This window comes from Globicephala melas, chromosome 1 (genome assembly GCF_963455315.2).
Source record: "Globicephala melas chromosome 1, mGloMel1.2, whole genome shotgun sequence".
In the NCBI taxonomy this organism is placed as follows: Eukaryota; Metazoa; Chordata; class Mammalia; order Artiodactyla; family Delphinidae; genus Globicephala; species Globicephala melas.
This window is the reverse complement of record NC_083314.1, coordinates 145,438,518-146,591,950: the sequence shown is the minus strand read 5'-3', so window position 1 is coordinate 146,591,950 and position 1,153,433 is coordinate 145,438,518. Positions and strand designations below refer to the sequence as shown.

The 1,153,433-nt window shown below is 39.1% G+C and overlaps 6 protein-coding genes, 1 long non-coding RNA gene and 3 pseudogenes across 13 annotated transcripts in view; 7 read left to right on the top strand and 3 right to left on the bottom strand.

The window, feature by feature from the left end:
- Nucleotides 1-55,879, top strand: part of ELAVL4 (ELAV like RNA binding protein 4) — an 85,896-nt gene extending 30,017 nt beyond the window's left edge. For 3 of the 4 annotated variants that reach the window (XM_030870409.2, XM_030870407.2, XM_060305742.1), the window contains exons 2-7: nucleotides 4,551-4,791; nucleotides 29,139-29,242; nucleotides 45,703-45,856; nucleotides 47,788-48,013; nucleotides 49,888-49,926; nucleotides 52,909-55,879. In XM_030870409.2, the coding sequence (XP_030726269.1) occupies nucleotides 4,551-4,791; nucleotides 29,139-29,242; nucleotides 45,703-45,856; nucleotides 47,788-48,013; nucleotides 49,888-49,926; nucleotides 52,909-53,278 (1,134 nt within the window). In that variant the 3' untranslated portion in view covers nucleotides 53,279-55,879. The remainder of the gene's footprint in view (nucleotides 1-4,550; nucleotides 4,792-29,138; nucleotides 29,243-45,702; nucleotides 45,857-47,787; nucleotides 48,014-49,887; nucleotides 49,927-52,908) is intronic. The other variant, XM_030870410.2, reaches the window with a different exon arrangement.
- Nucleotides 55,880-250,150: 194,271 nt separating this feature from the next.
- Nucleotides 250,151-253,298, bottom strand: DMRTA2 (DMRT like family A2). Its single transcript, XM_030870082.2, has 2 exons — nucleotides 252,683-253,298; nucleotides 250,151-251,202 (listed from the first exon to the last, which is right to left on the bottom strand). The coding sequence occupies exons 1-2, from the start codon at nucleotides 253,296-253,298 to the stop codon at nucleotides 250,151-250,153; spliced, it is 1,668 nt and encodes a 555-aa protein (XP_030725942.1).
- An 18,569-nt stretch (nucleotides 253,299-271,867) lies between these two features.
- FAF1 (Fas associated factor 1) lies at nucleotides 271,868-771,165 on the bottom strand. 4 transcript variants are annotated; one of them, XM_060305721.2, is made up of 21 exons: nucleotides 770,670-771,165; nucleotides 770,124-770,303; nucleotides 769,236-769,388; nucleotides 663,856-663,924; nucleotides 590,612-590,658; nucleotides 578,547-578,758; nucleotides 542,838-542,929; nucleotides 529,304-529,395; nucleotides 505,104-505,218; nucleotides 457,755-457,841; nucleotides 409,707-409,802; nucleotides 399,412-399,538; nucleotides 398,406-398,544; nucleotides 397,382-397,463; nucleotides 383,632-383,786; nucleotides 363,253-363,389; nucleotides 358,545-358,633; nucleotides 318,261-318,341; nucleotides 317,116-317,193; nucleotides 313,159-313,374; nucleotides 271,868-272,127 (listed from the first exon to the last, which is right to left on the bottom strand). In XM_060305721.2, the coding sequence occupies exons 6-21, from the start codon at nucleotides 578,650-578,652 to the stop codon at nucleotides 272,044-272,046; spliced, it is 1,776 nt and encodes a 591-aa protein (XP_060161704.1). In that variant the 5' UTR covers nucleotides 578,653-578,758; nucleotides 590,612-590,658; nucleotides 663,856-663,924; nucleotides 769,236-769,388; nucleotides 770,124-770,303; nucleotides 770,670-771,165; the 3' UTR covers nucleotides 271,868-272,043. The 4 variants fall into 4 exon arrangements, with proteins under 4 accessions (XP_060161704.1, XP_060161688.1, XP_060161696.1 ...); XM_060305705.2 differs by lacking the exons at nucleotides 769,236-769,388; nucleotides 770,124-770,303; nucleotides 770,670-771,165 and adding an exon at nucleotides 764,353-764,846; XM_060305713.2 differs by lacking the exons at nucleotides 769,236-769,388; nucleotides 770,124-770,303; nucleotides 770,670-771,165 and adding an exon at nucleotides 764,353-764,843 and having other exon boundaries at nucleotides 398,406-398,469.
- On the top strand, nucleotides 664,003-665,067 carry LOC132594048 (proline-rich protein 3 pseudogene; annotated as a pseudogene).
- LOC138842627 (uncharacterized) lies at nucleotides 727,308-736,351 on the bottom strand. Its single transcript, XR_011377339.1, has 3 exons — nucleotides 736,245-736,351; nucleotides 728,796-728,856; nucleotides 727,308-727,513 (listed from the first exon to the last, which is right to left on the bottom strand). It is a non-coding gene; the product is annotated as an uncharacterized lncRNA (long non-coding RNA).
- Nucleotides 771,166-771,386: 221 nt separating the features above from the next.
- CDKN2C (cyclin dependent kinase inhibitor 2C) lies at nucleotides 771,387-777,387 on the top strand. The gene is made up of 3 exons (XM_030870086.3): nucleotides 771,387-772,598; nucleotides 773,055-773,194; nucleotides 776,627-777,387. Exons 2-3 carry the CDS (start codon nucleotides 773,066-773,068, stop codon nucleotides 777,002-777,004), a joined length of 507 nt encoding a protein of 168 aa, XP_030725946.1. The 5' UTR covers nucleotides 771,387-772,598; nucleotides 773,055-773,065; the 3' UTR covers nucleotides 777,005-777,387.
- A 213,695-nt stretch (nucleotides 777,388-991,082) lies between these two features.
- On the top strand, nucleotides 991,083-1,023,228 carry C1H1orf185 (chromosome 1 C1orf185 homolog). The gene is made up of 5 exons (XM_030870411.2): nucleotides 991,083-991,098; nucleotides 999,986-1,000,091; nucleotides 1,010,996-1,011,125; nucleotides 1,021,591-1,021,627; nucleotides 1,022,834-1,023,228. Exons 1-5 carry the CDS (start codon nucleotides 991,083-991,085, stop codon nucleotides 1,023,226-1,023,228), a joined length of 684 nt encoding a protein of 227 aa, XP_030726271.2.
- Nucleotides 1,023,229-1,039,171: 15,943 nt separating this feature from the next.
- On the top strand, nucleotides 1,039,172-1,039,845 carry LOC115860495 (ras-related protein R-Ras2 pseudogene; annotated as a pseudogene).
- A 52,340-nt stretch (nucleotides 1,039,846-1,092,185) lies between these two features.
- LOC115860496 (serine/threonine-protein phosphatase 1 regulatory subunit 10 pseudogene) lies at nucleotides 1,092,186-1,094,811 on the top strand (annotated as a pseudogene).
- An 11,328-nt stretch (nucleotides 1,094,812-1,106,139) lies between these two features.
- RNF11 (ring finger protein 11) lies at nucleotides 1,106,140-1,145,374 on the top strand. Its single transcript, XM_030870099.2, has 3 exons — nucleotides 1,106,140-1,106,761; nucleotides 1,141,817-1,141,986; nucleotides 1,143,297-1,145,374. Exons 1-3 carry the CDS (start codon nucleotides 1,106,639-1,106,641, stop codon nucleotides 1,143,466-1,143,468), a joined length of 465 nt encoding a protein of 154 aa, XP_030725959.1. The 5' UTR covers nucleotides 1,106,140-1,106,638; the 3' UTR covers nucleotides 1,143,469-1,145,374.
- The last annotated feature ends 8,059 nt before the right edge of the window (nucleotides 1,145,375-1,153,433 follow it).

Here is a 1,153,433-nt window from a genome sequence, read left to right as displayed (position 1 = left end):
TGATTTTGCCGAGCCGGCCTCTGAATTTATTGAAGGATATGCTTCCCACTAATAGACACGTTTACCTCTGGTCTGTTTCCCAAGTAGAGATTATAAGTGTCCTCTCTTTAAGATCTATCATGTAACCTTCAAGTGCCACAGTTTCATATTCTTGCATTCAATATATTTACATCTTGGCAACTTTCTTATTTTCCAAGTAATGTTTTAAAATGCTCTTGGTTCACTTGTGTATCAGATTTGATTCTGACATTTTACATTTCTGATTCTTTTTTTAAGCCTGTCTTGCATCCTGGGATGCGTCATTAAGACCAGCAAGGGGTCTTATTACATGATGTATATTAACACATTTGCAAATGTTTCTCAGCTTTGAAGCTGTACGTTTTTATTGAGAAAACTCTGTGTGTGTGCATATGTGTATTTTCCTCAGTTCCTTCTGAGTCCACAAAAGGATAACTGTGTAGTATGTGTGCAGAGCAAAGAGAGCTCCATCTCCACGAGACGAGAAATGACCTAATTTATAGGTTTGTTTGGTTAAGGTACCTCAGTACCGAACATTGTATCTCATGATTCCTTGTCAGAGGTTTGGGCCCAGTTCGGGTTGTCGGATGTCCAGATGGGGCTCAGCTCCAGGAGTCAACATAAATTAGGAAATCCACATAGGATGTAAGGAGATCCAGAAAGCTGATTGGGGAACTGAAATTTCTTTGCTGCAGACTTGATACTTCTTAGGCCTTTCTGGAGCAGGGAGACCCATGAGATGTTCACAGAGACAAGTGCTGGCTTTCGCCACATGTGTCTGTGAGTCAAGCATCCAGTGAACAAACACCGAACACGGCTGTCAGGTAACAGCCTGCTTAGGTATGACTTATATTATTCTTACGCCATCATTAACACCCACAAAGCTGCCTCGCTGCAGAATATTTTCTAGGTGTTTGTGCAAGAGCCAAGCCGTGAGAAGGGTAACCTAGGAAAGTGGAGCAGCGAAGGTGTTATGTAGATTGTGGGACTGGCTTTTTTGCCACTAAATCAAAATGTAGTAGTTGGGCAGCTCTGTGGTTCTGCCACCCGAGCCTCCTGAATTGGATAAATCCTGTTTTGGTTTTTTTTTTGCGGTACGCGGGGCTCTCACTGTTGGGGCCCCTCCCGTTGCGGAGCACAGGCTCCGGACGTGCAGGCTTAGCGGCCATGGCTCACGGACCCAGCCACTCCGCGGCATGTGGGATCCTCCCGGACCGGGGCACGAACCCGTGTCCCCTGCATCGGCAGGCGGACTCAACCACTGCGCCACCAGGGAAGCCCATAAATTCTGTTTTTTAAGTTCCTTATTGAGTTGGCAGTGCTTCTTGTGTTTGTTGCCTGGACACCTGACTCAGTGAAGCAGTGAGACGACACAGCAAACGGAGGCGCTGCACAGGCCCAGGAGGCCGACGGCTTGGCAGAGCAGAAACCTGCCTCACAGCCAGCAGTTTCAGTGATGCTCCGTAACAGCATCTCCATTAGCGTGACCCCTCCCCTGGGCACGTCGCCCTCAGTCTTTCCTGGGCCCTTGCCTCAAGGGCAGAGCAGCTGAATAGGATTTACTGGGTGCATTTTCTGTCAGTGCTGAGGAGAGCTTGATTTACGATTCCTCTCAGGAACCCTTTGCTTTCTCCTTGCGGTTTGGACCAGCCTAACGCAATCCCATAGTTGACCTGAAGCCAAGAAAGTTGTGATGATTTAAGTGGAGCCACTTAAGTTATCTACATGATGGCAAAGAATCTTAGAAGCTTCCCACCTTCCTCAATCTGCCTTATTTCCACGACTGCTCTTGAGACTTCTTTTTTTTTTCTTTTGGTTTCATATCCCATTTGTGATTATCAGAAGAAGAAATGACTACAGCAAGGCTCACCTATGTAGGGCATGATGAGGAATAATACTTATGATGCTTCTAGCCACTTTATGTTCTAGGCAACTTATACATATAAATAACCTTGCACAGTAGGCTTTATTCCAGTTTACAGAGGAAACTGAGGCTTAAGAGTATTGAAATAACCTGCCTGAGATCACAGAGCTAATAAGTAATAGAACTAGAATTTTAAGTCAGCTCTTCCCTTGGCTAAAAACTCATTCCCTTTTTACTACCACTATGTTTCAGATGAGTAAATAAGCAAAAAACAGAACAAAACAAAAGCAAAAAACAGTCTCTGAAGGTTGGTGAGGACGAACAGCAACTAGAACTTTCATACACTGCTGGTGGGAGTGTCAACTGGTACATCTACTTAGGAAAACTATTGACAGTATGTACGAAAGCAGAATATACCCTATGACCCAAAAAATAGACTTCCAGGAATATTCCCAACAGAAATGTGTGTGTGTGTGTGTGTGTGTGTGTGTGTACACCAAAAGACATGTATATAATGCCCATAGCAGCATTATCTACAATAGTTAAAACCTAGAAACAACCCAAATGTTCATCAAAGTAGCAGAGATAAATAAAACGTAATATTTTCATACAATGGAATTCTCTACAGCAAGTGGAGAAGAACAGCCTACCACTACACCTCACAACATGGATGACACCCAGACATAATGTGTGAAAAGACATAAAAGAGTATGTATTGTGTGATTCCATGTATGTAAAATTCAAAAACAGATAAAACAAATCTATGGATTAGAAGTCAAGAGTAGTGGTTACCTTTGGGGGTGGTATGAATAATAGGGGTGAGGACACAAGAAAGGCTTCTGGAATGCTGGTCATGTTCTGTATTGTGATCTGAAAGGTGGTTACTTAGGTGTGAGTGGTGTTTACTTTGTAAACATTTTTTGAGTTGTACCCTTAAGATTTGTACATTTTGCTACATGTATATTAGATAAACATGCTTATCTCCCCAAAATTCTCTGAGCAGCCAAATGGTAGTAATGGAAGCTACTTGTAATCAGGTATCTGCTAAGCTTTGGTTTCCTTGTCTATAAAATGTAGAGGATATTAGAATATGGCTCACTGCTTTCTTGTGGGGAGTCAGTGAGAGAAGTCACATCAGGTGATTGGCAGAATGACTTCAATAAATATCAATGATTGTGGTTATGTTCCCACAACTATTCAGGCACTTTACATACATCCTGTCACCAGATCCTTCTTACCACCTTGCAAGGCAGGTGGCGTTGTTCTCCTCTTTCAAATGAGGAAAACTAAGTCTCCCAGAATTTAAATCCCTTACCCAAGGTCACACAACTAGGGAATGGCAGAGCATGATTCCATTTCCAAGGAGGTGATGGTCAATTTCATGTAAGACAGAAACCACACCATGAAGGATGAATAAGGGATGGTGCTAGGATAGAATGGAAAAGTGGGGCTGATGAGCTGCATTTGGGGCCAGGAAAACTGGGTGCAGGCCCAGACTCTGCCCCACTTTCCTGTGATGACAGAGAAGTCGCTGGATGTCTCTGGAATTCATCTCAAACATGAGAGTTTTGAACTGAATTTTATTCCCTGAAGTGCCTTCTGGCTCTGTAGTTTTGTGATTCTCCATGTTTGTCATTCTCTGTACAAGGCATCTTTAGGACCTGGCTCCATGAGCTTAAACCCATTTTTCATGTGAAACCTTATTCTATCAGTATCTTCTTGGGACTTTCCTGAATGCCCCTATCCTTTAAGCAGGTTTAATTGCTCCTCTGTTACAGGCCCATTGTCCTACTGTAGCCATTTGCCTTCTGTGTCCTCTGTGGACTAGAAGCCCCTTGTGGGTAGAGACTTATCTCTTTTATTTCCATGCCTGCTGCCTCAAACAGTTCACACATTCGTGGAAATATTTGTTTTATTAACTGTTTAGATACTGTGAAAGTCCTTTTTAAGTAATGTGTGAGAGTACAGCCTGGGGCTGTGCTAGACTTAAAGTGGAGACCTAGAGAGAACTTTTCCTTCATGTTTTTAATTTTAGTTGAGGTCCAGGAGAAATAGTAACAGAGGCACTGGGGAGAAGAATTATTAGATAACTTTGTAGCTCCCCAGCATGCCTTTATGAAATCTGAAGTTTGATCAGTATTAAGTATCAGTGAAAATCTAAACCCTTCCCATATGGAACAACCCCACTTAATTTAATGTCATTTTACTTTATGAGACAGTTAATAAACAGGTACTGTATTTAAACTTGTGAGCATAGCCCTCTATATTTAGCTTTTTCAGCTTTAATGGAACTATAATTTTAATCATGATTATTACTTTACATTTTAATTATAATTCGGTGTGGCTTAAGTATACATTTCTGAGAGTGATTGTGTAATGAAAACAGGAATTAGCTTTTCATTAACAAAATAATGGGAGAGTTCCCACTGCATTCTAGTCTGTGCTCAAAATCTACGGGGGGCGGGAGGGGCTGGCCTAAAAATAGCAAGGGGAGTTTAACATTTTGGTTAAAAACATGTTTCTAAATTGGCTGTGTTCACAACCCCATCTCTTTTGCTCCATCCTGCTTTACCTTGTTCTCTTTCTTTACAAAAAATAAAATAAAATCTTGAAAGAGACTCTGTGTCTTTGAGATATCAAAAGGTTTACTATTTTTATTTTTATTTAGATAATTAGCACCATGGAGCCTCAGGTGTCAAATGGCCCGACATCCAATACAAGCAATGGACCCTCCAGCAACAATAGAAACTGTCCTTCTCCCATGCAGACAGGGGCAGCCACAGATGACAGCAAAACCAACCTCATAGTCAACTATTTACCCCAGAATATGACCCAAGAGGAATTCAGGAGTCTCTTTGGGAGCATTGGTGAAATAGAATCCTGCAAACTCGTGAGAGACAAAATTACAGGTATGCTCTTCTTCGATATTCTAGGCTTGGGATTCACAGCTGCGTTGTTCCATTAGATGTGCAGATCTTAGCAGAAATGCATATGTGTGGTGATGCCTTTTGAGTGTCTGCAGCGTGTATCCTGCAGTCAAGGTCAGCGTGGGTACACAGTCATAAACTCATGCGTATGTATACTACATGAAACCGTATTGCAAACTGGTAGGACTGGGAAGCAGATAAAGATTTTGCAGCCTCCTCAGCTTTAGTTTATGTGAAATGATCCTTTGGCTGTGTCCTCTTTTATTCTTAATCAGCCACCCCTACCCTTTGTTCTTTAGTTCACAGTTCTGCCCTCTGCCCTCCCTATACTAGTTTTTATCTATTTATCCCTTTCCTCTCAAACATTTGGTTTGCGTGTGTCCAATGTATTTCCATGTATCTGAAACTGTCTTTTAAAGGGGGTCATTGTGGTCACAACTGCCCATTGTCCCTGGGAGAAATAGGCCCCAAGGATAGCAGATGATTCTGGAATAAAACTACCCTGTAGTAGGAAGGAGATGCTTGATGAAGGTATTTTATCTTATTTATTTGTTTGTTGTGAAGATACTCTCTGAGAAGTCAGAGACTTTTTACTTGAAATTGAAACAATACCCTATACTTCAATACTTGAAAGTTTTAGGTTCTGATTTTTTTCTAACTGACAGCCATTTATTGAGGACTTAATGTTTGCCAGATACTGATGCTATTATCCTTTGGGGCTGGGATGAGGGTAGTTTCCTTGTAATCCTTCTGGAAGTGGGAATGTTTTCTTAGAAAAATACTGGACTACATAGTGAAGGCAGTGAAGCTACTGCTCTCTGATGCTCCCGTCCTAAAATCATTCACACTCAGCTTTGAGTATTTGTCATTTTGGGGTGTTGACTTTTGTTTCCCTCTCTCTGGACAGTTTAATTGAAGAGCAGCTGGCCTATATAAGAAAAAGGAAACTCTAAAATACAGAGATACATTATCTTGATTTTTAAATCAGAGAATCCAGTGTATTTATGTGCATGTAGCTATATATATTCTCCATTTCTTCTAATTCACTTGTTAATTTGTCCATTTATATTAAGTATTTTGCAAAATCATAAAACTAAAATAACTGTCGAAAATATAAGTCACGTAACCCTCTAATTTCCTCTTCTGTAAAATTGGAAAAGAATACTTATCTCAAAGGGCTTATTGTGAGGATTAAATGAGAGACTGGATATATACTGCCTAGCACAATACCTATTGCATAGCAGTCTCTCAGTAATGGGGGAGCGTGTTATTATTATAGGTACAGTTAGTATGTTTCAAGGAGAATAGCTAGAACAGAGAAATTTTATCAAGGTCTCCACATGGGCCAGGGCTTTGGTGTTCTTATCCCAGAGCCCTGGATCATCTATCCTTTGACAGAACTGCCTATGCTCTCAGAAATCCAATGTTTAGATTCCTGAAGAATCTTTATATAATAGGATGATAATTCAAACCAAATTAAAACCAGTTAACCATATGATTCTTCCTCCCACTCCTGTATAGAAAATGTATTTTTGGTGTAGCCTTACCTTCTAAATAGGGACTCTGCCAGCTATATTAGTGAATATTATTAATTACCTTTTCAAAAGAGTTCCTTTAGAACTATAGTAAGATTTTTGAGAAGTACTGATTCGTGGTGTTGTTCCTTGTTTTCTAAAGACACATGTTTAAACAAGCAGATTCCTTTACTGAAAGAATGCTAATTTGGTAGTTCACTGAGTGTATTTGAATAAGAGTGACAGCTTCGAAGACAGCCTTTAATTTGGTATACAAAACCAAAATTGTCAACTTTGGTTTGTTTAGCACCCTCTCCAGCACAAGCAGAGACATACAGTAGCATCTGAGCTTAAAGAAGAAGCTTAACGGGTTGAAAGCAGAAATACAATGCAGGCATAAATTTATAATTATGCTTTTTTTTTTAATTCAGGGGGGAAAAGAATTTTATTTGCAGAGAACTTATGGGAATGAGGCAGGGAAATATAGAGAGACCAGAGATATTTGCCCTCATTTGGCAGCAGTGTTTAATAAAAGTAGAACTTGTGGTTGTAAAGAGTGCTTATTAAATTCTTCATTTACACTACCTAATTAATTCTAGCATTTTAAATTAACAGTGAAACTGGTCCCTGCTGTACCATTCCATAGATGCAGCATATTTCCTCTATCCACCCGTTGTTCAGGTTTAATTGACTACGCTAAAAGTCAGAGAAGGAGGGAGAGATAGGGCTGTAGGGAGGTGGGGAAGGAGTGGGGATCGCTCTGATGGAAAGCGCTCTGAGGCCTACATTTGGGGTTAAGTGATAACGCAGGCTGGGAGAGGTGAGGTTTCACACCAGCCAAGTTAAAAGGCTGCTGCTAGTGGTTCAGAAGTCAGGGTAAATGACATCATAGGTATTTTTGTTGCCCTGATTTTTAACATCCCCAGTCCCCCTTTTCCTCCAACACCTCCTACAGATCTCAATGCATCTTGATCCTGTGAAGTTTACAAGGAGTTCTAAATATCCAGTGGGAGGATTTGGGGGGTGGGAAGTGGCAAAGAGATAAGAATTCAAGATTAAGATTTTCCAGCCTAAACCACTCCCTAAGAGAATGTAATAGATTCCCTTAGAAGGTTCTGGCTTCTAAAATTGAGAGAGAGAGTAAGAGAGGGGGCGAGGTGGGGGGAGATAGAGAAAGAAGGAAGGAAAGAAAGAAGGAAGGGAGGGAGGGAGGGAGGGAGGGTGGGAGGGAGGGAGGAAGGAAGGAAGGAAGGAAGGAAGGAAGGAAGGAAGGAAGGAAGGGAGGAAGGGAGGGAGGGAAAGAGAAACTGTTAATGGTGTTGCCAGTAAGCTGGCTTCGCTCCTGGCTATAGGTTGTCAACGAATTCTCCGTCTGAATTTGGGCATGGACTTAAGTGTTGTGGTACTGAGGACATACTTGTTATTATTTATCAAGTACTTACTCTATGCCAGGTACTTGCTAGGCACTGAACATACCTTATTTCACTTAACATTAAAAACAGCCTCCATTTTCTTAGATGAAAACACGGAAGCTTAGTGAGGTTAAGTAACGTCCCCAGACAGCACAGCTATTAGCAGGTGGTAGAACCGGGATTCACCCCCAATTTCCAAAAGCGTGATCTTATGTGGAAGCACGTGCAGGGTGCCCCTGCCTGTGGTACCTGAAGATCCCTGCTAACCCTCAGCCCATAACCCAATGAAACACTGGGTTCCTCTGAGCAGCAGTTGCTGGCCGCACTCTGCATCTAATGTGCCATGGCTTAAAACAATACTCCTGGGCTTCCCTGGTGGCGCAGTGGTTGAGAGTCCGCCTGCCGATGCAGGGGACACAGGTTCGTGCCCCAATCCGGGAAGATCCCACATACCGCGGAGCGGCTGGGCCCGTGAGCCATGGCTGCTGAGCCTGCTGAGCCTGCGCGTCCATAGCCTGTGCTCCGCAACAGGAGAGGCCACAACAGTGAGAGGCCAGCACACCGCAAAAACAAACAAACAAACAAACAGTACTCCTGTGTATACCGGGAGGCAAAGATAACAATATTTATCATCCTCTGGGGATATAACTCCGTCTTCAGTGGAGACCCAAATTTATGGAAAGTGCCAGGTTTAAGGTTCCCTCACAGCGCTTTTGGACATCTCTGTTAATATCTTCTCAGAGATACTAGATTTTCTTTTTCCAATTGGGAAAGGCTGCTTATCAGGATAATCTAGGTACCAGGGAGAGAAGACGTGTGTCCCAAGTCGCTTTAGTGTGCAGCTGTGAACACAAGGAGGCTCTGGAAGCTATGTCCTTTATTTTTCTCCTCCATCCACCTGCAGCCTCTGCTGCTAGAGAGGAAGGAAAGCGGCATGTGGCCCACAAGGATTTATGCAACTGAGGAACTCAGGCAAAGAACACCAAACCCCTGGTAAAAATTCTATTATTCCCGTGGACTGCAGATAATTGAATTCGTTTCTTATTTTTTTTTTTTATTTTGTTGCCTTTTTGATTTTCAAGCTTTGAGATTGCATTTCCAAATCCAGGTTCCTAGATGATCGGTATTTGAGAGGAGGAAACATATGGCTGAACCAGGATAGAGTTAGATGGCTCAGGGTATGTCTTAAAGCCAGAACAGCTGGAATGCTAAACTGCATTTTTATAATTGTCCCTCTTGTTATCACTTCTCTCCAAAAGGAATAGAGAAAGCATGGGGGAAACTAACAGAGAAAAATCGCCAGAAATCAATCCGTGTACAACAACAAATAGTTTTGATCTGCCGGTCTAGATTGTGTGATTATTTGCATCATAGAGATAAAAAAAAAGAATTATACTTTTACTTCATATCACTCTCCATGTGCCCATACAATGCAGTTTTTAAGAGGAGTTTTCTATCCATTTCAGGCAAGTGAGAGCTCTGAAGCAGGGGTTTTGAGGACAGCGTGGTCCAAACTGAACACTATCGATTATAAAACTGAATCTATGGAGTGACCACTATATGGAATAGATTATGTGGGCTATGGATGTCTGAGAAAGGGTGAAGTCTGTATTAGTTGGAGCTATTGGCCGGAGTGGGGCGGCGGTGGTTGAAAGATGGGGTTAGGATTTAGGTAGAGGGAAGAAAAGCAAAGGAATGGAGCTAAAATTCCAGTCTAAGAACAAAAGACTTTTTTATTCCTCTGTGCTTTGGACAAAGGAAGCAGAGCTGGGGCGTGCCTCTTTGGAAGCAGTAGTCTTATATTGAAGCAGCATTGCCAAGTGAAGCTAAGCACACAAAAACATCAAGACAGTTAGAGTTGCACCCCAACGGACAAAGACAACACTTCCTGAACCCCACCTCTAATCCATCTCTTCATTTCTTCCTTTATAACACATCTTTGGCTTAATTAATATTATCATTTAGTGGAAAGAGCAGAATAAGGCAAAAAAATGCCTCGCTACTGGAGACATCAGGGTGAATTCTTTGCCACAGGCTTTGTATGTAGAATCACACCTCTAATTAAAGGAACCATCTCAGTTTTGATTCAGTGACATTGGGTAACTTCTCTTCTTTCTCGGATTTGTGAAAGTGCTAATATTCCTGTATGTCCCTCTCAGGAGGTAAGATGTGGAGTGTGGACTACAGCAGTGGGGGGTTGGGCAGAGGGCTGTGTCTGTTAGAGCATCAAGGCCAAGAGGCATTACATGGGATACAGTCTCTTGGGTTAAAGAGGGAGAGGAGAGTGAGGGTTGTGGGTTACCTCATGTTACCTCATATACAGGGAACGACTAATAGGGACACTTTGAGAACTTAATTGTTTTGCTTCTAAGATAACTTTATAAACAATAAAAGGCGCTGAAAAAAATCCTAAAATATGAAAGTGCTTTGAATTCACTCCTGAAATGTGAATTCAGCCCTAGGGTAAGTTTTATTAGTATAATTTCTGACAGCACCCAGCAAAGATGAATAAAAATAATAGCAGCAGCTTTTGTATGTTTTTGTGTGCCTTCTGTGTGTTCTGGGCACTATATTAAAAGCTTTAAATATAGTTGCTCATTTAAATAGTAAATTGGGACTTCTTGGAGATTCATAATCATAGCCAATGTTTATTGAGTACTTACTATGTGCTAAGCATTGTGCTGAGATCAATAAATGGAGTTTCACATAATCCACAAGACAGTCATTTTACAGTCAAAGAAACTTGGACTTAGGAGCAATTGAGTCATTTGCCCAAGGTGACTTAGCTCCCAAGTAGGGGAGCTGGGACTTGAACTCTTGGCTGTCTGACTAATTGTGGGTTGTCCCATTATAGTTTATCTCTGGCAGTTTCCCTGAAGATACTAAACTGACATCTCCCCTATACAAACCAATTCAGCTTATATTGCCTAGGGAATGAAAACTTTTAGTACAGGGAAAATATAATTAGAATTCAAAATCTTTTGTTTTGGAAAATAGCATGCTATGCATTGAATTAAATAAATGCCAGTGTTTTTCCCCTTTTTTCCTTTTTTTTTAACATCTTTATTGGAGTATAATTGGTTTATAATGGTGTGTTAGTTTCTGCTGTATAACAAAGTGAATCAGCAATACGTATATATATCTCCCCATATCCCCTCCCTCTTGAGCCTCCCTCCCACCCTCCCTAGCCCACCCCTCTAGGTGATCACAAAGCACGGAGCTGATCTCCCTGTGCTATGCAGCTGCTTCCCACTAGCTATCTATTTTACATTTGGGAGTGTATATATGTCCATGCCACTCTCTCACTAATGCCGATGTTTTTAAATTAAGCAGGTTGCTGCTTACCTGAACAAGGAAGCATAGACTTGGAGTGGTTTTTACCTTCAGATTCTCTCTTCACAAAATACCCCTCACTGTGTTCTCCTTTTCTTTATCTTGCAAGCACCGTATTGAAATGGATCCTGCCTTAAGTTTAAGTATACTTAAAACCCGGCCCAATTATGCATACCCAAGAAAATCCCAAGATTTTGATTAGCTAAATGAACTTTTCTACATGCATATCAGAGGGATATTCGTTAACGATGGGAAGAGTAGAGGAAATAGTAGCATTTATCAGCATATTTTGCTGCTGATTTTGAAAATGTACTTGGTACAGTACAATGTGCCTCTTGAATTCAGAGGAAAATCAGGCAGATTCGCATCTGTTATTTTATTTATCACCTCCCTGCAGTCATTTTATACGTATTACACAAAGACGAATAAAAGAATTTTGAATTGTTGACTTGGGGAGGGGGTTGATTATTATTGGAGGTGAATGGAAAATTTTTAGGTATGGAGAAGATTTGGGAAACTAATGCAGTTACAGAACAGGAGAATAGGGGTCTGCTTTATTAAGGGGAACTTAGAGAACGTCAGAACGTTAAGTGCAGACAGTAAGCCATATAATCATCGTGCCTCTTACATACCCATCAAGGGCAATCAGAGACCTCGCATCCTTTCTAATTAGGACAGGTTGGCAATTGAGTGAAGCTGTGAGGTTTAGAGTTTGTGCAGGCACAATCTTTTTCTTTTGACACATTTCTTTCCCCAGGAGGGCAATAGGCAGGATTAGAGACCAGGTATGGTTTCCTTTTGCCCCCTGGCTATCTTTCCTTTCATCTTCCTTTCCAAATCAGAGGGTTCTGCCCTGCTTCTGAACTCAGATAACCCGTAGGAAAATATTCTCACATCCCAAGAGAGATGTCTCAGAGGATTTTTACCTAGGATGTGAATCAGGACTGGGTATTTTAAGGATTTTCTATTTCTGTACTTTAGCTGACTGTTTGGTTCATAAGACCAATTCCTTGTTCACTAACCACCCCTCCTTCCCCCAACACATAAACACACCCGCCACACACACACTCACTCACTTCCCCCTTCTCTGTAAAATGACCTGGTTGATTGAGACTAGGAACTAAGCAGGAAGGTAATGTCAAACTGAAATTTCCACACATTATCTAAAAATGTAATTCGTCAGCTTCAGGGTAGGAAGAAAGTGCTTTCTGAAATGTGTTAATGGGAAATTCATTTTTTTCTTGTCTTCTGTGAGCTGTGGTAGTGGTGATTTCTTTTTTCACTCTGCCTCCACCCTGCCCCCATTCCACATTTCCCTTACTGCTCTTAATTGATGAACTCTGTTATCTGTCTTTTATTCCTTGTTAGAACTAAAGATCTTTTTAAGTTGCCTTTTTGTTTTTTCTACGGCCCCAAATTGAACTTTGATGGGAGAAGATATTTCTAGTTTGGAAAGAAGATAAAATTCAGATGGAGGCCATATATCTGTATAAGGCTTTTACATTTGTAAAACATTTTCAATCGGCCAATTATATTTATTTAGTGTCTGCTCCCTCAGGCCAAATAAATGTTATTTACTTTCCTTCTCTTCTCTTAAATTCTGTATCAGGTTCTGTGAGGAAGCTAAAAAGGGTAAGACATAGTTTGTGCCCACATGTTGCTGCTAGCAGGGCCAATGAGCGGGGGAGGCCAGGACAAATCACAGGACCCTACAGAAGCCTGCAGGTCTGGGAGGGGCTGGGAGCCTGCTTATGATGCATAAAAATGGTGCCACCTTGCTGCTTTGTGTGGGGGTGGGGGGGCGGGGGGGGGTTGTTTTGTTTTTCACTAAAACCCAAACTCACCTTTCCTGACCCTAGCTGTTAATTTCACTGGAAAGATAGCACAAAAGGATTCATAACAGAACAATGAAGTTGGAGGTTTGCCTACTGTGTGTCAGCTACAGTGCTAGGCACGCTGTATATGTTATCTCATTGAAGCTTTGTACCAGTTATGCACGGACAATGGTATTGTCCCCATTTTACAGATAAGAAAGCCAAGGCTTAGAGTCAGTTAGCTGGAGAGTGCAAAACCTATGGTCTTTTCTATTCCCTTACCTGCCTCTGCTGAATGAAGAAGAAGAAAACATCAGCTATGGGTGTTCAAAGGATAAAAAGATCACTGTGGGCTGGGGTTCTCAGAGCAGGTGTCAAATAGGAGCAAGCCTTGAACTTGGTAGAGAGTACATTGTAGTCTGTGTACACAGACCAGTACACAGCTGAGCCAAGTTTCAGAGATATCGTCAAGGGATAATGAATAGAATAGTCAGGACTACTCTGTGGGGTAAAGTCAGTACCCCCTTTGTGTTTATGAAATAAGTTCAGAGAGTTTAAGTAATTTATCCAAGGCCATAGCTAATAAGTTCTGGAGCTATGATTTGAACCCAAGTCTGTCAGACTCCAAAGTGTGTTCCTTCTACTTCGCTAATAAATAACCTGACCTAACACAGGAGGTGGACAACTTTCAGACTTCCCATGGTGTCTGTGATTTGAGAATCATTGTTTTTCTTGCTGAGGTCAGGGCCATGTTCTCTGAGTGACTCTCTTTCCACCTACTTCAATTTCTTGCTGATTTATAAGTTTGGTTTTCTGCTTGGCCCTTGTTTTGTAGTTGGATGTCTGGTGAAACAAGGCACCATTTACACTAAGTGGATGCAGCTAATTAGGGTAATTACCCTAACTCCTATGGCTGCTAATAGAATTTCTCATCACAAACGTCTTAAATCAGATTAAATAGTTTTATTGGTAGTATGAGCATAAAATATATACTTAATAATCCCTGATATTTGCCTTTCATGTTTATTTTCAAAGATTTTTATATTCAGTACCTCCTCTGACCCTATTAAAGTAGCCAATATAGGCAATGTCTATACTTACTTTACAGATAAGGCCAGTGCACCCCAAAGAAGAAACATTTGGCTTCTTATTTTCCTTTCTTTTTCTTCCTCTCTTTTTTATTTTCTTGGCTTGTTTCCTGTCCTGCCTCCTTATTTATTTATATGCCATTTGATCCAAAAAGGATTTGAATTGGCTTATGAGATGGAAAAGAGCTAAAATTAAAATAGCCATAGATTTTTTAAAAAAAACAAGGTAGAAGGGAAATGGGTGTAGAATGGTAAAAGGAGACCAGAGAGAAAATTTGTAAATTATATGTCACTAGGTGACTTGTCTGAGAAGTAACAGACCACCTGGCCCCCTAGTCTGTGTTTTCTTTATGTCAAGGAAATATGGATGGTGACAACCTTGATCCCCTTCTCAAATGGTAACCAGGATCTCAGCCCTTCTCCCCTTCCCACCACACTCACTAGAGCCTCTGATCATGGAGCCCACTGCCAGCTCTACTACAGGATAGGATATGAAGCCTGAAATCACATACATAGAGTTTTCCTTTTTTCAAATTAAATCCATGTTGGATTGATCGACTTGTTTTTTATGGCCAGAGCAAGCAGCCACACAGAGAAGCTGCCTGAGTGGAGTCCCTGTTTTCATTAACATAGGGTGTAGACAGTGTGCCAAAGGAGGCGTCCTGAAGTGAGATTCTTTGCCTGCTGCCCTGGACTGAGGTATTGGTGGCTTCTGAGTCTCTGCAGTCTTCCCCCTTCCCCTCACTCCCAAGGTTGGGCACACAGGAACGTCAGTCCTCTGCTTCCATCTCCCTGGTGAGGGTTCCTACACTGAATCCTGGCAGGTTCCCCATTGTCCGGGACCCTGAGCTGGACAAGAAAGAGGAAAATATGAATGTCACTCTCACTTCCTGGCCCTGACCCTGGAAACTGCAACTAGTTCTCAGCTGCCTTTTCTCTTCCCAGTGCCCCTCACCAGTCAGTGGAGGCTTCCCAATGAGACAGGCCACCCTTTAAGTACAAAAGAAATGAGCACTTACCCAAGAGCTCTACACTCCCCAACACACACAAACATACATACACACACCAACTTCCTGGTCAGAAATACCAGATGCAGTGCATTGGACTAACCAGAAGTGAGACAGATGTCAGTCAAAGTCCTACACCACAACCCCCTTCCTCCACACACACACACTTAATAGATGCAGGCATGACCTTGCATAAGTCACTGCATTCCCCTGGACCTCCATTTTCTCAATATTACAGTAAAAAGATAAATCCTTACCCTACCTTCTTTGGATAGTACTTGTGAGTTCAAACCAGGTGACAGATAAAGACACTTGTAAACTAAAACAACCTGTAAATGTGAGGGACCCCTTCTATCCCATAACTCCTTCCCTCTTCTCTCTAAGTGTTCTACCACTGGGCCAACAAACAGACAAAAGGAGAGGAGTGGGAAAGTGGATTTCTGTCCTGGTTCAGTTCTCAGTATGTAATTCCAAGGACCAAGTAGGAGAAGGCAGGAGGATGGAATGGGAACTCAGATTTATTAAGTACTAGAAACCAGTCACTTTATGTGTGTTATCTCATTTAATCCTGACCTTGCCCCCAAGAGGTAATGGTGACCCCATTCTTCAGATGAGGAAACCAAGGCTCATGGAGTTTAAAATGACTGACCTGAAGTCACACAGTTGGCAGGTGGCTGAGCTGTCTGCGTACCTGTGTCTCTCTGACCACATGCTGCTGCCAGTTGGGATAGGAGTCCTTCACAGAGAGGGTTCCCTGCATTCTGCTGTTTCATCCTGAGTTGTGAACGTGGCTGTGTAGGCTGTATCCCCGTAAGCCTCAGAAATAGCCACAGTAATAATGCACTTTACTAATGCAGTGTTAGTGGTTCTGGAAGATTATAAATTAAAGCCTTTAGTTCAATATTTGAAAATGTCAGGATGGTTTCTGAGACTGTTTTAAAAATCAGGCCACCTTTATGAGTGGCAACATGAAGAAATGGACAGATCCACCAAGTTCTCGTTCTAGCGCTAGCTCTGGGGTTTGCAGTGGATCAAGCCATTGGGTGCCTCAGGTTGTTGTGCATAAGATGGGGATAACACTGGCTCTTTCCACCTTACCTGTGTTGTGACATCAGATGAGCTGCTAATGTGTCATTAAGTCGTTAAAGTGCTATACCAATTCAGGATATTACTGTGGTCACCTGGAAGATAGGATATTGTAAGCAGGGGATTTCTGAGGGTAAAGTAAATACTAAAACTCCTGTGATAAGCTAGCTTTGCTTTCTAGTCTGCCTTCCAAATGTTTTGTTCAGTTATCTACGTACATCTCAACAAAAGCTGATTACCTCTCTCAGACATCAGTGTGTAACTGTTATTAATGCTCAAGCTGATCAAATTACAATGCCACAGATCCTACTTGCACTTTGATATTAGATTTTGGATTCCGGTCTATAATGAATGATTTTTCTCCATGCATTGGAAAAATTGGTTAGCAGAGTTCATAAGAAAGTTTAATTAGCAGGTTGTTTGTGAAAATAGCGGCTGTGAGTCATCGTTCAGAATGAACTAACATTTCTCAGGGTTGAATTTGTTCTTCTGTTCCTTGGGCAGCCACACAGGATCCTTGTGTTTGGGAAGCTGGTGTCTGCATGCTGCCCACTTGAACTGCATCGTGTAATAAACTAATGACAAAACCAGCAGATTTGAAAAGCCGGAGAGGAAGAGGAGGTGTAGGGTGTTTATATATTTGTGTATGTGTGTCTGTGTCTTCCAGGGGAATATCGTGGACCTACTATAATCCAGGATTGTGTGAGGCAGGAGGGCCTAGTGAGTAAGAGCTAGCTGCTCTGTATGCATCCCAGCCTCACCACTTACTAGCTGTATAGCAGGAAAATGTTTACTCTCTTTGTGCCTCGGTTTTCTCATTTGTAAGATAGGGATATTGATAGGATTATTGTGAGCATCCGTATATGTAAAACACTCAGAACAGCACCTGACATATATAATTCTCACAGCCGTTCTGCAAGGTGTAGGTATTATTTGCTCTATTTAACAGGTGAGGAAACAGAACTCAGAAAGGTTAAGTACCTTGTCCCAGGTCACACAGCTTCTAAGTGGCAGGGAAAAGTTGAACCCATGTTTGTTTGACTTCAAAATCTCTATTTTTACCTACAGTACCGTACTGCCTCCCAGGGTTGTATGCCTAGTTAGTTAAATATAGATAGTGTTCATGTGTATGCCTGTATGTACGTACCTATAAGTGTGTGTTCCTGCTTGGGGTCCACATAGCCACACACAATTTTGTTTTGTTTTTCCTCTGGATCTTTGGTTCTCCTAGTGAAACACCTTGAGCTCGTCGCATGCTGACTACTGATACGTAGTGAGCTAGAACCAGACTTGTACAATGTGTACTAACATGTGAATATATACACAGATGTCTGACCCCCTCCCCACTGTGCATTTCTGTCCTGTGTCTAGATTATCCCAGAAGCAAGTCTGTGTGATGTCTTCTGAGAAACAGAATCATGGACTATCACAGTGAAAAGAGACCTTAGAGGTATTCTCTGGCTTGGTCTCCTTGTTTTCTGCTGGTGCCTCTGGTATCTTAGGAACTATAGCTCAGAATCGGGGTCCACACCCACCCACCTTAGGGTAATTATATCTTGAGACAGTATTCAGTCCTGTTTGAAAGAGTAATGTTCATTTGGAAATCCCATCTAAAAGTCTTTCCCAAGGGTATTTAATAGGTAATATGTTTTTTAAAATAGGTTATGTGACTGCATGAGTTTGGGAAACTGAAGTAAACCAAGTTATAAAGGAGTTTCTTTTTATCACTACTTCTCTGAGTCTGTGCTAATGTGTGTTATAAATCTTAAAAAGAACGGTATATAATATGTAACATTACCCAAAGAAGCTTTTCTTCTCCAGCAGTTTGTGGGCTGTACATTCTTAGCCAGGAGGGAGAAATGGAGCTCCATTAGGGATAAGTTTTCCGGGTAGAAGGAAAGCAGACAGTTTGAGCCAGTTACTACCTGATGACCTCATTTCTTTTGTTAAGAAAGAGGTGGGGTCATCTACTGCATGTGGATGGGCAAGTGGAGGCCTTGGTGTCCCAGGAAAGTGTTACCGACTCCCAAAAGGGACACAAGATGATGCCATATGGGTCCATCTCTCTAGCACCAGCAAAGTCCCATCACATACTAGGCATTTTTGTTGAAAATTATTGAGTACTGGGTATGTTCTGGGAATTATTTAATTTATGGGTTCGTTTGGTCTCCTGACTGTCAGGGTGACGTTTCATTTTCCATCACCTGAAAGAGCTGAGCCATTAGAAGGTGTTTACATTTGGTGATTCTCGCACGGATCTCAGGCACTCCTTCATTTTCACCTCTCCCAGGTATTTGACTCAGTGTGATGAAGCTGGTCACACCTGCTTGGTGCAGCCATTACCCCAGAAGCCTTTAGCTTTTAAAAAAAATAACAAAAGAATATGGCTTCCCTCCTCCATTCTTACTCCACAGACCCATTTCTGTGTGAGTTATTTTGTTCTTGGGTTTTGATTTCTTTATTTTGTCTTATTTCTTAACTGTAAGCTGAATGGTGAAGAAAAGGGAAAATATACTTTTGCTTCTTATTTCTTTTCTTTTTTTCATGCATCTGGGGAATTTCTTTCTTTTTCAACATTTGTTGGAGCCAAACTGAGCTTTCAGACCACAGTCATGAGCTTCCTGATGGTACTTCACTATCATTGAACTCCTTGATGGTAGGGACGGGAAGTTCCACACAGCCGTTAGCGGTTAAGTCCCAAGGCCAGAGAACCCCATGCCCTTAGTTCAGAGAAGACACTGGCAAAGGTTTTCAGACAAAATTCTTCTGCAACTCATATTTGACATCCTGACTTAGCTTTGCACAGACCAGTTATTTATCTCACCTCCTTCGCTGAGAGCCATGAATTTTCTTTTACTTCGAATAAAGGCAATTTTAATAGATTTATATTCAGTTAGTACTTATGAAACATCTCCCTTGTGCCAAGCCCTCTCACATAACTTACCTTAATTAATTTAAATCCCAATATGATATCAGGAGCCTCCACCTGCCCTTTATAAGAATAGTGTCTGATGGGAGTTTTAGAAGTAATTTTCTTTGTGCCTAAATACAGCAATTCCTTTCACCCACAGACATTTCACCCATAGACAATCTCATTTTGCCCAAAGGCTGATTACAGTGTATATAATTAGTATTAACCTGATAACTTTTTCTGCCTCTTCTTCCTTTGTTGCTAAACCCTTCTCTGACATCAGCTGCAGTTCTGGAATCACCTGTTGGTTCACATCCATTCTAGGGGGAAGGTCTTGTCTGTCTGACATCGAGAACTCTGTTTCACGTGAGAGTAAGCCAACCGAGAGTTAAGAATTCTAGTTCATTTCTTTGGCTAGCTGGGAGTTTGCCAAATTCCTCCTCTTTTTGTTTTGACCCTTGTTAAAAATATTTAAATATGTGACTATTCTTTCCTGTCTGTAAGAGTATTCTGAACATAATTTAATTTAATGTTGCTTCTATTAAGAATCTCTTACTGCCCCAGGGTCATCAGTCTGAACATTTCTTTTTGTGTGATAAATGCTGAAGGTAAGCTAGTTGTCACTGAGGCTTCTATTTTCCCTGGTACTTTACCTAGAATACATTTTCCTTTTGGTTTTTTTTTAACTAAGTCTAAGTACTTGATACTAGCTTTTTATCCTATGAATCGCCTTTCTTTCCTGAATGGGCAGAAGAAAAATAAGGTTCAGATTAGTTCAGTTTTTTCATTTATTGAGGCTTATTATTGAAGTGTATGTTTGAATATCTGTCATTTGGAGCAACTTACTTTATAGAACAAACCAAAAGAGTAAGTTTTTTAAAAAACACTCCTTTGAGAACTGGTTGGTTGGCTTTCTTTATGAAATAGTGTAGCTTTGTAACTGGTCCTTCCTGCTTTCGGGACTCCTGGAAATCATCATATATACTCTGAATTTCCATGTACCTCACCCCAGTAACAGAGGTATTGTTTTACATCTACTTGAACAGTTTGGTTGATATTGTCTCTGAAATCAAGAAACTCTGTTGAAAGCCTGTATGAGCTTTAGAGTCAGAGGGACTTGTGTCTTGGGATCTGAGGCCTCTGGACATGTCTTCTCAATGGTAAATGGCAGTGACCATACCTAACTTGTAAGATTGTTTTAGGGAGCAGATGAGATGATACAAATTAAGCAGTCAGGTAGAATTTAAATGTTCTCACTGCAAAAAAAAAAAGATAAATATGTGTTAATTAACTAGATGGGAGGAATCGTTTCACAAGGTGTTTATATATATATATATATATATATGTAAATCATCATGCTGTACACTTTATTTTATTTTTTTAATTTTTATTTTATATTGGAGTATAGTTGATTCACAGTTACGAGTGTACAGCAACGTGATTCAGTTATTCCCATACAAGTATCCATTCTTTTTCAAATTCTTTTCCCATTTAGGTTATTAGAGAATACTGAGCTGAGTTCCCTGTGCTATACACAGGGTGCTTGCTGGTTATCTGTTTTAAATATGGTAGTGTGTATGATCTTACAAGCTTATTTGTCAATTATACCTCAGTAAAGCTGGAAAAAAAGAAATAAAGCACTCAGTATACATAGTAAGCACTCAAAAAATGATAACTATATTTTTACTATTAATTTGATTATTGAATTCATACATTCATTCATTCAACATAGATTTACTGAAAGCCAGACATTCGTTGTACCAAGATTAATAAGACCCATGTCCCTGCCCTAAGGAACTTAGGGTTCACTGAGAAATACATTTAGATCGACAAGTTTATATTGAATGCCCACTGTGGACCAAGTGCTTTGCTTGTTATCATCTTGATGCCGCATGATGAGCTCTCAACTGGGAAGTTTCATCTGCTTAGGAAGCCAGAATGTAGCCTCTGGAAATAACCAAGTACTGATTCAATGTAATTTTAAATACTTTGGGAATTCAGAATAAGAAGGCTGGGTCCTGTTTTTTTTAATAGTGTTTGTTGTTGGCAGAGAGCAGAGGCACTCAAAATTTCAGATGTCTAAATGATTCCTAAATCAGTGCCAGAGGTATGGGGAGATCTCATGTATACATCTGAGCACTCAACTTAGAATCGATATTGACAGTTCAGGTTGACATCAGCTGCACTGGCCTCCTGGAAGTACTAGCTATAAACTGAATAGCAGTCTTCTCTCCTCAAGGGATAGATGCTTAAGCTGTCCCCTCCTCCTGGAACGCCCTTCTCTGTCTATGGCCTGGCTATCTCCTATCAATCTTTTCAAATTAGTCTCAACTCAGTTATATCCTCCAGAAAGCCCTCTCTCCTTCTCACTGTCACAACACTTAGCCACACTCTACTATAGCTGTTGATTCACAGTTCTGATTTTCTTACTAGACCATGAACTGCTTGCTTCTTCCTTGGTCCTCAGTTGCCAAATCTGTAGAAGAGACTCAAAGATGATTGATAGTTAAGTCCTTTCCAAGACTGTCATTCTATGACCTACCAGATCCAGTTTGACAGACACAACCAATGTGGAAGATGGGAAGGGGATACTTTGGGGTATATATTGAAATTAAATGGAAAGAATGAAGACTTGGAGATAGTACTAGAAAACCCAGGCTCTCTCAAAGTCTCAGGCACACTGTGCTGTGTCAGGGCAGGTGTTTAACACACAAATCAGCACATATTCAAGAAACCAGGGCACAGCAGAAAGTGCACAGGCTCTGAAGTCAGATGGGTCTGGCTACTATTCTCTAGCCAAATAACCCTGGGTGTGTTATTCCTCCTTTTGAAGCCTCAGTTTCCCCTTCTGTAAAACAGGGATGGAAATGCCTGCTTCAGAGGTTGTAAAGATTTAAATAATAATATATGTAAAGTGCTTAGCCCACAGTAGGTGCTTAATAAATATTCTCTATTATTTTTATTTTCTCAGTTAGAAATCAGGATAAACTGTGAGCATGGGGTCTCAAATAAATATAATTTAGAACCTTTGTATCTTAGCATTAGAAGGTATCTTATGAATTGATCTTGTTAACTGCTGCAACATCTCCTGATAAAATGTAGATCTGTTTGCATAGTTCTAGTCAGGGGGCCCTTACCACCTCACAAGGCAGCCTGTATCCTTATAAAATCATTAGTAGGAAGTTCTTCCTCTTATCAAGGCAAAAATCTACTCCCTCACTTTCTTCTATTGCCTGATTCTCATTCTCTCCCTTGGGACACCACATAGCAAGCCTACCCCTGACTTCCCATGCAGCCTTTCAAGTGTTGAGCACCCCTAGAATCTTCTCTCCTTCAAGGTTAAAGCCCACAGGTCTTTCAGATGTGTCTCATGGGATCTGGTTCCATACCTCTTACCACCATCCTCTGGGAACATAGCAGAGAACAAAAAATACTTGGTTTCCGCCATCAGTGAATTGATATTCTGATTGGGGGGTTAGGGAGTGAGACAAGTCACCTGAAGGCAGGAACAATTTCCTGGTTATTGGAGGCACACTCATAGTATCTAGCATGTAGTAGGTGTCAGTTATTTGTGGAATTAGTATGCCTATTGCATGCTATGTACTCCAATGTGAAAGAAAAGCATCAGAAACATTCTCTACCTTTGAGGAGGTTGGGCCTCATTCAGAAGATAGCATCCTCAGACGCAACAGTGTAGGGCAGTATCTACTGGGGCATGGGAGACGAAAGAAAAGAAACCAGCATCTATTGAGCCTCTGTTATATACCAGGCACTTTACAAGCATTATCACTTTCAGTACTCCTAATAACACCATGAAAAAAGTAATATTAAGTCCATTTTGCAGATGAGATTACTCTAGCAAAAAGAGGCAAAGTAAGAATGCAAAATCTGCGGATGAAAAGAAATAGCATATATTAAGAAATCCTTTCCTGTCAGAGCTTCCCTTCCCTGTGACTCTGAGTTAGATGTGTAGTTTTCTCAGAAATCAGGGTGTGGAGAGGTTCATTCAACTTAGCCTCGGTCACAGAGCAATAAGCTGAAGCTGCATTTCTTACAAGTCCCCAGTGATGCTGGTACAGGGATCACACTTAGAGTAGCAAGACTTTAAACCATACTTAATTTGAGGGAATTGTGTGAACTACCAAAAGAAAATAAATCCTCTGATTAGTTGGCTCTACTAACACTTGAGTTTGCAGGAGAAAATCCAAGACTCAGACTGTCCAGCAAGTGTAAACACCCACAGAGGTGGGCTGGGAAGGAACAGAGCCATGGATGCTCTAGCATCTCAAAGCATCCCAGTCACTGTGAAGAAGGGGAAGAGTTCCCAACACAAGGGGTGTGCATCCCCTTGAGTTCTTGCCTGATGCCAGACCCTGCTGTGCCTTTGCAGAGAGACCAAACCCTGTGGGGAAAAGGCATGAGCTGGGAAGTCCCACAGACCTGAGTTCATTCAAATCCTAGCCTGGAGGCCTACTTCCTGGTTGACTTGGGGCAGGTTATTTAACATTTCTTAGCCTCACTTTCCTTATCTTTACAATGGGCCTAATGGTACCCATTTCCACAGGATTAAATTAGGTAATTTTAGTAAGCCACTTAGCAGAGTGCCTGGCACAAAGTAGGCACTGAATAAATTGTAGCTTCTGTTCATCCTCATGTTAATATAGTTAATCCTCACGGTGATCCTTTGATTGTGAAGATAAGGGATTATCCCTGTTTTTCCAGATAAGGGAACAGGCTGGTGAAGCTTAAATGAATTAACCAAGGATATACAGCAAGTACAGTTTTGGGCCACACATACATGAGTACATGCAGTAACAGCCTCAGAACTCTCTGACCCTCTTTAGGGTGTGTTGAAGTAGATTTCAAGGCAGTGGACAACAGGGAATGTCATCTCAGGACTGGCAGGGAGGGAGTCCTAGGATTTGAAGTTGGCTGAGTTTAACCCAGCATGTGGATTACTGCCCTGCAGGTGATCTTGAGGTGACTGGGGATTTTATCATGTGCTTTGAGAACAGAATTTCAGCCTGAGCTAAGGGTTCCAACATCCACAAAAATTCCTTACTCAACGCAGAAGGTTTCATCAACAGCAGGTACCCATCTGGCTGCCCCCTTGGGGGCTTTGCAGATGAGGGGAGTAGCTGTTCGGTTTCTGGAGAATGATGGTTTTTGAAGAAAGAAAGAGCGATGTGTGCAGGTTGGCAGTGCAGAAATGCTGAGGCTCCTCCCTGTCAGCCCTGTGAGGGGACAGCTTCTCTGCTGCTGCCATCAGCCATAAGGATGTCGTATTTAGGGTCCTGCTGTCATAACCCACAGGACCCCAAAGGCAAGGGAAAACAACTTCTCTCCAGAATGACTGGGAAATGAGGGGTTATAATCAGCTATGATGGTGACATTTCCTAGCATTTGAATACAATAAAAGTGCTTAACACAAACTATTGAAGGTAATTTACTTTTTCTCAGGCGGTTCAAAACAACTTCAGAGATATTTCAGGGCCTCAGTATAGTTGTCAACAACACTAGTTCCAGCGCAGTAACTGTGGATATAGCAAAGGGGACTAGATTTGGAGTCAAAAGATCTATACCAAGGGGTGAGCAAACTATGGCCCAAAGGCCAAATTGAGCCCATTGCCTCTTTTTTTCTAAATAAAGTTTTATTGGCACTCAGCCATGCTCATTAGTTTACATATTGTACATGGCTGCCTTCACGCTACAATGGCAGTGTCATCATGACAGACTGGAGGACCCACCAATCCTAAACTATTTACTGTCTCACCCTAAACATAAAACAGTTTGCCAACCCCTGATCTAGACTCAGTTTCAGCTATTCAGGGATAGTAGAGCAAATCGCTCTTCTCTCAGAACTTCAGTTTCCACATCTATAAATGATGACTCTCTCTCCCACGGGGTTGTCGGGAGACTCAAATGTGACATAATGGGTGGAAAGGCACTTTGGAAACTCAGGATTTCTTTGGAAACGTGAGCCAGGATGGTTTTTATTTTTCACCTGATCTGTGCTGGAGGGGAACCCACCAGGACATTTTTTGTTTGTGTTTTCCAGTCCCTGATGTCAGCTTGTTGTCCTGTTCTCCCTTTTTCACAAATACGAAATGAATTCCCCAGGTGCCCGTCTCATCCTCTTCTCCCTCCAAACATAAACACATCCTGGTCATGTGCTTCCAGCAATGGAGAAATAGTACAAGTGTATGTATCCATCTGTTCCCTTATCAAATATTTGTTGAGTACCTACCATGTTCAAGTACGCAGTCTTTATAAACTAGTTCTTGTAGGGAGAAGTGTTTGCTTTCTAAGGGGAGAAGTTAGGTATAGAAATTATTATAACAGAAGAGAAATATTGCCACATTGTAGTAAGAGGACACGTCGTGTCTTTGTGTGTATATATGCATATGTGCGCAGTTTAAAAAATAGAAATATTCAGGTGCAGATTTAAGAAAAGCTTGTTAAAAACAAGAATCTGTTTAATCCAAAATACACTGAAGCGCCTTAAAAATGTAGCCATTGTGTATAACAGTTTTCCCTTGGAAACTACATTCTAATTTTAAGTTTCTATCCCAAACTGCCAAGGATGCCTTTCTTGCCCATTCATGGCCACTGGGCCTCTTACCCAAGCCTGCTGGTCAGGACTGCTGAGGACTGGTCACAAGGAAGGGTTGTAGGTCTTGGGCATCAGGGAGCAGGCACTCACTATAGTTTCTGAATATTGGAGGTAGTCTTCATTTTATAATATTGTATCTTGTCTTTAATGATTTTGTTTTTTCTTTATTGGTGATTCAGTAAACATAACTTCAATGATTTCATTTGTATGCTTGGCTTGCTATCAAAATAAGCTCATACACTGGGAGCAAAATAAAGTTTGTTTTAATTTTCTGTTCTGAAATTACTGTTGCCATACCTGTGTGGTCACATCTTGCTGCTGCTGATAAAGGGAGAGAATGAAGCTATTTGAGAAGAAGAAAGAAAAAAACAAAAACCTTATCTATTTCTGGGATGCATATAGACACACTTAGTTCTAGGCTCCAGACTGGGTCCCCTGGGCCTTCCCAGCATGGTGACTCTCTTGGTCCTCGTAGAAATAGTGTTGGTATTCTTTGTGAATATGTTTCATTTGTATTTTTCTATGTTCTGTGTACAATTTAAATACAGAAATGCAAATCCAAAACCCATCACCAAAATTAAAACATAAAATTCTTCCTCATTTTACTCTCCCTCACTACTAAAACAGTTTCTGAAAGAAATGAGGCTTGGGTTTTTATATTTTCTACCTAGGGATCTAATCCTCTCAAGAGTTTTTTAAAAGAATATGCTTAGCTCCACTGAGTATTTTTTATGAGACTTAGCTGTATTCCTTCCATGATGGCAAAGAAGCACGTAAAGAAGGCTGTTCATGAACCAGGCTAAGCACAGGTAGTTTTATTGTGCTGCCAGTTTATCTCATATCTTTCAATTCACAGGCAAGCCTTTCCACCTCTCTCCTCCTCCTGTTCAGTGCAGTGTCCTGTTTTAGAGTTTGCAGTTCATTATTTCATATCAAGGAAAACCTCTGATCTTTTATCCCTTTCCTTTCTGAAACGGTGTTCATCTAGGTTTTAGTTTTCCCCAAAGCACCCTCATTCTTGACATTAAATGCAGTCTCTCTCTAAACCTAGAGCAGGTGAGCATAACACGGTTGTGCTAATTGCAGTCAGGTACTAAGGTGATGGTGGGTTTGGGACTACACAGGCGTGTGGGTAGATGTGGCGTATCTTGCTGGGCAGGAGTCTTTCCTTCACTTGACCTTCAGAACCTTCCTAGAATCTGAGTGTGTTTTCCTTCCTCCTGAAGCAATGTTCTAAAATAAAGATAAAATATAGAATATAAAAATCATAGCCACTATATATATTTAAGATTTCCGTAAATATATGAATAACTGGAAAGAAAGGTAGTATATCAGGGAACATGCACCACTGGTAGGCATGATAAATTCTTCCACATATATTCCATCAGTACAATGAGTCATTGTTAAGTGGTTAAGTGCAGTTAAGTGGTGAGTGTTTTGTCTATATTTTTCGTATTTAATTTTTTTTAAAATTTATTTATTTATTTTCATTTTAATTTTATACAAATCAAATTTAGTTGGATAGATTGACTCTGACCTGTTTCCTAGAACTCATACATAAGGTTTGTCACTGAGATTATTACTTTAAAAGTGCCCTCCAAAGCCCCTCAGTTGGGTGCATGACTGTTTAAAAGAAATAACTGTAAGGCTTTTACAGCAATTTTTAAGGCTTCTCTTATATACAAGGTAAATAAGGACTGATAAATTTGCATGATGAAAATAGACTTAATTAGGTGAATTTAGCTGGGCTTGATGAGGTGAAGCTGAATTTAGGATGAATGATATTTTTAAACCAATGAATTAGTCTCATGTATTTTTGGATTTGCAAAAAATTTTCTGAGAACATGTAGCAGGGTCTTGTGTTCACACGCATCTTTTTCTCTAACTGTTACTCTCCTGTGTGTGTGTGCCTGCGTGTGTGTGCACATGTGCACTCGCCACTCATACACACATACCTCTCACACACCACACATAACCCAGTGAAATAGAAAGAGGAGGGCCCTGGTAGCTACAGCGTGCTCAACATTTTCTCCCCCTTCTTCAGTTACTAATTCTGGCTGGTGAAGGGCATATCTGGCGAAGTTTGCGCCTGTCTTTCCTGTTCTAACCCTGTTATTCCAAAACAGAAGGAATATCCTAATGTATTGTCATTTGGGGTTTTCCATTTTGGGGACAAAAACGCAACTGAGTTTCTTCATGATTCTCTTTACTTCCACCCTATAAAGGATAATAAAGTCATCCATTTTCTGATCCGGAACCCAACTTGTTTTCCCAGGTTCCCTCCTACGACCAACACAAACACAGACATTTACCAGCAAAACAGAAGCTGTTGGAAAGATTTTTTGGCTGCTGAAGTGGGCTCCTGTCACCAGGACATGGCAGACTTTTTGCTGTATTGTCTCCCAGCCCTGGTCTGAGTGTACTCCAAAGAGAGCTTTATGTAATCAGTCTTTCCTGACATGTGATGTCCTGTCATTTTCCTCCCCTTCGGCTCTGCTGCCGCCCACAAATCAATAACATTGCCTGGGAAGTTCAAGCTGGCTTTGCAGCCACCCCAAGCTCTGTATTTCTTAAAGAGTATGTCAGAAAATGTAAAGTTTCCTAATGATATTTTTGGCTGATGACACATGGCAGAGCTGATGGACTATTTATAATCAGTGGCACGATCGCAAGCACATTATTTTTATTTCACTTAGTGGGGGAGCCCTGTCACTTGCTACCTCTCTTTTCAGACAAGTTGATGCCATCTTCACCTAAAGTAGCTAAATCCTCTTTGCAGAGTGTATTTGCACTCTGCAAAGTGTTAGGAGCTCCCCAGTTCTTTCCATTTTTTATTGTTCTTAGGCTGGGGGAATGATGAGGGCAATGAATGATTTGTTGCAATTGCTTTAAATTCTGGCCGTGCCTTCACTATAAATGTCTCCAGTCTTTGCTGCTCAGATCTTGCTACAGTCCTCTGAGTGTAGGCATGGATAGCATGACTGAGGCAGCAGACACAGCTACTGCATCCAGCACTTGTCCCAATTTTACAGGACTGAGCATAGCAGAGCTGTCTTTTGTTGAGCAGCTACTATGTTCTAGGTAGGCATTGCATGCTCAATATCTCGTTAACCCTCTCAAACCTGTCTGTGGCAAGTGCTGGTATCTGCAGAGAAGAAATGTCTGGGGAAAACAGGAGATTAAGTGAATTCTCTTCAGAGTCACACAGCTGATAGGAAAAGCCCCAGGACTCTAGTTCAGAACTCTTCTAACAAACCACACCTGCTCTTTTCCACTACCCTGCCCTGCCTCTTCCCAATTAAGTGGACACTTGTGTGTATATGGTGTGGACGTGCACGGGCACTTACCTATTCCCAGCTGGGGCAGCTCCTGTGAGTTTAAAGCCTGACCAGAGTGAGAGATGGAAGAACTAGAAACTTCTCAACCTGGGAGTAAACCCTGATATAAAAGGAACCATGTACTAGAGGGTTTTGACGCACTGCGATGGGAAGTGTTACCTCTATAAAGATAATGAGCTCTCTCTCTCTCTTTTTTAAAAAATGTTTCCACAGGACAGAGTTTAGGGTATGGATTCGTTAACTATATTGATCCAAAGGATGCAGAGAAAGCCATCAACACTTTAAATGGACTCAGACTCCAGACCAAAACCATAAAGGTAAGAGGTTACATGTTAGCTCCTTATTTGGGAGGCACTGGTTAAATTTCATTCCTTTGATCTAATAAATTCAGGCTATGAGGGAGCTGGCAGTGGCGTTCTTTATTTATTATTCAAAGGACACTTACCATCCACTGTACTAAGTGAGGGACACAGATCATTACAGAAGAAAGAGGTGAGGGTTGAGTAGAGGGAGGGGACCACAAGCTGTGGGAGCTCCATTCCAGAGAGCAGGTAAGATGCCAGGGATGACTAACCCCATCAAGAATGCCTGTGTGGGCTTCCCTGGTGGCGCAGTGGTTGAGAGTCCGCCTGCCAATGCAGGGGACACGGGTTCGTGCCCCAGTCCGGGAAGACCCCACATGCCGCAGAGCGGCTGGGCCCGTGAGCCGTGGCCGCTGAGCCTGCGCGTCCGGAGCCTGTGCTCCGCAACGGGAGAGGCCACAACAGCGAGAGGCCCGCGTACCGCAAAAAAAAAAAAAAAAAAAAAAAAAAAAAAGAATGCCTGTGAGCTCAAGCCTGCAAAGATGGTCAGAGCAGAGCCAAGGGAAGAAGCTGTTCCAGGGGCAGAGGGAACAACACATGCAAAGCTGTGAAAATGTATATAAACATTGTGAGTGGGGAACAACATATAGAACACACTATGGCCTAAGATTGAGCAGGGAGATGATGAAAAGATGAGGATAGGAGGTAGGCAGGGGGCTCACATGTGAGGCCAAGCATCTTGGTTTTACCTAAAGGTGAAGAGGACCCTCCTAAACAAGACTTGAAAAGGAAAAATCAGTTTAAAAGAAATGCACTGGTTGTAATAGGGTCAGGTACTATAACATCTGGGGAGGAATGAAAAAGTAAACATTCTAGCAATCCAAAAATAATCAGACTGGTAGATAATATCTCAGGAGGGGTTGTTTCAAGTCAGAAAAGAAAAACAGTCCCCCAGAGCCTGCTCCTCCAAATGGACATTTCTGTGGCTGGATAGTCACTCTCTCTGTTCAGACTTCACCTTGTGAGGATCCTTGAGGAGGTGGTGCTGTTTGCTTTCGGCCCCTGGCCCCTGACAGCCAGTGGTGGTCTCCTGGATGGAGCCTGCCTCTTCCTCAGCCTCCCTCTCCCTTCTTCCCCTACCTCCAGGCAGCATCCTGTTTGGGGGCAGCTGCCAGCCGATTAATGAGTCCCATCCTTCATAGCCTATGAAACCATGGGGAGGTGTGTCCTGGGCGCTCTTATCCTCACGACAGCAGGTCTGATGCAAAGTAGGACAAAAGAGAAACCTCTCCCAGAACGGAAATCTACAGATGGCACCAGCTCTCAGCATTTGAAAACACAAAACCAGAACTTTATGGTTCAACAGAGCTACTTTTCCAACATCCAGACTGACAGGAGGCTACTGGTGTAAGAAAATCTTAGCTGGGAGGTAATCAAAACAAAACCAAAACAAAACAGAAACCTTCTCTTTTTGGAATATATTATGTGGTTATCTTTCTTTCTCTTTCTCTCTCTTTTCTTTTATATCTTTCTTTCTTCTTTCTTCCTTCCTTCCTTTCTTTCTTTCTCTTTCTTTCTTTCTCTCTCTCTCTCTCTTTCTTTCTTTCTTCCTCCACTCCCTCCCTCCTCCTTTCTTTCCTTCCTTCCTTCCTTGCTTCCTTCTTTCCTTTCTTTTAAGCCACTCTACTTTTGCAATTTAGTTTAGCTTATTTTCTAAAGATGATCGCTTTCCTGATCTCATGCAATCTGGGCTTCACAAAGACCCCAAAATGGGCTTGACACAGGTTGCCTCAGTCTCAGCTTAGAATCAGTCCCTGTGAGTTCTCTAAAGGAGAAATAATCGAGAGTTGTTTAATTATGGGGTAGTCCTCTGAGAGACAGGAGCATTAATTTCTTTCAAAGGAAAAACATACCTATTTTCAATGCTTTGAGATGGGATGCTCTTGTCACCTGATTCTTGATGAGGCCACACCAGATTGAGAGGTGTATTTGTGGGTTTGATTGATTTTTTTGTGTTATCCAGTTCAGCATTAGAATGTCAGACATTTGCTCTTCCCTTGATGCTCTTCCCTAATCTTAAACTGAGAAAGATGCTTTTCTTTCCTCTACAGTTTTCTTAAAACCCAAACCTCCCCAAGAGCTTAGGGTCAAATTCTTAGCCATCCATTCTGCTTTTTTAAAATAAAGTATTCCATGAAGCCATTGAAGATTCCCAAAAGGCTGAGTGGATCCGGCTTTTCTGATCTCAGAATGCAACCACCCTGGCCCATGATGCCATCAGAAGAAGTGCTTTGTCTCAGTGGATCTTAGAAACAAGGAACATTGATTATTTTCTTTCTGTGAAGAACCAGTCAGCCTCCTTCCCATCTCTATATCCCTTTCCCCACTCCCTCACCCACCCTGTGCTCACCCTGCATCAAAATGCTGCCAGCACATTTGCACCCAGCAGCAACGTGGGCTTCCGAGGCACTGTAGGATTCAAAATGCATGATGCCACGGCTGAATCAATAATTTCCATTCTCTACGATGAATGAAAATTTAATGTGCAAACCTGGGGATTTCAGCCCTTTCATTAAAGCGTTTATTTGCCATACTAAAAATTAAGTTTGAGTGATAGGTTCCTTTATTAACTTTTCTTCCCTTTCCTAAAGGGACACAGTGTTTCAGGTAAAAATCATATTAAAGGAAAGAAAAAAGCAAACCCTTTTTGTGTACTGTTAATAGTCTCATCATTTATTAATTTTTTTTAAATTACTTTTCTGCCTTTCAGGCCACTATTTACTTCTTCTGCTTCAGTTTGCTTTGATAAGTGACATGAGATTTATCTCTTTGCTCTTATTCCCATGAAGGAATAAGATAACTTGCCTATCTGGAAAAAACAAGTATCTTCTTTGGAAGCATGCATCATAGAAATCTCCTCAGAATCATGTAGTACATGTTTGCAAACTTCGGTCAAGTCTGTCCCTCCTTTTGCTTCCTGCAAAACACACGACTTCAAACGTAATGTACAACATAGATGCAGGCAAACCAAGAGTTAATTCCTAAGCTTTGAAGGTTAATGATGAACAGCTAGATTCAGGGATAGTTCTAGAAAGCCCTGAGGGAGTAGTGGAGACTATAGTGAGCTGGAGAGCACTAAAAGGGGCAGCTGTTCTTCCGCTACTACTGATTATTTAAACCCAGATCATTGTCAGATCTTCCACTTATTCAATAGAAACCAAAAGCTAGATATTTTATGCCAAATCTCCCAATTTTTAAAGGTTAAAAACCAACTCAAAAAATTTTAGAGCATTATGTAGGCAAGCCAAACAAAACTTTTTTTTTTTTAACATCTTTATTGGAGTATAATTGCTTTACAATGGTGTGTTAGTTTCTGCTTTATAACAAAGTGAATCAGTTATACATATACATATGTTCCCATATCTCTTCCCTCTTGCGTCTCCCTCCCTCCCACCCTCCCTATCCCACCCCTCTAGGTGGTCACAAAGCACGGAGCTGATCTCCCTGTGCTATGCAGCTGCTTCCCACTAGCTATCTATTTTACATTTGGTAGTGTATATATGTCCATGCCACTCTCTCACTTTGTCACAGCTTACCCTTCCCCTTCCCCATATCCTCAAGTCCGTTCTCCAGTAGGTCTGCATCTTTATTCCTGTCTTACCCCTAGGTTCTTCATGACATTTTTTTTTCTTAAATTCCATATATATGTGTTAGCATGCGGTATTTGTTTTTCTCTTTCTGACTTACTTCACGCTGTGTGACAGACTCTAGGTCCATCCACCTCACTACAAATAGCTCAATTTCATTTCTTTTTATGGCTGAGTAATATTCCATTGTATATATGTGCCACATCTTCTTTATCCATTCATCTGTTGATGGACACTTAGGTTGCTCCCATGTCCTGGCTATTGTAAATAGAGCTGCAATGAACATTTTGGTACATGACTCTTTTTGAATTATGCTGTTCTCAGGGTATATGCCCAGTAGTGGGATTGCTGGGACAAACAAAACTTAAGAGATGACTTACGGAGAAGCAGTTTGCAGCCTCTGAACTCAAATTTAAATACACACACACTATTTTGCATTTTGAAAGTGAATGATTCATTACTAGGCTGCTAGTAGAAGGTGCCCACAAATGATGGCTCCCTGTTAACAAATGTTCGTTTCCCCTTTATTAAGGGGGATGTAATGTGATTGTGTGTGAATACTGAGGGCACGTGGAGGGAAGACCAGGCCCCTGTCCTCAAGGAGAATACAATCTTAGCATAGATACAGCATCAAAGCAGAGAAAGAGAATGCTTCTTTAAATAAGCCCCTCTAAGTAGTGTGGATGACTGCAGATAACTTGCCTATCTGGGGAAAAAAACCAAGTATCTTCATTGGAAGCATGCATTACAGAGATCTCCTTGGAACCATCTAGTACATGTTTGCAAACACATGACTGCAGAGGAATTATTCTTTGGATTATAACTTCTTTAGTGGGAGAAAGTGGCCAGGTTCCCACGCCTCTTGGAGATTAGGCTCAGAGATGAATTGACTTGTCCGAAGGCACACAAGTGGCCAGCAGTTGAGTTGAGTTAGCATCCAAAGGTGCCGTGAAAGATTCTTCCAGAAGAGGAGCTACTTAATATGTGAGCATGAGCTAGAAAGGAAATAATAATAATAATGATAGTAATGATACCTTATATTGAGCATTTACTCTGTGTCCAACAGTATTCTAACCGCTACGCATGTTTAATAACATTTAACCCTTGAAGCTTCCCTAGGGCTAGATGCTTTACACACATCAGCTCTGATTCTTAAAATAGTGATTCTTTCCTTTATACAATTGAGGAAACTGAGGCCCAAAGAGGTTAAGAGACTTATCCAGGATCACACAGTTAGTAAGTGAGATTTGGAATGAGAAAAAAATGTTTTAAAAATAACTCTGGCAATAGGTCGTCAGTGTGGGAATGTCTCACTGCCTGCTTGCTCAGCGGCACATGCATTCTGTGAGTGTGTGGGTGTGTATTTGGTTCTGTGCACACATGGGTTATACTCCCTGGTGAGGGAAGATATATAAAAAGCAAACAGATGAATTGCATGGCTCCTCTGGGTTCTTCAGTAAACAGACTTGTGGTTCGGGACTTCTGCCATCAATCAGGAGACAGACCTGACTTCAGATCGTATCTAATGAGACCCCTGCTTTCCAGGCCCTGAGCTAGGTCCTAGGACTTTGGTGACCTAGGGATGGCAGTGCCCTGGAGATTCTTCCACCCATGTGAGTCAGAGAGGCATGGGGGGCGCTTCCCTGGTGGCGTAGTGGTTGAGAGCCCGCCTGCCGATGCAGGGGACATGGGTTCGTGCCCCGGTCTGGGAAGATCCCACATGCCGTGGAGCGGCTGGGCCCGTGAGCCATGGCCGCTGAGCTTGCGCGTCCGGAGCCTGTGCTCCACAACAGGAGAGGCCACAGCAGTGAGAGGCCTGCATACCGCAAAAAAAAAAAAAAGAGAGAGAGGCATGGGGTATGGACCATGGGCTTACACTGACTAGGCTGCCAAAGACCCAAAATTGGGTCTTTTCTCAGCATTTCAACCATAAACCCAGTGGAGATTATTTGCCCTGTTTAGGGCCTTGGAAGTGCTGTTTAGCTTCCAACCCCCCGTTTGTCTCCAACAGAGATCACTTTAGATGCTGAGAAGCACTGAGCAAAATGGCTGTGGGTTCTGGAAGATGATCCCCAGTACTCCTGGACCCCGCAGTGGATGCCTGTCGCAGTCCTGAACCTCTGCAGGGCATCTACAAGAGCAGCTTCTGAATTCCAGCCTCTTTCTAAGAAGCACTCTGTTGAATGCAGTTGCAGTAGTCCAGCTCTGTGTTGCATTAATTAGGAACAAAGAAAAGTAGATGGTTCTGTAGTAGCTTCAAAAGAGGGATATGTTTACCGGAAGTTTGGATTGATATACAAGTTACACTGAGAGCCTTCAGTAAAAAGTGATCCAGAATGGGATTTGAGGATGTAGGATCCTAACCCTTTCCGTGCAGTGGGACACCTGTTTGGGTTTTAACCTGAGTTTGAGGACCAGGATTAGAGAAGTGTTCACTGCTCTGCCTCTGGAAACTCATCTCTCATGGGAGCCACAAACATGCGAAGGAGCGCCTCTAATGTGGTGAGATGGGGACTGCCACAGGGCTGCAGGGGTTCCCACTTGATTGGGGTAGAGGAGCCGGAGTAGGGAGCTGTGCACAGTTTGAGCAGGAGAGGGATCTGATCAAAGTAAAGCTCCAAGTAGGTTCATCTGGCACTGGTGCATCACTTAGGTTGTTTGACGAACGAAACCAGAGGCTTGCAGGCTGCTGTGCTAGGTTTTTGTCAGCCTTAGACTTTGGTTTTCCTCAGCTCTATTAGGAGCTTTTTTGACTCATTTTAAAAGCAAAACAGGCTTATTTATAAATAATTCAGAAAATTCATTATCATGTAATGAAGGCAATGTCAGACATTCCCATCTCCATGCTATTAACGTTTTTATATTTTTCCTTCCTTTTCTCATTGCATTACATTTACAAATGATGTTGTGGCTTTTCTTTTCCTAATCATTGCATTAAACTATTACTCAAATTATAAAAATATGAATTTAAAGAAAGCATTCCCAGAGCACGGCTCTTGTGCAAACTGGAGGTGTGAGTGATTTCAGGATTAGGTCGGGAGGAGGGGACAAAAAAGCTGTTCCTGCCACTGTGGCCGAACCCAGGAGGGTTGGCGTTCAGTCAGGAGAGGAGGTGAGAGAGTAAAAGAGAAGCTTTATCGCGAGGCAACAGCCCGGTTCCGGAGGGAGCAGAGCTAGAGGAGGGGAAGGTGCGTGAGTGAAGGCTTTTCGGAAGGGGAAAAAACCCTCGCTTCTCCGGAAAGGAGAGCAGCTCCTTTATTTCAGCCTCTTGCTCTGATGTTGCTTAGCCATTTCTCCATTTTCGCGTTATTCTTCTAATAGCACTAACGGTGCCTCCGGGGGATCTTTCCACACTTGAGTTTTGCAGTTTCCAGTTTGCCCCTCCTGCTTCTTTCTCTTGCCAGGGGTCATCAAGGAGCCTTACCTCCCTCCCTCCGCGCGCCCGCAATCCACCTGCCTTGCTAAAGGCCTCCATTCCGCTGAGGCATCTTTTCTTTGCTCTTGGCATAAGCAATTATTTCTCCTATCACTGCTCTTAATGCTTCCCGGAGAGTTAGCAGATCATTTTCTGCTGGCAGATATCACCCCACCCAGAAATGATAGACTACCTCCCTCCGTCTCGTTAATAATAAAAAGGCATTTTCTCTCCTCCCCCATTATGGCTGTAGTCAGAGCCGGTGTGGGAATGCAGGTTACAAGGACACTTCAGTTTTCAGAAGTGTGTGGAATGAGGCTTGGGGGCTTTAGCTGTCTACAAGTGTAAAAGATCCCACAGTGTGATGTGAGCTGCTTAAAAAAACATTCAGCACACCCCAGGTGTCCTAGGAGAGCTGTGGACTCCAGATCCCAGGAAACAGTGGTCCTTTCTTGTCCACTCTGGTCAACCCATCCCTGGTATCTTGTCTCCATTTCTCAGCTCCACGTTTTGAAGAGACCAGATGCTGTAAGGGTTGTCCAGAGGCAAATGAGGAAGATGGCCAAACAGTGCTGCACTCACATATTCACTCCACAATGGTTGCTTTTCCATTCTCTAGAGAAAAAAAAAGTGACTCTGAAGCTCAATCCTATATGTCAAGAATCTGGAAAGAGAATCTATGTGTCTATCATTTGCCTTGGGTGGTAGTGAGTCCCTGATTGTCAGACACATGCAAATGGAGTCATTAGGGGTGACTTAGAGGGATTCCTATACCAGACTGGAGTCTGACTAAATGATCTAAAGTTTCCTTCTAGCTCTGAGATGCTATAACTTTGTGCTGTTCCTGGGCCTCGAGCTGTTCTGTCTAGTAGCCACTAGCCATATATGGCTCCTTACATCTGAGTTTAAAATAATTAAAATTAAATGAAAAGTTCAGTTCCTCAGTCACACTAGGCATGTTTGAAGTACTCAGTAGCCACCTATAGCTGGTGGCTACCACGTTGGACAGCACAGATCTAGAATGTTTTCTCGATCCCAGAAAGTTCTGTTGGACAATGCTGGCCTAGAACATCAGCGGCCCTGGGGAATAAAGGATCACTTCTCCATGGTTACCATGAAGCCCCAGAGCAGATCAGCTGGTCTGTCAAAGGTCAGAGAGCCACATCCCTCTCCCCTTTCCCCTTGCTGTCCATTCAAAAGAGCTCTGAGTTCAGATGGAGAGTCCGGTCCAGCTCCGTTAGAAACTACTAGGATGACCTTGGACAACTTAGTTGATTTCTCTGGACTTACTTCCTCATCTACAGAATGGTTCCTTCCAACTTTAAGTCTAACTAATAAAATATTATAGCGCGATCTCTCCAGCTTGGTAACTTTCCAGGGAAAGTAGCAGTTTGTGCCAAGTACACGGCTTCTATTTCACTGTCCACGATAGCCTGGCATAGCAGAAAGATCCCAGAACTTAGTCATATCCAGCTTTGTCTTAGTTCAGCTGTGTGACCTTGGACAAGTACTTGAGCTCACTGAGCCAGAGTTTGTCGTCTGGAAAATGGAACTAAAAATATCTCACTTATAGGTAGTCCTGGCTTATAGTGGATTGCTTGAGTAAGGCTCCCCAGCATGAAGATGATAGTGAATAGGGTTACCCCTAAGATAAAAATTACATGGGGAGAAGGGAAGACTTTTTCCATCTGCATGTTTCAGAGATACATAAAGAACGAATCTAAGTCTTACTTTGTGTAGTGGAAAGTGTCATGGAGCTTCCAAGTGGCCACAGCAGTCTTACCAGTATAGCAAGATTCAGGAGTTGAAGTTTAGTGAAGAGACTCGGTATCTTACACCCTGAGTCTGAGACCAGCTCTTCCGCTAACCAGGCCATAAAACCTTTAGCACATCTCTCCCTTCTGGGGGTCACTAGACAGACAGCAAGGTCCTGATACCAATAATCCCCCTTCATAATTAGATGGACTTTTTAAAAGAAGTTTTAAGGCACACGAATTCTATCACCACACCGTTTTTTTAAAGAATTATTTATCCAGCCTACTCTGTGCCAGAAGTACTCTCATGATATTCTTGGATTCGCTTCAGATCTGTGGTTCCCTCTAGCTCCTTCTCCACGTCAGAGTCAGTGCCTGGGAAAGGAGCTCAAATGCATTACATACAGTATATTACACATTTTGTTTCAATTCAGAGAATGTTATTGCGCTCCTGCCCTATGTAAGGCTTTGAGCCTAGATGCCACAGGGGGTCTGCAGAGACCGCTAGAATGCTCAGACTATTTGGGCAGATGAGGTGTTAGCCCAGATGGCTGTGATGGGAGGCAGGGTGTGATAGCTGCTGCCACTGAAATGTGTATCATCTGTAGAGTCCAAGGAGAGAGCAGTCATTTGTGCCTGGGTTTCATGGAGGAGGTGGCACTCAGGCTGGGCCTGGAAGGATGGGCAGGAGTTCATTTTGCCACGAGGATGAGCAGATAGTAAGAACCAGAGACATTTTGTTTGAATTGAGGCAGAGGGTGCTTAGAGGGGTTAGCAGGAGATGAGAGGCTGGGCCAGATCCCAGAGGGCCTTGGATGCTCAGGTAAGGGATTTGAGCTTCTATCGCAAGGTGCTGGAGGAACACTGAAGGTTTTGAGCAGCAACAAGTAGCACAATCAGAGCTCATTAGAAACATTACCATCAGGTTGCCCATGATAAAAGAATATCATATCAATCATAGATCAGGTGGTGGGTGGGGGAAGTACGAGGAGTGGGGCCACGTAAGCAGACACCTGTCCTGCCTGTGGGCAGGGCTGCAGCCACGGGCACAGGGGTGAGCTGATCCTCACAATGAACACTCTCGTTTCTAGAAGCCAGCTGGCTTCTTTCTTCTTTCCCAGCTCCTGGTGGTGGGATCAGAAGTCCCAGGGAGGGTGTGCTCCTAGAAGGCCCTGGAAGCACCAGAGTCTGTTCTCTGCTGCCATCCTCCTGGTCTCTCTGGAATGTCTGTCCCCAGGGATCTGTTTGCTCTAGGGAGTTTCTGCTCACTCAGAGAGTACGGTGTTACAGCAGACAGGGGAAAATCTGCAGCCTGATCTTCTGAAAGGAGTGTGTCTCCTCTGCTAGACTAATAGTCCTATGTGTCAGGGACTGTTGTATTCATCTTTGTACCCCCAGTGTCTGACATAAGGCCTAAGTACACAACAATTGTATCCAAGCCACTATTTATTGAGCACTTACTGCGTGCCGGGCATAGTGCCTAAGAATCGTATACGCATTAGCTTGTTTAACGCTCTAATAGCTCTATTAGAAAGCTTCTCAACTAGGTTATTCAAGTGATACAGCTCAGAAAGTGTAAGTGACTTACCTCAAGGCTTACCATTTATAGCTAGTAAGTGATTAGGATTTAAATCTACATCTCTTTAACCCCAAAACTCTTGCTCTTAACCCCTGTCTCCATTCCAGAATAGATGCTCCATTTCAGTTAAAGTAACATAAATGAGAAACTCCTTGGAGTGACCTGTCTCAAAATATAGTTGACTGATGCTCTGTCACCTATCAGTGAGACCCACAAGATAAGGGGGTAGAGGACAGGAAGGATGCTCCTAGTGTGTGGAGCCAGAATAGAAATAGGAGAAGGTTGGAAGCTACAGGGGAGACAGGTCTGAACTCAGCAGAAGGAAGAACTTTCCAATAATCAGTGGTGGCCAGTGATGGTGTAGGATGCCTTGTAAGGTACTGAGCTTCCTGTCTTTGGAAATGTGTAAGGTGGTTGGCCAGCTGTCTTACATCCTGACCTGAACTTTTTTTTTTTTTTTTTTTTTTTTTTGCGGTACGCGGGCCTCTCACTGTTGTGGCCTCTCCCGTTGCGGAGCACAGGCTCCAGATGCACAGGCTCAATGGCCATGGCTCACGGGCCCAGCCGCTCTGCAGCATGTGGGATCTTCCCGGACCGGGGCACGAACCCGTGTCCCCTGCATCGGCAGGCGGACTCTCAACCACTGCGCCACCAGGGAAGCCCTGCCCTGAACTTTTGAGGTCACTTCCAACATCAAGTTTCTGTGAAACAGATTTCAAGGATAATGCTTTCTGCTGAGTTCACCAGCGTCACCTGTCACCCTTATTTCCACTTACCATGAATTATGGTTGTGGAGATTAGCAGTTTTGTGAATAGAATGCCTAGCTCGTGAACACATCCAGTTAATGGTAGACATCCTTGTAATTCAAAAGGGCCCAACAAATGACACCCCTGTTTTGTACATTCAAGTTTTAAACCAATTGAAAGATAAGACAAAAAGAGAAAAACTTATGGAATCCTAAATTCTTTATTAATGATTAAGGCCCAGATGGATTCCGTGGACGCAATGGGCTTCCTAACATGGAACCCCACACTTTGACAGATTGACATACTGTGTCACAGGTGCTCTGGACCCCATAGGCCTCCCCACAGGAGAGCATAGGCAGCTCCCATAGCACTTAGAGCCTGGAGTAGAAAGTGGGCTTCCGGCTGGCATCTGGCTCCCAGAAGGGAGAAAGCAGGCAGAGTCTGAGGCACACCTTCTCGTTTCCCTTGTTGAAGCCTATTCAGAGCCACTGCTCCACTTCCCCAGAGAAGAGGGGCTGCAGGGGTACAAAGAGGCCTGGAATGTTACTCCAGGGGGCATATCCTCCGCATGGGAGGAAACGCCGGGCGTGGGAAACGAGTCTCCCCCTGTCAGGAGCAGCCCTCTGTATTACACTCTCCACTTGTTTGATTACTTCCCTCACCAGACTGTGGAACCCTTAAAGCAAAAACGCTCCCAGCACAGGGCCTGGCACACAGTAAGTGTTCAAGAAGGGGAGGAATGAATGAACTCTCATCTTCTAATACCAGTGTTTTCTTAAAGAAGCCCCTTTCCTCTCATCTTACCCTCCTCATAGCACCCAAGATCACGTCTTTATCATGCTTTCCAACTGCTCTCTTTTTCTGTACCATGGCGGGACAGACAAGGACCAAGGTGTTGCCCGATGACTCAGGAAAGCTTTTCCCCAGGCCGTGCTGTTCCTCCCACCTTGCCAAGCCCTGGCTGTGAGCAGGTGAAGGAACCTGTGAGTGCTGTGTCACAAGGGGCAGCCCCAGCCCTGGTCCTGCTGCCCCATCAGTGATGAATGACAGTGCCTGCCTTACCGCAGAGAACAGCCTTGTAAAGTCATTTTGGAAAGTGGAAAGTACTTTGTGGATGTGGGGCAGTGGAATCTGTAGGAATGTGCTAAAGGAAATTCATGGCTGTGAAGTGATAAAGGATGATCCAGACCCCGACCAGTCTGATGGAGGAGGACGGTGCTTTACAGGTGCTTACTGATAGTGTTCCAGATGTTTGCTTGTGTGGTAAAATTGGAAGGTGTGTCCCAATGGGGGCTAGTCCCAGACTGACCCACAAAAGCCTATCTGAGTCATCACAGAATAATATTTACCAAGTTGATACTAAATTCTAGGTATGTGCTAGACACATTAAGTGTGTCGTCTTAATTCTTTACAATAACCCATCAAAGGAGAATTGTTCCCCTTTTTACCAGTAAAGAAACAAACTTATCGAGATCAAATTACTTGCCCAAGGTCACAAAGCTAGTGAGTACTGGAGCCAGCCCATGTCTCATAAGCTCCGTGCTGTACTGTCAGCCTTGCAGACAGTAGAGGTTACTGTGAGCCTGCAGGGATGGGGAGGGATAAGGAGTTTGGAGTGACTGCAAATCTTCCATCAAGATCATTTGTACAGTCACCTGCCTTTGGGCCACCCTTACCCAAAGAGAGAGGGGTCATCTCCCCACTCCAGCTCCTGAGCTCCAGAGCAAGATTGGTGCGGGCGTAGAAATACCAGTCTTGTTTTCAGAGGTGCTGGATGAAAGAAGTGAGCAGGATCCTGATGGTCTGAGGCACAGGGTTCTTTAGGGCACTTCTAACAGCATTGGAAGCCTCGGGCTCTAGTGGGGTTAATAAGCCAGCAATGGCGGACTCTCTGGAGGGGCTAAGAGTCAGCGATGTTTTTAGAAATGTTTCAGCCTAACAAAGGGCGTGACACCTGTAGTCAGTCAGTTAGGGTTTAATAAATGTATGAAGAAACTTGAAAAGTTTCGACACTGGGGCAAGCATTTGCATGTTGAATGTGGGAAGATCCTTTTCCTGTTGTTTTTCGCCCACTCCCACTTCTGCAGGTTTCCTAGACAGGGAACGAAGAGAACAATAGACCTAAGTTTCCAAATAGAGGAGAAAAACTAAGCGGGATTTAGGCTTGGTGAATGGTTGAGGTACTGTTCACCCTAGGGATGTGTCACTGCTCAGTGGCTGGGGTCTGTCACAGTAATTCTCCCTCTCTGAGATTCTGCCTCTGTCAGAATCCTCTTTTGGGGAAATGGTTTTGACTTTCCAGTTCCAGCTCCTTTTCCCTAGCAGATCTGTCCCAGGCCTGCTCTCGCCTGTACCCCAGCTCTAGCTGCACAAAAATAAGGGGATCAAGGTCATTACTATGCATTGTGCATTTATTGGGTGCCAGGCAGGCACTGCGCTAAGCCCTTGACCTTCATCATCTCTTTTGTCCTCACAACAGAGGAGGGCTATCATCAGGCCATGGCTCCCTGACCCCACCACACACTGTGATACGACCTGCCTCACCACCAGTCTCACCTCAGCTCTGTCTCCTTCCTGGCCCTTTTAACCCTTAATTAAAAGGGAGACTAGCCTCCCCTTCTCTATGTTCCAGCCCCAAATATACAGCCCTGGAATGGCACACATCTTGTGGCATTATGATAACTGGTCCATATATGCACCATTCTTCCATTCAACTTATTTATTGAGTACCTGCTGTGTGTTGTCTGTTGCCGCTGTTGGACTTGGAAGTCCTTTAGTGCAAGAGACCATGCCTGTTCTTGCTTGTTGTGTATCCCCAGCATACAGCGCTATGCCTGGCTCATGGTAGATCCTCAGGAAATGCTTGCTAAGAGAGGCCTCTAAGTCTAGTTCTTGAACAAGATTTAGTCCTTCCAACCCCAGATACTGGAGAATGGGAAACATGTCTCTTAGCTCTTAGCTTCGTAGGAAAACACAGCTATGACTTAGTAGGAAAACAGAATGCTTAACTCGCAGCGATCCCCTTAAGTGGAGGAATCCAAGCTGCAATTAACCCAAAGAGCCATTAATGCCCAAGTCATTCATTATGATCCATGGGTGTTCATTCACTCTTTCAGTGGGTGTTAAGCACCCTGCGAGTATCGGGCTCTGTGTTGGGAGCGAGAACCACAGAGATGAATAAGACACACATACACAAGCCATGACCTCAAGGAAATCAGCAGACTAGATACATGGAAAATCAAGGTCAGATGGCTTAAGTGCCATGGGTGCGGTTCATCGAGAGCACTGCGAGGGGGATTTTTAGCAGGAGGTAAGATTAGGAAAAGCTGTCTAGAGAAGGTAGCATTTGATCTGGGCCTTAGAAAGAGTAGGATTAGGACCTGAGGAAGTAGGTGGAAAAATGTTCCCTGTGAACAAAAGCATAGAGGTGGGAAGGTTTGTTTTGGAAGAGCATGAAGATCATTCAGACAATTAATTTGTCAGTAATTGGCAGGGGTGAGACAAGGGTGACCCTCATTACCATAGACATGTCGCTGTGATGTTTTTATTTCCCTCTTCCTACCGTTCCCTCCTCATGCCTAAAAAATAGTTCTGCTAAGTTATAACCTGAAAGGACAGGGGGAGGAGAACCTTGTGTAGAGTGATGCCCTGTGCTGGCAGTCACATGGGATTCTTGGTCCTTCAGTCCCCACCCCCAGATACACACACAGGGACCCTCCATGAAATGGCCTCTGTGCGTGTCATCCGTGTGCTGGGAAAGAGCCTACAGAGGCCACCCATGAGTTTCTAGAAGAGGTAAATGCTCAGACTGGCTGCCTTGCTCCATTGGCAGGAGGAGGCCAGCAAGGCAGATTAGTCACTCACATCATTTTATCTGTTGAGTCAACATCTATTTTTAGGTGTGGAACCCAGAAAGGGACCTGGCATCTCTGCATGGAAAGGGAGAGAGTGCCATGGGTGAGGGGGTCTGCTCATCCTTCACGCCTCTGCGTGATCCGCTGCTAGACCCATTCTCAGATGCAAGGTCTCCTTCCCTGCTGGAGGTTTAGTTCCTAATGCCAAAAGTCCAGTTTAACATGTATAATTCCTTTTGCAAACATGCTTTTGTGTATGCAGAGCACACACACACACCTACTCACTCACTCACCCCTATAGTCTTAGCAGGTCCTGTGAATTGGTTATACAAATTAAATAAAACTAAAAAATGCTAATAAGGCATATAGGTCCCTCCCTGTCCAACATTGTCAGATGTGCTCTGAAATGACTGTTTTCATCATCTATTCTGAGCCATAACCGCCCCAGAAATAGCTTTAGCAGGAAAGTGCTTTTGTTAGACTAGCTGTAAATTATATTTCAAATGTCTGATGTTGTTTTCTTAAAAAATAAATAAATAAGTAAATGAAAGTCTAAAATTAATGACTGCTGGGGTTTGCTTTGCTTATGTGTACTGCTACAGATTTGGCTTCTTGCAGATGGAATTTCAGATCTGTTTACACTTCTGTGTTAGCTTTTTGGGGAAAAAAAAAAAGCAGTTGAGAGATCCGGGAGGACAGATTTACAAAGTCGAACTTATTATAACCATCGGTGAGGCTCACTTCTCTCTCCACTGCCCTCTCCCTCCCTCCTTTCCATCGTGCCCTCATTTTTTTTTATTGTGGTTTCATCTGCTCCGCCTCAAAGTTAGAAGGCAACTGGTTCTTGCAGATGTTATGACAAGGTCATATATCCAGTTTCGCAAGCAGATGTTCATTCAGCCCCATTTCACCAGCACTTTGTCATTCAGCGAGAGCAGACCTTGTGGGAACAGATTGGATCAACGCAAAGGATGGGACATAAAAAAATCTTGCAGAGAACCTGATCGCTTTTATGTGTTCAAGAAGGGGATGGGGGTGGGGTGGGGTTGGCAAGGAAAGAAATCTGCAGAGCAGAATTTCATGGGTTTTTTTTTGTTTTGTTTTTTCAAAGATTATTATGTGTTGGATACAGTAAATCATCTATACACCCACATCCAGGAGGTTCATCTTCAGAACTCCATGCGTGGGTAGTTCTGCATTTAACAGCTGCCATACAGTAGCTATTTCGTTCTGCCCTTAGAGACCCTTATCTGTGCATTTGTTTTAAGTTATCACCAGCTCTCCTCTTGTTCCTCTATTGCTGTTCTCCTGGTTCTCATTACTATTACAAAAGTAGCTAAACATCTGAACTACAGAGTTATTTGAACTGACGCTGTGAGTTAGAATGATAGACGCGGGGCTGTCATCTCAGTTGTCGACTCAGTCTCTACTCAGAGGGTGTTGCCTGTAATGGATTTAGCGCCTCTTGCCTTTTCCTAGGTCTCATATGCCCGTCCAAGCTCTGCCTCAATCAGGGATGCTAACCTCTACGTTAGCGGCCTTCCCAAAACCATGACCCAGAAGGAACTGGAGCAGCTCTTCTCACAATATGGCCGTATCATCACCTCACGAATCCTGGTGGATCAAGTCACAGGTTAAGTATTTTTTTGCCGTTATTTTGTGTCTCAGTGTCACCAGCCAGTGCCTTGTGACCCATAAGAGCAGAGAGGTAGTGGTTACTTGGGGAAAAGGATGTGGGTCATGAGTAAACAGATTTTGACCTAAGAGAAAGACTTTTTGTCAATCAACTGCCGAAATTTAAAATGGGCCATCTTGGGAAGTAGGAGATCTCCATCGTGGGAATTGTTCCAGCAGCAGCTAAACTACTTGGCAGAGCTGTAAAGAGGATTCAGCCATCAAGCTGGGAGTGGGGTTGAATGACCTTCAAAGTCTCTTTCAACCCTCAACCAAATAACATTACTTTTGTATGTGAAAAGAGCCTATATGTATAGCTCTGTCTCCAATGATAGCATTGTAAAGTTAGGGGCAACCTCACACTGCCTCATTTCACACATGAGAAAACAGAGGTCCAAAGTGGGGCATGTGACTTCTGTCCAGTTAGTTAGCAGCAGTGCAGGGATAACCCAGGATCTGGTGCTGTGATACTTTGGCCATCATAAAGAAAAGCAACCGCGGCCACCACCTGTCAGTAAGAGAGGCACCCAGGTTGCATTTTTTTTTTAAATTGGAGTATAATTGATTTACAATGTTGTGTTAGTTTCAGGTGTACAGCAAAGTGAATCTGTTATACAAATACATATATCCACCCTTTTTTAGATTCTCTTCCCACATAGGCCATTACAGAGTATTGAGTAGAGTTCCCTGTGCTATACAGTAGGTCCTTATTAGTTATCTGTATAACATATAGTAGTGTGTATGTGTCAATCCCAATCTTCCAATTTATCCCTCCCCCCACTTACCCCCAGGCTGCATTGTTGATGACAGAAGGTTTTCACCTACTCTAATTTAAAACACCCCCTGGGAGCCATTTAGCATGTGTTTATCATTTGACTATGCAACAAACCCTCACTGAAGGCAGCTCTGCCCCAGACGCTGCGCAGAGGGACACCAGCGACCAGGGATGACGGTGGCACAGTCCTGCCCGTACAAGACTCCAGTGTGATGAGTACCTGCTAGGGCTGTCCGTTGCCCAACGAGAGCTCAGGAGAAGGCATGCTGTGCCTGGTGGGCACTGTTGGGAAGGAAGTTTCCATCAAGGAGGTGATGTTTGAACAGAGTTTTGGAGGATGACTTGCAGTTATCTGGCAAGAAGGAGGGACAGAGCATGCTAGGTGGATAGGATGTATCCTGTAGAATAGGTGGATAGGACATACCCTAAGGCGTGGAGTTGAGGCAGAACATAACCTGTTCAAGGAGTATCTGGCAGTTCAGCATGGCTGACATGAGGTTCAACAGGGGGTTGGGGCCAGATCATCAGGGACATTAAATGCCTCGCCAAGCAGTCTGGAATTCATCCGTATGCAGCATGGAGCTATGGAAGGGATTTTTGTGGGGTTTTTTTTCATTTGTTTTTCTGTGTTTGGAATAGGGAGCAATGAGGAATGGGTACTATGCACAAGGTAAAAAATTGAAAAGGTACAGAAAAAGTATAAAAGATGTTTTTAACTGGTATAATATGGTCAGAGTTTGCTTTTCAAATAGATTATTTAGTTGCCAGGTGTGGTGGACACATTGGAGGACTAGAAACTGGACAGTGGGTGATCAGTTACAGCAACTAAAGGGAGACCTGAGGATTGAGCAGGGTGGTGGGGGGGAGCTGGAAGGGACAGATGAGAAAGATGCCTGTGTTCTGTGGGTAGGAGTCACAGTCCAGGGCCATGATGGCAGAAATGCAGGCAGGTGCATTTTGATGGGTGAAAAAGATTCAGGAAGGCAGGCTCAGCCCTGGCCCCACAGGTGGGCTGACTCCCCAAGGGAATCCATGGGACCCAGCGCATCTCTTCCTGGAGATGTTTACCAGTTTGGTTTGTTCACTCTTTATCAAGGCTCTTTCTCTTTCCCCAGGAGTGTCCAGAGGGGTGGGATTTATCCGGTTTGATAAGAGGATTGAGGCAGAAGAAGCAATCAAAGGGCTGAATGGCCAGAAGCCCAGTGGTGCTACGGAACCAATTACTGTGAAGTTTGCCAACAACCCCAGCCAGAAGTCCAGCCAGGCCCTGCTCTCCCAGCTCTACCAGTCCCCCAACCGGCGCTACCCTGGCCCACTTCACCACCAGGCTCAGAGGTTCAGGTAGGCGTGCCCACAGGGGAAAGAGCCCTGCTACACGAGTGCTGGACAAGAGCCAGGGAAGCCCATGGCCCTGAAGCATGGGGCGGGGTGAGAACCTCTGCCTCTAGGAATCACTGTGGGAAATTGCCCCCAAATCTCAGTTTCCACCGCTGTAAAATGTGATGATTGGACTTTTCTAAGCTTTTCTAAGCCCCCTTTCAAACTACCGCTGTGACCGTGATTAATCTTCAGATTCTTTGATTGAAACAAAATTTCTTCATTTAACCAAATAAGGAGGTTCAGTTTCAACGAGAGTTAATCACAGATAAGTGACCACATTCAGCAGTTTAGACTTAAAGCTAAGGCAGTGGCTTTTAATAAAGTCAAAGAAAAGAGTAGCCCAGAAGGCACATCCTTGCCAAAGGGAATGGTTTGGTCTCTGCCCTCCTCCTTCTTATGCCGGTAACTCTGTTGGGTTGGTGGGGGTAGAGGGGATCCTCTCTTCTGTGTTACCTTTACTCTGACATTGTCAGCAGACTCCGGAAAGACAAGGAGGAAGACTTTGTCCAAGCCTTACTAGTGTTTCCTCTGGGTACCCAACCTCCAGGAAGCTCCAGGTGCAACGGGGCATTCCCCTTCTCCTGGGACATTTCTGAAAGGCAGATTTCTCTCCATGTAGGCAGTCCAACCTTGACCATGTAGGTAGTCCGACCTCTGTTATGCAAGAGATAAGAATATTCTTGGGCTTCCCTGGCGGTGCAGTGGTTGAGAGTCCACCTGCCGATGCAGGGGACACGGGTTCGTGCCCCGGTCCGGGAAGATCCCACATGCCGCGGAGCGGCTGGGCCCGTGAGCCATGGCAGCTGAACCTGCACGTCCGGAGCCTGTGCTCCGTGACAGGAGAGGCCACAACAGTGAGAGGCCCGTGTACCAAAAAAAAAAAGAATATTCTTGACCTACCCATAATAATTCTAAATAGTTATTTTATTCCACCCAGGTCCCAACTTCCCTTTAACGAAAGGGTCTTTCTCTTTTTCGAACATCACATGGGAAGATAGTAGGCCCTTCCATCTAGCCACAAGGAGGAGAAAAATCAGCCTCTGGAGTGTACTTCCACATGCCCCCTGAACATGAAAGGGTTAATGATTTCACGAAGAGTCCAAGTCACCTAATTTTTATTTTGTGTGAGAGTACATGCAGTATTTGTGTAAAAAACCTTTCCAGCAGGCTTCTAATGGTGGAAACTATGGTTACTACTGCCCCATGACGTGAATAGCTTATCCCCAAGGAAGATACTGAAGGTGAAGGAGATTATAACAAAATGGCAGTTTGCTGGGAGGTGCTTTCAGGTTGTAAAGAGTAAGCTAATTTTTTAAAAATCTGAACCCTCAAACCTCCCCCCCCATCAAAAAAAAATGGGTGTGGTAAGAAGATTTAGTGAAAGTAGCCAGGCTAAGAGAAGAGATCCATTCCGATATGCAGGACGTGTGTGCTTATATTGTTAATCTGGAGCAGAGACCTTTATTCATAAATTTCATTACAGTAAAAGGTGAACAACTTAAGATGCCACCCCTCTTTGAAAATTTTCACAGCACAACGTAAAATAAAATCCTCACAAATGTTCTGAGAGGTGGGGGGGGGGGTGGGATTAATTGAGACCTTGAAAGAAAGGAAGGTTCATTAGACACTTGCTTTAAACTCCGGCGTTGACCTGAACATGAATTACTTTAGTTGGAGGCAGGAAAAGGGGGAACTACCAGTGGATAGACTCCTAAGCACTGGGGAAAGTTTTTGAGCTTTTCTTCTTTGAAAATGGAGCATTCTTATTAATAGTTCCATTGAGCGATCTTGCCATCTGTGAGGCATTAACCCAGAGACCCTCCTTCTCTTTGCAGGCTGGACAATTTGCTTAATATGGCCTATGGCGTAAAGAGGTAATTAAAACTCCACAGATTGCCAGATGTCCGTGTTGGCACAGACTGGGGCTAGAATTTTTTTTTTAATTCACTAACTTTACTTTTTTTTTTAATTCTTCCTTTTTCTTCCACCAGCATGTCAAATTCTCTTTTACTTTCAGACCTCAGTTGGTTTTGTTTCTTTTAGGGCACACAAAGTGTGTTTGTGTGTTTCACTTTTTCTTTTATTTGCAGGTGGGCTTCTCCTATGGTTCAGGTGCCACAGCTACCAAGCCTTTAATAATCTGGTCCTCTGAGCGGCTCCCCTAAGAGGGAAGGCTGTGACTCTTTGCCAGATGATTTTGCAAACTTGCAAAGCAACTGTTTTACATTAGCAATGCCAAGATTCAGTTAAGAGGGCAGATTCCAGCAAATGAAAATTAGAACATTTTGCTAATCATCTTATGATTGTCAGTGGAAAAATTAGATTTCGGACTACCAGCCCTGGCCAAAACATGAATGAGTGCATGGATGACCTTATGACTCCCGCCCCCAGCTCAAAGTGCATTTCAGGGCCCAGCCTGAGAATGAAGTGTATCTGTGTGCACCTCAACCAGGGGTTTCTTTCGTTACAGGTTTTAGCAGTTATTAGCAATCCTCCCTTGGTTATATATGTATGTATGTTTTAAATTTGCTGTTTCTTTTATTTAAAACCTTTTTGTGGTGTTAAGGTTTGGGGGACTTTCTGAATGTAGTCACAAGGGTGTTCCAGACCTAGTCTGAAAACTGAATCTCGGGAGGTTGGGTGCTTTATGTCACTGTGTCCATGAGATTCCCACGTGTACTTTTGATAAGCCCCACTGAGCTGCTAGGGAGATAGCATCTTCATCATCCTGCTCTGTAGAGCCGCACACTTTAATTCCCCTTCCTGCGGTCAAGGGAAAGAGATGTGGTCTTGAATAGTCCAAGTCACACTCCCTGTATGAGGCAGGCCTTTCACCACTTGCGGTGCATGGTAGGTACCCTGCTCTGGAAACTGGCATGCAGTGGAGAAAGTAACTCGACTGCAGACTTCACTGTCAGGGTGCCAGCCTCTTGAATCTCAATCCCAGCCCCCATGAGGGTAACTGTGAATTATCTCCACATGTCTAGCATACTGCTTGCCTGTTCCCATGCATTTTACACTTTTCCCCAGCTCTGTCCCATACCTTTGCTCCTCTTGAACTTTTGTGAAGTTGCACCAAATATTGTGAAGAGAGTGATGCTTATACATAGGTGAGGTCAGGGAAGACACTGCAAGGCAGCGTGCACACTGCCATCTCCTCCAGTTCCCCACCCACAGCAAACTTCACAAGTTGATAAGAGCATTCTCTTTCCCTGTTAAACCCAGATTTGGATCCAGAGTCCTTCCTACCGAAGTGCTCCAGGTAACATTACCATCTAGAGTTGAGGGTCTCCTTGAAACCTCTTTGCTGGCCCTGACTTTGGCCTTACCATATTTAGCCGTTCTCCACCTATAAACCGAAAGAGGTCAGTTGACTCAGTTGGAGGAGAGAAGGTTGAGAAGACAATGTTCAGAAATAATGCAAATAACGATTAGACATGGGTTTGCCCTTCTAAGAATCTGTACCATGATGTTTTTGGTTTTGTCCTGTTATTTGTTTTTAAGTAAGAGGGAAGACTGACGTAGTGAACAATACCAAAAATAATATCTGTTGAGTCGTTATGTTTAGCATATCTTCAGCGGCCATTGGATTATCTAAATTTTAGTTAGATACACAACTATTCTTTCATAGGACTTTTGAATCTCTAATAATATATGCATATTTTTAAAACATTCCTAAATGACACTTTATCCATTCACTTCCCCAGTTTTTGCTTCCTCTCCTCCTATCCCCAACTTCAAAAAAAAAAAAAAAAAACACTAACCAAATGAAAAGCAAGATACTAGTCAGTGTATAGAGTCAAAATACCTGTATGAGTTTGGTATAAAGTAAACTGTTAATAAATATTTCTTCTGCTGTAGGCACTGGTAACCTAATTGTTTCATCTGATGCATCCATCATGAATCACATACATATTTTATCAGACGTGAATAGAATCTAAAGGATTGTTTTTCTTTTCAAGATTACGTGAAAACTAAGAAGATTTTGAAGCCTAATACAAAAGTAGTTGTAATAGGACAAAAAACAGTTTTTTGCCTTTCTGATGTACAGTGATTCAAGATATATAAGTGCACACACCACTTGAAATCTCACTCCTGTGACGCTTAGAAATGAATTCCAGATAATATAGCATCAAAGAGTGATACATCTTTATTATTATTGCTCAGGGTTGTTTTTGGAACTCTTTTGAATAAATGCTAAATGAAACATAAGCCACCCATTGGATTAATAACAATGGGTGTATCTCCGTGCCCCATAATATCTAGAGATCTCATGTCTCTCCATGCCTGATAATACTGAGAGATCTTTGACAACCGTTAAGTCAAGGGACTGCAAAGATGGTAGACTTGAGCACTTCTGGGCCATCTCCTAAACTGCCTTAAAAAATAAATGAAATGTCCCGAGCATCGACATCCACCAGTGTTATTCACCTGTTCAATCAATAAGCAGTTATTAAGTGTTTTCTACGTGTCATGTCTGTGAGATTCCCACATGGGCTCCACTGAATAAATAAGTAGAGCAAAAGGATGAATGAAGTGGGGCCCCTTCTCTGAAGAGCTCACGCTCTATTGTGGGGAGGGAGGGTGAGGGGCAGAGTGGGATACCCTATGAACATATACTTGATAGTGTGACAGAGACTTGCTCTGGGAGTTCTTCGTGGTTCTTAGTGGTTGACCTAGGCCTTTCTCTTGGCATATACGTGCCTTAGCCAGTCTAACTGTTCCCATTAGAAGAAATGCCACAGACATTAGTCTTTGTATTTTGGTTTTCAAACCCTGAAGACTCTCCTGCAAACACTCACTCAGGCCTCTGCCCCGTGTCTGTGTCTGTGCATCTGTGTGTTATCCACGGTCAGACTGATGTCTGGACCAGTCCCCCCTTCTGCTTGTCCCCCCAGGTTCTCCCCAATCACCATTGACGGGATGACAAGCCTTGTGGGAATGAACATCCCTGGTCACACAGGAACAGGCTGGTGCATCTTTGTCTACAATCTGTCCCCTGATTCCGACGAGAGTGTCCTCTGGCAGCTCTTCGGCCCCTTTGGTGCGGTGAACAACGTCAAAGTCATCCGTGACTTCAACACCAACAAGTGCAAGGGATTCGGCTTTGTCACCATGACCAACTATGATGAGGCAGCCATGGCCATTGCCAGCCTCAACGGGTACCGCCTGGGAGACCGAGTGTTGCAAGTTTCCTTTAAAACCAACAAAGCCCACAAGTCCTGAATTTCCCATCCTTACTTATTAAAATATATATATAAATATATACGAACAAAACACACGCGCGCACACACACATACACACGCACACACACAAAAGAGAGAGAAACAAACTTTTCAAGGCTTATATTCAACCATGGACTTTATAAGCCAGTGTTGCCTAAGTATTAAAACATTGGATTATCCTGAGGTGTACCAGGAAAGGATTTTATAATGCTTAGAAAAAAAGAAAAAAACACAAAAAAATACCTTTGATGCATTGAATGTTCTTTCATAGCTGTCGTTGTTGACTATAATATACATAGATAGCGACGTGCAGGGATTTTTACCCAGCCAGCTAATTTTACTACCTTCCTTGAAGGTGGGTCTTTTTAAGATGACCATTCGCTCATTTGAAGAAGAAAAACAAAAAACAAAAAAAAATAATAAAAATAAAACAATTTTTACAAAGTAATGGGATTCAAAGAAAGAAAATAAAGATTTTTCTTTTTTGTCAAAATGTTGATCCAATCAGATTGGTTAAAAAAAAAAAACCCACACAAATTAAAGAGGAATAATAAAAATTGCAAAAATTAAAGAAACTTTTGCAAATTTTTTTATTTTTCCTTTTTTCTTTTATATCATGTGAACTAAAACAGTCTTCTGTTAGGGGATGGGGGCGAGGGGGATACCTGATGACATTAACAATTTAATAACATTAACGTTGCCAAAGAGGTGGTCTCTTTGCTGAAAATGGGTTTCAAGAAAAATCTATTTTTATAAAATATAAAGAATTTTTACAAGAGAATCTGGATTTGAGAAAAAAATATTTTGACTGGCTAATTTAGGGGAAATTGACAACTTTGTCGCGTTCATACTGCACTGGTAACTTTTTAGAGATCAAGATGTGTGTTTTAAACTGGATTCGTAGACTGTTTTTTGAAGGATGGGCTATAAACAGATGATCTTCATATCTTTTCATAGCATGTAATAATAATAAAAAAATTATTAATTACTAGGGGAAAGGAGTGTTCATTCTACCCAGGGTACCACAGTTCCCCACAGTCAAAACCCAAAAGCAAGGAGATGAGTTGAAAGACAGTTTTTCTTTAAGTCATCAGTATGGGATGTCAGCAGAACAAAAATTAAAAAGATTAATTTTTCCTTTTGATCTAAAACTTCCTTAGTTTGAGCAGTAGGTGCTACGAAATTATTTACATATCTTAGTATCATAGTTAAATGTAATGTGTTTAGGAGAGGAAAACAAAAACTACATTTGCTTTAAATTCATTAAGGAATTTTCAAATTCACTTTGTAGCCCATGCTGATAGAATTGGGCTGTGTTGGTACATTTGAAACACTGTTTATGTTGCTTGAAACACTTATTTATTTAATCGCAGATGTGATGATGCCTATGGCCGAGATCAAATATAGCTAGATTGGCTAGACTACTTATTTGTTTACTTAAACTATGGGAAGAAGCATATTATTGTGTCATTCTGTTGTGTGTGTATGTGTATATACAATATAAATATATATATATAAAGTTATTTTTTCTTTGGGTTAATTTATTATAAGTTGTAACACTTGGCTAGTTTTGTTTGTATATGTCTTAAAATGTTTTCTTATGATATTTAAGTGACAGTTAAAGAGGTATCAAGGTAACTTGTGTAGAACTATTGTTTGATATATTGTCATGTTTGTTGTGAATATTTTTTCTTACTGCACAGTAGAAAAATAAAAACAACTGGGTCTTTATTTTAACGTAATTCAGATTGGGGAAAACAAAACAGAGCTAAGGGAACAAAATGACTGAGGGAGCATTCTCCCACGTCCAGTGCACTGATCATTTTAGTATATTTGTGCTTTGTACGGTTATATATTTAAAACAAAAACAAAACAAAAAAATACAAGGGTTCATGCTCTTCCCTGGGTAATAGAAACAGTTACTCGCTATGCATAATCTAGTTGATAGTTAAATTTGCTATTGCTTTTCTTGTCTTGTTATATACAATCTTTTCAATACCAGTTTAGTCTTAATGGTAATAAAACGTTATGGTTATTTATAACTTGTGCTTATTTTGTGCGTTTTTTCTCATGCTGAACCCACTAAGTGCATGTAGACAGAACTGTTGTTTTCACACTGAAGAGGCAAACTTTGTAGTAGTAGCCGTAGTGGTAGAGAGGTAACGAAAACCACGGCTGCATCATAGACTCCTCCTTTAAATTTTTTTTCTGTTTTTTTTCCTCTTTTCGGTTTTGAGAAAAAAACACCAGATTTCAGTTCAGAGAACACTCATTCAACATTCAGGGAAACCTTTTAACATCACCTGCTATGAATGAACTCAGTTTGCTGGCAAAGTTTGATGCATTTGCTAAGCATTAGTGGGAAAGGCATGCCAAAATCTCTTCTCTATAAAGTGTTCACTCTTGGGGGGGAAAAAAAAGGAAAAAAAATCTTAGGACCAGGCAGTTGTATACTTTAGTTATAATGAATGACTTCATGTTAATCTTGCTAGTTTAGATGATTTCTGAGGGAAAGTATTGTAAATGTTTTTTTTTCATAATCTTGTTGTGTTTGAATTATTTGTACTTTGTCCAGACAATAAATGAAAGTGTGTAGAATGGATTCAAGCTTCCCAGATTTTTAAATGTGTTCACTCACACTTTTTTTTCTGTAGCATCTTCCGATTTCCCCAATATTTTTACCATTAAACAAACAAACAAAAAAAGTAGAGTAAATTTCTGTTTTGCAACTTAGCCCAGTCTCTCAAAGTCAACTCAGTATTCAAAAGTCATTGCCCTAGTTCCACACTACTAAAGGTATGGTCTCCAGCCAGCAGTTTAAGTGTCATCTGGGAGCTTGTTAAAATGCAGAATCTCTGGCTGAATGCAAAGCTATATTTAACCAGCTCCCCAGGTGAATCACTGGTACTTTAAAGTGTGAGGAGCACTGTCCTGGTTGATAATGAGCCGACACATTTGGCATTGTGTTTGGCATTATGATCCACTAGTGTCTGTTATTCATTTATAAGCATACTTGTGACTTGTGCAGAAGAAAGGGAGTCACTATTTGCAGAGCTTCTATTATGCGTCAGACAGGCTGCGTGGTGCCCTCTACGTTCTCTCTCTTGGTCCTGCAGCCATCTGGAAGAAGGAGATAGCACGATCCTCATTTCACAGATGACAAGACTGAGGCTCAGTGCGATTAACTTGAAACAGCTAGCAAATTTCCAGCTGGGATTTGAATCCAAGTCTGATACAACTGCACAGCACCTCAGCATTGAGGTGGCAAAGCTTGCGCAACAGTAAGGAAACAGACCATTTTGTACTGGAAGTGAAAAGAAAGGTCACCTCTTTATTTAAACTCATTTTTGCTTAGAAGTGTCAAGTATCTGACTTTCTTACCTTTGAACAGAAACCTTAAACAAGGACTTTTTCATACTGCGTAGAAGAACGTGATTCAAGCTCAGCCTAGGGGGAAAAGACTGCCTAAGGTATCATGAAGTCATATTAAAATATGCCCTGAACTTTACAGATGAGCTTTTCAGTGATTTCCTGATATGATCATTCATTGATGATCTACTGTCTGTCTTTTTCATCTTCTCACTAATTGAAAATTCATAATACCCCATAAAACATCACATCACCATCCACAAACTGACACTTGAAGAAGAAATGCCCCCACTGATCCAGATGAAGGAATAGTCAGAGTCTCTTCCATTTCTCATTAGCTCCTTTTTTATTATTATATTAAATTACCTCAATGGTTGGGATAATTAAATTCAGGGCAAAGAATAGGATTTAATTAACCAAGCTAAATATTAACACTCTAAGTCAGCCTGAACTTCACATACTTAAAGATTCTCCTTTTAGTTTTGTCTTAAAGACAAGCTGCTATGTTCCTTTTCTGAAGAGAAATGGGCATTCAAACGAATTACTACCCCCAGGAATAACAGAGCTTCGCAAATGTGTACATAGGGTCTAAAAATGTTGCTGCCAAACCTATGATAGTTATTACCAATCATCACCACCCCTGCTCGTTAAAGGGTCATTTTAGTGCACTTTAAACAAATGGATACTTATTTGGGAATATTGGAAGTTGATGGAATCTCACCAGTTCATGTAGTTCATTCCCCAGCCTCCAACAGATCGGTCCTGAAAGTTTCACAATTAGCTGTAGGTGTTTCAATAGATCTTTAAAACATCCAACGCAGGACATTCTACATACACTCTCTTGGCAACACTTCCCATCATCAGCACAACTTGTCTGCCTAACATCTAATAAAAAATCCGTCTTGCTGCAAGTGTAAGCCTGTTACCTCAAATCTCCAGGCAAACATTGTATAGTTTCTGTAGGTGTTTGTAGGAAAGGTCTAACAAATCGCAAGAATGCAGAGATTATTAAATTTCAGGTCCTAGGTACGTTATGTTTTGCTTGGATGAAGAATTGGCATGCCAGAGAAGGCTGAAGGCATTTACTTAGTGTTATTTCTGTCAAAGTGATAGGAACAGAAGAGGGCCAAAAACACGTGCTAGTATCTATAACCACCCCACATCATCACCACCAGCATCAAAACTACTTACATCCACTACCGAAGATCAAGCACTGGCCAAATGATGGTTGCAGCCAGCAGTTTTTATCAACTTGAGTCCTGTTTAAATTTCCTTCATCAAAATTAATCATTATTTATTGAATAAAACATTTAAACCCCAAAGAATAACATTTAAGAGTACATTTGACACTCACAAAGTCTCTTGGGGCCCCTACTCAGTCAGTATTTGGGTTTGGCTACTTTATCCTTGTCAAAATTTGGCATTTAATTGCCTTTTACCATAGATGATTCAGGAAACTCCCAGTTCCTGAAATTGTTTTGTCCTGACTTTCCGTAGGCACTATGCATTTGTTCCCTAACAGACATACACATGCAAACACACAGAGGCAAACATTTGTACAGTTGGATAGGAAATGGGGTTTTCTACTTTCACCTGCAAAGTCAAAAATCAGATCTAACAAGACAGCATTAAAAGCAAGAGTGTGATTTCTAAATGGAAGAGCCATTAAAATCTTAATTTGAGGCCATCCTTCCTGGATCCATTCCACAGCCTTAACAGGAGTTCACAGAACACAGCTGTATAATATCCTTACACCCTTCACTGCCTTTGTTCTACCTGAAAAAGAGAACGATAAAAGGAAATTACATTTTATTTCCATGAGCTAAAATCAAGTTTTAACATTGTCCAAAAATGGCTCGTACTGTTCCTTTATCTTATTAACTTTTTGGCATATTAGGTAATAAGATAATTTCTCATGGTACAGTATTTATGTTAGAATCATATTTCTCTCTGTGCAGATCACTTACAGAAGTGTCTGTTAACAGGAGAGAATGATGCATAATCGGCACTTAAGATTAAAATAGACCTGAGAACATAAAAGTGTTCCTTCAATTAAAGGAATAGCATTTCTCCAGTCTCATCTTTTTTTGTTTCTGCAGCAGGATGAAAACTGGCTTAAAATCACCCAACCCCGGGTTAATTACCAAAAAGCTTCCCTATGCAAGTCCAGCTTGATCTACTAGTAGTTCAAATACAAAGTGGACTCACATGCCACTCCAAGATGCCATGTAATTATTTTAAAGAGTTTCCAGCAAAGTCCTCGAGGTTTAAGAAATGTTTTCTAGAAAGAGCACTAGCATTTATTATCTTTCCAATATGCCAGACACTATACATTTAGCATTCTGTCCTTCTGCCAACCCAGTGAAGGGTAACATCACCCGTTAACATTGAACACAAAGAGATTCAGAGAGATTTGATATCTTTTGCAAGTGAGTAGGTGGTGAAGACAGAATTCAAACCCAGGCCTATCTGGCCCCAAAGCCCCCGGTTATACCACCCTGGCTATGATCCAATTCTGTCACAATTAGAGCTTCATTTCAATTAAAGGTGGAGATGAGTCCTGTTATGTAACGAACAAGGGAAATAACATTAATGCCCTGTGCCTGGGGCTAACCTTCTCCCCAAATCTTTAATGGAAAAACAGATCCAATAATATTGGTTTATAAGCAAATTGACAAGGAAAAACTAAAAGTAATGGTTTTTAAACACAGTTTGCTCAGCAGTGCCAAAAAACAAGATTATTTGTTGATAGATCTATTTAAACCACCAAAAGTCATTGAGGTAGAAAAGAGTCAAGGATAGGATCAGAAGGTAAGAGTGTTTACAAGCCACCTTAGCTGCCCTTGGAGCTGGCCCTATGAGTCTCCCTACAAACTAAAGCATTGTGTGAACCAGTATTACTGCGGTGGGAGCTCCTTCATTACCTGTGTTGCCCCCAAATCCTCAAAACAATCCTGGGAGGCACATAACATAATCCCCACTTTACATCTGACAAAATAGACTCAGAGACGTTAAGTATCTTGCCCAAGGTTGTGCGGAACTGGAATTTACACCCATGCCATCTGGCTCCAATCCAGTGTCTTTCCACTAAAGCACACTGACGGCCTTTTAATGTGACCACCACCATCAGTTGAACACCCACCTACCTGTGAGATACTGCAGGGTGGTGGGGGGCAGGGAGAAACCCACCTAAGCCTTGTCTACATTAGAATCCTTACCCTGAACATCTGCCACATGCCAGGCACTGAGCTAGGGGCACACGATGAGTAAACATATGCAGCCTTTTTTTTTTCTTCCACCTATTTCGTGCATGACACTGTGCAGTAGGCTATGACAGAAGACAAACAAGAAACAGGAATGGAAGTTTGGGATTCTGTTACAAAGACAAGACATATGAAACAATTATTTAGCCATGCCAGATAGTTTCTGTGCTGAAAGGAGAATTACAGGAAATTTTATAAAATCTGTGGGGAGTGAAAGGAGTATTCCGGGGCCCAGAAAGGGAAGAGAATATGGCCTGGAGGTAAGAGGAGAGTTCTGGTGAAAGAAAGTTCTGGGTTTGAATTCCCTGGCAAATTGTTTAATGTCTCCGAGATTCCTCATCAGAGAAGGAAGAATTAGAGATAAAATACATCAAGTCTCTAGCACTCAGTGAAGAATAGTAGGAATTAAACTATAGCCAGAAAGATTCCCAGAGGAAAAGACCACCTTGGACAGGGCCGACTGGCCAGGTTGGTGGATGCCCCTGGATGTAAAGAACAGAGAAACCCTGAAGTAAAGGAGGGACAAAATAGTAGGGATGCGTGTGGGAATAAGCTCTTGGAACTCTCACTTGGTCTCATTGCACTTCAGCTGCTTTCGAAATACAGTAACTCCAGCCGCACACCAGCAGAGGCTCTGATTGTTCCTCAGCCAACAGAGAACAAATTGGTCCGTCCTCTGGAGCCCGGCCACTACAGTGACTCAGCCATTTCACTTCCATACTCACTGTGGCTTTTCAATGGTTTCTCTTTACCAGAGGTCCACTTCTCCCTGAATAAACAGTTCAAATTCCAGAGAGTGGGACCGGATTGGCCCTGGTTGGTTGGTGTTTACAAGTTGCTGGTACCATTAATTCGCCTTCTCACAGCCCAACCTGTTCCAAATAGCTGAAGCCAGGGCTGGGGTCATGTGCTAGACAACATGGCCAGCTGGTAAAGAATGGCTTGGGCAGGGCAGGCAGCTTGAGCAGCCTGTGCAGTACAGTGGGGAGTGGTTGGGCAAGGTGGAGCTAAGACAGGCCTTCCTGGGGATGGTGAAGGGATGACGGCAGGTACTGAGGAGCTTAGGTAGGCAGTGGTGGGTGGATGGCAGCAGAATAACAGAAAAAGAGTTGAATGCTCAGGCTGAGGCAGGGGACTTCTTTAGAAAAGCAGGATGCCAGAAGGCTTTGGAGCAGAGAATGAGGCTCTTCCATTCACAAGCTAATACCTGGGAAAAGACTGTTATCCCCAAGCCCTACTCCTCTTGGCTGTAGGCACAAGAGTCATAAGTTCTGTCTCACCCAAGATGATCCAATCAGACTATCTGTAAAGGGAAGCCCTCCCCAACTTGTCACACAATTGGTCTTGGCCTTGCCTGCTTTGTTAGCTATGGAAAGTCCTTGGAAGTCAGTTCAACCTCCTTATTTGAATCCTTCGGAGAAAAGGGGCTTTGGGTTGCCCCCCAACCCACCCACCATGTGAATATCTCATTATCCCAACTCACAAATATTAAGATTCCCCTCCTTAGAATGCCCTGCCCTCCACCACCAGGCCCCATTTCACTCAAAGCACACACATACACACATGTACCACCCACATGGCTAATCCAGCTTGTTCAGCTCATGATTCACTGCCTCCAGAGAACCTTCCCTGACCCTCAGGCTGGGTTAGGGATTCCTGGACAATCCCACCTCTCTCTGCTTTCCTGTATCACAGCACACTTCACACATCACATCTGTACAGAGGAATCAGACACAGTGCTTGCCTTGGAAGAGCTCAAATGTAAGCTGAGGGCTTCCCTGGTGGTGCAGTGGTTAAGAATCCACCTGCCAATGCAGGGGACACAGGTTCGAGCCCTGGTCCGGGAGGATCCCACATGCCACAGAGCAACTAAGCCCATGAACCACAACTACTGAGCCTGTGCTCCAGAGCCTGCGAGACACAACTCCTGAAGCCAGGGCGCCCGGAGCCCATGCTCTGCAACAAGAGGGGCCACCTCAATGAGAAGCCTGCACACGGCAATGAAGAGTGGCCCCTGCTCACCACAGCTGGAGAGAGCCTGCGCGCAGCAACAAAGACCCAATGCAGCCCACAAAAAAAAAAAAAAAAAAAAATGTAAGCTGAGCATCGCAGGGTGAGATCAAAGCCAGAGGGTGTTTGGGGAGCACAGAGAAAAGAGCAGTCAATTCTAACTTTGGCAGGGTGGGATGAAATTGAGGTGTAAAAAGAAAGGCATCCTAGAGATGTTTAGGAATCAGCTATATCTTGAAGGATGAATCATACTTGGACAGGCAGACATTGGGGCAAGGTCAGGTGCATCACACTGGGAACCATGGAAGTAACCCAGAACCAGGGGTCAGAATCTTCAGCTCTTCCTCTGACTTACTGTGTGATATTGGGCAAGTCACTGCACCTCTTTGGGCCTCAATTTCCCAAAGATTTAAAGAAAGTGTTGGACTAGGTGCTGTCTGACAGTCTTGCTCCTGTTTTTACTCCTAGACTCATCTTCCCCTATATTTTTTATTGATTCAGCAAATATTCATTGACCCCCTACTATATAGCACTGAGAATACAATGAGGGGACAAAAGAGATGTTTGAATACAGTAGGGGGTAAGTGCTGTTAAGGTTAAGTGCAGGCTACTCTGACAGTGAGTAACAAGGACACCTGCCCCGCTGAGGACAGGAATGCCCTGATACTGTGGCATTTCAGCTGAGATCTGAAGGATAAGGTGAGTATGTCCCATCCTAGGCAGAGGGTAATAGCCTGGGCAAAGGCCCAGAGGTGGAGAGGAACGAGGCTCTGCTGAAAGGAGCCCCCAGTGACTCAGCATTGGAGGTGGGGATGGGTCTGGGATGGGAGTGGTAGAAGGGACCTGATCACCAAGGACCTCATGAGTCGTGGAAAGACATTGATATTTACCTGAAGAGTAGTGGGAAGGGGGACTTCCCTGGTGGTCCAGTGGGTAAGACTCCGTGTTCCCAATGGAGGGGGCCCAGGTTCGATCCCTGGTCACAGAACTAGATCCCGCTTGCATGCCACAACTAAGAGTTCGCATACCTCAGCAAAGATCCCACATGACACAACTAAGACCCGGCACGGCCAAAATTAAAAAATAAATAAACAAATATTTTTTTTAAAAAAAGAGTAGTGGGAAGGACCTAAATTCCAGCTGATGGATCATCTTCTCAAAGCCTCAGTTTACTCATCTATAAAACAGCGATGATAAAGTACCCACCTTACATGGTATAGAGAGGATCAAATGCATTAACATGTGTTAAGTGCTTAAAACACAACCCGGCAGATAGCAGTAACTAATAAATGTTTGCTTTTATTATTATTATTATCATTATTATTCATTTGGTTAATTCTTACACATTCCTCAAAATTCAGCATGGATACTGTCTCTTCTGGAGCTCCCTCCCCCCATCGACCACCCACACCAGGTTATGTACTAGTCCTCTGGTTTCCCAAAGTCCCTGTTCTTCCCTCTCTCACACTGCACGGTAATTTGCTATTGACTTCTCTGCCTTTGCCCCTAAACCGTGAGTTCATCAAGGGCAAGGATTGTGCTCTATTTGTCAGGCACAAGGCTGAGCACAAAAAGAATGAAGGTGCTCAGCTGTGGTAGGCTGAATAACGGCCCCTCCAAAGATGTTCACATCCCAATCCCTGGACCTCAAGGGTATGTTACCTTACATGGTCAAAAGTACTTGGCAAATGTGATTCTGTTGAGATGGAGAGATTATTCTGGATTATTATATCTGGATTATCTAGATGAGCTTAATGTGATCACAGAGTCCTTATAAAAGGGAGGCAGGAGGATCAGTCAGTAGTATAGGAGATGTGATGATGGAAGCAAAATGTGCTGGTGATGTGAAGAAGGGCCCACAAGCCAAGGAGCACAGGTGGCCTCCAAAAGCTGAAAAAGGTAAGGAAATGGATTCTCCCATAAAGACTCCATAAAGAACACAGCCCTGTCCTCACCATGATCTTTTTTTTTTAATATTTATTTATTTATTTATTTATTTATTTATTTATTTCTGGCTGCGTCGGGTCTTAGTTGCCGCATGCGGGATCTTTCGTTGAGGCATGCAGGCTCTTTGTTGCAGCGCATGGGCTTCTCTGGTTGTTGCTCGGGCTCCAGAGCGCGTGGGCTCAGTAGTTGCAGTACGGGCTTAGTTGTCCCATGGCACATGGGATCTTAGTTCCCCGACCTGGGATCGAACCCACGTCCCCTGTGTTGGAAGGTGGATTCTTAACCACTGGACCACCAGGGAAGTCCCTCACCTTGATCTTAGACTTCAGACCTCTAGAACTATAAGAGAATAAATTTGTGTTGTTTTAAGCCACAAAGTTTGTGGTAATTTGCTATAGCAGCAATGGGAAATTAACATACAAGCCAACCATGAAGCAGGGATTAGAGAAAGAATAGTTGTGGGGAGAAGCTAATGCTCAGTTCAGGCCCTCCCTGATCCCCAGCATCAGTGAGAGCAGGGCTGGGGTTTATGGTGGCCCCATCTGCCCACCCCCTTAGCACATCCTCGTCAAACCGGGCCCTCCAGGAGCAAGGTGCTACCATCATATTAACTTCATCTCTGGACTCTCATGACTTGGTGAGTAGAGAAGGGGGAGAAGAATCAGTGTATCCAATGACATCAGTGGACTGTTTTTCCTGGCTCCAGAGGATAGAGGTTGGAGAATAGAGAAATGGAAAGAGCACTGGCCCAGGAGAGCAGGACTCAGTTCCTAGCTCTGCCACCAACGTCCTGTGAGATTTTGAACAAATTATACAGTTGACCCTTGAACAACTCGGGGATTAGGGGCACCAACTCTCCTGGCAGTTGAAAATCTGAATATAACTTATAGTCAGCCCTCTGCATCCCGGATTCAACCAACCATGGATTGTATAGTACTGTGGTATTTACTATTGAAAAGAATTCGTGTATAAGTGGACTCATGCAGTTCAAACCCATGTTGTTCAAGTGTCACCTATATATTCCAGACCTACTTTTTCTCTTGTATTCCTTATCCCAATAAATGAGGGAAATCCAGGGGTATTTCTAAACTCCAACCCCCTTCCCCTAACTATACAATCATTTACCAAACCCTGTCATTTTTACCCCTGAAAATTTCTCAGATTCTTCCCCTCCTCCCCCTCCTCATGGCTGATATCCTAGTTTAAGTCTTATCATCTCATTCAGAGATTAACTGGAGACCTTCTATGTATGTACATGGATTATGGTACTAACCTCATAGGAGACCTCTCCTGCTCAACATCTGCACTCCTTTCATCCCCTTAGCCAGAATGATCTGCCAAAAACACTAATCTGACCAAATCACTTCCCTGCCTACATCCCATTAGTGGAGTCCCATCACCAAGGTGTTATGGTCCAGAAGCCTGAGAATGACTTCCAAGGCCCTGCATCACCTAGGCTCTGATGGCTCAACTAGCCACATCCTTCTCCTCTTCCTGCCTCACAGTTTGGGGTCCAACTAAGCAAAACTATGTACTGTTCCCTGAATACATGCAGCATTTGTCACAGGCCTACCCACATTTCTTCTCCCTTTCTAACAGAACTCTGATTTTATTGGGGCAACAAAATGCTTAGCTACATTCAGTTTTCCTTACAGTTAGAGGTGGCCACATCACACAGCTCTGGCCAATGAGATGTAACAAGTCCTTGGTGAGGCTTTCAGGAAAGCTCTTTAAAAGATGACACAGGGCTTCCCTCATGGTGCAATGGCTGAGAGTCTGCCTGCCGATGCAGGGGACATGGATTCGTGTCCCGGTCCAGGAAGATCCCACATGCCATGGAGCGGCTAGATCCGTGAGCAATGGCCGCTGAGCCTGCGCGTCCAGAGCCTCTGCTCTGCAACAGGAGAGGTCACAGCAGTGAGAGGCCCGCGTACCGCAAAAAAAAAAAAAGATGACACAATGTTTTCCCTTTGCCATTGCCCTCCTTCCCCTCTTCCTTCCTCCCACTTGGAATGCTCATGTGATGTCTGGAGCTGCAAGTGTCTTGTTGCAACCATGAAGGCAATAGTCGAAAACTATGAACAACAGATTAGAAGCACGTGAGGTGCCTAGGTCCTCAGTGGTATCTCTAAGCTGTTACAGCAACCCTGGATTATCTCCCCAAGACCTCTTCTTACTTGAGAAAAATACATTCCTTACTGCAGAGCTTCCCAACCAGTGAACACATTCTTATTGATGTGTTCAGTTTATTTCCTCAACCCTCTGAGCAGCCAGGGGGTTGGGCTTTTACAACCCAAGCCCTGGGCTCTTACAACCCCCAATCCATTCATCTCTGGCCCCAAACAGTCTGTCCCTCTACGCTACTGGGACAAATAAATATTTTTGTACATACACCACTATGTGACAAAGATTAGAAAACTTTGTCTCAGTGGTTTAAGTTTGCTTATTACTCTGTCCCACTTGGCCGTTGCCTGCGTCTCTCAGTTTGACCACTTTGATGAAGCCTATATGGGACTTCAGGTTCACCCCAGATGTCCACTGCCCCTACTGTCTCCACTGCTATGAGTTCCATCCCAACTCACCTCCAGATTGTCATTGCTGCTTTGCTGCCTGCCTCAGTCTGCCGTGCAGCCAGGGCTCCTCTTGGGCTACCCATTCAGGGGCACTGACCTACCTTTGACCTCTCATGCTCCGTGTGAGCTCAATCCCTGCCACCCCACTAACTCAGCATCTTCGCTCACCTCCAGATCCCTCTCTTTCTCACCTGCTCTCTCACTCTTGCTTATCATTAGGGGTGCACCCTTTATTTCTCTTATCCCACTTTGCTGGACCCCGAGTGTCTTACTGAAATAGTTTTTTGGCCAGACCAAAGTGGGCTAAGAAGAGCTTTACACTATGCCCACAACTAGTGCTTCTTATCTTCAAGCCACTTGACTAACCTGGTCCTCTGTGCCAGCCTCCCTCCACACTTACAGCGATGTTTTCTCTCGGGACCCCCTTGTCTCCATTGTGATCTGGCTTCCAATGCCTCCTTTCCCCACAACCTCAATATCCATCAGATATGCTTATATACATCTGAACCTCAGATATGAACAGTCCAAGTTCTTACTTGTGGAGCCTGTGCTACCCTGGGGAGGCAGCTAGACACCGAAAGGGCCTAGAATATGTGCAGAGTCCTGAGCCTCCTGTGACAGAATGAATATTTAAATTCTCTAGGCCTCAGTTTCCCCATTGGTAGATGCAGGAGCAGGACTATCTGATCTTAGCTTCATCAGTCTGATAGCAGGAAGAACCCCGGGGGCAGGCTTGAGGCCCCAGAATACATTAGAACAAGCCTAGGAGCTGGGGGAGGGGGAAAATGAGGGGGAGAGGAAGTTTTCAATCAGGTGCTGGGCTTTCACTGCCAAAAAATTTCCCACAAACAAACCCACCCCAGCAAAGGAAGCTACTGTCGGCTGGCACGCTGCAGAAAAGAAGGCGGGCACGAGGCCTCATTAATCCAGCGACTGTGGGATCAGCTGCAGATACCCCCAGCCCACCCACTTCTCACCATCTGCTGCTGCCGCCGCGGAGCTGAAGGCGTGCGGTTCTGGTGGGAGTCCAGCCTGAAGCCCGCAGAAAGGCCTGCACCCTAGACTACGGGGCAGCCTCGCAGCAGGGACCCATACATTCCCTTGAGGGCAGGATCGTACCCCAACCGTGTGTCCCAACCCCCACCCCAACCTGAAATGCAGTGTCACGACCCTCCACGGGGCCCTCCCTTGGAAGCACCTGAGGGAGAAGCCCCAGCGCCCTGAATAAATATTAAGCAAATAAGTGATCAAATTGCATTGATTGAGAACCCACTGTGTGCCAGGCATACAACTTATCTCCCATAAATATTCCCCAAAACCACACTAAGACTCTCCAAAACTAATCTGTCATAATTCTTGATGATTTCAATATGCACATAGATGATCCTTTCAATATCCTAGCTTCTGAATTCCTCAACCTCTGCTTCTCCTTCCCCTTCGTTACTCCCTTCCTGCTCATACCTTAGGCCTTAAGACCTGAATTTCAATTTCAAGCATCCTCTTGTCAATGCCTACTTCCTATCCCACTCCCTTTAGTACCCTGACTCAAAATAACCCTTCAGCCCACTGGGACCTTCAACTCACTTTTTACTGTCTGTCCCCCTCCCACCCGCCATGTCCCCAATTCCCTTCCTATTCAGTTTAAGTCCACGATCAAACATATAATCCCATCCTTGCAAACATTCTTTTTCTTGGCCCTCCCTCATTTCACTGTACTCTAGTTCATTCGTACTCTCTCGCTCCTAGAGGATGTCTTCCTGCTTTCTCCTCTTTCCTTCAAACCTCCAATACCTCCTCCCTCATCTTCATTCTCAAGTGAAGACTCTGCTTCCTATTCCTACCTTTCTGGACATCAATCAATTTCTTCCTCATCTCTTTGAACTCTAAATATTGGAGGCTCTTGGACCTTTTCTCTAACTACGTTCACTTCTCAGAATCACTCATCCAGGATCATGGCTTTTAATATAATTAATGTTCAGAAGATTCCCCAATATATTTCCAGCCCATATCTCTCCCCTTGACTCTGGAGATATATATACTATTGCCAAGCTGACATCTCCACCTTACTGTCTAAAGGGCATCTTAAAATTAACATAGCCAAAAAGCAATTCCTTTTTACCTTCTCATCCACTCGACCTACTCTTGTCCCCATTTTAGCAAATGGCAGCACCATCCTTCTAGTCTTTCAAGCCAAAACCCTTGGAGTGACCCTTAACTCCATTTGTTTTTCTTCTCTTCCCTAGACATTTTCCCCATCGTGCAGAGACTTGTATCTTTGTTCACTATTGTAACCTCAGCTCCTGAAAGAGTGGCCCTTAGTAGGTGCTCAATAAATGTTTGCCTAATAAGTGAATAATAAAATTAATTGAATTGAATGACTTGGGTACCAAGTCATTAATCCATCTGTTCATTCAATAATTAAAATAATTACAGATTGTGATAAGTAAGGGCTGGGAAGGAAAATACTATGGAATAAATAGCAGAGGGGCTCTACCTAGGCAGGGTAAAAGTCTTTTCCCTGAGAAAAGGATTTCGAAATAAGACCTGAAGGATGAGAAGGAGTCACTGTGAAAGATACAGGCAAAGAACATCAGTGCGAAGTCCTGGAGGTAGTGAGAGCCGAATAGGTTCTAGGAAATAACAGATGGCCAGAGGGGCAGAAGAGCAGAGAGGGAAGCGACAAAGATGCCCGAAGACATTGGAGAGCTGGCCAGATCATGCAGGCTTTTGCAGACCTGAGTAAGGACTGTGGATTTTACTCTAAGGTCACTGACTTCATATGTCTTGTCAACTTTCTAAATTAAGAGTATGGAGTAATATTAAGACCTGAGGATTTGGATCCCTGTTCTGCCAGGATTACACTATACGACCTCTACCAAGTACCTCTCCCTCAGGATAACCATTTCTGACCTGCTTACTTTGTAGCATTGTTTTCAGGTTCAAGTGAGATTAGCCAGGGATCTTCAGCGTTGTCATTGCCAGAGCTTGTAGGACATTTTAACCAGATTGTTAAAGACACAGACCAAGCAAAACAGAAAGCTAGAAATGGATTGCATTTAAAGAGGTTAAATATAGTTTAAATGAGCAAGGACTGTTCTGCTATGGTACAAGTTAAAAGGCATTATCTAGCAATGCCTGGGGATTTCCAGCCAAGATTCCAGCTATGTTCCTGGCATTTGAGAAGGCAGGTTGAGAAGTGACCGACTGACAGGAAATGACCTGGAGCCTGGAGTTCTGTCCTGTTAAGGCCACAAAGTTGGGGCTTGCTTTGCCTACCCCCAGCTCTGGCTTGGCCATAAACCCTCACCCCACAACCTTCTCCCTCTGCAAAGACTTGTTGGGCCCCATCTCTGTGTTCAGGGAGAGTTAAATATAAACCTAATTAAACTGCCTTGAAGTCAGGACAGCCCCAAGAAGAATTATAAAAGGATTAGGACATCTGAATCAGGCTGGCCAGACCTATGTGCACTGGCGACCTAAGAGAGCCAGGCTGGAGTTCTAGCTCAACACCGGTTGGACAGGGTGGTGGCTAAAGGTAGCTACAGCTCCTCCCCTCTGCCTTCATACAGTTGCCCACAGGTGTCCAAAGGAAACTGAAGCAGTTCAGGGAAAAGGAATAGACTTGCATACACTAACATGCCAGGCCAAGCCCAGGCATGGGGTCTGGGAGCTCGAGCAGACTTAATAACAATGATGCCTTTTCCTGAGTACAAACCAGGAGACAGGAGCTTTAATACATTCTCTGTCATCTTCTTACAACCCTTTCAAGTACATAGTATTTTTCCCACTTTACAGGTGAGGAATCTGAAATGCAGAGGAGTCATGTGACTCTCCCAGGATCTACAGGCTATCCATGGAGAAGTTGGGATTCTAGCCCAGTCTGACTCCAAATTTTATGTACTCTTTCTGCTAAATCTCATTACCTCTCCCAGGATATTTGCTTCCTCCTCCTCTTACAGAGCCTGAGGGAGGGGACAGCTAAGGCACTTTTGCAACAGAAGCCTTTGCCCCTCAACGGTGGAAATTTAAGAATACTTACTTTATCATATTGTCGGGAGGATTTAATGACTTCGAACACAGGCGAGCACACAGTGAGTGCCTAATGAATGTTGACCCTAGTCATCATCGTCATTGTTTTCATTATCATCATCATCTAACCAAGATCCCTTCCTATGCAGCTGTGCCTTTACTCTCAGGAGACCTCAGGTTATTCCTCTCTCATTGGGGTGAAATCCTTGAACCTGGTATAAGAGTTAAGGCAGTGATTCTTTTTTTTTTTTTAACATCTTTATTGGGGTATGATTGCTTTACAATGGTGTGTTAGTTTCTGCTTTATAACAAAGTGAATCAGTTATACATATACATATGTTCCCATATCTCTTCCCTCTTGTGTCTCCCTCCCTCCCACCTTCCCTATCCCACCCCTCTAGGTGGTCACAAAGCACTGAGCTGATCTCCCTGTGCTATGCGGCTGCTTCCCACTAGCTATCTACCTTACTACGTTTGTTAGTGTGTATATTTCCATGACTCTCTCTTGCCCTGTCACAGCTCACCCTTCCCCCTCCCCATATCCTCAAGTCCGTTCTCCAGTAGGTCTGCGTCTTTATTCCTGTCTTACCCCTAGGTTCTTCATGACATTTTTTTTTCTTAAATTCCATATATATGTGTTAGCATACGGTATTTGTCTTTCTCTTTCTGACTTACTTCACTCTGTATGACAGACTCTAGGTCTATCCACCTCATTACAAATAGCTCAATTTCGTTTCTTTTTATGGCTGAGTAATATTCCATTGTATATATGTGCCACATCTTCTTTATCCATTCATCCGATGATGGGCACTTAGGTTGTTTCCATCTCTGGGCTATTGTAAATAGAGCTGCAATGAACATTTTGGTACATGACTCTTTTTGAATTTTGGTTTTCTCAGGGTATAGGCCCAGTAGAGGGATTGCTGGGTCATATGGTAGTTCTATTTGTAGTTTTTTAAGGAACATCCATACTGTTCTCCATAGTGGCTGAACCAATTCACATTCCCACCAGCAGTGCAAGAGTGTTCCCTTTTCTCCACACCTTCTCCAGCATTTATTGTTTCTAGATTTTTTGATGATGGCCATTCTGACTGGTGTGAGATGATATCTCATTGTAGTTTTGATTTGCATTTCTCTAATTATTAATGATGTTGAGCATTCTTTCATGTGTTTGTTGGCAGTCTGTATATCTTCTTTGGAGAAATGTCTATTTAGGTCTTCTGCCCATTTTTGGATTGGGTTGTTTGTTTTATTGACACTGAGCTGCATGAGCTGCTTGTAAATTTTGGAGATTAATCCTTTGTCAGTTGCTTCATTTGCAAATATTTTCTCCCATTCTGAGGGTTGTCTTTTGGTCTTGTTTATGGTTTCCTTTGTTGTGCAAAAGCTTTGAAGTTTCATTAGGTCCCATTTGTTTATTTTTGTTTTTATTTCCATTACTCTAGGAGGTGGGTCAGAAAGGATCTTGCTGTGATTTATGTCATAGAGTGTTCTGCCTATATTTTCCTCTAAGAGTTTCATAGTTTCTGGCCTTACATTTAGGTCTTAAATCCATTTTGTGCTTATTTTTGTGTATGGTGTTAGGGAGTGATCTAATATCATACTTTTACATGTACCTGTCCAGTTTTCCCAGCACCACTTATTGAAGAGGCTGTCCTTTCTCCACTGTACATTCCTGCCACCTTTATCAAAGATAAGGTGTCCATATGTGTGTGGGTTTATCTCCGGGCTTTCTATCCTGTTCCATTGATCTATCTTTCTGTTTTTGTGCCAGTACCATACTGTCTTGATTACTGTAGCTTTGTAGTACAGTCTGAAGTCAGGGAGCCTGATTCCTCCAGCTCCTTTTTTCGTTCTCAAGATTGCTTTGGCTATTTGGGGTCTTTTGTGTTTCCATACAAATTGCGAAATTTTTTGTTCTAGTTCTGTGAAAAATAAGGCAGTGATTCTTAAAGTGTGGTCTCCATACAAGCAACGTCAGCATCACCTGATAAATTGTATAAAAAATACAAGTTTTCAGGCCCCATCTCAGGATCTATTCGATTGGAAATTTGGGGTGGGGCCCATTAATCTGTGTTTGACAAGCTCTGGAGTGATTTGGGTGTATGCTGAAGTTTGAGGATCACTGAGTAAAGGTATCTGCTAGCTACTGTAACAGATAACCTCACCCACCCAGTAGCCTAACACAGGGAAGTTTATTTCTCATTCACATAAAGTCCTAATGGGTGTTCCCGGTGGGTAGGAAGCTTTCCTTTAAGTGGAAATATGTAGACCCAAGCTCCTTCCGTCTTGTGGCCCTGGACTCCTCTGCATCTAGTCAGCCAACAGGGGAAGAGAGAGAGGATCACAAGTTGCAGGTTTCTGTGGAGCCACTCTAACTGCAGGAGAGGCTGGGAGTGCAGTCAAGCTCTGCTCTCTGGAAGAAGAGGAATCACGTAGAGATTTTGGTGACCCCAGCAATGACCGCACTTGGTATTTGAGGCCCTCCGTGACCTCACGCCTGGTTATCTCTCCAGATTCATCTCCTGTCTTGGCCCCTTTCACTCTGGAACCCCAAAGTCCTCAAAGTGTTATGATACCCCAGGAATTCTATGCCTTTGTACATACGGTTTCCCTGCCTGGGATGCTCCTTCCTCACTGGCCCTCTCCACCCACATTCCCACTCGCATCAGCAGTGAACCTGCTCAGGGTCTGGTCCTCCCTCACTCTAGGCCCTGGAAGAGGCCTCCACACCACCCACCACGTATGCCTTAGAGTCATTCTGTCTCCTCACTGCAATGTTAACTCCCGGAGGGAGCAACAAAGTCTAACACACTTGTGTGTCCACAGAGCCCAGCAAAGGCCTGTCATGGAACTGGCCTCAGTAAATGCTTGCTGAATGAATGGAGGAGGGAGGGAGTGCCTAAGAAGAAACTCTGGGCCAACAATGGCCAGGCAATTTCAACAGCAGAATTACACCTGCAAACACTGGGTAAGAAAAGCATTTCCATTTGCAAGTGCCACTTTCTCTCCTGTCACTGGAAGGAACAGCTGAAACCTGCAGCTAAACTTGCCCACTATGAGGTATGTGGGAGATATGTGCTGGAGTGGCACTGGTGACAGAAGCAGAACTGTCACTGGAGCCTCTCCCAGGGATCAAAGGGAATGGAAGTGGTAGATCAGAAGCAGAGAATCAGAAATGTGAGGTGTAACTAGCGAGAGGGGTCAGGAAGTTTGCCATGGTAGAACTTGACCATATGGAAGGACCCCTGGAACTTGGTAATTTGCCCACCTCCATAGCAGACCAACACTTCTATCCCTTTCAATTTCCCATTCCCTGTACTAGCCAGTTTCCATCTCTTCCTTCATCTTTTCTAAGAACCCCTGACATGCTGCATAGCTGCCCTTCTCCCAGCTCCATCCCACATACATAAACCAACGCTCCTCTAAGGTAAGACACAGGCACTGTGGAAAGAGCATGGGTTTGGGATCAGACCTAAGTTCAAATCCTGACTGGGTCACTTACTGACTTTGCAATGGTTGGTTTCCTTGTCTAATAAAATAGAGATAAAAGTATTAACTTTAATGAGTTGCTGTGAGAGTTAAATGAGAAAATGTATGTCAATCACACATAGTAGATAAGAAAGCTATTTTTGTTATGTTGATCTTATGACCATGTGTTAAATCTTCCCTACTAGACTAAAAGATCCTCGATAGCAAGGACATGGCTTCTTGTGAACACTGAATCCCTGGCGCCAGCATCTAGGGCAGTGTCTGGAACCTAGGAGATGGTTAAGAAATACTTGTCAATATAAACTGTTTTGTTAATATAAAAAAAATATGCTGATACATGACAAGTAGCACAGATACACAAATCCAAAGCTTGACCCATCCTCTGAAACTGGCATCCAGCTGTCATCATTCTTATACACAGCAAGAATTGGACTCATTATTAAAATCTCTCAAAGTAACTTCCCTACCAGCTGTCCTTCAGGCTGCAATAAGATGACAAAGATCTGACATCTTCATCACACAATTACTAAAACATCCTTCCTGAGTTGCCATTTTAAAATGTTTGCCTAATTTAGCTGGAGTTTGGGTTTAACTACAGGAAGAATGTGGGCTTGAATTTGGGAAAGGGAGGAACAGATAACTAGGTCCCTTTCACTCGCTGAAAGACTTTTGTTAGAGAACTCCCAAGTAAGACTCACCTAGTCAACTAAAACAAGCAACACAAAAAAAAAGGAACTTGGAAAGAAAGAGGTCTTGGAACAGGAGTCTGAGAAGACCTCACTCCAGCAAAAAATCCTTCAGTGTCTCTCTAGAGCCTCAGAACACAGGTCAAGATGCTTGGTCTGGCATTCAAGTCTTCCAGGATCTGGCTACACCTCCAATCTCTGCAACCTTGTCCCATCCTCCCAACTGTCACCCCCATCACTACGCACCCAATTGCTTATGTGGATCTTAGGGCTCTTCCAGCTTCTCTCCTGACCAGGGGCCAGTTTTATTTCTTCTGTGCAGTGGGGCTGGTCTAGTCCATCAGCCAACAAATATTTATTGGAGATTTGCTATGCACTCAACATGATTCTAGATGCTGGGGATAAAGCAGTTAACAAAACAGATAAAATTCTCTGGCCTCAAGAAGGAAACAGATGATTAAAATGACCACATAAATAAACAATACAGTCATTTAAATGGTGATAATTGCTTATGATATTAGTTCCTTTTTCCTGTTTGCTGGCACTGGTGAGTGAAAGTGGCAAAACAAAACTTGTGCTTGATTCAATGTATAGTTGGTTTGGGTTTTTTTTTTATGGCCACACCACACAGCTTGTGGGATCCTAGTTCCCCAACCAGGGATGGAAACTGGGCGCACAGCAGTGAAAGCAACAAGTCTTAACCACTGGACTGCCAGGGAATTCCCTCAATGTATAGTGTTAAACATCTTTCTTTGATGTTCTAAAGACTAAAGGAAATGCTCTGTACCTTCTCCTAGCACTGCATTGAGGCCCATTAACTGATATTTACAGCACATTATCTTGTCCTTCTGACTAGATCGGTAGCTGCTTGAGGGCAGGGACAGAGTTTGATTTCCATGAAGGCACCAGAGACTACCTGCTGAATGAATGAGAGAAGGATTGCGACAACCCTGAGCTGTCTTTCCACTGACCCCCTAGTCGTAAACTCTTCTCAATACTTTTCAATCCTTTAATTCTTTTCTGCCCTACAAAGTTTCTGCTATTTTTGCAGTGGGCCTGTCCTTGTTTCTAAAGGGGTCTACTGGGGATAAAATCCCTTGGAGCTGAGACCCCTGCAGACATTAAATAGCATCGTGAAAATAAGCATGGCTATTTTCTAACCCAACTCAATGAAAATAATGATTGCAAAAGTCATCACCTAGTGAGCATCTTCTATTGCCAGGCACCATGCTAGGCCCTCGACATAGAACGTCTTTCTAATAAGTAAAAAATTCTCCCTGGTAATCCTCACAGCGCCAATAACCGTGAGAAATACATGGAAATTACTAGCTGCTAGCAATATTACTGTGTCTAAAACTACCGTTTTCCCCTGCATTAGAACAATCTGAACATTGTTAGGCAAAGACATCTAAGCAATTTTAAAATTATTTGAGTCATGACAGAGAGACTCACAACTGAAATATTTACCTTTCAATTTCAGGTGAGGATGTTCCCAGAGATGGAAGATGTGACAAGTTCTCGCATCGTGTGAGCATCGGAGAAAAGTTCCCCTGACAAGTCACGTGCAGAGATGGGAACTGCTGATTAAGGAGAGGATTAATTTTATCTTCCAAGTATTTCTGCCAGGGAAATACTCTTAGATTTGTAGAATGGTGAGGCTGGAAGGGTCTCTTGAGGTCTCCTGCTCAGCCCCTTTGCCTTATGGAGGGGGGAACAAAGGCCCAGCAATCAGAAGGGCATCCTAATTGTTCAGACTGCCTCTTTACATGCCCCACTCCAACCCGTATCCCACACGTATCCTAGAGTTCACTGCAGGAACAAATGGATAAAAATAAAGGGGGAGTTTGGACCTTGAGTTATCCATTAGTTTACTTAACAAATATTTATTGCGTATTTTCCAGGCATTTTTCTGTTCTGGGCACTGGAAATATAGCAGTAAACAAAGCAGACAAAAATCTCTGCCCTCATGGACCTTACATTCTAGAAAGAGGAGGACACTAAAAATATATACATACAAACGTAAATTGCAAAGACTGTTAAATGGTCATAAAAACTAGAGAGAAGAATAAAGCAGGAAGGAGATAGGAGGGCCAGTGGGGAGGGGGGCAGAAACTTAAGTAGAATAGTCAGAAAAACCCTCACTTAGAAAGTGATAGAAAAAGGAAGGGAGCCATGTGGATATCTAGTGGACAAAATACAGACAGAAGGAACAGCAAATGTAAAGGTCCGGTGTGTCCAAAGAACACTGAGGAGGCCCATGTGGCTAGAGCACAGGGAGTGAATTGTAAGATTTTGGACATGAGTTCAAAGAGATGATAGGGGGCTGGAGAGGGATGTACCATATCCTGAGCGTGTGTGCCATCACTGGCTGGTTTCCTCTCATATTCATCCTTCTCTGTACTTCTCCCTTGCTCTCTGGCTTCTGGCTAGGTTTGGCCAGTGGGAGGCACTGGCAGGAGGTTAGAGAGAGAGGGAAGAAAAGCCAAGTGTATCTCCCACTCTTCTCTGTTTCAAGTGGTATATCTAGTAGGGGCCACAGCTTCCCATGGCTCCAGCTCCCACCAGACAGACCCACCTTGGTTCTGGCTCCAGTGGGGCAGCTCTAGCCCTTGGGTTCCCTTTATTCCTGCATCCCTAGGGGAAGTTGCATTCCCCTGCAATTGCAAATCTCAGGGTTGCCTCACCTTCCCTTTGTTGCCCTTTTAGCTCTTCTAATGCCCTTGTAACTAACTCCCTATATTAAACAATCTCTACTAAATTACCTGGTGTGGGTTGTTTTCCCAGCTGGACCCTGACTGATGTAGGCTTCATAGGCCCCTGTAAGACTTGAGCTTTTACTCTAAGTGAAATGGGCAGCCATTGGAGGGTTCAAGCAGAGGTTCATGAAGGGCCTGCAAAGCCCAGATGAAGCATTTGTGCTTCCATCAGTATTTCTTGTTGAAGGCACCTGCCCAAAGTCACACAAAATTTGTGATTGAACAGGCCCCTGGTGTCTGCTTCTCTGCTCTCCACTCAGTGTTCAACAAGTGGCATTGAGGAGCCAGAGATTTCAAAGACAAGGAAATGTATTTGCATATTTTTAAGCAGTTTTGCCCAAGACTCCAAGTCTTTGAAGTCCTTTGGAGGTCAGGAGGGGAGACGACACTGTGCAGAGGAAGGCTTTTCTCTATTTGATTTCCCAGGAATGCCAGCAGAGATGAAGAAAAGCTAACCCTTATAGGGAGTCTCTGCAATATCCTAGGCACCCTGCCATGCAATTTCACATCCAATGGCTCATTTAATCCTACAAGGACACTACTCAGTAGGTGTTATTATCTGTATTTTGCAAACACAGCTTTTGAGTATCAGAGAGTTTAGGTAACTAGTCTAAGATCACACAGCCTCCTATTCCATTGACAAGTAGATGAAGGATTAATTCAAACCTTCAATGTGGCCATCAGAGCAGTGGAGTAGGGAAGTCTTTAGGGAAAGTCATTGGACAAGAGGCCAGATCTTTGGACTAAAAGTCATTTTGCCTCCCTGAGTCTCAATTTTCTCATCTATAAAGTAGGAATAATATCAGTGATACCCATTTTAAAGGATAGTTTTGAAGGTTAAGATAGGCTACAGCATGATAAAGACTTTGTACATTTTAAAGCTCTATACCAGGGACTTCCCTGGTGGTGCAGTGTTTAAGAATCTGCCTGCCAATGCAGGGGACACACGTTCGATCCTTGGTCTGGGAAGATCCCACATGCCATGGAGCAACTAAGCCCATGGGCCACAACTACTGAGCCTGTGCTCTAGAGCCCACAAGGCACAACTACTGAGCCCACATGCCACAACTATTGAAGCCCATGTGCCTAGAGCCTGTGTTCCACAACAAGAGAAGCCACTGCAATGAGAAGCCCACGCACCACAATGAAGAGCAGCCCCTGCTCGCTACAGCTACAGAAAGCCCACGCGTAGCAACAAAGACCCAATGCAACGAAAAATAAATTTAAAAAATAAATGAATAAAAAATAAAGCTCTATACCAAAAGCTCTGAACTTGAGGTCCATGCCTGAGCTTTGAAATCCATGAACCCCTTGAAGTTGAGGCCAAAATTTGTAAGTACAGGCAGAGATCTGCTGATCCTGCAAAAAAAATCTGACTTTCTTCATACCTCTTCTACAGATAAGCATCTTGTTATATGGGTGGTGATTCTGTTATTTAAAGAAAGGCTTTGAGCTCCCTCTGCCTTCCCCAAATGATCATACAAGAAGTTGGAAGTTGAGGATTGGTTCAAGATGGCAGAGTAGAAGGACGTGCGCTCACTCCCTCTTACAAGAGCACCAGCATCACAACTAACTTCTGAGCAGGAAGCGACAGGAAGACACTGGAACTCACCAAAAAAGATACCCCACATCCAAAGACAAAGGAGAAGCCACAATGAGACAATAGGAGGGGTGCAATCACAATAAAATCAAATCCCATAACTGCTGGGTGGGTGACTCACAAACTGGAAAACAATTATACCACAGAAGTCCACCCACTGGCATGAAGGTTCTGAGCCCCATGTCAGGCTTCCCAACCTGAGGGTCCAGCAACAGGAGGAGGAATTCCCAGAGAATCACACTTTGAAGGCTAGAGGGATTTGATTGCAGGACTTCGACAGGACTGAGGGAAACAGAGACTCCACTCTTGGAGGGCACACACAAAGTAGTGTGCACATCGGGACACGGGAAGGAGCAGTGACCCCACAGGAGACTGAATCAGACCTTTCTGCTAGTGTTGGAGGGTCTCCTGCAGAGGCAGAGGGTGGCTGTAGCTCACCGTGTGGACAAGGACACTGGCAGCAGAAGTTCTGGGAAGTACTCCTTGGTGCGAGCCCTCCCAGAGTCTGCCATTAGTCCCACCAAAGAGCCGGGTAGGCTCCAGTGCTGGGTCACCTCAGGGCAAACAACCAACAGGGAGAGAACACAGTCCCACCCATCAGCAGACAAGCAAATTAAAGTTTCACTGAGCTCTGCCCACCAGAGTAACACCCAGCTCAACCCACTACCAGTCCCTCCCATCAGAAAGCTTGCACAAGAGGGCAGACAGCAGAAGCAAGAAGAACTACAATCCTGCAGCCTGTGGGGAAAAAACACATTCACAGAAAGATAGATAAGATGAAAAGGCAGAGGGCTATGTACCAGATAAAGGAACAAGATAAAACCCAAGAAAAACAACTGCATGAAATGGAGATAGGCAAACTTCCAGAAAAAGAATTCAGAATAACGATAGTGAACATGATCCAGGACCTCAGTAAAAGAATGGAGGCAAAGATCGAAAAGATGCAAGAAATGTTTAACAAAGATCTAGAAGAATTAAAGAACAAAAAAATAGAGATGAACAATACAATAACTGAAATGAAAAATACACTAGAAGGAATCAATAGTAGAATAACTGAGGCAGAAGAACAGATAAGTGATCTGGAAGACAGAATGGTGGAATTCACTGCTGCAGAACAGAATAAAGAAAAAAGAATGAAAAGAAATGAAGACAGACTAAGAGACATCTAGGACAACATTAAATGCAACAACTTCACATTATAGGGGTCCCAGAAGGAGAAGAGAAAGAGAAAGGACCCGAGAAAATATTTGAAGAGATTATAGTCAAAAACTTCCCTAACATGGGAAAGAAAATAGCCACCCAAGTCCAGGAAGAGCAGAGAATCCCATACAGGATCAACCCAAGGAGAAACATATTGAGACACATAGTAATCAAACTGGCAAAAATTAAAGACAGAGAAAAATTACTGAAACCAGCAAGGGAAAAATGACAAATAACATACAAGGGAACTCCCATAAGGTTAACAGCTGATTTCTAAGCAGAAATTCTACAAGCCAGAAGGGAGTGGGATGATATACATAAAGCGATGAAAGGGAAGAACCTACAACCAAGATTACTCTACCCAGCAAGGATCTCATTCAGATTCAATGGAGAAATCAAAAGCTTTATAGACAGGCAAAAGCTTTACAGACAAGCAAAAGCTAACAGAATACAGCACCACCAAACCAGATGCTAAAGGAACTTCTCTAAGTGGGAAAAACAAGAGAAGAAAAGGACCTACATGAACAAACCCAAAACAATTAAGAAAATGGTAATAGGAACATACATATTGATAATTACCTTAAAAGTGAATGGATTAAATGCTCCAACCAAAAGACACAAGCTTGCTGAATGCATACAAAAACAAGACCCATATATATGCTGTCTACAAGAGACCCACTTCAGACCTAGGGACACACACAGACTGAGAGTGAGGGGATGGAAAAAGATATTCCATGCAAATGGAAATCAAAAGAGATCTGGAGTAGCAATATTCATATCAGATAAAATAGACTTTAAAATAAAGAATGTTACAAGAGACAAGGAAGGACACTACATAATGATCAAGTGATCAATCCAAGAAGATATAACAATTATAAATATATATGCACCCAACATAGGAGCACCTCAATACATAAGGCAACTGCTAACAGCTATAAAAGAGGAAATCGACAGTAACACAATAATAATCGGGGACTTTAACACCTCACTTACACCAATGGACACATCATCCAAATAGAAAATTAATAAGGAAACACAAGCTTAAATGACACAATAGACCAGATAGATTTAATTGATATTTATAGGACATTCCATACAAAAAAAGCAGATTACACTTTCTTCTCAAGTGCGCATGGAACATTCTCCAGGATAGATCACATCTTGGGTCACAAATCAAGCCTCAGTAAATTTAAGAAAATTGAAATCATATCAGGCATCTTTTCTGACCACAATGCTATGAGATTAGAAATGAATTACAGGGGGAAAAAACGTAAAAAACAAAAACACATGGAGGCTAAACAATACGTTATTAAATAACCAAGAGATCACTGAAGAAATCAAAGGGGAAATCAAAAAATACCTAGAGACAAATGACAATGAAAGCACAATGATCCAAAACCTATGGGATGCAGCAAAAGCAGTTCTAAGAGGGAAGTTTACAGCAATACAAGCCTACCTCAAGAAACAAGAAAAATCTCAAATAAACAATCTAACGTTACACCTAAAGGAACTAGAGAAAGAAGAACAAACAAAACACAAAGTTACCAGAAGGAAAGAAATCATCAAGATCAGAGCAGAAATAAATGAAATAGAAACAAAGAAAACAATAGCAACGATCAATAAAACTAAAAGTTGGTTCTTTGAGAAGATAAACAAAATTGATAAACCATTATCCAGATTCATCAAGAAAAAGAGGGAGAGGACTCAAATCAATAAGATTAAAAATGAAAAAGGAGAAGTTACAACACATACTGCAGAAATACAAAGCATCCTAAGAGACTACTACAAGGAACTCTATGCCAATTAAATGGACAACCTGGAAGAATGGACAAATTCTTAGAAAGGTATAACCCTCCAAGACTGAACCAGGAAGAAATAAAAAATATGAACAGACCAAACACAAGTAATGAAATTGAAACTGTGATTTAAAATCTTCCAACAAACAAAAGTCCAGGACCAGAGGGCTTCACAGGTGAATTCTATCAAACATTTAGAGAAGAGCTAACACCCATCCTTCTCAAACTCTTCCAAAAAATTGCAGAGGAAGGAAAACTCCCAAACTCATTCTATGTGGCCACCATCACCCTGATACCAAAACCAGACAAAGATACTACAAAAGAAGAAAATTACAGAACAATATCACTGATGAATATAGATGCAAAAATCCTCAACAAAATACTAGCAAACAGAATCCAACAACACATTAAAAGGATCATACACCGTAATCAAGTGGGATTTATCCCAGGGATGCAAGGATTCTTCAACATACGCAAATCAATCAATGTGATACATCATATTAAAAAATTGAAGAATAAAGACCATATGATCATCTCAATAGATGCAGAAAAAGCTTTTGACAAAATTCAACACCCATTTATGATAAAAGCTCTCCAGAAAGGGGGCATAGAGGGAAACTACCTCAACATAATAAAGGCCATATATGACAAACCCACAGCAAACATCATTCTCAATGGTGAAAAACTGAAAGCATTCTGTCTAAGATCAGCAACAAGACAAGGATGCCCACTCTCACCACTATTATTCAACATAGTTTTGGAAGTCCTAGCCACGGCAACTAGAGAAGAAAAAGAAATAAAAGGAATCCAAACTGGAAAAGAAGAAGTAAAACTGTCACTGCTTGCAGATGACATGATACTATACATAGATAATCCTAAAGATGCCACCAGAAAACTACTAGAGCTAATCAATGAATTTGGTAAAGTTGCAGGATACAAAATTAATGCACAGAAATCTCTTGCATTCCTATACACTAATGATGAAAAATCTGAAAGAGAAATTAAGGAAACACTCCCATTTACCATTGCAAAATAAGAATAAAATACCTAGGAATAAACCTACCTAGGGAGACAAAAGACCTGTATGCAGAAAACTATAAGACACTGATGAAAGAAATTAAAGATGATACCAACAGATGGAGAGATATACCATGTTCTTGGATTGGAAGAAACGACATTGTGAAAATGACTATACTACCCAAAGCAATCTACAGATTCAATGCAATCCCTATCAAACTACCAATGGCATTTTTCACAGAACTAGAGCAAAAAATTTCACAGTTTTTATGGAAACACAAAAGACCCCAACTAGCCAAAGCAGTCTTGAGGGAAAAAAATGGAGCTGGAGGAATCAGACTCCCTGACTCAGGCTATACTACAAAGCTACAGTAATGAAGACAATATGGTACTGGCACAAAAACAGACATATAGATCAATGGAACAGGATAGAAAGTCCAGAGATAAACCCACACACCTATGGTCAACTAATCTATGACAAAGGAGGCAAGGATATACAATGGAGAAAAGACAGTCTCTTCAATAAGTGGTGCTGGGAAAACTGGACAGCTACATGTAAAAGAATGAAATTAGAACACTTCCTAACACAATACACAAAAATAAACTCAAAATGGATTAGAGATCTAAATGTAACACTGGGCACTATAAAACTCTTAGAGGAAAACATAGGAAGAACACTCTTTGACATAAATCACAGCAAGGTATTTTTTGATCCACCTCCTAGAGTAATGGAAATAAAAATAAACAAATGGGACCTAATGAAACTTAAAAGCTCTTGTACAGCAAAGGAAACCATAAACAAGATGAAAAGACAGCCCTCAGAATGGGAGAAAATATTTGCAAACAAATCAACGGACAAAGGATTAATCTCCAAAATATATAAACAGCTCATGCAGCTCAATATTAAAAAAACAAAGAACCCAGTCCAAAAATGGGCAGAAGACCTAAATAGACATTTCTCCAAAGAAGACATACAGATGGTCAAGAAGCACATGAAAAGCTGCTCAACATCACTAATTATTAGAGAAATGCAAATCAAAACTACAGTGAGGTATCATCTCACCCCAGTTAGAATGGGCATCATCAGAAAATCTAAAAACAACAAATGCTGGAGAGGGTGTGTAGAAAAGGGAACTCTCTTGCACTGTTGGTGGGAATGTAAATTGTTACAGCCACTATGGAGAACAGTATGGAGGTTCCTTAAAAAACTAAAAATAGAATTACCATATGACCCAGCAATCCCATTACTGGGCATATACCCGAGAAAACCATAATTCAAAAAGACACATGCACCCCAACGTTCATTGCAGCAGTATTTACAATAGCCAGGTCATGGAAGCAACCTAAATGCCCATCGACAGACAAATGGATAAAGAAGATGTGGCACATATGTACAATGGAATATTACTCAGCCATAAAAAGGAACGAAATTGGGTCATTTGTAGAGACGTGGATGGATCTAGAGACTGTCATACAGAGTGAAGTAAGTCAGAAAGAGAAAAACAAATATCGTATATTAACACATATATGTGGAACCTAAAAAATGGTACACATGAACTGGTTTGCAGAGCTGAAATTGAGACACAGAAGTAGAGAAAAAATGTATGGACACCAAGGGGGGAAAGCAGTGGGGGTGGGGGTGGGGGGGTGATGAATTGGGAGATTGGGATTGACATGTAAACACTGATGTGTATAAAATGGATGACTAATGAGAAAAAAATTTTTTTAAAGAAAAAGAAAGGCTTTTTCATACAACATGGTTCCCAAATGTAAACTGACTTTCTGCTGTATAGACTATGTACTCTGGACTTTAGAGGAAATTGAAAGGATTTGCAAGGGTAATTTCGATTACATATGATTTTTGCCTCACAGACTGTCTTTAGAATCCAACTCGTGCATAAGATGTGACTTCTCTGTGTGTTTGTGGCAGGAGGGTCTGTGACTCCCAGTAGCAGATTCTCAAGGGAGAAAGTGACCCTAAGTTGGCTGGGAAGCACCATTCTAGACAAATCTTACAAGTATTACAATGTTAAAAATGATGAACATGCTGCGGTGATTGTCACTACGTATACGTTTACTGAGCACCTACTGTGTGTGTGTCAGCCATAATTCAAGAATGAATTAGAGAGATCCATGACCCCACGTGGCTCATAGTGCTGTGGGGATAGCGAACCAAGTGTAGCTGGCTGGTTTCTTGGAGGAGGTAGAATATGAGCTGGATCCTAAAGGATGCTAGGGATATTAACAGGTGAAGATGGTAGAAGGGCTTGCCAGGCAGGAGGCAAAGACATAGAGTAAAGAAGGTGGCAGGGCTTGCTTAGAGAATGCTTAGGTGTGACTGGAGTACAGGCTGATTTGTGGGATGAGCAGACGTAGATCCTGGCTATGGATACCTTCCGTGTCAGCCGGGATACAAACTCTCCTCTCTGTCCCTATTTCCCCAACTCATTCAGCCCTTTCTCTCTGCCAGCACCCATTCCAGGGCTGAATACCTATGGATGCTTGGAAGAGGGAGACCCTTAACCTAGATAAAAGCAAGACAGACTTGGATTCCTGTCCTAGTTCATCTACTATCCATATATGTGACCTTGGGCAAGACCCTTCCTCTCTCTGAACCTCAGTCTCTTCATCTCTAAAATGGGAATAGTGATACTTCTCCTGCCAATAGTACCCGGTAGGGTGTTTGGCACTTAGTGGGAGCTCATTGCATGTTAGTTGAACTGGGCTTTTGGAGGGCATCAAATGAGGTGGTAGATGGTTGCGTGATGAGGAAGAAAGACCAAAGATGGCCTCAAAGCCCTGTGTTATTGCCATGGTCACTGACCTTGAGCTGCTCTCACTCCAACCAGAGGCAGCAAACTCTCAGCCCTCTCTCTTCGTGCCAAGCTCCCACTGCTGCAGAGGAGACAGGAGGGAGATTCATCAATTGCCTGGACTGATGCCAGACTTTGGAAGTCTCCCAGTGCATGCTAATGCTATCGACCTCACTAGCATGTGCTGGGTTTTCAAACAAGTTTATTTGACTCTGATTCACCTCTGAAGAAAAGAAAGGTTACATTATTGCTATGAAGAAATACCAAGAACAAAGTCATCCAAACAACAACAATTCTTCCCAGGCTTCAACTTTCCCAACTTCTGTTTACGTTTAGGTGACGTGCCCTTCTTAGAGAGGCCACCATCCACTTACTTGATTAACAAATGCTCACTTTGAGCAGACCCTGAGCCAGGCCCTGAGAGCACCAAGAGAACACAGAGCAGACCCTGTGCTAAAGAAGCTCCTGGTCTAGGGGCAGGAAAAGGGCAGAGCTATGGACACAGACAACTGGGTGTGATGGGCCGTAGGATGGGGTAGCCCAGAGTGCTGTGAGAGCCAGAGAATGGAACGCTCACTAGCCTGAGGTGGGCAAGGCCAAAGAGGTTTTAAATGTACCAGACCAACCTAAGTGTCCATCATCGGATGAATGGATAAAGAAGATGTGGCACATATATACAATGGAATATTACTCAGCCATAAAAAGAAACGAAATTGAGTTATTTGTAGTGAGGTAGATGGACCTAGAGCCTGTCATACAGAGAGAAGTAAGTCAGAAAGAGAAAGACAAATACCGTATGCTAACACATATATATGGAATCTAAGGGGAAAAAAATGTCATGGAGAACCTAGGGGTAAGACAGGAATAAAGACACAGACCTACTAGAGAATGAACTTGAGGATATGGGGAGGGGAAGGGTAAGCTGTGACGAAGCGAGAGAGAGGCACGGACATATATACACTACCAAACGTAAGGTAGATAGCTGGTGGGAAGCAGCCACATAGCACGGGGAGATCAGCTCGGTGCTTTGTGACCGCCTGGGGGGGTGGGATAGGGAGGGTGGGAGGGAGGGAGACGCAAGAGGGAGGAGATATGGGAACAAATGTATATGTATAACTGATTCACTTTGTTATAAAGCAAAAACTAACACACCATTGTAAAGCAATTATACTCCAATAAAGATGTTAAAAAAAAAAAAAAAGTACCAGACCCTCTACAGGCTGGGCCCGACTGCGGCCACAGTGCTTCTTTCTCTGCACCTGCCCGCATCCTCTGCATCACCACGCCAATGACCTGCAGCCTTTCATCTGCTCCAGGCCATTTCATGCAATCACACCCATGATAAAGTATGTAAAATGAGGCTTGGGAACCGATGAGTGAAGCCTCTTCCTGAAGAGGATTCAGACAAGGTCTCATAGGGAGATGCTTGAGTTGGCTCTTGGAATGAGTAGGAGTTCACCCAAGGAGTCGTCCAGGGGTTCCTCGTGGCATGTGGGTAGGAAAGAAAGCATGTACAGGGGATGGTACAGAGTTCATTGTAACTGGAGCACAAGAGGAGCGTGGGGGAATGTGGGAGTTGAGGCTGGGGGCAGGGAAAAGGTAGCCGAGGGCCTTGGTCGCCAAGCTAAAGAGTTAGGACTTTATCCTGTAGGTGATAGGAGCCCTTTGTGGATTGTAAGCAGGGTAGTGACTTGATCAACCCTCAAAATGACCCCAGGGTCCTTGAAGTAGGTCCAGAAGAGGCCAGATTTCTACAAACTGAAGGAGAAAATGCTGAAATCGGACTAAAATGCAGAAAGTGCATTTCAGGTCCCAACAGATGCTCAGCCAGTGCGTAATAGCTCCTCCTGCTATAGCCTGTGGGGGGCCAGGACCTCCCAAGGTCACCTTTCCTGACGGCCTTCGATGTCTCCAGCATTTCTCCCCCACTCTTCTAAACCATCGCCTTTCATCAGGTTCTGTGCCAAGGACAGATTTGATGGCGAGCAAATGGCCCGCTGGAGAAATGAAATGCTTGTGTTTCTTCAGCAGGGAAAGCTGTTGGGGTTTTTTATTATCATTATTACTATTTTTCTCTGAGCCACACAAGTGGCAGAACATAATAATATCATTTATTCTAACTCACTCTTGCAAATCAGAACTTTTTAATATTTTCCTTTCAAATGAAAATGCCATTTATCATTATCAAATGAAGTGCTAATGAAAACAACATGTGTAAGAAACACATTCACACAGCAGAGCGTGATGGAGCACCTTGTCAGCAGTCCATAGTCTCGCCGTTAATTTGATTTCTGCCAAAAATCACTTAAGTGAGACTTGGAGATTTTTTTCTTAATGCTCCAGGCCCTTCTACCGAGGCCTGCTTATTCCCCTCTCCTGAGAAGGCTCTGAAATCCCGAGCCTGTTTTAATCTGACTTTTAATGGAACTCCTATTGATTGCATGAGGGACGTGTACATGTTGGGGAGATGGGGTTACACGCGCCTGTCTGTGTGTTATTGCTCATTTATTTCACCCAACATGTATTTGGCTGGTGGACTTTGGCTGCGTCCTTGTTTAGGTACGTGTGTGTTTGTGTACTTCAATCTGGGTGTGCCTCTGCAGGTGAGGCCTACAGAGGTGTGTCTGTGTCCTTAAATCACGTGGATAGTAATTATGTCTATTCATTCCCCATTCAGGCCCAGCATCCCGCCTATTGCCTGACACATGGTAGGCACTCAATAAATATTTGTTAAATGAACGTTAAGTGGATGTGCCCACATGTCTTCACGAGGCCTGTGTTTTTGTCTGTATGGGCTCATATCCGTGTGACTTACTTGTGTGGGACCTTCGGGGTAGGAGCTATCCCTAATCTATGGTGCTTCATACAGTGCCTGGCACACAGAAGGCACTCAGTAATTATTTGTTGAGTGAATATGTCTGTGGGTTTCCACATATGTTTTTTTTAATCAAGGTAAAATTTGCATAATATAAAATTCATCAATTTCAGTCGCACTTCGTACACATTCACAATGTTGTACAATCATCGCCTCCATTCTAGTTCCAGAACATTTTCGTCATCCCGAAAAGAAACCTTGTACTCATTGAGCAGTCACTCCGCATTCCCCTCCCCCGAGCCCCGGGCAAACACTAGTCTGCTTTCTGTCTCTACGGATTTACCTATTCTTGATATTTCCTATAAATACAATCACATAACTTTTTGTGCCTGGCTCCTTTCACTTAGCATAATATTTTCGAGGTTGTCCATGTATGTTTTTACATCTGTGTGTATTTAAGTCATAGATGTGTGTTTACGTGTGGGATATTTGGCACCACTGCTGTGTCCCTTGCATAGGGCGTGACAATGAACAGCTGGGCAATGAGGAAGACTTCGTTTGCCATTCCTCCATCCCCTTTCCTGCCTGGTACCACCAAGCCTTTGCGTAGTCGGTTCCTCAGCCCAGATCACCTTTCCTCACTCCCACCTCTGCTATTGCCAGGCTACTCTGAATGATTCCTTGGTGATCTGTCCAAGTGTTATCTACTCCAGGCAGCCTTTCCTGACCCCAGGCTGGCTTGCAAGATCCTCCTCTGGTCTCCCACTGCCCCTGTGCTTTCTTTGGTCACTACCCTGCCCCACTGTGCAGTCACTGTCAGTCTACTTGTCTCTCTCCCTCTACTGGATCATGGCCTCCTAAAGGACAGGGGCTGTATCTTCTTCACCTTTGCAGTGCCAGTGCTTAGCATGTCTAGCTTAGAGTGAGTAGCCCATAAGTGTCGGTTAAAAGAATGAATGGCTTTTTAGTAAAAGACATTCCACGTAGAGAGAACAGCCTGTACGAAAGCCCTGAGGCATGAGAGGATGCGTTCATTTTCAAAAACTGCAGCAGTTCGGTATGACTTGAACCCTGGTGTGTGTGAATGAGGAGGAAAGTGAGAATTTTTATAAGAAGCAAGAAGTGGGAATGGGTCTATTATGAACCACTCTGAAGACAGTGGGAAGTCCCAGGAAGGTTTAAGCAAGGGCATGACATGGTCAGATTTATGCACTAGAATAATCCATCTAGTTATTAGGGGGAGGACGGCTTGGAGAGGACCAGAATGCATGAGGGTGGACCATTTAGGAGACTGTTGCAGAAATAGGCAAGTAACAGTACTCACTTAGTCCAGAGTGGTGGTAGTGGAACTGGAAACAGGGACTTGAGCAGTGCTCAGCAAAGTGTGGTCTGTGAACTGGGGCTGGTCCGTGAGCTAAAACCAGACCATAATGACAGAAGTACAAAAAGGGAAAGGTGAGAGTAGGGACTTAGAAACCTTTATAGCAATTTGATATTGCTGAGACGTTTTTATTATATTTTACAAGAGTGTTGGTCCAAAACATAGCAGAAATGGAAAAACAAAAGGTCCTTCACCACAGATAGTTTAGAGGACATGCTAATGAGTGGGGCATGTTAGGGAGTGGCAGAGAGGAAGCAGGGATGTCCCCTGAAAGACTCTCAATGACACAGGCCGTGTCTGAAGCACCTCTGTGTGCTCAAGACCCCTTGGGGAGGAAAGGAAGTCCCAGGGTTCATCGGGAATTGATGCTCCTGAACAATGCCAAGGCTCCCACAGAATGCCAGGAAAGGTATCCTAGTCTGTTTGTGCTGCTATAACAAAATACCAGACTGGGCAGCTTAAACAACAGCAACAAAAATTATTTCTCACACTTCTGGAGGCTGACAAGTCTGAGATCAAGGCATTGGCAGATTTGGTGTCTGGTGAGAGCCTGTTTCCTGGTTCCTAGAGAGTCATCTTCTTGCTGTGTCCTCACATGGAGGAAGGGGCAAGGGAGCCCTCTGGGGTCTCTTTTATAAGATCACTAAGCTCATTCATGAGGGCTCTTCCCAAAGGCCCCACCTCCAAATATCATCACATTGGGGGTTAGTTTTCAAAGTATGAATCTTGGGGTGACACAAATATTCAATCTATATAAAAAGGGAGGACAAAAAAGCTGGGCCCAGAAAGAAAATGGGATCTGAGTCTAGGTGGTCAGGAGCCACAGAGGAGTCCAGCCGTGTTTCCTTCTCCATTTTCCCCCAGCTTTGGCCTTGCTCTGCTTAAAGGCACAGGACTGTATGAGCTTCTATAGAAACGGAGAGGCATGATGGACTCTCCCTTGTCCCACACTTAATCAGCCACCAAGCACTGCGATCTCAAGAGGCAGTAGAGTGTGAGGTTGAGAGCATGAACTCTGGAGCCAGACTGCCTGACTTTGAATCCTGTCTCCACCACTTACTAGGCATATAACCTGGAATATGACATATACCCCTCTGGGCCTGTTTCTTTGGGTTATTGTGAGAACTAAATGAGTCATATGTCAAGTGCTTAGAACGGTGCTTGGCATATGGTGAGAATTCTGTGTGTTTGCTGTTATGGTTAATGTTATTATATTGGTTGCTTCTACTTCCTCAGTGTCACCCAGGCAAACCTGCCCCTCTTTCCATGCCTTGTTCTACTGCCCCAATCCAGGACACCACGATTTCTCCCCAGACACAGCAGCCTCCTCCTCCGTGGCCTCCATGTCTTCCACAGGATAGTCATTTTCTCCACTCTGGCCCCAAAATGCTATTTCTGAACCGTGAATCTGGCCAGGTCACTTCCCTGCTTAAAACCCATCAGTGGTGCTCCACCGTCCCCAGGAAGAAATCTAAGCTTGCAGACATAACTCACAAAGCCCTTCATGAGTCAGCTCTTTCCATCCTCTCACAGCCTCAGCATTTGCCTCAATTGCCTCTGCTCTCTATGCATCAGCCACCTGAGCTCTTCTCAGCTCCCCAAATGGCTTTTGCATATTCTGATCTCTGTGCCTGGACACCATCCCCAACTCCTTTATCAAACCAGATGCTCTGTCTCCTTCAAGCCGCAGCTTCTGAGATGCTGTGCCTGACCCCCCAGGCAGCATTAGGAGCCCATGTTCTGTGTTCCCACAAGCCCTGTGCCTCCTTGACATAGAGCTGACCACACAGTGTTTTCCTCCTGTTTCATATCTGCCTCCCCAGACTTTGAGCTCCTCCAGGGTAGACTCTGGGCCTGACCCGTCTGTGTAGATGCTCGACAAACCCACATAAAACGGGATTGAATTGGAACCAGCCCAGTATTGCATTTGAAGAGCCAGAAAGCAGAATAAAGTGGCTGGATCCAACTTCTCCAGGAGACGCTCGTGCGTGGGCAAGGGGAGCATGAGATGTTCTTTTCTCACGCCGTCCTCTTCCTGCTGCCAACCCCCCCCCCAGCCGCGTGAGTCTCGTGAGTTGACTCCAGATGGGATGGGCTTGGCAGCGGCTGCCTGGCTGTGTGCCCTCCAGCCGTGGGCGCCCAGGAAACACTTGCTGAAAGGAGCTGAGCACCACCCAAGCAATCCAGCCCTCCAACTCCTACCATAGGTCATTGGAGGCAGGAGTAGGTGGCAAGCAGAAGGTAGGTCACCTGAATCTACAATGTCTCTAGGAAATGGAGTCAATAATCCCTACTGTAATGGCCGTCAGGGGCAGTCAAGGATGTCACAGATGTGGACACATAATGGGCACTTTCTACTCTTGCTAAACCCCTGTTAACTTTCTTGGTATCACAGAGGGAAACTGAGGTGAAGAGAGTGAGGAAAAGCACAACTTTGGGTAGGATCCCACTTCATTGCAGCATAGACAGGAAGGTTCTCTGCAATGTACAATATCTTCCAAGGACCTGGCCTGTTTTTAAAAACCCCCGTGGGTGGTAAACTTGGGCACTGATTCGTAATGTTTAGGAAGCAGAGATAAGCAGTTCAGGAAACATAGGGTTGTATGTATATGGAAGGGAAGTGAACTGAAACACTCTTGCCTACAAGAGCTAACATTTATAGAGAGTACTTACTACGGACAGGGACTGTGTTAAGTGCTTTATGTGTATAATCTTATTTAAACCTCACACTAGCCCTAAAAGGATGGTATTATTATTATTATTATTCCCTTTTTTACAGATGAGAAAACTAACTTAGAGGGAGTTAAGTAAGTTGCCCAAGGACCCATTAATGCAGAGCCAGGATCTGAACCCAAAGCTATCTGATTCCCAAGCCCTTGCTCTTTCCATCCTGCGTTGGATGTTGTCATTGGTCTTCAGCCCTACACCTGCTGTTCTATACTCTTCTGTGCACCATTAGGGCTGGAAACCTGAGAACTACATTTTTCAAGGCTCCATGCCAGCTGGGTTCCAGTCTGGTTCTGCAGTTGGAAGGCACACATGAGCCATAAGAAGACAGGAAGAAAATTGAAGCCATTTTCAGCTTCCATCACTGCGAGAGTATGAACTCTTGGACTCCAGGAGCTGTACTGACATCGGTTCCATGAGTGTCCGCAGGGGTGCAGCCTCTACTCTCCCCCTTTTACTTCTCCAGACTGAGGAGCAGTAATGGCTTCCTTTCAGTAACTGATTTCTGGGGAGCAACCCCTTTAATCCCCTTTTACTCTCCAGCCCATCCAATAGTTTTGTAACAAAGTCTCTCTGCTTAAAATATCTAGAGGGGTTTGCCTCTCGACTAGACACCTGCTGACACGGTATTGCTCTTAGTACTCCTTTAATCAGAATGAATAACCAGTTAGATATAGAATCAAGGTATCAGCCGAGCAGGCTGATGGCTAAGCTGAGGGCTCTGGCAGACAATGGAGGTCCATCAGGGAAACTGAGGCAAGCATCCACTGGGCCAACACCAAGAAAGGAGGTTGCAGGTCAGGGGGCTCCCAGCAGGTATCCAGCATGCTAGGCTCAGGCTGCGAGCCTAATTCCAGAACCCACCCACTACTGAGGCTGAGCCCCAAAGCATCCCACCAGAATCAGGATGGTTCAGGGCCTGAGTGCCTTGGGGCTGGCAGCTGAGCAGGGTAGGAGATGAAAAGCCAACAGAGTATCTTCTCCCAGCCTCCACTACCCCTAGACACTCACATAGTCTGGGTTGACTGTTCTCTTCCTTTGGGAAGTTGACTGAGAACAAGCTTTGGAAATTTTACAAACCTGAGTCCACATTCCTGACCAGCTAGTGCTGTTAATCACTTACTTATAGCCCCTACACCACCCTAGCCAAGAACTTCTTGTTTATAAAATGGGGGCTGTCATGCCCACTGCACAAATGTGAGGATTAAGGGAGATAACGTATGTGAAGTACGTAGCTCAGCCCCTGGCCAGTTGCGGATGCTACTGTGCATTCCCACTCCTTCTTACACTTCCTAATAAGCTCCCTTATTTCCTTATTTAACATACCCTGTATGTGTGTCTCTCAAGCTCCATTATAAGGTCTGAGAAAGTAAAGACCGAGTTGTATGTAGCCTTCCTTGCCTTACTCAGAGCACCTAGTTCATTTTAAAATAATCATATGTCTTTAATAATAAATAAACCTTCACATTCATAAAAAATAAAATGAAGACGGGGAAAGAGAAATGAGGTTCCTCCATTCAGCCTGAATATGGTACACTGAGAAAGACTGCAACTCTAGAATCTGCTCAGTTTATTTTAATACAACTATTGCTCTTTCCCCACCTTTCTCTTTCCTTCCCTCTCTTCCTTTCTCCCACAAATACTTATTTTCCAAGCTTGGAAACACAAAGATAAATAAGATATAGTCCTTACTCAGAGGGGTCCAGTTTCTAATGGGGGAGACATAGTGTAGACAGATGTCCACAACACATGGGTGTATATATGGGCATTGAGATACATGCCCACAGCAGAGACCAGCGCCATGACAGAGGGAAGCACAGTAGTGTGGAGGCCACAGAGGACACCTGAGCAGCCAGAGGAGGTTCTCTGGAAACTTACTCATGGGCTGGATCTTAACAGAAAAGTGGAAGAGAGCCACTTGCCAGCGGAGGAGTGAGAATATACAGTAAAAGGAGTACAGCCACCAGAGTCAAGCAGACTGCGGTTCAGAGTCTTCTCAGCTGTGTGGCCCAGGGTGACTCATGTACCCTCTATGGAACTCAGTTTCCTCTTCTGTAAAGTGGGGTAATAATAGCTGCAGAAAACTTTATCATGGGTTTAATGGCAATACAGAAAGGACCTGGCATAAAGTAGGTGTCAGTGGATATTAGGTCCATCCCACCAAACACCACTGGGACAATGGCCTTTCCTAAAAGAGATGGGAGCTCAAAGCTAGAAGTGTGTGTAGCCAAGACACCTCTTGAATAAGCTTTGCTGTAGTTCTACACATGCAGAACCACTCCACACCTTCCCCAGTGGATCTCCTTCTGAACAGAGCTTATTGCTAATTATAAAACAAAAAACAGTAGATAATGAAGAATACAATCACTGCCCCCGACTCCAACACACACAGCCCTGAGGTTAGAACCACTCAGAACACAGTCAGGCCAAGAGACTCCCCAGATTTCGGTGAGCCACTCTCAGCTCACACCTCCTCTGCTTTTTTAGATTTGGGACACACAGCTCAAGCAAAAAACATTCCTGACTTTTTTCCTCCCTTTTCAAACTGAACAAGTTCCTGAACTTGTCAAACATAAATGCAAAATTATGAAAAAACAATCATAAGTGAAAACTCCGGTTATTAAAATGTATGGAGACTAATTATTGATCTGATGATATGCTGAATAAAAAGAAAGCAACACGCTTGGATAAAGAGGAATCTTTTAAAGTCATAAATATGTATGTGTTTATTTTCCTCATCTACACTGGAAGCTGCGGTAGGGCTGTATAGCCTAACAGATTAGAGGGGGTGACAAGGCCATGTTAAGCCTGACGTGTGGTGTCTCTCTGCTCAGACTTATTAATTTCTGCCATATTAAAACAAGGGCACCCCCACCACCATGGTACACAGGGATGTGTAGTGCAAATATGGAATGCCATCAGGAAGACTTTGCTGGGGGAGCCTGCACACTGGCCTCAAGTGGTTTCAAAGGAGACTGCTGGCATTCCCCACAGAAGGTGCTGCCAGGAGGGGTAGCACCTTGGTTCTATTCCTGGAAGGGTGGCCCTCTGCACCAGCCCTGGCTTTCCCCCACAGACAGTCCTTGAACCTACCCACCCACCCCCATGTCACACCACTGCCCTGCGACTCCCTTCCAAAAGGATTGCCACCTCTCTGAACCTTGGTTTTCCCATCTGCAAACTGGGTCTTCCGGTACCAGGAGACTTAGTATAATGGTGAGGGGCTGAGACTCCATCCAGAGTCAGGAAGACCCCACATTCTAACTGCGTGATCCTGAGCTGTCTAACCTCTCTGAGTCTCTGTTTCATCAGTTAAATGGGGAAACGACAGTCATGTTAACCCTATGGGATTGTCTGAGAATCAAAAAATACAATACACGAAAAGCACTTAGTCGGAGCTAGGCTACATAGTAGATCCTCAATAATTTGTCAGCTATTGTTGTTATTATTGCCTTCCTCACAGTTAAATTAAATCACGTAAAATATGTGAAAGCAATAAACATGATGCCTCTTCAAAATATCTTCTCAAATTTAAAAGAATGGCTCTACCGTCACTCCCTCAAAAAGACCTCACAGCTCACAGATATATTGGCCAGGCTGGCTGACCTCTGATTGTCAGGTCTGGGTCCCAGGACTTAGCATAAGGCCCAGCCCAGGAAAATGAGCAGAATAGCTGAAATTTACCAGACATTTGCTCTCCGGAAGGCTCTGGGCTAACCAATTCACAAACACAATCTCACTGAATCTAATAGTACTTCATAAGGTAAGAAGAAGCACCACATGGTTTTATGTGGGTTCAGAGAAGTCAAGTCCCTTACCAGAATTCACACAGCTGGTGAGCAGTGGATCCTGATCAGACCCTGTGTCTTTCTTCCCCAGAGCTTTAATCACTTCAGCGCCTAACCTTAACCACGACTTCTTAGAGGGGAGGGAGGGAGGAAGGAGGAGAAACTGCTTCACTCACCCCTCTCAGCTTTGACTAGGGCAGGGACACTTGTAGGGAAGCTGTTTCCAGCGTCCAAATGAAACGTGACCACAGCCTCAGCAGTTGCGGGTGAGGGGAGAGCAGGTAGTGGAATGGAGAGATTTTTCAGAAGGGGCAACTTCAGGATTTGTTCACTTGCTAAGTAAGGGAGTGCTGAGGGAGAGGGATGGAGGGATGAGTAGATAGTAGTGCTGCTGTCAGAAACGTGGACTGTGAGTCATCACCTTCATCACTGCTATCATCACTGTCATCATCATTGATAGAAGTAATTTAATGCCAGGCACCGTACTAAGTGCTGTACATACATGATCTCATTCGGGTCTCACAGCGAGCAGCTCTATAAGAAGGTATTATTATGCCCATTTTATAGATGAGAATATGAAGGCTTCCAAGCAATAGCTTATTTGGGACACTTTACATTGAAAATGACTCGAACTTTATAAAATAAATATTTTACCAGCCCCTTTTAACCATGAAATATATTCCCTGGCTACTCAGGCCCTCCCCCTGACATAAAGAGGTTGGGATGTCCTATGCCCCTACTTTTGCCCCACAGTCACAATCCCCCAGCATCCTGGGACCTGACTGTCCCTCCTAAAGTGTTCCTCAGGCATCTCTCCCAGCAAGTTTAGCAAGCCCACCTACAAACAGCTTGAAGGCATCCAGGAGTTCTCAAAGGCGACAGGCAGTCAGCGTCTCCCCACTGATGTACCCAAATTTCTGATGTCCACCCAATGTCTACATTCCACTGTTCCTGAATCCCCAAATTTCCCACCCCACTGGATCAGGGACTCACTCTGCAGCCTGGGCGTCAGGCTCACAGCTACTTGGAGCCCTGGTCCCTGGAGAGCTATCACAATTGGGTAAATGCAGCAGTTCTTTTGAAGGAGTAAGTTGAGGGCACTTAGCAAATCAACTTCCTAATGAATCTTTTCAGGTCTGGATGGAAGCTGTTCCGTTACTATGGAACTTGGCTTGATTTGGAAATTAATGTGGTAATTTACAGCCACTCTGCCAGGCAAGAAGATTAAAGAAGAGGGAGAGAGAGAATGAGGGGAGAGAGATGTGCAGTGGCAGAGCCTCAAGAGACACCAGCCTGGGGCATGTCTGGAGAGCTGGGCCACACACACTGGTACACTAGGGTGGCTTCTGCCAGGCTGGGCCCACGTGGGTCACAGGCAGAGAAAGACACTCCTCAAAGCATATCCGAAGATTGATGTCCTAACTCCTCTTTAGGGATGTGAGAGAGAGAGAGACAGAAAGAGAGAGAGAGAGAGAGAGAGAGAGAGAGAGAGGAGGGATGGGGATGGGGGAGGAAGGAAGATAGAGATAGATGATAGATAGAGAGATAGACAGATTTTTTTCATTGCTGTGTTTCTCTAACTTCCAGGATTTACTTCCCAGTATCGTTATTTTTGTCATGTCCATAAGTCACTAATACCATTATTTAATTTATATTTTTCTTTAAATTTATTTGCTTTTTATCTCAAATAAATTTTATATCATGTCATAAATGGAAAATCAATCCTGATATTACATACCAGGAAGAGAAAAGTAAATGTAAAATTAATTACATTGAAAACAAAATTATTACATTTTAGACAGGCCCTTGCCTGCTAGAGGTTCTGAGTCTGAAGCCTGCCTTCTATTTGGGAAAAGCAAGTCTTAGACGCTCAAGACATATTAGTGTGAAACCAAGGTGTATGTACCTCTTGATGTAATCAGACAGATTGGAAGAGAAGTTAAATGGAATCCACTTTCTCAACGTATGAGTTCAGTGCTGTTTAATGCAATGACCTTTGCAGTTTACTTATTTAACAAATAAACAACAAATGTTATTTATAATATATATGTTATAACATATATTTGTTATAACAAATAACAAATTTAACAAATAGCAAATGTTTACATAGCACATACTATGTGTCAGAGGCTGTTCTAAAAGATTTAATTGACTTATTTAATCCATTTAATTCATCTAATAGTCCTATGTGGTTTAGCATTCTTCCCATTTTAGAGAGAAAAAATTGAGGCACACAGAGGTTCAGTAACTTGCAAAAGGTCACCTCAAACCATCTTACATATCACCTAAAATCAAGCATGCTTTTGTGAGTTAGAGTGGCCCAGGCCACTGTCCAGGCCTGAGCTGCTGGCACGTGCGTGGCAAGAGATACTGCTCTGGCTCAGAGTTCTGAATAGCCACCGGCTGATTCCTGCAGGCGGCATCTGTGGGCCGCCCCCATCAGGCGGCTCCTCCAGGGCCCTCTGGGGCTCTCCTTCTGACCGTGAGTCTGAGTTCTATGGCCGGTGAGGGAGAGAGAGTTGGATGCTGATCCAGAGAAGAGTTTCCAGAAGGAGAGAAGGGAGTGGATTTTGGGGTGTTTGGTTTTTTTTTAAATAAAGAAATATAACATAAGTCTAAGAGCTGCTGCTTTTCTCTGTTAGCTGTTGGATGTCTCTGAACAGTGCTCTGAGGACCAGACCAGGGCTGCAGCTGGAGATCAGGTGGCTGGATCTGTGTTCCCTGCAGGAGTGGCAGCAGGGGTGCAGATGGGGCCTGTGGAGAGACGAGGGGCCGTCTGCTGAGGGCTTCTGTGACCAGCTGCCTCTGCAAGTGCAGGCAGGTGCCCTCAAGGGGCCCCACTCCAGCAGTCCTGCCCAGGTTAGCCTGTGCCTGGTTCTGGCCTCGAGGTATAAGATGTGCTGCAACCTTAGCCACAGCCTAGAGTGGATGGTGTGAGCCCTGCATCTTTAATACAATAATAAAAGGGTAGCAGAGGCAACACTTTGGAATTTATTAATACATTATTTTCTTTTGCTTCTCCAAGTACATGAGCCTTGCCCAGTCTAATGTAAAGTTGAGAATCTTCCAGAAAGAATTCCAAGAGAAAGTTGAAGTAATATGTAGCCTCTGACATTAACAAAATAGCCAGAATTTTATCTTGGCTGGAACTAAAAGCTATATCTTCCCCACAACTAGCAAGGGGAGAGAAGGGAGTCTCAGAAGGAAGGCCAGATCATCAATAGAAAAAATAATGCAATCTTTCTGCAGAGTTGGGCTGGAGTGTGAGTTAAATTTGAAACCTACTGTAATAGTGAACATTGGCTGAGCATTTCCTTTGCATCAGATCATTCATTTGCCAAGTGTTTTGCCTACACAGTCTCATTTAATCTTCTGAATAATTCTGAGACTGGTGCTACTATTATCCTCATTTTATGGCTAAGGAAAGGGAGGAAGGTTAAGTACTTTGGCCAAGGTCAGACATCCAGGAGGAGGTAGAGCAGAGATTTGAACCCTTGGTGCATTTCTCTAGACAGCAATTGTTCCCAAGAAGCTACCAGTCCCGTTGGCCACCATGACTCAATTCGCAGGAGCAACCAGAATACATCTTAGGAGAGAGGCTATCTCCAAGACCAACATTCTTAGGCTCACGTCAGTCAAGGGTTCACGTCGTGTCAGTCTTGGCTCAGGTCAGTCAAGGACTCACCCAGGGAACCTCCAGGTGAGAATCTCCATCCAGCCCCTCACAGGTGCTAGAGCCCATAGAGGTTACAAAGGCAACCGGAGATGCACAGACCCTGCACAGGGCGATGTGGACTGTAGGGGCATCTGCCTCCTCTGGGCACCTCCTGGGACCTTAAACAGACCAGCACCTGCTCCCACATTCAGGTTCCAGATCTACAAATAACACCAGGGCTTGACCCGTTTGCTTGGCAGCCCAGTGAGCCCCTCAGCTGCCAGAGGCTCCAAGCATCAGCGCCCCCAGCCCACATGAGTTACCGCTCCCTTCTTCCCAGGGGGCAGCTCAAAAGTCAAGCAGGATCTGGCTTTCCCTCTGACTCGTTGGACATTGAAGAAGGCCCATCTCGCCTCTCCACAATTGCCCTGCCCTCTGCCCTCCAGACACAGTCCAGCAGAGAGGGCTAAGGCTGGGTTTATCTGCAGGCTCTGACCCTGGGGTACCCAGAGCTCTTCTCTCCCCTCAGGCCTTGGGCCTGGAGGTCAGCCTGGCTCTGCTACCACCTACCGCATGACCTTCAACAGGGAAGTTAGCCTCTCTGCACCTCGGTGTCCTCATCCACTAAATAAAAGGTTGGAGCGCTGATGTTTAGTACCTCCTGTTCCCCTGTCTGGCAAATCCTCCCTCCACTTCTCGACTGGCTAACTCCTATATCTTCCCAGACTCAACCCATGTTATTAGATCCCTTCGGAGGTCTTTCCCCAACTTTCATCTTCTAACTCCTATCCCAAGTTGGATTGCATCCCTCCATGATAATAATAATCTTATTAAGCACTTACCACATGCCAAGCACTGCTCTAAACACACATATATTGATCTATTTAGTTCTTGCAACACTACCACAAGGTGGGTACTACTAGTGTCCTTATTTTACAGAGAAGGACACTGAGAAATAGAGGCAAAAAGAATGACTCAAGTTCACTTAGCAAGTAAGTGGTAGAGCTGGAATTTGAACTCCTGCATGGTTCCCTTGAGTGATGAAAAACTCTGAGGAGGTAAAAGGAAGCCACCTTGCCTGGTCAGAGTCTCCGTTTTGATAGATGAGCCCATACAGGGAGACCCAAACAAAGTTTTTAGCCAAATTACATCTTTTTTCTGGGCACTTTTATTCCTCAGGGATAGCCTCAAATCCAACTTTCTGGCCAAACTCCCAACATCATAATCCTATCTGTCACCAGTGTCAAGCTGACCCTTGGTTCACTCAGAACAGAAGTCCTAGGTGTGTAGGCACAAGGGCACAGCAGAGCTGCCAGAAAACTTGGGGTCAGCATCTGACACTGTGTGATTTTAGACAAGGTCCTGCTCCTCTCTGAGCTGGTTTCTCATCTGAAGAATGGGCATACAATACCTACCTTAAAGATTGTGAAAGGATAAAAAGCTCGTTGAAGCCCTGGGCAAAAGAGAAATGATTCATTCCACAATTAGCCAGCACCTACCTGTGCCTGTTGATGTTAGGACAGACACACAAAAAAAGACCTGCTCTCTCAGAGTTTACACTGAAGGTGACATTTGCAATGGAGTTATTTCCCAGACCAGCTCTTCCTGAAGGAGCCAGTCTCTATGAAACCACCACATTCCCTGACACGTCAGAACCTCAGGATCCTCACTGATAGGGACCCACCACCCCACTGACTGCTGTCCCCTCTTCTCCCTCCCCTGCCCCCACCAGGTTCAGGAGTGGCCTCTGCCCATCCCTCCCCTACTCTGGGCCTGCTTCCTTCTCTCGAAAATAAGGAGCTGGGGTCAGATGGATTTCCAGGAACTTCTAAGTGGCCGTCAGTGATTGTGTGGTTTGTTACTCTTTCCTAGAGGGGATCTCTCCCTTGCATGAGGTGGGAGTGGGCAGGAAGATGAGCCCACACATCCAGGAGGACCTTTAGAGATTACCAGACGCGACCTCATTGACACTGAAGCACTAAGTTTTACTCCCAGGCCACATCAAACATCTTCAGGTTCCCTTCACCTCCTGCTGAGATCACATGCTGCTTCCTTTGCCTAGGAGCTCCCCTCCGGTCCTTGCCTTCCTGGCCAGGCCCTATATTACCTTTAAAACTCAGAGCAGAAATCACCTCCTCCCTAGTTCGTCTATTTTTGCACTCATTGCACTGGAGTATAATTTATTGATTTCAACATCTGTTCTCCCACCACACTGAGAGCTACTCAAGGGCAGGGACAGTATTTTATAATGTTGTGTCCCCAGGTCCTAGGTCAGCGTGCAGCTCATAGCGGGTGCTCAATTGGTATTGAATGGATTAAACTGAATGTAATTTAAAGTCACCTGCTGAAGTTCTTAGTTTCAGGAAAAGGCAAGACTGGGACTAGAATGCAGACCTGGAGATGCCATGTCCAGCACAAGTCATCTCCCTGCAGCTGTCAAGAGCAGCACAGAGGAGACCCACCCGGAGAGGAGGGGTATCCAGACCGGCCACTCTCACTATTCTTCCACCAGGGCAGGGATGGTCTCCAGGATCCAAGCTGCCAGAGACCGTCCTCAGGATGCCCTGAGGCCCTCTGTCCATGCCGGCATTGCCGCCCATCCTGTTTCCTTCCCTGTTCCACTCTCAGCCCCCACCAACTCAGCCCCTGGCCCTCTGCGGGCTGGAGCCAAACCGCCCTTTCCCCTTTCTGCTCCCTCTCCCTGAACCTCTATAAATATGGTGGGAACCGGGCTTTCTGAATGAGGTGGGAGGAGACAGAGAGAGTCACCCACCCCCATGCCGCATGTGGAGAGCCCAGTTCATATTCCTGCTGCGACTGTATCTAAATTTTCAAATCGTCACCCCATGCCCCACCATCATGTGTCATCTTTTATGCATGGCCACCTCTGCCTTGCTGCTCGGTCAGTTGCTACGCAACCGACGACAGCGCCGCAGGGGCCTGACATTAGTGAAAGCAAATTGACCAGAGGAGACCTCATCCCGCATGCAAAGCAGTCGAGGCCTCCCTGAGCCACGCTTTTTCTCTCCACGGCCAGACCCTTGGACCACAGCCTCCTCAGCCTAAGCTGTGGACCCAGGAAAACCCCCGCACTCCTAGTCCTCCAGAAAAAGCTGAAATCCGGCCAGGGACAAGAGCTACCTCCAAAGGGAAAGGTGGAGCCAATGTAGCTTCAGGCTCTAAAATTCTGACCCTCCAGTGGGATGCACATTGGCTCCTGCAGGAAGGGAAAGAGCTACTATTTGCTGAGCGTGTACTATGTGCTAGGCATGGTGAGAACTGTGCAATGCAAAAAGCTCTAACTTCCTGGATTCCAGCCCAGCTCCACCATTTCTCAGCTGTGTGTTGTGCATGCAAATCATTTATCAGGACTGAGACCCAGCCACAGAAATAGGCTGTCCCCAGACATCTCGGAGTGTGATAAAAGGCTGGTTAACAGGCTGGAGGGGAAGGGAGGCCAGTAGAACAGCAGGGGTGAGAAGATGAGAGAAAGGAAGGAGGGGAGAATACTGCCTTGCCCACTTGGTATTGCAGGCCTCTGAGCCTCCTGTTGGGAGGAACAGAGGAAATCAGGAGTTGGCAGTTCTGGTCTCTCCTTCTGCTCAATCCCTCATGGTCCCCACCCGCAGGAACTTGACCTCACCAATTTCCCACTTGAGTATATACCGTTTTGCACTGGGAGGCAGCGAGCTGTGCTAGAAAGAGCAAGCGTTTTGGAAATGATTAGAACTAGTCTCAAATCTTCAAATCCTGTCTCTCACCCTTCCAAACTGTGTGACTGTAGCTAGTTACTTCTGCCTTTTGAATTTCAGTTTCTCAGTCTGTAAAATGGGCATGATGATACCTACCTCACAGGGTTAAATGGCTGACATATGCAAAGTGCCTATTGGGAAATCAGCAAATGCTACTCTTCTCCCCCAAACTTTAATGGCTCCCAATTGTCAGAAGAACAAGTCTGCTTCCTTAGCCCCACCTGGTCCCCACCCACTGCCCAGCCTCTCCCTCCCCTGCTCCCTGAACCTCTGCACATTTGCTCAGGCTGCTGCGTCTCCCTGGTAAACCCTTCCTCCAGCTGTTTGCTTTTTGAAATCTGGTCTACCTCTCAGGACCCAGAAAAAATAAAATAAAATTCAGCTCCAACAGGCAAGCCTGCCCCCCAACCCCAAGGCCATACCCAAATCTACTGAAATTTCCCAGCAAAAGAAGGAGGAGGGAACCAAGAAGCAACCTTCCCCTCTTCAGGAGTGAGTTTGAGAAGCTTTCCCAAACTTTATGATGAGATCTCTCAAAGCTCAATCATTTATTGAGGAATGCCATTTCTGTGACTCCTGGAACCGAGGGGCTACATCGCACCTCAAGGACAGGCATGCCCTGAGGATGGGCACAGGGGCAACCCCAGAAGGCGTGGCTCACAACTTGCTCGGCACCAAGCATCGCTCTAAGCACTATAGCATCTTGGACTTGACCAGTGTCTAACACTTCACAACCGCCAATTAACTAATTCACAACTATTTGTTAGCATATTAACAATGTCTTTAATTTTCATACAAATCGGTGAAGTAGATATTACCCCCATTTGCTGAGGAGGAAACTGAGGCTCAGAGAGGAAAAGTGACATGCACAGGGTCACACAGTGGCTTGATAATGATAAAACTGGGGCAGGAACACAGTTCTATGTGAAAATAGACTATGAGGCTGTAACATATGGACTCTGTCTGTATCACCATTCACAATTAACACTTTGGATTAATTTACCCATTTTCAAAACCCACAAGTTACCAGGGAAAGCCAGTTACCTATTTCTTGTTGGGGCAAAGCCTTTACCAAACCCAGAAAGGGACAGCATGGAGGGTGCTGAGAGCACCATCTCAGCTCTGTGCCCCTGGGCAGATGACCCCATCCTCTCAGTCTGAGTTTCCTTTCTCTGAAATGGAAGGTAAGGAGGCCTACCCACTTCTGTGTCTATTCTAAAGGGCAAAAATGATACAGACACCAAGAACTAAACTATGAAGACTTGTTAGGTGTTAGTATCCCCTTAGAAGAGGCATCCACCCAAACCAGAAGTGTACCTGTTTCTGACATATGCATTTCTTTAATTATTCAATGTTGTGAACTGTATTGTCATTGTTGTTTAAAGGAAACATGCCAATTGTATTGCCTTCGTGTTGTATTGAAAAGCATTTCTTCATTATTTGGACTAATTTCCAAACAAATTAAAACTGTCGTAGCAGTCAAGCTCTGACTGCTCCATCTATTAGATTCAGAAGGTGGCAAATTCCTTAAACACAGATATAAACAATTCTGGTAACACAATCTGATTTTATAATCAGATTTTAATTTTCTGCCTGGGAGGGCGAAAGTTCTCCTTCCCACTTGCTTTGCCCTCAAGTTACTGACAGTTCCCACAGTTCTGGCAGACCTTTGGTTAAGGAAAAGCAGATTCTGTTACATGGGATTCTGTAGCATGTAAAAAGATAAATCTTCTCAAATGTCCTTTGATCCCAGAGATGGCCAGGGTAAAGGAAATCAGGAAGTTCCTTTATGATCTGACCTTATTGGTTCCTGTTTCTTGCCCAGTGCAGCCACAGTAAACACACCTTCTCAGCAGCCTGCAGAGGCTCCACCCTGAGCTAGCCTGTGGGGCAGACATGCCCTGGGGGTGCTCAAAGGCTAATAGAGATGTGAGGCTGAAACAGGTGAAATAAGGGGAAAGCATATGCAAGGAAGCGTTTAAATAGCAAGAGAGTTGGCTGGACTGAGCCCCTTGTGAAATAATGGGCGTATTAGATGGATCCAGGGTCTAGTCTATGACCAAGATCAGGACTCAGTCTGGGGCCAGGTTTATGGCTCAACGTATGGCCAGGATCAGACTCAGGCTAGGACCAAAGTCAGGGCTCCGGTTGCGACCAAGATCAAGACTCAGGCTATGAACAGGACTCCGTCTCTGGCCAAGATTTGAGACCTGGGGCCCAGAATCAGTCTCTGGCCAGAGCCAGGTTAAATTGTGATCAGGATCATGGCTCAATTTGTGACATGACACTAGGATTCATAAATGACTTTTTTTTTTTTGGCCGCACTACTCAGCAAGTGGGATCTTAGTTCCTCGACCAGGGATCAAACGCTCGCCTTTGGCAGCAAAAGCGCAGAGTCCTAACCACTGGACCACCAGGGAAGTCCCCATAAATGATTGAGACCTAGTCCCTGCTCATGGATTTCATAGTCTAGTCAGGGAGACAGTAAACTGAAATTACCAGCTATTAAGAGTTTTGAAAGAGGGTAACAGGAAACAATAAGAACACAAGAGAGGGCCAGATTGTCCAGTCTTGGAGGCCAGGCAATACCTTCCCGAGAAGGTGATGCTAGAACTGTGAGTCCATAAGAACCTGAGCAGATTCATTTCAATGTCCTTTATTATATCATTGTTTTGAGCATGTGGCCTCACTCACGTAGTATGTTCTTCAATTGCCCCCAGTACACTGTGAATGCAGGATTAGTTTTAAGGGATACTTGTGCTCTTCCTCTAGCCAACGAGGTCCTGAAGAACACACAGTTTTCTTCAACCTCGGTACTTCCCAGTATTTTCTGTCCACCATTCAGGTGCTCTGTTTAACTCTGACACTAACTCCCAGACACCTTTGTGTCTTTGGTTTGGTTGGATGCACTGGATTTCTATGCAGGAATCCATTTACTCCCTTGTACTACTCATCATCATCTTGTAGCCCAAAGGTATAAACCTTTTCCCTAAGTTTAGACAGTGTCCCTCAGAGGAACAGAATGGTAAAGAAAATCAGACAGTGAAATCAAGGAAACCAGGTGAGTTCTGTGGCCTCCGGTAAGTCACCCAATCACTCTGAGCTTCAGTTTCCTCACCTGTTAAGAGGAGCTGAAGCAATCCTTGCCCATATTGCAGGACGTTTTGGATGCCCTGTGAAAGAACTGATGTAAGAAGGCAGAAGTTCATTTCAGCTTTATGGGATTGGTCAATTCTCACTGGGGTCCTAGGAGGTAGGATCCATGGTCCCCTGTATCTATTCACAGACCTGGTGTGGGGGGAGGGGGAGTGTGTGCTTCTGAGCCACTGCTTTGGGGCATGAGCACAGTTTGTATGCCCAATTGTATATCAATGTGTACACCCATGTATGTGTCTTACATTGGCTTCTTCAGAGCAGACTCTGAGATGGGGATTCATGTGCAAGTGACTTATTAGGGAAATGCTCCCAGGAGAAACTATAAGGAAGTAGGAAAAGCAAGACAGGAAGGGAAAGGAGCCAAATAAAGGTGTGATCTCAGGTAAAAGTCCTACAGAGAGTATATTTTAGCCTGATCCTGCAGGAGAACTCCAGAGTGTAAGTTGTCCCAACTCAAGAGTAGAGCTGGACTTTCACACTCTCCCTTCCAACAACCCAACAATCATCGGTCAACTCCCAGATACTTTTGGCTGTATGTGATAGTGGGCTAGTGCTAGCATCCAGTAGCCTGAGAGCCGTGCCCTTAAGAAAAGTCACAGGTGCAACTGAAGCACGTGAAGTGAGGGGTGGGTATATAAGGAGACCTGTGTAGAGGTTTTCATTTGTGTTGGTTTCCCCCGGCCTGTGTATTGGTTTCCCAGTCTCTCCATCTAACCCTTCTCATTTTCCTATAAGAACTCCACTTTCTCTATCACTTAAATGTTGGTATTTCAGCTGCTTAAAACCTTTCCCTGGCTCCTGACTGCCTACAGGATAAAGTCCAAGTCCCTTCACAGGATTAAGAAGCCCCTTCGTGATCTGTCCTCTGCTGAACACCCCAAGCCTCATCATTCACGTGGCCCCCTCACTCTAACCCAACAAAGAGCTTGCTGGTATGGAGATCATATGGGGTTCTGGGGAGCCCTCAGACTCCTCATAGCCCAGTAGGGAAGACAGGGGTATGACAGGAAAATCTAAGATTTTCTAATCTTAGATCTAATCTTTGGGAATAGAGATAAGGTACATGACCCAACCTGGGTTCAATGAAGACTTCCCAGGGAGACTAATGTGAAGGATATAGAGGAAATATGGCAGAAAAGAGTTATCTTGGTAGTATTTGCAGCATAGGGGAAAGGCGGGAAGAGGTATAGGAGCAGACCTGGCAGAGAGTGGCCACAAATTAAATATTAGTGGAATAAATAAATGAATGAATGACTATGAATTACACAGCCTGGGCTCTGGAATTCAAAGGCCTTGATTCCCAACTCTTCTGCTTACTCACTGAGAAACCTCCAACAAGTCATTTAATTGCTCTGAGCCTCAGTTTCCTCATTTGGAAAATGGGGTTAATGAGAATATCTGAGACAATGGATAAAAATGCTTTGTATGCTGCAAAACCCTGCTCAAAGGTTAGTTTTCATTGATTCATTCATTCAAAGAATATTTTTGAGTTCCTACACTATGCCAAGCCATGTGCTGGAAATCCACCTGCAAACAGGAATTAGATGGGGACTCTACTTGTAGATGGAGGGGAGACAAGTTTAGGAGAGGAGACGAGGAGAGGAGAAAAGTTTAGCTCCTAATGAGACAAGATGCTGTAATCAAGATCTGGGAGCTCAGAGACAGTTTGACTTACGTCGTCTAATGACGAAGTTTCCCAAAGACGGTAACATTGTATAATTGTGCCCTGAAGCATGAGTGGGGACTTGCCAGATGAAGACTAGGTCTGGGTAGAAGGAACGTATGTAGAGACACAGAGGCATGAAAGAGAGGTGTGTTTAGATCATCAAGACTGGTCTGGATGGCAATTGTGTATATGGGATGGTGTTGAGACCTGAGAGGGAATGGGTAAGTCTCTTGAGGTCAAATAAGGTAGAGGAATTGTGAACACTTTTCTACAGGTAATGGGGACTTTCTCTGGCATGAGAGTTGCAGTGGCGTTGAAATAAGAGGAATAGGTGGACAAAGTCTGTTTGGGGCTGAGGAAGAAGAGTTGTGCCAACTTGTACTTTAAAAACTGGAGAAACGTCTGGACCTTCATAACCATTACCACCAACACACAACCACAACACCACCACCACCACGCTTCAGCGCTCTCTCCCTTAGACAGCTATCCATTGTGGAAATACCTGCTCAATCTGGTTTTTCTTGAAAATTTTGCTCCCACACTAGGTAGTCATTACACACTCTCTCCCAATGAGCTTTGTTTGTGATTCTGTTGGCAGGGTATAAGCTGAAACGCTTTCTAATTAGTCCTGAATGTCCCCCTGAAGAGGTCTTAACCAGTTATCGATTGCTGTGTAATAAACCATCCAGAACGTACTGGCTTAGCACAGCCCTGGCTCAGGACTCCATAGGCTGGCAATTCGGGCTCTCCTCAAGTGGGTTCTCCTGTTGGTCTGGGCTGGACTTATCCATCTGTCAGTGTATAGCTGTGGGTCAGCTAGGAAGCTTTGTTTCCGGGGGGTTCGCTGGCTATCAACTGAGGGTAAGGAGGTCAACAGAGCCACATATTGTTCATCAGCTAGCAGGCTAGCCTGGGCTCGGTCACATGGTGGTAGTCTCAGTGTTCCAAGAACACCAAGAGAAGAAGCTGTGAGGCCTCTTGAAGCCTAGACTTAAAACTCTCCCAATGCCATTTATTCTATTGGCCAAAGCAAGACATAAAACCAGCCTGAAATGCACTACACCTCTTGATGGAAGAATTTGAAAGCATTGTGGCCATTTTTGCAATCCACCCTAAGGTTTATGAACTTTTTTCTTAATCCTGGCATATGCAAGGAAAAAAGAACGGAGAACATTCCAAAGAAAGTTTTTATTATTTTTGTTAATTAAATTATTCCCTATAACCATAACATATACTAAGAGCATGGTGAAATCCCTGTGTTTTAGTTATTATTATATGTTATTATTATTTACTGAGCACCTCCTATGTGTCAGAGCCCAGTCAAATAACAATGGAAAAAGCATACACAATACTTTTTCCCATGGAATTTACAGTGTAATATAGAAAACATCTTAAACAAGTCTCTATAATAATTTGATAAGTATTATGTCTTTATGGCTTTACTAATCTTTTCCTTTCTGATTTCTGTCTTTAGAGTCTTGACTTTTAAAGCCTTCCATAACCCCAAGATTAAATAAACATTTACTTGTCCAGATGGGTTTGTGAAAGAAAGAAGGTAGATCCCCGGCTGGAGGCCCTCTTAACTTGGGTCCCCAGTGAACAAACCCAGGCCCAGCCAGAAGGCCAAGACCAAAGGAGGGGAAACCCTAGTTCAGCACCAGACCCGGGTCTTGGCCCCTCCCGAAAAGACTGATGCTGTATTCCTTTCACATTCCGTGGCCTTCCCAGGTGTACACTATTAGAGAGAGGTTAGAGACCCTACTTATATCAGCCCAGACTTGATATCGACCCAACTCTAGGCTGTTTTCTGTTACCAGATCGCCTGTTGGGCCCTTCTCACAGATGTTTTAATGCACAACCTGATGGATAATTGGACCTCTCAGTAGCATCTGACTGGATTTCATTCAAATGTATACGTTCCTATATACCTACATAGCTGTACATGATAGATAGGCAGATAGATAGATGACAGATAGATAGATAGATAGATAGATGACAGATAGATGATAGATAGACATGATAGATAGATATAGATAAACAATAGATAGTTAAATAGATAGTTTTGTATTTTTCTTTTTTCCATTTAACAATGTATTAGGAAAATTGCCACATACTGTTAAATAAATCTACCCTGAAGGATATAGAACAAATAAATGAATATTAAAGAACCATAAAAGAGAAGTTGTTTGGGGACTTCCCTGGCAGTCCAGTGGTTAAGACTTCGCCTTCCAATGCAGAGGGTTCGGGTTTGATCCCTGGTTGGGGAGCTAAGATCCTACATGTCCTGGGGCCAAAAAACCAAAGCATAAAACAGAAACAATACTGTAACAAATTCAATAAAAAGAATTTAAAAATGTTCCACATTAAAAAAAAAAAGTCTTAAAACAAAAAGAGAAGTTGTTTATCCAAGCACCTCTGCTTGGAGGGTCTCTCCATCCCCAACCTCCCACTGCAACCAAGCATAGGGACAAGCACCCACCGTCACTCCCTCCCTCCACTTTTCTGGGCATTGGATTAGTATTTCCTTGAATCATAGTGATAAGATATGAGAGCTGGATTTTAGCATCAGCGGCCTGCTGCAGTCTGGGGAAATACAGCCCTGATGAGCTTAGGGAAAGAAATTTACCCTGTGGCCCAGCTCAGCTCCCTGGAGCTTGGAGTAAAAACCTTAGTTAACAGTAAAGCATGTCTGGGCCTTCCGGTGCAACCTTGGGAGAGTTCTGAACCCCATTAACAAAACGGAGTTAGGAACAGTACATACTTTGTAGGATTGTTGTGAGGACTAAGGCAATCAACACAAAGAAAGACTTTAACAGGTCCCGACACGCTAAGAGCTCACTCAGTGTTGACTCTACCCACCACTATTAACATTAATTTGTTTTATTGTTATTACTAAGTGGCCTTGAGTGAGTCACTGAGCCCCTTTGGGCCTGGGTTTCATGTTTCACCCTGACACACTTCACGACTTCATGATGCTTTTGCACAGACTTCTTCCTCGGCTAGAATGCCCTTTGTCTGTGCCTACTGGGCACACTCCTACTTGTCCCCAAAGTACTCACTCAGTCGTCACGTCCCTGGGAAACCTTCCTTGACCTCCTCGGACAGGCTTAAGTGTTCTCTTCAGGGCTGCTGCATAACCTACCACCCTTGCCATGGACTGCTTCCTTCCTCATTTCCACTGTTTATTTCCGTGTTGCCCCACACTCTCCCCTCCTTCACCTCCTCCAAGTCTTTGCTCAAATATCACTTTCTTCAGGAGACCATCTTTCACCACCCCATTGAAAACTACTTTGCACAAGATATTCCTCATACCCTCCTCAGCTTTACTTGTCTTCTTACATATTTCCTTTATTGTCTACCCCTCACCAGGATGTACATTCCCTGAGGGCATGGATTCAGGTCTGTTTGGGTCACTGCTGCAACCTCAGCATCTAGAAGAGGGCCTGGCACATAGGAGACAATATTTAATGAACAAATAAATGAGTGAAGTGGGCCTCCTTCTTACAGCATTTCATGCTGGGTGTTGGCAATATTGGTGAGACCAGCCCTCTAGTAGATGGTGCTGTGATCAAGGGACTCAGGACGAGCTGTACCCCACCATGCTGAAGTCTCCCTTCCCCCTTCCTCCCTCAGTATTTCCAGGGAAATACTTGCATAGGATGGGGATCAGCAAATCACAGTTTTAAGTGGTAGAGTTGAGCTTTGATGCCAGTGGTCTGGTTCCAGAAGCCACACCCTCTGCATTTGCAGCCTAGTGTGGACTCAGAACTGCATCTTTCTACTTCACCAGCTGCTTCCCTGGCATCTAAAGGCCCAAAGTTCATTTGGTCCAGCCCTCTGCCTTTGGACTGGTAAGATATGAATGTTCTCATTTGAAAGACGAGGCCCGTGAGGTCCAGGGGAGATAAGAGCTCAGCCAGATTCACATGGGTAATAACAGAGACCATTTCTGTATCCAGGGCATGTGGCCATCAGGCCACCTCACAGTGGGCTTTCTTTTCTTTACAGATGAAGATCCTAGGGTTCATCCAGTCCACTATTTCTCAATCTTTTTTCCATTGTTTACTACCTAAGAAGTGTTTTTAAACAGTTTTTTCTCTTAATCCCTTCTGCCCCATGAAATTTTAATACTACAGATGCACTGTGTATCTGTGTACTCTGTGTATCTGTGTTTTATACATTTTTGAAAGAGTAAGCTTTTTTCAACCCCCAAGAACCACTTTTCACCCTCTTGGGGTGAAATATCACCACTTTCTTGGGGGCAATATTGCCCCCTTTGAGAATGCAGGATCTAATCTAAACTTCTCATTTTACAGTTGAGGAAACTGATACCACAGAGTGCAAGGCAGTGCCTCAAGGTCACTTAGCTCAGACCTATGGAGTCAAGAGCAGATCCAGGATTCCTGACTCTTCCACTCCACACTGCCTCAAATATAGCTGTGGAGGCCTTTATACCTCCTGTCTCACTGTCACCCCTGCCTTTCCTTCCCCATCTTGGGGCTCTATCTGAATTCAGGCCCCCAACTTTCTAAGAGCAAGATTATCTGCAACCTAGGATCCAGGTACCTTCTGGACTCAGTCATGGACCAGCCCATCAGGAGACCCAAAGGGTCATCTGGGGCTTCCTTCACAGAGGGCTGGCATGAAGGGACAAGAACTGCTCAGCTCAGGTCTTCACCATGGGGCCGACAGATCACATTACCGCTTCCTTGGAGGTTCAGCCCCATCACCTTTTCCAAATGCAAGACAAGCATAAAACTATTGCAGCAACGAAAAAAAAAAAAAAACTTGGAAATAATTAAACAGCAAGGCAGCCACCCATAATGATATTCTGCAGCACACTTTGGGGACAGTTTGCTGCAAAAGCGCCCGAGCACTCCGGTTGTTTAATTAACACTGAAACAGCAGTTCCACAAGAACTAAAAACCCTGTTAATTTATGTGTCTCTTAATGATGCTCATTTAAATACTGTCAACTTTCCATCGGTTTAATATTCATGATTTTGAATCATTAAAACACCCTGATGGGGGAGGTGGTTGTTGGGGGGGGCGGGAGACGTGACTTTCTTATACACCCCAAAACACAAACTGTCTGAAGACAACAATTTCCAAATTCCTACCTTTCCATCCCTCCCTCCGAAAGCTTAGCTCATTAAAGAAGCTGTAAAGCAGCTTGGGTGATTTGGGGGCTGCCGACAAGGCAGGGCCCTGAGCGCAGTTTCACCATTTACTGCCCACTCCCCTGCAGAACCAAGCCGGTCCGCTCTCACTGCCGGTAGTCACAGAGCTGGGGAGCTCAGCCGGCAAACGCACGCTCTTGATAAAGCACCAAGAGGCCAGACTTCAAACCCCATGGTGTTCAGAACTATCTCAATCATGGCTAGGAGACAAAAGTTACCTTGAAATGTATTTCTGAAAAAGAGGGACATTTAGGATTGGTCAGGATATGATGCCAATGAGGTGAAGAGGCACAGGGTTCAGAAGGGGCTGTGGGTGCCCTTACAGGAAACATACAGATGCAAGACCCCTCACAGGAGCTATACGCCGCAATGCAAACTATGAATGAGCCCACACAAAACCCACAGACTCAACACACACAAATGCTCACAGAGACACATGCAAACTCTGTAAGAGCATGTGAAAATCAATAAGGAGAATTCAAATCAATCCAGTTCAAGATTAGCACATTCTGACAGCAGCCCGCACACTATGCTGGGCTCTGAAGATTCCAAACTGATCAAGGAAGGAAGACAGACAAATGAATGGGCAAGGACCAAGAGTTGTTCACCATGAGATAAGAACCATGGAGATGAAGGTGGGAGCGTGTTAGAAGCACAGAGGAAGGGGCACATGAGGGGTAAGTGGGACGGGCATCAGAACCCCAGGCTGTCAGTGGGCACTTCCTAAGTGCTAGCCCACATCCCCTCCTCAAGATCTCTCTCTGCAGGAGCATTCTACAACACTGGATCCTGCTTCCAATGAGTTAAAAACCAAGTACAGGGGTAAGTCAAGTCTATCAGCATCTCTATTTATACATCCTTCCCTCAAGGCAGACAGACCATGATTAAGTGTCTTAGGAGCAGGGAGCAGAGGGCTGGCTTCAACACCACCTAGACCTGGGTTCCACTTACTGTCCTTATGAACCTGGACAAAGTCAGTTAATAAATAAATATGAGTCTGAGTTCCTCATCTGCAAAAAATGAGATAATAGCACCAATATTATATTATTATCATTGAGGTATTTTTGATGTATAATATCATATAAGTGTCAGGTATACCACACAGTGACTCAATTTTTAAAGGTTATATTCCATTTATAGTTATAAAATATTGCCTATATTCCGTGTTGTATAATATATCCTTGTAGCTTATCTATTTTATACATAGTAGTCTGTACCTCTTAATCCCCTACACCTATCTTGCCCCTCCCCACTTCCCTCTCCCCACTAGTAACCACTGGTTTGTTCTGCATATCTGTGAGTCTATTTCTTTCATGTTATATTCACCAGTTTGTTTTATGTTTTAGATTCCACATATAGGTGATATCATACAATATTTGTCTTTCTCTGTCTGACTTATTTCACTCAGTAATACCCGTCAAGTCCATCCACGTTGTTGCAAATGGCAAAATTTCATTCCTTTTTATGGCTGAGTAGTATTCTATTGTTTGTGTGTGTGTGTGTGTGTGTGTGTGTGTGTGGTGTGTATCGCATCTTCTTTATTCATTCACCTGTTGATGGACACTTTGGTTGTTTCCATATCTTGACTTGTAAATAATGCTACTATGAACATTGGATCACCAATATGATTTTTATTGAAAATAATGATAGGTGTATCTTTCCATTAGAATGTGAGCTACCTGGGGGCAAGAACAATGTATGATTTATCTCTATATTTTCAGAGCATGGCACATAGTGGGGACTAGATAGATGTTGAACTGAACTTCCCAGTTCACCTCAGAGGGATGCCATAATGAATAAATGAAATGAAATATGTAAAGAGCACTTAGTAGGTCCTCAAAATAAATTACTTGTGACCAGGGAAGGGGTCAAGGAAGGCTTCAAGAGAGAGTTTGAATCTAAAGTGGACCTTGAAGGCGGTGTGAGGTGGGCCAAAGAGAAAAACATCTCACGCTGAAAGAGCAGAGTGCACAAAGAACCAGGCCAGGAAAGCCCAGCCCCTCCTGTCCCTTACTCCAGCCTGGTTCCCCCCATAGACTCCCTGAACATACCATGTTCTCTCACAGCACCCTTTCTGTCCTCAGGATTGCCTGTTATTCCTCAATCACCCAGTTAACTCCTACCCAGGTTTCAAGAACTGGTTCTGGAGTCATCTCTTCCAGGAAGCCTCTCTTTATTCCCAACCTCCCTCTGGTGCCCTCTCTGGGCTCTTGCAAGTCCTCTGTCCCAGCCTTATCACACCATATTGTCATCACTATTTATATGTCTATTTTCTCACTTGGAGGTCAAGGCTCACTTCTGAATCACCACTGCGTGCCCAGTGCCTAGCACAGAGCCTGGCACAGAAAAGTTTTTGCCTAATAGATGGAAAGCAGTCTGAGTAAGAATGGTGATTAGAGAATGCAGCCCTCAAATCCGCTGTACACAGACAAGTGTCAGAAGTGGACACCTGGGCCAAGTTGCCAAGGCCTGGGCCAAACTAGCTTCTTCCTCTCCCTCCCCCACCCACTACCCCATCATACTCTGTGCTGGGAGTATCCTCTTCTCCCAGATAAAATCTCTTCACATTTCAATCTCAGTTTCAATGTCACACCCTCCAGGAAGCCTTTCCTGATGCCCCTCAGGCTGGGCCAGGCCCCCTCCTGTCTTCCCTGGGTCCCTCTCCTTGGACATTGGGCATTTGTCAGATGAGAAGGTGCTCAGTTAGTCAGTGGTAACATTATGGGACAGGAGGGAGTCCTCTGTGGGGCCTGTTCTCTCCTGGCTTATTTCACTCTAAGGAGTAGCTCTCCGTAGACCCCCAAGCATGTCTGTGTGGGCTTTGGCAGGGGAGGGGAGCTGCCAGAGCAACAGCGCCTTCCTCCTGACCTTCTGCCTCTGCACTTTCCCGTGACTCACTGATGGAAAACATCCACCGCTTCTGGGCCTCTTCCTTATTTCATCACTTTAATAAATTAAGAACAGATTGAAAAGCAGGAAACATTGTCTCCTGGGCCCCAGCACCCACATTCCAACTCAATTACAGGATTTGTTTTTCAGGTCTGGCCAGAGGCAGTGGGCTGTGGCAGAAAGTGCAAGAGAAAGAGTTTAAACCAAGAGGCCAGAGAAAGCAATTCAGATCTCAGCTCAGTCGCTGACCAGGAGCCTCAGGGAAACTCATTCACCTCTCTGAGACCCTTCATCCACACCTAGAAAATGTGTGCTAACAATGACACGCCCTTCATAGGGTGGCGGGAGCATGTCAAATGAGCTACTAGAGAGTGTAAAAATGCTTTGTAAACTGTCGAGTTCTAGGCCACGTGAGAAATAGCACTACCAATTCTCTTGATTAAAGTTAACATGGCATCAGGCCCGCTTTCCCTTCTAATAACTTAGCTCTGGGATTTTGAACCAAGACTCCTGAATTCCTTGAGGTAGTCTTCTTTCTCCCACTCCTTGCTGCAACTAACACCAGGAAGAGGGACTCTATGAATCTTTAGTCATATATTCAATTGTTGCTCTTGTTGTTTTCAGTTGATAGCCAGAGTGCTGTATTGGAAAAAAGCTTAGGTCTGGGTGGGAGATGGGAGACAGAGCCTTGTTCCTGACTGTGCTACTTGTTTTCTTGCCAATTGTATCACTTCTGTGGCTTACAGTCTTAGTTTCTCTGTGTATAAAGTGAGGGCAGAGAGGGAATGAGTTAATAATCCTTGTCTTGATAATCTCAGAGGGTGGCGATTAAGATCAAATTAAACCTTTTACAAGCTGTAGAGCTGTATACAAATATACACTGCTGTTAAAAGGATATTAATAATTTAATTACTCAATAGCAACTAAGTAGTGATGAAGAAGAAGAATATTCCAGCTAGATGATAATGTCTCCTCTCCTTCAGGGAAGAGAACTGCATGGCTTCCTTTAATCACCCCTTCTGAGTTCTTTACAATCTATGATACTGGAAGTTCTCCCTTCTCTAACCCAATTATCCCATGCTTTAGGTTAGACCATTCTCATTTTCTGCTCTCACTTGGAAAGAAGAATAAGGTCACCATATCCTCTACGAAACTTTCATCCAATTTATGACCATTCGTAAGACACACTTCTTCCTTCTAACATGCCATCTGAGGAGAGCACATTGGAGGAAAGTGATAAATTCTGTTTTGGAAAGGTAGGTCAGAGGTACACATAGATCTTTCAACTGAGATGCACAATAGGCTAGCTGGAAATAAAGTCTGGAGGTTCAACAGAATGCTCTGTGCTGAAAATAGCGGTTCGGGAGGCCTCAGAATAAAAGTGGCAGCTGAATAGCTTCAATCTTATTAAACGATTCTCCATTTCCTGGCCAAGTCATCCACTCTCATGCCTCCCTGCCTTTGGTCCTGCTGTTTTCTTTGCCTAGAATGTCTCCTCCCTCTTATCCACCCATGAGATCCTATGTATCACCTCCAGAGAGGCCTTAACATTACCAGAGGTTTCATTCACCTTTCAACAAAGTGTTGCAAGCTAGCTGTCCATTCCAGGCACTGCACAAGGTGCTTTGCTAGATCTATCTTACTCAGTCATTACAACACCACTGTAAGCATCATAATCCTCAATTTCCAGATGAGAAACTAACTGACCTGTCCAAAGCCGTGCAGACAGTTTGTGGTAGAACTAGGATTCAAACCTTGGTCTTCAGATGGTAATTCCAGAGATTTTATTACTACAAGATTCTGCCAACCACTCTGACAGCAAGAGATGGAAGGCAGAGGTGGACTAGCTTCCAATTCTCAGACTCAGACTCAGAATCTCAGATAGCAGCCCGACCTGAATTTAGAACAGAGTTACTCAAGCTTAGGTTTGAGTTGGCCGGGCAAATCAGCTGGTGGGGAACCAGGGCACTCCTTTGCTTCAGGCGCTCTCTTCAGAGGTTGGCCTCCCTGGGAGCTCTCCGTGGTACTGACAAGACTTCCATTTGCCTGTCCTAAAAGCCTCACACATTCTCTCCATAGGCATTAAGTAGGTTTGTTAGGAATGGCACTTCAGCCATTTCCCACTTATGATCTCTTCTCCACCACTAGAATATAAGGCACAGAAGGGCAAGGATTACTGTCTATCCACTATTTTATTCCCAGCAACTAGAAAGGTGTCTAGCACATAGTAGTTGGTCAATAAATAATTGTTGAATGATTAAATGAGTTATCGAGTTATAGACAAACAGCATTATAACATAAAGAGAGCATTAGGATTTCATTTTATATATAAGAGCTTGGGCAAAATGACTTCTCACGGATGTTTCTTTTCCTTTCTAGATCCAAATTCACAGTGGACTCTGAGAGAACTGAAATATCAGAGTCAGCCTGAAGAAAACAAGCAAGGTAGACCCTGCAATTGCCCCAATTTACTGCCTTGAGAGAGTTTCTAGGCCTCAGAACAAAGAGGGAGTACCCAAGGAGAACATGGTAGACTCCCTGAGTTAAGAAGTCAGAGCTGACAGTCCAGAGAGAGCAAGGCAATGAGAGTTCACAAGACAGAATACTGGGGAGGGGAAGTACCACATGGAAATCCAGAGATCTATGGAGGTTTCTCCTTGAGAATTGACTGCATGTGTGTGAGAAAATTACACAAGGCCCAGGAAAGACCCATCAGTGCCCAGCACTCACACAGGGTCAGAAATAGTGTCTGTTTCCACCAGTCAATTTGAAAAATAACAACACATAATTCACAGGGCATTGAGTAGTGCATTCAGAAGGGTCTGACGTTAATAATGGGAAATAGTTAGCTCTAGACTAGAAGCTGCTCTGGTCCTGACTTAAAAAAAATCTTAAAATCAAGACCCAACAGGATCAAACTGTTGCCAAGTAACTTAACCATATTCCAGAACAAATCTCAAGAATATTTAAAGAAAGGCAAAAAATATCCAGCCCCCAACAAGGTGAAATTCACAGTGTCTGGAATCCAAGTAGAGATTACCAGGGATGCAGAGTGGCAGGAAAATATGAGCCATACTGAGGAGAAGCATAAATCAGTCAGAACTGACACAGATGTTAGTATTAGGAGACAAGGACATTAAATAGGTATCACGATTAAATTTCGTCTGTTCAAAAAGTTAAAGAGAGTCATGAAAGACATGAACAAGAGACCCAAATTAAACTTCTGGAGGTGAAAACTACAGGGTCTAGGATGAAAAATCCATTGGATTGGATTAAAGGCAGACTAGACCTTCCCCCCTACAAAAAAAAAAAAAATCAGTGACCTTGAAGAAATAGAAACTATTTAAAAGGAAACACAGACAGAAAAAGAACTTTAAAATGAGAAGATCATCAGTGACCTGTGGGACAACTTCAAGCAGCCTAATATATGTATAATTAGAGTCTGTGAAGGTGGGGGAAGAAAAATTATCTGAAGAAATAATGGCTAAAACATTTTCCAAATTTGATAAAAACCATAAACTCATAGATCTAAGAAACTCAGTGAACCCCAAACACACACCAAAAAATGAAGAAGACTACATGAAGACACATGATAACGAGATTTCTCGAAACTAGTAATAAAAGAAAATCTTAAAAGCAACCATAGAAAAAAGAAACATTAAGTACAGAGGAAGAAAAATAAAGTGAAAACAGATTTTAAATTAGAAACAATGTAAGACAAAGACAGTGGAGCAGCATCTTTAAAGTATAGAAAGAAAGCTGTCAGCCTAGAATTCTATACCTAGTGGAAATATCTTGCAAAGGGAAAAGCTAAATAAATCTTTTTCAGACATACAAAAGCTGAAATAATTCATCACTAACAGAGCAGTACTACAAGAAATGTTAAAGTCCTTCAGTCAGAAGGAAAATGAAACCAGATGGAAAAATGGTTCCTCACATGGAGTGAAAAATACCAGAAATGGCAACTACTTAAATGTATAAGATTTTTTTAATTGTTTAAATCTCTTTAAAAGATAATTGACTTCAATAGGTATAGAATTTCAGTCTTGCAAGATGAAAAAGTGCTATGGAGATGGGTGGTAGTGATGGTTGCACAGTATTATGAATGTATTTAATAACACTGAATTGTACTCTTAAAAATGGTTAGATAGCTAATTTTATGTGTATTTTACCACAATAAAAAAAATTTAAGATAACTGTTTAAACAAAAATAATAGCAATGTATTGTGGAATTTACAGGCACAATGCATGACAAAGTTAGCATAAATATCAGAGGGGGAGAAATGGAAGTACACTATTGGAAGTGTCTTATACTCTATGTGAAGGGTTCCAATGTCACTTGAAGGTACACTGTGACGGTAAAGATGTTTACTATAAACCATAAAGCAACCACTAAAACAGCACACCAAAGAGTTAATAAGCCAATAAAAGAGGTAAAATGGAGTCATTAAAAAATACTGTCCATCCAAAAGATGACAGATATAAATCTACCGTACTCTACATCAGTAATTACATGAAATATAAATGGCTCCTTTCCTCCCCAGGCCTGTGGAAATGACCATGTGACGAGCACTCATCTCTCCTATCTGGATTCAATCCTCAAAGCCATTTCTGAGGTAGATGGATCATGGTTATTGTCTCCTACCGCAGATTAGGAAACCGAGACCTCCTGTGAGAAGATAACTTGCTCAGATCAACGGCAAGTTAGCAAATGAATCCCTGACCTCCTTCCTCCCGATTTGAAGCTGCTTTGACCAAGCCCAAAACAGACTCCTCCCTTCAAAAACTCATTTATTCCCACCTACCGCCACTCTTCTCTCTCTCTCTCTCTCTCTCTCAAAAAAAAAAAAAAGAAATACAATTTTCCATGAATTAGTGATGAGCCTGCCTGGCCAATTACCAGGGCTAAGTGCTCTCCCGCTGGGAGCACCCACAGAAAGCACTAAATGATGTGGGTCTAGCCAAGGGGGCCCCGCCCAGCCAGGCTAGTGCCCTCCTGGGTCCAAGCTTAGAGGAAGCAGCTTTCCAATTAGCTCTTGCCAGACAGACTGGCTTCTCCGCACAGCAAATTGGGTTACAGAGCTCTCCTCCAGTTGGCCTCTTTGTCTGGTCTACCCACCCCAGCAAAGAGGGAGCTAATCAACTGTGAGGCCAAGCCTGCAGGCTTCAGGCCTCCATGGAGGGAGGTGGCACAGATCTCAGCCCTCTTCCACTAAGGTGGCACTCCAGAAGCTGGGAAATATGCCCTACACCAGGCAGACAATGGCCTCAGAGCCCTGGGGTCCAGGCTCCTGAGCTAATCAGAGAAAACAGTGCTCAAAGCAAAGAACCCAAGGTCTTACACTTTCACCCTGCCCATCGCCACCCCTGTTAATAAAGCAGAGAGTTAGGGCTGCCCCCTGTGCCTTCAGCCTGGGCTTCTCTATTTCTTTCTCTTCTAGCACTTCAGAGATAGCCCAGACGTCGTCTGAATTGGAGAGAAAGGTGAGCAGAGGGGAGACTGGGAACTCATGATGATATGTCTTGGACCCTGCATCCCCTCTTTCTGGGCCAGCCCAGGTTCTCAGCGCTGGCACCTCCTGCCCACAGGGCTCTAACGTGGAGGGCCTGGCCTGCTCTGCCACCCCCTCTAGTGGGCACTGCCGCATTCTCGAGCTGAGCTTCCCCTCAAAGAGAGGGAAAGTACGGGCACACCACTTCACAGTTTACTGCAATTTCAGGGACACTGTTGCACCTGATCCTCACAAGAACTCTGTGAGGCAGGCTGAGCAGGACTTGTGGTTCCACTTTTAGAGCTCAGGAAACAAGTTTGGACAGGTGAGGAGATTGCTCAGAGCCAGCGCGAAGCAGGGGTGGTACTGAAGCCCAGGTCTCTCTCCAATCTGCAGCTGCGCCTTCTCAGCTCCCCTAATGACAGTGTGTTTGATTTGCCCTGCGAGCCTGAGGGTTGGGTGTATCTTCTCACATGCTGTAACCCTCGGCCTCGTACCTCCTGCGCACTAAGGTTTGACTCGGAGCAACAGAGAAGGTCCTAGCACAATGTTCCCACACAGCCAGACGGCCAGCACGGACCTGGGTGCCTGTCACGAACCAGGAACTCGGACTCCAAAGTGAATTAGACCAAGTCCCTGCCCTCAGGGAGCCCACAGGCTTTTTGAGAAAATGGACAGACACTGACACCTGTGAACAGCACCATGATGGAGGTGCCACAGCAGTCAGGAGACACGGAGGGCAGGCCTCTGGCTCCGAGGAAAGGTGACACCTGAACCAAGCAGAAGAGCCAGTAGGAATTCACTGGGCAAAGATGGGGGGATGGGCAGGTGGAGACAATTCCAGGCGGAAGGAACCATAAAGAAAAGAGAAATCACAAGGTGTCTTCAGGAAACATTTCAGTCTGGCAGTAGCCTGGAGCGTGAGGGTGCCAAGAGGCAGGGCATGGGGCTGAGATGTGGCAGGGCCACACCAGGAGACTCCCTGTATCCCCGGCTGTCCAGGTAAGGCTTTCTCAGGGTGAGCTTCCCGTGAGGTGGTGGCTGTAATCCCACAGTAGGTAGGTTTATGGCCAAATGTTCTTGTACCCATCGGGGAGCTCAGCAGACCCAGGACTTCCGGGGAGTGAGCTGGTGACGCTGAAGAGTGTCTGCCAGGAGGATTCAGCTGTGAACATTTCCCATCCCCAAGAGGTCAAGGGGGCCTTTTGTTCCTCCCTGGTGAGGCCCTGAGATCACCCTGTCATCCATAATTCACTCAGCAAACACTCACTGTGCTTCGTGCCTGTGCCAAATTCTGAGCCAAGCTCCAGGGACATCGATATAGAAAGACGCAGTCCCTGCTTTTGAGGATGCACGATCCTTGGGGCTGGGGGGAGCCATAGGGAACAGACTGGGACGTTATTGCCGTGCAACGGGAGGTGGGCACAGAAGGGGAACAGCAAACCTTGTATGGGAGCCAAAGAGGAGTGGGAGGTTGAGCTATGTGCTAGAGGATGGGTAAGAATTTGCCATCTAGGAAGCAGGAAGAGTCTGTAAACCATGAAGACAGAAAGGGGCATGGAGAGGCAGGGAGAAGCAGGAAGCAGCTGTGTGTCAAGGTGCATGGTGGGGGATCAGGCCACAGGAAACCAGTTGTGCCAGGTTGGAGATCTGGGGCGCTCTCCTCAGTTGGGTTTTGGTTTTTAAAGATATCTCCAGCAGGGCTTCCCTGGTGGCGCAGTGGTTGAGAGTCCGCCTGCCGATGCAGGGGACATAGGTTCATGCCCCGGTCCGGGAAGATCCCACATGCTGCGGAGCGGCTGGGCCGGTGAGCCATGGCCGCTGAGCCTGCGCGTCCGGAGGCTGTGCTCCACAACGGAGAGGCCACAGCAGTGAGAGGCCCGCGTACCGCAAAAAAAAAAAAAAAAAAAAAAGATATCTCCAGCAGAGAGAGAGTGGCTGAAGCGGAGGCCTGGAGCAGGAGGCTTAGATCTGGAAGGCACAAAGGAGGCAGAATAGGCAGGGCCAGGGACTGACTGACAAACCAAGGGAGGAGACTTTCATTTATATCTTGCTTTTTTTTTTTCTTTTTATAAATTTATTTATTTATTTATTTATGGCTGTGTTGGGCCTTCGTTTCTGTGCGAGGGCTTTCTCTAGGTGCGGCGAGCGGGGGTCACTCTTCATCGCGGTGCGCGGGCCTCTCACCGTCGCAGCCTCTCTTGTTGCGGAGCACAGGCTCCAGACACGCAGGCTTAATAGTTGTGGCTCAGGGGCCCAGTTGCTCCGTGGCATGTGGGATCCTCCCAGACCAGGGCTCAAACCCGTGTCCCCTGCACTGGCAGGCAGACCCTCAACCACTGCACCACCAGGGAAGCCCTATATCTTGCTTTTTAAAATTGCCAAGTTCTGCTAAGCAAACCTCTTCTGCAAGGCAGATATGAGGATTCAATGAGCTAAGGTAAGTGAAAACCCCAGATACAGACATCCTCACTCCCATGCCCAGTAAACATAAAGTCAACACTCAATAAAGATCTACTGTAGCTGACTCTGGACCTGACTCAGTGAGTGAATAATGAATGAACAAGTGGCTGAGGGAATTGATGACCTGTGGGCCCCTAGCAGGTAGCATCAGAACTACACAAGTCTCTTTGCCCTGCCAGAAGTTCTGGAGAGATGCTACCTAGAAGCCTCGCCTAGAGGTTTGTGTTGCTGAGAGGCCCTGGGTGAGAGTAAATGTCAGGGGCTGTCCTGGAGCTCGGGGTCCAGCTGACCCTCCTTGGAGTGTCTAGCCTTCATTCTTTTGGCTGGTGTCAGGCAATGGAGGTGTGACATATCTACACCTGACTCTGAGGGGCCCCCTCTATAGAATTCAGGTTTGGGCCCTGCCGTCCCATCTTCACTGTGCAAACCTCAGTAAGTCAGAAGACAACATGTGAGAAATGGAAGAAACCTCAGGGGAGTCACTGACATCACTTAGTCCTACAATGCACAGGTACGGTGCTAGGTATATTATACATATTATCTAATTAAATACAGCAATCCTGAAAAGAAAGGGATTTTATCCACATTTTGTCGATTAGGAAACTGAAGCATAGAAAGATGTAACCTTTCCAAGGTCATCCAATGACATCCTGGACTAAGTCCACCAATTTATTTATACTTAAGCAACTTATATAAAGTTGGAAAAGGAGACGAAAAGGGCTTGCAATTGCATCATCCTAACATAGCAGCTATTATTTTGTATAGCTCGTGTATGCTTGGTATATACTTGGGATTTTATTATTCATAAAATTTTATCTTACTTTTTTCTTTTTTTAACATTTTATCATAAGCATTTTTCCAGATAACTGTGTTGCCTTCAAAAATCATTATTTTTCATGGCTGCAGACTGTCAAATCAGGTGTAAATGCCAGACTTAACTATTTCCCATGGTTGGTTACTTAAGTTGCTTCCAATGATTTGATATTATAAATAATCACTCTTCTTTCTTTTATTTAGAATGGTCTTCTTTCAGCAGGATTATTTCCTTATGGCAGACTCCCAGAAACAGAAATAAGAGGTCAGAGGGTATGAATATTTTAAGGCTTTTGATACCTGCTGCAAATGCCTTTTTCACGGGGCCTTTGTACTTCGCTCCCCATGTCTGGATGCCTTCTTTACCTCTCCCTCTCTCTCTAGTCCCCTCTGCCCAGGCACAATACTTCCTTGACCCTCGGTCTCCTCATCTGTGGGATGGAACTAATGACCCTCCTCTGCCAACCTCGGGGGGCTGGAGATAAAAGTGATTCAGAGACCCTAGTAGGGAATAGAATGCTATACTCTGCCAGATAGTAGCTATACAGCATGGCCTTTGGCACCAGACTACATAGATTTGAAGCCCAGATCTGTCGCTCAGAGCTGTGTGACTTTGGGCAAGTTCCTAACCTCTCCATACCTCAGTTTCCTCATCTGCAAAGCAAGAGTGAAGAAAGTAATGGCAACCCCTTAGGGTTGTAGAGGAGGCTCTAAGGACTTATTTTACGCAGAAAGCATGAAGCAGGAGCTGTGGCTGTTATGAAAGCGATGTCTGATGTGGGAGGCAGCTCTAGCAGAAAGAGCTTCAGCACCCCGCATGCAGGGGCTGCCCCCACGGGAGGGGGCACCTGCCCCGTGCCCAGCAGACAGGCTTTTTGTGGAAACAGCTGACCTAGCTCTAGCGGCAGTGACCGTTACACTTTCCCCACTGCCTGCCCAGCACGGGGTCTGCATCTCTCTGCACCCCCCACCCCCCGCCCCACCGCTCCACGCTGGCCTCTGGCTGCTGTGGCCTGATCTTAGCTCTCTTTCAACAGGCTACCTAACTGACCAGAAGATGCAAACGCATCTCTAAACGCTTGCAACCTGCACTCCCATCCCCCAACCCTCTCCCCCCTTCCGGGAAGGCGGGCCGCAGCGCCAGCCTGACGAGCAGCACTTAATTCTTTATTGAAAACCATTAACTACAGTTCAGTTCTCTGAGCCCCAGTTTCAAATTACCCACAGGAAACGCCAGACTGAGAGAGCGGCTTTCAAGGGCAGAGCCATCTCCTCTAAGAGACTGGTTCCGGGACCCCGGCTGTGGGGACTTTTTAATTTTGAGAGGCAATAACGACAATGACAACAGCAACAGCAGCACTCGTTTCAACTTCTGGATGCCTAAGAGCCGACAGAGCACTCTCCTCCTCCTGCTCTTCTTCTCTCTTTAACAATAACCCGAAGCAGTAGGTCTGGCAGGAAGTATTATCACCCATGATGGATGAGAAACTGACGGCCTTGGGGGTCACACAGGCAGGCAGGGGTTGAACTGGGCTCCAGATCTCCCTGCCAGTGAGCCCCATGACCCTCCTGTCAGAGCACTTCATGGACCACCCACAGTGGGGCCTGACCTGTGACAAGCACTGCAAGGGAGAAGGGTGAGGGAGATGGGACCCTGGCCCTTGACCAGCGACCAGTACTGATTGGGAGCAGAGACAATGCAAATGACTAGGGTCTAAGAGATTCTGGTTCTATCCTGGGCCTGCCACTAACTTCCTGGCACATTGTGGTGTTAATTATTATTCATGGGACAGGCAAGGAGAAGTAAGGTGAGGGGAATATGGACAGGATTGAGGGAACTGAAAAAAAAGTGTCCTCAGCCCTCTCTATCAAGATTTCTAGCCAAATGGAAAGTAACTTCATTCATTCATTCATTCATTTTGAATTGCTTAAGGCCACGTGTGTTCCAGGCACTGAGCAAAGTACTTGACAAATAGTTCTCACTGACTCCTTCAAACAGCATTTTGAGGTGGTACTATTACTCTCCCCACTGACCAATGAGGAAAGTGAGGCTCAGGGAGTTTTGGTAACTTGCTCATGACTACACATCAGTGGCAGAATTGAACCCAGGTCACCCTGACTTCATGATTCCCATGGCTTTTTTGTCACCGTCACAGTTACGATTATACAAACACCTGCATTGACACCCAACAAGGGCACAAAGAGAACAAAGTCCTCTGTGGGTCTCCAGGAACTTTTCCCAGAGTTGAAAGATGGGACAGACTTGGCCAAATGAAAAAGGCAGGGGAGAAAATTCCATGAAGGGGCAATAGCACAGGCTAGGGTTGGGGAGTATCAAAGCATGTGGCATGTTAAGGCAAGTCAGGAATTGCTGAACCGTCTGAATTAAGCAGAGGGTACAGAGGAACCCCGCCCTCTGAGAGTATGCAGCCCAGGAAAGAGATGGAAACATGTCCAATGACAGTATTTGAGGCAAAAATTGGGTACGAATTTTTATCTAAGAACAAAGAGCTTTCTGCTTGTATATCTTTCCTTCTCCTCCAAGGAGCCTGAGAAGCAGCTGAACAAGGAGGCCTCCAGTTGGGGAAGGGAAAGAGTTTTGGCCTCAGAGACCAGTGGCCTGCTTCCAGGAGGTTGTGTGACTTACCGCCTCTCTGAATCTGGATTTCCTCTTCTCTACAAAGCAGCCACTAATGCCCCCTTCCCAGCACTGCATGTTACTATACCTGACAGTAGTTTGAAAAGAATGAAGAGATTGGGTTTTATTCTAATTTACTTCGTTATACAAATGTGAATGCTGAGGCTGAGAGACATTAATAACTTGCCTATAGGCATACTCAGAAAATGCTTGATCTGGAATTTGATCTCAGATGTAATGGATTCCTCTGCCTCTTTGTCACCTCCACCCACAGATCCTAGTTTAGCCCTCTGGAGCCCAATGCAGTAAGCCTGCTCCTCTGTCCACAATGCCCCTTTGGGTGGATGAAGACAACAGCTGTGTCCCCAAATCTCCTCTTTCCAGCTAAACACTCCCAGGTTTATCACCCTATATGATTTCCCAATTCTCTACAGGATTTAGCTGCCCTTGAGGAAGAAACAAGAAAGAACAAACAATAGAAGTAGCTCCCTAGTGCCCTGACCAGATGTGAAGCATCTCTGGCCTCAGGACCAGCAGCTAGAACCGCAGGAAAGTTCCTGCAGAAAACAACAGTCGCAGCCTGTTTGCCTTCCCCAGTCCATCAACTGCCATGGCCAAGCTGGACACCAGCTTTGAAACTCAAGGGATCTGTCTCCACCTAAACCTTGTCTCTTCCCTACCCCAGATGGCCCTTATTTGAGCTGGATCCATTTTCTTGGCCACATTGCTGAATGCGGTGCACACTCATTCCAGAAAATGCCGACCTCTGCTCCAAGCCGCCTTGTCGGCAGCTTCCCAGACATAGCTGGACTGTTTATTTATTTTTGTGTTAGCAAAGAGGAGAAAATCACATCGGCCTAAAATGAATACTAATGAAATGGCTTCGTTAACTTCCTTTGTGATCAGAATGAAAAATCGGATTTCCGCAGAATTGCAAGCCATATATTTCTTTCCCCCAACGTTTTTTCTTTCTTTTTTTGCCCTTTCCTCTGATAGGAAGATTAGGGACAACCAAGAAGGAGAGTAAAGTCATTTCATAAAAAATATCTGCATTTTTAAGTGTGTCTTTGTTGCAGAGGGATGTGGAGATGCAATTTCTCCAAACCCACTTTTCTCAGCCTGTAAAGCAAATGTACCTATTTGTCCTCTGCTGCAACAATGCCAGCTGCATTCAATCAACTGAGAAGCTGCAAGCCATAAACCTTCTTCCCCAGCTAGGGGGGTGGGGATGGGGGGAGGGAGCAAGCAAGAGAGGAGGCAGGCCATAAAAATTCATCAGAATAATGTAGGGATGAGACGTGCTCAGATCGCCAGCAAGCAGTCAACCAATCAGTCATCCTGTGGCATTTACAGCACGTCTCATTCCCCTGTTCCTTAAGGACAATTGATTTTTCCTGATTCCATTAGCATAACGGCGTGGAAAATGTCTGCAGTGCAATATTTCTGGAAAGTTCCAACAAGTAGGCTGGGCACTGGAGTGTGACCATCTCCATAAAGCTTCCTCCGGCTCTGCGGCAGACGCCGCCACAGCTGCTGCAAAAGGCCCAGAGAGAATGGCGTAGCCTCTAAAACTTTGGAGCCAAGGGCACCTCAGGGGTGTCAAACCAGGTAATTGGCATCACTATAAAACCCCTCATCTTCTCATCCCTGAACACAGAAGCATCTTTTCCTGCAAAACACGGTACTATGGAGTGATAAGGGGCATGCAAAACCCACCCAGGCCAGGAAGAACGATGTATGTCTCCCATCCTGGGTCCATTTGTGGCCTTCCGAAGCTCCTGGATTTGGGAGCTGAGGAAAGAATGCTTAATGTGATTATTCCTTCATGTGTGAACAGGAGGCTGCAGGAGTGGGTGCCCAGGAGTCATTATTCTGCTCCTCTGTTAGCTGGATCTCCACTGTGTTCTCCACTGAAACAGCATCTACATGAGGAGGGAATGTGTGGAGTTGGGGCCATGAAGACCTAAGTTCAAATTCTGCTTTTTATTTTGTGTGTGGCCATGGGCTACAGTTAATCTCTCTGATCCTCAGTTTCTCTGTGAAAATTAGGGGCCTCATTAATTCACAGGTCATTGGGAGAATTAAACGAGAATGTGATAAACACCTAGCATGGTGCGGATGCATAGTGACTATTTCAACAGTCAAATTCTTGTCCCTTCCCCTTTCTCCAGACTTCAATTCCCTCCTCTCTGTCAGCAACTCAATTCTCTCACTGTGTCAGTTTCAGCTGGTCAAGGTGAATCTTGACAGTGCCAAAAAGAAACATACAAAACCTAGAATGTTTCCATCTACTCTTACAAGCAAGATGAAAACCTGGCTATGCCTTTTAGAATGTGCTTGAGGAAACTCTACTCTTATTCAGTCTCCTGAGTCAGCCCCTCTCTTCTCTCACCCCCTTCTTTATTCTCACATGGCACCAGGGGGAATCTTTCTAAAACACACGTGTGACCTGGTCATGCCCCTTCTTAAAACCCCTCCATGGTTCCTCACTGCCATTTGCTCTCGTCAAGATTCATCTCAGGGGCTTCCCTGGTGGTGCAGTGATTGGGAGTCCGCCTGCCGATGCAGGGGACACGGGTTCGTGCCCCAGTCCGGGAGGATCCCAGATGCCGCGGAGCGGCTGGGCCCGTGAGCCATGGCTGCTGAGCCTGTGCATCCGGAGCCTGTGCTCCGCAACAGGAGAGGCCACGGCAGAGGCCCGCATACCGCAAAAAAAAAAAAAAAAAAAAGATTCATCTCAGGCTGGGCCTCCTCCAGGAAGCCTTCTTTAATCCCACGACCTCTGTGCACACCTCACACTTTGTTATGGTTATCTGTGTCTATGTCTTCTCCATCCTAGATGGTGGGCTCTGTCTAGGGCAGTTTTCCATCCGTATCTCTGGCACCTCTCACAGCACCTGATAATCAGTAGATATTCACTCCATGTTTGTTGAGAAAACCAACTTACAAAAGCAGTGCTGATCTCATTGGCTAAGGCTCTACACTTTGATTTCAGGGTTTGTAGAGGCTGTTTGGGTGCTGGCCATGGTCCTGAATCTTTAAGCTCTGAGGAGAGGAAAAGGAAGTAATAAAGAAACCTTGAGTGTGGTGAAAACAATCCACATTCAGATAACCTCTACCAGCCAGCCTTTGGAGAGCAGAAGGAGGGCAGGGATTCTGGGCACTTCCAGTCCTGGATCTGCTGTGAATACTCTGCTCAAGACACAAAACCTTTCTGGATCTCAATTTTTCTCATCTGTCAAACGGAAACAAAACTTGACCTACCCATATCACAAGATTGTTCTAAGGGTTACAAAGATGATGTCTGTGGATACCTTAGTAATCTTTTTCGAAATTGCCCGCCATGACAGTCCTCTAAGTTTCCTTTCAGCCCTTTGAGAGCTCACTGCTCAAGAATTATCTACAACTGACCACCTCCACTTCCTTACCTCCAACTTGCTCCTCAGCCCACTCCTGTGTGGCTTCTGGATCAACTCTGACAAAACAGCTCTTGAGAATGACTTCATGCTGCTAAACTCATTGGCATTTTTCAGTCCTTATTATACTTGCTCTCCTAGGACCATGTTTCTTGCTCTCAAGCACTTACCCCAGGATATAATTATGCATTCATTTGTGTGACTGTTATATTAATACTTGCTCCCCAACTAGACTGTGAACTCCATGAGATTAGGAATTACATCTGCTTTTGCTCACCATTGCACTCCCAGGTCCTGGCACAATGTTCACAGGGAGAAGCCTCCGCCATGACTTAGCAGGAAGGTAGGCAATGTGCCCAAAGCAGGCCTGGCCATATCCGGCACTGACTGAGACACCAACAGGCTTGAAACCTCTCTGGAAGTCCCAGAGTCAACTTCCCAATGCCAGCACTTCCGCCTAATGGGACTTGGAGCTCGGAGGAGGTCCACACCCTCCTGAGGAACATGGATGGTAAGATGAAGATTGGCATGGTGCCTATCAGCAGGAGTGCAGTAAGTATCAAGAGGTAAGTATTGTGGGATAAGATCTGGGGAAACTACTGAGCCCAGATGCTTTGTTGTGTGAAAAATGAAAACATGGCCAGAGAGTAAATGTGATCTGTCTAAGATCTCATAGCGAGTTAATGTCCTCCATAGTACAGAGAGAGAAAGAGGCAGGAAGTGTATCTCTCATATCCCTTGGGTTCCCTTCTCTGGGCCACCATGACCTCTGGGCTGCCCTCTTTTATAATCTATGTCTCCTTGGGTGTTCATTTTCTGTTCACATGTCTGCCTCCCCCTGGAGGGCAAAGATAGTATCTGATTGATAGTATTGTATTTCCTGGGCCTAGCTCAATGTGTGATACATAGAAGGGGTCAACCAATGTTTCTTGAATAGACATTGGATGGTGAAGAGGTTGGAGGAGTGGGTGTTGAAGTATAAGGCTGACTGTGAACCAGCTTCAGAACCCCACCCAGCTCTAGAGCCCAATAATGAGAGATGGTCAGTCTCAATCCTGGATATGCCCAAGATTCAGCCTTGGGCTCCATGGTGAAGCCCCATAGATAAGCTATTACATTCCTGCTGAATTTTCAGCCTTTTCATCCAAGAAAGCCCTAGCCATTTCACAACCTTCTGAGAATGACTTCAGAAGTTCTGAGAACTTCAGAGTTTATGATTCATCTTTACAAGTAACACAAAGCAGAGAATATTATATCTGTCTGCATTTGAAAGCCAGGGAAACAGGTTCTTTCATCCATGCCATGGGGAGGCAAAAGCAGGGATTTTGCAGTCAGAACCCCCAACCGTGAATTCCAGCTTCTTCACTTACAGCTGTACAACCCAAGTCCCCAATGTGGATTTATGAGGATATAGAAGATATTAGCTTTGCCTTCAAGGAGCTTGCACTCTATTAATAGGAAAAAAGGCATGTCTACAAGAACTCTATTGTCAGGTAGAATGTGATTAAAAGCACCCAAACAGGATGGTAGGGGAGGCTCATAGCCAACTGGGAAGAAATCTTTATGGAGAAAACAGCCTCTCATCTGAGTCTTGAAAGATGCATGGGGTTTTAATGGCATAGAAAGGAAGAGCATCCTGGTGAAGGAGGAAGCAGGAGAGCATGGGACATGTTCCTGGAATAAGAAGTAAGTTTGTTTGACTGGAGGGCTTAGGGGATACATGGAATATAAGTGGGAGCTGAGACTATAAAAGTAAGTTGGGCCAAAGTAAAGAGAGACTTGAATGCCACTTAAATACTCAGAGAGGTTAAATAACTTATCCAAGAGCACACAGAGCTAGTGGAGGATCTAGGACTGGACTCCTGAACGCTTCCCCTTTGCCTCTTTTCCCTCATCTTCAATATGAGTAATGGCACAACAATTGGCAGAGTCAGGGTCTGTCCTGTTTATAAAAACACTTGAAAAAGAAATAATCAGAATTAGTGTGGCTGATTGTGGGGGAGATGTTTAGAGACTCTAACAAAGAAAAGTGTGAATTACAGTATGAAAGCAAGGAAATATGTTTTGCCCTGCATTTCTCCAAGTGGCGTATTCTACTGCCCGTCAAACTCATGCTTAGAATAACTCACTTCTAAGAACGGATATGAATCTTTGCCATGGGCACATCATGTTAATACATTTAGTATCAATTAAACATCGCCATTGCAATTTTTTCCTCAGAGATATTTACTTTTGCTAAGACTTTTCATGGAAAACGCAAAGGTAAATTTCAGGCCAGCTCACAAATTCTGAATTATCAGAAAATGTGAATTTGTTAGTGGAGAGAAGCTGAGATTGGAACCAGGTTGGTTGATTGAAATATTCAGTAGTTTGGGAATGCTCTATCAGAATGTTCTAGCATCCCCCAGGCTCTAACCAACTGACTTAGCAGAGTGGTAGCATGGGCTCAGCCAGAGCCATGTCCCAGGATCCACTCAGACACTGCCTGGCTATGTGACCAAGCACTCCACCTTCACTCCACCCCCCTGGGCCCATCTCATATTGTGAGGACAAAATAAATCAGGTAATGGATTTGGAGTCTGTCACCGATCTCACAGTCTGGAGGGGAAAGACAGCAAAGAAACAAAACAGGTGAAATGGGATGCCCCATCTCTGTAGAAAGGGTTCCAGGCCAGAGCAAGAGAGCTATTTGTGTGTTGACAGCAGGCATGAAGTCACCTTTTCCTCCTGCCTCTCTGAGAGGCACTAAGCTTACCCTTTTATATGTCATTTATTATTGTTGTGAGGTAGGTTATTAAGTCTCCATTTCACACAAGAGGAGACTGAAGCTCAGAGATATTAATATCTTGCTTAAGGTCATATGGCAAAGAAACGGCAGGCTTAGATTCTAACCAACACCTCTCTAAGGGTAAAGCCTGCATGTGCCGTCTCTAAGTTATGCCACCTTCCACGTGAAGCCTGGTGGGTATCACCATGGAGACCTACTCTGCATATCCACCTTGGAATCCTGGGATAGTAGAAATCTTTCTACAGTGGGGCTCCAAGAACCTTGGAAGAAATGGTAAAGGGACGTTTGGAACTGATGCTCATGTAAGAGTTACAAACTAGAAGAGGAAATAAAGGCTGTCTAAACTCAGGATGGAGGACTAGGGTGGAGGCTCCTTTTGAAGTAAGAGACAGTTGAAATATGAGTGTCTCAACAGGGAAACTAAAGGAGCCCCAGGGTTCCCAAGGTTTGGAGGGGAGCTTCCAGCTCAGGGATTCAATAGCAAAGTGGGGGTGGGGAGCAGTACTGGTCCCAGGTCCAGGCTCTCAGCTGCTTCCTGCTCCCCACCAGGAAGAAGTAAGACTCCTGGTGTGGCTGAGGATAGAGGTAGAACCTGAGTGTGTCTTGCTGTGGAGGGGTGTGAGCTAGGGGAAGAAGCTAAAAGTTTGGGAGAGACAGATGCTCATCCTCATAGGAAGGCACACACCTAATCAAGAAAGTGCAGCACCCAACTCTTCAGCATCCTTAAAACCCTGCTTGAACTTCATTGGCTCTGAGAGGCTTTCCATGACCTATTCCCTAGATGTTATCAATCTCTCCCTCTGACTTTCTGTTGTGACATTTTCCTCACCATATAAGCCACTGTCAGTTTACATGTCCATCGCCTTGTCCAAAGTGAGAGATTCCCTGGGGCAAAGACTTACATCTGAGGCATCACTGGGTCCCCAGGGCCTGGAATAGAGTCCTGCTCAAGTGCAAGCTCAGGGACTGTTTGATGAACTGAATAACAAAAAGAGTGCTCACCCAGAAATAACTGCATAAGCATGAGAAGATCAGTAGTGTGTGTGTGTGTGTGTGTGTGTGTGTGTGTGTGTGTGTGTGGAAGGAGAGCTTCTTGGAGGAGAGACATGAGGAAAGGAAAGCTTTGTTCAGGGAAGGGAAGAGGTTAGACCCTGCCCCTGCCTTTTGAGGGGAGCAGAGGTCATTTCTAGGACTGCAATGACCTTCCTGCCCACACCAGTTCCAGACAACTTTCAGCTGCCTTCACAGCTTCTAGGTTGAACCTTTTGCAGTGGGGTTCATCAGCAATTTCTGGTGTTTTCTAATGAACTGCAACTACTTAAAACCAACCTCAAGCTGATGAACACCTTTGGAGACTTCCAGAAGAAATGCAGATAGATACCCCACCCTTTGCAGAGAGGTCCTCAAATACTAAATTGAGACTATTGTCTGGACAGAGTTTTCTGCATGGCCATCTGAGGGATCTTTCCTAAGCCTGTCCCCATCATGGCCGAACTGAAAGTCAAATTGTAAGGTTTGATAAGCCCTCTGCCCCAGCCATACTGCTCTCCTGGCCATTCACCAAGCACAGATTGTTCACATGTCTGTGCCTTTGCAGATACTGTTCCCTCTGTCAGAAATTCACTTCCCATCTCCCAAACCTCACTTCATCTACCCCAATCCCAAGCAAAACATCTGATACACATTAGGAACTGTCTTAGTCTGGGTTTCCCCAGAAGCAGATTCTAAAACAAGGATTCAAGTAGAGGTCGGGTATTTGGCAAAGGGTCCTAGGAAACGCTAGAAGGAACCTTGGGAAGTGAGACAGGCACCAAAAAAATGGTATATGTTTAAGCAAGCCACCCCATGAGTAAGTAGAACCTAACTGTGGTATCCAGTGTAGAACTCTTGTCTCAGAGTTCTCCCACCTGGGGGTGAGGGAGCTGGAATATTTATCCAGCAGTTCCCATCCTGAGAGCTGCTCTGGGGGAGGTGGGATGTTAACACCCCTGGTACTTCTGACCCGCCCCTTGTCCTCAAAAATGGTAAATGCTGGGGGCATGTGGGTGGGCACTGACAGCATCTGCTTCAGATACTTAGAAATTTTGCTGAATGAATGCTTGACACACAAACAACTCAATAATGATGATAATAATTACTATAATAATTAGTAATAGTTTGCTATGTGTCAGGTGCAGTCTAAGTACTTAATACTTTTCTAACCCTCCTAACAACCTTACAAGTTATTACTATGTCTGTTTTACAGATAAGGAAACAGAAGCACAAAGAGCCAGGTAACTTGCTCAAGGTCGTACAGCTAACAATTGACAGCACCAGGATTGAACCATGGCGGTCTGGCAGGTAGGTGCCCCACTAACGCTACCTGTACAATCTGGAGATGCTCCACTTTGGAACCCTGGGGCTGCCATTTCATGGCCATGTAGTCTTGGACAAGTCACCAGTCTTCCAAGCCTTAGTTTCCTGATTTGTAAAATAGAGGGGCCACATCACTTGATTCCTGTACACACAGCAGAAGCTAATGTATTAGGACTGGGACAGAACTTGGTCTCCATCTGTACAAGGAACTGTAAAGCCTCTCCCATCTCTGACACTCTGCAGTCTTATAACTCAACTTCCTCCATCCTCCTGTAACCCCCTCACTCAGATGCACAGTCCCTCATGAGCCTCATTTGTCCCTTCCGTGAAGGAAAAGTGACCCCAGCATCATCAGGGGAGAGGAGCTTGTCTTCCTGCCACCCACTCCTCCCACCGAGCTAAGAATCCTGACATACTGGCTACAGGAAACTCCAACCCAAATCCTGGGCTAGGGGTCAGGTTCAAATGCCAACTCAACCACCACCAGCTGTGTGGCCTTCGGCAAGTCGTTCATGCAAGTCTCAGTTTCTCCATCTGAAACATGGAGATCACGGTCCCTACCCCCAAAGAATTGTGGTGAGCTTGACGGAAGCCCCAGCACATAGTAGGTGCTCAACACAGGCAGTTTCACATTCTTTTTTTTTTTTTTTTTTGCGGTACGCAGGCCTCTCACTGTTGTGGCCTCTCCCGTTGCGGAGCACAGGCTCCGGACGTGCAGGCTCAGCAGCCATGGCTCACGGACCCAGCCGCTCCGCGGCACGTGGGATCTTCCCGGACCGGGACACGAACCCGTGTCCCCAGCATCGGCAGGCGGACTCTCAACCACTGCGCCACCAGGGAAGCCCAGTTTCACATTCTTCGTTATGAAGAAGTACGCTGATATATTTCCAATAGGGAGAAAAAACTCTCAACGTTCACTTTAATTCTAAGCCCCCGGAGGCCTTTAGCAGGGCTGACAACTTCGTCTGGAGGATGGTAAATATTTGTCTATTTCAGAGGCAGCATTTATCTTCTAAGGCGCTCGTGCCAGTCCCCGTGCTGACAAGCAACTTGTTTATTTATTACCCTAATAGCAAATAGATTGTCAGGCCCGGAGGCTCTGCATGCGCCATTGTTGAGTTTGGACCTGCTTCAAGCCCCAGCCGCCCAGGCTCTGGCCAGCTTTATGGGACCTGGGGATCTGGGGGGTGGCGGCCAGCAGGGACCTAGCTTCCTCCATGTCCTGCCATTTATATTTTTATTTGTTCTATCCAAAAACTCCCCTTATAGAGCCCATATCATGCGCCTTGCCCTGAGCTGACCCTGGACTGTGAGGAAGAACCACACACAGCCATTGTCCTTAAAGGGCTTGCAGTCTTGACAGGGGGAGATGGTGAGGATGAAAATAATAATAATGCTACTAATAGAGTAGCAGCAAACAGTCTGCGCCAGGTCCGGAGCAAGGTACTTTGTATACACTAACTCATTTGATCCAACCAACAAGTAGATACTGTTATTATCCCCGTTTTACTGATGAGGAAACTGAGGCATGGAGAGGTTAAAGAACTCGCCCAAGATCACTTCTATAAAAATCATGGCAATAGAGAGCAGGGGTAGATACTAGAAACTATATAATAATTATATAATCGTAATACTTATACACTTTTTGGTGACAGTCCCATGTCTTTCTAGCTATCCCTTCCACGTGCCAGGCACACTCCTCCCTAAGAGCCTTTGCATTTGCTGTTTCCTCTCCTAAAACGGTCTTCCTCCAGACATCCACCTCACTGACCTCCTTCAAATATTCATTCAAATGCTTCCTTTTCAGTGAGACCTCCTCCATCTGCAGTTGCAGCCCCACCGGACCCTCCCTAACGCTTACTGAGCCTCCAGAGCACTTACCATCATCCGTCATATTTTACTTCGTGTGTGTCCACCTCTCCACACTAGAAGGCACCTCCACTGGGCAGGTTTTTCTCCTGTCTTATTTTCTGCTGCATTCACAGCATAAAAGGCAGAGCCTGGCACACAGACAGGGCTCAGTTTGATGAATGAATGAATTACACCTGAAGAGAGCATCTCTGCAGCCCACCCCTGTACTGCTGGTCTCCCTTCAGGTCCAGTCTTTCATCACCCTTCCTGGTGTCACCAACATTCTCCCTGAGGAATTTCACCCCCTCCCATGCCTTCAGGTTCTTGCCTTCTCTGAGGACCCTTGGATCTTTATTTCTAGACCAGAGCCCACTCCTGAGCTCACCTGTATAGGCAACAACCCAAGGGACATCTTCACCCGGGTCCCCCCTGAGTCAGAGACCAAAACAGATCTCACTATCATCCACCCAAATGCACCCCCTCCTCCTGGAAACCCACCCCCCAGTCACCTAAGTCAGGAAGCTGAGGATCAGCCTCAACTCACCCCCTCCTTAACCCCACCGTCAACAGTTCTAAGTCCTCAAAAGCATTTACTGGCTGCCCCCTTCTCTGTCACCATCTTAGTTCAGACAATTATTGTAGGCGGACTATGCCTACAGCTTCCCTCCTGGCTGCCCCACCAAAGGCCCCTCCCTCTGACCATGCTCCGCGGTCATTCTAAAATACTAATATGTCATGCAGCTCTACTGCTCCATATTCTTCCATGACTCCCCTTTGCCCACTGACTGAAGGCCAAGGTCATAGGCTCTTACCTTCCCAGCCTTATCACTGACCTTAGCCTTCCCCATTCACCAGACACATGGTGCTGTTCCACACACTCACACCTGTGCCTGGGCAGTTGCATCGACCTGAAATGTCTGCGCTCCTCTCCTCTGCGTGAAAACTCCTCCTCAGTCTTCACGATCCAGCTTAGACGTCACCTCCCCTTTACAGCCTTCTCTGAGAGGAGGAGACACTGTGAGGACGTGGGTATGAGGAAGAACGAGGCCAGGCTTTTGCAGCTTCAGGGACCCTCTGTCAGGGCTGGGCTCCTGTAGGTAGTGAGCTTACTCTTGTTTTGAGGGGATGGTGTGTGACTGACCACGGCTGGGGCCCTCAGAGTGACACATCCCTCCCTCTGCCACAGATACACAATGCCCCTGGGCTCTCAGGAGCTTGTGTCAGAAGGTGGCTGATGCCTGAGACTGTGGGACTACTAACCACATGAAACATTCCAGAGGAAAAGCCCTTCCAGACGCTTGAGGCATCTCTTCCTGCCGCTGATCGCAGAGATGAGGCCCCAACAGTGAAACTGGAGCTGTGTGGCATGCTGGTTAAGCCCACAGAGACCCTAGAACTAGGCTACCTGGCTGCTCTGCCACATACTACCTCTGAGACCTTGGACAAGTTTCAAAAATATTCTTTGCCTCAGTTTCCCCATCAATAAAATAGGCAGAGTGGGCTTCCCTGGTGGCACAGTGGTTGAGAGTCTGCCTGCCGATGCAGGGGACACGGGTTCATGCCCCGGTCTGGGAAGATCCCACATGCCGCGGAGCGGCTGGGCCGGGCCCATGAGCCATGGCCACTGAGCCTGCGCGTCGGGAGCCTGTGCTCCGCCAACGGGAGAGGCCACAACAGTGAGAGGCCTGCGTACCGCAAAAAAAAAAAAAAAAAAAAAAATAGGCAGAGTGATTGCAACTACCTCAGAGGTAGTAGAGGGTAGAGGGTCATTGTGAGGATTTAATGGGTCATTATATACAAAGCACTTAAAGCATGATAAGCACTATCTAAGTTTTGGTTATTGTTGTTATTATTCACACCTCTGGTTTAGCAGAAGACCAGCAACAAGACAGAGCAATGACTGGGCATTGCTCCTCCAGAAGGGTAGTGGCCTGTGGGCATGACCTTGGGGACAGGGCAGGGCTCCTCTGTGTCATCCAGGACTCAGCTCCGGCCTACATTCCACATTCTCCAGGAGCTCTCCTGACTCTAGGCCTCTGGAGGTCCCACCACAACCCTCACCTCTATTATGACCCTGTACTGTTCTTGTCTGTTTCCACGCCTGTCTCCCCATCCAGGCTGTGCACTCTAAGTGGCAGGGTCCATCCTGATGCTGCTCTGGAGCCCAGGTGCATCACTTGGTGCCAGGTGTGCAGTATGGGTTCCATAACTGAGTGGAGCCACCAAGGCTAGAGCCTAGAGCCTAGATCCTGTGGCCTGAAACCTAAAGCTTTTAGTCCCTGCCTCCAAGCTAGGCCCCCAGAGAAGTACCACACTTTCCTGTGTTCTCAGACTTGGGCATCTTGAAGGGAGGGCTTTTGCTACTTTCCAGAGAGCAGGGCCTCCAAAGCCACTGAGACTGTTCATGAGTTTATAAGTCAATACCTGGGAAGACTAGAGGTGTTTGTCTGGTAGAGAAGGACAGAACCCATTCCCTGTGAAAGACTGAAATGTCACACCAGCTTGACCAATCAGGAACTGCCTGCCATTCCCAGTATCAACTCTTTATGTGCTGGACTGTAGGAAGGCTACGGGTCCTAGGTGAAAGGCCAGAACAGCTGCTGCCAACTGGTGTAAAAATATTTCAACATTTTGGCAGTCAGCAAGGCTCTGTTGGTATAGCCCAGCCATTAGCCCTGGCCACACCAATGAAGGGGACCTAACGCTTTGTCCTGAAGGAGTTTACTCCCCAGTGGGGAACTAAGGGGCCAAGCAGAGAGGTGAACACCAGTTACCACCCAGTGAAACAAGTGCTATAAAAGGACCACATGCAAAGCGTGATGGGAGTCCAGTGAAGGAGAACCTGGGCCGTTGTGGTGGAGGGGCGGTGTGGTTGTTTTAGGTAGGCTTTGGAGCTCTGGCTGGGCAGATGAGGGGGAACCGGCACCACAGGCAGTGTGAGCAGCAAGGGCAGAGGCCTGGAATTGGGAATGTACGGGGCATGTGGAGGGAACGGGGCCAGCAGGGAATGTGGGAGATGATACTGGAGGGCAGGCAGGGCTCAGACTGAGAAGGATGAGACACTTATGCCCAGCCAACAAGTTTGGAGTTTTGTTCGGTTGGCAGAGAAAAACTAAAAGTGTTTTTTAGACAGGTGAGTGACGTGGCAAGAAAACCGATCTGGCTTCAGTGTGGACATTGAGTTGGAGGGGGCCAGATAAGAGGTAGGGAGGCCAAGCCGGGCCCTGGTCAGGGCAGATGAGGTTGAGAGCAGGGGGTGACCAGTGAGACAGAGAGAAGGGAAGCTGGGCAGGGTGAGTGGGCAGCACCATCTCAGAAGAACTTCATCCACGTTAGGCCAGACTCGGACAGCAGGGATTGTTCAGTTTCTGGACTGAGAGAACCTGGAAGGCATCTGAGAGCCAAGGGGAACTTGACAGGTGAGGATTTTAATCCTCATGCGTTTAGCCAACAAAGAGGGGAAGATTATTGGTGGTGCCCACAGTACAGCTCCTAGGCATGGCTATCTATCTGAACGACTGTTGTAACCTCCAGGCCTTGAAAAGGAAAGGGAGAAGTAGCTCCAACTCATTGCAGAAGATTAATCGCCATTTATCTTTCACTAAGGGACTCTGTGGGTCAGAGCAGTTCTAGAAGGCTCCTGGACTATCATGCAACCCATCAAAAAAGTGCTGCAAAGCATGGAATCAAAAGGCTGTTGTGGGCTTCCCTGATGGCGCAGTGGTTGAGAGTCCGCCTGCCGATGCCGGGGACGTGGGTTCGTGTCCCGGTTCGGGAAGATCCCACATGCCATGGAGCAGCTGGGCCCGTGAGCCATGGCCGCTGGGCCTGTGCGTCCAGCGCCTGTGCTCCGCGACGGGAGAGGCCACAGCAGTGAGAGGCCCACGTACCGCAAAAAAAAAAAAAAAGAAAGAAATAAGAAAATAAGACTCAGTGAGGTTCAGTCTTGTTCAAGATCAAGGGCAAATCTGGGATTTAAACATAGTTATGTTGGATGCTAACATGCACAAGTTTTCTGCTAGCAATGCAGGCTCCTGGATACAAGAATGTAAATGGGACTCAGAAGAACTCAAGATTCCTTGTCACAGTCAGCAAACTGGAGGACACTTCCACTCCCTCACTGCTTGCTCTCCTCTCTGAAATATACACAAACCACCTGAAATGACACACTTAACCACCTGCCCTCTCATCCTTTAAAATAAGTCCTTCAACTTCCCAGTGGAACATGAAAATACGATTATGATCCCCATCTCCTTAGTATTCTTAGAGTCCAGCAGTTAAGAGTTTAGGCATTGGTCTCATTCAGACCTGTCACTTACTACATGTGTGACCTTGGGCAGGTCAATTAACCCCTAGGAGCCTGGAGCTCCTCATATGTAAAATGACGAACGTGACAATTATCTCCTCATAGGCTTGTAGTTAATCCATGTGGAGTATTTAACTTTGAGCCTCACCCACAATAATGCTCAACAATAATACTGTCCACAGCGCAGATTCTGCAGCCAGACTGGCTGGATTCCAATTCTGCCTCCACCACTGGGTGACCTCAGAGAAGTTATTTAATCTCTCTGAGTTTCAGTTTTCTCATTTATAAGATGGGATTCTTATAGAACTTATCTTGTAAATGGTTGTGAAGATTAAATGAGTTAATATATGTAAAATGCTTGGAAATTTTCAGGCACATTATCAGCACTCGACAAGTGCTGTCTACTAGTACAGAATAACCTTCACCATCTACTATAAGATATATTACAAAAAACTCTTTACAGATGCAGCGAGTCTTATACAAATATCTGGTACCCTATCAGAAATAATGAGAACAAAGGAACTTAGAAGGGGGGAAGAAGGAAGAAAAGGGGGATCAGTTGAGATCATCAGGGTTAAAGGGACAGGTAGATATTGGAAGGTTGAAAAAGAATTCATAACAAGATGCTGGCTAAGACAGAAAGAGCAGCCTCTCTCTCTCTCTCGATTATTGTAAAAATAAAATAGAATGATGTGTAATAGAGACTGGCTAGCTCTTTACCAACCCCACATCCTCTTCTTCTGGGCACATGGCTACACCACACTTTCTAGTCTCCTGTCACTGGGAGAAGCCATATGACTCAATCCTGGCCAATGGAATGTGAGCAGAAGTGATGAGTGCCACTTCTTGACCTGGCACACAGAAACCCTCCATGCTCTTTTCCCTTCTGCTACTGGGTGTAGACAAGAGAGTGCTTCCACAGCCACATGTTGAACTTGACAGACCCACAATGTGTAAGGAGACTGGGTCTTTGACTCACCACTTGGAGGAGAGCTTCCTCTCAATCAGGAACACCCATACTGTGGGTAAAGAAGATATGGTATATATACACAGTGGAATACTACTCAGCCATAAAAAAGGAACAAAAATAATACCATTTGCAGAAACATGGATGGACCTACAGATTATCATACCAGGAGAAGTAAGTTAGAAAGAGAAAGACAAATGCCATATGACATCACTTATATGTGGAATCTAAAATATGACACAAATCAATGTATTTACCATAAAATAGAAACAGACTCACAGACATAGAAAACAAACTTATGATTACCAAAGGGTAAAGGGGGTGGGGGAGGAATAAATTAGGAGTTTGGGATTAGCAGGTACAAACTACTATATATAAAGTAGATAAACAACAAGGTCCTACTGTATAGCACAGGGAACTATATTCAGTAACCATAATGGAAAAGAGAGAAAGGAACACCATTCTGGACTTTACCAGAGAATAAAATAACCTTCTATAATATTTGAACCATTATGCTTTCATGGGTTTGCTTGTTACAGCAGCTATTGCTAGACACTAGCACTAACACTAGCTGAAGCTATTCCATACACTAACTAACTATTTGCAAAGAGTTTAGTGTAGTACCTGGAACGTGGTGATCACTCAGTTTATGGTAGCCAAGAATTCAGGAGTCCAGAAAGCCCAACAACATTCCCAGGAGACCATAATAGATCAAAGCTTACCATGGTTCCAGGAAACAAGACTTTTGTTCTCTGTCTTTTCTAAACCCACAAAAGAACAGAGGGGTACATCTCTGGCTCTCTGTAAAATAGAATAAGTAATCCCTATCTGATAGGGCAGCCCTGAGGAATCAAGGGAATAATTATAATGACTGCCATTTTGTCAAGATACTTACTGTGCATCAGGCATTTAACTAATGGTTTTACCTACATTATCCTATTTCTTTCTCCTAAGTACACTAAGAATCCCCATTTTACAGATGAAGGAACTGAGGCTAGGAGGTTATGTAACTTGCTCAAGTCACACAGATAGTAAGTAGGCAATGAAGCCAGGACTTGAACTCAGGTCTGATTGACTACAGAGCCAGAATCTTTAACCACTGGCCTTCCCTGGGTGAGGGGATGCCTTCCAGGGCCCATCCCAGGCTGATTGGCTCCACAGCAGGACCCTCAGCTAACAAGGAAGGACAGTTAGGTCTGGGGTCACAAGGCCTGATAAGTTGAATCTCAGTGTAAGATTTGGGAGTCTACTGGCTCAATCCATCTCTCCAGGCTCAGCCCCATCCATATCTCCTGGGACCCAGCCCGCTACTGCCCGACCAGCATTGGCAAAGCATGTAAAACACTGAAAAGAAAATGGAGAAAAACAGCTCCACAGTAGGGAGCAGGGAACTTGTCACCCACCTCCCTTCCACCCCATTCCCAGACTCCCAGGAGGCAGCTGGAAGTTGGACCCTGGCTTTCTCCCAAGGTCACCTTCATGACAGTTCCACCAGGGCTCCGGCTGGCAGCACCTGCCAACGCCAGGCCATGATGGATTACTGCTCCTCTGACTACTGTTCACTGCACAATCCAATCTAGGAGACACACATATTTCTCAATTCAGGGATTTCTTTTATTTTATGAAAAATCAGCCAGCCGCTCAGGCATGAGCGGTTAGGCTTGGCAAGCACTTGGATTTTGTGAGCCTCCTCCAGCCTTGTTGCCTTCCCAAATTCCCTTCCCTCTGCCCTACTCTACCCATTACCCACTCTTGGCCCTGTAGAGTATAGAAGAAAGAGCACAGTCCGGGGAGTCAGATAGCCCTGGGTTTAAGAAGCCCACCAACTTCTGCCACTTATTGTCTGAGAAATTTTGCATGCGTCTCTTGCCCTTCCTGATCATGATGACATTACCACACTTGAGAGTTGGTTGGTTTGTTTGTTTTTTGCGGTACGCGGCCCTCTCATTGTTGTGGCCTCTCCCGTTGCGGAGCAAAGGCTCTGGACGCGCAGGCTCAGCGGCCATGGCTCACCGGCCCAGCCGCTCCGCAGCATGTGGGATCTTCCTGGACCGGGGCACGAACCCGTGTCCCCTGCATCGGCAGGCGGACTCTCAACCACTGCGCCACCAGGGAAGCCTTTTTACAAGGCATAAATGCGTTGTGAGTGTGGAGTTCCTGGCACAGTAAATAGCTCACCTGTACCTACTGTGTGCAGGAACTTAGTGTCCTCTTCTCCATCTCTATTCTTAACCACTTGGTCTTCATTCTCTCTGTCCTCTGCTCTCCCTCCTTGTCCCTTCTCTCTTCTCTGCTTCACTGTACTTCATGTCAATCCAGAGGATGTCCCAGACTGCTCTGTTCCAAAAGTCAGACAATTACTACCCCAAGCCTCTCTGAACTAAGTTTGTTCTTTATTTTCTATTTTTATCTGTTTGTGTTGTCATTAGGACATAATCCTTATGACTCAGACAGTAGTGATTCTGAGACTGCGTCACTAACTTCCAAAAAGGCAATTCCAATGCCCTTGAAGATCTCTTGTCATTATCCTTTCAAATTCTGGTGAATCATTGTTCCCAGCTCTTCACCTGCTCTTTATACTTAACACCTCAGATTTGAATGGGATACCCCTACCAGCTCAAAGAGGGAGGAAATTATTCTCTTGTGGGAAATGACCAGGAGATGATCTTTATGGAGGTGGGTGAAAGCAAAAGAGCAGCTTGATCTGGACTATGAGCCCAAGTTCCCCCACACTTCAGGGATCATCTGAGTCATCTTAATGACGAACTTTCAAATGGGCAAAACATCAAAAAGATAGGTTATATACAAAATCAAAGCTGAATTAGTGCTATAAGAGAAGATAAAAATTGAGCACAGTCTTATAAGACATCCCTGGGTCTCCTTCTGCTGATGCCAGCTTAAGGGTTAGAAGAGGTTGGTCCTTCAACTCAAGAGAAACCAGAGACCCTAAGTCCGGCGCAGCCACGTCCTGAGCACTTGGCAACAGCAGTCAGCACAGAGTCAGAGGCGCTGAGTTGCCTGACTCATCTGTCACACATGTCGACACCAGAACACAGCATCTCCCCAAACATCCTTGACTTCTCAAGTGGACCTTCCCCACTCAGACACCCAGCCATTCTTCAAGCATCACCAGTTCTACCCTCCTCTCTCCCTTCATAGTGCTTCTGCCCCATTCCAGGCCCCATCGTTTCTCACCTGGGTCACCGCACCAGCCTCCTTCCTGGTCTTTCAGCCACCCGCACCCCCATCCTCTCTGCAGAGCATCTTTCCAAACTGCAAATCTGATCAAGGCCCTCTACTCCTTGGAACTCTTCCATGCTTTCCACTACTCTCAGGTTGATCTGACTGGTTAGAACAGCAAACATTCTCTGTAAAGGGCCAGGTAGTAAATATTTTAGGCTTTGTGCACTATATGTACTCTGTTGTAACTGCTCAACTGTGACATTGCAGCAAAAGTAGCCATTGACAATAATCTAACAAATGGGTGTGGCATGTTTCAATAACATTCTCTTTATAAAAACAGGCAAGGAGCCAGATTTGGCCAGAGACCCATAGTTTTCCAACCACTGTGATGTAAACCAACCTCCATGCCCTGAGTGACTTGGCCACTACCTCACAGAGGTTAGCCTTGTCACTCACCACACAATGAGGTTTACTGGCCGGCCGTACAATATGACTCAGTTCCTCCGCACAGGCTCTGTTTTATCAAGTGCCCCATGCCTCTGCTCATGCTGCTTCTTATATGCCCATGACTTTACCTCACTAGGTCCTACTCATCTTAAAAGACTCAGCTCAGTCTTTGAAGAGAAATTTGGTATCAGCCAAGTTTGGTATCATCCAACACACATTTCTCTTTGACTCAACAATTCAACTTCCAGGAATCTGTCCCTCAGACAAGCTCATCTACAAATGTTCAAAGGCATACCTATGAGGATGTCTGTTGCATTATTGTTGCACTATTGTTTAGCGTGTGAAAATATTAAATGTTCATCAATGGGGATGATTCAATTATGGTATACACATATAATGAATAGTATGCTGGTATTAAAAATAATGGAGCATGGGTCTTCCCTGGTGGCGTAGTGGTTGAGAATCTGCCTGCCAATGCAGGGGACACGGGTTATAGCCCTGGTCTGGGAAGATCCCACATGCCGCGGAACAACTAGGCCCTTGAGCCACAACTACTGAGCCTGCGCGTCTGGAGCCTGTGCTCCGCAACAAGAGAAGCCACAACAGTGAGAGGCCCGCGCACCACGATGATGAGTGGCCCCCGCTTGCCACAACTAGAGAAAGCCCTCGCACAGAAACAAAGACCCAACACAGCCATAAATAAATAGTAATAATAATAATGGAGCAGATCCAGATGTTCTGACAGGAAATTAATTTCAAGATGTATTAAGAAGGCAAGATGCGGGCTTCCCTGGTGGCGCAGTGGTTGAGAGTCCACCTGCCGATGCAGGGGACACGGGTTTGTGCCCCGGTCTGGGAAGATCTCACATGCCACGGAGCGGCTGGGCCCATGAGCCATGGCCGCTGAGCCTGCGCGTCTGGAGCCTGTGCAACAGGAGAGACCACAACAGTGAGAAGCCCACATACCGCAAAAAAAAAAAAAAAAAGATACACACACACACACACGCATGTACACACAAATGCTTGATATGTATAGAGCATCTGAAAGGATACATAAGAAATGTAACAGTGGTTACCTCTGGGGAATGGAACTGTAGTTGAAGGATTGGAGCAGGGCTATCAGGTATGATTGTAAAGCCTGTGCACTGTGCAAGCCCAGGTGGAGCCACACATCGAGACCACGATAACAATGGTGTCCCCTGCAATTGTGTAATACAGCAGAAGCCCTGATTCTGGAGAAAATAAATATTTTATTACCTACACTTTTATACCATTTGAATTTTTACAACATCAAATCCTAGACCCTGAGAGTGGGCCCTGGATTTGAAGACTGCACTGTAGCTGTTTGCCGGTTTGCCAGGCTGTACGTCTTTTGAGGAGAAAAAGCCTGCCTTATTCACAGCACAGTGTGAATCACACCATCGAAGACGAGTAAAAGATACAGAGACCAAAGATTTACCTGACTTGGAGCTGAATCTTGCCAGAGAAAAAGTTCCGCACTCAGTAGGTGTTCAGAGTAATATAGAGAAATAGATTGTATGTGTGCAGATGGGTATTGGACTTAACAAACAGTTTCTCAGATCTACCATGGGCCAGAAAGCATGCTGGCCAAGTCATGGTCTTCTGAAAAAGCCACGTACAGTCAAGGCCAGCCATCCAGAGCTGGACACGTGATGGCCTTCTGTGCAGGAAACAAAGACGAGAACAAGCTCAGATCCCCTTAATATAAGGTAAAATGTTGCTGGCATCCCGGAGGTCAGAGGCAAGAGACAACTTCTGATAAGGGCTATCGAAGAAGGCTTCATGAAGAAGCCGGCATAGGTTGTGATGCGTGGAGGATGAGGAGGGTTTTGCCAGGCAGAGACTGAACAAAGTGGGACAGAAGGGAGAGACATTTTAAGCAAAGGAAGGGAAATAAATAAGAGAGCCCAGGACATGTTCAGGTCGCTGGAGCAGAGAGCTGCATGAGAGGAAGGCTGTAGATGAAGCAAGTGAGGTTGGTTGGCTAGATGAGGAGGGCTTTGAACATGAGCCCAAGGATACTGGCCTGTTTCCACACCATTGGTAGAGTCTGGGTTTCCAGCTGACATTCTCGGAAGCCGAGGGTCATTATCCAGGACATTAAGCGGCTAATGGGCCCATCCCAGTGCCCTGTGCAGCCTGGAGCACGAATGTTTTCCAAATGCTGTTTTTATCTCTTGGCAACGGTGAGGCCAAGCCCTCTGAGCTAAAAGTCATGCACTTGCTGTGGTTCACTCTCGTCTCCACCGCCCAGGGCCTAAAGCCGTGAGAACTGTCTCCTCATCATTGCCATCCCACCCCACCCCAGCCCCAGCCCAGCCTAGCCCTTCCCTGGAAACAAAGCCAAGCCCACACCTGCTCTCTCTGACCTCATTTCTTCCTCACTAATTGATCAGAGCACAATAACAGCAGGCAGCAGGAGGGCTAGTCCCTGGTGGATGCAGGGCGCAGGAGAGAACCTCAATTATTAATCCTGCACCAGCTGCTGGAGCCAACAGGCCACCTGGGTGCCCAGAAGAGTGGCCTGGTCCCAGGTGGGTGTGGGATCAGGGCTGGGGGTAAATGAGTAATACCCAGCAGCTCCTAGGCACATCTGGAGTAACTGTGGCAGCATGATCTGGTGCCCAGCCTGACTGAGTGGGGAGACATGCTGGCTATCTTGGCGTTGCTGAGAGGCAGGCCATTTGAAAGGCACTGAGGACACCTTCCCACTTCCTTTCCACCCATCTGTAGCTGATGCCTTTCTTGCTGCTTCCCCTTCCCACAAAGGCCCTCTGGACAGAACCAGAGGAAAAAGAACAGCAGAGGGCTTTTCCAGTCATCTTGGCCAGGTCCAGGCCTAGTGCCTCCCAAGTTTTCTCTCCATGGTTCAGGTCTTCTCCCCATGGTTCAGATCAAGGTCTTCCTTGGGAGCTGGGGTAGGGACACAAATATTACTCCAACGCTTCTGCCTGCCCTAGCTGTACTCAACCTCCATGGCCAACCTACCCAGGCCTCACCTCCACCAGGAAGTCTTCCCTGACTGCTTCTGCCTTCCCTGGCTCTGTTCACCCCTGAATTCCTTTTACTCTCTGGCACTCCATGGAGTCCACAGGATTATAGCCTGTTTTTCTCTTATGGCTCTGAGTTAGCCATGGTACCCCTATAAATTTTCAAGTGCAAAGCTCCTCTGCCTTCTTCTTGCTTGTGGGAAAAAGGGAAGGGCACAGAACTGGGAGCTACAAGAACAGAGTTCAAGCCTGGCCTCTGCCACTAATAAGCTGCATGACCTCAGAGAAGTTGCTCAGCCCCTGTTAGCCTCAAGGTGTCAGTCTGTAAATGAAGAAGACAGTAATCCTAGCCTCCCAGGTGAACAGTGACAGGCCAGTGGGGCTGTCCTTTCCATGTATCCTAATCAGAAACTCCACCTACACCACCTTCTCCACTGGGCCCACTCCCCCAAATACTGTGTGCTCCCAAAAGAACCTTTTTTCTACTCAAAAATCATATAAAGCAATACATGTATTAATGATTTACTGCACCCTCCAGGCTGCCAATGTCACTTTAGGGGCATGTTCTAACCAAGGTGGGTTTTGTGCTCAAGAAAGGGATGGATAATTATAATACTTCTTAAAATTAAAGTCCCTGGTAGAGAGGCCAGGAACCAGGCATGACCCTGTGATACCTTTTAGAACTCATTAGGCTGCAAGAAAGGACTGAGGGATATGGGACTCAAGACAGCCATCCAGAAGTATCCCAGGTCCTAGAGTCATCAGACCTGAGTTCAAATCCTACCTCTTCTTTGTCAGTTCCCATCTGAGCTTTGGTTTCCTCATCTAGAGGATAATCCCACCGTGAAGTGGTATTAAAAAGAAGGGAAACAAATTCTGTAAAATGCCTGGCACGTAGTGGATACTCAATAAACAGTAGCTAGGGGTGTTTGATTTTGTGAGGGGGAGTCATCAGCTTTCTTGAGGTATACCGACATACATACCATAAAATGCACCAATTTTAAGTGTATAATTCAATGAGTTTGGACAAATATATCCAGTCATGTAATCACCACCACAGTCATGACATAGAACATTTCCATCACCCTTTCATCACACTTTGCCCCTTCTCCCTTTCAGTCAATACCATCCCCCTACTCATGGCCCCTAGAAACCACTGATCTGATGTCTGTCCTTATAGTTTTCCTTTTCTAGAATTTCATATAAATGGAATAACACGTTATGCCATCTTTCGTGTCTTCCTTTTTTCATTTAGCATAATACTTTTGAGATTCATTGACGTTGTTGAATGTATCAATAGTTCATTCCTTTTTATTGATGAGTAGTTTTCCATTGTATGGGTATACCACAATTTGCTTATTCTTTCCCCAGTTTGATGAACATTTGAGTTGTTTCTATATTTTGGCTCTTATTAATAACTGCTATAAACATTGTCTACAAAAGCCATGGTTATTATTTATTACGGAATCGCAGAAAATCAGAGCTGGACACGTCCTCAGAGATCACCAAGTCTAGTGCCTCAAAGATAAAGAAAATGAGGTTCAAAGGGGAAAGCTCATGCTTTAGCTCCTTACTACTCAAAGTGTGGTCCATGAATCAGAAGCATCAGTGTCACCTTAGAGCTCATTAGAAATGCAGAATCCCAGCCTCCATCCCAGACTTTCTGAATCAGAATCTGGATGTTAGCCAGATCTCCAGGTGCCTCCTAGGCACATTCAAGTTTGAGAGGTATGGACCGGCAAGCGATCCATACAAGACTAGTACTAAGTCATCTGACCCCCAGGCCAGAGCTGTTTTCCCCAAGTTACAATGATTGGCAGTGGAGTTAGTGGGTCATGAGGGTCCAAGGCTTCAGGATCTGGAAACCCCTTTGAATCTGGGTCTGGCTGGTCTAGCTAAGGGCAGAACTGCAGCTGCCTCTGTAGCCTCATGGGGCCACAGGGCCTCTCGGTGTCTGGGCCAGCTTGGCTCCCAGAGGTCCTGGGCTCCTTAATTGAAAATCGTAATTATTTATTTAGGTAACACTGCTGTTAGCATGTAGAATTAATGACAGACATGTGGCCTATGTTGAGGGAGGCAGAAGGCAAGGGCAAAGGAGTCCTGGGTGGGGCTTTCAGAGCCCAGAAGTGTTCAGTAAACTCATCTCCCACAGACACCCCTTAACTGTGTTGTGTCTATTAAACAGATACACGTGAACATAAGCACACTTTCCCCAAACAGCTAAGGAAAATAATAATATTCATTATTATTATTAAATTATATAATAACATTTTATTTATTTATTTTTTTCGGTACGCAGGCCTCTCACTGTTGTGGCCTCTTCCATTGCGGAGCACAGGCTCTGGACGCGCAGGCTCAGCGGCCATGGCTCACGGGCCCAGCCGCTCCATGGCATGTGGGATCTTCCCGGACCGGGGCACGAACCCGTGTCCCCTGCATCGGCAGGCAGACTCTCAACCACTGTGCCACCAGGGAAGCCCCATTTTATAGTATTTTTAAATAATAACTATGAACTGTTTCCAGTTTTAACAAATTATAAAAGCTCGTTCTCATTAATGGGTGATAATTTCAGGATGGTAAGTTTAGAAGTGAAAATAATATTGCTAATCATGAAATTTTCTTTTATGCTGTGATTGGCTATTACAGTATGTTTCCCAGCTAAGAAACAAGGAACAACCTGGTTCACCCCAAGATGGACAATCAGCTAGTAAACTCAGAGGCTTAGGGCCTCTCTAAGAGAGAGGGTACCACTGATCTTCAGACAACTGCTGAATGTCCATGATGTTCTGCTAACTGAAAGCAGCGGGTAGAGAGACGTGAAAGAATCCTTGCTCTTCAGGAGCTCACGGTCTAATGGGGGAGAGGGGAGGATAAATGTAAGACACAAGTAAATAACTATACAAGGCATTCTGCCCATGACCAGTGAGTAGTACAAAATGTCAGTGCCTCTGTGGCTCAGACGAAAACAAAATCTCTGTGGTTGGAGCAGTTATACAATACTTCCAGGAAGAACTAAGACTGAGCAAGGTCTCAAAAGGAAAAAAAGGAGGGAACGCACCAGAAAGGGAGAACAGCTTGAGCAGAGGGGTGGAGGTGGGAAACACACATGTTGCAGTCTTTGCATGGCTAGCATATGGCGTGGTCGAGGACACGATGTGAGATGGTCTCATGGTGTGAGGTGAGTCCAGACACGGAATTGGGGGCCAGCACCCAGCCAGGCTAAGAAAGTACATCTTTATCCCCAAAACAATAGGAGTCACTGAAGAGTTTCACACAGGGGCCAATATGGTCAGATTTGTAACTTAATCTTAAGAAAATTATAGACCCACAATATATTAAATCTAGGAAGAACCAATTTGTTCACATGGAGTGTAGTCCATATGTCACAGTCACCTGGTTTCTTATTAGCAGTGCAGAATCCTGGGCCCCATTGCATGGCCAATTAATTAAAGTCTCTCGGGTGAGGCCTGAGAATCTGCTTGAGTTTAAGAATGCTCACTTTGTTTGAGAATATTGATTTTTAAGTCCCTCATTTTCCAGAAGAGGAAACTGAGGTTTAAATGGCAGATTAATTTTCTAAAGGTCATACAACAAGTAAGTGGCAGGGGCCAAGACTCCAGACTCCAAAGTCCTGGAATGGCCTGCCTCACCAAATTGATTTAGGTTTTATTTTATTTTATTTTAGTTTTATTTTATTCTATTCTATTCTAGTTTAGTTTACAAACACTATACAGTACCGGACACTGTGTTCTGTAGACATATCTGGTAGCACTATCCTATCCATAACCTCCCCAAGAGGAAGCATTCTGGTACTGTCTGCTCATCCTTCTCCACTGGCTGCCCTCCAACCTCTCCTCCCACCCAGGCCACTCAACACAGACCAGCCAAGGCCGGTTTGGATCAGCCTTCAGAAGGCCTTCCTATTGCTGTATAGAACGTTAGTGCCTCTCAGCATCCTCTGGACGCAGGTGATGGGTGTCACAGGATCAGATTAAGGGTAGAGAATGGAGTCAATCTAATTGCATTTCATGTCACATAACACAGAGACTTCATTAAGGGTCAAATTTTGCAAAACCAGTTATAAATTCTCCTATGCAATCTTCCTTGCCTGCTCTGCCCTCCAGCCCCAGACACTTGGAAGTCATTCTCACAGCTAAACCTGGGGGAAGGGAGAAATAGAATCATAGTTTCTAATGTAGGTAGACATGTTTTACATAATGCAAAGGCCCAAAGTACCCAAAATAATAACATCCAACCTTTATACAGCACTTACTCCGTGCTAGGCATTGTTTGAAATGCTTTACATTTTTAACCCTTGTAACAACTTATGAGATAATTACCATTATTACTCCCACTTTACAGATGAGGAAATGAAGACCCAGAGACATTAAGTGACTGGCCCTGGGTCTTCAGGCTAGTGAGTGGTCAAGCTGGGAATCAAACACCAGGCAGGCTGGCTCCAGAGCCCACACTCCTGATCACAATGCCAAACCCACCATGTTCCAAGCCCTGTGCTGGGAGATGAATACAAAGATGAACCAGCACCAGCAGCAGAGGAGCTCACAGTCTCGTGGAAGGAGAGAGTCACTAACTGTATAACCACACAGTGTGATAAGGGCTGGGACAGAGAGAAGCCCAGGGATCTGGGAGCCTGGAGAAGAACTGCCCCGATGCAGCCTGGAGGTCAGAGATGAATCCTGAAAGAAGGGGTGCCTGGGTTGTCCTTGAAAAATAATCATCTGTCAATAATTGTTCCCCAGGAGGCAGGCATTAGTGTTTCCTGTGCCTGGACCAGCTCTGGTCCTGATAATCCCTTCCCCTCCTAATTGGATCTGTATGCTTCACACCCAGATCCTGCCCTTGATGAGAGAAGACTCAGTAAAGCCCTACTTCCTGGATTCTCAATACTCAGGCCTCATAGAAGGCTCCAGCTTAAGTCTCCCAAAGTTCCATGGCCACAGTGTGAAAGAGATTTTTTGCAGTAAACCTTCTACCAAAACATAATTCAATTATGTCCCCAAAATCCCACAATAGAATAATTCTCCTCTTCTCCCTTCTTTAGGGTCTTTATGGAGAAAGGAACACACATGGGGCCTGGCTTAATCCAGCCACTAGAAGGTTTCAGCAAAGGAGGAGCATGAACAGAGATGTAGACAATAACCCTTAGGTTCCTGCCTACATAATGGAGAGGACAGTCCTCAACTGAGATCAGGGACAAAGGAGAGCATGTCTTGGCTAAAACAGCCCAAGAAACTGAAAGCATACTAAGGAGTGTGCCAGCTGTGTCATTCTCCCATCTGGAATCTTTGAACAAAGAAAAAGGTACAGGTGACTTCATTTATTAGTTTGCAAGGGCACCCCATGCAGGTGAGACCTCTAACCAATTTCTGGGAAAGAGATTTTATCAAGCACCCCTAGGGCTAAAAGCTGGATGGGGGCAAAGACCAGTATTGCTCCCCAAGGCAAGGGAGAAGTCCAAAAAGACAAGACTTTGGCCTGTCTTACAAACTGACTTGCATGAAAGCAGAGTTCTGGGCACTAGGAAACTGGGGGTGGGCTGGAAAGGCAGGAGGGGAGGTGATGCTGAGGCTATACTGAGATTCAGCCTCCGGGCTCATTTCTTCTGCTGAGTCTCAGTTTTCTCATCTGTGAGATGAGGCTAATAATCTGTGATAGGCTCATCCCTATAGGCTCATCTCACAGAGCTCTTAAGGGAATTGGATGGGATAATGTCTGTGAATGTTCTTTGAAAATGGATTCAAGGTACAAATGTAAGTTTACAGTAGCAATGCCCAGTTTGCTTTCTATTCAGTCACTGATCCCCATCCAGGAATATGGTCATACTTTTTGTTTGTTTACACCTATCATTTTATCATAGGTATTTTTCACTTTATACCATTTCTTTAAGGTAGTTGGGACAGGTATCATCTCATTCCATAGACAAGAAAGCAGGAGACCAGAGAGGTGACTCAACTATGAATTAGAAGAATTTTTTCTTCTGCATCAAGCTCTATACAGGAGGAATAATAACAATTAACATATATGTTACTTTATCATATATCAAATGATATCAAATATTATATATTTATAATTAACTAAGCACTTACACTTAGGTATTTTCTACGATCATCCCACGATCTTGAAAGGCACAAAGTAGTCCCTCCCTCGATTTTATATTGAAACAACTCACGGTTCTAGAAGTGGAAGTAGCAAGTTCAACGCCACACAGCCAGAAAGAAACAGAACCAAAACTGGAACTCAGCCCTTCAGATTCCAGATTCAGTGTCTGCTTCTCTCCACTGTTCCAGCTTAAGCTACTCCTGGGAAGAAATTCCTTCTAGTCAGTGGTTGCAGAAGTTGGGAGATGGATTTTGGCATTTGCTACCTAACCTTGATTGACCTTGACTAGTTCATGTGAATTCCTTTGAACTTTGAGTGTGCTACTCTATGAGCGTGCTACTCTATGAGTACCCCTTCTTTGCAACTGCACAGGCCCCACATAAACTCTATCCTTACCTCAGTGACACCTGAATGTGCCGACTTGTTTCCATGTCCCTCCTTCTATTAGCCTGGGAACCTTCTGAGAGCATGGACTCTGTCTTACCTTCCCCATGACCCCAGTGTCTACACATAAAAAGCCTGCCTTAAATGACTTCATAATACTGAACAACTCCCTCAACTCTCTCGATTTCAGTTTCCCTGTCTATAAATGAGGGAGCAGGAAATGATCACCTCTAAGTTTCTTCCAGCATTAAAATTGCCTGATTTCACGTGAATGATGTTCTCTCTACCTATCACAATCACATTCATCCTCCAGTGCCAGTTTGGCTCCCACCCACTCTCTGAGGACTTCTCCAATCTCCCACAGGACTTTGGAGACACTTCCTCTCCTGAAATCCTGGAGCAGTCATTCTCTACACTACTCACCAGCCCTTGGCTGTACTGCCTCATCCATTACCTGTTTCTTGAGTACCTGTACCTTGTTTCCACACATCAGATGGTGTAGATTATCTCCACGATTGGATTGTTTAATAGTTTTCAAGGAGCATCCATGTACCACCCTTCAGTTTTTGTTCCCCGATGTGCTAAGTGCAGCCCTGGGCTCATGACTAGGAGTCAGGAGAGTTGGATCCAACTCCCAGCTTCTTCACTGACTCTCTGTGTGACCTTGAATAAGCCACTAGACCTATGAGCCTCAGTTTCCTTAGTTATAAAATAGAACTAATATTATTGCCTCCAGAATTATTGTGATAATCAAAGTAGATAACAGATAAAAAAGCACTTTGTTAGCCATAATAACCTTACAAATATAAAGAATTATGTTAGTGTAATTGGTATTATGGTATGGTTGCTATTGAATGTATTTGACTAGGGAGGAATAGAAATAACATGCATGTATTCATTTGTTCAAAAAGTTTTCCAGACACTAAGATCAGTGAATAAGACATGGCCCCTGCCCTCAAAGGCCTCTCTGACTACAGGAATATCGTAGAATTTAGTGTCAGAGACTTGGGCTTGAATCTCAGTTCTGTCACTTAGAAGTTGTGTAACCTTGGGTCAAGTCATTTTAACTCTTTGAAGACCAATTTCCTTTATTTATAATGAGGAATTTGGGCCAGTCCATGCCTCCCAGATTTGAGAGTCTAAGATTCCATAAACATAAGAAAATTCACAACATCTTTTCAAACTCTGGAGGATCTGTGGGAGTGGGAAGAACACTGAGTGGCTGCTGTCAAGCATAAGAATAGGAAAATGCACCATGCCTAGAGTGGAAGATGCTGTCCTCAAAAAGTGCATCTCCTAAGCACTACTGGGCCCTGGCCTGCCTATGCTCTTTATCGAGGCCGTGAGGCAGCGGCTGTTTCAGCACCGTGGATAGCTCCATGGCTCTGCCCTCATGGCCTGGAGCCTAAACAGGCCTTTCCACCAACAACCAGATGTTCCTGCTTTCTCAGCCAGCTTAAGGCTAAAACAAACCTTTTCAACCAGGGTTTATCAGAGTTTCTAAATTACATACTGGGAAGAAATTTAATTGCTTTAATTAAGAAAGTTTATTTCATGGTAATTCAGTTTTGTTATGCTGCAAGACTTAATGTGTCCTCTGGTGGGAGAGTCTATTATAAATATTCATTGCCTCACTCAGATACCCTCTTCTGGCCCTAATCGCCCTCCCTTACCCCACAGAGTTTGAAAATGTGTCTGAAGAATATTGAGAAAAGTGAGGCCTTCCTGAGCAAGGACACCAGGCCAGGACAAGGTCAACTGAATTCAGTCAGGAAGACATAGAAGGTAAGACTTTTAGAATTTTTTTTTTTTTTTTTTTTTTTTGCGGTACATGGGCCTCTCACTGTTGTGGCCTCTCCCGTTGCGGAGCACAGGCTCCGGACGCGCAGGTTCAGCGGCCATGGCTCACGGGCCCAGCCGCTCCACAACATGTGGGATCTTCCCGGACCGGGGCACGAACCCATGTCCCCTGCATCGGCAGGCAGATTCTCAACCACTGCACCACCAGGGAAGCCCAGGTAAGACTTTTATAGTGTGTTACTCCTGCATTTTACAAATAAGGAAACTGAGGCCTGGAGGGGGAAGGGCAGGTCATATACTTAGCGAATGGAAGAGCTGAAACTATGGACAAAGTCTCCTGATTTCCAATCCATGGCTCTCATCTCCCAATTTCTAAATTCAGGCTATTTTCATACTAACTCTAGAGATCGTCTGGTCAACTTTCTTACATACGAAGGGGGAATCCAAGTCCTAGACAGGGCTGACTTGCCCTAAGCCACAAATAGACCCATCTACCTCCCTCCCACTGCAGGATTCCATAAGTCCTGAGAATCATGCAACTTCTGCTGGATTACCTCCAGTGAAAAACAGCTCAGTGTTACATTTGCACACCTATGCTATTTGTAGTAAGGAGATAAAATTGAGATTTGACATTGCCTTTCCTTGAAGGAGCTGACAGTCCAGTTGGGCAAAGGAAACAAAAAGAAAATAAGAAGCAAAATGGTAATAATGAACATTTGTTATGCATTGCAACACACTCCTCACAGTTCCCCCTAATGTGCCCCATTATTTCATGCTTTCGTGCCTTTGTCCACAGAGATCCTTCCCCAATGCAGCTGCCTAGTCAACTCCCGTACATTCTTAAAGATACCAGAAAATCTTCCCAACCCCTCCCCTCCCCTCTCTCCTCCATGCCCCACTGCACTCTACCATCCTATCTCATAGCATTTATCACACTGAACAGTTCCTTTTTTACTTGTCTGTCTCCTCACCTTGGAATCACAGTGCCAAGAGCACTGTCTGGCAAAGACTAGAAGCTCAGCAAATCGTAGCTAAATGGATGAGTATGAAACAGATTTACTGTGGAGTTTCAGTTCATTGGGGTATAAACCTGGAATAGTTTTATTTTTTCCAATAACTGCTACCAACTGTGCTTGGATGAACCCTCCTTTTTCCCGCTGGGTAGCAGGCCGCCTAAACAAGCTCTCAATCTGAGGCCACAACTTTTCAGTCACTTTCGGTTATGAGAACAGTCTCATCTGGGTTCTTTAGCACTCAATCCTATTTATTTATTTATTTTTATTCTTATGTTGGGTTCAAATCCCTTCCTACCCAACCCCTGTCGTTCCCCGCCTGCCGCACCTACCATCCCTAACCCAGATCAAGCATCTGACTCTAACTGGGGGTGGGAGGGGCAGGGTGTGCTCTCACTCACCTCCTCCTCCCTCTTCTACTGCTCTGATATTGGGGTGCAAGGAGGGCAGGAAGAGGTAGTGGACTCCTAGTGTGACAGCTCACAGTGAGGGAGTGCTCTCCTAACTATGCCTTAGCCACTGACCTGGTATGTTGCCTCTGGGATCCCTGTGGGTGGTGGGGAGGCTCTCATACACTCAGTGGTGCGGGTCCTCCCTGAGCAGCTTCCTTATGCACTGGTGATCCCCACTGAGATTTGCCTCATCACTGGTTAACACCCTCACATCCTGTCCCACAACTCAGTTCCCTGATACCCCTCACTGTATGAGACCCTTAATCTCATCTAGTCTATGTGGCTCCCACTCAGAGGCCTGTGAGCATCTTTGAGAACTGAATGGGGCAGGGGGGCTGTCCTTGCCCCTTTTGTTAGACCAAACCACCACCTGTCTCTCCTTTGCTCTTCCACTGCTGTACCAGAGCCAGGCCAGCTAGTTACATGGAGAAGCAAAAAGTCAGTCTACCCTTTCCTTAGGGCCGTGTCTCAGGGAGGGAAAATCCTTTGTCTCCTCCGGGGCATCGGGATGGGAAAGTAACAGCTTTTCTCCCTCTCAATCCTCCCCTTCTAGAGAGAAGAGGTCAGAGTAGGACTGATTTTCTAAACCAGGAGACTCTCAGCCAGCAGTGGTCATCCTGACTCCTGGTCAGTCTCTTTAAAATGTAGAGACTTGGTGTCTTTTTTCTAAGCTGTAAACACTAGTTGTCAATTCCTGAGGAAGAAAGGATCCACTTTGCACCTCACTCTCTCCTGCACACTATTGCTGGAATTGAGGCTAGCACAAGAGAGGTTCAGAAAAGAGCGATTCCTGGGGGTAATCTGGGGAAACTTCCTGAAGGGAACAGTCTGAAGCTGAACCTTGAAAACTAGACAGCATTAGAATTTCTGGAGAAATAGTAGTCTAGCCATGTGGAAGAGGAAAAAGTGATTATGACATTTTACAGGAGATAGCACAGAGCTCAGCACGGTGTGGGCACTCAATAAATAACACAATTAAACTGATCCACCTGCAGCTGGAAGTTCTCTCTAGAAAAAAGTAAAATTGCAGGGACTGTGCAGCCAGATAGACTGAATTCAGATCACCACCCTCCCATTACTCTGGCATCTTCAATAAGTCATTTGACTTCTCTGAGTCTCTATTTCCTCCTCTGGAAAAAAAAAAGGAGAATAAAACCATTTAGAGGATTGTTATAAGCATTAATAAGGTACATGGCCCACTGTTGCTAAGAAAGTGCCATGGGTCCACCAAACAGGTTTATTTTCTTCTTGGACACACAGCTTCATTTCATTTCCCAGTTCCCACAAGGAACCATGGGACTGAATTCTGGCCAATGGAATGTGGACAAAAGTGAGGTGTACCACCTCTAGGCTTGGCCCCAAATCCACCATGCACCTTCCGTGCTTCTCTCACCCTTGTCAGTGAGGCTAAAAGGGAAAGACTCCAGGAAAATAAAGTTAGAAAAGAGCTGCTCCCAAGAGCCATCTGGCCAACCTCTGACTCTGAAGGGCAAGAAATAAACCTTTATTGTTTAGTCCACTGAGATTTGAAGGTTGTACGTTCCAGCAGCAAGAGTTAATACCTCAACTAACACACACATAGAAAGTGCTTGGTAAATGTTGGCCATTGTTATTAATAATATTTTTATATCACTCTTTAGTTTATAAGTAGCTGATCCTCACAGCACCCTTGTGAATGGGGTATGGAGAAAGATTACTGCTCAATTTTATAAATGAGGAATCTGAGATCAAAGCGTGCTGGTGAATGGAGGTACCCACTAACCACACACAAGCAAGGAAGTCACACAACCAAGACCAGAAGCATTATATGTGACTCAAGCCCCTCTTACCCTGCATGTGCCTGAATGCTTGTTCTGCTAGGCCACATAAAGCACTAGCCCCCCCTAGTATCCATCCAGGCCAGAGGGAGAGAGTAATCTTTGGGTCAGTGGCAGGACACAAAGGGTTAGTAATTCCTGAGAAGCCTCGTACAAGGGCAGGTAGACAGATACTAGAGCCAGGTGAGTTGACATCATCATTGGTTCAGAAGCCCACATGCCACCACAGAAGGAACAAGGAGATGCGGATTCTAGTTCTGGCTCTGCCACCATCTTTCTGAGTGACTCTGGGCAAGTCACTGTGATCTCAGGACCACAGTTCTGAGTCAAAGTGTATAGGGTAACATCAGGACAGAGGGTGTAGCCTTCCCCCAGAAGTCTGGGGCCCCCATGGTTATAGGGTGGGCGGAGAGTTCCCCACCTCCAGGAGAGCTTGAGAATCCCCTTAGAGGCCCTCTGAGAGTGGGCCAGCTCCAGGCCCACCCCTACCCCGCACAGCTTCTCACGCTCCAAAACCCCAGTCAAAAGGCGTCTGTCACCAAAACAAGTGGCCCACCATTCCAGCAAGCAGCAAGAGCTGGAAACAAATGGTGTTTTGTCTAAATAATTGTTTCTAACAGCAATTCCCTTTCCAGGATGACTTTTATTATTTATTATTATTATCATTATCATTATTATTATTATTATGCTTGTTCACTAAGTGGGTTGAGACACATAAATATTTCCAATGTACAGATAACAAATGCCTCCATCTGAGGGAATCAGCTGCCCTCAGACTGCCAACACTGGTGAATTACCACCTGCCAGGGGAGGGACCTGAGAACCAGAGACTGCAACGTGAGATCCCAAGAGGGGAGGGCCTTGCAAAAGGTCACACATAGATCAGAGGCAGGGCCAAGATGAGAATGTAGGTTACCTTGACCCTGACAGCAGTGTCTAGCTGGTAACTGTTACTAATATTGATATTATCATATTGTCATTACCACTGTTATTATTTTAGAACAGATAGACCTAGGTTTAAATCCTGACTCTCCACTCACTAGCCACATGCCCCTCTTTAAGTCTTAGTTTTCTCATCTGCAAAACGGGTAAGTAATTTCCATCATCTCAGGAAGATCAAATAAAAAAAAATACTTAAAGTCCCTAGCCTGATCATTCTTAACTAACATTTAAGCATAAGTGGGAAAGGTCCCAGAAGAAAAAAATAGCATTGTGGTTAAGAGCACAGATGGAGAGCTGGATTGCCAGGGTTTGAGCCTAGCTCTACCATTTATTAGTGGTGTGCCCTTAGGCAAGCTACTTAACTCCTGGAGCCTTGGTTTCCTTCATCTTCCAAATGGGGAAGATGATGGTGGTAGTGGTAGTATATACAGTATAGAGTTACAGCTGCACACAGTAAGTACTATAAAAGTGCTACCAATCGCTATTTCCAATTTACCTCACTCCTGTTCAACTTTTAAAGAATTTTCACATTAACCTCTCTTTGTGGCCTGGAAGGTGGGAGGGCAAAAATTATTTTACCCATTTCACAGAAGAGACAAGGAGACTCAGAGAAGCCTAGAGACTTGCCCAGGTCACACAGGAGGTGGCAGAGCTAGGACTTGAATTCAGTGCTCCAGCTATGAGTCCTGAGATCGTCCTGGCCTCTGACAACAGCTGGCCTAGGCCATAGGGCAGAGCGAGGAGAGAGAGGCTCCTGCCCCTTTCTACCAACTCCAGCCCAGTTCTGTGCCAGGCACCCAGTGGTTGAAAGTGGACCTAGGGGACACATGAAGTGAGGAGATGAGTGAGAACAGATAATGCTGCATGGCTAACTCCTAAAGTGGGCAGGGGGAAGGAGAAGGCAATAATTCTAACTGGATTGATTTCACCTGTAGAGCCATGAACTTAATGCTTCCCACTTGGTTAGGAGCAAAGCCAAGTGCAGCTTCAGGTCCTTGCAGCCTGCTGCCTCTGCCCAGGTTAGATAGAAGAAAGGGGTCGCCACCAAGGAGGAGGCCAGACTGGGCTAGAACAAGGGTGAGACAAGAAAAGAGGCGCTCACCCTCAGGATTTTTCAAGTGCCTTCCTAAATTTGGCACCCTAAGCACCTCACTTACCTTACCCCACTCCTGACCCTGAGCAGAGAAAAGGCCCCACCCAGACTGGGGATGGGGACCCCTGATTCCAAGTCCTGACTCTGCTGCTCGCCAGACTATTAAACTAGGCAAATGGTTTTACCACTTCCCAGAAATGGGGGTGTGCATCCCTATAATGAAGGACTGAAGAGCAGCATTGAAGCCTAGACGGGAGAGTTCAGCTCTCACAGCGGATGGCAGCCTTTAGTTACTACCTGCTCTACAAACAAAGAGTCCTGCTCTTTGCTCCCTCCCAAGGTCAAGGCAGGTTGAGGTCACCATCCCCCTCCTTACCCACTCCCCTCCATTGCCCAGCCTGCATATTCACACTTAGTCCAGCCCCCACAACCTTGCCCAGGTTGCTCTCCCTCCTTGCCTTCACTCTAGGCCACTAAAACCCTACTCTTCTGGTCCCTGACCATCCCGGTCTTCTGTCTCTCCTCTAAACACCCCATCTTGCACCCTTTGGCTCCACAGGACACACAGGAGTGAGCATGCGTAGAGAGAAGGCCATGTGAGGGCACAGCAAGAACGTGGCCACCTACAAGCCAGGAAAAGAGGCCTCATCAGAAACCAACCTTGCCAGCACATTGACCTTGGACTTGCAGCCTCCAGAACTGTGCGAAAATAAATATCTGTTGTTTAAGCCACCCAGTCTGTGTGTTCTGTGACAGCCCTAGCAGACTGATATAGAGGGCCTGTGTCACAGTTCATTTGTGACCTTTGACGATCACTTCCCTTCTCCAGTGCTATCTCTACAGCTGATAAGAGAAGAAAGCTCTGCTGAGGGAAACTCAGGAATGTCTTCACAGAGAAGATGATAGTCAAAATGGAGTATGTACTGGCAGGAAGGGTGAAAGCCAGCAGAGGGAGGGTGCCCAGCAAAGCCATGGAGTCTTGAAACAGCCCATCCTGAACCACCAGGTGAGGTTTGGTCTGAAAGCCTCATGCTCAATGAAGCTGGAGCAGGCAGGGCCAGGCATGGGGAGCCCTGCTGAGCCATTACAAAGGGCCATGTTCTTTCTGCAGAGGGCAAAAGAAACCCATTGAATCTTGAGCAGGGCAGTGGCATGGTTTATGTTTTATTTTATTTTTTTTGTTTGTCTGTTTGTTTGTTTTGCGATACGCGGGCCTCTCACTGCTGTGGCCTCTCCCGTTGCGGAGCACAGGCTCCGGACGCGCAGGCTCAGCAGCCATGGCTCATGGGCCCAGCCGCTCCGCGGCATGTGGGATCCTCCCGGACCGGGGCACGAACCCGTGTCCCCTGCATTGGCAGGCGGACTCTCAACCACTGCGCCACCAGGGAAGCCCTGGTTTATGTTTTTTTATATATATATATATATATAACATCTTTATTGGGGTATAATTGCTTTACAATGGTGTGTTAGTTTCTGCTTTATAACAAAGTGAATCATTATACATATACATATGTTCCCATATCTCTTCCCTCTTGTGTCTCCCTCCCTCCCACCCTCCCTATCCCACCCCTCCAGGTGGTCACAAAGTACCGAGCCGATATCCCTGTGCCATGCGGCTGCTTCTCACTAGCTATCTACCTTACATTTGTTAGTGTATATATGTCCATGCCTCTCTCTTGCCCTGTAACAGCTCACCCTTCCCCCTCCCCATATCCTCAAGTCCGTTCTCCAGTAGGTCTGTGTCTTTATTCCTGTCTTACCCCTAGGTTCTTCATGACAATTTTTTTCTTAAATTCCATATATATGTGTTAGCATACGGTATTTGTCTTTCTCTTTCTGACTTACTTCACTCTGTATGACAGACTCTAGGTCTATCCACCTCATTACAAATAGCTCAATTTCGTTTCTTTTTATGGCTGAGTAATATTCCATTGTATATATGTGCCACATCTTCTTTATCCATTCATCCAATGATGGGCACTTAGGCTGTTTCCATCTCCGGGCTATTGTAAATAGAGCTGCAATGAACATTTTGGTACATGACTCTTTTTGAATTTTGGTTTTCTCAGGGTATATGCCCAGTAGTGGGATTGCTGGGTCATATGGTAGTTCTATTTGTAGTTTTTTAAGGAACATCCATACTGTTCTCCATAGTGGCTGAACCAATTCACATTCCCACCAGCAGTGCAAGAGGTTTCCCTTTTCTCCACACCCTCTCCAGCATTTATTGTTTCTAGATTTTTTGATGATGGCCATTCTGACTGGTGTGAGATGATATCTCATTGTAGTTTTGATTTGCATTTCTCTAATGATTAATGATGTTGAGCATTCTTTCATGTGTTTGTTGGCAGTCTGTATATCTTCTTTGGAGAAATGTCTATTTAGGTCTTCTGCCCATTTTTGGATTGGGTTGTTTGTTTTTTTGTTATTGAGCTGCATGAGCTGCTTGTAAATTTTGGAGATTAATCCTTTGTCAGTTGCTTCATTTGCAAATATTTTCTCCCATTCTGAGGGTTGTCTTTTGGTCTTGTTTATGGTTTCCTTTGCTGTGCAAAAGCTTTGAAGTTTCATTAGGTCCCATTTGTTTATTTTTGTTTTTATTTCCATTTCTCTAGAAGGTGGGTCAAAAAGGATCTTGCTGTGATTTATGTCATAGAGTGTTCTGCCTATGTTTTCCTCTAAGAGTTTGATAGTTTCTGGCCTTACATTTAGGTCTTTAATCCATTTTGAGCTTATTTTTGTGTATGGTGTTAGGGAGTGATCTAATCTCATACTTTTACATGTACCTGTCCAGTTTTCCCAGCACCACTTATTGAAGAGGCTGTCCTTTCTCCACTGTACATTCCTGCCTCCTTTAGCAAAGATAAGGTGACCATACGTGAGTGGGTTTATCTCTGGGTTTTCTATCCTGTTCCATTGATCTATCTTTCTGTTTTTGTGCCAGTACCATACTGTCTTGATTACTGTAGCTTTGTAGTATAGTCTGAAGTCAGGGAGCCTGATTCCTCCAGCTCCATTTTTCGTTCTCAAGATTGCTTTGGCTATTCAGGGTCTTTTGTGTTTCCATACAAATTGTGAAATTTTTTGTTCTAGTTCTGTGAAAAATGCCAGTGGTAGTTTGATAGGGATTGCATTGAATCTATAGATTGCTTTGGGTAGTAGAGTCATTTTCACAATGTTGATTCTTCCAATCCAAGAACATGGTATATCTCTCCATCTATTTGTATCATCTTTAATTTCTTTCATCAGTGTCTTATAATTTTCTGCATACAGGTCTTTTGTCTCCTTAGGTAGATTTATTCCTAGATATTTTATTCTTTTTGTTGCAATGGTAAATGGGAGTGTTTTCTTGATTTCACTTTCATATTTTTCATCATTAGTGTATAGGAATGCCAGAGATTTCTGTGCATTAATTTTGTATCCTGCTACTTTACCAAATTCTGGTTTATGTTTTAAAAGTGTTGCTCTGGCTGATATGTGGAACCTGGATTGCATCTGCAGGTAGGAGGCTAATATGGGCTCCCTGACATGGGGTGGTGGTCTGGACTAGTGCAGCAGGAGGAGGAACAGGGTGAACGACAGCAGGAGAATGCCTGGACCACATATGGTGTTTATCTGGATGCAGAGGGATGCACTTCTCCACTTGGGCAGCTGCTGCATGGGACTGGCACAGGGTGGAGGGGAGCCTGTGGATGTGGAGGTGCTTTTACACATTGAGGGTGGGGCTGTTGTCCACCCCAGCACCAGCAAAAATAGGTACATGATGTGTGTTCAATAAATACTGGCTCAGGGCTTCCCTGGTGGTGCAGTGGTTGAGAGTCCGCCTGCCAATGCAGGGGACACGGGTTCGTGTCCCAGTCCGGGACTTATTTGCACTTCTCATTAATAATATTCATTCATTCATGGGGGAGAGGCCACAATGGTGAGAGGCCCGCGTACCGCAAACAAAAATAAATAAAATAATAATATTCATTCATCATATCACATCCAGGGCCCACTTATCCTCCCCGAAACGTATAATTAGAATAAAATTGGAATTTCAGAGTATCAGAACTTCCTCTGGCCTGACCCTTATGGTCCGATGGGGAAACTGAGGGGAAGGGACTGGCCCAGAGTCACACAGCCACTCAGAGGCAGAGCTGGGATTTGAACCCCAGTCTTCTGGCTCCACATTCAGTTTTCTTCCCACAGCCCTTGCATACTCTCAGTGAAGCCAGAAACCAGCAGGTCACTCTCGTGGGTCAGCTCACTGCCTCCTTTGAAACAGATTTTCTGTGGCTTGATTCCTGAGGTTCTGAGCTGCCCACTGAACTCTCCCCTTACTCGCTTCTGAAAAGAAGAACTATGCAGCAGAGCCACATGCTGACACCATGGTATGAAGAGCCCAAGGAACAAGAAAAGGTGAGTGGAAAGGGAGTTGGGGCAGCTGGAAAAAAAGGCAAGACCCAAAGATCAAAGAAACAAATGAACCCACATTTTTGAACATCTGCTCTTGCCAGGCACTGTGCTAGACAAGGTGCATTCATTTCCTCATTTAATCCTCATGTCAACCCTATGGGGTGAAGATTATTAATATCCCCATCTTAAAAATGAGGCACAGAGAGATTAAAGTAACTTGTCCAAGGTCACTGTGCTGCCAGTGGTGGAAAGGATCCCAACCTGTCTGACCCCAAGCCCAGTGCTCAGTCTACATACCTGGCTCTCCCGCAGGCACAGGATGAGTGGGTCCTCACCCTCTGTGGGCCTCGTGGCCCCATATGAAAATGAGACAGGTGTAGCGAGAGATCTAAGGGGAACAGAACAACAAGAGGAACAACCGCAAGGAAGCAAGGGAGCGCTGAGCCCCTCTGCCCACTGCTGCCATCAACAGAAAACTCTGCTACTCAGAGCAGAGCAGGATTTTGCACATTTCCACCTCCACCCCCTCCCCAACCTCCACTTGAACCTGTCTCAAGCCCTCCCAGATTGCTCTTTGGCTCTTTGGAATGTCCCTCCAAGAATGGGACCTCTGATGGGCTTCCCCTCCCCTGAACTTGGCCCCCAGAATTTTTAGGCCCTTGCTGCCAGGCCAGCAACAGACTCACAGCCTCTCTTCCTGCCAGGGAGGCCAGGAAAGGGAAGGAAAGGGGCTGGGAAGCCTGGGCCTCTCCCACACACCCTGTGAGCAGGGCCAAGTCACCACTATTCCAAGTACTACAATTTCACAGTCATTCACGTGTCTGTCCTGTGTGAGGCCCTGTGTAGGGACAGAAATGCACAAAGCTGCAAACAAAGAAAGTTAATCTAGTTGAGCCTGTTTCCTCAACTGTATAAAATGGGGACAAACCTCCTCATTTAATCTACACACAACCCCATGAAGTAAATATAATTGTTTACCCCATGGAAATTCTGCCCAGTTCATAGGAAATGCTCAGTAGACTAGAACTATTATAGTAAACAAAAGCACAGTCCCTGCCCTCAAAGAGCTCCCAGCTTAGTGAGAGAGGCCCATATACCCAAGCAATAATATTTGCTACCATTCACTGAGCAACTTCTCTTTTCCAGGCACCATGTCTACAGTATCTCTAACTTTCACAGAATCCTACACGACAAGCCCTGGCATCCCCCCATTTGACACCCAAGGAAACTAAGCACCCCCAAAAAGAGAGACAACTTGCTAGGAATTTGACCCCAAGATTCCAAGTGTCTCCTCTCAGCTCACTCTGTTACAAAGCAGGCTTCAAGATGCTCTGGAGTTGAGATCCAAGCCAGAGGCTATGTCATCCATCACTAGCCCTTTTGGAGGACTGAGATTAAAGACAGGAAGAATCCAAGAGGAAACCCCAACTAGCCCCACTGAGGACTGACGCAGAACTCCTGAGCAATAGAGGCCCAGATGCAAGTGGTTGGCCCAAACAGAGTGTCTGGGAAATCACGTGGAGTTTTTAGAAGGAGCCATTGAGAAGAACCAGGCTTCCTCCCTGCATGAGCTCTGGGAAGGACAGGCAAGACCCAGAAGGAGGCTGGGCCACAGCCCAGGGGGCAGAGAATGAGGCCCCACCTGATGGCTGTGGAGATGGAGAGGAGGGGAGGGCCTGTCAGCAAGCATCCACAGGACACCATTTGCATCTTCATCCTTTGGGGGAACAAGGGAAATGTTTGAAGCCCTGCCCTCCTAGAGGCTTCACTCTCCTATGTGGGCAGAGGCCTAAACACTGGAGAAGGGAATAAATTCTTCATAACAACCCTGTAGGCCGAAGTTATCATCAGTCCTGATTGACAGATGAGGAAACAAAGCTCAAAGAGAGGAAGCAATTTGCCCCCAAGTCAATTTACCCCCAAGCTGAGCCCTTCTATTGCCCCTGTGAGTCTTATGCCTTGGTCCCTCATCCAGTTTCTCTTGTCTTTAGAATAGGAGAGGAAGGAACACATGGGTCTCCACCACAGAGGCCTAGGGATTGACTGCATGAGATACACTTCTGAAGTTCTTGAAAATACTGATCCCCAGGTCCTGCCCCTAAAGATTCTGATTTGAATGGTTTGAGCAGGGACCCAGGACTCTATTTTTAAATAAATGCTGAAACTGATTCCAATTTGCAGTGGTGGCTAAAAGCGAGAGGACCCCTTTGAAATATCCATTGACTCCCACCTCCATCCCAAATCCCAGTGAGGAGTGTGGAAGTGTCACCCCCATGGTATGAGTTGGGAGGGCTTTAGGGAAAACAAGTGTTTTCCCTAAAGTCTGTGAGAATTCAGGTTTAATTATTCTTTAGCTCTAAGAGACTAAGATTCTATGATTCTGTGATTTTGCCCAGAGGTCTGGCTAAGCAGGGGATGGAGGTGGACTCTGCAGTTTCCTGCTAAGGAGTAAAGAGAAGGCAGGCAGAATGGGCTTGGGGGTAGTGAAACAGCCTTACCAATCTTTTATACCATTTGACTAGCAACTAGCTCAGTGGCTAACATAGCATAGGTGTTTAATAAATACTTGTTCAGTGAATAAAATATTTGTCAGGGTTACAAGTGTTGGAAACCCAGTTGAAATTTGCCAAGATAAAAAAGGGAAGGATACAGGGTATCCCTTATGACTGAGGTGTAGTTGGGCCTCAGGAACCACAGGAGTCAGGGCCTCAAATGCTGCCAGGTCTCTCTGTCACCCATCTCATCCTCTCTCTGCATATCAGCTTCATTCCATCCAAGAAAGGCATGCTTTCCCCCATCTGGCATGAAATGTGACAACCTACACCTCCCAAGCCTCACATCCAACAACTCCCACTCTCACAAAGAACCTAAGATTCCCCTCCTTTCATTCCAGTTTGAAAAATCCCAGAGAAGCCCTCCAACTGGCCCAGCTGAGTTAGGGATGCATCTCTGACAAGGTGGGTGGGATTACATAGTACAGACACTATTCCTAGAAAAAGGAATTGCTATGAATCAGGCAGTTACTCCTACTGGTGACTATTACCAAAAAAAAAAAAAAAAAAATTATATGAGTGCTTTCCATTGTATAGCACAGTATAGTCAATTTTCCATTTTCACATTATCCTATTTGGTCTTCAAAACAGCCATGGGGACTTCCCTGGTGGAGCAGTGGTTAGGAATCTGCCTGCCAATGCAGGGGACACAGGTTCACACGCTGTGGAGCAACTAAGCATGTGCACCACAACTACTAAGCCTGCACTCTAGAGCCTACATGCCACAACTACTGAGCCTGCGTGCTGCAACTACTGAGCCTACTGAAGCCCGTGTGCCTAGAGCCCATGCTCTGCAAGAAGAGAAGCCACTGCAATGAGAAGCCCGCGCACCGTAACGAAGAGTAGCCCCCGCTCACCGCAACTAGAGAAAGCCCGCATGCAGCAACGAAGACCCAACACAGCCATAAATAAATAAATAAATTTATTCAAAAAAAACAACCATGATTGGATGATTGGGAGTGGTAAGAGGAAGCATCCTTTACTGTTTGACAGATAAAAACCCTGAGGCTCAAAGAGGTTAAGTGGGGCCCAAGGTCACACAGGTAGGTTCCAGGGCTGGGACTAGACATCATGTCTTCTGACTCCTAGTCACATATTGGATGAGCAAATGGATAAATAACAAACAACAGTAATAGCTGTCATGTACTAAGTGCCAGGCCCTTTACATAAACTATTACATTTAACTCCAACTACCCTATAGGTATTATTTTCACTCCCATTTTATAGATGAGAAATTTGAAACTCAGAGTGATTATGTGACATGCTAAAAATTAGCTCAGAAAGGACAGAGCCAGGATTGGATCCATGCTGTCTCCAATGTGAAAACCTGAGCTCTTTCTCCTGCCACATGCTGCTAAAAGGTCATAATATCAGAACCATGTAATTTTGGAAATGCCAGAAATTTCCTCCTCTCCAACCCCTCTCCCCCATTTGCTAATTACAAATGTTCAGCGTTCCTACTACTGTAGAGCACAGGGAACTATATTCAGTAGCCTATGATAAACCATAATGGAAAAGAATATTTTAAATAGAATGTATAAAAAATAAATAAATAAATAAAAATTGCCCTATTAAAAAAAAAGAATGTATATACATGTATAACTGAAGCACTTTGTTGTATAGCAGAAATTAACACAACATTGTAAATCAACTATGCTTCAATAAAATAAAATAATAAATTCAAATTGAAGGAAAAAAAAAATGTTCAGCATTCCTTCCAATTAATATTATAATCCTTTGAGCCCAAGTCTGCTCCTGTTCAGGTGCATATATACCAGAAAGAGGGGTAACCACTCCAAGCCAGTGGTTCTCCAAGTATGGTCCCCGGACTGACATCACCTGGGAACTTGTTAGAAATGCACATTCTAGGGCCTCACCCCAGGCCTACTGTTATGGGTTGAATTGTGTCCCCCTCAATTTCACATGTTGAAGTCCTAACTCTTCAGTATCTAGAAAGTGATTATATTTGGAGATAGGTCTTTAAAGAGGTAATTGACGTTAAGTGAAGTCATTAGAGTGGACCCAGATCTGACATGCCTGGTGTCCTTAGAAGAGGAAATTAGGACACAGACACACACAAGGGGAGGACCACGTGAGGACACCAGAAGAAGATGGCCATCTATGAACAAAGGAGATAGGCTTTCAGAAGAAACCAACCCTGTCAACACCTTGATCTCACACTTCTAGCCTCCAGAAGTGTTAAATTTCTGTTGTTTAAGCTACCCCAGTCTGTGGTACTTTCTTATCTCAGCCCTAGCTAACTAATACACCTACTAAATCAGAAATTCTGGGACCTAGCAGTTTGTGTTTTAACAAGCCTTCTAGGTGATTCTGATGCACAGTAAGTGTGAGAGCCACTGCTCTAAGTCGTAATCAGACATGTACCTCATTGTTGCTAGGATGTGTGAATATAAGCCTGCACCTGGCTTCAGCTGTGGTTCTAGCCTGGTGGGGGCAACCTGTTTGAGAGAATGAAGTCAGAAGCAGAGGGAAGCAAAGATGAAAGATGGAAAGGGAGAGAGAGAGAGCAACAGTGAGCAGAGAAGGAAGAAGCAGATGACTGTTCAAGTCCATAGGAGGCCACTCTGGGATAAGTCTGGCCTGCTTACACCAAAGTTTTGACACTTAAAAGACATCTTTGTCAATTTTGTGTCTGTAAATAGAGTATAGGTTCCCAACAGATAAGGCCTGGTTCATTTCCCTTATATTCTCCATAGCTCTGAGCACTAGGATCATAGAATAACAGGTGTCTTCTAAGTAACAATTGCCTGGTGAACTCTTGCAGAGCCACCCCTCCTTCCCATCCCCTTGGCCATGGCTGAGTGCTGGCCTCATCGACTCCTGCCTAGATCCCTGCAACAGCCCCTAACTGGTCTTCTACGTTGAACCTGTCCTCCTCAGCCTCCCACATCCTTCCACGTTGCAGTGGAGTGAGCCAAGTAATCCTCTGGCACTTTCTGACCACATTGCTGCCCTGATGACCTCCCTCCAATGGCTCCCCACTGTCTTCAACTCAAGCTCCATCTCACTGGCTCCTCACCTAAGTCCTCACCATTGACCCCTGCTCATCTGGGTGGGGTCACCTCTTAACACCCAGAACCTGGAGCAGAGACCAGATAGCAAGTCACCAAATCCATTTTGCCTTCCTTCTGGGAACACATCTAGACTATATTACCCAAACTCCCTTGCAGCTAGATGTGTCCGTGTGTTAAGTTCTAGCCAATGAAATGTAAGAGGAAGTGATGTGTGCCACTTCCAAGCTTGGCCCATAAAAACTTCCTGTATGATCCTCTACACACTTTTCCCCCACCTGCCAGCTGCGGGTAAATGCCCAGGGTGACCTTGGAAGCCACAGGGAAGATTGTAGAGCCTCAGGGAAAGTTGTTAGCCTGGATTAATAATGGTGAGGCTCAGAGTACCCTTACTCCCCCACTGTCACTGACTGAACTTTATGTGAGAAAGAAATTAATACCTATTATGTTAAGCCATTTACTTTTTTTTAACATCTTTATTGGAGTATAATTGCTTTACAATGGTGTGTTAGTTTCTGCTGCATAACAAAGTGAATCAGCTATACACATACATACATCCCCATATCTCCTCCCTCTTGCCATTGACTTTTTAGAGTTTTGTCTGTTACCGCAGCTGGTGTTAGGCAGAAACCATGGCCTCGATCATTCCAGACTTGTTTGGGGGCCTCAGAAGAGCCTTGCTGTGTCTTTCTGTTCCCTCCGCCTTATCCTCCTGTCCAATCCCATTCACCCTTCAAGTCTAGCTCCAGTCTCCCCTCCTTCACAGCGACTTCCCTCACCCCCGATGCCCACACCCGGGTTCAGTGGACCCCCCACTCTCTGCACTATGAACTAGCTAACATTTATTGAGCACTCACTATGTGCGAGGCTCTGTGCTAAGGCTTCACAATCATTATCTCTTTGAATCCTCGTGACCACATGAAGTAGAAGCAACGATTCTCCCCATTTCAGAGATGAAGCACAGAGAACTAAGTGACTTGCCCAAGGTCACACAGCTCATAAGTGGCAAAGTTAGGATTTCAACTCACAAAGAATGGCTCCAGAGGCCCTACTCTTAATGGTGACATGACACTGCCTCTACATAGCCCCATCACTATTCTTACACAGGGTAAGAATGTCTCCTATGGTGAGATTTTTAAAATGCAAATTAAATATAATGTGATCCTTTAATTAGAGAGCACAATTTACACTGAGCAGATCACGGTTGGTTATAACACAGTGGAGAGGAAGAATCTGCTACAGGGGAAATAGTGGAGGAGGCGGGTGGGGGGATGGCAGTGCCCTGATGTCTCTAGGATGCTTCCTTAGAGGGGCTTGGCCCTTTGTTGCTCCAGCAGTGGATGGTCAAGGTAAAGGAAAGAGAGAGATATTTGCCCTAGGACAGTGCTGGGGTGTCAGAAAAAGAAAGGCTGTTCCTCTTAAGCAAAAGCATGGGGAATTTCTAAGGCTGGATTTGCTTGGTGATGTTCAGGTTTAACAGCCATACACTTATAGCTGTAAAAGCACCTTTATTATTGACATTTCTGAAGGAAAAATAACTTTGTTATGGCGAGTCTGAAACTACCTAGGCCTTAACCTCTTTCTCCCCATTGAAGCAATTGTCTCTGTAATTCCATTTTTTATAACACAAGATTCCTTTGGAATGCAACCTCTGCATCCTGATAGAACACAGCACACTACTGGTGTCTGTTGGGATGTATGTCCCCCTAGTTGAGTGCCCTGAGGGTGAGACCAAGTCAGCTCCATTGTTGGGACCTCAAAGGTTGTCCCAGAGCCTGGAATGGAGCAAGTGCCCAATGGCTATTGGCTGTGCATTGCCTCTGCCACCACCCAACATCCCTCTTGAGAACCCACTCTTCTTTACTCTTCTCTGTCATATCTTTTGGCAAATGAAACATCACCAGCTGGTCTGACCCACCCTGGTCTGTCTCCTGTACACAGCCTGGCTCATTGCAAACCAGTATTGCCCAGAGCCCATATTCATGTGAAATCACACCCCACGTTATCACACGCTGCACCATTACTATTACGAAACTCACAGCAGCCCAAACAGACCTGGGTTCAAACCCCAGCTCCACTACTTCCTAGATCAAAGATTCTGGGCAAGTCATGCAGACTCTCTAAGCCTCCGTTTCTTCATCTGTAAAATGGAGATAATAAAATACCTAGTGCTCAGGGTTGCTGTGAAGATTAAATGAGATAATGTATAGAGCCTGGCATAACACTTGACATATAGGCATCAAATGAATTGTTGTTTAGCACTGTTTCTTCCTCACAAAAGTCCTGAGAAAGCAGCAGAGTTGGTCCTGGTATTAGTTTTGGAAGAGGAAACTGAGGCACAGGTGCCTAGGTGCTGAGCCCTGGATCACACAGGTCCTGCAGACTCTACTGCCTCCCTTCCTGCTTCAGTATCCAGTGGGCCCCAGAAGCCCACTCAAGGAAGCAGACAGGGGAGGGCAAGTAGTTTTGTGGTGGCTGAGGGTCTGGATGAGCCAGCTAAACCTATAAACTTTGGCCCTGTGAGCTGGACCTGCCCTTTGTCTCAATATCTCTCAAAAAGCCCAGGACCACGGGCTTCCCTGGTGGCGCAGTGGTTGAGAGTCCACCTGCCGATGCTGGGGACACGGGTTCGTGCCCCGGTCCAGGAAGATCCCACATGCCGCAGAGCGGCTGGGCCCATGAGCCATGGCCGCTGAGCCTGCGCGTCCGGAGCCTATGCTCCGCAACGGGAGAGGCCACAGCAGTGAGAGGCCCGCGCACTGCAAAAAAAAAAAAAAAGCCCAGGACCACATGAGCCATGGGATAGTGACCCCCTGCTCTGGCCACTAGCAGGCCTGCACCAAGAGGAGGGAGCACTAGCTTCTACCTTCTACCCCACAAGGCAGCAGGTGTGTGACTTTAGGAAAGTCACTTCCCCACTCTAAGCCTCCATTTCCTGACCTATCTCTCTCCAGGAGTAATAATATCTGCTCTGTAAAGTTATACAAAAATCCAGTAAACTATGGCACATAAGGTACCTAACAGGACACAAAGCCTGGTCCACACAGGTGTGCTCTGTAAGCAGAAGCTGTTTGACGATGATGGTGGTGGTAATGGTGGCGTTGATGATGATGATACAAAATCTCTTCTCAGCAGAGTGGGACCAAGGCCTCAGAGAGATTTGGGGACCCCTGGATAAGCACCTAACATGTTTATCCTGCTGGGTCAGGGGACACTATTAGAAACCAGGGTGAATCCAAGTGCCACTGGCTATTACTGTGCCCAAACCCTGCCCTGCCTCCACCCATCTCCTACAAGTCCCTGAATGAAGAAAGAACCCAGACAACAACTAGAAAAGGAATGGCTTTGTTACACTGATTTTTAAATGCAGACTTGGCCCCAAACCCAGTGCTGAGAACGGGTCTGGGCTATGGGAAGTCTCCTTCATGTGACTGAGCTGGAACAGGACCTAGGCAGGCCCCTGACTAGTTATTCCAGCCCATGACCAAACCCAAGTCCCAGCAAACAGCCCCTCTGTACCTGGGTAAACATGGGAGGAGACCAAGGGCGGAGGAGAGAGGCTGCCTGATACCCCGAGCAGTGTGGATGCCCTGGGGGAGAAAGCGAGCTGCCAAGGAACCAGGGAGCGAAGGAACTCCAAGATCAAGAGATGGAGGAGGACTGCAGCAGGGAAGAAAGTGCAGCTACACCCATGGGTTGACCTCGATCACCTCTGAAAACTCCAAAACTCTCCAGACCCAGAAAGGACCCCGCAGATCAGCTATCCTCTAAAGGCCGAGTTACCCCCATACTCCACCAGAGCCTCTGGGGATCCAGTCCTTTGCAGCTGGTGTGAGAGCTGCAATGCACCCCAGATGTTGAGCCCACATTTCATCTCCTGCTGTCCCCAGGTCTCTGCTCCATCCAGGCCATCCCCTTGCCGGACAGACAGCAGTGAGAACTGGTTCCAAGATGCACAGCTTCTGTGCATTGGAATCTGTCCCAAATCCTTTAGCCTTGTGCTCTAGGCCCACATCTCTCCTCCCCCCGGCCCCAGGCCCAGTGTGTCTCCACTTCACTCATCCACAGCCCCATCTTCCCAAGCCCACTCCAAGCCCTGCTGGCTCCAGGAAGCCCTCCCCGTCCACCCTAGGCCCCTCCCTCTTCTGAGCTCCCACAGCCCTTTCTCTCTGCTTCCTCATTTAATAGATTGGCCATAAAAAAAAAAACAAAAACAAAAAAAACCACCTTAACAGAAAGCACCTTGTATTGTCAGCAAACAGACTTTTAGCACCTATTTTATGTTAGAGGTGCGGGGAATACAAAGACAAAAGTCCATGGTCTCTGACTTCAAGTCAGAGTGTGGGCAGCAAACACATTCACTCCTAACTAGAATCCGTGATGGCATGGTAAAAGGGTAAGAGACAGACAAGCCTGTGTGGCAGGGGTTCAGAAGAGAGAAGGATGTGGGCAGGCTTCTTGGGAGAAGCAGCATTTCAGCTATGTCATCAGAGATGATTGGATTCCAGCAGGCAGATGGAATAGAGAGAACATTCGAGGCAGAAGGATATTGTGGGCAAAAACTTGGAGGGGGAAATTTCCTATTTGAGAACAGCAAGTATTTCCATTTGCCTGGAATGTATGGTACTAGTAACGATGTAGAAGATTCAGCTGATTGAGTCAGCCTTTGGTGAAAGAGCCTTGAATAGAGGAATGATACACTTGTTCCTAGTTCTTCTGAGGAAAAAAACAAGAAAGAGAAGGAAAAGCCTTTGAAACATTTTGAGGAGGAACAAACATGACATGATCAAAATATCATCACAGAAATATTAATCCAGCAGTGTGAGGAGGATGGATTAAAATGAGAAGAAACCGGGCACAGATAAACCACAATGAAATACCATTTCACATTCATTAGATGGGTAAAAATAGAATGCCTGATAACATCAAGTGTTGGGGAAAATATGAATCTATGCAAATTCTCAGATGCTAGTGGTGGAAGTGTTCATGGTCACAACCATTTTGGAAAACAATCTGGCATTAATTTATACAGCTGAACATTTGCATACGTTCATATGCAACCCTATGACTCAGCAATTTCACTCTTAGACCAATATTCCCTAGAGCAGCAATTCTCAAAGTGTAGTCCAGGGACCCTGAGACTTTTTCAGGGGAATCCATGAGGTCAAAACCATTTTCATAATATATTTGAAAGACATTATTTGACTTTTTCTCTATTGTCTCACAAATATACAGAGGAGTTTTTGAGAGGCTGCATGATGTATGATACCACAACAGACAGGACACGGAAGACCCCACACATGATGTATGATATCACAACAGACTGAACACGGAGAATTCAGCTGTCTTCTATTAAGCCAGACACTAAAGAGATTGGCAAAAATTTAAACAATGCTACTCCTCTTACTTAATTTGTCTTAGAAAATGTAGTGATTTTTCATTTAAAATATATGACCGGGCTTCCCTGGTGGTGCAGTGGTTGAGAGTCTGCCTGCCGATGCAGGGGACACGGGTTCGTGCCCCGGTCCGGGAAGATCCCACATGCCGCAGAGCGGCTGGGCCCGTGAGCCATGGCCACTGAGCCTGTGCGTCCGGAGCCTGTGCTCCGCAACGGGAGAGGCCACAACAGTGAGAGGCCCATGTACCGCAAAAAAAAATAAAATAAAATAAATAAAATAAAATAAAATATATGACCTATGCTAACATGTAATGAGTTTGTTATTGCCATTTTTAAATGAATTAATAAATAATACAGTTATATTTTTCTGTTTTAATTTCTAATATAGTAAAATCTATAGCTATAACTCACATAAACAAAAGTTCTTTGGGATACTGAAACTAAAATGTTTGATAACCACTGCCTTAGGCAAACTCTTGCCCACGTGTACCAGAGACATGAACAAGAATACCTGTAACAGCATTATCTTCACAAAATATTTGTAGTAGCAAAAACTGGAGACAACTGAAATGTCCACAAACAGGAGAATTGATAAAATTATTATGGTATAGTCACACAGTGGAATATTATACAACAATGAAAATAAATGAACTACAGCTAAAAAACCAACAGGATATTTCTCAGATTTATTCTGATTTACATTGAGTAAAATCAAAGCAGATCACAGAAGAACATACTTTGCAATATCATTCTTATAAAGTTCAAAAAATATCTATAAAATAAACATGCATATTTAAGGACACATACATATGTGATAAAACTTTTTTTAAGCAAGAGAATGACAAATACACAATCCACCCTCTTAGAGGGAAACTGAAGTCTAAGATAAAGGAGGGGGACCTACACAACGGACTGTTGTTGATAAGGTTCCATTTCCTAAAATGGGCAGTAGCTGATGAGTAGCCATTTTATTATGATGCTTCATAATTTTATATATGGTATATATCCTTTCTGTAGGTATCAAATATAATATTAAAAAATAATGTAACCCCTAGTACCCAGACTCTGGTCTCTAAATACCATTTCCCACAATAGGGAGACAATAGATAAGTAGCATTTTAAACTAGGAGCCTACTGAAGCCCCTTTTCACCCCAAGCCCTTGGAGAAATGGCTGATTGCAGGTGTGAGGCAGGAAATGCACAAAATGGAACATCTTGTCATTCTAGAAAGCAGGGAAGCTAGCAGAGACTACTGAGGTCAAAATCAAAAGGACCTGGGAGCCCAATTGAAGAGGTTCCCATTAACCAAAGATGGGACCGTTTGAGCATCAATAAAGATAAAAACTGAAATGGATTGAAACACATCACATTTATTTAAATCCATGAGTTCATAATGATACAATATCATCTCATTAGTCACCTTTGGATAATGCTAGGGAACTAACTCATTATTTTTAAAATTGAAAATAAATGGAAAGAATCAAGCACTTATCCTGCCTTTCCTATACGAACTGTACCTCAGGGTATCCAAATAGTTTGAGAGGATGTTACTCTTTAAACGAGTCCAGCTAAAGAGCAAAGGAAAAAACTGGCACTGTGGTGGTTATCATTCCCCTTGAGCCTATAAATACCTAGATGTCTAACATATCACTTGGCAATGCCTCTTAGGTTATCCACCTGTGCCCCCAAACTGCCCATAACCAAACTGAAACACCTCGTCGGTCAACTCCCCTGAATTTATATCATCGCGTTAGAAGGGTCCTACCAGAAGGCATTCATGATTCAGGATTCGCTTCCTTGGGCAGGTCCCTACTTCCCCGCTTAGGAGAGAGTGGGAATGAGGCTATAATCAGGAAACTCTCCTCAACTCGTGAAGATATTGCAAAATCCACTGCTAAAGCGATAGCTGCCAAACAAAAATCCTAAGCCTCTTTGGCCGCAGTTGTTCTTGATAATAGGCTAGTCCTTGATTACCTTTCAGCTGAGCGGGGAGGCTAATATTTCTGGGGAAGATGAAGGCTAATATTTCTGGGGAAGATGAAGCCCAGCTACTTAAGATTACTGACCAAGTCACTTGGCTTAAGAAAGCGATTCCTTCAACGGGGTCTCTCTTTGACTTATTTGATGTTGACTGGTTTGGTTCTTGGGGACTGTGGCTCTGAAGTGCACTCCAGATATTAGGAATTATCCTGTTTATAACAATCATAACAGTCTCCCTGGAGCACTATATTCTCTCAAGACCTTTAAACGCATGTTTGCAGCCACTAGCCACCAAGCAAATGATTTTCCTAAGACTGGAACATCAGAAAAAGAATGAAGAAAATGACCAAAAATATGAACTATGAATACCACAGAGATTCTGCAAAAAGACCTCATGACCTGTGAACCCCACACAAGATTAGCAAAAACAGCAAGAACTTCAGAGCAGTAGCAGGGAGTGGTGCTGAGGCCCTAAATTTTGATCAGATCTCTGTCAGGCTCTCTCAGTTAAGACAACCTCCCAAAATGGAGTCACTTACACTAAGCCCCACGTCACCAAACTAAGACTTAATTACAGTTTCAGCCTCTCCCAAGAATGGAATCTTCAACCAGTCAGTCAGGAACTACCTGGTCAGAACTAGTGAGGCAATCTGCCTGATAGACCCCTGCCATCCCCTAAAGGAAGGTGACCTTGCCAGAGCCAGTTCACTCCCTTCTGCCTGTAAATGCTTTCTGTTCTGTTCAGCTCTGCAGAGCTCCTTTCTATCTGCTAGATAAGATCCTGCCCAATTCATGAATTGTTGAATAATGCCAATAAGGTCCTCAAAAAACTATTTTATGATAGAATATCATTATTGTGCAAACGCTGACGAAATAATGGATCAATGGCAGCAAATAACAAAAAGAAACATGACAATTAGACAATTCTGTGCCTCATGATAAAAGTTCACCCCACCTCCTCTAAAGTATTCTTAAAATACTCAAAAATCAAATCTGATGAAGCCTCTAGATTGAACTAATAATATACAGGAAGCACAGGGGACAAATAAACATATCAAATGATACCATGGGATGCAATCAGCAAAGTCCAGATGTGGGAAACAGGATGAACAACCCAGTTTCTTCAACAAATATAGACCTGGGGATAAATAAGAGGGGGGTGTAACCTACAGATTAAAAAAGACTTAAAAGACACTATAACCCAATTGTAACATATAGAACTTATTTGGACTCTGAATCAAATAAAATTTAAAAGAAATAAAATTATGAATTAACTCAGGAAATTTGAACACTAACTGCATATTTGATGATATTAAGGATTTTTTTATTTTTAGGTATGGTAATGACTTCATATATTTTTTCCAATTTTTTATTGCAGTAAAATATACAAAATATAAAATTCACCATCTTAACTATTTTTAAAGTTCAGTGGTATTAAATATATTCATAACGTTGTGCTACCATCACCACCATCCATCTCCGTAACTCTCTTCATCTTGTAAAACTGAAACTCTGTACCCCCTAAACACTAACTCCCCATTCTCCCCTCCTGCCAGCCCCTGGCAACCACCATTCTACTTTCTGTCTCTATGATTCTGAGTACTCTAAGTACCTCCTATAAGTGGAATCATACAGTGTTTGTCTCTTTGTGACGGGTTAATGTCTACAGTTATGTATTTTAATGCATCCTTATATTTATAGGCATGATGATATGCTATCTAGTCTAGACTTTGCTTTAAAATAATCTGGGCGCATGGTAGGGTGGGGAGAGTGGGCAGGAGTAGATGAAACAAGGCAGGCCATGGATTGATAATTGTGAAGTTGGGTGACAGGGGTTCATTATTCTCTCTACTTTTGTATGAGTTTGGATTTTCCATAATAAATCTTTTTGTAAAGAGCAAAGGCAAAATAAAGATATTTCCAAGTGACAGCTGCAACAGAAGAAAGAATACGGAAGCAGGAGGGGATTACAATCATGCAGATGTAAGACAGTGAAGCCATCGAGAGAGGGAGAGAGAGAGAGAGAGGGAGAGGTTTGGGAGGAGCAGTGACTAGTTGGGTTTTGCACATGTTGACTCTTGCATTTAAGCATCCGAGCAGAAATCAATGCATCTTGGAAAGATCGTTTCCAGGTCATTTAAGGAAAATTTCAAAGCCATACAAGTTCCAACACCACCATGGAAGAAAGCTCAATCCTCTATGCTTCCTATCTGGGAAAGCAGTTGTTTATTTCTGCCCTGTGTTTCCTATCCATAAGCCAGTTCCGTATCCGTGACAAACAACTTCCGCAGTCCCATGGTGACTCAGATGTGATGCAGTAACGTTCGGTACCTTGTAAACCATGAAAGAAGGGAGGAAACATTGACAGGGGTCCAGGAGCGCTTCTCAGAGAAAAGACTTCACCTCACCTGACAGGGAAACTGAGGCTCAGAGAGCTGAAGTAGCCCACCAAGCACAGAGCTCATCCCTGGCAGAGCCACCAGCAGAGCTCAGGGCTCAGGGTTCTCAGCTGAGAGGGACTGGGACAAGGAGGCAAAAGAAAAGTGGCGGGCTTCCCTGGTGGCACAGTGATTGAGAGACCGCCTGCCGATGCAGGAGACACGGGTTCGTGCCCCGGTCCGGGAAGATCCCACATGCCGCAGAGCGGCTGGGCCCGTGAGCCATGGCCGCTGAGCCTGCACCTCCGGAGCCTGTGCTCCGCAACGGGAGAGGCCACAACAGTGAGAGGCCCCCGTACCACAAAAAAAAAAAAGAAGAAGAAGAAAAGTGGCATTTTAAACTACAAATGGAGGACCCTTTTCATGCCAAGCCCTCTGGTCACCCTACAGACAACCCAGCACTCCCAGCAACACTGAAAAATTCAAGTTTACAGGGACTGAGACCCGCTGGACATCAGCAGTGGGGACTCTCCCCACCTCCCACGCCCTGCCCCTCAGCTCCTGCAAAATGGAGCCCCTCCTCCCAACGTCGTATCAGGGAGGCCCCACCATCCACCCAGGCACCCAGGCAGAAGCCAAAGGACCAAGCCTTATGTCATGTCCCAGTCCCTCACACCTCACAAGGATCCATCCATCCATCCTCCATCCATTATTATTTTCTGAGCACCTGCCATGTGCCAGATACGCTTTTATGGTTGACAATGTGTCAATGAACAAAACAGAGAAAAATCCCTGCCTCTGTGGAACTTACACTGCAGTGGAGGGAGACAGACAATAACCATAACAAGGAAGTTAATTACGCAGCACGTTTAAAAGTACGGAAAAGGAGCAGGGTAGTAGAGATTGGGGTTCGGGTGGACAGCGGTCAGTTACTGAGGACCCCCTCTGCACCCTCACTGCCCTGAACCAGGCCTCATCCTATCCATCTTGCAGTCAAGTTCATCTTGTTCAATCTCAGATCGGATCATGTCACTCCTTATGTGAAACCCTCTTATGACTCCCCACTGACTGTAAATCCCTCCAGGACCTCCCCGCGTAGCACCTGCCTGCTCAGCTCATCGCCCACCACACACTCCACACACAGCCCTGCCCTCCAACCACACCAAGGAATGTGGCATCCCTGCCCCTCCTGTATGGACGTCAGCCCCTGCTGGATCCTGAGTTCTGCAACAACCACCCTCAGCCCAGCTTTCCTCACCCTGCTGATGAATCCTGCCCCAGTATAGCCTGGGAGCTCAGGATCTCCACTACCTGACAAGGCAGCAAAAAATCAAGGACCATGGCTTCTGCCTTACCTTGGGCTTCCTAGAAACAGACTCTCAAGTGAGGAGTCGTGTACAGAAAGGAGTCCTCTCTGGAGTCACACCTGTAACCGCGCAGAGGGACAGCTGACCCACAATGAATTGCAACTGATATCTCAGCAGATCCCACAACAAGCCCTGGAGCTGCAATGGCCCCTCAGAATTATCCCAAATGAGGGAAGAGGGCTGGGCTCTTATACCCCAACATGGGCCAGTTCCTGGCCACGGTGATCCCCTGAGGTGAGGCGCATGCAAGGGTGAGGCAGTTCCTACAGCCAAGGGCAATTTCCAGCAAGCCACCAGCAACCAATATCCCCAGCAGCTGGAGGATGGTGTGCTGACCCTGGAGAGGGTATCTGGCCAAAGCACCACAGTATCCACTACCGCCTCTGACAGATCTGAGTTTGAAACTTGCTTCTGTCACTTACAGCTAGCTGTGTGACGTTTTGTGGAGGTAATAATAGTCTCTGCCGCTCACTGGATGTTGGGAGTCTTAAATAAGAGAGAATTGTCTGGATAAAAATGGCAGCTTGAACTTCAATGCTTACCTTTTTTCCCTCTCTACACCCCCTCCCTTAAAATGACAATAAGGAAAAGAGAAGATATAAAACCAGAGGACAGGAAGAAAAGAAGAGGAGTCATAATGGTTGAGAAAGTTCAACAAATTTCTATAAGATTGAAAGCGGCTGAAGGAGTGAGTGGTACTTATTTTGCAGAGTGATGGAACCTAAGCTCTCACGCTCCACCACCGCTGAATGAGTGCTCTCAGAATAGCCACACTTGCCTTCTCTCTACAAACTCTAGGGGCTGAAAACCCCTGTCTGGTAGGATGTTCCTTAGAGCGCCTATATATATCTCTTCCAGTTAACTCATCTGCTTTCCCAGAAACAATTGCTTATTCCCAAACCTGTTTATGCCAGTTATACTTGCTTTTGTAATTATGTGATTCAATTTAATATTAATAAACCAATATGATTGTGAAAGGGAGTTGTTTTATGAAACTAAGTTGAATGCCTTGAAAAACTCAGTGAAGACAGATTGCTATTAAAAAAAAATGTTCAGATGAGTTACAGACAAGCCATTGTAACAGATTGGGAGGAAATTATATAAATCTAGAAGGAATCTGCGTTCAGATTGTTCCTTAAGTTCCTTTATGTTTAGCTGCACTATAAAGAAACAGACCAGGATCTGGTAGACAATGCTTTTAGCTCTGGAGTTTGTTCAAGAAAGACCTTACAGAGTTCCTGCGAACAGACCCATACTCAAATAAAAGGGAATAGGCATTTATATGTTTCAGGTTAAAATAAAATGTTTACAATGTGTGTTTCATTTTTTAATGATTTCTTGCTTGGAACAATTTTTTGATGAACTAAACGTGCACTAGTTTCTACTGAGTCAGATAAGACCTGCAGAAGGTATACCACTGAGAAGAAAGAAAGCCAACAGCTTTGCTGAGCCGGGAAGGGGGCAGGGAGTAGGAGATACGATTTTGAGACCAGAAAGGTCAGAAAACAGGAGGATTAACTGAGGATCTGCCCAGGGGAACAGTCAGACGCCAGAGCACTCTCCCCTACTCTGTAGAGAATGAGGCTGAGTGCAGTGACCCCAAAGACCCATCACTATGTACCAGGCTAATAGCTTTATGAACCCAACAAGCCATGGGGTAATATTCTTATTAGGTCTAATTTACAAATAGGAAACTGAGGCACAGGGAGATTAAGTGACGTGTCCGAAGTCACACAGCTAGTAAGTGGCAGAGCTGGGACTCAAACCCAGGTATTCTGGCTCCAGAATCCATACTTTTAACCACATCCATCCTGCCTTACAGAGCTGTCCCAGAGAAAAGAACTCCCCTTGTTGATATTTATCTCTCTCCTAACCAAAAGGCCAGGCCCTGCCTCGTCCACCTAAAGGGAAAGTGGTACAACTGCCTTCACAGGACATCCAATGCCAGTCAACTTCTTGGACCCTCATCCCAACTATGTACAAAAACCTAGGACCACTAAACATCTGAGCAATCTCCAACATGAGGAGGGACATGGAGCCAGAGAGAGACCACAATAAACCAAACAAACAAAACAGGTAAACTAGAGGCAGAGAAAAGTCAGAGAATAGGAGGGGGAAATCGTCAAGTAATACCCTCAGAGAGATAAAGAGGTTATATCTATTGTTTTATTTGGGGGGGGGCTCATGGCAGGGGGAGAACAGGGAACAAATAAGAACTCTTGGAAATTAAAAATATAATAGCTGAAATTTAAAATTCAATAGAAGGATTAGGACAAAAATTTAAGGAAATAATCTAGAGAGTAGAGCAGAAAGACAAGGACAAGGGAAATAGGAGAAAAGAGACCTAGAAGATCAGGTCCAGGATCCAACTCATAGGAGTTCCAGAGAGGAAACAGGGAGAAGAAAATTATTAAAGAAAAAAATGTTTTAATTCCATGGAACTGAAGGACATGAGTCTCTAGATTGAAAAGGGCCACCCAAGGACCAGCACAATGAATGACAAAGTCACCAACATGTCACATGCATTGTGAAATTCCAGAATTCCAAGGATAAAGAGAAAAATCCTGAAAAAACAGAGAGAGGAAGGAAGAGAGAAAGAGAAAAGTTACACATAAAAAGGAATTGGAAAGCATGAAGCTTCTGAACAGTAATGCTAGGTGCAGAAGACAATGGAGCAGAGTGTGGAAATTCTGAAGGAGAATAATTTCCAACCCAGAGTTCTATGTTTAGCTAAATTATCGATCAAGTACAAGGGTAGAATATAGATTAAGACCACATATATGAAAATTTCCCACCCCTACCCAATTTCTTAGGAAGCAAATGGAGTTTCCAAAAGAAGGCAGTAAACCAACACAGACAGAGGACCAAGAAACAGGGACATGGGGAGAAAGCCTTGGGGAAGACAGCCCCTGCAGATGGCTGGACAGCGCAGTCTGGGAGGGAACATCCCTGGGAAAAGGAAGCCCAAGTCCGAATATGGAACGTGACAGAGCTTTTGTGACGGAAGATATGCGTTGATAGGTGGAAGGAAGTTCTGATAGAGCTTTTGGGGAAATGAAAAGCCACATTTTCTTAACAGGAATGTTGATCACCTAGTTACCTGAAAACAGTGTTCCAGATATACTGGGTAGATAGATGGGGTTGGAACACAGCTAATTCCTTATTTAGTCCAACAGGAAGACAATAGATAATGTCTGAAGTTGGTAAATGGAGAAACAGCAGTATAAGCATATTACTTCAAAATATATAGGTAAACAGTAGAAAACACAAGTTAAAAGGCCTCAAACAGCTGCTACCCCGGTGCGGAACTGGGTGAGCAGGGTATAGCTATTTTTCAATAAAAGCATCTGGCCCGGCCCTCAGATTTCCTAAAGCACTTTCACATGCAATATCTCATCGGCTTCTTAGAAACTCCCTGGCAGAGACAGGAAACCCAGGCTCAGACAGGGGCGGTGACCTCTCAAGGTCAAAGAGCGAGTGAAACCTGACCTCCCAGAGCTGGTTCGTTGCCCCCTGCCCCCACCCACACACCGAGCTCCAGAAACCGGCGGAGGGCCAGGGGGTGCGCCGGGTGGCTCGCCCCCAATCCCGACGCCCCGGACGGTGTCTCGGAACTACCGCAGCAGCAGCGTGGGCGCGGCAGGATTCAGCAAGCCACTGCCCCTGCGCCGCCCGCCGCGTCCACACTGTCCTTGGGAAGACGCACGGGGAGCCGCGCACAGTGCGGCAGCGACCCCTACCGGACGCCGGGCGCTCCGCTCCCAACCAGTCCCGCGCTGTACTCCGGGAAAAGGGATGGGACCCCTACTCGCGTGGCACTCACGGGTAGGCTCAGGCCCCGGCTGGGCCGAGTCTGGACCGTCCATGGCCGAGGGATGCGGTAATGACAGAGGGACCCTCGCTAGAATTAGAGGACCCCTTCCTTGGACGGACACTGGACTGGAGAGGGTGACGACCTGCCCAAGGTCACACAGCATGCCCATGGTACAACTGGGACTAGGACCAAGACCTCCGGTGGAACCTTCCAGGGACCCAAACCTCCTGGTTTCCAGAGCCCCCTCGAACTGGCCTCTTGGGCTTTGGGGAAGAGCCAGGGATGAAGGGAGTTGAGGTCCCGCCCTCTTAGCACGGACTCCTGGGTGACCTTGGGCGGGACCTCCCCGCACCCGGGGGCCTCGGTGGGCGCATGACCTCTAAGGGTCTTTCCCGCGCCGAGCCGGGCTGTGTTCCGCGCTTGGCAGCCGCTCACCGCTCACCAGAGACGCCAACAGCGGCCGGGGCTGACCCCTGCTGGCTGAGGGAAGAGTCGCTGCACCGGGGACTGGCGGCGAGGCGACCCCCCCACTGACCGCGCCCGCTCAGAGTGGGTGGGACCCCTCCCGCCCAGCGTGAGCATCCGCAGGCAGGAGTACATCGGGCTGCGCTCACGGCGAGCAAACAGGCTCAGACACGGGCCTGGGCTGGCATAAGACGCCTTAACACCCTTCCCAACTGCACGTTTTAGATGAGGAGAGACCTCCACAGTGTTCCCACGAGGGAGCCAGGTCTTCAAATTCGTCTTCAGTAAGAGCAACACAATAAGGTGGTTAAGAGCCTTGACTCTAGAGCCCAAACAACTGGGTTTGAGTCATACCTTTTTCCCTTCTCAGCTGTGTGACCTTGGGCAAGTTACCAAAACTCCGTGTCTCAATTTTTGCCACCACAAAGTGAGGATAATATCTAATATGTAACACTTTACGTATGTGAACTCATTTAACCACATCGCAACCCTGTTGTGAGGTAGGTACAGTTATGATCCCCATTTAACAGTGAGGCACAGGAAGGTTAAGCAACTTAACTAAGGTCACACAGGAAATAAGTGGTAGAGTTAGAACAGAAACCCAGGTAATCCAGCTCCAGGATCACTGCTGGCAATCGTCACACGGGGATGGTAACAGTACCCGCATTATAGGATTGTTGTGAAGATTTTATGAACTGATAATATGTAAAGTGCTCAAAACAGTACGTGGCAGTAAGCATTGGGTCAGTGTTACTATGATTGTTCACTGAGCACCTACTGTGTGCCAGAAACTGTACTAAACCTCGGAGTCACTGCCCTTGTGAAGCTGACAGCCTAGAGAACAGACATCGAACAGGCCTGAGAAACATACAGGGTCCTCTGAGAGTCTGGATCCCAGACCAGAGAGAGGGTGGCCCAGACCCATACATGGCCAATGATCCAAGGGTGACTGAGAAAAGTGTAAAACAGATGCAGGAATCCAGGACAGAGAGGTCCCAGAGTAGGAAACAAATACAAGCTAGGGCCGAGGAAGGCACTCAAACAGGGTAGCTTCTGGGCTGAGCCAGGGAGGTGAGGTATTTGCCAGGCAGAGGTGAGACCAGGTAAGGGAGCCCTGTGGCAGCCGTCCTCTCCATCCCCACCTGGAAGTGCTCAAGTCCCCCATCTAAAGCTGGGAATCACCTGCAGGTTGGCGTGGATGCACAAGTTATCTTGGTTTAAAAAACCACCCCCATAACCCAGAGGAAATACCGGGCTGGCCAAAAAGTTCGTTTTGGGTTTTTCCGTAAGCTGTTATGGGAAAATCACAACGAACATTTTGGCCAACTCGATATTTGTTGTGTGAGAGCTGGGGGCCCAGCTTGAGGCCTGAGGGAGGGAAGCTCTAAACGCCTCCCTTTGGAAGCAAACAACTCAACCCCATCAGAGGTGAGCAAGAGGCTGGAAAGCCACCAGCGGGAGCTTGTGTGTGGAGAGGGTGATGGGACAGTCTGACTTTCCTGGTTCCTTCCACTGATAAAAAGGTTGCTCTTTTAAAATGTCCCTGTTGATGCCTCTCAAAGGGCTAAAGGGACACCCATCCCTCTCCCCTAGTGCCAACCAGTTTAATCAGATTGCTTTCCTAGTGGCTCCTGATCGCAGCCAGAGCTTGTAGGAGGAGAGGCATGTTAACCAGGTAAGAAGTGGTTTTAGGACTTCAGGGCCCTCTTAGGGAGAACAGACAGGAGAACTTTCAGAGGGAAGGAAAAGGAGCAAACATTTGTTGAGCCCTCTTTTGTGCCAGCCCCTTAGTAGTTGCTTTACCTCTATGGTTGTTTTATTTTTAATCCTCATAGCAGTCATATGGAGGTTAGAGGTAGCATTTGTTATTCCCCATTTTATATGTAGTGGAACCAAGACTCCATTAGTGGCTTAACTTTCCCAAGGTCACAGAGCTGGAAAGCTGGTGGGGAAAGATTTGAACCCAAATCCAGGTGACATTGGAATGGGAACCTTTCCCACCACATTCCATTGCTTTCTTAGAGAAGCCCAGTGGCAGGTAGGGACGATGGGGGACAGGAAGGAAGAAAGGATAGAAGAGGGGTTTTTGCCAGGTCAGCAAAGGCAGAGAAAGGCAGGTTAGAAGGATTCAACATCTTCACCAAGGTCTTCATTTCCTTGCCGGGCCACATGAAATCAGCAAGGCTGGGGCCTCCTGCCTCTGCATGGTATTTTTTAAACGATCCACCTCTAAAACTCCTCTGTTCCCATGCTTTAAAGTTCCTCTGAAAAGTTGGAATAAATTTGCCTGTCTTTTCTCCCAAACAAATGCAGAGGAGGAAAACAAAAAGAGCACATATTTTATGATGGCAAATTTGGGACAGTGACACCTCCAATCATCATTTTACGGCACAATGATATACAGTAATTAGGTGTCAGGAGTAATCTATGGCCGTAAGAAGAGAGTCATCTCTGTGAGAGAAAAACCTTTTTTCTTCCCAGAAGGAAATCTGAGCATCAGGGAGAGGGAGAGGGTGGGAACCACAGCCTGCAGAAGGCACGGCACAGCTGTCCATGGGGCACAGGGTAGCTCGGGTGGCGCCCATGAAGTAGAGAGGAGAGGGGTCGCAAGGAAGACTGGATTTGAGTCCGGCCTCCTGGCTGCGATCTTTTGCAGGTGGTGATCCTGGGCAAAACTGTTTCCCTCTCTGGAAGGCGTTTCCTGGGTATGCCGGGGCCCGGAGCCCTCCTGGAGGGTTTCCTGAGGGGTGAAGGAGTGGAGCTAGAGACTGGCCCTGAGAGATGGGAGAATATGATTGTCCCAGTGAAGCAGGAAAGACTTCCAGACTGAGAAGCTGGCCCAGGCAAAGATGTGGAAGGGGGAAATCTGCCTTGGGGACCCTCTTAAGGGGAGAATTGTTTTTAAGGCTGCATCGTTCACAAGCATTGCCAGTGTAATCCTTCATGAGATAAAATTCTGGGCTTTTGCCTTTATTTTCTTCACAAAAACACCCCCCAAGGGCATTTTGTCCCTGATAACTTGGGCTCAATTTGTCTCTACCACTTCCTCAAGTAAGTCGCCACTCAGCCTCAGTTTTCTGATCTATAACAGAGGGATATTGAATCTGAGGCTATTGTGAGGATTACATGAGATAATATAAACCCACGCATATAGTCATAATTTTCGAGAAAGGAGCTAAGAATAAACAATGGGCAAAGGACAGGCTCTTTAATAAAGGTGTTGGGAAAACTGGACAGCCACGTACAAAAGAATGAAACCAGACCACTATCTTATACCATACACAAAATCAACTCAAAATGGATTAAAAACTTGAATGTAAGACCTGAAGCCATAAAATTCCTAGAAGGAAACAGGGGGAAAGCTCCTTGACATTGGCAATGAGTTTTTGGATTTGACACCAAAAGCAAAGGTAACAAAAGCAAAAATAAACAAGTGGGACTACATCAAACTAAAAAGCTTATGCAGAGCAAAGGAAATGACCAACAAAATGAAAAGGAAACCTATAGAATAGGAGAAAATATCTGTAAACCACATATCTGATAAGGGGTTAATATCCAAAATATACAAGGAACTCATACAACTCAGTAGCAAAAAAAAAAAACAAACAAAAAAAACCCAAATAACCAATTTTAAAATGGGCAAAGGATCTGAATAGACATTTTTCCAAAGAAGACATACAGATGGCCAACAGGTACATGAAAAAGTGCTCAACATCACCAATCATCAGGGAAATGCAAGTCAAAACCACAATGAGATATCACCTCACAACTATTAGAAAGACTATTATCAAAAAAGATAAGAAATAACAAGTGTTGGCAAGGATGTGGAGAAAAGGAAACCCTTGTGCATTGTTGGTAGGAATGTAAATTGGTACAGCCACTATGGAAAACAACCAAGATTCCTCAAGAAATTAATAACAGAACTACCATATGATCCAGCAATCCCATTTCTCAGTATATATCCAAAGGATACAAATTATTATCTCAAAGAGATATCTGCACTCCCATGTTCACTGTAGCTTGGGCCTGTTATATATGATCTTTATTATGTTGAGGCCATTCCATCTATACCTAATTTGTTGATAGTTTTTATGAGATGATCATATGATTTTTGTTAATATGGTATATGACATTTATTGATTTGAGTATGTTGAACCATCCTTGCATTCCTGAAATAAATCCCATTTGATCATGGTGTATGATCCTTTTGATGTATTAATGAATTCAATCTGGCAATATTTTGTTGAGAATTTTTGCATCTATGCTCGTTAAGGATATTGGCCTGTAATTGTCTTCTTGTCTGGTTTTGGTATCAGGGTAATGCTAGCCTTGTAAAATGAGTTTGGAAGTGTTCCCTCCTGTTCTATCTTCTGGAAGATTTTGAGAAGAATTGATACTAATTCTTCTTTAAATGTTTAGTAGTGAAGCTATCTAGTCCTAGCCCTTTCTTTGTTGGGAAATATTTGATTATTGATTTAACCTCCTTACTGGTAATCTGTTGAGATTTTGTTTCTTCATGATTCAGTCATGAGAGGTTGTACAATTCTAGGAATTTATCCACTTCTCCTAGATGATCTAATTTGTTGACATGTAGTTGTTCATAGGAGTTTCTTAAAATCCTTAGTATTTCTGTGTTATCAGTTCTGATGTATCCTATTTCATTTCTGATTTTATTTATTTGACTCTTCTCTCCTTTTTTCTTAGTCTAGCTAAAGGTTTGCCAATTTTGTTTTTCTTTTTAAAAAACCAGTGTTGGTTTCATTGATCTTTTCTGTTATCTTTCTAGTCTCTATTTATTTCAACTCTAATCTTTGTTATTTCCTTCCTTCTATTAACTCTGGGCTTAATTTGTTCTTTTTCTAGTCCCTTGAGGTGTAAAGTTAAGTTGTTCATTTGAGATTTTCATTTTTATAATATAGGAATTTGCTGCTATAAACGTCACTGTCAGAACTGCCTTTGCTGCATTCCAAAAGTTTTGGCATGTTGTGTTTCCATTTTCATTTGTCTTAAGATAATTCTTATTTCCCTTCTGATTTCTGCTTTGACTCATTGGTTCAGAAGCATGTTGTTTAATCTACAAATATTTGTGAATTCTCCACTTTTTCTCTTGTAATTGATTTTTACTTTTATACTAATATGGTTGGAAAAGATGCTTAATATGATTTCAATCTTTTTAAATTTATTAAGACTCATTTTTGTGGCCTAACATATGGTCTATCTTGGAGAATGTTCCATGTGCACTTGAGAAGAATGTGTATTCTGTTGCTTTTGGATGGAATGTTCTATATATGTTTGTAGGTCCATCTGGTCTAATATGTAGCTTAAATCCAATGTAACCTTATTGATTTTCTGTCTAGATGATCTATCCAATGTTGAAAGTGGGGCATATATGTATTGTTCCTTTTAGTGATCACAACAATTCGAAGAAGTAGGCATTATCTTCTTTTTTACAGTTGGGGGAAACTGAGGCTACAAGTCAGTAGAAAAACCTACACACAGAGCCTCACTTACTATCAGCATCCTGAGCCAGAGTGGTACATTTGTTACAATCAATGAACTTACATTGACACATCATTATTGTTCAAAGTCCATAGTTTACATTAGGGTTCACTCTTGGCGTTGTACTTTCTATGGATTTTGCTACTAATCCCTAGCAATCACTGACCCTTTTACTCTCTATATATTTTTGCCTTTTCCAGAATGTCATATATTGAAATTATGTGGTATGTAGCCTTTTCAGATAGGTTTCTTTCACTAGCAATATGCACTTAAGGTTTCTCCCTGTCTTTTTATGGCTTGATAGCTCATCTCATTTTCTTTTTAGTGCAGAGTAATACTCCATTGTCTGAATGTCCCACAGTTTATTTATCCATTCACCTACTGAAGGATATCTTGGTTGCTTCCAGGTTTTGACAATTGTGAATAAAGCTCCTACAAACATCCATGTACAGGTTTTGTGTGGATATAACTTTTCAGCTCATTTGGGTAAATAGCAAAGAGTGAAATTGCTGGATCATATGGTGAGAGTATGGTTAGTTTATTAAGAAACTGCCAAACTGTCTTCCACAGTGACTGTATCATTCTGCATTCCCACCAGCAATGAATGAGAGTTCCTGTTTATCCAAATCCTCGCCAGCATTTGATGTTGTCAGTGTTCTGGATTTAGGCCATTCTAATAGGTGTGCAGTGGTATCTAACCGTTGTTTTAATTTTCAATTCCCTAATAACAATATGATGTTTATTATCTTTGCAGGATATTTGTATATCTTCTTTGATGTGGTGTCTGTTTAGGCCTTTTGCCCATTTTCGATTAGGTTGTTTGTTCATTTTCTTATTTTTGAGTTTAAAGAATTATTTGTATATTTTGGATAACGGTCCTTTGTCAGATGTGAATTCTGCAAATATTTTCTCCCAGACTTGTCTTCTCATTCTCTTCACAGCATTTTTCGCTGGCAGAAATTTTTAATTTTAATAAAGTCCAGCTTATCAATTATTTCTTTTGTGGATCGTGCCTTTGATGTTGTATCTAAAAAATCATCACCAAACCCAAGGTCATCTAGATTTTCTCCTTTGTTTCCTTCTAGGAGTTTTATAGTTTTGCACTTTGCATTTAGGTGTATTAGCCATTTTGAGTTAATTTTTGTGAGGGGTATAAAGTCTGCATCTAGATTCTTTTTTTTTTTTTTTTGGTATGTGGAAGTCCAGTTGTTCCAGCACCATTTGTTGAAGAGACTATCTTTTCTCCATTGTAATGCCTTGGCTCCTTTGTCAAAGATCAATTGACTATATTTAAGTGAGTCTATTTTTGGACTCTCTATTCTATTTCATTTATCTATTTGTCTATTCTTTTGCCAATGCCATACTATTTGGATACTGTAACTTTATAATAAGTCATGAATTTGGGTAGTGTCAGTCCTCCAACTTTGTTCTTCTCCTTCAATATTTTGTTGGCTATTCAGGTTCTTTTTGCCTTTCCATATAAACTTTAGAATCAGTTTATTGGTATCTATAAAATAAATTGGCATATTCATTGAGATTGAATTGAATCTATAGATCAAGTTAGGAAGAACTGACAATATTGAGTCTTCCTATTCATGACTATGGAATATCTCTCCATTTATTAGTTTCCTCTTTGATTTCTTTTCAGAGGTTTATAGTTTTTCTCACATAGATCTTGTACATATTTTGTTATATTTATATCTGAGTATTTCATTTTGGGGATTGCTAATGTAAATGATAATGTGTTTTTAATTTCAAATTCCACTTGTTAATTACTGGTATATAGGAAAGTGATTGACTTTTGTATACTAACCTTGTATCCTGCAACCTTGCTAAAACTGCTTAGTTCCAAAAGCTTTTTTGTAGATTCTTTCAGATTTTCTACATAGATGATCATGTCATCTGTGAACAAAGACAGTTTTGTGTCTTCCTTCGAAAAATATGTAACTTTTATTTCCTTTATTGTCTTATTGAATTAGTTAGGACTTCCACTGTGATGTTGAAGAGGAGTGGTGAGAGGGACATCGTTGCCTTGTTCCTGATCTTAGCATGAAACCTAATAGTTTCTAACCATTATGTATGTTAGCTGTAGGTTTCTTGTAGATGTTCTTTATTGAGTTGAGGAAGTTCCCTCTATTCCTAGTTTGCTGAGATTTTTAAAAAATTTTTTTGAAGTACAGTTGATTTACAATATATTAGTTTCAGGTGTACAACATAGTGATTCAATATTTTTATAGATTATATGCTTAGAGTTTTTATCATGAATGGGTTTTGGATTTTGTCAAATGATCTTTCTTTCTTTCTTTCTTCTTTCTTTCTTTCTTTCTTTCTTTCTTTCTTTCTTTCTTTCTTTCTTTCTTTCTTTCTTTCTTCCTTCCTTCCTTCCTCCCTCCCTCCCTCCCTCCCTCCCTCCCTCTCTCTCTCTCTCTTTCTTTCTTTCTTTCTTTCTTTCTTTCTTTCTTTCTTTATTTTGGCCACACCAGGTATTAGTTGTGGCACCAGGATCTTTGTTGCAGCATGCAGATTCCTTAGTTGCTGCATGCGGACCTCTCAGCCGTGGCATGTGGACTCTTAGCTGCAGACTCCTAGTTTTGGCATGCATGCAGGATCTAGTTCCCCGACCAGGGATCGAACCCGGGCCCCTTGCATTGGGAGCGTGGAGTCCCACCCACTGGACCACCAGGGAAGTCCCTGTCAAATGTTTTTTCTTCATCTGTTGATATGATCATGTGATTTTTCTTCTTTGGTCTGTTGATGTGATGGATTACATTAATTAATTTTCAAGTGTTGAATCAGCCTTGCATGCCTGGGACAAATACCACTTGGTCACAGCGTATACAAACCTCTCAATATTATAAAAACATTTTTACTGTGGACATTTTTTTACATATACAGAAGTAGGGAGTATAGTAAACCTGCATGAACCCATGTCCCAGCTTCATCAGCTGTCAACCCCTGGCCTGTCTTGATTCATCTACATTTCTACCCACTCCCCCTCCCCACCAGCCCCTGGTTGTTGGTTTTTTTTTTAAATCAAATTCCATTCACTTCATCCCTAAACATTTCAACAGGTACCTAAAAAAATAAGAATTCTTTCTGTTTTAAAAAAATACCCTTAGCCTACCTTAAAATTTTAACAATTATTAGTATCATTAAAAATGCAATCAGCACACACAAATATTTTTAAGTAAACTGTTTTGTTGATGTATAAAATAGATACAGAAAGTGCACTAATCATAAGTACGCAGCTTGATGAATTTTCACAAAGCCCACTGCCTGTCTAACTAGCTCTCAGATCAAAATACAGAGCATGACAACACCCCAGAAGCCTCCCTTGCCACAGAGTAATTCCACTGTTCTTTAAACCCTAAGGTTTTCAGGGACACAGTCAAGCAAGAGTAGGCCCAGCCCTATGGCTCTACGACCCCAGCACTGAGAACAACGATTTCAGATAGAAGCAACACAACCAATATCTCAATTACTTCTCCTATCAGTCAGCTCTTTGCAGTTTTTAAAGATAGATTTTTTTTTTTATTTATTTTTTTTGTGTGTGGTACGCGGGCCTCTCACTGTTGTGGCCTCTCCCGTTGCGGAGCACAGGCTCCGGACGTGCAGGCTCAGCGGCCATGGTTCACGGGCCTAGCAGCTCCGCGGCATGTGGTATCCTCCCGGACCGGGGCACGAACCCGTGTCCCCTGCATCGGCAGGCGGACTCTCAACCACTGCACCACCAGGGAAGCCCAAACATAGATTTTTAAGTACTCCTTACGTCATTTCATCCTTGCACTGACCTAGTGAGGAAGGCACAAGAGGTTGTCCATTATTTCTCCCATTTTATCAAGAAATTGAGATTTGGAGAAGTGGCATGATATGCCCAGAGTCACACAAGTAGAGAGAAAGGAAGGAACTCATATGTGCCAGGTTATTTGTATAATTTATGTCATGTAAACCTCACAACAGCCCTAAAGGAAGCTGGGGTCCAGAGAGGTTTGGAATCTTGCCCAGGCCACACAGGTGGTAAGTGGTAGAAGCTGGGATTTGAATACAGGTTTACTAGAGTCTAAAACCCAGCGTCACCCACCCCACCCCCAGGGCCATCCCTCCTCTGGATTCTGAGACTGAGCCTCACCCACAGTTGCTGACCACCACCCCAGCCCCTTCCAGTGAATGCATCCATTCTGTTCACTTCAACACAGTCACTGAGCAGCTACAACTCTGCTCAGACCCACACATGTTGCCTCCTTGTGTCCAACACCAGGCCTTTCCCGGGGCACTGAGATTCGTGGACGCAAAGGACAATTCCCACCTTCTGAACCCCAGAGGCAGGCAGAAAGGCAGGGAGAAGAGGATCCCCAGAGCACCACCCATCTTACACCCTCCCTCAGCCCCTTCCTGCCTCCTCCCCTGCCCTTCCCGCCCCTTCCCTCCTCTTTCCCTTCTCCCTCCCCCCATTCCCCCTCCCCCCTTCCCTCCTCTTTCCCTTCTCCCTCCCCCCATTCCCCCCTCCCCTGCCCCTCCCACCCCTTCCCTCCTCTTTCCCTTCTCCCTCCCCCCATTCCCCCTCCCCCCTTCCCTCCTCTTTCCCTTCTCCCTCCCCCCATTCCCCCCTCCCCTGCCCCTCCCGCCCCTTCCCTCCTCTTTCCCTTCTCCCCCCCACCATTCCCTCCTCCCTTCCTGCTCAGTTCTCTCCTCTTGGGCTCCCCCACCTATTTCTTTCCCCTCCCTCCCCCTCCATTCCACAGCCACCACCCCCATCCACCACCACCCCTCCTGACAAACTTCCTGACCCCCAGTGCCTTCAACAAGCAAGGGGAAATGTTTTCATTTAGAGCTGAGCCTGAGAAGGGAAAGAGGAAGGAGGAGGGGAATTAAAGCGGCTCTTGCACCTGGGTTGGTGCTGCCTCACGGAGCAGTGCCAGCAGGAGGCCACTCCGGACACTGCAATTCCCTCGGTTTCTCATCACCATCGACCTGTGACCAGCCCTTCTCAAAACCCAAGGGGGAAAGAAGGAAGAAAACCAGGTGTGGGAGTAGGTCTGTGGCATGTGAGTAATATCACTTAATTTTAGCCACCTCTAATTTTCCATCTTGTCATCACATGCGATTTCTTCTTCCGTCCCCATTCCCAGCTGAACAATGACTTCCAAATTAGTGGCTCATTCTGGCCTTATCATAGAACAAATCTGTGGGCCGACTCCAAATAAGGCAGTGCACTGAAATGAAGGATGGGGAGAGAGGGGCGCTTATCACCCATGGCTACCTGACCTTCAGTAAGTTATTTAGCCCCCGTGGCCATCAATTTCCTCATCTCTAAAGTGGGGATAGATAGCAGCTACCTCATAAACTTGATGGAGATTAAAGGAGTTAATATGTGTAAAGTACCTCCACTGCCAGGGACATACTCAGTGCTCAAATGCTAACAAATATCATGATGAGTCGCATCCCAAGCTGCAGCTCTGTGGGGGAACTCTGTCCACCTCTGAAGCACCGGCCGCCCCTGGGGGGTGCAGAGCTGCTATCTCAACACTCCTAGGTTCCACTTAGGTAAGGACTGCAGCTCACCTTTCATGCCTCTGGGTTTTTCATGTGCTCTTTGCCTGGGCAATCTTTACCTCTTTCTCTTTTTTATTTTTATTTTTTTACATCTTTATTGGAGTATAATTGCTTTACATTTTGTGTTAGTTGATGCTGCATAACAAAGTGAATCAGCTACACGTATACATATATCCCCATATCCCCTCCCTCTTATGTCTCCCTCCCACCCTCCCTATCCCACCCTTCTAGGTGGTCACAAAGCACTGAGCTGATCTCCCTGTGCTATGCAGCTGCTTCCCACTAGCTATCTATTGGACATTTGGTAGTGTATAAATGTCAATGCCACTCTCTCACTTCGTCTCAGCTTACCCTTCCACCTCCCTGTGTCCTCAAGTCCATTCTCTACGTCTATGTCTTTATTCTTCTCCTGCCCCTAGGTTCTTCAGAACCTTTTTTATTTTTTTAAGATTCCATATATATGTGTTAGCATAAGATATCTGTTTTTCTCTTTCTGACTTACTTCACTCTGTATGACAGACTCTAGGTCCATCCACCTCACTACAAATAACTCAATTTCATTTCTTTTTATAGCTAATATTCCACTCTATGTATGTGCCACATCTTCTTTGTTCATTCATCTGTCGATGGACACTTTGGTTGCTTCCATGTCCTGGCTATTGTAAATAGTGCTGCAATGAACATTGTGGTACATGACTCTTTTTGAATTATGGTTTTCTCAGTAGTGGGATTGCTGGGTCATATGGTAATTCTATTTTTAGTTTTTTAAGAAACCTCCATACTGTTCTCCATAGTGGCTGTATCAATTTACATTCCCACCAACAGTACAAGAGGGTTCCCTTTTCTCCACACCCTCTCCAGCATTCACTGCTTGCAGGTTTTTTGATGATGGCCATTCTGACCAGTGTGAGGTGATACCTCCTTGTAGTTTTGACTTGCATTTCTCTAACGATTAGTGATGTTGAGCATGCTTTCATGTGTCTGTTGGCAATCTGCACATCCTCTTTGGAGAGATGTTTATTTAGGTCTTCTGCCCATTTTTGGATTGGGTTGTGTGTTTTTTTTGATATTGAGCTGCATGAGCTGCTTGTATATTTTGGAGACTAATCCTTTGTCAGTTGCTTCATTTGCAAATATTTTCTCCCATTCTGAGGGTTGTCTTTTCATCTTATGGTTTCCTTTGCTGTGCAAAAGCTTTTAAGTTTCATTAGGTCCCATTTTTGTTTTTATTTCCATTTCTCTAGGAGGTGGGTCAAAAAGGATCTTGCTGTGATCTATGTCATAGAGTGTTCTGCCTATGTTTTCCTCTAAGAGTTTTATAGTGTCTGGCCTTACATTTAGGTCTTTAATCCATTTTGAGTTTATTTTTGTATACGGTGTTAGGGAGTGCTCTAGTTTCATTCTTTTACATGTAGCGGTCCAGTTTTCCCAGCACCACTTATTGAAGAGGCTGTCTTTTCTCCATTGTATATTCTTGCCTCCTTTATCAAAGATAAGGTGACCATATGTGTGTGGGCTTATCTCTGGGCTTTCTATCCTGTTCCATTGAGCTATATTTCTGTTTTTGTGCCAGTACCATACTGTCTTGATTACTGTAGCTTTGTAATATAGTCTGAAGTCAGGGAGCCTGATTCCTCCGTTTTTCTTTCTCAAGATTGCTTTGGCTATTCGGGGTCTTCTGTGTTTCCATACAAATTGTGAAATTTTTTGTTCTAGTTCTGTGAAAAATGCCATTGGTAGTTTGATAGGGATTGTATTGAATATGTAGATTGCTTTGGGTAGTTTAGTCATTTTCACAATGTTGATTCTTCCAATCCAAGAACACGGTATGTCTCTCCATCTGTTTGTATCATATTTAATTTCTTTCATCAGTGTCTTATAGTTTTCTGCATACTACCTCTTTCTCTTTTTGGAGAACTCCTGTGCATCTTCAAGACCCAGCTCATGTCACTTCCTCTATGAAGCCTTCCTGACTCCCCAGACCATTAGTGCCTCTCTGCTCAGTGTATCCCTGACATGCTGTGCAGAACCTCAGTTAAGGAAACTAAAGACCAATCCAAGTCCAAAGTGTTTTATAATAGTATCTGCTTGGCCTCTTCCAGGGCCTTGCGGTCAATACGTGTTTCCTGTGTGATATGACGTCCTGGAGGATGGGGCCTTGACTGTCAACATTCCATCCCAGATAGTTACTGAGGACCCGCTGTGAGCCAAGGACCACAGACTGAGTCTTTTAAGTTTTAATCTACAGCTGAGGAATTACTTATGACAAGAAATAATCTGTACCACAACATCCCAAACTTCGAAAATGTAAGATGTTTGGTAGAAAACAGGAGTCACAATATCTTCACCCCCAGCGTCTTTGTTCTGCTTAGCTCAGCTTCTATGTCAGTAGTACACAGAGAGAGAAAGAAAATAGAGAAATACAGCAAACCCAAACTAGAGCAAACCCAGCTGTCACCGGAGGGAATGGAAACCAGCACTGTCACACATCCATTGGTTGCTGGGACTTTACATTCCTTATTTCATGTCATCCCTGTAAGGTAGGAACTATTATCTACTCCCTGATAAGAAAACTGAAGCTCAGAGGGGTGAAGTGACTTTCCCAGCCTCACGGGCAAAAGTGGCAGATCTGAGACCGCAGCCCAGTGTGTCTCAGGGGAAAACATGATTGGGGCCATCCCATAATCTCCCCTCCCTGGGTTGACTTGCCTTCCCCCTGACTTCCTTCCCTGTTCTCAGGACACATCCCTCTTCTGAGGTTATTTATGAGCTCCCCATTAATCAGAGATCGATTTCCACATATCTTTTGACTTTGCAGCAACTACAAGGGAAACAAACAAACAAACCGGGCCTTCCATATACTCAAAGCTCTGTGTCACTTAGGGCACCTCTCACACACAGGTGATCGAGCGAATTGCCAGACATACTAGTCAGGGATTCGGTGAGATTCCGGAGAGGACTTCTGTGAACAGGAGAATTAAGTGTCTGCTGCGCATCACAGCAGCTGTGACTGGGCGCTGCCATAAGGTTAACAACATCTAATGGAAGATAGATACTACATTTCATCCCTATAAAACTCAGGTTAAAAAGGTGACATAAATATTTTAGCCTTTTATCTCTGGCTCAACCATTAGAGAATCACCACCTCTTTCAGCCTCTTTCCATTTTTTGAAATTATATCTAAACTGAAAAACTTCTCTCAAATCTCTAAGGCCTTCCCCTGTGTTCTAAAAATAACAGCTTGTAAAGTCCACCTCCGCCCAGCTCGCCGTCTGTCCCCTGCCACCCATCTGAAATGGGGAAGCTTTTATGCAGCTGCAAAGATGTTTGCTGTTTAGAAGGCAACTCAAGTAGAATCCATTAGTATCTAAACATCTTTCAGTTGGAAGCCTTCTGCTCCAAGGGACAGCGAAATTGCCCAGGGACTGCAGAGCTGCACGATGACAGAGCCTGCCTTTTTATTTCATTATTTACACAGGACAAATGCTCAGTGTACGTGGCCCTTGCAAACAAGCGCTAATCTGTAGGGAGCAGACATCACATGTAATGCTGCTGACTTCTCGGCCATGCCAGCTGGAGGGGAAGGCCATCCTGGGGACAGGGAATGATGAGTCCAGGAGGCCTCAGCCTCCGTCTGTTGGTCCCTGGGGAGGCTCATGATTTCTGTTTGGTGGCATCCAGAGCTTACCAGCTGCCTGTACCAGCACTGCCATCTGGGAGTTCTCCACCCCTGCATCTGCTGCCCTCCTCCATGTAGGCCCTGCACCAAACCGAGGGAAAGACCTGGAGACTGCTGTTCCAACCCCAGCTCTGCCAGTTAATGGCTGTGTGACTTCAGGGAGGTAACTTACCCTCTCTGAACTTCAGCTTCTTTAGGTATAAACTGTCTGGGCCCAGTTTATAAAACCAGATTGCCCCAGTTCTCATTTCTGGATTTCCACTAAGCACCCTTGCCATTCCCTTTAGGAACCCAGGACTAGTGTTTGCTGGACAGCTGGCTTGGAAGCCACTTCAGGGTCCCTGCTCAGAAATGCTTCCCTCCACTGAAGAAAGACGGCTGACTGAGCCCAGCTGCTGCCTCTCCTGGACACCCTTCCCAGAGTCCCCTTTTCTTTGACTCAAGTCCTTAATATTAGTGTCTGCTAAAGTTTTCATTCCTGGTCTTTTTCCCAGAAAGTTAGTGCATCTCCACGAAGACTGGAATCCTAGCGAGCCACCCTGATACCAACACCAACACCCAACCCAAGAGCCACAGCTGATAGAATGGGATGCTCACTGAGATCAGGCCCAGGTCCGAGCATGTTATGTGTAGCATCTCACTAATCCTTAGTGTGCCCCTTTTACAGATGAGGCAACTGAGGCATAGAGGAAGGAGTGGCTAACTCTGGAGGAATGAAGGAAGGCATGCTGGAGGAGGTGGCTTGGGAGTTCTAGTTGCCAGATAGAGAAGAAAAGGAGGGTCTTCCATGTAGAAAAGACAGGGTTCCACTTGCCCCTCTCCCCTGACCTCCACTACCTTTGTAGCCTAGTGGTGAAGTTCATAGAGTTATTTTTAAAGTTCGGATCCCAGGGTGTGAGCCACACCCTGGCAGAAGCAAAGGTTCTTATCCACGTGCCCATTTACTTGTCCAGCTAGTGCAAGCTGAAAACACAATCTCTCCCAGAGCAGTTGAAGCATAAATTACAAAAAGTTTCCTTCCACAAGGAACAGACTGTATTCCTCATTCTGTTGAAGTGATTTCTGCCCTCTCCTGAGGGCTGCCCCGGGTCCTCAGGCCCCAGTTCCAGCTGAGCTGGAGGCGACTTTATCCAAGAGGAAGAGGCAGCCTGTTCCACCTGGCAGGCACACTCAGAGTAGAGGGGGAGGGTCGTGCAGGTGCAGGCAACAGGGGAGATATAGAGGAGCACACAGGCAGGCACCCCACTCCCCGCCAACCCCCCCGCCAAGGGAAAGAGCTGGGCCCAGCTCATTCCAACAGAGAAAGAGAAGTGGGGAGAGGCCTGGGCCCACCCTCAGGATGGGGTCCTCAGCCCCACAGTCAGAGCAGTGACAACATCAACTCCAGCCAAGGTTTTCCTATTTGTTACAGGGTTTGAAAAGGCAGGGACTCAGCCACAGAGGTGTGACCATAGCAGACAGTCTTAAGCCCCTCCTGCCAAAAGCTGAGTTTGGGGCTCAGGATGGGGAGGGCCTGGACCTGCATGTTGGGGGCATCATGAGCCAGCTGCAGGGCTGTTGAAGGTGATGAGAGAGAAATGCCGAAGGTGGGAGATCATAGGGAAAGGATGGGAAGGAGGCTCTATCAGGAAAGTTTCCCATCTGCCTTCTCATCTGCCCCAAATTACCAGCTGCCAAGTTAGATAAATCCTGAAATATCAGTGGCTTAACACAATAAAAGTTCAGTTCCTACTCACGTTCCTGGCTGGACAACCTTCCACATGCTCATCTAGGGACCTAGGCTCCTTCTATATTGTTGCTCTGCCCACTGATAGGTCCTTGGTATGCTCTCCATTCAGTCAAGAGATGGAAAAAAGCAAGGGCATGCAGGAGTCATGGGAGGTTCCTGGGGCAGGCCTGGCAGTGGCCACATCACTTCCACGCTCCTTCCTTGGCCAGAACGCAGCCCATGGTCACACCTAACTATGAGGGAGGCTGGAGAAACAGTCTGTGTGCTCAGGAGGAGAGGGAAACAGGTTTGGTGAACAACAAGCCAGTGTTTGTCACTTCAGATCACCTCTCAGCACTTTAGAATCACAGAACCTTAGAATCATAAACCCATAGAATGTTAGGGCCATGAATTTAGAGAATCTTAAAAATATGAAATCCTAGAACTTCCAAGTCCCTTAATCAAAGAATTTTGAAATAATAAAATCCTGAACTCTGAAGAGTTGGTTATAGATACATCCACCTCCTCCATCAGATTATAAGTTATGTGAGGGATGGGGTGTATCTCCCACAAGGGCATATCTCCTCAGCAGCCACCACACTAATCACACAATAGGAAAGCTCATAGAGGCGGCAGGAAGGGACACAGTGCCTCCTATGTGCCTGGCACTATTCTAAGCACTTTGAATGTTTAAATTCATTTACTTCTCACAACAACCCGGGGGGGTGGGGGGCTTATTATTACCCCAATTAACAGATGAGAAAACTGAGGCAGAGAGGTTAAGGAATTACCCTGGAGTCAGACAGCTAGTAAGCATTCAATAAATATTATTGATGTGTAAATGTTGAACTAATACGAATGGCTATCCAAATGTGGAACGTTTTCCTTTCACTTTATCTCTCTATTGTAAAGGAGAAAGACAGTGACTTGTCAGGGAATAATTGAAATATAAAAGAGGCCCACCGATGGAGAACAGCTCATGTCGTTTGCTCCCCAAACTTCTGAAATGAATTCCCCATCACAATGGGAAAACTGGCTGGGCCTCATTAACTTCTGGGAGGGGGTTTGAAGCGGGAGCTATGGAAGGGCTTATCCACCCGCTTCCTGAGGTTCCATCTAATTAACAATAAACCAGACGCCAACGCAATCCACTTCTACATCTGTAACACGCTGACAGTCTAAAAATGCCAGCCTCCTCCTTGTGTGTCAGCTAAATGTCACTGGCGACATTTGATGCAATTCAGAGATGAAAGTAAATCCAATATTATCGCTGACTAAATAACCACAGGCCCAGTCGGGGGCCCCAGGCCCCAGAGCAGGAGGCAGTGCAGCAGGAACGAGGGGGAGATAGCTCCTTCCGAGATGAGCCAGCCCCCAGTTGGCCACCCGCAGGAAACTCCAACTTGCTGGCCCACTCTGCTTAGGAAGACCAGGACTTCAAACACCCAGAGCCACCTGGTTAGCCACAGGAGGTTGTTTCCCCTCTCCCAGCCTTAGTTTCTTCACCTGTTAAGGGAGCAGAGCAAAACACTGCCTCTAGGGAAGGGTTGACGCAGCTCTGCTGTTCAGCAATTCATTCAGTCAACCCCTGCTTACTATGTGACAGGCACTGGTCTAGATGCTGGGGACGCAGCAATCTTTTCATCAGTCATCCTCTCCGCCAGACTGTAAGCATCATGAAGGTAAGCACCAGCTCTCTCTTGCTCACCTTTGTAGCCCAGCCCCAGCCCACGTAGGTGCTCAGTAAATGTGTGTGGAATGAATGCATGAATAAATGAATGAATGCGTCTACTTGTTTCTCCACCCACTCGCCTGGGAGCTTCTTGGGAGGCTGTGTAGTCCTCAAGGGCAGGCATTAAGTTATCACTTGTCTCCTCATGCCCAGTTCCCAGCAGAGCGATGACCACCTTGATGCAAATTCCCAGTTCCCCCCACATGGGCCCCTTCTCGGTGGCATCCAGCATCAAAAGTTAACATCACCAATGATGGACATCGAGTGCCTCCTGATGTTACCCTGAGAAGGACACAACATCACATATGCAGTGTTCCAGCCACAGGGGTAGTACCTGAATCTAATCACAAGGAAACATCAGACAAACACAAAAGGAGAAACATTCCGTTGAAAAAGGAGCAGGGAGAGGGCAGACTGGATCTTCAAAAATGTCATTGTCATAAAACACAAAGAAGTGCTGAGGAACTGTTCCAAGTTATAGAAGACTAAAGAGATATGACAACTAAGCACAATGTGTGACCATAGACTACAGGGGGAAAGTGCTATAAGGCAGCAGTCTCCAATCTTTTGGGCCCCAGGGACCAATTTCGTGGAAGACAATTTTTCCATGGAGGGGAGTCGGGGGTCGGGGAATGGTTTGGGGATGATTCAAGCTCATTATTTTTTTTTTATTTTTTTTTTTTTGCGGTACGCGGACCTCTCACTGTTGTGGCCTCTCCCGCTGCGGAGCACAGGCTCCGGACGTGCAGGCTCAGCGTCCATGGCTCACGGGCCCAGCCGTTCCGCGGCATGTGGGATCCTCCCAGGCCGGAGCACGAACCCGTGTCCCCTGCATCGGCAGGTGGACCCTCAACCACCGTGCCACCAGGGAAGCCCAAGCGCATTACATTTATCGTGCACTTTATTTCTATTATTATTACATTGTAATATATAATGAAATAATTATACAGCTCACCATAATGCAGACAGGAGGTGGAGCTCAGGTGGTAATACGAGCAATGGGAAGCGGCAGTAAATACAGATGAAGCTTTGCTGGCTTGCCTGCCACTCAATTCCTGTTGTACGGCCCATTCCTAACAGGCCACGGACCAGTACTAGTCCGCGGCCCGGGGGTTGGGGACCCCTGCTATCAGGGACATTACAGGGTCAATTGACAAAATTGGAATACAGTCAGAATTGATGAAAGCATTAATATTAGTTTCTTTGCTGCCATAACAAATTATCACAAATTTAGTGGCTTAAAACAACACAAATTTATTTAGGACATGGACATCTTTGGGGGCCATTATTCTGCCAACTCAGTCAATAATTGATAAAAGGATGACATTGATGATAAATTTACTGAAGTTGATAACTTTTTATCAGTTATGTTTATGTAATAAGATATCCTTCTCCTTCAAAAATATACACTAAAATATTTAGAGGCAAAGGATCACGATGTATGCTACTGTCAAATGGTTCAGGAACAATAAATAACATACAGAGAGACAGGGGGAATAGGAAATGATAAAGCCAATGTGACAATTTACAACAGGTGATTCAAGATGAAAAGGATATGGTATTCTTTTGACTATATTGAAACTCTTCTGTAAATTTGAAATAATTTCCAGATTAAGTGTGTGTGCATGTGTGTGTGTGTGTGTGTATGTACTGGATTCTCAATGTGAGATCTCCAAAGAGCTGAGATAAGAGGTTTCCTGGGTCTTAGTTCCGTCTCACCAAGTAGATGGAGAACTCCTCCGGGGCTCCTCATTGTAGAGAGAAGAAAATCCTGTGTCCTCAACATGACATTCAGGCTCATTCCCTGACAATCACATCTTCCATCTCCCACCTATTCCTTTATCCACGCCCAATTACTCATCATCCCTCAAAACTGCATCATAATAATTTCTCCCTTTATTAAGAAACTAGTATGCACTTCGTCCAACCCCATGTCATTTCGTTTAATCCTCAAACAGCCCTTCAAGTTAGGTACCAGTATTTTTCTCTTACAGATGGCAAATCAAAGGCTCAGAGAGTCTAAGTAAGTTGTTTCAGGTCATATAGCTAGAGCCAGAGTTGAAATCATGTCTATCTGATTCTAAAGCCAGGCTCTTTCCCACATACTGCACTGTCCCACCCTTCAAGTACTGATTCAATAAACATTTCCTAAGCACCCACTCAGTGCTGGGCTCTGTGACAGGCACTGGGAGTACAGATGCAATCCACTCCACCCCCAACCTCCAGGAACGTATGATTTAACCAGGCAGACGGGGCCAGGGCTGAGACTGGGGTTAGGTAGGGTCAGGATCAGTCAGGTTTCCAGAGTTTGGCTCCCTGACCCTAGGAGCAGAGCCTCAGCCAGAAGGCTGTGCCTGGAACCGTGGTAGTCGTGCAAGTAGAGGGGGAATCCTTCTGCTCACCCTCAGGTCCCATGGTCAAGCCTGGCAGCAGGCTTCAGCCACTGGTCCCTGGGCGAAGGTTTTACTGACATTTTCCTTTTTAGCCAAGTCTCTGCTGCCCTCTAGTGGGAAATGTGGAGATGACAGGAGGAGAGGCTTCACCCGGAAGACAGGGAAAATCCACAATAACTGGGCCTCTGCTCAGCCTGGGGTCTGCTAGGTGGTTCCCAGGCTTGTAAATGGAGAGGCCTGGGGTTGAGACTCCAGTCGTGCAGGGGTCAGTCTGCTGCACCAGCAGAAATGCTCAACTTTTCTCAGGTCATATGTCAAGCCCCAAAATTAACCCCAGATGGAGCCCTGCAATAGACTGGGCCACGATGAAGGTCACAGCCTAAGCCTGGCCTTATCCACAGACTGAGTTCTGACCTTAATTAGAGACTACAGCCACCCTCGGAGCCCACCAGACCCTGGCCTCCTCCCCAGTTGTTAAATACAGACATTATTAAAAACTAACTTCTACATATTTACAATTAAATAAGCTGTATAGAAAAACAAAGGTGATACATATTCAAAATGTATTACAGCTGAATTATTTTATTATATTTTACTCTCCTCCATGCTCTTGAGGATATTTAAATCTACTGTCTCTGTATGGCCCAAATACTGCAAAATGGTGAGCTGCCATGCTTCTCTCCCCATCTCTGTCTCCAGGGACATCACACTGGTAGCTTGAAATCACCATGATGAGAGTATTTACACCACAGAAATCAGTAAACACTACAAAGTCAGGCTTGAGTTATTGTTTTGTTGATTGTCTAGACCAAACCACAGCCAACATGCTATTTTTGTATGGTGACCTGAGAATGATTTTCACATGTTTAAAAATGCTAAAAGAACCATATCAAAAGGAGACTATGCAACAGAGACCATAGGAGGTTCACAAAGCCCTAAAATATTTACTCTCGGGCCCTTTACAGAAAGAATTTGCTGACCTCTGGTCCAGACGAAGAAAGTGATGGAGAAAATGCTAATACTGTGGATTATTCACGTGTTGGGTCTATAGCTGTTACATCGTAAATCACACAAAATACTGAAGCAATATTTTTCCAGCATTTGAAAGCTATTATCTAATGCAGAAAAAAAAAGTCATTCACATCTTTCACAAACAGGTGAAATTCCAAAATGTATAGTACTGAAGCCAAAAGAGGTTTAAATTTAATGACTACAATTTGTATGAGGTTTAGGAAATGATTTCACAGCACATATATCTGATTTAATGACAATAAATTTATATGGAAAAAGAGCAGATTGGAATGCAACTCTGTCAAATTATGGTTGAATCACAACCATCAATTAGCTACAGGTGAAAGAATTGGGCAAAAATCAGTGAAAGTATTCTGTAAGAATCAGTCAGCTAGATAGAATTTACAACAAAGAATATTGTCTATTTTATTATTGTAAATTTTGTGTTACTCATATCAGTAAAATTTATAATAAACTTATGGATGCATACACATGCCCACATTTTTGGAGAGCTGGCTGTTAAAAAAACTTTTCAGCACACCCCTACCCAACAACTCTCAAATACTGTACCTGAAAACTGCAGTTCTACCCCTCATTTGGTAAAAGACCAGGTTTGCCCATGTCTACCAACACACTGCCTCTCTTACCATGGACCTCAACACCATTTTCTCTCTTCTCTTTTTCTAGAACTCCTACCTTTCAGAATTTGGACCTCTGTTTTATTTTTGCTCATATATTTTCCATCTCTGTCTTTTTGCTTCCATTTTTGGATATCTCCTCATCTTTATCTCATAGCCCCTCAATTGAGGTTTTCACTTATGCTTTCAAATACTTAACATCCAATAGTTGTTTCTCCACTAATCACTCTTTTTATAGCATCCTGTTTTTCTTTACTGGATGCAATGGCTTCTCTTGATTCCTTGAAAATATTCATGATAGTGTGTTGAATATTTTTTAAGTGTTTATCTCCCTACATAACCTCTGTTTCTGCCAAGTAGCTTTTATCTGTTTGTGTTTGATTGATTGATTTTGTCTTGTCTCTATCTTTTCTACTAGACACTTTCCTTGGCTCTCTGGCAGTCCTTTGTTGTCTTCATCTGAAACATTACTAAAAGAATGAAGTCTCCTTGAAGAAACGTCTGATTCCTGAACTAGGGGAGAGAAAGTAGTAGATGAGGCCAGAATATGTTTGTGACAGATGTGCTCAAAGAATGACATCATGATGACATAAGAACCAGCTTGAAGGAGCTCTCACAGGATAAATCTGGAATAGAGTAGATATAGATGTAGACTGATAGACATCTCAATAGTAACAGACTATATAACTCATTGACTGAAATGAAATCCATGAGTCCACACTGATATAACTTTATAAATAAATATACGGGAAGAAGAGGAAGCTCTTCCTCATCCTAGAAAACCAACTAATAAATGTAAAAGGAATGGTGAAATTAGCAAATTATCACCAGATAACATCTGATAACAAGTGATTCAAACAAGAATCAGTGATGCTGAAACTAGTGAGTGATCAATACTTATTAATTATAAAGGGAAAAACAATAACAACACTGGAGAAATCTGACATACACCTCCTTAAACAGGTGATTGAAGTTAACATCACTGACAGTGGGATAAAGAGATGCCATGTGCCTCCTGAATGATATAACGAGAACACATTTCCGTGATGTTCATGCCAGCAGTGCATAAATCAGGAGGAAACAGCAGAGAAATCCAATCTGAGGGACATTCTGATAAATACCTGTCCTGAACTCTTGAAAAAAATGTCAGTGTCATGAAGGCAAAGAAATACTGAGGAACTGCTTCAGATGAAAAGACACTAAAGAGGCATGATAACTAAATGCAGCACACGATCTGGAATTTTCTGGTCTGAAGGATATTATTGGCACACTTGGTGAAATCTGAATAAGGTCTGTAGATAAGATGATAGTCCTGAATCAATGTTATTACCAATGGTAAAAAGAACAAAAGAACGTCCTTGATTTTGAGAAACACTCACTGAATTATTCAGGGATAAAGGGATAATGTTCAGTAAAAAAATAATAATAATAGTACATATTAGGGGAATTTGGTGAAGCGTAGACAGGAATTCTTGCGATTTTTCTCTGCCTGAAATTAGGCAGAAGAAAAAGAAACAGTTAAAAGAAAAAATTAAAAAGCTGACTGGGAATTGTGTGCACATCCGTGGGGCTTGCTGACAGTGGGCAGCCCTGGGGTGGAGGCCATGGGCTGCCCCTCTTCCTGGGATCAGATTCCAATCTCCTGTATCTATCAAGTTGTCTGCCTGGCTGCCAGGTGCCAGGAGCTGAGGCGAGCAGAGAAAGGGGTGTTATCGTGGGGACTCAACATTCAGCATGTAAACATTCACTGAATCTCCTGTTTTCCCACCTTCAAGTCTCCCCTCTCCCCAGGTCGGAAACCCTCTGTTTTACCTTTTCTAAAGAATAAACCTCTCATTTTCTGCCCACTTGGGGAGGGGCGTCATCTGGCCCCGGAGGAATGAATCAGGGAGGCTAACTGCTCTTTGTTTTCAGCCCACCTACTTCTAGAAGTGCCTGAGCCTTGGGAGGGTTCCCAGTGTAAATCCAGTTGCTTGTATAGACCCACTAGGGTGTAAGATGCAGCCTTCTGAAGTCTTGGGACTCAAGCGTGCTCTCTCTGCTCCCAGCTTGCAAAATGCTGCTGCTGGCATCCCCTCTCCTGTTCTCTCTGTCCTTGTGGCTTTAAATATATTAATCAAATCTCCTTGCTGTCATTTCAGTGGAGTTTCAGGAAAGTGCTTAGGTTTCCAACCTGTCATCTTTAGTTAGCAGCCCTTTGCTGGGTTTTCTAATGTTTCTGCGACGACCACACATTGCTCGTGCAATTTTAAAATATATTTAAGCACTTGAGTTAAATGTTGTGAAACCATATAAAACAATTTAAGAAGAGGGTGTTCATCAGGTTTCCGACGGGAGAATACCTCAGCTTTGTGAAGGGTCTGGTTAGTGTAAGAAAAGTATTTATTTCGAGATGCCAGCGCTCTGAGTCCGTGCGCTGTCGCTCATTGGCCCTGTGCCACGAAGGCGAATAAATTCCTCTGCGTATGCACGGTGACCACTGTGACCTTCAGTTACGTCAGCAGCATTTAAAAGGGAGACCACTGGGTGTGGCGGGGAGAGCGGTCCTTGGGCGGAATGAGGCTAGCGAAAGACCAGCATAGTTCCTGAGTTCAAATTTCACCGAATTCTAGAGGCGGCAGCACGCTCGCGCACCCAGGCCGAAGCCTTCCTTCAGGCTGAAGCTCAGGAAGGAGCCGGGCAGCGACCACAGCTGCTCCGGGTGGGGGGAATGGGAGAGACGGGGTTCACACAGAACCGAGGTTCGAGCCCGGCCTCTGGCCCCCGACCCTAGACGAGATCACATAGTTCCGCGGGTGAGCCAAGTCCAAGGCTGGGTTCCAAACCCACTCGCTCGTCCGAAGCGGGCAGACGGCGAGCTTCCAGCGCGGTTCCACATCTGGCTCCACCAGCGCTCGCCCCCAACTGCGTCCTCCGGAGCGCAGCGCCCTAGACGGGTGGGGTCCGCGAGGAGCGACATTTCCACCTTGGGCCACAAGAGGGCAGCAGAGGACCGGCGGAGAAAACTGAGAGGTTCTTGGGGATGGGGGTGGGAGAGGGTAGGAGACTGAGAAAGAAAAGACCTAGAGAGAGTTAGAAAATACACCAAAAAAAAAAAAAAAAAGAATGAAAGTGAAGGCAGTAAAATGAAAGGAGGGGTGAATGAAAGGACAGACACTCAGTGAGGGCAAGCCTGGAAGCCCCAGGGGCATAGGGGGACCAAGCACTACTAAAGGTAACAGTGATCCCTCGAGGTGCTGTTGGTGCATGTTATTGAGTATTGTGAACCCATTTCATAGACGAAGAAACAGGAAGAGAGAGGACGTGGTCAGCTGTAAAGACACGGAATTGGCACTAGATCGTTTACTGGCTAGGTTATTTAACTTCTCTGCCTCGCTTTCCTTACCTACCTCACAGAGTTGTTATGAGGATTAAATGAAGTAACATACGTAAAGTGCGAGACTAGCCCTCAGTACATAGTAAGCACTCCATAAACACCAACTATTATTACTGTGGTTTTGTACGTTGTGCCAACAGGTTAGAACAGTAACTTATCCATTTAAAAACTTAATTATCTTTTTTTTTACTTTAAGTTTTTTCTGTGAAATAATTTTACGGACGTCTTCCTCTTCCCTTACCCCTTCTAACACTTACACATATCACAGAATCAACCAGACTGTTTGCCTACTCTGAAATCTGAATCCTAATTAGTGATAAAAATGTTAACATTGTTGGCACATCACATCTTAAAAGTATTTGTATTATTTTGTAACTTAATTTCTAAATATACCACATGAATTTATAATTTAATGTCTTAATTGTAATGCTCGAATAAAAAAACTAGAATGGTTCCTTTGAAAACTAAAAGTAGAACTACCATATGACCCAGCAATCCCACTACTGGGCACATACCGAGAAAACCATAATTCAAAGAGTCATGTACCACAATGTTCATTGCAGCTCTATTTACAATAGCCAGGACATGGAAGCAACCTAAGTGTCCATCAACAGATGAATGGATAAAGAAGATGTGGCACATGTATACAATGGAATATTACTCAGCCATAAAAAGAAACGAAATTGAGCTATTTGTAGTGAGGTGGATGGACCTAGAGTCTGTAATACAGAGTGAAGTAAGTCAGAAAGAGAAAAACAAATACCATATGCTAACACATATATATGGAATCTAAGGGGGAAAAAATGGTTCTGAAGAACCTAGGGGCAGGACAGACCTACTAGAGAATGGACTTGAGGATATGGGGAGGGGGAAGGGTAAGCTGGGACGAAGTGAGAGAGTGGCATGGACATATATACACTACCAAATGTAAAATAGATAGCTAGTGGGAAGCAGCCACACAACACAGGGAGATTAGCTCGGTGCTATGTGACCACCTAGAGGGGTGGGATAGGGAGGGTGGGAGGGAGACGCAAGAGGGAGGAAATATGGGGATATATGTATAGCTGATTCACTTTGTTATAAAGCAGAAACTAACACACCATTGTAAAGCAATTATACTCCAATAAAGGTGTTAAAAAAAAAACTAGGATGAATTATAACATGAAGGGATTTTCATCTTAGTGTTTTTGCTGTATGAAAGATAATTTTTATATCACATTTTGGGAGTAATAACAGCTTTTTTGCACTATGTAAATACTAGTGGAGATTCTTCTGTAACTACCAAAACGATTATTGAAAAATAATCATCTCAAAACATGGAGCGGGGGCCTTGGTTTCCAGGTTTGCGTGGTGCTGCTGAAAATATTCCTTCCATCCTATAGATGGGGAAACTGAGGCTCAGAGGAATTCAGTGACTTTAGCATATGGATCTAGAGCCAGGACTTAAAATGAGGTCCTTTGACCTTTTCTTCCACAGCTGGCTGACTCAGCAGGGGACAGGAAGTGCCTGCTCAGCCCAAGTGGCTGAAATTTGGTTCCACCGTCTTGCTGAGCACAGCCTGACGCCAGGCCCCAGCTGGGGTTCCGCGGCGGCCAGCACGGTATTTTACTCTCAAGAGGCTTGCTGACAGGCTTGAAAGGACAGCGCTGGACAGCGGTGGGAAGTCTTTTGGACGTGCTCACCATCCCCGTCGGGGGCGAACGTCTGGACAGTGAACACACCGAACGGGTAGCATGGGAGGGGCACACGCTGGAGCAGAAGGAGGGCTGCACCTGGTCTCCAAAAGCTGGGCCCCGGGTGCAGCTGGGCGCCCGGGCTCAGGTACTTAAATTCCCTCCCCCGCCCTGCCCTCTTCATCTGCAACATGGGGTAACGATGATCTTTCTTCCTCCACAGGGCAGGCAGGAGGGTGGAATGAGGTAAGGTGACAAATGCAAAGGGCCAACCTGGTGCACAGGATGCTCCAAGCAAGGAGTTCCATGATTATTCCTAAAAGAGGACTTGTAAACTCTCACAGGATTATTTCAAAGAGGAAAACAAATGAAGATGTTCCAGTGCCTCAGACACAGCAGATGCTCAGAGGAGTCTTCAGCTGCACCTGCCGCCATGCCTTGGAGCGCTGGAGACCCCCAGGGGGATGCACGCCTCCACACAGGTCAGTCTTTTCAGCCGACAGCTGTAACTTATGGACAGAGCCCCTGGCACCCCCCAACCAGGCACTTCAAGAAGAATGTGTGCACGGAACAGTGAGGCCTTTGTAAGAGAGTGAGCTTTGGGGCTCCCTCAAGGAGGCCCTGGTCAGCCCCTGCTGTGCCCACTGGTGGTAAATGGTGCTCTCTCCTTGTGCACCACCCTCACCCCCCAGCCCTCACTCTCAGCAGGTGACCCCAGACCCTGCCTCACAGTCAGCTGTGGCCCCAAACAGATGACCCCTCCCCAGCTCTCCCCTTCACCGGTTGTCAGCTTCCTCTGCCATCCTTGCCCCTGTCCTCCTGTCCCTCTGAAAATCAGGATCCTTCCTCCTGCCCAAAGCCACCCCGAAACCCCTGCACCCCTTCCAACAGCTCCTCCTTCTCTGGACACCTCCTCACCTGCATTTAAACCTGCCCCCCAACACCAGCAGGTGGCCCTCCCACACTCGTTGCTTCCTCTGCTGCAGCCCACATGTGCCTCTTTCCGCCCCCCCAGCTTCCATCCCCAGTCCACTCAACAAGAGTCCTTGTACCCTCCTGTCTCTGACCCTCTCTGAAAAGCTTTGTCAGTTTTTCAAACAAGCAAATGAAAGAAAACCTTCTTTCTATTTGCTAAAGCACCCCCTTGGCAGCCTGTGGCAGTGTTGACCTCCCTCCTTCAAGAAGGTCCCATGCCCCCTTGATGTGGTCACTCCAGGTTTCCCTCCTACCTCTCTGGCTACAGTCCTTCCCTGCTGACAATTCCCAAAATCTCTTTCTCCAGCCCAGACACCTCTCCTAAGCATGGACCCACATGCCCAGATGCCCCATCCGTCTCCACTTGCATGTCCCACAGAAACCTCCAACTCAAGAGGTTAAAACCTGAGCTGACTTCCACTCAAACTGCTTGTCCTCCCCACCTTGGACACTGCCGTCTCCACACCCTCTGTCAACCAAGCCCAAAACCTCAGCCTAACCCAGCACTTCCTTCTTTCACCCACCAGCAACCAATTCACCTTTGCCTCCTCAGTCAAGCGGGACACATTCCTCCAACCCACCGCCCCTGGGAAGCCTTCCCTGCTGCCCCAGGCACCACCAGCAGCTCCTCCTTAGCTCCCCTGCCCTCTGTCACAGCAGGTCCCAAAGCCAAGGGTGGTAAACTGGCAACTCAGGGACCAGCCTCCAGAGGTGTTTTACCCCCTACCATGGGGGCAGCACAAAGCATTTAAAAATGAGTCACTGCCAACTGTATTAGTGTCCTAGGGCTGCCATAACAGAGTACTGCAGACTGGTTGGTTTGAAACAATAGCCCGGAGGTGGAAGCAACCTAAGTGCCCATCATCAGATGAATGGATAGAGAAGATGTGGCACATACATACAATGGAATATTACTCAGCCATAAAAAAGGAATGAAATTGAGTTGTTTGTAGTGAGGTGGGTGGACCTAGAGTCTGTCCTACAGAGTGAAGTAAGTCAGAAAGAGAAAGACAAATACCGTATGCTAACACAGATATATGGAATTTAAGAAAAAAAATGTCATGAAGGACCTAGGGGTAAGACAGGAATAAAGACACAGACCTACTAGAGGATGGACTTGAGGATATGGGGAGGGGGAAGGGTAAACTGTGACAAAGTGAGAGGGTGGCATGGACATATATACACTCCCAAATGTAAAACAGATAGCTAATGGGAAGCAGCCACATAGCACAGGGAGATCAGCTCGGTGGTTTGTGACCACCTAGAGGGGTGGGATAGGGAGGGTGGGAGGGAGGCTCAAGAGGGAGGGGATATGGGGATATATGTATACATATAGCTGATTCACTTTGTTATAAAGCAGAAACTAACACACCATTGTAAAGCAATTATACTCCAGTAAAACTGTTAAAAAAAAAAAAAAGACAGAAATTTATTCTCTCGCAGTTCTGGAGGCTAAAAGTTCAAAATCAAGGTGTCAGTAGGGCCTTCCCCTCCCCCAACCCCTGCCTAAGGCTCTAGGGAAGAATCCTCGCTGAATTCTTCTAGCTTCTGGTGGATGCAGCAATCCTTGGCACTCCCTGGCTTGAGGCAGCACAAGTCCAATCTCTGCCTCTGTCTTCACATGGCCATCTTCCCTCTGCATATCTAAGTCCCTGTTTTCTCTTCATATAAGGACACAGTCATTGGATTAGGGTCCACTCTAAACCATAGGACGCCATCTTACATCTGCAAAGACGCTATTTCCAAATAAGATCACGTTGCGAGGTTCCAGATGAACTTGAATCTGGGGGGTGGGGGTGGTGAGGACACTATTCAATCCAGTACATTTAAAATCAGGAGATTATACATAAATATCGAGATTACCACTTTTCTTTAAAAAACAAGAATCTGACCCCACATCATCTTGCAACCCAGACTCCCACGTGGTGACGAGTGGCTGGAGCAGAAAAGCCTTCTCATTCCCACTTATACTGGGCACACACTGTCCACCCATCACAGTCCCTGCCCCAAGGGGTCTAACAACTCTGACAGCAGCCCAGGATCAAAGACAGCCTCCACCCACATGCATCCTCCTTAAAACTAGCAGTGACTTTCTGTCAGAGTAAGAGGGACTGGCAAAGCAGAGGGTAGGCAACTTTTAAGAGGCAACTGCTCTCCACCCAAGCGTTTCTCTCTTTTACATCACCTATCTGGTCCTTGGAATTTTCACCTGGAGGCTGGCCGTACAGTGACGACATGTGCATGTGACTGCCACTGGCTGGATGTACAGTGATGACATGTATATGTGACTGTCACTGGCTGGATGTAGCAGTCACTCTCCACTCTCCACCCACAGCCCTTGTCCTTACCACTCCACAGCCAGCATCTGCACTGCTTTCCCTAAGGGCCTCCTCTGGCTACCAGAGCCCGTTTTCCCCACCCTCGTGACCGCCCTCAACCGCTGACTGTCAGAGTCCCTGTATAAACAGCCCAGCTCCCTCACCCTCAGCATGAGAGCTCTAAGGCATGTGTTCTGCACAGGAGTTCCCAGGGTTTCCCAGCGCGATGAACCTCCAGCTGCTCACTGTGGGGACGTGAGCTTCAATGACACAGCCTCAGGTGGCTCTCTGCCTGCCTGCCTCAGTTCCTCTCTGTCCTGGGAAAGTGCTTTCTGGGATCACCTCTCAGATAACCTATTTGCACAAGAGCCATTTTCTCAGGGTCAGCTGCCAGAGGACCCCAGATTTGAGGACAGAGACGTGGTATGTCTGCCTTGTTCATTTCCACAGCACACAGCACGTGAATGGGCACATCATGAAGAACGCTTATTAGTCATTCATTTATTCAGCTGTGTGTGTCGAGCTCCGCCATCTCCTCTTGGGCCAGGCCTGGCTTAGGTGCTGGGAGACAGTGATGAGAAGTCTACTATGTTTCCTGCCCTCCAGGAGCTTCCAATCCAGGCAAGAGAGCAGAGATGGCTGCCTCCCTAGAGGCCTACAGCTTGGCCTTGGAAAAACTTAGGAATGTGAAAAAGTAGGGAAACAGCGCAAGCTAGCAGAGTGAGAACTAAAATAAATGGGCTAATCCTTCATTCACCTGGCAAATATCCACTGAGTGTTCCTTCAGCTCTCCTGGCAGGGGCACAAACACGTAAACAGGCAAACAGAACACCAAGGGGGCAGTGGTCTGATAGAGAGCCCAGAGACTGTGGCAGCACCAAGGAGGGGCTAACTCGGCCTGGCAGGGCAGGAGGACTCCCTGGAGGAGGTGTCACCTAAGCTGAGTCTTGAAGGACAGGAAGGCATTTGTAAGATAGTGAAAGGAAAAAGCTTTTTAGACAAAGAAATCTGCACAGAGAAAAGTAGGAAGGTATGAAGATGGGTCTGTTTAGGGAACTGCAAGTGGCTTGGTATGGCTGAGACAAAGGAGAGGGCTCAGAGTGAGGAAGAGCAGGCAGGGACAGCATTATGAAGGGTGTCTCTGTGCCAGTCAGAGGTATTCAAACCTCTTTGGGACTCAGTTTTCTCCTCAGTGGAATGAACATGATGAGGCTCTTATAAAGATAAAACGTACTAATGCAAGAGCAGACCTTTATACAACACCTGGCATTTCACTGGTCCTCAGGGAACTGCAGCTACTCCATCCTGAGAACCACAGGAAGTCATTGTAGGATTTGAAACAGCACAATGGCATGGTCAGCTTGGAGCCTTCGGACACACCACGGAGGAGGTTGTGGGATCAGAAAGGATATGTGGGTTGCCTGGAGCCCCACCCTACCCTGCGGAGTGCCAACAGCTTATGTCTCTGCCTGAGAACTTTCTCTAGTAGTGGAGTCTTCTCAGTCACATGCAGGGCCAGCCAGAAATGCTGAGGAGTTAATACCCCAGAAACAACCTAACCCAAGAAGAGCCTAGAGTTTGGTGGGTAAGACCTCCCACCTCCTAGCCCTTAGAGGGTCCCCAGTTGTACTGAGCTGCAGGTGATGTCAGAGGCAACCCACTCATTAGCATAAATTTTATTAGCTTTTCTCCATTTCCTACCTCATTTTTATACTCCCTCACTGTGCCTCCTAGAATCACCTTCCAAATAAACTACTCACACCCAAATTCTTGCCTCAAGATATACTTTCTGGGAAACCCAAACTGAGTAGCTGGTAACAGAAATGACCCTAGAAAGTAGATGTTAGGAGGAGATTCCAGAATTATATCACTAAACAGTAAGATGGCAAAAAGAATCCCATTTCTAGTGGGAAGTGGGATGATTTTGCAGCATTACAATTCATGGCTCTCACCTGCGATGGACTGGGCAGATATGTAAGTGGAAAGGGAATCAAAGGCTATGTAAAGCCCTAGCACTTGAAAGGTATGGAGGTAGTGACAGCTACAAGGATCATGGAGCTGGTTAGCTTTTGTTATCTGCCTCAGAAGCCTTGAAGACAGAGAATCTGACTGGCTCAGTAAACTCCACCAGCAACTCAGGGCGCACTGTGAAAACCAGAAGGTCTCCATGGCACAATTTAAAGAGACATTTATCCTTTCCAGCTGGAGGACAGACTGTGCTAAAAATCAGCCCAAGACTTTATTGTAAGCATGGCCGCGTTACCAAAGAGACTGAATCCACAGCCCCAGGAAGTCCTGGGCTAAAGTTAGGGTCCACGGGGCAGAAGATACCCTGAGACTTGGGATCCAGTTTAAGAACTTCAGACCTCCACATTCTCCTGAACCCTGTATGTTGGCAAAAATGCCTCCCTTCTTCCCCTCACAGAGAAGAGAAGCCTCCCATTGCCAAGAGACCATGCAAAGTCCTCACCTAAGACAAATGCCTCCCAAGACAATGATTCTCCTCCTGCCTCCCCCCGCCCCCCACCCCCGCCAACTCCACCCCACTGCCCATAACATGTAGACCAAAAACTATGGTCTGATCTCAGCATGACTTGACGGAGCAGTACCGGCCTTTATATGGAAGATAACAGATTCTTGGGGCTTCCCTGGTGGTGCAGTGGTTGAGAATCTGCCTGCCAATGCAGGGGACACGGGTTCGAGCCCTGGTCTGGGAAGATCCCACATGCCACCGAGCAACTGGGCCCGTGAGCCACAACTACTGAGCCTGCGCATCTGGAGCCTGTGCTCCGCAACAAGAGAGGCCGCGACAGTGAGAGGCCCGCATACCGTGATGAAGAGTGGCCCCCCCTCGCCGCAACTAGAGAAAGCCCTCGCACAGAAACGAAGACCCAACACAGCCAAATTAATTAATTAATTTTAAAAAAAGATAACAGATTCTTCACCATCAGAGCTACAGGAACTAACTAATAAATAGTTCCAGGAGGAACTGGAAGATTATACATGAGGGTGTTCGACCGTGGTGGAAGAAAACTATAAGGGTAGACAGGAGATAGTTTATTGAAGCGGGTGCTCCTGTCACTCAGGACTTCTCAGCCTGACAAGGATGTTCAAAGTCAACCTTAACACGTTGCTAGGATGGTTCCTTGAAACTTGGAGATGACAATGGCCTACAGTAAATGAGGTGGAAATACCATAGCTGCCTCGGCAGAGTATTGTGGAAGAGGTCAGAGGCTCAGAGCAGTGGGCATGCTAGAATGGATTTATGATGTAAGACCAGACAGCCACCAACTGACTAAGTTCTGTAGGAGGGCTAGAAGACACTCACTTTACTAAGTGGATGTGTGGAATAACAAGGGAGGTTCTAGAAGAAACTCAGTGGTGGCTTCCTCTGTAAGCCAAGTCGATGGTAAAGAGAGAGCTATGGGACTGGGCTACCTAGTGGCGGTAGGAATATAGAAATCTGAACTCTCAGAGGCCAGGTGGTAGCACTTAAAACATCAGAGGCAAGGTGGGTGTTATGGGCAACAAAACTGGAATGGTAACCAGAGACTCTGACGCATAAGTATGTGCGATGATGGCTAACAGACCAGTGTTTCCAGAGATGAAATAGATAGGCAGCCTTCTAGAGTGTAGACTTATAAACCAAAAAGTACCAAAGCATGGAAGCAGGAGACTGATAATCAGTTGCCACGGGGGAAAATGACGGTCCCTTGCCCAGTTTCTGGACTTGAGCCAGTTCTCAGATCCAGAGTCCATTAATTGAAGGAGAGGCCAGGTCCCCTTGAGGAAGGAGCTGGCAGTGTCATAGCAAATATATATAATACATATTACCCCCCTTTCCCCCAAAAGCCCTATAACCAGTTATAAGACTAATTCCATACTGGAGAAAGGGAAACACCCAAGTCCCTTGAGAGCTATTGAATAAAGTGCCTGAACTGGCACTCCTACCAAGAAACCCAATATGCCATCATGGCTCCCTTGCTGGACCGGGATTGTATGAAGGCCAGATGACACAGGGAGTCCTGGTCCAAGTCCATCTTACAGTAATATCACCCTGTGAGAAAAGGTCAAGTGAGAACCCCTGAAACTGTCCCCTGCCCTGCCCAAGAGAAGGAATCAGAAGCAGTGCTACATTGTGGATAGAACGGCAGGAATTAGTTCTACCCTCAGTGATTTAAAGGATGCAGGGGTGATGATTTTTACCGTAACCCTCTCTAATTCACCATTATATCCCCTGCAAAAAACAGATCATGGTGAACAACAGTGGACTACCAGAAACTTAACCAACCGCAGCCATTGTGCCAGATGTGGTATCTCTGCTAGAATCAATCAGCACTTGGTACGGATCTACTGATTCACAAATGTATTCTTTGTAATCCCCGTCAAAAAGGAAGATCAGCAGTTCACAGTTCTCATTTCACCTTCACCCAGGATGAGCAGCAGTACACACTGACCTTCTTGCCCCAGGGCAACGATAATCCTCCTTTCTGTCTCAGTATAAGTCAAAGGAACATGGATCATCCTGACATTGCCACAGAATATCATCGTAGTGATCCACCGAGCTGATGATATCCTGTTAATCAGGTCTCATGAGCAGAAGTACTCTTGGAAAGAAACTTGTGTGCCAGAGAGCAGATTCACCCTACGTAGATTAAGGGGCCTGCCACATTAACAACACGTTAGTAGTCTAATGGCATAGGGCATCGGAGGACATCCCACCACCCCGAAGTAAAGGTTGTTATTGCACTTTAATCTCCTACAACTAAGAGTCACAGCCCTTAGCAGTCCAGCCTACACTTAGGCATACTGCTCTAATCCATTTTCTGGGTGACTTAAAAGGTTACCTACTTTGAGAGCTCTCTACAGCTGGTTCAGGTTGCTGTGAAGCTGCCCCGACCCTGGGCTCTATGACCCAGTAGACCCAGTGATGTTAGAGGTGCCCATGGTAGACAAAAAACCATGCGGAATCTCTGACTAGCCTCAAAATAAGGGTTTCAGTGTAGGCTTCTGGGATTCTGGAAGAATGGTATTCATATTTCTACAGCAGAGAAGTCTTCACTCTTCAAAGACAAGTTCCTGGCATGTTACTGGACCTTAGGATATAAACCAAGCACCTGACCTAGAATACCAGATGACTATGAAATCAGAGATGCTTATCAAGAGATAGGTATTATCAGATACACCAGCAATTCTATGATATAATTTAAAGGGTACGCTTGGTACCAGGCTTGAGAAGGTGCAAATAGGACCCAAATTCCATGTCTCCTACCTCTATTGCATTGAGGCCTCTCCATCAGCTTGACCTACGGCTTCAGAGGAGGTTTGCAACAAGCAGCTGATGGGAAGGAGAAAAACCCAGGCCTGGTTCATGGATGGGTAGACTCAATGTATTTGTGCAAGCTGAAAATGGGCTTTTTACACCACAGACCATTCAGGGGTGGCTCCAAGAGAAAGGGGGGAACAGAGTGGAGAATATGCGTATTTTCAAATTGTGAATTTATACTAATATTACTAATTCAAGTTAACATTATAGGAGGTTTACTTAACTCCTTTGATTTCTTAATACTAACTGTATGGACTCATAATTTACATGCAAGAAATTTCACTTGTTTTAGGTATACAACTGTGTAACATCCAACACCCTAAAATATTCCCTCGTGCTCCTCTGCAACTGGTCCCACCTCTTGACCCTTAACCTCTGGCAACTACTGATCTGCTTTCTGTCACTTTAGTTTTGCCTTTTGTAGAATTTTATGTAAACGGTATATGATATATAGTCTTTTTTGTTTGACCTCTTAGCATAATGTTTTCGAGATTCATCCATACTTTTGTGTATATTAATATTACATTCACTTTTACTGCTGAATTAGTAAGGATATACCACAATTTGTTTATCCACTCACCAGTTGATAGACATTTGGATTGTTTTCAGTTTGGGGCTATTATGAATAAAGTGGCTATAAACATTCCAGTACAAGTCTCAATGCAGACACGTTTTTATTTCTCTTGAATAAATACTTAAGGGTAGGATTTGGGGGAAATATGATAAGTGTGTGTTTATTAAACACTGCCAAACTGTTTTTCAAAGTAGTTTAGCTATTTTATATTCCCACCAGCAATGTATGAAAGTTTTGATTGTTCCACAAACCTGTCAATGCTTGATATTATCACTTTTTCACCTGAGTCATTCTAGTGGTTGGATAGTGGCATCTCATTATAGTTCTCATTTGCATTTCCCTGGTGATAGTGATATTGAGCATCTCTGCATGTAGAGATTCTCTGATTGTATCATTTTTTATTGCACTGATAATCTTGGTTGCTAACAGCTATTTGTCTGCATTGATGGAATCGTTTCTATCTTTTCCATTGCTCTCAGTGCTGGCTGTAAAATACAATAATTCATGGGAAGCAGAAAAGTGGGAAAGTGAGGGTTTTGGAGTTTGGCAGCCAAGTGGACCCTGAACCATCATTTTCAGGCTGAGTGATCTTGGGCAAGTCCATTAAACTCCCTGAGCTCCAGTTTTTTATTTTCAAAATGGGGATTGTCATCATCAACAACCAGTAATTATTATTATTAGCTACCATTTATCAGCACTTTCTATGTGCCAGAGTGTATTATTTATATACTAAGTATGTGTGCTTATATTATATAAAGTGCTTACAACAGTGCCTAGAACATAGGAAGCTCTACATTAGCATTATATATATATATATATATATATATATATATATTTTTTTTTTTTTTTTTTTTTTTTTTTTTTTTTGCTGTACGCGGGCCTCTCACTGCTGTGGCCTCTCCCGTTGCGGAGCACAGGCTCTGGACGCGCAGGCCCAGCGGCCATGGCTCACGGGCCCAGCCGTTCCGCGGCATGTGGGATCTTCCCGGACCGGGGCACGAACCTGCGTCCCCTGCATTGGCAGGTGGACTCTCAACCACTGTGCCACCAGGGAAGCCCCAGTATTATATTTTTTTAATTTATTTTTATTGCAGTAAAATATGCATAAATGTTACCATTTTAACTATTCTTTTCTTTTTATAAATTTATTTATTTATTTATTGTCTGCGTTGGGTCTTCGTTGCTGCACATGGGCTTTTTCTACTTGCGGTGAGCAGGGGCTACTCTTCGTGGCTGTTACTCTTCGTGGCAGTGCACGGGCTTCTCATTGCAGTGGCTTCTCTTGTTGCGGAGCACGGGCTCTAGGTGTGCAGGTTTCAGTAGTTGTGGTTCGTGGGCTCAGCAGTTGTGGCGGCTCAGCAGTTGTGGCTCATGGGCTCTAGAGCACAGGCTCAGTAGCTGTGGCACACGGGCTTAGTTGTTCCGCGGCATGTGGGATCCTCCCAGACCAGGGCTCAAACCCGTGTCCCCTGCATTGGCAGGCAGACTCTTAACCACTGCGCCACCAGGGAAGCCCCATTTTAAGTATTCTTAAGTGTACAACTCACTCACTCAGTGGCATTAATTACATTCGCATTGCAAACATCCCCATCATCCATCTCCAGGACTTTTTCATCATCCCAAACTGAAATTCTGTACCCATTAAACACTAACTCCCCATTCTCTCTTCCCCTCAGCCCCTGGTAACAACAGTTCTACTTTCTTTTGGTTGTTGTTGTTGTTATTTATTTATTTGGCTGCGTCAGGCCTTAGTTGCAGCACACAGGATCTTCGTTGAGGCACGTGGGATCTTTCGTTGCAGCACGCGGGCTTCTCTCTAGTTGTGGTGTGCAGGTTTTCTCTCTCTAGTTGTGGCCCGCGGGCTCCAGGGCGTTTGGGCTCTGTAGCTTGCAGCACGCAGGCTCTCTCGTTTAGGCACATGGGCTCAGTAGTTGTGGCCTGCAGGCTTAGTTGCCCCACGGCATGTGGGATCTTAGTTCCCCGACAGGGATCGAACCCACGTCCCCTGCGTTGGAAGCCAGATTCTTTACCACTGGACCACCAGGGAAGTCCCTGTTCTACTTTCTGTTTCTATAAATTTGGCTATTCTAGGTACTTTATATCAGTGGAATCATACAATATTCGTCCTTTCAGGACTGGCTTACTTCACTAAGTACAGTGTCTTCAGGCTTCATCCATGTTGTAGCATGTATCAGAATTTCATTCTTAAGTCTGCTTCCCTTATTTTCTGTCTGGTTTTTCCATCCATTATTGAAAGGGAGATACTGTAGTCTCCAACTATTATTGTAGAACTGTTTCTCCCTTTGATTCTGTCCATTTTTCCTTCAGACATTTTGAGGATCTGTTATTAGGTGCATAAACTTATTATTATTATTATGTCCTCACAGCAAATTCTGAGGTAAGACCACCATCATCCCCATTTTGCAGATGAGGTAAAGAAGGCTTACAGAATTTATCTTGGCTGAGGTCAACATATATCATAATGATCCTCTTTAAAAATGCATTTATCACCATTGGAGATAGCTCTTATACCCACTCCTAATTCTGAATTTTGGCAATTAATGGGAAAATATAAATCATGGAGCCTGCCTTTTCGACTCAAACTGCCTGTCAAATTGCATGTAACCAACTATCTTGGCTAATGAGGAAAGGTCTTTCCTTACAAAATAATTTCAACTAGAAAATATTGATAGAATGATGGAATTAGAAAAACACTTTTTTGCAAGCCCTCATGGAATAATGTTCTAGGTAATGATGATCAATGGATGCAAAACACATTCGATCAAAGTTTGGTGGATGAATTCATTTCCTATTGCTACTGTAACTACACATTTAGTGGCTTAAAGCAACATAAATTTATTATTTTACAGTTCTGGAGGTCAGGAGTCTGAAATGAGCCTCAATGGGCTAAAAATCAGGATGTTGTGAGGGCTGTGTTCCTTAGGAGGCCCTAGGAGAGAATCTGATTCCTGGCCTATCCTAGGTTCTAGAGGCCGCCTGCATTCCTTGCCTAGCTGCCTCCTTCTCCTTCTTCAAAGCCATCAGTGTAGCATCTTCAAATCTCTTTCTGACTTTGACCCCTCCCCCCATGCCTCTCTCTTTAAAGGACCCTCGTGCTTACACTGGGCTCACCTGGATAATCTAAAATAATCTCTTTATCTTAACATCAGTTGATTATCATCCTTAATTCCACCTGCAATCTTTATTCTCTCTTTCTAGGTAACATAACATATTCACAAATTCTGGAGATTAGGACACGGACTTCTTTGGGGGAAAGGTGATATTTTGCTTATCACAATAACGAACTAGAGGCTTGTAAGGTATCAGATTATCCATTTACAGATTACTAAGAGGTTATAAAGGGGGAAAATGCACCTTATCAATCAAGGAGTCAGACTGTCCCCAACTAAACCCACTGATCAATTTTAGCAACACTATTGGTGTGACAACAGATGGATGAAGTATGCATTCTGATGTTGTGTAGTATGAAATAAAAAGTGTGACCTATGAAATACTCTTAACAAGGATGTTTTACCTGACTTTAGATGACCTTTTATAACTAACTTCCAGTTTACCAGAAATACAGGGGGTGAAGAAAAGAATTAAATGACACCATGAAGAAACAGGAAAATTGCCTCAGTTTCTTTAGTAAATCACTGACATTAAAAAAGAAAAAGCCCAATGACTGTTCTAGATTAAATAGTAATGGTTCCCCCAGAAGAAGACTCTAATATACGGCTTTGAGTGTATTTGGGAGGTACTAGAATACCAGTAGGGAAGCAAGGAAGAGATGCAGGGAAGGAAAGGTGCTAATGCAGGGTTTACTGTTAAGCCAGCTACAACAGTGGGCAGCTGGATCTCAATCTCATGAGGAAACTCTTGGAAATGGCACAAAACATAAGACTCAGAATTACCCCCACCCAAAAAGCAAGGGAGCTGGAACAGTTATATACCAACTGGCAAAAATCATTTGTAGAGGACTGATCCCTGGGAGTGTTAATTCCTTGGCATGTGGCAAGCAGGTAAAGCAATCCTGTACAGTGGTATACCTAATATATTTGATACTTGCAATGCGTCATGTTTAACCCCTTTCACTATATGAAAAAATTATTTTCAATAATTAGTATGAAATAAAATGAAAAATAATCAGATAGAAAAGAAATATAGTGAAAAGTTTCTTTTGTTGAACTTTGTATGTATAATCATGCCATTAAAATTTAAAATAATAAAAAATAAAACAAGTATTATAATACCAAAAAGTAAAAAGGAAAGATAAATGATTTCTAAATACATCAATGTGGTTTTTAAAAAAGGGGGGAAACATACCCCCTATTCATCTATTGCAATAATGAATAATAACAATAAAATTTATTTTCAAGCTTTAACTTTTACAAATTTGCAAGTGACTTCATCAAAATTATATTCTTCACGTATGCATGTTAAATAGACAGTATAACCTATCAATCTGTCTTTACTCCTTTCTATCAGTTTCAATTTTGAAAAATCTCTTTTACATGAAGCAACCCATAAATACTTTGATGGAGATTCTTAAAAACCCATTTCACAACAAATTCCAGAAATCATAACGCTGCATATTACTTTGTTTTTGGAGGATGCATGCTAGTGGATTTCAGTTTGTCTCCAGAGTCCAAAATTTCCACTAGAGTATCTTCACCATTCTACTATGCCTGGTAAAAATCTCCATTTTTATTCGGCAAAATAAGATGAAATGGCTGAATGATAGCATATATTGACATTATTTGAGTCATTGCTTTAGAATGAGTGTCCAGTTCTTGGTAGAAATGATCAGAGTATTGAAACATTGCCTTTTTACTTCTTCTGGCACATTTTGTCATTTCTCCTGGAATTCTTCTTCAAAATTTGATTCTTTTTTTCCTTGTAAATGTTCATTCCTTTCATTTTCTGTTATATAGCCAATGACCTTCTCTACGATTTTTATGTGCCAATCTTCAAGCATGAATTTTACTATACATTGTTCAAGGTTGATTCTGGCCCTCTGCAAACATTTGTGTCTTACTAACGTCATCTAAAATTTCACACCAAATAATAAAATATAATTCAGAAAACAAATCACGTGGGGCAAAGGATAAAGTATGAGTTGATCCCCTTATGTCTATGCTTTCTTTTAGATTGCACAGTATTTCAAAAGCTAACATTAACTTTCAAACTTTGTTCTTATTGTGCACACAGTTTCATTTGCCTGGGATAGTCATTTCACTAATATACCTACATCCAGCAGCATTTTTAGTAGACAAGGTGATATTGAAAAGAAAGGATAATTTTTTCCCAAAGTTTAAAAAGAATCACACATTATAAAGGACTTCCAAAAGTGTGAACTCCATAAAAGTTTGGAGAATATTGTAAAAGGCACAAATAAGGATTTGGAATTAATATCTTTGATTTTTACCTGAACTACAGCATGCTTACCAAACCAAAATATTGCACCTCAAATTTCACTTTGTTTTTCTGTTTTAAATTTCAAACACAAACAAAAATCTCCAAGAGGTCACATACAGTGACAAAATTAACTCAAGTTCTCATTCTTCATCTTTACACTCACTATGCTATTATCACTTATTTCAAATCTGCTGTTTAAACACAGGAATATGTAGTTCCACAGAGGTTGGAATAATGGCATCCTAAGAAAGCTCCAATGATTCCAAACCTTTACTAACTTATTTTTTAAACAAATGCAAGTAGCTGAGTCTGCATATGTTGGGGGCCGACTGTATACCTTGGATTGTCCTGAATTAACTTCCATGCGCTTGTTAAGGTATAAGTAATTAAAAGGTGATCATTTGGCTCTGGTTCCAGTTAAGATGGAGTAAGCACATTCCACCCTATCTCTGCCATTGTATGCAACCAAAAAATCCCAGAAAGAACACATGGAACAGTTATCTGAGGACTCTGAAAAGTAAAGAATAGCAAGAGGGCTGAGGAAGGAAACCAGAACTTGAAGAACCACTAATCCAGTGGTGAGTCTTCTTGTTTTACTCCTCTAGTATCTCCCAGCCTGGACTCAAAGCTTGCCTGAAACCCAGAACTAATATCATATTTAAGGGTGAAAGACTAAACCTTTCCCCCCTAAGATTAAGACATGGCAAGGATCTCTACTCTCATAACTCCCAATCAGCATTGTAGTGGAAGTAAAACTATCCCTACTTAAAGATGACATGATTATTTATGTAGAAAATCCCAAGGAATATACAAAAAAAAGCTCCTATAACTAGTAAGTGAATTTAGAAAAGTTACAAGATACAATGTCTGCTTATAAATATCAAATGTTATATCTATATAATAGTACTGAACAATTGGAAACCAAATGTTTAAAAGAGCACTTTCAGTGGTTCCCCCCAAAATGAAATAGTTAGGTATAAATCTAACACAAGAAGTTCAGAATCTGCGTGCTGAAAACTATGAAATGCTGATGAAAGAAATGAAAGAAGATCTACATGGAAGGAGAGCCATATCATGTTCATGGGTTGGAATACGCAATATAGTTAAAATTCAGTTCTTCCTTGAAACTGAAATTGAGCTATACATTCAACACAATTCTAATCAAAATCCCAGCAGGAATTTTTGCAGATACAGACAAACATATTTTAAAGTTTATAAGGAGAGCTAAAAGGAACTAGAATAATCAAAGCAAATTTGGAAAAAAAAGAATAAAGTTGGAGGATTCGTGGCACCCAATTTTTTTTTTAACATCTTTATTGGGGTATAATTGCTTTACAATGGTGTGTTAGTTTCTGCTTTATAACAAAGTGAATCAGTTATACATATACATATGTTCCCATATCTCTTTCCTCTTGGTCTCCCTCCCTCCCACCCTCCCTATCCCACCCCTCCAGGCTGTCACAAAGCACCAAGCCAATATCCCTGTGCCATGCGGCTGCTTCCAACTAGCTATCTACCTTACTACGTTTGTTAGTGTGTATATGCCCATGACTCTCTCTCGCCCTGTCACAGCTCACCCTTCCCCCTCTGCATAACCTCAAGTCCATTCTCTAGGAGGTCTGCGTCTTTATTCCTGCCTTACCCCTAGGTTCTTCATGACTTACCCCTAGGTTCTTCATGAGTGGCACCCAATTTTAATATTTACTATAAAGCTACAGTGATGAAGACAGTGTGGTATTAACAAAGGGATAGATACATAAATCAGTGGAACAAAATAGAATCCAGAAATAGATGCACACAGACATGGCCAATTATTCCTTCAACACAGGTGCAAAGACTATTCGATAGACAAAGGATAGTCTTTTTAACAAATAATGTTAGAACATTTGGTCATTCTTTTGGTATGCAAAAGAATGAATTTCAACCTAACCTTCATGCCTTATACAAAAATTAACTCAAAATGGAGCATAGGTCAAAACGTAAAATGTAAAGCTATTAAAATATTAAAAGACAGGAGAAAATCTTTATGACTCTGAGTTAAGCAAAGAGTTTGTAGATATGATATTAAAAACATAATTTTTTAAAATTGATAAATTGAACTTAATGAAAATTTAAAACTTTTGCTCTATGGAGGGTATTGTTAAGAGAGTGAGAAGATAAGCTATAGACTGAAAGAAAATGTTTGCAAATTACATATCCAACAAAGGACTTGTATCCAGAATATATAAAAACAAATGCTCAATATTCAATAATAAAAAGAATAAACCAAACCCAAGGAAAATAGATGAAGGAAATAATAAAGATTAGAGTGGAAATTAATGAAATAGAGCATAGAAAAACAATATGCAAAATAAAAAAATAAGGTTTTTTTCTTTAAAGATTAACAGAATTGACAAGTCTTTAGCTAGACTGACCAGGAAAAAAGACTAAAGACTGAGGAAAAAAGACTCAAATTACTAAAATCAGAAATGAAAGAGGGTAATGCCACTACTGGTCTTACAGAAAATTTTTTAAAGGATTATAAGGGAATATTGTAAAAACTATGTACCAACAAATTAGATAACTTCAATGAAATGGACAAATTCCTAGAATGATGTAAACTACTGAAATTGACACAAGAAGTATCAGAAAATTTGAACAGATTTTGAATAGATCAATTACAAGTTAAGAGATCAAATTAGTAATCAAAAAACTGCCCACAAAGAAAAATCCAGGCCCATATTGTTTCACTAGTGAATTCTACCAAACATTTAAGGAAGAATAAATACCAGTTCTTCACAAACTCTTCCCAAAAATAGAAGAGGTGATAATATTTTCCAACTTATTCTAAGAAACTGGTATTACCTTGATACGAAAATCAGACAAAGGCATCACAAGAAAACTACAAACCAATATTCCTTATGAATAGAGATGCAAAATTTCTCAACAAAATGGACTAAATCCATCAACATACAAAAAGTATTATACACCATGACCAAGTGGGATTTACCCCAGGAATATAAGGTTGGTTTAAAATCCAAAAATTGAGTAATATAATACATCATATCAACAGAATAAATGATAAAACCATATGATTATCTCGATGCATAAAAAGCATTTGACAAAATTCACACCCCTTCATGATAAAAACACCCAACAAACTAAGAATAGAAGGGAACTTTCTCAACCTAATTAAGGCATCTACAAAAAATGCACAGCTAACATCATACCTAATGGTGAAAGACAGAATGATGCCACCCTAAGATCAGGAACAAAATAAGGATGTCCAGTCTTGTGGCTCTAACCAACATTTTATTGGAGATTCTAACCAGGGAAATTAGGCAACAAAGTGAAATGAAAGGCATCTAGATTAGAAATGAAGAAGTAAAACTAATATCTCTGTTTACAGATGATATAACCTTGTATAAAATACCCTAAGGAACCAACTACTAAAAACTATTAGAACTAATAAATGAGTCAACAAGGGTGCAGGTTAATATACAAAAATCGTATTTCTATACACTTGTAATGAACAATCCAAAAATAAAATTAAGACAGCAATTCTGGGACTTCCCTGGTGGCGCAGTGGTTAAGAATCCGCCTGCCAGTGCAGGGGACATGGGTTTAAGCTCTGGTCTGGGAAGATTCCACATGCCGCGGAGCAACTAAGCCCGTGCTCCACGACTACTGAGCCTGTGCTCTAGAGCCTGCGAGCCACAACTACTGAGCCCACGTGCCACAACTACTGAAGCCCGCATGCCTAGAGCCCGTGCTCCACAACAAGAGAAGCCACTGAAATGAGAAGCCAGTGCACCACAACGAAGAGTAGCCCCCACTCAATGCAACTAGAGAAAGCCCGTGCATAGCAACGAAGACCCAATGCAGCCAAAAAATAAATAAATAAATAAATAAAAACAAACCAAAAAAAAACTTAAAAAAAAAAAAGACAGCAATTCCATTTACAATAACATCAAAAAGAATAAAATACTTAGGAATACATTTAACAAAATAAGTACAAACTTATTCCTTAGAAACTACAAAACATTGTTGCAAGAAATTTTAAAAGACCCAAATAAACAGGACATCCCATGTTCATCAATCAGAAGACTTAATATTTTTATGATGGGAATGCTCAAATTAATCTACAGATTCAATACAATCCACATCAATTTTCTGACTTCTTTGTAGAAATTGACAAGTTAATCCTAAAATTTATATGGAAATTCAAGGGACACAAAATAGCCAAAACAATCTAGAAAAAGACAAACAAAACTGAAGGACTCACACTTTGCCATTTCAAAACTTAGTACGAAACTACAGTAATCAAGACAGTGTCGTACTGGCATAAAGATAGACATATATCAACAGAATAGAACTGAGAGTCCAAAGTAAGTCCTCACATTTCTGGTTAACTGAGTTTTGACAAGGGTGCCAAGATAATTCAATGGGGGAAAGAACAGTCTTTTCAACAAATGGTTCTGGGACAGTTAGATATCCAAATGCAAAAGAAAGAATTAGGACCATTACCTCACACATATACAAAAATTAACTCAAAATGGATCAAAGACTCAATTTAAGACTTAAAACTATAAAACTTTATTTTGAAGAAAATAGAGGTGTAAATCTTCGTGATCTTAGTTTAGGCACTATTTCTTAAATATAAAACCCAAAACACAAGCAACAAGGAAAAAACAAATGTATTGTTCCTTATCAAAATTTAAAACTTGTGCTGCAAAAGATGCCACCAAGAGTGGTTAAGAATCCGCCTGCCAATGCAGGGGACACGGGTTCGAGCCCTGGTCCGGGAAGATCCCACATGCCACAGAGCAACTAAGCCCGTGCGCCACAACTACTGAGCTTGTGCTCTAGAGCCCGCGAGCGACAACTACTGAGCCTGTGTGCTGCAACTACTGAAGCCGTGAGCCTAGAGTCCGTGCTCCACAACAAGAGAAGCCACCTCAATGAGAAGCCCGCGCACTGCAATGAAGAGTAGCCCCAGCTCGCCGCAACCAGAGAAAGCCTGCGCACAGCAACGAAGACCAAGTGCAGCCAAAAATTAATTAATTAATTAAATTTTTTTTAATTTTTAAAAATTAAGAAAAAAAAGACACCACCAAGAAAGTGAAAAGATAACCCTAGAATGGGAGAAAATACTTGTAAATCATCCAGCTGATAAGGGGCTCTATCTGGGATATATAAAGAATTTTTACAACTCGGACAAATAATCGAATTTTAAAATGGGCAAAGGACTCAGCTTTGAGCAGGCTCTGGCCTCTGGGCCCCGCAGAGGGGAAGGGCTGGCCGATACATACCCAGGCTCTGAGGGCCCTGCAGAGCCGGTGCCCAGGCAGGGTGAGCTCTGGAGGAGAAGGCTTCCACAGTCCGCAACAGTCTCCGCATGGTGCCCCATCCGGTGCCAAACACCTGCCACCCACAGCGAGATGTCCCAGCCGCTTGAAAGTCCAGAAGGGGTCGGGCTCTGGGGCCCTGCCCTTTGCCCTCGGGCCTGGTTTCTTCACAGGTTGGGCTTGCGTGCGCCCCCTACCCCACCCTACCCCCCACCCCGCCCGCCCTTTCTCTGTGTACAATGGACATGTCACAAACGCCAGCCTGAGCTGTCCAGCGTCCAGTGTGTGCTAGACCTCGAGAGGAGTTAGAAGCTAGGGAGAAGCTCTCCCAGTTTCACACTCTATTCTGGGATTGCTTGACGCACAACCGGTTCTACACGGGCAATTTACTTTGTAAATTACGTACCTGGCTCCGCCGCTGCCGGCCCCGCCATGGGGCCCCGGTGGGCTGTCACCCGCTGGTTTTTCCCTCCCAGGAGGCTGCCACATCTGACCGGAACCACCCTGCTGCTCCAGCGCCTGCCTTCTGCCCTGGTCGCAGGCTGTCCCACCGGGATCGAGTGCCTTTATCGCCTGGCTTTTACATCGCGCCAAAAACGCAATATCCCATCCAGCAGGCCAGGTACTCCCGGCTGGGGCTGCTTCCCTTGGTGAGCTGGAGGGACGCGCCAAAGAAGCCCGTGCTGTCTGCTCGTAATTCCATGATGTTCGGCCACTCGAGAACCATCAATATTCCTCCACCGGGGCGCAAATTTACCCTCCTGCGTTCACCACCTGAGCAGGTAGTCAAGGTTAGGAAGCCGGTACATCCAGTCACCTCCCACTTCCTTGCCCAAAGGAGAGTGAGGTGAAGGTCCAAGAAGAGCCCTGAAGAGGCATAGCAAAGAAGGAGGATCACACAGAGACGGAAGGAAGGAGAGGACGATCAGAAGAGGGGCCACCATAGCAATGGGGATATACCATTGACATCTAGGCCCCAGGAGACCAGTGGAGTCCTCACTTCCCTCAAGTGCAATCCTGAGCCTCTGGACCTCCTTCCTGAGCACCCAGAAGACAGCTTGAGTGAGAACGCCCAGATATCTCCAGTGAGCTCCTCCTCAGAAAGCCATGTCATCCGCTCAGATGGAGATGCTGGAGATGTCCTGCCTCCTTGGAAGCCTGAATCCCATGCCATGGTGTTCTCTGCCCCAGCTGCACGCTGCTCCCTGCTGCTGGAGAGGCCAAGTGCTGGATGAAGACCACCAGCCCAGCTCATCAGCTCACTGATGTCTGGGAAGGAGTTGCAGCGTGAAAAATGTTCAGACATCCCACCAAGAAGCTCCCCTTCCCTGGTATCTACCAGCAGTAGGCCCTGCAAGCGGAAGATTCCCCTGCCGCTTTTTCTGCCGTGGTCTGGGCTGAGGTCGCCCCGGCCACTGACATGGCATTGAGGTGATTTGCCCCTCCTCCTAAGCTTCCGTGCTTAGCTCTTGCCGAAAACCCAGGCACCTTGGAGAAGAACACTGAGCGTCAGTGGAACAAGATTCTGAATAATATAAGGAAGGTCAAGGAAGACTGCAGTGCCCCTCAGCCTGCCCCTTCTCTCTCCCTACCTGCCTCACAGACTGCAGACTCCCTGCCCCTGACCACTCACCCCTTGGAGGTCCCTGCTACTACCACTGACTTGGCCGACCTATATTCCGGGTCCCCCAACCTGTCTTTCCCTCCACCTTCCCCAATACCTAATATTGATCAGGAAACAAGATACACAGTTGCTAAGTCCCCTCCTCTTGCTATTGCTGCTGACTCTCTTCCTCCTTCAGCTTCCAATCCCATTTTGGGAATTCCACTTAAGAAGAATGAAGGCCCTTTTCATTCAGTCACGGCCACAAAACCTCTTATTTCTGACCTCCCCACACCTCCTAGCATCCCAGCTTTCTCCTTCCAGCCACCATCCCATGAAAAGGAACCCCCAACACCCATTTGTGTAGATTCTACTCCTCCTTTATACTTACCTACCCCTCTTACAGTCCCTACCATCAATCCCCCTATTTTAACTGGGCAGCCCATGACTCTATGGCAATCCCTTCCACTAGCATGGTCATGGTATCTGGAAGTTTGACCTTCCAGCCTACTGTAGATACCGATGTCACTGACATGGACACTACTGCCCCTTCCCAAGCTGTCATTATTAGGTCTCCCCCAGGTTTCAGGATGGAGCAGAGGCCCCCTGCAGGGGTACCAGTGTCCATCACACGACCTGTGCCGATGGTCCCCTGCGCCACCCCAATTTTTAACCATCCCTTTGGCCCCAAAACCAACCCTCAGCCCATATTTGGGACCTCTGATGGGCAGCAGAGGCCTCTCTCCCTGGTGCTCCTGTTTTCCCCAGCCCCCCATTAATGGCTTCGGCCGTCATCGCTGCTTCAGTAGGCAGCACCTCTGACACCAAAGCTATGGACACCATACCTCCTTCTTAGGCTGTCATTCTCCAGTCTGCCCCTGTCTCCAGGTAGGACCACTACCCATTTCACACGGCTGTTCCTATTTCTGGGAACACACCATCCAGTGGTAGCAATGCCTCAGCTCATGCCTCAACTCATTTACCTGCAACATCGGCCAACAGATAGACCAACACTTCAAGCTTCTCTTGGACCCAGGTCTCCTGTCTCAGGCTACATTTGGGGCTAACGATGGGCAGAGGCCTAATGATTATTTTCTATTGGGAAACCCAGCAGCCTCAGCACAAGATAAAGTCCTAGTTGCTCCTGCAGCCCAGCCACCGCGAGTCAGCATCATGCAGTCAGCTTTGCCAGCTCCCCTATTTGCCACCACCAGCAACACGCAGCCGGCCTTTGGCGACAACCCAGGCATTCTCCCCAGGACTGTGTCCATTGCTACTGGCTTTGGAGTTGCCACCAGGATGCCCAGTACTGGGGACAGTAGCTGGCTGTTTGCCGATACCACACCGGGCCCACTGTTCATGGGACCTGCAGCCCCTATGGCTGGTGGGAGCCTTGGAGTCGGTGTGTCAGCCTCAGGCCTCGCTCATTCAGAGGCATCCAGACCACTTAACTTTGGGGCAGGACTAAGTGGGGCACCCAGCACCGCTTCTGTTCCTACTTTGGGCCAGACAACCTGCCATCTACCTGACCACAGCAAGGCTGCTGCAGTAGGAGGGTCAGGCACCATCCCAGCATTTGGGAACATACCTGATTCCACCTAAATCCAAATACCTGGGGCCTACCTAGGCTGAATACAGGTGGTACGGTGATGGCAGGGGAAAACACCATCCCCACGCTTGGAGGCCACTTTCATTCACTGCACACAGGGCCCATCTGGATGTAAAAAATCTATGTTTAAAAGTTCCATCACCAAGGAGACGAAATCTGTGTCAAGGGACGTGTCAGTTTCCACCTTCCATCAGAGCTCACCCCATCTGCTGGAGTCGCAAGCGTGGGTGCCACCCGTGGGTTTCAGCACACTTCTAGTTCTACCTCATTTCCAAACACAAGGGGCCCACCTGCTCACAATCCAGGTGGTGGTCGTCTAGGAGGGAACAACATCATTCCCATGATTGGAGGACCTGGTATTCCCACTTACAACTGGGACCCACCTGGCCAATACACAGGTGGTGCGGATGGAGGGAACAGCATCTCACGGGTGCTGGGAGGCCCTGTGTATTAACTGCCATCAGACTTGGAGCCCATCTGTGCAGAGAACGGGGGGGGCCATGGGGGACAGCACCACACCTGCTGTGACTGCATTCATACAAAGCACCTGGGTCCCCCCCGCCCAAAACCCAGGTGGCACCGTGGGGGACAGCCTGTGCTATGGATGTGCCTGTGCTCATAGGAGTCTGGCAGCCTCATAACCTGCCCAGGGCTTCACAGGAGCCATCAGCCAATACCTTTCTTCTGTGAAGAAACTCAACAAATGAAGAGCAGATCTTATTCTGCAAACTGTGTGTAACCATGAATGGACTTTGCCTCACTGGAAAGCGGTTCAGCCCCTTTAAGTGAAACTTAACCTCCTCTCTTCCTACAGCAAGCCGGAGGACCACACCTCAGGGGTGTGCAAGTGTGTGTGTGTGTGTGTGTGTGGTGTGTGTGTGTGGGTGTGTGTGTGTGTGTGTGTGTGTGTATGTGGTGTGTGTGTGTGTGTGGTGTGTGTGTGTGTGTGGTGTGTGCACGCGCGTGTGTGTGTATGTGTGTGTGTGTGTGTTGGAGGGTGTGGAGCATATGAGCCCACTTCAGAACTACACCAGACTTGAGAAGTTCCAGTTAGGAGAATGGAAGAGAGCTGCCTGTATCATCCACTGTGCCATCCCTGGCTTCACTGTTAACTTGGCCGACCAAAGCTCCCGGCCAGTTTTCCCTAGACTTGGAACTGGCAGGATGCCCACTGCTGTTTTCAGATGCTTTCTCTCCCCCTATGCATTTGCCTCAATGGGTCCTTCTCTTTCCCAGCTTTATGTACATATATATATATATAACCTTGTTCATATTAAAATAAATAAATTAATTTAAAAAAAAATAAAATTGGCAAAGGACTTGAAAAAACATATCTACAAAGGTGATATACAAATGGCCAAAATGCACATGAAAAGATGCTCAGTATCATTAGTCATCAGTGATATGAAAAACCACAATGTCATACCACTTTCACACACACTAGGATGGCTAGAATAAAAAAGACAGATAATAACAAGTATTGTCAAGGATGCGGAGAAACTGGAACCCTACTGCACTGCTGGTAGGACTGTAAAATGGTGCAGTTGCTGTGGAAAACATTTTGGCAGCTCCTTAAATGGTTAAATATAGGGTTATGATCCAGCAATGCCACTCCTAGGTATATAACCAAGAGAAATCAAAATGTATGTGCACAGAAAACCTTGTACACAAAATGTTCATAGCAGCATTATTCATAATAGCCACAAACTGGAAGCAACTCAAATGTCCATCAACAGATAAGTGGATAAACAAAATGTGGTATATCCATTTTACGGAATATTATTCAGCAATAAAAAGGAATGAAGTACTTATCCATGCTACAATGGATGGACCTCAAAAGCATTATGCTAACTGAAAGAAGCCAGACACAAAAGACTACATGTTTTATGAGTCCATTTACGTGAATTTTCCAGAACAGACAAATTGATAGACCGAAAGTAAATTAGTGGCTAGGTAGAGTTGGAGAGTCTGGGGCCAATGAGTAGTAACTGCTAATGGGCACAGAATTTCTTTTGGGGTGATGAAGATATTCTAAAATTGATTATGGTGATGGTTTCACAACTATGGGAATATATTAGAAACCACTGAATTGTACACTTTAAAAAGTGAATTGTACGGTATATGTATAATTTCTCAAAAAAGCTGTTATTTAAAAATATTCAAGTGTAAGACAACAAACAATTTAACTTTTTAAAAATTGGGCAAAATAGTTGAACAGACAATTCAGCAAAGAAGATATATGATAAAAAATAAATACATGAAAAGGTGCTTAAGGTCACTAGTCATTAAGGAAATGCAAATCAAAACCACCATAAGATACCACTGCACTACTATCAGAATGGCTTTAAAAAAATGCGCCAGACAAACCAGGAGTGATGAAGCAGCAACTCTCATATGTTGCTGGTGGGAATGAAAAATGGTATAACCCCTCTGGAAATATAAAGTTAAACATACACTTAACCATATGAACTGGCAATCATACTCCCAAGTATTTACCCTGGAAAAATGAAAACTTGTGATCACACAAAAGCCTGTTCATGGTTTATAGCAGTTTCATTCATCTATTCACAGTCACCCAAAATGAAAACAATCTAAATGTCTTTCAACAGTGAATGGATTAGCAAACTGTGGTATAGCCATACAATTGAATACTATGCAGCAAAAAAGAGGAATGAACTATTGACACATGCAACAACTTGGTTGAATCTTAAAGGCGTTATTCTGAGTGAAAGAAGCCAATCTCAAGAGGCCACATGCTATATGATTCTATCTATATAACATTCTGGAAAAGAAAGAACTGTAAAGACAGAGAACAGATCAGTGGTTGCCAAGGGTTAGAGGTTGGGGAGAAGGTTTGATTATAAAGGAGCAGCAGGGGGAAGTTTTCTGGGGTGATGGAGTTGCTCTGAATTCTGATTTTGATGGTGGTTACGCACATCTATTTGTGTGTTCCAACATTTAGAAATGTACTACGAAACAAATATTTAAAAAATAAATAAAATTTTTAAAATTATAAATCAAAATTTAAAATATATGAATATATTTTACATATGTGTGTATCTATCTGTATACACACACAGTCACTGCAGGGACTGTTTAGAACTTTGACCACCAACAATTTTTTGGAGGTGAGTAATATTTTCTTTCTGAAATTTTTCAGAATTGCTGGGCTATGGTGATAATTTAAAGAGCTGACCAACTTGTAGTCAGTTTTATTATTGTTTTAAATTCTCTGCAAGGGACTTCCCTGGTGGCTCAGTGGATAAGACTCTGCGTTCCCAATGCAGGGGGCCTGGGTTCGATCCCTGGTCAGGCAACTAGATCCCACACGCATGCCGCAACTAAGAGTTCAGATGCCACAACTAGGGAGCCCACGTGCTGCAACTAAGGAGCCAGCGAGCCGCAATTAAGAAGCCCGCCTGCCGCAATTAAGACCCAGTGGAACCAAATAAATAAATATTTTTAAAAAAATTCTCTACGAAAAATGCACCCTCTAATTGTCTACTCTGGGGAGCTGGCTCCCACTACCCCAACTCTGGTGTGCCACCTGCTTCTGTGGTTCTGAACTAAAAGACCTTAGACATAGAGAAACTGTTTCTGGAAGCTGGAAATCAGTGAACTAAAAGGTCCAAGGGTATGAGTGGGACTCTGACAGCATCTGCTATAGCTGACCAAATCCTGGTTCGAACAATAAATCGATAAGTTATATATTATATGTATGTATGTATGTATAAAGAAACAAATAAGTCCATCCTCAGTGAGGGCAATTGGGTAAATCTTAACATGTATTGAGTATTAGATAATATAAAGGAATTATTTTTCCTATTTACAGTGTATTAATGATACTGTGGTTCTGTAAGAAAATGTCTCATGTTTTAGAAATGCATACTGAAGCATTTCACAGTGGAATTTCAATGTTGATAATTTATTTTTAAATACTTCAAAGAAAAATTTAGGCCAAACAAATATGGCAAATATTAGTAATTGTTAAGGTTATGTGATGAATATGTAAAGGTTTATCATACTCTTCTCTCCACTTTCTTATATGCTTGAAATCGTTCATAATAAAAGGTTTTCAAAATTTTAAAAATGCATTAGAAAATGCCAGAAATTTTGAGTCTCTTAGTGCCTGAGCCAATGAAACCTCATTCCAATAAGACCCCACAGTCCTATCATGATACATCCGAGATGAATTTGAATCAGAGAAAGTTTGGAGTATTTCACTGTCCCTTGAAAAAGAAAATGGAAAAGCATGTAGCATGTTTTATAAAGCTTCCACCCTAAAATGCTAAAACAAAGACTAGTAGGGCTAAAATGGGCAAACATTCAGCTGTCCTGAAAGCTTGGTTTTCCAGAGGCCCTATATCTTGCAGAAGCCTTGGTAACTGAGGACTAGCTTCTGGGAGGATATCAATTACCTCTTTTTAAGTCGGTGTGACTTGGGTGTCAGTCACTTGCAAATAGAAGAGTCTTGTTACATTCCTTGACCTATAAGGCTAGGTCATAAAGGGCCATGTAGCTTTCAGTTTGTTCACTGAATATCTGCCCCTGGAACCCTGACATGTAAGAGATCAGATACCCCGAGGCTACCATGATGAGGGGCTACATGTAGGTGCTCCAATCAATGGTCCAGCTGAGCCCAGCCTTCCTGCCATCTATACAAACGCACCAGACATGTGACTGAAGCTGTTACCCTCCAGACTAACACATCCACCAGCTGAATACCACCCAGAGATCTCCATCAGCACTATATGGAACAGAAGAATGATCCAGCCATGCCCTGTCCAAATTCCTGACCCATGAAATTATGAGATTAAAAAAATGGTTATTGTGTTAAGTCACTAAATTTGGGGCCATTTGCTATGCAGCAACAGTTAACAGAAACAGGAAGCCAGAAGGTGTGACCTATGCTGTGTAGTGGCAGATGCAGTTTTTAATGGAGCCTGAAACTTTTAAGAAAAAGAAGCCACTTGACCATGTGCACAAAATGAAAAGAACCTGTACAGGTGGGGAGTCCTGAAGTTTAAGTTTTAAGTTACATTGGTGTCACAATAGATACATGACTGATTGCCCAGTGTCCTGCCCCAGGACAATGACCTTTAAAGGGTGCAAAGTTTTAGGAGAATGATTTTAATAGGCATGAACAAAAATGATGAGAGGCAGAACTCCAATATCTGGGGTCTCAACACCCTTCCCTGGCCCATGGTCTCCACCAAGAGAGTCCTGTGTCCTATGGGGGGGAAGGGATGGGGCTGACCCATTTCATCCTCCCAAGGCCCTGCTGCCACCCACATGTTGACTCTTTCTACCATTTGGTGTCCATTCCTAGAGGCCCTATGAGCCCTTCTAAGTCTGTATTTTCTTTTCTTCTCTTTTTAAAAATATTTATTTATTTATTTGCCTGCGCCAGGTCTTAGTTGTGGCATGCGGGATCTAGTTCCCAGACTAGGGATCAAATCCAGGCCCCCTGCACTGAGAGCGCAGAGTCTTAACCACTGGGCCATGAGGGAAGTCCCCAACGTCTGTATTTCGAATATTGAGAATTCTTTCCTCACCCTCCAATCTTGCCTCTGTTCCAGGAGCACACGACTCTGAGTGTCGCCCTCAATGAGACATCCAGCCCAGACACCTGAAAATCAGCCATGAGTCCTCCCCCCAGCTTACTCCCCATATTGGATCAACGGTGGAGAGTCTGGCTCCCAGCAGTTCTTGAAGTCAACCTCTTCTCTCCCTGTCCCTACGCCCACTGGTCATTTTTTTGGTGCTGCCATCTCTCACGGCTCCCCCTCGGAGGGGTTCGGCCTTCCTCCTAACAATCTATCCAATCCAAATGCAAATCTCACCAGGCACTGCTATCAATGGCTCCCAGTACCCACACTCTGAAAGCCTTATTCTGGAGTTCAACAATCTCCATGATCTGACCTCTAACCTCTAACATCACAGCCTGCCCCCACATCCTCCCTCTCCACCTGCTCCTTTAGAGGGACCCCTCACTCCCTCACCCATTTCCTGCCATGAATTGCAATGCTGCCCCTCATCAAGCCCCTCGGAACCCAGCTACAGCCTCACCCCTTCTCAGAAGCATTTCCAGAACCCACACTCTCCAATGTGATGACCTTTCTCTATGGCCCCTTGCTCTGGGCAGGATGCCTCCCATAACTTGTGACACTTCAGAGGATTTATAAGCTGAACTTGCTCCGAGCTGTTCACTCCTCTGTGAAATGGGACAATATCCACACCAAAGAATCTGAGAATTATAATAATGGAAGCCTAGTGAGTAGGCACTGAGCTAAGAGCTCTTTGCACAATACCTCATTTAATCCTCACGACACTCAAAGTGGCATACACTACTATTAGCCGTATTTAACTGAGAAGGGAACTAAGGTGAAGCACCTTGCCTAACTTGCCTTTCCCTGGCAGACCTCCCTGACCTCCCTGGCAGACCTCCTTGGCCCTGATCAGTGCATCCTCCTTGCCTGTTTAGTTGCCTCCCCCCTCAACTCCCAACACATAGTTTTAATTGGGCAGGGGTGGCACCTGTCTTGTACTGGGTCTGGCATTCAGTAAGTACTTAGCAAATATTTGCTGACTTGAGTAATCTGTGAATGAATAAACCTAGCCAGCGACAGAGCCTGGATCCCAGCTCTTGCCTCTTTCTCACCCACTGAGCAGGATCCTGTGCAGGGAATGTGCTTAGTACAGGACCTGGCACACAGTAGGCACACAGTGCTGCTGTTGGAGGAGGAGGAAGAGGAGAAGATAATTTTAAAAGGACTACTATCTCGATTGAGTGTGTCTCCCCCAAGGCACAGGACTGGGTTGGCTCCAGCCGGCTTAGGGAGAGTTTGGAAATAAACACAGACAGTAGAGATCAGGAAGGGAACTCCTGTCCCATCTTCCCCTCCCAGGAGAAAAGAGGTGATGCTCCACCTTCGTCCCTTCCATCAGGGGTGAGGGCAACGCCCCAAGCAAGAACCCCAAGCTCCTGCCCAATACGGATCCCAGGGGAGCTCAGGCCCCAGCCCCCTCCCGCCCACTACGGAAGCTCCCTGAACCAAAGGTGCCTACTCTTCCGCCCCTGCCACTCCCACCGCTGCAACCTAGCAACCCGGCTGGAGCGTCCTGGGCTCTGATTCTCGCTCCTCAGAGCCTGGATGTGCGACCCTGGGCCGGTCACTGTCAACCTCTGAGCCTTAGTCTTCCTGGCTGCTCCGTGGGCAACGGAGTCCGGGGCCCCGAGGGTGCAGGACTTTGCCAGGCGCCAAGGCTGTGGCTGACCATCCTGGGTTTCTATCGTCGGGCCAGGGAGGGGAGGAACCTTGGAACCCCACTACTCCACCCCGTCTAACTTCCACCGCTGGAGAACCATTCTGAGTTCTACGGAAGACGACGCTTGAAGCCCAAAGCTGAGGCCGCGGCCTCTCTGGGCGCTAGGAGCAAGCCGCCTCTCCTCTCTGGGCCGCACGTGTACACAGGAGGTGGGTTACGGCAGAGGCCCCGCCGTCGGCCAGCCGAGACCGCTTCACGAGAGGAGAGGGAGGAACAAGCCCACTGGGAGAATGGAAAGGAAAAGAGATTCAGGGTCCCCGGATGATTGGACAAGTCCCTGAACCACTCTGGACCTCAGTTTCCTCCTCTGTAAAATGGAGACGATAATAAACAACTCACTGGATTTCCCCGGGTTTGCCGTGAGGATAAACTAAAATAATGACCTTGAAAGCTATTAAGCTCCAGGTGTTCTGGAGAGTGGGTAACGCGGGCCCACAGGCCGCCTCTCTCCGTCTGGCTTGAGCACCAGCAGGAACCGAGAACTTCAGATGACCCAATATAGATCCCTCCTGAAACCAAGAGACCAAGACAGATCTTAAGCTCACCTAGAGCGGGGAAGAGGGCTGATCCCGAGGAGGGGGCAGCTGGAGCGCGGGTTGAGAGAGGATGCGAGGCCTCTGAAAACCTGGAGTGGGAGGAGGGAAAACCTGGAGTGGGAGGCTTGAGAGCGCGCAGCCTTGAAGCGCAAGAAAGTTCACACTTCTAGCAGCTCCCGCGCACTTTCTTCCGCCTTCCTCTCTACTTCCTAGGTAACTCTTCCCTCTTTTCTTTCTCGTCTCTCTCTTCGTTCCTCCCTATCTTCATTGCCTGTCTCGCCCCATCTCTCTGCTCTCGCCCCTTCTCCCCCCACTTCCAGCTCCTCATCACCCTCGCACTTTATAACCAAACAGCCAAACCCCTTTCCAATTAAAGTGGAATTAGGCAACTCAATCAAATTAGTTCCCTATTAAAGCCCTTCTTTATTAAACCGTTTTCTTGTCCCTGCTATTAAGTTTCACCGCCTGGCGGAACTCGAGCCGGCCCCAGAAGTTTACCTTGGGAAGTCGCCGGCCCAGCCTAGGGGAGGGGACACCCTGTTTCTCGGAGAGGGGGGAGTCACCCAGCCAGAAGCGGGAGGGACTTGGGAGGCCGGAGGCGGGTGTCGGCCCCGGAGCCGCCAATTTCTTCAGCTCCGCTTAAGGAGGGAAGGTCAAAAAGGGGCGCGGAGTGAGGTCGGGCTGGAAGGCGCGTCCTCACCGCCGCTCTCAGATTACACTGTCTAGGGCGAAGGCAGCGCCCCACCACCCCAAAAATAACTCCCAGGCCGCTGGCCTCTGTGAGAGAGCGGTCTTAGCCTTCCCTCCCCAGCCGCCGTCTCGGCTGCCGTTCCTTCCAAACCTGAAGAGGGAGGCGCGCGGCGGGCGCCCAAATCTGCGCCCCGGCGAGAACGGGAACCCGGCCGGCGGCCTCGCAGGACTCCGGGAACCGAGAGCACTGGCAAGGCGACCCCTCCGCAACCCGCGCGCCCGAGCGGGGAGTGGGAGGGACACCAGGTTCCACAAGCACGGCGGACGCTGCTCCTCCCGGAGTGCTGAGCGCGCGCCTCTCCCAGGCGCTGCAGGAAGTTTCCTCGCCCCGCACCCCCGAGGGTCGTAAGCACCCTCCGGACCTCGGGCAAGCTTCTCCCTGATACCGCGGCTCCGGCGAGGAATTAAGATTATCAACCCGGCCGCCCGAGAAGCGGGACGGGATTCGTTGCTGTTTTCTTAGAAAATAACATTTATTTCTAGCTCATGTCTAGGCAAAGGAAAGCACAAAGTGAGCCATTCTCTGCAGCCAGCGTTTCCCGCTGCCGGCCCTTCGGCCGAGGTGCCTGGCGAGTCCCGCGAGGCGGGGATGGGCCCTCCGGCGGGCGGTTCCGGCTCAGTCACGGGTCACTCTGTTCCTGCTTCAGTGCGCACCTAGACCGCTCCTTAGGGAGAGACAGGCCGCAGGCAAGAGGGGCGGGTGGGCAGGATTCATCTCGAGTTTACAATATATTTAATCTATAAACCTGATAAGTACAATGCACGCATAGTCTAATTTTTTTCCGTTTTGTCCTTTTTTGCTTGTTTTTGAATATTTTTCACGTTAATACCGAGGTCACCTACAGATTAATAACTTAGAATTCCATTTTATAACATTATACACTGGCTTGTATATATATGTATAGTTTATATATAGATTTATACATATATAAAAACTCACACTGCACCAAGGAAACCCATGCTTATCGGCATAAGCAACAAAGAGAGCGACAAATACCGCGAGGAAAGTGCACCTTAGAACTTGTTTCCTTTTTTTCTTTTTTTACAATTTGATATCGATATATATGTGTGTCCCAAAGACTCGACTCAGTGCCAAGAGATTTATACATCCTAAATTTATATTTGTTAGAGCGAATATTAAAATTTTTTTAAGGGAGGGGGAGACACAGAAGACAGACTCTCGGACTATCCTGCCAACCATTTGGGAGCGCGGGCAGGTGTGACGAGCATAGCGACAGGAGAGGCAGGAGCTTGCGCAGCGGCTGCAGCCTCTGAATTCTCAAGAATTCCCGGCCTTCTGAAGGGATGGGGAGCCTTGATAGGGTCGCGGGACGAGGATGGGGGTCTCACATCCCCTCCGAGAACATCTGAAGCTGCTCCTCTTTGCTCAGCTCTCCCCACCCACCGTCCAAAACAAAACTGAAAACCACCTTGGAGCGAGAGGATCCCAGCCGGGGCGCAGAGAGCGCACCAGGCAAAGACGGGCCGGCAGCCCGCGGGGCAAGCCTGGGGTCCCTGTTTGGGGGCCGGCCGACTGCCGGGCCGCTCGCCCTACTGCTTCTCAGGGGCGCCATTGACCATGGGCCCGTACAGGCCGCCGCCGTAGGTCGGCTCCTTGTGCACAGCAGCGGCGGCGGCCGAGCGGTCGCGCATGAGATCACTGAAGGCGTAGTCCATGGGCGGGCGGAAGCCGAGTGTGGGCACCAGGCCGGCGGTGGAGTAGGGAGCCATGAAGGCCAGGCCGCGACTGTGCGCCGCCGCCGCCGAGTAGGCCAGGCGCAGGGGGCTGAGGCCGAGCGGCGCGCCCAGCGGGTAGGCGCCCGCGTCGGCACCGAAGTGACTGGCGTTGGGCTGCAGTGGCGAGAAGGCCGAGCGGCTGCTCAGCGAGCCCAGCGCCCCGGGCGCCATGGCGCCGGCCAGCAAAGGTCTGTGGTGCGGAGGTGCGGCTGGGCCCGCCTGCAGCGGCGCGGGCAGCCCCGGCCCCCCAGCGGCCGCGGCGTCGACGCGGCCAGGCCACGCGTCATCCGCTGCTACTACTGCCCCCACCGCGGCCTTATCGGGGGGCACGGCGGGGCCGAGGCCGGCCGCCAGGCCCCCGCGGTGGTGGTTCAGCACCTGCTCGATAGCCTGCACCACGTCGCCGCCGCAGCCCTGCAACACTAGCTCCAGGACACCCCGCCGGTGGCCCGGGAAGACGCGCGTCAAGATGTCTAGCGGCGTCCGCTGTCGTGGACCCGGGCCCCCGCCCAGCCCGGGCGCGGGAGCGGCCTCTGCCTCTTCTTTGTCGACCTCGGAACCGGATTCTGAACCCAGAGGGCTGGTGGATCCCGGGCTGTCCTCCTCGCCGCCGCCTCCGGGGCCAGCGCTGCCTGGGCAGCTGCCACCTGCCTCTTTGGAGGCCCGGGCCAGGGGCGACCCAGAAAAGGACTCGCCGTCGCCGTTCTCCGAGCCCGAGCCTGCTCGCACCTCTGGGGACGATGTCCCGGGACCAGAGTCCGCGCCGTCGGGTGATAAGGGCTTTCCCGGCGGCGGCTGCGGGCTGCCTGCGCGGCCTGCCTGAAGCAGCGTCTTGGGGAATACGTCAAACTTCTGTAACTTGGCCTCTAGGAGGGGAGAAAGGGGTATGTAAAGGAGCGGTTAGCAGGGAAGTGACCGCACCCCACAGCACCAGAGCCCTTTGGAGTCCAGCTTCCTTTCCCTCTGAGCCTCACAACCCTCATTCACTGGCTCCAAAACCCTTCTTTCTTTTTCTTCCAGCATGCCTTCCCCTCTGAGCCCCTACAGCCTGGCTCTTTCTCGGCTCCCAGAGCGCATTCTCTTTCTGTACCCAGAACCCCAACCACCTGTGCCCTGTAAACTCAGTGTCCAGTGACCCTCTTCCTACATCTGTGCCCAGTACCTTCACCCTTCCTAGTCTTGGCCTGCTCTGGAGAAGTGGCCTGACCCAGAGGTCAAACAGGAGCCAACACAACTTGCACCTGCACCGCACACTGTATAGAAGACCTCACTCCACCCCTGTGATTCCAAGAGCCAACCCAGCCCTGGGTGCTCTGTGGCCCTGGGCAGCACAGCCTGGAGGGGAATGCACCTTGGGCATTTACAAGATCCCAAGCCTCTCTACAGGCAAAAGTAGAGCCTCTATTTCTAATCCATCCTTTCCAAAATTAAGACCTAAGTGGGACTTCCCTGGCGGTCCAGTGGTTAAGACTTGATCCCTGGTTGGGAGCTAAGATCCCACGTGCCTCCCGCCAAAAAACCAAAACATAAAACAGAAGCAATATTGTAACAAATTCAATAAAAAGACTTTAAAAGTGGTCCACATCAAAAAAAATCTTAAAAAATAATTAAGCCCTAAGAAGTTCTTCCCTCCCAAGCTGGAAGCCTAATTCCGCACCCCCTCCCCCAAAAGCCTAGGGAGTCTCGAAGAAGAGAGTGCGGCCAGAGCAGAACAGGGAGTGCACTGGGAAGAGGAAAGGGGATTGAAAGAAGGGAGAGAGCGCGTACTCTGAGAAAAGGGAGACGAGCAGGGAAGGAAGCTAGAAAGAAGGAGCAGGGCGGTTGACCAGGGAACATTAGGAACGGGAGAAAAGGAATCCTGCGGGGGAGGGGGGGAGTGGGGTTGGGAAGGAATTCGGCGTCCTCAGTACCTAGAGAAAGCGAAGCGGGGCGGAGGAGGGGACTTGGAGAGGGTTGGATTGCTGAAGAGAGTTGGGAAGGAGCGGAGGGATCTGCGGCGTGTGGAGAAGCGCAGAACGAAAGAAAAGATAAGACGCGTGGGTTCTCGCGCTGGGGAGAAGACCCAGCGAAGTGAGCAAGAAAGCTGAGACATGGCTGCCTTTGGGTAGAGGCAATAAGATTAAAGCGTTTACATTTGGGCCTGCGGTGAGAGAAAGGAATAAAGTGCAAATGCTTCAGAAAGGGGAGAAAGGAAAGTTTGTGTGTTTATGCCTCAAATCAGGGGCTTGGTGCGCGGGCACCTCCACCAGGTGGGGCGTTTGGAGAACGGGATTCTACTCTTTCAGTACCGAGACAAGTCCCTGGGCTGCGCGCCCCTGAACCCCGTCCCTGCTCCCCTCTCCTCACCTGAGCTCCCCGCGCCCGCGGCGCCGCCTCCGGTGCCCGCGGGCGCTCCCGCTCCCGGCCCGCCGCCGTCGGCGGCGCACACAGAGCCGAAGACCTCGTAGGCGGGTCGCGGCGGGATGATGCCGTTGGCGGCGGCCAGCGCCAGGCCCTCGGCAGTGCCGTAGAGGAGCTGTAACTCGCGCGCCTCGTTCTCTTCCTGCGCCTGTTGCCTGCGCAGCGCCACCTGCGCCGCCATGACGCGCTGGCGCTCGGCGATGAGCGTGCACTTGGCGCACAGGCAGTCCTTCCAGCGGCAGTAGCGCTTGTGGCCCTTGAGCGCAGACACCACGCCGTGGTTGCGGCAGCGCGCGCACTTGGGGGTCCGCGGGTACTTCTCCGCAGCCCGCAACAACAGCGGCGGCGCTCGTAGCAAGCCGCCCGCCACGCTCACAGGTAGCGAAGCGGCCGCTGCCGCCGCCGCTGCCACCGACGCCACCGAAGCCACGGGCGGGCCCGTCGCTGTCGCAGCCGCCGTCGGCGCGCCGGGTACGCTGGGCAACTCGGAGCGCAGCTCCATGGCAGGACCTGGCGTGGAACACCGTGGGAAGAGGGGAGAAACTTGCGGTGAGGAGCGCATGGTGCGCTAAGCTAAAGCGCACCCTGGAGGAATCCAGGTTTAGAGAGGGGCATTTCGGCAGCGGGAGGTTTAGCTAGCAGTTACGGAATCGCTGGGAGGAGGTACCTTTGGAGTCCACTTGTAAATGCCCAACTCCCCGACCCCACTCCCACCAGAGTTCTTATAACTGATTTATGCACTGGGTGTAAGATTTCATCTGAATCAGTGGTTCCACTGGAAAAAATTAAAAGACATATAAAGTTTGAAAGTCATTGGTTCAGATGAATGTAACAAGGGTTTGAAAAAAAAAAGATCCCCCAAAGTTTAGCAGAACTGAGGTTAGACAGGCAGAGAGAAATGTTTGTTTGGTGGGACTCGAATTAGAAAATTTTGACCCAACAGTTAGACTGATGCCAAGAGCAAAACAGGAAAACCCGAGGCGAAACGTTCAGTTTTATAGAAGGGTGAAGAGGAGGATAATATCAAGGCATAGAGTTCAGCTGGTTGGGCTGGAAGATTTTTTTCTGGTGGGAGCAGGAGAGTTGGAGAGAAAACTCAGGGACGAAAAAAAAAAGCTCTAGGAAGTGGAGTGAAGGCTAGGAAACAACTCAGGGGCAAAGTTAGGCCCAGGGGCCCAGGGGCCCAGGGACCCGTGGAAATGTGGGGGTCCAAGTTCCAAGGGGCGGGCCTCCAGGGGGGAAGAGAAAATGGTGTGGAGCTGAGTTCAGGAGGCCTGGGGAGGTGGATTACAGAGGAAATGCAGTGGAGGGATCTTTCTTTCGATAGGCAAACCCAGCCCGAGGATTAGCTTGAGGGGCGAGGAAAACAGCGAGAAACAGGTAATATGGGGGTCTGGGACCCAGGGTCCACGCGGGAGAGAGGGGTGTGCGTGAAAAAAAAACCCTCAGGCATAGGCTGGGCTTGGAGATGGAGTAAACCTGTGGCACAGTTTTTAGCCTTGTAGTCTGGAGTAGTCGGGGAGGAAAAAGTATCTTGCAAAAGTTAAGCATTGCAGGAGGGAGAGCCTTTTAGCTGACCAACTCACCCGGCCTTCCCCTCCCCTCCCGGTTTAGGGATCCAGTCGTCAGACACGCCCTCTCCATTCTGGGGCACCGCGGGACCCCGCTCGGGAGCAGATTCCCAAATTCTGGTCTCGGAGTTGGGTTCCTGGGATTTGAATGGCCCAGCAGGCACCACCGAGGCGTGGGAGTCGCCTCTGGAACTGGGTCTGAGAGAACGCAGGAGTCCCCCCTGTGCCGTGGCCTCAGGAGGCCCAAGCGGGCCCAACTCTAAGCTTCCGCCGCGGCCTCCTCTGGGTCCCCGGTTCCACTCCTGAGCCCGAATCCTGGTGTCTCCGCCCAAGAATTCTGGACCCCGTCCCTTTGCGCACTGCCTTCTTCCCTCAGGCCCCTCGAGCCGCGCAGTCCCTGAGGCCAGAGTGGCCCGGGCTTCATCAACAGGGGCGGAAGGCCGGGACGCCTCCCCTGCCCTCCCTGCGGCCCTCAACTACCTGCCTTAGGCTCGGGGATCCTCCTCCGCGGGCGCTGCACGCGCCTCCCAGCTCCGCTCGCGACGCTGGCGCTCTCAGCCTCTTCCCCTTGCCCCCGGCCCCTTATCTGACCACGTCACCCTCCTTCAGTCACCATGTCCGAACTTCCGGACCCCCTCAGAACGCTGCGCAGTCCAACCCTTCCGTCGGAAATCGGAGCCGGGCAACCGTTTAGGGATCGACTGGCTGGAACCCACGACCCGGCCCTTTCCGCGCCGCGTCCCCTCGCGGAGCGCGCCGGACGCTGCACACAGTCTGGCCCCAGCTGCCCGGCGCTGCCAGACTCTCAATGAGCAGCTTCCCCGCTCTATTGTTGCTCCTTAGGGCTCCATTAGACAGAATTGGCCAACAATGTGGCGCCTGCCATTGGCCAGGGAGGCAGACGGCGCTCTGATTGGCCGGGCCCGCGCCCGGGGAGCCCCGCACTCTACAGTGTCCGAAAGATTCGAAACTGCAAAAGCTTGTCTGAGGGCCTCGGGGAGGGGAGGGGGCGCTCCAGGGAAGGAGTGGAAAAAAAAGTGGGCAAGGAAGAGCGTTGAAAATACCGTGACAAGTAGTTTCCGTGTGCTCGAGAGCGTGTGAATTGCGCCTAATTACCGTGTCGGGTGCGCCTCTACGTAGACGTGTGTAACCCCTCGGTTTCTGGGGCGCGGGCTCCGCTGCGCCGCTCTCACTGGCCGGGGGCGCTTGGCAAGGCCGACCTCCCCAAGTAGCCCTGGCGGCCCAGGGCGGGATGGGGGCAGGTGACAATTCAATTACCGCGGTCGGGGTGGGGGTGGAATGGGAGCGCGGGGGTGGAGAAGGGAGGGTGTTCATGGCATAAATGCCAGGAAGAGTTTTCCTCCCTCCATCCGGCTCTGTTTCGGCATGCTCCCAAGTCCAACGCGTTTGGGGTGGTGGAGGCTTTTTTTTTTTTTTTCCGCCCCTGCCGCCTTTAAAAGGCAGATCCTTTATTTTAAAAGTCCTGGTACGATAGGCATCACGGAGGGTAAGTGTGGCTTGAGGATTTTCGTTTTTAAGGAGCCGGGATAGGAGAAATGAGATAGCGCTTCCTGTCGGCGCCCGCCGGGGCAGTGCGCTCTGCGCCTTTCCTTTCCCAGCCCCTCTAACCCCGTCCTTCTGCCCATTTTTCTCTTTCCTTTCCTCACTTCTGCAGCATCTAGATATCTTTTCCGTGGTGGTGGGATTCTTTTCGTCGTTGTTTTAAGTTAACAGTTTGATTTTCTTTTTTAAACGAAAGTAAAAAGTGGCTTCTCTCTGTCTCCCCATATCCTCTTGGACGCAGGACGCACATCAGTCTGCCTGTTCTTCCGGTCCAGAGACAAGGTCGCCGCGGGCCCCAGTGAGTAGTTTTAACTTTCGCCTTACCCTCCCGTCCTGACGTCACGGCTCTGAGGAACAGCTCGGTGCGCAGAGGAGGTAACAGTTTCGGATTTTGTTTCCCTCTTGAACGGCAACATCTGGAATTAATGCCGCGGTCCTCGGGCGGGATCGCCTCGGGTTTCCCTCGCTGTGATTCTCTTTCCCTTTACTTTCTGTCTTTTCCTCGTTCTAATGTTCTCTCACTCATTTTTCTTTTCTACTTTTCTCTCTCTCCTTCAGAGTAAAGAAAATTCGTTTAATTTATGAGAAAAAATGAGTTTTCCAGTCGTTCTCCCTCCACTCCCGACCAAGGGTTGCCGCGTTGCCCTTTCGAACTTCCAGGGCCCCCAGGCTCTGGCCCGCGCTAGGCGGGGCTCGGACGTACTGGGCGTGCAGACTCGGCCGGGGGCCTCGGAACGCAGAACCTTCCACTTGGCAGGTCTACAGCTGCCAGCCCGAACGCCTCTGACGCCGGGGGCTGGGGATTGGGGTAGGAAGGCGAGACGAGCGAGGCCCCACCGCCCAGCGCGGGACCTCGCGCAGGTTCCTCGGCGAAGCCAAACCGAGGACCGGGGCGGGGGAGGGGGTGGTGCGCGCAACAGCCAGGCAGATTTGGACAGATTGCTTCCAGAAAGTTGACCAGGGCCGCGCGCAGCGTGCTCAGACCTTGACAGTCTGCGATAAGGCTAGAAACCCGGCTGTTCGCTCCTAGCAAATTCCACTCGCTGGAGCCTGAGAATGTGTTTGGGAAGGAGAAAGGGGTCAGCTCCCGCTGGGTCCCCCGCATGGACAGATGGTAAGGGAGTGAGTCTGGGATAAAAATCCTTTAGGAGCGAAGGACCCAGACCCCACCGTCCAACATCTTGAGGTTATGAGGTCAAGGAAATCTATGCGTCAGCTGCACCCTGGCAGGGCGGTGGGTGGAGGAGAGACGACAGAATCCGGCGCCTCCTCCCAGAGCTACCTTGGATAAAGTTTTCGAGACCTTATTTTAAACCCCAAACGAAATGAACAATAGAAATCTGCCTAGCTTCCGGGGAGGCGTTGGCCCAAACACCCCTCTTCGCACTTGAGGCCAGGCCACTGTGAGATTCCCCCAGTCCGGTCCCAGTGATCCTGCGGCAGCCAAGGGTTAAGCCACAGGATTTGGGATCCCCGCGTTTTCCCGCTGGCGTAGAAGGAATCTTATTTTCTTAAGTTGGGGAGAGGACACATTCTGGAACCCAGCCCAACCAGAGGGAACCTGCCCACCCCTAGAGCAGTCACCTCTCTCCTCGGGTTCACCGCCCAACAGGTCCGGGACCCACAGTCTTTCTTTTGATATCCCCGAGGTTCTGATGTCCCCCCTGCTCATGGGAGTGAATGTGTCATGGAAGGAGTCAGAGTAACCGTCCTTGGTCGAAGTCACTGCACTCACACCTCCATAAGCCACTCTGAGCTAGTCCTGATTTGGCCTGTGCTCTCAGAGGGGAGCAGACCAGAACGGGGTGGCTGGACAGAGCTGCCAGCGGTGGGGAGAGCATGCCCAGACTGAGGCATTGGGGGCTATGCCCCTGACGCACACGAGAGTGTGGCTTCACAGCTGGACACACAGTCTGCACGTGTGACCTCATTCTGCACAAGCCTTGGACACACCTCGTACCTGCACGGAGTGTCTGCGCAGAGGGTGCATGCATCTCTGACGCTGCTCTCCCACCTGAGAGGATCCCTTCGGAAAGTTTGATGGACTTCACAGCACTCTCATAAGCATGTCCTCATTCTGAGACATTCACTCGGTGAGTGACCTCTCATCCAGGTGTTCACAGATTCCCATCTCGGTGGCTGAACACCAGACCCGAGCATATGCTCGTGCACTTGCGCCATCGCTCGTCCATGGACCTAACCCTACCCGAGGGCCTTGCGGGCAGCTGGACCCTGAGCAGAGAAAGCCAGACCTCCGGGACAAATGAAGTGGCTGAGGGCAGAAAGCCCATCTTCACACAGTCACACACATACACACGCACTCATGCACGTCCTCCTGGCTCAAACTCATTTGCTTACGCCTCTGCCATGCCAGGGTGTGAGGGCCCCGGGGGAGCACTTTGAGCAACGAAAATCCACCTCCTTCATGTCTGAGACTGGTCCCCAACTCTCGTCCCTGCCCAGGCAGTGGTGGGGTACAAAGGGATAGCCCTGGTGGAGACCCAGGGTGAGGCCGGGGCTGGGGACTGAGGGTGTGGAGGGGGCTGGAGGCGCGGCGCAGTGGCGTAGAGTAGGAGCAGGGCCGGGGGCGCTGGTGGGGAACCCGGGTGGCATTGACTTTTGCGCTGTTTGCCCGCGGCCTCGGAGCAAGCAGACGCCATCTGTTTGCCGGCTGCGGCGCGTCGCGTTTAATTACCCTCCCGGCAGCCTAATAGAGATGATATTAAACTAAATCTTTCTGACATTAAAAGTAATTATCCTCAAACCAGTGGCTCCAGGACGGAATTGCCCCTCCCATCCCTACCCCTCCCCTGGCCGCCCCAGATTCCGTTAGTTTGGCTGAAACTCCTTACCCGGAGGGGGCGTGGAGAAAAGAGGGAAGGTGCCTTTGGGAGAAGGATTCTACGCGGGCCGCCCCAAGCACGCTGTTTCCTGCACAACCACGGACGCTCTTGTGCATACGACACGCGCGTAGATACTCACACACCTGTACACGCATAGACACACAACGACAACATTTTCCTCCGGATCAACTCCCGAGCCACGTTAAGACTGTCAGCCGCGTGCACCCCCAGATGGACAGTGAGAAGCGAAGCCTGGCTTGCAGTGCAGGTCCCCAGCCCGCTAAAACGGCTTTTGTGTGGTCAAGGCCACAGATCCGGCCTAGGCCAGGACCAAGGACCCAGGTACAACTCTGCAGCCAGAAAGACCCTCTGCCATCCTGGCGCTTGACTTCTCAGGCGCTCTTCCTGGGAGGGACCCTGCGCCTCGCCCTTCCTTCACGGTGTCTTAAGAAGTCACACCAAGCTCTGTCTCTGAGAGGCAATTCCAGTTACGCCACTTGACAGGTGAGAAAACAGACTCAGAGAAGTGAGGCGACTTGACCCACATCTTACAACTAGTACAGGACAGAGCAGAATTCGAACCCAGGCGTACCAGGGGACGCCCCTACCCAAGGCCCAAGTTCTGCCAGGGTCTAGGCGAGGGCTCGGGCTGGATGCGGGGGACGGACGTCTGGCCTGAGGCCCCTCTCGGAACACTTACCTCGCGCCCGCAGGACCAGCCCCTTCCCGCCTCCCCAGGGAAGGAGTGGGCCGGGGCCCTAGCTGAGGGCGGGGGAGCCAGGGCATCCATGCGGGGAGCGCGGCCGGAGCCCCAACGCAGAGCCACAGCAGCAGCCCTCCTTTGGATCCAGCCCCGGTGTCTGCAGGTCACGCGCAGGGGAGGCGGCCGCCCAGTGTCGCCAGGCTTCCTGTCTCCACATCCTTCTCGTTGAGCGCATCTGAGCCTGGGACAAACGCGCAGAGTGGTGTTCATTGCTCAACTACTTGCTTCTAGTTTTGAGCGCCTACTGTGTACCACTACTCTGCTAAACGCTTGGTGTGTGCTGTCTTGCTTGGTAGGCAGTCCTTGGGGGAGGTGTGACTTTGCGCGTTTCAGGGTTGAGTCGGCGAGGTTCCAAGGTTCAGCGAGGCAACGTAACTTGCCGGGGTTGCAGTGCTGCTGAGCGTAGAGGAAGAGAGGCACCCAGATCCGACTCCCACTCTCAGGCATTTTTCTTCTCACCTTTAGTTCTGGGCAGGTAGGAGCAGGCCTGGGGGCTTTCAGCCGATTCGATTCCATTCAACTTGCTGATTATTCATGAAAACGTGAATACTGGTCATTCATTCATTCATTTCACTAATATTGAGCACCTAGTATGTGCCTGGCCCTGAGGACTGGAGATAAATCAATCGTGATGGGCCCTTAAAGAGCTCTTGTTGGCCAGTTGTGGACACAGTCATCTGTCAATGACCTCACAGTGAGAAAAGGGCTGCGGTGGGAGTGGGCAAAGAAGGGTCAAGGGACGCTTCTGAAGAAAGGGACCCCTGATGCAAGACGTCAGGTTTCCCAAATGGAAACATTATTATTGCCTGTTCTGATAAGTAAAACATTATAAAACATTTTACACATTTCAGCAAAGAATATCTGGAATATATATATTTCTGTGTGCCTACATTTACAAAAATATACTTTTTGTTACTTGCCTTGCTTTTTAATTTACAAATATAAGCATTTTTTCTTATCAGTCAATATATCTGCATAATCTTTTAAAAGAATTGCTATGAACTGTAGGTTCATTGTATAAATGTACCCTAATTTATTTAGCCAATTCCCTATTAATAGGTATTTAAGTTTGTTTCCAACATTTGCTGTACTGAAAAAATGCTACAATGAACATCCCTTGTGAACTTGCCTAATTATTTTCTTAGGATAAATTCCTAGAAATAAGATTGATGGTCAGAGGGTCAGAGGCTTTTTTTTTTTTTTTTTTAAGGTTTTGAAAGCTACCTGTCAGCCCTCAGGAAAAGTTGTATCAATGAACACACTCAACAGTAGTGCATCTGCTGATCTTTTTAATCTTTGCCAGTTCAAGCAGGAAAAATGTATCATATTGTCACTGTAATTTTCATTTCCTTAGTGATTCCTTAGTGATTCCTTAGTTTTTCCTATATGTGTTGGTCACTCATGTTTTTAAAAAATCTATGTATATCTTTGCTTATTTTTCTAACGTATAGTTTCTCTTTTTCTTAATTTGTAATAGCTGTTTATATAGTAAAGGCAGCAGTATCCTCTTATCTGGACATATGCTGCATTTCTCCATTTTTGTTTTTGTTGATCCTGTTTTGTTATACCAAAATTAAATTTTTTCATGTAGTCAAATCTGTCATTTTTTCTTTATAGAATCTATTTACAGGTCATACTTAACAAGGGTTTTTCAAATCCAACTTTCTAAAAGCATTCTTATATTTTATATTAGACCTTTTAAAATTATTTACATTTATATCTTTATTTCAAATTAATTTTGGTGGAAGATGTGAAGTAAGTTTGTGATTTAATTCCGCCCCCCCCCCAGCAATGATTTGCCAGTTATTACAGCACTACTTAATAACCCACTCTGTCCCCACTGACCAGATACCTACCTACACTGCATTCTCAGGTGAAATTAGGTCCTCTCAGTGCTTTCTCATTTAGGGAGCTATTTCCTTTTGCACTAGTATCACTCTTTTAATTATTGTAGTTCTGTAATACTTGGAAGGGCAAGTCACCTCCTGATTCCTGATTCTTTTTTTATTTTTTTCTCCAAAATTCTCATGGCTGTTTTGGAAAAACAGTCTTCTGAATAAATATTTTAGAATTTTTAAGTCTAGTTCGAGAAAGAAAGTGAAGTTTAAAAAGCCCTTTGGAAAGTTGGTTTAACTGCCTTTAGAAATTAATTTGAGGGAGATTATACATCTTCACAATGTGGTATTTTTCCATCTAGGACCCAGAATGACTTTCACTTATTCACAACTTTTATATCTCTTTGTAAATTTTGTCGTTTTGTTCCTATAGCATCTGTTCCTTAAGCATTCCTTGGCATTTTATGTGGCGATTGTGAATGGAATCTTTTCACTCATTACAAAGTCTGTCTAACTGGTTATGACAGCAGAAGAAAGTTATGGATTACAGTATACTTATCTTGAAACCGGCCTTTCTGACCCCTCCCCCTTTTAAATTAGTTCTCACAGTTTCCTGGAGCTGAGTTTGGAAGGACCTGGAATTGACCAGGCCGAGGAAGGGAGGGAGAGAGAGGCAATTCTGCCCAGACAAAACGGTGCAAAGGCCCAAGTGATTTGCAGGTCCTCCTGGGACTTTGGGGACGGTGTGTACACGCAGGGTGGTCTTCTTTGGACCTTCCTTCTCCTGGCCTCCATCTCCCAAGAGGGCCTTTGGAAACAACGATTCCGGGAATTAGCCCTGGGTCCGACCCGCCAACCAGACTCCCCGCCATCTGACTCGCGACTCGGGAGCCACCGCTGCTGTGACTCGCTCTGGGCTTGCCTCCCGGCCACACTGGAATCAGACTGCCTGGAGGATGGCAGCGGCCAGGCTACCGCATTTGGGGGGAAGAAAATGCGAAGAGGAAGGGCATTAGGGCTCGGCTCTCGGGCCGAATCAGCCGGGTTTGAGTCCTGACCCCGCTTCAGAAGTGGAGGGACCATCTGTCAGCAGCCTGTAATCCCCAGGTCACTGACCAAAATGAAGACATGAGAGAGGGGTGTGGCTTGGAGGGAGAGACCTAATCCATCCTCGCTGGCAGCCCCAGACTCCCCCCGCCCCCCGGGCCTATCTCCCTCAGATAAAAGAGCTCTCCTACTCTGACTTCCACCACCACTGCCCCACCTCCTATTCCCTCCACCCCTTCTTTTGCCCTGGGACTGCCCAGTCTTCTTCCATACTGTGTATGGTGGGTGAGTTCCAAGCTGCATGACTGGCTCAGGACCGGATACTGGTTGGCCTGGAGACCAACATGTTCACTCTCTTCCCTGGCCAGAGCAGTGGCAGGGTTGGGGTCGGGAAGCTGGCTCACAAGTAGACCCTTTTGCCCCAGTGGGTGGTTCAGACTCCAGGCTTGGGGTGGCAACGATGTACAGACGCCCCCTCCAGGTTCCCAGGCCCAGGCCAGTCAGTTACCTGGGAAACTCCTACTGGCTCTTTAGCACGCAGCCCCTTGGATGCCCCTGTACTTGTCAGAGGTACCGTCCGCACAGGCTGACCCTGCAAGCTCTCCGAGTGCCTCTGCATTGCCCCCTCTCTCAAGCCACGCAGCCACCCATCTCCAATTCATACTGGAGGAAACTGAGAGAGGAAGTCACTTTCCCAGGGTCACACAGCTGGGGCGGGGGCAAGGACGAGAACTGTTCTTTGCATCTACAGAAGAGACTGGTTGGAGACTTGGAGGTGGAGTTGAGGCCACTTCCTTCACCCCCATTTCTCTGAACTGATCCCCTGGAGATGGGTAGAGGAGGGGTGGAGGAAGGTGTCTGGAGCCTCTTTTCTTGGGGGTTTCTTCACTCCCTTCTGTGCACCTAGAACCCCCCTTCGCCCCTCAGGAATGACCACACTGTGCCCTCACTGCCGGGCAAGAGTCTGGCACCACCCTTCATGCATCCCCAGTACCTCTGGTCACAGGGCCTGGCTGAGCAGGGCTGCCAGTGTGGGAGCAGACCTGGGCTGGAGTCCTGCATTTGTCACATTTCCTCCTACCTAAGATGGGAGTAAAAACAATGCTTTCATGGGATCATTGTGAGGCTTCAGTAACACAACTGATGTAAAGTCCTCAGTGTCTGACACGTAGCAAACACTCAGGTATATTGGGTATTATTATTTGTTAGCAGTTGTTGGATGAATGATTTCCTCTCTTTGCCTGCATTGAGGAAAACCGTTCCTTTCTCAGTACCTTTTTGCCTCCATTAGAAGGAAGACTGGGGTGCTGGGAGCTGGTGACAGGAAGTGCCTCTGCACTTGAACCATAATCTGAAAACTCCCTCCAGAATCAGAATTCTGATGGATTTGCATGGCTCAGAGATCCTCTGGCGGGCCCGGGGTATCTCCCTCCCTCCCCACTTCACTGAGCACCTTCTCCAGGGGCTCCATTAACCAGAACATGTTTGTCACAAAGCACAAAGTGGTACTGTGTCGGTAAGAAAGGAGCAGCCCAGCCCAGGGCCCACCCCCAGCCTCCGGAAGCATCCCCCACCCATCTCTTCTCTTCCACTATTTGAAGCACACCCTGGCAACTGCTGGTTCTTTGTGGGGCTCCCCAAAGGCAGGGGCTGGGCTCTGTGCCCCCGTGGCACAGTACCACTTTTATTCCAGAGAACCTGTTCTTCTCTCTGTGTTCATGAGCTCCCATAGCATATAAAAAACTTGTAAAATGCACCCCTTTTTTATATGAAGAAACTGAGGCATGTAGGTAACAGCTGTGCAAGCCAGCTCCCCACTGATGCTTGGTGTAGTTGAAGGCATGCCAGAAGGGAGGCCTTGGCCAAGTCACTTCGCTGCTCTGGTCCTCCATTTCTTCATCTGTAGAATGAGAAAAGGTAGACCTGCTGGACTTGGAAATGCTCTGAAATGAGAAAAGGACTATGCAGACCCAGCTAGGAAGAAGAAGACGGTTCCCATGTGGGATGCTCCATCCAGCTGAGGCCCTGGCATCCACCTCTGGAAATAGAGCAAAGTTCCTGGCCTCCACACCTGGTTTCCCTTGCATGTGCTTCCACCCAACTCCCAAAACACAGAAAAATTTCAGTAAGATTCTCTTTGTTGCCAACTCCTCAGGAAAGTCCTATGCAAATGTTACCAGTGTGTGCTCAAGTAAGGCAATAACATTTCCAGGGGCCCGGAGACCCGAGCACAGAGGGGCAGGCTCCAGTCTGATCTTGTAGGCTGCTTACCTTCTCTAACTCTGGGATCTGACTGTTGGGCTTGGGTGGCCCCATTCATTACAGAGCGGACTCTGGCCAGAGCTCCTAGATGGGCTTCACACCTCCGCAGAAGCCCTCTGACTGCCTGGACTAGGGGTCTCCTCTGGTTTCCCACAGCTCCTGGAACTCCTCTAGCATTGACCACACTGCCTTGAAGTTGGTGGTCCCATCCCAGCCTGGGAGTTCTGGGCCAAGGGTAGAGGCTGAGAATCAATTTTTAATGAAAAGCCTAAATGATGAATGGATGGATGAGTCAAAACTGACCCAATCTCCATACGGAAAAGGGAACTTAAAAGTACTTAAATTAAATGCTGGTCTGATGAAAATGCATGGTGGGAAAAAACATTTACCTTGGAGTTAGACAGGGTTATGTTATATAGTAGCTATGAGATTTGGGGCGAGTGATTTAACCTCTCTAAGGCTCAGTTTATTAATGTAAGAGACAGGGATCGTATGTTCCACCTCAGAGGGCAGTTCTGTAGTTCATTCACTCGTATAACATTTACTGTCTGTGCCCTGTGCCAGGCCCAGTGGGGACAGACCTGTCATGGTCTCCAGGGGAGACTTCTGTGCATATAATCACAGTAATGTCATAAGTGTGCTACTAGGGGTAAACACGGGGATTAGAAGGGGCCCTAACTTGTCTTGGGGATTCCATGAGGCTTCCTGGAGGAGAAGTAGTGGAGTGGAGTGATAACTGCCTGAGTTCTGGAGCCAAACTGCCTGTGTTGAATCTGACTTCTTGGTTTACTAGCTGTATGACCTTGGGCAAATTACCTACCTAATCTTTTGTGCCTCAGTTTGCTCACCAATAAAGCGGGGAGAGTAATAGTTCCTACTTCATGGGATTGTTGTGAGGAATAAATGAGTTCCGTAGACATGATATAAATGTTCACTCCCGTACCAACAGCCATTTATCAAGCACCTACACAGTGCCAGGCCCATGCTGAGGGATAAAACAACAAATCAGGCTGACATGGACTCTACCCTCATGGAGTTTATACTTTAGGTAAAATCTGAATTGAGTATCAAAGTACAAATTGCCTCTTATCTAAGGAAAGTTTGGAAGAGCAGAGAGCAGAGGAAGGAACTCAGAGGCTGCTGACATTTCACAGGCAAGCAGAACAGGAAAACTACAGAGGGGACAGAGGGGGAACTTTCAGAAAGGTGGGAGGAAAACTAGAGAAGTGTGGCATCCTGGAAGGCAGAGGGGAGTGTGTGGGAATGTTTATTATACTCTATCATCTGTGGGCTAGAAGTTACAGCTCCTGAAGCAGCTCAGGGAGGGAGCCTCACTGATGAGGGGAGACAGAGCCGGCATGAGGCTTGGGCTCAGACCCAGACTGGAAGGTCAGCTTCTCTCCCTACCACTGCATGTCTCTGGGACGGTGACATAATTGCTCGGAGCCTCAGTTTTGCTAACTGTAAAATGAGGACATTAACAGTAGTGACCTCACAGTGATTCTGAGGCAGCTGTGGGAGGACAGGGCATAAACCCCCAGCACAGTGCAGGGCTTACCTGGGTGCTCAACACCAATTCCCTTACTCTTTGTCTCTCCTCACCAGCTCCAGCTCCAAGCAATTAACCGCTTCAGTAACTACTGGGTGCACGACTGCTACGTGCCAGGCCCTGGGCTGGCTAGGGGAATAAACAGACGACTACGACCTGGCTCTGCCCTCACAATGTTCCCGGATAAGCCGGATGTTAGAGATGGAAGTGACCACCTTATTGGTACATGACCATCATTGTTTCTTTGTTTGAATTCAGTTAATAAGCACAAATTTACTCTGTGCTTACTATGTACTAGTCATTTCACTAGGCCTTAAGGATATGAAGTGACTCAGACTCTTTGGGGAGCTCACAGCCTGGGGGTCGGGGAGGGAGGACATGAGAGCTGAGAGTTATAGATCAGAGCGATCCAGTGCTTCAAGAAAGTCAATACAGGGCTGAAGACTCACAGCACAGGCACCTAACCTGGAGAGTGTGCAGCGGGTGTGTCAATGGTCGGGGAAGGAAGTGAAGGAGGAAGTGAAGTCTGAACTGAAAGTGAAGGCTGGATGGATGGTGGTAGGAGTCTAATGGTGATGGAAGAGCACTAAGGGCAGAGGGAATAACGTGCAAGGACAGAGGTGATAGAAAGCTGATGCCTTCAGGAAACTGTAAGGTAGTTCAGTATGTGTGTTGAGGGCATGGCTGGAAATACAGATGGGGAGGGAGGTAGGGAACAGATGACAGGAGTTTTAAATCCAAGCTGAGTTTGGATTTTATTTGGAGGGCAATGGGAAGCCTTTGCGGGGATCGAAGCAGGGGTGTAGCATGGTGAGGCAGCTGTTTTAGAAAGCTGTTTCTGACAGCTAAGTGGAGAATGGTCTAGAAGAGAAGGGACTGGAGAAAGGGAGATCAATTAGGATGTGGTTTTATAACCCAGGTGAGAAATGATAAAGGTCTGGAGGGAAGAAATGTCAGTGGGACAAAGGATGAAGGAGTAGGGAGTGGGGTTTGGAGATGTCAGAGGCAGAAGCTATGGGAACCTTCTTAAATCACTGCATGTACTTAAAAATAAAAGGCATTTCTTAAATTCTGGCTCTTGACACACTGGGGAATGAGTCATTTTTGGAAAGCTGAGTTTTCTATAAAACTGACTTTTTATCCCTTTTAGCATCCTCCAACATTTAAAAGATGTTGTTATTGTAATTACTATTTGAAATGCCTTAGTTATGTCATAATTTCCTTGAAGGTAGCACTGCATCGTCATAAACACAGCAGGAGCTTTGGAGTCAAAGGTCTGGGTCCCAGACTCTGCTCTGCTCGTTGCTAGCTGTGAACTTGGGCAAGTCACTTCACCTCTTTGGGCCTGTTGCCTCTTCAAAATGGGGTCAAGATCACCCACCCAGCAGGCTGTTGCGGGGTTACAGGAGGTAACATATGTAATGCCCCGAGCACGGTACAGGGCTTATCCAGAGTGCTCAGTAAGTTAGTCTTCCGCCCCCTTCCTCCTTCCCATGATGCCCCGGGATGATCCTTATGGACACCAGTAATGCAGTGACACTTTGTGCAGGGCTCTTTGACCTTCCCTGAAGGGCCCTAGAGCAGTGCTCCTGGACTTCTTGTAACTGCTTTTCATGTTTTCTGTGTCCTCCCCCATAAACTTCCACTTCTCACTGCTGTCATCACCCATTCTCTTTTCCTTTTGTAATCCCATGAGTTTGCAGACCAGATAGTAGTTGTTCTAACTGCTTTACATGTTAGCTAACAGTTAAGTGTTAATTCATGGAATCTCTACAACTTTATCAACCAGGTACTGTTATTATCCATTTTATAGCTAAAAAGCTGAGGCGCAGGAAGGTGAGGTGACTTCCCAAGGGCACACGAGTAAGTGGTGGGGTGGCTTGAACCCTGGCAATAAGGCCCCAGAGGCTATTCTCTTAACCACACGTTATGTCACCTCTCAAAACCGAGAACCACAACTAATAGACAGTGTGCAAGCTAAGAGTTAATGGACTGAAGACTGGAGAGCAAGTCTCTTTTTTGGTGTTTCCTTTCAGAGCACACTTTCAAAATGCAAGAGCTATATGGCCAGTTGGGCTTGTTAAGGGTTATCTTCCAAAGCAGATTATGTGAGACAAGGGAGGAGCACTAAATGTAGAGAGAGGTTCAAGGCAAGAAAGCCTAGTTGTTGCATCTCACCCTCTTTGTGGCTTTCAGATAAAAAAAAAAAATGGCTTGATGAGAAGAAGAATGGACAAATTCAACTTCCCAAATGGTCTGATGTTGTTTGCATAATGTAAGTGGTGGCTGTTAAGTTTTGGCGGGTCAATTGAACCCACTGAGAATCTGAGAAATACAGACTCCCCTCCTAGAAAAGTACACATCTAACTTTTTGTATACAATTGTAGGGGATTCTAAGATCCATTCTTGGACATGAAACTTAGAGGTTCTTTATAGTTGTGGCCCTGAAAGTCAGAGCCTGGGGCTTGAGTTCTGATTCTTCTACTGACATTGTGTGACTTCAGGCAAGTACCTACCCTCTGAGCCTCATGTACAAATATGGAATGATCATGCCTGCCCTGCTTCTCTCACTGCAGTGGACTGTGATGTGGGTGTGGAAGGTGTGGTAAACTGCAAAGTGCTGTGTAAATGTTATCAGGGCACTGAGGTTCAGAGAAGTTACTCACCTTAACGTCACACAGCTATTAAGTGGCAGAACCAAGTTTCAAACTGAAAGACACTGAGGTCTCTGGAGTGTGTGTGTGTGTGTGTGTGTGTGTAGATCTGCCTCCAAGAATTTTAAAAAGGATCAAATGGGCTAAGCATGTGGAAGGGTCACTTGGACTATAAAGTGCAGTGCCCATGTGAGTTACTCCTGGACTGAATTCAGGATTCCATGTTCCATCTGCCTGTGGGATCCAGGACTGGTTGGATGAGGGGCTGAGAGGAATGATGGAAGTGTGCCAATCAGAGATGCTTGCTTATGACAATTAAGACCCCTTCTCACAACCAAATGAACAACTTTCATGCTTTTGGGGAAATCTGCCAGAGCTTTGCAACCTCTTTAAAACCCATGTCATTGACCAGCACACTCAACTCAGCATGTCTACTTTGGGAGTAGCAATTTTAATGCAACCACAAACTTATTTTATGTTTTTAATGCCACCAATAAAATCCATAAAAGCCTGATTCCTATTCTCCTACACTGAAAAGGAAAGATTCCATAAAAGAACTCAGACTTCATTCAGATGCTTGCAATTCAAAGACGAACACCTGTATGTCCCATAAAACTAGTGGTGCCAGAGCACGACAACATAGCAGACCAGAAAACTCCTCCAAACGGCACCTTCTGAGAGGCAGTGGGAAATTGGCAATACTTCCTCAAACCTTCAAACTGATGCTCCAAACATACAAGTGATAATCCAAGAAACACAGAGGAGTGAACTGGAATGGGGCAGGGATGACAGCAGCCCTGGAACTTCATTCCAGACAGCTGGGCATAAGAACACAGAGCACACATTCTGATTGACACATTTCTGTGTCTGGAGGCTGGGATATAAAGCCCAAGGAAGTGTAAGGGTAGGAGGAAGAATTACAAAGGACTTTGCTATTTTTGTGGTGATAGAAAGGCACTTAATGCTTTTCTTGGATCCTAACTGTATATAAGTCATTTTAATGTTGTATTTGTAAGAAAGGGCATAAAATTGCTCTGGCCTTCTGTTCTGGAGCTCAGTAGAACAGAATGGTATGAGTGAACAGTGATAATTAGCTGAGGCCTTTCCTAGCAAAGGGGCCCATAGGATAGGATTTCATGGGACTGAGAAAGAACCTTCCAAGGCAGGGTTGAAAAAGGGTGTGTAAACTTCATGCACATTCAAGTAGCGTTTAATAACTTTTATGAAATTGGTTTCAGAGTAAAGTCTGTATTATTGGAATGCAGAAGCGAAGATGATGGGGGAAACAATATGATGACGTCAAACCCAAATTAGATGGAACAGGTTAAACATGAAAGTGAATTCAGAGTCGTGTCTCTCCAATCCCCACCCACACATTGCTGCTGTTCCTGAGTATGGCCTGAGTTCGGGGTTGTGGCTTCTCTACGGCAGCTACAGAACACGGTCTCCCTGGAAAAAGAAAAGCTGGTGCCCTAGTGTATCCGTAGCATTGGAAATGACTGTCTCGTGGGGCCATTAGTTTAGGAAGGTGGGAGTGGAGCTGGACTGGAAGTGCTCAGGTTGAACTCCCCCACTTTGGGTCTCTTTTCCTTTCAGCCTCCCTGGAGAGACCCCTGGGGCCAGAGAAGGTCTGCACCCAGGCAAATGTAGCACTAGTCGGTTAGAAACACATTCTTTGAAGAGAGTGTTCAGGGGAGGTCCCTGGTTGTAGTGTCAGAGAAAAGACACAAGGTGGAATTTTCCTGGCCAATGCCTACTTCTGGGCAGATGGAAAATGACCAGGCATATCTCAGGCCATGGTTAGAGTCTTCTGAGAACCCCTTGGCTTGGGCCAGGGGGAAAAAGCCCAGCACTCAGACTCTTTTGGACAAGTACAAAATGTTAAATCAGGATCCCAAACCCTAGGATAGAGACCACAGGGGACACAAAAACAGATACGGAGAAACATTTCAAGACTGAAAAGAACTCATTGGCGGTGAAGGTATAAACAGTGCTTCCATGAACTAAACTCTGAAGCCCAAATCCATAGATTAACAAGAATCCACATTTACTAAATCATCCCAAATTATTATATGCAAGTTCAGGCAACACGTGTCTTCTGAGATAAGCCCCTAAGTTTGCTCTCTTAAATATATGAAGTCAGAATTTTCAGCCATAGAATGAGAGCCCTTTCATTTGAGATGGGAGTCTACCATCTAATACTGAAACATTACAAGGATGAAATAGTGGAACCAGTTCCTTATGACAGCTGGGCTGAGTCCATGGGGTGGCTGATCAGATTTTGGTGACAGTCAAGGTGCTTAAAGCACCCAGTGACAAGGTCCAAATGCGTGATGGGAGCAGAAAGCAGGAGAGAGCTGTGTTCAGTGTACACTGATGGACGAGCAACCTGGGAGCTGGTATCCATGAGGTTCTAACTGCCCAAATGCAAACCTAACAGCAGCTTTCTGCAGCTGGGCCAGATACTGAAGTCCTGGTACTGGTCCTCTTCACACTATCTCAACATTCACATTGCAAGCTTAAATAGTTTCTTACACTGTAATGGAACAGCATATACCTCCTGGATGGAACCTGGGGACCCAAGGCAGGAGCAGTAAATGAATATCTTGCATACATGTCAAATGCAGTCCTCAAACACAACCTTACGTCTTAGTAAAGAAGTCAGGAAGTATCAACAAAAATGATATCTTTTTTTCCTACAACAATGTTTAATCTCCATGCCAAGAAGTCCCATTTGACCTTTTCCTCCTGCCTCTTAAAATTAGGTGACAAAGTAGAAATTCAGTCATGAAAAGAAAAAGGCAGAGGTGTAGGAGCCCTGGCTCAATGAGACACATCAAATACAGAGCAGCTTGGTGTCACAGGTCAGACAGAACTGTCCCAGACACTGTGGGGAAGATGGGCACTGGAGAGGTAAAAATCCTACTTCATGATCACTCACACTTCAGCAGCGCATTAGTCACTGAACGAGGGCGAGGTGAAGGGGGTAAGAGAGGCAGAGCTATAGTTCTCTACAATGAGGGTTGGGAACATATACTCGTGGATGGGAAATGTTAAGTAGCTATGTTTATTATTACTTTTTTCCAGCAATCTTGCAAGAGGCAGAAGTGTGACACTGAATTGAGTGAGACGAGCGTGTAGGTGGCTTGGCGAGGTGCCCTTCTCCTGATGCAGGCCTCTGGCTTGTCAAGGAACGGCTGGTTCCACTGCTGGGCCATGTTTACTCTTTTGCTTCAAGGAAAAGGGTTTCTTGAGGGAACAACTTTACCTCCAATAATGATTTATTTGGGTCCAGCTGGGTTACCTAAAAAAGAAAGAAAACACATACTCAAAAAGACTGGTAGAAGCACTATTTTCTCTCGTGGCATTCAGATCTTATCCTGCACATTGATTTTGAGCCTACTTTGCACAGGCACGAGCATTTTCACATCTCTTATCTCATTTGATCCTCAAAATAACCTGTGAGGTAGGTGTTGTTACTCCCAGTTTTTTAGAAAAATCTTAATTTATATCTTTTTACTGTTTTTTAATAAGCTTTTAAAATTTTTATTTATTTATTTATTTATGGCCGCGTTGGGTCTTCGTTGCTGCACGCCGGCTTTCTCTAGTTGTGGCGAGTGGGGGCTACTCTTTGTTGTGGGGCGCGGGCTTCTCATTGTGGTGGCTTCTCTTGTTGTGGAGCACGGGCTCTAGGTGTGCGGGCTTCAGTAGTGTGGCACCCGGGCTCAGTAGTTGTGGCTCACAGGCTCTAGAGCGCAGGCTCAGTAGTTGTGGTACACAGGCTTAGTTGCTCCGCGGCATGTGGGGTCTTCCCAGACCAGGGCTCGAACCCGTGTCCCTTGCATTGGCAGGCGGATTCTTAACCACTGCGCCACCAAGTCCTGTTACTCTCATTTTATAACCGAGGAAACCAGGGCTCAGAGAGGTCAAGTCTCATAGTTTAGTGGAAGAACTAGCATTTGACCTCAGGGCAGGTGGAGGCCCACTGCTTCCTGTACAGCTCAGCTTGGCCAGCAGAACAGGAGGGTCTTAGGAAAGGGTACTGGTTACCAAACAACTCACTGGCATTGCTGGGGACCCGTGTTTGGTTAACTCCTGACAGCGGGGAGGGCCTTTTCTGCTTGGTGGGAAAGAGCTAAGCTTTGGGGGCTGATCTTCCACTAAACATACCTGTAGTAAACTAGAGAGTGCCCATCCCGCCGTGCCCAAAGATGAGTATCTCCCCTGCTGAGGAGAGGCTCCCTAGGGAGGCATATCACAGTCTCCTTGTTGATGGTGGTGAAGATATTTAGTTCCAAAAAATGAGTCAAGTTCATAATATGACTTTATATTTTAGAAATAGAAAAATGATTATTTTATAATATGAACTATAGAGAGAATAAAGCTAGACAAAATCTTCTTGGCTCATTTGGGATATGTTAATCATATAGGAACCCTACATTAGGTTTATGGCCTCCTAGGTCAGGGGCAAGGATGTGATGTGGAGGTTTTCTAAATCTGAGAGTGAGAGAAAAAAACCCAAAAATTTCCTAAAGGGAACACAAATTTTAAAAAGCTGAGAAATACTAGGACAACGGGCTTTGGAACCAGAAAGATTCTGGTTTAAATCACAGCTGTGTTGGCTATTAGCTTTGTGGCTTTGGAGTTGGTATCAACCTTGTAGGACTGATGTGAGGATTAAGTGAGAAAAAATAAATAATTAGCACAGGGTCTGGCACAGAGTAGGTGTTCAATGAGGGCGCCCGTGTATGTGAGCAACTGTAAGGATGGACAACAGACACACAGATAAATGGACAGCTCCAAGTGTGCATGATGGGAGGCCAGGCAGTCTGCTCTGTCAGACATGTACAGGAGCTCAGGGCCCCTGGGCAGAGACTATAGCACCTGAGATGGACAATCTTGTCCTCTGCTCAACTCAAGCCACACCTAATGAGATGGCTCCACTGTCTTCTCCAGGCGGATGGGGAGGGGATGCCCTAGGGGCCTGAGTGTCACAGGCAGGCTGGCGAGCTGAAGGAGGAACACTATCTTTGACTGTATCCAGATGGAAACCTGGTATGCCCAGGAGGGTCATTAAGGAGATACATCTGCCTCCAGAAACCTCTGTGCTTATAAGGAACCCATAGCAAGGCTGCTCTCCTGGTATCTCTTGGGCTCTGGGCAGATGGGCAGGCAAGGTGGTGGGGAGGGCCTAGCCTGCTGTCTGTTTTCCAATGCACCCGGGGGCAAGCTGTTGGCAAATGTTTACCCACTTCCCCAATTAACATACAACACTCTGCTGGCTTCTGTCAACAAACAGAGCTACGCTGCCTCTGCTTCTGACTCATTGGCATTTTCTGCCCAGCTGCTTCTGCTATTGTTCTTAATTAACATGCCAGAGCTCTTCCGGCATCTTCTACTTTGTTATTTGTGGTTCGTAAATATGATGTTTGCTGGGAGAAACCAAAATCATACTGCCAGAGCTGTGCATACTGGCAAAAAGATATGATAGGAAGCAAAAGATGTTGGCAGGTTGGAGCCTTGTTGCCATGTTGTCAATATGCAAGGTTAGATGTTCAGAAAACACATCCAGTTTTCACTGTGTCTGAGAAAAGTTAAGTGATTTTCCCCAGTCACTTTAAGTGGGAGAGCTGGGACTTGAGAAGGAGAAAACTAGAATTTCTTGGACACCTATTACATGCCAGGTACTTTAAATATGTTATTTCATTTAATCCCTAAGCAACCATGCAACGTTGACAAAATTGAGGCTCAGCATGGTTGCCACTTGTTTAAGGCCACATAGTTAGTGAGGGTCTGTCTATACGGTATAATACTGATAGTAAAAAAGAGTGAAGCAACTAAGATTTAAACTCTAGCTCTGTTACTTACTACCTATATGACCTTGATGAGGTAATACAACCTGAGAGCCTCAGTTTTCCCACCTGTAAGATGGGAATAATCAGTTTCTCTTTTATAGGTTCTGCTAGTTAAATGGAATAATGTTGATGAAGGCTCTGGTACAGAGACTGAACCAGTAAGTGCTCAGCTGGTAGCAGCCATTACTGGCTGGAGTGTTGCCTTGGGCAGGGCCCTAGTCTGTCTAACTTCAGCTGGAGCTCTTTCCTTCCCCAAAGTCTCCGGGAGCCCAGGCCTGCACTAGGCTGTCTCTCCTATTTCCATCTTGCTGCTTAGCAGAAGGGCTCCCTTTTCCCCAATAGGGTAATGTCTCAGTATCTGGAGACCCCCTTCTATAGCTTCAGTGGGGCTGTGCCATCAATGGGCTGCTTCACATTAAAGATGGCTTTGTTGGGGCTGCTCCCTCTGGTGCCTCGTATCACAAGCAATTTTTTTCTTTGAAGGTCATTTCAGACAGAAATTTAAAGTGAACAAGGACAATTTTTGTTTCCATTCTCATCTGCCTGGAGTGAACAGAGAGACTGTAGGGAACCTAGGGAGATGCAGGACACTATATTGTGAGTGGCCATATTGTGAAACGATCCTGCAGTGTTCTGGGCCCCATTCAGGAAGGATGGGGAGTGTGCCAGGAGGGACCTCCTGTTAGGAGGTTAAAAACATGGTTAAAAACCATGTTTTCTAAGACACATCTGAAAAATGGGATATGTCTTCCTGAGAGAGGACACTGCTGCTATAGGGGCAGGGAGAGGGCTGTGTCAGTCCTCTTTGAATGTTTGAAGGGCTGGCAAGTAGGACAGGTAGGCCGAGTCCTGCAGTCCTCTACCTACTGCAGTTCCAGTGGGTAGAGCTGAGACTGGTGAGGTAAAATTGTAGGGGAGCAGAACTCAGCTGGTCAGAAAAAACGTTTTCACAAAGCAGCAGCTGCTGGTGTGGCTACTACTTCTCTTTCTTTTACCTTTCTTCCTTCCCCTCCTGTCTTGTATTTTCTTTTTGTTCTTCTTCGTCATCATCATCATGGTAGCAACCATCAATTACAGTTGACCCATGAACAACCTGGGGGTTAGGGGCACCACCCCTCCAAGCAATTGAAAATCACATATAACTTATAGTCAGCCCTCCATATATGCAGTTCCTCCAAATTGGTGGTTCCTCTGTACGTGGGGTTCCACATCCAAGATTCAACCAACTACGAATGGTGTAGTACTGTAGTATTTATTACTGAAAAAAATCCACATGTAAGCGGACCTGCATAGTTCAAATCCATGTTGTTCAAGGGCCAGTTGTATTTAGTGCCTCCGTGTAGCTGGAACCATGCTAAGTACTTTATATAAAATACCTTAACTAGTCCTCAAAACAGCCGAACGAAGTATGTATTATTGCCATTTTAAAGCTGAAGATACCATGGGTTATCTTGCTCAAGGTTGCAGATAGAATAAGGTTTAAAACTCAAGTCCATCTGACTCCAAAGCTCATGATAACCAGAATGCTTCTGGCCTACATGTTGACAGGCTACCTTGGGCAAATAAAGGGGTAGGGAGGGGAGAGGTGAGGGCACTCTCTGCTGTCCTTAGAAGCATTCAAATAGGGGCTTTATTTGTGGAAGATCATGATGATAAAGCTAACATTTATTGAGAATTTAATTTGTACCAGGCATATTCCAAGCACTTAACATTTATAAAAGAATTTAATTTTCATAATAATCCTCTGATGTAGGTATAATTATTATTCCCATTTTATAGATGAGGAAACTGAACCACGGAACAAATTAAAAACTTGCTCAAGGTCTCAAAGTTGTTAAGTGTAGAGCCAGAATGTGAATCATAGCAATCTAGCTTTGGAATCCATGTTTAACTACTGGACTATTTTGCCAGAGGTGCTGCTAAGAGTAGAGTCCACACAGAGAAAGACGTTGGATGAGATGACCCTGAGGCTGTTTTCTAAGCAAGCTTCTGCGACATAAGATCTTCACTTTAAGAATGGCAAAAGGTCAAGGGTCAAGGAAAAAATCCTGAAATGTTTATAAAATACGAATACAGAAACGCAATCTGAGCTTATGTTCTGCCATTTACTTGGGATTTTACTGAATTATTGACTTTCTAAATCAACAGAGAAACCCACCCTTTGGGACTCCCTGGTGGGGAGGAGGGGCATTCTCAGATAAGAGGTATGGCCTAACTTTGTCTATGTTAGAAAAGGAAAGTCAACCTTCTTGACATTTTATTCGTTATATGATACTTAGGAAACCTAAGTATTTTAGTAAATTGGCTTTGTGAAACTTGTCTGTGTTAACAAAAACGGGACATGTTCTTTGCCAAAGAGAGTTGTTCTTTTCTAGGTCCCTTTTCTCAGCAGTTCGAACTTTTCATGTACATCGTACTTCTATTATTTCCCTGGGCTTCAGTTTTGTTTTTTTCCCTGAAAAAGTATAACATTGCTGCTGAGAAAAATGTAAAAATGTTAATCAATGTGACAGATTCTCATTCTTAGGCCACTCACTCTGAGTGAGTCCCAGAATGTTAGGGTGGGAAAGCTCCTTGAATCCCATATAGTCCAACCCCTTCATTTCACAAGTGGGCAACCTGAGGCTCAGAGAGGTCAAGTGACTTGGCCCTGATCACACAGTTGATAAGTTCAGTATTCTACCCGTTTCTGACTTCTGTTTTGGGGTTCCTTCTAGTCACACTATTCTGCTTCTCACTTAAAAAAAAATACCTGAGCATAAATATAACACTACTACTAGGCTGGGAGCTACTTGAGGGCAGGAGCTGAGTAATACTAAAAATAACAGTAGCAGCAATATATGAATAGTACTTTACAGTTCATATTTACACAAACATTAAATCAAAATCTTGTAGGGTCGGTATTATTATCAATCCTTTTTATTTTATTTAATTTTGCTAAGGTAAGCTTTTATTTTGAAATTGAATAAAGGAAAGTCTAGATCTAATATTTTCACATTTAGAAAAAATGCTAGGTTCAACAATTGATTTTGGAATTGAACATCTGCATGCAAAAAAATGAATCTAGATGCGCAGACCTTACAGCCTTCACAAAAATTAACTCGAAATGGATTGTAGACTTAAATGTAAAACACAAATCTATAAAATTCCTAGAAGATAACACAGGAGAAAATATAGATGACCTTGGGTAAGGTGATGGCTTTTTGGATACAACACCAAAGGCACAATTCATGAAAGAAATAATTGATAAGCTAAACTTCATTAAAATTAAAAACTTTGCCAAAGAAACTGTCAGGAGAATGAGAAGACAAGACACAGACCGGGGGAAAATATTTGCAAAAGACACACCTGATAAAGAGCTATTATCCAAAATATACAAAGGGACTTCCCTGGTGGCTCAGTGGTTAAGAATTCACCTGCCAATGCAGGAGACACGGGTTTGATCCCTGGTCTGGGAAGATCCCACATGCTGAGGAGCAACTAAGCCCGTGCGACACAACTACTGAGCCTGCGCTTTAGAGCCCGTGAGCCACAGCTACTGAGCCTATGCTCTAGAGCCCGTGAGCCACAACTACTGAAGCCCTTGTGCCACAACTACTGAAGCCTGCATACCTAGAGCCCATGCTCCGCAACAAGAGAAGCTACCAGAATGAGAAGCCTGCGCACCGCAATGAAGAGTAGCCCCTGCTCGCCACAACTGGAGAAAGCCTGCACGCAGCAACGAAGACCCAACACACCCAAAAATAAATAAATAAATAAATATTGAAAAAAGGGAAAAAAAATATATATACACAAAGAACTCTAAAACTCAACAATAAGAAAATGAACAACCCAATTAAAAAATGGGCTGAAGACCTTAAAGACACCTCATTAAAGAGGATCTACAGATGGCAAATGAACATATGAAAAGATGCTCCTCCATATCATATGCCATCAGGGAAATGCAAATTGAAACAACAATGAGATACCACCACACACCTATCAGAATGGCCAAAATCCAGAACACTGACAACACCAAATGCTGACACTCATATATTGCTAGTGGGAATGCAAAATGGCATAGCCACTTTGGAAGACACTTTGGTGGTTTCTTACCAAATTAACCATAATTTTACTACATAATTTGGTAATCGCACTCCTTGGTATTCACCCAAAGAAGCTGAAAATCTAAGGTCCACAACAAAACCTGCACACAGATGTTTAATAAGCACCTTTATTCACAACTGCCAAAACTTGGAAGCGACCAAGATGTCCTGCAGTAAGTGAATGGATAAGTAAACTGGAACATCCAGACAATGAAATATTATTCAGTGCTAACAAGCTTTCAAAGTACTCTCACATATATTATCTAAACCTTAGAGCTATCCTAAGAGATTGGACTAATTGATCCTCATTTCTGCAGATGAGAACACCAAAACTCAAATAGGGACATTAATCACACGTGGTCATACAGCTAGAAATTGGTGGAGCTCAGGTCTCCTCACTCAAATCCTGAGCTCCTTCTACTCTATGAGGCAGCACAAAGCCTGCATATGTAAATTCCCGTATTATAGTAAAGCTGAATATATCTGCCCTTGGTTTTGTTCAAAATTAGCATTTACTTTAAACTTGGGAGAACAACTAATCTTTTTGGTAAGCTATGAGTAACATATTTTGTTATAAAACATGCATATTAAATATTACAAGTTTAAAAAATAATTGTTAATGTCATCATTACCAAAAAAGTTACCATTTGTTTGGAATTTTATAAGTGCCAGGAACTATACTAGTTGTTCTATATATTACCTAATTAAATGGTCACAAGAATCCTATGAGATAAGTACTCCTATTATTCTCTCTTTTTTTTTTTTTTTTGGCGGTACGCGGGCCTCTTAGTGCTGTGGCCTCTCCCGTTGCGGAGCACAGGCTCCGGACGCGCAGGCTCAGCGGCCATGGCTCACGGGTCCAGCCGCTCCGCGGCATGTGGGATCTTCCCAGACCGGGGCACGAACCCGTGTCCCCTGCATCGGCAGGTGGACTCTCAACCACTGCGCCACCAGGGAAGCCCCTATTCTCATTTTATAGATGAATTTTCTGAGGTCAAAAATGGTTAAGGGACTTGCCCGAGTAGGTAGGTAGGAAAGATAATTCTGGAATTTGCACCCAGGTTTGTAGCGTTTAGCCTGTATCTGATGCACTGCCCTTCACTGCCTCTTAACCTCTGATCCTACTTCTAAACGGGGGACAGTTAATGTGACTAAAAGGCTTTCCCTTGGCCATAAAGAAAGCAGGCATTCTGTGGCTGTCCTGGCTCATGTCCCTGTTGTGGCACAGGATTTGCTGTTCCCCACAGGAACATAGGCTAATTTTCGTTACTGTCAACTTGGTTCTAATAGCTAATTGTCCATTTTCTTTAAACACCTTTTGATGAGCTGGGAATCCTTAAAGAGGGCAGTTACACCCACAAAGTATCAGAGGGAGAACTTAAGAGCCAACCTGCTGGTCGTGTGCTGATCAGGGTGTGAAAAGGCTATGGTAACTGTAAAGTCTTTTGCGAACATAAGGGATTGATCATCATCATTATCCACAACACCAGTTGTAGCTCCTACCAACTTCTCCTCTACATTTGCTTCAGGTGTAATGCAACCCCAAAAAGAACTTCCAATCTGGAAGGGTCCCATTATGGGACTACACTCTGGCTTATTTACATCCCAGCTTCTGGTGCAGTTTCTGGACCAATCTGCCTCATTGGATCACAGACAAGCAGTGGCACTGGGGTGAGGGTTTCCAGGAAACAGTGTCACATGCTATTCTTTCCATTATTAAAGTGTGGTAGAACAGCTAGGGTGCTAGAAAGTGAGGTTGGGTGGGTCTTCTGTGGCTGCAAAGCACAGGATGCCTCTACGACATTTTCTTTCCTTGACTTTTTAATTTTTTTTAATTTTAAAATTGAGTTTATTAATTTAATTAATTTATTTATTGACTGTGTTTGGTCTTCATTGCTGCACATAGGCTCTCTCTAGTTCTGGCGAGCGGGGGCTACTCTTCTTTGTGGTGCGCGGGGTGCTTCTCATGGAGGTGGCTTCTTGTTGCGGAGCTCAGGCTCTAGGTGTGCGGGCTTCAGTAGTTGTGGCTCGCAGGCTCAGTAGCTGTGGTGCATGGGCTTAGTTGCTCTGCAGCATGTGGGATCTTCCCGGACCAGGGATCGAACCCATGTCCCCTGCATTGGCAGGAGGATTCTTAACCACTGCGCCACCAGGAAAATCCCTTTCCTTGACTTTTTTAGTTGGGAAGAAGGGAGAATGAAAGAAAAGTTAAAGGAAGAACAAAGGGAGAGAAAACTAAGGCGTAGGCTGCCCTATCTGTTCTTTGTTTTATCATATTATAATAATGATAACAACAGTTAACATTTACTGGGGGGACTTCCTTGGTGGTCCAGTGGTAAAGAATCCGCCTTCCAATGCAGGGAATGTGGGTTTGATCCCTGGTCAGGGAAGTACGATCCCACACGTCGCGGGGCAACTAAGCCCGTGCGCCACAACTACTGAGCTCGCATGCCTCAATGAAGATCCCGTGTGCCGCAACTAAGACCCTATGCAGCCAAAAAAGTAAAGAAAAAAAAATTGTTACTTTAAAAAAGAACAAACCGACTTCCCTGGTGGTGCAGTGCTTAAGAATCTGCCTGCCAATGCAGGGGACACGGGTTCAAGCCCTGGTCCGGGAAGATCCCACATGCCACGGAGCAACTAAGCCTGTGTGCCAAAACTACTGAGCCTGTGCTCTAGAGCCCGTGAGCCACAACTACTGAGCCCACACACCACAACTACTGAAGTGCGCATACCTAGAGCCTGTGCTCCACAACAAGAGAAGCCACAGCAATGAGAAGCCTGAGCACCACAAAGAAGAGTAGCCCCCGCTCCCACAACTAGAGAAAGACTGCACGCAGCAACAAAGACCCAACAGAGCCAAAAATAAATAATTTTTTTTAAAAAACCAAAACATTTATTAGGAGCTTACTAGGTGCTAACTGTTCCAAGTATTTTATAAGTACTACACAACCCTATGAGGGAGGTACTATTACCTCCACTTTAAAAATGAGGAATAGAAGCTCAGAGAGATTATATAACCTGCCTAAGATTGCACAGGCAGGAAGTGACAGAGCAAGGATTTAAAACTAGGTCTGGCTCCAAAGTCTGTTTTCTTAACCACCACACTAGATACTTTTAGTACTGTAGTCATACACTAGACTATTTATTCTAAGTCTCTTGCTTGGAAAGACTATCCCTTCATGTAACTGAAGCATATACCTCCCCACAACAAAGTATATTACTACCTCAGGCATTTGGGGAAATTTCACTCATCTAGCTCTTCAATTATCACAGACCTAGTGATTGTTAGAGCTAGAGGGGTCTTTAGAGGTCATCTCTGTAACAGATGGGGAAAGAAAAGCCCAGTGAGTGGAAAGAACTTACCCAATGTTTCTCAGCACTCATGGCAGATCTGGGACCAAATCTGGAGTCTTCATTCCCAGCCTGTGCCTTTAGATGGGCTGTTAAATGAGGATACCAATTCTAAAGTGTTGCTAATGTCACAATGGCCTCAAACTTGGCACATTGTCAGGGAGATCCTAGGCACCAAACAAAAAATGTGACGCTTTCCTTGCACTGGTATCCCTGATGGTGGTTTTGGTCACTATACGAGTTTTTTTTTAAAGTGAAAGCAGGTTTATTGAGAGAGACACATATTCCAACGGTAGAATACAGTCCATCTCATAAGGCGAGAGCAGCCTGGTCACTATACTATTAAACTATGTTAGTGGGGAAGGCCCAGAGGGAACAGAGGGACTTCTACCAAGAAGGGTAGGGTCGGGCGGAAAGCCTCTTTAGTCTAGAAACACAAGAAGATCGAAGTCCTGTCCCTCTTGGGCTCTGGAAGACACAATTTCAAGTAACTAAGAGGAAGTCCTGCTTTGCAGAGTGGTTTGCAAGCTCACTGTTTCTGAAAGCTTAATAAACAGGGTATAGGCAAATCATGAGTGAGGATTCTGGAGTGTGGCAACAGAAATCTAGTGCAGATCAGCCCTAGTGGTGTGCCACTTACAGGTGTACCACGATACTGGTCTCATCCCTCAAAGCAGCCAGAATCCTCAGGGCTGAGCTGCCTCTGACCCTGAGCAACCTGGTATGATTACTCCAATGACGCACACAAACATTTTCAGTGTGTGTGATGATCTGACACAGGCTGGGAAGCAATGATCGAGGGGACATGCCTCACTTTCAGAGGCTGGTATCATGGAAGGTAGCTGGGCTCTTGTATAAAAGGCTCTGAGGACACCTCTGTTAAAAGATTGGTCCACAACACTAACCATTGTGTTTGGAACAGGACACTAAGAGACAAATGAAAGGAGAGAAACCTGTTAACCGGTCAGCTTAGAACTGCTACTTCAGCTTAAAAAGCCTCTGAGAAACCCTGATTATTGTTTGCCCCAGATCACCAGTAGACATGGATTAAATGCTAATTAGGGAGGCAGTAAGAAAAAGTTCTGGTGGATTTTGAATCTTGGCTCTGCATGAATACTCCTGAGCAAGTGATTCACCCTCCAGAAGACCCAAATTTCTCATCTGTAATGACAACATCATTCAACACCCAATAAGCTCTAACATCATTTCTCTCTGGGTCTCTCCTGCTACTCGAGAGAGAGTTGAACAAAGTATCTCAGCCTGCCTCTCTCCTACTTAAAACTCTGACATGATTCCTTACTACAACGGGATAATTCCTTTTTGCTTTGACCTCATTTCCCCCAATTTGTAAATGGGTGGTGTTTCTGGCTAGGCTCATAACACATCTGTAGTGGAAGACATGGCCAGAAAGACAGTTTGGAGAGAGGTTGTGAAGGGCTAAAATGCCTTATTATGTTTAGTTTAAACTTCTGGAAACAACCTTTCTCCCTGGCTTCAGAGAGATCTGGAATGGCATACTAGATGTACTCTTCAGGCAGAGTAGCTGGGGAGAAAGTAAGCATTTTGAATGCATTTTAATACTCAAGCAGGGCCATGTGAGCTGGTGCGTGCGTAACTCTGAACGTAAACACCGCTCAAGAGCTGGAGCTTTGAACAGGAGTTAAAAGAGCTGAGTCCCTAACGACATACAAAAGACTTGCTGGTGTGATTTATTCTGATGTATTTACTTATCCAATTACCAAAACAGCAGGAGATCATTAAATTTTCTAGTTACCAGATGCAGCACGTTCAATATCTTAAATGTTACCAAGGCTCTCTCTGAGCTATTTTGATATTACATTTCACCCACCCAAAGCTTATGAAACTGGAAGGCAGGAATCATGAACAGAGCAGGTGTTTTCTTTGAAGGTTGGTCCAGTGGACGTCTGTACTATGACAAACTTATACCAGCTCCCAAACTCGTGGATTTAAGGAAAAGTACCGTGATAAGAAACAAAAATATTTAGGAGAGAAGATGTTAAGAAAGTGGTACTTGAGGGTGGCTGGAGATATGCATTTTACCTGGCCAGAAATTTCTTCATGCTTGTTTCCTATCAGTTCAGTCCTGATGTCCACAGAAGGTCAAGCCTCAGAGTAGAGGAGGAGAGAAGGGAATAAGCACCCTCTGAGCGACCACACATCTGGCTCCTAACCCTAGCATACTATTTCTGACCAACTGTGTGATCATGAAAAAGTCACCTTTCCTCCTCTGAATTTCCTTGTCTGTTAAACAAGGATGTTGACATCTGATGCACCACCTTATTGGCCTGCAATGAGCATCATCACAGCCTGTCATCATGCAAACATCTCCTGGATAAGACTGAATAGCTTAAAGGCAGGACTGTTTCCTGTATCCCCAACATCCAGCAAAGAATCCGGTGCATTATATGCTCTCATAAGTGCTTGTTGAAAAAATGATCAAACCAGAGAATGTACATCATGGAACATCAAAAAACACAGAGCAAGCCTTTATTAACATTTTAGGAGTAAGTCACAAAATAGACATTTATTCTATTTTCTTTTGAAAAAAAAATCAAATAAGTAAAATCTGGGCCTAAACTTGAAAGGGTGGTGGTGGCTTGGCCCCAACATTCTTTACTATTGTGATCTCTAAATACTATCCCCTCAAAGACCTTATGCTCCAGTTGACCAGAGCAGTTTGCTATTCCCCATTTATGTCTTGTGCTTCTCTTCTCTGAACCTTTGCTTATGTTGTTTCCACCACTGGACTGTCCTTTCTGCCCAGTTCTACCTGTTGAAAACTTACACATCCTTCAAAGCTCAGCTCAACTGCTACTTCTCCCGTCAAACCAGGCCTAAGTGACAGAGCATCTTCTCTGATTCACTGGGCCATGGCTCCTGTGACAAAGGGGCCATACATGTTCACTGTGGTCTCTCCATCATATTCCTATTCCACTGCCCTGCATGTGGCCAATTCATATTTGCTTAACTAATACCTTTGCTTCCCCTTATGCTTCTCAGACAAGGTGGCTTAAAGGTCTGCTGGCAGACTCAAGGTCAGTGTTTAAACTGGAAAACAGGCACAGGCAATGCCAACTTTGTCCTTTGTTAAAATAATACTCCTATACTTTGACCAGGCAAGGCAACCCATTTCTGGGGACCTACCCCAAAGGATCAGCTACAGTCTCATACTGAGTTATCTGTCTGTTCTGTCTCTCATGTTATTTTGCAATTGTCTGAGTCTGTCTCTCCAGTTACACTGAATTCCGAGGGCATAAATGAGGTCTTATTGGCTATCTATCCCCAGGGCCTACTATACTGCTGGAAACAGTATGAATTCAACAAATGTTTGCTGAAAGACTGACCTACTGAATGACTGAGTGGAGGCTCCCCACTCCTCCCTAAAGCCTCCACCAACCCAAAGTCAAAAGAAGCCATATCCCCAGACCTCTTCCCGTAGCCTCACTCCTATGGCAGGCAGAGCCTGCCAGTGATACCATCAACACGTCACCCAGGCAAGTCTTCTAGCTCTGGACTCTCTCTGGCCCTTACCTCGGTCAGCCCTGCTGCACAGACATAGGGACTGAAAATAAGTTTGCATCAGTTGCCCTTTCAGAAGGGACAGATTTTTCCCTGTCTATTTAAACTGCTGTCGGAACTGGATAATTAGAAGGGTTTAAAAAATCTTTAATACTCTAAACAGAGAAAACTGGTTCTGAATTATTAAGCAACATTTTCAATGCATTTGAATAACCTTAAGTGACTTAACTGCCACCTGATCCTAAGCTCTGGCTCAGATAAATAAATGTGAAATATTATCAAAGCCCCAGCTTATAGGAGCTGCCAGCTACAGTAAATAAAAGCTTAAGTCCCCATAAACTGCCTGGGACAGAGACATTCTCATATAAAAGGAGTGAGAGAAGATGATCTTAAATAAAGCCAGTAGGACGGGGAAGCCAATGGTTTTGTTTTAGTTTTCAGAAGAGAGCTGTCAATGGAGCAGGTATTATCTATATCCAGGTCATTTAATTATAGAATCACATAGTATCAGAGCTGACAGAAGATTAAGAAAGCACTTATCTTAATCTCTTCATATTTCAGATGAGGAAAACAGGACCCAGAGAAGTATGTACCTTCCTTGAGATCACACAACAAATGGCTGGAAGAGTAAAAATTCTGTCCTAGGCTGCCTGGCTCCCAGCTTAGTCCCCTCTCCACTACATTCTTCTGAGAATGTCCTGCTGGCGATGTCAAAATAAGAGGCTGACAACTGGCTGTTAAGAAACACCTGAAATATCTTTTTCCATCCCCTCACTTTCAACCTATGTGCGTCCTTTGTCCTAAAGTGGGTCTCTTGTAGGCAGCATATTGTAGGCTCTTGTTGGAGGTTCCTTAAAAAGCTAAAAATAAGGTTACCATATGACCCAGCAATCCCACTCCTGAGCATATATCTGGAAAAGACAAAAACTCTAATTCGAAAAGATACATGCACCCCAATGTTCATATAGCAGCACTATTTACAATAGCAAGACATGGAAGCAACTTAAGTGTCCACTGACAGATGAATGGATAAAGAAGCTGTGGTATACATATACAACAGACTATTACTCAGCCATAAAAAAGAATGAAATATTGCCATTTGCAGCAACACAGATGGACCTAGAGATTATCACACTAGGTGAAGTAAGATAGAGAGACAGTCACATATCATATGATATCACTTATTTGTGGAATCTAAAAAAATGATACAAATGAACTTATTTACAAAACAGAAATAGACTCACAGATGTAGAAAACAATCTTATTGTTACCAAAGGGGAAAGGGGGGCAGGAAGGATAAATCAGGAGTTTGGGACTAACAGATATACACTACTATATATAAAGTAGATAAACAAGAAGGACCTACTGTATAGCACAGGGAATTACATTCAATATCTTGTAATAATCTATAGTGGAAAAGAATCTGAAAAAGAATATATATACATATAGATATATGGTTGCCTTCCTCAACAATCAGGATACCATAAATTATATATGAGTTTCTGTCTGGTGAGATGAGAAATACAAAAACAGTAGATGCACGAATGGGTAGGAATATTTTATTTCTTCTCATTTATTTACTAGACAAATATTTCCTGAGTGTTTACTACAATGTCAGAAACTGTGCTGGGCACTGGGATATAATAGTGAACATGTCACTATCTCTGCCCTCAAGGAGTGTAGAGTCTAGAGCAGGACGCACAAGAAATTGGCCCACTGCAATTTAGAACAGTAAAGGGCTACAATATGGAAGAGGACAGCAGGGGAGCACAAGGAAGGTAAACACCTAACTTGCCCTAGTGTGTCAGTCAACTACATATTGCTCTTTCCTCCTTGTCTCATTCTAATATGCACAGCTGTTTCCTACAATCTAATTAACCATTTTACTGACATACTTTCATATACAATAAACCAGTATTAGTCGCTTAGTTATGTGCCAGGCACTGTACTAGGGAACATTCAGATGAATTAGACATAATCCCAAATAACTTCAGACTTCATGTGTACAATTCTTTTTTTTGTTTAAAAAATGTATATCTTACCCTCATTCTGTGACTATGTAAACTTGGGTCAACCATTTCTGCTTTTGGTGTCTTTGCTTTTTCTATGCCTTGATCAAGTTACTTTCTTTCTCTGCATCTTGGTTTTCTCATCTATAAAATAAGGGTCTTTTCTAGTTCTCACAGTCTAAAATGCGTGCATGGGGAAGGCCTGTTCACGCAAGGCTGTTTTAACCAGAGGACAGAAAGTGAAGTAAGTTTGGAAATATCAAAAGAATCTTCAGGTTTGGGATTCAGCCAAAGACACTAAACCTGAGTCCTTGAGGTCCTGGTTCTGGGTGAAGAGCAGGGTGTGGTCTGGGTGAAGTAGGCAGGGGCTGGAGCTGGAACTGGCATTGCAGTGAGGCCCGGGGGATCTGGCATCATGATGCACATGCTACTGCACTGGAACTCCAGCACTGGCTTTGAAAATTACAAGGAGTGTCTAGAAAACGTTAATCTGTGCATATACACATTTGCAGTTGTTTGTATTTAGAATGGGGTTATTATACAGACTTTAAGCGAGCAACACGTGTCTGCAGAAGCACCTGGAATACTGAGCACAGAACTAATGATTTTTTATTTATGGCCAGATGGAGCCAGATTGGATTGTATGTAGAGCCTTAAAAAGTTTATTTGATTTCGGATAGAGCAATTTCAAATGATACAGTGCTTTATAAGCCCCTTATAAAATTAAATTCTGGGGCAAAGTAAATGACTTTGGAAGGTTTAAATACATCAACATACCTATACACAATCCTAATAGTCACTCCATTTTATTTTCAGCATGGTGTAGGGAAAGAACCTGGGTTTTAGGAATCAAATACTGGTATTGATATTTGTTGTGCAACCTTGAAAATTTAAGCTCTCTAAGTTTCTGTGTCCTCATCTGTAAAATGGGGGTGATATCCATCTTTCAGAAAACTAATATACTTGATTGTGCATATAATAGGCATAAAATAAATGGCTTTAGTCATTGTTATAACCCCCCACTGTTCCAAGTACTTTGTAAATGAGTTAAAAAGGGGCAAAGGTAGATTTTATTAAGGCTCTGAATTCCACTCAGCTTCCATGAAATGCCTGCAATCACCTCAAACATATTTTAAAAACTCCTTTGTGTATTCCTTTGATCTGGTCAGGGGCATACAATGATGAGTTTTCTTATATAATATCACTGGTTCTCTCAATACCTTTGTGGGTTAGCAAGATCCTTTCCTCTCCTTACCATCAACTTCATCACGACGGCTTAGATATACCGAGCTTTTACTGTATACTAGTGCTTTACAAGTATCACTTCATTTTTACAGCAGCCCTGTGAAGTAGGTACTATCATTATCCTTTTCTTATAGATGAGGAAATTGAGCTACATAGAGGCTAAGTAATTTGCCCAAGATTAAAAAGCTAGGAAATGCAGAGTTGAGATTCAGCCTGGGACTCCACAACTCTGTCTTTTAACTACTGCCCTGTACTGTCTCTCTGTCCCTCATCTCCTTCAAATCTACTCCAGTTACTTCCAGGGGCCTTTTTTTTTGGTATTAAACTAGTCTCACAGTTTAAATCTCTTTATACTCTTTAGAAAGCACCACCTAGACTTTCTCCTGGCACCTCAGACTTAAGAAATCCAAAAATGAACCTGCGTCTTCATCTGTCTTCTTTGATTTCTGCACATGGTAACTAGCATGTTCCTAGTAATTCAGGCTGGGAACCTCTAAGCACCTTTGAAAACTCCTTCTTCCTACCCTACCCAGCACCCTGACATAGCCAGACAATCACCAGATCTCACTGATTCTTTCTTCTGCATGATTCTGTGCCTCCTCTTCATTCCCAATGCTGTCATCTCAGTTCTGACTCCCATAAGCCTGTTGTCTTGTCTACTTCAAGTCCTATCTGGTTTCCCTTTCCCAGGCTCTCACTACTCTAATCCTTTCTCATAAAAATAATCAACAGGTTTGAGAAAAAAACAGAAACGTGGCATCAAAAGACCTAGCTGGAGCTATTGCTCTGCAACTTATTAGCTACCCAATTTGTTAGACATTTGACAGCTCTAAGTCTAAATTCCTCATCTGTAATACAAGGCTCAACATCTACTTTAACTTAACTAGTTCAAATTTCCACTAGAATTGGTTTCATGAGGGCAAAAACTTTGTTTAGCCTATTCACTACTGTATCCCCAATGTCTTATGCATAAGTGGTACTCAAATATTTGTTGGATTAATGCAAAGAAAACTCTCCAGTACTTTTCATCTCCAATCTCATTTTCCTCCATGCCCAACTTCATATCCTAAATTCAGTCATAGCAAACTGTGTGCAATCCCCAGTCAGTGGCCCCTACGCATAGTGCTGAAGTGCTACCTAGTGTTCCTAAGTGTAAGAAGGCTGTGATGTGCCTTATGGAGACTGTGTGTGTGTTAGATAAGCTTCATTTAGGCATGAGTTGTAGTACTGTTGGCCATGAGTTCAATATTAATTAATCAACATTATATATTAAATAAAGCATCTTTAAATAGAAACACACATAAAATAAGGTTATGCATTGATTGATGAAAATGGAGGCTCATAGTAATTTAACGCTATGTTTCCCCTGAGGCAATGATTGAGTATTTACTAATTTAGTGTTTGTGACACTTTATACAACATAACTGCAGCAAATCACAAAAACTGACTGTAACACTCAGTTCTAAAACCAATAGCTCCCACAGCCTTCAGAATAAAATTATAATTTCTTAGCTTCAGGTACATTGCCCACTACAATCTGCACCCCTGACACAGACCTTTTTGTTCAGCCAAATCTGTGTATGCTTCATGTCGTGCCTTGTTTGGTGATATGTGCCACTTGCCTGCTAGGGTGATCTCCTGCCTTATTTCCCCTACCAGACTTGGCCTTGTAGACCAAGGCCATGTTATAATTATCATCACATCCTCCACAGTGTGTGCCATCCACCCATCCTCCATCCACCCACAATTCAGGGAACCCCTACTCTGTGACAGGCCTGTGTGCTCCCTGTGTCAGAAACAGGGGGTGCAAAGGCAAATAAGACAGTATAGCTACTGCCCTAACTGAGTTTACAAAGAGCAAGTCCTAGAGGACCCTGACATAAATGAAGTAAGTCTCCATGAGGAAATAAGCCTGTCTTTGACCCTAGGAAAAATATCATAAACTAATTCAGGAATGTTTCCAACTATGAAAGAAATCTGCTGTCTTGGTAAAACAGAATGCAGATATTAAACTCTGGATATTTCTTCCTGAACACCCCCTCAACCTTTTGTTATTGGGCATGTAAGGCAGACTGATATCCTTCCTGCAAAAGCTGGTAGTTTCCAAACAGTTAACAGTGGATAAAGATTCCTTGTCTTCTTGAAACCAAAACACAAGAGAAAAAATAAGGATAGGAAAGATGGAGTGGGAGTGAAGAGAGAAATAATCACCATTACCATCATACCAATTACCATTATTAGATTCTTACTCTGTGTTAAATGCTATATATATTAAACATTTTACATTTATTCTTTCAGTTAATGCTCACAACAACCCTTTAAAGTAGATACTGTTAACTCTCATTTTACCAAGAGATTAAGTATTCACTCTAAGATCACTCAGTGAAAAGTTGATCTAGAATTCGAGGCCAGGTCCATTTGACTCCAGGCCCATGTATACTCTTGTTGCAGGCTACAATGCCTTTGAAATGTGATTGAAAAGAAGAGGTACTGTTAAATAAATCATTCTTACAGTGTTGATTTATATTTGCTTATAAGACAAGCAAGGAAAAATAAATACCAACAACTCCCCCTTTATTTTAAGTAGCCAGTTTGGATAAAGTATTATATCTCTGTGGTGAGGGAAAGTAGCTGCAGCTTCAAGAACAACTGCAGGAGCCCTGAGCAGACCACTACAGATTTGGGGGCAAGTTTACATTGAATATGTTGGTACCCTAGAAAGTAGGAGATGGCTGTCTCCAGGGACTGAGTTTCCCTTGGGTCCTCTTGAAAGTTTCCTTTGAAAATACAGGATTAACTGATGCCTGTTAGTATTCTGAAGCTACTTTTACCCTTCACTACAGTACTAAGTTCCGCTACAAGTGAAGATGAGAGGCAAAGTCAAATGCTTAGAAGCGTCCCAGTTTACAGAGTTCCACCTCCATATCCAGTAGTAAACCCCAGAAGTGAATCTGAGATGTGACTATCTTAAAAAATAAAACTATATGTGCATAGAAGAGGCCTGATGACTATTCTTTTGAAAGGCTTGCTTACAAGGTTGGCATCTGGGAACTTGGTTTTCAGGAGGATTCACACTATTCTGATAATAGTGGTTCACTGTGCCTAAACTGCTTGTGCAAACAACATAGTTTATGCTGAACACCTGCTTTTTTTTCTGGGACTCTGAGATTTTGGTATATACCAGGCAGAGGGTACCTACATGATCAGCCCCCAGTGAAACCCCTGGGCACTGAAGTCCCTAATAAGCTTCCTTGCTTGGCAATATTTCACATGTTGTCTCAAATCATTGCTGGGGAATTAAGTTCATCCTGTGTAATTCCACTGGGAGAGGACCCTTCGAAGCTTTGCCTGGTTTCTCCTAGACAACCCATGTGCCTTTTCTCTTTGCTGATTTTGCTTTGTATCCTTTTGCTGTAATAAATCACAGCTGTGAGTATGACTACATGCTGAGTTTTGCTATGGAATCATGGAACTCTGGAGTGGTCTTGGGACCCCTGCCCAACAGATGGTGTCAGAAGTGGGATTCAAAAGCCTAACCCGGCTCATCAAAATATGGTGGAAGCACTGTTTTTTTGGGGAAAAAAAGGATGAAGAAGCAGGGAATGATGAACCTTTGGTGCCTGGGTGGATATAGAGTCATCTGTCCACGGTATGAAACAGCAGCTTAGCTGATGGTCTGTTTTAAGAGGTAAAATTTACCTCACAGAATTTTAAAATGACAGATCCAATTCCAGGAGAGTTGGTTTATTGGCTCCCCTGACTGCTTTTTGGCTGTACTGGCTAACGTGAGGGGAAAAAGGTACAGCCTTGTAATGCCTTTGGTTTTTGTTCTCTTTTCCAGGTGGCAAGAGATTGGATGGGTCAAAAATGTTAAAAGTTTGTACTGTTCTCTCCTTTAAGTGGGAGGGAAAAAAAAAGTTAAATCAGTTCCCTGGACTGAAGCACAATTTTAGATAAACCAGCGGGAAAATTAAGGGAGAAAAATACTTCAGCCATTTCTTCAGTTGGCTGTTGTTACCCTTGCTGCAGCAGCCTAGTATGGCTCCGTTCCTGACTTCCCTTGCATTCCAGGAGGGATCTTCCCCCAGCAACTTTAATATCATCCTTCTAAATGCTAAATTTACTGCTGGAGGGTTAAGTAAATTTGCAATGAGGAAAAAAAGCGGGGATTAAAAAAATAATTGTTTTGTGGCTACTACATTTGGGTATATGGTAAAAATTGATATAAAACATTATACAGTACTAATTAATTTCATAAATGCTAAAGGAATCATCTCAATCAGGGAAAGCTGCAAAGAAAAAGTGTTAGTAGAACATGATTGCCTTGCTTTTTGCTGCTGGTGAATGGGTTAGAATTTAAACTCTTTGAATAACAGAACAAGTCTCCAGAACTAATGATTTTTGCTTATTGGAAGCTCTGGAAAAAGGGAGACAACACAGACAAGAGAGGCAATCTCCAGATAGAGATACATGTAGGGAGTTTTAAAAAGCAGTTTTTAGTTTGATAATGGTACTTATAAAATCAGATGTCTGATCTTTAGAGGCTAATGATCTTCCAGCATACTGTGCATATTTTTGAGTAGGTAAATTTGGACAAGACCAAAAGGGCTTAGGAAAGCCTGCTTGTCACTTGAACTTGTAACACAGCTGTCTGTCCCTATAGCATCTTGGCTTTGCTGCTGCTGAAGAAAAGTTGTTGACTTCTACTGGAATCCTAACTCCACAAATGCTAACTGTCCAGACCTGACTCTAAACTAAAACCTGATATTGACTGCTGTGAGTGGCTTCAGCATCAGAATGTACTGTGCTGAACTGCAAGCAAGCATAGGCTCAACGAACAAGACTTTGATGCTGGGACCACTGTAGATTTAGGATGCCTCTGGGTGGGGCCTGAAATTGTGAACACATCATGGATGTTGTCTGTATCTTCTGGGTCACATACAAATGCCAACAGGAAAGAGCTTGTTTTTTGATGGGACCATCTAAAATCAAGCTGCTGGGCTTCCCTGTTGGGGCAGTGGTTAAGAATCTGCCTGCTGGGGCTTCCCTGGTGGTGCAGTGGTTGAGAGTCCACCTGCTGATGCAGAGAACATGGGTTCGTGCCCTGGTCTGGGAGGATCCCACATGCCGTGGAGCGGCTGGGCCCATGAGCCATGGCCGCTGAGCCTGCGCGTCCGGAGCCTGTGCTTCGCAACGAGAGAGGCCACAATAGTGAGAGGCCCGCGTACCGCAAAAAAAAAAAAAAAAAAAGCATCTGCCTGCCAATGCAAGGGACATGGGTTCAAGCCCTGGTCCAGGAAGATCCCACTTGCCGTGGAGCAACAAAGCCCGTGAGCCACAACTACTGAGCCTGAGCTCTAGAGCCCGCAAGCCACAACTACTGAGCCCCTGTGCCACAACTACTGAAGTCTGCGCGCCTAGAGCCCATGCTCCGCAACGAATGAGACAATGAGAAGCCCGCGCACCGCAACGAAGAGTAGCCCCCGCTTGCCGCAACTAGAGAAAGCCCCCGCACAGCAACGAAGACCCAACACAGCCAAAAATAAAGAAATTTATTTTAAAAAATAAATAAATAAAATCAAGATGCTGACGGGTTTATATTTGATGCAGAGACTGAATGCATTCCTGCAAGTTGGGGGAGAGCATATCACAAGGAGTGTGACCTCCTTGCCCACTCTTGACAGAACGGACTTTCAACTTCCTTTGGGAGATGTCTCACTGCTCATGACTTGTGTTCAACTTCCCAGAATAGTTGCAGTTTCCAACAGTGGACTAATAAATAGCTTGACTCTACTCCTTTCACCTTTCTCTGGGAGCACACACCTTAGAAAGACAGTCTGATTATTAAATGCAACTGTTCTCAAAAAGAGATTGATCTTTTCTAGGCTGCTCACTGGATAAATGAACAGGACAAAAAGGATGGGAGGTTATATAAAGTTGTTTTGAAAATTTTTCATAATTAAGGATTTTGTACTAACCAATTCCTAAACATGATGTGCCTTTCTGGTTAAGCCGTATAAAAATGATTTTCTATAAAACTCTTTGGCCCTGTTGCATATACAGTCCTTCCTGAGGAAAGGTCTGGATGAAAGTAGGGGATAATCATAAAAAAAAAAAAAGGTAAAATTATGACTGCGGAGACACAACGATTTTGTAAAGAAGAAAAAACAAAACAAATCAAAACCCTGGCCCCTGGCGGGGGAGCGGGGGTGCAAGGGAGGAAGAAAGTGTTAAAATCTTTGCTATTCCAAACTGTTCCTGGAAACGTTCCCCTCTTCCTGAAGGAAAACTCCCCATGCTGCCTTTCCAAGCTGCTGCAAGTGCTTTGAATTCAAACTGACTGCTGAGTCTACAATCACACATGACAGTGGTGACTATGAGACAGCAGGAGGTGGCCTCAGCTCCTTAACTTCCAAACAGAACACCTCCAGATGCCGTCTATATTCATGAGGTGAGTGAACTGGTGTCACGGATAAGCAAAACTGAGACTGCCTTAGGCAGTCCCTCTGAAACCAAGGGCTGAACTAAATTGCTGACTGAGAACCCAATGGTGGGAGGTATCACAGTGGCCCTGACTAATGTATGTCCTGCTTGGGGTGCTCTAACACTTGTAAACTTTGTTTCCAGGGGTACCACGAATGCCCTCTGTGATTGTACTTCTGGTGTGTACCCTGATATCATGACACTGCCTCAGTATTGGAAGACGTTCAGGTCAGCTTCATCTTGGCTAGAATTGTGCTGTACCTGAACCGATGCCTTGGGCAAGGTGAGAAAAAGGGTTAATACAGAAACTCAAAGAGGAAGCCATCTGGCTTTCTAAGACAGACTTTAATGGTTAATGGAATTTGTTTTAACTGGCTGAGTCCAGGATCCCTAAAAAGCATAAATAACTGAGATCAATACTATAGGTTTTTCTCACTCTGTGTGTAGCTTCCTACTGATCATAATTTTTCTGTAAAGATGCCTCGGTCAAGAGCAAAAGGCATGATGTCTGCAGAAAAGAGTTAACATATAGCAGGCCTGACTGCTATTCTTTGAAAGGCTTGCTTACAAGGTCAGCCTTTGGCTGGTGTCTGGGAACTTGGCTTTTAGGAGGCTTCCCACTATTCTCAGAACCGGTAAGAGTAGCTCACTAACCTTAAATCGTTTGTGCAAACAATATAGTTATGCTGAACACCTGCTTTCCTTCTCGGATTCTGGAATTTGGTATGTACCAGGCAGAGGGTACTTATATAATCAGCCCCCAACTAAGCCCCTGGGCATTAAGTCCCTAAAAAGCTTCCTTGCTTGACAACATTTCGCATGTGTTGTCCCAAACCACTGCTGGGGGAATTAAGCTCATCCTGTGTGACTCCACTAGGAGAGGACCCTTGGAAGCTTTGCCTGGTTTTCCCTAGACTTGGCCCCGTGTGCCTTTTCTCTTTGCTGATTTTGCTTTGTATTCTTTTGCTGTAATAAATCACAGCTGTAAATATGACTGCTCAGTCCTGTGAGTCCTCCTAGAATATCACGGAACCTGGAGGTGGGTCTTGGGGACCCCCCAACACATTATATGAAAAAGTAACCCGTTTAGGATAAACAGCATAGGCTCTGGAGGTTTAAATCACAATTATGTCAGTTACTATGTACGTGACCCTGGAAATGGTACTTAATGTCTCTTAGCCTCAGTTATCTTATTTATAAAATGGGGCTACTATCTATGCTTTAGGGTTTGTATAAAGATTGAGAGAATACTTTCTAAAGCGTCTGGCACAGAGTGGCACATTAATAATTATTATTATCCTTGTCTGACTAAAAGCTGGAAAAGGCTGTGAGAAGCAAAGAGATCACCAAATCAGGCATAAAAATTTCAAAGAAAACTTTCACATCAGCAATCCACTCACTTTTGGAAGGCTTAGACCCAACTCGTCTTGAAACTAAGCAAAAAATTGTACCAACATATTTTACTGAAAACCTCTTTGGTGTTTAGTCACATTTCCATCCAATCCCAACTAAGAGGATTCTGCTTTTATGGAAACAGTGATGTGGAAGGAGGAGGAGAGAATATACTTCCTCACAGGAAAGTCTGACTGAAAGTGAGATGGTGTGGTTTCATCCTACACACAGTGCCCTGCCCAGGGGCATGAGCATGGTGAGCTGTGTTATTCCTTCCCAGCACAAGGTCTACATGTCTTAAAGCCTCACATATCCTGGGTACCTACTACATGTCATATCCTCACTCTCAAATCACCTCACTTAATTCTTACAACCACCCCATATGTGGCTATTATTATCTGCCTTTTTACAGGTGAACCATTTTATAGAGATTATGTGACACATCCAAGGTCCACCTGATAACTCGTTCTTTATACTATAGCATCATGCTCTCTCCCCGATCGTGACTGCCAATGCTCAGAACACATTTTTCCTGCACTAAAGGAACTACAATAAATAGTGGACTTTCTTCCAAGGAAGGGTGTTTTATAATCCAAGTGACAAAGAACAGGTCACCTCACATTAAGAATGAGGAATGTGTCTAAAAACTTATTTTTTAAAGGCAAGAGACAGGTCAAAAGCAGTGACTTCCTGGAGATGGATCAAAGAAACTCAGCATTACCAAATCAAATGGCATGGCCCTCTGCCATTTACCAAGTGTTTTCATTATCACTTTTGATCTTATCATCACAATGTATCTGTGAGGATGCTTGATATTATCCTCACTTGAAAGATGAAGTAACTGAAATATAGAAAATAGAAATCATTTACTCAGTGTAACTCAGAAAGTGAACAGAAGTGCCAGCATTAGAATGAAGAGTCGTCTGACTCCAAGTATAGGGAGGGCAGGAAAAGCTATGGAACCATTTATCACAATACTTAGTCCAGGCGTTAGAGTTTACATACAACCATCTCTCTAATCTTCCCCTGCTTGGCTGCATTTTTGTCAGTCTTATTTTTTTTTTTTTTTTTTTTTTTTTTTTGCGGTACGCGGGCCTCTCACTGCTGTGGCTTCTCCCGTTGCGGAGCACAGGCTCCGGACGCACAGGCCCAGCCGCTCCGCGGCACGTGGGATCCTCCCGGAGCGGGGCACGAACCCGCGTCCCCTGCACCAGCAGGCAGACTCTCAACCACTGCGCCACCAGGGAAGCCCTTGTCAGTCTTATTTTAAGTACTGCAACATCCCCCGACTATTCTGGCTTCAGTCTTTTTCCATGTCAATTCATCTTTCCAAACTACCAGTGAGATAGAACAGAAAAAGAATCAGCACCTTCATATTTAATTTCCAGCTCTGCTACTTCCTGGCTAGGTGACCTTGCTCAAAACCCTTAGAGTTTCACTTTCTGTATCTGTAAAATGGAGATAATATTTGCTTGGTATAATAGATTCTTGACCTGGGTTTTAAATCTGTTTTTTTGTGCCTTTAATTTTTTCAATTATGGAGTAAGGATAATACCAATCTCATAGGATTGTTGTAAGGATTCAATTAAATGATACCTGTCTAGTGCATAGCATAGCTGCCCAACACACAGTGGGAACTCACACAGTGGTAGGCAGCATTATTATTACTTCACAGGTTGTCTGCTTCATTCATTCATTCAACAGATATTTACTGATCATCGGTTAAGTTCCAGGTACAGTTCTAGGTGCCAGCTATATAGCAGTGAATAAGTAAAGTTCTCACCTTCAAAAAGCTTTTATTCTAGTAGGGTGTAGATAATAAACAAATATCTATTATTCCCTATGTCAGATGGTGATCAGTTCAGCATAGGGATTGCCAGTCTGGCAGGGTAGGGAAGGTGGCAACAGAGAAGAGGGAAGGAGGACTGCTTTTTTATATAGGTTGGTCAGAAAAGGCCTCAGTGGAAAGGCAATATTTGAGCAGAGCCCTAAAGGAAGTAAGGGCATGAGCAATATGGATATCTAGAGGAAGACAGTACAAGTACAAGGAGCCAAAGTGGGAAAACGTTTCATGGTTTTTAATAAACAACAAGGATGCCAGGGTGACTGAAAAAGATTGAGCGGGGTCAGAGAAATGCCAGGGAGTCACATCAGGGAGGGTCTTTCAAAAACTCAGAACTAGGTGGGGAGCCATGACAGGGTTTTGAGAATAGAAATGACACGATCTGCTTTATATTAAAAAACCACAAAACTATTTTTTTTGTTTTTTTGTTTTTTTAGAAAAAAAGACTGAAAGGGGGAGGGTACGCAGGTGGAGGGAGGACACCATTACAATAATCTAGACAAGAAACCATAGTGGCTTGGACTAGGGTTTAGTTGTGCAGGCAGTGAGAAGTAGATTCTGGATATACATTTTGAAGGTAAAACCAACAGAATTTGCTTATGAGTTGGATAGAAAAAGAGAGAAAGAGGAGTCAAGGATAAATCAAAGGTTTCTGGCCTGAACAAGAATGAAGCTGTCATTTAATGAGGTGAGGATGACTACAAGAGGAGCAGATTTGGAGAAGGGTAGAAATCAGGAGTTCAGTTTTGACTATGTTTAACTTGAGATGCCAATCAGACGTAAAATGGAGATGTTGAGTAGGCAGTTGTATGTATAAATGTCTGGAGTTCAGGAGAAAGCTTGGGCTGGAGATATACACTTCAGAGCTGCAACTGTATATATGGTAATTGAAGCCACAAGATGAATGAGATCCCCTAGATATTAAGGGTAGAAAGAGATCAGAGAATTAACATTTACTGAGCACCTACTATGTGCCAGGCAATGTGAATTTGTACATTATGGAGTAGTGTAGGGCTAACTGTTCTTATGTTGAAGATAACCATGATGACCATGTCATTCCCTTCCTCAACAAACTACATGGAATAAAGCCAAGCTCCCTTTCCTGATATTCTAGGTTTTATACAATCCCCATTCAGCCTTTTCTCAGAACTTTATGATACAAACTCCATATTTCAATCAATCTGGTCTATGCTCCATTGTCTAGCCATGCCTTGAACTTTCCAACATTAGATTCTTTCTTTAAGCTGGCCCAAGGGCTGGAGAATGTTCTCCCCTATCAGCCCACCAGAAATCCTATCATCTCAAAATTTTGTTCATCTGCTACCTCCTTTACAAAGCTTTTCTTGGTCACACAGGCCAGCTCTGACTTCTTCTGCCCTTTTGGTCTGACTATTCTTAGGACCCACTGCGTGAACTGCACTATGAGGATTATTTATATGAGAGGCCAGAGCATTCTCAAAGGAAGGACTGTGCCTCATTCCTTAGTACTTAGCACAGTGCCTGGATAAACAGAGTATGAAATACAACTTTACCTACATCTGGCTGTGACTTAGGAATAAAAATTACAAGGACAATATAAAGAAATCAGAGATAATGCAATCTTTCCAAATGTATAGAACTGAGCTTCATTTACACATTTAAAGTATTTTTCTAGATGATAAACTACCTCACTAATTTATTCCTTACCTGGCTCAGGAGCATAATGGCATAGGGATTAAGAGCACAGACTCCAGAATCACACACACACAGGTTTGTATCTGGTTCTGATATATACTATGACATTGGGCAAGTTTTGTGCCTGAGTTTCCCCCTCTCAGTGCATACAGTATGAATACTGACCTTTAGAATAGTTTTTAGGATTAAATGAGATAATGCATACAGGACATAGTAAGCCCTCAATAAATACTATTAAAAATTTCTTTTATCCTGCACACTTGGCTATTGGAGAATCATCATGATCATCTTTACTTTTCATATTTGGACAGTATCTCACAGTTTACAAAGCACTCATATACACTGCCTTATTTGAGCCATGCTATGGTCCTGGGAGAAGCAGAATTTATTGCTTCTGTTTTATAGAAAAGAAAACTGGGATACAGAGAGAGGGTGTACCTTGTTGAAGGTTGCACAGCTAATAATCATGTGATTCTCAGTCCAAAGTTCCTTCCTCTATACCATTGTTTTCTCTCTATTCCCCTCTCCTCAATCACTCCAACGATAAAGTAGAGGCCCCCCAAAGCTATGAATTTTCAGATTGATTCTGCATGTAAGGCATTACTAAGGCACAGGATGCTTCATCTCATTATTTAAAAAAATTGAAACTTACAATTTAGAAAATAATAGATTTCTTAAAAAAAATGAATAACCTGAAGAAATATAAACCACCCTTGCTAGAAACAATATTTTTCCCTTTAATTAGACTGCGGTTATGCCAGATTAGAGTTTCATGTATAGACTTATTTAAGAAGCAGCTATATTACTCTTTTAAATCCCTTGCTATTTCGTTTCTTTTGTAAATATTATGTAAACAGTTTACCAAATGACTTCAACCTATAAACTCAAGCGTCCCGTGGTCAAAATACTCCAGGACCATTTTTCCTTACAAAGTTGCTTTTGGAAATAAAGCAATTGAGAAGCCTGGGCTGCAGTCCTGAGTGGTCATTAACTGAATGTGCAGCTCTCAAGCGAGTCGTTTCACCTCAGGCCTGCATATCTGTTGAATGGCACAGACTACCACCTATCTTGCTACTTCCCAAAGCTGGTAAGAAGAGGAGTGCGATAACTGTGAATGTATCTGCATCTTAGTAAGATCTCCTGGTTTCTTTCAGTCAAGAAGTTTATTGTGGCTAAATGGTGGGATGCATGTGGTAGAAAAGTAATGGAGGAAGTGAGAAGAACTGAGGGGTTGGGGAGGGGGGGAGGAGATGGTATGAGATTATGAAGGCTTTTGTATGCTTTGGAAGCAGTTTACAGTTTTTTCCTGTAGGGCATTAGAACCACTAGAGGCTTTTAAGCAGTAGAGAGATGAGATATCACCAAACGTATGTTTCAGAAAAATAACTTGAGAGACAGTAGGAAGGATTGATAGGAGGTGGGGTAGGCAAGATTGGAATCAGCGAGATGAATTAGGATGCTGCAAGGTTTAATCTGGGCCATGAAGATTTGGGCAGTGGTGTGGGGGCAAGGAAAAGAAAAAAACAGATTTGAGAGAAGTTTAGAGTTAGAATTAATATTGTGACCAACTAGATACTAATTGCATTCCATCCCACAATCATAGTTCTTATTCTCTGAATCTCGATTATTTAGGGATACTGGAAAATCTCAGATAATTAGATATGGTGATATACAATATCTGTGGGGAATGGAACAAGCTCAGCAGCAGTAACTTTAACATGTATTTCATTGATTACATGCTTCATCTTGCTTTATCTTGAAATCAAAGCTCTTAAGGTATAGGTAGTTCAATGGCATTAAAGTTTTTCCTTCTTGTTCTTCTTCTTTTTTTTTTTTTTAAATCAAACTCAGTCTAACATAAATTGGAAATCAGTTCCACTGCAATATTAGAGACATTAACATATGAAAGTCACTGAAGTACCGAATATTTTAAAATATTGGTGCTTGGAGCTGCAATTTATTGCATTTACTAGGTGGTCTCTAATGTTGATTTTTTAAGTTCTATTGTTCTTTGGCTCTAATTTTAAGGTGAAACTCTATAATCTATTAACAGAGTTTTAAAAGGAGCCAATGATCTTAAACAGTAATGGCCATGAGAAAACTTGGGTTTTAGGGTCAGCTCTGCTATTGTAATTGACCATGTGACTTAAGGAAAGTGTATAATTTTACCATGCTTTGATTCTACCATCTGTAAAGTGACAGTTGGCTTTGATATCTCTGAGATTCTTTTCAAACATGAGATATTATGATTCCAAAGATACATTCTTTTGTCTGGTTTAGAGCATTTGGATATTTTAAATGGAAATATCCATCATTGCTCTAGTGGAAGAATTCACTGCTATCATGCTTTCTTTAGCTGTAAGCCTTTCCCACCTCTTCTGCCTCTCTCCACTTAGGACAATTATAGCAGATACTGTTTATTACATGGCAGGGACATAGTAGTTTACATTCACTTATTTAACTTTTATCACAACTCTCTGAGCTAGATATTATTCTCTTTTAAAGGTGAAGAACTAAAAGTTCAGCAGGGCCAAGTAAGTTGCCCAATGTCATAAAACAAGTATGTGATGAGGTGAGATTCAGATACAGGTCTAAGTACCACTGAAACTTTTACTTTTAACAAAGCTATTCTGTTTCCATTCACCCAACAGCGCTCTGTGAAAGGCTCAGGTCAAATTCATTTCCTTTATAATGTCTTATCACTGCAGGCTGAAATTACCTATCCTTCCAACTGTCGGTATGATATGTAATGCAATTTGCTTTACATGTGTGTTTTTACTAGAATGTGAACCCTTCAAGGCCAGTAACAATTCTTTTTATTTCTATATCATCAGTGTCTGGTATGGAGGTGGGCCATGTGGTTGCTCAGCAAATGTTTTATTCTATGAAAGAATGAATACCAGCATGACATGCAGATTAACCTATTTCTAATTCCTTATGGTGGCAAATAGGATATCCTTGTATTATCAATGAAGTCAAATGTCTTCCAGCAGTAGCTTCTGGAAACAGACTGTAAGTGTGACAAGGGTAATAACTATGTCATTGTTTTTCAACACTGCGTTCCCAGTGCTGAGCATAGTGCTTAGCTTGGTGCTTAGTGTAGCAAAAGTGGATGGGTGACTGAGGAAGGAATCTGTGTACCCTAACTTTGTAAGGCTTTTCTCCCAGTTCTTTCAAAGAAACATTTACTGAAGGTGTACTTTGTAAAAATTCCTGCTAGGAGTTTGTTTATACTCACTCTCCTGTTCCTCTTTGTTCTAGAATATAAAATTTCTGATAATGTATTTCTGCATGCATGTTTGCCTCTTTTGGGGGTTCACAGCTATAGATCTGGAGGAAGAGATGTTCTTGGGGCAAGAATGGGGGCTGTGTGATTATGTAAGTGACAAGGCACACAGGCCACCAGTCCTGAAGCTCACTGCCATCACCATCCATGTTTCCCAGTAGGCTGCACTCCTTTGATAAATAGAAAGACCTCATGTTCCAGTTGCAGGTGGAGCTTCTCTGAATGAGGTAGATATGAGTACAGAAAAGAAGGAAAAGAGAGGAGGCAGGAAGGAGAAGAGTTGTGGGATTAAAAAAACAAAGAAAAAAAAGGAGGGAAGAGTGGAAAGAAGGGGGAGAGGGTTAAAAGGGTGAAATAGAATTGGAAAGAAGATGGAGCGGTGGGAAAGCAAGGAGGAAAGAAAAGGGACGAGGAAGGCTGGGAGATATTGACAACTTCACACTGAGTGGTGCCAGACAGTTGCAGGTCTAGAGGGAAATTTGGGGCTGGAGGGGCCCCTTACTCTGACTCCAAGAAAGGGTAAATAGTAGGGTGGGGGGGTCAGCTTTTAGACTCAATTACCTCACTGCCAGGGCAATGCCGGAGTAAGGCAAATGGGCCAATGATGTTCACATGGCTCTAACATACCCACCAGGTAGGGCTTAATGACGGTAGCTCTGAAATGAATATTACTTCCCCTCTTAGTAACTGTTATTAGCAAAATGGAAAACAACATAACAAAACTAACAAATACCACAGTGCTCTCAGTATCTTGATAATCAGCTTCTCCCAGGAAGGCCTGTGTCTGCTGCTATTTTGGTTGTCCCACAGCGCTCAGTTCAGTGGTATACCCAGCAGACATTTAGTAAATAGTTGGACAGTTGGGAAATCTTAACATGAAGTACTGTTTTGATTTGGGGGTGGGGACACAGAAGAATGTTTAACAGGTCCTTTGGTGAGAAGCTAGTCTCTGCTTTGTGGAAAAAAGGCTAAAGACAGTAAGACTCCTAGAGCTAAGTCTTATGTTATTTGTTATTAAAAAGGCAAGGTCTTAAGATGTGCTTTTTAACAGTCTTTAGTTTGGCTGTAATTTAAGATGACTTTTACAAATTAGATCCTAATCCCTGCAGACACAGATGGCTGTCACAGAATAGCCTTGCAAAAACACTAGTCATTAGACTTGGAAGAGCATTCAGAGAAGGATGAAGGGCCATTAACTCTCATCCCACCCCTAGGTCTAGGAGGTCTAATGAGTCCTGGGTGGGCTCTCTGGGTTTAGGCCTGGGTCTGGAATCTGGGTGGGCCTAGGGCACTGGTTCTCATTTGGAACAGCCTCTCTAGTTCACTCTGGAATCAGGGATTTAGGATCAGACCTGAGGTCATTAACACTTGACAACAGTAACTTGAATACTTATGTGTGAGGCACCATGATGGGAACTTCAGGGGAGATAGACATGAACATGATATGGACAGTCTCTGTAAATGATTACAGAAAAATAGGGCAAGTCCTATAAGAGAGGAATGTATAAACTGCAATGGGTACATAGGTGAGGAGCTTGGGAGATGGGGAGGGCTTCCCAAAGGAGATGACATTTGACTGGGCATTAAAAGACAAGCTCAGGAGATTGGTTCAAGATGGTGGTGTAGAAGGACATGCACTCACTCCTTCTTGCGAGAGCAGCGGAATCACAACTAACTGCTGAACAATCATCAACAGGAAGACCCTGGAACTCACCAAAAAAGATACCCCACATCCAAAGACAAAGGAGAAGCCGCAGTGAGATGGTAGGAGGGATGCAATCACAATAAAATCAAATCCCATAACCGCTGTGTGTCTGACTCACAAACTGGAGAACAATTATACCACAGAAGTCCACCCACTGGTGTGAAGGTTCTGAGCCCCACGTCAGGCTTCCCAACCTGGGGGTCTGGCAACGGCAGGAGGAATTCCCAGAGAATCAGACTTTGAAGGCTAGCGGGATTTGATTGCAGAACTTTGACAGGACTGGGGGAAACAGAGACTCCACTCTTGGAGGGCACACACAAAGTAGTGTGCACATCAGGACCCAGAGGAAGGAGTAGTGACCCCACAGGAGACTGAACCAGACCTACCTGTTAGTGTTGGAGGGTCTCCTGTAGAGGTGGGGGTTGGCTGTGGTTCACCGCGGGGACAAGGACACTGGCAGCAGAAGTTCTGGGAAGTACTCCTTGGCGTGAGCCCTCCTAGAGTCCGCCATTAGCCCCACCAAAGAGCTGGTAGGCTCCAGTGTTGGGTCGCCTCAGGCCAAACAACCAACAGGGAGGGAACTCAGCCCCACCCATCAGCAGACAAGTGGATTAAAGTTTTACTGAGCTCTGCCCAACAGAGCACCACCCAACTCTACCCACCACCAGTCGCTCCCATCAGGAAGTTTGCACAAGCCTCTTAGATCGCCTCATCCACCAGAGGGCAGACAGCAGAAGCAAGAAGAACTACAATCCTCCAGCTTGTGGAATGAAAACCAAATTCACAGAAAGACAGACAAAATGAAAAGGCAGAGGACTATGTACCAAATGAAGAAACAAGACAAAACCCGAGAAAAACAACTAAATGAAGTGGAGATAGGCAACCTTCCAGAAAAAGAATTCAGAATAATGATATTGAGGATGAACCAGGACCTCAGAAAAAGAATGGAGCAAAGATCGAGAAGATGCAAGAAATGGGTAACAAAGACCTAGAAGAATTAAAGAAAAAACACCTAGAAGAATTAAAGAACAAACAAACAGAGATGAACATTACAATAACTGAAATGAAAATGACACTAGAAGGAATCAATGGCAGAATAACTGAGGCAGAAGAATGGATAAGTGACCTGGAAGACAGAATGGCAGAATTCACTGCTGTGGAACAGAATAAGAAAAAAGAATGAAAAGAAATGAAGACAGCCTACGAGACTTCTGGGACAACATTAAACACATCAACATTCACATTATAGGGGTCCCAGAAGGAGAAGAGAGAGAGAAAGGACCTGAGAAAATATGTGAAGAGATTATAGTCGAAAAGTTCCCTAACATGGTAAAGGAAATAGCCACCCAAGACCAGGAAGCACAGAGAGTGCCAGGCAGGATAAACTCAAGGAGAAACATGCTGAGACACATAGTAATCAAACAGACAAAAATTAAAGACGAAGAAAAATTATTAAAAGCAACAAGGGAAAAATGACAAATAACATACAAGGGAACTCCCATAAGGTTAACAGCTGATTTCTCAGCAGAAACTCTACAAGCCAGAAGGGAGAGGCATGATATATTTAAAGTGATGAAGGGGAAGAAACTACAACCAAGATTACTCTACCTGGCAAGGATCTCATTCAGATTCGATGGAGAAATCAAAAACTTTACAGACAAGCAAAAGCTAAGAGAATTCAGCACCAACAAACCAGCTCTACAACAAATGCTAAAGGAAATTCTCTAAGTGGGAAGCACAAGAGAAGAAAACGACCTACAAAAACAAACCCAAAACAATTAAGAAAATGGTAATAGGAACATACATATCTATAATTACCTTAAATGTGAATGGATTAAATGCTCCAACCAAAAGACACAGGCTCGCTGAATGGATACAAAAACAAGACCCATATATATGCTGTCTACAAGAGACCCACTTCAGACCTAGGGGTACATACAGACTGAAAGTGAGGGGATGGAAAAAGATATTCCATGTAAATGGAAATCAAAAGAAAGGTGGAGTAGCAGTACTCATATCAGATAAAATAGACTTTAAAATAAAGACTGTTACAAGAGACAAGGAAGGACACTACATAATGATCAAGGGATCAATCCAAGAAGAAGATAAAACAGTTATAAATATATATGCACCCAACACAGAAGCACCTCAAACATAAGGCAAATGCTAATGGCTCTAAAAGAGGAAATTGACAGTAACACAACAATAGTTGGGGACTTAAACACCTCATTTACACCAATGGATAGATCATCCAGGCAGAAAATTGACAAGGAAACACAAGCTTTAAATGACACAACAGACCAGATAGATTTAATTGATATTTATAGGACATTCCATCTGAAAACAGCATATTACACTTTCTTCTCAAGTGCACACGGAACATTCTCCAGGATAGATCACATCTTGGGTCTAAAATCAAGCCTTGGTAAATTTAAGAAAATTGAAGTCATATCAAGCATCTTTTTCGACCACAACACTATGAGATTAGAAATAAATTACAAGGAAAAAAATGTAAAAAACACAAACACATGGAGGCTAAACATAACATTACTAAATAACCAAGAGATTACTGAAGAAATCAAACAGGAAATCAAAAAATAACTAGAGACAAATCACAATGAAAACACGACGATCCAAAACAAAACCTATGGGATGCAGCAAAAGCAGTTTTAAGAGGGAAGTTTATAAAGATACAATCCTACCTCAGGAAAAAAGAAAAACCTCAAATAAACAATTTAACCTTACACCTAAAGGAACTAGAGAAAGAAGAACAAACAAAACCCAAAGTTGGTAGAAGGAAAGAAATCATAAAGATCAGAGAAGAAATAAATGAAATAGAAACAAAGAAAACAATAGCAAAGATCAATCACCTAAAAGCTGGTTCCTTGAGAAGATAAACAAAACTGAAAAACCTTTAGCCAGACTCATCAGGAAAAAGAGGGAGAGGACTCAAATCAATAAAATTAGAAATGAAAAAGAAGAAGTTACAACGGACACCACAGAAATACAAAGCATCATAAGAGACTACTACAAGCAACTCTATGCCAATAAAATGGACAACCTGGAAGAAATGGACAAATTCTTAGAGAGGTATAACCTTCCAAGACTGAACCAGGAAGAAACAGAACATGTAAACTGACCAATCACAAGTAATGAAATTGAAACTGTGATTAAAAATCTTCCCACAAACAAAAGTCCAGGACCAGATGGCTTCACAGGTGAATTCTATCAAACATTCAGAGAAGAGCTAACACCCATCCTTCTCAAACTCTTCCAAAAAAATTGCAGAGGAAGGAACACTCCCAAAGTCATTCTATGAGGCCACTATCACCCTGATACCAAAACCAGACAAAGATACTACAAAAAAAAGAAAATTACAGGCCAATATCACTCATGAATATAGATGCAAAAATCCTCAACAAAATACTAGCAACCAGAATCCAACAACACATTAAAGGACCATACACCATGATCAAGTGGGATTCATCCCAGGGATGCAAGGATTCTTTAATATATGCAAATCAATCAATGTGATACACCATATTAACAAACTGAAGAATAAAAACCATATGGTCATCTGAATAGATGCATAAAAAGCTTCTGACAGAATTCAAAACTATTTATGATAAAAACTCTACAGAAAGTGGACACAGAAGGAACCTACCTCAACATAATAAAGGCCATATACAACAAACCCACAGTAAACATCATTCTCAATGGTGAAAAACTGAAAGCATTTCCTCGAAGATCAGGAGCAAGGCAAGGATGTCCACTCTTGCCAGTATTATTCAACATAGTCTTGGAAGTCCTAGCCACAGCAATCAGAAGAAAAATAAATAAAAGGAATACAAATTGGAAAAGAAGAAGTAAAACTGTTTGCAGATGACATGATACTATACATAGATAATCCTAAAGATGCCACCAGAAGACTACTAGAGCTAATCAATAAATTTGGTAAAGTTGCATGATACAAAATTAATGCACAGAAATCTCTTGCATTCCTATACACTAACAATGAAAAATCAGAAAGAGAAATTAAGGAAACACTCCCATTTACCACTGCAACAAAAAAGAATTAAATACCTAGGAATAAACCTATGTAAGGAGGTAAAAGAACTCTACTCAGAAAAGTATAAGACACTGATGAAAGAAATCAAAGATGACACAGACGGATGGAGAGATATACCATGTTCTTGGATTGGAAGAGTCAATACTATGAAAATGACTATACTACCCAAAGCAATCTACAGATTCAGTGCAATCCGTATCAAATTACCAATGGTATTTTTTACAGAAATGATTTTTTATGAACCAAAAAATCTTAAAATTTGTATGGAGACACAAAAGACCCTGAATAGCTGAAGCAAACTTGAGGGAAAACAACGGAGCTGGAGAAATCAGACTCCCTGACTTCAGACTGTATTACAAAGCTACAGTCATCAAGACAATATGGTACTGGCACAAAAACAGAAATATAGATCAATGGAACAGGATAGAAAGACCAGAGATAAACCCACGCACCTATGGTCAACTAATCTCTGACAAAGGAGGCAAGGATATACAATGGAGAAAAGACAGTCTCTTCAATAAGTAGTGCTGGGAAAACTGGACAGCTACATGTAAAGGAACGAAATTAGAACACTCCCTAACACCATACCCAAAAATAAACTAAAAGTGGATTAAAGACCTAAATGTAAGACTGGACACTATAGAACTCTAAGAGGGGGGCTTCCCTGGTGGCACAGTGGTTAAGAATCCACCCGCCAGTGCAGGAGTCATGGGTCGAGCCCTGATATGGGAAGATCCCACATGCCGTGGAGCAACTAAGCCTGTGCGCCACAACTACTGAAGCCCGCGTGCCTAGAGCCAGTGCTCCCAACAAGAGAAGCCACCACAATGAGAAGCCTGCACACCACAACGAAGAGTAGCCCCTGCTCACTGCAACCAGAGAAAAGTCCGTGGGCAGCAATGAAGACCCAATGCAGCCAAAATAAAATAAGTTAAAAAAACAAAACAAAACAAAACTCTTAGAGGAAAACGTAAGAACTCTTTGACATAATTCACAGCAAGATAATTTTTGACCCACCTCTTAGAGTAATGAAAATAAAAACAAAAATAAACAAATGGGACCTAGTGAAACTTAAAAGCTTCTGCACAGTAAAGAAAACCATAAACAAGATGAAAAGACAAGCCTCAGAATGGGCAAAAATATGTGCAAATGAAGCAATTGACAAGGGATTAATCTCCAAAATATACAAACAGCTCATGAAGCTCAATATCAAAAAAACGAACAGCAGAATTAAATAAATGGGCAGAAGACCTAAATAGACATTTCTCCAAAGAAGACATACAGATGGCCAAGAGGCACATGAAAAGATGCTCAACATCACTAATTATTAGAGAAATGCAGATCAAAACTACAATGAAGTATCACCTCACACTGGTCAGAATGGCCATCATCAAAAAATCTACAAACAATAAATGCTGGAGAGGGTGGGGAGAAAGGGAACCCTCTCGCACTGTTGGTGGGGATGTAAATTGATACAGCCCTTATGGAGAACAGTATGGAGGGTTCTTAAAAAACTAAAAATAGAACTACAATATGACCCAGCAATCCCACTACTGGGCATATACCCTGAGAAAACCATAATTCAAAAAGACACATGCACCTCAATGTTCACTGCAGCACTGTTTACAATAGCCAGGACATGGAATCAACCTAAGTGTCCACTGACAGAGGAATGGATAAAGAAGATGTGGCACATATATACAATGGAATATTACTCAGCCATAAAAAGGAATGAAATTGAGTTATTTGTAGTGAGGTGGATGGATCTAGAGTCTGTCATACAGAGTGAAGTAAGTCAGAAAGAGAAAAACAAGTATCGTATATTAACGCATGTATGTGGAATCTAGACAAACGATATCGATGAACCTATTTGCACAGCAGGAATAAAGACAAAGACGTAGGGAGTGGATGTGTGGACACAGGGCGGGTGGGGGGGATGAACTGGGAGATTGGAATTGACATATGTGCACTGCCCTGTGTAAAACAGGTAGCTAGTGGGAACCTGCTATACAACACAGGGAGCCTGCTCGGTGCTCTGTGGTGACCTAGATGGATGGGTTGGGGATGGGGGTGGGAGGGAGGGGATATGTGTACACATGTAGCCGATTCACTTCATTGTACAACAGAAACTAACAGAACATTGTAAAGCAACTATATACCAACCCCCCCCCCCAAAAAAAATGTATCTTAGAGATAAGCTAGTCTAAGCCCCTTTTCATATAAAGTAGGAACATATAAAGTAGGAACTCCAGGAGTGACTCCTTCTCCCTATTTATCCATTACTATAAAAAAAGTGATAATTCAGTAGTGCTTCGTTATCTCCAAAAATAGAAAAATCACTACCTCACAACACAAAATATTCTTTTCTTAGAAAGTGGCTTTCTTACATTGGGCCAAATTTGCCTCCCAATAACTTTCAACTTATTGGTCCCACTTTATCATTGAAGCTGCACAAAATCAGATCCCTCTTTTTCACTGCAGGCTTTCAAGTAGCTGAAGACAAAAATCACATCTCCCATGGCCGTGCCTTCTCTAGAGGAAAATATTTCCCCAAATGATATGATTTCCACTTCCCTTCCCTTCCTTCCAGCCCTGTTCTAGATAAGCTCCTGTTGCTTTTTTTTTTTTTTGGCCATGCCATGCGGCATGTGGGATCTTAGTTCCCCGGCCAGGGATCGACCCTGTGCATCCTGAACTGGGAGCGTAGAGTCTTAACCACTGGATTGCCAGGGAACTCCCAATCTCCTGTTTCTTCAGGCGACAGCACCGAGTTTCAGCATGGAGTCTAAGGACTACTCAGGGGTCGTTTATCTTTGTAAACAGTTGACTACGACTTGTTATTCTCTTGTTGGGATTATACCTCTAAAAATGCAGCTGGCTTTTTGTTGGGAGTCACAACAGATTATTAATGTATATTCAGCTTAATTCAACCACAATAACCTCTACTAAAGCAGGATTCTTTCATCCCAAACTTGAGTAATTGGTTTTCTAAGCCTATGCAGGCATCTCTTTCTATGTCTATATATTTCTGTAAAATTTTTCTAGGTTCATTTTTGCCTATTATTTCACTATTTTAAGGCTTTCTTGAATCTTATTTTTCATAATCCATAAACCTGATAACGTCTTCATTTAAGTTGCCAATAAGTGTGATGAGTAATAAAGAATTAAATATAGAGCCTCTTGTTTCCCTCCAGGGAGAGGGCAGTCTCTTAGTCAACAGTTTCTGGACACATCCATTTAATCAGCAATGAATCTACCTGTCGATTTACATCTCTCTATTTTTCCCCAGAATACTATGAGAGACTATCAAAAGCCTTGCTGAAATACAGATACACAGTGAATATCGTTCACCCTCCCTGACTTCCCAGGCTAGTAAGAACTGTCAAATCACAAAATACTCTTGGTTTAACATGACTTGTTCACGAACCTATAATCATTGACCCTGATCTGACTGTTAAGCTGTTAAGCACATAATTCTCAGATCTACCCTAAGGTATACAGAGATGAAATCTTGGGAAAGCCTGTATGAGTGCTGGAATAGGGGAAACAACTAGGAAGGAAGACCTAGTACCTAATTTCTTACCTAGGCTACTAGGCACATGTCTGCTGGCCTGGGAAACCATACCTTCTCCAAAGGCTGAGGAGAGAAAGGTGTGCAGAACAAAGAAGGACTCCTGAGTGTGTGGTCTTGCGGTAAGTTGTGCCATGGCACTTTTCTTGGACTACTTTGTCCAGCCCTAATGATGGGCTATCTCCCATCTGGACACACTTCCCGAGATAGGCATGGGAACTTACATCTCTCCTAGGAAAGGTACTCAGTAACTTGAATTCATCCCATGGAAATCCTTTGGAAGCTACAAAATCAAAGACGATCTGGAGCTTATTGCTGGCCAGGAAACGCCGCTCGAGGAACTCGCCACTGGGTGTCCGGATCCGCAGTTTGCTCACAGGCTCAGCATTTTCTTCCTTTGGCTCTGGAGGCAGGGCCTGCTCTAAGGAGAGTCTGATGGCCTAAAGAGGGCAAAAATCAGGTGTTAAACTGTTGATGGATGGAATTGTGGGGGGTGGGGGAGGGAGAGATGAGAAAAAACCTGCTGCTTCCTAGAAACTCATCAAAAGCTATTGCCCATTTATTAACGAAGCCTAATGCTTGGACAACAGAATTATGTGTTTTTCATTTTCTTAATATTAGCCCAATAAGCAATTAATTAAAATAAATCCCACCTTGATGACACATTAAATTGATAGGTAACTACACAGAGAAGAAAGGTAATTTATTTTTTACTGAAGGGCTCAGGTATTTGTGATTCCTTTCTAGGGCATGAATTAAGGCTATTAGAAGCATTTGCAAAAGACGCGTGTGCACGCGAACACACACACACACAGATGGGGGTGGAGAAAGAGAGAGGGAGAGAGAGTGGGAGAGAGAGCGCGAGTGCACAAAAGAGAGAGAGAACATACATTTCCCAAGTAGAAATGACTGAAGATTTTGTAGAATTCTGGATAATATACTAACGACAAAATGGAGGAAAGACTCTGTTTGGGTTGATGAAAATGTTTGGAAATAATGGTCGTGGTTGCAAGACTGTGAATGTAATTCATGCCACTTAACTGTACTTAAGAAGGGTTAAAAAGGCAAATTTTTGTTATATATATTTTGCTACAATAAAAAAATGGAATGGAAAGAAATTAAAATATCAGGCTTATTGGGGGCAGGAGACTATGGTCCTAGTTCCAGCTTTGCCACTAAACTGCTGTGAGATTTGGCCAAGTCCACATTTCTGGACCTAGATGTGGCACAGACTCAAACAGGTGGGGTAAACTGTTGGGAGATCTCATGGCTAGAGTTGGGCTCTAGTTCTCAATCTAGCATTACGTTGTTTCACATTCAAGATATTCCAGTGGAAGGAGTTTAAAGATCTCTGATGTCCCTGCCTGTGGCAGAAATTCACTAAAACCTTTTTGTTCCTAGAACTGTGGCAGGTTCCTTAGACATGTAAGCCTGGTATTAGCATGTGCAGCTTCACAGTTATATTGTGTTCCTGGTTACTTTCACATTTCCATGTTCCCAATTTTCATCAATAGGGAAAACAAAAATTTCCCCCAATTAACATGAGTGAGAGAAATTGGGATACATGTTCTCTAAAATCTCAACACAATTTTCAAAGTTGGTGTCACTCCCTTTGGAGAAAAAACAACAACAAAAACCCTATTAAACAACTCTCAGGTAAAAGGGGAAATATAATGAAAACTACAGAGTATCTAGAAAACAATTGTTGAAATTTCATATTCATATTGGAATCTCTGGGATTCATTTAAAGCAGTGCTCAGAGGAAGTTCATAGCCTTAAAATTCTTATATCATTCAAAAGGAAAATAAAAATAAGTTAACTGGGTCTTCCCTGGTGGCGCAGTGGTTAAGAATCCACCTGCCAATGCAGGGGACACGGGTTTGAGCCCTGGTCCGGGAAGATCCCCCATGCTGCGGAGCAACTAAGCCCCTGCGCCACAACTAGTGAGCCTGCGCTTTAAAGCCCGAGCCACAACTACTGAAGCCCGTGCACCTAGAGCTTGTGCTCCACAACAAGAGAAGCCACAGCAATGAGAAGCCTGCGCACTGCAATGAAGAGTAGCCCCTGCCTGCTGCAACTAGAGAAAGCCCGTGCACAGCAACGAAGACCAAACACAGCCAAAAATAAATAAATAAAAATAATTAAAAAAAAAAAAGAGAAATCTCTTCCCTTGTAGCTTGTTTTAATGGTCAATGAGTAAGCATAGGTAAAGCAGGTAGCAGAGTAGTTGATACACAGAAGACGTTCAACAAAATATTTTCTACCTTCCATTACTGAGAGTCCTCAGCATGGACAGATACTAGAGTTTGTCAGGCATAGTATTTCGTACTTGTGTGATAGGCACTTGATAAGTGTTTGAACATGAATAAACTCTGATTTCCAAACAGTGAAATCTTACACATCTCTCAAGACCTGGCTCAAATATCAGTTCTTCTGTAGTGTTGACTGAATTCCAAAAGCTGTGAAAGATTTTTACTTTGCCCCTGAACTCTAAGTATTTTGCTTTTATTTCTGTTATGTTATTTAGCACGTTTTTCCTTGATTTGCTGTTACTTGTAGACATGTTGTATCTTCCCTACAAGATGTAATCTCTCTTTGCAGGCAGAAAATGTCTTACTATCCTTTGTTTCTCTTTCAGTGCCTAGCATAGTTCTTGCTCAAAAATCATTTACTGATATTGGAGAGGGTGTAGAGAAAAGGGAACTCTCCTACACTGGGAGAGTGGGAATGTAAATTGGTGCAGCCATCATGGAGAACAGTATGGAGGTTTCTTAAAAAACTAAAACTAGAACTACCATATGATCTAGCAATCCTACTCCTGGGTATATATCTGGAAAAGACGAAAACTCTAATTTGAAAAGATACATGCACCCCAATGCTCATAGCAGCACTATTTACAACAGCCAAGTCATGGAAGCAACTTAAGTGTCCATCAACAGATGAATGGATAAAAAATATGTGCTACATATATACAATGGAATATTACTCAGCCATGAAAAAGAATGAAATATTGCCATTTGCAGCAACATGGATAGACCTAAAGATGATCATATTAAGTGAAGTAAGTCAGACCAAGAAAGACAAATATTATGGTTACCATAGGGGGTTAGAGGTGGGGAGGGATAAATTAGGAGTATGGGATTAACAGACATACCCTACTATGTATAAAATAAACAACAAGGATTTACTGTATAGCATATATATATATATTTAATATATATATAATATATATAAAATATATATATATATCTGAATAACTTTGCTGTACACCTGAAACTAGCACAACATTGTAAACCAACTATACTTTAATTAAAAAAATTTGTTGAATAAGTTACGAGGTGGCATCCTCTGACCAGGAGTGATGACTAATGGAGTTTTCATCAGCCCAAGTTAGGGCCCTCCAGGTCTTTCTATCACTTGTTAGATGGCTTCCTCTATTTATAAGTGAATTTTGCCATTAATCCTATATCTAGAAAAAAGTTCTAAAAGCCATTTTTTGTGAGTCATCCTAGGAAGTCATTTGACACCCTTTCTCTTTTTTCCCATTGCACTTTAGGTAAATCTCTATAATGACTTTTATATATAGTATGTAATTCTATTTTTACAAGACTATGAACTCCTGGAGCAGAGGGCCCACATCTGTATCCCTACTTCCTAACAGATTTTGGACACACACTAAGTAGTCAAAAAAATATTTGCCAAATGAGTGAATGAAAAAATTCTCTATATTGTCACAGACATGACCTGAACTCAGGGTGGAAAAAAATCAGCCAAGCTACATGGATTTTTCACATATAGGGGCCCAGTGAAAGATGCTGCAGAAGTAACTCCCAGTGTCTTTTGGTGGGTAAAGTAAAGCCTGAGAAAAGGGGAGAAAACACAGTCTTTGTGTTTTTTGGGTGAGACAATATTTAGGAAGGATGGGAATATTTGTCAGGCAAGAAAGGGGAGAGGAATTGGAAAGAATAGAAAACCATGAATCTAGTACAAGTTTAAGTTTTCTAAGAGTTCAACACAATAGATTGGGAATGATTCTTCTAAAGAAAATTAGTCTTCCATATCAAAATGAATCTGGGAAAAGTGGAAAGAAGTAAGTTGTAGGAAATATTAACATCCTTAGTATCAAATGCAATGGAAATAGACCTAGCATTTGAATAACTTTTCTAAAAATTATGCTCTACCTCACGTTCCTCTTCTTGTTCTTTGCGAATCTGTTCCAAACGAAACTGTTCTGCCATCTCTCTCTCATGAGCTTCCCTCTGTTGATAAAAGAGAAAGGAATCCAACACTTAATAAACACTGGCCTACTTTTTTTTAAAAAAGAAAAGAAATAAAAGAGAAAGAAAAAGAAAAGAAAAAAAGTTCATTTTCAGCATGGCCCAGAGGTACACTGTGGTAATGAAAGTGTTTCTCTCTGGAACAAGGATGGAAATAAAAGCAACAACAAAGCATACCTCTATGATCATGGTGGGTTCCTATTCAAACATTTAGGTAGCTCTGGGTAGTGTAGCATTCAAGATCCTTCAGACCTTTCTCTGGTCTTCCTTTCTGGTCTTTTCTGCCACCTCCCCTGTACCCAAATATCAAAACTCTATTCACATCAGCCTCTATCTTGAACCCATGCTTTCTGGCTCCTTGTTGCTAGCACACATTACTTCCTCTCCTACCCCCCTTTCTCTATCCAGTTCAAATATACAATCTCTTCTATGAAACCCTGCCTAGTACATTCCCATTTCTTGGCTCTCGAAAAAAGCTGGAAAAAACTTTCCACTGAAAATCCTGTTCATTGAACTCTCACAGAACTCAGTGCTTCCCTTACAACATTTAAGATCCTTGCCTAAGTGTTCCAGCTATCTATGCTCTTGACTGAATCTACTCTGCAGCACAATGTGAGCCTTATTTTGAAGGCAGAAAGAGTGGCTTATTCATTTTCCTCTCCTTCAATGCCCAGTACAGAAGCATTTAATGCTCAAGAAGCATTAAATAAGTCAGTGGTTCTCAACCCTGACTGCACATTAAAATCACCTGAAGAGCTTTTTAAACATTGCTAGATTTTACCACAGACTGATTAAAAACAAATGAAGTAAACACTAGGCCCATTTTTGTTTTCACTTCTCATGATTCCTGAAAAAATTATCTTGTCAAAATGAACCATGCTTTAAGAACCTGAGGTAGAATTATATTCTTTCTGTTAATTGAAACTAGCTTTCTCCACTGCAAACCCAACTCTCTTAGGTTTCAAAATGATTAAAGGGCTGGCATTTAAATAATGAAAGACTATTTAGGATTGAGTTCTTTATCCCAGAAGTCCCCTGACCAAACCTACCTTTGCTCTGTCAGCCTCAAGTGAAAGGCGATAGGCCTCGTCTTGTTCTCTCTTCACATTTTCTCTGGCTTCTCGTTCGTCCTTAAAAGAAAGGAAAATATTCAAAGGCATTTTACCACATTACTGTTTTTAAAGAAAACAACAATAATAATCCCCTTGTCTTACTCCTGTGTAAATTTATTATAATTAAACAAGACACTTTTAAAGTGTACAATATAAATAAGCTAACAAATAATAAGGTGAGTAGCACAGTAGATAGTGAAAATAAGAATGTTTGAAGCCTAGTCTACCACTTACAAATTGTGTGACCTTGGGCAAGTTATTTAATCTCTTTAGGTCTCAGTTTCCTCAACTGTAAAAAAGAAATAACATTTGTCTCATAGGGTTGTGAGAATTGAATGCAATGATATATAAACTGTCTAGCAAAGTACCTGACATTTAGTTCATTTTCACTGATTAGTTCCCTTCTCCTTTACTCCTGATTTTTCTAAGATAAACTTGGAGATTATCAGCATTGGGACTAAGGACTGGGAGAGAGGAAAGGACTAGGAAGTAATCTGGTCAGCACAGAAAGAGGCTGAAAGCACAATACCCTGCTTAACTTTAGTCCATATCACACCACTAAAGCTTGGTTATCAAATAAGTATATCCCCACAACATTCACACTCATGAAGTGTGGATAATGTAAGTTATCTAAGTTGAAGATCTTTTAGAATATTTTTAGTGTCTGAAGTGATTATGCCATCTGTGTACATTTAAATTGTGATTTCATATAAAATTAAAAGTTAATTCAACTACCAGAATTTCTTATTTGTTAAATTCTGGAGGATAGCCAATATACATGTCCTTAAATTTAATAAATACCCACACCTGTTGACATTAGAGTATAGGTTCCCTCTCTGGTCATTTTTTTTTTTTTTTTTTTTTTTTTTGCGGTACGCGGGCCTCTCCCTGTTGTGGCCTCTCCCGTTGCAGAGCACAGGTTCCGGACGCACAGGCTCAGCGGCCATGGCTCACGGGCCCAGCCGCTCCGTGGCATGTGGGATCCTCCCGGACCGGGGCATGAACCCGTGTCCCCTGCATCGGCAGGCGGTCTCTCAACCACTGCGCCACCAAGGAAGCCCCCTTTCTGGTCATTTTGCACAGTAGGCTGAATCATACATAAGTTACCGATATCTGACTGGTTTTGACCTATAAAAATGGAAATTTCATATAGTTTAACTTAATTCTTTCTTTTTGTCTCCTCAGTTCAATATATGCTTGCTCAGGCTGAGTGTATGCTCAGCACTGTCTTAGGTACTCCCTCTGATATCTATTCAAGACTGGCCTTCTCCTTGAAGCCTCATACTCCTTTTGGTTTCAATGATTCCATTAAGTCCACAATCTCTGGTATAAATAGTAGCATTTCATTGATTCCTAATCTTTCAAATAAAAAATTAGGAAAAATTAGATGTTGTTGGCCTGAAGCTAATTGCTATACCATCTGTGATAAAAGAGTATGCCAGAGAAATTATATGTTGGGGCAAAATATCAGGAACAATGTTTAACCTGAGAGACCACTTAGGCTGCAAAGTAGTCAGGATAATTTACGTGTCATGTAGTATGACACATGAATAAAAACAGGTTTTAAAAACTCCTACTTGGAGACGTACTTAGCTATTAGTATTTTTATTTTAAAGCAACAGAAGCATCTTCCTTTAAAGATATTTTCACTGATTCCAACTGGGTATTTCCTACTTTGGTCTATATACTACAGTTTTACTATGACCAGATACAATCAGCCTGATAGGACATATTCTGTATGTTTTTCTTTATATTTGCATTTGCATTTACTCTGTAAGCACCTTTGCCCACTCAATATACAAGCTTGTACAGACTGGACACTTAATAGTTCATTTGGCCATGGCTGATCTATAGTTGATGTATAATGTCTTCATTTTTTTATGTCACCAAGGAGAGGTAATGAGGAGATTAGAAGACCTGTGTTCAACTCCTAGCCCTGCTAGTAGCAAGCTGTGTGTTCTTGGGTAAACACTGTCTCCCTTTTCAGTCATTTATTAAATTAAAGAATTGAATTTTTAAGGAAACTGTGCCTCTCTGAACAACTCTATCTTTCCAAATTTAGATATTCCTAATATTATCAACAACCTATGGGAGTAATCTTATCTTTTTACATTTCAAGTAGGGAAATATTTAAGATGCTTAGGATTTTAATTGTAACATACTTTCATGACTCCACCTTTTCAAATTAGTTTAGATTTCTCTTGTAGCATTCTGTCCTTTCCCTTTAAAACGTTTATCACAATTGTATCAATTATCATATGATTATTTATTTAATGTGAGAGTCCCCCATGACACTGTAAGCACCATAAAGGCAGGGATCTTGTCTATATTACATACCTCTGTATTCCAAGTGTTTCACACAATGCCTAGCTTTTGGAAGGTATTTAATAAGCATCTGTTGAATAAATGAACCGTCTTTCCAGGCATAAAACATTCATTGTCTAGAGTAAAAATTAAGGAGGAAAATGATATAGCTCATTCATAAAGTGGCCCTATCTGAGTCAATGAAATTGACTGGCTGGGCAGAAATGACCCGTTATGACACTATGTACACACACAAAGGGACCTTCTAAAAGCTACCACAGCTGGAAGCCCTCTCTGAGCACAAATACAGTTTGTAATAAAAGCATTCTAAGTAAACAGCTCTGTTTTAAAACAGACTGTTGCAGATAGGAAAGGCCATTAAATACAGGGATCCCTGCCACAAAATGTGGCACCTGTTGTGAGAGGACTTCTTGAACCAGCTAACTTCCTTCCTTCCCTCCCCACTTCTCTCTCTTCTATTTCTGTTCCCTCCTTTCCTTCTCACAAATATTCAATAAGCACCAATTTTACTTTAGGCATCACACTAATAGTGGGGTTATAGAGGCAGGCCACAGTTTAATAGAGAGAGAGAGAGAGAGAGATGAGCTAATCTGAAAGAACAATATTGTGTAATCTGAGCTATTTGCTGTATTTTCTTTAACTTGTTTTTAAAAAGGCACTCATGCAAAAAATTGTAATGCAAATGTTAAATTATTCTTAAATGTAGCATTGTTAATATTGCTAGATGCTGGCTGCACAACATTGTGAATACACAGAATGTCACTGAATAATGCACATTATAATAATTAACTGTATGCTATGTGAATTCTGCTTCTATTAAAAAAAATTACTAGAATCAAAAAAAATTTGTAAAATTGCTGTATGTCCACACAACAGAGTACTACTCAGCAATTAAAAGGAATGAATTACTGATACATGCCACAGCACAGATTAACCTCAAAATAATTATGCTGAGTGAAAGAAGTCAGACTAAAGAGTATATACTGTATGATTCAATTTTTCATAAAACTTGAGAAAATGCAAATAAATCTATAGTGACAGAAAGATCAGTGGGTGCATGGGACTTGAATGGTTGGGAGGTAGAGGCAGAAGAAAGGGATTACAAGGTTCATGAGGAAACTTTTGAGAGTGATGGATATGTTCACTATTTTGATCGTGGTAAAGATTTTATTAGTGTATACGTATGTCAAAACTTTTTAAAATTGGACAGTTTATATAGGTACAGTTTATATAATTATACTTCAATATAACTTTAGAAAATAAGTGATTAATAATACTGAAAAAATTAATGTATGGATTAAACAGCAGCTTGGACACAGGTGAAGAGAGAATTAATAAAGTGGAAGTAATCTGAAGAAACTACCTAAATTGCAACATGGAGAGACACAGAGAAATAAGGTATAATAGAGAAGTTAAGTGGACATGGAGGATATAATCAGAGTGCCTAACGTGCATCTGCTAGGAACCCTAGAAGGGAATATAAAGAATGGAGCAATACTCAAAGAGATAATGTTTTCGAATTTTCCAGTATGGATGAAAGATAAGAATAAGCGGCCAAGGACCATTTCAAATGGTAACCTCTAGTTCTATAGAAACTACCAAACTGAATAAACAAACAAATTGACTGAAGTCATCATAGTCAAACACAGCTTTGAATGCCACCTCACCTGAAGAAGACCAGCTCTTGATTCTGTGGATCCAGTGGTAAGACCTTGGATGACTGGGTTGTAATAACAGAAATAGTACTTAGAACCTTGCTAACAAAAGTGTGGTCCAAGAACAAGCAGCACTGAAATCAACTGGAAGCTTGTCAGAAATGTAGAATCTTAGGCTCCACCTGAGACTGACTGAATCAGAATATGAATTTTAATAAATTCTCCAGGTGATTCCTATGCACATTTAATTTAGCAAAGCACTGCTTAAGAAGCTTTGCTTAAAAGTAATGTATACTGCTTAAGTGACAAGTGGTTGGGATGTTATTTTTGCCTGCGGGAAAGCCATAAATGGGGAAAGTTCATCCACTCTGGTGCAGAAAAATAGTTAAATACTAGGACCAGGACCTACCTTTTTACATGGAAAGTCAAGCTAAATGCTCTGGAGATTTTTTTGGGATGTGTGTGTGTGTGTGTGTGTGTGTGTGTGTGTACACGCATGCAACAGAGATGATGTAATGGTGTTTGATAGAATCTAAATACTACATTCTGTGGCCACTTCTCCAGTCAGGATTCCTTCCTGAAGATAGACAGATAAGACAGGTGGAGGAAGCTTACTTTCAATCACAGGTCAGCAAACTGTGGTCTTTGGGCCAAAGCTGGCCTGTAGACTATTTTTGTAAATAAAGTTTTACTGGAATATAGCCATGCCTATTTGTTCATGAATTATCTATGGCTACTTCTGTGCTACAATGACATAGTTGAATAGTTGTGACAGAGAGTATATGGCTTCCAAAGTAGAAAGTATTTACTATCTGACACTTCACAGAAAATGTCTGCTGACCCTTTAAAATCATTATAAATGTTGGTTTCAGCCTTTTTAATTTTTAACTTTTAGCAAGTAGAGAATAAAACCCTAATGAGATTTTAAAGTTCATAAGCCTAGGGGGAGCTTCAGTAAAAGCTCAGATGGAAAGAGTAACTGATTTGTTTATTACATACAAAAAAATCAGAAGCCATAAACTAGCTCCGACATCAGTATGAAAGGTTTAAAGTCAAAGGTCTCGTGGCAGCATATTTCAAATTTTACATGGGCTAACAATAAGAGGTCTTGAAAGGGAGTTCATATCATAGATAAAAATAATTTGATTAAATGTAAGAATGCAAGAGAATTACATACTTGGACAGGTTTCCAGGTATCTAGGAAATGTGGAGGAATGATTTCTAACTCTAGACACATGTGAACTAATCATCTGTCTTAGAGGCTTAGGTATAGAACTTTTTGTTCTGCACCACTTGGTACCTTGGCTTAGTTTTAGGCAATGACTCTGTTGAACATCTACTGTGAGTAATCACTGGGCCAGATATTGTAGGAAAGACATATGTTAAACTAGTCCTACTTTAAAGTGTTTTAAATTTCATCTAAAAGAAAGGGACAAATGATTTGGGTGGGGCTATTTTTATGGAGATTTTGTAGTTATATCCTGCTGTTATCAAATTTCTATTGTTAAAAGCATAGTGTCAGGGCTCCCTGGTGGCGCAGTGGTTGAGAGTCCGCCTGCCGATGCAGGGGACACGGGTTTGTGCCCGGGTCTGGGAAGATCCCACATGCCATGGAGCGGCTGGGCCCGTGAGCCATGGCCGCTGAGCCTGCGCGTCTGGAGGCTGTGCTCCTCAATGGGAGAGGCCACAACAGTGAGAGGCCCACGTACCGCAAAAAAAAAAAAAAAAAAAAAGCATAGTGTCAGACTTATTACCTTTCTAAAATGAAAATCACATCATAACACTCCTCTTTCCTAACCTTCAATGATTTCCCCACACCTTCAGGATAAAGTCTAAATTTCCTAGCACAGGTGCCCTCAATTACTTTATCAGCTTCATTACCCACTTCCCCCTTCCATATACGCTATGCTCTAGCCATACAAGCCCTCTCACAGCTCCCTGAACAGACCAGCCTTTGCATGTTTCTCTGCCTTTGCATATCCTTTATCCTTTGCCTGGAAAATTCTTTACCACTCCTCCTTCGGCAAAATCACACTCATCTTTCAGGCTCAACTTAAGTGTCTAGGCATTCACAGGTACCTCACCCTGGGTTGAATGGTTTCACTTCTGTGTTCAATTCACACTGTATTATTTAATCATATATTTACATATTTCTCTCTCAGAGTAGACTGAGCACTGAGGGCAGGAATACTGTTTTATTAATTTTTGAATTTCCAGCATAAGTTAACACTACCAAGTTGGCACTTGATAGATAATAATAGCAGTTAACATTCAGTGAATGCTTCCTATATGCCAGGCATTCTTCTAACTACATTATTATCATATATAATCCTCAGATATATTGAGGGAAGGAGGAAAGAAAAGAGGTGACTATACATAAAAGAAAAAAGAAAGGGAAAGGGAGCTAAGGTATCTGCTCCAGGAACTGTCATGGACCTCAAAAAAGGCCAAAAGCCTTTGCAAGCTAAATGCTCTTGTTTTACTTCCCTCTTGCTACCATTACCCTAATTTGGGTTCTGAGATTTATAACATACCTAGAAGCCTTGAGAGAAATAATAATAGGCAGGACGGGAATAAGAAAATAGCTCTACTGAGGAAAATTATCCTCTTGTGTAGGGTGCTAGATTATTCCATGACTATCTTCTTTCTGTAACATCTGCAAGGGTGACAAATTTCAGGGGACTCTTCATGTGATGACTGGGCACAGTGCCTCGCACATAGTAGGTATTCTACAAATGTGGACTGAATTGAACTGGGAGGACAATTAACTGACTCTTCCTGAGTCACTAAAACAGATAAACCAATCCCTAGCAATTTTGTAGATTCAGTGATGTCAAAAAGAAAAAAGTAAAATAATTCAAATATTTGATCATTTAAAGCCAAGTTTTCAAAGCCTGCCTCTAAAGCTAAATTGATCATTTTATTTTCTAAGTAAATACCTGGTCAGTGTGAGAACAGAGGAAGCAGAGATTTTAGTTATTAAATTATTCTTAAGGGGCTAATTCATTAGGCACCAAAAAGATGTAAGACTGCCTCAATTTCTTCTTTAGTATTTGGGAGGTAAAAAGCACCCCCCCCCTTTTTTTTTCAAATCTCCACCTTATGGTCTAATTGGGACAGAAGTGGAGTTCAGATATTTAAGATCTTATTTTTGAAAATTCTCAGGCCACAGGATGTTCTGATAATCTTGTTTACAAAACATTTAAATAGTATCTCATATTTTAACGTATCAGAATTAGACACTTCTCCAAAGAAGATATACAAATGGCCAACAAGCACATGAAAAGATGTTCAACAACATTAGTCATTATTAGGGAAATGTAAATCAAAACCACAAGGAAATACCACCTTATCCACTGCGATGGCTATCATTTTTAAAAAGAGAAAAAATGAGTGTTGGCGAGGATGTGGAGAATCCTTGTAACCTGCAGATTGGAATGTAAATGGTACAGACGTTATGAAAACTGTTCGGTGCTTCCTCAGAAAGTTAAACAGATTTGCCACATGACCCAGTGATCCACTTCTAGTTATATACCCAAAAGAACTGTACACAAATGTTCATTCTATCATTATTCACAACAGCCGAAAAGTGGAAACAGTCCAAATGCCCATTAACAAATGCATGAACAAAATGTGATATATCCATACAATAGAATATATTTCAGTCATAAAAAGAATGAAGTAATGATATATGCTACAATGTGGAGGAACCTAAATGAAAAAACCAGACACAAAAGTCACATATTGTATGACTGCATTTGTATGAAATATCGAGAACAGGCAAATCCACAGAGACAGAAAGCACAGTGGTTGCTAGAGGCTGGTGGGGGGCAGAGGGGGTTGGGGGAGTGACTGCTTAATGGGTTTGGGGGTGATAAAAATATTTTGGAACTAGATAGAGGTAGTAGTTGCACAACACTGTGAATGTACAAAACACCATGTAATTGTAAAATGGTTCATTTTATGTTACCTGGATTTCGCCTAAAAATAAACCAAGTATCAAATTACAGAGCTAAGAACTAAATAAAAACAAAGCACTCTACAGTGTAAAAAGGGAGAAGAATATTTATACTTGAAGTATAAATGATGAGGGCACTGCTTGAAAAAATGTGTTAAATTGGCCTTCAAAAGAAGTACTGCCTGGTAGCATCGCCTCCATGGTGCACTGTGTCCAGGACATTCATCTTCCAGCCAAACAGCTTGGATTCTAGTCCTTGTTCCATCCTGATGGCAAAACAGTACAGGGAAAAAGTACAGCTTCAAACACAAACAACTCAACTTGGTCTGAATTCTAGGTCTGCCGCTTAATTTCTGTGCCCTTGGGCAACTTCTTTGAACTCTTTCAACACTGAACAATTTTATGTCCAAAACAGGAAAACTACCTCCTCGTTGGATTACTGGAAGGATGAAATGAAATGATGAATACATATCACCTAGCACAATGGGCATTTGATAAACGTTACCCTAATAATCATCACCATCATCATCATCCTAGTAATGTTAATCCTCTTCCTTGTAATAACTAGATGTGTAACCTCAGGCCGAACAGTTTAACTTCTCTGAATTTCTTCCAAGGATTGCCTGGGGAGGCCCTGGGGCAAATCATTCCTCATTAACAGCATCATTTTTTGATAGGTAAATTGGCAGTGGTAGAGGAGGGTAAACAGGGGAAGGTTCACGAATAATTATATGGACACGAGTCTCAGGTCTCTGAAGCATCTTCCCATTGTTCCGTAGCTGACTGCTGTACCCTATCAAGTCTATGTACCAGGGTTCTGACAGATGTCCCAGGGCCCAAAAAGAACATTAGAGGTCCTAAGCAGAGATTATGCACCATATGTAATTTAGAAGAAAAGCAATATTAAAGTGTATTCAGAAGTCTGACAAAATTCTAATTTTTCTTAAGACTCCTTTGATTTTTCTGAAATATTAAATTTCATAAAGGTATCTCTCTGTCTACATATATTTTTCCTGTCTATTTATTTGGTGAACCTACTTTGCTTATTCTATAAATGTTTGGTCTGCCTTTACGTAATCACATTCTAAGTTGCAGAGGAGAGAGGCTTTTTAGTATGAGGGCCCAGGACAAACCCTTAAGTTTGCTCTATTTTCGAGTGACCTGGGCTGTGAGAATTAAATAGAAGAACACATGGTGGGATAGTGCTCTGAAATGGACTAAGGTTCCAGACTGAAAGGAATGATCATTTTGTTAATAGAATCAGGAATGACTTAGAAGGCCTCATCTTCTCTGTGGTAAGAACGAATTCCTTGGCCCTAGGCCTAATTTATCACTGTGGTTTCCATGGTGTTAAAAGTGTTCTCACTTCCTTGTTAATCAAAGCTACCACTGGGCTTCCCTGGTGGTGCAGTGGTTAAGAATCTGCCTGCCAATGCAGGGGACATGGGTTCAAGCCCTGGTCTGGGAAGATCCCACATGCCGTGGAGCAACTAAGCCTGTGTGCCACAACTACTGAGCCTGCGCTCTAGAGCCCACAAGCCACAACTACTGAGCCTGCACAGCTACAGCCTGTGCTCCACAACAAGAGAAGCCACCGCAATGAGAAGCCCGCGCACCGCAACGAAGAGTAGCCCCCGCCCACCGCAACTAGAGAAAGCTCATGTTTACAATGAAGACCCAACGCAGCCAAAAATAAATAAAGAAAAGAAAAATAAAATTTTTAAAAAGCTACCATTAACCAAGTATTTGCAAGAAAAATGTAGTAAGTATTAATGAATATCCTCCTGCCTATATCTTTATCTAAGACTTTTAATCCTTTAAAGTCTTATATTTCAAAGTTTACAAAGCACTTTCACATGTGATACTCTCAATAATGAGGTTGGCCAGGAAGAGACTTTGATCCCCATTTAGAGATGAGGAAATTGCGACTGAGAAACTTCAAGTGGTTTTTCCAGGGTCACTCAGCTTGTTAAAATGTAGGCCACCAGTTACCTCATTTAGAGCTCTTTCTGCCATTTCACCTTTCTTCAACCTATACACTTACTGTGTTTCTCCCTCTCTAAATTTTCTTCCTTCCAAACACTGCAAATATAGTCCTTAAATCAGTGCAGGGAATAGTTATGGAATGATTTTCTTGGGACTAAACTGTTTTCACTTGCTGAATGAACTGAGTAGAAAAAACAGATACAGGGTTAGTTTATTTCATTACCAACGGACTCTCCACCTAGAAGAGTAAGATGGTATAGAATGGATAGGTACCTCCAGCTTTGTATTATCCTGTAGAGTTGTCATCATCTATTTACATGTCTGTTTCTCTCTTTAGACCCTAAGCAAATCGAAGAGACTTTTCCTTGTTTATCTCTGTATCCCTAGTTCCAATCCCAAGCACTGCCTGGTACTTCCTAGATCCTTAAAAACAGAACAGTGAATGAGCATTTTGGCTCCACCAGACATCTGCATTATAAGTTTATATTTGTTAAACTGATTTGCCTGTAAAATCATTAATGACCTGCTAGTGTTCAAAAACGGTGAAATAAGGATTATGGCAAACCTGACACTTGATATTCTTTCAGGTTATATACCTGAAAGAATAGGTTTGATACCTGTTATATCAAGGACAGAGCCTAAATGTTAGACAAACTGGTTATTTTTAAAAATCTAGTTATCAAAAGTTTTAAACAGAGAAATTTCAAGATATTTGTATCTTGTTATATCACAGTCCTACTGCAGGACTATGAAAACAGAGAGATGAATTCACATGTAGCAAGTAACTTCCAAGTCCTAACTAAGACTGTCTTGCTTTGCTAGAATGTTAAGTCTCTGGAATTTCCGGTGCAGATGTTTAGAAAAGATTATTTTTCATCTGGATAGAAGTGGTATGTGGGAGTGAGTTGAAAAGCTGGATTTGAGACTGGTTTGCTAATTTCTTTAGTGGCAGGGTTTCAAATGATGAACTGTCATCTCAGTGTCTGCTTTAGAGGGAGTGGGCCAACTTGTGAGAGAGAGTTTATGTTAAGCTAAACCTATCCAGAGAGAATCTACCTATCTGCCTGGTAACGTAGGATGAAATCTGAACGTTTTTCAAGCATGATGTCTCAGTTCAGACCCTGGTCATCTCTCGCTTAGACTATGGCATTGGCCTCTTAGTAGGTCTCCTAACTTCCAGTCCCTTCCTATAAAATCCATTCATCCATTCATTCACTTACACATTTACAAGACATTTATGCTCACCTACTATATACGTTAAGCTTTATGTTAGGGAATGGAAACAATGATTAAGAGGTTTGGATGATGGCCATTCTGACTGGTGTGAGGTGACACCTCACTGTGGTTTTGATTTGCATCTCTCTAATGATTAGTGATGTTGAGCATCCTTTCATGTGTTTGTTGGCAATCTGTATACCTTCTTTGGAGAAATGTCAATTTAGGTCTTCTGCCCATTTTTGGATTGGTTTGTTTGTTTTTTTGATATAGGACTGCGTGAGCTGTTTGTATATTTTGGAGATTAATCCTTTGTCAGTTGCTTCATCTGCAAATATTTTCTTCCATTCTGAGGGTTGTCTTTTTGTCTTATTTATGGTTTCCTTTGCTGTGCAAAAGCTTTTAAGTTTCATTAGGTCTCATTTGTTTATTTTTGTTTTTATTTCCATTTCTCTAGGAGGTGGGTCAAAAAGGATCTTGCTGTGATTTATGTCATAGAGTATTCTGCCTATGTTTTCCACAACAAATGCTGGAGAGGGTGTGGAGAAAAGGGAACCCTCTTGCACTGTTGGTGGGAATGTAAATTAATATAGCCACTATGGAGAAAAGTATGGAGGTTCCTTAAAAAACTAAAATCAGAACTATCATATGACCCAGCAATCCCACTACTGGGCATATACCCTGAGAAAACCGTAATTCAAAAAAAAAAATGGACTACAATGTTCACTGCAGCACTATTTACAATAGCTAGGACACGGAAGCAAACTAAGTGTCCATCAACAGGTGAATAAAGAAGATGTGGTACATATATACAATGCAATATTACTCAGCCATAAAAAGAAAAGAAATTGAGTTATTTGTAGTGAAGTGGACGGACCTAGAGTCTGTCATACAGAGTGAAGTAGGTCAGAAAGAGAAAAAGAAATACTGTATGCTAACACATATATATGGAATCTAAAAAAAAGGTTCTGATGAACCTAGGGGCAGGACAGGAATAAAGAAGCAGATGTAGAGAATGGACTTGAGGACACGGGGAGGGGGCAGGGTAAGCTGGGACGAAGTGAGAGAGTAGCAATGACACATATACACTACCAAATGTAAAACAGATAGCTAGTGGGAAGCAGCTGCATAGCACAGGGAGATCAGCTCAGTGCTTTGTGACCACCTGGGAGGGGATAGGGGAGGGTGGGAGGGTGGGAGGGAGGTGCAAGAGGGAAGGGATATGGGGATATATGTATACATATAGCTGATTCACTTTGTTATACAACAGAAACTAACACAACATTGTAAAACAATTATACTCCAATAAAGATGTTAAAAAAAAAAGATAAGTAAGATGTGGTTTCCTTCTCTCACTAGTTGTAGGAGATAGATGTATAAAATTGGAAAGGAAGGCAATATGTATGAGGGCCTATTATGGGTTAGTTATTTTACAAGATGCTGTTTCTTTTTTTTTTTTTTTTTGGTACGCGGGCCTCCCACTGTTGTGGCCTCTCCCGTTGCAGAGCACAGGCTCTGGACATGCATGCTCAGCGGCCATGGCTCACGGGCCCAGCCGCTCTGCGGCATGTGGGATCTTCACGGACCGGGGCACGAACCCGTGTCCCCTGCATCGGCAGGCGGACTCTCAACCACTGCGCCACCAGGGAAGCCCAAGATGCTGTTTCTTTTCATCCTCACAAACTGCAATTATTACTTCCACGTCACTAAGGGGAAACTGAGACTCGGACTGGCGACATAATTTGTCCATAGTGTGTAGCTTGTATGGGACTGAATCAGCTTTTATACTTAGGTCTATCTGTTTCTAAAGCCTGTGTTCTTTCCACTAAACCAGCGGTTCTCAGATTTTAAAATACAAACGAGTCACTTGTTAGATAGGAGACTTGTGAAGACACAGATTCTCTGGCCCAACTGCAGAGATTCTGATTCAGTAGGTCTAGCAATGGAAGCTCAAAAGTCTGTACTTTTAACAAATATGTGCTCAATGGACCACACTTTGAAAAGCACTGTACCTCAAAAAGAAAAAATAACAGATGATTATACCACCAAAATAAGTACTATCATAAAGATATGAACAAAGTGATGAGCAAATAGCATAACCATCATAATTAGTTTCCTAAATTACAAATCTAATTATGTCAACTTCTTACTTAAAAGATGTGATGAATACTCACTGCCCACAGTCTAAAGTTCAAATTCTATAGCATAGCATAAAAGTACAGTGTGACCCTAATGCACATTTTTAGCCTTTTCTCTCCTCCCTTTCTTCTACCAATACCTCTTTCTTGCCTTGCTGAATTACTTCTCATTTCCCACATGTCCCAAGCCATTTCACATCTCCAAGCTTATCACACTTCCACATTTTTTCAATGAACTTCTTCCTTAATCCAAATGATTATTTCCTACTCATTCTTCCAAACTCAGTTTATATGTTATTATTATAGAAAATATTTCGAAAGTACTTAATAGATGCCAAGTACCAATCTAAGCACTTTACATGTATCAACTGATTTAATCCTATCAAGTAACTACTAATTGAGGAAACTGAGGCACAAAGATATTAAGATAGTTTTCTCAAGGTTATAGAGCTGCTAAGTGGCAGAGGTAGGGTTTGAATTCAGGCTATATGGGACCTTGAGCTCTTAACCACTAACTTATAGTTGCCTCTTATGAGACAGTGAGCTATTCTCAAGCAAGGACTCTCTTCCAGATAACCAGGGCCTAACTCAAACTATATTTCTCTTCATGTTCCTCTAGCCCACTCTCATCTCTTAATCTTCTGAACTAACTTCCTTCCATTCCACTTGTGTGAACTATTTCTCCCTGGTTTGAACCTAATTATTCTCTAATTGCTTCATGTACTGAGGTTTCATTTTTAGAGATTAAGTGGCAAGCTCTCTGAGGGCAGAAACTGTCACCCAGTGTAGCTTGGCACATGTCAGGCACTGAAAGAATTATTGTTGGACTGAAAAGCAGAGCAAGCATTTTACCAGCTAAACTACGGTCACTGGTTAAAGAGAAAGCACATGAATGGGGAATGGGTAATTCCTCTAAAGTGGAATGAGGGAGTGAGTGGGCAGGTATTTCTTAGTTCCTTTCTTGACAGAAGGCTGTTATTTTGAAAAGCAAGTAAAAAAGGGCTCTTAAGCATATAAGGGATTGTTATCCATGGCTGGCTGGTCCTGACTTTCAAAGTGAAATTCTGGAGTTCGGACTCCTAGTAAATAGTAGTTAGATAGCTATAGCTATGCATTTAAATTGTTATTTGGATTTAAAAGCCTTATAGAAGCTATCACTTCCTTCCCAGAGAAGAGATGTTCACAAATACTTTGGGTTGGTTGCAAAGCTGAATCTTTCTACTGCTTTGCGTGAATAAACTAGTTCAGGGCTGTAAAGTATATGTTCTTTGTCTTAGTCACACCTGCAATATATGCTGTGAACAGATTCCATAGGTTGTATTCTTTCCCTATACACACACACACACACCAGAATATTATTTAGCCATTAAAAATAAGAAAATCCCATCATTGCAACAATATGAATGGAACTTGAGGGCATTATGCTAATGAAATAAGTCAGAAAGAGAAAGACAAATACTGTATGATCTCACTTATATGCAGAATCTAAAACAACAAACAAACAAACTCCAAGCTCATAGATACAGAGAACAGACTGTTGGTTGCTAGAGGCAGCGGGTGGGGAGTGGGCAAACTGAGTGCGGAGAGTCAAAAGACATAAACTTCCAGTTGTAAAATAAATAGGTTATGGAGATACAATGTACAGCGTGGCAACTAATACTGTAGTACATCTGTGAAACTTGCTAAGAGAGTAAATCTTAAATGTTCTCATCAGAAGAAAAAAAATTCTTCAACTATATATAATGATGGACGTTAACCAGACTTATTGTGGGGATCATTTTGTAATATATACAAATACTGAATCATTATATTGTATACCTGAAACGAATATAATGTTGTATGTCAATTACACCTCAATGAAAAAAACAAAAAGGAAAATGTTATTTAAAAACAAAAAGCGAGAATTCACAATCATTTGAAAATACTTCCTCCCAACCCCCCCACACCTACTGGAGGCGCCATTACAAGGGAAATACTTAGTTTCAATTAAGAGAAAATAACACTAAAAGGAGAAACAACAACAAAAGGTCTGACTCAGTAAGTAATCTTGGGCAAATAACTTATATAGCTCTCAGTTTCCTCAACTGCAGAATGAAGTTAAGATTAAATGATCTCTAAAATTCCTTCTAGTTCAGCCTAGGGTAAAAGTAACAATAGATTATATTTATCTATATACTGCTTACTGAATCCTGGGCACTAGTGCATGCTTTATATGTATTATCTTATTTAACCTTCAAGACATGCATATCAAGGGAATTCCCTGGCGGTCCAGTGGTTAAGACTCCAAGCTTCCACTGCAGGGGACACGCGTTTGAAGCTCGGACAGGGAACTAAGATCCTGCAGGCCACGTGGCATGGCCAAAAACAAACAAAACCACCACCAACAAAAACATGCATATCAAGTAGGTACTATTATTACCCCCATTTTATACAAGAGGAAACTGGAAACTGTCTCAATACATCAGAAGTCCTGGAACATGCATTTTAAACAAGTTACCCAGGTGATTGTGATGCAAATAGCCACTGCATCACATTTTTGAGTACTGATACTCCAAAGGTTGCATTCCATATTGGTAAAGTTAGTGCAATCCCAACTGCTATGTATAAAATAAGATTTTTTTTTCCCCAATTAGTATCTGACTTGGGAAAGTCATTTAATGCTCTGCCCTCGCCCGTAAAATGGGTATAATTACACCTGTCTTGAAGAATTTATACTAGAAATGTAAATGGCCCAGTCCTATGCCTAAGAGTAGGGATTCAATACATGGTAGCTACTATCACAGGCATCCAAAAAAGGTTAATACAACTAAAAGAGCAATAAAATTTCATTAAAGCCCATTTTATATTTTTTTAATTAAAAAAATTTTTTTTAATTGAAATATAGTTGAGTTACAATGTTGTGTTAATAAAGCCCATTTTAAAGTCAATTCTATGGACTGTTGATTTTCCTAGCTTTTAATCTTATTTTTTAATGTGAATATAAAGTAAAATGGATTATTTTTGATGTACATTTCTATATCTTTAACACATGTATAGATTCATGTAACCACCACCAAAATAGGATACAGAACAGTTTCATCATCTCCAAAATATCCCTGGTGCTATCGCTTTGTTGTCATCCTCTCCTGAATCCTAACTCTCAGCAACAACTGATTGTCTCCCTGTCCCTAGTTTTATCTTTGCAAAAATATGAAATAGAACTGTATAGTACATAACCTTTAGAAACTGACTTTTTTTTTAAACCAAGCATAATGCCTTTGTAATTTATCCAAGTTGCTGTACATATCAATAATGTCTTACTTTTTGATTTCTGAGGATATAATATAGTATATTTATTTATTCACTCACTGAAGGTGAATTGAAGAACAATGAAGGATATTTTTGTTCCAGCTTTGGCAATTATGAATAGAGCTTTTAGGAACGTTCATGTACACTTCTGGTGTTAACATAAATTTTCATTTTTCTAGATTTAATAAATACCTAGGAAAAAAATTGCTGGGTCATGTGTTAAGTGTATGTTTAACTTCCTGAGGAACTGTCAAACTATTTTTCTGAATGGCTGAACCATTTTGTATTCCTAGGAGCAATGAATGAGAGTTATTCTTCGTCAGACACCTTAGCGTTCTCCCTTCTAACTCATGGGTAATGAGCATCCCTAGTCCAAGTCCCCAAAGCTATGCAAAGCTGTGATGAGTATTTTAGCACACAAGCAGTAAATTGCTTCAATAAAACAATGTGCACAGGTGAGAATTCCAGAAGCAAATCCTCTATTAAAATGTTTTTGTGCGACTTCCTTGGTGGCGCAGTAGTTAAAATTGCACCTGCCAACGCAGGGGACATGGGTTCGAGCCCTGGTCCAGGAAGATCCCACATGTTGCGGAGCAACTAAACCTGCGAACCACAACTACTGAGCCAGACTGCCACAACTACTGAAGCCCCCGTGCCTAGAGCCAATGCTCCGCAACAGAGAAGCCACCACAACGAGGAGCCCATGCACCACAATGAAGAGTAGCCCCCGCACAGCAACAAAGACCCAATGCAGCCAAAAATAAATAAATAAATATATTAAAAAAATAATAAAAATAGTTTCTGCTAAGCTGCTGAAAAATTTTTTTAAGGATATTTTCCTGTATCTGGCCAGACATTAAAACACACACACACAGATAGCCTCATCCACCAGAGGGCAGACAGCAGAAGCAAGAAGAACTACAATCCGGCAGCCTGTGAAACAAAAACCACATTCCCAGAAAGATAGACAAGATGAAAAGGAAGAGGGCTATGTACCAGATGAAGGAACAAGATAAAACCCCAGAAAAACAACCAAATGAAATGGAGATAGGCAATCTTCCAGAAAAAGAATTCAGAATAATGATAGTAAAGATGATCCAGTACACTGGAAAAGGAATGCAGGCAAAGATTGAGAAGAGGCAAGAAATGTTTAACAAAGACCTAGAAGAATTAAAGAAAAACAGAGATAAACAATACAATAACTGAAATGAAAATGACACTAGAAGGAATCAATAGCAGAATAACTGAGGCAGAAGGACAGATAACTGACCTGGAAGACAGAATGGTGGAATTCACTGCTGCGGAACACAGTAAAGAAAAAAGAATGAAAAGAAATGAAGACAGCCTAAGAGACCTCTGGGACAATATTAAATGTAACAACATTTGCATTATAGGGGTCCCAGAAGGAGAAGAGAGAGAGAAAGGACCTGAGAAAATATTTGAAGAGATTATAGTCGAAAACTTCCCAAACATGGGAAAGGAAAGAGCCACCCAAGTCGAGGAAGCGCAGAGAGTCCCATACAGGATAAACCCAAGGAGAACACACTGAGACACATAGTAATCAAATTGGCAAAAATTAAAGACAAAGAAAAATTATTGAAAGCAGCAAGGGAAAAACAACGAATAACATACAAGGGAACTCCCATAACGTTAACAGCTGATTTCTCAGCAGAAACTCTATAAGCCAGAAGGGAGTGGCATGATATATTTAAAGTGATGAAAGGGAAGAACCTACAACCAAGATTACTCTACCCAGCAAGGATCTCATTCAGATTCGATGGAGAAATCAAAAGCTTTACAGACAAGCAAAAGCTAAGAGAATTCAGCACCAACAAACCAGCTCTACAACAAATGCTAAAGGAACTTCTCTAAGTGGGAAACACAAGAGAAGAAAACGACCTACAAAAACAAACCCAAAACAATTAAGAAAATGGTAATAAGAGCATACATATCTATAATTACCTTAAATATGAATGGATTAAATTCTCCAACCAAAAGACACAGGCTTGCTGAATGGATACAAAAACAAGACCCATATATATGCTGTCTACAAGAGACCCACTTCAGACCTAGGGACACATACAGACTGAAAGTGAGGGGATGGAAAAAGATATTCCATGCAAATGGAAATCAAAAGAGAGCTGGAGTAGCAATACTCATATCAGATAAAATAGACTTTAAAATAAAGAATGTTACAAGAGACAAGGAAGGACACTACATAATGATCAAGGGATCAATTCACGAAGAAGATATAACAATTTTAAATATATATGCTCGCAACATAGGAGCACCTCAATACATATGGCAACTGCTAACAGCTATAAAAGAGGAAATCAACAGTAACACAATAATAGTGGGGGACTTTAACACCTCACTTAGACCAACAGACAGATCATCCAAACAGAAAATTACTAAGGAAACACAAGCTTTAAATGACACAATAGACCAGACAGATTTAATTGATATTTATAGGACATTCCATCCCAAAACAGCAGATTACACTTTCTTCTCAAGTGCGCATGGAATATTCTCCAGGATAAATCGCACCTTGGGTCACAAATCAAGCCTCAGTAAATTTAAGAAAACTGAAAGCATATCAAGCATCTTTTCTGACCACAACACTATGAAATTAGAAATCAATTATAGGGAAAAATATCACAAAAAAGGAGAACACACGGAGGCTAAACAATATGTTACTAAATAACCAAGAGATCACTGAAGAAATCAAAGAGGAAATCAAAAAATACCTAGAGACAAATGACAATGAAAACACAACGATCCAAAACCTATGGGATGCAGCAAAATCAGTTCTAAGAGGGAAGTTTATAGCAATACAAGCCTACCTCAAGAAACAAGAAAAATCTCAAATAAACAATCTAACCTTACACCTAAAGGAACTAGAGAAAGAAGAAGAAACAAAACCCAAAGTTAGTAGAAGCAAAGAAATCATAAAGATCAGAGCAGAAATAAACGAAATAGAAACAAAGAAAACAAGAGTAAAGATCAATAAAACTAAAAGCTGGCTCTTTGAGAAGATAAACAAAATTGATAAAACGTTAGCCAGACTCATCAAGAAAAAGAGGAAGAGGACTCAAATCAATAAAATTAGAAATGAAAAAGGAGAAGTTACAACAGACAGCGCAGAAGTACATAGCATCCTAAGAGACTACTACAAGCAACTCTATGCCAATAAAATGGACAACCTGGAAGAAATGGACAAATTCTTAGAAAGGCATAACCTTCCAAGACTGAACCAGGAAGAAATAGAAAATATGAACAGACCAATCACAAGTAATGAAATTGAAACTGTGATTAAAAATCTTCCCACAAACAAAAGTCCAGGACCAGATGGCTTCACAGGTGAATTCTATCAAACATTCAGAGAAGAGCTAACACCCATCCTTCTCAAACTCTTCCAAAAAATTAGAGGAAGGAACACTCCCAAACCCATTCTATGAGGCCACCATCACCCTGATACAAAAACCAGACAAAGATACTACAAAAAAGGAAAATTACAGACCAATATCACTGATGAATATAGATGCAAACATCCTCAACAAAATACTAGCAAACAGATTCCAACAACACATTACAAGGATCATACGCTATGATCAAGTGGGATTTATCCCAGGGATGCAAGGATTCTTCAATATACACAAATCAATCAAGGTGATAAACCATATTAACAAATTGAAGAAAAAATACCGTACCATCATCTCAATAGATGCAGAAAAAGTTTTTGACAAAATTCAACACCTATTTTTGATAAAAACTCTCCAGAAAGTGGGCATAGAGGGAACATACCTCAACATAATAAAGGACATATACGACAAACCCACAGCAAACGTCATTCTCAATGGTGAAAAACTGAAAGCATTTCCTCTAAGATCAGGAACAAGACAAGGATGTGCACTCTCACCACTATTATTCAACATAGCTTTGGAAGTCCTAGCCCCGGCAATCAGAGAAGAAACAGAAATAAAAGGAATACAAATTGGAAAAGAAGAAGTAAAACTGTCACTGTTTGCAGATGACATGATACTATACATAGAGAATCCTAAAGATGCCACCAGAAGACTACTAGAGCTAATCAATGAATTTGGTAAAGTTGCAGGCTACAAAATTAATGCACAGAAATGCCTTACATTCCTATACACTAATGATGAAAAATCTGAAAGAGAAAGTAAGGAAACACTCTCATTTACCACTGCAACAAAAAGAATAAAATACCTAGGAATATACCTACCTAGGGAGACAAAAGACCTGTATGCAGAAAACTATAAGACAGATGGAGAGATATACCATGTTCTTGGACTGGAAGAATAAACATTGTGAAAATGACTATACTACCCCAAGCAATCTACAGATTCAATGCAATCCCTATCAAATTACCAATGGCATTTTTTTACAGAACTAGAACAAAAAATCTTGAAATTTGTATGGAGACACAAAAGACCCAGACTAGCCAAAGCAGTCTTGAGGGAAAAAAAATGGAGCTGGAGGAATCAGACTCCCTAATTTCAGACTATACTACAAAGCTACATCAAGACAATATGGTACTGGCACAAAAACAGAGATATAGATCAACTGAACAGGATAGAAAGCCCAGAGATAAACCCACACACCTATAGTCAACTAATCTATGACAAAGGAGACAAGGATATACAATGGAGAAAAGACAGTCTCTTCAATAAGTGGTGCTGGGAAAACTGGACAGCTACATGTAAAAGAATGAAATTAGAACACTCCCTAACACCATACACAAAAATAAACTCAAAATGGATTAGAGACCTAAATGTAAGACTGGACACTATAAAACTCTTAGAGGAAAATATAGGAAGAACCTTCTTTGACATAAATCACAGCAAGATCTTTTTTGATCCACCTCCTAGAGTAACGGAAATAAAAACAAAAATAAACAAATGGGACCTAATGAAGCTTAAAATCTTTGGCAAAGCAAAGGAAATGACAAACAAGACGAAAAGACAACCCTCAGGATGGGAGAAAATATTTGCAAACGAATCAACGGACAAAGGATTAATCTCCAAAATATATAAACAGCTCATGAAGCTCAATATCAAAAAAACAAAAACCCCAATCCAAAAATGGGCAGAAGACCTAAGTAGACATTTCTCCAAAGAAGATATACATATGGCCAAGAAGCACATGAGAAGCTGCTCAACATCACTAATTATTAGAGAAATGCAAGTCAAAACTACAATGAGGTATCACCTCACACCAGTTAGAATGGGCATCATCAGAAAAATCTATAAACAACAAATGCTGGAGAGGGTGTGGAGAAAAGGGAACCCTCTTGCACTGTTGGTGGGAATGTAAATTGATACAGCCACTATGGAGAACAGTATGGAGCATCCTTAAAAATCAAAAAATAGAATTACCATATGACCCAGAAACCCCGCTACTGGGCATATACCCAGAGAAAACCATAGTTCAAAAAGACATATGCACCCCAATGTTCATTGCAGCACTATTTACAATAGCCAGGTCATGGAAGCAACCTAAATGCCCATCGACAAACGAACGGATAAAAAGATGTGGTACGTATATACAATGGAATATTACTCAGCCATAAAAAGGAATGAAATTGGGTCATTTGTAGAGATGTGGAGGAATCTAGAGTCTGTCATACAGAGTGAAGTCAGTCAGAAAGAGAAAAACAAATATTGTATATTAACACATATATGTGGAACCTAGAAAAATGGAACAGATGAACCGGTTTGCCACGCAGAAACTGAGACACAGATGTAGAGAACCAACGTATGGACACCAAGGGGGGAAAGCGGCCGGGGGGTGGTGGTGGTGCTGTGGTGAATTGGGAGATTAGGATTGACATGTATACACTGATGTGTATAAAATGGATAACTAATAGGAACCTGCTGTATAAAAAAATAAAATTCAAAACTCATACACACACACACAACCTCTAACAACAACAAAAATTTAGAAGTGTGGAGTGTGGAGAATCATTTCCTCTTCGCCTTGACTACCTTTAGTGTGCTTTATGGTAAAAATGGTCTGCAAAGAGATAGATGAGTATAATAGGATACGGGAGGTATATATGGCTATCATTGAAGTGAAATATCTAGTCTGAAATTAGAATATTTCTGCCCATTTAACCAAGTAGTCCTCATTTAATTATAACGTGTGTCTCTTCTGGCTGATGATGTAGTCTTCCAAACTAGCCATCTATTAGAAAGTACCTTTTTTTCTTCTGGAAGACACTTGCCTACAAGTCTACCTGCTACAATGTTGCTTTTTAGAAAAGTTTCAACTTAAAAGAAATTTCCCTGATAGGCAGATTTAACACCCTACATCTATCTCCATATTGGAATTACATTATTATACTGAGATCCTTTTGTCTGCATGTCACTGAATATCTAAAGGACTGTGTCATCCTTCTACCTACTAGTGCTTAGCAGAAATGAGGGCATATACCAGGTCCTTAATAAAAATGTGTTGATTTAGGGGCCAAAGAAATGAATTAATGGTGGTTTACTTGGTGAACATCTACATATCATGCTTTAATATTCAAATGTTTCCACCTCTAAGAATTCTTTGTGTCACCTCTGTACTTTGTACTTATTGCCATTGCTGTGTTTTCATACTATATTGCAATTACTGTTTGCTGGCATGATAAGTAACTGAATAGGGTAACTGGAATTAAGGTAAATTTGTAGCTGTAAGAATGGTGCCAAGGGATTCTCACGATCCCCGATGAGAGGCACAAAAATAAGAGAAAAGTAACTTCGTAAGGCAAAGGTGACTTGTTAAAAATACTAATGATAGGCAATTTAATTTCGCTTCCTTCTATTCTTTCTATACAAACTCTCTGTTTTATCTAAACTGGACCAACATGACTTCAACTTTTTTACACTATTCCTTTGGTCATACTTTCTCCACATTGTAATGCTCTCTCCTCTTACCTCTGCACATGCAAACTCTTCTGTCCTTTCCAGTACCAGATCCAATCTTACCTCTTCAGAAAAGTCTCTTCTGACTATTCAAAATGCACTCCTGAATTCTTCTAAGTCATATAACAAACGTCTATTTTTGTAAGGATGTGCTTTAGCTTTCAAAGTATAGATTAAGTTCCTTAAAGAAAAATACTGTCCCTCACACTTTTTTTTTTTTAAAACCTCTCCGAAAACAACCAGAGGTAGGCCCTCAAACTGGTAGCATGAAAGTTCAAGGTAAAGGTAGAATGCACATGTACTTCCAGCTCCCAAATTCCTTCTCACTAAGATAGCCATATATTTCCCAGTGGGAAAGAAAAGTTCATCAAGGACATGACTGTCTCCAAAGACAGGAATTTAGGTAGCATTTAAGACATGAACAGTTTGCTCTGAATCTTTTTAAAGGATTTGCCTTAAGAGAGTTTCAGTTAACATTTTCTTTAGGTGCCTTTCAGGTTTATGACATTGGGAAAGTCTCAATAGCCACTTAAGAAGATTTTAGAAGTAGTAGAAGGCTTTAATTTTTTATTTGGAGAACACTAAGATAGCTACTTTTAAAACAATGGTACATAAAAGAAAATACAACTAGATATACTTCCCCCAAAGCTAGCTAAGATTGTATAACTAGAAAAATAAACATACTTTGTTAGACTCTACTGCTACTAAAAACAAAAAGTAGACAGGTTGGGCCAGCTGTTTAAAAATGAGTGCTTTTACAGTAATAAATGTTGACAGCTCAAATAAAAAAAGAATGCATTACTGAGATATCATCAACTGTGGGCTGTCAGTACAAGGCAGCTCCACCCAGTCTAAGCTTGTCAAAAAGTGTTACTGTAATCCATGAAGAAGTCTCCACCTCAGGCAAAGGAAGGAAAAATGGGAGGGCTGGCTCTGAACAGGTGTGTTGAATTGTAATGCCAATGTTGAGTCATAAATCTCTTTACATTAGCTTCACAAATGACAAATTATTAACTTCTACTCTGCGGTGTCAAGCATGAATGAACAGATCCATCAGCAGGCACTTTAAGAGCAACAAATGTAAATAAACAGGGTGTGGATATAATTTTTTAACAGTGAGCATTATTCCATGCTCAAGAGTAGACAGTTATGACAAACTTTTTTACTCTACTCAAGTGAATATGATATTTGGGAATCTGTGAGTGTCTGACCTACTCTTCAGGTCAGTCCACTGACTCTACCTAATCTTGATAAGAGTACTACTTCAGTTTATCCCATGAATCTTTAATGTAAATGTAACTCAGCTTTACAAGGGATGATGATGTATGAAAAGCACGTAAGTATGTATTCTGGTTTTGACACAGCTGTGTGACTCCGGGCAAATTATTTAACTTCTATAAGCCTCACTTTCCTCCTCAATAAAATGGGGATAATAAGTATCCCATAAGATTACCATGAAAGCTAAAAGACAGTATTTAGAGAAAGTAACTAGCATAATGCTTGGCACTAGCAGACACTCAAACACATGCTTGTTCCATTCTTTAAGGTACTTCAACTGACATCCTTGCTTCCCTAAGAGGTAGAAGTTTGGAATTTAATACAGAGTAATAAACTGCTCAGGATTAAAGCTCACGAAGGCAGAGCTGGAATCTTTTCCACTCTACGTCAGTCCCCAGTAGTGTCCAGCAAGTTCTGAGCTCAAGAATAAACAAGATTGCCAGCCCGCAGCAATCTCCCCATTCCCTGCACTCAAAAGTACCAAACACCCACGTGTATTGTGTTGTCCTTTAAAAAAAAATTATTATAGTAAGATATGTGTAGAATACAATTTACTATTTTAACTATACAACTTAGTGGCATTAATTACATTCACAATGTTGTGCAAACCATCACCACTATCTATTTCCATAACTTTCTCATCACCCTAAACAGAAACTCTATACCCATTAAGCAATAACTCCCCAACACACCCCATACCTCCAGTTCCTGGGCTCTAATCTATTTTCTGTTCTTATGAATTTGCCTATTCAAGACATATTAGTGGAATCATAAAATTTGGTCTTTTGTGTCTGGCAGTTTTCATTTCAAGGTTTACAAGGTTCATCCATGTTGCAGCATATATTAAATCTTTATTATGACTGAATAATAATCCATTGCATGCATATACCACCTTTTGTTTATCCATTCATCTGTTAGTAGACATTTGGATTGTTTACACATTTAGGCTATTGTGAATAATGCTGCAATGAACATTCGTGTACAAGTTCTGAGTCCCTGTTTTTGATTCCCAGAAATGGATTTCTGGGTAATGTGATAATTCTGTTTAACTTTCTGAAGAACTGCCAAACTGTTTTCCATATACCATTTTACATTCTAACCAGCAATGTACAAGGGTTCTAATTCTCCACATCCTTGTCAACACATGCTATTTTCCATTCTTTTAGATTAAAGCCATCCTAGTGGATGTGAGATGGTATCTTATTGTGGTTTTGATTTGCATTTCTCTAATGACTAATGATGTTGAGCATCTTTTCCTGTGCTTGTTGGCCATTTGTGTATCGTCTTTGGAGAAATGTCTATTCAAGTCCTTTGTCCATTTTGAATTGTGCTGTTTGGCTTTTTTGTTGTTAAGTTGTGCGAATTCTTTATATATTCTGGATATTAAATCCTATTATATATGATTTATAAGTATTTTCTTCTATTCCGTAGGTTGTCTTTTCACTCTCTTGATAGTGTTCTTTGATGCACAAAAGTTTTAAATTTTTATGGACTCCAAACTTATCTATTTTTTCTTTTGTTTTCTGTGCTTTTTCATGTCATATTCAAGAAACCATTACCAAATCCAAAGTCATGGTGATTTCCCCCTATGTTTTATTCTAAGAGTTTTATAGTTTTAGGTCTTAAATTTAGGTCTTTGACCCATTTTGAGCTAATTTTTGTATATGCTGTTAGGTAAGGGTTCAACTTCATTCTTTTGCATTTAGGTATTCAGCTTTCCCAGAACCATTTGTTGAAGAGACTGTTCCTTCCCTATTCAATGGTCTTGGCGCCCTTGGTAAAAAACATTTGACCATACATATGAGGGAATATTTCTGGGTTCTCTTTTCTATTCTGTAGGTCCACATATCTATCCTGATGCTAGTGCCACACTGTTCTGATACTGTAGGTTTGTAGTGAGTTTTGAAATCAAGATTGTTTCAGTGATTTTGGGATTCCTGAAATTCTGTATGAATTTTAGAATGGGTTTTTCTGTTTCTGCAAAAATCACCTTTGGGATTTTGATAAGGATTGCACTGTATCTGTAGATCACTTTGGAAAGTGTTGTTATCTAAACAACATTAAGTCTTCCAATTCCATGATCAGGGGAGGTATTTCCATTTATCTAGGCCTTCTTAATTTCTTCCAGCAATATTTTTAGTTTTCAGAATACAGGGCATGGGCCTCCTTGGTTAAGTTTATTTCTAAGTATTTCATTATTCTTAATGTTATTGTAAATGGAATTCTTTTCTAAATTTCCTTTTCAGATTCTTCATTGTTAGTATAAATACAACTGATTTTTAATTTTATACCCTGCAACTTTGTCAGATTTGTTTATTAGCTCTAACAGTGTGTGTGTGTGTAATCTTTAGGGTTTTCTATATATTAGATCATGTCATCTGTGAACAGAGATAATTTTACTTCTTTCCAATTTGAATGCCTCCTATTTATTTTTCTTGCCTAACTGCTCTATATAGAACTTCCACTACTGAATAGCAGCAGTGAAAGTAAACATAGTTGTTTTGTTCCTGATCTTAGGGGAAAAGCTTTCCAGTGTTTAACAATTGGGTATGAATGTCAGCTGTGGTTTCTCAAATATGGCCTTTATCATGTTGAGGAAGTTCCCTTCTGTAACTATTGTTTTGTTTGTTTTTATCATGAAATGGTGTTTGATTTTGTCAAATACTTTTTCCTCATCAAATGAGTCTCATTAATACCAGATTTACAGATTATGCTGTATAATAGTATGAACACACAATATTTGTGAGCATATTCCCAGTTCAGTCTTCATGTTAATTTGTGTACCTCATAATTCATTGGCAAAGAAACAGACTTTAATTCCTTTAAAATAGTGAACTTAATGATACTGGCCCATGTGTAAACCATCAATTTTAGGAAAATTTCTAAGATCTTAATTTTTAGATAACAAAAATAAGCCATAATATATATATATATTTTTTGCGGTACGCGGACCCCTCACCGCTGTGGGCCCTCCTGCTGTGGAGCACAGGCTCCGGATGTGCAGGCCCAGCGCCCATGGCCCACGGGCCCAGCCGCTCCGCGGCATGCGGGATCCTCCCGGACCGGGGCACGAACCCACATCACCCGCATCAGCAGGCAGACTCCCAACCACTGCACCACCAGGGAAGCCCAGCCATAATATTTAATTAATACTAGTAATAGTTTATTATCTTTACCTTTTAACTAAAAGGTAATTGATATTGTTTACAATATTTCACCAAAGTTATTTATATCCAGTTTGATGACTCCTAGTTTCAGCTGTAGGGTAGCTTTCATATCCCATTTTTTTCTTTATTTCTAATAACTTAGAAAATTCCAATTAGAGATTATTAAGAATATAATCTAATGCTTGTTGGCTTTTTCAGTTGTATCTGAATATTTGGATCAAATAAGGACTCAAATTATAAAGACACTTCTCATACAGGGCTACTTTTTTTTTTTTGGCCACACAGAGAGACATGTGGGGTCTTAGTTCCTCAACCAGAGATCGAACCCACGCTCCCCTGCAGTGGAAGTGCGGAGTCTTAACCACTGGACCACCAGGAAAGTCCTCATACAGGGCTACTTTAAGCTATATCAGACTTAAGTCAATGAGTTTATCACACTCAAGAGACAAAGACTTGACCGTTTAACCTTGGGAGATAGTGGTAAGTAGATTCCTAATTCATTTTCGGGGTGCTCTTGCTCTAAAAAGTATTTCTTCTTGAAGCCTTAAGGGATTGGAAACATCCTCTATTATATATAATCTATTTCTTTTACTGAGGAATGAAGAAGATTATCAAGTTTTTGGAAAGAATCAAACTCTTGATAATTAAAGCCATGTGCACCACAGTTCATTTTTTCCTAAGAAATCTTGAAATTTTATTCTCAAAATTAAAAACTATGGTATTTTTAGCCCCGAAAAACAGGGTCAGGATGCTCAAGAATATATTACTGAGATATAAAATTTGAACAAGGCCCTTGCATTTTTACCTTTATTATTAGAGTCATAAAAAGTTTTTATCACATGCCTCATTACAAAAACTTATGCTCATACATTTCCCTTAGGGAAGAGGACTGCAAACTTTATTGTGCAGCAGAATCAACTGGGGGGCTTGTTAAAACAGATTACTGGTTCCCACCCTCATAATTCTGATTCAGCAGGTCTGGGGCTGGGGCCTGAAAAATTGCATTTCTAACAAGTTCCCAGGTGACACTCTGAGATCTGACTTAGATAACCAGTATACTTGTTTGAGAAGGAACGCCTTAGACTCCTTTTGCATTATTTAAACGGTTTACCAGAAAGATGTCTACTTGAAGCTGCCGAAGATATTAGCAATTTTCATTATTTTCTTCAATACCATATCAAGATTTGAGGGGAGTATTATTAATTACTAGCTATTCATTTCAGTAAAGCAGTGTTTAGATTGACATTCAGGTGCAATCCTTTTCATCTGAATAGTCATAATCTTTCTTGCTGAACATATAGTTTGTTTTCTTTTTTAAACCAGCTTGATTGAGATATAATGCATTCATAACACACAATTCACATGGTTAAGGTGTACAAGTCAATCAATGGTTTAAAGTGTACATGTCATAGATATATGCAACCATCACCATAGTCAAATTTAGAACATATTCATCACCTCTAAAAGGAACCACACGAACCTCTGGCTATCACCCTCCTATATTCCAAAACCACTTACTCCCCACACCCAACTGTAAGCAAGCACAATTCTACTTTCTGTTTCTATAGAGTTTCCTACTCTGGACTTATTATATGAGTCCAGAACCATATAATATGTGGTCTTCTGTGATGAGCTCATTCACTTAGCATAATGTTTTCAAAATTTATCTGATATTGTAGCATGTATCAGAATTTCATTCCTTTTTATGGCTGAATAATATTCCATTGTATGTATATACCACATTTTGCTAACTCATTCATACCTTGATGAATATTTGGGTTGTTTCTATCTTTTGGCTACAGTAATGTTGCTATAAACATTCATGTACAAATTTTTGTATGGACATATCTTTTCACTCCTCTTAGGTATATAACTAGAAGTGAAACTGCTGGATCATATGGTAACTATGTTTAATCAATTGAGGAAGTGCCAGACTATTTTCCAAAGCAGTTTCACCATCTTATAGTCCCACCAGCAGTCTACAGTATATAACTAGAAGTGAAACTGCTGGATCATATGGTAACTATGTTTAATCAATTGAGGAAGTGCCAGACTATTTTCCAAAGCAGGTTCACCATCTTATAGTCCCACCAGCAGTCTACAAGGGTTCAACTTTCTCCATATCCTCACCAACACTTGTTATCTAACTTTTTGATTCTAGCCACTGTAGTTGGTGTGAAGTGGTATCTCACTGTGGTTTTGATTTGCATTTGCCTGATTATCAATGATATGGAACATCTTTTCATGTGCTTATTGGTCATTTGCTTATTTTCCTTGGAGAAATGTCTATTCAGATCCTTCGCACAATTTTTAATGGGAGTAATTTACCTTTTTATTATTGAGTTGTAAGTGGTCTTTATATATTCTAGATACAAGTCCCTTATCAAATATATGATTTGCAAAGATTTTCTTCCAATCTGTGGGTTGTTTTTGCATTTTCTGGATGGTGTTCTTTGAAGTAATTTTGTCATCAGTACTGATTCTACCTTATCTTTTAAAATCTAACTCAGAACTTGCAAAATAATCATTGTTAAAACTTCTCTGGTAATATACATTTCTCATTGATGAACAGAATGAAGAGATGATTCTACCTCATATATATATATACGTATAACAATATGCCAAGAACCGATTCTCACTTCGCACACAGTAGTGGTTTTATCTAACCGAAAAGCAAGATAGTGAGCACAGTGTGGTCACTGCTCTTCCACAGACCATCCTATTGCCATTGCATGCCATCCAACAGTGCCATTTGATGAAGTACTTCCCTAGGAACTTATTCTCCTGTCTTGTTTGAGCATTTTTTTTTTTTCTACTGTTAACTTTGTAGTAGCTGGATTTACAAGTTTCTTGTCAGGAGTAATATTTGAATCCATTTTTACCTCAGAGTCCAATTTGTAAGCAATTTCTCCTGGTTTGGTTACTTCTCTGACTTAAGCAATAAAATTTAAAAAATTGTTTTAGTGGTAAGTATTCTTTTTTCTCTTGCTCTGAAAAAATCTATTGATTTAACAGAGAGGTAGGTCATTGGGCTTTATTTACAAATGAAACAAAAATTTTGAAGACCTCATGGTTTTATGATAAATTTTATAACAGAAACAGTGGCACTAAGGGTAAATAGATTGCTTTTCCTATATAATCAATTTTCATATATTTACTTCTCAGTCAAAATTTTCTTTTATAGAAGCTAGTGTGAAATCATTAAAATCAGAGTCAGCTGCCTTGGCATTTCCTATACTAGCACTATAGTTCTCTGAATTATGTTTACACTGATGTTGAAGTAGTTCCAACTATCTGTACTGATTTACAGTATTTATTATAGTATTTTCATCACTGTTTTTATGCTTCAATGAACCACATGTAAGCCACGATCAATTCTGGTGAACTAAGAATATAATATAACTAATTTACGAAGGAAAAATGAATGTAAACTTAAGAATAACACATGAATGACATGAAAGTTCAGAAGCCAAATCAACTGCCCCAGTTAAATGAGTATTTGTCAAGACGAAGCAACCAATGCAATTCTTGTTGTACATGAGGAGTCTAATAAATTGTAAAAGATACAGTGAATGAAATAGGATTTGGAGGGATACCATAATTTATTTTACATTTCAAAATGTGAAATAAAAGTGAACAAAACTGATTATGTTGCTTGTTCACACCTAACTGCTTGGAATCCTTGATAGATAGCTGAGTACACCAAAAGTCTAGGAAACACACTGAAAAACACTGCCTTAGAGATTAGAACTATACCTGATATATAGGAGGAACTTGAAGAATGACTACAATTATTATCTTATTCCTTACCTGTACTACCTGCCTCATAGCTTGCACTGGCAGAATGCAAGAGCCCTTCTGTGTTCCATGTCAAATTGCTTATATAGCATGTCTAGCTCACCCTAGCTGGGTGCTCCTGGGGCTTCATCAACTTGGAACTGCTGGGTTGTAAGTCCAAGGACCCTGTTTGTCTTGCTCACAACTGTGTTACTGGTGCCCTACATCTGGTGCATAGAAAAAGACCAATAAATATTTATGAAATGAATATATACAAGCAAGATGAGTGAAAACATCATCTTCTGTGATCTGGGCCTAACTATGGAGAAAAATCATTGGATGAAGAACCCTTTTAAAACATTTAGGGACTTCCCTGATGGTCCAGTGGGTAAGACTCCACGCTCTCAATGCAGGGGGCCCAGGTTTGATCCCTGGTTGGGGAGCTAGATCCCACATGCATGCCACAACTAAGAGTCTGCATGCCACAACTAAACGTGCCACAATGAAGAGCCCACATGCTGCAAGTAAGACCCAGAGCAGCCAAAATGAATGAATGAATAAATATTTTTTTGAAATTAAAAAAAATTTATGCACCCAACATAGGAGCATCTAAATATATAAAATGAATATTAACAGACCTAAAGGAAGAAATAGATAGCAACACAATAATAGTGAGGACTTTAATACACCCCTTTCATAATGGATGGATCATCCAGACAAGAAACCAATAAGGAAACACTGGAGTTAAACAACATGTTAGACAAGATGGAGTTAACAGACATATATAGAACACTCCATCCACAAGCAACAGAATACACATTCTTCCTAAGTGTACATGAAATGTTCTCCAGGATGGATTATATATTAGGTCACAAAACAAGTCTTAACAAATTTAAGAAGAGTTAAATTGTATCAAGCATCTTTTCCAACCAAAGTAATGAAACTAGAAATCAGTTACAAGGAGAAAACTGGAAAATTCACAAATATGTAAAGATTAAACAACATGCTAATGAACAACAAATGGGTCAAAGAAGAAATCGAAAGAGGAATCAAAAAAATACCTTGAGACAAATGAAAAGAAATACAACATAACAAAACTTACGGGATGCAGCAAAAGCAGTTATAAGAGGGAATTTCATATCGACAAATGCCTACATCAAGAAACAAGAAAGGTTGTTGGAGAACAACCTAACTATATCTCAGGAAACTAGAAAAAGAAGAACAAAGTTGTTCTACTAACAAAGTTAGTAGAGGGAAGAAAAATAACAAAAATCAGAGTGGAAAGAAATGAAAGAGAATAAAAAGACCACAGAAAAGATCAATGAAATAAGAACTGGTTTTTTGGAAAGATAAACAAAATTGACAAACCTTCAGCTAGACTCACCAAGAAAAAAAGACAGGAGTCAAAATCAGAAAGAGTATACATTACAACTGATACCACTGAAATACAAAGGATCATAAGAGACTACTATGAACAATTATACACCAACATATTAGATCACCTAGAAGAAATGGATAAATGTATAGACACATACATAATGTACAGACTGAATCATGAAGAAACAGGAAATCTGAAAAGATCGATTTAAGGAGATTAAATCAGTAATCAAAAAATCTCTCAACAAACAAAAGCCCAGGACCAGATGGCTTCACAGGTGAATTCTACCAACATTTAAAGAATTATTAATTCCAATCCTTCTCAAACTCCTCCAAAATATAGAAGAGTAGGAAACACTGCCAAATGCATTTTATAAGGCCAGCATCACTCTGATACCAAAACTGGACAAGGGCACCACAGGATTGGAAAATTACAGGCCAATATTCCTGATGAACATAGATGCAAAAATCCTCAACAAAATATTTCCAAACTGAATTCAATGACACATTAAAAGGATATTGCATCATGATCAAGTGGGATTTATTCCAGGGATGCAAGAGTGGATTAATATACGCAAATAACTCAATGTGATATATACCACATTAACAAAACAAAGGATAAAAAACATATGATCATCTCAATAGATGCAGAAGAAGCACTTGACAAAACTCAACATCCATTTGTGATAAAAACTCTCAACAAAGTGGGTATTGAGGGAATGTACCTCAACAAATTAAAGGCCATTTATGACAAGCCCATAGCTAACATCATACTCAACTGTGAAAAGCTAAAAGCTTTTCTTCTAAGATAAGGAACAAGACAAGGATGTTCTTTTCTTTTCATTTTTATTCAATGTAGTATCAGAAGTCCTAGCTAGAGCAATCAGGCAAGAAAAAAAAAATAAAAGCCATCAAAATTAGAAAGGAAGAAGTAAAACTGTCACTATTTGCAGATGTCATGATATTATATATAGAAAACCCTAAAGGTGCCACCAAAAAACCGTTTTAGAACTAATAAATTCAGTAAAGTTGCAGGATACAAAATCAACATACAAAAATCTGTTATGTTTCTACATGCTAACAACAAACTATCAGAAAGAGAAAACAATCCAATGTACGACTGCATCAAAAAGAATAAAATACCTAGGAATAAAAATGTTCATACTACCCAAAGTAATCTACAGATCCAATGCAATGTCTATCAAAATTCTGAGGACATTTTTCACAAAAATAGAAGAAAGAATCCTAAAATTTGTATAAAACCACAAAAGATTCTGAATACCCAAGTAATCTTAAGAAGAAGAAGAAGAAAAAAAAGCCAACAACAAAGATGGAGGCATCAGGCTTCCTTGATTTCAAACTATATTACAAGGCTATAGTAGTCAAAACAGTATGTTATTGGCATAAAAACAGACACATAGATCAATGGAACAGAACAGAAAGGCCAGAAATAAACCCATGTATAAATTGTCAATTATTTTACGACAAAGGAGCCAAGAATATACAAGGGGGAAAGAACAGTCTCTTCCAAAAATGGTGTTGGGAAAACTGTACAGCTACATGCAAAAGAAAGAAACTTGGCCACTATCTTACACCATACACAAAAATTAGCTAAAATTGGATTCAAGACTTGAATTAAGATCTGAAAGCATAAAACTCCTAGTAGAAAACATAGGTAGTAAGCTCCTTATCATCAGTCTTGGCAATGATTTTTTTGGATCTGACACCAAAAGCAAAGGCAGCAAAAGCAAAAATATACACACAGAAGAGTACATCAAATTAAAAGGCTGTTGCACAGCAAAGGGAACCATCAACAAAATGAAAAGGCAAGCTACCGAATGGGAGAAAATATTTGCAAATCATGTATCTGATAAGGGATTAATATTCAATATATAAATAACTCATACAACTCAATAGCAAAAGAAACAAACAATCTGATTAAAAAATGGGCAGGGATTCTGAATAGACATTTTCCCAAAGAACATACACAGGTGGCCAACAGGTACATGGAAAGGTACTCAACATTACTAATTATCAGGAAAATGCAAATTAAAACCATGAAATATCACCTCACACCTGTTAGAATGGCTATTATCAAGAAAACAAAAAATAACAAGTGTTGACGAGGATGTGGAGAAAAGGGAACCTTTCTGCACTGTTGGTAGAAATGTAAATTGGTGCAGCCACTATGGAAAACAGTATAGAGCTTCCTCAGAAAAATTAAAAATGGAACTACCATATGATCCAGAGATTCCAATTCTGGGTACTTATCTGAAGGAAACAAAAACACTAACTTGAAAAGATATATGCACCTCCATGTTCACTGCAGTATGATTTATAACATCTCAGACATATAAGCAACCTAAATGTCCATCAGTGAATAAACGGATAAAGAAAATGTGGTGTGTGTGTGTGTGTGTGTGTGTGTGTGTGTGTGTGTGTGTGTGTGTAATGGAATCTTATTCATTCATAGAAAAGAAGAAAGTCTTGCCATTTCTGACAACATGATGGACCGTTGAGAACATTATGCTAAGTGAAATAAGTCAGAGAAAAATACCACATAATCTTACTTATATGTGGAATCTAAAAAAAAAAAAAGAAAATCAAGCTCATAGATACAGAGAAAAGATTGATGGTTGGCAGAGATCAGCGTGAGCGGGCTGGAGTGGCTGATTGAGAGGTGGGTAAAATGGATGAAGTTAGTTGAAAGGTACAGACTTCCTGTTATAAAATAATTAAGTCATGGGGGTGTAATGGACAGCATGGTGACTGCAGTTAATAATACTGTTTTGTATATTTGAAAGTTGCTAAGAGTAGATCTTAAAAATTCTCTTCACAAGAAAAAATTATAACTATGTGTGGTGATGGATGTTAACCAGACTTATTGTGGTGATCATTTTGTAATATATACAAATATCAGATCATTAACATTGTACACCTGGGACTAATACAATGTTATATGTCAATGATATCTCAAAAAAAAAAAAAAAAAAAAAAAACAACCACCCTTTTGTGAGCAGAAAGCAACCAACTACAGAAAGCCATCTATGGTATTCTCAGCTATCCATTTAGTGCTCGAATCATTAACAGTTAACTCAATTAGCTCTTCTTCCTTAAAGTTACTTCTGGGTATTAGATCTTCTCTGACTTTTACACTTTCAGTGAAATTCTGATGTTTAAAAATACTGACTTTTGTTTTTGTTTTTAATCTCACATATAGATTTATACATACCTATATCAGGGAAAACTCTCCTAACAAAACTATTGATACTATTCTTGCTAGCTTCAGGAAGTAGTCCAGATATATTTTTAAAGAAGTCTAATAGTGAAAGATCCTTTTAAAGGTTGGTCCGTTGTATATGTTTTGCTTTAGTTTTTGCACAAAGAAACTGTTTTTATTCTCTATCTTGTGATGACTTACTCCTGTTTTAAAGAAAACATCAACAGAAGCCAGAATCTGTATCCTGTTTATCATTGTCAGTTCTGGAAAGAGAATGGGTATGACAATGGTGAGATTTTAAACAGATGAAAGGAAAAGGAGTTCAGTGCTTCAAACAGTAAGATAAAGACAAAACTTAGGACAAAAAAGTTACACATTCCATGGGGCGAACAAAAAGCCAACAATTTCCTTTGGCAACACAAAAAGCTGCCTTGAGCCAATAAACCTACCCTCTCTGTGCTGTGGCAGTACTGTTTTTAAGTCTCAAATCAGAATCCTTAAAGGGTAAGCCTAAAAAGGCCCCTCTGGCATATGTTGCCCATGTTCCACTAGTATATTCTTACCATTACCAAAGAAATGAGAATGCTGTTCCTGACCTTGAAATCTGCCCTGATCTCCAACATTTGGGTTTTGACAATTACAGAGATATTGTTTAGATACAAATTGATCAGAGTGGTTAGGCTGGAAAGGGGTAATTCTTGCACCTACGATAGGGGATTCTAAGTAAATTAGTGTTGAATGGATGAACGAACAAATGAATGAAACCACAAATAAATCAAGAGCTAAGTATAATAAACTCTTGATAATCAGAGGTTTTGAGATTATTCACGGCTAAAAAAACTAGTGCATATGAAAAAACTGACTCCATTTACATGTTAGAAAGCATCTATTGTTTGGAACCAAGCTGTAATCAAAAACAGATGCTAAAATGTGGCCACTGTCATATAGTGATATTTGCTTTTCTCCTCATCCCTTCTTTGCAAATAGCCCCTCACTAGAGCAAAGCACCTCTCTGTCCCCAGGACCTAGCCCAGTGCTATATTCTTCATAGATGCTCAGTAAACACTTATAAAACCAAACTAATACCATTAATAAAAATGTCTATGAATAAATCTATATGGAGATAGTTCTGTCAAAACAGAGGCTCATACATAATTTATACTTCCTAGTTAGAGACAGAACAATTAGCGATATAAAGGTTAGCCCATTCTGAGCCATTGAAGAATGACTCAGAGTATGAATATGCTTTGGGCTTGGTTTTATTTAATAAAAGCTTTATGTAATATAGGCATCTCTGGTTGCACTAATACAATGGTATCATTGAAATGACGGACGTAACTGAACCAAAGATAAGTTTAAATAAATTCAGGCCTAGGAAGCCATCCTTCAAACGTGTTCACAATTTAATTTTAACTGTATGCTTAAGTCTTATTTGAAATTTTTTATAAAGTAAAACCAAATTCACAATTACAAGGGACAGTGTTTCTTATCATTTACTCAGCAGATACCAAATCATGATCTGTGCATAGTCTAAAAGAAGTTTTTAAACTTAGAAAAGCTTTTCTTAGGAACTCTACTTATGACCTGAAAGATAACTTTCATAAGACACTCTAAAAACAAAAACAAAGAGAAATCTTTTATCTCTTGCAGTTAAATTTCAATAAAAAATTTCAATTATACGGAGTCTTGGATTTTTCCTGTAACCCTCATATTAAGTTTTGTGCTCAGTATTAAACGAATTAAAGTCAATTTCCTTACCAATGAATTATGAGGAACACAAATTAAAATTAAAGAATGAACTGGGAATATGCATGCAAATATTGTGCATTCATATTATTATACAGCATAATCTGTACATCGAGAACTAATGAGACTCAAGATTTAAATGGCTGAAGAATGTGTTTAGTGAATTATTGTCAATCAATGCCTCTATTCCAGGATAAATGTAATCTTGAATGGCAACACACCTATTATTACAAATTCCTAACTAAGTACAGTACTTCATTATTTCAAAATGTCAGTGTCAATTTATAAAGTAACAGATAAACACCATTCTACCATATACCCGATTACCTTTCCCTCAGAGTAAATGAAACACTACTAAGAAAAATTACAAACAACATTTTTACAGCAATAAAAGGAATCTACTGAGTATTAAAACTCTAGGTAAAGTGCTCAGAATTTTCATATCTGTTAATGTGGATACATCAGGTTTTATATCATTGTAATCAAGTATTATTTTTTCAAGTCATATTATTTCATGTAAATTCTTTCAACTATTCATTTATTCAATCACTTACAAACATTTTTTGAGTGCCTACGTTGTCCTAGGTACACTGTTAGAAGACAGAGTTACAAACATGAATACGATACAACCCTTGCTCTTTAACTCACAGTCTAGTAGAAGACAGAGACAAGTAAATAAAGTTAAATACAACAGTACAAGGTTAAATGGAAATTGTTTATGTTTTTCCCATTTGTAATAGCTAAAGAGTATCGTATTGAAAACACTCATTATACGCGGAAACTTTTCATCATTGCTCAGAAATCAAACTCTCCTTTATTTGTTCTATGTAAATCTTTCTTTAAAAATTAAAAACAAAGAGAAAATTAAAAAGAATAATTTGATGGATATACAAACTTAGCATCTCAAATTAATAAATGATAAGATTTGTTTCATATTTTATCTTGAGACTGTTTTCCAAATCCAGAAATTTCTTGACTGATAAAGCACTAATAATTACTTGAGATTACTATAGATCCTACTAGCTGTGTGACCCTTGGGTAAATTAACTTAAACTTTTTGATCCTCAGTTTTCTCATCTGAAAAGTAGAGATGACAATACCAATCTGTGTTGGATTATGTTCCATTTGCCCCTCAGTATCCATGCTCTACCTAGCTTTTTGCCCAGGGAGGTTCACTTGCCTGCCTTTCAGTTTCTAGTTGGGTTAGGTCAATAGGAGGTACTAGCAGGAGATCAGAGTATAAAAGGAAAGGGAAGCTATTCCTTAGTTTCTTCCTTACCAGTTCACCAAGGGTTGGCTATAGCTCTCTAATAGAAGTGATCCTCTTCATATACCACCTTCTCCTAGGCCTTTAGGCCTAAGGGTAGTAATGGCTTCCTTTAGCCCTAGAGTGTACTATCCATTGTTGACTCCCATAAACTCTGCCCATATCTTCATAAATAGTTCCCTTATTAAACTCTTTTCAAACAACCCAGTTTGAAAGTGTCATCTGTTTCTAGCCAGAACTCTGACTCATATGCAGCCTCAAGGGATTGTTTTGAGGATCACATGAGATGATAAATGTAAAGTGCTTTGCGTAGTGCCTAGTACATTACAGATATTCAGTAAGTGTTGACTACTATTGTCATTATGAATATTGCTGTTATTATTCTATTTGAGGTTCCATGCTCATCTCATCTATACCATCTAAATATGTTCGGGAGACTGCTAAATTCAGAATTCTGGTGATCTTTTTACTAATTCTCACAGTGCTTCAAAAATATGTTCAAGTGTAAAATGTGTTTATTGCTAATCAATCTCAATACTTAAAAAGAGAAAGAGGACCTTAAAAGTGAGTGAAAAACCCATATAATAGATTGGATTTCCTGAACTGTAGTTTCTTCTGTAAACATGCTTCAGAATTCGTTTCCTGTAAATTGACCTCCTGCCATCAAATCTAGCAAAGTATAAATGTCCATAAAGTTAAACAAATTGTTGGGTCTTGGGTCATGAAAAGAATGGACTGAAAGGTAAATTCAGTGGCATAAAAACCCTTCGTTCATGTGGAAACACATCTTCATCAATGCCTTATTTATCCATCATGACATAGGCAAGCATCACCATTTGACACATCATCTCAACAAAATCCTATTAAAGGTCTACTTAACCTTTCACCTTACCTCATCCTTTATATCTTCCTGTTGCTGGGCCGTGAAGATCTCCATTGCAGCCATGAGTCTCATCATTAACTCATCCACTGTTGTGTTACCTAGCAACACATGGAGATAGCCAAACTTCACATTAAAATCATTATAAAATGGAAAGTCATTCTAGAATTAATCAGTAAGGAATAACTACAGTCTAAAAAAATTACAGACTGGCATGCTAATAAAAACTTTCATGTTTTCACTGAAAAGTTTCATATTTTCAGAAAGAAAACACTGGCAATTAAAATTTCAGAATACTTAGATTTGAGGGAACAGTCTCTTACTTAATAAGAAGGACTTTCAGCACTACAAGAAGAATATCCAAGTCATGAGGATCAAAGTATCTTTCAAGTTAGGAAAACGTATCTACTTAATAACACTAGCAACAACTACCATTTGTTTATATGCCAAACAAATTACATTAAGTGATTAGGTTTATAGATATAAAATCTCATTTAATCTGTACAACAATTCTATGAAGGTGTTATTATGATTTTGAGTGTAACGAGAAGGAAAATGAGGCTTAGAGAGCTCAAGTAACCTGACTAACCAACGTCAAGTTGGTTAAGTTATAGGGCCAGGATTTGAAACCATATGAGTCTGACTCAGAAGCCTGTCTCCTTTGCCATCTTAGCATACTGTTTACTTAGAATTATCTCCTATCACTAAAAATTCTTTGGTGAAACAAGCAGTAATTCAATTTCTGAAAAAAAAAAAAATTTTTTTTCCCAACTGATATTTTTCCCTTTCAGCTGCTTTCAAATGACTATGCTATAAACTTTATGGAGAAGGTATTGTAATGTTTGATTTTCTTGAATGCTATTTTATCCCTGTCCAAGTTTGTAACAAACATATAGCAAATATATGCCATTTCTTGCATGCATTAAGTTCTGTTATTTGCTTTGGATGCATCTACAAGAGAGAAGGAAACTCATGAAGATACATAAAGATATAGCAATTTTTCTCTTCTTTCAAACCTACAGGCAAAAGAGCCTGTCTTCTCCAGGGCCTGAGAAGGTGTCTTCTTGTCCCATTAATGGAATGGCCACCAACGAGACAACAAATAGTAAGCATCCTTGCTTGTATTCTTCCAGAGTAGGGTTTGACTAACATAATCTTTCAATGGTCCTTTCCCAGTTTCCTTTATGACCACTGGCAACATGCAGTTAGGGAGCAGCTGCGGTCCTTAGCCAAAGAAATAATCTAATTTGGTCACATCAGCACTACTCTCTCAATAAATGAGCTAGAGAACAAGTATTATCTTGGTGTGATATCATGTTACCAAGAAAGCAGAACTGGTTTTGTAGTCAGAGTTCTAACCCTAGTTCTGCTACTTATAACTACATGATCTGGTACCTACAAATTGCCTAGCACATGACAAGGGCTTAATAAATATTCACTTAGTAAACAAATGAATAAGAGAAGAGGGAGTGACTTTAGCTCTCTAACGATCAATTTCCTTATCTGCAAAATGAAGATAACACTTCCTCTGTAGGGTTCTTAGAAGGATCAGAGATAATGTAAAGTGCCTGGTACATAGCACACACACAATCACTGACAGTTATTATTAACAGATATAACAAATGGCAAAAAGTTTAATAAGAGAAACTTCAACGTAGATTTTGTTACCAGGCAAATCTTTGGGTTTCCATTTCTTATTTGTAAACTGTAGTGACTAACAACGAGTATGGGGCATGAATACTTTGTGGAGGGTACTAGAATCATCAATGGGGAAATAGTATAATTTTACAGGTACTACACACTGGTCATTAATTTTCAGGCTTAAAGCCACTGCTTATCAACTATGCTTCAGCCCTAACTATACAGGCTCATTGCCAAACTGTACTTGAAGGTATTTTATACCTAAGCCCTTAATGATCCAAGGTGGAGAAAGGTTCCAGTTAATGCAGTTCAGGGAAAATTTATTTTTTATAGCCTATTGCAACAGAACCTCTTTATACTCTTAAAAACTATTGAGATCCCTGAGGAATTTTTATGTGGGTTATGGTTACCAACATTTACTGTGTTAGAAATTAAAACTGAAATTTCTAAAACATATTTATCAATTCATTTAAAAGTAACAATAATAAACCCATAATTTGGGGCTTCCCTGGTGGTGCAGTGGTTGAGAATCTGCCTGCTAATGCAGGGGACACGGGTTTGAGCCCTGGTCTGGGAGGATTCCATATGCCACGGAGTGGCTAGGCCCGTGAGCCACAACTACTGAGCCTGTGCATCTGGAGCCTGTGCTCTGCAACAAGAGAGGCCGCGATAGTGAGAGGACTGCGCACCGCGATGAAGAGTGGCCCCCGCTTGCCACAACTAGAGAAAGCCCTCGCACAGAAATGAAGACCCAACACAGCAAAAATAAATAAATAAATTACTAAACTCCTACCCCCAACATCAAAAAAAAAACCACCCATAATTTGTTAATATAAATATCACATTTATGAAAAATAACTATATGTTCCAAACGAAAAAGTTCAGTGAGAAGAATGTACTTTTTTTTAACATTTTTGCAAATTTCTTTAATGTCTGGTTTAATAAAATGCAACTGGATTCTCATATCTATATCTACATTAAACCAGCTATAATGTGTTGTCTTGGTTGAAATTTATGAAGCAATTATGGCCTCACACAGATATATAATTGGAAAAAGGAGGAGTATTTTAATAGATAATTGTAGATATTTTTCTTTAATACACCCAAACTGACAAGTGGAATTTTTTTCAAGGTTAGGTATGTGAGGAATTTGAAACCGTTATCAATGAACTTATTGTACTTTGTTATATTAAAATCCACTGGCCTATTTTGCCCTTTGAATGGATCTTTTACTCATGCATGAGTTTATAACATTATGCATTGGTCATTTGGAAAATATTGGTTCACGGAGTCATGCATTCCTTCTGAATGTTGACACATCTAATTTTATGATATCAAAAAAATCACATTTATTATCATCACCATTGACATCACCAGAAAAGTATTTAAGCTGTCAATCTTAAATGGAGGATATAACTTTTTGCTTAAAAACTCAAATTTTATCATTGGCAACAAATGTTGTCAGTTCTTTTTCTTGAAGTAACAGACTCACTTTGTTCATCCTGGAGAAATGTCTGCCCATTGCGTCACACAAACTGTAAAGACGGTTAAAAATTAATAAAATAATAATTTAAAAAAATGCACATACATGGAGGTGAAAAATATGACTACCAGTACAGTTCTGTGTCATGGCCTTGATTTGTGCTAAGATGCCAGCAGTTTTACACAGCACTGATTTTGTGCCACTTAGTACAAATGTCAATACAGTAAAAAAAAAGAGTCTATCAAAAATAGACCTTGTAGATTCCCTGAAAGGATCTAGGGGACCTCTAGGGCCCATGGACCATGCTTTGAGAACCACTACTGACTGTAATATTGCTGGAAATATTACAGCAAACAGGAATGAAATATTATCTTAATTAATATGAAATTAATTAATATGATTAATTAATATGAAAACAGGAATGAAATATTATCTTCATTATCTATTTACTCTATGCATTTTGTTCCTGCAGCAGGTCTTCTTTAACATTGTTTGTGAAAGTGAATGCTCTAGCTATAGAGAAAACATAAAATACCAGAGGTTTTGTTTTATTTGAGTTTTAAAGGCACTTGAATTTATACCCCTTCCTCCATTACATTATCTGCTAAAGAACTTGTGACTTAAATAGGGGCAGAAATTAAGTATCTCAGACACAAGCTTTAGCTTGGAGCATCTGAAACATCCTTTTCCCTGTGGCATAGAAAAGATACTGTTTTCAATGTAAGCTTTGCCATGTATAAAGGAATTTTTTATACTAATCCTTAGGATACATTAGTAACATAAAAAATATCACTCATTTTTTTGGTAAAGAATGTGTGCACTGTGATTAAATTGACAGGCATCCTATAGCTTCACACCTCAGGGTTGCATTCTAGACGTGGATTCACACAAATGAGGAGAAATGACTGCCACTGTGAACTATTCAATTCACACTATCCAGTCACTGGTTTTTCCAGATAACTAAAGATAAGGATTTCCTTCAACCAATCAACATTACAACAAGAAACATATATGTGTATGTGTGTGTGTGTGTGTGTGTGTGTGTGTGTGTGAATGAAATATCATATTTGATGACTGATTATGGCTTAATTTCTAGTTTAGAAAATTTAGCAATTCTGAATATTTAACATGATTATCCTATGTCCCAAGGGCTGTGCAGTTTTATTAAGATGTTTCTGTTGGATTTTCATGAAGCATATTTCATAGCACCTATACTTTTTTTTTTTTGCGGTACGAGGGCCTCTCACTGTCGCGGCCTCTCCCATTGCGGAGCACAGGCTCCGGACACGCAGGCCCAGAGGTCACGGCCCACGGCCCACGGCCCACGGGCCCAGCCGCTCCGCGTCACGCGGGATCCTCCCAGACCGGGGCACGAACGCGCGCCCCCTGCATCGGTGGGCGGACTCCCAACCACTGCGCCACCTGGGAAGCCCGCACCTATACTTTTTGAAGATATTCTTTTTCCGGGTGTTCTATATTTTAAAATGCAAAGATATTTACCAATACAGAGAATTACTTTCAGCTTTGATGGTAAATATTACAAGGTTATCACATACATAAGGAGACACTCTACTTCCCTTGTGACATGTACTTTACCTTGTATCACATTTAACACTTCATTAGATGATCGCTTTCCCATAATAATCAGAAAAAGTGGAAACTGATCTGTTTTTTGAGTCCGAATGGTTTGTGCAACAACGCTGCCAAAGTGTCTATTGCACATTGTCAGAAATCTAAAATGATACAAAATCCAAAGTTAGTTTCATTTCAGAGTTTAATAAATTTATCACTACGCTAAGAAAAAATTCATTGTGTTTTATTAGCTATATTAAAATTAGACAGTCTGATATCAATGTGTAAAATATTACTGTATTAAGTTTTCAACTACATCATAAATGGTATAGAAATGATTATCCTACAGAAAAGCAGGCCACACACCCTATATTACCCTAAACTATGAGAAAAACAAACAAAATGAATTTTAAGAGGAAAAATTTCTTAAAGAGGACAAATATCGGGTGGTAAAAGTTAAATTAACCGGCATCATCCTAGTCTAAACAGGATCTAGCAACATTTTCACAAGTCCTTAGAATCAAGAATTGTACTTTAGAATTGTGTTTTCTCCAGTAGTAGGAGGTCTTCTAGTTTCATACTTGGTATGGGATAAAAATAATAATTCTAAGCTTTTGACCAAAAAAAGCTCAGAGATATTAGCATACTGAAGTCTAGCATTAGTATTCTTAACACGATCTGGAATAAATGAAAAAACTGATAAAAGCTTTTCTCTTCTATTAGAGGACTGTTTGAAATTAGCATTTCTTTCAAGAGAAAAGGGTAGCTTATGATATGTTTTCAGATCTGATGGTAAAAAGTAAATGTCATAATAATAATGAATTATGAAAGACCAAATGCAAATATAGAGTGCTTTAATAAGATCCAATTTAATAAAGTCTGTAAAAATAATGGACTTTTAATAACACAGGTCACAAAAGGCAAAACAGTGGAAATTCTGGGGACTAGCCACTGGTACTGGCTTATTAATTCTTAATTATGTTCATGAAAGGCAACTTAAATCGTGTGTTTTCTTATGCCTTATGATAATATTTTAGGTAACAACTCCTCGGAAATGTATGTTCTAGCTGATGAGCAAAGTCTTGTCATCACATGCATTAGAAAGCAAATCTATTTGAAAAGACAAACGGCATTAAAATGTCATGTGCTCAGATTCATTTGATATCCATATTCAAAACAGAATCAAACCTCTTAATTTTTAAAGCCAGTATATTTCTTGTCCATAGAAATTCATCCCAGAAGTTTAGGCTGAATCCTCCACAAAACCTGTGCGGTGACTACACACAGGGCCACTAGAACTGTTGGCAAGAGTGTCAAGACAAGTTAGCACCACTGCAATAAGTTCATTGGGAGGCAGGTTCATATACACATTTAGAGCAGCAATAACCGGACCCCATGGCAATCTGAAATGACAAGGCCTTTAAAAAAGCAATTGTTGGCCATGAAATATCAGTGCCCCCATGAAAATTCAGATCTTCACATTCCACAACTATTATGGGATAAAAGGTGCTCAAGCAGCCTAAGTCTCCATACCAAATTTCACACCCATATAGCTTTAATTCATCAATGGAGATGTGTAGATCAGGAGACTAGAAAGTTAGGATCTCATTTTTCTTTCTGCTTCTTACTAAAATATTTGAAGTCAGTCTCGACCCTGATCTGATCATTGGCAACCTCTAAAATTAAAGATGTCAAAAAACAGTTGGAATGCCATTTCCTACAAAAGGGAGAAAATAAGTCCTTGTTGCTTTCACATCAATGGATTAAGTGGATACCACACAGTAGATGGCCATCACAGCACTAGCCTCACAAGTGATATTAAATACTAGCCAAAGAGGAGACCCCCAAAAAAGGAAGGAAGGAAAGAAGTCAGGAAGGAAGGAAGAAAAGAAGGGAGGCAAGCAGGCAGGTTGGCTTAGTGGTTTTAAGAATTTGATTTCAAGACAATTTTGTCTGGCAACTGTGTACATCCCAAATCCCCTTTCTGTGAAAATGAGCTAGAAGAGAAAATAATTATGAAAATGTGGGTATCTTATTTGGTTTAAATTAATATATAACATAAATTTCAAAACTACACGAAACATATTCAAGGGAGGTACAGCTTTCAACATCACATTAACCATTAAGCCATTCAATTACTATAAAAAGGACAGTGATCAGTTTTCTACCAGGTATTAGCAAATCATTCTAATATTTAAGAAGCAGTTGAGAAATATAAAGGGATCACACAGCCGGCTGATGTTTTCTAGTGGCCTTAACTAACAATCTGTTCTAATCGAAGAGAGACTTTGTTAAAAGTTTAATTAATTTGATTAATCTCCTATGATCATGTTTACTTTGAGATTTTCAAATTGCAATCATCGACAGCCTGTAGGGCCAATGGACAGCCCCAAATTAAAAAATTCCTACTTGTCAGTTCCTTCCATTATAATTTACAAGAACTTCACAACACAAATATCAAATCTTTCTCATGGCTGGGAGGTTCTGCTTCTTCCTCTCAAGATCATTCACAACACAAAGTTACCATTCGCAGCACACTACCAGCAGCAAAAATCCAGTTCAAAACATTAGAGCAAAATCAAACACGGGAAAAACAAGTTGTTTTAAGAGAACAAATGTGGTTCTCATATTTGTGGTATTTCTTCCTTGTGAAGATATAAAAGTGTGCCAATGCATCTAGTGGCAGCACCAAACTTGTCAGTCGAACTGCATATGGTGTTCATCAGAGTCAGGTGTCATTAAGGGAGAAATGATTTCCACAGCAATTGCATTCCTGCAACTCACTGGTCCCTGGAGGGGTGGGTGGGTAGGTTGTGGTGGAGGTGGTGGGGAGAAGGAGCGGGAAGCCTCACACTCTGGCTTTGGTAAAGAAACAAGATATAGGGAATTCCCTGGAGGTACAATGGTTAGGACGCTGTGTTGCCACTGAAGGGGGTGTGGGTTCAATCCCTGGTAGGGGAGCTAAGACTCTGCATGCCGTCCGGCGTGCCCAAAAGGAAAGAAAAGAAAAAACATAATTAGTAGCTAATATTCACCAATTCTTGCTATTAGAAGGCTAAAATTGGAAAGATAAGATAAAGTGGTTTTAATCTAAAGTTTGGGGAGAAAAATAAACAGAACATCTGATGGCTAGCGTATATTAATCATTAGTAAAATTTTCAGTCTCTGAAGCAGAGATCATTTCTATCTTGCTAATGGAAACGAGGATTACTAATAAATCAGATATACGAAAAAGTAATCTCATTTTAATTCAAAACAGGATATAGTTTAGTTCTTTCAATCAAACTCATAATTACATAAGTCAGTGACTTTTACTAAACTGTACTTCAACATAAAATACATACTAAAAGAAACACAGCAAGGGGCTTCCCTGGTGGCGCAGTGGTTGAGAGTCCGCCTGCCGATGCAGGGGACACGGGTTCGAGCCCTGGCCTGGGAGGATCCCCCATGCCGCGGAGCAACTAGGCCCGTGAGCCACAACTACTGAGCCTGCGTGTCTGGAGCCTGTGCTCCGCAACAAGAGAGGCCACGATGGTGAGAGGCCCGCGCACCGCGATGAAGAGTGGCCCCCCCCCCGCTTGCCACAACTAGAGAAAGCCCACAGAAACGAAGACGCAACACAGCAAAAATAAATAAATTAAATAATAAACTCCTACCCCCAACATCTTCTTTTTTAAAAAAAAAGAAACACAGCAATTTAGGGGGAGGGTGATGAAATTCCACAAACACTTACTGCCTACCTACTGTATACCAGGTAATGTAAAGAGGCACGTTTGATAAAAAATGGAGGCTACAAAACTGCTAAGCCTCTGTGTGAGGCTTCCTGATTATGCATTTCAATGTGACTTCCATAAGTTTAAAGGAATCTCATATATAAACTGGAAATAACACATCTTTAAAATACCTATATTCTTGTAAGTTACAGAAAGTACTCAGAATTGTGCTTAGAATATGGTAGGCCCTTAAAATTGGTAGCTATTTAATCATTATTAAATGCATCATGATATTTCACATTTTTATCATAATTATTTTCAGGATTAAAATGGTAACTTATACCTATGGGTCAACACTGAAAGATTTTTTGCATAGTAAGACATAGCATGAAAGAATTGTTGACTAGACAAATACAGTCATTGGTTTTATTTTCATTCAGAGAATGAAAGGGTAGGTATTGATATTTGAGAAATAAGTAAGTACAATTATAAATGCTGCAATTTATGTTTAGTAATGTTAACTAATTTAAAACCAAGAATCAGTATCACAATTCCTGGCTGCTTACCCTTGAATCATTAAGCACATTAAATGTCTTTCTGATAATGTGTGAACCATTTGTCCAAAACGAAAGGTCATTGAGCAGAAGAAATTCACATTCAACAGTACTATAGGACTTTTCCAATATGGGTTGCCAAGTGTTTTTTGGTTGTTGTTGTTTGTTTTTTATACTACTTCTTTTGAAGTCACTTTGATTTAAGGAGGCTCTTCTCTTTAAAGCAAACCAAGCTTGCAGTTTTTGCTATAGTAATAAGTCTCATTACTTATACATATTCATTCATGTGTTTAGGGTTGGTTCAAAAACATTTATGTACAACAGTAGAATAACCAGAACACAAAATAGAGAAAGGACCTTAGAGATCATACCTATCTAGCCAACACACAATTCTCCTTTCTTCTTCTTTTCCTTTTAATAGGGAAGTTAAAGCCAAGGTCCTTTAACGTGTGAAGTAAGACTTATCAAGGTGCTAGCATTGTCAAGCATACCAAAACCAGCCAAAGGCTTTTGTCTCCTTCCACAACATCATTTCCACAAGTCTGCATGCCTATCCATTGTTCAGCTCATTCCCTGAGATGATCTTCAGCGCCACTGGCATATGTGCCTTTGTCCTTTAAGGGTGGCTTTGATTTTTTGAAATAGTCCTAAGTCTTTGGTTCAAAATGAGTTAGGTAAACAAGCTGGAAGACACTGACTATAATGGCAGTGATTTGCAACCTTTAATGGCCTAGGAATCACCTACGAAGTTTATTCAAAAGGCAAGTTCCTCAGCCCCATCCCCCAGAGATTCTGATTCAACAGATGTGGGGTAAGGCCCAGGAAACTGCCTTTTTAATAAGCTCCCAACCCCATGCAAGGTGATTCTGATATAAGTGGTTAATGGAACACACTTTGAGAAATACCGCTTTTAGGATGCAGGACTGCTTTCCTTGAAAGGCTTTAAGCTCTCTCTGAAGGTAGCTTTTAAAGAAGTTGTTCCCTAAATGTTTTGGGCAATGGCATATTCACTGGACCAAGTGTCTAGTCTCCTGAGGTGATGACCACATTGAAGATGATAATTCTCACTTGCTTCATTTGTATAGGTGAGCTGCAATTCGATGTGACACAAAATTACAGTCTGTGAGCTCCGGGTGATGGAGGAAAAACAAGGCCGGGTGGGGGGTGGTTTGCAATATTAAATAGAGAAGTCAGGTCTCACTGAGAAGTTGATATTTGATCAAGGATTCAAAAGAGGTGAAGGAGGAAGCGGAACACATGTCTCTAGGAAGAGAATTCCAGGCAGAGAGAACAGCAAAAACAAAGACCTTAAAGTTGGAGAGTATCTAGCATATTTGAAAGGTGACAAGAAGGTTAGTATAGCTGAAGCAGAGTAAAGCATAAAAGACACAATTGATAATTTCGACTATTTTCACACGGTAACAAACACCATAACTCGGCCAAAAGATAAATGATGAACAGGGGAAAAAATTCTGAATTTCGAACTACAGAAAAAGGGCTAATTTCCTTAATATATAAAGAACTCTTAACAAACAATTAGGAGAAGATCCACAAATAATATATAAAGACAGCTTCAAGAAATGGAAACAGTAATGGCTCATGAACATGTGAAAAAATACTCAAAATAGCTCATAATGAGTAAGTCCTAATTAAAGGTACACTAAGAAACCATTTTTCATCTGTCAGATTAGTAAAGACAAAAAAATTTTGGTAACACCTTGAATTGGCAAGGTTACAGGGAAACAGGCACTACTGTACACTGTTAGTAGGAGTGAAATTGGTACCAACTCCTTTGTGGGCAATTTGCCAGTGTCTATTAAAATTAAATATGCACAAACTCTTAATCTAGCACTCCTACAACTGGGAATTTAATCCACAGATGTAGTTTCAGATGGAAACATATGTGCATAGTTATTTACTGTAAGCTTGTAATAGCAGAATATTGGGCATAACCCAAATGTCAACCACTAGGATCTAGTTAAATAAATTATAGTACCTTATAGAATTCAAAGGAATACTATGTAGCCATAAAATAGAAAGGGTTCTTTATGAACTGATATGAACTATCTTTTAAGATATAATGTTAGTGGGAAAAGCAGGGTGTTAAATAGTGCTTATCATTTGTGTAAAACTGGGGAAAAATAATTATATATTTGTTTGCTTACATATAAAATAATCTCTGGATGGACAAATAAGAAACTTAAAACATTACCTCTAGAAAAGGTAACTTAGAAACAAGGATAAGTAGGAGACTTTTCATTACATACCTTTCTACAACTTTTGAGTTTTGATTAAAGTGAATGTATTGCCCAATCAATAAATAATTTGAAAGTAAGATAGTAACTCTCTTATAAAAATAAAGAAAAATTGCATGAAATCCCAAACTTTTAGCACAATGTTAATCACATTTGTCTATTTCTTATCAGTCTTTTTGCTCAAATATATCTTTTCCTTTTTGTGGTAATCAGTGTTTAGTTGGATACAGTTTTTTAGCCTTCTATATGATAGTAATGAACCAGCATGTTAAATGGTTGAATAATATTCCATTGTGTAGATGTATAAGCTGTTATATTCATAGCTATTCACCTATAGCTACATTTTTCTTTCTAGTTTTTTTATCATTATAAAAAATACTTACATAAATTCTTAAAGTATTTCCTTAGGGAAAAAAGCCTGTCTGTGAAGTGGAATTATAGGGTAAAAAGGTATAGAATCATTTAATGATTAGTGGTTCATATTGCCAAATTGTTTTCTAAAAGGATAGTATAATGCCTCTCCGCGCAAATGCAAATATTGTATCCATGTTAGAGAACACAGCCAAACTAAAGGCAAATTTAAGAAAACACAGGATGACACTTTGGGAAGATTTAATCTGAAAAGCATCTCTCACCTGTCTGTGGTTTAAGACTACCCAGTAACAGTAAACTGCTAAATTGTCTTAATAGACTAGTAGTCAGAGTTAAAAAGAAAACACAAATATCTCCTTGTTGTCATCTATAAATCACTCTAGTGGAAAGGCTTTGAGGCACTGACAGTTTAATGACAGGGCTGTAACTAATCTATAGGGACTGATTTATACTAATTTTTTTGGAGGGACAATAATCATAAATAAATAGATGATTGGCTGCCTTCTCACCAAGAGTAAGAACATAAACATGTAAGTACCCCATTTTATTTTAAGTTGGGAGAGATAACAGAGAACATTGAACCCAATGTCAAATGCAGAAATTCTTTCTCTAGCAATGTAAAGAGAAGATTCATTTTCCACGGGCTATACAAGAGGGCAAATTTATGTTAAATGCCAGATAATATTTCTTCTGTGTTCTGCCTTTTACCAATTGATCGTTATTTATGAGGGCCTATGAAATATACAACAAGGTAAGACATGGTTTGTGTCCTTAAGACACTAAGAATATTTAGGGTTATAGCATCAAACAGGAAACAATCTGATATATAACTGGGGGCTAGATTTATTAGTTCAGATTAAGTGCTGGAAAAAATCAGAGAACGGAATGGGAGTTTAGAAATCAGGGAGAACTTTCTGTTCCAAGATAGTGCTCCTGGACTGCTATTAGGAGGATTATCTCTTATTCACCTCTGCATTCCTAGCACCTACTGCCAAACAGTATGTATGTGTTACATGAAAGGGCCAGTTCATGCTTTAGTAACCTTTATCTCCACCATGACAATGTTGACCATACAACCTTCCTTTTCCTCTTCCAACTACTTTGCTGAAATCAGTTTAACTAGGACAGTGAGTTGGTATGAATTATCATGGTCTCCCAGGCCTCTTTCACTATGCTTCTACCTTGATAGGTCACTTGGTCCCATTTCAAAATAGCAGGTATTGTCCACAAGTTCATACTCTAAGCTCCCCTCCTGACTTTTAGCATACTGCAGTTTTTACATAATTTCATCTTGTCACCACCCACTGACTGAAAATGTGACTTAGAAGAGGTGTAAAGTATCCAAATATTAACATATTAGAGAAAGTAGGAATTACTGCAAGCAGCATAATATTGTGGGAAGAACAAAGACTTTGGAGTCAAATAAACCTGATTTTGTCACTTACTAGTTGTTTCTTTTTTTTTTCTTTTTTTTGCGGTACGCGGGCCTCTCACTGTTGTGGCCTCCCCCGTTGCGGAGCACAGGCTCCAGACGCGCAGGCTCAGTGGCCATGGCTCACGGGCCCAGCCGCTCCGTGGCATGTGGGATCTTCCCGGACCGGGGCACAACCCGTGTCCCCTGCATCGGCAGGCGGACTCTCAACCACTGCACCGCCAGGGAAGCCCACTAGTTGTTTCTTTGGATAACTTAATCTTTCTGAGCCTTAGTTTTCTCACATATAAAGTGAAGGTAATGATGCCTACTTTTGGAATTGGTCTGTGGATTAATCAATACCTCTTCTTCCTTCCTTTTATATGCTTCAGAGTCAAAATTGGCTTTTCTTTTATCTCCCCTTCCCCCAAATTATGGATATGGCAAAATGTTTCCTAAAATAAGTTTTAACAGCAAATCTCAGACTCTTATCACTGAACAAATGTATTATATTGCTGTATAACTTCTACAGAATCATCATAAGATTATTCCCTACTCTAAGGTAGAGACTGAAGATATACACATATATTTTCATGCTATGTTCTCTGTTTTCCTCCTGCAAAATTTGGAGACATTGTGATTTTATTATTATATACAAATTGTTCAGCATTATTATACAGAAATTTTTCAGAGTTGGTTGGCTTCTCTTGAAACCCTGACATTTATACACAATTTCCTTATGTATTTGAAAAGAACTATTATTCTAATGGATAAAAGAAATGTGGGAGAGCATTAGTAGAAATCTTATACATAGGAGAAAAGTCTTTAAAACATAAATGACCAACAGCACAGAGTATTAGCACTTCAGTCACTTATCAAAGCTTTCAAGAAAGAATCAATTACAACCCAGCTCTTGACAAAGGCTCATTTGAGACAGCTGATGTCTGACAGAAAGAGCTGAATGAACAAGTTTACTACGTAGGCTTTTTCTCTAAGCTCTATACCTGTTATGAGTTAGATCACGAAAAAAAGGAATATCTAAGGGCCATATCACCTAAAGAGCTACCTTTACTGAAAAATGATTTAACATGGAGCTCTCTGTTTTTACAGAGGAGTGATATAAGAAACATCTATTTAAAGTGATCTATTTTACACAAAACAACAGTAGAAAAATAACTGTTTATTATATTTCCTAATGATTGTCAAATAAAAAATCATGCAATAAAATTCTTCCTTGAATTCAGTGCCAGGAAATTTTGAGATGAACTATTAGGCTTCCTTTTATCAGACAATGAGAATTTTAAATGGTAATCTGCAAACTCTAAGGCATAGTACCTGGTGCATAATAGAAACTCAATAAATATACATTGTATGGATAGATGAATGAATGAGGATATGCCTATCACATTTCCTTTTTCTCCTTTAGCTGCCAGAATTAGAGTTGAATTCAGTGTTTATATATAAAACTTAGCTTGTGTTTATTTTTTTTAAAAATCAGGTGGAGTGATCATCTCCAGCAATGTTCAACTGCCAGGCACAGGCAAAAGGAAGGTGAATAGTTGGGTTTAACAAATTGAATGCAATGGAGGAAGACAGAGATGAGGGAGTTTAAAGTATTACAAGGAAGTGATCATGATGGACCTTAAAATTTAATTAGGACAAGGAAGGAAATGAAGGTTGGACACAGGAAAGGATGGATGGAGTGAAGTGGTATGGGTCAATAGGTTGAAGGGCATGATAAGACAAAAAAAATTTTAGCACTGGTGACACTGAGCAAGTGAGTAGAAAAGGAAGTGCTGGTCAGAGCCAGATGTTTGAAATCCAAATATATAAGGTGATACAGTTTCTATTTATGACCACATCTAAGTGTGGTGAATAAAGAGAAGAAAAAAGTTTCTCTGGAGTTGGACAGGTCTGGGAACTGAGAGAAGTATCAAGAATGATAACAGGAGTAGAGATGATAAGAAGTTCAGTTATTGTTTATGAGTGATAAAATTTGGGAGAGTTAATAGAATCCAAACTTCAAAAAATCTTGTCAATGGCAGAGATCTGGTTTAATAACAACTCAGACCCAGCCCATTCTGGACCATCCCATACCTGAAATACTGCTAGGGAATTTTAGTTGACTCCTTCAGTTCAATAGGAGCCAATAATAAAATTACAGACTAGAATTGAGCATAGCATCAGACAAATTTCCTCTGAAGCATTATGCTCGATTCTGGGCCCCTTTAGAATGGACTAGGTCTAGACACCCTACCATACGAGGAACAATGGAAGAAATAAATATATCTTGGTTGGAAAGGTAAGAAAATTAAGACAGACAAGATAGCTGTGGTTAAACTGATAAAAGACTATAATGAAGAAGAGAAGTTAGGCTTATTCCAGGTAATTCCAAGGCCAAAACTAGAACCAAAAGGGAGAAAGTTGCAGAAACTCTCTATGGGAAGAAGCACTATAGCAAAAACCTTTCCCGGCTTTTAGAGCAGCTCAAAAATACACTATCTTTTGAAGCTTTCATTTCTCTGTCCCTAGCAGTATTCAGGTAGAGACTGTAGTAATATCAGTTAGACATAATATAGGGAAAAATGCCTGCACAGTTGCAAATTGGATGTTAACTAAGAATGCTTCTAGCCCACAGCTCTAAGATTTGGTGAATTCCATGTTTATTTGTTACCTGAGCAAAAGATCCATGTCTTATACTTCTCTTATATCTCCCACAGGGCTATGCACAGTTATTTAGTACAACTTTGCTGGTAATAATCCAGCTTGACAAGGTCATGGGACAAGAAGCATTATGTAGCAGAAAAGCACAGGTAGATCTGGGATTTATATCTGGTACAATCACTTGCATGACCTTGGGTAAGTTACAGAATTTCTCTGAGCCAAAAATAGTTTCCTCACATGTGAAATTGGACTTTGCCATTTACCTTGCAGAATTGTGGTTAAATGGGGTAATGTATATAGCGTGAGGATTAAATGAGCTCATATATATATAGTGTCTGACACATAGCTGGGGCTTAATGATTGCAGTTATGTGTGTGTTTTTTTAAAGCAGTGGTGTTAATCTTGATCTTAGCTATTGACACTCTAGAAGCTCCCATCACAAATAGCAAGAGCTTGAAGGACAATTCTAAGGGTAAGGAAGATGCCTTTATTGGTGTAAGAGGTGGAAAATGACTGTGGCTTCCTTAGCTATAGCCCACTAAGGTCACTCTGACTAGATCACAAGCTGGTAAGGGCAGTATGCTACAATCTACTTACAAACTTTACTAACATTCATTTTTAATCTTGCTTATATTGAAAACTATATGTTCAAGTCATCAGAAAGTCACAGAATTTTAGAGATAAAAAGTTCAAATAGGGTCACCCCTCCCCCATTTTCACAGAAGAAAAAAAATCTAGATATGTTATACCACTTGCCTAATAACCCCTTGTTTTTCATAATCCTAGACTGACTCTTACCTCTTAACTGCCCTACATTTTATGACTGACATATGACTGTCCACATGTAAACAGTGAAGAAACAGTTGTATTGAAAATTAGTCTTTTAAGAATAGCAACTGACATGTTTAAATGTGAATAGGTTTTGCTTTAGGAACTAATAAATAATACTTACATAGCTTTTGTAATGTCCAAATAATAAATTTTTGTTGCTGTGGCTGTTAATTAAGTAACTTATTTGGGAGCAGCTCAGAACCTCCAATACCTTATTTGAAAGTGGGACTGGGAAATATAATTTCTCATATTGAGATATAATAGTCATAGCATCTTTATTGTTCATATAAACTTGCCTCATCCCTTCCTTAGTTGAGATCTGTAGAGAAGTATGTTAAAGAGGACTTTCTTGGTGCTGATCACATATTGAGGAAAGGAAAGATACGCAGAAGACAACAATTTAGGAGGATTTAAAAAATTGTTGCTGTGGCTACAGACTGAGTCAGCCAACAGCAGATAAATTAATGGATGGCTGTTTAAAAATCCCTACAGTTAACTCTTTATTTGTAAATAATATAAAACTGTCACTTTATTACTAGAATGCAATCAAATACAAAGATACAAACATATGCTGAAGGAAAGGATACCAAACCTATTCCCTAACAAATTACCCAAACATGTAAGAAATAGGATTTCACCTCACTCTCCAATTCCAGACTAACAGTTATTTCCCCTTTCAATTTTTGGTGGTATATTTGGCAGATTTGATCATTAAGATTATTGGGCACTAAAACCTTTTTTCGCATCTATGTAGACTGACAGGCAAATACTGGAAAAATGTCAGAGGAACCAGTTTCCATAGGTGGTTTTACATGACTGAACTAACATGTTTCTTTTACAGCTTTCTCACTGTTTTACTACCAGTATTTATGAAAGAGAGAAATGTGCTACCAATTTAAATGGCATAGGTGACATGATGAGTAAAAATTCTTCAGAAACAATCATGAATATAAAAATTATCAACATTGACAAAGCAATTAAGAAAACAAATCTCTTTAGATCTTATCAATTTCAGATAAGAAGAAAAGCAAAAGACATGATGGGGTATATTACTTTAAAAAATATTTTATTTTGGAAATGTCTTATTTTTAGAATTTATTTCATTAGATAACTCATGTTTTGTAATCTATATATATAAACTGGATCGAGTACCTCTGGCAGTCATATTCATTTGAATCTGTATACCCTAAAATACGAGAATAACTAGCTACTGGAAGTGAATATTTGCACATAACTATACATGAGTACACTTCAGGGAGTCACAGAACAGGTAAGGGTTTGGCAACACAGCACAAAGGGGAGAAGTCTTGGTGTGAAGCTCAAACTTTATATATCTTGAAAAGGCAACGATTCTTTCAATTCTATCACTCTCAAAATCAAGATCCCTAGAATACTCAAAGCACAGAGTGTTTAGGAGAAAGACCAAGAAGAACGCCAAGAGAGTAACAAGAAAAGTCTAGTGCATGAGGAAAATTGGATTTGATAAAAACTTAAATGTTCTTTTGGACTATCTTGTCAACAGTATCACCTTGTATTGTTCTTTCCTAACAACAGTTTTCATGTAGACTGTGAAAACAGACAACTCTATCTGAGTTAAATATATATTTCCCGAATAGCATTAATTCGATTAATGTCAAGGAAATAAATTTTTTTTACACAAATGCTTGATTCAGATACAATGCATGCACCACCAGGCAGTTATGATTATAGTATTAGGTAATAGTGTGGGAAGTATCCAAATCAGAGTTTAAAAAGCTTGTAAACTGGTAATTTAAAGTTATCTCAAAGAACACTTTTAAAAGGATAATTGTCTATTTTAAAAAGAGTAAAGAATATATTATAAACAGTTTAGCCATCATCTATATACAGACTGGCTTCTTCTCAATTGTAAGAGGCCATCACCTTTTATCCTTTCCCTCTTTTCCTTCCTTTCAGTACTATTAGGAAACTATTCACAAGTGCACCCTTGGACAATGCTGAGCAGTAATTATGACTTGCTGACAAAGAGATATGAACAATTACCGAGCCCATTTTGAAACCCTACACTAATAAAGTCATTAGATGCTGCCCTTGCCATGATCCTTCTAAAAGCTTCTGAAGTTACAAGAACACACGGCATTGTTTGCAGGGACAATTGCTGCTGGCAGAACGCAAACCTTGAGTTAAACCATGCTGCAAATTGATCTTGACATTCTGTTAAGACCGCCACTAAAAATCAAAAGCAGAGGAGAAAAGGAGAAAATGAGTGGGTAGGATGTAATCATGGAACAGGAGGGGTTCCTCCTCACCTTCTCTCCTCCCTCTTCACAAAACAAACCAGGGAGAAAATGACAAACTCTCCTAGTGTTTTAGAACCTTTATTTTAAAGCATTAATTAAGCCTTGACCTGGGATGTTTAGGATGGCAATACATTTGCTTTACAAGTATGGGAAGGAAAACGTGTCACAAAGGAAATAAAGAAGTTTGGGCAAAATTATATGGAAACCTGGCATGAAGGCTCTCTGGAAGTCTTAGTACTCTGACCACAACATGTCCATCTGTTTTATCTTTTATTACTTTTGCAGAATCCATATCTCTCCTAGGGTAGCAGCTGGATATTAACACTCCTTGTGTCTCCCATGCAGACCCCACACCTGGGCTATATTTGCTGGATCAAATGGAAGTGTAGGGCTAGAGTAACATGGTCAGCTAGCTTCAGCCAGGCATGAACCAGTGAGTAGTTTGGAATTAAGGGTAAGCCACTGTGATGGCTAGTGCAGGCAAAGACAACCTACTGATAAGAGATTTAAGCCAATTAACTCTTGCCAAAGATTAAGTAATGTGGAAAACTATCACTTGAATATTAAGGCTAACAAGTACCTGTCAGCATAGCAGCAGAAGTCTACAGTGACCTGATATACTGCACCCAAGTGCATTAAATTCAAAAGCTAATATTGATAGGCAATAGAATTCTGTCTTTGAACATTGGTACTGTGTATGCAAAACTTAATACAAAGCTATGTATGTTACATGCAACCTGTGTAACTCAGGCACTGTCAGCAATTCCTAGGGAACACTGCTTAGAAATAGTGTGCAATGCCTGATTTAACACTGTGTAGCATGTACACTGATGTGCCACACACTTTCAACTCAGGAACTTACATATAAGCAACTTATTTTTCAGCACTCATAGCCAGCTAATTACCCAGTTGGCACTATCCTAGTCAAATTCAATGTTTAAATTTTCTAGAATTAGATAATCTAAAACAATGCCTATATTGGATGTACTAAGTAAGACATTTGCCATGTGGGCCTGTTCAGAACAAGTGATACCCATTAACCCACTTATTACTGGTTAATATTGGTGGTTTATTGTGCCACATATGTTATATGGCTTTCCTTCATGAAGCAGCTTCAGTCAAGAACCTGCAGTTCAGCACCAAGGGCACTCATGTGCCAATGTTCTCATTACCCAGTCCCAAACAGCTCTAATAGAGGTAAGCAAATCAATACTTATTGTGCTAGTTCTCTCTATATGTAATTCTGAAGGTGCCCAAATGGACCTTTGCCTACCTTCTTGGCACAGCTCATCATGAAGCCAGTCCAGTATTCCTATATATCCTACGGGCATATTTACTTTAATCAATGTCACCACCAGTGCAGAAGGCTCAGAGTACCATCTCAAATGGCCCCATTTGAGAGGCCAATTACTTTAGAGATATCATAGAGACTTGGTGAGTCTGGGGAAGAAACTTTGGAACCAATGGATAAACTTGTCTTGGTTGGAATTCAATCCTCTTTCCAGATGGTGGGTGCCTGGGGCACATGAGCATAGGCCACGATAGGCTGGGATGCTATAGTGCCAGCAGAAGACGAGGTACCCAGTCTGGACATTTTTAGTTCTGCAAGGAGAAGGCTTTTGAAGGCTTTGCTTTATTATTCCTATTAATGGCTGTGGGGGGAAAATTGCACAATTAGAGGGATATGGTAGCATTTCCAATGCTCTTTCTACTACCCCAACTGGTCTCTCTTATCCATTATGTTTCAATAAGCCTATGAGAGATTATTGGTTTATTTACCAATATAACACTTATTTTTTAAAAGGCACTTTAATGCATTGAGATTATAGACATAGCTCCCTTGGGGAGCTGACAACCTAGCAGGGAGATAGACAATAAACATTCAGTATAATGAGTGCCATCAATACAAGTTAGTACAGTGATATCATGGGAGCATATAGAATGTGCATTTTTACCCAGACTGAGGCAAGGGAAGAATGGGAAGATGCAAGGCTTCCTAGAAGTGATATGTGTTCTGAATTTTAAGAAATTATTCTTTCATAGACCAAGCATTCATTCACTACATTGTGCTAAAAATACTTTTCTGCTCCACTGTCCACCTATAAGCATATGCCAGTACCAGGATGAATCATTAACAAAACAACTTTTTGGAATCTGTCCATCCCGGTTGGTTGGCCTTAATCCTCAGTTTGGTTCAGACCACACAGGATTACATTTTTTCTCTATTTTTTTCTCTCTTCCACAATTCAGATAGCTATTTATGAGGTTTAAAATACCAATATCCTTTTATAAGAATAGCAAATACCTGCAACCCAACAAACAAGGAATGCTGCTAATATTAAAAATCTCTGAACAGAAAGAGTGAAATTCTATTATCACCTTCTTGTGTCATCTCTTTCAAGTCCTTCCCTGGCTCACTCAGGTAGAGTCACTCAGTATGAAGTTCACCTATACTCCCAAAGCACCTTGTACATATTTCATGTTACATATTAGCTCTTATGTCTGTCTTACTTACTAGACCATGAGTGTTTTAAGCATTAGCACTGTGTCTTTTTCAACTTTTCATCCTCAGTGCATAGCACCAATCCTGGTTCATATTAAACATTCAGTAAATGTTTATTCAATGAATAAACATGGAGGAATATATACCTTTCTTAAGATATTTTAGCCACTTCCAGAAGTGATATGCAAGATCTCTTTGTTTACCATTATCTATCTGTTTTTAGCTTTTTCTTTACCGGCATATCCTACTGTTTCTATCAGGATTGTTGTTCAACTGGATATTTGGGAAATTATACCCTCTAGCACCTCTCAAGACTAACAAGGGCTTTCTGCCTACTGCTTTAAGAAAGAACGGCTCTGAAATGCAACTACACATGGCAGCCAGTAAGACTATAGAGAGTTTTCCAAGAAAGACATCTTATTTAGATATACAATACTGAAATTATAAGCAACATTCTTAAGTGGAATTAGAAGAATACATTCATTTGCCAAATTTTTATTGTTTCTTTCTCCCAGAATTTTGTAAAGTTCCTTGTTTAATGAGACAAATAAAATAAGTCCTTCCAGAAGGTCACAATTTAGTGAGGGAGAAAACAGGCAAGTAATCACTACTGCTAAAGTCTGATGTCTCAGTTCACATTTGGAATGTTCCAAGATCAATCTAGAAGTTATTCTAATCCATTATACAGATATAGGTTGGTTAACTTAAGTATTCAACTTAGAAAGTTACTAGAATCATTTTGAAAGTGGGAAATCCAAATCATCAACACTACAGGGGTGTATACTAGTGACATTCTATAGTTCTTTTTTATTCTACTTTGTTAGCGAAATCAGGTATTCTGGTTTGTTAGCAAAATCAGGAAATTTGACTTATAACAGCAATTTACATTCATATTCTGGTAACTTTACCAAAGCATTCACTTAGTTCAATATCCTTCACTTGTCTTCTAGAAACAGGAGAGATTCACAGTAAATTATGGAGGACTAATGTTTCTGGAGGCTTAATCCAAGTATTTCTTAAGCAAAAATAAATTTGCTTGCCAAGTCCGTTCCTGTCTTGGGCATCAATGTCTCCAGCTATCATACCAGAGGACAGTCTCAGAAAACCACTAAGGAAGCATCCAGGCTAAATAGCTTATAGGCTTAGGACTCTTGAAACTTATATGATTAGCCTGAACTAGGATAACTAGATATGGGACCAGACAAGAAATACACCAGGAATTTATTTCTAAACTTTAACATTTGTCATAAAGCAATCACAGTTGAAAGGAAACCCACAGCAACAATCTTATTTGTGATGTCTAGACATCTCTTCTGTATTTCCACATATTAATTTGTCCCATTTTAACTACCTGGTAATAGCAAATGATGGCACAAAAACTTTTGTTATATAGACCACTGACCAATAAACAGTACAGCAGACTTCTATTGAATTGAGAGGGAAAGTTTTAGGTTTTGTTACTGTTAATCGCATCAAATGGATGATGCAATCAATTTTCATGACAAACACTTTTGAATAAATGTGATAAAGATCCAAGAAACATCACAGAGATGGAAACTCAAATAATTGTATTTAGATTAATCTATGGTAGATGGTAAGAAAATTGTGGCTAAAGCTAAACTCTTTTTGGGGGGCAAGAAATCAGCCTAACTTATAATTTTGTATATCAAAAGGTAATTGACTTTTACTCTCTCTTAGGAATATGTCATTCCAGTGAATTTTCATCTTGTGTTTGCAAAATGTGAATTTTACCATAGGCCTTAACTGTAATAATGAGGAGGTGTACATGAACAGTAGCTACATAATTTTACTTATTACTTTATAGAGAGAAATGTAATACCTTAACTTTAAATATCAATAGTTTTTAATTTCTAATATGAATAGAACTTGACTTTGAATAAGGACGTCAAGTATCTTAAATCCCAGAAATTATGTTCTCTTTCTCCCCACTGCCCTGTTTCTTGTTGCTATGTTTATTAAATTCCTAGATGTTTCTATTTAGTTTTTAATATCTTTTTGTTTTCATAACAGTAACCTAATAATGGGATGCCACATTTTAAAAAATGTAGATTGAAATATCCTATCATACTTCACAGTTGGTTTTGCAATTCACTGGGAAATAGCTCTAAAGCCTTAAACAAGGCCTTTATTTTGTGTTTTAAAAAAGTGTCATAAGGAGTTAATAGGACACAGCTGTACTGGTTCTTTCTAATAAGCAGCTTCTGTCGCTTTGGTCACCACAGGTGTCTCTGTAACCTGCAAACTCTTATTACTAGTGTATCAAAGTTGTGCTACTTAACAGACTTCTTTAGTAAAACATAACAAAGCAATTACATGGCTGTTGATTGCCAGTCAAAAAAAAAACCCTCAAACACTACTTTTCAAAAGAAACTACACTGCAATTTTTTGTCATTGTAAAATAAAAGGAACTAAGGAATTAAATGGAGGATAGAACAAAATAACAGCAGGTAGCCCGCTGAACTTAGCCACTACAGATGGTTTAGAAATAGTGTTTCCTTCTCCATCAAGTTGTGGATAAAAGGAAAGGAGGAGATTCCTTACTGCCAGTGAATGGCAAAAGATTTAGCCAAGTCTCCAGTCTATGTATTTTGCCTCATGAAAGCCCTTCGATGCTGCATTTTTATCTGTTTTTGGCACTGCTTTTCATCACCTTTAACTGAGTGTGAATAATAACCTGATTTAATTTAAACAAATACAGGTGCTAAAGGTTCTTTATTTATGTATAACAGGGAACATTTCCAAGGCAGAACGAAGTCATCCTATGAAATTTCCTAACCATTTACTTAAAGAAATGAAGTATTAGATGAAGAAATTGCTTCAACATTCTTTTGCTTCACATTTAAGAGAAGAATCATCTTTCTTTTCAGATTCAGATTACATAAAACAAAGTCTGAATGATGAGCAAAAATTCAGTGAGCCATAAAATAATAAAAAGACAAACCAGATGATTTCTAATTGTTCTACAGTCATTTAAATTAGGTAACTACAATAGGATTGCCTTGAAATGAATGAATTTAATCTCCCTGTTCATAAACCAGCAGTCTGTGATGATGATTGTGTTAACACACCCAAAGTAGCATCACAGGATGTTACGGCCACATGTGTAATTAAACACGATGAAATGTATTTCAGATGGCAAACTCAAATAGGTAAAATATGAATAATTATTCATCACTTACAGATATTATGATTAACAAACTAAGTAAATTTATCCTGACAGCTAGGAAGGGGATTTTTTTTTGTTTTTCCCATTGAGAATATGGATGTAATGCTGGCTGTGTGCAAAAGAATGTGTGCAATAAAGCGATTACATCAATTAGCATATGCTAGAGTTAAGCTATTACCAACTCCAATGGACTGGTCCAGAATGTCCTGCCTTCATCACTGGAATTATTAAAAACTAAACTTACTAGTAGGATTATATATTAGATTTTCCTTGTCTTTTCTGAATATTATTAGAAACAGATTTTAATATTCAACAACATATTAGAACATAAGAACATACAGTACATAGGAAGGTACTATATTATTATTATTGCAAAAAGACAAGAACAATGTATTTTGGTTTTTGGTTTTCAGGTTATTCTTGAATTTAAGAAATCTTTTATTAGTTAAGGTATTTTTTCACAATTGAAAATAACTGCATGTTAACTACAACAAATAGCTTTTATCTAATTAAATGTAATAATAGAAAATTTAATGCTGAGGATGAAAATGTTTATGATGATAAGAAACCAAATACAATGATGACTTTTAACAATAAAAAAGCCCAACTTATAACTTGTGAACAACAGTGTTACCTTGCTCTGTTGGCGTCCTTTGTCAGGTCCCAAGCCCAGGTTATAAAATTTTGACTCAGATAAGAGACGATAGATTCAGCACAAAGCATTTGTGAGCAGAACACGTTGGTTAATACACTTTCATCGTGGTGGAGGTAGACAGCAAGAAGCTTTCTCTGAAAAGAGGGGAAAAGACTGATGAATTAAAATATGCACTAATTAAGATTTCTTGAATTCTGGAAAGGCACAGTCAGTCAATATAAACAACAGTAAAAATTAAATGCTATTCCCTAAAAGAGTAACTGACACCTGGACATCTACTAATGTGAATACATTTTGTTTCCTTACACTCTAAAAAGGCTAGGATGATTGTATTGTTTTAGACTGCTGTCGCAGATTCCTGTTAACATGTGCAAGCCTATCTCAAGTACAAATTGCAACAGAATGGCATTTTCTTTAAATAAAATGGAATTACCATTCTTTGTATTTAACACATACTTTATATGTAAAGAGAAAATTAATTCTGAACTATGCAACTATGCAGAGAAAAAAATACTGATGAAGATTGGATGCCAAAATCTCTTACATATTTTTTGATTTTAATCTGAGCACTAAATAGTCTCTTCTACTTGAAAGAAAAAGGTCTGAAATAAACTTGTTTTAGTTCCACAGGTAATTTCAAAGCCCTTAATGTGTTCCCATGTCAAAGTCCTTACTTAAGAGCATGTGACATCTAATTGCCGTTTGAAAGGATGATAGAAAAATGTTCACTCCACATGAATTCTTTCTAGTTTATATTTCAGAAGATGTCCAGTGAAGTTTTTCATATGGAAAATTATTCTTTCCCTTTTGCCTGATAAAACTTGCTTTCAAGAAATGACATCTGCTCTCTTAAAAGTATCCTCTGTAATAGTTGGATAATCAATAAAATAACTGAAACTAAAAACTGAAATTGAGCAACATAATTTGCAAATGTCAGCTTTAACCACAACAATGATGATTAAAGAACCTAAATTGTCCTTAACTTTTTGGTGCTACCTTGGAGAAGAGCTGAGTTAAAGAACAGTCAGTTACCAGGACATGGAAAGATAAAATTTTATGGTTAAGGACAATATACACATTTAATCTGTGAAATTCTGGTGAAGGAAAATTTCAAGGAAGCTGTAAGAATGTGATGATGAAGAAATTTGCTGTGTGGGATTCTAAACAAAAGAAGGACATTTACAGAAAAAGGGCTCATGTAGATGAAAGTCTGATGCTTGGAATTATCCTGATAAATAATCCAAATAATAATCCTAATAATCCTCATAATAATAATATTTTCTTCAAAGAGAAATTTTGCACTAGATGAGGGTAGCCAGAGGTACTTTAATCCCCAGAATAAACCTGTAAAATAGTATTCTTAACTTCATTAGCCTATGCGGAAATTGAGCTTTAGAAACCTGATTTACCCTAATTCTAAAGCTAGTAAGTAAGTGGCACATCTGGGATTGGAACCCAGACTGACTGACTCCAAGTCTAGTGTTCTTTATTTGGATACTGAAGCAGGGAACCTAACTGCACTATAGTCAAGACTTGGAGAGCTTGTAGAATATTAAGGCACCAGATGCTCATATATATCAGTGCTTCTGGGGCCTCAGAGACAGCATGTAATGGGAATAAGGACAAAATGCTTCCATGTGTCCATTCATTCATTCATTCATTCAAGAAGTATTGGTTAAAATATTCCTCATGTCAGGCCCAGCAGGAAGCAGTGGTGATTAAATGCTGAACAAGAAAGATTTAGGGTTTTTTCATCTATGTTGATATATGCAGATACCAGTAGCTGGTATCTAGGAAGTTTGTAATCAGATACATTGTTGGAGAGATACTTATCTAGAAAATTCCTACTCATCCATTAAGGCTCAAAGCAAATGCCTCTGGGAAGCCTTCCCTGATTCCTTCAGGCAGCATTAAGAGCTTCCATTTCTGGGCCTCTATCTCTTCTATTTTAGTATTCCAATTGTTTACCAGTTTCCCCTCTAGACAAAGTTTCTCAAGGGTGAGGACCCGGTCTCTTTCTTTCAGTCTTCTTTGTATCCCTAAGTTAGCACAGGACTCAGCATGTTTGAGGAAAGAAACATGAATGCTGATATCAACCATAGCCCTCTGGCAAAAAAGACACCAAATGGTAGCTGCAATGCCAAATCACTCTTAGTAAACAAATCTAGAAATCTGCTGCTTTAGGGAAAGGAACATGAACCTGGCAGCACTAACAAATTCAGAGCTCCTCTTCTTAGAAGCTCTCTGGCCCAACAGACAGGGGGATGTCAACCTCTAATTCTGCTTGATCGTATCTCAGCAACTACCTTTAATGAGACACTGGGAACAAGAGAGCTGTCCACTTTTGAATCAGCATATTTCTAACCAAACAATAGCAATGGCTAAATCTTTAAAATGCCTATTTCTCTCAAGAACACTGCAATGGAATATTTAGACTTTGGGAAAGAGATTAGCGATTTACATTGCTATCTTACTGATTTAATTTAAATGCTCTTCCAAACCAAACACACATGTGCTGAAGAGGCTACTAGGAAACCCAACATGGAGAGTTCCCTATACGTGCAGCTGACAGTGTTGACTGAAACTAAACTTGGAAATCCAGGGCACTAATGCACAATATCAAGCAATAAAACAGCATCTCTTTGGCAATATTTAATTTAAAAAAGAAGAAAGAGGTGGGCGAAGATCAGGCACTGTTTTGGAGGATCAACCATTCTGCATTTCAAAGCATTGGTCCCTGCAATATCCAGGTTACTGTGCTAGAATCTCGACTATTATATCGCAGTTGTGAGAGGGAGGGCAAAGATGTGTTTACTCAGTGATTAGGCCCTTAGAATAAGCCTCTAGCTCCTAGAGAGACAGCTCACCACTTATTCATTTGGGCCAATTCACAAAGCCTAGGAAGATTAAACATCCATGCTGAGAAGACAAGCGAATGCAGACGGTGAAAAAGAAATAAAAATTCTTTAAAAACTCTGAGATGACTTCATTATTTTTCCACAAGGAAACTTTAGGAAAGTGTTTAGTTAGAGAAAAACCCACATTGACCTCTCTCTAAACCCTTAATCTTTCCTTTGTGGTGGCATTGCTTTGTGGTAAGCGACTGGCTCGCCTCACCCCTCTTTTCACTAGAAGCTGAGAGAAAAAAGGCTCTGGAGAAACAGTTTTCGTTCTAGGGACACAAACCCCTGACACTGTTAAACATGAGATGCCAGGAAAACACACTTAAAAAAAAATTCTCACTTTAAGCTCTAAACTGTGAGAAAGGAGATGATACAAAGATATCAGAAAAGGATCTTCAGGTTGGGGGTACTCCCACAGTAGCTTTCAAAAGAGAAACTGAATAATCTTCAAATAATCTTTTCTCTCAAACACAGTAAGCTTTCAACAAAAATTTTTCTTCTGCTATTATGACAGTAAAAATAAGCAAAATATAAAGGCTCAATAATATGTAAATGCTACTAAATTTGGGCTACATAAATCTCTGATTAAATTATAGGCACACCTAAATGAACCCCAGACTCAGATTTGATTACTTTATTGAGCTCAACTAAACACAGTCCAAAACAGTGAGAACTGCATTCAGCATATCAGAAAATTGTTTTTGTGAAGAAACGGCATCTAGTACATAGAAAAAGCATAGGAAAATGTTTTGTTTTCCATTACTATAACCGTTTTTCCCTTTGGCCCATTAATAATTTAGTTCAATAACATTTACAGAGTGCCTATGTGTTAGGCATTGAGAATACAAAGATGAATAAAACAAAGTTCCCTTGCTCTCTAAGAGTTGGGGGTGGGGAGGGGGTGGCGTATGGAGAAAGCAAAGAGTTAATTGCAGTATCATATGAGAAGCAGTAAGATTGGGGCATTAAAAAACCCTACATTTTATTTGTCCTTCCTAATTTGGCAGAGAGGTGTAAGTCTGGCTGACGACAAAGGCAAGCAGCCCAGCTATACTCTCCTCAGACTCCCTCTTTGTGATCTAGGTTTTGGTTAACAGTTAAAGGAAAGTCTCCAAGCATTAAAGTAACAGAAAGCTCTGTGCTAAACCCAGTTTTGCCACTCACCAGCTGTGTGACTGTGGGGGTTAGATGGGTGTTGTAACAATTGTGGATAAAGTAGGTAAAGTGCCTATTTACAATGCCTGGCCCATAGTAGGTGCCAAGTAAAATGCAGCTGTTAGGATCAAGATTCCGGAACTATCCATGCAAAATAAAGGATTTGAAAGCCATTTCAAGAGAAATGATAGCCATGAAAATGTATGAAAGATTATACAGCTCCTTCATTTCTCCTACTGGCCATAGTGTTTGGGATGCTTCATTGTGTCTGTGCCTTCAGGGCCTCACTAATCTTCACATTCAAACCCAGGAGCTAAGGTACTAAGTTGATGCTTAGGAAGTGCCAAGCTGACAGCAACCAGTGTGACTTGGCCTTGAGCTACAGTAGCTATTGTATTTAGACACTTAGCATCACAGAACCACAGAACATTAGAGCTGGAAGAAATGAGCTGGCTATGTCTCAAAATAAGCCAGGCACAGAGCAGACACTTAGAAAATATTTGCTGATGGACTGAAAAGGAAGTTGTCTAGTTTCATTTTAAGTACGAGAACATCCATAATCTGTGTGTTCAATGATTTTGAAGTTGATATGACAAACGATTTCTAGAAATGGTATTTCATAGTTTTTTCAGTATAAGAATTAAAATAAATTTAAAATAATTTCCTTTGTATAAATTGGGAGCTGATTTTATTTCTCCTCCTTCAGTTTCCCTTCTCCTTTTCTATCATCATTATCATCACCATAATAATCAGAATTATCGCTGTTCTTTTCTTTTAAGTTTGGGGGTGGTTTACTGACACAACCAACTGATATACTGATACAACAATAAACACTCTTTTATATTTTACCTAGATTTATCAATTATTAACATTTTGCCATATTTGCTCTATCATTCTTTTTATGCTTCTTTCCCTGAAACATTTAAAGTTGCACATATCATGACACCTCCACCCTACTTTAGTGTCTGTCTCCTAAGAAATAAGGACATTCCCTTACATAACCATAATTTCTTTAATCACACCTAAGACATTTAATATTGTTTACAATATTTACAAGTTAATATTGCTACAATCATCTAATACAGAGTCCATATTCAAAATTCCCCAGTACCTCAAAATGTCCTTTGTAGCTGTCTTATTTATTGTTTTAAATCCAGGCTCTAAATAGGATCATCCTAGTACACTGCCCATTTCCACAATCCTGTTCCTGTATATGGATATTCATAGGTCCAGCCCAGCACCCAACCATGACTCAAGATAAGCACACTGTAAGAATAGAGGCAGGGCAGCATGAAGCTACATTGTCTGGATTCAAATTCCTGCTTTGCCACCACTCAGCTGTATAACCTTGGGAAAGCTACTTCTCTTTTCTGTGCCTTGGGTGACACAGTTCTGGAAGTCCAACACTCTGTCTAGATGGGAGTGATGACATGACTGCTATAATAGAGGTGGTCCTAGGGTCTAGGCATGAACAACAGATTGGCTGCTTCTTTATGAAGGTGATACTTGAGCTGAATTCTAAATTTAGGTGATAGTGAGGAAAAGAAGAGTGAAAAAGAGGAAAAGCAAAGAGAAAAGGTTGGGAAAGGCCCTGTGCTGTCAATGGCCTGATGTGTTCAAAGAACTCCAAGCTAGTAATTTTTGAAGAGTGAAGAACCAGAGTGCAGACGGATTTTGGAAAGAATTGTGACACTTTGCATTTTTTGTCTCCCAAAGCTGAGTTTAGGGACCAACAGGTAGCAACCAACTAGAGAGGTTCCAAAAGGAAACAGCCAGCTACTGAAGATGAGGAGATGCCAGGATGGTATCTTCTTCCTCTCACTTCCTGAAGCAGATGTTGGAATGGCACTCTTGAGGACACGGATGTACTTGAGTCTCACAAAGGGAGAACTCTCATATGAAAGTCACAGGTTAAACAAGCAAACGAACTGAAAAGCCTAAAGCAAAATCAAACTCTCTTCATAAAATAAGCTGACAAATGTTCATTGGGTATAGAGCTTTATCAGTTTTCATTGTTCAAATGGTAATACTCAGGTTATAAAATACCTTTGAGAAAGATAAACACGTCTAAAGTTTCTATGAATAAGGAAATTGGAAGCTCAAGTGACTGGCTGTTATAGCAAACTGTTTTTACTTTCCTTTTCTGTGAAATATTTACTTATATTGCTTGCCCGTATGGGGTTGTTGTCTTCTTTTTATTGATTTTTAGAGTTCTTCATAAATGTATATACTAGAGAAATTAAGTTTCCAATATCTCTAATAAAGATACTAGGCACTACTTAACATCAGAAATACTTTGATTTTCTTAATACAGTTATTTATAAATGATTGTAAATTACAAAGCAAATATAAAACCAACAGATTCTACTGAAATGCTTCACAGAGGAAAGAAAGGTCAGAACACATTACTGTAGGTCTATGACAAAAACAGTATTATTCTCTGTTTTGTTAGGTACTCCAAGAAGGGTGTGGGAGAAACAGGATACTAGAAGATACACATGTATAAAAAGGTATACAAAAGCTAACAGGCTGTGAAATGTAGGAGGCAAAAAGTTTGTAAACTACACTGTGCTATTATCATACTATGATTTTCTAATCATCGCCTGACACCTCACAATTACACATATACAAACGCACACAGTTGCTCAGTCTCTGCCACCAATTTCTCCCCTCCCAACCATCCTACAAATTGCCACCACATTACTTATTCCTCTGACAGTGTCACCCTCTTCTTCAGAACTTTCAAAAGCTAATCACTAGCTAACAATAACAAAAGTCTTTAGCTGGCATTCAGGGATTTCCATGATGAAATCCCAATCTATTTCTCTATTTTAGCCCTATTTCCTGCTGCTCCTTTACATGTACCAATTATGCAGGCCCACTCATCTTCTCTAACATGTACATCTGAATAACTTGGTTACTGTTAAGGTAAGGAGTCATTATTCCAAGGTGGGTTAATTGCCAAGATATTTTAATCTCCATTTCAGAGAAAATAAAATGGAGGCTTATATAGCTAGTCAGTATCAGGGTCCAGTTTCAAATCCAAATCTGCCTGATTTATTCAATGTCCATCTATTATAAGCAAACAATCTTAAAGCTGTTTCACATACATTTTGAAGACATTTTACTTATATTAATTGCTTGTTAATCCTGTGAGGTATGTACTACAATACAAATTTTTAAATTGATGCTCAGAGAGATTGAGTAACCTAGTTTTAATAGCACACAGCAAGTAAATGGGGACTCAGAATTCAAATATAAGAATTCCGATTATTTCTCTTTCTACCATACCTTTTATCTTTAAGTGAAAATGTTTAAGATTAGATATGGAACAAACTTCTTGAATTTACAGATGGAATACTTAAGAGATCCAATTTAGCTTTTTATCCCTTAAAAATAGGTAATATGAATAATAAATACTTTCTAGGGACAGGGAGGGCTCTTTGAGAGAAATGATACAAATATGAATAAAGTCTACTAAAAAAAATCAGCCTTGCTTTTGATATTTTAATAAATTTTACCTATATTGCTTTTCAAATATGGTTATATGGTTCTCAAAAACATGGTGAATAGTAGTAAATTGAGAAGAATGTTTTACACAGCAGCATATCTTAAAACTAACTTAATTATTAACTAATTAAAAATAATTTTATTATAAACACTAAAGATTTTTACAATTTTAATTGGGTAGATCTGATTACTCAGCTGGAGAATTAGAGGCAAATTCTAAATATGATGCTAACAATATACTGTATAGTGGAAATATCTAACTACAGAACAGTATATTTGGTATGGTTGCACTTATATAAAACTTAGCAACTTTTTTACTGATATATATGTTTGGAGACTTTTTCAAAAAATCACATTTAAAAGTAAAAACATTTAATAGTGGTTATTTTCAGGTTTGGGATTATGAGGCAACGCATTTTTCTACTTTAAATGCATCTGTATTCTTTTCTTTTCAACAAACATTTTATTTGTATAATGAAAACACATTTCAAAACATTATATTAGCATCATAGTTCTTATCTCACACATGTGCAGGATGCTGTCCTAGCTGTCATAAAAAATTACTCTAAAGACACTGTCTGCCTTTAAGGAATTTAAATTGAAAAGACAACAAAGACAAGATGAACAGACTGGGCATATTTTCCAAAGCACAAATAGGTTTGTTTGCCTGATTTTTCTGGATGATGGAGTGCTAGAAACTCACCAACTGCAGTTGTGGCTTCCGATTTGTATAGAGCTTATTTTGCCTAACAAATATTGACCAGTGATAGTTATTTAGGTTTCTTTTAACCTGAGGAAGTAGAAATAGCACTACTTTAAAACGGGCTGATTTTTAAAAATGAATGTAATAAAACTTGATAATGAACAAGCACTGTTAAAAGCAAAGCATTCATCTTAGTGCTATAAATGCTTAAATGGGTTCTCAAAATTCCTCTGTGGAACTGTTCTTGGAGCTAGTTCATGAACAATCAGTTTTGTTACTTTATAACATTTCTCAAATTTGTCCAAAACTGTTTAAAAAGCACCTTAGCCATGATGCTGGGTGCATTTATTAATAGATCTCATTTAATCCTCAGAACAACCACATAAAGTAGATATGTATTATCATCTTTTTTTTCCCCTAGATTAGAAACAGGCTCATTACTTGTTTGGGAACAGAGTTACTAAGCGGGAAATCAAGACGTAAAGCACTGGTTTCCTTAATTTATGTATAATATTTGGAAACAGCACTGGGTGTGAAGTGAAGATCTAAGGAGGTGTAACAGGATTACTGATATCAAAGCCCATTCTTCCAAAGGGCTGCTGGGAAAGGAACAATCCTTCCCATGGCACATAAACCCTGGCACTGGGATTTTTATTGCTGTTGATTTTCAGTTACTACAAATGTCTAATCATTCTCTAGGGTACTTTTTGTTGTGAAGAGAACTCAGGGACAGCAGAACTGAGAGGTGGGGAGGCTCTAAGGAGAAAAAGAAACTTCTTTAAGAAAGTCCCAGGGAATCATGGTGTGGCCAGTGGTAACTCTTCTGCACATAATTAAGGAAGCTAACCACTGGCTCTTACTTATCTAAAGATAAAATGTAAGCTTCATTCAACAAATATTTTTAAATGCCAGGTAATGCCAGGGCATCACAGGCCCCTCCATGCTCCTGTTGCTGTTCCCAGCCTCATCATACCACGCAATCCAACTCTCTGTCTTGCACTTTTTTGCTCTCTGTCTTAATTGTTTTGGTTTTAATTCCCTCAATTGTAATCTTCTGGACTTTGCTTTTGATCTTCCTTCTGTTTAGAATTCTGTTATTTGCCTAAGTTTCATTTATCTTCTAAGATTCAGGTCAGAGATACCTCCACAAGAAATCTCCCTGAATTCTAAGACAGATGAAGTACCTCTCCTCTTTGCTCCCATAGCATGTTACACTATATGGATCTATTTATATTGTCTTATCTTCCCTACTAGACTGTGAACATGTCAAGGGCAGGAAACCTCTACATCCTAGGTCCTTAATAGGCATATGATACATATTCATGGCCTTCAACTCAATGAACATCCCTAATAGTTAAGGGCAAGGGAGAAGATCATAAAACTGATCAACCCACTGTCAGAAGTCAAAACTCTGTCACAATATACTTAAACACAAGAACTTAGGATACCTGCTTCACTGAAGTTGGAGCTCTGCTTTGAACAGTATTGTAAATTCCTCATGAAAAAGGCAGAAAAAACTATGAGTACTCTCACCAAGTGCTCTCAAATGAAATCAGTCTGAAGCAGTTTTCATTAAGATGGATTGAATGTGGCATCGTGAGAAACACTTTATCAAATGTAGTGTTTTACTTAGTGATTAACTATATACCAGTTGATGAAGCTCCCCAAATCCTTTGTAATCCCACCACTCCAATAAACATTTAATGAGTATATAAGTTCAAAAAGCCTAGCAGAGGATTTAAACCTTCAATCTTGTTTTTATTTACTCATGGAACTCAATTTCTCACTTCAAGTGAAGAATGCTGGTGCTCAAGGCTCATCTGTTGCCCTGGTAAAATTAATGTGCCTCCCACAGTTTAAATTAAACATGCGATGTTTAAGATGAAAGAAATTTAGTAACAATGGCAGAGTATCGGTCATTCTTGCCTTAAAGTATTTGAACATCAGCAAACTGTTTTCTTAAAAATGATTCATTCAGAAGTTTAAAAAATATATTGAAAACGATTTGTTTTCACTCTCAAATGTACAGTCTGAAAAGGAGAGATGAAGTTTGAGGATTGAATCCTGTAGTATAGCAGTTAGCACTGAAAAGCTTCTGGAAGTAAGGTGATAGTAAAACACACTTACATGTGTTGGAACACCTGTACTCTCATTTGGCCTCCACTACTTACCCTTGATTTGTCTTTGGTTAAGTCATGTAGCTTTTCTGAGCTTCCTCATCTCTACAATGAGAATATTGATATTATATATCCCCATCTCACCAGTTTGCTGTGGGGTTCAAATGAGATATGCATAGGAAGAAGCTTCATAAACCACAGAGCACAATATAAATCTAAAGTAGCAGTGCTATTTCTATTCTTTCTATACAATCCTCTCTAATTTTGAAAGGAGATGTATATAATTTGGTTGATGACTATAATAAATGTCCCTGCTTAGATCTAATTTTGAATAATTTACCCATTCTGTGGATGAATTTTACTTAAGTTTAGGGCAATGTAATAAATGATACATAAACTGCTGTTGATCTTTAACTTGGGAAAGAGAAAAAAGGAAAGAAAAAAGCCCTGGACAAGGGGAAAAAGATAAAGACAGTTTAGGAGTCCAAAGAGGTCAATGGATTTGGGTATCAATCTAATATGAAACAAAACACATGAACCAATGATTTCCAGTTGTTAAAATACCAACACAGTCATCAAAAGCAAACAATCAATTGTTTCATTAGAAATACCCAGAAGTTAATAAGAGTTTACGTTCCTCTGGGAATCATCAGTCTGAATATATCCAAATGCCAATCTACTATACAAAGACACTCAATAAAAAGTTCTTTCATCTATTATATACTGTATATTTAAACAATGTATCGTCACAAAGTTATAATGTTTACAGTAGCTTTTTAAATGGAATTTAAAAGATGTCTATGCTCATTTGGGAGCTATATTTAGGTTATAAAAGGCCCTCACATCTTCCAGTTACTTCAACTGCTTAGCAATCTTATTGGAAAAGCAGAGACAAATTAATCCCAAATACATTCTTATCCAGGAATGAACTGAAAAATAGATTATTTTAAAGCTATAATTACTCTTTCAAACATATTTATGTTCAACAATAAGTGATTGTTTAAATATAATAACATTGCTGTACAATGAGAGACTTAATAACCATTAGAAATCCTGTTATAATAAAGTATTCAGCATTACTTACAAAGCATTCTTGCAACAAAAAAAAAAAAAAAAAAAAATTGACCTGAATCTAACAAAGCTTTTAGACTTAACAGCCATTTCTCAGGAAATAAAGAGATAAAGGAACAAGTTAAATCATATCACAAGGAAACAATCACACAAATCCAGAATCTGGAACAATCTGTAAGTCATCCAGCATGATTTCTTCACAAAGCAAATGTCATAAAAAGGGGTGGGTGGGGGAAAAAAGCAGGTGTCTGCTTAAAAGGGTTTAAGAAATCTAACAACCAAATGTAATTTGTGATCCTTGAGTGGATCACGGTTTCCAAAAAAAGAGTCAACTGGTGAACTTTGAATATCCACTGGATACTAGATGACATTAGGAAATTATTGTTAGTATGTTACATGTGACAATGGTATTGTGATTCTGTAGGGGAATGTCATTATTTTTGGAAAGTGCATGCAGATGTTTTCAGGGGTAAAATATGATGTCTGTGATTCACTTTGAAATGGCTTAGCAAAAAATAATTAATATATAAGAGTATCCTAAATGTTTTATGAAGTTTAAGTTTTAATAATTTCAAAAGTTTAATTGCTAAAGCTCCATTAAAACTTCGGGATGCCCTGTATACAGAAGAAGCAAATATGGCAAAATTTTAGTAATTGTTAAATCTAGGTATAGGGGATTTAAGTGTTTATTGTACTACTCCTTTACTTTTTCTGTATTAAAAATTGTTTTAATAAAAGTTAAAATATTATAAAATATAATTAAGTAAATGATCATATAATATTAAAAGGTGAAGATAAGCTGTTTTAACAGGATTATAACATGACCAATTTTATATTAAATATGCATGTGTGCTGAATGAAATAAATATATGGAAAGAACATATAAAGTTAATCTGTGTTAGAATATATTCTTTTAGCTTTTCAGTATCTTCCATAAACCTGTACTTATGGAAACTATAAACCTGTATTACCATAAATATATATTTCTTCAAAAATAAAATCCATTTAATATAGATTTAATAGTAAAAAATAGATGTTTAAAATTGCCTTTACAACAGGCTATTCCACTATTCTTAGGGTAGAGAACAGTTTATGTTTCTTAATCTACTTCATTGAACTGTCAATGATAGATCTAAGCTTGATCACTAATTATTGTCTTGGAATTCAATTTTTAAAAACTGTTTAAAATGAATGTTTCTTTAGGTCAGAGTTTAACATAAGTAGAAACTAGAAATTTCAGAGGCATCCTTGCACTCTATTCTCAAAATTCTTTGTCCTCTTTAATTCCAATAACTTTCCCTCTAACTCCATCTACACCTTATTCCTTCCTTCTTCTCTCTTTTTTCCTTCATTCATTAAGCATACAGAGTATTTACTGTGTGTAGGGATGTAAGGTACATTGTCACTGCCAAAAAGAAAATCAAATCTCTTGAGAAGACATATATATAAAAGAGAGAGAATGGATAATTAAAAGCAATGTGTTATCATTGCAAAGTACTAAAGGGTGGGTGTGGAAGAGTAGGAGTCAACCAGGTAAAGAGCAGGATGAAAGGTATTCCTGACAGTGGGGCAGCATGAAAAAAGAGTTAGATTATAGGGAAGTACAAATTGTACACTACTGCTAGATTTATTAAGTGTAAGGCAGGAAATGGGAAGAGCTGAAGTTGTACAGATAGGCAGGAGCCAGATAACTGGGGTCTCGACTACAGTGTCAACATATAAACAGAGCAACCACACAGAATCTTTGTGCTCAAAATGTAACTTCTGGTTTCTTGTTACATACTTGGATCTACTTGATTTCAAGATCACAAGATCCATTTCTATATTTAAGGAAAAATCTTTTTGTTGTCTAAAATGACTTTTAGGAAAAAATACTACAGTTATAAGATATAAACTATTAGATGGAATAATCATTTGGGGAAAAGACTGAAGGACAAATCATTTAGCAAGAAACTGTCGATCACATAACTGAAAAGAATACGAACACGTAGCCTGGTCCCTTCTAAGCATGTCCACCCCTTGCTCCCCCTAAAAAAAAAACAAACCCCATTTCAGAGCTTGACAAAGACTTCTGCAGAAGCCAGCAGTACCCTATCATACTACTGCCCCTCTGAAATGGGCATCTTGGTGATGATTAGGTTGGTAGATGAACCAGAAACAAAATCAAGTCTTCAATCTGAAAAAAACAGAAAACATCAAGCATTGCCTCAGGCCTGGTGGTAAACCTATGGGATACACTTTTTAATCAGAAAAGGTAAGATTCCACTTACATCTCGGGCTTTCACATAGAAGGCCTCTTGAAAAGTTGCTTCTAATGAGCCAATAAAAAATACAGGATGGCAGTCACCATATCTATAGGAAAAATTGTGTCTATTAATTAAAATACATTTCAAATTTCACAAGTCTAACCAATGAGTTTTAAGTAAATGTTGGGGCTAATGTCTCTTAAGTATAGACAAAACATTAAAACATTTCTTTAAAGGGTTAGGAATGGGCTTCATTAGTTTTTTGAACTCTTCTTGGCCTATACCGATATATCAGAATACTGGAATTTTAAGTACATCTAGCAAATGGACTTAATGAGTGCTATGAAACCATGCCATTTACAAGTAGCAATTCCTGGTTACCCACTTCCCTAAGATTTTCCTAGTTACAATAGCCTTAACTTTCCATTTTAGTTCATTTATTCTCTAACACAGAGGGAAAAAATGGTTCCTTGCTAAGTTTCCAAATTACATTACATCAGAAAATAGAACTAAAGAGAAATATTGTTTACATGAAAATTTAGGTTTAAATAGTTAAATCTTTTTAAACACCTCTAGGCGAATCTCAAATGCATAGAAAATTTTATATTACACTATTAAAAGAAGAAATGCTAAATGATTCCAAAACAAAAATTAAAAGAAAAAATTCACTTATATCTAAAATTTTTAAATTATTTTTTTATTCAATATTACTTTTAAAAGATTTTGTTTGTCCTAGGATATACTAAAACTTAGTATCCTATGACCTAGTCCTTTTGGAAATATAGTCAAGATATTAAATTAGTAATCCATTTATTATGCTTCTATAAAGATATAGAGATAAGATAAATACATCTCTGAAGTGGCACAGTCTACTAGTTATCTGACTTGAATACTCTGTATTCACCATTAGGACTATATATATTGATAAATGTATCCTTTGAATACTTTAAGAAGAAAGTGAAAACAATCTATGTTTAAAGTTGCTCCAGAAAAATCACAGTAGCATTAAAAGAACATCAATTTTATATAGTTAATGTCCTAACCCTACCTTGAAGAAAACTCTGCTGTAAATTGTAATAAGGCATCTCCTTCATTTTCTGCGTTTTCTGGCACTAAAAAACAAACAAAAGAAAAAACAAAAACAAAAAACCAAAACAAATAGACACAAAAAACAAACCACATAACATCTAATCCCACATATAAGAAATATATTTAATCAATAAAGAGGAATTAAATTTTAGTTTCTGTGATACAACTGAGGAGACATTTTAACTCGACATACATTAGAAGATTTCATCAAACCTTAAAAAAGAACCTCAAAAAAATTTCAAGCTCATAAATTTTTGAAAACCAACTGATACAATCCTGCTAGGTGTTGAAAATATGTGCCAGTCATCAATTATGCTTGAAATGACATCTTGTGATTAAATTATATAAAAAGTTCTCAAATTATTCTAAAGATCTTATTAATCAGGAAAATAGTCATTTTATGTAAATATCACATCTATTTCTGCCCATGAATGTCGCCTAATTTCACAGAGTAAATGAGCCATTTATGGACTTATTTTAATAGTCATTTTGTATATAGCACCACTTATGATCTTGTCAGGTGCAAGTGAGGGAGATGGCACATTTAGTTTACTTCTTTCCTTCCAAAGATGGGTACCAGTGAATGGAAAAGTAATATAACTACTGATAAAACTGATATCTCCAATAAGATGTGTGGTGACAAGTACAGTCACAAAAAGTACAGCTATTTTGTTTATCAATTTCTGGGTTTAAAGTAAAGAGACAAACTCATAACTAATTATACATGTGAAACAAAAGTTACATTCCCTTGAGTTTTTAATGAATTTTACTAAAGTATTGGGAATGGTTGGGCTTAAGATCAAAATTCAAGAGGCTCTAGTTCCTATGAATAATGTCTACTTCTTATATTTTCTCTCTCCAAACCTGAAAGTCAGTAAGAGATTTTTAAGTTCATTGTTCCTCATAAGTTTCTGCACTAGGAGGGAGAATTACAATGCTGGACCCAAAGAGCTATTAATACTCACTCATTGGAGATTTCCTCAAGGCAGATGAAGCCATGCCGAATACTTCTCCATCATCCACCCCAAATTCGGAAGCATCTTCAAAGTCATCTCCATCACTATCACTAACCATATGAACATCGGTGCTTTGCTATTTAAGGAAAGTCCTATGATTAGTTTCATACTGACTTTAGGAAATCAAATTCCAAAATATAAATTATGTAATTACAATAGGACATTAGCATTATAAAAGTTTTATTAAATAAGAAGCTATTTGCTAGAGTGAAGCTTAATATTTCTCATTTTAAGGCTTACATATATTTCTAATCTTGCTGTGATATCCCTAGACTAAAGGCTAGAGCCTGAGTGAGAAAGAAGAATGCTTACAAACTCAATGAAGACTGGGATTTTTATCTGTTTTACCCCCAGCCTATGGTATACAATTAGGTGCTCAAGAAATATTCGCTCAATAAATGAAGAAATGGGTACAATCTAAGAGGTCAAAGATAAATAAGCTATATGAGTCTTTCAAAAAGCTCATGGTAGTCTAAACTTTTGGGCAGAAGTAATGGTAGCATTTAAAAATTTGCCTCTTCCCTACTGCAATGGTTCTCAAATTTCTCATTAGTGAAATATGGTACACTATCCCCATGTGTTATTGGAAGATAACATGAAATACACTATATACGAAAGCTCTTTGTAAACTGAAGGCCATTACATATGAGATGTAATAATGATGCTTCAATTCAATAAACATTTACTGAGAATTTACTACATGCTGGGCACTAATAAATATGCTCCGTTTATTTTGTTTTCAGCAACATCCGTTGAGATATAAGGTAGTACAATGAAAAACATCAGTTTCAAAATATGAACTTGGCTCCTGATCTCTAAGTTAGAATGGGATCTCAAAAATACTGAGATTTCAAACATTTGAACTGAGTTGTGAATACTGACCAATATTAATGTCTTGGATATGAAGGGGGTCCCAGCAAGGTAACTGGCTAAATGCCTATCTGTACCACGTTTAATAAATAAAGTCTACAAAGACCATTGAATAAATGAAATTTCTATCTTTCAAAATATGTTGCTATGTACCTAAATTATGAAAATGCATTAAAAGAAACTCAGAATCAAAGACTCATGAAACTTGGCTAGAGGGGATGTTAGAGTTCAGTCAGTCATAGAATCATAGATTTTAAAGCTGGAAGGGATTTTAAAGATCTCTCACTAACGGTTTTCAAATTTCTTTTCACAGAGTTACCTCCCTCCCCTAGCACCAAGCAAAATATTATGTAAAATTATAGTGCCTACAATAGGTAAAAGTAAGGCCACTCTGGCTGATGTAGAGAGAGAGCAACAAGTAGCCTAATGCTCCTGGCCTTGGCCTTTTCTTCCTCACATCCCTTTGATAGCTGGGGTACCTCTGAAGGCTCTCAGGGCACTACGGAACAATTTTTAAAACTACTAATCTAGTGAGTCTAACAGCTCCAAATAAGGAAGGCAAGATATTTACTCCATATGACTCAGCAGGCTTAGCATTTCCTCCTTGGACATAACCAAGCATTAATGTCCATAATTGTTAACATTTTCCCTCTTACCTTAAAGACAGTTTTCCCAATGGTTTGAATAGAGAAGGAAATGTACATATACTTACTGGATGAATAAAAATGAATGGTCCTTGCCCTAAGCATCTATCTGCTATTCTGACTACACCACTATTTCTCACAGAAGCCTTGGTTCTACTTGTACTCCTAATGCTACTTTAGTGTTTTGCTTTATAGAGCCAAGACTTCCTCTTGATTTCAGCAATTCAACAGCATAAAAATTCAAAACCCTTTCTCATTTCAAAACAGTGAAGGAGCCTCCCCTTCAAAATAACACATTTACTAGGACTATAACTGTACTTGAATTCCATCTGTTTCAGGTAGGCAAATATCTGGAGCATGAACTTCCCTTGAATTCTTAAATGGGTAAAGGCTCAGGATCTAAAAGGTACACTACACATTCCTTTAGGGTACTTAGCCAGGTTTGCAGGCAAGTGGAAAGAAACAAAAGTCCAGTATGACAAACTTTCTCACATCTTCTGTCAGCTAGGCTATCATCTCAGCCTTCACTTAGTCTTGCCTAGTACTCATCCTCCCTTAAAGAGGCATTAGATTAAGAAGGAGGTTTGGAGGACACAGGGATGAAAAAGAAAGGAACTGTTCTATATATCATCTTTTTTTTCTCATTGCTTTTACCTTACTCCTCCACATCTATCCTCTTTCTTCTAATCCAGCTTTCAGTCAAATAATAGCCCCTTTCCATAATAAGAGGACTAGGACAGTGATTTTAATTTTGTGCCTATGTAATGCATTATTTTGTCTTCACAAAGTACAGAATTCCCAACTCTCTTAAGATCCCAGAAAACAAAATCCTACAACAATAACATCTTCAAAGGGAGGTATCTAAAAAGCCGATTTTGTTGAAAAAAGTATATTTTGAATATGAATTATTGAAGTATCTGCAAGAATGAGCTACTTAATTATGTATAAGGAACTCCCAATCTCTTTCTTATCAGCCATCTAACAGGTTAGGAAAATCTTTTTCTAAAAAATGAGATAAACAATCTTTTTTCATTAATGTTTGCTGATGAGAATAGATAATCTCTTGGTTCAGTCATGGTTGCTCTAAAATTCTTTGAAACCAGGGAAGCTATTTATTCAAAATTTTTTAAAAAGGTAAAAAAATTAGTGATTCTATTTTGGCTCTCTATTGCATTCATTTATTCCCTTTATCATTTACCATACATTCATAAACCCTACTAAATGCTACATTGCCTGGACTTGAGTGAAAGATATACAGTGTATGTTCTCTCAAGGAATACAATATATATATAGATAATTATAATACCTAACAATAAGTGTTATGACAGGTAAGTTCAGAGGAGAGCACCTAAATTATTGGGAGTGGGAGGAATCAGGGCAAACTTCTTAGAAAAGGTGATAACCAAACTGCTTGAGACAAAAATTTAGAACTCATACATGCATAAGACAAGCTTATAATTGAAGCTGATATTTCTTTCACCAACTACTTACCATGTCAAAGAACCAGGTTAAAAGCTTGGGATACAGAGAGAAAACATGGTTCCAAATTTCAAGAAATTCCCATTTTAAAGGAAGCTATATTTAGTTGCAAATATGTCTTTTCCAGTGTGTTAAGAGATACAATAAAAGTATAAGCAAAGACTATTGGAGAATAAAGGAAAGAGTGATTAATTACTTTAGAAGACTGTGCAAGGCCTGACGCAAGTGCTAATATTTAACCCATATCTTTAAAAAAGATATCAGTGTTGTGGAGTGTATGTAATAGAAGATTGGTGGGGAGGGAGTTGTACTCTAGGCAGAGAAAAAACACAAGCAAGAAACTGGATATTTAAAAAATCAATAAAGAATTCCAAAAAACAAACTGAATCATCAGCTCTATGTATGGAAGAGGAATGTGGACTGGCTATAAGGCTAGAAAGTTTTCATGAAACTAGATTGTGGTAGTCCTTAAATTGGTACACTAAGGTATTTGGACTTTACTCTGATGGCAATAGGGAAATCACTAAAGGTTTTTAGGTGGAGGACTGTTCAAGGGAACAATTCTGATGTGTGTGTGTGTGTGTGTGTGTGTATCTGCGTGTGCATGTGCACGCATGCGCGTGTGTTTGCAGTGGTTTGGCAGCATATGGCAGATTAGACTTGAAGACATGAGAAGGGATACTTATTTCAATGTTCCAAGTGAAAGAATTTGAGAGCCTATATTTTAGTAGTAGTGGGAATTCAATGAAGGGGACAGACTTAAAATATACTTCAGTAGAACTGATAGGGATTGTTGACCAATTAGATTTGAGGATGAAAAAAATGAAAGAGGCATATGAAACAAAAATTTCTAGTTTGGGTAACTGAGTGGTAGCGAAGGTCAGGTTTGGTGAGGAAGAATACTGAGGCCAGTTCTCAGATAGAATACATTTGAGGAAGCTGTAGGGCATCCAGGTAAAAACATCTAGTAGGCAACTGGAAAAAAAAAATCTTTTTAGGAGCTCAAGAAAGAGACCCAGAAAAGATTTAGATTTCGAAATAATCAACAGATAAATAATAGTAGAGGCTATAGAAATGAATAAGATCATTCAGTTAAAAATTAAAGGAAGAACAGTGATAAGGATAAAAGTTTACAGAATATATATTTCAACTGGTGGAGAAACAGTAAAAGAGATGGAAAGATAACTGTCAAAGATTAGAAAGGCAATTAAGAGGAAGAATCTGAGAAGTAAGGTGTGAGAAAAATCTCAGTGGAGACAAGCAATGTAAAAAGATTCAGTAGGATGTGAATTAAGAAAGAGACAGTTATGGCACTATGACAAAAAAAAAACACAGCACAACAAAGAAACCTTGATTTATAATCAAAAGACCTAGTGTTAAAAAAAAAAAAAGACCTAGTGTTGAATACTTTGCCATTCTCTGTATGACTCTGGGCAAGCATCATTGCATCACCACTGTAGAAGGTGACATATTGACCCACAGAGTTGGCTGTGAAAGTGAAAAAAGGTGGCATAGCATGGTATTTTATAAAAACTATTTTCTCCTGTTCCATACTTCTTTTTACTGAAGTATAGTTGATGTACAATATTATATGTTACAGGTGTACAACATAGTGGTTCACAACTTTTAAAGGTTATATTCTATTTATAGTTATTATAAAATATTGCCTATATTCCCTGTGTTGTATAATATATCCTTGTAGCTTTATACATAGTAGTTTGTACCTCTTAATCCCCTACCTCTGTCTTGGCCCTCCCTTCCCTCTTCCCACTGGTAACCCCTAGCTTGTTCTCTATATCTGTGAGTCTGCTTCTTTTTTGTTATATTCAGTAGTTTGTTGTATTTTTTAGATTCCACACATAAGTGATATCATATAGTATTTGTCTTTCTCTGTGTTATACCATTTAGCATAATACCTTCCAAGGCCATCCATGCTACTGCAAATGGTAAAATTCCATTCCTTTTTATGGCTGAGCAGTATTCCATTGGGCTGGAGAGCTCATCGTGGGGCTCAGAACTTACTCCTGTGGGAGAACCTCTGCAATGTAATTATTCTCCAGTTTGTGAGTCGCCCACCTGGGACTATGGGACTTGGCTATATCATGAGTCTGCCCCTCCTACCCATCTCATTGTAGTTTCTTCTTTATGTCTTTAGTTGGAGGAGATTTTTTCTGGTAGGTTCCAGTCTTCTTCATCGACGGTTATTCTGCAAATAGTTGTGATTCTGGTGTGCTTGTGAGAGAAGGTGAGCTCAGGGTCTTTCTACTCCGTCATCTTAGCCGATCTCCCCAAAACTATTATCTTTCTCTAAAAGTTAAATTCAACTTTAGTAACTCCGTAGAAAGAAGCCACGTTGTAGTGAGTTAAGTAAATAGACAATGAAGAAATAGAGTCAGCCGGTACAGATTACTCTAAGAAGCTTGGCTGTGAAAAAAAGAACAGATGAGCTAACGCTTGAAGGGGAGCTAAGTTTGAAGGAATATATACATATATATATATATATATATATATATATATATATATATATATATTTAGGATGAGAAGATCTGAACATATTCTTAAGATGAAGAGAAGGAAACAATAGAGAAGGAGAGGATAAAAATGCAAGAGAGAGCCCTTAGCCCTCCCATGTTGTGGGAGAGGCTAGTGGGGGTAGGATCAAGATAATGGGCAGAACATAAAGTCTAATAGCAAACACCTCAACTAATAAATTAGGGTAAAAAATTTGATGCTGACATAAAAATATTCTAATTTGAACAGTCAAAAAGGAAAGGACCATAAAAATCTTGATATATCAGATCAGTTGGGACAGTTTCAAAGAACAGTAGGTCCCTCTATGACTGGAATGAACAGTTTTTGTCTTGGGTTGACAATGAGCATTAATAAGGGTGAGGAGATGGGTTTTGGGGGAGACATGGTAAGTTCAGTTTTATACAGAGTGAATCTGTAGTGGACATTCAGATGGAGATGCTCAGGAGGAACTGGGTTATTATTTAGCTTGTCTGCCTGTGGTGAGTATGTGGCATTGTACCCATTGGCAAACAAGTTAAATACTTGTCTCAACAAGTTTTAAAAACTGAAACACAGATTTTTGGCAACTATCTGCATTCAATTTCATTTTGATAGGTACAAGCTCCTTTACAGAAAGACTGTAAAGACTTTACAGAAAGGCTTTTTCCACAGCCATATTCCCAGCACTTATGCCAGTGTCAGGTGTACAGTAGGTATGTAATCAGAATTTATTTAATGACTACTGATTGAATCTTTTCTGTCATTTAAGCCAAAACCTACGTATCCTTATCTCCTCCCTCTTACTTCTCCCACAGATCCTATCAGTCACCAATCCTACTGATTTTCCCTCCAAAATATATCCTGATCCACTTCCTTCTCTCTTTTTTTAACTAGTGATGTTCTAGTTGAGGGTCTCATTATCTTCTGCCTGTACTAGCACAATAGATTCATATCTGATTTCTCTGTCTCCAGTCTTGCTTCCTTTACATCTAGCCTCTGCATAGCAAAGTGCTTTTCTCTAAAATGTCCATCTGGGAAAATAAAAAAATCATTCCCCACTTAAAAGCCTTCTGTGCCTGCCCAGAGTTCAAGTTCCCAACTTGACATACAAGACCTATTCACCATTGTCTCATCTTTTATCTTGCTTTGTCTTGCACTTTATTTTTATTTACAAAGTTCTTTTTTTTTTTTAAGTCTTTATTGAATTTGTTGCAATATTGCTTCTGTTTTTTTTTTTAATGTTTTGGTTTTTTGGCCCAGGGCATGTGGAATCTTAACTCCCTGACCAGGGACTGAACCTGCACCCCCTGCATTGGAAGGCGAAGTCTTAACCACTGGACCGCCAGGGAAGTCCCCTCCCACTTTATTTTGCATGAACAAACTGCACTCATGTCGCCCCATATACTACATTATATCATGCTATTTCCTCTGAATGGAATACTATTTCCATGTTTCTTCATTTGTCTGACTGTGACTCATTCTTTTAATTCGATTTGGATGTCAACTGCTGTAGTTCCCTCCTCCCCCCGCTCCTTCTTGTTTTTAAAAAATATTCATTCACAGTTATTTATTCTGTGGCTGGTGTATACCAGGCACTTTATTTCATTTTATTTTGCTTTTTATAAATTTATTTATTTCATTTATTTTATTTTTGGCTACATTGGGTCTTCGTTGCTGCACGAGGACTTTCTCTAGTCGTGGTGAGCGGGGGCTACTCTGCTTTGCGGTGCATGGGCTTCTCATTGTGGTGGCTTCTTTTGTTGTAGAGCATGAGCTCTAGGCACGTGGGCTTCAGTAGTTGTGGCACGCGGACCCAGTAGTTGTGGCTCGCAGACTCTAGAGCGCAGGCTCAGTAGTTGTGGCGCACGGGCTTAGCTGCTCTGCGGCATGTGGGATCTTCCCAGGCCAGGGCTTGAACCTGTGTCCCCTGCATTGGCAGGCATATTATTAAACACTGTGCCGCCAGGGAAGCCCCTCAGGCACTTTACTAGGTGTTAGGGCTACAGAGGTAGATGAGGCAGACAAGTCTTTTGCCTAAAAACATTCTTGAAGGTTATAGAACCCTTCCCCCATACATGTGCTCCCCTAGTATCTTATGCTTATCTCACTTTTCTCATTAGTTATATAATACGAAATTTTCAGTTTATATTCATTTGACTAGCACATAGTTAAGTATTCAATAGACATCTCTGTAACTGAAAATATAAATCAATAGTTTTAACATCAACTGTATTTTAAATTTCTTTTTTTGTTATTCTTGGAATACCCCTCCTGCTCCTCCACTATCAACTGAGGATTGGACGACTCCTAAGGAATCTGGGTCCAGGGGGCCCCTATACTGTCCCACCCAAGCATCCGTGATGCGGAGAGATAGGTACCTAGCTAGGTACCCAGAAATATGGGAAGGTCATTGAAAGGGGACTTAGGAGCAAGGGGAGGATGGGAAGAAAAGAGAAAATATTAAATTGTCATAAGGAAAATGTATTTGCAGGGCTAGAAGGATGTAAGAAACAAAATTCCCCCAGTTAAAGAACACATAACTACAATGCATAAAATTCAAAACCTGAATTTAACTGCTGGTCTCAAGTATCTTCTTCTTAACTCAAGGCTGAAGATAGTCAATGGCAAAATGGTAATTATCTTGAAATACACGAAGTCATATAAGAGAAGGGTTAAAACCAGAAGAAAGAAGCAGAACCACTGGGTGGAAGCTATAAGGTCACAGCTTCCAATTTAATATAAGGTTGATATCAACAGACAGAGATGCTCAACAATGGAACTGGTTGCCTCATGAGGACAGAACCCTGCCATTGGAGATAAAACACAGATACATTTTGAGTGAGCTTCTTTAGCACACAGACTGTGATCCTAATGTTTGGCATGTAGAAGACATTAGAAAAATGTTTAAGTGAATGAGGGAGGAATGGATGGGAGAGTGTAAATCAAATAAAAAAATCCCTTCCAGTTTTATAATTCTATGACAACATAAAAACCAAGTCACAGCTTCTTTCCCATTTCTCACCAGTCCCCTGGAGGAAGTGGTATTTACAGTTAGCCAGGGAAGGAAAAATAATGGACTCATCCCAGATAATCAGATTTAAAGATATTCCCAAGGGTGGCTGTTTTAGTTTTGCAAAGCTCCCTAACCCTATTCTACCTTCTTCCATAATTAATCTAAAGTGTATGCCAGCCTCAAAAACGCTAGTCCTCAATACATGGCATTAACTTCTTTCCACTGAAGGGATTGCCCATATAACACATATAATGGTGAGGGTGAAAAAAGGAAATAAAATGAAGTGAAACAGTTAACTGTCATCTCTCAGAGCATAGAATAATTAAGAATTTTGGGTGGAGCTAGTTGGCTCCCTTTTAATGTTAGCAGATTTATCCATTAAAGAGTTGACGCATAACGTACTTTAGTCATTAAAAATATACTCAAGCACTAGAAGGAAATATTTCAATAAATTATTTCTGGCAACTTCTGCCAAGCAATGAAACCCTATCATTTTTCCTTTCATGAGCAATTAGTGAGATAAAGTGCTGGAAAATACAGTGTGGGCTCTTTAAAGGAAATTATCATTTTTAGAGTCTCGAAGGAAACAGTACAGTAGTATTTGTAGTAGGGAGAAAACCTCCCTTCTTGGTGTATTTCCAAAAACGGAGTAGCAAATTATCATTTTCACAGGATGATCATAGACTAGAACTTCACTTATGCAGTCCCTTTTCTCTTTCACATATTTAAGCGATATAAGTACATATTCAGAGGATGGCTGCAGAAGTCCTGTGGCAGCTTCCATAATGAATGTCTAAAATATATAAGTTTACATAAATATTTTGCAACCATATTTTGCATAGAATGTAAGTGGGAAAAAGGTTTTACTGGACGAGCTCAAGCTTTTGAATACTTGGATCAGGTACTAGCCTAAAAAACACTGGTATAAATAAAGTTTTTTGTACTATTTATTTATGACCTCTGTTGCATGCACTTTTTAAGTCATGATGATGATTTTTCCTAGTACAGAGTAGCAGCTTAATAAATACTTTTAAAACATTTAAACTGTAATGTCCAGGCTCTCTTTCCCATTCCCTTATAACCAAAGTCATGGCTGGACACAGTGCTATTGTAGCCAAGGAAAAGATACTGTCTTTTAATATAGTTCAGACCCACAAAGACACATGCAGGCATATCACATACAGAAACATGTTCAATCTCCTTGCCCCTCTTTGTTTCTACAGCACCTTGTATGAACTGCCATCACTGCATTTATTACATTATGTCATTATTATTGGTTTACTAATTTATCACCTTTGAGCACCTTGATATAGGTACATTGTTATTCACCTTTGTCACCTAGTATTGAGGACAATGCCTGGCTCATAGAAGGTGCTCCAACTCAATGAGTTAAAGGACCTTCAGGATGAATCCTAATAAATGTACTCAACTATATGGTCAGCAGCAAAGAAAATTCCTTTGTTAACCTGACAGTTTTAAGTAAAAATTATTTCAACCAATCCACCCAAATTCTGTCTGTTTGAAACATGAAACTTACAGAACAAGAAGGAGCACATTAGCAATAAACTCGCATGGAAAGTTTCTGCCTTTAAGAATTTACTGAGACTTTATTCACGCTACATTAACTTTATCTATTCACTGCTGTGGCAGATAAAAAAGAATAGGAAGTGGGCATGTGAATGGAGGATAGGCCTTCTGTTCAATGAAAAGCAAGCAAACAGGCTTACCTCTTCGGATTGCTCCCGGGTCTGTGCAGGTGAAGATCTTCTTCCCACTGTAAGTCGATGGCACGGATATGAAAGCCCTGATTCAGCAAGACACATCTGCAAAAAGTAGAATCCATCATTTGTAAACAAAATGAAGTCATATTTCACAAAAAAATTTTACTTTTCAGGTATTTTCTATTTCTGAAGCAAGATTAGAAAGTTCACTCTAGTAGCCTAGGCATTACATTCAAAGGAAGGCTCTGAAAATTTGAAAATTTTTCCATATACGGATGTTACAACAGCAAGGCTATTTTTCATTAGACAATAGACTGGAGCTCCAGGAAACTGTAACAAGCTTAAAGTAAAGCTAATCATATACACCTCCCCACCCCAGCATGTCTGTTACTTTTCTGATTAGTAGAATAACACCTCTATTTCCCAATTCCCAGGGCAATACTTTATAAATCTATTTTGAAGGGTACTTGGAAGAGTGTTTGTCGAAGACATTTAAAAAAAACAAACACATTTCTATACATGGTAACAATGTCATTTATGCTCTACTCAATATTAATCCACAATTTCAGATCATTATAGCTGATGAGTCTATAATATATGTAAAGCTCCTAGCACAGTACCTGGCACACAGACATTCAGTTTTATTACCATTATGATCTAAAACGCTAACCAAATTTAGCCAAAACAATGAAAGTAATATATATTTATTTCTATTGAATTTTATTTTGGGTCTGATATTAAATATTTTGAGATTTAAATTAAATTTAGGAAAATATGAATGCATGTCACTTTTGTCTGCATAAAAGAATTAAAACAATATTAAATAGCCAAAGGATGGTATTTTTCTTTGGTGTTAGTAAAATGACACACATTTAATGTAATGATGATATACAGTGAAGTTCCTTTTATTCTTATTAGAAATAAAATAGGGTATCCACTAGCACACTGAAAGCATTCGTTGTAACTTTGGGGGAGGTGTGAATTAAATTGATATATGAGGAAACCCAAATCTCTGTAAATTCATAGGGACCAGACACAATAATGGGTCAGTCCTAACTACAATTCAAACGTGTTATAGTTAGGCTAATTATCTGAAGACAAATACTGGAATGGAAAATGCAAATGTCACCTAAATATCCAGGTATTTTCAATCGTGTATGGTATGTGCTGTCGTATAGATTCTACAGATAAAAATCATGTGTTTTTTTATTGTTATCTTTCCTTTAGTCTCATTAGAGGTTTTTGTTTGTTTGCTTTTGCACTTAGATATTTTGGCATTGTACTTTACAAATGCTAAAAGGCCTGATTAGTAAAATAAATAAATAAAAGCAAAACTGCAATGACTGTCATTTCTACTCAATTATATCCATCAAAATAATTGTCATAATTAGCTCAATTTATTTCATTTCAGTACAAATAAAAGCAAAGCTAAGCTGGATAAGAAGCACAGGCAAAATTTCAAGACACGCTGCCTTCATTTTTTCATTTGAAAAAAGTTCTCCTCCCTCACTCTGAAATCCTCTGGTAATGAAATAGTAATGATGGTAAATGTCACTGACAATCAGAAGCAGTGTAGTGTAATGGAAAGAGAACTGGAAGAGCCAGAAAAATCTCAATTTAAGTACCACCTAGCTTCCTGATCTTGGAAAAGTCATTTCTCTGTTCTAAGCTAGAGTTCCCTCTTCTATTAATTGAGGTGAGTAATCCCTGCCCTAACTACCTCAATGGACTTTTGAAAGGGTTAAAAGAATAAAGTAAGAAAAGATGGCTTTGAAACTATACTGAAATAGGCAGAAGAGCTGTTATCACTCCAATGGTCATTATTTTTAGGACCTGGCGAAGAGGAATGGTGATTAACTTCCACTGTCACTACCTTTGCATACAGAGCAATCGTAAATTAAAAGAGGACATATTTTAGGAGGAGCTGGAGGAAGGCGCTCACTAAAAGTACATGGTACTACAAATGGGCTGGCTCTTTAATGGGCTTGTCTCCACAGTTATCAATATTAACCTTCCCCATAGCTACTAAAATTCCTGAAGATAAGAGGACAGTGGTCAGCACTTTCTCCTTAGTCCATAGCTGAACAAGTAGGCCTCACTCTACACTGAGGAAATTAAAGGGTCAAGAATTTCTATGTGCCCGGCATTGATTAAATATAAGGCATAGTGTCTGTTTTAAGGGAACAGATATACCAGTCAGGGAGACAAGAGATACACATAGGAACAGAGACAGAAAAAGGAATACAAATGAGGCAAGCTGGGATTATATCACAGTCTCAGTAGAGCTGGGGAACCCTTGGAAGGGACAATAGTTACTTAGAGAGTGATTTCAAGAAGTTAGGGCTACAGTAAAGGTTTGCTGGGACTCATGACCAAAGCTGTAACAGATGTGAAGTCAGAAGGTGGAGGTTCCAGGCTGGCTAAAGCACTCAACGACAATGGGCAAAATCACTTAGAATTTCTGTACTTCAGTTTTCTTACTTAGAAAATGGTGTATTACAATTGTTCTATTTCTCTCACAGAGTTGGTATGAAGATCCAATAAGATAATGTATGTGAAATCAAATGGTTATGTAATTGTAAATAACCAATATTATTATCATTGGAGTATTTATTTTGCAAGAAATTAGAAAAAGAAATTTCTAGGTTTGTTTGACTAGAAATTTGCAGGTTTGTTTGACTTTATAGTTGAAAATTTACATTTAGATTTACATACATCATATTAGTTAATTAACCTCTATATAATGGTAATCTTTCAATCACAAGATTGCTTTAACCTACTTTTTCACTAACCTCTTCCAATCCTTAAGTGTCCAGAAGATTATACCCCTAGGTGTGCGGCAAGTATGTAGAATTAAACAGTAAAATAAAGGAATCTTGACTTTATCCTATATTGAATTTTTGAACCCATTTTGAATCTCTGCATCTGCCATGATGGGAAGTCAGAGAATTAAGTCTAATATAATATAGCCAGAAAAAAACTGAATAAAGAGTTGAAAATAGATTTTGAAATGAGTCACAGTCCTTCACTGTACTAGGTTAAAGCAGTTTTTCCCCAGAAAGTAACACTGTGAGTTATATGCTTTCGTTAACTACTTGAACTTGCATACTTAAACACATTGGTGGGGTGGAAAAATTTGTAAACTGGTAATCTCTAGGAACAGAAATACTCAATAAAGGCTTTCTATATAAAGAACAATGATCCCTATTTGAGTAAATGTCATAAATTTAAGCTTGAAATTATACTGGAAATAAACACAGATCTTGGCTATGTAATGAATAAGAATACAGATAATATTTGTAACTGAAAAGTGGAGAGGACAAAAAAACCTGTAAGTCTAGCTTAACACTGTAGAAGGTTCTATGAGGGCAAGAACGGGGCCTGTCTAGTTCTCTCCTAAGCTTATCATTAAGAAAATTGTTAACAATCCCTACAGTTGAGTGAAAAAAGAAAAATATCTCTGAGATTAAAATAAATGGCTCTAATGTACATGGAAATCAGATATGAGTGTTATAAAACCTAAAAAATATAAATTGTAGGAGAGACACAGAATCAAAGAAATTCCATAAGACACTTATATACCTAAAATACCAAAATATAAGATTAGGTCTTATCTAAAATTCTTTCTCCGAAAACGTTGCCTTATATTTGTGTTTACAAAGGTTCTCATATTACAGAATGCTCCCTCAAATACTTTAATTTTAACTACAATAGACTGTTTGGGAAAAACAAATTAGCCTGAAATAACCCTTCCCCTCTCCTGTCAATGATGCTTCAGGTGCTTACAGAGCTCATCTGTCAGAATTGGTTAATAAAGGAGACAAGGATATTTAACACCAATTTCATGATTATTCTTAGAGGTATAATCTCACAACTGCAAGTGTTGGAAGTCCTTATAAATAAGCCTTTAAAAGATATTTTGGAAAATGTCTTGGGAAGATGATGAATATACACCTATAAGACAGATGAAACTAAACAAATAAAAAACAAAAAAACCATCGCTGCCCTAATGATACATAATAGAGATAGTATTAGACCAGTACTTTCTCACAGGGTTGGGATAAGCCTGAGCTAATATGTGTAAAGCATTAAGAACAATGCCTAGCCCACAGCAGATACTCAACAAACGCTCTTTTTGTTATTCTGTGAATGAGTACTTGTGGCTTGGGATAAAATGACCAGTGAGAACATAACACTGATTCAAAATAATGCTAAATTAATGAATTAATATGACAAGTATATATTCTACTACATTAACACAAAAAGCTTATATATTTTAAACTGTTCAACAAACTCCTCTTTACAAAAATAAGCGATTTTACGGTATTTACATTTTAAAAATAAGACCACATTTTTAAACATGATAGCCACTGTAGGCAAGAATTCAAGCTGATTCTTCTTGTCAGCTGATGACTGAAAGTGTAACAGGGAAGAACAAATGTGACTCCATACTGGATCTGTTTCTTTTACTTTAACCTCTGTATTCTAACTGCTTTTTCTACAAGTTAGGAATGTTGCCTATAGCCTGAAAATATACATGATAGCCCATTCTCAAGGCTCTGACCTTCAAAGGTATAAAACTTTTCCATTCATATACAGATAAAAAGATGCAGAACAGAAAATAACATTTGTCTTGTTGGAGGTTTACAGGAACACTGTGACTGGACCTATCTATGTGGACAGCTGCAAGAACAAAGGATTCCGGCACTAAGAAGTCTGCAACAACCAACAACACCCCTCCCCTTTTAGTATAAAAGAAGTCTGAATTCTAACTCAGGTAAGATGGTTCTTTGGGACACTAGTACACCATCTTCTCGGTCTGCTGGCTTTCCAAATAAAGTCACTATTCCTTGCCTCAACAACTCGATTTATTGGCCTGTCATGTGGTGAGCAGTATGAGCTTGGACTCAGTACCATAAGGATGTCAAATTTGTTTTTAAATTAGACTTGAAGAGGGCTTCCCTGGTGGTGCAGTGGTTAAGAATCCGCCTGCCAATTCAGGGGACATGGGTTCGAGCCCTGGCCCGGGAAGATCCCACATGCTGCGGAGCAACTAAGCCCGTGCACCACAACTACTGAGCCTGAGCTCTAGAGCCCGCAGCCACAACTACTGAGCCCACGTGCCACAACTACTGAAGCCTGCGTGCCTAGAGCCTGTGCTCCGCAACAAGAGAAGCCACTGCAGTGAGAAGCCCACGCACTGCAACAAAGAGTAGCCTCCACTCGCTGCAACTAGAGAAAGCCCGTGTGCAGCAACAAAGACCCAACACAGCCAAAAATAAATAAATAAACAGATAAATTTATTAAAAAAAATTAGACTTGAAGAAAAATGACCAAAATCAAGTAAATCTGCAGTGTTAATAAATAATCTGAGGAAAATGCAGGCACTTAAAAAATTCTTGTGGATTGTTAAAAGCAACTCTTTCTATTTAATAACAGGAGACAGGTGAATGTAACATGGACCTTTTGAATTAATAATACGTATTTAAAGTTCATCTATGTCTTTTCATGAATTGAGAGCTCATTTCTTTTTAGTGAGGAATAATATCCCATTGTCTGGATGTACCAGTTTATTTCTACATTCACCTACTGAAGGACATCTAGGTTGCTTCCAGGTTATGGCAATTATGAATAAAGCTTCTATAAACATCTGTGTATAGGTTTTTGTGTGGACATACGTTTTCGACTCCCTTGGGTGAATACCAAGGAGCACAATTGCTAGATCATATGGTAAGAGTATATTTATTTTTGTAAGAAACTGCCAAACTGTCTTCTAAGTGGCTGTACCATTTTGCATTCCCACCAGCAACAAATGAGAATTCCTGTTGCTCTACATCCTCACCAGCATTTGCTGTTGTCAGTGTGCTGGATTTTGGCCATTCTAATAAGTGTGTAGTGGTATATCACTGTTATTTTAATTTGCATTTCCTGATGACATGTGGTTTAGCATCTTTTCCTACGGTTTTTTGTCATTTGTGGATATTCTCTGGTGAGGTGTCTCCTAAGGTCTTTGGCCCATATTTTTAACAGAGTTGTTTGTTTTCTTGTTGAGTTTTAAGATTCCTTTGTATATTTTGGATAACAGTCCCTTATCAAATGTATCTTTTGTAGATGTTTTCCCCCAGTTTGTGGCTTGTCTTCTAATTCTATTGAAAGCAAGGACTTTTAAAGTCAGAGTGTCCTGAGTTCAAATTCACTTCTGCTAGTCACTGTTCTACTATTTACTCCAATCAATATTTTATATCTCAAAGCTCAGTTTCTTCATCTATAAAAATGGATAATATTACCTCTCCTAACAGGCTTTCTGTGAGAATGGCTTAAAGAAGAATACATTTGCCACACAGTAGATATTCCAACAGTTAGTGAATACTCTTAAAATCTACTTGAAATTCTTTTCTTTTCTTCTTATAGAAAGTATTTAGTATTTTCTTAGGAAGACATTATGCCAATGATTCTCGAAGTGTGGTCTACAAACACAAGGTTCTTAAGAACCTTTTAGGGGTCCCACAAAGTCAAAATAATTTTCTAAATAAATACTTATATAGTGTTTGACTTTTTCACTATGTTTTTTACACTGATGGTAAAAAAGCAATGGTGGGCAAAACTGCTGGTGCCTTAGCACAAACCAAAGTAGTGACACCATATTGTGTTGAAGTCTCCAGTGCCATGTACTCACTGTAAAAATGCCAATTTCACTTAAGAATGTCGCTGTTGAATGGGCAAAAATTATTACTTTTAATTAAGCTTGACTCTTGAGCACATGCCTTTTAATATTCTATGTGACAACTGGGAAGTATGCATAAAGCACTCACACTGCACAGCAGAGAATTAAGGTTGTGCTGAGGGAAAAGCACTTGTATAACTGAGTTGTGTTCTGAACCAGCTACTTTTTCCATGGAACACTATTATTACTTAAATGACTGGCAGACGAATTATGGTTATTCAGATTTAGGTATTTGACAGGATTCTCCTCCAAAATGAATGAAGCAAGCTTGTTATTTCAAGGAACAAGTCTGGAAGTATTAATTGCCAATGACAAAATTTGAGTTTTCAAAATTCAAAATTAAAATTTTGGAAAATCATCAGCCACCATGGACTCAATAGCTCCCTAATGCTTAAAGACTTTTCTAATGAGATCGGTGGTGATATCAGCAGAAGTGATTTTTTGATATTATATAATGAAATCTTTCAACATTAGAAAATCTGTATAACTCAGAGGACCAATACTCTCCAAATAACAATGAATTCATGACGTTGTAAAATCAGGTATGGATAAAGGATCTACTCAAAGTGCAAGACAGACCAAGGGATATTGCTGTAACAAAGTACAAAAAGTATATTGATATGGCTCCAGATTCCACATTGAAACCAGCCTTTAGAAAACTATCACTTGTCAGTTTTGTATCAAAGAAGAATATTCACAATTATCTGAAAAGACTATTAAAATACTCCTCCCTTTTCCAACTACAGATCAGTGTGAGGATTGAGTTTCTTCATATACGTCAACAAAAACAACATATCAGAACAGGCTGAATTCAGAAGATATGAGAATACAAATTGTCTTCAATTAAGCCGGACGTTAAGGAGATATGTAAAAGTGTAAAACATCACTCTACTCACTAATTTTATTTTTTGGAAAATACAATTACTTTCCATAAAAGAAATGCTATTTATATTAACATATAATCAATTTATTATTGTTATCTTAAACATTTAATTTTTCTCAATATTAATTTTGAATATGACAAATGTCAGTAGATATAATCTACATAAACCAAAGCTCTTTGGCATCTTGATGACTTTTTAAGAGTACAAAAGGATCCTGAGACCAAAAAGTTGTGAACTGCTGGAGTATGTAATGTGCGCAGATGAAACCAATTTTCATAAATAATAATGGCAATTATTTGAAACAATTGAGAAACCTCCAAAGCACATTCTTCTATGAAGTTTGACAATCTTCTCAATGTTTTCTCTTACATAATTTCCTTATAAACAAATTAAAATGAAATACCAAAACAATGTACAAAAGACAACTCCTGTAAACCATCATAATTGATCACTGGCTATCTCTGACAAGTATTATTATTATTTTAGGCTTGGTCCTCAGGGTGTTTATTAGGCCCTTCTCAGTAATGCTTTCTTTAAACATATGGATTAGCTCTTAAAAGTATTTTTATTTTGTAGCCAAATTTTAGCCTTTTCCCAAATACACACTTGTAGCCTGTCTTTATTCCTCACTGTTAATGACACGTTAAGACATTTAAAAAGTATTGAACAAGAATTTAGGAGACCAGGTTATGGGACCTTGAGCCAGTCATCAGGAGAATTAACATTCTCTTTTGTAATATATGGGAGCAACCCACATGAATGACCTCTGAGATCCCTTCCAACTCTAATGGACTGTGATCTTAATAAGTCACTAAGAAAACTCAGTTCAGTCACCTGCAGGATCCTCACCCTGCATGTGACACACTTAGTAACACAAACTAACAGTTCTGAAAGTATAGCTTTACTATATGTATCTTTAAAAAATCAGTTTGTAAAATACAATTCCCTTGTGTTTCAAAAAGAACATTAATAAAAGAAAGGTTTTTTACAACCATGTTTTCAAGCTTGTCATCATCTTGACACCAGCGTCATTAATTCCATCCAGGTTTGGGAATGCTACTGGGCACCAGCATTAAATACAATCAACACAATATGAAGAATATATAGGGGCTTCCCTGGTGGCGCAGTGGTTAAGAATCTGCCTGCCAGTGCAGGGGACACGGGTTCGATCCCTGATCTGGGAAGATCCCACACGCTGCGGAGGAACTAAGCCTGCGTGCCACAACTACTGAAGCCCGTGTGCTTAGAGCCCGTGCTCCACAACAAGAGAAGACACTGCAATGAAAAGCTCCCGCACTGCAACGAAGAGCAGCCCCCGCTCGCCACAACTAGGGAAAGCCTGCGCACAGCAACAAAGACCCAACGCAGTCAATAAATAAATAAATAAATAATAAAAAAAGAAATAGTGTTTTTAAAAAAAGAATATATATATACATACCACATATACACACAAACACTAAGTATTGCTTTATTGAGGTATAATTGATCTACAATAACTACACATATTTTGAAGAGTATCATTTGACAAGTTTTGAAATACATATTTACCCATGAAACCACTCCGTAGTTTTAAAAATATTTTTTAACTAATTGCTATTATTGAGAGTTTAATGTGTATTGGTATTGTGCAAATTGCTTTATATGCATTACTCCACTTAGTTCTCACAATAACCCTGCCAGATAGGTATTATTATAATCCCCTTTTTAAAGATGAGGATACTAAGCCTTACATAGATTAAGAAGCTTGGCCAAGGTCATACAGGTACTGAGTAGCAAACCAAAATTAAACTCAGGCAGTCTTATCTCAAAGCCATTTAAAAAGAATTCAATCAAACAACTATTAAGGCCCAACTATATGTTGTCTCATGGTCTGATAAACAATAATTACTTTCTTTGGCTTAATTAAGACAGCTACTCCTAGATACCGTCAATTTGCCAGGTACTATATATTAAGTGCTTAACATATGTCTACCCTACATGATGATCCTACAAATTAAAGACAATCATGATTGTATAAATCATAAAACAGCCTTAGAGAGGTAGCATAATTTATGTAAGATCAATCAACCACTAAGTGGCAAAGCAGATTTTACTCCAAAGGCCATGGAGTTTTCAACTACATCATGTTTCTGAGCAACACGAAGCCTTTTTACCGAGCCCCGAAGATGACTGCTGGATCAACCCTTTAAAATTTTCAGAAGCTCACTGCTTAGCTAGACAGATTATTAAGGTAGTTTTAAGCAAAACTGAATCATGAGGCTGAAGTTTCATTTACTGCCAACCAGAGTGCAAATCAAAAAAGCTGATTTATTCACAATCCAAGCCTTTTTTTTTTTTTTTAAATCACTTATGTGCTAGAAAAGTCACAGAGCTTTTAATTTGTGGCAGGTTGAAGCAAGCATATTAAGAATGTTAGTTACCAAGTGCACCTCCACTTGTCTGGACTAGCCCACTGACACATTCTTGTAGCAGGGTTAAATAGCAGTTTAGTCACCTCATAAAAAAACACACTGTTAAAAAGGAAGTGACTAATAATAATCTGGAACCAATAGAATATCATTAGATGTATAAATCAAGATCAATTATCTACAAAACTCCTGTGTAAATAGCTAAAAAACTGTGTCCTCTGTCTGGCCTTGCTGTGTTATAGTGCCCAATTGATTTGGCAAGTTGGTAAGGTTTAATGAAATAAACCAACAGTAACAAATTCTGAGGTTTTTTTGTTATGTACGTAAACATGAATGTTATCATATAAGAAAGCAGAGCTGGAAGAAACAAGGATGGCTTCCTACAGATGGCTTCATTTTAGACTCATAAGATACTAGAATCAGAAGGGTCCTTAGAATTCATCAATTGTGGCATCCCAGGCAGGAGACCACAGATCTTGAAGCCTTAACTGAGTTAAGCATTGCTGCCATACCCTCCCTGTCAAGCATCCCCAGCTCCATTCCAAGCTAGCATTGAGAATCTCCAGAGGGAAAGGTATCAGCAGCCTGTTCTTAAACTTATTCTATCAGGAGTCCCATCATCCTCAACAGATTCCAAATGAAAGGCAGTTTCTTCTCACAAGATCTAGTCTAATCCTCACATTTAACAGGGAGAGAAACTGAGATGTAGAGAGGTAAAATTGTTTTCCCCAAGTCACATATCTGCTTAATGATAGCAAAAACATATTCTCTTGACTCGTATCCTACGTCTTTCTACTAACTAATGTTAACTGTGTTCTTCAGATGTTATAGTTAGTTGTAAAATAATAACTATCTTGATTTAATTACCTCAAATTTCTAAAAAATTTTAGAAAATATATATGAAAATAATCAGAAATGCTTCTGACTTGTTCTTTGTTTCTTTTAATCTGCCTGGGAGCTTCAGAACAAGGAGAATCACCTGATGCTACTTTTCCACATTATGATTGCCCACCTTCATGCTTCTCTGCACTTGGTCCAACATTACCTTGAGTTCTTTCTATCAAAAAAGGATGCTCAACACAAAAGTTTTTTTAAAAAAATCTTCTATTGCATCCTAGCCCCTAAAACCAGATTACACCATAGGGAGATAAAAAGTTGCCCACTGCAACAGAATTAGATGTATTTTTATAAACTAAATATATAGATAATAACAGCATCCTTGAATCCTACTATTTATTGATTCTAATGAGTACACTTAGAAGAGCATCTGAAATACTTCAGAATACTAGAATACTACTGAAGAGCATTAAATTATGCAAGAAATACTGCCCTATTAGACCATCCTGATGCTGCCTAGTGGCATAGTCTTTCCCACACCTATTTAGCAAAAATGATCAGGTTTACTTGCATAAAGATAGTAGTACAGGCAAGAAGACAAGTTGTTATTTGCAAGGCAACTTTAAACTGAAGAAGCTATTTCAACTGAATCAAGAGTTCTGTTTTAAAGTCAACCATTTTGCACAGAGGCCAATTATCCATGTTGCGAATTAAAATGGTACTGGTTTCTCAATTTCTGTCTCTACTGCTTTATGTTATTTAATTGCTTATGAGCACCCTCTGGTGGAGGGCAGAAGAGAGAAAATAAGATATTAAATATATTGCTTCTAACCCACAAGACTGGTGAGGGGGAGAAAGTAATCTGAAACATGTGCAGATTTCTCTTGACTTTGCCCTTCTTCTTCCCTATAATTACTTCATAATTTAGAGCTATTTGCTGAATAAGCTATACTAACCATATCGTTACTCAGAGTCTATAACTTAGTCATTCAATAAACATTTATTAAGTTCCTATTATATGCCAGGTACTTGGATGCAGATAACCTGGCTTAGGATCCTAGTTTTGATATTTAATGTCATTTCCCAGGTAAGTCGCTTAACCTCGTAAGATTTCAGTTTCGTCATATGAGAAATAAGAATAATATCTTGGTTGACAACATTAAAAGATGATAAATAAAAAGGTGCCTAGAATAGTGGACTTAGTTAATTTTGCAATTTGAAACACACACACACACACACACACAACTTAATCTTTGGCTCTTTGACAGAAGGAAGGAATATCATATAGGTGTTTCCAGATGCAATGCACAATTATTTGTCTTTTAAGAAATTTAAGCCTACTCACAGATATAGGAAACAAACTAGTGGTTACCAATGGGGAGGGGGAGGGGTGATTTAGGGGTGGGGGAGTGAGAGATACAAACTATTGGGTGTAAGATAGGCTCAAGGATGTACTGGACGATGCATGGAATATAGTCACTATTTTGTTTTGTAATAATTGTGAATGGAAAGTAACCTTTAAAATTGTATAAAAATTTAAAAAATATATTTTTTTAAAGAATTTAAGACTAGATGCCAATACTGGTATAGGTTAAGTGTTTATTGGTATAAGTTAAGTGTTTTATACCTTATTGGTATAATTTAAGTGTTTTACACCTTACGTCAACTACATTTAACTTAGTTAATATGTATTTTGAAACATACACAGAGCAACCAAATACATTACTTAATCTTTTCCACACCAAAAACATCCAGATGTTGACTAATACCTAGTAAAATATTATTTTCCTAGGTCAACAAAGTTTATTGAGATGTTTCTCATCTCTTCTCAAGAGTTTATATGACATTCTTATAAGTGCCACCCAGTGGAGAGTATGTTTATTTAGATATATTTTGGCTCTCAGTTTGTCTAAGAGCTCATCTGACATTCACTCTCTGCTTACCACTGGGATTTTTAAAAGTATATCTTATAAGTGATGTCCAAAAGTGGAACTTTCTACAAGTTTGCCATTTAACTCCTATGAGGTGAACTTAACCGAGACGGAGAGATAGGAAAACAGATTGTTGGGGATACAGAAAAGTCACTGCTGCAGTGATTTTAGGAGACCAGTTAAGCCTACTGAGAACTTTCAGCTTAAATACACTTAACGAGCCTATAAGCTACTTCTCTTCTGTCACCACCATTAAAGCAAAGCAAGTATTGTTCTTTTATGTCTTAAGGCTGCATGGTGCCTTTTTATGACTTTCTCCCATCAATGCTGCCTGTGATATTATTCCACGTGTTTAAAAATATTTGTGGCTAATATATGGAAAGAGCACTGTACATAGATAAAAGGACCTGGGTAAAAATCCTAAATCTGCCTCTTACTAAAGTGATTTCTGGACTTCCCTGGTGACACAGTGGTTAAGAATCCGCCTGCCAATGCTGGGGACATGGGTTCGATCCCTGGTCTGGGAAGATCCCACATGCGGCGGAGCAACTAAGCCCGTGCACCACAACTACTGAGACTGCACTCTAGAGCCCACAAGCCACGACTACTGAGCCCGCACGCCAAAACTACTGAAGCCTGCGCGCCTAGATCCTGTGATCCGCGACAAGAGAAGCCACTGCAGTGAGAAGCCTGCGCACCACAACGAAAAGTAGCCCCTGTTCACCACAACTAGAGAAAACCCGCGCACAGCAACGAAGACCCAATGTAGCCCAAAATAAGTAAATTAAAAAAATAAAGTGATCTCCAAATTCTTTTCTCTCACTCTGAACCAAATTTTCAAGGCTGTAACATGGCCTACCTTTCCAGCTGTTATCCTTCACTAGTTTTTATACTGTATACAGGTTTGTTTGTTCATTGGTCCAAAAATATGCCTTGCACTTGTCTACTCCTAGGCTTTTGCTCATGCCACTACTCTCTCCTGGGTTCCTCTCCCCATTCTTCTCCACCCGTCCACATCATAGGTTTGTTAGGATTATTTGAGAAAAGTAAGTAAAAGCACTTCTTTAAAACTCAGCTCAATCTCCTCATGAAAACCTTCTATAACCTCCCCAACCTCAAAATAGTTTCTGTTCTCTAAAACACCTGGTGTCTTTTGGCAATCAGTCATACCTAGTGACACTTTGACAAATCTTCCACAAACAAACATCTTTCAGTCAGCTTGTGACTTGAGGGGCGTACCAGAATCACAGTGAGAGCTGGGTAAAAGGAGACAGTGGAGATCTTAGAGACAGAGGTCTTACATGGGTAGGTCAGGGCCTGGGTTGAAGGCACTGAAGCCTGGTTCAGGAATTGGACTCAACAGAGTGGAAAAGCCCAATATCTAGGGATCAAAACTCTGCCACTCTACATTGGTAGAAGTCTGCCCAGAGCATAGACCTGTGTGATATTTCTGTCACTGGGGAAGAGGTGGTCCCAAGAAAGGCAGTGACACTACTTCAGTGGGTATAATAGATCAGGGAACCTGCTGTTCTAGAAGGTGAGGGAGTAAGGGAATATCCTACTGAATAAGGAAGGAATCTCATCCCCAAAACGTACCCTATGTCTCCTGAATCATTTGTACAGGTGACAAGGAAATTTCTAGAAAAACGTGTGTCACTGTAAGGCGAATTCTTTGGTAATCAGGTGTCACTATACTTGCTTGGTGAGGTATATAAGCAGAGTGATTATGAACTTGACTCCAAAGCTACACTGCCAGTGTCTGAAATCCTAGCTCTGTATGACTCTGGATAACTCTCCTATCTTCTCAGTGCCTCAATTCCCTCCTCTGTAAAGTTTCTAAGTCAAAATACTGTTGTGAGACAAACTAGTGAATATAACAAAAAAAGAAGTAGACTCACAGATACAGAGAACCAGTGGTCACTCGTTGTGGGGGGCAGGGGGAGGAACAAACTATCAGGTGTAAGATGGGCTCAAGAATGTACTGTACAACATGGGGAATATAACCAATATTTTGTAATAACTGTAAATGGAAAGCAACCATAACAAATTATAAAAATTTAAAAATAAAAACATTTAAACAAAGTTGTGAGGATTATCATTTATATGTATATATTATATATATGTAGATAGGTATAGGTAAAGATATATATAGATATATGGTCGATGGTAAGGATTTTGCTATATAATTCTGAGGAAAAGACAAACAGATGGTACTAAATTTGTTTTAAGTAAAGTGCAAAATATACTATTCATTCACTTAAATAATCGTTTCTGAGCATCTACTATGTGTCAAGAACTCAGCTGAGCGCCAAGGACACTGCCAATAGTGAACAGAGTTTCTATTTTAATGAAGTTAATAGCTTTCTAGGCTACAGGTTTGTGAATGAATTGAAGACCATGTTAGCTCTATTCTATTCTGCTATACCTAATCCTTGTTATCCCCTAAATGAGAATGCACTTGGCCTAGTTTGCTACAGTCCCATTCTACAGGGAAGAAAAATGAAGCTCATATTTTCACACAAGATCTCAGAGCTAATAAACACAGCAGTCAGGACTAACATATGTTGACTCCTAGCTTTTTTAAAAAATGACATCACCTCCACCTTAAATGTGAGCCAACCTGGTGATCTTGTTAAGCCTCTGATACATTGGGTGGAGGATAATGGTAAAGGTGAATTATGAAAAAATTTTAAAAGTCTCTAGGTGGGGCTTCCCTGGTGGCGCAGTGGTTGGGAGTACACCTGCCGATGCAGGGGACACGGGTTCGTGCCCCGGTCCGGGAAGATCCCACATGCCGCGGAGCGGCTGGGCCCGTGAGCCATGGCCGCTGAACCTGCGCGTCTGGAGCCTGTGCTCCGCAACGGGAGAGGCCACAACGGTGAGAGGCCCGCGTACAGCAAAAAAAAAAAAAAAAATTCTCTAGATGTCATTAGATCACCTGAAATCATAACTCTCGAAAGGCAATGAAAGAAAGATAGCAACTTATGCTGCAAAATCTCATCTGTTTCTTTGCACAGTTAGCTTCTATAGACTGGAAACTTATAAAGAAAAATCATACTATAACTTTTCTATACTTCTTAGGTTAGGTAAACACAGTCATTATGTCATTTGAATTATTTTTTAAGTAAACTAAAGTCTACTTTAAAAATACCACTGTCAAAAGAAATGACAATGGATGGTGCTTGAAGAACAGATTGAAAAAGATTTATCCAATCTTCCTTGGGTCCTACTCCACTCAAGAAGTATAGTGCTGTTATACCTCTCCAAGGAAGCATATGCAGCAGTGTAGATATGATGACTTGCATTTCATTCAGCTCATTCATATATATTAATCTGTTTTATATGGGCAAGTCCAATATACTGAACACCTCTCAAAGTATCTGAAAACCAAGCTTTCAAGCTTTTTTTGTGCTAATTGTGAAAGTATCCTTTCCCAGAAGATAATTTTCTATAGACAATTTGAGATTTCACACCATAATGGCTTACCAAGAAGCATGAAAATAAAAGGTTGTTACCAAAACTACCACTAAAAAAAAAAAACCGCAGAAAGAAACCATGTGTTAACCTAAAAAACAAATGCATGTCTTCCAGAAATTTATATTTCATGATAATAATTATTGTTATTGTTTAATTAGGCTCCATGAAAATACCTCTTGAAAGGTATTCAGCAGTTTATGTTAAATGGGTGAAAAATCTATCTTGGGTCCAGTGTGTTCAGGTTATAAAAGCACCAGTGCTTATTTTATCTCCCCACAAAGTGTTGCTGAGATAATTACTGCTGACAGCTTTATTCAAGGTTCATTTCACTTTTTCTGCTATTTTTCTCTGGTTAGAAGTTCAACAGAGCCCATGGGAAGCCACACCCCTCACACCTGTTAGGCTTCTTCATGTTACGGAGGGCCAGTATGGACATGTCACTTCAAATTAGCATTGTACCAGGGCGCTAACTGTGACAATTACTTATCACAGGTTTAACTAAAAAAAAAAAAAGTTTCTAATTCAACCACAAAAACAGTGTCACAGAATGTAATTTAAACCTGTAAAAGCAGGTTGCATAAAAAACGCTCAGAGAGCAGCAGCAAAGGTTCCCAGGGTCGAGCTTTGGGCTATATCTGAATTATGCAGGAATGCTCTGCAACTGAACACTTCCTTTAAAACAAAACCAAACCAAAAAGGTAAACAAGGAAAAGCCAGCAATTATACTATAACAGCAAGCAATGGTGATGAGTGGGCCTCTCTAAGTTTTCTTCATGTTTCTCTCCCAAGCTTGAATATTTTATTCATTTTGCTAATTCTTTTGTGTCATGTTAACTAAATCAATAATGAAATTTCCAGCTAAAGCAAAGCAGCTACTTCTAGATTTACCAAAGGAAAGACAAAGCTCTAGAACTTGGCAGGAGAGAACACTCTCTCCAAATATTTGTGGTTTTTTTCCACTTGCAAACCAGAAAATTATCATTAGAGAGGGCAGACGTTAACTCAAAAGGAAAAAGGAAAAACCTCACACTTCTTAAATGTGTTTCAAGCTGGTTATTATAAGTCTCTCTGTTCCGAGTGCAAAATAATCTCAGAATTAGGCCACCTCTGAAAGACCTGGGATGGCTGGAGGTGGTTAACACAGACTGCTGTGAGGCTAATTGTGGATCCTGAGTTAATTACTCTCTCCTGACAGGGGATTTTAAAAATAAATAAAATGGTCATTTACTCAGTTTTTACTTCAATTTGGACTTAAGGAAACACCACATGATGATGGCTAAGCTCTGGACACTTCATTATTTGTTGCTGTTATTTAGATGAAGCAAGTCTGGGAAATAAGTATGTCCACATCATAATCAATGCTAACGTGTGCTAACAAAACAACAGCGAATGGCTCTGTACTTGCCACAGCACGTGCACGATTTGATTCACAAATGCCCAGTGTCTGCTACCTGGGCAGAGTTAAAAGGGATTCAGTGTTGCTTCGCACACACATACACGCACCCACACACGCATGCACACACACATATAAACATCAACAACCTGGCTGGAGAATGCAAGTCAAAGCTTGTGGAGACTTCTTTGAAAAAGAATCTGAAAACATTCATGAAAAGCAAAGGACAAAATAATGATGCTGAGCAGGAATTCAACAGAAGAAATCAGTTGCTAATTTTTAGCAAATCACATCTATTGGTGAATCCATAGTACTTCTGGTATGGCAACATAATTTCAATATCTTAACAGTTCCAGAAATTTAAAAACCATCATATACATGAATGATGCAGTAGAAATACAGAATTTTTCTCAATCCGAAATACAGAAGGGGTATCTTATGCAGAAAAAAAAAAAAAAACTCCTCATATTTTTCTTCATTTTTCTAACATTTGGAAAGTCATTTATTAACAAAAGCATATGAAGTCAACACAGGAAATATTGATCATAAGAACCCAAGATCTTATCAAAACAAGCCCTTTGCCTTATTCTATAATCACAACATATTCACAGAGAATCAAGACAAAATCTTTGGTTAGAAAGGAGTTTTTTACCTCAAGCTGGGTCCTCATTTTAAGTTTGATGAAGAGGTACTATTAGTGGAAAAACCTCATTATTTCAGAGAGCTACTGTATTAATCAATGGTGGCTTCAGCTCATCATAATCACAGAACCTTCAAATCTACAAGGATACATCTCAAGCCTGTTTTGTATGTGTAAAGAGTACCAACCAGCCATTTGGCACATATCTAGTCAAAACTGGGATGCCATTTACCCCACAACACCGTGGAACTCTTTGGACAGCAAACATAGGAGCTCTGAATATTTTTCCAGCAGCATCTAATTCCTTGGCAAACTCAGGCAGTAATGCTAACAGCTTTGGTCTCAGCACATGGACATAATGCTGCTGGGCATCTTGGCATGGGTTTTCCTCCTGGGAAAAATAGAGTTTGAATTAACTACACAAAGTTAGGCACAGCAGCATAAGTGGGTGCTATTTAGAAACTAGAAAGAACTTCACCTTTCTAGTTAATCCATGCCTGGCCCATCCAAGCCAAGTGATTCTTCTCCTTCTGTTCAACTCCTATACCCTTACTGTGAACCTCTAGAATTCCTTTTAACTTTGCTTGTGTCTGTGTTTAGGTCCTAAACTCCTTGAGGACACAGCGTGGATCTTAAATTCTCATTTTCTGCCCCCATAGGGCTTAGTAGGTTGCTTTGATGGGCCAGCCACATAATAAATGTTACTGCTTTAATTTAAATGGGTACTTTCCCAGACAAAATAAAATACAAAAGATACTTGTAATTTTCTAGAGGAATACATAATCTACCTAGGGAGGGGGTTGTGCCTGGAAATTATTCCAAAGTGAGGTAAGAAATACTAAAAACTATCATCAGAGTACTATTTTATTGACTTCTGGGTTTGAGTGAAAAGTATAAGGCTCAAAAGGATTCTGACATAAGATAGGTTAAATTTAATTCAGTAGTCACTGATGACTTGAAACTAGTCAAAATAAGTAAAATACAGACCACTCAAATTCAACATCAATATAATTTGAACTTACACATTTTCATTTTTTGAAAGGCACATTACTTTCATTTCATATTTAATGTTTCTCTATAATTATCTTTCCATTCTAATATATTTCATCTCTGTGTGCTACACAAGAATTAGGGTAATTCAAATGTCATTTAAAATCTACTTTGTAAGACATGATGGCTCTCAAATTTATGAGGATGCATAACATAGCTAATAAAAATGTTTTCAGATTGGTAGAGAAACTATCCAGCAATGTATACTATACATCAAAATACTCTAACACATTTTAAATAATGTCTCATATAAAAATAATAGTATACCAGCATTATTTTACTATTATATTTTTTAGGACGCACACTCAGATAAATACAAGAACCAATAAGTAATCCCTCTATTATACATGTGTATATGTTTACTTACTGGTTCACTGGTTAAAGATGATACAAATAGATGGAGAGATATACCATGTTCTTGGATTGAAAGAATCAACATTGTGAAAATGACTCTACTACCCAAAGCAATCTACAGATTCAATGCAATCCCTATTAAACTACCACTGGCATTTTTCACAGAACTAGAACAAAAAAATTTCACAATTTGTATGGAAACACAAAAGACCCCAATAGCCAATGCAATCTTGAGAATGAAAAACGGAGGTAGAGGAATGAGGCTCCCTAACTTCAGACTATACTACAAAGCTACAGTAATCAAGACAGTATGGTACTGGCACAAAAACAGAAAGATAGATCAATGGAACACGATAGAAAGTCCAGAGATAAACCCATGCACATATGGTCACCTTATCTTTGATAAAGGAGGCAAGAATATACAATGGAGAAAAGACAGCCTCTTCAATAAGTGATGCTGGGAAAACTGGACAGTTACATGTAAAAGTATGAGATTAGAACACTCCCTAACACCATACACAAAAATAAGCTCAAAATGGATTAAAGACCTAAATGTAAGGCCAGAAACTATAAAACTCTTAGAGGAAAACATAGGCAGAACACTCTATGACATAAATCACAGCAAGATCCTTTTTGACCCATCTCCTAGAGAAATGGAAATAAAAACAAAAATAAACAAATGGGACCTAATGAAACTTCAAAGCTTTTGCACAGCAAAGGAAACCATAAACAAGACCAAAAGACAACCCTCAGAATGGGAGAAAATATTTGCAAATGAAGCAACTGACAAAGGATTAATCTCCAAAATTTACAAGCAGCTCATGCAGCTCAATAACAAAAAAACAAACAACCCAATCCAAAAATGGGCAGAAGACCTAAATAGACATTTCTCCAAAGAAGATATATAGACTGCCAACAAACACATGAAAGAATGCTCAACATCATTAATCATTAGAGAAATGCAAATCAAAACTACAATGAGATATCATCTCACACCAGTCAGAATGGCCATCATCAAAAAATCTACAAATAATAAATGCTGAAGAGGGTGTGGAGAAAAGGGAACACTCTTGCACTGCTGATGGGAATGTGAATTGGTACAGCCACTATGGAGAACAGTATGGAGGTTCCTTAAAAAACTACAAATAGAACTACCATTTGACCCAGCAATCCCTCTGCTGGGCATTATACCCTGAGAAAACCATAATTCAAAAAGAGTCATGTACCAAAATGTTCATTGCAGCTCTATTTACAATAGCCAGGAGATGGAAATAACCTAAGTGTCCATCATTGGATGAATGGATAAAGAAGATGTGGCACATATATACAATGGAATATTACTCAGCCATAAAAAGAAACGAAATTGAGCTATTTGTAAGGAGGTGGCTGGACCTAGAGTCTGTCATACAGAGTGAAGTAAGTCAGAAAGAGAAAGACAAATACCGTATGCTAACACATATATATGGAATTTAACAAAAAAAAAATGTCATGAAGAACCTAGGGGTAAGACAGGAATAAAGACACAGACCTACTAGAGAATGGACTTGAGGATATGGGGAGGGGGAAGCATAAGCTATGACAAAGCGAGAGAGTGGCATGGACATATATAAACTACCAAATGTAAAATAGCTAGTGGGAAGCAGCCATATAGCACAGGGAGATCAGCTCGGTGCTTTGTTACCACCTAGAGGGGTGGGATTGGGAGGGTGGGAGGGAGGGAGACGCAGGAGGGAAGAGATATGGGAACATATGTATATGTATAACTGATTCACTTTGTTATAAAACAGAAACTAACACACCATTGTAAAGCAATTATACTCCAATAAAGATGTAGAAAAAAAAAAAGGACCAATAAGTAATCCCTCTATTATACATGTGTATATCTTTACTTACTGGTTCACTGGTTATTGTACACAAACAAGCTGACACACACGCACACACACCAAGAATAATATTTTATATTAAAAAAATAGGAAAATCCTGAAATTCAATAATCTTTTTTTTTTTTTTTTTTTTGTGGTATGCGGGCCTCTCACTGCTGTGGCCTCTCCTGTTGCGGAGCACAGGTTCTGTGGCCATGGCTCACGGGCCCAGCCGCTCTGCGGCATGTGGGATCTTCCCAGACCGGGGCACGAACCCGTGTCCCCTGCAACGGCAGGCGGACTCTCAACCACTGCGCCACCAGGCAAGCCCTCAATAATCTTTAAAAAAATATTTGACACATGATAAAATAATGCTCCTTTCCTGAGTCAAGCATGTCTTCTGTGTACAGATTCATACCTGTAGCACTTATTTATATGAATGCCAAAAATATTGTAAAATGAAACTGTGCTAAAGTGTTAATTCTCCAAAACAGGCAGCAATCATTTTTGTGTGCTAATCATAAGTCCTAATTTTCAAAAAAATGAATCAACATGTAACTTTGAGCTAAATAAATTTACTGAAAAGCACTATAGTTTAAAAAAAAAAAAGAACCTTTAATGTGAGTATAACAAAACTAAAAAGTAAAAATTTTCTCCAGAGGCTAGGAATAAATCTTTTTTTTTTTTTCTTTTGCGGTACGCGGGCCTCTCACCGCTGTGGCCTTTCCCGCTGCGGCCTCTCCCGCTGCGGAGCACAGGCTCCGGACACGCAGGCCCAGCGGCCATGACTCACGGGCCCAGCCGCTCTGCGGCATGTGGGATCCTCCTGGACCGGGGCATGAACCCATGTCCACCGGCAGGCGGACTCTCAACCACTGTGCCACCAGGGAAGCCCAGGAATAAATCATTTTATACAAAATTATTTTGAGCAACATATAGTGAAAATGTTACAAATACTCCCTGAAAAACCAAACAAAACAAAATCTCTAGAGATTGCTCAGCAAAATGAAAGCAAGAAATGATGTGAGAATTAAGGAAAGTTTTATTTTTTAAAGAACACTAGTAAGGTTGTCATTCAGGAGTTTTTTATTATTTGAAATTTACCTACTTTTAGTCGATCCATTTCATTTGATGAAGATTTATGTATTAGAATTGTATATAGTATCGGAAAAGTTTAGAGTTAAGGGAAACCTTTGAGTCGAGGGTAGGGAAGATGATGGAAAGAGAAAGGATTCCAATATTTATTGAGCAACTACTATGCACTAGACACTTTAAATTCATCTCCCCACTCCCCATTAACATAAGGGCTCTATGAGGTAGGTATTATTAGCCCCGTTTCAGGAAACAGAAGTCCTCAGAGGCTATATGCTCCTGATAGGGTTGAGATTTAATTTTAATTAAAGATGTTCTGATTCTAAAATCTATATCTGTTCACTCATATGAAAGAAACTAACTTTTATTCAGCAAAGCAATCCATATTCATGCACTCATTTAATCCTAAAACTGTTAATATTGCCACATGACAGATGAGGAAAACACAGGCTTAGCAAAATTAGTAAATATGTCTAAAGCTACTTTAAGATCTATTATACATGGTCATATGCATATTTTCTAATATAACTCCTTTGTCTGCTAAGAAAACCAACATTCAGAGGAACTTGTATGACTTTTCCAAAGTCAAAAAGGTGGCAAGTTACAGAGGGAAGACTATGAGGGAGGTCTACCGGTTTCTATACACCACACTTTTACCATACACATTTCACCAAAAGATACACATTTCACCAAAACTTAATCCAAGAGCCTCCTAAATGATGTCATATAAACTCTTCTCCAGCAAAAAAGACATTCAAAGCTATGCGACAAGACCAAAATAATGTTACCCAAACTTGATCTTCTCCAATTTCCTAACACTAAAACCTTTACCCAGTTATGGCCTGGGAGAAAATAATACCATGCTGTAGCCAGTCTTTGGTGAAGTCTGCTAGGAAAGAAGGATAATGAAAGTATCTCCTTGCTTTGCTAACTCCGGAGGCATTCACCAAGGTTGGTTTCTTGGAGCTTAATAACGAGTAGGCTGCCACTCTGGACACATACAGGAAGCTAAGGAACAAATGGCAGTGATCAACTCTCTACTAGAGTTGGATATCTTTGGGGATACCAATGAGGAGAGGGGAATTTGGCTCCCCTGGGGAGCCTTTGATAGTATCGCTGTGTATGTCTGGGAGCAGCGGTAGTCACAATTGGGCAAAACTGGGAGGTAGCCTAGAGCTTCTTCTCCACTCTATCCCTGTTCCCCAAATCCTTTTCTAGGATCTGGTTCTCTCCTTCATCATCCTCGACTTGGTAACTCCATACTGTACCTTAGGCTCATTAATATTATCTTCTCCTATACCATGACCCTGCTGCTCTTACCATCTCCCAACTGTACTGAATCTTATCTGTGTTGAGTTTCATCTCCTCAGTGCCTCAAGTATCAACGAACTCAATAGAGGCACCAAGCCTGAACCAGCCCATATCAAGTAAAGAGCACTCGAAGACTTGGCTAGATTTATATTCATTCATTTTAACTGTGTCATTTGAGGGACAATGTTCCACTTTGAATGTAATTTGGAAACTTTCAGAATTTTTGGCTCAGGTTAAAAACTTTCTTACAGATCAAAGCACAAATGGCATTGCACTGGTATAGCCAACCAGAAAGGCCAGGTGGCTCCATGGCAGGCATTCTGGTAGACAAGTCAGTCTAGTCCAGACTCTGTGACTTTCTAACTTTCTAGTGTTCTTGCCAAAGTCCTTTACCTCTCTGACCCTCAGTTTCTTTACTTGTAAGAGAAAACAATAACCCTTCTGCCTGATTAAAAAGGTTATGAAAGAACAATGAGTTAGTTCATGTGAAATGACTTTAGAAACTGAAAAACAGATGATTGATTTTATTCCTTCAAAATTTGCTAGGCTCATCCCATGTACTATATAACATGAGCATTAGCATATCTTTAACTTTTTGTATATGTTCACCTTGGTTACCTTATAAGACCTCAAAGTAAAACTCAAATGCCATATAGTAAGCAGATGTGCAATAAAAACATCGAACTGTTATGTTGAACCTGATGACACAATAAGAATCCTAACGAGCTAAAGTCAAATGCATTGTAACTCCCCCCTCTATATAGCACCAGGATCCCGCAGCTGACCTCAGTCTTAATAACAATAATAGACGGAATCCACTATACAACATGAATTTGACCCTACGCATCTTCCCATACTTTAAAATCTGACCATTCCTCATTTCTCTTGGTCACTCTTCTCCTCTAATCACCCTGTCAGTAAATCTCAAGTATCTGCTATATGTCTATGGATAGAGAGATTAAAAAGAATAGTATCCCTGCCTTTGAAGGGTTCACAGTAAGTAGTGAAATGTACCTGTACATAAGAAGTGTAAATAACTAATTTTACCAATGTGGTTAAGTCCCTTAATATGTGCTTTGGGAAGAAATGTCTAACTTTGCCTGAGGACTTCAAGAGAAAATGTCACAAAGGAGTACTGAATCTAAAAAGGATGATATGATTAAGGAGTAGACCAAGAGGAGTACAAGCACCTTAGAAGAGAAGGAATATGATATCAGCAATGGCAAAATGGCAAGAAAGAATGTAACACATCTAATAAACAAGTGGTTTAGTGTTGCTGGAGGGCAGTAAGGTGGAAAAGAGTGAGGGAGACAGGTAGAAGGGAAAGCATAGGTCAGATCATGCAGAGTCATATATGCCCCATTATCGAGCTTAGATATCATCCTATAAGCAATGGGAAACCACAGAGTGATTTGAACTAAGGGAGTAATATGATGCAAATGCATTTAATAAAGATAACTACACTGAAGAAGGGAGGATGGACTAAGGGAAGCAAGAGAGGAAGATCTGGAACAGGGAAACCAAGAGAAAAGATGAGAGTCTGAACTACGGCAGAAATGATGGAATGACTGGAACCAGATCAACAAACCAAAAGAATGAGAACTGAAACCACAATAATTTTTGCCATTTGTTTGCATAAGCTTAGTATCACAGCAAAATTTAATAATTTTAATCTTCAGTAGCAAGAATCTATCTGCTTGCGTATAATAATACCAGTTCCTTACATTTCTTTAGTGCGCTGTATTTTAGGTTGTATTTCCACATATATTATCTTATTTGAACCTTACAACAATGTTGAATAGCTGTAAGAATTGGAAAACAACGCTCAGAAAAGTTTATTCATTCAATGAATATTTACTGAGCACCTTCTATCAGAAAGCATTAGTTATGCAAAGGTGAACAAAAATAGACATCTGCCCTTATGGAACTTAAGTTTATGTGGTAAATAATTACTTAAATAAAATACAAAATCACAACTGTGTTAAACACAATGAAAAAACGGCTTCAATGGAGAAGTGACTGAGTTGGAAGAATGAGTAAGAAATATACAGAAGAGACTGGAGGGAAGATGACTGTTCCAGGTAGCGACAACAGCATTTGCAAAGGCCCAATGATGGTAATTAGACAGAACTGACAGAAGACCAGTGTAGCTAAAGAAAAACAGGCAGTGTAATATAAACAAACTCTAAAGAAGAAAGCAGGGATCAGACTATACAGTGCCTGGTAGGTTATGTTAAGAATCTTGGTCCTTATTTGGGAAGATTTAAACAGGGACATTACTTGAGTAAATATATATCTTTTTAAAAAAGGATTATCCTGATGTAGTATGAAGAGTGGATTGAAGGGGAGTGAGAGTGGATATGGGAGCCCAGTTTGGAGTCTCTTGCAACAGTCCAGATTCAAAAAGTTGGTAGCTTATATTAGGGTGATGGCAGTGGGGATGGATAGCAGAGAATGAATGTGAGATATATAAGAGATAATATTGACAAGAATTGATGATTTGGATACAGTCAGCAAGGGAGACAGAGGTATCAAGAGTAGCTCCTATCTTGGCTTGTGGACTGGATAGGTGATGATGCCACTCATGGAATTAGGGAACTTCAGAAGCAAAGGTATGGCCAGGGAAGAACATGAATTCAACTTTGGATATGTTGAATTTAAGGTCCTTTGGGACCTCTAAGTGGAGAAGATAAGGCTCTTCTGAAGCTGACATGTCATGACTGGGCTAGAAATACAAATTTGTTAGTCACCATCACATGGGTGATAATTTAAACTACAGGTGTGATGAGAATGCCAAGGAAGAATATATGAAGTAAGACAAAATGAGTAAATGGGGTTGAGCCCTAAGGAACTCCAATATTTAGTGACGGGGTAGAGAAGGATGAGCTTCCAAAGGAGACAGAAAAGGAAGGAGCACCACAAGGGAAGGGGAAAAACCAGGACAGTGTGGTATCCTGGGAGCCAAGGGAAGAGCATTTCAGGGAGGAGTTTTCAACAGGGTCAAATGCTGCTGAAACATATTTAAAATAGCCCAGCAGTAGAAACTACCCAAAGCCCCCATCAACAGTAGAAGAGATGAATAATGTGGAATACCCACATAAAGAAATGAGAATGAATGAACTATAACTACATATAAGAATATGGATCAATCACATAAACATAAGGTTGAAAAAAAAGGAAGGAAGGAGGGAAGAAAGGAAATAAGGAAAGAACTAGACAAAGAATACATACTATATGGTTCCATTTATGTTTGGAACATGCTATATGTTCCATTTATGGTTCCATATGTTTAAAACAAGGCAAAACTAATCTTTGGTCTTATCTCCTAGATAAAGGGGACATGAGAGGGTTTCTGGATGTTGGAAATGTTCTCTTTCTTAGTCTGGATGCTGGTTACCTAAGGGTATTTACTTTATGAGAATTCATCAAGTTGTACGTCTATGATTTGTCCACTTTTATGAATAAATGTATTTCGATAGAAAGGTTTTTTTTTTTAATGCTGCTAAGACGCCAAGTACAATGAGGTTTAGCAGTCATTGGTAACTGAAGAAAAGCTGTTCTGGTGGAGAAATGGATTGAAGGCCAGAGTGGTGTGAGCTGAGGAACTAGTGGAAGAGAAAAAATAAAGATAGTAACTATAGATAACTCTTTTTAAATTTTGGCTGCAAAGAGGAAGAGAAAGTAGCAGCTAAAGTCAGAGAAGATTTTTGTCTTTGTTTTTATTGCATGTATGTGTGTGTTTCTTTTAAGGTAAGAGGCTTTTCATGTTCAAATGTGGATAGAATATCTAGTTACTTTGAGATTAGTAAAAATACTAAAGAAGAGATTATTGATAATGATAACTGATAATTATTAATAGTTCTGAGAATACAGAAGGGGATGGGGTACAGAGTACAGGTAGAGGAATGATCTTACTCAGCTTAGACTAGAAACAAGGTTTTCTGACCCTCAAATCCAGTGCTCTTTTTCTACACACAGTTATCTGATTTGAAAGTGTGGGCTTGGGCTAGTGGCAATATCCTAATGTTCAGTGTAAAGGAGTTTCTAATTTTTAATCCTGTCTCTGTGGCCTTGGACAAGGTTTTAAATAATTAGCCACAGTATTTTCCACGTTTAAAATGAGGATAACATTTAATATCACTTCTGGAGTTTTACGATCAATTAGTAAACTGTCAGCTAATATTGCTTTAGAGATGAAAAAGACTGGAATGATGATACCTTCTTCCTCATGGATGTTAAAAGCTTATGAGTAATTAAACAACTGTCTCCAGACCAATGAAACTAAAAGAAAAATAAAGAGAACTGGCAGACATGGTGCCTACTGTGGTTTTGCTTCACAGCAAATTGTAGAAAGATCCAGTTTCCATTTCATGTTTCATGAAAGTAGAATTATGGCCACAATGAATGTGGCATGTTCATCCTTGAGTTGCTCCACAGTGAACATTACAGCATGGTGAGGAACAAAGATGATGGATAGGCTTTCACAGACGTCCTGTCACTGATCTTCCTCTGCTATTATGAGAGGCACAGGGTAAGGCCATGAACTCTATTCTACTTGGGTTCAAATACTATTGCCACTGATTATGAGGTCATATAAATATGCCTCAGGTTGCTCATGTGTAAAATAAGCAAACAAAAACCTTTACCTCATGGGGTTGTTAGGCAGATTGAGTTATACTATTAAACATATATTGCTAAGACTAGTGCCTTGTATATGATAAGTATATTTTAAGCACTATCTAATTTTATCATTATTTGCAGAGACACAGGTCTAAGTTGAGCTTAAGGCAAAGGGACCAGTCTTATGGGGATAAAACAGATTAAGGAAAATATCTGAATGTTCATAATAGGTAAAACTGGGGAACTATGCTAGGGAAGAAAAAATAAGAACCTGGAGTTTAAGGTCCATAAGGAAATCCCTATGGTACAGTGCAAAGAGGTAGCCTTTAAAGTAAAACCTGGGATAGGATCCCCTTCCCACACTTCTTATCTGCGTGTTGTTGGGCAAGTTACTAAACCACCCTAAGCTTGAGTTCCTTCACGTGCAAATATGGGGATAATAACATCTACCTTTCAGGATTGATTAATGGGAAGACTAGAGATAAAACATATAAAGGTCCAGCAGAGTGCCTAAAAGAAAGTAGATAAACAGATATTATTCCTGTTATTCCTGTTGTTATTAAAACAACCAAAATAATAATTACAGAAGTAAAGAGAAATGGTTAAATTTCATCTAGACTTTTTTTTTTACTTCATAGGGTCAAGTCACAGAAGTATTTCATATTGTGACGTCACATTGCAAAAGGCTAATTTTCATTAAATTATTTTAACTTTACAGTTATCTGAAAATAGATAAACATCAAAGGCAAAAGCTATGATGAACTTTTTGAGTTTCTGAATTCAGGGGATAGGTTGTCGTGTTAGTAAAAAGGAACAATCCCCTTAATATAATAACCATTTTATAGCATGGCATCGCCACAGTTTTTGAGAGACTACATGCCCTTTTCCTCTATCCTATAGGTTTCATTACTTTGGTTTGTTTGCTTGCTTGTTTTGTGTTTTGTTTTAGTAAAATTTATAAACTGATATTTATGAGTTCTAAAATACTGTGGGAATGATATGGTCTTAAAGACCTTTTCAGTGGATGACTAAATTTTGAGACAGACTCCTAAGCGTATAACCACAGCACAGAAAAGCACACGATATAATAATACAACTCTTACAAATTTCTCTATATCAAAACAAATGATTGATGATTAAGTTAAACCATAAGAAGGAATGCAATGAACATCACAGCGTAACACAGTGTTAATAAAGGTCTACTAAATATCATTTGAAAATGTCATATTTGTTTGTCACTAGTCTGAAGGTTTGTCTGACTACAAATATTTGAATTTTATGAGAGTGAGTTTACATCTGCTTGAAATGAGCCTAAAAGGTTAGAAAGTAACAAAAAGTAGAACTCCCGCTTTTCAATTGCACAGCTAATCCAAGATAACCAATTAGATTTTTTAGGCCAAATTTCTCTTCTGAGTCCTCATTCATGGCTATCTGTATGCTTGTTCATCTAGCATGGGTTCACCAGCAATTTTGAAACAAGGGAACACATCTATTCTTTTTCATCTCTTCAGATTCTCAAGTTACTTCTCTATTCAGCTAGTTCTACTTGCTTCCTGTTTAACTGCAAATTACATTTAAATTTTAGGGGTAAGATATTTAAGTGCTTCATAACTCCCTTCAGATTTGCATGGTTTAATTTGGGTTAGTGTTCCTTTTCTTCATGGTATTCTTTTTTTGGTGTCTTTTCAATAACATCAACTACGCAGACAGTGGTTTCTTGCTCTCAAAGTTTCCTATAATTACCCATTGTCACTGGAGTTCTCCTTCTTGCAGAAACGACTATTAACTCTCCTAGCTTTAAGAATCTATGGGAAAAACATGGCTTCTTAAGACATCTATATTTTTTCCAGGTAAGATTCCATTTTCTCCAGTTGTTTCTTGAAATGTACCCCCCCAATCCACCATGCTCCATCATAGTGTTTTCTTCAGAATTGGAGGTACTCTATACAAGCTATTTATAAAATACTCATTTTTAATTATTCCACTGCTGAGAATATGAAAAAGAAATTGTAATAACCCTGACTAAGAATGCTTCCTAATAAAGCTACCTGCCTCTAAAAAACAAAATGTTAAAGCAATAGTTTCAAATGAGAAAATGATATATAGAAATGAAAGATAACTTCTCAACTTTGAGATGGAACAGCTAGCATGGTTCACCAAGCAATTTAGAAGTCAGGTGCATTTACTTATTGAGCAAGTGACTAACTACATCATCACAATAGCTTAAAATGTCCAAATTAATTTGTTACGTATGGTTATGAAACATGCATTGTCTCTTTAAAGTTTTATTTGTAGTATCAGTCCTGTATTTTCTAACCCGTCATAATTAATTCACTCCCCTTGCACCTTGGAATCTCCACAATAATAAGAACTTTATCAGGCTGGTGTTGGTATGAAGTGGCACAGCAAACCGAAATCCCACCGGGAGCAGTCCACAGACTTCTCTTCTAAGCAGCAAAAAGCTGTTATCATTTTCTGAATTACAGGAACTATAAAAGGACACTCTACTCAAGCTGCCGCTGAATGTCACCTGAAAAGCAATCACAAAAGGGCTCTGTCTTGGCTTATCTCTGAGCTCTGTCACTACGGCAACCAGCAGGGAATAAGTATCTGTGGGTCTATGAATTTCAGAATCCCATAAAAGCCAGGGCTAAAAAGGCATGTGCAGCCTCTCAGAGATTGACTGCATTAATACATTAGCAAATACTGTGAAACACTGGATAAATGTCAGCAATTATGGAAAAAGCATCTAATAACGATATTCGTTGCCTGTCAAACCCCCATGAGGTTTGATATGTAACTGCCACTCAAAGTTGTCTGTAATTTTATCTCTTTTATACATCTGAATCCACAGCATTCAAATTTGTACTTTGAAAGTAATAAACTGTAAAGCAGTTCATTCCATGTTGATCACAACTGTCAACAAACATACAATGAAAGAACAAAAAAGACTTTCTTTGGCTGTGGGAACAATCAGTACCAACAATCTCTTGTGGATGTTTATCAAAAAACACCCTTATATATTCTACATGTAGAATATTAAACAAAGTCATGATGTGGGGGCAGCAATTGATTTGACTATTGATTAAGTCACCTGCAGCTCAAAAGGCTACTTATCATGCATACGTTTTCATTTTAAGCCTTTTCTTTGGGTTAGAAAATTCATAAGAATTTAGCCAATTAGACACAGCTGCAAACAACCCTTTTATTTGCACATCAAAAAAATGCCATGGAATTTTTGTTAGCCAAAACAGGCTATCATGCTATCTTTACTACCTTTCTCAAATACAGAATTATGGGCAATTGATTATATCAAAACCCAAGGATCTAAAACACAACTTAACAAGCTGGGAATACTACTCTTCATATTCATATTTCAGTTGCTCAAGAAAATGACTTATTAAGAAAGCTTATCACATATGTTACAGCTGTTCAAATGCAAAAGACAGCATGTTAACTTGAAAACACAAATGCCAGAGGTTAAGCACTATACATATGTATTATAAACAACCTTCCATTTCTCAGTTATAGAATAGGGTTGGGTACAAGAGTTCCAATAAGACCTTTCTCAGCTAACAGAGGAAAAGAGCTTGGTTTCTTGAAAAAGAGCAGGGGTGTCTCTGAAGAAAGCAATGATAGGTATTGGAATACTAGGCCAGCAGTTATTTATAGCAATTTAGTGCCAATCACTTGACGTTTCAGTGTTAAGTTTAATATAAATGCAAGAAACATATACTGAGTGTTTATTGTGTGCCGGGGCTATGCTAGGCACTTGAGACACAAAAATGAGTAAGACATGCTTACTGCCCTCAAGGAGCTCATAGTCTCATAGAGGAAAGTGTATGTAAACAAGTTACCACAAGTACTCTTTCTAAGAGGCAGCTATTAGAAAAATGTGGTTTGAAGAAACTCTGAGGAAAATTTACCATAACAAAATAGTAACTGTATTCCACTGTATATTATTTCTATCAAAAATTATTTATTTATAATCTACTACTTGGCTCAAATGAGATCATGTATATGAAATATGCTTTGTAAACTACAAATCACTATATAAATGTCTCTTAATAGATTCACCTACCACTATGTTAAGTAACTATGGGTACCAAAATAGAGTATTGCTGCTCATTCCCTGTCACCTTCATAATATGGCTACTATTCAAAACACACACGCATGTAAGCAAAAGTGCTCCAGTGAAAATTTTAAATTCATTTATATTCAAAGACTCCTAAGTGACAACTTAATAAAGGAAAATAAAGGCAAGGTTTGTTTCTCTGTTTCTGCCTCTTACTGAACAACTGTAAAACTTCAAACCAGTCTGAGTACCATTCTGGAAAAAATTAGACTGGATTTTTAAAAATTGGAACTATTTAAGCAACATGGAATACATAAGGACTAGCATGGCACGAGAGAAAGACACTGGCATCAGGGATGGGGGCAGATTGAGAGTTGAATACTGGTTCTGCATTTCACCTTCTCATTTACCAGTTATGGTTTCAGATCAACATATTCATCCTAAACCGCTAGTTAAAATTAATTGAGGTCCAGTTACCTATAATAAAATGCACCCATTTTACATGTGTGCAGTTCAAGGAGTTTTGGCACACACACACACACATACACACACTCTTTTAACTACCACCACCGCAATCAAAATTTCAAGAAGTTCTATCACTCCCCCAACTTCCTTTGTGTTATTATTTAGTTGTAAGACTTCTTTATATAACCTGGATAGAGGCCCTTTGTCAAATATGTTTCGCAGATATTTTCTCCTAGTCTATGGCTTGCTCCCTCCCTTTTTTTCTAAATGGAGTCTTCTGAAGAGCAGAAGTTGCAAATTGTGATGAAGTCCAATTTATCAGGTTTTTTTTTTTTCCTTTTATGGCAAGGGCTTTTAGTATCCTCTCTAAGAAATTTTTCATACTCTAAGGTTGTAGAAGATTTTCTCCTGTATTTTCTTCTACCAGTTTTACAGCTGTAGCTTTTGCATTTAGGTCTATGATCCATTTTGAGATAATTTTTGTGTGTGGCATAAGGTAAAGGTTGAAGTTGTCCTTATTGGTATCCAGTTGATTCATCACCATTTGTTAAAAAAAAAAAAAAGACCATTCTCTCTCTCTGTTGCATTACTTTGGTATCTTTGCAAAAAATCAATTTGACAACATGCATATAAATCTATATTTGAACACTCTGTTTTATCCATTGATCTATATGTCTATCTTTGCACAAATACCACACTACCATGAATAATGCATTATATTTTGAAATCAGGCAGCGTAAGTCTTCCAACTTCGTTCTTTTTCAAAATTGTTTTGGGAATTCTAGGTCCCTTACACATCCATATAAATTTTAGAATTAACCTGTCAATTTCTACCCCAAAAGGGCTTACTAATTTTTTATTGGGATTGCAGTGTGAGAAGAACTACCACCTTAAAAATATTGTGTTCCAATCCATGACCATGATCTATTTCTCCATGTTTAAGGACTTTATTTTTTCATCAGTTATTAGTAGTTTTCCAAAACGAAAAGCCAACCCACAGAATGGGAGAAAATACTTGCAAACGAAGCAACCAACAAGAGATTAATTTCCAAAATATACAAACAGCTCATGCAGCTCAATATCAAAAAAACAAACAACCCAATCAAGCAATCCAATGGGTGGAAGATCTAAATAGACATTTCTCCAAAGAAGACATATGGATGTCCAAAAAGCACATGCAAAGATGTTCAACATCACTAATTATTAGAGAAATGCAAATCAAAACTACAACGAGGTTATCACCTCACATTGGTCAGAATGGCCACCATCAAAAAATCTACAACAATAAATGCTGGAGAGGGTATGGAGAAAAGGGAACCCTCCTACACTGTTGGTAGGAATGTAAATCGGTATGGTCACTATGGAGAATTGTACAGAGGATCCTTAAAAAGCTAAAAATAGAGCTCCCATATGATCCTGCAATCCCACTCCTAGGCATATATCCAGAGAAAACCATAATTCAAAATTGAAACATGCACCCCAATGTTCATTGCAGCACTATTTACAATAGCCAGGATGCGGAAGCAACCTAACTGTCCATCGACAGAGGAATGGATAAAGATGTGGTACATATATACAACTCAGCCATAAAAAAGAACGAAATAATGCCATTTGCAGCAACATGGATGGACCTAGAGATTGTCATATTGAGTGAAGTAAGCCAGACAGAGAAAGACAAATATCATATGCTATCACTTATATGTGGAATCTAAAAAAAAATGATACAAATGAACTTATTTACAGAACAGAAATAGAGGCAGATGTAGAAAACAAACTTACAGTTACCAAGGGGGAAAAGAAGGGGGGAGAGATAAACTGGGAAATGGGGATTGACATATACACACTACTACATATAAAATAGATAACTAATAAGGACCTACTGTATAGCACAGGTAACTCTTCTTAATACTCTGTAATGACCTATATGGGAAAATAATCTAAAAAAAGAGTAGATATATGTATATGTATACCTGTTGCACTTTGCTGTACAGCAGAAACTAACACAACATTGGAAATCAACTATATTCCAATAAAAATTTTAAAAATAAAATAAAATCACTTTCCGTAAAAAAAAAAAAAAGTAGTTTTCAGTGTACAGATCTTACACATATTTTGTTAGATTTATCCTTAAATATATCATGTTTTTGGATGGAATCATGAATGGTACAATTTTTAAACATTCCATTTTCAAATGTTCTTTGGTGCTATATAGTAACCCCCCCCTTTTTTTCTGTATGACAATCTTGTAACCTGTGACCTTGGTAACTTCACTTGTCACTTTTAGGAGCTTTTTGTTGATTACATTGGATATCCAAAGAAACAAACTACTAAACATTTTTTATAAAAATAAAGGTAACTTATGTAAATTACAAAAATTATAAAATATGTAATTTAATTTTGTTTTGGTCAGAGAGAATACTCTTCATTTCAATCCTCCAAAATTTACTGAGACTTTATGGTCCAGGCTATGGTCTATCTTGGGGAATGTACCATATGCACTTGAAAAGAATGTGTATTCTGCCATTGTTGAATGAAGTGTCTATAAACTTCAAATAGGTCAAGTTGGTTAAGAGTGTTGCTCACATCTATATACTTATCTGTCATTTTCCTGTAAATTGCTGAGACAGGAATGTGAAACCTCTATAATTGTGGATCTGTTTATTCTTTTGGTCCTGTCAGGTTTACTTCACACATTTTGAAACTGTTATTAGGTATATACACATTTAAGATCATTATGTCTTCTTGACGAGCTATCCTAAAATTCTTTTCTTTATAATTTTATTTATTTATTTATTTATTATTTTTGGCTGCGTTGGGTCTTCATTGCTGCGCACGGGCTTTCTCTAGTCGTAGCGAGCCGGGGCTACTCTTCCTTGTGGTGCATGGGCTTCTCATCGCGGTGGCTTCTCTTGTTGTGGTGCGTGGGCTCTAGGTGCGCGGGCTTCAGGAGTTGCAGCATGTGGACTCAGTAGTTGTGGCTTGCGGGCTCTAGAGCACAGGCTCAGTAGTTGTGGCACAAGGGCTTAGTTGCTTCGCGGCATGTGGGATCTTCCTGGACCAGGGCTTAAACCCATGTCCGCTGCATTGGCAGGTGGATTCTTAACCACTGAGCCACCAGGGAAGCCCCCGTCCTAAATTTAATTGTCATGGAATGTTTCTCTTTAGTCCTGGTAATATTCCTTGTTCTGTATTTTGTCTGATGTTAATATAGTTGTTAACAGCTTTCTTACATTTAGTGTTTGCCTGGTAAATTTTTCCCACTCATTATTCTAACTTACCATTGTCATTATATTTAAAGTATATTTCTTATAGGCAGCATATAGTTGAGTCCTGCTGTTTAAAATTCATTTCGATAGTCTCTGCCCTTTAATGTGTAGACCATTTATATTTACTGTAATTATCAAAATGGTTGGATTTAAACCTACCACCTTGCTATTTGTTTTGTACATATTTCACCTTTTCATTGCTCCTTTTTTCCATGCTTGATTTTTGAATATTTTTTTAGTATTCTATTACATCTCTTTTAATGGCTTATTATCTATACATTTTTGCGTTTTTTTTTTTTTTTTTTTTTTTGCGGTACGCAGGCCTCTCACAGCTGTGGCCTCTCCCGCCACGGAGCACAGGCTCCGGACGCGCAGACCCAGCGGCCACTGCCCACGGGCCCAGCTGCTCCGCGGCACGTGGGACCCCCTCCCGGACCGGGGCACGAACCCGCGTCCCCCGCATCAGCAGGTGGACTCCCAACCACTGCGCCACCAGAGAAGCCCGCATGTCTTTTTTTTTTAGTAATTTCTCTAAGGTTTACAGTTTGCATTTTTAATATAATAGACTACCTTAAATTAATATTATACCATTTCATGTATAGGATAAGAACCCTACAACAGTAAAACTCCATTTTGTCTTTTGTGCTATTGTCATGTATTTTACTTCTATATATGTTCAAAACTCCAGATTACTTGTTATTTTATGTTTAAACAGCTATCTTGTAAAGAAAGTAAAAACATAAGGAAAAATGCCTTTTATATTTAACCACATTTTTACCATAACTAGCACTCTTCATTCTTCTGTATAGAGCCAAGTTTATTCTGATATCATTTTCCCTTTGCCTAAAGAACTTCAATACTTCTTGTAGTGCATATTTGCTGGGCCCAAATTCTCTGTTTTTGTTTGTCTGAAAAAGTCTTTATTTTCCTTCAATCTTGAAAGATTATTTTCACCTGATATAGAAGTCTAAGTTGTCATTTTTAAAAACCTTTCAGTAGTTTTAAAATGTCATTCCACTGTTTTTTGCTTGCATTATTTCTGATGAGAAATATGAAGAGTTTATATTACTTCCCTTGTGTAATGTATATTTTTTTACTCTCTCTGCTTTGAAATTTTTCTTTTTATCACTTGTTTTCAGCAATTATGATACTCCTTAGTGTGGAATTTTTCTTTGTGCTTCCCCTTCATGGCATTCATTGAGCTTCCTGGATCTATAAGTTTTATAGTTTTCATTATATATGGACAAATTGCAGAAATTATTTTTTCAGTTTTTTTGGTCTTTGACCTCCTTCCCCCCATCCTTTCTCTCCTTCTAAGACTCCAACTGTGTGTTAGACTGCTTGATTTTGTACCAGAGGTCACTGATATTTTGTTAATTTGTTCTCTTTTTTTCCTCTGTGCTTCAGTTTTGATAGTTTCTATTGCTATATCTTCAAGCTCACCTTTCTTTTTTTTTTGAAGTTTCTAATCTGCTGTTAAGCTCATCAGTAAAATTATCATTTCAGATATTATATTGTTTATCTATCTTCTTTTATACATTCTATTCTCTCATTAAGTTCATGTTTTCCTTTAAATTCTTGAGTCTATTCATAACATAATAGATGAAGTCCTTATCTGTCAATTTCATTATTTATGTAACTCCTACGTCTATTTCTTTTGACTGATTTCTCTCCTGGTTAGGGGTTAGATTTCCCTGCTCGTTTGTATATATAAAGTAACTTTTACCTGGATGCTGGACTCTGTTCTTAGAGGCGGTTACCTATTAATCAGCTTATTCCTTTTGAAAGTTGTTTTTAAGCTTGTGGAAGGGCAGTCCTAGAGTAGCCTTCACTCTAAGTCTTGTTTATCCACTCCACTAAGGTGTGACTCTCCTTGTGGGTATCTCCTGAATGCTCCATGTATTCACTGAGGTGTCTCTACTATGGCTTGTGGGAACTCAAACTATTCCCAGTTCTGTGTGAGCTCTGAGAATTGCTTGCCTTACAGCTCCCAGTTAATTGTTCTTTTTCCTGGCAGTAGTTCTTTGCCCAATCTCCTGGAATTTCACTCTATGAATGCACAGATTGGTATTCAGCTAAAGACCAGGAGAACCCTATATAGACTTCTGGAGCTTTTTCTCTGCTAGTACTCTGCCTTGCAAAGTCTAGCTGCCTTGACCTCCCTAAACTCTACTCTCTGTCTCTTCAAACACAATAAAATCACCAGATTCTGTTTTGGTTTCCTCTCCCTGTCCTGGGACCCAGAAACTGCCTCCAGGCAGGGCTCATTTGCTTCCTTCTTCACAGTCCTGAACTACCTGTTGTCTAATATCTGAAAACAGTTGTTTCACATATTTTATCCAGTCTTCTAGTTGTTTACAGAGGGAAGAAAATTCCCATAGCAGTTACCCCTTCATGGGCAGAAGCAGTAGTCTTCATGTTTCAGATTTTAATAAACTGAAATCAAGATTAACATCATCAGATCTTAATGCCTGCAAATTTCCTGTTGAGGGCTCACTTTCATGTGTTCTCCCTTATATTTATCGAGTAAATATGTCCCTTGACTGCTTCATCCACCCTCTCGAACTTCTCATTCTCACTGTTCAGGGTATAGCCCATTTCAAAACTTTCCATTCCTTTTAAACTTAAACTTTCTTCTACTGCATTCAAAGCTGTTCTTTCTGTCTGTTTAGTCTTTGCCTGTGTTATTTGTAAACGACTCTATATGTTGACAAGGGCAGTGAACCCTCTGAAGCTACTGAGTCTCACCACCGTTAGAAGCAACATTATCCATGACCTTGCCAAATAAAGAAAAAGCCAATGAAAATGTCCAAAGATTGCCTGAATCTGTCTGACCTAGGACAGGCTAAGAAAGTAATTTAAATAGCATAAGGTGACCCTGAAGCTACTCAAAGAATGCTTCTGATTCTGCACGCGTAGGTGATATAAAGAAGGTGCTTACACAAGGGAAAAGGAGCCAGTGTTTGTTGAATGCCTACTAAATGCCAGATATTACACCAGGGGTTAGCGAATTTTTTCTGTTAAGGGCCAAAGAGTAGATATTTTAGGCTTTGGGGGCCATGTGGTTTTGTTGCAACTAAACATCCCTGCCATTATAGTTATAGTGTAAAAGCAGCTGTATACAATACATAAGCAAATGGTGTGACTGTGCTCCAATAAAACATTATTTACAACCGTCTTGGTGCTGAATTTTTGGATCTGACTCTAAAAGTAAAAATAAACATGTGGGACTATATCAAACTAAAAAGCTTCTGCATAACAAAGGAAACCATCAACAAAATGAAAAGGCAACCTACTGAATGAGAGAAAATATCTGCAAATCATATATCCTATAAGGACTTAACATCAAAAATATAGTAAGAACTCAAACAACTCAACAGCAAAAAAACAATCTGACTAAAAAATGGGCAGAGGATCCAAATAGACATTTTTCTAAAGAAGACCTACAGATGGCCAACAGGCACATGAAAAGCTGTTCAACATCATTAATCATCAGGGAAATGCAATTCAAAACCACAATGAGATATCACCTTAGATCCTGTTACAATGGAGATTATCAAAAAGGCAAGAAATAACAAGTGTTGGTAAGGATGTGGAGAAAAGGGAACCCTTGTGCACTGTTGATGGGGATGTACATTGGTACAGCCACTACAGAAAACAGTATGGAGGTTCTGCAAAAAATTAAAAACAGAACTACCATATGATCCAGCTATTCCACTTCTGGGTATTTATCCAAAGAAAACAAAAACAGTATTCAAAAAAGACATAAGCACCCCTACATTCATTGCGGCATTATTTACAATAGCCAAAATATGGTAACAACCTAACTGCCCATAGATGGATGCCTGGATAAAGAAGATGTGGGGTGTGTGTGTGTGTGTGTGTGTGTGTGTGTGTGTGTGTGTGTCTAATACTACTAAGCCATAAAAAAGAAGGAAATCTTGCCATTTGTGACAATAGGAATGGACCTTAAGGGTAACACGCTAAGTGAAATAAATCAGATAGAGAAAGACAAATATTATATGATTTCAGTTATATGCGGAATCTAAAAAAACAAGTGAACAAGCAAAACAAAATGCATAGTTACAGAGAACAGAGTGGTGGTTACCTGAGGGAAAGGAGTTTGGAGGGTGGGTGAAATGGATGAAGGGGGTCAATTGTATGATAATGGATGGTAACTAGACTTATTGTGGTAAAATCACTTTGCAGTGTATACAAATATCAAATCATTATGTTGTACACCTGAACTAATATAATGTTATATACCATTTTTACCTGTGTTAAAAAAATCTTTACAGGACTTCCCTGATGGTCCAAAGGTTAAGAATCTGCCTTCTAATGCAGGGGATGTGAGTTCAAGCTCTGCTCGGGGAACTAAGATCCCACATGCCATGGGGCAACTAAGCCTGCACACTCTAGAGCCCGCGCACCACAACTAGAGAGCCTGCACACCACAACTACTGAGCCCGCGCACTCTGGAGTCCAAGCGCCACAACTAGAGAGCCTGGGTGCTGCATCTACTGAGCCTGTGCACCACAACTAGAGAGAAGCCCACACGCTGCAATGAAGAGCCTGCGTACTGCAACTAAAGACCCGATGTGGCCAAATAAATAATAAAAAAATATATTTTAAAAAATATTTACAAAAACAGATGGAGAGTAGGGTTTGGGATGAATTGCCAAACCCTGCACTATGTTATGTGCTTTACATATTAGGTAAAACCATGTGGAAATGCTAATATTCAACCATTTTATCCTTTAAAAATAGAAATTTTATATGGTTCAAACTATTATGTTAATTCATTTAATCTTCAAAATAGACTTTCAAGGGTATTAACATCATCTTCATTTTGCAGATGAGGAAAATGAAATTCATATGATAAGTAACTTATCCAAATGACAGCAATACTGGGATTTGATGAACTTGGATTGTCTGCTTGCTTGTTTCTCTCTCTCACACACACAATTAAACATATGCTGATAAAATTCGCTCAGTGTAGTGGCTCCCCCACTCCTAAATTTGTTATTCTACTTACCAATAAAGAAATATCGAGTTTTGATAATTTTTATTAGAAAGAAAATAAACCTGATTCTCAAACGAGTCACTCTCTTCTTTATCAAGTCACTATAATCATACCAATTCATCATTTAGTTGTTTATTGTCATAGATGTCAACTTAATGGAGCTCTGAACAGCTCAGATGGGTGAATGTATAAAACACTATGTTTAAAAAAAAAACAAACTACAGTTGATCCTGCAGAGCATACAAAAATGAGGAAGAGACTTCTTACTCCCAATTTTTAGAATTTACAAAAGGGAGGAACACAAGTATACAAATTAAAATATAATTAGGTTTGTGTAATTTGTTTAACTTAAGGGACATTTGGTTCCTTTCTCTGGGAAGCCATTTTTCCTCCACCCCATCTGTTAGAGAAATTGGTTGTTTCCTCTTCTATGATCCCACTGCATTTACATGAACTTCAATTGCCACTGTTTATATATCTGTCTCACACTATACTTTGCAAAGGAATAGAACCCCATGCTTGCAACTTTAAGGGCCAGTGTGGTTACTGGCCTATAAGAGTTGTTACACAAATGTCAAGTGAATGAATAGACGGATGAAAGAAACAGTAATAGCCAAAGGTCAGCCATATATTAGACATTAATCTAGTACAGACTACCTCAATCTTCAAAATAAATGCAGGAGTAACTATATTTGTAACTACTGACTCTTAGTTTTCATGAAACTCTGTGAGTATTATTTGTGTTTTATGGTTACAGAGACTGAGACCCAAAGGGTTTAATCAAGTTATTTGTGGTTAGTCAGGTAAGTAATGGAGCCAGGTGAGAGGAATAAGGAAGGAAAGAACAAAAATAAGGAAAAATAAAAATAATTTAAATAGAAAAACAAATAGAAGATGGTTGAAGAAGGTGGCATGGGAAGAGGGATATAGGCAAAGTTTCTTAAGGAAAGGTCTTGAAGAAAGGAGATAATTGCTATAGGTATTCTAGGTAGAAGGAACAGTATGATTAAATAACAGAGTGGAGCATGAAGTATGTCTGAAGAACAGCAAAAGGAATATTTAGCTAAAGTGGAGATACATGTGGTATCATACTCAATCATTTATTCAAGAAATATTTATTGAGCAATTACTCCAGGTCTGTATGGGAAAATAAACCTAGAAGGGAAGTTTCAGACTAAAGAATGAAGGTTTTAAATGACAGCATAAAAATCTGTACAGACATAAGCACGTATTGGGTTGCCATTGAAGATAAGTAAGGCTGAATGTGACTTGTTCTGCGCTTCAGAAATATTAACCTTTCAGCAATGGATGGAATGACTATAGTAGAGGTTATGAGTTTACTTAGTAGGTAGGTAACTATAGCTTGGTAGGTATGTGGTAAGAGGGAGAGTCCGTACTGGGACAGCAGCTCCTATAAAGTGGAGGGTGGGGATTTAGTATCAGGGGAATGTTTATAATTTGACACCTGCCAAACACAAATCATCAGGGAGAAGTTACAGGAGAAAATGGTCTCCATCAGAAGGATCAAAGTAGATGACATTTCCTCATTCATGAATTCTTTTTAATTAAAAAACAAAGGAATAAGTCATGTGTATGATTTTTTATTTTTATTTCATAGAAAAGCCACTGTATAATGATTCTGTTTATAAATGATCTCATTTTCAATGTGAAAATATTTAATATTTAGTAAGTAGCTTTGTGACTCCTAACACATGTCTAAAGACCTTTGGTCCTAAAATTCTTAATTTCTCAAATTCTGAATGAAGATTCCTTAGCCAATGATGGAACCACAGAAGACCATTAGTAATCTCAAAAGAAAAAAGTGGGTGGGGCACAACAAAAAAGTATTAAAAACTGAAGGATTTTTCTTCCATTGTATAAGTATTATTAAAACCTGGAGTTTTAAAAGCTACATATATTCAAATTGTCTGCATTATAATAAGGTGCCTTGACATAACTCACAGTGTTAAAATTATTTCCACTCTCTGGAAACCAAGAGTGTCCTTGTTAAAGTGTAAAAAGATTTCGTCTGCTCGCAACTACTCGTTCTCACAGCTGAACTGTCACAGCATGAAAACATTCCCCCACTGGTGAAGCTTTAGATACCTATTTCCCTGGTGAAAGAGTGCAAAAGGAACTGAAAGAGTTATTGACAATTCATACAGTATCCCATATCCCATTAGAGTACAACTACAAGCAAAGAAAATATTTTAACTCTGAAGACAGATGGGGCAACAATGTTTTAAATGACTGTTAACTTCACTGAGTAGTACTGAAAATGTCAAGATTGTAGTCTATCAGGTCTGAAGGAGACTCAAGATTATACCAGAATCTACTTATAAGAAGTCTATTTCTTTGTCCTGTTTGCTAAGTCAAAGGTTAATGAGAAGTACATTGAAGAAAACACCTTCTGTGTTACTGCAAAGTTATTTCTCATGCAACATAAAAACGTAAATGAAAAAGTATTTTAATCTAGTTCTTCACTAACTTCCTTTAAAAAACAGCTTTATTTATGTATAATTTACATGCCATAAAATTTACTCTTTTTTGTGTGTATTCAATTCAACGATTTTTAGCAAATTTACAGAGTTGTGCAACCATCACCACAATCTAATTTTAGAACATTTCCACCATCCCAAACTACTAACTTTTTTTTTTGCTTGCTCTTATTTTTTTAACATCTTTATTGGAATATAATTGCTTTACAATGTTGTGTTAGTTTCTGCTGTATAACAAAGTGAATCAGCTGTATGTATACCTATATCCCCATATCCCCTCCCTCTTGTGTCTCCCTCTCACCCTCCCTATCCCACCCCTCTAGGTGGTCACAGAGCACTGAGCTGACCTCCCTGTGCTATGTGGTTGCTTCCCACTAGCTATCTGTTTTACATTTGATAGTGTATATATGTCCATGCCACTCTCTCACTTCTTCCCAGCTTACCCTTCACCCTCCCCATGTCCTCAGGTACATTCTCTACATCTGCATCTTTATTCCTATCCTGCCCCTAGGTTCTTCAGAACCTTTTTTTTAAAATTAGATTGCATATATATGTGTTAGCATACGGTATTTGTCTTTCTCTTTCTGACTTACTTCACTCTGTATGACAGACTCTAGGTCCAGCCACCTCATTACAAATAGCTCAATTTGTTTCTTTTCATGGCTGAGTAATATTCCATTGTATATATGTGCCACGTCTTCTTTATCCATTCATCCGATGATGGACACTTAGGTTGTTTCCATCTCCTGGCTATTGTAAATAGAGCTGCAATGAACATTTTGGTACATGACTCTTTTTGAATTATGGTTTTCTCAGGGTATATGCCCAGTAGTGGGATTGCTGGGTCAAATGGTAGTTCTATTTTTAGTCTTTCAAGGAACCTCCATACTGTTCTCCACAGTGGCTGTATCAAGTTACATTCCACCAACAGTGCAAGAGTGTTCCCTTTTCTCCACACCCTCTCCAGCATTCACTGCTTGCAGATTTTTTGATGATGGCAATTCTGACCTGTGTGAGGTGACACCTCATTGTAGTTTTGATTTGCATTTCTCTAATGATTAGTGATGTTGAGCATCCTTTCATGTGTCTGTTGGCAATCTGTACATCCTCTTTGGAGAAATGTCTATTTAGGTCTTCTGCCCATTTTTGGATTAGGTTGTTTGTTTTTTTGATATTGAGCTGCATGAGCTGCTTGTATATTTTGGAGATTAATCCTTCATCAGTTGCTTCGTTTGCAAATATTTTCTTCCATTCTGAGGGCTGTCTTTTCGTCTTGTTTATGGTTTCCTTTGCTGTGCAAAAGCTTTTAAGTTTCATTAGGTCCCATCTGTTTATTTTTGTTTTTATTTCCATTTCTCTAGGAGGTGGGTCAAAAAGGATTTTGCTATGATTTATGTCAGAGTGTTCTGCCTATGTTTTCCTCTAAGAGGAAACATAGTGTCTGGCCTTACATTTATAGTGTAAGGCCTTACATTTATAGGCCTTACATTTAGGCCTTTAATCCAACTTGAGTTTATTTTTGTGTATGGTGTTAGGGAATGGTCTAATTTCATTCTTTTACATGTAGCTGTCCAGTTTTCCCAGCACCACTTATAGTAACTTCTTGATCTAAGATATTTCTATCAATTCATGGAAGCCACTGGTATCTAAAGCTACTATATATTCAAAGCCACACAAATTTCTGCAACTGAGCAGGAAAAGCACAAACTAACCTCACTTTTAATGACCTTTATAACCAATCCTCTATGCTGGCACTGGGAAGAAAATGTTCAGGTGCTTTCTCTGAAAGTTAAACCATCCTAAATATTCAGTTATGGCACATAGTCTTGGAAAGAAATTAATTATATTTTTGTTGGTAACACATTTCAGGCTGTTTACACAGCTGACATTTCTCAGCTGTACCCAATTCATACCCTAAGCTGTGAGGACGATCTTATTTTGTAGCAGATGCCTCCACTTGAGTGATTTAAATAAGTATAAAAACACCATCATTGCCTGCAACAATATAGATTACAAGCACCAGCTTTATGAGTTTTTATAGTCCTAATGAAAGAAAGGTTTCATGACATTTCTTTGGCTAGAAACTCCTTAAAAGACTACAGTTATAAGCAATTTTTGCCAAAACTCAAGCACTGGAGTTAGTGGATCTGCTATGGCACCGATTAAAAGCAGCTTGGCCCTAAACATCTTTGTTGTATCAATCATGAAGCTCAAGGCAACATCCTGCCAATGTGGCAACATATGCTCTGGGGAGGTATAGGCAGGCATCACTTGACAGGTTCTGGGACAAGGTGGAAATATGAAAAATGAGGCAATAAGAATCAAGCTTCTTAATGGAGATTCCCTCTTGTGTCTGCTATGACTTATAGTACCAGGTAGCATCACAGACTTCCATATGGTAAGTTTTAGATGCTTTCCATATTTTCCCATAGTAATGAAATTGCATAGAACTCTTTGGTAAAAAATTAAATAAAGATCATTAAAATGTGAGATCATTAAAATGTGAGACAGTGCCAACTCAAGTCAATGCTCAAGTCAATGCTTTAACAACTAAAATGTATAAGGTACTATGTTACAGAGTAGACACTGAGTGTCTACTATGAGGCAAATACTGTATATATATATATATATTATCGCTAATCCTCATTACAGTTCTTCAGATCAGTGAGGTAACTGAAACTCAGAGAATTTAAGTGACATGCTCAATCTTAATTATTTTCTTCTATTAAAGTTATTATTTATTGTAGCAGGTTATTAGACAACGCTAAGAACATTTCTGGTTTCCTCACGTCTTCTCAGGTAAACAGAAAGCTATCATTTATGTATGTTACTCTCTTAATTTTATAAAAATAAATGTATCACATTTTCTATCAGTCTAATGGGGAAAAAACAAACTAAAAACAACAACCACATCATTACTACTTAGCCATGGACAACCAACCAATAACTCTAATGATATACTATAATGTCAATATTAAAATCAGTTGTTTATAAATAAATGTAACTGCCTATACACAAATAATTTTTTTCTGAAGGGTTCACTTAAAAAACAAATTTTGCTATCTTCTCATTATTTTTAAAGTTTCATAATCCATAAAACATTTTTCAAAGGCACAGTGTTTAGACTGTGGAATAATTAGACTCAAGTGACATCTACATAAACAGATTGTTCAAAAATGTTTCTGTCTTCCACAAAGAATTCCTTTAGATTAAAGTATATGATGGTAGTGCTGAGAGAGGAGTAGTAATTATTATCCAGATAGAAATGTAATATTTACTAGAAAATAAGAAAAAGGTAATTAAACTCTTGGCCATAATCATTACTTGGGTATTTATTGTTAGAAGATGTTTACAAAGTCTTAACATCTTTTTAGCCCTATTTACTTTAAAAATAAGACTTACTTCAAAATTATTGAAACATTCTAATTTTTTACTTTAAAAGAAAAATGGGTATCTGGTTAGAACAACCAAGATTATGATAAAAGTAGCCAAAATGGCCTCCTCAGATGATAAAATTTACTCTCTTGGAAAATAATAATCGCTGGAAACAGGACAGAGATAGGAAACATTTCAAAATTTACAACAGGAAAATTATTATGAGTAGATGTAATAATAGTTAAAACTTACAGACTAGGTCTTTTCTTCCAGTTTTTTATGGTAGTGAAAATTATGAGTGTGTTTAAGAATAGAGTGCTATTAATATTAACTATAAAAAGTAACTTTTTAAAGTACAGGTCTAATTATGGGAGATGCAGTTTTAAAATTAAATAAAATGATTAGGTTGATTTTGAAGTACCTGTAATTTAGGGAAAAAATTTTTGTGTTTGGGACATTTCATTAGTAATATCTGAATATCTGTATTTTTTTAATCAAGGAAAAATTTAAGTCAAATTAAGCAGCATCAAGTTCCTGATATTGATGTTGTAACATTACCAAGAGAATGCTGATATACTTGGCTTATGACACCAGTTCTGCAAGTGAACTCAAATTATTACAATTCGTCTTATCCTCAACATTATTTGATTTATAAAATTCTTCCAATGGATTCAAAGCATTTGATTCTGCTTAATATCAGTGCCAATTAGACTGAAAGTGGCAAAAGAGAGAGGAGGATATTAAACTGCCAACTCAACTGTCACTTACGGAGTCATCTGTGGCAGAAGTTGGCCAGCCCTCCCATAACTGATGGCGAACAGGGATACTCGTAAGGTCATACACATTTCTCTTTACCTATAAAAAGAAAAAGAACAATTAAAATAGGGTTTCCACATGACTTATGTTAGTTGCCAGTCAATTTATGTGATACACTGTGTTTCCTCTGTTTTCGAGATTCAAAACAAGAATCTGAAACTAGAAAAACACAAATCATAAAAATTTTATTAAAAAATCTAAACCAAATTTAAACCAAGGTTAGATGAAATAATAGTTCAAGAAACAACCCCCCACCCCACCCCGCTGATTATTTTTATGTTCCTGGATGGCTTCAAGTTTCTTTTCAGTCAGGAAACTTCAGGTACACAGTTCATGTAGGACAGACTACATGACCTAATTTATAATTATACATTTTTATAATCTATTTAATTTTAACAATGACTCAAGATATGCAATGGTTCAAATAAAAGATACGTTTCTAGTTTCTAAGTGGGACAGAAAAGGATGTTAGTTTTTTTTCCAAGGGGGTGGAAGGAAAAACCTGAAGCTTCCTTCATTGTTTTATGTACGTTTCAAAGATATAACTTATTAATAAAGCAGCAAAGGGTTATTTCTTTGAAATCATTCCAAATTAGAAACTATTTCAATAGAATATTTATTAGCTGAGAGCCATCCATTAATATGCTATTTAGGCCCTTCCCCAAAAGAAAATATAGTAATGATAGTTTTTATTTTAAATACTGGTAAAGTTAAAAAACTGTTTCTCTCAAAAGTAACATTATACCTTTTAACTTTATTTGTTTGTTTGTTTATTTTTGGCCACACCCACGCGGCTGGTGGGATCTTAGTTCCCCAACCAGGGATCGAGCCTGCGCCCACAGCAATGAAAGTGCAGAGTCTTAACCACTGGACTGCCAGGGAATTCCCAATACCTTTTAACTTTAAAAGGAGAAGAGGTAAGTAATTTTTCAGAATAAAGTGTTGGAAGGTTAAACTCCTTTACCCAGTAATTATCATATCTTTCTTTAGATTTTTTTTCTAAATAGATTACAAAAATTCTCTTTCATTCCATATTTACAAATAAAATAAATTATCAAATCGTAAGAATGAAGAGATCATCCACCTTAGCTAACTCTTCAGGCTAGTTTTGGGGCTACCCTGCTGTAACAATGAAGCTAATTTTGAAATGCTGCACATAATAAGTTCTATAATGACTTCAATGTGGAAAACAAGCAGCATTCATTCATGTTTTTAAAATGCAGAAGTCTGAAGTATCATGTTGTCCAATTACAGCATTTTGTATCACATTACTGTTTACTATACATAAACACATCTAAGTTACCCTTCCAGTGAAAGAGAGAAATATATTCACTGGGGAAAGAAAGAAACAAAACAAAACCCAGAACTTAATCTATTTTTATCTCTAATGTACACCTGTGAAAAAAGACTTGGTAAATGAGAACTGAGGCGCTTGGGGGCATGGCTTGATCCCCACTCAATTCAAACACACAGCTTTTTTTTCACAGATTCTTAGCAATGGCCAGTCTACCATGCAGTATTTTGTTTATGGTCAGTCACATCAAGTATGGAAATTTTCATTAGTCATTATCAACCCAACAATTTAACCAAATGCAATCTAACCTCTTACCACTTCCACTAGCTAGGACTATTCTGTCACGCTTAAACATTGGTGCTCTAGGGGGAAAGGTGTTCCAGACACACAAAATATTATTATTATTGTTTATTAATAAAAAAGTGAGAGGACAGAAGGAGTATGAGGAAATTTTAGGCCTCAAGGCAAAAAATTCCTTTCTTAAAGTTAGTTTTAATTATGTTGTCTAGATAAGCCAAGGGTCAGCAGCTATTTTGAAGGTAGAGGGGAAGGCAGGACAAATATTTACATCTGTTGGAAAGGTGGCAAGGCTACCCTTGCATTGGAGAATATACACAAATACTATGAGTTGAGTATATAAACAAATAACTCTGGAGTGAGATTCTTTAAATTCCACCTTAATTCCAAAACACAACAACACGGTATTATGAAATAAACAGTATTTTTCTTCTTTCATTAACTCATCTGTAACTGCGCTGAATGAATAACATTCCTTTGCTATTCTAAGCCTGAAAAGCATGTTCTGGCTATAGTGTTATGTTGGTATAAAGCACAACGCCAGACTGATGTGCTGAACAAAAGTGATCAAAGTTAGAGTAATGTTAGCCATTGCACAAGTATTTGGCTTCATTGTTCTCCCCAGAATGACATCTGTTAAGCAACTTGTCATAGAATAAACTGGTTAATGCAGAAAGAACTTGGCTGAGAGGGTACAACGTAAACCATATTTGGCTAATGTTTGATTGTTCCGATGCAAAAGCTAAATTCACAGCGTTTCTGAAAGTAAGCCAAAAGAACCTCATGTTAAACCATAATCACTAAACAACAACATAAGTGAAAACAAATTAGTTTTTCAAAAATAATTCCATGTTTATCAGTGCTGAAACCACAGGCAGATTTTACCATTATATGGAAGAAAGACAAGTGATAAGACAGCAGAAGTACATAATGAATAATGGTCTTATTAACAGAGATTAAAAAATTCTACTGTCTTTATTGATGGTCTTATTTAATTAAAATTTTAAGTGACAATTCTGTAGGGAAGAAAAAAAATCAGAAATGTACACAAAGCAAAAGTAAAAATGATTCTTTTAAAAAATTAGTATTCTAGGAAAGCTGAATGACAAAATATAGCTAAGTATAAAATGATGCAGATGAATTTATGGTCATCATGAATCAAATGAAGGACACAGTTTTCTCAGAGAGAGAAGGATGGAGGAACAGAGGAGGGAGAGAAGAAGGACTAAAGGGAAGGGGAGAAAAGGGGGGCCAGGCGAGGGGGAAGGTTGAGAGACTGAGTGATCTGAGAGATTTAAGAGCACTTGAGAGAGGCAGAAAGAACACACATACAGGCTAGGATGCTGTAGCTGGCATGCCCAGCTGCAATTACTGTGCTACTTCTGATGGAGTTTCATCTTTAGAGATTTGTGTTAAATTCCAGTTAAGGACAAGTGGCACTTCACAGGGTAACATTTCCTAAGGGCCTTTTTGTCTTACATACTTTCTTTGATCAGCATTGGCTCAAGATTATGCTGAATCTTCATAATCTTTTCAATTCTTGTTATGCATTAAGCTCTAAATCTATGAGATTTTAGGCTGCTAAACTATGCAAATGTTTCAATTAGTTCTGAAAAAATTTAATAAATGCTTTGATTACCAGCTGAACATTAAAATTATGTTACAAACTATACTGTATTTGGATTAAGTGTTCTGGATTGACAAAAGATTTTCCAGAGCTTATTTTCCAGATTTTCTAAAAGGACAGTTTCACTTCTCCCCCATTGCTTCATATAAGACAGTTGTTTGTGACTAAGAAAAAAATATTTGAATCAGATTACCTTGAAATAGTACAGAATTAATGCAGTATTGATTTATTTCCTTATATTTGTTTTCATTGTTAATAAAACAATGTAAGCAATGATCTCCACTTCATATTTCCTCATTGTGGAAATTTCAATGATAAACACAGCACTGGGAAAAAGATCATTTTTTTATGACCTGCTCGAAATAAAATTATATAAGACATTCATCTCCCACAAAATTTTGAGTTCCATAAATTTTCAAACAGTTTTATATTTCAGGTAAATTTTATCAGAATTTCTTAGAAAAAAAATTCTTAGGAAGTTTGCTAAAGGCCGAATTTTGAGGCTCAGATTAGCCTTAAATGAGCTGTCTGTAGCTATTCAAACTGAAAAATATAAAACTTGGTAGATAACTTTGTCAGCTATATTTTATAGCTAAATGTTGTGAGCTAAACGTTGGTCACACTATTGAAAAACATTTTAGGGAATTTTAAATTTCATTCAGGTATTATCCAAGTGGAAGCAGATTCTGATTATAGAAAAGCCACAAAGTTTGAGGTATTGTGGCATAATGAGAGGCAGAGAACTAGATTTCTAGTCCTAATTCTGCTGTTACTGTGGTGCAAGTTGGTGGAACCTGAGACCTAGTTTATTCAATATTCGAAAAGAATAAAACAAGATCACTACTGATTTTCAAAGCTCTAAAATTCTATGATTTTTTGAAAATATTGGAGTTAATCCCAGATACAGGAAAATAAGAGCTAAATATATTTAAGATAAACAAGTAAAGAGGGAAAGTTTAAAACCGTAAGACTAGAAAATGAAAGAAAAATAGTAAAGAGTGACTAATACAACATATCAAAAAGGAAAATTGCCAATAATTTCAGTTAAGAAATACAGATATAATAAACATTTTAAGTGAATTTTTTTTCTTGGATAAAGAAAAGTCTTAGTTTTTGCTTTTAATTACACTGAAAAGTCTAGATTTTTTTTTTTAAAGAAAAGACTAAATAATACTCTTCTCCCAGGAGATCTCATTTAAAAATAAAACCTGTCATACTGGTTTTCCAAATAACTATTTCATCAACCAAACAGGCTATGGTTTTGCCAGAATACTACAGGCTAAGTGATACAGTTGTAAAGTTCTATTAATTTATTTCAACATCTTTAAAATTTTGAAATCTGGCCTATGACTTTTCACATATCAAATATTTTAATATGGCAAAAAATAGAAACCAAATATTTAATTGCTTAGAACAGTTATCAATTTGTTAGCACTCTAGTTTCTAGATTTTCTGAATTAAGAATACTATGACAGATTACAACCCTTACGAAAAAGCACCCTGAAACTACATATATGTATCTCATTCTCTTATCAGTCTTAGAAGAAAGAGGCCTTTGGTCATATTAGAACCCGAGCTTATCCAAATTTTAGAGTATCAAAATTTGAACTCCAAGTAATTCACACCATCAAATGATGCTCCAGTTAAGAGTTTGCTAAATAATAACTGCACTGAATAAACAAGTATTTGTGTGTGTGTGTGCGTTTTAAACAAGACATACAGACTAGGCTTAGTTCCAGTTTCTTAGCAATCACTGGTGCTCTGAAAGGCTTATAATAGTTAAGAAACCAATCACTTCTGATACAGACTGGGTATTGAACACATACTTCATATCTAAGGACTTTTCTTTTTCTTCTTTTTTACATATTGTATACTCGTTGCAATTGCACATGGATTTGTTTTACTATGATGCAAGTTAAAACCCTCCTAAAAATCCTTCTTGAACAAAAACACTTGAAACCGGATGGTGCAAGGGGAATGAGAAGGTGGCATCAGTAATCAAATGTTAATTAGCAAGCTTTCTTTTCCCCCTTCCCTCAGGGCTGGCCTGTGTTGGAGAATTCAAATCAGAAATCAATGCTTCAAGTGTTTAACTATTACTTCTTCTCATTAACCATTTAAGAGACTCAGCAATTCTCTCCTCATAAAAACAGTAACTCGAGACATTTCTTTTTCTCAAATACCATCTTTCCAGAAAACAATGAGGATGTTGTTTGAAGAAAACTGTAAAATTGAAGTTGCTTTCAACCAGGCTTTAGGCTGCGTTCTGTTCTATTAAAACATTTTTTGGCTCTAACTGAATTCTTCATTCCAACAACTGTAACTAAGTTTTGCTTTGTACCATACTTTAAAAACTTATTTCACCTCTTACTTGTCTGCAAAGAAATCTGACAACCGGCATCTTAAGAGATTACTGGGAATGATGACAATAAAGCTAAGCAAATACGGAAACTAGTTTGAATGCATATAGTTAGAAATGGATTTTAGCCATCCTGAAAAACTACCAAGGAAAAGATTTAACACTTTCATTAGAAACATGGTTATATTCAGAATTTCCTATCCTAAAAGTTTGGTGTGGGTGAAAATGATATAAAAATTGCAATGTTAGATCATAAAGTAACTGAACTAATGGCCATAAATTTATTAAAATTAATTCATATCTTTAGTTAAAGGTTAAGCCTGGATTTTAAAAGAGAACTCTTAAAGAGTGAAGAAAACGTTTATAAATGAGCAAGGTTGAGTATGTTTCACAAATGGGAACAATTATTTTTCTGCATCTGTGGTTCTCAAAGTGTGGTACCTGGACAAGCAGTATTCGTATCACCTGGAAACTATTAGAAATGAAAATTCAGGGGACCTGTCCCAGGCCTAGTGCACTGGAAACGCTGGGACCCCACAATATGTGTTCTAACAAGCTCTCTAGGTAATTCTTACCAAGCCAAAGTTTAAGAAGCATTGTGTGAGTTATAGGCTCTCCTAGATAGCCATGTCTTTCTAACTTACTGATTCAAAAGTTCTTTGAACTCTTGCCTAAGGTAGCTAGTCCTTTTGAGAATGAACATGATTAATAATGATTTGTTAGGGAAATTCTAGAAGTGCTGTAATTTTTTCAATGATAAAGTGATTATTTTTAGTCTAAGAAAGTAATGAAAGATAGCACTACTTCACTACAGGCTCCATAGCACTGAAATAATTGATGAATAATAATCTTCATCATTGAAAATCTGTGTTAATCTTCAGTTTTTCTGCCTTAAGTTTAAGTGTGATTGCTTTCTGGCTATAATATATATTTGGTATTACAGTAAAACTGCAAATCCACAATAAATGATCTATTGTCACACTAAATAAACTTGGAAGACACCTGTACCTATCAGCTGAATTGAGGAAATGTCCCTAAAGACCAGAGAACTGTTTGAAGCAAAGGAAAGACTAAACAGTTTTTGGTTTGTTTTTTTTGGTCTCTCTCATAGGCTACCTGAAACAAGACCCAAAGGAAAAACAGTGGGAGGTTAACCTCATATCAATCAGTCAAGACCTTATCCTAGAAGGCAATATTTCCTCTCTATACTTTATGGAAACAGTGTAAGAGCAAAGTTTTTCCAACAATGGCCTAATAGATACCATAGAAGCGAATGTTTTTTATTGTCCACAATGAATCAAACATCAGTCACTCAGTCACTCATTAAATGCTCTTAAAACTTCCCCTTTTAGAATCAGGTAAATTAATTTATAAGTCCTTCCACAAAGTAAAACACTAATTAAGTCAAAAGTCGATCCTAGGGACTTCCCTGGTTGGTACAGTGGTTAGGACTCTGTGCTCCCAATGCAGGGGGCCTGGGTTCAATCCCTGGTCAGGGAAACAGATCCTACAGGCATGTCACAACTAAGAGTTTGCATGCCACAACTAAGGAGCCCATGAGCCACAACTAAGAAGCCCATGTGCCACAACTAAGGAGCCCGCCTGCCGCAACTAAGACCCGGAGCAACCAAATAAATAAATAAATATTTTTTAAAAAAGTAAAAAAAGTAAATCTTAGAAATAACTGGAACAATTATAAGAACATTTTTAAGGAGTTTTACTTTAACCTTAAACCATTTTATAAAGTTCAATTTTATGTACAACTTTAAAAATTGATCACATAAACCAAGAAATACTTGTATACCAGAAGTACTTTGATTTTTAAGTCTGAATTTTAGTAGACAAACCATTTGTTATTATGTCAGAAGCGGTATACAAGTTAATCTTAAGGACATAATAGTACATGTAAGCCAAATATTTAGCTACAAAGATATTCACTGCAGTCTTATCTCTCTCTCTCTCTCTCTCTCACACACACACACACACAGACACACACACACACAATTGGCACAAATTTAATATCCAGTAATAGGCTAAATCCAGTCTGCTGTCTGTTTCTGTAAATGAAGTTGTATTGGAACACCACTACCTCCATTTGTTTACATACTGTCTGTGGATGCTTTTGTACTACCATGAGGGCACACCTGAGTAGATGCAACAGAGATCACATGCCCTGCAATACCTAAAATATTTATTATCTAGCCCTTTGCAGAAAAAGTTTGCTGACTCCAATGGAGAAGAATATTTAATAATGTAAAAAGTTGTTAAATATTAAAGAAAAACCAAGTTACAAAATTATGCCCATTTCTGTTTATTGTTATACATATATGTATATGTACATATGTATATGTACACTAAATATATGCACAGAAAAAAAGATATAGAACAAATGTTAAAATTTGTTCCCTCTGCATCATGGGATTATGACTATTATTTTCTGTGTATCTATCTTTTCTAAGTGTCTATTACTTCTGCGGTAAGAAAATTTTCTTAAAAATTTTATTTTCATTCAAAGTAAAGATATGTACATGGAGTCAGAACAACCTGGTGTTCACTTCAGCTGTGCCACTAACTATCTGAGTGACCCTGAGTAGAGGAAAGGGAAAGGAAAGAGAAAGGCAACTGAACATTTATTGAGCATCTTCTATAGACCAGGAACTAGGTTTTATGTTAACATATCCTCACAATAAACTTTTACATGTACTATTATCTTCGTTTTACAAATAAGGAAACTGAGGCTCAGAGACAATAAATAATTTGCCTAAGGTTTCTCCAGTTAGTAAATGGTGAGATTTGGATTTAATTGAGTTCTACAAGACTCTAAAGTCTAGATTCTTTTATGACTATGACATATCTTCTCTGAGCCTGAATTTCCTCTTCTATAAAATAAACGGTTATTATCTTTAAAATTTTTTTTCACCTGACACTTTTATAATTGTAACGGGTAAGAATTTTCCATAAGACTCATTACCCTTACTCTGAACGGTGAGCATTAACTGGTAACAAGTAAGAGTACGAGTGACCAATTATGGGTGAACACTCTGTCAAGAGAGTAACTGAGCCTCTTCATACCTGTTGTGCTGTAACAGGCAATGAAGAGCAGTTACAGGCTGTCAGTTTTGTACTTTAAGTGCTGTTAGAGGAAGGACAACTGCAAGAATAAACAGCAACTTGTTATTGTTTCAATGACTGAATGCTGCCTTCACAGTAAGAGGGTTCCTGGTGTCACACACAGCTGGGAAAGAAATAGCAAGATAAAAAATTTTCAAGTAAAATAAATCAAGGTAAAAGGAGAAGAACAGTTAAAACAGTAAATAAACTTTATCGTGTGCGGGTTAGCAAAGGCTCTTCCTTGTATATACTTTTGCCCAATGCCGTCTGAGTCTCTACCCAACACTAATGATAAGAGTTTCGTCTGGAATAAAAATATAGGAAGACATTCACACTATGGGCCTGCTGCTTCTACTTTGCCAATATACAGTAAATCAATTTGCCCCATCTTGTTATTCCAGTTTTCCCTCTCTCAACGGTTGGGCACTGTTGCGAACCCCTCTTCTGTGCTTTTGATTTGCACAAGTGAAACCCTGATCATATATCTGTCTTATTTGCAACCTCTTTAAGTTCTAAAATAAAATTGCATCTATAAGGAAGATGATGTAGGGCAATGCCATTAATCTACTCTGCTAATTTGTTTTTCACAGAACTGTATTTTCTTTTAAATTTTACACACACACAGACAAATTAAACTACTTGCCTTGCAAATGTCATTCACTTAGTTAATGCCTAAGTCAGGATGATAATGCAGATTTTAAAAAATTCTTAATCCATTTCTTCTTTCCTCGTAAGAATTTTTTTCTTTCCCTTAAAGGACCATTGCTTCTATAGAAACTTCAAAATTTTTCAGATGCTGGCAGTCTTACTGTTTTTGGTGAAGACCCATCTTTATATTTTGACGAAGACTGTGTGTATCCTTCCCCACTCTGGTAGCACCACAATGATGCTCAGACATAATGTTTATGTTTGCTTTGCTGCTGTCTGTTGCCCATCCAGGCTTTTGCCTTTCTCTGAGATGTTGAAAAAAGTGGTGGGAACCATCAGCAATGGAACCTCAGTCTATAATCAGGTCTCTAATAATTTTATCTTTTCTTGTTAACAAAAAAATGCAAAAAACAAAGACAACAAAGGGACTTAGTGTGGGGGTCTGCCATGAATACTAAAGTGCCTGGGGGTGTGGCTCATCAAGTGAAAATAAACCATTCAAGTCACCCACATCAAGGAGAAAGTTTGGGAACAACTAGGCCAGTGTTTGCATTTGGGGCCCTGGAGTCAGGAGAGTTACATTTCCCTTCCCTCTGCTTGAACAAGGCACCAAAGACAACCTACTTAACCTCTCCTTTTGGAAATATTAAGTAGTCTCCAAAGAAGAGCCCTGAGAGATATTTAAAAGTGTGTCTGGTCAGGTTTTCTGCTTTTAACTTGCTACTTTCCAAGATCAGCTTAATTTTAGCATTACTCTCTCTGAGATAAATGTGGGTGGAAGGGCAGGAAGGATATCTTAAGAAAAGTAGCTGCCTTGGCCAAGAGCAAAGTTATAATAAGAGGATAACCACCAAAATTACGTACCTAGTTAATTTTAGGTGAATGAGGTAGAGTTGGAGACTGGTTCCAAATGACAATTTAATTAAACCTTTCAAAGTGAATTGACACCATGAACGAAAGTCTAATACTGTACACTAAACCCTAACTAAGGACTGATGATGCCAATGCTCAGAAGCTCCACACAACTGGCTTTTAATTGAGGCCGTTAAATCACACCCCAAAGGTTTTACTGTTAGGACTGGCTCTGAAATGAAAATACAGCTGATTTATAAAGAAAATAACAGGAATACCTTAGTATCACCTCTTAATGTATTATTAAGATCAGAAAAAATTTTAATCACATGATTTATCAAATAAGCAGGCATTCTAAATAAACAGCCTGAAGTCTCCTGTTAAAAAAAATTACTCCTATTTATTCATTAACAAAGCTATTCCTTAGCTCATCCCTGCCATAACCTACTCTATTCAAAACCATATGGGAAAGGACATTAAAAAACCGCCACAAACCATGGACTTCTGGTATTAGTGCTACACACTGCATACCCCTATTCATTATTCTACCTCCCTTGTTTAATCTATCATTAAGATTCAGTGACCCTACACTAAATTTAAAGCAGATCCTTCCTTCCTCCCATGCCTAAATTCACATACTTTTCTAGTTGGGGATGCCCTCAAGTATTAACAACTCTACGGGGTTTCTCTAATCTCAGCTCTGAACTATGTCATGCTATAGAACCAAGAAATTGCTGTTTTACATCTCTAACTATGAAGGCTTCCATAAAAAAGGTCCATATAATTTACTTAATAAGATAAAGGGGGGGAAAATCACCATTTAATAAGTATTTTTTTCATTGTATATGGTAAAAAAGGCACATGGAGACATTATCATATGCTGTGTTGTCTTAAAAGTGAATAATACCTAAAGGCATTACTTCAACTGTATTCATCACAGAATTTAGAGTCTTAAATAATGATGAAAATGGCAGGTGTTGACTATCTTAATACATGGAAAATAGAAACATTGTTTTAAATATATAGTTGATAACCATTTTGGGGAAAAGAGATTTCAAGAAGTTAAGCAAAGTAGTATTTCTAAGACATATTAAACTTCATTTTCAAATTACAAACAAAAAAATCTAATGTAAATGTGGCAAAATAAGGGATAAGGAATTGTGTATATGATGGCCTACCAGCTGCTAAAAGAACTTTCTGTGATGACAGAAATGTTCTATATCTGTGCTGTCCAATAGGGTGGCCACTAGTCCCATGTGGCTACTGAGTAATTAAAACACAGCTAGTGTGACTAAGAAAAATGATTTCAAACTTTATTTCACTTTAATTAATTTAAATTGCCACATGTGGCTAGTAGCTACCCTACTGGATAGTGAATTAAAATGAAGAAAGTAGAGAATATACAGCAACACAAAAATATACCACTGCTGTTTACTATACTATATATACACGCTATATATACTATGTATACTATATATACATACTATATACTTAAACATGCTTCAACTCATTATTTCTTTATAGTCCTTGAGACACAAAGAAGAAATATTGTGCTAAATTAATTTTTCATACTTATTCTTTCATCGTTTTTAATAGGAACTATATGCACTAATTCCACATAATTAAAGGAATAATGATAGAATACACGTAATGATACCTTACTTGAAAAAAAAGAAAAAGAGCAATAATGAACTATAACATATTATAATAATTAAATATCCAAGACAGTAGAATATTCTTTAGTTAAAAATGTAAGCTTATAACTTACATAGCTGCCACATTATATGGGTCTAATTATTCATCAATTCATGCATTCATATATAAAATGGTTACCTGGGAATGACTACAATGATTTAGATGTTACTATAATAACATGTTTCCTGTACACCTGGCAGTTTTTTTTTTATTTAAGTGTGTGATGATTCAAAATTAATTCCTTCTTTTGGGCCAAGGTCCCTAAAACAGTCATAGAAGCAGAGCTGGAAAGACAGGTGTAAGGGATGCTACAGCCACTACCAGTCTCATATGCAGTCCCTTATTGATTCAATAAGTTCTTACTGAGCATCTATTACTTAAGTGACTAAAATACAGCAAAGAAAGTGGGGAGTAGACGAGATACAGATTTCTACACTCCCTTAAGGAACCAATCTAGTTGGGAAGAAAATGAATGAATTGTTATTTACAACACACATACACTTGTTATAGGACTTTTATTTTAAAGGTAATGTAAAATTTTTATTTTAAAGGTAAAATGACTGAATAAATGAATGAAAAAATTACAGATAGGACTGAGTTAAGAATTAAATATAGGGCTTCCCTGGTGGCGCAGTGGTTGAGAGTCCGCCTGCCGATGCAGGGGACACGGGTTTCTGCCCCGGTCCGGGAAGATCCCACATGCCGCGGAGCGGCTGGGCACGTGAGCCATGGCCACTGGGCCTGCACGTCTGGAGCCTGTGCTCCGCAATGGGAGAGGCCGCAACAGTGAGAGGCCCGCGTGCCGCAACAAAAAAAAAAAGAATTAAATGTAAAACTTTTGCCTCCTTACAAAAGCCATTTCATCTCTTTATTAGTGCTAAAAATTAGGGTGACAGTAAAATATATTTTAAAAGAAATACATAATGTACTGTTAACAAAGTGCTAGAAGAATTTCTCACTGGACTTATCAGTATAAGCAACTAATAAACCTGGTCTAAGTTTAACAAGTACATTCACTGAATGCTAATAATTCATGAGCATTCATTCAGCTGTCCAGCCAGTCAACAAACATTTATTGAGTGTGTCTACTAAAGGAAGGCACTATTTTGTAGTAGTGACTAAAAAGACATGACTAAAAAGACAAAGTCTCTGTCTTCATGGAGCTTACGTTCATTCTACATAGTAGGTGTATGGTGGGGGAAGGGGTGCGAAAAGAGACAAAAAAGAAATATGAATATATAAACAAGATAATTTCAGAATTAGGTTAAGTTCTACTCCTCCCAGTCATTCTCTACTTTGGATGGGTTGAATCCTGAATGAGAAGGTACAAATCCCAGAAAGAGTGTTCCAGGCAAAGAAAACATGAAATGCAAAGGTTCTGTCAGATGCTTTACATACATATATATATTTTCTAATTCTTATTATCAACTTCAATGCAGTTTTTATTCTTTATAGAAAATGCAAATGAGGGTCCAAATTCTCCAAGTACATAGCAGAAGCAGGATTCAAAAAGAAACCTATGGGACCCTGAGGCACTTTCTCTTTTTTACTGTTTATGATACTTCCCCCCAAAACTAAAACTAGTTTTCCAGTAGACCATTACCCCCCCGAATCCTTACCAAAGAACTGTTACCCATACTTTTCACTTACTTGGCTAACCCCTCCTTCACAGACATGCATCAGTTCAACTAGACTAAATAATCATAAATACCAAATTACTGTCAGGTACAAATTAATAAAGTTTATTATACTAAGAGCTCACTCAAAGGAATATTTCAGAGTTCTGATCAAAGATACCTTGTCTTCAAACACAGTTGGGTGTTGTTTGTATGTTTTGCTTAAGTGAAAAGATATTGTCATGCATTCCAAAATAAATGGCAAGTGCATTTGATCATATTTTATTTTTTTAAAATAAATTCATTTATCTTTTTATTTTTGGCTGTGTTGGGTCTTCATTGCTGCACACGGGCTTTCTCTAGTTGCGGTGAGCGGGGGCTGCTCTTTGTTGTGGTGTGCGGGCTTCTCACTGCAGGTGGCTTCTCTTGTTGCGAAGCACGGGCTCTAGGCGCGTGGGCTTCAGTAGCTGTGGCACGTGGGCTCAGTAGTGTGGCTCACGGGCTCTAGAGCGCAGGCTCAGTAGTTGTGGCACACGGGCTTAGTTACACTGCAGCATGTGGGATCTTCCTGGACCTGGGCTCGAACCCGTGTCTCCTGCATTGGCAGGCGGATTCTTACCCACTGTGACAACAGGGAAGTCCCCATATTTTATTTTTTGTCATGTTTCATTGCATTACACTAGTAGTGAATAAATTTGAGGGTGTCTATTCTTGAAAATGTGGTAGCCTAGTAATCACATCCAATGAAAGCCAGTTATTTCAGAGCATCATTCTCTGACTGCCCCCCAACATAACCATTCCTTCCTCATGCTGTATATTGAAAAAGATGATGGGAATAGCTGTTGCTAAAGTACAGCTAGACCCATATCTCCTTCGACACTTTAAAGTAAATCTGGTAAACCTTCTATACGTGCATGTTTATGGTTCTTTCATTCATTCATTCATTCATTCAACAAACATTCGTTGAGCACTTCCTAAGTTCCAAACCCTGTCACTAGAGCAAGCTTTCTCATATGCAAGTGTCTAGAGTAGCCAGAGAGGAAACATAAACGAGTGAAATGTGATGGGCAAACGGCATTCAGCCTTAGTTGTTTTTTTTCTTGTTGTTGTTTTTTGCGGTAAGCGGGCCTCTCACTGTCGTGGCCTCTCCCGTTGCGGTGCATAGGCTCCGGACGCGCAGGCTCAGCGGCCATGGCTCACAGGCCCAGTCGCTCCACGGCATGTGGGATCCTCCCGGACCGGGGCACGAACCCGTGTCCCCTGCATCGGCAGGCGGACTCTCAACCACTGCGCCACCAGGGAAGCCCCTCAGCCTTAGTTTTAAGGAGGTAATATTGGAGTGTTGGGGACTCTGGCAAACCAGACAGCATGCCTCTCGAAGGAGGCAGCTGCTACTCCAGAACAGCTGATTGCTGCTATGGAAAATCTGGGGTTCAGTATTGCTAGAATTTTGATTCTTTGAGAAAAGCCAGAAGCCAGGAATCCTGCATTGCTTTGTTTTGTCTTGAAATGTGAAGCTTTTAAACTTTTAAATGTTGGCAACCAGTTCAAATTTAAAACACTCTGGGACAAAAACTCGTAGCCAGACAAAACGGTCTTGTAGTTGTCAGTGTGCAACCTCTGCAGGAGAGATACAAAGATAGATAGAGATAATATTCTTGCCTTCAAGAAAGTCACAGCCCCGTGAGGGTCACACCCAGAAACAAATATTCATGGTACAATGTGATAATTATAAGGATAAAGATATCAATAAAGTATTAGGAGGGTAGAGAAGAGACAATTATAACAGCTGCAACTACCATTTATTGAATGCCGGGGCACTCATCTACCCACTTTACATGTGTTACTACATTTCATGCTCACATCAACCCTGTGTATACAGAAATGACTTTATTAAAGTGGCAGACCTGGATTTGAACTCTATCCTTTCCAACTTTAACAATCTGTGTTTTTTCTACCGTATCACACCAGTACCCATTGCACTAAACAAAAGTCTTAGTTTCTAAAGATCAACCATATGAACATTTGAAAATGAAACAAATTACTTTTTTTTACCCATTCCATCTCATTCCAGAAAAAAAGAAAAATTTTTTCTTTTCAATTTAATAATCACACTGGAAGATACTTATAAAACACATATTTAAGATGTGATTTTTAGACATTGACTTGAGTTGTAATATATCTTTGCATCATGAAGTTTTATTGAAAATGTTGGGATCCTAGTGGTTAAAGAATTATATGTACTCAATGTGCAGTAAAATACATGAATTTAATTAATTTATTTAGCAGTCATTCAAATAGCACTTACAGGTACTAATCTAAGCACTTTGTAGATATTAATTATTTTCACAATTTTTCTTTTTTTAAAGATTTATCGATTTATTTTATTCATTTTTGGCTGCATCAGGTCTTAGTTGCAGCATGTGGGATCTTCATTGAGGCATGCAGGATCTTTCGTTGTGGCACACAGGCTCCTCTCTAGTTGTGGCATGTGGGTTTTCTCTTCTCTAGTTGTGGCACGCAGGCTGGGCAGGTGGGCTCTGTAGTGTGGTGCGCGGGCACGTGGGCTCTGTAGTTCACGGCACCCAGGCTCTCTGGCTGAGGTGCATGGGCTCGGTAGTTGTGACACGTAGGCTTTAGTTCCCCCGCGGCATGTGGAATCTCAGTTCCCTGACCAGGGATCGAACCCGCGTCCCCTGTATTGCAAGGTGGACTCTTTACCACTGGACCACCAGGGAAATCCCCACAATTTTTCTTTTTTAAACTACTTTATTGAGGTATGATTAAAATACAAAAAGCTATACATATTTAATGTGTACAATTTGATGAGATGAACCCACGAAATTATCATCCCAATTTATGCCATAAATCCATCCCTCACCTCCAAAAGATTCCTCCTATCCTCTTCATTTATTATCATTACTATTACTTTTATTTTGTGATAAGGACACTTAACATAAGATCCACCCTCTTAGCAAATTTTTAAGTATAAAATACAGTACTGTTACCTATAGACACTGTGTTTTACTGTAGATCTCTAGGAATTATTCATCTTGTATAACTAAAACTTTGTGCCCTTTCACTATTCACTTCCCATTTCCTTCTTCCCCCAACATCTGGCAACCACCATCCTACTTTCTGCTTCTATAAATTTGATTATCTCTGATTCCTCATATAAGTGGTATCATGGAGTATTGTCCTTCTGGTCTGTCTATTTCACTTAGCACAATGTCTTCCAGGTTCATCCATGTTGCTGCAAATGGCAGGATTTCCTTCTTTTTTAAGGATGAATAATATTCCATTATATTTATAAATCATATTTTCTTTATCCATTCATCCAGAGATAAGGCATCTGAGGCATACAGAGGATATGTAACTTAACCATTGTCAAATAACAATAAGTTCTGGAAGCAGTATTCTGATCCAGGCATTCTGGCTCAGTAGTCCATACTTTTAACCACTATGCTATTCTGCCTCTCTATATTTTATTCCAATTATGATATACTAAAAAGAGCAATAAATTACACACTACAACATATAGTTGGTCTACAGTAAAATTGACAATGTGAATCAAGTGTGTCGGTGTCATTATAATTTAACTGTTACTATATGCATGTTAACTAATCACTTTTTAATTCAATAAATGCTAAAATAATCTGGTTTGGAAACTACTATAATATCACTAAGTTAATGATACAGAAAGAAAAGTGTTTAATTTCGAGTAATTAAGGAAATGCATATTAAAACAAAATACCATTTATACCTTTCAATTAGGGAACAACTAAAAATATTGACATAATCCATTGTTTAGTAAGAATACAATGTAACATGCATGCTTCATACTGCTGGTGGGTGAAGAAGTAGGTAAAGATTTTTGAGGGGGGAATTTGGCAATATCTATCAAAATAAAGTGAATGTAACCTTTAACCCAGACATTTCATTTCTAAGTAGCTATCTCAGAGAAACCACCCAATTCACAAAGTAGGACAGTCATGTTTTATTTTTTAGACTCCTGAGTTCCTGAGTCATTTACCATGAAAGTATTATTCATGTACTTTTTTGAGTAATTAAAAAAAAAACTATGATGGAAAAATTGTTGTTATACTTTTCAATGTCAACCTGAGCGTATGGGATACTTTCTTCACTTTATTTTACATTAATAAATTTTTAAAAGTATGAATTGTGAAGCAAATCTAGGCCACATATGTAAACTAAAAAAGAAAAATAATTAATTTGTATATTTTGGATAACTTAAGACTATTTGAGATAGCCACTATCCATTCAAAAATTAACACTTGGCATCAGGCCCTCCCCCTGCTATATGCAGCTTTAACCAACCCCTAACCCCCCACCTCACCCTTTAAGATATCTCAAAATACAGAATCTAAAAACTGCACAAAAATGGAATTTCTCCAATCTCTCATAAATCCAAATAGCATTAGCCTCATAGACAAGTGTATAGGGACTGAGTAACCAGGCCACTGTATACTATTAAAACCGCAATGTCATTTCTATTTAACTCATGGGTCAGGCAACGTCAAGCATATATCTAAGGGCAAGTTCATTAGTGTTTGACCAGAGTACTAAAGGAAAACCTTTTTTTTTTTGGCGGTACGCGGGCCTCTCACTGTTGTGGCCTCTCCCGTTGCAGAGCACAGTCTCCGGACTCGCAGGCTCCGCGGCCATGACTCACGGGCCCAGCCGCTCCGCGGCATGTGGGATCTTCCCGGACTGGGGTACGAACCCGTGTCCCCTGCATCGGCAGGTGGACTCTCAACCACTGCACCACCAGGGAAGCCCTAAAGGGAAACCTTTTTAACTCTAGCCTACACATTTCACAAAACTCACCGATTTTTATGAGTAAAACAGAAGGAAGAGGGCAAGAACTAGACAACCTGATAAAGTAAAATTAGTTGCTCTTTAAAAAACGTCTTCCTATGGCAGAATCTTTATCTATCAAATATGATAAATGAACACAGGGTACATTGTTTTGTAGTTGCTAAATGTGGCAACAAAATTACATAGGGAAAGTAAGCCAGTTCCAATTTTTTAAAGGGTGTAGTTATTAGGTTTTTAAATATCAACTTCATTCATTTATTCCTTTATTCATTCAACTATTAAATGCCACATGCTTTATACATTACCACATCCCTCAGTATCCCTATTAAATATATGGCATTATTTCCACTTTAAAGATGAGAAAAGGACTTGCCCAACTGATACACCTGCTTCTCCACACAGACATTTAATAGACAATGAAAATGTTAACAGCCAAAACTAAATTATCATCACATTCAGTCCTTCCTATTTCAATAAATGACACTACCATTCACTCACTCAAGTCAAGATTTCAGGAATCATTTTTCATTTTCCCCTTAATCTCACCATCCATTCCCTTTTAATCCATAACCCAAACAAGACTATCATAATCTCTCAGCTGGACTATAATAAGAACCACCTTACTAGTCTAGGTGCTTTCACGTTGGCCTTCTGCAATCCACTCTACACACAGAGCAAAAAGAGCATTTTTAAAAATCAAAAACTAGGTCATATAATTTCTCTATTTAAAACCTCTAAAAGCATCCCACTGTTCTTAGAATGATTTGGCTCCCACCTACTTCTCCAAATTAATAACTTATTATTATCCTATTACCCACCAAGTTATTTGTTTAAAGATGAGTATGTGACCCAAGCTGAGTCACTTAAATCAGCAGCAACAATTCTGCTGTAACCATGAGAAAGGCAAATTTCACTAAGGTTACTAAACTGGCAGAATAAACTCAGAGATTTATGTAGTAGCCACTATATCACTACTTGGGAAGTTACTGACGAAGAATAAAGATACTTCAGAAGAAAGTAGATGCAAGAGATGGACATAGAGAACAGTTTATGCTGACTTTTACTAGACTCGTATCACTTCGTTTATTATTCAAACATTAACAACTTTCTATATGTCAAGCACTATGCTGGGTAGACCCTGACAGGATGTGAAGATAAAAGAAACCTTTTTGTCTATGTATACCAGAAAAATAACGCTTCCTTAAAACGCAGTTACTTTCATGCCTCCATGCTTTTTCCTCTTGTCCCTTGGAAAATTCTTTCTCATTTTTTCTTTTAACATCTTTATTGGAGTATAATTGCTTTACAATGGTGTGTTAGTTTCTGCTTTATAACAAAATGAATCAGTTATACATATACATATGTCCCCATATCGCTTCGCTCTTGTGTCTCCCTCCCTCTCACCCTGCCTTTCCCAACCCTCTAGGTGGTAACACTGCACCGAGCTGATCTCCCTGTGGTATGTGGCTGCTTCCCACTAGCTATCTGTTTTACATTTGGTAGTGTATATATGTCCATGCCACTCTCTCACTTCGTCCCAGCTTACCCTTCCCCGTCCCCATGTCCTCAGGTCCATTCTCTACATCTGCATCTTTATTCGTGTCCTGCCCCTAGGTTCATCAGAACCATTTTTTTTTTTTTTAGATTCCATATATATGTTTTAGCATACGGTATTTGTCTTTCTCTGACTTACTTCACTCTGTATGACAGTCTCTAGGTCCATCCACCTCACTACAAATAACTCAATTTCATTTCTTTTTAAGGCTGAGTAATATTCCATTGTATATATGTGCCACATCTTCTCTATCCATTCATCTGTCGATGGACACTTAGATTGCTTCCATGTCCTGGCTATTGTAAATAGAGCTGCAATGAACATTGTGGTACATGACTCGTTTTGAATTATGGTTCTCTCAGGATATATGCCCAATAGTGGGATTGCTGGGTCGTATGGTAGTTCTATTTTTAGTTTTTTAAGGAACCTCCCTAATGTTCTCCATAGTGGCTGTATCAATTTACATTCCCACCAACAGTGCAAAAGGGTTTCCTTTTCTCCACACCGTCTCCAGCATTTATTGTTTGTAGATTTTTCGATGATGGCCATTCTGACTGGTGTGAGATGATATCTCATTGTAGTTTTGATTTGCATTTCTCTAATGATTAGTGATGTTGAGCATCCTTTCATGTGTTTGTTGGGAATCTGTATATGTTCTTTGGAGAAATGTCTATTTAGGTCTTCTGCCCATTTTTGGATTGGATTTTTTTTTTTTTTTTTTTTGCAGTATGTGGGCCTCTCACTGTTGTGGCCTCTTCCGCCACGGAGCACAGGCTCTGGACGCGCAGGTCCAGCGGCCACGGCCCACGGGCCCAGCCGCTCCGCAGCACATGGAAGCCTCCCGGACCGAGGCACAAACCCGTGCCCCCTGCATCAGCAGGCGGACTCCCAACCACTGCGCCACCAGGGAAGCCCCTGTTTGTTTTTTTGATATTGAGCTGCATGAGCTGCCTGTAAATTTTGGAGATTAATCCTTTGTCAGTTGCTTCATTTGCAAATATTTTCTCCCATTCTAAGGGTTGTCTTTTTGTCTTGTTTATGTGTCCTTTGCTGTGCAAAAGCTTTTAAGTTTCATTAGGTCTCACTTGTTTATTTTTGTTTTTATTTCCATTTCTCTAGGAGATGGGTCAAAAAGGATCTTGCTGTGATTTATGTCATAGAGTGTTCTACCTATGTTTTCCTCTAAGAGTTTTAGTCTCTGGCCTTCCATTTAGGTCTTTAATCCATTTTTAAGTTTATTTTTGTGTATGGTGTTAGGGAGTGTTCTAATTTCATTCTTTTACATGTAGCTGTCCAGTTTTCCCAGCACCACTTATTGAAGAGGCTGTCTTTTCTCCACTGTATATTCTTGCCTCCTTTATCAAAGATAAGGTGATCATATGTGCGTGCATTTATCTCTGGGCTTTCTATCCTGTTCCATTGATCTACATTTTCGTTTTTGTGCCAGTACCATACTGTCTTGATTACTGTAGCTCTGCAGTATAGTTTGAAGTCAGGGAGCCTGATTCCTCAAGCTCCACTTTTCTTTCTCAAGATTGCTTTGGGTATTCAGGGTCTTTTGTGTTTCTATACAAATTGTGAAATTTTTTGTTCTAGTTCTGTGGATAATGGCAGTGGTAGTTTGATAGAGATTGTATTGAATCTGGAGATAGCTGTCGGTAGTATAGTCATTTTCACAAAGTTGATTCTTCCAATCCAAGAACATGGTATATCTCTCCATCTGTTTGTATCATCTTTAATTTCTTTCACCAGTGTCTTATAATTTTCTGTATACAGGTATTTTGTCTCCTTAGGTAGGTTTATTCCTGGATGTTTTATTCTTTTTGTTGCAATGGTAAATGAGAGTGTTTTCTTAATTTCACTTTCAGATTTTTCAACATTAGTGTATAGGAATGCAAGAGATTTCTGTGCATTAATTTTGTATCCTGCTACTCTACCAAATTCATTGATTAACTCTAGTAGTTTTCTGGTAGCATCTTTAGGATTCTCTTTGTATAGTATAATGTCATCTGCACATGGTGACAGCTTTACTTCTTCTTTTCCGATTTGGATTCCTTTTTCTTCTCTGATTGTTGTGGCTAAAACTTCCAAAACTATGTTGAATAATAGTGGTGAGAGTGGGCAACCTTGTCTTCTTCCTGATCTTAGTGGAAATGCTTTCAGTTTTTCACCATTGAGGATGATGTTGGCTCTGTGTTTGTCATATATGGTCTTTATTATGTTGAGGTAATTTCCATCTATGCCTACTTTCTGCAGGGTGTTTATCATAAATCGGTGTTGAATTTTGTCGAAAGCTTTCTCTGCATCTATTGAGATGATCATATGGTTTTTCTCCTTCAATTTGTTAATATGGTGTATCACATTGATTGATTTGCATATATTGAAGAATCCTTGCATTCCTGGGATAAACTCCACTTGGTCATGGTGTATGATCCTTTTAATGTGCTGTTGGATTCTGCTTGCTAGTATTTTGTTGAGGATTTTTGCATCTATGTTCATCAGTGATACTGGCCTGTAATTTTCTTTCTTTGTGACATCTTTGTCTGGTTTTGGTATCAGGGTGATGGTGGTCTCGTTTAATCACAGTTTCAATTTCAGTGCTTGTGATTGGTCTGTTCATATTTTCTATTTCTTCCTGGCTCAGTCTTGGCAGATTGTGCATTTCTAAGAATTTGTCCATTTCTTCCAGGTTGTCCATTTTATTGCCATAGAGTTGCTTGTAGTAATCTCTCATGATCCTTTGTATTTCTGCAGCATCAGTTGTTACTTCTCTTTTTTCATTTCTAATTCTATTGATTTGAGTCTTCTCCCTTTTTTTCTTGATGAGTCTGGCTAATGGTTTATCAATTTTGTTTATCTTCTCAAAGAACCAGCTTTTAGTTTTATTGATTTTTGCTATTGTTTCCTTCATTCCTTTTTCATTTATTTCTGATCTGATCTTTATGATTTCTTTCCTTCTGCTAGCTTTGGGGTTTTTTTCTTCTTCTCTCTCTAATTGCTTTAGGTGTAAGGTTAGGTTGTTTATTTGAGATGTTTCTTGTTTCTTAAGGTAGGAATGTATTGCTATAAACCTACCTCTTAGAACTGCTTTTGTTGCATCCCATAGGTTTTGGGTCATCGTGTTTTCATTGTCATTTTTCTCTAGGTATTTTTTGATTTCCTTTTTGATTTCTTCAGTGATGTCTTTGTTATTAAGTAGTGTATTGTTTAGCCTCCATGTGTTTGTTTTTTTTACAGATTTCTTCCTGTAATTGATATCTAGTCTCATAGTGTTGTGGTCAGAAAAGATACTTGATAGGATTTCAATTTTCTTAAATTTACCAAGGCTTGATTTGTGACCCAAGATATGATCTATCCTGAAGAATATTCCATGAGCACTTGAGAAGAAAGTGTATTCTGTTGTTTTAGGATGGAATGTCCTGTAAATATCAATTAAGTCCATCTTGTTTAATGTATCATTTAAAGCTTGTGTTTCCTTATTTATTTTCATTTTGGATTATCTGTCCATTGGTGAAAGTGGGGTGTTAAAGTCCCCTACTATGATTGTGTTACTGTCGATTTCCCCTTTAATGGCTGTTAGTATTTGCCTTATGTATTGAGGTGCTCCTATATTGGGTGCATAAATTTTATAATTGTTATATCTTACTCCTTTTTATAAGTCCACCTCAGATACTGCTACCTGAGAAGGCTTTCTTCAACCCTGTAGGTAAAGCTAATCCCAGTCTCTACAATCCTTCAACAGACTTCTGTTACAGCACTTATTAAATCATCTTTAATATGTATGGGTTTACCTTAGATAGAAAGTCCACATGGAAATTATCCTTGTGTTATAGGCTGTTAGAATTGTGCTTAGCAAGTGGTTGGAGCACCAGGAATATTTGTTGAATATAAGAGTATATATAGGGACTTCCCTGGTGGTCCAGTGGGTAAGACTCCATGCTCCCAATGCAGGGTGCCTGGGTTCGATCCCTGGTCAGGGAACTAGATCCCACATGCATGCCACAACTAAGAATCTGCATGTCACAAGTAAGAGTCCACATGCCACAACTAAGAAGCTTGCGTGCCGCAAGTAAAAAGATCTCGTGTGCCGCAATTAAGATCTGGCGTAACCTAAATAAATACATTAATTAATTAATTTTAAAAAATGTTTAAAAAATAAAATCAATGGCTATTAAAAGTACATATATATACACATACATATGTGTATATATGTGTGTGTGTGTGTGTGTGTATATATATATATATATACATACATATTTCTTTTACACAGGCAGATCTTTATACAAATATCCCAAACTCAAGATACTACATTATTAAGTATCAAAAGACAGTCATTCTATCCCTATGAAAGATTAGCAAAAGTTTTATGGATGTGGCACTTTTGAGCATGGACCTTAAAAACTTTCTGGATATGGGCATGGAATGTAAAAGCAGTCAGAGCCGAAATAGTATGAATAAACAAAGGTACAAGAAGTTGCAGGAGTGTGTGTCTAAAGAATGCAGAGCAGCCCTGAGTGGTTAGAGCTTCTGGTGAACAAGGGAGAATAAAGGTGAAATTGTTTTTAGCTCACATGTACACTCAGACATGAAGAGAGCAATTATTATTACACTGTAGACATTTAGGGGATAGAATCAAGCATCAAATTGGTGTTGAATTAGACTTCAACTTGCTACAGAACATTGTACTAAATAACAGTAGTATAGACTTATAAATAAGTAAGATACACTCACTATCTTCCTGAAGCTTACAATGAAAAGAGAGTAATGGACACAACAATAAAATAATTTCAAACAATCCAGGCAATAATACACCTTAAAATAACGTAAAAGCATATATTGAGGCTTACTATGTTTTAGTATTGTTAAGAGATTTAGATACACTAATATCTTTGTAACAACCCCCCGAAATATATCATCATCTCAGAGATGAGGAAACTGAGGCAGGAAGAGGTTAAATAACTCTCAAGGTCAGAGAGTTTGTAAGTGGAGGATCTAGTACAATGTTCTATATCAGTGTAGGAGAGGAAGAGAGTGACTTTGACTGGGAATGTTTCTTAAAGGCAGTAAAATTGTGTTGTAGATATTGAACTAGGTGCTTGGGTTATGCCAGGGAATGGAACGACATGGTTTTACTCCCATGAAGCTTACAGTCTAAGAGAAAAGACAAGTAAGCAAATATATAAGTACAACTTATGATCAGTCCTATGAGAGAAGTAAACTAGGTTTAATAATGGAAACTAACAAAGGAGTGGAGACCTACTTAAATTGGGGGGATGGTGGCAGAGAAGGCCAGACGATATTTAAACCAAGACCTGAAGAATGAAGAGCCAATCATGCAAAGAGACAGAAAGGTAAGAGGCAGGCAAGAGCCTTATGTGTTTAAGTAAAGGAGACAATGTGATAATTCTCAGTAAATAATATTTTATTTCTATCAGTTGTATTTCAATTTAGTATTGCTCAAAACATTTTTACTGATTAATAAAATCATAACTCTATGCAATTAAAGTGTAAAGCACACAGTAGGTAAACAGAAAATAAAAATATCTTTCCACGTGCATTTGCATGTCACAGATATTCTAAATGCAAACAGTAAAAAATAGTTTTTGTCTATGCATTTATGTAGAGTCTGAACCACACATCTCGGCAGTTAATACATCTAATAACAATATCACACAGACCAACAAATATATTCAATTTTTGATAAATGACCTAAACAGGAATAAGTTCTAGAGCCTGGAACTTATACCTTTGCTTCAAAATAAGTAATATTTTCCCTTGAGATAATATCTAGCTAAAAAAAGGAAAATCATTTTCACTGTGATATATCTTAGCACTTAGTATGTGCTCAAGAAACAGTTTTGTTTCATACTGAATTAATTATGTTACAGAGTTAGGGGGTCTAAAAAGATTAAAATAATGTTTTCCAAGTTGAAGAAATGTTAAGCTCTGATAGTGTATGACAGGGTAATAGGAATATCTAATTAATGCTTTGTAGAACTAGTGTTCAAGTTTTACTGACAGTTAGCTTTACCATTTTAATTATAATTTTTTAGTTTGTTCCCTGCTATACATTATTTAGATAAGATGCATTTTATCAAAAGGATACCTTTGAAACAGAAGTTATAATGCTCTATCATATTATTAAGAAAACACTTTGAAAATCCAACACAGATCCTAAGAACTTTAAAGCTAAAAGTGACCTATGGGATCATCTAGCGAAGACAACTACTCAGTGTGGTGGTCTCCATAACAAAATTCTCTCACAAGTGATCAGAATTTTGAGAGAATTTCTATCCCTCTCCAAGATACTCAGATCAACTTAAAATACTTCTAATTTTCCCTATTTGCAAATGAAGCAACCGACAAAGGATTAATATCCAAAATATACAGGCAGCTCATGCAGCTCAATATCAAAAAAACAAACAATCCAATCCAAAAATGGGCAGAAGACCTAAATAGACATTTCTCCAAAGAATATATACAGATTCCCAACAAACATATGAAAGGATGCTCAACATCACTAATCATTAGAGAAATGCAAATCAAAACTACAATGAGATATCATCTCACACCAGTCAGAATGGCCATCATCGAAAAATCCACAAACAATAAATGCTGGAGACGGTGTGGAGAAAAGGAAACCCTTTTGCACTGTTGGTGGGAATGTAAATTGATACAGCTACTATGGAGAACATTAGGGAGGTCCCTTAAAAAACTAAAAATAGAACTACCATACGACCCAGCAATCCCACTATTGGGCATATATCCTGAGAGAACCATAATTCAAAACGAGTCATGTACCACAATGTTCATTGCAGCTCTATTTACAATAGCCAGGACATGGAAGCAATCTAAGTGTCCATCGACAGATGAATGGATAGAGAAGATGTGGCACATATATACAATGGAATATTACTCAGCCATAAAAAGAAATGAAATTGAGTTATTTGTAGTGAGGTGGATGGACCTAGAGACTGTCATACAGAGTAAAGTCAGTCAGAAAGAGAAAAACAAATACCGTATGCTAACACATATATATGGAATCTAAAAAGAAAAAATGGTTCTGATGAACCTAGGGGCAGGACATGAATAAAGACGCAGACACAGAGAATGGACCTGAGGACATGGGGAGGGGGAAGGGTAAGCTGGGACGAAGTGAGAGAGTGGCATGGACATATATACACTACCAAATGTAAAACAGATAGCTAGTGGGAAGCAGCCACATAGCACAGGGAGATCAGCTCAGTGCTTTGTGTCCACCTAGAGGGGTGGGATAGGGAGGGTGGGAGGGAGATGCAAGAGGGAGGAGATATGGGGATATATGTTTATGTATAGCTGATTCACTTTGTTATACAGCAGAAACTAACACACCACTGTAAAGCAATTATATCGCAATAAAGATGTTGAAAAAATAAAATACTTCTAATTTTCCCATTCTTATAGTTAGAACACTTAAGCACAGAATTTAAGCAAACTAATTATATGCAGAGTCTACAGAAAGCTATTCTGTAATCTGAACAGTTGCTTCTACAGATATAAATTGACCATATATTACAGATCACAGACACATTAAGAATTCTAATTATTTTAACAAAATTCCTTTAAAAAGAAAACTCTCAGTCATATGGTTAATTTGTGATGATCTTGACTTTGTCAGAAAGAAAGTAGTTAATTTTTTATGTTTTGATTTATTATAAATTTTAAATGTTTATTAGTCTCTGGATGTTTCAATAATATTCTCATATTCTCTCACTTGAAAAGAAATTCTAACACACTATAAATTTTTAACCCAAACAAGAATCTCCTGTTTTTCTGAATAGCTTAACTATTCCATAAAAATAGGTAAGGTTTTATTAAAATGTCATCACTCCATTATTATTATCCTTGAATCAAACATCTTTAATATCTGTGGTACATTAATTCCATACAGCACAAAATTTCAATGTGCAACTGAGTAGCTGATGCTGAAAGATGTACCTCCAGAGATTGAGTGCACGTGCACCTAATTAGAACTGTTTGAAATTTTTCGCACTTTCAATAAAACCAACAAATATGCATGTTGTCTAATGTCATTTTCTGTCTGACTCGATTTTAACCAACAAAATATTTAACCTATTGTGTAACGTGAGAGCAGAACTTGAAAAATAAAAAATTATGTTGGTAAGTGATTAGCCTATTTACCTCCTTGATTACAAGTGAATCTGCTACATATTTACTACATACTGCTACTCTCATCAGCCCTTTTAAAAGCAAATTAAAGTACTATAAGTCACATAAAATATGGTGTATGGAACATCAAACTTACTGAGATCTTCAGAGAGTAAGTTGGTATATTTCTATTCTTTTAATAATTAGTGGTGAGATCTGAACATAGTGTTTTCTTCAAATTTTAAAATAAATTAAAAATGGTTTCAAGTTTAGATCGTAATAGCACATGGAATGGTCAGAAAGCTAGCATTATTTAAAAAAATCTTATATGCATCATCACTATGGAGGATGTTTTAGAAAAAATTAAAAAGTCAAATGACTGTTAACATCTTTAAATTTCATTTTATATGTTACGTTGATAAAATCAACAGGAAAATTAATAGAAAGAACAGTACAAGTTGTTTTAATATAGTAATTTTTAAAGTCATATTTTAAAGTCCTAGGACATTATATTTTCATTTGTTGGTATTTTTAACATCCATGACAAGAGAGAATTAATTGGTTAGTTACCTCTTATAATGTGAAAGAAAATCTTTCAGCTAATTTGAGATGGTTCACACTATTGGCTTCCAACTTGAAAATTAAAAGGTAAGTCAGTCAGTTAAGCAATAGATGCCAAAAACTTAGTAGGCAGCAAAGTCATAGCAGGAGTAGCTTAACAAGGTGATAATGGACAGAAATGCCATCCTTACTGTGCTATTGAAACATGTGTGTATAATAGCCTTATTTTCCAACAGACACTTTTTTTGGTTCAAACTATGAAGCAGAAAGAAAACTGCAGTCCATGACAATGGGTCATTTCAGAACTTGGTCTCAAAAAATACATTAGATTCTAAAATTTAGTTTCTGCCAGCAGAAGTCAGACAGTAGAGGAATAAGACAGTTGATATATTCAATCATTTATTTATTCATTAATTCAGCAAAGAGCTTTCCTATCACATCCAGGCACTGAGGCAAAGATGAATCTGAAGAGTTCACCATCTACTGGGGGTAGAGACACACAACCAGTAGTGTGCTAATAAATTGGCTCTCCGCACAAAAAGCTGTGATTTGAAAAGTTTGCTGATTTCCATGGTGTAAATACTCTCACTGTGGCCGATTTCAAGCTAGCAACAGTTTATCAGGTTCACAAAATGCCTGAATATCTCAGTTAATTTCAACAAATGCCTTTTCTTCTTCTATTCTAAAAGCATTCTGTTCGGTTCTATATAGAGAGAATATAAAGATCAGAAGATGTAGTATAATCCCTCTCTTCTCAAAGAGCATATAGGCTGGACAATGGGCTAAGACAACTACACGTAGAGTGTATGAGGCACATATAACATTTTCTGGCATATGAGGACAAAATCAAGAGATAAGGATAGGTTACATTTATAATAGGACAGAGGATTTTAGGTTTTCTGGAGGATGTATCAGCTAAGTATGGTCTTCCTGAAACATATAGGGGGTCTTTGAACGGTGTGAAGAGAAAGGGTCAAGCAGAAGGAAGAGAGTTAAACGGACCTTTTTAAAAATGGTGGGGTGTGTTCAGAGACAAGTAAGTAATATCATTTAGTAAAATCGAAGGTATGTGGAAAGAAGTGAGAATAATTCCTATAAAAATACTTTAGAGCTAATTAAGTTATACTCACCTATTTGTCTCACTTTCATTCTCACAATTAAATACCTGTCAGGCAAGTAATATTACCACTATGCTAACTTTAAAGATGAGGAAAGAGTCTATGTAGAGACAAAAGGAGGGTGAAGTAGGTTACTCCTCAATATAGACCTCATTAATGGATTAAAGATTTAGGAAATGGAATCGCTGAAGGCACTACAAATCATATAATGGGAAAAAACAGTGATTTTAGTGGAGACTCTTGGAGACCACTTACCTACAATCTGCATCAGTATCTCTATTTATATAGCAGGAAGAGTTACCATCAAGTCCCACATTCACATGCTCATCAAGACCAAAGCTTTCAGGAGGTGCCATTTTCAACCTGCATAGCCATATGCAGCAGGCCTGACTCTAGTAGAGCCTATAAGAATCAAATGAACTAAGGCAGGGGGAGGGGAATTGAAAAGTATAAAACACTAACCCAATGTGAAGCTTCCTCCTCTTTCTCCTCAATGAAGCTATCAACAACTTTAAGGTTAACAGCCAGAATATCACTGACTAGAAAAGTCTCCATAGAAATTCATCCAAGAGTTTGAAAAAGAACAGATACATGAATATGTATAACTGAATCACTTTGCTGTACAACTGAAACTAACAGAACATTGTTAATCAATTCTACTAAGAGTTAATCAACTCTCCAATATAAAATAAAAATTAGAACTAATTACACTACTGAAAAAAAGAAACGAAACACACAAATAAGTCCAAATAAAACTGGGAAAATCTGAATTGAAAAAAAAAAAGAAATTCATCCAAATTACTGTGAAATAAAAAACATTCCAGTTTTTTGGGGTTTTTTTTGGTACGCGGGCCTCTCACTGTTGTGGCCTCTCCCGTTGCGGAGCACGGGCTCCGGACGCGCAGGCTCAGCAGCCATGACTCACAGGCCCAGCCGCTCCGCAGCATGTGGGATCTTCCCGGACTGGGGCACGAACCCGTGTCCCCTGCAACGGCAGGCGGACTCTCAACCACTGCGCCACCAGGGAAGCCCCCATTCCAGTTTTTAATGAGCCTCTACTAGATTATACATGATAGATAATAACTTCCCACAGAGAATATGTTTTTTAACAGACTAATAATTAATATCTTTATTCTTCATACAAAGTATTCATTCCATGCTCAAATATGCTTCAACAACAATACTGATGAAGAAGCACTATTTTTCTATTTGTAGGTGTAGCACTCTCATTAGCTCTCAGTTCTCCACATCCATTTGTTTGCTTGTTTGTTTAGCTTACATTTTTACTACTTTTAAGTGTACAATTCAGTGATTTTCAATATGTTCACAAACTTGTACAACCATCATCACTAATGAATTCCAGAATATTTTCATCATTGCAAAGGAAACTCCCCCCAAATGGATAAAGGATTTACATGGATATTTCTCCAAAAAAGATACACAATGGCTAATAGGCACGTGAAATGATGCCTGCTCAACATCACCAGCCATTAGGAAAATGAAAACCAAAACCAAAATAAAACACCATTTCACATTTACTAGGATGGCTATTATTAAAAAGACAGGAAATAACAAGTGTTGGTGAGGATCCTGGAATAACCTTGTGCATTGCTGGTAGGAATGTAAAATAGTGCAGCCACAGTGGAAAACAGTATGATAGTTCCTCAAAAAGTTAACACAGAATTACCATATGATTCAAAAATTTCACTTGTGGGTAAATATCCAAGAGAATTGAAAGCCGGGGCTTGAATATTTGTTCACCCATGTTCACAGCAGCATTATTCATTATAGCTAAAAGGTGGAAACAACCCAAATGTCTCATCAGTGGATGAATGGATAAAACAAAATGTGGTACAAAAAATATAATGGAATATTATTCAACCTTAAAATACTCTGACACATGCTATAACATAAATGAACCTTGAAGACATTATGCTAAGTGAAATAAGCCAGTCACAAAAGGGCAAAGAGTATATAATTCCATTTATATGAGGTACCTAGAGTAGACAAATTCATAGAAACAGAAAGTAAATGGCGGCTGCCAGGGGCTACAGGGGAGAGAGGTACGGGGGTTATTTTTAATGGGTATGGGATTTCAATTTGGGAAGATGAAAAAATTTCTGGAGATGGATAGTGGTGATGGTTGCACAACAATGTGAATGTAATTGATTCCACTGAATTATTTGCTCAAAAATGGTTAAAATGATAAATTTTATGTTTTGTAAATTTTACTAAAACCATGGAAAAATCATATATATGGCAAATTCAGATATTTTTTAGAAAGCCAAAAATATTTTAGAACTTTGAAAATTTGCTTAGGTAGTGAGAGATATGCACACAAAAACAAATGTGTACACAAATAAACATGAAGATTTAAACTGACTTTCCTAATTTATTAAACATTCTATGGGTACCCATATGAAAACCACTGTGCTGCATTTAAATTACATTATATTTCTCATTATGAAACTGCTGCATGTAAATAAATACACAATTATTTAAATATATCTAGTATTTTCCATGCATTGTGTTGCATACCTAGTGGTTTATTATTAATGAAATGTAAAAAACAAAAACAAACAATAAGACAAAGGAAAACAACAACCAAAAAAACTATATTCATTAGCAGCCATGACCCATTCCCCTTTACTACTCAGCCAGGTGCCCCTGGCAACCATGAATCTACTTAAAAAAATTTTTTTTAATAGGCTTTATTTTTTAGAGAAGCTTTAGGTTCACAACAAAATTGAGCAGAAGGTACAGAGTTCCCATACACCCCTTGCCTCCACATAGCCTTCCCCATTATCAACATACCCTACCAGAGTAGTATATTTATTACAACTGATGAGCCTACACTGACATGTCATTATCACCCAAAGACCATATTTTACATTAGGGTTCTCTCTTGGTGCTGTATCTATGGGGTCTGGACAAATTTATAATGACATGTATCCACCATTATAGTATTATACAGAGTAGTTTCAGCCCTACTAATCTACTTTTTGCCTCTATACATTTTCCTATTCGGGCATTTCATATAAATGTAATCACACAATACAAGGCCTTCCTTGTGTCTGTCTCTTTCACTTAGCGAAATTTTCTCAAGATTCTTCTATTTTTTTAGCATGTATTGGTACTTCATTCCTTTTTATGACTGAATGAATAATATTCCATTTACGATGTACCACATTTTGTGTATCCATTCAACAGTTGATGGATATTTGGATTGTTACCATGTTTTGACTATTAAGAATAATACTGCTATACACAAGGAGATCAGCTCAGTGCTTTGTGACAACCTAGAGGGGTGGGATAGGGAGGGTGGGAGGGAGACGTAAGAGGGAGGGGATATGGGGATATATGTATACACATAGCTGATTCACTTTATTATACAGCAGAAACTAACTCAACATTGTAAAGCAATTATACTCCAATAAAGATATTAAAAAAAGAATAATACTGCTATTAATATTCATGTGTACATTTTTGTGAGGACATATGTTTTCAATTCTCTTGCTGTGTGTGTGTATGGTGTGTGTATGTGTATCTATCTATCTATCTAGGAGTGGAATTGCTAGGTCATATAGTATACTCAATGTTTAACTTTTTGAGGAACTGCCAAACTGTTTTCCAAAGCTACTGTATCATTTCACATACCCGCTTGTCTGAGGCTTTCAATTTCTCAACATCCGTGCCAACACTGTTATTGTCATCTGTTTTACTCTAGCCATCCTAGTGGTATGAAGTGGTATCTCATTTTGGTTTGGGTTTACAATTCCCTAATGACTAAAGATGTTGACCAACTTTTCATGTGTTTACTGACTGCATATCTTCTCTTGAGAACTGTCTATTCAAATCTTTTCCTCATTTTAATATTAGTTTTTCTTTTTGAGTTGTAAGAATTCTTTATATATTCCAAATACAAGTCTCTTACCAATATATGGCTTGGAAATATTTTCTTCCATTCTGTGAGTTGTCTTTTCACTTTATTGATGTTGCTCCTTGAGGCACAGAAGTTTTTAATTTTGATGAAGTCCAATTTACCTACTTTTCCTTTTGTTACTTATGTTTTGGTGTCATATCTAAGCAACCACTGCCTAACCCAAGGTCACAAATTTATTCCTATGTTTTCTTCTGAAAGTTTTATAGTTCTAGCTTTTACATTGAGGTCTTTGATCCAATTGAGTTAATTTTTATATATGATTTAAAGGAATAAGCCAATTTCCTTCTTCTGCATGTAGATATCCAGTTGTCCCAGAACCATATTTTTATTTTTTATTTGTATTTTTTTTTTGTGGTACACGGGCCTCTCACTGTTGTGGCCTCTCCCGTTGTGGAGCACAGGCTCCGGACGCACAGGCTCAGAGGCCATGGTTCATGGGCCCAGCCGCTCCACGGCATGTGGGATCTTCCCGGACCGGGGCACGAACCCGTGTCCCCTGCATCGGCAGGCAGACTCTCAACCACTGCGCCACCAGAGAAGCCCCCAGAACCATATTTTTAAAAGACTATTCTTTCCATGTTGAGTTGTCTTGGCAATCCTGCTGAAAGTCAATTGACCTTGAGGGTAAGGAGTTTATTTCTGGACTTCTAATTCTATTCTACTGATCTATATGTCTATCCTTATGGCAGTACCATAGCCTTGATATTCACATAGAATTTTAATTCACTTACCACAACTGAAGTTAATGACATCAAATTAATTAACACTTTTATTGTATCTCAGTATTTTAAAACTCTTCTTATATATTAGAAAGACTTGCTATGTTTGCACAATTCACTTTTAAAGTCTTGTTGCATCATATGTATTTAAAAAGGTAAAAGTCTACTTTAAGATAAAAATAAAACTATTCAGAAAAAAATCTTAATTATAGAAGTTCAAACATCATGGCAACAGAGGCCTCTATTTTAACCTTAAATCTCTTAAATAACACCGTAATGAATAAAGGGATATTTACATTCCACAGTGACAAATATGCATATTTACATACACAGTTATTGCCTACTGACCAGTTTTCTCCTTTGCTCCCTCCCCCTCCCACACACAAGGTTGACTTGAAGCACATATGAAATTTTTAAATTCACATGTAATCACCAAATTTTAGAACTAGAAACATTTTCGGAAATCATTTCCTATTTTTCATCAATGACCCAGACCCAGAGTAGTTAAATGAACTGCCCAAACTCATATAGGTAGAGAGCACAATATCAGATATTAGAATCTAGGTTTCTAAACTTCCTTTCAACCACTGGATGCTGACTCATGTAAATATTTGCTCATTCAACAATCATTTAAAAGGTGCTAGCCACTAGGCTTAGTGCTATAAATATGAAGATTAAATGACTGAGATCCTGCCCTCAAGGAGCCTACCATGATAAGGTAAAGAAACACAAATAAAAAAAAGCAAATAAAAGGACAGAAGTGCTGCAACAGAAGTGCTGCAACAGATGCGCCTAATAGGTTCAATGGGACACAGGGACTTTATGCATATTTTAAGGTTCTAAGACACTTTATATTTTCTCTAGCAAAAACTGAGCTTCTGCAGTTCTACACTATGAAAAAGCCAAACAAATGAAAAAGAAATATCAGGCCACTCAAGGCTAGACAATCATATAGCTTGTTAGTGGCAGGGGGTTAGAACTCAGATTCCCTATACCATAGTGCAATAATCTTTCCACTACCATAAGCTAACTAATTGCCAATTGAGAAGTACTGTTAGTTTGATTAAAATCTGTAACACTGCATCCCTAGATTCAGAAAACATTTTTTAAAAATCAGTTTTTATTGACTTAAAAAAATTTTTTAATCAATTTTTACAATCTCATTTAGAAGGGAAACTACAAAGAAGTTACCTGGCAGACACTACAAATTAAGGATAACATAAATCTACCTTAAAGTAGGAGTTTTATTTTTTACTGTTGTGCAAACTACCTATTCTCAGCCTCATTTTTAACAAATGAGAATTTATGAAGCCAAATCAGAGAGATCCTCTCATAATAATCCCCTTGAGAAAGTACATATTCATGTCAACATTAATACTTGAAATGCTTGAAATATTCAGACATACTTGGATAACTTCACATTTACAAATGCCTCTAAGTTACAAATAATCTCACTGATTTATAGATTCTTCTTTTTTAGTTCAGTCATTCATTAAGCACACACCTACTCTGTGACAAATTCAGTGAAAGGCCTAGAAACAAAGAGATAAATTCAATACTTTTCCTATTCTTAAGGTGCTCTTAGTCTAACAGGAGAAATAAATCAGTTAACAGATAATTGCAAATGAGTGTGGTAAATGCTTTGACAGATACATGTTCACGGGGAGAGGAGCTCAGCAAAGAGACACCAAACCTGAATAACCACAAATTTGACCACTGAGATTAAATAACCACCTGGCTCACAACTTTTGGCTTCAAATTACTTATGGCAGTTTCAACAAATCAGTTTCCCCTCTTCACAGGACAAAGATAGGCCATAAGTGAGGTTATTCCACAAAACAAAACAGAACAAAAAAACCCCACATCATAGTCTCTAGAGCCAGTTCCTGGAAATTCAGAGTAACTGTTGAGCAGAGGGTATGTATTATCAACAACAGAAATGACTGATTTGAAGGAGCAACATTCATTTAAATTTATGACATGTATGCATGTCAATATATCAATCACATTTACTTTAGAGTGATACTTCATACATTGCTCCATTCATTACATACAAAAATGGGTTACGATATTTGAAATTACAATTACCAGTAGAAACTAGGACTCCTAAGACATTTTACTGTATTTCTGAAATTTCTAATTCCAAGCAAATTGATCCATGTGCATACCTGTTATCATCACAAAAATTTTTACCTGTAAGAAAACAGCAGCCTTTAAAAACACCTTATTAAGATTCTCTTGTTTACAAGGTAAAGTATAAGGGAAACATCTCCTAATTCAACAGAAATGAACTGATATTTCACTGATATTCTATAATTATTAGATATTACAAGTATACCTCTTAGGTGAAAATATTTCACATTTTCATCAGGCAAAGGCAGGGGTGTAAATGTAAAGTGCTTTTGATAACAGAACACCAAAAGGACTAGAAACAAATGGCAACCTGCATATTTTGAATTTTACATACATAATCTATAACTCTAATATTTGTTTTTGAAATGAAATTTTTATATAATTATTAACAAGAGAATTAGGAATCTTACTAATTATCTCACAATTTATTTAAATATAATGATGAACTTTTTTCCCTTCGTAATGATTACTGGATCTCTTCTATATTTACTTCAGTAACTATCATAATGTGATAACAATACAACCTACAACAAAATAATGACAAGTATTAAATAAAATAGAAAAAAAAAGTCAGCAAGACAAAGGGAAAGAGTCTAAGAAAGTCGTGTAAAACAAGATTTCAACCCATCTGAAATAAGCTTGACAATATAGAACTTTAACTTTGCTAAATACTTTAAGAGTTTCCATCACTGTACTAACACTTAGAACAGACTTATCTCTATCAGAGAACAAAAAGAGATTTACATAAATGGATACAGACTGGAAATGTGACATATTCAGGAGGTACAGCATGTATGTAAAAATTCAAGAGCTGCTTATCTTTAAAATCTACAAAATGGAAGGTTCAGTCCCCTTTATAATATGGTTTCTCTATTAAGCTACCTGCTTTTCTTTTTTTTAAACTCCCTACTCATAAAGCAAGAAAAATTTTATCAGTATCATTAAATATTCTCTTCATAGACAACTTGAAAGCAATTCAGATTATTTCAGTCAAATAGGAAGTCATGGTTCCTTGATCTCTAACAATGAAAGAGAAATTACACGTGCAAGAGTCTTATTTAGAACATTTTCTTGTCCTCTCACTCCATAGTTTAATCTTGGACTTCATGTGGAGTATAACTTATGCTGCCCTCCCAAGATACATAAATAAAGTTTGTACTTTCTCAAATAGAGGTTATTTAATCCTAAATATCCCGTCACAAATATAAGTAGGCTTCATCTCCCTTTGTATGGTCTTTGTCTTGGAGAGAGAAAATATTCTCTTGGATGCCTACAGTCATTTCTATTCATTCCTAGGAGTTAACTAGGAGGTTCCTCTCTCACCTTCTTCTGAAATTGTTCCAATCACATTTATTTCTTCACTGTTTTTTTTCCCCCAAAGTCTCTAAATCAACCCCAACAAACATCTGGCTTTTATTCTTGTGCCTTCAGTTACTTCTAATTTGTGGGCATCTGACTTTTCTAGCATAAATTTCTAGCAAATTACTCCATAATCAATGTGTGTAATAGCTGTAGCTAAAAAGGAAAAGATTTCTTCCTTGTGTTCATCCTCATGGATACCATACCTCTAGACACTGAAGACTACAACTCTGCTGGCATTTAAAAATTCTATTTTGCACTCTATGTGCAAATCTAATTTGTTTTCCACTGTCACTCATAGGACTTTTCCGGCATTATTCTTTTCCAAAGTATCTTCTTCCCTCTTGTTTCCTTCATCCTTTTCCATCTAGTGTCCATGTTCAGTATTATTTCTCCCCCTGCTCTTCCTCCACCCCCATGCATTAGCTGTAAAATAGATGTAAAGCTTGGTGTAAGTCCAAAAATTTTATGATCAAAATACATACTTAGCAAATTGTTTGGCTAAATCTTTCATGTATGATGAAAGATTATTACCACAATTCATTAGCAAATTATAGACTTTGAAATGTAGGCAGACAAATATTTGGCCCTGTATCAATCAATTTGGACCAGCTGGGTAGAAATTCACACAATCCTAGGAAACCCAAGAAGTGAGGTCCTCTTTCATTTTTCATTCACTTGAAACATTAAAGAAAAATTACCATTCTACAAAAATGTCCACTTTTTGAGATTTTAGCAGCAGCATTTTAGATTGAGTTTTATTTTCAGTCAATTACTACTTTAGTGACCAATAAACTGATCCTTTTTCTTGCAATTGACTGCAGAAGAATAGTGCCTAATGCACACATAGGCACCTTGCTATCTGACCATTATATTCCAGTTTAAAAGCTAAATATTTAATAATGGTTCTATTGCCCTAAAAAGCAGGCAGGGGGCTACTTCTACATACACTAAATCAGCCTGGAAACTAATTTTGCAGTTATTCATGATAAATAATATTAACATTCTTCCTCTGAGCCTCTCTTGCCTAGTGAGGTGACCCTGTACAAAGATTCTGATTGATCCTATGTCTGTCTGTTTTGGTTAAGCTATCAGGCTGTATATGGGAACAGCTGCACTTTGGGAGCAACTTAAAACAAATTTCATCTTAGTGGCATCTAATCCAGTCCTTGGTACAAGACACATGGAAAAGTCAGTGTCAAAATTAAACAATGCCGTCTTTGCAATGAGCAGATGCTTTTGCCTTGCAGCTGTAAAAACCTTAAAACAATCCAGTACTCTACTGTCTGGTCACGCAATGACCACAAAGCAAGGAATACATTTTGTCATTGAGAGAAAATGTTTACTATGAGCTTTTAAAGTCTTTTTTCTTTAAAAAAAAATGTTTAAGAAAATAATAAAAGGAATACATTGAGTGTAATAATAAGGTAATACAGTCCTAAATTGAGCAATAAAAAAATTTTAAGCATATTCGCCAAAATAAATATGTTTGAAAAAGAATAACTACTTGACTAAATAGTATTAGGCCATACACAAAACACATCAGACAAAAGAAAAATTACCATACATGTGTTTTAACAGGTTATAGACAAATAATCTTTGGTATATAAGGATAAACATGTAAATATTTTCTATATGCAGGCCTTATCTTAATATACCTAGTCTTAGTCTAGCTTATGTTTATGAGCATTTTATATTCATTTACCTACCCATCCTTTGATTTACTTCCTTCTTTGTTTTTGCTTATGTTTTTGCTGGGGGAGGGTGGGGTGGGGAGAAAAATGGGGAGGTTATATAATTCTTATTTTATGGCTAGAGGATAGTTAAATGCTAAAACATTTCTCAGCTTAAGTAATGTGGTACTATCAAAGTCTATAAAGAAACGGCAGCCTTTTCCAAACTTTACCCTATAGAAGAGAACCTTGCCTCTGACATTCAGGAATCTAGGGGTTAATATTTTAATACTGAAATAAACTCTTCTTCATGAGGAGAAACACTCCAACTACTGTGTGTGGGAAACCAAAGAACTAGCCCCACCTAAATAAATGACTGCATGGTCATGATCAATCCACTTCTGCTAATTGAGGTTCTGGCTTTAAAGGTAGTTTTTTATGGTACCTACAAGAAAGAGAATCTAGTAGTCTTACCTTTATTTTAAATAGTCTACTGCAAAAAATTTTTTTCAGTAAGTTTTTCCTAATCAGATTTTTTTCTTGAAATCCCTTTTTCCCAGAGGATATCAATTCATTAACACCTCATTGCTTATAAATTTCATTGGATATTTTGTTAGTTGAAGGTCTGGGGATTCCCCTTATGTTCCTCCCCACCCCACAACGAATATTTCAATGAACAAGTCCCAAAGTAATGACCACATTAATAGGAAGTTAATTAAATTTAATTTAAATATCAAAGAAGGCATGTTATCCTATCCTCTTCATTAAAATCTTTGAGAAGTAAAACTAAATATTTTTGTGGTTGTCTTTGTATTTCTATATTTTATTTTCTAAAAATGTAATTAAAACATGTTGACGTATAAAGCATATTGATGCATTATGCCAAAAATACAAATTCTAGACATTCATTTTTTGTAAAATGTTTACAATTATCCTTAAGTCATATAATACTATTGGTATGATTTTGTTGTATTCTTTGTTAATGGTTATAATTGAAATAAAGTTGAATTACAGTGTCAATAATACATGTCATCAAACAAAAGTAAACCATGGAACAAAAATATATCACAAGAGAATTATACTTGAAAGTATAAAAACATACAAATACAAAATAACTGACATGTATTCCTAGATATGATCCCTTGTATTTTAACCCACATAAGCTTAGAATAAGAATTAATCATTTTACATAAGCTAATAATAAGAATTGATCATTTTACAGTGTCAGTGTTCCAAATTATATACAAACGGCTTTAAGGATAAGAAATAATTATAAATTTACACAAACTGGATTTGCTTATACTTTCTTGTTATTTTTATAATAACTTTGGTTAATAATCACAATTATGCTAACAAGAACTGTGCAAAAATATTTTGTTTGGAAGTGCATTTGAACTTGTTATTAATTATGCAATTCCAATTTACATTTAATGGACTTTAATACATTACATATTTTTATGGGAACATGTGGAGATCTGGAAAAATGGTTGGCTCGAATAAGTGGTTCTCTTTTAAGTTCATTTTATCCCTTTGGGTTCACTCAATAACAGCAATATATTTTTAAAGTATATATTTTACTGAAAAAATACATAAGTAAGTCACAAACCAAAAGCTAACAGATGTGTGACTTCTAATTAGTTATAATAATCTCTGCTTCGATGCCATTAGAATGAGCCTTTCTTTTCTTTTGAAAACTAAAAAAGCTTTCCTTTGAATTTTAAACTGTCAGGGTGCTTCAAAGTCAGTGTACAAAATCTGCTTTGATTAAAATTTTAGACATCTACAGTGATAACTTTATGAAAGGAAAATATTAAATTATAATTATCCTAAACAGACACAGTCTTGTGAAACTAACCCTACATTCATGTTAAAACACAAAGAGTTGAATATAATGAATTTGATTCATCCTCGAACACAAAGCTTCACCACAGTAAACTCAGTCAACTGTTGCTCTTGCGCCTATATTCATGGTGCTTAAATAGCTCACTTTAAAACAAAAAAAACTCCAATTGGCTTTTCATATATCCACCCTCCCCAAAAATAACGCACTTGAAAAACTCAAATGATATGAAAGGCTTCAAGGCCTCTTTTCTCCCTTTCATACCCCTTTTTTTTATTTCTGTTTGCAGTAATCTGCCTTTCTCTTTCTCTTTCTCATTGCTACAGAGCAAGCGAGGAGGCTCAGAGCTTTGAAAAGGGGGCTCAATGTGTAATGGGTCCACTAGAATTAATTTACTTGCACCAAATCCATTGAGCACAGAGGGTTTTTTTTTCCCCCTCTCTCTCTCTCCCTCTCACTCCTCAAATCATTTGGAGTCGAACGCAGCCCCCAGCCTTTGTAATTCTAGTAAAGCACTTAAAGTGCACAGTAGGTGTTCATGAGGACCATCTGGTCAAAAGCAAAACAAGCTGCTGATTTTGCCTTTGAATAGAATGAAGCAAGTGTGAATTAGTCTCTTCAATTAGCACTATTACAACCTGTCAAGTGCATATTGTAAAACAGGATTATTACAGTATTGGTCACCAGTGCAATTATTTACTCTCTGCCTTTTCTTGCATATAAAAATGTCTTATGTTTATTAGTTTCTGATAACTGAACATAATATCTCTTAACCCAGGCATTTTAAAACTACCAACACACAAATCACAGATTATGAAATACAGTCGGCCAAGAAGCTGTTAGGATACACATATCTTAAGTAACAAAGGTCTAAAGCACCATCGACTCTTAACAAAATTTCATTGTTTCTAACCTTCTTGAATGTAGGTGAAGAAATACTTACATGGCTAAAAAAAGATGTCCAATAGAGATTATTCTAAAATACTTTCGGAGGGAAAGAAAGACTTGTCAGTTCCAAATAGCTGCATTGTAAATATTAAATTTATTTCCTAAGGGGATAATTTATTAAGCATCACAGAAAACCCCAAAGTTTATAAAATGATCATTACTGATTTATTCATTTGAAGTGGTATAACTTCAACAGATCTCAGTAACAAAGTGCAACTTGAAACTTACATACATGCAAAAGAAACTCAGTCTCCTTTTCTGAAAGCTGAAAAAAGGCTCAAATTCATTGCCCAGTTGCTTAAGAAATTATCTCTCTTTCATTCTTCCTAAGACGTCATTTTGATTTCAAATTTTTAAAAATCAAACTATGATACACGCTAATTAAAATGGGTTCATTCTAATTGAGCTTATATATGCCGTTCATCTTACAGTAAAAATAAACCACGTAAACTTTTAATTAAATAAGCACACAATTTAATTTACCCTATTGCATATGCACATTCTTATCTCTCTACTCTTCAGTTCTGTGCCAGCAGCCCCCACCCTCTCCATACTGGAAAACAAACAAACCAAAAAATAAACAAACAAACTATACGTAAAACACCTACAGAAAGGACAGGTTAGTTAAGAAGTTTTAGTCAACCCACTACTAGAAAATTGCTCTTTAGTATAATCTGTAAAAGACTACAAATGTACCGTTAACAACGTCCAGCATTAAAGGAGAATAGTTTGAAATATGTATTAGTCAAGCAAGTTGAGTAAATAGCAAGTGAAAAATAGACACAAAAAACCCAACAGGAGTTTCAAATTTGCAGAATCAGAATTAGTCTCATGATTTCACAATTATTTAGCCAACATTATTTTTAAGGACCGGTATGATTTATTTAGTTCACTTCTTGTTGCTAATTCAAAAGTAGTGGCTTCCCACTTAACAATTGCTAGTATTAGTAGTGAAATGTTTTACTATTCCATGCAGGATATATCTTTATAAGTTGTCTATTTTTCCCTTTAATTCCCATTGAGAACTAAATAAACACTAATAAGAACAGTGAGAATTCTAGGGTAAAGTGAAACTCAGAAAAGGATTTAAATAATTCCAACAGCTCTTCATAGTGCTTCTCGATGTAAGAGATAAGGAATACTACATGATTCCGTACCAAAACTACTTTGGTTTTTTATCAGTGTTATTCTGGGTCATGTGTGTATTCCTTAAGTTTGTATGACATCTAAAAGAAAAGTGATATTTTGTCTAATAGGAGCTTTTGCAATAGTAAGATGGACAACAAAGAATTAGTTTCCAAGAAAAGTTGGCTTGATTTCAGGGACTTTATTTCCTTTTCCACACCTGGGTTTAGGATCTGAAGTAGGCAAATCAATCTTTTTTCCCCCTAATTTAACCAATCCCAAGTGCATTTGTAGCCACAGATCTTTAAAAATCAGAATTACTGAAATCTGTACAATTAACTGTTTAAAAATCTAAATTCTCAGTGTAGAAAATTCATTAAAATAAGGTAAGCTTGTTTAAATTTTCAGGGAAATTCACTAATTTAAAGTGTGTCAACTAGGTAATTAAGGATCCAAGAAGGTAGAAAGACAGATTGTCACAAAGTTATTGTTACATTATTTGATAATTTTTATAAACTATTTTGTCATAATGGAAAAAGGGAAAGGATTTTTATTCTTACGACTACTTGCAACCCTCCATTCTGACCTTTTTATACTGTCATTGCCTTTTCCACAAGTAGGAGGATAATGTAAGTGGAAGGATTTGTAAAGAGCTTAAAAAAAATAACCTCAATATCTAACTAGCTTAAATTAAAGTCTAGAGCACCCAAAGGATATAAGTCATGCATTGTGAGGCAAGAGATCACAGAGACAGAATGAACAAACACTTGTACAACTATCGGTTTATCACCACTAACCTGCATGAACATATGGTCACTGAAGAGTTATTTAAAATTCAAACTGCAGCTAAGTTCTATTTTCTAAGTCAGTATTTTAAAAAATGTATTTTGTTAATTAAAAATTGAAATTATAGTACCTTTGTCAATCCTATTTCATTTAATAGAACTTTCCCTCTGGAGGGAAAATATTACAAGAGATTTCTTTTAGAAATGCAAGGCTTTCAAAAATTAAAAATACCAGAAAATGGTATTTTTCCCCCACCTACAATAAAAATAATATACAACTACACTGGAAAATAAAATCAGTTGTTTTTTTTTTTATTTCTTCCTTTTCTATGTTGGTCGGAATTCATTGTTGAACCTATCAAACAACACTGAAAAAAGATTTCTGAAACTGGTGACAAAAATTAATTTACAAGTTAGGATATATGGTATCATTAAGCTTCCAAATTAATAGCAAAAATTCTAGCATTTATAAAGTAACACTACAAAATCATTTCAAGACTATATTTTTATTGTGTTGCAACCTGACTTTCAATCATGCAACAACAAAAATACATGTACTTAAGTGTCACTGTGGGTTGCATGGCTGTAGCATAAGAGCATCTTGTCCTCCTTGAACCCCATTCCAGATATTCCACAAGTTGAAGGAGAAAAGTCTTAGGATTAGGCCTACAGAGTGTGATCCTAGGCCTAGAGAGTATAATCCAGATTCCATTTCTAAACTGTACAGAATAAAAGAGTTTTTATGTACCTGTCTGCCCACAGAAAAGCAACAGATATTAGAAACAACTGCATTTATTTTTTTCCTGGCAACTAGCATTTCAAATATTATTTTAAATCAACTTTTAAAAGATTAAAAAAAGGAAAAAAGAAAGAAAAAGAAGAAACCAAACTCTTGTTGAGAAATACATAAGGATATTTGTCTGCAAAAATATTTTCAGGACACTTTTCATTTAGAAAATGGTATACTGTTTTCAAGTCCTTGAAGCTTAAAATATATTTGGTAATCTAAATAGCAGGACGCAGAGAACAGTTTCAGCCAACTGTGGCACACAATGGCACATTTACAGAATTTTAAGTATTTCTTTTAATAATTGATGTAGTCATTTTGAATCATTCTGCATAGGATATCAGGTGTGAGCAGATTGCATTAACGCTGCTTAAACATTTCAACTTGTCAGTATGGCCAACTCGATTTCGGAAATATTTGCAGTATTTTCCCATCGAAACAGTAATAAAGGCAAAATAAATATATGCCACTACTTTATAATCACCGAACATTAATGAATATTTTATGTCTTTTTAAATCTCCCTGTTTAATTTAAAAGGGTGAAATTAAGTCTCCTCCCTGCAATATGCCAATTATCTGTAAATCAAACAATAACTTGGCTATTATGCTCCTTTTTGTTAATATAAGAGAAGCTAATTTGAAAACACTGAACGGCATTTTTAGACTATCAGTTTAATAGTCCTCTCTGCCCCCTTGTGGGAGAAAGTTGAAACACACTCAAACTATAGAAACTGGAAATGTTAAAACAAAAATGCAAAAAAACAAAAAAATGTAAAATTCTGGCTGTAAATATTGCAATCAGAAAAAAAAAAAATAAGGCAGTCTATATGTACCCTTCATGCGATATACTACTCTTCAACTTAAAAAAGGAAATCAACAACAGAATGAAATTTACCTATTATCTTTGCTGTTCTTGATTAAACTGGGGTTATTTATTTTGAAACTGAATTCCTTATTTAATTTTATTCAATATATAATTTAAATTTCATAATCATGAGGCTCCCAGAATAACTCTGTGATAGGGCCAGAGTTAAACATTATTTTTAATATAAAAACGACAATGATTCTTCAATGAATTAAAATTTTAAATTTAGAGAACAGAACATCCATTATAGAGATTAAAAATGAAATGGCAATTAATATATTTAAAATCCTGAAAAAAATCAAATAATTTAAACCTATGATTCAAATTAGGGACCAAGAAAAATCTTAAAGATCTTAGTTACTAGTCAACAAACTATTCAAGTGATAAACAGAGAAAATAAACTTCAAGTGATGAGTTATTTACGCCAAATTCAGAAGTTGAAATTTATTGATAAAACATGAAAAAAGAAAAACCATTAACAGTCATTACTGAAATAATTCATATACTTCCGAAAAATGATTAGGATGAAAACAACTTGTTCTTTCAATATGACATTAGTAATTAGTTGAAGCAATGTAGTCCAAGAAAAAATTTATGAAATAATCTAAGATTAAACAAGATTAATTTTCTTTATAAAAACATGAGTGGACAATGACTGTTGTCTTCATAATTTACAAGGGGTATTGTGACATAATCATCATTTCACTGTCTCTAAACACAAGTCTTGTCACATAGCCTTATACATTTTCCCCCCCAAAGCAGATAAATTACTAGCTTTTAGGTGGGTGGGGCCACAGACAAGAAGTTACCTCTTCTCTCTTGGGGGAGGTTCTTTTTGAAACAGTGGCCCTGGTTGGTCACATTGATGAAAATATTTACACTATACATAGATTCTTCTTAGATACTCTGAGCTAAATGACTGGGTTCCCTACAGCATCTCACGAATACTGCCCAAGGCTGGAATTCAACTGCTTAAGAAAAGCCTCCTCAATTCCTTTTGGAAATAGGCAGGATACACACTATAAATAATATGTTTGAGAGCAACCTTTCAAATAAAGTATACGCATGTTCGAAAATGCACGCTGTCGATAATCTCCAAATTAATATTCTGAATAACTACTATAGAACTATGAAATATGTAACAATGTGTTTTTTTTTAAGCAGGGTTTTAAAAGTTGACTATTTTAAGAATTATCAAGAGCTTTCATTCACAACATCTATCTTTCTAGGTCAAGTCATTTAATGTATCTATAGTAATCACTGATGCTCAAGTTAATTAAAATTAAAAACCCAATAATGAAACATAAAGAGAGTTTCCAACCAGAACACATAAGCCCTCTTTAACAGGGTCAACATTAGCTATAATGAGCTACCTTTATTCCTTAGCTGTGAGACATAACTCACCTCTTGAATGGTACTGCTTCCTGAGAAGTTCAGGTTGTACTCCCGCTGGACTTCTCGGTGGGTGATGATCAGCATGAAGTTTTGATTTAATGACTCCTGCAGGGCACTGAAAGGGCTGAAAGAGAAACAAGGAACTCTGAGATGAACAAGTTCTAGCTTGCTTTACGGTTAGCTGAAAAAACCCCAGGAGTACCATAACCTCCACACAGGCATGTCCGGGCCCAATGTTATCATCTTTTCAGCTCCTAAAGGCAAGAGAGCAAGCTGAGAACAACCAAGGGGAGTTAACCTGTTAACTCCTTCTCTACCAAGGTGTTTTTAAACTTCAGTTATAAATACTTGGCATACATAAGAATTTCGACAAGTCATGTGCTGCTGTCTGCATATGTATTTTCTCCAAGAGAAGCAAATTTGTCAATTATATTAAATTCCAAATATGCTACTAAAATGTATACCCAAAAACTCTGGTTCAATTCCAAATGAAACAGCAGTTCTGGAAGAACAGAAATTTGAAACTATTGTTTATACTCATGAGTGTCATATAGGTATACAAATACAGTTTCAGTAAAAATTGAGAAAGTATGGAAATCTACAGAACTTTAATTGCTATACCGAAATTCCTTCAAAATAATTGTGCTTTCACTTACAAGTCAGAAATACCGAGAATTCAGAAACTGGAGAATTCAGAGCAACATTAAACTCTGTGCCAAAGTTCCAAAATGTAAGAAATGTGTCAGAAACATGAAGAATAAATGAATTTAGCCACATCAATTAAGAAAAATAGGCCATGGTTCTATTTGTTTATAATATTAAAAAGCACCATCGGCAATGAAAATAAAAATCTGTCACCATTATGTATGAACAATCTGTATTGCTAGTCTCAAGTGTAGTGCTAGTCTCTCTTCCATGCTATGCTTTAGAAGCAAAAAAAATATACGGTTCTGGCCTTCATCACTCCTCCTTTGCCAATATGTAACTATGTGATAAATATAAATGCAACATAAGATTAGAATTAGGCAGTTAATCTGTGTGTCCCAGTGACACCCATCGAGTTCACAGGTAAATTACAGATTCAAAATACCTAGGAAACACCTATATACAGCATGAAATATTATTGATCAAAGTCAAGGGAAATAATACCCCACTAAAATAGAGTTTCTTCAGGCAGGGACCTTTGTGTTTGATCCTTACCACTTAAAGCATAATGCCTGGCACACTGCAGATAAATATTTATTTAATAATGAATAAACTGTAAATTTTCAGAAGGCAAGAGTCTTACTCATATCTGTATTTTACACAGTAATGCTGCCTTCTGGAAAACTACCATGGGAATTAAGATTTTGATTTTGATTCACTTATTTATCTACATTAACTGAATGCCTCGCATTATTCCAGATGCTAAGGAAACCAACCCAAATAATACACAGTTCCTGTCCATGAAAACCTTCACAATCTAATGAGGGTAGACAGACACGTAGACAGTCATAGTATAAAGTGATAGATACAACTGAGAAATTCAAAAAAAATACAATGAAAACCAAGAAGGAAGTGCTTAACTTTGCCTCAGTGAGAGGGGGAAAGGGTTAAGGGAAAGCTTCAGAGGAGAATAAAAATATAAATTGAAATATAAAGGATAAGTAGGACCTTAGAGTTTATTAATTGGAAGGGACTAAATTTTTGTTTTATTTGGGGAAAGGAGATGGGTGGCACTTTTTAGACTAGGAAATAATAAATGGAAGAACGCAGCATGTTCATTCACTCAGTTAACATATATTTATTGAGCACATACCTATGTTTATGACACTGTTCCAGTTGCTAGGGACACAGTTACGACAAAAAAAAAATGGTCCCTGCTTTCATGAAACTTATATTCTAGTAAAAGAAACAATACTCAAGTAAACAAATAAGTAACTTTAGAGAATGCTAAGTGCTATGAAGAAAATAAACAATATTATAAAAGGTATCAGAGGGGTGGGGGGAAGGAAATTATTTTCAACATCATAGTTGGGGAAGACATCTCTGAGGAAATGACATTTAAGTTGAGGCTAGTATAAGAAAGAGAGAGCAGGAATCTGATCATGTAGGTCCTTGTAGACCACGGTAAAGGACTTGGTATTTATAGTAATTGCAAAGGAAAGCCATTGGAAGGTTTTACACTGGGAAATGGTTAAGATCTGATTTACATGTACATTTATACAACATTATTCTGGTTGCTCTGGCTACAGTGCGAAAAGAGTCAAGGCAGGGCTAGTCCCAGCAAGAAGTGATGGTGGCTTACGCTAACTATAGAGGCAGAGAGTGAAGAGTTGTCAGGTTCAGATGTATTTTAGAGGTAGAAGCCAGACAACTTACTGATGGAATGTGAGAGAAAAACAAAACTCTGAGGTGGTCGGAGCAAGTGGAGAGATGGAATTGCATTTAACAAGGAAAACTGGGTTAAGAACAGGTTAGGTAGAAAGTTTGAGAGTGAAGTTATGTATATATCAAAGTTTAAGGTGCCTATTAGAGATCCAAAAAGAGATATCATGTATAGCTGTGTATAAGAGTTGAGGGTCAAGTAAGAGAGCTCGGAGCAGGAGAATCGACAGCACATACAGGAACCTGGCCCCCCACCCCGCCCCCCTTATCTTCAGTTTCCGTTTCTGCAATTTCAGTTACCTGCAGTTAACCAAAGTCTGAAAACATTAAATGGAAAATTACAAAAATAAACAATTCATAAATTTTAAATTGCAGGCTGTTCTGAGTAGAGTGATGAAATCTCACGCCCTCCTGATCCATCCTACCTGGGCCATGAATCATCCCTATGTCCAGAATACCCTGCCCCTTAGTCACTTAGCAGTTATCTTGGTTATCAGATAGACTATCATAGTGCTTGTATTCAAGCAACCCTTATTTTACTTAATAATAGCCCCAAAGCACAAGAGTAGTGATTCTGGCAATTTGGATATGCCAAAGAGGAGCCATAAAGTGCTTCCTTTAAGTGAAAAGGTGAAAGTTAAAAAAAAAATTGTACGCTGAGGTTAAGATCAACAGTAAGAATGAATCTTCTACCAATGAAATTGTGAAGGAAAAAGAATTCTGTGCTAGTTTTGCTGTCTCACCGCTACATGGAAAAGTTATGGCTACAGTGCATGATAAGTGCTTAATTAAGATGGAAAAGGCATCATATTTGTACAATAAGATATTTTGAGAGAGAGAAAGTCTGCATTCACATAATTTTTACTATAGTACGTTGTTATAAATTTTCTATTATTAGTTATTGTTGTTCATCTTTTACTGTGCCTAAGTTATAAATTAAACTTTATCACAGGTATGTATGTATAGGCATACCTCATTATATTGCACTCTGCTTTATTTCGTTTCACAGACTGTGGTTTTTACAAGTTGAAGGTTTGTGGCAACCCTGCACTGAGCAAGACTATTGGCATCATTTTTCCAACAGCATTATTTTTTAATTAAGGTATGTACATTGTTTTTTTTAGACATAACGCTGTTGAACACTTAATGGGCTACAGTATAGTGCAAACATAAGTTTACATGCACTGGGAAACCAAAAATTCATGTGACTAACTTTATTACAATATTTGCTTTATCGCAGTGGTCTGAAATTGAATCCACAATATCTCTGGGGTGTATGCCTGTATAGGGAAAAATATACTATACGTAGAATATGGTACTCTCTGTGGTTTCAGGCTTCCACTGCGGGTCTTGAAATGTATTCCCCATGGATAGGGGGACTACTACAGATAGTATATAGATTTTGTAGCCAAATGAAATCACCTAGGCAAACAGGGCTCTCCTCCCAAATACTGCACAGCTTTCAGACTACCTCATGTCCTACAATTAGTATTATTATAGACTGCCTCTTCTCTGAATTCATGTATCATAGCCCTTATTTAATATTTATTTATAGTGTGTTTTGTATGGTTTGCTTTGTTGCACGTGTGGAAGTCCTGAATTCAAGACTACAAGCCTTTTGAGAGTAAGTATCTTTATTATTCACCTGTATTTCCCTTGACACTTAGCATACTAAAAGGTGATTCAAGGCAATCCTATAAACACTTAAGGAATAGTTCTGCATATTTGGAACTCCATATAAAGAATGACTAATTCTCATTTTTTAAGCCTACCTTTGAAGTGCCATTTTACTCACAAAATTGTAGTTCAGAAAGGTTAAGTAATTTCCCAAGGTTATGCAGCTATAAAAAGATGGAAGCCAGTTTTTAAACTATATTTGATTCTATGTTCTTCAGCACCCTATCTCCCAAATGGCTAGGCTGCTTTAGGGATACAAAGATGAGTAAGACCCTGCCTACTAGGAGTTCACAATTCATCCATTCTTTCTATAATTATTTGATTCTTATTTGTAATAATACAGGAATCAAAGATATAATCACTGACCTCAAGACAGACTATTCTGAGAGTTAAAACAGATGTGAGGATTGTAGAGAAGAAAAAGAGTACTTTGAAGTACTATGAAGAAGAATGGATAGTAAGGGAGGGTGGGAGGGAGGGAGACACAAGAGGGAAGAGATATGGGAACATATGTGTATGTATAACTGATTCACTTTGTTAAAAAGCAGAAATTAACACACCATTGTTAAAGCAATTATACTCCAATAAAGATGTTAAAAAAAAAGAATGGATTGTAATTTGACAAGTATATAATAGAGGTGATTTCAGACATAGACTAGTTTGAGCAGAGATGAGATTGGAGAATACAGGGAAGGGTGGAGAAAGCAATGAGGAAGAAGTATAAGGGGATGTAAAGAAGGGTTTCTGAAAGAGGAAACTTGAAAAATGTTAAAGACCAACATTATGGGGGGTTCAAATGCTGGGCTAAGGAGCTCAGAATTCCAGAAGTCTTGATTATTACATAGATAGATCCTCCTTTATCTTTACATATGAATCTATACAAATGCTTAATACCTTTAGTGCTTTCCTTTATGCAGTTCCTTAGATATGTTTCTTGATGTTGACTGGTAGACTTGTGCAATAACTTTGTAGAAAGGTTTGCCAGGACCAGCACTGACTGCCAAACTACGTTAGAAGAACACCAATTTAGTCTAGTTCTGTAATTTCCCAGGAGCCCTGGGGAAGGGTAAGTTTGGCAAGAAAAAATATTTATGGCTTTAAACTCCTTGGGAGTCACAGAGTCAGATTTGAATTCCTGCTCCACTCCCTACTAGTTGTTTGACCTTTGTCTCCCACCCCCACGATAATAATTCTTTCAATACTATTTATTTGTGTCTACCATATACAGGCCCTTATTTTAGGCACTTAACTACTCTGTAAATTGTTTCCTCTTCAGAAAAAAGAAAATAACCTTTACCTGATAAAACTCTGAATATTAAATTTTACAAAGCCAAGTAGGAATTTTTATTACATGTAAGTTTTAAGGTGGTCTATTATTAAAAATAGAATACTTTTGAGGGGTACCCATACTATAAAATCTTACAATGACAGTAAAACATTAACTAAAGTGTCTGTGGTGGTTTTGTGGCAGTTATTTTTCATGTTTTAGTTTCATTTCTCTGTAGGAGTTGATAAAGGGTAAAATCTTTTTTTTAATTTATTTTTTATTTTATATTGGAGTATATTGATTAGCAATGTTCTGTTAGTTTCAGGTGTACAGAAAAGTGATTCAGTTATACATAGACATGTATCTATTCTTTTTCAAATTTTCCCGTTTAGGTTGTTACAGTAGGTCCTCCTTGTTGGTTATCTATTTTAAATATAGCGGTGTGTACATGTCAATCCCAAACTCCCAATCTATCCCCCCTCACCCTCCTGGTAACCAAAAGTTTGTTCTTTAAGTCTGTGAGTCTGTTTCTGTTTTGTAAATAAGTTCACTTGTATCATTCTTTTTTAGCTTCCACATATAAGCGATATCATATGATATTTGTCTTTCTCTGACTTATTTCACTTAGTATGATAATCTCCAGGTAAAACCATTTCTGATGCATGGAACATAACTGTACATTATGCCTAATGTTATCCAAGCTCACAGCGTTCTTTTTAACACAGATCTTTTTGGGGGTTGATATACCACATTCATGTTCCTTGTGAGAATGTTTTTTATTATCTGCAACCTCAGACTCCAGCCTGATTCATTCACTTAGCCATTAATAATAATGGCTAGCCTTTAATGAGTGCTACTATGCATCAGGCATTAAGTAAGGGCTTTGGGTCAACTTTATGAAGTTTATTATTATCATTTTCTTGTTACAGATGAGGAAACTGATGTTAAGTTACTTGCTTAATGTCACACACAAAATAAGTAGTAGTAACTCTTCTAAGGTCTAACTCTTATGATTTGTCGTCCAGATACTGGGGAAGAGGACCCAGTAAGATCTTATTTCTGCCTTCATTGAGTTTATTGAGGAATGCACAGACAAGCAAACCTACAACCCACATATGGTACCTTTGGTAAGAGCTCTAATACCACTTTTGCTAAGATGGTATGGAAATACAGAGGAAGAATACCTAAATTAGACCAAGGAGGAGGCAAAGGCTATAAAGGAATTTACTATGGTGATTTGCATAATTTTCAAAGACTTCATTGCTAAAATATTATCTATAGAAATTGATTCTAGCTGCTGCTTAGCAGAATATGTTGAGCCCTTAGTTGCTGCATCTAGGAGCAATTTTCTCCACAATAGTGTCTTCTAATAGTTGGTTAGGATAGTTAGCCACAGTTAATCCACCTTCAAGCAGTCTCTCTTTTACCTTCAAAATGCAAAGTCATTCATTGAGCTCCTTCAACTTTGACCTTCAGAATAGCTGAGGGTAATTACCAAAGTAGGTGGATGAGAAATAATACAAAACAGTTTTTTGTTTCCCTTAATGGCATGTTTTCTCTTCAATAAGAGGGAGAAGGAAAGGTGTAAGCAAATGTAGAAATTTTTTAAAAGCAGTTGAATTTTAACTCAACGCAAGAAATGGTTTTAATAGAACATCTATTCTCTCCTTACCAGTTTTTAATTTTTCATTCTCTATTATGATTTTACTTTCAGTTTGAATATTGGTATTTACCAACAACGAGATGGTTGTTTCCACAAATAGACAACAGTCATTAAAACTTACCGTTGCTGTACCCTCAAATACAAATTGAAATTAATGTTTGAAATGTAATGAAAATCATATACATTGTCCCCAAGCTTTGAACTGGTGGTTATTTGCAAAAAACACAACACAGTGAATGTTAACATTTAAAAGCAGTTAGTGGCAAAGTGCTAGACATTTTCACATATACCCATCTCATAATTCTCCTAGCCAGTTTCTTAATTTTCAAGTTGGGGGAGGGACAGTGGGAGGCATGTGAGAGGGAACTACAAAAAGATAGATAGATAGATAGATAATCTACCTCCTTAAAATTTTCAGTAGTATAACTAAGCATTAATATCTAAGCCACCAACAAAATTCTAGAAATAGTTTTGGCAGAACATCCCTTCTCTACTTTCTTTTCTGTCCACAAGTCTTGGACATTCATTCTGCCAATGAATGTCCACCTATGCCTGAGGGGATCCCATTCCAATTTAACTATGAGCATTTATCAGGAACAGAGAAGTCATCTGTAAAATATCTGTCTTCTAGTGAGTAACAACTTCATTTTAATTCACTGACTTAGTTTAACACATTTTATATTGCCATCCAGTTTTTTTTTGGGGGGGGAAGGACAGTATGGGGAAAATTAGTGTACAGCAAATTTTAACACAGGCTCCAATAAATAAACTTGAAGTTACAGACATTTTTTTATACCTGAGAACATAAAAAGCCATAAATTATTGGCCTCCATATGTCAAGTACTGATGAAAGCAACAACATTAAGAAAATATATATAACAACCTTTACTGTCTTGACTGCTTATTTCACATTGAGAGAGCACTTTAGTGATCCACTTACGCAGAAAGCACATGCATATTTTAATATGTATGACACAGTGATTTTTCAAGGTTAACTTAAGATTGCATTATGATAGTGAAATGATCATTTGATCATCATGTACCTATATACCTGTCATTAATTCCTGATTAAGAGGAATGGCTTCCTCCTGACAAATAGCAGCAGGCCCATAGGGTAGAACAGTAAAAGGCAGGGTGTCTTGTATCAAGGATAATAACAGCAATTTTAAGGATTTCTTCTTCAGCAATTCCTTGAATCAAGAATTCCCTCTTAAATCTTCAGTGGGCGGAAGATTTGGCCAGGCTAAATCAGAGCCTTCCTATGAAAACAGTAACAGTTCTAGGGGAAGCATTCATTGTTATAAAGTATAAATCCATCAAGATTAAGCAACTAGACTAGGAAAAACAACACATTCAGACTTGGGTTTCAGGGCTGTTATGGACTGAATGTTTGTGAATCCCCTCAAATTCACATGCTGAAAGCCTAACACTCAATGTGATGGTATTTGGAGGTAGGGCCTTTGGAAGATGATTATGTTTATATGAAGTCATGAGGATGGGACTCCCATGATGGGATTACTCTTCTTATAAGAAGAGAGAACAGAGCTTGGGCTCTCCCTCTGTCAAGTGAGGACAATGTGAGAAGGCAGCCATCTATCTGCAAGCCAGGAAAAGGGCTCTCACCAGGAACCAAATCTGTCAGCATCTTGATCTTGGACTTTATAGCCTCAAGAACTGTGAGAAATAAATGTCTGTTGTTTAAGCTACCCAGTCTAGGGTATTTTGTTATTGCAGCCTGAGCTGATTAACATAAGGGCTTTTAAGAGTTCTGAATTCACAGCACTCAAGTAAACAGATACCATCAATTCTGCACAGGCTTCTACTAAATGTCTATCTGTTTGTTAAATGGTATATACACATCCAAATTAAAATTCCACTCATTAAAATCCATTGTAGAAAACAATAAGTGTTTGTCAAAACTCATATAACTGGGGAATACTTAAGAACCCATTTATTATATGTAAATTATATCTCCACAAAAAAATTATAAGTCATAAAAAGTACCTGAACAATTGGATAACCACTATTTTGGCAATTAAATGGGTCCCATATTTTTAATTTCAAAAATACAACACACTTTTTATCAACGTAAATGGAAACCATAGATTTTTTGCCATTGCTACTTAATACTACTATATGACCACTGACATATACGGCTGTTGTCCATGAAATTAAATTTCTCAAATCAATGTTGTATATGTAGTTAAGATGAGTAAAATATTAACATCAATACAGAGATCAAAAAATCCCCTGTTTCATTCCTGCTGTGTATGTATGCTATTTCTTTTCTTGCACTGGATATTTTAAACAAATATCAATGTAAAATAACATGTTTAGAAGGTTCATTTCCAATAATTTTATTTTTTAAATATGACCTGATATTGAAGCCAAAAAGGTAATTTTTTCAAATTATTGTGACTGTTTCTTATAAAAATATAAATAATAATCTTAGAATGTGCTATTGAATTTTTCATTAATAATTTACAATTTATATATTTCTAAAAGGCCCTATAAAATTTTCTCTCCTTTGTCTCTTTGGGAATATTTTATTATCTACAATGGTCTTTTTATCCTTTCAGATATATCAAGCTTTTAAATTAAAAAGCATGACACATGGCAATTTAAATTTCCATTCTAAACTTACAGAGTCATATGAGCTCTTGTCAACAAAAGACCAAATTTACTATAATTATGGATTATTTACACTAAAACAAAATAAGAAATCAATATGTAAATGTAATGTTTGTAGTAGCTAATGCAGCCAGCAATGACAGATTAGGTTCAAACAGCAATCAGTTTGAAAATCTGGCACATATGTAAATGAGCTAAGGACTTGATGTTTACATTTGACTGTATTTCATTCAGGATTTTTAAATTGTCTCAGGAACAGCACAAAAATAAAATGTTAATCTTTCCACTACAAATATAACTTGAGCCCTCATCATAACTGAAATTAGGTTTTGCTCCTGTCCAGCTAAACTAACATATGATACTAATAATTCTGAGCTGCAGATTACATCATTCTTAATTAACACTCTGCTACAGTTGTTAACATCCTCCAAGACACCATGCTATCATCACCACAAGTTCTGTAACAATCTTAAAACCACGTTTAACAAAGGTTGGCCTCTTACTCTGCAGCTACTTTTAATTGCTTTCTTTGCTAGCAATTAAATATGTCTAGATAAACAAACATTCGGTTTCACATAATTCTTAACAACATTTTCATGAAGATTTCAAAGTTCAGGTGTCCTTATGTCTATAATTACTGTTTATCAATATAGAGATATACTGGATTCAGCTACATGTACTAACCAAAGTATATAAAATTAATCAAAATTTGGTAATTAGCGGTGATAGTGATATATTGTGATCCATCAAGTAGTTCATAGCAAAACTGTCAAAACATAATTCTATTCATCTAGACAAACCACGAAGAAAGAAAAAAAATTTACAGATACAATGGTTTTTGTTTCATTCATGAATTAGTGACCAAGTTTCCGACTGTCCATGAAATCAACCATAGAGAATACCTGCAGTTCTTTTTCGAAGTGTGATGTTAACAAGCTAATCTCAGTACTCACTGACCTATCAATAGGCAGTAAACTATATAAATGGGTTTGCTACATCAATCCAATTAGATGTCTTGTGATCTCCACCAATGCTTTAATTGGGGACAAGTTTCTTTCATCCAGAATGCATAACTATAGGGAAATGTCCTCTTCTTAATATAAGCCACTTTTCAAGTAGCCCCTTATTAAGAAACACTTACCAATCCAATACTTCCTAATTTCACTTTTACAAAATCTAATAATAATGCTCACAAGAATTAAAGTTGAACAGTAATCACCATAATGTACTTGAAACACTGATTATATTAATTTATTCTTAAGAAATTAAGAGTTACTTTAAGAATGATACAGCGAATTGTTATCAACTACTTACAACACTGGTTAAACATTTTCACAGATGAATATCCTTTGTGAAAACAAACAAAAAAGAAGTTGTTTTGTAAAGCATTTTGGAAGAAAAAATTAACCAATCCTTTCAGAACATTTACTTGCATATGTAAAGTTTCCCCTTTCTGTACCTCAGTTCCCCGAGTCATAAAATGGGACTAGATTAGATGATTGCTTTAAATCCTTCCAAAGATGATACTCTAGAGCTTTCTTCTAAGTCAGAGCTCTGATGGATATGACTCTTGCATTAAGGGAGAACACCAAAAATTGAAATAGCAGGATATAGGCTAATAAAAAGTAAAAAATATTATAAGGATTAACATCTGTGCAGAGATTGTGAGGTGCTGAGGAAACAGAAGTAGGATGAGAGCTATCTGAAAGCATCCTTAGAATGTCCTTGTAGTAAGTGAACCCCACAATAGTTCCATGATACTGTTCAGTTATCTTTTTAGTTGGGATAATGGGGGGTGAACAAGTACCCTGAATGGCCTCAGTACAGGGTGGGAGAGATGGAAAAAAAAAACAAAAAAGAAAAAAATAAACTGTTTGTATGAGTAGCAGTACACATACCACCCAGAGGGTGTCACCTCTTAGCTAAGACCGAGGCTAGAAGCACAGCTGGATACCTATTACCACAGCTAGTTATAAGAAGCAGAGATAGAAGAGGAATAGTTCAGTTTTTCCCTTAATTATACCAGGCTTAATGGATTTAGTGAAGTGCATATCCGACATAGAAGGTTAGAAGAGACCTCAAGGATCATGAGAACAATGTTTCATTTGCTTTTCTTCAAGCTTTTGCCTCTGCTTACAGGGTGAACACTATTTCTGCCCATGCTGCTTCTCCTCACAAAGGAAGTGTTTTAACACTTGTAGCATTTTCTCCCCATTCTAAACCTGCCTCCTCCAGAGAAAAGAAGAGACTATTATAATTATTCACAAGGTCACCTTGTAGTAGGTTAGGTTTCACAGAAGGCAGAGGATGAGACCAGCAGCTTCCTCTTCCATTTCCTATGCCCTAGTGCACTAAATTCCTTTCCACTTTTTATCCTCTGTGGTAAACACCCCTGGATAAGGTTTGCCATGAGCTCTCTAAGCTATGTTTCCTGCTGTGACCAGGTTGGTGAGGCAGGTCTATTGCATCAGTCCTTAAGGCTCTGAAGACCCAGTCATAACTCTTTTTATAGGTCACTTGAGCATGTGGGTCCTAAGATTTAGATCTGGAGTGAAAGGTAAAAGACCTCACTTAGGACTCAAGTCTAAGCCACATGATCCATTTGGTGCTTGTCTGGCTACTAAAGCAGTTTCTTTTTCCAGTCATGGAGCCTCTTTATTTTCTGGTAACATCTGAGGCCCGGAGCAGAGAGGAGTGACCTGCCCTAAGTTAAACAGTGATTCTGTAGGAGAGCTGGGGCTAGAACTCAGATGGGGCTAGGACTCAGATATCTTGACTCACTACTCCTCAATTTCCTTCCACAGTATCCATCAGAAAATATAATACCCTACTCTCACCTAACTCAAGGCTACTGTCACCTGCTTTCCCACCAACGGTTTTCCAAGGACAAAAAAAGGCCATATATTGTAACACCAGTGGTTTACTTAACTATCACAGGAGTCCCAATTAGAATTTACTAATTGAATTTACTAATTGAATTTACTGAATTTACTAATGCTTGCACAAATAGCAACTAATTCAAAGTCAGAATTAAAAGCAACTTCACAACTCAGAAGCCATACAAGAGGACCATATGCTAGACTGCATGACCAGAGCTCAACAATACCCTCATAGAACTCAACAAAATATTAATGGGAACCATCCTCCCAGTATAAAAAGGTCAAAGTTCAAAAGCAAGACTCAATTACTTCTTGTAAAAGGGACAGTTACACATAAGGGATACCTTATTTTCTGTCACCCTGCCATAAAAATGAAGACAATCTATATAATTAAAATGGAGCTGGACATTTTTAGCACTTATTAGAATAAGACCAAAGCAAGTTGAAAAGACTGTCTTATTACCAAGACACCCATTCAGTCCTTTTCTAGCAAGGTGATCATTAGTAATACCAAATCCAGAAATACTAAACCTTCTCCATTTATATTTATACATGGCCTGAGGGCTTTGGCACTAGTTATTTCCCTTACCTAGAATACTATTCATTCTGCTCTTCACTTTAATGGTTCCTCAATCATTCATGTCTCAGTTGAAACAGTACCACTTTCCTGACCTTACAACTTACAGTAGTCACCCAATTACTTCTTATCATATCATTCTATTTCAGTTTTCTGCAAAGCACTTGTTATCATCTGATAATTTTTCTGGTTTATTTGTAGTTTGTTGCCTGTCCCTCCACCCTACCATGTCTACACATATTATATTGTAAACTCCATGAAAGCAGGTACCTTGTTGTCTCGTTTCTCATTGTATCCCTAACACCTAGAACAAGGACCTAACACATTTTAAGACGGTACTCAATCTATATCTAGTAAATGAGTGAATAACTGACATCCTGCATGAATAAATGAGATGGACTCTCCATTTATCTGAAAAACACTTTATGATGAGTTTGACAAATAGCAAAACAGCCAATGGAGAGACTACACATGCATGGATAAAAAATTAAATCCCTCAATTTGTCATGAAACTTTTCATATTCATTACAACAAATGTTTATTAAGGACCTCTATATAGATGGCACTCTCGTGAACTGAGGGAGATGCTCAGTAAGAATGCTCTTGCTCTTTACAGCTTGGGATCTGGTTGGAGAGAGGACAGCCATATAAGAAATAATACTAGGGAAACTAAGACTCAGAGAAGAAAGATGTTGCCTGAGGCCACAAAACCAGTGTAGGACAGTTATAGGATAAACAGTGTCTCACTATAAAGCCAGAGCTCCTTCCATTACTCCATACTTTGATGAGAAAAATGAAAAGGAACACTGGACAAAAAGGCTAAACTCAGGTCAAGAAGTGGAGATTGCCTAGTTCATTACATTTATGGGACACTTGTAAGATCTTCGGCTCCCCAAGTATTTTATATCTGTTCTGCATGATGCTTGATATCCCTCCATTAGAACTTTACTTCTTACCTTTGGTCTCTCTTAGGAGGCAAACATCCTTAGGCATGTAGCACTTCACAGTATTCATTCCACAAATAGTTCTAAGTACCTACTATATTTCAGGCCCTCTTTTAGCTGTTGAGGATACAACAGTGAACAAAAAAGAAAGCTGCTGATTTCTTACAGCTTTACATTGTGATGAGGGACACAGACAACAAATATGAATATATTACTAATATTACTAATATAATGCATTGTTGTCATAATGTAAGATAAAGGGAGAATGTATAACAGAGGGGCTTTTTTAGCCAGGGGAATCAAGGAAAGCCTATCTGAGGATGTAACATTTGAGTAGAGGCCTGAATAAAGTAAAGGAGTAAGTCAAGTTGATAAGTGGTAGATCATTTAAGGCAGGGGAATAGCAAAGTGCAAATGTCCTGAAGTTGAAGCACACTTAGAATGTTTAAAGAAGAGCAGGGAGGCCAGTGTGGCTGGCAAGATACAAGCGAGAGATGAGAATGATAAAAGATGAAGTTAGAGAGAGTCAGGAACAAGATTATATAAGTCCTTTATATACCTTAGTAAGGAACCTGGATTTTATTCTAAGTGTAAAAACGCAAATGGAAGGGTTTGAGCAGGGGAGAGACATAATCAAGTTATGGTTTTTGGTTCATTTACATCTTAGACCATTTGAATGCTGGGAGAGGTGCCATTTGAAGTAGTGGAATAAGGACAGGGGAAAGAAGAGGTCATTAAATGGTAAGGCTGAGAGAAGGCAAAGAAAAGTTTACCTACTCATTTTTATTATCTATGGTTATAAGTGAGATTTACACACAATTTTTTCTTACATTATCTTTTTCTAATTTTGGTAACAAGATTACATGAACATTAACTTTTTTTTTTAATTTATTAATTTATTTATTTTTGGCTGCGTTGGGTCTTCGTTTCTGTGCGAGGGCTTTCTTGCCCCGTTGTGGCAAGCGGGGGCCACTCTTCATTGTGGCGTGGGGGCCTCTCACTATCACGGCCTCTCTTATTGCGGAGCACAGGCTCCAGACGTGCAGGCTCAGTAGTTGTGGCTCACGGGCCTAGATGCTCCGCGGCATGTGGGATCTTCCCAGACCAGGGCTCAAACCTGTGTCCCCAACATTAGCAGGCAGATTCTCAACCACTGTGCCACCAGGGAAGCCCTACATGAACATTATAAAATAAGATAGGTAGCAGTCTCACTGGGAAGAGTTTGTGTAAAATTTCTTTATGGAAATCCTCTGGGGTGGGGGAGGGTGAAGAAGTGGCATGTGAAATTTTTGACTATAAATTCAATTTCTTTGATGGCTATTATTTTTTCAGGTTACCTATTTCTTGTATTCATTTTAGTACTTGATAGTTTATGCAAAATTTTCCATTTCAACTAAATTTCAGATTTTAATAAGCCATAAAGATATGCTTATTTTATTACTATTCACACACATTTTTGTTTTAAAACAACTTAATTTATTAATTTCTTATTTGTTTTGTATTAACTTACTTAATAATTATTTTATTAATCAAATAATCTCTTCTGAATCTGTAGTTAAGTCCCCTTTTTCACACCTAATATTTTTGTGCTTACCCTCGTTTTTTCTTGGCTTGGTTTTTCAAGCAGTTATTACTTGTTGATTACTTCTATCATTAATTACTGCTTTTAAATCTTTCTTTCCTTCTATTTTCTTCAGACTTACTCTATTGTTATTTCTCTATTTTCTTAAGTTGAACATACAATGCAATTGTTTTCTATCTTTCTTACCTTCTAATTAGTGGACTTAATATTACAAATTTCCCTCTAAGTACCACTTTTGCTATATTCAAAGTTTTAATATATAGCACTCTTATTTATGTTCACTTCTGAACAGCTAGTGGTTGCTATCATGATCTCATTTTTACCCATAAATTATTGTGAAGTAAATTATTTGTAGTATCCAAATGTATGGAGAATCTCAGAGATACCTTTTTATTATTACTTCACTTCTAATTTTATTGCATAATGGCCAGAGAATGGGTCAGCATGATAGTGATTCTTTGATACTAGCTTTGTGTTCTAATATGTGGTCAATTTTCATAAGTATTCTATATGTGCTTAATTTGGTTATTCAAATAATAAACAGCCTACAAAGACTTATTGCTTAATTCATTAGTTTCCATAAGACATTTGTATATAATTGTGGTTGAACTATTTCCCCTTGTAATTTTGTCAATTTTTGCTGATTTGTGCACACAAGTCTACAATTGTCATATCTTCTTAGTAAACTGTCCCTCAATATTATTTGCCTTAAATTCAATTTTATGTGATATTAATATTGCCACACTACATTATAAAATTAATATTTGGCTTAAATATCATTTCTTATACCCTTTATTTTCTCTTTTCTGTGTCATTTCTTTAAGAGATATTTCTCTGACAAACAACATATAGCTGACTATTCTTTTTTCTTCTAGAAAAGAAAAAAGAATTTTTCTTTAGTGTTTATCCCCTTAAGTTATAACATTTATACCTAGGTTTATACTTTTCTAATACAGACTAATTTAATCAGTAGCTGTAGCTTTCTTCAAACAAGAACCTAAACAAGCTCTCAATAACTACCCTCTCTCTGCCATCACCTAACCACTACCTCTAATTCAGTTTACCCATCTGCAAAATGTGACAAAGAACACCTATCTATGATTTATTGTGAGGATTTAATCAGATAATATATATATAAAGGGCTTGGCAAAAAGCCTGTCTTCATAAATGATAACTGTTGTGTCACTATCACTTACCAAATACTTTAACTTCATATCCTTATTCTTGTAACTATTACCTATCTTCTACTGCAGTATTATCTATAATTTAAACTTTTCAACAACTATTACTTAACAGCACTGAAATCCAGAATCCAGAAATGTTCTTCACTTGCTCCAATCTTCTATTCTTCTGCCTTTTCTACTATCTCTAAACCTGCCAGGTAACTTCAACACTTAACCCCTGGACTCTACCCAGCCTCCCTGCTATAGACTGAACTGCATGCCCCAACCCTAGAAATCTTATATTGAAGCCCTAACCCCCAATATGGCTGTATCTGTAAACAGTCTTTAGGAAGTAATTAAGATTAAATGAAGTCATAAGGGTGGGGCCCTAATCCAATAGGATTGGTGTCTTTATAAGAAGAGGAAGAGAGACAAGAGGACTCCAGTACTTGCTTGCTCCCTGCCTCCTCTACTTCCCTTCCCCTACTTCCTTTCCCTCCCTCCTTCCCCCCTACCCCCATCCCCCCATATGAGGACACAGTAAGAAGGCAGCTGTCTGCAAGCCAGGAAGAGAGCTCTCACTAGAAACTAAATCTCACAGGAACCCTGATTAGGCCTTTCAGCCTCAAGAACTGTGAGAAATAAATGTCTATTGTTTGTCACCCAGTCTATGGTATTTTATCATTGCAGCTTAAGTTTAGATACTCCCATACCCTTTTTGGTTTCACTTTTTCAAATTTTTCCTATTTGCTGTCTCTTCCTCCTCATAATTCTAATAATTCTTCAGTCTCTTGACCCTACTCCTCCCTCAACTTCTCTCTCCCTTCAGAGTTGAATTTTCTGAAAATAACAGTAACTCTAATCCCTCATTTCTCACTTATCCATTAAAATCTACTACAACCTGGTTCTTATTCTCATCTTCCTACCAAAAATAATCTTAATAAATTCATTAATTACTTATAAACCAAACTGATGACCTTTTAAATAATTATCATCCTACTTGGAATACACTGCAACATTTTGTAGCATTGTACATTTGAGACAAAAAATATAGGCAGTAAGTAGTACATATTTTTCTGGATTGTCTCAGTTCTAGACATGTGACTGAATTACATATGGGACACACACCAGTGAAAAGCTCCACTGGCAAGTAGGAAACAGGTGTTTATAAATAGAGACTTGTCATCTATATATGTTTTTGGAAATTGAACTATTGAGAGGAGACATCAGGGAGAATGTACAGTAAGAGGGATTGCTGAAAACAGAATTCTGGGGAACACCAACTTTTAGAGCAGATGAAGAAAAGAGGTGATTACTGGATGAATCAACCTGATTGGCACACAGGACACCAAAACAGTGTTGGAAATTTTCTTTAAAGAGATGAATTAAGGGGACTTCCCTGGTGGCACAGTGGTTAAGAATCCGCCTGGCAATGCAGGGGACATGGGTTCAAACCCTGGCCCAGGAAGATCCCACATGCCATGGAGCAACTAAGCCCATGAGCCACAACTACTGAGCCTGCGTGCTTAGAGCCTGTGCTCCACAACAAGAGAAGCCACCGCAATGAGAAGCCTGCACACCACAACGAAGAGTAGCCCCTGCTCACTGCAACTAGAGAAAGGAACGAAGACCCGACACAGCCAAAAATAAATAAATAAATTAATTAAATAAATAAATATATATATATATAAGCTTATATATACCTTAATGAATAGGTTATAAGCTCCCACAGGACAGAGCTTGTTTTCATCTAGTAGGTAATCAATAAATCTTTGACAGACTGAATTTTTCCTATAATAATATGAAACAGGTATAATTAACAGTCCCCATCCCTTCTGATTTTACCATGATTTACAGTATAACCTGAAGTTGTGCCATAGGGGTACTGCATCACCTTTGAATTAATTAGTGAAATCTGATTTAAAAAGTTTTTAAATGCATTTCAACTGTTATAAAGATTACAATTAAAGAGTTTGCTCTTAAATTCTCAAAAAGCCTGAAATTCTGTTTTCTGAAAAACATTACTTACTTTAAAATAATTCTAAATATAATTCAGTTACAGACACTTATATGGTAATTTTACTGCTCTTAGCTTTAAAAAAAAAAATGTAAATACAAAATAAGACTCAATTAACAGGCACCCCCTAGTGGCAGTAAAATCAAGTTAAGAAAAAAAAATTTTATAAGACGTGGTTTAAGATATAGCTCTCACCAAACCTTGAGAATAATATTGTCAGTAAACAATTTAAAAGCATGTTATTTTATATCTACATTTTACTAAATGATTAATAGTGTACAGTAACTAAAAGTTCATTCACACACCAAAATTTCATTAATATTCTTGAGAACTACAGTAAGTGAAATAATGTATATAAATACCCTTCAACAAGTATATAATGACAATTACAAGATATTTTTTAAAAAATCTCATTATAGAGAACAGCTTCCAAAAAAGAAGGCATCTTTGGAATAAAGCTTTATATATTTGTGTCAAGAAACTGGAAGCTATGGAGGGTCAGATGGAGATTTCAGTATCAGAAGTATTCACTGATGACCTTGAACAATCCACAAAACACTTCTAAACACCTCAATTTCCTAATTTATAAATTAGAGATATCAAAATCAGCCTGTAATCTTGTAGAGTTGTTATAAAAATCAAGTGAGAGTTGAATGAAATAGATTACTATTGGTATTTACTAGCATAAATAATTGTAATAATCATGCTTTGTAATTTGTGATTTCACATATAATGTACCTCTCCTGCTTAATGAATTTTTACAACCACCCTGGCAACTAAAATCAATGCTTCCTATTTTATACATGAAAACTCTAAGACCCTAACCAAGCTGGGAGTGTAATCCAGGATTTTTCTCTCCAGGTCTTGTTATCTATAATTTTATATGACGAGATAGATTATAATTATATTACTTTTCCGATTTGGTCATAATAAATTTTGTTTAGGAGTGATACTATAATACCAGTGTTGCCTAGTCCATTGAGAGAAGACTGATACTCTATAAAGAAAGAACCTATTATTTGCCATGCATTGGAATTGGAATGATGGAATCCAGCAACAGGACCTCGCCATAGTTCTGCACTGCAATTAACAGGCAGTTTATTATGCAGTTCCCCTCAGTCTTCCAACATCCACTGACTTGTGTCAGAGAAATAAAAGAATAAAACCAATTAAATATCAAACCAACCACCTAAATAAAATACACCTTTAAAAAAAATCCCAAATCTCAGGTGAAGAGAAGACAATTCAGGGAACAGGTCTAGGGTAGAAATATAAATTAGAGATATAAAATTGACAGTGCACACAGATGACACTTAAAAGCCATGACACTGAATTTAGTAATGTGGTCATGAGTGACATTAGCAAGTCCACTAGCAGATCCCTACTTAGACTGGGCTCAAGAGAAACGGGAGGAAAGGAATTAGAGACAACAAATGTAGACAACTCTTTGGGGGAAGTTTTGTTATCAAAGGGACTAGAGAAATGGAGTGATTGCTGGAAGGGGAGGTGGGATCAAGAGAAAAATGGAAGAAATAACATCACGTTTGAATGTTAATGGTAACACTCTACTAGAGGGAAAAACTGATGATGCAGGGAAGAATTAAAGTGAAGGAAGTCCTTGATTTAGGCCAGAGGGAATATAGAATGTAATCTGAAGCAAACATGGAGGTTTGGTGTTAGATAGGAGATTGGTCATGCCATCTAGAGTAACAGGAGAAAAAGAAGAGTATGTGTATAAGATGCAGGTAAGTAAACAGAGACCAAGTTGGAAGCTTGTGGAAATTCTCTTGTGATTGCCTTCATTTAATCAGTGAAACAAAATAGGAAATGAAGTCATCAGCTGAGGGTGAGAATACGGGAGAGGTGTTTTAAAGGTCTGAGGAAAAGATAAGTGTAAAATGGCCATTTAGGAGAGTGTGGATAAACCAGGTAAATATGCTATCACTGCCTAGCAACATTAGGGGGCTCTCTAAAGATTATGGTCGTGAATTTAAAGATACACCAATCAGCATGATTTTGTTTGTCTCTAGTCACATTTAGCTCTGAGGCACAGAATAGACAGAGTTGTATTTATCCAAGGTACGGATTTTTGTCAAGCAAGATCCATGAAGCAAGAGTTGAGGCTACATGCAAGAAAGTGATTACAATGAATGACCATGGGATATTGCCCACTCTAAGGAAGAAAGAGAGGACATGAAAGAGGTAATGATCATGAAAAGATGGTAGAAACAATGGATTGGAGGCCTGAATAAGGCTGAAGGATTGTTAGGGTTAGGATACTAAAGAAGTGGGCTAGAAAGACGAGACACGATTAGCAGAAAATGGAAGCTTGAAATTAGTATTTAAGAATTGTTTTAATTAAATGACAAGACCACAGGAAGATATGGCTGACGTAGGACGGGAAAAAAGATCACTGTAGAAAATAAGTTCAAGAAACTAAGAGGCCAAGGTGTTAGAAGAATCTTTCCTATTTTTCTCTACCAATTTCAGATCTCTTCTATTCATTTGCCAATTCTCAAATATAACACGAATAATCAGAATTACCTTTTATTTTCTCTTTTTTAGATTATAAATTAGGTTGCAAATTACAATAAGATTTGTATGAATCCACCAATTATAACAAAATTTTGCAAAAACAAATCAATTTGATTCATTATGGAGTTTAGTGCAGAGAAATTTTATGTCTCCCATATTTGATAATATGATGTACTTTATAACTTAATACTAAATTACTTTTGGACTCTATTATATAGTTGTCAAAATTATTTTTATTTGATAAATACAAAATGAAAATCAGAAATTAAAAATAATTATTACCATTAGCTTATAAAATTCTGTATGGATTTTGTTTTTTTAAATTGTCTCTCATGAAATCAGAATTTAAGATATACATCACACACAAAAAAAGAAAAATAATCTCTAGTTTTATAGAAAGATATATTAACAGGTACCTAAAAGAAACACACCTTGACGTTTTAGTTAGATTTTAATAAAATGTGCCCTAATATAACTTTTTCATCAAATGTGCCCTTTATAACTTTTTCCAGCTTTCAAGCAGGAAAGCTCTAATACCCCTCCTCTCACTAGCCAGATAGACTGTGCTTTGTGTCTTTTATTTGGCTTTGAATTTTTATGTCTTTCTTGTTGTTCCAACATAGGAAAAAGCATTACTGTAACTTGCTAAAAATCCATAAAGCCAACTAGGGAAGATTACTTTAGTGCTATATAAAGTACTCATTCTCCAATAAACACTGTATTTCAGAAGCACTGTAGGCCCCTGCCTGCCTAGGGACTGAGGAAGTGGCAATCAAACTAAGGTCAGCCACAGGGCAATGAAGAACATTTCCATTAGCCCAGGAAGACATGTTGATAAATCCATTTAATCATGTTACTGGAAAGCAATAGATTATAACAAATGATGTCTCTTACCTACTTGTAATTATGTGGATTATATATTGGATGACAGTGATTACACTCTGTTAACTAACTTAAAAAATAATATCCTCCATGACTAGATACAGAACCCATACCTATAATCTCATCTGGTATTTATATCAACATTACTATAAACACGAGGACTACAAGTACTGTTGGCTGTTTGTAGTAGCATGCAAATACAACTTCCCATTAATATATGATATGAACACAGAAGATAAAGAGCAACCCAAGAAATCTTTAAATTCTTAGCCTAAAACAAACCTTTAACAGACTATCAGATACAATTATATTAGATTTAACTTTTTTCAGTTCAGTGATTTCTACTTTGGTAAAGTGAAATTTAATTTTCTTTTTGCTACTATCCACCTGTGATGGTATGATATATAAGAAATATACATTTGGTTTTCTTCCCCACTTAGAGCTCCTAAAATCTTTGGAATTTTTTAAGTGATAAGAGTGATAAAGGTGAAAAAAGAGAGGTCTCTTTTGTTATTCATAATGAGCCACTTTCAACCACACCTGGGTTTGCTAAACAGATGATGTTTGGAAAACCCCTCTAGAGAGAAGCTGGTTGCCAGGGGAGCCAAGCTCATGATTAGAGGACTGGACCTTTTAGCCTGCACCTCCGCCTCCAGGAAGGAGAGAGGAGCTGGAGGTTGGGTTAATTACTAATAGCCAATGACTCAATTAATCATACCTCTGTGGTGAGCCTCCATAAAAAATCCTAGCTGAAGAGCTTTGGAGAGCTTCCAAGTTGGTAAACAAGAATGCATTCGTGTCCTGGGAGGGTGGCACACCCCAAACATTACAGGCACTCCTGTGCTCAAGACCCTTCCAGATCTTATCCTATGTATCTCTTCAGCTGGCTGTTCATTTATATCCTTTAAAATATGCTTTATAATAAATTGGTAATAGCAAGTAGAGCATTTTTCTGAGTTCTGTGAGCCATTCTCTCACAAATTACCGAACTCAGAAGGGAGTGGTGGGAACCTCCAATCTATAGCCACTTGGTCAGAAGCACAGGTGACAACACAGACTTGCAACTGGGTCTGATATAGGGGCAGTCTTGTGGGACTGAGCCCTGAACCTGTGAGATCTAATGCTATCTCCAGGTAGATGGTATCAGAATTTAGTTAATTGTAGAACATCCAGCTGGGAATGAAGAACTGCCTCATGGTGGTGGTGGTGGGGGGGACCCACACATCTGGTGGCCAGAGGCGTTCTATGGGTAGGGTACCAAAGAAAAACAGGACTTTTTTCCTTCTACTACATTAATAATAAAGGCATTTGGTAGGCGGTGGGGAAAAATTGGACAATATTCAAAGTTTAGGAACACCAAGTTGCATTAAATAAAAAGAGAAAATGTGCAAAAAATGGTGAAAATCTAAGAACAACTTAAACATAGTTCTAGAAGGATACTGTACTCATAAAAATTATTACTCTATCACTACCTTAATCATTCACTTTAGATCAGGTTGCTTCATCAGGCAATAATGTAACATACAATTAAACATCAAAATCATCTGATCATTCTATAAATGTACTGAGTTTCACTGTGAATACTGAAAAAAGAATGAGACCCTCTATTCCAAATAGAGAGAAAATCTTAATAAAAATTTTATATCAGTGTTTCTCAAGCTGTATTCTGCAGAGCCCAAGAACCTTCCTCAAAGCTTTGCTTCTTTAGCCATGGGAGACACTGGAGTTCCAGTTACTCAATCTCTTCCCTCCAACTCCAGTTCTTCCCATTCAGAGAAGTGCCATTTTTGACTCTTTTTTACATAATAGAGTTTTGCTAAAGCTTTTCTTTGTAAAAAGATTCCATCACTAAAATCAAACAAATAAACTACCCAAACCAAATAGTTTGAAACTTTATAAAGTTAATAGCTGTTGTTAAGTTAAAGCTTCAACAAGATTTTGATTTGATTTGATAGTTATATACAGTAAAACAACTTAACAATCAAACTTTTTGTTTCAGATTCCCAGGAAAAGTAAACACCTTACCCAGCATGACTAGATGATGAAGGTGGTGGCAAATCTGGTGTAAGAACATAAAGACTGTTGTTTTTTGGCAAGTGTAGTGATTTTAAGACCGTCTGAAAAACAAAAAATAAAAACAAATATAAAATAACTATTGATTGTGCATTTTTAATCTTTTCCTATAATTCTTAGAAAATTATCACTATTGTAGTTTGACTTTGCATCTTTTGACAATTTCCTAAATAGGATAATACAGAAGAACTACTGAATCGCAAAAAATCTCTCTCTCATAAATATCATAAGTTAGCATAAATATGAATATTAAAATAAAATACAAATTCTTTAGCTCATGAAACGATACAAATATATAAGAACACAGTTGAGAATCATTAATTTCTTCATTGAAGAAGCATATCCTTGCAACTAATATCCACTTCATTCAGGATCATTATAGCAAAAATTAGCGATGTAGGTGTTCAGAGATCATTAGACCTAGAAAAGATTATAGAGAGTACCTCAACCTAAAGACTTTATAGATGAGGAGCTGCAGCCTAATAGGTGAAATGACTTGGATGAGGTCTCTTGTAAGTGTTACCTAGGTCACTTAACTGTTAGGCCAGATAATTTTTTTTGTTAAAGCACTTTGTCTGGGGTAAATAAACTACTCTTGGGCTACCTCTGACCTACTATCTTGATAACCACACAAAATTTCACCAAATTTATTTGCCAGAGAACTCCTACATACCTTTCAAACTCCCAACTTGATGGTAAATACCCGCTAATTCAAAATTTTTTGGACAGCAAGAAACATTAAGAAACACATTTTACATCTTTACATCATAACCCAGGACAAAAATACTTACTCAACAGATATTTATTGAGCCACCAATTCTGTGCCAGGAGTATTCTAAACACTGAAGATATAGCAGTGAACATGATAGTCTAAAACCCCTGATCTTCAGGAGCTTACATTTTAGTAGGAATAAACAAAGTAACCTATATAGTTGACTAGTAGAAGTGATAGTTTTCGTGACTAAACATAAAGCAGAAAAGGGAGGGTGAAGAATATGAGGCTGGGGAATTACATAATTTAAACTTGGTTATCAGGGTGGTTCTCACTTGGCCAATGTGACATTTGAGCAAAAACTTGAAAGTGGTGAGGAAAGAAACCATGAACATATATAGAAAAAGAATATGGCTGGCAAAGGCAATAGCCAGTGCAAAATGCTTACTGAACAACAAGGAGTCCAATGCAGCTGAAGCCAAACGAGTTCTGATAGGAAACAGGTCAGAGAGGTTAACAGTGATGCCAGGAGATAGGTGAGAGGAAATGTGTTGAGACATTTAAGCTAATGTAAGGGCTTTGACTTTTTCTCTGAATGAGATCAGAAGCTACTGGAGTGACATTATCAGATTCATATTATAAAGGATCTCTTTCTCAGCTGTGTTGAAAATGGATGGGAAAAGGTTGACAAAGGAGGGCAGAAGCACAGAGGAGAGTAATAAAATATACTAAGACAAGGATGATAATGGCTTATGTCAGTGTGATGGTAATAGAAGTGATGCAAAATAGGTGAATTCTGGATATATTCTGAAGATCACACCAAAAGGATTTCATGACAGACTGGATATGAGTCAATAATGATCCTAAAGCTTTTAGACAACAAATGGAAGGATAAAGTTGCCGTCAACTGAAATGGAAAGACTGCAAATGAAGACCTCTAGGCATGTAAGTTTGAAATGTGTATTAAACACTCAAGTGGAGAAGACAAGAAAGCAGTCAGATATATCCATCTGGAATTCAGGGAACAGGTCTAGGGTAGAAATATAAATTAGAGATATAAAATTGACAGTGCACACAGATGACACTTAAAAGCCATGACACTGAATTTAGTAATGTGGTCATGAGTGACATTAGCAAGTCCACTAGCAGATCCCTACTTAGACTGGGCTCAAGAGAAACGGGAGGAAAGGAATTAGAGACAACAAATGTAGACAACTCTTTGGGGGAAGTTTTGTTATCAAAGGGACTAGAGAAATGGAGTGATTGCTGGAAGGGGAGGTGGGATCAAGAGAAAAATGGAAGAAATAACATCACGTTTGAATGTTAATGGTAACACTCTACTAGAGGGAAAAACTGATGATGCAGGGAAGAATTAAAGTGAAGGAAGTCCTTGATTTAGGCCAGAGGGAATATAGAATGTAATCTGAAGCAAACATGGAGGTTTGGTGTTAGATAGGAGATTGGTCATGCCATCTAGAGTAACAGGAGAAAAAGAAGAGTATGTGTATAAGATGCAGGTAAGTAAACAGAGACCAAGTTGGAAGCTTGTGGAAATTCTCTTGTGATTGCCTTCATTTAATCAGTGAAACAAAATAGGAAATGAAGTCATCAGCTGAGGGTGAGAATACAGGAGAGGTGTTTTAAAGGTCTGAGGAAAAGATAAGTGTAAAATGGCCATTTAGGAGAGTGTGGATAAACCAGGTAAATATGCTATCACTGCCTAGCAACATTAGGGGGCTCTCTAAAGATTATGGTCGTGAATTTAAAGATACACCAATCAGCATGATTTTGTTTGTCTCTAGTCACATTTAGCTCTGAGGCACAGAATAGACAGAGATGTATTTATCCAAGGTACGGATTTTTGTCAAGCAAGATCCATGAAGCAAGAGTTGAGGCTACATGCAAGAAAGTGATTACAATGAATGACCATGGGATATTGCCCACTCTAAGGAAGAAAGAGAGGACATGAAAGAGGTAATGATCATGAAAAGATGGTAGAAACAATGGATTGGAGGCCTGAATAAGGCTGAAGGATTGTTAGGGTTAGGATACTAAAGGAAGTGGGCTAGACAGACAAGAGACGATTAGCAGAAAATGGAAGCTTGAAATTAGTATTTAAGAATTGTTTTAATTAAATGACAAGACCACAGGAAGGTATGGCTGACATAGGACGGGAAAAAAGATCACTGTAGAAAATAAGTTCAAGAAACTAAGAGGCCAAGGTGTTAGAAGAATCATTTACAAGGCTATATTACTAAGAATTAACACAGAGAGCAATTATAAACCAGGAACTAAAAATCATCAGAAAATGAGGAAAGATGACCTCAGTAAGTAGGTGATACAATTTTTTTTTACATGAAAGTCAAAGCTGAAGGTTTTTTAGAGAGGAAGGACTGGAAATGGAAATGAGGAACAATGAGAACACACGTTTTACCAGTTAGTCCAGTGGTATGACGGCTACTGGAGCAAAGAAATTAACACTGAGAAGCCTACAGAAAAACAGTGTGATCAGAAAGGCAGATTTCAGTCAGAGGGTAGATGGTGAAGAGAATGTGCAGGGAAGAGGTTGACAGTAAGAGGAATTTGGTTAATGATGAATAGTTCCACAGGGCATAGCAAAAAGGTTTCAAGCACTGTAAAGGAAAAAGAATAGAGACAGATATGGGCTGTGCAGAGGCTATGGAGGTTTGAGTGAGGGGCGAAGTGGGAATCTGAGACTCCTTGCAGTGACTTGCATAAACAGGAGGAAAAGGCATAATGAAATTGGTTCTGGTTGAATCAAAGCAAATAATAATGTCAGGGCTGAAAGTGTTGGAAAGAAAGGTGGAGTAGATATCTAGGATCCCCTTTTAACCCTGCAGATGGAAGTAGGGACACCTGAGAAGGGCTGATCTTACCCAAGCATAGAACATAATGAACTTATTCTTGACCCCTCCATGAGAGGGCCCATCTTACTAAGGGCACAGTCTTCCTTCACAGGCTTTGGGACTTACTCTTGACTCATTAGTTATTTCTTAAATAAAAAGAAATACTTACTCATTATTTGCAATACACTCTGACATCTTTTATCCTATTTCTTTTTCTTTTAATACTGGCTATAACCCACTCAGTTAACTTCAAAACTCACTAATGGCTTGTGACCCATGGTTTGAAAATAAGACACTGTGGTAGGTAATTAATCATAACTTCACAATCATCCAGGAAGCCCTGAAGTTCTGAATCTTTTTGTCAAATATATGAAAGTCCTTTTGAAACTGATCTATGTTACCTTTCAAGAGTTCACGTGCAAACAAAAAAAAAAAACCACATGCATATACACACAGGAAAGTTATTTTTCATCTTCCATTATTTTACTTTGAGGATTATTGATAACTGCTTGGTCTTACCACTTGATCATTATTGTCAGTTTGCCATGCCATCATCCAAAGATTTTCCACTAAACCTTCCTTCTCAAACCACATATGATATGATGAAATAAATGGATGCTTTGTTTAAGTCATTCAGTCATTCCACAAACATTTATTTGATGCCTGTTATACCAGGCATTGGATATCTAATAGTGAAAGAAACAGACGTGGTCCCTCTACTTATGGTGTTGTGATGGGAAACGCTGGGATGGGAGCCTTTTATACAGAGGTCTGTTACAGAAAAGTAACATTTTAAGCTGAGACTTGAAAGATGAAAAAGAGCCACCCATCTGAAGAACTGGGTGTAAAGCATTCCAGGCAGTTAAATAGCATCTGTCAGGTAAAGTTATAGAGAGCTTGAGCCTATTAGAAGAATTAAAAAGAGGTTCCTATGGCTGCAGCTTGGAAAGAGAGGGTATGAAAGGCTGAAGATGAGGCTGTAGATGTGAATAGAGGGTAAATAATACAATACCTTTTAAACCATGGTGAGTAGCTTGAATTTTATTCAAAGTGCAATAAAAATTTATGCTTTACCAGGAGAGTGATATAATTTGATTTATATTTTTAAAAGCTCATTCTGGCTCCTGTGTTGAGAATGCATTGGGAGAACCCAAGAAAAAAAGCTGGAAAAACAATAATGAAGCTATTACACTGTTCCAGGCAAGATATGCTAACAGCCTGGATTAGGCAGTGCAATAAAAATACTGAAAAGTGGCCATGGTTGAGATATATTTTGGAGATAGATGCTATAGGACTTACCAAAGGATTAGGTGCTTTTGAAATTTTTAAAAAATTTATTTTATTGGGGAATTCCCTGGCAGTCCAGTGGTTAGGACTCAGCTCTTTCACTGCCATGGCCCGGGTTCAATCCCTGGTCAGGGAACTAAGATCCCGCAAGCTGCACAGCATGGCCAATAAATTAATAAATTAATTAATATTTATTTTTATTGAATTATAATTGATTTACAATGTTGTGTCAGTTTCTGAGGATTAGGTGTTTTTCAAATGGGAAAAGATTAATGTCCACATTTTTGGATTTAGCACTGGTGATATAGTTCTGCCATTTATAGGGGAAGACTGGTGGAGAAATGGCATGGGAAGGAAAATCAAGAGTTCCATTTTAAACATGTTAAGTTAAAGATGCCAATAAGGTATGCAAGCATAAAAGTGAACTACCAATTTGGATATGTGAATTCACAGAAGTATAACCTGCAAATATAAATTTGGAAGCAATCAGAAAATTAATGGCATGGAAATAGCAGAAATCACCTACGGAAAAGAGTACATAGAAATAAGTAACTGAAAATATTATTGATAACAAAGACTAAGTTCAAATACAGTCAGCCCTCCATATCCATGGGTTCCACACACAAGGATGGAAAATACTCAGAAAAATTCCAAAAGTTCCAAAAAGCAAAACTTGAATTTGATGCACATCAGCAACTATTTACATAGCACTTACATTGTATTAGGTATTATAAGTAATTTAGAGATGACTTAAAGTATACAGAGGATGTGTAGGTTATATGCAAATAAAATGCCATTTTATATAAGAGACTTGAGCATCCACGGATTTTGGTATGGGGTGCGGTCCTGGAACCAATCTCCTATGGTTACTGAGAGACAGCTGTATTAGAACACATAGCTTTAAGAACATTTTCAACATGATTGCCTTTCTCTTCACAAACTAACGAAAATGCCATGTAAGGCTGATTCACATTCACAGGTCTCTCAATAAATGAAGGAATAAATGATATAGCTATGTAAACTAATACATTTTGGTGTTTTACTTCTGCCAAAGTTGCTGATTTACTCAGTCAAGACTTATTTTTATTTTTTAATCCACATTTCAATTAGAGCAACCATAAAGCAGCAGGGATCAGTCAGCTATAGCCTGTGTGACAAATTCAGCCTAGTGCCTGCTTTTGGATGGCCTGTGAGTTGAGCATGGTTTTTACATTTTTTTTTTTTTTTTGCGGTACGCAGGCCTCTCACTGCGTTGCGGAGCACAGGCTCTGGACGCACAGGCTCAGCGGCCATGGCTCACGGGCCCAGCCACTCCGCGGCATGTGGGATCTTCCCAGACCGGGGCACGAACCCGTGTCCCCTGCATCGGCAGGCGGACTCTCAACCACTGCGCCACCAGGAAAGCCCTACATTTTTAAACGTTTGAAAACAAATCAAAAGAAGAGTATTTCATGATATGTGAAATTATATAAAATGCAAATTTCTGTGTCCACAAATATTGATTTATTGGAACAGTCATGCTCACTCTTACACAAATGGTCTGTAATTATTTTCAAGCTATAACAGCAGAATTGAGTAGTTGCAACAGAGACTATATGGCCCAAAAAGCTTAAAACATTAACTACCTGGCTCTGTACAGAAAAAGTTTGCTGATCCCTAATATAGCACATCACTAATTTGTACCTAATTTATAAATATCTTGCCAACCTGTAATTTCTATAAATAACTTACTGAAGTACTCAGAACATCTCTACATATCAAATGAACTCACATATAATTATTTATAAGCATTATGTCTACCAGAAGCAACTGACAAAGAATTGAACCAAAAGATGAAGATTCTAAGTTTCTGCCTGGTACTGAAGTACCAACTCAGTAACTACTGTGAAAAGATTTGATAATTATTTCTACCTCAAACACCTAAAATTCTGGAGTTAACTCATTTCCTTCCATCACTCCCTACTCTCTCTGTCAGAAAAAGAGTAAGTGTGTGAAATATTTTATGCCAAAGGCTGCTACTGGGTCCTTGAGAATAGCAACTACTACCTTAAAATTGCAACACTTTGTACAAATTCTTAAAATATAACTCATTCTATGCACCTGACCCTATCCAAGTAAACAAAGAAATATTCTTACCATTTAAATTTTCCGAGTTAAAAAGATTTCCTATTATCTTCCTTGTTCCATAAACATTACTGGACATAAATGTATATACTGTGTATGACTTCTTTCAGGCCAATAAGTAATTGTTCAATAAATTATTATTCTAGGCTTTCCCGCTTAAGGCGGGAAATGAGCTGCTGACTGGAGGGGTGAGCAGCCTTGCTGACCGTCAGAAGAGTGACCTAGTAGAGCCAATCTGCAAGGAAAGGAAGGGCCAAATACAGCAACTTTTTCATGGCTATAAAAGGGAGAGCTTGACATGCCCACACCATGGGACCTCTAGAAACTTTCCTGAGCCGTGTGGCTGACAAGGTCTTGGTGCTCCGGCCAGGTGTCAGGCCTGAGCCTCTGAGGTGGGAGAGCAGGGTTCAGGACACTGTGTCACCAGAGACCTCCCTGACCCACGTAATATAAACCAGTGAGAGCTCTCCCAGAGATCCCATTCTCAACGATAAGACCTGGCTCCATTCAATGGCCAGAAAGCTCCAGCACTGGACACCCCATGCCATACAAGTAGCAAGACAGAAACATAACCCCACCCATTAGCAGAGAGCCTGCCTAAAAATAGTAATAAGTTCACAGACACCCAAAAACATACCGCTGGACGTGGTCCTGCCCACCATAAAGACAAGACCCACCTCATCCATCAAACACAGGCACCAGTCCCCTCACCCAGGAAGCCTACACAAGTCACTGAACAAACTTACCCACTGGCGACAGGCATCAAAAACAATGGGAACTACGAACTGCAGCCTGCGAAAAGGAGACCCCCAAACACAGTCAGTTAAGCAAAATGAGAAGACAGAGAAATACGCAGTAGATGAAGGAGCAAGGTAAAAACCCACCAGTCTAAACAAATGAAGAGGAAATAGGCAGTCTACCTGAAATAGAAGTCAGAGTAATGATAGTAAAGATGATCCTAAATCTTGGAAATAGAATAGAGAAAACACAAGAAACGTTTAACATGGACCTAGAAGAACTAAAGAGCAAACAAACAATGATGAATAACAAAATAAATGAAATTAAAAATTCTCTAGAAGGAATCAATAGCAGAATAACTGAGGCAGAAGAACAGATAAGTGACCTGGAAGATAAAATAGTGAAAATAACTACAACAGAGCAGAATAAAGAAAAAAGAATGAAAAGAATTGAAGACGATCTCAGAGACGTCTGGGAAAACATTAAATGCACCAACATTTAAATTATAGGGGTCCCATAAAAAGAAGACAAAAAGAAAGGAGCTGAGAAAATATCTGAAGAGATTATAGTTGAAAACTTCGCTAATATGGGAAAGGAAATAGTCAATCAACTGCAGGAAGCACAGAGACTCCCACACAGGATAAATCCAAGGAGAAACACTCCAAGACATATATTAATAAAACTATCAAAAATTAAATACAAAGAAAAAATATTAAAAGCAGCAGGGGAAAAGCAACAAATAACATACAAGGGAATCCCCATAAGGTCAACAGCTGATCTTTCAGCAAAAACTCTGCAAGCCAGAAAGGAGTGGCAGGACATATTTAAAGTGATGAAAGGGAAAAACCTGCAACCAAGATTGCTCCACCCAGCAAGGATCTCATTCAGATTTGATGGAGAAATTAAAACATTTACAGACAAGCAAAAGCTAAGAGAATTCTACACCACCAAACCAGCTTTACAACAAATGCTAAAGGAACTTCTCTAGGCAGGAAACACAAGAGAAGGGAAAGACCTACAGTAAGAAACCCAAAACAATTAAGAAAGTGGTGACAGGAACATGCATACTGATAATTACCTTAAATGTAAATGGACTAAATGCTCCAACCAAAAGACACAGACTGGTTGAATGGATCCAAAAACAAGACTGTATATATGCTGTCTACAAGAGACCCACTTCAGACCTAGGGACACATACAGACTGAAAATGAGGGGATAGAAAAAGATATTCCATGCAAATGGAAATCGAAAGAAAGCTGGAGTAGCAATCCTAATATCAGATAAAATAGACTTTAAAATAAAGACTCTCACAAGAGACAAATAAGAACACTACATAATGATCAAGGGCTCAAACCAAGAAAAAGATATAACAACTGTAAATACTTATGCACCCAACATAGGAGCACTTCAATACATAAGGCAAATGCTGACAGCCATAAAAGAGGAAATCAACAGTAACACAATCATAGTAGGGGACTTTAACAGCCCACTTTCATCAATGAACAGATCATCCAAAATGAAAATAAATAAGGAAACACAAGCTTTAAACAAAATGGACTTAATTGATATTTATAGGACATTCCATCCAAAAACAACAGAATACACTTTCTTCTCAAGTGCTCATGGAATATTTTCCAGGATAGATCATATCTTGGGTCACAAACCAAGCCTTGGTAAATTTAAGAAAACTGAAATCATGTCAAGTATCTTTTCCAACCACAATGCTATGAGACTAGATATGAATTACAGGAAAAAAACTGTAAAATATAAACACATGGCGGCTAAACAATATGCTACTAAATAACCAAGAGATCACTGAAAAAATCAAAGAGGAAAACAAAAAATACCTAGAAACAAATGACAATGAAAACATGATGACCCAAAACCTATGGGATGCAGCAAAAGCAGTTCTAAGAGGGAAGTCTATAGCAATACAATCCTACCTCAAAAACAAGAAAAATCTCAAAATTAACAACCTAACCTTATACCTAAAGCAATTACACAAAGAAGAACAAAAAAACCCCCAAAGTTAGCAAAATGAAAGAAATCATAAAGATCAGATCAGAAATAAATGAAAAAGAAATGAAGGAAACTACAGCAATGATCAATAAAACTAAGAGCTGGTTCTTTGAGAAGATATACAAAATTGATGAACCATTAGGCAGACTCATCAAGAAAAAAAGGGAAAATGACTCAAATCAATAGAATTAGAAATGAAAAAGGAGAAGAAACAACTGACACTGCAGAAATACAAAGGATCATGAGAGATTACTACAAGCAGCTGTATGCCCATAAAATGGAAAACCAGGAAGAAATGGACAAATTCTTAGAAAAGCACAACCTTCCAAGACTGACCCAGGAAGAAATAGAAAATATAAACAGATCAATCAATAGCACTGAAATTGAAATTGTGATTAAAAACTTTCCAACAAACAAAAGCCCAGGACCAGATGGCTTCACAGGCGAATTCTATCAAACATTTACAAAAGAGCTAACACCTATCTTTCTCAAACTCTTCCAAAATATAGCAGAGGGAGGAACACTCCCAAACTCATTCTACAAGGCCCCTACCACCCTGATAAAAAAACCAGACAAAGATGTCACAAGAAAAGAAAACTACAGACCAATATCACTGATGAACATAGATGCAAAAATCCTCAACAAAATACTAGTAAACAGAATCGAACAGCATATTAAAAGGATCATATACCATGATCAAGTGGGGTTTGTCCCAGGGATGTAAAGTATTCTTCAATATATGTAAATCAATCAGTGTGACACTCCATATTAACAAGTTGAAGGAGAAAAACCATATGATCATCTCAATAGATGCAGAGAAAGCTTTTGACAAAATTCAACACCCAGTTATGATAAAAAACCTCCAGAAAGCAGGCATAGAGGGAACTTAGGTCAACATAATAAAGGCCATATATGACAAACCCACAGCCAACGTCGTCCTCAATGGTGAAAAACTGAAACCATTTCCACAAATATCAGGAAAAAGACAAGGTTGCCCACTCTCACCACTATTGTTCAACATAGTTTTGGAAGTTTAAGCCACAGCAATCAGAGAAGATAAAAAGATAAAAGGAATCCAAATCAGAAAAGAAGAAGTAAAACTGTCACTGTTTGCAGAGGACATGATACTATACATAGAGAATCCTAACGATGCTACCAGAAACTACTAAAGCTAATCAATGAATTTGGTAAAGCAGCAGGATACAAAATTAATGCACAGAAATCCCTTGTATTCTTATACACCAATGATGAAAATTCTGAAAGAGAAATTAAGGAAACACTCCCATTTACCATTGCAACAAAAAGAATAAAATACCTAGGAATAAACCTACCTAAGGAGACAAAAGACCTGTATTCAGAAAACTATAAGACACTGATGAAAGAAATTAAAGATGATACAAGCAGATGGAGAGATATACCATGTTCCTGGATTGGAAGAATCAACAGTGTGAAAATGACTCTACTACCCAAAGCAATCTACAAATTCAATGCAATCCCTATCAAGCTACCAATGGCATTTTTCACAGAACCAGAACAAAAAATTTCACAATTTATATGGAGACACAGAAGACCCCGAATAGCCAAAGCAATCTTGAGAAAGAAAAATGGAGCTGGAGGAATCAGGCTCCTTTCCTTCAGACCAACTACAAAGCTACAGTCATCAACGTAGTATGGTACTGGCACAAAAACAGAAATATATATCAATGGAACAGGATAGAAAGCCCAGAGATAGATAGACCCACGCACATATGCTCACCTTATCTTTGATAAAGGAGGCAAGAATATACAATGGAGAAAAGACAGCCTCTTCAATAAGTGGTGTTGGGAAAACTGGACAGCTACGTGTAAAAGAATGAAACTAGAGCACTCCCTAACACCATACACAAAAATAAACTCAAAATGGATTAAAGACCTAAATGGAAGGCCAGACACTTAGAGGAAAACATAGGCAGAACACTCTATGACATAAATAACAGCAAGATCCTTTTTGACCCACCTCATAGAGAAATGGAAATAAAAAGCAAAAATAAATAAATGGGACCTAATCAAACTTAAAAGCTTTTGCACAGCAAAGGAAACCATGAACAAGGCAAAAACATAACCCTAAGAATGGGAGAAAATATTTGCAAATGAAGCAACTGACAAAGGATTAATCTCCAAAATTTACAAGCAGCTCAAGCAGCTCCATATCAAAAAAACAAAAAACCCAATCCAAAAATGGGCATAAGACTTAAATAGGCATTTCTCCAAAGAAGATATACAGATTGCCAACAAACCCATGAAAGGATGCTCAACATCACTAATCGTTAGAGAAATGCAAATCAAAACTACAATGAGGTATCACCTCACACCACTCAGAATGGTCATCATTAAAAAATCTACAAACAATAAATGCTGGAGAGGGTGTGGAGAATAAGGAAACCCTCTTGCACTGTTGGTGGGAATGTAAATTGATACAGCCACTATGGAGAACAGTATGGAGGTTCCTTAAAAAACTAAAAATAGAACTACCATTTGACCCAGCAATCCCACTACTGGGCATATACCCTGAGAAAACCGTAATTCAAAGAGTCATGTAGGGTTTCCCTGGGCGCAGTAGTTGAGAGTCCGCCTGCCGATGCAGGGGACACGGGTTCATGCCCCAGTCCGGGAAGATCCCACATGCCGCAGAGCGGCTGGGCCTGTGAGCCACGGCCGCTGAGCCTGCGTGTCCGGAGCCTGTGCTCCGCAACGGGAGAGGCCACAGCAGTGAGAGGCCCGTGTACCGCAAGAAAAAAAAAACAAAAAACCGAGTCATGTACCACAATGTTCATTGCAGGTCTATTTACAACAGCCTGGACATGGAAGCAACCTAAGTGTCCATCAACAGATGAATGGATAAAGAATATGTGGCACATATATACAATGGAATATTACTCAGCCATAAAAAGAAATGAAATTGAGTTAGCTGGATGGACCTAGAGTCTGTCATACAGAGTGAAGTAAGTAAGTCAAAAAGAGAAAAACAAATACTGTATGCTAACACATATAAACAGAATCTTAAAAAAAAGGTTCTAAAGAACCTAGGGGCAGGATGGGAATAAAGACACAGACATAGAGAATAGACTTGAGAATACAGGGAGGGGGAAGGTAAGCTGGGACAAAGTGAGAGAGTGGCATAGACATATATACATTACCAAATGTAAAACAGATAGCTAGTGGGAAGCAGCTGCATAGCACAGGGAAATCAGCCTGGTGCTTTGTGAACACGTGAAGGGGTGGGATAGGGAGGGTGGGAGGGAGACTCAAAAGAGAGTAGACATGGGGATCTATGTATATGTATAGCTGATTCACTTTGTTATACAGCAGATACTCACACACCATTGTAAAGCAATTATACTCTAATAAAGATGTTAAGAAAAAAATTATTATTCCAAGGCACTTACTGATACTGACATCATATGAGGTTTGAGAAAAATGTAAAAGCTGTCAAAAAAGAATGTCAAATTAACTCCTATAAAATAGTTAGAAGTAGGAAAAACATGCCACTTACATATCTAACTCACTTAAAACTGTTGTTGGTTTACTATGAAAATGTTTTAGCTTGAAAAACATTGTTTGCTGATTCCTTAAACTCAGCTACTATTACCAAACCTACAACTGACATATGTAACAACATTAATAAAAAACAATTTTATACATCATTTAGTCAATAGCATAACTTAATTTTCTTTTATTTTTATGCAGTTACTAAACTCACACTGTCTTCCACATCTCCAGTCTTCCAGCCTTTTAACAGCATTTTAGACACAGGTATCTGAAGTTCATTTTCTAGAATCTGTTTAATTTCTCCTGTACGAAAAAGAGGAGACCAGATATTACTAACAAAAAATGCAATAAATATTTGTTCATATCCAGAGCTAGCATTAATATTAGGCATATGGTCCACAGTCAATGACATCTGTCTGATGAATGCATATGAAAAATTTCAGTAGTCCAAACTTCAAATCTTGATCATACAACATGTTGTGCCTTTGAAGAACTAAGGCTCCACCATTATGATAAAAGACTCCACAATTACTTAAGTACCTTTTTAAAAAGAAACAGATATCAGTGATTGGGGGTTTGAAAGGAAATAATCTATTTTAAACCAACTAATAATATTTATATGTGCTCAGCATATGGTAGGAGTAGTCGGTAAAGTACAAAACTTGAGGCATTATAGTATAGGGAAAGCAAATTGTGGAATGAAGACTTGGGCAGAAGTCTTATCTTGAAGAAATCAAATAACTTACCTGTTTTTCTTTTGGATCTATAAAATGGGGAATAATATTGTTTATCTCATCTACCTCTAAGATAAGATTTTTTGCATCTGTAAAATGGGGAATAATATTGCCTATCTTATCTACCTCTAGGGTTCAAGGGTGAAAGGAGATAACATCCATGAATGTAGCTGGAAAAAAATAATAAAGTCAATGTATATAATCTAGAAGACAATTTAAACTGTGCTGAAGAGAAAAGCAGCAGAATTTCAGAAAAGAAAAAAAATTATGGTGGATCAAATAGTCAGAGAAAGTTTTGTAAGACAGATGAGACTTAAACTCAGCTTGAAATACAGCTGCATTTAAACCAAACTTGAAGTACAGCTGGGTTGTGAAGGAGAGCCAAATCAAAGGCCAGGATATTCTATTCAGTGAAGACAAAGACCAAAAGGTAAAAAGGAAAAAATGAAAATGATGCTAATGAGAAACAGGGAGGAATCACAATTTTCCCAGTACTCCACAAATTACTTTTCAGGAATCGAGTCTACTTATAAATTAACCAGCTAATTTCTGGTACTACAGTATAATAAACAGATCATTAAATCAGAATGTACAAATATTTCATATATATGCTTTTATTAGGTTGGTTAGTCTATAATTATAGATTAACACATAATTCAATTTCATTTATATTAAGTGATTGAACACTGCAGAAAATGATTATACTATACATTAAAAGAAAAGTAATTCCATGCCGATAAAGGAAAAGATGGCGGGTGAAGCTTACACTACACAAGTTCTATGGAAGCACAGCTGCCTAAGCAAGCAAAGCTACAATCAAACCCTTCATGGCCTTAGTGACATATTTTTACTTTCCTAAAGAAAATTCCTATCTAGGCACTTTGGATAGCAATTAAACATCATAAAAAGAATTCTGATTCAACATTATATTTTAGAAGCACAAAATTTGTCAACTTTGACCTTCAAAAATATCACTGCTGACAAAGGATTGTTCTGTTCATGGAAATGAGAGAAAGGTGAGCCATACTTCTTTTACCAAATACATATAAACACTGCCTTTTCATTTGTGACTAAGGTTGCTATTTCTAAAGCTGTACCTATCTGGAACTGGGCTTATGCGCTTACAAGCCTGCCCAGTGCTTTCCTCTTAGAAACTTATCTTCACCTGACACTTCCTGCTTAAACTCTTGGAGACACCCTTAGCATTCATAACCTAAAGGAAAGGAAAAACAAAAAGAGACTTTAAGTTAAAGTCCCAGTTAGTCTTTGCAGCAAGCTTGGGTAACATATAATACAAAAAAGTCTTTTGTTCCACAGGTAGAAAAGAATAGAAAACAAACCCAGAGCCATGACAGCAACCTGAGTTCCTCATATTCAAAAAATTCTTCTCTGTTGGTCTCAATTTCTTCTTCTCTAAAGTAGGAATAATAACTATAGTACCAATACTTCATTGGGTTGCTGTATTAAATGACATACGGAATGGAAAATACTTTGTGTTCCTATGTGTCCAATACATAAAATGGACTTAAAAAAGGTTGTTAGCTTTAAGTCATATTAATTAAGGTAATACACACATAAGTGTCTAGCATAGTATCTGGCCAGTATAGGTTCTCAATAAATAGTTGTTTCAAGAATATCCAAAATATTTTAGGGCAGTGAAGCGCTAGAATGCAGCAAGTTTCAGAGCCAGTTTTTATATCCAGGTCTGCCTGACTCCAAAGATCTTAACACGAGATGGCACTCCTGTATGTTACTTCGAAAACTGAGAAGATATGCAGATGTCATCAAGGAACAGTCCACTGACTGCAAACCATATATCTGATAAGGGTTTAATACCCCAAATATATAAAGAACTCATATAATTCAATAGCCAAAACACCACCAAATACTCCAATTAAAAATGGGCAAAGGACTTGATTAGACATCTTTCCAAAGAAGATATAAAAATGGCCATTAGGGGGCTTCCCTGGTGGCGCATCGGTTGAGAGTCCGCCTGCCGATGCAGGGGACACAGGTTCGTGCCCCGGTCCGGGAGGATCCCACATGCCGCAGAGCGGTTGGGCCCGTGAGTCATGGTTGCTGAGCCTGCTCGTCCGGAGCCTATGCTCCGCAACGGGAGAGGCCACAACAGTGAGAGGCCCGCGTACCGCAAAAAAAAAAAAAAAAAAAATGGCCAATAGGTACATGAAAAGATGCTCAACATCACTAGTCACTAGGGAAATGCAAACCAAAAACCATAATGAGGTATCATCTCATACCTGTTAGAATGGCTACCATCAAAAAGTAAGAGATAAATGGCGGCAAAGATACGGAGAAAAGAGAACTCTCATGGGATTGTTTCCTTCCATTCTTACTTTGCTGCGAGTTTAATTATTTAAAAACAAAAAACATGAAATTTTAAATATTGTTGTTAAGTACTGTGAAATGCTTTTTCCTCCATCTACTGAAATGATCAAATGAATTTTTTCATTCATTGTACTAATATATGGTGAACTACAATAATGGATTATGTACAAATTGTTAAACAAGCCTTATAGTCCTGGGTAAAGCCCACTTGACCGTGAGTTATATTATATACATATGTATATACTTTTATTATATTTAATGAATTCAATTTACAAATATTTGTAAATGATTTCTGCCTCTATGGTTGTAAGAAATAGTCTGTAATAGTTTCCTTTTCCTGTAATGTCTTTGTCTGGTTTTAGTATCAGGGTTAATGCTGGTTTCATAAAATGAATTAGGCAACATTTCATCTTTCTCTATTTGTGAATGACTGCTAACATTTTTTCCTTAAATATTAGACAAACTTTACCAGTGAAGCCATCTGGGCTTGGGTTTTTTTGGGGAAAGGTTTTGATTGTTAACTATCAATAACTTTATATATTAAATGTAGAGTTACTCAGACTTTAAATTTTTGCTTCTGTCAGCTGTAGTAACTTACACCTTTAAAAAGAGTTTTTCTACCTTTCTACCTTTTTCTACCTTTTTAATGTTTCATGTAACTTTAAATTTACCGGCCTAAATTTGCTCTTAATGTTGTCTTATAATCCATTCAATGTCTGTAGGTACCTTTCATTTTCAATATGATTAACTTGTGTTTTCTCTCTTGTTCTTATTCACATTAGCAAGAGAACTATCAATTAACTGATCTCAAAAAACAGCTTTAGGTTTTGTTCATTTTCTCTACTGTTTATCCATTTTCTGCTTTATTGATTTCTGTGTGCATGTGTATGATTTGTTTTCTTTCCATACTTACTTAAGGTTTGATTTGCTCTTTTCAAAAAAATTTAACAGCTTTATTATGATTGATATAAAATACTGCACATATTTAAAATCCACAATTTGTAAGTTTTGACAAATATACCAGTGAAACCACCATCATAATCAAGATTATGAATTTATTCACCTCCCCCTAACACTTTTCTTATGCCCCTTGTTAATTCCTCCACACTTCCCCTACCATATCTCCAGGGAACCAGTGATTTGATTTGTGAATTAGCTTGAATTATACAGAATTTTAGATAGAAGGAATTTCAGAATGTTCTTTTAAAATCTGGCTTCTTGCATTCAAAATATATTGTCTGAGATTCTTCCACATTGTTACACGTAATGATAATCCCTTTCTTATTACTAAGTAGTATTCCATTGTATGGATATACAACAATTTGTTTATCTACCCACTGGTTATGGACATGTTGTGTTTTCCACAGTTTGAGGCTATTACAAATAAGTTGCAATGAACAGTAACATACACGTCTTTGATGGACGTATGATTTCATTTCTCTTGGGTAAATACCTAAGAGAGGGATGGCCAGTGTATTTTTAACTTTGTAGGAAACAGTCAAACTCTTTTCCAAACTGGTTTCTACTGTGATGTCTTCAAGTTCACTAATCTTTTCTTCTTGAATATCTAATCTTCTATTAATCCCATCTCAAGACATCATGGTCTTAACCTCTAGACATTTGATTTGGGTTATTTTTACTTTTTCAATTACTTATGATTTTAAATCCTTCCTCTCTCTTTTTGAACATAAGTAATATAGCTATAATAACTGTTTTAATGTCCTTAATCTGCGAATTCCAACATCTATGTCAATTCTGGGTTGTTTTTGGTTAATTGATTTCTCTTCTCAGTATGGGCCGGCTTTTCTCCTTCTTTGTATGCTTGGTGATTTTGTACTGGATACGAGACACTGTGAATTTTACCTTGATGGGTGCTGAATGTTTTTTATTCCTATAAATATACTGAGCTTTGCTCTGGGAGGCAGTTAAGTTATCTGGAAACAGTTCAGTGCTTTTGGGTCTTTGCTTTTAAGATGTTGGTACCACCTGTGCAGCATTTAATCTACGGCTTATCTTGACACTACTGAGGCAAGAGCCTTCTGAGTACAGCTGACCCTTGAACAACACAGGTTTGAACTGTGGGGGTCCACTTATACATGGATTTTTTTCAATAGTAAATACTACAGTACTATGCAATTCACAGTTGGTTCAATCAGTGAGTGAGGAAATGCAGGTACAGAGGAATGGAGTACATGGAGGCCTGACTATAAGTTATATGTGGATTTTAAGCTGTGCAAAAGGTTGGTGTCCCTAACCCCAGTGTTGTTCAATGGTCAACTGTATTCTATCCAAAGAATGAGGTCATTGGTCAACTGTACTCTATCCTCTATGAATTATGAGGTTTTCCAATCTAGCTGGTGAAGGTAAATCTGGTTCCTGCAAGCAGAAGGGTGGGCTGGGGTGGGGTAGGGACACTTTTCCTATTTCTTAGCTGGAAGCTTTGATCATTGCCTTTGGAACTACCTTCTTTTGTAATTAAGCATGTGAACCATAAACTTCCATCTCAATACCACTTTGTTAGCATCAAACAAACATTGATATGCCACGTTTCCATCACAATTCAGTTCAAAATATTTTCTAATTTCCTTTGTGATTTCTTCTTTGACCTATGGTTTACTTAGAAGTATGTTGTTTAATTTCCAAATATATCAGGATTTTCCAGATTCCTTTGATTTCTATTTTAATTCCACTGTTGTTAGAGAATATACCTCACATGATTTTTAAGTCACTTTAAGTCACTGTGACTTGTTTAATGGTTGAGCATATTTTCTACCTTAATGAATGTTGCAAATGCATGAGAAAAGAATATGTATTTTCCTATGGTTATGAGAAGCATTTTATACATTTCAAGTAGGTCGAACTGGTTGATATTCTGTTTATATTTTCTGTCTGTTGTTCTGCACATTACTATAAGAAAGGAATGTTATCTCCAATTATGATTGTGGATTTGTTCTTTTCTCACTGCAGTTCTATTGATTAGTTTTGTTTCACATACTTTCAAGCTTTTGTTATTATATACACACATATTTAGGATACTTACGTCTTTGTGATTAATTGACATTTTCATCATTATGAAATGTCCCCATTTATCCCTCATAATATTCTTTGTCCAGAAGTCTACAACACTTAATATTAGCATGATAGCATAATGTTGTTAATATAACATACATATTGATTACTATTTTCTTATATGTATATTTCAATCTTATGCTTTATACTTAAAGTGGGTTTCTTGTACATATATAATTGGTTTTCCTTTGTTATCCAGTCTCACAATCTCTACCTTTCTCATAAGGATGTGAGATCATTTATATTTACTGTAATTATCTATAGTCTTATTTGTTTTCTATTTGTCCTGATTTTTTTTCTTTTATCATCTTTTTCTACCTTCATTTGCATTTATCGAACAGTTTTAGATATTCCATTTCATTTCAAACCTTGACTTAATAACCATTATGTGTGTTTTATTTTTAGTGATTACTCTAGGGTTTAGAATATGCATATTCAACTTCACAGAGTCCACCTTCAAGTAACACAGGACTTGTCTTACAACAGCATACTTCCTTTCCCCTTTCCTATTCTTTGCATTGTTTTCATACATTTATCTCTACATAATTTACAAAACACACAATACATTGCTCTTACTTTTACTTTATAATGTCATTTATCTCTTAAAGAAATTAAAAAGAAAGAAAATATTTTGTATATACCCAAATTGTTACCATTTCTGGTGCTTCTCATTTCTTTGTGTTAATCTAATTTCCCATCTGGTATCATTTTCTTTCGGCCTGAGGAACTTCCTTTAATATTTCTTGTAGTTTTTGTTTGTGTGAAAAAAACATCTTTATTTAGTCTTCATTTCTGAAAGATATTTTTGTTGGATATAGCATTCCAGGTTGACATTTTATTCCTCTGGCACTTAGAAATATCACCAAATTGTTTCCTGGCTTGCACTGCTTCTGATAAGAAGTCTGTAGTCATTATTTTTAAATCTTCTTTTTTTCCCTATATGGAATGTGTCTTTGTCTCTTCACCTCTGGCTACTTTAAATTTTCTTCTACTACTGATTTTCAGCAGTTTTAATATGATGTGGTTTCCTTTGAGTTACTCCTACTTGGAGTTACTAAGCTTCTTAGATCTGTAAGTTTACGGTTTTCATCAAATTGGGGGTGTTTTCTGTTATTATTTCTCTAAAATTTCCCCCTTTCTATTAGCCCCTCTGTTTGGGGGAATCTAATCACGTATATATTAGGCCACTTTTTATTCCATGACAGGTCACTTAAGCTCCGTCCTTTGCCCTCTCCCCTGTATTTTTGCTGTGTGTACTTCACTGTACACTGTTTTTATTGCCATGTCTTCAAATTCATTGATCTTTGCTTTAATAGCATCTATCTGTTAAATCCTTCAGGGTAAATATTTTATTGCAGATCTTAAATTTTAGCTCTAGAATTTTCCTTTGGTTTTTTTCAATTCTTTTTTTTTTTTTTTTTGCGGGTTTTTTTCAATTCTTTATTCAAGTTCTTGATTTCTTTTAAATCCTTAAACATATTTATAACAGCTGTTTTAAAATTCTCCTAATTCCATTATTTTTGCCATTTATGAATATGTTTTTATTTTCTAATTTTTATTCAGGCTATGGGTCACATTTTGCTACTTCTCATGTCTCCTAGTTTTTGACTGAATGCAAGACATTATGAAAATTACATTAATGAGGGTCTGCATTTAATGGTTTGACCCTAAGGAGTGTAGAAGTTTATTTTGACAGGTCCTTACATTTCATGCATATAGGCTGAGCCTTTTGAGACATCTTTATGACATTATTTTGGTGCATCTAAAGCAGTGATTCTCAAAAGTATAGTTCAGAAATTTGGGGGATTCCTTGAGACTGACTGTACAAAAGTAATGATCACTAGGTTCAAAAGCATTATCCCAATTCTATCACTAAGTAACTATTAATTACTGAGCCAATTTATAGGCCCTCTCTGGGCCTCAAATTCCACATTAATTTTTTTTAAAAAGCTAAGAATACATTTCATATTAATGACGCCTTGTTCCATTTTTTTTTAATTAAAAAATATCAACACAACATGGCACCAAAAAGTAAGAACCAACCCCAAAGAAAAATGAGACTTAGTCTACCAGTAGACACAAGAAAATCAAACCTGTCACCTAGAAAAAACAAAATGAGAAATAATGTATCATGTGGATTTTTCTCAAGCACAATTCTCAAAAGCGAATTTCTTCCTCCTTTGTTCAAATCACATTTTTTGTAATGTCAGAAATCTTCTACTGCCTCCATTCATTTCCTTATTTTAAACATTATAAGCCACCAACCCCTACAAACACTTGTTTCAACTGTGAAACTATTCTTTTGAGAAAAATCAGATTAAGATTCTATAGCAGAAGCAACAACATTAGACTTTCAGGGCTAGAAAGGACCCAGCTCAGAGGCTGTTTAAAACCATTCTGGGATATGACTTACCCAAGAACAAGTAGTAAGTTAATGGCAAAGACTACAAGGCAATGTTCCATTGCTTTTCCCTCTATACCTTCCCATCTCAGACGGTCAAAGATGCAGCCCTTGTATATCTTGCTGCTCAAACATATAAATTTAAACAAAAAGATCATTTCTGTAACACCTATAATTATCAACAAGAATCATAAATATGTGCATATGTAGGCAGTCTGAAACAAAAGGATTCCAGAAAACGCTACTCATTTTTAGGTTATTTACAGTGTGTCAGTGGGTCCTACAGGATTTGAGATTATACCCAACAAAGCACACAAAACACTCCATCAGATTGCTATAAAGGCTGATGTTTAATTGTGTCTGTAAGATTAAAAGACAGAAGTCTTTTTTTCCTAAATATTAATGTTCCCCTTAATACAGAAAGAAACCTAATGATTATAACTAACATGTAAGGGAAGTATTTAAAATAATTTTACAGGGAGAAAAAGTTCCAGTCATTTATGAGGCATAATGATCAGTAAAGATTATCAAACACTTTTCATTAGAAACTTTGTTTTCTGTTTACCTCTTTGCTTCTTGTATTGTAGAACCTTTACCCAAATAAAGACACTCTGTGCTCACTATCCATACAGCAGAATTGTTTTAGTTCAGTGGATAACAGACTGGGCTAAAAGTCAAAAGACAGTGACTGGCTGTTCTGGAGTCTGCTACTAACTACCATGGCAGGGCAGCCTCCCTGAGTTTTAAGTTTACATACCTGTAAAATAAAGCATTTAGACTAAATGTCCTCTAAGGGCTCTTCCAGTTCTAAAACCTCACGTTCACATTCTACCCAATATGTGTACGGCACTAAGTTAAGCACTTTGGAAAATACAGAAAGTGAGTAATATGTCTGAATGGGAAGGGTTTCCTAAGCACAAACAAAGAAAAAATGTGAAGGAAAAGTCCAATACTGTAAAAATAAAAAAAACTTCTGTATATTGAAAAGCACAATAAAATGAAAATATAAATGGGGAAAATATTTGCTAAACAAGTAATGGATGAAAGGATAATCTCATTAATATATAAAAAATTCTTATAAATTTTAAAAAAATTTAAAAGAAAGTCACAATAGAAACATATAAACTTACATACAGAAGAGCCAATAAACCTAGTGTATTAACTGAGTAGTAAAAGAAAACTAAACTGAAAACATAAGATACCATTTATTTCTAAACTGACAAAGCTTTTTTTTCTTTTCCTTTTTATTGTAATAAAAGATACATACCATAAAAATGTGCCACTTTAAAGTGTAGAGTTCAGTGACATTAAATACATTCCACATTGTGCAACCACCATCACTATCCATCTACAAAACTTTTCATCAGCCCACAGTGCAACTCTGTATCCGTTAAATAACTCCCCATTCCCACCTCCCCCCAGCCCCTGGTAACCACTATCTACTTGCTGGAATCTGACTATTATAGGTATCTCTTGTAAGTGGTATAACACATATTTGTCCTTGTTGCATCTGGCTTATGAAACATTTAGCATAGTGTCTTCAACATTCATCCATGTTGTAGTATATAGCAGAATTCCATTCCTTTTTAAAGCTGAACAATATTCTACTGTATGTACATACCACATTTTGCTTATCCATTCAGCAGTCGATGGTCACTTGGGTTGCTTCTACTTTTTGTTCTGTTTTTCTGTAAAAGTTCCTACTTTCATTTATTTGGGGTATATACTCAAAAGTGAAATTGATGGATCATATGGTAATTCTATGTTTAATTTTTTTAAAGAACTGCCATACTCTTTCTCCAGCAGCTGCACCATTTTACATTCCTACCAGCAATGCACAAGGGTTCGAATTTCTTCATATCCTTGCCAACACTTGTTACTTTTTGTTTGTTTGGTTGTTTTTTAGAACAGTCATTCTAAGGGGTATGAAGTGGTATCTCATTGTGGTTTTGATTTGCATTTTGCTGGTGATTCATGTTGTTCAGCATCTTTCCACGTGTTTACTGGTCACCTGTATATCTTCTCTGGAGAAACAACTATTCAAGTCCTTTGCCCATTTAAAAAAATTTTTTTATTAAGATATCATGGACATATAACCATTGTGTAAGTTTAATGTATACATGGGTTGATTTGATACATTTATACATTGAAATATGATTACCACTGTAGCATTAGCTAACACCTCTATCATATCACATTATTATCATTTCTTTTTTGTAGTGGGAACAATTTTACTTGGGTTGTTTTTTGTTGCTGTTGAATTGTATGAGTTCTTTATATATTCTGGATATTAGTCCCTTATCAGATATATGGTTCAAAAACATCTTCTACCATTCTGTAGGTTGCTTTTTCATTCTATGGATAGCATCTGTGATGCACAACTTCTGAATTCTGATGAGATCTGATTCACTTACTTTTTCTTTTGTTCCTGTATTTTGGTATCATATACAATAAATCGCTGCCAAACCCAATGCCATGAAGCTTTCCCTTATATTTTCTTCTAAGAGTTTTATACTCTGATCTCTTGAGATCTTTGTTGGTTTTGTTTTTTTAATATCACAAACTACTGGCAAGACTATAAATTAGTATACTGTTGATGGCAATTTAAAATAAGACTTCTCTAAAGAGTAATTTGGTAGAATATATCTAAAACTTTTAAAATGTGCATCCCCTCTCACGCAGAATTGCACCTCTAGGCATCTCTATGTAGAAAAATAATCACTGAGGTTCAACAAACTTCACTGCAGTATGTTATAGTGAGAGATCAGGAATGGAGGGGAGCTCAGAATAACCAGCAAAAGGAAAATGCTACGATAAATCATAGTACAGGCTTTAAAAGCTGTGTGCTTCAAGAGTATTTTAATATGGAAAATGATGATATAATACTACAAGTAAAAAAAAGCAGTTTCTAAAGCATCAAATATAGTCTCTCTCAATTTTGTAAAACATAGATTTATACAACAGACATAGAATGAAACTGGAAGTAAATGCAGCAAAATGCTAACTGTAGTTAAAAGTAGAATTACTGGTAATTTTTACTTTTTCCACACTTTTGTCCATTTCATAAATTTTCTACAACAAACAATGGAGCAGGAATGCGGTTGGAAATGAATTATTCAAAAACAGAGGAAGGCAATTTCTATCCTAGGACTCAAGAACGAAAGAGTGAACAAAGCAACTAATACCTGTTGAAAGTCTTTCTTCTAAGTGCCAGATTGCAACCATGTATATTGAGGAACTTGTTATTCATTCATTTTAAGCAAGAAAATCTAGCAGTAGAGCGAAGAATTGAATGGGAAACAGAAAAGAGGAAACCTATTAGCAGAGGGTATTAAAACAGCAAGATAAGAAAAAGTGAAGGAAAGTATAAACTGCTTATGTTGAAAATGGAAAAGGTGATGCACAAGACAGTAATCTGTGAAAAAGACTCTTTAGCAATGTTTCTTAAGACATAGTTCTTCAATTTCATCAGAATCACCTGTACTATTTGTTTTCAAAAATGCAGATTTGTGGGCTCTACCCCCATTATAGAATTAGAATCTAAATCTACAGTATTTGGCCCAGGACTTATACATTTAATCAATCTCCCATTCCCTTCCCAAGGTGATTTTTATGCATATAAAATTAGAAACACTCCTATGGAGTTTAATAAATGATAGAATCTGAAGATGAGAGGGATGGAGGAATAGAAGAAACGGCTTAGCTATCAAGCATGTTGGTACCAGCTAGATGTTGCTGTGGACTCTCCATAATCCACAGCTTTGCCACAGAACTACTGCTTCATACTAGTTTACCTTAATAATCACTTCTGTCTAAAGGTGGTGGCTTTCTGTCATACTACCCAACTGCTTAATTTGTCCTTTGGGGACTGTATTTTTTTAACCCCTGAAGCTGCTTACCATAAGAGCTTAACAAACATTTTAATGTCAAGCCTATCCTTAAATGACTAGAAGAGCACCTGGCACATAGTAGGCATACAATGAAATCAGAACTAGGTACTTACAAGGGAAGGAAAGGAGTAGGGCTAGAAAGGTAGGATAAGACCAGATAAGAAAGGGTATATGTGCTACGGTAATGCACTTGAACTTATCCAAGAGGCAGTTTGATGAGATGGTATCTGACAAATGTATACTCCTGTAAAACCACCACCACAACGAAAATAAAGAACACTGCCAACATGGGCTCTTCAGTGGGGCTAATGAAAGACTCTGGGAGGGCTCACGTCAAGGAGTACGTCCCAGAACTTCTGCTGCCAGTGTCCTTGTCCCCACGGTGAAACAGAGCCACTCCTGGCCTCTGCAGGAGACCCTCCAACACTAGCAACCATTTCAGGGGAAATGTAAGCAATCTGTCCTGTTCCTCTGATCTTAGCCTGGAGTTCTGGTGTCTGGAAGCACTTCTCATCTCTCAGAAAATACATCAGATATACATCTACACGTGGAACAACTCCTACAGAACACCCACTGAACGCTGGCAGAAGACCTCAGACCTCCCAAAAGGCAAGAAACTCCCCACATACCTGGGTAGGGCAAAAGAAAAAATAAACAGAGACAAAAGAATAGGGACGGGACATGCACCACTGGGAGGCAACTGTGAAGGAGGAAAGGTTTCCACACACTAGGAAGCCCCTTCGCGGGTGGAGACTACGGGTGGCGGAGGGGGTAAGCTTCGGAGCCGCGGAGGAGAGCACAGCAACAGGGGTGCTGACGGCAACGCGGAGATATTCCCGCACAGTGGATCGGTGCCGAACGGCACTCACCAGCCTGAGAGGCTTGTCTGCTCACCTGCGGGGCCGGCGGGAGCTGAGGCTCGGGCTTCGGTCGGAGCGCGGGGAGAGGACTGGGGTTGGCGGCATGAATAGAGCCTGCAGCGGGTTAGTGCACCACGGCTAGCCGGGAGGGAGTCCAGGGAAAACTCTGGACTTGCCAAAGAGGCAAGAGAATTTTTCTTCCCTTTGTTTCCTGGTGCGTGAGGAGAGGGGATTAAAAACACTGCTCAAAGGAGCTCCAGAGACGGGCGCGAGCCGCGGCTACCAGCGCGGACCACAGAGACGGGCGTGAGACGCTAAGGCTGCTGCTGCCGCCACCAAGAAGCCTGTGTGCGAGCACAGGTCACTATCCACACCCCGCTTCCAGGAAGCCTGTGCAGCGCGCCACTGCCAGGGTCCCGGGATCCAGGGACAACTTCTGTAGGAGAACGCACAGCGTGCCTCAGGCTGGTGCAACGTCCTGCCAGCCTGTGCCGCTGCAGGCTCACCCCAGACCATGCCCCTACCTCCCCCTGGCCTGAGTGAGCCAGAGCTACCGAATCAGCTGCTCCTTTAACCCCGTCCTGTCTGAGCAAAAAACAGATGCCCTCCAGCGACCTATACGCAGAGGCGGGGCCAAAATCAAGTGAGCCCCGGGAGCTGTGCGAACAAAGAAGAGAAAGGGAAACCTCTCCCTGCAGCCTCAGAAGCAGCGGATTAAAGCTCCACAATCAACTTGATGTACCCTGCATCCCTGGAATACCTGAATAGACAACGAATCATCCCAACTTGAGGAGGTGGACTTTGAGAGCAAGATTTATTATTTTTTCCCCTTTTCCTCTTTTTGTGAGTGTGTATGTGTATGCTTCTGTGTGAGATTTTGTCTGTATAGCTTTGCTTTCACCATTTGTCCTAGGGTTCTATCCGCCGGTTTTTTTGTTTTGTTTGTTTGCTTTTACTTTTCTAAAAAAATTTTTTCTTAAAAATTATTTTTTATTATAATAACTTTATTTTACTTTATCTTATTTTATTTTCTTTTATTTTCTTTCTTCCTTCCTTCCTTCCTTTCTTCCTTTCTTCCATTCTTTCTACTTTTTCTCCCTTTTATTCTGAGCTCTGTGGATGAAAGGCTCTTTGTGCTGCGGCCAGGAGTCCGTGCTGTGCCTCTGACGTGGGAGAGCCAACTTCAGGACACTGGTCCACAAGAGACCTCCCAGCTCCATGTAATATCAAACGGCGAAAATCTCCCAGAGATCTCCATCTCAACACCAACACCCAGCTTTACTCAACGACCAGCAAGCTACAGTGCTGGACACCCTATGCCAACAACTAGCAAGACAGGAACACAACCCCACCCATTAGCAGAGAGGCTGCCAAAAATCATAATAAGTACACAGACACCCCAAAACACACCACCAGATGTGGGCCTGCCCACCAGAAAGACAAGATCCAACCTCATCCACCAGAACACAAGCACTAGTCCCCTCCATCAGGAAGCCTACACAACCCACTGAACCAACTTTAGCCACTGGGGACAGGCACCAAAACCAACGGGAACTACGAACCTGCAGCCTGCAAAAAGGAGACCCCAAACAGTGAGATAAGCAAAATGAGAAGACAGAAAAACACACAGCAGGTGAAGGAGCAAGATAAAAACCCACCAGAACTAACAAATGAGGAGGAAATAGGCAGTCTACCTGAAAAAGAATTCAGAATAATGATAGTAAAGATGATCCAAAATCCTGGAAACAGAATAGAGAAAATGCAAGAAACATTTAACAAGGACCGAGAAGAACTAAAGATGAAACAAGCAACGATGAACAACACAATAAATGAAATTAAAAAATACTCTAGATGGGATCAATAGCAGAATAATTGAGGCAGAAGAACAGATAAGTGACCTGGAAGATAAAACAGTGGAAATAACTACTGCAGAGCAGAATAAAGAAAAAAGAATGAAAAGAACTGAGGACAGTCTCAGAGACCTCTGGAACAACATTAAACGCACCAATATTCGAATTATAAGGGTCCCAGAAGAAGAAGAGAAAAAGAAAGCGACTGAGAAAATATTTGAAGAGATTATAGTTGAAAACATCCCTAATATGGGAAAGGACATAGTTAATCAAGTCCAGAAAGCACAGAGAGTCACATACAGAATAAATCCAAGGAGAAACAGGCCAAGACACATATTAATCAAACTGTCAAAAGTTAAATACAGGGCTTCCCTGGTGGCACAGTGGTTGAGAGTCCGCCTGCCGATGCAGGGGACACGGGTACGTGCCCCGGTCCAGGAAGATACCACATGCCGCGGAGCGGCTGGACCCGTGAGCCATGGTCGCTGAGCCTGCACGTCCGGAGCTTGTGCTCCGCAGTGGGAGAGGCCACAACAGTGAGAGGCCCGCGTACCGTAAAAAAAATAAAAATAAATACAAAGAAAACATATTAAAAGCAGCAAGGGAAAAACAACAAATAACACACAAGGGAATCCCCATAAGGTTAACAGCTGATCTTTCAGCAGAAACTCTGCAAGCCAGAAGGGCCTGGCAGGACATATTTAAAGTGATGAAGGAGAAAAACCTACAACCAAGATTCTCTACCCAGCAAGGACATCATTCAGATTTGATGGAGAAATTAAAGCCTTTACAGACAAGCAAAAGCTGAGAGAGTTCAGCACCACCAAACCAGCTTTACAACAACTGCTAAAGAAACTTCTCTAGGCAAGAAACACATGAGAAGGAAAAGACCTACAAATAACAAACCCAAAACAATTAAGAAAATGGAAATAGAAACATAAATATCGATAATTACCTTAAATGTAAATGGATTAAATGCTCCCACTGAAAGACACAGACTGGCTGAATGGATACAAAAACAAGACCCATATATATGCTGTCTACAAGAGGCCCACTTCAGACCTAGAGACACAGACAAACTGAAAGTGAGGGGATGGAAAAAGATATTCCATGCAAATGGAAACCAAAAGAAAGCTGGAGTAGCAATTCTCATATCAGACAAAATAGACTTTAAAATAAAGACTATTAGAAGAGACAAAGAAGGACACTACATAATGATCAAGGGACTGATCCCAGAAGAAGATATAACAATTGTAAATATTTATGCACCCAATATAGGAGCACCTCAATACATAAGGCAAATACTAACAGCCATAAAGGGGAAACCGACAGTAACACATTCATAGCAGGGGACTTTAACAACGCACTTTCACCAATGGACAGATCATCCAAAATGAAAATAAATAAGGAAACACAAGCTTTATGTGATACATTAAACAAGATTTACTTAATTGATATTTATAGGACATTCCATCCCAAAACAACAGAATACACATTTTTCTCAAGTGCTCATGGAACATTCTCCAGGATAGATCATACCTAGGGTCACGAATGAAGCCTTGGTAAATTTAAGAAAATTGAAATTGTATCAAATATCTTTTCCTACCACAACGGTATGAGACTAGATATCAATTACAGGAAAAGATCTGTAAAAAATACAAACACATGGAGGCTATACAATACACTACTTAATAACGAAGTGATCACCTACGAAATCAGAGAGGAAATCAAAAAATACCTAGAAACAAATGACAATGGAGACACGACTACCCAAAACCTATGGGATGCAGCAAAAGCAGTTCTAAGACGGAAGTTTATAGCAATACAATCCTACCTTAAGAAAGAGGAAACATCTCGAATAAACAACCTAACCTTGCACCTAAAGCAATTAGAGAAAGAAGAACAAAAAAACCGCAAAGTTAGCAGAAGGAAAGAAATCATAAAAATCAGATCAGAAATAAATGAAAAAGAAATGAAGGAAACGATAGTAAGGATCAATAAAACTAAAAGCTGGTTCTTTGAGAAGATAAACAAAATTGATAAACCATTAGCCAGACTCATCAAGGAAAAAAGGGAGAAGACTCAAATCAACAGAATTAGAAATGAAAAAGGAGAAGTAACAACTGACACTGCAGAAATACAAAAGATCATGAGAGATTACTACAAGCAACTCTATGCCAATGAAATGGACAACCTGGAAGAAATGGACAAATTCTTAGAAATGCACAAGCTGCCAAGACTGAATCAGGAAGAAATAGAAAATATAAACAGACCAATCAATAGCACTGAAGTTTAAATTGTGATTAAAAATCTTACAACAAACAAAAGCCCAGGACCAGATGGCTTCACAGGCCAATTCTATCAAACATTTACAAAAGAGCTAACACCTATCCTTCTCAAACTCTTCCAAAATATAGCAGAGGGATGAAACTCCCAAATTCATTCTACGAGGCCACCATCACCTTGATACCAAAACCAGACAAGGATGTCACAAAGAAAGAAAACTACAGGCCAATATCACTGATGAACATAGATGCAAAAATCCTCAACAAAATACTAGCGAACAGAATCCAACAGCACATTAAAAGGATCATACACCATGAACAAGTGGGGTTTATTCCAGGAATGCAAGGATTCTTCAATATATGCAAATCAATAAATGTGATAAACCATATTAACAAATTGAAGGAGAAAAACCATATGATCATCTCAATAAATGCAGAGAAAGCTTTCGACAAAATTCAACACCCATTTATGATAAAAACCCTCCAGAAAGTAGGCACAGAGGGAAATTTCCTCAACATAATAAAGGCCATATATGACAAACCCACAGCCAACATCGTCCTCAATGGTGAAAAACTGAAACCATTTCCACAAATATCAGGAAAAAGACAAGGTTGCCCACTCTCACCACTCTTATTCAACATAGTTTTGGAAGTTTTAGCCACGGCAATCAGAGAAGAGAAGGAAATAAAAGGAATCCAAATCGGAAAAGAAGAAGTAAAGCTGTCACTGTTTGCAGATGACATGATACTATACATAGAGAATCTTAAAGATGCTACCAGAAAACTACTAGAGCTAATCAATGAATCTGGTAAAGTAGGATACAAAATTAATGCACAGAAATCTCTTGCATTCCTATACATTAATGATGAAAAATCTGAAAGAGAAATCAAGAAAACACTCCCATTTACCATTGCAACAAAAAGAATAAAATATCTAGGAATAAACCTACCTAAGGAGACAAAATACCTGTATGCAGAAAATTATAAGACACTGATGAAAGAAATTAAAGATGATACAAATAGATGGAGAGATATACCATGTTCTTGGATTGGAAGAATCAACATTGTGAAAATGACTCTACTACCCAAAGCAATCTACAGATTCACTGCAATCCCTATCAAACTACCACTGGCATTTTTCACAGAACTAGAACAAAAATTTTCACAATTTGTATGGAAACACAAAAGACTCCGAATAGCCAAAGCAATCTTAAGAACGAAAAACGGAGCTGGAGGAATCAGGCTCCCTGAATTCAGACTATACTACAAAGCTACAGTAATCAAGACAGTATGGTACTGGCACAAAAACAGAAAGATAGATCAATGGAACAGCATAGAAAGCCCAGAGATAAGCCCACGCACATATGGTCACCTTTTCTTTGATAAAGGAGGCAGGAATGTACAGTGGAGGAAGGACAGCCTCTTCAATAAGTGGTGCTGGGAAAACTGGACAGGTACATATAAAAGTATGAGATTAGATCACTCCCCAATACCATACACAAAAATAAGCTCAAAATCGATTAAAGACCTAAATGTAAGGCCAGAAACTATCAAACTCTTAGAGGAAAACATAGGCAGAACACTCTATGACATTAATCACAGCAAGATACTTTTTGACCCACCTCCTAGAGAAATGGAAATAAAAACAAAAATAAACAAATGGGACCTAATGAAACTTCAAAGCTTTTGCACAGCAAAGGAAAACTTAAACAAGACCAAAAGACAACTCTCAGTATGGGAGAAAATATTTGCAAACGAAGCAACTGACAAAGGATTAATCTCCAAAATTTATAAGCAGCTCATGCAGCTCAATAACACAAAAACAAACAACCCAATCCAAAAATGGGCAGAAGACCTAAATAGACATTTCTCCAAAGAAGATATACAGACTGCCAACAAACACATGAAAGAATGCTCAATATCATTAATCATTAGAGAAATGCAAATCAAAACTACAATGAATATCACCTCACAACGATCAGAATGGCCATCATCAAAAAACCTACAAATAATAAATGCTGGAGAGGGTGTGGAGAAAAGGGAACACTCTTGCACTGCTGGTGGGAATGTGAATTGGTACAGCCATTCTGGAGAACAGTATGGAGGTTCCTTAAAAAACTACAAATAGAACTACCATATGACCCAGCAATCCCTCTACTGGGCATATACCCTGAGAAAACCATAATTCAAAAAGAGTCATGTACCAAAATGTTCATTGCAGCTCTATTTACAATAGCCAGGAGATGGAAACAACCTAAATGTCCATCATCGGATGAATGGATAAAGATGTGGCACATATATACAATGGAATATTATTCAGCCATAAAAAGAAATGAAATTGAGCTATTTGTAATGAGGTGGATAGACCTAGATTCTGTCATACAGAGTGAAGTAAGTCAGAAAGAGAAAAAGAAATACCGTATGCTAACCCATATATATGGAATTTAAGAAAAAAAAATGTCATGAAGAACCTAGGGGTAAGACAGGAATAAAGACACAGACCTACTAGAGAATGGACTTGAGGATATGGGGAAGGGGAAGCTGTGACAAAGCGAGAGAGACGCATGGACATATATACACTACCAAACGTAAGGCAGATTGCTAGTGGGAAGCAGCCGCGTAGCACAGGGAGATCAGCTCGGTGCTTTGTGACCGCCTGGAGGGGTGGGACAGGGAGAGTGGGAGGGAGGGAGATGCAAGAGGGAAGAGATATGGGAACATAGGTATATGTATAACTGATTCACTTTGTTATAAAGCAGAAACTAACACACCATTGTAAAGCAATTATACTCCAATAAAGATTAAAAATAAATAAATAAAAATTTAAAAAATTAATACATTTAACGATACCTCTGTTTTGCATGTGGTTGAGGTACAGCGTTTTTATTTATAAAATTTTTGTCAGAGTCACTGAACAATGGAATTATTGCCTTAAAATTAATGAGCATCCCACTGCTAAAAGAATTTAAGCACACACTAGATAACCCTAAGACAAAAATGTGGAAAAGACTGCTTACTTCGTGGTCAGCTCGACTAGTTTTTACAGCTCCCTCCATATCGATTAATCTCCATGAACCAATGAACTCACTTACTTATTCTCTTATGTCAGTTCTCATGTCTATAATATGGGGATACAGGTTCTGGCTATGTCAAGGTAATGTGAAAATAAGTAAGTCAATGAGTATAAAAGAGCAGAGGCAGGGACTGCGGTAGGCTCAGGAGAGGGAACTGTAGCATGAAACTGTCACTGATAGAAAAGGAGAAGTTCTATTTAAGTGGACTTTTCAGCTAACTGAAGACCACAACCCCAACTTTATGCTCATGCCTGCATATTCCTCCAGACACACCATTATGATTCCTGCCTCTGTGTTTTTCCTTGCCTAGAATAAACTTCCCCACACTTTGCCCACATGACATACTTTAACTCGTATTTCATAGCCTGGTCCCTCTCTGAAATCTTTCCTCACCAATCTTACAACTGAATTTATTCCCTTCCCGTACTCCCACGTCACCAACTAAAATTGAATTGCTTCCTTTTCAATATTCTCATAGCATTCTGCATGTATTTTCATAATAGACATTATTTTATTGGAAAGATCATGAATTCTAGATACATTTAAGACTGAATTTGTGGTTCAGGAATTCTCTGAGCCTCTGTTTATTCATCTTCGAAAGGCGGATGATAACATCTGCCTCACAGTGTTGTGATAAGCGTCGTACAGAACTAAGGAGAGTGAGCATAGTGGCTGGTGTATGGGAGGTAATGTGTATTATATGTATGTGTGTGTGTGAATGAATGAATGAATGAATGAATGAGTGTCCGTTATTTCCATGTCTTCTTGCTCCCTCTATCTAGATAGACCATGGAGTCTTCTGGGATAACGAATGTCTTATTTACACAGAGCCTAAGAACTTAGCATAATATTAAGCCCAAAGTAATCAAAAAACATCTATAATAAAATGACCTATTCTGATTGCACAAAAGTCTTTTGGAATTTACTTCCTAATTTTCAGCAGTAATTGCTAAATATGTGACTTTGGGAAAGTACAGTGTTATTTACTATTACAGGCCTACCTCATTTTATTGCACTTTGCAGATACTGCATTTCTTACAAATTGAAGATCTGTGGCAACCAGAAAGTCTATTGGAGCCATTTTTCCAATAACATTTCCTAATTTCATTCCTCTGTGCCACATTTTGGTAAGTCTCACAAAACTTCAATCTCCATTATTATTATAGCTGTTATGGTGATCCGTGATCAAGTGATCTTTGATGTTACTATTGCAACTGTTTGGGGGCACCATGAACATTGCCCATATAAGACAAGAAACTTGATGTTGTGTTTCTTGTTGTGTGTTTCTTGTTGTGCTCCACCATCTGGCCATTCCACTGTCTCTCCATTTCCTTGGGCCTCCCTAATCCCTGAGACACAACAGTATGGAAATTAGGACAATTAATAACCTTACAATGGCCTCTAAGTGTTCAAGTGAAAGGAAGAGTCATGGTCTCTCACTTTAAAATCAAAAGCTGAAAATGACTAAGCATAGTGAGGAAAGCATGTCAAAAGCCAAGATAGGCCAAAAGCTAGGCCTCTTGCACCAAACATTATCCAAGTTGTGAATGCAAAGGAAAAGTTCTCGAAGAAAATTAAAAGTGCTACTCCAGTGAGTACCCAAATGATAAGACAGTGGCCATGTTGGTGACATGTAGTAAGTTCTAGAGCTCTGCAGAGATCAAACTAACCACAACATTCCCTTATGCCAAAGCCAATTCAGAGCAAGGTCCTACCTCAATTCTATGAAGGCTGAGAGAAGTGAGGAAGCTACAGAAGTATGCAGCTAAGGAAAGAAGCCGTCTCCATGACAAGAAAATGCAAGGTGAAGCAGCAAGTGTTGAGGTAGAAGCTATGGGAAGTCAGCCAGAAGATCTAGTTAAGATAATTAATGAAGGTAAATACAGTATGCAACAGATTCTCATATAGATAAAATAGCCTCATATTAGAAGAAGATGCCATTTAGGATTTTCATAGCTAGAGGGAAGTCAATGCCTGACTACAAAGCTTCAAAGGACAGGCTGACTCTCTTGTTAGAGGCTAATGCAGCTAGTGAGTTTAAGCTGAAGCCAATATTCATTTACCATTCTGAAAATCCTAGGGCCCTTAAGAATTACAGTAAATCTACTCTGCCTGTGCTCTATAAATGGAAAAACAAAGCCTGGACGACAGCACATCTGACAACAACATGATTTGCTGAATATTTTAAGCCCACTGTTGAAACCTACTGCTCAGAAAAGACTCCTTCCAAACTACTACTGCTCACTGACACTGCACCTGATCATCCAAGAGCTCTGACGGAGATGTACAAAGAGATTCATGTTGTTTTAATGCCTGCTAACAGCCCATGATCAAGGAGTCATTTCAACTTTCAAGTCTTATTACTTAAGAAATACATTTCATTTGGCTATAGCTGCCATAGACAGTGATTCCTCTGATGGATCTGAGCAAAGTAAATTGAAACCTTCTGGAAAGGATTCACTATTCTATATGCCATTAAGAAAAGTCATGATTCATGGGAAGAGGTCAAAATACCAACATTAACAGAAGTTTGAAGTGGATTCCAACCCTCCTGGATGACTTTGAGGAGTTCAAGACTTCAGTGGAGGAAGTAACTGCCGATGTGGTGCAAATAGCAAGAGAACTAGAATCAGAAGTAGAGCCTGAAGATGTGACTGAATTGCTGTGATCTCGCAATTAAACTTGAACAGATGAGGAGTTGCTTCTAATGGATGAGCAAAGAGAGTGGTTTCTTGGGATAAAATCTGCTACTAGTAGAGATGCTGTGAAGATTGCTGAAATGACAACAAAGGATTTAGAATATTACATAAACTTAGTTGATAAAGCAGTGGCAGGGTTTGAGAGGATTGACTCCAATTTTGAAAGAAGCTCACTGTGGGTAAAATGCTATCAAACAGCATCACCCACTACAGACAGCTCATTTGTGAAAGGAAGAGTCAACTGATGTGACAAACCACTGTCTTATTTTAAGAAACTGCCGCAGGCACCCCAGCCCTCAGCAACCACCACCCTCCTTATCAGTCAAGCAGTCATCAACACTGAGGCAAGATCCTCAACCAGCAAAAAGATTCTGACTCGTTGAAGGCTCAGATGATGGTTAGCATTTTTAGCAATAAAATATTTTTTAATTAAGGCATTTGCATTATTTTCTTAGACACAATGCCACTGCACATTTAATATAGTTGCACATTTAATAAGTTGTATAGTGTAAACAACTTTTTTACACACCGGGAAACCGAAAAATTCATGTAACTTGCTTTACTGTAATAGTCACTTTATCACAGTGGACTTGGAACCGAACCCACAGTATCTCCAAGGTATGCTTGTGTATGTATGTCCGAGCCATTACTATGTATGTTTATTCCTTTAAAAAGGAAAAAAGCTATTTTATAATCTTTCAAAGGAAGATGATAGGGAATTATCAGAGGAAGAGGAGACTGAAAGATGAATGGAAGAAACTAAAGGTGTTAGAAAACATAAGTCTATGCTTCTGATAGTCACTGCCTTGCTTTGCAGACAACAAAAGTGACATAAGGAATAAAAGTAATCGAGTGAACATTACTTTTAAATAAAGTAAAGACATTTTATAAAATGGCAACCTTAAATCACAAACCAAACTGACAATAGCAGGGAGTTAATAAGAATCAGAGAAAGGGAAGGTACTCATTTTGTTCCTTATATACGTCTCCATTTGAAAAATGTTTACTGAAAGTGAAGTACTTAAAAAATGTGAAACTAAATCAAACAAAATATTGCTAATGCATATAAAAAATAAACTATGCACAGTAAAACCACACAGTCTGAGATGCTGCTTATTTATATTTTAAAATGACTTTATATGATGTATGTAAGTCAAATCATTATACTGCACACTTAAACTTATACAGTGCTCTATGTCAATTATATCTCAACAAAACTTGAAAAAATGATTTTATAAATAATTTGGGGAGTACATAATTGTTGGCATGGTGACAATAGACATTAGTTTGCAGACGGACCAAAGAATAATGCTACTAATGCACAACATTTGCTACCTTTTCTCCCCAAAGAACAAGCTATGATCAGTTCTCTTGTTATTTCATGCTAACACCATCTATGTGAGACAAATAAGATTGCTACTCTTTTTTTCTTTAACATGCACTAACAGCCAAAAACAGAAAATACTTACATAATGCTTATTATTCATAAAGGGTGGCTAAGGCATAGAGGAGTTAAGGCCTGTGCTAAAAATTACATACTTTATCTGAGTTGCAGAGTCAAGTCCAGAATCCAAGTTTATATATTCAAGACAAAAACTGGTTGTAAATACCCCAAATTATTTTTTCAGCGTCAAAATGCACTTGCTAAATGTTTTCACTCTTTTGATACTCAATCTGATTCTTTTAAACTAAAATGGTATCCAACATAATAAAAGTAGTTTTAAGAAAGTAGATTAAAAACAACAACATATATACAATGGAATATTACTCAGCCATAAAATGGAATGAAATTGGGCCATTTGTAGAGATGTGGATGGTCTAGAGACTGTCATACAGAGTGAAGTAAGTCAGAAAGAGAAAAACAAATATCGTGTATTAATGCATATATGTGGAACCTAGAAAAGTGGCACAGATGAACCAGTTTGCAGGGCTGAAATAGAGACATAGATGTAGAGAACAAACGTATGGACACCAAGGGGGGAAAGTGGTGGGGGTGATGGTGAGGTGGTGTGATTAACCGGGAGATTGGGATTGACATGTATACACTGATGTGTATAAAACGGATGACTAATAAGAACCTACTGTATAAAAAAATAAAAATAAAAACAACAGAAAAAGGCAAATGGGGCTTCCCTGGTGGCGTAGTGGTTGGGAGTCCGCCTGCCGATACAGGGGACACGGGTTCGTGCCGCGGTCTGGGAAGGTCCCACATGCCACGGAGCAGCTGGGCCCATGAGCCATGGCCGCTGAGCCTGCGCGTCCGGAGCCTGTGCTCCACAACGGGAGAGGCCGCAGCAGTGGGAGGCCCGTGTACCGCAGGAAAGAAAAAAAAAAGGCAAATGGTTTAACTAACAACGGACCTATTTTTCTGCTACATGCTAGAAACGGAACTAAGGCTATGCTGAACAGGCTCAGCAAAAGTAGGTTTGCTGACAGCATTGATTCAACAAACTTTATTGAACAAATACCTGTATGTTAGGTTAAATCCATTGCTAGATCTTAAACATAATAATACACAATAATTCCTACCCTAACGATGACACTACTTCACACTAGATAGTATTTTATTTTATTTATTTATTTATTTATTTTTTTTTTGCGGTACGCGGGCCTTTCACTGTTGTGGCCTCTTCCATTGTGGAGCACAGGCTCTGGACGCGCAGGCTCAGCGGCCATGGCTCACGGGCCCAGCTCCTCCGCGGCACGTGGGATCTTCCCGGACCGGGGCACAAACCCACGTCCCCTGCATCGGCAGGCAGACTCTCAACCACTGCGCCACCAGGGAAGCCCATACACTAGATAGTATTTTATAGAAGAACTTATGCTTTAAAATAATTCTCTAGGGGCTTGCCTGGTGGTGCAGTGGTTAAGAATCCACCTGCTAATGCAGGGAACACGGGTTCAATACCTGGTCCGGGAAGGTCCCACATGCCGCAGAACAACTAAGCCCGTGTGCCACAGCTACTGAGCCTGTGCTCTAGAGACCATGAGCCACAACTACTGAGCCCATGCGCCACATCTACTGAAGCCCGCGCGCCCTAGAGCCCATGCTCCACAATAAGAGAAGCCACCGCAAAGAGAAGCCCGTGCATGGCAACAAAGAGTAGCCCCCGCTCACCACAACTAGAGAAAGCCAGCGCGCAGCAATGAAGACCCAATGCAACCAAAAATAAATAAATAAAAGAAATAAATTTATTTTAAAAATAAGTAAATGAATAATAAAATAATTCTCTAAATTTATTTAAGATAAGAAAATCCAGAAAGATTTTGTAATAAAATGAAACTGCAGTAATAAACAGGACACTAAAAACATTAACAGACCAATACAATTACTACTACGTGTCACTCTGATATAAACTTCTTGGCTGCCCCTAGGCTTACTTTTATACTATGTTGAGTCTCCCTGGTAATAGCATGGGAAGTGGCATTATCTTATTTAGCATCTCTCTGCCTTTTAATATTTATATACATACATACAATTCCTTAATAAGTAACAGAATATAAAAAATAAGGAACCAATGAAGGATATGAGGAAATTTATATTCTAGAAAGATCACTATAGGGAAACTATGTAAAATACCGACTAGAGGAAGAAAGAAACTGAAAGAATGGAAATAGAGGGAGGAATTATTTTAATAACTTATGAAAGAAATTCATTCTTGAACTGTAATGGAGGGGATCCAAATAAAGGAGGAATTCAAATGATACTGTGATAAAACTAACAGAACTTAATCAAAAGCAGTGAAAGAAATGAAAGAAGAAAAAACTTCTAACAATCCCAAATATCCCTGAGTATACCTTCCACAGTGATGCATATCAACAAACCAACAATGAACAAAGAAAAGGTGCATGACGTGATGTGTGACTGGAACATAATTTATAATAAGAGAACAACTATAATCCAGAATAAAAAATTGGAAGAGTTTAGAGAAGCAGGAGAAAGATACATATCATACAATAATAATATTTGGTTTACAATTCATTTGGAATCAAATTTTATTTACAAAACATATGTAACTATTTAAATTGTATTTGTTTTCAAACAGAATAACACAAATGCTTCTAGTCTACCATACTTAGGCACAAGTCTGCTTTTACAGTGAATTAAAAGGCCAAGAGTTTACAAAATGTGATCCCTAGAAATTCTATCATATATTTCTATAACAAAGCTTTAAAATAGTTCATATTCTCCGAACTACAATAGACTTAAAGTGTAATATTAAGATGTATAATCCAGAAGCCAGCATTTTGATCACCATCTTTGAAATGAGCAGCGGATGTCACTCCAATTGAGTGAACCAATGAAAAAGTGGTTCAAGTGATTAAAATATCCATGAACTTTCACTATATGCCAAATATTCCAGCAACAAAAAGAATCAGGTCAATTTGAAAGAGACACTGTTATCTACTCAGTCACATGCCATACAACAGCAGTTAAAATTTATTTAATATAGGACTGCCTTCTAGTTTTCTTAAAACAGATAAAAATCTGAAATAATACTATATAGCACAGGGAATTATACCTAATATCTTGTAATAACCTATAATGGAATATAATCTGCAAAAATACTTAATCACTATGCTGTACACCTGAAATTAACATAATACTATAAATCAACTATAATTCAATTTTTTTAAAAACTCAGAAAAAAGAGCTACAAGAGAGAAAGATATTATATAATGACAAAAGAGTCAACTCACCAGGAAGATGTACCAATTATAAGCATATATGTACCCCAAAACAAAGAACCCAATATATAAAGCAAACAATGGAAGAACAGAGGGGAGAAATATACAACACAATAATAGTAGGGGATTTCGATACCGGATAAAACTTCCACAGAGAATATCAATAAGGACTTGAACAACACTGTAGACGAAATGGAACTAACAGACATGTACAAAACATAACACCCAACAGCACCAGAATACACATTCTTCTCAAGCACACATGGAACATGCTCCAGGATAGATAATAAATTTAAGAAGAAAAGGGTAAAGGAAAAGTACTATTGATTTTTAGTTTCAGTATATTGTGGCTGGAAAACATACTTGGTATGATTTCAATCTTCTTAAATCTGTTGTTTGTAACCTAACATGTCATCTATCCTGGAAAATTCACAAATATATAGAAATTAAACAACTTTTGCTTGAACAACCAATGGGCCAAAGAAGAAATCGTAAGAGAATTAGAAAATATCATGAGACAAATGAAAATAAAACACAAAATACCAAAACTTATGGGACGCAGGGAAAGCAGTACTAAGAGGAAAGTTTATAGTACTAGAGGCCTACATTAAAAAAGTAGAAAGATCTCAAATAAACAACCTACCTTTACACTTCAAGTAACAAGAAAAAGAGGAACAAACTAAGCCCAAACTTAGTAGAGGAAGTTAGTCTTCAATAAAGACTAGAAATAAATGAAAAGAGAATAGGAAAACAACAGACAAAATCAATCTAACTAAGAGCTGATGTTTGAAACAATCAACAAAACTGATGAATTTTCAGCCTAAGCCAAGAAAAAATAAGACTCAAATAAAATCAGAAATGAAAAAGGAGATATTACAACTGATGCCACAAAGATAAAAAGAATCACAGAGACTACTATAAACAATTATATACCAACAAATGGGATAACTTAGAAGAAATGGGTAAATTCCTAGAAACATATAATCTACCAAGACTGAATCATAAAGAAAAAGAAAATCTGAACACACTTATAACTAAGTAAGGAGACTGAATCAATAATCAAAACCCTCCCAATAAAAAAAGACCAGCAACAGATGGCTTCATTGGAGAATTCTACCAAACATTTAAAGAAAAGTTAACATCAATCTTTCTCGAAATCTTCCCAAATTTGAAGAGGTAAAACACTTCCATACTCATTTTATGAGGCCAACATTACCCTGTTGCCAAAGCCAGGAAAAAAGCAGTATAAGAAGAAGAAGAACAACAACAAAAACCAACAGGCTAATATTCCTGATGAATATAGATGAAAAAATCCTCAGCAAAACACTTAAAAACTGAATTTGACAGCACATTAAAAGGATCATATACCAAGTAGAATTTATCCATGGGATGCAAGCATGGTTCAACATATGAAAATCAATCAATGTGATATACCATATTAACAGAATGAAGGGGAAAATATCACATGGTCATCTCAATAGATACAGAAAAAACATCTGACAAAATACCATTTCATGACAAAAACACTCAACGAACTAGGAACAAAAGGAAATTACCTTAATACAATAAAGGCCATATATGAAAAGATGACAGCTAACATCTTACTCAATAGTGAAAATGAAAAACTTTTCCTCTAAAGATCATGAACAATACAAGGATGCCCACTCTTGCCACTTCTTTTCAGCATAGTATTGGAAATCCTAGCCAGAGCAATTAGGCAACAAAAAGAAATGAAAGGCATCCAAATCAGGAAAAAAGAAATAACATTATCTCTCTTTGTAGATAATATGTCTTATATGTAAAGAACCCTGAAGATTACACACACACACACACACACACACACACACACACAAACCATATTAGCACTAATAAATGAATTCAGCAAAGTTGCAGGATACAAAATAGCTATGTTTCTATATAGTAACAACAAATAATCCCAAAGGGAAACTAAGAAAACAATCCCATTTATAACAGCATCAGAAGAATAAAATACATAGGAATAAACTTAACCAAGAAGGCAAAAGACCTGTTCAATGAAAACTATAAAACACTGCTGAAAGACATTAAAAGATGAAACAGATAAATGGAAAGACATCACATGTTCATGGATTGAGAGACTTAATATTGTTAAAATGTCCATACTACCCAAAGGGACATACAGATTCAATGTGATCCCTACCAAATCCCGATGGCATTTTTTGTAGAAATAGAAAAACCAATACCAAAATTCATATGGAACCACAAAGGACCCTGAATAGCTAAAACAATCTTGAGAAAGAATGAAGCTCGAGGCCTCACACTTACTTAAAAACATTTTACAAAGTAATCAAAACAGTATGGTACTGGTGTAAAGATGGAAATATAGACCAATGGAACAGAACAGAGAGCCCGGAAATAAACCCACACATATAGGTCAAATGATCTTTGACAAGGGTGCCAAGTCTACATGATGGAGAAAGGACAGTCCCTTTAACAAATGGTACGGGCATAACTGGATATCCACATGCAAAAGAATGAAATTAGACCTTTATCTTACATCATACCCAAAAATTAACTCAAAATGGATTACAGGTCTCAAAGTATAAAACTACTAGAAGAAAACATACAGAAAAACCTCCATAACATTTATCTTGGCAATGATTTCTTGGATATGACACCAGAAGCATAGACAACAAATGTAAAAATAGACTAGTGGGACTACATTAAACTAAAAAGCTTTTGTGCAGCAAAAGAAACAATCAACAGAGTAAAAAGGCAACCTACAGAATGGGAGGAAATATTTGCAAACCACATATCTGTTAAGGGGTCATATTCAAAACAAATAAATTTAAAAAAAATAAATAAATAAATTCACAATTCAATAGCAAAAAGTTAAATAACCCAATTTTAAAATGGGCAAAGGACTTGATTAGACATTTCTCCAAAAAAGACATATAAATGACCAAAAGGTATATGAAAAGATGCTCAGTATCACCAGTCATCATGAAATGCAAACCAAAACCACGAGATATCAACTCATACATGTTAAGATGGCCATTATAAAAACAAAAACAACAGAAAATAACAAGTGTTGGTAAGGATGTGAAAAAATTGGAACCCTTGTGCATTATTGCTGAAAATGTAAAATGTGCAGCTACTATGATAAAGAGTATGGAAGCTCCTCAAAAATTAAAAATAGAGCTAACATATGATCCAGCAATCTCACTTCTGGGTATTAATCCAAAAGAACTGACCTAAATGTCCATCGACGGAGGAATGGGTAAAGCTGTGGTGGTACCTATATACAAGGGAATATTACTCAGCCATAAAAAAGAATGAAATAATGCCATTTGCAGCAACATGGTTGGACCTAGGGATTATTATACTAAGTGAAGTAAGTCAGAGAAAGACAAATATCATATGATATCATTCATATGTGGAATCTAATTTAAAAAAAAGAAAGAAAAGAAACAAATGAACTTATTTACAAAACAGAAATGGACTTACAGATAGCGAAAACAAACTTATGGTTACCAAAAGGGAAACATAGGGGGTTGGGAGGGATAAATCAGAAGCCTGGGATGAACACACACATACACTACTACATATAAGATAGATAACCAACAAGGACCTACTGTATAGCACAGGGAATTCTATTCAATATTCTGTGATAACCTATATGAGAAAAGGATCTAAAAAAGCATGAATATATGTACATGTATAACTGAATCAATATTCTGCGATAACCTATATGAGAAAAGAATCTAAAAAAGCATGAATATATGTACATGTATAACTGAATCACTTTGCTGTACACCTGAAACTTACACAACATTGTAAATCAACTATATTGCAATAAAATAAAATAAAACAACACACACACACACCAAAAATAAGAATTGAAAGCAGTGTCTCAAGAGATACTTGCAATCCCATGTTCACTGTAGCATTATTCACAATAGCCAAGAGGTGGAAACAACCTAAATGCCCATCAACAGATGAACGGATAAAGAAAACGCGGTGTATACATACAATGGAATATTATTCAGCTTTTTAAAAGGAAGGAAATTCTGTAATATGCTACAACATGGATGAGCCTTTCACTTATCATATGAAGCGAAATAAGCCAGAAAGACAAATGTTGCATGATTCCACTTATATAAGGTATTTAAAGTAGTCAAACTCATAGACGCAGAAAGCAGAATGATGACTGCCGGGGGCTTGCAGGAGGGGAAAATGGGAAGTTGCTGTTCAGTGGATATAGAGTTTCACTTACTCAAGATGAAACAGTTCTAGAGATCCACTGTACAACAATGTACCCATAGTTAATAAAACTATACTGTATATATCTCATTTTTAAAATAAAAAGGAATGTATAGGAGAATATTTGGGGGCATGGGGATGGGCACAGGGAGAAGGGACTAGACTAGGGGAGGAATCCAGGCAAAAAAAGAAACAAGTACAAAGGCCCTGAGCTAATAACCTATTCAAGGAACTGAAAGAGGTCCGTTACAACTCAGGCATGGTGAGTAAGAAGGAGAGTGATAATGGATGAAAACTAGAAATGCAGCAGGGTCTGGTCGAGCAGTACTTACAGGTCATGTTAAAAGATTTGAATTTTATCCCCAAAACAATGGAAAGTTTCTAAATGGTTTTAAGTAAGGGAATAACAATCTGATTCATGTTTGGGAATGATTACTCTTTTAACAGACTTGCTTTTCTCTGTAATGCAGCGGTCCCCAACCTTTTTGGCACTAGGGACTGGTTTCGTGGAAGACAGTTTTTCCACAGACGGGGTGGGGGGATGGTTTCAGGATGATTCAAGCACATTACATTTATTGTGCACTTTATTTCTATTATTATTACATTGTAATATATAATGAAATAATTATACAACTCACCATAATGCAGAATCAGTGGGAGCCCTGAGCTTGTTTTCCTGCAACTAGATGGTCCCATCTAGGGGTGACGGGAGACAGTGACACCTGACGTGTGTTGCTTATGTCCAGTCTACTCCATAATCTCGTTTTGGCTGCTGTCACTGCGGAAAACCCTGCTTCACAAAGATAGGGTGTTGGAAATGGAAGCAGCCTTTTCAGTGCTTTTTGTGGCAATCTCAGGATATTCCGCCTTAGCTTTCATCCAGAACATATGGAGATTTGAAGTTGTCTCAAACATACTTTTAAGGCTACCGTCATTTGTGATCTCAACCAGTTGATCCTCTTCTAGGACGGACAAAGTCGATTCACCTGGCTTATTCACAAATGGGTCACAGATCCATTCCTTCCCAGTTCAGTCTTCTGTGGTTGGGAAGTAATGCTCAAACTCTTTTGAAAGCTGAGATAGGTGATCACGCACCAGCTGGGAGATAGAAGGCCCTGGCTCAGTCTCTTTCAAAATCTCTGCCAATGTTTGAAACATGTCAAAAATCCCAGTGTTCACTTGTCGCCCCCATAATTCAAGTTTGGCTTTGAATGCAGCCTCTTTTTCTGCCGACTTGAACACAGTTGTCGTTCTTCCCTGAAGTGACAGATTGAGTTCGTTGAGCAGGTTGAATATGTCACACAAGTAAGCAAGTTTTGCGACCCATTCTGTGACACTGAAATGTGCTGCCAGTGGTGACCATTTTTCTAAAAGAAATCTCTGGAGTGGTTCTCATAACTCAAAAACTCTGGCCAGTGATCTACCTTTAGAAAGCCATCTCACTTCTGTGTATAAGAGAAGACGTGTGTGCTCTGCATCCTCCTCCTCACAGAGCTGCGTGAACAGATGTGAGTTAAGGGCATGCACTTTAAATATGACTGATAATTTTAATCACATCCTGCAAAACGCTCTTAAGTTCAGGTGACATTTTTCAGCTAGCCTGCATTTCTCTACGGATGATACAGTGCGTAGACTTACATTTGAGAAACGACCTCTTTGACTCGAGTTGAGAAACCAGAAAGCCGTCCAGTCATGGCAGCTGCTCCGTCCATGCATATACCAACACAAAATGACCCATTCAGTTTTCTTGATATGTAATAATTCAAAGACTTGAATAGTTCTGCCGCTGTAGTGTTGGCTGGCAACAAAAGTGCACATAACATACCCTCATGCACATCCTCCTGAAAAATATATCGCACAAAAACAAGCACTGTTGCCTTGTTGTCAACATCGGTAGATTCGTCAACCAGGGTTGCGTACCACGGTGACTCATTAATCCTCTAACAATTATGCCTCAATATCCTCTGCTATTTCATCAATTCATCTAGTTATGGTGCTAGCTGAAAGAGGAACACGTGCCACCTTCTGAACTGCAGCCTCTCTTAAAAGTTCACACCAAATGTCCTTAGCAGCAGGCAGGATCTACTCTTCACCAATAGTAAAAGGCTTCTTAGCTTTAGCAATGCGGTTAGCCACTAAGAATGATGCTCTCAGTGCAGACACATTCGATGAAGTGGTGGCCTTCAATAATTATTTCTATTCTTGTGTTCACATTTTTTTCTTTTGAAAAACTCCAAAGGCTTGTCTTTCATGTAGGGTGCTTGGTCTCCATGTGGCAAAGCAGTTTTGAAGGCTTCACAGCTGCACTGGATAACCGGTTGCCACATATTATACAAAGCAGGGTTGGAGAATGTCAATCACCTGTTGCAATGAACCTGTAATTGAAGTAGGACTCTTGGTATTTTCTTTTAAATGCAGCTTTCTTTTTGTTGGCAGCCTTAGACTCTTCTGCTGTCTCATCATTGGGTCTTTCCCCCTTTTCAAAGAAGCTCTCCAGCGACGTTTGTTTTTTACTCATTTTGGCTAGGGTTAGCTTGTGGGCTTACCAAAACTTTGAGACAAGTGCGCAGAGTGGGAAAGAGGCGCGGATAGAAGTGGTAAATAAAATAATGGGCAGGCCACTCATGGACTAAAATAAGTGCCGGATTCTGACTTAAAGCCTGCCACCGGATGCAGCTAACAACTGAAGTACATCAACTCACTTGCCACTATAAAGCCTTGCTTAATTGTCACTTGCCACTCACTGACAGGGTTTTGATATGAGTCTGCAAGCAACTGATTTATTACGGTCTCTGGGCAGTCAAACCTCTCTTCTAATGACAATCTGTATTTGCAGCTGCTCCCCAGTGCTAGCATCACTGCCTCAGCTCCACCTCAGATCATCAGGCATTAGATTCTCATAAGGAGTGCGCAACCTAGATCCCTCGCATGCGCCGTTCACAGTATGGTCTGTGCTCCTATGAGAATCTAATGCCACTGGTGATCTCACAGGAGGTGGAGCTCAGGAGGTAATGCAAGCGATGGGGAGTGGCTATAAATACAGATGAAGCTTTGCTCGCTTGCCCGCCGCTCACCTCCTGCTGTGCATCTCAGTTCCTAACAGGCCACAGACTGGTACCTCAATTAATAAAATTAAATAAAATTAGGAAAGGATCTCCCCAAAAAGGAACAAAGGCAAAATTTCAGAAACATCTAAAATTTAAATATAAGGCAAAACCGTATTAAAATAGAAATTAATACAATTTCTAGTTCTGCAACAAACATGGATCAAATAATCTGAATCAAACATGAATTCAACAGTTTCTCTACAGAATTTTGGTAAAGTTTGTCTGAAAATGGCAGGCATACACTATGAGTCTCCTTTGAGAGAACAGTACTACACCATTTATTTAGCTGGCAGGGAGAAGAAGTGATGGAAATGTCTTATTTCTGATTTCTCATTAATCATAGTATTAAAAATGAAGGAGCTTCAGCTATAAAGTCTGATATCAATATACTTAATAATTCTGGTATTTTTTTTAAGCTCTGAGATGTTTGATTTGTATCTGCCCTAAAACAGCTTCATATATCATTCTGCATATGTGGAACAAAAAAAAAATTACTCTCAAACTTACCTCAATCTGAAGACAGTATTTAAAATTAGAACACAATAATCTGTATGAAACAATATCAATTTGTTTTATTTCCTTCTTGTCAGCAGTCAACTCAAAACAAAAGAATATAAACTGAATGTTTACCTAATGAATTATTTGTGGAGGCTATATGGTAGGAAAAACCTTACCAACGGTACAGCTGTCTTCAAGTACCACATCAACATTTCTGTCTCTGTACTCAACCCTGAAGTCCAGCATCCGAGGTTGCCTTTCTACAATTTGCCTAGATGGCATTACAGGTCGAAATGCTGAAGAAGAAGAGGGAGCAGGAGCAGAAGCTGGAGCTGGGTGACTTGCTGGATCAAATGCAGGTCCTGATATAGGCTCACCCCCATAGTCACTGAAATATTGACATAAAAGAAGAATTATCATCAACCAAATAACTACAGATTACCACTAAGGACCCACTCCATACTGTAAGTCCCATACATACAAACCTTCAAGTTGCGAACTTTCAAAGATGCGAAAGTATTATAAACCTATTACAGCACAATACTATATGGCTGATTGTGTTAGCTGGGTACCTAGGCTAACTTTGTTGAACTTACGAACAAACTGGACTTACGAAAGCACTCTCGAAACAGAACTCATTTGTATAGAGGGGACTTAACTGTACTTGGCTTGTGTTGTTCTTTATATCAAATTTACCTGTGCATCATGGACTAAGTAAATTCTAATTGTTCTTTATATCAAATTTACCTGTGCATCATGGACTAAGTAAATTCTAATTCTTCCATAAAATCTCTCCCAATGACTGAAAGCCACATTACTCTCCCTCCCATCCTTGCCTTTCTATGTCTGTTAGCAGTATCACACATATCCCATTTAATTAGACTTTTGCCTTATGCTGTTATGATGCTGATAAAACATCATTTTAAACTCTGTGAATTACTAACAGTATCTTCTTAACCCACTCGCATTTACTTACCGAATCATTAATTGATTCATTAACTCTACTTTCCACAAAAACTATTCTGAAACTTAACCATCCCTAAACCTCCATTCTCCCTCTCACTCCTCAGTCTTAAAATATATTTTTCCTACCTTTGCAGAGAAAACAGATGCCATCAAGAAGAAATTCCCTTACCCTTCTAACATCAAATCCACAAACTAACCTGCATATGCACTCTCTTTCTCTAAATAGAGAAGACATCGTTCTATCTACACATCTACTCATTAGCCTTACATTATGGATTATCCCTTTCCCTTCCATTATCTTCAACATCTCCTTCTCTTCTGGATTCTTCTCAGAAACATTTAAACATGGTTGAATCTCTCCCTTCTTAAAGAATAAAAATGAAATTGTGGCTCTGTCCACTTAATAGCTGTCTCATTTGTAAAATAGGAAAATTAATTATATTTGTAAGGATTAGATCAAATAATGTGTATGAAAAGCTTAGCACAATGCCTAGTACTTAGTAAGATCCCAAACCTCAAACCCAGTACAGCCAAAGTTTAAACAATTAATGTTTCCCCAAGCCTGATTTTCCCATTTATTCCACATATTAGCTACCCAAGCTAGAAACCTCTGGCATTACCCTTGCCCTCTTTTTCTCTCTCAACTCCCACATCTAACTAGTCCTTTCAGTTTTACCTCCTAAATATCTTTTAGATAAGTCATCTACCTTTCCCATCCGGAGCTGCCACCCTAGTCCAAGCCACAGTCACCTCTTACACAGATTAATGCAATAGCCTAACCCCATACATACCCTTACCCCCCTGCATTTCATCCCATACCACCGCTAGAGTGAAATTAAAGACAAATGTCTTCATATCATTTTCTTCTATACTCCCCTTTGCTCTTCATATAAATGGTCAAAGTGGCGTACAAGGCCCTATATGATCTGAATCCTGTCTACCTTCCCATCTTCATCTTGTGCTATGCTATCTCCATCTCTCTATGCTAATAGCCAGAACAGCTTTTTGTTTTTTGTCTTACCTTGATCCTTCCTAGTTCATGAGGTAACATAAAAATTATTCCTTCTAAGAATATTCTTTCCTTCCCATCCCATCCCCAAATTCCATCTTTCTTCTAGCTAATTATATTTATCTTTCATATCTCAGATTATTTTTCAACTCAGAGCATGTTTTACTACCTCAGACTAGTTATAACATCTCACTACTATCAATAATTATGAAGCTCACATTTGTGTTTTTAATGGCTGTATCATCTGCTGAGTTCAAGATTTTATACATAGAAGATATACAAATATTTGACAAACTAATGAGTAGAGAAATAATTATGAAGAATTTGGATTTTTTTTTCTTTGATTTAAGTTATCATATATATATTGTCACTGTTTTTCCCCCCTCAGTAGGAAAAGTAGGGAGGGAGGAAACATAAGAAATGCTCCTATTAAATATCATTATTGTATAATTTTTCTCCACCACCAGAACTACAAGCTCAGTTCTAAAATATCTTTCTTCTCACCCTGAATTTAAAGAAAAATAATGTGTTGGGGGCCCGAATAGGAACAACAACAAAAATGACCAAACACTTGCCAAGTTAAGCATTGCTTATACAATTAAGAAGGAGAGAATATTTACATTTACTTCACACTGTTGCTTTGATCAGTGTTTATCAAATTATAGATTACATAATTGATTGAGTTGTGGTAAGTCTTTTAAAGAACACAATCAGAATAAGACTAAGAATAGAAAAGAATAGGATAGGATAGAATAGGATAGAAATTATCAGTATATTTCACTAAATAGTTAGGACCAAGTATTATTTCATAAAACTTTTGATTCTGGGACATATTTGTAATATGTGTATTTTGGAATGCAAATATTTCTCATTGTAGGTCTTGTCAAAAAAGTTTGAAAGTGACTAGCTTAGATCTCACCAGAGTTCAGACACTCTAATCACTGATCCAAAGACAAAAACCTATCCATTCTCCCAGTTGTCAGAGTCAAGGAAAGTAATGTGGGAAGGAAAACATGAGAACAGAGAAAATGTCCAAAGCAGGAAGAATGTCACTGTTTGGAAGCCAAAGTGAGCTTCTAGGCATCTATGAACAGAATGTGTGCAATAATACTTCACATATCTAAATGTTGTCACAACTTCTCAGAACCTAAGAAAAACAGCTAATTAGCAGTTTGGTCACTGACATTGTTTTCTTAACTCCAAATTCATCCTTCTATAGTCTATTCTGTAATGCAGGGGCTAGGATTCTGCAAAATTATATTTTTCCTTTGGCATATGGTTTCCTGATAGACCTTTGTCAAATAGAGGATACTAGGTAGAGATTAGTAGTTAGGAGGAGGGGAGGAAAGACTTCCTTCTTCCTGTTTGCATGCATTTCAATCAGCATCACCCTACAGCTTTCAGTCTCCTGCTTTTTTCAGCACTCTTATAACCAGCTTCTTGTCATTCCCTCTGAGATATCACTAATGGCTGGACAGTATACATTCCACAGAGGTCTGATCTTCAGCTTCAAAGAGCTCCTCTGAGTTTCAAAGTTCTGTTAATCCCTTTGTTCCCTAGACCTTCAAGCAGTAACTTCCTGAAGCAGTTATTGTATCTAGGTTACTTCAGTTTTACTTTTTTGCTCTTTTAGTCTTCCACACCTGTGTAACCAATCCTACATTAAATTCCCTCTGTTAAAAATACCCTAGTGTGGTTTCATTTTCTTGATAATGGAGGTGCCCCAGGAAACAAAGGATTCAGGAACTGGCTTGATTATGGCCTTGACCTTCAATGCACTGCTGAACTCCTTGCCAATGGAAAATGGGATGCTAGTGATCCAAGCCATGCACTGGCATAATGATTAATTATCATTATTGAAACAAGTGCCAAAGGGAACCAAATGACTATCTAACCTGACCATTATGGTGGTAATAATGACAAGGACTATGAGCAGGCTGCTTCTGACTCTAAAGGAGAGCTTACAGAATAAAATGACACACTTGGGGTTTTTAAATTTCAGTTCAATTCATGATAAGAAAGTTACAGAGTTTCTGAAGTGGCACTTTAAAAAGAGCTTCTTATTTCTTATAACCACAGGTATGATCTTCCTAAGAATTGGACTCAAAATTTAATTTTGCAGCTTGCATATTTACAGTGAAAGTTGAACATACATACTAAGTCACTTTTGTGAAAGTTAAGGCACTGTTGTGGAAGGAGTGAGAACCTAAGATGTGAAATGGGGATACCTGAGCAGATTCAGGTGAATGTCGGAATCCTGAACCCCTGGAGTGTCTCTGAGCCTCTTCTGTAAGCAGAAACAGCTCCTCCTCCCATGACCGAGATTAGCTTCTTGCTTAAAAACTATGAATACTCTTACCTGAGACAGTTGCCTTGAAGGGGGATGTCTATTCTCAAAAGCTACCTCCACCATTCCTTATTACCTATAAAATCAGATGTAGGCATGTTCCAAGAAAATAAGTACAATGTCTTAACTGAGAAAAGACAGCTTATATCCAAAAGTAATTATAATATTTTGATAAATTATATCAGCAAAAACCTAGGGAACAGTTGTAGAAATGAATTTTAAGTGAGTTTGACCAAAAGAGTTTGAATAGGGCCAAATATAATATATTTGCTTAAGCAGTTGTAAGTACTTCTAATAGTTTCCTTGTCAACTGAATGAAACTTGAATCCCAAAGGAGTCTACATTTAATGAGGAGGAAATGCCCAAACTTTCCTGGCAAAATGTAGAAGAAATCCAGATGCTTAGAAAAATATGAATGCTAAAGTGGATTAACCATGTACAACCTGAATATATTATACACATCCTCCTACTACATAATCCATGAGGTCCCAGAGAACACTGCACTAAAGCACTGAAAAATACATTAGTGAGGGAATCTACATCCTCGAAAAACTCTGTAGTGGCTGTCTTCTGTGGGTTGGGAATAACATGAGGAGATGACATCACTGAAAAGGACTCCCTAATAGGCATGATGAGATCCCAGAGTGCATAGGTCAAATGGCAGAGTTTAACAAGAAAAAGGAGGGAGCAATGATGTTACGGACAGCATGGACAAAATGTGGCAATCAGAAGATTTCAACCTGCAGAGACCTTTAGTAGTGCTTTATTGAAAATGGTACTTCTAAGAAACAAAATGAAAAGTCAGTTGACTAAAATATTACTTGATCTATAAACAACAGAAACCTAGATCTGGCAGCCTAGATCCTAACTTCCATAACTATAATGGAGGGTCACAGTCACTCCCAGTTGCCAAACACAAAGTCCTTGGTCCCCCAAAGACAATGCAACAGAGCCACATGTGTATTGTAAATTTTCCTCTAAGAATTCCCCTAAGAGACCTGTAGCCATTTACTAGGGGTTTGTGTACTGAAAAAAGGAAAATATCTAGATCTTTAGAGGATTACTAGATGCTAACTCTAATACTAATTCCTGGGGATACAAAAATGGAAGTTATGGTGGTAAATGAGGTTTTGGCCTAAATCCAATCATACAGTGTTCATTCAATCTATTCAACCTACTCTGTAGTTTTTTCCCAGATCCCGACAGATAGCTCATATTGACTTCCTAATTCATGGAATTAGGGTTATTATGTAGGAGGAGAGAACAGGAAGCAACTAAACTTGCACAGACTTTTTTTTCCCTCTATTTTAATTTGCAAGCACCATGACAAGCGTTTTGCTTCCTCTCAGCAGGGTAAACAACATACCTTCACTATATTTTCCTGAAGATTATAACAACTCTCTTGCTCTTTGGCATAATAATCTAGCCTGGATAGATCTTGATAACCCAGGTATTCCACAAAACACTATAGTGATGACAATGTAGATTGGTCCTGAAGAGCAAAAGCAGCAAGTACTTGGATGCTTTGCTAAGATACATGCATGCTAGAGATTAGGAGATACACACCACGAAAATGCAGAGGCCTTCACCTTGGTGAAGTTTTGGGGTCCAGGGGTCAGAAGCATATTATGGTACATGGCTGGCTGCTGCACCTTGTACTTTTCATCAGTGCATAAGAGATATCTAAGCTAACTGAGAAAGAAAAAAATTTGGACTGGGAAAGGAAAAAATGGTTATGTATAATATGCTGGTACCAACCAAAAACAGACTGCTGAAACATTACAATCCCAATCAAAGATATCCCTGAAAGACAGTAGTGGAAGAAAAGCCTCCCAGTGGGGAGAACTTAAGGTTGTACCACAGGGTGACCACTTCATTTAGAAGGAGAAATAACCTGAGATACAAATCTACACTGAATCACGGGCAATAGTTAATGGGTTGCCCAGCTGATCAGAACTTGGAAAGAATAAAAAGAAAACTGGCTGACACAGAAGTCTGGGGAAGAGGACTGGAAATGGATCGTTTAGAATGAACACAAAATGTGAATATATGTCATGGGGTAACTGCTATCTACAAGCTATCCACTTAAAAAAAAAAAGGCTCTCAATATGGATAAGATGACATTGTTCTGTTGATGTCAGTTAGCTTATTCCCTTACTACCCCAGGACTACTCAATGCATTAATGTACAATGTGGCCATGTCAATAGGGATAGAGGTTAGGCATAGGCACAACAGCATCAACTTACCCTCACCAAGTCTGAATCTGGCTAAGGAAACTACTGAGTGCCTAAACTGCAAACAACAGAGACCAATATGGAGCCCTCAATACGGTCCCATTCCTCAGGGGTCTGGTAATGGATCATTTCTATAATGGAGGGGGCAGTGATCTGTTCTTACCTAAAAAGACAATTTTCTGAATATGAAATTGACTCACCTGACAGCAATGCTTCTGCCAGCACCACCATTCATGTATTTAGGGAATGCCTTATTGGTCTATGGCTTCCCACACAACACTGGTTCTAACCAAGGAACTCATTTCACAGTAAGAGAAGTGCAGCACTGGTATCACTGGTGTATACCATTACCCAGAAGCAGCTAGCTTGACTGAATAGTGTAATGGTGAAGATAGTTATGCCACAGGTTGGGAGAGAATATCCTCAAAGCTTGGGACTCCACCTTAAAGGATGTGGTATATTCTTTACATCAATGACCAAAACACAGTGATATATCTCATATTGCCAGGAAAAAAAATGAGTATGGGAATTAAGTCGTGGTAAGGGTTCCCCTTATTATGCCTAATAACTTACCAACTTTTTGCTTCCTGCAACTTTGGGCTCTGATGGTTCAGAAATCACAGGATGTAATGTTTCCACAGTACTTCCACTGTATTAGAATTTGAGAATGCCACTTGGCCATTTTATACTCCTCATGCTACTGAATCAACTAGCAAAGGAGGAGGTACTAGCTGGTCTTGATTACCAAGGAAAAAAAACCAGGTTGTTGCTATGCAATGGACTATTTTCTAGGGTATGTCCAAAATTAAGAGTTAATGGGGGGCTTCCCTGGTGGCGCAGTGGTTGAGAATCCGCCTGCCGATGCAGGGGACACGGGTTCGTGCCCCGGTCCGGGAAGATCCCACATGCCGCGGAGCGGCTGGGCCCGTGAACCATGGTCGCTGAGCCTGAGCGTCCGGAGCCCGTGCTCCGCAACGGGAGAGGCCACAGCGGTGAGAGGCCCGCGTACCGCCAAAAAAAAAAAAAAAAAAAAAAAAAAAAGAGTTAATGGGAAACTACAACCAATTTTTTAAAAAGGATAAGTCCACTGAGGATTCTAACTCTTCAAGAATGAATGTTTGAGATGTCCCACGAAGTAGAGAACCTTGACTATCTGAGGCACTGGCAGAGGGAATATAGAATAAATAGTGGAAGAAACTGGTAAATATCAACCATGGCTTTATGATCAGTAACAAGGACAGTAACAGCACACGTGTGCGCACACAGACACAGACAAAATTCTATTCTTACAGTTTACACACTGATCCTATCAACGTTACCCTAGCAGTAACAACACCGTAACAATGACACCCACTTTGTTTCAGCATCAACCACTGAAGTTAGCTTCTATTTTCTTTCAATACTTCGAAACAAGCCTCTGCATCCTGTCAGAAATACCAGTATCAGCTGAGCAGGACTTCTTTCTCATGTGTCTGGGGCCAAGTTCCTAAGGCCCTTCCTCTGAGCTCCAAAGTTCTGCTAACTTCAACCTCTCCCAAGCTCTTTCCTTTTTTCCTCCAGTACCAGGAGTAACCTTGTGCCCTTTGATGGTCAATAGAGGCCTCTTCTGGGCAGGTCTGCCCTAGAGCAGGCTTCCTGGAGTGGGTACCATGGATCTGCCCCATACAGTCCCAGCTCTGCCCACCCTTCTCAGCTTTAAGTCTCCTCCTGCCCTAGGCTCCCTTCCTCATCGACCAGCAGAACCCACCCCCATGTGGGCCTGATGGTCCAGTTGTTTCCTGCAGTCATTATTGCTCTTTCAACCTACTATATATCTGTGTAACTCATTCCCTATATGAAATCCCCTCTTTTGTGAAAGAGGTGCCAGTGTGGTGCTTTTTTTCCCTTTACCAAACCCTAACTCTAGAAGATAGTTTAATATTTCTAATCAGAGCACACTCTTTGGTATGTTTCTCAGCCAGAAAGAGGATTTTTTTAAAGCTATCTCTTGAAATTTTTCTTATTAGCTATAATTACTCTATTTCGAGATCAACAAAAATAATGAATTTACATTAGTTTTTTTTACTAGCAATCAAAAAAAAAGAGAGAGAGAGAGAAAAGAGATTACCAGTTAATGAATGATCTTGTCAGTTGTGACTAATGTTCAGTGATATCCAAAGAGTGCAAAGGCATCCAAAACTGTTAACTCAAAAAAAACTTTTTAAGATTTTTCATCTATGAAGACTACCATCCTATAATTTGACCTTCTCACTATTCTTTTTAAGTTAATAATTTAAAAGAAAGAAAAAAAAGACACTGGGTGGTAAGGCAAACTCTATGGAGAAATCTATTTTAGATCTAAACTTCAATTAAAGGAGTGTTTTTATTCTTGCTCAACTTTCCTCTACAAACCACACAGATCCTTGGAAGACAGTGAACAAAAGCAAAGTAAACAGAAACCCTGCACTTGTTTATTTCAATTTTTAAAAGTCCATCCCATGGTAAAACCTCTAGGTGCAAAAAACATGTGTCTTAAAGATAAATTTGTCTCTAGAAAAAGATCAGATTTTTAAAACGGGTATCTGAAAAGACAATAAATAAAGACTAACTGGCCAAAATGGACATTTTCTAAATCAGAAAACCTCAGCACTTATATATTCTGAAAGCTATTATAATAATGCTCAAGATTTGAAAACAAACCTGTCTTCGCTAGGTTTCCTCAATGAATTAAACAATAGACAAATATACAGTATATCTGTCTGGATCACAAAATAAATGAGTTGACAAATACCACCCACTTAGTCAATGAGTAAAATTACACTATTAATTCATAAAATTTTTATAAAACATAGCATCTACTCTCTACTAATACAAGTAATTCATTAGTGCTCCTTTCTAACAACAGCTTTCTCCAAAAATAATTTTTTAAAAGGCTCTGGACAATATCCTGAATAAATAAAATATTACAACAAGATGTAGTAAATATACATGTACACACTTGATGTTTGTTTATGACTAAATGAATGGTTTAGATTATGACTGCATATTTTTACACTTTATAAATATGCTATATTAGCAATGTATTGTCTAGTGAAATAAGCCTTGGAAGATGAGACAGAAGACTGGCTTACTGACTCATCAACATCATGCTGTATCATCTGAGCCAAGTCACTTCATGCCTTGTTCTCTCTACCTGTAAAATGCCTTTACTTGCTTATTACAAATAATAACTGTTAAAACAAAGCTGTGGAAGAAAGATGTTATATACGTGTATTAAATTTCAACTTCTTTACCCAAAGGAAAAAATCTTAAAAGTTGTGACATGCCTGGGTTACTGACCTTTAAGAGGACAGAGTGACATAAAAGAAAGAGCATGGCTTTTAAAATGAGAAAATCCAGACTTCACCAACTACTATATTTGTGGCCCTCAGTGAATCTATAAATTCTCTAATCTTGAATTTCCTCACCTATGAAATATGAGCATTTATTTCTTAAGGGTTTTAATGGGCATTAATAAAGAAAACTATATCAAATACCTAGCACAGTGCCTTAAGTATTTAAAAAAGTTAGTTTCTTTGCCTTGAACTTATGGGCATGTTAAAAAAACAAATTCCCACTTTTGAATTCACATAAACATCTGATTTCAAGAAAAGCTATAAAGTGCAGAGATTAGGTTCTTCTCCCTCCAAAAATAATTCATATTAAAAAAAAACAACTCTTTTTGGTAGCTCTTTTCTCTGCTAAGGTATAAACTGACAAATTAAGAGTTAGTTGTTTTCACATACTATAATCAACTTACTACAAATATCAAACACACAAAACAAAGATCCTTTTAAACTGCCTACATATACCATTCCTAGCATTGTGTCTTCCACTTTCAGTGTTAAATCTATGAGAAAGTACAAAGAGCCCTCTTTCCTTTCCTCTGGTCAGGAGACATACAAGAGTAATTTTCAGTTCTGTCAAATCCACAGTGATTTCAAAACTAAAGAACAAAGTTAGTAAGGAAATAGTTGAAAACTATTACTTTCTTTTGTGGACATATGGTTCATTCCTTTAACAAGCAAACAAAACAAACAAAAACCCACTCTGATGAAAGTTAAACCCCAAATATCATAGTAACCTTATTAGAAATCAATTCCGTACTGAATCTCTAGCTATAAAATATATTAACCAGAAAGTTATCTTCTGTGACAGGAGAGATGGGATGTTTCCAGGGATGAGGGAATTTCTACAGTTCACCCATAGCAAATACTATTAATTGTAAGATATATCCAATTATGTACTCAGAACCTAGCAGCTGAATCCACAAGGGTTTAGCAAGCAAAAATTTTGGCACAAAAAGTGGAATAACATTTACTCAAGAATAAAACTGGAGCCATATTTAGCAGTCTAAAACCTTCTTAACCAAGGAAAAAAATAATCTTGAAGGAAGTTTCTGTAATCATCTGGTTTGCTTTCTAGACAAGGGCTTCAATAGAATTGAATGCTTCTGAACCAAAAAAAAAAAAAAAGAAACCCGAACAAACCAACGCAGAAAAATTATTTGGTACAGACTCTGGAAATCAGCCACATTTATTCTGGATGAAATTCTGGCAGTTTTCAAAAAAGAAAAAGTGGAGAATAGGCCTGTTTATCATTGCTTTCACCTAAAAACCATTAATCACTAAGGGTGGTATAGGTACCAAACAGAATTTTTCTTCCTTTCTAAATATACACAGTTTCCTACACAGTACAGCACATTTTGCAGTTCATGGTAAATTTTTTGATGTTTTTGCAACAGCACTTTTCGTCCTTTCCAAAACAACCTCATTCGTAGTCTGCTGTTTCTGTTTGCCTCATCTGCACTTAGCAGATCATGCTTCAGTGACTTAGAAATCCCAGCCACCAAAATTCAAGCCAAAGTTTGAACTGCGGGGGGGGGGGGGGGGAGGGGGGGACGGCAGGGGGGCGCATATCAAGTAATTAAACCACACTTGTAAGGGAGAATGGTTTTTACCTCCTATGACTTTATAATGTGCTCTTTTAATCCAGAACCAGTCTCCAATTTTAAGAAAAGTTATGAATTTATTTTTAATTTAAGGAATTATTTTGTAACTACTATAGTTCTCTTGGCATCATCTTCCAATTTTACCTTCTGGCAATGACACAAAACCAGGAAGACTATTCCACATGTTAACACTGTATACTTCAGGTAAAACAGCTCAGTGCTCTGGGAAGTTTCATTATTAAGGACTTACTCAAATTGTTGCAAATTAACATAAATTTAATTTAGAAACAAAAGGGAGAAAAAAAAGAATTTTTTAGTAAGGTTGGAGATAAAGCCTGTATAGTTAGATGATAACCATGCTCTGGAGTTACTGAGGCATGTCTCATTTTCTCACTACTAACAGTTTAAAGGATTCAGTTCCTTCCATCTTATGGATTAGAAGATGACCTTGAAAAGTTTCCTTAAAAATAAAATAAAATCACATTTAAAAGTGGTATCACCCAATCTGAAATAACATTATACAGTTAGACACTGGAGACTTTAGGAAATTAATATGAGTAATAAAAATGTCTGAAAGAAGAATAACTGTATTAATGAACTTATATATCAAATATCACCACAAAGTGCTCTATCAAAAAGTGAAACCAAAAAAATTAACAACTGTCTTTTTTGCTTTGCTAATTCTCATTTTACTACTAAGTACCTTACAACATACCTTCTCAGAATGCCATTTTCCTGGGGTATTACACCATTGATAGCTGCCTGCAAACAAAAAACAGAGAAGACATTTAAAGAAACAGAAAAATGCTCAGGGGTGGAGTGGAGTGGGGTGGAAAACACTGTAAAGGAAAATAAGTATACTCTGAAAATTTAAACAAAATAATAAGTGTCTCCTTAGTGATAAAAAATATTCTCCATTAAATGTTTTTCTCCCTCTCTATAATAAAACTGTGTTTTAGATAATTTAAAAAATATACATTTGGCATCTAATATCCCCAAACCTTGAGTCATAAAAAGCTTAATTCCACAGTCCTCATTCAAGCAAAACACCCACAAAACCAATGTTTAAGGGTGTTAAAACAAGTAAAATCAGTACCTTAATCTTTTAACATTATTTCCTTCCTCAGATTGAGAGGAGCAAGATATAAAATCACAAATGAAAAATGCCAATAAGAATTTTTAAATTAGCTCAGGAATTAAATTCATTGTGTTGTGTTAAAATCATTATTCTTAAAGAAAAGAATACTTAGAAGGAAAAAATGTATCAAAAGGTCTTTGATAAACACAGGACAATTACATCAGGTTACAAAAGGAGCAGGAGCATCCCTGGGGGAGTCTCCTTACATAAAACATTCCTGAAATTGGTCTCTAAGCTAACAAGTCACCAATTACCTAGAACATAGGTAAACACATTTGCCATGATTTGGACATTTTTGAAGGCTACTAAGCAAACAGGCTGTTACATCCTGGATTGTGGGTACGTCATTACAGGGTAATAGAGAAGATTCTCTGGAGGAAAAAAATGACTCTTCCAACTTTGCCTTTGCATCATAACAACTTCTTCCCTCCCCCTTCCCATCCACATCCACATCAAAATGGGAGGAGGGGGGAAGCTAACACTTGGATGTTTTATCAGCTGCGTGGAGATCAACTGCAAAAAGGAGTTTGTGTATTTTGTGAAACATTAGCTTAAATATATGCCAGAGGTAGGTCAAGTTTACAAAGTTATACTGTTGAATGGAAACAACGTAGAGTGTAAGACACTTGCTATGAATTTTGAAAGTTTTAACGCTCCACTGGCAAAAATCAAAGAAATCCACAGATTATTAAAGACAGTGGATACCATAGAACCCTGACAACTCTGGAGGCTCATAAATCCTTAGAGTCAAGGAAATGCTAAAATCAGTTTTCAAAGCCACAAATTCAATAGAAGCATCCCTGCCTGGTGCCAGGTCAATTATCCCTTTTCTGTTGACAGCAATGGTTCCACATACAAACATCTTCTTTGTTAAAAAATAGAAAATGGTCAGAGAATATTCTATGATGTTGGAAAAGAAACAAAACACCAGAGTTTGGAAAGATTTTGTTCAAATTTTCACTAGGGAATGCCAAGGTATAATGGAAAGAACACTAAGAATTTATAAAGTCCAAAATTTGAATCTAGATTCTCCCATTTATTACTTTGATGACCTTAGTATATATTCTATACTCATTGAACCTCCCTGAGCCTCAGTTTTCTCATCTGTATGAGTAAATACTACATTTTCAGCCAAAATGGCCCTGCCTTTTTGTTTCTTAAAGGCATCAAGTTTTTTGTTTATTTCTTAGGGCCTTTTAAGATACTATATCTGCATGGAATGCCCTTTTCCCTATCCTTTGTCTGGCTGAATCTCAATCATCATAATTGATGTTTTTGTTAGATATACTTTTTCCAAAAATTCTTCTCTGATCAACACCCCCCCCCCAATAGGTTTACTCTCACAAAGAACCCTGTACTTTTTCTTCATAGCAATTGATAATTACTTATTTGGTGATTATTTGTTTTATGTCTGTCTTTCTCACTAGACTGTAGGCTCCATGATGGAAGAGATGATAACAATTTTGTTCACCACTTTAATTCCCGCTGCCTGGCACAATGCCAGCACATAAAAGGTACTCAATAATCATTTGCTAAATGAATGATGCTAGAGGAGTACAAAGAAAAGCAGCACAGTGAAGACTTGCTTAAGGCTCACAGAAAGCTTCCTGGATGAAATAATGTCTCAACTAAGACTGAAGGGTAAATGAAAAGTAGCAAGATGGGGAAGGGGGCAATACTATTCAGAAGGTACCATGACACACCTCCACTTTCTTTTTTAAATATTTATTTATTTATTTATTTTGGCTGTGCCATGTCTTAGTTGCGGCATGCAGACGCTTAGTTGTGGACTCCTTAGTTGCAGCACGTGCACTCTTAGTTGCGGCATGCATGCGGGATCTAGTTCCCCGACCAGGGCTCGAACCCGGGCCCCCTGCATTGGGAGCACATAGTCTTACCCACTGGACCACCAGGGAAGTCCCCACGCCTTCACTTTCAACCCTTTTCCTCTTCTAAGATCTTATATTATTTTAAATAATGTATTTGCTTTTGGATAGAATGTTAATCCCTGACCTCAACCTTATGTACATAATAAACTCTGTACATAAATAAGTAAAATGTAATTCAGAATGAAGATACAATAAAAGTATGATTTGCTAAAGAAATATAGGATAGGGAGGGTGCTTTTTGACTGTGAGGATTAAGGAAAGTTTCAGAAAAGGGACAGCATTTGATATGGACACTGAATAATAGGTAGATGTAGAAGCAAAGGAAAATTTCAGATGAATTCGACTTTGAACAATGTTAACTTTGAGGTAATAGTAGGATATCATTTGTTGACTTCACAAATATGTACTGCAGTTGACCCTTTTGACCCTTGAACTACACAGGTTTGAACCGCACACAGGTCCACTAATACTCGGTTTGTTGTTGTTGTTTTCAATAAATACATTCGACAGTACTACACAATCCACAGTTAGCTAAATCCGAGGATACAGAACCACTCGGAGACTTGAGCTTGAGCATCTGTGGATTTTGGTATCCCCAGGGACACCTGGAAGAGATCCCTCATGGATACCGAGGAATGACTGTAAGTGCCAACTATGTACCAGATATACTAATGGACATAACATAGCATGTCTTCTAGCACGGAAAAAAATCCATTCAACAATTAATTTTAGTATGAGAAGTTCAGGTAATATCCAAAAGGAGACAAAAAAGTAATTTTAAAAATCAGAGCTAGATTAAGTAAAACACCTGCTTATTTGAAGCCCTAGGAATACTTTAATTCTCTCCCTCCTTTACTCTCTGGTGAAGAAAAGTGAGACAAAGAATCTTGGGGAATTCATATATGTAAAAAAAGAGAAGAGAAAGCTAAAAACAAAACAAAACAAAACAACAAAAATGGAAGGGTTAGATAGGAGGGGAAGGATCAGGAATATGTCACAGAGAGGCAGTGAAAGTACTATAAGGAGGGATTAGACAAAATAAAAAATGTGAAAATAGTCTAATATAATGAGGCCTAAGAAGAGACTGTTAGACATATTTGAAAACGGTTTTAGCAAAAACTATATCACAAAAGGCTAAGAAATACAAGGGAAATAAGAAAGTAAGTAAAACTGATTCTTGAAACAATATGAAAAGTATAAAGATAGGACCTGCAAGAAGAATGGCTACGATAAGTTTTTGTTTGCCTTTTTTTTAAAGAATAGTGATTGCTTGAGTTCAAAGAGAATTCATGGAAAGGGAAACAATAAAGACTCAAGAAATAAAGGGTAAAATTAAAAGTTTGGTTCAACACACTTACCAAAGGCCTATTCATTGCCAGGCACCATGCTAGACTTTGGGTATGCCTGGTACCTGATCTAGGGCTCAGGAGAGCACAGATAGAGGGGATACCTTTAGAAAAGAGATTAGATTTAGAAAAACCTAGATTATAGACTAGAAATGATACTGATCACATAAGAACCACATATCATTTGCTAAATGTAAATAATCCCATTGCTAATTTGTTTTTGTTTTCTTGTTTTTCTTTTTTGGCTAGGAAGATATTATATCTCTCATCCTATAAACAGAAATATAATAATAGGGAATGATTAAATATCTGGCCAAAGAACCAGAGAATAAACACAATATTTCTATTTCTGGGACCGACTCAAACACACTACTGTGGATCTTCAGCAGACTGCAACATATTTAAAAAACAGTATCTTGCCTTGACCTAGTTTATGGTAGTATGAAAATCCATTTTGGTATAACTATTATTGCTTTTATGCTAATTATGTCCATGACATTTTTAATCAGTTAATTTACCACAATCAGAATCCCAGCCTCTAAGTTCTCTTTAGCAAAACTTGACAACACCCTCTGAATCGTCATTTCTCAGAGTCCACTGGAAGACATGTGAGGTATGTTTAAAGTATAGTGGAAGTCAAGGTCAGAGGTGGCTGTAAGAAATATTCTTATCTTCAGCCTTAACAGAAGCAGAAAACCATGACACTCATGGTGGGCTTCAGACCTTTTGGGGGAAGGGAAATGGCAAACTGGTAGATTATAAAACTACAGCATCCTAAATAAATAAATAAATAAATAAATTTTGAAAACTACAGCATCTAATATAAATCATCCCCTACGCATATAGAAAATCTTGGCTTTGGTCTTTTTATATTTTTAAACAAATGACCCCTGAAGAAAATGCCAATGAGATTTCTTGAGAGGGGAGGGAGATGAGACAGGGATGTACAGACAGCATCCAAAAATTTCAATGATAACTTCTCAGTAAAGGAGTTGTAGTAACAATAAAGGTAGCTAACATTATATAGTTTTTACTAGGTGCTATGATTCTCTAGGTGATTTATTCATATTAGATCATTTAACTCTCATATTACCCCCTCATTTTACAAATGAGGACACCAAGAAAACACAGTGGGAAATCCTGACAACACTGGGTAGGCAAAAGATGAAAGAAAAAAATGATGAATTTCAAAATTTGCTCTTTGAAAGACACCTCTAAGAAAATGAAAAGGTAAGTCACGGACTGGTAAAAGTATGTGCTATGTATAAATATCCAAGAAGGGATTTATATTCAGAATATAAAAAGAATTCTTATAACTCAATAAGATGACAAACAAGTCAGTAAGAAAATGGGCAAAAGATTTGAACAGAAACTTCTCAAAAAAAGATATATGAATAGCCAATAAGCATATAAAAAGCTGTTCACATTAAATAGTCATCATAGAAATGCAAATTAAAACCATGATAAGAGACCACCACATACCTATTAAAATGGCTAAAATTAAAGAGGATGATACAAGTTTTGGCAATAACATTGAACAGGAAGTTTCATATATTGTACAATCACTTTCAAAACTGTTTTATATATAAAGGTAAACATATAACCTAGCAATATTACTTTTAAGTATTTATCTAAAAGAAATAAAAACATATTTCCCAAAGACTCGTATACTAATATTCATGGCAGCTTTAATCACAATACCCAATAGCTAGAAGCAGCCCAAATGCCCAACAACAGGTAAATGTTGTTTTGGGTGTACCACACTGTCTGCGTGCACTGGAACTCTACTCAGCAATAAAAAGGAACATACTACAGATACATTCAACTACATGGGTACATCTCAAAAACATTATGCTAAATGAATGAAGTCAGACACGAGAAAATTCTATATGATTTCGGGTATGTGAAACTCTAGGAAAGACCATTTTAATCTCTAGTTAAAGAAGGCAGATAGAGGATTCCTTAGGATTAATGGGGAATGATATGGAAGGGACAATAGGGAAATTTAGGGATAATGACTGTGGTGGTGGTAGTAATGTAGGTACTTACATCTGTCGAAACTCATCAAATTGTACACTTAAAATGGGTTCATTTTATTATCAATACAGTTAATTTTTAAAAAGAGAACCACAAAGAAATCTTCTTCACACACACTAAAATGGCTGAAATTAAAAAGACTAGCACCACCAAATGATGGTGAGGATTTGGAGGACTAGAACTCTCACACATTGCTGATGGGAATGTAAAATGGCACAACTACTTTGGAAACAGTTTGACAGTTTTATATAAAGTTAAACAAACACTTAACATATAGTACCACAATTCCACTCTGAGGAATTTACCCAAGAGAAATAAAAACGTATGTCCACCAAAGACTGGTATACAAATATTCATAGCCACTTTATTCATAATACCAAAACACTAGATACAACCAAAATATCCATCAACCAATGAATAAACAAGACTGTGGCATATTCACACAAAGGACTGTTATTCAATAATAAAAGTGAACTTCTGATACAGGCAACAATATGGATGAACCTCAAATATGATGTTGAGTAAACAATGCCAGACACAAAAGATTGCATAGTATATGATTCCATTTATATGAAGTTTTAGAACAGACAAAACTACCAAAATGTGGCAATATAAATCAGATCAATGATTGCCTGCAGCAGCGTTGAGGGTTACTGACAGGAAAAGAGAACAAATTTTCTAATATGATGGAAATCTTGAAGGGAGGGGGACTGGATATACAATGTATACATACACAATGTGTACACTTATCAAAACTCATAGAGTTGTATACAATTAAAATCTGTATACGTATATAAATTAGTCATTGACAAAGTTGATTTAACAAAATTACATTAAAACTCCGGTTTAATTCAGTTTCATGAAACACTAGAAAAATGCAATCTCAGATGCATATATTGTCCCATTAGCTATTATTGTGCCCCATCTGTGGTTTGTACCAGCCCATCATCACTTCCCTCTTTCCTTTTGATACAGATCATGTGTTTCTTTTGGAGAACTACTACTCCTGCCTCATCCCATGTGATACTGAAAATATATTAATCATGGTGACTCAATCTAGACCAATCAGGCTCCCCTGGGAATGTGGCTCTTGAACAAGTGACTAGCTAGTTGAAGATGTGTCCTGACAACGGTGCTCAGTGATAAGTTTCTGACAGAGCAACTCGGTTTACTGGTTTTCCTAAGACTTGGTTTGGTTGTTCAAGCTTTCTTTCAAATGTGTGAGCTTCTCAGCAATATTCCAATAAACCCTGCTTCCTATCCTCCCTCCCAAATTCTACTTTGTATTCAAAGACTGATAAACCGAGATTAGATGAGGTTACGTGACAAACTTAATACAATACATGTTAAGTTACTAACAGACCACCATTTTTCCAGTCTTCAACAATTATGTCATAGCATTATCATTAGCTTAATTCTTATAGCAGTCTCCTCAGCTGGTCAATCTCTAAATTAATTACTGATTGCAAATCAGTGAAACTAAACACTTAATACATTTCAAATATAAGAATTTATATACAAGTAGAAAAAGAAAACCTGTTAAATTTTAAAATTTATGAAAATAGAAATGACAAATACATTTTCATTATATATAATCATATATATTTTTATATATATATATATTATTACCAGATAGAATAGTATAGGCAACTCCGCATGTTCCACATGTTTAGAAAGCCTGTGAACCAGAATAATTATGATTATAATATTAGCATTGTTTCTATCTCTTGAAAATATTATAGTATAGAAAAATGCTTTCTAAATTAGTGCACTTTTGTTTAATTTGAAATCATTACTCTATGGTATGTCAGATTTCAAGTATTTTCAAAATATCTAAATAATAGGTGTCAAACCCACAAAGTACTAGTATTTTAGCATTTACAACTCTGATCTTGCCATCAAGTGAATTCTTCCAACAAAACCCAGGCTTTCTCTTCTCCATAATCAAGGCAGTGTTTTAGACACTGGAGGGAATACAAGGATGACAAGACACATTCCTCCCAGGTTGAGCAGTTACAGAAACAATTTCAATCCAGCATGAGAAACAGTATGGGATCACAAAGGAAGGAATGCCTACTGTGGACTAGTGGAGCTCAAGACCCAGACTTGAATCATTTTCTCCAAGAAAATTTAACTGACTCACACCACCCTTTTCTCAATGACTTTTCATTGTGTTGTACTGACACAGCAATCATTCATCTTATTCATGCATTCGAATACTGCATTCATTCATTCATTCTACCATTATAACCCATTCAACAAATATTTAATTACTAACCTGGAACTATTCTAAGTACTGAGGAAAAAACAGTTGTGAATAAGACAGAATCATCCTCCTCTCATGTTTTTGCCATAAATTGGGTCAATGAGAAATTCTGAAAGAGACCATCATCTTACAGCTGTGAATTGTGGAATTTTCACCTTTGACCTTGTATGGGGAAAGAACGCTCCACAGTCTACTACAACTCTACTTCATTTCTGACACCATATGTGTGGGTTTTCCACACATCAAGCAATTCTGTAACAGCAGGTAGGTGTCCTTGTAACTTAACTCAATTCTGACACTATCTTCCTAGAGACAGAATCAGATCCCACATGTTAAGGGCTCAGTCCCACAAGACAGTTCCTACTTCAGATGCTAATTGCAAGTTCAGGCTGTCACCTGTGCTTCTGACCAATCAGCTATAAATCGGAGATTTCCACAACCCGCTCCTCAATTCGATTAATTTGCTAGGGCTCACAGAACTCAGGAAAACATTTTACTTACTAGATTACCAGCTTATTATAAAAGGATATAACTCAAGAGCAGCCAGATGGAAGAGATGAATAGGGCGAGGTATGTGGGAAGGGGCACGGAGCTTCATGCTCTCTCCAGGCATGCCACCCTCCTATGTGTTCACCAGCCCAGAAGCTCCCCCAACCTGTACTACTGGTATTTTTACAAATGCTTCAACATGTAGGCATGATCGATCATTAACTCAATCTCCAGCCCCCTCCCCTTCCTAGAGGATAGGAGGTGGAACTGAAATTTCCAAGCTTCTAATCATGGCTTGGTCTTTCTGGTGGCCCTTTTCTGACTGGCCCCTTTCCTGAAGTTATTCACAAGCCCAAGAGTCTCCTCATTAAAACAAAAGACACACCTATCACCCAGGAAGTTCCAAGGGATCTGGGAGCTCTTTGTCAGGAACCAGGGTCAAAGACCAAATATTAAAACAAAAAAATGCTACTCTTATCACTTAGGAAATTACAAGGGTTTTAGAAGCTCTGTGCCAGGAACCAGGACAGACCAATATAAATCTCTATTATTTCACAAACCTCATTAACATGCTGTTAATGAAGTGAGCTATGAGAAAGAGATCTATTTTGGGATGAAAATTTCCCCAGCTACAGATATGACGGGGCAAAGAAACAATAGATTTAAGTGTCCACACTAAAGAAAGACCATGAGATTATGGCTGGAAGCCAATGAGGCCCCCAAAAGATGCTTAATACCATTTCCCCCTCTTTCTTTCTGGGCAGAAAGGAAAATCATGTTTCATAAATAATTATTTAATTTTTCATATCTGTAACAGACCATTTCTAACAATCTACTATATTTAAATTCTTCTAAATGTACCTTCAAATTCCTATTTTCCAAATACATTAATCACTATGATACTCTTCTCTAAATTTTTCTCAAGTACTCCACTGTGTGACTCCAAAGCTGATGACTCTTTCCTCCATTTATTATGGACTTCAATAGAGAAATATATAAGATACTCTAAAGGCAAAAAAGTGGAAGTAATGTGAATGTTCGGAGAAAAGCTGGGAAGAATGGATTTGAATCAAGTATTAAAACAAGGTTCGGGGGCTTCCCTGGTGGCGCAGTGGTTGAGGGTCCGCCTGCCGATGCAGGGGACACGGGTTCGTGCCCCGGTCCGGGAAGATCCCACATGCTGCGGAGCGGCTGGGCCCGTGAGCCATGGCTGCTGAGCCTGCGCGTCCAGAGCCTGTGCTCCGCAATGGGAGAGGCCACAGCAGTGACAGGCCCATGTACCGCAAAAAAAAAAAAAACAAGGCTCTTCTACGGAAAAGAAATTTGACTGAGAGCATTCAGAAGAGATTTTGTTTTTAACTGCACTGTATGAATCTACTTAGTCTACACAGGAAGCTAAAAGTAGTCCTGTGTGGCTTCAGCAATGGTTTGCATCAGGAAGCAGTGAGAGGCCGGCTGGAAAATTAAGTAAGAGTTAGATTATGAGAGGCAGGATAAAGGCATTAAAAGTTTTACTTAATCTGAAGATAAAGGGGAGGCAACTGCTGCAACTCAAATTTGCCTTTTAGGAAAATCATTTGGGTAGCACTGCGAGGTGTGAATTGAAAAGGGAAATACTGCTGGAAATGATGTGCAGGCTTCTGACTTGGGTGACTGCTCCTGCCCCAGTCCTCTCAATCATTAAAAATGGTATGCAATTCTAATGATTCCATTGCTCAAGTCAAAAATCATGTAGTCATCCTCAATTCTTTTCTTTCTCACATACTCCACATCCAATCTATGAGGAATTCTTTATTCTATGTCCAAAATGTAGAATCTCACCAACCTTCTCTGCTTCCACCCTGGTCTAAATCATCATCTTTCCTCTGGAGTAGTATTCCAATAGTCTCCAAACATCCTTGCCCCACACACTTGCTGCCTATTCACATAGCAGCCAGCATGATGCTTATAAATGTCAAGTCAAATAAAACCCTTTTCCTACTCAAAATACTCCTATGCCTTCCCATATCATCAGAATCGAAGTCAAAGTCCTTATTCTGACCTTATAAGACTACATATTCTCTCTCTCTCTCCCCCTCCCTCCCTCCCCCTCCCTCCCTCTCTCTCTCTCTCTCTCTCTCTCTCTCTCTCTCTCTCTCTCTCTCTCTCTCTCTCGACATCATCTTCTACTAACCCCGCTGAGTTGTTCTGGTTTCCTTACAATTTCCTGCGCAAGCCAAACATGCTCCCACATTAAACTCCTTAACTTATTCTTCCCTTTGTCTGGAATGCTATTCCTTTAGATATCCACATACCTCACTCTCTCACTTCAGTCAGGTTTCTACTCAACAGTCATCTCAGAAAGGCTTTCCTTAACCCTACTGTCTCCTTGTTTGTTATCTGTCTTCCCTGACCAGAATATAAGTTCCAAATAACTTTATTTTGTTCACTGATGTGCCCTCATCATAAACAAAAGGGCCTAGTACCTAGGTGGTGTGAGTTAATATACACTGAATACACAAGTGAATAAATGAAAATGCCATAGAACATGAGCAAAGGAACAGGCTGAGAAGGATAGGGAGGTTTGAGCCTTCCAGTTTTAGGCATGTTGATTTTAAAGTGCACATGGGACATTCACACAGAGATGTCCAATAGATTGTTAAGAATCTTAAAATGTGTGAGTTCGAGATACAGAGTTTGGAGTCATGAGTCATTCACTTTAAACAAATTTGGGGAAAAACAGAACTACCAAATGATCCAGCAATCTCACTTCTAGTTATATATCTAAAATAATTGAAATCAGGGTCTCAAAAAAGATATTTGTATACTCATATTCACAGCAACATTATTCACAATAACTAAGAGGCAGAAGCAACCCAAATGTCCAGCAATGGTAATGGATTAAAAAAAAAGTGGTACATACAAACAATGGAATATTATGCAGCCTTAAAAAGGAAGGAAATACTGTCACGGGCTACTGTATGGATAAATTGTGAGAACACTGTGCTAAGTGAAATAAGCCAGCCAAAAAATAACAAATACTGTATGATTCCACTTATATAAGGTACCTAGAGTAATCAAATTCATGGAAACTGAAAGTACATAGAATGGTGGCTACCAAGAGCTGGGGGGCACAGGGGGGCTTATAGTTTAATGGGTACAGAGTTTCAGTTTTGCACAATGAAAAAGTTCTAGAGATCTGTTTCTCAACAATGTGTATATATTTAACGCTATTGAACTGCATACTTAAAAGTGGTTAAGATGATATATATTATGTGTCTTATATCTCAATAGTGTTTAAAAAGTATTTGCAAAAGTCTTAGGTGTGGATTGAGTTTACCCAAAATGAGAGGTAGCGTGAACAAAGAAAAGCCTTCACTGATGGAACCTTTGGAATGCCAACATTTATGTAGCATGTAGGAAAAATCAGAGAAAATATTAAACAGAAGTATCAGAGAAGTAGAAGGAGATATATATGGGCACCTGAGCTTCAATACAAACCTCAGTTACAGTTACATATATGCATCAACCAAGTTGTTAATACTGAAATGTTGGCCTTAGAGAATCCACCAGGTATGATAATTTATTGCCATTAATAGAAAATGGATAAAAGGCAGATGGCATGCAAATGCTAATTTTTATATATTCATTTTATTTTATTTTATTTAGTTATTTTTTGGCCGTGTGGCATGTGGGATCTTAGTTCCCAGACCAGGGATCGAAACTGGGCCCCCTGCATTGGAAGCATGAATTCCTAACCACTAGACCACCAGGGAAGTCCCTATATATTAATTTTATATCTTTGTTTTTAAGCAAAGAAAAAAACTACAGCAACAATTCATATTCAGTATTTAGTTCTCTATGACCTATGATCTACTATAATTTAACTAGGTCAATTAAGGGAATTTCTATGTTCTGTAGTTTAAGTCTGTTTTCAAATCCTGGTTCTATTATATATTTATTACCTGTGTGACTTTCATCATGTTAACTTGACTACTCTAAGATTTAGTTTCCCATCTATAAAGTGGAGGTAATAATACCAACTTATTTCATATGGCTGTTATAAGGATTAAATGAGATAATACAAGAAAAACACTGGGCAAATGTTAGCCACCATAATTATCCATCCCCATTACATGGTGTTTTTGTTTTAATCAGTTTTGTTATGTGCTGTACATTAGTGGTGCATAAATATCTGCCTCACGCTGGGCTAGAAATCCAGATATATAAAGTCCTGCTCCCAATGATCCAAATTCAGATGGTCTGAAATGAGGCCCAGAAATCTTCCCCCACAACACACAAACTCCTCAAGTGATTCTGATGTACAACGAAGTTTGAGAACAACTATAGAGAGTTTATAGCACACATTTTAGAGACCCATATAAAGTCTGTTAGTCTGCCATTACATAGAGAATCTATTATTTCCCCCTGAATCCTTTATTATTTTGGAAGTTACTTAATGTCTAAAGGCATAGGTTCTTCATAAACTCACTCACATGTTGTTAAATATGCTAAGTGAGGGCTCTTGAGCCAGAAAGCCGTATATCCCAGCCCCATCATTTACTAGTTGCATAATCTTTAGAAAGTCACTTAACATCTCTCTGTCTCAGTTCTCTCATCAGTAAAATGCAGGGTGATAACAGTACTTGCACATTGGGTTTTTATGAAACTTGTTAACATATATAAAATGCTTAAATGGTGTTCGATACATAGTAACATACCCAATAAAGGTGAGCTGCTTTTATTGTAACTGTTGTCATACTGAGATCTACCCTTGTTTGAAATCACAAATAGTTTTTAATCACAAAATTTTGAAGGCAAGGAAAGGACACTACTTGAAAATAGAAAATTTTCCACTCATAACACTTACCAATTGTAGACAACTTATTTCTGGAGATGTTTCCTCTCTCTCTTCACTATTTAAATAATGGTCTACCATCATCAACATACTCTAACAGTTAGAGGTAAGATGATCAGACTAAAGTAGAAGCGAGTACTTTAATATCCCCTACAACTAACCCTAAACTCAAATTTCTTTTTATTAATCTTGCTGTTTACTTTTACAATAGAAAAGAATTCCAATTGGTAATCCTGTAACAGGTCCTAATAGCAAATATTTGGTTTTAATAAGTGCTAATTTGATTTTTTTTTCAGGGGAAGAAAACAGAAAGCAAAACAATTTAAGAAATGTAACCATTCCACAATTTGTTTTTAGTCTAGTGCAAAAAAAGTTCACTGAATCTTTCCAAGCAGATATCACTATCAAAATAGCCCAACATGCAGAATCAAGACTGGTGCAAACCAAATTAAAGACAAAGGAATACGAGACATATCCTAAGACAACTAATGGTAACTGAGAGCCTCACCCTTGTCAAATAAATATCTACAGATGAAAAAACAAATAGCAAACTGGGAGAACCACATAGCTAAGATCAAAACAAACTGACAACCAAGAGATCTCATTTACTAAAACCAAAATGCAAGAAAGGTAGTTTCTGGTACAGTCACTTACTTTCTTTCCCTGGATTCTTTACTCTTCCTTAGGCAAGTACTTCCTTAGGATGGTACTTAAGACTCTGGTCACCATCACATAAAGGCCTACACAACCTCTCTCTCTTCTACCTATTATAACTGTCTTCTGCTCTATCCAAGAGCTGTGGGAAGAGGAAGGGAGAAATCCACTAATCTGCCTTTTCTAGATTCAACTGGCAAGCTAAAACACAAAAGAAACAGAAATGTCTGAAGGTTAGCCGTTTGAAGGCTTTATGGAGGTAGACATCCTGCAGCATTCAAGGGAAGACTTTTAGTTGGTTGAGCAAAGCCAACAAACCAGATATGCTTTATATTATAAGCAGCAACATAAGGAAAACACTCTTCCTGGTTACCAGCAGTCCTGAATACAGTTACCTCTATTTTGAGACTGATGTTCATCTAAAAATCAATTTAATTCATTTAAGTATATTGCAGTTACTCTGTGCAAAGAATTGTGCTAGATATTGCAGATAACAAACGGGCAAGACAGCCCAAACCTTGGGAAACCAGGAGGAGAAATAAGAATACAGCACTAAGAAGAGTATAAAAAGTGTCACTCGCTTAATAAATGGCAACTCCATTCTTCCAGTTGGTCCAACCAAAAACCTCAGAGTTATCCTTGACTGTCTCTTTCTCTCACTATTCCCTCTTTCCCCACTCACTAACAAATTCTGATTGCTGAAATGTTAAAACACATTCAGATTCTGATCACATTTCACTGCTACCACTCTGGTCCAAGTCTCCATCTTCTCTCTCCTCCATTATTGTAACAGCCTCCTAGTTGATTTCCTGGCTTTGCCCTTGCTCACCTTCAGTGTATTCTTATTTAATAGTGAAGTTATTAGATCATGTCAATGCTCTACTCAAAATCTTCCACTGATATTTTCTCTAGTATAAAAAGACAACATCCTTAAGATTCCTTATTCCCTCCCTCACTCCCCTAATCTTTCTAATTTCTCCTCCTCCTCCTTTCCTGAGCCATACTTGTCTCCCTGATGTTCCTGGAAAAATGTCAGGCCTGATTTCTCACGTAAGGATTTTTGTGGTCACTATTTCCCCTGCCTGAAACGTTCTTGCCCCCAGATACATGGCTCACTTGCTAATTCTCTTCCTCCAAGTCTTTATCTGTCACCTGTCCACCTTTTCTAAAAAACTGCAGACCACCACCCAACATACTTCATATCCTTCTTCCCTGTTTTATTTTTTTTCTTAGCATTATCATTTTCTGATACATTATATAATGTTACTTACTTATATTATTTACTGTCTGTCACCCATTATGAAAATATAAGCTCCGTCATGGCAGGGAGTCTTATCTGTTTTGGTTAACTGTTATTTTCCTAGCACTGAGAAGAGAACTTTGTATATAGTAAATGCTCAATAAATATTTTCTGGTGAATTTCTGAGTGAAAGTGTTAAGTGAATAAATCTGCATTATTAGATGTCTTTTGGGACATTAAGAGGAATGAAGAGGAAAGGGAGCATCTGACATGTGCAAGGCATTATGTAAGGTAATTACACATCATTACCTATCTCATTTAATCCTCACTCTATGAAGCAAGCATGTTAACAGATGAGGAAAATGACATCCTGTAAAATTAAGAGATTGATCCAAAATCACACACAGTAGCATTCAAACTCAGGCCTCTCTGAGTCCAAAAAGTCCTGCTCTTTTCATCATAAAGCAAGGTGGGGTCTATTTCTTGACAACAACATAGAGGAAAGGGTGTACTTTGAGTATCAGATCAACACAATACAAATCTCTGTAATACACTAGCAATACTAATATTTACTATAGTTCCTTGGGTCACTAAGTCTATTTTAGGAACTGAGAAATCAACCCACATCTGATCTGTGTCTATGTGGAGGAAGGGAAGGTGACAGCTGAGTTGGAGGGTGAGGTGGGGGGGGCGGGAGGGGGCTGACTACTACCACCAATATGATTATTCCTAGAAATCTCTGAATTCCTGAGGCTATAAAACATCTTCTAGACTAGTGCTACCCAACAGAACTTTCTGCAGTGATGGAAATATTCTGTATCATCAGCACTGTATGATATTGTAGCCATGATCTAGCCCTACAGAGCTACTGATCACTTGAAGCATGGCCAGTGTGACCAAGGACTGAATTATAATTTAATAATTAACATAATTATTAAATTATTCTTTTAAACTTAAATACCTACATGGGGTTAGTAGCATCTGTATTGAACAGCATTGTACTAGACTCTCCATTCCACTTCAACCACTTCCTTCACCTTACTCACTAGCTCACTTGTAATACTTTGATAAATTTTAGATGATGACACTGAATATAGGGCAAAATTCTTTTCCCAAAACTATCCCAAAGAAAAGAGGAAACTGCCCTATATTTGAGTCTTTACAGTATTTTATTTTTGAAGAACAAAAAACTGTTTAGAAACGACACAGAACCTAAAACAACTTCAGACAATACTAGTTTTGGACACTGAAAACAGGTTACCAAATGGAGTCAGTTAAAAAGAATGGCAGAAATTCAACAGATTTCATATTTATTTAGCGGGGGGGCAGGTATTAGCTCACAATTAAAACTTTAGATGTCATTATAAATAAGCCCATTAAAGATTACCTGAAAGGGTTTCATTGTAAAGATCATGAATAGCAAATGAGTTCTTGTGGCTTGAGATTAAAATTCCCAGAAAAAGTACCATATCCAGATTTTTTAAGCACTCTATCTCAAATCACTTAAGCAAAAATTAAGATCACATGCTCTGGAAAACTGAGAGACTATTTCCAGTAATGAGGAAGACACGAACATTTAAAATGCATGTGAAAGGTTTGAATAACGTTTCACTAAATGAGTATTTTTAAAAAGCAATATTTCTAAAGTAATAGTTTATATTATCTAACTTAAAATATGTATGTATAACTTAACAAGCTAAACTTAATGACTATTTCATATACAAGCTTTAAAAAGTTTATATATTCAGGCTAACCAAAATATTTTTATTGGGACTTCCCTGGTGGCACAGTGGTTAAGAATCTGCCTGCCAATGCAGGGGACACAGGTTCAAGCCCTGGTCCCGAAAATCCCATATACTGCAGAGCAACTAAGCCCATGAGCCACAACTACTGAGCCCGCCTGCTGCAACTACTGAAGCCCATGCACCTGGAGCCCATGCTCCGCAACAAGAGAAGCCACCGCAATGAGAAGCCCACACAACACGATGAAAAGTAGCCCCTGCTTGCTGCAACTGGAGAAAGCCCACGTGCAGCAACGAAGACCCAACGCAGCCATAAATAAATAAATAAAATTTAAAATATTTTTATTATCTTATCATTGGGAAAATGAGAATCATCTCATACTCAGACATACACAATAAACCCTCATGATTTATTTTAAAAGAAGCTAAGCTCATCCACTTCAGTCAATAGCCATGAGGCCCAATGCAAGTCTCTATCCCATACCCTGGGCATTCTCAATCATTCTCACACTCTCTCAATTTTTATTGCCAAAATCTATTTGAAGACAGTTATTTTATGGGCGTTCACTTAGCACATATTATATTTTGCCTTATAATGTTAATCCTTTTTCTCCCAGCTATGTGTTTTGTATCCTCAATTAGAGTCTAAGCTCCCATAGGCAAGAACAATGTATTACTTCTTTGCATTCATCATAGCACTTAGAGCTGATTGATTTTCTAGAAGATAGGAAAGCTGTGTATCCAGTGCTCCAAATATACTAAAGAATGGCCAAACAAAATTGTCTTCAATCTATTATACAACAGATCTGCAGGACAATTACCTCAAGGTCAGTAAATCTGACCAATTTGCACAAGGAAAGCACTACTAAAATCCAGGGTCTTTCCAATCCCAATTCCTAATTGTTGATCCTCTACTGACTGATTACCATCTTATCTGCACACTTTAAATATTAGTACTCAGAAATCAAAGTGCTAAAGGAGTACAAATCATTAAGTTGGTTATATTTTTTCCTTTTTTAGTCCTATAAACTAACAAGTAAGCTCCCTTCATAACTTTATGTAACTGAAAGTAATATGCAACTTAATGCTCTGCTTACTTCCACCTAGATGAAAAACTCTTCTCCACACCACTACCGTCTCCCCCTAGCCCCCTTCCACTGGTACTACACGAAGGGACAGAAGGCAAGAGAAACAGGAAGGTGGAGGAGGGATAATAATAGTCAGTGGCAGCAGAGAATGTACATGTGACCACGGCACATAATTTCATGGTAATGTGTCCACCCTGGGAATGTCTTAGGTAGCAATGGTCAGACAACAGCCCAGACATTTTCATTCAGGAAATAATCAGTATTAACAAAAGATAAGGGCTTATAAATAACCAATGAAGGGAAAAGGCTCCAGGCTGATGAGAATCAAAAGTTCACTAAATCTAAATCTCTTCTTCATTGCTTAATATCAATAAGGGACAGGAATAAAAGAAATTTATACAGAGAATGCAGCATAGTAATTAATCCCAATTCCAGATTTAGAGACCTAAATTCAGATAACAGGTCTATTGTTGACTGTATGTGTCATCTTAGGCAAGTCATTTGCCCTCCAAATATGCAAAATGAAAGACATTCTAATAATAATACTTATTTCCTAGGGCTGTTGTGAAAATTAATGAGAAAGAAGGATACAAACTACTTAGGACAGGACCTGATATATAGAAAGTACTCAATACACTTACTTTTTATTTGAAGTAGGAGAGGGTGAGCTTTTCCATTTGGTTTTATAGCTCTGTGCAAGGTATTATGTCAGGTTAATAAGAGTGTTGAATTGGAAATCAAGAGATGGGTTCATGTCATGGCTTTCTCAATAACTTGATCTTTGACCTTGGCCAATTTCTTTCTCTCTACGAGCCTTTATGTTACCAAATCTGTAAAAACAAAGGGGTTGGGCTAAATGATCTTGTGTTACTCAGAGTTCTCCAGAGAAAGAGAATTAATAGGATGGAGAGAGAGAGAGAGAGAGAGAGATAGGAAGAAAGAAATTAATTTTAAGGAACTGGCTCATGCAATTATGGAGGCTGGCAAGTCTAAAATCTGCAGGGTGGACCAGCAGCCTGGAGACCTAGGGAAAAGCCAGTGTTGCAGTTCAAGTATGAAGGCCATCTACTACAGACTTCCCCTTGCTCAGGAGAGGCCTTCAACTGATTGGATGAGGCCTATCAACATTATAGAGAGCAATCTGCTTTACTATGTTCACCAATTTAAATATAAATCTCAACCAAAAACATTCTCACAGAAACATCCAGAGTAATGTTTGATCAAATATCTAGGCACTGTGGCCCAGCCAAGCTGACACATAATATTAACAATCACAGATCTCTATGGTGCTTTCCAGACCTAAGATTCCATAACCTTTGACCTTTGCACCTGTGAAGGCGCTTACTTCATAAAGTCTACTGATAATCCCTATGGGATTCTTCAGGGAAATTAACCACAACAACAATAAACAAACATATATATATATATATGTGTGTGTGTGTGTGTATATATCAATAAAGTTAAATCCACTTAAATTAGCAGGATAACAGGACAGGAATTGAAGCTGGACTAGATGTAAAATCTCCAATGACTCTTTGTAGGTTTTTAAAACTAGCCACAAATTCTTGGATAATACTCCCATCAAAAAGTGGGCTCTTAAATCTACATAGGCTTGTGACTGCTTTGACCAACAAAGTACAGCAGTAGTACACTACGTGACTTCTCAGACTAGGTAATAAAAGGCTATAGAGCTTCTACGGTTTCCTTAAAAGTTCACGCTTGGGAAACTCCCTTTCAGAACATAGCCCCAGGCTGTGAGAAAAGTGCAAACCACATGGAGAGGTCATGTAGAGACGATTCAGTTTACTGTCCTAGCTGAGCTCAGCCTTGTAGTCATCCCAGCACAGGTTCCAGACACATGAGTGATGAAACCATCTTGGAAGCAGTCTAGCCTCAGATATTCCAGCTCCCAACCATATGAGTCACACTAAACCATTTGACTCATCCCAGCTGAAGCTCTGGACATCATGGAGCAGACATGCTATTCCTAACATAATCTTTTTAAATTTCTGATCCATGGAATCTGTGAACATAATAAGGTGCTTATTTTATGCCACTAAGTTTTGGAGCAGTTTATTATACAGCAACAGTAACTGGAATGCTTTTTCATATCCAGGACTCAATATCAAATTGGATTCAATCTGACAAGCACATTGCTAGGAACTTTCCATATGTAATTTTGTTTAATCTTAATAACCTTGTGAAATAATTATGATTACCTGAGAATTAAAGCAGTTAATTTAACCAATTAGCCATGCTCTTACAGTAAATATTAGAATGGAGCTGTAAATCAGGTCTTTAGGCACCATGTCTAATATTATAGCACCACCATGTTCTCACAGTCATCTCTAAAAGCCACTATTTTATCAAGTCAGGGATCTGTAATAAGTATCAAGAGGGGATCTTTTGATAAGTATGACACTGAGAGAGGAAGTAGGGGTAAGGTACTGAGATGGATATGTGAATAAGAGAAACAGAACCTCAAAAAGTAGGGATTTGGACTTACGGCAACTGTAGACTGAATGACACAATGAACCAACACCCTTCATCTCCGGGGTATTCTCTTTAGTGTTCTAACCAGATGTTGAGAGAAGCTCATAAAAACTGCAAACTTGGCTGGAGGTGAGGCAGGTCTCTGTATCAAGCTCCCCAGGTGATTTTTAGTTCACTGAAGTTTAAGAATCACTGATTCCCAAACTAATTTGACGAATGCCAAGAATCAGTGATATCCTCTTGGTTTCAAATTTTAACAGGGAAATCTACACTCTCCCTGATGTGATTTAACGGCTTACCTAAGAAGTCCTCAAAACAAAATAATACCAAGTATTGGAGCTTAAGGGGTAAAAGTGATGTTTATTTGACTTTCACAAATTAATCATATGGTATATTTCTGCAAGGTTGGAACTATTATTACACTTGGTTGGGATGGGGTTGCAGTGGTTTAAAAATATTTTTTAAATAAATCCTAATAATTAGAACTCTGAAAATCAATATATCTAGCCCAATAGACTGAGCTAAGGCAAATGCTGTCTCTTCCCAACTAAATACATAAAATATAGCAAAATTATTCAACATCTGAAAATATACTGGCCATACAGAATAAATAGCTGCAATTAATAATCCTGAATTGATTTAACTGTAATAACCCAAGATTTTTCTTAATCAATAAGAGTGTAGAGTACAATTCTCTACAGGAATGTGGAATTGCTATAAATGATTCCATGAAACATTCAAATACACTTGTACAGGCCTTAAGAATTTCTGTGATGTTTGTTGAACTACAATCCATACAAAACACCAAAACAAATAATTTTGTTTCATGCACAATCTATCCTTTTAACAATACAAAAAGATGACAAAATATATAAACACACCTTATCTGCCAACTGGTACACAGATGTTAGTCACAACAGCATACCTGAACATTTAACCACAGTCTGAAAATACAAGTAACATAAACTGCAAAATGACCGATTATGCTCCTTGAGCATGCTGAAAAAAGTAGCCACCATCTCCCCTATCTTTGCCACATATTAAAAGATAAAAAATTCAGTCACCTTTTCCTCTAGTTCTTTTTTTTAATTACACTAACAATTTTATGACTTCTCAAGTCTCACATTAAAGCACTGAGATAGCAAAAATCACTTGATTAACATTTGATCTCAAACCCTCTCTAAAGGACCTCCTGCCACATTTTCTGTCTACTTTCCCACATGGTGCCACCTTAACACTGGGCATGACGAGACATAGAAAGCAAATTAATAGATAACCAAAAAGGACCTACTGTAGCACAGAGGACTCTGCTCAATATTCTGTAATAACCTAAATGGGAAAAGACTTTGAAAAAGAATAGACACATGAATATGTATAACTGAATCACTTTGCTGTACACCTGAAACTAACACAACACTGTAAATCAATTATACTCCAACATAAAATTTAAACAATTTTTAAATGTTAATAGTAGAATCTAGGTGGCAGGTATATAAGGTGTTCACTGTAAAATTCTTTTAAATTTTCTGTATGTTCAAACATTTTCATAATAAAATGTTGAAAAATTAAAAAAACAGAAAGCAAATTAAGGTTTAGCAAAAGACACTCCCTTGATTATCTACTGCTGTACACAAGAAGAATAAAAGAGAAGGGATAATTGGAGCACCTCCAGTATACTCTCTTACTATCTGAAAATTGGTTTTCTACCCACAGCACTATTTTCTCTTACATTTGCAGCCATCTTCATTTCTTTTTATATACTTCTATCATTCTCCTACCTCCCAGATCCTTAATAACGCCCTTAATGGCACCACATACATCTTATAACTGCCCCTTTTCCTGTTTCAGGACAACTCTCTTCCTGCAATAAACATACAGTTACTTATATAAAAGACTTATTTCTAAGAATTAGCACATTACTCTACTGCCCCAATCATTTCCGGGATTGTAAATTTGTAAAGTTTCTAGCAATAGTGAAAGAAAAAAGCATATTAGCAACTACGAAAACTAGAAGATTGTCAAACTTATCTAATGAAACATGTTTCCTTCAGCCATTGGCAACAAAAATAGATTCCAGAAAGGTGGAGTGGTTTGCTCCAAGCCTATTATTAGTGACTAAACTCATATCACATCTACCACAGTAAACTTATTTATCAGATATCCAAATATAAAGAGAGAAAAAAGACGCAGACAACAAAGTGTATTGCTGTAGACCGTTTTTGTATAGATATTTAAGAATTGTGTAACTCTTTCATATGAAAAGTTTTTTTTAATTTTTTTTGGTTAAAAAGAACTTCAGATAATAAAGCACTTTACCAATAATGCCTGAAGACAGAGTTTTAACGAACACTCGTCTTAATCACAGCATGTAAAAGAAAAGATATGACAGGAAATGAGAGACAAAGAATTGAAAGCAGAGTCTTAAAAAAGATATTTGTACACCCATGTTTATAAGCAGCATTCTTCACAATAGCCAAGAGGTGGAAGCAACCCAAATGACTATTGATGAATAAATAAAGAAAATTTGTTATAAACCTACAATGAATGGAATATTATTCAGCCTTAACAAGAAAGGAAATCCTGTCACAGGCTGCAACGGGGAGGCCATTATGCTAACTGAAATAAGCCAGTCACAAAAAGACAAATACTGTATGATGCCACTATGTGAGGTATCTAAAGTAGTCAAATTCACAGAAACCAGAAAGTGGAGTGGTAGTTACCAAGGGTTGGGTGCAGGGGTGAACAGAGAACTTATTGTTTAAACAACAAAGTTTCAGTTTTGCAAGGCAAAAAAGTTCTGGAGATCTGTTTCACAACAATGTGAATATGTTTAACACTATTGAACTGTACACTTTTAAATGGTTAGGATGGTAAATTTCATATTGTGTCTTTTTTTTAACCACAATTTAAAAATACACACACACACAAAAAGATTCCTGTAAAGGAAAGAAACGATAAAGAAATAGAAGGGAGGAAAGATTAAAATAAACATTCTCCGAGAGTAGTTTACTTTTTGAAATGCCAGTAATATATAAACTTAAAAATTACTTATATTGGCAGATTCTTATGTTGGTTAATTGATAGTCTCCTGTTTTTAGTAGAGGCTTCTTATCAAAAGCAGGTTAAAACAATTAGTAATTACTCATTATAGACCAATTTACTATAAAGGTTAATAGCTCCTCATTTTGATAACATTGCTAATAATCCTGTAATTTGTGATGTTCCTCAGCATTGTATTAAAATTTCTCTCATACCAAAAAAACAGTACAACAGTAATGGTCTCTGTCCTCATGAAGCTTGGAATTCCTAAAAACTTATAAATAATAAACAAGAAAATAAACATATAAATAAATATTTCATCAGTCAGTGTCCAGTACAGAAAAGGAGCCAATACCAGATAGATCAATAGAGGGACTTCAATAAGGAAAACTTCTTTCAAGAGTGTTGGAAAAATTAAAAAGGTTGAAAACACTACATTAAGTGAAAGAAGCCAGACACAAAAGGCTACATGTTATATAATTCTTTTTGTATGATATATCTACAACAGGCAAATTCACAAAGACAGAAAGCAGGTTAAAGGCTACTAGAGGATAAGGGAAGGTGGACTAAGAAATGGGGAGGAATTGCTTAATGGATACAGGGTGTTTTATGGGGTAATGAAAAAGTTTTGAAACTAAAGAGAGCTGACAGTTGCACAACACTGGCAATACACTAAAGGCCACTGAACTGCACTTTTAAATAGTTAATCATATGTTATGTGAATTTCACTCCAATTTTTTTTAAAGCTTATGTGAGGCAACCTAGCAATTAGCAAGAACACGAAGTCCCTATTACCCCAACTAGGGTGGCGATACCAAGGAAAGGAATATGTTAACAAAGTCCATTAAGCCAAGGCTACCTAACAGGAATGGGGATCATGAAGGAGAGACTGTCCAGCACGAGATGGCACTCTGAAAACAGCTGGAGGCACAAAAGAAATGGAATCACTGGAGACTCTACAGAAATAGGGAGAAAAGGGGAGAATAGCTTAGCTTCTCACTCTCCAATCTCTTGACACTGCCTGTCGTTGGATGATAGCTGAGAGCCAGACAGCAAGAGAGCTTGGGGAATGGAGCTTATGTGAGTCAGCCCTGTAACTTAGAATGGAGAAGGACACGGTTAGAAAACTGGCAAATGATGAGCACAACCATACACTGAACTAAGCACTACAGAGGAGAAGCACTGTCAGGCAGCAAAAGAAGGTTGAATGAGACATCCTTCTCCAAGCAATATTTCTCTACCTCCGGGATAAAGTGGTGGAAAAGCCAGTCCTGGAAAATGGCCTATGTAACCCAGGCTTTGGAGTTACTCTTCCACACAACAGCAAGAGAGCCCTTGGCTATGTTTTTAAAGGCTCTTGGGTTCTCTGAATGATAAACTAAGAAAGGCTTCAGCTTCGTATCACCGGAAGCACTGCAACCAAACAACAGAGTTAGCCTATCCTTTGCTGCTTTATATCCTGGCATCAACTCTTCCTCCTTACTGATGTAACTTCGATCTGGCATCCTCTTCCAGTACAGTCCTGTCTCATCCACATTAAAAACCTGCTCAGGTAAATACACGCTTTCATCAATAATTTCTGGAAGTGTTTCAGGAAATTCCCAGGCAGCTACCGTATCTGTATTTTTACATTGTGAAAGTTAGCTCTAGCCTTGAACCGCTGAAACCAGCCATGGCTTGCATTAAAAGATGCGCCCTCTGATTCTTCGCCATGTTTCTTCTCCAAGTCTTCATAAAGGCTTTTGGCTTTCTCTTGAGTCAGCATTAAGCTGAGTGGGACCCGATGCTGATTCTGATCCTGCATCCACACACTGAGAAGTTTCTCCATCTCCCCCATCACTTTTCCACGCTTCTTCGATATTATTGTTGACATCATAGGCACAGCAGACTTCACATGTTCTATGATCCTGTCCTCGTTCTTTAGAATCGTGCCGATGGTTGAATGAATCATGTTATAAGAACAAGCGACATGTACCATCTTTTCGTCTTGCTCCACTGCCTCAATTATTTTCACTTTTGTTTCCATTGTTATCGCTTGGCACTTCTTAGTAGTACCAGCTACATCACCACTGCTTTTACGCTTGCTTCCAGACGTCCTGGGCTTGAAATAAAGATACTGTACTACTGTACTCTAGATAGTACTGTACAGTAAAGTACACAAAAGCACAACCACTTGTAGAGGATGCAAGCATGTGACAATGTACGCCAGACACATGAACTAATAACTTAAGTGACTGGACATGCGAACAGACGTTCACATCTTTGAAAGTTCACAACTTGAAGGTTCCTATCTAGGGGACTTACTGTAACTGAACTTAAGAACTTTGTAGATGGGTTTAACATCAGAATAGACACAACTAAAGAGATAATTAGTGAATAAAAGGTAAATCAGAAGAAAATACCCAAATGAAGCATGGAGAGACAAAAGAATGAATAGAGTAATGAGTAAAAGAGACATATGGGACACAACGAAAGGTATAACACATATGTAATTGGATTTCAGACCTAGAAGAGAAAGAGAATGGGACAGAAACTTTATTTAAAGGGACAGTACTAATATTTCCTAAAATTGATGGACATCAAGACACATATTAAAGAAACCCTATGAACTCTAGGCAAGATAAATAAAAAGAAAGCCACACCTAGGCATATTAGTTAAATTGCTAAAAACCAAAGACAAAAAACTCTTAAAAGATACTAAAAAGAAAAGAGTATTTACCTTCCAGGAACAAAACTAAATCTAACAGTTGCTTTTTTTCCAGAAACAATGGAAGCCAAAAGAATACTAAATGTTTTCAAAGTAATGAAAAATAAACTTTCCAATCCAGAATTCTATATCCAGCAAAAAATACTCTTCAAAAATGAAGTTAGAAAAAAATAAGACAATAAATACATTTCTGAAAACATTTAATTTTTTGTTAATAGACCCATAATAAAGCAAAAACTAAAAGATGTTCTTCAAGTAGAAGAAAATGGTACCAGATGGAAGGAAATGCAGAAAGAAATAAAAAGCAACAGAAAGAGTAATTAGAATGTAAATCTAAATGCATATTACAGGATAAAACAATAATAATAATGTCTTATAAGACTTTAAATGTACATAGAATTAAAGTATATAATGAAATACATAAAACATAAGAAGCAATAAATGGATGCTGTGTTGTTCTAATGCCCTTGCTTTTTCTGGAAAGAGGTAAAACTCTTCATTTATATTAGGTTTTAAAATATCAGGGGTACAATGCTTAACCTCTATCATAATCAGGTTAAAAAGAATAGAATATATAATAAATAAGAATTTAATATCTTTATAGGATACAAGGTAAATATATAAAAATTAATCTCTTTCCTATATACCAGCAATGAACAATTCAAATTTGAAATTAAAAACATAATATCAGTTTTATTAGCACCCTCAAAATGAAATATTTAGGTCTAAATCTAACAAAATTCCAAGCATAGATAGCGTCACTGATAAATTCTACCAAACATTTAAGGAAAAAAACACCAATCTTACACAAATTCTTCCAGAAAAAGAGAGGCAACATTTCTGAACTTACTTGTGAGTAGTGTTGCCTGATAAAATATAGTACATGAAATTAAATTTGAATTTCAGATAAAAAAATAAATATTTTTAGTAATAAGTATTCATGGGATTTTTATTTGCTATATCTGGCAGGCCTTTACGAAGCCAGATAATGTTAATGTGTTTTGATATCAAAACACATTAACATTACAAGAAAAAAAATCATACACGTTTCCCTCTTGAGCACAGACATAAAATTCCTAAAACATTAGCAAAGTACATCCAGAAGTAAACGAAAAGGAATAATTTATAGCATTCAAATATTAATCAACGTAATGCACAACATTAACAGAATAAAGAAGACAATTTCTATGGCTATTTCAACCTATGAAGAAGTAGTTAATAAACCTCAATATCAATTATAATCACTAAAAGATAATTTCTTTAAAAGAACAGGAAAAAATTTCCTTAGCCTCATAAAGCGTAGCTACAGAAAATCTATAATAACAACACTTTTAGTTTAAACACTGAAACCTCTACCTGTAAGAATGGGAATGATTCACGGATGCCCACTAGCATCACACCTTTCAACAGTGTGCAAGAGATCTGAACCAGAACAATACACAAGAAAACGAAATTCAGAATATTGAAAAACAATGAATAAAAATTTTAAAACATAGCATTTACACCACAATCACGGAGGTTTAAGTACCTAGAGACTATATAATGAAAAATGTAAAAGACAACAACAAAAAGAACCAGAAAAAAGTACTGAGACATTAAAGACAAGTTCAATAAATAGAGTGATATTCTATGTTCATAGATTTGAAGACTTTATGCTGTAGAAACGTTCATTCTCTCCAGTTTAATCTTTAAATTCAACATAATCTCAATTATAATCGTGGCACAATTCTTTGTGGAAACTGATAACCTGATTGTAAATATATATCCAAGAATAGCCACGATAACCATGAAAACAACAAAGTTCGAGAAACTACACTACCAGATCATCAAGATTTTTTTTTAATTTACAGTAAATAAAGGAGTAGTAATGAAGCAAGGAGAGACAAATAGACCAGTGGAACAGAACAGAGAGTTCAGAAACAGATCTACACATACATATAGGAGTACTTGATTTATGACAAAAATGGCACTGCTGGGGCTTCCCTGGTGGCGCAGTGGTTGAGAATCTGCCTGCTAATGCAGGGGACACGGGTTCGAGCCCTGGTCTGGGAGGATTCCACATGCCGCGGAGCAACTAGGCCCGTGAGCCACAACTACTGAGCCTGAGCGTCTGGAGCCTGTGCTCTGCAACAAGAGAGGTCACGATAGTGAGAGGCACGTGCACCGCGATGAAGAGTGGTCCCCGCTTGCTACAACTAGAGAAAGCCCTCGCACAGAAACGAAGACCCAACACAGCAAAAACAAATTAATTAATAAACTCCTACCCCCAACATCTTAAAAAAAAAAAGTAAGATTGATTTAAAAGTAAGATTTTTTTAAAAAATGGCACTGCTGAGAAGTAGGGAAAGAATGGTATTTTTAATAAATGATTGCAAGTCAAATGGATAACCATGAGAAAAATAAAACAAACAAAAAAACTTGACCCTATCTCATACCACACATAAAAGTCAACTCCAGATGAATTACAAGTCTAAATGTAAAAGGCAAAAATAAGCTTCTAAAAGAAAACATCTATAAGAACATTTTCATTAATTTAGGATAGGCAGAGATTTCTTTTAAAAAACAGGACCCAAAAAGCAAATTCAGTAAAGGAAAAGATTAATAAACAGAACTATATTAAAATTAGTCATTCCTGCTCATTAAGGACCCCATTAAAAGAGCAAAAAGGCAAGCCACAGAATGCAAGAAGACCTCTACAACACATATAACAAAGAACTTCTAACCAAAAAATATGCACAACTCTTGTAAACCAAGAGGAAAAAGACACAATCCAATAAAAAAATAAATAGGTTTGAATGGGTACTCAGAAGAGAACATACCCAAATGGCCATCAGTAATCAGGGAAGTATAAATTAAAACCACAACCAAATGCCCTTATATGCCTAAGAGAATGGATAAAAATAAAAGCACTGGTAAGACCACGTACTGGCAAGTATGTAGAACAACTGGAACTTTCATACTCTGCCAACTGTAACAAAATTGGTACAAACACTTAAGAGGTAATGTGATACAATCATAATGTGGAGGGGAGTGGGATATGGAGGGGCATTCCTTCAAGGAGCTATATTCTAACATGAAGGTGAAAAATGGAACCAGGCCAGTCACAAGGGTGGGGCAGAATATACAAAAGAAGGTCTTATCCTTAACCACTTGTTCAATAAAGTCTCACAACTTGACTTCCACAGTGTTACCTACTATGAAATGCTAACATCGTGTGCTGTACACCAAGGGTCCCCAACCCCCGGGCCATGGACCGATACCAGGCTGCAGACCGATACCGGGCTGTGGCCTGTTAGGAACCGGGCCGCACAACAGGAGGTGAGTGGAGGGTTAGCAAGGGAAGCTTCATCTGCCACTCCCCATCGCTTGCATTACTGACTGAACCATCCCCCGCCACCCCCAGCAGGGTCCGTGGAAAAACTGTCTTCCACAAAACCGGTCCCTGGTGCCAAAAAGGTTAGGGACCGCTGCTATACACCATAAACTGATTCACCCTCAGCTAAGCAGCCTCTCATTAGAGCCTAACCTCAACAGTGTTGACACCCATCTGTTGCCTTCCTCAACACATTCCAAAAGTGGAAAATAGGCATGTGTGCCAGGGTAGGTAGGAAACTGAGACTGCTGCTCAGGATTAAAGGCAGTCAAAGGAAACGATCCTTCCCAAAAGTCCATGCCACTTTCAGAGCATTTTATACTACTTAGTGGAAACATCAGGAAACCAAGAAACTACCCACACATCCTTCTCTTTTTTCCTATTCCACTTGTTTCTTCTAAACCTGGGCAGCTATATTGCATTCTGTAACTGAGCTGCCAATAATTGACAAACCAAGGGCCAGCATTTCAGTTGTTTAAACCTCATGAACCAAACTGCTTTTGCAAGTGACTAAAATAAGAAAAAAAAAAATCATTCTAAATAAAAAAGCATTATTAGTAGCTTGAAAGGAATTGTGAGGTTACAAAAGTAATGATAGTTTGGTCATTAGAATCTGGCATGCACGCACCACCCAAATCTTGGTCCTTCACTATGTCCCTTTTGGGGTCAAGTAGGCTGACAGATGATACCTGCATCCACATCACAGAGATCTAGATTAAACACAACCTGTTTACCCTCCCCTCATGATCCCAAGGGTGTCATTTAAAACCCAGAGACACTTTTTTGAAAAAAGGGTGTTCTTATAAATTTGATTAGATCAATTCAGAACTGCCACTTCAGCAACCATTTTTTATAAAAACATTTCCAAGTTTTACCATCCTACATTTTATAATCCGAATAGAATTTGTTACTAGTTTATCACAAGCTATTCTATATTGTGACTTCCTCCAGGGCTCAATGTCTTGTTTAACCAACTCTAATGGCAACTCCAAGGGCTTCTCATCTCACTTTAAAATAAAAAATAAATACAACTAAAACGTTACTGAAGAAAATAAAAAGAAAATTTGAAGAAGTGGGAAGCTACCCCTGAATGGAAAGACTACTTGCAGTGATGCCAATTCCTCCCAAGTTACCTTACAGGAATAAAGAAATTCCAACAATAATACCAATATTTTCTTTTTGTAAACTAAACAAAATAATTCTAAAACCAATCTAGAAGAAAAAATCTGTTGAAAACAAGCAAAACATTTTTATAAGAGAACTGTAATGAAAATACATTTGTCCATCATATGTAGGTATATATTATAAAGCTACCATAAGGAAAACCACTTGAAGCTAGTTCAAGAATAGATTTTAAAAATTAAAGGGACCACCATATGATCCAGCAATCCCACTCCTGGGCATATATCTGGAGAAAACCATAATTTGAAGATGCATGCACCCCAGGGTTCACTGCAGCACTATTTACAATAGCCAAGACATGGAAGCAAGCTAAATGTCCATCGACAGGTGAGTGGATAAAGATGTGGTACATATACACAATGGAATATTATTCAGCCATGAAAAATAATGCAATAATGCCATTTGCAGCAACATGAATGGAGCTTGAGATTATCATACTAAGTGAGTTAGTCAGAGAAAGATAAATATCATATGACATCACTTATATGTGGAATCTAAAAAAAAATGATACAAATGAACTTCTTTATAAAACAGAAAGAGACTCACAGATGTAAAAATCAAATTTATGATTACCAAAGGGGAAACATGGTGGGGAGGGATAAATTATGAGTTTGGGATTAACATATACACACTACTATATATAAAATAGATAATCAACAAGGACCTACTGTATAGCACAGGGAACTCTACTCAATATTCTGTAATAAACTATACGGGAAAAGAATCTGAAAAAGAATGGATATATGTATATGTATAACTGAATCACTTAGCTGTACACCTGAAACTAACACAACACTAAATCAACTATACTCCAATATAAAATTAAATTAAAAAAATAAATAAAGGAACTTCCCTTCATTAGAGGAAGCATGCCATTGCCAAGAAGAGTTCACACAGGGAGAGGACAGAGCAAGCTCAGATCTGGCCCTGCCTCTGAACAGAGGGAGTACGGCCACTGCTGGTGCACATGGAGGCAGTGGTTTAGCAGCAACCTGGGGCTCTGATAAGCATGCCAGGACCATCCCAGCACCTGCTCCAGTCAATGCGGGGTACTCACTCTGGCCCCTCTTGCTCCGGCACTGCTCCCCACTATGGCAAAGGTGTTGTTGCTAAAGGAGGTATGTGCACTTAGAAGAAGCAGAGGCTGGTGGTAGCTGCCAGCAAACCCTAAGGGAAGACATGATCATGCTCACTTCAGATCCAGTTCTCCTACCAAAGCCACTGAGCACACACAGATGCATAAGGACACCCCCACACAAGGACATACTTTCAAGACTGGGATAGGTAACTGTGTCATTTAATTTCATAGAGACAGAGAAAGTTAAATAAAATGAGAAGACACGAGTTTGTTTCAAATCAAAGAACAAGAAAAAACCCTGACAAAACCTGTAAAGAAACAAAATAAATAAAGTACCAGACAAACAGTTCAGTGCGTAGGTGAAAAGAATGCTAACTGAACTTGGGAAAAGAATAGACGAACACAGTTAGAATTTTAACAAGGAACTAGAAAATATAAAAAAGAACCAATCAGAGCTGAAGAATACAATAACTGAAATGAAAAACACACTAGAAGGAAATAACAGCAGGCTAGGTGATACAGAACACATAAGCAATCTGGAAGACAGAATAATGGAAATCACCCAATCAGAACAGCAAAAAGAAAAACAATTTTTAAAAAATGAGGATAGTTTAAGGAGCCACTGGGACAACATCAAGTGTTCTAACATTTGCATTACAGAGGTCCCAGAAGGATAAGGGAGAGAAAAAGGAGTAGAAAATATATTTGATGAAATTGTGGCTGAAAATTTCCTGAAGTTGAAGAGGGAAACAGATTTCCAAATACATGAATCACAGAGAGTTCCAAACAAAATGAATGCAAAGAGATCCACACCAAGACATTTCATAATTAAAATGGCAGAAGTTAGAGACAGAGAATTTTAAAGGCAGCAAGAGAAAAACAAAGAATCACATACAAGGGAACCCCATAAGGCTGATTTTTCTGCACAAAATGTATAGACCTGAAGGGAGTGGCATGATATATTTAAAGGGCTGATGGGGGAAAACCTAGAACCTAGGATATTCTACCCAGCAAGATTCTTACTCAGAATTGTAGAGATAAAGAACTTCTCAGACAAGCAAAAACTAAAAGAATTAATCAACAGTAAACTGAACCTACATGAAGTATTAAAGGGTTTTCTCTAAGTGGAAAAGAAGGCTACAACAAGAAGTAAGACATTATAGGAATGTAAAAATCCCACTAGTAAAGGCAAATATATAGTAAAGGCTGTGTCTCAACCACTTAAATAACCTAGCATGAAGATGAAAACACAAAAATTATTTAAAAAAAACAAAAACCACTGTAACTACAAAAAACAGTTAAAGGAAAAACATGAAGATGTAAAAATCACAAAACATGGAAGGGGAGTAAAAAATGTAGATCTTTCAGAACGTGTTTAAACTCAAATGACTATCAGTTTCACTTTAAACGTTAATAGACAATGCTCCAATCAAGAGACACAGGGTGGAAAACTGGATTAAAAAAAACAATATACTGTTTACAAGAGACTCACTTCAGAACTAAGGACACATACACACTGAAAGTAAGGGGATGGAAAAAGATATTTCATACAAATGGAAACAATAAGAAAGCTGGGGTAGCAATACTCATATCAGACAAAGTAGACTATAAAACACTATAACAAAACACAAAGAAAGGTATTATATAATGATAAAAAGGTCAATACAAGAATAGAATAGAATATTCATTAACATATATGCACCTATTATACAAGTACCTAACTATATAAAACAAATACTAAGAAAAAAGGGGAGAAACTGACATTAACGCAACAATGGTACGGGACTTTAAAACCCCACTTACATCCATGGACAGATCACCCACACAGAAAATCAGTAACAGTGGTCTTAAATGACAGATTAAACCAGTTGAACTTAATATCCAAAATCAGCAGAATACACATTCTTTTGAAATGCACATGGAATGCTCTCCAGGATAGATGACATGCACAAACCAAGTCTCAACAAATTTAAGAGGACAGAAATTATATAAAGCATTGTTTTCCAACCACAACAGTATGAAACTAGAAATCAATTACAGGAGGAAAAAATGGTAAAAACACTAACACGTGGAAACTAAACATGCTACTAAGAAACCAATGAGTCAATGAAGAAATCAAAAAGGAAATTAGAAAATACCTCGCAACAAATGAAAATAAAAACAAAACTTTATAAACTTATGGGACGCAGCAAAAGCAGTTCTCAGATGTAAGTTTATAGCAATAAAGGCCTACCTCAAGAAAACAGAAAAGTCTCAAATAAACAACGCTACCTACCATTTAAAGGAATTTTAAAAAGAACAAAGCCAAAAGTCAATAGAAGGAAGGAAATAATAAAGATCAGAGAAGAGTTAAATAAAATAGAGACAAAAAAATGGAAAAGATCCATGAAACCAAGAGCAATTTTTTTTTTTTTTGAAAAGATAAAACTTCTGAGGTTTTAGTCAGGTTCATTGAGAAAAAGACAGACAGGACCCAAATAAAATAAGAAATGAAAGAGGACAAATTAAAACCGCTATCCCAGAGATACAAAATATCATAAGAGAATACAGAAACAGTTATATGCCAACAAATTAGACAACTAGAAGAAATGGATAAATTTCTAGAAACATATAATCTTCCAACACTGAATCAGGAAGAAAAAGACATTCTGAACAGACTGATCACTAGTAGTGCAATTGAATTAGTAATCAAAAAACTCAGAGCAAAGAGAAGTCCAAGACTGATGGCTTCACAAGGGAAATCTAACAAACATATAAAGAAGAACTGTCTATCCTTCTCAAACTATTCAAAAAAACGGAAGAGAAAGGAACACTCCTAAATTCATTCTATGAGGCCACCAGCACCCTGATACCAAAACCAGACAAAGACACTACAAAAAAAGAAAAATTACAGGCCAATAATCTCTGATTAATATAGGTGCAAAAATCCTCAATAAAATATTAGCAACCAAATTCAACAATATATAAAGAGAATCATACACCATGATCAAGTAGGATTTACTCTAGGGATGCAAGGATGGTTCTATATCCATAAATGAATCAACATGATACACCACATTAGCAAGAGGGAGGATGAAAATCACATGATAATCTCAATTGATGCAGAAAAGGCATTTGACAAAATTCAACATCCATTAATGGTAAAAACTCTCATCAAAGTTGGTATAGAGGGAGCATATCTCAACATAATAAAGGCCATACATGACAAACACACAGCTAACATTACATTTTCACAACAGTGAAAAGTTGAAAGCATTTCCTCTAAGATCAAGAATAAGATAAGCATGTCCACTCTCACTACTTCTATTTAGCATAGTATTGGGAGCCCTAGCTACAGCAATCAGATAAGATAAAGAAATAAAACATATCAAAATCAAAAGAGAAGTGAAAGTGCCACTATTTGCAAATGTCATGATACTACACATACAAAATCTAAAGACTCCACCAAAAAAAGTTTTAGAACTAATAAATGAATTAAGTAAAGCTGCAGGATACAAGAATAATGTACAGAAATCTGTTGCTTTTCTAAACACTACTAACAAACTATCACAAAGAGAAATCAAGAAAACAATCCCATTTAAAACCCCTTCAAAAATAATAAGATACCTAGGAATAAACTTTAACCAAGGAGGTAAAAAACCCATACTCTGAAAACAATAAAACACTGATGAAGGAAACTGAAGATGATACAAAGAAGTGGAAAGATATCCCATGTTCATGGATTAGATAAATTAATATTTTTTAAAAGTCCATACTACCCAAAGCAATCTACAAATTTAATGCAATCCCTATCAAAATACTCATGACATTTTTCACAACCAGAAAAAATAATCCTAAAATTTATATGGAACCACAAAAGACCCCAAATAACCTAAGCAATCTTAAGAAAAAAGAACAAAGCTGGAGGTATTATGCTCCCTGACTTCAGGCTATACTACAAAGCTATAGTCATCAAAACAGTATGGTATTGGTATGAAAACAGACACATAGATCAATGGAACAGAACAGAGAGCCCAGAAATATACCCATAAACATACAGTCAATTAATCAATGACAAAAAAGGCAAGAATATACCATGGGGAAAAGACAGTCTCTTCAATAAGTGGTGCTGGGAAAACTGGACAGCTACAAGTAAAATAATCAAATTAGAACATTTTCCCACATCAAATATATAAAAATAAATTCAAAATGGATTAAAGACGTAAATGTAAACTAAAAAATCGTAAAACCTCCTAGAAGAAAACAGAGGCAGATACTCTCTGACATAAGCCATATCAATATTTTTTTGGGTTAGTCCTCAGGCAAAGAAAAAAAAAGCAAAAATAAACAAATGGTACCTAATTAAACTTAAAAGCTTTTGCACAGCAAAGGAAACCATCAACAAAACAAAGAGACAACCCACTGAATGGGAGAAAATATTTGCAAATGATATGACCCATAAGGGGTTAATATCCAAAATATATAAACAGCTCATACAAATCTACATCATGAAAAACAAATAATCTGATTAGAAAATGTGCAGAAGACCTGAATAGACAATTTTTCCAAAGAAGATATACATGGCCAAAATGCACACGAAAAGATACTCAATGTCACTAATCATCAGGGAAATGCAAATCAAAATTCCAATGAGATATCACCTCACTCTTGTCAGAATGACTATCATCAAAAATACCACAAATAACAAGTGTTGGCAAGGGTGTGGAGTAAAGGGAACCCTAGTATACTGCTGGTGGGAATGTAAACTGGTACGGCCATTACAGAAAACAATATGGAGACTCCTCAAAAAACTAAAATAGAATTACCATATACCTAGCAATTCTACTCCTGAATACATATCTGACGAAATGAAAACACTAATTCAAAAAGATACATGCACCCCAATGTTCACAGCAGCATTATTTACAATAGCCAAGATATGGATGCAAACTAAGTGTCCATCAACAAATGAATGGATAAAGAAGACGTGGATATATAATATATACAATGGAACATTACTCAGACATAAAAACTAATGAAATTTTGCCATTTGCAATAATGTGGATGAACCTGCAGGGTATTATGCTTAGTGAAATAAGTCAAACAGAGAAAGACAAATACTGTATGTTATCACTTACATGTGGAATCTAAAAAAATAAAACAAACGAATATATATGACAAAACAGAAACAGACTGGCGGATATAGAGAACAAACTAGTGGTTACCAGTGGGAAGAGGAATGGGGGAAGGGGAGGGACAAGTTAGGATTAAGGAATAAAGAGGTACAAACTGCCATGTATAAAATGTATAAGATACAAGGATATACTGTACAGCACAGGAAATATAGCCAATATTTTATAATAATTTTAAATGGAATATAATCTATAAAAATATTAACTCACTATGTTGTACACTTGAAACCAATACAATATTGTAAATGAACTATACTTTAATAAAAAAGAGATAACACACATGCTCATCAGACTGGCAAATATATATCAATATATTTACATACATATATATTTTAAATATGTATCTACTTACACACACACAAACACACACAAAAATATGGTGTTCTTAAAGACATAATGAAAAGAATTTCTTTTATATTATTGGTGGAATTGTAAATAATGCAGCTTCTCTGGAGATAAATTTGATATAGTATCAAAACCATTAAAAGGGGTTGGGGGAGCAGAGTCGAGATGGCAGAGTGGGAGGAGGCAGAGTTCGCGTCTCCCCAAAACTAGGGCACCTAGCAGACACTGGTGGGGGAGCTCGACACCCAAGGAGACGGGAGGAACCCCCAAGCGACCGGGTAGGACATGGGGGGAAAGAGCAGGGAGGAGAAGTAGAGGCTGGATGGAACCGGCACCGCTGAGGGGTGGCTGTGTGAAGGGAGGGATACCCATGCCTGGAGGGACCCTCGGGGGCTTGGAGGTTTGGGGGGAGCGCGGCTAGTGTTTCCCCTGCCCATTCAGGCCCCAGGAATTCTGACAGGGTCCCAGGCCGGGTCCTCTGCTTTCTGGGGTCCCCTCTGGTTGCGCTGGTCCTAAGGGCACGTTGGGGGAGAAGAAGGAGGCGGACAGGGAGGGCCCCTCCATGATCAGAGGATGGGGGGTTACGAGCCTAGTGTTTCCCCTGCCCAACTGGGCCCCAGGGAGCCTGCTGGGCTCCTGGACCTGGTCCTCCACCCTCCAAGGCCCCCTCCGGCCACGTGGGTCTTAGGGGCATAGGAGGGAGGAAGGAGGGGGGAAGAGGAGGAGAGGTGGATGGGAGGAGGACACACTGGGACTAGACGATCAGGGAAAGCATGGCAGGTATTTCCCCTGCCCACTTGAGCCCCAGGGAGCCTACTGGGCTCCTGGGCCTGGTCTTCTGCCCTCAGGAGCCCCTTTAAGCCACATGGGTCCTAGGAGCATGGGGTGGGGGGGAGGAAGAGAGGCAAATGGGGAGGGCCCTACAGGAAAGGAGGATTGGGGGGAACACACCTAGCGTTTCCCCCACCCACTTGGGCCCAGGGAGCCTGCTGGGTCTGGTCCCAGCCTGGTCATCTGCCCTCTGAGGCCAGAGGCACTCCTGGGTCCCTCCGGCTACACTGAGTCTAAGCCTTGCCCCCGATGCCCCAGGGACTTCTCGGGTTGCATGGGTCCTATACCTAAACCCCACCCCTGCCTAAGCCTCTCCCCACCACCAACAAGGCCTTTCCTAGCTTGTTTTATTTCTACTTTTTGCTATTGTGGTTCTGTTTTACCTTCCGGTTGTTGTTCATCTATATTTCCTTTTTTCTAACAAATCTGTTAGTTTTCTAACCTCATTTTATTTTTTACTCTTTGTTATGGTTCTGTTCTTTTTTTTTTTTTTGGTGCCCCATTCCGCTTGCGGGATCTTGGTTCACAATCCATGGTTTGGGCCTGAGCTCCTGTGATGGGAGATCCAAGTCCAAACCACTGGACTAACAGAGAGCCTCAGACCCCAGAGAATATTAATCGGAGTGAGGTCTCCCGGAGGTCCTCATCTCAGCACCAAGACCTGGCTCTACCGAACAGCTTACAACTCCAGTGCTAGAAGCCTCAGGCCAAACAAACAGTAAGAAAGGAACACAATCCCACCGATCAAAAAACAAAAAAACAAAAAATGAGACGACAAAAAAATATATTACAGGTGAAGGAGCAAGGTAAAAACCTACAAGACCAAATAAATGAAAAGGAAATAGGCAAACTACCTGAAAAAGAATTCACGGTAATGATACTAAACATGATACAGAATACTGGAAATAAAATGGAGGCACAGACCAAGAAAATACAAGAAATGTATCACAAAGATCTAGAAGAACTGCAACAAACAAAGATGAACAACACAATAACTGAAATGAAAAATATACTAGATAGAATCAATAATAGAATAACTGAAGCAGAAGAACAAGTAAGTGACCTGGAAGACAGAATGGTGGAAATAACTGTTCAGGAGCAGAATAAAGAAAAAAGAATGAAAAGAACTGAAGAAAATCTCACAGACACTGGGACAACTCTAAATGCACCAACATTCAAATTATAGGGGTCCCAGAAGAAGAAGAGAAAAAGAAAGGGTCTGAGAAAATATTCAAAAAGATTATACTCAAAAACGTCCTAGGGAGGGAGGGAAACGCAACATGGAAGAGCTATGGGGATATATGTATATATATAGCTGATTCACTTTGTTATGACGCAGAAACTAACAAACCATTGCAAAGCAATTAGACTACAATAAAGATGTTAAAACAAACAAACAAACAAAAAACTTCCCTAACATGGGAAAGGAAATAGCCACCGAAGTCCAAGAAGCAAAGAGAGTCCCATACAGGATAAACCCTAGGAGAAAAACACCAAGACACGTATTAATCAAAGTAACAAAAATTAAATTCAAAGAAAAAATATTAAAAGTAGCAAGGGAAAACCAAAAAATAACATACAAGGGAATCCTCATAAGGTTATCAGCTGATTTTCAGCAGAAACTCTGCAGACCAGAAGGGATTGCAGGATATACTTAAAGTGATGAAAGAGAAAAACCTACAACCAAGGTTACTCTACCTGGCAAGGATTTCATTCAATTCGAAGGAGAAATCAAAAGCTTTACAAACAAGCAAAAGCTAAGAGAACTCAGCATCACCAAACAAGCTTTATAACAAATGCTGAAGGAACTTCTCTAGGCAGGAAACACAAGAGAAGAGAAATACCCACAAAAACAAATCCAAATCAATTAATAAAATGGTAATAGCAACATACATATAAACAATTACCTTAAATGTAAATGGATTAAATGCTCCAACCAAAAGACACAGGCTCGCTGAATGGATACAAAAACAAGACCCACATATATTCTGTGTACAAGAGACCCATTTCAGACCTAGGGACACATACAGAATGAACGTGAAGGCATGAAAAAAGATATTCCAAGTAAATAGAAATCAAAAGAAAGCTGCAGTAGCAATACTCGTATCAGATAAAATAGACTTTAAAATAAAGAATGTTACAAGAGATAAGGAAGGACACTACATAATGATCAAGGGATCAATCCAAGAAGATGATATAATGATTATAAATATTTATGCACCCAACACAGGAGCACCTCAATATATAAGGCAACTGCTAACAGCTCTAAAAGAGGAAATCGAGAGTAACACAATAATAGTAGGGGACTTTAACACCTCACTTACACCAATGGACAGATCATCCAGACAGAAAATTAATAAGGAAACACAAGCTTTAAATGACATAATAGACCAGATAGATTTGATTGATATTTATAGGACATTCCATCCGAAAACAGCAGATTACACTTTCTTCTCAAGTGCACACGGAACACTCTCCAGGACAGATCACATCTTGGGCCACAAATCAAGGCTTGGAAAATTTTAGAAAACTGAAATCATATCAAGCATCTTTTCCGACCACAACACTATGAGATTAGAAATAAATTACAGGAAAAAAACTGTAAAAAACACAAACATATGGAGGCTAAACAGTGCGATATTAAATAACTGAGAGATCACTGAAGAAATCAAAGATGAAATAAAAAAATACAGAGGAAAAAATGACAAAAAATACATGATGACCCAAAACCTATGGGACACAGCAAAAGTAGTTCTAAGAGGGCAGTTTATAACAACTCAATCTCACTTCAAGAAACAAGAAAACTCTCAAATAAACAATCTAACCTTACACCTAAAGCAACTACAGGAAGAACTAAGAAAACCCAAAGTCACTAGAAAGAAAGAAAGCATAAAGATCAGAGCAGAAATGAATGAAATAGAAACGAAGAAAACAATAGCAAAGATCAATAAAACTAAAAGCTGGTTCCTTGAGAAGATAAACAAAACTGATAAACCTTTAGCCAGACTCATCAAGAAAAAAGGGAGAGGATGAAAATCAATAAAATCAGAAATGAAAAAGGACAAATCACAACTGACACCACAGAAACACAAAGGATTAGAAGAGACTACTACAAACAACTATATGCCAATAAAATGAACAACCTGAAAGAAATGGACAAATTCTTAGAAATGCACAGCCTTCTGAGACTGAACCAGGAAGAAATAGAAAATATGAACAGACCAATCACAAGCACTGAAATTGAAACTGCGATTAAAAATCTTCCAACAGACAAAAGCCCAGGACCAGATGGCTTCACAGGCGAATTCTATCAAACATTTAGAAAGGAGCTAACACCTATCCTTCTCAAACTTTTCCAAAATATAGCAAAGGGAGAAACACTCCCAAACTCATTCAATGAGGCCACCATCACTCTGATACCAAAACCAGACAAAGATGTCACAAAGAAAGAAAACTACAGGCCAATATCACTGATGAACATAGATGCAAAAATCCTCAACAAAATACTAGTAAACAGAATCCAACAGCACATTAAAATGATCATACACTATGATCAAGTGGTGTTTATCCTAGGAATGCAAGGATTCTTCAAAATATGCAAATCAATCAATGTGATACACCACATTAACAAAGTGAAGAGAAAAACCATATGATCATCTCAATAGATGCAGAGAAAGCTTTCAACAAAATTCAACACCCATTTATGATAAAAACCCTCCAGAAAGTAAGTATAGAGGGAACTTTCCTCAACATCATAAAGGTCATATATGACAAACCCACAGCCAACATCGTCCTCAATAGTGAAAAACAAACCATTTCCACTAAGATCAGGAACAAGACAAGGTTGCCCACTCTCACCACTCTTATTCAACATAGTTTTGGAAGTTTTAGCCACAACAATCAGAGAAGAAAAAGAAATAAAAGGAATCCAAATCGGAAAAGAAAAATAAAGCTGTCACTGTTTGCAGATGATATGATACTATACATAGAGAATCCTAAAGATGCTACCAGAAAACTACTAGAGCTAATCAATGAATTTGGTAAAGTTGCAGGATACAAAATTAATGCACAGAAATCTCTTACATTCCTATACACTAATGATGAAAAATCAGAAAGAGAAATTAAGGAAACACTCCCATTTACCATTGCAACAAAAAGAATAAAATACCTAGGAATAAACCTACCTAGGGAGACAAAAGACCTGTATGCAGAAAACTATAACAAACTGCTGTAAGAAATTAAAGATGATACCAACAAATGGAGAGATATACCATGTCCTTGGTTTGGAAGAATCAACATTGTGAAAATGACTCTACTACCCAAAGCAATCTACAGATTCAATGCAATCCCTATCAAATTACCAATGGCATTTTTTACGGAGCTGGAACAAAAAATCTTAAAATTTGTATGGAGACACAGAAGACCCGGACTAGCCAAAGCAGTCTTGAGGGGAAAAAATGGAGCTGGAGGAATCAGACGCCCTAACTTCAGACTATACTACAAAGCTACAGTAATCAAGACAATATGGTACTGGCACAAAAACAGAAACATATATCAATGGAACAAGATAGAAAGCCCAGAGATAAACCCACCTTATCTTTGGTCACCTTATCTTTGATAAAGGGAGGCGAGAATGTACAATGGAGAAAACACAGCCTCTTCAATAAGTGGTGCTGGGAAAACTGGACAGCTACATGTAAAAGAATGAAATTAGAACACTCTTTTACACCATACACAAAAATAAACTCAAAATGGATTGAAGACTTAAATGTAAAGCCAGACACCATCAAACTCTTAGAGGAAAATATAAGCAGAACACTCTGTGACATAAATCACAGCAAGATCCTTTTTGACCCACCTCCAAGAGAAATGGAAATAAAAACAAAAATAAACAAATGGGACCTAATGAAACTTAAAATCTTTTGCACAGCAAAGGAAACCATAAACTAGACGAAAAGACAACCCTCAGAATGGGAGAAAATATTTGCAAATGAAGCAACTAACAAAGGATTAATCTCCAAAATTTACAAGCAGCTCATGCAGCTCAATATTTTAAAAAAAAACGCAATCCAAAAATTGGCAGAAGACCTAAACAGACATTTCTCTGAAGAAGATATACAGATTGCCAATAGACACATGAAAGAATGCTCAACATCATTAATCATTAGAGAAATGCAAATCAAAACTACAATGAGATATCATCTCACACTGGTCATAATGGCCATCAGCAAAAAATCTACAAACAATAAGTGTTGGAGAGGGTGTGGAGAAAAGGGAACCTCTTGCACTGTTGGTGGGAATGTAAATTGATACAGCCACGATGGAGAACAGTATGCACGTTCCTTAAAAAACTAAAAATAGAACTACCATATGACACAGCAATTCCACTACTGGGCATATACCCTGAGAAAATCATAATTCAAAAAGAGTCATATACCAAAATGTTCATTGCAGCTCTATTTACAATAGCCAGGAAATGGAAGCAACCTAAGTATCCATCAACAGATGAATGGACAAAGAAGATGTGGCACATATATACAATGGAATATTACTCAGCCATAAAAAGGAACAAAACTGAGTTATTTGTAGTAAGGTGGATGGACCTAGAGACTGTCATACAGAGTGAAGTAAGTCAGAAAGAGAAAAACAAATACCGTATGTTAACATATATATATATATATATATATATATGGAACCTAAAAAAAAAAAAAAGGTCATGAAGAACCTAGGGGAAAGATGGGAATAAAGATGCACTCCTACTAGAAAATGGACTTGAAGATACAGGGAGGGGGAAGGGTAAGCTGGGACAAAATGAGAGCGTGGCATGGACATATATACACTACTACCAAACGTAAAACAAATAGCTAGTGGGAACCAGTTGCATAGCATAGGGAGCTCAGCTCAGTGCTTTGTGACCCCTAGAAGGGTGGGATAGGGAGGGTGGGAAGGAGGGAGATGCAAGAGGAAAGAGATATGGGGACATATGTATATGTATAACTGATTCACACTGTTATAAAGCAGAAACTAACACACCATTGTAAAGCAATTACACTCCAATAAAGATGTTAAAAAAAAAGAAAAGAATTGGCAAAAAAACAGAAATGTAGATCAAGGGAACAGGATAGAAAGCCCAGAGATAGACCCATGCACATATGGTCACCATAATTTATGACAAAGGAGATAAGAATATACAATGGAGAAAAGACAGCCTCTTTAATAACTGGTGCTGGGAAAACTGGACAGCTACATGTAAAAGAATGAAATTAGAACACTCCCTAACACCATACACAAACTCAAAATGGATTAAAGACCTAAATGTAAGACTGGACACTATAAAACTCTTAGAGGAGAACATAGGAAAAACACTCTTTAGCATAAACCAGAGCAAGATCTTTTTTGACCCACCTCCTAGAGTAATGAAAATAAAAACAAAAATAAACAAATGGGACCTAATGAAACTTAAAAGCTTTTGCACAGCAAACGAAACCACAAATAAGATGAAAAGACAACCCTCAGAATGGGAGAAAATATCTGGAAACGAAGCAACGGACAAAGGATTAATCTCCAAAATATACAAACAGCTCATGGCACGCAATATTAAAAAAAACAACCCAATCAAAAAACGCGCAGAAGATCTAAATAGATACATCAGCAAAGAAGACATATAGATGGTCAAGAGGCACATGAAAAGATGCTCAACATCAGTAATTATTAGAGAAATGCAAATCAAAACTACAGTGAGGTATCACCTCACACTGGTCAGAATGGCCATCATCAAAAAATCTACAAACAGTAAATGCTGGAGTGGGTGTGGAGAAAAGGGAATCCTCTTGCACTTTGGTGGGAATGTACATTGATACAGCCACTGTGCAGAACAGTAGGACAGTTCCTTAAAAAACTAAAAATAGAACTACCATATGATCCAGCAATCCCACTACTGGGCATATACCCTGAGAAAACCATAATTCAAAAGGACACATGTACCCCAATGTTCATCGGAGCACTATTTTCAGTAGCCAGGACATGGAAGCAACCTAAATGCCCATCGACAGACAAATAGATAAAGAAGATGTTGTACATATATACAATGGAATATTACTCAGCCATAAAACGGAATGAAATTGAGTCATTTGTAGAGACGTGGATGGATCTAGAGACTGTCATACTTAGTGAAGTACATCAGAAATAGAAAAACAAATATCATATATTAACGCATATATGTGGAACCTAGAAAAATGGTACAGATGAACTGGTTTGCAGGGCAGAAATTGAGACACAGATGTACAGAACAAACGTATGGACAGCAAGGGTGGAAAGTGGCAGGGAGGTGGTGGTGGTGTGACGATTGGGAGATCGTGATTGACATATATACAGTAATATGTTTAAAATGGATAACTACTAAGAACCTGCTGTATAGAAAAATAAATAAAATTCAAAAAAAGAAAAGGGAATCCTCTTGCACTTTTGGTGGGAATGTAGATTGATACAGCCACTGTGCAGAACAGTAGGACAGTTCCTTAAAAAACTAAAAATAGAACTACCATATGGCCCAGCAATCCCACTACTGGGCATACACCCTGAGAACACCATACTTCAAAAGGACACATGTACCCCAATGTTCATCAGAGCACTATTTACAGTAACCAGGATATGGAAACAACCTAAATGTCCAACGACAGATGAATGCATAAAGAAGATGTGGTACATATATACAATGGACTATTACTCAGCCATAAAAAGGAATGAAATTGGGTCATTTGTAGAGATGTGGATGGACCAAGAGTCTGTCATACAGAGTGAAGTAAGCCAGAAAGACAAAAGCAAATATTGTATATTAACACATATACGTGTGATCTAGAAAAATGGTACAGATGAACCTATTTGCTGGGCAGGAATAGAGACACAGATGCAGGGAACGGACATGTGGACACAGTGGGGGAAGTGGGGCGGGACGAATCGGGAGATAAGGATTGACATATATACACTACCATGCTTAAAACAGATAGCTAGTGGGAACATGCTATAAAGCACAGGAAGCTCAGCTTAGTTCTCTGTGATGACTTAGATGGGTAGGATGGGGGGTTGGGTGAGAGGGAGGTCCAAGAGGTAGGGGATATAGGTATACATACAGCTGATTCACTTCTTTGTACAGCAGAAACTAACACAGCATTGTAAAGCAATTATACGCCAATAAAATAAATAAATAAATATAAAAATAAATAAAAAGCATTAGGGAGGGAGATCCCTTTAAACCAACAAATCTATCATTAGGTATTCAGTATAAGGAAACAATTAGGAATTTTTTACATGATTTTTCTACATAGATATTCTCTTTGGTGTTTATATTGTAAAAAATTAGAACCAACCAAGTGAACAATAACTGGATGCTGGTTAAAATCTATGTTTCATGATAGGATGTGGTGGGGCCATTGAAAATCATGCTTTATGAAAAATATTTCATGACATCTAAAAAGAAATATTAAAAATAATTTATAAAAGAATCATTTGGGGGAGAGACTTATTTGAGCCAAATTATTTGCAGCATTTATTTATAACTGGGTAGAGAGAAAGCTACTCTATATTTTCTAAATTTCGTAAAAATGAATCCATATGACTTTTATAATTATAAAAGGGGTTAAGTTTGAAATACATAATTACATTTGGAAATATATTTTCAGCCTAAAATGTAAAAGTAGCAACCAGTTTCCTCTGCCATTTTTAATTTGGGGAGATATCTAAAGGAAATTTTTAAACATTATGCCAGGATAGTATCTGCTGCAATAATAAACAATACCCCATTTCGGTGGTTTAACAAATAAAAGTTTATTTCTCACCCATGCAAAATCTGCTGAAAGTATGGGCAACTCTCCAGTATATCTGTCTTCCATACAGTAACTCAGTCATTCAGGCTGCTCCAGAATTGCTGCACCACCATGTTAAAAGAGTTTCCATCGGCCTTCCCTGGTGGTGCAGTGGTTGAGAGTCCGCCTGCCGATGCGGGGGACACAGGTTCGTGCCCCGGTCCAGGAAGATCCCACATGCCGCGGAGCGGCTAGGCCTGTGAGCCATGGCCGCTGAGCCTGCGCGTCCGGAGCCTGTGCTCCGCAACGGGAGAGGCCACAACAGTGAGAGTACCGAAAAAAAAAAGAGTTTCCATCAATGGCCACAGCTTAGAAGGAAGCAAAAAAGAAGGGAAGGAGAGTAGAAGAAAGCAGCTGTGGGGGGTGGGGGAATGTCCCCATGTAACTTCAAAAGGGGTAGAAAAATCTTTTCTGTTTTCCCAGGAAGGAGTCAAATGAAAAGAGATTTGGAGAAATTTATTATAATATCTTTGCCACAATGTTCATAGGATTACTGCAATCCAGGATTAGGAAGTCAGTGCTGTTAGAAAACAGAAGTTTTATTATTTGTTTTTATTCCTCCATATGCATTCTATGATTCGATGACACCTTAGAACCTATGGTTTCCTAAGCCGCTCTCTTTCAACCTACAGTGGCCTTGTTTACACCTGATATTACCTCTATCTCAGCAACCCCCTTGTCTTCCTTCAAGATTCAAATGTCACCTCTTTTGTTAAATCTTTCCTGACTCTCCTCTTACCTCCTCCCTCCTAGGTCCCTCCGCAGCAAATACAGAATGAATACAAAGATGTATTCGGCATCTGGTATAAGCCTCTATTACCCAGCTTCTCATATTGCACTGCAGATACTGGGGTCTGTAAATGCCTTCCAACTACATGGGAGCTCTTTAAGAGCAAAGAATCTAACTAGTTCCTCTTTCTCTGAACCTATTCCTGGTACAGTGTTAGGGTTCATTAAATGTTTGGTAAGCAAATAAATCAATACGGTCAAAAGGAAACACTGTCTCTACCAAAAAGTCCTCAAATTGCCAGCACTTTACTGTAATGGGTTGAATAGTGTGCTAAAAAAATTTCATTTCTACGTATAACCTAAAAATGTGACCTTATTTGGAAATAGCGTATTGGCAAATGCAATTCGGTTAAGGATTAAAATAATCCTGGAATAGGGTGAGCCCCAATCCAATGAGAGTATTTTTATCAGAGACAAAAAAGAACACAGATAAGAAGGTCATGTGAAAATGGAGGCAGAGATTGGAGTTATGCTGCCACAAGCCAACGAACACCAGGAGCCATTAGAAGCTAGAATAGGCAAGAACGGATTCCCCCCTAGATCCTTCAGAGGGAGTGTGGCCCTGACAACAAACACCTTGACTTTGAGTTTCAGCCCTCCAGAACCATAAGTGAGTAAATTCCTCTTGCGTTAAGACACGAAGTTTGTGGTAATTTGTTAAGGCAGCCCTAGGAAACTAATTATACTTGCTATCAGAAACATGAATGTGCAGTGTGAAAGGAAAAATATGAAGGATGAAACTGGGAAAAACAACACATTTCCTCTCAAGATATTTGCAAATCCAGTGGAACCATTTTACAGCTTTTAGAGTAGTAGAGACATTAGCAACAGCTACCTCAACAGTTGTTACCATGATCCTATACTGCCACAGAACCCAGCAGTAGTGATAGGTACAGAGTGATCAATCACTCATGGCACTTCTCAGAGTTAGTATCAATTTTGACACCAGAGAGTTTTCTGGATTTCTTGACTGGAGTAATAAGAGCCAGCAGCATCCTTACAGTATAGTAGAGATGTTTTCTAAAGCTTTCTGCTGAACAAGTATGAGAGCTCAACAAATATTAAATTTAAGTGTGCAACTGCAATAATACTAACAAGGAGACCTTCTCCACAGCGTATGTTCCATGAGGAATATCTCAAAACCAAAACTTCATAGCCTTTGAACTCAATGAGCATGTTCAGAGAGTTGTTTCTTTCTGTTTTTTTTTTTAAATTAGTTTTCCCTTTTTTTCCCGTCTTTATGCTGCCTCTGACTAATAACCCTCTCTCTGTGTTCTTAAGGAACTAATTCTTCAGGTGGGAAAAAAAATATATTTTCTGTATAAATCTGGAAATGACTATGTCTCTGGTTATGAAATTCCATTTCTTATTCTCTTTTGAAGCTAAGGCTGAAATTAGAAAGAAATTTAAGCTATTTACTCCCCTAGTTATATTTCCCTCAAAATAGAAAATCTAGTTTCCTATAGAAGTCAACATAGGCTTTGAATCTTGGAATCCATTTGGGGCTGGGGTGGGGGGTGGGGGGGTGGAAGACAACTCACCTTAAAAAACTACAAATAGAACTACCATATGACCCAGCAATCCCACTCCTGGGCATATACCCAGAGAAAACCATAACTCAAAAAGACACATGCACACCAATGTTCGTTGCAGCAGTATTTACAATAGCTAGGTCATGGAAGCAACCTAAATGTCCATCAACAGAGGAATGGATAAAGAAATGTGGTACATATATACAATGGAATATTACTCAGCCATAAAAAGGAACAAAACTGGGTCATTTGTAGAGACATGGATGGACCAAGAGCCTGTCAGAGAGTGAAGTAAGTCAGAAAGAGAAAAACAAATATATATTAACGCTTATATGTGGAATCTGAAAAAATTGGTATAGACGATCTTATTTACAAAGCAGAAATAGAGACACAGACGTAGAGAACAAATGTATGGATACCAAGGGGGAAAGGGAGAAGTGTAGTGAATGGGGAGATTGGGATTGACATATATACACTATTGATACTATGCATAAAATAGATAACTAATGAGAACCTACTGTATAGCAAAGGGAACTCTACTCAATGTTCTGTGGCAACCTAAATGAGAAGGAAATCCAAAAAGATGGGATTATGTATACGTATAGCTGATTCACTTTGCTGTACAGTATAAACTAACACAATATTGTAAAGCAACTATACTCCAATACAAACTATTAAAAAAAAAAAGTGGAGGAAAAAAAAGGTCAACACAGGCTTCTAATCTTGGAACCTATTTGGGAGTAGGGGGGACAGAAGACAACACTTTACTCTGCGCTTACCATTTCAAATTGTAACGCTTCCCTCATAATTATTTCTCTTTTGCCCAGTACTGATCCTATCCCAAATGCTCATCAAACCTCATTAACTGGTCTCTCAGAATCTATGCAGTCTATCTCCTTCTAATTCACCCTATACATTCTGTCAAAGTGGGACTCTTACAACACTACTGTCAATGTGTCACATCTCTGCTCAAAAACCTCCCAGGTGAAATTATAAAATAAATCAGAGTCACTGGGAAAGATGGATGGGGGTGGGGGGGAGGGAAGGGCAGAGAGCATTTAATTCAACCTGTCATTAACTAGATGAGGTAACTGAGGCCTAGAAAATTAACAGGGACTTGCCTAAGAGAGTGCATCAAATACCAGAAGTCAGGTCCCCAATATACCATTCCAATACCAGGGATGAATAAAATAAATATAAAAGTCACAACAACTCTGTGAAAATCCAATTTATGCCAGCTTCCCTAAGGAAAGGTATTTTTACAGTGTTACTATTAGATGGCAATCCATTAACGTTTACTGACCCTAAAGAGTTCAGAGCTGTATAGCAAAAGGCATGAAAACAAATAGTTAAAACGAAGTTCTATAACAGAAATATGCATAGGGCAAAGAAAAAGCACCTAATTTAGCTAGTGAAGCTTTTGTGAAGACTTCCAGTAGGAACATACACTTTAGAATCTTGAGTAGTAACTGTAACAGATAATGTGGCAGAGAGTGAAAGAACTAGGGTAATAACAAATATGAGGGCATGCAGACATAATAGACTATAGCAGTTGCAATTCAGTTTTTCATTGTGGCTGGAGAGTAGGGTAGATGTGAGGAAGCACAGATGAGGAAAGAGAAGCAGGTAGGGACTAGGTCATATGAAGTGCTTTGTTTGCTGTTTTCATGCTATCAATGAAAAGAAGCAATATGACTAGATTTGCTTTTGAAAAAGATCACTCTTCAACAGCTTGGAGGCTTAACTAAAGGAAATGTGGTTGATAGCAGAAATACTGATTAAGTAGGCTCTTTCAGCAATCCAAACTGAGACAAACAATGGTAGTATCATTGAGAGTAAGAGAAAAGTTAAGAAAAATTTGCTTAGGAACACTGGAGAGAATGAAGACTTTAGAAACTGGAAGACCTAAGTTCAAATCTCAGTCACTTCTTACAATTTAAGTCCAATCACTTAACTTCTTTGAGCCTATTTCCTAATTTCTACTATAGAACTGCAAAACTGGAGACACTGTCTAACCACAGGGGTTGCTGAGAGGATTTAATAAGATTTATGAAAATCAGCAAATAGGGTATTGAATAGGTATGTGAAAAATACTAGTTCTCTTTCCCCGTTTCTTCTCCCCCTGAAGGCAATTAGATAAAAGGACAGGAATTGTAGGATGATACCCAGGTGCCTGGCAGATTCATCTGGGTAGATCAAAGTACCACTAATTACAGAATACAAAGAGAAAGGAATAAGTTGGTGGCACTTTGCATTAAGATATCTGTGGGACATCCAGGTGGCTAATGAGTGATTAGAAAGAGAAAGGACCCCAAAGGCTTAGGAGAGAAGTCTGGGCATGAAGGTAGTTGCCTATGACCTTAGGCATGGTTCTCTAAACCTCACAGTATTCGTATGTAAAATGAAGAAAACATCATCTATCTTACCTATTCCACAAAATGGGAATAGAGTGTATATAATCCTTTACCCATGTTCTTTATAGAGTTACCATGTGATCCAGCAATCCCACTCCTGGGCATATATCCAGAGAAAACTCTAATTCGAAAAGATACATGTATCCCAATGTTCATGGCAGCATTACTTACAATAGCCAAGACATGGAAGCAACCTAAATGTCCATCAACAAAGGAATGGGTAAAGAAGATGTGCTATATATACAACAGAATATTACTCAGCCATAAAAAAGAATGAAATAATGCCATTTGCAACAACATGGATGAACCTAGAGATTATCATACTAAGTGAAGTAAGTCAGACAGAAAAAGACAAATATATATCACTTATATGTGGAATCTAAAAAAGTGATACAAATGAATTTATTTACAAAACAGAAATAGACTCACAGACACAGAAACAAACATGGTTACCAAAGGGAATAATGGGGTGAGGGGGATAAATTAAGATTTGGGGATTAACATACACACATCACTATATATAAAACAGGTAAACAACAAGGACCTATATATACAAAGAATATATAAAGAATTCCTATAATTAATAAGAAAAATGATGCAAATATAATGCACAAAAGATCTGAATGGACACTTCACCAAAAATATAAATGACCTATAAACAATGGAGTTTTTCCTGTGTAATCTTTCTGTGACAATGGAAATGTTTTATATATTGACTCGAGGTATTAGTTACACAGGTGTACAGAATTGTCAAAATTCATCTTACTACATACTTAAGATCTATGCATTTCACTTATAAAAATTGTCACTACTAAAAATATTCCATAATGCCTAGTTTTAGCAAAGATAAACTTTGTTATCTGTAAATTGACAACATTTCTCAAGTGCAATCAGGGAATTCATATCAAATTTGAGCAATTTCACTTCTAGGAATATAACACAAGGAAATTGTCAGACAAGTAAATAGGAAGGTATTTAGTGCACAAATGTTTTGTTTATAATAAATAGAGAAAACTTAGGAAAAGCCTAAATGTATGTCAATAGAGGATTAATTATATAAATTATGGTACATCCTACAATGAAATACTACTCAGTTGATAGAAAATTATAACATGGGTTATTAAGGTAAGACTGGTCCTGGCACTACATATAACTGAAACTGAAAGTCTCTCAGGACCCAGTCACTGGGTACATGGGTGTCATACTTTGTCAAAAATATTTAGCTAACAGTGGACATGAACTATGAGAATGGTACATCCTAACTATAGCATTACCATGGCCAAAAGGTATGGAGCAGCAATGGCTCTACTGCAGAAGAACAAGATCTAAAGGAATAAGGTTCAGCAACAACACATGCCGGTAAGTGAAAAAGACCAGTGCTGATATATTAAATCCTGTATTCTCCTGAAGATATATATAAAATTTTGTCTTTTACTTTTAAGTACTTTTCTGTCATACATAAGTTACAAAATATTTTAAGATATTTGTGACTTAAAACAGTTTAAGAACTGATACATAGATATGCATGCTTACACATAAACATAGGAGGGAAAAAAAGACTAGAAAAAATACACCAAAATGTCAAACAAAATTGTAGTGTAAGATCATTAGTGACTTTCTCCTTTGTTACTCTTACATAGTTTTCAATTTTTTCAATAATATCTATGTACTGTTCATGTGTTTAAACACAAATATTTATATTGTAAAAATATAATTAGCAGTAAACTCAAAAGAAACAGACTAAACCTAGCTATGTTTTTCATTTGTTTCTTTGCCTTTAAGGTTTTATTAAAAAGGAAGATAAGGGTAAGAACTCTAGGCTTTGGCTAGCAAAGGGGGAAAAAAGAGAAAAGGATATGAAGTTACTTGAAAAGCAACATTTTGAATTAGCCAATCAATTAATATGAGACGGAAATACACGGAGGGAATGAAAGGCCAGATAGTAAAAGATTTTTAAAAAGAAGTAATTAAGGCAAAAAGAAAAACCCAGATATGAGGCATAAAGTTTTAAAGAGATCAATCAAAAGCATGGCTTAAATAAATTAATGATTCTAAAACTTCACTTTGACCATTTATTTCTGTTTCCTTTCCATCAAACCTTCATACCAGTTGCTAAGCAATATCTGGCTAAGTGCTGGACTAGTATACTTTCTGACTAACTAGGAATGCTGGATCATTACATTTCCAGACTAAGTAAGAGATTTGGACTCTATTACATTTCCTGACTGACTAGGAATGCAAGGGCCTCATTATACTTTCTAACTTCCTTGGAATTCTGGACTACATTTCACTTATTGACCAAAAATATAAAATCCTGCTATATTTTGTCTAAGTATATTGAGTTTTGTTACCCTAAAACAAAGTATTGTTATGTTGTTACACTAACATACTATAAGCCTCATTACACTAAGAGTACTTACTTAACCATTTCACACTGACTGACCAGAACCAATACTTTCTTTCTGTTGTGGATTTTTTTTTTTCTGTTGTGGATTTTGAACCCTTAGATCAATGCAGTCCAAAAGGTGAAAGACAGGTAGGTACAAAAAGAGCTGAGGGTCTGAGTAGTGATTTCTTCAGAACAGTAATGAGTTCTTTCATTGTTTCTTCATTGACAGGTATTATAAAACTTGTCATTTGAAGTCTACTGTAAGAGAACACTACTTTGTAATCCAAACCAATATGATTTTCTATCATTCTTAAAGCACGTGTTTAAATGTTTAATGTATTAATGAGAAAATCATTTTTGGATTATGAATTATCAAACTGACATATTCTTGATACACATAAAATTCTCATCTATAGATTCCTACAAAATCGGGTCCCTATCTCGTTCTGAGTTCTCTTAGCATTCTCTCCCTTTTGCTCACTATAGTCACATTAGGTTTCCATCTCTTCCTCAAACACTTGTTGGCTCTCACCTCAAGGTGTTTACATTTGCTCTTCCCTCTGTCACTGCAATGCTTTTCCTCAGATCTTTACATGGCTAGCTCCTCGTTCCCAGGTGTCAACTAACATGCTACCCCATAAAATAACCTTACCTGAATCCACAATATAAAATAACCCTCTCTATGCCTTCAGTCCTGTTTGGTTTCCTTCATATAATTTCTAAAATTATATTGTGTGTTTATAAATTTATTTGCAGATAATATGGTTCCCACCCAAGACTGTAAGTTCCAATAAGAGTATGGACCTTGCTGGTCTTGTTTACTGCTATATTCCCATTGCCTAGGAAAGTGCTGGCACATAGTAAGGACTCAATATATTTAAATTAATCAATTAATAAGTGAAGGAGATAAACTCATTTTGGAATTATATATTAGCTTCCTAGAACACATCATGGCAGGTGGTGGGAGTAGAGATGCAAGGTCAGTTATCTTTGTCTCAAACCAAAACCTAAAATTGCTTTTTGAACTTCAATGCTAGTGAACACACTTGATTTTTAAGACACTTTGAAACAAACATGGTTGCAAGGAAAAATATATGTCCATGGTAGGTATTCAGAAGCAATTATGTCACTTTTTCCTACTAAATCTGGACATGACCTCATAAACCTTAATGCACTTCTTCAGACAGACACTATCAACTGCCTTTGCACACAGTGAAAAAAAAGAAAAATCAACAGAACTGGCTTACATGTTAAAACCATTTGCCAACTCTAGTATAGTGGAATCTGAATCTACAGTCAGAAGACCTGGACAAAGTTTTGGCCCTCCAGCACTGTCAATATAATGATAGAAGCTAAAATTTTGGTCAAAAAAGGCAGATACACAAGATCGGAAAAATAGTGTAAAGGTGGCAGAATCAATGAACTGATGATTGATCATCCATCAATGATCCTAGTGTGCTTGAAGGATTTTCTAAGTCTGGTTATTAAAGGGTAAGAGATGGGGGTGGGAAAGAGGGATGTTTGAAATTAAGATTACAAAGGATGGGGCAGTGATTGGTAATGAAAAGGTTAAGAAAAAGATTATAACGAGAAGGTGCCTAAGGCAGGATAAATGTTTGACAGGCTGGGAGGAAGGAAAGGTTTGAAGTACCAAGGAATGGCACTGCAAACAAAGAATTTAATAAGAAAAAAGGTACAGATATATAAAATTTGGTGGGACTTGCAGGTAACAAGTCAACAATGGCTGCCTATCTATCATGCAATATTTCTTTCTGTGTCATTTATCAATTTATTGACTCAGGTCTGAATGCACATTTCAATTATGTTCTGGGACAGGGAAGGGAACAATTCCTTTAAACATTTCTTTTAAAATGAGCACAATCATGGGACTTTCCTGGTGGCTCTGTGGTGAAGAATCCACCTGCCAGTGCAGGGGACACGGGTTCGAACCCTGGTCTGGGAAGATCCCACATATCGCGGAGCAACTAAGCCCGTGCACCACAACTACTGAAGCCCATGCACCTAGAGCCTGTGCTCCTCAACCAGAGAAGCCACCGCAATGAGAAGCCCGCGCACCACAACGAAGAGTAGCCCCTGCTCGCCACAACTAGAGAAAGCCCGCGTGCATCAACGAAGACCCAAGGCAGCCAAAAATAAATAAATAAATAAATAAAATAAAATGAGCACAATCTTAAATTTTCTCAGTAGAGGGCACTAGAAGGATACTGCAGAGGGAAGAGGCTCTCCTGCAGTTTCTGGCTGCAGCATAGGAGCTAGCAGTGTGTGAGTGAGGACACCCAATGGAGCTCTGTCCCTGTCATGGGCCCAGAACATGGTCTTGCTGCAACCTTGCAGTCTTGGCCTAGTGATAATCTTTTCACGGCCCTTTCAACACAGAAACCAGTGGTCAAAGGTTTCCTGCCCACCCACCAGTACCCTGACTCCCTCTACAAGCCCCTGTGCACAGCCTGCCTGTGGTTAGAGGGTTCACACCATGCTGCCACTCCTTCTGCAAGTCTCCCACCCCCCATATGCAGCCTGCCTGTGCCCAGAGGATCCCCAACTCCATATAAGCCCACTGCACACCCACACTACTGATTGCTGATTTGCTCCTCCATCTGCACACCAGAAGGTGCCAATTACTTGCCCAGTGATTCAAACCATTTCTGGCTTGGCCATACAGTGAACTTTTCTTCTACTGAGTGAGCTGAACCACTTCTCCAACAAGGTCTGAATCTCTTCAAAGTATATCCTTCCTTGGGTACTCTCCCTTAGCCCTACAAGTACAATATACAGTTTCCTCATATCTTATCCTTACTCGTTTATCATAGCTAATAATTCATTATATTAAACTTCACCTGTTTAACCAACTTTGTGATTTTATATATCCTGATTGGACTCAGACTGTTACACTATCCATAACAATACTATTCAACAACAAGGGAAAAATAAAGCTAAACAAAGAGAATATTGAAACTTGAAAATAACTGTGAATAAAAAGAGAAAAATTACCAAATCCTAGTGCATGATCTCTCATATTCCTGGTCCCACCCCTACCCCACAAAGACAGACACAGAAGAAATGAGTGGAAGACAGAAGAGGGAAGCTAGAGAAGGAGATTAAAATTGCTCTAAAACTACTGCCTACAAGCCTAAGTCCAATCTGTCTGAAAACACTAAAAAGTGTATAAACAGATCAGAGCAAAGATTACAAGGAAAGGACTTCAAATAAAGCACAACTTAAAGGGGTAGACATAACCTAAAGGGCAGGTTAAGAAACACATAGCTTCTGCAAGGAGAAAAAAAAGCAAAAAGAAAGTGAAAAGCTCCCTATGGCAATGGAGTGGTAAAAGGGAAAAGAGGCAAAAGAGAATCATAAAACCAAAGCACTTGTTACTTCTCACCACCCCTCCCCGCCAGCCCCCCACACACCAAAACAAACCAACCAAAAAACTGACTAAAGTGTCTGAATTTTGCTAAACTGACAGAAGAGGGCGCCATTAAATAAAAACCTTGTAAATCACACTATTATCTTAAAAATGTGTGCACACACACACACAAACCAACAGATATATGAGGTATTGCAAAAAAAATCAGGAAATGAAATTTCACACATATCTACTAAGGAAAATTCCCTCTCACAAAACAACTATGAAGCAGGAAAAACCTGTCAATCAATGCTTCAAACAGTATATTTAAATATACTTAAATAAGCATCTGAGAATATGAAAAATCACCTTGAATCAGAAAATTCAAAAATTATGAATAACAAAAAAAAGACAGGGAAAAATGAAAGAAAGTTGATGTTACCTAGGAAAGAAAGAAAGAAAATTCTCAGAAATGAAGAGTAAATCACAAGATGCCCAAGGGAAAACAGATGCCGACAAAATTTAATGCGAGGCACTGAAGAAAGGCAAGAAACCAACCAAGAGAATGAAAATAACATAATGATAAAAGTAAAAAGAATCAGAGAGAAAGTAGTGGAAGTGGAAGAGATATAAAGTAATAATATTCACACTGTCAAGTCCCTGAAAAAGAAAAACAAAGCAATGGAACAGACCTAAAATTTAAAACTATAATCTAAGAAAACTTTCCAGAAATACAAAAAGACAAGAATCTATATATCGAACAGCTCACTGGATACCTCAGAAAAATTAACCCAGAATGACTCTGAGACATATTCTACTAAAACTAAGTTTCAAAAATAAACTCCTCAAGGCCTCCAGGCAAAGATAAATAACTTACAAAGGCAAAAGAATAAGAGTAGCATCAGAGTTTCCAAACCAATACATATAACAAAGCAATAATGAAGCAGTATTTCTTTAAAAACACAATTAAAGAAAGTATGAACCAAAGATTTTTATATGCAGTAGAGCTGTCCTTCAAATACCAGGGTGACAGAAAAACAGTTGTCAGTATACAAGAACTTAAGGAATTGTGCATCAATCAGCCCTTCTTGATAAATCTACTGGAGAAAGAGCTTTATCCAACTGATGACTAAGAAAACTTAAGTAAAAGGATCGATAATGAGTATTTTTTAAATATATAAATATACATCACTAAAACAAAGGTGGGATGCAGGGTGAAAGATAAATTTTAATGTTCTGAAAAAGTATAAGTAATGCAATTTTTAAGTAAAAGAAGGAGGAGGGAAAGGAAAATAGAATAAGCACATTGATTGCTATATACCCAAAAGGTACGCTTAGAGAGTACAGTACTTGAAAACTGATAAATCATGTAGTATTTCATAGCATAGCAAGTACAACAAAGCATGCATAACTCCAAAATATTATGACAGCATTGACCGAACACATCAATCATATTAGTGAATATGAATGGACTTAACTATTAAAAGAAAAACATTTTCAATTTGGCTCATGAAACAAGACTCAACTTATGCTACATACAAGATATATACCTAAAACAAAGTGATGACTAAAAATAAAATTAAAATATCAGGCTATTGGAAACAAAGAGAGTAGGAGTAGCCTACTGATATTAAACAAAACAGAATTGAAGCCCGAAGAACTAAATGTGATAAAGGTCATTTTTACTGCTTAGATCCATACTTTACAATAAAGGTATAACTCTTATGAATATGTATGCATGAAATAACACAGCAATCAACTTCATGAAGGAAAAACTATAGGAGATTTAAAAAGAAAAAGAAATATACTAAATAATGAGACTAAATACACTATTCTCAATAAAAGACATATCAAGCAGACAAAAGATAAGAAAGAAGGTAAAAGATCTTAGGGACATACGTATTGAACTCTACATTTGATAACAGAGAACACACCTTTTCTCAAAAGCCAAAGACACATACACAAAAATCAATCATATGTGAGGTCATAAAGAAACATAACTGCCACAAAATTGAAACATTATAAACAATACTCTCTAAGTGCAACACAAAGGAACTAGAAGTTACTAACAAAACAAGAAAATAGAAGGGACCCTGCATCTGAAAATTTTAAAACCATCTTTTAAACCTTTGTTGGGAAAGAAGTACAAGGTGAAATTACAGTAGGTTTTTCAAGATAATGACAATGAATTGTTAGAGAACTGGAAAGCATATTGCTTCCAACCTTATAATGAAAGAGCAAGAGCGCAAGTACATGACTTTTCTGAAACCCATTAAAATGCTAAGATCACAGGGCAAACAACTGTCCCAAAATCTCAGACAGGTGTACGCAGAGAGAGGCAAAATGTGAGCACTGGCTTACTAAAGTGAAAGTTACATTAGGGTGGCTGACAAATTGGTAGAGGCTAACAATGCACTGGTGAGAAAGCTAAGGCAAGTACAGGGAAGGGATCTGCAAGTTCTTGCAGGCTTTTACTCCATGAACACCACAAAGTGCTCACAGAAAAAACAAAATTGGCAAAGTCCCAAGAAAGTCCCTACTAGGGTATAGAAGAGAATCAGCAGATACTGTGGGAGGGGCACAAAACTGCCAGGACCCTTGCATCTCCCTCACAAAACAAAAGCATTAATCTGAAGGGAGAAGGGCAACAAAATTATCACCTTGGGGCACATGTGATATCCACTGCAACCAGAAGGAGGAAAGGGGGGAAAATCCTCTGCCCCAGGAAGAGGAGCAGGAAAACACGCTGGGCTGAGAATTATAGCTGGAGAGAGACGAGCTTTGTGAAGGCCACAAACCCAAGGCCCAGGGATTCAATGCCTGCAGAAGACTGAAGTATTATCAGAAACAGAGAATGCCCCCACCTCAGTCCCCATGGCCAGAATAGCAAGCAGAGTAACAAGCAACTTGCAAGAGATACACCCTCTCTGAAGCACAGCTCGGAGAGAAAACCAAAAGCTAAGGAGTGAGCATTAAAAAAAAAAAAAAAAAATCTCGGAATTCCCTGGTGGTCCAGTGGTTAGGACTCTGCACTCTCACTGCCAAGAACCTGGGTTCAATCCCTGGTTGGGAAACTAAGATTCCACAAGCCATGCGCCCAAAAAAAATCTACCAAACCACTCGACACCCTAAACACCATGTATTAGGAGAGGAATTTGAAGGCTTTGGTAAATTGAACAAGGCCATAGGACAAATAAGTCTCAAGCATGACCCAACTCAAAATTAGATCAACTCAAACACCTGCACTAAAGTCTTAGCATTCACAAAGGCATGCATGTCAATTTCCACACATAAAAATATTTACCTTAGTCTCTACTATTCTACATGAAATGTCCAGCTTTCAACAAAACTTGCAAAGCATACCAAAAGGCCAGGTAAAGTACATTTGCAAGTGACAAGCAATCATCAGAAACAGACTTAGGTAGGATACTAAAAACTGACAGGTAATTTTAAATGACTGTGATTAAAATATTAAATGCTCTAATGGGAAAAATGGCCAACAGATAAGGACAGATGGGTAATTTCAGCAGAGAGAGAATACGTTAGAAAAAAAAAAAAAACTACAGCAACAGAGATGAAGAATGTCTTCAATAAGCTTATCAGTAAAACTGACATGGGGAAAGAATCAGTGAACTTGAAGACAGGTCTATAGAAACTACTCAAACTGAAACACATTTAAAAAAAAAAGTGGGGAAAAAACAGAACAGAGCATTCAAGAGCTGTAGACAAAATCAAACTTTTTAATATATGAAACACAGAAGAAGAGAGAAGGAGCAGGAAAAAATAATAACCAACAATTTTCAAAACCAACTAAAGACAGCTGGTGGTTGCACAACATTGTGAATACACAATGGTATTTATATGCAATGGAATAAAATTCCATGGAATACACAGTGGTATTTATACCACTGAACTATATACTTTAAAATGGTTAGCTATATGCACATGAATTTAGTCCTAATTAAAAAGAAAAAAGAATCTTCAAAGTCACAGATCTAAGAACATCTAAGCTACACATACACATACACATACACACACCTGGGTAGATCACAGCCAAACCGCTGAAAAACAAACACAAAGAGAAAATCTTGAAGACAGCCAGAGGGGAGGAAAAAGACATTACATACAGAAGAATAACTATGAAAATAGCAGCAGACTTCTCTCCAGAGACCATGCAAGCTAGAAAATAACACCATGACATCTTTAAAGTGCTGGAGGAAAAAAAAAACAAAAACAATGTCAATCTGGAATTCCATATCCATTGAAAGCATCTTTCAAAAATGAAGACACAATAAAAATTTTCTCAGACAAACAAAAACTTGTGAGAATATATTGCCAGAAAACCTACTCTACAAGAAATATTAAAGGAAGTAGTTAAGGCAGAAGGAATATGATACCAGAAAAAAACTTAAACCTACACAAAGAAATAAAACAAATGAAAGTAAAATAAAATGAATATAATGATTTCATCTTATATTTTATTGCTTTAAAAGATAACTACCTGAAGAAAAACAGTAGCAACATACTGTGTTTTACAGCATATGGGAAACTAAAATACATGACAATAGTACAAAACATGGGTGAGAAGAATTGGAAATACAATGCTGTAGGGCCATCACACTACATATGAAGCAGTATATTATTATTTAAATGTAGATTTGGATGGTTGAAAAAGTATATTTTAAAACCTAGGACAACTATTAAAAAAAAAATTTCAAAAGAGGTATAATGATAAATCAATAGAGGACAAAAAATTAGTGAGCAAAAGTTTAATGAAAAACAGGATATTTGGGGACTTCCCTGGTGGCACAGTGGCTAAGAATCTGCCTGTCAATGCAGGGGACACAGGTTCGAGCCCTGGTCCGGGAAGGTCCCACATGCCACAGAGCAGCTAAGCCCATGCACCACAACTACTAAGCCTGCACTCCAGAGCCTGCAAGCCACAACTACTGAGCCCGTGTGCCACAGTTACTGAAGCCCACATGCCTAGAGCCCGTGCTCTGCAACAAGAAAAGCCACCACAATGAGCAGCCCGTGCACCGCAACAAAGAGCAGCCCCTGCTCGCCACAACTAGAGAAAGCCTGCACGCAGCAACAAAGACCCAACGCTGCCAAAAATTAATTAATTAAAAAAAAAACGGATATTTGTGTTGTCTCAATGTATCTCCTCACAAGATATTTACTAATTACAAAGAGGGAGAAACCAGGGAGACATCATCTTAACCAAGTGTCAAAATTAACATCACGAATAATAAGACATTCATTCATTCATTTATTTATGGCTGCGTTGGGTCTTCATTGCTGCACGCAGGCTTTCTCTAGTTGCGGTGAACAGGGGCTACTCTTCCAGGTGGTGCACGGGCTTCTCATTGCAGTGGCTTCTCTTGTTGCGGAGCACAGGCGCTAAGCGTGTGGGCTTCAGCAGTTGTGGCTCACAGGCTCTACAGCAAGGCTCAGTAGTTGTGGTGCACGGGCTTAGCTGCTCCGTGGCATGTGGGATCTTCCCGGACCAGTACTCAAACCTGTGTCCCCTGCATTGGCAGGCGGATTCTTAACCACTGCGCCACCAGGGAAGCCCAAGACGTATTAACATCATGTACCTCTTGTTATACTGAGAAAGGCACAAAATTACATCTGTGGTAGTCTTGCCAAGAATGTATAAGCTCAGTCTATCATGAGAAAACATCATACAAATCTAAACTCAGGAATGTGCTACACAATACCTGGAGTGTTGTGGTCTCCAAAAGTGTCATGGTCATGAAACAAAGAACAGCTGAGGAATAAAATCACAGACTGGGGACTCTCCCAGTGGCGCAGTGGTTAAGAATCCGCCAGACAATGCAGGGGACACGGGTTTGATCCCTGGTCCGGGAAGATCCCACATGCCATGGAGCAACTAAGCCTATGTACCACAACTACTGAGCCTGTGTTCCAGAACTACTGAAACCCGCGCGCCTAGAGCCCGTGCTCCGCAACAAGAGAAGCCACCACAATGAGAAGCAAGTGCACTGCAGCAAAGAGTAGCCCCCACTCACAGCAACTAGAGAAAGCCCGTACACAACAATGAAGACCCAATGCAGTCAAAAATAAATAAAATATAAATTTTTAAAAAAAATTTTTAAAAATCACAGATTGGAGGAGGCTAGGGAGACATGAAAACTAAATGCATTGTGGATCTGAGATCAGATTTTGAACCCAAAAAAGTACATTAATAGAATATCTAGTGATATCCAAATAAGGTCTGTTGTTTAGTTAATCGTATTGTACCAATAGTACAACAGTATTGTTGTAATAGTATTATACCAAAATTACCAATAGTACTATACCAATTATACTGTAATTATGCAAGATGTTAACATTATAAGTTTGATGAAGTGTATCAAGAACTCTGCATTATTTTGCAACTTTTCTGTAAATGCCTAGCATTTTTAGACATTCTCATATTCTACACACACTGTTATCAGTCATTATACATTTTTAAAAATTTATCCGCTATACATTAAATCAATTACTAAGAAAAAAAATCCCAGAATTCAAGCCTAGAATTTATGAGAGTGCTATTAGATTTGCGGTGTACCTAAAATACAGGCTATATCTCAATTTTGACATTAAGAAAAAAATAATAAACTTCCTGGTTTAAAAATAACAAAGTCAAAATGCTAACACATAGGTAATAATGTGGCAATAAATAAGGACTAAGATATTCTCAAAGACCTCTTCTACATAGCTACTAGCCAAGGATTTATTAAAGGTATCATGTAATATTTTCCCAGCTACATCTATAAAAGTGTATGCTTATCCATATAACTTCCTTACACACCCTAACTGGATGTGTAAATTTTAATTCTTTAAACAATTATTTCACATTCTCTTTCAGTGTGTGTGTGTGCACGCGCCACACGTGAAACATGTGTTGGTGTGAAGGGAAGGGGAATAATACAGTAAAAGCTAAGTGTTATAAGAGTAGTACCACAACAAGGGATACGAAGCTTCAGAGACAGGTGCCCCTACTGAGAGAAGAGGATGTTAGGGAATAGAGGGGATTAGGCTTCAGGTGAGCCTTAAAGGAAGGATAACATCTAGATGGTCGGCAAGGAAGAGGGGAAAAAATTCATGGGAGATCTAGAAGCAAAAGCTTGGCAGTAGGAATACATATGGCACGTTATAGGCTAGTTTGGCTGTATTAAGTCATACAGGCTCCAGAGTTATGGAAACTCACTCATAATGAAGAGGCAGTGTTAAATGGTAGAGGGCTTTCAACATTAAGCTAAGAAAGATGGCCCAAATTCTGTAACAGCGGCATTCAAAGAACAACTCCACTGTTCAGTTTCCTGTAACTACAATGGATATAGACAGAGCATAGTTAATCTTAGAGTGCCTTGGTATGTGAAGAACTATGAAACTATGTTTATCACTATTTACCATGGAGAGAGATTTTAAACTTGGCTATGATTTTTTTAAAGACATAGAGCAAGTCTGTGTTTGAGAGAAATCCATCCACAAGAAAGAAAGAAGTATTAGATGAGGACCCCAAAATATATAATTAAAATATTACTAAAACATCAAGTTAAAAAAACCTAAACCAAACAACAAAACACAAAAATAGATTATTAAAAGAGAATGAAGTTGTTAAGAGTAGATCTTAAGCATACCCACCTAGAAAAAAAAAGTTTTAATAAGAAAAATAAATAAGAGGGAATGAAGAAAATGAGAACCTCGGGATATACAGGAAGGAAATATAAATGTTCTTATGTGAACATTTTAAGTACCATTTTACTTAAAGATAGAAATACAACTAAATTTTTGAAAAAATTATATTATCATTAAGTAGCAAATTATTAAAAATTATCAGTATAAAGTTGTAAAAGTAGGAATTTTAAATGCCATATTATTTTTTCTTTTCCAAGCACACATTGGTTTATGTCAGCTGATCCTTGAAACCAGCAGGAAGAACTGCAAGTCATCACATTTACAGGTGTAACCACTAAACCACTGACTTTGCTGCAATGGTATTTTGTTTAAACCACTTCCAGGAATAGAAATAAATTAGTTAAATATCATATCAAGGCAACTTGTTGAAAAAAAAACCCATTTTTAAAATCAAGTTAACTAGTAGGTTAGCAAGCTTTATAAAATATCAAGATCAAACTATATCTGCTTAAACTGAACAATTTTAAAAACAAAACCACTGAAATTTTTATTTTCTTTTAAATGTTCAAATCATAAGTAGCATATACTACTTCTTTCAGAATTAGCATAAAGCCTTAAGTTCAGTTTCATAGCAGTAAGGGGACTCCTTACTACATATTTCATTTAAAAAGTTTAACTGTGCTCTGAAGCACAGGTTAGATAAGTAGTACTAGAAATCAATAAACATTAGCCACATTTCCAAATTTCATTTAACAATGGGCATATCACTTCCTGCTAGGGGATTAACACAGCACCTTCCTACTAGGTCTTAAAGCCTCTGAACTATTATCTACCATAGGTTTTATAAAAGAGGAGATGTTTGGTTCATGCAATAAAGTAATTCTAGAACTAGATTATATTCAAAGGAAAAGTAACAACATATGAAGCAAAAACCAATGAAAAAATAAGCAGAAAGTCAAGTTGCAGTCTGGGAAAAAATGTGGACCTCAAAGAGTTTTGATTTGATAATGTGAACCACCAACTGTAAGTTTAGTAAACTGAGAACTTCATGTTTGTAAAAACTTAAGTTTTCCTTTGAAAGGGAGAAAACAATTCTTTCATACCCACTTAATTATACATTAAGCAATAGCATTCTTTTATCACACTTAGTTTTCTCCTGAGAGGCAGAACTGATGAAAAATTTCAAATAGGTTGGATATGATGAGCTTTCTTTAGAGTAGAATGGTACAACCAGAAATAAACAGGGGAGGAAAAATTTTTTTTTGAGATGCCAAGAAAAAAATTGCAAAGAAAAGGATTTATTTGTGAATAATATTTCTCAAAAAGCTACAACAGGAAGAAACCATCTAAATTTTATCCATGAGATAATGAAATCAGCCCAATCCTATTCCTTGCATATCTGGGCCTCCCTCTTTCCTCAAATCTTATGTTTGCCAGATAAGGAAGACTGACAGCAGTAAGAGTCATGAGTCTTAATAGCAAAGACTTTTCAAATATCCAAATAATGGAAATGGAAAATAGATTTAAAAGTAAGTATGCTAATAATAAAATCAGTCAGATATTTTATTAAGCAACTACCATGTGCCAAGACAAAATTAATAAGAAACATAATCCCTTTCCTCTAGAATCTTAGAATCTATTTGAAAGCAAAGCATAAATATATTTAAAGTACCATTATGCAACTATAGCAAAAGCTCTTTCACTTGACAATGTGAAATTAGTTGTGAGTGGTAGAAAGAAAAGTATAGGAATTCAGAAAAGAATAACACACTGGGTATGGAAAATTTAATAACCTTAAACTACAATTTTAAAGCTATTAAAATTTTTATGGAGAGACCTGGGTTCAAAATCACCGTTTTACCCCTTATCAGCTGAGTGAGCATGAACAATTTACTTAAATCACCAGGCCTCAGTTTCTCATCTGTAAAATAAGGATAATATCTACCTAACCACCTTTGGGGACTGCTGTGAAGGTTCAATGAAATAATGTAGGTAAATCATTTGACATGATACCTAGCACAAAGTAGACCCTCAATAAAAAGAGAGATGGTAGAGGAGGATGGATGATGGCCAAACTACAAACTGAGAAACTGAAAACTTCTGTAGAATTTTAAGGGGCTTACAGTTCTTTGAAAACAAGGGAAACAAAGAAGACTATAGCAAAAGAGGAGAAACTGATACGATGAGATACTCCTTCACAGTAACATCTCTTTTGTCACAGCAAAGATCTGTGCAAATATAAGCCAGTGTCTAATGGCCATTGATGAAGGGCAGCACTCAATGTCTGACTGCTTTCTGACGACAGAAACTCATTATGTCACTGGTTAGACTAGTTCATTCATAAAACTGCAGGTGTTCATAACACTATATAAAGTATTGATAGCAAAGCAATGCACATTCGAGGAACTCTATAGCCACATCCTGAGTAGAGTAGTAAAAGAAATTGTTCTAAGGCATTTTAGGGTAAGTATTAAAACACATTTCTTCAAAAGTGAAAACTGGTGGAACGGAAATGTCTCAGACCACCTCAATGAATCTCAAAATGAGACAGATTATGTGCATAATTTTCCTTGGGTTTGACTTTTCAGAGTTACTGACTTTATTATAAGCTTCTATTAATACAAAACTATCTTTGAAGACTAGAAATTCAGTAACAATACAAAATTGGATAGGCTTATTTGTTTCATTTTTGCCCTAAGTTGGGACATGCGGTTAAAGATAAATACAAGCACTCTGAATAGAGTCTTTCTTCAGCAAAGCAGCTATGTCACCTCAGGCAGCAAATCAGAGCAGAAATTGAGTGTAAAGTTCAAAAATCATTTCCCAAGAGCATAGAGTACTTAAAATGTAGTATGGCTAGGTTAATGTTTACTTGTACTTTATTTCACTTAGCACTGGGTTATCAAGTGTACATCAAATAGCCTTCCCTGGATCTCCTAGAGCTTACTGGAAATTTTAATTTATTGAAGGAGTTTCATATATACAGCCCTTCCATGAAACAATTAGCACAGCATCTTGTCTGGCCATTATCTACGTCATAAAGTTGTTCAAAGAATTAATCAAAATGGTATACATACAAGTGTTTCAAAGTTATAAAATTCCATTAAAATGTTTACTTGTATTACTATTCATAATTGACTGCTTTTGTAGAATATTAAAAGAAATTAGGACATAAATAGATTCTTCATAAATATTTCATGTATCAGGGATCTTGAGTATAAACTAGCCCAAACCCCTTATTTTATATGATGTTCAGAGAGAAGTAACTTAGCCTAGGCCATACTCAATAAAATAATGACAAGAGCTTTGATGAGCCAGGGCTCCTGATTCAAGATGAATGCAATGGGTTCACCACTGGAGTTAGCTGCCTCACACTTTGATTCTTCAAAATTAACACGAGCTGTACAGATTTCTATTCTCCACTGGCCCAAATTCTTCTATACTGAAAACAGAAAATGAGCAGTGAGTCAATTCTGGAGCCCAGATTTATAATTTATAATATACAGTGATGATGTAGCATGCTTCCATGTAAGAAAGCAATCCTTTGGTAAAAGATTCTGACTGTTAATAATTCTCCCTCAGGTATTCATCTTTCTGGATGTATATTGAAAATACTTGCCTGCAATGAAGGAATCAACTGCAATGACATTAATCTCCTAACTAAAAGTGCAGGACAATGTGAAAAATGAAAGTCTGAAAAAGATGGGGGTATGGGGAGGATTCATGTCAGGTAAATCAGTATCCCAAGATGCTTACCAATAGTATTAAAGTTCATGTTATTTTGTTTTCAGAATTTAGCATTTATAACCCGAACTGCAGTTGCCCCAAAATAAGTAGTCAATTGTAGGGTACTTAAAACATAGGGTTTGGAAGCACTGCTCTGTGGATAGTTATGTAATGAAAATAATGTACAGTATCACGGAAAGACTAACGACTAAAGTTGCTGGGACTGGGCTATATTTTCATATAGAACACTTTTTTATCTGTGTGTCTAAATCTATAAAACAGCAAAAATATTTGCAATCATTACTTTTTCAGGAAATTATTCCCATTTCTGAGTATAATATACATGTATAAGAGACCACCTGTCTTATCAATTTTTCAGTACACTTCTCAAAGTCAGACACCATATAGTGTTAACATGTTTTTAAGCTTTCACTGTATCTACCATAAATCTGGGTATACTGTAAGCATTCAGTACTGACAGAATGAGTTTTCTGTTATTGGACTTTTTTTAATTCATCACAATCTGGAATTGTGATGCCTAACTCACATTTCTCTACACATCTGTAGCAAAATATGCACAAAAACACTGCAGAAGTCTAACTGATATGTACAGAAAATTTAAAATACAGACATGTCCTAAGTTAAAAACTCAAAACTATGTAAACTGTTCCACAAGGCCCATAAAATACAAAGCAGTGATAATTATAATTTACAAACACAAAATATAATGCACAGGCAAAATATAAAAAACACCATATAAAAAGTTCCATGATCCTAAGGAAAGTTTGAATTAGTAATGGGTTATTCAAAATACTTGCTTTATTTTTTAAAACCCACAATGTAAAGTGAGTGCTGTATAAGAACAAGGGAAGTGAGAAATTTTATAAAGCAAGATACTTACACGACACAGCAAATGTTTACTGTGGATAAAAGTGCATTCTTTACAAGAAAAGCCAGCTAGGACATATATTTCAAAAGAAAGTTGAAGTTTAAGACTGTGAAAAATAGCCTGATGATTTTACTTGGGCCCAACACAGGATAAGATTGCATTTCTGCAGAGATATAGCACCAGTGTTTTTAGCTCAAGTGCTATTTTAATATTCTTCCAAAATCAAATAACTCAGAAACAGTTGGAGAATACCTGTACCATTCAATTATTTAACACTATCTGGGAAAAATTCTCTTCTTGCAATACTGTAGATAGATTATTGTACTGAAAAAATATCCAGAACCAATAAATGTTTAACCTTCAAAACTAATGAACATGGACCAATAGAAAGCAGATAAGGAAAGAACTTCTATGCATCCCCCCAAAATGGTAATTCTCACTTCAGACACTTGTAGTCCATTACTCCTAGTCTACAACCTCCCTTTACTCCAGCCCATATATCTCTCATCAGCACCATGCAAGAGTGGCTTGGTGGGATTTTTAACCTCAGCCAATAATCTGCATCAGCCTCTCCAAGAGATAGCCTAAGAATATACATACTAAATAAAGTAATGTTCTTGCTATTGCAAAAGAAGTTTCAAGACAAGAAACCTTGTGATATCATTCCAAATAAGTTGCTGCCCCTTCCCCCACACAGAAATCAGGAATATGTCACTATACTGTGCTTTGTTAAGAGAATAACACAGTGATAAAAGGATGGATTTGAAGTCAGGCCATACAAATATTTGTAAATTTTGACAAGTGCCACACCACAAAAAAATAAGATAGCACTGGTTTAATGAAACAGGCAATCTTAAAAATTTATATAGTTGGTAGAAATTTAAATTAGTGCAACCATCCTGGAAGGCGATATAAGTATCCAAAAACCTAAAAATATGTATACAGTTTGACCCAGAAACTCAATTATTAATTGAATTTATTCAATGTCTTCTAGGAAAACAATAGGTTAAGTAAGCAAGGATGAATGTACAAGAATGTCCTCTAATGTGTGTAACTCCAAACTACCACAAAAACTCTAAATGTCTAACAGCATAGGACTGAATGGTAAAATGATTATGCCACAACCATACCATGAAGTACCATCCAAACATTAAACATTAAAAAGAATGATGGGGGGCTTCCCTGGTGGCGCAGTGGTTGAGAGTCCGTCTGCCGATGCAGGGGACACGTGTTCGTGCCCCGGTCCGGGAAGATCCCACATGCCGCGGAGCGGCTGGGCCCGTGAGCCATGGCCGCTGAGCCTGCGCGTCCGAAGCCTGTGCTCCGCAACAGGAGAGGCCACAACAGTGAGAGGCCCGCGTACCAAACAAAAAACAAAAGAATGATGGGGCTTCCCTGGTGGCGCAGTGGTTGAGAGTCCGCCTGCCGATGCAGGGGACACGGGTTCGTGCCCTGGTCTGGGAAGATCCCACATGCCGCGGAGCGGCTGGGCCCGTGAGCCATGGCCGCTGAGCCTGCGCATCCGGAGCCTGTGCTCCGCAACGGGAGAGGCCACAACAGTGAGACGCCCGTGTACCGCAAAAAAAAAAAAAAAAAAAAAGAATGATATATGTCACATTTACTTGGATAGAAAGACATTCATGATAGTGAAAGTGATAGTGAAAAGGGCAGATTACAAAGGGCAGGAATAGAACAATCTAATTTGTATTTTTTAAATTTTAATCATATAATTAAGAGAAAACATTCTGAAATAATATACCCAAAAATGTTAAACAATAACTATCTCTAAGTGATGGAATTAAAGGTGAATACTAATTTATTCTTTGTAAATTTATACATTTTCTCATTTTTCTATAATGAGTTATTACTTTTACAAGCTGTAAATAGTTTTTTTATATTTTGAATTTAAAAATTAATAGTGGTAAATCTACACGAAACAAATAGCTTATTAACAGTTGATTATGTAAATCCATGTATGGACTTGAATATACCTACACAACTAACCTCAGTTCTATAATTATACACCTTGAGTTGTGACTTTCAAAAATTAGCACTTCTTCAAAATTCTAATTTAGACGTTTTTCGGATTTCAAAGGTATGGAGAGACCTCTGTGTCATCCTAACACAACCAATACTGTTCCTGTACTGTTGTACAATTTATTTTTAGTTTGCTTTGCAATTGTAAATAAATTACAGTTTTATCAATGTGCAGTGCTGTGCTGTGCTGTGCTGGGCCTTGCCTTTTGAGTTACTGCCCAGCCCCCCTTAAAAAAACTAAACCACTTCTATAATAAACTGCCTGAAGTTCATAAGGAAAGCCACAGCAGAATGCCACTTCCGGTACGCGGGCCTCTCACTGTTGTGGCCTCTCCTGTTGCGGAGCACAGGCTCCGGACCCACAGGCTCAGCGGCCATGGCTCACAGGCCCAGCCGCTCCATGGCATGTGGGATCTTCCCGGACCGGGGCACGAACCCATGTCCCCTGCATCGGCAGGCGGACTCTCAACCACTGCGCCACCAGGGAAGCCCAGAATGCCACTTCTTTAACAGCTTTAGAAAGGAGTAATCATCAGTGAGACTCCCCACCCCCACCCCAAGAAATGAAGGAGAAACATCAAGTAGAGTTACGCAGACATTCAAACAAGTCTGATTTTTCTCTCCTTCCAATCTCCACCACAATACTACAGGGGAAGACAAACCTTAATATACATTCAGAGAAGAGAAGTTTAAAAATAACTTAAATTACCTAAGATTTCATAATAATTTATTAATCTAATACTAAACTAAATAGGAACTTCATATTAAAAATACGACATTTAGATTTTAGTCTTTCAGATTAGAATTATAGACGGACTATGTATGGTATACTGAACTACCTATAAGGAATGTTAAAGACATTCAAGAATACATAGAATTTCATTACTTGTCATATAAAGAAAAAAGTACTTGAAATAAGTCAGACAGCGAAAGACAAATACTGCATGATCTGACTTATATGTGTAATCTAAAAGGAAAACCAAATCATAAGAATCATAAGTTTACCAGAGTAAACTGGTAGCTGGCAGGTGTGGGTGGAGAATGAGTAAAGGTGGTCAAAAGGTACAAACTTCCAGTTATAAGATGAATAAGTTCTGGGGATCCAATGTACAGCATAGTAACTATAGTTAAACAATACCTCATTGTATACTTGAAAGTTGCTAAAAGAGTAATCTTAAAAGTTCCCACCAAAAAAAAAAAAAAAAGAACTACGTGAGGTGATGAATGTGCTAACTAACCTTTCTGTGGCTATCAGTTTGCAATACATATGTATATCAAATCATCACGATGTACACCTTAAACTTACACAATCTTATATGTCAAGCACATCTCAATAAAGCTGAAAAAAGAAAGTACTTACCACTAAGTCCCAATTATTTTGTTCTAGCAACGTAATAGCTTCATCAATGTTTTCAATGCCAGTACAAGCCTAAAAACAAAGTAAGAATTTTAGATAGGATTTTGGGAGTGGAGAGGTTAATTAGTGTTAAAAAAAATAAACAGCATAATGTATAATTTAAGTTTGAATAGGTATATGAATAAAGCCAATACACTAAATGCCTAAAACTTCAAAGCATTTTACACAGACGGTTTGAAAATTGTTAATTACAATGTAAATTTACATTACACTGAAATAAAAGACAATAAAGTAATATAATATGTTTAAATGCTGAGCTCTGGAGCCCAGGATGATCTCTATATCTCTAACTGCCCAGAACAACTTTATTAAGAGCTTCTGATGGACAGCCATGTGTTAAAAATGAACTTCAATCCGTACTTTGTACTTTATACAAAAATTAACTCAAAATAATAACAGACGAAAACCCCGCTGCAGCCATTGCCACAACCACAATGCTGAAGTGCAAGAAGCAGAGTCAGCAGCAGCCCCCACTGCCAGAACAGGAAGACACTGGAGAGGGATGAAAGTCCCATCAGACCACCCAGCCTCCTGGGCCCTCCCATCATGACCAATGGAAACCCTGGTGACCCCAAATCAGCTCTTCACAGAGGTCCTCCAGGGTCAAGGGGACCAATGATTCCACCACTGCTGAGTCTCCCACCTCCTCCCTGGAGCAGAGGCCGAATTTGGAGAGGGCTGAGCTCCAAATCTGGCTCATATGGTCATAGTTGGTGGAGGGGCTAATGCTAAACTTCCTTTTCCTGGACCAGGCCATGGAGATCCCTCCAGGGAGGCTTACACAAAGAGCGGAGAAATCCTCAAAGCCTCAAGAGCTGGTCTCTTATCAAGAATACCTGCCCAGCGCTTCCCAGGTGGCACAGTGGTTGGGAGTCCGCCTGCCGATGCAGGGGACATGGTTTCGTGCCCCGGTTCGGGAGGATCCCAAATGCCGCAGAGCGGTTGGGCCCGTGGGCCATGGTCGCTGGGCCTGCGCGTCCGGAGCCTGTGCTCCAAAGTGGGAAAGGCCGCGACGGTGAGAGGCCCGCATACCGCAAAAAAAAAAAAAATTATACCTGCCCATCCAAGGATGGACCCCAGGTTATGGAAGTCAGATTCAACCACCCTGTCTGCCGGCATTTTGCCAAAAAGGTTCACTGTCCATATGAGGACTGAGCTCTGTGCCTTCTACCACGCAGAGTCCATGGACCTCCTCTGTGAGACTGTGCCTTCCCATCCAGGCTTGAAGGAGGCTGCTGTGACCTAGTGGCCATATACTTCCCTGTGGCCCTGTGATGTCTACTGTGGGGCTGTTCCAACTACCACCCTCAGTCAGTGACACCTATCCCCATGGCCACCTCCCCCATGTGGGGTCCAAAGTTGTGTTCATCACTGGTGCACGGTGTGCACTCTTTCTTCTGATCCAGCCTCCAGAGCCTCATCTTCAGGACCCCATCTTTGCTCCATTCAACTGCCTCCTGGATCCTCTTCCCCCTCGCCAATGGACGGCTGAACAGGAAACCTCTTTAGTGCTGTTTCTTGTTCATCTGTCCACCGAGCCCCCAGTGTTGCCCTTGATTCCTGAGAGCCGTAGAGCAGTTTCCTACCATTCCCTTCTTCTAGCTGCTTGCTTTCAGTCCATTATATGTCACAACCCCTACCCCCAATGTTGTCACCTGCTCTGTGAAACTCATCAGGTTGTCTGATCTGGGGTCAATTTAAATGACTGGTACAGAGTTACTCCCTAAAAGGCTACACTTCCTGTTTTGGGGTTTTGTAATTTGTGTGTCAATAGCATGATCACCACTGCTATGGTCTGTGGTCAGTGCACTTTGTGAAACTGTACGTCCCCTCGTAGCCTTTTTCAGTGTCCACAGCATTTTTGTGACTTCCAACAGTTGAGTACATTCTTCTGCCAAATTGAGTGAGGCCACTGGTACCCTCTAGACTTTCCCCACCTCCCAACATGGGAGAATTATGAAACTTTCCACAAGACTGCCTCCCTGGCCCTCCCCATTCTTCTTCTAGTGTCAGTTTCTCTGGGTTTGACACAGGCCCAAGAGATGTCCTCTAAAGCCTCTGATGGGCCTACCCTATCTCGTCTCCAGCCCGTTTTACTTAGACTACATCACCGTGAGGCCACCAGCCCTTTTGTTTGAACTCTGTGAATCTCCACTTGGCCTACCTTTGGATAGAACCTGGGCAGTACTCTTGCCCACTTCCAACCTTCTTCTCCTACATCCCTGGCACTGGTTGTTTTCTATGAAAATGGCAGTGAACAGGTTCATATTTGAACTGGCCCTGAGGAAATAGGTCAGGAGCTGTGCGGGCAAGAGGGAGGGATGAGAGCCATTGGAGAAATGAGAATGAATTATTTTCTTAAATTTTTTTATATTAGTTACAAACGCAGTGGAAAATAAATACATACATACCTAAATAAATAAATAAATAACCTAAAGTAAAACCCCAAACTACAAAGCCTCTAGATCTGTGCTGTCAGATATGGTAGCTACTAGACAGATATGGCTAATGAGCCCTTGAAATGTGGCTCAACTGAGTTAACATGTGTTGCATTAAATACATACCAGTGTAGGCCTTAGTACAAAAATAAAAATGTAAAGTATCTCAATAATTTTTCTAGTGAATAAATGTTGAAACAATCATTTAAAATATATTAGCTTAAATACAACATAAATGTTTAAATTAATTTCACCTGTTTCTTTTACATTTTACACGTCTTAATGTGGATACTAAAAAATTTTTAATTACATATATGACATTCAATTTCTAATTCCATTCTAGAAAAAAACATAGAAGGAAATCTTTGTGACATTTAGATTCAACAGCAAAAGTACAATCCAAAAAATGGATAAAGTGGACTTTATTAAGAACTACTACTCAGGGTTTCCCTGGTGCGCAGTGGTTGAGAGTCTGCCTGCCGATGAAGAGGACACGGGTTCATGCCCCAGTCCGGGAAGATCCCACATGCCGCGGAGCGGCTAGGCCCGTGAGCCATGGCCACTGGGCCTGCGCGTCCGGAGCCTGTGCTCCGCAACGGGAGAGGCCACAACAGTGAGAGGCCCGCGTACTGAAAAAAAAAAAAAAAAAAAGATACCGAAAAAAAAAGAACTACTACTCAGAAATTTCCTGGCAGTCCAGTGGTTAGGACTCCGCACTTTCACTGCCAAGGGCCCAGGTTCGATCCCTGGTCAGGAAACTAGGATCCCACAAGCTGCGTGGTGAGGCCAAAAAAGAATTAATAAAGAGAAGCTTTTAAAAAAAAGAACTACTGCTCTTCGAAAGACACTGTTAAGAGAATGAAAAGGCAAGCCACACGCTCGGGAGAAAATATCTGCAAAACACATGTAACAGAGGACTAATAACCAGAATATAAGAATTTTAAATTCTCAAAACTCAGTTTAGATAAATTGTAAGTAGCAAAAGATTTTAACAGAAACTTGACCAAAGACGATATACATATGAGAATAAGGACATGAAAAAACACTCAACATCATTAGTCATTAGGGAAATGCAAAACAAACAGAGAGATACCATTTCCATATGTTAGAGTGACAAAAGCCCAAAATACAAACAATATCAAGTGATGGTAAGGATGCAGAAAAACTGGAACTCTCATATACTGTTGGGGAGGAAGCAAAATGATATAGCCACTCTGAAAACAGTGCTAACAGATTAGAAGTTTCTTAGAAAGTTATGACACAGTAATCCCACTCCTAGGTACTTATCTAAAAGAAATAAAAACTTATGTTCACATGAAAATTATACATGAATGTTTTTAACAGCTTTATTTATAATGGCTGAAAACAGACCACACCCCAAATGGCCTTCAACTGTACATTCATACAATAGAAAACTACTCAGAGACAAAAATGAACAAATTACTAACAACACAAAACAATGTGGATAAACCTCAAATGCTAAGTAAAAGCGAGACTCAAAAGGCTACACACTGTATGATTCCATTTATATGACATTCTAGAAAGACAAAGTTAAAAGAACAGGAGACATATTAATGATTACTAGGGTTATCAGGTGGGAATAGGGGTTGACTACAAACACCAAGAGGGAATTTTGCAGGGTAAAGGAACAGTTTGAACCCTGAATAACATAAAAAAGCAACAAAAGGCAACCAAGTAAGACATTTAAAAATGCAATCTTCATCTTAAGCTACATGAAAAGACAAGGATAAACCAAAGGCTTGAAAGTACTAATAAAAGCTACTGAGAACAGTTAAGGTAAGGGCAGAAGTTACACAGAAGGAAGCAGAAAGAAAAACTACAGGGACTGCAGAGCAAGCCTAACAGCAGCAATTATCAGAAAGCACAAGCAAAAGTACACCTCCTTCAATGACATCACCATTTGTCTTCAAAAAAAACCAAAACACAGTGGAGGACATAGTTCCAAGAGCCCATCCCTCCATAGAAACATGAAAAAATTGAGAAAACTGTCAAAACTGTCAAAAACTGTCAGAATCAAATTTGCCAAAACTCTGGAAAACAGCCAAAGCTATAGGTCAACCAAGCAAATGCTGAAACAAGAAAAAGGTGACTTATTGTAAAAACAGTATGAAAACCCTGAGGCATTTTTATTTCCCCTTCCTCACTCTTGGCTCAAGAGCAGTCTTGAATGCACTAGCCTACATTCCAATGGTTGGACCCTGGACCCTGGTTCTAGAGGGAGCCAAGAAGACTTTGTTCTCAAAGAATGTTTGTCTCTTGTGACCTATCAGGCTACCTGAAGGACTGACTGAAGGCACTCTCCTTTGTTTCATCGACTTGGATCTCACTTAAGACAGCAAAGTAGCTAGCAGGGTGCAATTCTTCAAAAATACTTTAAGGCTGGGGCTTCCCTGTTGGCACAATGGTTAAGAATCTGCCTGCCAATGCAGGGGACATAGGTTCCATCCCTGGTCTGAGAAGATGCCACATGCCACAGAGCAACTAAGCCCATGCACCACAACTACTGAGCATGGGCTACAGAGCCCAGAAACCACAACCACTGAGCCCACACGCCGCATCTACTGGAGCCTGAGCGCCCTACAGCCCGCGTGCCTCAACTACTGAGCCCACGTGCTGCAACTACTGAAGCCTGTGCACTCTAGGGCCTGCGTGCCACAACTACTGAACACACATGCCACAACTACTGAGCCCGTATGCTGCAACTACTGAAGTCCGTGTGCCTAGAGCCCGTGCTCCGCAACAAAAGAAACCACTGCAATGAGAAGCCCATGCACCACGATGAAGAGTAGCCCCCACTCACCACAACTAGAGAAAGCCCACACACAGCAACAAAGACCCAAAGCAGCCAAAAATAAATAAACTTAAAAGAAAAACACTTTAAGGCAAATGAAAACTCCACTGCCACCTGGGACAAAATATTACAGTTGAGTCAAACAACAGAAATGTCCAAAACCTGGAGGAAAAGCTGCAAAGTGAGTTTCTTTGGGAAATTAGGGCACTGGAAAACATTTGGGCAATTCAGAAGGGCATGCATATGTCCAAGGCAGGACACTTACTCAGAGAAAACTACTGGCTCATCTCTACGCTCAGCAAAAGCAGGAAGTGAAGGCTAACATAGAGTTTTAAACAGCCTAGCTGAGTGTTAGAGTGCCCCAACACAGAGCCAGTCTACAAGGGCTATGAAAGGATTTTCTTCCTTCCTTTCTTTTTCTTTCTTCTTATTTTCTTTTTTACTCTACGCGTTCAGGAAATCTCTCTCGCAACACTAGCAGACCACAACTAAAGAAAAAGAGATTTCAGACACTGTTACATACTAAATGTTTATGTTCCCCCACCCCCCTCAAATTTATATGTTGAAGCCCTAAGGCCCAGCGTGATGATACATTGAGATGAGCCTTTGGGAGGTAATTAGGTTTAGATGAGGTCATAAAGGCGTGTAACAGCAAAGAGCCAATTTTGACTCCAAGTTGTATCTGTTTCTTTGACTTTAACCTTTGCTTTTCATTGATTTTGTTATTATGATCATACATGATGGCCTGCCTCAGGGAACCCTGCGCCTCTGCCTGAATGTTAAACTAAAGTGCCTTTGTTCAGCTCAAAGGGAGACAATCTGACCCTGCCCACCTGTGAACAGCTGCAGAAAAGAAGAAATTAACACATCCCCTCCTATTCTGCAAGATAAATGGCCTTTTTACTTTACTTCCTCGCGTCCTCTCCCTCTCTCCTTCTTCTATAAAAGAAACTGGCATCTAGACCCCAATAAGATGGTTATTTTGAGACATTATTCTGCCACCTCCTCAGTCTGCCGGGTTTCCAAATAAAGTCGCTATTCCTTGTCTCAACACCTCGTCTCCCAATTTACTGGCCTGTCATGTGGCGAGCAGAGTGAACTTGGACTCAGAGGAGCCCTCAGGATGGGATTAGTGGCCCTTATAAAAAGAGACAAAGAGAGGCTGCTCTTGCTCTCTCATCTCTTTCTCAATGCCATGTGAAAACAAAGAGATAAGTGGCCATCTGCAAGTCAGGAAGAGAGTTCTCACCAGAATCCAACCATGCTTGCACCCTGATCTCAGACTTCCAGCCTTCAGAACTGTGAACAAATAGATTTATGTTCTTTGGTATTTTGTTATGGTAGCCAGAGCAGATTAAGACAGAAACCACTCATGATGAAAAAAATTTACAAATATAGTTTAGAAAAGTCACTAAACAAACAGAAAATAAAAACCCGTAGAGAGAACCAAAAACAAACCATGAGTAATGGAGAAGAATCTGATTTCCAGAGTTATCACACTGCAATATTTTAAATGTCCATTTTTCAAAACCAAATTGTGAGGCATTCAGGGAAACAAAAAGTATGGTCCATTCAAAGGAGAAATTAGTAGAAATTGTCTGTGATGGAAGAACAGACAACAGACTTACTAGACAAAGACTTTCAATCACTATCTTAAATATGCTCAAAGAGCTCAAAGAAACCATGGAAAAAGAACTAATGAAAACCAGAAGGATGACATGTCAACAAATAGAGAATATCAATAAAGAGATAAAGATTTTACAAAACAGAAAAAATCTAGAACTGAATAGTACAACAGCTGAAATGAAAAATTAGCTACAGGATTTAAGAGCAACTTTAGGCAGGCAGAAGAAAGATAAGAGCACTTGAGGAGAGGTCAACTAAAATTATCCAGTCTCAGAAGCATGAAGGAAAATGAACAGAGCCTAAGAGATATATGGGACCCCACCAAGTGTACCAACATATGCATAACAGAGAGTCTCAGAAGGAAAAGAAGGAGCAGAAAAAATATTTGAAGAAATAATAGCTGAAAACTTCCCAAATTTGACAAAAGACAAGAAACTACATATTCAAGAAGTTCAATAGGTTCCAAGAAGGATAAATACAAAGACACCCATACCAAAACACATTATGATAAGCTATCAAAAGCCAAAGAGAATCTTGAAAATAGCAAAAGAAAAGTAGTTCATGTACAAGGAATCCTCAATAAGATTAAAAGCTAATTTCTCATAAGAAACTATAAAGGTCATAAGGCAGTGGGATAACATACTTTAAATGAAAAACAAAAACTGTGAACAACAAAAAAAAAACTGAAGGAGAAATAAAGACACTCCTAGATAAACAAAAGCTGAAGTAGTCTGTCACTACTAGACCTATGCTACAAGAAGTGCTAAATAAGAAATGAAAAGATACTAGACAGTCACTGGAAGCTATACAAAGAAATAAGTAACACTGGTAAATGTAAGTACACAGGTAAATATACTGGGTGGGCCGAAAAGTGCCTTTGGTTTTTTAAGTAAAAATAAAAGACACATTTTCACCAAGAACTTTATTGAACAACATATTCATCCTTTTGTTCCACTACCTTCTGCCATTTTTCAGGTAACTCCATAATTTGATCTTCCCAAAACTTTTTATCTTTCTGAGCAAAGAACCATTCCAGGTACTTTTACAGTCTTCCAGGGGATTGAAATTTTTTGCATTAAGAGAATTTTGGAAAGACCGAAATAAATGGAAATCCGAAGGTGCAATGTCTTGTGAATATGGCGGATGAATCAGAACTTCCCAGCCAAGCTGTTACAGTTTTTGCCTGGTCATCAAAGAAACATGCAGTCTTGCATTATCTCATTGGAAGATTAGGTGTTTTTTGTTGACTAATACTGGATGCTTTTAATAGAGTGCCACTTTCAGTTGGTCTAATTGGGAGTAGTACTTGTTGGAATTAATCGTTTGGTTTTCCAGAAGCAGCTCATAATAGAGGACTCCATTCCAATCCCACCATATTCACAGCATCACATTCTTTGGATGAAGACCAGCTTTTGATGTGGTTGGCAGTGGTTCATTTTGCTTGCCCCATGATCTGTTCCATTCCACATTATTGTACAGTACCCACTTTTCATCGCCTGTCACAATTTGTTATAAAAACGGAACACTTTCATTACGTTTCAGTAGAGGATCCCATGCACAAATATGGTCAAGAAAGATTTTTTCACTTAACTTATGTGGAACCCAAACATCAAAGTGATTCACACAACCAAGCTGGTGCAAATGATTTTCAGCATTTGACTTGGATATTTTGAGTATGTTGGCTATGTCCTGCATGGTATATATAACGTTGATTGTTCTCAATTATTGTTTTCATTTGATTGTTATCAACTTCAACTAGTCTACCCAACCATGGAGCATCATCCAGCAAGAAATCTCCATCATGTAACTTCACAAACCACTTTTTACATATTCAATCAGTTGCAGCACCTTCTCCATATACTGCATAAATCTTTTTGTGCATTTCAGTTGCGTTTTTACCTTTCCTGAAATAATAAAGCATAATATGCCGAAAATGTTGCTTTTTTCCCTCCATCTTCAATATTAAAATAGCTACACAAAAATTCACCAATTTTGAAGTCTTTTTTTAAATGCACGCTGATATGACAGCTGTCACATACAATCTAACAAAATTGTTTCAAATGAAATTAAGCCAACTAAGTGCTACTAGAGCCATCTTACAGAACAAAAACGAACGAAACTTTTGGCCCATCCAATAAAAGCCAGTATTATTGTGCTTTTGGTTTGTAACTCCTCCTTTTTTCTGTATGATTTAACAGAAAAATGCATAAAATAGTAATTACAAAATGATGTTAATGGGCATATAATGTATAAAGATGCAAGATGTGATTACAACATAAAGGAAAAAAGAGAGGAGCATAGTTGTATACTCTTGAAGTTGGTATTAATTCAAATTAGATTGTTATAAATAGAAGGGGTTACTTGTAATTCGTAGAGCAACCACTAAAAAAACCCAAAAAATATACATAAAAAGAAATGAGAAAGGAATCAAATCAGTACAACACAAAAAAGTCAAACACAAATGGAGGAAATGAAGGAACTGAGCAGGGAAGAAAGATACAACACATAAAAAACAACCTTTTTGGGTTTCCCTGGTGGCGCAGTGGTTAAGATTCTGCCTGCAGATGCAGGGGACATGGGTTCATGCCCCGGTCCGGGAAGATCCCATATGCCACAGAGCGGCTAGGCCCGTGAGCCATGGCAGCTGAGCCTGCGCGTCCGGAGCCTGTGCTCCGCAACGGGAGAGGCCACAACAGTGAGAGGTCCGCTTACCGCAAAAAAAAAAAAAAAAAACCTTTTATGATGAAAACACTTAACTATGAATAAAAGGGAACTTCTTTAACATGATAAAACACATTTATGAAAAACCCAGAACATCATACTCAATCATGAAAGAATAAAAGCCTTTATTTACCGTATGATCAGGAACAAGATAAGAATGCCCACTTTTGCCACTTTTATGCAACATTATATTGGAAATTCTAGCCAGATCAATTAGGCAAGAAAAAGGAAATTAAAAACATAGAAACTGGAATAGAAGTAAAATATCCCTATTCCCAGATGACACGATCTTATACAAAATCCTAAGGAATTCACACACACACACACACACACAAAAAACAAAAACTATGAGAAATAATAATAAATTCAGCAAAGTTGCAGGATAAAAGATCAAAACTCAGTAATATTTCTATATACTAGCAAAGAACAATCTGAAAAGGATGTTAAGAAAATAATTCTGGGGGTTCCCTGGTGGTGCAGTGGTTCAGAATCCGCCTACCAATGCAGGGAAGACAGTTTTGAGCCCTGGTCCGGGAAGATCCCACATGCCATGAAGCAACTAAGCCCGTGCTCCACAACTACTGAGCCTGCACTCTAGCCTGCAAGCCACAAGTACTGAAGCCCACATGCCTAGAGCCCATGCTCTGCAACAAGAGAAGCCACCACAATGAGGTGCCCACACACTGCAACGAAGAGTAGCTCCTGCTCCACACAACTAGAGAAAGCCCGCATGCAGCAACGAAGACCCAACACAGCCAAAAATAAAGAAAGAAAGAAAGAAAATAATTCTGTTTATGATATGGTACAAAAGAATAAAATATCAAGGAATAAGTTTAACCAAGGAAGTGAAAGATTTGTACAGTGAAAACTTCAAAACGTGGCTGACAGAAATTTTAAAAGAACTAAATAAGTGAAAAGACATCAAATGTTCACAGATTCTAAGACTTACTACCATTAAGAGAACACGGACTTCCCTGGTGATGCAGTGATTAAGAATCCACCTGCCAATGCAGGGGACACAGGTTTGATCTGTGGTCTGGGAAGATACCACATGCCGCGGAGCAACTAAGCCCGTGCGCCACAACTACTGAGCCTGCGCTCTAGAGCCCACAAGCCACAACAACTGAGCCCGCGTGCCACAACTACTGAAGCCCGTGTGCCTAGACTCTATGCTACGCAACAAGAGAAGCCACTGCAATGAGTAGCCCATGCACCACAACAAAGAGTCGCCCCCGCTTGCTGCAACTAAAGAAAGCCCACATGCAGCAACAAAGATCAAACACAGCCATAAATAAATAAATAAATTTTTAAAAAAGAGAGAGAGAACAATACTACCCAAAGTAATCTACAGATTCAATGCAATCCCTATCAAAATTCCAACAGCGTTTTTTGTAGAAATGGAAAAAGCTGACCCTCAAATTCATATAGAACTGCAAGGGATCCATAATAGTGAAAACAATCTTTGAAAAAAATATCAAAGTTGAAATACAGAGGGCTTCCCTGGTGGCACACTGGTTAAGAATCTGCCTTCCAATGCAGGGGACAAGGGTTCAAGCCCTGTTCCAGGAAGATCTCACATGCCGCGGAGCAACAAAGCCCATGCGCCACAACTACTGAAGTCCACGTGCCTAGAGCCTGTGCTTCGCAACAACAGAAGCCCCTGCAATGAGAAGCCCACACACTGCAATGAAGAGTAGCCCCCACTCACTGCAACTAGAGAAAACCCGTGTTCAGCAAAGAAGACCCAATGCAGCCCAAAATAAAATTAATTAATTAAAAGAAAAAAAAGTTGAAAGACTCACCCTTCCTGATTTCAAAACATACTACAAAGCTACAGTAATCCAAACAGTGTAAAAACAATGTACAACAGATATTAAGACATATAATAGAATTGAAAGTCCATTAAGTAAACCCATACATCTACGGACAACTGACTGTTCAAAACTGTGCCAAAACAATTCAATAAGGAAAGAACAGTCTATTCAACAAATGCTGCTGAGACAACTGGATATCCACATGCAAAATAATGAAGTTGGACGCCTACCTCACACCATATACAACAATTAACTCAAAATGGATTAACAGATAGGAGGGGAAGATGGCGGAAGAGTAAGACGCGGAGATCACCTTCCTCCCCACAGATACATCAGAAATACATCTACACGTGGAACAACTCCTACAGAACACCTACTGAACGCTGGCAGAAGACCTCAGACCTCCCAAACGGCAAGAAAGTCCCCACGTGCCTGGGTAGGGCAAAAGAAAAAAGAATAAACAGAGACAAAAGGATAGGGACGTGACCTGAACCAGTGGGAGCGAGCTGTGAAGGACGAAAGGTTTCCACACACTAGGAAGCCTCTTCGCGGGAGCAGACTGCGGGTGTTGAAAGGGGAAAGCTTCGGAGCCGTGGAGGAGAGCACAGCAACAGGGATGGGGGGGCAAAGCGGAGAGATTCCCGCACAGAGAATCGGTGCCGAACGGCACTCACCAGACCCAGAGGCTTGTCTGCTCACCCACCGGGGTTGGCGGGGCTGGGAGCTGAGGCTCAGGCTTCGATCGGAGCAAAGGGAGAGGACAGGGGGTGTTGGGGTGAACACAGCCTGCTGGGGGTTAGTCCACCACGGCTAGCCGGGAGATAGTCCGGGGGGAAAAGTCTGGACCTGCCAAAGAGACAATAGAATTTTTCTTCCCTCTTTGTCTCCTGGTGCCTGAGGAGAGGGGATTAAGAGGACCTCTTAAAGGAGCTCCAGAGACGGGCAGGAGCCGCGGCTAACAGCGTGAACCCCAGAGACGGGCATGAGACACTAAGGCTGCTGCTGCCACCACCAAGAAGTCTGTGTGCGAGCACAGGTCACTATCCACACCCCACTTCCAGGAAGGCTGTGCAGCCCTCCACTGCCAGGGTCCTGGGATCCAGGGACAACTTCCCCGGGAGAAGGCACGGCGCGCCTCAGGTTGCTGCAACATCACGCCGGCGTCTGCCTCCGCAGGCTCGCCCCGCACTCCGTACCCCTCCCTCCCCCGAGGCCTGAGTGAGCCAGAGTCCCCGAAGCAGCTGCTCCTTTAACCCCATCCTGTCTGAGCGAAGAACAGACGCCCTCCGGCGACCTACACGGAGAGGCAGGGCCAAATCCAAAGCTGAGCCCCAGGAGCTGTGAGAACAAAGAAGAAAAAGGGATATCTCTCCCAGCAGCATCAGAAGCAGCGGATTAAAGCTCCACAGTCAATTTGATGTACCCTGCATCTGTGGAATACATGAATAGACAACACATCATCCCAAACTGAGGAGGTGGACTTTGAGAGCAAGATTTATTATTTTTTCCCCTTTTCCTCTTTTTGTGAGTGTGTATGTGTATGCTTCTGTGTGAGATTTTCTCTGTATAGCTTTGCTTCCACCATTTGTCCTAGGGTTCTATCCATCCGTTTTCTTGTTGGCTTTTTTTTCCCTTTTAAAAAAAATTATTTATTCTTAATAATTATTTTTTATTTTAATAACTTTATTTTATTTTATCTTACTTTATTTTATTTTATCTTCTTTCTTTCTTTCCTTCCTTCCCTCCTTCCTTCCTCCCTCCCTCCCTCCCTTCTGTCTTCCTTTCCTTCCTTCCTTCCTTCCTTCCTTCCTTCCTTCCTCCCTCCCTCCCTCCCTCCGTCCCTCCCTTCCTTCCTTCTACTTTTTCTCCCTTTTATTCTGAGCGGTGTGGATGAAAGGCTCTTGGTGCTGCAGCCAGGAGTCAGTGCTCTGCCTCTGACGTGGGAGAGCCAACTTCAGGACATTGGTCCACAAGAGACCTCCCAGCTCCATGTAATATCAAACGGCGAAAATCTCCCAGAGATCTCCATCTCAACACCAACACCCAGCTTTACTCAACGACCAGCAAGCTACAGTGCTGGACACCCTATGCCAAACAACTAGCAAGACAGGAACACAACCCCACCCATTAGCAGAGAGGCTGCCAAAAATCATAATAAGTACACAGACACCCCAAAACACACCACCAGATGTGGGCCTGCCCACCAGAAAGACAAAATCCAGCCTCATCCACCAGAACACAGGCACTACTCCCGTGCACCAGGAAGCCTACACAACCCACTGAACCAACTTTAGCCACTGGGGACAGACACCAAAACCAACGGGAACTGAGAACCTGCAGCCTGCAAAAAGAAGACCCCATACACAGTAAGATAAGCAAAATGAGAAGACAGAAAAACACACAGCAGATGAAGGGGCAAGATAAAAACCCACCTGGCCTAACAAATGAAGAGTAAATAGGCAGTCTACCTGAAAGAGAATTCAGAATAATGATAGTAGAGATGATCCAAAATCTTGGAAATAGAATAGACAAAATGCAAGAAACATTTAACAAGGACCTAGGAGAACTAAAGATGAAACAAGCAACGATGAACAACACAATAAATGAAATTAAAAAATACTCTAGATGGGATCAATAGCAGAATAACTAAGGCAGAAGAACGGATAAGTGACCTGGAAGATAAAATAGTGGAAATAACTACTGCAGAGCAGAATAAAGAAAAAAGAATGAAAAGAACTGAAGGCAGTCTCAGAGACCTCTAGGACAACATTAAGCACACCAACATTCGAATTATAGGGGTTCCAGAAGAAGAAGAGAAAAAGAAAGGGACTGAGAAAATATTTAAAGAGATTATAGTGGAAAACTTCCCTAATATGGGAAAGGAAGTAGTTAATCAAGCCCAAGAAGCACAGAGAGTCCCATACAGGATAAATCCAAGGAGAAATACACCAAGACACATATTAATCAAACTGTCAAAAATTAAATACAAAGAAAACATATTAAAAGCAGCAAGGGAAAAACAACAAATAACAAACAAGGGAATCCCCATAAGGTTAACAGCTGATCTTTCAGGAGAAACTGTGCAAGCCAGGAGGGACTGGCAGGACATATTTAAAGTGATGAAGGAGAAAAACCTACAACCAACATTACTCTACCCAGCAAGGATCTCATTCAGATTTGATGGAGAAATTAAAACCTTTACAGACAAGTAAAAGCTGAGGGAGTTCAGCACCACCAAACCAGCTCTACAACAAATGCTAAAGGAACTTCTCTAGGCAAGAAACACAAGAGGATGAAAAGACCTACAATAACGAACCCAAAACAATTAAGAAAATGGGAAAAGGATCATACATATCGATAATTACCTTAAATGTAAATGGACTAAATGCTCCCACCAACGGACACACATTGGCTGAATGGATACAAAAACAAGACCCATATATATGCTGTCTACAAGAGAACCACTTCAGACCTAGAGACACATACAGACTGAAAGTAAGGGGATGGAAAAAGATATTCCATGCAAATGGAAACCAGAAGAAAGCTGGAGTAGCAATTCTCATATCAGACAAAATAGACTTTAAAGTAAAGACTATTAGAAGAGACAATGAAGGACACTACATAATGATCAAGGGATCGATCCAAGAAGAAGATATAACAATTGTAAATATTTATGAACCCAACATAGGAGCACCTCAATACATAAGGCAAATACTAACAGTCATAAAAGGGGAAATCGACAGTAACACATTCATAGTAGGGGACTTTAACACCCTATTTTCGCCAATGGACAGATCATCCAAAATGAAAATAAATAAGGAAACACAAGCTTTACATGATACATTAAACAAGATAGACTTAACTGATATTTATAGGACGTTCCATCCAAAAATAACAGAATACACATTTTTCTCAAGTGCTCATGGAACATTCTCCAGGATAGATCATATCTTGGGTCACAACTCAAGCCTTGGTAAATTTAAGAAAATTGAAATTGTATCAAGTATCTTTTCCGACCACGACGCTATGAGATTACATATTACAGGAAAAGATCTGTAAAAAATACAAACACATGGAGGCCATACAATACACTACTTAATAACGAAGTGATCACTGAAGAAATCAAAGAGGAAATTTAAAAACACCTAGAAACAAATGACAATGGAGACACGACGACCCAAACCCTATGGGATGCAGCAAAAGCAGTTCTAAGAGGGAAGTTTATAGCAATACAATCCTACCTTAAGAAACAGGAAACATCTCGAATAAACAACCTAACCTTGCACCTAAAGCAATTAGAGAAAGAAGAACAAAACAAGCCCATGGGCTTCCCTGGTGGCGCAGTGGTTGAGAGTCCACCTGCCAATGCAGGGGACACGGGTTCGTGTCCCGGTCCAGGAAGATAAGGCATGCCGCGGAGTGGCTGAGCCCATGACCCATGGCCACTGGGTCTGCGCATCCAGAGCCTGTGCTCCGCAGAGGGAGAGGCCACAACAGTGAGACGCCCGCGTACCGCAAAAAAAAAAAAAAAAAAAAAAAGCCCAAAGTTACCAGAAGGAAAGAAATCATAAATATCAGATTAGAAATAAATGTAAAAGAAATGAAGGAAACGATAGCAAGGATCAATAAAACTAAAAGCTGGTTCTTAGAGAAGATAAACAAAATTAATAAACCATTAGCCAGACTCATCAAGAAAAAAAGGGAGAAGACTCAAATCAATAGAATTAGAAATGAAAATCAATAGAATTAGAAATGAAAAAGGAGAGGTAACAACTGACACTGGAGAAATACAAAAGATCATGAGAGATTACTACAAGCAACTCTATGCCAATAAAATGGACAACCTGGAAGAAATGGACATATTCTTACAAATGTACAATCTGCCAAAACTGAATCAGGAAGAAATAGAAAATATAAACAGACCAATCACAAGCACTGGAATTGAAACTGTGATTAAAAATCTTCCAAAACACAAAAGCCCGGGACCAGATGGCTTCACAGGCCAATTCTATCAAACATTTACAAAAGAGCTAACACCTATCCTTCTCAAACTCTTCAAAATATAGCTGAGGGAGGAACACTCCCAAACTCATTCTACAAGGCCACCATCACCCTGATACCAAAACCAGACAAGGATGTCACAAAGAAAACTACAGGCCAATATCACTGATGAACATAGATGCAAAAATCCTCAACAAAATACTAACAAACAGAATCCAACAGCACATTAAAAGGATCATACACCATGATCAAGTGGGGTTTATTCCAGGAATACAAGGATTCTTCAATATACGCAAATCAATCAATGTGATAAACCATATTAACAAATTGAAGGAGAAAAACCATATGGTCATTTCAATAGATGCAGAGAAAGGTTTTGACAAAATTCAACACCCATTTATGATAAAAACCCTGCAGAAAGTAGGCATAGAGGGAACTTTTCTCAACATAATAAAGGCCATATATGACAAACCCACAGCCAACATCGTTCTCAATGGTGAAAAACTGAAAGCATTTCCACTAAGATCAGGAACAAGACAAGGTTGCCCACTCTCACCACTCTTATTCAACATAGTTTTGGAAGTTTTAGCCACAGCAATCAGAGAAGGAAAGGAAATACAAGGAATCCAAATTGGAAAGGAAGAAGTAAAGCTGTCACCGTGTGCAGATGACATGATACTATACATAGAGAATCCTAAAGATGCTACCAGAAAACTACTAGAGCTAATCAATGAATTTGGTAAAGTAGCAGGATACAAAATTAATGCACAGAAATCTCTGGCATTCCTATACACTCATGATGAAAAATATGAAAGTGAAATCAAGAAAACACTCCCATTTATCACTGCAACAAAAAGAATAAAATATCTAGGAATAAACCTACCTAAGGAGACAAAGGACCTGTATGCAGAAAATTATAAGACAGTGATGAAAGAAACTGAAGATGATACAAATAGATGGAGAGATATACCATGTTCCTGGATTGGAAGAATCAACACTGTGAAAATGACTCTACTACCAAAAGCAATCTACAGATTCAATGCAATCCCCATCAAACTACCACTGGTATTTTTCACAGAACTAGAACAAAAAATTTCACAATTTGTATGGTAACACAAAAGACCCCAAAGAGCCAAAGCAATCTTGAGAACGAAAAACGGAGCTGGAGGAATCAGGCTCCCTGAATTCAGACTATACTACAAAGCTACAGTAATCAAGACAGTATGGTACTGGCACAAAAACAGAAGGATAGATCAATGGAACAGGATAGAAACCCCAAAGATAAACCCACACACATATGGTCATCTTATCTTTGATAAAGGAGGCAGGAATGTACAGTGGAGAAAGGACAGCCTCTTCAATAAGTGGTGCTGGGAAAACTGGACAGGTACATGTAAAAGTATGAGATTAGATCACTCCCTAACACCATACACAAAAATAAGCTCAAAATCGATTAAAGACCTAAATGTAAGGCCAGAAACTATCAAACTCTTAGAGGAAAACACAGGCAGAACACTCTATGACATAAATCACAGCAAGATCCTTTTTGACCCATGTCCTAGAGAAATGGAAATAAAAACAAAAAGAAACAAATTGGACCTAATGAAACTTCAAAGATTTTGCACAGCAAAGGAAACCATAAACAAGACCAAAAGACAACGCTCAGAATGGGAGAAAATATTTGCAAATGAAGCAACTGACAAAGGATTAATCTCCCAAATTTATAAGCAGCTCATGCAGCTCAATAACAAAAAAACAAACAACCCAATCCAAAAATGGGCAGAGGCCCTAAATAGACATTTCTCCAAAGAAGATATACAGACTACCAACAAACACATGAAAGAATGCTCAACATCATTAATCATTAGAGGAAAGCAAATCAAAACTACAATGAGGGGCTTCCCTGGTGGTGCAGTGGTTGAGAGTCCTCCTGCCGATGCAGGGGACACGGGTTCATGCCCCGGTCCTGGAAGATCCCACATGCCGCAGAGCGGCTGGGCCTGTGAGCCATGGCCGCTGAGCCTGCACGTCCAGATCCTGTGCTCCACAACAGGAGAGGCCACAACAGTGAGAGGCCCACGTACCGCAAAAAACAAAAAACTACAATGACATATCATCTCACACCAGTCAGAATGGCCATCATCAAAAAATCTACAAACAATAAATGCTGGAGAGGGTGTGGAGAAAAGGGAACACTCTTGCACTGCTGGTGGGAATGTGAATTGGTACAGCCACTATGGAGAACAGTATGGAGGTTCCTTAAACAACTACAAAGAGAACTACCATATGACCCAGCAATCCCACTACTGGGCATATACCCTGAGAAAACCATAATTCAAAAAGAGTCATGTACCAAAATATTCATTGCAGCTCTATTTACAATAGCCGGGAGATGGAAACAACCTAAGTGTCCATCATCGGATGAATGGATAAAGAAGATGTGGCACATATATACAATTGAGAATTACTCATCCATAAAAAGAACCGAAATTGAGCTACTTGTAATGAGGTGATGGACCCAGAGTCTGTCATACAGAGTGAAGTAAGTCAGAAAGAGAAAGACAAATACCGTATGCTAACACATATATATGGAATTTAAGGGAAAAAATGTCATGAAGAACCTAGGGGTAAGACAGGAATAAAGACACAGACCTACTAGAGAATGGACTTGAGGATATGGGGAGGGGGAAGGGTAAGCTGTGACAAAGCGAGAGAGTGGCATGGACATATATACACTACCAAATGTAAAATAGATAGCTAGTGGGAAGCAGCCGCATGGCATGGGGAGATGGCTCGGTTCTTTGTGACCGCCTGGAGGGGTGGGATGAGGAGGGTGGGAGGGAGGAGATGCAGGAGGGAGGAGATGTGGGGACGTATGTATATGTATAGCTGATTCACTTTGTTGTGAAGCGGAAACTGGCACACCATTGTGGAGCAATTATACTCCAATAAAGGTGTAAAAGAAAAAAAAATGGATTAACAACCTAAATATAAGACCCCAAATCATAAAACTCTTAGAAAAAAATATAAGAATACAGCTTTATGACCCTGGATTTGGTAATGGGTTCTTAGATATGACATAAAAAGCATGAGCAACAAAATTAAAAATGCCTATAACTAGGGCTTCCCTGGTGGCGCAGTGGTTGAGAGTCCACCTGCCGATGCAGGGGACATGGGTTCGTGCCCTGGTCTGGGAAGATCCCACATGCCGCGGAGCGGCTGGGTCCGTGAGCCATGGCCACCGAGCCTGCACATCCGGAGCCTGTGCTCCGCAATGGGAGAGGCCACAACAGTGAGAGGCCCGTGTACTGCAAAAAAAAAAAGCATATAACTAGATTTCATGAAAAATAAAAATATTTGTGTGGAAAAGAACACTATCAAGAAAATGAAAAGGCAATGTACATAATGGGAGAAAATATTTGCAAATCACATGTCTAATAAGGGTCTAGTACCCAGATTATACAAGGAACTCTTACAACACAACAACAAAAAGAAAGACAACCCAGTTAAAAATAGACAAAGGGTTTGAATAGGTATTTCTCCAAAGATATAAAAATGGCCAACAAGTACATGAAAAGATGCTCGATATCACCAATCATTAAGGAAATGCAAGTCAAAACCGCAATGAAATACCACTTTATCACACTCACCACAGTGGTTGTATTTTTTTAATGGAAAAGAATACACGTTGGCAAGGAGTTGGAGAAATTGGAACTCTTGTACACTGCACGTGGAAAGGTAAAATGATTCAACTGCTGTGTAAAACAGTTTGGTAGTTCCTCAAAGAGTTAAACATAGTTACCATATGACCCAATTCTACTCCTACAGACACAACGGAATTGAAAACATCTATCAAAACAAAAACGTGTACATGAATGCTCATAGCAATATTATTCATAATAGCCAAAATATGGAGACAACCCATCTGTCCATCAATGGATGAATGGATAAATAATGTGCTATATACACACACACAAAAGTAATGAAGTACTGGTATATGCTACAACAACATGGATGACGCCAAAAACATACTAAGTGGAAAAAAACAGACACAAAAGGTCACATATTGTATGATTTCCATTTATATGAAATGTCTAGAAGGGGTAAATCCACAGAAACAGAAAGCACATTGGTGACTGCCAGGAGTTGGGAGGAAGGAAAACATGGAGAGTGACTGTGTAATAGATAGGCACAAGGTTTTCTTTCAGGGTGATGAAAATGTTTTGGAACTTGATAAAGGTGATGGTTGTATAACACTGTGAATTTACTAAATACCACTAAATTGTATGCTTTATTTATTTACTTATTTTATTTTTTGTTAGCCGTGACATGCAGCTTGCAGGATCTCCGTTCCCCGACCAGGGAACTCAACCCAGGCCATGGCAGTGAAAGCCCAGAATCCTAACCACTAGGCCACCAGGGAACCCCCAAATTGTACACTTTAAAACGGTAAATTTTATGTTAGGTGAATTTCACTTCAATTTTTAAAAAATATATTTCTTCAAAGTAAGGGGCTTATCTGGAGCGCAAAATAATATCCCTTGTTTTCAAAAACCAGTAGTCAATCTGGGAAAGCAAGGGCAGGATCAGACAGAAGGTGTGCAGGAAGAGGTGTAAGCAGGAAACTAGGGAAATGAGGAGTCCAGTGGAGGCAGATATCAGAAAATACCAGTCAAAAAAGTAAGTGTACTTTCTAATGGTTAATAGCTGATTATGAACGAGGGAGTTATACACTCATATGCAGTAGCCTAGAATTATAAAAAGAATCATACAGGGCTTCTCTGGTGGCACAGTGGTTGAGAATCCGCCTGCCAATGCAGGGGACATGGGTTCGAGCCCTGGTCCCGGAAGATCTCACATGCCACGGAGCAACTAAGCCCATGTGCCACAACTACTGAGCCCGCACACCACAACTACTGAGTTTGCATGCCACAACTACCGAAGCCCACGCGCCTAGAGCCCATACTCCACAACAAGAGAAGCCACCGCAATGAGAAGCCCGCGCACCACAATGAAGAGTAGCCCCCACTCGTCGCAGCTAGAGAAAGCCCGCAGCGCTGCAGCAAAGACCCAATGCAGCCAAAAATAAATAAAATAAATTTATTTTTTTAAAAAAGAATCATACAAAGGAAATATATTTAAGGAACTGATTGTCTTTGTGTCAGAGAAAGAAATAAACTTTAGTTTGTAGTGCCTAGAGGGATATTCTAGGTCTTTCTCACCACAGAAATCTCAGGGGCAGGGAGGATGGGGGGAGGGCAGGGAGGGCAGACTGATCCAGAAAAACCCAACACATGCAACGATAAGTAATTTTTTTAAAAAGGGACGCTGCATCAATACAAAGATACTAACAGAACAAAAAGGATAACGGGGGCAGAAAAGGGCAGCAAAATATAGCAAGAGAAAAATAATGCTACGAAGCAGATAAAAAATTGTAACCAAACATCCTGCCATAAATGTAGCATATTTAATAAAGCAATGAACTCTATGAAGACCATAAGGACAGACACCAAAATTCAAGGAAGAGAGGATTTAAAAACAGAAAGAGATAAAGCACAAGGTAGCAAAATTGAGGAAAGAAATTGAGGGGAAATAAAAAAGACTAAAGGGGAGAAACAAACGGGAGAATAAACCTTGCAAAACACTGGAGGCACTCTGGAAGAATGAACAAAATGAAATTTAAATTAAAAGATAAAGTAAAAACGCTTGAAACAAAATGATACATTGGCAAAATTCTGCAGGTGTAATGGACACTCTACTGGTGAGGATTTGTAGCAATAGCCAAAATTCTCCATTTATAAGAGAAGTGTAAATTGATATAGCCCTGAAAAAAAAAACTATCTGAAAATATCTATCAAAATTACAAATGTAAATAATCCTTTCACCCAGCAGTCCCACTTCTGGGAACTTATGCATTTGTACACTTGCAAAATGATAAATGTACAGAATTATTCATTGTAGCATTATTTATAATAAGAAAAATTGAAAATGATCTACCAGTGAGGCTTGCAGTTCCTCCAGCTCCCACCAGCTCTCATCCTTTAGCCTCGCTGAATCTCCAGCCATGGAAATGGCAAATAGTACCAGCTTCTTCTATTTATCACCCACATCATCAGGGTTAGAGGTGGTGTCAGACATAGACCTGGCTCCAATTTGTCCTCCTGAATTTAAGCTTTTCTTCCTAGCTTCCTGTTCTACCGACCTATAATGACTTCACCCCCATACACAGAGGCGGCAGCCTTCATTAAACTTCTTCACCAGCTTCCCTTTGTGATACCTGGTGACTTTTCCCTCTTCTTCTGACTTTCCCTATTTGGACCTTTACTTCTCCCCAGCTTTTCCACAACTCTTTAAAGGCTAATCCCTGTAATAAATCCTTTATTCCACACTCATAGTGATCCACCTTCCCTAATCTAACTCTTAACTGATGCAATGAACCAAAAGTGAGAAGACAGAAGAGTTTTATAGGTCTGTTTGCAGATCCTGTTTATGCCTCATTCAAAGTGTCTTTCCCTGGCTGTTGAACCCATTTCACTTGCTACAGGTATCAGCTGTCAAAGGCTCAAACTTGAACTCTTCCCTGGAGGAATATCCTTTGCTGATAGGAGCCATTGAGCAGAGATGCCTGAGAGGTTACATGCTCCTCCCCGGGAGTGGTCCCTGGCCAATTAATTACTGATGCAGAGGTAAAACAGTGCTGGCTCCTTGACCCTGGGTGATTCCATTCTGTAGTACAATTTTAGGTTCCAGAGCTCCCTATGTAAACAGACTGAAGACATACTTCTGAAACCGTATGTCTCCACCTAGTTTCTTCCTCTGCTCTTACTCCAACAGGTTTTTCTGAAGTCATTTCCTCAATAAATTACTTGCGCAAGAAGCCCTGTCTCAGACTTTGATTCTAAGAAATCTAACCTGAGACAGTTCTCCACACTTGAACATATAAGAAAGACTGAATCAATCCATTGTGAATGCTATCAACTGTCTGTAACTATTCCTATTTCCCCAAACTTTGACAATATTAGAATTTTATTACAATTACCAATTTTTGTTAGTTACAGTGGTTTCTGATATATTAAAATTGTTTTAACTAGCAATTAATCGAGTATCAGAATTCCTACTGATTATTATTTCACAATAGAAATATTTACTCCCAGTGAAATATTCCAAATTGTGGTATATACATACAATGGAATATGATTCAGCCCTAAAAAGGAATGAAATTCTAATACATGTTACAACACAGATGAGTGTGGAAAACGTTATGCAAAGTAAAATAAGCCAAACACAAAAGGACAAATACTGTCTGACTCCACTTATATGAGGTACCCAGAATAGGCAAATTCACAGAGCCAAAAAATAGACTAGAGATTACCAGGAGCTAGGCATAAAGGTACAGGAAAAGTATTTTTTGTTTGTTTTTTTGCGGTACGCAGGCCTCTCATCGTTGTGGCCTCTCCCGTTGCCGAGCACAGGCTCCGGACGCGCAGGCTCAGCGGCCATGGCTCACGGGCCCAGCCGCTCCGCGGCATGTGGGATCTTCCCAGACCAGGGCACGAACCCGTGTCCCCTGCATCGGCAGGCGGACTCTCAACCACTGCGCCACCAGGGAAGCCCGAGGAAGTTATTTTTTAATGGGTACAGCACTTCTGTTTGGGATAATGAAAAGTTCTGGAATGAAAGAGTGGTGACGGTTGACACTGTGAATGTACCAAATGCCCCGTAATTGTACACTCAAAATTGGTTTAAATGGTAAATTTTACGTTATGTATATTATACCACAATTTTTTAAAAAAGAAAAAGAAAAAAGAAGTCCTTTCCCCACTGAATCACCTTGGCACCTTTGTAACAAGTCAATTAATTACATATGTGTGAATCTATTTTTGGCCTCTACTCTGTTCCATTAATGTATATGTCTAACCTTCTGCCAATATTCTATATAAGAATACTATATTAAATCTTGAAAAGAAACAGTGTAAGTAATTGAACTTTGTTGTTTTCCAAAACTGTTTTGACTAATTTAAGTCTTTTCTTCTCCATAAAAATTTAGGATCATTATGTCAATTTACACTTAAAAAAGCCAGCTAGGATTTGAATTGGGATTGCAGTAACCCTATAAACAATTTGGGAAGAACTGATATCTTAACAATATTGAGACTTCTGATGAATAAAAACCTGTCCCATTTAATTTACGTTTTATTTTTTCAGAAATGTTTATCTTGCACGTTTTATTGAATTTATCCATAAATGCTGCTTCTCTTTTTTTAATTCTTCTGTAAATGGTATTTCTAAATTTCTATTCTAAATGGCTGGTATACAGAGATACAACTCATTCTTGTATAGTGCCTTTGTATATTGATTTGTTACTTCAAGCAGGTTTTATGTAGATTCCTTATGATTTTAGTACCCTGTCATATAAGAATCAAGATACTTTTTTCTTCCTCATTTTCAATTTTCAAATTGAAGTCTTTCATTTCTTTGTGTTATCGCATTGGTGGTTTCTGATACACTGAAACTGTTTTAACTAGCAATTATTTAATCATGTGTCAGAATTCCTACTGATTATTATTTAACAGTAGAAATATTCACTCCCAGGGAAATATCCCAAAAAGTGTATATACATACAATGGAATATGATTCAGCCCTAAAAAAGAATAATATTCTAATACATGCTACAACATGTATATGAATTCAGATATAATTAGCAATATTGTTCTGTGTTTTTAAAGCCCTATATAAATCTTCTCAATCTGAATCCATTCTTTCATTACAACGGTACTTTTTCAGATATGGATACATTTTGAATATGTAGATCTAGTTCATTTAAACTACAGTAGAGTATTATATTGTATGAGTATCCCACAGTTTATTTTAGTTTTCATAGTAAAGATTGCTTGCAGTAGCAAAAACGGAGACCAGCTGCAGTAAACATCCTTGTTTATGTCCTCTTGTGCACATGTATAAGAGTTTTTCTTGAGCAGACATCTAAAAGTGAATTTAATGGGTTGTAAAATATATACACCTTCAATTTTTCCTGGTTTACCAGATTTTTCTTCCAAATCCTCATATTAATATATATGTGTACCAGATTTCAATGAGAAAGTATCTTTATTTGCTCAGCATGGTGCCTAGCACATAGATGTTTACTAACTTCTTACTAAATAAATGAATAAATTAATGAAGAGAAAAAATTTTGACTACTTTATGGCTACATGTGATTTCACCTTGTTGGTTCCATGTATCTTTTCATTGCATGTACTGTATTGTCATTATATCTATACCATTACATTAGGTCTGATTTGACACAATGAGGTCTATTTCAGAAGATATATGTATAGCCTCCTAGAATGGAAATAAAAATAGACAAATGGAACCTAGTTAAACTTAAAAGCTTTTGCACAGCAAAGGGAACCATACACAATATGAAAAGGCAACCTACAGACTGAGAGAAAACATTTGCAAATGATGCTACTGAGAAGGGATTAATTTCCAAAATACACAGCTCATACACTTGATATCAAAAAAACAAACCACCCAATCAACAAATGGGTAGAAGACCTAAATAGACATTTCTCCAAAGAAGGCATATAGGTGGCCAACAGGCACAGGAAAAGATGCTCAATATCACTACTTATTAGAGAAATGTGAATCAAAACTACAATGAGGTATTAACTTACACTGGTCAGAATGGCCATCATTAAAAAGTCTACAAATAATAAATGCTGGAGAGGGTATGGAGAACAAGGAACCCTCCTACACTGTTGGTGGGAATATAAATTGGTGAAGCCACTATGGAAAACATCATGGAGATCCTTAAAAAACTAAAAATAGAGTTACCATATAATCCTGCAATCCCACTCCTGGACATATATCCAGAAAAAACAAAAACTCTAATTCAAAAAAATACACGCACCCCTGGTGGCACAGTGGTTAAGAATCCGCCTGCCAATGCAGGGGACATGGGTTTGAGCCCTGGTCTGGGACGATCCCACGTGCCACGGAGCAACTAAGCCCGTGCTCCACAACTACTGAGCCTGCACCCTAGAGACTGTGAGCCACAACTACTGAGCCCACGTGCCGCAACTACTGAAGCCCATGTGCCTAGAGCCCATGCTCCGCAACAAGAGAAACCACCGCAGTGAGAAGCCCGCGCACCACAATGAAGAGTAGCCCCGCTCGCCGCAACCAGAGAAAGCCCGCACGCAGCAACAAAGACAGAACACAGCCAAAAATAAATAAATTTTTTTTAAAAACACTTAAAAAAAAAAATACATGCACCCCAATGTTCATAGCGGCCAAAAAGTTCCTTCAGTTTTTAAGTAAAAATAAAATACACACTTTTCATTTTCACCAAGAACTTTACTGAACAACGTATTCACCCTTTTGTTCCACTATCTTCTGCCATTTTTCAGACAACTTCATAATTCCATCTTCCCAAAACTTTTTATCTTTCTGAGCAAAGAACTGTTCCAGGTGCCTTTTACAGTCTTCCAGGGAACTGAAATTTTTTCCATTAAGAGAATTTTGTAAACACCAAAATCATTGGAAATCCGAAGGTGCAATGTCTTGTGAATACGGCGTATGAGTCACAATTTCCCAGCCAAGTTGTAATAGTATTTTCCTGGTCATCAAAGAAACATGAGGTCTTGCATTATCCTGATGGAAGAATGTTTCTGTTGACTAATTCTGGTTGCTTTTCGCCCAGCGCTGCCTTCAGTTGGTCTAATTGTGAGCAGTACTTGTTGGAATGAATCGTTTGGTTTTCCAGAGGGAGTTCGTAATAGAGGACTCCCTTCCAATCCCACCATATACACAGCATCACTTTCTCTGGATGAAGATCGGCTTTTATTGTGGTTCCTGGTGGTTCATTTCGCTTGCCCCACGGTCTCTTCCATTCCACATAATTGTACAATATCCACTTTTCATTGCCCGTCACAATTTGTTTTAAAAACGGAATGTTTTCATTACGTTTAAATAGAGAATCGCATGCGGAAATATGGTCAAGAAGGTTTTTTCGCTTAACTTATGTGGAACCCAAACAACAAAGCGATTAATATAACCAAGCTGGTGCAAATGATTTTCGGCGCTTGATTTGGATATTCTGAATATGTCAGCTACCTCCCACATGGTATAACACTGATTGTTCTCAATTATTGTTTTCATTTGATCGCTATCAACTTCAGCTGGTCTACCTGACCGTGGAGTGTCATCCAGCGATCAATCTCCAGCACGAAACTTTGCAAACCACTTTTGACACATTCGATTAGTCACAGCATCTTCTCCATACACTGCATGAATTTTTTTTTACGTTTCAGTTGCGTTTTTACTTTTCTTGAAATAATAAAGCGTAATATGCCGAAAATGTTGTTTTCTTCCATCTTCAGTATTAAATGGCTACACAAAAATTCACCAATTTTGATGTGTTTTTTTTTTAAGGCACACTGATACGACAGCTGTCACAGTACAATCTAACAAAATTGTTTCGAATGAAGTTAAACAACTAAGTGCTACTAGAGCCATCTTACAGAAAATATGAACGAACTTTTTGGCCAACCCTTCCTTGCAGCAAAAGATAAAACCTTGAACAGACTGAAGACATAAAATCTGTCATGGCCTCCAAGTGAGCTCTTACAAATCACTGGCTTCAGAACTGCAAATAGCTGAGATCACAGGCAGTAGTTTCCAGCTAGCCCTATAATCACTTATTTCCTGAAAGCAAAGACCTTTCTTCTCTAACCCAGCCAAAGGTTTCATTAGCATCTAATTCTCTTCCTGATTAAAATGCCTAGAGGTCTACTATTTTTGTTTTTTACCGAACTCTGACTGATACAAAATGGTCTTCCTTTTCATATGGCCTCCATTGACCTATAATTGTATTAAAAACAAAACAGGTTAGGCATAGTAGTAATATGCAGTCTTTCAGACTCCAGTTTTGATAAAACCATGTCCCCACTTTAAGTATCACTACCACTATCTCTTTTCCTCTCAAAGATGAGTGTTTTCATTTTGTTTGATTTTATTTTTTAACAAAAAAGAATGCCCCAATCACTGCCCTGAAAAAGCTCCATGTCTAGAAGGGTAAATAAACATGTAAACAAACAATACTATATGAGGATATGTGCTATAACAGCATGTAAAATGTACAAAAGGATTAAAAGGAAAAACGAAATGACTCAGAGAAAATTAAGGAATGCATTCCAGCAAAAGAAGTGCTTGAGCAGGCTTCTGAAAGATGAAATGGGAGTTTAACAGGCAGATAAAAGGTGGAGAACATTCCATACAGAGAAAACATCATGGCCAAAGACATGGATGCATGAAATTATGGTTATGTTTTAGAAGAAAACGTAGGTCAAAATCAAGAACACCTAGCAACCAGATCTTGATTTCTAATACCATTCTCCAATGGGGGTTCCTTGGAGAAATGGCTGATTCTAGGACTGGGCAGACAATATACAAGATGAACCTGGAACACCTTGTAGTGCCAGAAAGGAAGTAAGTGCTCGAATACAAAACACACACACACACACAAACACACACACACACAACAGGAATATATCAAAGGGATACAACAGCTAACTGAAAGAGCCCCCCAGAGTCAAAGCTGGAACAGCTGAGCAACAAAATACATAAAGCAGTACTGGATTATAACCGAAAGTATACATGTATATATGTATAAAGTACAATATGTGTGTATATATACACACACACAGAAATAAACAAACAAGAGACAAATCTCCCATGTAGAATTGCAAATAATTCATGTAAATAGATAGCCTTCACAAAAGTGGAATATAATTCCCCACTCACTAAGTGTGAGATGCACACAGTGACTTCCTTTCAAACAGTACAATATATGGAGTGGGGGAATAACTTTACAGTGGAGAAACTTAATAAACATTATCTCAACCAGGGGATGAAGGTCAATATCAACAATGCTAAGCCATATAATGATATGATGTGATGTGATGAAAATGGTAATTTACCTCCAGGGTCCGCCGCCCAAAAAATTATAACGCCAGTCTAATCATGAGAAAAACATCAGACATACCCCAACTGAAGAACATTCTACAAAATATCTGACAATGACTCTTGCAAAGTGTCAAAGGAATGTCTGAGAAACTACCACAGCAAGCAGAGGCTAAGGAGACACGACAATAGCTAAATGTGGTATGCTGGATAGAGTCCTGGAACAGAAAAGAATATCAGGTAAAAGCATTATATATTACATATAATGCAAAATATCCAGGTACTAAATGTTCCACTAGTTACACTGTTCCCTCTTTACACTGACATGTAACAATTTGGCTTTAAAAGTACCCTCCTGGCCTGGAAAAAATGCTTCCTCATTCCAATTAGCTGTTTTCTCCCTTCAGTTTACTGCTGACTAACAAAAATGGCTGTGTTCTTTAAGACAAAATGAATTTTATCAAGTATGAAAGCTATTTTGATGAGTTACAGGTGTTGTTTATTAATAGGCAACGCTATCTGCTTCCCTAAGAAGTACTCAGGGAACTAAATTAAGCTGTTACCCAAAAGCCCATTAAACCAATAAAATCCTAGGATTCTAGCAAGAGAACTCATAGCGTTTTGAAGCAAACATAGAGGTGTCTGCTCTAGTTGGTTTCTTCTCATTTCATCCTAAGATCTAGAGATAAGATATAAAAGTTAACTATCAGAACTCAGCAATCAACACTCAAGTAACAATAATTCTCAAATGAGGGAAATGAGGAGAATGGAGAACACTCAAAATTGATTTGTTACTCACAGCATAAGATTCTTACTCATTAGGAGCTAACTAACAATAAGTTATTTATTATAAGCCAAGTAATTTACATTATTGTTTAATCCCCTCAATAACCCTAACATGCTAAATATTCTGTCCACTAATATCCTTAATGATAAAAACCTAAGTTATTTACTATGAGCCACACAATTTACATTATCTCATTTAATACTCTCAACAACCCTATGAGGTAGATACTACTGCTCGGCCCATTTAAGCAATGAGAAACAAAAGTTTCAAGGACGTTAAGTAACTTGTCCAGGATCACACTGCTAATAAATGAAATTAGAATTCAAAAGCCAGTACCTCAGTACTCTTTCCACACTACAACACAGCGTCTCTCAAGTAGTTTTTGCTAAATGAAAACATAAAGAGATTAATGTAATTCACCTGTGACTAAGGTTGACCCTTAAACAATACAGGTTTGAACTGCACAGGTCTACTTACACATGGATTTTTTTCAATAGTAAACACTACACTTTCCAAGAAGGCGGAGAAGTAGGAGGATGTGGAGTTCATCTCTCCCCACAAACACATCAAGAATACATCTACAGGATTGGTTCAAGATGGCAGAGTACAAGGACGTGCTCTCACTCCCTCTTGCGAGAGCACCGGAATCACAACTAAATGCTGAACAATCATCGACATGAAGACACTGGAACTCACCAAAAAACAAACCCCACATCCAAAGACAAAGGAGAAGCCACAGTGAGATGGTAGGAGGGGCGTAACCACAATAAAATCAAATCCCATAACTGCAGGGTGGGTGACTCACAAACTGAAGAAGACTTATACCACAGAAGCCCACCCACTGGAATGAAGGTTCTGAGCCCCACGTCAGGCTTCCCAACCTAGGGGTCCAGCAACGAGAGGAGGTATTCCTAGAGAATCAGACTTTGAAGACTAGCAGCATTTGATTACAGGACTTGGACAGGACCGGGGGAAACAGAGACTCCACTCGTGGAGGGCACACAGAAAGTACTGTGCACATAGGGACCCAGGTGAAGGAACAGTGACCCCAGGGGAGACTGAACTAGACCTACCTGCTAGTATTGGAGGGTCTCCTGCAGAGGCGGGGGGGTGGCTGTGTCTCACCGTGAGGACAAAGACACTGGCAGCACAAGTTCTGGAAAGTACTCCTTGGCATGAGCCCTCCAAGAGTCCACCATTAGTCCCAACAAAGAGCCCAGGTAAGCTCCAGTGCTGGGTCACCTCAGGCCAAACAACCAACAAGGAGGAAACCCAGCCCCACGCATCAGCAAACAAGTGGATTGAAGTTCTACTGAGCTCTGCCCATCAGACCAACAGCCACCTCTACCCACCCACCACTACCCACCCACCAGTCCCTCCCATCAGAAAAGTTGCACAACCCCCTTAGATAGCCTAATCCACCAGAGGGCAGACAGCATTAGCAAGAAGAACTACAATCCTGCAGCCTGTGGAACAAAAAACACATTCACAGAAAGACAGACAAGATGAAAACGCAGAGAGCTACGTACCAGATGAAGGAACAAGATAAAACACTAGAAAAACAACTAAATGGAGATAGGCAAACTTCCAGAAAAAGATTTCAGTATGATGATAGTGAAGATGATTCAGGACCTCAGAAACAGAATGGAGGCAAAGACTGAGAAGTCGCAAAAATTTTTAACAAAGACCTAGAAGAATTAAAGAAAAAACACCTAGAAGAATTAAAGAACAAACAAACAGAGATGAACATTACAATAACTGAAATGAAAAATACACTAGAAGGAATCAATGGCAGAATAACTGAGGCAGAAGAACGGATAACTGACCTGGAAGACAGAATGGTGGAATTCACTGCCGTGGAACAGAATAAAGAAAAAAGAAATGAAGACAGCCTACGAGACTTCTGGGAGAACATTAAACGCACCAACATTCACATTATAGGGGTCCCAGAAGGAGAAGAGAGAAAGGACCCAAGAAAATAAGTGAAGAGATTATAGTCGAAAAGTTCCCTAACATGGTAAAGGAAATAGCCACCCAAGACCAGGAAGCACAGAGAGTCCCATACAGGATAAACTCAAGGAGAAACATGCTGAAACACATAGTAATCAAACTGACAAAAATTAAAGAAAAATCATTAAAGGGAACAAGGGAAAAATGACAAATAACATACAAGGGAACTCCCATAAGGTTAACAGCTGATTTCTCAGCAGAAACTCTACAAGCCAGAAGGGAGAGGCACGATATATTTAAAGTGATGAAAGGGAAGAACCTACAACCAAGATTACTCTACCCGGGAAGGATCTCATTCAGATTCGATGGAGAAATCAAAAACTTTACAGACAAACAAAAGCTAAGAGAATTCAGCACCACCAAACCAGCTCTACAACGAATGCTAAAGGAAATTCCCTAAGTGGGAAACACAAGAGAAGAAAAGGACCTACAAAAACAAACCCAGGGCTTCCCTGGTGGCGCAGTGGCTGAGAGTCCGCCTGCCGATGCAGGGGACACGGGTTCATGCCCCGGTCCGGGAGGATCCCACATGCTGCAGAGCGGCTGGGCCCATGAACCGTGGCCGCTGGGCCTATGCGTCCGGGGCCTGTGCTCCGCAACAGGAGAGGCCGCAACAGTGAGAGGCCCGCATACCGCAAAAAAAAAAAAACAATTAAGAAAATGGTAAAAGGAACATACATATCTATAATTACCTTAAATGTGAATGGATTAAATGCTCCAACCAAAAGATACAGGCTCACTGAATGGATACAAAAACAAGACCCACATATATGCTGTCTACAAGAGACCCACTTCAGACCTAGGGGCACATACAGACTGAAAGTGAGGGGATGGAAAAAGATATTCCATGTAAATGGAAATCAAAAGAAAGGTGGAGTAGCAATACTCATATCAGATAAAATAGACTTTAAAATAAAGAATGTTACAAGAGACAAGGAAGGACACTACATAATGATCAAGGGATCAATCCAAGAAGAAGATAAAACAATTATAAATATATATGCACCCAACATAGAAGTACCTCAATACATGAGGCAAATGCTAAGGGCTCTAAAAGAGGAAATCGACAGTGACACAACAATAGTTGGGGACTTAAACACCTCACTTACACCAATGGACAGATCACCCAGACAGAAAATTAACAAGGAAACACAAGCTTTAAATGACACAACAGACCAGATAGATTTAATTGATATTTATAGGATATTCCATCTGAAAACAGCAGATTACACTTTCTTCTCGAGTGCACACGGAACATTCTCTGGGATAGATCACATCTTGGGTCACAAATCAAGCCTCGGTAAATTTAAGAAAACTGAAGTCATATCAAGCATCTTTTTCAACCACAACACTAAGAGATTAGAAATAAATTACAAGGAAAAGTAAAAAACACAAACACACGGAGGCTAAACGTAACATTACTAAATAACCAAGAGATTGCTGAACAAATCAAACAGGAAATCAAAAGATACCTAGAGACAAATCACAATGACAACACAACGACCCAAAACCTATGGGATGCAGCAAAAGCAGTTCTAAGAGGGAAGTTTATAGAGATACAATCCTACCTCAGGAAACAAGATAAACCTCAAATAAACAATTTAACCTTACACCTAAAGGAACTAGAGAAAGAACAAACAAAACCCAAAGTTGGTAGAAGGAAAGGAATCATAAAGATCAGAGAAGAAATAAATGAAATAGAAACAAAGAAAACAATAGCAAAGATCAATCACCTAAAAGCTGGTTCCCTGAGAAGATAAACAAAACTGGAAAACCTTTAGCCAGACTCATCAGGAAAAATAGGGAGAGGACTCAAATCGATAAAATTAGAAATGAAAAAGAAGTTACAACGGACACCACAGAAATACAAAGCATCATAAGAGACTATTACAAGCAACTCTATGCCAATAAAATGGACAACCTGGAAGAAATGGACAAATTCTTAGAAAGGCATAACCTTCCAAGACTGAAGCAGGAAGAAATAGAATATGTAAACTGACCAATGACAAGTAATGAAATTGACAGTGATTAAAAATCTTCCCACAAACAAAAGTCCAGGACCAGATGGCTTCACAGGTGAATTCTATCAAACATTTAGAGAAGAGCTAACACCCATCCTTCTCAAACTCTTGCAAAAAAATTGCAGAGGAAGGAACACTCCCAAGCTCATTCTATGAGGCCACTATCACCCTGACACCAAAACCAGACAAAGATACTACAGAAAAAGAAAATTACAGACCAATATCACTCATGAATATAGATGCAAAAATCCTCAACAAAATACTAGCAGAATCCAACAACACATTAAAACGATCATACACCATGATCAAGTGGGATTCATCCCAGGGATGCAATGATTATTTAATATATGCAAATCAATCAATGTGATACACCATATTAACAAACTGAAGAATAAAAAACATATGGTCATCTGAATAGATGCATACAAAGCTTCTGACAAAATTCAAAACCATTTATGATAAAAACTCTCCAGAAAGTGGGCACAGAAGGAACCTACCTCAACATAATAAAGACCATATACAACAAACCCACAGCAAACATCATTCTCAATGGTGAAAAACTGAAAGCATTTCCGCTAAGATCAGGAACAAGACAAGGATGTCCACTCTCATCACTATTATTCAACATAGTTTTGGAAGTCCTAGCCACGGCAATCAGAGAAGAAAAAGAAATAAGAGGAATACAAATTGGAAAAGAAGTAAAACTGTCACTGTTTGCAGATGACATCATACTATCCATAGAGAATTCTAAAGATGCCACCAGAAAACTGCTAGACTTAATCAATGAATTTGGTAAAGTTGCAGGATACAAAATTAATGCACAGAAATCTCTTGCATTCCTATACACTAATGATGAAAACTCTGAAAGAGAAATTAAGGAAACACTCCCATTTACCACTGCAACAAAAGGATAAAATACCTAGGAATAAACCTACCTAAAGAGACAAAAGACCTGCACTCAGAAAACTATAAAACACCGATGAAAGAAATCAAAGATGACATAAACAGACAGAGAAATATACCATTTTCTTGGATTGGAAGAATCAATATTTTGAAAATGACTATACTACCCAAAGCCATCTACAGATTCAATGCAATCCCTATCAAATTACCAATGGCATTTTTTACAGAACTAGAACAAAAAACCTTAAAAATTGTATGGAGACACAAAAGACCCCAAATAGCCAAAGTTGTCTTGAGGGAAAAAAAAGGAGCTGGAGGAATCAGGTTCCTGGACTTCAGACTACACTACAAAGCTACAGTAATCAAGACAATATGGTACTGGCACAATAACAGAAATATAGATCAATGGGAAAGGATAGAAAGCCCAGAGTTAAACCCACACTAGTTGACCTATGGTCAACTAATCTAAACCCACTAAACCCACACTAGTTGACCTATGGTCAACTAATCTATGACAAAGGAGGCAAGGATATACAATGGAGAAAAGACACTCTCTTTAATAAGTGGTGCTGGGAAAACTGGACAGCTGCGTGTAAAAGAATGAAATTAGAACACTCCCTAACACCATACACAAAAATAAACTAAAAATGGATTAGAGACATAAATGTAAGACCGGGCACTATAAAAGTCTTAGAGGAAGAACACTCTTTGACATAAATCACAGCAAGGTCTTTTTTGATCCATCTCCTAGAGTAACGGAAATAAAAACAAAAATAAACAAATGGGACCTAATGAAACTTAAAAGCTTTTGCACAGCACAAGAAACCATAAACAAGACAAAAAGACAACCCTCAGAGTAGGAGAAAATATTTGCAAACGAATCATCAGACAAAGGATTAATCTCCAAAATACATAAACACGTCATGCAGCTCAATGTTAAAAAAACAAACAACCCAATCCAAAAATGGGCAGAAAACCTAAATAGACATTTCTCCAAAGAAGACATGCAGATGGCCAAGAAGCACATGAAAAGCTGCTCAACATCACTAATTATTAGAGAAATGCAAATCAAAAGTACAATGAGGTATCACCTCACACCAGTTAGAATGGACATCATCAGAAAATCTACAAACAACAAATGCTGGAGAGGGTGTGGAGAAAAGGGCACCCTATAGTACTGTTGGTGGGAATATAAATTGATACAGCCACCATGGAGAACAGTATGGAGGTTCCTTAAAAAACTAAAAATAGAATTACCATATGATCCAGCAATCCCACTACTGGGCATATACCCAGAGAAAACCATAATTCAAAAAGACACATGCACCCCAATGTTCATTGCAGCACTATTTACAATAGCCAGGTCATGGAAGCAACCTAAATGCCCATTACTAGATGAACGGATAAATAAGATATGGTGCATATATACAGTGGAATATTAGTCAGCCGTAAAAAGGAACGAAACTGGGTCATTTGTAGAGACGTGGATAGATCTAGAGACTCTCATACAGAGTAAAGTTAAGTCAGAAAGAGAAAAACAAATATTGTATATTAACGCATATATGTGGAACCTAGAAAAATGGTACAGATGAACCAGTCTGCAGGGCAGATATTGAGACCCAGATGCAGAGAACAAACGTATGGACCCCAAGGGGGAAAGTGGCAGGGGGGTGGTGTGATGTTATGAACTGGTAGATAGGGATTGATATTTATACACTAATATGTATAAAATGGATAATTAATAAGAACCTACTGTATAAAAAATAAATAAAATTTTAAAAAAAAAAAGAATACATCTACAAATGGGAAACTTCTCACTGCGCACCTGCTGAACATTAGCAGAGGACCCCAGACACCTAAAACAACAAGCAAGATCCCCATGTAACCAGGTAGGATGAAAGAAAGAATTAGGGAAAAAGAAGAGGAGACAAAGCAGGATGGAACCTGCGCCCCTGGAAGAAAGCTAAAGGTGAGGAGAGGTTCCCGCATCTGGGAAAGCCCACTCACCAGCGGGGACATCAGCTGGGACAGAAGGGTAGCTTCGGGGGTTGGCAGGAGAGCCCAGCAACCAGTCTGTGGCAGGCAGGCAGGACAGAGTGAGACGAACAAAGATGGTGCATGCCACAGCCCTGTGTTCCCCAGCCTGAGACAGGTGTCCGCTGGTGTGCACAGGGCTGGGTGCTGGAACACGGGGTTTGGAGAGTAGAGTGAGGGAGGGGACTGCTGTTGGCTGCGAGGAGACAGCCTGAGAGGACAAAAGTCAGGAGCTCCGCAACCAGGAATGCTTGTGGAGGAAGCCTGGACTGCCACAGAGGCGAAGTGCCACACTGAGTGATGCGCAAAGGGCAGGGCCGCCGATGCAGCCTCTCCCGTCACAGACCGGCCGCTACCTCCATGGGTACTAGGGAGGGCTCCCGCCAGAGCCGGCTCTCACACCCCTGCCACTGCCTCCTCCGCCCCCTCCCCCCACCTAGGCAATCCACTCGCCCCAATAGCTGCCTGACAGGCTCACGTGTTCCAAATATTTGAAGAGACTATAGTTGAAACCTTCCTTAATATGGGAAAGGAAACAGTCACCCCAGTCTAGGAAGCAGAGAGAGTCCCATACAGGATAAATCCAAGGAAGAACACACAAGACACATATTAATCAAACAAACATTAAATACAAAGAAAAAACATTAAAAGCAGCAAGGGAAAAGCAACAAATAACATACAAGGGAATCCCCATAAAGTTATCAGCTGATTTTTCAGCAGATACTCTACAGGCCAGAAGGGAGTGGCATGAAATATTTAAAGTGATGAAAGGGAAAAAACTACAACCAAGAATACTCTACCCAGCAAGGCTCTCATTCAGATTCGATGGTGAAATCAAAAGGTTTACAGACAAGCAAAAGCTAAGAGAATTCAGCACCACCCAAACAGCTTTACAACAAATGCTAAACGAACTTCTTTAGATGGAGCGGCAGTTGGGGGGTGGGGGAGGCACAACTATAAACAAGAAAAATCACAAATGGGAAAGCTCACTGGTAAAGCCAAACATACACTAAAACCAGGAAATCATACATACACAAATATGACATCAAATCCAGCAACTGTGAGGAGAGTATAAATGCAGGAAATGGGAATTGCATTTGAAATTAAGAGACCAGCAACTTAAAACAACCCTGTATATATACAGATTGCTTTATCAAAGCCTCATGGGAAATGCAAACCAAAAAACTACAATGGATACATACACAAAAAAGAAAAAGCAACCCCAAAACAACACTAAAGATGGTCATCAAACCACAAGAGAACAGAACAGAAGAGGAAGGGAAGAAAAAAGACCTACGAAAACAACCCAAAACAATTAAGAAAATGGCAATAAGAACATACACATCAATAATTACCTTAAATGTAAATGGATTAACTGCTCCAACCAAAAGACAAAGGCTGGTTGAACGGATACAAAAACAAGGCCCATATATATGCTGTCTATAAGAGACCCATTTCAGACCTAGGGACACATACAGAATGAAAGTGAGGGAACAGAAAAATATATTCCATTTAAACAGAAGTCAAAAGAAAGCTGGAGTAGCAATACTCTATATATGTAGCCAACATAGGAGCACTTCAAAATATAAGGCAAATCCTAAGAGCCATAGAAGGGGAAATCGAAGGTAACACAGTAATAGTGGGGGACTTTAACACCCCACATACACCAATGGACAGATCATCCAGACAGAAAATAAATAAGGAAACACAAGCCTTAAATGGCACAACAGACCAGATATATTTAATGGATATTTATAGGACATTCCACCCAAAAGCAGAATACGCTTTCTTCTGAAGAGCACACGGAACATTTTCCAGGATAGATCACATCTTGGGTCACAAATCAAGCCTCAGAAAATTAAGAAAATTGAAATCATATCAAGCTTCTTTTCTGACCATGCTATGAGATTAGAAATCAATCACAGGAAGGAAACTGTAAAGAACACAAACATATGGAGGCTAAATAATATGTTACTAAATAACCAATGGATCACTGAAGAAATCAAAAAATGCCTAGAGACAAATGACAATGAAAACACGATGATCCAAACCCTATGGGATGCAGCAAAAGCAGTTCTAAGACGGAACTTTATAGCAATACAGTCTTACCTCAAAACACAAGAAAATTCTCAAATAAACAACTTAACCTTACACCTAAAGCAACTAGAGAAAGAACAAACAAAACCCAAAGTTAGTAGGAAAAAGGAAATCGTAAAGATCAGAGCAGAAATAAATGAAATAGAGATGAAGAAAACAATAGCAAAGATCGATGAAACTAAAAGCTGGTTCTTTGAGAAAATAAACAAAATTGATAAACCTTTAGCCAGACTCATCAAGAAAAAGAAGGAGAGGACTCAAATCAATAAAATTAGAAATGAAAAAGGAGAAGTTACAATGGACACCGTAGAAATAAAAAGCATCATAGGAGACTACTACAAGGAACTATATGCCAATAAAATGGACAAGCTGGAAGCAATGGACAAATTCTTAGAAAGGTACAACCTTCCACGATTGAACCAGGAAGAAATAGAAAATATGAACAGACCAATCACAAGTAATGAAACTGAAACTGTAATTTAAAATTTTCCAACAAACAGAAGTCCAGGGCCAAATGGCTTCAAAGGTGAATTCTATCAAACATTTAGAGAAGGGTTAACACTTACACTTCTCAAAGTCTTCCAAAAAATTGCAGAGGAAGGAACATTCCAAAGCTTATTTTATGAGGCCACCATCACCCTGATACCAAAACCAGACAAAGATACCACAAAAGTAAAAAAAAGAAAATTACAGGCCAATATCACTGATGAACACAGAGACAAGAATCCTCAACAACATACTAGCAAACAGAATCGAACAACACATTCAAAGAATCATACACCATGATCAAGTGGGATTTATCCAAGAGAAGCAAAGATTTTTCAACATCCATCAATCAATCAGTGTGATACACCACATCTTGAAGAATAAAAACCATATGATCATCTCAATAGATGTAGAAAAACCTTTGGACAGAATTCAACACTCATTTATGATAAAAACTCTCCAGAAAGTGGGCATAGAGGGAATCTACCTCAACATAATAAAGGCCATATACAACAAACCCACAGCAAACATCATTCTCAATGGTGAAAAACTGAAAGCATTTTCTCGAAGTTCAGGAACAAGACCAGGATGTCCACTCTTGCCACTATTATTTAACACAGTTTTGGAAGTCCCAGCCATGGCAATTACAGAAGAAGAAATAAAAGGAATCCAAATGGAAAAGAAGTAAAACTGTCACTCTTTACAGATGACATGATACTATGCGTAGAAAATCCTAAAGATGCTACCAGAAAACTACTACAGCTCATCAATGAATTTGGTAAATTTGCAGGATACAAAATGAGTACACAAAAATCTCTTGCATTCCTATATACTATCAACAAAAGATCAGAAAGAGAAATCAAGAAAACAATCCCATTTACCATTGCAATAAAAAGAATAAAATGCCTAGGAATAAACCTACCTAAGGAGACAAAAGACCTATACTCAGCAAACTATAAAACACTGATGAAAGAAATCAAAATGACATAAACGGATGGAGAAATATACCATGTTCTTGGACTGAAAGAATCAGTATTTTGAAAATGACTATACTACCCAAAGCAATCTACAGATCAATGCAATCCCTATCAAATTACCAATGGCATTCTTCACAGAATTAGAACAAATATTTTTATTATTTGTATGGCAACACAAAAGACCCCAAATAGCCAAAGCCATCTTGAGAAAGAAAAAGGGAGTTGGAGGAATTAGGCTTGCCAACTTCAGACTACACTACAAATGTACAGTCATCAAAACAGTATGGTACTGGCACAAAAAGAGAAATATAAATCAATGGAACAGGAGAGAAAGCCCAGAGATAAACCCATGCACCTATAGTTACCTAACCTATGACAAAGGAGGCGAGAATATACGATGGAGAAAAGACAGTCTCTTCAATAAGTGGTGCTGGGAAAAATGGACAGCTACATGTAAAAGAATGAAACACCATACACAAAAATAAACCCAAAATGTATTAAAGACCTAAATGTAAGGCCTGATACTATAAAAGTCTTGGAGGAAAACATAGGCAGAACACTCTGACATAAATCACAGCAATTTCTTTTTTGATCCACCTACTAGAGTAATGAAAATAAAAACAAAAATCGACCAATGGGACCTAATTAAATTTAAAAGCTTTTGCTCAGTAAAGGAAACCATAAACAAAACGAAAAGACATAATGAGAGAAAATATTTGCAAACAAAGCAACAACCAACAAGGGATTAATCTCCAAAATTTACAAACAGCTCATGCAGCTCAATATCAAAATATAAACAAGCCAATCAAAAAATGGGCAGAAGATCTAAATAGACATTTCTCCAAAGAAGGCATATGGATGGCTAAAAAGCACATGCAAAGATGCTCAACATCACTAATCATTAGAGAAATGCAGTTGAAAACTACAATGATGTATCACTTCACACTGGTCAGAATGGCCATCATCAAAAAATCTATAAACAATAAACGCTGGAAAGAGTGTGGAGAAAAGGGAACCCTCCTACAATGTTGGCGGGAAAGTCAACTGGTACAGCCACTATTGAGAACAGTATGGAGGCTCTGTAAAAAAACTGAAAATAGAGCTAACATATGATCCAGCAATCCCACTCCTGGAAATATATCCAGAGAAAACCATAATTCAAAAAGATACATGCACCCCAATGTTCACTGCAGCACTATTTACAATAGCCAAGACATGGAAGCAACCTAAATGTCCATGGATGGAGGAACGGATAAAGGGATAAATTGGTAGATTGGGATTGACATAAACACACAATTATATATAAAACAGATAACTAATAAGAACCTACTGTATAGCACAGTAAACTCTACTCAATACTCTGTAATGGCCTATATGGGAAAAGAATCTAAAAAAGAGTGGATATATTATATGTATAACTGATTCACTTTGCTGTACACCTAAAACTAACACAACATTGTAAATCAACTATACTCCAATAAAAATTTTTTAAAAATAAAAAAACTAAAATTTTTTTTAAAAAGTAAATACTACAGTACAACATGATCCTGCGGTTGACTGAATGTATGGATGGGGAACCACGGATGTGGAGGAAACTCGGATAAGGAGAAACGATGTTAATGGAGGGTCAACTATAAATCATACGTGGATTTTCGACTGCTTAGAGGATGTGCGCTTCTAACCCCTTCTTGTTCAAGGGTGAACTATAGTGACCTCAATTCAGGAGAAGCCTACTGGACTTGGTGAGTGCTCTGTAATGAAGAGGGAAGGGATACAAAGATGACTATGATATAGTCCCTGTACTGAGGAATTCACAATTGATTACACATGTGAACCATTAGCTCTACAAACCAGAATGAAATGATTGCTATAATACAGGTTAAAAACTATACCTGACGGAAGAGGAAAGAAAAATTCACTCTAATTGGATGATGGGGAGGCTCCAAAGGGCAGAAAACATTTAAGCTTGATTATGAAGGATGACCAACGTTTCAACAATGGAAAAGGGGGAAACAGGTGGTTCAAAATGCTACAAGTGTATTTACATTGGGATGACAATCTTAAATGTCCTTAAGGCTAGATTAAATTTGTGGTTCTCAAAGGGCTATTCATAGACTAGAAGCATCACCTGAGAACTTGTTTGAAATCTAATTTCTCAGGCCCAACCCCATACTCCAGAATCATAAACTCTGGGGCTAGGGCCCAGCAATCTGTTTTAACAAACCCACAAATGATTCTGATTCATGCTCAAGTTTGAGAACTGCCTCAAATGCCTGAGGCAGCCAGGTGTAGTTAGTTAATAAGAAGTGGAAGGGATTATATGGAGAAACCTGCTTAGGAAATTCAAATTTCTAAAAACACTATGCCAATAACAACAACAAAAACATGGGTCCTGACACAGTTGAGAAAAACACACATCATTTTGTCTTCTCTATTATTCACGATAAAGTGAACATAAAATATAGTCTGGGTTAAACTTCAATTTTGGCCAAGACACAACTGCTGAAAACACACTCCTTTGTAGGTTGCTAACAGTAAGGAATGTTGCTGATTTCCACACAGTGGCCTCTAAGCAGAATGCTTTTCCGAAGAATAAAATGGACCTCAAGCAACAAATAGACCAACCAAGGAGGTGATATTCATGTCATGGATAATGAAGCAATTTTCTTTTTTGTCCAAAAAAAAGGAAAGGACTGTGTAAGAATGCCATGTTTCAACATACGAAGTGTTATAGACTGAATGTTTGCATACACCCAAAATTTGTATGTTAAAGCCCAAACTCTCACTATGGCTTTATTTCGAGTATGGTATTTCGAGTATGGAAGTAATCAGGGTTAAATGAGGTCTTAAGGGAGGAGGCCCTGATTCCATCAGATTAGTGTCCTTATAAAAGGAGACACTAAAGAGTTCACTGGCTCATTCTCTGCACACATGCATGAAAGAAAGGCCATGTGAGCAAACAGCAAGATGGCAGCTGTCTGCAATCCAGGAAGAGAATCCTCATCAGAAACCCAACCAGCCAAACCTCAATCTTGGATTTCCAGCCTCCAGAATTGCAAGAAAATTAATTTCTGTTGTTTAAGCCACCCGAACGATGGTATTTTGTTATGGAAGCCCAGGCTGACTAATACATACTTAGGTACCAAGAAATAAATACCTAAAAATGTGGATGTGGCTTTGGAATTGGGTGATGGATGGAAGCTGAAAGAGTTTTGAGGTGCATGCTACAAAAAAGCTAGATTGCTGAGAAGGGGCTGTTGGTAGAAATATGGATGTTAATGGTGATTCTGGTGAGAATTCAGTAAGCAAAAAGGAGAGATGGAAAGAAAACCTCCATCTTCTTAGAGAATACATAAATAATTATGAACAGAATGTTGGTAATGGATGTTAAAGGCCATTCTGGTGAAGTCTCAGACAGAACTTAGGAATAGGTTATTAAAACTGGTGTAAAGATAATCCTTATTACAAGTGGCAGAGAACTTGGCAGAACTGTGTTCTAGTGCTTTTTGGAAGACAGAACTTAGGAACAATGAAAATGGGTATTTAGCCAAGAAGATTTCTAGCCAGAGTACTAAAGGTGCAGCTTGGGTCCTCCTCAATACTTATAATAAAATGTGCGAAGAGAGAAATAAATTGAAGAAGGAATTATTAAGCAAAACGGGACCAAAACTTGAAGATTTGGAAAATTCTCCACCTATGTATGTTGCAAAAAATGAAAAAGCTTGCTCTAAAGAGAACAGTGAGGGTGTGGATGAACCAGCATTTGATAAGGAGATTAGTATGGGTGTGAACCACTAATTTAATCAAGAATTTAATCTGCCATTTCAGCAGAAGCCTGAATAGAAATGGGATTATACTGCTAGCTGGAACTAAAGAGAAACTAAAGACAGACACAGAGCTATCTGTCTGCAAAAACTTGATGTCCTTTAAGAAAAAGGAAGCATGACCCCCAGAAAGCAATTCAGAAATCTTCAGGGATGCAACTCCCATCACAGGTTCTGGAAGCAAGGCAGCGTCCGCTTTCATCTACAAGCCAAAAAAAGAGAGCTCTTACCAGAAAGCCTGTTGGCCAAACCTTGAGCTTGGACATCTAGCCTCCAAAACTGTGAGAAAATTAATTTCTGTTGTTTAAGACACCTAGCCTAGGGTATTTTGTTATGGCAGCCCAAATTGACTAACATATGAGGCAAGCTAAAATATGGCATAACTTAAGAACAACTAATGTAGCAGGGAACAAAAAGAGAATAAATTTGATTTGTAAAAATATGATAACTTTCATATGAGTGGTCCAGTTATGAAATTACCATCTTAGAGAAGAACAAAAAGGAAATTCTAGCACACTAATTGGCTCTGCAATCTCAATAAGGGAAATTATATTTATTAGTTTTCAGCTTCAGAATCACCTGGCCCAGTGGTTCTCAATCTGGCTACCTAAGAGAATTATCTAAATACCTATTAAAAAATATCAGTGTCACTATCCCACATACTCAGAGATTGTTTTGACTTAATTAATCTGAGAGTTAACCTTGTTTAAAAAGGTCCCCAGGTGACTCTAAAGTGAAGCCAGAGTGAGAACCACTGCTCTAGACAACATGCAGGTATAATTTTCCTAAAAATTAAAAATGAAAGAAAAATGAAAATTCCTAGACCCCACTCCTAGAGACTCTTTCAGGTAATTTATAGAGGGGCCCAAGAATCTGCATTTTGAAAAGTCCCCTAGGTGACTCTAATGCAGGTGATCCCATCATATAAGAAGTGTTTTGTTCTTGTGCACATGCTGTTTCCTGTTTGGAAATTGCTTCCAAACTTCTCCAGCTGATGAAATCATCTTGGAAGCCTGAGAACTTAAATACTGTCCCAACTTAAGTTTGACAGTAATGCCTGAATTAATTACTCCAAAAATCTGCCTGTCTTCTCTTCCTTCCACTCCCCCACATTTGCCAAACAAAACACTGGAGTTTTGAGTGGATACTACTAGGGCAAATCAAGAAGTTGAAAGCAATACTCTGGAAAATTCTTGGCCACACATGCAGGTACTTGTCCAGACCTGAAGTTGCTCTCCATAAAATAAGTAACAAGCTCATCACTGTTATCGTCTTTTCCAGCTATACAAGTAGTTTCTAGAAAACTGAATAATTTCATCTACCACAGAGGAAAATATTCAATATCTTAAGAGATTTCAACTTTGAACTGAGGAATTCTTTCATGACTATAGAAAAAGTACATTTATGAAAAGGCAATATTAATATACATGTTGAAAACATATACCAATGAAGCATAACTTTTAAAGCTATAAACATTGATATTGGTAAAGTTTTTGCTATTCCATTGATCTATTTGGAGACTATGATTTTGTTTTGTTTTGTTTTTTTGCAGTATGCAGGCCTCTCACTGTTGTGGCGTCTCCTGTTGCAGAGCACAGGCTCCAGACGTGCAGGCTCAGCGGCCATGGCTCACAGGCCTAGCCGCTCTGCGGCATGTGGGATCTTCCCGGACTGGGGCACAAACCCGTGTCCCCTGCATCAGCAGGCAGACTCTCAACCACTGCGCCACCAGGGAAGCCTGAGACTATGATTTTAAGTGTATTTTAATGGTGACTTCCCACAAAAGACACTGTTTCAAGAACCATTAGAGATGATAATGCATAAGAAATGGCCTATAAAATTTGCAAGTCATTATACTGAGCAATGATTAATGGACAGAAATAACACACATATTTTTTAAAAGAAATCAAGTCCTATATAATTACACCTGAGTCCTAAATTAAGCCCCAAAAGAATAATATACTGGAAAAAATGTATTTGGCCAACAAAAGAAGAGTGGCTAATTTATATTGTAAAAAGATCTAAAATATAAGATTGAATTCTTGCAACAAAAAAGGAAAGACTAAAATGCTAGACTGACTTTGAAATGCAGTTAGGGGCTCTAGAATCAGAATTCATGTAGACCTTAAGTATAAACCTTAGTCTGGTTCCTGGACCAGAGACAGCTTACAACAATTTTAAAAAGTAAACAAAAAGAATTAACAAACAAAACAGCAAACCCTAAAGATGAGGGGGAATTTGATTTCAAGAGTTAGTTACCACATTATTGGATTCAAACGTCCAGTTTTCAACAAAAAAAATCACAAGGCATACAGAGAAATAGGAAAGCAGAGACCCATTCAAAAGGAAAAAATAATCCAGCAGAAACCATACCTGAGCAAGACAAGATGTCAAACCTACTGGACAAAGACTTTAAAACAGCTATCTTAAAGATGCTCAAAGAACTCAAGGAAAATATGGAGAAAGTCAAGAAGATAATGTATTAACAAAATGGAAATTTTTTTATCTCAACAAAGAGATAAAGAAAAATTCTAGAGAAAAAATGATGCTATTAAAAATGAAAAATTCACTAGACAGATTCAAAGGCATATTTGAGTAAGCAGAAGAAAGAATCAGAGAACTTGAAGATAGGACAATGGACATTATCAAGTATGAGAAACAGGAAGAAAAAAGACTGAAGAAAAGTGAACAGAGCCTATGTGACACTACAGACAGACTAATATATGCATGGTATTCAAGTCCCAGAATGATGAGAGAAAGAGAAGGAGGGAAGAGAAATTCTTTGAAGAAATAATGGCCAAAAAGTTTCAAATTTGATGAAACACATATATATAAACATCCAGGAAGCTCAATGAACTCCATGTCAGATGAACTTGAGTAGACCCAAGAAAGACACATTATCATCAAACTGCCTAAACACAAAGATAGAATCTTGAAAGCAAGAAGAAAGAAGCACCTCATCACCTACAAGTGTTCCTCAGTAAGATTTTCAGCAGATTTCTCATCAGAAACTTTGGAGGCCAGAAGCAGTGGGCTGGTATGCTCAAGGTGCTGAAAGAAGAAAACAGTCAACCAAGAATCCTATATCCATCAAAACTGTCCTTCAAAACGGAGGGGAAAATCAAGACATTCTCAGGAAAACAAAACTGACAGAGTCAATTACCACTAGACCTGCCCTGCAAGAAATGCTAAACGGTGTCCTGCAGATTAAAATGAAAGAACACTAGGCAGTAACATGAAGACACAGGATGAAATAAAGATGACAGTAAAGGTTAATACATGGAGAATTACAAAGACTACTATAATTGTAAGAAAGGTGTGCAACTCCACTTTTTATTTTCTACATGATTTCAAAAACTCATTTTTAAATCATTATTAGTGTAAAACCTAGAATTATTGTAAATTTGGTTTGTAACTCTAGTTTTCTACATAATTTAAGAGATTAATACATTAAAAACATTATTAGTTTATGGTTTTGGACATACAATGAATTAAGATGTAATTTTGTAATATCAACACCTGAAATGAGCAGGGTTAGAGTTACTAAAGGAGCAGAATTTTGTATGATACTGAAGTTAACCTGGTATAAATCCAAATTAAGAATATTATAACTTTAGGATGTTAAATTTAATCCTCTTGATAACCACAAAGAAAACAGCTAAAGAATATACATAAAAGGAAATGAAAAAGAGATTTTAACATTTCAATACAAAAATTAACTAAACACAAAAAAAGGTAACATGAATAAACACTGAGGACATTATACTGAGTAAAATAAGCCAGACACAAATAAGACAAACACTGTATGGTTCCACTTATATGACAAAATAGTCAAAAATCAAAGAGACAGAAAGTAGAATGGTGATTACCAGGGCCTAGGGTAATGGGGAGTTGTTGCTTAATGCGTACAGAGTTTCAGTCATATATGATGAAAAGAGGTATGAAGTTGGTGGTGAAGTTTGCACAGAAATATGAGTGCACATAATGCCACCAAACTGTGCACTTGAAAATGGTTAAGACAATTTTATGTGTTCTTTACCATGGTTAAAAAAAATTAGGAAAAAAGGATGGTGCCAATGGTGCACAGGTCAGATTTGAGAGAAACTTTTTAGCTATAACTGATACATACTGAATCCAACACTTTCGAGGCATTTGTAGGATTTTCAGAATGAATTGGAAATCCAGATCTGGAACTTTATTTTGGTCAGTGTATGGCTCATAGTTGAAGCCACTGGTATGGATGATATTACCCAGAGAACAGAACTGTATTAGTTTCTATTACTGCTGAAACAAATTACCACAAAACTTAGTGGCTTATAGCAACCCAGATTTATTATCTTACAGTACTGGAGGTCAGATGTCCTAAAATGGGTGTCAACAAGGCTGCTTTACTTCTGGAGGCTCTAGGAGAAAATATTTACTTGCTTCTAAAAGCTTCAGCTTCGGGAGGTTTTCTTCAATATTTGGCTCCTGCCTCACATTACATAACCTTTTGTCTCTCGGGTTCTGATGTCAAATCACCTTCTCTCTAAATTCGACCCAATTGCCAGACTCTCATGAGGACCCTTGTGATTACACTGAGCCCATCTGGATAATCCAGCATAATCTCTCCATCTAAATATGCTTAACTTAAATTAATCATTTTCAAAGTATTTCTTGTCATGTTGGAAACATACTCATAGGTTCTTGAGATTAGGACGTGAACATCTTTAGGGCCCCATTATTCTTCATATCACAAGAACCTCGAGGAAAACTTACGGTGAAAGACCCTTCAAAGGCTTCTTTGTTTATATTAATGAAACTATCATTTTCCCAATCATTCAGATATAAACTTTATTATCTTTGAATCACTCCTTACCTAACTTCTACTCCTATTCCCATTTGGCCACCTAATTTTGCTCACCCTTTCTTAGTGATGTATTAGAAATCCACTCCTATTCCACTCCACATATCACTACATTTGCTTAATTCTCAGTACCAAAAACCTGAAATCTTATGGTAGTGTCACTTCTCTCTGTGTGTTTTCTATTTTTCCTCTTTTGGTCCATTCTGTCTACCAATTTCAGATTAATTTCAGATTAATCTTCGTCAATTACTGCTTTGGCCATTTCACATCTTCTATTTTAAAATATTCTGTGGTATTCAAAGCCCTCTATAGTCTGTCCTCTACAAATTGGTCTCCCAACACATGATACTCACTTGCACACTATGATTCCCATCTTGAATTTCCTATCTGTTCTCTCGTCTACCTCTTCCTTATTAACCTTTCCTTTAAGACTGAGTTATCACTTGTCCATCATTATGCAGCTCTCTTCTTAACTTCTACAGCATTTAGAATATATGTGTCACTACTTGACAATTAGTATACAGAACATTATACACTTTGTTTCTATGTAAATATAGTGTGGTAATTTCAGGTGCTGTTTACCTGAATTGTTTTCGCACCCAGTTCTCTTTCCCCTTTAAATTGCCAGCTGAGATTATCTTGTTTGAATATTACTAAGCCACCCAAGACATTATACTTGATTAACCCCCAGGTGTGGTGCAGCTAAAGAATGGAGAAAGGAGGAAAAAAAAAAAAAAACATAGTGGAGTTGAAAAAGAACATGGGGATAGCCTGAATCCACATTCTTTAGCATGGCAACAAAATGCAATTTCATGTATATTGAAAGACCATCTCTGTAGATAGCTGAGGTTTTAGCCACCATACTGGAACCCCCTAACTAGAGGACAGCCCACTGAACAGGAATACACTAGGTGAACTGCTGATAATGGGACCTGGGCTATAAAAAAACATGGATAATATATAAGGTAACTATAATAATATATATATATTATATATAAGGAAACATATATATATATTATATATAAGTTATATATATATAATATATATATTATATATAATATATAAGGTAATATATAAGGAAACTGTCCTAGTTCCAAAGAAAATCCCAAAAGATGAAATTATAGTCACAGTAGCTATTCAGAGAGGAAAGTTGGCCACACCTTAGGTCCTGTGACACAAAAGAAAGGGAGCACCTAGGAAGTTAATTTGGTTTTTTTAATTATTTATTTATTTATGGCTACGTTGGGTCTCCATTGCTGCGTGCGGGCTTCCTCTAGTTGCAACGAGCAGGGGCTACTCTTCATTGCGGTGCATGGGCTTCTCAGTGCAGTGGCTTCTCTCGTTGCGGAGCACTGGCTCTAGGCGCACGGGCTTCAGCAGTTGTGGCTCACAGGCTCTAGAGCACAGGTTCAGTAGTTGTGGTGCATGGGCCCAGCTGCCCTGCGGCATGTGGGATCTTCTCAGACCAGGGCTTTAACCCACATCCCCCACACCGGCAGGCAGATTCTTAACCACTGCGCCACCAGGGAAGCCCAATTAATTTGATTTTGACAAGAAGACTGGATTAAAAGGACTATTCAAGTGTAATCACATCTTGGCTATCCTTTTTCTTTTTCATATATTGTTTCTCTGTTGTTATTGTTGTAGAGGTGTTGATAATTATACTAAATCAATGATTATCAAAAGAATCTTAGTTCTTTTCAGTCACAGAGAAATGAAGTTATCATATCTGCCACATGATATGGGTCTTGTGGGAAGAATCTGACAGGGTGAGGAAACTATAAAGTTAGTCTCCATGTACCTAGTGATTTAGGATTAAGAGATAATGGTGCCACTTGTCAATGAGCTCTTTTTGGTTTTCCCATACTACTCTGATGTGTGTCAGAAGGGAAAAAATAATCACTACACATATGTAACCAAGTAATCGATCCTGAAGAATGTTCCATGTCTACTTGAGAAGAATTATATTCTGTTGCTTTTGGATAAAATGTTCTGTATATGTCTGTTAAATTCATCTGTTCTAAGGTGTTGTTTAAGGCCAACACATTTCCTAATTGGTTTTCTGTCTGGATAATCTATCCATTGATGAAGTGGGGTATTAAAGTGCCCTACTATTATTGTATCACTATTTCTCCTTTTAGGTCTGTTAATATTTGCTTTACATATTTAGGTGCGCCTATGTTGGATACATAAATACTTACAAATGTATCTTCTTGGATTAGTGCCTTTATCATTACATAATGTCATTCTTTGTGTCTGATTGAAGTCTTTGTCTCAGACTCTTTGTTTTGTCTTATATAAGCATAGCTACCCTAGCTTTCTTTTGGTTTCCATTTGCACAGAATACCTTTTTCCATCCCTCCACTTTCAGTCTGTGTGTTTCTACTTAAAGGTGAAGTGAGTCCCTCATAGGCAGCACATAGTTGGGTCTTGTTTTTATATCAATTCAGCCACTTTAGGTCTTTTGATTGGAGAATTTAGTCCATTTACATTAAACGTAATTATTCATTGGAATGGACTTATTACCACTTTGTTAATTATTTTCTGCGTTTTTTGTTGTTCCTTTTTTCTTTTCTTGCTCTCTTCCTTTGTGATTTGATGATTTTCTGTAGTGGTATGCTTTGATTCCTTTCTCTTTATCTTTTGTTATCTACTATAGATTTTTGTTTCCAATTACCCTGAGGCTTATCATAAAAACAGACTGCTGCAAATAAAAGATGTTTTAAGTCGGTAACAACTTATGTTTGAAGGCATCCTAAAGCTCTACATTTTTACTGTTCCCACACACACACATTCTGGTTTTGATGTCACAATTTACATCTTTTTATCTTGTGTACCCATTAGCAAACTACTGCAGTTACATAGTTATTTTTACTGCTTTTGTCTTTTAATCCTCATACTAGATTTATAAAAAATTAACCCACCACCATAACATTAGATTATCCTGAATTTAACTATAAATTTCTTTTAACAGTGAGATTTATACTTTCATATGTTTTCCTGTTACTAATTAGCACTATATCATTTCAGCTTAAGGAAGTTCCTTTAATATTTATTAAAGGCAGATCTATTGGTAACAAACTCCTTAAGTTTTTGTTGTCTGGGAAACTCTTCTGCTCCTTCAATTGTGAAGGACAACTTTGCCACGTAGAGTATTCCTGCTTGGCAATTTTTTTCTTCCAGCATCTTGAATATATCGTGCCACTCCCTTCTGGCCAGCAAAGTGTGTGCTCAAAGATCTTCTTACAGTTCTATGGGGGTTCTCTTATACACAACAATTTGTTTTTCTCTTGCTGCTTTTAAGATTTTCTTTTCTTTGACAATTTAATTATAATATGGCTTGGTTGCATCTCTGGATTATCTTATTTGGAACTCTCTGGGATTGCTGGATCTGGATGTCTCTTTCCTTTCCCACATTAGGGAAGCCTTCAGCCATTATTTATTCAAATAAGTTTTCTGCCCCTTTCTCTCTCTATTCTTCTTCTGGGAAGCCTATAATATGAATATTAATTCGTTTGATGTTATCCCCTAAATTACTCAAGCTATCTTCACTCATTTTCATTCTTTGATGGATGAATCCACTGCCCTGTCTACAAGTTCACTGCTCCTTTCTTCTGCTTCATCTGGTCTGCTTCTGAACCCCTCTATTGAATTTTTCAGTTTGATTATTGTACTCTTTGGCTCTTTGATTTCTCTTTGGTACTTTCTTATATTTTCTATCTCTTTGTTGAAATCTCCACTTTGTTCAATTATTGTTCTCCTGACCTCAGTAAGCATATTCATGACCATGATTTTAAATGCTTTATCAGGTAGATCATTTATCTCTGTTTCATTAAGATCTTTTCCTGAGGTTATACTGTGTTCTTTCATTTGGAATATAATATCAGTATAGTTGATTTACAATATCATGTTAGTTTCAGGTGTACAGCACAGTGATTCAGATAGATAGATAGACAGATAGATTCCTTTTCAGATTCTTATAGGTTATTACAAAATATTGAGTATAGCTCCCTATGCTATATACTAGGTCCTTGTTGGTTACCTACTTTATATATTAGTGTGTATACGTTAATGCCAACCTCCTAATTTATTCCTCCCCCAACCCCATTTCCCCTTTAGTAACCATAAGTTTGTTTTCTATGTCTATGAAGACTGCTTAAATATTTAAAACATTTTCCCAACCTTGGAGCATTTCCAGAGAGCTTATTCTTTCTCCCTACCACAATGCCTCTTACTAAGAACACTTATAAGCTAACTTTCAAAACAAAAGAGCCCTTAACTGGTAAGTTTCATACATTGCTGGTGGAATTCTAAAACAGTAAACCACTTTGAATAACTGCTGGACACTTTCTTAAACAGTTAATATATTACCTTGTGACCCAGCAATTCCACTCCTACATATTTATTCAAGAGAAATAAAAATCTTCCTAGAATGAAATGTGCACAAAGAGATTTGTATAAGAATGCTTAAATCGGCTTTATCCATGACAGTCAAAAAGTAACCAACAACCCAAATATCCATTAACAAATGAATAGATAAATGAATTGTGAGGTATTTGTACACTATAATACTACTCAGGAATGAATTTCTGATACATGTATCAACACAGATAAATCTCAAAAATATTGAGTGCAAGTAGTAAATACAAAAAAGTATGCTACATGATTCCATATACATGATATTCAAAACAGGAAACACTAATCTATGGTGACAGAAATAAGGACAATAATTGCTTCTGGAGGTGAAGAACTAATGGGAGAGAGACATGAAGAAACTTTTTAGAGTGATAGGTGTGTTCTATATCTTAACTAGAGTTACGGCTTCATGAGTATACTTTTGTTGAAGTTTATCAAACTGTACTCTTAAGATCTATGTATTTTGTTTGCTAAAGGTATAACTCAACAACAACAAAAAAAGATATTGGGGAAAAAACTTAATGAGTGATAGGTCTCCCCAACCCCATCTCACTCCATGCCTTCATTTATTCACTCAACAAATATTTATTGAGCATCAACTACGTTCTAGGCGCTGTTTTAGGGCTGGGGATACAGTGAATAAATACAGAAAATCCTGCTTTCATTACACATACATTGTTATGGGGGGATACAGACAATAAACAAGATAAATAGATTAAATACATATATTTAAGATTGTATTAAATTGAGCATTAAAGCAAAGGCGATAGGCAACATTGGGAAAGGAATGAAATTTCTGATAGGTTGGCCAGTGAAAACCGACACTAGGAAGATAACTTTGGGGCTTATATCTATGACTTCATTCTGTAAATGTAGTATAACTGGATATGGCATTATAGTTTTGAGCCTAAGCCTTTAGAGGTATCTTAAGCTTCTGCTTGTCCTCTCACATCTGTGTCATTACCACAGATGTTAACCCAGAAAATCACTGGGTTGTCTGCAGTCCCTTAAGAGGATATTAGAATGAATATGTATGGAACAAATCTGAGCCCAACTAGCTCAGGAGCCAAGTTCAACTAGATCTGTAACTTGAAGCAGAGCCACCCTGACAAAAAGCCTAGATCAGTCAACTCATAGCAAGTGCCTGAATGAAAATAAATAATTGTTGTTTTAAATTACTGGGCTATAGTGTGGTTTGCTGCTCAGCAGTAGCATTAGTGTGGAGTAAAATACTATGTCTGAGATTTACATTTAAAAAAATACTCTAGCAGTACTATACAATTACAAAAATTGTTCTATATATTACAAAGAAGAGACCTCCAGAATATATCCTTGATTGGAAAAAAAAAAGTTATAGAAAAGTTTGTGTAATATGCTATCATTTAAGATTAATAAGAATATGAAAATGTAACACATTCAATTCTACTTTTTTACAATGAGAAAATAAAGACAATGTTTTTAATGTTAAAAAGTGGGGGAATGGGCAAAAGGAAAAATAAAGCTAGACTGCTTTGAATATACGTTGATTTATAGATTTCACTATTATCATGTAAATATTTTACATTATTATTCAACAACAAAAAAGGATTCTCAAAGATAGAATAACTAGATTTACTCTCCTGTCTGAAACAAATTTAAAAATCAAAATATGGACAAAAGAATTCAAGTCAACTCACAGTGATCCAAATAAATTAAACTTTGGCAGTTATTTCTGATAATCTAGGTCCTTCTCCTTACTATTTTCCAATGAAACTTGGGCATTTATCAGACTGTATTATAATTATTTGTTTAAAAATCTCTTTTATCTTCCCTACTAGATTCTGATATCCTGAAATGTGGGAACCACGTCTTAGTAATCTTTTTATCCTAAGTGCACAGCCAAATAATATTTGTTCATATCTAATGCATTTTCAAACTAGCCCCACCATTTGCTCAAGCTATTTCCTATGTTTAAAGCGTCATTAATGTCTTTTCTACCACTCAAGACACCTCATTCTGTAAAGTCTTCCTTTCCTTAAGCACCTCTAGCCTCTATAACCTGAAAGAATTACTTACCTGTGTCTTCTTAGGACTTCGTGTATCTCAAAGTCCCTGCGATATATACACACCCATATATAATAAATAGCACACTACATCCTAATCATTTACTTATTGTCCCCTCAAAGATTTGAACAGTGTCTTACTCATTTTTGTAGCTTCGTCATCTATAACTATGTCTAGGATAATTGGTGATAATAAATGCCTTTCAAAGGAATTAAATAATGCATTTTTAGTATATGCATGAATTAAATCACTGTGCATGCACTAACAAAAATTCTAGTTTCTAAACAAAAAAGTTGGAATGTTTGGATGTCTAATACAAATTGCAATAAATAGAGAAGTCTAGGTATAACAGGGGATTTAAAGGGAGGAGGGGAACAGAATAGGAAGGACTCCATTTGCTAACCAACCATGTTATTTATATGGTAATATACCCCTGGAGACAAACCCAGTAGCAGCAATAGATGCTACAAGAGTTTAATTCTCCCTGGCTTCCTAGAACAGGGACTGACTACGGAATAGTCTCTACTACATTCTTTGTAGTCTCTTACTGCCTTTGTTTCCAGTTTGCTCTCTCAAAAGAGTGTAGATATAGGTTACTCCCTCTAAGTTCCTCTTCTGGCATCTCACAGAACTAGCTGTATAAATAAAACCTACATAAAAACTCTGTGCACTCTGGTGCGCCATGTCAGTATACTAGAATCATTCTGTAGACCCTGGTAGACACTGTATTCTACACTATCACACACTTGCAGAGAAAAAAGATGATGCGGTAAAAGTGATCTCTGAAGTAAGACACAAACTCCCGGGTTTTCCACCTTGCCAGCCAATGGTCCTTTGTGGGACCAAGTCCTGAAACCAATTTTAATAGGATCCTTGAAGAAATCAAATATTCTCTGTCAACCAACTCCATTTCCACATTTGGTCTTTTCTATTCTTCCTTAGTTACCTTTCCTCCTGAGATAAGTCTTTTAAATTGTCATTGCCTTAGTATAGGAAACTATAAAACTGTGAGAATAATTTTTCAGATTCTTAATTTTAGCACTTTCAATCTACTTAATTTCTTTTTCAATATATATAATTCTATTGCAGGCTCAGCTTTTGTTGCCATTGTATGAAACTGAGTTCTATATTATTGCATGCAATTATTTATGTAGTTAGTTTTTAAACATCTAGTTTGCATTAATTTAAATCAGGCACTGGTATCATGTTTCTGTACATATTTTCGTTACTTGAGCACTTCCCACCCCCCATTTTGAGAAAATTAATATCACTGAACATTTTCTTTTTTAAAAAAATTCTGTTTAAGTATGGCAGTCCTACGGGGGGTGAAGGGGAAGCTGGGACAAAGTAAGAGAGAGTAGCACTGACATATATACACTACCTAATGTAAAATGGATGGCTAGTGGGAAGTTGCTGCGTAACACAGGGAGATCAGCTCGATGCTGTGACGACCTAGAGGGGTGGGATAGGGAGGGCGGGAGGGAGGCTCAAGAGGGAGGGGATATGAGGATATATGTATACATATAGCTGATTCACTTTGTTGTACAGCAGAAACTAACACAACATTGTAAAGCAATTATACTCCAATAAAGATATTTTTAAAAAGCATGGCAGTTCTCAAAAAATTAAACACACAAGTACCATTTGATCCAGCAATTCTAATTCTGGGCATATACCAAAGAATTGAAAGCAGGGACCTGATTAGATCTTCGTACACTCATGTCCAAATCAGCATTATTCACAACAGCCAAAAGCAACCTAAGTGTCCACTGATGAATGAAGGGATAAACAAAATGGGGTACATACCTATGACAGAATATTATTCAGCCTTAAATAGGAAGGAAATTCTAACACATGCTACAACATGGATGAACTCTGAAGACATTATACTAAGTAAAATAAGTCAGACACAAAAGGACAAATATTCTATGATTCCACTTATAAGAGATAACTAGAGTAGTCAAATTCATAAATACAGAAAGTAAAATGGTTGTGGCCACATGCTGGGGAGATGAGGGAATGGGGAGTTATTGTTTAACGGGTACAGAGTTTCAGTTTGCGAAGATGAAAAAGTTCTGGGGATGGATGGTAGTGATGGTTACACAGCAATATGAATGTACTCTTTGCACAGAACTGTAAACTTTAAAATGATTAAAATGATAAATTTTATGTTATGTATATTTTATTACAATTTTTAAAATCCTGTTTAATTAAGACAAGCCCTTAGCAATGCTTAGTTGTGCTTAGACTTTCCTACCAACCTCATCGAAGCCAAGTGTTCAAACATCTCCTAGTGGTTTTCATTTTGGGGTTTACCATACCAAGTACAGAAACCTTCCCACTTACATTACAAATGGTCCTAATAATAGTCGGTTTATATTTCAGTTTTCCCTATTTTGAGCAAGGATGAACAACCAGTTTCCAAATACCTACTGATACTAATATACTCGCCACCCAACTTAAAAATTACATCATTTTCAGCATCTCTGAAGCCTTCCCAGTGCTACTTCCTAATCGCCTTCCTTTCTCCACTGGTTTAACTACTATCCTGAGTTTTACCTTTATTTTGTCTTGTTTTTCTTAAAGAAGAATCTCCTTCCATGAATGGGTAAAACAACTATGAAACTTATACTTGACTTATAATATTGAGAAAATTCAAAGCATATTATTCACTTATTCATTTTATGTATTAAGCACCTACTCTATTCCAGGCTTAAGAAGCTCATAGTTTGCTCAGAGAAACATAAACAGTAGTGATGAGAGGAAGGAAGAGGTAGAGAAGACAGGAAGTCAAATGAGGAGATAAAGGAAGGGAAAGAGCATTCATGTTAGGAAACTGAAAATAATTTACTTTTATTAAAGCATAAATTTACATCAGAGAAAAATTTTTAAGTTAAGAATTTTGGGGAAAATGAAAGAAAAGAGTGATAGATAACATTCCCCATATTTTGAGAAAATTCAGATATATCCAAGGATAATACTCAAAAGCAGAGCACTTAGACAACCAAAGCATAACAGAGCAGACAATTACTGTCAGTGCTGCAATGGTAAGAACAATATGATTTCAAGAAGGCCACCAACTTCAGAAAGATAGACAGAAGGGCTTGAGCAGCACCAAGACAAGTCACTGTCACAGACAACAGAAGAGGCAGCATTGTGGACTAGAGTATAGTCCTCGTCCTTCCTGTATCAGGTTTACCTGGTATGCTTATTAAAAATACAGTTTTAGACTATGCCTCAGACTACTGAATCAGACTTCTTGGAAGTAGGGCTCTAGAACATATGTTTTACTAAGCAACCCAGGTGATTCTTTCATAGACTAAAGTTTGAGAACCACCAGTACAGTGGGAAGAGAGCCTTGCCTACCTCTTAACCCCCAGCTAGATATTTTCAAGTAAACCATTTTGTTTAACTCAGTACAGAAGCTTTGTTGGTTGTTTAAAAGAACTACTGAATTACACTATTTTAATTTTTACCAAGCATGGTTGTGCTGTTACTGTTCTTTCTTAACATCATTAGTATGGTTTTAACAACCTACATAGTTGCTTCCATTGGCAATGTGACTAGGAAAAGTAAATTATGTCTCTACAATTTCCCAAAATAAGCTGCCATATGATTCTACACTGCTGCAATCTACTCACAAGTTTGTGAATGCTTATAAATGCCAAATAGTGCCACAATGCAGGTGCACACACATTCTGTCAAACAGTAGTTTGATATCAGAAAATACAATGAGTTACTGACGCAAGTTTCAGTTTCTTAAACAACTTGTCTTTAAAAGTTTTTCACAAAACTTTTTCTTTAAAAAAAGAAAGAAAAAAAAAACTTGAAATGTAGAAGCCACACCAGAATTTAATTCTGATTAACTATGCTTCATACAAACATTTCCTTCATGTAAGTCATGCATGTATTCAATTCACAGAAATGAAACAGGCACTGTTACTAAGTTGGGGGACTTAAGCCTTGAAAAGTGTTAAAGATTTTGACACTGCATTTGTTAAGGCACATCTAAAAACACTTATGAATATGCTTTTATCACCTACTATAGCACTTAGCACACAGTATTATAATTGCCTGTTTATGTGCCTCTATCATCCACTAAACTGTAAATGCTATAAGTGAAGAGATCACTATCATGGTCAAGTGTAACCCCATTCATAGCAAATTGCCTGGCACATAAGTAGATCACTCAATTAATACTTATTGAAAGGATAAAGAGATGGGTGATTTTTATACAAATACATTTCTTACACACTTTTCAAGTATTTTAGTCACATTAATTCATAACTGTCTCATTATCCTTACAAGATAAAGTATCACGGATGAGTAAACTTAAGCTTAAAGAGATCAAGCCGCATACCCGAGTTGCTCATCTACTTGGTGGCCAAACTAGAATCTGAATCTAGAGCCAGAAAACCAAAGCACCCAATCTTTCCACTACAACCCTGCAAATTTCATCAAGGTGTTTACATCAAAAAAGGAAGAGTATCTGTAGCACAGTCTTGGGTTGTTCCCCAGTTTCATCAAGAGCAAACTGTCGCTTCTTTCTCCTCTTCCGGGGACAGTATCCAGAGGCATTCAGGATGGTCCAGTGTTTGACATACCATTGTAGGCTGTCCTATAATGCAGGCTCTAACAAAACCAAGCTGTCCCAAACCCCTGGTAATAGAATTGTTTACTTTATACCAAGGTTGGAAAAGCACCAAAATCTGCATGTGGCGTGTGCCCAGGCTGACTTCAAGGAGTTCTTACTATGAGACCTAAAGTTCTTAAAGGCTGTCTAAAACGAAAAAACATGTCAGCCGGGACTAACACAACATTGTAAAACAACTATACCCCAATAAAATAAAATTAAATTAAATTAAATTTTAAAAAGTGAAACTTTTTGAGTAATAAAAAAAATCAAAGGGGGGAAAACCGCAGTGGGGTGGAGATGGTGGTGTGCTGAATTGGGCAATTGGGATTGACATGTATACACTGATGTGTATAAAATTGATGACTAATAAGAACATGCAGTATAAAAAACAAACAAAAAAATCAACTAATACTAAACTTTCTTTGGGTTATTTATATGGAAATATGTTAATATAAATGTTTCAGACATTACATGAAATTTCTAAAAATCTTATATGTTCTGGTATAATGTTATAAGTCATAATTCTAGTTATTACTTTAAAATGTATATCTCAAAAGTAACTAAATTTCCTTGTCAATTGCATTATTATGAACTTTCATCAAATCTTTAACCGTGGTCATTTTTAAGTCTTTTGTCATTTACAGACAGTTCTGGGTGTACTCTGATGCTTTTGCAAAAATGTTCCTATAAAAGGGTTTTATCTTCAAGGAATTCATGGAAAAGACTCTGACAAGTACACGTTTCTGGTAACTGACTATACTGCTGAACTGAATGAATAAGCATTTTCAGAACTCTAATGGAAAACTAATGAATTCATAAAAGTGTTAACAAAAGATCAAGATGAAAAAATAATTAATTACATGGGATTGAGTGAACTGATGAGGATGATTATAATTTTTGTGACTTTCTGTTTGAATAATAATTAAAAAAAAATCCCACAAGGACTCAGAGGCAAAAAATATACAAATCAATTTTCACTGCAAAGTAAAGGAGCTGTTACAGTGGAGGATTACTGGACTGAATGTCAATATTACAACATAGTAAGTAAGAGTGCGTTTCGTGTTTGGTAATTGCAATCATTGTTGCTTTTGTTGTGGTCATCCATTTACAATGCTTGGTGTCAGTTTATTTATCTCTTGTGAAAATAAAATACAGTGTATGTGTGTGTGTGTGAAAAAAAAAGAACCATCAAAAAAAAAAGCAAAAAGCAAAAAATAAGAAGAGCAAACTATCAGTGACAGGAGATAAGTATCAATCAAACTAATCATATTAATATATGCCTTAAGTAAATTTCTAACAGAAGGGTACCAATAATATAGGAAAAGAAGAACCAGGAAGTAAGAATTTGTCCATTACTGACCAAAAAAGCTACTATAAAGGTATCTTAAAGATAGTAATCATGGAACTGATGGTCTGAATATCCAAACACTAGAAATGGAACAGGAATAATTCCCTAGACTTAACCATGGCCTGGGTAAACCATCCCCCAAAACAATCCAATTATTCTGTTCTGCTTCATGCTCACCAATCTATGCTCTGATGACCACACTGGTTTCTCAGGCATCCTAATACCAGGAAGAGGATGTTCTGAATAATAACTAAAGGTGCTGTGGTCAATGTATTGCACTGGCCAAATAGTTTGTTTTTTTTCCGTAAGATGGCTCCAGCAGCGCTTAGTTGCCTTTAACTTCATTTGAAACAATTTTGTTAAACTGCATTGTGGCAGCTGTCATATCAGCATGCAATTAAAAAAAAACTTACCAAGAGACTTCCCTGGTGGTCCAGTGGTTGAGACTCTGCACTTCCAGTGGAGCAGGTGGGTGCAGGTTAGATCCCTGGATGGGGAACTAAGATCCCACATGCCGCGTGGTGTGGCCAAAAACAACAAACAACAACAACAAAAAAAAAAACTCTCAGAGTCTTGCTTTAAAAAAAATAATTGGGACTTCCCTGGTGGCACGGTGGTTAAGTATCCGCCTGCCAATACAGGGGACACAGATTCGAGCACTGGTCCGGGAAGACCCCACATGCCACAGAGCAACTAAGCCCATGCACCACAACTGCTGAGCCCGTGGGCCACAACTACTGAAGTCCGTGCGCCTAGAGCCCATGCTCCAGAACAAGAGAAGCCATCACAATGAGAAGCCTACGCACAGCGACAAAGACCCAAAGCAACCAAAAATTAATTTTTCAAAATCTAGTTTAAAAAAAACGATCAAAATTGGTGAATTTTTGTGTAGCCATTTTAATATTGAAGATGAAGGAGAAAAAGCAACATTTTCGGCATATTATGCTTTATTATTTCAAGAAAGGTACAAATGCAACTGAAATGCAAAAAAAAGATTTGTGCAGTGTATGGAGAAGGTGCTATGACTGATCGAACGTGTCAAAAGTGGTTTGTGAAGTTTCATGCTGGAGTTTTCTCGCTGGACAATGCTCCACGGTCGGGTAGACCAGTTGAAGTTGATAGTGATCAAATCGAAACAATAATCAAAAACAATCAATGTTGTACCACACGGGAGATAGCCAACATACTCTAAATATCCAAATCGAGAACTGAAAATCGGTTGCACCACCTTGGTTACATTAATCACTTTGATGTTTGGGTTCCACGTAAGTTAAGTGAAAAAAACCTTCTTGACCATATTTCCGCATGCGATTCTCCACTGAAACGTAATGAAAACGTTCCATTTTTAAAACAAATTGTGATGGGCGATGGAAAGTAGATACTGTACAATAATGTGGAATGGAAGAGATCGTGGGGCAAGCAAAATGAACCACCAACAACCACATTGATGTTGATGCGTACATGGTAGGATTGGAAGGGGTCCTCTATTGTGAGCTCCTTCCGGAAAACCAAACAATTAATTCCAATAAGTACTGCTCCCAATTAGACCAACTGAAAGCTGCACTCAACCAAAAGCGTCTGGAATTAGTTAACAGAAAACGCATAATCTTCCATCAGGATAATGCAAGACTGCATGTTTCTTTGATGACCAAGTAAAAACTGTGATAGCTTGGCTGGGAAGTTCTGATTCATCCGCCGTATTCATCAGACATCGCACCTTCGGATTTCCATTGATTTCGGTCTTTAATGGAAAACACTTCAATTCCCTGGAAGACTGTAAAAGGCTCCTGGAACAGTTCTTTGTTCAAAAAGACAAAACGTTTTGGTAAGATGGAATTATGAAGCTGCCTGAAAAAATGGCAGAAGGTAGTGGAACAAAACGGTGAATAGTTGTTCAATAAAGTTCTTGGCGAAAAGGAAAAATGTGTCTTTTATTTTTACTTTAAAAACCGAAGGAACATTTTGGCCAACCCAACGAAAGTGTCTATCCTGTTGTAAATTAATATTCTAGTTAACAAATCAGTCTCCTGTGAATCTGTTATTCTGAATCAATTTTCTAGAGCATTATCACTGATGGATAATAAATAAAAATTAAATATATAAATCTGCAAAACATAGAACCAGACCATGGATTCCTTATAAGTCAGCCAACTTCTCTCATTATTTGAGCTACATTTCACAGAAATTCAGAACCTAGCATAAACAACTATGATTCGATCTTAGCTGTCTTTTTCTCCATTCACTTTCAACTACACCAAACAGGGAATTTTGCTTATGACGCCACAGGCATATAAATAAGTGTACAAAATTATACAGGCCAGGGGCTTCCCTGGTGGTGCAGTGGTTGAGAGTCTGCCTGCCGATGCAGGGGACACGGGTTCGTGCCCCGGTCCGGGAAGATCCCACATGCCGCGGAGCGGCTGGGCCCGTGAGCCATGGCCGCTGAGCCTGCGCGTCCAGAGCCTGTGCTCCGCAACGGGAGAGGCCACAACAGTGAGAGGCCCGCGTACAGCAAAAAAAGAAAAAAAAAAACTTATACAGGCCAATAAAAACCATTTTTTAATGTAAGCTAAATTTTCCCCTAAATAAGTATATGATAACAAACAGGGTGAATCAATGCTACTCTCTAGTGTCCAGCATCAATCTTCTTCAGACTTAGCCCACTGGGAAACTGCTTTTCCAAAACTACTGTAATTAGAGCATCAAAACAAAAAAATCTGAGTGATTTACTTAGCATTTAATCACATTCCATTTTGAAATGTGAAAGAGAAAAAACCAAAAGATGACTTGGATTCTAAGCCCTAATCCCTCATATACAAGAAGCCCTTGAAAAACACGGTTCTTTCTTTTCTATTTTCTTATGATTCTCTGTAACAATCAGTCTGCATTTAATTCTACTCTGCCTTATACTATTATTTGCCTCATAATGTTATTAATGAAATTTGGGAGTCCTCAAACATAATGCCAGTTTTCTGGTAAGTAACATTTACTAAATTCTAGGCATCTACAGGTGAGAAAGCGAAAAACCTAAGTTAAAAAAAAAACTCTAAAGAAAAGAGCATAATTTTTGGCGGTCTTACCAGAAAAAAGTTATACTTCAGAAACAGCAGGGGAGCAAGATCTCAGACAACACACCAGGCTCTAAGGTAAAATAAAAAGGCAAGACACAGACTGGGATAAAATATTCATAATATATGTATCTGATGACCCTCAAAAGCATTAGGTTGAAAACAAAAGTCAGACTTAAAAGACTGCATGCTATGTGATTTTGTTTATATGAAGTTCAATAACAGGCAAAACTAATCTATGGTGATAGAAACCTGTGGTTTCCTATGAGGCATAGGGATTGACTGGAAGAGGCCTTGGGGGAACCTTTCTAGAGCAAGGAAAATATTCTATATCTTTATTAGGAGAATGGAATACTACTCAGCAATAAAAACTACATATACTCATACATGGATGAAACGCAAAAGCATTATGTGGAGGGAAAGAAGCAAGATGCAAAAGACTGTGTGACTTCATTTATATGAAGAACAAAAAAGGGCAAAACTAATTTACCATGATAGAAAGAGAACAGTGGTTTCCTATGAGGCATGGGGACTAACTAGAATAGAACATGAGGAAAACTTTCTGGAACAATGAAATATTATGTATCTTTATTAGGGTGATGGTTAGAGGGGTATATACAGTTATTAAAACTCATCAAATTGTTGATGTAAAATGAGTGCATTTCACTGAATATGCATTTCACATAAATTAAAATTTTTTTAGTTATAAACAGCAAAATAAATTTTACTTACCAAAAGAAAAAAGCAGAGTAATAAAATTATGAAGTAGCAGAGACTTAATTTCCCTAGCGATTTTCTTTAATACTCTTTGCCAAAATGTTTTACACACCCAACACAGTTAAGTTTACCACTGCATCTAACTCCTTAATAAAAAATTAATATATAAATAATTAAAAGGCAAACTAAAGAAATTTTCAGATAAACAAAGGCTGAGAGAATTTCTCACCAACAAATCTTTCTTAGTACAAGAAATAGTTAAATTTTTTATGCTGAAGGGAAATGATACCAGATGGAACTTTACGCAAAGAGTGCCAAAAATGGTAAATATAAAACATTTTTCTCATTTCTGTATTCTTTAAAAGACAACTCTTTAAAGCAAAAATAATAGCAATGAATTGTGATGTTCATAACATATATAGAAGTAAAAATGTAAGAATAAAACAAAGGCTGGGAAGGGATAAATTGAAGCGTATTCCTATTATAAAGTTCTTTCATTATACATGAAGTGGTATAACATAATTCAAGTCTGACTGTGCTAAGAAAGCTATGTATGCTGTAACAACAAGGGGAAACACAAAGACATGTAGGAGGTATAGCCAAGATGATATCAGCTGACCTCAGACTTACCTAAGTTGAAACTACATTTCTGAAAATTTCTTCCCTCAGTTGTTTCAGGTCAGGAATAGCCATAAGAAAAATGTGTGCAAGATTTAGAAGGCAGAAGAGAAGCAGCAAACAAACTACCCTCAAAAAGTCTAGGTATGGCCCAAGGTGCTATTGTAACTCACACACATTGTCACTGATCCACTGGCTCACCTCACTAACATGGAGCAGAGAGAAGGTCTACAATTTCTCCAGATCTGGACTAATTTTCTTCATGGATATAGATGCAAAAATCCTTAACAAAACCAAATCCAGGAACATATAAAAAGGATAACACATCATGACTAAGTGGGGTTTCTTCCATCAATGCAAAGGTGGTTTAACATGAAAGAAACAAAGATATATTTTATCACAAACAAATAACTATACATAGAAAATCCTCTGCATTCTTTAAAAAGAAAAAGCGGGGCTTCCCTGGTGGCGCAGTGGTTGAGAGTCTGCCTGCCAATGCAGGGGACATGGGTTCGAGCCCTGGTCTGGGAAGATCCCACGTGCCACGGAGCAACTGGGCCCGTGAGCCACAAATACTGAGCTCTGTGCGTCTGGAGCCTGTGCTCCGCAGCAAGAGAGGCCGCGACAGTGAGAGGCCCGCGCACCGCGATGAAGAGTGGCCCCCGCTTGCCACAACTAGAGAAAGCCCTCGCACAGAAACGAAGACCCAACACAGCCAAAAGTAAATAAATGAATAAATAAATTTATAAAAAAAAAAAAAAAAAGAAAAAGCTTCCAGGGTGACAGGTAATTTTTAAGGTCACAGGATACAAAATATATGACAAAAACCCACCATATCCTCAAAAAATTAAACACAGAACTACCATTTCACCCAGCAATTCCACTTCTGGGTATGTACCAAAAAGAATTTAAAGCAGGGACTTAAACAGATATTTGTAGATTCATGTTCATAGCAGCATTGTTCACAATAGTCAAAAGGTGGAATCAACTCAAATGCCCATTGACCAATGAATGGATAAACAAAATGTGGTATATACATACAACAGAATATTATTCAGTCTTAAAAAGGAAGGAAATTCTGACACATGCTATAACAGGGATGAACCATGAGGTCATTATGTCAGAATAAGCCAGACACAAAAGGACAAATGTTGTATGATTCTACTTATATGAGGTACCTAGAAAAGTCAAATCCACAGAGACAGAAAGTAGAATGGTGGTTGCTGGGGGCTGGAGGAAGAGGGGAATGTAGAGTTAATATTTAATTGGTATGGCATTTAGTTTGGGAAGATGAAAAAATTCTGGATAGATGGTAGTGATGGTGCACAACAATGAGAGTGTACTTAATGCCACTGAATTGTACAGTTAAAAATGGTTAAAAAGGTAAATTTTATATTATGCATATTTTACCACACAAAAAGAAAGCCCTATATATGGTTTCACCCAATATAGTGTTTTTTTCAGGCAAAACTAATAAATATAATGTTAGATTCAAAGTATTGGGTTTTCTTAGAGTGTGGGTGGTGCGGGGTACTGACTAGAAGGAGGCTTCTGTAGTTCTACTTATATAGTTTTCTTAACCTGAATGCTTTTTCATGGATGCATTCATTTTGTACAAGTTCATGAAACTATATTCTTATGATCTGTGCTCTTTACTGTATGAATATTATACCACAACAAAGTTTTAGTTTTCTGTTTGCTTTAGTTAATTGACAGATAAATCGTGATTTTGCTGAGTTGAAGACTGGATCATGCTTCACAGCTAGACAGGTTTCAGGAGCACACACCTCTCTAGTAAGTGAGCCCGATTAAGAGTCCAACATCTACACTAAAGTGAACATTTATTGCATGCTACTTGTCTTTGGCACATACAGTACAATTCTTCCCAAGTGGTGAAAATATTGTTTCCATTCCAAAAATAGTCTAAAATGAAAGTCAACTTCTATTAATGACAGAGGTAAATAGAAAATGAAGAGGTCTAACAAAGTAATATGAAAGTCTCTAATTATATAGAGAAAAGAATGTCAAGGATACATGCATGTGTTAAAAAGATTTCTCTACATGTCAAAGCATTCCCAAGGCTCAGTTGCTTATAGTTTCAGTTGGATTAAGTCTTTAGAATAAAAATATTATGCACTGGGCTTCCCTGGTGGTGCAGTGATTAAGAATCCGCCTGCCAAGGCAGGGGACACGGGTTTGAGCCCTGGTCCGGGAAGATCCCACATGCCGCGGAGCAACTAAGCCGGTGTGCCACAGCTACTGAGTCTGTGCTCTACAGCCTGTGAGCCACAGCTACTGAGCCCGCATGCCACAACTACTGAAGCCCGCGTGCCTAGAGCCCGTGCTCCGCAACAAGAGAAGCCACGCAATGAGAAGCCCACGCACCACAACAAAGAGTAGTCCCCACTCGCTGCAACTAAAGAAAGCCCGTGCGCAGCAAACACACAACACAGCCAAAAATAAAATTAATTAATTAATTTTTAAATATATATATATTATGCATCAGAAAAAACCCGTTTGGACAGGTGTTCTAATATTAAAAGCTGTGGAAGGCAAGCAAATTGATTAAGCTTTTATTTTTACTTTGATCAAGTAATGCTTAACACAATTAGGAAATTATACTCTCAATAATACTCTCACATACATACAAAAATATCTAATGTGGTTCTGGAATTAAAACAAATTAAGTTATTTCACAATTCATGTAATTTATATGCAGAATATTAGAAAGGGTGTGCTCAAAAAGTGCTACTAAGTTCTGGCTTGAATAATAATATACAAATTTTATCTTGGACATTACACAATGATACTTGAGCATGAATTCTGTGTGTTTTAGGAGTGTATGTGGACTAAACATTTTACTGAGTTGATAAAGCTGTACGGATTAATATCCTTCCAAAAAGGGAAAAAATATGGTTCACCTTTTAGAAAAAGAAACAAGAGAACAGACTTCTTATAAGAGCTTACATTCTCCTTTATATCCACAAGAGGGAGCAAACACTTAATATATCTTTATGGGAACTGCATTACACCACTAATTTTTACATAATACTTTTAGGAACAATAATCAGAAAAAATAATAATAAAACTACCAAAAAGTATTTAATTGAGTGTCTACCACGTGCCAGCAGTGTCTGGAAATACAGTGGGTAAAAGATATAGTCCTACTCTCAGGCTTCATAGCATTTCAGGCAACAAAGTACATCTGGAAGTTTTTAAAATTCTTTAATAAACACAAACAAATAATACTTAGCTTTTTATAGCATTACTGTAAACTAAAGTTTATAAGTATTCAGTCTGACCAGAAACTACAAACATGATGAAAAAGATTAAACAAGTATCAGTAATGCACAGTCTACAACTTTAAGAGGCAAATAATATACATTACGCAATTTATCATATGAAGAATTCACAGTAGGCGACAAAATGCCAATATCTTTTCCACGTGGACTTCAATGATCTAAAGTACTTTGTCTTTTCATTTAGCTTAATCAAAATGAAAGCAAATCGACACTGACCTAGGGGAATTTGGGGCTGCATTTAAAGTATTTCAGGAGACGGCATCTTTGAAATGTACTGATTAGTAGTAAAATCATAATGCCAACACTGAAAAGTCTCAATCACAACCTATTAATAACATTTGAATACAACTATTTTTTTTTTGACTTAAAGAAGAATGGGTTCCAAAAGGGCATGATTAAATAGGTAGGTAATCCGGGAGAGATCTTCCAATTAGGTGTGTCTATACAGAAGCAAAATATATGGATACAGTCCTTTCCAGGAGGGTATATTGGCAAGAAACAATGTATAGTGAAAAAAAATCAAGTCTGAATCAAAGCAGAACTGGCTTTAAATCCACATTTTGCCACTTACTAGCCCTGTGACTTTAGGAAAGTTACTTACCTCTCTGAACCTCAGTTCTCTCACCCATTCAATGGGAATAACAATCATCTTGCAAGGCTATTACAAGGACTGATGATAATGCAGGTAAAGTGCCTAACATAAAAACTCAAATATTAATTGCAATTTATAGATGAGAAATCAAAAGAAGGCCATATGATTTACCCAGGATTAAAAAGCAGAAAAACAGTAGGCCAGAACTTCCGTATTTCTAGTAATATTCCTTACCTTAAAGTCTACTTGGACTGACAGTAACACATTATTAACCAAGGGGTTTTTGCAGAAACTAATGCCTGTGGCCGTAATATGTCTCTGGTCAAAAATGTGTTAATTAATCACACAACTTTGGTATGATTAGTGTCTACATAACACAGCTTTTTTCATCCTTTTATTTCCAACCTAACTGGGTCTTTATATTTCAAATGCCCCTCTTGTAAACAATACAGATCAGTTTTTCTTTTTTTATCCAATCTGACAGTCTCTACCTTCTGATCACTGTTTAGTCTATTTATATTTAATGTAATTATTAATATGGCTGAGTTTAAGTCTAACATCTTTTTTGTTTGTAATCTGTCCCAATTCTCTTGTTTAGTTATTCTTCTTTATCAGCATTCTTTAAGGTTGAGCCTATTTTTAGTATTCCATTTTATCTCCTCTATTGACTTTTTAACTATATAGTTCTTCTATTTATTATTCTATTTGGTTGTTCTAAAAATTATGATATATATCCATAACTTATCAGTCTACCTTCAGTTAATATTATTACTACATCCCATATAATGTAAGAATCTTACAGGAGAGTTCAGTTACTTCTTTTCTTTCAGCTTCTTGTCATAGAGTTTACCCTTGAACAACATGAGGGTCAGGGTGCCAACCCTCCATGCAGTTGAAAATCTGTGTATAACTTCACAGTGGATTCAACCAACTATGGATCACACAGTACTGTAGTACACATTTATTGAAAAAAAATCCATGTATAAGTGGACCCATGCAGTTCAAACAGACGTTGTTCAAGGGTCAACTGTATTTTTTTTTAATTTATTTATTTTGGCTGCATCGGGTCTTAGTTGCAGGCACACGGAAGTTCGCTGAGGCATGCGGGATCTTTTCGTTGTGGCATGTGGGCTCTTCACTGCAGCACTTGGGCTTCTCTCCAGCTGAGGCGTGGGAGCTCAGTAGTTGTGGCGCACGGGCTTAGTTGCCCCATGGCATGTGGGATCTTAGTTCCCCAACCAGGGATCAAACCCATATCCCCTGCATTGGAAGGCATATTCTTTACCACTGGACCACCAGGGAAGTCCTGAGCCAACTGTATTTTAACTTCTACATAAAATATAAAACTCCACAATGTAATGTTTTTGTTTTCTGTATTACTTGTTTTTTAAAGAAAATATGCAAAGAGAAATACAATTTTTTTATATTTAGCCACATACAGGAATACTTCATTTTACTGTGCTTCACAGATATTGTACTTTTTTTTTTTTTTTAAATTAAGCAAGTCTATTGGTGCCATTTTTCCAACAGCATTTGCTCACTTTGTATCTCTGTGTCACATTTTGGTAATCCTTGCAATATTTCAAACCCTCCAACAGCAAAAAGATTACAACTCACTGAAGGCTCAGATGATGGTTAGCATTTTTTAGCAATAAGGTATTTTTTACTTAAGGTATGTACATTGCTTTTGTAGGCATAATGCTACTTCACACTTAACGGACTACAGTATAGTATTACGTAACTTTATATGCACTGGGAAACCAAGAAATTCATGTGACTCACTTTACTGTGATATTCACTTCACTGTGGTGGTCTGGAACAAACTCATAATATCTCCAAAATATGCCTGTATATGCCATTTTCAGTTCTCTTCACTCTTCCATAGATCCACATCCATCTGGTATTGTTTCTCTTCAGCCTAAAGAACTTCCATGAGCACTTCTTATAAAGTGCAGGTCTGTTGGCAACAAATTCTCTCAGGTTTTATTTTCTGAAAATGTATTCACTTTCACTTTTGAAAGATAATTTTGCTAGATATAAAATTCTATTTTGATAATTTTTTTCAGTACTTAAAGATATCATTCCACTGTCTCCTATATTTCATTGTTTCTGATGAGAAGTTAACTAACATTCTTGTCACTGTTCTCTTCATGGAATGTCTTTTTTTTCCTCTGAAAATTTTTAAGACTTTTCTCTTTATCTTTGGTTTTCAGGAGTTTGACTTTTACGTACCTATGTGTCTTTGTATTAATCCTCCTTGGTGTTCTGTTCCTCAAGCTTCTTGAATCTAAATTTATGTCTTGCACCAAGAACCATCAAAGATACTAAGGGATTTTTTTTCAATACAAGGAATGCTAGAAGCACTTCAAAAGAGGAGAAAAATAGAAAAATTAAGACAACTATCACTTTGCTATCAATTCATAACAAATTTTAGAACAAATTCTTGAAGAGATGCTGGCCAATAGATCTAAATTAGAAGGAGAACTGATACCATTATGAATAAATGATGCCCATTTTTTAACAGATGATTTGACTTGCATGTCAGGAATATAACATATATTTCCTACATCTGGATTTCAATAAGGCAAGTGACAAAATTTCTCTGACTTATTCTTAAAGATTAAATACAGAAATAAAGATGAATGTTACCAGTCATACAGAATCATCGCAGCATGAATGCCTTCATCTAATTTCAACTTGACTTGCTTCAGTTCAAAAAACACTGGTAGCCTGACATTTGGCAGGCACTGTGTTAGGTACTAGCAATACAGAAGTGAATATGATACAATTCCAAATCTCAGGACACTCAGAGTGTTAACTAACAGACTGATGTTCATTTACATATACGAACGACACAAAGATAAAGTAGCTAATATTCTGATGATAAAACCAGGATCCAAAAACTCAATCATATCCTTCTCATCATACTTCATCTTATTTCAATAAGCTCAAAACTAGTTAAGTTCAATTTAATACTCAGTGAGAATACACTATGTGCCAGAAAGTGTACTAAGCATTAGGAATACTAAAATGAATAAGATCTAGTTCCTGGCTGTAAAGGACTCACAAATTAGTAAGAAAGACAAACAGATATGTATAAAGTAATGTGACAGCTGCAATAGCAGATATATGTATAAGAATGAGAAATACAGAGGAGGGAGGAGCAAGTAACTGTCAGGGAAGACTTCACAGGAGATAACGCCTATGCAGAAGTCTAAGGGACAAACAGAAGACTAAGAGGCAAGCAACTGAGAGAACTGGCAAAGGCAAAGAGACATGAAATGATGAAGTTCACAAAAATTACAAGCATCAAAGTATCATTATAGTACAAGGTATTGGGAAAGGTATAGGCTACCTTGGGCCAAATCACAGTGAGCTCTGTTAACCAAGCCAATTAACCTGACTTTCATCCTTTATAAGCAATCAAATATAGATTCAACAGAAGTTAGGAATGAGGCTGCTGCTTTGAAAGTCAATAGCACATATAAAATGGACAGTTAAAACCAAAGAAAAGGTGATTATCCAAAGAGACCATATGTAACAGGGTAGGGTGGAATGGAAAAGAGAACAAGGATAGACCCTTAAGGTACATTAATACTTAAGAGAAATATGGGGGGAATAGAGAGAAGTATGGAAGCATTCAGAATAGGACACAGAATCAATAAAGGGTATTTTTAAACTGAGAGAAACTTGGCAAGTCTTTAAATTGGAAATAGGTTGAGAAACGGGAACCAGTAGAAAGGGAGATTCAGAAGCCAAAGGAAATGTAAGGAAAAATTGATGTGGAGCAGATTCCTAGACAGATGATTAAGAGCATGTAGAGGGATGGAAGTTAACAAACTAAAAGTTCTCCACTTAGTTTGAAAAATTCAAATGCTTAAATTTAAAATGAAGGAGATATACCTTATCTACTCATACAGAATTTTAAGTTACTACCCATTGAACATGTGTCAAAAATTTAAGGTAACTGCATTAACAGTAATATAATGTGCAAAATTAGGAGAGAGGCATTCTACTCTACTCCAAGTCTCTCTTGGAATATTGTGTTAACTCCAAAGCTCCTCCTCTGAAGTGTGCCATTAATAATTAAACACATCCAGAGGAAAGCAACCAAGTGATAAGTAGTAGAAAGAACTGGAAAATTAGGGATCAGATAATAAGCGTTAACAGTAACAGAGCTGCCTTCATGTGGTGGGAAAATAAATTCTGTACAGCTCTAGAGGAAATTACGTAACAATGAAACTTTTATTAGCTATCTTAGCTGCCTTATGAACGTAGTGATCTCCCAATTACCTAGTATAATGCCTGGCACAGAGCAGGTATTCGATTTTGTCAAGTGAGTGAAAATATTCATGAAGACAGTCTCAGATAATATATATTTCTCGGTGTTCTTCATACCCTCACATCATATCCTCACATAACAATATGTGACATATAATATTAAACACTCTATTTATTAATCAAGCACTATCACTAATACTACCAAAACTCCATAATATTCCCATCTCTTTCATCTCACTTATCTGACCACAATAACAACCAGAAGACAGGTATTTCTGAGGAAATGCCGTGTTGGGCAAGTTCAGAGCATCCTATCTGGGATAAGTGAGAAGAGCAACCTAAATACATGACTCTACAGTTTCATACTTTCCTCATGGGTAACAAACAGCAGCTGCAACTGCAAGATGTGCCCTGGCCAGCAGGGAATTCCTTGCAGCTATCTTCACGAAGTCTCCTAAAAATTCAGGAGGACTGCATATGGAGCTGAGTCCTAGGACCAGCTATGTATGTTACCACTGCCCTTTAATCAAAGGATGACTCTATATCCATGTTAAGTCAGCATACCTTCAGGATCTATCCCCTGGAAATGCCAAGGCTCTGCTATAATCAATCTCTCTCTCTCTCTCTCTCTCTCTCTCACACACACACACACACATGTACCCATACACAATGCATACACTGAAAAAAGAGTAAAGAAATAAAAATCCTCTAGTAGACATGCCAGGGAAGTATGTGGTTGTTTCTTGGCATATTAATATTTTTATCTTGGCAAATTAAATTACTCCTGGATTAAGGGTAGGGTTTATGATCCAACAAAATCTTTAATCTTAACAATAAAACATACTTCATTTTGTCATAATCTACATTTTAACTTTACATACTCTTCATGCCTGTTTAAGTGGGAAGACAAATAGCTTATGCATTATTTCTCTTTTCTTAAAACAAAGCCATATTAAACATGTTTTATGAGGCCAGCCAAATGTCCATACTACCCTGATAGCAAAACTGGGCAAGGACACCACATACACACACAAAAAAAATTACAGGCCAACATCACTGATGAACATAGATGCAGAAATCCTTAACAAAATATTAGCAAACCAAATTCAACAATATATAAAAAGGATTATACACCATGACGAAGTGGGATTTATTCCAGAGATGCAAGGATGGTTCGATATCTGCCAATTAATCAATGTACACACCACATTAATATAACAAAGGGGAAAAAATCATATGATCACCTCAACAGATGCAAAAAAAGAATGTGATAAAATTCAACTTCCATTTATGATAAAAACTCTCAACAAAGTGGGTATAAAGGGAAAGTACCTCAAGTGAAAAGTTGTCAGGAACAAGACAAAGATGCCCACTATTGCCACTTTTATTTAACACAGTATTGGAAGTCCTAGCCACACAGCAATTTGGCAAGAAAAAGAAATAAAAGGAATCCAAACTGGAAAGGAAGAAGTAAGACTGTCATTATTTGCAGGTGACATGATATTATATAGAGGAAACCCTAAGGGTGCCACCAAAAAACTGCTAGAACTAATAAATGAATTCAGTAGCCACAGATACAAAATTAATATACAGAAATCTGTTGCATTTCTATATACTAACAATGAACTATCGTAAAGAGAAATTAAGAAAACAATTCCATTTACAACTTCCTCCAGAATAACAAAATGCCTAAGAAAAAATGTAACCAAGGGAGGTGAAAGACCTGTATACGGAAAACTATAAGATAATGATGAAAGAAATTAAAGAGAACACAAATAAATGAAATGATATTCCATGCTCATGGATTGGAAGAATATTGTTAAAATGTCCATACTACCCAAAACAATCTACAGATTCAACGTAATACTTGTCAAAATTACAATGGCATGTTTTACAGAACTAGAACAAATAATTCTAAAATGTGTACAGAACACAAAAGATCCTGAAGAGCCAAAACTTGAGAAAGAAGAACGAAGCTGGAGGTATCATGCTCCTTGATTTCAAACTATATTACAAGCTATATAGTATGGTACTGGCACAAAACAGATACAGAGATCAATGGAACAGAACTGAGAACCCAGAAATAAACCCACACATATATGGTCAATTAATTTATAACAAAGAAGCCAAGAACAAACAATGGAGAATGAATAGTCCCTTCAATAAATGGTGCTGGGAAAACTGGACAGCCACATGCAAAAGAATGAAACTAGACCACTATCTACACTATACATAAAAATTAACTCAAAATGAGTAAACACTTGGATGTAAGACCTGAAACCATAAAATTCCTAGGAAAAAACATAGGTGATAATGTCATTGACCTTAGCCTTAGCGATGTCTTTGTGGATCTGAGTCCAAAGGCAAAGGAAACAAAAGCAGAAATAAACAAATGGGACTACAGCAAGCTAAAAAGCTTCTGCACAGCAAAGGAAACCATCAAAAAGAAATGGCAACCTGAATGGGAGAAGATATTTGCAAATTATATCTGATAAAAGGTTAATGTCCAAAACATATAAAGGACTCATACAACTCAACAACAAAAAAACCCAAACAACCCAATTAAGAACTGGAGGCACTTCCCTGGTGGTCCAGTGGTTAAGAGCCCACCTCCCAGTGCAGGGGACGTGGGTTCGATCCCTGGTCAGGGAACTAAGATTCCACATGCCTCAGGGCAACTAAGCCCACGCGCTCTAGAGCCCGTGTGCCTCAACTACTGAGCACACACACCCTGGAGCCCGTGTGCCACAAGTAGAGAGAAGCCCATGCACTGCAACGAAGAGCTCGTGGGTCGCAACAAAGATCCCACGTGCCACAACTAAGACCCGATGCAGCCAAATAACTAAATATTTAAGAACTGGGCAGAGGATCTAAAAAGATATTTTTCTAAAGAAGACATAGAGATGGCCAAACCACACATGAAAAGGTGCTCAACATCTCTAATTATCAAGGAAATACAAATCAAAACTACAATGAGATATCACCCCACAACTGTTAAAATGGCTTTTATCAAAAAGATAAGAAATAAGAAGTGTTGGACAGGCTGTGTAGAAAAGGGAACCCTCATACACTGTTGGTGGTATTGTAAACTGGTGCAGCCACAGTGTAAAACAGTATGGAGATTCCTCAGAAAATTAAGACTAGATCTACCATACGATCCAGCTATCCCACTTCTGGGTATTTATCCAAAGAACACAAAAACACTAATTTGAAAAGATACATGCACCTCTGTGTTCGCTGCAGCATTATCTACAACAGGGAAGATATAGAAACAACCTAAGTTTCCATCAATGAATGAATGGACCAAGAAGATGTGGGGTGCGTGCGTGCGTGCATGTGTGCGTGTGTGTGTGTGCGTATAAAACACACAATGGAATACTACTCAGCCATAAAATGAATCTTGCCATTTGTGACAGCATGGATGGACCTTGAGGATATTATGTTAAGTAAACCAGAAGGGAAAACACAAAAACCATACAATTTCACTCATATGTGGAATATAAAACAAAACAAATGAACAAACAAAACAAAAACAATCTCATAGATATAAAGAACAGATCAGTGGTTAGTTACCAGAGGGGAAGGGAGCTGGAGGTGAGTGAAAGGGGTGAAGGAGGTCAAGTATATGGTGATGAATGGTAACTAGACTTTAGGGGGTGATCACTTTGTAGTGCATAAAGATGCCAAATTATAATGTTGTACACCTGAAGCTTATATAATAATAATAAAGCCATATTTAAACATTATCATCACGTGCTGGTCTATTGGGACAATAAAGGCAGAATGAAGAGTAAAAAGTCATTGCAAAAAACAGATTGCATCAATACACACAGAAAATGACACATCATCTAACTGGTCTTTTCTTTTTGCTTAATACATTTTTGGTACATTTTTGGGTTTCTGATTTTGTTTAAATATTGCTTAAAAAAAAGAAAGAAGCTGTTAGCACCTCTTTGCCAAAATGACACTTGTCTTCAGTTATTCAAACTTAGCACACGAAGTTAATTCCTTACAAGTTTATTTTATCTTAGTTAGAAAATTGATTATTTTTAGGAAACCATTATTCCAAGACTTCAGCAAAGGCTTTTAACGAAGAAAACTTAACTAGTAAACTACTTTAAGTTTTAAAATGTAGACAAAAATATAGACAAAAATTTAGCAATTACATTGTAATCCAATTATATTGCATTACATAACATTACGGTGATTGCTGTTACAACTTCCTTGTAATAGTCTCATTCCCACTCCTCTAATCCAATAGTCCATTAGAACATGAAGATACTATCCTAAAGCTTACAATCCCTCCAAGTCACTTTTCTTTTGGCAGAACATTTTTTTACTTTATGAAAAAGTTCAAGCACATACAAGAGTAGAGATAACAGTAAAATGAACAGCCATAAACACAATACCCTCTTCAAAAATTACCAAGTGGTAGCCATTTTTGTTTCACCCCCCATTAACCCACCCCCAAAGCACTCCCAAACTGTTCTGAAGTAAACTCCAGATATCAAATCATTTCATCCATAAATATTTCAGGATATATCTCTAAAGGATAAGGACATTTTTTTAACATCTTTATTGGAGTATAACTGCTTTACGATGGTGTGTTAGTTTCTGCTTTATAACAAAGTGAATCAGTTATACATATACATATGTTTCCATATCTCTTCCCTCTTGCATCTCCCTCCATCCCACCCTCCCTATCCCACCCCTCTAGGTGGTCACAAAGCACCTAGCTGATCTCCCTGTGCTATGCGGCTGCTTCCCACTAGCTATCTATTTTACGTTTGGTAGTGTATATATGTCCATGCCACTCTCTCACTTTGTCACAGCTTACGCAACCCCTACCCATATCCTCAAGTCCATTCTCTAGTAGGTCTGTGTCTTTATTCCCGTCTTACCCCTAGGTACTAACTTCATAACCTTTTTTTTTTTTTCTTCCTTAGATTCCATATATATGTGCTGGCATACGGTATTTTTCCTTCTCTTTCTGACTTATTTCACTGTGTATGACAGACTCTAGGTGTATCCACCTCACTACAAATAACTCAATTTCGTTTCTTTTTATGGCTGAGTAATATCCCATTGTATATATGTGCCACATCTTCTTTATCCATTCATCTGTTGATGGACACTTAGGTTGCTTCCATGTCCTGGCTATTGTAAATAGACCTGCAGTAAACATTTTGGTACATGACTCTATTTAAATTATGGTTTTCTCAGGGTATATGCCCAGTAGTGGGATTGCTGGGTCATATGGTAGTTCTATTTGTAGCTTTTCAAGGAACCTCCATACTGTTCTCCATAGTGGCTGTATGCATTTACATTCCCAACAACAGTGCAAGAGTGTTCCCTTTTCTCCACACCCTCTAGAGCATTTATTGTTTCTAGATTTTTTGATGATGTCCATTCTTACCGGTGTGAGATGATATCTCACTGTAGTTTTGATTTGCATTTCTCTAATGATTACTGATGTTCAGCATACTTTCATGTGTTTGTTGGCAACCTGTATATCTTCTTTGGAGAAATGTCTATTCAGGTCTTCTGCCCATTTTTGGATTGGGTTGTTTTTTTGCTACTGAGCTGCATGAGCTGCTTGTAAATTTTGGAGATTAATCCTTTGTCAGTTGCTTCGTTTCCAAATATTTTCTCCCATCCTGACGGTTGTCTTTTGGTCTTGTTTATGGTTTCTTTTGCTGTGCAAAAGCTTTTAAGTTTCATTAGGTCCCACTTGTTTACTTTTGTTTTTATTTCCATTTCTCTAGGAGGTGGGTCAAAAAGGATCTTGCTGTGATTTATGTCATAGAGCGTTCTGCCTATGTCTTCCTCTAAGAGTTTCATAGTGTGTGGCCTTAACGTTTACGTCTTTCATCCATTTTGAGTTTATTTTTTGTGTATGGTATTAGGGAGTGTTCTAATTTCATACTTTTACATGTACCTGTCCAGTTTCCCAGAACCACTTAATGAAGAGGCTGTCTTTTCTCCACTAGTCTTGCCTCCTTTATCAAAGATAAGGTGAACATATGTGCGTGGGTTTATACTTGGGCTTTCTATCCTGTTCTACTGATCTATATGTCTGTTTTTGTGCCAGTACCATATGGTCTTGATTACCATAGCTTTGTAGCATAGTCTGAACTCAGGGAGCCTGATTCCTCCAGCTGCATTTTTCGTTCTCAAGATTGCTTTGGCTATTCGGGGTCTTTTGTGTCTCCATACAAATTGTGAAATATTTTGTTCTAGTTCTGTGAAAAATACCAGTGGTAGTTTGATAGGGATTGCATTGAATCTGTAGATTGCATTGGGTAGTAGAGTCATTTTCACAATGTTGATTCTTCCAATCCAAGAACATGGTGTATCTCTCCATCTATTTGTATCATCTTTAATTTCTTTCATCAGTGTCTTATAATTTTCTGTATACAGGTCCTTTGTCTCCTTAGGTAGGTTTATTCCTAGATATTTTATTCTTTTCGTTGCAATGATAAATGGGAGTGTTTTCTTGATTTCACTTTCAAATTTTTCATCATTAGTGTATAAGAATGCTGGAGATTTCTGTGCATTAATTTTGTATCCTGCTACTTTACCAAATTCATTGATTAGCTCTAGTAGTTTTCTGGTGGCATCTTTAGGATTCTCTATGTATAGTATCATGTCATCTGCAAACAGTGACAGCTTTACTTCTTCTTTTCTGATTTGGATTCCTTTTATTTCTTTTTCTTCTCTGATTGCTGTGGCTAAAACTTCCAAAACTATGTTGAATAAGAGTGGTGAGAGTGGGCAACCTTGTCTTGTTCCTGATCTTAGTGGAAATGCTTTCAGTTTTTCACCATTGAGGATGATGTTGGCTGTGGGTTTGTCATATATGGCCTTTCTTATGTTGAGGCAAGTTCCCTCTATGCCTACTTTCTGCAGCGTTTTTATCATAAATGGGTGTTGAATTTTGTCGAAAGCTTTCTCTGCATCTATTGAGATGATCATATGCTTTTTCTCCTTCAATTTGTTAATATGGTGTATCACACTGATTGATTTGCGTATATTGAAGAATCCTTTTACATAGATTTTTACATCTAAGTTCATCAGTGATATTGGCCTGTAGTTTTCTTTCATTGTGACATCTTTGTCTGGTTTTGGTATCAGGGTGATGGTGGCTTTGTAGAATGAGTTTGGGAGTGTTCCTCCCTCTGCTATATTTTGGAAGAGTTTAAGAAGGATAGGTGTTACTCTTCTCTAAGTATTTGATAGGATTCGCCTGTGAAGCCATCTTGTCCTGGGCTTTTGTTTGTTGGAAGATTTTTAATCACAGTTGCAATTTCAGTGCTTGTGATTGGTCTGTTTATATTTTCTATTTCTTCCTGGTTCAGTCTCAGCAGGTTGTGCATTTCTAAGAATTTGTCCATTTCTTCCAGGTTGTTCATTTTATTGACAGAGTTGCTTGTAGTAATCTCTCATGATCCTTTGTATTTCTGCAGTGTCAGTTGTTACTTCTTTTTCATTTCTAATGCTATTGACTTGAGTCTTCTCCCTCCTTTTCTTGATGAGTCTGGCTAATGGTTTATCAATTTTATCTTCTCAAAGAACCAGCTTTCAGTTTTATTGATCCTTGCTATCATTTCCTTCATTTCTTTTTCACTTATTTCTTATCTGATCTTTATTTCTTTCCTTCTGCTAACTTTGGGGTTTTTTTGTTCTTCTTTCTCTAATTGCTTTAGGTGCACAGTTAGGTTGTTTATTTGAGATGTTTCCTGTTTCTTAAGGTAGCATTGTATTGCTATAAACTTCCCTCTAAGAACTGCTTTTGCTGCATCCCATAGGTTTGGGGTCATCGTGTCTCCCTTGCCATTTGTTTCTAGGTATTTTTTGAGTTCCTCTTTCATTTCTTCAGTGATCACTTCGTTATTAAGTAGTGTATAGTTTAGCCTCCATGTGTTTGTATTTTTTACAGATCTTTTCCTGTAACTGATATCTAGTCTCATAGTGTTGTGGTCAGAAAAGATACTTGATACGATTTCAATTTTCTTAAATTTACCAAGGCTTGATTTGTGACCCAAGATATGATCTATCCTGGAGAATGTTCCATGAGCACTTGAGAAAAATGTGCATTCTGTTGTTTTTGGATGGAATGTCCTATAAATATCAATTAAGTCCACCTTGTTTAATGTATCATTTAAAGCTTGTGCTTATTTATTTTCATTTTGGATGATCTGCCCATTGGTGAAAGTGGGGTGTTAAAGTCCCGTACTATGAATGTGTTACTGTCGATTTCCCCTTATATGGCTGTTAGTATTTGCCTTATGTATAGATGTGCTCCTATCATGGGTGCATAAATATTTACAATTGTTATATCTTCTTCTTGGATCGATCCCTTGATCATCATGTAGTATCCTTCTTTGTCTCTTGTAATAGTCTTTATTTTAAAGTCTATTTTGTCTGATATAAGAATTGCTACTCCCGCTTTCTTTTTCTTTCCATTTGCATGGAATATCTTTTTCCATCCCCTCACTTTCAGTCTGTATGTGTCCCTAGGTCTGAAGTGGGTCACTTGTAGACAGCATATATATGGGTCTTGTTTTTGTATGCATTCAGTCAGTCTATGTCTTGGTGGGAACATTTAATCCATTTACATTTAAGGTAGTTATCGATATGTATTTTCCTGTTCCCATTTTCTTAACTGTTCTGGGTTTGTTATTGTAGGTCTTTTCCTTCCCCTGTGTTTCCTGCCTAGAGAAGTTCCTTTAGCATTTGTTTTAAAGTCCGATTGGTGATGCTGAACTCTCTCAGATTTTGCTTGTCTGTAAAGGTTTTAATTTCTCCATCAAATCTGAATGAGATCCTTGCTGGGTAGAGTAATCTTGGTTGTAGGTTTTTCTCCTTCATCACTTTAATATGTCCTGCCAGTCCCTTCTGGCTTGCAGAGTTTCTGCTGAAAGATCAGCTGTTCACCTTATGGGGATTCCCTTGTGTGTTATTTGTTGTTTTTCCCTTGCTGCTTTTAATGTTTTCTTTGTATTTAACTTTTGACAGTTTGATTAGTATGTGCCTTGGCGTGTTTCTCCTTGGATTTATCCTGTATGGAACTCTCTGTGCTTCCTGGACTTGATTAACTATTTCCTTTCCCATATTAGGGACGTTTTCAACTATAATCTCTTCAAATATTTTCTCAGTCCCTTTCTTTTTCTCTTCTTCTGGGACCCCTATAATTCTAATGTTGGTGCGTTTAATGTTGTCCCAGAGGTCTCTGAGACTGTCCTCCGTTTCTTTCATTCTTTTTCCTTTATTCTGCTCTGCAGTAGTTATTTCCATTATTTTATCTTCCAGCTCACTTATCCGTTCTTCTGCCTCAGTTATTCTGCTACTGATCCCATCTAGAGTATTTTTAATTTCATTTATTGTGTTGTTCATCATGGCTTGCTTCCTCTTTAGTTCTTCTAGGTCCTTGTTAAATGTTTCTTGCAGTTTGTCTATTCTATTTCCAAGATTTTGGATCATCTTTACTATCATTATTCTGAATTCTTTTTCAGGTAGACTGCGTATTTCCTCTTCATTTGTTAGGTCTGGTGGGTTTTAACCTTGCTCCTTCAACTGCTGTGTGTTTTTCTGTCTTCTCATTTTGCTTATCTTACTGTGTTTGGGGTCTCCTTTTTGCAGGCTGCAAGTTCGTAGTTCCCACTGTTTTTGGTGTCTGTCCCCAGTGGCTGAAGTTGGTTCAGTGGGTTGTGTAGGCTTCCTGGTGGAGGGGACTAGTGCCTGTGTTCTGGTGGATGAGGCTGGTTCTTGTCTTTCTGGTAGGAAGGTCCACGTCTGGTGGTGTGCTTTGGGGTGTCTGTGGACTTATTATGATTTTAGGCAGCCTCTCTGCTAATGGGTGGGGTTGTGTTCCTGTCTTGTTAGTTGTTTGGCATAGGGTGTCCAGCACTGTAGCTTGCTGGTCGCTGAGTGAAGCTGGGTCTTGGTGTTGAGATGGAGATCTCTGGGAGATTTTCGCCATTTGATATTATGTGGAGCTGGACGGTCTCTTGTGGACCAGTGTCCCGAAGTTGGCTCTCCCACCCCAGAGGCAGAGCACTGACTCCTGGCTGCAGCACCAAGAGCCTTTCATCCACACGGCTCAGAATAAAAGGGAGAAAAAGTAGAAAGAAAAGAAAAGAAAAGAAAGGAAAAGAAAGAATGAGGATAAAATAAAAATAAAGTAAAATAAAATAAAATAAAGTTATTAAAATGAAAAATAATTATTAAAAAAATTTTTAAGTAAAAAAAAAAAAAAACCAACGGACAGAACCCTAGGACAAATGGTGAAAGCAAAGCTTTACAGGCAAAATCTCACACAGAAGCATACACACTCACAAAAAGAGGAAAAGGGGAAAATATAATATATCTTGCTCTCCAAGTCCACCTCCTCAATTTGGGATGATTCGTTGTCTATTCAGGTATTCCACACATGCAGGGTACATCAAGTTGATTGTGGAGATTTAATCCGCTGCTCCCGAGGATGCTGGGAGAAATTTCCCTTTCTCTTCTTTGTTCACACAGCTCCCAGGGTTCAGCTTTGGATTTGGTCCCGCCTCTGCATGTAGGTCGCCTAAGGGTGTCTGTTTTTCGCTCAGACAGGACGGTGTTAAAGGAGCAGCTGATTCAGGGGCTCTGGCTCACTCAGGCCAGGTGGGAGGGAGGGGCACGGAGTGTGGGGGGAGCCTGCGGAGGCAGACGCCGGCGTGACGTTGCACCAGTCTAAGGCGCACCGTGCGTTCTCCCGGGTAAATTGTCCCTGGATCACGGGACCCTGGCAGCGGCGGGCTGCACAGGCTCCCGGTAGGGGAGGTGTGGATAGTGACCTGTGCTCGCACACAGGCTTCTTGGTGGCGGCAGCAGCAGCCTTAGCGTCTCATGCCCGTATCTGGGGTCCGCGCTGTTAGCCGCGGCTCGCACCCGTCTCTGGAGCTCCTTTAAGCAGCGTTTTTAATCCCCTCTCCTCGCGCACCAGGAAACAAAGAGGGAAGAAAGTTTCTTGCCTCTTTGGCTGGTTCAGGCTTTTTCCCAGACTCCTTCCCGGCTAGCCGTGTTGCACTAACCCCTTCAGGCTGTGTTCACGCCGCCAACCCCAGTCCTCTCCCTGTGGTCCGACCGAAGCCCGAGCCTCAGCTCCCAGCCCCCGCCCGCCCCGGCGGGTGAGCAGACAAGCCTCTCAGGCTGGTGAGTGCTGGTTGGCACCGATCCTCTGTGCAGGAATCTCTCCGCTTTACCCTCCGCACCTCTGTTGCTGAGCTGTCCTTCGCGGCTTCGAAGCTTCCCCCCTCTGCCACCCACAGTCTCCGCCCGCGAAGGGGCTTCCTAGTGTGTGGAAACCTTTCCTCCTTCACAGCTCCCTCCCACTGGTGCAGGTCCCGTCCCTATTCTTTAGTCTCTGTTTTTTTCTTTTTTCTTTTGCCCTACCCAGGTATGTGGGGAGTTTCTTGCCTTTTGGGAGGTCTGAGGTCTTCTGCCAACGTTCTGTGGATGTTCTATAGGAGCAGTTCCACATGCAGATGTATTTCTGATGTATCTGTGGGGAGGAAGGTGACCTCCACGTCTTACTCTTCCGCCACCTTCCTCAACTCCTGCAGGACATTTTTTTAACATAACCCAATGCATTATCACACTTAAAAACCCTAAGTATTTAATTTCATCAAATATACAGTGAGCCCTGGCAAAATATCTCTTACTACATTATCCCATAATAATCATTAAGTAATGTTTTCCTTTTCTTAAATACAATGCAGTGCAAAACGAAGTTCGTGTGTATCAACTTGGGATCAGCTTGCCTTAACTGGAATCAATTCTATTACTTTTGCCACTATGTCATTACAGTATCCAAGGATGTGAAACCTGCAGATAACGAGAGTCCCCTGTATTCATTGTACTACGCCATCTTACATAAGGGACTTGAGCATCCTCAGATTTCGGTATCTTCAGAGACTTCTGGAACCAACCCCCCATGGATACTGAGGGACAACTATACTTTAGTTTCAAGTCCCACTACTAGGACCTCAGGAAAATATCGAAACTGACAGCACTCCCCAAAATAATGCAAATTTACTTAGCATAGATATAGATACACAATACTTTATAGATTCTGATAAATGTAAAAGTGAAGTAAAAAAATACCAGTGACAGGATAATCTCTTGCTGAAGTACTAAGTAATCCCAATAGAAACCACTGCCACATACAACTTCAAGATAAGAAGTCAATGAATTCCAGTTTTTTCTTCTTTGATCCCTCTATTAGCCTCAGTAAATCCAGGGACACCAGAAAAACTTTGTTCTACTTTTTTGTGTTTCACAAAGCTACAACAGTATGAAGGAATCAAAAAATAACCGGATGCGTCTTTGATTTGTTTCTTTAAAAGGCAACCTTGTAAAGTGCACTACTTATTAATTTTTTACACTACTGTAGTCAGAATGATACAGGAGGGAAAGCATGTTCCCTCATGGGAGGAGGGGAGGAGATGACCCAAAAAGCAGGCTACATACATGTTTACCATTTCTTTGAAATTTCATTTTCTATTTAAAATTCATGCAAATTTTATATTTACTTCATGATAATTGTTTTTAATTTTTAAAAAGCATATTTCTTTTTAAGTTATTCTAGTAAATTGGTGCTACAAGAAGATGTGCATATTTATTCTGTAGCTTTGATTACTCCTTAGCACACCCATTTGAGAAATGTGGATATATAAGATCATGGACTTGACTTTGGAGTAAAGCAGACCTGAGTTCCAAACCCAGCCTTGTTATGACTACTTGTCATTAGGTAATTACTTAACCTCTTTACACCTCTACTTTTTCATCTTTAAAATGGGAATACAACAAGAGCTATCACAGATTAGGTCCAAATTCAATCTGTAAAATGGGGGATCATCAACCTTTCACAGTGGTAAGAACTGTGAAAGATCAAATATTCCACCATACTTACTTGCAAGCTAACAATGCAGCTTGTTACAATTTCATGGATGCTGGACGAAGACTCAAGACATCTAGGTCAAGGACAAAGTACTTTATTAATCAGGGCAAGAGCAGCAGCCAGAGTGTCAGCATTTTCTAGCACTGGTTCCCAAGTCCCATTTCCCACAGGGTGACAGAGTGCTCCAGGTGACACCTGCACATGCAGTAGATCTGCATTACGAGAGGAACCTTGAGCTTAAGGAACATGAATCTTTTATAATGGACAGTAAGCACGAGGACGCTTTGCTTTGGAGGATCAAAGTATCTTTATCTTCCAGGCTGTAAGCAAACTTGCCCTTTGGTCTGGAAGGAGAAATTATCTAGGCTGGTAACAGTCCAACACCCTTGAAAAGATAATCTGGAACAATCAATGTCTCTGTTCATAAGATGTGCAGAAATAGAAGAGACACACAGGGAACTATCTCCCAAAAATATCTACCCATTACTCCTAACCGTCTTCACCACTGAACACTCTGGCTTCTCGTAAGTATGCCACTCCAACAGCCACTCTGATTAATCTGACAGAGACTATGACTAAATCCATTTAATTTGTCTCGTACAGCATTTAATTAGGCGACTATCAACAGCCAACAGGATGAGGCCAACCTTCAGAATTTATTTCATCCATGTTTCTCAGGGTTCCACACCCAAATAAGATGAAGAAATCTGATAAGTCATGAGGGTTTACCTCAGAAAAGAGAGTCTGACAGCATTCTCCCTAAGTTTCTGTATTAACTTTTCCACTTGGTCAAAAGCATTAATCCAGGAACAACAGAATGAATTAACAATTATACAAACTCTGCCCTGGCCCAGAAGGAAGAAGTGTAGGGCAATTTTATCAACCATAACAACTCTGGTCAGTGACTTGAGGCTGACCTGAATGCTTTCCAGGGCCACTTCAGCTAAAAAGTTAGGAACAAATTTTGAAATACCTATTCTAATTGAATGACTTCCCTCAGAGAGATAACTGTCCACAGGGTGCACATAAATAACAAATCAGAAATCACTCTGGGAAGCTTCCCGAAGGAACCAAGGATAGGCTCTCATTTTTGAGATATCTCCGCAGTCATATGAAGGCTACAAGATCTACTGGTGGTGTTTACTTAACCATTCAAAAGGTGCAAGAGTCCATATTTTTAGGAGGGAGGCAAATTAATGCCTGGTTTCCACGTACGAAATACAGTCCTCAGGGCAGACACAGTGCACCTAGATAGAGTGGGTTGTTTACAATTGTTGGGTCCTTCCAAGTGGGACCTATATCAGTCTGGGAGGCACTGTCAACTTGTGTCCTAACATGGCCTCCCATCCAAGTGGTGGTCCTTAGGGTTCCCAGTTCAATTCCAGCAACTGAGCCTAGTCCTTGTTTTTGAAAGGAATTAATGAAGTTAATCTAAACTGTCCCATTTGTGCAGGCCACCAGTAATCTGCCCTACAGAATCTCTGAGTGAAGGCTATGGTATGGGGGTGGGGTAGGCATCAGGAAGTGTTGACAGGTGTTTTGCAAGAAGGTAAAAAAGCTGAGGGCCAACCCCTGGTATTTCCAATAGACCTTTCAGTAAGGTTAAGAGGAATGACAATCAAATAGCTATCAGAGCCCTCTAATGGGGTTTGGCAGATCCAGCAGTCGACTGAGTTGAATGTGCCTGCAACAGTTTGGAAGAGCTGTACCAGGCATTTTCCTTCATAAGGAAGGCTTCAAGTTCGGTTCAGAAAAACTAAGAACATTAACGTCTTTCCTTTCCCCGAACTTTCTGGGGTCTAAGGAGATCCTTCCCCAGGCGTGAAGATTGTTGCTTTACCTCCACTGCCACAAAATCATATGTCCCCTTCCAGTAGCTATAATTTCATCTTCTTTCAATCATCTCCTAATTACACGCAGGCCTTTTACCTGGAAATGTCAGGTGCAAGATGGTCAAGGGAATTTTCATAAAATGTACAGAAACCTATTTATGGTCCCTACTGATCCACATAAGCCACCATAGGGAGGCTCAGCAAGCAGTGTACTCAACCAAGTGGTCATTATCCTTATGATCTAGGACCATGTCAACCCAACAAGAAAACCCAGGTAGCTGAACCAGAATTCAGTTTAAATCCCCTACACCACCTTTTGGCAAGCTGCCACACAGAAGGTATATCAACAGGCTGGCAGTGAGTTGCTGCTAGGAGAAATAAAGAAGCATCATGCCCAGAAATGGTCAGGGTGGAATCCTGAATTTTCAAAATAGAGCTACATAACCTCCCACCCCTTCCATTCTGATCATTACCCAGGAAGTAGCCAAGATGAAATGATCCCTTTCTGGAGATAGCTGCATTCAGTGACCAAACTGGCTTACTGAGGAGGAAGTTATTCCAGCAGTCAACATTTGTCCACATACCAAATGCCTGTGAATGGCAGAGGGCATGAAAGGCCCCTCAAATATCTTGACTATCAGCTCACTAATACAATAAAAATGGTGCAATAAAAAGTGCACCACTGCCAGACTGCAAATGGTCCAGAAAGCTGGAAAGCATAACGCAATTAGTTTCAAGGGTCAAAATGGTGTAGCCAGTCAGCTAACTGGACTAAAAACAACAACATTACCAGAAAAAGTGTCAACAGCAGTGAGGCACCACTGATACCTCAGAGAGGGAGGTCAAAGGCCCAATTTATTTAATCTGCCAAAACAGGCAGGGGCCACATCCCATGTAATGTAGCTTCTCTCATTATATGGCAAACAGGTCAACTTTTGGCAGGAGTCACAAGTCTGGCATGCAATGGTACCCCCTGCATCAGAAATATAGTCTTTTACTTTACACACTTTATGACAGTTGATATGCTGTCACATCTGATACAATGACGGATCCTGGCAACAATGATGGCTCTGGGCAGTGCAGGCTCAATCAGAAGCTTGATTCCAGGGGGCTTCATCAGAGAAAAGGCCCTTACTGTGGGCATCTACATGAGTGATCCAGACAGTCTGATCAGCAGCTATAATTTGTTTCCATAGTTCACAGCTTCAAAGAAAGCAGTCTTTAATCTGCCAGTCTATAGTTTCCAAGTGGCAGACCAAATAGCTAGGCCGTTGGCAACATGCCAAGGGTCAGCAAAAATACAAGTTCATGAAGGAGAGTACAGGCCAGACCTATAAGAACAGCCTTGCGTTCTGTCCACTGAACACAGCAATTACAGTCATTACCAGTCTGCATAGCTGGTGCAAAGGCTGAACAGCCACAAAAGATGAGCAGACACAATCAGTTTCAGCTTGGCTGAACCACTGGTGAACCAGGACAAGGTTTAGGGAAACCTCAATAAATTGAGGACCTCATTGAGTCAGTGGCTTTGCTTCAGACAGTGAAGTTGGGAAGGAGGGGCCCCAAAGGAGGGGCTGAGCCACAAGACATTCTGTACCCCCATCCTCTTATCTCTCAGACAAACTAGTGAAAGTTCTAACAACTTTGCTTTCTGCCCACAGCAACTGCAAATTACACACATCTGTAAATGTCTGAAAGGAGGCAGAGCCTTCTGCCCAGCCAGGACAAATCTTAGTGCTAGTTGTTACATTGTGAGGAGTCTGAACTTGAGTCTGACTGACAGACTGGTGAAAAAAATTCCCTCTATCAGAGAGGATATTTGAGGGTTGTTGAGAGTTAGCCTCAACCAGAGGAATGTTCAGGCAGCTGTCTTTGAACCTACTTCCTGGTACTCAGTCTGCAACCACCTCCTTAATTCCTCCTCATTAACAGGCAAGGAAGTAGAGAACCACTTAACAATTTTGTCAACATGTTCACTACTAATTCCCATGGACTTCCCTCAAATTATTAACCAGCCTATAAGGCCCTCACCCTTCCTCTTCCAGAAACCTATGTTTCTGTCAACATCCCATCCTTGTTGCCAGAACTATTAAGAGCAGAGAAGGATCTGAGATTTTTACCCTACTTGCAAACTAAGTTAGAGCCTGTCAGTTTCATAGATGCTGGCAGAAGAGCTAGACTCCTGGGTTGGAGACAATGAACTTTATGACTCATGGCAATATTTGTAGTCAGAATATCAGAATTTTCTTGCACAGTTTCCCAGTCCCATTTCCCACAGGGTGACACAAAGTAGGCCAAGTGATACCTGCACACACAGTGGACTGTGTTACAGAAGAGGAACCTAGAGCCTAGAGAACCCAAATCTTTTAAAATAGATACTATGCATGCCTGCTCTTTGCTCCAGAGAGAGACATTACCTCTGTCTTCCAAGGCTGCTCACTATACAAATATCCTTGAAAACACAGTCAGGAGCAAAAAGTCAGTGCCTGTGCTCACAAGACATTACAGAAGCCACGGAGAACTGTATCTCTGGATCCTAAGACAGGGTCACTGCAGAATTTAGATGTTAAGAACCTAGCACAGGGACTTCCCTGGCGGTCCAGTGGTTAAGTCTCCCACGCTTCCACTGTAGGGGGCACAGGTTCGATCCCTAGTCGGGGAACTAAGATCCTGAATGCCTTGTGGCCAAAAAAAAAAAAGAAAATTTCTTGAACTGAATAAAATTGAGAATACAACATATCAACTTAAAAAAAAAAAAAAAGAACCTAGCACAATATCTGGCACATACAAATCAATCAAAAGCTATATGCTAATATTATTATTCCTTCCTCATTAAACCTAAAATAAAAATGCTCAATTGTGTTTCCATCTCACTTTAACTAGATGCCAAAGAATATCACTAAAATTGGCTTAAAAAAAAAAAAGTTCAACCACTACTTTTCCCTTGGGAGAAAGAGAATGGGGAGCCAGGAGGACACAAGAGACAAAACTTTCCTCTCACTAACACTTTTCAACTTCAGTCATTAAACCAGGTGAACTGCAGAGGGAAAAAAAACAGGTGACTGGAACCTAACTCTAATGCCATTAAGGTACACATAACCTGCAAACTTTTCCACTTTTCCTTACCACAACTTGACATCTCATTCTTTCTATCTCAATTATTCCTCTATAACCACAAATAAGTATAAAGACAGGTACAATTATTCTGTTAATTTTGCTTCTTGCAATTATCTCAAACTTACCTAGAAGTCAATGACTAATGATTTAACATGGTAAGCAATTTTTATTTGAAATTAGAATTTCTGCCTTAAAAAACAGTTTGAGAGTGAAAACATAATCAGGAAGAATGGCTAACATGTAGCAATTCAGTAACAGCATTCAAACTTTACAAATGTGGCCTCAGGCCGTATATTTTGTCACATTAACTTACTGAGCACTCTATAAAAGCTAAAACAGAGTGTGGGTGTTTTGTACTTCTCTATAAATGGGTCACCTTGAAGTTATAACCCTCAATTTAATAAACTAGTCTAATTTTTATTCTCACAGTGACAGAGTTTCTTATTCAAAACCATATGTCAGAAAATGGTAGATGCTTAAAAATACATAATTTACAATTCTACTCCATTTACTTGTACCATAACAGCCAATATTCATAATATTTCTTCAAAAAATATTCACGGAGCACCTCTTAATAGATACTATAGGAACAGTGGTTAAGACCCAAGCAGCTGTTCACTCAGAGCTGACAGTAGGGAAAAGAAACATGTTAAGTGATTACTGACAATCTGATATAAGACTCAAAAGAGAAATTTTTGAGAATTTCAGAAACTTTTCAGAATTTTTTGAGAAATTCTCTTATTTCTGATATAAAAGAAATATGTACAAGATATATAAGAAGAAATGATTAACACTAACTGGGCACAGAGTACTGATGTTTTATAAACAAAAGGTAGGCAATAATTTTGAACAATAAATAGAAGTTTTCCAAAGGGACCCGGAAAACTACGGGTTCAAACATGTGGAGCCATGAAACAGCATGTTTTATTATGAGCATCAAGTATATACTGAAAAACTCAAATTTTCCTAAGTCAAAAAATGGAAGAGTACTTAAGATCACAAAATCAAACAATCACAGGAATGGATGTAACCTCAAAAATCATCTAGATCAGTTTTTCTCAAGTGTAGTCCTTGGATCCAGCAACATCAGCATAACCTGGAAACCTGGCAGAAATGCAAATTTGCAGGCCCCACCCAAGATCCACTGAATCAAAAATTCTGGGCTCCAGTAATCTGTGATTTAACAAGCCCTCCCACTTATTCTTATGCAAGCTAAAGTTTGAGAACCACTGATTTAGATCAAGGGTTTTCAGAATTACTGAAATTCTTGGGCAGATAATTCTTCATTGTCACAAGATGTCTACTGCATTATTCAATGTTTAACAGAACCCCTGGCCTCTACCCACTAAATGCTATTAGCACCCCGCAGTTGTGATAGCCAAAAATTTCTCTAGAAATTGTCTAATGTTCTCTGGGGAATAGAAATCATTCCAAGTTGAAAACCACTTATCTAGACCAGGGATCAGTAAACTTTCCTATATGGGGCAGGGTAGATATACTGGGCTTTGCAGGTCATGCAATCAACTATTCAACTCTGCTAATGAGGGCAAAAGTGGCCAGAGACAGTATGTAAATGAACATGAAAGACTGCCTTCCAGTAAGACTTGCTGACAAAAAATCTGGTGATTTGGCCCTCAGGATGTAGTTTGCTGACCCCTAAGCTAGATAAATTACTTAAATTATAACTGAATGTCCTCAACCCCACTGCTGCCAACTGATTATCCAGACTCTATTTGAACACCTAATCTAGTCTAATCTTCTGTGTTCAAGTAGATATGGGTCTAAGCAGATCTACATTTTATAGACTGAATAACTGACACCCAGAAAGGATAAATGACTTGCTCAGAAAACCACAGCCAAAACAAAGCACAAAAACAAGTGCTCTAGTCTGCCTAAGTGCAATGTTTTAACTGCCTCCTATAGAGAAGTAACCATGTGTACCTGTGAGGCATTCAAATGTTCTAACACTTTGCAGTTACTAAAACCTAGAAAGAAAAGTATTGATTTCAAAAGAAAGTATTGATTTCAGGTGGGTGGGGGACGTAGATAACTTTATCTTAAAAGCTCAAATAGTAAATATTTTAAGCTTGTGGGCCATGAAGTCTCTGTCTCAACTACTCACCTCTGTCACTGCAGCAAGAGAGCAGTCATAGACAATAGGTAAATGAGTGTGCCAATAAATCTTTATGTATAAAAACAGGCAACCAGCTAACAGGCTACAATTTCCTGACCCCTGAACTACAGAGTCCACAAAACCTGTCTGGCAAACAACAGGCATCAACCGAACCATGCTCAACAAATCTGAAGTCTCTCCATTCCATGGCTTCTGATCACCTGTGAGCTTAGAAGCATGGCACTGAACTGGAATGGCAGTTTAGGAACGATCAGTCCCTCCCTTCCTCCCTTCCTCCCTTCCTCCTTCCCACCTTCCCTCCCTCCTTCCCTTCCTGCTGGCATGTCTGCTATATGCCAGGCACTGTTAATTTATTTTCTATGTAAGTTTTAACAATTTGGACAAATTTCTAAGTGGTGGGTCTCATTTTCCTCTAAACGTCCTAGCTATTTGACAAATTAAGCTAGAAAATGAACACTCTTATGTACACCTGGATAAAATCTTTGTTTCAAACCAGTTCATGACCGTGGACAAGTCACTTCCTTTTTCAGGGTCTCAACGTCCACGAAAGGAAAAATGAGAAGCTAGAAATAGATGATCTCTGAAGTCCCCTGCAGAGAACAAGTGCATACTTTAAAACTGTCAACAATGGGGCTTCCCTGGTGGCACAGTGGTTCAGAGTCCGCCTGCCGATGCAGGGGACGCGGGTTCGTGCCCCGGTCCGGGAGGATCCCGCGTGCCGCGGAGCAGCTGGGCCTGCACGTCCGGAGCCTGTGCTCCGCAACGGGAGAGGCCACAGCAGTGAGAGGCCCGCGTACCGCAAAAAAAAAAAACTGTCAACAATGAAAATAACAGCTAAAATTTATTAAAACACTTTCTATGTCAGATACCTGTTCTAATCACTTTACATTAACCCTTTTTTCATATGGGAAAACTGAAGCAAAGTGGTGTGAAGTAACTGGTCAAAAATCACAAGATGAGTGAATGGCAGAGCTGTGATTTAAATCTAAGTAATCTGACATCAAAGGCCATGCTCTTAACCACTAACTACTAAACTTTAATCTACATGCCAAAACCTTATTTTCCCAATGACCAACAATCCAGACACAAAACAATATGCTTTGTCCCTCTAAAAATGAAGGGGACAGTGAAGAAAGGAAAGAAAGAATACTAACAAGACTACTTTCTGCCATAGTTCTATCTCCTACCCAAGGTAACATCCCAGGAAATAAAGATGATGTTCCATGAATACTTAGTTTGGTCCCTCATCCACAACATCACCAAGGATACCTATCTGTCTGGATCGATACCATTTCTACTCGCAGTCTGGTATCCTCTTTTGTAGAAAATATCTCTTTGCGTCAAACTAAAAAAGAAAGAAGAGTGATTCACAGCTTCATTTAGAAGGAAAAAATGTAATGTAATGAAAGGGCAGAAATTACCTACAAGTAACTTACCAGTAGTGTCATGGAAGAGTCCATGCTTCAAAGAGGAGTTGATAGGCAAATGAAAACTCACTACATCCCATAGTGATAGTCCAATACATGTAAATGTACAAAGCAATTTAGGCAGCAAAGGTATTACTAGCTGGAAAGACCAGGAGTAGAAAACAAAGCCACAATTGTGTCATCCAGGATATACCACTGAAAGTAACATCAAAATCAGTGCCAAACTAGAGAAGAAATAAAGGTACTCTTAATATGTGACCAATGGAACTAGATTCAGAACGAATACTTTTTTAGAAAGGCAGATAAGTTTTGTTTATGATAAAGTCTGATAGAAAATATTACTACTAGTGAAAGTTATTTTTTCTTCACTTGAGTAGAGCTATGATCTATGTATCTATATTATCAGTAACAAAGAAACATAAATAGAAAAACATGAGACCCACATGTGACACTAATCTAAATGGGTACACCACTCATTTTGTTCCCAAAGGAAAATTATAAGTAAAAAAAAGTATCTTAGAGGAAAAAGAATTTACCATGGCATTAACTGAAAGGTTAAAGGGGTGGGGGAAGGAGAAGACTCATTTTTTTGTTCATCTAGACCCAAAGTAAGAGGTAACTAATTACTGAAATTATTAAATAGCAACCGCAATTTTGTTTGGATAAATGTTTTCACATCTGTAAGCAAATCGAATACAGTCTCAAAAGTTTGTTTGATCAAATGATTTTTGCTCTATACCTCAACCTTAATGAATTATACAATTACAAAAAGAAAAAGATTTGGAACTTGCACCTGAATGCATCTGTTATAAAAAAAACTTTAAGGAAGAAGAAAAAAAAAAACCTCTCTTGATTCATCAGTGTCTGCCTGTTTTTTAAACCCAGGAAATTCCTTTACACCCCCTCCTGGTTCTGGTCAGCCAAAACTGTAGGTGTACTAGTCTAGTCATTCCTTTACCAGTAATATACTATGCTAACACTATTTACATTTATAGCTGATTTCTGTTGGACTATTCCAAGTTCTAAACTCATTTGTTCAGAGTGGAATTTACAAATTAATTAAACACTACACTGTCATTCTCTCCATTCAAACTTTTGGTGGTGCAGCCACTATGTAAAACAGTATGGCGGTTCCTAAAAAAATTAAAAATTGAAATACCATATGATTCAACAATTCTACTTCTGGGTATATACCCCAAAGAATAAAAACAGGGACTTAAAGAGATATTTGTACATCCATGTACAGCATTAATGATTCATGATAGCCAAAACATAGGGAAAAAGTGTCCATTGTCAGATGAACAGATCAACAAAATATGGTAAATACATAAAATGAAATATTATTCAGCCTTAAAAAGGAAGGAAATTCTGACACATGCTACAAAATTGGGGCCATTATTCTAACTGAAATAAGCCAGTCACAAAAGAACACACACTGTATGATTCCACTTATTAGAGGTACCTAGAGCATTCACATTCACAGAGAAAGAATGGTGGTTGCCAGGGGCTGGGGAGAAGGAAGAATGGGAAGTTACTGTTTAATGGGTAGAGAGTTACAGTTTTGCAAGATAAAAAGAGTTCTGAAGATGGCTGGTGGTGATGACTGCACAACAATGTGAATGTACTTAATGTCACTGAACTGGACACGTACTGATAAAAATGGTTAAGATGGCACATTTTATGTTATTGTGTATTTCACCACAATTTAAATTTTTTTCCTACTGGCAGCTGTTCTTACTTGGGGGAAAAAATCTTTTAGAGGACAATTTGGAATATATTTGCTTTGTAATTAGTTCACTCACCTACAAAGTCTCAAATCTATCCCATTAAGTCTGAGCTGAACTCTTCCATCCACTACTTATCTCATTACAAGAAACCAGGCAATTTATTTTTTAAATTATAGCTCAAGACTTGGAATGTAGATGCTTGGATGATACTGGCTTCTTCTATAACTGGGCAAATCAATTTCCCCAGCCAAAAGTGAGCATAGTAAAATTATGTTGTTTACTTCATATGATTGTGAAAATTAATAATAGTTTTGAGAGCTCAGTGCTGCTCTTGTAGAAAGGGACATGATTTTTAAATGTGACTAGATTTTAAACATAAATAAGTTTAAGATTTTGATTATTGCTGGAAAATACAATGTCTAAATATGGGAAAGTTTTTGAGAAGGATTTTGTATTCTCTATTTCCACTCAATAAACAAAGGACTTCTGTTGAAATCAGTGGCGGAGTGGCTAACAATCATATGAGGTAAATAGAACATAATTTTACTATTTTCACTTTTGGGTAGGGAAATTGATTTGACCAGTTATAGAAGAAGCCAGTCTCATCCAAGCATCTACATTCCAAGTCTTGAGCTATAATTTAAAAAATAAATTGCCTGGTTTCTGATAACTGGATAAATGCTAATTTTTTTAAAGTCAATTCTAAAAAACTTTTACATAATATTTTTTAAAAGTAAGAAAAATCCTTTTTTTAAATTTTTATTTCATATTGGAGTATAGTTGAGTTACAATGTTGTGCTAGTTTCAGGTGTACAGCAAAGTGAAGAATAATCCATTTTAAAACCAAGTCCACAAGAATAAACTCATCTGGAATCATCATTTGTAAGAGGAATACAAGGTTCCTAAAAGACACAAAAGGCTAACATGCTTGTGCATAGTTTTCTAAATAACTTTTATTCTACCAGTAATGTTCTCCTGCCTATTTGACAATATGCAATTAACTCTCACCATTTGGAAAACAATTGTTTGCTGCAGATGCCATAAGCTTTTTCCAATTTGTAAACAATTGTTCACAGCATTGCTATTGGTTTGAAGAAAAAAACTTATTAGAATGTTTTCATGCAATCAAAATAAAATCCCAAATGCTTGTCAGAAAATCTTACTTTGCCTCTGAATGCAGGAATCCTAAATTTCCAGACTGGCCGATAAAGCTAAGCATAATAATGGTCACAAATAGGAACTTCCCCAGCAGTCCAGTGGTTAAGACTCCGCGCTTCCACTGCAGGGGGCACGGGTTGGATCCCAGGTCGGGGATCTAAGATCCCATATGACACGCAGCATGGCCAAAAAATAATAATAATAATAATTGTCACAAATAATAAGAGAGCAAACAGCTACAAGTTACTAGAGGAAGTCAAAAGTTTGGTAAATCAAAACAAAGTTACAGTTACCTTAAAGCTTCTAATGAGGTAAACTATACTTTTTGTTGCTTAAAGCCATTCCTACTAGAGCAGAACAATTTTACAAAAGGATAAAATCATTCCTAGACATATAGAGTCCTTTATCACACAACTACATTCCACATTAGATAAAAGACTAACTTGAAGAATGAAAAAAAAGGTGAAAGAATTAGGCAGAAAATCTCAGGCCAATCCTAATCCTACAAAGCACCAAAATCTTGTGGTAAACTTTTATTTTCAGAACTTCTTTCTGTTTGAGTTTGAAAGTTACAGTATAATCAAATGCAGATATATGCATATTCCTAATGTAGCAGATATGACTTGAATAATTAAATGAGCAAACTCTGGAAATGGCCATCAGAATATTTAGTTGTAAAAATAAGTAACTTTAAAAATTAGAGAAAGAAAAAAGCCCAACAAAATATCAGTAAGGAAAAATATTGCCTACTATGCTAGCGTTAGACCATGTGCAATGACGGCAGTGTTAAAGGAGGGAAACGTCTGCCTATACAGAACTATAGCTTCTAAGTTAATGCCAAAATAAATGGTTAAAAATATCTCACTACAATATTTTCTTCCAACATCAAAAGGCAAAAGTGGTGTTTACAGGGTATTAGTTCTAACTCCAACTCTTTCATGAAGCATACAGCTCTACTTTCAAAGGTCCTCCCTAAAATACTTATATGCCAGTGTCACTACAGTTGAGTCAGTAAGAAATAATCTTTGCTCATCCTTAAAATTTCTCCTGGAGAAAGGACACCAACCAAGTAGTTCAAATCTGTAGAGGAAGGGAATCCACAAATATGAATTGGTAATTTATTAAGCTTGTGAACTCACTGCAAAGATACATTGATATATACACTCTATTTGCCTCCTCCTCTTCCTACACCCCAAAGACTCCAATAAGGCATCAGTCTCAAATGTTTATTTCTCCCTCAAAACCAGCACAATGTCCCGCTACCCTCACCATCATTCTTTTTTACTCTCCCCTTAATACACCACACCCACACTCCATACAGCACACCCTCCTCACAAACCCAAAACTCCTCACCTAAAGCACCTCATACTTAAAAGCCCCACACTTATCCTCGAATTCTACACACTACCTATAATACAGGAAACAATACAATCCACGCACAAAACAACCCGACAGAACACCCACTCACTCGACAAATACCATTCAAGCCGTACATAAGCCATTCTACACACCCCCAACATAACATAGTCCCCCACAGTTCACAACACACACACACACACACACACACAGACACACACACACCACACTCACACACACCTCATGTCAGGTACCGTATAAAAACTCAAACCACACAGCACTGCAGTGCTCAAACAAACGCTGGGAAGAGGCCACCCTTTGGGCACCAGGAACCCACGAGGTTGGAGGTGAAAGGGTAACTGGGCCCGATACTTCACCTGAAAATCTGCCAGGATCATCTCTCGGTCCATGTTGGACGCCATGGCGGCTGCCGAGTTCCGCGGCTCCGGGAGCGAAGCGCGCACCCGGGCGGGAGACTGCGCCTCCTGCGGCCGTCTCCGCCGCCGCCGCCGTCGCCGCCGGGCGCCGAGGGGCTGGCGGGCGAGCCGGCGGGCGGGCCGGCGGGCCGGCGGGCGGGGCAGCGCGGGAGGCTAAGCGCTCATGCACTCGGTAACCTTCAGGCGCCTGGGCCGCTTGCCTGCGCCCCGCGGAGCCCGAGCCGCCTCAACAGGGAGGTTGGTAGGGATGTGGGTTCGGTCTTACTGTCGCCGGCCAGGATGAGGGCTGGTTGCGACAGCGCGCAGCCGGCTCCCTTCAACGGCGACAAGACCGGCGGGGGCGGGGAAAGCGAGCGAAAAAGCAGGCGGGCGAACGCCACGGCCGCCTCCGCCTCCTCCGCTTCCTCCCTGGCCGCCGCCTCCGCCCCTGGTTGGCCAGCGCCGAAGCTGTCGCACATTTTGCCTGTCATCGAGGTCGCAAAGCACCGCTTTGCGGCTACCACGTGACTGCCCTCCTGTCAGGCGCTGGGCGCGCGACTCCCGGGCGGAGATCTGCGCGCCGCCGGCGGGGACGCCAACCTGCAACTGCGGCAGCTTGGAGTCCCGCAACAGGTTATTCCGGTTTGAATTAAGCAAAGGCCTCGGGGTACCGCCTCCCCGTGGCTAGGGCGGGGATTAGATTCTGCTCCTTACGTGGTTATATAGTAACACACATACACGTCAAGCCTCACAAACCAACTCAGCACACCGTCACATCCCGTCTAATAAACAACATTTCATAAATGTACATTTTCTCTGTTTCACCAAAATACAACTTCACATAGCCTTTTATGCTCAACTTGTCAAAGCCCACTTGCACACTGTCACACTCGATCCCAAGCCCTGACGCTTGCATCCTCAGACATTCAGTAACAAGGAATGGCAAGCAACCAGATTCCCACGGTAGTCATGGGGCAGACATGGAAGCTGAGAAAGGTGAGAATATCGATCTCGAGAAAAAGATGATCAGGCTTTGAGCCAAGAATAGTCGAAGACTATGTACAGTGAAGTGTGATAGTTTGTCATTCCCGCTGGAGGAAGAGTGACAGTAGAATATGTTCAACTTTGACTTGGGAAAATATCATCTTCTGGACTGAAATAGAGCATGAACTTGTGGTGGAAAGTATGTAAAATCCTGAAAGTGTGAAGTAAGTTTGCTGATTTTGTGCTGTACAGTTAAAACAGAAACTAGTGAAATCACCATATAGAATCTTTGTATTCCCTGAACAAAAAGAGCACAATGGTGTTCTAAAGATCTAGGTTTATTCTGCTTTTTTTTCTCTAGACGAAAATATTCTGGCCTACAACTCTCATGTAATAGTCTGTATTTAGACCAGAATGAGGTAGATAAGGAACAGAACCATACATAGTCACATGAATTGAAGGGTTTCTTGGTTAATTGCCACCCCCAAGGAAGTAATTCCAAAATATAGCACGAATATGAATTAAGAGGTAAAACAGAGTACCAGCAATTTAAGTGTGGCAATTCACTTGCCCCATTCATATATGTCATTCTCAGCACAAGGCAGGTGAATGATTGTCTCTAGTTACATGGCCAGGATTAATGCAGCCCTGCAAAGTTGAGATTTTTCTCTGTGATGACATGTGTGTATATCTCGGAGCCCATTCAAATCCAGTACTGCTCCCCTTCTCCCTCCCTCCTCTCCATCTGGAAATTAAAAGAATATGGTAATACAGAAAGAGGGGGAGAATACACTAGACATTCAGGCATATGGTTTCTAGTACTGCTTTCCCAACTAATTAGCTGGGGGAACTTGGATGGGTCACTTAGACTCTTGACTTCAGCTTCTGACATGACTATTTCAGGTGATGAGAAAACAATTATGAAAATGCATGGAAGCATAAAATATTTTTACAAAACAAGCATAGATTTCATAGTCAGCATTACTAGGCTTGAGTTCTAGTTCTGCCACTTGACAAAAACAGACAAGAAACTTCTCTGACTCTAGATTTCTTTACTTCTAAAATGGGGCTTATAAAACTTATTTCACAGAGTGATTGTGATTATTGAGTGATACAATGCTTGTGAAAACTTTTCAAAACCTTAAACCATATTAGTTGCTATTACTTTGTATACCAGTTCCTAAATGCTTTTCTCAGGATCACCTCTTTCATAATATTTAAGCCAACAAGGATTCTTCTCCTTTCTAATCACTGCTGTACTATCTTTACAACACAGTTTAATACTCTGATAAATTCTGCAATTTTTTTCTCTAATTGTTTCATCTCTGCATGTTTTAATCTCTCCTCAAAGGTTGTAAGTTCTTTGAGATTATCAGCCATTTCATTTTATGTGTTTTTATATTCACAATAGTTCATAAATAGCAAACTCTTGGGTACATAACAACCAATGCCTTTGAATTTATTTTTATTGGATGTCTAGTAGGTACAGGTACTTCACACACCTTATCTCATTTAATTTTTACAACAACCATTTTACAGAATAAAAAACTGCTCTGATAGGCTAAGAATTTGCCCAAAGTCATGCTATACAGGGACAGACCTAGTATTCAAGGCTAGGTCAAAACTAGTGCTCTGTCCACTTACCCTGTTGCCTCCCTGCATTTTACCCTCCATAGTGTATAATTCCTGAAGAGACTGATTCTTCCCTATGATGTAACTATTCATGGTTGGATACCCAGAATCCAGAGTAACTTTCCACTACAGAGAAAGGAATGAAAGAAAAATAAATACTGAATTAAGAGAAAATTCGGGACTTCCCTGGCTGTCCAGTGATTAAGAATCTGCCTTCCAATGCAGGGGACGCAGGTTTGATCCCTGGTTGGGGAGCTAAGATCCCACATGCCTTGTGGCCAAAACACCAAAACATAAAACAGAAGCAGTATTTTAAGAAATTCAATAACGACTTTAAAAGTGGTCCACATCAAAAACATCTTTTAAAAAAAAGAGAAAATTCATTTCCCCAGAATTCCTTCCTTAAAGGAAACAATTTCATTCCAGTGTCAAAAACTGAGAGAATAAAAATATAGAGATTCTCTGTCCATAAGCATGAGCAAAGAAAAATAATTTTAATCTATCCATTCTCATAGTTGTTTTACTGCATTAACTCATGGAGCTCAGTCTAATTCAAATATAGATCTTTTTCTAGAATCTCCATGTTCTTTGATCTTACCATTCTTCTTTTAAAAGGAATTTTATTTCATATTTTTTCAAATATATATAATAAAGTTTACTTTTAGTTATTTTGCTAAATTTTTGTTTGAAATAATTTTAGATTTATATAATAGTTGCAAACATAGTACAGAATGCTCCTATTTACCTTTTTCCAGCTTCCTCTGTTACCATCTTGCATGACCATGGTACTGATATCAAAACTAAGAAATTAACACTGGCATTAATACTATTAATTATGTTCTAGAGACTATTTGGATTTTTATATTAATGTACTTTTTCTGTTCCAGGGTCCAAAGCAGCATACCACATTACATTTAGTGGTCATGTTTCCTTAGCCTCTTCCAATCTGTTACCATTGCTCGGTCTTGACTTTTGAAGACTAATGGTCAGGAACTTTATAGAATGTCTCTCAGTTTGGGTTTGTCTAATGTTTTCTCAGAATTATGCTGAGTTTATGGATTCAGGGGAAGGATCCCACAAAGGTGATGTGTCCTCATCACATCATATCAGGGACACATGATATCAACATGACTCATTATTGGGGGTGTTAACCTTGATCCCTTAAGTTAATCAAGCTTTTTAACAATGCTACTCAATTACAATCTAATTCCTGAGAAGATTAATGCTACTACAGTTAGATCCACACTTAAGTAACCCAAAATATATTTCATATAATGATTTAATGTTTGTTAGGACACTAGTGCCTGATCCTGGACTCTTTTTTTTTTTTTTAGCTTATGGTTACAATTTATTACAGGAAAAGGGGAAAGGATACAGGCCAAAACCAGCCAATGGAAGAAGCACATAGGGAAAAGTCTGGGAGAGTTCCAAACCCAAAGCTTCCAGTGAACTGGACTCTTATGTAATGGAAAAGGCCTAACACCTGGGGATGGATTCTGAGTTCAAATTCCTATATCCACTACTTATTGGCCTTAGTCACATTCTCTATAAGCCTCAATTCCTTCACCTGAAAAATGGGGATAGTTATCATATTTACGTCCCAGAGTTGTAAAGATTAAATAATGTGTGCATGATGTTATAACCAGGAAAAACTATATAAGTATTAATTGTTGCTATTATGTTTAAACTTTTGAGTTGCTTACTGGGCATTTTTTTTCTTACTTTACAAAAAGACTTTTCATAAGTGGTGTGAGAACCCATATGAAAAAGCCTGCTGAATTTCAGAAATAAAATGCCAAAGCCACAATAATGAAATGATAAAAAGGCCCCTTGAGGGTACCAGTCTGTTTTCTACCTCTCTTGGATCTATAAATATAACAAAAGGAAGACTTTGGGACTATGTAAAGAAATTGTAAATACCATATACACATATCCGTAAGTTAATCATTCTGAAACTATGCATACTTAAGTCAATGAGGGAAAAAGCACAAAATAATTTGACTGTAGTATTTCTATAAAGCCTTTAAAATGAGTATAAACTGCTGAAAAAATTTCCATGACTGTTAGTATTTTATATCCAACTAAAAGGCTCTATTTCAGTGTTTGAGAGAGATATCATTACTGTGTTAAAAGACAAACTACTACTTTCAAAATAACAGATGCTTAACTGTCAATCTTTTTTGTACACCATGTTAGAATGTAAGCTTATTGAGGGCAAAGATACTCACCTTTGACTTCAGTGAACTAGCCCTCAATATGAGATTTTCATTGCAGGTCTTTTGTAGTGCTTACTTACGCTTTCTGCACTAAGATTGTAATCTCTTTGCAGTCAGTTCTGGGTTATACAATAAGCAAACGAAGTATATGCTTCAGGACACCAGCTAAGCCAGAGTAAAAAACAAACAAACTTTCTTAAAGAATTTAATATTTCAGCAAAAGCATTGAAGTAGTCAACATGGGAAAAATCAGAACTTTGTTGGACTCCTTTACACTTATTTTTTGGTTTTGTATTATTTTTATTTACATATGAGGTGAGTTGCTGGGACATCAAAATCTTTTCAATGCTTAAGAGCTCCAAAACTATTAATCCAGCTCTGTATGCATCTTAAATTACCATAAGTTTTATTTATCGTTATTCAGCAAAAAGAATTTTATTTCATGAAAATGATAACACATGTATACCTATACTTTACATGAGTACAATATTCTTCCTTATTACAATGTCTTCTCTTAGCAAGAAACCATAATAAATGCTAGAAAGCAACTCTCATAAGTTGGACTAATGCCAGTTCTCTCTTAACAGCCAACAGTGCTACTATATCATCACACCCTCCAGCTGTACTGAAAGATTACATACTAATTTCCCAGAATAATCAAAAGTAAATTATATTATTTATGGTATTTACTGGTATATATGGAATCCTAAATGTTCTATTTGAAATGTCTAAATATATGTAAGAAACGAGAGGAGTTAATTTCTTCTGTTGTAGTTCATGTTTGATTCACATTTCAAGTTTAGTTACCTAAGAAAAGAGCTCTGGTTATTTTCCTCTCAACAATTCAGTTAAAGGAAACACTGCAGGATTCTTTGCAGTTTCAACTCTCTCTCTACCTACCAGGCAATCTGATGCTAGATGATTATCCCAATGTTGTTGGTGTGTTTCGTTGCTAATACTCCCAGTGTACTTCAAGGAGCTGGGTATAGATGTTGCTTGAGGACATGCTTGCTAGAAGTCGGTAATAATTAGACCACCTGTCCTTTTTTGCTTGGTTTCATTTTGACCACTGGGTGCATCCTGCAACCGTGTTGGATATTTTTAAGTGCAAAAAATATAGAAAACAGTAATTAATTAATCTTACATAGCTAAAAGAGGAAGCTAAAAGTACAGAGAACTGGTGTCTCAGATGATTGAAATAAACGATTAGGAAGATACTATTCCTTTACATTTAGACACCCCCTCCCCCCCAAAACAAGTCCCATCTAAGTAGTCAGAGAGAACTTTGACAAGAAAGAAATGGCCTTGTTAGAAAATCCTTCCCAAGACTTTTTTTTTTTTTTGCTTTAAAGTTAATTGCTTTTCTCCCTTTCCCCAAAGAAATGGAATATTTCAGTTTCAAGTCCCTGTAACATTAAGGCTTCAGAGTCCGTCGTGATTTCTTACCTATACCATGCCTTTAGTTTTCGTAAAAATCAGTCTATAAAAGACTTTTGCTTTTCCTGAGCACTGGTTTTGCTGTCAGTCAGGTCTCTCCCTCCACCCCCGCGGCCACCTCTGCCCACCGCGGCCCTGGGCGTTGAGCTAGCAGGTGCGAGGCCGAAGCTCTGCACTGAGAAAAGGAGGCCGAGTTTACACAGCGCGCGCCCCAGAGGAAGAGGCGGCAGCCGTAGGCCTGGCCGCCCGAACTTCGAGAGCCTAGCGGGGGAGCGCGGAGGCGGGCCGGGCTGCCCGGCCAGGGCCGGGGAAAGACTCGCTTCGCGCCAGCCTCCTCTCCGCCTTCCAGCAGTCTGCGCCGCCGAGCCTCCAAGGCCCTGCGGCTCTCCGCAGCCTTAATTAACAATCCTCTTTCCTCCACCTCCGCCCCCGCCGGCCTCGGGGCAGCCCGGGGTTTCACATCGCAGACTCCATTCCGCCCGCCAGCCGGAGGGGGCCGAACCCGGCTCCGCGGGTCCGAAAAAGCCGCTCCGGCTGGGGCCTGGCCGCTGGGCTGGCGGGTGGGAGCCAGCGCAGGAGACTGAGGGAGGAAAGCGGAGAGCGAGGAGGCGGGAGAAAGGGCGCGGGGCGGGGGGCGGGGCGAGCCCGGCAGAGTGCTTGAGCGCCACCAGGGCGGAGGGCGGGGCGTGGGCGGTGCCCAACCTTCCCGCTCCCGCGGCGCTGCAACTCACCCGAGCCTCCTTAAAACTCTGCCGTTAAAATGGGGGCGGGTTTTTCAACTCAAAAAGCGCTCAATTTTTTTCTTTTCAAAAAAAGCTGATGAGGTCGGAAAAAAGGGAGAAGAAACCGGCACCGTCTCTGCAGCGGCAACAGAAGCAGCAATTGTTTGAGCGAAAAAAGAAGCGAGGGAGGGAGGGAAGGAAAAGACCAGAAAGGGGCACGACGCACAAGTGTCTGTAGGGGTGAAGGGAGCAGGGACCGGCGATTTGGGGGGGACCAGCTACAAAAGAAACTGTCACTGGGAGCGCTGCGGCTCGGGAGGAAGCGGTGCTACCCAGCTCGGCTCCAGGGCACAGCTGACTGGCGGCCGCTGCCCTATCGGCTGCACAGGCTGGGGGCACAGGCCAGGGGACCGCGAGAGGTTGGCGAAGTGGCACCCGGCGCCGAAGCCGCTGGGCTCTCGCCAAGAGCGGCGGGACTGGCTGCGCCCTGGAATTGTGGCGACTCCCGATACTCAGAGCTTGGCCTGTGACTTCCCAGGACCCTCCCGATCTCCGGAGGCCCTCAGAAAACCGGGAAAGGAAGGAAAAGAGGCGGCGGCAGCTCAATGAGCTTCTACATTAGGAAGTCTGAACTGGCTCGGTCGTAGGCGGGAAGTTACCGGTGGGCTGCCCTGTGCAGCCGCGATGCTGCAGCGCGCTGCTTCAGCAGCCCGGGCCCCATAGACACTTCCCGCATCGCTCTCCCCCTTCCTCACGCTGCTGGGAGTCCCAGGACCCGGTGGGGCCGGCATGACCGGCTTGCCGGGGGCCCGCCGCGCGCCCGGCAGTCTCCGGAGACGCGCGCCGAGCCTGGCTCCCACGGCCTCTGAGGCTCGGTGGGGCTGCGGTAGCCCGGCTGGCGGGCTCCGGAGCCCTCCCGCGCGGCGTTAGCCCGCAGCTCGGCCTGAACGCGAATTAAGGCTCCTCCGGAGAATCCAAGGCCACCGAGGAGTCGTTACGACCTGTAACTTGAGGGCCACGGAACTGCTACTCTCATTTGCTTTTGGCGATCATCTTTAACCCCCGGAGCACCTCAGCATCCAGCCACCGCGGCGCTCTCCCTGCCGCGGAGGACTCAGGACTACCCCTTCGGCGAGACGGATGGAGACCGAGCCCCTTCGAGGACCTGCCCCTGCGGTACTGGCTCGCGCGGCTCAAGTCACCACCGTGAACAAGGGTGGGTTGATGCCTTTTCTTCCCCCCCAAATGTCTCTTTTTTCGCGGTATTTTCTGCCCTGATCTAGTGCCTTAAATCTCCGCACACATTCCTCACGGAGATCTGTAGTGTAGGTACGTGCCAGCTCTGCCTATATTTTACGTCCAGAGTAATTTACCAGAAATATATGTGTGCCTGTATATCTCTCAGTTTAATCACCAGAATTCTTCATAGGGGTTAAGCTAAAAAGCGAGGAGCGGAGCCCCTCTCCAATGGCTCAGTTTTGCTGAATAATCACGTGTGAATCGAGGGGCGGGCTTTTGGCAGGCAGATCTTACTAGTATTTACTACCAAGCTCTACTCCAGATTAACCATCCCAGTCCTTCTGTCAGTCTCCGATGCCATCATGCAGCCTGGTTAGGAGCGAAGGAAAAGGGAAAAAGAAAAACAACTAATTCATCTTTTCCCGATCGTCAGGACCCTAAAGAATGGCCGAGCCTTGGGGGAACGAGTTGGCGTCCGCAGCTGCCAGGGGGGACCTAGAGCAACTTACTAGTTTGTTGCAAAATAATGTAAACGTCAATGCACAAAATGGATTTGGAAGGACTGCGCTGCAGGTTGGTATCCAGAGAGGTGGGGAAAACAGGTCAACAATGTTGCCTACGTGACCCGGGTTTCTAGAATAATAGCTTTTAAGCTTTCAGGGGTACAAAATTTAACTGTTTTAAAAACTAGTTGGTTGCCATATTTTATATCTTTAAGTGGATCCAACTCCCCAAAATGACGTACTTTGAACAAACTCGTCAAATCCAATAACATCCTCGATATCAAGTGGGTTCCAGGTTTGGTATTAATTTTTGGAATGTTTTTGTGACGGTGGAGATTCTGTAGCAGTCGTAGCAGCGCTGAGTTTTTTGGGTTTTCTTTTTTTTAGACAGCTCTGTAAACACGTTATTATGATTATTATTTGAAGTAAATACACTGCTATTAGTGGTTTCCGTACTTTGCTCCAATAATTGACTTTAACGTTAATTTTCTTGACTACTGGCAAGGGTGTTTTTTCTTCAAATGCTTCAGGTTTTGACCAACGACCTTTCCTCGTTTGGAATGGGTGGCCTGGGCACGGGCACAGGATGTACATTTCACAGTTAATGTAATACCATCCACCCATTCAGGATCGAGGAGGAATAAAAAGTTGAATTTTCTAATCAGAGCTCAGTTTATAGTGTTTTTGTCTCTGCGGTCATACCCTGGTATGTTCTAATTTTTAGTAATTAGATTTACAAGCAACAAATGAAACACGTCCAGCTGCAAAGTATTGTACCTGATACTTTTTTTTCCTCCTCTGGACGTTATCATGTAACTTAGTTGAAAGGCTCAGAAACAGAAAAATGGCAAAGTAGTCTCAAACAGTTGCTTTATCTGAGTTCTGATGATATTCTTATAAGCTATGCGTATTCGAAATGCAACACTTAAAGCTGTTTTTGAAAATCCACTGGGGAGAGGGTTTTTAGAGTGCTTTGTTTTAATTGCAAGAATTAGAAATTTAAGTGGCAGGAGATGTACTATTGACAGATGAAGTCCATACAGCCTGTATATTTTAAATCAGAATACACTGACCTTGCAAAAATTTCAGTATTAAGGAAGCTTATAGATACTAAATTATCTTGTTATTTCAGGTAGATTAAGTGGGGAAAGGATTTTTTTTCTTTTTCCACCTAGTAGTTTTTAACAGGTTTTGTGATGATAGCAATGCCACAAATTTAATATATTGAAAAGTTTCCTATTGAACATTCAAAATGTTATATAAATATCACAAAGAATGAGCCACTTAACCCTGTAAGAATAGGATCTTGCAGGACTTTTGACGAGCAGGAAGACTGGGAGATTAATACCGCAAAAAAAAAAGTTTTGACAAACATTTTTAAAACAACTCTGCAGTCTCGTTTATATTAAACATACTTATCAAGATATTAACACCCATTTATTGTGGCTTAGTCCTAGTACATATAATGAAACACACACAAACAGGAGTCTCAAGGCTTATTTTCAGTATGTATAATCCTGACTCTGAAGTTGTGTCATAACTCAAGAAAGAACTTTCTTTCAAAACAATTTCCAGCATTACTATTATTTTTGGTGAAATATGGCAAATTTTCTCCTACAATTATGTTTATTAACCCAGTTACAAAAGATTTTTCCCCCTTCCTAGTGTAAGCCTCTCAATCAGGATGATATCAAAGGCCTTAATCGTACATTTGCTTTACAAAGATCCAAGGTGTCTGTCTCTTATTTTTCCCAGTTCAGGTCCTTAGATGTGACTAAATATTTAGAGGCAGTTGTGGTAAAAATTAGATTGTGTTAATTTTTCATAACCAAAAAGTATTTCATTGAAGTTCTTGAAAAATAAATTATGTATCATTTTTAACCACTGCCTCAAAGGAAGGGCTAAAAGTCAACAAGGTTTTATCAACAGGGAAGCTTAACATCTTGGCCATCTATAGAGTTTGCATTTATAAAATATTATTCATTCTAAATATATTTCATCATGCTACTTAATTTGTGATTTTTTAAAACAAACATTCTAAAGAGATAGATCAGCTTTGTATGTATTTTACAGTGTATATTTAATTTCACAAACATTTGAGTGCCTACTGTGTAATGTATTATAAATTTAGGTTATTATGAATATACCTAAATATAAATTAAAACAATTAAAATGCTGAAATATTCTTGCATGTTAATGAGACTATATTTTTCACGGTTAAATTATATGTATTGTACAACTGATTGCTGCTCCACAAAATATTTTATAACTATGAGAGCCTACTAGTGATTTCTTATTAGCGTGAAATATATTTAAACACCAGTAGATAAGTCTTTGTCATGTGAATTATTTGTATGTTGATAGCAAATTTTAATAGCAAATTCTGGCTTTTAAAATACTGGCAGTTTACAAATAGCTATTCCTAAATGCCTGATAATAACTGCGAAAGGAAATAAGATGGATCACCAGTTGATTAATAAATGGGCTGAAACCACAAGACAAAGCTGTCTGTGTCCCAAAATACACATTTAATATCTTATTTTCTCTTCTTTTGCTCACTTGAAAATTAGGAGACTAGTTAGAATTTTAGGAAACAGTAAGTAATATAGTAGGATGACTGTTTCATTCTTTTCAAGAACAGTTTCCATACAGTCATTTCCTATCTAATACAAGACATATCATGAACTTAGTTTTAGATAAATACATTGACAATGTAGAACACTGTTGCTTTTTTTTCACTTTAATAATCAGTAACATTTTTAAATTTCAAGTGAAGGATTCTAAGCACTAAACACACCTAATATCCCATATGAAATAATTGCAAAGAAAAAAAACTATTTAAAAAATACTTGGAAACTTGGGGCTGTATCTATTTGGAGAGAACTTGTGAAAATTAATAATTTAAGAAAATACCAAGTTTGGATTTTTAGGAGATCATTTTCACACTTATAAAATCAGACTAGATGGAGTCTGATGTGTGGAAACACTTCTTTGAGGATTTAAAGAAACTCACTCTCCTTATTTCTTTTCAGCTGTTTAGAAAATAAAATTTACCCACATTTTATTTTACAGAATTAACACCCCAGGCACATCTTATGAGAATGAACAAGCAAACAGAAGGAGACTTACTTAAATCTCAAGTTCCACTTCTTTTATTTTAATAAATTCATGAAATTACACAACTCTTTATGGGAGATAGAGAACCAAGTTGTCAGTGAATTTTATATAAGTCGGACTCATTCTATTTTATTAATCAATTTATCCTACTTTTGGGCCCGTTTAAGATATTCCATCATAGAAGCTCAATTTTTAGAAGTTTTCTTCTACTTTTACCTAATAGTACTCATTTCCTGCAACTGAGTCCTTCAAACCCGATCATACGGGTCTTCCCCAAGCACTCCTTCATCAAAAATAGTTACATACATAAAAAGAGATGGGTATTTTAAAATATTCTTGTAGTAGGAGCACTTGAAGGATTCTACCGTTTTTTCTTCTTTTCTAGGTTATGAAACTTGGAAATCCCGAGATTGCCAGGAGACTACTACTTAGAGGTGCTAATCCCGATTTGAAAGACCGAACTGGTTTCGCTGTCATTCACGATGCAGCCAGAGCAGGTTTCCTGGACACTTTACAGACTTTGCTGGAGTTTCAAGCTGATGTTAACATCGAGGATAATGAAGGGAACCTGCCCTTGCACTTGGCTGCCAAAGAAGGCCACCTCCCCGTGGTGGAGTTCCTTGTGAAGCACACGGCCTGCAAAGTGGGGCATCGGAACCATCAGGGGGACACCGCCTGCGACTTGGCCAGGCTCTACCGGAGAAACGAGGTCGTTAGCCTGATGGAGGGAAACCGGGCGGAGGGAGCTGCGAATCTGCAATGAATGTGGGGAGGGCTCTCCCACACTGCCTTCTATTTTGTCAGTTAATTGATTGGCTGTCCTATTTTAATATCATTTGTTAAAATTCAGTTTTGTCATATTTTAAGCAGCTAGTTAAATCTTCTGAAACTGCTAAGTGGAAATCTTACTACAGGTTTATGAATATATTTAAGCAACATCTTTTTCACCTGCAAAACCCTGAGTTCTAACATGTAATTGCAAATAGCTTTGGCTTTCATCTGAATATTTTATCTTTCCCTGACTTTTCTCCTTGCTTCTCCCTTTGCCAGTCTCAATACCCGACTTGAAGACTTTGTTTTAAAAATGGTTTGTCCTGATGCTTCTTTTGCCTGATTAAAACACTTTTTCAAAACAGGACAGTGTTTTCTGTGGTTTCCACTCCTCTTATAATCCCCACATAATTTGCCTCTTGCTAAGGAGAACTACACTAAAAGATCATGGTGTTTTAAGTCTTGACGTTAGAAAAAGTAGACTAATTGAAAAACTAGACATATTCTATTGATGATTCAGTTATTCTTTTCTTTCTCTCCTCATGCTTCCCCTCAAAGATTTTACTTGGTGCCTAGTATGTCTGCTTTAAAACAGAATAAGGACAACATGTTTGGGAAATAAACCTGAAATTATTTCAGTGTGAATTTATCCTTATATATTCGATCTTCCCTTTCTCTCAAAGTTAAATAGTTGAAAAACAGGTTTCAGAAGTAGCGATCTGAAAGCAAATATATGTTAGCTCTAAAAGGCACTTTAAAAAGAAAATGCCATCTAAAAGTGCTTCCCATTAGTTGATTTTTTAAAAATCACAAAATGAAACAATTGGTTAAATAATACGTTTCCCAAAGTTATACCATAAGTATGCTAAGTGTAACACTGACTTTTTCTCCCTGAAATATCAGAAGTGTAAAATTACAAAATGTTTAAATATTAAAATATGCTGCAAATACCAATATTTAGGGGATAAAAAGCTTAGCAAGGACATACACATATTACATATAAGGGTCATAACTTATTTAGGGGCTACAGGATAATAAATATAGAAACTTTTACAATAAATAAATAGGCCACTCCTACATATAGCACTTGATTCCCACGAAGCTTTTTGGTAAAGGCATATAAAATCTTAAGAATATGTTTAGCTAAAAATAAAAAAAAATTGAATAAAATGGAAATATCAAATTTCCAAGAGAATTTTCCAGCATCTACTACTTACTCTGTTATTTTAAAGATTTCACCAAAGGATTTCAATGCAGTTTCCATTTATTAATTTATAAATACTTTATTCATCATCTCCCACAAGAACAAAGATGTTTTATGTAAAAGTTCCCTCCTTCTGCTTTATAAGCTCCCTGCCCTCACTCCAAAAAGAACAAAATACCTCAAGGTTTATTGAAGGACATGGTTGTGATGCCTGCCCTAACAAGGATTGGAAGGTGGCAGGCAAGTGGTTTTCAATAATTTATTTTCCATGATAGTATAAAAGAATATAGAAGAAAAAAATCCGAGGAAAAAAATCCTTTTCATTTGGCATTTTAAGTTCACCTTCCCTATGTCAAGTGCAACAAGACTTCAACTTCTGCCACCTCAAACCACAAGTTACTGAGTAAATTTATTTTTGATAGCAACATGAAATTAAATGTAAAACGTTTATTTTAAAGTTTAGAAAAAAGTAGAAATTGAGATGATTTTGAAGGAAAAAGGTGTAATTTGCATTTAAAAACTAGAATCAACACACAAAATACACTGCTTGAGTAAGCTGAATATTTTCTAAACACAAGACTATTACTAAGAAAAATAAACACTTCTTCAATTTGCAACTGTAAAGATGGACGTTTCTTAATTTAAAGTAGAGTTTAATGGACTTTTCAGTATCCATCAAGTATAAGCATTAAAATTGCTCTTTAGATATTTCAAATATAGGATGTTTATTAAAGTTAAAGAGAGGTACTTCTGCAGTTGCTTTATTCTCAGGTGGTCGGAGCACGAAAAGAGGAGAGGCAGCTCTGTCCCTCTTCACCAGCCTGAAACTTGCCTAGGCATTAGAACATCGCCACATTTCTTGGGCTCTTCGCAGGAAATAGCTTAGCTAATCTAAGTATTTTAGAAATGAGTTGTGTGGTCTCCTCTAGGAAATATGAAAAGCCATTATTCAATCTCTCAAAAACCTCGACAATATTCAGTAAGACAAATATACCGAAATGTATAGAATGGAAGAAACAGTACTGCAGAGTCTAACGGGGTCCAGTGTACAGCGAGCTGAGACGGGGAAGGATCTGAACTTTTTCAGATGCAGAGTAGAAAGGCAAGTGCTAATTAATGGAATGGCCAGAGCCCCAGGGGACGACGCCATAGAAAGAATGGAGGATAGTAAGCAGAGATGCGCTCTCAAATTCAGTTATTCACTGCGCCCGCATCCACGTCGGGAAACTCAAGGCTTAGCCTTTGCCCAGTAAGCTGAACCCCCGGCTTACACCTGGGGAAAAGTAGGGCCGGGAGTGGGTGCGGGAGGGAAACACCAACAGGACCTCAGTCCACGTTCTGGTCTCCAAGCCACTAAGCAACTGCATTTTACCATATTTCGGTAGTGAATCAATAGTTTTCTGATAAACAGTGTGCATCTCCTAATGGTGTGATGAGCTCCTACACACACACCACGCTGGGTGACTAATAAATGGATAAAATAATTCTGTCCCAGGAAAGGCATTTCAATTGGTAATATTATAAATGTCCTTGATCGCGTTGATCAAACAAACGTTGTGGAATCCGTGGCCCCGGATTGGTTTCGAAATCTCAGTTCCCAAAAAGGTGCTTTCGGCTTTTGCCGGGGGTTAGAAGTAATAGTCCAGAAGCGCTGGAAGAGTACAGTGCTGGAGCGAAAAAGGGTCGTGCTCGCAGCCTTCCTGACTACCCTAAGCTACCTTCATCAAAAGGCCGGGGGGGGGGAGGGTTGGAGGGGGAAAGTCCGTCTCTTCGTCCCTCGAGACTGCTTTGATTTTACACCACAATTCCAATTCCAAAAAAACAGATCCACGTAGGGACCTAATAAGAGGCTGGAGACAATCTTCCAGCCTGAGACCCGGGGTAAAGCTTTGCGCACAGTCAACCCAAGCCCTCTATGGAGGGTCTGCGAAGTCATCCTTTCTGTCCCTTCGAAATTCTCCAGACTCCAACCGCAGCTCCCGGCTCCCTAGTGAGGAAGCTGGAGCCCAAAGCTCCCTCAGGGCGCGCAGAAAAGCCCGGGGTGGGGGTGGGGGAGTTTCAAAACCGTTAGCTCGCGTTGTGTGTTTTTTTTTTTTCCCCTCCCTCGCTAAGGTTTCTTTTCTTTTCTCTTCCTGTCCAAATATTTCAAATTTCCGCGCCTTAAATAACAGTCTCCTTTTATTTAGTTAGTTTCCTCGGCAGGTTTGGCCGCCCGCTTGTCTCTGCCCCCCAGCGGGCCCGGGGCGCCTCGGACGCCTCGGTGCTGCCTGCAGCCCCTGCGCGCTGCCCCCGGCCCAGCCAGCGCGGCCCAGAGCGCGCCCGCCGGAGCCACAGCCCCCTCTTGCCGCGACCTCGCTTGACCCGACTCTCCCGGCACCCAGAGCCAACTAAGGCCGCCCCCCGCCCGGACGCTTGTCTGCTCCCAGCTCGACTTCCCTCCCCGGACTTTGGAGTCTCTTCTACTTTGGGGTTTGGAACCCGGTCGCCCTGGAGCGGCGGAAGGGCCGCGGCGATAGGAAAGCAGCAGAGGAGGCCAGTGGCCGGAGCCTGCCCCAGCCCCCACCCCGCGGGTAACCTTGGAGGCGCCCTCGGAGTGAGTGTGTGCGCTGCTGCGCCAGCCGGCTGGGGCAAGCGGGCGCACGGCGCAGCAGGCAGGAGGCGGGAGCGGGGGCGGGGAGGGGGAGCGGGCCCCGGTGCCTCACTGCAGCCGCCGCGGCACCCTGGGTGCTACGGGCTGCCGGGGCGGCCAGGGTTCCCCGGCCCTGGCCCTCAGGCAGCGGTCCCCGAAGAGGCGGCGGCCATCCCACTGGATGGTTCCGGCGACCTGTGCCTGAGGACTGGGGCCCGAGGGCGACGTGGGAGCAGGGGCAAGCGGGCCGGTGAGTGCCTAGCTCTCTGCAGAGGTGAGCTGGCGGCGGGACCGGGCGCGGCGGCTGGAGCAACTCCATGCCCAAAGCCAATGCCAGCACTCCCCCTCCCCCCGTGACAGCTGAGGACAGCCGGGCTCCGAGCCTCGCGTCCAACAGCGAGGAGGCAAATGCCTCTCAGGCTTCTCACCCGCTTCGACTGCTCGGAAAGTCCTATGGTGTTGCCTTTCCCCCACAAATTACTAGACGTCCAGAACTGAAAATGCACGTTCATTCGGAAAGACCCTTAGCTTGAAACACTCAGAATTGCAGGCCCGTCGGGACTTTGGGTGGGGCTGGGACGCGCAAAACACCTAGAAGTGGTCGTGTTTTTTGAACCCGGAATAGATCCGACAATCGAGTATGGCTCTTCAGCAGTGCCTGAAAAGAATAAAAACTCCCCAGATCTGAATATTCACTTGGTAAATCAAGGTTCCAGTGAAATGTTTTGCCATCTGCTATAGAAACATTGTGCGAGCTTCAGGTGTTAGGATGTGGGTTTGGAATTTTCTGTGCTGTCTTTAATCCTGAAAGACATTAAATAACAGCATGGTAACACACCCGGCAAGTGAGCAGAGGTTATCCTTGCCACCACAGCACCTGCAAAAGCACAAGTGGAACTCCTTCCTGAGTTCTAAAATGGCTTCTGGACCGTCCAGAGGTACCAGCACATACGAGGAGGGGGACGGGGGAATGAAGGAGTTTGTACATTTTTAAAAACTACACAGATATTATTAGACTTAGAGTGTTCCACCTCACCTCTCCTTTCTCCCAGTCCCCATTGGTCAAGGAAGAATTTTAGTGTAGGCCTATTCAATAATTCTACATTCAGCCTTTTTCTCTTCCCTCCTCCCTCCCCTCCCCCCCAAAAAACCAGTCAGCCAAAAACATCAGCTCTTTTGGGGAGGAAGTAAAAAAACCACCAATCCTTATCCAAACCACCCGTCATTTCTTTTGAGCATAAAGAAGAAATCCTACAGATAACCTATACTATGAAAGAAGAAATAATTTACCAGGACCTCAAATGCATTCAGTTGGTATAATTAAAGTGCTATCAATTAGCTTTTAACATTAAAATAATGGGACAGTTTCTAGAACTGATAGGTGAAAAGCTAAAAAAAACTCCATTGAAATGTTTGGAGACGGAAGCTTCTGCTCTTCTTTATATTTCATCAGTACAGTAGTTACTTGGAAAAAAACCTCATACTTTATCTTGACCATATAAAGCAGTATCATGCTGACTAATTTTATTTTAGTTATATGCCTTAGTTTTTCAGATTAGTTACAAGAATAGTGAAGGTTCACATATAAAGCAAAACTGACATCTTTTAATGTTAACATTTTAATTTAGAAATGCAACTAAATTATCACAATTATATTAAAGTACAGTCCACTCCCTTGTTTCTTCTAAGTGTACAGTTTGCACAACTTGCTGGTAAAGAAATCTGTCCTGAGTTTAAAATGTATGCCTTGGAAACATGACTTCCTAAAGTAAAAAATAACTCACTGTTCTTTAGGAATAATTATTCTATAATTTGGCTATTCTGTGTATAGCTAATGTAACAGTATCTCCTTTTACATTTTGGATCTATTGTAAAAGCCATTTGGGCCCAAATTGTTCTTGCTCCAAAATTTTCTCCTTCAGATATTTTTACTAAGAAGTGACTGTCCTCAGTGATGAAGCAGCATTCTGCTGCCCATTCTGCTAATTCAAGAACTTGAGACCAGACTTATACACGCCATTTAAAAGGAAACATTCATTTCTTCTTTTGTCCAAGTTCAGAACAGATGTGAATGAACGTTAACATTTGAAAGGCCTAGAATAATTAATTTGCAAATCAGTTATTATAGTTGATGATTCAAGATGAAATTTTTAAAGCCTTATGTATCAGAAGAAAAAGTGGGATCAAATTATTAAGTTAAGCAGCATTTGATGATGATTAATAGTACAATATTCCCTACCTCAGTATTCAAATAAGCAATAGTGTGTATTGTGGTATGATTTTTAACTGTGAAACATAACACTCATCATATATAAAAGGAATTGAAGTCCAGAATATCTTTTTTCAGTATTAAGTAAAATATAATTAAAACACATTAGCTAAAAAAAAAAAAAAAAAAAAAAAAAAACCACTACACTATCACCTATATTTTTGGCTGTTCCCATCTTTCTTTCTTTTTTTTCTACTTCTTTTACTTTTTTGCCTCTACATTATAGGTGATGAACAAAAATAGCATGTAGAAAAAGGTTTCCAATCCTCCTTTATTCCTGCTGCCTCAGCCATCTACTTCTCCATTCACAAACATTACTTCAACTTTAAAAACCATGTTTTGTGATGCTAAAAAGTAATTATTCCCATTAATTAAAATGTATCATAGGCCTGTAAGTGAAAAAGCATTGTCTGTATTTTATTTAAAATAAAGTGAAAGAAGTGTGGACATTAGGTTGTAGCAAGTGTGTATTTATGTTTTGAATATTAATTGTCAGAATCTTAAAACACATTTAATATTTTGATATAACATATGCTAAGATTAACAGTTTAGAATCAAGATCTAGAAAATATTAAATTTAATTTCTGGTCTTTCTTTGCAAAATAATTTAATATATTTTAATTTGCCATAGTAAGATAAGGCTAATTGTTTTAAGTAATAAAAAGTTAAAATGTTGATACTTTTAGGAAAATATGAAGAGAGGACTATGATATCAAATCCAAAGCAATGTTTTTTTAAAAATAAATTACTCCTACTGGTAAATTATATACTCTAATTGTAGTGATTATTATTTTATAATTAAATTTTGCACTTGGCACATAGACCAAAGTTCTCTATGTTTATCTGTAAGCATATAGTTGGTTATGCAGGTAATCCAAATAATACTTTGTGGTCCTGCTCTATATGAGTATTTTATGTATATATATGTATATTTAGATATTTCTTACTAACGTTCAGTACTGAATAAATAGATATTTTGAAGAAATACTACCAGTTCACTTCATATTGCTATTTTTAAGATGTTAAATTATGATCTGCTACAGAAATATAGGCTGATAATTTTTTAGATATAGGTAAGATCCAGGGAGGGATAGAAATTAAAATCTTAGAACTGAAAACATTGATGCAGGTCCTAGTTCCACCTAGGTATTGTTTCAAATTTTTATCATGAGGCAAATATACATGAAACCACTTAACATCCACAATTAATGTAATCAAATTTGAAATATTAGAAACAGAACTGTGATAGTGCTAAGAGGAAGAACGGACATTTCAAGTTTTAGATAGCCATGCCTGTGGGTTAATTTAATATCAATTACATGATGGGCAGTTTGCTAAATAATCCAAAAGCAAGGACAAAACAAGACCAGTAAAAGATATTTGCCCAATAATTCAAAAGCAGGGCAAACAAGACCAAAAAAAATTTTTTTTTCCCATTATACCACCATAGGAAATATAAACAAATTAATGTGCTTGGTATGGATAATTTTATAGTTTCCAGTGAAGTGTGCTACTTTTTCACTTGGATAATGCTTTAAAAACACAGCTAGAAAATAACCACTTATTATTTATGGTCATATTTTTAAATTACATATATGTTTTACTTAAATACAAAAATATATATTCTGTCCAAAAGTAGCAAGTTCAACACCATTCTGAAAGGGTGAGTGGATACAGCTGGACATCTGGACTAGACTGAGGGGCTGTTTAATGTGCAGCCCGAGTAGGGCCACTAGGGAGAGAGTACCGAACTGTCTGAATGCTGGCTAATTTGCTTAAGAGTAGTCAAAATGGCTCTGAGGTAGTATAAATTGCCTACAGTTGTTTAAATACACCATGTACCTAATGGAAAAGCAAATAACTTTATATAAAGACAGTTAAAAGAAGGAATATATATATTTTTGCATCCAGAGGGACATCACAAATGTCATGGGGAAATATTAATGTAGCAATATAAAAGAGAACTGTACATAATAACATCAGCTGAAGATAAATGATTGCTTTCATTTCTTTAAAAAGGCTTTTTTATTATGTTTTAAATATTTAAAATGCACAGTTCTTCAAACATATGACTAATATCTGTAAAATATACAACACATACTAATTTATTAATATTCTAATTTTTAAATTTTTCTCAAAAAAGTAATCCAAAGTACCTATTGAAAGATCATGCACCATACCCTAAAATCAGCAAATAAAGTTTGAGGCTTAGCAATATAAAAGAATTGTAAAGATCAGTGCTTTCTAAGGAAAATGTTCTGTCTTGAATTATCAAGATAAAGATCTGGGAATTTTCAGCAGCACATTTTGTCTTCTATGAACTAAATATGATTATATTTAGAATCAACATAAGATTTATTTAACATTTCTACAGTAAAGTAATATTTTGTATCATCATTTTGAGTTTAAATATATAGGATTTAAACAACAGAACTCTGTATAGACATTGTGAGGTTTCTCCTTACTTAGCAGTAGGACAGACTAAAGAGAAATCAGATCAAAACACAAAATTCAGATGTAAGATTCAAGTTAAAGAACAACAATGATATTAAATCAACCAACAGAAGAATTGTCTCACACGAAAATCTTCCATTACTTTGGGGAAAAGGAGTGATAGGAAAAAATATTTAAATCCTTTTCCATTAGATTAAAAGATTACTGGTTTCTTATTCAATATTGTTGGAAATAAAATCCTAAATATTTAGGAAAGGGATATGAACATGCTGAAAAGCAAGTGAGTCTCTTGCTGTAGGAAGAGTTTAGGAAGTGTGATAGTAATTGATCTGAGAGGATTCTCCGAAGGTATTTTAATATAGGTGTGAACATGTCAGCATATAAAAAGTACTAAATATATTGAATTTTGTCATCATCTAGTAGGCTGTTAAATCATGTGTACACAAAGAAAATAGGAGATACTTTAGTAATTGTCTCTTCTTTTGTACTAAGAAGTAATTGTACTTCTTAATTTATACATATATTAATTCAACTTACATTTCAGTAAGAGGAGAGAGAAAAGAAACACAAAATCAAGCAAGTTAATAAATCAATATCTATTAGTTAGTCTCTATATTACCTAACTTAATATTCATAACCCCCTCAGGCATTGGGCTTTATTCTCCCATTTTTACAAATACGAAACTCAGATTTAATGATGTTGAGTAAATTGTCCATGTCACAGGCTGGTAATTTATAGCATAAGGATACAAACTCATTTCTTTTATTACTTCATTATAGCCAGATGGAAAGATCTTTCAGAGAAATTACCACAGATCAGTCAACTCAATAATCACATATTAAGGACCCATCATTATAGTTGCTTAATAGGTTTACAATTTGGGGGCTAATTATATCCAAAGCTTTCCACATCTGCAAAATGGGGGTAATAATACCTAATTTGTCATGTTGTTGTAAAAAATAAATGAAGTATGTGTAAATTTCCTTGCACTCAGCAAGCCTTTAATAAATGGGAACTATTATTATGGGGACTCTAAAGTAACAGAAAATCCATTCTTGACCCCAAGGAACTTAAAAACTATTTGGGTAGATAAAGTTCACATGTGGCATACATATAACAAGTGGAAAGCAAGCAAGGTATAAGCAAGTACATGGTAGTATGTGATATAGATTGCACCAAAAGAGCAAACTTATTACCAAACATCTTATTAGACTTATGATATTGATTTGAATATCCTATAGTGGAAAATTTCCTTTATTGAGAAGTAAAAGGAAAAGCCACCTCAAAATAATTGACTTCTTCTAGCATGTACTCTCTGAAGGTGTTTATCCAACAAATATAGCAGGTGAACAATGGAAAGTGACTGCATGGACAGAAAATATAAAAAACATACATACATAGGTATTTTGAAAGGTATCTTTCATTATTTTTGAATAAGTGACTATGATATTCTGACTCAAATGGGAATAGAAAAATACCTAGGAGTTTCATAATCATTACATAATGGAATCCATAATAAGTAGTAGAGGATAGTGAGTGAATGGCTTCAGGGCCAAATAAACTCTATTTCTAACTCTGGTACTTACTATGTACCTCACCTTGGAACAGGCACTTAACCTTTCTAATCCTCATTTCCTCATTTGTAAAATGGGTATAATAATAATTACTTCACATGGTTGTAATAATTAGGAATAATATTTATTAATAAGTCATTATACTTTAACATAGAAAACTTGGAAGGCTATAAAACAACAGGTTTCCTAGATTTAGATTTAGTTATATTAATAAGAAAGAAAAGAAAATCCCTCTTAGGTGAACATAACCTTGAGTAACACAGACATTTGTGGATTAAGAATAAAAACTTTGAATTTAGACTTAAAGTCATCACTCCAAGCACCTATGCATGTGACCAATATACAAGTACATTCAGTTTAATAACCACACTTATTAAAAACCCATTATATGTGAGGTATTTTTCCATATGCTGAGTATATGAAGGTAAGACATCATCTCAGCCCTCAAGGAACTAGTGAGAGAAACAATATACCTTATATGGAGTATAATAGGATATTAGGCATAATGAAGGTACAAAATAAATAATAAATTAGATTTGGAAAGTAATAAGTACCTTTGAGAAACCAAACTCCATTTTCAGAAAGCTAACTCTAGAAGAGTCAAGTAGACTTTCATTTCCAACAAAATGAAGACTAGATTTCCTTTAAAATCTTACCAAAACAAAACAGATAAACTGATGGATAAAAATTTTTTTAAACATATTTTGGAATTCAGAGTTGCACTGGTAAGAAGGTATGGGAAATTTACAGAGACCAAAAATGAGGGAAAGTGAGTCCTGATGCCAGGTGCTCTGGGGGGCATCCACTGATCTCTAGGGTGTTACTTTGCTGGGGCTGCTATAACAGAGTATCAAAAACTGAGAAGCTTAAACAACAGAAATTTATTGTCTCACACTTTAAAGCCTAGAAGTCTGAAATCAGGTTAGTTTATTCTGAGGGCTGAGGGAAAATCTATTCCATTCCTTTCTCCTAACTTCTTGTAGTCTGAGGCATAACTTGGATAGTAGATGCTGTTCTCCCTGTGTTTTTGCATTGTCTTCCCTCTTTGTGTGTCTGCCTCTGTGTCCAAATTTCCCCTTTTTATAAGAATACCAGCCATAATGAATTAGGGCCCACCCTAATAATCTCATCTTAACCTGATCATCTGGTAAGACTCTATTTCCAAACCGGAACACATTCACAGGTACTGGAGGTTAGGACTTCGACATCTTTTAGGGGGGCAAAATTCAACCAGTAACACCTGGTAACCTCAAGTTTTAGTTTTAAGGAGACTCAAGGAGAAGATAAAAGACAATGCTTAGGGCAATTGTGAGGTGGAAAGACTGACAGAAGCCCCCATTATAAAGCTAGAAGCCCCAAAGGGTAATACACTGAAGGAAAACTCAAAGTAAATGTCAAAATATTTTGCCCGTTTTTATTGTTTGTTTTTTTGTTTTTACTTTCTTATTATTGAGTTTTGAGAGTCCTTTGTATATTCTGGATACAAGTCTTTTATCAGATATGTTCTTTGTAAATATTGTCTGCTAATCTGTGGCCTGTCTTTTCATTTAACCATGTCTTTTGAAGAGAAGTTCATTTAACCATGTCTTTTGAAGAGAAGTTTTTAATTTAATGTAGCACAATTTATCAATTTTTTTCTTTTCTGGTTCATGCTTTGTGCGATCCAAGAAATCTTTGCCTAAACCAGGGAAATAAAGTTTTTCTCTTAGAAGTTTCATAGTTTCAGAATTTACATTTAGATCTGTGATCTATTTTAAGTAAGTTGTTGTATATGGTATGAGGAAAGGGTTAAAGTTTTTTCTTAAAAAAACTTTTTAAGACTGGATATACATATACAAACTGCATATGTATATCCAGTTATTCCAGGATCATTTGTTGAAAATACTATCCATAACCACTGAATTATCTTGACGTCTTTGTGGAAAAATCAATTGACCATCTATATGTAGGTCTAATTCTGACTTTCTATTCTGTACCATTGATCTATATGTCTATCATTATACAAATATTATAGTCTTGATTATTATAGCTTTATAATAAGTCTCAAAATCAAGTAGTGTGAGTTCTGCAAGTGTTCTTTTTCAAAGTTAATTTTGATATTCCAGGTCCTTTGATTTCTATATACATTTTCAAATTTTAGATTTAACATGTCAAATTCTCAAAAAATGATTAGGATTATATTGAATCTATAAATCAATTTGGGGAAAATTGATATCTCAACAATTTTGAGTCTTTTGACCATGAATATCTCACTACTTATTTAAGTTTAAACATTTCTTTCAGTAATATTTTGCCACTTTTAGTATACAGTTTTTATACATTTTACCAGACTTGCTCCTAAGTATTTCACATTTTTTATGCTATTTACATTTCAATTTGCAGTTTTTCATTGCTAGCATATAGAAATATGACTTTTGTATACTAACATTATATCCTGTAATCTTGCTAAACTCACTAATTATTCTACTTTCTTTTTTTTTGTAGATACTTTTTAATTTTCAACATAGATAATCATGTGTCTGTAAATAAAGACAGGTTAATTTTTTTTTCCTGTCCAATCTGTATGCCTTTTATTTCTTTTTCTTGCCTTGCTGCAAGGCTATGACCTCCAAAGCAATGTTAAATAGGAGTGGAAAGAGTGCACATGCTGGCTTTATTCCTGATCTTAGAGGGAAAGCACTCAGTCTTTCACTATGATGCTAGCTCTAGATTTTTCACAGATGCTTTTTTATCAGTTTAAGGAAGTTTCCTTCTATTCTTAGTTTGCTTTCAGTTTAAAAAAATCATAAATGAATGTGGAATTTGTCAAATTTTTCCTGCTTTTATTGAGATGATTGTGGGTTTTTTAGCCTGTTTAAAATGTGAATTACACTGATTTTCAAATATTGAATCAACCTTGCATTCCTAGGAGAAATCTCATTTGGTCTTGACGTATTTTACTTCTTACATATTGCTGGTTTTGATTTACAAATATTTTGTTAAATATTTTTATGTTTCTGTTCATGAATGTTATTGGCTTATAGCTTCGTTTCCTCTTGACATCTTGAAATAGATAGAATATTTGTGTCCCCCACTTCCATAAATTCATATGTTGAAACCTGATGCTCAATGTGATGGTAGTAGGAGATGGAGCCTATGGGAAGTGTTTAGATCATGAGAGTAGACCCCTCATGAACAGGATTAGTGTTCTTTTAAAAGAGACATCCCCAGAGCTCCCTAGTCTCTTTCACCTATGAACTAGAAAGCAGGCCTTCACCAGACATTGAATCTGCTAGAACCATGGTCTTGGACTTCCCAGCCTCCAGGACTCTGAGAAGTTTCTGTTGTTGGGAATTCCCCAGCGGTCCAGTGGTTAGGGGACTTTCACTCCTGAGCCAGGTTCAATCCCTGGTCAGGGAACTAAGATCCCACAAGCAGCGCCACACAGCCAAAAGACAAACAAAAACCAACAACAACAACAACAAATTTCTGTTGTTAATAAACCACCCAGTTTATGGTATTTTGTTATAGCAGCCTGAAGAGATAAGACATATCTTTCTCTGGTTTTGGTACTACGGTAATGCTGACCTCATAAAATGAGTTGGGAAGCGCTCCCTCTTATTCTATATTATGAAAGAATTTATATAGAATTGGTATTATAACTTCCTTAAATATCTGGTAGAATTCACTGAGGAAGCCCTCTGGGCCTGGAGTCCTCTTCATGACAAAGTTTTTATCTACAAATTCAAAATTTAAAATAGATACAGGGCTATTCAGGTAATCTGTTATTTAGTAAGCTTTGTTACTTTGTGTTTTTCAAGGAATTTGTCCATTTTATTTTTGTTGTTAAATTTGTTGAAAATACGTTGGTCATAATATTGCCTTATTTTTTATGTCTGTAGTATAGGCAGTTACATCCTCTTACATCCCTAATGTTGGCAATTAATATCTTCTCTCTCTTTCATTCATTTATTTTGATCAATTGAAGATATCATCGTACTGAACTTTTCAAAGAACCAGCTTTTGACTTCATTGATTTTCTTTATTGTTTTTCTGCTTTCGGTTTCAGATTTCTGCTCTTACCTTTATTATTTTCTTCTTTTTGCTTGCTTTCAGTTTAATTTGCTCTTATTTTCTTTTTTTATTTGAAGTTTAGTTGACTTACAGTATTGTGTTAGTTTCAGGTGACAGCACAGTGATTTAGTATTTTTACAGATTATACTACATGATAGGTTATATTAAGATAATGGGTATAATTCCCTGCGCTATACAGTATAGCCTTGTTGCTTACCTATTTTATGTATAGTAGTTTGTATCTGTTAGTCCCATACTCCTAATCTGTCCCTTCCCTGTTCTCGCTCCCATTTTGGTAACCAGAAGTTTGTTTTCTATATCTGTGAGTCTCTTTCTGTTTTGCATATACATTCATTTGTATTATTTTTTTAGATTCCACATATAAGTGATATCATACAGTATTTGTCTTTGTCTAATTTACTTCACTAAACATAATATTCTCTAGGTCCACCCACATTGCTGCAAATGGCAGTATTTAATTCTTTTTTATGGCTGAGTAATATTCCATTTTATATATATACTGAATCTTCTTAATCCAATCATCTGTTGATGAGCACTTGGGTTGCTTCCATGTCTTGGGTATTGTAAATAGTGCTGCTATGAACATAGGGGTGTATGTATCTTTTCAAATTTGCATTTTTATTTTTTCCTGATATATACCCAGGAGTGGAATTGCTGGGTCATATGGTAGTTCTATTTTTAGTTTTTTAAGGAACCTCCATACTGTTTTCCATAGTGGTTGCACCAACTGACATTTCTACCAACAGTGTACAAGCATTCCCTTTTCTCCACATCCTCTCCAACATTTGTTATTTGTAGACTTATTGATGATAGACATTCTGACCAGTGTGATGTGACACCTCACTATAGTTTTGATTTGCATTTCTCTAATAATTAGCAATGTTAAGCATCTTTTCATGTGCCTGCTAGCCATCTGTATGTCTTCTTTCCAAAAATGTCTATTCAGGTCTTCTGCCCATTTTTTGATTGGGTTGTTTGTTTTCTTGATATTGAGTTATATGAGCTATTTGTATATTTTGGATATTAACCCCTTGTTTGTCACATCATTTGCATTATTTGCTCTTGTTTTCTTAAAGTGGAAGCTTAGATTATTGATTTGAGATATTTCTTATTTTCTAAAAGAAACAGTTGTTTCTCAAATTACCCTGCATCCAAGAAATTCTGATATGCTCTGTTTTCATTTTCAGTCAATTAAAAATGTTCCTAATTTCCCCTGTGACTTTCTCTTTGATCCATGGGCTATTCCCACTATGGCCAGAAGATATACTTTGTATTATTTAAGTTGAGATCAAATACGTAGGTCATATGAACAAATGTAAATGGGCTTGATTCACCTATTAAAAGAAAAAAATTTTCTGATTTCAGGACAAAAGTCAATCTATGCTTTATTTAAGATACATACCTAAAATTAAGTGAACCAGAAAGCCTAAACATAAAGGGATGGGCAAATATACACCAGGAAAATACAAATAATAAGAAAGTTTATGATCCTAACATCAGACAAATTAGAATTCATGCCAAAAATTATTAAATGAGACAAAGAAGAAAACTTTAATAATGACTAAAGACTACAATGCACAATGAAGTTATAAAAGTTATGAATTATATGAACCAAATAAGACAGCAACTTCATAAATAACTTACCGCCAGCTGCAAGGAGGGGGTGGGTGTCTGCAGTTCTGGCAGTGGTTTCACTAGCCCCGTGCTCTACCAGCCCCACCTACTGTGTGTGTGTGAGAGCGTTTTAAATGTAAAACCCCTTCCAGCGTTGTAGAGGCCATGTCTGTGCTGGTCTTACTGACATACAATTATCACAAATAAATATTTTCATAGTAAAAAAAAAGAAAAAAAAGAACTTACCATCACAAATAAGTACCTATACAAGGTGCAAGGAGAAATAGACAAAAATGCACTAACATATGATTCTTAATCAAACACATGTCAATTTTAATAAAGATGTAAAAATTAAAAAGTCCTAAACAACCTAAAAAATATGGTAGCCCTAATGCATATATCAAACTTTACACTCTGATAATAGAAGATATACCTGCTTCTCAAGTAAACATGAAACATTTATGAAAATTAGTCACACAGTGAGCAAAAAAAAAAAAACCCTCAACAAATACTATAAAGTAGATATATTACAAATAAGATTCTCTTATTCCAATTTAAGAAAACTAAAAATCAATAGTAACATATTTTCTCAGAAAACTTCTTCCAACTACATATATTATAACTCTCTAGCAAACAACTCTTGGCTGAAAAGGAAAATACAAATGAAAATCTCAAAATTTCTCAAAAAATAACAATAATGTCTAGATGTCAGAATCTCAGTCACATAATTAAAGTAGTGGTCAGAGGAAAACATCCTTAAACACTTACATCAATAAAAATGAATATATTTACATGAATTAATTTTTCAACTCAAGTACCTAGAAAAAGAAAATAAATCAAATGAAATCAGAGGGAGGACATAATAAATGTGAAAGCAAATATTACTGAGGTAGAATACAGAGAAACTATATAATAAATAAATTAAAATTTCTGTTTCTTTGGAGAAAGTCAATAAAATAGAAAAACCACTAGCTTAACCTAATCATGTGGAAGAAAGCACAAATACACAAAGTAAGAAATGACAAATGGGAAATAAACATTGATATAGAGAGTATCAAAACAAAAAATGAAAAACTATTTTGCACAATTCTATGCAAACATATTTGAGTGTAGTTAAAAACACATAATTGCTAGTAAAATAAAATTTACTCACATTGACCTCAATGTAGACAAAAAGCTTAAACAAGCCAATTTCCATAGAAAAAAACAGAGAAAATTACCAAAGAAGTATCTCTCAAAAAAGTATCAAGTCATATGTCTGACAGGCAAATTCTTCCAACCTCTCAAACACAAATAATGACAAGCTTACTTAAATTATTCCAGAACATAATAAAAGAAGGAAAATTTTTAAATGTTAAACTTGGTAAAGATAGGAGCAAAGAAAAATACTGTGGTAGGTTGAGTTATAAGACCAATTATTCACTGCTCCCTGTATCTATATCCTTTGCCAGGTAAATTTGTTATTCTTCTCACAAGAGGCAGACTGTACTTTCCAGCCCCTTGTATTTAGGCTCTCATAAGATTTGTGACTAATAGGCTAATAGGATTATATGAGTTAGCTTTTGCTAGTTAACCAACCACCCAAAAACTTAGTGGCTTAAAACAATTAGATTTATTATTGAACATGGTTCTGTGGATTGACTACAGGGTTCTTCTCATCTGGGCCAGTCACATAAGGCTGGAGAGACTAGGATGGTCTTTAAACATCTGAAAAAATATTCAACTTCATTCAAAATTAGATAAATGCAAAGTAAAAGTATAATTCTCACTGATAACTTTGGTAGAAAAAATTTTAATTTGGTAAAAAATGTACAGTGCATTCTGTTGGTGAGGCTATGGGGAAACAGGCACTCTATTCATTGCTGGTGGGAAAAAAATAATGGTACAAATTCTATGAAGTGAATTTGGCAACACGTAACAAAAGTACATATGCGTTTGGGTTTTAACCCTAGAATCTTAATTGTAGGAATTTAACCTGAAACTACACCTTCAAAATAGGAAGAATATATGTAAAGTATTTCATTATGTGTAAGTGTTTGTAACAGCATTACAAACAAACATTATTTGTAATAGCAAAATATTGTTACTATCCTAAATGTTCATCCACAAGAGACTAGTTAGAATAAACTGTAGCACATTTACACAATAGAGAATTATGCAGCCATTTAAAAGTTAGAAAGAGTGGTATAAACTTATTTAGAGTGATGAATGGATAAACAAAATATGATATATTCATAAAATGGAATATTTTCAGACATAAAAAGGAATGAAGTGCTGATACATGGTACAACATTGATGAACCTTGAAAACATTATGCTAAGTGAAAGGACCCAGACATAAAAGACTACGTATTGTATGATTCCATTCATATAAAATGTCCAGAATAGGCTATATACACAGAAAGTAGACTAATTCTTGTCAGGGGCTATTGGAGGGGGAAATAGGGAATGACTATCACAGGGTACAAAGTTCCTTTTAGGAGTGATAAAAATGTTCTTGAACTAAATAGTGGTGATTGCTACACAACTTGCAAATATGCCAAAATCACTGAATTGTTCACTTTATTAAAAGGGTGAATTTTATGATATATGAATTATATATAAAATCTTTTTAAAAAAGAGAAAGAGGGAGGCAAAACAAAAATCAAACAACAAAATACACCAAAACCCAGACATGTGTCTACTGCCCTTTACTTGATATAAAGATGATGATGAGTCCAAGTAGGACATGTTCTTTAGTTAGCTCCTTCTTGGAGTGCTAAGAAGAGGCCATTTCCTTATTTATTTCTCTCCATGAGAATGGGGAAATGTGTTTCTTTTTGTCACCTCACTATCCCCAGTTCCTACCATGGTGCCTAGCACATGGTAGACACCCAGTAAATATGTGTTGAATGAAAAAGGAAAGTAGAATGAAGGAGAGAATTAAGAAATGCTATTTTGTAACCACCAGTGTAATAGTACTTACTTAGAAACCATTGTATGAAAGTTGGCAGGGTAACAAGATATTTATGAAACCGAGCAGGACCCTGTGAGGCTCCTGGGCGCGGAAGACCTTCCATGTCCCTTGTTTCTTATAGGGAATAGACTCCAGCCTTCATGACCTTCCTTGAGTTCCAAAGGGCATATTCGAACGGTTGCTAATCAGGGAAGGGAGGGGATGCAGAGACAAGGGAGGAGTAGTCAAGAAATAATGGTACAGACTTGGGGCAGGGTCCTGGTTCCACCTCAAGGGATACCTATAACAATATCTTTGAGCTCTTTACAGAACTAAAACCCCCAACAAATGGAAGATGCTAGCATTCTTCATTCCAGAGAAGACCATGTGAGGTCAGATTAAAGGAACCAGAGAAGCTCATCAGGAGACTACCTGAGACCAGATTAAAGGAGTGCAGGCCCTGCACACACCCTAATCCTTATCAGCAACCCTACCCTTGAACCATTGCTATAAAACTCCTCATCAAATCCTCCTGGGTGTGGGACACACAGTTTTTCAGGGCAGGAGTCTGCTGTGTCACCCTTTGCCTAGCAAAGCAATAAAGCTATTCTTCTCTACTTCACCAAAAACTCTGTCTCCAGGGTTCGATTCGGCACCGGTGCACAGAGGCCGACTTTTCAGCATCATTTACATGAACTCAGAGTATCACCCTTAAGATTACTTATTAATCCTAAAGGGGAAAACGTATTATTACAATGGAGAGACATTTTGGACATCACTTTAATCAAGTGATCAAACTTAGCATGAGTGTAATGGAATGAATTGACATTAAGTACCTCCTGATATGATACAGTGGGAAGAACACAATTTTACTCATGAAATTTCTTGCCAAGAATGTTTAGCCTGAGTCTAATTTTGAAAGCAATCAGACAAAAACAGATTGTGAGATATTCTGTGAGACAATTGGCTAGACCCTTTAAAAATATCAATGTTATCAAAGAAAAAAGCAGACAGGACTGTTACAGATTAAAAGTGATTAAAGAGATGACACATGCAGCAATAATGCATGGCCTTATCTTGGATCCTTGATTGAATAAAAGACAACTTTAAAGGACATTTTTGGACAACTAGGGAAATTTTAATGTGGACTGTATAATGGACAAGATTAACATATCAATGTTAAATTTCCTGGGTGAGATAATGGCATTGTGATTAGGAGAATATCTTTGTTAGAGGATACCAAAAGCTGGTTCTTTGAAAAGGTTAAAAATATTTATAAATCTTTTAGCTATGTTGATCAAGAAATAGCAAATACAAAAATTAATCATTACAGATTTTTAAAGGATAACAGAAAAATTATGAACAAATTTATCTCAATAAATTCAACAACCTGAAAGAAAAGGACACATTTCTTCTTGAAGAAAACAGATAAATAAATTAACAAAATTGAATCAAGAAGAAATAAAAATTTGATGAGTTGAATAGCCTTTTAGCTATTAAAGAAATTGAAATCTTAGTTTAAAACACTTATTCAGGGACTTCCCTGGTGGTCCAGTAGTTAAGAATCCATCTTGCAATGCAGGGGATGCTGGTTCGATCCCCAGTCAGGGATCTAAGATCCCACATGCTGTGGGGCAACTAAGCCCATGCGCCACACAACTAGAGAGCCCGTGTGCCGCAACTACAGAGCCCACACGCTCTGGAGCCTGCAGGCCACAACTAGAGAGAGAAGCCCGTGCACCACAACTAGAGAGAAGCCTGTGCACCGCAACGAAAGATCCCGTGCGCTGCAACTAAGACTCAACAAAGCCAAAAGAAATTTTAAAAAAATTTGTGCAAAGGAAACTCCTGGCACAAATGACCTCACTGCTTTGACTTCATCAAGCTATTAAGGAAGAACCAAGGCTAACCTTACACAAACTCTTTCAGAAAATAGAGGAAGTAGAAATACTTTACAATTCATTTTATGACATCAGCATTACCCTGATACCAAAACTGGGTATCAGAAGAAAATAAAACTATAGAATATCTCTCATAAACATGGATAAAACACTTCTTAACAAAATATTAGCAGGTAGAATTCAGCAATATATAATATAGCTTGAGGAAGTAAAGTTTAGCCCAGAAATACAAGGTTGGTTTAACATTCAAAGGTCAATCAATTTAATTCACTATGTTAGCAGAATTCAGGAGAAAACATATAATCATCTCAATAGATGTAGAAAAAACATTTGAGGAACTCAATATCCATACATGATAAAAAGTAAAAAATAATAATAAAATGGGGCTTCTTTAACCTCAACAGGTCATCTATGCAAAAATTACAACTAACCTCATATTTAATTATTAGTCTGAATACTTTCCCCCATCAGATCAACAACACAGCAAGGATGCGCTCTCTCACTGCTTGTATTCAATGTTGTATTTGTTATCCTAACAAGTGAAATAGTTAAGAAAAAGAAATAAAAGGCACAGACATTAGAAAAGAAGTTACTTACTAATAACACAAATTACTTACTGATAAACTTAACAAAATGTGTGCACAACCTATACATTTAAAACCACAAATATTGCCAATAAAATTTAGAAATAAATGGAGAGATATAATAGGCTCATGGATTGGAAAACTCAATACCACTAAGATGTTAATCTTCTCAAATTGATTAATGGATTCAACAGAATCACATTCAAATGCCTAGAGGATACTTTTTGTTAGAAATTGACAACCTGATTCTACAATTTGTATGAAAATGCAAAGTTCCTAGAAGAGTCAAAATAATTTTGAAGAGAAAAATAAAGTTGGAGGACTAACTACCTGATTTCAAGATGTACTATAAAACTTCACAAATATTTTACACAGCACAGGAAACCATATACAAAACAAAAAGATAACATACAGACTAGAAGAAAATATTTGCAAATGATGCAACCAACAAGGGCTTAATTTCCAAAATATTCAAACACCTCATACAACTCAATAACAAAAAAACATACAATCCAATCAAAAAATGAGCAGAAGACTTAAATAGACATTTCTTCAAAGAAGGCATACAGATGGGCAATAGGCACATGAAAAGATGCTCAACATCACTAATTATTAGAGAAATACAAATCAAAACTACAATGAGGTACCACCTCACACTGGTCAGAATGACCATCATCAAAAAGTCTACAAATAACAAAGGCTGGAGAGGGTGTGGAGAAAAGGAAATCCTCATTTACTGTTGGTGAGAATGTAAATTGGTGCAGCCACTATGGAGAACAGTTGGAGGTTACCCAAAAAACTAAAAATAGGTACTTGGTTAAGTCTCCATGCTTCCATGGCAGGGATACGGGTTCGATCCCTGGTTGGGGAACTAAGATCCCACATGCCACGTGGCATGGCCAAAACAAAAAAACAAAAAAACAGAAACAACTAAAAATAAAGTTGCCATATGATCCAGCAATCCCACTCTTGGGCATATATCTGGACAAAACTATAATCTGAAAACATACATGCACCCCTATGTCCATAGCAGCACTATTTACAATAGCCAAGACATGGAAACAACCTAAATGTCCATCGACAGATGAATGGATAAAGAGGATGTGATATATATATAATGGAATATCATTCAACCATAAAAAAGAATGAAATAATGCCATTTGCAGCTACATAGATGGACCTAGAGATTATAATACTAAGGGAAGTAAGTCAGAAAGAGAAAAACAAATATCATATGATATCACTTATATGTGGAATCTAAAATATGACACAAATGAACATATCTATGAAACAGAAACAGACTCACAGACATAGAGAACAGATTTATGGTTGCCAAGGGGAAGGAGGGGGTTGGATTGAGAGCTTGGAAATAGCAGATGCAAACTATTATATATAGAATAGATAAAAAACAAAGTCCTATTGTATAGCAAAGGGAACTATATTCAACATCCTGTAATAAGCCATAATGGAAAAGAATATGAAAAGGAATATATGTATATATGTATAACTGAATCACTTTTCTGTACACCAAAAACTAACACAATGTTGTAAATCAACTATACTTCAATTTAAAAACAACCATAATGGGAAATAATTTTTTTTAAAACTTCAGAAATAAAAGATATACAAATGGAAAAGGAAGAAGTAAAATTATCTCTGTCTGCAGATGATATATTATATGTAGATAACACTAAAAATTCTACACACACACACACACTTTAGAGCTAATAAATCAGTTCAGCAGAGTAGCAAAGTTGCAGGATACAAAATTAACACACAAAAACCAGTTGCATTTTTATACACTATCAATGAATAATTCAAAAAGGAAATCAAAATAATAATTCCACTTACAATAGCATCAAAAAAGAATAAAATACTTAGGAATAAATTTAACTGGTCTTATACACTGAAAAGCAGAAAACACCACTGAAAGGAATTTAAAAAGAAAGGATTAAAGAAGGCATAAATAGATGGAAAGACACCCTATATTCATGGGTTGGAAGACTTAATATTGTTAAAATGACAATACTACCCAGAGTAATCTACCAATTCGATGCAATCTCTATCAAAATCCCAACTACATTTTTTTTTCAGAAATAGAAAAACTCATTCTAAAATCCATATGGAATCTCAGGAGACTCCAAATAGCCCAAACAACCTTGAAAAATAAGAATGAAGCTGGAAGACTCACACTTCCTTATTTTAAAACTTACTACAAAGCTACTGTAATCAAAACAGTGTGGTACTGGCATGAGGATGGACATAAAAACCAATGGAATAGAATAAAGAGTGCCCCCACCAGCAAAAACACACACACACACAAAAAAGAGCCCAGAACTCTATTCTCACATATATGGTCAAATGATTTCAATAATGCTGCCAAGATCGTTAAATGAAAGAATAGTTTTTTCAACAAATTTTACTAGGAAAACTGTATATCCACATGCAAAAGAATTAATTTGGAGCATTACCCTACACCACATACAAAAATTAACTCAAAATGAATCAAAGACCCAAATGTAGGAGCTAAAACCATAAAACTCCTAAAATAAAACATAGAGTGAAAGCTTCATGACATTGGTTTTGGCAGTGATTTATTTGATACAACATCAAAAGCACAGGCAATAAAAGGAAAAATAAATTGAACTTCATCAAAATTAAAAACTTTTGTGAACCAAAGGACTCTATCGAGAGAATGAAAACACAACCCACAGATGAGAAAATATTTCCAAATCATATATCCAGAATTAATTGATAAGGGATTAATATCCAGAATATATAAAGAACTCCTACAACTCAACAACAACAAAAAATCCAGTTTAAAAATGAGCATAAGGGACATACCTGGTGGTCTAATGGTTAAGAATCTACCTTCCAGTGCAGGGGACGTGGGTTCAATCCCTGGTTGGGGAACTAAGATCCTACATGCTGCGGGACAACTTAGCCCACGCACTTTAGAGCCCACATGCCACAACTACTGAGCATGCATACTCTGGAGCCTGCGCACCACAACAAGAGAGCCCACACACCATAACAAAAGAGCCTACATGCTGCAACAAAGATCCCATGTGCTGCAACTAAGACCCGATGTAGCCAAATAAATAAATAAATAATTTAAAAAATAAAAAATAAAAACGGGCATAGGACTCAAATAGACATTTCTCCAAAGAAGAAATACAAATGGCCAATAAGCACATGAAATGATGCTCAACATCACTGATCATTAGGGAAATGCAAATCAAAACCATGATGAAATGTCACTTTGCACCCATTAGGATGGCTATTATTTTTTTTAAAAAAAGGAAAATGACAAGTGTTGGTGAGGACATGGACAAATTGGAACTTTCATGCATTGTTGGTGGGAATGTAAAATAGTGCAGGTGCTATGGAAAACAGTTTTCATGGTTCCTCAAAAAGTTAAACAGAGAATTACCAGATGACCCAGCAATTCTACTACCAGGTATACACCCAAAAGAATTAAAAGCAGAGACTCAAACAGATACTTGTACCATGTTCACAGTAGCATTGTTTACAATAGCCAGAAGCCACAACCTTTGTCCATCAACAGTTAAATGGATAAGCAGAATGTGGTATATACATACAACAGAATATTATTCAGCCTTAAAAAGGAAAGAAATTCTAATACATGCTACAAGAATGAACCTCAGAAACAATATAAGTGAAGTCACCCAGGCACAAAATGATAAATATTGTGCGATTCCACTTATATGAGGTACTTAGCATAGGCAAATTCATAGAGACATAAAGTGGAATAGTGGTTACCAGGGGCTGGAGGGAGAAGGGGATGGGGAATTATTGTTCAATATGTACAGAGTTACTGGAAATAGTGGTGATAGCTGCACAACATTGTGAATGTAACTTAATTCCACTAAATTGTACTTATAAAAATATTTAAATGGTAATTTTTGTTGTATATATTTTACAATAAAAGAACAATCAAAAAATTCACTAATCAAAAAATTGTGATCTTGGTGTAAGGACAGATACATAAATCAATGAATCAGAATCGAATCTGCAGAAATACTCCTACGCAATTATGGCCAAATGATTTTCAACATACCAAGATAATTCAAAAGAGTAAGTTTAATATTTTTAACAAATGATATTTAAATGGGAAAAGTTAATCTTGACCCTTATAGCATACACAAAAGCTCAAAATGGATTTTAGGGAAATATATGCAAATCATATATTTGATAATGGACTTGTATCCAGAATATATAAAGAATTTTTACAACTCAATAATAAAAAGACAAATGACCTAATTTAAAAATGGGCATAAGTATTTTAATAGATATTTCTCTAAAGAAGATATGCTAATGGTTAGTAAGCACATGAAAAGATGCTCAATATCATTAGCAAATCAAAGTCACAGGGAGATACCACTTCACATACAGTAGGATGCTACAATCTAAAAGACTATGGTAAGTGTTGACAAGGATGTGGAGAAATTGAAATCCTCGTTCACTGTTGGTAAGAATGTTAAATAGTAGAGCCACTTTAGAAAACAGTTTGGCAGTTCGTCAAATTGTTAAACATAGAGTTACCATATGATCCAGAAACTCTGCTTGCAGTGTGTGTGTGTGTGTGTGTGTGTGTGTATATAAGAAAAGTGAAAACGTATGTTCACAAAAATTATGTACACAAACATTCATAGTAGCATTATTCATAATAGCCGAAATAGTGGATACAACTCACATGTTCATTAACCGAGTGAATAAACAAAATATGGTATATCCTTACAATAAGCAGAAGTTTTAAATTTTGATGAAGCCCTTTTATTATTTTTTTCTGTCATGGTTTTCAGGGTCCTCTCTGCAAAAACTTTGCTTAATTCATGATCATGAAGACATTCTCTTTTTTCTTCTTCTAATAGATTTAGCTCTTATATTTAAATCTGTTATCCAATATATCAGTGGTTGACAGATGGGTATTGAAGTCTCCAGCTATAATTGTGGATTTGTCCTTTCAGTTCTATCAGTTTTTTCTTCACATGTTTTTCAGATCTGTTGTTTGGTGCATATGTATTTAGGATTACTGTGTCTTCTTGGCGGATTGATCATTATATAATGCATTTATCTGTCTCTGGTAATTGTCTTTGCTCTAAACTGTACTTTATCGATATTAATATAGCCATTGCTACTCTCTTTTAATTAATGTTTGTATGATGTCTCTTTCTCTATTCTTTTACTGTCAACCTGCCTAGATCATTATATTTGAAGTTTCTTTTAGACAGCAATATAGTTGGGTTATGTTTTTAAATTCACTCTGCCAAGCTCTGTCTACTAATTAGGTTTTTAAAAAAATATAAACCTAGTTATTTATTTTTGTCTGCATTGGGTCTTTGTTGCTGCATGCAGGCTTTCTCTAGTTGCAGTGAGCAGGGGCTACTCTTTGCTGCAGTGTGCGGGCTTCTCATTGCGGTAGCTTCTCTTATTGCAGAGCATGGGCTCTAGGCATGTGAGCTTCAGTAGTTGTGGCTCATGGGCTTAGTTGCTCCAAGGCATGTGGGATCTTCCTGGACCAGGGCTCGAACCCATGTCCCCTGCATTGGCAGGCAGACCCTTAACCACTGCACAACCAGGGAAGTCCCTACTAACTGGTATTTAGGCCATTCACATTTAAGGTAATTGTTGATCTGTTAAGTTGCCATTTTATTTTTTACCTTCTGTTTGTTCTCTCTGTTTTTCATTTTTCTGTTTTTCTTTCCTGACTTCCTTTGTGTTATTTGAAATTTTTAGAATTCCATTTTGATTTATCTATAGTAGTTTTTTTTTGACAGATGTGAAAAGTTTTTATTTTCAGCATAGAACATTATTTGTGGATTCTATCAAGCAATCTCTATACTATACCCTACTAGGAGAGCAAGTCTCTTTTAGAGGATACATACTCTCATGCAGCACGCCTGGGAAAAAGCCAATCTTTGGTTCTCACTTCCCTTTCCTTTTCTCTCTTCCTCTTCCCCCTCATGCACTCAGAAGAGCCCCTTCCTTAAACCCTAACTCCTTTTGTAAGTAGTCTTTGAAACCAACGACTTCAAGCGTGTTTTGTCCTCTTTATAAAATTGTTAGCATTTGCTGGGACTTCTCTGTTTCTTCATAGAGAGTTCTCCAGTTTTTTCCCAGATGGCTCTTTTTATTAATTGTTTTGTGTTAGGGGCAAGTCAGTTCGCTGGGGATAGGAAAATGCTGAAAAACACAGCAAATAAGACGCAAGCTAAATAAGCTGCAATTGCTATCCAAAACCTTGGATCTTTCAGCAGTGCCTTATCAAAGCAGCTGAACACGGTATAACCAATGGACATTCCAGCAAATCCACCTGCAATGTGAGCTGCAAAAGACACCAGGGACCCATTTGCAGGGACAAAGAACCTTCTGTAGAGAGCAAATCCCATGTCCGACACAATTATAAGGACGATGATGAGTAGTCTGATAATTCCAAAGGCAGGAATCATTTCTTGAAAATTCACTAGAACATTCATAAAATAGCCTCCCATCAGAGCATAGACTCCTCCTGAGCACCCACAAGAGATCTGAGTGGGTCAAAGATGAAGCTGGCAAGAGATCCTCAGCGATGCTGATGGAGATGATGAACACAGGAGTGGGAGGCAGTTAGCTCTTTCCAGGTATGTTCTTTGCAACGGTTCAGGAAGCATCCATTTTGAGACAATCCTGTGGACCATTTTAGGCTTGAAGGGATCTTTACCTGCCCTGTCCTCTCTCATTTTCTGCTCTTCCAGCTTTTCTTTCATCTCTCTATCCCTATTCAGATTCACATCCTCCTCCATCTCCAAATTATGAACAGCAGCCATTGTCCTGGGTCCACCCTCCACACTGCCTTAGAAGGAGCCCATGCAAGTAGAAGTCTGAAGCTTAAGCTTTATTAGTTTCACAAGTAATCCAGCCAAAACAATCCTGCTAGTGTTGGAGGGTCTCCTGCAGAAGCGGGGGTGCAGCTGTGTCTCACGGCGAGGACAAGGACACCGGCAGCAGAAGTTCTGGGAAGCACTCCCCGGTGTGAGCCCTCCCAGAATCCGCCACCAGCCCCACCAAAGAGCCCGGGCAGGCTCCAGTGCCGGATCGCCTCAGCTATCTGTAATAGTTTTGAGTGCGTCTCTTTGTACAGTATTTTTAGGGATTGCTCTAGGTATACCTCATACATATGAAACTTATCATGGTCTACTTGATGTCTTCTTATCAGTTGAGGGGAGTACCTTCCTTTGTGTTTCTTTACACTCCCCCTTTTTATAATATAATTGTTTAAAATATTTCCTCTACAGATATTTATAACCACATCGGTGTAACAATTTTTGTTGCAGCTGTCAAACATGTTTTAGAAACCTCAAAAAAGAAGGAAAATCTATTCTATTAAACCATATATTGCTTACTATATTGTTTCATCCTTTCTGATGCTCTGAGGTTGTTTCTTTTAGTTTCTTCCATTCTATTTAGAGAATTTCCTTTAACCATTCTTTTAGTGTAGATCTGCTGATAGTAATTTTTTAGCTTTCCTTCATCTGAGAATGTCTTGATTTTCCCTTCATTTCTTAAGGCCATTTTTGCTGGATGTAGGATTCTGGATTCAGAGTTCTTATCTTTGGCATTTGAAAAGTGTTGTACTACTTCTTTCTGGCCTCCGTGGCTTTTCATGAGAAATCCATTGTCATTTGAATTGTTTTTCTCTGATAGGCAAGGTGTTGTTTCTCTCTTTCCTTGCTTTGAAGATTTTTAATGTCTTTAGTTTTCAAAATTTTAACTATGATGTGTTTTGGTTTGGATTTCTTTAGGTTTACTTTGATACTTGAATATGTAGGTTTATGTTATTTGCCACATTTGGTAAGTTTTAAGCAATTATTTCTTCAAGTATTTTTTCAGCCATGTCTTTTTTCTCTTTTCTTTCTGGGACTCTAATGACATAAATATTAGATCTTTTGTTATAGTCCCACATATTCCTGAGGCGCTGTTCATTTTTTTAAGTCTATTTTCTCTTTGTTGTTCAGACTGAGTAATTTCTATTGTTCTATCTTGCAGTTTACTGATTCTTTCCTCTGATCCCTCTCTTCTGCTGTTGAACACATCCATTGAGTTTTTTTTTTTTTAACATCTTTATTGGAGTATAATTGCTTTACAATGGTGTGTTACTTTCTGCTTTATAACAAAGTGAATCAGCTATACATATACATATATCCCCATATCCCCTCCATTTTGTGTCTCCCTCCCATCCTCCCTATCCCACCCCTCTAGGTGGTCACAAAGCACAGAGCTGATCTCCCTGTGCTATACGTCTGCTTCCCACTAGCTATCTGTTTTACATTGGGTAGTGTATGTATGTCAATACCACTCTCTTACTTCGTCCCAGCTTACTCTTCCCCCCTCCCCATGTCCTCAAGTCCATTCTCTATGTCTGCATCTTTATTCCTGCCCTTCCCCTAGGCTCTTCAGAACCATTTTTTTTTTATTCCATATATATGTGTTAGCATATGGTATTTGTTTTTCTCTTTCTGACTTACTTCACTCTGTATGACAGGCTCTAGGTCCATCTACCTCACTACAAATAACTCAATTTTGTTTCTTTTTATGGCTGAGTAATATTCCATTGTATATATGTGCCACATGTTCTTTATCCATTCATCTGTTGATGGACGCTTAAGATGCTTTCATGTCCTGGCTATTGTAAATAGAACTGCAATGAACATTGTGGTACATGACTCTTTTTGAATTATGGTTTTCTCAGTAGTGGGATTGCTGGGTCATATGGTAGTTCTATTTTTAGTTTTCTAAGGAACCTCTATACTGTTCTCCATGGTGGCAGTTTAAGTCCTTTTGAGCATGCCATCCATTTAGTGCAAGGACTTTGATTAATGTCAATGATTTCAACATGGATTCTGAATGAAGGTTGATGTTAGAAATATTCAGATTCCGGTTAACTGTTGACTTGTTTGCGTAAATGCTTTGAAGGGCTAGCTGCTTATCTTCTAGTGTACCATTCCTGTCTCCTCCTTTATTCTCCATCTCAACATTGTTATTATTTCCATAATAACTTTTATCTAAAATTTAATTCTTTTTACTTGCTTATTTACAATCTTTCTGGTAAACTGTAAGTTACATAGGGCAGAAACCATGTTTATTTTTCCACCATTGTATTGCTTGTGACTGGCATATAGCAGATGCTTAATAAACATTTGCTCATCCACTTATTTAACAAACATTAATTGAGGACCTATTATGTGCCAGGCCCTATTTTGAATTCTGAAAACAGAAAAAATAAACAAGGTTCTTTCTCTTATGAAATGAATAAATAATTGTGTTCCAAATATTGATCTATGGGATATTAATAGCCCTTACATGAAAAAAGCAGTTTATGGACAAATAAATTTAGGAAGCAGTTACTCAAAAGTTGAAGTAATTTTTTTATTGCAGGCTTTATCACTTACTTTAGTAAGCAAACATGAATTTGCAAAAGGGGATTGATATATATTCACTGTTTCTTAAGCTCTTCTATCACAGAGCTCCCTTTTCAATAAGCAGTCAAAGATAAAGATTTTAAAGTAAGCCATAATTTGTGGGGGGGGGGCATGGTTGTTGTTTTAAGTTTTTAAGTGGGGCAGGAAAATTTGACTAGAGGTGCAATTACCCTATCTAATCCACTCCTATTTATTATCCTTTAATCAACTGATTTAAAATGTATAACACAAAATGATCTTTATAATTTAAGAGCAAATCATGCCTCTTTTAGAAGATATAAAATTTAAATAGTCTTTCAGGTGATTCATGGAGTGGCATATAATTAATAACAAATTTTCAGTATAATAGTTTGCTCCTGAAAGAGGTACACACAACATTGAAACAATCCATGTTTAATTCAGGGCCATGCCAACAGAGCCTTAATCCACTTTACCAATTCACAGGATCACGTACTAAAAAACCAAGTACCTTCTCATTTACATCTCTTAAATGTTCTTTTTCTTCCAGGAGAAGTCCTAGTTCTACCTCTTAATCCCTGTGTCTTTGAAAAAAAATGTATCATCTCTGAACCTCAATTTCCTCAACTATAAAATGACATAATAATTGCTATTCTTACAGGAATAAATAAGATCAAATATATATACATTTCCTCTTATTACTGGGAGGTTACAGAGAAGAAGAGCCAGGGAAATAGACTAGAATTATGAATGTGGTAATGGATTCAAGTTGAAGACATCAGTAAGAATGCATGTTTGATTAATATAGATACGGATGGGTAAATATAGCTTGGATCATCTTGTGGCACCAGAAAGTAAGGAATTATTCAAAACACACACACACACACACACACACACACACACACACACATATTAGTGGGACATGTCAATAGGCCACAGGAGCCAACTGAAAGAACTCCCAATGGCCAGAGCTGGAACAATTTGAGCATTGTTCAAATTAAAGCAGCATCTGATTATAACCAAAAGTATAATATAAATATTCATGAGTCCATATTGATACAAATAAATGACTGAATAAATTCATAAATGGGGGCGAACAGATAAATCTCCCATGCAGAAGAATTCCAAACAAATTATGTAGCTACTCCAACTTAAAGGAAGGGGAGATAAGTTCCCACTTCCTGAGTGTGGGCTGTACACAGAAAATTTCTTCCAAAGAGTACAATATGGAAAGCGGGGAAGAAAGAAGAGCCTTACAGTAGAGAAGCCTGACAAACACTCCCTCAGTCAGGGGAGCAAAGTCAACATCAACAGTCATAAGTCATGTTGGTGGTATGTAACCTTGATATGATATAATAAAAATGGCACTTTACATTTGTAATCTTCCTCCAAAAACCCTGTAACTCATACCATTACACACCTATGAGAGTGGCCAAAATCCAGAACTCAGACAACATCAAATTCTGGCAAGGATATGGATCAACAGGGACTCTCATTCATTGCTGGTGTGAATGCAAAATGGTACAACCACCTTGGAAGTTTGGCAGTTTCTTACAAAACTAATACACTCGTACTATGTGGGGTTTTTTTTCTTTCTTTTTGCTACTTTTGTTTTCTTTCTTTTTAGCTGCACCGCGGCGCATGTGGAATCTTAGTTTCCTGACCAGCGATCGAACCCACACCCCCTGCAGTGGAAGAGCAGAGTCTTAACCACTGGACCGCCAGGGAAGTCCTACTCTTACTATTTGATCCAGCAACTGTATTGCTTGGTATTTACCCCAAAAGTTGAAAACTTATGTTCACACAAAAAGCTGAACACGGATGTTTACAGCACCTTTATTCATAAATGCCAAAACTTGAAAGCAACCAAGATATCCTTTACTAGGTGAATGGATAAATAAAGTGTGGTACACCCAGACAAGGGAATATTATTCACTGCTAAAAAGAAATGTGTTATCAAGCCACGAAAAGACATGGAGGAATCTTAAATACATGTTACTAAGTGAAAGAAGCTGATCTGAAAATGCTACATATTGTATGATTCCAACTGTGTGGCATGCTGGAAAAGCCAAAACTATGGAAACAGTAAAAAGATCAGTGGTTTCCGGGGGTTGGGTGTTTGGAGAGATGAATAGACAGAGCAGAGGATTGTTAGGGAAGTGAAAATACTCTGTATGACACTAAAATGATGGATGTATATTATTATATATTTGTCCAAACTCATAGAATGTGCAACATCAAGAGTTAACCATAAGGTAAACTATGGGTTTTGGGTGGTTGTGATGTGTTGGTGTAGGTTTATCAATTGCAACAAATGTACCACTCAAGTAAGGGATGTTGACAACGGGGGAGACTATGCATGTGTAAGGGGCAAGGAGTATGTGAGAAATCTCTGTCCCTCCCTCTCAGCTTTTCTGTGAATCTAAAACTGCTCTAAAGAAATAAAGATTTTTCTAAAAATTAACAAAATAAACCATAACTAATCTAATCATGTGAAAACCATTAGACAAATTCCAATAAGGGAACAACCTTACAATATACCTGACCAGTACTCCTCAACATTGTCAAGGCTTTCAAAGAAAGCAAAGAAAGTCTGAGAAAATGTCACAGCCAAGAGGAGCCTAAAGAGATAAGACAAGTAACTTGGGATCCTGGGTGGGATCCTGGAACAGAATAAGGATATTAGGTAAAAACTAAGAAAATATGAATAAACTGTGGACTTTAGTTAAAAATAATACAACTATTGGTTCATTAATTATAACAATGTACCATACTAATAACAAAAGATGTTTATAATAGGGGAAACTGTGTGGATAAGGGGGTAAATGGGAACTCTCTATACTATCTGTTCAATTTTTCTGTAAATCTAAAACTGTTCTAAATGATAAAGTCTATTACTAAAACAGAAAAGGCCTCTCATGATGCTTGGTATGTGAAAGGTGTCCAGTAAGGGCTCTGTGTAATCACTGTTATCATCATTGTAATAATAATGTAGCTGATGCTTCCAGTTTGCACTAGTTTATGGTCACAAATACAATCTTATTTATGATAATCATCCTTGTTTTGATAGAAGCCGTTTAGAGCATAGAGGGGAAGCATTTGAGCTTTAGAGAAAAGCAGACTGAGATTAAAAACCTGGCTCTGAAATTTTACATTCTTTACATTCTGTATTATTTACTTTGCTTCTCTAATATATTTGCTCCTTACTTTGCCTTCCTCATTTTTAAGATGGGGCTGAAAATAGCACCTACAATAATTGTCAGAATGAAATGAGGCAATGTAAATATTCATTAATTAATTAATTCATTCATTCTACTAATTTATACTGAGTGCCTACTATGAGGAAAACCAAGAAAGAACAGGGTTTTGGGGGAAGGAGAGTCAGGGAATAGCAGAAGTTCAGTTTTAGATCTGTTCAACTTGAGATGATTATTTGAGATATACAGTGGAAAAATCAAATAAATGGTTATATATGAGTGTCTTAAACACAGAAAAGAGGTCAAAGCTGGGTATGAAATTTAGCCTTACAGTTTTGGGACTGAATAAATTGACTTGAGGAACACTCCAACACTTCGTGCTCAAGTACAAGAAGAATCTGAAAAAAACAAACAAAAAAAAAAAAGCCTGAGCAGGAGGAACCAGAGAGGTAGGGGGAAAAATCAGGATACAGTGATGTCAAAAGATTAAAAAAAAAAAGTTCAAGAAGAAAAGTGTTGAATACTGCATAGAGGTCAAGTAAAATGAGGAAAGAGAACTATTCATTGCAGTTGGTAATACTAAGGTTGTTGATAACTTTGACAAGAGTAGTTTCAGTGAAGTGATAAGGGCAGAAGCTGGAATGAATTGGGAAGAAGAATAAATGGGAGATGAGGAAGAATGGACAGTAGGTTTGACAACTTAAGAGAATTTTGCTGTGAAAGGGAGGAAAGAAATGAGGTGGTGACTGAAGGTGAATTTAGTGTCAAGGGAGGGTTTTTAAAGATGGAACACTAGAGCATGTTTGTAGCATTGGAATGATCCCATGAGAAGAAAGAAATTTTGCATATACCTAGGTACTCGAAATGGCTTTTTGTTGTTTTATTTATTATTATTATTATTATAGGATATCTAATCTCTCACCTCCAAAATCTCACCCAGTTATGTCTGGAAGTCTGAGAGTATCTCATGTAACATCATGAATAGTCCTTCTGCTACCACCTGTCATGTCATACTCTCCTGCCAAACTCCCTTCAGTGAAATCTCCTGACCTCCAACTGCCCATGAAATTATTTAATGATGCCTCTTCACTGACACTAGTCCTGAGGCTCATCTTGAATATTTTGATGTCTATTTCAAAGGCACTGCTTCCTGATGCTCCCAAGGCTGCTAGTACCAATATGCTAAAATCCTTTAGCTGCTAAAATCCTTTAGCTGCCAAAATACTGTTGGATTTCTTAGAGTTTCAATAGGCAATATTTAGGGCAGAAGAGAAGAGAATGCTCCTCTTCCACACTTTATAAACCTGGGAATGAAGCAGTGCTGATTGTGACCCAAATTCTCCCAGAGCATTTTCTAAAAATAGCCTGTTCCATATCTTGTTAGAGTACCCAAGGGCTTCAAACCTAAGTCCATTAGTTGGACCCATTCTCTAAGACAAACTACATGTTGTATTCCCAATTTTTCTTTTCACCCTACTGATTTTATGACTTCTTTCCCCAACTTTTATGCAAAACAATTCATGCAAATTCCTAGTTGGCATAATACACTGGTCTTCTAAGTCTAAATCTCAGAAATAAGGATATAGTTTAGGATAAAGTTTAAAACCTATCTAGAGTTAGTGGTATACCAAGGATGGGACAGTGGGAGTAGTTTGCTCTGAATGAAGGCAATAAGGAGGTGAACTAAGTGTAGAGAATTAAAAACAATAATTAAAAACTGACTAAAGGTAGATCTGCCTTTTATTATCATCATATATCAGCACTTCTAAACCATATCAATGATAAAATATCCTGTCCCCCAAATCTTTTGTTAGTCTAAGTTCTAAATAATTGTGTTTGAATAATATATACATAAGCTTCCAATTAGCACATTTTTTGTATTCTTCTTTTTTTTTTCATTGTTTCTATTTATTTATTTATTTTTACAGTAGGTCCTTGTTGGTTATCTATTTTAAATACAGCAGTGTGTACATTCAATCCCAAGCTCCCAAACTACCCCTCCCCTCAATTAGCACATTTTAAAATCATTTAAACATTGTATTCTACATGGGAGTTAACTTGGAATCAGCTTCAAACACACTCAGACTCAGCTACACATTTATTTTTAGAGTAGGTTCATAATGGTTCAGAATTACTTGAGTTCACTACATATGTTGTTCTTGTCTCCAACCCCTGTGCTACTACATATTTCTGCATTTAGACAGTAAGTTTGATATAAATAATAAGACAGAGATTGTAAAGATGAAGAAAGGAAATTGATTTCTTCAATTCTGTCATTTTACATCATTATATGGAGTTTTTATTTGTGTTTACTATTTCAAATTTAAATGCAGAAACATTTGAAAGCTGCTAAAATCAATCCTGAAGAAGCAAAGATGTATAATTTCAAAAAATTATTGTAAAATGGGATTTCTTAAAATCTCTGTCAAGCTTATCCTTTTTGTTTAACCTTTTTCCTAACTTTTTGTAGATATGTTGCTTCACTTGAAAGAAACTTTTCTAAATTAAAGTCAATAAAAAGATTTCTTCAATCTGTGAGTAAAAATAGATTGACAAATCTTTATACATTCTCTACTAAATATGAGTATGTGAAGAAGATCAATTTTGATGAAGTCATGGGCAAATATGCAAACATGAAGGCTTAAAAACAAAATGTTATTCATTATTGCAAAATGTATTACAAAACATGATGTAAGTATAAGTTTCTTTCCCCTTTAAAACTAAATTAATTAGGGACTTCCCTGGTGGCTCAGTGGTTAAGAATCAGGCTGTCAATGCAGGGGACATGGGTTTGAGCCCTGGTCCAGGAAGATCCCACATGCCACGGAGCAACTAAGCCTGTGCGCCACAAGTAATGAGACTGTGTGCCACAACTACTGAAGCCTGTGCACCTAGAGCCTGTGCTCTGCAACAAGAGAAGACACTGCAATGCGAAACCCATGCACCACAACAAAGAGTAGCCCCCGTTCACTGCAACTAGAGAAAGCCCGCATGCAGCAATAAAGACCCAACGCAGCCAAAAATAAATAAGTAAATTAATAAATTAAAAAAATAAATTAAAAAGTATTAATATTTTATTTTTCTTTTTCTGTGCTATAATATTTACCTTTTTATTTTCAATAAAAGAAGATTTTCAATCCATGCATATATGGTCAATTAATTTACAAATAAAGGATCCAAGGATATACAATGGGAAAAGGACAGTCTCTTCAACAAATGGTGTTGAGAAAACTGGACAGCCACATGCAAAAGAATGAAACTAGACCACTGCTTTATATCATACCAAAAATCAACTAAAATGGATTAAAGACTTGAACATAATACCTGAAACCATAAAACTCCTAGAAGAATACATAGGCAGTGAACTCCTTGACATCTGTCTTGGCAATGATTTTTTTGGATCTGATACCAAAAGCAAAGGCAACAAAAGCAAAAATAAACAAGTGAGACTACATCAAACAAAAAAGCTTCTACACAGCAAATGAAACCATCGGCAAAAAGAAAAGGCAACCTATGGAATGGGAGAAAATATTTGCAAATCTTATATCTGATAAGGAGTTAACATCCAAAACATATAAAGAACCCATACAACTCAACAGCAAAAAATCAACAATCCAAATAAAATATGGACAGAGGATTTGAATAGACATTTTTCTAAAGAAGACATACAGATGGCCAACAGGTACATGAAAATGTGCTCAACATCTCTAATCATCAGGAAAATGCAAATCAAAACCACAATGAGATATCACCTCACTCCTGTTAGAATGGCTACTATCAAAAAGACAAGAAATGACAAGTACTGGTGAGGATGTGGAGAAAAGGGAATCCTGTGCACTTTTGTTGGGAATGTAAACTGGTGCAGCCACTATGGAAAACAGTATGGAGCGTCCTCAAAATATTAAAAATAGAACTACCATATGATTCAGCAATTCCACTTCTGGGTATTTATCTGCAGGAAACAAAAAATACTAACTCAAAAAGACTATATGCACCTTATGTTTTTTGCAGCATTATTTACAATAGCCATAATATTGAAACAACCCTAGTGTCCACTGATGGATGACTGTATAAAGAAAATGCGATATATATACACAATGGAATATTATTCAGCCATAAAAAGGAAATCTTGCCAATTGCAACAACATATATAGACCTTGAGGGCATTATGCTGACTGAAATAAGTCAGACAGAGAAAGACAAATACCATATGGTCTCACTTATATGTGGAATCTAAACAAACAAACAAATCCACAAAAAAATGAACTCATAGACACAGAGAACAGATTGGCGATTGCCATAAGTAGGGGATGGGGGGTATGAAAAATAGGTGAAAGTGGTCAAAATGTAACCTTAAACTTCCAGTTATAAAATAAATAAGTCATGGGGACGTAATGTACAGCATGATGACTACAGTTAATACTGCATTGTATATTAGAAAGTTGCTAAGAGAGTAGATCTTAAAAGTTCTCATCACAAGAAAAATCTCTCACTGTTGCGGCCTCTCCCATTGCGGAGCACAGGCTCCGGACGCACAGGCTCAGCGGCCATGGCTCACGGGCCTAGCCGCTCCGTGGCATGTGGGATCTTCCCGGACCGGAGCACGAACCCGTGTGCCCTGCATCAGCAGGCGGACTCTCAACCACTGCGCCACCAGGGAGTCCCGAAAAATTTTTTTTAACTATATGTGATGATGGATGTTAATGAGACTTATTGCAGTAATCATTTCACAATATATACAAATATTGAATCATTATGTTATATACCTGATACTAATATAATGTTAGATGTCAATTATATCTCAACAAAAAAGATTTTCACTGTCTTTTTTTTTCTGGCCATTATGATTATTCATTTTATTTTCTGATTTTCACTAAAAATAATTTTGTCATCTAGAGGAGGAATATGTTAGCAAAATGATCCATTTCTGGTGTCAAATACACAAAGTACCCCACTTCCTATAGTAATAACAATTTAATATTTTAAGAATGAGGTTAGGAATATTTTACCTTCTTGAACACTCCATGTCTCTAAATTTGAGGCACTTTATTTTTTATATTTTATTCTGAGTCATTCACCAATTTGTACATCTTACAAAATTGTCTTATCTCCCCAAATAAACTATAAATTCCATGAGAGCAGTTCATGTAATAGGAAGTCAACAAATATAAATGTAATAAATATTCTCACTGCATCCTAACTAGACCAAAAACTGAATTTGATTTTGAGAAGGAAAGAAGTTAAGCACTGAAATACAATGATTCCAAATTTAACTGTTCTTGTTCTGAGGCAACTCCATTCTTAATTTAAAATAGTAATTATTATAGCAATGGCACTCTCCCCTTTTGTAGCAGATATCTCTGGTACCACCCATATCACATATTCAGAACGTAGCTCTGATTTTAGCTATATCTGTGTTACATCATTCCAGTTCACTTCATATTGCCAGTGTCCTACTCAAATAAGTCTGCATTCTATCCTCAGGCCTTCTCCAGACACCATGGAAGCTTGCTCAGCACATTTGGCAAGCACAGTACAGATGAGTGGGGGATTTAACCTCTATCTGGGGCAACTCTCAATTGATAAGGTGTGGGGTTGTGGATAAATGCTCAAGTCTCTTTAAAGTGGATTACAAAAAAACTCAATAACACATCCTTATATTTGATTTCCTCTTTCGCTATTTCACTCTACTCACTCCTTCCTTTCTGGTTCCTGGGATTACCTCCTAAATAAACTACCTGCCTCCCAAATAAACTACCTGCATCCAAGACTGTGTCTCTGACTCTGCTTTCAGAGAAACACAAATTGAAAATACTCTCAACCACTATATTCCAGTAACATTAGGGATTTTGTAGTTCTGTGAAGAGGGCAAGCTGTTTCTTCCTTTGGGGCTTTTGTATATGCTATTCCTTCTATTTGTTATGCTTTGTTATCTCATCAGTCAGGTATCAACTTAAATATCATTTCATAAGGGAAAACCTTCCTGACTCCTTAGAGCAGGTTGGATGGCCCCTTGTTTAATGACCTTGTATCAACCAGTACTTTTGTTTAATGGTACTTACGTAGTTGAATATTTATTTGGATAATTTTGTGTTTAAAGTTGGTTTCCTGAATTAGGCCATAAGTTCCTCGAGGATAGGAATGATGGTCTGTTCACTGTAATATGCTCAACAACTAGTAAAAGTCTGGCATCCCGTGGGTAGTCAACAAATATGTACTTGGTGCCTATCCTTTTTTCAGCACTTTTCTAGACTCTAGGGATACAGTAAAGAACAAATCAGACAAAACTTCTACCCTAATAGATCTTACATTCTAGTAGAGAGAATGAAGACAAAACACAAAATATACAAATAAAATATGTGGTATGCTATAAGATGGCAAGTGCTATGAGGAAAATAAAATAGCAAAGGGAAAAAGAGTGTTGAAGGAGTTGCAAATTTAAATAGGGTGATTATGGAAGGTCTTAATGAGGTGAAATTTAAGAAAACACCTAAAAATATGAACCAATATTAATATATGGGTTAAGGCAAAGGGAAAAATAAGTGCAAAGACCCTCAGGCAGGAGGATGCCTGTCATAGGCATATTCAAAGAAAAGCAATGGGACTTCCCTGGTGGCACAGTGGTTAAGAATTTGCCTGCCAATGCAGGGGACACGGGTTCAAGCCCTGGTCTGAGAAGATCCCACATGCCGCGGAGCCACTAAGCCCATGTGCCACAACTACTGAGCCTGCACTCTAGAGCCCGTGAGCCACAACTACTGAGCCCATGTGCCACAACTACTGAAGCCCGCGCGCCGAGAGCCTGTGCTCTGCAACAAGAGAAACCACCACAATGAGAAGCCCACGCACCACAACGAGGAGTAGCCGCCACTTGCCACAACTAGAGGAAGCCTGCATGCAGCAATGAAGACCCAATGCAGCCAAAAATAAATAAATTAATTAATGTTTAAAAAAGAAAAGCAATGAAGCTAATATGGTAGGATTAGTAGAGTGAGTGAGGAGAAAATAGGAGGAGATGACATCAGAAGGGAGATAGTAAAACAGATAATGGATAGCCTTGGAGAGTATTGTTAGGACTCTTACTTTTACCCTAACTGAGACAAGAAGAAGCCATTGGAGTTTTGAGGAGAAAAGTAATATGATCTGACTTCTATTTTAACACTATGACTGTGGCTGCTATGCTGACAAGGATGACAAAGACAAGGACAGAAACAGAGAGACCAGTTAGGATGCCATTGCAATAATCTGGGCAGGAGATTAAGGTAACTTGGACCAGGATGGTAGCAGTGGAAGTAGTGATAAATAATCAGATTCTAGATATGTTTTATAGAGAGAGCCGGTAGGATTTGCCTCCAAGGTTTTAGGTTTGAACAAATAGAACTGAGATTGGAAAGACTGTAGTAGAAGCAGGTTTGGGGGTAAGATATAAAATATGAGATGCCTATCATATATCCAGATGGAGATGATGGGTAGGCAGTTGGATATACATTAGTCTGGAGTTCAGGGGAGAAAGCCTGGCTGGAGATATAAATTTGGAGGTTGTCATCATATACATGATATTTAAAAGATATTAGATTGGGGCTTCCCTGGTGGCGCAGTGGTTGAGAGTCCGCCTGCCAATTCAGGGGACACGGGTTCGTGCCCTGGTCCGGGAAGATCCCACATGCCGCGGAGCAGCTGGGCCCGTGAGCCATGGCCGCTGAGCCTGCGCATCTGGAGCCTATGCTCCGCAACGGGAGAGCCCACAACAGTGAGAGGCCCGCGTACCGAAAAAAAAAATAAATAAAAATAATAAATAAATAAATAAAAGATATTAGATTGGATGAGATGCCTGAAAGTATAAGGTTAGAGAGTAAAATAGAGGAAGTAAAATGTTTCTGCACTGAGACCTTCCAATATTTGAGGTCAGGGAAATGAAGAGGAATCAGCAAAAGAGAAGGAGAAGGAATAGTCAGAGAGAAACAAGGAGAGTGTGCTGGGAGTTGTGGAAGGTCTGTTCTGATTGCTTCAAATTTTTCAGTAAAATAAGAAGTAGAAATATTACATGAAAAGTGCAAAAGGGGGAGGAGTAGTTGGAGGTCTGAGGAAACAGAAGGTGTGAATAGTTTTCTAGGAGAGTAGAAGAGCAAAAACTTTTCTACTACCCATACTAGAATAATATAGTATGATTTCTGAATAGCATTGAGGGTCCCTTGAGATTAGTGATTATGTATTTAAAGTGAGAGCAGTCAGTATAAGTTATGTGTTTTTCTCGAGTCATATTTAGTGATGTGAGTGTAGTCAAAGGGTAAAAAGAGAGTTGAATTTAACCAGTTTTACCAAGGGCATATGAGTGAGAGAGAAGCAATTGGGTTGAAGAAAATAATTATAATCATTGGCTATGGAGTTTAAATTAGGTAAGAATGGTTTGTCCATAACGAAGGACAATTAAAAGGTCATAGGAACAATAGGTTATAATTCTCAGGGGGCTTTGAGAATTACCAGAGTTAGGATCCCAGAAGGAGTGAGTAGAAAGACAGATGATGGTTGGAGAGTAGAATGCTTGAAACCAGCATTATAGGAAGTTTATAGTTATAGGTAAGACAAAGTCTAGGGTGTCATTATGGTAGTCAGTAACAGAGCTAGGTTGGAAAGAAGTCAGGTAATGACATGTACATAGTCCAATGGAGATTATACTCAGAGGTAAGAGGGATGACATAAGAGACCTGGGCTCTTTGTAGTGATTGATATAAACAGGGACAAATGGCATCACAAGATTACTTCTGATGGTCCCAAAGAAGATGTTTGTGGTAAAATAGTATTGCAAGAGAGAGGAACTCTTCCCAAAAGCTGAGAGTTTTGTGTCACACCTTGAATTCTGCTGGAGGCACTGAGGAATTCAGAAGGTCCCTGAATAACATAATTTAACATTTATTGAATGTCAAGGCACTAAACTCAGAATCACTGTAAGAAATCTTGTGGCCAACTTACTGAAGTCTTGCTTCAGTCCTTACCACTGTACTAGAAGGGTGCCAGTGAGCCTGATTAGGTCTTCTTTAGAGGGACTCCATACAAAAGGACTGCTTTGAGGGTGAGGTGACCTCAACAGATGGGTGGACTGCCAGAAACTAAGGTTCAGGGAAGTTGTAATCAATAAAATGAAAGAGACATTGAGTATTATAGAGAGATTCCCCAGGAATTGGAAAGAAGTGTCCATGAAAAAGCCCACAAAAGCACTCTGTGAAAGAGAGCCAATGATTGTGTAACTGCCATAAAGAAGACCCTGAAGGAAGATTATAACTATATTAGTTTAGTGAGAATTTTCTGCCTCTTACCTGTCCTCTCTCTCCCTTGTTCCAGTCTAGATATAGTCTAGTGAATGGGGGAGAAGGAGTGAAAGTGCAAAATGTTAAAGTAGAAGTCAATTATGTTACTCTTTCCATCACAGGATTTTACATCTGACAGAGGTCAAGTTGGGTAAAGGAGTTTAAATTGTATGAGAGTTTGAAGTAGGAGAGTTTGGACATTTTTAGTTTCAAAAAAGAGACTTCACTTATTTGACTGGGGGATTTTTTTAAAAAATTACTGCAAAGTGACCTGCAAAGCCACAGGACCTCCTGAGGTATCATCCAGGGATGGGGAAGAAAAAGTTGAGAGAGCAGTCTTGAAGGAATCAGTGGGAAAGAAAAAAGTTACTTTCTGTTAGCACTGTACCAGGTTCAGCTTGTTTAGTAAAAAGGTTACCATTATATTACAAGGTAGAAGATGGTAAGTATCATAGTAAAGGAAGGTGAAAAGTTCTTTGAGAGTTGAGTGAAAAAATAAATAAATAAAAAGAATCCAGGAAGTAAAATAGAAGAGGCAGCATTTTAACAGGACCTGAAAATAACATTGGATACTTCAGAGTAGATAGAATTTACAGGTGAGAAGGAAAGGCTGCTAACTAACAGGCTGTATTAACCTGGGTTCCCTAGAAAACAAATTGTGAGGCAAAGCTGAAGCGCTCGTGTAAGAGTGAGGAAAAGGGCAGTGAGGTAGGGGAAAGTTGGTAGCAAATATAATGTGGTATATTACTAAACTGGCCATTACTTCTCAAAGTTACACAGACAGAAACTTACCAAACAGGACATCTCCAGGCAGGTATTACAGAAACACTATGCCCTAGAAAAATCTATTGAAAAAGAATGAAGAGAGAATTTACTGGCTGGCCACTCCTGTGTCCACTCCCCCATTGTCAAAGTTTCCCCTCACAGAGTTAATTACCCTATACTTTCCAGTCCCTTGGCCTCTCCTGTACTTTTTGTATAAGCAAGATATCATACCCTGTGCCATAATCCTTCATCTGAGTCTGGAATTTGTGGCAGGAGTCAGAGACTTCAAGATTCAGTTGTGAGACCACTTGGATCATTGGAGTCTGTAGAACTGGTCATGGAGGCAGTAGCTGGGGCTGAGCAAGCAGCTGAGGGCCAGGAAGACTAGTGGAAAATCTGATGCAATGCATAAAAAACATCAAATATACTCCCCAATCCATAACCATGGCCTAGACAGTCCCACTTTTATGGTCCACAGGAATCTTAATTTCAACATTTCCAATATGTTTTCAAACCTTTTTTATTATGATATATTACATATCCACAGAAAAGGGAAAAAAAGCCACAGACGAAGGGAATATATTTGCAACATATAAAACTCACAAAGGACTCATTATAGAAAAAATATATATAAAAATCTCCTTCAAACCATCAAAAAGTAGACAACCTAGTAGAAAAAACAGGTAAAAGACTTATATACCTCACAAAAAAGGAAAATCCCATGCCCATAAATACATGAAAGCAGCTCAATTTAATTAGTAATCAGGAAAATTCACTTTAAATGAAAAAGATAATTCCACTTGTAGATAGGATATGGTGGGAAGGATAGACCAATGTTCTGCTGCAACAACTAGAAAAAAATGGATAAATTACAAAAAATCATATTTTAAAATACATCGATATTTATTTAGATGAATTAAAATTTCAGAAGGCAGAGCCCTCTCCAGGTAAGCTGACAATAGGCAACTGTTTTCTTTCCTCATTGTACTTGCTAATTCCAGGCACAGACTGAGGAATTGGGCTTGGCCTAGTCAGAGGGACTCCCTTGGGAGAAAAAGAAACAGAAAGCCATTTGACAGCTGGCATAATGGATTGGAATTTAGAGGTACCCCAAATGTGCAACCAGTTTATCACATGGGATTTTTTGAAAGAGTGAAGCAGGAAGCTCGTGGGCCTGGGTCAGGGAGGCAGAGTAAAATTTCATGGTGTTTAGGAGACAAAGAGCCTTGCTAAAGTGAATGGGCCTGAAACAAACACAACGGATATCCCTCTCAAGAAATTTGCTAGATTTAAAACATGCATGTGAAGAGAAACAAAAGAATTAAGTTCAAAACTACAAAGTTTTCAAAGAAATTTCCAAAGAAAATTCAGGACTGAGGAGACAGAAACTCACTTGGCTTTCAATCAACAACGTGGGAAGGTCACACTTGAGGATGGGGTTAAATTGAAAAGGTAGAGTAAAATCTTTTGTGGTTTCATGATATCCAAACTTCTGGATGAATCTCCAATGGTGTTTCAGGCTTTTCCCACAGTAAGTGAGTACTGAAGACCTACCTAGCTTTCAATTGAAAGCTCAAAAGGGCCACCTCAGAGGTGGATTGAGTTTCATTAAAACTGAAACTCAGCTCCAACCTAGCTCAATCCAGATTTTACTGAGGTAATCTTCACCTTACTCCTTTATTTAGCAGAGAAAAGAGTGAACTATCTCTGGAAAATAACATCACCAGTATTCTCTATGGTCTATTAAGACAATGTCTGCATATAATTAAAAATTACAATACATATAAAGAGAAAAAAAGAGACACCAATAATCAAGATAACAAATAGAGTCAGAACCAGAAATGATCCACATGTTGAAAGCAGACAAGGAGTTTAAAATCACTATTACAAATATGTTTTTAAAACTTAAAGATGAGGTTTTTAAAAAGTGGGTGAAATTGTGGAGAACTTCGAGTGAGTTAAAATTCATAAAAAAGATCATCAAATGGATAATCCAGAAATGAAAAATACAATAACTGAAATAATGAACTCATTAAATGCATTTAAAAGCAGACTAGAAAGACTAGTGAATTCAAAAACAGGTCCAATGAAAATATCTATACTGAAGCACAGAAAGAAAAAAGACTGAGAAAAACAGAAGAGTAATAAAAGATGTGTATACACAGTCAAGTAGTCTAACACACATATAATTGGAGTCATGAATGGAGAAGAGAAAAAAATGGGGCTGAAGCAATATTTGAAGAGATAATGATCAGGACTTTCCAAAATTGATTAAAAGATAGCAATACACAGATTCAAGAGCTTCAGGGTAGATGCAAAGATAATCATTCCCAGATACAATTTAGTAAAATTGCTGAAATCAGAGGAAGGAAACTTAAAATCTTAAAAGCATCCAGAGAAAAGGAGGCATTCCCTTTAAAAGAGCAACAATAAGATTTCTAATTGACTTTCAGCAGAAGGTGAAAATATCACGGAATGGCAATAATGAAATTGCTAAAAGAAAATAACTCCCAACCTAGAATTCTGTACCCAACAAAAATATTCTTCAAAATGAAGTAAAATAAAGACAGAAAGCAAGCTAAATGAATTTGTTGCCAGGAGACTCACACAACAATAAATCCTAAAAGATCTTCAGGCTGAAGGAAAATTATCCCAGAAGAAATACAGAGCTGCAGAATGGAGTGAAGTGTAAATATATGGGTTAGTGCAAAAGCATACAGATTTTTTTCAAAAGACAACACTAACAATATATTGTCTTGTGGGGTTTATTACATATATAGAAATAAAATACATGATAACAATGCCACATGGGGAAGATGGGAGATAGATGGAGTTAAACTATTGTAAGGTTCTTCTATTGTGCTAGAAGTTTTGATTTACTTTTGACTGTATTTATTGACTTACCTACTAATGATTATAAGTCAAGGATAAATACGGAGGTCTCTAGAGTATTGTCCATTTGGTAGCTACTAGCCATATGTTGCTATTAAGTACTTGATGTGGCCAGTTCAAGTTGAGATGTACTGTAAGAGTAAAACACAGATTTGGAAGACATAGTTTGAAAAAAGAATGTAGCATATCTCTAACAATTTTTTTATTGATTATATTATGAAATGATAATACCTTGGGTATATTTTGTTAAATAAAAATATTCTTTAAAGTAATTTCACTTCTCTCTGTTTGCTTTGTTAATGTGGCTACTAGAAAATTTTAAATTACATCTGTGGCTTGTATTATATTTCTATTGGACAGCACTAATCTAGAACAGTGGTTCTCAACCAGGGTTGATTTGGCTACCCCAGGGAATATTTGGTAATGTCTTGAACTTTTTTGGATGTCACAACTTGTGGGGAGAAAGGTGCTGCCACTGGGTACAGGTTAGAGATGTTGCTGAATGTCATTTAATGCACAAGACAGCCTCCATAAGAAAGAATTATCTGGTCCAAAATGTCAATAGTGCTGAGATTGGGGAAACCCTGTTCCAAAGTGATCCTTAATACAATAGTATCATAAAATGTGTAAGTAAAAATTCACTGGTCCAAAAGAAGAAGAAGATGATGATGAATACCATAGGAAAGGAGAAGTAAGAAAACAAAGACTGGATGAGACAAATAGGAAACAAAAAATACGATAGCTTTAAATCTAAATATATCAGTACTTAAATGTACAGGGAGATTCTGATTAAAAGATAAATATTGTCAGAATGACTGAAAAAACAGCACCCCAATATTTACTGTTTATAGGAGACATGCTGTAAAGATAAGAACAGATAAAGGTTGAAAATAAACCCTAGCCAAAAGAAAACTATCACAGCTATATTAATGTGAGAAAAAGTAAACTTTAAGGCAAGATGTATTGCTAGATATAAAGGGAGACATTTGATAATGTTTAAAGTATTGATTCAAAGGAACACACAACAATCCTAAATATAAGCACCTAAAAACATAACTTCAAAATATATAAAAGAAAGAAAAAAGAAGGAAGGAAGAAAGGGAACAAAATCGGAATGGTCTTATATCTGTTAAAGAAATTGTGCTCAAAATTAAAACTCTTTCCACAAAGAAAGTTCTAGGCATATATGGCTTCATTGGTAAATTATTCCTAACATTTAATGAAAGAAATAATACCAATATTAACAAACTCTTTCAGACTATAGTGGAAGAGTAAATACTCACCAACTTGTTTTATGTTGCCAGCTTGAAGGTAACCCTGCCTTGTCAGATGATTGTTAGTATTTTTTAAACAATAAAGTATTTTTAAATTAAGGTATCCATATAGGTTTTTTTTAGACATAATGCTCTTTCACACATAATAGATTACACTATAGTGTAAACATAACTTTTATATGTACTGGGAAACCAAAATATTTATGTGACTTGCTTTATTGAGATATTTGCTTTATTGTGGTAGTTTGAAACCAAACCTGCAATATTTCCAATGTATGTCTGTATTATACTAGAGGTTCTAGCCAGTACTAAAAAAAAATTTAATGTATGAAATTGGAAAGGAAATAAAAGTTGCATTATTTGTAGATAATATGATTATATATATAGAAAACCCATGAAAATCTACAAAAATAACTGAATTTAGCAAGGTAGTTAGATACAAGGTTAATATATAAAAATTAATTGTATTTCTATATGCTAGCTACAAATAATGGAAAGTGAAATTTATGAAGTTATACCATTGACAATAACGTGAAAAAACTCAATTCCTAGGAATAAATCTAACAAAAGTTGTGAAAGACCTCTACACTGAAAAGTCCAAGACACTGCCTACAGAAATTAAAAAAAAGACCTTCATAAAAAGAGAGATAATCCATGTTCATGAAGAAAAAAACCTTACTATTATTAAGATGTCAATTCCCCACAGTTTTATCTATATATTAAATTCAGCCCCGATCAAAATCCCAGAAGGCCTCAATTTTGTAGTAATTGACAAACTGATTCTAAAATTTATATGGAAAAGCAAAGGACTTGGGATAGCCAAGATAATCCTGAATAAGAACAACAAGATTTGAAGACTTACTATGAAGGTAAAGTAATTACTACACTTTGGTATTGGCAAAAGAATAGATATTTATGTCCCCCCAAAATTTATATGTTGAAATCTGAACTCCCAATGTGATATTATTAGGAGGTAGGGCCCTTGGGGTAGTTAGATCTTGAGGATGGAGCCTTCAGGGATGGGATTAGTGCCCTTACTAAAAGAGACAGAAGAGCTTGCTCTCTCTCTCTCTCTGCTCTCCACCATGTGAAGATACAATGAGAAGACAGCCAACTGCAAACTAGGAAGTGGGCTCTCACCAGACACTGGATCTGTAGGCATGTTGATCTTGAACTTCCCAGCCTCCAGAACTGTGAGAAATAAATACTTGTCTTTTAAGCCATGCATCAATGGTAATTTGTTACGGCAGTCTGAACTAAGACAATAGACATACAGACCAATATTGGTACAGAGTAGAGAGTTCAGAAATAGAGTCACATATATACAGTCACCTGATTTACAATGAAGGTGTAACTGCAGTTAAGTGGGGGGAGATTTTTTAAACAATGATGGTAGATAAAGTGGATATCTGAGAAACAATGAAACTTTAACCCCTAATTCCTACCATCCATAAGAATTAGTTGAGATGAATTGTGAATCTAAATGTGAAGGCTAAAACAATTAAGTTTATAGAGGAAAACATAGGATAATATCTTTATGACTTTGTGATAGGCAAAGATTTAAACAGGACACAAAGAAACACTAGCTCTAAAATCTCTAAAATAAAAATTAATAAATTGAACTTTGTTAAAAACTTCAGTTCATCAAAAACACTGAAAAAGAAGGTTACAGTCCAGAGAAGATATTCACAAGAAATACATCTAACAAAGTACTTGTATCCTGAGTTTACAAAAAGCTCCTACAAATAAGAGAGAGGGAAAAAATAATTTTAACTTAAAAATTGACCAAAGAATTGAACAAGTGTTTCTAAAAGAAGATATCCAAATAGCCAATAAGGATCAATATCATTATTGTCAGGGAAATGCAATTTAAAACTACAATGAAATATCACTTTGCATCCACCAGAATAGCTAGTAATGAAAAAAGACTAGGGAATTCCCTTGTGGTCCTGTGATTAGGGCCCCGCGCTTCCTTTGCAAGGGACATGGGTTTGATCCCTGGTTCGGATTCCCACAAGCTGTGCGGGTGGAGCCAAAAAAAAAAAAAAAAGAAAGAGAGAAAACAACTAAAAATAATCAGGTACTGGGGCTTCCCTGGTGGCACAGTGGTTAAGAATCCTCCTGCCAATGCAGGGCACATGGGTTTGATCCCTGGTCTGGGAAAATCCCACATGCCACGGAGCAACTAAGGCCGTGTGCCCCAACTACTGAAGCCCACACGCCTAGAGCCCGTGCTCCACAACAAGAGAAGCCACCACGATGAGAAGCTCGTGCACCGCAACAAAGGCCCAACGCAGCCAAAAAAATAATAATAATCAGGTACTGACGAAGATGTGGATCAACTTACTCATACATGACTAGTGAGCATGTACATTTACACCACTGTAGAAAAGCTTCTTGGCATTATCTACTAAACCTAGACATTCAATTTCACTCCAAGAGAATCCTCCCAAAAGAATAGAATGCGTACATCTATCAAAGAATGCAAGCAGCATATCAACATATGCAAAGAATGTTTATAGTACTTCCATTTTATTGTAGCAAAAAATTGGAAACAATGTAAATGTTAGTGAGCAGAAGAATGGATAAGCAACTGTGATAAAATCGTACAAGAGACTACACAGCAATGAGAAAATAAACAGTACTACATGCATTAACATGGGTGAATCTCACAAATGTTATGTGGAGTGAAAGAAGAGAGTCTAAAAAGAGTACAAGAACAGGCAAAACTAATTCATGATAATATAAATTAGGATACTCATTACCTGGGTGAGGGGTGGTTATAGAAAGAGAAGGGGTGTGAGAGAACCTGGAATGCTGGAAATGATTTATATCTTAATCTGGGTGATAGTTAAAAAGGTGTTTATATATTAAAATTTTGTAGAGTTGTACACAATGCATTTTGCTATATGTATGTTACAGCTTAATGAAAATGGTAGTAAGGCTACCATTAAACAGCCTGACCATGTGTCATATTCAGAATAAAATTTTAAGTTATAGGATTTTATTGAAGACCCTTCTTGACCTGGACCTTGCCTTTCCAGAAATATTTCTTCATTCTATCAATAGGCTCCTGTTTACTTGCCATGCCTAAATATTCAGTTTTTTAAATTATTATAATATACCACACACTCTTGAAACTCCTTTGCAAATGCTGTTTTCTGCCTCAAATATCCTTTTTATCTTCTTGTCCTGCCCCAAGTTTTCCCTAATAATTTACACAAAATTTTAAGCCTTAATTCAATCAGTATCTTATCCAAAAAACCTTCCCAAGCCATCTCAGGCACAATTAGGTACCTCTTTGCTATGTTCTTTTGGTACTCTACCATAGCATTTTCAAACAAACTGTATTTCAAATCTCACTAAACTGTAAAGTCCTTGAAAACAAACTTTTTGTTTTTTTAAAAAATTATTAATACATAGTATAGAGTCTGACATAAATTAGGCACAATAAAAGTTTTTGTAGTGATTGAACAAGAGAACAATGAAGGAAAATGCTTGTAGGCTACAGTATTGAGTTTATTCTACATGTTTAGTAATAGAGTTTGGGGCTTATTTATGGTCTACAGGCTCAAATGACACAACTCTATAATTTCTGACTTGAACACTACAAGGATGGTACTAAATTTACTTCCTTCAAGGAGACATTAAAATATAGAAAATTGTTCATATTCCGAGAAACAATTTTAGTAGCTAAGTGATTTGAGTAGTGGACAGATGATTTTCCCCAAGACAGGCCCAGCAATCAGTAGATCTACAATCCTTCCTTAAGAGTAACCATGAGAGGAGGACTTCCCTGGCGGTCCAGTGGGTAAGACTCCATGCTTCCAACGCACGGGGCCTGTTTCAATCCCTGGTTGGGGAACTAGATCCCACATGCATGCTGAAACTAAGAAGTCTGCATGCAACTAAGTCTGCATGCCGCAAGGAAGACCCGGTGCAGCCTAAACAAATAAATAAATATATTTTTAAAAAAGAGTAACCATGAGATAAATAAAAATGGGCAAATCAGGCTACCATAGCTCATTCTTATGTTCATTCATCGGGAATACAATGACATTAAACATTAGAAAGTATAGAAACGACTGTCTTCATAGCATTTTTAAAGTTATCGTATTTAAAATTTTGAAAATAACCATCTTCATTTAATCGTTAACAAACAGTATATTCCTAAAATATCACAGAATTATACAGGATTAATTATCTTGTACCAAAATGATGGGCTTTCAGTTGACAATCTGTGCAGGTATACCTAAAATTCAGCTTAGCAGTATTAATGCAGTACAAAACACTCTTTATCTTTAAATCAACAAAAGATGTTTTCAGTATCACACCAAAGCTTACTGGAAACCATGTTTTTGGTCTCTGTATTAATTTTTAAAGTAACTTCTAAATTGTAAAACATTAATTTAGCAAAAGTATAGTCAAACGCATTTTCAAGACATGGTATTGTATTTATTTCATTGTAAACCTTTTCTTTTTAAATTAGAAATTGAAGCTAAAATTCTCAAAAGATATAAATTGGCTGCCACCCTCTCAAATAACAATGTAACGTCACATATCAAAATCTATAAAGTTGTATATTTTAATTTATATTTGAGATTGCCTCATCCATTACATTCATATTGGTTTTGATAGTGATCTGATGTACATTTTTTACCAGACAATTCCTAGAACATGTTGTAAAATATGGTACAGTTTAGTCTAAATAACTTATGATTTAATAGCAGGAAATCCTGTTGCTAAATTTGTTAATATTCATCTACTTCTACAAGGATTTTTATGGTAATTTGCTCTTATAAACATAAGGTCAAAAGTATTATTTGGGAATGTGTATGCAAAACCAAGTTTGGAAGAAAATGTACCACAGTAAACTTTTAACAGAAATGCAGTTTAAGGATTTAGAAATGCAGTTTAAGGATTTAGAAATTTATCATTTTAATGACACTAGAAATAAGCATTTCTCTTAAGAAGCCACCTGTAACACATTAAGTATAAATCATAGTTTTTCAAGTGCTGTTTTGGGACCTTTATGTTGCAATTCCAGATGCATAAGTTAAGTTGATTAAGCAAGGGTATTGCTGTATTTGGGATGAGCAAAAAGAAAGTGATGAAAGGCAGGCCTTAAAATAAGTTAGGCGAGAAACACTTTGGAATTTAAACTTGATATAGAGTAAATGTGGGGGAAAATAATATAGCATAAAGTAAGTAAGCTTTTAATGTAAATATAAACATTTACATAGCAGAGGACCATTGGTTTACTGATCTTATTCGACTTATTATTTTTAAATTGTAGCTTGAAAAGATTCCCTCTTATTTAACAATATAACAAAACAGGACCAAAAGGTCTAAATCAGAAGAAAAACTGTATTTAAGATGTAAATGTACCATATAAAATACAGAGTTCAGTCTTAACCCTAGAGCCTCTTAAAACTTTCACTAAAAATCCTCATTATTTTTGAACACTTTTATAATACTTACAAAGTACCAGTTATTTTTCTAAACACTTTACAAATATGAAATAATTAAATCCTTATAATAATCTCATGAGATAAGTACTACTATTCTCATCTTACAAACGAGGAAACACATTGCTTTTGGCTGGGTAAAACCTCCAACACATTGAAGTTAAGCAACTTGCTCAAGGTCACAAAGCTAGTGAATGGTGGAACCAGACCTAAACTCAGACAATTGCTCCGAAGATTATGTATAATCTTATCCACTATATGCTATGCTGCTTCCTCAGTGCCTAATATGAAGTCTTTAGAAGAGTAACTGGCATCAGAAAATAATAGTGTATTTTGAAATTTTTTAATTGAATGAAATGTCAAAAAATATAAAGGCTAAGTGTGTATTAACTACTTTCTACTGAAACTCCAAATAAATACTTGAATTCCTGATGAAGTTCTTCAACAAATCTCTATTATCATAGAGATTTTACCTAAATACCTCCAATGACAGGGAACCCATATTGAGATAGACAATTTTATTTTCAGAAATTAAATTTTTCTTGAAATGTTTCTCCTTCAAGCTTTTATCCTATATATATCTTATCTTCTGAAGTCATATAAAATTAATCTTTAGTACTGCTGCTCTTCAAATATGTGAAAAAACTGATTATATTCTAATTTCCCCTGACCCAAGCTAAACATTCCATTTCCTTCAAAATTTCTTCACATGTAAAGTGGAGTTTCCTCACATTTCTCCTTTTTCTCCTTTGGACATGCTCCAATCTGTCTTGTATCATTTAAAGTGCAAATTCCATATTCAAGAAGTATTTGGGGGCTTCCTTGGTGGAACAGTGGTTAAGAATCCGCCTGCCAATGCAGGGGACATGGGTTTGAGCCCTGGTCCGGGAAGATCCCACATGCCGCGGAGCAACTAAGCCCGTGCACCACAACAACTGAGCCTGTGCTCTAGAACCCATGAGTCACAACTGCTGAGCCTGTGTGCCACAACTACTGAAGCCTGCGTGCCTAGAGCCCGTGCTCTGCAACAAGAGAAGCAACCGCAATGAGAAGCCCACGCACTGCAACGAAGAGTAGCCCCTGCTCGCCACAACTAGAGAAAGCCCACACGCAGCAATGCACAGCCAAAAATAAATAAATAAATTTATTTAAAAAATTAAAAAAAAAGCATCCACCTGCCAATGCAGGGGACACAGGTTAGAGCCCTGGTCCAGGAAGATCCCACATGCTGTGGAGCAACTAAGCCCGTGTGCCACAGCTACTGAGCCTGTACTCTAGAACCCGCGAGCCACAACTACTGAGCCCACGTGCTACAACTACTGAAGCCCACGCACCTAGAGCCCGTGCTCCGCAACAAGAGGAGCCACAGCAATGAGAAGCCCACGCACCGCAACCAAGAGTAGTTTTGGCTTGCCGCAACTAGAGAAAGCCTGCGCAGCAATGAAGACCCAATGCTGCCAAAAAAAAAAAAGTAGTATTTTGGCCATACCAGAGTAGCAACATTACCTTTCATTGTAAATACTATTTATGTAGATGAATATTGACTTTTTTAGACAGCAAAAATTTATAGACTTTACACCAAGTTCATCATAAAATAAAGCCTCTAAGATTTTTTTTGCACATATGCTGCAGCTGACAAACATAATTTACTCGTGCAATTGATTTTTGGACATAAATTCAAAATAATTTAACTTTATGAAATGTATCCTATTGGAGATCAGTCTGTCATTCCAGTCTGTTGAGATCTTTTAAAATCTCGATTACCTTTTTAAACTAATGAGCTATCTCTTCTCATTTTTCTCTATCAAACTTGATTGGGACACTATCAGTGTTTATTCAACATCGTCATTTATATACCAAACTTGAAAGAAACAAGCCCTACTACCAGCTTTTTAGAAACTTATTTATTAAATAAACTGTTCATTTTATAACAGTTTTAGATATACTGAATTATGACAATGATAGTACAGAGAGATATATCCCACTCCCAGTTTCCTCTATTATTAGCATCTTAAATTGTTAGTATGGTACATTTGTCACAATTAATGAGACAATATTGATACATTATTATTAAGTAAAGGCCATAGTTTACTCAGATTTCCTGCATTTTCCCCTAATGTCCTCTTTCTGATCCAGGATCTCATTCAGGATACCACATTGTATTTAGTTGTCATGTCTCCTTAGATCCTCTTGGTTGTGATAGTTTCTCAGAATTTGCTTGTTTTTTATGACCTTGACCATTTTGAAAAGTACTGCCAGGTATTTTGTGGAATTTGTCTGATATTTTTCTCATGAACAGACTGAGGTTATGGGTTTTGGGGAGGAAGACCACACAGGTAAAGTGCCATGCTCATCATATCATATCCAATATGACTACTATCAATACTATCAATATGACTTATCACTGTTGATGCCAGCATTGGTCACTTGGCTTGAGATGTTTGTCAGGATTCTCCACTGTAAAATCACTCTCTCTCCTTTAAAAAAAAATCTATTTCCATAATTTATTCTTTGGAAGAAAGTCACTATGTGCAGCCTACACTTATGAAGTGGGGATTTATGCTTCATCTCTTTAAAGGTGAATTATCTACCTAAATTATTTGGAATTCTTCATGAGATAATTGTCTATTCTCCCCCCATGTATTCATTTATTCAAACATTTATTTATATCAGTATGGGCTTATATATATTTATTTTAGGCTTTGGGTTATAATCCAATGCTACTTCATTATTTTGTTATTCAAATTGTTTCAGCTATTGGGAACTCTTTCAGGTAGCTACTGCGTCCTTTTGATATACTCCCATTATTCTGGGTGTTTGAGTACTTTCTTACTTTCCAGCGCTACTTTCTTACTTTCTGGTTCATGTTGTAAATTTCTTGCCTCAGTAATAGAATTAGCCATTTCTCTAGGGCCTACCACTAATTTTTTTAAAAATTAATTAATTAAATTTATTTATTTTTGGCTGTGTTGGGTCTTCGTTGCTGTGTGCGGGCTTTCTCTAGTTGTGGCCAGCGGGGGCTACTCCTCGCTGCTGTGCACATGCTTCTCTTTGTGGTGGCTTCTCTTGTTGTGGAGCATGGGTTCTAGACGTGCAGGCTTCAGTAGTTATGGCATGTGGGCTCAGTAGTTGTGGTACGCAGGCTCTAGAGCACAGGCTCAGTAGTTGTGGTGCACAGGCTTAGTGGTTCTGTGGCATGTGGGATCTTCCCGGACCAGGGTTTGAACCCGTGTCCCCTGCATTGGCAGGCAGATTCTTAACCACTGCACCACCAGGGAAGACCGCTACCACTAACTTTTAATGACCAAAGACTGCCTCTAGTTTAAAACACACCTATGATTCTTATTATTGTCTTTAATAAATATTCATTTTTAATAAACACTCATTTTATTGCTTAATTATCAAGTCAACATGTCTATGTTATCCACTATCTATTGTCAAAAGAGATTAGGTGCAGAGAGTGTTAGCTGAATTCCAGACACAATGTATAATGGTTTCCTTCTTCTAATAAAGGTCAATTAATTCTTTCTAATGACATTGTCCAAAGAAAAGAACAGGTTCTTCTTATTGAACACAGGCTATGTGCAAGTATGACTGAAAAAGATTAAAGAACAAAGTATCACAACATGAAAATGAGTAATTAATTAAAGCTGTTAAAAACGCAAATAAAATCTCAGCATCCAGAGGGTAGGATAATATGTGGCAAACAATCTATAATTATTCCTCTTTACACTGGATAGATACTTATTAGACCATTGTGAGCTAACAATACGTTCTATAACCTCAGAAAAATAGGGCTTTTAGAGATAGTAATGAAAATGATGAAAGGGTTGAGAAATAGGAATTACTAATAAAGGTTAAAGAACACTATATTGCTGTGGAGAAAAGAAACATACACGGTTATTTAATAGTGCTCTTGAAGATTAAGACAATCCTCTTTCTCTAGTTGCTTTAGGTGTAAGGATAGGTTGTTTATTTGTGATTTTTCTTGTTTCTTAAGGAAAGATTGTATTGCTATGAAATTCCCTCTTAGAGATGCTATTGCCATGTCCCATAGGTTTTGGATCTTCGTGCTTTAATTTTCATTTGACTCTAGGTAGTTTTTTGATTTCCTCTTTGATTTATTCAGTGATCCATTGGTTGTTTATTAGTCTATTGTTTAGTCTCCACGTGTTTGTGATTTTTTACAGTTTTTTTCTTGTAGCTGATTTCTAATCTCATAGAGTTGTGATCAGAAAAGATGCTCGATATTATTTCTATTTTCTTAAATTTACCAAGGCTTGATTTGTGGCCCAAGATGTGATCTATCCTGGAGAATGTTCCATGTGCACTTGGAAGAAGAAAGTATATTCTGCTGTTTTATGGGTGGAATGCTCTATAAATATCAATTAAGTCTCTCTGGTCTAATGTGTCATTTAAGGCCCGTGTTTGCATATTTTTCTGTCTGGATGAACTGTCCATTGATAAAAGTGGTGTGTTAAAGTCCCCCACTATTATTGTATTACTGTCAATTTCTCCTTTTATGGTTGTTGGTATATGTCTTATTGAGGTGCTCCTATGTGGGGATGCATATATATTTACAACTGTTACATCTTCTTGGATTGATCCCTTGATCATTATGTAGTGTTCTTCTTTGTCTCTTGTAACAGTCTTTATTTTAAAGTCCACTTTGTCTGATATGAGTATTGCTACTGCAGCTTTCTTGTGATTTCCATTTGCATGGAATACCTCTTTCCATCCCCTCACTTTCAGTCTGTGTGTGTCCTAGGTCTGAAGTGGGTCTTTTGTTGACAGCATATATATGGGTCATATTTTTGTATCCATTCAGCCAGTCTATGTCTTTTGGTTGGAGCATTTAATCCATTTACATTTAAGGTAATTATCGATATGTATTTTCTTAATTGTCTTGGATTTGCTTTTGTAGATCTTTTTTCTTCCCTTCGTCTTTTGTTCTCTTCTCTTGTCATTTGATGACTAATTTAAGTGTTGTGTTTGGATTCCTTTTTCTTTTTCGTGTGTGTATCTATTGTAGATTTTCAGTTTGCAGTCACCATGAGGATTTCATATAGTAGTCTATATATAAACAAGATTTTTTTAAGTTGCTAGTCTTTTTTTTTTTTTCGGTATGCGGGCCTCTCACTGCTGTGGCCTCTCCCGTTGTGGAGCATAGGCTCCGGACGCGCAGACTTAGTGGCTATGGCTCACAGGCCTAGCTGCTCCGCGGCACATGGGATCTTCCCGGACCGGGGCACAAACCCGTGTTCCCTGCATTGGCAAGTGGACTCTCAACCACTGCGCCACCAGGGAAGCTGTAAGCTGCTAGTCTTTTAATTTCAAATGTATTTCCAATATCCTGCATTTGTGCTCTCTTCTCACAATTGCTGGGTTTGATGTCATATTTGTGTGCAGATGATTTTCTACCTTTATTTTATGTTTGCCTATACTGGTGAGCTTTTCCATTCATAATTTTCTTGTTTCTAGCCTTTCCTTTTCCACCTAGAGAAGTTCCTTTAACATTTGTTGAAAGCTGGTCTGGTGGAGCGGAATTCTCTTAGTTTTTGCTTGTCTGTAAGGATTTTGATTTCTCTGTCAAATCTGAATGAGAGCCTTGCTGGGTAGAGTATTCTTGGTTGTATGTTTTCCCCTTTCATCACTTTAAATATATCATGCCACTCCCTTCTGGCCTGCAGAGTTTCTGCTGAGAAGTCAGCTGATAACTTTATGGGAGTTCCCTTGTATGTTATTTGTTACGTTTCTCTTATTGCTTTTAATATTTTTTCTTTGTCTTTAATTTTTGTCAGTTTGATTACTATGTGTCTCAGCATGTTCCTCCTTGGGTTTATCCTGCCTGGGACTCTCTATGCTTCCTGGACTTGGGTGACTGTTTCCTTTCCCATGTTAAGGAATTTTTCAGCTAGTATCTCTTCAAATATTTCCTCAGGTTCTTTCTCTCTTCTCCTTCTGGGACCCGTATAATGTGAATATTTGTGTATTTCACATTGTCCCAGAGTTCTCTTAGACTGTCTTCATTACTTTTCATTCTTTTTTCTTTATTCTGTTTCATGGCAGTGATTTCCACCATTCTGTCTTCCAGGTCACTTATCCATTCTTCTGCCTCAGTTATTCTGCTATTGATTCCTTCTAGTGTAGATTTCATTTCAGTTATTGTATTGTTCATCTCTGTTTGTTTGTTCTTTAATTCTTCTAGGTCTTTGTTAAACATTTCTTGCATCTTCTCGATCTTTGCCTCCATTGTTTTTCTGAGGTCCTGGATTATCTTCACTATCATTACTCTGAATTCTTCTTCTGGTAGATTTCCTATCTCCACATCACTTAATTGTTCTTCTGGGGTTTTATTTTGTTCTTTCATCTGGGATATAGTCCTCTGCTATATCACCTTGTCAAACTTTCTGTGATTGCAGTTTCCATTCCACAGGCTGCAGGGTTGTAGTTCTTCTTGCTTCTGTTGTCTGCCCTCTGGTGGGTCTGGCTGTCTAAGAGGCTTGTGCAGGCTTCCTGATGGGAGGGCCTGGTTCCTGCCTGTTGGTGGGTGGAGCTGGGTCTTGTGCCTCTGGTGGGCAGGGCTGTGCTCAGGAAGAGTTTAAGTAGCCTGTCTGACATTGGGTGGGGCTCTGTTTGTTGTTTGGCCTGAGGCATCCCAGCACTGGAGCCTACAGGCTGTTGGGTGGGGCTAGATCTTGGGAGGGCAATGGTGGCCTCTAGGAGGGCTTCTGCCAAAGAGTATTCATAAGAGCTGCCACTGCCAGTGTCTTCCCCACCCCCCTCTGAGCCACAGCCATCCCCCACCTCCCCAGGAGACCCTTCAATACTAGGAGGTAGGTCTGGCCCAATCTCTAATGAGGTCACTGCTTTCTTTCCCTCAGTCCTTGTGCATACCAGACCTGTGTGCACCCTCCAAGAGTGGAGATTCTGTTTCTCCCAGTCCTGTGGAATTCCTGTGATTGAACCCCTCCGGCCTTCAAAGCCAGATTTTCTGAGGGTTTCTCCTCCCATTGCCAGACCCCCATGCTGGGAAGCCTCACATGAGGCTCAGGACTTTCACTCCTGTGGGAACTTCTGTGGTATAATTATTTTACAGTTTGTGGGTTGTCCACCTGGCGGGTATGGGATTTGATTTTATCGTGATTGCACCCCTCCTACCATCTCGTTGTCTCATTGGGGCTTCTTCTTTGTCTTTGGTTGTAGGCTATCTTTTTTGGTAGGTTCCAGTGGTTTTTTGTTTGTTTTTTGTAAATCGTTGCTCAGAAGTTAATTGTGATTTCAGTGTTTTTGTAAGAAGGGGTGAGCTCATTTCCTTCTACTTTGCCATCTTGCCAGCAAGTCCTCTAAGATATTCCTTTTGGTGCCTGAAAGCAATTTAGACATTACTGAAAACATTAAAATCATTTGATATAGTGCATTTAACAAATTTTTATTTTATATTGGAGTATAGTTGATTTACAATGTTGTGTTAGTTTCAGGCATACAGCAAAGTGATTTAGTTATACATATTCATATATCTACAACAAAGTGATTTAGTTATACATATTCATATATCTATTCTTTTTCAGATTCTTTTCCCATATAGGTTATTACAGAGTATTGTTCCCTGTGCTACACAGTAGGTCCTTGTTGATTACCTATGTTATATATAGTAGTGCGTGTATGTTAGTCCCAACCTCCTAATTTATCCCTCCCCACCACCTTTGCCCTTTGGTGACCATAAGTTTGTTTTCTAACTCTGTGAGTCTGTTTTGGTTTTGTAAATAAGTTCATTTGTATCATTTTTTTAGATTCCACGTATAAATGATATCATATTTGTCTTTCTCTGTCTGACTTACTTCACTTAGTATGGTAATCTCTAGGTCCATCCATGTTGCTGCAAATGGCATTATTTCATTCTTTGTTTATGGCTGAATAATATTCCATTGTATATATGTACCATATCTTCTTTGTCCATTCCTCTGTCAATGGACATTTAGGTGGCTTTTGTGTCTTGGCTATTGTAAACAGTGCTGCAATGAACTTTGGGGTGCATATATCTTTTCAAATTATGGTTTTCTACAGATATACACCCAGGAGTGGGATTGATGGATCAAATGATAGATTTATTTTTAGTTTTTAAAGGAACATTTATACCATTCTCCATAGTGACTGTACCAATATACATTCCCACCAATGGTGTAGGAGGGTTATCTTTTCTTCACACAATATGGTACTTTTTTTTTTTTTTTTTTTTTTTGCGGTACGCAGGCCTTTCACTGTTGTGGCCTCTCCTGTTGCAGAGCACAGGCTCCGGACACACAGGCTCAGCGGCCATGGCTCACGGGCCCAGCCGCTCCGCGGCATGTGGGATCTTACCCGACTGGGGCACGAACCCGTGTCCCCTGCATCGGCAGGCAGACTCTCAACCACTGTGCCACCAGGGAAGCCCTATATGGTATATTTTTGAGGAGAGCAGATGATACTTTTTTGTGATTCCAACCCATGAGTCTCTCTAGAGATCAAATTCAGGATGCAATTAATTTAATCACTTGGAAGCTGGGGCCAAAAATAAAACAAATGTAAAAACAACTTATTGTTGGTATAACATGCCCCTTTAATACTATGCAAAGGACTAAAATATCCACTTATAGATAATTTTAGTCAATTGTTTTATTCCAAGTTTAAATATATACTACAAAGGTATCATAGCTTTGAAAGTTTTGGTGCAAGAACATGAAGGTTTGTGATAGTCATAGCTAAAGCATAGAGACAAAAGTACAAAATAAAAGGTACTAATTTGAAAAGGAAGAGGCAAAAGTATTATTATTTGCAGATGATATGATAGAATACCTAAAGAATGTAAGAGAATAGACTAAAGATTTTTAGAAACATGAACAACTTTACTAAGTTAGTTGGTTACAAAATAAATATGCAAAATTACAAAGTTTTACCATATATGATAATAAAACCATTATGATGACAACCATCACAAAAAATATATTTTTTAAACAAACAAACCTGAAGAATTTCTAGTTATGAACTTGATAAGAAACGTAAGAATTATGTTGAAAAGCATAAGCCTGATGGATATAAAAGACACTAATTCAATGGAAAATATATCTTACCTAAGCATAGAAAAATACTATTTATCCTTTTATTAATTTGTACATTTAATATACTCACAATCAAAATTAATTTTTTTGGAGTGAAATACATCATTCAATTCTTCTGAAAAAATTAATATATGAAAGGTCTGTTTCCAGAAAAATGTTGGATTATACACTCTAAAGAGTTTTCCTATTACATTATAATGGCATCCTGGATAAAATACAACAAGTTTTTTTTAAAAAGCTTTGCTGGGCATTCAATAAAGTGAAAGAAATTTCCAAGAGCCAAAATAAAGACACAGTAATATGAAATGTGAATTGTGAGAGGTTAGGAGGTTCCTTCGGAGTTAAATGCCAATGACAACACTAATATTGGGAGGCAAACTATGGACCCTGCTCCAAAGTAAAAGAGCTGAACTTGAGACTCCAATAATTAACTAGAGTTCATGAATGGGGTAAAGTGGTCCTATATTTATAGCATCCCTGGTTATTATTAGAAGCAAGCGTAATAACATGCTTTCCTCTTTGGAAATTCTAATTTAGACTTTCATGATTCTATGTATTGAATTCAATAAATTATATGAACTCAAAATACCAAACACACAAGGAAAAAGTTACCGTGAGTAAGAGTCAGCAAAATAACAAGAAATTTAGACCTTCAGGAACTTTATATATTAGAAGATCTGATAAAGAATATAAAATAAGGAAATTATTGATATGATATTTCTAAAATGTCAATAAACAAGAGACAATCAAAATGATTGGGCAAATTTGAAAGTAAATAAAACTTCTAGAAATGAAAAATAAAAGAAATTAAAAAAATTAGTTGATGAGTTAAGTGACAGACTAGCTACAGAAAAATGTAGATAATAGACATGAAATAGAAAGGAAGATGTATATAAGGCAATTTCCAAGAATGAGTCACAAAGACAAACAGTAAAAAGGAAAATAGGAAGAAGAATTTAAGAACTAAAATATGTCTAAGGAGATTCCAAAAAAGACTGGAGGAGATGTAACATTTAAAGAGATTACAGCTTGGAATTTTCCAGAATTAATAAAATACATGATTATCCAGATATAAGAACAATAACATGCACCACACAGGATAAGCAAAAACAAAAACAATCCACTCCTAGATATATTACTGAGAAACTTGGAAAAAACCAACATAGATAAAAAAGATAAAACTTAAAAGTAGCCAGAAATAAAAACGGACAGGTCACTTATAAAGCAGTAATACATAGGGCCAGAAAGAAGACCTCTCAGAAGCAATCATGGAAGAGAAGAAATGGAATAATATCTTCAAAGTGCTTAGAAAAAAATAACCTTCTGAAGTTGTATAGCAAAATTTTATTTCAAGAATAATGGTTTTCTTTAAAACATGCTTTTAGATTGGCAACATTTATAAGAGTTACCTACCAAGAAACCTAAACGAAAAATCTTCTAGAGGGTTCATTTTAGAAATAGCAAAAATGACCCCAGCAGGGTAGTCTACAATACATAAAGAAACAGTGAATATATATAAACATGTAGAGAAATCTAAATGAAAATTGCCTGATAGCAACAGTAACAACAACTTTTATTTCGTGGTGTGTAGTAGAATTCAGAGGGAAAGACTTCTAGCTATAGCAGAATGAAAAGTTGGACAAACGTTTTCACCACAAAACAACTTAAAATTGGACAAAATTGCAAAAAAAACAGAAACAAAAACAATCTTCACAGACCAGAGGGAATCAACAAAGTGAGAAATGTTTGTGAAAACCTGCTGAATAGTAGGGAGAATGTGGAATTCCTGCATGGGGCTGCTTGCATTCTCACACAAACAGGAAAATATGACCCGTTCTCAGGAAAAATGCAGCCTACAAAAACTGATTTTAGGTGTGTTATAATGTTGCATTTAGCACGAAATGATTTCAAGGTAGTTATGAATTCAAAGAATTAAAGGGACCCCCATTTAAAGATTAAAGGAAAATAGAATGACAATCACTGAACAAATAGGGAATATCAATATAAGCAGGAATTATTTAAAAGAAGCAAATGGTAATTTTAGAATTGAAAAGTAAAATAATCAAATGAAAAATTCATTTTGTTCAGCTGCATATTTAAGTGCCGAAAAAATAAAATCAGTGAACATCAGCTAGATCCATAGAAATAATACAAATTTAAGAACACAGTAAAACATTGAATAAAGATTAACAGGGCCTCAGAGACCTGTGGAACAATATCAAGTGTACCAACATACATATAGTGGAAGTCTCAGAGGAGAAGAGAGGGAGAAAGGGGCAGAACAATTATTTGAAAAATAATGGCTGAAACCTTCGCAAATTTGATTAAAAGAAGAAAACATTGATTTAGACTTTCAAGAAGCTCGAAAAGCTAGAGGTACTAAGAGAAAATCTTGAAAGTAGCAAGAGAAAAAAGATTCATCAAGTATGGGTACACTTAAGCAATATTGTGGGTTCAGTTCCAGACCACTACAATAAAGCAAATATTGCAATAAAGCAAGTCACACAATTTTTTTGGTTCCCATTCCACATAAAAGTTATGTTTATACTATGCCATAGTTTATTAAGTGTGCAACAGCATTATGTTTAAAACAACAATGCACCTACCTTAATTTAAAAATAGGTTATCACTAAAAAATGCCAACCATCATCTGAGCCTTCAGCGAGTTGTAATCTTTTTGCTGGCAGAGGGTCTTGCTTTGATGCTGATGGCCACTGACTGATCAAGGAGATGGCTGCTGAAAGTTGGGATGCCTGTGGCAATTTCTTAAAGTAAGACAACAGTGAAGTTTCCTGTATATATTGACTCTTGTTTTCACAGACAATTTCTCTGTAGAATGCAATGCTATTTGACAACGTTTTATCCACAGTAGAACTTCTTACAAAATTGGGGTCAGTCCTCTCAAACCCTGCTGCTGCTTTATCAACTAAGTTTATGCAATATCCTAAATCGATTGTTGAAATGACAACTCCTTGGCCACAAGCCAAGGAGTGAGGGAAGCTTGGAGAAGACAGAAAAGGCAAGGGACAGATTCTCCCTTGGAACCTGCAGAAGGAATGCAGCTCTGCCCATACATTGACTTTGACCCATTTCAGACTTCTGACCAGGACTGTAAGATAACAAATTTCTGTTGTCTTAAACCACTAAGTTGGTGGCAATTTGTTAGGAAATTGCCTAACAAATAGGTGATAGGAAACTCACACAGGCAGAGCACCCTGCTCTCTTGGGGGTTAATTCCAGGCAGCTTTGCTAAATTAGTGTTGAGAGAACAGTAAGTGCTACGAGCTCAAGGAAGAGGGATCCCTGAGGGCCAGGGTGTAAGGGCCTGAAGAACTTGGCTGGAAAGATGAATGGATGCAAACAGAGATGAAGCTCACAAGGGAAGGTGTGACAGTTGGAGGCATTTGTGGCAGGGTTAGCCAGAGGTGGGGGATGGATGAGTTGACCTCTGCCTGCCTGGGGAGTAAGTTCTCCAGGGTGGAGCTAGCACAAATGCAAAATAACTTCAAGGGAGGAGAGATTTCTTAGCAGGGTTCATCTTTGCCTTTTCTTTGTATCTTTGTAGCATCTCTTCTCCTATGTCAACTCCACAGGAAAGAGAACTTTCTTGGCAATTTATGCTAAATAAACAAACACACCAGATTTCTCAAGCCAGGCCACCAGCTCCCAGCATATACAGCCAGCAGCTCAGCTAAAGGGAAGCCGTCCTCATCCACTTCTCATCCAGGGATATCTGTGGGTGAAATAGTATCTTCACCTCCTGCCTTCATGATGACCATCAGAGTAATGAAGTGCCAACTATCAAAATGATGCACAACTTCAGACTAATCTTCTCATGTTCTCAGTAGCTATGACACCACATTATTTTTTGCCACAAAGTTAGGGAGGGCTTAAACCACTACATCTCATGGAGTTTCGGTCCTAGTAACCCAGTAGGATTCCTGAACCACTATCTCAGGAGCTGGGGTTCTAATTTTATAGATAGAAAGTTAAGATTCTATTTTTTTATTGCAGTATAATTGATCCACAATGCTGTGTTAGTTTCTGCCGCACAATGAAGTGAATCGGCCATATGTACACATATATCCCCTCCCTCTTGGACATTCCCCCCCCCATCCCACCCATATAGGTCAACATAGAGCACCGAGCTGAGCTCCTTGTGCTATAGAGGAGGTTCCCACTAGCTACCTATTTTACACATGATAGTGTATTTATGTCAAAACTAATCTTCCAATTCATCCCATCCTCGCTGTTTCCACCTGTCTATTCTCTACGTCTGCATCTCTATTCCTGCCCTGCAAATAGGTTCATCTGTACCATTTTCTAGATTCCATGCATATGCGTTAATATACGATATTTGTTTTTCTCTTTCTGACCCACTTCACTTTGTATGATAGACTCTTGGTCCATTCACATTTCTACAAATGACCCAATTTCATTCCTTTTTATGGCTGGGTAATATTCCATTGTATATATGTACAACATCTTCTTTATCCATTCAGCTGTTGATGGACATTTAGGTTGTTTCCATGTCCTGGCTATTGTAAATAGTGCTTCAATGAACACTGGGGTACATGTGTCCTTTTGAATTATGGTTTTCTCAGGGTATATGACCAGCAATGGGATTGCTGGGTCATATGGTAGTTCTATTTTTAGTTTTGAAAGGAACATCCATACTGTTCTCCATAGTGGCTGTATCAGTTTACATTCCCATCAACAGTGCAAGAGGGTTCCCTTTCTCCACACCCTCTGCAGCATTTACTGTATGTAGATTTTTTTTGATGATAGTCATTCTGACCGGTGTGAGGTGATACCTCATTGTAGTTTTGATTTGCATTTCTCTAATGATTAGTGATGTTCAGCATCTTTTCATGTGCCTCTTGGCATCTGTATACCTTATTTGGAGAAATGTCTATTTAGGTCTTCCACCCATTTTTTGATTAGGTTGTTTGTTTTTTTGGTATTGAGCTGCATGAGCTGTTTGTGTATTTTGGAGATTAATCCTTTGTCAGTTGCTTCATTTGCAAACATTTTCTTCCATTCTGAGGGTTGACTTTTCATCTTGTTTATGGTTTCCTTTGCTGTGAAAAGGCTTTTAAGTTTCATTAGGTCCCAATTGCTTATTTTTGTTTTTATTTTCATTACTCTAGGAGGTGGGTCAGAGAAGATCTTGCTATGAATTATGTCAAAGAGTGTTTTTCCTATGTTTTGCTCTAAGAGTTTTATAGTGTCTGGCTTTACATTTAGGTCTTTAATCCATTTTGAGTTTATTTTTGTGTATGGTGTTAGGGAGTGTTCTAATTTCATTCTTTTTCATGTAGCTGTCATTTTTCCCAGCACCACTTATTGAAGATGCTGTCTTTTCTCCATTGTATACTCTTGCCTTCTTTGTCATAGATTAGGTAACTATAGGTGCATGGGTTTATCTCTGGGCTTTCTATCCTGTACCATTGATCTATATTTCTGTTTTTGTGCCAGTACCATACTATTTTGATTACTGTAGCTTTGTAGTATAGTCTGAAGTCAGGGAGCCTGATTCTTCCAGTTCTGTTTTTCTTTCTCAAGATTTCTTTGACAATTTAGGGTCTTTTGTGTTTCCATACAAATTGTAAACATTTTTGTTCTAATTATATGAAAAATGCCATTGGTAATTTGATAGGGATTGCATTGAATCTGTAGATTGCCTTGGATAGTATAGTAATTTTCACAATATTGATTCTTCCAATCCAAGAACATGGTATACTTCTCCTTCTGTTTATGTCATCTTTGATTTCTTTCATCAGTGTTCTATAGTTTTCTGAGTAGAGGTCTTTTACCTCCTTCAGTAGATTTATTCCTAAGTATTTTATTCTTTTTGTTGCAATGGTAAATGTGATTGTTTGCTTAATTTCTCCTTCTGATCTTTCGTTGTTAGTGTATAGGAATGCAAGAGATTTCTATGCATTAATTTTCTATCCCACAACTTTACCAAATTCATTGATTTGTAATAGTTTTCTGGTGGCATCTTTAGGATTTTCTATGTATACTATAATGTCATCTGCAAACAATGACAGTTTTACTTCTTCTTTTCCAATTTGTAGTCATTTTAGTTCTTTTCCTTCTCTGATTGCTGTGGCTAGGACTTCCAAAACTATGTTGAATAAGAGTGGCGAGAGTAAACATCCTTGTCTCGTTCCTGATCTTTGAGGAAGTGCTTTCAGTTTTTCACCATTGAGAATGATGTTTGCTGTAGGTTTGTCATATATGGCCTTTATTATGTTGAGGTAGGTTCCCTCTATGCCTGCTTTCTGGAGAGCTTTTATCATAAATCAGTGTTGAATTTTGTCAAAAGCTTTTTCTGCATCTATTGAGATGATCATATAGTTTTATTCTTTAATTTGTTAATATGGTGTATCACATTGATTGATTTGCATATATTGAAGAATCCTTGCATCCCTGGGATAAATCCCACTTGAGCATGGTGTATGATCCTTTGAATGTGTTGTTTGATTCTGTTTCCTAGTACTTCATTGAGGATTTTTGTGTCTACGTTCATTAGTGGTATTGGTCTGTAATTTTCTTTGTCTGTTTTTGGTATCAGGGTGATGGTGGCCTTGTGGAACGAGTTTAGGAGTGTTCCTCCCTCTACAGGTTTTTGGAAGAGTTTGAGAAGGATAGGTGTTAGCTCTTCTTTAAATGTTTGATAGAATTCACCTGTGAAGCCATCCGGTCCTGCACTTTTGTTTGTTGGAAGATCTTTAATTACAGTTCAATTTCATTACTTGTTATAGGTCTGTTTATATTTTCTAATTTTTCCTGGTTCAATCTTGGAAAGTTGTACCTTTCCAAGAATTTGTCCATTTCTTCCAGGTTGTCCATTTTATTGGCATATAGTTGCTTATAGTAGTCTCTTATGATCTTTTGTATTTCTGCGTTGTGAGTTGTAATCTCTCTTTTTTTATCTCTAGTTTTATTGATTTGCATCCTCTTGCTTTTTAAAAAATTTTATTTATTTATTATTTTAGGATACACTGTGTCTTTGTTGCTGTGCACAGGCCTTCTCTAGTTGTGTTGAGTGGGGGCTACTCTTCATTGCAGTGCACGGGCTTCTTACTGCAGTGCCTTCTCTTGATGTGGAGCATGGGATCTAGGTGCATGGGCTTCAGTAGTTGTGGCACAAGGGCTCAGTAGTTGTGGCTTGAGGGCTCTAGAGCGCAGGCTCAGCAGTTGTGGTGCACAAGCTTAGTTGCTCTGTGGCATGTGGGATCTTCCCAGACCAGGGCTCAAACCCATGTCCCCTGAATTGGCAGTGAGATTCTTAACCACTGCACCACCAGAGAAGTCTCTCCTCTCCCTTTTTTTCTTGATAATTCTGGCTAAAGTTTTATCAATTTTGTTTATCTTCTCAAATAACCAGCTTTTAGTTTTATTGATCTTTGCTATCATTCCCTTCATTTCTTTTTCCTTTATTTCTTATCTGATCTTTATGATTTCTTTCCTACTACTAACTTTGGGATTTCTTAGTTCTTTTTCCTTTAGTTGCTTTCAGTGTAAGGTTAGATTGTTTATTTGAGATTTTCTTGTTTCCTTTATTTGAGATTTTTCTTGTTTCCTTCTGGGACCCTGCTATAACTTTCCCCCTACGAACTGCTTTTGCTGCATCCCATAGGTTTTGGATCATCGTGTTTTTGTTCTCATTTGTTTCTATGTATTTTTAAATTTCCTTTTTGATTTCTTCAGTGATCTCTTGGTTATTTAGTAATGCACTGTTTAGCCTCCATGTATTTTTTTTTTTACAGTTTTCTTCCTGTAGTTGATTTCTAATCTCATAGTGTTGTGGTCAGAAAAGATACTTGATACGATTTCAGTTTTCTTAAAGTTACCAAGGCTTGATTTGTGACCCAAGATGTGATCTATACTGGAGAATGTTCCTTGTTCACTTGAGAAGAAAGTGTACTCTGCCACTTTCAGGTGGAATGTCTTATAAATAGCAGTTAAATCTATTTGGTCTATTGTGTCATTTAAATCTGTGTTTCCTTATTTATTTTCTTTCTTTATGATCTGTCCATTGGTGTAAGTGGGGTGTTAAAGTTCCCCACTATTATTGTGTTACTGTCAATTTCCCCTTTTATGGCTGTTAGCATTTGCCTATGTATTGAGGTGCTCCTATGTTGGGTGCATAAATATTTACAATTATTATATCTTCTTTTGGATTGATCCCTTGATTATTACGTAGTGTCCTTCCTTATCTCTTGTAACAGTCTTTATTTTAAAGTTTATTTTATCTAATATGAGTATTGCTACTCCAGCTTTCTTTGATTTCTATTTGCATGGAATACCTTTTTCCATCCCCTCACTTTCAGTATGTATGTGTCCCTAGGTCTGAAGTGAGGGACACATAGGCAGCATATATATGGGTCTTGTTTTTGTATCCATTCAGCCAGTCTTTGTCTTTTGGTTGGAGCATTTAGTCCATTTACATTCAAGGTAATTGTCAATATGTATGTTCCTATTACCATATTCTTGAATGTTTTGTGTTTTTGTGGGTCTTTTTCTTCTCTTTTGCTTCCTGCCTAGGTAAGTTCCTTTAACATTTGTTGTAAAGCTAGTTTGGTGGTGCTGAATTCTCTTAGCTTTTGCTTGTCTGTAAACCTTTTGATTTCTCCATCGAATATGAACGAGATCCTTGTTGGGAAGAGTAATCTTGGTTATAGGCTTTTCCCTTTCATCACTTTAAATATATCCTGCCACTCCCTTCTGGCCTTCAGAGTTTCTGCTGAAAAATAAGCTGATAACCTTATGGGGATTCCCTTGTATGTTATTGGTTGCTTTTCCCTTGCTGTTTTTAATATTTTTTCTTTGAATTTAATTTTTGTTAGTTTGATTAATATGTGTCTTGGTGTGTTTCTCCAGGGCTTATCCTGTATGGGACTCTGTGCTTCCTTGCCTTGGGTGGCTATTTCCTTTCCCATGTTAGGGAAGTTTTCAACTATAATCTCTTGAAATGTTTTCTCAGACACTTTCTCTTTCTCTTCTTCTTCTGGGACCCTTATAATTGAAATGTTTGTACATTTAATGTTGTCCCAGAGGTCTCTGAGACTGTCCTCAATTCTTTTCATTCTCTTCTCTTTTTCTGATCCTCAGCAGTTATTTCCACCATTCTATCTTACAGCTCACTTATTCATTCTTCTGCCTCAGTTATTCTGATATTGATTTCTTCTAGTGTATTTTTCATTTCAGTTATTGTGTTGTTCATCACTGTTTGCTTGTTCTTTAGTTCTTCCAGGTCTTTGTTAAATGTTTCTTATATTTTCTCCATCCATATCTCCATTCTATTTCTGAGAGTTTGGATCATCTTTACTATCATTACTCTGAACTCTTTTTCAGGTAGGTTGCCTATTTTCTCTTCATTTATTTGGTCTTGTATGTTTTTACCTTGCTCCTTCTTCTGTGACATATTATTTTGTCATCTAATTTCTTTGATGGATGGGGCTGTGTTCCTCTCTTACTGGTTGTTTTTCCTGAGGCATCCAGCACTGGAGCTTGCTGGCAGTTGGGTAGAGCTAGGTCTTGGTGCCAAGATGAGGACCTCCAGGAGACCTCACTCTGATCAATATTCCCTGGGGTCTGAGGTTCTCAGTTAGTCTAGTGGTTTGGACTTTGTGCACCCACCACAGGAGCTCAGGCCCAACTCCCAGCCTGGGAACCAAGATTCTGCAAGCCATGTGGTGCAGCAATAGAAAAAAAAGGGAGCAGTACAATTACAGGAATAAAAAATAAAAGATAATTAGAAAAATAAAAATTATATTAGAATAAATAAAAATATAAGTGAAACAAAAACAACAAGGTCAAACAGAACCACAACAGAAAGAAAACAGGGTGGTGGTGGGGAACAAACCAAAAGGAGCAGAACAATAACAAAGAATAAAAAATGAAATTAGAAAAATAAAAAAATTATTAGAAAAAATATATATAAATGAAACAACAAGTTAAATAGAACCACAACCTCAAAAAAAAAAAAGAAAAGAAAAGAAAGAAAAAAAGGCCAGAAAATGCTTTGGCTGTGGGGGTAGAGCTTAGGCAGGGTGTGGGGCTTAGGTGGTGGGGGTGCTTAGGGTGGGGGCAGAGCCTAGGCTCAGGACCTGTGTAGCCGGGAAAGTCAGCATGGACAGAGGGGCCTCTGAGTGAAGAGTTCAGAGGTAAGGCCCTGGGTGGGGATGCAGGAATGGGGTTTATGGGGTCTTGGAGGGCAGAGGATCTGGCCTGGGACCTCAGCTGGCTCCCTGGGGTCCAAGTGGGTGGGGGAAATGATGGCTGTGTTCCCTTCTGATCCTCCAATCTCCTGAGGATCTCTCCCCATCCCTGTTGCTCCCCTCACCGTGGGTGAGCCCCTCTGTGTATGGAAACCCCTCCCATCCCCCAGCCTCCCCTCAACATGTCAGTCCCATCCTGGCTCCACTTCTTCTTCCCCCTCCCTCCCCCCACATCCTGCTCAGTCACTCAGGGGCTCCTCCTTTCCCCTTAGGTGTCCACGGTTCTCCATCTGTGCCTGGTAGGTGTCCTAGTTGTGAGGAACTATGACCTCCGTGTCCTCCTACTTCACCATCTTAACTCTGCCCCTCAGTTATCCATTTTAAATATAGCAGTGTATACACGTCAATCCCAAACTCCCTAACTACCCCTTCCCCCTGGTAACCATAAGTTCATTCTCTAAGTCTCTGAGTCTGTTTCTGTTTTGTAAATAAGTTCATTTGTATCTTTTCTTTTCAGATTCCACATATAAGCAATATCATATATTTCTCTTTCTCTGTCTGACTTACTTCAGTCAGTATGACAATCTCTAGGTCTGTCCATGTTACTGCAAATGGCATTACTTCATTCTTTTTTTTTTTTAACATCTTTATTGGGGTACAATTGCTTTACAATGGTGTGTTAGTTTCTGCTTTATAACAAAGTGAATCAGTTATACATATACATATGTTCCCATATATCTTCCCTCTTGCGTCTCCCTCCCTCCCACCCTCCCTATCCCACCCCTCCAGGCGGTCACAAAGCACCGAGCCGATATCCCTGTGCCATGTGGCTGCTTCCCACTAGCTATCTACCTTATGTTTGTTAGTGTGTATATGTCCATGACTCTCTCTCGCCCTGTCACAGCTCACCCTTCCCCCTCCCCATATCCTCAAGTCTGTTCTCCAGTAGGTCTGTGTCTTTATTCCTGTCTTACCCCTAGGTTCTCCATGACATTTTTTTTCTTAAATTCCATATACATGTGTTAGCATACAGTATTCGTCTTTTTCTTTCTGACTTACTTCACTCTGTATGACAGACTCTAGGTCTATCCACCTCATTACAAACAGCTCAATTTCGTTTCTTTTTATGGCTGAGTAATATTCCATTGTATATATGTGCCAAATCTTCTTTATCCATTCATCTGATGATGGGCACTTAGGTTGTTTACATCTCCAGGCTATTGTAAATAGAGCTGCAATGAATATTTTGGTACATGACTCCTTTTGAATTTTGGTTTTCTCAGGGTATATGCTCAGTAGTGGGATTGCTGGGTCATATGGTAGTTCTATTTGTAGTTTTTTAAGGAACCTCCATACTGTTCTCCATAGTGGCTGAACAAATTCACATTCCCACCAGCAGTGCAAGAATGTTCCCTTTTCTCCACATCCTCTCCAGCATTTATTGTTTCTAGATTTTTTGATGATGGCCATTCTGACTGGTGTGAGATGATATCTCATTGTAGTTTTGATTTGCATTTCTCTAATGATTAATGATGTTGAGCATCCTTTCATGTGTTTGTTGGCAGTCTGTGTATCTTCTTTGGAGAAATGTCTATTTAGGTCTTCTGCCCATTTTTGGATTGGGTTGTTTGTTTTTTTGTTATTGAGCTGCTTATAAATTTTGGAGATTAATCCTTCGTCAGTTGCTTCATTTGCAAATATTTTCTCCCATTCTGAGGGTTGTCTTTTGGTCTTGTTTATGGTTTCCTTTGCTGTGCAAAAGCTTTGAAGTTTCATTAGGTCCCATTTGTTTATTTTTGCTTTTATTTCCATTTCTCTAGGAGGTGGGTCAGAAAGGATCTTGCTGTGATTTATGTCATAGAGTGTTCTGCCTATGTTTTCCTCTAAGAGTTTGATAATTTCTGGCCTTACATTTAGGTCTTTAATCGATTTTGAGCTTATTTTTGTGTATGGTGTTAGGGAGTGATCTAATCTCATACTTTTACATGTACCTGTCCAGTTTTCCCAGCACCACTTATTGAAGAGGTTGTCCTTTCTCCACTGTACATTCCTGCCACCTTTATCAAAGATAAGTTTACTTCATTCTTTTTAATGGCCGAGTAATAGTCCATTGTATATATGTACCACATCTTCTTTATCCATTCCTCTGTCAATGGACATTTAGGTTGCTTCCATGTCTTGGCTATTGTAAACTGTACTGCAATGAACATTGGGGTGCATGTATCCTTTTGGACCAGGTTTTTCTCTGGATATATGCCCAGGAGTGGTATTGCAGGATCATATGGTAGCTCTATTTTTTGCTTTTTAAGGAACCTCCATACTGTTCTTCATAGTGGCTGTACCAATTTACATTCCCACCAACAGTGTAGGACAGTTCCCTTTTATCCACACCCTCTCCAGCATTCACTGTTTGTGGATTTTTTGATGATAGCCATTTTGACTGGCATGAGGTAATATCTCATTGTAGTTTTGATTTGCATTTCTCTAATAATTAGCAGTGTTGGACATCTTTTCGTGTGCCTCTTGGCCACCTGTATGTCTTTGGAGAAATGTCTATTTAGGTCTTCTGCCCATTTTTTGATTGGGTTGTTTATTTTGATGATATTAAGCCAGAAATGCCACAGATTTTTGTATATTATACTTGTATCTTTCTACCTTGCTGAGTTCATTTATTAGTGTAATAGTTTTTGTGAGGAGACTTTAGGGTTCACTCTATAGAGTATCATTTCAGCTGCAAACAGTGACAGTTTTCCCTCTTCCTTTTCAATTTGGATACACCTTATTTCTTTTTCTTTTCTGATTGCTGTGGCTAGGACTTTCAATACTGTATTGAATAGAAGTGATGAGAGTGGGCATTCTTTTCTTGTTCCTGAATTTAGTGGGAAGGTTTTCACCTTTTCACTTTTGAGCATTATGTTGGCTGTGGGTTAGTCATAAATGGCTTTTATTATGTTGAGATATGTTTTCTCTATACCCACTTTGGTGAAAGTTTTTATCATGAGTGGATGGTGAATTTTGTCAAATGCTTTTTCTTCATGTACTGAGATGGCCATGTGGTTTTGTCTTTCCTTTTGTTAATTTGGTGTATCACACTGATTGATTTTTATATGTTGAACCATCCCTGAGACCCTGGAATGAGTCTAACTTGATCATGGTGTATGATCCTTTTTATGTATTGTTGGATTTGGTTTGCTAATATTTTTTGAGGATTTTTGCATCTATATTCATCAAAGATATTGACCTGTAATTTCCTTTTTTTGTAGTGTCTTTGTATGGTGTTGGCATCAGGGTGATGGTGGCTTCGTAAAATGAATTTGGGAGTGAACTGCCTTCTTCAACCTTTTAGAATAGTTTGAGAAAGACAGGTATAAGTTCTTTGTATGTTTGGTAGAATTACTCAGTGAAGCTGTTCAGTCCTGGACTTTTGTTTGCAGGGAGTTTTTTTTTTTTCTTATTACAGGTTTTATTTTACTTCTAGTGATTTGTCTGTTCAAATTATCTGTTTCTTCTTGATTCAACTTTGATTGGGTGTATATTTCTAGAAACCTGTCCATTTTTTTCTATGTTGTCCAATTTGTTGGCATATAACTGTTCATAGTATTCTCTTATGACTTTCTGTATTTCTGTGGTGTTGGTTGTATACTTCCCTTCCCAACATTTCATCTAACCTCCCTTCCCTATCTCCAAATGCCTATGTCAAAGAGTAGAATTTTTTGAAAGTATCAGAGAATAGAATATAGAAAAAGAGAGAACATGAATTATTTTTATGAGGCAAGGATAACCTTGACAGAGCATCCAAAAAGGATAGTACAAGAAACTTGCAAGCATATTTCATTTATGAAAAAATACCTGTAAAAATCTTAAATATTAGCTAACTGAATTCAACAGTGTATTTTTAAAATGTGATATGATATAATGGAACTTAGTAATGTAAAAAAACATTATTGAAATTAGTCACATTAATGGACTATGGTAGATATTTTGGATAGTTTGCTCAACCTCAATTTCTCTCTTTATGAATTTGTAGAGTTTGGAAAGCTATAAAAACTACATTTCTCAGACTCCTTTGCAGCTAGGTTTCTGGTTATGAGTCAGGTTCTACCAATAGAATATACTCAAAGGAGATTTACAAGATAAAAGTGAGATAGATGCCATTTAGCTGTAGTTCTGGTCTGTTGCTGCTAGAAAGCAAGTTTTGTTAATGTGCAGCCCTCTGAAAAAGCATTCCAGTGTCCATTACCCTGTGAGTAAAGAAACAATAGTCATGGCAATGTCTCTGCATCTGAATTTATACTTGGTAATCTCTAGTTTGCTGTCTTAGACACTCATTCTTTGCCTTGTTGGGTGCAAGAGACCACTGTGGCAGCAGCTTCTTAAAGCATAAATGCTGTGGCCTCAGTGGTAGTTGTCCCCTAGTGTATCACTTCAGACTTACTCTGGCAGTAGTCCCAGATTGCTTATTCAAGAAGCCACTCCTTTAACTCTCCAAAGATTTTGTAAGCACCTAATTCCCTGTATTAAATTCCTTCCTGCTTGAAATAAATTCCTTCCTGCTTGAAATATCTAGCCTTTTTTCTCCTATCTGGAGCAAACCCAGATTGATAGAGTATTTGGTATCAGTAATGGATGATGCTATAAGCAAAATTACTCAAATGTGCAGCATCTGCATTTGTTTAGTAGATGGAAAGGAAACAACTGCATGCTGGAAATTTAATTATTTTCATATACTGTGGAAAGACATTTGGTAAAATTATTGTCTCTGATATCTTGGAAGTAAAATTATGTACTAACAGAACCTGGAGCTCTAGATGAATAAGTTACAAAATACTAGCATATAGTGTGTATTTCTTGATGCTTACAGCAAGATATTACAAGAAAGAAATCTCTTCAGACAAGAATTGGCCAATTTTCAAGCATAGATGAAAAACAATTCAGTTCTCTTAAGGGAGATCCTCCCTGCCTGTGGCCTACAATCTAGGATGACTCATACCCAGCAGGGTTGGAAAACTCCAACTACTTATGTTCCTCCAAACATGAGTATTTGGCTCCAGATTTTTCTCAAGCTTCTTCCATTAATACTTCTCTTCTACAAAATGGCAGTTAGAGCAACTGCAAAGATTAGATTAAGGGTGAAGTCTTCCCACCCAAGACTGTTATTAACTTAATTGGACTCAAAATAACTGCCATTAAATGAGGAAGAGACAGATCTTGCCCAGACACCACCCCCCCAAAAAGGAAAATAAGTCTCAAAAAAAAACCCAACTTACACTGTGATTATTAGCACATAGAACTGTCTGGAAGTATATCAGAAACCTACTAAATATTTTAGGAAATTGTGTTGCCAAAGAAACAATAATCCTAGTTTATAGAAACCAGTGATTATGTCTGGGTGTGGATATCTTTGAATTTATCCTAAACTGGAGTTTGTTTAGTTTTTCTGAGGTGTTGATTAATGTTTTTCACCAAATTTAGGAAATCTTTGGCCAAAATTTCTTCAAGTATTTTTTTCTGCTCCTTTCTTTCTCTCCTTGCCTTCTTGGACTACCCTTATGCATTATGCATTATACATATATACCAGTATGCATATGAGAATGCATAATTGAGATTATCCAGTCTAAGGAACAGAAAGAAAAAAGAATGAACAAAAATGAACAGAGTCTCAGAGACATGTGGATTACTATCAGGCATATCAACATATGCATAATTGAAGTCCCACAAGAAAAAGCAAGAGAGAAAGAGCATAAGGAATATTTGAAGAAATAATGCCCCAAATCATCCCAAACTTGATGAAAAACATTAATCTACACATCCACACAGCAGAATAGATTCCAGGTAGAATAAACTCAAAGAGATCTACACCCAGACAGTTCAAAATCAAACTGTTGAAAGACAAAGAGAATCTTGAAAGCAGCAAGGGAGATGTAACTCATCAGGTAAAAATATCCTAAATAAGATAAATAGCTAATTTCTAATCAGAAGTCATGGAAGCCAGAAGTCATGAGGCAACATATTCAAAGCACTCAAAAAAAAAAAAAAAAAGACTGTCAAACAAAAATTCTATACCCTGTGAAACCATTCTTCAAAATTGAAGAACTTAAGACACTCCCAGATAAACAAAAACTGAAAGAATTCATCACTAGCAGACCTGTACTCCAAGCAATACTAAAAGGAGTCCTTCAGGCTAAAAACTACACTGTGATACCATTTCTCACCTACCAGATTCGCCAAACCTCACAAGCTTTTCAACACACTGTATTGGTGAGGCTTTGAGGAAAGAAGCACTTTCATACATTGCTGATGAGAATGAAAAATAATGCATTCTCTATAGAGGTGAATATGGCAATATCTAACAAGTTACATATATGTATATCTTCTATAATTTGACCAGCAACCCCATGTGTAAAAATTTACTCTTAAAATACAGCTCCAAAAATATGAAAATACATAAGCCCTGGGCTATTTATTTCTCCATTATTTGTAATTACAGAATACTGAAAAAACTTAAATGCTCATACATAGGAGATTGGTTAAATAAATTATAGTATATTCACACAATAGAGTATGAGGAAGATCTGTTTAAACTGAAAGGCAAGGATTTTCAGGATGTACTATAAAGTGAAAAAAAGCAAACTGTAAGAAGAGCAAATATAATATGCTATCTTTTATGAAAGAAATAAGAGGAAATGAGAGAATATATATATATCTTCTGATCTGTACCGAAAAAAAGTAGCATAGGAAAAACAAACAAATAACCAATTTAATTGACAATGTAACAAATGTAATGTAATGGGACAAGCTGACATCATCATTATATAGTATATGACTAAAATGAATAACCTGAATTTAATGGTGAGGAAAACTTAAAAAAACCTTAAGGATATTGTGCAAAACAACTAGCCTATCCCCTTCAAAAATATCAATATCATGAAAGACAAAGAAAATTTGAAAAACCATTCTATATTAAAGGAGACTAAATGGACATAGCAACAAAATGCCATGTGTAATCCTGGACTGGATCCTGAACCATAGGGAAAATGCAAAATGACATTGCTGAGATAATTGCCAAAAATTGAATATGGACACTACATTAGATAATACTAATGTATCAGTGTAAAATTTCCCAAATTTTATAATTGTAATTGGATATATAATCATATATTTTCTTGTTCTTAGGAAAAACACACAGAAGTATTTAGGGGCATTATGTTTATAACTCCCACTCTCGAATGACTCAAGAAATTATATATATACAAATACATATGTATTTATGATCTAGCAATTTCACTTTGGGCAAATAACCAAAAGAATTGAAAGCAGGGTCTTGAAGAGTTATTTGTACACCCATGTTCATAGCATTGTTATTCACATTAGCTAAAATGTGGAAGCAAACCAAGTGTCCATCAATTGATAAATGGATAAACAAAATGTGGTACTTACATACAGTGGAATATTAATCAGCCTTAAAAAGTAAAAAATTTCTGAAATTTGCTACAACATGGATGAACCTTGAGAACATCATGCTAATTGAAATGCTAGTCACAAAAAGGTAAACACTGTATGATTATACTTATATGAGATACTTAGAGTAGTGAAAATTACAGAGACAGAAGGAATGGTGGTTTCCAGGTGCTAGGAGGAGGGTAGAATGGGGAGTTATTGTTTAATAGTTATAGTGATTCAATCTTACAAGATGAAAAGAGCTATGGAGATGGGGAGCTCCCCATCTCCATAGCTCCATCTCCATAGCATGTGATGGTTGCACAACATTATGAATTATTTAATACCCCTAAACTATACACCTAAAAATGGTTAAGATTGGTAAATTTTATGTCAAGTGCATTTTACCACAACAGAAAATTGAAAAATGCATATATGTGTGTATGTAGAGAGAGTGAAAGAAAAGAGTGATAATTTAAAAACTAGGAAAACAGTAAAAATTAGTGAATTTGATGCAAGGATATACAAAACTTTGTACTATTTTTGCTACTCTTTTTTAGGCTTGAAAGTATTTCAAAATAAGTTTTTAAAAAAGATAACAGAGACTTCCCTGGTGGCCCAGTGGGTTAGACGCCGTGCTCCCAATGCAGGGGGCCCGGATTTGATCCCTGGTCAGGGAACTAGATCCCTCATGCATGCCACAACTAAGAGTCCACATTACTCAACTAAGAGGCCTGCATGCTGCAACTAAGAAGCCATCAGCCAAAAGAAAGAAAGGAAGGAAGGAAGAGAAAGAGTGAAAAGAAAGGGAAGAGGTTAAGTAAAAAAAAGATATCGATTACTCATACTCATCAAATGTTTTTTTTTTTTAAACCAGTGTCTGCATTAGATGAACGTATGATTTGATGATGAATAATGAGAAATGACTATTGGAAGACAGGAGGAAAGAGGCAGTAATTGAAGGGTTGCAAAATTCAGAATAAGTCCAAAAGAAAACAAGATTTTTGAATAGTTACATCACCAAAACAGAATTTATGAAAGGCAATCCTTAAGCAACAGATTATGTTGGAAGTAGGCTACTAGATTAAAATCTGGGAGAGTATATAAGTTTTTAAAATAAGTAATTAATGTTCTTTTTATAGGTTTTTTTGATAAGTAATTCAGAAATCAGGTAGAAAATATATTAAACCTATTAAACAGATAGAGGAATGGCAAAATCTTGTGACGGATAAGTCATGTAAAATAACTAGGGAAATCATAGAAGACTTCAAGTTTCAAGCAGAGCTAACTAATAATAATTGCACACCATAATAGAAAAATGCAAAGAGATAAGAGTTCAGTGATAATTTTTTAAAATAATGACTTTTAGGTGTTTGTAGGAAATCCAGTCATAGTATTTTCACAAAATTTTCACTTCACTTTTTCCCATTTCCTAGCTTCCCTCTTGAGCTGCTTTCTTAAATTTCCCTGTATTCCTGCTGTATAACTGCCCATTTTGGCAAATTCTCCCCACCCACTCATCAAATTCTCCCTTAGGCTTTCCTTCAAAATACATCCTTAAAATGATTATATTAGATATTTCATAAACAAAGTCATTATTACTACAGCTATGGTGAACTCAAATTGGAAGAGCCTTAAATATTGTTAACAATTATAGGGACTTCCCTGGTGGTGGGTGGTTAAGACTCTGCCTGCCAATGCAGGGGACATGGGTTCGATCCCTGTTCCGGGAAGATCCCACATGCCGCAGAGCAACTAAGCTTGTGCATCACAACTACTGAGCCTGCGCTCTAGAGCCCTCAAGCCATAACCACTGAGCCCACTCACCACAACTACTGAGCCCATGCGCCGCAACTACTGAAGCCCACGTGCTCTAGGGCCTATATGCTGTAACTACTGAGCCCGTGTGCTGCAACTACTGAAGCCTGCATGCCTAGAGCCTACACTCCGCAACAAAAGAAGTCACCACAATGAGAAGCCTGTGCACTGCAACTAAGAGTAGGCTGCACTCGCCACAGCTAGAGGAAGCCTGCTCACAGCAATGAAGACCCAACGCAGCCAAAAAAACAAAAAACAATTATATATGTTTAACTATAAATAATAGTTAATTGTTATAAACTATATGAGTTTCCATCAACTGTGCAAACACGCTTTATTTTTTAATAAATTTTTTCTGCAGTTTTGGTAATTTTTGTTGTTTAAGACTGTTTTAGTCTGCTCAAGCTGTCTTAACAAAGTACCGTAGACTGAGTAGCTTAAACAACAGACATTTATTTTATCACAGTTCTAGAGGATTGAAGTCCAAAATCAGGGTGTTAGTATAATCAGTTTCTGGTGAGAATTATTCCTGGCTTACAGAAGGCCACCTTCTGGCTGTGTCCTCACATTGTGGAGAGAGAGAACAAGCTCTCTGGTGTCTCTTCTTATAAGGGTATTTATCCCATCATGAGGGCCCCCTTTATGATCTCATCAAAACCTAATTATCTCCGTAAAGCCCCATCATCAAATACCATCACACTGTGGGGTTAAACCTTCAACATATGAATTCTGGGGGGACACAATTCAGTTCATAGCGAAGACCTAGTCTATATATAAGATTAACTGATGCTAATTAATTGGACACCATTTGGATATTATTCTTAATTTTGGCAGTAAAGATGGAACAAGAGATCATTAAAAACATATCCATTAATTTGTAAAATATAAAAGGTCTAATTTATGTCTCTTTTAGCAACTTTGAATAGCATTTCATCATTTAATATTCCCTTTGAAGAAATATATGTTTACAAAGAATAAACATTTTAATACTAAAATATAATAATTTGAACATGTGAAATGTATAAATGAGTATTATTATGGACAACAAATGAATATTTGGTGGTAATTTTGTCATATACAATAGTGTGTCAAACACTTTTCTCCCTTCCTATTTTCAAATTTCCATGTTAACATGTTAACCACGGCACCATCTTGTGGATATTTATCAAATAGCTGAGCTGTACAAACATTTATTTGAAGGTATTGAAAATGAAAGTATTCATGAAAAAAATGAAAGTTTTAAAATGCAGTTTAGGTTAATGAAGTAAAACATTGACAAGTAATCTTCCTCAGTCTCTTTCAAAGTGCTTCAAGTATATAAATAAACCCTTGAACCAACTCCAGCATTTTTACTTTTTCTTTTTAAAGCATTTACTTCATTAAATGTTTGTATAAAATTTCAAAATGGCCAGTTTGTTCTAAATACACCAAATAGATTATATTTTAGTGTGTATGGTATGTGTATGTATGTTTACATATATAAATATAAATGTGTATGCTACTAAAATTTTATATTGATTTAAGATCAGGATCTGTTAAAATATGGGAACTGATACAGAGTAGGTTTTAAAAAATGAAAAAATGTTCTGTAAATTTAAGTTTAATCACTCACTGACTATGAACCACTTATTTTAAAATTTATTTTTCTGAGGTAGAATGAAAAATACTGGTAATTGTCAAATATTAGAGGAGACATACCAAAACGCATCAAGCTCTGACAATATCAAATCAAAAAGTATATATTATTTTCATAGGAAGGATTTAAATAGTTATTGACTAATAGGAAATTATACTACATATGGTGGTATTTTAATTAGAAAAGTCTTAATCATGAAATGTTTTAATGACTTCTTCAGAGAGTATACAGAAAAATCATTGGTGTAATTAATGTGATTTTTCAAAAAGATTACTGAAAGTGTTTTTCTGTAATATTTTCTTTTTAAGGTTTGGAATTTAGAGTTCACAATTACATTTAATGGTAGATCTCACTATAGGCTAGGCATTTAGGTACATTATCTAATATAATCCTTCCAACAATCTTTTGATTTGGTCTTATTATTTCTACTTTGCACATAGGGAAAATCAAGACTGAGCAATTATATAAGTCACCAAGGTCACACAGCTAATAACAAGTCATAATTATAACCTAAGTCTTAAAAGCCCGAATTCTTGTCACAACACAAACCTGCTTCTTAGAAATTCAGATAAATATCAGAGATTATAATCAAGAGATTAAAATGGAATTTAAAAATCTGTTTACTGAAAGTTCAAAGGTATGCCAAATTAAAACTGTTAAATTTTTTTTCAAATTTTTAGTGGAGTATAGTTGATTTACAATGTTGTGTTAAAAAACTTTAACTTTTTTATATGCAATTTTTAGTGCACTAGGTTTAAGATTATTGTAGTTTGAGACAAAATTCTTCCAGCTATATAATACTATAAAAGTATAGGAATGCAAGATATATTAATCCTAGATAGCTATAACTAAGAATAGAACATAAATAGAAAGCAAATTTCCTTAATGGTAACTCTCTTAAGCATTAATATCCTCTTTTTTAAAATAAATTTATTTATTTATTTGTTTATTTTTGGCTGTGCTGGGTTTTGGTTGCTGCACATGGCTTTCTCTAGTTGCAGCGAGCGGGGGCTACTCCTTGTTGCGGTGCGCAGGATTCTCATTGTGGTGGCTTCCCTTGTTGCGGAGCACGGGCTTTAGTAGTTGTGGCTTGTGGGCTCTAGAGCGCAGGCTCGGTAGTTGTGGCTCACGGGCTTAGTTGCTCCGTGGCATGTGGGATCTTCCTGGACCAGGGCTCAAACCCATGTCCCCTGCATTAGCAGGTGGATTCTTAACCACTGTGCCACCAGGGAAGCCCAAGCATTAATATCCTCTTAATCATTATTTTCTTTTATTAAATACTATAGCTTAAAACTCTTTACAAGTCTTTTAAAATTAAAAAAATTATGGTAGGGACACAATATGAGATCTACCCTGTTACCAAATTTTGAAGTGCATATACAGTATTGTTAACTATAGGCACAATGTTGGACAATAGATCTCTAGAATGTATTCATCTTGTGTAACTGAAGCTTGATACCCGTTGAACAACAATTTCCCATTTCCCCTCCTTTCTGTCCCTGGTAACCACCTTTGTACTCTCTGTTTCTATGAGTTTTACTATTTTAGATAGCTCATAAAAGTGGAATCATTCTGTATTTGTCTTTCTGTGACTGGCTTATTTCACTTGCATAATGCCCTCCAGGTTTATCCATGTTGTTCCAGGATTCTCTTCCTGTTTTAAGGTTGAATAATATTCCATTGTATGTATATAACACATTTTCTTTATCCATTCATGTGTTTACGGACATTTAGGTTTTTCCCACATCTTGACTATTGTGAATAGTGCTGTAATGAACACTGGAGTGTTCATCTGCGAGCCAGATTTCAATTCTCTTTGATATATACCCAGAAGTAGGATTGCTAGATCATATAGTAATTCTATTTTTATTTTTTTGAGGAATCTCCATACTTTTTTGCACAGTGGTTGCACCAGTTTACATTACCACCAACAGTATATAAGTGTTCCAATTTCTTGATGATAGCCATCCTAACAAGTGAGAGGTGATATCTCATTGTGATACTGATTTGCATTTTCCTGATGATTAGTAATATTAAGCACCTTTCCATATACCTGTTGGCCATTTGTATGTCTTCTTTGGAGAAATATCTATTCAAGTCCTTTGCCCATTTAAGAAATATGTTATTTGCTTTTTTTTGCTGTTATGTTATAAAAGTTCCTTGTATATTTTAGATATGAATCTCCTACCAGATACATGGTTTGCAAATATTTTATATTCTGTAGGTTGCCTTGTCACTCTGTAGATTGTTTTTTGGTTTGGGGGTTGTTTTTTTGTTTGTTTTTGTTTGCTTTTGCTGTGCAGAAGCTTTTTAGTTTTATGTAGTCCCACTTGGCTTTTTTCATTTGTGTTGCTTGTGCTTTCTGATGTTATATCCATATCAGTATCATATATCAATCATTGCCAAGCTCACTGTTATAAAGCTTTTCTCCTATTCTTTCTTCCAGGAGTTTTACATTTCCAGGTCTTAACATTTAAGTCATTAATCCACTTTGAGTTGATTTTTGAATATGGTATAAGAGTTCAATTTTGTTCTTTTGCATGTGGATATCTAGTTTTCCCAACATTATTTGTTGATGAGACTGTTCTTTTCCCATTGTATGTTCTTGGCTCCCTTGTCAAAGATCAATTCATCATATATCCATGGGTTTATTTCTAGACTCTATTATGTTCCATTGTTCCATATATATGTCTGTTATTATGCCAGTCATACTGTTTTAATTACTATTGCTTTGTAATATATTTTAACAGTGATGCTCCAGCTTTGTTCTTTTTCCTCAAGATTATTTTGGCAATTGGAATCTTTTGTGGATCCATATGAATTTCAGGATTGTTTTTTCTCTTTTTTAGAAAACTGTCTTTGGGATTTTTGTGTGTGTGTGTGGTACGGGGGCCTCTCACTCTTGTGGCCTCTCCCGTTGCAGAGCACAGGCTCTGGACGCGCAGGCTCAGCGGCCATGGCTCACGGGCCTAGCCGCTCCGCAGCATGTGGGATCTTCCCAGACTGGGGCACGAACCCGTGTCCCCTGCATCGGCAGGCGGACTCTCAACCACTGCACCACCAGGGAAGCCCTGTACAAATCTTTTTGTGGACATTTCATTTTATGAAAATTTTCATTTCTCTTGAGTAAATACTTAGGAGTGGAATTGCTGAGTCATAAGGTAATGTATTAATTATTTAAGAAAGTGACAGTTTTACAAAATGGTTTACCATTCTAGAATTCACTAAGCAATGCATGAAACTTGCCAGTGAAGCTTCTTTTAATTTTGTTTTGTTTTCATAGTTTTATAATATTCTCAGTAAGAAGCAATGTGGCAAGAAGAAAGAATGAGGACTCTGGAATTAGTCCAAGTTTGGAAATTTTTTAAAATATTAGAGCAATCTTGTTGTCTGTTTGAAAACCAGGGCCCAAAATATATTAATTATATATATATATAATTATAAAAAATACTATATAATTATTATTTATATAATATATAAATATATGTTTTATATTGAAATAAATATTAATTACATATAATATGCACATATATTATATATTAATATAATACATGTTATTATAGTTAATATGATATACATATATTTAGAAAGAATATAGATATATGTATAAGGTTTAGCTATATGAACTTTATAATATATAGATATATATACAAATAAAGATAAAAGCCTCAGTACTGAGGACAGACTGCAGATGGAGTTTATTCCTATGTCAAATACCTAACTATTTTATGAAGATTAGAATTAGTATGTATAGTTTCTAGAAATGTTTCTGGTGATAGAGGTTCATCAATAAAGGTATTGGATGAATGAATACAAATTTATTCCAGTCTAGTTCAGATTTATACTGCATAAGCTGATGTGTAAGACTGGTTGTTAGCCAGAAAATTCAGATAGCACAAAGAGCTACTTCAGAGAGGTCATTTATTTGCTAGTAAGTTGAAGGAAAATGGATTATTAATTATTTTCCTTTCAATCACTGAAACTAATAATTTAACTAAATAATTAATATTCAGGGTTAGGATTCTTTCAAAATATTAATTGGAATCACAAGTAACTAACATTAAAATTGTAGACTCAAGAAAAAATATAGAATTCTATTATATTCATTATTTTCCTATTAGCAATCATCTAAAGAATTTTATTTTGGTCCCTGCTCAGTGTGGTGAGAACAATTTTCTTTGCAGCTCAGGAGCCGATGTGGTGTGTTTTCACTTTGTGTGCCAGGAGACTCAATGACTCGGAAAGAGATAAATTTAAAGACCAAAAAGAATTTTATTTTGATATTTGAGAAAGTTACTCTCATTCTGCCAATGAGTCAAGTTAGATTAAATGAGATGAAGTTTCATATCAAAGTTAGGACATCTTAGCTGCTAGTAGTAGGACAACATTTAGTTTAGTGTGTGGCCTATCATAAATACTTAACTAACACTTGTTGAACTGGGAATAGCACCAATTCTTCTGACTTGTAGTTTGGCACTCTTTTTACTATATCACACCACCCCTCATAATTCCCAAATTTGCAAAGAAACTGTTAGATTTTCAGAAAAAAAGCCTCAAACATTTTGGAACTAAAAATTAAACAATGATTACTTTTTATGTAATTTCAGTTCTTTTCTTAGAAACTTAATTTCAAATACAATAAAAGTCAATGATAATGAGGCCCACAATAAGATAAATTTGAATATAATACAATTGGGAATTGGCTCCAGTCTTCTCCCAGCCCCTGTTCTCAAACATGGATAAGCTAAAATATATATATATATATATATACACATATATTGGCAGTTCTGTGTGGCATGCAGGATCTCAGTTCCCCAACCAGGGATTGAACCTGGGCCGAGGCAGTGAAAGCCCAGAATCATAACCACTAGGCTGGCAGGGAAATTAAAATTCTTATTGTTGTTTATGTGTGGGAGGGAGGGTAGTAGAGGGGTAAAGGAAGGGAATATGGACCGAAGGCAGAAGCCATAAAAGGAAAAAGCAGTCGATATCATTAGAGAGATCAGTAGGGGGGAGTGTGGGTCTCCAAAGCCCCATATTCTCCTGGCCCTATCTCCCCAGATCAGTGTAAAAACTCGGTGTCAACTAAAGAAGAGATTACTGGAATCACTGCAGCTGTCCAAAAGTTCCAAATAAACACAGAACCCATAATTATTTCTGTCAATATTTCAGCCAGAATAAACAACTGCCAGTACCACACCAGTATCTGGATGGATTTGAATGGTGTAAACAGACCTGTATCTATGAGACATTAGCTGCACAAGCTCGCCTCTATTTCATTTCAGAAGTCTCACAATATTATGACCTTGTATTTTATGCAATTAAAAAATTTGAAACCTACTAGTTTCACATCAAAATAGGGTTTTGCCATACTCAAAATAGTCCTATTATAGGACTGTCCAGAAAGTTTATCACTTGCCCTTTGGTTACACATGTGGTAATCTTTTTTCCTTCTGACACACTCATCCAAGTAACAGGAGTATACCAAAAAGAGCTCCATTTACAAGTGGCACTGCTGTTTCCTAATTTGAAATCACAAGGTAAATAAAGACTAACTTTATAGGCTTCTCACCTTGTCAGATTCTTCCCATGACACATCATGTGGCAGACATGAGTGACATTTCTATGAGTGACAAATACTAAGACTCTATTGACAATCATTGGTTTAGTATAATTACCAACACCTCTATCAACAACAACAGAAAAACAGTGTATGAAAAAGAAATAGAAAAAATGTGATTACATTTGTATAGGCCTTTTATTTTATTTTATTTTTCGTCAACATGCAAAAATCAGTTAGTGTGTATTTCTACACACTAATAATGGACAATCTGAAAAGGAAATTCCATTTACAATAGGCTTTAAAATATAGAAATTAACTTATCAAGAAACTTGTACAATGAAAAATCTAAAACATTGCTGAGAGAAATTAAAGAAGACATCAATAAATAGAAATGAATTCCATCTTCATGAATTGGAAGACAATATTGTTCAGAGGTCAATACTACCCAAAGCAATCTACAGACTCAGTGTAACCTCTATTAAAATGAAATTTAAAATTTTCAATTTTTTACAGAAATAGAAAAACACATCCTAAAACTCATATGGAATCTCAAGGAACCCTGAGTAGCCAAAAAAGTCTTGCAAAAGAACAAAGCTGGAGAACTTAATATTACTTGATATCAAAACTTCCTACAAAGCTACAATAATGAAAACAGTATTTGCTAACATTTTACTAGCATATTGACAGACATATAGACCAATGAAATAGACTAGAAAGACCTGAAATAACCCATGAATATATGGTCAAATGATTTTTGTATTCATTTAGCCAGTCTATGTCTTTTGGTTGGAACATTTAACCCATTTACATTTAAAGTAATTACTGATATATATGTTCTTATTGCCATTTTGTTAATTGTTTTGGGTTTGTTTGTGTAGGACTTTTTTCTTCCCTTCCTCTTTTGTTCTTTTCTCTTGTGATTTGATGACTATTTTTAGTGTTGTGTTTGGATTCCTTTTTCTTTTTTGTGTGTATATCTATTGTAGATTTTTGATTTGCAGTTACCATGAGATTTTGATATAGCAGTCTATATATATACAAGTTTGTTTAAGTTTCTGGTCTCTTAATTTCAAATGCATTTTCAGTATCCTGCGTTTGTACTCTCCTCTTCTCATTATTGCTGGTTTTGATATCATGTTTGTGTGTGGATAATTTCCTGCCTATACTGTATGTTTGCCTTTACTGGTGAGCTTTCCCATGCATAATTTTCTTGTTTCTAGTTGTGGCATTTTCTTTTCCACTTAGAGAAGTTCCTTTAGCATTTATTGTAAAGCTGGTTTGGTGGCACTGAATTCTCTTAGCTTTTGCTTGTCTGAAAAGCTTTTGATTTCTCCATCAACTCTAAATGAGAGCCTTGCTGGGCAGAGTATTCTTGGTTGTAGGTTTTTTCCTTTCATCACTTTAAATATATTGTGCCACTCCCTTCTGGCCTGCAGAGTTTCTCCTGAAAAGTCAGCTAATAACTCTATGGGAGTTCCCTGGTATGTTGTTTGTTGCTTTTCCCTTGTTGCTTTTAATATTTTCTCTTTCTCTTTAATTTTTGTCAATTTGATTACTATGTATCTCGGCATGTCCCTCCTTGGGTTTATCCTGTGTGGGACTCTCTGCACTTCCTGGACTTGGATGACTGTTTTCTTTCCCACGTTAGGGAAGTTTTCAGCTATTATCTCTTCAAATATTTTCTCAGGCCCTTTCTCTCTCTCCTCTCCTTCTGGGACCCCTATAATGCAAATGCTGGTACATTTACTGTTGTCCAGAGGTCTCTTTAAACTGTCCCATTTCTTTTCATTCTTTCTTCTTTCTTCTGTTCTGTAGCAGTGATTTCCACCATTCTGTCTTCCAGCTCACTTTTCTGTTCTTCTGCCTCATTTATTCTGCTATTGATTCTTTCTAGTGTATTTTTCGTTTCAGTTATTGTATTGTTCAAATCTGTTTGTTTGTTATTTATATCTTCTAGCTCTTCGTTAATCATTTCTTGAATCTTCTTGGTCTGTGCCTCCATTCTTTTTCTGAGATCTTGGATCATCTTTACTATCATTACTCTGAATTCTTCTTCAGGTATATTTCCTATCTCCACTTCACTTAGTTGTTCTTCTGGGGTTTGATCTTGTTCCTTTTTATGTAACATTCCTCTGCCACCTCATTTTGTTTAACTTTTTGTGTTTGCAGTCCCACAGCCTGCAGGATGTAGCTCCTCTTGCTTCTGGTGTCTGCCCCCTGGTGGATAAGGCTGGTATAAGAGGCTTTTGAAGGCTTCCTGATGGGAGGCACTGGTGCCTGCCCACTGGTAGGTGGAGTGGGCAGGGCTGTGTCAAGTGGTGTGTTTAGAGCTGTGGGCTCAGGAATACTTTAAGCAGCCTGTCTACTGATGGGTGGGGCTGTGTTCCTGCCCTGTTGGTTGTTTGGTCTGAGGTGTCCCAGCCCTGGAGCCTACAGGCAATTGGGTGGGGCTAGGTGTTGGGGGGGAAATGGTGGCCTCCAGGACAGCTCATGCCAATGAGTACTCCCCAGTACCTATGCCATCAGTGTCCTTGTCCCCACAGTGAGCCACAGCTGCACCCCACCTCCACAGGAGACTGTCTAACACCAGCAGGTAGGTGTGGCCCAGGCTCCTATGAAGTCACTGCTGTTTCCCCTGGGTCCCAGTGCACATGAGACTTTGTGTGTGCCCTCCAAGATTCAAGTTTCTGTTTCCCACTCCTGTGGAGTTCCTGCGATTAAGCCCTGCTGGCCTTCAAAGCCAAGTGCTCTGTGGGCTCCTCCTCCCAATGTCAGACCCCCAGACTGGGGAGTCCATCATGGGACTCAGAGCTCTCACTCCTGTGATGTAATTATTTTCCAGTTTGTGGGTCACCCACCCAACAGGTATTGGATTTGACTGTATTGCAAATGTGCCTTTCCTACGATCTTGCTGTGACTTCTTCTTTGCCTTTGGAAGTAGAATATCTTTTTTAGTAGATTCCAGTCTTTTTTGCTGATTATTTTTCAGCAGTTAGTTGTGATTTTGCAGTTTTCATGAGAGGAGGTGAGCTCAGGTCCTTCTATTCTGCCATCTTGTCCAAGCCCCCTATGGTCAAAATAGGCGTTTTAGTTTACAGTTTCTTTGTCAAAACCAAATGAACACCCTAGTTCTCCCTCTTCTTGGTGTCACAGGTCCTAAGGTACACAACAGTCTTCTCCTCTGAGTAGTAGCTATGACTACAATCTCATCTCTTAGGATTTTCCTCAGAAGTAGCATAGTGTCCTCAGTTAACTTATATATTATCCACTTCTTTTTACATCCATAGGCCCCACTACCAACAGTCCACCTGAATCCTCTTGAGGCTAGAGTACTGTTGTTCAATGATGTCCTCTAGGAAGGGGATTCCAGCAGGATGACTGAATCCCCACCTTTTAAAGATCCTACCATCATTCTCCTACTCCTTTTTCCATTCCTTAGCTATATCAGACCAGGGGCCAATCAGGATCTCAATTGCTTGAGTGGCTCATCAATTTTCAAATAAGATAATCTCCAGTTCACAACTTAAGGGGGAAAGAGAAAAGTCTGGGCAAATATATCATTTATTATTTTTTCACTGCACTGGGTCTTCATTGCTGTGTGTAGGCTTTCTCTAGTTGTGGTGAGTGGGGGGCTACTCTTCATTGTAGTGCACAGGCTTCTCACTGCAGTGGCTTCTCTTGTTGTGGAGCATGGGCTCTAGGCAAATGGTCTTCAGTAGTTGCAGCATGCAGGCTCAGTAGTTGCGGCCCGTGGGTCCTACAGCATGTGGGTTTCTGTAGTTGTGCTGCATGGGCTCAGTAGTTGTGGCACTTAGGCTCAGTAGTTGTGGCTTGGGGGCTCTAGAGCGCAGGCTCAGTAGTTGTGGTGCACAGGCTTAATTCCTCCACGGCATGTGGGATCTTCCTGGACCAGGGATCGAACCTGTGTCCCCTGCATTGGCAGGTGGATTCTTAACCACTGCACCACCAGGGAAATCCCTTGGCAAATTTAATTCAGGAAAATAGCATTCTAAATCATCATGTTATATACATAAAAACAAAGTTTATAATACAATGTTGTATATACATTGTCAAGTAGTGACATGTATACTATAAATGCTATAGAACTTAAGATGAGGGCTAATTAGTAATGAATGATAGTTCAATCTTAAAGGAAAGGTTGATGAGGAAGGACAGACAGACAAGAGTACAGATAGGAAAATCAAGGTGGGACTCATAGTGTGCACGTGCATGTCATATGTTGGGAGCCAAATTTAACTGTAGTTGAGTGGAATAGTTTTGTAGAGGCTGGACTATAGAGGCTTTGAATACCATGGAATACTTTTAAATAGCAGAGGTAAAATGGCCAAAGCAATGTTTTATGAAGATTATTCTGACATTGGTGGTTAGAAGGCACCAAAAGGGGAAACGAAAAAACACACAGAGAGCAATAACACTATCACAGTATTTCAGGCATAAGGTACTTAAGATCTGAACAACTGTAGTGACATCTGGAATAAAAAATGAGTGGACTTCAAATACATCACTAAAAAATAATGAACAAAACTCGTCACTGAATGGGAATGAGAGTAGAAGATAAGGTGAAGGATGGAGTCAAAGATAACTAAGGTTTATATCTGGATAACTGGTAGAGTGATAGTTCCATTAAAACAAAAAAGCCTTTGTGGGCTCTTTAATCTTAAATTTTCTTCAGTTTCCTAGTGATAGACAAGAAAAATGACCTCCCTCAAAGATGTTCATGTCTTAATCCTTAGAATCTATTAATATACTGCCTTGCATGGCAAAAGAGACTTTGCAATATGATTAAATTAAGGATATTGTGATGTGTATATTATGCTGGATTATCCTGATGGGCCCAATATACTCACAAGGGTCCATATAAGTGTGAGGCAAGAGAGAAAAGTTGGAGAAACTGCCATGTGATGACAAAGGCAAAGGGACACAGCCATGTAATGTGGGGCCAGGAGCCAAAGAATGATGGTAGCCTTCAGAAGCTAAAAACAAACAAATTCTCTTCTAAAGCCTCCAGAAGTAACACAGCCCTACTGGCATCCATTTTAGGAGTTAAGATCATAAATTTATGTTGCCATAAGTCAATAAATTTTGTTATAGCAGTAATAGGAAACTAATACAGTTCTATTCTCAGTCTTCTTCTTGCTCTCCTTGAGTGATATCATCCATACCAGTGGTTTCAAATATAACCCATACACTGATGACTGCCCAAAATAAATTTCCAGACAAGCATTTCCAAATCATGGACTACACATCCTGAAAATCCTACAGATATCTCAAAAACATTAAACTCAATTTATATAAATCTTAACTCAATAATTTCTCTCAAATCTGACTCTTCTGTGCACCACTGCTACTGCCTTAGGTTTGGTGCTCATTTATCCTAGTTTTGCTAATTGTAGTAGCCTCTTAACTGATTTTTCTGCCATTACTTTCTAATTCCATCTATCTTCAACTGTGCCATCAGATACATTCGTTAAAAAATGAGATTATGTCACTTCTCTGTTTGAAAACCTTCAACAGACCCACCTGTTGTAGGGTGTATAAAGGCTACAACCTACTTCTCTAGTCTCATCTCCATCACAGCACCATGTTCCAAAATCACATGCCAATTGAGGCACCACAATTGCTGTTATATTCTGAACGCTTTTTCAGTTATCACAAGGCCTTTCTCTATGACTACAGGGAATGCTTCCTTATTTCCACGCATATCCTCAATATAAACTCAATGGTGATACTTGAAAAAAATTAATTTTCAGAAAGATAATCAGAGTTTAAAAAATCAGGGCAACTGGCTTGATTTGTAATATCTTGGACAAATTACTTATTTTCTGTAGTTTTACAATGATATTTGTTTTCCATTTTCCAAAGAGAAGAAAATTCTATTGGTGAACGTGTGGAGAGAGCATCCCAAACTGAGATAATGAAGGCCACATGGAATGAGGAGGGTATCCTTATAGAAGATCTGTTAGGTGTAGAATGTCAGACCTTGAAAAGAATAACAAAAAAGAAGAGGCTGACAAGGGATGTAAGACCTCAAGCAGGGTGAGGACTTCTACGCAGGTGAGGGGTCCAGCATGAGGCATCCGAATCTGAGCACAGTGAGAATATCTTCAGAGAGCTGACTCCCCAACAGAGGGTGTTAAAGCCCAAGTAGGGTGGGAAGTATGTTCCTGTGCAAGGACAGCCCTATGAAGAATGTCAGATCCTGAGTGGAGTGAAAAAGGCATTTTCATGGAAGGGTGGCTTGGCTTAGGATGTTGGAATCTGAGTGGAATGAAGATGGATCATTACAGGAGAAAGTAGCAAGAATGGGAGACTGGAGTCATGTCTTTTCCAGAATGTCACATCAATAAAATCATACAGTAGTATGATTTTGCATTTGGATTCTTTCTCTTAACATGATGCTTTAGTGATTCATCCATATTGTTGCATAAATTAGTGGTTCATTCCTTTTTATTGCAGGGTAGCATTTCATGACATGGATACAGACAGCATGATTTGATTATACATTCACTGCTGATGTACACTGAATTATTTCTAGTTTTATCTATAATGAGTAAAACTGCTACATGAACATTTCTTTGGGTACACCTGTATTTGTGTTTCTCTTAAGACCTATAAAGAGCATTGCTAGTAAGCCTATATTTAACTCTCTAAGAAACTGCCAAACTATTTTCCAAAATGAATGTACTATTCTCTATTGCCATTGGTAAGTAGAATTCTGTACCCTTGCCATTACTTGGTATTTGTAGGTTTTGTTTTGTTTTGTTTTATGTTTTTTAGCCATTTTAATGTAGATGGATAGTGGTATCTCATTGAGGCTTCAATTTGCATTTCCCTAATGACTATGGATTTTAAGCAAATTTTTATGTGCTCATTTGCCACTTATATATCCTCTGTAATATTTGTATAAAACTTTTGCCTATATTTAAAAATTGGATTTTGCATCTTATTATTGGATGGGCACAAGTTCTTTATCAGACATGTGTTTTACGAATATTTTTCTCAGCATCTGTGGCTTGTCTTTCCATTTTCTTAATATTATTTTTCAATGAGCAAAAGTTTTTTAATTTGAAATAGTCTAATATATCTATTTTTCTTTTATGGTTTATGCTTTTGTTTCCTAAGAAATATTTGCCTAATCTAAATTCATGAAGGTTTCATTCTAGAATTTTTGGAATAGTTTTAGCTGTTACAGTTTGATCTATGATTCATTTTATGTAAAATTTTGTATATGGTATGAATTAAAGTTTGAAATCAATTCTTGGGACTTCTCTGGTGGCACAGTGGTTAAGAATACGCCTGCCAATGCAGTGGACACAAGTTCGATCCCTGATAAGGAAAGATCCCACATGCTGCGGAGCAATTAAGCCCATGTGCCACAACTACTGAGCCTGTGCTCTAGGCCCACAAGCCACAACTGCTGAGCCTGCATGCCACAACTACTGAAGCCTGCGTGCCCAGAGCCCTTGCGCCGCAACAAGAGAAGCCACTGTAATGAGAAGGCCATGCTTGGCAATGAAGAGTAGCCCCCACTCGCCGCAACTAGAGAAAGCCCGCGTGCAGCAACAAAGACCCAATGCAGCCAAAAATAAATAAATTTATTTTAAAAAATCAATTCTCTTGCACACAGATATTCAATTGTGCCAACATTTATTGAAAAGTTTATCTTCTCCCACTGAATTACCTTGGCACTTTTCTTGATATAACCATATATATGTGTCTATTCCTGAAATATCCATTCTATTCCCTTGATCTATATCTATTCTTAGGTCAATACCACACTGTTTTAATTACTGTAGCTTTACTGTAAGTCAAGAAATCAGAGACTGTGAGTCCTTCTCTTTGTTCTTCTTTTTCAAAATCATGTAGTATACAAACTTTTGTACCTGGATCTTTTCCCTTACTTAGCATGATTTTTTAGAGATTCATCCATATTGTTACAAAAAGTAGTGGTTTGTTCCTTTTTATAACTGGGTAGAATTCCATGATAGGGATGTGGTATCATTTGTTTATCTATTCACGGATGAGCAATTCACCAGCTGTTTCCAATTTTTACCTGTAGTGAATGAAGCTGCTATGCATACTTACATACAGATCTTTGTTTAAAACTATGTTTACATTTCTCTTCTATATAAATTTTAGGATCAGCTTGTCAATATCTTTTTAGAAATTTTACTGAGATTTTGGTTGAGATTACTTTGAATCTACACCAATTTCAGGAAAACTGGCATTTTAACTATGCTGAGTCTTATGATTCATGAAAATGTCATCTCTCCATTTAGTTGATATTTTAAATTTTCTATCAATATCTTGCACATTTTAGCTTATAAATCTTGCTCATATTTTGTTAGATTTATCCCTATTTATTTTTATACTATTATACATTGTGTTTTTAAAGTTTCAATTTCAAACTCTTCATTGATAATATATATAAATAAAATTTAGTTTTGTATGTTGGTCTTGTATCCTTTGACCTTACTGTATTCATTTATTAGTTTTAGTAGCTTTCTATAGATTCTTTGAGATTTTCTACATAGACTATCCCTCCATCTGTAATAGGTTAATTTCTTTCTTTCCAATCTGCATGCCTTTTGTTTCCATTTATTACCTTATTGAATTGAATAGGACTTCCAGTGCAACGTGAACAGAAGTAATAAGAATGGGTATCCTTGCCTTGTTCCTAATCTTAGGGTGAAAGCATCCAGTATGTTAGCTGTAGATTTTTCACAGGTATCTATCAAGGAATAGGAAATTTTAACAAAGGCTTTAATTACTCTGTTAAAATGATTGTTTACTTAAAACTTTTCTCTCCTGATATCCTGAATAAAAATGATTGTGTTTTAAAAAATTGAAGTAGTTTATTTACAATGTTGTGTTAGTTTCCGGTGTATAGCAAAGAGATCGTCATATATATATATATATATATATATATATATATATATATATATATAAATCTTTTTCAGATACTTTTCCATTACAGGTTATTACAAGATATTGAATATAGTTCCCTGTGCTATACAGTTTGTCCTTGCTGTTTATCTATGTTATATATAGTAGTGTGTACCTGTTAATCCCAAACTCCTAATTTATCCCTCCCTCCCTTCTCCTGTGGTAACCATAAATTTGTTTTCTATGTCCATGAATCTACTTCTGTTTTGTACATGTTAGTTTGTATCATTTTTTTAGATCCCACATATAAGTGATGTCATATGATATTTGTCTTTCTCTGACTTACTTCACTTAGTATGATAATCTCTAGGTCCATCCATGTTGCTGAAAATGGCATTATTTCATTCTTCTTATGGCTGAGTAATATTCCATTATATATACATACCACATCTTTTTTATCCATTCATCTACTGATGGACATTTAGGTTGCTTCCCTGTCTTGGCTATTGTAAATAGGGCTGCAATGGTCATTGGGTGCATGTATCTTTTTTCAAATTATGGCTTTCATCTTTTCTGGATATATGGCCAGGAATGGGATTGCTGGATCATATGGTAACTCTATTTTTAGTTTTTTATGGAACCTCCATACTGTTCTCCATAGTGGCCATATCAATTTCCATTCCCACCAACAGAATACGATGGATCCCTTTTCTCCACACCCTCTCCAGCATTTACTATATGTAGACTTTTTATGATAGCCATTCTTACTGGTGTGAGGTCATACCTCATTGTAGTTTTGATTTGCATTTCTCTAATAATTAGCGATGCTGAGCATCTTTTCATGTACCTGTTGGTCATTTGTATGTCTTCCTTGAAAAAATGTCTATTTAGGTCTTCTGCCCATTTTTGGATTGGGTTGTTTTTTTGATATTGAGCTATATGAGTTGTTTGTATACTTTGGAAATTAATCCTTTGATGATTGCATTGTTTGCAAATATTTCCTCTCATTCTGTAGGTTGTTTTTTGTTTTGTTTATGGTTTCCTTTGTTGTGCAAAAGCTCTTAAGTTTGATTGGGCCCCATTTGTTTATTTTTGTTTTTAAAGGAGATGGATTTTAAAAAATTGTTGCGACTTATGTCAAAGAGTGTTCTGCTTATGTTTTCCTCTAGGAGTTTTATAGTATATGGCCTTACACTTAGGTCGTTAATCCATTTCAAGTTTATTTTTGTATATGGTTTTAGAGAATGTTCTAATTTCATTCTTGTACATGTAGCTGTCCAATTTTGCCATCACCACTTACTGAAGAGACTGTCTTTTCTCCATTGTATAATTCTTGCCTCCTTTGTTGTAGATTAATTGACCATTGATGCATGGGTTTATTTCTGGGCTCTATATCCTGTTCCATTGATCTATGTGTCTCTTTTTGTTCCAGTACGATACTGTTTCTTTTTAAAATTGAAGTATAGTTGATTTACAATGTTGTGTTAGTTTCAGTTGTACAGCACAGTGGCTCAGTGATTCAGTTATATAAATATACATATATATTTATATATATTCTTTTCACATTCTTTTCCTTTATAGGTTATTATAAAATATTGAGTATAGTTCCCTGTACTACACAGTAGGTCCTTGTTGGTTACCTATTTTTTAAATAGTAGTGTGTATATTTTAATCCCATACTCCCAATTTATCCTTCCTTTGTTTCCCCTTTTGTAACCATAAGTTTGTTTTCTATGACTGTGAGAGTACCATAATGTTTTGATGAGTGTAGCTTTAATAGTATAGACTGAAATCAGGGACCACGATTCCTCCAGCTCCATTCTTTTTACTCAGATTTTTTGGCTATTTGGGGTCTTTTGTATGTCCATACAAATTTTAAAATTATCTGTTCTACTTCTGTGAAAAGTACCATTGGTAATTTGATAGGGATTACACTGAATCTGTAGCTTGCCTTGGGTAGTATGGTCATTTTAACAATATTGATTCTTCAATCCAAGAACACAGTATATCTTTCCATCTGTTTATGTCATCTTCAATTTCTTTCATCAGGGTATTATAGTTTTCAGAGTACAGGCCTTTTTCTTCCTTAGGTAGGTTTATTCCTAGGTATTTTATTCTTTTGATGTGATGGTAAATGGGATTGTTTCCTTAATTTCTCTTTCTGATATTTTGCCATTAGTGTATAGAAATGCAACAGATTTATGTATATTAATTTTGTATCCTGCAACTTTACTGAATTTATTGATTAGCTCTAGTAATTTTCTGATGGTGTCTTTAGGATTTCCTGTGTATAGTATCATGTCATCTGCAAACAGTGACAGTTTTACTTCCTCCTTTTCAATTTGGATTCCTTTTATTTCTTTTTCTTCTCTGATTGCTGTGAATGACTGATTTTCAAATGTTTAACCAATCTTGCATTCTTGAGATAAACCTTGCTTATTTATGATGCAATACCCTTGGTATATAACACTGGATTATATTTGCTATTAATATGTTAAGGATTTTTGCAACTGTGTTCATGAGGAATACTGGTCTGTAGTTTTCTTCTAACATGTTTTACTGGTTTTGGTTTCAGGGTATGCTATCTCATAAAATGAATTAGGGGACTTCCCTAGTGGTCCAGTAGTTAAGATTCCATGCTCCCAATGCAGGGGGCCCGGTTTTGATCCTTGATCTGGGAACTAGGTCCCACATGCCGCCACTAAAAAAAAAAAAAAAAAAAGATCCTGCATGCCGCAACAAAGATCTCGCATGCAGCAAAGAAGATCCTGTGTGCCACAAATAAGACCCGGCACAGCCAAATTAGTTAATTAATTAATTTTAAAAACTTGTTGGGAAGTTACCTCCTCTTCTGCATTCTGAAAGAATTTGTGAAGAATTGGCATTATTTCCTCTTTAAATGATTGATAGAATTCACCAGTAGAGTCATCTGAGCCTATAGTTTTCTTTGTGGAACATTTTTAATTAAAAATTAAAATTTATTTGATAGATACATGGCTATTCATATTACATATTTATTCCTGAGTGAGCTTTGTTAGTTCCTTTCAAGAAATTTGTCAATTTGACCTAAGTTTTCAAGTTTATTGTCATAAAGCTGTTCATTATGTTCTCCTTTAAGGTCTGTAGTATTTTTCGCTCTTCATTCTGAATATTGGTAATTTATGTCTTCTTTCTGTTTGTTCTTGATCAATCTTGTTAGAGGTTTATACATCCTATTGATTCTTTCAAAGTACCTGCTTTTGTTTTCACTGACTTTTCCATGTTTTCCTCTTAGCAATTTCATTCATTATTCTCTTTTCTTTATTTCCTCATTCTTCTTGCTTTGGGTAAAATTTGCTTTTTCTTACATTGGAGTCAAACATGTATTTAAGACATTTCTTATTTCCAAATTTCCCTCTAACCACTGCTTTAGCTGCGTTTCTCAAATTCTAATATGTGCATTTTCTTTCTTTTCTTTTTCTCCTCAGGTTGCTTAAAAAGTTTTTTTTGAAATATAATATATACATGATTCAATTCACCTATTTAAAGTATACAATTCAATAGATTTTAATGTATTCATAGACTTGATAACTATCATAACAATCTAAGTTTAGAATATTTCATCACCCTCAAAAGAAATCTTGAACCAATTAGCAGTCATTCCCCACACCACCTAGGCAACCACTAATCAAATTTCTGTCTATAGATTTGCCTTTTCCAGATATTTCACATAAATTTAATCATACAATATGTAGCTTTTCATGTTTGGATTCTTTTGCGTAATAATGTTTTTAAGGTTCATCCATGTTGTGGCATGTATCTCTACTCCATTCCTTTTTCTGGCTGAATAATATTCCATTGTTTGCATATAATACATTTCGTTTATTCATGTGTTATTCATCAGTATAACATCAGTTATACAGCTCTTCTCAAGTTTTTAATGGTGGCATAGTATTCCATTGTACCACAGTTTATTCCAACCAGTTACCTGTGAATGGGGAGTAAGTTTTTAAATTGAGAAGAGCAAGTACTTGAACTTTGTTCCTGTTTTTCAAGATTGCTTTGATTATTCTGAGTTCTCTGCATTTGTAAATGAATTTTAGTTATCTACTTATCAATTTCTGCAAAAAAGGAAACTTGGATTTTGTTAGAGATTGCTCTTCATCTGTAGACCAATTTGAAGAGTATAAACATCTAACAATGTTAAATATTCCAATCCAAACATATGGGAGGTTTTTCATTTAGTTATTTTATTCTGTTTGATGTCATTGTAAATGAAATTTTCTTAATTTTCAGACTGTTCATTGCTGGAGTATAGAAATACAATTGATTTTTGTATATTGATCTTGTGTCTGCAACCTTGCTAAACTATTTTATTAGCTCTAATAGCTTTTTCATGTGTGTTCAAAAATTTTAGGATTTTCTATATATAAGACCATTTCATATTCAAATAGATATGGTGTTACTTCTTTTCCAATGTGAATACCTTTTTTTAAATTAAATTAAATTAATTTTTTTATACAGCATGTTCTTATTAGTCATCCGTTTTATACACATCAGTGTATACATGTCAATCCCAATCTCCCAATTCATCATACCACCACTGACCCTCCGCCGCTCTCCCCCCTTGGTGTCCATACGTTTTTTCTCTACTTCTGTGTTTCAATTTCTGCTCTGCACCAGTTCATCTGTACCATTTTCTACATTCCACATATATGTGTTAATATACGATATTTGATTTTCTCTTTCTGACTTACTTCACTCTGCATGACAGTCTCTAGATCCATCCACGACTCTATAAATGACCCAATTTCATTCCTTTTTATGGCTGAGTAATATTCTATTGTACATATGTACCACATCTCCTTTATCCATTTGTCTGTCGATGGGCATTTAGGTTGCTTCCATGACCTGGCTATTGTAAATAGTGCTGCAATGAACACTGGGGTGCATGTGTCTTTTTGAATTATGGTTCTCTCTGGGTATATCCCGAGTAGTGGGATTGCTGGGTCATATGGTAATTCTATTTTTAGTTTTTTAAGGAACCTCCATACTGTTCTCCATAGTGGATGTATCAACTTACATTCCCACGAACAGTGCAAGAGGGTTCCCTTTTCTGCACACCCTCTCCAGCATTTGTTGTTTGTACATTTTCTGATGATGCCCGTTCTAACTGGTGTGAGGTGATACCTCATTGTAGTTTTGATTTGCATTTCTCTAATAATTAGTGATGTTGAGCAGCTTTTCAGGTGCTTCTTGGCCATCTGTATGTCTTCTTTGGAGAAATGTCTATTTAGGTTTTCTGCCCCTTTTTGGATTGTATTGTTTGTTTTCTTAATATTTAGCTGCATGAGCTGTTTATATATTTTGGAGATTAATCTTTCTCCGATGATTCATTTGCAAATATTTTCTCCCACTCTGAGGGTTGTCTTTTCATCTTGTTTATGGTTTCTTTTGCTGTGCAAAAGTTTTAAATTTCATTAGGTCCCATTTTTTAATTTTTGTTTTTATTTCCATAACTCTAGGAGATGGATCAAAAAATATCTTGCTGTGATTTATGTCAAAGAGTGCTTTTCCTCTAAGACTTTTATAGTGCCCAGTCTTACATGTAGGTCTCTAATCCATTTTTAGTTTATTTTTGTGTATGGTGTTAGGGAGTGTTCTAATTTCATTCTTTTACATGTAGCTGTCCAGTTTCCCCAGCACCACTTATTAAAGAGACTGTCTTTTCTCCATTGTATATCCTTGCCTCCTTTTTCATAGATTAGTTGACCATAGGTGCGTGGGTTTATCTCTGGGCTTTCTATCCTATTCCATTGATCTATATTTGTGTTTCTGTGCCAGTACCATATTGTCTTCATTACTGTAGTTTTGTACTACAGTCTGAAGTCAGGGAGTCTGATTCCTCCAGCTCCGTTTTATTTTCCCTCAAGACTGCTGTGGCTATTCGGGGTCTTTTGTGTCTCCATACAAATTTTAACATTTTTTTGTTCTAGTTCTGTAAAAAAAAAAAAAAAGCCATTGGTAATTTGATAGGGATTGCACTGAATCTGTAGATTGCTTTGGGTAGTAGAGTCATTTTCACAATATTGATTCTTCTAATCCAAAAACATGGCATATCTCGCCATCTGTTGGCATCATCTTTAATTTCTTTTATCAGTGTCTTATAGTTTTCTTCATACAGGTCTTTTGTCTCCCTAGGTAGGTTTATTCCTAGGTATTTTATTCTTTTTGTTGCAATGGTAAATGGGAGTGTTTCCTTAATTTCTCTTTCAGATTTTTCGTCATTCGTGTATAGGAATGCAAGAGATTTCAGTGCATTAATTTTGTATCCTGCAACATTACCAAATTCATTGATTAGCTCTAGTAGTTTTCTGGTGGCATCTTTAGGATTCTCTATGTATAGTATCATGTCATCTGCAAACAGTGACAGCTTTACTTCTTCTTTTCCGATTTGGATTCCTTGTATTTCTTTTTCTTCCCTAATTGCTGTGGCTAAAACTTTGAAAACTATGTTGAATAATAGTGGTGAGAATGGACATCCTTGTCTTTTTCCTGATCTTAGAGGAAATGCTTTCAGTTTTTCACCATTGAGAATGATGTTTGCTGTAGGTTTGTCATATATGGCCTTTATTATGTTGAGGTAGGTTCCCTCTATGCCCACTTTCTGGAGGGTTTTTATCATAAATGGGTGTTGAATTTTGTCAAAAGCTTTTTCTGCATCTATTGAGATGATCCTATGGTTTTTATTCTTTAATTTGTTAATATGGTGCATCACATTGATTGATTAGCATATATGAAGAATACTTGCATCCCTGGGATAAATCCCACTTGAGCATGGTGTATGATCCTACGAATGTGTTGTTGGATTCTCTTTGCTAGTACTTCATTGTGGATTTTTGTGTCTATGTTCATTAGTGTTATTGGTCTGTAATTTTCTTTGCCTGATTCTGGTATCAGGGTGATTGTGCCCTCATAGAATGAGTTTCGGAGTTTTCCTTTGTCTGCAATCTTTTGGAAGAGTTTGAGAAGGATGGGTGTTAGCTGTTCTGTAAATGTTTGATAGAATTCACCTGTGAAGCCATCTGGTCCTGGACTTTTGTTTGTTGGAAGACTTTTAATCACATTTTCAATTTCATTACTTGTGATTGGTCTGTTCATATTTTTTATTTCTTCCTGGTTCAGTCTTGGAAGATTTTACCTTTCTAAGAATTTGTCCATTTCTTCCAGGTTGTCCATTTCATTTATTTTTCTGTTATTTATTTTTTTTGCGGTACGCGGGCCTCTCACTCTTGTGGCCTCTCCCATTGCGGAGCACAGGCTCCGGACGCACAGGCTCAGCGGCCATGGCTCACGGGCCCAGCCACTCCATGGCATGTGGGATCTTCCCGGACCACGGCACAAACCCGCGTCCCCTGCATTGCCAGGCGGACTCTCAACTACTGCACCACCAGGGAAGCCCCATTTTATTGGCATAGAGTTACCTGTAGTAGTCTCTTAGGATGCTTTGTATTTCTGCAGTGTCTGTTGTAACTTCTTTCTCATTTCTAATTTTATTGATTTGAGTCCTCTCCATCTTTTCCTTGATGAATCTGGATAATGGTTTATCAATTTTGTCTGTCTTCTCAAAGAACCAGCTTTTAGTTTTATTGATCTTTTCTATTGTTTTCTTTGTTTCTATTAAATTTATTTTTTTTCTGATTTTTATGATTTCTTTCCTTCTGCTAATTTCGGGTTTTGTTTGTTCTTCTTTCTCTAGTTCCTTTAGGTGTAACGTTGGATTGTTTATTTGAGATTTTTCTTGCTTCTTGTGGTAGGCTTGTATAGCTATAAACTTCCCTCTTGGAACTACTTTTGCTGCATCTCATAGGTTTTGGATCGTCATGTTTTCATGGTCATTTGTCTCTAGGTATTTTTTAATTTCTTCAGTGATCTCTTGGTTGTTTAGTAGTGTATTGTTTAGCCTCCATGTGTTTTTGTTTTTCACTTTTTTCCCCCTGAAATTGATTTCTAATCTCATAGCATTGTGGAGAAAAGATGCTTGATATGATTTCAATTTTCTTAAATTTACTGAGCCTTGATTTGTGACACAAGATAGGATCTATCCTGGAGAATGTTCCGTGTGCACCTGAGAAAGTATAATCTGCTGTTTTTGAATGGAATGTCCTATAAATATCAATCTATTAAATCTATTAAATCTATCTGGTCTATTGTGTCATTTAAAGCTTGTGTTTCCTTTTTAATTTTCTGTTTGGATGATCTGTCCATTGGTGGAAGTGAGGTTTTAAAGTCTCCCACTATTATTGTGTTACTGTCGATTTCCTGTTTTAGAGCTGTTAGCAGTTGCCTTATGTATTGAGGTGCTCCTATGTTGGGTGCATATATAATTGTTATATCTTCTTCGTGGATTGATCTGATCATTATGTAGTGTCCTTCCTTGTCTCTTGTAACATTCTTTATTTTAAAGCCTATTTTTTCTGATATGAGTATTGCTGCTCCAGCTTTCTTTTGATTTCCATTTGCATGGAATGTCTTTTTGCATTCTCACTTTCAGTCTGTAGTTGTCCCTAGGTCTGAAGTGGGTGTCTTGTAGACAGCATATATATGGGTCTTGTTTTTGTATCCATTCAGCAAGCCTGTGTCTTTTGATTGGAACATTTAATCCATTCTCGTTTAAGGTAATTATCAATATGTATGTTCCTATTACCATTTTCTTAATTGTTTTGGGTTTGTTTCTGTAGGTCCTTTTCTTCTCTTGTGTTTCCCATTTAGAGAAGTTCCTTTAGCATTTGTTGTAGAGCTGGTTTGGTGGTGCTGAATTCTCTTAGCTTTTGCTTGTCTGTAAAGCTTTTGATTTTTCCATCGAATCTGAATGAGATCCTTTCCGGGTAGAATTATCTTGGCTGTAGGTTCTTCCCTTTCATTACTTTAAGTATATCATGCCATTCCCTTCTGGCTTGTAGAATTTCTGCTGAGAAATCAGCTGTTAGCCTTATGGGCGTTCCCTTGTATGTTATTTGTCCTTTTTCCCTTGCTGCTTTCAGTAATTTTTCTTTGTCTTTAATTTTTGCCAATTTGATTACTATGTGTCTCAGCATGTTTCTCCTTGGCTTTATCCTGTATGGGACTCTCTGCACTTCGTGGACTTGGGTGGCCATTTCCTTTTCCATGTTAGGGAAGTTTTCGACTATAATCTCTTCAGATATTTTCTCAGATCCTTTCTCTCTCTCTTCTTCTGCGACCCCTATCATGCAAATGTTGTTGCGTTTATTGTTGTCCCAGAGGTCTCTTAGGGTGTCCGCATTTCTTTTAATTCTTTTTTCTTTATTTTGTTCCACAGTAGTGAATGCCACCATTCTGTCTTCGAGGTCACTTATCCGTTCTTCTGCCTCAGTTATTCTGCTATTGATTCCTTCTAGTGTAGTTTTCATTTCAGTTATTGTATTGTTCATCTCTGTTTGTTTGTTCTTTAATTCTTCTAGGTCTTTGTTGAACATTTCTTGCATGTCCTCGATCTTTGCCTCCATTCTTTTTTCCGAGGTCCTGCATCATCTTCACTATCATTATTCTGAATTCTTTTTCTGGAAGATTGCCTATCTCCGTTTCATTTAGTTGTTTTTCTGGGGTTTTATCTCGTTCCTTCATCTGGTACATAGCCCTCTGCCTTTTCATCTTGTGTATGTTTCTGTGAATGTGGTTTTTGTTCCACAGGATTGTAGTTCTTCCTGTTTCTGCTGTCTGCCCTCTGGTGGATGAGGCTTGTGGAAGTTTCCTGATGGGAGGGTCTGCTGGTGGATACAGCTGGCTGTTGCTCTGGTGGGCAGAGATCAGTAAAACTTTAATCTGCTTGTCTGCTGGTGGGTGGGGCTGGGTTCCTTCCCTTTTAGTTGTTTGGCCTGAGGTGACCCAACCCTGGATCCTAGCCATGCTCTTTGGTGGGGCTAATGGCGGGCTCTGGGAGGGCTCATGCCAAGGAGTACTTTCCAGAACTTCTGCTGCCAGTGTCCTTGTCCTCACGGTGAGGCACAGCCAGCCCCTGCCTCTGCAGGAGACCCTCCAACACTAGCAGGTACGTCTGGTTCAGTCTCCTATGGGGTCACTGCTCCTTCCCCTGTGTCCCAATGCACACACTACTTTGTGTGTGCTCTCCAAGAGCAGAATCTCTGTTTCCCCCCATCCTGTCGAAGTCCTGCAATCAAATCCCACTAGACTTCAAAGTCTGATTCTCTAGCAATTCCTACTCCCGCTGCCGGACCCCCAGGTTTGGAAGCCTGATGTGGGGCTCAGAACCTTCACTCCAGTGGGTGGACTTCTGTGGTATAAGTTGAATACCTTTTTATTAAATTAAAATATGGTTGACATATAATATTATGCTAGTTTCAGATATACTACATAGTGATTTGACATTTGTATACATTATGAAATGACCACATCTATAAGTCTAGTAACCATCTGTCCCCATACAAAGTTATTACAATATTACCATATTCCTTATGCTGTATATATTACATCCCCATGGCTTATTTTATAACTGGAGATCTGTACTTCTTAGTCCCCTTCACCTATTTCAGCTCTCCCCATTCCCCTCCCCTCTGGCAACCACCCATCTATATCTATCAGTCTGTTTTCATTTTGTTTTGTTTGTTTGTTTTGGTTTTTAATTCCATATATGTGAGATCATAAGGTATTTGACTTTGCAGGTCTGACTTATTCATTTAGTGTAATACCCTATAGATCCATCCATGTTGCTGCAAATGGCAGGATTTCTCTTTTTTATGGCTGAGTAGTATTCCATTGTGTTTCTGTGTATATATATATATATATGTATATATATATTCTTTATTCATTAATCTATCATTGGACACTTATGTTGTTTCCATATCTTGGCTATTTTAAATAATGTTGTAATGAACATTGATGTGCATATATCTTTTCAAATTAGTGTTTTTGTTTTCTTTGGGTAAATACCCAGAAGTGAACATGCTGGATCCTACTGCAGATTTATTTTTAATTTTTGAGAAACCTCCATATTGTGTTCCGTAGTGACTATACCAATTTATAATCCTACAAACAATGCACAAGGGTTCCCACTTCTTCATATCTTTGCCAACACTTGTTATTTGTTGGTTTTTGTTGATAGCCATTTTGACAGGTGTGAGGTGGTATCTTGTGGTTTTGATTTTCATTGCTCTGATTATTAGTAAGATTTAGCATGTTTTCATATGCCTGTTGGCCATCTGTATTTTTCTTGTTCAGAAAAATGTCTATTCTGCTGTTGTGCCCATTTTTTAATCAGCGGTTTGGGTTTTTTTTGTTTGTTTGATGTTGCGATGTATGAGCTTTTTGTATATTTTGGATATTGACCCCTTATTACGTATATCATTTGCAAATATCTTCCCCATTTAGTAGGCTGCCTTTTTTGTTGATAGTCTCCTTTGTTGTTCAAAACCTTTTTAGTTGTATGTAGTCCCATTTGTTTAATTTTGCTTTTGTTTCTTTGCCTGATGAGATAGATCTTCCAAAATACTGCTGTGCTTGATGTCAAAGAGTGTCCTGCCTATGTTTATTTCTAGGAGTTTTATGGTTTCAGGACTTACATTTAAGTGTTTAATCCATTTTAAGTTTACTTTTGTATATGGTGTGAGTAAGTAGTCCAGTTTGATTCTTCAGCATCTAGCTGTCTTGTTTTCCCAACCCTATTTATTCAAGGGGCTGTCTTTTCCCTATTGTATATTCCTGCCTCTTTTGTCATAGAGTAATTGACCATATAAGCATGGGTTTATTTCTGTGTCCCAGAAATAAACTCTTCTTTAAATGTTTAGTAGAATTCACTTGTGAAGCTGTTTAATCCAGGACTTCTGTTTTTTTAGGAGTTTTAAAAATTACTGATTCAATTTCATTACCGGTAATTGGTCTGTTCATATTATCTATTTCTTCTTGATTTTGTCTTGGGAGACTTCACATTTCTAGGAATTTATCCATTCTTTCTAGGTGTCTGTTTTACACATAAAATTGTTCATAGTAATCTCTTATGAACTTTGTATTTCTGTGGTGTTGGTTTGTAACTTCTTTCATTTCTGACTTTATTTATTTAGGTCCTCTTTTTTTTCTTTACAAGACTAGTTAAAGGTCAGTTATCAATCTTGTTTATTTTTTCAAAGAACTAGCTTTTAGCTTTATTTATCTTTTGTATGTTTTTTAGTCTCTATTTCATTTATTTCTGCTCTGATCTTTCTTTCTTTCCTTTTACTAAGTTTGGGTTTTGTTTGTTCTTCTTTTTCTAGCTCTTTTAGGGGTAAGGTTAGATTGTTTATTTAAGATCTTTCTTGCTTCGTGAGGTAGGCATTTATAAACTTCCCTCTTAGAACTCTTTTTTCTGTGTCCCATAAATTTTATATCATTATGTTCCAGTTTAATTTGTTTCCAAGTAGTTTTTAATTTCCTCTTTGATTTCTTTAGTGACCCCTTGGTTGTTTAGTGACATATTGTTTAGCCTCCATGTGTTTGTGTTCTTTGCAGTTTTTTTCCCCTTATACTTGATTTCTAGTCTCATATCATTGTGTTCAGGAAAAGTGCTTGATATGATTTGTCTTCTTAAATGTGAGACTTGTTATGTGCCCTAGCATGTGATCTATCCTGGAGAATGTTCCATGTGCACTAGAAAAGAATCTGTATTCTGCTGCTTTTGGATGAAAAGTTCCATATATATTAAGTCCATGTGGGCTAATGTGTCATTTAAGGTCAGTGTTTCCTTATTGATTTTCTGTCTGGATTATCTGTCCATTGATGTAAGTGGAGTGTTAAAGTACATTACGATTATTGTATGTTGGGAACAGATGAGGACACCCCAGATCCTGCCCTGAGAGGGAAGCCCATCTGCTGGACACAGGACCACACACACATGTGCACACACAGGCCAGCCCTGTCGGGTCCTCCCCTGGGCGACTTGGAGGTTTTCTGAGAATCATCTGGGAGAGTGGCCCTCAGCTGCTGACCCCAAATAGCTGATTCCTGAGGAGGCCACTGTGAATGGTTAAGAGCTGCCAGGGCCAGCTCAGGGGATGGGGGGAGGCCAGGGCACTGACCAGGGGACAGTGATGGCAGCCTGGGGCCCTGTGGAGGTCAGAGATAGAAGGGTCCGGGTGCTCAGCCCCACCATGCTCCGGGGACTCAGAGTAAAGGATCAGAGCTGGGGGAAGGGGAGCCCCATCCCAGACCCTCTGCCGAGTCAGGGGCTGCAGGCTTCCCATGGCAGGTCACAAGAGTCCTGTGGGAAGCTCCATCTCCAGGCACAAGATGGCCCTGAAACTCCATGGTGGCCCTCAGGCAGCAGAAACAGGGGGCTCAGACAGGGGGGCTCTGACACCTGATCATCTCCCACACCTCACCCCAGTCTGCAAGGGGGCAGGTGGAAGGCAGCCTTCAGTTGCAGCCCTGGGTCGTGTTCCACAGCTGAGGTATCTGGTGCCCGGCCCAGGGCAGGAGGTGGAGGAGGGGCCGGGTATGCAGCTGCAGGCATGCCTAGGTCTGTGTGCGTGTGTATGTGTGTGTGTTCATGTGTTCATGTTCATGCATGTGTGGTAGCAAGTGTGTGTGTGTTTACTCCCATTGAGGGTGAGGTCCAGGAAGCACCTGTGTGGGTCCAGCCCCGCACTGTCCTGCACCCTAGGCAACCCCATAACACCCTCTGGTGTCTCCCTGAGCCTCAGCGTCCCCTCCATAACCTAAGGGGGTGGGTCCCATGCCTGACCCCTTGCAGACTGGGGTGAGGTGTGGGAGATGATCAGGTATTAGACTCCCCCTGTCTGAGCCCCTTGAGTCTGCTGCCTGAGGGCTCCCATGGAGTTTCACGGCCGTCTTGTGCCTGGAGATGGGGCTTCCCACAGGACTCCTGTGACCTGCTGTGGGAAGCCTGCAGTCCCTGACTCGGTGAGGGGGATAGGGCTCCCCCCTCCCCCAGCTCTGATCCTTTGTTCTGTGCCCCTGGAGCACGGTGGAGCTGAGCGCCTGGACCCTGCTATCTCTGACCTCCACAGGGCAATTTCCCTATTTATGTCTGTTAGTATTTGCTTTATATATTAGGTGCTCCTATGTTGGTTGCATACATATTTACACTTGTTATAAATTCTTCTTGGATTGATCCCTTGATCATTATGTAATGTCCTTCTTTGTTTCTTGTTATAGTTTTTGTTTTAAAGTCTATTCTTCCTGATATAAGTATTGCTACCCGAATTTCTTTTGATTTCCATTTGCATGGAATACCTTTTTCCATCAGCTCACTTTCTGTCTGTAAATGACTTTAGATCTGAAGTTACTCTCTTATAGGCAGCATATATATGGATCTTGTTTTTGTATCCATTCAGCCAAACTATGTGTTTTGATTGGAGCATTTAGATCATCTACATTTAAAGCAATTACTGATAGGTATTGACATTTTGTTCATTGCTTTGGGCTTGTTTCTGTAGTTCATTTTTGTTCCTTTCTTTTTTTGTGTGTTATCTATTACAGATTTTTTTGTAGGAGACATGCTGTGCACCCCAGCAGCACATTCCCCTCTGGTCATCAGAGCCATATGCTCTAGGGGTGCTCCCTATGTGGGCTATATGGGTCCTTCTGTTGTGGTGTGCTGACTACTGTGAGTGGTCTGGTAGGTGTGGCTGTCCCCTGGTCTTGTTGGTTGCCAGGCCCTGTCTTGCATGGAGCCTGCCAGATGCTGGTTGGCAGGGCCACATCACAAGGCAGCTGGCTGCAGAAACCTTGTGGATCCCAGGGCTAGTTCTGGCTCACTGGTGGGCAGAGCCAGGTTCTGAGGTAGGTGGTTGCGTGGCCAGTGTTCCCAGATCTAGTGTTGGCCTTCTGGTGGTTGGGGCTAGTTCCTGACATGGTTAGCTGTGGGTTTCAGGGTATGCCAAAGTTGATGTTAGCCTAATGATGAGTGGGGTTGGATCCTGGGTCAGCTGGCTGAGTCCAAAGTATCTCAGAGTCGGTGTTAACCTGCTGGTGGACAGGCTGGGTCCTGGGTTCTCTGGCTGCAGTCACCTGGGGGTCCCAGTGCTAGTGCCTTCACACTTTGAGGCAGGGTCCTGGTCCTCTGGTGGACAGGGATGTGCCCCAGGGTGGCTATGGGCTCAGAAGGTCTTAAGGTAGCCTGCCTGCTCATGGTTGTGGCTGTGTCCCTGCCCAACTAGTTGCCTGGCCTGAGGCATCCCAGTACTGGTGCTAATAGGCTGATGGATGGGGACAGGTCCTGGTGCTGATAAGCTAGATGGAGGATTCCAGAACTGTGCTTGTCAGTACCAGTGCCTACATGGTAGAATGAGCTCCTAAAAATGGCTGCCGCCAGTGTCTACGTCACCAGGATGTGCTCCAGTTCACTCTTGCCTCTTCAGAGACTCCTCAAGATCAGCAGGTGGGTCTGACCCAGGCTCCTTTCAAATTTTTGCTTCTGCCCTGGGTCTTGGAGTGTGTGATTTTGTGGGTACAGAGTGGAGTCTCTATTTCCCATAGCCTGAAAGTAAGCCCTGCTGGCCTTCTAAGCCAAATGCTCTTGGGGATTGTCTTCCCAGTGAAAGACCCCTGGGCTGGGGAGCTGGCATGGGGCTCAGACCCATTGCTCTGTGGGAAGAACCTCTGTTGTTGTAATTAACCTCCTGTTTGTGGGTCACCTACCTGGGGGTATGGATCTTGACAATACCGTGACTCTGCCCCTCTTACCCATCTTGTCGATTCTTTTTTGTATCTTTAGTTGTAGAAGATCTTTTCTGCTAGATTTTGCTCTTTCTCATAAATAGTTGCTTTGTAAATAGTTGTAATTTTGGTGTACCCATGAGAGGAGGTGAGCTCAGGGTCTTCCTACTCTGCCATACTGACCAAGCCCCAACCCCTGTTTAGTATAATTAAAAAAAAAAATAAGGGATCCAGAATATGGATAAAGAGCAAAAGAATATTTTTTAAAACAACAAACATAACATGGAAAAAACAGATTTCTAGAAATGGAAAATGTTAACTCAAAATGAAGACTAGGAAGATGAATTTGAAGGAATTATTTTAAATTTAGCAGGGGAAGAAGTGAAATTGATTAAGACAAATGAAGGATAGATTGAGAAGACCTAATGTGCATCTAGTTTCAGGAGGACAGGATAGGGAGAATGGAGAAACACCAATGTTTTAAAAGATAATGCCTTAGAATTTTCCAGAACTTATAAAATATGTCAATTCAGGAATCCCATCAAATACCAAGCATGATAAATAGAAAATCTTTACTTAGGTACCTTACAGTGAAACTGTAGAATAGAAAATCCTGAATGTAGCTAGAGGAAAAAAACATACTGCCTACAAAAGAACTGCTATTATACTGACAGATGATTTCTTAACAGTAACAACAAAAGCTGAACGAGAATAGAGAAAAGAAGTTTCAACCTAAAACTGCCATCTTGGTGAAAATATCATTTAAGAACAAATTCAAACTAAAGATAATTTCAAACATATAAGAATTGAGAGAATTTGTCACCAACAGATCCTCAGTAAAAGAAATTCTGAAGAAGAAACTTCAAGTAGAAAGTATTCACAGATGGAAGGTCTCTGAAATGTGAGATGAATTATATGTAATAAGGGATAAATAATTCTAAATCTAAAAAGAGTAATAAATTATCCTTACCTTAAAAGGTAAGTCTAAACACATATTGATATTATAAAATAATAACATCATTAAGGATTTAAAAAGCAGAACTAAAGTACAGGAAAAAATTATATTTAATTCAAGTATTCTAGCATTCCTGTGTTGTTTGGGAAAAGGATAAGAATACTGAATAATTTTAGTCTTTGATATGTTAAGTATAAATATTAAAATATAAGAAGTAATCCCTAAAATACTAGAAATAGAGTATATACTTTTGAAAATAGTAGTGGGCAATAAAATAAAATGAAAAAAACCCAAAAGTTGCCAAGAAAGCAGAAAAAGAAAACACTAAGAAATAGGATCATAGATAACACAAAATAAGCTGGTAAGACAAATCCAAATATATCAGTAATCACAGTACATAAAGGTGTATAAAACATCAGTTAAAAAACAAAGATTGACAGACTGGATGGAAAACAAAATGTAGCAATATCTGGCTTACTAGAGACACATCTAAAACAAAGTAATACAGTAAGGTTAAAAACTAAATGGATGGATAAAGATATAACAGGAAAATATTAACAACAAGAAAGCTGGTATCATTATATTAATATAAAAATAGACTTCAAGGGAAAAAAAACATTAACAACATAGAGAATCATAACACAATTTACCAGAAGATTTAATAATTCTAAACTTGTATGTTGGGACTTCCCTGGTGGTCCAGTGGCTAAGACTCCATGCTCCCAATGCCGGGGGCCCGGGTTTGAACTAGATCCCGCATGAGGCAACAAAGATCCTACGTGCTGCAACTAAGATCCAGCGCAGACAAATAAATCAAAAAAAAAAAATCTTGTATGTTCCTAATAAATTGCCCTCTTCCCCCACACCCCCTTAGCTCTTTCTCTCTATACACATGTATCTATCTATTTATTTATTTATTTATTATTTATATATGACAAAACTGAGAGAACTACAAGGAAGAACAAGCAATTCTATGAAGCATAGTGAGAGATCTTTTAAATTTTTTTCCCCTGTAAAATAAAACACAGATCAAGAATAATACATGAATGTGTAGCTTACTGAATTATTTTAAGGTGAGCACCCTTGAAACTGGTTCAGAGGAACACGCAACTCAGTGTTCCTCTGACTCTTGTATTTCCTTCAAGTTGGCAGCTGGATCCTGAGGCTTGAACAGACCCAGGTTTATTCATGTCGGCAAGACCACAGGTAGTGCTGTGGTCTTTCATTAAGAGGCGCATCATGTCTGACTGTGATTTATCAACTATTGCTGCTGAATGCTTTTAGCCACGAATTCACTGAGCCTTCCAAAATGCTGATATTCTAATTCTAACATTTTCTTTTTTATTAGTTCATTAAAGTGACGCTTCTCTTTGTCTATTATTTGGTTACCAAATGATACAGTTCATGTAGTAAAGGCAGGATAAATTATCTTTCCCTTTGCCAGTTTCCAAGTAACAAATTTGTTTCCTATCATTCTCTCAAAGTGACTAATATTTTTTATCACTATGAACCCATGGATTCTATGAGTTTAAATCTATTGTGATCATGACCCTTACTGAAGCTCAGTTTGTCCCATATCTGGCCAGTGAGAGCCTCTTCAAGTTTAGGCCTGTTATCTTTTTCATTTAATCTTAGTAGTCTTTGATAGCTTCCTTGCTATCTAGTAATGATAAGATATTCCAGATTCATCTTGCACATTTCTGGAATAAACCATTTTTCTAAAATGCCCTGGTTTCTTTGAATGGCAAATATTAATTCTAGACTACAATCTGGGAATGTGGGTGCTAGGATTGCTCATTATTATTGGGTTGGACATTTTCTACTCCTTTTTGGTGGATAGAGCTAAGACACATACAGATATGTATATGTACACACACATACATATATACACACACACATACACCTCACAGGTTCATATGAATACTTCCAATTCAAATTTAATACTACAGTGTTTTTATGTGACCTCTTCTATTTTCTATATTACTTCTCTATTTCCTCTCTTCCATACTGAGAATCCCAGTTCTTAAAGACACAGGGTATGATAGTAATAATGGGAGATTTAAACATAGTTCTGTCAGTAACTAATAGATCATAGATTTTTTAATGCAGTAATATAAAATATTTGGACATAATTAACAAGCTTGATTTAATGTGAGTACTTAAAATATTGTATCCCAAACTGAAGAATTCATGTATCAATTAGGGTCTCAACAAGAAACAAATGGCACACTTCAAAAAGATAATTCAATGAAGGTTTATTTATAAAGGAATATTTATAAGATGTAGATATAGGAAAAGCACAAAGGATAGTTCATTAATCCCAAATTTAATAGTAGCCAAGCTATCATCACCCAAAGAGAAAAGGGAAAAGAAAAAACTATAGAATTACCTATCTTGAAAAGGACAATGGCCGTTAGTCAAGAGACACAGCCAGGTGACCTGGCAGGAAGTAATCCCTTTACAGGGGAGTAATTATCCTTGCCTTAGTCTTATACCTACTCTGATCTCCTACTGAGGATCTTTTATCTGGATTACTTACCTCATAACTGGTATCCATGCTTCCTCCTTGCTCCGGTTCAGTATATTCTCAGCAGAGCAGCCAAAATGATCCTGTTAAAACATAATAGAAAGAGGATTCTGGGAAGATGGCAGAGTATGAAGCACCAGGAATCTGCATCTCCACCCAAACAGCAATTGCACTGCCAGAATCTAATATAACTCTTTTGAAACCCTGGAGTCTTAAAGGGTTGCACCTTCCAGGGCAAGGCTTGGCCAGTAAAATGTGATTAATTTCAGTCGATTTCAGCTCTTAACAGAGTAGCAGCTACCTTTTCCTCACCCCCAGACACATGGCAGGCAGCTGTGCAGGAGTTCCTGGAGCAGCTTGCACATAGCATGTGGGAGGTAGAATGGGTAAAAAGAACTCTGTTCTCCAAATATTGGGGATCTGTGTTCTTATTTCTGCTCTCCATTTTTTGCTTTCCCCTTTTCAGGAGCCAGGCATTAAAGATTAAACATTCAAAAACAATTGCATATATGGGGAAAATTACAACATGACAATGAATGCACAGGGAAAGGCTCAGAAAAGACCTAGGAACATACTAAGTTTACATGTCAGGCTGCTCCTTGGCATAGAAACAGCTTACAACAACAAAACAAAACAAAACAAAAAAAACCCCAGCAAACACTGGGAAAGGGGGAGAATCTGATTACCAGTGTTACCACATTTTTTGGATTCAAATGTCCAATGTTGAACAAAAAAATCACAAAACATACAAACAAACAGGAATCTGTGGTCCATTAAAAGGAAAAAAATGAACCAACAGAATCTGTCCCTGAATAAGACTTAATGGCAGATATATTAGACAAAGATTTTTAAACATCTGTCTAACAGATGCTCATAGAACTAAAGGAAGATGTGGAAAGTCAAGAAAACAACATGTGATAAAAATGGAAATATCAGGACTTCCCCGGTGGCACAGTGCTTAAGAATCTGCTTGCCAATGCAGGGGACACGGGTTCAATCCCTGGTCTGGGAAGATCCCACATGCTGTGGAGCAACTGAACCCGTGCGCCACAACTACTGAGCCTGTGCTCTAGAACCCGCGAGCCGTAACTACTGAGCCTGCAAGCTAAAACTACTGAGCCCGCATGCCACAACTACTGAAGCCTGTGAGCCTAGAGCCTGTGCTCTGCAACAAGAAGCCCCCACAATGAGAAGCCTGCTCACTGCAACGAAGAGTAGCCCCCACTCACTGCAACTAGAGAAAGCCCGTGCACAGCAACAAAGATCCAACACAGTGAAAAATAAATAAATAAAAGAAAATTATAAAAGAAAAAGGAAATATCAATAAAAAGATAGAGGTCAAGATGGCAGATGAGGAGGATGCGGAGTTTGTGTCTCCACACAACTAGGGCACCTATCAGGCACTGGTGGGGACCATGGACACCTAAGGGGACAGGAGGAACCCCCAGTGGCCGAGTAGGATGTGGTGGGTAGAGAGGGGGGAGGAGAAGTGGAGGTCAGATGCGATCAGCACCCCTGAGGGGTGGTTGGGGGAGGGGAAGGGATCCCACGCCCAGAGTGAGAAAGGAGGTGCCGCTGGGAGGGCAGAGGATCAGAAGGGAGCATGGCCAGCATTTCCCTTGCCCACTTGGGCCCTGGGGAGTCTGCTGAGATCCAGGCCCGATCCTCTGCCCACTGAGGCCCCCTCCAGCTGTGTGGGTCCTGAGGGAGTGGGAGGGAGGGCAGGGGGAGCAAAAGTAAAGGCGGGAGTGATGGGACCAACCAGCACCCTTGAGGGGTGGCTGGGGGAACGGAGAAGTTCTCACACCTGGTGGGGCCCATCCACGGTTAGGGGTTCAGCAGCGATGGGGGAGACACTCAGGGGAGTGGAGGAATGGAAGGGAGCATGGCCAGTGCTTTCCCTGCCCACTTGGGCACCGGGGAGCCTGTTGGGCTCCTGGGCCTAATCTTCAGCCTGCGGAGGCTACCTCCAGCAGTGCAGAGCCTAAGACCCGCTTCTACATGCCCACTCAGGGCCCTACCTCTACACTCAGCACTCTGAGACTCCCTCTGAGACTCCTTCAACTGCGCTGGGCCTAAATCCTGCCCACACACCCTCACCCAGAGCCTTACCTCCAAACTCTGGAACTCCACGCTCCAAGGCTCCCCTCAGGCTGTGCTGCCTACCCCCCCCCCCCCCGCCACGCAGGTACTCAGCCTAGGCCCCACTCCACCCTAAACCCCACCCCTGCCTACATTCTACCCCCCACTAAGGCTCCTCCCCCACAGCCAAGGCCTTTTCCAGCCTTTTTTTTTCTTTTTTCCTCTGTTTTTTTTTCTTCTTCTTTTAGGGTGTGGTTCTGTTTTACCTTTTACTGCTGATTCATTTATATTTTTATTTTTTTCTAATTAATCCTTTATTTATCTGATTTTATTTTATTCTTTATACCTTGTTATTGTTCTGCTCCTTTTGGCTTGTTCCCTTTTTCTTTTTTTTCTTTCTTTTTCTGTTGTGGTTCTGTTTTACCTTGTAGTTGTTTTAATTATAGTTTTATTTTTCCCAACATTTTTTAATCTTTCTAATTTTATTTTATTTTTTGTGCTTTGTTATTGTACTGCTCTTGTTTTTTCTTTTCTTTTGCCATGCTGCGTGGCTTGCAAGATCTTGGTTCCCAGGCTGGGGGTCAGGCCTGCACTCCTGTGGTGGGAGTGCCGAGTCCAAACAGTGGGACTAACAGAGAAACTCAGACTGCAGGGAATATTAATCAGAGTGACTCTTACGGGGGTCCTCATCTCTGCACCAAGACCCAGCTCTACCCAACTGCCTGCAAACTCCAGTGCTGGATGCCTCAGGCCAAAAAACCAGTAAGAGAGGAATACAGCCCCACCCATAAAAAAATGAGATGACAAAAAAATATGTTACAGACAAAGGAGCAAGGTAAAAACCTACAAGGCCGGGCTTCCCTGGTGGCGCAGTGGTTGAGAGTCTGCCTGCCGTTGCAGGGGACACGGGTTCGTGCCCCGGTTTGGGAAGATCCCACATGCCGCGGAGTGGCTGGGCCCGTGAGCCATGGCCGCTGAGCCTGCGCGTCCGGAGCCTGTGCTCCGCAACGGGAGAGGCCACAACAGTGAGAGGCCCGCGTACCGCAAAAAAAAAAAAAAAAAAAAAAAAAACCTACAAGGCCAAATAAATGAAGAGGAAATAGGCAACCTACCTGAAAAAGAATTCAGAGTAATGATAGTAAAGATGATGCAAAATCTCAGAAACAGAATGGAGAAAATACAAAAGACCTTTAACAAGGACCTAGAAGAACTAAAGAGCAAACAAACAGTGATAATCAACAAAATAACTGAAATTAAAAATACTCTAGAAGGAATCAATAGCAGAATAACTGAGGCAGACGAACGAATAAGTGAGCTGGAAGATAAAATGGTGGAAATAAATGCTGGAGAGCAGAATAAAGAAAAAAGAATGAAAAGAACTGAGGACAGTCTCAGAGACCTCTGGGACAACATTAAACGCACCAACATTCGAATTATAGGGGTCCCAGAAGAAGAAGAGAAAAAGAAAGAGACTGAGAAAATATTTGAAGAGATTATAGTTGAAAACTTCCCTAACATGGGAAAGGAAAGAGCCACCCAAGTCCAGGAAGCACAGAAAGTCCTGTACAGGATAAACCCTAGGAGAAGCACACCAAGACACATATTAATAAAACTAACAAAAATTAAATTCAAAGAAAAAATATTAAAAGCAGCAAGGGAAAAGCAAAAAATAACATACAAGGGAATCCCCATAAGGTTATCAGCTGATTTTTCAGCAGAAACTCTGCAGGCCAGAAGGGAGTGGCAGGATATATTTAAAGTGATGAAAGGGAAGAGCCTACAACCAAGATTACTCTACCCAACAAGGATCTCATTCAGATTTGATGGAGAAATCAAAAGCTTTACAGACAAGCAAAAGCTAAGAGAATTCAGCACCACCAAACTAGCTTTACAACAAATGCTAAAGGAACTTCTCTAGGCAGGAAACACAAGAGGAGAAAAAGAACCACAAAAACAAACCCAAAACAATTAATAAAATGGTAATAGGAGCATGCATATCAATAATGACCTTGAATGTAAATGGATTAAATGTTCCAACCAAAAGACACAAACTGGCTGAATGGATACAAAAACAGGACCCATATATATGCTGCCTATAAGAGATCCACTTTAGACCTAGGGATACATACAGACTGAAAGTGAGGGGATGGAAAAAGATATTCCATGTAAATAGAAATCACAAGCTGGAGTAGCAATAATCATATCAGATAAAATAGACTTTAAAATAAAGACTGTTACAAGAGATAAGGAAGGATACTACATAATGATCAAGGGATCGATCCAAGAAGAAAACACAGCAATTATAAATATTTATGCACCCAACATAGGAGCACCTCAATACATAAGGCAAATGCTAACCACCATAAAAGGGAAATCGACAGTAACACAATAATAGTGGGGGACTTTAACACCCCATTTACAGTAAAAGATAGATCATCCAGACAGAAAATAAATAAGGAAACACAAGCTTTAAATAACACAGCAGACCAGACAGACTCAATTGATATTTATAGGACATCCTACCTGAAAGCAGAAGAATACACCTTCTTCTCAAGTGCACATGGAACGTACTCTATTTTGGGTCACAAATGAAGCCTTGGAAAATTTAAGAATATTGAAATCATATCAGCCACCTTTTCCAACCAGAACGCTATGAAATTAGAAATCAATTACAGGGAAAAAAACCTGTAAAAAACACAAACACATGGAGGCTAAACAGTGCTCTGCTAAATACTCAAGAGATCACAGAATAAATCAAAGAAGAAATAAAAAAATACCTAGAAACAAACGACAACAAAAACATGATGATCCAAAAACCTATGGATTGCAGCAAAAGCAGTTCTAAGAGTGAAGTTTATAGCAATTCAAGCTCACCACAAGAAACAAGAAAAATCTCAAATAAACCATCTAACCTTACATCTAAAGAAACAAGAAAAAGAAGAACAAAGAAGACCCAAAGTTAATAGAACGAAAGAAATCATAAAGATCAGAGCAGAAATAAATGAAATAGAAACAAAGAAAACAATAGTAAAGATCAATAAAACTAAAAGCTGGTTCTTTGAGAAAATAAACAAAATTGATAAACCTTTAGCCAGACTCATCAAGAAAAAGAGGGAGAGGATGCATATCAGTAAAATCAGAAATGAAAAAGTATATTAGAATTGACACTGCAGAAATACAAAAGATCGTAATAGACTACTACAAGCAACTACATGCCAATAAAATGGACAACCTGGAAGAAATGAACAAATTCTTGGAAAGGTACAACTTTCCAAGACTGAACCAGAAAGAATTAGAAAATATAAATAGACCAATCACAAGCAGTGAAATTGAAACTGTAATTAAAAATCTTCCAACAAACAAAAGCCCAGGACCAGATGGCTTAACAGGCAAATTCTATCAAACATTTAGAGAAGAGCTAACACAAATCTTTCTCAAACTCTTCCAAAAAATTGCAGAGGGAGGAACACTCCTAAACTCGTTCTATGAGGCCAGCATCACCCTGATACCAAAACCAGACAGAGATATCACAAGAAAAGAAAATTACAGTCCAATATCACTGATGAACATAGATGCAAAAATCCTCAACAAAATACTAGCAAACAGAATCCAACAACACATTAAAAGGATTATACCCCATGATCAAGTGGGATTTATCCCAGTGATACAAGGATTCTTCAATATATGCAAAACAATTAATGTGATACACCATATTAACAAATTAAAGAATAAAAACCAAATGACCATCTCAATAGATGCAGAAAAAGCTTTTGACAAAATTCAATACTCATTTATGATAAAAACTCTCCAGAAAATGGGCATAGAGGGAACCTACCTCAACACAATAAAGGCCGTATATGACAAACCCACAGCAAACATCATTCTCAATAGTGAAAAAACGAAAGCATTTCCTCTAAGATCAGGAACAAGACAAGGATATCCACTCTCACCACTATTACTCAGCACAGTATAGGAAGTCTTAATCATGGCAATCAGAGAAGAAAAAGAAATAAAATGGCTACAAATTGGAAAGGAAGAAGTAAAACTGTCACTGTTTGCAGGTGACATAACACTATACATAGAAAATCCTAAAGATCCCACCAGAAAACTACTAGAACTAATCAATGAATCTGGTAAGGTTCCAGGATACAAAATTAATGCTCAGAATTCTCTTGCATTCCTATATACTAACAATGAAAGATCAAAAAGAGAATTTAAAGAACAATCCCATTTACCATCACAACAAAAAGAATCAAATAGCTAGGTATAAACCTACCTAAGGAGGCAAAAGATCTGTACACAGAAAAACGACAAAACACTGATGAAAGAAACCAAAGATGACACAGACAGATGAAGAGATATACCATGCTCCTGGACTGGAAGAATGAATATTGCGAAAATGACTATACTACCCAAAGCAATCTACAGGTTCAATGCAATCTCTATCAAATCACCAATGGCATTTTTCAGAGAATTAGAACAAAAAAATTATACAATTCGTATGGAAACACAAAAGACCCCAAATAGTCAAAACAATCTTGAGAAAGAGAAACAGAGCTGGAGGAATCTGGCTCCCCTGATTTCAGACTATACTTCAAAGCTACCGTAATCAAGAAAGTGTGATACTGGCACAAAAACAGAAATATAGATCAATGGTACAGGATACAAAGCCCAGAGATAAAACCACTCACCTATGGTCACCTAATCTATGACAAAGGAGGCAAGAATATACAATGGAGAAAAGACAGCTCTTAAAAAAATGGTGCTGGAAAAACTGGACAACTACATGTAAAAGAATGAAATTAGAACACTACCTAACAGCATACACACAAATAAACTCAAAATGGATTAAAGACCTAAATGTAAGACCAACCAGACTGTATAAAACTCTTAGAGGAAATATAGGAAAAACACTCTTTGGCATAAATCACAGAAAGATCTTTTATGACCCACCTCCTAGAGTAATGAAAATAAAAACAAAAATAAATGAATGGGACCTAATTAAACTTAAAAGCTCTTGCACAGCAAAGGAAACCATAAATAAGACAAAAAGATAACCCACAGAATGGGAGAAAATATTTGCTAATGAAGCAGCAGACATAGGATTCATCTCCAAAATATACAAACAGCCCATACAGCTCAATATCAAAAAAACCCGAACAACCTAATCAAAAAATGGGTGGAAGTCCTAAATAGACATTTCTCCAAAGAAGTCATACCCATGGCCAACAAACACATGAAAAGATGCTCAGCATCACTAATTATTAGAGAAATGCAAATCAAAACTACAATGAGGTATCACCTCACACTGGTCAGAATGACCATCATCAGAAAATCTACAAGTAATAAATGCTGGAGAGGGTGTGGAGAAAAGGGAATCCTCTTGCACTGCTGGTGGGAATGTAAACTGATACAGCCACTATGGAGAACAGTATGCAGGTTCCTTAAAAAACTAAAAATAGAACTACCATATGACCCAGCAATCCCATTACTGGGCATATACCCTGAGAAAACCATAATTCAAAAGGACACATGTACCCCCATGTTCACTGCAGCACTATTTACAATAGCCAGGATATGGAAACCACCTAAATGTCCATCAACAGATGAATGGATAAAGAAGATGTGGTATATATATATAATGGAATATTACTCAGCCATGAAAAGAAATGATATGGGTCATTTGTAGAGACGTGGATGGACCTAGAGTCTGTAATACAGAGTGAAGTGGGTCAGAAAGAGAAAAACAAATATTGTATATTAATGCATATATGTGGAATCTAGAAAGATGGTACAGATTAACCTATTTTCAAGGTAGGAATAGAAAGGCAGATGTAGAGAATGGACATATGGACACAGGTGGGAAGGGAAGGGTGGGATGAATTGGGAGATTAGGTTTGACATAAATACACTACCATGTGTAAAACAGATAACTAGTGGGAACCTGCTGTATAGCACTGGGAGCACAGCCTGGTGTTCTGTGATGGTCTAGTTGCATGGGATGGAGGCAGAGGGAGTTCCAAGAGGGAGGGGATGTTTGTATGCATATGGCTGATTCACTTCACTGTGCAGCAGAAACTAACACAAGATCGTAAAGCAATTATACTGCAATAAAAAATAAATAAATAAAAGCAATGGAAAATTTTTTTAAAAAAAATAAAGAGAAAACCTAAAAAAAAGCTAAAATAAATAAATAAATTCTGAGGCTGAAAAGCACAATAACTAAAATGAAGCATTCATTAGAGAGACTCAAAGGCAGATTTGATTGAGCAAGCAGAAAGAAAAAAAATCAGTGAACTTGAAGATAGGACAATAGAAATTACTGAGTTTAAGGAACAGAAAGAATGAAAACTGAAGAACAGTAAACAGAGCCTAAGGGACCTGTGAGACATCAACAAGCAAACCAACACACCCATCATGAGAGTCCCAAAAGGAGAAGAGGGATAGAAAATGGCAGAGAGAATATTTGAAGAAATAATGGCTGAAATCCAAATTTGAGGAAAGACATGAATATAAACATCCAAGAAGCTCAATGAACCCCAGTAAGATGAACTCAAAGAGACCCACATCAAGACACATCATAATCAATTTTCAAAAGATAGAGTGAATCTTCAAAGCAGCAAATCATAAGCAAATTATCACATACAAGGAAGACTCAATAAGATAACAAGAATATTCTCATTAGAAACTTTGGAGACCAGAGGCAGTGAGCCAGTATATTCAAAGCACTAAAAGAAAAAAAAAAGTCAATGAAGAATCCTACAGCTGTCAAAACTGTCCTTTAAAAGTGAAGTAGAGGGACTTCCTTGGCAGTCCAGCAGTTAGGACTCCACACTTCCAATGCAGGGGGCATGGGTTCGATCCCTGGCTGGGGAACTAAGATCCCACATTCTGTGTGGCATGGCCAAGAAATTAAAAAAAAAAAAAGAATAAAATAAAAACGAAAAGTAAAGTAGAAATCAAGACATTTCCAGATTAACCAAAGCTGAGCTAGTTCAGGATCACTAGACTTGCCAGCAAGAAATGCTCAGGGAATCCTGCAAGGTGCAATGAAAGGACACTAGACAGTACCTTGAAGCTGTGAGGAGAAATTAAGATACCAATAAAAACAAATACATGGGCAATTTAAGCTAGTATTATTGTAACAATGGTCTGTAACTGCACTTTTTGTTTTCTACATAATTTAAGAAACAAATACCTTGAAAGATAAAAAAACAATTAGTGTAAAAGCTAGTATTACTGTAACTTTGGTTTGTATCTCTACATTTTGCTATCTACATAACTTAGGAGACTAATGCATTTAAAAGAATTATTAGTTTATGTTTTGGGGCACACAATGTATAAAGATGGAATTTTGTGACATTAACAACCAAAAGGAGTGGGGATGAAGATGTAAGAAAGCAGAGTTTTCGTACGTTACTGAAGTTAAGCTGCTATAAATTCAAATTAGAAGTTTATAACATTAGGATGTTAAATGTGATCTCCACAGTATCAACAAAGAAAATAGCTATAGAATATATCCAAAAGGAAATTAAGAAGTAATTTTACCATTTCACTACAAAAATCAACTAAACACTAAAAAGACAGGAATGTAGAAAATGTGGGAGATAAAAACTATAGGGCATATAGAAAACAAATAGCCCAGGGACAGAAGTAAATCCCTCCTTATTAGTAATTACTTTAAATGTAAATGGATTAAACTCTCTAATCAAAAGACAAAGAATGGTAGAATGGATTAAAAATACATGACACAACTATATGCTGTTTAAAAGAGACTCCAGATCCAAAGACACAAACAGGTTGAAAGTGAAAGTAGGGAAGAATATATTCCATGCAAATATTAACTAAAAGAGAGCAGGAGTGGCTATACTAATAACAGACAAAATAGACTTCAAATCAAAAAAGTTTATGAGACAAAAAGGAAATTATGTATTAATAAAAGGTTCAAAACAGCAAGAAAATATAACAAGTATAAACATTTATGCACCTAATGACAGACCATCAAAATATATGAGGCAAAAACTGACAGAACTGAAGGGAGAAATATACATGTGTACAATGATAGTTGGAGACTTCAATACCTCTCTCACAATAATGGGTAGAACAACCAGACAGAATATAAATAAGGAAACAGAGGATATAACCAACACAATAACTCAACTAGATCTAACAGATGTATATAGAACAGTTCATACATCAACAACAACATACTCAATCTTCTCAAGTGCACATAGAACATTTTTCCAGCATCGACTATATGTTAAAGCCACAAAATGAGTCTCAATAGATTTTAAAAGATAGACATCATACAAAGCATCTTCTCTGTCCAACAGCATGAAATAAAAATCAATAATATAACGAAAACTGAAAAATTCACAAAACTGTGGAAATCAAACAACACACTTTTAAACAACCAATGGATCAAAGGAGAAATCACAAAGGAATTTGAAAATACTTAGAGACAAATGAAAACAAAACCACAACATACCGAAACTTATGGGATGCAGAGAAAGCAGTGCTAAGCAGGAAATTTAGTTATAAATACTTACATTAAAAAGCAAGAAAGATCTGAAATCAACAACCTAACTTTAAAGCTTAAGGAACTAGATAAGGAACAAAAAACCCAAAAGCTAGCTGAAGGAAGGAAATAATAAAGATGAGAGCAGAGATAAACAAAATAGAGAATATAAAAACAATAGAGAAATCAATGAAACCAAAGGTTAATTCTTCAAAAAGATCAACAAAATTGACAAACCTTTAGGTAGATGAACTAAGAAAAAAGAGAGAAGACTCAAATTGCTAAAATCAGAAATAGAAGTGGGACATTATTACAGTTTCTTCAGAAATAAAAATATTATAAGAGAGTACTATAAAAAATTGTATGGCAAAAATTTGGATAACCTAGATGAAGTGGATGAATTTCTAGAAACACAAAACCTACCAGACTAAAACATAAAGAAACAGAAAATCTGAACAGACTTATAACTAGTAAGGAGATTGAAACCATAATCAAAAATCTCCCAACAAAGAAAAGCCCTGGACCTGATGGCTCCACTGGTGAATTCCACCAAACATTTAAAGGAGAACTAATACCAATCTTTTTGCACATCAAATCCTTTTTATACATCAAAAGATACTATCCAGGAAGTAAAAAACAACCCACAAAATGGGAGAAAATATTTGCAAATCATCTATCTGATAAACCAGTGGTCCCCAAACTTTTTGGCACCAGGGACCGGTTTCATGGAAGAGAATTTTTCCATGGACCAGTGTGGGTTGGGGGGCAGTAGGGATGGTTCAGGTGGTAATGCGAGTGAGCGATGGGGAGCAATGGGGAGCAGCAGATGAAGCTTTACTCGCTCACCCGCCACTCACCTCCTGCTGTGTGGCCTGGTTCCTAACAGGTGGTTGGGGACCCCTGTGATAAAGGATTTATATCCAGATTAGAGAACTCCTTAAACTCAACAACAAAAAAAAAAACAATCCAGTTCAAAAATGGGCAAAAGACTTGAATATCAACATTTCTGCAAAGAAGATATGCAAATGACCAAAATGTATATGAAAAGATCTCAACATCACTGACCATTAGGGAAATGCAAATCAAAACTACAATGAGATACTACCTCACACCAGCAGGATGGCTAATTAAAAACAAACAAACAAACAAAAAACCACCAGAAAACAAGTGCTGGCGAGGATGTGGAGAAATTGGTACCCTTGTGCACTGTTGCTGGGAATACAAAATGGCTCAGCCACTGTGGAAAACGGTATGACGGGTCCTTAAAAAGTTAAAAATAGAATTACCATATGATTCAGCAATTCCCCTTCTGGGTATATATCCAAAGGAAATGAAAGAAGGATCTCAAAGAGATATTTGTATACCAATGTTCATGGTACCATTATTCTCAGTAGCTAAGATCCAGAAACAACCTAAACGTCTATCAACATATGACTAGATAAAGAAATGTGGTATATACATACAATGGAGTATTTTTCAACCTTAAAAAGGAAGGAAATTCTACCATATATTACAACAAGGTTAAACCTTGGAGACATTATGCCAAATGAAACAAGCCAGTCACACACAAAAAATACTATATGATTCCACTTATATGAGGTACTTAGTCAAAATCACAAAGACAGAAAGTGTAATAGTGGTTGGCAGGGCCTAAGGGGAGAGAATGGGAAGTTATTGTTTAATAGGTATAAAGTGTCAGTTTTACAAGATGAAAAGAGTTATGGGGATGGATGATGGTGATAGCTGCACAACAATGTTAATGTATTTAATACTACTGAACTGCACACTTAAAAGCCGGTAAGATGGTAAATTTTATGTCATGTGTATTTTACAATGACAACAAAATGAGGCAAATCAGGTTACTCATCAGTTCAATATCCTTTAACAGTTTTGTCTCAGAATAAAAGTCAAAGTCCTCATTATGACCCACAAGGCCCTTCATGATCTGAACCCCCTCTCTTTATCACTCCAACCTCATCTTACTATCTACCTCTCCCATACTCTGTTCCTGCCACACTGGGCTCAGGGCCACTGCACTTGATAGTCCATCTCTTGGAATGTACTTCCCATAGATATCAGCTTGACTCCTTCTCTTATCTCCTTCAGGTAAGGTCCTCCTTGGCCACCCTACCTAAAAATGAAACAAACCCTACCACATACATCCTATCTCCATTCACTACTTCATTTTTCTATTTAACACTGAACATCTAACAGACAACATACTTTCCTGATTTATATTTATCTTGTTTATTGCCTGCATCTCCAACCAGAATGTAAACTCCATGAAGATAGGGATTTTTCTCTGATTGATCCTGTCTCACATGAAGTAAGAGATCAATGAAATTTATTGGATTAATGAATTAAAGAACGTGAAAAAATATGAATGAAAGAAGCAGTAAAGAAGTAAATCTATATTTTATATATATTAAAAATGGTTCATTTATTTTCACCAGTATATATAATGTTTTTCTAACTGTTTACAGGTACTAAATGCCAGCCTGGGCTTGTTAGTTATAACTTAGAACACTGCCTATTTCACTAGATGTTCTCTTCTTTTCCTCCATGCCATAAATGGGGCTAAATGAACTTGGAAGCAAAGGCCAAAAATATATAGAAGTACACAGGCATAGGCTTTGGAATCAGACAGACCTGGATTTATATCCCAGATACTCCACTTGGTAGGGTAGGGGTTTTAACCTCTATGTGCCTCCATTGCTGTAAAGACAGTGTGAAATAGTGGAAAGAGTACATTGGCTTAGGAATCTGAGAGTCTTGGATTCTCATGTATTTGTAACTTTGGGCAAGTTATTTACTATATTGCCCAGTCTCAATTTCCACATCTACAAAGTGGGGATAATATCTCTTTCATAGGGTTCTTGTAAAAATGTAAAGCACCTGACACAGAAGGTAACCAGTAAATGTTCATTTCTGTTACTAATACAGGATAGTCATTAATTTTCTGCCCAACATAACTTTGTTCATTGGTAAGAAGGCATCCACCCTAGAAGTAAGTTTTTGTTTTTTCATGACTACTACTCTTGTAATGAGCTATGCTGATTGTTTTTCAATATTACTAATAACCCCTACGGCTAGACACTAAAGCCAGAAGCATATTCCAATTAGCAATACTTTACCCACAAACATACATTCCTAAGGGAATGGAGGGCAAGAGCAAGCTCTGCCAGCTTACATTTCTTTTGCATCCACTTTCTGTTTTCTATTACAGGTGGGATCTCATTTTAATGAATACCATTTTAAACATCTGTTTCTACATGGTAAGACTAGTTTTGTGTTCTAGGATAAAGGCCACAGGAACTGTGCTTTGTTGACTTGGCTAAAACAAATTCTACAAAAATAAAGAGAAAGAAAATTCTTTCTTTACAAGGACTGTCTATGCAGAAATAAGTATTTTAATAAGAGGTAAGTATCGTTTGTAAGTGAAATACCTGGCTTGGCTACTTCCAAGAAAACAGAACATGAGCTGGTGGGTAGAAGGCAAAGTGCACTGGAAAGCAAGAGAAAATAAGAGAAAATGGAGCAAAGCCCTCAAGTGAGATCTGTTAGAAAGTTCAAACCTTAAGCCAGAACGCCACTTGGAAACAACCCCTCCTCTTCCAGGGCATACTTCACAAGTTACTTCCTCTACAAAGCTTTTTCCAATTCCCTCTAGACATATAATTCAATTCTCTGTTTCCTGTATTCCCACTTGTTCTGAATCTGTGAGTAGCATTTACCAGTATTCATCTTATACCTTTAATAATTGTTTTGTGCTCTGTCCCTTTCCCTCACCTAGACTGTAAGCTCAGATCTCTAAGACAAAGATTGATTCAACTTCCTAAGACCAAAACCTAGCACAGAACTTAATACATAATACCTATTTAATAAATTCTCATTGAATTTGATACATATGAAGAAGTATTAATATGCTGAATCCAGTATTTTTACCTATCTTGGATGCTCCTAGATAGCAAAAAACATGCTTCATTTCCACAGGATTTGACAGACTGATGTTCAGTGCCAGGTGCTGGTTGAAAAATATTACTGAAATTAATATGCCAAAGTTGGCAAAAACCAAAATCACCCTTTTGACCTTTAATTTCTTTCAGGACTTGGATGCACAAAAATCTACTACATGCTCCTGAATTAAACACTAACAGTAAGTGACTAAAATATACTGAGTGCTCTGGGAAGACCCAGCTTAAGGCTCTTCATCCTCGCTATGGGAGGGGGTGAGTGTGTTGTGGGGTGGGGTCGGTAATAGGTAGGTGTGGGGTGGCGGGGAAAGGCGAACCTCCCAGGATAGGGACTTGGAAGGGCTGGACAGACCATTGGCGCTTGGCAGGCGGCAGGGGCGAGTTACCTCAAAGCAACCAAAGGCCAGAACGTCGACTGTGAAAATGGACTCGAAGGAGCCGTCTGCGAGCACATTAGAATGCTTGATCCCGTTCCTTCAGATAACAACAGCCCAGGTGCTGGTGCCAACTTGAGCCAACCATTCTGAATGAGCCAACCACTCCAGCTTCCAAACTCCCAGCCGCACGTTCCTCGCCATCACGGTTTGTCTTGGCGCTGCCTGCTGGTCTCAGGCTTCCGGCTGGTCGGACTCCTATTTCCGGCTGCGAGGCTCCAGCTTCCCGCCGGCCGTGGAGGCACCGCCCAGTCCCCAAAAGCGACGGCGGATGCGGTTGTGCGTCTTACTGCTCCTCTCTTGTCCTAGAGGATCTCCTCTTTTTCTCCCTTTCTGCCGTCCCAGCAAGCTGCAAACCCTCTGAAAAAAATGCCTCTGCACCTCTAGCTCTTGCGGAGATTGGCGTCTTCAGTGGAGTCTCCTATTGCAGGTGTGAGTTAACTACCCAGCACCCATTTTCGCCCGTATTTTCTTTTGCTCCCTTTGTTTGGCAGCCACTGGGCTTTAGAATTTTGGAGTTGACTCACCTTTCTGACCTAGAGTTCCTGAAAGAGCCTGTGCTTTAGTTGACTCCTCTGTTTGTGATGAGGAGCCCCTTGCCATGTTTGTAAGGGAAAGGTGAGAATGTTCTTAAAATGATAAGCAAAGTACTAACTCTGAATTTAAAAAGTTGCTCTATTCTGGCCGTTCCAGAATGGTCTTTGGAATAGTGAGATAACCCTCTTTTCCTCTTACTTACATCTGAACACTCTCTGGAAAGAAGCTAATTTCCTACCACGTGCTAATTAAAGTGGTGGTCGAGAACCTCTCCTTCATGTGTGACCTTACTTTAGCAGGGGCTGTAATGGAAATGAAGTGTAAACTTTCAGGGTATAAAGTAATATCTATGACTGACTTATTCTGAAATTAAAGTTTGCTGACCCTTAGGACATGATACAAGGTATACCTCTGAGATATTGCAGGTTCAGTTTCAGACCAGTGCAATAAGTGAATATGGCAATAAAGTGAGTAACACGAATTTTTGGCTTCCCAGTGCATATAAAAGCTATGTTTACACTATTCTGTATTCTGTTAAGTGTGCAATAGCATTATGTCTAAGAAAACAATGTACATAACCTAATTAAAAAATACTTTATTGCTAAAAACGCTGGACTTCCCTGGTGGTTCAGTGGTTAAGAATCCGTGCTTCCATGGCAGGGGGCACAGGTCTGATTCCTGGTTGGGGGGCTAGGATCCCACGTGCTGTGCGGTGTGGCCAAAATAAAGTAAGATAAAATAAAAATAAAACAGCTTTAAAAATGCTGACCATCACCTGACAATGCAGGGTTGCCACAAACCTTCAATTTGTAAAAAAAATGCAGTATCTGTGAAGCACAATAAAATGGGGTATGCCTGTATACCCCATTTTATAGATAGAAAATGCATAGAAAATGAAAATGAATAGAAAATGCATAGAAAATAAAAACTGCATAGAAAATGAAAAAAGCAACCAATTCTACTTGAATATATTATAATCCATCAAATATGTTTTTCAAAATGTTCATTTTATTCACTGTCAAGAATGTGTTTTCAAAACTAGTATTCTACTCTTGAACTTTTATAGCCCCACTTTTCTCTGAGTTTATGCCACATATAAATTTAATTGTGGGCCTGACCAGCAGGAAAAAGAAAGTTCAAAACAAGTTAAGAGGTGATATAAATATTGTAGAGTGTGGGTTGTGTAGAGTCAGATGGACTTACACTCACTATTTATTAGCTATGTATGAATTTAACCAACTTTTTTATCTTAAGTTGGGTTCTCCTACAACTAAGACCCTGAGATAAGGATCAGGGTGCTATTTCCCTTCCCTCAGTGGTTGAGTGTTACTCTTGGGATTGTTAATTCTCTGGTACTTCCCTAGGCAGCCTTCTTTTGAGTAGCATGTGCCTGCTGCTAGAGAAAACCCTCAGGCAGAAAGACAAATAGTTGAGATAGGAAGCCATTGGCATAGCCTTAATGGAAATTGACATATAAAGCTGCAGGTAGCCTCCAGGGTGGCAAAGGGGGATATGAGCTGGGCACTGATGATGTCTCAAACATTCATTAAGCCTTAATTTCTTTCTCTGTAATCTAGAGATAATAATTAGAGATTATAAGTAGAGTGATGTTAAGACTCTAGATCATAAAAAATACTTTAAATTTTTGAATATGTTAATATAATAATGTTGTATCATAATAATTAGGCACCTCTTTTTAAGATTTTATTATTTATTTATTTATTTTATACAGCAGGTTCTTATTAGTCATCCATTTTATACACATCAGTGTATACATGTCAATTCCAATCGCCCTATTCATCACACCATCACCCCCACCCCCCTGCGGCTTTCTCCTCTTGGTGTCCATATGTTTGTTCTCTACATCTGTGTCTCAATTTCTGCCCTGCAAACCGGTTCATCTGTACCATTTTTCTAGGTTACACATATAGGCGTTAATATACGATATTTGTTTTTCTCTTTCTGACTTACTTCACTCTGTATGACAGTCTAGATCCATCCACATCTCAACAAATGACCCAATTTCGTTCCTTTTAATGGCTGAGTAATATTCCATTGTATATATGTACCACATCTTCTTTATCCATTCGTCTGTCGATGGGCATTTAGGTTGCTTCCATGACCTGGCTATTATAAACAGTGCTGCAGTGAACATTGGGGTGCCTGTGTCTTTTTGAATTTTCATTTTCTCTGGGTATATGCCTAGTAGTGGGATTGCTGGATCATATGGTAATTCTATTTTTAGTTTTTTAAGGAACCTCCATACTGTTCTCCATAGTGGCTGTATCAATTTACATTCCCACCAAGAGTGCAAGACGGTTCCCTTTTCTCCACACCCTCTCCAGCATTTGTTGTTGTAGATTTTCTGATGTTGCCCATTCTAACTGGTGTGAGGTGATACCTCATTGTAGTTTTGATTTGCATTTCTCTAATAATGAGTGATGTTGAGCAGCTTTTCATGTGCTTCTTGGCCATCTGTATGTCTTCTTTGGAGAAGTGTCTATTTAGATCTTCTGCCCATTTTTGGATTGGGTTTTTGTTTTTTTAATATTGAGCTGCATGAGCTGTTTATATATTTTGGAGATTAATCCTTTGTCCATTGATTAATTTGAAAATATTTTCTCCCATTCTGAGGGTTGTCTTTACGCCTTGTTTATGGTTTCCTTTGCTGTGCAAAAGCTTTTAAGTTTCATTAGGTCCCGTTTGATTATTTTTGTTTTTATTTCCATTACTCTAGGAGGTGGATCAAAAAAGATCTTGCTGTGATTTATGTAAAAGGATGTTCTTCCTATGTTTTCCTCTAAGAGTTTTATAGTGTCTGCTCTTACATTTAGGTCTCCAATCCATTTTGAGTTTATATCTGTGTATGGTGTTAGGGAGTGTTCTAATTTCATTCTTTTACATGTAGCTGTCCAGTTTTCCTAGCACCACTTATTGAAGAGACTGTATTGTCTCCATTGCATATCCTTGCCTCCTTTGTCATAGATTAGTTGACCATAGGTATGTGGATTTACCTCAGGGCTTTCTATCTTGTTCCATTGATATATGTTTGTGTTTTTGTGCCAGTACCATATTGTCTTGATTACTGTAGCTTTGTAGTATAGTCTTAAGTTAGGGAGTCTGATTGCTCCAGCTCCATTTTTCCCCCTCAAGACTGCTTTGGCTAGTCTGGGTCTTTTGTGTCTCCATATAAATTTTAAGATTTTTTGTTCCAGTTATGTAAAAAATGCCATTGGTAATTTGATAGGGATTGCATTGAATCTGTAGATTGCTTTGGGTAGTAGACTCATTTTCACAATATTGATTCTTCCAATCCAAGAACATGGTATATCTCTCCAACTGTTGGTATCATCTTTAATTTCTTACAGCAGTTTGTTACAGTTTTTTGCATACAGGTCTTTTGTCTCCCTAGGTAGGTTTATTCCTAGGTATTTTATTCTTTTTGTTGCAATGGTAAATGGGAGTGTTTCCTTAATTTCTCTTTCAGATATTTCATCATTAGTGTATAGGAATGCAAGAAATTTCTGTGCATTAATTTTGTATCCTGCAACTTTACCAAATTCATTGATTAGCTCTAGTAGTTTTCTGGTGGCATCTTTAGGATTCTCTATGTATAGTATCATGTCATCTGCAAACAGTGACAGTTTTACTTCTTCATTTCCAATTTGTATTCCTTTTATTTATTTTTCTTCTCTGACTGCTGTAGCTAGGACTTCCAAAACTATGTTGAATAATAGTGCTGAGAGTGGACATCCTTGTCTTGTTCCTGATCTTCAAAGAAATACTTTCAGTTTTTCACCATTGAGAATGATGTTTGCTGTGGGTTTGTCGTATATGGCCTTTATTATGTTGAGGTAGGTTCCCTCTATGCCCATTTTCTGGAGAGTTTTTATCATAAATCCGTGTTGAATTTTGTCAAAAGCTTTTTCTGCATCCATTGAGATGATCATATCGTTTCTCTTCTTCAATTTGTTAATATGGTGTATCACATTGATTAATTTACATATATTGAAGAATCCTTGCATCCCTGGGATAAATTCCACTTGATATGGTGTATGATCCTCTTAATGTGTTGTTGGATTCTGTTTGCTAGTATTTTGTTGAGGATTTTTGCCTCTATGTTCATCAGTGATATTGGTCTGTAATTTTCTTTTTTTATAGTAAGTTTGTCTGGTTTTGGTATCAGGGTATTGGTGGCCTCATAGAATGAATTTGGGAGTGTTCCTTCCTCTGCAATTTTTTGTAAGAATTTGAGAAGGATGGGTGTTAGCTCTTCTCTAAATGTTTGATAGAACTCACCTGTGAAGCCATCTGGTCCTGGACTTTTGTTTGTTGAAAGATATATATATATTTTTTTTTGTGGTATGCAGGCTTCTCACTGTTGTGGCCGCTCCCGTTGTGGAGCACAGGCTCTGGACGTGCAGGCTCAGTGGCCATGGTTCACAGGCCCAGCTGCTCTGCAGCATGTGGGATCTTCCCGGACTGGGGCACGAACCTGTGTCCCCTGCATCGGCAGGCAGACTCTCAACCACTGCGCCACCAGGGAAGCTCTGTTTGAATATTTTTAATCACAGTTTCAATTTCATTACTTGTGATTGGTCTGTTCATATTTTCTGTTTCTTCCTGGTTCAGTCTTGGAAGGTTATACCTTTCTAAGAATTTGTCCATTTCTTCCAGGTTGCCCATTTTATTGGCATAGAGTTGCTTGTAGTAGTCTCTTAGGATGCTTTGTATTTCTCCGGTGTCTGTTGTAACGTCTCCTTTTTCATTTCTAGTTTTATTGATTTCAGTCCTTTCCCTCTTTTTCTTGATGAGTCTGGCTAATGGTTTATCAATTTTGTTTATCTTCTCAAAGAACCATCTTTTAGTTTTATTGATCTTTGCTATTGTTTTCTTTGTTTCTATTTCTTTTATTTCTGCTCTGATCTGTATGATTTCTTTCCTTCTGCTAACTTTGGGTTTTGTTTGTTCTTCTTTCTCTAGTTCCTTTAGGTGTAAGGTTAGATTGTTTATTTGAGATTTTTCTTATTTCTTGTGATAGGCTTGTATAGCTATAAACTTCCCTCTTAGAACTGCTTTTGCTGCATCCCATAGGTGTTGGCTAGACGTGTTTTCATGGTCATTTGTGTCTAGGTATTTTTTGATTTCCTCTTTGACTTCTTCAGTGATCTCTTGGTTATTTAATAACGTATTATTTAGCCTACATGCGTCTGTGTTTTTTACGTTTTTCCCCCTGTAATTCATTTCTAATCTCATAGTGTTGTGGTCAGAAAAGATACTTGATACGATTTCAATTTTCTTAAATTTACTGAGGCTTGATTTGTGACCCAAGATGTGATCTATCCTGGAAAATGTTCCGTGCACACTTGAGAAGAAATTGTAATCTGCTGTTTTTGGATGGAATGTCCTATAAATATCAATTAAATCTACCTGGTCTATTGTGTCATTTAAAGCTTCTGTTTCCTTATTTATTTTCATTTTGGATGATACGTCCATTGGTGTGAGTTGTTAAAAGTCCCCCACTATTATTGTGTTACTTTCAATTTCCTCTTTTATAGCTGTTAGCAGTTGCCTTATGTATTGAGGCGCTCCTATGTTAGATGCGTATATATATATATATATATATATTTTAACATCTTTGTTGGAGTATAATTGCTTTACAATGGTGTGTTAGTTTCTGCTTTATTACAAAGTGAATCAGTTATACATATACATATGTTCCCATATCTCTTCCCTCTTGCATCTACCTCCCTCCAACACTTCCTATCCCACCCCTCTAGGTGGTCACAAAACACCGAGCTGATCTCCCTGTGCTATGCACCTGCTTCCCACTAGCTATCTATTTTACGTTTGGTAGTGTATATATGTCCATGCCACTCTCTCACGTTGTCACAGCTTACCCTTCCCCCTCCCCATATCCTCAAGTCCATTCTCTAGTAGGTCTGTGTCTTTATTCCCATCTTACCCCTAGGTTCTTCATGACATTTTTTTTCCCTTAGATTCCATATATATGTGTTACCATATGGTAGTTGTTTTTCTCTTTCTGACTTACTTCACTCTGTATGACAGACTCTAGGTCTATCCACCTAACTACAAATAACTCAATTTCGTTTCTTTTTACGGCTAATATTCCATTGTATATATGTGGCACATCTTCTTTATCCATATACCCTGAGAAAACCATAATTCTAAAAGAGTCATGTACTAAAATGTTCTTGCAGCTCTATTTACAATAGGCAGGAGATGGAAGCAACCTAAGTGTCCATCATCAGATGAATGGATAAAGGTGCATATATTTTTATAATTGTTATATCTTCTTCTTGGATTGATCCCTTGATCATTATGTAGTGTCCTTCCTTGTCTCTTGTAACATTCTTTATTTTAAAGTCTATTTTATCTTATATGAGTATTGCTACTCCAGCTTTCCTTTGATTTCCATTTGCATGGAATATCTTTTTCCATCCCCTCACTTTCAGTTTGTATGTGTCCCTAGGTCTGAAGTGGGTCTCTTGTAGACAGCATATATATGGGTCTTGTTTTTGTATCCATTCATCAAGCCTGTGTCTTTTGGTTGGAGCATTTAATCCATTCACGTTTAAGGTAATTATTGATATGTATGTTCCTATGACCATTTTCTTAATTGTTTTGGGTTTGTTTTTGTAGGTCCTTTTCTTCTCTTGTATTTCCCACTTAGAGAAGTTCCTTTAGCACTTGTTGTAGAGCTGGTTTGGTGGTGCTGAATTCTCTTAGCTTTTGCTTGTCTGTAAAGCTTTTGATTTCTCCATCAAATCTGAATGAGATCCTTGCCAGGTAGAGTAATCTTGGTTGTAGGTTCTTCCCTTTCATCACTTTAAGTATATCATGCCATTCCCTTCTGGCTTGTAGAGTTTCTGCTGAGAAATCAGCTGTTAACCTTATGGGAGTTCCCTTGTATGTTATTTGTCATTTTTCCCTTGCTGCTTTCAATAATTTTTCTTTGTCTTTAATTTTTGCCCATTTGTTTACTGTGTCTTGGCATGTTTCTCCTTGGGTTTATCCTGTATGGGACTCGCTGCGCTTCCTGGATTTGGGTGGCTATTTCCTTTCCCGTGTTAGGGAAGTTTTTGACTATAATCTCTTCAAATATTTTCTCTGGTCCTTTCTCTCTCTCTTTTCCTTCTGGGACCCCTATAATGCAAATGGTGTTGCATTTAATGTTGTCCCAGATGTCTTTTAGGGTGTCTTCATTTCTTTTCATTCTTTTTTCTTTATTCTGTTCTGCAGCAGTGAATTCCACCATTCTGTCTTCGAGGTCACTTATCCATTCTTCTGCCTCAGTTATTCTGCTATTGATTCCTTCTAGTGTAGTTTTCATTTTAGTTACTGTATTGTTCATCTCTGTTTTTTTTTCTTTAATTCCTCTAGATCCTTGTTGAACATTTCTTGCATGTTCTCAATGTTTGCCCCCATTTTTTTCCCGAGGTCCAGGATCAACTTCACTATCATTATTCTGAATTTTTTTTCTGTAAGGTTGCCTATCTCCACTTCATTTAGTTGTTTTTCTAGGGTTCTACCTTGTTCCTTTATCTGTTACATAGCCCTCTGCCTTTTCATCTTGTCTGTCTTTCTGTGAATGTGGTTTTTGTTCCACAGGCTGCAGGATTGTAGTTCTTGCTTCTGCTGTCTGCCCTCTGGTGTCTGTTTCAGATTTTAAGCACACATTAATATTTGTTGTGTCACTCTATTTGTGGAACACATTCCCTTTTCTTCTAGTCTACTTCTGTTCACACTTATAAGAGTCACACATTACCTGGAAGATCTTCCTAAACCTGATATCTTAATACACTACTCCCCCCCACCCAGAATGATTTTGTCTCCCCACTAGACCATAGTGAGAACAAAGACTGTGTAATTTATACTTCAACAAAAATGTATGAAGCACTGTGACAAACTGGAGAACATAAAGACCAAAAAGAAAGCCCTACACTCAGGATTTTACAGTTCAGGCTGGGTATAAACAAAAACTTAAACAACTAAAGTACATCATAATACTCAGATAAAGGCAAATGCATGGTTTTAAAGAAGCAAATAGGAGGAATTAATTCACTTTGTCTTTGAAAGTCAGAGCTTCAGAAAGAAATTACTTCAGCTTAAAGTTAATGAATAAATAGAATTTAGTCTGGAAGCATACAAACCAGACTGTTAATAACAGTTACCTGTTGAGTGGGAAGTGTGTGTGTGTGTGTGTGTGTTTAATTTGGAGGAGACAGGGCAAGATAAAGAAATACTTAACTTTTTACTCTGTATATTTTTGTGTTATTTGAATCCTTTATACAGAATGTGTACTCATCATTCTCTTGTGTAATTAAAGAAAAAAATATTAGCTTGATTGAAGGGATACCAGAGAGGAAACAGTGAAGGCAGAGACTTTAGCTCAGGAGACTGCATCATATTCAGGGAGGTACATGTAGCATAGTATGGCTGTTGCATAATGAGCCTAAAGGAAAGTGTCAGGAAATCAAATTAGAGAGTTAGATTTGGGCCAAACTAGATTTGTAGGCTATTGTAGCAGTCAAATGGAAAAGCATGAGAGCATAAACTAACAAAAGTGAGAGAAGGAGGAGTGGAGGATACCAGAGATAGAGGTAAAAGCTACATAATTTGGTGCATAGATAATAGAAAGTAAATGAGCACCTATCTCAACTGAGTTCTATGAGAGAATTAAGCCCTTGTGTCCTAAGGTATCTATTTTATGCAATGAATTAATTTCCTATGCATCTGGAGTAGTATTAATTATGTACTGATCCTTGGAAAAATTGAGAAAGTAGTCACTTAAATAATTTTCTGTGCTCAGATAAAGAACATGGATTGAGAAAGACCTTGGTGATTGTGTGGAAGATGGCTGCTTATTATTGGCTAAAATGTGTCCTATATGTGAAGAAGTAAATTTGAGTTCAGTTTTCAATACATTGAATTTGAGGTGTTTATGGGACATTTAGGAGGAGAGATGTGATAGTTGAGCAAAAAATTCTGGAGCTTGTACTAGATATCTAAACTGGAAAGAAAGTGTAATAAGTCCTCAGCATATAAGTAATATAGTTACAGCCATAGATTTAGTTGGATCACCCAACTAATGTGAGAAAAAACACAAAAATTTAAAATAGAATCTTAGGGAACTATGACATTTGGGAGGTAGACATTAGAAGATGAGCCTGACAAGAAGACTAAAGCAAGAACTGGAAACCTGAAGAAAATTATGGCATAGAAGTCAAGGAAGAGAAGGATTACAAGAATGATGGAAGTCAACAGTGTCATTACTGCAGAAATGTGTCCATTGGTCATGGTAATATGGAGATCAATGTTGACCTTAGTGAGAGCAGCTTTGGAAGAACTTTATGGGCAAAAGTAATATTAGAGTGAGTTGGGAAGTGAGAAAGCCAAATAGTGAGAGTTAACATCTCTTCCAAGATGCTTGGTTATGAAGAATGATAAAGGGTTTATTTGTCTTGAAGATGGAAGGGACTTGTATAGTATATTTATATGTTAAGGGAAAAGATCAATAGAGGGGTAGCAAAGGAATCGTACAGAAGGAAGAGAGAAGTGATGATTAATGATTTCTGAGCTCAGGTGGAACCTTAAGTCATAGATAGAAGGGGGAGTCTCCACTGAGCCTGGAAAGAATGAGATAAAGATGAGTACTGATGCAGATTAATTTATAAATGGTATGGAAGAAATGAAAGGAGTTTCAGCCTAATGGCTCCAATTTTCTCTATGAAATAGGAAATTAGATCATCTGCTGGGGTAGTGCGAGGAAACAATTAAATGAGAATTTGAATAAAGAGCTGAAATTTTGGAAGATTTACTGAAAAGAATGAGGAAAAGGAACTAAGATTTATCAAAAGTCTAATATGATAGCCTGTATGGTAAATGCTTTATATACATTATTGCATTTAATTCTAACAATCATCATTATATATATCATATCAAGAGAGACTCATTTCAACAGTGTATGTGAAAGTGCTTTGTACATTGTAAAGTCCTAGGTAAGTGTAAGGTATAATTGTAATAATAGTAATGAATTCAAGGCACTTTTATTATAACCTTGTCAATAGTTATGGCAATTTAACCCAAATATAGGTATATCATGCTCTGTGTAATAAAAGGTTTTCTGAAAAATTTTTAAAAAAGAAAGAGGCTCATCTTTTACAGATAGTAAATAACGGTCAGAATTTGAACCCAAAGTTTTTCTGGCTTCAGATCCTGTGACAGATACACTTCTAGGGTTTAACAAAACCCAAGGGAGTGCAGTTAGACTTGTGGACTATGGGGACTTATATTGGACAGGGAAAGAAGTAGGACTGGAAGTAAAGCCAAGGAGTGGTAATAAATTTGGGGAAAATGATAAGATCAAGGGTTTGGAAATATCAATGAAGTAAAATTAAAATTACAGTGATATTAAGCAAGTAAAGGCTGAGATAGTGATCAGAGAAAAGCGTATTATGGCCAAAGAGTAGAATATAGGAGTTAAAATTTCAGAGGTGAAGCAGTTTGGGACTGAGCTGGGATGGAGGTGGAGGAGGGCATGGAGAATGATTATAGCTAGCATTTATTAAACTTTTAGAATGCTAGATACTGTACTAAGCACTTTATATGCATTATCTTATTCTCACAATCCTTAATGAGGTAAATACTATCATTATTTCCATTTGATAGATGAGGTGATTTTGATTGTTACTTTCCTAAATTAAGCTCATAGAATCAGATTTTATAAGGCAGCTTCATTCAAAAAATTTTTTAGTTTATATTGGAGTATAGTTGGTATACAATGTTGTGTTAGTTTCAGGTGTACAGCAAAGTGATTCAGCTATACATATGCATATATCTATTCTTTTTAAGATTCTTTTCCCATATAGATTATTATAGAATATTGAGTAGAGTTCCCTGTGCTATACAGTAGGTCCTTGTTGATTATCTATTTTATATATAGTAGTATGTATATATTAATCCTAAACCTCTGATTTACCCTCCCCCCACACCTTTCCCCTTTGGTAACCGTAAGTTTGTTTTCTATGTCTGTAAGTCTGTTCATGTTTTATAAATAAGTTCATTTGTATCATTTTTTTAGATTCCACATATAAGTGATATCATGTGATATTTGTCTTTCTCTATCTGACTTACTTCAGTTAGTATGATAATCTCTAGGTCTATCCATGGTGCTGCAAATGGCATACCTTTTGTGTTTACATTTTTTATGGCTGAGTTATATTCCATTGTATATATGTACCACATCTTCTTCTTCTCTTTTTTTAATTGGAGTATAGTTGCTTTACAATGTTGTGTTAGTTTCTGTTAGTTTCTGCTGTACAGCAAAGTGAATCAGCTATATGTATACATATATCCCATCTTTTTTGGTTTTCCTTCCCATTTAGGTCAGAGCATTGAGTTCCCTGTGCTCTACAGTAGGTTCTCATTATTTATCTATTTGATACATAGTAGTGTATATATGTCAATCCCAATCTCCCAATTCATCCTACCCTCCCTTCGCCCCCCTTGGGATCCATATGTTTGTTCTCTACATCTGTGTCTTTATTTCTGCTTTGCAAATAAGTTCAACTGTATCATTTTTCTAGATTCTGCATATAAGCGACTTATACGATATTTGTTTTTCTCTTTCTGACTGACTTCACTCTGTATGACAGTCTCTAGTACATCCATGTTTCTGCAAATGACACAGTTTTGTTCCATTTTATGGCTGAGTAATATTCCATTGTATATATGTACCACATCTTCTTTATCCATGTTGATGGGCATTTAGGTTGTGTCCATGTCCTGGCTATTGTAGACAGTGCTGCAATGAACACTGGGTTGCATGTATCTTTTTGAATTATGGTTTTCTCTGGGTATATGCCCAGTAGTGGTATTGGTGTGTCATATGGTAGTTCTATTTTTAGTCTTTTAAGGAAACTCCATACTCTTCTACATAGTGGCTGTATCAATTTACATTCCCACCAACAGTGTAAGAGGATTCCCTTTTCTCCACACCCTCTCCAGCATTTACTGTTTGTAGATTTTTTTATGACAGCCATTCTGATCAGTGTGAGGTGATACCTCATTGTAGTTTTGATTTGCATGTCTCTAATAATTAGTGATGTTGAACATCTTTTCATGTGTTTGTTGGCCATCTGTATGTCTTCTTTGGAGAAATTTCTATTTAGGTCTTCCACCCTTTTTTTTTTTTTAACATCTTTATTGGGGTATAATTGCTTTACAATGGTGTGTTAGCTTCTGCTCTATACAAAACGAATCAGCCATACACACACATATGTTCCCATATGTCTTGCATCTCCCTCCCTCCCACCCTCCCTATTCCACTCCTCCAGGCTGTCACAAAGCACCGAGCCAATATCCCTGTGCCATGCGGCTGCTTCCCACCAGCCATCTACCTTACGTTTGTTAGTGTGTATATGTCCATGACTCTCTCTCGCCCTGTCACAGCTCACCCTTCCCCCTCCCCATATCCTCAAGTCCGTTCTCCAGTAGGTCTGCGTCTTTATTCCTGTCTTACCCCTAGGTTCTTCATGACATTATTTTTTCTTAAATTCCATATATATGTGTTAGCATACGGTATTTGTCTTTTTCTTTCTGACTTACTTCACTCTGTATGACAGACTCTAGGTCGATCCACCTCCTTACAAATAGCTCAATTTCATTTCTTTTTTTGGCTGAGTAATACTCCTTGTATATATGTGCCACATCTTCTTTATCCATTCATCCGATGATGGGCACTTAGGTTGTTTCCATCTCCAGGCTATTGTAAATAGAGATGCAATGAACATTTTGGTACATGACTCTTTTTGAATTTTGGTTTTCTCAGGGTATATGCCCAGTAGTGGGATTGCTGGGTCATATGGTAGTTCTATTTGTAGTTTTTTAAGGAACCTCCATACTGTTCTCCATAGTGGCTGAACCAATTCACATTCCCACCAGCAGTGCAAGAGTGTTCCCTTTTCTCCACATCCTCTCCAGCATTTACTGTTTCTAGATTTTTTGATGATGGCCATTCTGACTGGTGTGAGATGATATCTCATTGTAGTTTTGATTTGCATTTCTCTAATGATTAATGATGTTGAGCATTCTTTCATGTGTTTGTTGGCAGTCTGTATATCTTCTTTGGAGAAATGTCTATTTAGGTCTTCTGCCCATTTTTGGATTGGGTTGTTTGTTTTATTGACACTGAGCTGCATGAGCTGCTTGTAAATTTTGGAGATTAATCCATTGTCAGTTGCTTCATTTGCAAATATTTTCTCCCATTCTGAGAGTTGTCTTTTGGTCTTGTTTATGGTTTCCTTTGCTGTGCAAAAGCTTTGAAGTTTCATTAGTTCCCGTTTGTTTTTTTTTTTGTTTTTATTTCCATTACTCTAGGAGGTGGGTCAGAAAGGATCTTGCTGTGATTTATGTCATAGAGTGTTCTGCCTATGTTTTCCTCTAAGAGTTTCATAGTTTCTGGCCTTACATTTAGGTCTTTAATCCATTTTGAGCTTATTTTTGTATATGGTGTTAGGGAGTGATCTAATCTCATACTTTTACATATACCTGTCCAGTTTTCCCAGCACCACTTATTGAAGAGGCTGTCCTTTCTCCACTGTACATTCCTGCCACCTTTATCAAAGATAAGTTCCACCCATTTTTTGATTGGGTTGTTTGTTTGGTTGTTTTTTTTGATATTGAGCTGTATGGGCTGTTTGTATATTTTGGAGATTAGTTATTGTTGGTTGCATCATTTGCAAATATTTTCTCCCATTCTGTGGGTTGACTTTTCATTTTGTTTATGGTTTCCTTTGCTGTGCAAAAGCTTTTAAGTTTAAGTAGGTCCATTTGTTTATTTTTATTTTTGTTACTCTAAGAGATGGATCCAAAAAGATATGGCTGCGATTTATGTCAGAGAGTGTTCTGGTTATGTTTTTCTCTAAGAGTTTTATAGTATCCAGTCTTACATTTAAGTCTTTAATCCATTTTGAGTTTATTTTTGTGTACGGTTTTAGAGAATGTTCTAATTTCATTCTTTTACATGTAGCTGTCCAATTTTCCAAGCACCACTTATTGAAGAGACCATCTTTTCCCCATTGTATGTTCTTGCTTCCTTTGTCATAGATTAATTGACCATAGGTGCGTGTGTTTACTTCTGGACTTTCTGTCCTGTTCCATTGATCTATAAGTCTGTCTTTGTGCCAGTACCATACTGTTTTGATTACTGTAGCTTTATATTATAGTTTGAAGTCAGGAAGCCTGATTCCTCCAGCTCTGTTTTTTGTTCTCAAGATTGCTTTGGCTATTCATGGATTTTTGTGTTTCCATACAAAATTCAAGATTTGTTGTTCTAGATCTGCAAAAAATGCCATTGGTAATTTGATAGGGATTTCATTGAATCTGTAGATTGTCTTGGGTAGTATAGTTATTTCACATTACTGAGGCAGTTTCATTTTATGATTAATTTTCTTACTACATTCTTCAGCAGATTCTTTCTAATGGGATTTTTTACTAATTCTTAGAATTTTTCAAAGTAATCTTAATCATCATAATAAATGATTTAATATTGAATAACAAAGTGATTTAAAACATCTGCTTAATTATGGTTGTATTTTACTATGATTTTCAGGTCAAATAAAAGGGAATCAATATCAGTGCTGAACTAAACTACTTACATTGGACAGCTACCATCTTCAAATTCAGAGCAGGCCACACTTCAAATTCAGAGCAGGCCACACTTAAATAAATAATTAATTTATTAAAGGGCTGGGAAGAAAAATTTTTTTATGGATGTTAGAAAAGCAGAGTTTCAACAGAAAATATGAAAGAAAGGCAAGAATTGGCAACAAAAACTTTTAATTGAAAATATTTAAGAATAATATGGTAAAAAGAATATCAGTGAAATTAAAATATGTATTTAAAAAAGCTAAAAAGAAAAAAAGAAAGTTCTGCTTTAACAGCAAAAAAATATATTGTTTAGAATTATAAGAAGTTTGAAGAAATACATATAAGATGTATCAGATTCCATATTATGAAGGAATTTTAAATTACTTTACCTAAGTAGGCAGTTGAATAGAATACCAATTCAACTAACTTTCATAAATATTAACTATGTGCTCTGACATATGGTTGGTAAATGCATTAAGAAAATCTTGTGGGAATAAAGCATCTCAGTATTAAATTTAACCAACTCTTTTCAGGACAACGAAAACAATCATTTCAAACTAAAAATGAAAAAGATATTATGTTTTTACTGAATTGCTAACATTTCTTAACTCAAAGATAATTCATCAGAAGTTTCAGATCATAGAAACCATATGATCCGTTTAAATCACTGCACTTAAAAAATGTTTTATGTGTTAAACAGGAAAATAAAGGTAAAAACCCCACAGTGTTTTATTTAAAGCATGTCATGGAGGATTATGGTTTTAAAGTAGTTTAATAAATGGTTGAAACTCCTGGCAAGTATTCTCAGAATTTACCAAATTTACCCTAAAGGGAGAGTAAAGATTCTTCATCCTTACTAACCTCTGTTAAACAAAAATCAACCTAAGTGCAAAAGAGTCACCAAGTTATAGAAAATGTAGGTTTGATTGTAATCGAACAAGCATACACAAGGTAATTCAAGAACCTTTGTAATAAAGTGAGTAACAGATTTTCAGTTACTCAGTCTATTTTAAAATGCAAAAGTAGAGCAGCAGCTTGAGAATTTGTTCAAGAAATAATTCCTATGTTCATTTAAATTGGCAAAGATTATGAGATTTAAATATAGTCATACGATAGAATCTTCAGAACATTTTGAAAGAATTTCACCCAGATCTACAAAATAATGTTTTTAAGGCCAAATGGAAAATGTCACAAAAGAATCAGAAGTTTTATATGATATATTTAAATTGATAAGTGACAGGAATGAATCACAAAAGAGACAGGTATCTAAGGTAAAAAAAATTCTTGTAAAGAAGCAACATGTAAATCTAGAAATGTGATCTAATGTCAACATCGCATTTCTTACTAGATCACATTCAAATAATGCAAACATATCAAACAGAGTAACCAGTACATTTATGGGAGAATTAATGACAGTCTTCTAAAAGTTGAATATATTACTTAAGGCTAGAAAATTGTAGTCTTCTCATAAATATATTATTTTCTTTTAAACTACAGAATTTCAGCTTCAGTGGGAAACACAAATTTCTTATTACACAGTTATGGTAAGTCAGAACTCTGGGCCTAGATTAGCTAGATTCTCTGTTTAGGGTCCCACAAGTCTGAAATCAGTCTTGGGTGGGGCTGTTGCCTCATTCAAGCCTTGGGGTCCTCTTCCACATTTATTGGTTCTTGGCAGAATTCAGTCCCTTACAGTTGTAGGATTTAAATCCCTATTTTCATGCTGTCTGTCAACAAGGGCCATTCTCAACTCCTAGTGGTTGACTACTATTCCATGCTACATGGCCCTCTCTACGATATGGCAAATTGCTCCTTCAAGGCTAACAGGAGACTCTCTCTAACTTATTCCAACTGTGACCTCTAAATCCTCTTTAAAGTTCACCTGATTAGGTTGGGATCACTCAAGATAATCTCCTTTTTGATTAACTTAAAGTCAACTAATAATAAATCTTAATTATATCTGCAAGGTCTCTTGACCTGTGCCATATAATATAAACTAACCAACCACGGAATTAGTATCCCATCATATTTACAGGTCCCACCTGCATCCGAGGAGAGAGGATTATACAGGGCATGCACACCAGAGGAAAGGAATCTTAGGGACCGTCTCAGAATTCTAACAGTTAGGATGAAGATATATGAATGTTAACTTGCAGCAGATTAATAGAATATTGAAAAGGAGTGTTCTGAGTTTGTTTTTTTTTTTCTGTTGATCACCAAGAGAAAAACATTGGATTATAAATTCCTGAGTTCAAAGGGCACTATACTATGCACGAGATAAAAACAAATGGGAGGGACTTCCCTAACGTTCCAGTGGGTGGGACTCCACACTCCCAGTGTGGGGGGCCTGGGTTCCATCCCTGGTCAGGGAACTAGATCCTGCATGCATGACACAGCTAAGAGTTTGCATGCTGCAATTAATAAGTCTGCGTGTGCCACAACTAAGACCCAGGGCAGCCAAAATAAATAAATAAATATTTTTAAAAAACAAAAACAAATGGGAGCAAAAAGAGAGTATAAGAACTGGTTTGTCTTAAAGCTGCTGGAGAATTTTAAAGTGGAGTGAAGAGAAAAGAAAGAGTTTGGAAGAAGGTAAAGAGTTATACAGAGTTCCCCTTTCACCCTGCTTCAAGGAATAGTGTAAATTGTGTGTGTGCACACGTGCGTGCATGCGTGTGTGTGTGAATTGAGGAATCACAAAGGAGTGCAGTTACATACTCTTGTTTTGGCTAGGTTTCTAATAGGTAGTGGACTAAGAGCAGCATCCAGCATTATTTAGAAAATGAGGAACCAGAAAAATGGTGGAGTGGCACCTCTCAGTGGGAAAGAGTAGGGTACAGTTTGAGTCCCTGGCTTGATGAGGAGGAAATGTAAAACTCCCATAGGTAAAGAGAGGAAGGGAAATGAGAATTGAAGGAGAAAGATGGTAATGACCAAGGGATCTTAATCATGAGAGAGAGGCAAAGTGATCCTGTAGTATAGGACTTTAGGGTGGACTACTAGGTGGAGAGTAAGACTGAACCTTCAACATCAGACACTGCCTATACAGAAAGAAGATACTATAAGGACATGAGTTATTGTACCAACAGCCTAGGTGAAACCAAGATGGACCACATCCATAGTAGTGAGGGCTTGGATGGCATGTGTGAATTAGACTACAACTGAGTAAATAATGCTGAATTTATTTTTAAAACATCATAGAATTGAAATAAAATTACTAGAAAGCATCTAGGTTAAAGTTTTTTTGCCACCAGTAGTCAAACTATTAAAATAACTAAGACTTCGATTTTTGCCCCTCTGAATTTTGTGGATTATTGCATGCCTATTAAATATTATACTGTTTACATAGAAACTCATGTAACAGAGTTCTACTATAAAGAACTCTTACTGTGTAAGATAACTCATCTTTGGACAAGTTTATTATTAGTCATCACTTTCCCGAATTCTGAAGGGAAAGTAAAGCACTAGATTTCAGTAGTAAAGTTACATCCATGTTGCTTAATTCTGACCATCAAAGATTCACTTGTGCTTTGTAAATGAAGATTTAAGTGACCTGTTTATTATTAGCTTTTTAATCCTACTGGTATTAGATCCATCTTCATAGTCATTAGGCCAATTATAGCAAAGAAATCCATCATATATCAATATCTCCTTTCTTCACACTCTGTAAGAGAAAATTCTTGAGATATTTCAATCTATAGATGGGGATTAAGTCTTTTAGGATGGCAGAGGACTAAGACATGGAGATAACCTTCCTCCCCACAAATACATCAAAAATACATTTACATGCGGAACACCTCCTACAGAACGTTGGCAGAAGACCTCAGACTTCCCAAAAGGCAAGAAAATCCTCAAGTACCTGGGTAGGGCTAAAGAAAAAACAGAGATAAAAGAATAGGGATGGGACCTGCACCTTTTGGAGGGAGCTGTGAAGGAGGAAAAGTTTCCACACACTAGGAAGCCCCTTCACTAGCAGAGAAGGGGTGGTGGGCGGGGGGGGGGGGGCGGGATAGCTTCAGAGCCACGGAAGAGAGCTCAGCAACAGGGGTGCAGAGGGCAAAATGGATACATTCCCACACAGAGGATTGGTGCCGACCAGTACTCACCAGCCTGAGAGGCTTGTGTGCTCACCTGCCTGGGTGGTTGGGGGCTGGGAGCTGAGGCTCGGGCTTTGGAGGTCAGATCCCAGGGAGAGGACTGGGTTTGACTGTGTGAACACAGCCTGAAGGGGGCTAGTGTGCCAGAGGTGGCCAGGAGGGAGTCCAGGACAAATCTGGAACTGCCTAAGAGTCAAGAACCGTTGTTTCAGGGTGCGCGAGGAGAGAGGATGCCTTCCCTGTCTGCCCACAGAAGACAGAGCACTGACTAAACAAGCTCCAGAGATGGGCGCGAGCCACGGCGATCAGCTCGGACACTAGAGACGGGCATGAAATGCTAACACTGCTGCTTCAACCACCAAGGACCCTGTGTGCAAGCGCAGGTCACTATCCACACAGCCCTGGGAGCCTGTGCAGCATGCAGGGGCCTGTGATCCAGGGACAATTTCCCTGGGAGAACACACAGTGTGCCTCAGGCTGTTGCAACATCATGCCAGCCTCTGCCGCTACAGGCTCACCCCACATTCCAATTATAACTACCTTACCGCTCCCTCCCCCCAGCATGAGTGAGCAAGAGCCCCCTAATGAGCTGGTGCTTTAACCACCTCCTGTCTGGGTGGGGAATAAATGCCTGAGGGCAACCTACATGCAGAGGTGGGGCCAAAACCAAAGCTGAACCCCAGGAGCTGTGCAAACAAAGAAGAGAAAGAGAAATTTCTCCATGCAGCCTCAGGAGCAGTGGATTAAAACCCCACAATCAACTTGATGTACCCTGCATCTGTGGAATACCTGAATAGATAACAAATCATCCCAAAATTGAGGTGTTGCACTTTGGGAGCAACTGTAGACTTGGGGTTTGCTGTCTGTGACTGACTTGATTCTGATTTTTATGTTTATCTTAGTATAGTTTTTGGCGCTTGTTATCAGTGGTGGATTTCTTTTTTGGTTTGGTTGCTCTCTTTTTTCTTTTTTTATTATAATTACTTTTTTATTTTCATAATTTTTAAGTTTTAATTATTTTATTTTTTCTTTGCTTTTTCTCACTTTTCTTCTGAGCCATGTGGCTGAGAGGGTCTTTGTGCTCCAGCCGGGTGTCAGGCCTGAGCCTCTGAGGTGGGAGAACCGAGTACAGGACATTTGACCACCAGAGACCTCCCGGCCCTATGTAATATCAATTGGCGAGACCTCTCCCAGAGATCTCCATCTCAATGCTAAAACCCAGCTCCACCCAACAGACAGCAAGCTCCAGTGCTGGACGCCCCATGCCAAACAAATAGCAAAAGAGGAACACAACCCCGCCCATTAGCAGAGCGGCTGCCTAAAAATAATAAGTTCACAGACACCCCAAAACATACCACTGGACGTGGTCCTGCCCACCAGAAAGACAAGACCCAACTCATCCAGCAAACAGTCACCAGTCGCCTCCACCAGGAAGACTACACAACCCCCTGAACAAAACTTACACACTGGGGACAGACACGAAAAACAACAGGAAATACGAACCTGCATCCTGTGAAAAAGAGACCCCAAACACAGTAAGTTAAGCAAAATGAGAAGACAGAGAAATATGCAACAGATGAAAAGCAAGGTAAAAGCCCAGCAGACCAAACAAATGAAGAGGAAATAGGCAGTCTACCTAAAAAAGAAGTCAGAGTAATGATAGTAAAGATGATCCGGAATCTTGGAAATAGAATGAAGAAAATACAAGAAATGTTTAACAAGGAACTAGAAGAACTAAAGAGCAAACAAACAATGAGGAACAACACAATAAATGAAATTAAAAATTCTCTAGAAGGAATCAATAGCAGAATTACTAAGGCAGAAGAACGGATAAGTGACCTGGAAGATAAAATAGTGGAAATAACTACTGCAGAGCAGAATGAAGAAAAAGGAATGAAAAGAACTGAGGGCAGTCTCAGAGACCACTGGGACAACATTAAATGCACCAACATTTGAATTAAAGGGATCCCAGAAGAAGAAGAGAAAATGATAGGGTCTGAGAAAACATTTGAAGAGATTATAGTTGAAAACTTCCCTAACATGGGAAAGGAAATAGTCAGTCAAATCCAGGAAGTGCAGAGAGTCCCATACAGGATAAATCCAAGGCGAAACATGCAAAGACACATATAAATCAAACTATCAAAACATAAATACAAAGAAAAAATATTAAAAGTAGCAAGGGAAAAGCAAAAAATAACATATGCGGGAATCCCCATAAGATTAACAGGTGATCTTTCAGCAGAAGCTCTGCAAAGCAGAAGGGAGTGGCAGGGCATATTTAAAGTCATGAAAGGGAAAAACCTAAAACCAAGATTACTCTACCCAGCAAGGATCTCATTCAGATTTGATGGAGAAATTAAAGCCTTTACAGACAAGCAAAAGTTAAGAGAATTCAGCACCACCAAGCCAGCTTTACAACAAATGCTAAAGGAACTTCTCTAGGCAGGAAACACAAGAGAAGGAAAAGACTTACAATAACAACCCAAAACAATTGAGAAAATGGTAATAGGAACATACATATCGATAATTACCTTAAATGTAAATTAATTAAATGCTCCAACCAAAAGACATAGACTGACTGAATGAATACAAAAACAAGACCCGTATATATGCTGTCTACAAGAGACACACTTCAGACCCAGGGACACATACAGACTGAAAGTGAGGGGATTGAAAAAGATATTCCATGCAAATGGAAATCAAAAGAAAGCTGTAGTAGCAATTCTCATATCAGATAAAATAGACTTTAAAATAAAGACTATTACAAGAGACAAAGAAGGACACTACATAATGATCAAGGGATCAGTCCAAGAAGATGATGTAACAATTGTAAATATTTAGGCAACCAACATAGGAGCACCTCAATACATAAGGCAAGTGCTAACAGACATAAAAGGGGAAATCAACAGTAACACAATAATAGTAAGGGACTTTAACACCCCACTTTCATCAATAGGCAGATCATCCAAAATGAAAATAAATAAGGAAACACAAGCTTTAAATGATACATTAATCAAGATGGACTTAACTGATATTTATAGGATATTCCATCCAAAAACAATAGAATACACTTTCTTCTCAAGTGCTCATGGAACATTCTGCTGGATAGATCATATCTTGGGACAAAAATCAAGCCTTGGTAAACTTAAGAAAATTGAAATCATATCATGCATCTTTTCCAACCACAACTCTATGAGACTGGATATCAATTATAGGAAAAAAACTGTTAAAAACACAAACACTTGGAGGCTAAACAATATGATACTAAATAACCAAGAGGTCACTGAAGAAATCAGAAAGGAAACTAAAAAAAAACTTAAAAAAATGACAATGAAAACATGATGACCCAAAACTTATGGGGTGCAGCAAAAGCAGTTCTAAGAGGGAAGTTTATAGTGACACAAGCCTACATCAAGAAACAAGAAAAATCTCAAATAAACAACCTAAGCTTACACCTAAAGCAATTAAAGAAAGAAGAGCAAACAAACAAAACCAAAGTTAGCAGAAGGAAAGAAATCATAAAGATCAGATCAGAAATAAATGAAACAGAAATGAAGGAAACAATAGCAAAGATCAATAAACTAAAGCTCGTTCTTTGCGGAGATAAACAAAACTAATAAACCATTAGCCAGACTCATCAAGAAAGAAAGGGAGAAGACTAAAATCAATAGGATTAGAAACGAAAAAGAAGTAACAACTGACACTGCAGAAATACAAAGTATCATGAGAGATTATTAGAAGCCATATATGCCCATTGGAAGAAATGGACAAATTCTTAGAAAAGCACAACCTTCCAAGACTGAACCAGCAAGAAATAGAATATATAAACAGACCAATCAAAAACACGAAAATTGAAACTGTGATTGAAAATCTTCCAACAAACAAAGGCTCAGGACGAGATGGCTTCACAGGCGAATTCTATCAAACATTTAGAGACAAGTTAGCACCTATCCTTCTTAAACTCTTCCAAAATACAACAGCGGGAGGAATACTCCCAAAGTCATTGTACGAGGCCACCATCACCCTGATACCAAATCCAGACAATGATGTCACAAAAAAAGAAAACTGGAGGCCAATATCACTGATGAACATAGATGCAAAAATCCTCTACAAAATAGTAGCAAACAGAATCCAGCAGCACATTAAAAGGATCATACACCATGATCAAGTGGGATTTATCCCAGGAATGCAATGATTCTTCAATACACGCAAATAAATCAATGTGATACACCATATTAACATATTGAAGGATAAAATCCATATGATAATCGCAATAGATGCAGAAAAAGCTTTTGACAAAATTCAACACCCATTTATGATAAAAACTCTCCAGAAAGTAGGCACAGAGGGAACATACCTCAACATAATAGAGCCCATATATGACAAAGCCACAGCCAACATCGTTCTCAATGGTAAAAAACTGAGATAGTTTCCTCTAAGATCAGGAACAAGACAAAGTTGCCCACTCTCACCACTATTATTCAACATAGTGTTCAAAGTTTTAGCCACAGCAATCAGAAGAAATACAAGGAATCCAAATCGGAAAAGAAGAAGTAAAGCTGTCACTGTTTGCAGATGACATGATACTATACATAGAGAATCCTAAAGATGCCACTAGAAAACTACTATAACCAATCAATGAATTTGGTAAAGTAGCAGGATACAAAATTAATGCACAGAAATCTCTTGCATTCCTATACACGAATGATGAAAAATCTGAAAGAGAAATTAAGGAAACACTCCCATTTACCATTGCAACAAAAAGAATAAAATACCTAGGAATAAACCTGCCTAAGGAGACAAAAGGTTTGTATGCAGAAAACTATAAAGCACTGATGAAAGAAATTAAAGATGAAACAAACGAGGGAGAGATATATCATGTTCTTGGATTGGAAAAATCAACATTGTGAAAATGACTATACCATACAAAGCAATCTAAAGAATCAATGCAATCCCTATCAAACTACCAATGGCATTTTTCACAGAGTTAGAACAAAAAAGTTCACAATTTGTATGGAAACACAAAAGACCCTGCATAGCCTAAGCAATCTTGAGAAAGAAAAATGGAGCTGGAGGAATCAGGCTTCCTGACTTCAGACTATACTACAAAGCTACAGTAATCAAGGCAGTATGGTACTGGCACAAAAACAGAAATAGATGAATGGAACAGGATAGAAAGCCCAGAGATAAACCCACACACATATGGTCACTTTATCTATGATAAAGGAGGCAAGAATATACAATGGAGAAAAAAGAACCTCTTCAATAAGTTGTGCTGGGAAAACTGGAGAGCTACACATAAAAGAATGAAATCAGAACACTCCCTAACACCATACACAAAAGTAAACTCAAAATGGATTAAAGACCTAAAGCCAGTGTCTGTAAAGCCAGACGCTATAAAACTGTTAGAGCAAAACAGAGGAAGAACACTCTTTGACATATATCACAGTAAGATCCTTTTTGACCCACCTCCTAGGAAATGGAAATAAAAACAAAAATAAATGGGGCCTAATGAAACTTAAAAGCTTTTGCACAGCAAAGGAAACCATAAACAAGACCAAAAGACAACCCTCAAAATTGGAAAAAATATTTGCAAACGAATCAACTGACAAAGGATTAATCTCCAAAATATACAAGCAACTCATGCAGCTCAATATCAAAAAAACTAACAACCCAATCATAAAATGGGCAGTAGACCTAAATAGACATTTCTCCAAAGAAGACATACAGATGACCAAGAGGCACATGAAAGGATGCTCAATGTCACTAATTATTAGAGAAATGCAAATCAAAACTACAGTGAGGTACCATGTCACACTGGTCAGAGTGGCTATCATCAGAACACCTACAAACAATAAATGCTGGAGAGGGTGTGGAGAAAAGGGAACCCTCTTGCACTGTTGGTGGGAATGTAAATTGCTACAGCCACTTTGGAGAACAGTATGGAGGTTCCTTATAACACTAAAATAGAACTACCACTTGACCCAGCAGTACCACTACTGGACATATACTCTGAGAAAACCATAATTCAAAGAGAGACATGTACCACAATGTTCATTGCAGCACTATTTACAATAGCGAGGACATGGAAGCAACCTAAGTGTCCATCAAGAGATGAATGGGTAAAGAAGATGTGACACATATATACAATGGAATATTACTAAGCCATAAAAAGAAATGAAATTGAATTATTTGTAGTGAGGTGGATGGACCTAGAGTCTGTCATACAGAGTGAAGTAAGTCAGAAAGAGAAAAACAAATACCATATGCTAACACATATATAGAAGCCTAGATGAATAGGACAGGAATAAGGAAGCAGCTGTAGAGAATGGATTTGAGGATACGTGGAGGGGAAGGGTAAGCTGGGACGAAGTGAAAGAAGTAGAATTGACATATATACACTACCAAATGTAAAATAGATGGCGAGTGGGAAGAAGCTGCATAAGCACAGGGAGATCAGCTCAGTGCTTTGTGATCACCTAGAGGGGTGGGATAGGGAGGGTTGGAGGGAGACGCAAGATGGAGGGGATATGGGGATATATGTATACATATAGATGATTTACTTTGTTATGCAGCAGAAACTAACACAACATTGTAAAGCAATTATACCCCAATAAAGATGTTAAATTTTTAAAAAATGTCTTTTATATTTGGTTTATTGAGATACAATTGACATATAATATTATGTAAACTTAAGGTATACAAACATGATGACTGATACATGTATGTATTGTGAAATGACTACCACAGTACAGTTAGTCAACACTTCTGTCACCTCACATAATATACTTTTTGGTGTGTGGTCAGAATATTTACAATCTATTCTGTTAGCAACCTTCAAATATTTAACACTATTGTTAACTCTGATCATCATGTTGTACGTTAGATCCCCGGACTTATTCATCTTATAACTGAAAATTTGTACCCTTGACCAGCATATCCCCATCTCCTCCAGCCACCAGCCCCTGTCAACCACTATTCTACTCTGTTTCTATGAGACTGGCATTTCTAGATTCCACGTATAAGTGAAATCATACAGTATTCTCTTTCTCTGACTGATTTACTTCCCATAGCATAATGCCCTCAAGATCTATCTTTGTTGTCGCAAATGTCAAGATTTCCTTTTTTTATAGCTGAATAATACTCCATTGTGTATATATACAACATTTCCTTTATCCATTATTCCATTGATGAGTGCTTCAGTTGTTCCCACCTCGTGGATATTGTAAATAATGCTGCGATGAACATGGGGGATGCAGATATTTCTTCAAGATAGTGATTTCATTTCCTTCAGTTAAATACCAAGAAGTGGGATTGCTGGATCATATGATAGATCTCTTTTTAATTTTTTAAGGAACTTCTATACTGTTTTCCAGTGGATATACCAATTTACATTCCCACTAAGAATGCACAAGGGTAAGCTTTTCTCTACATCCTCACCAACACTTGTTATTTCTTGTCTTTTTGGTAATACGCATTCTGCAGGTGTATTGTGTTTTTAATTTTCCTTTCCCTTATGATTAGTGATTTTGAGCATCTTTTCATGTACTTGTTGGCCACTTGTATACCTTCTCTAGCAAAATGTTTATTCAGATCCTCTGCCACTTTAAAAATCAGATTATTTGTTTTATGCTATTGAGTTCTATGGGTTCCTTATATATTTTGGATATTAATCTCATATCATGTAAGTGGTAAGAAAATATTTTCTCTCATTGTAGGTTGCCTTTTCATTTTGTTCGTTGTTTCTCTTGCTATGCAGAAGGTTTTTTAGTATGATGTGGTCCCACTTGTTTATTTTTGCTTTTGATAATAATCAAGGTCAATTTTAGGGAGGTTTTCCCCTGTTTTCTTCTAGTAATTTTATGGCTTCAGGTCTTACATTTAAGTTTTTAATCCATTTCAAGCTAATTTTTGTAAGAGGTATAAGATAGGGATCCAATTTCTTTTCTTTCCATGTGAATATCCAGCTTTCCAACACTATTTATTGATGAGACTGTCTTTTCCTCTTTGAGTATTTTTGGCTCATTTGTCAAATATTTGTTCATCATATATGCATGGATTTATTTCTGGGCTCTCAATTCCATTCCATTGGTCTATGTGTCTGTTTTTATGCCAGTACTATACTGTTTTTTTTTATTTGAAGTATAGTTGATTTACAATATTATATTAGTTTCAGATGTACACCAGTAATTCAATATTTTTGTAGATTATACTCCATTTAAAGTTATTACAAAATAAGGGCTATATTTCCCTGTGCTGTGCAATATATCCTTGTTGCTTATCTATTTTATACATAATAGTTTGTACCTCTTAATCTCATACCCCTATCTTTCCCCTCCCCTCTTCCCTCTCCCTACTGGTAACTTGTAGTTTGTCTCTGTATCTGTGAGTCTGTTTCTGTTTTGTTATATACTTTTATTTGTTTTATTATTTGGATTCCATATATAACTGATAACATAAAGTATTTGTCTCATCTGACTTATTTCACTAAGCATAATACCCTCTAGGTCCATCCCCATTGTTTCAAATGGATGGATTTCATTCTTTCTTATGGCTGAATATTATTCCATTGTATGACTATATCACATCTTCTTTTTGCATTCCCCTGTTGATGGACACTTAGGTTGCATCCATACCTCAGTTATTGTAAATAATACTGAATATAAGGGTGCATATATTTTTTTGAATTATTGTTTTTGTTTTCTTTGGATATATACTCAGGGTTGGAATTTCTGGATCATATGGTAGTTCTAGTTTTAGTTTTTTTGAGGAACCTCCATAATGTTTTCCATAGTAGCTGCACCAATTTACATTCTACCAACAGTGTATAAGGGTTGCCTTTTCTCAAAATCCTCACCAGCATTTGTTATTTGTTGTCTTTAATGATAGCCATTCGGATAGGTGTGAGATGATATCTCACTGTGGTTTTGGTTTGCATTTCACTATCAATTAGCAATGTTGAGCAACTTTTCATGTGCTTATTGGCCATTTGTATGTCTTCATTGGAAAAATCTCTATTCAGGTCTTCTGCCCATTTTTTAATTGGGTTTTTTTTAATATTGAGTTGTGTGAGCTGTTTATATATTTTGGATATTAATCTCTTATCGGCCGTATCATTTGCAAATATTTTCTCCATTCTGTAGGTTGTTGTTTCATTCGTTGATGGTTTGCTTTGCTGTGCAAAAGCTTTGGAGTTTAATTAGGTCCCATTTATTTATTATTGCTTTTATTTCTTTTGCCTTAGGAGACAGGTCCTAAAAAATACTGCTACAATTTATATTGAAGAGTGTTCTGTGTTCTCTTCTAGGAGTTTTATGGTTTCAGGTCTTATGTTTAGGTCTTAATCCATTTTGAGTTTATTTTTGTATATGGTATGAGAAAACGTCTAATCTCATTCTTTAACATGTAGCTGTCCAATTTTCCCAGCACCACTTATTGAAGAGGCTGTCTTTTGTCCATTGTATATCCTTGCCTCCTTTGTCATAGATTAATTGACCATAGGTGTGTGTGTTTATTTCTGGGCTCTCTATTCTGTTCCATTCATCTATATGTCAGTTATTGTGCCAGTATCATGCTGGCACAATAGCATGATATTTTGATGACTGTAGCTTTGCAGTGCCTGAAGTATGAAGTCTGGGAGCATGATACCTCCATCTTTGTTCTTTTCTCTCAAGATTGTTTTGGTAATTTGAGTCTTTTGTGGTTCAATATAAATTTTAGGATTATTTGTTCTAGTTCTGTGAAAAATGTCATGGGTATTTTGATAGGGATTGCATTAAACCTGCAGATTGCTTTGGGCAATATGGCCACTTTAACAATATTAATTCTTCCAGTCCATGAACACGGGATATCTTTACATTTCTTTGTATCATCTTCAGTTTCCTTCATCAGTGTTTTAAAGTATATGTTTTTCACATTTTTGGCTAAGTTTATTCCTAGATATTTTATTCTTTTGTTGAGATTTTAAACAAGATTGTTTTCTTGCTTTTTCTTTCTGATAGTTCATTATTAGTGCATAGAAAAGCAAAAGATTTATGATATTAATCTTGTATCCTGCCACTTTACTGAATTCGTTTATTAGTTCAAATAGATTCTGTGTGGAGACTTTAGGGTTTTGTATATATAGTATCTTGTCATCTTCAAATAGTGACAGTTTTACTTCTTCCCTTATAACTTGAATGCCTTTTATTTCTTGTCTTATTGCTGTGGCTAGAACTTCTAATACTATGTTAAATAGAAGTGGTGAGAGTGGGCATCCTTGTCTTCTTCTGGATTTTAAAGGAAAGACTCAGCTTTTCACCATTGAATATGATGTTAGCTGTGGCTTTGTCATAAATGGCCTTTATTACGTTGACATATATTTCCTCTGTACCAACTTAAATGAGAATTTTTATCATGAATGGATGTTGAATTTTGTCAGATGCTTTGTCTATGTCTATTGAGATGATCATGTGATTTTTATTTTTTATTTCATTGGTGTGGTGTATCTCAATTGATTTGCAAATATAGAACCATCCTTGCATCTCTGGAATAAATCCCACTTCATCATGGTGTATGATCCTTTTTATATATTGTTGAATTCAGTTTGTTAATATTTTGTTGAGGATTTTTGCATCTATATTCATCAGAGATATTGGCTTATAATTTTCTTTTTTCTTTTTTTTTTTTCTAATGTGTTTGTCTGACTTCGGTATCAGGGTGATAGTGGCCTCATAGAATGAACTTGGGAGGAGAATTCCCTCTACTTCAATATTTTGGAATACCTTGAGAAGGATAGGTATTAGCTTTTCTTTATATGTTTGGTAGAACCCCACTGTGAAGCTGTCTGGTTTTGGACTTTTATTTGCTGGGAGTTTTTTTTTTTAATTACATATTCAATTTCACTACTAGTGATTGGTCTCTTCAGATCATCTATTTCTTCTTTTCCTTTTTTTATTTTTACATCTTTATTGGAGTATAATTACTTTACAATGGTGTGTTAGTTTCTGCTTTATAACAAAGTGAATCCGTTATACATATACATATGTTCCCATATCTCCTCCCTCTTGTATCTCCCTCCCTCCCACCCTCCCTATCCCACCCATCCAGGTGGTCACAAAGCATCGAGCTGATCTCCCTGTGCTATGCGGCTGCTTCCCACTAGCTATCTATTTTACGTTTGGTAGTAGTGTATATATGTCCATGGCACTCTCTCACGTTGTCACAGCTTACCCTTCCCCCTCCCCATATCCTCAAGTCCATTCTCTAGTAGGTCTGTGTCTTTATTCCCGTCTTACCCCTAGGTTCTTCATGACATTTTTTTTTCTTAGATTCCATATATATGTGTTAGCATACGGTATTTGTCTTTCTCTTTCTGACTTACATCACTCTGTATGACAGACTCTAGGTCCATCCACCTCATTACAAATAGCTCAATTTCATTTCTTTTTATGGCTGAGTAATATTCCATTGTATATATGTGCCACATCTTCTTTATCCATTCATCCGATGATGGACATTTAGGTTGTTTCCATCTCCTGGCTATTGTAAATAGAGCTGCAATGAACATTTTGGTACATGACTCTTCTTGAATTATGGTTTTCTCAGGGTATATGCCCACTAGTAGGATTGCTGGGTCATATGGTAGTTCTATTTGTACGTTTTTAAGGAACCACCATACTGTTCTCCATAGTGGCTGAACCAATTCACATTCCCACCAGCAGTGCAAGAGTGTTCCCTTTTCTCCACACCCTCTCCAGCATTTATTGTTTCTAGATTTTTTGATGATGGCCATTCTGACTGGTGTGAGATGATATCTCATTGTAGTTTTGATTTGCATTTCTCTAATTATTAATGATGTTGAGCATTCTTTCATGTGTTTGTTGGCAATCTGTATATCTTCTTTGGAGAAATGTCTATTTAGGTCTTCTGCCCATTTTTTGGATTGGGTTGTTCATTGTTTTGTTATTGAGCTGCATGAGCTACCTGTAAATTTTGGAGATTAATCCTTTGTCAGTTGCTTCGTTTGCAAATATTTTCTTCCATTCTGAGGGTTGTCTTTTGGTCCTGTTTATGGTTTCCTGTGCTGTGCAAAAGATTTGCAGGTTCATTAGGTCCCATTTGTTTATTTTTATTTCCACTTCTCTAGGAGGTGGGTCAAAAATGATCTTGCTGTGATTTATGTCATAGAGTGTTCTGCCTGTGTTTTCCTCTAAGAGTTTGATAGTTTCTGGCCTTACATTTAGGTCTTTAATCCATTTTGAGCTTATTTTTGTGTATGCTGTTAGGGATTTTTCTAATCTCATACTTTTACAGGTACCTGTCCAGTTTTCCCAGCACCACTTATTGAAGAGGCTGTCCTTTCTCCACTGTACATTCCTGCCTCCTTTATCAAAGGTAAGGTGACCATATGTGCGTGGGTTTATCTCTGTGCTTTCTATCCTGTTCCATTGATCTATATTTCTGTTTTTGTGCCAGTACCATATTGTCTTGATTACTGTAGCTTTGTAGTATAGTCTGAAGTCAGGGAGCCTGATTCCTCCAGCTCCGTTTTTCATTCTCAAGATTGCTTTGGCTATGCGGGGTCTTTTGTGTTTCCATACAAATTGTGAAATTTTTTGTTCTAATTCTGTGAAAAATACCAGTGGTAGTTTGACAGAGATTGCATTGAATCTGTAGATTGCTTTGGGTAGTAGTGTCATTTTCACAATGTTGATTCTTCCAATCCAAGAACATGGTATATCTCTCCATCTATTTGTACCATGTTTAATTTCTTTCATCAGTATCTTATAATTTTCTGCATACAGGTCTTTTGTCTCCTTAGGTAGGTTTATTCCTAGATATTTTATTCTTTTTGTTGCAATGGTAAATGGGAGTGTTTTCTTGATTTCACTTTCAGATTTTTCATCATTAGTGTATAGGAATGCTAGAGATTTCTGTGCATTAATTTTATATCCTGCTACTTTACCAAATTCATTGATTAGTGCTAGTCATTTTCTGGTAGCACCTTTAGGACTCTCTATGTATAGTATCATGTCATCTGCAAACAGTGACAGCTTTACTTCTTCTTTTCTGATTTGGATTCCTTGTATTTCTTTTTCTTCCCTGATTGCTGTGGCTAAAACTTTGAAAACTATGTTGAATAATAATGGTGAGAGTGGGCAACCTTGTCTTCTTCCTGATCTTAGTGGAAATGGTTTCAATATTTCACCATTGAGAATGATGTTGGCTGTGGGTTTGTCATATATGGCCTTTATGATGTTGGGGAAAATTCCCTCTATGCCTACTTTCTGCAGGGCTTTTTATCATAAATGGATGTTGAATTTTATGGAAAGCTTTTTCTGCATCGATTGAGATGATCATATGGTTTTTCTCCTTCACTTTGTTAATATGGTGTATCACATTGATTGATTTGCGTATTTTGAAGAATCCTTGCATTCCTGGGATAAAACCCACTTGATAATGGTGCGTGATCCTTTTAATGTGCTGTTGGATTCTGTTTGCTAGTATTTTGTTGAGGATTTTTGCATCTATGTTCATCAGTGATATTGGCCTCTCGTTTTCTTTCTTTGTGACATCTTTGTCTGGTTTTGGCATCAGGGTTATTGTGGCCTCATAGAATGAGTTTGGGAGTGTTCCTCCCTCTGCCATTTTTTGGAAACATTTGAGAAGGATAGGTGTTAGCTCTTCTCTAAATGTTTGATAGAATTCGCCTGTGAAGCCATCTGTTCCTGGGCTTTTCTTTGTTGGAAGATTTTTATTCACAGTTTCAATTTCACTGCTTGTGATTGGTCTGTTCATATTTTCTATTTCTTGCTGGTTCAGTCTCGGAAGGTGGTGCATTTCTAAGAATTTGTCCATTTCTTCCAGGTTTTCCATTTTATTGGCATAGATTTTCTTGTAGTAATCTCTCATGACCCTTTGTATTTCTGCAGTGTCAGTTGTTACTTTTCCTTTTTCATTTCTAATTCTATTGATTTGAGTCTTCCCCTTTTTTTCTTGATGAGTCTGGTAATGCTTTATCAATTTTTTTTTATCTTCTCAAAGAACCAGCTTTTAGTTTTATTGACCTTTGCTATGGTTTCCTTCATTTCTTTTTCATTTATTTCTGATCTGATCTTTATGATTTCTTTCCTTCTGCTAACTTTGGGGTTTTTTTGTTCTTCTTTCTCTAATTGATTTAGATGTAAGGTTAGGTTGTTTATTTGAGATGCTTCTTGTTTCTTAAGGCAGGAATGTATTGCTATAAGCATCCCTCTTAGAACTGCTTTTGCTGTGTCCCATAGGTTTTGGTCATCGTGTTTTCATTGTCATTTTTTCCTAGGTACTTTTTGAATCCTCTTTGATTTCTTCAGTGATCTCATGGTTATTAAGTATTGTATTGTTTAGCCTCCATGTGCTTGTAGTTTTTACAGATTTTTTCCTGTAATTGATATCTAGTCTCATAGCATGTGGTCAGAAAAGACACTTGATACAATTTCAATTTTCTTAAATTTACCAAGGCTCGTTTTGTGACCCAAGATATAATCCATCCTGCAGAATGTTCCATGAGCACTTGAGAAAAATGTGTATTCTGTTGTTTTTGGATGGAATGTCCTATAAATACCAATTAAGTCCATCTTGTTTAATGTATTATTTAAAGCTTGTGTTTCCTTATTTATTTTCATTTTGGAAGATCTGTCCATTGGTGAAAGTGGGGTGTTACAGGCCCCTACTATGATTGTGTTATTGTTGATTTTCCCTTTTATGGCTGTTAGTGTTTGCCTTATGTATTGAGGTGCTCCTATGTTGGGTGCATAAATATTTACAATTGTTATATCTTCTTCTTGGATCAGTCCCTTGATCATTATGTAGTGTCCTTCTTTGTCTCTTGTAATAGTCTTTATTTTAAAGTCTATTTTATCTGATATGAGAATTGCTACTCCAGCTTTCTCTTGATTTCCATTTGCATGGAATGTCTTTTTCCATCCCCTTACTTTCAGTGTGTGTGTGTCCCTAGGTCTGAAGTGGGTCTCTTGTAGACAGCATATATACAGGTCTTGTTTTTGTATCCATTCAGCCAGACTATGTCTTTTGGTTGGACCATTTAATCCATTTACATTTAAGGTAGTTATTGATATGTATGTTCCTATTCCCATTTTCTTAACTGTTTTGGGTTTGTTATTGTAGGTCTTTTCATTCTCTTGTGTTTCTTGCCTAGAGAAGTCCCTTTAACATTTGTTGTAAGGCTGGTTTGGTGGTGCTGAATTCTGTTAGCTTTTGCTTGTCTGTCAAGGTTTTAATTTCTCCATCAAATCTGAATGAGATCCTTGCTGCATAGAGTAATCTTGGTTGTAGGTTTTTCTCCTTCATCACTTTAAATATGTCCTGCCACTCCCTACTGCGTTGCAGAGTTTCTGCTGAAAGATCACCTGCTAACCTTATGGGGATTCCCTTGTGTGTTATTTGTTGGTTTTTCCCTTGCTGCTTTCATATTTTTTCTTTGTATTTAATTTTTTATAGTTTGTTTAATATGTGTTTTGGCGTGTTTCTGCTTGGATTTATGGGACTCTCTGTGCTTCCTGGACTTAACTATTTCCTTTCCCATATTAGGGAAGTTTTCAACTATAATGTCTTCCAATATTTTCTCAGTCCCTTTCTTTTTCTCTTCTTCTTCTGGGACCCCTATAATTCGAATGTTAGTGTGTTTAATGTTGTCCCAGATGTCTCTGAGACTGTCCTCCGTTCTTTTCATTCTAATTTCTTAATTTTGCTCTGCAGTAGTTATTTCCAGTATTTTATCTTCCAGGTCACTTATCCGTTCTTCTGCCTCAGTTATTATGGTATTGATCATTTCTAGAGAATTTTTAATTTCGTTTATTGTGTTGTTCATCATTGTTTGCTCTTTAGTTCGTTTAGGTCCTTGTTAAACGTTTTTGTATTTTCTCTATTCTATTTCCAAGATTTGGGATCATCTTTACGATCATTATTCTGAATTCTTTTTCGGGTAGACTGCCTATTTCCTCTTTATTTGTTAAGTCTGGTGGGTTTTTACCTTGCTTCTTCATCCGCTGTGTTTTTCTGTCTTCTCATTTTGCTTAACTTACTGTGTTTGGGGTCTCCTTTTTGAAGGCTGCAGGTGCGTAGTTCCCATTGTTTTTGGTGTGTGTCCCCAGTGGCTAAGGTTTGTTCACTGGGTTGTGTAGTCTTCCTGGTGGAGGGGACTAGTGCCTGTGTTCTGGTGGATGAGGCTGGATCTTATCTTTCTGTTGGGCAGGTCCACTTCTGGTGGTGTGTTTTGGGGGTCAGTGGCCTTATTATGATTTTAGGCAGCCTCTCTGCTAATGGGTCGGGTTGTGTTCCTGTCTTGCTAGTTGTTTGGCATAGGGTGTCCAGCACTGTAGCTTGCTGGTCGTTGAGTGAAGCTGGGTCTTGGCATTGAGAAGGAGATCTCTGGTAGATTTTTGCCATTTGATATTACGTGGAGCTGGGAGGTCTCTTGTGGACCAGTGTCCTAAAGTTTGCTCTCCCACCTCAGAGGCACAGCCCTGATGCCTGGCTGGAGCACTAAGAGCCTTTCATCCACATGGCCAGACCAAGGTCAACCAAAGTTGTGGTACTTATTTCCCTTGTAGGCATCCACATGATATTACGAGGCACCATGGGAAGAGTATAGTAGTAGCTACCATGTCTTAGGTCCTGTGGATTACATTGCTAAGTGAAAGAATCCAGTCTGAAGTGCTACACACTGTATGACCTCATTTATATGACATTCTTTTCCATCAGCCACACCACCTCCCAGCAGGTCCTGAGGAGATGGGGCTCCCGTCAGCGTGAACTGGACTCCACAACGTCCCAAAGCTGAAGCCTCAGCAACTCCTGAGGAGACTTGGCTCCCATTAGCATGGACTTGACCCTGTGTTGTTCCAAAGCCCCTATGCTGTCAGCATGGACTCAGCCCCATGTGTTCCAGAAGCCAAAGCCCCAGTGGGTCCTGAGGAGACCAGGTTCGCGTCAGCTGCCTGGAGGCGCCAGGTCTGTGGGCAGATCCTGCCATACTGTTATTAATACTATAGTTTTGTAGTATAGTTTGACATCAGGATGTGTGATGCTTCCTGTTTTGTCCTCTTTTTCAGGATAACTTAGATTATTCAGGGTCCTTGTGGTTCCACACAAATTTTAGGATTTTTTTTCTATTTCTGTAAAAAATTCCTCTGGAATCTTGATAGGTATTACATTAATTTTGTGGAGTATGAACAGTTTAACATTAATTTTTCTAATTTATACAGAATATCTTTCCATTTATTTATGTCTTATCCAGTTTCTTTCATCAGTGTTTTGCACTTTTCAGTGTACAGATCTTTCACCTCCTTGGTTAAATTTATTCATAAGTGTTTTATTGTTTTTGATGCTATTGTAAATGGGGTTATTATGTTTATTTCTTTTTTCAGGAAGTTTGTTGTTAGTGTATCAAATTCAAAATGTTTTGTATCCTGAAACTTTACTGAATTTTTGTGTTATTTCTAATGGGGTTTTTTGTGGGTTTTTTTGGCATGGAATTTCAGCACTTTCTAACAAATAAGATAATATTTTCACACAGAGACTACTTTACTTTTTCCTTTCAGATTTGGATGTGTTTTATTTCTTTTTCTTCCATAATTGCTCTTGCTACAACTTCCAGTACTATGTTGAATAGGAGTGATGAGAGTGGGCACCCTTGTCTTGTTTCTGGTCTTAGAGGAAGAGCTTTCAACCTTACACCACTGAGTAAGATGTTAGCTGTGGGCTAGTCATATATAGTCTTTATTATGTTGAGGTTCATTTCTTCTATAACCAATCTGTTGAGAGTTATTATCATGAAAAGACACTGAGTTTGTCGAATGCTTTTTCTGCATCTATGGAGATGATCATATTTTTTTTTAGGTGAAATTAATTCTGTTACTTAAATAAACAGGTAATATGTTTTATTTAAACCTATGTATCCAAAGTATGTAATCAATCTAAAAATTAATAAGAAATTCTACTTTTTTGACAGTATTCTTTTCTTTATTGAAGTATAGTTGATTTACAATATTATATTAGTTTCAGGTGTATAGCTTAGTGCTTTAATATTTTTATACATTATACTCCATTTACTGTTACTACAAAATAATGGCTGTAATTCCCTGTGCTGTATAATATATCCTTGTTGTTTATCTATTTTATACATAGTAGTCTGTTTCTCTTAATCTCCTACTCCTATCTTGCCCCTTCCCTCTTTTTTTCTCTCTGCTGGTAACCACTAGTTTGTTCTCTATATCTGTAAGTCTGTTTCTGTTTTGTTATGTTCATTCATTTATTTTTTAGATTCTGTATATAAGTTAGAGAATAGAACATTTGTCATTCTCTGTTTCATTAAGCATAATACCCTCTAGGTCCATCCATGCTGTTGTAAATGGCAGGAGAGAAATTCTGCTTTTTTTAACCTTTTGACCTCCTTCACCCAGCATATGATTTTTATCTTTCATTCTATTAATGTGGTATATCACATTTATTGACTTGCGTATTTTGAGCCATCCTTGCATCCCAGAGGTAAATCTCACTTGATTATGGTTTATGATCCTTTTAACATGCTGAATTCAGTTTGCTGGTATTTCATTGAGAATTTTAAAATCATTCATCTGATATATTGGCCTGTAATTTTCTTTTCTTGTAGGGTCCTTATCTGGATTTGGTATCAGGGTAATAATGCTGGTCTCATAAAGAGAGTTTGGGAGTGTTTCCTTCTCTTTTGGGTGTTTTTTTGAGTTTGAGAAGGACTGGCATTAATTCTTCAGTAAATCTTTGTTGGAACTCACTAGGGAAATTATCTGGTCCTTGGGCTTTTCTTTGTTGGATGAGTTTTGATTACTGATTCAACTCCTTACTCATTCTTGGTCTGTTCAGATTTTCTGTTTCTTCATGTTTCAGTCTTGGTAGGTTGTATGTGTCTAGGAACTTATCCATTTCTTCTTGTCTATCTAATTTCTTGGTGTATAATTGTTCATAGTAGTCTCTTATGATCCTTAGTATTTCTGTGTCTTGTTTTTCATTTCTGATTTTATTTGAGTACTCTTTCTTTTTTTTCTTAGTCTACCTAAAAGTTTGTTAATTTTATTTATCCTAAAATAATCCAGTTCTTAGTTTTTTGGGTCTTTTCTATTGTGTTTCTCATCTTTATTTCATTTATTTCTGCTCTGATCTTTGTTATCGCCTCCCTTCTGCTAACTTTGGCTCTAGTTTTTCCTTCTTTTTCTAGTTCCATTCATTATAAACTTAGGCTGTTTATTTGAGGTCTTTCTTTTTTTTTCTTAATGTAGTCATTTATCACTATAAACTTGCCTCTTAGAGTTGCTTTTGCTGCATTCCATAAGTTTTGATATGTTATGTTTCCATTTCATTTGTTTCAAGATATTTTTTATTTCCCCTTTTTATTTCTTCTTTGACCCATTTGTTGTTCAGGTTTGTGCTGTTTAATTTCCATGTATTTGTGAATTTTCCAGTTTTCTTCCTCTTACTGATTTCTAGTTTCATGCTCTTATAGTTGGATAAGATACTTGGTATGATTTTAATATTAAATTCATTAAGATCTGTTTGTGACCTAATATATTTTTTATCCTGGGGAATGTTCCATGTGCTATTTGGAAAAATATGTCTTTTGCTGTAGTTGGATGAAATGTTATTTCTATGTCTGTCAGGTTTATTTGGTCTAATGTACAGTTCATGTTCCATGTTTTTGAAATTGTTTTTTAGTTTGGATGATCTATCCATTGTTGGAAATGGGGTTTTGATGTCCCTTAACTATTATTGTATTGTTGTCTATTTCTCCCTTAGTATTTGCTTAATATATTTAGGTGCTGCCATGTTGAGTGCATGCATGTATACAATTGTTATATCCTCTTGATGAACTGATCATTTTATCATTATATAATGACTTATTTTGTCTCTTGTTACAGTTTTTGACTTAAAGTCTATTTTGTCTGATGTAAGTGTAGCTTGCAAAAGAGAGCAAGGGTTATCTCTTTTGGTTTCCATTTGCTTGGAATATATTTTTCTATCCCTTCACTTTGATGAATGTCATTGAAGCTGAAGTGTTTCTTTTTCCTTATTATTTTTTCTTTTTGGCTGCACCATGTGGCATGCAGGATCCTAGTTCCCTGACCAGGGATCAAACCTGTGCCCCCTCCACTGGAAGTGTGGAGTCCCAACCACTGGACTGCCAGGGAAGTCCTGAAGTGTTTCTTTTAGGTAGCATATAATTGGGTCTTTTTTTTTTTTAATCCATTGAGTCATGCTTTGCCTTTTGAATGGGGAAATTAATCCATTTACTTTAAAGTAATTACTGACTGGTATGGATTTACAAATGTCATCTTATTGTTTTCTGGCTATTTTTTAGTTCCCTTGTTCCTTTCTTCTTCTCTTGCTACTACTGTAGGTTTTTCCTTTGTGGTTACCATGTGACTTACATAAAACGTTAAAGATATAACAATTTATTTTAAGTTGATATGAACTTAACTTCAGTTGTGTACAACAACTCTACACTTTTTCTCCCCCTCCCACATTTTATGTTCTTGTTGTCACAACTTATGTCTTTTTATATTGTGTATTCATTAAGCATTATTAATTATTTTTAGTACTTTTGTTTTAACCTTTATGCTAGAGTTGAATGATTAACACACCACTATATTACAGTATTGGAATATTCTGATTGTGACTATATACTTACATTTACCATTGTGTTTTATATATTCATATGTTTTCATGTTATTCTATAGTGTCCTTTCATTTCAGCTTGAACTCCTTTCAGCATTACTTATAAGTCAGGTCTAGTGGTGATGAATTCCCTCAGCTTTTGTTTGTCTGATAAAGTTTTTATTTGTTCTTTATTTCTGAAAGACAATTTTGTCAAGTAAATTATTCTTGGTAGGTAGTTTTTTCTTTCAGTACTTTGAATATATCATCCCACTCTCTCCTAGCTTGCAAAGTTTCTGCTGGGAAATTCACTGATAGCTTTATGGGCCCTTGTAGGTGAGAAATTTTTTCTCTTGCTGCTTCTAAAATTCTCTCACCTATTTTTGATTGCAGACAGTTTAATTATAATGTGACTTGGAGAAAATATTTTTGAGTTGAGTTGATTTCAGTTTGGGACCTATAAGCTTCGTGAACTTGGATATCTGAGTCTCTCTCCAGATATGGGAAGCTCTCATCCATTATTTCTTTAAATAAGCTTCCTACCCCTTTTTCCCTATCTTCTCTTTCTGAGAATCCTCTAATTCATAGATTGTTTCTCTTAATGGTATCTCAAGTTCATGTAGGCTACCTTCACTCCTTTTCATTTTTTTTCTTTGTTATTTTCTGACTGGATAATTTCAAATGACCTGTATTCTACTTCATATATTCTTTCTTCTGCTTGATCAAGTATGCCCTTAATGTTCTCTAGTGCATTTTGCATTTCACTCATTGTGTTCTTCAACTCCAGAGTTCTTGGATTTGTTTTATGATTTCTATCTCTCTGTTAAACTTCCCATTTTGTTTATGTATTGTTTTCCTGATTTCATTGAATTGTCTTTCTGTGTTTTTTGTAACTCATTGAACTTCCTTAAAACAACATTTTGAATTCTTTATAATGCAAATCGCATAGCTCCATTTCTTTGGGGTGGTTACTAGAAATTATTGTGTTCTTTTGATGGTGTCATGTTTTCTTTATTCTTTCATGTTCCTTGAAGTTTTGTGTTGCTGTTTTTGCATTTTAAGAAACAATTGCCTCTTCTAGTTTTTTTATTATTATTATTGAAGTATAATTGCTTTACAATATTCTGTTAGTTTCTGCTGTACAATGAAGTAAATCAGCTATATATATATACCAATATCCCCGCCGCTTGGATCTCCCTCCCATGATCCACATCCCACCTGTCTAGGTTGTCACAGAGCATGGAGCTGAGCTTCCTGTGCTTTATAGCATGTTCCCACTAGCTGTCTATTTTATGCATGGTAGTGTATATATTTCCACCCTAATCTTCCAGTTCATCCCACCCTCCCCTTCCCCCCTGGTGTTGACATGTCCGTTCTCTACGTCTGCATCTGGATTTCTGCCCTGCAAATAGGTTCATCTGTACCATTTCTCTAGATTCCACATATATGTGTTATAATACAATATTTGTTTTTCTCCTTCTGGCTTACTTCACTCTGTATGACAGACTATAGGTCCATCCACATCTCTACAAATGACCCAATTTTGTTCCTTGTTATGGCTGGGTAATATTCCACTGTATATATGTACCACATCTTTTTTATTACATCTTTTTTAGAGTATAATTGCTTTACAATGTTGTGTTAGTTTATGCTGTACAACAAACTGAATCAGCTATATGTATACATATATCCCCATATCCCCTCCCTCTGAGCCTCCCTCCCATCCTTCCTATACCACCCTTCTAGGTCATCACAAAGCATTGAGCTGATCCCCCTGTTCTATGCAGCATCTTCCTACTAGCTATCTATTTTACATTTGTTAGTGTATATATGTCAATGCTAATCTCTCACTTGGTTCCAGCTTCCCCCTCCCCCACACACAGACTGCGTGTCCTCAAGTCTGTTCTTTATATCTGCATCTTTATTCCTGCCCTGCCACTAGGTTCATCAGTACCATTTTTTTTTCTTTCTTTTTTTTTAGATTCCATATATATACATTAGCATACAGTATTTGTTTTTCTTTTTCTGACTTACTTCACACTGTATGACAGTCCATCCACCTCACTACAAATAACTCAATTTCATTCCTTTTTATGGCTGAGTAATATTCCATATTATATATGTGCCACATCTTCTTTATCCATTCATCTGTCAATGGACATTTAGGCTGCTTCCATGCCCTGCTATTGTAAATAGTGCTGCAATGAACATTGGGGTACATGTAACTTTTTGAATTATGGTTTTCTCAGGATATATGCCCAGTAGTGGGATTGCTGGGTCATGTGGTAGTTCTATTTTTAGTTTTTTAAGAAAGCTCCATACTGTTCTCCATAATGGCTGTATCAGTTTACATTCCCACCAACAGTGCAAGAGGGTTCCCTTTTCTCCATACCCTCTCCAGCATTTATTGTTTGTAGATTTTTTGATGGTGGCCATTCTGACTGGTGTGAGGTGATACCTCATTGTAGTTTTGATTTGCATTTCTCTAATAATTAGTGATGTTGAGCATCTTTCTATGTGCCTCTTGGCCATCTGTATGTCTTCTCTGGAGAAATGTCTGTTTAGGTCTTCTGCCCATTTTTTGATTGGGTTGTTTGTTTTTTTGATATTGAGCTACATGAGCTGTTTGTATATTTTGGAGATTAATCCTTTGTCCATTGCTTTGTTTGCAAATATTTTCTCCCATTCTATGGGTTGCCTTTTCATTATGTTTACAGTTTTCTTTGCTGTACAAAAGCTTTTAAGTTTAATGAGGTCCCATTTGTATTTTTGTTTTTATTTCCATTACTCTAGGAGACAGATCCAAAAAAATATTGTTGCAATTTATGTCAAAGAGTGTTCTCCCTGTGTTTTCCTCTAAGAGTTTTATAGTGTCTGGTTGGTCTTACATTTAGGTATTTAATCCATTTTGAGTTTATTTTTTTGTATGGTGTTAGGTAGTGTTCTAATTTCATTTTTTTACATGTAGCCATCCTGTTTTCCCAGCACCACTTATTGAAGAGGCTGTCATTTCACCATTGTATATTCTTGTCTCCTTTGTCATAGATTAGGTGACCATAGGTGTGTGGGTTTATCTCTGTGGTTTCTATCCTGTACTATTGATCTATATTTCTGTTTTTGTGCCAGTACTATACTGTCTTGATTACTAAAGCTTTGTAGTACAGTCTGAAGTCAGGGAGTCTGATTCCTCCAGCTCCGTTTTTCTTTCTCAAAATTGCTTTGGCTCTTCAGGGTCTTTTGTGTTTCCATACAAATTGTAATATTTTTTGTCCTAATTCTGTGAAGATCACCATTGATAATTTGATAGTGATTGCACTGAATCTGTAGATTGCTTTGGGTAGTCATTTTCACAATATTGATTCTTCCAATCGAAGAACATGGTATATTTCTCCATCTGATTCTGTCCTCTTTGATTTTTTTCATCAGTGTTTTATCATTTTCTGCATACAGGTCTTTTGACTCCTTAAGTAGGTTTATTCCTAGGTATTTTATTCTTTTTGTTGCAGTGGTAAATAGGATTGCTTCCTTAAATTCTCCTTGTGATCTTTCATTGTTAGTGTATAGGAATGCAAGAAATTTCTGTGCATTAATTTTGTATCTTGCAACCTTACCAAATTCATTGATTAGTTCTAGCACTTTTCTGGTGGCATCTTTAGGATTTTCTATGTATAGTATCATTGTCATCTGCAAACAGTGACAGTTTTACTTCTTCTTTTCCAATTTGTAGTCCTTTTATTTCTTTTCTTCTCTGATTGCCGTGGCTAAAACTTCCAAAACTATGTTGCGTAAGAGTGGTGAGAGTGGACATCCTTGTCTTGTTCCTGATCTTAGAGGAAATGCTTTCAGTTCTTCACCATTGAGAATGATGTTTGCTGTGAGTTTGTCATATACAGCCTTTATTACGTTGATGTAGGTTCCCTCTAGGCCCATTTTCTGGAGAGTTTTTATCATAAATGGGTGTTGAATTTTTCAAAAGCTTTTTCTGCATCTATTGAGATGATGATATAGTTTTTATTCTTTAATTTGTTAAGTGGTGTATCACATTGATTGATTTGCATATATTGAAGAATCCTTGCACCCCTGGGATAAATCCCACTTGAGCATGGTGTATGATCCTTTGAATGTGTTGTTGGATTCTGTTTGCTAGTAATTTGTTGAGAATTTTTGCATCTATGTTCATCAGTGATATTGATCTATAATTTTCTTTTTTTTTTTAATATCTTTGATTTTGGTATCAGGGTGATGGTGGCCTCATAGAATGAATTTGGGAGTGTTCCTCCCTCTGCAGTTTTTTGGAAGAGCCTGAAAAGGATGGGTGTTAGCTCTTCTGTAAATGTTTGATAGAATTCACCTGTGAAGCCATCTGGTCCTGGACATTTATTTGTTGGAAGATTTTAAATTACAGTTTCAATTTCATTACTTGTGATTGCTCTGTTTATGTTTTCTAATTCTTCCTGGTTCAGTTTTGGAAAATTGTACCATTCTAAGAACTTGTCCATTTTTTCCAGGGTGTCCATTTTATTGGCATATAGTCGTTTGTAGTAGTCGCTTATAATCCTTTGTATTTCTGTGGTGTCAGTTGTGATTTATCCTTTTGCTTTTCTAATTTTATTGATTTGTGTCCCTCCCTTTTTTTCTTGATGAGTCTGGCTAAACTTTTTTCAATTTTGTTTATTTTCTTGAAGAAATAACTTTTAATTTTATTGATCTTCGCTATTGTTTTCTTCATTTCTATTTTATTTATTTCTTATCTGATCTTTATGATTTCTTTCCTTCTACTGACTTTGGGTTTTCTTAGTTCTTCTTTCTCTTGTTGCTTTAGGTGTAAGTTTAGATTGTTTATTTGAGATTTTTCTTGTTTCTTGAGGTGAGATTGAATTGCTGTAAACTTCCCTCTCGCAACTGCTTTTGTTTCATCCCATAGGTTTTGGGTCATCATGTTTTCATTGTCATTTGTTTCTGTGTATTTTCTGAGTTCCTTTTTGATTTTTTCAGTGATCTCTTGGTTATTTAGTAGTGCACTGTTTAGCCTCCATGTGTTTGTGTTTTTACAGTTTGTTTCCTGCGTTTGATTTTTAATCTCATAGCATTGTGGTCAGAAAAGATGCTTGATACAATTTTAATTTTCTTAAATTTTCCAAGGCTTGATTTGTGACCCAAGATGTGATGTATCCTGGAGAATATTCCACGTGCACTTGAGAAGAAAGTGTATTCTGCCACTTTCGGATGGAACGTCCTATAAATATCAATGAAAATATCTTATCTATTGTGTCATTTACAGCTTTATTTCCTTATTTATTTTCTGTCTGTATGATCTGTCCATTGGTGTAAGTGGGTGTTAGAATTTTGGATCCTTTCTCATGCAAATTGCATAGCTCCATTTCTTTGGGTTGGTTACTAGAAATTATTGCATTCTTTTGATGGTGTCACGTTTTCTTCATTTTTTCTTGTTCCTGGAAGTTTTGTGTTGCTGTCTTAACATTTGAAGAAACAATTGCGTCTTCTAGTCTTAACTGACTGGCCTCAAGAGATAAATACCTTCTGTCTGACCTATTAGGGATTCTGAGGCTTTCTCAGTCCTTCTCTATGTTCCACACTTCTTTTTCCCTTCTAGTGGGGAATTCTTAAGTCTGTGTGTATTTTCTTTTTCCTAAAAAGTCAGGTCGGGTACTGACAACTTTCCATTTTCTTTCCTTAGGGCAATGTTGAATGCTTGTTTGTGTGCTTTCTTTCAATCCTCCAGAGTCAGGCCAGCATTCTGCATGTGCTCACTAGCCATCTGCAAAGACCTGCTCTCACTTCTGAGGGCATGCACAGGGAACCGGCTTTGGGGTGTCAGGGTGTGGGTGAGGCCTGCAGAGTATTTGGGCTGTCCATGGGCCAGCTGTTGTATCCTCAGAAATGGCATCACCAGTGGATTGTGTGCGGGCTTCCTGATGGAGTTCATGAAGTGGTTAGTAGGATCTGTGTCCCTTTGTTATGGTGTATTCTGAGCCCTGGGTGCCATTCTTTCAGCCCCTCTCTGACCCTCTATTGTACTGTTCATGACAGTATTCAAGGGAGAAGTGGGCCTCTTTGGCAGCATCCTGAACAATTAGGGAAATCTGGGTGCTTACTCATATGCTCTCACTTTTTCCCATGGGAGAAATCATGGACTAAGAAGATCTCTCTTGGCACTGAACTGTGCCGCCTTGGGGGTAAAGTAAAACTGTTCCTTTTACCTTCTTCAATGCATCCAATCTCAGATTTTTTTTTTTCCCTCCAACGACGTGCTGGAACTTCTCAACTGGACTTCCAGACTTCCACAAAGGCATTCTCATCCATGGGTGGTTGTCAAAATTGGTGTTCTTTGAGGGGAAGATGGTAGAAAACTCTTATTTCACCATTTTGTTGGCATCACCCCCCAGCCAATAAAGTCCTTTATTTTAACTTCAAGGTAGGAATGTAATCAGAATGTAATCTAATCTTCTAATCAGTTAGAAGAAGATGAGTAAAAGTATATTTAATAAGATGAAAGTCATTCACAATTATACATTGTGTAAGCTGTGAGAGTCATGATGAAATTTATGAAATAGCAGTTTTGTGATGTAGTACAAGAAGTAAGAAACTTCTTAAACCATTTAATTATCTTTAGCAGTTTTTAGTTGATGATCTGTGGACATTATTGGTCGTTATTTTTAACCCACCCAGATCTGGGCAGGACAACTAAGAATTTTAGTGGAATTTATAACTAAAGTATAAAAAACTAGAAAACTGGGAGATTTAACATTTTGACTGAATTTTAAGTCCTTCAAATTAACACAATTTTAAAAATTTAGTGTTACTAAGAATTTTTGCTATCTATAATTTCTATCTTTTCTCAGACAAGGTAGACATCTATTTTTTTTTAATATTGGCTTTAGTTTATAATGTTTAAGAAACAGCATTTAATTTCTATATCTGGAAAACTTCAAAAATGAAAGAGATTAATAAGGTGACAAAAACTAACAGTCAGAATGTAATGAATGAGGCTGGGGGCTTTGGAGTATAGATCAAAGTCAATGAAAAAAATTATCTATGCCTAAAAAACTGGTGAAGGGAGGGGAAAAAAGAAGTATGTGTGGCAAGCAGAAGCTTTTTCTTGTTTTCTCTAAAACTATTTATTTTAAAAATTAATTTTTATTGGAGTATAGTTCCTTTACAATTTTGTTTAGTTTCTGCTGTACAGCAAAGTGAATCAGTTATATATATACATATATCCCCCTTTTTTTAGATTTCCTTCCCATTTAAGTCACCACAGAGCACTGAATAGAGTTCCCTGTGCTATACAGTAGGTTCTCATTAGTTATCTATTTTATACATAGTAGTGTATATATGTAAATCCCAGTATCCCAATTCATTCCACCACCCTGCCCCGCTTGGTGTCCATAAGTTTCTTCTCTACATCTGCATCTCTATTCTGCTTTGCAAATAAGTTCATCTGTACCATTTTTCTAGATTCCACATATAAGCAACATTATATGATATTTGTTTTTCTCTTTCTGACTTACTTCACTCTGTATGACAGGCTCTAGGTCTATCCACGTCTCTGCAAATGGCACTATTTTGCTCCTTTTTTATGGCTAATATTCCATTGTATATATGTACCACATCTTCTTTATCCATTTCTCTGTTGATGGACATAAAACTATTCTATGATGAAAACTTAGTCTGGTTGTAGACACTTACAACTCTGAGTAGGAAGTAAACCACAACTTTCTGTCAATCTTTGATTTACTTTACATCTAGATAAGGTAGAATGGCACTGGAATATTATTAACAGGAACACTAAAAAGATAATGGCTAAAGTCTCTTCCCTTTCAAGTTGTAATTATTTTAGAGATCTTTTTTGGGGATGAGATGAAGAACATCAACAAAGCAAAGTGAAATACATTAAGTGAGTGTGTGACCAACCCTACTTAGTATTTCCCAGACTGTTTTTGTTATTCTACACCTAGATTTACTTCTAGTACACGTAATAGTATACTTGTGAAAATAGCATATTTAAAAAGTAACTTCAGTTCTAGCAGCCCAGCTCATTAGCTATTACATCTCCTGATGGGGATCATAGGATAACTGGAAAAAAAAAAGATCAAGTATTATAACTATGCTGGCTGTTCAATTTATTAAATTGTTTAGTTTAACATTTCCTGGCTTGATGTATGCAATGTTTCAAGTTTTCTTGCATATAGGTCAATTTCTGCATAATGTCTATACAGTCATCTCTCAATACCAAAAGATTTTGTTCCAGTGCAAGGGATGGTAGGAAGTTTTTCTTCATTTGTGCTTACTTTTATGTTAGATTTCGGTTAGTCCTTCTACCTTGTTGCCTTGCTTATCCAACATGGTTATTTCTTTGTAACAATTTCTTCAAAAGATAGTTTAAATTGTTTGAAAGATTTTTCTATGTTTATTAATATTGTCATTTTAAAAATCAACCTTAAGAATAGAATTTTTGATAATAAAAGATCAAATGGTAAAGTTTCAGGTTCAGCATTATTAGGTTAATACATGCATCACTGGAACTGTGCTAAAATAAAACAGTAGTTACTGGGGTAACATACAGTCACTTTCGCTGATTTGTGGCAGCTCCCAAGTAACAGGACATAGTTGTCTATGATAGAGCTATAGACCCTATTGACAACTATTACTGACACTTGTTTTTTGTTTGTTTGGCCACGCCGTGCAGCCGGCTTGTGGAATCTTAGTTCCCTGACCAGGGGTTGAACCCAGGCCCAGCAGTGAAAGCGCTAAGTCCTAACCACTGGACTGCCAGGGAATTCCCTATTGACACTTGTTTTATCCATATTACCTCGAATGAGGTATGTGAGGCCAGATTCAGATCAAAAGAGAGAAACCAGAAAGACTTTTACAGTTTATTATACTCACAGCTCCCTAGAAAGAAGCAGTATGCCACACAGGCCCACTCAGGGGAAGTACCAGGGTAGATCACAAGGCAAAGGGAGAGTCGGGGACAGTAGGCAAGTGCCTCTGTTTTGATTTCTGTGAGAAGGAATAGGGTGAGACAGGGTAAAGAGGCTTAAGGTGGGCTGGGCTGTTCTTGGTTGTCTGTTACCTGGCCTTGGAGCAGTTAGGGTGAGTGTACAGTGATTTGAAGTGTGAGAGCTCTGTAACGGAGGTTGTTGGGGGTATGAATTTCATTGGCTCCTCAAGAAAGGGAACTGACCAGCCTCTAGCCAGGGCTGCAAAACTGAGTTAAAATAGTCTTTATAAAAACTATATTACCACAGTGACTATAAGGAAATCTTTCACATACGTACTTTCATGAATGGAATTATATAAAACATATTTAATATAAACAGTTATATCTATAAGGTTGCTTGCAATAAGATTTGCTGATTGTATTGACCTGATTCTCTAAGGCTTGGAAGTTTCTATTGTAGAAAAGATTAGTCTACTTTACTTTTTCCTTTTTATTCTTTTGCAGTTTTGAGGAGGTTAAATTAATAGTCATATATTTGATCATTTCATAATGTATAATGAGCTTAACATATATGCTTATTTTATTTCACAGTTTCTTATCAGGATTAGAAAGGAATGGGGGAAAAAAGTAGTAGTACTTTCAGTGATAAAATTTCATGGAGTTATGAAAGTGGAGTTCAGTCAGTTCAGTAACAGTTTAGAATAGAAACTTCAGGAAAGTAAACAGTCATATTTTAGGTGGCAATCAGAGCACCAATCTTAGATAAAGTGTCAGCTTAGGACAGCAGAGATTTATAAACTTGAAAATGCCAAACACTAGCAGCCATTCTAGAGATCTTAAAAGTAACATAAGAATGCCCTGGTTAAGAAAATGAAAACCCAGTTCAAAAAATATATGTACCCCTATATTCATTGCAGCATTATTTATAATAGCCAAGATATGGAAGCAACCTAAGATCCCATTAATAAATGAATGGATAAGATGTGGGGTGTGTGTGTGTGTGTGTGTGTGTGTGTGTATAATACATTATATATATTATATATAATATATATTATATGTAATATATATTATATATATGTATATATATAAAGTGGAATGTGTATATATATAGTGGAATATTACTCAACCATAAAAAAGAGTGAAATCTTGTCATTTGCAACAACATGGATGGATCTAGAGGGTATTATGCTAAGTGATATATATAAGTCAGATAGAAAGACAAATACCATATGATTTCACTTATATGTGGAATCTGAAAAAGAAAAGAAATGAACACACAAAACAAGACAGAAACAGACATAAATACAGAGAACAAATTGGTGGTCCCCAGAGGGGATTGGGGGGAGGTGATTGGGTGAAATAGGTGAAGGGGATTAAGAGGTACAAACTTCTGGGCTTCCCTGGTGGCGCAGTGGTTGAGAGTCTGCCTGCCAATGCAGGCCACACAGGTTCGTGCCCCGGTCCAGGAAGATCCCACATGCCGCGGAGTGGCTAGGCCCGTGAGCCATGGCCGCTGAGCCTGTGCGTCCGGAGTCTGTGCTCCGCAACGGGAGAGGCCACAACAGTGAGAGGCCCACGTACCGCAAAAAAAAAAGGTACAAACTTCTAGTTATAAATAAGTCACAGAGATGTAATGTACAGCATAGGGAATATAGTCAATAATATTGCAATGACTTTGTATGGTGACAGATGGATACCAGAGTTATTGATGATAAATTCATACTGTATAAATGTTGACTCACTCTGTTGTATACCTGAGACTAACATGATATTCTATGTCAACTATACTTCAATTAAAGAAATAAAAATGCCCTAGTGACTCTTCTAGGCTGGCTAACTGCTTATCTTATACTCGTGGTTTTGTTCTCTGTGCCCAGACAGCAGCTGTAATTGCACCTCTGGTTAGAATTTGGCAACTCTAGAGTACCCCTCTTGATTCATAAGCATTTGAGTCTCTCTTTCTTTTATACTTACTCTTAGCTTATGCATCCATTAAGTTCTGACTTAAGTCCCACCTTCTCTTCAGTTATTTGTTATAATAAGCATTTATGATGTGTTAGCCACACATAATTTACTCTCCTGGCATTCTATCCCTATCTCTGATATTGGAATCTCAGGGCTCTGGGATGGGTTTCCAACTAATCCCACTATCACGACTTTGTCTTTGTTCTCTTGAGACCATTTTCCTTATTACAGGTTCTCCTTGGAAAGCAGCAACATCTATAACTAGAAGGAAATAGATTACAGAAAGGAAAAAGCACTAATCTCCAACTTTTCTTATATGTTCTATTATAGATTATCAGTACCTATTTATGAGATTGAGTTGTAAATCATTCTATAAAAACGAAGAATCTTTGCTATTTTATAAATTATGCTGTTTTATTTCATTGATTTTGTATTACTCATTAGAAACAAATAAATTTTTGTCCCATTGGATAAAAAATTATATTAAATAACTTATTTTACCTTTTTCAGTTGTGCTTTTTAGTTTTTCTGAGTAGCTAATAAATGTACCATGGGATAGAAGTCAAAATATGTAAAAGGATAGGGCACAATTAGAGAATTTAAATCTCATGATAAATTTTTGTTTTCCCCTCAAAATTCAACTGAAGATTTTCCAGAATAATGTATTACCATTTATCTGTAGTAGTGTCATTATTATTTGTACTTATGTAATTGCATATCTCTCAGATGCTTATTTAAATTTGATGCTAAGCACTAACATAATACTTTGTGAAGTTGGTAACTTAGTGAAAATAATGAAGCACTATAATATTTTATTTCTGTGCTAAATGTCGTAAAAGCTGTTTCTCAAAAGCTGTAAAAGCTTTTCTCAAAAGCTATTAAATAAAATAATGCCCACCAGAGGATGCTGCAATTGCATGAAAAAGAGAAAACAATGGTCTCAATGATATTATACCTATCTAATTCACATCAGGGAAACTAAAACTTAAGTACTTATCCTAGCCGGTGTTACATGTTTATCTTTCAGCTTATGATCCACTCATCTTTTGGAAGAAAGGTTACAGTGAAGAGAACCTAGGAAAATGCAGAGGAAACTTAAGAGATAAAAATAGAAGACTGCCTTAGTGAAAGTCAACAGACTGTTCTGTTGTTTGTATAATGAGCTTAAATAACATAATTGCTTGTGTTATTTTGATGCTCTAATGATACAATGTTCAACATCTTCTACTTCTAAATCCTTAAATGAGACTCCTTAGCATTGTTTAAAAAAAAGTGCCCCCAAAGATTGAACTGGTGATGCAGGCAGTATCCCTTTCAAATTGACAATTCAGATCTTTTCATGTATGGTAGTATGAAAATACACATTATCTTGAGGTATCCTTTCCAACTTCCACCAGGTTCTCAGGTGATTTCTTCAAGACCTTTATTACTCTCTGAAAGTAGCTTATTTGCTTATGTGTTTATTATTTGTCCTCTCCTACTAAAATATGAGTCCCAGGACCCTCATCTTGTTCATCACCGTATCATTGGCTTCAAAATGGTGTCTGGCACATGGCAGGTGCTCAGTAAATAATTATGGAATTAATGAATTCCATTCCCATTGTGTAGCAATTCTTCAAATGATAATATGAGCCATTCATAGTTCAATCTCTGTTGTGTACTATGCTGCAAGCAAAATTTAAGGATAAATTTTAAAGTGCCCAGGGACACAAAAGTGAATAGTATGGGGCCCTTTTCTTTGAAGTACTAACAAAGTTCCAACATTTTTAAGAAATGTATAACTTTCTTACTTTCAGAAAGGATTTAAAGTAGCTTTCAGTAAAAGTTATATAGTAGAACTGATTAAGATATAAAAGTTAAAAATGGAAGGAGAAATAGAAGAGTCATAATTTTAAAATTTTAGTTAACATAATTCCCATAATCAGGCATAAATTTTAGTTTGAACTTTCTTGTATTCAAGGCAAGGAAACACTGGGTATATAATTCTTATATCTGACAAATGAACACATTGTCAGTTGGTCTAAAAAGACTGTTTCTTGATATTGAATTCTAAAAGAAGTAAAGAGAAGAAGAGAGAGGACCCAAATAAACAAAATAAGAAATGAAAGAGAAGAAATAACAACCAATACCACAGAAATACAAAAAATCATAAGAGAGTACTATGAACAATTATATGCCAACAAATTGGGCAACCTAGAAAAAATGGACAAATTTCTAGAAACATACAGCCTGCCAAAATTGAGTCAAGAAGAAACACTAGAAGTGAAATAGAATCTGTAAAAAAACAAAAATTCCCTGAAAACAAAGTCCAGGACTGGATGGCTTCACTGGGGAATTCTACCAAACATAAAAAGAATTGATACCTGACCTTCTCAAACTATTCCAAAAGACTGAAGAGGAGGGAACACTCCCAAATTCATTCTATGAAGCCACAACCACCCTGATAACAAAACCATACAAAGACACTACAAAAAAGGAAATTACAAGCCAATATCTCTGATGAATATAGATGCAAAAGTTTTCCAAAAAATGTTAGCCAACTGAATCCAATGATACACAAAAAGGATCATACACCATGATCAAGTTGGATTCATTCCAGAGTCTCAAGGATGGTTCAACATAACACAAATCAATTAGTATGATACGCCACATTAACAAAAGGAAAGACAAAAACCACTAGATCATCTCAATAGACAAAAAAGGTGACAAAATTCAACATCCATTCATGATAAAAACTTTTACCAAGGGACTTCCCTGGTGGCGCAGTTGTTAAGAATTCACCTGCCAATGCAGGGGACACCAGGTTCGATCCCTGGTCCAGGAAGATGCCACAGAGCAACTAAGCCCATGCACCACAACTACTGAGCCCACATGCCACAACTACTGAAGCCTGTGTAACTAGAGCCTGTGCTCCACAACAAGAGAAGGCACTGCAATGAGAAGCCCATGCACCACAACAAATATTAGCCCCCACTCGCTGCAATTAGAGAAAGCCTGCACGCAACAATGAAGACTCAATGCAGCCAAATAAATAAATAAATAAATAATAAAACCCTTCCTCCGAAAGCCATGAGGTAGTTTGGGTCTTTACAAAAAACAAGCAAAAACTCTTACCAAAGTGGGTATAAGGGAACATATCTCAACACATTAAAAGCCATTTATGACAAACCCACAGTCAACATAATACTCAACAGCAAAAAGCTGAAAGCCTTTCCTTTAAAATCAGGAGCTAGACAAGGATGCCCACTCTTATGAATTCTATTCAACATAGTATTGGAAGTCCTAGCCACAGCAATCAGACAAGAAAAAGAAATAAAAGGTATCCAAATTGGAAGGGAAGAGGTAAAACTGTCACTCTTTGCAGATGACATGATACTCTATAGAGAGAACCCTAAATTCTCCCCACAAAAACTATTACAACTAATAAATTAATTGAGCAAGGTAGCAGGCTACAATAATAATATACAGAAATCTGTGGCATTTCTTTACACTAACAATGAAATATCAGAAGGAGAAAGCAAAAAAACCAACCCCACTTAAAATTGCATCAAAGGGCTTCCCTGGTAGTGCAGTGGTTAACAGTCTGCCTGCTAATGCAGGGGACACGGGTTCGAGCCCTGGTCTAGGACGATCCCACATGCTGTGGAGCAACTAAGCCCGTGAACCACAACTGCTGAGCCTGCCCTCTAGAGCCTGCAAGCCATAACTACTGAAACCTGTGTGCCACAACTACTGAAGCCTGCGCGCCTAGAGCCTATGCTCTGCAACAAGAGAAGCCACTGCAATAAGAAGCCCTCGCACCGCAATGAAGAGTAGTCCCTGCTCACTGCAACTAGAGAAATCCCACGCACAGCAATGGAAGACCCAATGCAGCCAAAAAAAAAAAAAAAAGCATCAATAAAATAAAATACCTAGGAAGAAAGTTAATCAAGGAGGTGAAAGATCTATATGCTGAAAACTATAAAAACATGATAAGGAAATTGACGGTGATTCAAAGAAATGGAAAGATATCCCATGCTTATGGATTAGAAAATCAACGTTGTTAAAATGGCAAGACTTCCCAAAGCAATCTACAGATTTAACATGATCTCTATCAAAATGCCTATGACATTTTTTCACAGAACTAGAACAAATAATCCTAAAATTTATATGGAACAAAAGACCCAGAATTGCCAAAGCAATCCTGGGGGAAAAAGAACAAAGCTGGAGGCATAACTCTTCCACACTTAATACTACAAAGTTGCATAATCAAAACAGCTTGTTATTGGCACAAAAACAGACATACAGCTCAATGGAACAGAATAGAAAGCCCCAAAATAAACCCACACACCTAAGGTCAATCAGTCTATGACAAAGGAGGCAAAAATATACAATGGAGAAAAGACAGTCTCTTCAGCAAGTGGTGTTGGGAAAGCTGGACAGCCACATGTAAATCAATGAAGTTAGAACACTCCCTCACACCATACACAAAAATAAACTCAAAGTGGCTTAAAGACTTAAATATAAGACATGACACCATTAAACTTCTAGAAGAGAACATGGGCAAAACATTCTTTGACATAAACCATAGCAATATTTTCTTACATCAGCGTCCCAAGGCAAAAGAAATAAAAACAAAAATAAACAAATGGGACCTAATGAAACTTAAAAGCCTTTGCACAGCAAAGGAAACTATCAACAAAACAAAGACAACCTATAGAATGGGAAAAAATCAATTGCAAATGATGTGACAGACAGGGGGGTTAATATCCAAAATATACAAACAGCTCATTCAACTCAATAGACAAACTATCCAAGTAAAAAACAGGTAGAAGACCTAAATAGACATCTCTCCAAAGAAGACATACAGATGGCCAATGGCACATGAAAAAATGCTCAACATCACTAATTATTAGAGAGATGAAAATCAAAACCACAATGAGGTATCACCTCCCATCTGTCAGAATGCCTATCATCAAAAAGTCTACAAATGATGTAAGCTGGAGAGGGTATGGATAAAAGGGAACCCTCCTATACTATTGATGGGAATGTAGATTGGTGCAACCACTGTGGAAAACAGTATGGAGTTTCCTTAAAAAACTAAAGTAGATCCAGCAATCTCACTCCTGGGCAGAGTGAAAAGATGAAAACTCTAGTTCGAAAAGATACATGCATCCGAATGCTCATAGCAGCACTATATACGATAGCCAAGACATGGAAACAACCCAAGTGCCCATCAGCAGATGATTGGTTTAAGTAGAAATGGTATATATATATATACACACATACATAATGGAGTATTACTCAGACCATCAGCAGATGATTGGTTTAAGTAGAAATGGTATATATATATATATATATATATACACACACACATACATAATAGAGTATTACTCAGACATAAAAAAGAATATTGCCACTTGCAACAACATGGATGGACCTAGAGAATATCATACTGAAGTGAAGTAAGTCTGAAAATATGTTTTTAATTTTATTAGCTAATTTAATCTTTCCAGCCGTTCCCCCAGCCCCACCCAAAGTAGACATCAAGAAGCAGAATCAGAATTTAGCTCAGAATTTCTGCTTTGAAATCTGATACTTTTCCCCCTAGGGCTAGCCCATCTTCAAAAACAGATGAGTCCCAAGAGTATCTACAATTATGACTACACTTCCTTTATTTAAGTATCAAGAGGTTTTTATTTGTATTTTTTGTTTGCTTGTTACTGTTGTTTTGTTATTGAACATGGAATAGATTGTTTTGGGCTGAACTCTTTTCTGAAAGAATTGTTGTTATAATTGGCATCAGTCATTAAAGACTTGCTTATAATTTCTGCCCATCTGATTTTTAATATTATGTCCAGGTAAACCTTCAGGATGAGCTAGCTGTAAAACTTACCCACCCAATGCAAAAGTTACAGATCTAATGAATAAAATTAGTTAGTATTATCCATTGGAAAGTGGAAAGCATTTTCCCTAAGTAGAAATATTGATTTTGGCATATTTGATATTAAACTGTTCTTCCTGGTTTGTGATGGTAAGGCTAGGGCATTAGCTTTAAGTCATGTACTGGCCTTTTTATTTCTCTTAATTTTTAAATTTTATTTATTTATTTTTGGCTGCACTGGGTCTTTGTTGCTGCTCGTGGGCCTTCTCTAGTTGTGGTGAGTTGGGGCTACTCTTTGTTGCCGTGTCAGGCTTCTCATTGCGGTGGCTTCTCTTGTTGCAGATCACAGGCCCTAGGTGCTCGGGCTTCAGTTGTTGTGGCTCACGGGCTCTAGAACGCAGGCTCAGTAGTTGTGGCACACGGGTTTAGTTATTCCACGGCATGTGAGATCTTCCTGGACCAGGGCTCAAACCAGTGTCCCCTGTGGTGACAGGTGGATTCTTAACCACTGTGCCACCAGGGAAGCCCAAAGTCATGTACTGGTCTTTTATGTCAAGAATGCAACACAACTTACCACAAGGTCTTATAGCAAGAACACATTCAATAACATAATAGAAATAAGGAGTAAAGATTCAGAATTGGCAAAATAGTTTTTTGAAATAGAAAGTCTTCATATTAACTATATTTAATGTAAAATTTAACTCTGAGCTTCCTAGAAGGCAAACTGTAAAAGGAAACATGGTCAACTACATTATTCTCCTTGAAAAAAAGAAAAATAATTTTTTTAGGCACAGATTTTTTTCTTATGATGAGAACTTTTTAAGATTTACTCTTAGTAACTTTCAAATATACAAGACAGTATAATTAACTATAGTTACCATGCTATATAGTACATCCCCAGGACTTATTTATTTTATAACTGGAAGTTTGTACCTTATGACCACCTTCATCCATTTCACCCACCCTCCACCCCACCCCCCACCCCACCCCCCACCTCTGGCAATCACCAATCTGTTCTCTGTGTCTATGAGTTCTGGTTTTTCCTTTTGTTTGTTTTGTTTAGATTTTACATGTAAGTGATATTATATGGTATTTGTCTTTGACTTATCTCACTTCACATAATACCCTCAACCCTCAAGTCCTGTCCATGTTGTCACAAATGGAAAGATTTCCTTCTTTTTATGGCTGAATAATATTCCACTGTGTGTGTGTGTGTGCATGTGTGTGTGTGTGTGTGTGTGTGTGTATGCAGTATTTTCTTTATCCATTTATTCATTAATGGATACTTAGGTTACTTCCATGTCTTGGCTATTGTAAATAATGCTGCAATGAGCAGAGAGGTGCATATATGTTTTTGAGTTATTGTTTTTGTTTCCTTTGGATAATACCCAGAAGTGGAATAGCTGGACCATATGACAGTTCTATTTTTAATTTTTTGAGGAAACTCCATACTGTTTTTCATACTGGCTGCACCAATTTACACTCCCCAAAACTGTGCACAAGGGTTACCTTTTCTCCACATCCTCACCAACACTTGTTATTTCTTGTCTTTTTGATAATAGCCATTCTGACAGGTGTGAGGTGATATCCCCATTGTGGTTTTGATTTGCATTTCCTTGACGATTAGTGATGTTGAACACTTTTTCACGTGGCCATCATTCAGATCATCTGCCCATTATTTGATCAAATTGTGTTTTTTTGCTGTTGAGTTGTATGAGTTCTTTATATATTTTGGATATTAACCCCTTATCGTATTTGCAAATATTTTCTCCCAATTTTTACAAGCCTTTTCATTTTGTTGATGGTTTCCTTTGCTGTGCAGAAGCTTTTTGGTTTGATGTAGTCCCACTTGTTTATTTTTGCTTTTGTTGCCTTTGAAAATCCTATTTCTCACATAGGATTTTTATTAAGAGTCTATTTGGTGATATGGCAAAATGCATCTCCAATAAAAATTTTATAACAAATACAATAACGTTTCTTGTCAATTCATGTAAAAACTGATTCAAGTTATTTAAAAGAAAATTTAAGAAGGAAAGTTGGAATATCATATTGTTTTATATAAGGAAGGAGTTTTATGCAATTCCTGTAACTATAAGGTTTATAACTTTTTTATGTTTAAAAAAAGATTTTCTCTTTTTTTTTTACATCTTTATTGGAGTATAATTGCTTTACAATGGTGTGTTAGTTTCTGCTTTATAACAAAGTGAATCAGTTATATATATACATATGTTCCCATACCTCTTCCCTCTTGCGTCTCCCTCCCTCCCACCCTCCCTATCCCACCACTCTAGGTGGTCATAAAGCACCGAGCTGATCTCCCTGTGCTATGCGGCTGCTTCCCACTAGCTATATATTTTACGTTTGGTAGTGTATATATGTCGATGCCACTCTCTCACTTTCTCACAGCTTACCCTTCCCCCTCCCCATATCCTCAAGTCCATTCTCTAGTAGGTCTGTGTCTTTATTCCCATCTTACCCCTAGGTTCTTCATGACCTTTTTTTTTTCTTAAATTCCATATATATGTGTAAGCATATGGTATTTGTCTTTCTCTTTCTGACTTACTTCACTCTGTATGACAGACTCTAGGTCCATCCACCTCATTACAAATAGCTCAATTTCATTTCTTTTTATGGCTGAGTAATATTCCATTGTATATGTGTGCCACATCTTCTTTATCCATTCATCCGATGAGGGACATTTAGGTTGTTTCCATCTCCTGGCTATTGTAAATAGAGCTGCAATGAACATTTTGGTACATGACTCTTTTTGAATTATGGTTTTCTCAGGGTATATGCCCAGTAGTGGGATTGCTGGGTCATATGGTAGTTCTATTTGTACTTTTTAAAGGAACCTCCATACTGTTCTCCATAGTGCCTGTACTAATTCACATTCCCACCAGCAGTGCAAGAGTGTTCCCTTTTCTCCACACCCTCTCCAGCATTTATTGTTTCTAGATTTTTTGATGATGGCCATTCTGACTGGTGTGAGATGATATCTCATTGTAGTTTTGATTTGCATTTCTCTAATGATTAATGATGTTGAGCATTCTTTCATGTGTTTGTTGGCAGTCTGTATATCTTCTTTGGAGAGATGTCTATTTAGGTCTTCTGCCCATTTTTGGATTGGGTTGTTTGTTTTTTTGTTATTGAGCTGCTTGTAAATTTTGGAGATTAATCCTTTGTCAGTTGCTTCATTTGCAAATATTTTCTCCCATTCTGAGGGTTGTCTTTTGGTCTTGTTTATGGTTTCCTTTGCTGTGCAAAAGCTTTGCAGTGTCATTAGGTCCCATTTGTTTATTTTTGTTTTTATTTCCATTTCTCTAGGAGGTGGGTCAGAAAGGATCTTGCTGTGATTTATTTCATGACTCTACTACCCAAAGCAATCTATAGATTCAATGCAATCCCTATCAAGCTACCACTGGCATTTTTCACAGAACTAGAACAAAAAATTTCACAATCTGTATGGAAACACAAAAGACCCCGAATAGCCAAAGCAATCTTGAGAACGAAAAACTGAGCTGGAGGAATCAGGCTCCCTGAATTCAGACTATACTACAAAGCTACGGTAATCAAGACAGTATGGTACTGGCACAAAAACAGAAATATAGATCAATGGAACAGGATAGAAAGCACAGAGATAAACCCACACACATATGGTCACCTTATCTTTGATAAAGGAGGCAGGAATGTACAGTGGAGAAAGGACAGCCTCTTCAATAAGTGGTGCTGGGAAAACTGGACAGGTAAATTTAAAAGTATGAGATTAGATCACTCCCTATCACCATACACAAAAATAAGCTCAAAATGGATTAAAGACCTAAATGTAATGCCAGAAACTATCAAACTCTTAGAGGAAAACATAGGCAGGTTTATAACATTTTAAAATGCTTTTAAGTAAGAGGAAATTCATGTTTTAAAGCATAAAATGGACAGAGGTCATCTGAAATTAAGGATAGTAGATAGGATTGAAAACTTGAGTGTAAAGGAGGAAAATTAGAGTATCTACAGTGGAGAATAAGTGGAAAAAACTATATAATTTATTGTATTTAATTTACTTAAATAAAAAATAGGCAAAGCAGAAGTTATCAGAGAAATAATTATTTCTAAAGCCTATGACTACCCATATAAGCCTAGATTATAGGATCTAGATCTATAGTTCATTGAAAACAAAATTCTCCTTATTCATGGTAGTTAAGTTCTATAAAGTTGCTGTGAAAACTGAATTAACAAATACTTAAACATTACTCCTAGGGGAAAATACAGGGTTAGGTTCATGCAAGCCTCTGATTACAACATTTTCATCAAACAATGAATGTATTATATTATTCTGTGTGTGCTTTTGTTTAAAGACACTTCATAAGGTATAGTGCTGATTCATTAACATTGAACTCACAGCCGACAGCCCCAATATAACTCATAGCTGAGCAAAATTTATCTAGCAACACATTTTCTCTTTAAGGCATATCACAGCCATCTTGCACTTAGGAACACTAGACAGTGTTCTGCATTATGCTTGGGGACCATTTTAAACAGCGAACTCACCAACAAAAATTGCAAAAATGCAAAAAACATGGCACTAAATAAATCACAAAAAGAACTATTGTTTATAGTATGAGAGCTTCAGCAAAAAGGCAGACTGTTGCCTTGTTTGAGCTCAGTTAAAAACATGCACTTCAACTCAAAATTTTCACCACTGCCCATACGCATATCTGTAAACAACCACAAAAGCACTGTGAGTGTTGATTTTTGGATTACAAATAAATGTTAGTGTGTAATGAATTCACAAATACAGAATCCACAAATAATTAATATCCACTATAATTACTTTAGCAAGGTTTCAGATCCGTCTTTCATTGTAGAATTTAAATGGTTCTAAAAACAAGCAAAAAGAAAGTTCCCAGAGACTCTTCTATTTATTTATTTTTTAACATGTAGCATTTAATTTCATTTTCATTGTGTTCAAATTTTCTTTCATCTCTTCTTTTAAAATATTATAATTTAATTTTTACTTTAAAAAATTGCTTCTTGAGGAATAATTGAAACACATTTTTGACACTTTTGACAAAGTTTTGACATATGTATAAATATACATCATCACAATCAAGATAATGAGCCTATTCATTGCCCCAAAAGTATCTGTGTACCCTTTTGTAATCCCCCCTTCCCACCCTTCTCTGTCCCCCATCTCCAAGCAATCTCTCATCTGCTTTCTGTCACTGTACATTAGTTTGCATTTTTTAAAGTTTTATGAAAATGGTATCATATAATATGTAGACTTTTTTTGCTTTTGTCTCTCAGCAGAATTTTAAAATTTATTCATGTTGCTTGTATCAATAGTTTATTTCTCTTTATTGATGAGAGTTTTACATTGTATGAATATATTACAACTTGTTTATTCATTTATCTGTTGATTGTCACTTGAGTTGTTTCTAGTTTGTAGTAGTTTTCTATTGCTGCATAACAAGTTACTACAATCTTAGCTGCTTAAAACAACACCCATTTATTGGTTTTTAGTTATGTAGGGCAAAAGTCCAGGCACACTGTAGCCAAATTTCTCTGCTTACGGTATTATAAGGCTGAAATCAAGGTGTCTGCCAGGCTGCATTTCTTTTTTGTGGCTCTGGGGAAAAAGCCACTTCCGAGCTCATTTATGTTGTTCACTAAATTTAGTTTCTTCTAGCTGTAGAACTGTGGTCCCCATTTTCTTGCTGTCTGTCAGTTAGGGGTCTCTCTCAGCTGCTAGATGCTGTCTTCATTCTTTGCCACATGGCTCCCTCCATCTTCAAACCAGTAGCAGAGAGCTCAGGTGATTAGGTCAGGCCCCTCAGGCCATCTCCCTATCTTAAACTCAACTGATTTGGGACCTTAATAACATCTGCACAATCTTTTCAAAGTAGTACCTAGATTAGTACTTTTTTAATAACTGGGAGAAGGTAGGTGCATGTATACCAGGGGAATACATGCAGGAATCTTGGTACCAACTTAGAATTCTGCCTAACACACAGTTTTTGACTGTTACAAATAAAGCTGCTATGAAAATTGTATGGACGTATATTTCTTTTTCTCTTGGATAAATATATAGGAATAGAATGGCTGAGTCACATGGTAGGCATATGTTTAACTTTTCATGAAACTGTCAAACTATTTTCCAAAGTGATTGTACCATTGTACATTCCCACCAGCAAGGTATGAGAGTTCCAATTCCATTCCAATCTTTGGTATGGTCAATCCTTAATTTTAGCTGTCCCAATTATGTGGGGAATCTTCTCATACACTTATTTGTTGTATATATATATCTTGTTTGGTAAAGGGTATGTTCATAGAATTTGCTTATTTTTATTGGGTTGTTCATTTTGTCACTGTTGAGTTTTTCTTTTTTTTTACTGTTGAGTTTTGAGATTTCTTTATATATTCTGGGTGAAAATTCTTTTTTAAATTTAATTTTTATTGGTTTATGCCTGATATACAATGTTGTGTTAGTTTCTGCCGTACAGCAAAGTGAATCAGTTATACATATACATGTATTCACTCCTTTTTGGATTCTTTTCCCATATAGGTCATTACAGAGTATTGAGTAGAGATCCCTGTGCTATACAGTAGGTTCTTATTAGCTATCTATTTGATATATAGTAGTGTGTATATGTTAATCCCAATCACCCAATTATGGATGCAACTTCTTAATCAGATATATGCTTTACTAAGATTATCTCCCAGTCTGTGGATTGTCTTTTCATTCTCTTAGTAATGTCTTGTGAAGAGCAGATGTTTTAAAATTTGATTTGTCCATCTGTTCTTTTTGAATTGTGCTTTTGGTGTCATATCTAAGAAATCTTTACCTAGCTCTATGTCACAAAGATATTTCCCCTATGTTTTCTACTAGAAATTTATAGTTTTAGGTATGTTTAGGTTTTGATTAATTTTGAGTTAAAATTTATATGAGATTTTTGTGAGATATAGTTCTAAGTTTATTTTTTGCAAATGGTTATCCAGTTGTTCCAGCACTACTGTATTGTCTTTGACACTTGGTCAAAACTCAGTTGTCTTCTTATATGTGGGTTTATTTCTGCAATCTCTATTTTGTACCATTGATATATTTGTCTATCTTCATGCCAACACCATACTGTTGTGTTGCGGTTGTCGTGTTGTTTTGTTTTTTAAATTGGAGTATAATTGCTTTACAATATTGTGTTAGATTCTGCTGTACAACAAAGTCAATCAGCTGTATGTATTCAGATATACCCTCTCTCATTGACCATCCCACCCTTCTAGGTCATCACAGAGTACCGAGCTGAGCTCCCTGTGCTATACAGCAGGTGCCACTAGCTACCTATTTTACACATGGTAGTGTATATATGTCAATCCCAATCTCTCATTTCATCCACGTTCCCCTTCCCCCTGTGTCCACCCGTCTCTTTTCTGTGTCTGCATCTCTATTCCTGCCCTAAAAATAGGTTCATCTATACGATTTTTCTAGATTCAACACACATGCGTTAATATACGATATTTCTTTTTTCTCTTTCTGACCCACTTCACACTGTATGACAGACTCTAGGTCCTTCCACACCTCTTCAAATGACTCACTTTCATTCCTTTTTATGACTGAGTAATATTACATTGTATATATGTACCACATCTTCTTTATCCATTCATCTGTCAAGGGACATTTAGGTTGTTTCCATCTCCTGGCTATTGTAAATAGTGCTCCAATGAACACGGGGGTACATGTGTCCTTTTGAATTATGGTTTACTCAGGGTATGTCCCAGTAGTGGGATTGCTGGGTCATATGGTAGTTCTATTTTTAGTTTTTAAAGGAACCATCATACTGTTCTCCACAGTGGCTGTATCAATTTACATTCCCACCAGCAGTGCAAGAGGGTTCCCTTTTCTCCACGCCCTCTCCAACATTTATTGTTTGTAGATTTTTTGATGATGGCCATTCTGACCAGTGTGAGGTGATACCTCATTGTAGTTTTGATTTGCATTTCTCTAATAATTAGTGATGTTGAGTATCTTTTCATATGCCCCTTGGCCATCTGTATGTCTTCTTTGGAGAGATGTCTATTTAGGTCTTCTGCCCATTTTTTGATTGAGTTGTTTGTGTTTTTGATATTGAGCTACATGAGCTGTTGTATATTTTGGAGATTAATCCTTTGCCCGTTGATTCATTTGCAAATGTTTTCTCCCATTCTGAGTGTTGTCTTTTCGTATTGTTTATAGTTTCCTTTGCTATTAAGTTTAATTAGGTCCCATTTATTTATTTGTGTTTTTATTTTTATTACTCTAGGAGGTGGTTCAAAAACGATCTTGCTGTGATTTATTTCGAAGTGTGTTTCTCCTATATTTTCCTATAAGAGTTTTATAGTGTCTAATCTTACATTTAGGTGTTTTCAATCCATTTTGAGTTTATTTTTGTGTATGGTGTTAGGGAGTGTTCTAATTTCATACTTTTACATGTACCTGTCCATTTTTCCCAGCACCACTTATTGAAGTGACTGTCTTTTCTCCATTGTATATTCCTCTCTCCTTTGTCACAGATCAGGTGACCGTAGGTGCGTGGGTTTATCTCTGAACTTTCTATCCTGTACCATTGATCTATATTTCTATTTTTGTGCCAGTACTATACTGTCTTGATTACTGTAGCTTTGTAGTATAGTCTGAATTCAAGGAGCCTGATTCCTCCAGCTCTGTTTTTCTTTCTCAAAATTGCTTTGGCTATTCAGGATCTTTTGTGTTTCCATACAAATTGTAATATTTTTTGTTCTAATTCTGTGAAGAATGCCCTTGGTAATTTTATAGGGATTGCACTGAATCTGTAGATTGCTTTGGGTAGTATAGTCATTTTCAAAATATTGATTCTTCCAATCCAAGAACATGGTATATTTCTCCACCCGCTTGTGTCATCTTTGATTTCTTTCATCAGTGTTTTATAGTTTTCTGCATACAGGTCTTTTGACTCCTTAGGTAGGTTTATTCCTAGGTATTTTATTCTTTTTATTGCGATGATAAGTGGGATTGCTTCCTTAAATTCTCTTTGTGATCTTTTGTTGTTAGTGTATAGGAATGCAAGAGGTTTCTGTGCATTAATTTTGTATCCTGCAACCTTACCAAATTCATTGATTAGTTCTAGTAGTTTTCTGGTGACATCTTTAGGATTTTCTATGTGTAGTATCATTGTCATCTGCAAACAGTGACAGTCTTACTTCTTCTTTTCCAATTTGTAGTCCTTTTATTTCTTTTCTTCTCTGATTGCCGTGGCTGACTTCCAAAACTATGTTCAATGAGAGCGGTGAGAGTGGACATCCTTGTCTTGTTCCTGATCTTTGAGGAAATGCTTTCAGTTCTTCACCATTGAGAATGATGTTTGCTGTGGGTTTGTCGTATACAGCCTTTAAAACATTGACGTGGTTCCCTCTATGCCCACTTTCAGGAGAGTTTTTATTATAAATGGGTGTTGAATTTTGCCAAAGCTTTTTCTGCATCTATTGAGATGATCATATTGTTTTTATTCTTTAATTTGTTAATATGGTTATCACATTGGTTGATTTGCATATATTGAAGAATCCTTGCATCCCTGGGATAAATCCCACTTGAGAATGGTGTATCATCCTTTGAATGTTTTGTTGGATTCTGTTTGCTAATATTTTATTGAGGATTTTTAGGTCTATGTTCATCAGAGATATAGATCTGTAATTTTATTTTTTTGTGATATCTTTGTCTGGTTTTGGTATCAGGGTGATGGTGGCCTTGTAGAATGAACTTGGGAGTGCTCCACCCTCTGCAATTTTTTGGAAGAATTTGAGAAGGATAGGTGTTAGCTCTTCTCTAAATGTTTGATAGAATTCACCTGTGAAGCCATCTGGTCCTGCACTTTTGTTTGTTGGAAGATCTTTAATTATGGTTTCAATTTCATTACTTGTGATTGGTCTGTTTATATTTTCTAATTCTTCCTGGTTCAGTCTTGGAAAGTTGTACCTTTCCAAGAATTTGTCCATTTCTTCCAGGGTGTCCATTTTATTGGCATATAGTTGCTTGTAGTAGTCTGTTATGATCCTTTGTATTTCAGTGCTGTCAGGTATAATTTCTCCTTTTTCATTTCTAATTTCATTGATATGAGTCCTCTCCCTTTTTTTCTTGATGAGTCTAGCTAAATATTTATCAGTTTTTTTATCTTCTCAAAGAACCAACTTTTAGTTTTAGTGTTCTTTGCTATTGTTTTCTTCATTTCTATTTCATTTATTTCTGCTCTAATCTTTATGATATCTTTCCTTCTACTGACTTTGGGTTTTATATTTGTTCTTTTTTCTCTAGTTTCTTTAGGTGTAAGGTTATATTTTTTATTTGAGATTGTTCTTGTTTCTTGAGGAGAGATTGAATTACTATAAACTTAGTACTGCTTTTGCTGAGTCCCATAGGTTTGGGTCATCATGTTTTCGTTATCATTCATGTCTGTGTATTTTTAAAATTTCCTGATTTCTTCAGTGCTCTTTTTTTTATTTAGCACTGTTTAGCCTCCATTTGTTTGTGTTTTTACAGTTTTTTTTCCTGTAATCGATTTCTAATCTCATAGCACTCTGGTTGGAACAGATGCTTGATATGATTTCAATTTTCTTAAATTTTCCAAGGCTTGATTTGTGACCCAAGATGTGATCTATCCTGGAGAATGTTCCATGTGCACTTGAGAAGAAAGGTATTCTGCCACTTTTAGGTGGAATGTCCTATAAATATCAATTAAATCTATCTGGTCTATTGTGTCATTTAAAGCTTGTGTTTCCTTATTTATTTTCTTTCTGGATGATCTGTCCACTGGTGTAAGTGGGGTGTTAAAGTTCCCCACTGTTGATTTCCCCTTTTATGGCTGTTCACATTTGCCTTATGTATTGAGGTGCTCCTATGTTGGGTGCATAAATATTTATACTTGTTATATCTTCTTGGATTGATCCCTTGATCATTATGTAGCGTCCTTCCTTGTCTCTTGTAGCAGTCTTTATTTTAAAGTGTATTTTATCTGATATGAGTATTGCTACTCTAGCTTTCTTGTGATTTCCATTTGCATTGAATATCTTTTCCATCCCCTCACTTTCAGTCTGTATATGTCCCTAGGGCTGAAGTGGATCTCTTATATGTTGCATAAATATGGGTCTTGTTTTTGTATCCATTCAGCCAGTCTGTGCCTTTTGGTTGGAGCATTTAATCCATTGACATTTAAGGTAATTAGCAACATGTATGTTCCCATTACCATTTCCTTAATTGTTTTGGGTTTGTTTTTGAGGGTCTTTTACTTCTCTTGTGTTTCCTGCCTAGAGAAATTCCTTTAGTGTTTGTTGTAAAGCTGGTTTGGTGGTGCTGTATTTTCATAGCTTTTGCTTGTCTGTAAAGCTTTTGATTTTTCTGTCAAATTTGAATGAGATCCTTGTTGGGTAGAGTAATCTTGGTTGTAGCTTTTCCCCTTTCATCACTTTAAATATATCCTGCCACTCCCTTCTGGCCTGCAGAGTTCCTACTGAAAAATCAGCTGATAACCTTATGGGGATTCCCTTCTATGTTATTCGTTGCTTTTCGCTTGCTGCTTTTAATATTTTTTCTTTTAATTTAATTTTTGTTAGTTTGGTTAATATGCATCTTGGTTTGTCTCCTGTGGTTTATCCTGTATGGGACTCTCTGTGTTTCCTGGACTTGGGCAGCTATTTCCTTTTCCATGTTAGGGAAGTTTTCAACTATAATTTCTTCATATGTTTTCTCAGACCCTTTCTCTTTCTCTTCTGGGACCCCTATAATTCGAATGTTGGTGCATTTAGTGTTGTCCCAGTGGTCTCTGAGATTGTCTTCAATTTTTTTCATTCTTTTTTCTTTATTCTGCTCCTTGGCAGTTATTTCCACGATTCTATCTTCCAGCTCACTTTTCGTTCTTCTGCTTCAGTTATTCTGCTATTGATTCCTTCTAGTGTATTTTTCATTTCGGTTATTTTGTTGTTCATCACTGTTTGTTTGTTCTTTAGTTCTTCTAACTCCTTGTTAAACATCTCTTGTATTTTCTCAATCTGTGCCTCAATTCTATTTCTGAGATTTTGGATTGTCTTTATTTTTTTATTTATTTTTTTTTTTAACATCTTTATTGGGGTATAATTGCTTTACAATGGTGTGTTAGTTTCTGCTTTATAACAAAGTGAATCAGTCATACATAAACATATGTTCCCATATGTCTTCCCTGTTGCGTCTCCCTCCCTCCCACCCTCCCCATCCCACCCCTCCAGGCTGTCACAAAGCACGGAGCCAATATCCCTGTGCCATGCGGCTGCTTCCCACTAGCTATCTACCTTACTGCGTTTGTTAGTGTGTATATGCCCATGACTCTCTCTCGCCCTGTCACAGCTCACCCTTCCCCCTCCCCATAACCTCAAGTCCGTTCTCTAAGAGGTCTGCGTCTTTATTCCTGCTTTACCCCTAGGTTCTTCATGACATTTTTTTCTTAAATTCCATATATATGTGTTAGCATACGGTATTTGTCTTTTTCTTTCTGACTTACTTCACTCTGTATGACAGACTCTAGGTCTATCCACCTCATTACAAATAGCTCAATTGCGTTTCTTTTTATGGCTGAGTAATATTCCATTGTATATATGTGCCACATCTTCTTTATCCATTCATCCGATGACGGGCACTTAGGTTGTTTCCATCTCCGGGCTATTGTAAATAGAGCTGCAATGAACATTTTGGTACATGACTCTTTTTGAATTTTGGTTTTCTCAGGGTATATGCCCAGTAGTGGGATTGCTGGGTCATATGGTAGTTCTATTTGTAGTTTTTTAAGGAACCTCCATACTGTTCTCCATAGTGGCTGAACCAATTCACATTCCCACCAGCAGTGCAAGAGTGTTCCCTTTTCTCCACACCCTCTCCAGCATTTATTGTTTCTAGATTTTTTGATGATGGCCATTCTGACTGGTGTGAGATGATATCTCATTGTAGTTTTGATTTGCATTTCTCTAATGATTAATGATGTTGAGCATTCTTTCATGTGTTTGTTGGCAGTCTGTATATCTTCTTTGGAGAAATGTCTATTTAGGTCTTCTGCCCATTTTTGGATTGGGTTGTTTGTTTTCTTGTTATTGAGCTGCATGAGCTGCTTGTAAATTTTGGAGATTAATCCTTTGTCGGTTGCTTCATTTGCAAATATTTTTTCCCATTCTGAGGGTTGTCTTTTGGTCTTGTTTACGGTTTCCTTTGCTGTGCAAAAGCTTTGAAGTTTCATTAGGTCCCATTTGTTTATTTTTGTTTTTATTTCCATTACTCTAGGAGGTGGGTCAGAAAGGATCTTGCTTTGATTTATGTCATAGAGTGTTCTGCCTATGTTTTCCTCTAAGAGTTTGATAGTTTCTGGCCTTACATTTAGGTCTTTAATCCATTTTGAGCTTATTTTTGTGTATGGTGTTAGGGAGTGATCTAATCTCATACTTTTACATGTACCTGTCCAGTTTTCCCAGCACCACTTATTGAAGAGGCTGTCCTTTCTCCATTGTACATTACTGCCACCTTTATCAAAGATAAGGTGTCCATATGTGCATGGGTTTATCTCTGGGCTTTCTATCCTGTTCCATTGATCTATCTTTCTGTTTTTGTGCCAGTACCATACCGTCTTGATGACTGTAGCTTTGTAGTATAGTCTGAAGTCAGGGAGCCTGATTCCTCCAGTTCCTTCTTTCGTTCTCAAGATTGCTTTGGCTATTCGGGGTCTTTTGTGTTTCCATACAAATTGTGAAAGTTTTTGTTCTAGTTCTGTGAAAAATGCCAGTGGTAGTTTGATAGGGATTGCATTGAATCTGTAGATTGCTTTGGGTAGTAGAGTCATTTTCACAATGTTGATTCTTCCAATCCAAGAACATGGTATATCTCTCCATCTATTTATATCATCTTTAATTTCTTTCATCAGTGTCTTATAATTTTCTGCATACAGGTCTTTTGTCTCCTTAGGTAGGTTTATTCCTAGATATTTTATTCTTTTTGTTGCAATGGTAAATGGGAGTGTTTTCTTGATTTCACTTTCAGATTTTTCATCATTAGTATATAGGAATGCCAGAGATTTCTGTGCATTAATTTTGTATCCTGCCACTTTACCAAATTCATTGATTAGCTCTAGTAGTTTTCTGGTAGCATCTTTAGGGTTCTCTATGTATAGGATCATGTCATCTGCAAACAGTGACAGCTTTACTTCTTCTTTTCCAATTTGGATTCCTTTTATTTCCTTTTCTTCTCTGATTGCTGTGGCTAAAACTTCCAAAACAATGTTGAATAATAGTGGTGAGAGTGGGCAACCTTGTCTTGTTCCTGATCTTAGTGGAAATGCTTTCAGTTTTTCACCATTGAGGATGATGTTTGCTGTGGGCTTGTCATATATGGCCTTTATTATGTTGAGGAAAGTTCCCTCTATGCCTACTTTCTGCAGGGTTTTTATCATAAATGGGTGTTGAATTTTGTCAAAAGCTTTCTCTGCATCTATTGAGATGATCATATGGTTTTTCTCCTTCAATTTGTTAATATGGTTTATCACATTGATAGATTTGCGTATATTGAAGAATCCTTGCATTCCTGGAATAAACCCCACTTGATCATGGTGTATGATCCTTTTAATGTGCTGTTGGATTCTGTTTGCTAGTATTTTGTTGAGGATTTTTGCATCTATGTTCATCAGTGATATTGGCCTGTAGTTTTCTTTCTTTGTGACATCCTTGTCTGGTTTTGGTATCAAGGTGATGGTGGCCTCGTAGAAGGAGTTAGGGAGTGGTCCTCCCTCTGCTATATTTTGGAAGAGTTTGAGAAGGATAGGTGTTAGCTCTTCTCTAAATGTTTGATAGAATTCGCCTGTGAAGCCATCTGGTCCTGGGCTTTTCTTTGTTGGAAGATTTTTAATCACAGTTTCAATTTCAGTGCTTGTGATTGGTCTGTTCATATTTTCTATTTCTTCCTGATTCAGTCTTGGCAGGTTGTGCATTTCTAAGAATTTGTCCATTTCTTCCAGATTGTCCATTTTATTGGCATAGAGTTGCTTGTAGTAATCTCTCATGATCTCTTTTATCTCTGCAGTGTCAGTTGTTACCTCTCCTTTTTCATTTCTAATTCTATTGATTTGAGTCTTCTCCCTTTTTTTCTTGATGAGTCTGGCTAGTGGTTTCTCTATTTTGTTTATCTTCTCAAAGAACCAGCTTTTAGTTTTATTGATCTTTGCTATTGTTTCCTTCATTTCTTTTTCATTTATTTCTGATCTGATTTTTATGATTTCTTTCCTTCTGCTAGCTTTGGGGTTTTTTTGTTCTTCTTTCTCTAATTGCTTGAGGTGCAAGGTTAGGCTGTTTATTCGAGATGTTTCCTGCTTCTTAAGGTGGGCTTGTATTGCTATAAACTTCCCCCTTAGAACTGCTTTTGCTGCATCCCACAGGTTTTGGGTCGTTGTGTCTCCATTGTCATTTGTTTCTAGGTATTTTTTGATTTCCTCTTTGATTTCTTCAGTGATCTCTTCATTATTAAGTAGTGTATTGTTTAGCCTCCATGTGTTTGTATTTTTTACAGATCTTTTCCTGTAATTGATATCTAGTCTCATGGCGTTGTGGTCAGAAAAGATACTTGATACAATTTCAATTTTCTTAAATTTACCAAGGCTTGATTTGTGACCTAAGATATGATCTATCCTGGAGAATGTTCCATGAGCACTTGAGAAAAATGTGTATTCTGTTGTTTTTGGATGCAGTGTCCTATAAATATCAATTAAGTCCATCTTGTTTAATGTATCATTTAAAGCTTGTGTTTCCTTATTTATTTTCATTTTGGATGATCTGTCCATGGGTGAAAGTGGGGTGTTTAAGTCCCCTACTATGAATGTGTTACTGTCGATTTCCCCTTTTATGGCTGTTAGTATTTGCCTTATGTATTGAGGTGCTCCTATGTTGGGTGCATAAATATTTACAATTGTTATATCTTCTTCTTGGATCGATCCCTTGATCATTATGTAGTGTCCTTCTTTGTCTCTTTTAATAGTCCTTATTTTAAAGTCTATTTTGTCTGATATGAGAATTGCTACTCCAGCTTTCTTTTGGCTTCCATTTGCATGGAATATCTTTTTCCATCCCCTTACTTTCAGTCTGTATGTGTCTCTAGGTCTGAAGTGGGTCTCTTGTAGACAGCATATATAAGGGTCTTGTTTTTGTATCCATTCAGCTAATCTGTGTCTTTTGGTGGGAGCATTTAGTCCATTTACATTTAAGGTAATTATCGATATGTATGTTCCTATTCCCATTTTCTAAATTGTTTTGGGTTCGTTATTATAGGTCTTTTCCTTCTCTTGTGTTTCTTGCCTAGAGAAGATCCTTTAGCATTTGTTGTAAAGCTGGTTTGGTGGTGCTGAACTCTCTCAGCTTTTGCTTGTCTGTAAAGGTTTTAATTTCTCCATCAAATCTGAATGAGATCCTTGCTGGGTAGAGTAGTCTTGGCTGCATGTTTTTCTCCTTCATCACTTTCAGTATGTCCTGCCACTCCCTTCTGGCTTGTAGGGTTTCTGCTGAGAGATCAGCTGTTAACCTTATGGGGATTCCCTTATGTGTTATTTGTTGTTTTTCCCTTGCTGCTTTTAATATGCTTTCTTTGTATTTAATTTTTGACAGTTTGATTAATATGTGTCTTGGCGTATTTCTCCTTGTATTTATCTTGTATGGGACTCTCTGTGCTTCCTGGACTTGATTAACTATTTCCTTTCCCATATTAGGGAAGTTTTCAACTATAATCTCTTCAAATATTTTCTCAGTCCCTTTCTTTTTCTCTTCTTCTTCTGGAACCCCTATAATTCGAATGTTGGTGCGTTTAATGTTGTCCCAGAGGTCTCTGAGACTGTCCTCAGTTCTTTTCATTCTTTTTTCTTTATTCTGCTCTGCAGTAGTTATTTCCACTATATTATCTTCCAGGTCACTTATCCGTTCTTCTGCCTCAGTTATTCTGCTATTGATCCCATCTAGAGTACTTTTAATTTCATTTATTGTGTTGTTCATCGTTGCTTGTTTCATCTTTAGTTCTTCTAGGTCCTTGTTAACTGATTCTTGCATTTTGTCCAATCTATTGTCCATTCTATCTCCAAGATTTCGGATCAACCTTACTATCATTATTCTGAATTCTCTTTCAGGTAGACTGCCTATTTCCTCTTCATTTGTTAGGTCTGGTGCATTTTTATCTTGCTCCTTTATCTGCTGTGTGTTTTTCTGTCTTCTCATTTTGCTTATCTTACTGTGTTTGGGGTCTCCTTTTTGCAGGCTGCAGGTTTGTGGTTCCTCCTGTTTTTGATGTCTGTCTCTAGTGGCTAAGGTTGGTTCAGTGGGTTGTGTAGGCTTCCTGGAGGAGGGGGCTAGTGCCTGTGTTGTGGTGGATGAGACTGGATCTTGTCTCTCTAGTGGGCAGGTTCACGTCTGGTGGTGTGTTTGGGGGTGTCTGTGGCCTTATTATGATTTTAGGCAGCCTCTCTGCTAATGGGTGGGGTTGTGTTCCTGTTTTGCTAGTTGTTTGGCATAGGTTTTCCAGCACTGTGGCTTGCTGGTCTTTGAGTGAAGCTGGGTGCTGGTGTTAAGATGGAGGTCTCTGGGAGATTTTCGCCGTTTGATATTATGTGGAGCTGGGAGGTCTCTTGTTGATCAGTGTCCTGAAGTTGGCTGTCCTACCTCAGAGGCAGAGCCCTGCCTCCTGGCTGGAGCACCAAAAGCTTTTCATCCACAGGCTCAGGATAAAAGGGATAAAAAGTAGAGGGAATTAGTAGAAGTATGAGGAAAGAAAGAAGGAAAGGAGGGTAGGAAGGAAGGAAGAAAGAAGCAAAGAAGGAAAGAAGGCAAGAAGGAAAGAAGGGAGGGAGGGAGGGAGGAGGGAAGGAAGGAGGGAAAGAAGGAAAAAAGACAGAAAGAAAGAAGATACAGTAAAAATAAAATACAGTATAATAAAGTTATTGAATTAAAAACTTCTTATTTAGAAAAAAAAAAAAAAAAGGGACGGAAAGAACCTAGGACAAATGTTGGCAGCAAAGCTATACAGACAAAATCTTACACAGAAGCATACACATACACCCTCACTAAAAGAGGTAAATGGGGAAAAATCCTAAATCTTGCTGTCAGAGACCACCTCCTCAATTTGGGATGATTCGTTGTCTAAAGGAGGGAAGGATAGACGGAAAGAAAGAAAGAAAGAACGAAGGTAAAGTATAATAAGGTTATTAAAATTAATTATTAAGAAAAAAATTTAAAAAAAAAACATGGACGGATAGAACCCTAGGACAAATGGTGGAAGCAAGACTATACAGACAAGATCTCACACAGAAGCATACACATACACGTTCGCAAAAAGAGGAAAGGGGAAAAAATCATAGATCTTGCTCCTAAAGTCCACTTCCTTAATTTGGGATGATTGGTTGTCTATTCAGGTATTCCACAGATGCAGGGTACATCAAGTTGATTGTGGAGCTTTAATCCGCTGCTTCTGAGGCTGCTGGGAGGGATTTCCCTTTCTCTTCTTTGTTCTCACAGCTCCCAGGGCTAAGCTTTGGATTTGGCCCTGCCACTGCGTGTAGATCGCTGGAGGGCGTCTGTTTTTTGCTCAGACAGGATGGGGTTAAAAGAGCCGCTGATTGGGGGCTCTGGCGCACTCAGGCCGGCGGGGACGGAGGGGCACAGAGTGCGGGGCGGGCCTGCGGTGGCAAAGGCCGGCGTGACTTTGCACCAGCCTGAGGCGCGCTGTGCGCTCTCCCGGGGAAGTTGTCCCTGGATCCCGGGAACCCGGCAGTGGCGGGCTGCACAGCCTCCGCGGAAGAGGGGTGTGGAGAGTGACCTGTGCTCGCACACAGGCCCCTCGGTGGCGGCAGCAGCAGCCTTAACGTCTCCCGCCCGCCTCTGGGGTCCGCGCTTTTAGCCGCGGCTTGCGCCCGTCTCTGGATTCCGCGCTTTCAGCCGCGGCTCGCGCCCGTCTCTGGATTCCGCGCTTTCAGCCGCGGCTCGCGCCCGTCTCTGGATTCCGCGCTTTCAGCCGCGGCTCGCGCCCGTCTCTGGATTCCGCGCTTTCAGCCGCGGCTCGCGCCCGTCTCTGGGGTTCGCGCTTTTAGCCGCGGCTCGCGCCCGTCTCTGGAGTTCCTTTAAGCAGCGTTCTTAAACCCCTCTCCTCACGCCCCAGGAAACAAAGAGGGAAGGAAAAGTCTCCTGCCTCTTCTGCAGGTGCAGGCTTTTCCCCGGACTCCCTCCCGGCTAGCTGTGGTGCACTAACCCCTTCAGGCTATGTTCAAGCCGCCAACCCCAGTCCTCTCCCTGCGCTCCGGCCTCAGCTCTCAGCCCCGCCCGCCCCGGCGGGTGAGCAGACAAGCCTCTCGGGCTGGTGAGTGCCGGTCGGCACCGATCCTCTGTGCGGGAATCTCCCCGCTTTGCCCTCCGCACCCGTTGCTGTGCACTCCGCAGCTTCGAAGCTCCCCCCTCCGCCTCCCGCAGTCTCTGCCCGCGAAGGGGCTTCCTAGAGTGTGGAAACTTTTCCTCCTTCACAGCTCCCTCCCACTGGTGCAGGTGCCGTCCCTATTCTTTTGTCTCTGTTTTTTCTTTTGCCCTACCCAGGTACGTGGGGAGTTTCTTGCCTTTTGGGAGGTCTGAGGTCTTCTGCCAGCCTTCAGTAGGTGTTCTGTAGGAGTTGTTCCACGTGTAGATGTATTTCTGGTGTATCTGTGGGGAGGAAGGTGATCTCCGCGTCTTACTCTTCCGCCATCTTCCGCCTTCCCCCATGACTCTTTTTGAATTATCTGGATTGTCTTTATTATCATTACTCTGAATTCTGTTTAAGGTAGGTTGCCTATTTCCTTTTCATTTATTTGATCTTGTAGGTTTTTACCTTGCTCCTTTGTCTGTAACATATTTTTTTGTTTTGATGGGTAGAGCTGTGTTCTTGTCTTGTTGGTTGTTTGGCCTGAGGTGTCCAGCACTGGAGTTTGCAGGCAGTGGGATAGAGCTGCGTCTTGGTGCTGAGATGAGGACCTCCAGGAGACCTCATTCCAATTAATATTCCCTGGGGTCTGACTTTTTTTGTAGTCCACCAGTTTGGACTTCTTGCTCCCACCAGAGGAGCTCTGGCCTGTCCCCCAGCCTGGGAACCAAGACCCACAAGTCATGCAGCACTGCAAAAAAAAAAAAAAGTAACAAGGAAAAAGGAGCAGAAAAATAACATAGAATAAAAAATAAATTAAATTAGAGAAATAAAAAATATATTAGAAAAAATAAAAATGAATGAACAACAAAGCAAACAAGAACAAAGGAAAATAGAACCACAACAGAAAAAAAAAAGAAAAAGCCTTGATGGGGGGAGTTGGTGGGCACGGGCTTAGGCTCAGGAGCTTCATGGCTGTAAAAGGCCTTGGGTGGCCATGCTTAGTCTCAGGACCTGTGTGGGTTGATGGGTCCCCAGAGGGCAGAGGTTCAGGCCCAGGACCTCAGCAGTCTGGCCGGGGCCTGAGCTGGCATGGGAAATGCTGACCACATTCCCCTCCAATCCCCCAATCTCCCAAAGTTCTCTCTCTGTCCCAGCTGATTCCCTTGCTGTGAGTTGGAACCCCTCCTCTTCCCCAGCTGCCCCTCAGTGGCACCAGTCCCATCCTGCCTCCACTTTTCCTTCCCCCCTCCTTCCCCCAACATCCCACCCAGTTGCATGGGGATTACTCCCATCACTTTAGGTCTCCAAGGTCCCCCACCAGTGCCTGGTAGGTGCCCTGGTTGTCAATACCATGCTGTTTTGATTACTATTTTAATTATAATAAGTCTTTAAATCATGTCGTTATCCCTCCAACTTTTTCTTCTTTTTTTAGAGGTGTTTTAACTATTCTTGGTCTTTTGCATTTCCATCTGAATTTTAGAATCACCTTGTCAATTTTTATAAAAAAGCCTACTGGAATTTTGATTGGGATTGCATTGAAACTATAGATCAATTTAGGGAGAATTAATATCAGAACAGTAGTATGTCTCTCAACCCATGAGCAAGGTATGTGTCTCTTTTTATTTAGGTCATCCCTAATTCCACTTAGCAATATTTTGTAGTTGCTTATGTACAGGCTTTTCACATCTTTTATCAGATTTATCCCTAAGTATTTCATATTTTTATGCTGTTGCAAATGGTAATTTTTGAACATTTCAGTTTCCAATTGTTTTTTTGTTTTTTTCTTATCCTAAACAGAAGGAAGGCAAACATTATGGCACTTTTTTTTGAATTTTATTTTATTTATTTTTTATACAGCAGGTTCTTATTAGTCATCAGTTTTATACACATCAGTGTATACATGTCAATCCCAGTTGCCCAATTCATCACATCACCATCCCCACCCACCTGCGGCTTTCCCCCCTTGGTGTCCATACATTTGTTCTCTACCTCTGTGTCTCAACTTCTGCCCTTCTAATTGTTTTTGATAGTATATAGAAAGACTTTTCTTTTTGTTTTGTCTTTTTAAAAATTTTTATTTTATTGTGGTAAGAACACTTAAAAAATTATGAAATGTACCCTCATAAATTTTTAAGTGTGTAATACAGTACTGTTAACTATAGGCACAGTGTTGTACAGCAGATCTCTAGAACTTATCCATCTTGCATAGTTAAGACTTTATGCCCATTGATTAGCAACTCTTCATTTCCTTCCTTCCTCCAGCCCCTGGCAATCACCACTCTATGCTTCTATGAGTTTGATTGTGCCTCATATAAAGGGAATTACACAGTATTTGTCCTAATGTGACTGACTTATTTCACTTAGGATAATGTCCTTCAGGTTCATCCATGTTGTCATATTTTGCAGGATTTCATTCTTTTTTAAGGCTGTATGTATATACTACATTTTCTTTATCCATTTATACACTGGTGGATGTTTAGTTTTTTTACACATTTTAGCTATTGTGAATAGTGCTATACTGAACATTGGAGTGCTAACGTGTCTTTGAGATCTTGTTTTTATTTCTTTTGGATAAATACCCATAGTGGGATTGCTGAATCATATGGTAGTTCTAATTTTAATTTTTTGAGGAATCTCAATACTGTTTTCCATAGGAGCTGCACCACTTTGCATTTCCACCAACACTGTACAAGGGTTCCAATTTCTCTGTATCCTCTTTTGTGTTGTTGTTGTTGTTGAAAATAGTCATTCTAACTGGTGTGAGGTTATATCTCATTATGGTTTTGATTTACATTTCCCTAAGTGTTAGAGATGTTGAACATCTTTTCATATGCCTATTGGCCATTTATGTGTTTTCTTTGGAGAAATGTCTATTCAAGTCTTTAGCCCATTTTTAAGTTGGGTTATTAGTTTTTTTGCCATTGAGTTGTAGCTTTTATATTTTGGAAATTGACCTCTTATGGTTTGTAAATATTTTTTCCATTCTGTTTGTTGCCTTATCACTCTGTTGATTGTTTCCTTTGCTGTGCAGAAAGTTTTTAGTTTGATATAGTCCCACTTGTCTATTTTTGCTTTTTTAATCTATGCTTTTGGTGTCATATTCATGAAATAATTTCAAAGACTAATGTCATGAAACAATTTTTCTGTTTTCTTCTAGGAGTTAACAGTACCAGAAGACAATTTTTTTTGTACATTGTTCTTGTATCCTGCAATCTTATTTAACTCACTTAATTTTTGTACTAGTTTATTTAAAATGCCACAGGATTTTCTACATAGATGATCATGTTCTCTGTGTGTCTTAGTCAATTCGAGCTGCTATAACATAATACCACAAACTGGATGTATTATAAACAACAGAAATTTATTTCTCACAGTTCTGGAAGCTTTAAATATGATATATGGAGGCCAAAATGATCAAGTTTTGTGTCTGGTAAGAGCCCTCTTCTTGCTTCTTGATGTGTTCTCAAGTGGTGGAAGGAGCTAGGGAGCTCTGTGGGATCTTTTTCATAAGAGCACTAATCCCTTTCACAAGGTCTCCACTCTCATGACCTAACCACTTCTTGAAGGCCCCACTTCCTAAAACCATCACATTGGGCATTAGCATTTCAACATATGAATTTGGGGGGCACAGAAACATTCAGACCAAAGCACTGAGAGTATAACTCTTATTTTTTCCATTTTACTCTAGGTGTCTTTTATTTCTTTTTCATACCTGGTTGCACTGGCTAGACCCTTCAGTGCAGTGTTGAACAGAAGTTGTAAGAGTGGATATCCCTGTATTGTTACTGATTTTAGGAGGAAAGCATTCAATCTTTCACCATTAAGTCTGATGTTTTCAATAAATGACTTTTCTCAGGTTGGGGAATCTGATAACTAGGATAGAGATTCCCTTCTATCCTAGTTTCTGAGAGCTTTTTTTTTTTAAAAATCAGGAATGGATGTTACAAAATTTTTCATGTCTATTGACACAGATCCATATTGATCACATGGATTTTCTTTTCTAACTTCTTAATATGGTGAATTGCATTGATTGTTTTTTTCATGGTAAACCAACCTTGTTTTCTTGTGATAAACCCCACTTGGTCATGATGTATTATCCTTTTAATATAATGTTGGACTTAATTTGCTAAAATATTGTTTAGAATTTTGTGTCTGTGTCCATAGATGCATTTTGCATATCTGTTCAGTTTGTAATTTCCTCTCTTTCTCTCTCCCTCTTTTTTTCCCTGGCTTTGGTATCAGGGTAATGTCAGCCTCATAGGATAAATCAAAAAAGAATTCTCTTGTCTTCAAATTTTTGGAAGCATTTGTATAGAATTAATACTATTTTTTCCCTTAAAGTGTTTGGTAGAATTTAGCAGTGAAGCACCTGGACATGGAGTTTCTTTTTAAGAATTTTAACTACAATTTCAATTTATTTAATAGATGTGTGTATATCTATGTTATCTATTTCTTCTTGAGTGAACTTTGAAAATTATATATTTTAAGGAATTTTCCCTTTCATTTAAGTTGTTAGATTTATTAGCATAAAATTGTTCATAATATTGCCTTATTATTATTTTAATATCTGTAAAATCTGTAGTAATGTCACATCTTTCATTTCTTTTTTTTAATAAATTTATTTATTTATTTTTGGCTGCATTGAGTCTCTGTTGCTGGGCTCGGGCTTTCTTTAGTTGTGGCAAGCAGGGGCTACTGTTCGTTGTGGTGCATGGACTTCTCATTTCAGTGGCTTCTCTTGCTGCAGAACACAGGTTCTAGGCGTGTGGGCTTCAGTGGTTGTGGCATGCAGGCTCAGTAGTTGTGGCTTGTGGGCTCTAGAGTGCAGGCTCAGGAGTTGTGGAACATGGACTTAGTTGCTCTACAGCATGTGGGATCTTCCTGGACCAGGGCTCAAACCCATGTCCCGTGCATTGGCAGGCAGATTCTTAACCACTGCACCACCACGGAAGCCCTCTCATTTCTGATATTGATAATTTGTGCCTTTTTTCTTTTTATTGGTCAATCTAGCTAGAAGTTTATCAATTATATAGATATCAGAGAATCAGGTTTTTGTTTCATTGATTTTCTTTATTGTTTTTCTGTTTTCTATTTCATTGGTTTTCACTTGGTCTTTAGATTTTTTTCTTTTCTTTACTTTGGACTTAATTTGCTCTACTTATTTTAGTTTTTAAGGTTATTCACACATTTTTTCCCTAATACTGCAGTTTTTTGGTATTGATTTTCCCCTACATACTGCTTTGGTGGCATCCCACAAATCCTGATATGTTGTGTTTCATTTCATTTAGGTTGAGTGTTCTGTAAATGTCAGTTACATCCATGATGATACATGGCTTCCAAAGTTCCCTGAGGTTCATCTCCATCCCAGTCAAGCCTAAAGGGAGAAAGAACATGGAGAAAGGTGCTTAGGAGGTTTTTATGACATCACTTCCATTTAAATTCCATTGGTTAGAACTCAGTTGCATGGCTTCACCTAATGGTATGGGAAGCTGGGACATGTAGTCTATCTTTTTGCCTGGGAAGAAGAGGAAAATACATTTGGATAAACAGCCAGAAACCTCTTTCTATTCTCTGGAAGGGCTTGTATAAGATAAGAAATACTTGAATCATGGGTATACAGTAGAAATTGTAAAGTTATTGGGGCCTGCTGCTTTCTTTGGGGGAAATTTTGTAACTGTTGATTCAGTTTAATGGATACATGTTCATTTAAGTTTTCTATTCTTGAGTCACTTTTTGTAAGTCACTTTTTAGGTATATATAATTTAGTATAAGTTTTAGAATATACTAGCATAAATTTGTTGGAAGTATTTTCTTATTTTAATATCTGCTGTAACTGTAATTATTTTCTTTCTTCATCTTTGAAATTGTTTACCTGTGCCTTCTTTTTTAAAATTTGGTTACTCTTACTAGAGATTTGTTAATCTTGTTAGTGTTTACCTAAAATCTTAATATTTTTTCACTAATTTCTGTTCTTTTTTATTTCCTTCCTCCACATTATTTGGACTCAATTTGCCTGTCTTTTTCAACTTGCAATTTGAATGCTAAGCTCATTTTATTTTCAGCTTTTTTTTTCCCCTTGAATTTGTCTTCAGCTTTGTTGCTGCAAGCATTTATACATAGTGCTTCTTTATTGATTAGTTTTATGTAATTTCCAAATTTCCATTGATTTCTTCTTTAATGCAAGAGTTATTTACAGTGTGATTAAAAATTTCCAAGTATGGAAGCTTTTCCTAGAGTATGTATTAGGTTACTAATTTAAAATTAATTGTATTATTGTCAGAGAATGTGGTATCTGTAATAATCCTATAAAACTGTTGAGTCTTGCTTTATGGCCTGGTATATGCATGCTGTTTGAGATGTCGTCTTCTTTACTATGTTAGTAATTCCTTGCAACATTATCTTATGTATTCCTTATTCTAATTATATGAGACAGGTAATATGAGTCCCATTTTTCAAATAATAACATTAAAATCCAACCAGCATAATAAGTATCTCTTCCAAGTACAAGTTCTTCCTAGTTAGCTTTGTATTCAATCAGAGCAGCCAACAACTAAAAAAAAATCAGTGTGGTCAACTTTTTATACCAGTTGCATATGAGCCCTGCTTATATTTTATTATAGATTTTTAAACCTCAGGGTAAGGATTCATTCTTACTTCAATGGCCTTTTATCCCTCCCTTGGTGTCTCAAACAGTATCTCACACATATTTGGTGTTCAATAAGCATTTGTTGAACTGGAGTAAAACTGAGACGAAATCTGGCAAAACCCTAGGAAAGTATAATAAAAACGTATTGAATACTCAAAAAATAAAACCGAACATGCAGTTCTGGAATCACTACAAAAGACAATCTGAAACTACTCCTGACACAAATATATAGTAATTCTGGTTAAAGATATAGGCATAGATACAGATAAGTAACACCTATATCTGTGTCTATATTTATCTATATCCTTTATATATCTATATATATCCATATGTAGATATGTTAAAGGATATGTATATATCCAGCTATAGATAGATAGGTTAAAGGATAGACAGACTGGGGAAGAGGAACCTATAAAGGCAATAACATTATAGACAGAGAAATGGGAAAAACCAAATGAATTTATTTTACTCATGCCAAGGTAAGAGAGAGAGAGAATGGTCAATAGTGACCTTTCAATTTTGTGTTAATGAAGTTATTAATGACCTTGGGAATAGAAGTTGTGAAGTAGAAATTCTCATTTTAAGAGTTTTGGCTGCAAATGGTAAGAAAAGGATCAACTGTAAGCTGGAGGTTACTGTGCATAGAGAGAAAGTTTTATCTTAAGGTGAAAGGGTCATACCCTGGTTTAGGATTTAATATCTTTGGCTAGCTATCTCTTACTCATTCTGTAAGATTTAGCTTAGGTGTTCCCTAAGAAACTGTTCCTCCACTTAGTCAAAGTGCCTCTGTTGTCTTAGTGCTGTCAACAGGTCATTATCATAATAATTAGAATATTGTAATGAATATTCTGTTTAAATGTTGTACCCCCCAGATTTTAAACTCTATGACCATGTGTTATTTATCTTTTAGTCACCAATTCTTTTTTTTTGTTCGTTTATTTATTTATTTATTGGCTGTGTTGGGTCTTCATTGCTGCATGTGGGCTTTCTCTAGTTGTGACGAGCAGGGACTACTCTTTGTTACGGTGTGCGGGCTTCTCATTGCAGTGGCTTCTCTTGTTGCAAAGCACAGGCTCTAGGGCATGTGGGCTTCAGTAGTTGTGGTGCATGGGCTCAGTAGTTGTGGCTCATGGGCTCTAGAGCGCAGGCTCAGTAGTTGTGTCGCATGGGCTTAGTTGCTCTGCAGCATGTGGTATCCTCCCGGAACAGGGATCGAACCTGTGTCCCCTGCATTGGCAGGCGGACTCTTAAACACTGTGCCACCAAAGAAGTCCTCAGTCACCAATTCTTGACAAGGGTGTGGCAATAGAAAGTTCTCAAACCATGTTTAACTAGACTATGGAATTAAAAAAAATTTTTCCCCTATCTTTCTACAGATCTTCCTGTATCTGTATTTTGTATTTATTTCTTCCATTATAATGCCTATAATACCTTTTTAATTGCACTTATTCTTTTCCACATATATGAACTTCCTACTAAACCACATACCTAGGGACTTCCCTGGCGGTCCAGTGGTTAAGACTCCACACTTCTACAGCTGGGGGTGCAAATTTGATCTCTGGTCGGGGAACTAAGATCCTGTATGCTGAGTGGCACAGCCAAAAAACAAACAAACAAACAAAAAAACAAGAAAAACCCACATACCTTTATTATTCATTTTTCTAATACTAACATCTAGTACAGTGCCTATCGTTTATTCATTGAATTGTCAATCATTTTTGAGTAACCAGTCATTATTCTAAACTCTAAGAATACCAGAGTGAAAAAGATTTATCTTCTAGTAGAAGAAGACAGACAGTAGACAGTAAACCAATAAGTAAAAAAGACTATTTGTTATAGCAATTATTAAAGACGAAGAAACAGGGTCATATAATAAAGTGACTGTTGAAAGCGAGGAGTCATTACTTTAGATAGCATACTTAAGGGCAGAGTCAAGAAAGTAAAACTCCTACCTCTGTATATAGTGTTTCTTTAACTTATATATTGACTAAATCTTCAAAGTGAGAGGGGATCTTAATGATCATAGAGTCAAGCCTTTTCATTTTACAGATTGATTTGTAGATAAAGTGTGATTTGTTGGAGGTATTAGAAAATATGTAATTTGTCTTTCTCTTGGTAAAGTGGTTTGGGAACTTTCATATTCTCTATAGCTCACTGGAATTCCCCTGAGATATAAATGGCCCATTTAAACCAGGGACTAGAATGGTGTTTTACTAGTCACACCTATTTTCTTCCCTAATGGAGAATTACAAAAAGGATAAAGAGGAGGGCAGAGATCTTAAGGAGGAGGAAGCTAAGTAGGCTGTAAACACAGTGATAACAATAGAGAAGTTGCTGCAATGAGACTTGTATTAAGTAAAGGAGTCAAGAATCACATATTAAGATTAAAAATTTTTGTTCCTGATTTTTCTAAGATTCTCATTCTAGAAAATCTGAATGTACAGAAAAGTCTGGAGTGGAAAATTATAACTAAGCCCTTACCCCAGGAGTAGCCAATATTGATTATTTTCCTTATAAAAGTATGTTTCTCCCTTTTTCTTTTCTTTCTTTCTTTTTTTTACAAAATTGAGATCCTATTGTTTTTATATTTTTTATACTTGAGAAAACCAGAAAAGTAAAAAGAAAAGGACAAAGAATAACAAACATTCATGTAATCTTCTACTAAATAAATATTTTTTGGTCATATAAACTTCAGATTTTTAATTTTTTAAAGAAAACATTACAGGTAAAGTCTTAAATTCATATTCAATCCATAGTCCCATTCCCCTCATTTCCTCCCCAGACACAACCAATATCATGAGTATGGTGTATTTTAATACTTCTGTCACATTGTTTTTTAAAAAGTATTATTTTGTGTTTTCTTTTAATGTGCATAAATGGAATCAGTATGTGATTAGAATAATGAATATAAATTTATGGAAATCGCTTTATTCACTGAACACTAGGTTTTTCAGTTCTATTTATGATGATACATATAGATCTAGTTTATTCATAAGTCATACGTGTTAAGCTTGAATTTTCACTGAACACATCTCTATAACCAGCACCCTGTTCAAGAAACAGTACGTTAATTACCAGCATCCCTGAACTCCCCCCGATGTCTTTGTTTGCCTTCTTTTGCCCAACATTATTTATGAAATTTATCCACTTTGTTGTGCATAGTTGTACTCTATTCTTTCCCATTGTTATAGAACATTTTGCTTCCTTAAATCAATTAAACTTTTAAAATTTATCTGTTTAACTATCAGTGGGCCTTTGGGTAGTTTCCAGTTTGTGTCTCTATCAACATACACACGTAAAAGTGATGCTATCAACATTCTAGCGTATATTTTTAAGAAAATATATATGTACTTCAGTTTGGTATATGTCTAAGAGTTGCTGGGTCATAGGGTATGTATATGTTCAGCTTTAATAATAGTGCCAAACAGTTTTCCAAAGTATTATAGAAAATTACATTCCCACCAACAGTGAGTGAGAATTCATGTTACTCTGCCACCTTGACAGCACTTGATATTTTCCATCTTTTTCATTTTAGGCATTGTACAGGGTTGTCGTATTGACTCGTTGTGGTTTAATTTGCATTTCTGTGATTATTAATGAAGTTTTCATATATTTATTGGCCATTTAGATATCCTCTTTTATGATACCCTTAAATATTTAGCATTTATACCTAGCTGTTTTTCTAACAAAATCTAAAGTTATTCATTGTCTATACTAGGTAAAGAAGGACTTTAGCAATTTTTTAATTACTATTGTTCTCTCATTTATTGGTTGTATGCCTTTGAGCAAGTTACTTAACCTCATTCTTGCCTCATCTGTTTCCTCATCTGTAAAGTGGGGAAATAATAATACTTAGCTTATACAGTTGTGAGAATTAAATGAGTGAACATCTTTGAATTTAAATGAGTGAATCACTTTGAACGTGCCTGGCATATAGTATTTGCTGTATAAATATTAGATTATTATTATTGTTGTTATTGGTGAAAGAATAGACAAAGTATACCAAGGGGACAGAATAGAGATTCCAGAAATAGACTGACACAAATATAGCTAATTGATTTTTGACAAGGGTGCAACAGCAACTCTATGAAGAAAGGATGGTCTTTTCATCAAATAGTGTTGGAACTACTGAATACACATATCCCAAAACAAAAAAAACCAAAAAACTTGACCCCTACCTCTCACCTTATGCAAAAATTAATTCAAAATGAATCATGAATTAAATGTAAAACATAAAACTAGAAATATTTTATAGGAAAACATAGAAGAAAATCTTTGTGACCTGCAAAGAGTTCTTAGATACAGCCCATAGCACAAACCATAAAAGAAAAAAGTTGATAAATTGGATATCACTAAAATTAAAAAGTTTTGCTCTGTGAAAGACACTATTGAGAGAATTGAAAAGACAAGCCACAGATGGGAGAAAATATTTCCAAATCATGTATCTGACCAAGGATTTGTATCCAGAATATATAAAGAATTCTAAAAAATCAGCAAAGATTTGAACAAATACTTCACTGAATAAGATATATGGATGGCAAATAAGCATGTGGAAAGACACTCAACATAATTATTCACTAAGGAAATGTAAATTAAAACAGGGGTCCCAAAAGAGAGAATAGAGAAGTAGCAGAGAAGCAATATTAAGAGATGCAGCTTAAAAGGGTTTTTTCCTTTCCTTTTTTTTAAGGAAGATACCACTGTATCTCCACAGTAAGATACCACTGTGCATCTATTAGGATGGCCGAAATGAAACTGACAATATCAAGTGGTAGCCATGATACAGAGCAACTGAAACTGTTGTATTTGCTGGTGGGAAAGCAAGACAGAACAGCCACTTTGGAAAGCAGTTTGGTAGTTTCTCATAAATTTGAATATATACTTGTTATATGAGCCTACTGAAATAAAAATTTATGTTCAAATAAGCAACTGTATGCAAATGTATAGTATGCCTTATTCCTAACAACCCCAAACTGGAAACAACCAAACGTCTCTTAGCTGGGGAATAAACTGTGGTCCATCTATAAAGTGGAATGTTACTCAGCAATAAAAAGAAACAAACTACTGATACATGCAACAACATGGCTGAATCTCAAATGCATTATGCTAAGTTAAAAAAGCCAGACTCAAAAGACAACATGCTGTGTTACTCTATTTATACGAAATTCTGGAAGAGGCAAAAATATAAGGATAGAGAATAGGAATGGAAAATAATCAGTGGTTGCCAGCAGTTAGTACTTGACTACTAAGAGGCTGTACAAGGAAATGTTTTGGGGTGATGGAAGTTTTCTGTAACTTGGTTGTGGTGGTGATTAAATACTTTTTATATTTGTCAAAACTTACAGAACTGCGCACACACACACACACACACACACACACACACACACAAGTGAATTTTAGTATGTGTAAATTGAAAAAAAGTTTTTTAAAGAAAAAACCTTCTGGGCTTCCCTGGTGGTGCAGTGGTTAAGAATCCACCTGTCAATGCAGGGGACATGGGTTCAATCTCTGGTCCGGGAAGATCCCACATGCTGCAGAGCAACTAAGCCCATGCGCCACAACTACTGAGCCTGCGTGCTACAACTACTGAAGCCTGCATGCCTAGAACCCGTGTTTCGCAACAAGAGAAGCCACTGCAATAAGCCCGTGCACCGCAACAAAGAGTAGCCCCCACTCACCGCAACTAGAGAAAGCCCGCATGCAGCAATGAAGACCCAACGCAGCCAAAAATAAATTAATTAATTTTAAAAAAGGAAAAGAAAAAACCTTTTTAGGCTGTATCTCTTAATATTGCTTCTCTGCTACTTCTCTATTCTCTCTTTTGGGACCCCTATTAGTTTTATGCTATATGCTCTTAATCTTTTCCAAGTCTCATAATTTATCATATTTTTCACTTTTTTATGTAATTGGGTGAATCTCTCAGTATTATCTTTCATTTCATTAATTCTTTGTATTTAAAGAAGCATGTACTCCATCTTAAAATTTTTTAATTTATAATTTCCAAGATTCCTCCTTGGTCCTCTTTTGAGTTGGTCATTTACCACGCCAGAGGATGGCTTGGTCTGGGAATTCTCTCACTGATATTCTCTGCTTCTAGTTAATTCCTGCTTCCAGATCTCGGTGCCTAGCATGCTTGTGGTTTTAGCTCCTACTTATTTCTGTGTGTTGCTTTTCTACTTTCGTCCACAGAAATATATATCTTATATTTGAGCACAACTATATCTTTAAATTTTTAAAAAATATATGTTTTATCTATCTTGCTTTTATCATTTAATCCTATCTGATATTTCCTTATACCACTATGCCTGTGAACCTCAACTGAGGGCAGTTCTGCCCATCAGAATGCATTTGGTAATGCTTGGAGATACCTTTGGCACAATGCACAGGACAGCCCCTCACAACAAATTATCTGGTCCATAATATCTATATTTTTTCGTATATAAAAATGAAAATTGGAGGTGTTTTTTCATATTGTTTCACTTTGATAAATAGCCTTATGTAACTTTTTTGTACCATTAATTAATTTCCAAATGTAGATATTTCTGAACCCAAAGAAAACTAAGACTTGAGAAGCACTGTCTAGAAAGTTGGAAATTACTTAGAAAACAACAAAAGTATGGGAACAACAAAGTCTTTATCACCTCATACCCTTACTGGAACTTACAATATGTTCACACATAAAGATCTTCTATTAGATTTATACTTTTAAACCACTTTTTCCCAAAATAATATACTCCTGAGTTGTCTTAAGGCCCTTCAAATTCTATACAGCCTTCTGTGAAAGCTTTCTACAGCTTGCTTTATGCTTAGGTAGCAGATTTCAGAATCTTAATGAATACTTGACCAGCCTAACTATAAATATCTCATGCTTTCTTTATTCTTAATTCTTTTTAATACATACCAGTATTAAGATGTTTGGTAGCAGGGATACGATAATAGAAAAAAACAGAGGACTGCCCTTAATTTGCTGCATGACCTTACTTCACTTACTGCTTTCACCTGGGCCTCAGTTTTATCATCTGGAAAATGAAGGAGTTATACCATATAATTCCTGTAGGCTTTTCCAGTTATAAACCTGTGATATATCATTATTTACATTGTTTTTATTTAGCTTTTGGCTATGATCTTTTACTGTTCCTGAGAAAAAGTAGAGATAAAATGTTTAAAGATTTCTAAGGTCTTTAAAAATTCCTCGTATTTGTTCTTTACAACCCTCACCTACCTCCTTGTAGTGATTGATAATAAAAATCATAAAATGGAAATCCTCTTATGTTGAAGGACTGCAAAGAATGATACTGCAAAAGTAGCATAAAAATTCACAGCTGGTCTGGAAAGGGAGACAACTAGATAAGAAGAAAGGAGGTGACAGCTGTATAAAAACAAGCAAAACCTAGGTCTCAAATTTTGGTAGGGTCAAAGAAATGTGCCCTGGGCCCTAATGAGGATGAGGCCCCAAGTAATTCTCAAACTCAGGATCTTGAAATTTATTAGAATTGCAAAGGACCAGAAGTCAGGTCTCCCAACCTCCTCATTAATGTCTTAAACACTACATTATGTGTTATTAATGCACATTATGTGTGTTTTTATGGGTGTTACTGTGTATTAACACACATTATGTGTTATTAACACTACATTATGTGTTAAGCTATTATGTCATTTAATTTTACATAGAGAATGAAGGTATATGCCTGAAATAATCTTTTATAATTTATTTGTATAGGTTTTTCTAACCACTTAACCTATTTTCTGGCTGCTGGTGCTGTTATTTTGGGAATTGGTTTCTTTGCTTTGGCATCAGCTTTGTGGTTCCTGATTTGCAAACGAAGGTAAGATTTATTAGAATATTTGACTTTTTTTCTTTTAAAAATTCAGTGAAAGAGTTTCTCAAATGGTATTAAATTTAAATAACTATAATGATATTGATTCTGTAATTTGATTGGGGAGAGAAAACTTTACATGTTTAGAGTAGCCTGAAAAGAGAAGTCCTAGTAGTATAATAGTCTGAGCAGTATAATAGCAATCTTCATGCATTAAAATTTTAAGAAATAACGAGATCTATTTTATTCTGTAGAAGACATGGGTTTGAATTATAATAGAAGGCTAGAAAACTTTTAAAATTTTGACTACTAATTTAGAGGTTAAAAACATTACTGAGAGAAAAAGACTTTCTTTAGGAGATATTTAAGAAGAGAGCTGACAGAATCTCTGGTATGGTCTAAATGTAGTCTTTTGCCGGAGATGGAAAAAAGATACTTGATACCTCAGTTCCTTTCAACCCTAAAATTTGGTGTTTTTTTATTATTTAATTGGTTCAGTATTTGCTTTGGCTCATGTTAAAAAATTTAAATTGTAATATGATCTTCCCACACACTCTTCCAGTATTCCCTGTTTCAGCAAATGAATACATACTATCTATCCACTTGCACAAGTCAGAAAACCAGAAATTATTCACTAATTCATTCTTTCACAGACTTGCAGTGCCACTGGGAGGAGACAGATAATTAACAAATAAAGTGGTCAGGGAATGTCTCTTCAAGTGGGTAGTATTTAATCTGAGACTTAGATTAAAAAAAGAAGCCAGACATGTGACGACCCTGTGGAAGAGCTTTTTTCTAAGCTAATGTGATAGCAAGTACAGAAACTCCAAGTAGGAATGATCTTGGTATTGTTCAGTAAACAGAAAGTCAGTGTGAGTAGACTGAAGTGAGACGGAAATAATGATGAGATTAAAGAGGGAGATAAGGGTCAAATCACACAGGAATTTGTAGGCTAAAACATGGAATTTACATTTTATTATTTCTGCCATCAGAAGGTTTTAAGCAAGGGAAGGATATTATCATCATCATAATAGCTAAAATCAAGGGTTTACTGCATACTGTTCTAAGTGCTTTATATGTAGTTATCTCATTTAGACCTCATAACTGCCCCATGAAGTTGCAGTAATATTATTCCCATTTTGAAGACTACAATGCCACCTATAGATGATTTACATTTTAATAACACTTAAAAATTTGAGATATAGATTTTAAATATATGATGTTGAATTTCAACAAATATATTCCCATGTAATCACAACCCCAGTCAAGATATAGAAATTTTCCATCATCCTGTAAGGATCCCTCATCCTGCTTTCCAGGAATTTCTCCCCACCTCCTACCCAGAGGCAGTCATTATTCTGATTTTTATCACCATAGATTAATTTGGCCTATTCTTGAACTTCATATAAATGGACTTTTTATGTCTGCTTTTTTCACTTAATGTAATATTTTTGAGATTAATTTATGCTGTTGCATTTATCTGTTCATTCTTTTGATTAATGAGTAGTATTACATTGTATGAATTTACCTCAGTTTGTTTATCCATTTTTCTGTTAATGGACATTTAGGTCATTTCCAACATCTAGCCCTTAGGAAATAAGGCTGCTGTGAACATTCTAATCTTTTTGTACATGTGCTTTCACTCCCCTTGGGTAAGAGTAGAATTGGTGGATAGTATGATTAGCTTTAAAAGAAACTGCTAAACAGTTTTCCAAGATGGATGTACGTTCCTGTCAGCAATGTAGGAGAGTTCTGATTCATATTTTTTTTTTTTTTTTTTTTGCGGTACGCGGGCCTCTCCCTGTTGTGGCCTCTCCCGTTGCGGAGCACAGACAGGCTCCGGACGCGCAGGCTCAGCAGCCATGGCTCACAGGCCCAGCCGCTCCGCGGCATGTGGGATCTTCCCGGACCGGGGCACGAACCCGCGTCCCCTGCATCGGCAGGCGGACTCTCAACCACTGCGCCACCAGGGAAGCCCTGATTCATATTTTTAAAAAATTTTTCTTATGTGTCTATGAATCCTGTATGTTAATGGAACAAGAGTAAAAGCGGAGAGGCAAGTTAGGATGCTACTGCACAGTCCATGTTAAGGATGATTGTGTCAGACTAATATGGAAGTAGAGGAGATGAAGAGAAGGGGCTGGACTTGGGGTAGTTTTGCAGGTAAAGTTAGCAGGTCTTATTGATGGATTGGATGAGATAAGGAAAGATAAGTGAAATGGCAGAGTTAATGCTAATACCTACATTTTTATCATGAGCAACTGAGTAGTTAATCATGCCATTTACTGAGATGAGGAGGTGATTGGGAGGGAAACAAGTTGAGGGAGTGGTGGTAAACTAGGAGTTGTATTTTGGATGTAAGTTTGAAAGCCTATGAAACATCCAAGTAAAAATGTTAGACAGTCAGATATACATGTGTGAATTTCAGGGGAGAAATCAGGGCTGAAGATTTAGGTTATCAATGTATAGAGGGTATATAAAATCATACAACTGGGGGGCATGGAGTCAAGATGGTGGAGTAGGAGGACATGGAGTTTGCATCTCCTCACAACTAGGGCAGCTGCCAGATGCTGGTGGGTGGCCTTGACACCCAAGGGGATGGGAGGAACCCCCCAGTGACTAGGTAGGACGTTGGAAGGAGCAAGGGAGGAAGAGAAGTGGAGGTGAGATGGTACTGGCACCCCTGAGGGGTGACTGGGAGAGGGAAGGGGTTCCCATGCCTGGAGAGACCCATTCACCACAAGGAGATTAACAGGGACAGGGAGAGACCCTCAGGGGTTTGGAGGATCAGAGGGGAATGCGGCCAGCGTTTCCCCTGCCCACTCAGGCCCCGGGGAGCATGCTGGGGCCTCAGGTCTTGTCCTCCACCTTCTGAGGACCCTCCATCCACATGGGTCCTGGGGACGTGGGAACAAGAGAAGGGGGAAGAGTAGAGGTGAACAGGGAGGGACCCTAGGGGATGTGAAGATCGGGGGAATGGGACTAGTGTTCCCTGCCACCACTCGGGACCCTGCAAGCCTGCTGGGGTCCCGGGCATGATCCTCCACACTCTGAGGTCAGAGGCAATCTGAGCCCCCTCCAGCCATGCTGAGCCTCGCCCCCCATTCCCACCAGGGCCTTTTCCAGCCATGTGCGTACTGAGCCCAGACACCACCCACTGCCCCTGCTTAAGCCTCGCCGCACACAGCCAAGGTCTTTTCTGGCCCTTTTTTTTTTTCCCTACTATTGTGGTTCCGTTTTACCTTTCAGTTGTTGTTTCATTTATATTTTTATTTTTTCTAATATATCTGTTAGTGTTCTAAATTTATTTAATTTTTATTCCTTCTTATTGTTCTTCTCTCTTTTTTTTTTTTTTTTTTTTGCCATGCCATGTGGCTTCCAGGATCTTGGTTCATGGGCTGGGGGGGTCGGGTCTGAGCTCCTGTGGTGGGAGCACCAAGTCTGAACCACTGGACTAACAGAGAACCTCAGACCCCAGGGAATATTAATCAGAGTGAGGTCTCCCAGGGGTCCTCATCTCACCACCAAGACCCAGCTCTACCCAACTGTCTGCAAACTCCAATGTTGGAAGCGTCAGACCAAACAACCAGTAAGACAGGAGCACAGTCCCACACATCAAAAAAAAATGATAAGACAAAAAAAAATATTACATATGGAGGAGCAAGGTAAAAACCTAAAAGGCCAAACAAATGAAGAGGAAATAGGCACCTACCTGAAAAAGAATTCAGAGTAATGATAATAAAGATGATCCAAAATGTTGGAAGTAGAATGGAGGCAAAGATCAAGAAAATACAAGAAATGTTTAACAAAAACCTAGAAGAACTAAAGAACAAACAGTGGTGAACAACACAATAACTAAAATGAAAAATACACTAGTAGGAACCAATAGCAGAATAACCGAGGCAGAAGAACGAATAAGTGAGCTGGAAAATAGAATGGTGGAAATAACTGCCAAGGAGTGAATAAAGAAAAAAGAATGAAAAGAATTGAAGACAATCTTAGAGACCACTGGGACAACACTAAATGCACCAACATTCGAATTATAGGGGTCCCAGAAGAAGAATAGAAAGAGAAAGGTCTGAGAAAACATTTGAAGAGACTATACTCAAAAACTTCCCTAACATGGAAAAGGAATTAGCCACTCAAGCCCAGGAAGTGCAGAGAGTCCCAGGCAGGATATACCCAAGGAGAAATATGCCAAGACACATAGTAATCAAATTAACAAATATTAAAGACAAAGAAAAATTATTAAAAGCAACAAGGGAAAAATGACAAATAACATACAAGGGAACTCCCAAAAGGTTAACAGCTGATTTCTCAGCAGAAACTCTACAAGCCAGAAGGGAGTGGCACGATATATTTAAAGTGATGAAAGGGAATAACCTACAACCAAGATTACTCTACCCAACAAGGATCTCATTCAGATTCGATGGAGAAATTAAAACCTTTTTAGACAAGCAAAAGCTAAGAGAGCTCAGCACCACCAAACCAGCTTTATAACAAATGCTAAAGGAACTTCTCTAAGTGGGAAACACAAGAGAAGAAAAGGAACTACAAAAACAAACCCAAAACAATTAAGAAAATGGTCATAGGAACATACATATCAATAATTACCTTAAATGTGAATGGATTAAATGCTACAACCAAAAGACACAGACTGGCTGCATGGATACAAAAACAAGACCCATTTATATGCTGTCTACAAGAGACTCACTTCACACCTAGGGACACATACAGACTGAAAGTGACGGGATGGAAAAAGATATTCCATGCAAAAGGAAATCACAAGAAAGCTGGAGTAGCAATATTCATATAAGATAAAATAGACTTTAAAATAAAGACTGTTACAAGCAAGGAAGGACACTACATAATGATAAAGGGATCAATCCAAGAAGAAGATATAACAATTATAAATATTTATGCACCCAACATAGGAGCACCTCAATACATAAGGCAAATGCTAACAGCCATAAAAGGGGAAACTGACAGTAACACAACAATAGTGTGGGACTTTAACACCCCATTTAAACCAAAAGACAGATCATCCAGACGGAAAACAAGGAAATACAAGTTTTAAATGACACAATAGACCAGATAGATTTAATTGAAATTTATAGGACATTCCACACGAAAGTGGCAGAATACACTTTTGTCTCAAGTGCACATGGAACATTCTCCAGATAGATCACATTTTCCAAGGTCACAAATCAAGCCTCAGTAAATTTAAGAAAATTGAAATCATATCAAGCATCTTTTCTGACCACAATGCTATGAGATTAGAAATCAATTACAGGGAAAAATACTGTAAAAACACAAATACATGGAGGCTAATCAGTGAACTGCTAAATAAGCAAGAGATCACTGAAGAAATCAAAGAGGAAATAAAAAAATACATAGAAACAGATGACAATGACAAAAAGCAGTTCTAAGAGGAAGTCTATAGCAATTCAATCTCACCTCAAGAAACAAGAAAAATCTCAAATAAATAATCTAACCTTAAACCTATAGCAACTAGAGAAAAAAGAACAAACAAACAGACAAACAAAACCAAAGTCAGTAGAAGGAAAGAAATCATAAAGATCAGAACAGAAATAAATGACATACTAACAAAGAAAACAGTAGCAAAGATCAACAAAACTAAAAGCTGGTTCTTTGAGAAGATAAACAAAATTGATAAATCTTTAGCCAGACTCATCAAAAAAAAAGGGAGAGGACTCAATAAAATTACAAATGAAAAAGGAGAAATTACAACTGACACCACAGAAATACAAAGGATCATAAGAGACTACTGCAAGCAACTGTATGCCAATAAAATGGACAACCTGAAAGAAATGGACAAATTCTTGGAAAGGTACAACTTTCCAAGACTGAACCAGGAAGAATTAGAAAATATAAACAGACCAATCACAAGTAATGAAATTGAAACTGTAACTAAAGATCTTCCAACAAACAAAAGTGCAGGACCAGATGGCTTCACAGGTGAATTCTATCAAACATTTAGAGAAGAGCTAACACCTATCCTTCTCAAACTCTTCCAAAAAATTGCAGAACGAGGAGCACTCCCAAGCTCATTCTACGAGGCCACCATCACCCTAATACCAAAACTAAAAATATCACAAAGAAAGAAAATTACAGGCCAATATCACTGATGAATATAGATGCAAAATTCCTCAACAAAATATTAGCAAACAGAATCCAACAACACATTCAAAGGATGATACACCATTCTCAAGTGGGATTTATCCCAGGGATGCAAGGATTCTTCAATATATGCAAATCAACCAATATGATACACCATATTAACAAATTAAAGAATAAAAACCATATGATCATCTCAATAGATGTAGAAAAAGCTTTTGACAAAATTCAACACCCATTTATGATAAAAACTCTCCAGAAAGTTGACATAGAGGGAACCTATCTCAAAGTAATAAAGGCTGTATATGACAAACCCACAGCAAACATCATTCTCAATGGTGAAAAACTGAAAGCATTTCCTCGAAGATCAGGAACAAGACAAGGATGTCCACTCTCGCCACTCTTATTCAACATAGTTTTGGAAGTCTTAGACATGGCAATCAGAAAAGAAATAAAAGGACTACAAATTGGAAAAAAAGAAGTTAAACTGTCATTGTTTGCAAATGACATGATACCATACATAGAATATCCTAAAGATGCCACCAGAAAGCTGCTAGAGCTAATCAATGAATTTGGTAAAGTAGCAGCATACAAAATTAATGCACAGGAATCTCTTCCATTCCTCTACACTAACAACAAAATATCACAAAGAGAATTTAAGGAAACAATCCCATTTACCATCACAATAAAAACAATAAAATACCTAGGGATAAACCTACCTAAGGAGGCAAAAGACCTGTGCACAGAAAACTATAAAACACTGATAAAAGAAATCAAAGATGACATAAACAGATGGAGAAATATACCATGTTCTTGGATTGGAAGAATCAATATTTTGAAAATGACTATACTACCCAAAGGAATCTACAGATTCAATGCAATCCCTATCAAATTACCAATGGCATTCTTCACAGAATTAGAACAAAAAAATTACAGTTTGTATGGAAACACAAAAGACCCCAAATAGGCAAAGAAATCTTGAGAAAGAAAAGTGGAGCTGGAGGAATCAGGCTACCTGACTTCAAATTATACTACAGAGCTACAGTAATCAAAACAGTACGGTACTGGCACAAAAACAGAAATAGAGATCAAATGTACAGGATAGGAAGCCCAGAGAATAACCCACGCACCTGTGGTCACCTAATCTATGACAAAAGAGATAAGAGTATACAATGGAGAAAAGACAGTCTCTTCAATAAATGGTGCTGGGAAAACTGGACAGCCACATGTAAAAGAATGAAATTATAACACTCCCTAACACCATACACAAAAATAAACTCAAAATTGATTAAACACCTAAATGTAAGATTGGACACTTTAAAACTATTAGAGGGAAACATAAGAAAAACACTCTTTGACAAAAATCACAGAAAGATCTTTTTTGACCCACCTCCTAGAGTAATGAAAATAAAAACAAAAATAAACAAATGTGACTTAATTAAACTTAAAAGCAAAGGAAACCATAAACGAGACGAAAAGACAACCCTCAGAGTGGGAGAAAATATTTGTAAATGAAGCAATGGGCAAAGGATTAATCTCCAAAATATACAAACAGCTCATGCAGCTCAATATCAAAAAAACAAACAACCCAATCAAAAATGGGCAGAAGACCTAAATAGACATCTCTTCAAAGAAGACATACAGATGGCCAAGAGGCACATGAAAAGATGCTCAACATCACTAATTATTAGAGAAATGCAAATCAAAACTACAATGAGGTATCACCTCACACTGGTCAGAATAACCATCATCAAAAAATCTACAAACAATAAATGCTGGAGAGGGTGTGGGGAAAAGGGAACCCTTTTGTACTGTTGGTGGGAATGTAAATTGATACAGCCACTGTGGAGAACAGTATGATGGTTCCTTTAAAAACTAAAAATAGAACTACCATATGACCCAGCAATCCCACTACTGGGACATACCCTGAGTAAACCATAATTCAAAAGGACACATGTTCACTGGAGCACTATTTACAATAGCCAGGAGATGGAAACAACCTAAATGTCCATCGACAGATGAATGGATAAAGAAGACGTGGTACATACATACAATGTAATATTACTCAGTCATACATAAAAAGGAACGAAATTGGGTCATTTGTAGAGGTGTGGATGGACCTAGAGTCTGTCACAGAGTGAAGTGGGTCAGAAAGAGAAAAACAAACATTGTATATTAACTAATATATGTAGAATCTAGAAAAATGGTACAGATGAACCTATTTGTGGTCAAGAATAGAGATGCAGACACAAGAACCGATGGGTGGACATGGGGGGAAGGGGAGTGTGGGATGAACTGGCAGATTAGGATTGACATATATACACTACCATGTGTAAAATAGATAGCTAATGGGAACCTGCTGTAAAGCACAGGAAGCTCAGCTCGGTGTTCTGTGATGACCTAGATGGGTAGGATGGTGGTGGGAGGGAGGTCCAAGAGGGAAGGGATATATGTATACATATAGCTGATTCACTTCATTGTACAGCAGAAACTAACACAACATTGTAAGGCAGTTATACTCCAATTAAAAAGAAAGTCATACAACTGGATGAGACTAACCAGGGAGTGATTGTTTAAAGAGAAGAACATAGGACTGGTCTTCAGCTCACCAATATTAGACATATAGAAAAAGAGTAGGAAGAATCTACAACATCTGAAAAGGAAAAGCAGAAAGATGTGTGGTGTCAAGCAAGTCAAAATTAGAAAATGTTTGAGCTTCCCTGGTGGCGCAGTGGTTGAGAGTCCGCCTGCCGATGCAGGGGACACGGGTTCGTGCCCCGGTCCGGAAAGATCCCACGTGCCGTGGAGCGGCTGGGCCCGTGAGCCATGGCCGCTGAGCCTGCGCGTCCGGAGCCTGTGCTCCGCAATGGGAGAGTCCACAACGGTGAGAGGCTCGCGTACCGCAAAAAAAAAAAAAAAAAAAAAAAAGGTTGAAAAAGATGAGGATAGAGAAATAAGTTTTGGAATAGCGACATGGAAGTTATTGGTAGCCTTGAACAGTTTTGGTGGAGTGATGTGTTCAGAAGCTGACTTTTGTGTAAAGTAAAAGAGAAAATTCAGACAAGTATATACATCCTTTTAAGAAGCTTTTTTTTTTTTTTTTTTTTGATGTTGGGGAGTTGCTGAAAGGGGCAGAAACTGGAAGAAACTGTGAGGTCAAGGAAGGATTGTTTTGTTTTGGTTTTTTTCCCTTGAAAGATGGTAGACATGCTTGATATCTCCCTCTGTCTTTCCCACCCCTACTAAATTCGAACCATCACCGAGTTCTATTTATTTTACTTCATTAATTGCCCAAATCTATCCATTTCTCTCCATTATCGTTGACACTACCTTATCCAACTTATCATTATCCCCCACACAGTCCTACAGAGTTATAACTGACCCTTTACCTTCACTATACTCCTCATTTAATCTCTTCTTCGCACTTCAGCCAGATATTTTCCAAATGCAGATCTGATCAAGTCACCCCACCCTTCCACCCCATTCCCACTACATTATAAAGGACTTGCTATTGCTTTTAGGATGAAGACAAAGTCACATGACTTTTAAGGCCCTGCATGTCTGCCCATGAATACTCTCCAGTTTCATCTCCACCTTTCCCTCTTGCTTTCTGTGCTTCTGCTACACTGTCCTAATCTGGCCACTAGGTCTTTGCACTTGATATCCTCTCTGACTAGAATATTCTTACTCCTACAACTCCCCTCCTCCACTACACTCTATCTAATAACTACTCCCATTTCTTCAGATGCCTAATTCAATCATCTCATCCTCAGAAAAGCCTTCCCTGACCTCTCTAACCAAGTTAATTCCCTTTCTTATATACTCATAGAGTAGCAGGTAGCTTTCCTTGATAACACTTTCCACAGTTGTAATTTTTCATTTTCTTGTGATTGTTTTATTAATACCTGTCTTCCTTGCTAGTGTTTAAGCTCCATGAGAGCAATGACAGTTCCATGAGTATAGTGGCTGTGCTTTTTTTCCCCTGCCACTGTATATACAACATCCAGTTTAATGCATGGTGCATAGTAAGTACTCGGTAAATATTTGTTAAGTCAATTGAATTCAATAAATGAATGAATTTTAATTGTTAATACTGCAATAAGTAACATAATATGATCTCTTGAATTAATTTGGAAAATTTCTAGTACCTCGGAAAGAAGAAAAGGCAATCAGCATTATTTTTTAAATTGTTAAGTTTAGAATTACTATTAGAAACTACATTCCTTTATACTTAACTATCTTTGATCCGCTTTGATCAGTTTACTTGCTGCTTCATTATTTCTAACCTTCTCTCAAAATTTCTTGTGACTGCATGCATAAAGATCACAGGTACTCTTCCCTTGTAAGTCATTAGTTTCAATTCAGTTTCCTTCTACTTACTTTTGCCAGAGACATTATTAAATATAAAATTGGCCACTGAGTTCCATTTCATTTAATTTCCTTTGCCATTAAAGGCAAATCTATGAAAAGACTAATTGACATTAAATCGATTAATTATCTCACAACCAGAGAGAAGGTTATCAAAAACTGATGGTTAATCTTCAAACTGGAAATATTAACCCTGCGAAGAAGTAGCTTAATTTATGTTCTATGGACAAAATAGGTGTAATGAAATCAGTAACATATGAAAAGGGAATATATAAGTTGATTTGTGCTTTTAAAAATAAATATATAATATATTCTGATTTTAAAACGTTTATGTAGAACTGTTGGAAACAGAATAATTTTGTTTTATAATTCATGTTTAATAATATTCTCTATAAAATATTTTTCAGAGAAATATTTCAAGATTGCAAGTTTAAAACAATTGATGAGAGATGCAGACAAAGACCATCAAAGGCAAAGATTAAATCTCAGTGTGTTTTTATTTCTCAAAATTTTCATACTGGAAATTTCCAATTACAGGTAGTGTGTAATATTTTATAGCAATGTTTTCAAATAATTTCTTTTGACACCATGTCATTAGCGTTGTTGTCTTTAAATTATTTAAATTATCCACTATTATTTTTAAATTTGAGGTACAATAACAAGGAGCTAAATTTAAATTACCCAAACTAGTTAGAGTTTATATTACAGGAAACTGAAAGATTAAATGAAAATGTCTCCTTCTACAGTTGCTTCTCTGTATCTCTAGCCTGAGAACCTGTATTCCCCATATTGGAATTGTTACAGGGATGAAGATAAATGGCATAAAAAAACAAAGCAAAAATTGCCAAGCCTATCAGAAGAAAGAGATTTGGAGATAAGAGGATACTCAGATAACCAAATAACCTAACCAAACCAACTAATTGAAATTAAATACAAAATGCTAATTGAAATTAATAAGGCTTTATTAAGGCTTCATTACATTCTGAGCTCTGGGCCCTACCTATTGAGGATAGTAAGATACAAACCCTACCTTAAAAGTGCTAGTGTAGTACAAGTGGGAAAGGCAGACACATAATTAACTTTCTGTTATATGGCATCAAAATAGTTGTATGGACAATGTAAAACAAGGGAGACACCAGTAGAAATTTAAAACTATGATATAGCTAATCAATGCATTATTAAATTTTATATGTTTTGGACTCCACATCTAATATAGTCTTCCCTTTTTCTATTACATTTCTGAGACTCATCCGGGTTGGTGCATATACCCATCATTCGTCATTTTTTATTGTTATATCATATTCCATTGTATTAATATATCAAATTTTATGTTATGGACATTTGAGTTGTTTTCAGTTGGTTTTTTTAAAGGAAATTTCCACAGGGAATGTACCTAACAGTAGAATCACTGACTCATGGGGTTTGTGCATGTTTAATATTATTAGATAACTTCAAATTATTTTCCAAAGTAGTTTTGTCAATATACATTCCCCTCAGGCATGCATAATTGCTAGGATTGCTCCATATCAACAAATACTGATGTTTTTAAGCTCCTAATTTTTTAACAATCTGATGGATGTGTAATAGTATCTCACTGTAGTTTTTTCTTAATAGACTTAATTTTTTCAAGAAGTTTTAGGTTCACAACAAAATTGAGAAAAAAATAGAGTTCTCATATACTCCTTGCCCCCATACAAGTGCAGCCTCCTCCACTATCAACATCGTGCACCAGAGTGGTACATTTGTTACAACTAATGAACCTACACTGACACAACATCACCTAAAGTCCATTGTTTACATTAGTATTCACTCTTGAATCCTACATTCTATGGGTTTTGACATATCTATATATATAGAGAGAGAGACAGACAGACAGACAGACAGGCACACACACACATGCACACAGAGATAAACAGGAACAAAGAGACAGAAAGACAGAGAAACAGAGATGTATGTACCATCATAGTATCAGACACAATAGTTTTACTACCCTAAAAATCTTCTTGTTCCATCCCTGTTCATCCTTCCCTCCAGCCAGTGATTGTTCAGCTGTTTCCATAGTTTTGCCTTTTCCAGAATGTCATATAGTTGGAATCATACAGTATGTAGCCTTTTTGGATTTCTTTCTCTTATTAATATGCATTTAAAGTTCTCTCTGTCTTTTTATGGCTTGATAGCACATTTCTTTTTGGTGCTGAATAATATTCCATTGTATGGATCTACTTCAATTTATTTATCCACTCAGTTACTGAAGGACATCTTGGTTGCTTTCAAGTTTTGGCAATTATGCGTAAAGCTGCTATAAACATTCATGGGCAGGTTTTTGTGTGGACATATATTTTCAACTCATTTGGGTAACTACCAACAGCATGATTGCTGGATCAAATGGTAAGAGGTGTTTAATTCTGTTGCCAAACTGTCAAAGTTTTTTTTGGCTGCATTGGGTCTTCATTGCTGCGCACGGGCTTTCTCTAGTTGTAGCGAGTGGGGACTATGCTTCATTGCAGTGCATGGGCTTCTCTTGTTGTGGAACACGGGCTCTAGGCGTGTGGGCTCAGTAGTTGTGGCATGTGGCCTCTAGAGCACACGGGCTTCAGTAGTTGTGGCACGTGGACTCAGTAGTTGCAGCTCGCAGGCTGTAGAGCACAGGCTCAGTAGTTGTGGCACACAGGCTTAGTTGCTCCACAGCATGTGGGATCTTCCCAGACAAGGGATCAAACCCGTGTCCCCTGCATTGGCAGGCAGATTCTTAACCACTGTGCCCCAGGAAAGTCCCACTCTACTTTTATTGACTTCTTTAATTTATATGTATTAATTTAATTTGTTGAGGTGTTCTTTTATTTTAGTTCGTGGTTTTCAGTGTAGAAGTCCTTCACATTTGTTTTAGTTTTATTTATAGTTATTTTTATGCTATGGTAAATAGTATTGATTTAAAAATTTTATTTCCCAACTGTTTGTTGTTAGTAAATATAAATACAATATATTTATCTTATCTTATTCTGAATTACAGACCAAAAAGTTGCAGAAAAATTACAAAGATGTCCTGTATACCCATCACCCACTTCCCCCAATGACATCTTATATAAGTATACTTTATGAAAAGTATACTTTATTATAAGTATACATTATCAGAACCAGGAAATTTAGGCTACAGACCTAACTCAAAGATTACCAGTTTATGCATGTACTCACTTTTTGTTGTTTTTATATAAAATTCTATGACATTTTATCATATGTATAGGTTTGTATAACCACCACGACAACCAACATACAGAAGAATTGTTCCATCACCATAAAGGAACTCCCTCATACTACCCTTTATAGTCACTCCCCCACTCCCTTTCCCTAACCTCTGGCAACCACTGATCTTTTCTCCATCACTGTAATTTCTTCATTTCTAGAATGTTATATAAATGGAATCTTATAGCATATGGCCTTTTGAGCTTGGCCTTTTTTCACTTAGCATAATGCCCGTAAGATCCCTCCATATCATTGCATGTATCAATAGTTTTTTCCTTTTTTATTGCTAGTAGTGTAACATTGTGTGGAGATATCACAGTTTGTTTAACCATTTATCCATTGAGGAGTATTGGGTTGTTTCCATTTAGGAGCTATTACAAAATAAGGATGCCATGATCGTTTGTGTATAGGCTTTTTGGAAAACATTAGTTTTAGTTTCTCTAAAATAAATGCCCAGAAATGCAGTTCCTGGATCATGTGGTAAATATGTTTAATTTTTCAAGAAATTTCCAGATTGATTTCCAGATTGTACCATATTACATATCCACCAGTAACGTATAAGATAATCATGTTTTTGCATCCTCTTTATCATTTGGTACTTAGCAGCATTTTAAAGTTTAGCCATTTAAATGTGTTTAGTGATTTTAATTTGCATTTCTTTAACGGGTAGTGATGTTGAACAGCTTTTCATATTTTTAATTTTCTGCCATCCATATATCTTCTTTGGTGAAGAGTCTCTTCAAGTCTCTTGTGCATTTTCTAACTGGATTATCTTTCTGTTTAAGTTAGAGAGTATATTCTGGATACAAGTCTTTTTGTCAGATATGTGATTTACTAATATTTTCTCCCATTTGATGACTTGTGTTTTCATCCTCTCAAAATGAAAAACAGCATAAGTTTTAATTTGGTGAAGTCCAATTTATCCATTTTACCTTTTTGTTTTGTTTTGTTTTTATTGAAGATGGTTGAGTTACAATGTTGTATTAATCTGCTGTACAGCAAACTGATTCATTTATACATATATAGACATTTTTTTAATATTCTTTTCCGTTACAGTTTACCATAGCATATTGAATATAGTTCTCTGTGCTGTACAGTAGGACCTTGTTGTTAATCCATTCTGCATATGAAAGCTTACATCTGCTAACCTCAACCTCTCACTCCCCCCTCCCCCAACCCCCTCCCCCTTGGTAACCACTAGTCTGTTCTCTATGTCTGTGATTCTGTTTCTGTTTCATAGATAGGTTCATTTGTGTCATATTTTAGATTCCACATATAAGTGATATCATATGGTATTTGTCTTTCTCTTTCTGACTACTTCACTTAGTATGATAACCTATAGTTGCATCCGTGTTGCTGTAAATGGCTTTATATTTTGTTCTTTTTTATGGCTGAGTAGTATTCCATTGTGTATGTATATATATATATATATATATATATATATATATATCACATTTTCTTTATCTATTCATCTGTCAATGGACATTTAGGTTGTTTCCATGTCTTGGCTATTGTGAATAGTACTGCTACGAACATAGGGGTGCATGTATTTTTTTGAATCATAGCTTTGCCCAGATACATGCCCAGGAGTGGGATTGCTGGATCATATGGTAATTCTATTTTTAGTTTTCTGAGGAACCTCCATACTGTTCTCCATAGTGGCTGTACCGACTTACATTCCCACCAACAGTGTAGGAAGGTTCCCTTTTCTCCATACGCTCTCCAGCATTTGTTATTTGTAGACTTTTAAATGATGGCCATTCTGACTGGTGAGAGGTGGTACCTCAATGTAATTGATTTGCATTTCTCTAATATTAGCACTGTTGAGCATCTTTCATGTTCCTATTAGCCATCTGTATTTCTTCTTTGGAGAAATGTCTGTTTAGGCCTTCTGCCCATTTTTCACTGGGTTGTTTGCTTCCTTGTTGTTGAGCTGTATATTTTTCCTTTTTGAATCATACTTTAAGTGTCATGTCCAATAACTCTTAGTCTAACCCTAGGTCACAAGGATTTGTTTCTAAGTTCTCTTCTAAAAGTTTCTTAGTTTTAGGTTGCTTTGTTTTATATTTAATAGCTTTATTGAGGTATAGTTCACATACCATACAATTTGCCTTTTTAAAGTGTCTAATTCAGTAGTTTTTAGATAGATATTCACAGAGTTATAGAGTTATAGAATCTTCACAAGCAGTTTAGGACACCTTTATCACCTCAAAAAGAAACCCTGTACCTTTAGCAATCACTACCCCTCCATTTTCCTCCAATCCTCCTAGGCCTAGACAACCACTAATCTATACTTTCTGTACCTATAGATTTGCCTATTCTGGAATTTCTTATAAATAGATACATACAATATAAGGTCTCTTGTATCTGCCTTTTCATTTAGCATAATGTTTTCAAGGTCCCTCTGTGTTATTGCATATATCAATATTTTATTCTTTTTCATGGCTGAATAATATTCCATTGTGTGTGGATATATCACATTTTGTTTATCCATTTATCAGTTGAAGGACATTTGAGTTGTTTCCACTTCATGACTATTATGAATAATGTCACTATGTATATTCGTATACAAGTTTTTGTGCAGGTATATGTTTTCATTTCTCTTGGGTATATACCAAGGAATGGAAATGCTGTGTCATATGGTAACTCTATGTTTAATTTTTGAAGAATTGCCAGACTTTTTTCCAAAGTGACTGCACCGTTTTATATCCCCACAGGTAGTATATGAAGATTATATTTTGTGGCACCCTTGTTAACCCTTGTTTTTAACCTGTCTTTTTATTATAGTTATCCTAGTGGGCATCAAGTGGTATCTTGTCATGGTTTTGATATGCATTTCCTTAAAGCCTAATGACGTTGAAAATACTTTCATGTGCTTATTGGATATTTGTATATCTTCTTTAGAGAAATATCTATTCAAAGCTTTGTCCATTTTTAAAATTTGGGCTATTTGTCTTTTTGTTGTTGAGTTTTAAGTATTCTTTATATATTCTAGATACATATCCTATATTAGATATATGATTTGTAAAAATTTTCTCCCATTTCATGGGTTGTCTTTTCTTCTTATGGTGTTGTTTGAAGAACCAATGGTTTTAATTTTCTTGAGTCCAGTTTACCTAATTTTTTCTTTTGTTGCTTGTGTCTTTGGTGTCATATCTATAATCATTCCTTAATTGAGGTCATAAAGATTTATACCTCTGTTTTCTTCTAAGAATTTAATAGTTTTAGCTATTATATTTAAGTATTTGATCCATTTTGAGTTAGTTTTTTGTATATAGTATGAGGTATTGATCCAACTTCACTTATTTGCATGTATAAACCTAGTTGTCCCAACACCATTTGTTGAAAAGAGTATTATTTTCCTATGAAATTGTCTTAGCACTCGTGTCAAAAATCAACTGATTGTAAATATGAGCATTTATTTCTGGAATCTCAGTTCTATTCCATTGATCTATATATCTGTCCTTATACCAATACCACACTGTCTTCATTGCTATAGCTTTGTAGTAAGTTTTGATATCAGTAAGTTCTCCAACTTTGTTCTTCTTTTTCAAGATTGTTTTGGCTATTACCATTTTACATTTTATATTTCTATCTCTGATCCATTTTTAGTTAATTTTTGTATAAAGTGTGAGGTTTAAATCAAAGTTCATTTTGGGGGGCTATTAATGTCATATTATTCCAGCACTAATTTTTGAAAAGGCTATCCTCTTCCATTGAATTGTTTGTGCAAATTTTATGAAAAATCTGTTGGGCATATATGTGTTAGTCTGTTTCTGCATTCTCTATCTGGTTTATTGACCTGTGTGTCTATCTCTACCAATACGACACTCTAGCTGTATAGTAAATTATAAAATTGAGCAGTACGATTTCTCCAATTTCATTCTTCTTTTTCAACATTGTTTTAGGTTTTCTTATTCTTTTGCATGTCCATATACATTTTAAGGTGAACTTTAGCTAGAAAAAAATCTTGTTGAGATCATGATGAAAATTACCTTTTTTTTTTCTTTCTTGGCTGCACCACGCAGCATACCCCACACCACATGGGGGTCTTAGTTTCCCGACCAAGGATCGAACCCATGGCCCCTGCAGTGGAAGTGTGGAGTCTTAACCACTGGAATGCCAGGGAAGTCCCAAGAGTTACATTTAGTTTATACATTAGTTTGTAATGAATTGCCATCTTTACTACAGTTGACCTGTGTTCTATGACCTTTATAAATAAATTTATTTATTACTTCTAGTAGTTTTTTTGAGGACCACAAAAGGTTTTCTTCATGTACAAGCATGAGATCTGTAAAAAAACATCAGTTTTATTTCTTTTCCAATGTTTATGCTTTTATTTTATTTTCGCATCTTATTGCATTGGATGGGACCTCCAGTATAATGATGAACAGAAGTACTGAGAACAGATATCCTTTTTATATTCTGATCTTAGAATACATTCAGCTTTTCATCATTAAATAGGAAATTAGCTATAGATTTTTTGTAGATGCATATAGTCAGATTGAGGAAATTCCCTTCTATTCCTTTTTTCCTGAGAGGTTTGTCTGTTTGTTTTGCCATGAAGGGTTGCTGATATTGCCAAATGCTTTTCCTGCACCTTTTAAAATTGTTCACATGAGTTTTCTCTTTTATTTTGTTAATGTGAATTACATTGAATTTCAAATGTTAAATCAACCCTGTATTCCTGGAATAAACCCCACTGGATTTGATTTACCAATATATTTTAAATAATTTTTGCATCTATGTTAACGAGGGATATTATTTTATAATTTTCTTATCTTGTAATATCTGGTTAGATTTCGGTATCACAGTTTTATTCTCGTCACAAAACAATAGGGAAATGGTTCCTCCTCCTCTACTTTCTGAAAAATTTTTGTGTAGAATTGGCTATATTGCCTTCTCAAACTTTTTTCTAGAATTCACCAATGAAGTCATCAAGGTCGGGAATTTTCTTCAAGAGAAATTTTTTTTTTTTTTTTTTGGTGGTACACGGGCCTCTCACTGTTGTGGCCTCTCCCGTTGCGGAGCACAGGCTCCAGATGCACAGGCTCAGCGGCCATGGCTCACGGGCCCAGCCACTCCGTGGCATGTGGGATCTCCCCGGACTGGGGCACGAACCCATGTCCCCTGCATCGGCAGGTGGACTCTCAACCACTGCACTACCAGGGAAGTCCGAGAAAATTTTTGGCTATGAATTTAGCTCCTTTAACAGATGTGGAACATACAAAATATTTCTATTTTGTATGTTTTAGAAATTTTTTTCAGTAAATTTGTCCATTGTACCTAAGTTGTTAAGTTTATTGGCAGAAAGTTTTTAGTAGTTTCTTCTTATTATGCTTCTAAAATCTATAGAATCTTTAGTGATGGTACTCTTCTTATTCCTGATATTTCTCTTTTCCTAAATCAGTCTTGCCTGGAGTTTTATGCTTTATTATTCTTAGACTTTTGTTCTTTTATAATATAAACATTTAATATTTAAATTTTCCTCTAAGGCCTTCTTTTGTTGCATCTCACAAATTTTATGTTTTGTTTTCATAATTATTTAGTTCAAAATATTTTAAAATTTCCATTCTTTGTCTTTCAATGATATTGACATTTTTGAAGAATACAAGCCAGTTATTTTATAGATCATAGACTGTTCCTCAGTGTGACTTTTCCTTGCAGTTTATCACATCTGAAGGCGTACAGTGTACATCTGCTCTTCACTGGTGATTTTAGTTGATCACATAATCAAGATGATGTCTGTTCTTTCCTCACTGAATTATTTCTGTTTTTACCCTTACAGTTAATAAACAAGCTGTGTGGTGACACTTTGAAAACATGTAAATATCCTCCTCTTCATCAAACTCTACTTACTAGCTATATAAATTATTATTACTTGAGCTAATCTTTACAAAACTGTAACAATATGATGATTTTCTAATTCTGCCACTCCCATCCATATTTGTCATTTGGCTTTCTACTGTGAGAAAGAAGCCCTACCCTCTTCCTTATTTTATTTATTATTAATATAGACTCATGGATTTCTATTTTATTCAGCAGATTATAATCCATTACTATCACTATTTTGATGCTCAAATTTTCCTAAATTTAACCAGTGAGCCACTTGTTTAAGATTATTCCTCTTTTTTATACGTCCCCATCATTTTTTTGAGTCTTTACTTACTTCTGATACTATAGTATCATTTTGAAAGAATACTCATTGTATTAATATCCACATATCCTAACATATTTAAAGATTTCCTTACTTTTAGAATTTTAAATTGTAGGTTTTAAAAATGCTAAACAGTGTTGTGATGAACATTCTGGTAACTGAATATTTATACAAATCCAAAATTATTTACCTGGCATAATAAATTTCTAGAAATGGATTTGTTAAATTGCCCTCCAGAAAAATTATACCTATTTATATATAACAATATATAAGAATGCCCATTTTGTCATTCCCTTAGTTGGGGTAGAATTTTAATCAGTCTAGGACCTTACTCTGTGGTTTCCAGACCAACAATATCAGCATTACCTGGGAGCCTGTTAGAAATGCAAAATCTCAGACCCTATCCCAAACCTATTGAGTTAGAATATGCATTTTAACAAGCTCCCCCAGGTGATACATAGGCACGTGAAAGTGTGAGAAGCAATGTTCTAATATAATTTGTACAGGAGTCACAAATTGAATTGGTCCTAAATCCAGGCAAGGTAAGTCAGGAGCCTATACTGGCATTTATATTAATAAAAGTTGAAAATGACCAAAAAGTAAAGTAAGTTGTAAAAAAAAAAAGTACTTATGTGTTATCCTATATATCCTATATACATATATATATCCTATATACAAAGTAAGTTGTAAAAAAAAAAAAGTACTTATGTGTTATCCTATATATATGACCAAAAAGTAAAGTAAGTTGTAAAAAAAAAAAGTACTTATGTGTTATCCTATATATATGTATACCCTATATATATGTATATCCTAAGCAAGCCTTTTTCGGTGAACAAGACAATGAAAATCAGCATAGAATACCCACACTCTTCCCCTGTAACACGAGACAATATTATCTCTCTGTCTTCACCCACTGCATACCAAACACCCTATGCACTAACTCATTGTTTATCTAGTGGTCTAAGGAAAAACTGAATCAGAACTGCTTGAGGAGTGTGTTACACTGCATACTCCTAAACCCTACTGCCAGAAAATCTGTTTTAGTAGGGTCTGATATTATGTCCAAGAATCAGCATTTTAATAAACACACCAGGTGATTCTGATGCCCTGTTTGAGAACTACTACACCACCACACTTCCCAGAACACATCTGGAATGTATTGTTTGATCAAATGTTCTACTTGCTTCAAAAGAATAGTCGCATTTTTATAAAAGCCTTCTGCCAGAATTCACTTTCTTGTTGTTATTAGTTAATAGAATGAGCAAGTCTAGGAATTGTAATTACTTTTTTAGCCCTCTCTAGTTTTAACCAAGTGACTCTAAGTTAGTGAGAATGGAGAGAAATAATCCTGTTGAACTCTATTTCACCCTTCATTCCCTATCCTGGAGACTGCCTTCTTGAACCAATTCACATTCTTTTCAGATGATACCTCAACACTTTTTCTTTCCTGTCAATATAGTTTGGTAAAATAAATTCATATCGTGGAAAATATGATTCTGTCAAAAATTTATTATGATGTTAAAATATATTATTCTTATATAAATATATATCAAATTGTTTAAAAACTATTAATTTTTAAAACACAAATAACATTTTTTTATGTAGGAGGAGCAAAGAAAAAAGGAAAGAGCACATAAAAAAGGTACTTTCTCTCAACAATTTATTAGAATAAATTATAATCAACTTCCAGCAATTCACATTTTAAAGAATCAAGAGGCTATCCTAAATATATCCTAAGTATCTAAATATTTTTTTAAATCATAAAAACTCAAGGGAAACTTTTATTAGTATATGAATGGGCATATATTTTTTAGAAAACAAGATTTATAATGTCTTGTCTTAAATTAAAATGTGAAATTTTAATTTTTGTCCCTTCTTTAAATCCAAAGGTATCACAGTCAATGCCATATAGTAATGATGGAGAGTTAAAAGACATGAGTGTTTTGTAACCCTTTAGATATTGACTTAGTACCTCAAATCATTACCCTCCTACATAATTTTAGAAATGCTGAATATAAAATGTAATAAGGTATTTAAAACAGCATTAACAATGTTATATATTCATATCAAAAATTAACATGTAAAATATTATAAAAGATATTTTAGGATATTGTGTAAATGTGATCTTTTCTAAAACTTAACATTTTTTATTTACAACTGTGCAGCATAAATAATGTAGTGGGAGAAGCACGGGACTTAGAGTAACACAAATCTAGATTGAAGTCCATTTTATATCTGATTTTGGTGACATTCCTTTAAGTCTCAGTCTCAGTCATATCTTTTGTGAAGTAGGGCTAATAACTACCTTGAAGAATAACTGAGAGGATAAATGAGATCTGGAAGTATATTGAACTGCTTTGTAAATTGTAAGGCACTATATGAATGTTAGTTGTTACTTTACTTGGTATAAAGCCAACTCATAGGCCCTTCCCACTGTGGATCAAACATTTTGTAATCTACCTGCTTAAGGAGGCATTTTAAAATTTATTTTTTAAATAAGACAATATTTAGCTATAAATAGTTAAGAAACTGTCTGCCATCTCTAATTTTAAGGAACATTCCAGAACTGAGCTTTCTAGCCTGTTTAGAATCTTCTCCTGTTAAAACAGGTTGATTTTATTTAGAATAGATTTTTGTACTCTTGATTATCATGAAAATATTGCTGATTCCCCATTACATACTTAACATCGTATGGATGATGATAGCAACTTAGCATTTTCACTGTTGCATCATCCTGTTCATTAAAACCCTAAGAAGAGTTTGAATTTTAGAAAGTAACATTATCCTTATAATTAAGATTTGGCTCATAAATATGTAATATTCATAGTAAATCTAATTTTTTTTACAGCAATTAAAGATTATTCTAAAGATGAATTCTGCCTTGCAACAAAAATGGTCATTTGTGACTCCTCAGAGACTAGCTTGGCAACAAATCCCGGCAGTGTTACCTTAAGCTTATCAACGTTACCATCTGATTCTTATTACAGCCAAAGTATAGAAGTAACTGATGACTGGTTTTCTGATGATTCCCTAGTGAAAAAGAGCCCTCCAATGCCTTTTCTCAGGGAGCCTGTAATGGAGAAAGTATTTTCATACTTGTCAACCATTCCATTAGAAGAATGTACTGGAAATGTACTAAATATGACACTTTATGATGGTCCAAAAGATGACAACATTAAGGGAATATTTACACGAAGAAATACAGAGGTTGAAATACAAAACCTTCAACATAATATTGAATGACTTTTTTCTTTTGAAACTTTGTGTACACTGAAATCATGTAAAGTTAAAACTGAATTACCAGCTTCTGAGTCTCTTAACATGTCCATGCTAGTATTGCTTTTCTTAATCTTTACCATAGAGTGGTCCTACTTCCCTTGCCAATTATTTCTAGAAACAAAATTACAGGAAGAACTAGAGCAATATCATAAACATTAAGTTTAACTCCTTGTATCTCATCAAAGGGCATAATAAATAATAGGAGTATTTCAACACATAGGAGAAATACTTTAAGAAATCTTCAGCACAAATACATTTTTAATAAAACATTTGCAGCATTTCTTTATACTTTGACATTTTCAGTTTTATTTCAATGTGGGTAAAGCTGGGCAGAATACTTCCGTCAGCTATTCTGAATTTTAAATACATAAATCACCTACCATTTAAATCTTATTATGCCATGACTTTCGTAAGCAATATAACTTTGCTCCTCTAGAGGAGCCTGGAACACTGTGAAGAATACAGAAAATAATTTTCTTTGCCCTTTCCTATGTCTGTTTCTCAGAATAGCCCTCCAGCCCTTACCCCACTATGATGAAGATGTGAGCAACTATGTTCATAGACATGTGACTCAAGCTAGATGAACCAGAATTCCTCTCTAATTTGAGAGACCCTTGGTCAAATTTCTATTTATGGCGCTGAGGGATTTCTGACACCCACCCTGTAATTGATCTCTTTTAATCTCTTTCTCACAAATACCCTTCATGTAATTAGTCTCTGTTTTTCTTTCTCTTGGGAAAAACAATTAACAAAATATAATATTACCTTTTGTGCTTAAAATACTCATACCAGGACCTGTGCATATCTTCCTAAGAGATAAATCATGCCTATTACAATAAATGAAAAGAAACTTGTCTCAAATATGGTAGTAGCATTATCCAGGCTGATCACTTCCCTCCTAGGGGGAATATTAAAAAGTATTAGAACACCTCTCTCTGTTGAAGCACCTGGTCATTTCTACTGGTTATAGTTGTGAGAAAATCTCATGGGTTGTGAGAACATCTCTCTATATCCATCCCTAAATCAAAATAAGCTATTTCAGCTCAAGGTTTGTAAGGAGTGGTAAAAAGTATTTTGAATTGGTCTCTGTCTCTTGGTGTTCTACCAACTTCTATCTTACTGTCTGAGAGAAGAAAGTCATCTCTAAATCTGGTAAGATTCTAAAGCTTCCCTAGGAATTTGGGGTTGAAGAGATTCTAGCCTTAGTCTGACTAATCTCTGGAATAGAGGAAACATAAATTAGGTAGCTATGAGTTGCCATGTCCCACCCTGTGGTTTAGAAAGAAAAAAAACAGGAAATCTGCAGTGAGAGAGCAGTGAAATATTTGCAAAGTGAAGAATAGAAATGAGAGATGAGGAGAATGTGATTCCTGGCTTTCTAACGGTGCTCCATTCCCTTGTTCCAGCCCTTCGTGTTTCCCGCCCTTGGCTTAGTAAGGCAACCTTGTATCCTAATTATAAATTCCCCTTTTTGCTTAAGCTAACAAGATTTGATTTCTGTTACTAGCCGCCATCCCTGAGCCCTGTTTTTAACTGTTTTTCTTAGCTTTGGTAAGGTACCCTTGTAATTTTTAAATAAATTACCTTTTTTGCATAAAGTAGAATTTTGTTTCTGTTACTATAACCAAAGCATCCTAGCCAAATTCTTGTCATTACAAATGAGAAATAAAGAGATCTATGCACTTAAAGTAATTGTCACACTGTAGTGATAGAATAAACTGAGTTTATTTCTTCAAAACCTAATACATTTACTTGTTTATTAAAATGTTACTTTGTATCATAGGTATATACATTGTTCTATTCGAAAAGCCTAATGAGCAGTTCATATGAAATTACACCAGTCTAAAATAATCTTATTTTCAAGAACTGTGAAGGATCTGAGATTTCACCATCCATACCAGCTGACAAGTTAACCTGCAACAGTTTCATGTCTCTTAGGTCAGTGACAAAGGACAGTCATAGCAATAGCAATAGCAATAGCCAAAGTAACATCATTTTTGCCTCATTTCCTGAGCCCCAGTTCCCACAGGGCAGTAGGAAGAGGCCCAAATAATACCTGCACAGTGGATTGCATAACGGGAAAGGAACACTGAATGAGGGAAACAGATATTTTATAATGGGCAGTAAGCACACGTGCCCTTTGTACCATAGGAAGCCACAATATATTCCAAGACTCTTTGCTACATAAACGTCCTTGAAAAGAGTTTGGCAGTCTGTGTCTCTGCTCACAGGCATGAAGAAATACAAGAGATCCATAATTAACATTGCCATAGGGTGTTGGTTACAGTTTTTTTTTTAAATCACAAATACCTGGAAACCAATGCAAATTAGCTTAGGAAAAATTTTTTATTTTGTAAATAGAATCAAATAATGGTTAAGCAACTAAATACAGGAAACACAAGGTTGTAACTGGGCCTCAGGAACAGACAGAACAGGCTCAAAGTCCATCAGGTATTTCTCTATTCATACCAGTCAAGTTTTGATTGGGGAAAATGAACCACTATCATGTATGAGAAAAGGAATTTATTACAGGAATTATATCTTACATGTTGTAGGAGAAGCTGGGGAAGTGAAGTAAGTTTAGGAGAGAAGTCAGAGAATCAGAGAAGTCACCAGTCAGATAATCTGAGAAGCCACCTTGTCCAACTGCCACAGTGAGACTGTGGAGTGGGGGGAGAGGGGTGGGGGAAAGGCTTGTGAGAATATCTACAGGAAGATGTGCCTCTGAGTAGCTACTGCCTTGACAGTATTTTGCTCTCTGGTGGTGACCCTGGGCCCTGGGGCCATTGTTTGTCAATAGGGTCAGCAGTTAGGAGGAAAAGCTGGACATTGGGAAGAAGGACTGGAAACACGACAGAGGAGAGTGAGGGCAATTTGGAACCCACTGTCCTCTCTGCTGTTACCACATCTAAGCATGATGACCTTCACAGAGAAATGGCTTCTGCTTAAATTCTGCCTTCCAAATGTTGCACATATTCCTCTCTTGGCCAACTCTAGCCCGGAATCATACAGGGGAAAGGATACTGGGAAACATAATTCGAGCTTAATGAGTTAACAGAGTACAAATCACCTCAGTCCACTCATCAGTTTGGCATTCATTTACACTTTAACAATATTTAAAACTTCTGTATAACAAAATAGCAATCATGTTCTTACATTCCATGATGCAAGATCCCTCCTATAATAAACAATACACCAACACTCTCCCCAGTGGAGGATACAAAGTCCCTAAGGTTAGCCACTATTCACATGTGCTAGTAGGGGAATGAGATAGGGGAAGAAAAGTAGGAAGTGAAATGCCTGTAACTACTACCATCATTTTTGTAACTTGTCACATGGTCACAGCTGAGACAGAAAGTAAAGGATTCACTACTGGATTACCAGGAGTAATAGAAGAGTCACTCTCATTTTCACCCTTTCTCTCTTGGACCTGAGAATCCTAGCCAAGAGACAAACAGCACCGTATCTTAGTACCTGAACATATACCACATCCTGGAGGATATTATCTGTCTGGGCCATGAAAATTATTGCCACTAAAACTGGGTCTTCAAAAAGTGCCCCCCACCAACCTCCACACCATTCTATCAGTTCTTGCTTTGGGTAATGGGGAAAATGGTAAGAAGAGTTAATTCCATGAGCATGACCCTACTGACATACCTCATTTCATGTTAAGTAAAATTATTTTCTGGTCAGAAACAATCTTTTCAGATACCATGATGGTGAATGTGGTACCCTGAAATCCAGGGATGGTGGTAATGGGAGAAGCACGGTGGTCTAGAAAGGCAAATCCATATCCAAAGTGAGTGTATATTCCAGTGAGAACACAGGTGATGTCTATCTCTTGGTAGAAGTGGTCTGATGTAATCCACCTGTTACCAAGTGGCTGACTTATACTCCCCCCAGGGAATGGGAAATCAGTGTTAGTCTCTGCTTTTGGCAGATGGGGCTCTCAGAAGTGGCTATAGTCATGTCAGCCTTAGTGAGTGGAAGTCCATGTTCCTAAGCCCATGAGTAACTTTCATCCCTTCCAACATGGCAAGTTTGTTCATGAGTCCACTGGGCAAGGTCAAGGGTAACTGTTGGAAGAGGCTGACTAACATCCATGGAACAGATCATCTTGTCCACTTGATTATTAACGTCTTTTTCTGATATTGCCCTTTGGGGAGCATTTACAAGGGTCTCAAATTTATCTTCACATTCTGTGCCCATTCAGAGTAATTTACCTACATATATCTTCCTTAGACTCCTTGTACTCCTTACAAGTCTGCAACCATCCAGCCAAATCCTTAGCCACTGCCAATGAATCAGTGAAAATCTATACAGTCTGAACATTTGTTCTTCCAGGCTATACAGATAGGTCACTGCTCAGTTATGCCTACTGAGACTGTCTTTCATTACTGCCCATCAGAGCCATACATGAGCAGGGCTATGGTACTCCAGCTGTGAATTTTTAGCTGATGCTGGCATACCATGCAGAACTATCTGTGAACCAGGGTCAAGGATTTTCTTCCTCAGTCAACTGGTGACAAGTCATAGATATATGTTGAAAGAGAGAAGACCATGCAGCAGCAGTAAGAGCCACAAGTATATTAACCATTTCCTCATACAATTCCTTTGTGCCTTCAGAATCCACTCAAATTCAATTTTATATGTTTTAATGCCATTTTTGATCTAGTGTAGATCTGTATGCCTAACTTTACGTATTAGTGAATCAGAGAACATCCAGTTCATGGTGAGCAGCTCAACTCAAAGGTAACTTGGTGGCCATGGTCACATGGTAAGTCTCTACTAGTCTACTGGCAAGCTAGGTGGTGTTTCCAAAAGGAGAATAATTATTGGCAGGTGATAACATAGCTTTGTTTGGAATCCTATAAACTCTGATCAACCTATATTTGCCTGCTAAAGTCTTCATACAGTATCCCTATCTGCCAGAAACTTCAAATAATATGGATCTGCTGGACCATATGGCCCAAGGGACAGAAAAACTAACTTGGTAACCTGTACCTGCTGTAGAGCCTTCTATTCTTCTGGGCACTACTCAGAATTGGAACTCTTCCAAGTTATTCAGTGAGTCAAAGTAGCACCCCCAAATGAGGTTTATGTTGCCTCCAATATCCATTGTGCCTCTTTCTTAGTGGTTGGAGGAGTCAGATGCAGCAACTAGTTTTTCATCTTGGAGCATCTGGACATGCTCCAGACCACTGGATGCCTAGAATTTACTGAGGCAACAGGCCCTTGAATTTTGTGGAACTTATTTCCACCCTCTGACGTGCATATATCTTATCAAACTATCTAGGATAGTTATTAATTCTCACTCACTATGTCAAGTCAGCATGGTACCACAAATATCCTGTGGTGTCCATTCTTGTGTAATGAAGAAGATCAAGACCCATTTGGGCTAGATTATGACAGGGGGTTAGAAAAATAATATAACCCTGGGGTGGAACAGTGAAGGTGTAGTGCTGATCCTTCCAGATGAAACAAAACTGCATCGTGTGGTCAACTGCATGTTGTGGTCAAAGTGTTGATTTTTTGCTGCAATGAAACAACACCCAAACAGAACCTGTAATTAGAGGGACTACATGAATAAGTCATTTGGAACAATCCACTTTCATTTTCTAGGATCTATCTGTCTTCTGCACAGGCCAAATAGGCAAGCTGAAAGAAGATGTGGCAAGAATCACCATCCCTGCATCCTTCAACATTAATCTCTCCAATGTCTCTATGTGCTGTTGCTTTTGGTTTGTTATTTTGGTATGGGGAAGCACTTCTAGTGCCTTCCACTTGGCTTTTGCTACCATAATAGCTCTCATTCCATGGGTTAGAGAACCTATATGGAGATTTTGTTAGGTATGTCTATTCCAATTATGCTTTCTGGAACTGGAGACAGAACCATGGATTTGGTTTGGAATTTACTGGTCCATCATTGAGATGGACCCAAACCACCACTACATTAGTGACCTGAGCTCCATAAACCCCTATTTGACTAGTGGACTACCGTGACATTTTAGAACTCCAGTAATTAGTGTCAGTTCACAAAAATTATCTAGTAATCCATTTTTAAAATCTGGTTATTTCCCTTAGCCTAATGCACCATCACACTGGCAAATGGTTGCAAATATCTGGGGGGGAAGCCTAGGAGGAAGATTTACAGTGTCAATTTTTAGGAGAGCAGCAGGGTCCTTCATCAAAGGCCATCTTTTATCCAAAGGGCTCTGGGTCTGAGAACAAGCTTAAATCTGGGATGTGGTTGAGCAGCCACCACTCAATTATATTGTAGTGATTCAAATTAGACCTATTTTTTGAGCTAGAGCTTTTCCTCTTATTCAGATCAAGTTAGTCTTTATAGGTTAAATCTGTCTCCACTGTGGTAGACAACAGCTGAAGTGTCTGTTTGGCTCTTTCAGCTCTTGTTTTGCCCCTGGATAACTTGGATTTTCACCTATGTAACAGTTCAAGAGTGAGCCGTGGCAGAGGACCAGAACAAATATTTTCCCAAAGAAGACATACAAATGGCCAACAGACACATGGATAGTTCCTCAGTATAACTGATCATCAGAGAAACTGAAATCAAAACCACAATGAGATGTTACCTCACACCTTTTAGAATGGTTGTCATCAAAAAAACAAGAGATAACAGGTGTTAGCAAGGATGTGGAGAAAATGGAACACTTGTGCACTGTTGGAGGGAATGTAAATAGGTGCAGCCATTATGGAAAACAGTATGGAGATTCCTCAAAAAATTAGAAGTAGAACTACCATGTGGTCCAGGAATTCTGGGTACATATCCAAAGGAAATGAAAACACTATCTCAAAGAGGCATTTGCATCCTTATATTCATTGTAGCATTATTTACAATAGCTAAGACACTGAAACAAGTGTCCATCAACAGATGAATGGAAAAGGAAAATTTGGTATATATACACAGTGGAATAGTGTATAGAACTATATAGTGGACATCTTGCCGTTTGTGACAACATAGATGGACCTCAAGAGCATCACGCTAAGAGAAATAAGTCAGAGAAAGGCAAATACTGTATGATCTCACTTATATGTGGAATTTCAAAAAGCAAAACTCATAGAAACAAAGGACAGATGAGTGGTTGCCAGAGGCTAGGGATGAGGGGTGGAGGAAATGGGTGAAGTTGGTCAAAAGGTACAAACTTCCACTTATGAGATAATTTCTGGGATATAGTGTACAACGTGGTGCCTTTAGTTAACAACACTGTATTATATATTTGAATGTTGCTAAGAGAGTAGACCTTAAAAGTTCCTATCATAAGAAAAAAAAAACTGCAACACTGTGTGCTGATGGATGTTACTTATTGTGACAACCGTCTTGCAATACATACATGTATGAAATCATTATGCTGTACACCTTAAACTAATATGTCAATTACATCTCAATAAAACTGGAAAAAATTTTAAATAAATAAAAATAAATTTTAAAAAATATTGTGCCCTGGATTGCAGGGGCATTTATATGCAGATTTGGGGCTCCACATCAATTTAAGCAATCACCCACAGATGAAGGTACTTTGCAAGAGTCCATTAATCCAGTGAAGTTCCAAAACACCATCGAAGAAAAGAAAATCTGAAAATAAATATATTGAAGAGGGTTAGAGAAAGAGTTTCACTTTGCCCATGTCACCTCTACCTCAAGGTGGCAGGACTTGGTGCCAGGAAGACCCCCACAGCCTGTAATTTTTCCCGCAGGAGAAAGGGAGAGCATGTGAGTGAGTGCCTGCCTCTCCCAGCTGTGCTCGATGCTGCCCAAGAGGTCCACTTCCTTCTTGCCTAACTCAGGTTACTGAGGTGATCTGCGAGGCTGTGCAATTGGGAGAGGTGGGGAGCACAGGGACACAGTTGTGTCCCTTTGATGTACTTGGAATATATCAAAGGGACACAGCTTCACGCTTCTTCCTACCAACTGATCTGTGGATTCTATCTAAAAGGCCAACCATGAGACACTGGGAATGCCTTATCTTAACTGGCTCATGAGAACCCTCAACCCTCTGTGCATCTCCCCTATATTCACAACCTCCCCATGGCTGGTTCCCAGCATAAGCTCCTATGGACAGTGAGAGCTAGCCCTTGCAGATGTCTAGCAAACAAGCACAGAAAGTGATCCCAACTCTGTAGGACTGGGAGAATGCTCATAAACTTGAGTATTTCAGGGTACTGCCCAAGGGGGGAAAAGAGGAGGCCTTCAGCACCTAGCCTATCTTCGCAGGATTGAGAAAAGGCATGCAATCTTAAGAATTCTCCCCTAAGAGAGAGCGAGAAGTGTAGACTGGGCACATGCATAGAAAAGATCTGTAAAAGCCTCAGAATTCCTTGCTGGACTAACAAATGAAGGTATCTCTCTCCTGAAGCCAGTCAGTAAATATTGGAGGAGCTGACTTCTTCAAATGTGATGAAAACAATGCAAGACTTCAAGAAATATGAAAAAATCAAAGAAATAGTATACCACCAAAGGAACACAATAATTTTCTAGTAACCAGCCCCAAAGAAATGGAGATCAACAACTTGCCTGGCAAAGAATTCAAAATAATTTGTTTATTTTTGTTTTTTGGCCAAGCTGCATGGCATGTAGAATCTTAATTCCCTGACCAGGGATCAAACCTGTGCCCCCTGAAGTGGAAGAATGGAGTCTTAACAACTGGACCTCCAGGGAAGTTCCTCAAAATAATTGTTGTAAGGAAACTCAGCTACAAGAGATCACACAACTCAATGAAATCAGGAAAACAGTATGTGAACAAAATAAGAGATTTAGCAAAGAAAAAGAAATTATTTTTTAAATTCTGCAGCTGAAGAATAGAATGAATAAAATAAAAAATGTGATAGCATCAACAATAGACTTAATCAAGCTGAAAAACAATCTGTGAATTCAAAGACGTCATTTGAAATTATCCATCCATCATCAGAGGAATACATATTTTAGTTTATTTAGCTAATTTTACACCTCAAGGAACTAGAAAAAGAACAAACTAAGGCCAAAGATAGCAGAAGAAAGAAAATAACAAAGATCAGAGCAGAAAAAGTATCAATATATGGACCAGAAAAATAGTAGGAAAAAAAATCAATGAAACTGAGCTGTTTTAAAGAAAAACAAACAATACTGACAAATTTTCCTCTTGACTAAGAAAAAAGAGAAGATTCAAATCAATAAAATCAGAAATGAAAGAGAAGACATTACAACTGATACTGCAGAAACACAAAGGAGCATAAAAGACCATTATGAACAATTATATGACAAATTGGACAACCTAACAGAAACAGATAAATTCCTAGAAATATAATCTGCCAATATCAAACAGATAAAAATTTTGAATCACTATGTTGTACACCTGAAACTAATAATATTATAAATCAACTATACCTCAATAAAAATTTTTAAATAAAATTTTATTTAATTTTTGAAAAGACTGAATCATGAAGAAATAGAAAGTATGAATAGACCTATAACTAGTAAGAAGATTAAATTAGTAATCAAAAATCTCTCAAAAAAGGAAAAGTCCAGGACAAGTTGGTATACCTGGTAAATTGTACCAAATATTTACAGAGAAATTAATGCCAATCCTTCTCAAACTCTTCCAAAAAATTTAAAGTAGATGGAACACTTCCATACTCCAGCATCACCCGGTTAACAAAGCCAGACAAGGATATTGCAAGAAAAGAAAATTACAGACCAACATCCCTGATGCACATAGATGCAAAAATCCTCAGCAAAATATTAGCCAACCAAATTCAACAATACATTAAAATAATCAGAAACCATAATCAAGTGGAATTTATTCTGGGGATGCAAAGATGATTCAATATCCACAAATCAGTAAACGTGATACATCACATTAACAAAATTAAAGATAAAAATCATATGATCATCTCAATCGATGCAGAAGAAGCATCTGATAAAATTCAACATCCATTCATGATAAAAACTGTCACCAAAGTGAGTATTGAGGGAATGTACCTCAACATAATAAAGACCATACACTACAAGCTCACAGCTAACACCATACTCAATGGTGAAAAGCTGAAAGCTTTTACTGTAAGATCAGGAATAACACAATGATGCCCACTCTCACCACTTTTATTCAGCATAGGTCTAGAAGTCCTGGCCAGAGAAATGAGGCAAGAAAAAGAAATAAAGTTATCCAAATGGGAAAGGAAGAGTGAAATTGTCTCTATTTTTAGATGACATGATATTATATATAGAAAACCCTAAAGACTACCAAAAAAACTGTTAGAACTAATTAAAAGATTCAGTAAAGTTGCAGGATACAAAATCAACATACAAAAATCACTTGCATTTTGATATGCTAACGATAAACTATCTGAAAGAGACATTAAGAAAGCAGTTCCATTTACAGTCACATTAAAGACAATAAAATACTTAGGAATAAACGTGACCAAGGAGGTGAAAGACTTGTACACTGAAAACTGTAAGACGCTGATGAAAAAAACTGAACAAGACACAAATGGATTGGAAGAATTAATATCAATAAAACACCCATGCTCCCCAAAGTGATCTACAGATTCAATGTAATCTTTATTAAAATTCCAATGGCATTTTTCACAGACAGAGAAAAAAACCCCTAAAATTTATATGGAAGCACAGAAGACTCTAAATAGCCAAAGCAATCTTAAGAAAGAAAAACAAAGGTGGAGGTATCACTTCCTGATGTCAAATTATATTACAAAGCTATAGTAATCAAGTAATCAATAATCAATCAATCAAGTAATCAAGTAATCAATAAAATATAGTAATCAAGACACTATGGTACTGGCATAAAAACAGACACTTAGAACAATGGAATGAAATAGAGAAGCCACAAATGAGCCCACCAACTAATCATTGACAAAGGCACAAAGAACATAAAATGGGGAAAGGATAGTCTCTTTAATGAATACTGTTGGGAAAACTGGATATTCACATGCTAAAGAATGAAACCAGACCTCTATCTTACACCACTCACACAGATTAAAGACTTAATGTAAGACTGGAAACTGTCAAAACTCCTAGAAGAAAACACGGGGAAAAAATTCCTTGATGTTGGTCTTGGCAATGGTATTTTGTATTTGGCACCAAAAGCACAGGCAACAAAAGCAAAAGCAAACAAGTGACACTACATCAAATGAAAAGGATTTTGCACAGCAAAAGAAACCAATAACAAAATGAAAAGGCAACCTGTGGAATGGGAGAAAATATTTGCAAACCATATATCTAATAAGAGATAAATATCTAAATATATATAAGGAACTAATATAACTCAATAGCAAAAAACAAATAATCAGAATTTAAAAATTAGCAAAGGACCTGAATAGGCATTTTTCCAAAGAAGACACACAAATGGCCAATGGTACATGAAAAGATGCTCAGCATCACTAATCATCAGGAAAATGCAAGTCAAAACCACAGTGAGATATCACCTCACTCCTATTAGAAGGGCTATTATCAAAAAAACAACACAAAACAAATGTTGGTGAAGATATGGAGAATAGAGAACTCGTGTGCTATTGGTGGAGTAATAATAATGTAAATTATTACAGCCATTATGGAAAACAGCATGTAGTTTCCTCAAAAAATTAAAAGTAGAACTACCACATGATCCAACAATCCCAATTCTGGATATATATCCAAAAATAAATGTCTTGAAGAGCTATCTGTGCCTCCATGTTCATTGCAGCATTATTTACAATAGCCAAGATATGGAAACAACCTAAGTACTCATTAATGAATGAATGGACAAAGAAAATATGGTGTATATACACATATATATATATATATATACACACACACAATAATGGAATATTATTCAGTTACAAAAAATAATAAAATCTTGCCATTTGCCACAACATGGATGAACCTGGAGGCCATTATGCTAAGTGAAATAGGCCAGGTAGAGAAATCCAATTACTGTGTGGTATCACTTATACTTGGACTCTAAAGAAAAAAAGTCACATTTATAGAAAGAGAGAGTAGAATGGCAGTTGCCAAGGATTGGGGAAATGGTGAGATGTTGGTCAAAAGGTACAAACTTTCAGTTATAAGGTGAATAAGCTCTAAAAATCTAATGTACAGCATGGTGACTGTAGTTAATAATACTGCATTGTATACTTGAAATTTGCTAAGAGAGTAGATCTTAAGCTTTCTCACCATACACACTCAAAAAAGGGTAACAATTAAGGTGATGGACATGTTGATTAAATTAATTGTGGTAAATATTTCACAATGTATCAATATTTATATGTCAAATCTACCATATACACTTTAAATATATACAGTTTTCAATAGATCTTTATTGGAGTATAATTGCTTCACAATACTATGTTAGTTTCCACAACGAAGTGAATCAACCATATGCATACATATATCCCCATATCCCCTCCCTCTTGAGCCTCCCTCTCTCCCTCCCTATCCCACCCCTCTAGGCGGTCACAAAGCACCAAGCTGATCTCCCCGTGCTATGCTGCTGCCTCCCACGAGCTATTTTACATTTGGTAGTGTATATATGTCGATGCTACTCTCACTTCACCCCACCTTCCCCCTCCCCACCCTGTGTCCTCAAGTCCATTCTCTATGTCTACGTCTTTATTCCTGCCCTGCCACTAGGTTCATCAGTACCATTTTTTTTTTTTAGATTCCATATATATGTGTTAGCATATGGTATTTGTTTTTCTCTTTCTGACTTACTTCACTCTGTATGACAGACTCTAGGTCCATCCATCTCCCTGCAAATAACTCAGTTTCGTTTCTTTTTATGGCTGAGTAATATTCCATTGTATATATGTGCCACATCTACTTTATCCATTCATCTGTCGATGGACATTTAAGTTGCTTCCATGTCCTGGCTATTGTAATAGTGCTGCAATGAACATTGTGGTACATGTCTCTCTTTTAGAATTATGGTTTTCTCAGGGTATATGCACAGTAGTGAGATTGCTGGTTCATATGGTAGTTCTATTTTTAAATTTTTAAGGAACCTCCATACTGTTCTCCATAGTGGTTGTATCAATTTACATTCCCACCAACAGTGCAGGAGGGTTCCCTTTTCACCACACCCTTTCCAGCATTTACTGTTTCTAGATTTTTTGATAATGGCCATTCTGACCGGTGTTAGGTGATACCTCATTGTAGTTTTGATTTTCATTTCTCTAATAATTGGTGATGTTGAGCATCTTTTCATGTGTTTGTTGGCCATCTGTATGTCTTCTTTGGTGATATGTCTATTTAGGTCTTCCGCCCATTTTTTAGTTGGAAGTGCTTGTTTTTTTGATATTGAGCTCCATAAGCTGTTTGTTAAATACATGCAATTTTATTCCATTAAAATTGTTCTCAATAATTATATTCAATAATTATTCAATTATAATATATTCTATTATATTTGAATATGATATATAATATATATTACATGTATATGATATATATATATTATATAATATATTCAATTCAATAAAGCTGGAAACCAAACAAAACATCTCCCAAAGCTGTTCCATTAAATTCTATGGCTTCAAGAAACTGTTAGATGCTCATTGAATATCATGATAATATCTTCATCAGCAACCTATAGATTTAAAAAAATAAAAAAGATAACAAACTTGTGCTCTTTGGGAAAAACAATCTCATCTGGTTTGCTTGTTTTTGTGTTTTAAAATACAGAAAAATACCATAAAAATTATAATAAAAAGTCATATGTGAATTCCCAGAGTAAACAAATATTGATATTTTCTCAAAAAAAAAAAGATTTGTTAGGTTGCATCCAGATGAGCCTTTGCTCTAGTCCTAATAAAGCTCCACAACTAAGACATTCCTCTTCTGAGAACTCTATCTGATGCCTTGTGTTTTATGATGCCTCCCCACTCCAGCTTTGCACACAAAATATTCCCAGCCCTAGGTGAATGTGGGAATTGTTTGGCCTGCTGCTTTCTAACAGACTTTCCCCAGCATCAAATAGTGTCCTCATTTGCGATCACAAATTAATGCTCATCAAAAGACTCAGGGGGAAGGCTCTGCAGATCTCCAAAGCTCTTTCTTTGTGCAGTTCCCTCCTCTCTGGCACTCTGCTTGGCTAATAATAGCTGCCTTCCCCTCCAAAAACTCCAGTATCTATCTCCTCAACCCAGCAAGACCACCAGACTCTGAATTTCCCTTCCCTCCACTATAATGTAGAAACTTCCTCCAGGGAATAAGTTGAGGAAATCAAGGGGTTTGCTTCATTAATTTCCCATTTCTCAGGGTTCACAGTCTTGCAAGGCCTGTTGCCCAATGTCTGAAACATTGTTTCACTTATTTTGTCTGGTTTTCTAGTTAAGTGGAAAGGTAAATCTAGTCCCTGTTACTACCTCATGGCTGAAAGTGTTAAGTCCCTCCTAACTCTGGTTTTGCATTCCTCAAATCTATCTTCTTCCTTATAAAGCCAGAGTGATATTTCATAAATGCAAGTATAACATTATCTCTCCTCACTTAAAACCCCTCAATTGCTTCCACCTGACACTAATCCCATTCTTAAACTCTAGGTTCCTGTCATGCTAAGCAGTCCTGGAATTCATCAGGCTGTTTCATGCACCTATGTTTATTTTACTCCCCACTCCTTTAGCCTTTAAAAGATAGCTCTTGGGCTTCCCTGGTGGCGCAGTGGTTGAGAGTCAGCCTGCTGATGCAGGGGACACGGGTTCGTTCCCCAGTGCGGGAAGATCCCACATGCCGCAGAGTGGATAGGCCCGTGAGCCATGGCCGCTGAGCCTGCGCATCCGGAGCCTGTGCTCCGCAATGGGAGAGGCCACAACAGTGAGAGGCCCGCGTACCACAAAAAAAAAAAAAAAAAAGATGATAGCTCTCTGTGGTCAGAGGGTAAAAACTTCCAGTTAAAAGAAGAATAAGTTTGGGGGATCTAATGTACAGCATGGTGATTATAGTTAATAATTTGTATTACATACTTGAAAGTTGCTAAGAGAGATTGTCAACATTCTCACCATAAAAAAGAAATGGTAGGGACTCCCCTGGTGACGCAGTGGTTAAGAATCCGCCTGCCAATGCAGGGGACACGGGTTTGATCCCTGGTCCAGGAAGATCCCACATGCCGCAGACCAACTAAGCCAGTGCACCACAACTACTGAGCCTGCACTCTAGAGCCTGCGAGCCACAACTACTGAAGTCCAAGTGCCACAACTACTGAAGCCTGCGCGCCTAGAGCCCAAGCTCCACAACAGGAAAAGCCATGGCAATGAGAAGCCCGCGCACCACAACAAAGAGCAGTCCCCGCTCCCCGCAAGAAGAGAAAACCCGTGTGCAGCAACAAAGACCCAGTGCAGCCAAAAATAAACAAATTTTAAAAAAAAAGAAATGGTAGTATGTGAGATGACAGAGGTATTAGCTAATGCCATGGTGGTAATCATTTTGCAATATAGAAGTGTATCAAGTCAACATGTTGTACACCTTAATATTACACAATGTAATATGTCAATTATATCTCAATGGGAAAAAGAAAGGCACAGCTCTCTGTATCCTTTATGAATACTTCAATAACCACTCACTGCATCTGGCACAGTCAATTCCTTCTTCCTTTGTACTGACATTTTATCTAGTACTGAATTCAGTTGTTGTTATTATTGTTAACCATATTATTATCTGTTCATCACACATATATTGAAATTAGTTGTGGGCAGGTGCTACAGAGAGGTGTAGAGGAGCGAGACCCTGGCCCCTGACGCTCCTGGCCCCTGAGTTCATCCCGCTTCTCCACCCCTTGGGCCTGACCGGCCAGCCCCAAGAGTGCTGCGAAGCCACCAGACCCTGGACGCCTGCGGGCCCCACATGTCCCCAGAGCTAGACCTAGGTCAGGTGGCAGCTCAGTGGCCAGACTGGACTCTGAACATCCTGGTGGTGGTGGCGCACTGACCTAACGGCTCTGGCCAGAAGTACCAGTTGGTGGTGGATGGTGGGGTGGCTTGGGCAAGTTGGCGCTCCCCATCCGACTCATACAGTCGTCTTTTGTAACAGATTGTGAGCCAACCAGCTGCTTTGTGTGTGTGTGATAGATGACAGAGCAGCCCAGTTAGATGTTCTGGATACAATAGGACAAGAAGTTTGGAGCTATAAGAGAACAGTTCCTGAGAACTGATGAGGGCTTCCTATTGCTCTTTTCAGACATACATAGAAGCAGTTTTGAAGAAATCTGTGAGTTTCAAAGACAGACTCTCAGAGTAAAGGATCATGATGAGTTCCAATGATTTTAATTGGTAATAAAGCAGACCTGGATCATCATAGACAGGTAATGTAGGCAGAATAGCAGTTAACCCACAACTTAAGGTAACATACTGTGGGGGTGTCAGCAAAGATTAGGATGAACGTAGATCAAGGTTTCCATGAACTTGTCTGGGTTATAAGGAAATTTCAAGAGTGGGAATGTCTTTCTTCACCAACGAGGAAAGAAAAAGACAAGAAAAGCTGCCATTGTGTCATTTTCTAAGAATTATTTGAGTTCTAGCTACCCACTGCCAGGAAAAGCCTGCATCTTCTCCTTCTCTCCTTACAGTTTACATCATGTTGGTACCTTTCTAGCCTTAGACAAATGATCCTGGTAGCCTTAGACCAAGAAGCTGGTTAATCCTTTCCATGAAGCTAACCTTATGGTCATTTCAAGACAGATTTAAAGGAAACACTAAGGATGCTTCAAAAATTAGCTGATTCCATATACAAAATGAACTCGAATGAATTGAAGACTTAAATGTAAGACCTGAAACCATAAAAGTCCTAGAAGAAAATATAGGTGGTACACTCTTTGACATCAGTCTTCGCAAAGTTTTTTTTGGATATGTCTCCTTAGGCAAGGGAAACAAAAGCAAAAATAAACAAGTGGGACTACATCAAACTAAAAAGCTTTTGCATATCAAAGGAAACCACCAACAAAGTGAAAAGGCAACCTAATGAATGGGAGAAGATATTTTCAAAAGATACGTTCCATAAGGGGTTGATATGCAAAGAGCTCATGCAACTCAGTATCAAAAAAGCCCAAACAGTTTGATTAAAAAATGGGCAGAAGACCTGAATAGAAATTTTTCAAAGGAGACATACAGAAGGCCAACAAGCACCTGAAAAGGTGGTAAACATAACTAATCATCCAGGAAATGCAAATCAAAACCACAATGAGACACCACCTCACACCTATCAGAATGGCTGTTATCAAAAGGACAAGAGGGCTTCCCTGGTGGCGCAGTGGTTGGGAGTCCGCCTGCCGATGCAGGGGACACGGGTTCGTGCCCCGGTCCAGGAGGGTCCCACGTGCTGCGGAGCGGCTGGGCCCGTGGGCCATGACCGCTGGGCCTGCACGTCCAGGGCCTGTGCTCTGCGGCGGGAGAGGCCGCGGCGGGAGAGGCCTGCGTACCGTGAAAAAAAAAAAAGGACAAGAAACAACAAGTGTTGGTGAGGATGTGGAGAAAAGGGCACCCTCATGCAAGGTTGATAGGAATGTAAATTGGAGTAACCACTATGGAAAACAGAGTGGGAGATTCTCAAAAAACGAAGAAAAGAACCACCATATGATCCAGTAATTCCACTCCTGGATATATATCTGAAGAAAACAAAAACACCAATTCAAAAAGATACATGCACTGCAGTGCTCATTGCAGCATTATTTACAATAGCGAAGATATAGAAGAAACTTAAGTGCACATCAATAGATGAATAGGTAAAGAAGATATGGCATGCATATATATATATGTATGTATGTAATAGAATACTACTCAGCCATAAAAAAGAATGAAATCTTGCCATTTGTGGCAATATGGTTGGACCTAGAGGGTATTATGTTTAGTGAAATAAGTCAGAGAAAGACAGATACTGTATGATTTCACTCATATGTGGAATCTAAAAAATGAAACAGGTGAACAAACAAAACAAAACAGAAACAGACTCATAGATACAGAGGAAAAACTGGTGGTTGCCAGAGGGGGAGGGAGTGGAAGGATGGGTGAAATAGGTGAAGGAGATTAAGAGGTACAAAATTCCAGCTATAAAATAAATAAGTCACAGTATGTAATGTACACATAGGGAATATAGATAATAATATTGTAACAACTTTGCATGGTGACAAATGGTAACTGGGCTTATTGTGGTGATTATTTCATAATGTATAAAAATATTGAAACACTTATATCTGAAACTAATATATTATTTCATGTCACATATAACTTGATTAAAATAAATAAATATATATATACAATATTTTAAAAGTTATCTGATTCCTTTTAAATATGTTTCAATATACACAAACATATTCTTTTGTAAGGGCTTTTATTTTAGTAGAAATGGATCCGTTTTGGAACCTATGCTGTTTGCCAAGCTGAAGTCATAGGTTGTGAAATAACTTTTATCTTCTAAAATCATTGCCTACTGTTATTCTAAATAGAATCATAGGGAGTTTATTTAAAATGTGAATTTTTGTAAGTCAGAAAGAGAAAAACAAATATCGTATATTAACGCATATATGTGGAATCTAGAAAAATGGTACAGGTGAACCGGTTTGCAAGGCAGAAATAGAGACACAGATGTAGAGAACAAACATATGGACACTAAGTAGGGAAAGTGGGGGGTGGGATGAATTGGGAGATTGGGATTGATATATATACACAAATATGTATAAAATAGATAACTAATGAGAACCTGCTGTGTAGCAGAGGGAACTCCACTTCTCTGTACAGTAGAAACTAACACAACATTGTAAAACAACCATACCCCAATAAAAAAATAAAATATGAATTTTTGCCTGTCTGAAAGCTTTTTTTTTTTTTTTTTTTTTTGCGGTACGCGGACCTCTCACTGTTGTGGCCTCTCCCGTTGCAAAGCACAGGCTCCGGACGCGCAGGCTCAGCGGCCATGGCTCACAGGCCCAGCCGCTCCGCGGCATGTGGGATCCTCCCAGACCGGGGCACGAACCCGTGTCCCCTGCATCGGCAGGCGGACTCTCAACAACTGAGCCACCAGGGAAGCCCTGTCTGAAAGTTTTGATGTCAACTTTAGTTAACCTTAAATACACTGAATTGAATCCACAAAAGTGAGGCAACTCAAAACTTTGCTGATGCTACAGCCTTTGTTTGCCAGTGGCCAAAATACCAAAATGTCTACTGTATTTGCAGATGAAAAACTGCTTGTAAGGCCTTTATTATTACTCCTACTCCTAAAGATGATAATATTCTGTGTGGTCAAGTATTTGGACTCATTCTGGACTTGGGTGTTTCAATGTTCTTGTTTTTTTTTTAATAAATTTATTTATTTATTTATTTATTTTTGGCTGCGTTGGGTCTTAGTTGCTGCACACAGGCTTTCTCTAGTTGCGGCGTGCAGGGGCCACTCTTCATTGCGGTGTGCAGGCTTCTCGCTGCAGTGGCTTCTCTTGTTGCAGACCACGGGCTCTAGGCACACGGGCTTCAGTAGTTGTGGCACATGGACTTAGTTGCTCTGCGACATGTGGGATCTTCCCAGACTAGGGATCAAACCTGTGTCCCCTGCATTAGCAGGCATATTCTTAACCACTGCGCCACCAGGGAAGTCCCGTTCTTGTTTTCTTAATTTAATCTTTTCAAAGCCATGTTGAGACTAAAAATAATTTTTTCTGCCTTTCTTTTCAATCATTTCTAGATAAGGAATTCAAAAAACCCAAAACTGGTTTTGTTTGTAATATTAAATATAGAATTGATCTTTCCAGGGTCAGAGATTATTAATATTTTTGCTATATACTTTTATAGATTATTTTCTTATCAAACTAGTTAACAAGTATTTTTATGTTTGTAAGTAAACATGTTTTCACAGCATACCTTGTGTATATGTAAATATAAATATTTAATTCCCACTGTTCATTTTTAACTGACAAAGACAAAAAAGTGAAAACTATAGAAACTGTGATAGAACTTTACTTGTTATTCTGGTCCTGGTTGTACCTACCTTTGGCCAGTCACCTACTACTCAAGAAACCTCCCCAATAGAGTACAATAGGATGAGAATCTGAAATCACTTTCAATATCCCATTCTAGATATTTACTGTTGTATCAAGTAGTAAGTGTAAAACTTTTATTTGACAATATAACTGTGGATGGCTTATTATTTTGTTTTTAATTCTACAGATTGTATTTAGGCAATTCAAAAGTATGTTCCTGATTTGAGATACTAAGTGGTATTGAACACTGTCACTTTACTGAACATGTACAACAGTCCCATGACATTTATAAAGTGTACCCTTGTATGGCTTCGGGTTCTAGAACTAAAATTGATCTCTTATCACACATACAAACAATTTATTTGTGTATCTATCCCCACTGCTAAATTATGAGCTCATTAAAAGTAGGGCTTATCTCTTTTTAGTGTTTCTATCCCCAGGACTTAGCACAATGCATAGCACATAGTAGATGTGTAATAACCATTTGAGAATACAGAATTAGTCCAATTAGTTCTACCTTCAAAGTTTATCTCAAGATATTCTCTTCTATCTCATCTGTTGCTACTCTAATTCATCATTTCATCTTGCCTACATTACTGCAAGTCTTATAAATATCTCCCTGCTTTATTTCCCTTGTCCTTGAACAATTTATTCTCTATACAACATCCAGAGTAATATTTTGAAACATAAATCAGATTATCGCAATCACCTTCTCAAAAACTTTCAGTGTCTTTCTATTGTGCTGAAATTAATTCCCAACTCCTTACCATATCCTTTACAGCTTTATATGAAGCAACTATTACTGCCTACCTCATTGACTTCATTTCAAACCACCTTCCTGTAGCTTAGTATGTTCCAGCCAGTCTGGCTATTCTGCTTCTCAAATATATCACACTTATTTCTGCCTCAGGCCTCTGTGTTGTTCCCTCTGCTTTTAATGATCTGCTTCTAGAGTTTTGCATGGCTGGCTTCTAAATATTATTCTGATTTCATTTCAAATGTCACTTCTTTAGTGGGACCTTAGCTAATCTTCATGCAGATTAGGACCACAGAAGAAAATTTAAAAAACATGTTGTGTGGTATTGGGTTGGAATTAGAGGTATCCATATGTATGCATATGTATTGTGTGTTCGTGTGGATATTTATTTATTTACACTGATACCTCTAATACTATTATTAGTATTAGCATATTCATACTATATATATTCATACTGTATATGTTAATACTGATACCTCTTTCCAAGCACAGCAAGCACAGTTAACACCCAGATATTGGTTTCTAAAAACTATTCCTCACTCAATGGAAACAACATTCCTTGAAGAAGTGGCTAATTCTAGGGCTGGGGCAAGGAAAGTAAAAACTGAACCTGGAACATTTTCTTGTGCCTAAAGTAATGAAGTACTCTTAAATTGATGGGACCAGGACAAATGGATACCTGAGCCAACTTGTAGGGGCTCCCGCTGGTCAAATTCGGGAAAATTTGAAATCAAAATGAATACTAATAGGCTATCACATATTGAATAAAAAAGAATTCATGAGTTCATACTGATAACTTTTTAAAAATTTAAAGGAGATCATGACAGAAAGCCAAGTAATAAATGCAGAAAGAATGATAAACTTAGGACATCACCATTTTGCAAACTTTTTAGCAATAATTGATTTATGCAACAAGTCAATTACACTAAAACATTAGGTTTAAGATCGTTGAGAACATGAGATTCGCAGTCTCAAAGAATCACGCACAGATTATGTATAAAAAGGGAAGAAGTAATTTTACAATGAAAAAAATCTAAAAATGAGCAAACCAAGTGATCAAAATTACATCACCCCAAATGGGACCAATTGACATTGTTTGCCTCCAGATAGGTTTGTACAGAGGAGGACACAGCAATTCCTATATAGTATTCTTGACGACCCTCCAAAATAATCTGAGTGTAATCATGAGAAGACAATAAAATAAATCCAAATTAAAGGATAGTCTATAATACAATTGGTCTGGATTCTTCAAGAATGGCAATGTCGTGAAAGACTAGTGAAAGGCTAGGGAATTGTTCTTTATTAAATAAGAATAAAGAAACATGTCAACTAATGTGATACCTGATTGGATCCTGGATCTCCCTCCCTCTCTCTCTCTCTCTCACACACACACACACACACACACACACACACATGCACATCACACACACATAAACAGAGCTATAAAGAATATTATCAGGACAGTTGGGGAAATTTGAATATAAACTATAATAATGTTGTATCAATGTTAAATTTCATGTGTGATAATTTTATTGTGATAATGTAAGAGAATATTCTCATGCTTAAAAGTCACATGTTGAAGTATTTAGGAATGCTGTATTTCTCACATCTATAACATAATTGTTTAGTTTACCATCTTGAACTAGAAGCCCCAGTTGGTAGCTGATATTAAAAAGATAAAACAATAGTTTTAATAAGATTGGCTTAGAAGTGATATGCAAGATGGACTGCAGGGAAATCGTTTAAGAACTTGCTCCAGTATAATAGAAGCAATCTGAGCTGAATCTTGATCTATGACCAGTGTTTTACTTGGCAGTGAAGTAGGAGAAGAGCAACACAGGCAGAAGAGTCAACATTACGCAGCAAAGGGAACAGGAAGCTTGTTTGAAGATTAAGTTGTAGTCTAATGTGGCATGAGCCGGAGTATGGTAAGGGAGAGAATGATGGGAGATAAGACTGGAAAAATAGATTGCAGCCACACTGTGGAGAGCTTTGAACGCTAAGATTCTATAGGCAATAGGTGACATAAAATATTTTTTAAAAAAGAAAGATGTTTTGGAATGAAAACAATAGAAGAGTATTGAAATGTTTTTCTATACCCAAAGTCAAAATTGAAATTTTTAAAATTCAACATATAGAAAGTTTTCATTTTAAAGGATAAATACTATTTCCCTTTCACTTTTCCTAAATTTAGATTGTCATAAATGACATTGTGTGCTTTAACAAAACAAAGTGACAAAGAAAATCCCAGGAAACCAATATTCTTACGGAGATCTAAACTTGCCCGCTGGTTTATGTCTCCTCAGATAGGTATATCAAGTATTAAAATATTTTGTTCTTTTCCTGGAAACTGCTAAAGATGTATTTTTAAGTGTTAAGTCTGATTATTTTTGTAACTCCTGCATTTTTAGAATTATGCTTCATTTGCAGGGTTTCTAATTTCCGAGGGAAAATAATTATTGTTTTAGATTCTTATTTTTTAGCTCTTCTATTCAAAAACACAAAAGGGTCTTTGTTTCAGTTTTGGCAACACTATTCTTATTAGGATTTTACCAACATGCTTCTCTCTTTGCTGGTGTTATTCTTACACACACACATACAAAAGCTAGACCAACAAAATTGAAAGTGGCATTTAACTTACTAAATTAAGCAAACGAGATTTTGAAACGTAACAAAACAAATTTTTTCATAGAAATCAAACAAAATAGTAGCATACGCAGTTGCATTGAAAATAAGTTGTGGGCTTCCCTGGCGGCGCAGTGGTTAAGAATCCACATGCCAATGCAGGGGACACGGGTTCGAGCCCTGGTCCGGGAAGATCCCACATGCCGCGGAGCAACTAAGCTTGTGCGCCACAACTACTGAGCCTGTGTTCTGGAGCCCACGAGCCACAACTACTGAGCCCGTGTGCCACAACTACTGAAGCCCACATGCCTAGAGCCCATGTTCCACAACAAGAGAAGCCACTGCAATGAGAAGCCTACGCACCACAACAAAGTGTAGGCCCCGCTCGCCGCAACCAGAGAAAAGCCTGCGCGCAGCAACAAAGACCCAACGCAGCCAAAAATAACATAATTTTTTTAAAAAAGAGAAGAAAATAAGTTGTATGCTTTCCTGGATGATGAAAAGAGGAACTGATAAAATAAGTTATAGGAAGAACAACAAGTTGGAATCTTCACTAACTTGCAGTCTTCCAAACAGTGGAGTACCTAAATTTTTTAATTTCCAAGTCCTGTTGGAATTATATTCTTCATATTTGATATGTGTCTTATACATTGATATTCTATAGGATTGTATACAAAAAAAGAGTGGTGTATACAGTACTTGACTTAGCATTTTAAATGGTAATTTTGAGTACATTCAATTTTTGGCTTAGGCTTAACCTTAAATACAATTATTCCTTCTCCACATCTACCATTAAGATAGGATTCAATTGTACATTTACCTCTTTCTTCCTAAAAGAGTTTCATTTGTTAATTTTTTGTGTGAAACATTTATTTCCTGAGACATTTATTTTCTAAGAGAAATGTCAGTTTTTCTTTATTAAAGTAACAGTGATACTGTTTAAAGTGTTTACCTATTGGAACTAGAAATGTATTATTACTTTTCAGATGCTTGTTGGGTTGAATTTGACATTACTTTGGCAGGATGTAGATGCTATCTTCACTCTCAGAAATATGAATAATAATGAACAAAAGAATGTTTGTTAAAATAATACTCATCTTAAATAATACAAATCAAAATGCTTCCATATGAAAGAGTATGAGACATGATAGCAATGCCTGAAATACTTAGAAGTAATATTTATAATGATTGTGCCCAAGCAAATAAACTTCTGCAAAAGAAAGCACCATTATTGTTGTTGTTATTGTTGTCATCAAGGGGGAAAGGTACAACCTAACATTTTATATTCACCAGGATTATCATTATACAAAATCATAGCATATAAAGCCTTGAAAAGATTGGGAAGAAAAGGAAAATGCTTGCTGAATTAGGATTTAGAGATCGTTTTTATTTCTAAAAACATTTTAGAGTTTAATTAGAAATAACAATTATTAACATTCTATTTATAAGGCAAGTTAAAGATCAATCTTTATTTTGCCATGTTAAAGACAGAAAATATTTTAAAACTTTTAAGAATACTGAAAATAACAGAAAGTAAAATCTTAAAAATATTCTTTTAAAAAACACTTCAATCAATTCTTTTAATCAAAGAAACTGTCGATCTTTCAGGGTGGGAAGAAAACAAAGGATTGAGATGAAAGCACTCTTTGATTTGTCCAGAAAGGATTTAGGCATTTAAAAATTCCATATGCTACTATAACCTTTTGATTTATTTAGTCTTATGTTTCTAGTTTCATAGTTCAAACTTCCATAGCTGGTCTTCATAAGAGGTGTGTGTCTACATTAACAGAAGAAAGGAACATGTGTTAAAGAACTGCCACATTAATTTTCCATTTTGAATACTTTTTAAGAAGGCTGATAACGGTTATTTTCTGTAACCAACAACTTTTGAGAGAAATTTTGCGATTTTTCATTTTTCAAAAGGTTAAAATAGTGTCTTGGATACAAAGTTTGGATGATGTAGTCAACAGTATCAACTTTTCAGAATCTTAGGCAAAAACCTGCTGCTGGGATCCAGGTTTGAAGGGGACAACAGTGACAATCTCAAACATGGAGAGGAATCAGCTACTGTTGAATTATCCTAAGATATTTATTGACCCAGAAAGTCAATCACTGTCCTCAGTCACAAAGACTGAAGAAGATGCCCTTTTCATTTTGACATTCTCATTTGCCTCAGGTGAGAACTTCCAGGATTATCCCTGCTGTGTATGGGGAGGTGAAGAGGGCAGACATTTGGCAGGAGGTTGTGAGATGGCAGAGACATGGATTATAGTGGTATGGTACTGCAGTGAGGACCTTTCTGGGGAGGGAGAGAGAAAATCCCCCTTCTCAAAGGAGGAGAAATGCCAGTACAGTAAATGTGTTTCTATGTGACTGCCAAGCCCTTTGCCCCTTCTTTGAAATCTCACCCAGCTTCAGCCCTTTCTTTAGGGGTTTGTTGGCAATGGCTGTATTAGGTGACCCCTCCTCAGCATCCTTTTGACTGCAGCAGAACAGATCAGAGTTCACACCTGGTCCAAGTTGAGTCAAATTCTTTTTCTCATAGAAATTTCAAATTGGTATTCAAAGGTGATAGGATTCAACTGGGGAAACCTGAGGTTATCTGAATGTACTCCCAAATTAGAGGGTTGCTGGGCCTTTTCAGAATGTCTGTGTGAGGATGAGGGCAGGTCAGGGCCACGTAAGGCCAGGCATTCTGAATTTGAATTCCACCTCTGCCATATACCCGATGCATAACGTTGGGCACAGTAAGTTTCCAGATAAAGAAATATGCAGTGAAGGGTGCTTACCTTACAGCACTGATGTGAGGATTAAATGAGATAAATGATGTGAAATCAATGTAGTTGGTCATGGGCAATGTTTTAGTAATGAAATTGAATAAAATATAAAATATCAGGCTATATAACACGTAGTAAGGGTTAGTATTATTTTATGAAATTTTGTTTCAGATATATATGTATATAAATGTGTGTGTGAACTAAATCATGCTGTAAAGTGTATTTCTTACTATAGGTTGTAGTATTTTGTTCCTTACGTTTAAAACTGGTGCTGCTTAACATATTGTCCAGAGACATTTACATTAGAATCATCTGGATGCCTGTTAAAAATGCAGACTCTTCAACTCCACTGCCCAGAATCAGAATTTCTGAGGATACAGTTCAGGAATCTACATTTCAGCTACTTCTCCAGATAAGTCTCACACACACTGAAACTTGAGAACCAGTGCTTTAAACCTACAGAAGGTACTCAAATGTTAGCTATTATTATACACTTAAACTCATTTCTGCCTTCAAACGCAACTGTACTAGGAGCTCCATGAGGGACATAGAGGAGGGGGCAGTTAATCTATTTTGAATAATGTAGCATCTATCAACATAGTGCTCTGGTATTTTGGTTGGTCTGATATGTTTTGCTGCATTTGACTTCTTCTTTACAAAAGACAACTAACTCTCAGGCTGGAATTCCCAACCACTATACTGTACTTCAGAGAGTTCACAGAGGTTCCCAAAGTATTGATTTCCCCAGTTCTCGAAAGTTGAATTAGGAGAAGTCTTCTATATTTACCCCAGTGTGTCATTTTGGGAAGAACTACCAAAGGCACAGGATGGTAAAAATTTTGTAATTAATGGTCAAATGTGGATTAGAATTCATGTACACTAGAGCCTGCTACTGAAAATGTGGTCCACAGACCAGAAGCGCTGGCATCGTCTGGAAGTTTGTTAGAAATGCAGAATTGCAGATCCATCCCAGACCTACATTAAGGTTTGAGAAGCACTGTCCTAAAGAAATCATGTAATCAGTTACCTAACTTTTGCCAACAACTTCACGCAAAGGTAACAATTTTCTGAAAAATAATTATTTAAAGTATACCCACTGCCCCATCAGCAAAAACACCGGTGTTTTGTAGGTACTGTTTGCTGACTGTAGAATCAAATGATCATTGTAGAGATGTTTGAAAATTCAAAAAGTATGAAAAATTTTCCACAATAAAAAATGCATTCATAATTCTCTTCCCTTTTCTTCTCTAAAACATAAAAATATACATATTTTACAAAATTGGGATCACACCATGTATAAAACATACATATCTTACTCTTTTCATTTAATTTATCATGAGTATTTTCAGCAGTGCTTTAAAAAAAAAATAGAGGGTACCTAGTTAATACTTCCTTAGTATTGTAAATAACGGAAAATGATGAAGGTAGGCAGGCCATAAATGTGACATACAATTCTAAAATGTCAGAGTTTAAAAGGGCCTTAAATATTATTTTGTTTAAACTTTTTAGTTATATTTGGAGAAATTTAAGCCCATGACTCATGGGCTTAAAGTGACTCATCAAAGATAATTGCTTAGGTAAACAAATTTATTGATTGAATATCATTATGTTTCAGGACCTGTGGCAAAGTGACTAATTGTTCAGTTTGCCTGGACGTGTGGGGTTCCGCAGACATGGGGCTTTCAGTGCTAAAACTGGAGCAGTCCCAGGGAAACCTAGAATGTTGGACACCTTATTGCTAGGCATTAGAGACAGAACAATTTATGAGATCTGGCCTCCGCTCTCAAGTCAGAAAGACACCTTTGTGAACAGGTTACTACAATATGGTGTGATAAGTAACAGAAGAGCATTCAGACTGTGAATGAGGCAAGACTACTGGGATCCTGAAACCTATAGGATAAGAAGGGAGTTGACAAGACAAAATCTAGAGTAGGAATAGGACAGTTCAGAAAACATTCTAGTCTGAAGGATCACTACAATAAAAGACACAGTAGTGAAAAACAATACCAAGAATTTAATGAGAATTTATTGTACCAGGCACTATGCTATTTATCATCTCCTTTAATCTTCACAATCCCATAAGGTTAGATTTGTCAAAGGAATGATAAAGATGCCATTGGAGTGTTTTAAGCAGGAGAGTAATATAATTGTGTACTTTAAAGATAAAGGATCACTCTGGCAGTATATAAACTGCTTTTTTAAAAAAAAACTGCTACAGGAGAGGGGGAAGATGGCGGAAGAGTAAGACGTGGAGATCACCTTCCTCCCCACAGATACAACAGAAATACATCTACACGTGGAACAACTCCTACAGAACACCTACTGAACGCTGGCAGAAGACATCAGACCTCCCAAAAGGCAAGAAACTCCCCCACGTACCTGGGTAGGGCAAAAGAAAAAAGAATAAACAGAGACAAAAGGATAGGGACGTGACCTGAACCAGTGGGAGTGAGCTGTGAAGGACGAAAGGTTTCCACACACTAGGAAGCCTCTTCGTGGGCGGAGACTGCGGGTGTTGAAAGGGGAAAGCTTCGGAGCCGCGGAGGAGAGCACAGCAACAGGGATGCGGGGGTCAAAGCGGAGAGATTCCCGCACAGAGGATCGGTGCCGAACGGCACTCACCAGACCCAGAGGCTTGTCTGCTCACCCACTGGGGTTGGCGGGGCTGGGAGCTGAGGCTCGGGCTTCGGTCGGAGCACAGGGAGAGGACTGGGGTTGGCGGCATGAACACAGCCTAAAGGGGGCTAGTGCACCACGGCCGGGAGTGAGTCTGGGGAAAAGTCTGGAGCTGCCGAAGAGGCAAGAGACGTTTTCTTCCCTCTTTGTTTCCTGGTGCGCGAGGAGAGGGGATTAAGAGTGCTGCTTAAAGGAGCTCCAGAGATGGGTGCGAGGCGCAGCTAACAGCGCGGACCCCAGAGACGTGCATGAGACGCTACGGCCGCTGCTGCCGCCACCAAGAAGCCTGTGTGCGAGCACAGTTCCCTATCCACACCTCCCTTCCGGGGAGCCTGCGCAGCCCGCCACTGCCAGGGTCCCGGGATCCAGGGACAACTTCCCTGGGAGAAGGCATGGCGCGCCTCAGGCTGGTGCAACATCCCGCTGGCCTCTGCTGACGCAGGCTCGCCCCTCATCCGCACCCCTCCCTCCCCCCGGCCTGAGTGAGCCAGAGCCCCCGAAGCAGCTGCTCCTTTAACCCCGTCCTATCTGAGCAAAAAACAGACGCCCTCCGGCGACCTACAGGCAGAGGCGGGGCCAAATCCAAAGTTGAGCCCTGGGAGAAAGAGAAAGGGAAACCTCTCCCAGCAGCCTCAGAAGCAGCGGATTAAAGCTCCATAATCAGCTTGATGTACCCTCAACTTGATGTACCCTGCATCTGTGGAATACATGAATAGACAACGAATCATCCCAAATTGAGGAGGTGGACTTTGAGAGCAAGATTTATTATGATTTTGTCTGTAGGGCTTTGCTTTCACCATTTGTCCTAGAGTTCTATCCGTCTGGTTTTTGTTTTTTTTTCTTTAAAAAATTTTTTTTTCTTAATAATTATTTTTTACTTTAATAACTTTATTTTATTTTATCTTCTTCCTTCCTTCCTTTCTTCCTTCCTTCCTTTCTTTCTTTCTTTCTTTCTTTCTTTCTTTCTTTCTTTCTTTCTTTCTTTCTTTCTTTCTTTCTTTCTACTTCTTCTCCCTTTTATTCTCAGCCATGTGGATAAAAGGCTCTTGGTGCTGCAGCCAGGAGTCAGTGCTGTACCTCTGACGTGGGAGAGCCAACTTCAGGACACTGGTCCACAAGAGACCTCCTAACTCCACATAATATCAAATGGCGAAAATCTCTCAGAGATCTCCATCTCAACACCAGCACCCAGCTCCACTCAACGCCCAGCAAGCTACAGTGCTGGACACGCTATGCCAACAACTAGCAAAACAGGAACACAACCCCACCCATTAGCAGAGAGGCTGCCTAAAATCATAATAAGTCCACAGACACCCCAAAACACACCACCAGACATGGACCTGCCCACCAGAAAGACAAGATCCAACCTCATCCACCAGAACACAGGCACTAGTCCCCTCCATCAGGAAGCCTACACAACCCATTGAACCAACCTTAGCCACTGGGGACACACACCAAAAACAACGGGAACTATGAACCTGCAGACTGCAAAAAGGAGACCCCAAACACAGTAAGATAAGCAAAATGAGAAGACAGAAAAACACACAGCAGATGAAGGAGCAAGATAAAAACTCACCAGACCTAACAAATGAAGAGGAAATAGGCAGTCTACCTGAAAAAGAATTCAGAATAATGATAGTAAAGATGATCCAAAATCTTGGAAATAGAATAGAGAAAATGCAAGAAACGTTTAACAAGGACCTAGAAGAACTAAAGATGAAACAAGCAACGATGAACAACACAATAAATGAAATTAAGAATACTCTAGATGGGATCAATAGCAGAATAACTGAGGCAGAAGAACGGATAAGTGATCTGGAAGATAAAACAGTGGAAATAACTACTGCAGAGCAGAATAAAGAAAAAAGAATGAAAAGAACTGAGGACAGTCTGAGAGACCTCTGGAACAACGTTAAATACACCAACATTCGAATTATAGGGGTCCCAGAAGAAGAAGAGAAAAAGAAAGGGACTGAGAAAATATTTGAAGAGAATATATTGAAAACTTCCCTAATATGGGAAAGGAAATAGTTAATCAAGTTCAGAAAAAACAGAGAGTCCCATACAAGATAAATCCAAGGAGAAACACACCAGGACACATATTAATCAAACTGTCAAAAATTAAATACAGGGCTTCCCTGGTGGCCCAGTGGTTGAGAGTCTGCCTGACAATGCAGGGGACATGGATTTGTGCCCTGGTCTGGGAAGATCCCACATGCCACAGAGCGGCTGAGCCTGTGAACCATGGCCACTGAGCCTGTGCGTCTGGAGCCTGTGCTCTGCAACAGGAGAGGCCACAACAGTGAGAGGCCCGCATATCGCAAAAAAAAAAAAAAAAAAAAAAAAAAAAAATTAAATACAAAGAAAACATATTAAAAGCAACAAGGGAAAAACTACAAATAACACACAAGGGAATCCCCATAAGGTTAACAGCTGATCTTTCAGCAGAAACTCTGCAAGCCAGAAGGGCCTGACAGGACATAGTTAAGGTGATGAAGGAGAAAAACCAAGATTACTCTACCCAGGATATCATTCAAATTTGATGGACAAATTAAACACTTTACAGACAAGCAAAAGCTGAGAGAGTTCAGCACCACCAAACCAGCTTTACAACAAATGCTAAAGGAATTTCTCTAGGCAAGAAACACAAGAGAATGAAAAGACCTACAATAACAAACCCAAAACAGTTAAGAAAATGGGAATAGGAACATACATATCAATAACTACCTTAAATGTAAATGGATTAAATGATCCCACCAAAAGACAAAGACTGGCTGAATGGATACAAAAACAAGACCCATATATATGCTGTCTACAAGAGACCCACTTCAGACCTAGAGACACATACAGACTGAAAGTAAGGGGATGGAAAAAGATATTCCATGCAAATGGAAACCAAAAGAAAGCTGGAGTAACAATTCTCATATCAGGCAAAAGACACTTTAAAATAAAGGATACTACATAATGATCAAGGGATTGATCCAAGAAGAAGATATAACAATTGTATATATATATGCATCCAACATAGGAGCACCTCAATACATAAGGCAAATACTAACAGCCATAAAAGGGGAAATCGACGGTAACACATTCATAGTAGAGGACTTTAACACCCCACTTTCACCCACGGACAGATCATCCAAAATGAAAATAAATAAGGAAACACAAGCTTTAAATGATACATTAAACAAGATGAACTTAACTGATATTTATAGGACATCCCATCCAAAAATAACAGAATACACATTTTTCTCAAGTGCTCATGGAACACTCTCCAGGATAGATCATATCTTGGGTCACAAATCAAGCCTTGGTAAATGTAAGAAAATTGAAATTGTATCAAGTATCTTTTCCAACCACAACCCTATGAGACTAGATATCAATAAGAGGAAAAGATCTGTAAAAAATACAAACACATGGAGGCTAAACAATACACTACTTAATAATGAAGTGATCACTGAAGAAATCAAAGAGGAAATCAAAAAATACCTAGAAATAAATGACAATGGAGACAAGACAACCCCAAACCTCTGGGATGCAGCAAAAGCAGTTCTAAGAGGGAAGTTTATAGCAATACAATCCTACCTTAAGGAACAGGAAACATCTCGAATAAACAACCTAACCTTGCACCTAAAGCAATTAGAGAAAGAAGAACAAAAAAGCCCCAAAGTTAGCAGAAGGAAAGAAATAATAAAAATCAGATCAGAAACAAATGAAAAAAATGAAGGAAATGATAGCAAAGATCAATAAAACTAAAAGCTGGTTCTTTGACAAGATAAAATTGATAAACCATTAGCCAGACTCATCAAGAAAAAAAGGGAGAAGACTCAAATCAATAGCATTAGAAATGAAAAAGGAGAAGTAACAACTGACACTGCAGAAATACAAAGGATCATGAGAGATTACTACAAGCAACTATATGCCAATAACATGGACAACCTGGAAGAAATGGACAAATTCTTAGAAATGCACAACCTGCCAAGACTGAATCAGGAAGAAATAGAAAATATGAACAGACCAATCACAAGCACTGAAATTGAAACTGTGATTAAAAATATTCCAACATACAAAAGCCCAGGACCAGATGGCTTCACAAGCGAATTCTATCAAACATTCAGAGAAGAGCTAACACCTATCCTTCTCAAACTCTTCCAAAATATAGCAGAGGGAGGAACACTCCCAAACTCATTCTACGAGGCCACCATCACCCTGATACCAAAGGATGACAAGGATGTCACAAAGAAAGAAAACTACAGGCCAATATCACTGATGAACATAGATGCAAAAATCCTCAACAAAATACTAGCAAACAGAATCCAACAGCACATTAAAAGGATCATACACCATGATAAAGTGAGGTTTATTTCAGGAATGCAAGGATTCTTCTATATACGAAAATCAATCAATGTGATACACCATATTAACAAACTGAAGGAGAAAAACCATATGATCATCTCAATAGATGCAGAGAAAGCTTTCAACAAAATTCAACACCCATTTATGATAAAAACCTTGCAGAAAGTAGACATAGAGGGAACTTTCCTCAACATAATAAAGGCCATATATGACAAACCCACAGCCAACATCGTCCTCAATGGTGAAAACCTGAAACCATTTCCACTAAGATCAGGAACAAGACAAGGTTGCCCACTCCTACCACTCTTATTCAAAATAGTTTTGGAAGTTATAGCCACAGCAATCAGAGAAGAAAAGGAAATAAAAGGAATCCAAATCGGAAAAGAAGAAGTAAAGCTGTCACTGTTTGCAGATGACATGGTACTATACACAGAGAATCCTAAAGATGCTACCAGAAAACTACTAGAGCTAATCAATGAATTTCGTAAAGTAGCAGGATACAAAATTAATGCACAGAAATCTCTGGCATTCCTATACACCAATGATGAAAAATCTGAAACTGAAATCAAGAAAACACTCCCATTTACCATTGCAACAAAAAGAATAAAATATCTAGGAATAAACCTACCTAAGGAGACAAAAGACCTGTATGCAGAAAATTATAAGACACTGATGAAAGAAATTAAAGATGATACAAATAGATGGAGAGATATACCATGTCCTTGGATTGGAAGAATCAACATTGTGAAAATGATTCTACTACCCAAAGCAATCTACAGATTCAATGCAATCCCTATCAAACTACCACTGGAATTTTTCACAGAACTAAAACAAAAAATTTCACAATTTGTATGGAAACACAAAAGACCCTGAATAGCCAAAGCAATCTTGAGAATGAAAAATGGAGCTGGAGGAATCAGGCTCCCTGACTTCAGGCTATACTACAAAGCTACAGTAATCAAGACAGTATGGTACTGGCACAAAAACAGAAATATAGATCAATGGAACAGGATAAAAAGCCCAGAGGTAAGCCCACGAACATATGGTCACCTTATGTTTGATAAAGGAGGCAGGAATGTACAGTGGAGAAAGGACAGCCTCTTCAATAAGTGGTGCTGGGAAAACTGGACAGGTACATGTAAAAGTATGAGATTAGAACCCTCCCTATCACCATACACAAAAATAAGCTCAAAATGGATTAAAGACGTAAATGTAAGGCCAGAAACAATCAAACTCTTAGAGGAAAACATAGGAAGATCAGTCTATGATATAAATCACAGCAAAATCTTTTGTGACCCCCCTCCTAGAGAAATGGAAATAAAAACAAAAATAAACAAATGGGGCCTAATGAAACTTCAAAGCTTTTGCACAGCAAAGGAAACCATAAACAAGACCAAAAGACAACCCTTAGTAAGGGAGAAAATATTTGCAAATGAAGCAACTGACAAAGGATTAATCTCCAAAATTTATAAGCAGTGCATGCAGCTCAATAACAAAAAAAAAAAAAAACAAAAACCCAATCCAAAAATGGGCAGAAGACCTAAATAGACATTTCTCCAAAGAATATATACAGATTGCCAATAAACACATGAAAGAATGCTCAGCATCATTAATCGTTAGAGAAGTGCAAATCAAAACTACAATGAGATATCATCTCACACCAGTCAGAATGGCCATCATCAAAAAATCTAGAAACAATAAATGCTGGAGAGGGTGTGGAGAAAAGGGAACCCTCTTGCACTGCTGGTAGGAATGTGAATTGGTACAGCCGCTATGGAGAACAGTATGGATGTTCTTTAAAAAAGTACAAATAGAACTACCATATGACCCAGCAATCCCACTACTGGGCATATACCCTGAGAAAACCATAATTCAAAAAGAGTCATGTACCAAAATGTTCATTGCAGCTCTATTTACAATAGCCCAGAGATGGAAACAACCTAAGTGTCCATCATCGGATGAATGGATATAGAAGATGTGGCACATATATACAATGGAATATTACTCAGCCATAAAAAGAAACGAAATTGAGTTATTTGTAGTGAGGTGGATAGACCTAGAATCTGTCATACAGAGTGAAGTAAATCAGAAATAGTAAGACAAATGCCATATGCTAACACATATATATGGAATCTAAGGGGGAAAAAAATGTCATGAAGAACCTAGGGGTAAGAGGGGAATAAAGATACAGACCTACGAGAGAATGGACTTGAGGATATGGGGAAGGGGAAGGGTAAGCTGTGACAAAGTGAGACAGTGGCATGGACATATATACACTGCCAAACGTAAAATAGATGGCCAGTGAGAAGCAGCCGCATAGCACAGGGAGATCAACTCGGTGCTTTGTGACCACCTGGATGGGTGGGATAGGAAGCGGGGGAGGGATGAAGACGCAAGAGGGAGGAGATATGGGAACATATGTATATGTATAACTGATTCACTTTGTTATAAAGCAGAAACTAACACACCATTGTAAACAATTATACTCCAATAAAGATGTAAAAAACACACACAAAAAACTACTACATATATGCTATTTTGAAATACCTGTAATTAACATCATTCCCCAAACTCAGTTTTGTAAGAGAGATTCCAGATTCCCGTTAAAGTTTAAAACCATGTTGTCTAATACCTTAACTCCTCTATTATATTTCTTCTTTTTCTTTCTGTTTCTTCTATTGGCTTTCTAAAACATTCTATAAGGAAATTATGTTATTAGGTTTTGTAACATGGGCTCCCTCTGTTGACTGTGTAGCAATAAACAGCAACTGTTTCACATCCAGCAGAAATAATTGCTTTGTATCTTTACAGTAATTCTTTTTTTTGTTTGTTTTTAGGAAAATCAGAGGTCTTTGCCCCTAAATTACAAAAATTTATAAAGTATTCAAGTGCATATATGACCCAGTTATTGGGTCTTTTAAGTTTTTATTTATTTATATTTTATACAGCAGGTTCTTTTTAGTTATCTGTTTTATACATATTAGTGTATATTATGTCAAATCCAATCTCCCATTTCATCCCATCACTACCCCTCCCCACTTTCCCAGTGTCCATACATTTGTTCTCTACGTCTGTGTCTCTATTTCTGCCTTGCAAACTGGTTCATCTGTACCATTTTTCTAGATGCCACATATATGTGTTATATACGATACTTGTTTTTCCCTTTCTGACTTATTTCACTCTGTATGACAGTCTCTAGGTCCACCCAGCTCTCCATAAATGACCCAATTTCACTCCTTTTTATGGCTGAGTAATATTCCATTGTATGTATGTACCACATCTTCTATATCCATTCGTCTGTCGATGGGCATTTAGGTTGCTTCCATGACGTGGCTATTGTAAATAGTGCTGCAATGAATACTGGGGTGCATGTGTCTTTTTGAATTATGGTTTTCTCTGGGTATATGCCCAGTAGTGGGATTGCTGGTTCATATGGTAATTCTATTTTTAGTTTTTTAAGGAACCTCCATACTGTTCTCCATAGTGGCTGTATCAATTTACATTCCCACCAACAGTGCAAGAGGGTTCCCTTTTCTCCACACCCTCGCCAGCATTTGTTGTTTGTAGATTTTCTGATGATGCCCATTCTAACAGGTGTGAGTTGATACCTTATTGTAATTTTGATTTACATTTCTCTAGTAATTAGTGATGTTGAGCAGCTTTTGATGTGCCTCTTGGCCATCTGTATGTCTTCTTTGGAGAAATGTCTATTTAGGTCTTCTGCCCATTTTTGGATTGGGTTGTTTGTTTTTTTAATACTGAGCTGCATGAGCTGTTTATATATTTTGGAGATTAATCCTTTGTCCATTGATTCATTTGCAAATATTTTCTCCCATTGTGAGGGTTGTCTTTTTGTCTTGTTTATGGTTTCCTTTGTTATGAAAAAGCTTTTAAGTTTCATTAGGTCCCATTTGTTTATTTTTGTTTTTATTTCCATTTTCTAGGAGGTGGGTCAAAAAAGATCTTTCTGTGATTTATGTCAAAGAGTGTTCTTTCTATGTTTTCCTCTAAGAGTTTTATAGTGTCCGGCCTTACATTTAGGTCTTTAATCCATTTTGAGTTTATTTTTGTGTATGGTATTAGGGAGTGTTCTAATTTCATTCTTTTACATGTAGCTGTCCAGTTTTCCCAGCACCACTTATTGAAGAGACTGTCTTTTCTCCACTGTATATCATTGCCTCCTTTGTCATAAATTAGTTGACCATAGTTGTGTGGGTTTATCTCTGACTTTTGTATCCTGTCCCATTGATTGATATTTCTGTTTTTGTACCAGTATCATATTGTCTTGATGACTGTAGCTTTGTAGTATAGTCTGAAGTCAGGGAGTCTGATTCCTCCAGCTCCATTTCTTCCCTCAAGATTGCTTTGGCAATTTGGGGTCTTCTGTGTCTCCATACAAATTTTAAGATTTTTTGTTCTAGTTCTGTGAAAACTGCCATTGGTAATTTGAAAGCAATTGCATTGAATCTGCAGATTGCTTTGGGTACTATAGTCATTTTCACAGTATGGATTCTTCCAATCCAAGAACATGATATATCTCACCATCTGTTTGTGTCATCTTTGATTTCTTTCATCAGTGTCTTATAGTCTTCTGAGTACAGGTCTTCTACCTCCTTAGGTAGGTGTATTCCTAGGTATTTTTTCTTTTTGTTGCAATGGCGAATGGGATTGTTTCCTTAATTTCTCTTTCTGATCTTTCATTGTTAGTGTATAAGAATGCAAGAGATTTCTGTGCATTAATTTTGTATACTACAACTTTACCAAATTCATTGATTAGCTCTAGTAGTTTTCTGGTAGCATCTTTAGGATTATCTATGTATAGTATCATTGTCATCTGCAAACAGTGACAGTTTCACTTCTTTTCCAATGTGTAGTCCTTTTATTCCTTTTCTTCTCTGATTGCCGTGGCTAAGACTGCAAAACTATGTTGCCTAAGAATGGTGAGAGTGGACATCCTTCTCCTGTTCCTGATCTTTGAGGAAATGCTTTCAGTTTTTCACCATTGAGAATGATGTTTGCTGTGGGTTTGTCATAAATGGCATTTATTATGTTGAGATAGTTTCCCTCTATGCCCCCTTTCTGGAGAGTTTTTATCATAAATGGGTGTTGAATTTTGTCAAAAGCTTTTTCTGCGTCTATTGAGATTATTGTATGGTTTTTATCCTTCAGTTTGTTAATATCGTGTATCACATCGCTTGATTTGCATATATTGAAGAATCCATGCATCCCTGGCATAAATCCCACTTGATCATGGTGTATGATCCTTTGAATGTGTTGTTGGATTCTATTTGCTATTTTTTTTTTTGAGGTTTTTTGCATCTATATTCATCAGTGATATTGGTCTGTAATTTTCTTTACTTGTAGTAAATTTGTCTCGTTTTCATATCAAGGTGATGGTGGCCTCATAGAATGAGTTTGGGAGTGCTCCTCCCTCTGCAATTTTATGGAAGAGTTTGAGAAGGATGGGTGTTAGCTCTTCTCTAAATGTTTGATAGAATTCACCTGTGAAGCCATTTGGTCTGCACTTTTGTTTATTGGAAGATTTTTAATCACAGTTTCAATTTCATTGCTTGTGATTAGTCTGTTCATATTTTCTGTTTCTTCCTGGTTCAGTCTTGGAGGGTTATACTTTTCTAAGAATTCGTCCATTTCTTCCAGGTTGTCCATTTTATTGGCATAGAGTCACTTGTAGTAGTCTCTTAGGATGCTTTATATTTCTGTGGTGTCCATTGTAACTTCTTTTTCATTTCTAATTTTATTGATTTGAGTCCTCTCCCTCTTTTTCTTGATGAGCCTGGCTTAAGGTTTATCAATTTTGTTTATCTTCTCAAAGAACCAGCTTTTACTTTTATTGATCTTTGCTACAGTTTTCTTTGTTACTATGTCATTTATTTCTGCTCTGATCTTTATGATTTCTTTCCTTCTACTGACTTTGCGTTTTCTTACTTCTTCTTTCTCTAGTTGCTTTAGGTATAAGGTTAGATTGTTTATTTGAGGTTTTTCTTGTTTCTTGAAGTAGGACTGTATTGCTATAAACTTCTCTCTTAGAACTGCTTTTGCTGCATCCCATAGGTTTTGGATTGTTGTGTTTTCATTGTCATTTGTCCCCAGGTATTTTTTAATTTCCTCTTTGATTTCTTCAGTGATCTCTTGGTTATTTAGTCATATACTGTTTAGCCTCCATGTGTTTGTGTTTTTTATGTTTTTTTCCCCCTATAATTTATTTCTGATCTCATAGTGTTGGGGTCAGAAAAGATGCTTGGTATGATTTCAATTTTCTTAAATTTACCGAGGTTTGTTTTGTGACCCAAGATGTGAACTATCCTGGAGAATGTTCCATGTGCACTTGAGAAGAAAATGTAATCTGTTGGTTTTGGGTAGAATGTCCTATATATATCAATTAAATCTGTCTGGTCTATTGTGTCATTTAAAGCTTGTATTTCCTTATTTTTCATCTGGATGATCTGTCTTTTGGTGCAAGTGGGGTGTTAAAGTCATCCACTGTTATTGTGTTACTGTTGGTTTCCCCTTTTATGGCTGTTAGCATTTGCCTTATGTATTGAGGTGCTCCTATGTTGTGTGCATAAATATTTATAATTGTTATATCTTCTTCTTGGATTGATCCCTTGATCATTATGTAGTGTCCTTCCTTATCTCTTATAACAGTCTTTATTTTAAAGTCTATTTTATCTGATATGAGCATTACTACTCCAGCTTTCTTGTGATTTCCTTTTGCATGGAATATCTTTTCCCATCCCATCACTTTCAGTCTGTATGTGTCTCTGTGAAGTGGGTTTCTTGTAGACAGCATATATACGGGTCTTGTTTTTGTATCCATTCAGCAAACTGTGTATTTTGGTTGTAACATTTAATCCATTCACATTTAAGGTAATTATTGATATGTATGTTCCTATGACCATTTTCTTAATTGTTTTGGGTTTGTTTTTGTAGTTCCTTTTCTTCTCTTGTGTTTCCCACTTAGAGAAGTTCCTTTAGCATTTGTTTTAGGGCTGGTTTGGTGTTGCTGAATTCTCTTAGCTTTTGCTTGTCTGTAAAGGTTTTAATTTCTCCATCAAATCTGAATGAGATCCTTGCCAGGTAGAGTAAGCTTGGTTGTAGGTTCTTCCCTTTCATCACTTTAAATATATCATGCCACTCCCTTCTGGCTTGTAGCATTTCTGCTAAGAAATCAGCTGTTAACCTTATGGGAGTTCCCTTGTATGTTATTTGTTATTTTTCCCTTGTTGCTTTTAATAATTTTTCTTTGTTTTTAATTTTTGTCAGTTTGATTACTATGTGTCTCAGCATGTTTCTCCTTGGGTTTATCCCACCTGGGACTCTCTGTGCTTCCTGGACTTGGGTGGCTATTTCCTTTTCCATATTAGGGAAGTTTTCGACTATAATTTCTTCAAATACTTTCTCGGGTCCTTTCTCTGTCTCTTCTCCTTCTGGGACCCCAATAGGACGGATGTTGGTACATTTAATTTTGTCCCAGAAGTCTCTTAGGCTGTCTTCATTTCTCTTCATTCTTTTTTCTTTATTCTGTTCTGCAGCAGTGAATTCCACCATTCTGTCTTCCAGGTCACCTATCCGTTCTTCTACCTCAGTTATTCTGCTATTGATTTCTTCCAGTGTATTTTTCATTTCAGTTATTGTATTGTTCATCTCTGTTTGTTTGTTCTTTAATTCTTCTAGGTGTTTGTTCTCTAATTCTTCTAGGTCTTTGTTAAATATTTCTTGCATCTTCTCGATCTTTGCCTCCATTCTTTTCCAAGGTCCTGGATCATCTTCACTATCATTATTCTTAATTCTTTTTCTGGAATGTTGCCTATCTCCACTTCATTTAATTGTTTTCCTGGGGTTTTATCTTGTTCCTTCATCTGGTACATAGACCTCTGCCTTTACATGCTGTCTATCTTTCTGTGAATGTGGTTTTCATTTCATAGGCTGCAGGATTGTAGTTCTTGCTTCTGCTGTCTGCCCTCTGGTGGATGAGGCTCTCTAAGAGGCCTGTGCAGGCTTCTAGATGGGAGGGACTGGTGGTAGGTAGAACTGGGTGTTGCTCTGGTGGTCAGAGCACAGTAAAACTTTAATCCACTCGTCTGCTGATGTGTGGGGCTGAGTTCCCTCCCTGTTGGTTGTTTGGCCTGAGGCAACCCAGCCCTGGAGACTACAGGCCCTTTGGCTGGTCTAATGGCAGACTCTGGGAGGGCTCACACCAAGGAGTATTTCCCAGAACTTGTTCTGCCAGTGTCCTTGTCCCTGTGGTGAGCCACAACTGCCCCCCCCCCCGCCTCTGCAGGAGACCCTCCAACACTAGCAGGTAGGTCTGGTTCAGTCTCCTATGGGGTCACTGCTCCTTCCCCCTGGGTCCTGAAGCATTGTGTGTGCCCTCCAAGAGTGGGGTCTCTGTTTCCCCCAGCCCTGTTGAAGTTCTGCAATCAAATCCCAGTAGACTTCAAAGTTTGATTCTCTGAGAATTCCCCCCTCATTGCCAGACCCCCAGGTTGGGAAGCCTGACGTGGGGCTCAGAACCTTCACTCCAGTGGGTGGACTTCTGTGGTATAATTGTTCTCCAGTTTGTGAGTCACCCATCCAGCAGTTATGGGATTTGATTTTATTGTGATTGCACCCCTCCTACCATATCATTGTGACTTCTCCTTTGTATTTGGATGTGGGGTATCTTTTTTGTTGAGTTCCAGTGTCTTCCTGTCAATGATTGTTCAACAGTTAGTTGTGATTCTGGTGCTCTCTCAATAGGGAGTAAGCGCACGTCCTTCTACTCTGCCATCTTGAACCAATCCAGGGTTGTTTAAGTTTTAACCAAAGAAATATTTTCATACTTGTACTCACTGTTTTCACTGCCATTGTTCCACTTTTTCATCAAAGAGCCATTTACACTTATTAAGCTGGACAGCTATTTGAATTTCTTTGTTTTTTAAAGATATTTCTTTTTTTTAATTAATTAAATAACATTTATTTTTGGCTGCACTGGGTCTTCATTGCTGCGCAAGGGCTTCTCATTGTGGTGGCTTCTCCTGTTGTGGAGCATGGGCTTTAGGCATGTGGGCTTCGGTAGTTGCTGCATGAGGGCTTCAGTTGTTGTGGCTCATGGTCTCTAGAGCGCAGGCTCAGTAGAGGGCCCATGGGCTTAGTCGCTCTGCAGCATGAGGGATCTTCCCAGACCAGGGATCAAACCCATGTCCCCTGCATCGGCAGGTGAATTCTTAACCATTGTGCTACCAGGAAAGTCCCAGCTATTTGAATTTCATAATAGAATTATCTAGACTTTCATTTCCTATTATGCCCATAGCCATACAAATGAACTTTATTATTATCACTTATCAGTAATAATCACTCATTAATAAAGTCATTTCTATACAACTCCCAGATCGACTAAGCCCAGCAGTTCCAAATACCTGGCAGAGGCTGCAGTGAGAGATGCACCATGTGGGCTGCCCCTATAGGACTATAGACAGAGTTATTTAACAAATACCCAACGGCACTTGCTCTGAACCAGCTCTGTGCTTGGGAGACAGATTATAACATAGACCCTGATTCCAAGATTCCCTTGGTCTAGGGAGGGAGATATTTGATATCTGAAAAATACCTCTACCTTGCAGCAGAACTTAAGTGTAATTACAGTGGTACAACATGCCATAAAAGCAGAAGGAGATATTAATTATGATTTAGAAAATTCAGGCAGACATCTTAGAGAGGATACCATTTGGCCTGAAAAGGACATAAGCTCCGTGATGGCAGAGTTATTTTTCTGTTTTGTTCACTGTTATATCCTAAGTTCCTACAACTGTGACTGGCACATAGTAAATGCTTAATAAATAGCTATTGAATGAATGGATTGATCTTGAAATCAATAAGAATTTTAATGACAAAAAAAGCAAGGAAAAAGAATTTCCCTTTTGAAAAGGCTTATCTTCAAAACCATGATTACTACCTTTTGTTTACTCTTGACTCTCCTTTATCTTTAGGATAAAATACTGTCTCCTGTCCTCTTCTCCAGAGTTATATCCATGTATCCCATTCCAAGCCATTAGGGTCTGCAGACGTCTGATGTGGAACTGGACATCCTGTATTTCATGTATCTGTCTGAGAAATAAAAAATACAAAATATATTATGGTATGAATTATTCATGTACCAGCTAACATAAAATATAATGTAAGTTATAAATGAACACACTGATTCTGTGTATATGTGTTTCAAATTGAAATCAATTCAGTTTCAAGTAATAGAAAATCCAATTCAAATTGGCTTAACCTAGTGAAAAGATTTATTGGCAAATGTAACTGAAAGTCGAACAATAGGGTGGACTCCAGGGCAGTTCAGTCACGGCTTTTCCTCAATTGCTCTTCAGTTGTCTCATCTCTGACCTCCATGCATGTAGCCTGTAATCCTTTCTTGCTCACATGCAGAAGGAGAGAATATTGCTTCTCAAAACTAATGAATAAAAGTCCCAAACTACAGTTTCTGTAGCCAGAAACTGCCAAATTTGACTGATTTATACCTGATTTACCAGAACAAATCACTGTGTCAAGGGGTTTAAGATTAATCTACTTGGCTTCTGTCAGTCAGAGTCACCTCTAGAGCTGGGATTTAAGTTAACCACACAAGGAGGAAGAATTAGCTCCCAGAGGAAAATATGAGTATGATTAGGAAGAGGAGAGGGAAGGTAGATGCTGAATAGGCAACTAATGAACCTCTAACATGTTACCTTTTTGATTGGTAAGTATGTATCAACTATTACTAGTATTTTTGTTGAGGTCAACTGGAATTTCTGCTGGTTGTAAAACTACAAACAGGTCTGAGCTTTCTTTTATCATTGCCCCATCACATATTCAGCTCTCTCTCCTCAGGAACCCCCTTTTGCCCAGAAAACTCTTATTGACCTTTAAGAACTACTCTTCCTTGGAAAGGTTTCTCTGACTCTCAATCTGGTTAGGCACTGACACAAGGCTCTCACGATCCCTGGTTTTCCTCCAGGGCAGCACTTGACATACTGAGATGTGTTTGTTTGTTTCTATGCCTGGCTCTCCCACAGGCAGGGTTCTCCTCAAGGATAGTGTTGTCAGATGCTTTGGCTGCAAATAAGAGAAACCTAATGAAAACTGACTTAAACCATAAGAGAATTTATTATTTCTCGAAATAGAAAGTCTTTGGGTAGGGCAGGCTCCAGGATTGGTTAATATAGTGGTTCAATGGTATCATCAAGAACCCATGCTCTTTCCCTCCCTCTGCCATCTTCAGTGTTAACTTCATCCTCGGGCTGCTAACAGGATGGTTAAAAAGTTTCAGGCATCACATAATCTAGAGAAAGAAGAGGAACTTTCTATTTCTTCAGAATAAGGAAACATCCCAGAGACTTCCCTCGTGGTCCAGTGGTAAAGAATCTGCCTTTCAATGCAGGAGACATGGGTTCAATCCCTAGTCAGGGAACTAAGATCCCACATGCCACGGGGCGACTAAGCCTGCATGCCACAACTACTGAGCTCGTGTGCCTCAGCTAGAGAGCCTGCATGCCGCAAACTACAGAGCCCACGCGCTCTGGAGCCTGTTTACCACAGCTAGAGAAGAGAAAACCAGCACGCCACACTAGAGAGAAGCCCGTGCTCCAAAACGAAAGATCCCACATGACTCAACAAAGATCCCACGTGCCACAGCTAAGACCCGACGCAGCCAAAAAAAATTTTTTTTAATTAAAAATAAATAAACAAATATTAAAAAAAAACTTGAAATAAAGAAAGGAAACATATCCCAGACTTGCCCTCATCTTCTCAGACATCCCTAAATCAGCCACTGAGAAGGGAAGTAATGTTATCACAAAGAGTGTAAGCTAATCATCCAAGGCAGGGTGGAAATTGGTAAATGTTTATGTTAATTACTACAGTAAGGTCTTGTTGTCACTCCTCATCTCCTGAACTCTGATACTCTATGGCTCTGTGCATCTGCCTTTGTGACTCCGTTTTCCACCCCAACCCAAATCTCACCAACATGGTCATACCCTAGACCCTATCCTTACCAATAAATACACTCCTCCATAATTTCACTTTCAAGCATCTCAATCTCTGACTGACTATATTTCCAGCTCATTTTCTTTAATACTCCAACTCCAGCAATCTTTCAGTCCCACTTACATTCCGCTGATGACTGACATATTCCACTGATGTTCCTACCACCTTTTCACTGTCCCTCAACCCTTTCATGTCCTCATTTCCCTCCCTACCCAGCTTAAATTTCATGGTCCATGATTATAATCACTCCCTTGCATATTCTATCAACTCCCTTGCCCCACTTCATTTCATGATACTTTTTTGGTAAGGCTACAACCGTGCCCATACCCAACTCAGCTTATTTTGTGCATCAAGGCCTTTAAGTGTGGCTGGAGAAAAGAACACAAAAAAGTCAACCAGCCCTATTCTATTCTTAATGGGTTTTTTACTGCTGAACAGTAAAGCTGCTCAGCAATCACAATACATTTCACTAGTCTGTTTTGTCCTTCATTCTCCTAGATGATCTTCCATCTCTTAAAACCTCCAACACCTTTTATGTGCTCAATTTTAGCTGCCTACTCTGCTGCTTATTTTATTGACAAAGAGCAAAGGTGACTAGAAGAGAACCTCCTTAGATTTGTACCACCACATCTAGCCACCCAGCTGCATCTGTGCCCATAACCTCTGCTTTCTCTGTTAATGTGGATTCACAGTCTATAAAACTAGTGGGCCCATCCCTCTTCTTGTGCCATAGGTCCCATACCTTCTCATTAACTCAAGGATATTGCCCCAGCAATTCTCCAATTTTCTATCCAGCATCACCAATATTTTTATTTTCTACTAAGTCAGTGGTTCTCAGCCGCGGGTGATTTTGTCCATTTCCTTCCCTCCATCTCTCAGGGAACATTTGGCAATGCATAGAGACCCTTATGGTTATCACAACTGGGGAGATTGGGGGATGCTACTGGCATCAAGTGGATAGAATGTCAGGGATGTTATACTTAGAATCTTACAATGCAAAAGACAGCCCTCCACAACAAAAAATTATTCAGCCCAAAATGTCAGTAGTGCCAAAGTTGAGAAACCCTAAACTAGAACATTTCTATAAGCACACACACAAATGTTGATATTTCTCCCATATTAAACTCCTATCCCTGCCCCAACTCCATATCCCCTTCCAACTTCAACCCTATTTGCTGCTTTACTGAGAGAGTCCTCAAAAGTCTTATCTAATCTCACTGTGTCTCTTCTTTTCCTCTAAATCTCACTTAAACTTTCCAGTCTGGCTATGCCCCCAACATTCCATAGGAATTTCTCATCAAGATCACCAATGACCTCCATATTGTTAAGCCCAACAGTCAATTCTCAGCAGCACATAACTGAGTTGATCACTCCCTTTCCCAGAAACATTGCCTTCTTTTGATTCTTAAAATCTACCCTCTCCTGGTTTTCTTTCTAATTTTAATAATTCTTCCTCAGTCTTCTATTCTGGTTTCTTATGTCCTGACCTCTAAATCTTGGAGTGCCCAGAGCTCAGTCCTTTTTTGTTTTTCTTGTATACACTCCCTTGGTGACTTCATGTAGCTTCAAATAATCATCTACATGCTGATGAATCCCAGATTTTTATCTCTAGCCTGGAACTCTCCCCTGAACTCCAGACCCATACAATCCAATTGCTTACTCATCATCTCCACCTGAATATTTAATATACATGTCAAAACTAAGCTCCAGATCTTTCCCTTAAAACCTGCTTCTTCCTCAGTCTTATTCACCAAAGTAAATTACAATTCCACCTTTACATTTCCTTAGGGTAAAATCTTGGTGTCATCCTTGACTCCACTCTTTCACACCTCAATTTTATCCATCAGCAAACTTTACAAGCTCTTCCTTTAAAATACAGTATATTCAGAATCAATACCTCTACTGCTATCATTCTGATCCTAGCCACCATCATCTCTCCCCTACAATACCACCTAACTGGTTTCCCTACCTCCACCCTTATCCTTCTTCAGTCTATTATCAACACAGCAACCAGAATAAAAATGTGACATCATAAAGCAGATCATAACACTTCTTGGTTCAAAAACCATCCAATGGCTACCCATCTCTCTCAGAATAAGAGTCAAAATTCTTATAATACTTAATCTTTCCCAGTTACACTGGCCCTTTTGCTGTTTTTGGATCACACCAAGCACACTTCAGACTCAGGCCCTTTGTACTTGCTCTTTCCTCTACCTAGAATGCTCTCCTTTTTGTGAAAATGCAAGGTCTTTGCTCAAATATCACCTTCCTAGAGGGGCCTTTCCTGATCTTGCTATCTCATTGATACTTCCTGTCCCCCTTTTCTTCTTTAGTTTTCTTCCTGACTCTCATCACCTTCTAAAATACTATATATTTTACATATTTATTTGTCTGTCTCTCCCTAATAGAACATAAGCTCCATGAAGGAATGTCTGTTTTGTTTACTGTTGTATCCCCAGTGCCTAGAACAAAGCCTCAAACATAGTATCTTCTCCATACTTATTTGTAGAAAGAATGAGCCAACCCCAATGACCACTACTGGGAGGGACTGTGTCTGACTCTAATCCGAATCCCTGGTGACCAGTAGAGGCAACAACAGGAACTAGTAAAATAAATAACTCTTCGTTGTTGTTTTAAACAGTTGTGCCTGTCACGTGTTTCATTATTGTTTTAAACAGTTGTGCCTGTCATGTGTTTCAGATCTCTCTGGGCACTTCTTCCCAGATTCCCTGGTATCTGGGGAGCTCTCTATTTCCTCTCTCCTCTTCCTGGAGCTTTCACCCCATGACTCTGTACCCCAGCCAAGCCCTGAGCATATATGACACCAGCACTTCTTTGGGCTCCATTTCTGGAACCACCTGAATTTTCCACCTAATTTTGGGTTTTTAACACCCTTATTAAACTGATTTCTCCTTCAGGGCAAAGATGATATTTGACTTTTTTATGTCCCTAGTACTTAGGATAGGGCCCAGAACATACTAGGCCTTCTATAAATGGTACTTGGACTAAACCTTTGCCTATTTCTACTTTATTTACTGCCATTTTATAGACCTCATTCTCTCCATACTACCACACAGCCACAATACCTTAGTAAATTTATTAGTAAACATGTCTCAGTGGTGTTGTGATTAAGAGCAAAAACTTTGGAATCCAATAGACTGAGTCCTGGCTCTGTAATTTACTGGTTATATAATTTGGGGCAAGATCCTTAACCTCTGTAGCTTCTCTTTCTCTACTGGTAAAATGGAAATAATGCCACAGAAAGTTATGGTGAAGGTTAAACTCAATATTGTATACTAAGCCCTAGCACTCTGGAGCATAATAGCTCAATGAATGTTCTCTAGCCAAATGTTCTCTAGCCAAAGATAATAATAATAATACAAATATGAGTATCTTGAGGGTCAGGGTCTATATCGCTAGCATCTAGAGCACATAGACCTTGTGAGGGAAGGAAATGATGAGAGATGGGGCTGGTGATGCCAGTTGGGGCCACATTATGAAGCCTTTATTCCTTAGACAATGAAGAATAATCAGAGTTATATAACACCTTAAAGCAAAGAGCAAGTTAAAGATGGTATTTGTGAGTACCAAATGAGGAAGGCCAGGAGAGCTGCATGGGGCCATGTTAACAACTCATTGAACTTTATGGTGACTGACAACAGTAATGCACTCAGGCTATCGTTACATGATGTCAGCCTTCAGATGAAAATAGAAAACTTCAGTCAAACATCTGGTTGTTTAGTCTACCCAACATCAAAGACCTGGCTGTTCTGAAACTTTCAGATGTTTGGCTGAATGGTTTAGTTTTCATCTTCATCTAAGGGTCTGGTAGACACAATCACTATGATTTTTGTCAGCTTTAGGCTTGAGAGGTTTTTTTTTTAATTATAAAAACATTTTTATTGCAACATAAAAGGAATTTTTTAAAAAGAAAAACAAAACCTTCCTAATTCTACCTTGCTAAAACAACTGGTTCTATTTTTGTATATTCCCTTTATAGCATATAAAGTTTACATTGCTTACCCACAGTGAACATGTTTGTATTTTCTTTGCACTTAGTGTTTATTATAATATTTAACTGTTAATGTAATCCATGTTGGAAAATAATTACTATACAATATTAGCATCTCAAACTAGACATCTACTGAATTTTAACATCTTGAGATTGTTAGAAATTTTCATTGCCTTTAATTTTTCATTAAAATTGATAATATTTTTGTTGATTAAATTTTTCCCCTAAAAAATTTCATAGGATAATCAGTTAAAGGTCAAAGTATTTTTATGAATCAATATGTAGATTTCTATATTCCAAAGGAATTATATTAATTTATGTTGATAACAGTAATGAATGAGGGGGACCTTCAAGATGGCAGAGGAGTGAGACGTGGAGATCACCTTCCTCTCCACAAAGACATCAGAAATACATCTACTTGTGGAACAACTCCTATAGAACACCTACTGAACACTGGCAGAAGACCTCAGACTTCCCAAAAGGCAAGAAACTCCCCTCGTACCTGGCAAGGGCAAAAGAAAAAAGAAAAAACAGAGACAAAAGAATAGGGACAGGACCTGCACCTCAGGGAGGGAGCTGTGAAGGAGGAAGAGTTTCCACCCACTAGGAAGACGCTTCACTGGTGGAGATGGGGGTGGGTGGGGGCGGCGGGGGGGAAGCTTCGGAGCCACGGAGGAGAGCACAGCAACGGAGATGCAGAGGGCAAAGCAGAGAGATTCCGCCACAGAGGATGGGTGCCAACCAGCACTCACTGGCCGGAGAGGCTTGTCTGCTCACGCGCTGGGACAGGTGGGGGCTGGGAGCTGAGGCTCAGGCTTCGGAGGACAGATCTCAGGGAGAGGACTGGGGTTGGCTGCGTGAACACAGCCTGAAGGGGGCTGGTGCACCTCAGCTAGCCGAGAAGGAGTACGGGAAAATGGCTGGACCTGCCTAAGAGGCAAGAGACCATTGCTTCCGGGTAAACGAGGAGAGGGGATTCAGAGCACCACTTAAACGAGCTCCAGAGACAGGCACGAGCTGCAGCTATCAGCACGGACACCAGAGATGGGTATGAAATGCTAAGGCTGCTGCTGTAGCCACCAAGAAGCCTGTGTGCAAGCACAGGTCACTATCCACACCTCCCCTTCCAGGAGCCTGTGCAGCCCACCACTGCAGGGTCCCATGATCCAGGGACAACATCCCCGGAAGAATACATTGCATGCCTCAGGCTGTTGTAACGTCATATTGGTCTCTGCCACCGCAGGCTCACCCCACATTCCGTACCCCTCCCTCCCCCCGGCCTGAGTGAGCCAGAGCCCCCGAATCAGCTGATATTTTAACCCCATTCTGTCTGAGCAAAGGACAGACATCCTCAGGTGACCTACACACAGGGGTGGGGCCAAATCCAAAGCTGAACCCCAGGAGCTGTGCGAACAAAGAAGATAAAGGGAAATCTCTTCCAGCAGCCTCAGGAGCAGCGGATTAAATCTCCACAATCACCTTGATGTACCCTGCATCTCTGGAATACCTGTATAGACAATGAATCATCCCAATATTGAGGCGGTGGACTTCGAGAGCAACTGTAGACTTGGGGTTTGCTTTCTGTGTTTAATTTGTTTCTGGTATTATGTTGATCTTAATTTAGTATTTAGAGCTTATTATCACTGGTAGATTTCTTTATTGATTTGGTTGCTCTCTTCCTTTTTTTTAATATATATATTTTTTCCTTTTTCTCTTTTTGTGAGTTTGTATGTGTATGCTTCTTTATGTGATTTTGTCTGTATAGCTTTGCTTTTACCATTTGTCCTAGGGTTCTATCTGTCTGGTTTTTTTTGTTTTGTTTTCTGGGGGGGGGGGGTTTAGTATAGTTTTTAGCGCTTGTTATCATTGGTGGATTTGGTTTTTGGTTTCATTGCTCTCTTCTTTCTTTCTTTTTTAAATTACTTTTTAATTTTTAATAATTTTTTTAAATTTTTTATTCTATTAACGTTATTTTATTTTATTCTTTCTTTCTTTCTTTTTTCCTCCCTTTTCTTTTGAGCTGTGTGGCTGACAGAATCTTGGTGGTTCAGTCAGGTGTCAGGCCTGAGCCTCTGAGGTGGGAGAGCCGAGTTCAGGACATTGGTCCACCAGAGACCTCCCAGCTCCACGTAACATCAAATGGCGAAAGCTCTCCCAGAGATCTCCATCTCAATGCTAAGACATAACTCCACTCAATGACCAGCAAGCTACAGTGCTGGATGCCCCATGACAAACAACTAGCAAGACAGGAACACAACCCCACCCATTAGCAGAGAGGCTGCCTAAAATCATAATAAGGTCAGAGACATCCCAAAACACCACCAGATGTTGTCCTGCCCACCAGAAAGACAAGATCCAGCCTCATCGACCAGAACACAGGCACCAGTCCCCCCCACCAGGAAGCTTACACAACCCACTGAACAAGTCTTACCCACTGGGGACAGACACCAAAAACAACAGGAACTACAAACCTGCAGCCTGTGAAAAAGAGACCCCAAACACAGTAAGTTAAGCAAAATGAGAAGACAGAGAAATATGCAGTAGATGAAGGAGCAAGGTAATGACCAGACCAGAAATTTCAAACAAATGAAGAGGAGATAGGCAGCCTACCTGAAAAAGAATTCAGAGTAGTGATGGTGAGGGTGGTCCAAAATCTTGGAAATAAAATGGAGAAAATACAAGAAACATTTAGGCAGGACTTAGAAGAATGAAAGAGCAAACAAACCATGATGAACAACACAATAAATGAAGTTAAAAATTCTCTGGAAGGAATCAATAGCAGAGTAACTGAGGCAGAAGAACAGATAAGTGACCTGGAAGATAAAATAGTGGAAATAACTATGACAGAACAGAATAAAGAAAAAAAAAATGAAAAGAATTGAAGAAAGTCTCAGAGACCTCTGGGACAACATTAAATGCACCAACATTTGACTTATGGGGGTCCCAGAGGAAGAAGAGAAAAAAAAGGTACTAGAAAATATTTGAGGAGATTATAGTTGAAAGCTTCCTAATATGAGAAAGGAAATAGTCAATCAGGTCCAGGAAGCACAGAGTCCCATGCAGGATAAATCCAAGGAGAAACGTGCCAAGACACATATTAATCAAACTATAAAAACTGAATACAGAGAAAGAATATTGAAAGCAACAAGGGAAAAGCAACAAATAACATACCAGGGAATACCCATGGGGTTGACAGCTGGTTTTTTGGTGGGGACTCTGCAGGCCAGAGAGGAGTGGCAGGACATATTTAAAGTGATGAAGGAGAAAAACCTACAACCAAGATTACTCTACCCAGCAAGGATCTCATTCAGATTCGACAGAAAAATTAAAACCTTTACAGACAAGCAAAAGCTAAGAGAATTTAGCACCACCAAACCAGCTTTACAACAAATGCTAAAGGGGCTTCTCTAGGCAGGAGACACACGAGAAGGAAAAGACCTACAATAAAAAACCCAAAACATTAAGAAAATGGTAATAGGAACATACATATAGATAACTACCTTAAATGTAAATGGATTAAATGCTCCAACCAAGAGACATAGACTGACTGAATGGATACAAGAATAAGACCCATGTATATGCTGTCTACAAGACACTCACTTTACACCTGGGGACACATGCACACTGAAAGTGAGGGGATGGAAAAAGATATTCCATGCAAATGGAAATCAAAGGTAAGTTGGAGTAGCAATTCTTATATCAGAAAAAATAGACTTTAAAACAAAGACTACCACAAGAGACAAGGAAGTACACTACATGATGATCAAGGGATCAGTCCCAGAAGAAGATATAACAATTGTAAATATTTATGCACCCAACATAGGAGCACCTCAATACATAAGGCAAATACTAACAGTCATAAAAGGGGAAATCAACAGTAACACATTCATAGTAGGGGACTTTAACACCCCACTTTCGCCAATGGACAGATCATCCAAAATGAAAATAAATAAGGAAACACAAGCTTTATGTGATACATTAAACAAGATGGACTTAACAGATATTTATAGGACGTTCCATCCAAAAATAACAGAATACACATTTTTCTCAAGTGCTCATGGAACATTCTCCAGGATAGATCATATCTTGGGTCACAACTCAAGCCTTGGTAAATTTAAGAAAATTGAAATTGTATCAAGTATCTTTTCTGACCACAACGCTATGAGATTAGATATCAATTACAGGAAAAGATCTGTAAAAAATACAAACACATGGAGGCCATACAATACACTACTTAATAACGAAGTGATCAATGGAGAAATCAAAGAGGAAGTTAAAAAATACCTAGAAACAAATGACAATGGAGACGCGATGACCCAAAACCTATGGGATGCAGCAAAAGCAGTTCTAAGAGGGAAGTTTATAGCAATACAATCCTACCTTAAGGAACAGGAAACATCTCGAATAAACAACCTAACCTTGCACCTAAAGCAATTAGAGAAAGAAGAAAAACAACCCCCAAAGTTAGCAGAAAGAAAGAAATAATAAAGATCAGATCAGAAATAAATGAAAAAAATGAAGGAAATGTTAGCAAAGATAAATAAAACTAAAAGCTGGTTCTTTGAGAAGATAAACAAAATTGATAAACCTTTAGCCAGACTCATCAAGAAAAAAAGGGAGAAGACTCAAATCAATAGAATTAGAAATGAAAAAGGAGAAGTAACAACTGACACTACAGAAATACAAAAGATCATGAGAGATTACTACAAGCAACTCTATGCCAATAAAATGGACAACCTGGAAGAAATGGACAAATTCTTAGAAATGCACAACCTGCCAAGACTGAATCAGGAAGAAATAGAAAATATGAACACACAAATCACAAGCACTGAAATTGAAACTGATTAAAAATATTCCAACAAACAAAAGCCCAGGACCAGATGGCTTCACAGGCGAATTCTATCAAACATTTAGAGAAGAGCTAACACCTATCCTTCTCAAACTCTTCCAAAATATAGCAGAGGGAGGAACACTCCCAAACTCATTCTGCGAGGCCACCATCACCGTGATATGAAAACCAAAGATGTCACAAAGAAAGAAAACTACAGGCCAATATCACTGATGAACATAGATGTAAAAATCCTCAACAAAATACTAGCAAACAGAATCCAACAGCACGTTAAAAGGATCATACACCATGATCAAGTGGGGTTTAATCCAGGAATGCAAGGATTCTTCAATATACACCAATCAATCAATGTGATACACCATATTAACAAACTGAAGGAGAAAAACCTTATGATCATCTCAATAGATGCAGAGAAAGCTTTCAACAAAATTCAACACTCATTTATGATAAAAACCCTGCAGAAAGTAGGCATAGAGGGAACTTTCCTCAACATAATAAAGGCCATATATGACAAATCCACAGCCAACATCGTCCTCAATGGTCGTCCTCATTTTCATTGTCCTCAATGAAAAACTGAAAGCATTTCCACCAAAATCAGGAACAAGACAAGATTGCCCACTCTCACCACTCTTATTCAACATAGTTTTGGAAGTTTTAGCCACAGCAATCAGAGAAGAAAAGGAAATAAAAGGAATCCAAATCGGAAAAGAAGAAGTAAAGCTGTCACTGTTTGCAGATGACATGATACTATACATAGAGAATCCTAAAGATGCTACAAGAGAATTACTAGAGCTAATCAATGAATTTCATAAAGTAGCAGGATACAAAATTAATGCACAGAAATATCTAGCATTCCTATACACTAATGATGAAAAATCTGAAAGTTAATATAAGAAAACACTCCCATTTACCATTACAACAAAAAGAATAAAATATCTAGGAATAAACCTACCTAAGGAGACAAAAGACCTGTATACAGAAAATTATAAGACACTGATGAAAGAAATTAAAGATGATACAAATAGATGGAGAGATATACCATGTTCTTGGATTGGAAGAATCAACATTGTGAAAATGACTCTACTATCCAAAGCAATCTACAGATTCAGTGCAATCTCTGTCAAACTACCACTGGCATTATCCACAGAACTAGAGCAAAAAATTTCACAATTTGTATAGAAACACAAAAGACCCCGAATAGCCAAAGCAATCTTGAGAACGAAAAATGCAGCTGGAGGAATCAGGCTCCCTGAGTTCAGACTATACTACAAAGCTACAGTAATCAAGATAGTATGATACTGGCACAAAAACAGAAATATAGATCAATGGAACAGGATAAAAAGCCCAGAGATAAACCCACGCACATATGTTCACCTTATCTTTGATAAAGGAGGCAGGAATGTACAGTGGAGAAAGGACAGCCTCTTCAATAAGTGGTGCTGGGAAAACTGGACAGTTACTTGTAAAAGTATGAGATTAGATCACTCCCTAACACCATACACAAAAATAAGCTCAAAATGGATTAAAGACGTAAATGTAAGGCCAGAAACTATCAAACTCTTAGAGGAAAACATAGACAGAACACTCTATGACATAAATCACAGCAAGATCCTTTTTGACCCACCTCCTAGAGAAATGGAAATAAAAAATAAATAAATAAACAAATGGAACCTAATGAAACTGCAAAGCTTTTGCACAGCAAAGGAAACCATAAACAAGACCAAAAGACAACCCTCAGTAAGGGAGAAAATATTTGCAAATGAACCAACTGACAAAGGATTAATCTCCAATACTTACAAGCAGCTCATGCAGCTCAACAACAAAAAAACAAAAAACCCAATCCAAAAATGGGCAGAAGACCTAAATAGACATTTCTCCAAAGAAGATATACAGATTACCAAGAAACACATGAAAGAATGGTCAACATCATTAATCATTAGAGAAATGCAAATGAAAACTACAATGAGATATCATCTCACACCAGTCAGAATGGACATCATCAAAAACTCTAGAAACAATAAATGCTGGAGAGGGTGTGGAGAAAAGGGAACACTCTTGCACTGCTGGTGGGAATGTGAATTGGTTCAGCCACTATGGAGTACAGTTTGGATGTTCCTTAAAAAACTACAAATAGAACTACCATATGACCCAGCAATCCCACTACTGGGCATGTACCCTGAGAAAACCATAATTCAAAAGGAGTCATGTACCAAAATGTTCATTGCAGCTATATTTACAATAACCAGGAGATGGAAACAACCTAAGTGTCCATCATCGGATGAATTCATAAAGAAGATTTGTCACATATATACAATGGAATATTACTCAGCCATAAAAGGAAACGAAATTGAGTTATTTGTAGTGAGGTGGATGGACCTAGAGTCTGTCATACAGAGTGAAGTAAGTCAGAAAGAGAAAGACAAATACCGTATGCCAACACATATATATATGGAATCTAAGAAAAAAAAATGTCATGAAGAACCTAAGGGTAAGATGGGAATAAAGATACAGACATACTAGAGAATGGACTTGAGGATATGGGGAGGGGGAAAGGTAAGCTGTGACAAAGTGAGAGAGTGGCATCCACATATATACACTACCAAACATAAAATATATAGGTAATGGGAAGCAGCCGCATAGCACAGGGAGATGCTATGTTCTTTGTGACCAGCTCTAAGGGTGGGATAGGGAGGGTGGGAGGGAGGGAGACGCAAGAGGGAAGAGATATGGGAACATATTTATATGTATAACTGATTCACTTTGTTATAAAGCAGAAACTAACACACCATTGTAAAACAATTATACTCCAATAAAGATGTTTTAAAAAAAATAAAAGAAAAATTATTAAAGAAAGAATACAGGAAAAAATTTCCAGACTAGAGAATACATATTTCCAGTTTGTAAAGGCTTATCAAGGGCTGAGCACAATAGTTTTAAATAACAAAAACTATATTAAGGTGCAACATTAAGAAATTTCAGAACACTAGGAGATTAAAAAAAATATGCTCAGACTTCCAGGGGAAAATAATGGCATCATGCAAGGGACTGAGAGAGATTGAAATGACATTAAATTTCTCAACAACAAATACTAGAAACTAGGATACAAAGCAGCAATGCCTTGGGCTTCCCTGGTGGCACAGTGGTTGAGAGTCCGCCTGCTGATGCAGGGGACACGGGTTCATGCCCCAGTCCGGGAAGATCCCACATGCCACGGAGCGGCTGGGCCCGTGAGCCGTGGCCGCTGAGCCTGCGCGTCTGGAGCCTGTGCTCCGCAACGGGAGAGGCCACAACAGTGAGAGGCCCTCATACCGCAAAACAAACAAACAAACGAACAAACAAAAAAAAGTAGAAATGCCTTAAAAGTTCTGTGCAAAAATTTTTTTCAACCTAGAATTCTATATCCAGAGAACTACCAATCAAGTGTGAAGGTAAAATTAAGGCACATTGAGACTTGCAAAGTCTTAAAAAAAAATTACTTCCCATACCTCTTTTCCAGAAAGCTACTACAGGATATGCACCACCAAAATGAGGAAGTTTAAAAATAAAAGAGAGAGAGAGAGAGAGAGAGAAACATGGGATTTGTAAAAATAAGAAATAGGAAATATAACACAGGAGAGAGGCAAAGAGAATCCCCATGATGATTTTAAAAGGGAATCCTAGGATAACCACTGTTTAGTATGTAAAAAGATTGGAACAGGAGAATAGAGGGCTCCAGGACTTATGTCTTCAGGAAAATAAATGGAACAGATACATTATCTGATATATTTGATAATGTAGAAAATAGTGACATAGAGAGCTAAGCAAATGAAAAAATAAAATTATTAATGTCTCCAGTAAGAAAAGTATGTACAAGAAAGGAAATATATAGTACAGAACTTAGCTTAGCAGCAACCAATGCTTAACACTAATTCAAAAAATGAATTTTGAATTAGTCAAAAGTTTTATTTTAACTACATAAGGGAGAGGAAATAGGGGCCTACGGTGATGGAAGAGATGAATCCTCATCTTCCAAAATAGGAATTCAAAAGATAATGTCTAAAACTGATAAATCAAAAAGAATCAGTATAACTATATTATTTTTTAATGGAAGTAAATACTAGAAGAAATAGCTAAAAGAGTTTGGGCAGGGGGTTTGAGGTTAAGAATGGGTGGAGCTGGAGATTAGGAGTTTTCATAATAAGCATTATAACATTTTTTGACCTTATAAACAATGTGAATATATTATTTTTATTACTTTTTAAAAATTTTAAATATTTTTTACACATATCATTTTCATTTCCTTAACTGAAGTCTTTTTATTTAAATTTCCTTAACTGAAGTCTTTTTATCATGTGTTTATGTGCTGACTGCAAGTTACTTAACAAACATTTATGTATATATTTGGTGTCTTACCTGGCACTGGAGATAAATACATGAGGAAAGTTAAAGATTTACCTTTAAAGAAATAGCTCACAGCACAGGTGAGGGAGAAAGATAAATAACCAAGTAGCTATCAAACAGATGACAAGTGCTATAACAGAGAAATATGAAGGGCACTAGCAGAAAGCAGTGCATATCTAGCTTTGCCTTGGGAGAGGTGGATCTGAGCTGCTTCACAGAGGAGGATAATGGAAGGGGGAGCTTTCCAGGCAAATGGAATTCATGTGAAAAGGGTTGGAGGTGTCAGCAAGTTTCCTTTGTCATGTTTGTTAAGACTAGAAGGTAAGACATGCAGAATGTGAGCTTGCCTCAGCTTTTGTTTAGTTTTATTTGGATCAGGTCAAGTTTTGTGGCCTTCTGTGGACATTTTCAAATCTCAGAAAGGTACCTGTTATTAAAATGCAGCTGGCATCCTGTCTTTGAGGTAGAAACAAGGCACACAGCTATAGATGGAATAGTTTCACAAATGGGAAGGCCAGGAAAACACTAAAGTGTCTGAACTTTTTTGGTATGTGTATCCTCTTATGGTCTCAATGTGTCTGATTTGCCCTGTGTGGAAGACCACTGAGTTGTAAGCAGAGTTCCTGACTTTCCAAATACTCTCTCCAAGCAAAACCAGCAGCATTTAATCATCTTTCAAAATATTATGCCCAAAGGGAAATAGACATCAGCTATGAAAATAAGCAATAGTCCACATGTTCCTCGGTTCCCTTTCCTCCATCCTCGCTACCATCATCCTAGTTCAGGCCTTGATATCAGACATTGCAACTGAGTCCTGACTCCCTTCTGTATGCCTCCAGCCTCTTCCATTCAGTCCATTTTTCCTTGCCATCAGATTATGCCTTCTAAAACACAGACATAATCATGGCATTCCTTTGATTAAAAAAGAACAAAAGAGGGCTTCCCTGGTGGCACTGTAGTTAAGAATCTGCCTGCCAGTGCAGGGGACACGGGTTCCATCTCTGGTCCGGGAAGATCCTGCATTTTGCAGAGCAACTAAGCCCATGCACCACAACTGCTGGGCCTGCGCTCTAGAGCCCACGAGCCACAACTGCTGAGCCCACGTGCCACAACTACTGAAGCTCACATGCCTCGAGCCCATGCTCCACAACAAGAGAGGCCACTGCAGTGAGAAGCCCATGCACCATAACGAAGAGTAGCCCCTGCTCACCGCAACTAGAGAAAGCCACATACAGCAACGAAGATCCAACTCAGCCAAAAATAAATAAATAAAATTTATTAAAAAAAAAAAAGAAGAAGAAAAGCAACTTCAATGCCTCCGCATAGCCTACAAGATCAAGTCCAAACTCTTTTGTCTAGCATCCAGGCCTTCTTATCTGGCCACAAACTACTGGGTTGGCCAAAAGTTTCATTCGGTTTTTTCCATAAGATGGCTCTAGTAACACTTACTTGTCTTTAACTTCATTCTAAACAATTTTGTTAGATAGTATTGTGACATCTGTCATATCAGCATGCATTTTGAAAAAACTTATCAAAATTGGTGAATTTTTGTGTAGCCATTTAAATATTGAAGCTGGAGGGAGAAAAGCAACATTTCAGCATTTTATGCTTTACTATTTCAAGAAAGGTAAAAACACAACTGAAACGCAAAAAAAGATTTATGCAGTGTATGGAGAAGGTGCTGTGACTTATTGAACGTGTCAAAAGTGGTTTACAAAGTTTCATGCTGGAGATTTCTCGCTGGACGATGCTCCACAGTCATGTAGACCAGTCGAAGTTGATAGTGATCAAATCGAGACATTAGTTGAGAACAATCAACATTATACCACGCGGGAGATAGCCGACATACTCAAAATATCCAAATTAAGCAGTGAAAATAATTTGCACCAGCTTGGTTACGTTAAGCACTTTGAGGTTTGGGTTCCACGTAAGTTAAGCGACAAAAACCTTCTTGACCGTATTTCCGCATGCGATTCTCTACTTAAATGTAATAAAAATATTCCATTTTTAAAACAAATTGTGACGGATAATGAAAAGTGGATATTGTACAATAATATGGAATGGAAGAGATCATGGGGCAAGCAAAATGAACCACCCCCCAACCACACCAAAGGCTGGTCTTCATCCAAAGAAGGTGATGTTGTATATATGGTGGGATTGGAAGGGAGTCCTCTATGAACTCCTTCTGGAAAACCAAACGATTAATTCCAACAAGTACTGCTCCCAATTAGACTAACTGAAAGCAGCGCTCGACAAAAAGTGTCCGGAATTAGTCAACAGAAAACGCATAATCTTCCATCAGGATAATGCAAGCCTACGTGTTTCTTTGATGACCAGGCAAAAACTGTTACAGGTTGGCTGGGAAGTTCTGATTCATCCGCCGTATTCACCAGACATTGCACCTTCAGATTTCCATTTATTTCGGTCTTTACAAAATTTTCTTAATGAAAAAAATTTCAATTCCCTGGAAACTGTAAAAGGCACCTGGAACAGTTCTTTGCTCAAAAAGATAACAAGTTTTGGGAAGATGGAATTATGAAGTTGCCTGAAAAATGGCAGAAGGTAGTGGAACAAAATGGTGAATATGTTGTTCAATAAAGTTCTTGGTGAAAATGAAAAATGTGTCTTTTATTTTAAAACCAAAGGAACTTTTTGGGCAACCCAATACATTTCTAGCGCCCTCTTCTATCATTCTTCTGTAACCCTCTCTCTCCACTTCCTACCACACACACACACACACAATGTTCTTTCTCTAAATGTCCCTAAACTTCCCTGAAATCCTATTCTTAGAACACAGTGAACTTTCATACCATCAAGTATTTGCATTTGTTTTTCTCTCTTAAATGCCCTTTGGTCCACAAATCTCCCTGTCTTAAGGTCCAGTTTAAATGTCCCTACTTATGGCTAAAACATGATGTCTGACTCACCAGGATCCAACCCAGGATTACTAAATGTGTGACTTGAACATGTTACCTAAGCTCTCTTTGCTTTAGAAATAAAAGTAGAAAATAACAGTACCTGTTTCACAGGATTGTTGTGAGATATCAATAACATGTGTAAAATGCTTAGAACAATGGCAGGTACATGGTTTGAGCTCAGGGAATGTTAGCTCTGGTTTAAAATAATAATAAACGAATAATGAATAAACAAATGTCCTCTTTTCTAGGAAGCTTTATTCACTTCTCCAAGGAAAATTAATCATTCCTTCTATTTCCCACAAGGAAAATTAATCATAAGTAATTCATATTGCTTGTGACATTTACTTTCACATTTCTTCTACTTTATACAATTTCAGTCATGTAGAATATGTTCAAAATAATTTTTAAAATAAAGTTATATTAACTTCTGAAGTCTTTAAAAGTATCGTTTCAAAGCTGTTAGACATGGATTCACATCCTGGGTCAACCACCTATTAATAATGTGATCTTCAGCAAGTGACAAAACCTCAGTTTCTATATGTATAAAAAGAAGAAAAACATCATTTATCTGACTGAGGATTCAGTGATACTTTTCCTTCAGAGGTCTCCCTGGGTCTGTAGAAAAGCCTAAAACACTTGGCCAGGCACACAAGTCCCTCCATCATCTGGCCCTTTTCTATCTTTCCAGCTTCATCTACCCCATTCTCCCTTGTACTTGCTACTTCAACAATTCTGAAATGCTTTCAGTTTCCTAAGCTGTCCAGGTTTTTGCATTTTTGTACATGCTGTTCATTCTGCCTGAAACGTCCCTCCTTTCACTTCTACTTACCCAGTTCTTCATCCTTCAAAACTCATTAAAATGTTTATTGAATACCTAATAATATATGTTCTATGTCCCGCTGGTCATTCAACAGCTGTCCAAATGTCATCTGGTGTAGCTCACCTGCCTTCAACTGCATGGGAACTGAAAATCAGAGCTATTAAGAGCCTTATGGTTCACCTAACCTAGCCCAACACTGCCCAAGTTGAAGAAGTAGTTCTAGAGAGAAGAGACTGACCCAAGGTCATGGAGATCTCAGTTATCTACTGTTGTGTAACAAAGTACCCCAAAGTTCAGCAGCTTAGATCAACAACCATTATATTATTTCTCACAATTTTATGAGTCAGGAATCTAGTCAAGGCTAGGCTAGTTGCTTCTTCTGCTCCACATGGAGTCAAATGAAATCTCTCCATGGTATTCGTTTGGCTTCACCCAACATCTTGAGCCTTGGCTTCATTTGGCCCCCTCTCTCCTTCCAGAGTGTCTCAGTGTGATATCTCCAGCAGAGTATATGGTATCTCAGGGCTCAAAGAGAAAATGTTCCCAGGAGACAGGAAGTGGAAGTTACCAGTCTCTTAAGACCTGGGCTTGGAAACTAGTACAGTGTCACCTCTGCAGTATTCTATTGGTCAAAACAATCATAGAGCCCATCCAGACTCCAGAGGAGGAGACATTGTCAATGGGAGAAGGATCCAACAATTTACAGCCATCTTTAATCTGTCACCATCTGCCCTCTGGCCACAAATTGTTTACATTCTTCCCACAGCAAAATACATTCACTTCCTCAAAGGACCTACCCCTCCAAACTCAACCTATTACGGTGTTACGCTCAGGATCAAGGTCCATGATCTCATCATCTGAATAAGTTCCAGATGTGGATGAGTTTCCTCAGATGTAGTTCCTAGGGTATAGTTTCTTGAGCACTGTTCCTTTCCATTGAAAATCTCTGAACAAAAGAGAAAAGTTATCTTCCCCATATATACCCAACTACAATGGTGAGACAGGCATAAGGTAACTGCTGTAGACACTCTTGTTCAAAAGACGGTGGGGTGGTGGTGGTGGGTAGAAGGAATGGAAGCACAGAGGAGTCACTGGTGCTTAGAAATTCTGAAATCTAGCCAATCACATGATGCCAGTGCTTTAATTAAGGCCTAGTTCTGCTCCCTGGGAATGAGTCTCTGTGACTTTTGGTTCTGCCCTCTGAGTCACCATTCTTTTCCCATAAGAAATAGCCCATTTTTATAGTTCAGTAGTTTTCTCAGCCTGCTCTCTGCCCATAGTAGACTGGGAGTCCAAAGACCTCTTTTCATTTCGTACTGTCTCTGTGAGCTTCAGGCCAAGCTAACGTAATTCTTTTAAAATTGGGGGGGGGGTTCCTGTGTATCAAATTATGCTCTACGCCATTATCCAAAAAAACACACCCACAAATCTTTCAGGTAGCCTTTCTTGACCTTGGGCCCCCTGTGAACCTGTTGTGGAAAAACACCCTTAACACTCTTAGAAATCCTGTTGTTTAACATAGAGGGTCCATGAGGCACAGCATTAAGTTCCGCAGAAAGAATTTTTTTCCACTAGGAATAATTTTGAAAGCATCTATGAGACACTGCCTTAAATCTTTCTGACCTACACTGCTGGTGGAATGTAAACTGGTACAGCCATATGGAAAACAGTATTGAGCTTCCTCAAAAAATTAAGGATATAACTATGATATGATCCAGCTATTCTACTACTGGGTATTTATCCAAAGAATATGAAAACACTAATTAGAAAAGATACACGTACCCCTATGTTCATTACAGCATTATGTGTAATAGCTAAGATATGGAAACAACCTAAGTGCCCATCAACAGAAGAATGGATAAAGAAGATGTGGTATACATACACACACACACACACACACACACACACACACACACACACACCAGTGGAATACTACTTAGTCATAAAAAAGATGAAATCTTGCCATTTGCCACAACATGCATGGACGTTGAGGGTATTAGGCTAAGTGAAATAAGTCAGAGAGAAAGACAAACAACTTATGATTTCATTCATATGTGGAATATTTTTAAAAAGTAAAATAAAAACAAGCACATAGATACAGAGAACAAAGTAGTGGTTTCCAGAGGGGAAGAGGAATGGGGCGAGGGTAAAATGAGTAAAGGGGATCAACTGTATGTGGTGAATTGAAACTAAACTTTTGGTGGTAAGTATGCTGTAGTGTATATACAAGTCTAAATATAATGTTATACACATGACTGTTATCAACCAATGTTACCTCAATTAAAAAAATCTTTCTGAGGTCTTAACAAAGGATTTTACAGTTGCATCCTCGACTTGTCTTTACCCTGTGATCTCATTTTGCTAGCAACAACTTAGAGCTGATCTTTATTATAAGGCCATTTTTTTCCATTGAGATTCTTGTGCTGTCTGGAAATACTATCCTAGGTCCTCTTTTAGTTTACCTCTCTCTTCTCATATTTCATTATAAATAGCTAGAAAAAGCCAGCTGACACTTTGGACTTTCTGCCTGGAAACTCGCCAAACAGATCCTCAAATTCATTAGGTACCTTTCTATTTTCCGTGTTACCACAAGTAACCTTGCTGCCAAACCTTTGTCTAGCTTCCAGTAACAATTCCTTTACTGTTTTGAAAGTGATCACCAACACCTCCTCCAAGTCTTTCTAGCTTTCACTGACAGACGCCTCAAGGCCCTTTAAGTCCCCACACATTGCCCGGTCTCAAAGCCAATGTCACATGTTTGGGGGTTTGGGTTATAGAAGTGCCCAATTCCCAGTTATCAACTTCTGTTGTGGTTATCAGTTGTTGCCTAACAAACCACCCCCAAACTTAGTAGCTTTAAAAAAAAAATCATTATATGTCTCGATTTTGTGTGTCAATATTTGAGGTAAGCCTCGAATGACCAGCTCTTCAGCTCCACATGAAGTGAACTGGGGTCAGTTGATATTCAGCTGGCAGTTGGGCTGGTCTGAAGGATCCAAGATAGCTTCACTCACATGACTGAGACATTGGCAAAGACAACTGCAAGGCTAGATTCAGCCTTCTCTTGAAGGCCTTCTCTTTGTCCCTCTCTTGAAGGCTGGGCTCAGTCAGGCCCTTCTCTTCTGCATGTAGTCTCAAAGCCTGTTCATGAAGTGTGTGCAGAAGGGATGTCAAACATCTTACGTGACACCCAAGGGATCCAAGAGGCAGTGTTCCAAGAGATAGGAAATGGAAGCTTCCAGTTTTTTAAGTCCTGGGCTTGGAAACTGGCAATGTCATTTCTGTCATATTTTATTTATTAGCTAAAGCAGTTACAGACTCTGCTCAGATTCAAGGGGAAAGTATATGGACATCATCTCTTAATAGAAGGAGCATCAAAGAATTTGTGGCCATATTTAATCTGCCACATAAAGAAAGTTAGCAGTAAAACAAAGAGTTGAACCCAGATCTTCTGCCTTCAGATGCATGCATGGGTCATAGCACTCATTCATTCTTTCATTCATTCATGATGCAAGAAACATTTCTGAAATGCCGCTGTCTTTAGGTACCATGTTAGATGCTGAGCAGGATATAAACATTATCTTCTATTCTAGGATAGCCCACAGTCTAATGAGGTTAGTAGATGTGTTCACAGATAATGCTAGATACTAATAGAAAGTTACGCCAAATGCTGGGGGAACACCGAAGATGGAGGGAATATCTACAATGGGAAAGAGGGAATATCGGGAAGGCTTGCTAGAGAAATGACCTTAGAGCTGAGATTTAAAAGTTGAAGAGAATTTGCTGAGAAGAGAAGACACTGAAAGACTTTCTAGGCATGGGCCAAGAAGAGGCGGGGTGAGAGAGCATGGTATGTTTGGGAAACATTGAGGAGTTCACATGACTGATGTGGAGAATGTGAGGGGTACAAGCCTGAAATTATTTTAATGTTTTTTTCCTGAGGTAGTCAGAGAGGTATAGGGAGAAGGTGATTGGAGACTTCATTTCAACCTAATGCTTTTCCTATTGATTCTAAGAGTTGTGACTCCAAAGCTTTTCCTTCTTTGTTTCTATTTGCAACCCTCCCACCCTGTTTCTTCATTAAATCATGGCAATAGGCTCAGAGGAAGATAAGGTCATTTAATGTTCTATATTTACATCCAGCATATAAACTTCGGTTTTCCAACAAGTGTGCAAGTCTGGGTAACAGACTGTGTGTCATAAATATTCATTCTGCCTTTTCATATGGTTATTTGAAGGCTGCACATTAAGCCTGACATTAGTCCTTAGTGGAGTGGAGATTGATGTGGTTCAACAAAGAGGTATTTTACTCAGCAACAGACTCCAACATGCTAAGTCAAAGACCCATTTCAATACCTGTCCCCTGCAATGCCTGTGTGAAAATTAGAAAAATGTACATCCTCTGGGCAGATACAGGCTCACACCAGGTTTCAGTGGCTTGGAGAGTAGAGTAGGATCTGAATATCAGCTGCCACTTGTTTCCTGCCTCTGGCACCTTTGTGACATGTACAGAATGTGTGACTCTGTGTTCTGGCTTTGGCTAGTTATTGGTGTTCTATTGTTAAATGTAGAATAGAGCCTGTGGAAACAGACCAGAGAAGCTAGTTTCTGTCCCCTGCTCCCCACATCCTTTAATTATATTCTGTGACTTACTGTTCAAACAGTAAGCAAATCATTCTCCTTCTTTATTATCCTCTCTCTGAAAGCTCCAGGGACCGTTCCTTCCTACCTGGAATATAGAGCCCAATTTGTCAGGAATAAGTTTGGTAAGCATAATATTCTATCCATACTTTCATCTGCTTCAGGAAAATGACTTTTTAAAAAAGCTGTTTGTCTTCAGTGTACAGACTATTTTGAAACACTAATACCAGGAATAAAGAGAAAGAGGGGGAGAAAACATTGCCGACAATCCTGTCTCCTATCGTATAAACTATTTTCATTTCTCCACTTAACCTTGGTGACCATTGTCTCCAAGTTCCTAAATTCCAAACTCTGTCAATGTGTGTCATTTTTTATTGTTTTAATGGAAGAATACATTTCATTTTATTTTCTGCACTTTTTACTAAATAGTATGTCCCCCCAAACTTTCATGTTTCCTTCATGCATATACCCAACAAATATTTACTTAGTTCTTATAATTTGCCAGGTTCTATTTTAGATGACAAGGATTCAGTAATGAACATGCCAAAGCTCTTACCCTGAGGACTTAATGCCAGTGAGAGACACATACAACAAACAATGCAAATGTCAAGTGCTATAAAGTAAATTAAAGCAAGGCAATGGAACAGAAGTAATGTAGAGAGTGACCATTTTAGAAAATACCTCTTGGAGTAAATACACAATTACTTAATATTTCCCTATGATCAAACATTTAGATCATTGTTTTTGAGATTATCTACCAGTGAAATATATATATATAGAATATATATATAGAATATATATATTTATTTATTTATTTATATTCTTGGCTGCGTTGGGTCTTCATTGCTGCTCAGGCTTTCTCTAAGCTGTGGTGAGCGGGGATTACTCTTTGTTGCAGTGCACGGGCTTCTCATTGCAGTGGCTTCTCTTGTAGAGCACCGGCTCTAGGTGCACGGGCTTCAGTAGTTGTGGCATGAGGGCTCAGTAGTTGTGGCTCACGGGCTCTAGGAGTGCAGGCTCAGTAGTTGTGGCACATGGGCTTAGTTGCTCCGCGGCATGTGGGATCTTCCCGGGCCAGGGCTCGAACCCGTGTCCTCTGCATTGGGAGGTGGATTCTTACCCACTGCACCACCAGGGAAGCCCTATGTATTTATTTTTTATTTAAAATTTTCCTTTAGAATGAAACTCCAGAAGAGGACTACTGGCAGTTTTAGCTCCTGGTTTTACTGTAAAGATTGTAATCACCACAATTCATGCTTCAGAGGACAAAATGTTAGCAAGAGAGGATTCTGGGAAGACGGCAAAGTAGAAAGCACCAGGATGCTATCTCCCCACCTAGACAACAACTTCAGTAGCAGAATCTGCCTCATGTAACTGTTTGGAATTCCAGAGTCTATTGAAGGCTTGCTTACAACTTCCAGGGGAAGACTTGCTTCTGATCAACGAGGTGCAGACAAAGAGGCAGGCAGTTGTTGCTGCACATCCCACCCTGTTGCAAGCTCCTACCCATATAGCTAAATTCCCGGGGATTTAAAGGGCTGGCACCCCTATTTCCCCCCCCCTCATTTTTCTCTTTTCCTTCTGATGGAATTGAAGGGAGAAATAGAAGGCTCGATTCTGGGGTTCTTTTAGAGGTTTGAATTTTCTCAGAGAAAGACAGGACGGTCATGAGGAAAAAAGAAACAAACCGCAGCAACATCAAAGACCTTGAAAGGAACCTGAGGGTATCAGAGGAGGGAAAACAGCAGCCACAAGCCCAAGCACTTGTGTCTTCTGCCTCTTGCTACCTACCTTGCCCACCCCACCAGCCCACTCTGCCTGGGACTTGAAATCTGTGGCTGAAGGACCATCACCACGTAGCTTCAAAAATAATTAACAACCCTCCCTTCACAAACACACCCAAATTCACTTATCCAGCATTTACTTTTTTGAATCCACTCAGAACTTTTTTTCTACAACCCCCCTCCCTAAATGGAGTTGGTGGCGGTGGGGGGATGAATACTGAGCTGGCCTTAGTTTTTTTTAAAGAGAATTTTCGATCCAATGAGGCCCCCCAAATAATTGAGTTTTGGGTTCTGGTTGGTTGTTTTATTTTTTTCCCCCAAATTTTAACCCCCTCCACCCCAAGTCCGATAAAACCTTGATCATGGGTTCAGGTCCCATAGACCCCAAAGGGCCTCCTTAAGCTTAAGGAAGCTGGATAGCTTCCTTAACTGAGATGGGGAAGTCACAAGTGTGGATGGGATTTCGAAGATCTTCAGTATGATAAAGGAAGCACGAAAGACAGTAAGTCGATGTATTTACTTGAACACTCTCCTGCAGACCTGTTCAACTAGAAATATTGGTCAAGTTTACTGATGTTGGTAGTTACAAGTTTCTTAACAATTGGCTGACGTATTCAAAGACAACAAGCAACATTCTCCTCTAGCAGCAAATTCTGCTGACGCTGCAGCATCTACCACTCACTGTTGACCATCTCAAGCAGCACAGCACAGCCAAACTGGTGAAGCAACTGAGCAAGTCAAGTAAGGATGAAGAGCTCTGGAAATTGGCCTCAGTCCTTATCAGCGACTGAATGACTGTCATCCACTCCCAGAGCAGTACCCAGCCTGCTGAGAAAGATAAGAAGAAATGGAAAGAAGAGGGAAAGAGTTGAACCACCCCTCCTGAGTGACCTTTGACTGAGGTGGAGGCTGAGACTCAGACTGAGGAGGCCCCAGAGGAGAAGAGGGAGAAGCCCAGGTCTCTCTGAACCGTGGTGCCCAGTCTCGTCACATTCCTTTCCACTAGGCTAGAGCTGGAGACCCCGTCTTCGGTGCCTGTAAAGAAGAATGCCAGTGCAGTGGTGGTTTCTGATAAGTACAACCTTAAACTCATCTCCCTCAAGGGTCAGAGTTCCACAGCTGCCCCAGGAGATGCTGCACCCCCCGCAGAGAAGAAATACAAGCCACTCAACACGACACCCAATGCCACCAAAGAGATCAAAGTGAAGATCATCCCACCATAGCCTATGGAGGGCCTGGGCTTTTTGGATGCACTAAATTCAGCACCTGTTCAGGCAACAAAATTAAGAAGAAGAAGTTGCTGTCACCCACAGCTGCCAAGTCAAGCCCATTTGAATGGAAAACGAGCACAGAACCAAGCACAGCAAACCTTCTTCCCCAGAGCCAGCACCTCCTTCTGCAGCTATGGACACAGAACGTGCAGGGACCCCAGTCCCCACTGTTGAAGTCCCAGAACTCATGGATACCGCCTCTTTGGAACCAGGAGCTTGGGATGCAAAGCCAGTGGAGATCCTAGCCAGCTGACCCGGAAGGGCAGGAAGAGGAAAACTGTGACGTGACCTGAGGAGGGCAAACAGAGAGTATTTCTATTTTGAACTGAATGAAACTGAACGAGTAAATGTGAATAAAATCAAGGATTTTGGTGAGTCAGCTAAGTGAGAGATACTGTCAGGCCGACACGCATTTGAGGTAGCCTGGCGTCTGAGCCACGACAGCATGGAGGAGAATGTGCCCTGGGTGTGCCCCCAGCTCCTGGTGCTGCTCTCGCCTCTCATCACCCCTGGAAGCAGTAGCCAGGATCAGTACATCCAGGCTGAGCAGGAGAAGGGGATCCTTCAGGAGCTCTTCCTGAGCAAGGAAAGTCCTCACAATCCTGATCCTGAGCCCTATTCATCCCCCTAGATGAGGAATGTTCCATGGATAAAGCCCCATATGTTGAGACCCTGGAGCCTATTAGGTTGGTTGGGCTGTGGTTCACCCGATGGGGTAAGTGTTTCCAAGTTGCCTTCTGTTTTGGACAATCTTATGGAAAACGTGGGTGCCAGGAAGAGCCCCCTGCGTTCTGGAAGAGGAGGCATCGATGTGCAAGAGATCCTCCCTCCATTGTGGGTAGCCCTAACAGTCATCCCGCAGAGGAGCTGCTGAAACAAACAGACTATCCAGACAACGTCAAGCAGATGCCAGTGCCACACAGACTCTTAGGCCCTGATCTGATAGCCAATGGTTTTCTACAGGGAGGCCCCGGGAGCCCCCAGGGGCATAGAGCACTTCCCCCCTGGACCTAGGGGACCAATGCCAGGTCCCCATGTAGGCCCTGGGTGCCCTGGTGGGCCAGTGGTCCACGTCTCCTGGGTCCCCCACCCCCTCCCTGGGGGCAGTGCAATCCCTTCTAGAATGACCCAGTTTTCCCCATTCAGGGTGGCCTGACGCTGGGGGTATCAGGACCAGGTCCTGGACCATCCCATAGAGGCCGTGGTGGCCAAGGAGGAAATGAACCTCTTCCTCCTCTTCCATTCTGAGGGACCAGAGGAGGTTGCTCTGGAGGAGGACCCCCAAATGGACAAGGGGGCCCTGGTGGGGGCATGGTTGGAGGCGGTGGGCATGGTCTCCATGAAGGCCCTGGTGGAGGAATGGGTGCTTGTGATGGACATCAGCCCCATGAAGGCCCTGGTTATGGGGGGCCCCATGGCCACCGGCCTCATTATGTCCCTGGTCACTGAGGCCATGACCATCGAAGGCCACCCCCTCGTAAGTACCATGGCTATGATGGCTCTGGCCATGGAGAAGGGGGTCACCAAGGGCCTGATGGAGGCCACAGCCATGGAGGAGACATGTCAAACTGCCTTGTTTGTTGACATATCATGATGTTCTCATAGCAACTGATGCTATGAGAAAAACTGTGCCTTCTACCACCCAAGTGTCAATGGCCCCTCCTGCCCTAGGGAATCACCTGCCCGCCCCATCCACACACACCCCTATGTACTGTAGCCTTGCTCCTTTCACACTTTTATGGCTTCTGTGAGGCCCATTTTCCCCTTTCCCCAGCTGATGAGCTGGCCCCCTCACGGCCCACCTGCCTGAGTTCCTGTGGGTTTTCTGATCACTGGTGCACATTGATGTACATATTTTCCTCCAGTCTGGGGAGGAGAGAGACTGGACACATTCTTTACCTTGGACTGCTTAAGAGGAGACCAAGTTGCCTTCACTTTTTGAGATTTGCCCTGTATCCCAAGCCCCTTTCTGGTATTACCCTTTATGCCTGAGAACCTAAAGCTGGTTATCCTAGAGAATACCTCTACCCTCCTATTGTGGATCCTCCTCATGCACACACAACTCTGATGTAGGATCAGCTGCACTTATGAAATCATCCCAGTCAAGTTCATTCTTCCTTATGGGGTGAGGAGATGGCAAAAGGGGTATTATGTATCCTACTGCACTGAGAAGGCTCAATCCAGTTGGATTTGAGTTCTAGAGTACACATCATGTCCACTCCTCCTCTCACACAAGCTTTACATTCTGAGTCCTTTCTCAGGTAAGACTTTGCAATCTTCTGTGAATACCCAAGTTTGCATTATGGGTCTGCTAGGTTCAGTGATGGCAAATTCATACTGACATCCAGTGAAAGTTTCAGCTTGCATAGGTGAGGCCATTGATGGTGGTCTACAGCTCATTCTGGAAACTGTAAAACACTTCAGTGAGACCAGCTTTCTATCAGCTGAAGCCCAGTGTGCTGGGCCTGACAGTCACACTACTTGCACTCCTCTGGGAATTAGCTTGCTCCTGGCCTCCACCTGGAACCTTGTCAGTGTGAGTCCTCCAGCTCCCTTGCCCTGTCAGCCACCTCTGAATCCCCACCACGTGCTTTCCTGGGTGGATTCAATAAGATGACTTGCCCTCTCACAGCCCTCTCCTTCACTTGTCTCAGCATCAGTTGTTTTCTAAGAAAACAGTGCATTGGTTGGATTTTGTGCACAGACTTGGGTTAGAGCCACAATGGATTTGAGGATGAGTATTTTCTTTTTCTTTTGGTTTTGTATATTTTGTAAATTCATAATCAACAATGGAAAGAGAAACAGCTTATTAAAAAAAAATAGTACGCTCTACAACAATAGTTGACAAAACACACATACCAAAACTTATAGGGCTCAGTGAAATCAGTTTCAAGGGGAAAATTTATAGCTATAAACACATGAAAAAAAAATCTCAAATCAACAATTTAACTGTACAACTTAAGGAACTAGAAAAAGAAGAACAAATTAAACCCAAAGCTAGCAGAAAAAAAAGGAAATAATAAAGATAAAGCAGAGATAAATGAAACAGAATATACAAACAATGGGAAAAAAATCAATGAAACAAAAAGTTGCTTCTTCAAAAAAATCAACAAAATTGACAAACCTCTAGCTAGAGAGACCAAAAAGGAAGAGAAAAGACTCGAATTACTAAAATCAGAAATGAAAGTGGGAACATAACTACAGAATCTACAGAAATAACAAGGATTATAAGAGATTACTATCAACAAGTATATAGCAACAAATTGGATTACCAAGATGAAATGGTCAAATTACTAGAAAAATAACCCAAGACTAAATCACAAAGAAACAGAAAACCTGAATAGACGTATAACGAGTAAAGAGATTGAATTCACAATCAAAAAATCTCCCTACAAAGGAAAACTCCCTTCCTAATGCCTTCATTGGTGAATTCTACCAAACATTTTAAAAAGAAAAAACACCAATCCTTCCCAAACTTTTGCAAAAAGTTGAAGAGGAGGGAACACTTCTTAACTCATTCTGTGAGGCCAGCATTACCCTGGTGCCAGAGCCAGACAAAGATACTATTAGAAAACTAAAGATCAATATCCCTTATGAACATTGATGGAAAAATCCTCAACAAAACACTGGCAAAGCAAATTCAGCAACATATTAAAAGGATTATACACCATGACCAGGTGCAATTTATTCCTGGAATGCAAGGATGTTTCATTATATGAAAATCAATCAATACAATACATCACATTAACAGAATGAAGGGGGAGAAACCCACATGATCATATCAAGTGGCACAGAAAAAGCATTTGTCAAATTCAACACCCTTTCAAGATAAAGAACACTCAAACTTAAGAATATAAGGAAATGACCCCAATATAACAAAAGCTGTGTATGAAAACCCACAGCTAACATCATATTCAATGGTGAAAAACTGAAAGCTTTTCATCTAAGATCAGGAACAAGGTAAGGATGGATGCCCACTTTCACCACTTCTATTCAACATAGTACTGGAAGTGGTAGCCAGAGCAATTAGGCAAGGAAAAATAAATAGAAGCATCCAAATTGGAAAGAATGCAGTAAAAGTATCTCTATTTGCAGATGGTATAATCTTATATGTAGAAAATCCTAAAGATTCCCGCCCCCCCAAAAAAACCTGTTAGAACTAATTAATTAATTCAGCAAAAAAACAGGATACGAAGTCAACACAAAAATCAGTTGCATTTCTAAATACTAAGAATGAAAAATTTGAAAAGGAAGTTACAAACAAAATCCTCTTACAAACAAATCCTTCTTACAAAAGGAAGTTACAAACAAAATCCTCATCAAAAAGAGTAAATTACTTAAGAGTTAACCAAGGAGGTTAAGTATAATGAAAACTATAAAACATTGCTGAAAGAAATTAATAAGACATAAATAAATGGAAACACATCTCGTATTTATGGAATGGAAGATTTAATATTGTTTAAATGTCAATATTACCCAAAGCAATTTACAGATTCAATGTAATCCCTACCAAAATACCAACTACTTTTTTTTTGTAAAAATAGATAAAAAGCATATTAAAATTCACATGACATCTCAAGAGACCACAAATAGTCAAAACAATCTTGAAAAAGAAGAACAAAACTGGAGGATTCACACTTCTTGATTTCAAAACTTACTAAAAAGCTACAGTAACCAAAACAGTGTGGTACTGTCATAAATTTATGACATAAATGTCATAAATACATAAATAAATACAGACATATAGACCAATGGACTAGAATAGAGAGCCCAGAAATAAACTATCACATATATGGTCAAATGATTTTTGACAAGAGTCCCTAGATCATTCAATGGGGAAAGAACAGTCTTTTCAACAAATAATTCTGGGGAAAATTGATATACATATGCAAAATAATGAAGTTGGATTTTAGCTAACATAATATAAAAAAATTCCAAATGGATCATGGACCTAAATGTGAAACCTAAAAGAATAAAACTCTTAGAAGAAAACATAGGAGAAAAGCTTCACAACATTGAACTTGGAAATGATTTCTTAGCTATGAATTAAGAACATAAATAACAAAAGAAAAATCAGACAAATTGTACTTTATGAAAAATTAAAAATTTTGTGCATCAAAAGGCACAAAACAGAGTGAAAAGGAAAACAACAGAATGGGAGAAAATATCTCCAAATCATTTATCTGATAAGGCATTAATATATAGAATATATAGAGAACTTCTTAAACTCAACAATAAAAAAGCAACCTGATTCAAAAATGGGCAAAGTACTTGAATAGACATTTCTCCAAAGAAGATATACAAATAGCCAAGAAGCACACACAAAGATGCTCAGCATTGCTGATCATTAGGAAAAGGTAAATCAAAACTATAATGTGGGGACCTCCTTGGTGGCACAGGGATTAAGACTCTATGCTCCCAATGCAGGGGGGCTGGGTTCAATCCCTGGTCAGGGAACTAGATCCCACACGCATGCCACAACTAAGGAGCTGGCGAACTGCAGCTAAGGAGCCTGCAAGCCGCAACTAAGGAGCCCAGGTGCCGCAATTAAAGAAGCCAGCCGGGGGTGGTGGTGAGGGGTTGTGGGATGAATTGGGAGGTTGTGATTGACATATATACACTAATATGTATAAAATAGATAACTAATAAGAACCTGCTGTATAAAAAAATAAAATTCAAAAAAAAAAGAAAAAGCGAATATAAAAACAAGTTGCCAGCAAGCCGCAACTAACGTCCGGTGCAACCAAATAAATAAATAAAAATAAATATTTAAAAAAACCTATAATGTGATATGACCTCACACTAGTTAGGATGGCTTCTATCAAAAAAACAGAAAACAACAAGTGTTGACAAGGATGTGGAGAAATTGGAATGCTTGTGCACAGTGATAACTGGAGAGTTATTTTTTTTAATAGGTATCACTACACCTATTAAGTTTCAGTTTTACAAGATGAAAAGAGGTATGGGAATGGATGGTGGTGATGGCTGTACAACATTGTGAAGGTATTTAAAACCACTGAACTGTACACTTAAAAATGGTTAAGAGGCTTCCCTGGTGTTGCAGTGGTTAAGAATCTGCCTGCCAATGGAGGGAACAGGGGTTCGAGCCCTGCTCTGGGAAGATCCCACATGCCGCGGAGCAACTAAGCCCGTGTGCCACAACTACTGAGCCTGCGCTCTAGACCCTGTGAGCCACAACTACTGAGCCCGCACGCCACAACTACTGAAGCCTGCACGCCTAGAGCCTGTGCTCTGCAACAAGAGAAGCCACCACAATGAGAGGCCCACGCACTGCAACCAAGAGTAGCCCCTGCTCGCCGCAACTAGAGAGGGCCCATGAGCAGCAACAAAGACCCAATGCAGCCAAAAATAAAAATAAATAAATAAATTTGAAAAAATAAAATAAAATAAACATTTAAGTAAGAAACTGTGCCAATTCTCTCAGTGTTTTTTAGAAGATAGAGCAGCAGGTATAGTTTCTAACTCATCCTATGAGGCCAGCATTACTATAATTACCAAATCCAGAGAAAGACATTACAAGAAAAGAAAACTGACTAGTCTCTCTCATGAGCATAGATGTAAAACGTCCTCAACAAAATATTAGTAAATAGACTCTAACAATGTATAAACAGAATTATATACCAAGTGACATTTACCCCAGGTATGCGAGGCTTGTTCAACATTTGAAAATCAATTAATATAATCCATTACATCACAACCTTAACAGTCTCAAGAAGAAAAATCACATGATTATATTAATAGATGTAGGAAAAGCATTTGACAAAATCCAACACCCATACATGATAAATACTCCCAGTAAACTAGGACTAGAGGGGAACTTCCTCAATGGCATAAAGAATATCTACAAAAAAACCTGCAGTAGCATTATACTGAATGGTGAGATTCCAACATTAGTGAGAAGATTTTCCACTGAGATAAAGAACAAGGAAAGGATGTACCCTCTCACCACTGCTTTTTAGCATTGTCCTGGAAGTCCTAGTTAATACAATAAGACAAGAAAAAAAAATAATTAGGGGAGAATGGACACACATATATGTATGGCTGAGTCCCTTTGCTGTGCACCTGAAACTATCACAACATTGTTAATCAGCTATACTCCAATATAAAATAAAAAGTTAAAAAAAAAGAAAAGGAAATCAAAATTATACAGATTGAGAAGGAGGAAATCAAACTGATTTTGTTAATAGAAGACATGATTATCTCTATAGAAAATTCAAAAGAATCAACAAAAAAACCCTCCTGGAACTAATAAGTGATTATAGTAAGATTGGAGGTGTTAACATACAAAAGTCGACTGCTTTCCTATATAACCAGCAATGAACAAGTGGAATTTGAAATTAAAAACACACTATCACTTAACATTAGCACTCCTCAAAATGAAATACTTAGATACGTACCTAATAAAATATGTATAAGAACTATATGAGAAAAACTACAAAATTTTGATTAATGAAATCTAAGAAGAACTAAGTGAATGGAGAGATAGTCCATATTCATGGATAGGAAGACTCAATATTGTCAAGATGTCAGTTTTTCCCAACTTGATCTATAGATTCAATGCAATCCCAATGAAAATCCCAGCAAGTTATTTAGAGGTTATCAACAAACTGATTCTAACGTTTATATGGAGAGGCAAAAAGACCCAGAATAGCCAATAGATTGTTGAAAAAGAAGAACAAGTTGGAGGATTGATGCTACCCAACTTCAAGACTTACTATAAAGTTGCAATAATGAAGACAGTATGTTATTGGTGAAAGAATAGACAAACAGATTAATGGAACATAATAAAAGCCCAGATAGTCCCACATAAATATACTCAACTGATCTTTAACAAAGGAGCAAAGTCAGTACAACGGAGAAAAGATAATCTTTTCAACAAATAGTACTAGAACAACTGGACACCCACATGTGAAAAAATGGATCTAGACACAGGCCTTACACACTTCACAAAAATTAACTCAAAATGGATCACATCTAAATGTAATACAAATATATAAAACTCCTAAAAGATAACATAGGAGAAAAATCTAGATTATTTTGGGTTTGGTGATGTTATTTTAGATACAATCCATGAAAGAAAGAATTGATAAGCTGGACTTCATTAAAATTAAAAATTTCTGCTGGGTGGAAGATGCTTTCAAAAGAATGAAAATACAAGCTTCAGACTGAGAAGAAATATTTGCAAAAGACATATCTGATAATGGACTGTCCTCTAAAATATATAAAGAACTCTTACAACTCAACAACAAGAAAATAAACAACTCTTTTAAAAAATAGGCCAAAACCTCAACAGACACCTCACCAATTAAAATATACAGATGGCAAATAAGCATATGAAAGGAAAATTTAAGGGAAACGGAAATCAAATAACAATGAGATACTACTATGTACCTATTAGAATAGCCAAAACCCAAACACTGACAACATCAAAAGCTGGTGAGAATATGGAGCTACAGGAACACTCATTCATAGCTGGTGGGGATGCAAAATGGTACAGCCACTTTGGAAGACAGTTTAGTAGTTTCTTACAAAACTAAGCACACTTTTACCATACAATCCAGCAATTGTGTTCCTTGGTACTATCCAAATTAGTTGAAACTTATGCTCACATAAAAGCCTGCAAACATACTGTTTGAGGGAATGTAAAATGGTACAGCTACCATGAAAAAACAGTATGACAGTTCCTCAAAAAATTAAACATAGAATTACCATATAATACAGCAATTCCACTCTGGGTATATAATCAAAGAATTGAAATTAGGGTCTTGAAGAGATATTTGTACATCCCTGTTCATAGCAGCATGATAGTAGCTAAAATGTGGAAGCCACCCAAGTGTCCATCAATGAATGAATGGATAAGCAAAATGTGGTATATACATATAATGGAATATTACAGCAGTCAGCCTTAAAAAGGAAGGAAATTCTGCAATATACTATACCATGGATGAACCTTGAAGACATTATGCTAAATGAAATAAGCCAGTCACAAAAGGACAAATGTTGTATGATTATACTTATATAAGATACTTCGAGTGGTAAAAATCATAGAGACAGAAAGTAGGATGATGATTACCAGGAGCTGAGGGGAGGGGAAAAGGATAGTTATTGTTTAATGGGTAGTTTTGGTTTTACAAGATTAAAAGCATTCTGGAGACGAACGGTGGTAATGGCTGCAAAATGTTATGAACGTATTAAATACTGAACTGTACACTTAAAAATGGTTAAGGTGGTAAGTTTTATGTTAAGTGTATTTTACTACAATAAAAAAATTGGGAAAAACCCTATACGTACATATTTATAGCAGCTTTATTCATAATTGCCAAAACTTGGAAGCAACTAAAACGTCCTTCAGTAGATAAATGAATAAATCAACTGTGGGACATCTAGAGAGTGGAATATTATTCAGTGCTAAAAAGAAATTAGTTATCAAGCCATGGATAGAAACGGAGGAACCTTAGTTTTCATTTAAGTGAAAGAAGCCAATGTGAAAAGACTACATGCTGTATGATTCTAAATATATGACATTTTGGAAAAGGTAAAACTATGGAGTCTGTTAAGAAATAAGTGGTTGCCAGGGGTTAAGAGCAAGGGAAGAATGAATAGGCTGAGCACAGAAGATTTTTAGGGCAGTGTAACTATTCTGTATGACACTATAATGGTAGATACACATCGTTATACATTTGTCTAAACCCATAGAATGTACAACACCAAGAGTGAACTCTAACTTAAGCAAGGATTTTGTGTGATAGCTTATCAATGTAACAAATGTACCACTCTGGTGCAGGGTGTTGATAATGGGAGAGGCTATGCATGTACAGGGGCAGGGGTATATGGTAAATCTCTGTACCTTCTGCTCAATTTTGAAGTGAACCTAAAACTGGTCTAAAAAGATAAAGACTATTTTAAAAAATCTGGCTCAACAGAGGGTACTAGATTTTCATATCGGCTTCTGCATTACATCTCCTGCTGTCAGAGAAAACCAGAACCAGACAAGTTAAAGCAGTGAAAGCAAATTTTATTCAGGACCTATTGCAAAAGGGGAAGAGAAACCTCAGTATAGAACTGGACTTCACTCTGTATTATACAAAAAGGACAAGTGGGGATTTATGGGCAAGGACTAGGGTGGGAGAAAGTGGATGGAAAATTACAAAAAGGAAACATCAGAGTTAAAAGGGAATTCTGGCTAAACCCATCGATAAGATTTCTGCTGAAGGCAGGCCAAGGTGGTCAGATACTGAGGGAGGGGGATTCTGGCTAAACTAACTCAGCTAGAATCTTGCTAAAACTGGAATAAGTGGGCTAAGCACAGAACCCAAGGTTAAGGCCTTGAGGGCTTAGAGGAGCTTGACTAGAGTTGGGTCTAGGAGAGTCTTTGTCACTTCAATAGTCTTGGTTACTTTTTTTATTTAAAATTATGTTTTGTGATTAGATCACACTCTCTGGTCTACAGGACACTTCCCAAGGGTTCTTTTCTAAATCTGGATTAGGAAGAAAGATCATTGAATAACTACTTCCTTACAAAGATACATGTAGATGCTAAAGGCATTCAAGGTAAGTCTTCCCCCATTTTCTTGTTTTTATACACTGAGAAAGGAATATCAGGCTGAAAAAACGTTGTAGTTCCCTCCCACAACCTAATAAATGCAACTGGTATATAATTCAAATCTTGGCTTTACCCCTGAATAGCCATGTTTCTATTCCTATAAAACAGGAATGTCAACATTAACCTTTCAAGGCTCAGGCTGATAAATGGAAGTTATGATTTTATACATATATATATGTATATATATATATACACACATATCTGTTTATATATATGAATTATGTTAAAATATTCACATATGTTATATAGATATACACAATATAATACAATAATAGATCCCGTTTATTTTACATAGTTATATATATTCCAACTAAGTGAAATAGAGGTCAGCTACGTGAAGAAGGTAGTATTTAAGGAGGGTCTTAAAGATAGTTGGATTTCAACAGAAGGGAACAGCATGGCAAAAGATCAGAAGTGGAAAAGCACAGTGAAAACTGAGGGCATGGTAAGTAGTGTGATATGGCTGGAATATAGGATGCCTGGTTTGAGTCAGAGTCATATGGGAGATTAGGATGGGACCAAATGGTTCAAGGCCTTAGTGCCATGCTAAATTTCTGAACCACAAGTCTATGAATGCTCTCTGATTACATTTTTCATGGTAGTAGTGTGGAGAATGGATTGACGGTGCAGAGGCAAGGGCTTCATTAAGAAGTTGTCGCAATAGTTCAGAGGGGACAAGGAAAATGGCAATAGGAGAAAAGAGGCAAATGCCTGAAAATTTCCTCCCAAATAATTTTATTTGTCCAAGCCAGAGAATTAAGTAATGATTCTTGGGGATGTGTGAAAGATTCTGATAAAAAACATGGCATTAGGGATACACCTATTTAGGTGGGAGCCATTAATAGGAAGGAAGGCAAGTTTTGGAAAAGAGGGTAAATAGCAAACTGGTTATATTTAATATGAGATATGAGTGCATTTAAATAAAATATGTGATTTTATAGAATAGGGACTCCAAAGTTAGAGCACTTAGGCCCATGCCAGTTTGACACTGTTCTGCTTCCAAGAATCCTTTCTGATCCTCACCCAATGGTCTAATCACTCCCTTCTGTGCCCTCTAAAAACCTTTGGTAGTGGGTGACAGAAGAACTCATCTGTTTACTTGTCTTCCCATCTGGATTCTGGGCTCCATCAGGAACTAGCCAGGTTTCCCTAGTGCCTAGCATAGGGTCTAGAGAAAAAATAAAAAAATCAGTAAATGATGAATGAAAGAAATGGAGTCAAGACCCAATTTTAGTCTCTTGTTGAATGAATGACTATTAGGAGCATTCTCATCTTTCTTTCCTTCCTTTACATACGTTGCTTCTTGAGCTCTTTGTTCATTCAACCAAGAATAAAGCCTACACTGCCTTAGGCAATGTGCCAGGCCTTGCACAGAGGAGGTACAGATGATTCAGCTTGATCAGCCTGTGACAGAGAGAAGCTCAGGGACTGAGAGCACAGAGGAGGCAACTAACCCAGACTGGAGGGTTAGGAGAGGCTTCCCAGTGGCACCAAAGTTGAGTCCAGGAAGACAAGTGGGGATAAAGTTTAGCTTAATGGGAGGTATAAGGTCAGGAGTGGGAAGAAGTGAGTTTCTGTCAGAGAAAAAATATGGGTAAAGGCCTCAGCCAGAGGGAATAGTCCTCTAGATAACTGAAACTACTTTATTTAGACATCCTAGAGTTTAGAATATGCAGGGAACAATGCTGCTAATGAGATAGGAGAGGTAGCCAGATTTGTAAACAATTTAACAATTAATACTTAGTCATAACAGCATTGGGAAGCCATTGAAGGTTTTAAAAGGCTTAAATTCCCCCTAGGGGAATGACATGATCATATTTACATTTAAAAAAGGTAACTCAACTGTACAAATAGTGGATTGAATGGGAGCAATGGTGAATGCAGGGGAAAGAGTTCAACGTATTACAGTAGAGAAGTGATGGTAACTTGTACTATGGTGGTGGGAATGGAAAGAAATAGAACAATTGGTAGGAGAATCTTTCTGGCTGTGATGTAGGAGGTTTAGGAAGTGACTGGGGAAGTAGGGAAGGTTCATTAGTGAGTTTGGACTCTATTCTGAAGGGATAAATGGTAAACCTTTTAACATTTTAATCATGGGAGTGATCCATTCATACACGGGTTTAAAAATAGATCCCTTGGCTGAAGGTGGTGAGAAGACTGTCAAAACAGCGCACAGGTAAGAGCTGAGACAAGCGAGGTGGGCGCAGTGCGTCTGGGGAGGCACGGGAGACGCAGGATTGGTTTCGGAGTCACGTCTCAGACTGTCAGAGAAGCAGAAACTGACGCAGGCCCAGGAACAGCTGCTTAGGACTGGAGAAGGCGAGAGAGGCGGGGTGCGGGGGGGGACGCGCAGCTGAGAGCCGCCCACGCCTCCCAGCGCCGGGGCGGGACCAGAGCACGCACGGCGGCGTGACGCAGGCCGCAGCTGGCCTCGTTCTGGCCGTCGCCGCCGCTTTCAGGCGGAGTAGGATGAGGCCCGCGGCTGCAGCTCCGGCGTCGGCGGGGGCAGCAGCAGCTGAGGCAGCAGCTGAGGGAGCCTCGACGGCCGCGCCCCCCCCTCCTGACCTGGATTAGGCCCAGCAGCTCCGTGGCCGCCGCCGCCCCGCGGGGGGGCGGGGTGGGGAAGTGTTTCGTCTCCCCGCCCCCCCCCCGCCGCCGCCGCCGCCGCCGCCGCCGCCGCCGCCTCGTAGGAGGCTACCGCCGCGACCCCAGGGAACCCGCGGCCCAGCCTTAAGCCCCCAACCCCGGGGGCTAGCATGAGCGGCTCTTCGGCGGCGCCGGGGGGCGGGTTAGCCGTCGCCGCCTGAGCCCCGGCCTGCCGCCCGACCCCACCTCGCTGACCGAGGCTGACGGCGGAGCGTGCGAACGACCCCGCTACTGCTTTCTTCCTCCCCTAGATCACACACCCCAGCCCCGGAAGATGGGGAACTGCCTGAAGTCCCCCACTTCGGATGACATCTCCCTGCTTCACGAGTCTCAGTCCGACCGGGCTAGCTTTGGCGAGGGGACGGAGCCGGATCAGGAGCCGCCGCCGCCATATCAGGTAGGGGAGGGTGTGTGTTGGGCAACAGGGGTGCGAGGAGTAGAGGCAGCTCTGGCTGAGATTGTGGGATCTTCGGGGCTGTCACTGCCCCTGGCCTGAGGAGCACTGACCCCCTTAGGGCTGGATGTGAGGGTGATTGCTTCCCACCCTCAGGATAGGGGGAATCCTTCACCTCCCCTCAAGCACTGCGTGGGGATGGTACTTGTCCTTGAGTTCTGGGATTCGAGTATGTGTGATATCCCCTTGGCCTGTGGCTGGTGGTTAGATGGTGGAGTTTGGAAGTGATATTTTCCTGCCTTTATGCCTGAACTGTGAGGTTTGGAGGTGATTTCCTCATCGCATCGCCAGCTGGATTTTGGGTTCTGGATAGGTCGTTACCCCTTCCCCCCCCCCCCCGTTTATACTTTCAAGTGTGATCATCCTCTCCTCCCTCCTGTCTGTCTGTATTCATTGGATCTGGTAGGCGTTCATTTCTCCCTCTGCTTGGGAGATTTCCAAGTAGTGATTTTGGTTCTAGCAACATCGAGTTACTTGTTTTTATATATGTTTATATTAATTTTTAATCCCTCCTTTTGCTCCACCCCTATGACACACCTTTTAAACACGCTGACTTAAGAGAACTTGCTTATCTTGAACTTTGGAAACCTTCAAACCTTACCTGAGAAATAGCTTATGTTACTCGTGGTTCTCCCTTTGTATCAAAGACTTGTCTTCTAAATAGCTTCACTGCTTTTTGTACAGCAATCAGCAGCTCCAGATATCTTTACACAATTAATAAAGAGCTAAAGACTGCTTTAGAAAACTCAAAATAGATATGCAGCTGTTATAATCCGTAATATATATAAACCTTTCCTCTACTTTTTCAGTTTTAAATAATGGTGATTAAAAACTTTTTCCCCAGAAGGGCTTGGATAGTTGTGGCTTAATTTTTTTCATGAATGGGGTTTAATTTTCAAACTGGGCAGTCTCCTTTGTTGTTTCATGTGGTGACATCATTATCTAGTGTTATTCTTTTCTCATTCCTATGTAAATCAGTGTCTCACCACACCAGAAAAACCTGATCACATATGCTGGTTTTCTGGATAAAACCCTCCAGGGGCCTTTCATATATGCCAATAAAGTCCAGTCTTTTAATTGTGGCATAGAGAAGTCTCCATGATTTCTCTTTCACATTCATATTCCAGGCCTATCAAATACAACAGCCTGTTCACACATCTCTGCCTTAGCTCCATTTGCCCCCTCTGGAGCCCTTCCCCCAAGGTCAGCAGGTGAACAGCGTAATCCTCTTTGAGGACTCAACTGTATCTGAAGTCCCTACATTCCCCTCCCTCTCACCCTGAATCCATTACTTCCTTCTTTGTGTCCCCCCTGAAGGAAGTGTCCACACTTTCATAAGCAGCCCATTTAACACTTGAATGTTATCCTTGTTTAGTTAGATGTGTGTCTCATTCTTGAGGCATTTCCCTCCTTCTCCAGTATAAGCTGTATGCAGGTAGGGACCCTGTGTTTCCTGTTTGTTGTATACGCAGCATCTGGCTCATAGTAGATGCTTAGTAACTGGAGTGAGTGAAGACTGTAAGCCCTTGAGAACAGGGACTATGTCCCCCTTGCTTAGTGCCATTTCTGGCACATAAGCACTTAAATGTTGAGTGAATTAATGAATTTGAATTCAGTTTTGTAAATTTACACACCCGTTTCTTCCAAAGAATTGTCACAAGGGAAGTCTCTTAAAAAATCCAAGCTAAGTCTAGATGTTTTTCTGAGTCTTTGAAGCAAGTAAATAGTTTATATTTCACTCTTGGTTTCCTTCATAAATGCTATAGGACAGTGTGCTTATTTCAGTTTCATAAGCAAATTCTTTTAGAAGTATGAGTTTTTATTTCAAAATCTCCTTCCATGTTCCCTAGCCCCCTTCTAGGCAAGTCAAATATCTTTGACTTTCTACACTCTTTCTCTTATATCCTTATGATAAATACAGTGTTAAGAATAACTTCTTTAGAATTTATGGGAATTGTATTTGCCTTTTCCAGCAGGATAAGATGATAAGAGAGTTTTTTTGGTGTCATGAAGGAACGTTTTTTGAAACATGTTTGTGACAGCGGGAGTTTTTTGTGGTTGCCATTTCCTGAAATGAACGACCCAGATACTGATATGCAAATTTGGCATCAATTTGAAAGAAGTAATTTCTTTAAAGATAGAAGCATAAAAAGAGAAACTTTTGTAGAAATTTGTCTTACCTGAAGGAATTGAAGTTTTTAGGAATGTAAATCAGGTGATCTGAGAAACACTAATCCAAGGTAAATGATTTATATTTTCAGTGGATAGAAGTGACTTATTTTTTTCTTCAAAAATAGTGTATAATTGACAGAGCTACAGAAATATTGGCTTATTTCCTTAAAGAATAGTCTCAGTTACAGTAGGATTTTTAAAAAATTCATGGAGGGAATAACTGATTATAAAGGAACACACTTGGTATTTCTCTGTAGTGAATGGTTAAAAGAAAAGATGTACAATGTATCTATATGCCAAGAGCTCTATATAAAAAACTTCTGTAACATCCAGTTATTTCTTATTAACAGGATCTGAGATTTGTTTTATCTATTTATGCTTAAATGTAAGCACTGCACTACTGTGGTCAAAGTTGATGGGAAGTACATATTTCTCTCCTGGGTTTCTTTTGTAGCCTCCTAACTGGTCTCTCTGCTTTCACCCTTACCCTCCCTTTAGTCTATGCTTAACCCATCATCCAGAGTGATTGTGGTAAAACAGATCATGACACTCTACTCAACTTTCTGTGGATCCTCATTTCGTTCAAAGTAAAAGCCAAATTCCTTAGTGTCCCATAAACCCTACATGATCTATACCCTCTGCTCCCATACAGAGCTCTTATGACACCTCTTACTACTCTGCCCTTTGCTGGCTTCCTCTGGCCTCCTTGTTTCTAGGATACTCCAGGACCTTTACTCTGTTTTTTTCTGTGCCTTGAGTACTCTTCCCCCAGGTATCATCATGGCTGACTCCCTTACCTTCAAGTTTTTAGTCAAATGACACATTCTTACACCCTCTCTGACCACCCTATTTAAAAGTGCACTTGCCTTGGCACCCTGGAATTCTCGCTTACCTTGTTCTATTTTTTTCCATAGCGTTTATCACTTTCTAACACATTGTCTTTACTTATGATATTTATTGTTTATTATCTGTCTCCTCCTGCTAGGTGGTAAACTCCCTGAGGAAAGGGAAGTTTTTAAAAAATTGTTGTTTCCCAAGTGCCTAAATAGTGCCTGGCACACATTAGGCAGTCAGTTGTTGGTTGAATGACTGGATTTCTTTTAAATGATTTAATATATTTATTTTGAGGCAAGTGCAGTAGAATGTTTTGTAAGAATTATGCACATTCCTAGTGCCTTTTTCCTTTATAATGGATCATTTTTAAGGAATCAATCCTAAAAATCAAATCCCAATAATATTAAACATAGGCATTGGTTTAAAATAATTATTGATAAAATAGGTTTTTTCCATCTTGTTTATATTCTATAACAAAATGTTTATTTTGTGAGAAAGAACTTAAATCTTTGTCCTTAAAGAAATTGGAGGGAAGAGGTTAGAGCTTTTCTTGAATTAGAAGGTAAAAAACAAATTTGGCACGTCGTCTACTCTTTCCTTCCTGAATGTTTAAAAAGAATACAGAGGAAATCTGCCCATCAAGGGCAGTCTTAGAAGGGTTGTGAGAGGGAGGATAAGTCATGAAAGGCTGAGGAATGAAGGTTGATAAGAGGAAAGGGCCAGGTAGGTAGCCCAGCTTTGAAAGGTGTAAGTGAACAGATTGAGAAACCACTAACTAGTCACTCTAAAACCCCCATTTCTCATGACTAATTTGGGAGTGGCACTCTGTTAAATTAATATTCATCGACAACAAAAAAGCACTTTACAGTACTTTAATCTGAATATATATATATGCATATATAAATAAAGTGGTATCTCTCACTTTTGCAGTACTTATATAGTTTGAGATTTACTCATCTCTTCCTTCTGCTGTGCACTTTGTGATTAATACATTTGAGATTTTAAAATGAGAAGAAAAATTATTGGTAATACAGCGCTGAGTGCAAGTATAGCTCTGGTTTTGGAGTCAGATGGGTCTGAGTTCATATCCTGGTTCATATCACGTGTAAAATATGAAGAGAGTTTATCAGATTATGTTGTGTCTTGAGGAACTTCTTTCACAAATAACAAAACATAACATTCTGGATATTTCAAACTGACTGAAGGTTACTTTTTTTTTTTAAGGCTTGGTCTCTACTATAGAACTCATTAAAAGTAACCCCTCTCATTTAAAGATCTAGAATATAAGAAGATACTCATTTTTAAGCATTCAGAGCTTTAATAGTAATAATAACTTGTTTTTCTGGTATCTTTATGAAGTTAAGTTCAGGTAGTTAATTTTTTTTTTTATGTATTAGTGTTTTGTTTACTATTTTGTTGGAAATTACCTCAGTGTATCTCACCTATCTTGCTCTTATTAAACAAATTATTTAACTTAAAAAAACTCCCTTTGTGTGAAATTTTATCCCTCCCCTGTTGAAATTTTACCTTTTCATTGAGGTGCAGATCAACTCCAACCTCTTTAATAAATCCTCCACTGACCATTTTTTTCCCCTCTCCTGATTTCTTCAAGTGTAGTATTTTCTGTTTGTAATATTTATCTGGAAATCATGTATTATCTTATTAGCTCTCGGTGCTTTAACATTTATTATTTTTCCAGATTACTGTTTCCTTAAAAGTGAGAATGATGTGTTAAGATTTTAAAAGTTTCTCAGTGGAGTGGAATGGTACCTTACACATTGTAGACACCCGGTGTCTAACTTAGAACTCTGCCTTCTCCCTCTTACACTGTCACCACTGGAACTGAGGTCTTCATGACCTCTCACAATTACCTATTTGATGTCTCCTCTTCCATGCATTTCATCCCCAACCATTTATTGTTCAGTAAATTCTATCCAAATCAGATTCCCTTGCCTCTTAATCCTTAATGATTCTTCCCGACTCATCACTGAAGATCTGTCCTAGCATTCAGAGTTATTATCTGGCTTCTTTTATACTTTTCCAGCTTTTCGTAGTCTTATATAAAACCTATACTCTAGTCAGACTGAAGTTTGCTATGTTCTGTATATGCCTTCTGCTTTCCAGCCTCTGCCTTTGCTCATTCTATTCCTGTTGCCCAGAATACTCCTCTTTATACACTTCTTTACCCTTCCTATTTGATTTTAATTACTCCTCTTTATACACTTCTTTACCCTGCCTATTTGATTTTAATTATTTATAACAATGTTGCCTGTACCCTACTAGAATCCAAGTCTGATGATTCATCTTTGCATTGCTAGAACTGTGCTTTTCACATAGCAGGCACTCAAATACTTGAGTAAATGTGAAAATCAGTTATTGTGTTTTTCTGTGAGTGTGAAGTCTTAACGGTTGTTCGATTCTTTATAAATTGTTCCCAGAATCCTGTGCTTTAGTGTTTGGCTTTTGTACTTTAAAGGGTTCTGCTATTTTTCTCTCCCACATTAACTATGTTATCTGACTATATTCAGTTTTGTCCTGTCACTTCTAATTTATAATGTGCATAAGCTTTGGGAAAGTTAATCTGTTTACCTTGTTTTCATTTGAGTTTGGTCTGTGTTCTGTGTAGCTCAGCTTGCCTCTTCTTTTTTTTAATAACTAAGCAAATATCTTTGCTTATTTATTTGTAACCATTGTTACAAGGGTTTTGTTTGTTTATGCATGATCTACCCCTCTGGATGTCCTTTAATTAAGGCTGATTCTTTGCCATTAAGAATGTATGAGCACCTTTAAGAGTAGGACAGTCTGTGTGTCAGTTTAATTCTAGAGCCAATTATAGGGTAACTTGAGAAGATAGGGGTAATGAGTACTTGGTACATAAGGTCTGAGAACTTGACTTTCTTAAAATATTTTTTAGTTAGCACTTTCTAGGATATATTTTTGTAAAATTTAGATCTTTTAAAAATCATAATATAATACTTTAGGTAGGAGGGGATTTTTTTTAAAGATCTTAATTTTATTTGGTTCCTTCTACATAGAAAAATTGTCACAGAATGGCTACTATAGGTTTTCCCTGACTTCTTTTTCTTCAACTTGTACCACTTCTTTCTGTCTTTACTGTCTCAGCCAAGTTCAAAATTTCTAGAAATGAGGAAGGAAGTGAAAAGAGGATGATTGTAAATACAGTTGGAATTAGATGTTGTATTTCTTTGTCATCTTGCCTCAAGCCATTTCTGAATGTAATTATCTTCTGTGTATTACCTTTTTTCAAGCAAAGAGTTAGGGATTATGTGTTTCTGTCCTGTATCAACAGATTATTAAAAAATAGGCTGTAACAAATTTCCAGAAGTTGATTCCTTGTCAGTAACTTTTAATATAGAATTTAACAATAAATTTAATTTATTAACAATTTAAAACAATAACAATATCAAAAAATATTTATGATATTGTTAACCTGTTCAGTATTCAGGATTTTTGCAGTTGTGATGTAAATGAAATCAAGAGTGAGGTGGTAAAGATACTAAAGACTCAGAGTGGAAATGTGAGTGAAAGATGTGAGGAAAAGCTAGCGCATAGATAGCCAAAGTGTGTGTGTTTTTAATGGCAGAAGAAATTGCTACATGCTGTTGAAAAGTAAAGTGATAAGGGAGAACTAAATATATTTTCTGCTCTTGGAGAATCTGCCTGACCTTTTGGTTTTGATATTCAATTTGACTTTATGGTATGTTGCTTTTCAAGTCTTAGAAGAGTTCCTTATTGTAACCAATTAAAAATACTTTGAGTTCATTTTAATATGAATGCACATATACCTATCTTTTAATTAAATAGCCAACATGGAGTGTGCTCCCAGGGGCAGTTGAGTAATTATCTTGTTACTTAATCCAGAGAGCATACAGTAAGGTAAGTAAGGGATATGAAGATGTGGGAATGAAGAAAGCAATCCTCCAGATATATTAGTTCCTAAATTTATTAAAACTTTATGAATTCTTATGAAGCTGAATGGCTTTAAGAAGAATGAGACTTTTATAATTGATCCAATTAGTTAAAATTACATGTAATTTTGTATAACAATTTAATTCTTACATATGTGGCAAAAAAAAGCAGTTTACCATAAACTGAATGGCAAGGCTTTAAGGATAAAAACCAGGACACTTGATACTTCATTTCTTCTATCGGTCAGCAGGTATGTGTTGGGCACCAAGGTGAAAGGAGAAATGAGTCCTTTACCCTTAAGGATCTACCACTTTAAGGAGGCAAGATTAATGTATATACATGAAGCATTTATTCAGTGTGAAACAGTATAATCAAGTATTAAACTTGAGACTTTAAGTTGGAGGATCAATTTATGATAGGGCAGTGGATCACAAAATAACTCTTTAGCTTCTGAAGACATCAAATGATGAACGTAAATGTAAAAAATAATAAAAGCAAAAGAGCTGCCCTGATTAAACTATGAGTTGGGGAGCTTGGAGCTGGAAGAATAATCAGTAGGTGGTGAGCATGAATTTAGAGGAAGTTGTATAATGTTGTACAGTTAAAGTATAATATGTGTGTGTGTGTGTAAAACCTTTATATTGCTTATATACAATAAAGAGTATATATTTAATAGTATAAATAACATCTTAACTATATAGTCCGGTGACCTTTTACATATTATAACCACCATCGAGATATAGCCAATATCCAACCCCCCAAAAGGCTCCCTCATATCTCCTCTAACAGTCAATACCCCTTCCCCAAAGGTAACTACTGTTCTGACCTCTTACCACCTTCTGTTTGTTTTGCCCAGTTTTGAACTTAAATAATTTGTTCAGCATTGTTTGTGAAATTCGGTTATGATGTTCCATATTGTGGCAGTAGCTCATATTATTTTTCATTGCTGTAGAGGATTCAGTTGTATAAATATACTTTTAAAACCCATTTTACTATTAATACATATTTGGGTTGTGTTAGTTTTTGACTGTATGAATGTGCTGTGAACATTTTTTAAAATATACGTAAATACCTATTTGGTTTATATTCAGGAGTGGAAATGCTGGGTAATGGAACAGGTATATATTTAGTTTTTCCCACAATATTTTATTATGGAAATTTCAAAAACAAAGAGAAGTTGACAGAATTGTTTGAATACCCATATTCCTACCACTTAGACTGTAGTTAACATTTTGCTATATTTGTTTTAACACATACCCTGTCCCTTTATCAATCCATCCTATTTTTGGATGCATTTCAAAATAAGTTGCCAAAGTGGTTTCACCAGTTTACACTATCAGCTATATACGAGAGTTCTGTTTGCTCTACATCCTTACCAGCACCTGGTATTGTCAGTCTTTTATTTTAGGCACTCTGATAAGTGTGTAGAAGTGTTTCATTGTGGTTTTAATTTGCATTTCCCCAATGAGAAGTGCATACCAGTATGCATACTAATATGTGGTCTTTTGTCGCTGGTCTCTTACTGTTTTCAAGATTCATCTATGTTGTAGCATGTATCAGGACTTCATTTCTTTTATTGTGAAGTATTTCATTGTGTGGATCAGCCACATTTTGTTTAGCCATTCTTCATTGATGAACATTTGGGCTTCCATTTTTTGGCTCTTATGAATGCTTTTATAAACATTTGTGTGCAAGTTTTTGTACAGATATGTTTTCATATCGCTTGGTTATACACTTCCTAGTAGAATTGCTGTGTCACATAATTCCATGTTTAACCTTTTGAGGGACTGCCAAACTGTTTTCCAAAACACTTGTAGTATGGTTTTACATTCCCACTAGCAGTGCACAAGGGTTCCAATTTCTGCACATCATCACCAAAACTTATTATCTTTTTTTTTTTAATTATAGCCATTCTAGTGCCTATGAAGTGGTATCTCATTGCGGTTTGGGTTTTTTTTTTAAATTAATTAATTAGCTTATTTGTTTATTTTTGGCTGCGTTGGGTCTTCGTTGCTGCACGCGGGCTCTCTCTAGTTGCGGCGAGTGGGGGCTACTCTTCATTGCAGTGCATGGGCTTCTCATTGCGGTGGCTTCTCGTTGCAGAGCACGGCCTCTAGGCGAGCGGGCTTCAGTAGTTGTGGCACGCGGGCTCAGTAGTTGTGGCTGGCAGGTTCTAGAGCGCAGGCTCTAGAGCGCGGGCTCAGCGCACAGGCTTAGTTGCTCCGTGGCATGTGGGATCTTCCCAGACCAGGGCTCGAATCCCCTGCATTGGCAGGCAGATTCTTAACACCGTGCCACCAGGGAAGTCCTCATTGTGGTTTTGATTGCATTTCCGTAAAGGCTCAATGTTGAGCATCTTTTCACGTGCTTCTTGGCCATTTGTACATCTTTGGAGAAATGTCTATTCAGATCCTTATTGAGTTGTAAGAGTTCATTATATATTCTGATCCCTTGTCAGATATGAGATTTGCAAGTTTTCTCCTGTTTTGTGGACTGTCTTTTCACTTTTGAAAAATTAATTTTTATTGGAGTATAGTTGATTAACAATGTTGTGTTAGTTCCTGCTATACAGCAAAGTGAATCAGTTATACATATATCCACTCTTCTTAAAATTCTTTTCCCATATGGGTCATTACAGAGTGTTGAGTAGAGTTCCCTGTGTTATACAGTAGGTCCTTATTAGTTATCTGTTGTCAATCCCAATCTCCTAATTTATCCCCTCCCCCGTTCCTCCTTGGTAACCATGAGTTTACCTTCCTTTAAATCTTTATGTCCCTTCCTCTTAGTTAATTACAGACAGAGAACATATATGACATGAATAATCCTTCCATTGAAAGCGCTCAGAGAAAGGGTATGAAGTGGTATTTTTCAGAAGAACATAACATTATTGGGAGCAGACTGACAGCTGTTTTGGTGATGAGAATTTCAGAATTTTTGGACGAATGAAGACAGTGATAGTCATCTACTCTGAGACTGTTTTAAGACTGTTGTCAGAATCTTTGGAAGCGAATGCAAACAAAAAGCCAGTAGATTTTGTAATTATACCCTATAAAGCTGTTTTCTGCTTCTAGAGACCCTAACAAGCATACCCTGTTAAAGTTCATATTTTATTTGTACTTTTCCATCATTTCTGCAAAGAAACCTTCAAATATTATTAGATCTTTGTGAGCGATCTCTCCTGCTTGTTCCTACAGATAGACTAGTTTGGGGGGGGTGGTTTAATTTTTATGGGAGTATAGTTGATTTACAATGTTGTGTTAGTTTCTGCTGTAGAGCAAAGTGTATCAGTTATACATATACATATATCCATTCTTTTTCCATATAGGTCATTACAGAGTATTGAGTAGAGTTCCATTTGCCATACAGTGTCCCTATTAGTTATCTATTTTATATATATGTGTATATGTCAATCCCAATCTCCCAATTTATCCCTCCCCCCTTTTCCCTCCTGGTAACCATAAATTTGTTTTTTATATCTGTGACTCTGTTTCTGTTTGTAAATAAGTTCATTTGTAACATTTTTTTAGTTTCCACGTATAAACGCTATCATATGATATTTGTCGTTCTCTGTCTGACTTACATCACTCAGTGTGACAATCTCTAGGTCCATCCATGTTGCAAATGGCATTATTTCATTCTTTTTTATGCCTGAGTAATATTCCATTGTATATATGTACCACATTTTCTTTATCCATTCCTCTGTTCATGGACATTTAGGTTGCTTCCATGTCTTGGCAGTTGTAAATAGTGCTGCAGTGAACATTGGGGTGCATGTATCTTTTCCAGTTATGGTTTTCTCCGGATATATGGCCAGGAGAAGGATTGCTTATCATATGGTAGCTCTATTTTTACTTTTTTAAGGAACTGCCATACTGAATCTAAAAAAAAAAAAATGGCTCTGACAAACCTAGGGGCAATACAGGAATAAAGACACGGATGTAGAGAATGGACTTGAGGACATGGGGAGGGGGAAGGGTAAGCTGGGACGAAGTGAGAGAGTAGCATTGACATATATACACTACCAAATGTAAAATAGGTAGCTAGTGGGAAGCAGCTGCATAGCACAGGGAGATCAGCTCAGTGTTTTGTGACCACCTAGAGGAGTCGGATGGGGAGGGTGGGAGGGAGATGCAAGAGGGAGGGCATATGGGGATACATGTATACATATAGCTGATTCACTTTGTGATGCAGCAGAAACTAACACAACATTGTAAAGCCATTATACTCCAATAAAGATGTTTAAAAAAAAAAAAAGGAACTGCCATATGTTCTCCATAGTGGCTGTACCAATTTACATTCCCACCAACAGTGTAGGAGGATTCCCTTTTCTCCACACCCTCTCCAGCATTTATTGTTTGTCGATTTTTTGGTGGTGGCCATTCTGACCGGTGTGAGGTGATACCTCATTGTAGTTTTGAGTTTCATCTCTCTAATAATTAGTGATGTTGAGCATCTTTTTTTTTAATTAATTAATTTATTTATTTATTTTTGGCTGCATTGGGTCTTTGTTGCGCATGGGCTTTCTCTAGTCGTGGTCTTCATTGCGGTGTGTAGGCTTCTCATTGTGGTGGCTTCTCTTGTTTCGGAGCACGGCCTCTAGGCGTGCTGGCTTCAGTAATTGTGGCTTGCAGGCTCTAGAGCGCAGGCTCAGTAGTTGTGGTGAACGGGCTTAGTTGCTCTGTGGCATGTGGGATCTTCCTGGACCAGGGCTCGAACCCACGTCCCCTGCATTGGCAGGCGGATTCTTAACCACTGCGCCACCAAGGAAGCCCTGTTGAGCATCTTTTCGTGTGCTTTTTGGCCATCTGTATATCTTCTTTGGAGAAATGTCTATTTAGATCTTCCAACAACCATTTTTCGATTGGGTTGCTTTTTTTTGATATTGAGCTGCATGAGCTGTTTGTATATTTTGGAGATTAATCCCTGTTGGTCACTTTCTTTACAAATATTTTCTCCCATTCTGTGGGTTGTCTTTTTGTTTTGTTTATGGTTTCCTTTGCTATGGTCTTTTCACTTTCTTGATGGTGTTACTTGAGCACAAAAATTGCTAATTCTGGTGGATCCAGTTTATTTTTTCTTTTGTCACTTGAGCTTTTGGTGTTGTGTCTAAGAAAATTTTGCCTAACCCACATTCACAAAGATTTACTCCTGTGTTTTCTTTTAAGAGTTAATTTTTGTGTGTAGTGTAAGGAAGGCCCCAGATTTATTATTTTGAATGTGACTATCCTATCAGAGCACCATTTGTTCAATATTTCCCCATTGTTGTGCCCCAAATCAATTGTCCATTAAGTGTTAAGTATTTCTGGACTCTTCAGTTATGTTCCATTGATCTACATGTCTACTCTTGGCTTCTCTTGTTGTGGAGCACTGGCTATAGGCATGTGGGCTTCAGTAGTTGTGGTGTGCGAGCTTTAGAGTGCAGGCTCAATAGTTGTGGCACACGGGCTTAGTTGCTCCGCGGCATGTGGGATCTTCCCAGACCAGGGATCAAACCCGTGTCCCCTGCATTGGCAGGCAGATTCCTAACCACCGTGCCACCAGGGAAGTCCCTACATGTCTATTCTTTTTTTTTTTAATTTAAATTTTATTTGTTTATTTTTGTCTGTGTTGGGTCTTCCTTGCTGTGTGCGGGCTTTCTCTATTTGCGGTGAGTGGGGGCTACTCTTTGTTGCAGTGCATGGGCTTCTCATTGCAGTAGCTTCTCTTGTTGTGGAGCATGTGCTCTAGACACCTGGGCTTCAGTAGTTGTGGCACACAGGCTCAGTAGCTGTGGCACATGGGCTTAGTGGTTCTGTGGCATGTGGGATCTTCCCGGAGCAGGGATTGAACCCGTGTCCCCTGCATTGGCAGGTGGATTCTTAACCACTGCACCAGCAGGGAAGTCCCTACATGTCTTTTTTTTTTTTTGCGGTACGCGGGCCTCTCACTGTTGTGGCCTCTCCCGTTGCGGAGCACAGGCTCCGGACGCGCAGGCTCAGCGGCCATGGCTCGTGGACCCAGCCGCTCCGCGGCATGTGGGATCTTCCCGGACCGGGGCACAAACCCGTGTCCCCTGCATCAGCAGGCGGACTCTCAACCACTGCACCACCCGGGAAGCCCTACATGTCTATTCTTAATGCTAGTCCTACACTAGTTTTGCAGTAAGTTTTGAAATCAGGAGGTGTGAATCTTCAGACTTTGTTCTTATTATTCAACATTATTTTGGCTATTCTTAGTCCCTTATAATTCCATATGAATTTTGGGATCAATTGTCAATTTCTGAAAATAAACCAGCTGGGATTTTGATAGGGCCACATTTAATTTTTTTTTAATGAATCTACACTAAAATATTATTATCCAAAATCCATAGCTTGGTGTTGTATACTCTGTGAGTTTGGACGGATGTACAATGACATGGATTCTCCGTTATGTATAGTATCATACAGAATATTTTGCCTGCCTAAAAAATCCTGTGTGCTCCACATGTTCATCCCTTCCTCCTAACCCCTGGCAACCACTGATCTTTTACTGTCTCCACAGTTTTTCTTTTCCAGAATGTCATATATTTAGAAGCAAACAGCATGTAGCCTTTTCACATTGGCTTCTTTCACTTAGTAACGTGCAATGAAGTTTCTTCCATGTTTATCCATGGCTTAATAGCTCATTTCTTTTTAGCACTGAATAGTATTCCGTTGTCTTGATGCACCACAAGTTTATCCATTTACCTACTAAAGCATATCTTGGTTGCTTCCAAGTTTTGGGAATTATGATTGAAGCTGCTGTTAACATCCATGTGCAGGTTTTTGGGTGGATATAAGTTTTCAACCCCTTTAGGTAAATACCAAGGAGCGTAATTGCTGGATTGTATATGGTAAGAGTATGTTTGGTTTTGTAAGAAACCGCCAAACCGTCTTTCAAAGTGGCTGTGCCATTTGCATTCCCACCAGCAGTAAGGGAGAGCTCCTGTTGCTCCATCCACATCCTCACCAGCATTTGATACTGTCAAGTGTTTTCAGTTTTCACTGTTCTAATAGGTGTAAGTGGTGTTTTTGTTTGCTTGTTTTAATTTGCAATTCCCAGTGCTTCTCAGTGTCCGCCTCTACCCCCTTAGGTGAAGAAGAATAGAATGCTCTGGCATATATCAAAATGGTTCCTTTCCCACTCCTCCTCTTGGGAGCATGAGGGGAATTTTTCTCTGATACTCACTGGGAGGACCTGGCAAAGCTCATGGAAATAAAACTTACGAATTGACTGTGGGGTCCCCCTGGAGTTTTTAACTCAGACTTGTTCACACTGAACCCCTAGTAATCATACAGTCCCCAGCAGAATTACAGTTCAGGTTTTCCTACCCCAGCACTGGTTCTGCTGACAGGTTTCTGCTCTCGTAAGTTGTGATTTTCTGTATCCGTCTGTCTCTCAAGTTCTGGGGTCAGCAGTTTGCTCTCTGACCTCACATCTCTGACCGATCTAAGAAGAGTTGTTGATTTTTTTGTTAGGGTGGTGTGGTGACTTCTAAGCTTACATGCTAGATCAGAAACTGGAAATTCTTAATTTTCATAATAATTATATGAAAGTGAATGTTATTCTCATCTTATAGATGAAGAAATAGGGTTAGCAGTAGAGCTAGTCAGCTATGAGAATTGAGTTTTAGATGGTAGAGGTAATTGCACAGTGTGGCAGAGTACTAGTAGAAGAATCAAAATAGATATGGTAACACTGGATTTGACTCAAAGGCAGTCATGGGGACCTGGGAATCCTTTTCCAGTAGAGTGAATCTGTCAGAAAAATGGAATATTGGAATGAAGTGGTTTATATGTAATAATTGAGGTAATGAGACTCCTTTATAATAAAGTGGGTCTTCTAAAAATATCTCCTAAATCATATAAAGGTAAGTTTCATATAGCACAGCAGTGTTCTGCTAAATTGATAGAAACGTCCCTGTGTATAACATCTATTTTGTCATTTGAAAATACACACCACTGTCACTCAGTAAAATGCTAAAATTAACAAAGTGTGTTTTTGGTGTTCCAGTGTCCTCTTTTCTGTCCTCAATTGGTGATTCCCCTTTCACCTTTCTTTTCTCCCTTAGGTGATCAGGGCTCCCTGTCTAACCTTTCTCTCTCAAATCAAACATTGTACATTTGCCATTAATTGATATTAAGGCACCAATTCCTGATTGAGGCTAATTTATAGTATAGTGTGAATGTGTTTTATTTAGCATTATCTCCACTAGTCATTTGTATCCTAGTTTCTTGCCTTTTACTGTGATTTTTTTAAAAATTTATTTATTTATTTTTGGCTGCACTGGGTCTTCATTGCTGCACGCAGGCTTTCTTTAGTTGTGTCCAGCAGGGGCTACTCTTCGTTGTGGTGTGCTGGCTTCTCATCGCGGTGGCTTCTCTTGTTGCGGAGCATGGGCTCTAGGCACAAGGCTTCAGTAGTTGTGGCTCGTAGGCTCTAGAGCGCAGGCTCTGTAGTTGTGGCACACAGGGCTTAGTTGCTCCGCAGCATGTGGGATCTTCCCAGACCAGGGCTCGAACCTGTGTCTCCTGCATTGGCAGGCGGATTCTCCACTGTGCCACCAGGGAAGCCCTGTGATATTTTTTTAAACATAGAAGTAATAGAAGTAGATTTGAAGCTTAAGAGGGCCCTGAAGCCATAGGTACTGATAAGTAGTCTGTTCAGGGTAATGAAGGAGCAAGGAGACTTAAAAAACAAGACTTAAAAAGATGGGTTATTGAAATCACACAGGAGAATTGAATGGATCCAGTTGTAGAAAGTATAACTGCAATTAAATTTAAGTGAAATTTTCCAATTCAAACAGTTTATTTTGGATAGATAAGTTTTGGATAGAGACCTTCTAAAATATGTTTTACATTTTTAACTTTTTTTTTATTCCAGAACACTGTCTTTGGTAACAGTGTCTTACTAAGACTGATTCGCAGCTGGGTCTTTTCAAACTTCACAATGCTCCCTTTTCATTCTCACTCCTTCCCCCATAAATCACTGAAATACTGACTTATAAGCAGATTTTCATCTCATTTTACTGATTCAAAACATACTAGAAGGATTAGTTTATTATTCTCTGTAGGTGATAGAATGGTGCCCCAGAGTCTTATTATGTAGGAATATTTGTGTTACTGAATGAAATCTGTTCTGCTTTTAATTCTTTTCTTTTTTTTTTTTTAATTTATTTGGTTGCACCAGGTCTTAGTTGCAGCTCGCCGGATCCTTGGTTTCGGCTCTCAGGTTCCATAGTTGTGGCTCAGCAGCTCCTTAGTTGCGGCACTCAAGCTCCTTAGTTGTGTCATGTGAACTCTTAGTTGAGGCATGCATGTAGGATCTAGTTCCCTGCCCAGGGATCGAACCCGGGGCCCCTGCATTGGGAGTGTGGAGTTTTATCTACTGCACCACCAGGGAAGTCCTTCTGCTTTTAATTCTTGTACCAGCATTTTATAATTTTTTTTCTCATTGTCTTCCCACTGTCTGATGGTTCTTCATCTGCTGTTAATGCAGCTCCCCTTATAGTAACTCTTCTAGTATTCTGCATATTGGAAAATCAGATAATTAGGCTTGTCATAATATTTCCTAGCAGCTGCCAGTAGAAGAGAGCCCAGAGGTAGTACCTATGAGTAGAGCAGCATTTTTGTTTGTGAATAAACTGTTTGGGGATTTGTATATATGGGCACCTTGTACTTTTTTTAAGGTTCAAAAAATTAGTTTTAGAGTTTCCATTGCAGAAATTTGCTTAAGTAAATAAAGTTGATTTTAGCAGGAAGTCCATATATACATGAGTGTAGAGAAATAGAGAAAGGGAAGAAACCTTCCTTAATATTGAGGTAAGCTTATCAGTATTTCATTTTTCACATACACCTCCCATCCCCCACTGTGTTTCATTATCTGGAATTTTCTCTTGTTCCTAGATATTGTTTCTCAAAATGCTTTATATTTCTTAAAATGTGCTTTAGTTACCTAGGACTTCTTACATATAAATTTTTAAACTCGGTGTAATCTTTATATTGATGAATACTTACGCTTAGGTCCACAGATCCTTATAGGGTCAAGAATAGAACTGTATTTCAGTGTAACTAATTTCCTTGGTAATCTTATGTATCCATTCAAAAGCACTATCTGAGAAGGAATCCATGACTTTTCATCAGATTGGTAAAGGTTTCCATGCCACAAAGAAGGTTAAGAATCCCTGAGAGGCAGTCTCTGAGTTGCAGGTAATGAGCTCATATCTCTGCAGCCAGAAACCGCAAAGCCTTTGGGGTTTGAGCCACAGAGTTCTGATAGGTGTGTGGTATAGGTATTCAGTTAAATTTTGCTGTTGCAACACTGTTAGGTAAATTATCAGACCTCATTTAAGATTAGGTAGTGTGAAATAGAGCCATTTTAAAATGGCTGAAATTCTGAAACCTATTGAAAGTTAACTTGAAGTATAATTTCTTAGTCATAGATGAAAAAAATTGAATCATAGGAAAACAGTAGTATCATAGTCTCAAATAGCTTAGACCATGGGTTCAGATATATTTTTGGCAACTCAAAATAGAAAAAATACATTTTATACCATGTTTCAGTTTGTAAAAACGGAAACAAGTTTCATAAAACAGTGTTGACCCTTACTATTATATATTCTGTATATTCTATTTCATTTTCTAAAAAGTCCTAGCTTTGACCCTCTAAAACTTATTTTACAATCCACAATGGTCATGACCTGCAGTCCAGAAAAAGACTCCAAGATATTGTACCAAAAAGATAAGATTATGAAATACATTTAAAATATTTTTTATGTCTGGCATTTCAAACAAAATCCCTTAGGAATTCAAACTTGCCTCTCTAAAAAAGAGCATTTTGGAGAAGTGGGTACATGTTTGTACCCTGGGAATAGTCATTAAGATGCTTGTGCCAGGTTCTTTACATTTATTATCTTTATTAAGGATTTTGGACTTTATCCTAGAACAGAGGAAAGCTAGCCAGTGAAGGATTTTAGGTGGGGTTGGGAGGGGGGTATTTTTAAAGAAGGACTCTGAGAACAAAGAGTATATATACTATTTAGGAAGCCACTGCATTAGCAGATATTGTTAGCTAGGGTGTTGGCAATAGAGATGAAGAGTTATAGATGAATTCTATTGATATTTGAGAGACAAAAACAGCAGAACTTAGTAGTGGATTGTATGGTAAGAATTTTTCCAGGAGATTGAGATATAGAAACATCAAGAACAGATTATTTTGGGAGAAGATCGGCTGTGAAGCAGGGGAGGGGTATAGGAATAGGGCAATAATTAGATGTGGAATCGATGGTGGATTAGTTTGTTTTAATGAGAAAGACTTATGTTTATAAGCTGATGGGAAGGATGCAGTGAAAAGAAGTTGAATATGGAGAGCAGCAAAAATCTGTAGTATAAGGTTTCTGAGAAGGTGGAAGCACATGGAATCCAAACAGAGGTAGTAGGGTTGGCCTACACAAAAGAAAACAATCTTCAAATTTATTTTTTAATGATTTTAAATAATATATTCATATGGTCAAATTCTAGAAAAGTATGGATGAGACATCTTATTTGTTCTGTAGCCACTCAGTTCCACATCTAATAGGCAACTGAAGTTAATGTTTTTTGTATATCCTTCAAGAGATTTTATACACATGCAAACAAATACAAGTAGTCCTCCTTGACCCCTTTACACAAAAAGTAGCCCGCTGCACAGAACAATTCTGCATGTTGCTTTTTTTTCCACACTGTATCTTGAAGCTGTTTCCCTATCAGTACATAAAAAGCTTCTTTCTTCTCTAGGGCTGCATAGTATTAATTGTGTGTACTGTTATTTATTTAATCAGTTCCCTGTTTGATGGACATTTAGGTCATTACCATTCTTTTGATAGAACCTCTATTTTAACAAGATGAAAACACTAACTGGAGATAGGTGCACATGTGAGCAGGACTGTATGTTTGACTCTAAAAGTTAAGTGGTCCAAATGATCTGGATACAGAGAGCTAGGTGGTCCATTTTTGGGCCAGCAGACTGAACTTTAATATTCAGGTTAAAGAGCTGATGTGTGGAGACTCACTTGCTCAAATAAGCAGGAATTAAAATACCACATCTAGGGAACTCTTGCCAGGTCAATAAACTAGATGGAGGTAAGGGAGTCACTAGACCAAAGTTGGAGACAATAGCCAGGAAAACTCTTTAAACTACATGTTTGTCAGTCAAAAGTCATTTTCAGAAATCACCTTTTGATAGTGAAGAATTAAGACTATTTTTTGGTAGCCTCAAATTAGGACCCTCCATTCAAGGTTAAATAGATCTAGCCCATCTGAAGTGAAGGGCAAGGAGTCCTTTTTAGGGCAAATACTGCGTTTTGGGTTCAGAAGCTCTATGAGAAGGCATTACTGCCTAATTTCCAAAGAATTTCAGTTTTCTACTGTTGTTTTTTATTTATAGAATGTGTAATTTTAACGTAAAATAGAAAAATGCGTAAGTCTAAATTATAAATTTGTTTGCACTGACTTAAGGCACCTGAAAGTGGTTATAATTTTTTCAGTTAACTTTCGTGGGTTAACTTTCTGGGAGGTCACTCTCACTGTTAGGTACCATGGGGCAAGTATAAGATCAAACATGAAACAGTACAAAGTCATACGGGTGACAGGTGCTAGAGGAGGCTTGAAGTGAGACAGCTAACTTTTGGTTACAGTTTTGTGAGATGGCTTCTTGAAGGACTGGGTGTTCAGGTGTGAAAAACCAAGATTTCTTTTATCTCTTTGTTTGAAATGTTTCCTTATATTCCTTCAACTGGTTTTTCTGTTTCTGTGGCAGCCATCCAAGTTCACAGAAGTGTCTCTTAACCCTTTTGTTATTTAATAACTCTTGGGAAGCTGAAAACCATAAGTCCTCTTCCTGGGAAGGTGCACAGAATTTTGCATGCAATTTCAAGGAATTTATATACCCCACTTAAGCCCAGATCTCAATTAACAACCTCTCGTCTATCATCTCAAACTTCTGTTCTTACTTTCTTTCATTGCCTTCTTCATTATATCTTGTCTACTGCTGCCAGGTCTCCTATTAAACAGTGATCCCTCAGTGCCAGCTATTTAATATAAAGAACAAAAATTTAAGGACATTTGATGTCCTATACTCTTAGATATTTGACTGAATGGGTGTGACAGGGTCACACAGCTATTTTGTAACACCACACTGAGCCATGTTTTCCTGACTTATGGTACACAGCGTGTATCATTGGATTTCATTACATAATTCTAAACTAGAAGTGGTTTGTATACTTTAAAAAGATATTGTGAAATTTAACAATCCTTTTTCTTTGTAGTTTTACATTTTAAGTATAAAAAACAGTTAATTTCCACTGATTTGTATACCTTTGCACTCCAAGTTGCATTGTTGAAACCAAATATTGTTTAGCTAATAGTACCCTACATGCAAGAAACTCAAAAGAATTATGTATGACTGGTTCACTATATCTTAAAATTGGACTTAACACATACTACAGCATGGACGAAGCTCAAATATAGCTCAGTGAAAGAAGCTAGACACCAAAAAAAAGTCATGTAATGTAGTCTGTGATTCTGTTTATATGAAATATCTAGAATAGGTAAGTCCATAGAAACAGTCTGGGGAAAAGGAGGAATGGGTGATAACTACCTAAAGGGTACTGAGTTTTATGCTTTTTTCCCAAATGCAAATATTTAAAAATATGTATAATATTACTCTCTTATATTTTTTTGCATACTTTTAGTTTTTACTCAGTGTCATTTTACAAGCATTTTCTCATGTTACTGTAGTTTTGAAAGCTCCAATTTTTAAAAACCATTAAATTTATAAATCTATTAAGTCCATATTACTCTCCTATACATTCAGGTTATTTCTTGATATTCCAGGATAAGTTTCTTGATTCTTGATGGTAGTAGGGGTAGAGGAGATATTGAGATGTGTTTCTCATCTAGAAATTGAACCAGGGGAGCTTTTATGAAAAAGTAGTGTGTTGACAGTTTCAGTTTGAAAATAAGTTGTAAATAGCTGGCTGATGGGTAGATAGCCTTGCTTAGGGCAACTTTACATTTGGGAACATTAGTATCTCTCTAGTAATCTTAACTTTCGTTTTACTTATATTTGTATTAGGAAGGCTTTTTTTTTTTTTTTTTGAGGTTCATTAGCAAAAGGACTTAAGCACTCTGTATTCCATATTCTGCTTACTAGTTAGAGATTTCCTGATGACCTGACCCCTGGAATTCAGCTTGAGGAAGAATCTAAAGATTAAACCTGATTTTCTAGTTTAAGATTTGTAGGTGCTGATACTCAGCATAATCTGAGCAGTCTAGTGGACAAGTATCAGCATCTCAGTATTTATTTAGTACAGTCTCAATGTTGAGATCTGAGGTGTGTGTCTTAAAGAGGATCACTGTAAGACAATTATAATTTTTCTTTGTTTTCTATGTTTGGGTATGTTACATGAAACAACATGAACAATTAGAAGGCAAGTATTAGGGATATGGTATTTTTTTTTAATTTTCATTAAGACTGGTTGAGCAGTATTTTTTTATGGATCATGCTTTTTAAAAAATATATTTATTTATTTATTTACTTACTTATTTAGTCTGTGCCAGGTCTTAGTTGTGGCACACAGGATCTTTAGTTGTGGCATGTGGACTCTTAGTTGCGGCATGCATGTAGGATCTAGTTCCCTGGCCAGGGATCGAACCCAGGTCCTCTGCACTGGGAGTGTGGAGTTTTACTCACTGGACCACCAGGGAAGTCCCAGGGATATGGTATTGAATGCATAGTCCATTAGAAAATAAGAACCAGCTATGTAGAAGCTTCAGCAGCTGATTTGACTAGAGGACATAGAAAACATAATTGGTCAGACTAATTTTTTTACACCTCCTGAAGAGATACCATTTGCTTAAAATAAGCAGTCTTATAAAATCCTTACTCCTTTAACCTCCTCCCTGAAATATTTCACTAGGCTTCTGGGAAAACTCACATTAAAATGTAGGCCTTTTCAAAACAATTTTCAACAGTTGGTGCTGGGACACCTGCATATTCACAAAGAATGAGGTTGGACCCCTTCACACCATATACAAAAATAAACTCAATGGTTCATATACTATAGTTTTAGTAAGAGCTAAAACTATGAAACTCTTAAATATAGATGTCTTCTTGACCTTGGATTAGGTAAAGCCTTCTTAGATATGATACAAAAAGCACAACTGACCAAAAAATAAATTAGGTGGATATCATGAAATTAAAAACTTGTGCTTCAAAGGATACCAGCAAAGTGAAAAGACAATCCATAGAATGCAAGAAAGTATTTGCAAATCATCTATCTGATAAGGAACTTATGTTCAGGATATATACAGAACTCTTTACAACTCAGTGAAGATAAAAATCCCAGTTTTAAAAAGGAGTGACAGGGCTTCCCTGGTGGCGCAGTGGTTGAGAGTCCGCCTGCCGATGCAGGGGACACGGGTTCGTGCCCCGGTCCGGGAAGATCCCACATGCCGCGGAGCGGCTGGGCCCGTGAGCCATGGCCGCTGAGCCTGCGCGTCCGGAGCCTGTGCTCTGCAACGGGAGAGGCCGGGGCAGTGAGAGGCCCGCGTATCGCAAAAAAAAAAAAAAAAAGGAGTAACAGATCTGGATAGAAGTTTCTCCAAAGAAGATATACAAATGGCCACCAGCACATGAAAAGTTGTTTAACACCATTTGCCATCAGGGAAATGCAAATCAAAACCACTAGGGTGGCTATAATTTAAAACAAACAAAAAACAGAAACAAAATAAGATTTGGCAATGATGTGGAGAAATTGGAAATAACCATCATACACTTCTGGTGGGAATGTACAATGGTACAAGCACTTTGGAAAACAGTTGGGCAGTTGCTCAAAAGATTGAAATAGACTTATCATATGACCCAGCAATTCTGCTCCTAGGTGTATACCCAAGATTGAAAACATGCCCACACAAACTTGTACACAAATGCTCATAGCAGTGTATTCATAATAGCCAAGAAGTGGAAACAGCCCAAATGTCCATCAACTAATGAATGACTAAACAAAATGTGGTATATACGTACAATGCAGTATTATTCAGCAATAAAAAGGAATGAGGTTTTGATAAATGCTACAACATGGGTAAAACATGCTAAGTTGTAAGTCGCCAAAGAACTACTATTGTATAAAATAAACAACAAGGATATATTGTACAGCACAGGGAAATATAGTCATTGTTTTGTAATAAGGTTAAATGGAGTATAATCTATAAAAATATTGAATGACTCTGCTGTACACTTGAACCTAATATAATATTGTAAATCAACTATACTTCAACAATAGCAGCAAGAAGCTGTTAGAATCCAAGAAATACACCTTCTAAAGAGTTTTGCAGGGGCTTCCCTCGTGGCGCAGTGGTTGAGAGTCCGCCTGCTGATGCAGGGGACACGGGTTTGTGCCCCGGTCCGGGAAGATCCCACATGCCGCGGAGCGGCTCGGCCCGTGAGCCATGGCCGCTGAGCCTGCGCGTCCGGAGCCTGTGCTCCGCAATGGGAGAGGCCACAACAGTGAGAGGCCTGCGTACCGCAAAAAAAAAAAAAAAAGAATCCACCTGCCAATGCAGGGGACACGGGTTCGAGCCCTGGTCCAGAAGGATCCCACATGCTGCAGAGCAACTAAGCCCGTGCGCCACAACTACTGAGCCTGCACTCTAGAGCTCGTGAGCCACAACAACTGAAGCCTGTGCGCCTAGAGCCCGTGCTCCACAACAAGAGAAGCCACCACAATGAGAGACCTGCACACTACAACGAAGAGTAGCCCTTGCTTGCCACAACTAGAGAAAACCCACACATAGCAACAAAGACCCAATGCAGCCAAAAATAAAATTAAATTAAAAAAATAAGTTTTGCAGAATTCTTACAACTGAAGTTCACCAGTTTTCAGAGGGAATTAATATTTTTTGATGATGTTAGCCCTTCAAAAAATAACCCTTAAAAAGAGAGGGGAAGGTATCTGTTAGAGAACTTAGTACAGTAAATGCAATAACAGACTTCCTGAGCTCCAAAGACAACGCTTGGCTGCTACAAACATATTCTTTTTGGAATTAACACCTTTTTAAGCTTTCATCTTTTAACTCCTTAAAGGCTGTGTATATTCTGACTCTGGTTTTGCAAAGAATTCTTGGGCTTATTACTGTTAGCTTTCAAGTAGTCATATATTTGAATCTTCCATTTAAGGATGAAAGATAGTTATTGAAATGTATATTCTTATTCTTTGAACTGGTAAAATTCAAAGATAGGATGCTTAAATGAGAAAAATTCCAGTATGTTTTGGCTGTAGCAAAGAAGTAGTTCCAACAATAACTCATGCACTAACTCCGATGGGATATCTCTAGGCCCACAACTACCCTGGAGATCTGCCCCACTGGTAAGCACTTCTTTGTTAGTAAGTGGGTACCATTTTCCCTCTGGAAACCAGTTTGCTTGATAAGAAGGAAAAGGTGGTCTAATTTAGGTCTCATTCAGTAAAGAAAATAGTGGTGGTGCTTAGGAGACTCTTATTTTAGACAAAATTAACTCAGAGGAAACGTGCTTTATTTTAACGATATACACATGGATTAGAATCAGACAGCTGTCAAGGAACCAAGGCAGCCACTTTCTCCCATTTTTCTTACCCAGAGGCTTCAGGATTTTTCATTTGTGGGCTTTCCTAATGTCTGCTTCACTCAGCATTTCTAATCTGTCTTTAATACAAACAGTTTCCTCAAACCTCAGTTTATACATCTTGTATTTGCTGCTCAATGACCTTTCAGGTCAGTTAATTCAGTTTTCCAATTCTAATTCTAAGAGAAGACAGTCTGTTGATTCATCCTCTCTTCACCAGTCAGGAGGTTGCAAGTCATCAAATGTTGACTAGCCTATGGATCCACTGGAATGTATGCCTGTCCCAGGAATTGCCAGGTCATGGGCAATTTAGGGATAGTAGGAGCCATGGGTGAGGTAATCATCTTGTCTTGTTTGCTATATCTCTGTATCCCCCTACTGTAGGGGATTTAGGCTTTGTAAGGACAGTCTTGGTCACCACTGTATCTCCTTTGCCTAAAGCAGCATCTGAAATATGGTTGAGTATTCAAGAAATATTGTAATTTGTGCCTAGGCTCAAAATGTGACCTTGATTTTCAGTTGTCTTGACCCTTAGATGGATTTATGACTTGCTAATGCTGAGTGCCTATGGTGATGATGCCTACCAGGTCTCCACCAATTAGGATACTGTATATAACCCTGTATGACAAGTGCTCAGTGAATATTTATGTAATGAATAAAAGAAGCCAACTTTTTCATTTCTTTAAAAAATAAGCAAACAAATAAATGCCAAAACGCCTCCCTGGAAGCAGTGCTCTTTTTCCATGCAGATCACTTCGGTTTGATCTCATTAAATAAAACATATCATTTGTCAGTATCATTGATGGGATGCTGGCTTTTTTCCCCTCTATGTATAATTGTTATCCTTTATGGTTCAGGAATTTCATTAATGCTAATCTTTGGGGTTTTGTTTGGTTTGGGGGTTTTTGTTCAAGATTCACTGAACATCAGAGTTAGAATATGCATTGAGATCATTTATTCCAAATCCTCCATTTTATGGCCTTAGGTTTCAGTCTGGCAAAATTCAGAAAAAAACATTCCCAGTAGGAAACTGCAGCTGGGGAGGGGGTGGTGCCAGCAGCAGTTTGTAAGGCTGTAAGGAGAAAATCAGAAGAGCTGACTCTTCTGGAGGAAAGGATACAGCTTTTGGTGACAAGCTGCATTCTTTGGCAGTGACTTTATTTTTCCTTCACCACAAACCAGACTTGTACTATTTCCAGCCTCAGCACATTATTTAGGCACTTCCCCACTGCATTGTTTTATTTAGTTTCTGAAATTATATCATATTCCCTAACCTGGGTCCAACTTTTAGCCTTTCAGATAGACAAGTTCACACTTTGATCTGTTTCTTTCTTGACTTGTAAACTCTGAGATTCGGGCCCATTTTATTTTTCACAACATTCATCATTTTATAGATGATACATTATTTATTAACAAACAATTGGAGCACTTCAGAGATTTTCCTCATCAGGTCAAACCTTGCTTTTTTGTGTGACTGACCCTGTCTTTGCTCTTTGCTCTGCCTCAGCACATTTTGTAAACCTTTGTTCCTTGTCTATTCTACCCCTTTCCATGATGCTGCATTTCTTTTCCTAACACATTTTAATTTAAATTTTTCCCTTTCTTTAAGGCAGATGCTTTTGCTTGGATTCTCTTTGGGGTTTTTTGTTTTTTGCATGAAGATGTAGAGAAGTAAAGCATTAAAGAGGAAAAAAAATGTTTAAATTTACTTGAAATATATCTGCTTCTCTTACTGTGAATTCCCTCTTTCTCAAAATTTAAACTCACAGGGCAGTTACATGTATGTCTCCGATCAACATTGAGAAAATGGTAGTTAGGTAAGCCATTTAAGTAGATGCTGGGGATAAAGGGAAAGGGGGAAGAGATGTGTACTTTGGATGACTAATGATGTCATTATAGGAAGGCCCAGATATTTGAGCCCCTATCGTGGTTGGTACATTTTCTTAGTTATTCCTTACAACATTCTTTTTTTTTTTGCGGTACGCGGGCCTCTCACCGTTGTGGCCTCTCCCGTTGCGGAGTACAGGCTCCGGACGCGCAGGCTCAGCGGCATGGCTCACGGGCCGAGCCGCTCCGCGGCACGTGGGATCTTCCTGGACCGGGGCACGAACCCATGTCCCCTGCATCGGCAGGCGGACTCTCAACCACTGCGCCACCAGGGAAGCCCTTACAACATTCTTTTAAGATGGGTATTCTATTCATTTTTCTGATGAGGAACCTTAGGCTTAGAGGTATTAAGTAACTTGCCTATGGTCACATACCTGATAAGTGCCAGAGGATGAAATTCTATGATATGTCTGTGTTCCTTCCACTATACTTTTCTATTATTAACGTAGATAGTGGGCATAGAAATTCTGAGCTTGAGAAGGATTGTGGAAGTAGAAGGAGATAATTAGTTTGATTTTGGACAAATTGAAGTTACTGTGGGATAGAAAGGTAGGTTGAAATTTCAAAGAGGCAACAAACCAGGTTATCACTTGGAGAAGGAATGTTGGTTGTAATTTATATCAGGTTTTCCTTTTTGGTTTTATTGTGGCATAATCCAAATCCTTAGCAAAATTTTCATAGCATGTTTATAAAATCCTGATAAGAATATATGACATGGATTACAGGAACATGAGTGCTTTGATTTAAATCATTCAGTTATCCAGTAATGTTTGAATCCCTACTATGTGAAAGATACTGTGCTAGGTAAATAGTATATATTGGTGGGCAAAACACACATAATCCCTACCTTTATCAAGCTTATAGTCTAGTGGTGAAGGAATACACTAATAAAATAGTCACGCAATCACCTTTTTAGCCCAGAGACAAAATACTTCGTGAATCATATTCATAGACATAGATAGAGGTGAGGGCAGCCAACTGAACCACCCTTGAAGGTTGCCAGCATTTATATTAATTAGCAATTTACTGTATTGGTGATTTAGATTTTCATAAACCCATTCATTTTGTACGAAGTGCCCTTGTACATTGTAAATGATTAATTTGTAAATGTTATTTTCCACAGGTCTTCAAAATCGTATTTAGGATTCACTTTTGGAGGGATTGGTGGAGATACTATTATTATCAGTCATTCTTTTTTGTTTTTGCGGTACGCGGGCCTCTCACTGTTGTGGCCTCTCCCGTTGCGGAGCACAGGCTCTGGATGCGCAGGCTCAGCGGTCATGGCTCACGGGCCCAGCCGCTCCGCGGCATGTGGGATCTTCCCGGACCGGGGCACGAACCCGTGTCCCCTGCATCGGCAGGCGGACTCTGAACCACTGCGCCACCAGGGAAGCCCCTATCAGTCATTCTTAAAGAATATACTTAGCAAAGCAAAACCAACTCTGTAATCCCAGTGTTATAGCATGTATACTAACTTTAATAAGTATAGAAACACTGAAATGAGAAGGAACACGGGAGTAAGTTAATGGGTGACTATTTTTAGCTATTAGTAGATAACATTTTTAGTAGGTCATTTATTCATCTATCCATTCAGTAAGGAGCAAAACCAGACACAATTCTTATCATTGATCTTACAGTCTGGTGGGAAAGACAACATTTAAATTACTATAACTAAATATAAAATTACAAATATGACAAATGCCATGGAGGAAAGTTACTTGTTATATAAGAGCCTATAATAGAGGAGAATGGTTAGTTAGGGAAGATTTCTGAAAAAATAGAAGTTGAACTGAGCTCAGAAGGAAGGAAAAAAAGAGGTATTTAAGCAGAGTGATGGTGGAGGAGAGTGTTTCATGCAGAGAATACAGCAGGTGCTATGACTTCACATAAGAGAGATCATGCTTCTTTAAAGATCTGAAAGAAGGCCAGTGGGGCTAGAAAGCAGTGAGTGAGTTGTTAGATGAGGAAGGAGAGGGTGAGTGGTAGGTAGGTAGGTAACCAGACTATGCAGGGCTTTGGAGGTCTTATTAAGGACTTTGGACTTCATCCAAAGAGCAGTGGGAAGCTATTGAAGGAGTTTTAAAGTATGTTGAGGAGGGCATAGGGTTGGATTTGTTTTGGAAAAATTGCTGTAACTTCTGGGTAGAAAACAAATTGAGATTTTCCTAGCTAATATTGTACACCAGGAAAGAAATGGGAACTTAGACTGGAGTATTGGCAATAGACATGGAAAGAAATGAACAGATTCTATCAGCATTTCAATAGAAAATAAATTCACTAGAACCCGGTGATGTATTAAATATGGGAAGGTAAAGGGAAGGGAGGTACCAAGGATGTTTCTGTCTTCCAGAACTAGAAAGGTGGTTGTGTCATTTACTGAGATAGGGAAGAGGACCAGGTTTTGGAGGGGAGTTCATTTTTGGACATCGAATTAGAACTGTCAAAGTAGAGCCTGGAGTTTAAAAGCGAGATCTAGACTGGAATATAAATTTGTGAATCATTTATATCTAGGTGGTAGTTTTAGCTGTCAACATGGACATAGTTTTGGTGAAGAGTATAGGGCAGGAGAAGAGACCAGGACAAAAATAGTCACACACTCCAAATACCATCACATCATGAGGTTCTGGGGATTAGAATTTCAGCATAAGAATTTTGGGGGACACAGTTCAGCATATAACCCTTCTATGTCAAAGGTGTTTTTCTCTGTGCTAAATATTCAAAATATTAGTTCCTTCAAACTTGCTTTGAAAAAAGGAATAAAACAGAAGTACTGTGTAACTGCCATTGTCAAAACACACATTTTTCACAAAGGAGCATTTCTTTTTTTTTTTTTTTTTTGGTGGCCATGCCACACAGCATGCGGGGTCTTAGTTCCCCGACCAGGGATCAAACCCATGCCTTCTGCAGTGGAAGTGCGGAGTCTTAACCACTGGACCTCGAAGTCCACAAAGGAGCATTTCTAATGAACATCACCAAATAAACTGCTTGAAAACAAAGGAGTCAATGCAGGCACTATCCATCACTCTTTTTTGGGGTGGGGGAGGTGGGTAAGTGCCAAACCCGAGCCCCCTGCAGTGGAAGTGCAGAGCCCTAACCACTGGACTGCCAGGGAATTCCCCCTATCACTCTTAACGTTATCTAGAATGATCTTCAGTTCCATTGGAGGACTCATAGTTCTTAGCATATAATTGTAATCACAGCTATGATTTATTACTGCACAAGATCGCAAATCAAAATTGGTAAAGGGAAAAGATGCAAAGGTCCATAGGAAAGGCACAGGCTTCTAAGAGTTCTCTCCTAGTGGAGTCACACGGAATGTGCTTAATTCTCCAGCACTGAATTGTGCCAACATGTTTGAAGTGTTATCTACCAGGGAAGCCCAAAGTACTGAGCCACTGCCTAACATATACCAAAATTCTAGACTCCCAGAGGGAAAGCAGGTGTTCAGCATAAATCGCACTGTTCACACAAAGAGTTTAGGCACAGTGAGCCATTAGTTAGGGAATGTTGAGAACTGTCCCAGAGTCCAAATCTTTTAAACAGTGCTGTTTTTATATCCCCATCCAATCTTCCATTCAGTGTCTTCTAGCTGACAGGAGAAACAAGTTTACATTTTGCCACCTAGAAAATACCATTGGATCTCTAGTTACTAAATAGTAATTCATACTTAAGGTCATTTTTAATAAGTATGATGGGACTTAAAACTAGGTGTGTATAAGAAGGGTGAGGCTATCTTTAAAATATCAGGAGCTCTTAGTCATTTTCTTCCCTATAGAGGGTTTCTGAAAAGTTGCATATAAACTGAAATTAGAATGGTGAATCACTTAAAATATCTAGAGGGTTTCTTTCGTTTAACAAAAATACCAAAGAGGAAAATACATCCATAATGTGAATAAGAGATAGGCGTTTTGTTTTTCTATCTATTAATATGCTTCTTTGTAAGGTAGAGCTTTCCTTTTCTGTTCTGCTTTCTGTGTTCTCTGTACCCATATGTGAACCACAAGACCAAAGAAATCTAGCCTCTTAAAAAGCACGTGCTTAGAGACAGTTAAAGTCTTTTTGTTTGTAGTATAGGTCTTTTTGTTTGTAGTAGGTATGTTCAAGGATTAAGGAGTACCTCATTACCCACAGTCTTATACTAATTGTTTCACTGACTTCCGTATGAGTCATATCTTGATGTGGATGGCAGCTCATCAAGACTGGTCAGTTGGTCTGGGACTGAGAATAATGAAAGGTAGTCTAGACTGGAAATCATAATTCAAGGGTTGAAAATCTGAGCTGGCAGGGGTTACAACAGAGGCTGAAGAGTTTCTTGTATTCAGAGACAAGCCAGAAAGATAGGACCAAAGCCAGGGGCAATAGTAGTTAGCTTCAAGTCTGCAAACAAGAGTCATTTGATGTTGAGAGAAAGCAGAGGGTTAGAATAACTTACTACAGGAAGTATCAGAGACTCAAATCTTATAATTTAATTTTTCAGACTGAAAATCCCATATTCATAAATAGCAGTGTTTTAAAAACGGTATTCTATTGATTCCTAGGATTCTGCGAAGGTACCCCAGCTGGAGTGGGGGTGTGGGATTCTATTTTTCTATCAGCAATAGAGTATATTTTACAGGGCAGTTTCAAAATGGATTTGATGTTCTTTGAAATTCTTAAATTTTAGAAGTTGCTGAAATTATGAAACCTTTATTGCAGATGAAAAACCTTTATAACTTTATTAGAAATTCTTTATTTTGATGGCTTTCTTAAAATGTCATTTCAGTATAATATAAATGGACAAAGTCCAAATCGTTTTACTTGGAGAATCTCCTTCCTATCCAGCAACCAAGCATGATGTAGTGGAAATTACCAGCTTAAAAGGGAGACCAGAATTCTAATTCCAACATTGTCAGTAATTTTGTGACTGTAGGTAAGCTTGGGCCTATAAAATGAGAGAGTTGTTCTTAAGTGAATTTCTAAGATTCTTTTTGACAAGTTTTACTTACCTCTGTCATAGTCTAGTCCATTTCTTCTTTTTTAAAAAAAAATTGTTTTATTTCAGCTTTACTGAGTTATAATTGACATACAAAATTGAAAATTCAGTCCATTTCTTAAACGTTGCAGTGCTTTTCTATAGTCACATACTAGTAGAGACAGAATAATATTGTAGTAGCTAACATTTATTTAGCTAACATTTATTTAATGAGCTTTTGTATGTGTGTCTCATGCTGTACCGGGACAGCAGTTACAAGTCTCTTTTAATTCTTACACTAGTCCTGGTACTTTACACATAGAGAAACTGAGTCTAATAGAGGTTAAGTAAATAACTTGGTCAAGGTCTTATGACTGATAAGTAGCAGAGCAGGGACAGCCTTTTTGACTCTGAACTATGAAACTTTTCTGCATCGAAAGTTAGCCTGCTAGGTATAAAACCTTAAAGAGGAGAATTTCTAAACCAGAGGTGAAACAGCCATTTTTATGATCTTTAACAACAGAAGGGTCATGTAACTTTTATATGCACTATAAAGCCTGGTCAGCAAAGTTATTTTTCTAGTGCATAAAAGATTCTCTGAGTTTGACCTACAAACTGAAATTTTTTGTATATATACAGACTTGTTTAAAAGGAAATATTGGTTAAAAAAATAACTTTTTATAAAGCAAAAAATTGCCTGTAGTCACAGTGGTGTAGATATATAGGGCTGAAAGAAAGTTTTCATACTGTGCTAAAGAAATGCAGTTTTTAATTAGTTAATTAATTTTTGGCTGCATTGGGTCTTTGTCGCTGCGCACGGGCTATCTCTAGTTGCAGTGAGCGGGGGCTACTCTTCGTTGTGGTGCACGGGCTTCTAATTGCAGTGGCTTCTCTTGTTGCGGAGCATGGGCTCTAGGTGTGCGGGCTTCAGTAGTTGTGGCACACGGGCTCAGTAGTTGTGGCTCTCAGGCTCTAGAGCACAGGCTCAGTAGTTGTGGCGCATGGGCTTAGTTGCTCCGCGGCATGTGGGATCTTCCCAGACCAGAGCTCGAACCCATGTCCCCTGCATTGGCAGGCGGATTCTTAACCACTGCACCACCAGGGAAGTCCTGAAATGCAGTCAGTTTTGTACTTCACTTCCTCTTTGAAAGCTAGAAGAATTGACAGTCTCTTCTCACTTGATGACTGCACTTGTGAAAGCTTTACTGTATTCTGTATAATCGTCCTAATTCTTTTATAGGTAGACACCTATGTAATTAAGCTGAGGCTAGAGGCAGAGTCTGTCAATATTGGGTGGTAGGGAGGAGGATTGGGGAAAGCTTTAGGTCAACAAGCTGCTAGACGAGGTAGGATTTGGACCAAGGGACCTGCAGGGGATACTAGAGGGGATAGCAAGAACAAAGCCAGTAAGATGGACAAGCATGAAACATACGAAACAGCTAATTGGACTGCAGTAATAAACATAGCTCTTCGAATGCAGTGTTAATAGTTATAATAGCTACCATTTATTGAGTTCCTGCCATTCCAAGGTTCACCATCTTTCTCATTTAAGTCTTATAGCAACCATATAAGGTAGGGTAACCCAGATAGGTTAAATCACTTCAACACGGTCACTCTGTTAAGTGGCAGAGAAGTGACTTTAACCCAAGGTTATCTGGATCCAAGAACCATACTTAATAATAAATCTTCTTTGCATGTAATATGAACTAAATAAATATTTGGATGAAGAATATAGGTCTGATAAGCACTCACATGCTTGGTTATTATTTCCTAAATCATGAGCTAGAAGTATGAAAGTAACCATTAATGATTTTATGTGGAAATTCATAAAACATGAAACTTTGAACTACTGACATTTTACCAGAGAATGTAATCTTAATTATTTGATAAAGGATTTACTGTGTTTTGAGACCTTTAATTACAGATTTGTTCTGAATCTCAGAGAAAAGAAATATTTAAAGTCTTAAGTTGAACTGCCTTTGATAAGAAACTCAATAACAACTACTGTCAGAAAAGGGGTTTATAAGAATAAGGCTAATTTTAAAGGTACATAATGGTATCTTTAAGAGACATTGTAGTGAAGTGCCTTTTTCCTTGAATTAGATATTTCAGTATTTGAGCCTACTTTATATGTATCTGAGACTTTCCCCTAAAATTTCTCTTTGAAAAGGATATTTATACTTGAGTCCTTATGAAGTCTCTAATTATGGGTACATTCTTAATTATTTTATTTTGAACCCCAGAAGCCATTGGCTCAAAACAGCTTCAACTGATGCTAGTTCTGAATGCTTACGGAGGTTATTTCACAGAATTTTTTTTTTAAAGCTTAACACAAATTTAGCAATTATTCCTGGAGGCATAATCTCATACTTGCAAATGTTGGCTGTCATTGTAAATGAGTGCTTAAATTGTAGAAATCATGAGTGATCCTACAGGATGAATGAAAATAACATTTTCTAATGTAATGTGAGTAGGTAGTTGTGATTTAACGTAAATTTTCCCATGAAAACATCATACATGGATTGAAAGTGTTATGGCTCAGTTTATACAGTAGAGATGTTGTCTGAAACACCGTATTAGGTGGCTCAAAAATGGTTTTAGCCACAATGAAATCATTAGGTCAGAGATGCACTGTTTCCCTCGTATTCATTGAGGTCTCTTCCCAAATGTCTCATCAGAGAGATTTTTTCTGAGTATCTTACCTAAAGTAGCATTCTCCATCAATCTAGGAACTTTATTTTGTTTACTCTGCACTCCCCATCACCTAGCACATAATAGATACTCAAGTATCTGTTGAAAGACTGTATAGAGTGTGAATAAAATTATCTCATAAATGTGAGTAGGAAATAAAAGCAATACAGTTGACCCTTGAACAACACAGGTTTGGACTGCACGGGTCCACTTATATACAGATTTTTTTTTTCAACAAATACATACTACAGTACTGCATGATCCATGGTTGGTTGAGTCCTTGGATATGTATTCCATTTGGAAGGAAGGTGGCCTTATTTGGCTCACTGGATTATCATATCTAAATATGTATCCAAAAGCCTAAAAGAAATTTTACAGAAGTTTATTGCAATAATGTCCAGTCTTTCCAAATAAATAATAAATTAATTTTAAGATTGTTGTCTGTATGGAAAGAAAGAATAAGTTTGCAAATAAGAGGAATCTACAGTGGCCAATTCTAATGTAAATAATGATATACTGAGGCCACAGAACTCCATTGTGGCCTACAGAATATTGAATACCGTCCATTTGGTTAATTAATTGGTTACATTGATTTATCTTTTTGTGTATCAGGAATGAATATGTCTGTGTTATATGGTTTTCCTGTAGAAATACTTGAAGTAACATTCCATTCCAGTTTTTCTGTAAAGCTGTGTTTCAGTATCCTTTAAACATAGGTCAGATATGCTGAAGTTAAGGCAGGGTAAAAGAGAATCTCATGCTACTGCATACTTGTCCAGTCTCCTTCTCCCCAAGGCCCCCTCCCCCAGCCAAAAAAGGAAGAAACAAAAGGAAAACACTACCCCAGAAAACAAATTTTTAAAAAATAATTCTTTTCTCCATTAAAAAAAATTTAGGAACAAGTTCCAGTTCCGGTCTATCATCCAACACCTAGCCAGACTCGCCTAGCAACTCAGCTGACTGAAGAGGAACAAATTAGGATAGCTCAAAGAATAGGCCTTATACAGCATCTGCCTAAAGGAGTTTATGACCCTGGAAGAGATGGATCAGAAAAAAAGATCCGGGAGTAAGTTTTAATTTATACATATTTCAAAGATCTATCTTCAGAGATCTGATTTTTAAAAATACTCTCCTGCATTTTGGAAGTCAGATGTTTAATCATTTCTTACAAGGAAATGTTTAGATGTAGCAATTAAGAAGAATTTTCATATAAAAATAGCTAAGAAATAAATGATGGTGTGAATTCTGACCATTTTATATGTTGCCTCTGTCCATTTGGATGACAGTTAATGTCAGTTAAAAATGATTTACCTGTGTAATAACTGTGAACTAGTACCAGCATTGCTGGTGGCCTAATCAGTTGGGAAAGTCATTTGGCAGGATGTCAAGGACCTTTAGATCGAAATCCTTTGAAACAGTTAATTCTAGAGATTTATCCTAAAATATGTGCCTCACTTCAATCCCTAGAGTTTTATGCATAAAGATAGTCACCATAGTTTTATTTAGTGAAAAATAACAGTAGAGGAATACTTTGGTAGGTTATGTAGCCATTAAAATGGTTTGCTAAGGGTTTTAGTGATATGAGGAAAATCTTATCCATTTCTTAACTTGTAGAATAATTTTACTAAGCCTGATGAGTTAAATATAAGGGAGATTTTGTCCTCAGAGCTCATTATTGTCTGAGAATCCCTAATGAGGACAGCCATTCTCCTTTTAGGTTGAGAATGGTCGTTACCAACACAGACATAAAGTAATTTACTATGTTGTGTTTGGCTGTTTGAGCTGTAGCACCATTTAGGGCTAGTACTTAAGATTATAACCTATCTAGAATATTGACTGCCGAATTGGGTTGCTTCTTGAACCTGTAGAAGAGTGCAGTGAGCTTGAAACTGGGGTTGTTGAAGAGAACTTTAGCCTGTAGCAGCCCAGTAAGTAGGCTGAAATTAGTGGTCTGTATTTACATACACTTATTAAAGTGAAAACTATATGGGCTTACACTAAAAAAGCAGTTAAAATAAAATTAACATGGTTTCCTACGTACTAAAGCTTCACATTCTTCTTAAGGTTTCTTCTGTAATAGCTGTTTTACAAGTAAAATTCTAGCAGTGGACTTGATCCCTATGTGATACCTTTCTCTTTGCCCTGTTGATTGCTCTCAAACTCTTCAAATTCCCAGGTGATTGAAATAAGAGATTGTGGCTGTATAACACTTATTAAGAAAAAATTCAATCTGGATGCTTAGGTGGTAGGATGACAGGCAAGCCATTTTCATCTGTTCGTATTAACACTGTCTTTGTAATGGGGATTTTAAAGAGTATTCTAGATGGATCACTTCTCTAAAAATGCTTTCTTATTTCTCTCCCTCACCCTCAACAGGTGTGTGATCTGTATGATGGACTTTGTTTATGGGGACCCAATTCGATTTCTGCCGTGCATGCACATCTATCACCTGGACTGTATAGATGACTGGTTGATGAGATCCTTCACGTGCCCCTCCTGCATGGAGCCAGTTGATGCAGCACTGCTTTCATCCTACGAGACTAATTGAGCCAGGGTCTCTCATCTGACTTCAAGTGAACCATCATTTTTGGTGGTTTTGATCTTTTGTCACTGAGCCCAAAGAGCCAGGGATTAGGAATTAAGATCATGCACAAAAGTTTCCTAAAAATTCCTGCATGGCTGCAGGAATTCCTGAATGGCTGCAGATGTTGGGGGAAAAAAGTATGTGATATTTTAGAAACTTAGGGGGAAAAGTAGGAAGGTATTTTTATGTAAAGCCTTGACCCAGTGTTCAAAAATATAATTGTATTTAGATCTTGTTATTGCTCCAGTACATAGGAATTGTGTAAAGTGTTATACAGCAGCTGTATATGTTTAAATTGTGTCTGTTGAAGATTAGGAAAAAGATAGTGGTTGTTTTTCCTAAATGAAATAACTTTCTTCTTCCCCCCCACCCAAATTCTTTTCTCAAGTTGCTGGCATTTGGGTCAAGGTTTTATTAAAAGCTACATTTTATAACACTGGCACAAAAAAAGTAGTTTTAAGCTTGTTTGCACAGTTCTTTTTTTCCATTGGAAATGGAATTCATTGCCTTAGGTCTTTTTAAATAGTGTATTATTATCGTTGGGGCTGGCTCTATGCTTGAAAACCAGTTTATTTATAACCTGTTATAAGTGCTATATCTGTTTGCAGTTAGGAAATGCAGAATTCAAAGTGATCTCCTAGCTTGTAAGCAAACTGAGATGCACTATCCCTTTTCTATAAAAAAATGAGTTAATGTGTCAAGAAACCAACTCTAGTAAAGTGGGGTTTAATATTACCCTTTCTTATGTGTTTCACCTAATTATTTTGGTTGTTAATATGGTGATAATTAAAAGTCAAGGTAAATTTTAAATATTAAGAATTCTGATTTATTGAGCTTGAATTATGCCACCATGCTTATGTAAAAATGAAAGTGGCACCATGGTTAAACTGAGAAAAGTTTCTCAGTTGCAACAATTTTGATTTATTCTTTCCTGTGACCTCCTTCCCTGTTGTCTTGAACATAGCAAAAGGATACTGCATCTCTTCTTATTGTAGTGCTGAGGTTACTGAAGTTATATAAAAACACATCTCTGTTTCTGTTGGAAGGACAGTCCTGCTAGTTGACTGACAATTCTAAGCAGGGAGAATTAAGATAAATGTGTTTCATGTTTTGCACACAAATGCAGAATTTGTATAACCACATGACTTCATAGTTGTGATCTCAAAAAAGAAGGAATTTCTCTTTTATCTTTTTCTTGCAGTTAATATAAGAACACTGAATCTCTAAGCTTCTGAAGTGTTAGAGGTAGAGATGGTCTAGTAAAGATGTAGTTGTAATGTTTTATCCATTTAGCATGTGTTTATTTTTCTTTATGTACTCGAAGGTGACATATTTGTACAACTCAGTGATATTACAGCTAAAAAATCATTCATTAGCAAAAGGAGGAGCAATCTCAACCCAACAAATCAGAAATGTTTCTTTTTATTTTATATTGAGTTGAATATTTGACTTTAACACTTTTCTACATACAAAACACAAGTCTCTTGAAGGGTTCTTCATAATTGCATTATAGAAGAATTTAGTATGTCATAAGCACTTAAAGATTTGACATTCAACTGTAGCAGTATCCATGTTGGTTAATTTTCTTATGAGCCCCATGATGAGTTCGAGAAAAATTGAAAGAAATTAGATTATCAAGTTCTGTTAAATTGTTACATGTATCTTGCTTAAGTTTTTGTTCATTAATTTATATCCAATTACATAAAGCAAATTTGGAGGAAACACCTGAAGTTGTGCAATATTTTCAGCGGTATTACTTTTTTTATCTTTGTGTTTTCTACTTAAACATGATGTCTGTCATCAAGTATTATAGTCACTTTCTTTTTTTCTAGATTGTTAAAATTGGTAAATGAACTTTTTTTTTTAATCATCTTCTATGTTGCTGTTAGTCTTTATTACAAGGCTTCTTTCACAGAAGTTTGGCAGTAATATTGAAGGAACCAGGATTGAGCTGAATGCTTTTTTTTTTTAAGGTATTTTGTATTCTTTAATTTTGATTTCCACATACCATGTTAAGAACCATCAGTTTTGGCTTTTACCAAGTTAAATAAAGTTATAATACAGTTGTAAAGGGCTAAAGTTAGAATTGATTACATAAGAATATTCTAATCCTTTCTTTAAAACACACATGTATAAATTTAATTACTTAAAAATTTCTAGGTATATATACTTCTGGGGAAGTATTTTTTATGGCTTGGCATTTAATACCATCTAATCATAAATTTAGAAGCTTGATAGCTTCTAAATTTTCTTAAGCCAAATAATAGGTACAACATATTTGAATTTGGGCAAGATATGTTCAGGCTTGGCTGTAGGATTTGAGATGTCTGGAAAGCCTGACCAGGAAAAAATAAAAGAATCTTACTCTTTTAAATGTAAACCGAACAATTTGAAATACTTTCAGATACTTGTAGTTTGGTTCACACAAACCTTTTAAATGCTATGAGTGTTCTTTATAAGACATCTCAGGTATTAGAAGACTCTCCAACTACTTTCGGTTGTCTGTGTAATATAAAACAGAATATAGTGAGCATTGAGGTAACAAATTTTCTGTGAACAAAGCTCCTTCTTAAGGAAGCATGCATTTTAAAAAAGGAATAACAATAAAGGAGTCCAAAGCAGAACTGCCTATGGTCCTGAGACTGAAAATGGCAAACAGGAAAGAAGGTAAGTTTCTTTGGCATAGTTCGGAAATGTAGGCAATTGGTGGCCATGTTTGCTTACAAAGGCATTGGCTAGCAATCAGTTTCTCAGAGTCAGCTGATGACACTTGCATGTTAAACGCATCAGAGCTAATCAGCTAATTTTTTAAGCCTTTAATTTTGAAATTGGTGGACATGAGAAAAGGTGGATTTTGGTTAGTATCTCCTGAAGTAATACTAAATTTACCCACCTGAATTTAAAGATCATCTATTCTTTTACTGGGTATGGAAAAAGTTAGTGAAGATAGTTTGTAACCCCTCCTTCTCTACCCTATCTAGCTCCCCTGTTCTAGTCTTACACTCAACTAGACTTCCCTAAGACACAGGCCTGGTTCAGATGTCCCCATCATGTGAGGCATGGGAATGAGAGCCATCAGCGTCCTATGCAGTCTTATTCTGACTGCATTATATTATTCCTTTTGAGAACATAGCTGAATTCCTTATCATTTCTTCCCCCTTGGTCCCACTTTCTAAGTATTTTGCCATTATTAAATTAAAAAGTGTGGAGTAAAAATGTCCAACTATGAAAATTTCCATCTTTGCATTTAATGTCATTACTGATTGACCCACTGTGAGGTGATTTACCTAAGAGCTACCAAGAAGTGGTCTCTGAAAGAATTTTTTCTCAGTTCTGTATTGTCAGAATAGGTGTTTGCTTATGGCCAGGCAGTGAGTGGTTTAATGCTCATAATTCAGATTTAGAGAGGACTTTAGTTTGTAGTAATTCAAGTGAAACATAAGGGTTTAATGGGAGGAGTAACTGTAAATGCTTGATTACATTATATAAAACACCTTAAAACAGTACTTTTTCTGAGTGGTTTGAAAGATGTAGTAAGTTCATTTTATATATTTAGAGAAAGTTAGCTGGACTATTTGTTAGTTCTCTCTTCACATAAAGTACTGTTTTTAACTAGAGAAAAATAACATCTTTTTTTTTAAGCTCCTAAGAGTTACATTGTAACACATTAACGTTTATATTAAAATGACATATAGAAGTTAGTAAATGGATGAGGCACATGTATCTGGGGAATATTAATTTAAATATACTTTGTAATCCTTTTTCTGAGAGCCTCTGGTTCTAAAAACAGCAGTGCTGGGTGATTATTTATTCAGCTATTGATTGTCCTGATACAAGTATCCAGACTTTGCTTTTCCATTTATCCTTTGGCTGTTTCCTTGCTCTTTAGCATGGATGAAAATCCAGATGAATCCCTTTACAGCCCATTTCCTGATCCATAAAATTTTTGTTAGAGGCTTCAGTAAAATTTTACAAAAGGGGTTTGGATTTATCTGCACATCTTAATTGTTCACATTGTTCTTGTTTGCCTTATCACGCTAAGCAATGGTCATTAGCCCAGGATAATAACTGGATCCATCTAATTAATGTTACTGATAGACTGAAACCATCTACCATCTCATACATTTTTTATGGAAACTTTAAGAGATACTAACTTTCTTTTACATTTTTGTTTTTTGAGAAAACTAACTGTCCACTGGAAGATTTAGTCATCTTTGGATGCTTTCCACAGCAAGTTTGGTTTTCTCTGCGTATGAATGAAGCAGCATTATCAATAAGGTACAGATTTTAGGCATTTAAAACTGATTGTGATCAAAGGATGAGCAGTGCCTGTTTACTTTGAATACATTCTTATCAGTGTGTAACAGCAGTGCTTATCGACTAGATTTCTTCATGCGGAGAAAATGAAGTTGAAAAAGGTAACTGAGGGTTTACTTCAAGAGTCTGGTCATAGTGATGAATGCTTATGAGAAGATGTGGTTGGCTAAGCAAGTGATGGGCCCAGCTTTTCTCTGGGGGGCCATATAATAGTTAATCTAGTCATTCAGGATCCAAAAGCAAGTCTTAGGTGTTGTGTGAATTGGGAAGCCTGGACTGTGCTATCAGATTGGCTTCCAGCACTATCCATACCAGAGGTATGGGGATAAGCTACATTCTGCCAATTCCGGGATCACAGCCTGTCTTCGGCTTTGAGCTAGTGCAGAATAATGATCTTCTTTCCATGACGGTAGCTGAACTCAAGCAGACAGGTAAGTTAATGGCTACAATTTTAGGGTATGCAATGAAGGGAAGTTGTTTTTCACAAACCATTTGTCCTCATGGCCCTTGACAATCACTGTCCATGATGTTATTTTGATATGAGGAATAATAACCATTCTTCTTTTCAGTAGTGAGATGGGTGCTAATGGCGCTGTCAGGTTGGTCATTTTTGCAAGCCTTGTTCTCAGGATTATTTATTTCTGAAACTTTGCGTTAATGGCATTGAAGATACCTTTGAAGTAAGAGATCATGTTTATGGGTTTGGATTTTTGATAAACTGGGTTGCTGATTTCTCATGAAGAGTAAAGAACAAGAAATGCCAACTCACATTGACTCTTAGAGCCTGATTATCACTTAGCAGCATATTGAAAGTTTTTTTTCCCCGTAAGTGTGGTAGCTGGTGCAGGGAAGAGGAGGTATTTTAATGGCAATTCTCATGAAGCAGAAGCAATTGGTGCTGTTGGCCTTTGGCATGGCACTGGCCTCCCAGCTTCCATGTTTAACCCTGTATAGTACATTCTTCACACAGCAGTTAAAATAGTTTTGAGTAAACTGGATGATGTCTTTCATCTGCGTAGAACTTTTAATTGCTTCCCATTGTGTGGAGAATAAAATCCAAGCTTCTTAATGGAGACAGCAGACTTTCTGCCTCTCTCCTTTCATAGTACTCTACTTTCTAGACTTTTTTGTGTGTGCTTTCTAAAATGGCAAGCTCTTTCCTGTCTCAGATCTTTTGTAGTTCCATCCTGTAGTTCACTTCCCCAGATTGTTTGATGGCTGGTTTCTTACCCTCTGGACCAACAGCCCCTGTTTATTTACTCCATGGCTCTAATTTGTTTACTTTCATGAGAGCAGGACATTTAGGTGCTCAACAGATATTTATTAAGTGAAGGGAAGGAGAAAGCAGGGAGGAAGAGAAGCCCTAAGGAATCTGAGCATTTCTGATGGAGTGGGAGCCACCATCAAGGAGGTTCCCATGGAGAATTGGGGCCTTATAAAGATCGCTGAGGGTTGCAAGGAGAAGGACAAAGGCAAAGCTCTTCCTGAATGGGCAGCTTTCTAATAAGCCTTGTCTCTAACCAGTACTGCCCTCATCCTCCCCTTCACCTGAGAATGTTGGCAGGTCATAGTTCCTGTATGTCAACTTTTGAAAGAAAGGACATATTGGATACATGTTTTTGTTTGCCCAGTACCCCATCTTTTTTAGTAATAACTCCCAACCGAGCATGTAATCCAAGATAGACCCATTGTAGTACCTCACTCCCTTTCCAAGGCAGTGGTTCTCAGGCTTCAGTGTGCATCAGATCCACTTGGAGGACTTGTTCAGGTGGTTCGGCCTCACCCCTGCATCAGGGGGAGGGGGGGCTGATAATTTGCATTTCCAACAAATTCCCTGATATCTAATGCTGATCTGGGGAACCATTGGCCTAAGGGATGGACATTCCTTATCTGGGGATTTTTCATACTGGAGGTAGGAAAAGGAGCCCTTTTCTTGTCACAGAGCTGTAAGGACGTAAGGTCTGAACTGCCACGCAGAGAAGTCAGTCCAAGAGAATAAATCTAACACAAGAGCAAAGCCAAGAGATGGAGAAGGCCTGATGGATGCACTAGAGCCATTGATTCAGTCATCCCCTAGGCCAAACTCACCACTGCCTTCCCACAGTATGTGTGGGCCAATACATTTACCTTCTTAATATACTGAGGACTGTGCGAGGCTGCTTAGTTGATTTCTTTTTATTCTCAGCAGTCCTGTGAAGCAGTTGGCATTGGCCCCATTTTACAGAAGAGTAAACTGATTCTCAAAGCAGAATAATTTGAATTCAGTCTGTACTTTTATCCACTATTATCCCATGTAATTAATATAATTTAAAGTTGCTATTTTTAGTAGATCAGGCTTTTCTCTTACGAATTTGCTCACCACCTCTTTTCCATAGATAGTTGTCTGAAAGTCACCCTTAGCCCAAGGGTGACAGATTTCTGGCCCATGGACCACTTTGACCCACAGGTGTGATATGTTTGGCCAGCCAGCACTCTTAGGTGCTTAAACTTAAAATTCTAAGAGTGCCTTCAGCATCGTATGCTTCCTAGTTTGTCAGTGTTCCCACCTCTTACTGCCTTACACCAAACCTCTTCTAGCATATGGTTTGGACTCAAGCCTCAGTCCAGGCCTGAGCCTCTGCATCTGTTCACTACCCATCTCTGGAGTAGCTGACTGGAACTCTACCTATCCAGCTGGGGATTAGATCGTGCCTTTTCCTTCAACATCCTGATGATTTTATGAGCAATATGGTGCTTAAGGATTGCCTTTGTCCAAGATAGACCCTGTCCCTGCCTCATGATGCCAAGTGCCACAGGGGAACCGTGCCACACAGGCATATGCTCCATGTGCTCCACGCCAGGGATTTCTAGTGTTTGAGTTACCAGCCAGTACCTTTTCCATACTTAACAGTGGCCCAAGAGTCAATGTAAGTCAGATCCAACTTTAAGCTGATAATTTGAAAGCTTGACCAGCAGTTCAGGAAAGCATGAGCTTTAGAGTTCAGCTGCCTGACTTCAAATATTTCTGATGCATAATAGCTGTGTGGTCTTAAGGCAAGTTATTTAACCTATGTCTCAGTTTTCTCATCTGTAAAATGGCAATAATAGCTCCACTTCAAATGTAAAGTACTTAGAATCACAACTGGTAAATAGCACTTAATATTAGCTAGTATTATTCCACCGAGGGCATATGGTATCTGGTGTTATGAAGTGTTTGTTCAGGACATGAAGAAAAACAAAACCATCCTATCCAGTCATCTGTGAGGTGTTAGCTGTGATGTGTCTGATTAAACTTGAACGTCAGCTTTTAGAAGTCCATAGTGACCTTCTGTAATTGCATGTCTTACCAAAGTAAGGGCTCTATTATATTTTGTCACTTGAGAGCTGACTAGACAGTAGAAGCAACTCATAGATTGCTTACTTCGAAATGGATTTTTCAGATCCCTAAATGAGGCTCCTTGTTTGTGGACTGACTTACCCTGTTGGACAGTGATGAACTTTGTACCAGATTTCCACAGAGCTGTGCTAATCCAAGAAGAAAGGCACTTTCCAACCTTGGAAAGCTGCATCTGAGGGCGAGGGTGAGAAGTTCCCATTTGCTGCTTGGTTTTCAGAATCCAGACACCTCTCACTTATTACTGAATTAGTGTGATGGTGCTAAGGACATAAGAAAACTGTTAAAAAGGCACACTGTTGGGCTTTAAATTTGAAGCAGAGAAGAAGACTGTTGTCCACTCCCTATCATCTTAGAAGAGATAAACTTGGGAGTAACTCCAGAGAAAAGTGTCTTTGGATTTTATTCCCTCATCGAATGATTGCAGCACTCAGCAGGCTGGGGCTTTTTAAAATCCTCCTGATGCTCCCTTCAGTTGCTGGGAATCTCCCACCTGGACCTCAGCCTAGTGTTTGGTTGGCGTTGGCCTTTTAGGGTCCTGGCTTTGCTGTCAGGTCGTGGCTTTTTTTGCTGTGAATGACGACAGCTGTCTTGGAAACACTCCCATTCTGACTTGAGAGATAAGGAATAGGGAATCCTGCCAACATATGGGAGAGCTGATAGGGACCAGCACAGTGCTGGAAGCTACCCTGCCAGTCCAAGGCCTGGGACCAGTGAGAGGCAGAGGTAGCCTTTCTGTTGCCAAGAGCCTATTCAGAGCATGTTACACAGTTGCTGCTTCCTAACAACTGAGTTCCTCTGTGTGGCACAGGATTCAGACTTTCCCCAAATGAGGATTATTTGCTCTCTGGGTGTCCTGGGAGGAAGGCTATCATCACTTCTGGTAAGCAGCCTGGTGGCACAAGGCTTTGACAAAAGGTAGGAAGGTATATATCTTGCCTCTTTTTGGAGATGAAAGCCCAGAAACAGACTTGACCAGACAGAATCAGAACTGTTGACAGCAGCAAAGAGCCTTAATCTAGTCCAAATTACTAATTTTTAGAGGGTCCATGACTTTCCCAAGGTCACTCTGAAAGGCAGTAGCAAAACAAGGACTAGAATTCAGGTCTCCTTATTTCTAGGCCAAGACTCTCCTCACCTGATCAGGTGCCTCTCCAGGGCAGATGTGCTGGAAAGGTCTGCAGTGTTAGAGAAGCAGTGACCAGAAGCGGCTCAAGACGCAATGAGAAGCCCATGACAGAATTTTCACCTTCAGAGGCCTCTGCACAAGGATATGGTGGTGTCAGACACCCAGCATTTTCACCTTCACATACATTTTTTGTTTGTTTTTGGCCACGCCACTCGGCTTGCGGGATCTTAGTTCCCCCACCAGGGACTGAACCTGGGCCACGGCAGTAAAAGCACTGAGTCCTAACCACTGGACCACCAGGGAACTCCCTCACATACATGTTTTTGATGGACTAACTCAAGCTGCAGGTAGGAATAAAGGAGACAGAACTCATAGCCAGACTGCAGCCAGAGGTAAAGGTGACAGAGGCTAATTAATGAAGCCCAGCAGGAAACAGCAACAACTAGGAAACCATCCTGGCATAAAAATTTAAAAATAAAAGCACCTAAGATGAACATTGAGATGAAAGTGTTTTGCAAACGGCAGTTTTGCGAATTATATGTTTGGTATCCTGTGACCGGCGCTGCTTTTATACTGTAATAGGTAGCATTCTAATATGTGAGGGAGGACAACAGGCCACCTTCATTCAGCAGCCTGGCTCTAGTTCACCCCTTTCACCTGCCCTGTCCAACAACCTGGAAGTAGGCTGGGCTCCCAGCATTCAGGCTGTGGAGGAGAGAGAGCTTGCAAAGGACTTGCCCTCTGTGGAAAGCACTCTTTTGTCTAGTTCTAACAAAATAAACAAGGAGTCTTCCTTTCATAGCATTTCTGCTGTGACAGTACAGTAAGTGCAAAAGGGGACTTGGATGAGGGTTTTCGGCTTTGCTTTCCTAATGAGAATATGCTTTACCTAAAACCCATAACTTCATTCAGCATCAGCCGCAGGAAGCTTGGTTGTGTATTAATAGATTAAACCACCTAGCTTCTGGCAAATGCTCAGAAGTGTTTGCTAAATACAGCAGGCTGGAAGACTGGAAAAGTTGTCTTGTGGTTCTTCCTTTACAGAAACTGCATTCAGTGTTTGAGGAATCACATTTCCACAGATGAATATTTTTACCAGGAAAATGGTTA

Bases quoted from the DNA above. Each gene is read 5' to 3' on its own strand.
- DMRTA2 (XM_030870082.2), bottom strand. From the start codon at position 253,298: ATGCGCTCCTCACCGCAAGTTTCTCCCCTCTTCCCACGGTGTTCCACG. The intron at 251,203-252,682 runs GTGAGGAGAGGG...CTCCCCTCCTAG, and splicing joins CGCGGGCGCGGGGAGCTCAG to AGGCCAAGTTACAGAAGTTT.
- FAF1 (XM_060305705.2), bottom strand. From the start codon at position 764,397: ATGGCGTCCAACATGGACCGAGAGATGATCCTGGCAGATTTTCAG. The intron at 358,634-363,252 runs GTAAAGTACATG...ATGTGTTGCTAG, and splicing joins AGTGTTAAATGTGATACAAG to GTAACACAACAGTGGATGAG. The intron at 317,194-318,260 runs GTAGGTTTGGTC...TTTTATCAACAG, and splicing joins TTGAGGCTGACAGAGCAAAG to AGGGAAGCTCATGAGAGAGA.
- CDKN2C (XM_030870086.3), top strand. From the start codon at position 773,066: ATGGCCGAGCCTTGGGGGAACGAGTTGGCGTCCGCAGCTGCCAGGGGG. The intron at 773,195-776,626 runs GTTGGTATCCAG...CTTCTTTTCTAG, and splicing joins TTGGAAGGACTGCGCTGCAG to GTTATGAAACTTGGAAATCC.
- C1H1orf185 (XM_030870411.2), top strand. The intron at 1,000,092-1,010,995 runs GTAAGATTTATT...AATATTTTTCAG, and splicing joins TTCCTGATTTGCAAACGAAG to AGAAATATTTCAAGATTGCA. The intron at 1,021,628-1,022,833 runs GTACTTTCTCTC...TTTTTTTTACAG, and splicing joins GGAAAGAGCACATAAAAAAG to CAATTAAAGATTATTCTAAA.
- RNF11 (XM_030870099.2), top strand. From the start codon at position 1,106,639: ATGGGGAACTGCCTGAAGTCCCCCACTTCGGATGACATCTCCCTGCTT. The intron at 1,106,762-1,141,816 runs GTAGGGGAGGGT...AAAAAAATTTAG, and splicing joins AGCCGCCGCCGCCATATCAG to GAACAAGTTCCAGTTCCGGT. The intron at 1,141,987-1,143,296 runs GTAAGTTTTAAT...CACCCTCAACAG, and splicing joins TCAGAAAAAAAGATCCGGGA to GTGTGTGATCTGTATGATGG.